Here is a 1,135,742-nt window from a genome sequence, read left to right on the forward strand (position 1 = left end):
GATTAAAATATATAGTGATCACATTTGTTTATTTATCATTGAAAGTTTTTCCAAGTTAATTACATTCTTTTATTTCCTGATAGCCATCAGCATGGGCCCTGATGCCTAAACACAATTTCATTTATTTGTTTGAACAACTCATTGTTTTTTAAATATGCAGCTTGCTGCTTATGAAGAGTTGAGTATAGATGTTGCATTACTTTAATTGAAGAACTTTGTCAACATTTTGTCTTATAAATTTAATTTACCTATAAGTAGGTATCGTCTTAACTTTGTATTTAAAAAGTTTTGTCTTTAAAAATATAACATGTTTCACAGAGGCTTAATGATTGACAAACACTGGATGCTCCTTCATGTAGCCTGGGGAGTGCACGTCGATGCTGGGCAGCACTCGGCTCTTCACTTATGAACTTGGAGCTTCACCTTTGTGAACTTTTCTAGAAGAGGGACACTATCCAGCAAAGCAGAAGTAGGGCAACTCCTCAAGTCTACCTACTCTCCTCGATGGTGATAGCACTTGGCAGAATGGTGTTGCTTTGGATTTGACCACAGTTGGGCAAAGGAGTTCAGCACGCAGACAGGAGAAAAGAGCGCTGTGTCAAAGGGGCCCAAGTCACTGGGTTTGGCTTCACCCAAGGAATACAGTCTGATTCTTGTGGGAAGTTTAGGGAGAGGTAGTCCTGTGAAAATCTAATGTTCAACCTGCCAAATGTAAGTTATTAGGCTACAGGAAGCATCCTTATCTTCTGTGATTCTTTCCTTAAAACAATTCCTGCCCCTTGACTGGTCACAAGGTAACTTGGCCTCAGATTGACTGAGGCCAGTCAAAATGCACCACCTTTTTTGAGAAAGGAAGCTTTTTTCAAACCACCTGAATAGTTTACAGTGGTGGCGAGGTGAGGTAGAGCGGTGCGAGCCACCATTCCCCAGTTCAACCATCATTATCAGATGGGACAAGCAATCCTGGAACATTTTAACTAAAAAAAATAAGGTGCCAAAGGGTCTCATAGAATGCAGTAAAACTCTTTAATTTGGTGTTTTCTGATACTGTTGGAGCCATGCTAACATGGATGTGCCTTACTTGTGGCCTGTATTACAGACCAAGGCAAAAAGGTAAAAAGAAGAACCAAGTTGTCCAGCAGTGGTTTTATATTCTCCTCTTTGAATCAGTATCAGAGCAATTAGTTGTTATAATATGCTGGCCAAGAGAATGACATCCAAGGTGAGTGGCACAGGAGACGTGTCAGTCACACTGGGGGACAGCTGAGGAGAGGTGCCTTCCTTGTGCTCCAGCTGAGCAGCCTGCAGAGGGAGAACGCCATCAAGGTGAGGATTTGCTGTGTGACACCAGTCAACTGTGAACACATTGAGAGGCTCCTAATTCTCTAGCAAGAGAAAAGGGGGAGAAAGACATATTTTCAAGCAGCTCTATGTAGGAGGCTGTGACTCCTGAAGCTCAAAACTGCTTAGCTTTCTTCCTCCTTCTCTTTTCCTTCTCTTTTTGTTCCCTTAGTTGACAGTGACCCCAGTTTGGCAAGTCCTTGACCTCATCCACTGACCTGACAGACTTGCTGAGTAAGTGTCTGCAGTAAGCACACCTAGTGGTGCAGGTATATTTCATTAAGGTTCTCTTTTTTTATTTGTCACAAAAAGGTCATTCACATCTGGCAAGGAACAGAGGAGCTTTGGTTTTAGGTCATGTTAACCTTCCCCACATTTGGAAAAAAGTTCATCCCTTGCCACGTTTTCACTCTGAGGCTGAGTCTGCCAGATCTATTTTGGGCTATTATTGAAGAGCCTATGTGTCCAGCAACAGGACTTACCTAGGACATTAGATGTACACAAATACAGCACATAACTAGTTATTGGGCCTATTGATCCCAGTGTGTATTTTACTCATGTGTATTTGACTCATGTGTATTTGACTCATGAGAGACTCTCTTGTGCTTATTCTACCCAAAGTAAAAACTAAAATTATCTGTCAATTCCCTAATATAATCAAGTCCAGTTTTAAATTGGCCAAGCAGTGAGACCTTCCATAAAGAAAGGGTACTTTAAAGCTTCAGGTTTTTTTCTTCTTCTCCTAGTCTCCTCTATTGCCAACCTTGGAGGGCAGAGGATTGATTTTGATCAAGGAGTTGATACTATACATTATGGTTAGTGGATTATGCTGTTAGATTAATGGGATTAGCCTAGTTACTAGGTGGCCCAGAAGCAGAAGTAGGAGTAAAAGCTTCAAGAGAGAAGATCATAGAACTGGCCAAACTTCCCTGAGATCTTGGGTATCATCAAGATAGTTGCTAAAGCTCAGTACAACACTGGAGGTTGGAAATATATCACGGTATTTGATATACAAGTATGGCTTTCACAGAAGGTTAAGCTACTTAGGGAAGAGCCAGCCAATAGGACTGGACAGTCAATTTCCCAGCTGGAAGGGTTACAAAGATAGAGTGACTTGCGGGAGAGTAGAAAGGTGCCCAGCAAAGTAAGGAGGCAGCCTTTCAATGAGCCCCAAGCCCAACTAAGGCTGATTATTGAGTGATGCCACTTCCTTTTTATAATCCCATGCATTTTTAATAAAACCTTATTTAAACATTCCTGATCTCAGCTGGATGCTGTCACATCTTGGTGCTGGGCGATGTCCATCCAGAGCAAGGGCACCTTTTTCTAATTTGTATAAGAGTTCAATATGGGCTAGCTATGGCCCTGACGGTGCTTCAGAGAATCAAGGGAGGGGTCACATGTCTGTGATTAGAGCAAATGTTAAAGGGGACCAGACCCTGCCTGAGGTCAATGATGATTCCTGAGAGAGCTCCAAGAGGAAAAGACTCTTGTGCAGAAGGAGTTGGAGCGCTAAAGCAGAACTTCACAACTAATATGTCTTGAGTGTGTGGCACATGTGACTCAATGTTGAACTGCTTAACCCTTGGGGAAGTTGGCTGAGGTTGGGGGCAGCCAGAGCCTCTATCTTGGTCACCTCTGGCCAAGAGCAGCCTCGTCCATTTAGGTGGTGTGCATGCAATATGATGATATTCTCAGTGGGCCATGATGCGAACAAGTTTGGGGAGCACTGCTATAAGGTCTCACTTGTCAGAGGACCTGGGTTTCACATCTTGAAGGAAATGTCTAATCTTCCTTATACTTGGTTATCTGGTTCCCAGAACCTCCACAGACTAACGTCAGAAAATAATGAAGTGGAAAAATATCTGCTAAAGAACCTTCAGCTACAACTGGTTTCTAAGTCAGAAGTGCTGGAGGATCCTGCAGTGAATGGGCACAGGTTGATGCAAAGGATGAACTCTGGAATATTGGGGAGAATATGAGCTATTTAGCTCAGACTTAAGTAGCTGTGACAATTTCTCTTTAAAACTGACAACCACTCTTGCCAGTCTTAGCATCATAGAGTGCCTGTGATAATCTGAGCTCCTGATAGTATCGTCATGTTGATTCTCTCCTAGAAATATCTCCCAGACCAGCTTCCTCCTTTGTGTTCTTCTTAACCATGTCACCCCCTTTCTTAAGAGGGAGGGCCTCCACATTTGGTCGTGCAGTGCACAATCCACACAACGCTATGCTAAGAGCCTTGATATTCTCCACTTTCTACTGAATAGAGGTTAAACTTTACAGCCTGGCACGCAAGGCCTTCCATGGTCTGGCTTCAGTCTACTTGAATCAGTGAAGATGCTGGCGGGAAACAGGTGGCCCACTAAAAGGGTTTAACTGAGGAGAATTTAATGAGCAAACTATCTACAGAGTGATGCGTGGGGTTGAGGGAACCCAACAGGGATGATGAAACACTAACCCAGGAGTTAGCCACAGCAAAGCTATTCCTACCCCTGGGCTGAATGGACAGGGAAAGCAGGGGTGAGGTGATAATAGACCCTGGAGAGAACTTGGAGCCAAAGAAGAGAGATGGGTAAGTCAGGAGCTGTAACCATAGACCTACCACTGCCAGAACAGCCAGGAGACAGGGAGGGAGCTGGAGAGCTGCACTCTGATCTCAAGCCAGTGCCCACCCACCCTCGTTGCTAAACCAACTGGAATCCAGAAGGCAACAGAGTGTGGGTGATACAGTCCCTAGGGGTCAGCCTCTGCAGGGCAGAAAAGGTTGGAGAATGCCTCTGGAGAATAACCAACACATTCCTTCCCTCCTTCCGGTCCTGTAAGCCTATGCGTTAGGCTTTCTGGTTCCTTTTCGTAATGGTGGTTCACATTCCTGAGACTGCTCATGTTTATGTCTCAGTCTGGAATGCCCTTCCCACCATCCTCCTATATTTATACATTTGAAATCCTACTCATCCTTTAAATCCCAGCTTAAAAGTGACCTTCTTTTGAAGTCTTCTTTTTTTTTTTTTAATTAAAAAAAATTTTTTTAAACATCTTTATTGGAGTATAATTGCTTTACAATGGTGTGTTAGTTTCTGCTTTATAACAAAGTGAATCAGTTATACATATACATATGTCCCCATATCTCTTCCCTCTTGCGTCTCCCTCCCTCCCACCCTCCCTATCATACCCCTCTAGGTGGTCACAAAGCACTGAGCTGATCTCCCTGTGCTATGCGGTTGCTTCCCACTAGCTATCTATTTTACGTTTGGTAGTGTATATATGTCCATGCCACTTTCTCACTTTGTCCCAGCTTACCCTTCCCCCTCCCCATATCCTCAAGTCCATTCTCTAGTAGGCCTGTGTCCATCAACAGATGAATGGATAAAGAAGATGTGGCACATATATTCAATGGAATATTACTCAGCCATAAAAAGAAATGAAATTGAGTTATTTGTAGTGAGGTGGATGGACCTAGAGTCTGTCATACAGAGTGAAGTAAGTGAGAAAGAGAAAAACAAATACCGTATGCTAACACATATATATGGAATCTAAAAAAAAAAAAAAGGTCATGAAGAACCTAGGGGCAAGATGGGAATAAAGACACAGACCTACTAGAGAATGGACTTGAAGTCTTTTTAAAGAGTTCTCTGATCGCTCAGGCAGACTCTTCTAGGCCAAGGATATGAATGGCTTGCAAAGCCTAAAATATTTACTCTCTGGCCCTTTACAGAAGAAGTTTGACAGTCCTTGCTGTAAACCTGTGCTGTCCAGCATGGTAGCCATTAGCTGCATATGGCTCATGCAGACTTTCAATGGGGTGGCTGCAACTGAAAATGGAGTTTTAACTTTTAATTAATTCAATTTTAAGTTCTAAAAACAATACTCAATTCAGTTATGGAGAACTTTTAAGTGTTTAGAACCACTTGGGTATGCAACTCTGTTTTTTCACCTGTAAATTTTATGAACTTTGGATATGGATCAAATATTTCTAAAGAAAATTTAGTTCCAAGTTGCAATGTGCCATAAGTACACACTGACTTTTGAAGACTTAGTGAGAAGAAGAAAAAAGAATGTAAATATCTTAATATTATATTGATTACATGTCAAAATGAAAATAGTTTGTATATATTGGGTTAAATAAAGTATATTATTAAAATTGATCTTATACCTCTTTTAATCTTTTTAAAGTGTGGCTACTGGAAAATTTACAGTTACATAGTGACTTGCATTATATTTCTACTGGACAGCATTTTTCTATACTAACATCCAGAAACTCTTTGTAGTAGTTTTTTTTTTTTAATTTTTATTTATTTATTTATTTATTTATTTATTTATTTATTTATGGCTGCGTTGGGTCTTTGTTTCTGTGCGAGGGCTTTCTCTAGTTGCAGCAAGTGGGGGCTACTCTTCATCGCGGTGCGCGGGCCTCTCATTATCGCGGCCTCTCTTGTTGCGGAGCACAGGCTCCAGACGCACAGGCTCAGTAGTTGTGGCTCACGGGCCTAGTTGCTCCGCGGCATGTGGGATCCTCCCAGACCAGGGCTCGAACCCGTGTCCCTTGCATTGGCAGGCAGATTCTCAACCACTGCGCCACCAGGGAAGCCCTGTAGTAGTTTTTAATACTCCTGTGAGTACATCTGTCTTCCTCTCTCCTTGTAAGAGACATAGGTAAAAAAAAAATCTCTGATTTATATGTGTTGCACATAATAAGTACTCAATAAATGCACAATGAGTTGAGCCTAAAAAAGGCTTCATTCAAACACTTCTTCTTGGAAGTGGATGGCCAGTTCTCTGGGTTTTTAAAAGGGAAGTTTAGACTGAATTTCAGTGACCTTCAGGGGTTTCAGGTTTGTAATCTCAAGTGCTTCCTTACTATAAGATTTAAGCCTCAACAAATGACTTCTTGCAGAGGAAAAGGTATATAGTGGAATCTTTCTTTTCTCATGGTTTTTAAGAATTTATAAATGGCCATCTCTACTTTTTTAACTACAGCAGATGCCCAACTATATCATAAAGCAGAAAATTGCTAAATAGTTATGCTATACCAAAGATATGCTGTTATAATTGGAGGATGCATTTTAAGGGCTCAGCATCAATTAAACATATCACAGACGTTAACAATAATATATTAGAAATTCAATTCAAATCTAACACATATTTATTGAGTGTTTACTGTGTGCCAAGGATTGTTCTAGGCTCCTGGGATATTATCAGTGAATAGAAACCAACAGAAATGTCTATTCTTCTGGAATTTATGTTATACTATGTTTATTATAACATGATAAATAAATTATATAGTTTGTTAGGAGATGATAAGCACAATAGAAAAAAGAAAAATAGAGCAAGATGAGGGAGACTACAATTTCAGCATGGAACAAGTTACAGTTTGAAGTGGGGTGGTCAGGACAGGACTCACTGAATAGGTGCCATTTGGGCAAAGGCTGGATGAAGGTGAGGGTTTTATCCATGGCCTATCTGGGAGAAAGCATTCCAGACGGTGATGAGTCAATGCCAAGAGCCTGGTTAAGGAGCTGCTGGTGTGATCAAGGAATAGCAGGAAGGCAGAGCAGCTGGAATACAGTTAACAAGGAGGAGAGTTGTAGGAAATGAAAGCAGTGAGGCAGTCATGGCCCTTGTTGGCTACTGTAACACTTTTGCTCTCAGAGAACTGGAGAGACTTTATGCAGAGGAATGACCGGGTCTAACTTAAATTTTAAAAGGACCACTCTAGCTGATCTGTTAAGAATATACCAGACATTGGCAAATTGTTCTGTAAAGGGGCAGAGAGTAAACATTTTAACTGATATCATATGATATTTGTCTTTCTCTGTCTGACTTACTTCACTTAGTATGATAATCTCTAGGTCCATCCATGTTGCTGTAAATGGCATTATTTCATTCTTTTTTATGGCTGAGTAATATTCCATTATATATATGTACCACATCTTCTTAAACCAGCCATCTGCTGATGGGCATTTGGACTGATTCCTTGTCTTGGCTGTTGTAAATAGTGTTGCTATGAACATGGGGGTCCATGTATCTTTTAGAATTAGAGTTTTAGTCTTTCTGAATATATGCCCAGGAGTAGGATTGCTGGATCATATGGTAGCTCTATTTTTAGATTTTTAAGGAACCTCCATACTGTTTTCCACAGTGGCTGTACCATTTTGCATTCCCACCAACAGTATACAAGGGTTCCTGAATTTCATATACATTTTTAAAAATTTTTATTTATTTATTTATTTATTTATGGCTGTGTTGAGTCTTCATTTCTGTGCGAGGGCTTCCTCTAGTTGCGGCAAGCGGGGGCCACTCTTCATCGTGGTGCGCGGGCCTCTCACTATCGCGGCCTCTCTTGTTGCGGAGCACAGGCTCCAGACGCGCAGGCTCAGTAGTTGTGGCTCACAGGCCTAGTTGCTCCGTGGCATGTGGGGTCCTCCCAGACCAGGGCTCGAACCCGTGTCCCCTGCACTGGCAGGCGGATTCTCAACCACTGCTCCACCAGGGAAGCCCCCATATACTTTTTATGTGTCTCACAATATTCATTTTTTAAAAATTTTAAAACAATTTACCTCTCAGGATGTTACAAAATCAGGCAATGGGCCCAATTTGTCAACCTCTTAATAGACTGTCGGGGGACAAGAGAAGAACAATGGAGACCATTTAATAATTCAAGGAAGAGAGATGGTGGTAATCCAGACCAGGATGATAGCAGTGAATGTGTAAGAAGTGGTCATATTCTAAATATATTTTGAAGGTTAAGTCAAAAAGACTTGATGATTTGGATGTGGGATATGAAATAAAGAGAAGAATCAAGGAAGACTTCAAGATTTTGGTCTGAGCACCTTGAAGGATTTGCCATCAACTGAGATGGGGAAGGCTGTAGGTGACATGGCTTTTGGGGTAGAAGATTAGAAGTTTAGTTTTGGCATGTTGACTTTGAGATACCTGTTTGATGTCAAGTGGATTTGGTAGGAGGTAGATGGATATACACGTCAGGAATTTGGAGAAAGATCTGGTCTGCCGATGTACTTTTGGGAATCATCACACATGGATAGTATTCAAAACCTTGTGACTACCTGAGATCACCCAGGGAATAAGTGCTGATAGAAAAGGCAAAAGAACGAAGGACTGAGTCCCAGTGTATCATGACATTAAGAGGCTGATGCGAAGAGAAAAAGCAGCAAAGGCCATTGGGAAAGAGCAGTCAGCGAGGTAAGTGGAAAACCAGGATAGTGTGGTGTCCTGGAAGCAAAGGGAAGAAAAGGCGTAAATGGGGAGAAAGTAAACAGTTGTATCAAGTACTGCATGTTACTGGTCAAGTAACATGAGGACTGAAAACTGACCATTGGGTTTAGTATCATGGATTCATGAATGAATTTAATGAGATTGATTCCCATGGAGCTGTGGGATTGAAAACCTAGTTAAGAGTGGGTTTAACAGAGAATGGGAGGGAACAATATGCAACAGTGAGCAAGGCAACTCTGTTTTTTTTCTTCTAGTTTTGTGACAAAGGAGCCAAAGAAATAATGTGAGAGAAGTGGAGGTAAGAAGAGATTTTTAAAAACATGGGACAAATAATGGCATGTCTGCATGCTGATGGGGGGTACCAAGAGATGGGAAGAATCCAAAGTGTGGTAACTTTATTATTTTACAATAACTCAAAGAGGAAAGTCTGTACTCCATTTACTAGAAAGCAGGCATCCTTGTCTATAATAATTATACAAGGTGTATAATACACAGAGACAACATAAAGTACTCTAATTTAGTTAGAATAACTACCTGTAAAAAGTTTTTGATATTTGATTGGCAGTTTTATTTGCCACTTTAGAAGTTAGAAAGATGTTTTCTTTTGTGATAAATTGTATGACTCAGTTCTATTAAAGAAGCTGAGTTGATGCCTTAATTTTCCTCTTTATTAAATTTCTCTATAATAGAGGCATTTGGTATCATTTTGCTGACCTTAGAGCTATCATCATTCATCTTATTTACCAGTAGTTTTATTATCCAAAGTCAATGATGATTCTTCCCTTGGAAAATATTTCTATATATTAAGGCTAATGCCAATTTCTCCGCTGTGTCCTCCCCTTCCTTCTTAGTTAATTCAGAGTATGCACAATCAGAGGAAATACAGGCTAAGGAAACAAATCAGTGATTGTCAACTTCTAAGTTCCTATTTAACACTTAGCTGACAGCTCTCAGAGGGCTTTGTAACTGGAATGCCAAAGTCATAGAGACAGTTATCAGGTTCTTTGCAGAGATTTTTCGAAAGCAGTTTCCATGTATTTCTGTGGAATTAAACCAACATTAGAAAATCTACTGATTTTTCAGTCTGCTGGTATCTCTATGCTCAGACTTTGAATAAATGAACAAATTGAACTTTTTGTCTTCCAATTAGTTATCGTTTAAATTAGGCCATCTCTTACTACATGGGAGTACTTTGTGTAAGACAAAGCCGAGGATTGCCTCAGGCGTGTTTGAGGTTCATTCGATAGAACCTTAAAGCAAACAGGTGGGTTAGATGCTTCTTTTTTTGTTTTTTTTAATTCTTAAAAGTCATTTTACTAACTATAGCTGCAGTGAATCTTTGCCATAGAGTGGCAGCTTAGTACCATAGTTAGGAGGACTTATCAGGAGACACTCTGCTGGGGGATAGAATTTCAGCTTCATTTCTTACCAGGTGTAAGAAACATCTCAATTTCAAGTTTTCTTTTGTGCTAAATCATGGTAGTATTACCAACCTCATGAATCTCTTGTGAGGTTTAAATGAATTACTTTTTTTTTCTTTTCCACTATTTATTTATTTATTTATTTATCTATTTTAACATCTTTATTGGAGTATAATTGCTTTACAATGGTGTTAGTTTTGGCTTTATAACAAAGTGAATCAGCTATACATATACATATATCCCCATATCTCCTCCATCTTGTGTCTTCCTTGCACCCTCCCTATCCCACCCCTCTAGGTGGTCACAAAGCACCAAGCTGATCTCCCTGTGCTATGCGGCTGCTTCCCACTAGCTAGCTATTTTACATTTGCTAGTATATGTAAGTCCATGCCGATCTCTCACTTCATCCCAGCTTACCATTCCCCCTCCCCATGTCCTGAAGTCCATTCTCTACGTCTGTGTCTTTATTCCTGTCCTGCCCCTAGGTTCATCAGAACCATTGTTTTTTAGATTCCATATATGCATTAGCATACGGTATTTGTTTTCCTCTTTCTGACTTACTTCACTCTGTATGACAGACTCTAGGTCCATCGACCTCACTACAAATAACTCAATTTCGTTTCTTTTTATGGCTGAGTAATATTCCATTGTATATATGTGCCACATCTTCTTTATCCATTCATCTGTCAATGGACACAGGTTGCTTCCATGTCCTGGTTATTGTAAATAGAACTGCAATGAACATTGTGGTACATGACTCTTTTTGAATTATGTTTTTCTCAGGGTATACTCCCAGTAGTGGGATTGCTGGGTCGTATGGTAGTTCTACTTTTAGTTTTTTAAGGAACCTCCATACTGTTCTCCATAGTGGCTATATCAATTTACATTCCCACTAACAGTGCAAGGGGGTTCCCTTTTTTCCACACTCTCTCCAGCATTTATTGTTTGTAGATTTTTTTTTAACATCTTTATTGGAGTATAATAGCTTTACAATGGTGTGTTAGTTTCTGCTTTATAACAAAGTGAATCAGTTATACATATACATATGTCCCCATATCTCTTCCCTCTTGCGTCTCCCTCCCTCCCACCCTCCCTATCACACCCCTCTAGGTGGTCACAAAGCACCAAGCTGATCTCCCTGTGCTATGCGGCTGCTTCCCACTAGCTATCTATTTTACGTTTGGTAGTGTATATATGTCCATGCCACTCTCTCACTTTGTCACAGCTTACCCTTACCCCTCCCCATATCCTCAAGTCCATTCTCTAGTAGGTCTGTGTCTTTATTCCCATCTTGCCCCTAGGTTCTTCATGACCATTTTTTTTTTTCTTAGATTCCATATATATGTGTTAGCACACGGTATTTGTTTTTCTCTTTCTGACTTACTTCACTCTGTATGACAGACTCTAGGTCTATCCACCTCACTAAAAATAACTCAATTCCGTTTCTTTTTATGGCTGAGTAATATTGCAATGTATATGTGTGCCACATCTTCTTTATCCATTCATCTGTTGATGGACACTTAGGTTGCTTCCATGTCCTGGCTATTGTAGATAGAGCTGCAATGAACATTTTGGTACATGACTCTTTTTGAATTATGGTTTTCTCAGGGTATATGCCCAGTAGTGGGATTGCTGGGTCGTATGGTACTTCTATTTTTAGTTTTTTAAGAAACCTCCATACTGTTCTCCATAGTGGCTGTATCAATTTACATTCTCACCAACAGTGCAAGAGTGTTCCCTTTTCTCCACACTGTCTCCAGCATTTATTGTTTCTAGATTTTTTGATGATGGCTATTCTGACTGGTGTGAGGTGATACCTAATTGTAGTTTAGATTTGCATTTCTCTAATGATTAGTGATGTTGAGCATCCTTTCATGTGTGTGTTGGCAATCTGTATATCTTCTTTGGAGAAATGTCTATTTAGGTCTTCTGCCCATTTTTCGATTGGGTTGTTTGTTTTTTGGATATTGAGCTGCATGAGCTGCTTGTATATTTTGGAGATTAATCCTTTGTCGGTTGCTTCGTTTGCAAATATTTTCTCCCATTCTGAGGGTTGTCTTTTCGTCTTGTTTATGGTTTCCTTTGCTGTGCAAAAGCTTTTAAGTTTCATTAGGTCCCATTTGTTTATTTTTGTTTTTATTTCCATTTCTCTAGGAGCTGAGTCAAAAAGGATCTTGCTGTGATTTATGTCATAGAGTGTTCTGCCTATGTTTTCCTCTGAGAGTTTTATAGTATCTGGCCTTACATTTAGGTCTTTAATCCATTTTGAGTTTATTTTTCTGTGTGGTGTTAGCGAGTGTTCTAAGTTCATTCTTTTACATGTAGCTGTCCAGTTTTCCCAGCACCACTTATTGAAGAGGCTGTCTTTTTTCCATTGTATATTCTTGCCTCCTTTATCAAAAATAAGTTGACCATATGTGCATGGGTTTATCTCTGGGCTTTCTATCCTGTTCCACTGATCTATATTTCTGTTTTTGTGCCAGTACCATACTGTCTTGATTACTGCAGCTTTGTAGTATAGTCTGAAGTCCGGGAGCCTGATTCCTCGAGCTCCCATTTGCTTTCTCAAGATTGCTTTGGCTATTCGGGGTCTTCTGTGTTTCCACACAAATTGTGAAATTTTTTGTTCTAGTTCTATGAAGAATGCCATTGGTAGTTTGATAGGGATTGCACTGAATCTGTAGATTGCTTTGGGTAGTAGAGTCATTTTCACAATGTTGATTCTTCCAATCCAAGAACATGGTATATCTCTCCATCTGTTTGTATCATCTTTAATTTCTTTCATCAGTGTCTTATAGTTTTCTGCATGCAGGTCTTTTGTCTCCCTAGGTAGGTTTATTCCTAGGTATTTTATTCTTTTTGTTGCAATGGTAAATGGAGTGTTTCCTTAATTTCTTTTTCAGATTTTTCATCAGTAGTGTATAGGAATGCAAGAGATTTCTGTGCATTAATTTTGTATCCTGCAACTTTACCAAATTCATTGATTAGCTCTAGTAGTTTTCTGGTAGCATCTTTAGGATTTTCTATATATAGTATCATGTCATCTGCAAACAGTGACAGATTTACTTCTTTTCTGATTTGGTTTCCTTTTATTTCTTTTTCTTCTCTGATTGCTGTGGCTGAAACTTCCAAAACTATGTTGAATAATAGTGGTGAGAGTGTATAACCTTGGCTTATTCCTGATCTTAGAGGAAATGGTTTCAGTTTTTCATCATTGAGAACGATGTTGGCTGTGGGTTTGTCATATATGGCCTTTATTATGTTGAGGTAAGTTCCCTCTATGCTTACTTTCTGGATGGTTTTTATCGTAAATGGGTGTTAAATTTTGTTGAAATTTTGTTGAAAGCTTTTTCTGCATCTACTGAGATGATCATATGGTTTTTCTCCTTCAATTTGTTAATATGGTGTATCACATTGATTGATTTGCATATATTGAAGAATCCTTGCATTCCTGGGATAAACTGCACTTGATCATGGTGTATGATCCTTTTAATGTGCTGTTGGATTCTGTTTGCTAGTATTTTCTTGAGAATTTTTGCATCTATGTTCATCAGTGTTATTGGCCTGTAGTTTTCTTTTCTTTGTGACATCTTTGTCTGGTTTTGGTATCAGCGTGACGGTGGCCTCGTAGAATGAGTTTGGGAGTGTTCCTCCCTCTGCTATACTTTGGAAGAGTTTGAGAAGGATAGGTGTTAGCTCTTCTCTAAATGTTTGATAGAATTCGCCTGTGAAGCCATCTGGTCCTGGGCTTTTGTTTGTTGGAAGATTTTTAATCACAGTCTTAATTTCAGTGCTTGTGATTGGTCTGTTTATATTTTCTATTTCTTCCTGGTTCAGTCTCAGAAGGTTGTGCTTTTCTAAGAATTTGTCCATTTCTTCCAGGTTGTCCATTTTATTGGCATAGAGTTTCTTGTAGTATTCTCTCATGATCCTTTGTATTTCTGCAGTGTCAGTTGTTACTTCTCCTTTTTCATTTCGAATTCTATTGATTTGAGTCTTCTCCCTTTTTTTCTTGATGAGTCTGGCTAATGGTTTATCAATTTTGTTTATCTTCTCAAAGAACCATCTTTTCGTTTTATTGATCTTTGCTATCGTTTCCTTCATTTCTTTTTCATTTATTTCTGATCTGATCTTTATGATTTATTTCCTTCTGCTAACTTTTGGGTTTTTTTGTTCTTCTTTCTCTAATTGCTTTAGGTATAAGGGTAGGTTGTTTATTTGAGATGTTTCTTGTTTCTTGAGGTAGGATTGTATTGCTATAAACTTCCCTCTTAAAACAGCTTTTGCTGCATCCCATAAGTTTTGGGTCGTCGTGTTTTCAGTGTCATTTGTTTCTAGGTATTTTTTGATTGCCTCTTTGATTTCTTCAGTGATCTCTTGGTTATTTAGTAGTGTATTGTTTAGTCTCCATGTGTTTGTATTCTTTACAGATTCTTTCCTGTATTTGATGTCTAGTCTAATAGCATTGTGGTCAGAAAAGATACTTGATACGATTTCCATTTTCTTAAATTTACCAAGGCTTGATTTGTGACTCAGGATATGATCTATCCTGGAGAATGTTCCATGAGCACTTGAGAAGAAAGTGTATTCTGTTGTTTTTGGATGGAATGTCCTGTAAATATCCATTAAGTCCATCTTGTTTAATGTATCATTTAAAGCTTGTGTTTCCTTATGTATTTTCATTTTGGATGATCTGTCCATTGGTGAAAGTGGGGTGTTAAAGTCCCCTAGTATGATTGTGTTACTGTCGACTTCTCCTTTTATGGCTGTTAGCATTTGCCGTATGTATTGAGGTGCTCCTATGTTGGGTGCATAAATATGTACAATTGTTATATCTTCTTCTTGGATTGATCCCTTGATCATTATGTAGTGTCCTTCTTTGTCTCTTGTAATAGTCTTTATTTTAAAGTCTATTTTGTCTGATATGAGAATTGCTACTCCAGCTTTCTTTTGATTTCCATTTGCATGGACTATCTTTTTCCATCCCCTCACTTTCAGTCTGTATGTGTCCGTAGGTCTGAAGTGGGTGTCTGTAGACAGCATATATACGGGTCTTGTTTTTGTATCTGTTCAGCCAGTCTATGTCTTTTGGTGGGAGCATTTAATCCATTTACATTTAAGGTAGTTATTGATATGTATGTTCCTGTTACCATTTTCTTAATTGTTTTGGGGTTGTTATTGTAGGTCTTTTCCTTCTCTTTTGCTTCCTGCCTAGAGAAGTTCCTTTAGCATTTGTTGTAAAGATGGTTTGGTGGTGCTGAATTCTCTTAGCTTTTGCTTGTCTGTAAAGGTTTTAATTTCTCCATCGAATCTGAATGAGATCCTTGCTGGATAGAGTAATCTTGTTTGTAGGTTTTTCATTTTCATCACTTTAAATATGTCCTGCCACTCCCTTCTGGCTTGCAGAGTTTCTGCTGAAAGTTCAGCTGGTAACCTTATGGGGATTCCCTTGTATGTTATTTGTTGCTTTTCCCTTGCTGCTTTTAATATTTTTTCTTTGTATTTAATTTTTGATAGTTTGATTAGTATGTGTTTCAGCATGTTTCTCCTTGGATTTTTCCTGTATGGGACTCTCTGCGCTTCCTGGACTTGACTGAGTATTTCCCTTCCCATATTAGGGAAGTTTTCAACTATAATCTCTCCAAATATTTCCTCAGTCCCTTTCTTTTTCTCTTCTTCTTCTGTGACCCCTATAATTTGAATGTTGGTGTGTTTAATGTTGTCCCAGAGGTCTCTAGGACTGTCCTCAATTCTTTTCATTCTTCTTTCTTTATTCTGCTCTGCAGTAGTTATTTCCACTATTTTTTCTTCCAGGTCACTTATCCATTCTTCTGCCTCAGTTATTCTGCTATTGATTCCTTCTAGAGAATTTTAAATTTCATTTATTGTGTTGTCCATCATTGTTTGTTTTTTTTGTCATGTTCCTTGCTTTTTATTTATTTATTTATTTATTTATTTATTTATTTATTTATTTATGGCTGTGTTGGGTCTTCATTTCTGTGTGAGGGCTTTCTCCAGTTGCGGCAAGTGGGGGCCACTCTTCATCGCAGTGCACAGGCCTCTCACTATCGCGGCCTCTCTTGTTGTGGAGCATGGGCTCCAGACGTGCAGGCTCAGTAATTGTGGCTCACGGGCCTAGTTGCTCCGCAGCATGTGGGATCTTCCCAGACCAGGGCTCAAACCCGTGTCCCCTGCATTGGCAGACAGATTCTCACCACTGCACCACCAGGGAAGCCCCATTATTGTTTGTTTGCTCTTTAGTTCTTCTAGGTCCTTTTTAAACGTTTCTTGTATTTTCTCCATTCTATTTCTAAGATTTTGGATCATCTTTACTATCATTACTCTGAATTCTTTTTCAGGTAGTTGGCTTATTTCCTCTTCATTTGTTTGGTCTGGTGGATTTTTACCTTGCTCCTTCATCTGCTGTGTATTTCTCTGTTTTCTCATTTTGCTTAACTTACTGTGTTTGGGGTCTCCTTTTCACAGCCTGCAGGTTCATAGTTCCCATTGTTTTTGGTGTCTGCCCCCAGTGGCTATGGTTGGTTCAGTGGGTTGTGTAGGCTACCTGGTGGAGGGGACTGATGCCTGTATTCTGGTGGATGAGGCTGGATCTTGCCTTTCTGGTGGGCAGCACTGCATCTGGTGGTGTGTTTTTGGGTGTCTGTGACCTTATTATGATTTTAGGCAGCCTCTCTGCTAATGGGTGGGGTTGTGTTTCTGTCTTGCTAGTTGTTTGGCATAGTGTGTCCAGCACTGTCGCTTTCTGGTTGTTGAGTCGAGCTGGGTCTTAGTGTTGAGATGGAGATCTCTGGAAGAGTTTTCACCGTTTGATATTACGTGGATCCGGGAGGTCTCTGGTGCACCAATGTCCTGAACTCAGCTCTGCCACCTCAGAGGCAGAGGCCTGACACCCGGCCGGAGCACCAAGACCCTGTCAGCCACAGGGCTTTTGGGAAGTCTGAGGTCTTCTGCCAGCATTCAGTAGGTGTTTTGTAGGAGTTGTTCCACATGTAGTTGTATTTCTGATGTATTTGTGGGGAGGAAGGTGATCTCCACATCTTACTCCTCTGCCATCTTGAAGGTCTCCTCTGTTTTTTATTTTTTTATTTAAAAAAATTTTTATTGGGGTAGAGTTGATTTACAATGTTGTGTAAGTTTCAGATGTACAGCAAAGTGAACCTGTTATACGTATACATATATCCACTCTCTTTTAGATTCTTTTCCCATATAGGCCATTACAGAGTATTGAGTAGTGTTGCCTGTGCTCTACAGTAGGTTCTTATTAGTTATCTATTTTATGTATAGTAATGTGTATGTGTCAGTCCCAATCTTCCAATTTATCCCTCCCCACCCCTTAGCCCCTGGTAACCACAAATTTATTTTCTACAGCTGAAACTCTATTTCTCTTTTGTAGATAAGTTCATTTGTAGCCTTTTTTTAGATTCCACATATAATCAATACCATATGCTATTTGTCTTTCTCTGTCTAACTTCACTCAGTATGACAATCTCTAGGTCCATCCGTGTTGCTGCAAATGGCATTACTTTGTTCTTTTTTATGGCTGAGTAATATTCCATTGTATATATGTACCACATCTTCTTTATTCTAAATGAATTACTTTTAATAGAATATTTAGAACAACACTGAAACCTAGTAAGAACCATAACAGGGTTACTATATACATATACACATATCTATGTGTGTGTTAGCTATTAATAAAGTGTTTTTTTTTAATTAATTTATTTATTTTTGGCTGTGTTGGGCTTTGTTGCTGCACGTGGGCTTTCTTTTAGTTGTGGTGAGTGGGGGCTCCTCTTCATTGCGGTGCATGGGCTTCTCATTGGGGTGGTCTCTCTTGCTGCGGAGCATGGGCTCTAGGCATGCGGGCTTCAGTAGTTGTGGCACGTGGGCTCAGTAGTTGTGGCTTGCGGGCTCTAGAGCACAGGCTCAGTAGTTGTGGCACACGCGCTTAGTTGCTCCGCAGCATGTGGGATCTTCCTGGACCAGGGCTTGAACCCATATCCCCTGCATTAGCAGGCAGATTCTTAACCACTGTGCCACCAGGGAGGCCCCTAATAAAGTGTTTTTAAAGTTTAGGATTTAAGAACTCATGTCTTCCCAAAAGGATTAGATGCTTCTGGACACTTCTTCTAACCATTGATTTTGTAGTGGTTATTATTAACTTTTCAAAAAGTTAAAGAATCCTTCTGCAGAAATGGTAGGCATTACTAAGCAACTGCTGTAAGAGGCAACCATATAAATATGAAATTATTAGCCCCTGCATTTCCTTTTCAGCTGAGAGAGATGATAAAAAGCACCAGCCACACATTTCTTTCTCATTATATGTAATTAATCCTGAACCATTCAACCACTGGTACTACTATACTCTGAACCTTCTCACTTTCTCCATCACCAGTCTATGATGATGATTCCTGAAAAGTTTCTGAATATATCCTAGATGCAGCATATAGGCCCCTTTCCCCATTTTAATAGTGGCATGAGGGCCAAAGAAATGGTATTTTTAGGACATGAAGTGGGATAGAAAAGAATGAATAGGTTGGAAAGAGGGTATTGGGACTAGGATAGGATGGAAGGGTCAGTGTAGATTGAGGGTCTTCTAGATGGAAGACAGGGTGTGGCTGTAGGGTGAGTGGGTACCATGGGTGCCATTTAGGCTGAATGGTCAAAGAGTTAAAGAAGCAGAAGAAAATGCTTTAATTTCCTCCAACTGTTGCTCCCACTAGTGGCTCAAGTGCACTAATGAAAATGAAATCAAGTAGCAACTTGGATACGTCTCTGGGAAGACCTATGAGTGCCAGAGGTGTGTGCTCACTTCTTCCTTTTCTCCAGAGTTGGCCTACAGATGGTGAAAACAGGTATGATGTCAGGCATCTCCTCTTTCATCTGGACCATGGCATCGACTGGTCACGGTATCTCATTTCTCCAACGTTTGCTGAAGCTATTAATACTTCCCCTGGTTCCTCTTCTGTCAAAGTGCTTAAAGAACACTTAGAGAAATCAGAGAAATATCTGAGAGCAAACAGAGCAAAATGGTTCTAATTTGTTATTAAAAAAAAATCTTAGGAGTCCCATATTCCCAGAGATCCGCAAATCATTTGCCTGTATCTCGTTTGACAACATCTAAATTTGTCTACTATCATTCCAGAAGTCTTTTCCACATGGTGTCTGGGGAACTGATGTGGAATGTAATAAAATTTAGATCTGGGATTTGCTAAAAAGAAACAGGGATGAAACTAGTCTTGTTTTTCTCAAACTTTTACCTCATCTGTTTAATATGGCCCTTACTGAGAAACTTGAAAAGCCTCCTAGAGAACTGAGGCTCTTTCAGACCTTTTTGCAACTGCCTTTGGGGTTAGTCCTTAAATTGCAGTGCCCTTGGTGAAAGAAACCTGAGTCACAGGAATGAGTTATAAATAGGCTTTTATCAAAATGCGTCCCATCCAATGGGCAGATCTATAGTGCTGTTTTTGATTGTAAATTTCTCAAGGACTAGAATCCTTTGTTTGTATCCCATTATGGTGAATTATTAATACATCATTACATGGTTTCCATATGCCTGAGCCATTTTTATAGTGCATTGTGACTCTAAACCCCCAAGATGGGCTATAAGGAACCTTGTTATGTTTTTTAAGACTAGCAGGTACAGCGCTGAGATACAATTAAAGTTTTTATTTTTTTTAGAAAGTAAATCATCACCTTTTTTGACCAGGATTCTTTCTTTCTTTCTTTCTTTCTTTATGGCTGTGTTGGGTCTTCGTTTCTGTGCGAGGGCTTTCTCTAGTTGCGGCAATTGGGGGCCACTCTTCATCGCGGTGCACGGGCCTCTCATTACCGTGGCCTCTCTTGTTGCGGAGCACAGGCTCCAGACGCGCAGGCTCAGTAATTGTGGCTCACGGGCCTAGCTGCTCCGCAGCATGTGGGATCCTCCCAGACCAGGGCTCGAACCCGTGTCCCCTGCACTGGCAGGCAGATTCTCAACCACTGTGCCACCAGGGAAGCCCACAATTAAAGTTTTTATTGTGTGCTGTCCAATAGCAATTGTCCATCACCTTCCTAATCCCTCTCCATCTAAAATACTTCAATAAATGAAACAATATTCCCAAATATTCTCAAATTCCCAAAATAGATTCCAAAATTATACTAAATGAGTGATGAAATTGAAGTTGTTTACACGATCTTAGTTTCCTCTCCTTTATTCAGAGTTTTTCTTTTTACTTACTAAATTCGTATTTCAGATAACAATTAGTTGCTTCATTCTCCCTATGCAACTTACAGCAATGCATTTAAGGGAAACAGAAATTCTGATTTAATGTGATTAGACTGTCCAATAGAATAAATTCTGAAGGGCTTTTACTTTCTTAGTGTTTAGTTTACTTGATATTGCTGCAAAGTAGGCACTGTAAAACTCACGGTTTAGATTTGTCACATCCTAAAAATCTAAATTTCATAATGGTCAGATTATTGTTCAAGTGACCTTCAATGTGATATCTGCCTCCCTCTTATAGCTCTAAAGGTATAATAACTCAATTACCTGATAAAATTGGCCATTCTGCACCTTTCTTTAAATGATACATTTTAATTATTATCTTAAAGAATAATATTATTATAATAATTTCCATTCCAGTGTCTTTAAAAAGTAAGCATATGATAAAAAAAATTAGCAGTACAGAGGAGCACCAGTTGAAAAGTTTTCATCTATGTTAGTCACCTTGGGCTGCCATAACAAAATACCACACAATGGGTGGCTTAAACAACAGAATTTTATTTTCTTACAGTTCTGGAGGCTAAAAGTCTAAGATTGAAGTGCTGTCAGATTCTGTTTCTGGTATGGGCTCTCTTCCTGGCTTGCAAATGGCCATCTTCTCACTCTGTCCTCCCATGACCTTTTCTCTGTGTGCACAAGAATGAGAGCGAGCTGTGGTGTCTCTTCTTCTTCTTATAAGGACACCAGTCCAATGGGATTACACCCTTACCCTTATGACTGCATTTAACCTTAATTACCTCCAAAAAGGTCCTATTCCAAATACAGTCATGTTGGGAGTTAGGGCTTCAACATATGAATCTGGGAGGACTCAATTCAGCCCCTAACAGTACTCAATCCCTAATCCCAATCCCTAGAAAACCACTTTTAGCCATTTTCTGATTTTAGTTCTTCTGGTGGTTTTTATTGTATTACTATTATATACTTAGGTACCTATTACTTGAACTATAGATATTTAGACAATGTATCTTTTGTCTGCACATAAGGGAGATTAGGAAATTAGTTGATTTAGCCTAATCTCCTAACTGTCAGCCTTAAAATTTGGAGGCTGGTATTAATTTTAAGTTTTTCAGTTGGTCAACTTTATAACCTTAGAAAACAGACTTCTATTTCTTATTCTATTAACTGTGGGCAGTCTTCCCTCCCTCCCCACTGTGTAAGATAGGGAATTAGCTCCTTTATCATGTCCTGCTCCTCTCCCTTCCCCCTCCCCCTCCTGACTTGTCAACAGTACAATTACTTTGACGTGTCAAGGCTTGTAATATTTATATTCTATTGGTAAATATAAGTGAGCCATATAATTTGATTGTAAAAATGTTTAGAGAATTATGGCACACAAATATTATTAACTGTAAAACCAGGAGTGTGTTGAGATTCATTGAAAGGAAATTACATTCTGAAGTACAACTTCAAGTAATTTTTCAGATGGGATCTATAGGTAGTGTTAGAAAATGACGCTTCTGCAAATATAAAATAAACATTTTTTCAAAGGTTTTATTCAACTTAAAAGTTGATGAAGATATCAGCAAATTGTTAAAATGGGTCCAAAAAAAAAGCACTTAAGAAGCTAAGTATCTATAAGCAATTGTAAGTGTTAGGATAAAACTGCTGGGTTAGATACAAAACTGGTTAATATCCAATGGGGCCACAAACCATGCGGAAGTTAGCTGAATCTCTATCAGATCAAAATCCTTTGCACAAGTTAACCTCTGTCCTTACCAAGTTGTAAAATAGCCTGAACAATAGGAAGTCAAGCCCAATACTGCACTGAAAACACACCAAAAAAAGTTATCTTTTTGCTTATTTCCAAGTGTTGGATAATTTATCTGAAATAAGTAAACTTTCCAAGTACTTGTAATATAAACATGTTATTATTTTGCCCTTCCACTTGGATGCACATTTGGCTAGGTATAGTATCCTGGATTTAAATATTTTTTCGCACAGCATTGAAAATGTTGCTCCATTGACCTCCAGTATACAATTTGTTAACTTGAATTAAAGGTCACTCTGCTCGTTAATTCTTTATAATACCTGACATTTTTCTCTCTTACCCTCTTGATTCGCTCTCAAACATTTTATATCTCCCCTTTACTTTTGGTGTTCTGACATTTTATATGGACTGTTCTACACATGAGTCTTTTTCATTCACCCCCCCGCCCCCTTAGTACTAAGGAGACACTATCAATCTTTATCAGTTCAAGAAATTTTCTTCCTTCTGTTGCTCTGGTATTATTACATTTTCTACATTTTCTCTAAAACTCCTATTAGACATATGTTGGACTTTGAGACTAATCCTCTGTATCTTTCAACTTTTGTCAAATATTTCACATCTTTATTTGTTTGTTCATTTTAGATTTCCTCTACTTTAACTCCTAGTCCTTCTATTAAAGCTCTTGGCTTTGGCAATCCCATTTTAAATTTGCCAAAACTCCTTCTCATTTTTGATTATTACTTTTTAAAAAAATAGTAGCTTGCTATTGTTTTGGGGCCCAGTATTTTCTCAAATTTCTCTGATGTTATCAATTACAAATTTAAAAATAGTACTGTGTTTCTGAACTGTCTTTTCTAGGGAAATGTTCTCTGTTCCATTTGGTCTTTTTTTGGGCTATTGATATGCAGTTCATCTTTCTCAAATGTCTGATAATTATTGTGGTTCATTTTTATTTTTGAATAAAGGATGAGACTGGTTAATGTCAGCTGATGGCATAGATCTTTCTCCCCCAAGATGCCTTTCCCTGACTGGACACTGATGTTGATGCGTCTGTGTCAATGACCAGGCTTCACTTTATGATGTGAGGGCAGGAAGTGGGTAAGTGGGCTAGGTTCCCTGCTTCCTGCCCCCGCCCCAGACCAGGGGCTTAGCCCTATCTACACTGAACATTCACTTTCTTTAAGATAAGTTTCTTGATTTCAACCTGGGGCAAACACTGAATGTGTCAGTTGTTCTAACTAAATGGAGTGAGAGGGGATGGGAGGGGCCAGGTGAGATAGACTGGCGGTTGATTACATAATTAGCCTCTCAGTCCTGTGACCTTCAGGCTTAGGGGTCTCTTAGGACTCTGCAAGGAAGAACACATCCTTCCACAGCTACAGCCTTATCCTGTATGTTCTAGGCTGTGGCCTTCTCCACTCTAAGTTATCCACCAACTCAAGGCCAGAAACTTTCCATTTTCAGAAAGTCATCAAAGACTTGGGTGTGTTGTTGGTACCATTTCTCCTGTTCACAATACAGTTTTGGCTTGATCCCATTTTATATTTTCTCACTGTCTTTTCAGTGGGATTTGAAAAAGGAAGATTGATAGATGCCAGAACTCATCCATCACTTTGAGCTGGAACTCTATATCTTTTGAAGCAGAACGTATTGCTACCAAGTTTTTCTTGTCCCTTTAGGTATTCAGAATGAATGAGAATCACACCACTGTGTTATGATACAGTTTTTTCTCCAAAACCTTCAAGCAGTGAAGAGTATTTGTTCTCAAACTGTTATTGTTTTTAATTCTTATGATTCCAGTTTCATCTTCTTGCCCTCGCTTTTACTTTATTGCCCCTCTCATGGTGCTGCCTTGTAATAGACTCTCTTCTTCTAATCAGCTGCTTCTGATATGCAGCAGATTATCCATAGAGCAAGAGTCAAACTTTGAGGGTTTCTTGAGAGACACTCCTTTGAGCAACATGCTTAAATTTTAGGGCATGAATTTTTGTGACATCTTTTGTGACTGACTTGAGGCTGTTTGTCCTCACTGATTTGGGTCTATCTTTAGATAGTTGAAATCTTTAGATAGTTGCCAGATAAAGTGAACTCTGACCAGGTCTTGTAGATTTATTATCTTCATTAGAGCACTATATAAATTCCTAGTGTCAACACCAATCGTTTTTTTTCTCTTAGATATCATTGCCTCTCAATGAATCATAATTCATTTTACCATGAGTAAATTTTTTCACATAAAGACCATTTACAACCAAGATACAATATTATACTTAAGTTATTAGTAGTCAATAATTTATTTATTAATATGGATTTATTAGCCAATGTGCCAACTTTTTTCCTGTCTTTAGTTTTAACACATATAATGATAACTCTAAAGAAGCTCACAAATTACAAAAAGCAATACTTTAGGACTCAGCATAGTCATTTCATAGGAAGAAAATTTACTTCATGTTGCAAATGCAAATTTTAGCAACAATTCTGTAGAAGTTACTTTTCTAGGACTGTTTCCAAAGCATGATTTCAGCTACTCAAGATAAAACACATTATTTATCAGGATGTGGTATTTCAAAATGTTACAGATGAGAAATACATGTCAGAGGTAACACATTTGTTTAATTTCATTAGTCACAAGTGAACTGGTGGATTAGTCATGATGTTAGGTGTGTGTAATATTTCTACTAAGACATCTAATCTACGTCTCAATGATAATCAGGAATGGGTATGGCTATTGAGAGATTCCAGGTAAGTCAGGGTCACCATCTCTGGGGACCCACTGGGCCACTTGCCCCACTCCATAGACTTAACACAAGCTTTTAATTCATGCTGTGGTTTTAATGCACAGTGTGGTCCATGAGCACTGAGAAGCAAATGCCATCTCTCTTTGGGATGAAATTAAGGGACTGTCTTGACAGATAACCTGGAGAATACATCTATAGATAAAAATCCTGACCATATTAAGTAAGGGAGCACTGTTAGGGAATAAAGATTTTATGTCCAGTGGTCAACAAGGTTGGAAAGAGCTGGCAGTTTCAGAGAGAAGAAACCTCTCTTTAGTACTGTATTGTGGGTCAGAAAAGGCTAAGTAAAGAAACCAATCCCTGAAGACAAGTTAAATGTTTCAAGTGAACCTGCACAGTGAAGTAGTAACTCTAAATAACAAGCATTTGCAAAACCACCCTAACCCTAATTCTATTGTGTGAATATCAATCTGGTTTTGGCCTGATAATTATAGCTGTGTAGATCTAATAATTAGATGAGTGGTTCAGAGCCAACCCAATATGGTCACTCAATAGAATTTCTGGTTCAGACATCATAACCAAAAATGAAACAAAGAAAAAATTTCCTGTGTCTTATATCTAGGCTCCAAAGAGAAGGAGATGGCAGCTCTACAAGATAGGAAAAACAGATTCTGCTTCTTTATTGTTTTTCTTTCTCTTTGTCATGGCAACCTATGTTTTGAGGGAAAGGGATATACGTGGAGTTTTAAAACTGGAAGAGGCCATCAAGCTCCTTCATTTCTACAGACTTTAGAGGCCCAGTAATTTGCCCAAGATCCAATAGTAAACTAGCGTCCAGCCTGCTTTATTAATCAGTGGGAGATCTAGTGTGCCCCGCTCATAATTCCCACTTGTCACTATTTATAAGTACTTTCTAGAGTTCACGTATTTAATGCCAGAAGACTGGCCAAGAAGAGTAATTCTTAGTTTGCTCAGCCACAACAGCTGAAATCTTGCCAGTTTTTCCAGGCAACAGTTGGGTCACATCAGGTAGATTCTTGTGAAGAGATGATTAAGTTTCAGAGTCTGAAAAAACAACTCAAATCTACACCTTCCCCCTCCTTCATGTGTCAAAATAGCTGTTCCTTGCATGATGTTCTGCTTGACTTTTCAGTTTCTAGGGACTCAAATTCTCTTGGGTTGTATCAGGGAACATGAAGTGGAACTAAACCAATATGGGGCCAGTTAAATCTTGTGGTCACTAACCAAGTTAATAGCATTTGCCATTTGCTGAATCTTTAGTATGAAATGCTGTATAAAAGTGAGAAAGCTCAATGCCAACATGGCTCAGTTGATATTTATTAAGCATTTTATACAATGTCATCACTGCACTTAGCATCCAGCAACTCTTCCAGAAAGTATACATTACTTTGATATCACCTGGGATTCAGACATGTCAGTAGCCTCTCTTCCTTCTTGGAGGCAATGATTAGGTTAATGCTAGTCCCTCTCCAGAGCTGAACACTACCTGCAGGTTGGGTCAGCTGTGTGTCTTGTCAGTGGTTGGAATGCATGCTCAAGAAACCAACCTAAGTCCCCCTACCACTTACAAAACTGTTTGCTTATACTCTTTTGAGATTTGGTCCTGCTTATTTGGGGTTAGATGGGAGTTTTCAAGCAGTTCATAGTTGTCCTGCATGTTGGGGAGACTTTGCCTCATGTCTTGGGTAACCTTTTGGACCTGAATACCGGTGCTGTTCTTTGCAGAAATTCTCTGACCCCGGTAAGCCTGAGCCTGACGTTTACAGATACCAAACTTGCTGAGCAGGATAAACACATCCCTCTGGAAGGCTTTGGTGAAAATGGCATAGAGGAATGGATTGGCACAGGAGTTAAGTGGGTAGAAGAGAACCAGCAAGATTTTGGAGTTGGTAACGGTGATGAGAGGCTTGTTCATAAGTGCTGACAGAGCATAGAATGAGATTGGGGCCATGCACATGAAGTCAGTGAAGATCAGCACAGCCATCCTTTTGGCAATTTTGGTGTCTTTGTCCCCCGGGTTGTACTGGGGATTCCGGACTGTGATGTAGATCTTCACGTAACAGGAGCAGACGATGATAAAGGCAACTATGTTGAGCAACAGAACGAGGATAATATATGCCAGGGCAAGAGGAGTCTCGGTGTCCATGGGCAGGCAGATGCTGACCTTAGCGTAGCTGCTTATTCCCACCAAAGGGAGCAGGGCGAGCAGGAAACAGCAAACCCAGCCCCCAACCATGATGGCGTAGGCGTGCCTGAGGCGGATCTTGCGGTCCAGGCGCATGGCGAAGGTGATGGCGTACCAGCGCTCCAGGGTGATGACCGTCAGTGTGTACACTGACAGTTCGCTGGCAAAGACGGTGAAGAAACCAGCTGTGTTGCACCCGGGGCCTGTCTGCCAGTCGATGGCGTGGTTGTAGTACTCAGACTGAGTGTAGAGGTCTACGGAGGCTATGAGGAGCAGGTACATCCCCATGCAGAAATCCGCGAAGGCTAAGTTGCACATGAGGAAGCGTGGGACAGTCAGTTTGTAGTGGCTCGTGAGGAGGATGACCAGGACAAAGACATTGCCCAGGAGAGCCAGCAGACTAACAAACCACACCACGATTCTCAGGAATTTGTAGCCCATTATGTCTTCACAGGGGTTGAACTCATCCGACCTGGGGGTACACACCATGTCTTCACTGCCCCCACACACAGTGTAGTCATAATGGCTGTCAAAGGCCTGTAGGGTCTCTTCCTGGGGGTTTTTGAGCTCTTGGCCAAAACCAATGATCTCATCCTCTTGTTCTTCTAAGAAGACGTAATAATGAGAGTTGCTGTGGGTATCCTGGAACTTGGAGTTTTCCTTGTACCCAGCGCTGCCGTCACCCAGATCCTCTTCATATTCTTGGTCGAAGGGACCATTTAAAGCTTTCACAGATTTTCTCTGACGCAGGCTCCGAATACTGCTCTCATTACACATTAAAGACTCAAGGATTCTGCAAGGCAGTAGATATAAGTCACCACTTGCTGAAAACCCTCTAATAGTCCCCACAACACTTAGCAAAATATGCAAACTACTTCATATGATATACATGATTCTGTGAGATTCTACATGATCTGGTCAGGCCTGTCTCTCCTATGTCATTTCCTATTACCCTCCCCTCTCCAAGTGTGATCCACTGACATTGGTCCTTATTTCTCATCTGCAACCAGTTCAAGAACAGCAGTGACTTAAAAAAAAGTATGGATGCTAGAGCCAGTCTGCCTAGGTTAGGATCTGATTCTACTATTTACTGGCTGTTTCATCTTGGGAAGGTCTATGAACATTGGTTTATTCATTTGTAGAACGGGATAGGGAGAGTATCTATTTCATTTTGGATTGTTAAAGGATTAGATGAGTTTATCATTTTGAAGTTCTTACGACAGCACCTAGAACATTGTTAGTGCCATGTATATTTTGGTTACTATTATTATTATTATTCCTCTTCAGAGCATTAGAATTCCATGTTCCCTTTGCCTGAAAAACTCATGGCTGCCTCTACTCATTATTCAGTTTTAAACTCAGATTTTCTTTCCTCAGAAGAGGCTTCCTTCATCTTCTTTAATAAATTGCCTGAGCCTTGTGTTTATTTTCTTCACAACACTATCTAATATCTTCTTATTTGTTTGCCTGTTTTTTTTCTGACTTCCCATTCTAGAATGTAAACAAAATGCAAGCAGGCTGTTGCTGTGGATAGGACAGTGCCAGGCACATAACAGGTGCTCAATAAATATTTATTGAACAAATGAATAAATGGACACTATTGTGCAGACATGCTTATGGAAGTAAGATTTAGTGTTTCACTAACTCTCCAGACTGATATCAAAAGGGATTCTTTTCTTTTTTTTTTGGCCATGCCACGCGGCATGCAGGCTCTTAGTTCCTCGACCAGGGATCGAACCAGTGCCCACTGCAGTGGAAGCACAGAGTCTTAACCCCAGGACCACCAGGGAATTCCCCAAATGGGATTCTTTAACTGGCTTTAGCTTCTGAGCAGATTCATCTATTGAGCTCTGCTTAAAATGCCCGATGGACTGCCTATTCCAACCTGTTTAGAGGTTGATGAGAAATCTGGACCCTGACCTTGAGGTCCACTTTAGCCTCCCACCTGTCCCTGGTCCCTTTTCTGCTCAGGGCTGGCTAACACCGTCCCCGTACCCCACTCCTAGTTTTCTGCAGCTGTTATGCCCGCATTAGCTTTCTTTGCACAGCTGTTCAACTTTCCTGTTTGCTTCAACCCCCACAGCTAGAGCCCAGCTTACTTACAACTGCTGAGTGCAGGAAGTCAACCCGCAGATACTGTATAGAAACCAAGAGGGAGTGAATAAGAGATAAACGAAGAACAGACATAAAAGGGGAAATGATGCAGAGTGAAACTGTAGGTGAAGACAAGATTCAGAGAGAGCATGGGAGAAAAAGAAGGCCATCCCTCTTTTGCAGCCTCACAAGCAGCCTGTTAATAAAATAATACATATTATGAGAACTTAAATTCCAGGTCATGGTGATAGGTGTTTTCTACTCAGTTTCTCATTTGCTCTTCTCAAAAGCTCTGTAAATGGTAGCATTACGATCTCCCTTCACAAAGGCTTAGGAAGGTTAAGTGAGTAGGGTGGATAACACAGCGAGGAAGTGGCAAAGGTGGGACACAAACCCAGGTGACTACAAAGCCCACACTGTAACCAGGGAGCTGTGACATTTGCAAGGCCTGAACTGACCAGGTAATCCAATTGCTTGTGTTGTTCCTAAGTTTGTCCTCATAGTTGTGGCACCTAATATGGGTTGGTTCTGGAGGCCAGAAATCATGTCATGTAACCTCTATAAGATTCTGCATGATCTGGTCATTCCTGCCTCTCCTACATCATCACCTAAAATCCTTCCCTCCCCTGCTGTGATCCAGCGACACAGGCCTTATTTCTTATCTGCAACCACTTTCGGTCTGCAGTCACTGTGTCCCATGAACTTCATGTTTCTGATGGATGTTTCCAAATTCTTCTCCACCTGGTTTTCAAACCACAGAGCTTCTTCCTCAAACCCAGAAATTAATTCAACTTCCACCGAAGCCTTTTGTCACTTATTCCAGACACTGCCACTTACCCTCTGATTTTCTTCTGATTCTTAAAAGCACAGCAGTGGCTCGGATAAGAAAGGTCAGCCCGTGTGAGATGAAGGAAACTCAAGGAAAGTGGAAGTTTCTTTAGAGTCCAAGTGTTTCTTGCTATCAATTCCTTCAGGTGTTCCAGGCCTTTGGATGGCAGGGCAGTAACACTGGTATGAGAGACATCCCTGGGAGGGAGAGAACAGAGATACAGAGAGATGGTGAGCAGCCAGGACCTTCCAGTTCTTGGCCAGAAAGACACACAGGCCTGAGATTAATGGGGAGATGACATGATGCTTTCTGCTGTAGAATATGCTACACTCTGAGTTATTACACACAGCCACTGGTCTAAGGACAGATATTATGCTTCTAAGTTGGTATGTTGCAAGGGACTTCCATTTTTATTGTTTAGAACTCCAGGATCTATCAGTACAAATAATACATAGTTCAGCAGACATTTTGTTTTACCCATTGCAATACACACAAACTCTTGGAATCAGAGATGGATGTCAATTTTACTCTGGAAAACTACATCATATAACTACTAAATGGTCTCAAGAGGCAAGAGAAATAAATTTGAACAGGCTCAGAGGGGCCTAAATTGCTTCCAGTCTCTGTGGGGACTAGGGTTTTGGGATTGATAAAGTGCTCATCGATATGCATCAATACCAGTATCATGAAAATCTTCTCCTAATGACGCAGAACTTGGGAGTCATAACCAGTTACACGGTGACTTCATGACTCAGAACAATCTCGCCACAGATTCTTTAGAAGGCTCTAAAAGTATTCCTGGAAAGAAAACTCCAGTACTTATATTAACAATTTGAAATGAGATTCAGATTGAGGTGGTGAGGCTGGGGACAGTGTAGACATTAGTGTCAGTTACTAAAGTAGAATTAATTCATGGCTTTTAGTGTGACATTTTCTGCTCTTTTCTCAGTCCCACAGAATCCAGGTTACGTATCTTGCTCCATCATTTTTACTTGCGTTGAAAAGCAGCCTGAATAAGACCATAAATATTTAACCTAACGTCTCTCTTATTTTATATATTATCAATTGAATTAAACTGACATTCATTAAATATTCCTTTTTTTTACAATCATATTTTTAATGTTTCATGTAATTAGTAATGACTGATTAGCAAATGAATTCCAATATTTTCAACTTCTTCCTCCACATTATTGTAATTGGACTTAGCTGGGATTTACATTCCCAGGGTTCAAGGCTGCTAGAACTTGCTACTTGCTTTTTATAAACAGGAAGCTTGAGTATTAACCCCATTCACTGCAGAACTGTGATTATTGGGGGGAGGGTGTCATGTTCGCTATTTTGTTTTATATTTAATTTAAAAATTCTATATTTCAGCATTTCCCAAACTTGCCTGGGGGTAATAATTACCCTTGGTGCTTGTTACTATATGATCCCCAGGTGATTTTTAACATTAAGCAAGTATATTTGGAAAACTGGCCTAAATGAATAACTTTGTGGTTAGTGAGAGAGTTGAGGAATTAAGCCCAGTTGTGAGGTAAATGAGGCTGGACTTTGCTCTCCTGCCCCATCTTCCTTTGGATGCATCTCTTTCTCTTTTAGCCATGTGTCTTCATGGTGTGGCCATCTTTATGCCTCCGATTTTCTGGAGGCCACTTACGTGTCTCTTTTCTGTCAGTGAAACAAGAGAGCATCTCTTGGCTCCTTTTTTCTGCTTTGCTGTCTGTTGGATACACTGATTGTGTGTATTCATCTGAAAGAGTTTATCCTTCCAAGTAGTGCGTTTGCAGTTTAATAGATATTTCTTGAGAAAACACTTTAGTAACCATTCCTGTTACTGCATGACAAAATACCCCCAAACTAAATGGCATCAAACAACAATCTTTTTATTATAAGCATAGCTTTTGTGGGCCAGGAATTTGAACAGGGCATGGAGGGGATGGTTTGTGTCTGCTCTCTGCTGTCTGGGACTCAGCTGGGAAGACTTGGAGGTTAGGACAGCTCAGTGGCTGGGGGCTGGGATTATCATCAGGCTCCTTCATAGCTTCAGGTCTCTGGAGTCTTTGAACATAGATCCAGGTGCAGCAACCCCTCCAGGAACTCGTTAGCAATCTGGGGGTGGGGGGGAGGAATTTACTCCCTGATTTGTCTGAGTGTCTGCAATGAGCGTTTCCCAGGTAGCCTCTAGCTGGGTCCTGGTGGGGCTGAATTGGGAAGGTGTTTTTGGAAAATGTGTATAAACTTTGTGATGGAAACATCTGTAACATAATTGGTACTTGGCATATAGTTTAAGCTCAAGTCAGAAGCAAGGAATCAAGCAAATACAGCTCCAGCCCAGATCTTGGCTTACATAGTCAACTGCTTATTTGACATTTCCACATGGATTTTTCACAGGCATCTCCAACTTGACAGGTCCATCCCAAATTTCGCTTCTAATCCCCCACCCTGACACCAACCTGCTCCTCCTCCATTCAATCTAGCAAAATACAGGGATTTGAACTCCAGAAGAGCTCGTATTTGCATCTCTAATGGAAGCTCTCTGGTTCAAGCTAACATCATCTCTTGCTGTGGTAGTTTTCTTGTCAGCTCTTACTCCCTTCCAGTCCATTCTCCACACAGCAGTAGAGCAGTCATAACATATGGGTCGAGCAAGGTCATTCTCCTGCTCAAAACCTTGCAGTGACTTCCTAAGGTACATGAATTACATCTACTCTTCATACCATGCTTGTCAAGGCCCTGCAGATCTGGCCCTTGCCTTCCTCTCCAACCTCATCTCAGGGCCATAGACTGCTTACAGCCCAAATTAGAATCTATCTGGAGCCATCTCACTCCCCACTGGCATGAGCCACTTGATGGAGCTCTAAGTGTCCGTTAAGCACTGCTCCTAAAGTGCTCTGAGGTGCGGCCCTCTCCTGATGTAGGCTGCTGCACTGGTGCTACTTCAGCCCTTCCAGAGTCAAGCAAGGGGAACAACGGCTTCCCCTCCAGCCCCCCCCCCCTTTAAAAAAATTTAACCTTTGTTGCAGAGATCTGCAGTTTTAATCAGACAGCTCTGAGTGTTGCAGAAAGGAAGGTAGGAGCTCCTATACTTCCCAGCGGATGCAGCACTGCCTCTCTTTTCAAAATAACCCAATGGAATGATTCTTCCCTCTAAGCCTACTGGTATTTCTTTATTTCCTGCCCACCAAGTGCCATCTTCCAGGGCTTATGTCCTTGTGGATTCTCTCTTGTCCTTGTTCAGTATTCATGCCATGAATGTTTACAGTAAAACGCAATTGAGCTAGACCCCCAATCAGATTTCAGCTCTGCTGTTTATGGGTCTACAGTGTCATGGTTCTCATAACTACCACCTTAGTTTAGGTCTGAATTACATTTCAACTCAGTTTTGCAAAAACTTCCTGACTCGTCTCCCAGAAAGTGTCTACTAATTCTGCCTTCAGACTTAGGACAGGATGTTCTTTCTAAAACTTGGAAAGAACAAGTTTTGTTGCTTTCCAGCTTTAAACCCATGGTTCCTCCAATGTCTACAGTTCACGCTTCTCTAAGTCTCTGCCCTCTCTCCAGTGCGAGTGTCTTCCTGAATTCTGTGTTGTCTTCTTTCTTGATTTTCTCCCTCATTTCACTGGAGTACATTTTCTTCCTTCCTTCCTTCCTTCCTTCCTTCCTTCCTTCCTTCCTTCCTTCCTTCCTTCCTTCCTTCCTTCCTCCCTCCCTCTCTCTCTCTCTCTCTTTCCTTCTTTCTTTCTTTCTTCCTTTTTCTTTTCCCAGCTTACAAGATCTTAGTTCCCTCACCAGGGATTGAACCGGAGCCCTCGGTGGTGAAAAGTGCAGAGTCCAAACCACTGGACCACCAGGGAATTCCCTGGAGTACATTTCCAAGTAAGTTTTTAGAGGTCATATATGCAAGATATTTTCTGAGTCCTTGTATGACTGAAAATGACTTTTTTCCCTACTCTTGTATTCAATGGACACTTTACCTGGGTATAAATTTTAGGTTGCACATCACTTTTCTTCAGAATTCTAAAGGCTTTACTCTATTGAATTCTAGCACCCAGTGTTGCTTTTGGTAAGTATGATGCCATTCAGGTTCTTATTCTTTGGTCTTTTTTTTTTTTTAACATCTTTATTGGAGTATAATTGCTTTACAGTGGTGTGTTAGTTTCTGCTTTATAACAAAGTGAATCAACTATACATTTACATTTATCCCCATATCTCCTCCCTCTTGCGTCTCCCTCCCATCCTCCCTTTCCCACCCCTCTAGGTGGTCACAAAGCACCGAGCTGATGTCCCTGTGCTATGCAGCTGCTTCCCACTAGCTATCTATTTTACATTTGGTAGTGTATATATGTCCATGCCACTCTCTCACTTCGTCCCAGTTTACCCTTCCCCCTCCCCGTGTCCTCAAGTCCATTCTCTACGTCTGTGTCTTTATTCCTGTCCTGCCCCTAGGTTCTTCAGAACCATTTTTCTTTTTTTTTTAGATTCCATTTATTCTTTGGTCACTGATGTGATTTTACTCTCTGACAGCTTTTACAGCCTTCTCTCTCTCTCAGCTTTATTGAGATATAATTGACATATATTACGTTCAAGGTGTACAACACGATGATTTGAGATATGTATATATTGTGAAATGATTATATGGCCTTCTTTTCCCTGGTGTGAGAGTTCATGAAAGTGTGCCTTGATATAGATATAGATCTTTTTTCATTTATTGTGCTGGACACTGGGGTGGAGGGGTCCCTTCAATCTGGAGACCTGTGCTCTTCACCTGTAAGACAATTTTTGGTATTGTTCCCAGGATAACTTGTGCCTTGGAATAATGCAATAACTTGAGTTTCTTCCCTGGAATTCCTGGTAAGTGGAAAAGGACCGTCCTGGAACCATCAGACATATCTCCATCTTTTCTTATAATTTTCTGCTATTATTTTTATTGAATCTTCTGGTAAAATTCCTTGACTGTATCTTCCATCTCTTCCATTGAATTAAAAAAAATTAATAAAAAAGTGTCCAACTTTATTGAGGTATAATTGACAAATAAAAATTGTATATATTTATGGTGTACAAAGTGCTGTTCTGATACATGCATACACTGTGAAATGATTACCACAATCAAGCTAATTAACATATCCATCACCTCACACAGATGTAATTTTTTGTGTGTGGTGAGAACACTTAAGATTTACTCTCCGCAAATTTCAAGTATGCGATATAGTATTATTAACTATAGTCACCATGCTGTGTATTAGACAGTCAGAACTTAACACTGCATAACTGAAACTTTGTACCTCTTGACCAACATTTTCCTATTTCCCTCATCCCCCATCCCCTGGCAACCACCATTCTACTGTTACTATGAATTCAACTTTTTTAGATTCCACATATAAGAGGGATCATGCAGTATTTGTCTTTCTGTGCCTGGCTTTGAATTTTTTAATTTTAGCTTGATGAGAGCTGGGACTCTGCCTGTTCTGTTTATCGCTGTATTTTTCACACACAGACTGGTGCTTAGAAGACAGAAGGCTCTGGATATATACTTGTCAAATACATTTTTAAAGAGTGATTTCCTGTTTTATATTCCTTTTTTATACCATGTTTGAGGACGCACACACAGCAGTTAGGAGCATGAGTTTTAAATTCAGACTATCTGGATTTGTATTTTGGTTTCCCCACTTACTATCGGTTACTTAACATTTTGTGCCTCAGTTTCCTCATCTTCTTGAACAGTAACTGACAGTGTGTTGTCAATGAATATTAGCCATTATTATCATTACTGTTATAGTTATAGGGATAAAACATCTTAGATTTATCTTAGGTCACTAATTGTTGCTTTGTAAAAAGTTCTTTTCTGTTCTCTTTAACATCTTTGGTTCCTCCAGGCTCATCCCCCTCCCCACCCCCACCCCCCATTTGTTTTTCTTGGTTTTGATCTTTCATGTTAGAAGCATTCTTTGGCTTGTGTTCCTTGGTGTCACATTCATGCTGAAGAACGAGGCACTGAAAATCTGATAGGGAGCTTGTCTACCAGTAGACTGTGCTTTAGGGCAATTCTGTGGGGAGCTGGCCATTATGTTGTTGAACCCTAAAATGCCAATGTGGAGGTCTTTTTTGTTTTAGAGTTTTTCAACTTCTTCAGAAAAAAGACTTCAATCTCCAGCTTAGAGGGGAGGTACTTGGCTGTTGGTGTTTTGCATGAATGGGGTGGAGGGTTACCATTTCCAGACAGAGACCTTCAATTAATCCTTTTGTTTTTAGTCCCACATCTCTTGCCACATGCCACATCCATCACCGCTAAATCTCATACCCTTCAGAGATTCTGCAGGACAAGGAAGTTGCCTCTGAATATATGCTCCGTGTGGGTTTTGCCTCCTTCTCCTCTGCCTTTTTTCCCCCCAGAATTCTGTAGCTCTCCAGACCATCCATTTGCCCTCACCCGTCTTCTTTGTCCTTGTTGATTTATGTACATTAAAATTTTCTTTCCCATCTTTTTAGAGGGATCTCGGGAGGGAGAAGAAATAAAGGCTTAAGTTCAATGCATCATCTTTGACTTTTAATCACTACTCCATTTAGCATGCAGAATGTGCAAGAGCTGAGAATGAATACTTGTTGAGTGCTGAGCCACACTGGACAATCTCCAAATCTGGAGTTGATGGAGAAAGAGCCTCAGTCTGAAGAAATCCTCAGACTTAACAAGGCAGGGATCATTTTAAGTTATTTGAAGCTGTATCTTTTCACATTCATCTAAATTTTTATTTGACCACTTTGAATCCAGAATTTCCTAATAGTGTATCTTTCCTAAAATAAATCCTTCAAAATATAGTTTAATTTTTAAATTTTGGTTTTGAAGTGATAAGAATATGGAGAGTAGCTATCAGCTGTTAAAGGACCTGAATCCCTTTGTGAATGCAGCCATATTGAATGAAGCCTACTAGCTGGAGGGCCTCCCTCTCTCTTACTGACTCTGGCACTTTCCACAAGGAGCTCATCAAGTGACGGGCACTGAACTTCAAGAGAATTTGTCTCTAGCAGGTATTTACTCACAAAACAGAATGCAGCTGAGCTGAGCCTGGCAGACAGTTTGAAGTCTAATTGCCTAGGTCATGGGAACCATCTCAAGTTAAGTGTCTAATGAAAGTAACAGAACCTGAATTTGGAGAGAGTGAGGCCTGCAGGGTTATATACTGGGCAAGAATATCACCAAATTTTAAGGATGCCAGGAAAAAAAAAAGACCCAACTGATATTTGATGTCATAGGAAGAACAAATTGCTCCTCAGAAGCAATTATGTGCTCTAGCATCCTCAAACATTGGAACAGTTTCTATTTTTTTGTGAGATATTTTGTCATTATCAAATACATGATTAACCTTTGATGAATTCAATTGCAAATTAAATAAGCACTAATCGGCTTGCCAATGTTTCAGCAGCAATTGCAAGTCTCTTTTATGTTTGCTTGTAATGAATGTGGTGTTTTCTAAAGGTCAATATGTAGAAGCTGATCCATTATAAATGTGTAGTCACATCTGTAAATTGGTAGATGAAATGCATCTAAGAGCAGAAAGAAGATTAACTTACTGCTTAAAAAGCAGTTTAATTAATTTATTGATACTGAATTAAAAATAACTAGGGCTTAAAAGCTATAAGTTCAAGACAGTGAGCTTGTTTAATTATTTGTTTAAAATTTTAAAACAGCATGTGCATTTATTCAATAAGTATTTATTGATTGCTTTCTATGTCTCAGGTACAGTTCTAGAATCTAGGGTTACAGCAGTTAACTAAACATGCAGAAATTCCTGCTCTTCTTATGCTTACATTCTAGAGAGGGATAATTTTTTTAAAAAAGTAACAGTATGTTAGATGATAACGATAAGTACCATGGGGAGAAGCAATACGGAGTAGGGGAAAGGAAGAGCCCAGAGGTAGGTCACAATTAGAGATGGGGAAGGATGTCAGGGAAGACCTCACTGAGGATTTGGTTGAGCGAAGATCTGAAGGAGATGAGGGAGAGAGCCATAGTTATATCTGGGAAAGAGCATTCCAGGCAGAGAGACCAGTCAGTGCAAAGTCCCTGGGATGAGAGTGTACCTGGTGTGTTTAAACAAGCAGGGAGGCCAGTATGGCTGGAGCTGAGACAGTGGGGGGTTAGGAAATGTGGAAGAAGAAGTCAGAGAGGTAATGGGGAGCCAGATCATGTGTGCCTTGTAGGCCATCAAAAGGACTTTGTCTTTTCATCACAGTGAGATCAAATGCCTTCAGAGGAATGGTACAATCTGACTTATTTTAAAAGGATCAAACTACTGCTTTGAGAATAAACCAAAGGGAGCAAAGAGTGGAAACAAGGAGACCAACAATAGACAAGATGGTGCCTTGGACCAGAGTGGTGGCAGTAGAGAGGCTGAGAATTGTTGGAGTTTGTATAGATTTAAAAGGTAGAACCAATGGGATTTTCTGATGGATTTGGATGATATGGGGTCTGAGAGAAAGTGAGGTCAAGAATGACTCCATGACATATAGTCTGCAGCTGGAAGAATGGAGTTGCCATTTCCTGAGATGGGGAAGGCTGCAGGTAAAGCAAATTTGGAGGAATGGTCAGAGGTCTAGTTTTGACAGGTCAAGTTTGAGATGCCTATTAGACATCCAGGTGGCAGTGTCAAGTAGGCAGTGTGTTATAAGTCTGGAATTTGGTAGAGTTGTCTGGATTGGAGATTTCTATTTAGATATCACAGGCATTATGCAAAGCCATATGAGTGGATGAGATCACCAAGGACACGAATAAAGAGAGATACAAAGAAGGCCACAGGTGGAATGCTGGGGTACTCCAACAACAAGAGATCAGGAGAAAGAGGAAGAACCAGAGAGGGAGACTGGGAAGGAGCAATCAGAGGTGTGGAGAAAAACCAAGAGAGAGTGGTGTCTTGGAAGCCAAAAGAAGAAGGTATTGTAAGGAAGATGAAGTCATCAACCTAGTTAAATGCTTCTGAGGCACGAACTAAGAATTGGCCATTTGATTTAGCAACTGTGGAAGTCACTGGTGACCTTGAAAAGAGCAGTTTTGGTGGCATGGTGAAAATGTGATTGGAGTGAGCTTAACAGGGATTGGGGGAGAGGATTTAGGATTCTAGCCAACTCTTTTGTGATGTCTTGCTACAAAAGGACACAGGTAGATATGGAGTTGAAGGGATATTTTTAAATTATAAGTAGTTCAGTATATAGTCCTGAAAGTTAAAGTATCTTTTAAAAATAAAAGAACACTTAAAAATAATAATAACTCTTTAAAGTCATCAAATATTCAATCAGTGTTCCAAGAGAGGCAAGGTAGTTGTCTCACTGGAGTCAGGAGCCAAGTTGACCTAAGTATTACAGCTGACTGATATGTCTCTTAGGTGTCTTTTAATCCATAGGCTCAAGAAATATTGTTTTTAAGATGGGAGAAACAATAGCATGTTTAAATGTTGATGGGAGATAATCCAGTAAAGAGGAAAATATAGATGCTATGGGACAGAAGGGTGAGGATTGCCGAAGCAATGCCCTTGAATTGCTGAGAGGGCATGGGGCCCAAGACCTTGGTGAAGGGCCCAGCCTTATAAAGTGACTTAAAATTCAGGAGAGGAGACAGAGGATGTAGACATAGATACAGGACGGTGGGTAGATGTGGTGGTGGGAGCATGAGGAATTCTCTTCTGATTGATTTTATTCTAAATGAAATGGAAGTCAAGGTGATCAGCTGGGCATGAGAATGAGAGAGGACTAGAGAATTGAGGAGAGGGGAGGAGGTCTGACATGTTCATCTGGGAGAGTACCTAGAGAAATGGGATGTTATTGCTGTACAGCACTCGGGGCCCACCTGGAGTGAATGATTTAAAATGAAACCACTTGCCAAGCCCACCTGCAAAAGTCCAGGCCCACAGTAGGTGGGAATTGGATTTAACCAAGGTAGGGTTTTTCTATGCAAGGATGATAGCGAGAGGGTCAAGGTAGTTAGTTGGCTGTGTGTACAAGTCAGTGCTTATAATGATAGATAAGGAATTTAAGCTTCATAAGGAAGAAATGAAGACATGAGAGAGGTGAAAGACAGTGAAATATTAGTAATAGACTGTAGCTCCTAGTAAGACCAAAGAATTGAAGGAATGACTGTATTAGAAGGAAACACATGGAAAGACAGCAGAATGTTTGAGACTGAGATTATGAAGGGTTTGGAATCATTGGTCATGACAGGCCTATGGCCATTGACCTGAAGTCTAGAGGTAGAGTGGAGAACAATGTTACTGGAGTGGAAGTCAGAGGCCAAGGTATAGGAAAGAAGACCCACATGGATACTGAAATCAACAAAAATTATGAAAGGAGTAGTGTTAGAGGAATCAGTAACAGTGCATCAGGTGCTGAGAGCTTCAAGAAATGAGATAGAGTAACTTTGGAGTTCACAAATCACAACAAAAAAGATATTTGGGTGGTAAATCAACTATACTTGAATAAAAAAAAATTTTTTTTAAAAAGAAAGAAAATAAAACAAAATTGAAAAAAAAATAAAGGTTTGTATAGAATTCACACCAAAAAAAGAGTGGTTAAAGAAAAAAAAAGTATATTTGGGTGGTAATGTTTGAGAGCACGAGAGTCAAAGTTGGGGAGAGGTTTTAAGGAGGAGGAGAGATAATGGTCCAAAAGCAACAATGAGGAGGCAGGAGGGCATCTGCCTCGACTTCATTTTATATAAACTGCTTATGTTTCTACAACATGAGTCAATCATTAGCATGTTTTAAAATCAGGTATTCTACTTTAAGATTCCTCCAAGCTGCCGGTGCCCACAGGTAAATGTCTTTAATTTTTTCATATGAAGATTGACTTGCAGCAAGAATTTGCAAGTTGTTCACATGGACTAATTCGCTACTGGGCTTGCTCATTTTCAGAGAACCCATAAGAAAAGAGGCGTTCTTAAGGAGTTTCTGCTATGTGTGAGTCATTGTGTCAGGCCCTGGGGTTACAATCATGGGGAAAGATAGACAAAAATCTCTTCTCCCATTACATTTACATACTAATGGAGGGAGAAAGAGTAAACAAGTCAGTAGATGTCTAAAATGGCTAGAAGTTTGGATGGTGCTAAGTATCATGGAGAAAAAGAAAGCAGGGAAATGGGATGAAGGGTGATGGGCAGCTTCAAATTTAAACAGGGAATTCAGGGAAGACCTCAGTGAGAAGCTTACATTTAAGCAAAAACTCAAAGGAGTCAGAAGAGCAAGCCCCATGGATATCTGGGTAGAGAAAACAGCTGGTGCATAACCCCAAAGGTGAGAACATGCCTGGGGGCACCAGTTCAGTGTGGCTGGAGTGGAGTGATGAGGAAAGATGCAGGAGATGGGATCAGAGATACTGGGTCATGGGTGGGGGGCGAACAGCATAGGTCTCTGAAGGCCTTGGTGAGGACTTTGGTTTTCTCCAGAGTCAGATGATCAAGAACTGGGGATGTTTAAGTAGAAATTTAAGAAAGTGATCAAGCAAAGTTGGAGGATTACAACAGGAGCAAGAATCATCTTATGTGAAAGGGGTTGACCTGATGTGCTGTAAATTGATGGTGTTTCTGGGTTAGGGCTGGGTTTGCATCCTAATATCACCACTTATGGCCAGTTGACCTTGGGGACTTACCTGATATCTCTGCACCTCAGTTTTCTCATTTCTTAAATAGGGATAATGACACCTACTATTGAATAGTTAAAGAGACTCAAGGTGATCTGTAAAGAATCTAGCACACAGCTGAAGCTCAAAAATGGCCCCTATTATTAATAAGAAAATGTTTGTCTAAAGATTTAGATGATCATAAATTACCAATCTTTTCTTGAGGTCTTTGCGTACAAACAAAATTGCTTTGTAACTCCGATATCACTGTTATCTTCTTTCTTTTCGCTCTTGAGTTTGCATAATTACACTTCATTTAAGACTATAGCTTTCACGACCTATGAAATCTCATGGAGTTGACTGTCTGAGCATTATGTATCCTGGAGTGAAAAACTACCTGTATACTGTAATTCAGTAAGGTTGGAGCTCCTCCACACAGTAACAAGAGGAAATGATGGCAAGGTATTACCGATAGTCAAATGCTGAGACACAAACATATCCTCCTCAGTGTTAAGTCCTCTCCTCTGTCCTCCCCGACGCGCAACACACATACATAATGACCATCACTATCAGTTTGTGAGAAATGAAAAGTCCACTTTCCTTTGAGTGTTTGTTTCTTTTAGACTCAGAAGCAGAACATAATTAACAAAATGGATTTCAGAGACTTGACAGAGATAGCATGTCAGAATGAAAACCCTTAACTACCTTATTTCCTTCCACCTGTTCCAAGAGTAAAAATCACAGAAGAGTCAAAGATTTAGTACTCATCCATATTTACTTGGGAAGAATTGAGTGCCTCATTGTATACACTGTAAACTGCTTCTTTATTTATATTTGTGGGTTATTTATTTTAAAATTTAATCCCAGGTTGATTCACCCCTCCTATCAGCCTGTTATCGGCATCTTTTAGTGAATTATAAAATCATGAGTAAAACTTGCTACAGAACAGAGTACACATGATTTTTGCCTCATCTATTTGGCCCTATGCAATCTCATTTCTCTTCTTTCATCATACAACTGATACTTGATATGGGTAAAATTACCAGAAATTATGAGTGGAGTAGTGTGGAGAGGTCAGAAACCTTTGGGATTGATAGTATAAAATAAAATAATTTACTTTAAAATGTTTAGCACTGAGACTAGTAGGCACTCACTAAAAAGTAGATTTATTTACACGTAAAGTTGCAGAGAAAAAATATGTGTTCCTACTTGCTTTTTATTCCAAAGATTCATCACTGTTGAGGGCTCTTGGCTAAAGAGCACTGATTAGTTAATAAAACTGGTTTAGAAAATTAATATGGTTTAGAAAATTTTTTCTAATTTTTTCCCTGAAACTTCAAGTGTTGTTTACCTAGAATTCAGACTCAGTAAAGATTCTTTTATGTTCTATCAGTTTTGATCAAAGTAAAAAGCCTTTAAATAATTGACTTTAGCAAAACTGAGTTAAAAGAAACAGTTAATGGATTTGTGAATTACTCTTTTTTAGAGATGCAGTCATCCTAGTTTACTTTTTGGTGTGGCATAGATACAAAAACCTTTACTCAGACTGAATCCCCTGATGTAAAATGCATGATCATTTGAGGCCATTGCTCTAGGACAGTGGCTCTCAGTGCTTTGGAGAACTTTATTTAAAGTAAAAATCTTTTGAGGATAATAGTAGCTGGGCTTTTAGTCAATTGAAGAAGAGGAAAGGTTTGTATGACTTTGAGGATCTTTGCAATAACTCCATCATCCTTCTCCTACCAGAGTCATCCCCCTAGTTGGGAAATGCTCTGAAAATTTCTCAGTAATTGTAAAAAGTAACCTTATCATTATACATTTCCGTGACTTAAAGTATTAATCCTTTCTTCTCATATCAATGGCTATGGTAGTAAGAGATGCTACTGATCAATAAATCTGGATTTGGGGGGAATCAAGTATCCCAAGTTGTTGACATAACTCCTTTGGTCCAAAGATTCCTAGGGCTGAAGCAGACCATCCTTTTGTTTTTAGCAAGAAGCCAGCATGCACACAATTCTGGAAAGGTAATTGTCTTCTCTTTCTCTTCAAATTCTTCTGTGACCTTCCTTGCAGCTCTCATAGACTCTACAAAATGGTCACAGGCCCTCTCCTTTGCTGTGCCTCTGGAGAAAAGGGTGTATGACTTAGGAGGATAAGTTGCTTATCCTGCTTTGGTTGCTTCCCTGACAACCCGGCTTCCTTGGCATGAGTCTGGCTTGGTGCCCAAGTCGGGCACTGCAAGAGGTCTGTTTGTCTTTGTAACTCATTTCACAGCCCAGAGTAGAGCAGCCTAGTAGACAAACTCCTCTGGTTTTCCACCCTTGGGAAGCTCCCTTCCTCTCCAGAGGCTCTGCTGGCAGGCACAGAAAGGAAGACAAGGAACACTAGGCTGATTAGGCCTCTGGGCTCGATTTCCCTCCCTCTGAGGGAGGGCCAGTGCCTGCCAAACAGCCAAGATGTAGAGATGAGCGATCCCAGTGCCATGGCTGGGACAGAGCTACCCAGGGTTAATATAGTCAGGGTCAAGGGTGGGCAGAGACCAAGGAAAGGAAGCATGGGGTGAGTTGAAGAGGGCCACAAACTGTAATGGATTATGCAGCTATTACTAATCTTTCCATGGTAACCTTCAGTGGGTCATCCTTACCTGCTGAATCAGGTCGTGTTCCCTTAACATGATTTCGACACAACACGCTTTTCAGACACTATCCTTTGGCCCAAATTATGTTTTTTTTGTTGTTGTTGCTCTTAGGATATATCCTGTTTTCCTGCAGGCTTGCCTTAGTTCTTCCTCTTATAGTTTCTGTCTCTGTCTATTGTCATTCTACTCCTCACCTGAAGCCCATCTCAAATACCACCTCTTTTAACAAGGCCTATGCTGGTCACCCTAATCAGGAATGCTATCTTGATTCTTTAAATACTTCTTATGGCTCTTTTTACATTAAACTTATAGTGCCTTATTCACATTTCTCCTGAATTTGATTGTAACCTCTTTCAGGGCAGAGGTTGTATCTTATTCTTATAATTTTCATGGAGTTCAGTAGGTGCTCAGTTAAATATCTGCAGAATGAGTTAATGAACACCTTGTGTGAGTTTGTTTCAGATTAGCTATTTCTCCTTAGAAAGAAAAGAGAAACAGAAAGAGAGAATAAACTAGGGATGACAGAGGACTGGTAGTTAAGACTAAAACTGAATTCATTACCCAGGACCACACCTCAATAACAACAAAATGGCATGCAACCCAACTTTAAGAATGGATAAAATATTTGAACAGACCCTCGAAAAAATAAAATATACAAATGGCTAACAAGTACATGAAAAGGTGCTCGACATCATTAATAGTCAGGGAAACACAAAGTAAAACCACCATGAGATATCTCTTTACACCCACTAGCGTGGCTAGAATAAAAAAGATTGATAATACAATGGATTGGCAAGTATGAAACTCACTTCACTGGTGGGACTAGAAAATGGGATAGTCATTTTGGAAAACAGTTTGACCGTATATCCTATAAAGTTAAATATACATCTATCCTGTGACCTGATAATTTCACTCCTATTTTTACACTAGAAGAATAAAGAGATATGTGGCTCTCTATGGGACATTGGGTCATGAGAGAAGTTTCTGGGCCATGAAAATGTTCTAAGCCTTCACTGAGGTAACATAGTTTTGCCAAAACTCATCAAACTGTACACTTTAAAAATGTGCATGTTATTGTATGTAAATTATACCTCAATAAAAAAATAATTTTGCCCAGAATCAACCTAGAAAATCATGTATTCAACACGCCTGTGGACTTCAGCCATGCTAGAAAGAACCCTGCCACAATTTTTCAGCCATCTAATAGTATGACCTTGTGGAGAGCATTACGAGTCAAAAGAAATACATGAAAGACTTATTTTTCTCTAAACCAAGATGGCAGTGCCATGACTCTTAGATTTTCAAATGATTAATTTGATCAGCTAATAGCAACAATAGTTTATTTTGAAGTTTGTTTTTGTTGATAACATGTAGTGCAAGCTCAAGTATATTATCACAGAGATTTCATCTTCTTAGGAGTTACTTATAATAGTAAGTGGGACAATTATAATATAGTCATTATCAACAGTAGGTTAAATGCTTATTAGAGTGAGTTACATAATTTAGACCTTGGAGGACTCTGGTTATTATGGAAGGCATTACATTTCAGTGTGTTCTTTCCTTTGGGGTTATAAACACCAAGAGCTTCTCTTTCAAAATAAGATGAAAAGAAAACACCATAATCAAAAATGGACAGTATAAAAATGGAAAATGAGATTGCATATCTTGATTAAAAAATCAATAAGGAAAAAATGTTATGAAACTAAATTTAAAAGGCTTTTAAAAAATTAGCAAAGATTGGAGATGAGATCTCACTTTAGATGTTGCAGCTGTTTTAAGTTAGATTCTTTTTAAAGAAATGACCTTGAAAAAAGGTGGTAAACTAAGTGGGCAAATTTGACTGTTTTAGTCAACAGAGATGAATACAGTCATTCACAAATACCTTTATGAGGTATACATATATTCCGATTATCTTCTCTTTAGATGGAGTTTAAGATTTTCCAAGTTTGGCTTTTACTCCAAATCATAGCCAAATCATGACTCTTTGATATTAAGTTATACTTTATCAAGATTTATTGAGTACTTGCTGTCTTCTTTTTTGAAGTGGGGGGATTACAAAAAGTATAAGACACAGTCCATTTCCTCTAGGATCTTAAATTCTAGTCATGAGGAGAAGATATGGGGGAAACAAAGTAATGAAGATTTTGACAAAAGTTCAAGACAAGAATTAAAGTGATGTTACAAGGCCATACATGGTTAGTTAACAGATGCATTTTAAGACAGATGCTTGGAAGTGGAGGAATGAGACTGGACTCTTATTCATTTCTTATTTTCCTCCTACGGGCCTCTCAAATGCTACAATCTCCATTGTCCTTTCTTCCTATGCTTTGTGGTGTTCTTTTAAAATTTAATTTAGAATTTTATTAAAATAATGCATGAACCTATTTTTATAAAGCAAATTATACTGGAAACTTAACACACACAGCAGATTCCTGTGCAGCTCTTCCCTGCCTTGTGCTCTCTGATACCCCTGAAGCAATCACTTTCAACTTCCAGTATTCTTTCCATAATTGAAAATACTTCTTGATTTATTGGTTTTTCATTCACCCACTGACTCCTTACTTTGGAACATGAGGATTTAGCTCTCTTCCATCACCCTGCACATACATCCTTCTGACAACCCCTCAACTTTCCTGAAATAGTTTTAGGATGTATTTGGTTAAACCTATATTTAGTATTCTGGTTATTACAAGTCTGCATATTGTGATTTCATTTTATTTCTTGTGTAACGTTTTTAGTTTCTTCATGGGATGTCTATTTCTCTTTTATTTACATATCTTGGTTTGAATGGACCTCTTGCTGAGTCTTGTTATATGCTCCAGAGTTCTTAAAATAGCTCTCAATTCAGTTTTTCATAAAGTCAGTCCTATCATATAATCTATCAATCCCTTTTTATTTGTAGAACTTTCTCTTGGAGCCCTCCTTCAGCCCTGATGTAGATGTCCTGGTTTCAAGATTCCCAGAACCTCCCTTTTCGGTCATCCTGGGAATTCCATTTGCCTCTTTCCAATGTTGATCATTAAAATTCTCATTTTTCTCTCTATTGGTTTATGCTTCAAGAAAAGGTGAATGGGAAATCAAGTTTTTGAGGCTTTGCACATCTGAAAATGTCTTTATTTTACCTTCATCTTTGATAGATAGTTTGGAAAACACTTGTATTTCTGTGGTTCAGTTATAACTTTTCTTCTTTTATTTCTGATTTAATTGATTTGGGCCTTCTCTTCTTTTTTCTTGATAAGTCTGGCTAAAAGTCTATCCATTTTGTTTATCTTTTCAAGAACCAGCTCTTAATTTTGTTGATCTTTCCTACTGTTTCTTTAGTCTCTATTTCATTTATTTCTGCTCTGATCTTTATGATTTCCTTCCTTCTACTAACTTTGGGTTTTGTTTATTCTTCTTTTTCTAGTTCTTTTAGGTATAATGTTAGATTGTTTATTTGAGAGTTTTCTTGTTTCCTAAGGTAGGCCTGCATCGCTATAAACTTCCCTCTTAAAAATGCTTTTGCTGTGTCCCATAGATTTTGGGACACTGTGCTTCCACTTTTATTTGTCTCATGGTATCTTTTGATTTCCTCTGATTTCTTCAACGACCCATTTTTTGTTTAGTAGCATATTGTTTAGCCTCTGTGTGTTTGTGATTTTTCCATTTTTTTCTTGTAGTTGATTTCTAGTCTCATACCATTGTGGTTGGAAAAGATGCTTGATGTGATTTCAATCTTAAATGTATTGAGACTTCTTTTTTGGCCTAGGATGTGATCTATTCTGGAGAATGTTCCATGTGCGCTTGAAAAGAATGTGTTCTGCTGTTTTTGGATGAAATGTATATGTCTATTAGTTCACTCTGCTTGAGCTATAACAGCCTCCTTGCTACTCTTCAAACACTCCAGGTATGTTTTCACCTGGGGGTCTTTGCACTTGCCTAGAATGATCTTCCCTCATATAGTCACATGACTTGCTCCCTTATGACCTTCCAATCTTTTCCCAGTTGTGACCTTCTTGATGAGGCTTTCCCTGACCATCCTTCAAAGTGGTGACCCTACCCTATTGAAAGCTCATAATGAAGGGTCCTGGGCTTATCAAGTGCTCAGTAAATGTTGACTGTACATTTTCAGATGTTGGTCAGGAAAAGTTTCATCAAACTGATGGGAATGGGTAGGAATGAGAGGGAGAGGAGGGAGGAATTCCAGGCAGGTGAGATGACTAAATAAGAGCTATGGTCTGAAACCTGAAATTTAGAAATTATTCATATTCTCATGATATTAGAGAGCAAATGATTTAACCAAAGGAGAAGATATAGAGGAGAAAGATCCAGGACTGAGCCACACTGAAATTCTGGGGCAGTGAGCTCTAGTGAGAGAAATCGGGAGGGAGTGATCAGAGAGGTTACGAAAGATAAGAATAGTGACGCTGTCAAGAGTCAGGAAGAAGTGAAGGTAATGATAATGTTTACCATTTATTAAGCATATATGAAATACTTCAGATTTATTTTCTTACTTAAGTTTCACTACTTTTAGCTACTCTGTTTTGACAAATCAGAAAACTGAGACTTGGGTCTCACAATTAGTGATGGAGCCAGGAATCAACTCCAGGTCTAGCTCCTAATCTAGTTCACTTTTTATAACCTGGCATGCCTCTAGGAAGCAGAACTGGCATCGTCAAGCTGTTGCACATCTGCTCTTAACTTGGTTAGAGAGTCTTGTAAAAAAAAGACTTACCAAAACTATCAAAACAATTTTTAAGCAGCACAAACAAATAGGTAATTTAATTTACTGCTTCCAATGAAGTAGAAATGGACACTCTCCCATAAGGACAATGTACTAAAATATCTTTAAAATGTGACTACTACTTAAATGCCATAGCATTTATGGAAGTGTGATTCAAATATTTATAGTGTACTGTATTAATTTCACAAACATTTTTAAGCAAATACTGTGTTTCAGGCACTGTAATATGAACTAGAACTGTAGAAATGAAACAGACATAGCCCCTGCCCTCTAGGAGCTCCTGGAGAGATAGATAGAAACATGTCACTAGGGCCATGAGATGCATAAATAGAGGCGGGGAGTATAAAGGAAGAAATGGTCATCCTTCCCTAAGGAGAGGAGGGCCAAGAATGACTTCAGAGAGATCTTTACTCAAATGTCAAAATGGTAGTAGGTGCTTATCAGACATAAGGTTGTGCTAGGGTTTTCAAAGCAGTAGGAAGAGCAAGAGTTTAGCATAGCCATATAAGTAGGTTGGAATATTAGGGGAGCTGAGAGTTTCAATATGGATGGATGATTGGTCAGGAGTGTATAGAGGTGTGAGAGATAAAGCTGAAGATTATAGCAGGGCTTTGCATGCCACACCAAGGTCTTTATCCTGAGGGGAATGGGAGACCAGCATTGGTTTTTAAGATCCTATTTGCATTTGAACACAAGGAGGTTTGGGGAGGGTAAAATTGAGAAGGTCAAAGATAGAAGGCCAGGGGAAATTTGGAGACTCTTGTCATTTAGACTAGTGCTACTCAAAGTGTGGTGACCATTGGCTGTTTCTTATGAGTCCTTGATAAAGTAAGAAGCTTGTACTGGAATGTAAGCAACTACTTCACTAAACACACTGCTTAGTTTGGGCAACTTTGCTCTCATAGGAAGACTTTCTCCACGAAGGAAGCTGTGCTTTGAAGTACATTCTGGAGCCAACCTTGTAGTGGACCCACACTTTGAATGTTTCTGGTCTACACTATTGGTCTTCAAATTCTTTCAATGTCATGTATTTATAAGTAAAAAATGTCTGAGTATGTACTTTAACATATGTATATTTATGAGCTCTATACACATATTACTGTAATACCATGTTATATATTATACATTACAAAACACACTAACCATACATTTAAAAGGATAGGATAAAAACAAATAAGTAATATTTAAAAAAATATTTCACCGAAGTGAAATCAATGTTATTAAATAATACTTTACTAATTATGAAAATTGTCATTTAACACTTTCTGATACAGTTATTCAGAGGTCTGCTTCTGGGTCAGTTTATTTTGGTTTTGGTTTAAATGGTTGTCAATTGAAAAAGTTACCTCACAAAGATAGATGGTTCCAAATGGAATAGGGCAGGCTTGGCTGTACTTACTAAATTAAGATTCTCATCTCTCTATCCAATTCAGTAATTAAATACATGTTTTTATTGAAATTCATATTCTCAGCTGTCAATAAGTAGTTTTTGCAAACTAGTCTAAAGATGTTTCATTTTCATATTTTATATACATGGATTTTAAACCCACTGCAACTCTTAATTTGAAAGGTTTTAAAACGTTAAAATTCAATTTCTGATTTTAAAAAAGCAAACTTTTTATAAGTGACATTCACTATTTTCATCAGGAAAATTACATAACATGGAAAAGTTTCCAAATACCTGTTTCTAAAGACTCTTTTCAAAGCACACATTTCTTTAGAAGAGCAACAACTTTCCTCATTCATTGGTGAAATATCAGCTTTATCATGAAGGAGCAGTTAAAGATGTCTTTAAAAAATGTCTTCCAGGTTAAAAAAAAAAGTCACAGAAAAGGTCAATATACTTTTTTTCACTTGTCTTTTTATAAAAAGAAAAATGCATAATACTTTTAAGTACTTTGCCATGAGTTAACAATGAACCCCCGTATGGGACAATAGATTTTCAGGGTCACTCTGCCCTCTTATATGGAACCTGTGTGTTAAGAAAGTAAGGCCATAAACCCACTTAACTGGGTGTATTCAATCTAAAAGTGAAGTGAAATTGTTAAAAGTGAAAGAGTGAGGATGTAAGTCTTCAAGACTGTGGATCACCAGCTGTTCCCTTGGGATGCAATCATTACCCACTTGACACCTGAGGGACAGTGTAAAATATTAGTAGAATTTAATTTGTTCTTTTTAAAATTTTTTTGGCCATGCCACGTGGCTTGCAGGGTCTTAGTTCCCCAACCAGGGATCAAACCCGTGCCCTCAGCAGTGAGAGCACAGAGTCCTAACCACTGGACCACCAGGGAATTCCCAATTTGTTCTTATTTTTAAATGGAACCTCTTATGTATGGATGGAACCTTCTTGCCTCTGATGGATTGTCTTGTGCTTCTCCTGGGGGCCTCTGTTCCACTTTGGCAAGGACTGTACTAGATGCTCAAGAATGAAATTCTAAACTAAGGCAAAACCAAGGGGATGGAGAAGATGGCACTAGAAGAGGCTTGCGGGAGACAGAATCAACAGAACTTGATCATGATTACATGTGGAGGTATAAATCAGAGGAAATGCACAAATAGCTTTTTTTTCCATGCTGTCTTAAAAACTGTTTACATCCCATCTTTTCCAGTGATTGTAAGTTTTCCCAGATATGAATCAAACTGTTTATACTCTTCCTTCTTTGTGCTATGAACCCCCGTATGGTACAATACCGTAATGTACTGCATTATGCAATACACATTCATTTCTCAGCAAAGACTAGAGTGCCTTCCACCTGTTTGTAGACCTCATATCTCAGAATTTTGCAAACACCAGCTGCTCAAAAATGTCTTTTTTTCCAAAAGAGGGCCTTCATGAATGTCCACACCAAGGTGGCGTCAGGCATCAGGATGGCACAGTGGAGTATGGAGCCTTCTGAGTCTCAAAGAAAAAGGACTTTCTTCCAAGCAGTAATCTATACAGCTGGGCAGAAAAGTACTAGCAGAAGCCTTTATCCAAGACAACAGCATTCCCTCCCCACAGACATCATCAGCTACTCTTCTTAATGGCCCCCTCCCTTCCATTAAAAAAAAAAAAAAATAGGCAAATATTCTTTCGTATGTCTTACTCACAGCAAGGTTGGTCCACTGTAAACTCCTCCAAATGTATCTTTGTCAATAGCTGTCAGGTATTTATTCTTGTTCAGGTAACTAGAGAAAGCGAGAGAGAGGATGGATTAGGTGAGGTTAAGCAACTTAACATAAATACCAAAATAAAATGCGAGCATGGTCTCCTTAGCTATTACCTGTTTCTTAGGAATTTGGAAAACACCTTACCTTCTTCCGGCTTAAGCACTCAAAATATTCTAGGTTTCAATTGTGCAAGGTTTATACACATTAATTATGGCAGAAGTCTTTGAAAGCGAGCTTGTTTATGATCTAGTTTGCATATCTAGATTATATAAAAGTTGCCCAATTCCCTATTTACCTGGCCAATGGCGACTGTATTTTTCAATCTTCTTCAATACCAACTAAATTAAATTTTATTTCTCAACATTGATCAATATTTACATTTACTTTTGATGACTGGGCTTAAATCAGGTATTCATTGAAGGTGGCGATTGGTGATGGGAGCTGTCAGAGATTCACATCTTTTATTTGGGGCAGGATTGCCAGATTTAGCAAATCTGTAAAGTAAAAATACAGGATGCCAAGACAAACAATGAATAATTTTTTAGTATAAGTGTTTCCCATGTAATTTTTGAAACATTCTTATACTAAAAGGTTATTTGGTGTTTATCTGAAATTCAAATTTAATTGGGTGGCCAGCATTTTCTGTGGCAATCCTATCTGGGGAATGGGGGGCAGGTTATACAGATAAGATTACAGAGTATACATTTCCTGAAGGGCCTTGATGGGCACATTGATCTTTCCGTTTTGAAAACATATTGGGCAGTTGAGGGTAAAATATTTTTGAACAATTTAAGTCACAAAGTGATTCTGAAACATAAAATTACCTCCAAATGGATAAAAGCTTCCAAGCATTTTGAAACTGGCGTTTTCCCCCCTAGCTTTTTTAGAGAACAATGTTATCTAAAAAGAAACAAAGCATTATATATGTGTATATATATATATAGCCATCATATGTGTGTGTGTGTGTGTGTGTGTATAAAATCTCCTTGTTATAAATGATCTCAATTTACACATATTTAGAATAACTCACCCCTGCATAGACTAGTCAACTTAAGAGTCAGTGAGTGGTCACCTGTTGATGCAAAATGAATGCAGTGGAGACTCAGGAGATCTGCTTAGATACAGATAATGCTTCCATTATTCTGTTTATGGTGTTTGCTCTTCATGATGCAAAATTCTCAAGGGTGATGGTTAATAAGAATAGTGTGACACTAGATAAACAACAAGGACCTACTGTGTAGCACATGGAACTATTAATATATTCAGTATCTTGTAATAACCTATAATGGAAAAGAATCTGAAAAACTATATCTATATATGTGTATAACTGAATCACAGTGCTGCACACCTGAAACTAACACAACATTGCAAATCAACTATACTTCAATTAAAAAAAAAAAAAGAATAGTGTGACATGAGGACTTTGAGTCAGAAGGATTCTTTCTCCAGAGCCCTCACAGAAGAACTTCTCCTTGGTTAATTGTCTCTCTCTTTCTCTGCATCTCTTGGTGAGATTGAGGAGAGGGAGGGTGGCTTTATTTGTGGCTGAACCATGAGGAGGCAGCCTCTGTTGCCGTTCAGAAGGCAAAAGCAAGAACAGCACTTCCGTGAGGTCTGCCCTCAACCTCTCCTGGTCCAGCAGCTCTGCTCCTCTCTAGTCCTTTGTAGAGGGTGGACCTTAGAATAAGAGAGGGCAGCCCCAGAGCCATAGATGGGTATTCACTGGAGCAGTTGGAGGAAGAGTTTTACCAACCACCAAGAAGTCTCCCTCTCCTGGGCAGGATGAGGGATTAACCAAATGACAAGTACTACGACTTCACACAATGACATCTCATAAATTGGTATACATTTTGTGATCCTTTACATTTTTTCTCAAATCAAGCTTGAGAACTAACTTAAAGTAGCCACCATCAGTTTTCCTCATTGCCTTCTTTGTTTCCTTCATGGCATTATCACAGTCTGTGATTATCTTGTGTATTTGTTTACTTTTTCATCATCTGTCTCCCAAATCAGAGTTTAAGCTCTCTGTCTTACTCATTGTTGTATCACCAGTGCCAAATTCAGTGCCTCCATAACTATTTACTGAATGAAGGTGTAAATGATCGAATAAAAAAATCAATGCACTTTTCCTCCAAAATAGTGAGGTGAGCTATGCTAAACTTTTACTTTAAGGAAAATGTAATGGGGAATGAAAGCTAGAAGACTCATCATATGGTGTGGTGGCCAATTGACTTTTTTGATGGCAGTGACAAGCAACTTGTTTACAAATGCCACAAGGGTATGGTCCAGACATGGCCTCTTCAGGCAATGGCTGGATGGATACCAAGCTTCCAGGGCACTGTTAAGTCGAAAATGGAGCGGGGGTATCAATTAACCCTCATATATGTACGAAGATGCAACTAAGATGTTACAGCAGCAAGTCTGTGCCTTCTGGATGAATGGCTATCATGTAAAGCTCTCACTTGTAGGCTTCATTCCATCGTTGTTTGACTCTCCTTCACACTGTGTCCACAGAGTTCATGGTCAGTGACAGCCAGAGCAGACAAGAGCCGCCTTGGAGACAAAACACCTGGAGAGAAGATCTTGAGCAGCATGGTTTTGTAAAAAGACAACTAACTCAACTCAAGTGCCACACTGGCTTGTGTCTCTTTTTATATTCTCTGGACCATGCAACTTGCAGATCACATTCTTTTCCCAGACTGCTGAAAATCAAGTAAGGACTGGTGAGCTCATCTCAGTTTTTCCTCTTCATCTCTGACTGCCGCAAGTGAAAATCGGCTTGCTCTAATCATTAGAAATGATTGTAAAACTAAATAATTGCTTGTCCAATTCTGCAGTGTTTTCATCTGATATTCAATACGCCCCCAAGGATAAGGAGGCTGGTTGATAAGCGTTAGAGTTTACCAGAAATGCTGCAGAAGATTTTAAACTGGGAAAGCCAGCCAGAGTCCAGAAGGGGAGAAGGAGGATGGAGAGAGGGTGCAGCCAACTTGAACGGAGATGAACTGGAGTCTTGGGGGAGGCTGCATTCTTTAAAACCAAGAGGGTTGTTTGGGCACTTCATCTCTTAGAAATAATTAGGTGCTTAAAAATGAAACCATCATTCCGACGTTTAGCAGCTTGGAGGGCTGTCTTATTATCACAAATTATGATAATGCCATGAAGCTTTAACCTTGGGTTCAGATTGCTGATCCTACCTTCTCCTGGAGCAGAGGGGATGGGGTTGGGGAAATATATCTGCAGAAGCCATAATATCCGAGAAGTTTGTGCTTCCGTCAGCCTCATTTATCATATAATGTTTACTGGGAATGTCAGGTTAGTTAAACTGATTCCTTGACCCGGACTTATCCTGATTCCTCTGGAATCCACATTCTGTAAGCCAGCTTGGGTAAATCAATCTCAAATCTTGGTAGGCTACATGGGTAACCTACTCCAGACAATGATTATTTTATTGGGAGAGTATGTGTGTGTGATCATCTAAACTATCTCTTCCAAGGACAAGATGAATGTAAACAAAAGAAGAGTAGAAAGTCTCAGAGTCTGCGGTGAAAGGAAAGACTTCTTGAAAGTCTTTCTAAATACAAATACTGGGAAGGGCTTATGAGAAAAGGACTGGTATCTCCTTTAAAAATAGGATAGACACTGCTACATGTGAGTATTCAATGCCTTTTCACTCTTTGGAGTATGTATACCTCTTTGAGAACCTCTTGGAAGAAATGAAATTCTTCCGAGAAAAGATATGTCAGATTTTTCATATGGTGGGGATGGGGGTGTGTAGGGAGAGGGGAGTTAAGAAGCCCTGCCCTGATCTAAGTGCCATGTATCTCACAGTTAAGGAAGAACAGTGTGGTCAGAAAAATGAAGATGGTCAGGAATGAGCTGGGGAAGAATATCCAGTTGATGAACTCAGTGTGATAGACATAGCTCACATCCTTCCCCATTGGACTCACACTTGGCACACAACAGCCATTCAGTAAAAACATGCTCGATGACTAAATCAAAGTCCAGTTGCTGGGTAACTCCTAGCTCAAGGCACCCTCTACGTTATGTTTAAATGAGGACGTGTCAGAGGGAGGAGTGTGACACTGTGGTAAGGAAAGTTGTGGTTGCTGCTGAGCTTTGCTCTCTGGGGAGTTTTAGGAGACATTTCAGCTCCAAGATAGAATTTGAGCCTGCATTTCCACAATCTCCTTAGGGCAAATGGGCGGACATCTGTTTATACTGTGAGACCCTCATGGGAATACTTCTGTGGGGTACTGTGTTTCCCTCTCATAGCATCAGTTATTTGGAAAATTAAAGAGAATTCCTGCCCAGCCCTCACTGTTCCATAAACATCCTTTTGGTAGCAGAAATCAGGATACCTGCCTGTAAACAGTAAAAGGTGAGAAAATGCTCAAGGCTTCAACAGGCAGAGGTAAAAGCCAGCCTTGGAGCATATCCTACAAGCTGTTCAAATACTTACTCCATGAGAAATAATAGACTGCTTAATCCTGTAATCTTCTCTATCGTCATCTTTTCCCAGTGCTCCAAGCTGCAGTGTTTTGCTTGTAATAAGCTAATGTGTGATGCTAATTAGTACATGAATTGTGTTGACATCTCTGTTCATAACGATTAGTGTTTCAGTATGCTCTTAGCACATCAAAATGGTATTTTTTTCTGCCCAAATGTTTACTGTCAGATGGTAGCTTGTTGCTAGAATTTGACAATACAAAATAAAATACAGAGAATTAAATGTTCTGAGATAAGCAACATATCCCCATGCCAGATTGTGTGGAGAGGGTGGAAAAGAGGTTCCAAAGAATGAATGTGTGACTTAACTTGCGACTGAGAGCAGTTCAACTTCTGTTGAGCAAGGGATGCTTGTATTATTATTAATTTCACATCTGAGTGATGACAGTGTGCTTGGTTCCATATGAAATCACAGGACCATGTACTTTTGAGCATCTGCCATAATTTTCATGAACTTTTAATTACCCAACTGCTGCTGAGGCATCAGTGCTTGTTCTCAATGTGGAATTTGTCCAACTTGGCTGCAACCGTGTTCTTCAGTTACACTAAAAAAATAGGTCTAAGTGAGGTCAAATCTGCTAATTTCAGTAAACTGACATGAGGCAGATGATGGGGAATAATCACGCTTTTGGATGAGCAATTGTTTAAATTAGAAGTTAAAATATTTGAACATACTTCTGGAGGATTCAACAAATTGCTAACATGCCATGTACAGTCTTTGAACACTATTAGGGTAATTATAGAATACTGATGTGTTTACATTAGTTTTAAATCACAATTAGTATTGAGGATAGAGGCAACAGCTCCATGTTAAAATCACAAAGTGAATACTATTTTGTTATTACTATGGAAACCTGACCTCTGTTTTCTCCATCTACAGCTCAACCCTTATTTATCTTCCTCTAGTTCCAGGCATCTTTATCATGATTATCATCTTGATTTTACCTTGGATTTATAGGATACCTTTTAATGGAGTACATAAAGCTAAGAAAAATTTAGTTTCCATCAACCAGGAATCACAAACTTAGGGTAGAATGAATAGAAGGAATGTTGTTTTATAACAGGAGCAGAGATTTAAGTTCAGATTTAAAATACTGATTGGAAAAAGAGATTTTTGTTTTATTTTATGATTGGATCTGAACTTTCAAACCCTAAAATATTTTTGTCCAGGTACTTCTTATCTTTATCCCATGTTTGCCATTTAACCTTTACCAGGAATTGAGAGAAATAAACTACATATTTCATCACACAATGGTCATCCTCACTGAATACCTACATCTAGACCAGATGTCCACAAACTATGACCATGTGGTCACATTCTGCCTGTCACCAATTTTTGTAAATAAAATTTTATTGAAATACAGCCATGCTCATTTGTTTATGAATTGTCTGTGGCTGCTTTCACACTACAATGGCAGACTTGAGTAGCTGTGACTGAGATCTTATGTCCTACAATGGCAGAGTTGAGTAGCTGTGACTGAGATCTTATGTCCCACAAAGCCCAAAATATTTGTTATCTGGGCCTTTCCAGAAAAAGTTTGCTGATCTCAGATCTAGACTTCTAAAAATCAGGAAACAAATGACTCTCAGTTAAGAAATATTGCCCACATTTGTTAAACCCTTCCAAATTCTACATAAAAATGTCAAGAAAGTATGTGAAAATGGTGCATTGATTTCTTTCCTGTGTTTCAAGGGATAGTTGTAGTGACTAGAACAGACTGTATGTAATTCAGGGAATCAGTGAATTAAAATCCATTGTTTTCATCAGAATAACTCTCTCCCATCAGCCAAGTCTCTCACAGAGCCCATGATATGGTCTAAGGAGAAAGCTGGTAGGAAGGTAGAGACCGCGTTTCCCTACATAATCTTTTCATAGGTTTAACTTCAGAAGACCACAGGATGATCTGAAACTTTACTGGCTCTTAAGATTCTCCATAGCCTGTCTCTTGAATAAACCTTGTTAAATTTACCTGCCTCCGAATAAGGCAGTATATCAAAAGATTCTTCTTGAGTAGCTTTCCCCAAAAAGTGTTCTGTGGAACACCAGTCCAGAGAGGTACTCCTGGAACCAAGAACTCCCTGAGAAGCTCTGCATACTGTATCCCCCTACTGGATATTAGTAATTCAGATTATTCTATCAAAAGACCCAAGAAGTCCACCTGTATACTTTGTTTAACTTTATAAGGTCATGAATAGCTTTTTAAAAAGTAACACTGGTTAATTTACCATGGAAAGAGAGCTTAAGGAACATAGTTTGGGAAATGCCCTCCCCTCCCCCAAATTATTATACCTACATCTAGACCAGATGTCCACAAACTATTCTCTTACCACAAATTTTTCTCTTACCACAAAAGCTAGGGAGAAGTTGGGATAGAAATTATTGTTCCATTGTTATTTTTTTCATTTTTTCAATAAAAATGTGTCTAAACTCCTTTGATATTCTGCAGCTGACTTTATGACCAAAACTATAAAATAACAGGCTACTAGATTTACACTGAGATCCACTTAGCAGAACAGTCTGCTGATTACAGAAGATTCACTTTGGAAATCTCTTGAAGTGTCTGTGGAGTTCTCTAAACACGACCAAAAGGCCAATTATGAGCAGGCATGAGAAGTTCTGAAGCAAAATGATGAACACACATAGGCTGACTTTAACCCCAAATGTTTGAATTTAATAACATTTGATCATGCCAGCCTTTTCATCAAGGTCTCCCTCACTCAGACCTCATTTGGAACCTGGTTGAGTTGGTGACCTTGCTGCATTGGTTAAAGTCAGGTTCTCCCTGACAAATGACACCGTTGCTTGGTATGACTGTTCTCTGAAACTTCTGGTTGTGCCTTGAGTCTTGAGTGACCTCCTTTCTCTCACATGAGTCCACTCTTTCCAGCTACAAGATCTTTTAGCTTCTGTATTTCATGACTTTAAAAGACTAAGAAGTGTAAATATTCTCCTGGGCTAAGAAACAAGTAGCAGTGGCGAGAGGAGTTGGGTGTCCAGGCCTTACTGGTGGCTGGTAAGTCAGCAATTATGAATCCCGGCAGGGCACAGGGGAGTCTTGAGTTAGGAGATCCAGTTTCTGGCTTTGGCTTAGCCACTTGATAGCTCTATCAAATGTAAAAATCTATATTTAAAAAAAAGCCATGTGTTCACTTTGGGCTTCATTCCTTTATGTGTAAAATGTGACTATTGGACAAGAAGAGTGATAACATACTCCACAGCTGTGGTTCTTGACCTTTGCTTTACATTGGACTCAGCTGGGGAGATTTTAAAATTCCCATGCCTTGGCTACCCTCAGACAAATTAAACCAGAATTTCTGGTGCTAAAGCCTAGGCATCAGGGCTTCCAAATCTCTTCAGGTGATTCAAATTTGCAGCCAATACCAAGAACCATGCTCTGCAGACCTTAAAGTCTGATTTTTAAAGGAGGCAAGAATATACAATGGAGAAAAGACAGCCTCTTCAATAAGTGGTGCTGGAAAAACTGGACAGCTACATGTAAAAGAATGAAATTAGAACACTCCCTAACACCATATACAAAAATAAACTCAAAATGGATTAAAGGCCTAAATGTAAGGCCAGACACTATCAAACTCTTAGAGGAAAACATAGGCAGAACACTCTATGGCATAAATCACAGCAAAATCCTTTTGACCCACCTCCTAGAGACATGGAAATAAAAACAAAAATAAACAAATGGGACCTAATGAAACTTAAAAGCTTTTGCACAACAAAGGAAACCATAAACAAGATGAAAAGACATCCCTCAGAATGGGAGAAAATATTTGCAAATGAAGCAACTAACAAAGGATTAATCTCCAAAATTTACAAGCAGCTCATGCAGCTCAATATCAAAAAAACAAACAACCCAATCCAAAAATGGGCAGAAGACCTAAATAGACATTTCTCCAAAGAAGATATACAGATTGCCAACAAACATGAAAGGATGCTCAACAACACTCATCATTAGAGAAATGCAAATCAAAACTACAATGTGATACCATCTCACACCGGTCAGAATGGCCATCATCAAAAAATCTACAAACAATAAATGCTGGAGAGGGTGTGGAGAAAAGGGAAACCTCTTGCACTGTTGGTGGGAATGTAAATTGATACAGCCACTATAGAGAACAGTATGGAAGTTCCTTAAAAAGCTAAAAATAGAACTACAATATACCCCAGCAATCCCACTACTGGGCATATACCCTGAGAAAACCATAATTCAAAAAGAGTCATGTACCACAATGTTCATTGCAGCTCTATTTACAATAGCCAGGACGTGGAAGCAACCTAAGTGTCCATCAACAGATGAATGGATAAAGAAGATGTGGCACATATATACAATGGAATATTACTCAGCCATAAAAAGAAATGAAATTGAGTTATTTGTAGTGAGGTGGATGGACCTAGAGTCTGTCATACAGAGTGAAGTAAGTCAAAAAGAGAAAAATACTGTATGCTAACACATATATATGGAATCTAAAAAAAAAAAAATGGTCATGAAGAACCTAGGGGCAAGATGGGAATAAAGATGCAGACCCACTAGAGAATGGACTTGAGGATACGGGGAGGGGGAAGGGTAAGCTGGGACAAAGTGAGAGAGTGGTAGTGTATATATGGACATATGTACACTACCAGGTGTGAAGTGGGTGGCTGGGGGGAAGCAGTCACGTGGCACAGGGAGATCAGCTCGGTGTTTTGTGACCAGTTGGATGGGTGGGGTAGGGAGGGTGGGAGGGAGGGAGACACAAGAGGGAGGAGATATGGGGATATATGTGTATGTATGACTGATTTGCTTTGTTATAAGGCAGAAGCTAACACGCCATTGTAAAGCAATTATACTCCAATGAAAACGTTAAAAAATAAATAATAAATAAATAAGGTGAATCCAAGAGGTTCAAGTTATGACAGTGATGGGCATGGAGCTCATACACCTGGGTCCTCCATCTAGGAAGGAATTGTCTATCCAGCTGCTGGACCTACTGTCAGGAGAAAAGCTTTAGCTATCAGTCCCTGGGATTGCCTCAGCTGCAGAGAATGGTCTCACCTAAAGACACCTATCTTAGGGTAGCTTAAATCTAATGACCAAAGAAGATGGGAGTATAGCTGTCTGGCCATTTTAGCGAAACAGGAAAACTCTAGGCCATATTTAGCTCCAGAGTTCTCTGTCAGGTCCGCCAACTTTTCCTGCTACCCCATCTTGCTTTGCTGTTATACCCTCCCTTCCATATTTGTAGATTCCAGGAGCACTCCTCAATAAACATCCTGCACACTAAAAAAGAAAAAGAAAATTAAATGAAGGATTGTGTGAGATTTGAACGATAAAGTTAAGATGGAAGTAGGGTCTCTCCAATACTGTAAATAAATTTGATGTATAAGTATTCATGTTACTCTGTTGAGTCTTTTCAGACTTCCCCCATAATTATGTCTTTAAACAAATGACTAATATCAACCCAGATGAGCCTACGACTAGGCAATCTAGATATAGGTACTCTGATCTTCACTTAACAAAGACTAAGAAACCCAAAAGCCTGGTAAAGAGTGAGACCCCACTTCAAACAGAACTTAGGAAGCCACGCCAAGGTATAATGACTTTGAACTTATTAACCTATGTTGTGCAGGTAATTTAACTCACCCTGCTCAAGTTGGTCAATGGGCCAGCAGCATCAGTATCACCTGGGAGCTTGTTAGAAATGCAGAATCCTGGGGCTCACCCCAGATCTACTTAATCAGACTCTGCATTTTAACAAGACCCCCCAGATCGTTTATATGCTCAATAAAGTTTGAGAAACACCGTAGAGCACAACAGATCTAGAACCATAGGCCTTAAGATTTTGCAATGATCGTTTCCAGAATATAAAACAACTATGTATGAAATGTTTAAAGGGAAAAAAAAAAAGAGATGGAATTACAAAAATGAGCAGGCAAACTTTTAAGGAAGCAAATAGAACTTCTGGAATGGAAAAAATACAATTGTTTAAAAATACTCAATAAACTGTCATAAAACAAATCAAACACAAGAATCTATTGTTTGTTGCTTCAGCTGACTCTTACGCATGGTAGTTTCTTCTTTTCCTATGTGTAATTTTTGACTGTAAGTACCTATTTGATTGATTTTAAAAATCTGGGCCTGCACTGGGGTTCTTTCTTCTGCAGAGGTTTGCATTTATTTCTGCCAGGAGTCCAGAGGTTCTACTAGGGTGGTCCCACTCCAGCTCTCATCCAGGTTCCCTGGCTTAATCCAGCAGTCTCAGGTTTACATCACTTCTCCACCTTCTCACTGACTAGAGTCTAGTCTCCTGGCACCACTGATGTTGGCAGCTGCCCCCAAGGGAACTGCACCCTCTGTAAGCACCCACCATTTTGGTTTCAGCTACTGGTTTGTTAGTTGTTTCATTTTCCTCTCTTGGGGATATGACATAAATTATAATTTTTCAAAATATATCATCTAGTTCTTTTGTAGTAGAAACAAATTATCTAGTTCACCATACTGTGGAAAGCAGACTCTACTAAAGCTCTTTGTCATTTATTAGCTATTAGGTTAAATCACACACCAGTATGGCTGAACCAGTCTACCAGTTCTTAGACACAAAGTATGCTCCAGCATGGATACTGGGGACCACAGAGATCTGATAGAAAGGTACAACAAAGACAGAGACCCATGTTAATGACTATCTTTTTTGTCAATATCCTGTTCTAGGCATTATTTATTTGCAGAGAAGGCAAAATCTGGATATGGCTTTTCAGCTATTTCTAACTGAATCAAATATAAACTGACACCTTTCCTGAAAATATATCAGATAAAACGAAAAGAAAAGCCTTACCTTCTGAATAGCTTTGGACTTAATTAAAGACACCCCTTCATGTACATGGTAGATGAACATTTACACACACACATACACACACACACACACACACACACACACACACACACACACTCCTACAAGATAATAGAAGGTGACACCATCGTTCTCCATTTTATTAAGGATAAAAGCTTCGGGATTTAGAATTGGAGTTAATGTGTGTGCACTAAAACTGGCTCTTGTCAAGTTTCTTAACATTATCCCCAAGTCTTGGTCATGCTAACTCTGGGGTTGAGGAATGCTCTGGTGGAACGTATCTCTAGCAGAATTCTGACCCACTGAATGGTCCTTCTTGGGGGAGGGAGTGTAGGGCAGGATAGTGGTTTTCATGGCAACCCTTGACTTACACAGCATCCAGCTTTGTCCCATTGAAAGCATGTCCTTGGATTGAAGTAAAGCCATTGTTGTATAGTTTCCTATAATCAACAGAGAGAGGAGAAATCAGTGACCTATAAGAGGTAGTTCTGGCCCTTCTCTGAGGGTTGCGCTTCATTTCTTCAGTGCCAGAGATGTGTATGAAAGTTCTTAGGCCCTACAAGAAAACTTTACAGTACGTCTTATTTGGGACATGGAATAGTGTTTTCCAGTTTGAATCCCCATTCTCCAGACTTAACTCCTAGAGCTTTAAGCTGTTTCCCAGAAGCAGATTCACTTTAATGAACAAAGATTTGCAATCATTAAGGATTTTTAAAAAAATGTTCTACATATACTCAAAAAACTGGGGTTTCAGGCAATAGTTAACCCAATGTCAATGATGGAGGAATAAGTGCAGTTTCTCAAGATGAGCACTTTAAAAGACATTATTCATCTGAATGCATAGGTTTTATATTTTTCTCTTTAAAATGTTGTTTCACATTTATATTCATATTTTTAATCCTCAGGGTGTATCATACATTAAATGCTTAATTAAATGGTTGAGGACTGAATCAAATTGAACTTCAAAAACAAATCTAAGAAAATAGATAGACCATGGCTTTTTGGGGAAGTTTTAATGTTTTAACTTGTTGCTATGTTTCTGCAACTAATTAATTCATACAGTGATCCTAAGGGCTGGACTGAAGTATTATCTCCTCTACTTCCTAGTCAGGTTATTGAGATATGGAGGTGATTTGCCAAAGCCGCACTGATGCACAGCTGTCGGGAATCAGGATTTCTGAACTCAAAAGCAATTCTTCCCACCCACCAAAAGGACACATCCTTTCTGCTGGAAAAGGAGCTCCAGCCATGGGAACTCTGGTCTACACAGGGATGCATGGGGCTTCCTGGGGGCTACTGGCGTGAGATAAGAGAAGGCTGCCATGTCCACAATCAGGCACAGTGAGTGGCGATTGTAGGGGAACTCTGAAAACTACTGCAGTGCCTCCTGTGAACTCTGGTAACACAGTAAGAAGCACACAGGAGACTCCAAACTTGGAATTAGACCTGGCTCTGTCACTTCATAGTAGGTGACCCTGAGAACTTCTCAACCTCAATTATCTGCAGTTTTCCTTGTCTGTAAAAATATGATAAAATAATACCTAATCAAAAGGTTACTGGGAGGATAGAATAGCTATACATTTAACAAGTAAGGTGTGGACACTTATGAGATGACCATGTTAAAATGAATACCTTGAAAACTTGGATTTATCTTATGTAGTTGTGAAGAACTAAGAGGCAGTCCTTGTTTGTTTTTTGTTTTGTTTTAAATAATTACACAATGAGCTTAATTCCTGCTACTAAGGTGTCCTGGGGGAAGACTGCAATGAACAGGGACGCTAAGCACAGAGGCTGAGAAAGCTCTATAGGTAAGTTAATTTTTTCTGAACTAGAGTTCGTTAATGAAGGTGTGAGAATTGTACATTTGGCATTTCTATTTTCCCAAACTTTGCTGAGAGGCCTGGACAATAAAAATGTTCTTTGTTGGAATTACATTTCAAAGATTAAATAAAACTCTTATTGGACAAGTAGGTCTCAAAAAGGGAAAATAGTGAAGAAAGAAAAACATAGTAAAGAAAGAAAGAACAAAGGGTTGCAAACTTTGATTGAAACTCTATCCTACCAGGAATATGGGTACAAAGTTTGCCGTTGGACACATACCCTTTCACGTTTGTAGTTTTTTGAGCCTGAGCTTTAAAGAAGCCAGGACTTTTGCAGGTATGTAGAAATAATCATCTGAAAAGATAATGGACAAGCTATGCCATCCCCACCTCTAGATTTCAGGAAAGTTAAGGTTCCTTCATTCAGAGGTTTATCAAATGCCTACTGGGCCCCATGCTGGGTGTGAGAAAAACAGCAGCTTTCCCTTGAGAGGGCTGCTTGGGATATGGGTCCTTAGAAAAAGATGTCAAAAGGTGGAGGTAACATTCTGCAAAGAAATTGAGACTGGTGTTTATATACAATGAGTGGAAAATGGCACAGTGGAAGGCTTTACAGAAGAGGTAAATGGCCTTGAGGTTTGGGGACTGAGCAGGATAAACCCCAGTCTTTGCTGTGCTGTCAAATGAAATGGTGGCTGAGGAGTCTCTTGTCTTATCAAGAGAGCTCTCCCCATTTTTCGAGAAGGATGAATGGAAATGCTCCACTGTGGATAGAGTCCCAGAGGTTGAGATAGCCTCACAGGGTCAAGACTGCTCGACTTGGAATGCTTGGAAACTGCCTCTTCAAAGAGTCGTGTGGAGGCTTGAATCAATTTTGCTGGGTGATAATTCAATCAGGTTTGCATATGATGAAGAACTCTTGGACTGTAGAGTGACTGGAGAAAGGGAGCTGGGTGACAATCTGGGCAAAACCCCCACCAGGCCTGAACCTGGGCAGTGGTACTGAAACTAGAGAGATGGGATCCTTTGGATGTAGTCCCTACTCTACTTTGTAGCAAATTTGATGAGAGAGGGGTATTCTTTACCGGCTTGGAGAATTAACTTATCTTTTGTACCTCTATTAGATCTCCTTCATTAGAACATTCTGTGAATTTCCCTGATCTAGCATTTCTTTTGAACAACAAAAGAGCAGAACCCATTCAAACTCTGGAAAAATGATGATGTTTTCTATTCAATATCCCTTCATAGGAGCTTAATAATAGTTTGTGATGACACAGTTGAAGTATGAGTGCAGAGTATGAAAAGCCCTTAGCATCACCATTTTCTAGCTCAGTGACCTTGGGAAAGTCACTTAAATTTGCTTTAACCCCAGCTTCTTCCTCTATTCAATGGGAATACTAGAACCCAGACTATTATAAGGCCTGCAGGCCAAATCTGGCCCACTGGCTGTTTTTGTAAATAAAATTTTGTTGGAACATAGCCATGCTCATTAGTTGATATATTGTGGATGGCTGCTTTTGCCCTGCAATGGCAGAGTTGAACAGTTGCCACAAAGGCCATGTGGTCTGTAAAATCTGAATGGTCCTTTACAGATAAAGTGCGCTGACCACTTCTGTAAGGAATACTCTCGTCTTGTTACCTAAACCACTTCGTCACCTGTAGAGCACGACACCATGAGGCACTACTCTTATTTAACTATGTGAAACCCTCGGTAGACCATAGAGCACATACTATATGCTAGTACAGTTCTTGGATGGCCTACGGAAATATTACAGCGACCCAAATAAATACTTCATTCTTGGCAGGAGTGGAACTGCCAATACTCACAGTGTCAAGGTTTCATTGCACAGGCCCTGAAAAGCATTCGCAGGGATCGAAGTCATGTAGGGGTTGTCTGTAATTTCACTGCAGGAGAGGAACAAAAACACCTGGTGAAAAAAATGCTTTCTAGGCTTCCCTGGTGGCGCAGTGGTTAAGAATCCGCCTGCCGTTGCAGGGGACACGGGTTCGAGCCCTGGTCCAGGAAGATCCCACATGCCGCGGAGCAACTAAGCCCGTGCGCCACAACTACTGAGCCTGCGCTCTAGAGCCCGTGAGCCACAACTACTGAAGCCCATGCACCTAGAGCCCGTGCTCAGCAACAAGAGAAGCCACCGCAATGAGAAGCCCACGCACCGCAATGAAGAGTAGCCCCCGCTTACCGCAACTAGAGAAAGCCCACGCACAGCAACAAAGACCCAACACAGCCAAAAATAAAAAAAATAAAATAAAAATGCTCTCCTTCTGGAGCTGGGCTCTTGCTGCACATATGCACTTAAATAAATAACCTGACACAATTCAGTTTTATCATTTCTTTTTAGGTGTCATTGATCCATTGATACTAGCTGTTGGTGGCTCAGAGGTCCGGTGAGGTGGTGAGAGCTGTCCTAGGTGGACATACACTCAGAGCCCCACACGTGCAGTGAGCAAGCGAGCTTTGGGTGTGGGCTGAGGTTCCTGACAATCCTCACGTGCAAGGGGAGCAGGTGGGTCTCAGAGATTTCTCATGAATCTCTGACAAATACTTTGTCCAGAGCAACTCGTTTTCTCAGCGTGTGGAACCCCTAAAAAGGGTTGCTAGAATGGGATCAATTGATTTCATTTCATGAGTATTACTGAAGTGCCCTCCACTTGCAAGACAGATACTCCTAGAGAACATTTCTATGCCAGTCTAGCTGCTGGAAGACGGCCTGTATTTTGAACTGAGCTCTTCTGCAGCAAAGAAGCATGGGCATTTTTTCTAACAAAATCCCAAGAGTTTGGATCCTATCATTCTACATTTTGCTGATTCTATAGTTAAAACTCAATCTGTAATTCTCTCTGCATGTGTCTTTTCACTTCTAAACAACTAGTAAGATACTCAACTGTGTCATAGATTTTGGAAAAGAGCACCATGGCCCCAATCAGAAGTCACAGCAAGTAGTTTGAGCACCACTCACAACTGGTCCTTGGGACTCTCCTCAGACAAAATCCCTTAGGTTTTCTATTCCTCAGTTGCCTCATTTGTTTAGTGGAAAAACTGTAACTTCCTTTTATGTCTTGTAAGGTGGTTGAGAGGAGCAAATATGATAACACATGGGAGAGTGAAAAGCTATGAAAAACTATGTGAAAAATAAAGTATCATCAAATTCCTTCTATTCAAACAATCCCAGCAGCAAACAAATATGCCATAGTTTCTCCCATTAAAAACAAAAATACAAAAAACCCTTTTCTCCGTATTCAGTATGCTCCAACTACTGAGGCATTTTCTGCTTCTTTTTTGTCGTAAAAGTTCCCTAAAGAGTTTGTTATGGTCACTCTCTCTAATTCCCCCTTCTGGTTCTTTCTTGAGCCCACTCCAACCAGACTTCTCCACCCCCCAGAAGCCCACTGGAAGCGTTCTCTTCAGAATCACCGATGCCCCGTATTACTAAACCCAATGGCCATTTCTCAGTCCTTGCCGTACTTCATCCATCAGTGCATTTGTCACAGCTGATCACTGCTTCCTCCTTGAAACAACTGCTTCACTTGGTTTCAACCAACCCCTCTGGCTGCAGCCTAGTTCTTGTCAGTGGCAAGTACAATATTGCCAAATATTGCATATGTGCACACTTACAGTATGAAGAATACATCAGTGGAATAAACTTTGGTCAGGTCTGGGAATACTCTAAGTCCAGTGTTGAAAATGCCACTAAAGTACATGAAAAAGAAGAACAAGAGAACAGAAATAAGGTAAGAAAATCAACACATAGGAAGTAGAATAATGTAATAGCTAAAAGTATGTGTTCTGAAGTCAGACGGATCAAATCCTAAGTCCTTCATTAATTATCTGAGAGACCATGGCAAGTTCTAATCCTTGGATGAAATGATGCTCCCTGAAGGTACAAGAATCTAACCCAGTCCACCAGTGTCAATACATCTTTTCTGTTTAGAAGAATCTGGGGATTGTTTGAACCAAGTGGGATTCCTAGAAATAGGAATTCAGGTTTCTTTTCGTGTGTGTGTGTGTGTGTGTGTGTGTGTGTGTGTGTGTGTGTGTGTGTGATTTCCTTGTTTTAACTGGAGGACATTATGCGTGTGTTGGGGGGAAGGGAGGGTAGAATAAGGAGAGGATGGGACAGGAAGACAATATAATTACCCAACTCCAAGCCAGGCTTCTTCTTTCAAACTCTATATTATATTGTGTTCATTATTTTACCAAGAATGGTATTCTCATGGCAGTCACTTGAGAATACCATGGCAGCAGTACCAGAAAAATATGTCCAGATAAGGGAGGAAATCAGTCAAAGACAATATCTTCACTCTCCAAAGCTGTGTCATCAGGGCAAAATGTCAAGACTAAAACGTGCATTGACAGCATGAATACAAAAACTCTCAAACTCTGGATGCCTCTCAGACTTAGTTGGTTTAACATTTCTTGCAGCTACTAGAACATAGGTAGTGGATTTAGTGATTTTTTTGAGAGCTTCGGTATGACATGGTGAGAACTTGTAACTACCAGTAAATCTTTAAAGAAAGTCTTCCAGTAGAGAAAATTCTAGTCCCATTGCTGTACCATCAAAGGCAAATTCTGACCTGACTCCTTCTAGAGGAGAAGGCATATGATTTGAAGAGGAAGCAGAGCCTGAGGTCTCAAAAAAGCAAATGGGACATTCCAAATAACAAAGGAGAGATGTAAGATTCCATGACATATATTTGAAGAACAGTAAACAAACTAGTTCAATTGCAATAGCTGTTTATGTGGAAGAGTGGGGTGGGGAGACCCAGAGTTAAGTGGGGACCATATTGAAAAGGGCTGGAAATGCCATATTAGGGACTTGGACCAAGACCTGTCTATTCTTCAAAACCCCGAACAAGTCCATCTCCTTCTGGATGTCTCCTCTAATTACCTGCACCCCCAGATAATGTATGTACCCCTTATTTGTCACTTACCATTGTTCTCCTAGGGGAGGAACTTTTCAATTCCATATATAATATCTTCTTTAACTAGATTGTAAGCTTCATGAAGGCAAGGACAATGTGTTTTTATCCTACATGTTCCCCACTGAGCCCTGCACATAGTAGGGGACCATCATATCAAAGAGTTACTGATGGATTGAAACTCAAAGTCCACACAGGAGTGATTGCCTTGTGCAATAAATTTTTATTACTCCCCAGATACCCTTTCAGCCACATTTCACATCCATATCCTCTTCTGTTCTTCTGGCATCTCCCACCCCTACCTCTTCAATACTGAACTATTTTTCATTCCCCAAACAAGGCATGTGGTTCCACACCTTTGTATCTTTACCATGCTATCCCATCCACTTGTATTTCTCTTCTACCCCTCCCCCTCCTTTTCCTGGATAAACTCTATATTCATCCTTAAAGACTAATTTCATAAAATACATTTGGATATATACTTTTATTTAAAATCCCTAGATGGAAATGAACTAATATGTTAATAGTGATTATTTCTGAGTATTGGGATTAAGGTTGGCTTTTTTTTCTTCATAATGTTTTTGTGTTCTAATTTTTTACAACGTATGTGAGCAGGAAAGAAGGGAAGAAGGGAAGGTACCCAGAAGACCTGAGGCCATACACACACATCCACTGAACACACTTCCTTGAGTACCTAGGCAGTAGGCGCTAAGCAGTAAAGATACAACAAAGAACAAAAATGTTGTGGTCCCTGCTCTCGTTGAGGTTACAATTAGCTCACAAGGTGTCACCAAAGCAAAGCAGTAAGCGCTGTCCCTTCCATGTTTGTCCCCCTAGCTCTAAGAGATTAGGTTTTACCCTTTTTTGTTTTCTGTTTGTTTTTGTGTAACAGTCACTCTAATATTGTGATACCCATTTCCTAACAAAATTGACCGGTGGGCTTTCAGAGGTTTTTGTTTTGTTTTGTTATATTCATTTAAAGACCATATATACATGATGGCGTTTTCTCCCTCATGTCTCTTGGGGCAGGTCTCTGGTCCCAGCATTATGTGTTGACTTTTGAATAGGTTTTTAAAATGTGAATCATTTCACCTGTTACCTTGCCTGATGGGAAAAGGTGGGGAGTAAGTCACAGGATGTGATTTGCCCCAGGCCACACACCACTAAAATGGCCCGCATCATCCTAGGGATATTCCTACATTATAATTCTCTTAAAAAAAAAAAGGTAGGAGGGACAGGAGTTAATACTTACAGGAACTTTAGAAGGGGGAGCTCTTTTAGGGCGCCGTGGTCTATGTAAGTTAAGCTTCTGGTATTCCGAATCTCTCTGTAAAAGTACAAGAAATATATTCACTGTAATATATCCCTTTCTGTTATTATAAAAGATAAAACAACATAAATCAGGTTTAACAAATGTTCCTGAGATGAATACACATTTACGTGGTGCCCCAGGGACTTCTCCTCCCAGGAGCCAGTCCCATCCACAACAAGCTACTTTTGGCTCCTTTCAGGGACACAATGGCTGTTCAGCTCTCATCATTGGCTTAGTTTCAATCCATTTAAATTTTGGGGCGACCTTTCTCTTATCTACAGTCTCAGAGCCTTTTTTTTCCTTTTAGATTTGAATACAAAAGAAAAATCTCTCCAATGGTTTGTTAAGGGCAGATATCTTTATTAACAACAGCAAGTAACCTGGCCCTGGAGTGGGGGTCTGAGTGGATTATATAACGGATTACAGCAAGGGAATAAGGTCAGTGAGGCTCCTCTGTCAATTGCTATTTCAGAGGCAGTAGAGGTAGTGAGTATTAAGAGTTCACTTGGGTTTATTTTTCTATATCAGTAATTGAAAGCTCTTGAGCACATGTGATAATATCATATATGTCTATAATTTATCTACTTAGGTTTATATACATGCTAATCAAAATGCACAGTTAGCAATAATGAAATTAGTGCCTGTTTAGAAATAGGCTCTCATTGGTAGAATTAAATGTATTCAATATGTGTAGATTGGTTAAAAGAGTTTAAAGGCCCTCCCTAGGCTTATGTGAAGAGGGTAGGAAAACTTAGTAAGACTTATAGTCTATCCCCTTCTGAATGGCACCTAAGGCTTGATTCCTAAAGGAACCTGCACCTAGTGGTTGCTGGTAACAACTAGAAGACTTAGAATCTGGCCTCTGGGATTTTTTAAACAGTTTTACTGAATGAGAATTTCCATTAACTTCATGCGTTGTGATTAGATACAATTAGATGATGTTTAGTAAACTTACAGAATTGTAAAATCAATCATCATCACAATCCAGTTTTAGAACATTTCTATCAATGACAAAAACAACCATATGCACATTTGCAATTAATTCCCACCCCCTGCCTCTTGCCTAGGAACCACTGATCTCCTTTCTACCTCTAAATTTGCCTTACGTGGACAGTTCATATAAATGGAATCATAAATATGTAGTCTTGTGTGTCTGGCTTCTTTCATTTAACAGAGTGTTTGTGAGGTTCATCCACGTGCAGCATATATCAGTAATTTGCTCCTTTTTATTACTGAATAGTCGGATGGACCTGAGATCAAATCTTGGCTCTGCCACTTCTGGCTACATGACCTTGGACAAGTTCCTTGACCTCTTTGAGCCATAGTTTCCTCATCTGTAAAATAGGGACAATAATAGTGCCTCTTTCATAAGACTCTTCTGAGGGTCAAATAATGTCTATAAGGGGTTTGACATGTGTCTTAGCTTATGGTGAAGGCTCTATAGGTGATAGTTTTATTATTGTTATTCTCCTGAGTGGAATGAAAGCTGGAGCAGACATTGGAGACTTGGGGTTGCAGGTAATGCAATGTTTTCAAAAATTTAAAAACATAAACCAAACGAACAAAAAAACCCCACTAGGTTTTGCATTTGACAAAGGACAGTGGATATGAAACAGACCTTGGAAAAGAGAGGGTGGCATTAACTCTGAGAATAGAAACTGTCTCCCACCTCTCCCACCTCAGCTTACTGTCTATTATTAGCATAACCTTCCTGGTCCCTTGTCTTCATTAGCATAACTTTTGCCCAGGAAAATAACTTTATTATTCATTTTGGGAACTTCTTGAAAGACCCATCAATGCTTCAACAGTTTATATCCCAAAACTCTTAGAAACCCTCACCTCAAAATCTTTGCCTGTTGTGTTCACTAATCCTAAACTATCATATCACGATCTTTATCCAACCAAGACCCTGCATAGAAAGACCCACTTTAAACTAGATGGTTTAAATTTTGCTCTGGCTTGAAACTAAAAGCCCTGCATCCCTGAAACTCCCTCTATCCTGGGTAAACTCGGACCATTGGCTACCCCACTGCACACTCTCATAGCAATCCCACCGTGCCCCTCTAAGACTCTGTTGAGTTGAGATGCTCTGTGTGGTGAACAGTAAACTCCTTGCCAGAGCTTTCCATTTGGAGGGGACGGTTCGAACGTCTGTCAATCAAACGTAAACTAGTTAGAAGAGTTTGACAACTGAGTGTGGTTTGCAGTCTGGAAAACTGCTCCATGAGTGACTACTGTTGAACAAGTGAACTTGAGTGAGCAGCCCAAGAGAATGTCACAATAAAAGAGTGTAGCCTGGCTGAATCAACTTTAGGGATAGAGAATGAAAGGGAAATGAACCACAGCTGTTGGTTACAGCTGATTAAATGAGGCTGGCAACCAACATGGCGGCTGTAAGAGAAGAAAGAGGTGAGAGAGGCTACAGGCAGAGAGAGGGAGACACAAAAGAGGAGACGGATTTTTCAGGGAAAATGTATGAGTGAAAAAAGGGGAAAGATGGACAAGAGATACCGCAAGAAAACACCAGGCAAAAGAAGCCGCTTTCTGAGGTAAGTGGTTAACACTTGTTCGCAAATGACTTTTAAAATATCTCTGCTGAGTGAAAGATAAATACTGTATGAAATCATTTACACGTGGAATCTAAAAGTGCCAAACTCAGAGAAACAGAGAGTAGAGTGGTGGTTACCAGGGACTGGGGTGGGAGTGTGGGCAGGGGACTGGGGAGATATTGGTTAAAGTGTACAAGCTTCCAGTCATAAGATTAGCAAATTCTGAGGATCTAATATACAGCATGGTGATTATAGCTAATAATACTGTATTATATCACTGAAAGTTGCTACAAGAGATCTTAAAGGTTCTCACCACAAAAAGGAAATGGTAATTATGTAACGGGACAGAGGTGTTTTAGCTCGTGCAATGGTGGGAATCATTTTGCAATATATGAGTATACTAAATCAACACATTGTATACCTTAAACTTACACAATGTTATATATCAATTATATCTCAATAAATCTAGAAAAATAAAATCTCTGCTGAAACAAAGAAGGGGAGTGGGGCATGGACTGCCAGTAGTTTAGCTAAATGGAGACCGATGTCAGAAGTGAATGCAGCTGGTATAGCTGTTTCAAAAAAAAGCAATGGAGGTGTAGAGGTAAGTACCAGAAACCTCTGATAAGAAGGATGAAATAGGAGTCCAAACTGGAATGAGTTCCAAGAATGCCTGGGAGGGTGAATTTGAATCACACAATTTTGAGTAAAGCAATTATGGCTCAAGTGTGCAGGAGGCCAGATATGCTGCCAGGAAGCTGGGGACACCGAGAGAAAGAAAACCTATATGCAACTGCAGCACAGTGGGTTGGAATAGAGATGTCCTGCAGGGTGAGTCTGAATGAGAGCTGAAGATGTCAGTGCCTCTGGATCAGCAGCCTGGGTCCCTGAGTGACTGCATGGAGGAAGGTTACCCTGCCCACCTGCTCATCTACCCAGTACTGTCTCATAAAGAAGAAATAAACTTGTTACCTTAGGGTTTACACATTTTTATTTTTGTCTATTTCTTACAGTAATTAGCCTACCCAAACTCATACAATAAGCATCAATAAATTCTTAAAATACAGAGCACATTGTTAATAGTGGTCATCTCCAGGAGAAAGGTTTGGAGGCTAGGAATGTGTGAATTTCACTTTTTATTTTATCTTGTTCAAATGAGGAAAAAAATATAATAAAAGCCATGCAAAAAAAAACCCCAAATTAAAAAAAAAACCAAAGCAATATATATCCTATATAAAAAATTTTAATATGCAGTGCCAAATAGTCTGCTTAAATCTTCAAGTACGCTCTTCCACAGAGTGGGGCGATTTAGCTATGTCAGGGAAATACTTGAGGATCTTGAAGCTTATTGAATAGAAAAAAGCGCAGCCTTGGAAAATTATAAGGCGAAAAGGGATTGGGTATATTTACTACTCAGAACAGTTCTACCAGTGAGGGAATAGAACTGATTTTAGAGAAGCAGGTAACATCATCCTTATTTTGCAGACAAAACAATGCAGACGCTTAGAAAGGTTAAGTGACTGATCTCCTGTTACACAGTTAGAGGCAACTCTGGGCCTTAAACTAGGAATTCTAACTCCAAATACAGCTTTTTTTTTTTTTTTTTTTTAAATGATGTTTAAAGGAGATCATTGACTAGAGCGTAAATATAAATACTCATTATTGCTTAATTTTCCTTCATTGGATTTCACATAAAATGGACATTTAGATGAAAAGTCTAACAATGATGCCCAGTGTGCAGTGTTTTCACAAGACAGCAGATTAATAATTTAGCATACATTAGGTTTAATCATACGTCTAGATTCTGGATTTTTTTCTTCTTCTGAGAAATATTTGTTAATTCTCAGTAAGAGCCAAAAATAGAGAAATTGGTTTGTTTAAAATAACTGGCATGGGCTTCCCTGGTGGCGCAGTGGTTGAGAATCTGCCTACCAATGCAGGGGACACGGGTTCGAGCCCTGGTCTGGGAAGATCCCACATGCCGCGGAGCAACTGGGCCCGTGAGCCACAACTACTGAGCCTGCGCGTCTGGAGCCTGTGCTCCGCAACAAGAGAGGCCGCGATAGTGAGAGGCCCGCGCACCAAGATGAAGAGTGGTCCCCGCTCGCCACAACTAGAGAAAGCCCTCGCACAGAAACGAAGACCCAACACAGCTAAAAATAAATAAATAAATTAATTAATTAAAAAAAAACCCAAAAAACAACTGGCATTTTGGCAGGTACTTAGTATGCAGTCTAAACCGAAAGAACAGGGAAATCAGCAAGGTGAGAGAAGGGAGTTCTCAGGTTGTGGAGGGAGCAGCCAAAAAAGGGGGAAATGAAGGCTTAAACCCTCCTATGAAGGAACTTTCCAACTACTGATTTTCTTCCATTGTCCTGTCCCCCCTCCCACCTCAATTATTCAATAGGCATTTGTCCTGGCATTTGACTGTGATCCTCAGCCTTAGAGATATTTGCCTATACCCTAAACATCTCCAGCGCATGAATGAAAAGCACGCCAAACTGGGAAGGAATTGAGGGCGATAATAAAGTCGAGTTGGCATTTCACCTGCAAAGTTAGATGGGGCCAAGGGCGATAGGAAAGCTTCAGACTCCCACCGGCCACGGAGACTGAATTAAAGTAAGTGAAGAGAAGAGAAGCTGCCCCAGTCAGCATAGCTGGACTCTTAAGAAATACAAATGCAATAATGTGTAAGACTGTGTTCTTTAAAACAAGAAACTGAGCAAGAATATTAACCAAAAACCTAGCTCTCAGCCAGTCCCAGATCCTTTGCAACTCTTATTTCAATTTGATTTTCAGAGTTTTTTTCTAGTCTGCTTTTAAGTGGCAATGGTTCAAAAAAATGGGAGGCAGCCCACTTTGACTTTGACTAACTAGATCTACTTACTCTAGTGAGTGGAGTGTGGAGAGATTCGTTAAAGTTAAACACATAATTAGTGGACATCTATCCTGTGCAACTTTACTGCATGCTCCAGGAGGTGTAGGGAAGTAGCAACTAATTATTTAACTACTTTAAAAACAAGATGTGAATATGTTGGCAAAGCCAGAATTTTGTTACTTTAAATACTTTAAATGCTGTACTATACCGGATGTGAAAACTGGGACTAAGAATTAAGTAAATTAATGTTGAAGTAACATTTTGTGATAGGCTTTTATCACATAATAAATCACCCATGTATTTTAACATCAAGTATTAATTTCAAAATTAATGCATATTGAAGGACTCCTTAATTTTTAAAAAGTTTATTTCATCTTACTGTAAAGATAATATATTTATATACATTGTAAAACTTGTAAACACTTTCACATCAAAAAGATGTGAAATCTCCCATCATTCCATGATCCAAAGAAAATCAGTTTTTTTCTCTCCGTAGATATATCTGGTTGTTGTTGTTGTTTTAATAGCATTGTGTCAAAAGCAGTTCCTCTGAGATTAGTCTATGACAAAAGATGTCTAATGGTTGCTCAATATTTCATACTAAACCATTCTTCTACCTAAGCATTTGAGTCATTTCAAAATTTTTGCTATTATAAATTAATTCTGAGACAAATGGCTTTTTATGTGAACTTTTTTCTCACTCCTATGTTTATTTTCTTAGGGAAAATGTACTGAAATGGAATTACTGGGTTAAAAAGTACAAGGCTGTCAAAGCTCTTGTATATATTTGATCCTTAGCTTCTAACGTACTGATTTTTGGACTAACACTCACTTTTCAGTGATAGTCTATAAGTTCACAGAATAAGTTATTTCCTACATTTTCTTTTTTTTATTTAAGATAAGAGTAAGTTTAATGACTCAAAATTATTGAACAACTTTATCCTAAAATGCTTATTAATGGATCAATTTTAGTTTGGGGGGGACTTCTTCAACACCAGGTTACAGGATTAAAAAATACTTGTTGTAGTCACATTTTTCTAAAATGTAACCCAGATATGGACTGTCCCATCAGTCTTCTGTTCCATCATGCTTGCCTGCTGATAATAAGGAATCCACTCACATCAGAAAGTGAGCAATGTAGATTTTACTGAAGATTCATAAGTCAGGGGAGAGGTTTTACACTGTATACTCCAAAGTTAACAACTTATTCCTCCCATCAGACTTCTCTGAGTTTTATTGTCTCTGCTACTGTGTATCAAGGCTTTTCAGTGAGAGATATCTTAATTATTCTACTATGATAATTATCGATAAATTATTTTACCACTAACATTCCATTACATAACTGGGGAAAAATAATCTATAATGGAAGGTGATATTCATGATTTTGATGCATTTTTAATTTATTGAGGAATTTAAAAAATAGATGCTAATTCAAAGAGAGTTTATAAATGTTCAGAGTTTTGAAGAGGATTGAGGAAAATGTAAGTTTATCAGCAGATTTTCCACTAGAAATAGAACATTATAAAAATGATTTTTCTTTTTTTCAATTTATTTTTTCCTTTATTGGGATATAGTTGCTTTACAATTTTGTGTTAGTTTCTGCTATACAACAAAGTGAATCAGCTATATGTATACATATATCCCCTCCCTCTTGGACCACCCTCACCCCTCCACCCCCCATCCCACCAATCTAGGTCACCACAGAGCACCGAGCTGAGCTCCCTGCACTATAAGGGGTTTCCCACTAGCTATCTGTTTTACACATGGTAGTGTATATATGCCTGGAGGATGTATACAGCTACTTTCATGATTATTTAATGATCAGGACTAAGACTGGTGCTCTCAAAACCTCCAATAAATCCACTTGATTCAATTCAGTGAATCAGCAAAATTAAGTCTTATCTCACTATCTGCTGTAAATCACACGTTTTACCTACCCAGCTGTAGAATTTTTATTTACTTGTGATTTTTTAAAAAATCCACAAAACAAAAACAAAACCCCAAAAATCTACAAAACAGTAAAAACATATTTCTGAGGGCAGCACTTTATTTAATTATTTCTTCTTTTAATTAAAGAGATATTTTGAGTTTGCATTGGTTCTGGAGGCAGACACCCTTGGTTTCAAATTCTGACTCTGAAATTTCTTAGCTGAGTAAACTTGGGTAAGAGCCCTGTGAGATACTTATTACCATCTTCATTTTACATAGTGGAAACTGAGGCTTAGTATGATTAAGTGGGACAGTATATCTGAAGCACTTTTAGCAGAGTGCATGCCCATAAAAGGCATCCAGGAATTGGTAGCTACTATTAATAGGAGTAACAACAGCAACCGTCTACTGTATGCTATTGGCTTCTTTGTAAAGGAAATGAAATAGAAGACGGATGTGGCTAGTGTTTCATCTATTTACAGTTATAAATCTTTATCATATGTACACTTTTGGGTCCAACCAGTATCCTAGCTGAAATTTAGAACTGAGGAGAACTGATTCGTAACCACTTAGGACCCTCAATAATTTGCAAAGTAACCTGCCATTCTTGTAGTTTTCTATTACAAATTCTCAGTATCCCACCTCTTCTGGCCATCTATTGCTGCATAACAAATTACCCCAAACAAAATGGCTAAAATAACAACCATTTTATTATAGCTCACAATTTTGTGGATTAGGATTTCAGGCAGTGCTAAACTGGGCGATTTTTCTGCCCCATGTGGCATGCCCTAGGATCATTGGTTGGTATATAGCTGGTGTCTGGATCAATCTGGAGGGTCCAGGACGGTTGTGCTTCTATGCCTGGCTCTGATGCGGGTTGTTGGAAGGCTAGGTTCAGCTGGCTGCTTCTCCATCTCCACGTAATCTCAGGGCCTCCCCATATGGTCTTCCCATCAGTGTAGCTGGACTTCTTACATAGTGGTTCAAGGCTCCAAGAGTCTAAATTAAAAGCTGCCAGTTCTCTTAAAGACTGGGCCTGAAAATGCATGATGTCACTTCCACCATAGTCTGTTGAAATATTGGGCAAAAGTTTCAAAATTTGAACAAAACCAGAAATCCATAGAACCAGGAAGTTCAGCAAACTCCAAGCAGGTTAAAGACAAAGAAAATATCACCTAGGTACATAATTTTGAAAACCAAAGATAGAGAGAAAGCCTGAAAAGCAGCCAGAGATAAATGGACATGTTACCCATAGGAGAACAATGACGAGAATATGAGTGAACAATGGAGGCCAGAAGACATGGAAAGATACCTTCAAAGGGCCAAAACAAAAAACTGCCTTGCTAGAATTCTATACCCAGCAAAACTAATTTTTAAATATTAAGGTAAAATAAAGTTATCCTCAGATAAATGAAAGCTGAGAAAATTTGTTGCCAACAGAACCACACTAACATGCTAAAAGAAGTTCTTCAGGCTAAAGGGAATGATTGGATCTACAGGCAGGAATTAACACTGGAAATATTAAATATGGGAATATATATAAAAGACTAGTTTTTCTTTACTCAAATTCTTTAAAGGTTAATTAACTCTTTAAAAAAATACCAATGTGGTGGGATTTATAACATATATAGAAATAAAATATATGACAAAACAGAACAAAAAATGGGAGAGAGTAAATGCAATTATAATTTCAAAAGGTTCTTACATGATATGGGGATTGGTATAATTGTTCTTGGTAGACTATGATAAGTGAAGGATGCATATTATAATCCCTTGAGTAACCACAAGAAAATATTACAAAGGGCTAAAGAGCTAATAGGGGAGATAGAACAGAATACTAGAAAACAAAAACAAAAGCAAAAACAACCTGATTAATCCAAGAGAAAACAAAGGAGGAATAAAGGAACAAAGAACAGAGAAGAAAAATTGAAAACAAATTGGAAAATGGGAGGTTTAAATCATATCAATAATTACAGTAAATGTAATGGACTAAAAAAAGAGGGTAGGGATTATTAGATTAGACAGAAAAGCAAGGCCCAGTTATATGATGTTTACATAAAATGCACTTTATATATAAATATATATAGTTATTGAACACCATTTTTTTCTGTAAAAAAATAGTAGCTACTTCAGAGGATTGTCGCAAGGATTAAGCGAGTAAATATGTGTGTTGAGCATTCAGCATAGTGCTTGGGACATGGTAAATTCTCCATTAAGGACGCTAAACATATATGCATCTGTGTATGTTCACACATAATACTAAATGTTCTATCAATTGTAATTTTCATTAATTCAGACTGGCCTTCTACTTCAATTCATGATTTTAAAAGTGCATGTTTAGAATATATCTAATTGTTCCCCGTTTTTTGGTTTTGGTTTGATGGTGTGAGTAATTGGCACATAAAACACACTGCCTTGTGGAAACATTTATTATTATCATCACACATTTGCATTGTTCTCACAAATTTTAATAAGTTCTATAAAGCAAAAATAAAGGGTTCAATCATAGATTCAAGTGAAGGATTAATTTAGGTGGGATCAAGGGTATGTGTAAGTAATATTTAGGCTGAAAAAATAATCGGTAGTGTTAACCAGGTAAAGAGAGAGAGAAAGAACTTTCTGGACAGAGGCAAAAGGATGTGAAGGCCCTAAGGTGGAGAAGGTCTTGGACTATTCAAGGAACTAAAGAACACAGGTGTGCAGGAATGGAGCAAGATGAGGAGGCAGAGGTGGGCAGGGCCGGCTGAAGTCCTGGGCCTGGAAGTTTACGTTGAAGACTCTGGATTTATCCTAAGAGAAAAATCACTCTGGCTGTTGTGCAGAAATGAATTAGAGGAAGCCAAAACTGGGAAAACCAGTTAGGCTATGAAGTTACTGTAGTCCAAGCAAGAGATGATGGTGGCTTGGACAAGGGTGGTGGCAGCAGAGAGGAAGAGAATGACTTTTTTATATATTAGGGTAGTAGAATGGACAGGACATGGTGAAGGATTAGAAGTGGGTGATGAGGAAAGAAGATATAGTGATCCCTTCAGGTGTCTGGGATTTTCAGTAAGGTGAATGGAGGTGCCATATACAGGCTCAGCCAGTATCAGAGGAGTTACAGATTTCAGGAGGAGAGGTAGATTTCAGCTTGGGGTATTGAAGTAGTGAGAGAGATGTAACACATCTGAGGAGATGTCAAGTAGACCAATAGGTTAATGGCCCAATACTTAAAAAGTGAGGCCTGGACTAGATGTGTAAGTTTGAGACTTGTTGGATAAGATCACATGGGGGAGAATGTGGAGTGAGAAGAGGACACAGGACTGGGCCATATGGAACCCCAACATTTAGAAGCGGGGAAGGAGAAGACACCAGCAAAGGAGAATGAGAAAGACTGACCAGCATGGTTGGAGGACAGCTGGGAGTGTGGTATCACAGAGGCCAGGGGAAGAGGGTTTGGATAAAAATAGAATAATCCATTATTTTGAATAGTGGATTATTGTGTCTGTTTAGCTGTAAGATGCAATTACCACAGCTTTAGCACAGTGTTAAACATACCGTATTTATTGAATGAATGGGTAGCTTTGTATCTTTGGAAACCTAGCTCATGGTCACTAACAGAAACAATGTTTATGTTCTACCACCCCAATTCATATCAGGGAATAAAATCTAAACATGAATTGGGAAGCCATCTCAGAGGACAAATATTGAGCTTTGGCAGGAAAAGGTTGAAAAGGCATTGGAGAGATGATTAGAAGTGGGGATGATGAAGTGTGAGTTCTCCGTAGCCCTAGATCAGTCTATTCACCAAATCACATGGTCAAAAAGGGGTAGAGAGAGGGCAGCTGAGGAAGGAAATATATTCACGAAACAGAATAACATTATGTTCTTTAACTGCTGATGTTCTCACTGAGGCATTTCAATAAGCACTGGCAACATGCACTGACATTTGAAATCAGTACTCCTCAGTTTAGTACCTACCCTTGCAGTAAATCCAACATGGTGAAGAGCTATTTACTAAATAAATCAGAGGGCTTTAATTCTGTACTCAGGAATCCCAGGAAATTTTGGTTGACAGTACTATGCGGTCTGTGGATTAAACAAATTATTGATGTTTGGCACCCAAAGTCTTTATTTATCCTTCATGTTGACTAGCACCATTTGCAGATAATAATGTTGGATATATAGTAGGAAAATTTGAAGAATGCAAGATGCATTATTCTTACTAAGATGTTAGGCTCTCAATACCTCATATATATAAGGTAAATATCTTTTTAAAAACCCATTTTCAAATTCATCCTTGTAGTCATTGTATTTAATAGTTTCCTTTGCTTTAGGCAGTTAACACTTTTGCTCAGAGAGGGAAAATGGATATTTATAAGAGAAATCTTAACAACTAGAATCTTTATGAGAAAAAGCCTGTAATAAAACAAAACAGTTGCTTTTAAGAGATGCAGGATTTATATAGAGCTTTATTACAATCAGTTGCCTTCATTTTTTGGTGAGTGGGGCAGAGAAGCAAAATGGTATGATAAATGAACATTATATTTGGAGTCTGGAGATTTGGTTTTGAATTTTAACTGTTGTTCTTAATGACCTGAATTCTCAGTTTTCTTGGGTATTGTTCTACTTTCTTTGGTTTTAATTCACTGTTCCTTTATAAATTTATTGTGAAAGATATATAAATGAATTATTTTCAGCCTTTTTTCTAATATATACATTTTCTTCTGGGTATGACTTAAATTGCATCCTACAGGTTTTGATTTGTCATATTTTTATTGACAATTAGTTAAAATTGTTTTCTAGTACGTGTTGTGATTTCTTCTTTGATCCATGATTATTTAGACGTGTACTACCTACTAGTCAAAGAATATGGTTGATTTTAATTTTTTGTAAGCTACTGAGATATTAATTTCTTATGAGTATTATTATTTACTTTTTTGGTATATATGTTCTATCAGATGAAGCTATATTAAAACAAACTCCCACTATGATTGTGGATTTATCTATTTTATTTTTTTAGTTCTGTTACTTTCTGCTTTATATAGTTTGAAGCTATGCTCTTATAGACTTTCAAGGTTAGAATCATTATATCTTTTTGGTTCAGGGTGTAGTAATCCTTTTATATCGTAGTAAAATTTCTTTTTATATATAGCAAGGCTTCATGCTTTATATATATTGGTGTATTTTTTTTTAATACTTTATTTATTTTATTTATTTATTTATGACTGTGTTGGGTCTCTTAGTTTTCGTGTGAGGGCTTTCTCTAGTTGCGGCAAGTGGGGGCCACTCTTCATCGCTGTGCGGGGGCCGCTCTTCATCGCGGTGCGCGGGCCTTTCACTATCGCGGCCCCTCCCGTTGCGGGGCACAGGCTCCAGACGCGAAGGCTCAGTAGTTGTGGCTCACGGGCCCAGTTGCTCCGCGGCACGTGGGATCTTCTCAGACTAGGGCTCGAACCCGTGTCCCCTGCATTGGCAGGCAGATTCTCAACCACTGCACCACCAGGGAAGCCCATATTGGTGTATTTTTATCAATTTTCTCTTGGTTACTGTTTGCATGTTAATATTTTCATGCTTACATTTTCAATCTTTCTATATCTTTATATTTAAAGTATGTCTCTTATAAGCAGCATTTTTAAATTAACCTATTTGGCAATCTTTGTATTTTAATTGGAGTGTTTAGTCCTTTTATGCACTTAATGTAAATATTGGTTATTTGGAGTTAAATCTACTATTTGTTCCAGAAGTTCTTTATTTCTTCTAATTTCTTGCCCTTTTTGTATTAATTTTTATTATTCCATTCCTCACTATTATTAGCTTGTTATTTATCCATTCTTTTACAGTTATTTTAGTTTTTGACCTATGGATTAGAATATTTATTCATTATTTGTAAAAGTCTAATATAAGTTAGTGCTTTTACCATTTCCCAGACAATTCAAAGAACTTAGAATGCATTAACACTATTTAAAACCCTCCCATCATTTGTTTGCTATTGTGTATTTGAATTCTATATATACAGGCAGTCCTTGCTTTGCATGGTTCCCATATGCATGAGGTTCAGTTGCCATTATTTAGTTAAATTTAAATAATAACTGGTTCCAACCACATGGTTCAAGTTTGTTACCACAATATATTAACTATGAGTAATTGCATAAAGTACAAACTTTGCTGACAGCTCTTCAGTCCACGCATCACTATGTAAATAACAGATGCACATCATGATAGGTGATCAATTACACCACTCCTTTCAAAGTCATTGGTGATAGGTCACCGAGCATCTGTTATTCAGTTCATACACAAACAATAAGTTGTGCAGTTGTGTTGCCTCCATGACTCTCAGTGATAAACCCACACATTTTATAAAAGAGGATAATTGAAAGAGGTAATTGACCAACAAAGATGGAAGAAACAAAATGTGATAGTGCTGGAAATGAAATTTGAATAAATGTAAGTAGAGTCATAGAAACTGCTAACCATGGGAACGTCCATACTGTTACCATTTGAGAGACTCTAGACATTTAATAAGAGGAACTTAAGTGAAGGTGCATTATTGACATAAATGAGAAAAGTGGTTGTGAATCAAAGAATGAAGATGTCCCCAAAGAAATGATGCTGGTAAAAAAAAGAATTCACATTAAAGGGGCTCTCAGAAATATTTTGACATTGAAAGAACAGAGGATAGATATTGGAAGCTGATCCAGACCTAGAAAGGAGTATGACAATTTGCCAAGACAGTGACGTTATACTCTCTTGTAAGTTATATATACAACAGAGAAAAATGTGTGTGCTATTCAAAGTACTATTGATAAGCTTTTTAGAAATAAATAAAACATTTTACTTGTAAATGCTTCTAATGTTTAAAATTACAATGTGCTAAAAATATTAGTTTTACTATTTTTACTTTCCCCATGCATTTATAATCCAATAGTAAGAGAGATTTTAATGTTTTGACAAGAATTTTTGTCACAAAAAGTAATCTTTTTTTCATTGATTAAGATCGCTTTGCACAGTTTCAGCATGCACAGTTTTATGATCCAACACTACCATGCAGAGCAAAGACTGCCTGTTTTTTAAACCCCATAAGACGTTTTGTTTTGTTTTGTACAGTCGAGGTTAATTTATATTTAGCTCTCTTTTTTGTTTGTTTTATGTTTTTTGCTTTTCATTTCCTCCTGTACCTCTGTGCTATCAGGTAGGATTATTTTCCTTTTGCCTTAATAATTCCCTTTAGCAGTTTCTTTAATATGAGCCTAATGGCGATGAATTCTCTCAGCTTTTGTTTGCTTGAAATGTCTTTCTTTTGTCTTCAATTTCAAAGAATCTTTTTGTTAGGTTGGCAGATATTTGCTGTTGTTATTTTTGTGGTTCTCCTTTTTGCAGATATCTTACTTTTTGCTTTGTGGATTCCATCATTTCTGTTGAAAAGTCAGCTTTCAGTCATGTTGTTACTTCTTTGAAAGTATTATGTATTTTTTTCCTCTGGCTGCTTTTTATGATTTTCTCTTTCTTTGAGTTTTTAGCACTTTTACTATGATGTGCCTTGACGTGGTTTTCTTTGTATTTATCCTTTAGGGGTTTGCAGTACTGCTTACATTTGTGACTTGATGTCTCATGAATTTTGGAAATTTTCTTTCAAATATTGCTTCTTTCATTCTTTCTCTTCTTTTTCTTGGGATCCAATAATAGGTATGCTAGACTTTTTAGTGTGCCACATATTTCTTTTTCTCTCCATGCTTCAGGTTGGATAAATTCTTCTGACCTAATTTCTAGGTTACTTACTCTCTTTTGACCTATGCATATCTGTTGTTAAACTCATGTATTTAGGTTTTATTTTAGTTATTGAATTTTTAAATTCTAGAGTTTCCATTTGATCCTTTCAAAAATATTTTCCAGTTCTATTCTAAAATTCTCTAGCTTGGCAATTAAATTTTTGAATGTCTTGATCATAGTTATTTTAAAGTCTGTCTGATAACTCCAATATTTGAATCTCTTGTGGATCATTTTCTATTGTCTGTTTTCTTCTCTTGATTTTTGCCATAAATTCTTTATTTTTAATTTTATTTTTGTATGCTTGGTTATTTTTTATTGAAAGCTGAGCTTTAGTCTTTGTGAGGACTGATCTATTTCCCATTATACCATACTTCTGGGATGAAGCTCTTTTTGGCATCCCAGCTAAAATCCTTGGGTGTTTACTAGGAACCATCTCCTTAGTAAGTCTTGAACTCCAGTTTTTATTTCCCTAGCTCTATGAGACTGCCTAAACCTCTGGGCAGCCTCTCAGCTGTTGTTTACAGTTTAGAAAATACTTCAAGAGAAAAGTAATCAAATGTTGTTTTGGGGATTTGCTTCTCTCCCCTTAAGTTCTTGCTGCCTTCGTAACACTCAGATACCTTTAAACAGATTTTTTTCCAGCTCCTCTAGTTGTTTTCAAACCAATGGTTGATATAATAATGTCTGCTAGCCTACCATAGCTGGAGACAACTTTCTGGGCCTCAGTATTCTTAACACATTATTGACCAGGGGATTTTTGCAGAAACTAATGCCTGTGGCCGTAATACGTCTCTGGTCAAAAATGTGTTAAAGGCAGCATACTGTATTACACAAGGAAAGAAGATTTGAGTCACATATTTATGATGTAAAAACTCTGGCCCTATCCGTTAGTAACTCTGTGACCTGGGATAACATATTTAGTCTCTCTACATTTATGTTTTTCTTAAATAAATAATACAAATGATAATCTCTACTTCACAGGGTTGTTTTTTGAAGGTTAAATAAATAAAGTACTTAAATGTTCAGCATAATGTTTAGAACATACTAAGTATTCATAGATGATAAGTATTTTTGTTCTTCATCAAGAAAAGAGAGTTAATAGTTCATAATACATGGCTGCTTAAAAGAATGTAATGTGATTATTTGTGTAAAACTTTTTATAAATTGCAAGGTACTACAGAAATAAAAACAGAATAATTATTTATGAAGTGTATTGATCGGTTTTACGTGGGAGGCACTGCGCTAAATGCTCAGATGCATTATGTCATTCAATATTTATACTAAGCATATTAAGTTGGAACTCTTATTACCATTATTTTACAAATGAGGAAACTGAGGTTAGGAAGGATTACATGACTTGTCCAAGGTTAGATAATGAGATTGCTGTGTCCTAACCACTAGACCACCAGGGAACATCAAGGTTAGACAATGACAGGCAAAGAAAGCAGGGTTTTAACCCCACTCTGACCAACTCCAAAGCCAGAGCTCTTAACTCCACTCCTGTTCTAATCTCACAAGGCTACATTTCTCTTTCCTAAATGAGGAAAAAAAGTTAGTTTTTGCAGAAACTTGCACAGGCCCTGGAATCCAGTAGGTGGTCAGTAAATATTTATTGACTTACTGATATCCATGTCAATAAAATCTGTTGACACCGTAGTAATAGAAAGAAATGACAATTCAAAAAGAGGACTTCTAATTTTGTCTTTAACTTCCAGCCATGCAAGTCAGAATTAGGATGAATTAACGTAAACTGAGAGTGAGAACAAGTTAAGAATTGAATCATAAATGGAAATTCTGACCCATGTTCTAGAAACCAGTTGCTATTGCCACCTGGAGCCCCCAAATTATCAATTAAGAGTGGCTGTGGCTTGGATTTATGCTTCACTTTTCATTGTACTTACATGTGAGTCATTTTACTCAAATTGTAGAAGGAATGTGATTCCAGCCGCTGCAGAGTTGCATCTATTGACAAGTAGCTGAACATCACAAAAATATAAAACAAAGTAGAAAGTTAGTAGGGTTGTGAACTGCAAACATACTATTAATTTTGATGTAACTTCTTTGTCAGGGGCTTCCCAGGTCATGCAACATGCACAACCCTCATGGTTTCTCCCTAATTATGTTAAAATTAGTTATTACTTTTTTTAGATCCTCTTTTATCTGAAAGGTTCCCAATTCATTGGACCTATTCATCCTTCTGGTTTCATTCAACATATACTTCCTCTAGAAGCTTTCCCCAAATTTCCTGATTAGGTCAAATTTCCCTTAGTATATCCTCATGGCACCATGAACTTCTCCTTCCACTAATTATCACCATGAAGCTTTGCAAGTGCTTGGATGATATTTGATTGATGTTGTCTCATTAGACTGCCAGTTCTCTGAAATGGAGAACTGTCTGTTTCTGATGGACACTGAATTTTGAGTACCTTTCATATTGCTTGTCATGTAGTAGACTTCCAATAAATATGGATTAAGTGAGTGACTGAGTGAGTGAATGAACAGATGAGTTACTCAAAATAGCAGAAAATGAAAGATGTTAGAAAAGAATTCACCAATAAATAAGAGGCATTTTTAATGGAGTACCTAATTGCATGAGGTCAGAGATGTAGTTACAAAGAAGATGAAGAAAAAGCCACATTTCTCTAGTGGAACATTCCATAGGGTGGTGACTATATATTCTCTCAAGACTTTTCTTCTTGATTTTGATGAGGCTGAAAACTCAATATTTATTTTGAACTTTGTAAGCGAAAGGCAACACAAATAAAAGTTTTAAGTACTAAAAAGGAGAAAAGAGAAACTTCTAAATACAATTTGTCAAGAATACATAAGGGGTGATGTTTCAAAAAGTCTCCTAAATTCCATCTTGTAATAAGAATGACTAATGCAGTCAAATTCAATGACTGCTTTTTATTGAGAGGCATTTCTATGACATTTGGGAAAATTAATGATTAACAGATGGTGTCCACCTGTGGCCATAGCAGAGTTCTCAACCCTGGCCATACAACTGAACTATTTGGGAGGCTTTTAAAACATAAGATGTCCAAAACTCGGTCCAGGATAATTAATTCAGAGTATTTAAGGGATGGGGCAAACACTTTTATTTTTAAAAAGCTTCCCAGATGATTCTAATGTGCAGGCAGGGTTAAGAACCACTGGCCTATAGTTTGAATTGAATATGCCAGTAAAATATTTTCATTAATACAATGTTTATAAGAGGAGTGCTGACTGTTCCATTTGAGTTTTTTTCTCATGGGTATTGTGTGTATTCTAAAGGTCCTGCGCTTTCTGTTTTGAATTATCTATTCTCTAAACAATTATCCTTTGATTTATCAGGTCTCCCATGTCATTGCCACTTGTGGATAACATTACATAAATTATTTTGATCCAAATATCATATCTCTAACATAGAGGAAACCATTGAAGATGTTGAAAATAATTAATTTATTGTGTAGAGATTGTGGGGATTTATAATGGATGAAGCTGAGCCATCTGAAGGACAAGATTAATTTTGAAGGCTGCAAACTTGTTGTCCTAACTTTGCATCATATCCACTGCTCCAAATTTTCTCCCGAATTTCTTAGTTTAGGAGGTGCAAAGCTTTCTTAAGGTTTTAGTCATTCAGCACATGTCATAATCACTGAAGTTCCAATTTCTCCAACTGAATGATACCTCCTTAGAAGACTCTTATAGCTCGGTTGCGAAGACACATATAGGAACCATTTATCCAGTGGGATAAAAGCAGTGATTCCCTACTTGCTTATCCCATTTTTATAATCAGGAAAAATCAGATCCCACCTCTTCCTCATATTTCTTCTTGGCATGCAAGTCTCATGTAATAACTAGAGTAACCATATCATTAATCATCCAAAATAGGATATTTTTGTGAGTTAATACAGGGTGCTATTAACAATTATGCTAGAATAATAGGTGGGAATTTGTACTGTTCCAGGCAAAGCTACCTGGTGATCTCTTGCCCCCTAGATGTGACAGCTCCCTAACTATTATTTAGGTATGTGTGTATGCTTTCATTCAACAAATATCTATTGAACATTCACTATATGTCAGTAAATGAGCATTGACCACTCAGACCTGTTCCCTAGCTTCAAGGAACTCACAGTAGTGGGAGATACAGACAGGTAAATGGGATTAACATGTAGAGTGATAAATTCTCTGATGGGGTTCAGGGCACACTTAACCCAGACTGGAGAATCTAAACATAGTCTACCTGGAAGGGTCCTCATCAGGACCTTCAAATCTGCCTGGATGTCCTGAATATCTCAGTCAAACTTCCTTCTTTTATTGCCCATCATTTTATTTCAAACCTTCTCAAATTTCTAACTCTGCCCTTTCTACCCAAATATTAGTAGATAGTCTTTTTAATAATTTGTAGAAAAGATGGAAACCTTGAGATGAGAATTCCTTGAACCCCCCTCTAATAAGCCTATTAATTTACCTGCACCTGCCCCATCTCTAACTACTATTTCTCGTTACAGTACAAAAGGTGCCCATCTTCCTGTAGAAGGTCAATCCCTCTATTTGGACCCCATTCCCTCCTGCCTCCTTAGGGACCTCATGTTCTTAAAATTGTTCTTTCTTCAGTTTTTTTTTTAAGCCTCTCCTTCTCTTTGATGCCTTTCCCTGTTCCCAGTTACTTCTACCTGTTTATGACTCTCAAGTCTTAATCTCTACCCAAATCTCTCCTGAGCGCCCCTACATACCCAGAATTTCCAGTTCTCCTTAGTCTACTTTGATTTTTTTATCCTTTTTGCCATATCCATATTCCCTTCTGTATTAATATATTTATTTATTATGTTTTTGGTTCCTTGCCTATTTCTTTTCGTTCGAATGTGAACTCCACAGGGGCATGGCTCTTTGTCTGTTTGTTCCCTGATGTATCCCTATCTCCTGGAAAAATGATCAAAATATACCAGGGACTGAATAAATATTTCTTGAATGAATTAATAAAATAATTTTATCCTGATACCTATTAGACATAGCTGCTTGATGCCTCAAAGGCACCTCAAATGCCACAGGCCCCAAATTGAATTCCTAACTTACCCCCTGTCCCTCCACAGCAAATGCACAGAAAACTTCTCTACCTTGGCAAATGTGTTCATCAACCACACAGGTGTCCTAGTCAGAAATGTCGATGAAATTCTCCATCTCATTCCACCTTCAAAATCAACCAACTTTTAAGTTTGTCAGTTCTCCCTTATTTCTCAAACCTGGCCACTTTTTCTTTATCCCCACTCAGCCTTCACCATTCAACTTGCCATCCCCTCTCCCCAGGCACTGCATCAACCTCCTCACTAACTTCCTGTCTCCACTCTTGCTCCACTTCCACCCCTTTTCCACAGCACAGCCAGGGAATATTTCTAAAACATCTGATCTGTCACTTCCCTGCTTATAATCGTTCTGTGGCTTGGTCCTTAGGGAAGATTTCAAACTCCTTCCAATGATTCACAAGGCCCTGTACCCGCTTCCCTCCCAGTTTTGTTTTTCTCTACCGTACCCACTCCCAGCCTAAGCTCCAGCCTCAACAAACTTATTTTTAATTTCACTGACATCCCTTTTCTCTTCTGCTTGGAATTATCTTTCCATCTTTTGTTTTTTGGCCAGATAATACACATTGCAAATTAGGCACCATTTCCTCCAGGAAGCCTTCCCTGACCCCACCCCATATCCAGGTAACAGACCTCTCATATGAGTTCCCAGGTCACTCTAGAACTGACCCCATCATGGCACTTATCACTCTCTTAGGAAGGAAACTGGAGGCTCCATAAGTATTGTCTACTGTTGCATATGACACATCTAGCAAAGCGCCAGGCACAAAGTAGGGCTCAGTAAATATTCATTGAATGAATGAATGAATGAATATAGCCAAGTAGAGACACCAAATAGGCAATTGTATAGGGGAGATCAGGGAAAAGGAAGAGCTAAAGGGGAATTTGAGGCTTTTAGCTTTCATACCACTAAATGGTGCTGCTGTTAAAAGAAGGAGTAGAGAGGGAACAGTTTAGGAGGAAGATGATGAGTTTATTTTGGATATGTTGTTTGAAGTGCCTGTGGGACATCAAGGTGACACTATTTGGAAGGAAGTTTGTAATACAGGCCTGAACTGCAGGAACAAGTCAGGGCTAGAGATACTCATTTAGGAATTAGTTGTATTAGGTAATAGTGAAGCCAAAGGAATGGGAGTTTTCATTCAAGGTGTGGAGGGTGTAAAGGAATTAGGACAAAATAAACAAAGACCTGGTATGTAAGTAACTGAATGAAATGAAATGAAATGAAATAGGAATCCAGGAAAGGAAACTGAGGAAGAGTAGCCAGGGTAAGATGTTAAAAAGAGGGAGAGAACAACATCAGGGAAACCAAAGGAGGCAAGAATTTGAAAAAGGAAGGGCTGGTAGAAAAAGAAAAAAACTGCAGACATGTTCAGCTGGGATGGTTTCTCAGTCTCAGCATGACTGACATTTTTGGACTAGATAATGCTTGTTGGAGGTGGGGGGCATCCTATGCCTTGTAGGTTGTTGAGCAGATCCTTCACCTCTACCCCTTAGATGACAATAGCACCCTTCTCTCCAGTTGTGACAACCAAAAACATCAAATGCCCCTGACATGACACAATGGACACTCAATAAATGGTCATGAAATGAATAAATTTAGCCAGAGACCACACAGGCTGGTGGTATTGTCATTGGTAGGCCTGGATTATCTGCATTGCTTGTCAGAATCAACTAAATGAAATAAAGACCAGGCTCATTTCAGACACAGATACACTCTTTGTCAGTGCAACATGGAACCCCCTTTTCTCCTCACTCTTGAGTGTATAGCAATTCAGTTTTCTACGATTTTAAATTTTCAAATTAATTTTAGTTCTTTTTAAAAGTGAGAAGTCTGAAATCACTGGCTACATTTATGACAAAATGTAAACGTTTGTACTAGTGGTGAAAAGAGAATCAAGAATTGGTAACTAGGATAGATAGATTAGAAATAGATATATAGATCTGTTTATGGGAGAGATTCCTGGCTAAGGTTTTGCCACGTCTCAAAATATATTGAAATACATCAAGAATTATTAAATTCTTAAGGCCAAAGGAATTTAAATTTACTTTAGGTTTAAAAAATCATTTAGGAATTAGGGAGTAAAGATGTAGCAAAATCAAATAAACATCTTGTACATAAACTTCATATATATTAGAAATGTAGATGTTATTGACTTATGCAAGTGCAATATATAACAAGTATTTTTCTTGATAGAACACATTTAGCAAATAACGTCACAATTGCAAACTTCTCTTTATATTAAAAAAAATTGACTTACATCCTGGAAATATTGGGCAGATTTGAAAATGCATGACTGGGAATGGTTTTCAGATGAGTCTCTATAAACTTCCTATGAAAATAACAGTTACACAATTAGAGTTTAAATCATTAGACTTTTCTAGTAACCCACCTTAATTATACAGAATACATTATTAGAAACATGACAATACTTACAATGTATATTTTATCATACATAAGCAAGAAAACAATTTTTCCCCCAACAAAACAAGAATTGAGAGTGAGAATCAAATGCAGACAATAAATCTTCAAACTTTGCCTTTGAATTATCAGTGAACTAATATGCCTTGTGTAACATATTTAATTTGTTAATGGAAGGGCAACATAATATATTCATAAGTTTATTAGGCCTACTGAATTCATTGTCAATGGAAATATCTTGAAATGCCACCAGAGTATGTATTAAGAGGATTAAATGCATTTGATATATCTTAAAGATTAAAAATAGTGGTATGATTATAATCTTTTTGCCCAAGCAAGGGTCTCTTCAACCATTACCTTGACCTTATCATCAACTTGCTGCAATTTGGAAATAAAATGACTGACAAGGAGCTAATTCTTCTCAGGATCATGACGTCTTTGTTGCATATGCAACCAAAAGGTTGTGTCTTTTCTTCCAGTTTGCTTTTTTGATACTTTTCAGAAGGCTGAGAGTGGTTTCCTTATGCAATGAGACCTCTTTATGCACTCTAGTATGTCTCTCCACCTTGATCCTCCATTTTTTATTGCCTTTCTTTGTTATAGCAACTGCTTGAATAGAATTCTGTATGGAAAAAGGTGTACCTACTGTTCTAGCTGGCTTTGCAAAAAGCCAATGCCTCACCATGCTTATCCTCTTCTCCGTGGGTCTGTTTTTGCCATTTAAATGTTGGTAATTACACATTGTTCATTTACTACCTTTTAAAAAGACATCATACTGAGATTGTGTATTTTTCCTTCTAGGCTGCAGGGTTTTTTCTCAGTAATCTATTTCCTTGATCTATGTACTCTTTGAACTACTAATTTTTGCAGTGATTGAAATACATTTAGAATTTCTGGTTTCTGGTTCTGCATGACTGGAGCCTGGAAGTCACCCCTCCCTCCTAACAGTAAGCAAAAAGTGGAACAGACTGAAAAATCAACAACTCTTCTTGGATCTGTGGGACAGGGGAAGACATAAATACAAGGAGTAAATACAAGGAGTCCCTACTTCCCAGAGCAGAGACTCATGAGCAAAAACTATAAGGAGGAACCAGTGCCAGGGTAGGGTAGGAAAACCTGAGCTGTGATTGACCAATTGCCAGAGATGCAGTGCAGACAACTCTGAGAGCTGGAAATTCTAGGAGGACCTAGTCACAGGCGGACCTCCACAATTTTGTGAGATTTACCTCCAGGAGTTCCACAAGGTTCTAAGAGTAAACACTAGGGAAAAATCCCTTTGTGCTTCTGTCAAAGGGAGGGGAAAAGGAACCGTCTGGAAATACAGTTGACCCTTTAACAATGGAGGGGTTGATTAGGGGCACCAACACCCACACAGTCGGAAATCCACGTATAACTTTATAGTTGGCCTTCAGTATCTGCAGTTCTGCACCTGCAGATTCAACCAACCACTACTGGATCAAGTAGTATTGTAGTATTTACTATTGAAGAAAATCCATGGATGAGTGGACCCACGCAGTTCAAAGCCGTGTTGTTCAAGGGCCAACTGTACCTCAGAGCACTCTGTTCTTTTTAACAAGGCCTGCCCTTGGGGGAAACTGGTTATCCAGACCCTGTGGAAGGGAATACACAACTCCAGCTCCCTCTAGCCGTTCTGTCCCACCTAGGGGGGAGAGAAAAAACTGAGAAACACTGGCGAAGTTCACAGTCCAGAGGCATAGGCTCACTAAAAGCCCTAATCACAGGAATACAGAACACTTCCCCTCCCCTGACATCTTATCACCACGTGACTAAGACCTATGTATAGCCATTCCTTTTACCCAGTACATCATGTCTGTCTATCAAGAAATACATCTGTAACTTGCCTAATCAGAGCCTCAGTAAAACCAAATTAATTTATAAAAGGGGGCAGAGGGAGGCGACGTGAATGACAGAAGGGTAGATTGTCAGCCCTTTGCAACACTGGTGATTCAGCGTAAAGTGCAATATGCCTTCATATGATTCCAGAAATTCAGGTCCAATAGATTACCTATACTCCCTCACAGGTCTCCCACTTACATTCCCTTAATTGGATTGATTAAAAGCCTGTTGCTCCAGATCCAAGTTTCTGAAGTTAAAAATAAATGAGAATAACAAGTCGTTGGGACTAAAATCTCCTAGTAAAATTGTGCCATGCCTAAGAAAAACAAAGGATAGGTACACACCTGTTGGGTATCACCCGAAGAGACTTACTTAAGCTCACAGATAATCTTACTTATAGAGCATGTCCTAAGGCATGGATATTGAGGGCATACTTATCTAAGATTTTGCACACTGCTTGTAGGTAACGCGGACTTAATTTGTAACTTTCATTGGCTAAAAATTTGGGGATTTATTCTGTCTTCAAAAGTAAAGAAACTATATTTAATTTAAAAGAAAATTAGAGTAACAATGGTTTCCGAGAAGTTTGACTTGGAACAGAAATAGCATCTAAATGCAATTTAATAGCCTTTGGTTAAAGTTTCAAATAATGTTTATATCGTTTTCCAATATATGAATTTCTGAAATTTGTAATACATGTTTCTTGGATTTTCTCTCTCTCTTTCACACACATAAACACATACACACTTCAAGTCAGAACAAAGATCTTTTTCCTACTACTGAGTTAGTTGTAGCTGATGGAGTTTGGGACACACTATCCCAAAACATATTGTGTTGGCATACTGAATACTTTAAGCTGGAGGAATCTGAGAAGCAGAGGTGTAGGAAGGATTTTCTGACTCCCCTTCACACTCTGAAGCAAGCCCTAAGACCCTCATGTGAGAGGTGCCCTCCCCGGAGGAAAGGGGCAGCCTTATCACGGAAGACAGAGGGATGCCGAGGGGATTCTGAATGAACAGAACTTGCAAGTTTCCCCTAGTTTACTATTCTCAGCTCATACCCCTTTGTCCTATCACATTTTCCCACCACTTTCCTATCTTCATCAAACCTAGCATAAGAATGCTCAAGTTTAATCACTTCTTCAAGTCTTCATTTCTTCATAAAGGCTCCCATGTCATGTAAAACTTGCATTAAATACATTTGTATGCTTTTCTCTTGCCACTCTGTGTTTGGTTACAAAGCCCTAGCTGAGAACCTAGAAGAGTAGAAGGGAAATATTTTCTTTTCCTCACCTACACGCAGAATGTGTTTTAAAAGACAAACATTTTTGAAATGCTAACATTTTGCTTGATTGCACAAACAAGATATTCTTCTCAGCCAGATTTCTCATCAAAGAAAGCCACCCATATAAATGCACTGATAAGAATTATGTATCTCAGTACAGCTGTCTTACTAATGATACGATATGCACAATAAGTCCTAAGCAATAAGTCCTAGCCTAAGATGAAAATGAATGATCTATTTATTGAATGAACTTAGTTAATAACATGATGATTATAATGCAGAAGACTGGTTTCAATAATGTTAAATGAATGAACTATCAGAATGGCCGCTGATCATATAAATTGCCAAATTCAGTTTAGCAGCTTGTACAATTTACCTGGATATAATCATAGTAGTGTGTATATAATCTGTAAAAATAAACTCATTAATGAGTTAAAAACATATTTTTTTACTTTGGGTATAAATTGTCTTGGTTGCCACTCTAAAGTTCACCACATATCCTCTACTTTCTTCCCCAGCTTTTAAAATGTTATTATTCTGATTTACACAAAAATATGTAGGAAAAGTTTTCTCTCAAAGCATCTATCTCCCTTCTAATAAAGAGCAAAAATCATTGGCTAGGACATGACATCTAGCTAATTAAATAATGAAGATACCGTATTTATTTATAGAAACTTTGTTCCATTTTCCCCCACTAGTCTTACTATGAGGCTCCTGGAGAATAAGTTATTGTAATATGTGGATGCCTTTCTGACCTCTAGCTGACCCCAGATGCATGAGCCTTAACCCTTAAGGAGGTTTGGTGGTGGTTTTGTTAGGCAGTAATTTTGTAACTAGAGCTAACTGATACGTGTTTATCATCAACTTCTTTCTCTTTTTTGTCCCCTCACCTAGGGACATACAGTTGGATGTTCTTTCCATTGTCTATATTTTCAAAAGCAGAACTTTATTCAAAGAATCTTGTGACATTGTGATTACTGCTTTAAAAGGAGATGGGAGAGGAAAGAAAGCAAATGATTGTAATTATTTGGCCAAAATATTTTATTTTACTTTCAGAATACATTTTGAATAGTTTTAGAAGAGAAAAATACATATCTAAGAGTATATTCTTTTGATAAAAACATTAGAAAAGCTTCAAGGTGTTACACTATTATCCAAAGGATTAGCATCAAAATAGTGTTTATTTCTTATGAAAATACACCAGGTACAGAAGAGACTCTGCTTTTTTTTGATGGTTCAAAATAAGAAGGCAATGATTATTCTCTCTAAAACAGAATGAAAAAACTCAGAAGGCTTACTTTATACAAATAGTATCAGTATTTACTATTAATGACTAAGGCATCACATATAACTCATTGGGAAAAAAAGTTTACAGCTATAGTTTTGTATCCTAAGTGGACTATGTACATTTAATAGTTAAACAGGTTGGCTTTAAGATATGGAAATTACAAGAGAGAATAAATATTTAAGCTGATGATGTAATTTAATTTGTTTTTCTAAGACTTATTTAACCAAGAAGTATCAGTGAGAATATGACTTAGAGTCAAATGTTTCCTTTGGGCTTTGAGGAGGCAAGATTTATATTTCTCAAATATCTGCATTTGGAAGCTGCAGTGCAGAAATAGAAATGCATGTGAAATGCCACTGATTGACTTACAGATTTTGCCGAATAGGATCCAGTTTTAAGTACCGTCTTCTTTGTTCTTGCAGTAGCGATGGGAGAGGGAAATCTGATTAATGCTACTAAAGAGAGCAGATAGTTCTCTATGTTCCAACAAGAACAGTTTGCGCAATTAAATTTTTCACAGTAATCTTGCATGATAGTAGGCTCATTTCACTGAAATTTTATCAAAACGTAAATCCAATCAACATTCCAGCATCTTGTATTTTACAAGGTTTCTGGACTCATAATACATAGTCTGTGTGTTGGTGTGTACATGTGGGTAAGGTTTTAATTAATCAATGCTTTAGGTTTCCCATTACAGCCTTTACTTGATAAAGAATGTGAAGTATGACCAGATGAGCCAGACTGAATCTCATGAGTTGAGAATCCCTGCTGATCTTCTTTGCCATGGCTGAGCTTGTGTGGTCCAGAAACACCAAACTTTCCACTTGCGTGCCACATTTTTGGTCTCTTGGCGATCAGGCTGAGACTATTTTATTTTTTTATAAATTTATTTATTTTTTTACTTTTGGCTGCGTTGGGGCCTCATTCCTATGCACGGGCTTTCTCTAGTTGCGGTGAGCGTGGGCTACTCTTCGTTGCAGTGTGCGGGCTTCTCATTGCAGTGGCTTCTCTTGTTGTGGAGCACGGGATCTAGCCGAGCGCAGGCTTCAGTAGTTGCAGCACGCGGGCTCAGTAGTTGTAGCTCGCGGGCTCTAGAGCGCAGGCTCAGTAGTTGTGGCGTACGGGCTTAGCTGCTCCGCGGCATGTGGGATCTTCCCGGACCAGGGCTCGAACCCGTGTCTCCTGCGTTGGCAGGTAGATTCTTAGCCACTGTGCCACCAGGGAAGCCCAGGCTGAGAATATTTTGTGATTCTGCACCAAGCTTGTTTGTTTAATACTGTCATCTGCATTTCTTTCTGGGTTTTTTTTTTTTTTTTTTTTTTGGCCGTGCTGTGCGGCTTGGGGGGGTGTCTTAGTTCTCCAGCAAGGGATTGAACCCAGGCCCTGGCAGAGAAAGCATGGCGTCCTAACCACTGGACCGCCAGGGAATTCCCTTGTCATCTGCATTTCAAGGGCTCCTTTTTATTTATTTTTTTAATTAAAAAAAATTTAGGAGAAAGAGTATTTTTTATTCAGAATTACATTAATTCTATTTTTAACAGCTTTGTGGAGGTTAATTGACATACAAAAAACTATACATAATTAATGTATACAATTTGATGAGTTTGGCCATATGCACCCATATGGGTTTCATGCACCCATGAAACCACAACAATAAAGGTAATAGACATATCTATCACCTCCAAAAGTTTCCTGTGTCCCCTTTTTTTTTGTTTTTTCTTGGTTTTCATGTGTGTGTTAAGAACATTTAACATGAGATCTACCTGCTAAACAAATCTTTAGTGAACAATACATTATTGTTAACTATAGGCACTGTGTTGAGTAGCAGATCTGTAAAAGCTCCTTTTTATTAAATACCGGTGTCAATCAACTGATAATTCATTTAGATGTACCAAGTGTGACCATAAAAAGTACTGGACATTGTTGCTTTTGTTGTGGTCATCCATGTACAGTGCTTGGTGTCAGTCTATCTCTTGTAAAAATAAAATACAGTGTGTGTGTGTGAAAAAAAAAAAAGTACTGGAAAGTACTGGCAGTAGAAGAAGAGAGAATTGGTGCAAATAATCCAGATACTTATATATTGTGAAGTTGTACACTATAAACTGGACAATATTAAATATGATGTTTATCATTTGCCCATTGTTTCTACTTTGCTGAGAAAAAAATTCTCATTGGTGAATTTGTTTTACCATTGTGCAAATTTTTTTTTTTTTTTCTAATTCTGTGGTGAGTTGTGAGAGAGTGCAGCAAGCACAGGGATTAAAATCAGGGATGTAGACCCAGAAGAATCACGCAGTCAAATAGTTGGGACTGTTTACACATAGGCCGTATGTTTAAGTATGAACAAATTTTAATCTGTACTAAGTTGTGTTTTCTGTTTTTGGTGGTAGGGTGGGATTTCAGTCAGTGCTGCTGCTGAATTATTTACAAACAGTACAAAAATACTAGGTGATGCCTGCAACACAAGGTGTGAAACTGCAACACCCAGATTCCAGAGGCGCCTATGAGTCATCATTTTGGGACAGACAGTTTCCGTTTGGGCTTTAATTTTTGTGATCCGAGACTTAGAAGCCCAAGCAATGGCCTGACAGATCTGGCTTATGGAAATTGTCCAGCTTACGTCATCTGGGAGAGAGTTTTCTATTTATGATGCTTGGTTTCCAGATTTAAAAATACATATTTAATTTGGTTTTATTTCATTTGGGATACTTATTGTATTGAAATTTTTTCACACGTATAATTTGTGTCCAGTAAGATGCACAAATCTTAAATGTCTACTTAGATACTTAAGGGTATACCAGTGTGTCAACGAAAAAACTAATCAATAGTCAGTCTAAGAATGAAATGGAAATTTTTATTTGAGCCAATCTAAGGATTATAACCCAGGACACAGTCTCTCAGAGAGCTTTGAGAACTGCTCTGAAGAGGTAAAGGGGAAGGCCAGTATACATTGGATTTTGGTGAATGGGGTATATACAATCAAACACACATCCCAGCAGAAATTTGCTGCTAGTCACAAGGAACAGACGTCTTAGTTAATGGTTTAGTGCTTTTCTAAGTATGGGAAGATGCAAGAATCCAGGTTTATAAAAAATTTCCCCTGGGCTTCCCTGGTGGCGCAGTGGTTGAGAATCTGCCTGCCAATGCAGGGGACACGGGTTCGAGCCCTGGTCTGGGAGGATCCCACATGCCGCGGAGCGACTAGGCCCGTGAGCCACAACTACTGAGCCTGCGCGTCTGGAGCCTGTGCTCCGCAACAAGAGAGGCTGCGATAGTGAGAGGCCTGCACACCGTGATGAAGAGTGGCCCCCACTTGCCGCAACTAGAGAAAGCCCTCGCACAGAAACGAAGACCCAACACAGCCATAAATAAATAAATAAATAAATAAATAAAATTTAAAAAATAAAATAAAATAAAAATAAAGCAAATAATTAAAAAAAAAAATTTCCCCTGAAAATATCTATCTGAGGGTCTGTTCTGCCAGTTTTCCCAAAGCACAGAGTGCCTCATCCTGATCGTTGCCATGAATTCCTTTCAAGGTGTATTGCAGGTCAGCGACGGCAGTGGCTAATGTGTAGACCTGGATAGTGGACAACGTTCTTTATTTTATAATCCCTTCCCTTTCGGTCTTAATTTCAACTAAGGTTTGGGAGGCATTTCATGAGCAATTTGTCCCATGGTGCTAGGAATGCTCATCCCCAGGTCAGGTGAGGATTTCGTTGATAGCCCATTCAGTGTGCTGTTACTGAAGTAGGCCCTGTTAACAGTAGCCAAAATCCTCTGGACCACCTGTCTTACTAGTCTGTCATGGTCCAGGAAATGGTTCCCTCTTGTTGCTTCTTCTCATGATTAGAGTTACACTGTTACAACAATTGATCTTATAGAATTATAAATTTGATCAATTAGGTTTCAAGGCGCCTAATCATCATTAATTTTATCTGAGTCTCAGTCACACATTTGGTAATATAAGAAACAATAATCTTGTACAATTAGGCAGAATACAAGTAATATGACTAGTAATATTAGTAGGTCATCAGTTAAGTATTTAAGCTAAGAACTTCCACTGGGTGTGGGCCAGTATCTCCCCAGGTCGTGTGAATAGTCTGTTCCATACCAATCGCTATCTTTAAGGGAAATGATACACTGGCATTGTACATACAGTTCACCAGAGATGTCTGCACATACAGCGGAGTAGTGAGTCATTGTGACTCCTTCTAGGATTGAGAAAGGAATGTTTTCTTCCAAGGAGTTACATGGCTGGCGCCAGAAGGAGGAAATTGATCTTTAGGGTTGAGCAGTTATTTCTGCTGTTGGGAGGTCTGGTTAACATAATGCAGACACACAATGTGCACTAGAGGGGAGGGAGGAGGCCAAAGGGCAGAGAAAAATTTTATGTTTAAATTTTTCTTGTCTTGCCTTAAAATATGAATTTTTATTTCATCCAGTATAGGTAAGTATACTTACACTTTACATATATGAACACATATATCCATGTGACGAGGACCTGGATCAAAATATAGAATATCTCCATCATCTGAGAAAGTTCCCTTGTGCCCCTTTCCAATCAGTGACTCTGTCCCTCTCAGAAGATAAAAACAGATTGCTCTCTTTGTTAACTTCACATAAATGTAATCATACATTAGCCACCCTTTTCTGTCTGGCTTCTTTTGTTCAACATAATGGTTTTGAGATTCGTCCATGTTGTTGCATGTATCAGTCGTTCTTTCTTATTGCTAACTATGAATATACATCATTTATTTATTCATTCTCTAATTGATATTTTTCCAGTTGGGGCTATTATGGTTAAAGCTTCTATGAACATCCGTGTGCAAACTTTTTATGGGCATATACAATCATTGCTCTTAGGTAAATACCTAGGAGTGGGATTTATGAATCACAGGTAAATATATACTTGATCATAACAAAAACTGCTGGTTTCCAAAGTGACTGTACCATGTTCCCTCTTACCAGTGATGGATGGGAGTTCCAGTTAACTCTGCATCCTCACCAACACCTGGTATTATCTGTCTTTTAAATTTTAGCCGGACTGGTAGATGTGTATGTAAATACCAATCTTGATTGGTATTTTTAACTGCTAAAGGATTTGGAGATATGCACAGTCATGTAAAAAAGTATATTTGCAAACCCAAGTGTGAAGGTTAATTTTGTGTGTCAACTTGACAGGGCCATAGAATGCCCAGATATTTGGTTAAACATTATTCTGGTTGTGTCTGTGAGGGTATTTCTGGATGAGGTAAACATTTGAATGAGTAGGCTGAGTAAAGTAGATTTCCCTCCCCATTGTGGATGGACCTCATCCAATTCATTGAGGGCTTGAATAGAAAAAAAAGGCTGTATAAGAGAGAAAATTCTTTCTCTCTGCCTGCCTATCTTCCAGCTGGGACATTGGTCTTTTCCTGCCTTTGGACTCTGACTTAACTGGAACTTACATAGAGTCTCTCCTGATTCTCAGGTCTTTGGATTCAGACTGGAAATATACTGTCAGCTCTCCTGTGTTTCCAGCTTTCCAACCGCAGGTCTTGGACTTCTCAGCCTCCATTACCATGTGAGCCAATGCCTTATTGTAAAAAATCCTTCTCTCTCTGCCTATGTCTCTGTATATAGAATATATATGTATGTATTCTGTTTCTTTGGAGAATCCAGACTAGTACAACAAGGATGTAAATTGAAAATGATAAATATCTACATAGCTCTGAGCCAGGCACTATGAAAGTACATTACATTTATTACTTCATCATCATAACAGCCGTGTGAGTTAGATAATATTATTATACCCATTTTACAGATGATGATCTGAGATACAGGAAGGTTAAATAACTTGCTAAAAGCCACACAGCTGTTCAGTAGGAGAGCAGGGTTTTAATCGCAGGCAAAAAGACATCAGATTCTTCAGTATACACTACTGCTGTTCTGCAAAGTATGAAATGTAGATGATAATAATAATACCTACCTCATAGGGTTGCCATGAAGATTTAACAAATTATTGTTAGAAGCACCTAGAATAATGTCTGGCACATAGTGGTTGCACACTAGATGAGTTTTTTTTTTTTTAAAGAAACAAAAACATACAAATCTGTTTGCCAGTTTATTAATCGATGATGAGAAATACAACTGTCACATGGACCAGAGTAGTCATGATGCCAAGCCCATGTTTCCTTGTGGGCAGACTATTGTAGGGAACCAAGACAGATTCAGAAGATTGCTTGAAGAGCATGAAATCCATCAAAAGAAGGAGATGAACTCATTTTTTTAATGCTCTCAGGCTAAGAGAGCCTAATATCACCACTTCTTACAAGGAATGACCTTGCCTGTGGGATCACAGCACTTTGCATTCACTGGTTTAAGTTTCATTTGTCTTGGACATTGACTAGACAGGAATTTCCACAATTCTCATGTGTGACTCCACTTTCTCTCTGCGTTTATGGCTGATCAGTTCTCTGCCAGATGGATATTTTCTTCAACTAGATTGCATGAGGTCGTTCTATTTCCTTTAAGAGATTTTTATATATCTCTATTATGATCCATTATGTGTTACTTTAAAAATTTCCTCTATTTCATTTGTTTCTAATTTACTAGGGAGCATTACAGTGCAGCCTCAATATTATTGGGAATATTTTATTATAGAGCCTTGGACTACTGTTTACTTTGTGTGGTAATCTTACTTGGTATGTAAATAAAAGAAAAAATGTAAACGGTTCCCTTTAACACTCTTCCCCAACACTCATGGAGCACTTTAGGCTTTGAGGAGCACTGTTTAAAACCTATATATTTGTCTAAACCTTGTTATTTTATGGATGAATAATATGAGGAAAGGTTGAGTGACTTAAGTTCATATAATAAAGTAATAGCAGTCCTGCAAGCCTTCCACTATAAAGTGTACATACATATGGTGTTCTGAAACTACATAACCATAGGTTCTTTCCTTTGTTGTGAAGGTGTGACCCAGAGGCACTTCAGGGATCAACACATATTTAGTACTGCACATGTGCTGAGTACTTACCACGTTCCAGGCACCATGCACGGTGCGGGGAACGCAATGATAAACAACTCAGATGGACATCCTGCCTTCAGGAAGCTGAGACCAGTGGAGGAGCTAGACATTAAAAAAGCTATTTAATACAGTTAACTTACTATATTATTATCATTGTGTTAATGCTATGAAGGAAGAGCCCAGATCTGTGCAAGTGCATAAGGAGTCTTCTCCAAAGAACTGATTTAAGCTGAAACCTGAAGGCTATAATTTATAACAGAATCTGAAGGATTAAAAGTGTCAGTGAAAGAAGCAGGGTGATGGACTGGGAGTCAAGGCATTCTGAACCTTAACCAAAGAAGGGTGATAATATTATCCACTCTTCTCACTTAGTTATTACGAGGAGAAATGAAAAGTGAGTTATATATCGCACAATACTGAATGAATGTCAGGAATTATAATGCATGAGGTCTTATATAAAATGATGCCCATAAACATAGCTGGCCTCCAGTTTGTACGCCAGATAAAAGCACTTGGTGAACACTTGCCATCTGTCCAGTGTTCGGAAAGTAGTTTTCCTTAAAAATGGCAATGCCGGCTTTGGCAGAGGGTAACATGAACATTTTTTTCTGGTAGTCGTGTGCAAATTGGCTGTTCATTAAGTTCAACATCTCTCATTAAAATTTCAAAGTACTGTCAGTGAATTTTATCCAGGGAGAAAAGACTATTGGCTTAGGAAACTTTCAAACCAGTCAGGACAATGAGTGAAACATCAAAGAGTTAGTATGCATAGATTTATCATATATATATTCTATTCAGAAATGTTACATACCAGGGTCAAATATTTTTGAAGGAGATGTGTGTGTGTGTGTGTGTATGTTTTTGTTGTTGCTGTTGTTGTTAGGGAGAAGAAAAATAATTTTATTTAACAAATGATCAAAAAGCAAGTTCTTCTCATTCCTAATTTGCATTTCAGGTGTTAATATTTTTGAATGAGTTAATTCTCTTTTCTGTGCTTGCGTCTTAAGTGTTATACACTGATTTCAAACCACAGTCTTCCTCCCTACCACTTCTGCTGCTCTTCATACATTTATGTAGATCCAAATTTCCATTTGGTATTGTTTTTTTCCTGCCTAAAGAATTTCCTTTAACATGTTATTCTTCTTGTTGTTGTTAGTGCAGGTCTGCTAGCAATGACTTTGCTCAACTTTTGTTTATCAGAAAAAGTCTTTATTTTGCTTTCAATATGGAAAGATATTTTCACTGGGCATAAAATTATAGGTTAACAGCTTTTTCTTTCTTTCAGTACTTAAAGATGTCATTCTGTTGCATTCCAACCTGTGGAGTTTCTGACAAGAACTCTGTGTATTTATTTTTTTCTATGGTTTTTTTTTTTTTTTAAGTATTTGTTTATTTATTTATTTATTTATGGCTGTGTTGGGTCTTCGTTTCTGTGCAAGGGCTTTCTCCAGTTGCGGCAAGCGGGGGCCACTCTTCATCGCTGTGCGTGGGCCTCTCACTTTTGTGGCCTCTCTTGTTGCGGAGCACAGGCTCCAGACGCGCAGGCTCAGTAGTTGTGGCTCACGGGCCTAGTTGCTCCGTGGCATGTGGGATCTTCCCGGACCAGGGCTCGAACCCGTGTTCCCTGCATTGGTAGGCAGATTCTCAACCACTGCACCACCAGGGAAGCCCCATTTTATGTATTTTTAACCATAGAATTCCATTTGGGTCTTCTCCATATCTTCCATTTCTCTCCTCATTATGGTCATGTTTTCTTTTCTTGAGTTTCTTTAGAAGACTTATAACAGAAATTTTGTGTCGTTGTCTGTTAATTCCATCATCTCTGTCATTACGGCTCTGCTGTTATCAACTGATTTTCTCTTTGTTATGGATCACTTTTCCTGTCCTTTTTTCAAAAAAAAAATTCCTATTGCTTAGAGAGAGACGATAACGTGGAAACTGTTACTGAAGGGAAGAAAAGATTTACTGATGTCCACTGTGGTAGTAAAAAGATGGCCACAAATTTTCCTCCCCTTGAATTTGGGCTGACCTTGGTTGCTTGACCAAAGAATGTGGTAGAAGTAGTGTTCTTGCGTTTTGAGGTTAGATTAGAAGATGTCTTGAAGCTTCTGCCTGGGTGTCTTTGAATATTCTCCTAGAGGGCCCTGAACTGTCATGGAAGAAGTCTGACTACCCTGAAATGAAGAGTGTAGGAGCTCCAGTCACAGTTCCACCTGAGACCAGCATTCAGCCATCCCCACGAAGCAGCAGACATGTGCAGGAACACACCTTGGGCTCTCCAGCGACACCCCTTTGTCACGCGAATACCATTAAGTGAACTCTGATGATGCCATGAGAATGATTCAGCTATATCTTATCCTACCCCAATTCCTGATTATAATTTAGATATAATACAATGGTTGTTTTAAACCTCTAATTTTTTATGCAATAATAGATAACTAAAATATCCAGTCTAATATTGTGCTATGAATTTTATATATATCACATATTGCTAAGAGTAGCCACATCTTATCATAATTAACCTCACCAAGCTGAGATAAATGTAATAGGATTGATTTAATAAGCACCTGCAGAATGACAGAAGTTAAGCTTCATGTCCACTGTTCTCTTTCCCTCTATTATTTCTATCCTGGTTGCAAAGTTACTTGAAAACTTGGGTAATAACAGAGTTTAATAACCTGTAAAGAGGCAAACTAGAAATGATTCTTCTCCATGTAGCATTGTTACTGTTTATTTTACCACCTGTGTTCCATCAGTACAATGGGGGAGAGAGTTTAGCTGCCTTTTGACTGGGCTGGCCAATCTCAACTCTGCTAATAACTGTCTCTGTGACTTTAGGTGAATTTTAAACTCTCTGAGCCTCAATTTTTTTTCATGTGTGGAGAATAGTATCTCATCTCATTAACCCACAGGGTTATAATGACCACCAGGTAAAACAACTTAACTGAAGTTAAATGAAAATTTTATGATTGTGATTATAATAGTATTAATAGGTTTTATAATTAACAAGCATTTAACTTCTTATCTCATAATATTTGCCCTCCCAATTATAGGGATAAAGAAGTGGTTTGAAGAGAACAGAGGTCTCTCATTTTCAAACTGAAATTGATTCTGATTTAGGGAATAGTGAAAGGTAGAGGTTGAAATTAGATCAAAAATAACTCAAGGCCCCATGTGACCTAGGCTCACTGCAATGTCATTTTCAAAGAAATACTGTTAAGTCAGTAAAAGGAAGTCCTGTCTTTACTTGTGGGAGTTAGCGTTAAAGCGGAACCATTCTTTTTTTTATTTGAACTATAGCTTATTTACAATGTTGTGGCAATCTCTGCTGTACAGCACAGTGACTCAGTGATACACACACACACACATATATATAGACACTCTCTTTTTGATATTCTTTGCCATTATGGTTTATCCCAAGAGATTGGCTATAGTTCCCTGTGCTATACAGTAGGACCTTGTTGTTTATCCATCCTAAATGTAATAGTTTGCATCTACCAGCCCCAAACTCCCAGTCCATCCCTCTCCCTCCCCTGCTCCCCTTTGGCAACTGCAGATCTGTTCTCTGTGTTTGTGAGTCTCTTTCTGTTTTGTAGATTGGTTCATTTGTGCCATATTTTAGATTCCAGATATAAATGATATCATATGGTATTTGTCTTTCTCTTTCTGACTTAATTCACTTCGTATGACAATCTCTAGTTGCATCCATGTTGCTGCAAATGGCATTATTTCATTCTTTTTAATGGCTGAGTAGTATTCCATTGTATATATGTACCACATCTTCTTTATCCATTCATCCGTTGATGAACATTTAGGTTGTTTCCATGTTTTGGCTATTGGGACTAGGGTTGCTATGAGCATATGGGTACATGTATCTTTTTGAATTATAGTTTTGTCCATGTATATGTCCAGGAGTGGGACTGCTGGATCATATGGTAATTCTACTTTTAGTTTTCTGAGGAACCTCCATACTGTTCTCCATAGTGGCTGCACCAACTTACATTCCCACCAACAGTGCAGGAGGGTTCAAAGGGGAATCATTCTTTTTTCTTTTTTTTTTTTTTAACATCTTTATTGGAGTATAATTGCTTTACAATGGTGTGTTAGTTTCTGCTGTATAACAAAGTGAATCAGCTATACGTATACCTATATCCCCATATCCCCTCCCTCTTGCATCTCCCTCCCACCCTCCCTATCCCACCCCTCTAGGTGGTCACAAGACACCAAGCTGATCTCCAAAGGGGAATCATTCTTAATCCTCACAACACATCTTTAAAAGTCCTTTCTCTGCTTCTCCCTTCTTTCAAACCCACTCCTGATGAACCTCCAAAATTCTCTATAAAGTTTCTGCCTCCCTTCCTTTTTCTACTTCATTCTTTCCCCAAAGTGTTGGGGAAAAGACAAACTGACAAGACAAACTGACAAACTGACAGTGTTGGGGAAAAGACAAACTGACCAAGCCTTATTGGTTATTTGTGCCTCATTTTTATTTTATTTTATTTTAATTAATTTATTAATTTATGTTGGCTGTACCGGGTCTTAGTGGCGGCACACGGGATCTTCACTGCGGCATGCGGACTTCTTAGTTGTGGCATGCAGACTCTTAGCTGAGGCATGCTTGTGGGATCTAGTTCCCCGACCAGGGATCAAACCTGAGCCCCCTGCATTGGGAGTGGAGTCTTACCCACTGGACCACCAGGGAAGTCCCATCTGCCTCATTTTTAGATGCTATCTTACTCCACACATTTTCCTGATTTTGTTCCACAAATCATACAAGAAAATGGCTCACAAGGAGCTTTCCTTGGTGGGGAAGGAGGGAGGCACAAGCTAATAAATACTGTCCTCACTGCAAACAATTTTATTTAAAAAATAACATTAAGATGCTTTCTTACCACAGTTTAAAAATCAATTGCTTTTTTATAAGGTTACAAACACTCAGTTCTCCATATCATAAGACTCTCTTGGGGTAAGCTTTTCTAATAGCCATTTTATGAAATCATTTCAACTGGATGATAAAACTAGTTGCCTCAAAATGGCCAAACACTAATTTTCCCCCCATGAAATAATTTACAAGATTTCATTATTATTTCAACCTTAGGGATAAGCTTTATTAGTATTACTACTGTATCTGATATCCAATTAAGCAAACTGGAATTTGTGTATGCGCAAGAGAAGGTGCTATTAACATTGTCAAGACATCAACACATCTTGGAATAGATTTTTCTTGTTTTAGAAAGAATCACTGGGGCTTCCCTGGTGGCGCAGTGGTTGGGAGTCAGCCTGCCAATGCGGGGCACATGGGTTCGAGCCCTGGTCTGGGAAGATCCCGCATGCCGCTGAGCGGCTAGGCCCGTGAGCCACAACTACTGAGTCTGAGCGTCTGGAGCTTGTGCTCCGCAACAAGAGAGGCCGCGATAGTGAGAGGCCCGCGCACCGCGATGGAGAGTGGCCCCCGCTTGCCGCAACTAGAGAAAGCCCTCGCACAGAAACGAAGACCCAACACAGCCAAAAATAAAATTAAAAAAAAAACAAAAACAAGAAAGAATCACTGGATTTTCCTGTCTTAGTCCACGTTGCCCAGAAGCAGACCCTGAGGCAAGGATTTGTGTGCAAGTGATTTATTAGGGAAGTATTCCTAGGGGAAACTGTAGAGGGACAGAGGGAAGCAGGACAGGAAAGAGTGAGAAGTGTGTGTGTGTGTGTGCGTGTATGTGTGTGTGTGAAGTGTGAGAGTGAAGGTGTGATTTCAGGCAGAGTCCCAGCCTCGGCGGGGTCCCACAGAGAGCTCTGGAGTATAGATCATGCCTTAGAGTTGGTCCTCACTCAAAGAAAGAGTGTGGCTTTCATCGTCCTACTTCAGTCCATTATAAACTCCTCAAATCAGCTCCAGGCATTCCTCTAAAGAGCAAGCATGATTTGCTAGAAGCAAAAACACACAGAAGTTGGGGAAGGGCTCCACTGAAACAATACATGGATCTAAATTGATATGGATGGAGCACCACAGTCTGCTGTTTCCCTTCTTAGTTACGTATAGGTAAGTAATACAGGAACGAATACTGTAGTTTGCTAGGTGCCTGCTGCTGGGCTAAGTGCTTTATGTTACATAAAGCCTTACATAAGCCTTACAACACTCCTGTGATATAAATAGTATTAATTTCCATTTTACAGGTAGAGAAACTGAGATTCAGTAAGGTTAATTGACTTTCTCAAGGTTACACAACAAATGAATTGGCAAGGATTTGAACCCAGGACCTTGGAAGCCAGAGGTGAAGCCATCCTGGGAGAAAGATAAGAGAAGCCCATTTTGGGGATTGATGAAGCTCTCTATTCCATTACTTTTTTGCTTGAAGGGCTGATCACTGAAGAAGATATGAGAAAGTTTGTACCAGGATCAAGGTCTCCTGGGAAGGAAAGTTTTACCCCTTCCCTCCTGAGCTGAGATGTAACTAGAACCTCACTAAAGGACTAAGATGGTTCTCAGTGTGATTTATTGAAAGGAAAAGACGCCCAGGGGCCCCCTTGATGGAACTTACCTGAGTGGTAGGGCAATCAAGACTTCTGCCCTAGACTCTGCATGAGTTTAGTTATGGAGCTAATAGTGATTCTGTGCAGGGTGGACCTGTGGCTGGGTCATCCCTCTTAATCTGATCACTATGGAAATAATTGCTTGTCATGAGAACGTAAGGTAAGACATTGTAATCTGAGGCATTCGAACATGGAACTTGCTTGGCTGAGTATAAGATCTGCTTTCTTTGAAGACCCACTTCATTCCACGCAGAGACCTGGAAGAGCAGTGGCTTCATGGCCACAGTGGGCTATTTCTACTTGCTCTTAGGAAGCAAAACTGACTTTGTGAAAAATAGTCAGCCTCTGTGAATTTTGAATAATTTGGGGGTAAGATGGAGAGAGAACTCAACGAACGATCTTGCCTTTTTCCCACACCCTGGAAACGAGACACTTGAGGCAGATGTTTTACATTCATGAAATTACCCTTTAGATTTCTAGCTTCCCTAACAATTCAGAAAATGAAATGAGTTTGGATTTATGTTTTCATCGCAACAGCAATGATGACTCAAAAAACAAATGATAACATAAAAGAGATTGTGTTTACCTATTTTCTTTCAGAATATCTACTTGGAAAAAAGGAAGAGACTGTAATTGTTATTGTTTTCTTACATGAGCCTGAAAAGCATTTAAAATGCATTCAACAACAACAACAACAAATAAACAAAATGCATTCAATCTTTAGACACGTGTATGGTTTTTCTGATAGTTTCATGAGGATCCTTTATGCATGCTAAACTGAACATTTCAAAGTATCCAGACAAACCTGGAAACTATTTTTTAGTTGGCTGCAATTTGCAACTATCTTCCTATTTTTTGGATTACCTGTAAAAGTGCTCCCTGCTCCCTCACTCCAAACATGAGCAAAACAAACCTAAAGAATAGACTCCTTTGAGATAGCAAAAAATTTGATAATTAGATAGTTGCAATGTCCAAAGACAAGGGATTGGTTAGATAAATTATGGTACATGCACTAAATGAAATATTATTCTGCCATTAAAATTTATCTAGAAGTTGCATAAAAAGAAAATGAGAAATGTTTAAAAGGTACTATTAGGTAAAAAATAACTAGTCACAAAAGAGTGCATGCATTATAAAACTGTTTTACATCGATTGCACAAAAAAACTTCTAAATAGATGTTCAACAAAATATTAGAAGTTCTCAGGGAGTGGGATTAGGGATATTTAAAATTTTCTTTTTGTAATCCGTACTTTCTAATTTGTCTACAGAAAACATGTATTTCACTTGTAATGAAAGAAAAGTTATTAACCATTTTAAAAAGTGTGGTTAGGTGGAGCAGGGTTGGATCATTTTTACTCATAGCTATGAGCATGCTTTATAGTTCTAGAAGAGTCATTTTTTTCATTAAAAGATCAAAGGCATGGGGGTTGGGGGTTGCGCATAGTGGAAAGAAGGAAGTATTGGTTCTTTCAACCCAGTACGGTAGCCATAACTTCCCTTCACAGAGTACAGCTGCAATGCCCAACACAATTGTCATAGTCACATGTGACTCCCAAGCCCTTGAAATGCAGCTGGTATGAACTGTGGGTGTAAAATACACACTGGATTTTGAAGACTTAATAAGAAAAAAAGTAAAACATTTATAATATCTTATTCTGACTACATGTTAAAATTATAAGTTTTGAATATACTAATTTGATTAAACATACAATTGACACTAATTTCACCTATTTCTCTTCACTTAGTTTAATGTGACAACTAGAAAATTTTAAATTATGTACGTGGTTTGCATTATATTTCTCTTGGACAGCACCAGAATAAAGAGTAAGCTCAGCCTTAATAGTCTATGTTTCTTTCTGAACCACAAAAGATTTTTAGGAAATTGTTCTAAATACGTGAGATACTAAAACATAATTGAAAGGGAATAAACCAAATGATGCAGATTAAAAAAAAAAAAAAACTTTTAAAATCTGAAACCAGATACCCTATTGGTGTTCTATAGTAGCAAAGTGTAAATAAATGAAGAACAATGTAGATAGAATTGCCCTTAAAATATGTTTATTTCTCCAAATGGAAGCTTAATGTTTTTCCCAACCAACACACTTTATATTTTTACCATAACTCAAATTATTACTCAATTAAAAATAAGTTTTGATAAATACTAATCATCAAAATATTAATGGAGATACTCGGAGCCAATGCCCACTTTGTCTCTTATGGTTGTAGTTCCTCCAATGGTATGACTCTAGAGACCTAAGCTGCATGACCTAAACTGGTGACTTGATGCCAAGAGCAGAGTGGCAGGGTGGAGGGAACCCGTGCTCTTCCAAGTATAATGCTGTATATGTCACTGGCAGGTCAGCTTTCCATCTCCCCTGTCCCCTGTTGGAAAAGTAGAGACAGGTTTTCTAAGATCGAGGGCTTATGCAGGGCATACCTGGATATTCAAATCTATGGAAGAAAAATCTAGAGATTTCCTGGTTGTTTTATTCATCATGGCAATCAGTCAGAGCTTCCTGGTTCCCAATACTCTTTAGCTTTCACAGACAGGTCTGAAGTTTTATGGTGCTATAATTTTATATGAAAAGGGCAGCAAAACATGATGTGTACCCCTGAAAAATCTCCAGTGTGATAATGGAAAAATGTCATGACCAAAAGGTCATATTTGCTCCATGTGTATTTTATACAGAAATCATTTCCTATTGACAATTCTCTTGATTAAAACAAAAAAGACAAGAAAGTCACATTCACCTTTCCTCCTGACAATCCTCTCAATTGAAAAAACAATAAAAATGAAACCACATGATTTTCGATTATGAATGAAATAGTCTAAGTGGATGGGAAATCCAAATGCATCAGTATCTGGGAGGTCATATTCAGATAATTCCATTCAGAATGATTAAAAACACTTCTCAGTGAAGTCCTTTTTTGAGTGATGCCTTCGGATATGGAAAAGCTGGTTTCACAAAACAAAAGATCCTTGGTAAAAAGAATTTAACATTTATCTCTCGTCATGATTTTTAAATAGTGCTTCTATGTGTTTTAATTCACTGAAAGAGAAAAGGATTAACACCAAAATATTTTACCTCGTATTATAATTAAAGTAGAATTTACTTTCAATAAAATTCAGAGAAAGGATTTCAGATTTTTAAAGAAAATATATTTTAATGTGATGACCTGGAACTCAATCCCTGAGGTGAAAAATGAATTTAACCAAAAGAAATACAATTTGTTTTTTCTTGAAATTAAGTTAAGGATCAGTTTGCTGTGGTCTTTTAGCCAAGAGACAAGGAAAAAAATGAACTCAGTCTATTCTGTTTAGACATCAGAGAGCAGGCAATTGAAAGTTCACTGTGAAAGTAATTTTTTTTCCTTCAAGGGCTCTTGAAGGTTCAAACTGGAACATCAGTAACCTTGTTTTGCAGAGTTTGCATCAGCCATTCTTAAATGCCCTCTTTGCTGCGATAAATATGTTCCAGTAATTGTAGGTAATAAGTTTCTAGAACCTATCAGCACCATTCCTTAAACATCAGGGTCTGCTCTTTATGACAAAATAGGCTTTATACAGGACTCTCACTGAACCCAACATAATTCCCAGCATATCCATCCCATACTGTAGTCCAAAGTGCAGTGTTAAGTAAGTACACAATATAAAATTATTTGGAGGATGGTTTTAGTGAATTATTTTTATAGTGCTGAGGCTTGGAAATTCCAGACAATGTTGGGCAGTCTCAACAAACCGTGTAACAGAAAACTGGCAAGGATGCAGAGCCCCTGGTATATTTTTTTAAAGAAAGGCCAAGTTATTATTTCACCTTCTTTTCTTTAGAAAAATGTCAAATGTTTTGTTCAGCTCATAGGCCATCAGGTAGACAAACTTAGAACAGTTTCCCAGAATGGCCATACTCATTTCTACCACTTAGTACAGAAAGTTTGTATTTCCATGAAAGAAGCATAAAGAGACTTTGACTGGTTTGGGTTTTTCCTCATTAACACATTTTAAAACCTAAAATCATATCACATATATTTTTATTTATTTTCTCTCCATTATAATTATAAATAACTACTATTCATAGAAGTCTGCTATGTCCTAGGCTCTGTACTAATACTGTGACGTGTATTTTCTCATTTAATCTTTACAGTGGTATGGGAGGTGTACCATGATGATCTTTATCTTATAGATTAGGAAATTGAAAATTAGAGGGGTTAAGTAATTCATCCAAGGACCTTGTTCAAGGACTACAAGACTACACACACACACACACACACACACACACACACACACACACACACACACACAAATCTTAACCTCTTTTCATATTGCTTCTCTGAATATATTTCATATTTAATAACATCCACGACTATTCATGACTATACGTCAGAAGGCTATAAATAGGCAGCAAAGGGTGTGGTTGCAGAACTTTAATAATTCAAGTCAGAACAGTTCTTTTTTTTCTCCCTTCTTCCATGTCTCCCTCCTTGCTCCTTTTCTTCCTTCACTCTTCTGCCACATGGTCTGCCTCTTATGGTTTGAAATATAATTGAGATGCTAATACATATAATCCTTAAAAGTAAATCATAGGAGAGTTTGAGAAAATTGAGTAAAATAAGATGAAGAGGAACTAGGTACTCATAATTTAAAAAAATTCCCCAAACATTCCTATAGAAAAATGAATGCTTTCTCAAAAATATGGAAATAAAGTTTTAAGTAGAAAAAGTGCGTGGGATAACTCTGGGGAAGTTACAATGAGCCTTTGATATGGTTTTTAATTTCTTTAAGTTTATTGGATAATTCAGACTTTCTATTTCTTCTTGCGTCGGTTTTGGTAAGTTGAATTTTTTTCTAGAAACTTGTCCATTTTATCTAAATTCTCATATTTAGGAACATAAAGTTGTTAATAATATCTTTAAACGACATAATAATTTTTAAAATATCTGTAAGCTCTGTAGTGATATATCCCATTTCATTTCTTATTCTTTTTTCTTGAGGAGCTTCACCTGGGGTTTATCAATTTTATTCATCTTTTTAAACAATCAACCTTGGTTTGTTTATTGTTTTTGTTTTTTTTAAATTGGGGTATAGTTATTTACAATGTTGTGTTAGTTTCTACTGTACAGCAAACTTTGGGTTTTTAAAAAATCTCTTCTATTAAAAATGTTAAAGTTGTCTTATAATTCATTATCTGAATCTCCTGTGTATCCATTTCTATTGCTGTTATTTCTCTTGGTTTTTTAATTAAATCATCTTCTCTTCTCATTTGTCTGGTTATTTTTAATTCTGTGCAAGACATTGTATATGGAAAAAAATGTTGAAATAACTTAAGGCCTGGAATTATCTTCCTCCAGGTGGGATTTACATTTGCCTTTGGAGGTGGTTAGGGGCACCAGCAATCCTAGATCAACTTAATCCAATTATAGGGACTGAGATGATTTGAAACTGTACTTTAGTCCCAAGTTTCTTCCAGTGACTCCTTACATTAAGATGAAGCCCTTTGGGATCCCAACTCAATGTGTGGGGCTTTGTCAGGGATCCCTACTTGACAAAACTTAGATTAGAATTTTTTTTAACCATCTAGCCCTATGGGGCTGCCAAAATCTGTGCTCACTTTCTCCCTTAATTACCTCTTCCAGAATCATCAGCCACTCCTGGGATTCACCTCTCTAGGTTTCCTTTCTCTCTTGTTTGTTTCAATTCTTTAGTACCTTGATGACTGTGAGATTTAAAAATAATTTTTTTATCCTGCTTTGTTACTTTTTCTCAGCAGGAGTGGTTTATGTTATGTGCATGTTATGTTCATGTTATTGTGAATATTCTTGGAAGTAGAAGTCTTTTATGCTTTGTTTTTAACATTTTACCATTGATTTGTGATTTCTTAGGTTCATTTTGCCCATGTCTGTATTTCTTTTTCATAATATGGAAGATGTATGGTTCAATTTTAGTTCTAGTAATTTTTTTGTCATCTTCTAAAATATAACTTCATGTAATATATTACATTCTCTTTTTCTTTAACCAGTATCTATTAATGCCCCACTCTGAGTGATTATGTTTTTAGAATACTTTCAGTTTCACCTTCTTGTTTTTCTTTTCTGCTACACTTATGTTGTTTAGTTATGTACTTGATCTTAGATCAGCCTTAAACACATACTTTGAAGTTAGGAAATCAGTACACTTATACTATCTCCATCTTCTTTTCTCTCTAGACCTGGATTTTGTTAGTTATATTATTTCTACAAAGTGATAATTTATTATGTTTATAGTCTGTTCTATAATCATAATTCCCCCAAGTTATTTTAACCTGAATTCTACATATAAAGTGACTCTATGCTCACAGCTGGTCCTTTTATTATATGTAATACATTCATATCTTAAGTTTGATAATCATTTTTTAAAAACTCATGTACTTTGTATTTTACTAACTTCTTGCATATTTGAAAAAGTTATTGCATATATGAACAGTGAGATAAAAGTGCCTAGTGTGTCTCGGTATACAATTTTGGGGTCACACTTTATTTCCCTGAGAATTTTTCAGACATGACTTTATTCTTCCTTGCACTGAATGTGGAAAGTTTGAAGCTACCTTAATTCTTTTGATTTTAAGATGGGATCTTTATGTCACCCTTATCTGGATTTTTTTTTTTCTTTTTCTTTGCAATCCATTAACTTTACTAGATTTTCCATGGGTATTAGGAGATACTTATGTCTGTTGGAATACTGCGTCCTTTAATTCTATAGATTCAGGTCTTCTTTTATTTCAGGAGTTTTTCGACACATATTGGAATATTTTTGTGCTCCATTTGTTCTGTTCTTGTCTTTTAAAACATATGTTGCTAGCACAGGGAGATCAGCTCGGTGCTTTGTGACCACCTAGAGGGGTGGGATGGGGAGGGTAGGGGGGAGGGAGATGCAAGAGGGAAGAGATATGGGAACATATTGTATGTGTATAACTGATTCACTTTGTTATAAAGCAGAAGCTAACACACCATTGTAAGGCAATTATACTTCAATAAAGATGTTTAAAAAAAAAACAAAAAAAAACATATGTTGCATGTGTTGGATTTCCTTCTGTGCTCTTCAGCTACCTTTTTCCCATCTACTATAATCCGTATTCTTTTCCGTTTCATTCTGCTTAGTTTTCTCACGATGTCTTGAGTGTATTTTCAGCATTGGCAGCATTACTGTTCCTATCAAGGCTTTTATATCTATGATAACTTTATTTTTCTTTTTCACTTCTATCCCAAGATCTGCCAGTTAATTTTTTTTAAATTTTACATTGTCTTATTCTTTTTTCTTTTTTGAGACTTTTGTCTCATTAAGTTTTGTGAGCTCACAGATAACTCTTTGGTCACATGTTTTGTTTGCTCTATGGTGATAAAAATAGCTTGGTGGGTATCCTTTTTATAATTTTTATTTGTTTTGTTCCTTTTCTTTGTTACTTGTGTAGGTTTTTATTTTTTGCATAAATCTTATGCTTTTGCATAAATCCTATCCAATTCTTTTTTGATAATGAAGGATTTTTCTCTGGGTGTGGCAGAATAATGTATGAGAATATGTGAAGGGACAGAGAGGTGCTCTGGGATAGCAGGAAGATTTTTCAGTTCACATCAAGGTCCCAAATAAAATGAAAGGGTGTGTGTGTGTGTGTGTGTGTGTGTGTGTGTGTATCACTTATAAGTATGTTAAGGGGTTGATTTAGCCATAGCCTCTCTTCACCCATCCATCCATCCATCCTACAAATATCTATTTATTATGCACTTTCTCTGTGTCAGGTACAGCTCTAGATTTGGGGAATATAGCAATAAAACAGAAAAAAAAGTTCCTGTCTCCATGGAGTTTACATTCTGTAGAGGATGGAGATTGAGAGCCTAAAATACTTATCATTCAGTTTCTCATCTGGTCTGCCAAACACAAAGATAAGTTCTTGAAGAGTTAGCTTGTCTGCAAATGCCCTCATTAATCATCACATCCCCTGCCACTGCAGGGTATCTTGTGTGGTTTCCAGAGCTCCTCGAGCCCACCCATCTTGTTTTATGAATGTCTTGCTCCTTGGTAGGTACCACCTACTTCAGAGAACTTTGCCCTCTCAGGCTATGATCCCCAGCAGCCCTCTTCTTTCAGTTTATTCCCTCCCTCTGGGCCAATTTTACTGTACTTGACAGCTGTTCCTCATGTACATTATGGTTCAAGTTAATGAGGATTTTCTAATAATCACAATGGGAAAGTCTGTTGCTAATTTTCCTTGTTGGTTTTGGTTTGTTTCCAGAGACTGGTATAGGATCCAGATATCTTTACTATTCTGAAACTAAATAGTCCATCTTTTCACTTTTAAAGTGAGGGAACCTGAGCCTAGAAAGATTCAGTGATTTGGTCAAGGTTTTACATATAGTTTATAATAAGAATCCAATCCAGAACTCAAGCATCCGGACTCCCAGCTAAACACCCTTCCCATTATATCTTATTTTATGTGAAAGATATATAGGCATTAAGTTAAAAAAAAATCAGTATTAGGGATTTATTCATAAAAACAGCTTCAGATTTGTCCAAACCTAACTTTCCACCTCTTCTCACATTAAAAAAAAACAAGTATATATTTCTACTGATTTAGCCATTGTATTAGAGTTCTCCAGAGAAACAGAACCATCAGGATGTATATATATAGAGAGAGAGATTTATTATAAGGAATTGGTTTTCATGTGATTGTGGAAGCTGAAAGTCCCAAGATTTGCAGCTGCCAAGCTAGAGACCCAGCAGAGCTGATGGTGCCGTTCCAACGTGAGTCTAAAGGCCTGAGCACCAAGAAAGGTGATGCTGCAAGTTCCAGTCCAAAAGCTGTTAGCTCGAGACCCAAGAAGAGCCAGTGTTCCAGTTCAGCCTAAAGACAGGAAAAGACCAGTATCCCAGCTCAGCAGTAAGGCAGTAGGTGTCTCCTCTTACTGCAAGAGGGTCAGCCTTTTTGTTCTATGCAGGCCTTCAGCTGATTAATCCAGGGCCCGCACATTAGAGAGGTCAGTCTGCTTTACTCAGTCTACCTATCCAAATGTCAATGTCATCCAAAAACACCTAGAATGATGTTTCACCAAATACCTGGGCACTCTGTGGCCCAGTCAAGTTAACACATGAAATTAACCATCATACCCATACTAATAACTGCAGTTTTAAAGCCCACTTTTAGATCAATGAATGTGACGTACCAGCTATTGAACAGTATCAGTCATTGAGAACGGACTGAGGTTGTAAACTTAGAAAAGAGTAAAAGTAGGTCATAACTGAAAGTGCAGCCATATATTTACTGATATTGTTACCTAGAAAATGTCTTTACCACGAGTCAGATTGTATATTTTTCATACTAAAAAGTGTGCTAAGTGGTTTGACTGAGCTGCAAAAAAATATTAAAAAGAACTGATCTAAAACGTTATAAAATTACAGATTTCTTCCCAGAGTGGTAGGGCAATTAATGTCCTTCCACAATGTTTATCGAGTATAAAGTAGAATTGAGGTTTCCATTATCTAACAACCAGGATACCAGATCTCTCATGCACCACAATCTCTTTAGAGGCAGGAGAACATGATTTATTTTACCTTTCTGTTTTCCTTCTCCCTCTTACTGTCCTCTCCTCTGTTCTTTACTCCTTTTCTTTCCTTTCTTCCTTCCCTTACTACGATCAGTAGATTTAGGGAAAACAAAGATGGACAAAACACAGAATCTTTTTGCTCTTATCCTAGTGAGGAAGACAAGCAGGTAGAACACCTAACCCATAAATGAAGGGATGAACTCTGTCAGTGCAATAGTGATCAGTTATGCTGACAGAAGACTTTACAGGGGAGGAGACACGTAAGCTGGGCCTCAAAGGTTGATCAGGGATTCATCAGCAACGAGACATGTTCTGGAAGGAATTATTAAATGATATGAGTAAGCTCATAGTCTTTAAGTACATTTCTTCTTAAGGCATCCAAGGTTTCTTTCTGTGGTTGGAAACCAAATTACCCAAACTTTGACCCCCATCATTCCCTGCTCTCACAGTTCTGCTCTTTGATTCCATGAATTCAGACTCCACCTTCCAATATCTTTCTCAACACTTATTATTCTGATAACTTGTTTGGATATCTCTTCTTAGGTTTTTTGTCACCACCTCCATTTCTATTTACTTGACTCTCTGCTTGCAGATTTTGTTAAAGAAAAAAATTGCAATCAAATTGAACATTTATCAGTATTCTGATTAGTACCTACATCATTTCATGTTTAATATTTTACATTTTTTGTTGGGGATTTACTAGAAAATAAGACAATGTAAAAAATATGACAGATTGCCATTACTGTTTGTAGAATTATGGGCAATGGAGAGATTGTGGATATTACTAGAAGAATTCTTTCTTACTCATTACCTCAGTTTCTGTACACCAGCAGCTCCCAGTAAGAACCAGTGTCTTTGTCAGCTCTGGGTCTTCTGACATTACACCAGATATGTGCTAAGGGTAGACTTATATACCACAGGTACTACTGCAGTACCAAAGGTGGACTATAGTGTATAAATTAGATACTGGCCTTTGGAGCCAGATGGCCTGATTTTGCAACCCAGCTTTGCCACATATTAGCTGTATGACCTTGGGCAAGTTGCCTGCCTTATCCCTGCCTCATGGGAACTAACATGCATAGATATATGTAGAACAGTGCTTGACACATGGTAAATTCTCAGTGAGTGTTGGCAGTTACTTGTATCTCATATTTATTACTGAGGAAATATTAAAGGTAGTAGGTTTTGTATAGACCTCTCATTCTCATTGTGGTCCCTGGATCCAAAGCATCAGCACTGCCTGTGTACTTGAAAGAAATGTAAGTTCTCAGGCCCTTATTCAGGGGTTGGCAATCCAATGTGTATTTTAACAAGCTTTTTACATGATTCTAATGCATGCTCAAGTTTGACAACCACTAGTATAGACAAAGAGCTATAGGTTAAGAGTCAGGGAACATGGGCTCCCAACCTAGCCTTCTAAATTATGGGCTGTGTGACTTTGGGACATGTTTCTTAATATTTCTGAGTATCACTCTGAGATCAAGGATGTTGGGTTGATGCAAATTATGATCAACGTGGTAAAGCAGTGTGAATTCTTGATGACTCTGCTCATTGCATGAACTTATTCAGTGGTTACTCATACTCATTTAGAAAGTGCCTGTTGCTGCCCACGTGTTTTGAAGTTTCAGATTGTTATGGAAATTTCTTCAAGGAGTCCTACTTTTCCTATTCTTCTATATTATAGAATCTAATCTCATGGTGTACCTGACGGTTTCTGTATTTGCAAATACAAGAGGTTCATCACCTGCATCTACCTGGTACAGAAATCTGGTTTGGCCTTGTCATCTCCAGGTAGGCCTATGCCTACCTTCACCTCCCATCTTTATCTTCATGAAATGGTAATTTGAGATAGGTTTCTGATCATGGCAGTCATAGGAATCTTACTTCGATTGCTCTCATCCATAGTGTTGTAGTTGACTTTACCATATTAAATAATAAGGAATTGTGCAAAATAGTGTAAAATGAAAGAATTGGAATGCAAATTTGAAAATGACCTTCTTGTGAGTGCTCACTCTTCTCTGTTTTTCTTTAGGAACTGATCATTTTTGTGGTTTCTAGTCCATTGCTTTAGAGTCATCTAAGTCACACTCACAGTTCACAAGCACATATGTGTGCATGCACACACACGTACCCCACTACTACCACCACACATATACATCCCTTTTTTCCCCTCTGTCTCACTAAAGTGAACTGTGGTAGCTATAGCTCTTGTCTGTCTAGCCTGCCTTTCCTTGATCCTCGTTTTCTAGTGGTAGAAACCCTCTTTCTCATAAATACTTTCTTTGTGGTTCAAGTGGGGCTAACCCCTCACTCTGCTCACCACCCACTAATTCCTGGACAAAGGCACGGTCTTCTCATTGGAATCATTAGCAGCAAGAACAGTGCAAGCCTAGAGCTCCCAGTGTCCGTCTTTGCCACCATATTGCAAGGCTTTCTGAGCATAAAACCTATACAGAGGTAAGAGAAGTTGGAGTTGTGAGGAGAATGAGAACGTCTGGGTGATACAGTTTTGGTCAGCTTTAAAATGAGGGCTTGGTCCACAGTAATGTAAACAGCTACCATACACTGAAATTTTACCATATGCTCGGCACTTTACTAAATAATTTCCATGCATTTATTTCATTTAATATTTATAACAACTCTTTGAGGCATATGCTTTTATCCTTCTCCCATCCCAATAACAGAGAAAACTGAGTCCCACCAAACCAATCCTGTGTAAGGTAGTAAGGATGACTTTTGTTCACCATTTGAAGTTAGCTTCTATCAGTGTCTGGCTTAATGGTGAGACATCAAAAAGGGTTTGTCAAATAAATAGATAAATCAAGATCTCTTTGACCTCAAAGCCTATGCCCCCATAACCACCACCAGTAAATTGAAACATTTATTAAAGAATGAAATCTTGCCATCTGTGACAACACGAATGGACCAAGAGGGTATTAGCTAGGTGAAATAAGTCAGACAGAGAAAGACAAATACTGTATGATTTCACTTATATATAGAATCTAAAAACTACAACAAATGAACAAATGTAACACAGTAGAAACAGACTCATAGATACAGAGAACAAACTGGTGGTCACCAGAGGGGAGTGGGGTGGAGGGATGAGTGAAATAAATGAGGGAGATTAAGAGGTAGAAACTTCCAGTAACAAAATAAATAAGTCAGGGATGTAATATACAGCCTGAGGAATACAGTCACTAATACTATAATAACTTTGTATGGTGACAGATGGTAACTAGACTTATCATAGTGGTAATTTTGCAATGTGTAAAATAGCAAATCACTACACTGTACACCTGAAACTAGTAGAGTATTGTAAATCAATTATACTTCAATAGAAACATAGAAAAAAATCAACCATGGTGCTCCCAAGACCGAAATAAGTGGGCAGCTTAATAAAATCTTGATTTGTATAAACAAAAATAAATAAGCAAATTGAAACATTTATTTACTTGATTAACTACCTAAACTCACTGAGTAGTTATCTAGGGTTGTTTCCAGGTCTAACAGTCTATGTTTCTAAGAAATTTGAAATGATTAAAGGTAGAAATAAATATATATTACCCTCAGATTCAACATTTATCTTACAGTAAAATGAAAGGAAAACATCTATCTATTTATCCATCTGTCTGTCTAGTCTGAATTGATCTTGAGTTGTTCCTTGACATAAGTGTCAGAGATTTCCTTTTATTTCATCAGAGATCCCAAGGTAGTGTTCCAGAACTTTAGGTCAAACCGTATGAAACTCACACAAAACAACTTATATTCAATAATTTTTGACCAAAACCCTGCAATTCCATATATTTCAGCCCAATAAAAAGACTGAGAAGTTGTGTATGTGTGTGTACATCTGTTGAATAAAGGAAGTTGTTTTGACCCTAGTATTGTAAATCAATTATACTTCAAAGGAAGTTGTTGTGAAAGTAGATTTTCAAAAGATTTACGTAGTTAAAATTATTAATTATACTCAGCTGAATTATTATACAGGCTTCCTCTGAAACATAACACCTACTTATTAAGTAATATCCTTACTCTTGAGTTTTTTTAGTTAGCATAAAGTTGACAGGAAGAAAAACAGCTCTGTTGGGCAATCAATTCTATTTCAAAGAATAGATTTACTGCATACGTGGCTTTTAAAATAAACATTGCCTGGATATTAAGATTTTCAGTGCTAGAGCTGCATATTTTAAGCAGAACTCTAGCTTTGGTTTAAAGTTTTGGGTTTGAGTTTTGGATTACAGATAAGTTTCCTGGGTTTCACTATAACATATTGAGTTCACAGGTTAACTGAGCTTAACTATATCTCATTATGATCTAACTCATGATATCATCTCTGTCCATCTATCCCAACCCCAAGCCAGCCTTTTCTCCAGTTTTCCTCATCGCAATAGAGGATATTTTATCTGACCCTCTGGCTTAAATTAATTGCTATATGTGCTCCAGTAGAAACTGGTACTTCCTTTTCTACACATAACACTTTTAGTTGTTTGTCATCCCACTAGACTGTAATGTCCATGAGAATAAATACCATGTGTGTCTTAGGACTACTCCCCAGCTCCAGTACTGTACCTGACACATAGTAGATGTGTATTCATTCATTCATTCAATAATATTTATTAATTACCTCTTATGTGCCTAAGTCTCTCTCTCTCTCTCTCTCTCTCTCTCTCTCTCACACGCTTAATAAATATTTGTTAATGAGTTTTAGAAATGGCGATTGGCTTACACTAAGCCATTCACATTTTCTTGCCTGTTCAATCTTGCTTGTATTTTGGCACAGCTGAGTCACCCTTTTTATGTATTGATCACACCACAGATTCTTTGGAGTGGGCCAACTCATATGTTATATGACTTATAAGATCATGTGTCTGCTTTTGGGTTCAGAAAGTTTGGTCATTTTGTTACTCTTTGTTTAAGGAATGTACTTTTTTCTTTTAATATCTCCGGCCCCTCAAGCTGCATCTAGTTTCCTTCTCATAAAATGTATCTTGCTGTATCTCTGGAGTACTGACCTTTGCACAAATAAAATCTGCTTTCATTACTAAGTTGATTTGTAAGAGAAAGCTAATCTAGACCTTGTTCAATTTCTGAGTTGATTAGATTTCAAAAGTTTGTTTGAAAATCTGTTTTCTGGGATTTTGAATGCATTTTTCCTTAGGGTGGTCAAATTCTCAGGCCAGGTCCCCAAAGCCTGTTTCATTTATTCATGTGGCGGAATTAGGACCTGCTTGAGTTTTGTGTTTAGGAGCCATAAGGAGGCCATGGCCATCAGAGAAGGAGGAGTTGTCTGCCTCCACTCTTTTTTTTTTTTAACGTTTTTATTGGAGTATAATTGCTTTACAATGGTGTGTTAGTTTCTGCTGTATAACAAAGTGAATCAGCTATACATATACATATATCCCCATATCCCCTCCCTCTTGCATCTCCCTCCCACCCTTCCTATCTCACCCCTGCAGGTGGTCACAAAGCACCGAGCTGATCTCCCTGTGCTATGCAGTTGCTTCCCACTAGCTATCTGTTTTACATTTGGTAGTGTATATATGTCCATGCCACTCTCTCACTTTGTCCCAGCTTACCCTTTCCCCTCCCCATGTCCTCAAGTCCATACTCTATGTCTGCGTCTTTATTCCTGTCCTGCCCCTAGGTTCTTCAGAACCATTATTTTTTTTTAAGATTCCATATATATGTGTTAGCATACGGTATTTGTTTTTCTCTTCTGACTCACTTCACTCTGTATGACAGACTCTGGTCCATCCGCCTCACTACAGATAACTCAGTTTCGTTTCTTTTTATGGCTGAGTAATATTCCTTTGTATATATGTGCCCCATCCTCTTTATGCATTCGTCTGTCGATGGACACTTAGGTTGCTCCCATGTCCTGGCTGCTGTAAATAGAGCTGCCTCCACTCTTGAGTGCAGGGCCATCTCTAGGTAAAATTTTGAAATAAGCACTTTGCATCCTCCTCCCTCTAACCCACCTCCATGCCACACTTTCAACCTCTCGATGGCCTTCCTGCCAAGTCCATCCTGCTCAGTGCCCTTACACAGCCCTCACCCATTCACTGCGTGGCTGCACTCAGAACCCATTTAACCCTAAAACTTTTGTCAAAATTACCCATGTCGCCTCTTCCTTATTCTGTGTGTAGTTTCTCTCCTACCCTTGGAAAACCAAGGGTGGAATTAATTCATGCTACTGGATAACTGACTGATTTCATTTATTGAACTAAAATTCTCACTTACTCCAAATGGAATCTTACACAACGTGAAGTGACAATATTCTCGCTACTGGATTATGCAGGTTAGGCAGTATGTGACGTTAAGTCATTTATTAAAGAACATTTGCAAGCAGCTTTCATGAACTAAGCTCTGTACTAAATAGAGGAAATAAATAAATGGCCCTGAAAAATTAGTGGGCTAGTGGGAAAGACCGGTAAGTAATTCAATAGACGGTGTTAAGTGCTATTATAGAGAATTGTGCAATATGGAATTTGGGGTGGTCAGGCTCCTCAGAGGAAGCAACACTTGAACTAAGATGTGAAAAACAAATAGAAATCTGCCCTCAGGAGAAAGCCATTCTAGGCAGAGGGAACAGCAAAGTGCAAAGGCATGGAGACGAGGGAAAGCGTGGTCCATCTGAGGAAATGTAGTCAGCTCAGTATGGCTGGACCGTACATTTCAAGATGGGAAATGGAGAGACATGAAATGGGCCCTGGCCAATCTGTCCCAATAAATGGCATGCTATCTACGTATTTGGCATTTTGCAATTCTTCCCTTCTTTCAATTACACTAGAGATTCTCCAAAAATTCCATGTTCGAAATTTCCCCAATGACTCTCTAGGCAATTGCAGAGGAGAGTTTGACCTAAGGGTTATGGAAGCCTGAGCAGTGGCCATTGTTATATATGTATGGTATTTGTAGGTTCCTTTCTTACTTTTTTACTTACCCTTGACATTCTTTGGCACAAAGGTTCAAACAGGAGTTTGCATGCCTTGAAATTGCCTAGGCTATTTGTTTGAAATGCATAGTCTCAGGCCACATTCCCAGTGTTCTGGTTTCAATGATTTGGAGTGTCATCTGGGAACTTGGATTTTTAACAGTTTCACAGGTAATTTGGATGCAAGCTGTCCTGGGGGCCACACTTTGAGAAATAATGCTCTGGAGTGTCACACACAGCTGACCTCAGTTGTAAAGGGGGCAAGTTTCCCTCTGTACACTCCCTCTCTCCTTTTACCTTCCCAGTACCTTCAAGCTGCACTGGGGTTACTCCAGGGTCCCTCCAGGCATTACCCTAATGCCAGTCCCTTTCCTCCACCATCCAAATTTACCATCTATAAAATTACAAAATATTAGCAGAACATTAGAACTGCTTGAAACTTGTAACATGGGTAAAAGCGAGACATTGCTCAAATTCAATTCTTTCCTTAGCTTACCTTTGTTACCTCCAAGCGCCCTTGGCATTCCATCAACTGCAAAAGCCTGTGCTCTGTTTATTTCCTTATTCCCTTGCTGTTCCCATCTCTTGTGCTATTAAAATTTAAGGAGGTGGCATCCACATGCTGTATTTCTAACACACATCTAACACTGTAACTATGTTTGGATAAAACAAACTGAAATTTCTGCCAGTCTTGAACACTGTACACTAGAAATTTAAAACAAAATTTTAAATTGACAATAATAACTTCTCTCCCTTCCTTTGTTCCCCTTTACCACAGAACAGAATGCGCTATCATTTCCCCTTCAACTATCCAACTTCTTTGCCAGCCTCAGGTTTTCAGAGCTATTTTTTAAAGAAGCTTTCTAGATGCAGTGCAGAACTTTATGGCAAGAAGACTCAATGTTTATTTAAAGTTTCTCAAACAAAGGGATTTAGGGTGTTTGCAAAGACCAATTTCTATGCTTCAAAAAAGAACACGTGACTTAGAGAGGTTTTGAGTTTATATCCAAACACTGATCATGACCCTACTACTCAGAACCAGACCATTTCTGTATTTATACCACATAAACAGATTCTAAGATCTCCGTCCCCAACACTCAAATCACCAGTCTATGGCATTGAAATGAAAATTAGGATCAGGTGAAGGTTTATTTTTAAGGAACATTTGATCCAAAATAAAATTAAACTTAAAGCATAAATTCTGTTCTCCCTGACACTCTAGTTTCTCCCTGCCATTACAGTTGGCCAAAAGTCTCTGTGTGAAGAACCAGGTCTTTGGAAAGCACTTAGGAAATAACTTTTTGAGACTGCATTCCACTAACACACCATGACTAATAGCTGCAGGAACTATGACCAGGTCTCCAAGTCATTTTATGCCTCCTACTTGGTGTGGGAATTCTATGATGACAAAGTCCATTAGCTTAGTTTGGCTGCCAACCCTGATCCCATTTGATGAAACTGTGGCTATCGGAGCATGTTAAGAGTCCAGTAGCGTTAACTGTATGGTGCCAAAGTCCAATCAAACCTTTAGGGCTTATACAGACAATTCCAGAGGGGTGCTAAGGATGAGATGAAGAGGAGAAGGAGGAAGTGGAGAAGAAATCTATTGAAAGCTATTTTTCAGGCACTCTGGCTGGCTTTTCAACGTAGGATCTCATTTATTCTCCTTTATATCCCCTAGATACAAACTCCCCACCATACTGGACTCTGACACCTAAAAGAAAGATATTTGTTATTTGGCATCGTGTGAATCAGCCAGGATACCTCTAAAGTTATGAACTGGCTGCTGATATTAAATCTGACCATTCTCGCTGGTCTGACACTTAAGCTCAGGTCATCCTGTTTCTTCCTGGGGAGACAAACACTTCTATATGGGCAGACCCTGTAGGGCTCTGAGGAGGACCATCTCTGACATTGTGAAAAACAGCTCCTTCTCACAAGAGGGCTGGGGAATCTTGATATAGAACAGATCTCCAGTTGGTTTTGGACTGAAATAACTGAACCAACAAGATATTTTAGAAATGTTTATTTATTGCATTTCTCAAGTTAAGGTGAATTTTATAGACCCATCTCTCCTGGGTATATCTGTTGTAATCCTAAATTAAAGATTAGTACACATTTTTTCCACAAATCACTTTATGAGTGGGAATAATCCCACAAATATCATGACCCATAAGGTTAATGCATGAAAATCCTTTCATCAAGAGTTAGGATTATACTCTATCCCAAATCACGCCAAGTAAATATAGATGATGCCAGACCACTAAACAATGTTTTCTCGGACTCTAAAAGGTCAGAGTAAATATCACTCCGTGGGCCATATGTGTGGTCTGGTATGAAGAGAAAGCTTTGGAGGCTGTGAGGTCCAGGCCAGTCACTTTCCCAGGAAGTCAGTGCCCAGTGTCATGAAAACTGATTAATAATGACCTTGACTCCTAACAGTAGAGTGGAACATAAAAAGTGGCTATAAATTTTCATTGGCTTGAAAACTCCTGGAGGACAGGGCGTGTATGTTCATATTTGTAGCAACAAAGTCTATCACAATGGCGCTTACCTAACAAATCCTATATAGACATATGTTCATCGGAAAAAAACACCTAAATGTCTCTACACATATGTACATCTGTTAAGATTCTCCTTGCAAGAACTACATAGAAAAAAAAAATCTTAATTCATATTTTCCAGGGGACTTTTCAGTGTCATTGAGACAAACAAACTTTTTCCTAGAAATTACTACATATGACTAAAAATTCTAATTGTAATTCCTTTTAGGCCATAAATATTGTACCATAATTTAAAAAATTTGATAAACTAACATAAAAGCTGGTTCTTTGAGAAAATAAAATAGACAAACATCTAGCAAGATTGATCAGAAAAAAGGAAGAAATCACAATACATAACTGTATTAGGAATGCACAAGAGGCTACAACTACACATACTGTACAGATTTATAAAAATAACTGAAAAGAATACGATGAATAGCTTTATCCTCATACATTTTTTAAATTAAATGAAACTGATTAGTCTCTAGAAAAAAATAAATGGCCAAAAATAGAAATAGAAAAACCTAAATAGACAAATAATGATTAAATTCTATCTATCTAGCTATTTATCTGTCTACCTCTATCTCTCCCATGGCACCAGCCTGAATGGATTTACCAAACCTTCAAGAAACTGACACTCTCCTTCTTGTACAAATCATTCCAGAAAAAAAAGAAAGAAGAAAAGGAAGGAAAGGAGGGAGGAAGAAAAGGAAGGAAAGGAGGGAGGAAGAAAAAGAAGGAAAGAGGACAAGAGAAAGAGGAAGGAAGGAAGGAAGGAAGGAAGGAAGGAAGGAAGGAAGGAAGGAAGGAAGGGTGAAGGGTGTACCAACTAATTTTATGAAGCTCATACAATCTTGACAGTACAAGAAAGGAAAAGCCCAACCTAATCATGCTTATTTCCTAGCTATAGCTAATTGGCTGCTCACATCTGCGCCTTTGAATCTTGAGAGAGTGACAACAAGCCATAATGAAGTTGATAAGTTTTCTGGTACCCACGGCAGTGAGAACATGATAGGAGCAGTACTCAGTGCCATGAGGCAGCAATACCTGTAATGGTGTCCTTGGTAATGGATTTGTCTGATTTCAGCTTAAGTTAATTGGGGTAAGCTTCTGTTACCTCTAACTCTAAATCCTGATTGATATACCTTACAATGGGCATCTACTAAAAAATACAGCAAATTTCATATGTGATGGGTAAACTTCCGAAGCATTATCTTTAAAGTCAAGAAGATAGGATGCTCGTATTCAGTGTTGTACTGGAGTTCCTAATCAATGCACTAAGAGAAGAAAAATTTAGGAGTTGATATTAAGATGGAAGAAACAAAACAATCATATTTATATATTTTTCTGTAAGGAAAATCAAGGGAATTCAGCAAAGTTGGTTTTAAACAAGATTAACATACAATCATCAATAGCATTGTTGTACACCAGCAAAAATCATTTAGCAAATATAATTTTTAAAAAATCTCATAGAAAAATAAAAACAAAACTACAAGATAGTTAAAAATGGAACACATGCAAGACCTCAGTGGAGTAAATTACTAGATTTGATTGAAAGGAAATTAAAGATACATCAAAATTTAAATTACGTCTATAATAAAGGATTGCACAAATAAAGTTAAATGACTAGAATATAACTTCCTATTCATACACATTTTAAAAATTAAATCAAAAGGCAAGTGATGGACTGGGAAAAGATACTTACCAATTGTATACCAAAGCATTAATACCCAAGATAGATAAAGGACTTCTTGAAGCAATAGAAAGACAAGGCAAAAAATAAACAATTTACAGAAGAAAAAGTTAAAATGATGAATAAATATGAAAAATGCTCAACCTCAGTAGTTACAAGGAAAATGAGAGCAAGAAAAATATTCATCAGATTGGTAAATATTTAACATCTAAGGATGTGGTGAGGATATTTGGAAATAAGAATTTTCATGTACTACTCTTAGGAGTGAATTCTGCTACAATCGTTACAAAAAGTAATTTGGCATTGTCTGATAAAGCTGAAGTTTACTGTATCTTACAACCCAACAAATCCTCTTTCCTAGGTATATACCCCAAAGAAACTGGCACAAGGCAACATATACAAAGATGTTCATTGCAGCATTCTTCACAAGAGTCAACTTTTGGAAACAACTTGAAGCTTATCAATAAGGAAATGGATAAATAAAGTTTGATTAGCTACGTGATGAAATAGTATATAGCCATTAAAATAAACTATACTACATATATCAATATTAATTTCTCTTGAACTCATACATGGAGTCAAGAAGGTAAACTGTAGAATGATACACAAAATGTGACACCATTAAATAAAATTTTAAAATATAAAACATAATCCTATGGTATTTATGGATATGGCATATGTGATAAAACTACAAAAATTATTAATAATTTTCTTGAAGGAGGGTATTTGCTATAGTACACTGTATACCTTTATGCATTTTAAATGTTCCATAATAAAGAACCTACAATTAATATGCAGAGGGTAGCCAGTAAGCATATGAATAATAGTAGCCTATAAGACAAATGATGCCATTGAAAAACATTTTGCCGACTTGAAACCTCCAGAAACTTCAATTAAAAATTTTTCCTATATTCAAGACAGGATCATTTGCTTCCTCTCCCATAAATTATAAAGAGATAAAAGTATGGTTATATTAATATTGTTTTAAAATTCTGAGAATGTGGTAACTATTAATTATAATCATTCTTCTAAATTAACACTGTAGAGCTCTCCTTTAAAAAGGTGGGTATTTTGCCATGTAATCATGTTTAATGGGGCTTAAACTTGATTTTAATTAGTTTGTAAACAGCAAAATTATTTGTCATCTGAGGACTGGTTATGGGTAAAACACAATTCCATGTTGCTTGGATAAAATGTTGTTGCTAACTTGAACAGATGTGCTTCTATAATCATTAAAGAAGGAAATCTTAAAGAACAACTAATTAGTGTTCCAATATTTAAAGAGAAAAATGTTTATTATTCCTAGAATAATTGGAGCTTTCAAGAATCTCTTAATGTGGATACTTTTAAGCTGATGCAGGAAATAGAAAATTGATATGAAACAATTAGCAATTCTTCATATTTTAAGAATAATTCATCTCTGATAAAGACTAAAAACAATTTCCACTCAACATTCACTTATTTTGCCTTATTTTACATATTCATGTTGGTTGAATTTCAATGCATGCATCATATACCGGGATAAAAAATGTGAACTACATAAAGTTTGTATTCAAGGTAAAATTTCTAGTAAATTTTACCCTTTAGTTATAGAAAATGGTACCAAGTTCCTTGTTTTTCAGATGCAACTAATCAGCAATTAACATAATTATTGAGTACTGATTACTGAAAACTGAAAAGTGCATTGCATCCAAATCTCTGTCATTGGTGTGAAGAAGAGACACCCACAAGCTTTCAGAATTGAGTCTAAACACAGGGGTTAAGTGACCTGTCCAAGTCTGATCAATATTACTAGGGCCAGCTTCCAAGGAGGTAGACTATTACATCGCCCTGCATTTGCAGTGCTTTTTTGTAGTCCCACAGTTCGGAGTGAGTTCTAAGGAGGTGAAAATTACAGGTTTGAACCTAAGTGATCCTGCTTTCTCACCCTGTTCTGTGAATACAGACTTCTTTTTAAATCAGAGAAACACTTCTCATGATTATGGGGAAAAAACTAAAGGTGATTTAGGAATCAACTACTCCAGCCCTGCTGGTTTACAGATAAAAGATGTGAAAACCTGTTACTCCTCGTTCCTTAAGTTCAGGCTGCACATAGTGACTTTCCTCCAAAGAGCACAGTATCGAAGGGGAAAAAAGAATAACTTTATAGTGGAGAAACCTGAAAAACTTTACCTCGGCCAGGAGATCAAGGTTAATATCAATAGTGATAAATCATGTTGCTATGATGAGAATGGCATTTTGCCTCTGCGGTCTTCCTCCTAAACATCTGTAACCCCAGTCTAATCACAAGGAAAACATCAGACAAATACCAATGGAGGAAAATTCTACAAAATACCTGACCAGTACTCAAAACTGTGAGGGTCATCAAAAACAAGGAAACTTTGAGAATGTTGGAATCAAGAGGAGCCTAGGGAGACATGATGACTGTTTCTGTCTGCTCAGGCTGCCATAACAAAATTCTATAGACTGGGTGGCTTAAACAGACATTATTTCTCACAGTTATGGAGGCTGGGAAGTACAAGATCAGGGTGCTGGAGGATTTGGTTCCTGGCTTGCAAATGGCAGTTTTCTTGCTTTGTCCTTACATGGTGGAGATAGAGTGAGCTCTGGTCTCTCCCACTTCCTATAAGGGCACTAATCCCACCACAAGGGCCCCACCTTTGTGACTACATCTAAACCTAATTACCTTGCAAAGACCCCACCTCCAAATACCATCACATTGGGGGTTAGGGCTTCAACATAAGAATTTGGGTGGGGGAAGGGGAGACACAGTTCAGTCCATAATGACAACAAAATGTAATGTGGTATCTTGAATGGCATCCTGGAATAGGAAAAGGTCGTTAGGTAAAAATTAGGGAAATATGAATAAAGTATGGACTTTAGTTAATATATCAATATTAGTTTATTGATTGTGACAAATGTACCATACAAATATAAGGTGTTAATAAAATGATGCTGTGGACTGAGTTGTGTCTCCCCAAAATTCATACTTTGAAGTCCTCACCCCCAGTACCTCATAAAGTAACTGCTTTAGGAGATAGGGTCTTTTTTTTTTTTTTTTTTGGCTGAGTTTGGCTGCACACGGGCTTTCTCTAGTTGCAGCGAGCGGGAGCTACTCTTCATTGCAGTGCGTGGGCTTCTCATTGCGGAGCACGGGCTCTAGGCGTGTGGGCTTCAGTAGTTGTGGTACGCAGGCTCAGTAGTTGTGGCACGCAGGCTCAGTAGTTGTGGCACATGGGCTTAGTTGCTCCACGGCATATGGGACATTCCCAGACCAGGGATTGAACCCGTGTCCCCTGCATTAGCAGGCAGATTCTTAACCACTGTGCCACCAGGGAAGTCCCAGGAGATAGGGTCTTGAAAGAGGTCATTCAGGTAAAATGAGGTCATTGGGGAGGGCTCTAATCCAATCAACTGGTGTCCTTATTGGAAGAGGAGATTAGGACACAGACAATACACAGATCAAGGGACAACCCTGAGAGGGCACAGTGAGAAAAAGGTAGTCTGCAAGCCAAGGAGGGAAGCCACAGAAGAAACCAAAGCTGCCTGCACTTTGATCTTGGACTTCTAGCCTCCAGGACCATGACAAAATAAACATCTGTTGTTTAAGCCAGGGGTCCCCAAACCCCCGGACCATAGACTGCTACCAGTCCATGGCCTGTTAGGAACCGGGTCGCTCAGCAGGAGGCGAGCGGCGGGTGAGTGAGCAAAGCTTCATCTGCATTTACAGCCGCTCCCCATCACTCGCATTACCGCCTGAGCTCCGCCTCCTGTCAGATCAGCGGCAGCATTAGATTCTCAGCGGAGCGCGAACCCTACTGTGAACAGCGCATGCGAGAGATCTAGGTTGCACGCTCCTTATGAGAATCTAATGCCTGATGATCTGAGGTGGAGCTGAGGCGGTGACGCTAGCGCTGGGGAGCGGCTGCAAATACAGATTATCATTAGCAGAGAGGCTTGACTGCACAGACACCATAATAAATCAGTTACTTACAGACTCATATCAAAACCCTATCAGTGAGTGGCAAGTGACAATTAAGCTGCATCTTACGGAGTAGACTGGACATAAGCAACACACTCTGGGTGTCACTGTCTCCCATCACCCCCAGATGGGACCATCTAGTTGCAGGAGGACAAGCTCAGGGCTCCCACTGATTCTGCATTATGGTGAGTTGTATAATTATTTCATTATATATTACAATGTAATAATAATAGAAATGAAGTGCACAATAAATGTAATGTGCTTGAATCATCCCAAAACCATCCGCCCACCCCCAGTCCGTGGAAAAATTGTCTTCCATGAAACTGGCCCCTAGTACCAAAAAGGTTGGGAACCACTGGTTTAAGCCATCCAGTCTGTAGTCCTTTGTTATGGCAGCTCTAACAAACCAAAACATAGAGGAAACAGGGTGCAGGGTATATAGGAACTACCTGTACTATCTTCACAATTTTCCTGTTAAATCTAAAACTGTTCTACAAATAGGCATTTTTTTTTAAAGAAGTGAACCCCAAAGAGGTTAAACAAGGCAGTACAAAAGTCAAAAATGCTGTGGTGAAGCCCAGTTATACCTCATGCTGTGTGGGCAGGTTATTTTCCCTCTTTAAGCCTTTGCTCATTTGTAAAATGAAGGTGGTAGTATCTGCCCTACTTATTTCACAGGGTTATTATGACATCAGTGGAATTAATACATGCAAAAGCAATTTAATCAAAGGACGTTATTAAATGTTTTGCCCAAGTCCCATAGCTATTTTAGGCAGAAGTCAAATTATTTAGAACTCTTATCTGCTGTTAATCAACCAGCCCTCTTCCCATCACTCCTATTTGACCCCAAATTCAAAAACTTCTGTAGCCTAGCAGTTTCAAGGGCACATTAGTCAGATTATAATCTGTGGCAGTTATAATTTACTTTCCTAATCAGGGTTAGCCATCTCAAAACTGCAAATGCTTGTCTTTAATGCTGCCCTGGGGGACATGACATGCAGACCAACACACCTTGAAAAGCAATTCTGTGAATAAATATTGATTGTAGGTCAATTTTATTTCTGTGTATGGAGGAAAGCATGTTTTTTCTATTAAGTATAATACTTTATAGCTGGTTTCCAAAGCACAGTGTCCAAGGCAACGTTCTGGAGTACAGAAAAAAATTAGAACCTCTACTTATAATTTTAAAATATTTGTATTTCTGTTTGTGTGTGTGTGTCTTATCATTTACATGGTATGTTAACACAGTAGTATGTGTCTATGAAACATGCACACATACACATAAATTGTAAAGTGCTGATTGAGAGCGTGTACACAAAAGGGTTTGGAGACCATATCATTAGTAGTCAGAAAAAACTGAACCACTGGGTAAGCAAGTATAAACTAGATTCTTAGGGCTTCCCCCCCCCCCCCTTAATACAATAGTAGAGGCGAGTAATACATTTTCATCTTTAAGGATGTTTTTCAAACTATAGGCTCTACCACTTGTTGGGTATGTGCCTTGCACAAATTATTTAATCTCTCTCTGCCCTGGCTCCCTCATCCTTTAAATGGGGATCATAACAGTCCTACCTCATGTTGTATTTCCAGGTAGGAGAGGGATGAGGAAAAAAACCCTGGTTTCATCAGGATGGAAACTCTCTTAATCAGAAAGCCATGTGGTTGTAAAACCTGCAGCCCACACTGTCAGATTCAGCTTTCTACTTGTTCTTCAAAAAACCTTTGAAACCGTGCAACCCAGATTGGGACTTGAACCCATGGTCTTTTAATTGCAATCACACACCTGGTCTCAGGACTTAATGAAGCTCAAGTTCTTGATGCCTCGTCACAGAAAGAATTCAGTGAGAGACAAAGTGATGGTTAAGAAGTAGATTTATTTAAAGAGAAACACACTCCACAGACAGAGTGTGGGCCATCTCAGAAGGTGAGAGGCCCTGAAATATGGGGTGGTTGGTTTGTATGGGCTGGGTAATTTCATAGGCTAATGAGCGGGAGGATTATTCCAACTATTTTGGGGGAAGGGGCGGAGATTTCCAGGAATTGGGCCACTACCCACTTTTTGATCTTTGATGGTTGGCCTCGGAACCATCATGGCACTGGTTGGTGTGTCACTTAGCTTATGCTAATGTATTACAGTGAGCATATAATGAGGCTAAAGGTCCACTGGAAGTCAAATCTTCCACCATCTTGGACCTAGTTGGTTCTAACCAACTAGTTTTTGTCATGTCCTATGGCTAAGTCAGTCTTTTAAAACGTGTGCCCTGAGACTTTCCTGTTGGTGCAGTGGATAAGACTCTGAGCTCCCAATGCGGGGGGCCTGGGTTTGATCCCTGGTCAGGGAACTAGATCCCAGATGCATGCCGCAACTAAGAGTTCACATGCCACAACTAAGGAGCCTGCCTGCCACAACTAAGACCAGGTGCAACCAATAAATAAATAAATAAATTAATTAATTAATTAATTTTAAAAAAGGTGTGCCTGCCCCCTTCCCTCCTGTTTCACCTTGAACCTGACTTCCAGTACCTCTGAATCAGAACACATCAGAGAAAAATGAGGTGCAGGCCAATGCACCAGAGCTTTTTGGGGTGAGCTAGTAGGAACTGCATGAGCTGTTGCAGGGCCCATGCTCACCAGGAAACAGAGTAACTGGACAGCACATAAACTGGACACGGTACCCCTACTATCAAGTTGTCTTTTGTAAAGAAATAGATTCTTTTTTTTTAAGAAGAGATAATGAGGTTTTTTTTCTTTTTAATTAATTAATTTATTTTTGGCTGCGTTGGGTCTTGGTTGCTGCGTGTGGGCTTTCTCTAGTTGCGGCAAGCGGGGGCTTCTCTTCATTGCAGTGCACAGGCTTCTCATTACGGTGGCTTCTCTTGTTGCGAAGCATGGGCTCTAGGCGCACAGGCTTCAGTAGCTGTGGCATGTGGGCTCAGTAGTTGTGGCTCACGGGCTCTAGAGCACAGGCTCAGTAGTTGTGGCGCACGGGCTTAGTTGCTCTGCGGCATGTGGAATCTTCCTGGACCAGGGATCGAACCTGTGTCCCCTGCATTGGCAGGCGGATTCTTAACCACTGTGCCACCAGGGAAGTCCAAGAAATAGATTTTTATATACATTGTTAAGTGTAGGCATGCACCTGATGAAAGGGAGTGTGGAAGGCATTCCAAGCCAGGAGAATAATATGTGCATAGGTATGAATTGTGAAATGCTTGGAGCGTTAAGAGACCTGTGAGGACTCTGAATAAAAGTAAATATAAAAGGCAGATAAGTAAATCATGCTTATTTTGACTACTGCCTTATGCTTTATATAGACAGCTTAATAAATAGATGCTTAATAAATATTTCTTATTGTTTCGATAACTGAGTAGAACATATAGGAGATATCAGAATCACCTGTGGGGGTGATTTTCTTTTTCAAATTGCCACATCCGCCCTTGGAAGTCCTGATACACACACCCTGTAGTGTTATGTATTAACCCCCTGTTACAGATATGGGAGAGGGAGGGGTTAGAAAAGTGTCATTACTCTAGGTTAGTGTTTTTCCAAACTGCAGGTTGTAACCCATCGGTAGATTGTGAAATCACTTTAGGGTATCATGGTCATCAGTTTAGGGAAATGAAATCAAATAAAACACACACATCCATAAATACGTCTGTATCCTGGGGCGCAATGCAAAACATATTTTTCACTCTGGGTCATGGTCAAAAGTGTGAAGCCACTGATCTACATGATAGTCGATGGAAGTTCTTACTAAAGCAGTAGGTAGATTCTCGTGATGATACTGAAAAAGAATTGGTGGGATTTAGTGATTAACTGCATGTGGAAAGTAAAGAAAGGTGGTGATTTGGAATTTCTGGCTGAAGCTGGCCGGTGAAGTACAATGTCGTCAAAACTGAGGTTAAGAATGAAGAAGCACAAATGTGGGATTCTTCTGGGGTTGGGAGTGGGGACTATGGGCAGGATATTGGTGAGAAGATGATGAGCTTGGCTGAGATGAGCTGAGTTTGAATTTCCTGCAGGTCATCAAGTGGAGATGTCTAGGAGGCAATAGGAAACGAAGTCTGAAGTACCTGGAAGAGTTCAGTGTTAATGATAAAGTCTGGTAATCATTATCCAGATGATAGCTGACATGTTAAATTGGATGAGGTTTTCTTTTTCCTTTTTCTTTTGGTTTATTCAAATTTTATTCTTTTAGAAGGGTACTTAAATCACTTTCTTATAACTCTGTAAAGAAATGATCAATTTAGCACACGAATAAAGGATGACATTTTAACATGTCTTTTAAATGTGATTCATTGTTGATAATTAATAGTAAATGGAACTAAAATAAACCAATCAATAGAGGTTCATTATATGATGAGACTGAAATTTTTATAAAATGCAATAATTCACTGAAGAACATTAAAAGAAAAATATGAAATGAGCAGGCAATTTTATAAGGTGGCAAGAAATAACTCTAATTGTCTATGTTACATTACTGTGATTGTACCGGAAGTAACTTTTAAAAGGCTAACTCTATTGTGTGCTCATTACATTACTGAACTGTATAATAATTTGTTTGTTTTAGTATTGTTCAAAAGAAAATAAATATCTCTTTCACATAAGCCATAGTATGCTATTACTATGCAAACTGCTTTTCCTTACCGAAAAATTTAAGAAAAACTTACTAGCTGGCTATTGCACAACTATCAGCTTTTTCTGATTTAAGTTTTAGGTGTTACTTTATTTTTATTTTTTTAAGTTTTATTTTATTTTAGTAAAAATACTAGAGATCTACCCTCTTAGATGTTTAAGTATATAATACATTATTGTTGACTATATTTGCAATGTTGTGCAGATCTCTAGAACTTATTCATCTTGATTAACTGAAACTTTATGCCCATTGATTAGTAACTGCCCATTTCCGACTCCCTCTAACCCCAGGCAACCACCACTCCACTCTTTGATTCTATGAATTTGACGACTTTAAATACCCCAAATAAGTGGAGTCATACAAAACCTTGAGGACATTATGCTAAGTGACATAAGCCAGCCACAGAAAGACAAATACTGGATGAGATTTTCTAAGGAGCCTGGGGAGTGTGCAAAAGGAACAAAGGATCGAATCCTGGGGAAGGTCAACATTTAATGAGCAAGTCTCAGGAGAGGCAGAATGGAGACGAGGTAGGAAGAAGGTCTATTTGTTACAGAAGTATCATAATCTATGGGAATATCAAGCAGAATAAAAACTAAACTGCAACATTTCAAATTGGCAGTTAAGAGTCATAAGGGACCTTTAGGAGAGCAGTTATCACAGAGTTGAGTAAAGGGATAACGGACAGGATTTTAGCAGACTGAACATAAACGGGAACTGCGAATGTGTGGTCTCCTCTTTAAGACAGAGAATGAAAGGAAACTGATAGAGAATTAACTATTGGGAAGATAGCATCAAGGGTAGGGTTTTTATAATGGGGAAATGAGATAATATTTGTAGGTAGCGGTGAAGGACAAAGTATGATGGTAATAGTAAATGTAAAGTGTTTACCATGTGCCAGGAATTATTCTAAGCACTTTATATAGATCAATTCATTTTAATTTTGACAACAACACTGAGGTAGGCACTGCTATTATCTCCATTTTACAAACAAGGAAACTAAGGCACAGGGAAGTTAAGTAAATTAAGCAAGGTCACACACCTGGTATCAGAGATAGGATTTAAGTCCAGCTAAGGGCACTAGAGTCTATGCTTTTAACTTCTACACTTTGCTGGAAAGAGGAAGATGCAGGAAAATAGAGCCCTTTATGAATATGCCACTTGTAAATATATGAATGAATTAAGACTATAAATAACTCACTTTAGTTTGGGCCAAGTTCTGCTTCTGTGAGTTACCAAAAAATTGTCACTGTACAGAGCTGTTTGAATTTTGGACTTGTGGATAGGGAACAGTGCTCCCACAATAGCTGAACATGTCTCCGAAGGAAAGGAAGGGGAGAAGGTGACAGAGGTGGGAGTATGGCTTTGGAAAGGGTTGGGAACACCTATTCCTTTGTGACAAGAGAAAAGGGAGTGAAAGGAAGACTAGTAGAGCTAGGTCCCAGCTCCTCACTCCCAAATGTCCCAAGAAGTTTTGTTCTGCTTCCTTATCAAAGCTCAGACAGATGCCAGACAGACGTCACCTTCTTTCCTTTAAGGTCTAGCATGGCCTGTCCTTGCTTTTCCTTTTTTTTACTTGACCCACCAGTAGGGTCAAGGTGATCCTGCCTCTCCCTTCCAGGTGTTAGTAAGACAGAAAATGGAAAGAGATATTGAGGGACAGAGGATGCTACTAGAGAGATTCTTTATAGTTCCTATTTCCCTAGTAATATTCATTCATTCATTCATTTTGCTACCCAGTGGGGGGAAAAACTAAAAAACCGTTAAAACCTTGGAGAATGCTTAAGGGACAAGTGAAGCAAACCTGAAAGACTTCATTGTGACCCCCAGGAAGACAGAGGAAAAAAAGAGAGAGAGACTGAGAATGAATATGAAGAGACTATGAATCAGGCTGACATGGAAGAAAAGAATGGGTTTCTGAGTAGAACCAGTGAAGACTGAGAAGTGTACCTGAACAGTGTGCTTTTTTCCAGAAGGTCTTTGGCATCTATCACTGCACCTCACCCTCCCAGCCACCACCAGGCTCAGGTCACAGGGAGCCTCGGGTTTCTTTGTTCAGCTGACTGGGGCAGGGGGACATTAAGTCTATTGGAAAGGAAAGGGAAAGCATGAAAATGTTCTTAGTGATCCCAGTAGTCACTTGGACATTTGACATTTTAACCCATAAAAACATGGTAAAACATAGTGTTAGATGCCAGAATATTTCTGGTGGTGCTTAAGGTGCATGTGAAGCAAAAAAAAACCTGAGACTGCTTTCTGGTTTACGGCTGATTTCTGGAAATGGTATTACAACGTCTGGCATCTTAAGGGTTAAAAGCTCTTTAGTAGGCTAGCCAGAAAACTTAATACACGTGTGAAATACATTCCAAACAACTGACTTGTGGAACACAACCCTATAAATTGGGGACAGCCTGTTTTTATACTCCGTTTGCCAAAGTTACTAAAATTATAGCATTATAGAAGTTAAAAATAATATATTCTTGTGACTCAACAGCATGGTAGCACCTTCAAACCCAAAGCTTAATTTTAGAGTCAATATTATTTTATTGGGCATTTTCTAGAACCACAGAGAATGAGTTGGCAAGCCACCCCATCTGGCTATATTAATGGAGAAATTCTGTTTTTCTCTTTACAATTAAAGTAGCTCCGTGCAGTTTAATTATCAATATGAATGCAGGCACAGGTGGTATGCTGATTGAACCTGCTGAGGTAGGAAGCCATCCACAGCTCATTCTCCCCTGCATGGGACTTGGAAGCAGTTTTGTTGTGCTTTAGAGGGAAACCTTGAAAGCCAAGTGAGTTGTGCTTACACCACTGTGAACTGTCCCAGCGCCCATTTGATATAGTTGGTCACAAAGATTAATGAAGTAGTTTAAAAGGAGGAAATAGAATCTTTGCTCTGATCCAGAACAAGGGGACAAGAAAGTACTGCTATCTTTCTGCCATTTGTGAAACAAAGGGAGGCTATTTTTATTTACTTAAGAAACTTTTCCAAAAAAGTTAAGTTGTGGATGTGTGTGAGAGAAATGGCAAATGTGTTAGGGAAGAGACAAATATTTTGCTCCTCTCCCATCTCCTCAATCTATCATCCAAAAGTGTAGCAGTTTGGAGGATCATGTTGTGTAGAAAATGGAGTGAAAAAATGGAATGTTCAGCCTAGAAAAGACTAAGGAGGAGGAAAGTCATTAAATGGAAGTGAGATTCTTTCTGATTCGATCTGTGACACTCAAGTAGATACATCTAATACCAATAGTGCTAGATTTTCTCCAGTGCAGGAAAGGATAACAGAATTCTTCAAAAATGAGATAGTAAGTTCTTTTTACCATATGTATTCAAAGGATGAATATCATGAATCAACTACAGGAGATTCTTACATTCGGTAGAAGATTAAAATAGATGATCTCCAAGTCCCTCTTTCCAATACTGAAACTCCTCAAGTCCTTGAAAATCATAATAACTACTCCCTTCTTCCCCAAGCAATATGATATCCTCAAAATTGGATGCCAATAAGAAAATTCAAGTTAATGCTAAGACCCCAGTTGGCCATGCAGTTGTGCAATCAAGTTTTAAGTGTTCTTGATGGAGCCAGCCAACCTGGGACTGCCCATTTCTTTAGTCATGGAGATGTACTTTTGGAATCCAAAATCTGTAGTAGGCAAAAATCAGTCCAAGCCATGTGGCTTTCCAACAGGGTATGATTACAAAAGAAGCCAAAATTATTAGAGCCCAGACGGGGAAAAGTCAGCAGAATTCATTATCCTTATAAAACACATTCCTTGATCTTTCCTTCTACCATATTGCATGCACTGTTTCTTGGGCTATCTGGTGGTCAGTGAGGTCAAGATAATGTTGTATAGCTCTCATTTCCTTTATATTGGCTTTAGAGAGACTGAGAACCAAGATTAGCCATTCTAGCTTCTTTTTAGAATAGTTACTATTTAAGAAATTCAAGTTTTTCATTGTTGGAAATGACTTGGAGTTCTTTAGAATGTGGCAGTAGCTTCTTCTCGACCTTTATAAGTAATAACTTCAAGACATTGTAGTATGCTCACAAATAAAGTTGTAATGGAAGTCTCTTTTTCTCCTTTATAATACCCATCAAACTTGTAATGATACATTTGATCAATGTCGGCCACCTGTCTGGAATGCAAATTCCATGAGAGTATGGACAACTTATCTGTCTTGTTCAGCATCCCATTTCCAGTGCCTAGCATAGTGTTAGCACTCAAAAATATTGAATTGAATGAATAAATCTAGCAAGGAAATGATCATCTGCTCCTTCCAATGCTCCTCATATCTTCCACATCACATCACATCACAACACACACACACACACACACACACACACACACACACACACACACACAGAGACAACTTACTTTTTTGGGAAAAGTTTCTTAAAAAAATAAAAATAGCCTCCCTTTTTGTTTCATAAATTTCAGAAAGATAGCAGTACTTTCTTGTCCCCTTGCTCTGGATCAGAGCAAAGATTCTATTTCTTCCTTTTAAATTACTTCATTAATCTTTGTGACCAACTATATCAAATGGGCGCTGGGACAGTTCACAGTGGTGTAAGCACAACTCACCTGGCTTTCAAGGTTTCCCTCTAAAGCACAACAAAACTGCTTCCAAGTCCCATGCAGGGGAGAACAAGCTGTGGATGGTTTCCCAAGTAGGTGAACACCACCTCATGGGACAGTCGAGATAGGCAGCCTCATCCTAAAAATGTAAGTAAATATGGAAGATCTCCTGCTTCTTAAATACCTTCAAATGCCTTTTCAGGCAACATTCCTTTCTGAGAGGCAGGACAAAGGCAGCAGGATTGTTTGTGCTACCTGGGAACTGGAAGGCAGGGAGATGGGAAGTGTTAACCACAAACCTGCCCTGTCTTACATTTTGCCAGAAACCAGACGATAGTTTAACCAGCATAATCCTAATGAGAACACTATCTTGGTTTGTGTATTGTCCATTTGTTCCATAAACACCTACATATATGATTTCATTTGATCTTTGTAATAACACTGTGAGATAGTTAACATAGGTATTAGTTATTATTATTGTTATTCCCATCTATTTTTCATAGGCAAAACCTGCAGGGTTTAAATGACCATTTTAGGGTTAAAGTGCTAGTTGTAGGCAAAGCTGGGTCTCTTTATCTCTAGGTGACAAAGCAGTGGGGTGGAGCAATCACAGGACTAAAGCCTGCTTCATCTCAACTCCATTTACTGTCCGTCTGAGCTTAGAAAAATCCTTTGCATTTTCTAGGTTTTACTTTCCTTAAATATTTTTAAAATGCAGGCTAAAGAGGTACAGAGGAATAGGGAAGAAGAGATGTTAATATTTTTCCTGTTTACCTCATGGAATTATTCTGAGGTGGGGATAATAAAGATGAAAGTGCTCTGTAAGGTGAGCATGGTATTGCTCTCACCATGGTACCATGGTACCAATGGTACCAATCTCACCATGGTACCAATCTCACCATGGTACCAATCTCACCATGGTATAACTGTGAGATGGTATTGCTCTCACCATGGAACCATGGTACCAATGGTACCAATCTCACCATGGTACCAATCTCACCATGGTATAACTGTGAGATGGTATTGCCCTTCTCATTCCCAAGGGAGGTGCAGAGCATGCGGTTTTGGAGTCACAGAGGCTTCACTTAAGTCCCAGGGCTACTTTTTTCTAATTGTATGACCTTGTCTGAGTTCCTGAACCTCACTAAAACTCAGTTTCCTTACCTGTAACGTGGGAACAACAAGACCTGACTCATAGGGCTGACATGAGGGTTAAATGAGATTAAGTGCAGGAAACAGAAGTGACTAAAAAGATGGTAATAGTATGATAATGATAATGATGATGATGATGATGATGATAATAATAATAATGATAATAATAATAATGTCTTCTTTACAGTTGAAGAAACTGAGATTCAGTAGCTTACTGATTTGGTCTCAGGGTACCCAGAGAGCAGAGCAATAAGAGACTTGGTAAACCAGTCTATCTATCCCACTACCACTACTTTTCTCTCTATCCCACTACCTCCACCCACCTCAGTCCACAGGGTCTATTTCATTAGTATTTGAGAAAACAGGAGCCAGGGAGGCCCAAGGAGGAACTAGTACAGGAGACTTCCCCTCCTCTATTGCTATGAGAATCCCAAGAAAACTTAGACAAGAGATTGGATTCCTAGTGGTGCCATTGCTTAAACCCCAGGTTTTCCCAATTACTAGAACAGTGCTTCTTTCTGCTGCGGACCAGATCTGAATTCGTGGGAGTTTTTTGGCCCCTTAGGTAATTGGAAATAAATTTCTGAGATGACACCTGCTTGTCTCTTAGTACTCCCTCTGCTGGTTCTCGGAAAGCTTACTGCGATGGAGCAATGTGATTCAGAAAATGTTGCAATAAAGTTATAGTCACTTGGCCAAAGAACAATGTTTCCGAAAATAAAGAACAACCATGGGAATATGTAGCATTGTACTGCATAATAATTTATTCAAAAATAATTCAAATCTCCTAGGAAAGGGAAAACATATTGGTGAAGCAAAGAACCTCTAAGTGTTCAAACAAGGCTGCTGGGTTCATGTTGGGACTTTGGGATTTAATTGAAAGTCTGACAGAAAGGAGTATAAATTCTTGATTCAGTTCCTGCTGATGCATTTATTTAAATTTCTGTCTCAACAGAACACCACGCAGTTGCAAGTTTGTAAAATTTATTATATTTATAAGGGAATGCACCTATTTTTAAGACATAAGATAGAAAAATAGGATCAAAATCATGCAGGGTCAACAGGAAACTATTAATTTTTTTGACTTACAAAAATATACAGAAACTCCAGAAAATCACTTACCCTTCTTTAAAAAAAATCAAAACTAGTTTTATCTACGTGGGAAAAGGAAAAATTTAAGATTGATATGTAGATCATTCAGACCAAGAAGCATCCATACAGCCAGGTATTGGAGACAGAAGTACGTTAAGCTCCTTAACTGGTCCACTGGTTCTCTGCAAAGCAGGGGTTCACGCAGAGCCACTATAGTGCAGAAAGATAACACACTAGCATTTCTTTTTCTCACACCTTTTGCCTTTACATTATTTGTGTGTTTTATAAGCGTGTATAAAGTGTGCTGATTAGTTCAGTAGTTTAGCATGGAATTTATAAGTAAATGTGGATATTAGGTGTACATGTTCAAAAATGTACTGATACGAGCGCACAATAAATTGAATCTGGAGATCACGCCTCTGGATGATTTGCCCAATTCTAAACTTTACTGGGCAGGATAGGCATGCACTCATAATTAACTATGACTGTTTCCCTTGGCATCAATCTGAGAAAAATATTTAGGGAATATGGATTGTGTGCTCAGCAGTATGCTAGGCACAGAGGGGACGACAAGGAAGGTCTAAGCCACAGGTGTTTAGCCTGAATGCTTGTCTCTCCATCTCCTAAAGAAGTCCATTCCACTGTTGAACAGCTGCTATCTTCAGAACATTCCTTCTTATACTGTATCTAAATCTGAAAGATGACAGTCCAATTTGGAAGTAAATTTTTTCCCGTCTAAGTTTTGCCTACAAGGGCAACACTGGATAGCTTTTCAATATCCGAAAACAGCGCAAGTCTGTTTTTTTATTTTTCTCTCCCCCAGGGCCCTATCTGGGCTCTTTCAACTTTTAAAATATAGCCTGGGGTACTGTCTACCTTCTTGGATGGCAGTCACCTGAATTTACTCTAGTTTGTCCATTCCCTTTTAAAATGTGATTTGACTTGTGCTGAATGCAGTGAGGCTATCATTTCTTTTGATTTGGATGCCCTATACTATTAATAAAATGAATGTTAATATTTTTAGAAATTTCATCTGTCTCTTGGCTCTTTTTATAGTTAGCTACAGCTCCCAGAGGTTTTTTACCATGAAATCTGGGCTAGGATGTTACCATCCTGTAACTGTATAATTTATTATTTAGAGCTGATTATAGGGTTTATATTCATCTCAGTTAAATTTATCATCTAGCACGTTTTGATTTACAACATAGCCTACTGAGATTATTTTTTAATCTCTTCTCATTCAGCAAATATTGATTAAGCGCCCACTAAGTGCTAATCACTGTTTTGGGCTGTGGAGTCAAATGAAAAACGAAGTCACTGTCTCTCCTCTTGATGATCTCACATTCCAGTCAGGAAACTGGACACAAAGTTTCCAGTTATGTTATGCAACGTGTTAAGACCTGTAACAGGAGTCCGTGTAAAGTGCAGTGAACATGCAAAGAAGGAAGAGATTTAAACAACTGCTAACATTTTTATATAGATTTAGGATTTATGATTAGCTTGCAGATTTTATTTAATTCTCAAAACAATTCTGATGGATAATAGGGTTAGCAAATAATCCTCAGTTTTCAGAAGAACCAGAGGCTCAGAGCAATTAAGTGACCCAGCAAGTAAGAAGTGTCTTTTCCCCTTTTTTAGAAAACCAGGACAAAGCGGTCCTATTTTTCTGTTCAACACATTTTTTTTTTTTTCCCAAGATTCCCCAGATATTCCACATTGTGCCTTCAGAGACTGATGACTGGATCTCTTCAGCACCGAGGGATGGAATCCCTCCGAATGGTGTGAATCCCTCTGGTGGTGTGAATTAATTTAAAGCAACATCTCCACCAATATGTCAGCTGAACTTGGTCCTCAAAATTCCTTTCAGAGTTTGAAGTCTATGAACCTTCCTTAGGCTCTTATTTGTCATCTGTTGTTACAGTGTTCTCGGACCATCTGCTTACCCTTCAACTACTCTTGCTGTACTCTGAACATGGTTTTTAAATGTCCCCTTTCTGTTGAATTTTATTTTCAATTCCCAGACTTTTCCCCCCTCCTCTTCTCCAATATCTGACAATAAAATCTGGAAAGAGGGGTAGGGTTAATAACAAAATGAAGCAAAATCCCTGGCCCTGTCATCATTAATTGCTTTCAAATTTTGCCCTGTCTTTATGAAATTTGTTTCTTTATTTCCACTTTGAAAACAAACCTGGGTTATTGAATGTCTGGGCTGGAATTTCTGCTGAAGAAAAATATTCAGAGGCTCTTGAAGTGTGTCCAAGTTCTCAAGTCTTTTTTGTAAGTAGGTAAAACCACTTGTCTGAAAAAAAGAATTCTTTTCCCCACTCAAGTGTTTTTCTGTCATGTGCACTGGTGAGCAGCTTTCATTAAAGATGTGAGTTAACATATGAGGACAGAGAGTGACAGGTTAAAAGGCTGGACTCTTTTGCACTATACTGAGCAATTTAATGGAAAGAGGAGTTTATAGGTCTTTTAATTTAGCATAATAACATTATAGGAGAAAATACTGATTTTTTAAAAGCCGTGTATGAATTTACAAATTACTTTTGACTAAGAGAGAAAAAAATTAGGACTTCTTCGATCTGTATTTTAATCTTCTTATTCATGAATGTCACTGTTTACTTGTATAAAATGTTTAAAAATTATTCCTATTTCAGGCCTCTCTCTTAAAGAAAACTGCCACCAGTCCTGTGTTTCTAGCATCAATATAGAAACTAACGCAGTAACAATCATAACAGGCTTAGGTCAGGGATATTCTACTGGACGCATCTTATGTGCATCCTCTTCTCGTATGGACTCAAATGAGAAGCCTTCTAACTGGGCACGGAATCTGGCTTTCCAAGGAGCCATCGAAGAGGCCAGATGACACACCTGGAAGTGCAGGGGAGTGACTTCAATCAATGGGAAACAAGAGATGGGAGGGAGTGGGTAGGTGCCTTCTTATGAACTGTCTTCTGAAACATGGGTTTTCCACAGGGCCTGTCCACAGATACCCTACATGGCTGTGCAGATGCACTCACCACATGACCTGCAGGATTTTTCCTGGCTTATTGGGAAGGAAGCTGCAGCAGTGCATTGCTCCCCAGCCCTCCCTGCCTTACTTCCCTTTTTCCTCACGCTCACATCAGCAAGTAACCTCTGCCTCAGACTCTGTCTTCCAGGGAATCTAGGACAAGATGGCTATTAGCTCAAAATATCAATTAACCAGCACACGAAAGTTCATTTCAATCCAGGATAACTTTGTGAATCTGCAAGGCACTAGATTAGATGGTACAAGGGAATCACAGCTGAATAAAATTCAATCTGTGACCTTAGGCGCTAATAGTCTAGAAGAGAAGATAAAATAATTACATAGGCAGCATAGCTCTGAAAGAGGGATTCAGGAGAGTTGCCTTCTGAGTCTGGCTCTATGGGTCACTGGCTTGAGAACAACATGTATTCTTCCTGGGCCTCAGTGCTCTTAGCTGTAAAATACAGGGTTGCCTTAGATAACCTCAAAAGTCTTTTCCACATCTAAAATCCTGTGACTTTATAAATCTGACAGGTGCATTTTCTGAATCCAAATGTTGTGCGGACCCAAGGCTTTAGAGACTTGGGAAACATCTGTGAAGAATGAGGGAGGCATTTGAGCTTTCAGGATTTGTAGGATTTTGATAGGCAATTATGGGGCAGATGAGCATGCCAGGCAGGAGAATCATATACGAAGGAATACAAAAGGAAAAGTATAACGTGTATGCAAGAGAGTATGACTAGTTCAGTTTGGTCAAAGCAAGGGGTAAATGGATACCTAAATCAAAGAAATTGGTAAAGTAGAAAATGGAAGATCTCAACCACCAAGCTAAGTTTGAGCTTTATCCTGTATTCATTGACTCAACATATCTATAGAACACTTACTATGTGACAGAGAGAGAGCAAGGTGCTGAGAACACAGGAATAAAGAAGACAGAGCTCATGTCCTTAAGCAGGTGATGAGCAGGGGGCAGGGGAATGGGAAACAGAAGTGAAAGTAGTGTGTAAAATTCTGTAACATAAAACTGGAACGCAGAGCATGAAAGTGTGAGACATTTCAGAGGTACGATAACATTGAAGAGACAGAAGAGGCAATGATGATGGGAGACTATAAAGATGGCAGGAAAGAGCGAAGGATGAGCAGGTCTGTTGACAGGAAAATGAGTTTGCTTTGGGTGTTGAATTTGAGGTCCTTCCAGACAACCAGGCAGAAATGTCTAAAAAGTAGAAAAAATATTGGTCTGTGATGAGGTTAAAATGTTGGAGCGAGAGACTGAAGGATGAGTGTATTCTCTGAATAACTCATGGGTCTGGGAGGGATTGTCAAGGAGGAAGACAGAGACAGAAGAAGATCAAGGAGAACGTCTTTAGGGAATACCCACACTTAGGTGTCAGAAGAAGTAAGAGGCATGAGTTGAGAAGACAGAGTTCAGACTGTCAGAGACAGTGGACAACCAGCATAAAGGATGTCAAGGGAAGAAAGAATTTCAAGAAAGATGGGGGTAAAAGGTTCCCCAAGTTTGGTGAACCAGCTGTATGAAAATCAATTGAAACATGTATTAAAAATATGGACTTTTGGGTATGGATGGATCTTCCAGAAACTGTTAACAGTGGTTGCCTTTGGGGAGAGAATTTAGGGAACTTAAGGGGAAGGATGGAGAATGACTTACATTTTAGCATTTATACATTAGTATTGTTTAAATTTTTACCATGCACATGTTTTACCTAACTGAACAAATATATTAAAATGCAGATATCCAACCTCTACCTCAGACCTACTGGGTAAGAATTTTCAGGAATGGGGCCTGGGAACCAATATTTTTAATAAGCTCTCCTGGCAATTTTAACCTGTAGTCAAATTTGAAAACCCCTAAAGTAGATAATTTGTAACAGAACTTACAGTTCTTAGAATAAATGTGTTATGGGTAAAAAGGAAAGGGAAGGACAAGAATTTCAAATACCAGAAAGCATCCAGAAGATAAAGACTGAAAAGAAGCCCTTGTATACACAGGATAGCAAGTTTTCGTAGAAGGATGGGGTCAGAAGTAAGTGGCAAAGGAATGAGGAATGAACAGAGGATGAACAAACAGTGGCAATGAGGAATATGAGAGTGAAAGGAAGATACTAGAATCTGAGGGGTAACTAAATCAAGCAAAACGGTTAGCACTGCAGTGTAACCTAATCGAAGTACCGGTCTGTCAGTTACCAGGAAACAACAGAGAACTTCCAGAGCTGAGCAACCTGGTGGAGAAATCTCAGGTGAACTGCACTGTCAATTAAAAAGTGGGATGAAAGGTTTTATTTTTTAGTTTTTTAAAGTGTGGGATGCAGCATAAGACTTGAAGTAGAGTTAAAATACAATTAATATAAAAAAACTGAACCAGAGTTGAAGTACCCACATAGAAATGAGAAAGAAAAGCCTTCAGGGGGTCACCAAGAGGTAAGGGAATTAGCTGGAAGTCATAAATGCTGGCATCCAGCGTCAAAGTACTACAGCAAGTTGCCTCATGGAGGACCAGTATTACTTTGGAAATGACATATGGGAAGCACCAAGACTGCTTTGCCTGGCTTTTTTAAAAATTGAAGTATAGTTGATTTACAATGTTGTGTTAGTTTCAAGTGTACAGCAAAGTGATTCAGTTACACACACACACGCACACACACACACACACACACACATTCTTTTTCAGGTTCTTTTCCATTATAGATTATTACAAGATATTGAATATAGTTCCCTGTGTTATACAGTAGGTCCTTGTTGTTTATCTATTTTATATATAGTAGTGTGTATCTGTTAATCCCAAACTCCTACTTTATCTCTCCCCTCCCCTTTCCCCTTTGGTAACCATAAGTTTGTTTTCTATGTCTGTGAGTCTATTTCTGTTTTGTAAATAAGTTCATTTATATCATTTTTTTTAGATTCCACATATAGTGATATCATATGATATTTGTCCTTCTCTCTCTGACTTATTTCACCTAGTATGATAATCTCTAGGTCCATACATGTTGCTGCAAATGCTTTGCCTTGTTTTTAAGAAAAGTCACAGGTGCAGGAATGGAGAATGGAGTAATACGTAACCGAAGAATAGATAGAATGCTATCTTGAGAGGGTACCAAGTACCAGGGGAGATATTGTTTTGCTTTGCTCTGTTTTTAAGAATAGAGGAGGCCCGAGCAAATTTATATGCAGAGAAGAAAAACTTGAGAAAAAAAGAAAGGTTGACAGTGTAAGAATGATGGGGGAAATAAAAGGCTGATGATGGAATTTTCATAAAGACTGAAAATGTTCAAGTATCTTTGGAAATAATTGTGTTTGACAATTACATTCTAGTTCCTACAGTATGCTGCCTCTGTGCAAGGTGCTGTGGAATCATTAATCGAGAGGACATTCTTCACCATCTTGGAGATTATAGTCCAGTCTAGAAGATGATACACACAAGTAAATATGCAATTAAAATAGTGTTAAAGAACGAGGAAACATACAGTGCTGAATTAGGTCTACGTAATCTAGATTTGAGGAAAGTTAGGGAAGTTTTCCTGGAGAAACTGATGCCTAATTTATATTGTACAGTTGATAGTATAGGATCTGTATCCGTTTCCTTAAGACACTGTCTTCAACACCCTATACAGCCCCTGAGACAATAAAATATCTGTAGAATGAATAATCTAGAAACTGAAAGATGCAGACTTCCTGGAAGTCTACACAATCCAAAATCCTTCCCACTATGACCATCTGTAAATTCTGGGTAAGACACTATAATTCTTTCAATGGATAGGTGAGCTCCCCTGGTATCAAGAGAGAATGGCAAACAGAATGGTAAGCCTTGTGAGTGCTCTAGAAATAGGAAAGTGATAGTGGGGAAGGCATTGCCAGACTCAGTAACCTGGGAGCTTGGCTTTTAATGCTGACAGTGGGTCACAAGAACAGACATTGGCATATGTGAAGGGCAGAGTTGGAATTAAGATACTGCTACAATATTAGCAATGTAAGATGGCTACACACTTAGTGAAAATGTGAGTCAGAAAAGATCTGCCCACTGACCAAAGTTTGTATATCCCTTGTATACATTCTGTATTAAAAAAATATTTTGAGAATCTGGAATGCACCTACCCACAGATGTGGGTGTTTGGGTTAGCACTTAAACTGCTGCCTGGTTGAGGTACCTCCCAAGCAGTGATAGTAACACAAAGTATGGACCTGAGTGATGAGATCCATGACATTGCTGATAGAAACAAATGCAGAGCTCCTGACGAAACATGCTCGGCTCACAGCCCAGGCTGCACAAGATTCTCAGTGACACAGTCCTGCTGAAGATGAGTTTATAATCCAAAATTTAAAAATAAGGTTACAATTCACCATGAAAGAGCTAGTAGACCCAACATGCTAGCAAATTGAGACCCCAAGAATTTCAGAAAATAGAACAATTTCATAGTGACTATAAAGTAAGCTTGTTTAAAATAATTCAAAACATAAAAGATATAACCCAAACCACAAAAAAGAATAGAGCAATATTAAAAAGAACAGATAACTGAAATATAACAGAAATGAAAAATATATGCAGTAATACTGAATGGATTAAATAGAAAAGTAGTCATTTGAAGAAGAGTGAATTGGAAGATAAAGCCATGGAAAATAGATAAAATGTAGCATAGAGAGATATCATATTTGAAAACATAAAATAGAAGTTAAGAGACAAGAATGGACGATGAATGATCCAAAATACATCTAATAGGGCTTACAGAAGAAAAGAATAGAGAAAATGAGGAGAGACAATATTAAAGAAATAATGACTGAGAATTCTCATGACAATGAGTTCAAAACAGGATAAATAAAAATTAAATAATACCTACGCACATTATAGGAAAACTGTGGACTATCAAAGACAAAGAGACCTTAAAAGCAAATAGAAGTCAAAGACAAAGAATGACAGTTAGACTGATGGCAGATTTTTAACAGCAATAATAGAAGGCAAGAGACAACAGAAATATATCTTGACCTATAGGTGGGGAGGGAAGGAAAATATAGGCTAATGGTAGGGCTTTAGCAGTTTCTATAACGTTTTACTTATTTAAAATATAAAAGAGAGAGCTGAAGCAAATAAGGCCAAATGTTAACTTCTGGTTGATCTTTTGTTAAATAAATTTATTTATTTTATTTATTTATTTTTGGCTGTGTTGGGTCTTCGTTGCTGTGCACAGGCTTTCTCTAGTTGTGGCAAGCCGGGGCTACTCTTCATTGCGGTGCGTGGGCTTCCCATTGCAGTGGCTTCTCTTGTTGTGGAGCATGGGCTCTAGGCATGTGGGCTTCAGTAGTTGTGGCTCATGGGCTCTAGAGTGCAGGCTCAGTAGTTGTGGCACACAGGCTTAGTTGCTCCGCGGCATGTGGGATCTTCCCGGAGCAGGGATCGAACCCGTGTGCCCTGTATTGGCAAGAGGATTCTTAACCACTGCGCCACCAGGGAAGCCCCAACTTCTGGTTAATCTTGATGGTAATACACAGCCATCTGCATTGCTATTTTTGTACTTTTATATATGCAAATTATAATTTTAAAAAGTAAAGGATGAGTAAGAGTTAACCAGATAAAAAAGGAGTGCAGATAAAGAATGTTCCATTTAGAAGAAATAGCCTGTGCAAAACTGCATAAGAGCAGCAGAGTGCATACACACTCTAGACTATAAAAATAATGAAAAGTGGCTGAAATAATAGAAGTGACTGAAATGGATGGAAACTGGTAAGAGATCTGCCTGAAAAGAGAAGCAGGGCCAGATCACACAGGCTTCATAAACCAAGTAGAGTTTGAAATTTCTCCTGAGAGCAACGAAAACCAATAATGTATTTTAAACAGGGAACTGAGACCCCCATCCATAGTACATTTTAGACATCACTCTGACTGCTGAGTTTAATAAGGACAGAAGAATCTCCACTTATAGTGGTTCAGGTGGACAACAATGGTGGTGGTGTGAACTTGCATGGCAGTAACACGAATGAAATAGAGACAGATTCAAGAGATGTTTAGATTGGTAATGATTATGGATTGATATTAGGGATGCGTGAGAAGATAGTACCAAAGATACTATTATATGCTGTCTGTTTTGCGTATCTGGGTAAATGGTGATCCACTCACTGAGATGAGTAGACAGAAGGGTAGTTTTGGCTAAGAAGATAATGAGGTCACTTTTGGAAATACTAAATGTTAGGAGTCTGTAGGATGTCTAAATAGGCATTTGGATGATATAGATCTAGTGTTCAGAAAATAGACTTAGCCTAAAGATCTGAAATTGCAATTCATTTAGCATCTCAATAGATGTACAAATTGGAGTGAACAAGACAGTTGGCGGCAAGTGTCCTATGAGAAGAGAACTTAATAAACAACATCGTTTAAATGATGGATGGAGAAAGAGAAGCTTGTAAGGAAAACCAGGGATGTGCAAACAGAAAAGATGAAAGAGAAAAATGGACGTGGCAGCTATGGAGACATGCCACTCCGATCATCTTGGAAGAAACAGCTTTCTATTTTCTGTCAAGAGGCAGTTAGCTGCCAGCCTCCATCTGTAGCAAGTTCAGATTTGTCACAGAGTTTGAACCAATACCCACTCTTCCTGGGGAGCCCACAGCCAGTGACTGAGCGTGGAAGAGGCACTAGAGCCTACCCTTTACACCCAATGTGGGGCTCCTCTAACAGGCAATCTTCACTCAAGAGCTCCCCACTGGGTTGGATGAGACTTTGTCAGACGTGCAGCACAGTTTGAGAGTATCCCTGCCAAAGTCTGCTTCTTCTCCCTTTACCTTTCACAGATGTTATCCCCCAACGAATCACTTGCACTCCTAATTCTGTCTCAGCATCTGTCTGAGAATAACGAACCTATACAGCTGGTACTGGAACAGGAATGAGAAAGCAGGAGCAAAAGTAGAGTTTAGGGAATGGATCACTTTCTGCAGGTTGATAATGAGGATACCATACTGGGTGGTACGCAGCGTACAAGTAGTCCCTGGCACAAGGTAGCAGCCCAATTACTAAAACTTTCACCACTAGTGGCTTGGAAGAATGTTTTGTTGAGGAACTTTCCCAGCCTTTGCAATGATTCATAGTCTAGGAAAGTAGTGGGGATGGGTTGAGGTGGGAGTGAGGGAAGTGAAGGAAGGCAATGCATCCAAAGAAAGAGCTGGTTTTTATTAAGTTGTAATTGAAGCTACTACAGACAGATAATGAAAAGCTGAGAACAATTAACAAACAATTGAAAACTAAATGTAAAGGCCCTTGTACAGTCCAGTGTGAAATCAGAGAAAGCTGAAGACCAAACTCAGGACTTATAGTTAAGAGTTATGCTTTTATTTATCCCTCAGTAGGAAAATGGAAAAAATGTGGTTTATTCATTCAATGGAGTATTGTACAAGGATTGCTCTGTCTGTATATCAGTTGACATGGAAGCCTGCTAGCTTGGGGTAGGGAGTGAGCAGGACTCTGCATACCAGGTTGTAGCACAAGCAGCTGGGTCATATGACCTGGTAGACCCTGTTGTGTTGGAGGTGTTAATACTGGAAAAAGAGATAGTGTGGCGTGGACTTTATTTTTAGCCCTCACAAGAGAACCATAATGCAGTCCCCTGGAGTTCTAGAGCAAGGCCGCACCATCTGCAGTACAGAACACAGCTCTTGGTAAGCTACTGGGCTCTCAGTCAAATGAGACTGAACACTGGACCCTGGAAACCAAGAGGCCACGCATCCTAAACTGTCCATCATGAGCTGAATTCTATAGGACTGGCTAAGTCATAGTATCTGGCAGACTCAGCAGCAATTAATCAGATGGAAAGCGGTACATCCAAGATCAAACCTGAGCAGGATTACAAAGCATGAGTAAACTGTCTGAACAGGTAACTCAGACCCTCAAGTCACCTACTGAGACTGCAGCACAGTCCCTTCCTTGTTCACACCTATGGCTGTATGAGGTCCCATATGAGAAGCTAAAGGAAAAACAAAAAGCCAGATCTTGGTCAATGGATCATTTGCTGGTGTGTAGATGTTGGTTCACTATGTCCACCCAAAATGGACATCAGCTGCAAGTGGAAGTGGCCTTGAAAGAGAGCAGCGAGAGAAAATCTTCCTAATGGGTTCAATTCATGGAAAAGTGTTCAGAGATAAAAAATATATATGGATTTGTGAACAAATGGTTTGGCCATCTGGTCAGGGGCCTGGGAAGAAAAAGACTAGAAAAGGTAGCTGGGCAGCAACAGTCCACAGTCTTCAGCCACTGGAAGTCTGAGGTCATTCACTGCCTGAGACAGATGCAGCACCCTTGAGCCTCCGTCAGTTCCTGCCGCCAAGCACCACTCACTTCTGCAGCATTCAGCCCTATCCCCCGTGCTAACCCTCGCCCTCACCCCACGGGCACTCTGTGAGCCCTACCGTGGGGCCATCCCAGCCCCACACCCCATGTGGTGGCGCCTGGGCCAGGCTCCACCTCCACACGGTAAGTGCTGACGCTGTGTGCAAAAGAAGGAAGGTGAAGAGAAGACCCCAGGTGAAAGAAAATCAAAGATGTTCAGCATCCAGGGGGAAAAAGAAAAAGGAAAAGAAAGGAAAAGAAGAGGAGGGAGAGGGGAGGGGGAAGAAAAGAAAAGAAAAGAAAGGGAAAGAAAAGAAATGAAATGAAAGGAAAAGAAAAGAAAGGAAAAGAAAAGAAAGGAAAGGAAAAGAAAGGAAAGGAAAAGAAAGGAAAAGAAAAGAAAGGAAAGGAAAGAAAAAAAGAAAAGAAAGGAAAAGAAAAGAAAAGAAAGGAAAGGAAAAGAAAAGAAAAAAGAAAGGAAAAGAAAAGAAAAGAAAGGAAAAGACAAAGATGAGAAGGTTGAAGGGAAAAAAGTTTGGCCTAGATGGAGAAGAATGAGTGAATATATGAGAAAGGGTGTAAAATGTGAAGACCTATGTATCATATATTAATGACCGTCAGAAAGCAGCTATCATAGAAGAAACATTGAAATAACCAAGACAAAATCACTTGATCAATTGACAGTAGCCAGCCTTCATCATTGGCCACCCCAGAACTAGAATAAATGGAACATTAACAGAGTGGAGACTACACGCCAATACCATAGACCCCACCCCACCCCACTTATCAAGGCTGATCTGGCCACTATCACCATTGAAAGTCCAGCTAGTTGGCAACAGAAATCAATGTGGCGCTATTACTTGATAGCACCACATGGCTGCTTGGTGAAAAGTTGACCACATTGAGCCCTTTCTTCCTAGAAGGGCCAGTGGTTTATTGTCATAATAGTAGACATTATCAGTAACTGTTCACCTTTCCTGCCTCTAGAGCCTCGACCAACACCACTATCTGAGAGATTTCAAAGTGTCTGATCCACAGGCATAGAATCTCATACAATAGAGCATCTGACCATGAGACCTACTTCACAGAGAAGGAGATAGGGAGGTGAGTCCATATCAGGGGATCCACTGGTCATATCAAGTACCATATAATCCAGAAGCAATTGATTTTACCAAGCAATGGAAAAGCCTGCAACAGGCACAACTTGTAGGCAATACTCCACCGTGATAGGGTACCATTATGCAGGTTACACATTGAATCACAAACCTCTATTTGGACGTTTGATCCATTAGGAAGAAAAATGGGCCTGGGAACCAAGCAGCCGAAGCAGGAGTAGCCTCAGTTGCCTTTATATCCAATGACCCACTAAGGATCTTTGTGTTTCCCATCCCTACAATTCTAGGCTCTGCAGGGAACTTTAAACTATGACTGCCACCTAGGCATTTTGGACTCCTTATGTCCAGGGAATCAGCAGACTACAGGAGGAGTTAATATCTTGGCAAGAGTAACTGATCCGGATCAGTGGGAAGGGGAAGGGCTGCTGTTCCACAATGAGAGCAGAAGGGAATATGTGTGGAATTCAGCTGATCCATTTGGGCATATTGAAGTACTTGTTCCGTTATGACTAAAATGGACACGGACAGCAACGTTGACCTGAGAAGGGTATAGTTACCGTGGGCTCAAACCCCTCAGGAATGAGAGCTTGGATCAGACAACTAGATAAGTCATCAAGACTAGCTGAGGTGAAAGCTGAGTGTGAGGGGAATTTAGAATGGACAGTGGAAGAGAGAGACGATAAATACCAATTGTGATCCTGAGACCAACTGAGATCCAGTTGTGGAGGTGAGCACTTCGTTCAAGAAAGCACTTGCTATTAAGCTGTAGGAGTGCAGCTGACATTCCTAACTGGCTCAATATCTCAGTATCTGCCCTCATTGTGCAATAGTAGCCCTACCTTAGGTGATGAGCAGAGAGCCACTTCGAGGCACCAGGCAATCAGAGTGTAAAGTGGAGGAATCCAAGGGAGATGGTCATCACTGCTACAAAAGGTTCAATCCAGGAAAGTTTCTAAAAATGTCCACTGAATTTTGCAACATAGATTATTAGTCACTTTGGAAAAGAGATTTTTCAATTGAGTGATGGGGGCAGAAGCCAGACTGCACTAAGCTAAAGAATGAATAGGAAGTAAAAACGTCAAGAGAGCAACTTGAGAAAACTCTTTATGAATATTTAGCTGTGAAGGGAAGAAGGCAGGGAAGTAGGAGTGGTAGATGGACTAAGATGTGAGAACTACAGAGAGATGTTTTTTAGAAGACAGAGACTTGAGTGTGTTTGGAGAGCAGTGGAAAGGATCTGGGAGAGAAAGAGAGAGGGAAAAAAGTCTAGGGTGAAGAGACCAGGGAGCGTGGACACAGGTGGAGAGACTCCTCTTCCATTATTGTAAGAGTGGAGGAGGAAAGGATGGATGCTTTTTTTAAAAATTAATTAATTATTTATTTATTTTATTTTTGGCTGTGTTGGGTCTTCGTTTTTGTGTGAGGGCTTTCTCTAGTTGCGGCAAGCGGGGGCCACTCTTCATTGCGGTGCGCGGGCCTCTCACTATCGTGGGCTCTCTTGTTGCGGAGCACGGGCTCCAGACGCGCAGGCTCAGTAGTTGTGGCTCACGGGCCCAGTTGCTCCGCGGCATGTGGGATCTTCCCAGACCAGGGCTCGAACCCGTGTCCCCTGCACTGGCAGGCAGATTCTCAACCACTGCGCCACTAGGGAAGCCCATGGATGCTTTTAAATTAAGTATTTAGTTGTTGTTGCTTTGCTTTTACAGTCTAATCCCCTCAAAATCCCTATATGATACATCTATGTTCCTCAAAATATTTGATAAAGCATAACCCCCCATATTCTTACTCTGCTGAATGAGAAAGATTGTCCTTGAATAATGAAGAGCGCCTTCTACACTTGAACAGTTACTTCCCTGGTCTACCCATCAGTTCTCCGAGGTAGGACAGAGCCATTCCTTAGTGTTCATTTAACAGATACAAAAAGTGAGACACAGAAAGATTAAGCGCCTTGCTAAAATGTTCATGACTTATTGAAGGTCTCCTGACTTATGACCTCCATTTCTATTTACCACTCTTACTATATAGAGTCCTGTCACATAGTCATATAATCATTTACTTATTGCTCCAGAAACTTCCATCCTCTACTCTTCACTATGACTTTTAGCTGACATGGCTTTAACCACAATATTTCCCTCCCTACTTTGCTGCTATTGAAACTGAAGACATTGGATATAATATAAAAAGAAAGCATAGCCCCTCCAAGTCACTCTATTTTTTTTTTTTTTTGGTCACGAGATAACATACTTTCTGTAAAGTGCCCAGTTTCTTAAGAGTAGAAGGAATTCTTCATAAATACATTAGAACTTCTATTGTCACATAGAACTGAATCAGACAGAACCTTAATGGATTCTTTCATGCTTCGTAGAGCACATTTCAGAGCTTCTGGCTTTGTTGTTTTAGATTCCAGGGATTGAGGATGGTTTTGAAATGGCAACTTGGTTATGCTACATAAGAAGGCCAGCCAAGCATTAAATAGGGGCATCTGGAGAGTCTGGAAATACTAACAAGCCGTTCAGCCAAACTCTGACACAGAACAGATAAACCCTTCCTAGAGATTTATGGGCCTTATTGGGACAGAGACCCTCCCAGCTAGAATTTCGGTCACTTTACCCTACTAACAGTAACCCCCTGGGCATGAATATCTCGGGAAGAAGATAAGAAATCTTGTAAATCTTTAAACTGTCCCTTTTGCACAGTGGACAAGTGTTTGCTCTTCTTAATAAAGCTGTACAACCCTCAAGCCAAACAGCTGCTGAATGGTCCCTGCATGGAAGCTTGACCCCCCCGAGTCAATATAATACCCACATCAAGGGTTAAATCAGGCCAGATCTCACAGGCTCTCAGACCCACTACTGCATTAGTGATAACAGTTAACCTGTGATCAAGGCTTTATTCTGGTTCATCAGGTATTTCACATACATGCTACTAGCATAACCTCACGTGATCCTCATAACCACTCCATGATGTGGGTATAGCACAATTTACTAGCTTGTTCATCTTGTGAATTGAGCAAATAGAGTCTTCCACACAGTGAGTTGATGGAGAGCTAGGATTTGACCATACAGCTTCTGCCTCCAAGTCCAGAGCAGGTTGGGAAGAAATAGCTGAGAAGTAAACTCTGGTAAACATAAGGGGAAGAATAATCTACTTCTCTCATTTAACATTTTTTTATTCTTAGCAAATTTTCTTTATTGGCATATTGGTTAAAAATTTTTAATGGAGATGGAAAATATTATTAAAAGAAACACCATTACAAATGGGATACTGTTTGAGTTCTGCAGCTTCCCTATAACAGAGGGAAGTCCTTAACATAAATATTGGCTCTTAAAAGGGTAAGAGTTGTGGATAATGGCTCATGCATTGCTATTAAGTCACCTCTTTGTAGAAGTGTTGACTAAGATTGCCGTGGGATCCAGAAGGGATAAGAGCTTGGTGTTCCTCAGCCAACCGGCTAGAAACACTCTCCCTCAGAAGATGGGTATTCTTAAAACCTTTTGACATGGGAAAGTCATTTTGTAGCTCTCAGCCTCTGAGAATAAGTATGGACATTTTTGGTGTTCAGATTATTATATCTAAGGTGTAAGGCGTTTAGACAAGGATGGGGGTCCTTTTTATACAGGTGTGTTAGAAATGAACCTGTATGAAAAATCTTGAAAGTAAACAAAGCTTGGCCTTTTACATCTCCTTTTGCACTGGGCCACTCGCCTGCTCACCCACAGTCTTTCTATCCCTACAACGTGGATGAAATCTGAAAACATGAAGTAAAAGCAGCCAGACACAAAGGTCACATATGTATGATTCCATTTATATAAAGTGTCTAGAAAAGGTAAATCCATAGAGACAGAAAGCAGATTAATGGTTGCCAGGGGCTGTGTGGAGAGGGGGAATGGGGAGAGACTGCTTAATCAGTACAGGATCTCCATTAGAGATGATGAAAAGAGTTTGGAACTAGACGTGATGGCTGTACAACACTATGAATGTACTAAATACTACTCAGTGGTGCACTGTATGAATTTCACATCAATTAAGAGAGGGCAGTGGGGAGTTATTTAGGAAGAGAACTACAGAATAGTAGAGAGAGCCTTGGATTTAGAGTTAGGACACCTAAGTTCGAATACCCTTTCACTTAAACTCGTTGTGACATAAAAGATAAGAGAGGTGACATTTCTAGTCTCAGATTCCTCATCTGAGTCAAACATCTACCTCACAGAGCTACCATGAGTCCTAAGTGAAATATCATATGTGAAAACACATAGCATGGGGCTGGACACAGAGTTCACACACAGAACATAATTCAGCAAAAGAAAATAACGTTAACAGTGATAGGCTTTTTAAGGCAGTACACAAAACTCATTTAATTCCTATTATTGCTCAAACTGTTATGATGTAATAAAAGTAACTTGGATTAATAAACCATAGTAGATAAAAATCATGGCAATTTTCAGAAATCCAAACACTCTGAAGAACTAGATGTTTTTGAAACTCAAGTTTTCTGGCATCAAGGCATTAATTTAACCCTAAAAATTACCGTTATGGCAAATTCTTCACTCTAGTACTGCTTGAACTACATCAAGAGGTGCTCTATTTCATTAATTTAAGATGCACATTTTTGGAAACAAACTTTAATATCTCTGAGACCAGGAGTCTATTGATTGAAAGGGAGGCTGGATCGCCCTACGGAAATTTCTACAATGCCACCCTAGAGGTGATGTTCAACAACCAGGTGGACAAGATGCCCCATTCTATGGTGAGTGAGCATGAATGAAATGGCCATGGTGACAGGGACTGAAGCCAAACATGGGCTCCTTTTCATCAAAGCTAGTCAAGACACTGCCTCTGTAAAAGCCCGACCTGCCAACAGCAGAACCCTATGCTGCAACCTTGATAAGGTAAATTTCCCCAGAAAACAGCCAGCCATTTGGTGGCAGTTTGGTTACACTGGACCCTTTCCACCCTGTAGAAAATAGTGATTCATTTTAAAAAGAATTTTTACTTTAGATTTCAGTTTGCCTTCCCTGACCTCAACACGTCCACCAGAACCACTCTTCAAGGGCTCATAAAATGCTTGATCTACCAGTAGGAAATCCTGCACAGTACCGCAACAAGCGACTTGTGCAACAGTGCGATACAACACTCAACCAAGAGACACATTTCATGGCAGAGAAGGCACAACAAAGGGTGCATGACCGCCATATCCACTAGTCCTACCATGTACCGCATCGTGCAGAAGCACACTGCCTAATAAAATGAGGGACTGACCCATTAAAGGCTCAGCTAAGGTTCCAACTTGGAGACTAAGTCCTGCAGGGTTGGGGATCTGATCTAATGAAGTATACACACTGAACCAATAACCATTGTATGTTATTATGTTCTTTACAGCTAGAATACCTGGGTCTGAGGACCTAGGGGAGTTAGTAGGATTGGCCCTTCTCACCATCACCACAGTGACCTACTTCCAGAATTTGAACTTCTCAACTCCTGCCAGATTAGAGGTCCTAGTTCCTGGATGGACAGATTACTTCCACAAAGTAAAACACAGGGGGCCTGATGCTATAATAACCACCTGGTCATTTGGGCTCCTTGTACCAGTGGATGAATAGGAAAATAAAGGCGTTTCTCTACTGATGGGAATAATAGAACCGGGAGAAGGTGGGGTGGTTGCTACACATCAGCAGCTGCAAGGAGTATGTCTAGAACCCAGGGATTTCACTGGGACGTACCTTGGTTCTTCTGTGGCCAGTGATAATGGTGAATGAGGAAATGGGGCGACTATAGTTGAAAAGGGCAAGGCAACTACGGGTTTGGAACACTTGGAGGTGCAAGTCTGGATCCTACCACTAGGCAATCACCCCAGCCAGTCAAAGTGCTGTCCGAAGGAGAAAGAAATCTAGAATTGGAGTTGCAGAGAGATGATAACTATCAATTACAAACTTGGGATCAAACACAACAGAGACGACTTTAGCTCATGTCAGAAACTCTGTGCGTTATGTCTTTGCAAAGATTGCATCTTGAAGGGAGTGGCAGATTGGACTTGTATCCTCCTCTCTCTCAGGAAAGAAGGAAGGGCATATCATTAGTACAAAACTGCAGGTCACGTATTTTAGTATGGGAGCAGGATATAATGGAAATCTTGGGCAGGTTCTGAGTGGTGCTAAGAGTGAACTACATTGGAGATCTCTTATACCTCACTTGAGATCCTCTCAGCCTTACGTGTCTCCTATTCTAGCCATTCCGCAGCCACCGGTTCATGCAGAAGCCAGCTGGCTTCACCCAGGTGCACCCTGACCGTGCTGCATCTCAGCCCTGCATCCTGCTCCTCTCACTTTCCACCCCGGGGCTTTTCTGTTAATATCCGGAAACTCTTTTATCATCCAGGCATAAGAAACCCGGAAGGTTGGTGAGTTAACACCCTGACCTATGGGGGGTATTTTTTTTCATGCGATTTTTCTTCTTGGGGGGGTGATTAAAAATCCTTACTAGCTTCTTATTCAGAAAACAAACAAATAAATATTTATTTATTTTTTACACACACACACACACACACACACACACACACACAAATACCTTATAATGATCTATAAAGTAAACATGATCTATAACTGATCTGATCTCATTTCCAACAATTCTTTCTGCTCCAGCTACATTTCTCTTCTTGTTACTTCTTAAACATACTATGCGTGTTCTTCTCCTGTCCCCCCGACTCTGGGTCTTTGCATTTACTCAGAATTCCCCCCACCCAGACACCAGCCTGGCTTAGTTTTTTTAGATCCTTCAGGTCTTTATCCAAATGTCACCTTCTCAGTGGGGCCTTCTCTGACCATTTAAAATGCAACTTCCGGCATTCCTTCTCCCCCTTCCTTTATTCTTCTCCGTTATACTTATCACATTCCATGTGTTTTCCTTATTTATTTATTAATTTATTTTCGGTGGCTATTTCCCCTGCTAGAATGTAAGGTCAAGGAGGTCATTTATTATATATCTCCAATGCTTAGAATGGTATTTGCATTTAATAGGTGATCAATGAATATTTATTAAAAAAAGAAAGAAGAAAGGAAGGAAGAATAACTAACTAGAACAAAATGCCATATATCTAGAGGTAAGACTTCTGGTCATCTCAAATCTCTGGACCATGGCCATGAAGCCAGAAATAACTGAAAAAGGTGTTGAGAAGGAAACAGAGCAGTCACCCAGCCCACTAAGGACTCTGTCACAGGAAAGCCCCTCACTGACACCCTCCCTTTAGAGCCTATTTATTCTCAAGTCCACATTCTTCGCCCAAAGTTAGCCTTCTAGTTTCCCAGCTCACAAAAAGATTGAAATAACAAAATATAAAGTGACCTGGCAATAAGAAGAGACAATTTCAATCCTCTAACTGGAGTTGAGTAATTACGATAACACACGGGTGTGGGTAAAATTAAGCTAATGCTTGCAAAATGTAAGCCAAGAGCTTCATGTATCATATAAATACAGAGATTGTGTTTTTGAAAGAAAAACTGGGACACAGTGAGCTCTTCCCAGGTGCAAAAGGGGTGTGGGGAGTTTAGTTACAATGATGATGAAATATTTGAATTTCTGGACTATTGTGATGGTGCAAAACCTATGCCATATTTACATGTCACTACGTTAAGAGAGTAATATTTATAAGATGCTTTAAAAATCACAAATGCCTGCTCTGTAATTTTAAGAAAAGAATCTGTTTTGAACATTTCCAGAACACCCTAAATGATCTTAAGGATTCATACAAGAATGAAGCAAAGTAAGTAGTGTCTGACATCTAAATGGAACCCTTTAAAATCCAATTTGTAGCTTTGAACAAATGGGACCATTTTGCCCATACTTGAAATTTTCTTCAATGATTTTTTAATTGCAGGAATGAAGGGCTAAAGAGTAATGAAGCACACTGACCAGCTTCAGTGAAAATGGAAACAGGGTCAGTGTGGAGGAGTTAATGCCAGACATGAGGCATTAGACACTTGTAAAATCTGTTTTTAAACTATTGGCTTGAAGAATAGCCACATTCAGTGAACTTCTGTGTGAAAACCCTATTCAAAGGACAGGCTAAGTGTGAGGCATAAAAAAGTAACCATACTAATGTATTCAGGAGAAAATATATCACATTCAACGATCAAGACTTTTTTGTTGTTGTTTAAATATATGTTTTAGCATTCTTTGTAGTAAAATAAAAATGTTTATAATAAAAAGAATTATAGGTGATACCAAATGTATACTTACAGTTACACAAAAATGCCAAATTCTGCCAAAACAGAATTTCTTTGGAGGTCAAGAAACCTCCAAAGATTTTCATTGAAAAATCTGAGAAGAATTATAGACTCTCTCAGCAATGCCCTAATGTTCTTGTATACAAATTTTAACATTATCACAGATTCCCAGGAGGCCAACCACAGACCCCTAGGAAGCCCATGAACCTCTGGTTAATAAATCCTTTTTTTTTTTTTTTTAATTTTTATTGGAGTACGGTTGCTTTACAATGTTGTGTTAGCCTCCACTGCACAAAATGAATCAGCCATACACATACAGATATCCCCTCCCTTTTGGATTTCCCTCCCATTTAGGTCACCACAGTGCATCAGGTAGAGTTCCCTGTGCTGTACAGTATGTTCCCATCAGTTGTCTATTTTATTCACAGTATCAATAGTGTATATGTGTCAATCCCAGTCTCCCAATTCCTCCCTCCCCACCCCTTTCCCCCTTGGTATCCATACATTTGTTCTCTACGTCTGTGTCTCTATTTCTGCTTTGCAAATAAGATCATCTATACCATTTTTCTAGATTCCACATATATATGTTATTATATGATATTTGCTTTTCTCTTTCTGACTTAGTTCACTCTGTATGACACTCTCTAGGTCCATCCACGTCTCTACAAATGACCCAATTTCGTTCCTTTTTATGGCTGAGTAATATTCCATTGTATATATGTACCACATCTTCTTTATCCATTCATCTGTTGATGGATATTTAGGTTGCTTCCATGTCCTGGCTATTGTAAATAGTGCTGCTATGAACATTGGTGTGCATGTGTTTTTTTGAATTATGGTTTTCTCTGGGAATAAATCTTAATCTGAAGGGTAAAAAACATACCTTGTACAACCAAGAAACATTAAAATAATCAAATAGGTCATTTTAATTTCTCAGCTCTGGAGGGGAAAAAGCTATTTCAATTAATTGGCTGATAAATTCAGGTAAAGTTCACTCATTTAACAATACACTTTAAGTATTGTGAATTTGTTTTCTATGTCTACTACTTTATCAGAGCTGATATAAGAAGACAGACTTAGAGCCAGGGACAGGTGACATAAGCAGCCATTCTGGACCCAGGTGTCTGAGAACAGGACTGAATGGGCTTGGCCTCTGCAGAGCTGGTCTGATCATGGAGCTCTTACACACAGCACTGCCTCCCAAACTACTTCCTCACTGGCCTCCTTCAGTGCCTGCCATTCCGTGCAGCAAGGCACGTCTGTGGATCAAGTGACGGGGATATTCAAATACAGAGATGCATTAACCTGAAGGTACAAGGAAATAACTCCGGGAAGGTATACAAGAAGCCACATTAAAAACAAATGCGTGATGGAAAAGAATTTAAATTTTTAGTAAGTTTTTGGAAGTTAAATTTAAAAAATAAACCAAAGACTTCAAAGGAATGTCCTGCTTGCCCTGGATTCCTTCTGAGTGTCCCAGCTATCCCAGGGGCCCTGCTCCACTTCCTCTTGCTGAGGAGCCCTACATTTGGGAAGTTTAGAAAGCACTGGGGGAGTTAATTTCTTGGGGGTGGCAGTTCAAAGGATCATCATCAACAGGTCTTTAGTAATATGAACAAACAATGAGAGATGTGGATGTCACTTCAGTATCTAAAGAACTAGTGTCCCAGATAGCCAGGAAAAATACGAAACAAAGCAGAATTCCATCCATCTTAACAGGGCAATAAAACTAAAGGACTCTGAAAAAGAATTATAAAAGGGTGCAAAGAACCCAATGGGATAACATTAGAGTGCCTCTGGAGACATTCATTCATGCGTTTGTTCATCTATTAAACAAATACTCACTGACTATCGATTATATACCAGGCCTTTTCTGGACACTGGGGATACATAACTGACTAAAACAAACAATAACAACAACAACAACAAACAAAACAAAAACCTTGCCCTTGTGGAGATTATATTCTTGTGGAGAAAGACATAAACAAGAAACATAAAAACAAGCAAATTACTTAGACACTGGAAGGTGACAAGTGCTATGGATTAAAAAATGTTTTAAAGCAGGAGTGTTAAATTTTAAATGGAGTGATTAGGAAAGCCTTATTGAGAAGGTAACATCTGAACAGAAACTTGAAGGAGGTGCAGGAATTAACCATGGGGATGTCTGGGAAAATAATGTTTGAGACGCAGGGAAGGACCAAATGTGTAAATCCTGACAAATGTGAGGAACAACAAGGAGGCCAATGGAGTGAAAGCTGGATTACGAGTGAAAGTAATAAGAAATAAAATTGGAAAAGTAAAGAAGGTCTGAATCACATAGGGCCTTTTGGGCCAAAACTGTAAGGACTTTGGTTTTTATCTTGAGATAACTAGGAACCCTGCTGGAAGTTCCTGAGTAGAGGAGGGACATGACCTGACCTACATCTTAAAAGCTCTCTTTGGCTGCTGTGTGAACAGACTGTGGAGGGCAGGGGTGGAAGACGGGACAGGTTCGGAGGCTCCTACAGTAAGCAAGAAGGGAAGACACTTTCAGTATCTTAAGAGAGCCAAAGAAACACAAAATCAACTGAAGCAGTGAAGGAAGTTAGCTACCTAACTATGTGGGGACTGCAGATTTTGAGGGGGTATTGAGAGACCAACCCATTTTAAGTTATTGTCTCCCAGTTACGGTGACAATAAACAAGGCTAAGAATGTCCCCATATGTCCTATGGGCCTCTAGACTTTATGTTCTATTAGTAATTTATCCTCCAAATGGGGACACCTTTGAGAATGAAAGGAATGCTATTAATTACACCTGGACAACAGGTGCAAGAGAAGGTTCCTTTCAGATAGGGCAACCCTAATTACAAGGAACTTAGGAAGCCTGTGGATGGTTCCTTAAAAACCAGAGTTCGTTAGAGGAGGAAGACCAAATTGCTTACTGGATAGACATCTTTTAGCCTGGGAAATTTTAGAATTAAGAATAGAAATGAGAGGCTAAATCAGATCCACAGTATCAATATGTTTGTGTTGAGTTTAAGAATAGTCAATACATATTTGGTATGTTTGGTCTTTGTCTTATTTAAACTTGGCCTGTTGGAATATCTAACAGATTGCCCTTGCAACTCCAATTTAAAATGAATAATTGAGTAATTTATTTCAACCTGTGATTGTTGAAGTTGAAAAGAAAATTATTTTTTACTGCGTTTACTTGTAAATGTCTACCGTGAGCCAGTAACTGTTCTAAGCATTTTATACACATTGTAGGGGCAAAATCGTGCTTCAGTGGAAAACTATGCATTGATTTGGAGCACATTCTTCCAAGATTGAGTCTGATTCAACAAGAGCTACTTTACAGCTCTGTAGGTTGTAGATGACTGACAACAAGGCAAAACAATTTTGTCTGCGGACACGCAAATTCTGTCCTGTGAGAGCTTCAGTTGACTCTGCCCACTCTTCCCCACATGAAAGAAGTTAGTTTTGCCTCCATCAGCATGTTCACTTCGGTATTCCACATCTATAAAAGTGCTGATTTTGTGGACTCTCCTTTAAGCTGATTGCAACATCTTACCAGTTTTCTCCTTGTAGTGGGTTGACTAGTGCCCCCGCAAAACTCATGTCTACCTGGAACCTGAGTATGTGACCTTATTTGGAAATAGGGTGTCTGTAGATATAATTAGTTAAGCTGAGGTCATCCTGGAGTAGGGTGAGCCCTAAACCCAATGACTGGGATTGTGATAAGATGAGGAAAGGACACACAGAGACAAAGACACACAGAGAGAAGGCCACATCAATAAAGAGACAGAGATTGGCATCCTGCAGCTACAAGCCAAGGAACACCAAGGATTCCCATGGCCATCAGGAGCTGGAAAAGGCAGGAAGGATTCTTCCCTAGAGCTTTCAGAGGAACATAGCCGTGTTAACACCTTGATTTCTTACTTAGCTTCCAGAACCATGAGAGAATACATTTCTGTTATGGTAAGTTCCTCAGTTTGTGATACTCTGTTATGACAGTCTTAGGAAACTAATACGCTGCAATGAGTTAAATACAATCTTTAATGTGTTCAATTTACAGCTGTAGGAGAGTCATAATTTTACCTGCCTTTGAAAATTATTCTTTAACAGTGTTAGGTCATTCACACCTCCCAGCAATCCAATGAGGCAGGTACTATTTTTATCCTTATTTTATAGATGAAGAAACTGAGGCACAGAACAATCAGGCAGTGTTCCTGATGGGGTTTAGGACAGGCTACCCCCAAATACAGAACTTTGGCATATTGAGTATTTTAAGGAATTTGAGAAACAGCATGTGCAGGGAGGACTTTCTGATCTTCCCCAAAAGCAGGTCACAAGACGCTCTTGTGAGAGGTGCCCTCCCTATACCCGGAGGGAAGGAGCATCCGTATCTCCACAGACAGAGGAAAGGCAAGAGGAACCTGAATGAACAGACTTTGCTGTTTGCCCCTTTATTACACTTAGCTCACACCCTTTTTTGTCTTGTCATATTGTTCCATGGCTCGCCACGCTTCATCAAAACCAGCATAAAGACGCTCAGGTATAATAGCTTCTTGGGGTCTTCATTTCCTTATGAAAGCTCTGTGTCATGTCATGTAAGACTTATAGTAAATAAATTTGTATGCTTTTCTTTTGTTAATCTGTTACTGTTACAGAGGCCCCAGCCGAGAACTTAGAAGGGTAGGGGGAAATTTTTTTCTCTCCTACATTCTCAAAAGCATACCTAGGAAACAGTACAGCAAGCCATTCAACCCAGATGACCTCACTCCAGAGAGTGTGCTCTTAACCACTTTATTCTCCTGCCCCATAAAGAGCACTGGGATGTCTAAAAACTTAGGATTCCCGGTACTTATAAAGTTTAATTCAATAGACTTTCTAGAATTTTCCAAGTATTTGGAAAGTTTTGTCAAATATTCACATGCTTTAAAAGAATACATTTGTATTCATTTAAACTACTTACTATTTTATTAAAGTACTTATTAAGATATTATTAAATTATAAAATCTTCCTTAAAGTAATTGTTACAATTAGATTTACAAATAAAATAATAAATACATGGAAAACTCAAAAAAAAAAAAACCCCTAGGTTTTACATTTATTACTTTAATGAGTCAAATATTTGTTTTTAAAATCAGTTACCCTCAAAAGTCTTCTTTGGACACAAAAGCTGCCCCCACTGACATCAGAATTCACTTTGACCTGTATTGTGTTATGAAGAAAGTGTGTAGTACATATTTTGTTGCCCATCAATATCTTTGTCTCAAGTGAATTAATCAAACCCTTCAGCATTTAAGTTAGAATTCTCCAAAGTTCTTCAAACGAGCAGTTCCATCTCCTGGAACAATGCTTCTTCACCCTCCATGAAACGCTTATACCCAAATTCTACTGGTTCAGGATACAGCTCAAAGACTTCTTTGAACCCCAAAGTTAGCTCCCCCCCCGCCCATTTCCACAAGTATACTCTCAGCACACTTACACAATTCTAATTATGTTTATGTGATTCTTGGATTAATATTCAGCTTCCACACTAGACTGTGAGATTCCTGAGGACAGGGACACATTGGCATCGTTCTCCACCAAATCCAGAGCTTAGCACAGTGTCTGGAATATAGCCAGTGCTTAATAAACATTTGCAGAATGAAAGAAGGCCATATGGCCCCTCTTTGGTGGGAAATTCCCCATTGTGTGTAATATTAGAAGGACACTGTTCTGCATCTCCTACTGCTGACACCAAAAATGATAGAGGGAGACCTCTTCCCTCTTCCTACCCCCAGCAGCTAGGACACAGCAGGTAACCTACACCAGATAATCAGATGCTCTCACATAGGATATCATTCTCTGGCTGGTGATTCAAAGAGGCAGGGACAATTGAGAAATTACTTATGGCAGCACACAGATAGTCCAGCAGCTATACAACTGGGTGCCCAGCACCACAGATGTCCAGTGGCTGTGATCGTTGTATTGTCCATGGAGTTGTTTCAACCAGATGGTTGGTGGTGGTTCCAACTTCCTGCCTGCCGTGGGCCTTGGCCTATTTTCAAAGCCTGGTTCTACAGTGATTCTGTAAATTATATGTAATTCTTTCAAAATATTTCTTTTCTCCTTAAGCTAGACACAGCGGGTTTTCTGTTACTTACCAATGAAAACCTTGACTGATATACACACACACATACTCACACAGAATAACAGAGAATAAATCACGGAGCCTGGAAGTGTGAAGTGAAGCTGCCTTTATAAGACACAAAGTATTGGTCCATGTTTGGGCAGCATGTGGGTGCTGAAACAGAGGGCTTCTCTTTAGGTTGAAGCCAAATGTTATTCAGGTTATGACCGCTAATTGTAACTGAAGTAATTGCGAAATGTAGAATTAATCCACATTTCCCTAAGTGTAAAACAGGTGTGATTTGGAGATACTTGAGATTATTTTAGGTGGAATGCTCACATGGCATTAAATAATATTGAATCACACAGTGAGAAAGTGATTCCCTTTTCCATTGTCCTTCAATCCTTCTGATACCAGCAAGGATTGGTGGATTGATATCTCTTTGATATTTCTTGAACACTTATTAAACTTCCTTTATGACAAAGAGAAGGCAGCCTCAGGCTCAGAACATTCACAGACAATAGTCTCGAGCTAGAATAGAATTACATTTATGTTTTAATTGTATTTAGTTTTCCAGTTACCTCCTATTTAGAGCAAGGCATGCTAATTTTCCATTTATAGTCACAATATAAGCCTTCTAAACAGATTTCTTTTAGTTAAAGAAGTGAGTCAACCTAAAAATATTGAGTATATAATAGCACAGGTAGAACACAGATAAGGCAAAAATCCTGAAGATGGTGAGTTACCATCTTCAGTTTAGAAGACACCAGGACAGGCCATCAATTAGAGACACAGATACAGAATGCAAATGACTAAAAACTGAAGCAAAATCCAGAACCCGAAAACAATAGCTACAACTCCTTCAGAAACATTTCTGAAGGCACACAAGTGCGTGATGGACAAACCACTACTTCACTGAAGCCCTAGACCCTGGAAGGCGGGGGATGGAGGGGGTGGAGGCAATGATTGTCACCATCATAAAACTAAAAGCAGGTGGGTTAAAAGGACAAGGCGAGGTAAGGCAGCACTTTCTTGAGGAAGAATCCACACAAATCCAGAACAGCCGTCTAACCTCATCCACCTCCTCATTCAGAGAAGGGATGGTCTCTTATACATAGAAGTAGCAAATGGCAACTCTCTGAATGAGAGTGATGGGTCAATCTTGTTATCCTTGGTGTTAAGGTAATATGATCTATAATTATATATGAAAACTTAAATTTTTAACTTTATTCTTCTTGCTTCATTAACGTTCCCTTAAATCAGTAATTCTCAATTGGAGGGAGCAATTTTTTCAGACTACCTGTATATCAAAGATTCTAGAATGTGCCACCGGGGAGTAGGGATACCAGCTCTCCCTCACTTCTCACCTAGTTAGAACCACTGTTATAAAGAGAGTGTATCATGCCCATTTGGAGGGGGGAAGTGGAAGAAAAGATTCAGAACCACTGTTTCAGTGGGAACCATAAACAGTATAACTCCCACCCAGCCCATGTGACAGGTGTATGGGTGGTGAAGAAAGAGGCAATCTCTTTACCTTTCAGCACCATACTATGTGGATAGAAGGTAAGGGTTAGGGAAAATTGCACCATAGTAATTTGTAAAATGGCTAGGCAATGGTTAAACAGCATCTGTATTTGGAAAAGTGGTTACCGCTCAGAACGAGTTTTTAATGACAAGGATCTGGTTTGCTCCAGCAGGGAAGGCCTTGTACGATAGATATAGTCTTTCTTCTCCTCCCTCTGTCCCAATCCTCCCTCCCAATTTCTTCTTTCCCTCCTTCTTTCTTTCCTTGTTTTATTTTCCTCTTAACCTCCCATTTTCTGAGTTACTGCGTATTTCTAGGGACAATAGCCCCCAAGGTTATCTGTGGCTTACTGGACATCACTAGCTTTCAAACTTTTTTCTCCAAAGCCTCACGACCGTACTGGGCAAGAGCTGGCAGGGTGAGACCCATTTTCCTCTGAAAGCAGGGGGTTCAGGGTGCAGCTCTGCGGTATTTCACATCCTGGCAGTACCACTTACAAGCTGTGTGACATTAAGCAAATAGCTTCACTTCTGTTGTGCCTCAGTTTTCTCATCTATAAAATGAGAGTGATAAAATCGTCTACTCGATTGGATTTTGTGAGGATTCAATGGGTGAGTTGGTATAAAGTACTGAGAACAGGAATAAGCACAGTATGATTGTTAGCTTTACATATTTGACTTCTCTCATAAGCTTTCCTTTCACAGAAGAGTTCTACTGCCCCCCAAAGATTTGAAAATCATTCTGCTACTTTTGCCCAGGGTTGTGGTCATCGTTCAAATTAGCATGCTCTTTAACCTATACTTTTCATCAATTTTCTCTTCTCTATCTCAGGTTAACTTCATTCTTCAGCATAGCTCCCCTCCTGCCCTCCCTCCCCCCACCTTCCCACTGTTTTCAAGGTCAGAGTCTCCCCACTGCTGCCTTTATCCAGTGATTCAGTGGATTCCCTCAGACTATTCTCATTGCATCACAGGCATCAGAAAGACCCTAATGGAACCCTCCCTTTTACCCTGAAGGAGACTTGGGTCCCGCCACATAAATTATCTCACCTAATTTCACAGTTAGTGAGAGAGGGAGGAAGAGATGTGTATCCTGACTCTGATTTCATTGCTTTCTCTGACATTACCTGTCTCCTCATCACTTGGTGGAACCATACACAGAATGATTCCAACTTCCCTTCCACTGCCAGAGCCACGTTTCTCTTCAATGACTGTTGAAGTTCTGCTCCCTTTAAAGAAGTCTCTGAACTCGTGATGTCTCTGGCCTCCTTTCTCCCCACACACAGCAGACAATCTGAGACCAGCATATTTGTTTGTTCTTTCATTCACCTAACAAGGTTTTTTTTGAGCATCAAAGTAGTTCCAGGGTTGAATGACAGGGTCCCCTGTGTTAGAGAAGCTCACGTCCTGCTTAGACAGGCACTCAAAGAAATAACAAGTTACAGAAAAGCTGTGTGTAAGGGCTAGGATAGGGTTAATGCACAGAATGTTGTGGAGAAGGCAGCTCACCCAGCCTAGGGGTCATGGGCCAGGAGAGGCTTCCTGAAGGAGTTGACACCTAATCTGGTTCTTGGAGTAAGCATTAGCCAGATGAAGAAAAGGGAAAAGTCGCTTTAGGCAGAGGGAAGAGAATGTGGAAGGGAAGGCATAGGCAGTTAGTTGTGAGAGCAAAGAACTTTGGGGAAAGTGCCAGAAATTCTGTTCAGTAGGAGTGGAAAGTGTGACAGAGTAGGAGCCATGAGGTTTGAAAGACTGGGCTAGGTCTTAAAGGATCTTGTAGGTTGTACAAAAGAGTTTTATCAGGGGAGACATGGGGAGTCAATGCAGGGGTTTAATCAAGAGGATAAGGACGTATTTTATTCTGTAGTGGCAGGATGGAAAATGAATGTTTTTTTTTAAATAAATTAATTAATTAATTAATTAATTTTTGGCTACATTGGGTCTTCGTTGGTGCACGCAGGCTTTCTCTAGTTGCAGCGAGCGGGGGCTGCTCTTCGTTCTGGTGTGCGGGCTTCTCACTGCATTGCTTCTCTTGTTGAGGAGCACGAGCTCTAAGCATGCAGGCTTCAGTAGCTGTGGCTCGCAGGCTCAGTAGTTGTGGCTCTCAGGCTTTAGAGCACAGGCTCAGTAGTTGTGGCACACGGGCTTAGTTTCTCCGTGGCATGTGGGATCTTCCCGGACCAGGGCTTGAACCCGCGTCCCCCACACTGGCAGGAGGATTCTTAACCACTGCGCCACCAGGGAAGCCCAAGAATGAATGTTATTCACTGGATGTTATTGCACTAATTGATCCAGGTGAGATAAGAAACTGAGATACCGCAGCATAGAAATACACACCTGTGTCCGAAACATTCATAACCCACTGTTGAATGTCCCTATGAGCTGAATTCTTGAGGAAATCTTAAATACAACTTCACCATTGCTTTTCATTTACCTACATTTTCTTTAATAACCTGAGCTTTCGTACCTTAACTGGGTTTAACCAGTTAAGTAAATAGTAAAACCAGATTGTCTTACTATTCTTTCCTACTGTTCTATTTCTAATCACCCAAGAAAGCCTTCTTCCCTTGTTTACAATTATCCTTTCAATCGTTGATTTCAATGTCTGTTAAGGAACAGACATACACAAAACTCATTTAACATCAAGTTTCTAATCTGGTAACATTTAACACACAGATAAAAATGTACTTTATGAAATTTCATCTCTTTATACCTCTACCATGCCAATCCCAAAGGAGATTTTTGGATGCACTACATCAGTGGGTATCTCACATTTGAGTAAGTAACTCAGATACTTCATACAAAGTGAGTTTCAGATAAAATATAAAGGATATTCAGTTGACCGTCCATCTGGGCAGGTTTCATATCTGCAGATTCAACCAACACTGGATTGAAAATATTCGGGGGAACAAAATTCCAGAAGGTTCCAAAAAGCATAACCTGGATTTGCCCCACACTGGCAACTATTTACATAGCATTTACATTGTATTAGGTATTATAAGTAATTGAGAGATGATCTAAGTATACAGGAGGATGTGCATAGGTGATATGCAAATGCTGTACTTGAGCACCTCGGATTTTAGTGTACACAGGGGTCCTGGAACCAATCCCCCAGGCATACGGAGGGACGACTGTGCTTTTAAAAGAGCCCTGATTAAATTTTTGTCAACTGTTTGATGAACCAAGAGACCTGCTAAGATAATTTCCCATCTAGAAAGATTAAAAGTTGAAACACTTTTTTTTTTTTTTTTTGCAATTTTCATCACCCAAAATAAGATCAAAAGGATCCGGTTTTGAGTTGCTATTAATCTTATTTACATCTTAAGTAAAATTAAGATTCAGCCAGGGCTGGGAGTAGGCAAAGTGCAGAACAGCAGCTCTTTAGAAAGAACAACTCTCACTTTTCATCTTGTACTAAAATTTCGTTAACTTTTTCTGTGTTATGAGTAACTCGAGCGGCAGCAATCCCACGTTTTGTCGATGGAGTTTTTACTCATTGCGCGCGCGCGCACACACACACACGCACACACAATCCTCTCAACCCTCTCTTTTTGTGCACTTCCATCCACCTTTTCCAGCTGACTTTGGCCCCTGGGTCCTCCCCTCTCCTCTCCCAGGTACTCACAGGGTCTGCGTACTGGGCGGTAAGCTGGGGATGCGGTGGATATCCTTGCAGGTGACTCTGAAGTCGTCCTCCTGGTGGCATTTGCAGGGCGGAGAAGGACACCCTTTCCCCCTCAGGCTCCTGGGCAGGACAAGAAGCAGCGCCAGCTGCAGCAGGGGCGTCGGCCTCATTGTCCTCGGGGCTCCAAGGCTATGTCTCCATCCTCCTCTATCGCCTCATTCTCAGCCCTCTGCGCCTCGGGTTCCCTCAGGCTGAAGGAGAGCGGGAGGGGTGGGAGGAAGGAGAAATCGATGGGGTCGTGACTTCAGCACCGAAGAGGAGGCTGGAGAGGGGAAAGAAGAGGCTCTCAAGTGCTCCGTTTCCCTAGGCAACCCTCCACCCAAACAAGCTTACTTACTTCACTTTCCTCGCCCCAAGCCACTCAGCCCGCTCCGTCTGTTCCCTGACAATCAGCGCCGGTCCGGGCTGTCCCCTCCGCTCTCCAACCTGCCTCACGCGCCCCTCCCATTACTTCCCTCCAAAGCCTAGTTTAGACGCCCCCTCCTTTCCTCGGCTCTAGACCCAACGGGCCACCTCTTCCCATGGGTGGGTAGCCTCCCCAGAGCGCTGCCTGTCGGGATCCACCCGCACGCACCCTCTATCCAGAGAAAGTTGCAGCGGAGAGGACCGTCCCGGGGCGGACGCCGCTGCCGCAGAACTTCAGCTCCTCCTGGCCTAGGACGCCTCTGCCGAGGGTCGGAGGCGGGCACACGTGGCTTGCCAGCCCGAGGGGCGGCCGAGGCCGGGGCGCGACACCCACGGGGGATCCTCACGGCTCCCCAACTTCAGCGCAAACCCGGACCGCTGGGGGCGCGCGGCCACTAGCGCAGAGATCGCCGCGGGGAGCCGTCTGGCGGCGTTCGGCGGCGTCCGGCTCTCACTGCAGCGCGCGGACTCGGCGAGGCAGGGCAGGAACTGGGCTCTGGCGCCACCTGCCGGGAGAACCGGGAACGGCAGAAACTGTTCGAGTGCCTTGAATGGAACTCTTGAATCCAGCTTTGCGATACGGAGTTGAAGTCGACGTGTAAATTCTGGTCTGGCCAGGAATATTATCGAGCCATATATCCCCCCAGAAGATGGGAAGAAGAAGAATACTTAAGGGGCACACTATTGTCTACTCATCATCCTTCACACAGTAGCCAAGAAGATAATTTAAAATAAATATCAGATTGTGCCAATTTCCCTCTCAAAAGCTTCCAATTGCTTACTAATTCTTCTTGGGTAAAAGGAGCATATAGCATCATATAGCATCTTCTCACATGCTATATGGTTCCATTTATATGAACTTCTAGGACGGCGGGGGGAAGTTATGGTGAAGGAAGTCAGAATAATGGTTAGGGGAGAGTGACTGGAAAAGGACAGCAGAGAACTCATGGCGGTTATATTGATAGAAATGTTCTACATCTTGATTAGACTCGACATGAGTGGATGTATACATTTGCCAAAATCCATCAAACTGTGCACTTTAAATATGTGTATTTCAATTTTTGTAGTGGCTTTGTTCATAATCCCCCCAAACTGGAAATCATCCAAATGTTCTTCCACTAGGTAATAGATAAACAAAGAGTCATACATCCATACAATGGAATACTATTCCACAATAAAAAGAAGAAATAAAAAAAATTTTTAAAGAAAATTAAGTATAAATTCTTTATACCAACCAATGAAATCCTACTGTGGGTGCCTGTAAACTTTTCCTGTGAAGAAATTTTCCTGTGAAGAACCTAAATGTTTTAGGCTTTGTGGGCCACATAGGATCATTGTCACATCTTCTCCTCCTTCTTCTTTTTCATACAACCCTCTAAAAATGTAAAAGCCATTCTTAGCTTGTAGGCTGTACTGGAACAGGACTCGGGCAGGATTTGACCTAGAAGACAAGTTTGCTGATTCCTGTTCTTCAAGATCCGGCCCTTACCATCGCTTTGCTGGACCTGGAAAGAGACAAGTTTATTATCACCTCTGGGCCTTCGCTATTGTTGAACTCTATGCCTGGAACAATTTGTCCCCAGATCGTCACATCATTCAAGTTGTTGTTTAAATATCTTAAGTTTTTCTGGGAAAACCTTTCTCAAGTAATGATCCCCCCATCATATTACCTCACCAAAGCACTTATCTCTGGTTATTATTATTAATTAGTTTACTCATTTATTGCCTGTCTCTTGCTGCTCTCCCATCCCCATCAAAATATAAGCTCCATGAAAGCAGCAACCTTGCTTTTTTTTGGCCACTGTATCCCTAACACCAAGAACAGTGCCTAGCTCAAAGTTAGGAAATAATAAATGTTAAATGAATGAATAGGCAATGGCTATATTAGCTATCTGTTGCAGCACAATCAATAACTCCAAAATGTTAAATGTTGGCTTAAAACAACATTTACTACCTCAGAGTTTCTGTGGTGCAATTTGGGAGAGCTCTAACTGGATGCTCTGGCTTAAGGTCTATCATGAGTTTGCAAACAAAATGATGGCTAGGGCTGCAGTTATCTGATAGCTTGGCTGCAATATCACGAAATTCACTTATTAGTTCTAGAAGCTGTTTCGTAGATTCCATCCAATTATCCACATAGATGAGTTGTATTGTCTGAGTATAGATCGTTTACTTCTTTTCCAATCTGGATGCTTCTCATTTCTTTTTCTTATTGGACTGCACAGGCTAGAAACTCCAGTACAATTTTGAGTAGAAAGATTAAAGGCAGTTATCATCTTGTTTCTAATCATATGGGGGAAATCATTCTTTCATCATGAAATATGATATTAACTATACAGTTTCCATAAATGCTTTTTATCAGGTTGAGAAACTTTCCTTCTATTCTTCTTTTCTTAGAGTTTTTAATCAGGAATAGGTATTAGATTTTGTCAAATGCTTTTTCTGCATCTGTTAAGATGAGTCAGCATTTTTCTTTTTTAGTTTGTTAATGTGGTGAATAAAAGTGGTGGATTTTTGAATGTTAAACCCATTTTGCATTCCAGGGATAAACCCCACTTGATTAGGACATATTAAGTTTTTTATTTATTTTATGATTAAATTTTCTAAAATTTGGTTATGAGTTTTGCATAGATGTTAACTGTTATTTTCTTTTTTGTAATGTGTTTGTTTAGTTTTTGTATACGGCTAATTCTGCCATCATAGAATAAGTTAGAAAATATTCCCTCCTCTTCAAATTTGTGTAAGCTTGTGTAGAATCGATATTACTTCTTTCTTAGTTATTTGGTAGTATTCACCAGTGAAGCTATCCGGACATTGAGTTTTACTTGTTGGAAGGTTTTTAACTTCAAATTAAATTTCTAAAAATAGATGGTAGGGCTCTTCAGTGTATCTAATTCTTTCTGAGGCAGCTTTAACATTTTGTGTCTTACAATGAATTTGTCCATTTTATCTAAATTTTTGAACTTATTGTCATAAATGTGTTCATAATATTCTCTTATCCTCTTCATATTTGTATAATCTGTTCTAATGTCAGCACTCTCATACCTGATACTGCTATTTGTGTCTTCTCTCTTCCTTTCCTGATAAGTATGTCTAGAGGTTTATCAATTTTATAAATATTCTCAAAGAAGCAACTTTTTGTTTCATAGATTCTCTATTGTTTTTCTATGTTCTATTTCATTGATACTTGCTCAGATCTTTATTATCTCCTTTCTTTTGCATCTGTTGGGTTTAATTTGCCCTTCTTTTCTTAGTTTCTTATGGTGAAGGCTGAGGTCATTGATTTGAGACCTTTTTAAAAAATAATATTGTATAGTGCTATAGATTTTCCCTATAAGTACTGCTTTAGAGACATCTCATAGGTTTTGATATCTTGTAATTTTATTTTCATTCAGCTGAATTTTCTTTTTTGATGTCTTCTTTGATTTCTGGGTCATTTAGAAGTGTGTTATTTAGTTTCCAAATATTTGGGGATTTTCCACATATCGTTCTGTTATTGATTTCTAAATTTGTTCCACTGTAGAGAGAGAACATAGTTTGTATGACTTGAGAACTTTTAGATTTAGTGAGACTCAGAATAAGGTCTATTTTGACAAATGTTCAGTGTGTATTTGAAAAAAATGTGTATTCTGAATGTGTTCTACAAATGACAACAGATCAAGTTGTTGATAGTGTTGTTCAAGTCATCTATATTTTTGCTGATTTTTCTGTCTACTTGTTATGTCAATTATTGAGACATGGGTACTAAAATTTTTTTACTGTAATTGGGGATTTGTCTTTTTTTCCATTGTATTTCTATCAGTTTTTGATTCATATGTTTTGAAGTTCTACTATTAAATACACAACCATTTAGAACTCTTTTATTTTCTTGGTGAATTGATGCCTTTATCATTATTAAATGTACTTTTTTATCTCTTGTGATGTCCTTTTCTCTTTAATTGACTTTTTTATATTATAGAGACAATCCAACTTTCTTTTGATTAGTGTTACCATGCTATTCTTTTTCTATACTTTTACTTCAACCTCTTTGCATCCTTATATTTGAAGTGCCATTTCTTATAAATAGCAGATTGAAAGCAGGTTTTGCTTTCAATCTTTGCTTTTTATTTGGATTGTATAGATCATTTACATTTGATGCCATTATTGATATTAGGTTTCAGTCTGTAATCTTGCTCCTGGTTTTCTATTCATCCCATCTGTTCTTTGATCCCTTTTTCCTTTTCTTTTTTTAACCTCTTTGGATTAATTCAGGAGTTTTTATGATTCCATTTCATCTTCTTTGTTGACTCTTAGCTATAACTCTTTGTTTGGTTATTATAGTGCCTGCTTTAGGGTTTATAGTGGATGTCTTTAAGTTATCAGAGTCTACCTGCAGCTGCTATTACACTGCTTTATGTATGGTTTAAGAACCATACATAACACCATAACGGTGTTACATCCATTTCTCCTTTCCTGGTCTTTATGCTTCTGTTGCCGTACATTTTACCTATGCATAAGCTATAAACTCTACAATATGTTCTTATTATCTTTGTTAAGATAAGCAGTTATCTTTCAAAGAAATTTAAGTCATAAGAAAAGACTCATTTAGTTATCATTTCTAGTCTTCATTCCTGAGTGCATGTAGAGCCGTATTTTCTACTGTCACCTGGCTTTTGCTTGAAAGACTTTAACGTTTCTTGTAGTACAGATCTTCTGGTTATAAATTATGCCAGGTTTTGTGTGTCTGAGAAGTGCTGGTTTGCCTTCATTTTTAAAGGGTATCATTGCTTAGTATAGAGTCATAGACTGACAGTATTTTTTCTTTTCAGTACTTACAAAATATGGCTTCATTGTCTTGTTGCTTGCATCGTTTCCAGGGGCAAATCTTCTGTCATTTTTCTTTGTTCTTTTGCAACATGTTTTTTTCTCCCATAGGAAGCTTTCAAGACTTTTGTTATCACTGGTTAAGAGTCATTTTATCATGTGCCTTGATGTATTTTTCTTCATCTTTCTTATGCAATATTTTGAGGGTCTTGGATTTGTGCATTTATGGTTTTCAAATTTTATAATTTGAAAAAATTTCAGGCTTTATTTCTTCATGTATGAATACTTTCTCTATCCCCTTATCTCTCTTTACTCCTTTGGCGATTCCAGTTATTACACTTACATTAGGCTGAATGAAGTTGTCCCACAAAGAGCTCATTGATGCTTTTTATATCGAAACTTTTCTTTTTCTATTTTTCATTTAGACAGTTTCTTTTGCTATGTTTTCAAATTCAGTATTCTTTTTTTCTTTTTCTGAAAGAGTTAATTTGCCACTAGTCTTACCAGTGTATTTTTCATCTCAGGAAAAGTTTTCATATCTAGAAGTTCTATTTGGGCTTTAACATATTTTCCCTGTCTCTATGTAAATTTCTGAACATCTAAATCACAGTAACTATTTTGATGTCTGAATTAGTTTCCTAGGGCTGCTGAAACAAAAGAACCACAAAATTGGTGGCTTAAAACAGCAGAAATTAATTCACTCATAGTTCTGGAGGCTAGAAGTCCAAAATCAAGGTGTGGGCAGGGGTGTTCTCTCTATGAAAGCTCCTTCATTGCTCTTCCAGCTTGTGATGGTTGCCGGCAATCCTTGACTTGCATCACTTGGCTTGCATTACTCCAATTTCTCTTCTATCATCACAAGATGTTCTCTCTGTGTATCTCTGTGTCCATATTTCTCTTTTCCTATAAGGACACCAGTCATTAGATTAGGGTCCACCCTAATCCACTCTGACCTCAATTTAACTTGAATACCTGCAAAAACTCTATTTCCAAATAAGGTCACATTCACAGGTGCCAGGTGTTAGAACGTCAAGATATCTTTTCGGGGGGCACAATTCAACCCCCAACAATGTTTGATAATTCTAACATCTTTGTCAGCTCTGGGTCGGTTTAGATTGGTTGATTTTTCTTTTTTAAATGGGTTACATTTTCATTCTTCTTTATATGCCTGATAACCTTATTTGGATGGCTGATGTAAATTTTAACCCTGTTGGTACTGAATTATTTGATTTCACATAAAGTTGAGATTTGTTGTCAGACATGATTAAATTACTTGGAAACTTTGATATTTTTGGATTTTGCTTTCAAGGTTTGTTAGGTGGGACCAGAGTAGCATTTAATCTGTTGCTAATTATTCCCCAGCCCTGAGATAAGACTCTTCTGTGTACTCTACCTAATGCTCCATGAATTATGAGGTGTTTCAATCTGGCAGGTAGGAATAGTCACTATTCCTGGTCCTGTGAGTGACAGGCACTTTTCCCTCAGTCTTGTAAGGTGCTTCTGTCTCCAGCCTCAGTTTCTTCACATAAGTGTGATGATTTATACTCTGCTGAACACTCCATGGAGTTCTCTGGAGTTTTCTCTCTATGTGGTTCTCTCCACTCCGGTTTGTTCTGCAAACTCCAGCTACACTGGTCTTCCCCGACTCTCAGCTCTGTTTCTTCAATTCAGAGCATCTGCTGGGCTCTTCCTGAGTTCCTTCTCCATGCACCATGCCCAGGAAATGTTCTCAAGGCAGTAAGTTGTGGCAATCATAAGGCTTACCTTATTTGTTTCCTATCTCTCTGCCCTTCTTTGTCTGATGTCTACTGTCTTGAAAAGCATTGTTTCATATATTTTGCGTGTATTTTTGTTTGATTCAGGTGTAGGGTAAGTCTGGTCTCTCCTACTCCATCTTTATTGGGAACAGAAATGGTACATTGAAATCTGTAACATTTTAATCAAGATTTAGACAGCATAAAATTGGCTTAGTGGTGATCATAATGTAGGTGAAATGTCAACCAGTTTCAATTTAGTAAACTAGAATAAGCCCTCAGCGAATGGCTATGTTCTAATAGCCTGCTCAACAAATTGGTATGATAATAAAGCAATTTTCTTTCCTTAGCATAACTTTTAACCTGGGGCAAATAAACACACAGGATGAGAAGCTGAATCAGTTTAAATAAAGGGAAGTGTTTGCACTCAGATCCATTAAACACAAAAAAATCCTTTAAAATACAACAGATAAATGCAAATGGCTACAGAGCATTACATTTTCCTTTATGTAGGACGACCATTGGCATGGTTCAAATATCAGAAAGTGGTACTTAGCAATGAATTACTCTATGTGTTTTGTCTTTTTTCAAAAGGTGCCTATTAAAGTGGAACATAGGCTATATTATTTAACTACAAAAATGTCTTACAATTTTGGTTTTGTACATTAGTAGTTTTTCATTTTGATTTAAATGCATAAAAATTGCTGTTTTATATTTGTGATGTTCTTGACAGTGACAAATACCTATAATTAGGAAGTGTATGGCTAGAAAGAATATTACAGGATCAACAGTGCTTCTACACAATGAATGGCTGAAGATGATTCTGGAGTAGCGGGCGATACCACTTTTGCAACATCTTATATTTTATTTCAACTCTTATTAGACTTGCAGTTATCTTGAAACTTGATGCATAAAGAGTCAATGACCGGGCTTCCCTGGTGGCGCAGTGATTAAGAATCCGCCTGCCAGTGCAGGGGGCACGGGTTTGAGCCCTGGTCTGGGAAGATTCCCACATGCCACGGAGCAACAAAGCCCGTGTGCTACAACTACTGAGCCTGCGCTCTAGAGCCCGCGAGCCACAACTACTGAAGCCCGCGAGCCTAGAGCCCGTGCTCCGCAACAAGAGAAGCCACCGCAATGAGAAGCGCACGCACCTCAATGAAGAGTAGCCCCCACTCACCGCAACTAGAGAAAAGCCCGCGCACAGCAACGAAGACCCAATGCAGCCAAAAATAAATAAATAATAATAATTATTATAATAAAAAAAGAGAGTCAATGACCATTTATGATCATCTCATGCTGGTGTAAAGAGAGTGGCTTTCACTACTGTCTTGGTTCAGAGAGAATTTTGAGTAGTTTCATTCAGTCCTAACAAATTAGGTTGCTGGGGATTTCCTCTTTACCTTACCAATAGCGTCCCACTTTGGTGATCCATCTTCCTTCTTAGGACTTATAATTGTCCTGTGATATTATGAGGGAGCTTGACACTCTATGATGGCTAGACAGAACCGAGCAAAGTCTAATGGTACAGATGGTCATTACTTGGGCTGGAAAATCACTGGGCAAAATGCATGCTTTTTGAAGAGACATCCTCCCCTAATGCCAATGGGCAGGACAGCTAGGTTCAGGCTATGAATGGTACTTGCTTGAGTGGAGGCTGAGTGCTCTATGGACATGCGCTCTCCTCCAACACCATCAGGTCTGCCCCTCAACCCCCAACCTCCCATCCTAGGGCTCTCTTCTCTGTTTCTTATGACAATTCCAGTCACGAATAGCTTTTCTTTTGTGGGGACTTCTCTTGTTCATATTTGCTTCCAAATTCTTTGCTTATACCACAACTCCTTTCTGAAAGCAGGGCTGGCTTCATGGGTTTGTAATCTGTGTAACTGCACAGGGCCCTGCACTCAGAAAGACCTTGATCTTAGTTTAATGCTCTGCTGTTGCCATTTTGACATCCTTAATCAGTTTTGAACAGGGCCTCGTGTTCTCATTTTGCACTGGGCCTCACAAATTATATAGCCAGTCTTATCTGAGGATCTCTAGGCTTAATGCTCAAGAGTCAGGAAGAGGCTACTTTTTTTCTTCTTTTTATTCTCTTTCGCCTCCTCTCCCTTTCTGCTTCCTGTGGTCACATCCCTTCTCTGAGCCATAAGCACAGCACAGCTTAGCTGGCTGAAATGGAGGTGGGTGGGTGAGGGAGCCAAGGGGACAAGAAAATACTTGGGGAAAATTTGGTTAGTGTTTCAAATATATTTTCTTGTCACATAGAAATAATCAGCTTTCTACTGTTATTTCACAGTAGTATGAGTTTGCAAGATATGGGTAGAACAAACTTCTGCCCTTTCTACTTGAAATACCACTGCCTCTGTCTGCCACACAACAGCAGAGTTGGGCTGTGAGGTTCATGTCAATGCTTTCAGGCTAGGCTCATCCCACAACCTCTTTATTGATTAGCCCATCTAGATGTTTAATATTTGGTGTGGTTCAAAAGGGTTTTTGATGAAATTGCTCAAAAAAAACCTAGATGTGACTTTAATACCTCAAATCTCACAGGCTGGACAGTTAGGCTTCACCAGTGTCATCTTAGTCAAGGCTCTTTGAATTTTAGTCAGTAGAACTTATCTTAAGCTTCAAAAGGGAAATCATCACAAGGCAACATGGTCTATTCTTCATTCTAAGTACCTAAAACAAAGCAATAAACAAGGTCCCAATGTTCATGGAACTAACATTTTAGGATATCATAGTGTATATCAGTTAAACTGTATTGACTGCTTACTATGGGCTAGGCACTAGGCTAAGTCCTTCACACACATTAATTAATTTTTTCCTCAAAACAACCCTACACATTATGTACTATTCTTAGCATCCACATTTTGCAGAGGAAGAATTGAAAGCACAGAGTGATTAAGTATGTGCTTGAGGTCACACAGTTGATAGGTATTATAGCTAAGATTTGAACCCGAGTGGTCTGGCTCTGAAATCTGTGCATTTAACCACCTCCAGCTGCCTCTAGTGTATCCTGGGTCACAAGTACAGGATATACAAGTGGGAATAACACTTTCAATAATACAAGTGGGATTGGAGCCAGGAACTTGGAAGTTGTCAGGAAGCAAGGCCCTCTTCTCTTAGGCTTATTTCCTCTGGGGCTGCACAGTTTACTCCTGCTGCTTTACCCATTTGTTTCTCTCTCTCTTTCTCTGTGGATTAGATTTCTGTTTCTCCTTGAACACAGTTGAAAATGGTCACCTCCCTACGACAACTTCAGCTTGTACCTGTACATCAAGACTATTCACATAACGAATTAAATGCTTGAGTCCCAGTTTTAAAGGATACAAGCATAATTGGGCCAAATTATTTCAAGTATCTGTCCCTTGTCCAACCACCCATGGTCAGAGAGATAGGGGCTTTGTATAATATAAACAAAGCTTCAGCAGCCCAATACTATGGGTAGGAGCATTCCCAGTAAAGGGGAAATGTGGGTGAGGTATGTAAAAAATATCCACCACATCTAATTTTATCAAGGTATTGTGTGGTGGGAGGATCACTGATGACACTAATCCTGAATAGGTACTATTTTGGGGAAATCATGTGTTATGCACTGAACTGTGCTCCCTCATCCCATATGTTGAAGCTCTAACCCTCAGTGTTACAATATTTGAAGACAGGGCCTTTAAGGAGGTAATTAAGGTTTAATGAGGTCATGAGGGTGGGGCCCTAATCCAACGTGACTGGTGTCTTTATAAGAAGAGAGACTCCAGGCAACTGCCCACACAGGGAAATGGCCACATGAGGACACACAGAGAGAAAAACCATCTCAGGCCAAGGAAAGAGGCCTCAGGAGGACCTCAACCTGCTGACGTCTTGATCTTGGACTTGCAGGTTCCAGAATTGTGAGAAATCGATTTCTGTTGTTTAAGTCACCCATTCAGTGGTATTTTATTATGACAGTCCTAGCAAACCAAATACATCATGTAACCTCTCTGTGACTCTATTAACATTGTTTGTGAAAAAAGACTATGCACTGCAGGTGGTAATCCTTGTGGGTTTTTCCACCTCTAAATTCAGGTGATTCATCTTGACTATGGTTTTGGGGTTGGATAATGTGTGCCCGCCATATCAGTTAAAAGCAATTAAGGTCATTTGGTAGTTACAGGCACATTTTGTGTAAAATCTTTTTTTTTTAAATTGGCTTTATTATTTTATCTCTTTTGTTAAGAAGGAGAAAGAGTCTATGATCTGACTTTACTGTATTTTTTCTGGATATCATATCTGTGTATTGAGAGCACACCATATGACAAAAGGTGCTATAAATTTAATAATGTATTTTAAAATTTCTTCGTCATATTGAACTCAAATCTGATTCTCTATCCATCAGTCCCAGTTGTATCCTCTGATTTTGCTATTTTTTTGTTAATATCACTTTAAAAATGGGGTCCCCAGAATTTAATCCAATTTTCTAAATGTGGTTGAACCAGGGAAGAGAGGTTGTGGAAAAATCAGCTTTTATTAATGCATCCCAAGATTACATTAGCTTTTTTTGGTAGTCATTCTTCCTGCAGTTAATCAGATATCAATTCCTCAGGAAGTTTTTTTATGTCTATCTATAGAAACCTATGTGGTACTCTCACCTGGGTTTGTAATAATTTGTTTAATAATCTATTTCCCCTCACTTGACTCTGAGTAACATGAGGGCAGAGACTATGTTGTTTACCTCCTCATTTTTACTGCATCTTCAGTATCTAATACAATGTCTGGATCATAGAAAGATTCAGCATACATTTGCTGAATTAAATGAATGACATATTTGTTTTGAAAAATCAAATATATGTGAATATATAAACATATATACATATAAACGGAGTAATTATTATGCTTCCACATGCATATGGAGCAAGTTTAAGGCTGTTCTGAATCACCTTAATTTCAGTATCAGGTGGAGCACATTCTTGAACACAACTTTGAGCAAATAGCTTGAAGACAGATGCAAGTACATAGGTAGATCTTTAGAAGAATTATTTTATTTTGAAGCTGAATATAAAATAAACTTTACCTCAGTGTTGTCCAGAGAAAATATTTGAATAATTCTAATATATATTATTTATGATTTTGTGTGCATGCATGCCTGGGCAGGAGTGGGGGAGAGAGAGAGACAGAAAGAGAAAGAGAGAGAGAGAGAGAGAGAGAGAAATATGAAGGAAGAGTGTGAAGTGAGGAAAGGCTGAGAAGAGAAATAACAATTTTAATAGGTTAAGATCCTGTAAACACAGGAGGGACTTAGAATTTAGTGGAAGAGACCAACTGGGAAATGGATAATTATGGTACAGAATTATTAGAATAAGGAAACTGCATAGTTAAAAAATGTGATCTGGCTCTTTTGAGGTAGCCAGGAAAGCTTTCACAGATAAAGTAAAATTTGACCTTAGCCTTGAGGAGGAAAGAATCAATGGTCTTTCTGGCAGAGCAGAAGGGAACAAAGCTCCAGGTGACTAATTTGACTTTCCCATCTTCGTAGCTTTTCCAGAGTTCAATTTTTTGTCGAGGTTTTTATCATCACCTTTTCATGACTGAAACCGACTTCTCTGAGTGGAATATGTCTCTCTCATGTTCTAGAACGACTGAGGTAGCAGCAGCCATGAAGTGACAGCCTCATATACCTTGGGTTTGCCATTAATGAACTGTGTGGTTTTAGACGAGTCACTTACTCTTTCCAGGCCTAAAAAGTTTAATTAGATAATCTTCCCTGTTCCCTTCCAGTTCTAAGAATTTGTGAGCCTTTAGAAAAAGACATTGGGATTGACATATATACACTAATATGTATAGAATAGATAACTGATAAGAACCAGCTGTATAAAAATAAATAAATTAAATTAAATTAAAAAAGAAAAAGAAATGAAAAGACATTGGGCCCTGGTATTAAGGGGATTTTTACATTTCAGTGCTGAAAATTATGCTTCCCTGTTCCCCAAGGAGTAAAAGAAACATAGTTTGTGTTAGTATTGCAGCTACTTTGATTTTTTTGTTATTTTTTTACAAAGTAAATATTTTAGACACTTCTGATTATGCTAGAGTCAGGGCTAAAGCAGCTCTCTTAACTCATTATCTGGTGTTTGTCGCTTATAGGAATTACTGGCCCTTTAAAAAAAAAAGAACAGGGCAAGAGGGCGCGGCCGAGGGACTCAGGTGCCAGCTAATTCGGCTTCTTCCGGAAAAGTCACCCCAAGGCCAGTCGTATGGCATCCTGGGAAATGCAGTTTCTTTTGGGGCCGATCTCCCCTGGTAACTCCTTGCTTTTGAGCATGAGACGGACTACAACCCCCAGAGGGCCAAGTGGTAGCAGCGGGGCACTGTACACTTGCTGCGGCTGGGCGGCTAGTTCAAGTTGCCATAGCTCCGAGTCTGGGGAGAGCAGAGTCGGTTGCGTCGCTGCGTCCAGTCAGTTACAGCTTCTGGGTCACTGGTGGCCGCGGGAGCCGGATGGGGCCTCGGCAATGATCCGGCATTAAGGACCTGGGGTCCTCTTCTGTCTCAGGTACCTGCGCCCAACCGTCCCCTTGCTCTTTACCACTTCCCTATCCTATCGTAGACGTTTTAGGTCCCGCTTCCCCTCGTCCCAGGGGTGGGGACGCCAAAGCCGCCCGGAGATCTGGGGTAGGGCCGTGGATGGGTGGTGTATGTGCTAAAGTTGGGGGAGACGGCGTGCCTGGCACCCCGACGCCCCCCTCCCTCGGCGTGGGTGTCCACAGTCAGGTCCTGGTCAAGTTATGCAGGGAGTTTGAACTTCGTTGTTCTCTTTTTGAAAGCAGCTTGTCCTGCCTCTAGCAGCTGTGAAGCTTGAGCTGTCAAGGAGTTTGGCCTCATTCTGGCGTGTACTTGCCTGGCCTGGGATATAATTGGACGTTTTGTACATGTTTTAGAGTCACAAAAATTTGCTACCCTTGGGAACGCTGTGTCAATGACTTGTCTTTCCTATGCCAACATGGGAGTTGCCCCAGTGTCAGCTGTTTAACAGCCCCTTATTTGAGTTATTTCGTAGGAACACCTGACATTGAGTTTCAGCTGCATCCTTTGTCGGTTTGATGGAGCTCAGTCACTTCCGCGGACATCTTGTAAAACCGCTTTGTAGCCTTGTGCCAAGTATTACGTAGAGTATCTAACACAGGGCCTGGGCCATTGGGAGTGCTCAGTATTTGTTAGTTATTTTTATTAACTATACAGAGCTGTGCTAATAGAAACATAGTGTGAGCCACACTGCAAGGTGAAATTTTCTAGTGCTCACACTAAACAAGTAAAAAGGAGCTGGTGAAATTTCTTTAAGTAATTGGTTTGGCACAGTAGATCCAAAATGTTTTCATTTCCACCTGTAGTCAGTATGAAACTTGAGATATTTTACATCCTAAAAAAACTTAAAAAAATGTTACTAAGTATTGCATCTAGTTTACATTTATAGCACATTAGCCACATATGGCTAGTGACGTATTGGACAGCACAGATAGAAGATTAAAATTTTGGTAGTTTCATGTTGGCACAGAGAAATTTGGGGGTGTCTATGACTCATAGAATGAAGGTAGTAGCTGCTTTGTTAAAAGAGTTAAGCATGCATCATACCTGTGTATACCTCTCTGTCATTGCATGACCTCTGGGTCAACTTGAACTGTCTCTTGACTGTATATTTTGATTAAGAGAATACCTTTTTTCTTGGAGTGGTTGATAGATGTATTCCCAGATCTACTTCTTCTGTGGACAACCAGCAGCTCTGTGGGTAATTTTCAGTGGATTCTTACAGACTGCTTTGAAAGGCGTCACAAAGAACTGAGAATATTTCTGTCCACAGCTCTTAAAACCAAAGGCATTTTACTTTTACTTATTTAATTGCAGTACTCAATGTAGGAAGAGCTGGGCAGTTTATAAAATATTTCCTTTAGGAGTGCTAGCGTGTAGTTCATTTACTGGCTTGGAAATACAGTCGGGCCATTAAATTCAGAAGTAACATGTTAATTTCATTACCTGCCTTAGTTTACCCACTGAGAGACATGCTTAGGGATAGTACCTTTGGCTAGACTTGGGCTACAGTTCACACTGCGACATGCTCTAGCCCGCCCAAGGCATGACCAGGTATGGGCGGAAGTCACCAGTGAGGAGTATGCTGGCTGGGCACTTGGGTGTGAAGAATTCCTGTGGCTTCAGTGGGGCTTTTGCATGATCCAAGGAACATTTTCTCTGTTCTCTGACTTGATGTGATATATTCTCTGCTATGTACACAAACTGTACATAGGGTGAGCTTATTTTTGTCTTTAATTGTTTAAAAAATATTAAGGTTGTAGGTGTGTTTTACTCCTTGTTTCATTTATCTGTAGGTGGTTTGGGGAAAGTGTAGGGGCAACCAAGATCATCCATTTGACTAGGCCTTTTGCCCTGAACCTCATGAAGAAATGATAGGAGGCAGACATACGTGCCTAAGAAGAGCACTGAGCTCAGAGGACAGCAACACAGAGCTTTGGGGGTGTGCTTTGTAAGTATGCTTCCTCCCTGAGTTTCTGAGATAACGTATTTTTGCATATTTATAGTGGAAAAGAATATGGCAACAAATAGGCTTTTAAGGAGCAAGAAACCCCTTTCTAACACGCAGTATCAAAATTAAATAGGATGGTTGTACATGCAGTATTACAAAAATTTAGGGGAACAAACTAGATACCTTAATAAAAGCAATAATAATGCACCTGCTTCTATTAGGCAAGTATTTGAGAACCTATTTTGTCTCAGGCCCTGTATTAGGCACCTTTTACATGTTGTATATAATACATTTATTATCCTTCTGTTCATTTTAGAAATGAGGCAGTTGAGGCTCAGATAGGTTATTTGATTTGCTTGGATTCTGGAGCCAAAAGAGTGGTCTTCATCGCCAGGTCTTCTGACTCTAAATCCCAGTCCTGCCCACTACACAGAGGCCACACTGTGGTCTCTGATTGCCCTCTAATAGGGTTTGATTTGCGGTTAGTATTTTTATATTGTGTACCATGTAAGCCACGTTTCTTGTTATTCATCTCTTTAAATGTTCAAAGGGTTCTATTATCTTTCTTAGTTTTTTTCCCAAGATATCAATATAATGGTCTTTATGTTATTATTGAGGTAAGAGGTAACTGTATCTGTGATTTCTATAAGTGTATGTATGCAACATAAATTGTCATTGATAATCAAGAGGATAGTGTTAACTCAGGTTTTGCATCATAGATTTAAAATTCTGGACACTTTAGCATTTTCACGTTGCATTTAGATAAAGGGCGCTTAAACATGTAGGGAAGACCGATTGGGGTCTTGTAATAACACTTTGTCTAAGATAAATGTGTAAAAGGTTCTTAGAATTAAAGAATATTAGAGCTGGAGGGGCCTGTTAGGATAATTTAGTCCAGAAATTTTCAACTGCAGTCTTGACACATTTGGGAATAATATAAAAATAACCTGGAGTAGATTCACTGTAATCCATGTAATAATGTCACTGGGTTGATTCTAATATGAAATGTTTCAGTATATTCATACTATTCTATAGTGTGTTTCTTTCTTGTAATAATGTACGTATAAAATTTTACCTTGTCTCTTTTAACTGCTACATAGTATCCCAAATGACTAGATACATTTAATATATCCCTTATCAGTGGATTTGTGTTTTTTTTTTTTACTACTATAAATAATTCTGCAATGAAGCTCTTTTACCTACATCTACATCTAAGAGTATACATACATCTGCTTTTGTTTTCTTAGGGAAATAGTTATCGAAGTAGAATCTCTGGGTCAAAACATGTGCATATTACTTATTTTTACTTGCCAGATTGTTCTCTAGAAAAGCTATCCTAGTTAATATTCTTACAACAAGGTGTGCCCTTGGTGGTGAGAACTTTTTTTTCACAGGTACAAAACAGATAAAAAAGAATATCATTATTTTAATTTGCAATTCTCTAATTAGCGAAATAGAATATGTTACACGTATTCTGTGAATTGCCTGTTTATCCTGTGCACCTTTTACTACTGGAATGTTCTTTTTTCTATTTTTTTAAAGAGATGATGAATTCTTTGGTTTTCATAGAATCCAAATATTTTTCTGAGTTTTTACTTTAGTTCTTTAACCTTGTTTCTGGTGTCTTATTAATAATTATGAATGATCCTAAGAGGCTTATCAGGTCTTTATCAGATATTAGCACCTCCCTGAAATTCATATAATCCTTGATGTATATCTGTACAATACTGGTACTTGGATTGTTTGGGAGATGGGAGTATTTGTGGTTACATGAATCCATTTAGCTGATGAACATTTAAAATCTACTTTATGCACAGTGTTTGCCATGAAACAGGTACTCATGACTGAATGAGCTCATAGATGAATGAATAGGTGAATTAAGGCTAAGCCTGAACTAGGCTTTTAGTGAAGACAGACTTCTTGGAACAAGTGAACTCTGATTATTATTTAAAAAAAATAGGGACTTCCCTGGTGGCTCAGTGGTTAAGAATCTGCCTGCCAGTGCAGGACACGGGTTCGAGCCCTGGTCCGGGAAGATCCCGCATGCCGCGGAGCAACTAAGCCTGTGTGCCACAACTACTGAGCCTGCACTCTAGAGCCCACGAGTCACAACTGCTGAGCCTGCGCTCTAGAGCCCACGAGCCAAAACGACTGAGCCCACGTGCTGCAAATACTGAAGCCCACGCACCTAGAGCCCGTGCTCCACCACTGCAATGAGAAGGCCACACACCGCAAGGAAGAGTAGCCCCCACTCACCACAACTAGAGAAAGCCCGCGCGCAGCAACGAAGACCCAATGCAGCCGAAAATAAATAAATAAATTTATTTTAAAAAAAGTTAAAAAAATAAAAAAAGAAGAGATAATTTTATAGATTGTAGGAAGAAGGAAAAAGCTCAATGGTGGGAGAGTGAAGGCTTTAAAATGGCAAAAATGGGTTAGCTTATGAGTGGCAATTGGTACATTAAAACAGTACTGAGAATGGACACAGATAGTAAAGAGCCTAGGTAATTTGGAGTGTGTAGAGCTTTAGAGTACCAATAAATAATAATTGAGGAATGTAGGTAGCTGCAAATAGCAATGAGAAAGTGATTTGCAATAATTCAAGCAAACCTAGGTTTGATTCAGTTAAAAGTTTTAACACATTCAAATGAATTTGAAATGATTATCCTTGTTTACTCAAGACATACCAAGTATTCATATTTATACTATTTTGCAGTTCAATCCATATTGTCTGAGGACTTAAGATAATTAATCTAGGCTATTTACTGCAAAAATTATTTCATCCAACAATTATTTAATTAGAATCACCAATTCCAAAGTCCTGTACTTTGAAATTTGTCTCTGGATTAATCAGACAGTGTAATAAGGAGAATTTAATTGTAAATTCATTAAAAAATATTCCAGCTACACACCAGGCGCTATGCTCGGTGTTGAAATACAACCATGAACAAAGTAAATGGAGTCTATGATGAGATTTAGAGACTAGAAGGGAGACAGACAAGTAAACAGCCAGTTAGCTATGTCTGGGCTGTGAGGAGTTGGTGTCCAAGGTGGGCTCTTGGCCCAGGGTTAAGGTGGGGGCAGTGAAGGAAGGCTTTCTAGGGGAAATTTCCTCTGAACTGAGATTTGAAGGACAAGTAAGAGCCAAAGGAAAAGGAGTGAAAAGAATGTTCTAGGTGGTGAATTCAGCATAGGTATAATGGTGAGATGAGCATAACATATTTGAGAAATTGAAAAAAATTCTGTGGCAGGAATAATTACGTATTATGGACATGTTTAATTATTGTCTTGCTGTAAGTATGGAACTGTAAGTATGCAGACAGAGAAAAGATCACTTCTGGCTGGAGATGGAAGGCTTCGCTGAGATTGTATTATTTGACCTTTACCTGGAAAGATGGGTGGAATTTATATAGGTGGCAATGGTCGACAGCAGACGGCATTTCAGTCAGACCTAATGACATTAGTGAGGGATGGAAGTGGTAGGAGAATAGCTGGTGTAATAGCTAAATGTAGGCCTTATATTTTCTATGGTTCTTTCATTAAGAGAAGGGTGGCTTGATTAGGGTCTTGAATTTCTGATTCAAGAACCTAGAGTCAATCACATGGGCAGTGGAGTGTCAGTGAAGGTTGGAATGGATAGAAAAAGACTCAGAGAAACCATTACTGTGGCTAGTAATGAGTTAAGAAAAGTCCTGAATTATGAATGGTGTTGGTGGTAGTGAGAAGGGATACATACATAGTTAGGAATCTGGGCCTTGAAGAAAGACTCACGACCCAGCCCTGCTGTTGGAAGCTGTGTAACCTTGGGTACCTTACCTAGCTTCTTTAAGCCTCTTATCTACATATCATGATGACAGTGGTTCTTACTTTGTAGGGTTATTTTCATATAGCAAGCTGTGATGTTAGAGCATTAGCTAGTCAGCATTATTATTTCAACTTTTGTTTTTTGAAAGTTTTTGAAATTGAGATTCTTTTTTTTTTTTTAAATTTTATTTATTTATTTTATTTATTTATGGCTGTGTTGGGTGTTCGTTTCTGCGGGAGGGCTCTTTCCAGTTGCGGCAAGTGGGGGCCACTCTTCATCGCGGTGCGCGGGCCTCTCACTGTCGCGGCCTCTCTTGTTGCGGAGCACAGGCTCCAGACGCGCAGGCTCCGTAATTGTGGCTCACGGGCCCAGTTGCTCCGCGGCACGTGGGATCCTCCCAGACCAGGGCTCGAACCCGTGTCCCCTGCATTGGCAGGCAGACTCTCAACCACTGTGCCACCAGGGAAGCCCGAAATTGAGGTTCTTAACTGGAGTTTACATCCATGTACTTGCAGTAATTGTTTCAATGTAACTGGTTTTATATGATATTGAGCTGTATTTTATTATAGTTGGATTCTTTTCTAATTCTATATCTTTAAAATTTTTATGTATACATTTAAAAATATTAAAGGAAACAGTTCATGGTACAAAGAATTACAATCACCTTTTAAAAAAAATTAGAAGCTTTTATTATATCTTGGAAAGAATATACACGTCATTCTTTTTACCCACTTTAAAAATTAAGAATAAAAAATACCAAACTCTTGAGTAAGCATATTTCTAAGTACAGTAAAAACGTATTCCAGTTCATTATTATAGAAGAGTTAAAGGGAGATCTAAAGATATAAAGTAAAAGAAGAGTGGGGGAAGAAAGAAATATGGGGATTGAGAAAGAGTGGAGCAAAAGTATTAATAATACTTTTTTTTTAAGTTTAAGGCTTTAGGATATGAATTCTGGAAAAAAAAAAAGGAATGCTTTTCGGCTTGAAAGAGGTTGTAAATATTCCTAATACAAGACAGGATTATTTAAAACTCATCTTAAAATAGCTGTAGAAAATTGGATGTATAGCAGATTTACATAGTTAATACTTTATTATTGTATACTGTATTCATTATATAAACCTTTAGTTCTGAGTAAATGGGTACATATGGAATAGTTTGGCCTATTTTAAATGCACTGGTTGTGTGTGTATGGTGGGGGGAATGGATCGTAAGAAATACGGTAGGGAAGGACAAAAAAACTCCCAGACATTTCAGTGATTGGGCAATGTATTTGGAATTTACACAGTTCTTTTGCATCTAAGAATGCTGTGGAAAAGGCACTGGCTTAGAGACACAAGATCTAGGTTCCAGTTCTGTTATTGTAACTTTTTATCAAAGCAATCATGGGTAAGTATTTTACTCAAAACTTTGTTTTCCTTTAGCAACAAAAGTAATGGGTTTTAATTATACCAACTTTATAGGATTCAAGTGGAGATCAAAAGGGAAAATGCTAATGAAAATTCTTTGTAAGCTATAAAGCAATATGCAAATTTAAGGTATAAATAGCAATAAGAAATACTTCCCTTTCTTAAAATTTTTAATGTTGTTTTGTTCACTAGGAAAGTCAAGAGGAGTTTCTGTTTCTACTTGAAAAACTAATAGGAAGAAAACAAATAAGCTTTATAATACACTTAAGAAATAGTATGTTTCTTTTGAAAACAATGTTACAGGGAACACATAAATAGCCCCAACTGATATTTATGATTACATTCTCAAAAATTGGTGGCCTGTCACTTGTTATATCAATTGTTAATGCTCATTTTGTGCATCCTAATATGAACCTGTCCTTTTTTGCTTCTACGGTTAGAAGAGTCTGAAACCAACCTGTTTTCTCAAGGAGAGCAGGCTCGAGAGGAAATGTCAGGAAATTAACCATCTTCTGAACCAAATCAAATGACTTACTAGTAACCTATATATATCAGCTGGCCTTTACTGCATAATAAATAAAACCTTGCCGGTATACAACAGTACACTTTAATTGTCTGCTTATCTTGGCTAGACTCATTTGTTTGAGCTCAGCTGTCAGGTCTTCCAGCTGATCCAAGCTGGAAGCCACTGGGGCAACCACGTATCCCACACCTTCCGGTGGGATAGCGTGGGCATGTCCTCATGGTGATGGAAGAGTTGTGGGGGAGTAGTTTCCAGTGCGTAATCCCATTTCAAGCATCTCCTTGTGCCATGTCAGCGAAAATCCAATTGGCCGAAGTAGGTCAAATAGCTGAGCTCAGAGACAGGGGGTAACTCTACCTATGGTAGGAGGGCGGTGCATCTTGGGAGGGGTGAAGAATTGGAGCCAAATTATGCAAGATACAACACTGTGTTCTGCATTTAATTTCTTCTGTATACAATAGTGTGAAAACATTCTAAGTAGTTTGCTGAAAATCAAGTCCTTATGCTCAATGCTTGTATCTCGTTCTGGTTTTACAGTGTATAGGCATGGCTAATATCGAAGCTGTATTACTCAATTTCCCTTCTGGTCTGTAGAGGAAAGCATTATCTTTCGAGCATTTAACCTTGATTAATTCTTCACAGTTGAATTGTTCATTTTTAACTGGAGAATGAGGCTGATAAACTTCCTTTGTCTTGGTTCTTTATCCAAAATAGGGTTGCAAACTCAACTGCTAATTGGGTAGCACACTGCTGAAGCAGGCCCAGTGGGGACTGCAAAGGGCAAAGGGCAAGAGGAAGGTACATGACTAACTCCAGGGCAGCCACTATTTACGTCTGTGTTGCCATGGGAAAATCCATCCCCAGTGTTGCCAGATCTTTGGATCTTTCAAGAGAAACTGGAAATTAGATTTTTTATGTGAAGTCTCTGTTTTCAAATTAAGGTTTTAAGGTAACACAATGAGTGTTATTTTAAAATACCTATTGGTTGGCTGGATTTGGTCTATAGTTCTCCACTTTTCATCCTCTGATTTAAACAGAATGGTGTTAGAAACTCGGGGATCCTAGCTCTGTCTTTGCCCAGGCTGATCTGTTGCCCAATCTGGAACAGTTTGGACAATTATTAGGGGTTGCCTGCACCCCTAGAGGGCTGCATTATTGTCTGCTGTTTTGGGAATAGTGCAGTTTGTATTTATTTTTTATCTGTCAGCAAATAGAGAGAGTACAATTCTAGGGCTGAACTACAAGTAAGAAATCCATTCTGTTTCTTAGCGTCCATTTCTCTCTGTTTTCTTTTTTTTTTTTTCCTCTTGGGTTTTTGTTTATTGTTTTTTATCTTGACATGTTTTAATTTAATTTTTTAAACTGCCTCATTTCTTTTAGAAGTATGTGTAGATGTACGAGTCTAGAATATCTGTGAGACAGGGAAAGAGTTGTTATGTAACTTTATTTTCTTTTAAGACTGCACTAATTTTTAACACCTGGCAGATATATACTCAAGCAGCTACTAGTTTTATCTCCGCGTCTGAGTAAACAGTCATTTTGCATGCCACATAGCCTTTTCCGGAAATGCCCCCGCCCCCTGCTTGATGGTCCTGGTCCATGCGACTCTGCCCTCTTAACTCCAGCAAGGGGAGCAAGATGGAGCCTGGGGGCTGAGTCCTCCTGGCGTCATCCGTGAAATAGAGGTGTGTGTGTGTGAGAGAGATAGAGGAAGGGAGGGAGGGAGGAAGGAGGAGAGAGGAAGAGAGGAAATGGATGGCAACAACGGGAATAAGTGGAAAATACAATAGAAAATCACATCTAGTGTATTTGGAATATTAGTATACGTATGTTAGTATGCCTATATATTTAATTCTGTAAATCAGAAGGTCTCAACTGGGAATGATTTTACTCACCCACCCCATCCCTGCCCCAGGGGATATTTAGGAATATCCGGAGATAGTTTTAAATCCATGCCCTGGTGGAAGGATGGGAGAGCTCTGCTTATTTGTCTCTTCTCTAGTTCCTCTGAGACAGATGGTTTTTAACTGAATCTCGTTTCTTTGTCTCATCCATCTGTCAAACTTCTTCTCATCCTTCCAGATGGGTGGAGAGATCCTAACCTGACTCCCCGGGCGTTTTGTCATAGGACTTAGTTCACCATATGTAGAACTTTTACAAGTCTTTCTCTCCCATCACGGACTGTGACTTACTTACTTTCATCTTTCATTTCTGATGTAGTGACGATTCAGTAAATGACGAATGCATGAATCTGTTGTACCTCTTTGATTCTGTTCCTGTGGCTTATATTATCTCCTGACTTAACTGAGAACTAGCTACTGGACTGGACAGTTGACTTGGATCTTTTTTTGTGAGGAGACTAACAGTCCTCATTATGTTTAATTTTATTCCCCAACAAAAGGTAATAAGTTCAAATTGTAACATCACAATAAAACATTTAATTATTCAGGAGCAGGGCAAGACACATTATAATTACCTCCCTCTTATGCGTCCTCATATAGGTGGTAATAGATGCCGTTGAGTAGCCCAGGCAGTCTTAAGCTAAAGATTTGGCATGAGGTCTCAACCACTCTGTCACCTTGGAAAATGTCCCCGCCACATGGAGCTGGCCTTGGGTTGTGGGCAGGTGATGACTTGAGGTTTGGTGTTCTTGATTCACTCTCAGTCCAGCGGATCTCCTCCGAGTGACAGCTGTGTTAGAGTTCTGGGCCTTGTGGTGTCAACAGTGAATACGTAGAGTTGATGCCTCCCTTCATGGAACTTACATGAGGACTGGAACAAAATCCACACTTCTCTCAGCCTTGAAGCTCTCCATGCGCTGTCCCTAGCCTGCTTCTCAGACTTCATCCCCTGCCACCTTACTCCTTGCTCTCTGTGCTCCTGCCTTTTGCTGTTTCTCAAACCTGCCAAACTCCTTCCTGCTTCACGTGCTCTGCATTTGCTCTTCCGCCTGTCTAGAATTCAGTTCCCCCCAGATGTCCGTGTGACTGGCTCCTTCTCATCATTAAGTTCTCTGATTAAGAGACCCCTGTCCTGACTACTTTTCTCTAAAAAAGCTCTCCCAAACTCAGTTACTCTTAAATATTCTTTTTTTCAATTTTAGTTTTACTGGAGTATAGTTGATTTACAATGTTGTGTTAGTTTCCGGTGTACAGCAAAGTGAGCCAGTGATACATATACATATATTCATTCTTTTTTAGATTCTCATATAGGTTATCACAGAATATTGAGTCAAGTTCCCTGTGCTATACAGTAGGTCCTTGTTGGTTATCTGTCTTATATATAGTTGTGTGTGTGTGTGTGTGTGTGTGTGTGTGTGTGTGTGTGTGTGTGTGTTCATCCCAAGCTCCTGACTTATCCCTCCCTGCCACGTTTCCCCTTTGGTAACCATAAGTTTGTTTTTGATATCTGTAAGTCTGTTTCTGTTTTGTAAATAAGGTCATTAGTATCTTTTTAAAAAAATTTGATGCCACATATGAGTGATATCATATATTTGTCTTTCTCTGTCTGATTTACTTCACCTAGTATGATAATCTCTAGGTCCATCCACATTGCTGAAAATGACATTATTTCATTCTTTTTTTATGGCCGAGTAATATTCCATTGTATATATGTACCACATCTTCTTTATCCATTCCTCTGGTGATGGACATTTCGGTTGCTTCCATGTCTTGGCTTTTGTAAATAGTGCTCCGGTGAACATTGGGATGCATGTATCCTTTCGGATTCTCTGGATATGCCCAGGAATGGGATTGCTCGATCATAGGTAGTTCTATTTTTAGTTTTTTAAGGAACCTCCATACTGTTCTCCATAGCAGTTGTGCCAATTTACATTCCCACCAACAGTGCAAGAGGGTCCCTTTTTCTCCACACTGTCTCCAGCATTTATTGTTTGTAGACTTTTTGATGATAGCCATCCTGACCCGTGTGAGGTGATACCTAATTGTCATTTTGATTTGCATTTCTCTGATAATTAGTGATGTTGAGCATCTTTTTGTGTGCTTTTTGGCCCTCTGTATGTATTCTTTGGAGAAATGTCTATTTAGATCTTCTGCCCATTTTTTAATTGGGTTGTTTGTTTTTTTGACATAGAGCTGCATGAGACGTTTGTATATTTTGGAGATTAATCCCTTGTTGGTCTCTTTGTTTGAAAATATTTTCTCCTATTCTGTGGGTTGTCTTTTCATTTTGTTTATGCTTTCTTTTGCTGTGTAGATGCTTTTAAGTTTAATTAGGCCCCATTTGTTCATTTTTGTTTTTATTTTCATTACCTTAGGACAGCGGTCCCAACCTTTTTGGCACCAGGGACCAGTTTCATGGAAGACAATTTTTCTATGGACCAGGGCGGGGGGGATGGTTTCGGGATGATTCAAGCACATTACATTAATCTGCACTTTATTTCTATTATTATTACATTGTAATATATAATGAAATAATTATACAACTCACCATAATGCAGAATCAGTGGGAGCCCTGAGCTTGTTTTCACTTGCCACTCACTGATAGGTTTTTGATATAAGTCTGCAAGCAATTGATTTGTTATGGTCTCCATGCAGTCAAACCTCTCTGCTAACGATAATCTGTATTTGCAGCCATTCCCCAGTGCTAGCATCACTGCCTCAGCTCCACCTCAGATCATCAGGCATTAGATTTTCATAAGGAGCGTGCAATCTAGATGCCTCACATGTGCAGTTCACAGTAGGGTTCACGCTCCTATGAGAATCTAATGCTGCCGCTGATCTGACAGGAGGCGGAGCTCAGGTGGTAATGTGAGCGATGGGGAGTGGCCATAAATACAGACGAAGCTTCGCTCACTCGCCCGACGCTCACCTCCTGCTGTGTGGCCTGGTTCCTAACAGGCCATGGACTGTCCGGGGGTTGGGGACCCCTGCTCTAGGATGTGGATCAAAAAAGATATTGCTGCGATTTATGTCCAAGAGTGTTCTGCCTATGTTTTCCTCTAAGAGTTTTATAGTGTCCAGCCTTATATTTAGGTCTTTGATCCATTTTGAGTTTATTTTTTTGTATGGTGTTAGAGAATGTTCTAATTTCATTCTTTTATGTGTAGCTGTCTAGTTTTCCCAGCACCACTTATTGAAGAGACTGTCTTTCCTCCATTGTATATTCTTGCCTCCTTTGTTGTAGATTAATTGACCATTGGTGCATGAGTTTATTTCTGGACTTTCTGTCCTGTTCCATTGATTTGTATTTCTGTTTTTGTGCCGGTACCATACTGTTTTGATTACTGTAGCGTTATAGTATTGTCTGAAGCCAGGGAGTCGGATTTCTCCAGCTCCATTTTTCTTTCTCAGGATAGCTTGGGTTATTCGGGGTCTTTTGTGTCTCCATATAAATTAAAAAATGTTTTGTTCTAGTTCTGTGAAAAATGCCATTGGTAATTTGATAGGGATTGTATTGAATCTGTAGATTGCCTTGGGTAGTATAGTCATTTTGACAATATTGATTCTTCCAATCTAACTTTGGTCTTATATGAATTTACCAAAAGGGTTTGAGGAGATTAAGTTACAGAGGAGGACTGACATAAAGAAGACAGATACAGGTGATAATTGTTTGTACATGGTAACCTCTGCTGGTTTGTTAACTTTTTCTCTTGAAGGATGAGGCAGTCACACGTCCTACAGCTATTGAAACAGTGAGAAATGTATTAAAAATTTTGAACTTGGTTAGTGATTAGGCTTAAAATACACTCCCTAGCTCCCCTGACCTCCTTTAAATATCAGCATCATTACCTTGAATATGTTCTTTGAGGACAGCTGCCTTGGACAGGGACGTTTGAGGCACTTGGAGGCCACAGAGGCAATCACCTACTTAACATGCACTAGTCAGCCTTTGTGAAACATCACCCCTGATGCTGGTTGCTTATCTTTTATGGAACAGCTTGCAAATCCTAATTGTTTTAAACTGGCTCTGAGGAAAAGAGGCTTGAGAATCAATAAATTACAGCTCTCATACATACAAATGTGCATCATTATAATGAAGACAATCTGATGGCTCTTTAGGAAATAACAAAAGAGGTGGACTTGAGTTTGTAAAGACTCACTGCAAGTCCTCTTATTAAAGGGTTGAAATTACAGGGCTGAATGCAGTTTTCCTCTCTTGCAGTGTTCAGGTTTGCATATGGGCATTTGTTTTTGATGGATAGATCCTCAGTGGGAGAGAATTGATGAAGGGTTCATTACTTGCTCTGGTGGCCATATGTCTTCGTTATAAGGTTCATTAAGGCAGAAACAACAATATTTATGCGTTTAAATACTGATGTGTTGGGAGCAGCTAAATAAACTATTCTAAGAATTGTACCATCTGTTTTCAGACCCAGAGCTTTCTCTAAGTCTCTGGAGACTTTCACCCAAGGTCACCCATCTTAGTCCTCTCCAGAGTCTTGGAAGAAGCTCAGCATCTGAAAAGCAGACAGCGTAAATAGTACTGCTTTCCCATCAATGGTAAATTTTGTTGTACCAGTAGGTGGTAGTAGGCTGCAGAGAGTATTTACTGCTTTTTCTCCAGTTAAAGGAAATGCCTTTCTCACATTTAACCAGGATTTAGGTGATTGTTTCTTTAAATTGTTCTTTAAGAGTTCTTTAATCATTCTTCAAATTTAGCAATTCTTTCTTTTCTTTTGTCAACAAACATCATGCTGAAATTTCTTATGGTAATAAGAATGAATTTCTAATCCAACTGAACTTTTTTCTTTTAACTCTTTAAAAATAATGATGAAGATTTTTCTTGAGCATACTAGGTGTTTTTCTACTAGTCTTAATAATTCTTCTTTGGAATTCAAATTGTAGTAGTGAGTAAATATCATTCATGAACCACTTTAAATTTGTTTTCCAAAGCAGAATTTGATTGCATAAGCCATGCCAGTACACATTAATATATTTTCACATAGTCCTTCAATTTTTAAGTTCATTCCAGTATTTAGGATGTTTAAGAGAATCATTTTTTGAATCTAATGACTGTCGTTCAACAAAATTGCAAAGAAAGAATCATACATAATTTTTAAAAAATCATTCTTTTAGCTCACAAACTCATGATAAATGGTTTCTTTGGCCAGCCAGTACTCTTCAGTATGAAACGTTAGAGATTGGCATTGAAATCCTAATTCTTTAGCTCATCGCTTGGTGAGAACTGGTGACACGACCCTACCTAGGTAGATGTTAGGGGACTAGGAAGAATGGTCAGGTAAGTTGCCAGGAAGGAAAAGGAAACAGCTGCTAGGAAAAAGGGGGTTCTGAATGTATAGCTTTTATTTAAACACATTGTCCAGGTTGTCAACTTGTTATTAATCTGCTATCTCTGAAGGGGATCTTTATATTTGTTTTTCTTTCTTTTAACTATATATTATATTTTTCTTTCTGATTATTCAATCATTGTAGAAAATTTAGGAAGTATAGGAATGTTTAAAAAATAGAAATCGGCTGTAAACTCTACATGGTAAATATATATACTTTTATTTTCTTCCCCTTTTGTCATCGTCCTTTCCTGCTCCTCTAAATTGGTATATGGGTAATTTGTATTCACATACAGACATCATATAATGTTTATTACAAAATTGGGATTCATACTTTTATCCCTTGCATTACTGTTTAATGTCTCCAGAAACAGGGTTTTAATGTCTGTGTACTGTTCTATTACCTGTATGTATTGTGTTTTAACCATTCTCTTATAATTTGAAATATAAGTTGTTTTTCTTTTCCCTGTATTATCACTTCTCAGTAAATATCCTTATATATAAATTTCTGTATGTATTTCAGATGATTTTGTTAGGGGAAATTTTGGAAGTGTAGTTGGTAGGTTAAATGTACAAACTGCTGACATAACAGACAATTTATATCAACTTATGCATATCCAGTAGGAGAGGATAGGAGTGTTCCTTCCCCTACCACCTGGCTAACATAGACATAATTATTTAAAGGAAAACAAGTTAATGGGCTAGAAAAGCATCTCACTGATAATTTATATTTCTTAGGTTATTAGATAGAACAGTTTTGCATGGCCATGCATATTTGTTTTTTTATGTGACTGCTCAGTACGCTTTTATCAACAGGGAATGAATCTAATACTTTGGGTACGATTTCACTGGGGGGAAGATTTTCAGAGGCCTGAAAATCTTATTTTCATTAATGCCACGATATTAGGATAAACAGTACTTTTTTAAAACTAATTTTTTACTTGTAGTATAAAATAGTACATTCTTAATGGTCAGTGAAGAGTGTATAATTGGCGCTTACTGTTTTGTGCTTCTCTTCTTAGTTATCTTAAGGGGCTCTTGGGAACTATCTTCATGGGCCAACTCTAGTGGCCACTTCTTTCTCATTTGTTTCTCTTTTCCTCCATCAACTCCATGTCTGGGGAGTGGAGGTGTTGGCTGACTGGCATCTTTTGTTAAGACTGGACCTCTGCCACCATATCTGCCTTCTGCTTTGTGATGTTTAGGGTCAGGTGCTCTCTCTGTTACCTATGAAAGGCGTGTTTGAACTTTTGAATTGTCAGTAATAGTTTTAGAAAGTGCTAAGTTTTTACCAACAATGAAATACTAATCTAATTTCTATTTTTTATTATAATCAGATTCTTTAATGTCTTTAAAGTCCTTCAACCCTTATGACACATAATTGAAGTCCTTTCATATGCTGTAAAAGTGAATGTTTCATAAGCTATTAAAAAAAACCATGCAAAATTCTCAGATATATCTCACCTTAAAATCTTGATATTTCTACAGGAGTTCCATCAGATGCAGGAGTTTGAACGTCTTTTATTGCTCAAAGTAATTGAAATTAAAAGTTGAAGACTTTGTGTGTGAATTAGTGAAATTCATGCTGGAAAGTGTGATTTTTTTTCTTATTAAAAGTATGTAATCCTTAATAGGGGTGAAAGGTTTTTTTTTCTTTAATGTGACAATTACAAATAATTTAGTTAATGCTGTTGTTAATTTTGTGTAATGCTGCTAAGATTTTCTGTTTTAAATTCACATATCCCGTGTCTTTACTTGTTAATATTTATCAACTGATTATAATGTGTTTTCCATTACGAAAGACTGCAAGGTACATATACCTGCGGTAAAAGTATAAAAGTGTGGTGTGGAAAGTTAAACACAAAATCGTTCTGGTAGTTATCCCAGGGGAGGTGGGGCAGGAGTAGTACTGGGTGGAGGGTAGTGTGCGAGGGTACTAAGACTTTATTTATAGTATTCTAAATATTTTATTAAAAATATTAGAAGCACACGTGTCAGAATGGGAAATAATAATATTAAGAATATATTATTTAAAATAATAGGGAAATAAGGTGATAGAAATAGAATAAAGAAGACAGAAATAGAAAAGAATAATAATAACATTCTAGGTAGTAGATACATGCATGCTTGTTATATTAGTCTCTGTACTATTTTATATTTTAAATATTTTCCCCAATTTTTAAAAATAACCATAAAATTTTCAGTTATCCCTGTTTGTAGCCAAATTGAAACTTAGACTGTCTGCTCATTCGATGGGTCTGATACACCATTTATATCCATTGAAGTTGTGTGTAGATAACTGATTATTATTAAAAGTTTGGTACTCAAAAAAATCAGGTTGTCTCATAGATGGTTATCTTGTTTCCTGCTCTCACCAGTAGCCATTATAGTTAACATCTGGTTTTCAGTGTTACCTTTTTATTCTGCGTGGTGGTATCCTAACTCCAATTTAGTTTCCAGAATTTTGACTTATTAAAATGAAACTCATTATACTTTTAGATACAAAATTTTGACAGATCCAGGCATAATTATTATTTCCCATTATACAAGAATTAGAAGGAACAGGAAATAAAAACCCCTTTACTCTGAGGCCAATGGTTTGATTTGTTTTCAAGGCTCTTTATTATATGCAGCATAGATATGTCACTTAGTTTTTTTCCTGGTGCCTAATACAGATTTCATATTGCTACTTGATTCCCAATCTCCCTCATTTTGATATTTTTATGCTTAAATGAAATGAGAGGGAGTTGAAGAGGCTGTAGACACATGTGAGCCATGGCCTGCTGCTGCCTTTAATGATTTTTACTAACTGTTAAGATTGTTGGTAAGTAGTGTTTAGGGGATAGCAGAGCAAAGTAGAATGAAGAGAATACTGAAGGTGGAGAAGCCTGGCTGAATCCCGGGTCTGCATCCTTGGTCTGCTACTTAAAATCATTATATGATGTTGGACTTGTTACTTAACAGCTCCCCCTCAGCATCCTCGATAGATTAGGGGTTAACTGCCCATTTTAACAAGTTATTATGAGAATTAAGTTGGATTGTCTGTGTGAGCATCTGTATAGTACTTAGCATTGTAGCAGGCTCTCAGAAGATGTTGATTTTTCCTGTTTTCACTAATGGAAAATGTTGGCAAGTACATTTACATAGAGCAAATGATTTTAGGTCACGTGGCACACATAGATTTATGGGTGTGCTCACATGAGTGTGCACAGGCGTGCAAAGACACACACACACACACACGTGATTTCCTAAGTAGAAAGGTGAACTTTACATTTAAGATTTCTTCCTAAGTTTATTCTTTTGCATTTAAACAGTTGTGATCCTGCAAAATCGTAGCCAAACAGTTGCTTCAGGCCTGTTTCTCGTTCATGTTTTCTGACGTTGGAGAGCTACATCGTGGGCACTGTACCTTTGTACTTCTAGACAGGGGAAGGGGGCGAGAACCAGAGAAGAGAGGTGAGGAAGGAAGTTGAGAGGCCTGGGCAGAGGAGAGGCTCGAGTGTGACAGGTGTTTGCTAGCCCTGTCTCAGCCAGTTCGAAGAAGTTGGATGTTCCGTTGATTCTTTTCCTGGTGCTACAAGGACAGACTGTATTTCACTTTGAAAAACCTAAACTCACAGCAAGCTTCCTTGCTTTTTATTTAGTTTTATTTTATTTAATATTTTAAAAGCATGACTACTTTCATTAAATGCTTGAGAATCTATACATATTTAGCAAATTCCCTTTATCTTGGCTTTAGATGTATGGTCATGTACTTCCCAGATGCATTCAGAATAAAGATCCAAAAATTTCAGAATATTCTTGATTATTAAAGAGAGGTTTCATCATACTGTATTTAAAAGGCCAGAAAACTGGCCATATAGATTTTAGGAAGATTATAACAATTAATGTTAAAATAAAGATTATGTTAACCTTCTATTAAGCAGAAAATGAAATTATTGGAATACTCAAACTTTCACTTTTGATAATTGAATTTTCTCTGATGCTTCTTTGTTATAAATATATTTCATTTCTTCAATTTCTATAAAAGGTATTCTGAAACTTTTGAGATCGTCTTGCGTGAAATAATTTTCTTTTGCATTCGATTGAAAATCGAGGTAAGGATGGGAGGAAAGCATATTTAGAGTCTTTTCTACTGATGAGATTATATTCAGGATGTTTGGCTTTCTATTTTGGTGGAGATGTTGAAGATTCCATCTTCTCACACACTTGTTATTGTCGAGTTTGTACCTCTGTTACTGCATTTGTTTAATTCTACTATATTTTAAATTAAGGTGTATGAGAGTGTTCACTGTACAGTGAATGGAATTCTTTTATTTTAGGTCATTCTGTGTGTGTTGTATTTTTGTTTAAAGATACACATGTTCTCATAGCTTAGTCGAATGGACATCAGACTAGGGCTTCCCTGGCGGTGCAGTGGTTAAGAATCCACCTGCCTATGAAGGGGACATGGGTTCGAGCCCTGGTCTGGGAAGATCCCACGTGCCGCGGAGCAGCTAAGCCCGTGCTCCACAACTACTGAGCCTGTGCTCTAGAGCCCGCGAGCCACAACCACTGAGCCTGTGTGCCACAGCTACTGAAGCCTGTGCACCTAGAGCCCATGCTCTGCAACAAGAGAAGCCACCACAATGAGAAGCCTGCACACCGCAACAAAGAGTAGGTCCTGCTCGCTGCAACTAGAGAAAGCTTGTGCACAGCAACAAAGACCCAATGCAGCCAAAAATATAAAATAAATAAATTAAAGAAAAAAGAATGGACATCAGACTAATATTGAGACCTGCAGGTTCTAGCCTTAGAGAATATCTGTGGTTTGTTTTGTTTTTTTTTTCTTCATTGTAGAGATACCAATCTATGTGTGTCATATACCTTACAGTGTTGTTGGTAGAGTTATGTGAGATACTGTATGTGAAAGAGCTTATAAAATTTAGGAGCATTGCACAAAACTAAGTGATTATTATTATTTGGAGTTGTAAATGTCTGAGGAATTGCTCATAAACCAGAAAAAACAAAGGAGGGAGAATTACATGTGGAAGTGACTTGTGTTTTCAAGCTATGTGTTAGAAATTATGATATGGCAAAGGGCTAAGGTAATAAATACTTAAAAAGATCAAAAAGTAAATAGTTAAATTAGTCTCTTATTTCTGTGCTCTTTACCGTTTGATTGACCTTGACCTGGATTTATTTTTAAGGATTTTTGCACCTCAATGGCAGGATCCTCCAACGATTCAGACCACTTGCGCTCTCGTGACCGATTGGGTCGATGGGCTGCCAGTTCAATACACAGGGAAACTCGAAATCGTCCTACTGTGGATGTCACTGAGAAGGTCAACACTATAACAAGTACTTTACAGGTTAGTTTAGCAATGGTTGCATGTAATAGATTTTAACTAGGTTGAGCTAAGAAATGGTTTCGGTCAGTGTATTAGTTTTTTATGCCACGGTAACAAATTTGCACAAAACTGATGTCTAAAAAACCCAGAAATTTATTTTCTTACAGTTCTGTAGGTCAGAATCTGACCCTGGTTTCATTGGACTAAAAGCAGGATGTCAGTAGGGCTGTATTCCTTTTTGGAGGCCCTAGGGAAATATCTGTTCCTTTTCCAGCTTCTAGAGGCTGCCCACGTTCCTTGTTTTGCAGCCGCTTCCTTCCCCTTCAAAGCCAGGAAGGGTGGGTTGAGTACTTCCATCATATCACTCTGACTACTCTTCTGCTTCCCTCTTCCACTTTTAAGGATGCTTGTGATTGAGTCCACCCAATAATCCAGGATAATCTCCTCATCTCAATGTCCTTAACTTAATCATAGCTGCAAAATCCCTTTTGCCATATAAGGAAACATATACATAGGTTCGAGGGATTAGGACTTGGACATCTTTGGGGGCATTATTCTGCCTAACACAGTCAGTAAAGATATTTGAAATATATATTAGGTTGTGGAAATGTTTTGGGATAAGGCACTATTTTCAAATAAAATACTGTGGGAGTGAAACCAATAGGAATTATTACCATAGTTTAGCTTCTTGTGGACATTTGCCTTTAGAGAAGTTGTTCATATTTTGGGTAGGTAAATTATTCATGGATGAATGATACTGAGATGCCATTTTTATTTAGAGGCTAATTTTTGACAGTGTTTGGAAGTTTGAGTGGCAGCAGTTTACATTCCCTCCATAGGAAAGGGCTTTGGAAAAGAGGCAGAGGAAGGGCGAAAAGAAAACTCAGACTTTTTTTCCTACCCTTTAATCTCTTAACTTCCGTTTTGCCTGGATAAACATGGATTTTGGCTTTCAGTTGCTTTGGGTTAGTATGCTTAGATAAGAAGAGGCTAATTTCTGGTGGAGAAACCATAATTTGATTTAAAACTCAGGAGACTTTTTCTTTCTAAACTTATTTAAATTAACGTAATATTGGATTTTTGCAGTACAAATTCTTGTACTTTCCCACTACTGAAACATATTAGTAAGTATATATTTTTGAAAGAAATGCCTCCACTTACCTCTCAGGTGAAACCTAGCATATTTAGGTGGAAACCATTTTTATTGTAATTACAAACAAATTTTATAGCTAAAAGTTAAAGGATACTTTGTTTTCTTTTCTCTTAATGGAGTTCTTGAGGTAAAGTAATAATTGAAATAACATTGATCCTAATGATTTGCTTGTCATGAACACAATCGACTAGATTTTTCTCAGGATTTCTCTTCTATAAAGAGGGTCTGAATTAGTTGAGGTGCACAAATTGACGATGAGGATTCTTTTCCAATTTATGGTTTTGTTGCCAACTTATTATGGAACCTTGGATAAGGATTGAAATTCTGTGCTTCAGATTTCACACAAGTAAATTGCAGATGGATTTGAGTTTCTCTGTCAGTGCTGTTAATAAGATTTATTTGATATTTATGAAGTATATTGATACCCAACTTAATTATTATATAAATTGTACCTTTTGTAAACGGGTGACCTAGCTGTTTGATATGCCGCTAAGATTGATTGGGGAAAACATTGTTTGGAGCAATAAAGTCCACTTTCTTTCTTTAGGACACCAGTCGGAACCTGCGGCAAGTCGACCAGATGCTTGGACAGTATCGAGAATATAGTAATGGACAGGCGGGGGCTATAGAACATGTAAGAATGTTTACATATGTTTGCATTTTCTCTTACCTACCTTTTTGGAAATTTAGTTGTTGAGGAGTATGGATGTGAGATAAAGGACGTAACCACTGTGAATAGCTTTAGCTTTTCAACTGCTTTATTATTTTATAGTTTAAATTTAGCTTGTCAGATGGCTTGCCAGCTAGTTTATATAGATTAGATTCTATTGAATTTGAAAGCTTTACATTTTTTTTTTTTGGCTGCGCCACATGGCTTGTGCGATTTTAGTTCCCTGACTAGGGATTGAACCCTGGGCCCTCGGCAGTGAGAGCATGGAGTCCTAACCACTGGACAACCAGGGAATTCCCTAAAATGAATATTTTTTTATTAATATTTTGCTAATTCTGTCTCTTATTTCCTTCTTTTGGAATTTGCTAACTCATCTTCTGTGAACTCTTAGAAAACCAATGAAATTTATTCCTTCATGTTTCTAATTATGAGTATACAGTCTAATAAGGTTGGTATTACATGTGTGCTATAATGATAGTTTTATATATATCTGTGCTGTACTGAGTTGTCACATAAGTCCCAAGTTTAATTGATTATTTGTTATTTTCTTTTTACAAAGCAGAAGTATAGTCATCATTTGCTTGTAATCGGAAGCTAATTGCTTGAGCACAGGGAACATATTTTCTCTCATAAGGTTTTTTTTACTACTTTCATTTAGAAAATAAACTTGGACTTTCTTGCATCTACCAGATTTTTATGATTTATGGTATATTTGCAAATGGGGCCATAGATTTTATATATTTGGGTAGCTCATGAAATGTTTTAGATTTAACTACCTTATTAATAATGGGAGTTAATTCTTTGCTCTTTAATTTATTAGTAAAAAATTAAAAACATTATTAACTAGTAGCAGAGAAAAACCTACTTTGTCAGGTTGAATATTAGATGAATTTCCCTTGAATTGAGCAATTGGGAAATAAAACTATGTATTAAGTGAAACATCTGTACAGGTAAGCTTTTAAAACACAGAATGTGTTCTCCCAGAATTGGTAGGCCTAGAATTGAATAATGCTGAGCTCTGGGGGAGTAGTTTTTTTTTTTATAAATTTATTTATTTTTTTGGCTGCGTTGGGTCTTCGTTGTTGCATGTGGGCTTTCTCTAGTTGTGGTGAGCGGGGGCTACTCTTTGTTGCAGTGCGTGGGCTTCTCATTGCGGTGACTTCTCTTGTTGCGGAGCACAGGCTCTAGGCATGTGGTCTTCAGTAGTTGTGGCACAAGGCCTCAGTAGTTGTGGCTCACGGGCTCTAGAGCTCAGGCTCAGTAGTTGTGGCGCACGGGCTTAGTTGCTCCGCGGCATGTAGGATCTTCCTGGACCAGGGCTCGAACCCATGTCCCCTGCATTGGCAGGCGGATTCTTAACCACTGTGCCACCAGGGAAGCCCTGGGGGAGTAGTTTTATACATGGGAAGTAGATAAGCTCAACAGGTATTTCTTTCCCATCTGAGTTATAAGTACCTAGACTGCAAAGCCACTCATATTTAAAATAGGACATAGGAGAATAAGATTCTTTCCTTTTACTTTAGGCTGTTCCTTGTCTGGTCTAGAGTCTTCCCCTTAGTTTCCTCAAATTCTTGTTCTGTCTCTCAATGATTTCTGCTCCCAGCATGCCAGAGGGGGATGTCACTCATTGCCTTATATTACACTCCCTCGATAGAGCAATGATTTCCACCCTACCAGCTGTAAGTAACCTGGGGGGGCATCTGCTGTAATCTAGGGGAAGATGTGCAACTCAGAAAGAGTATTTCTCACAAGAAGTGAATCTGATGGGCTGCTCAGTGAAAATTGCTTTCTTAGCATTAAAATACTCACTGTTACAAAATATAGCAGTAAAATGGGCATACCTAAAAATGAGTGTATGTAATATGCCAACTATCATGTGATTTATCTGACTCTTTCTATTTGTATTCTTTAAGTCCTCTAAGTACATGATAGTATTATCCTCTATTTAAAAAAATTTAATTATTGTGTGTTCTGTTTAGGGAGGGACCCTGGAGAGTGATTTGTTTGTTTGTTTCTTTCTTTTTGAGACTGTGCTCCAGTTCATGCAAGTTCTCTTGATGTAGAACCTGCTATTTTTTTTTCAACAGCCTGTAACAGGCTAATCCATTTTCAAATTATTATTATTATAATTATCATTTTATTGAGGTATAGTTGATTTACAATGTGTTAGTTTCTGGTGTACAGCAAAGTGATTCAGTTATACACACACGCATATACATTTTAATATTCTTTTCCATTATGGTTTATTATAGGATATTGAATATAGTTCCCTGTGCTATAGAGTAGGACCTTATTTATCTACTTTATATATAATAGTTTGTATCTGCTAATCTCAAATTCCTAATTTATCCCTCACCCACCCCCTTTCCCCTTTGGTAACCATAGTTTTCTATGTCTGTGAGTCTGTTTTGTAAATAAGTTCATTTGTATCATATTTTAGTTTCCACATATAAGTGATATCATATGATATTTGTCTTCCTCTTTCTGACTTACTTTACTTAGTATTATAATCTCTAGGTTCATCCAATGTTGCTGCAAATGGCGTTATTTCATTTTTTATGGCTGAGTAGTATTCCACTGTATATACGTATATACCACATCTTCTTTATCCATTCATCTGTTGATGGACATTTAGGTTGCTTCCATGTCTTGGCTATTGTAAATACTGCTGCTATGAACATTGGAGTGCATGCATCTTTTTGAATTAGAGGTTTTTCTGGATATATGCCCAGGAGTGGGATTGCTGGATCTTATGGCAATTCTATTTTTAGTTTTTTAAGGAACATCCATATACCTTTTTCCATAGTGCTGCACCAGTTTACTTTCCCACCAACAGTGTAGGAGTGTTCCTTTTTCTTCACACCCTCATTAGCATTTATTATTTGCAGACTTTTTAATGATGGCCATTCTGACTGGTGTGAGGTGATACCGCACTGCAGCTTTGATTTTCATCTCTCTAATAATTAGTGATGTTGAGCAACTTTTCATATGCCTATTGGCCGTCAGTATGTCTTCTTTGGAGAAATGTATATTTAGGTCTTCTGCCCATTATTTGATTGGATTTTTTGTTGTTGTTATTGAGTTGTATGAGCTGTTTGTTTATTTTGGAAATTAATCCTTTGTCGCATTGTTTGCAAATATTTTCTCCCATTCCATAGGTTGTCTTTTCATTTTGTTTATGGTTTCCTTTGCTGTGCAAAAGCTTATAAATTTTATTAAGTCCCATTTGTTTCTTTTTGCTTTTATTTCTATTGCCTTGGGAGACTGACCTAAGAAAGCATTGCTACAATTTATGTTGGAGAATGTTTTGCCTATGTTCTCTTCTAGGAGTTCTATGGTGTCATGTCTTATATTTAAGTCTTTAAGCCATTTTGAGTTTATTTTTGTGTATGGTGTGAGGGAGTGTCCTAACTTCATTGATTTACATGTGACTTTCCAGCTTTCCCAACACCACTTGCTGAAGAGACTGTCTTTTCTCCATCATGTATTCTTGCCTCCTTTGTTGTAGATTAATTGACCGTCGGTATGTGGGTTTATTTCTGAGCTCTCTATCCTGTTCCATTGATCTATATGTCTGTTTTTGTGCCAATACCATGCTGTTTGGATTACTGTAGCTTTTTGTAGTATTGTCTGAAGTTTGGGAGGGTTACACCTCCAGCTTTGTTCTTTTTCCTCAGGATAGCTTTGGCAATTCTGCGTCTTTTATGGTTCCATATAAATTTTAAGATTATTTGTTGTAGTTCTGTGAAAAATGTCATGGGTATTTTGATGGGGTTTGCATTAAATCTGTAGATTGCTTTGGGCTGTATTACCATTTTAACTATGTTAATTCTTCCAATCTAAGAGCATGGGATATCTTTCCATTTCTTTGAGTCATCTTCAATTTCTTTTATCAATGTTTTTTATAGTTCTCAGCATATAAGTCTTTCAAAACCTCTTTGGTCAGGTTTATTCCTAAGTACTTTTTTTTGTTTTTGGATGCAATTTTAAAAGGGATCGTTAGGGATTGTTTGTTTACATGCCTTTTCTGATATTTCATTCTTAGTGCAAAGAAATGCAACAGATTTCTGTATGCTAACCTTGTATCCTGCTACCTTGCTGAATTCGTTTATCAGTTCTAGTAGTTTTTGTGTTGAGTCTTTAGGGTTTTCTGTATATAGTATCATGTCATCTGCATATAATGACAATTTTACCTCTTCCCTTCCAATTTGGATACCTTTTATTTCTTTTTCTTGTCTGGCTGCTGTGGCTAGGACTTCCAATACTATGTTGAATAGGAGTGGTGAGAGGGCATCCTTGTCTTGTTCCAGATTTTAGTGGGAAGGCTTTCAGCTTTTCACCGTTGAGTATTATGTTGGCTGTGGGTTTGTCATAAATAGCTTTCATTATTATGAGATACGTTCCCCCTATACCCACTTTGGTAAGAGTTTTTATCATGAATGGATATTGAACTTTGGTTAATCCATTTTAATCAGTGTTCACCTGTTAAAAAAATTTCTCCATGTTAAATATCCATTGCCTAGTTGAAATTAGCATTTCTCTTTTGAAATATAAGACATTTCCTAGGAAGTGGGATCAGCCATTCTGCTCTAGGGAAGACAAGAACTTTTATTATTTTTATTTATTTATTTATTTATTTTTAAAATTTTTGAGTTTTATTTTATTTATTTTTTTATACAGCAGGTTCTTATTATTCATCGATTTTATACACATCAGTGTATACATGTCAATCCCAGTCGCCCAATTCATCACACCACCACCCCGATCCCCTGCGGTTTTCCCCCCCCTTGGTGTCCATATGTTTGTTCTCTACATCTGTGTCTCAATTTCTGCCCTGCAAACCGGTTCATCTGTACCATTTTTCTAGGTTCCACATATATGCATTAATATACAATATTTGTTTTTCTCTTTCTGACTTACTTCACTCTGTATGACAGTCTCTAGATCCATCCACGTCTCAACAAATGACCCAATTTTGTTCCTTTTTATGGCTGAGTAATATTCCATTGTATATATGTACCACATTTTCTTTATCCATTCGTCTGTCGATGGGCATTTAGGTTGCTTCCATGACCTGGCTATTGTAAATAGTGCTGCAGTGAACATTGGGGTGCATGTGTCTTTTTGAATAGTGGTTTTCTCTGGGTATATATATGCCCAGTAGTGGGATTGCTGGATCATATGGTAATTCTATTTTAGGTTTTTAAGGAACCTCCATACTGTTCTCCATAGTGGCTGTATCAGTTTACATTCCCACCAACAGTGCAAGAGGGTTCCCTTTTCTCCACACCCTCTCCAGCATTTGTTGTTTGTAGATTTTCTGATGAAGCCTATTCTAACTGGTGTGAGGTTATACCTAATTGTCATTTTGATTTGCATTTCTCTAATAATTAGTGATGTTGAGCAGCTTTTCATGTGCTTCCTGGCCATCTGTATGTCTTCTTTGGAGAAATGTCTATTTAGGTCTTCTGCCCATTTTTGGATTGGGTTGTTTGTTTTTTTAATATTGAGTTGCATGAGCTGTTTATATATATTGGAGATTAATCTTTTCCCTGTTGATTCGTTTGCAAATACTTTCTCCCATTCTGAGGGCTGTCTTTTCGTCTTGTTTATGGTTTCCTTTGCTGTGCAAAAGCTTTCAAGTTTCATTAGGTCCCATTTGTTTATTTTTGTTTTTATTTCCATTACTCCAGGAGGTGGATCAAAAAAGATCTTGCGTGATTTATGTCAGAGAGTGTTCTTCCTATGTTTTCCTCTAAGAGTTTTATAGTGTCCAGTCTTACATTTAGGTCTCTAATCCATTTTGAGTTTATTTTTGTGTATGGTGTTAGGGAGTGTTCTAATTTCATTCTTTTACATGTAGCTGTCCAGTTTTCCCAGCACCACTTGTTGAAGAGACTGTCTTCTCTCCATTGTATATCCTTGCCTCCTTTGTCATAGATTAGTTGACCATAGGTGTGTGGGTTTACCTCTGGGCTTTTTATCTTGTTCCATTGATCTATGTTTCTGTTTTTGTGCCAGTACCATATTGTCTTGATTACTGTAGCTTTGTAGTATAGTCTGAAGTCAGGGAGTCTGATTCCTCCAGCTCTGTTTTTTCCCTCAAGACTGCTTTGGCTATTTGGGGTCTTTTGTGTCTCCATACAAATTTTAAGAATTTTTGTTTTCTAGTTCCATAAAAAATGCCATTGGTAATTTGATAGGGATTGCATTGAATCTGTAGATTGCTTTGGGTAGTATAGTCATTTTCACAATATTGATTCTTCCAATCCAAGAACATGGTATATCTCTCCATCTGTTGGTATCATCTTTAATTTCTTTCATCAGTGTCTTAAAGTTTTCTGCAAACAGGTCTTTTGTCTCCTTAGGTAGGTTTATTCCTAGGTATTTTATTCTTTTTGTGGCAGTGGTAAATGGGAGTGTTTCCTTAATTTCTCTTTCAGATTTTTCATCATTAGTATATAGGAATGCAAGTGATTTCTGTGCATTAATTTTGTATCCTGCAACTTTACCAAATTCATTGATTAGCTCTAGTAGTTTTCTGGTGGCATCTTTAGGATTCTCTATGTATAGTAACATGTCATCTGCAAGCAGTGACAATTTTACTTCTTCTTTTCCAGTTTGTATTCCTTTTATTTCTTTTTCTTCTCTGATTGCCGTGGGTAGGACTTCCAAAACTACGTTGAATAATAGCGGTGAGAGTGGACATCCTTGTCTTGTTCCTGATCTTAGAGGAAATGCTTTCAGTATTTCACCATTGAGAATGATGTTTGCTGTGGGTTTGTTGTATATGGCCTTCATTATGTTGAAGTAGGTTCCGTCTATGCCCACTTTCTGGAGAGTTTTTATCATAAATCGTTGTTGAATTTTGTCAAAAGCTTTTTCTGCAGCTATTGAGATGATCATATGGTTTTTATTCTTTAATTTGTTAATATGGTGTATCACATTGATTGATTTGCATATATTGAAGAATCCTTGCATCCCTGAGATAAATCCCACTTGATGATGGTGTATGATCCTTTTAATGTGTTGTTGGATTCTGTTTGCTAGTATTTTGTTGAGGATTTTTGCATCTATATTCATCAGTGATATTGGTGTGTAATTTTCTTTTTTTGTAGTATCTTTGTCTGGTTTTGGTATCAGGGTGATGGTGGCCTTGTAGAATGAGTTGGGGAGTTTTCCTCCCTCTGCTATATTTTGGAAACGTTTGAGAAGGATAGGTGTTAGTTCTTCTCTAAATGTTTGATAGAATTCACCTGTGAAAGCCATCTGGTCCTGGGCTTTTGTTTGTTGGAAGATTTTAATCACAGTCTTAATTTCAGTGCTTGTGATTGGTCTGTTTATATTTTCTGTTTCTTCCTGGTTCAGTCTCAGAAGGTTGTACTTTTCTAAGAATTTGTCCATTTCTTCCAGGTTGTCCATTTTATTGGCATAGAGTTGCTTGTAGTAATCTCTCATGATCCTTTGTATTTCTGCAGTGTCAGTTGTTACTTCCCCTTTTTCATTTCTAATTCTGTTCATTTGAGTCTTCTCCCTTTTTTTCTTGATGAGTCTGGCTAATGGTTTATCAATTTTGTTTATCTTCTGAAAGAACCAGCCTTTAGTTTTATTGATCTTTGCTATTGTTTTCTTTGTTTCCATTTCATTTATTTCTGCTCTGATCTTTATGATTTCTTTCCTTCTGCTAACTTTGGGTTTTGCTTGTTCTCCTTTCTCTAGTTCCTTTAGGTGTAAGGTTAGATTGTTTATTTGAGATTTTTCTTGTTTCTTGAGGTAGGCTTGTATAGCTGTAAACTTCCCTCTTAGAACTGCTTTTGCTGCATCCCATAGGTTTTGGATTGTCGTGTTTTCATTGTCATTTGTCTCTAGGTATTTTTTGATTTCCTCTCTGATTTCTTCAGTGATCTCTTGATTATTTAGTAATGTAGTGTTTAGCCTCCATGTGTTTGTGTTTTTTACGTTTTTTCCCCTGTAATTGGTTTCTACTCTCATAGCATTGTGGTCAGAAAAGATGCTTGATATGATTTCAATTTTCTTAAATTTACTGAGGCTTGATTTGTGACCCAAGATGTGATCTATCCTGGAGAATGTTCCGTGTGCACTTGAGAAGAAAGTGTAATCTGCTGTTTTGGGATGGAATGTCCTATAAATATCAATTAAATCTATCTGGTCTGTTACGTCATTTAAAGCTTGTGTTTCCTTATTAATTTTCTGCCTGGATGACCTGTCCATTGGTGTGAGTGAGGTGTTAAAGTCCTCCACTGTTATTGTGTTACTGTCAATTTCCTCTCTTAGAGCTGTTAGCAGTTGCCTTATGTATTGAGGTGCTCCTATGTTGGGTGCATATATATTTATAATTGTTATATCTTCTTCTTGGATTGATCCCTTGATCATTATGTAGTGTCCTTCCTTGTCTCTTGTAACATTCTTTATTTTAGAGTCTATTTTATCGGATATGAGTATTGCTACTCCAGCTTTCTTTTGATTTCCATTTGCATGGAATATGTTTTTCCATCCCCTGTATGTGTCCCTAGGTCTGAAATGGGTCTCTTGTAGACAGCATATATATGGGTCTTGTTTTTGTATCCATTCAGCAAGCCTGTGTCTTTTGGTTGGAGCATTTACTCCATTCATGTTTAAGGTAATTATCCATATGTAAGTTCTATGACTAGTTTCTTAATTGTTTTGGGCTTGTTCTTGTAGGTCCTTTTCTTCTCTTGTGTTACCCACTTAGAGAAGTTCCTTTAGCATTTGTTGTAGAGCTGGTTTGGTGGTGCTGAATTCTCTTAGCTTTTGCTTGTCTGTAAAGCTTTTGATTTCTCCATCAAATCTGAATGAGATCCTTGCCGGGTAGAGTAATCTTGGTTGTAGGTTCTTCCCTTTCATCTCTTTAAGTATATCATGCCACTCCCTTCTGGCTTCTAGAGTTTCTGGTGAGAAATCAGCTGTTAACCTTATGGGAGTTCCCTTGTTTGTTATTTGTTGTTTTTCCCTTGCTGCTTTCAATAATTTTTCTTTGTCTTTAATTTTTGCCAATTTGATTACTATGTGTCAGCGTGTTTCTCCTTGGGTTTATCCTGTATGGGACTCTCTGCGCTTCCTGGATTTGGGTGGCTATTTCCTGTCCCATGTTACGGGAGTTTTTGACTATAATCTCTGCAGATATTTTCTCTGGTCCTTTCTCTCTCTCTTCTTCTTCTGGGACCCTTATAATGTGAATATTGTTGTGTTTAATGTTGTCCCAGAGGTCTCTTAGGCTGTCTTCATTTCTTTTCATTCTTTTTTCTTTATTCTGTTCTGCAGCAGTGAATTCCACCATTCTGTCTTCCAGGTCACTTATCTGTTCTTCTGCCTCAGTTATTCTGCTATTGATTCCTTCCAGTCTAGTTTTCATTTCAGTTATTGTATTGTTCATCTCTGTTTGTTCTTTAATTTTTCTAGGTCTTTGTTAAACATTTCTTGCATCTTCTTGACCTTTGCCTCCATTCTTTTTCGGAGGTCCTGGATCATCTTCACTATCATTATTCTGAATTCTTTTTCTGGAAGGTTGCCTATCTCCACTTCATTTAGTTGTTTTTCTGGGGTTTTATCTTGTTCCTTCATCTGGTACATAGCCCTCTGTCTTTTCATCTTGTCTATCTTTCTGTGAATGTGGTTTTTGTTCCACAGGCTGCAGGATTGTAGTTCTTCTTGCTTCTGCTGTCTGCCGTCTGGTGGATGAGGCTATCTCAAGAACTTTTATTTTTAACTTAAATTTTATAAATGATACTAATGCTAAACCTTAGGAAATGGATACAAGTGATACACAGTTTACCTTTGAACAACATGGGGTTTGGAGCTCTGGACTTCCACCCAGTTGAAAATTTGTGTATAACTTATAGTTGGCCCTTGGTATCTGAGGTTCCTCCCTCTCTGCAGTTCCTCTGTATCTGTGGTTCTGTGTTCATGGATTCAGCGAACCTTGGATCATGTAGTACTGTGGTATTTACTACTGAAAAAAATCCGCATGTGACCAGTGCAGTTCAAACCCATGTTGTTCAAGGGTCAACTGTGTATGAACTTACATATTTTATGGAGGTTCAGTTTTGTGAACATAATTCGCCAGTGAGTGAGGGGCTATGTAAATATTCAGTGCAATGCTTTCCTCCTGAGATGATCTGCCCTAACAAGAGAATTGTGAGAATTATTCCTGTTGGTTTTGTAAGGGTCAGGAGTCATGATGAGTCACTTTTTTGACTACCTTTTCTTGAAATGTACATAATTTCACTGTTGTTTTCTTGAATCTTTATTCCAACTCTAAATTTATTTATTTGCTTATAATATGTGAAGGCCTCTCTCTGTGAGGAGTTGAGCAGTTTTAGAGGATCAGCAATGGGGTGTGTGGTGTTTCATAGAGAAGTAGCATCTACCTTTTCATATTCTCTTTGGGAATATCTGCATAAGCTTAGTTTACAGGTACCTTTTTTTTTTTGTGGTAACTCATTTAATTCTCTCAACAGTCCTATTACGTAGATACTATTATTATCCTCATTTACAAGATAAAAAACTAAGGCACAGAATAGGTACTAGCTTGCCCACAGTCTCACAGTTAGTCAGTGACAGAGCCAAGGATAGGATATTATCCCAAAACCCAGCATCAGGATCCATTCACATCATTGAGTTGTGCTTGCCCACATTTTAATGATGATATGTATTTATTTTTTCTGAAAATTGGGATTTTGGATTCAAAGTTTGAAGGGTTATATTATTTACATTTATAAACTAGATTCTGGAAATTATCTTAACTGCTTGAAAAACCAAAGCCCATTGTCACACAAGTCATTAATGTTACAGCTGGTGCAATGTCCAGAATGAGAGTTAGATGGAACAAATACAGAAACAGAATGGGAAGAAGTCTGATGCTGAGCTAGGATTGGCATTGAAGGCTTGCCAAAGTTGGCTGTTCTAGCTGCCACTTAAGGCAGTGTGGTGGATTCTGCAGGTTGCCTACACCAGCATTGGTTTCCCCCTTCTTCCTAAGTAACTACCACTGATTTTTTTTTTTTTTTTTACAAGCCTTTCTTGTAGCCGGCCCAACCAATGAGCCATATTAAGTTGGATGGTATGACTTAGGATCTTTGGTCTTAATGAACTTCATGACCTTAAGTAAGTGTCATCCTGCATTATTTCTCATGCTGTAAATTTCTTGGGAGGTCTGAGAACATTTGGTCCAAAGAGGACCTGTGGGGTTGGTTTTATATGAAAGTTTACTGGGAATATTTGGAACATATACTCCTGTGTTAAATAGTACAATTGATTAGCTTAATGTTTAGAACATTTCTAGAGCTGTGTGTTCCTATTCATGAGAGAACAGGTTTGTTTTTATGTTAATGCCATAAAAATGGAATGCCCTCAAGAAGGAATATTCAACATAAAAAGTTAATACCTTCTGCAGTAGAAGTTTGGACTGCAGCTGATGAGGCTAAAGTAGTTAATTTTCGGTATAAAAGAAAGATACAGTTCTTTTGATTCAAATCAGCAGATTCATTAAGTACATTTTTAAGGAAAAGAGTGGTTAAAATATAGTAAAATCAAATTAGAGCTTAGGGGCTTGCATTAATAGGTAATTTTTCTTCTAATTAAGTACTCTGATTAAAATTTCCCTTTGGGAGTAATAGGACATTACCATCTGGCATATATGAACTTTGGAAGAATTTGAATGTTAAATAATAAGGTCCAGGTTTTTTCTTCTTTTCAATGGATTTCAGTTGTCAAATATACATAGTGACAGCCCAGAAGCTTAATGTTAATGGTTTGGAGCCAGGCACAAGCCACTTGTAATATCCCAGAGCTGAAGGTACTCATCCCTTTCCCTCTGGCTGAGTTCTACTAATTGTCCTAAAGGTGAGAACTGTTCCATCTTTTAACAACTTCAGTGCTAAGTAGTGAGAATCTATGGGTAAGAAATTGTAATGGAACAACTGAATTCTGTTAGGACCTTTTTTTGTAAATATATTTCAGATCTTAGGAATTAGGTTCGTAGAGTCTTATGTTTAAAATTTTATTGCCAAGTTTCTCATGAAACTACTAGACAGGAGAATAATTTTTACAAAATTTTGCTTTGAGGCTAGTGGAAAAATGTAGACTTTGGAGTCAGACTTAAAACTGAATCTTGATTTTTTTCCACTAGAAACCATTTCAATGACTTTGGGCAAGTTATTAAATCTTTCTGAACTTGAGTTTAATCATCTGGAAAATGAACATAATTATATATGCCTTATTATAACTAACATTTATTGAAGTAGTCACGCTGTTTTAGACACTTGCTAAACATTTATTTTCTTGTTACTTCTTTAATTCATCCAGTAATCCCTATCTTCAAGTATTTGCTGTGTTCTTAATATAGATTAAGTACTTGGTACATTACAGGCACTAAGTACTTGGTACATTATAGGCACTCAGTACTCTTCCTTTCCTTTCCTTGAATTCATTGGGCCTAACTTCAGTTTCTTTTGTGTATTATTGTGACTATAAACAACATAATGTGTTGTAACGTTCACAGTGATAGGTGTATCTGATTGTTTTGACTTCAGAGTATATGCTAAATTAGACAGCATACATAATGCTGCTTTTTCCCCCTTATGTTCATGATTATATTGTCTGTCCACCCAAAATACAATAATGTACTATTAAGAGCACATTCCATTTTCCATGCATGCTCATTTAAAAAAAAAAAAAATTATTTATTTATTTGGCTGCACCGGGTCTTAGTTGAGGCATGCAGGATCTTTAGTTATGGCATGGGAACTCTTAATTGCAGCATGTGGGATCTAGTTCCCTGACTAGGGATCGAACCCAGACCCCCTGCACTGGGAGCTCAGAGTCTTAGCCACTGGACTACCAGGGAAACCCTCATGTATGCTCATTTAATAACACTCAGAATATTATATGGAAATACTTTAAAAAATTATAAAAATTGTTAGAATATGTATGCTATATGGGCTTTGAATATATGAGATCTCATTTAAAAATAAAATAGTCACATAAATAAATATGATGTATCATTTGAAAGGGAATTTCTAAATTTCAGAAGTATTAGTACAGACTTATATTTCCATAAATCAGCCTATGGAGAGAGGTTAGGGATAGCAGTCAGAGCTAATGGTCTTTCTGGTAAATAAAAAATAAGATAGCAGCAACCATTTAAAAAATACATTTTAACAACAGATGGTGGGACCAGAAAAGTATGCAAACCATAAATTTGCACTCTAATTTTATAAAACTCCCCTCCTCCTCCACCTCTTCCACCTCCTTTTTTGTCCTCCTCCTCTCTTTGTTCTAGTTTTAATAGATTGTAAGGAACCAAAATAGAGCTGATAAAATTAACTCTACAACCAATCTATTTTGCAGTGTATTGCCAGATCAACCTTGGCATTCTGTGGAGAAACAGGCAGTGAAGGAAAGTCAAGCAGAAAGCACTTAATCAATGTGCCTACGGTTGACATTATTACCCAGGACAAACTTTTTAAAATGACCTCTTTTCTGCCTCTACTTTTGTCCTGGATTTTGCCAAGTTGACCCCTAACATTTGTAAATCAAAGTACTTTAATTTTTTTTTTGTTTCTAATGTCAACGTTATAGGTATATCTAAACTTACTACACAAACTGTCTCCATAGTCACCAGTGCTATATACATTGTGAATGTTTGCCAAATACTGACTCTTTACTGTCAGGTGAAAACAAAACTAAATGGTTAGATGAAATATTCAGATGTCTCCAATTTCTGCTCAACTATGCAGCTAAGTGAATGCGGTTACCTATACTTTGCATGCATTTCTGTATAATCTGTGTTATTTTAGGGGATATATTTTCTTAGTATGAAAATAAGGGATACTTTGGAGTAAGAAAGTATCTGGAGAAACTAAATAGGATCTTTAATGGTTTCCAGAATTTAAGCTGACTTTGAATTGCAGCATTTAGAATTTTTATCAAAGTTTTTGTTGGCTTTTTTTTTTTAAAGTTGTGTTTTTCATTTGTATGTAAGGTAATTATTTGAATATTTGGTAGCTACTATATTTATGTGTGAGTAATCACTGTTCCTACTTTGTTTTTATTATGGTCTCTTTGTGGAAGTAATGGTAGATATCTTTTAAGAATTTCCTAGTGACTAGTTTTGTGTGATATTTTTTTCTCTTTCTCACAGTGAGCTTAGTCAAGGATGTGATTAGTTTTGTTGAGAATGTGAATACGTGAGATACACTGGTTATTAGTATCAGTAACTGTAAATTGACCAAGGAAGTTTACCCATGTGGTTCTTTGCCTTTTTTCATCTCGTCTTATTGAAGTCAAATTTTACTGAATATGATTTATTTCTTAGGCATTTTTGATAGTGTGTGTGAAGTTGGTGCCTAGTTTCTTAGTTGTTTACAGTTGCTTGGAAACCTTACCTTCCCAGAAACTGGTCAAGAAGCTTGCTATTAATGAATTTTGGAAAGTCAATATTTTTTTACTTAAACAAACAAACCAGAGTTCTGGTCCCAGGCGAAGTGGAGTTTAGCATACTCTTCCACTGAATACAGCTATAAAACCTCTCCGAATGCATGGAGCAGCTATTTCAGGACTCTGAAAAGTAAAGACAGTTGGTCCTTGTTGCATGGTTTTGATGTGCATGAATTTCATTACCCCTATTTGGTCAAATAACACCAGTCCCCAAACAACACAATTCACATTTCAGCTAACACAACAGTATATTAACGATGAGTAACTGCAAAAAGGACAAACTTTGCTGCTGGCTCTTCAGTCCACACATTATTGTATAAATAACAAATTGCTGCTTTTGAAGTCTGTTGCTGATGGGTCGCAGACAGTGAAAATTATAGTTGTGATACCTCCTTGTCTCCCAATGATAAACCTGCATGCTATTTTACAAAAATAAATAATAATAATAATAATAATAAAGGAATTGGTCAAAAAGGTGAAAGCGTGGCAAAGAAATGAAAAGTGATAATGCTGGAATGAAATTTGAATTATATTATGGAGGAGTTAGATGTGGGGTTAAAAAGAAATAGCTGATAGTGAGAATATTGATATTTTTGCTGTTTAAGAGCCTGTAGACATGCAACTAGAAGAATTCAGTGAAGTCATTTTTAGGGAATGACATTCTTCTAAAGAGCTTCTCCAGATTAAAACATCCCATTTCTTCATTTACTTTTGCTCTTATATTCATTGTCTGTAATCATCACAGTAAAAACTACCATTTACTCAACAAACTAATCTTCCCTAGGCATTGCTCTAATTATTTTACATACATTATCTTATTTCATCCTCAAAATAAAATATTAGGGTGTGAAATATGTCAACAGGAACAGAAACAAAAGGAGTAGAACTGAGGAAAGGACTGCTAGGCTTTCCTCTGGTCCTTGTGAATCATGATGTTTTTAATGATCACACCTCTTATATGGAGTACCCATTGCTGCCTGGATGATCTCTTTGCATAGATTTGGTGTGCAGTATAGTCAGTTTTTCTGAGTTGTATGTATTTTTCGATTCTCTAAGCTTGACTTATATTTTGTCTCAAATCAGACTTTCAAATAGAGATGTCACAGGGCTTTCAGAGATCTCTATGAGGATTTTAAAATTTGCTATGTTAATGTTAATCTGAAAGCTTATACAGTTAAAAAATTTTTAAATTTATTTACTAGTTTCCAAAATAATGAGTTATTTCCCTAGCATTCTCTGCTGGTGACCAGTGACTATTTTTTTCTCCTTGAGTATCATTAACTCACAAATTTATTCATATTTGAACTGCTTTATTCCATTGTAGTTAATATTTTTATTGATACCCAAATTATTTCATCTTTGGCTATAGAGAGATTTCCCACTTGACTTCTATGTTTAAAAGCATGTCTTAACAATTTGGATAAACTACATTGCAAACAAGTATTGCCATTCAATTTCAGTGCCCAAGTTTTATTTTTATTCTTACTGGTACATTATAGTAATGCTTCATTTGTTTTAGTCTAATGTCAAATGAACAGAGATAAAAGAATAGACCTAATATGTAAATGGTACATTTATATCAAGTTGAGGTGAAAATATGTCATAACATGTTCTATGATGCTGGTTTTGCGGTAGTTTATATAGGGGAAAGTGGGGGAAATGGAATCAACACTTGGTATGTGGTGAGGTATTCATGATAAACTTTTAGTTAATTAATTAATTAATTTATTTTTATTTTTATTTTTAGCTGTGTTGGGTCTTCGTTTCGTGCGAGGGCTCTCTCTAGTTGCGGCAAGCGGGGGCCACTCTTCATCGTGGTGCGGGGGCCACTCTTCATCGCGGTGCGCAGGCCTTTCACTATCGCGGCCCCTCCCGTTGCGGGGCACAGGCTCCAGACGCGCAGGCTCAGTAGTTGTGGCTCACGGGCCCAGTTGCTCCGCGGCACGTGGGATCTTCCCAGACCAGGGCTCGAACCCGTGTCCCCTGCATTAGCAGGCAGACTCTCAACGACTGCGCCACCAGGGAAGCCCCATGATAAACTTTTAGAATCTGCACCATTGCAGTCAGTACCACAGTCTGTGTGGAACACTGATTTAGTTTCAGCAAAATAGCATTGTCCATCATAGTATTATAAATTAATATTAAATTGAATTTTATTAGTGTTGTTTTGTTTTTATGTAATTTCGAGTTTGGTTTGCTTTTGCACCTAATTAGAAGTTATAATCCTAAAGAGTTTAAAACAAATTTTATATCTTTTTATCTTTTGGTGTTTGTATTTTAGGAGTTATCAAATTGGTTTTGTACATCATGACTAGATATTGTGCTGTGTCTGTTGTATTATCGCTACTTTAAGTGTAGGTTCTAATTTTATTACATGTTTAGTTTTGTATCTTAGGTAGAGGATCTGTTTTTGCCATGATGTTTATAGGAGTGATTCAAAGAAATCTTCATCTCACTCATTTACCTTTTACAGTTCATTTTTTTGGTCTTTATGTATTAGCCTGTTCATCTGTTCAATGGCTTATATCTTTTGAGAGTTTTAAAATGAGGTTGCCAAATAGTTTGTCTAACTTTTTATCTTATTTCTGAAATGACCAATTTTCCAACATCTCTTATTCCTCCTAGATTTTGGGGGTAATGTATCATTTCTGTTGTTCTGCAATATTTTCCCATATGTTCCATGGTGAGTTTTTTGTTGTTAGCAGTGATATTGTGTGTGTGCATGTGTGTGTGAAAATTCATCTTCTTAATCAGGTTTTAGTTACAGCTCAGGATTTGTTAGCAAATAAGCCCACATAAAAAGGATGCTGGCAAGTTCTGCTTCTGGCATTGGTAGATAAGATTATTTTGGATCAACTGTCCCATTCAGATCAACTGGAAAGGTGAAAAAAAATGTAAAAAATAATATTATGAAACCATCAGAGAACTACCAAGGCAGTGAGGAATTTTATAGTCAAGATCTGGCAAAAATAGAAGTCCAGAAGGAAGAGTCCTACATTTGGGACTCTTTCTCTGTCAAGGCAGTAGCTGATTTCAAAAGAGGTGGCTTAGAAGCAGATAAGATTAGAGCTATCTGTAGACTCAAAGAGGCTAGAGGGACCAAAATTGGAGTTCAGGAACCCTCCAGCTTTTGATTGAGACCCCAAAGGGTGATAGCCTAGGAAAAATGGTGAATTGAAAATAAGAGCAGTGATAAATTGAAAATTGACCAGTGCTGATGGGGACAGAAGCCCAGCTTTGAATCATCTCAGTTCTAATGAATTAAGGTACATTGGGTTTCCTAGTGACCCTAGCCTGACTTCCTGATAGAAGCAAACCCAAATCCCTTCTGAAGGAAGATGTCATCATCCAGAGCTTTAAATAACTCTACAGTTTTCATATACAATGTCTATCACATAATAAAAAAAAATACTCAGGCATAAGAAAATACAAGAGTTGACTGAAAACCAAGGGAAAAAACAGACAACAGAAACATGTAGGAGATTATAAAATAACTATGATTAACCTGTTCAAGAAATGAAAAGATTGAGAATTTTGACAAAGAATTGAAAACTCTAAAAAAATCCAAACCAAAAAAACAAAAAATGAAAATTACAGAAACTGAAAAATATAACTAAGATAAACAAACAAATAAATTAGAGAAAACCATCAACAGATGGATTAAGTAACAACTTGTATACTGTTGAAGAGAGAATTAATAAATTGAGAGATAGATCAGCATAATATATCCAGAAAGAAGAATGGAGGAATGAAAGGATGAACAATACAGAAAAGATCATAAATGACCCATGGGATTTGGTAAAAAAGATAAAACTTAAATCCAACTGGATTTCCAGGAGAGGAAAGAAAGAATGAGGCAGAAAGAATGAAGAGATGTGGCTGAAAATTTACAACACATGAAAGAGATTAAGCTACAGATTCCATGATCTCTATGGGTCAGAAATGGGATAACTACAAGTAAAGCTGTACGTAGTCATATCATTGTAAAACCATTGACACTCAAAGGCAAAGAGAAAATCTTAAACAGAGCCAGAGCTGTAAGGGGCAAATTACCTTCAAAAAGAAGCAATAATTAGAAATGTCAGCTGACTTTACTTCCAAAAGCATAATCAACTTTACTTCAATTAAAAAAAAAAAACAATGAAAAAAAGGGATACTGACATCAGGCTTAGTTTGAAAGATGCAAATAATAAACACAGGAAAAGTTAGTAGAGCTGGTTCTGTCACTAACTTGTGTGATCTAAAGTCGTTTTACCTTTCTAGTCCTTTTTTCATGTTACAGTTTGGATTTGAGGTTTTTAATTTTAACATTGTACAATTTTATTCTGACTCTTTGTCATAGATTACTGATATGCTATTTTGTGTTCACTGTGTAATAAGACCTGTTGACTACTTACATGTTAAACATAGTTTTTTATTTTACTTGTGTATAAATTACTCTCCAGGTAGACCTTAGTTCTCCCAGGCCTCATCTGTATGTTTCCTGGATTGATAGTCTAGGTCCTACAGCTGGTGAACACTCAGGCAGGATGGTATTACTGTACATATGCCAATTTAGAGAAGCAGGGAACAGAGGGTATGGAAATATTAGCTTTTTCTTTCTTTTCTTTTTTTTTTTTCAGAAATGAGAGTGGCAATAGAGATAAATTGTTGAAATTCTAACTCTACTTCTTTTAATCCAGACTATTTTAACCTTGGTTCTCCAGAACAGCTAAGTCCAAACAACCAAAGTGAAAAAGGATTTGCTCATTTGTGACTCATATTCTGTTTCAGCTGTGCTCTTCCTTCAGTTGAAGCTACTTTCTTTCTGCACAGTTCCCCAAGGAAACCAACTTATTCCCCATATAAGTGGTGTTCTACCTTTTAATTTTGGCTGAATTTAGGAAGTCCTCTCTTTTCAATCAATTGTTTTGTTTTGACATTCTCTTTAAAGAGTTATAGATGATTTGTTTTCTGGATCCATACATTATTTTTTATTCATCCTTGGCTAAAATATCTAGACCAGAAGTTTCTCAGCAATTCAGGGTATGTGGATTTTCCTAAGTTTTACTCTTTGTTCCTTTGGGTTTTAGTTGAATCCTCTTTTCAGGTCGATAGTTCTGTACAGCTCTGGCTAACTCCCTAATAACCTGAAGAGAGCATTTGGACAACTGTGATCCTAGTTTGTACTAACAGTCCAACATGTGACCACGTGGTTTTCTGGGATTTGAAATCTTTGAAAGAATGAAAGATACTCTGATACAGAATTCGGCGGTGCACTTTTTTTTCAAAGCAGAAGTCACTGTGACAGCTGTTCATTTTCCTGTTTATTATAGATCTGAGGTTTCTGAAGGAATGTTTAGAAGGGAGGAAGGCTTTCTCTTTTTCAGATATGTTGGCTTTGTTATGTTTCTAAGCATGGGTGGCACATCAATCTGATGGTAATAGAAAGATGGAATAGGTAGTGACAGATGCTATTTAAAACCAGATGTTAGAATTGGGTCTTAAAATATTTATATTTACTATTTTTATATTTCTATTAACATAACTTAGTTCAAAATTTTCTCTGATATAAATTCTCTTTGGGAACCCAGATAGTTCATAAATAGCTTTAAAATCTCTAGGCTATTTGTATCTGGAAGTTTTTTAAAGAGAATAAATCTCCCTTCATTGTATCCTTTAATTTAGTTAAAAGAAAGCTTGGAACAATCAATAGGCCAACTGCGGAGTCAACGGTTACTGAGAAACTCCGGAGGGAGAAGTATTTCTGTTACAAGTCTGAGTACAAGTGACCTCGATGGTGGCACTGTGACAGGTAACTCTTCAGATGTTCTGAAAACCTTTTCTTTGTCTTAAAAATATTCCTGAAGTACATATTGAATACATGTAGTATTTAGACAAATATAACCCATACATAAAATCATACAAGTAAGGTGTTAGAAGATGCAGTCAGGGTTTTAGAGTGAATATTTTGAAGTATGTTCAATGGAACTTTGATATTCTGAGTCTGTTACTTTTGTTCTTCTCAGGCTCTGTGGACCATGTAGAGCTTCACCTGACAGAACCTTATTTAATTGTCTGCCTCCAGTCAAAACACACACACAGATAGGATTTACTGTGTGGTGTACTTTCTGGATTAGAAGTCTTGTCCTAGGTTCATAGTTTTTCAAAAGTCTCATTATGAAATATCCTGTGACACTTGTTAATAACGGGAATTTTATCCTTGGTGTGCAGCTCGATTTCAATGGCTACATAAAAGGTGATAGCACTTAGTTTGCATATAATTATACTTTCCTACAGCACTGAGGTTCATGTTTGAATAGAAGAGACTTAGAAAAGTCTGCAGTGAAGAGAGGCAATTTAGACAGAGTGAACATTAGTAGCTTGTGTTGTTAATATCGTTATTGGTCATGATAATAATGATTAAAAATCACAATCAGCTATATTTCTTTATGTAGTTTAGTTTATTCTGATTTTTAAACACCATTCAGATTTTAGATAATTTGTTATTTGAAAAATTCTGTTTTATTAGTATTATTTTAGGGAGTCATAAAAGTTTTTTTTTTTTTTTAGCAACTTACTATTTTTATGTAAGAGAAAATACTATATTGCTTCTTTGAAAAGTACAGCCAATTAGAATTTTTGATGTGTTCTAGTTCCAGGTTACTTCAGTTGTTCATTTTATCTGCTTTAAGAGCAAGATAAGTGCCAATTTTGTGGAATTTTATGGCCACAGCGAGATATTTGTTTGTCATTGTCTGTGGGAAATAATCCAGGTTGAGGGCACATGTATATATCCATGTCTGCTGTGTATTTCCTGAGTAAAATTTTAGATCGTTTCTTCTCATGTGGTGTTTTTAATCCTTTCCCTTTTCTTTCTTCTGTAAAGAGAGCCACCGTTTTCCACCTACCTCACCTCTGAAAGACTATGGGGATCAACAGGGTATTAAACGAAATAGGTCCAGAACTGGTGTCCGATTTGTTCGGGAGACTGATGACATGGGCCAGGTATTTTGTACCCATTCTGTAGTCTGGTTCCTTGCATTTCTATTTAAATCACTAACACTTGAATTTTATGGCTGTATTTTAACTAAGAATTTGATCATCACTAACTTTGTAATGATTATTATTTTTTTAAACCAAGTAAAGTATTTTATTTTCAATGTGTTGATCATCATCATACATTTATTTTGAATTTTGTTATGGAGGATTATATTTTGTAGAACATTTAAAAGTGAGTTTAGCTGGACATGTTTTGTTTCCTTGCTCAGATGGCTTGCTCTTTTCCAAGCTCTGCTAAGTCAGCTAGTTTCTATTTTGCTAAGTTTAGTTTAGTATGAACAGTTAGTCTTTGTGTGGTTAACCTATTGATTTTTCCACTAGTGTTTTTCTGATTGTTGAATCATTGATGAAGCCACTTTGTATTAAGCAGGAATTCTAGACTTTTTCTATGCATTCACTAAAGATTTTGAAGGTATTAGTTCTATAGCTATATTTCTTTTTCTGCTTCTTTAAACTTCTATGCAAGAGCTGAAAAATTTTTTTTTTGTTATTGCTTTGGGTAGCTAAATTAATTAGATAAGGACTAGGAGATGTTGCTGACTTTGACATCTTTGTTTTGGTAGTTTTAAGATTGAGGACTCAGAGTTTGTTAGGATACTCATCTGTAGCTTTCCTTTATTATAACATAAGATAAAGAGATAACAGAACCAAGTGCATTAGAAGACGCCTTGTAGAAACTTTTCCTTGACAGTGTTATTTTTTGGTAGGTGCACCTTGCTAGTGTGGATTATGTGATAAAACCTAGAGCAGAGAACAATATCCTAATATTACTTACTCTTTCATTTGATTTATTTAGTGCCTTTGTCCTGGGACAAAGTGCTGGTGCTTAGAAACAGTGATGAGCAAAAAACCTTGCCTTTTCACGGAGCTTACAATTTAGAGGGGGAGCTAGATACTAATCAAAAAGTATGTAAATACACCCATAATTATGAGCCGAGATGCATGCTCTAACAGAAGGAAGCATAGGGCTATAGGAGTGTTTATAGAGAGACCTGCCCCAGTTAGGGAAGGCTTCCCAAAGAAAGGCAGATTGAGCTGAGATCCGAAAGTTGAGTAAGAGTCATTTGAGGTAGAACAAATACCTTGGCAGGAAGGAAGATAGCACCTATGAGTAATTTAAAGAAGGCCATGTTGCTAAAGAAGTGTGAAACCCTGAGACCGTGCACAGCCATGTAAGAGGGTGACAATTTGAAAAGATCACTCTGGCTCTAGTGTAGAAAATGGAGTCAGTGTGGGTAAACCAATTAGAAGGATATTGCTGTGTTCTGGGTGTGAGCTGATGGCTACTTGGATTAGGATAAATGGAGTTGGAGAGAAAGTGGTAGATTTAAAAACTATCTGGTGGATAAAATGAAAGGTCTTGAAGATCAGATGACCATTTCGGGAGGGTGGGAATGAGTGAAAAGGCGGTGTCAAAGATGAGTCCTAGTATTCTGCTTTGCGAAACTGGAAAATCATCATGGCAAAACCTAAGTGAATGGTTTGTTGTTCATCTGCTGTATTACCTCTCCTCCTTTCTTTTTAATTGTTCTTCCTTGTTTTAGTCCATTTCTTATATGACCTTTAGCTCCATATGACTGTGTACTTTCTTAATGCCCCAGTGCAGCATTTGTGGTTCTGTTTACATATCTGTCTCCCATGACACTTGTTTCCCAGCACAGTTGCTGGCACTGGTTAGTTGCACAATGTGAATTTGTTGAAATGAATCAATTTGTTATTTCTGCAAGTCTGTATAACTTAGTTTTTTATTATAAATTATAGCCTACACATACATGTATAGCATACATATTTACCATTAAAAGTACAACAATATGAAAAATCCATGTAACTACCACCCAGACCAAGAAATAGAGGTTTATAATACACCCCAAACCTCTTTTACACTCCTCCTTTCCCCAAGGGCTATCAACTATTTTGACTTCTATGTTAATCATTCTCTTGATTTTTAAAAATATCTTTACTACTTATATCTTGCTTAGTATTGCCTGTGTTAAACTTTATATAGATGGAATAATGCAGTGTGTATTTTGTAACTCTCCTTTTCCATTTAATGTTTTGTTTTCGGAGTGTAGGTAGGTTTGATCATTTCATTTTCACTGCTGTGTGATACTCCGCTGGAGGAATATATTGCAATTTATCTCCATTTCATTCTTAGTGGACTTCGGTTTGTTTTTAGTGTTCTCATCATGAACAGTGCTGCTCCACACGTTCTTGTTCATGGTTCCTCATGCATGTGGGCAAGGGTTTCTTGGCAGCATGGGGTGGCATGCTGAGGCATGTGGTCTAGTTGAATAAAGTTCCGTAACACAGCCATGCTCATTTGATTATGGCTACTTTTGTGCTATAATGGCAGAGTTGAGTAATTATGACACAGGCCATAGAGCTATAATGGCAGAGTTGAGTAATTATGACACAGGCCATAGAACCTGAAAGCCTGAAATATATGCTGTTGTACTGTTTACAGAAAAAGTTTCCAGACCTCTTTTCGAGAGTATCTATAAAGAGTGAAATACTGCACTATAGAGGATGTAATGGTTAATGTTACATATAGTTTTAAAAACTTTTCTTTGAGAGAAAAAATTTTATTAGGTCTTGATAACATTATAAATATGGGTATTATTGCAAAGAGCAAGTTCTTATTCTTACCCTCAGTGAATCTTCATGGAAGAATTCAACAGAATCCTAAATGGATAACTTTGTTTTGCTTTTATTAGTTTCATGCTTTTCATCAGTCCCTCCGAGACCTCAGCAGTGAACAAGTTCGCCTTGGAGATGATTTCAGCCGGGAACTTGCCAGAAGAAGCCGGTAAAAGCTGAATATGATTTTTGTTGAGGGATGAATTATTAGAAGAATAAAATAGGTTCTATAATTGACATGTTTACATGAATTTCCAAAAAAAAGTGCTATGTTTTTATGCTATATTTTAAAGTATATTCATAGAACAGTTCAAAACCCTTTGAATTTACAGTGTATCATGACTCAGTGTTAGACAAATTAATTTCATATTTTTAAGAACATTTTATTTCATGCTGACATTATGGAGAGATATGTTGCAAGACCTTAGTAAAGAGGTAGATTTGCAAATACATTGGAGAGAGAGACAGAGACCCATTGATCGACATTGGAGCAAATAAAAGCATAATGTGGAATTCGTCAGTGGACATGAGTCATTGTAGAATCTGACATTTTATCTTTCAGTTGAAATCTTCAAAAGCTAGTTGTTTATGTCCGCCCAGGTTTTGCAATTTTGTCAATTCTGGGTAGTCCCTAAGAGGTATCACTTTATTTAAGATTTCTTCACTGTCTTCATTTTCATCATCAGTGGTGACAGGTGACTTTCATTTAGAGGCCATATTTTTCAAGGAACAAACATTTATCCCATCTCAAAAGTCATAATCTATATACAGCAATGATTAGAGAACAAAAAAGGTGAATTGAAATTTGTTTACTAGGTTCACTTGCTAACTCGTACTCGAGCTAATGAAATCATTCTACATGCCAGTTTTGTGTTGCTATAGCAAAAAGAGTCAAAGCTATAAATGTTAAATCTGAATATCAACTACAGTCTGCATAACTTATCTGCTTCTGTAGGAGGAAGGCAGGAAATTTAGTAATAAGAATAAAAGACCTTACTGTTACCTTTATTACTACTACCACTAGTAAATATTATTGAACACTTATTTCATGTCAGGTAGAATTAGGTTTAATTGTTACAACAGTTCTAATGAAGTGGTAATTATTATTTTCCCCATTTTTTTGGTTGTGGAAACAGGGGCACAGAGGGATGGAGTAATTCAGCTTGTTGGAGATCAAAGGAGGGATGTGGTGGAGTCAGAATTCAAATCTAGGCAGTAAAGCCCCAGAGTGTCTGCTCTGTACCACTTATAGTACACTGTGGTTCAAGATCATTTTCACATATAGCTGACATGAATAAAGCATTTAAATTCCTGAATTTTAAACTATATTATTGAGCTGTGTTATTAATCTTTTAAACTGGCAAGGGTTAGTTAATTTAATACTTAGGTATTTATTTCTGACAAGTTGATAAACTCAACAGAATGGCATTAATATTCTAATACAGTATGTTCTTGGAATGGCTTTATTATGTAGCTTTTCCACATTTGAAGGAAGGGTATAAATTCAGCATTAGGAACATGAGTTTCAGGAAGTAGTTGTCCTGTAGGAAGATACAGGGGAAGTTGCAGGGATGGTTTAGTTGACTAGTTTAAATGGTCATTTGGACATGCAGCGGTGGACTGGGAATCTTCTGATCCATGGGCTGGTACCATCTGGTCATAGTTTGTGTGACCTAGGGGCATGTGTAAGGCAGAGAAATTTTATTAAAGCCAAAATAAGAGTCAGTTTTCTTTTGAATCCTGGTGGCTTAACGTTGTGGATGAGGAAGATTTAGGATCCAATTCTGCTTTACTTAGACCACAATTCTTAATTCATGTTTATAAAAATTCTGGGTAGGAAGTTGTTAGGTTTAACTTCCTACATGATTCAGAAAGGTTGATATTCTCATTTACTTACTAATTTTTAATTTTTCTTGACATTTATTGCAAAAGGTACAATAAATAAGAGTACACTTATTATTTATAATAAGTGTACTTATTATTATGAGTAAACTTTTAGAAAGCAAACTTTTAGAAAGGATTATATAAAGTTAACTGAGAACTCGCCTACTTTGGATGCCATATGAAAAATTGATTAGAGGAGGGCGAACTAGAAGACTGTTGCATTAGCATGAGAGATGATGGCTTGACCAGGATTATGGCAAGGGAGAGATGAACAGGGATGTTTCAAGTTTTTTTTGAGATCACAGAGCTAGGATGTGGCAATGGATTGGATATGAGGGGTAAGAGAGCATAAACCAAGGATGACTCTCAGATTTCTGACTTGAGTAACTGAATAGATGGTAAATCCACTTCCTGAAATATGGAAGACTGGTGGGGGTAGGTGAGGCATAGAAATTAAGAGTTTGGCCTTGGATATGTTAGGTTTCAGATGCCAGTGAGACATCCAAGTGGGAATGTAAAATATGCAGCCAGGTATTTACTCTGGAACTCAAAGGAGAAGTCTCCATTAGAGAGATAAATTTAAGTGTGGTAAGCATGTAGAAGTGGTATTTGGAACTATGGAAATGGATCATATCTAGAGAGAAACTGTAGGGAGAACATCAAGGACAGGGCTGAGTGCCCAGGAGTTCCAATATTTAGAAGTCATATAAAAAGAGGAGCTGGCTTGAGAAGAAAGAGCTAGTGAGGTATGGGAAATCCAGCAGCACATGGAACCGCAAAAGCCAAGAAAGAAGTACAAGTAAAGACTTTATCAGAGGTCTAAAGACTTAGAAAGTCTACCGTTTAAGATAACTTCTTTCTGAGGAAATTACTAAGGACATATGAGTAAAATAAAATGGCAACCAAGAAAAAGGAAGATATAGATTATAAGAAATAGTAGAACTAACCCGAGACTTCAGTGAAAGTAATTTCCAGCATGATAGCCATATAGCAGGCCCAGAAAGTAATCACTGAATTCGAGCAGGAAGTACGTGTCCTTTGAGAAGAATGTAGTCAAGAAGAATGGAGTAGATTCTTAGTAGATGATTCAGTAATAAGTGGGAGAAAAATATCAATGATGTGATAATAAGGCCTGTGTAAGGCCAAAAGGTAACGGAAAACTCTAGGAAAAAAAAAACACAGGAAAGTTAGTGATCCAACTAGGAAGCTGACTAAAATGTGAGCATGATAGAATGTAAGCAAAAAGCATTAATTCTCTATGATGGAGTAATTCATAATGGGTATAAATGTATTAAGTTACACAGGTAACCAATAGAAGAACTGAAAATAGTAATAAATTTATCTGAAATTGGAGAGGAGTGTGAGTTAAATATTTCAAAACAGAGTTGAAAATATCTAGAGTTGAAAATGATGGAGGTAGCCAGCAAAAGAATTGAGAACGTATTAGTTGAGCATGGTTGCCAGCGGGGGTTGGAACCAGATAAGTGTGAGAGAGAAAGAGCTTTGCTTTTCTTTATACGTTTTCCTGTACGATTTGATTATTTATCATGTGTGTTATTAATTTGCTGGGAAAAAGGTAATGGGAGATAAATGAGTGAGGACAGAGTTTGTACAGCACACTCAGATGTAATTTGATTACGAATTCCTGGAGAGGATGTGAGATCAAGAGTTTTGTCCTCCTTACCTCTTTCATTCTTCTTAACTTAAAATGGGAGATATTGCAGCGAGTTTGTTTATTGAAAGTTATCTAGTATAGCATTGTTTCTCAAAGTGTAGTCCCCAGATTGGCATTATCAGCATCACCTAGGAATTTTTTTTTAAAAATTAATTAATTAATTAATTAATTTATGGCTGTGTTGGGTCTTTGTTTCTGTGCGAGGGCTTTCTCCAGCTGCCGCGAGCGGGGGCCACTCTTCATCGCCGTGCGTGGGCCTCTCACTATCGCAGCCTCTCTTGTTGTGGAGCACAGGCTCCAGACGCGCAGGCTCAGTAGTTGTGGCTCACGGGCCTAGTTGCTCCGCGGCATGTGGGATCTTCCCAGACCAGGGCTCGAACCCGTGTCCCCTGCATTGGCAGGCGGATTCTCAACCACTGCGCCACCAGGGAAGCCCCCTCACCTAGGAATTTGTAGGGGTGTACGTTCTTGGGCTCCATTGCATATCTACTGATAGATACTGTGTTTGTAACAAGTCCTCCAGGTGTTTCATAGGTTTGCTAACGTCTAAGAACCACTGCAGCAGAGTATTATGTAATAACATATTATGATGTTGTAAATTTCACGAATTATGTATATTTTCTCAAATAGCCAACTTAAAAATACTCTTTTTTTGTTATGTGCCTAGGTCCGATGCTGAAACAAAAAGGGCTTTGGAAGAACTGACTGAAAAACTTAATGAAACCCAAAAACAAGAAGTGGTGAGAACTCTTTATTTATAGAAAGTTTTATTTCATACACAGGTGGTAGAGTGATTGAGCTGGTCATAATCACAGTGAAGTTTACTAGATTTTAACTTTTTGGGTAGTATATGCCATTTTGTCTAAAAATATGTTCTTGCACCTCTTATAAGATATTCATGAATTTTAGGTATTTAAGTTTGAAATATTTATAGTGGTAGTATATTAGAGATAGAATTAATTTTTAGAGTTATGAATATTTGAAAGAGATTTTAAATTTTATTGACTCAGTGATATTGTGGTTTTTATTAAATGATATTTGAGAAATACAGAATTTTTTGGTAGTGACTCTGTAGCACTCCCCATTAAGTATTTTCAGGTCATCTCACAGAAGCGTGTAATCAGCATTGCTGCAAAGAGCTCCTTGCTCTCTGTTTTTTGTTTGACATGGTGTTGATTGAAAAAAACCCCTAATTCTCGAGTTTTATTATCTCAAACTCAGATTGTTGACACTCATTATTAAGTGATTTCTTTTTATCAAATCACTATTCTTGATGGAATTAAAATAAAAAATGAAGTACATACATTGTCCATTTCTTTGCATCATCAGGTTTTTTTTTTTCTTTTTTTAGGAGAAAAATATCATTAGAAATTGTCACTAAACTTGCAAACTTAACCACTTCAGGAGCAATGTGTATTCATTCATTTACCACAAAAACGTTGTTTTTGTAAGACAAGGGATAGTAGCAGAATTTTCTTAACTTGTTTTATTAAAATTGAGAGTTTCCTAATAAAAGCAGATAATTTTTCTCCAGTTGTAACTTTTCTCCAGATGTTACTGTGTTTACAGTTTCTTACATAGATGTGCTGAATTTATTTTGGAGTTTGAATTTATTGGCCGCATATGCTGAGATGGATATGCTCTATTTTCAATGAGATCAACTTATTTTCTCTTATTTTTAATTTAAAAAGGTTGGAGGTGCAATGTATTTATAGAAAAGTACATGTATTATTAATTATATAGCTTGATGAATTATTACAAGGTGAGAACACCCATGAAACCACCACCCGGATCTAGAAATAGAACATGGCCAGTGCACAAGAAGCCTCCTTATTCCCCCTCCCAATCACTAATTTCTCCTTTTCTGACCACTATTTTGACTTTTAAACCTATAGATTAATTTTGCCTGTTTTGAACTTTTTATATAAATGGAACCATGTAGGGCATTTTTTTTGTGTCTGACTTCTTTTGCTGATCGTGATTGTGATATTTCTGGCTGATGTGTCATGTACTTGCAGTTTGTTCATTTTTTATTGCTCCTTAGTATTGCATCGTATGGATATACTGCAATATATTTTAACATTTTATGATAGGTATTTGAATTATTTCAAATTGTGGGCTATTACGCATAATCTACTGTCACCAATCTTATTGTTTTAGCGCACGTGTTTGCATTTCTGTTGGTATGTAACATGGAGTGCAATTGTTAGGTGCCTTCCAATTTAGTAGATACTGATAAACAGGTGTCCAAAGTGGCTTCACTAATTTACACTCTTACTAGCAGCATATGAGAAATTGTGTTGCTTTTCAAAGACTTGGTATTATTAGTCTTTCATTAGTAGCCATTATGTTAGGTGCTTACAGTATCTCAGCATGGTTTTATTGGCATTTTCATGATTACTAATGATGATGAGCATCTTTTCATATGTTTGTCGGCTATTGGCTATTTTCTTTTTTGAAATGCCAGTTTGCTTCTTTTGCCCACTTTTTTACTGGCTTGATTGTCTTTTTGTTATTGATTTGTGGGAGGTTTTTATATATTTAGTATCCAACCACTTTGTCAGTTATCTGTATTGCAAATATTGTCTCCTGTTCTACAGCTGCTGCTTCTTATTTTTAAAACTCTCTTAATGGAACCTTTTGTTAAAATTTAATTTAGTTCATTTTCCATCTTTTCTTTTGTGGTTAGTGCTTTTTTGACCTATTTGAGAAATTGTTCCCTATCTTAAGATCATCAAAATATTCCCTTATATAATCTTCTAGAAGGATAGTGTTTTACCTTTCACATTAAGATCTAGTATGTACTTGGAATTGATATTTGTTTCTGGTGTGAAGTAGAGGTCATACATTTTATATGGATATCCAATGGATTCAGTTTCATTTACCACCCTTTCTCCACTACTTTACAGTCCTGTCTTGGTCATAAATCAGATGTTCATATGTGCGGGCATCTGTTACTGGACTCTTTGTTCAGTCATCTAGTTAATACATCTATCCCAGTGCTCATATCACACTGTCTTGATTACTGTTGCTTTCTGATAAGTTGTAATATGGTAGAGTAAGTCCTTTTACTTTGTTTTTCAAGCTTGTCTTGTTTGTTTTTTACTCTTTGCATTTCTGTATACATTTTAGAATCAATATGAAATTGTTTAAAAACCTGCTGGGATCTTGATTGGATTACATTGTTTCTGTAGGTCAACTTGGAGAGAATACAAATATTTACATATTGAGTTTTCCAATTATGAACACAGGAAATCCCTCCAATAATTTTTTATAGTTTTTTATCCAGAGGTCTTATATTTAATACATTGTTTATAAGATTTATGCCTTGGAGTTGATATTTTTATGCTGTATTATAGAGTATCATTTAACATTTAAAAAATATAATTATCCTTGTTTTTCATTTGGAGGATCTACCCTATTACATTTAATGTAAATATTGATTTAGTTTGTATAAATCTACCATCTTAACTATTTGCTTTCTATTGGTTCCACCTCTGTTGTTTTTAAAATTTTTTCTTCTGTCCTTTGGATTTATTAGTTTTCATTTTTCATATTTATTATCTTGCTAATTATACCTTATTTTGTTATTCTTTTTATGGCTAATGTAGGGATTAGAACATGCATCCTTGATTTATTAAATCTAGTATAAAGTAGCACTTTAAGCTCTTCCTAGCAAGTGCAAGGATCTAAGAAACTAACTCCATTGACCTCATTCTCCACTTTTCTGTTACTGTCATGTATTTTAATTCTATGTTTAATCGAGCCACACAAGACATCACTATTATTATTTTATATAGTAATTGTTCATTTAGATTTACGCTTATATTTATTCTTCTTTGTTTTACATTTCTTTGTATGTTCTTTATTCTTTGTACATCTCTGAGATTCCACGTATGCCTTAGGAACATACTGTAAAATTTCCTTTAGAGTGAATCTGCATATACCTGATAGAATTCCATTTAGAATTTTATTTAGAGTGGGTCTTTTGGTGACAGATCCTCTCTATGTTCATTTTTATAATTTTTAAAATTTGTTTCTTCATTCTTCATTTGGAATGTTTTCTTCTGAACTTTCATTTAGTTCCTTTCTTCAGCTGAATCAAATCTATTAAAACCACCCACTGATTTTTATTTTCAGTTATTACATATTTCGTTTCTAGAATTTTTATTTCTTTTCTTTTTACTTTGTAGTTCTAATCCTCAATCTGTGTATCTGTGTCTCATAACTCCATCATCTGGATCTTCTATAGGTCTGTTTCTATTATCTCTTATTTTCCTGGGATTTTGATCACATTGTTTTTGCCTTCTGTTTACTTTTGATTGTCTAGTTATTTTTGATGACAGAAACTATTTCATTCTCTTCAAAGTAAACTTGCATAGATAATTTGATAATTATTATGTATGAAAGGACATGTTTCCTTTTGGTTACAGATTAGATTAGGGGCCATAGCACTCATGAATTACCTTATCATTTATTGTTGAGATATTTCAGTGTTAAACTTTAGGGCCAGGTTTCAACTATTTCTGATTCATCCTTACTGCTAGTGTATAGTCCTTCAGGATTCCAGCCCACAGGCTGGGATGTGGGGATGGAGAAGTTTAACCAGGGAACCCCTTCCTGGGAAGGGCTCTCAACTTGTTTTTCCTCTTTAACCCTACGCATCTGTTGAAAAACTATTCAGCTTCTCAGTGTCTCTGCTGCCTTTTCTGAAATGGGCTGATATTTGAGAGAGAAAGGATAGACTGACCTCTTTGGATTTCTTTATTCTCTTGCATCTTGGTCTCATATGTCTTTATCTCTTTAGCTTTCCAATGCCTTAAAACAGATATTTAAAGTATTATTTCTTGCTATTTAAGTTATTTTCAGTGGAAGGATTGGTCTGAATTATCTAGTCTGTCATTTTTAGAAGTGAAACTCCCTGAATCTTTTTATATCTATCAGATTCCATTACTATGTTTGTGATTCTTAATGCACTTGTATGAGGCTTCTATTACTTGCTACATAGGTATACAACTCGTGAGCATGCTTGTATCGAGGGCTTTGATCCAAACTCAGATATCTTCAGTGTTCTGCTGAGATCCTTATAGATCTGACTAAGCCGTGGACATATCCAGTGGTCATGCTGGTTTTTGACATTGTTAGATAGGTGGGATAGTTTGAGTTTGGGGAGTTTGAAATGCTAATTCGCATAATGCACATTACATTTTTTAAGTTTCACCTTTTGCCATTTTTACAAGAGAACCTGAGCTACTTCATTTATATTTCTTTCATATAGTAAGTAAAATTAGCAAGTACTGTCTATATAGTCTAGAGTGTTAATGTGGGTCTAAAATATAACCACTGAGTTCAATCTTAGCAGCTGAATTCAAAGAAAGCCTGAGTTCTCTCATCATTACTGTGCATCAAGAATTATCCCACATCAGATAAAAGCTATGATTGCACCGCTATTCCATAGATGTCACACCTCACTAGTGCTCAGTTCTTTGGTGTAATTGGTTTATACAACTTGCTTGTTTACTCAACTGTCCAGTGGGCCCAGCTCATCAGGGCACATCTTTTTATATTGTCAAAACCTGGAAGATCATACACACCTAACTGTGCACTTGGTTGAATTGTTCATCTGCTAGTTCCTCACATCAAGCTGTGATGTTACACCTTGTTTTGTGCTTTCTGTAATTTGCTTTCAAAGTAGGGTTGTCTCATAACTGTACAGAGAGCATCTCAAACCTCACATGGGTGTATGTAGTTCTGATTAAGAAACAATTGCCTAATGTAAAACTTAAAAATAATATTGTGGAATTTTAGAAGGTCTTCTGAAGGCCACATGATGTTTACTATCAATCTGTTCAAGGGTTAATATAGATTTGGTGACTCACTTATTCCAACTGAAGTCAACATTTACATTTTATAACTGTTTGACATATTGTGTTGTATTTGTGAATTCATGATAGCATGTTGTCAGGGAAGATGCAGTTTTGTTGTTTGAGCATTAAACTTCTCAGAGGCTGCAGCTGTGTTCCCCCCTCCAGGTTTAAGTTTAAAATAAAATTACCAAAGTGATGCACGTTCACTGTGGAAAACTTTTAAATATTGTACAAATATATAAAGAAAAATGAATGACTGCTCCTATCTCCCACCAATTTCACTTTCTTTTGGTAACTCCTGTTAATCATATTTATTGTGCATTATTCTGAGATTGCAATTATTTATCATGCATTTTCTCAGTAACTAAAATACATCTTAAAAGTTTATAGAACACATTTTTCTTTGAGGGGCAAAAAGTATTCCTATCAAACACGCCAAGATTTAATTTGTTAATCCTTTGGGAATCATAATTTTGTTTGTTTTTTTTTCAAACTGCCCATTGGAAGGGAGATATTATTTATAGCATGATGCTATGGAAAATATTTTCTGTTAACACTTAATCGTGATAATAAACAATATTTTGTGCGCCTCATACCACAGGGGAAGTTTTAGTCTATTAGTTGTCTAGGCTTTACCCGCTTGAGTGTGATATGAGTGCATATTAAGTTTGATTATTTATGGAAGAAAAAGATAATTTTATTTTGATTTCTGTAGGAGGGTCACTATTTAAATTAAAAATGTAAACGTGGATCCAGCTACTTCTGGAAATGTTGATCATTAATCGACTCTAAAAACTTTCTCAACACTGTGTTTAGTCAGATAGCTATTGCATAGATTACAACAGCAGGATATGTAACAAATACTTACTGGAATGGATTTTAAACCAGCAGATATTACTAAAGATCTGAGGAATCAACATATTGAAAAGCCAGAATACAATCCTATAAACAGAATGCTTTTGCTTTTGTTTCACCTCCTTTCATTAAATGCTAACTTTAAAGGTATTCTAATTTTTATTCTGTTATTTTGCTATTTTAATTTATTTATTTAATAAATTTATTTATTTATTTTTGGCTGTGTTGGGTCTCCGTTGCTGCATGCGGGCTCTCTCCGGTTGCGGCGGGCAGGGGCCACTCTTCACCGCGGTGTGCGGGCCTCTCATTGCGGTGGCCTCTCTCGTTGCGGAGCACGGGCTCTAGGCATGCGGCTTCAGTAGTTGCCGCACGTGGGCTCAGTAGTTGTGGCTTGTGGGCTGCAGAGCTCAGGCCCGGGAGCTGTAGCGCATGGGCTTAGTTGTTCTGCAGCATGTGGTATCTTTCCGGGCCAGGGCTCGAACCCGTGTCCCCTGCATTGGGAGACGGATTCTCAACCACTGCGCCCCCAGGGAAGTCCCTATCTTGCTATTTTTATAACTAAATTTAGAGATTCAGGACTTTTTGATATCTTAGTAGTAAATTTGATTGATTGGTATGTACTCTGAGAAAAATGCATTTTTTAATATTGGGTGATGTTGTTAATATTTTTCCCTTAGGTCTTACAAATAGAAAGTAAATGTGAGGAGGCAATAATAACTGCAGTCCTTAAAATAATTTTTATTATTGGGAATTATCTTATCATTCAAAAGTTACAAGTATATGCTGTGTCCTTAGGGACAAAGTCCATGCCATTCTGTTTAGAACTGTTTTTACTTGCTCTTGCTTTGGTCTTCCCTGTCTCAGGAAAGGGCACCACAATCCACCCAGTGGTCACCTAGGATTCACTCCACATCTTTTTCTACATACCACGCTTCCAATCCATTATCAAATCTTGTCCTTTTTATTTCTGAAATCTTGCTCAATTCCATCTGTATCTGTCTAATACTTCTGTTCAGTCACTTTTATTGAGTTCACTGCAGTAGACTGCATTGAACTTGGTCTCTTACCTCCTACAATTGCCCATATCTGTGCTGACAGTTACCAAGTGATTTTTATTTTTTATTTTATTTTATTATTTTTCATTTTATTTTTTATGTTTTGGCCACGCCACACAGCCTGTGGGATTTTAGTTCCCTGACCAGGGATTGAACCTGGGCCCTCAGCAGTGAGAGTGCAGAGTCCTAACCACTGGACTGCCAGGGAATTCCCCCATGTGATTTTTAAAAATTGTCATCATAGTGAATTACTCCCATGCTTTTTAAAATCCTATCTGAGCTTTTTCTTTTTCAAATTCCTTAGCATAGCTTATACTCTCTGCATTATCTGGCTTTTTCTATGTTCCTTGAATTTGCCAAACTCATTCCTACCTTATGGTCTTTGCACTGGCTTCACTTTTATTTCCCCAATTTTTTGCACGGCTAGCTCCCTTTTGTCATTCAAGGCTCCTGTTGAATGTCACTACCCTGAGAGAGGCCTCTCCTGCTCTCCCTTTTTTGTTATTTAATTGTTAGCAGTTAGCCTAATAAACACACTGTTCTGTATATTGCCTTTTTCACTTAATATATTTTTGAGATTTGAGATTGTTCCATATTAGCCTCTCATGAGCTTCCTAATTCCTTTCTTTTAATATTTAAAGCATTCTATTGAATGAATGTCCCAAAATTTATTTAACCAGTCTTATATTGATGGACATTTCTGTGGTTTAAATCTTTTCTTTTATACACAGTACTGCAATTATTGATTTTGTACATGTACCATTTTTCACATGGGAAAGTAAATTGGTAGAATAAATTTCTAGAAGTGGATTTACAAGATTAAAGTCTATGTGCATTTGTAATTTGTTACATACTGCTCGATTTTATAATTAGTATTTTAAATGTCTTCTTTTAATACTTTCATCTGAGAATTAGCATTTATCTTACTCTTTTCCAAAAAACGATGAAAGGTGGCTTACCTTAAAATTACAATGTGTGTGTTGAAGTTATGTTAGTTCTCATCGGCCCATTGTATTGAGTTTCTTCTTCCCTTTAGTATCAGATCTGCATCTTCCTCCCCTTATCAGCCCTCTCCACACCCCTGGCAGTTTTGTCTAGGCATGTGATTGCTCAGGTAGAGATGACATGTCTCAGTTTTCCTGTGTGGCTGAGTCGTGACCATGTGACTAAGTGTGAGTAAAAGTGGTACATGCAACTTCTGGGATGTCTCCTTGAAAACAAAGCCACTTGTCTGGGACTTTCTTTCTCTTAATGTGGGTTGAAATGGGGATGTAGCACCAACCCAGCTTAAACCAGGCAGGTGAGGATAACTCCCTAGGGGTGGTGGAACAAGAGATGGAAGGAACCCGGACCTCTGAAGACCTTAGGGAGCAGAGTGGCCTGCCAGCTTGTCCTGCTTTCTTCTGGGCTGTAAGATGAGAGAGCACACATGTAATACCAATCTTATTTGAGCTGATATATGTTTGATCTTTTTGAGAGAGCCTGGACTGTACCCTAACTGATACAGAATGTAATGTAGACATAGATGAGAAAGAATAGATAGAGAGAAAACTGGAGTTATAGAAATGAGTGTTTTAGGTCCTTGGCTGTTGCTGACTTAGTTGGAGTTGGGTGAATCAGTGTATTAGCAGTAGAAAAAGGAAAGTATTTTGAGCATATTGATCTGTCTGGATGATTGGGTCGTTAAAGATACTTTGGTGGCCTTATAGGCCGCCAGATTATAATTCTACCACTGTTGAAATTCATAAAATACTTTGTGTTTATTCATTTTCAATCATGCTAGTTTGTGTATCTGTTTTATTTTTTCTCAATACGGACTAGCTATAGTGCCTATTCATTTTATTACTTATAGTTTTCTTCAGGCTTGACTAAAACAGAGCAGGATATGACTATTTTCCCATGTTCCGATGGTTGTATGAGGCAGTAGTTGTATTTGCTTAGCATTTTGCCTTCTACTAAGTGCTTCTCTTTGTCAGTTAAGATCAGTTTCAGTCATAAATAACTGAAAACCCCAAATAATAGTGATTGGGAAGAAAAGACTACGTTATTTCTCTCTTGTGGGAAAGTCTTAAGTAGGGAGTTCAGGGTTCCACGTGGTGTGTACTGATCTACAGTATGTAATAGATTCTGGCTCTTCCTGTCATGCTCTTCTTGTTTTTCCTGCTGTTATGGTCTCAAATTTATGGTCGAGGATGGCAGCATCTGTGTGCTAGGGCAGCAAGACAGAGGAAGGAATGGGTATGAGAGCAAAAGGCGCCTATGCGCTATCATTTATGGATAATTTCTTGAAGTTGTCACAACACTTATGCATGTATCCCATTTACCAAAATTTAAGTCACATGGCCAGCTAGCAGCTGAAGAGGCCAGAAAATGTATTGATTATATATATATATATATATTTTTGTATTGATTATATTTTGCAGGCACCTGTCTAGTTAAAATTCCTTTACCATGGAAGAAATGGGGGGTTGTAATAGTTTGAAATGGAGAACAAAATTCTATGAAATGGATAGAAATTTTATGGATGGAGTGGAGAATATATATATTTTTTTCTTCATCAGACTCTTTATTTCTTGGGTGAGGATTTATTTGAAAACCAATTTAAAATTGCATTAGTCATCTATGGCTGCATAACAAATCTCCCCAAACCCAGTGGCTTAAAACTTTTATTATTTCACAGTTTCTGTGGGTTAGGAATGCAGGCATGGCTTAGCTGGCTTGTGTGGCTCTGGGTCTCTCACAGGCTGCAGTCATCTCAAGCCTTGACTAGAATGGATCTGCTTCCTCGCTCATTCAGTTCCTTGTAGGTTAATGGACTGAAGCATCAAGCATCATGACCTGTTGGTCAGAGGCCTCTTTTGTTTCTTTGACACGTGGTTTCTCCACAGAGCATCTCACAACATGGCAGCTTGCTTCATTAGAGCAAGCAAGTGAGAAGGCAAGAGAGAACATGCTAGCAGGATTGAAAGTTAGAATTTTTATAACCTAATCATGGAAGTAACCTCTCATCACTGAGATGTTAATATTTAAAAATAAATATTAATTGTTAGCCCATTATCAACAGGGAATTATTTTAATCAATTACAGAGAACTATGCCTTTGCTAAAAATGGGGACGTAAATTTGTTGTCATGGAAAGCTGTCTGTGATCTGTGGGGAAAAAATAAAAATATATATATATATAAACTGAAAAAATCAATAAAATACTATGTATAACACCTAATTTTTGTTTAAAAATGGATATGTGTTTGACTAGTCATACACATATGCATAGGAAAATTTCTGGAAGTATACAACAAAGTATTAGCATTATTTTTTTCGTGCTAGGTGGTATTAGCAGATTAAAAAAATTTTTTATTCTATAATATTTGTTTGTTTATTTTTAATTGTTGTGAAATACATATAACCTAAAATTTACCATCTTATCCATTTTTAAGCGTTCAGTTTAGTAGTGTTATGTACCTTCACGTGGTTGTGCAACCAAATACAGAACTCTTTTCATCTTACAAAACTGAAACTACACCCATTAAACAACTACCTATTCCCCCTTCCCACAGCCCCTGGCAACTACCATTCTATTTTCTGTTTCTATGGATATGACTATTCTACATACCTGATATAAGTGGAATGATACAGTATTTGTCTTTTTGCGATTGGCTTATCTCACTTAGCATAAGGCCTTCAAGATTCATTCATGTTGTAGCACGTGTAAGGATGTCTTCCTTTTTAAGGCTGGATGATATTCCATTGTTATGTATAAACCACATTTGGTTTATCCATTTATCTGCCAGTGGACACTTGAGTTGCTTCTGCATTTTGGCTATTGTGGATGCTGCTGCTTTGAATACGGGTGTGCGCATATATCTCTTTGAGACCCGGATTTCAGTTCTTTTAGGCATATGCCTAGAAATGGAATTGCTGGATCATATGGTACCTTTGTTTTTATTTTTTAAGGAACTACCGCACTCTTCTCCATAGCGGCCGCCCACTTTTATAAACCACCGCCAGTGCGCCAGGGTTTCAGTTCCCCTGCAGCCTCCCCAGCACTTGTTTTCTGTTTTTTGTTAATAGCCATCTAATGTGCTTGAGGTGGTTCCCTGTTATTTATTTTTGATAAGTGTTGCTATTAATTACTTTTTATATTGAGTGAATGATAAAAATATTTCCATTTTGTAAAAATGGAATGAATTAACAACTTTTAATTTTTTAGTATTTATTTATAATATTGTTTTCTATAACAGCAGGTACTGCCTTTATTTCAGACGCAGTAGTAAATTGTTGGGATATTAGGGTTGATTGTTAGGATAAATTAGAAGCTTGATGCTGAAGGGTATTTTGACGTTTTAGTAAAGCCCTGTGAATATCATAGTAAACATCTTAATTGTTTTTCAGCACTCGAAGTTGGAAACCCAAGACTTACCAGTCTTAGTAAATGTTAACTGCTAATTTTTTGATGGAATATTTTTGCTCAGCCTTTATTGACTAATTAAACTTATGTTTACCAATGTCTTTTTAAAAAACAACCTGACTTGAGGTGTAATTTACCATAAAATTAATCTGCTTTAAGTGTAAAGTTCAGTGATTTTTAGTGAAGTACTGGGTTGTGCAGCTATCACCATAATCCAGTTTAGAACATTTCTGTTGCCCCAGTAAGATCCCTTGTGACCAGGACCTTTCTTGACTCTATAGAATTTATGGCAAAAGATTTCTTATAACAGGGCTGTATTTATTGCTTCTCTTCTATCTACTGTACCTCCTCCCTGAAATATACACAAATAGTCAAATAGTGTATATTATATTTAGGGGACTGTATAGTGATGCTCATGAAGCGTGTTTGAATTTGCACAACTTTTAGCAAGGAAGATCTCGCATCAGAGAGAAAATTCTTTCATGTTTATTTTAGAGAGTCCCAATTAAACACTTTGCAGTTTGACTTTAGTTTTTGATCTTTTACAGCTGGTTTATTTTTAGCAGATCATAGTAGCAAAGATTGACAAGCCCTTTCAATTATTTGATGCATATAAACATCAAAACCTTCCTAGGCAGGTCACGCTTATAGATAATTAAAATGAAAAAGAACTAAGTAGATAGAACGGTTTATCATTAATAGAGTAATAAATGCAGTTGTAGGCAAAATAGGTATTTTTCTTCTAACTCACCAGAGGGCACTCTTTTCTAGTTTATTACTTTTCACTCTGATCTTTTGACATATTATATTCTACTTTGGAAAATTTAAGTCCTTTATTGGGATCCAGGTTTGGATTAATTGGAGACTAATGACTGTTTACTATTGCAACTTTTAGTCAGTTTTTTTGTGACCTGTTTTATAATAGTGTCATTAAAAAGGATTCTACAAATAAGCCAATCTTAAATGCTTTAGGCGATAGTGTACCTGGTGTAAAATATCTCTTCAGTTTTAGTCTTTTTTTGCCTAACAGTTCTGTAATCTCACTTTTCTCTTTATTCATGTTAAGGTTTCAGATCGGGTAGAGCGACGGCTTCAGGAAATAGAAAGAGAGATGCGTACAGAAAGAGAGCTGGTGGAAAGACGGCAGGATCAACTGGGACTTATTTCTTTGCAGCTACAGGAGGTTTGTGAAAAATACCTTCTCGGAATGTAAATCTTGAGTTTTGGTGGTTATTTAGCTATTGTTAAAATGGTTATAGTTCCTTAGTTGTTGCACGTGAAAGTATAGTTCAGTCTGTAGAAGTATAGCATATTGGTTATACGTTCATTGTGTGAAGACAAGCCTACCTGGTTCAAACCCCGAGTCTACGCCTTACTGGCTGTGTGACCTTGGGCAAGTTCCTTCACTTCTCTAGGCCCATTTCCTCTGTGGAAAATGGAAATAATAATAGTATTTACTTGATCACACTGGTGCAGGGGTAAATAAGTTAATGTGGGTAAAGCACTTAACGTAGTGTCTAGCATGTGCTGAATACATGTTAACTGGAAGTATAATTATTTGGATTAATTTTCTTTGGTGTGAACTAGACCAGGGGTAAACAAACTGGCCTATGGGCTGAATCTGTCCCATTGCCGATTTTTGTAAATTAAAGTTTTATTGAAACGCAGCCACTCCCATTCATTTTCAGTTTGTCTGTGGGCGCTTTTGGGACACAACGGCAGAGTTGAGATGTTGTGAAAAAGACCATATGGCCCACAAAGCTTAAAATTAGTATTGACTGGCCCTTTATAGAAAAAGTTTGTGGATCCCTGGCCTAGACTATCATCAAACCAATTCAAAACGGAGGTTACTTACACTTTAGGTAACATTTTTATTTCGAAATTTTAGACTTACGAAGAAGTTGAATAATTAGAACAAAGGATTTCTGTATATCCTTTACCTCGATTCCCCCAGTATTCATGTTTTACCAGACTTGCTTTATTGTTTTATATATGTATCTCCATATATATGTATATCTAAAAATTTTTTTGAGCTAGTTGCTGACATGATGTAAATACTTCTAAATCTAAATAATATGGTGTGTACATTCTCTTCTGTAGTCATAGAAAATTAACATTGGATCAATACTATGATTTAACCTATAGGTTTTTTTTTTAATTTTTAATTTTTTAATTTATTTTATATCTTTATTGGAGTATAATTGCTTTACAATGTTACATTAGTTTCTGCTGTATAACAGGGTGAATCAGCAATATGTATACATATATCTCCATATCCCCTCCCTCTTGAGTCTCCCTCCCACCCTCCCTATCCCACCCCTCTAGGTGGTCACAAAGCGCTGAGCTGCTCTCCCTGTGCTATGTGGCTGCTTCCCACTAGCTATCTATTTTACATCTGGTAGTGTATATATGTCCATGCCACTCTCTCACTTCATCCCATCTTACCCTTCCCCCTCCCCGTGTCCTCAAGTCCATTCTGTACGTCTGCGTCCTTATTCCTGTCCTGCCCCTAGGTTCATCAGAACCTTTTTTTTTTTTTCTTTTTTTTAGATTCCACATATATGTGTTAGCATACGGTATTTGTTTTTCTCTTTCTGACTTACTTCACTCTGTATGAGAGACTCTAGGTCCATCCACCTCACTACAAATAACTCAATTTTGTTTCTTTTTATGGATCAGTAATATTCCATTGTATATATGTACCACATCTTTATCCATTCATCTGTCGATGGACACTTAGGTTGCTTTCATGTCTTGGCTATTGTAAATAGTGCTGCAGTAAACATTGTGGTACGTGTCTCTTTTTGAATTATGGTTTTTTCAGGGTATATGCCCAGTAGTGGGATTGCTGGGTCACATGATAGTTCTATTTTAAGTTTTTTAAGGAACCTCCATACTACTCTCCATAGTGGCTGTATCAATTTACATTCCCACCAACAGTGCAAGAGGGTTTGCTTTCCTCCACACCCTCTCCAGGATTTACTGTTTGTAGATTTTTTGATGATGGCTCTTCTTACTGTTGTGAGGTGATACCTCATTGTAGTTTTCATTTGCATTTCTCTAATGATTAGTGATGTTGAGCATCCTTTCATGTGTTTGTTGGCAATCTGTATATCTTCTTTGGAGAAATGTCAGTTTAGGTCTTCTGCCCATTTTTGGATTGGGTTTGTTTTTTTGATCTTGAGCTGCATGAGCTGCTTGTAAATTTTGGAGAATAATCCTTTGTCAGTTGCTTCGTTTGCAAATATTTTCTCCCATTCTGAGGGTTGTCTTTTCGTCTTGTTTATGGTTTCCTTTGCTGTGCAGAAGGTTGTAAGTTTCACTAGGTCCCATTTGTTTATTTATTTATTTTTTTCCATTTGCCTAAGAGGTGGATCAAAAAGGATCTTGCTGTGATTTATGTCATAGAGTGTTCTGCCTATGTTTTCCTGTATGAGTTTTAGAATGTCTGGCCTTATATTTAGGTCTTTAATCCATTTTGAGCTTATTTTTGTGTGTGGTATTAGGATGTGTTCTAATTTCATTCTTTTACATATAGCTGCCCAGTTTTCCCAGCACCACTTATTGAAGAGGCTGTCTTTTCTCCATTGTATATTCTTGCCTCCTTTCAAAGATAAGGTGACCATATGTGTGTTGGTTTATCTCTGGGCTTTCTATCCTGTTCCATTGATCTCTGTTTCTGTTTTTGTGCCAGTACCATATTGTCTTGATTACTGTAGCTTTGTGGTATAGTCTGAAGTCTGGGAGCCTGATTCCTCCAGCTCTGTTTTTCTTTCTCAAGATTGCTCTGGCTATTCGGGGTCTTTTGTGTTTCCATACAAGTTGTGAAATTTTTTGTTGTAGTTCTGTGAAAACTGCCATTGGTAGTTTGATAGGGATTGCATTGAATCTGTAGATTGCTTTGGGTAGTATGGTCATTTTCACAATGTTGATTCTTCCTATCCAAGAACATGGTATATCTCTCCATCTGTTTGTATCATCTTTAATTTCTTTCATCAGTGTCTTAAAGTTTTCTGCATACAGGTCTTTTGTTTCCTTAGGTAGGTTTATTCCTAGGTATTTTATTCTTTTTGTTGCAGTGGTAAATGGAAGTGTTTCCTTAATTTCTCTTTCAGATTTTTCATCATTAGTGTATAGGAATGCAAGAGATTTCTGTGTATTAATTTTGTATCCTGCTACTTTACCAAATTCATTGATTAGTTCTAGTAGTTTTCTGGTGGCATCTTTAGGATTCTCTGTGTATAGTATCATGTCATCTGCAAGCAGGGACAGTTTTACTTCTTCTTTTCCCATTTGGATTCCTTTTATTTCTTTTTTCTTCTCTGACTGCTGTGGCTAATACTTCTAAAACTATGCTGAATAATAGTGGTAAGAGTGGGCAACCATGTCTTGTTCTTGATCTTAAAGGAAATGGTTTCAGTTTTTCACCATTGAGAACGATGTTGGCTGTGGGTTTGTCATATATGACCTTTATTATGTTGAGGTAAGTTCCCTCTATGCCTACTTTCTGGAGAGTTTTTATCATAAATGGGTGTTGAATTTTGTCAAAAGCTTTTTCTGCAGCTATTGAGATGATCATATGGTTTTTCTCCTTTGGTTTGTTAATATGGTTTATCACATTGATTGATTTGCGTATATTGAAGAATCCTTGCATTCCTGGGATAAACCCCACTTGATCATGGTGTATGATCCTTTTAATGTGCTGTTGTATTCTATTAGCTAGTATTTTGTTGAGGATTTTTGCATCTATGTTCATCAGTGATATTGGTCTGTAGTTTTCTTTTTTTGTGAGATCTTTGTCTGATTTTGGTATCAGGGTGATGGTGGCCTCGTAGAATGAGTTTGCGGGTATTCCTCCCTCTGCAATATTTTGGAAGAGTTTGAGAAGGATGGGTGTTAGCTCTTCTCTAAATGTTTGATAGAATTCACCTGTGAAGCCATCTGGTCCTGGGCTTTTGTTTGTTGGAAGAGTTTTAATCACAGTTTCAATTTCAGTGCTTGATTGGTCTGTTTATATTTTCTGTTTCTTCCTTGTTCAGTCTCGGAAGCTTGTGCTTTTCTAAGAACTGGTCCATTTCTTCCAGGTTGTCCATTTTATTGGCATATAGTTGCTTGTAGTAATCTCTCATGATCCTTTGTATTTCTGCAGTGTCAGTTGTTACTTCTCCTTTTTCATTTCTAATTCTGTTGATTTGAGTCTTCTACCTTTTTTTCTTGATGAGTCTGGCTAATGGTTTATCAATTTTGTTTATCTTCTCAAAAAACCAGCTTTTAGTTTTATTGATCTTTGCTATTGTTTCCTTCATTTCTTTTTCATTTATTTCTGATCTGATCTTTATGATTTCTTTCCTTCTGCTAATTTTGGGGTTTTTTTGTTCTCTCTCTAATTGCTTTAGGTGTAGGTTTAGGTTGTTTATTTGAGATTTTTCTTGTTTCTTGTTTGGTGGGTTTTTACCTTGCTCCTTCTTCTGCTATGCGTTTCTTTGTCTTCTCATTTTGCTGAACTTAGTGTGTTTTGTGTCTCCTTTTCTCAGTCTACAGGTTCGTAGTTCCCGTTGTTTTTTGGTGTCTGCCCCCAGTGGGTAAGGTTGGTTCAGGGGCTTGTGTAGGCTTCCTGGTGGAGGGGACTGGTGCCTGTGTTCTGTTGGGTGGGGCTCGATCTTGTCTTTCTGGTGGGCAGGGCCACATCCGGTGGTGTGTTTTGGGGTGTCTGTGAACTTGGTATGATTTTAGGCAGCCTCTCTGCTAATGGGTGGAGTTGTGCTCCTATCTTGCTAGTTGTTTGGCATGGGGTGTCCAGCACTGGAGCTTGCTGGCTGTTGAGTAGAGCTGGGTCTTAGCATTGAGATGGAGGTCTCTGGGAGAGCTCTTGCCGATTGATATTACATGGGGTCTGGAGGTCTCTCGTGGTCCAGTGTCCTTAACTTGGCTCTCCCACCTCAGAGGCTCAGGCCTGACAGCAGGCTGGAGCACCAAGACCCTGTCAACGACATGGCTCAGAAGAAGAGGGAGAAAAACAGAAAGAAAAAATTTTAAAAAATTTAAAAAAATAAAATAATTAAAGTAAAATAATTATTAACATAAAAAAATTAAAAAGAAGTAAAGAAAGAAGAGAGCAACCAAACCAATAAACAAATCCACCAATGATATCAAGTGCTAAAAACTATACTGAGACAAACATAAAAATCAGAAACAAGGCAGTCACAGACAGCAAACCCCAAGTCTACAGTTGCTCCCGAAGTCCACCGCCTCACTTTTGGGATGACTCGTTGTCTATTCAGGTATTCCACAGATGCAGGGTACATCAAGTTGACTCTGGGGATTTAATCCACTGCTCCTGAGGCTTCATGGAGAAATTTCCCTTTCTCTTCTTTGTTTGCACAGCTCCTGGGGTTCAGCTTTGGTTTTGGCCTCACCTCTGTGTGTAGGTTGCCTAAGCGTGTCTGTTCCCTGCCCACACAGGAGGGGGTTAAAGTAGCAGCTGATTAGGGACCTCTGGCTCAGTTAGGCCTGGAGGAGGGAGGGGTATGGAATGCAGGGTGAGCCTGTGGCAGCAGAGGCTGGCATGATGTTGCAACAGCCTGGGGCACGCTGTGTGTTCTCCCAGGGAAGTTGTCCCTGGATCACGGGACCCTGGCAGTGGCAGGCTGCACAGGCTCCCAGGAGGGGAGGTGTGGATAGTGACCTGTGCTTGCACACAGGATTTGTGGTGGCTGCAGCAACAGCGTTAGCGTTTCATGCCCATCTCTGGTGTCTGCACTGATAGCCGTGGCTCGCGCCTGTCTCTGAAGCTCGTTTAGGCAGTGCTTGAATCCCCTTTCCTTGCGCACCCTGAAACAATGGTCTCTTGACTCTTAGACAGTTCCAGACTTTTTCCTGGACTCCCTCCCGGCTAGCTGTGGTGCACTAGCCCCCTTCAGGCTGTGTTTACGCAGCCAACCCCAGTCCTCTTCTTGCGGTCTGACCTCTGAAGCCCGAGCCTCAGCTCCCAGCCCCCGCCCGCTCCGGTGGGTGAACAGACAAGCCTCTCGGGCTGGTGAGTGCTGGTCGGCACCTATCCTCTGTGTGGGAATCTCTCCGCTTTGCCCTCTGCACCCATGTTGCTGCGCTCTCCTCTGTGGCTCCGAAGCTTCCCCCCCGCCGCCCACCCCCTGTCTCTGCCAGTGAAGGGGCTTCCTAGTGTGTGGAAACTTTTGCTCCACAGCTCCCTCCCACTGGTGCAGGTCCCGTCCCTATTCTTCTGTCTCTGTTTTTTCTTTTTTCTTTTGCCCTACCCAGGTACGTGGGGAGTTTCTTGCCTTTTGGGAAGTCTGAGGTCTTCTGCCAGTGTTCAGTAGGTGTTCTGTAGGAGTTGTTCCACATGTAGATGTATTTTTGATGTATTTGTGGGGAGGAAGGTGATCTCCACGTCTTACTCCTCCGCCATCTTGAAACACCCCCCAACCTATAGGTTTTATTCTAATTTTGCCACTTAAAGTTCTTTTCTGGTCCAAGATACAATACAGGATTACATATAGCATTTGACCATCATGTCTCTTTAGTCTCCTTTAATCTGGAACAGATTTTCAGTTTTTCTTTGTCATTCATGACCTTGACAGTTTTGCAGAGTACTAGCCAGTTATTTTGTAGAATGTCTTTTGTTTTAGGTTTGTTGATTTTTTTCCTCATGACTAGATTAGGTTATAGGCTTTTGGCAGGAAACCCGGAGAATTGTTGTTGTGTTTTTCCCAGGGTATCATATCAGGAGGCGTGTAGTGTTGATTTGTCCCAATACTGGTAAAAACTGATCATTGGTTAAGATGTTGCTTGCCAGGTTTCTCTACTGTGAAGTTACTATATTATGCCTTTTAAATTATTTGTCTTATGGGGAGGCTCTTTAAAACTTGAAAATTGCTTATTTCTCATCAAATTTTCACCTACAAATTTTAGCAGCTATTGATGATTCTTTTGTGAAACAGTTACTACTATAGGTGATACTAAACAGTGATTTAAAAAATATTCTGTCATTCCTTTCACATTTATTAGTTGGATTCCTACTGTCAGGAAGGGCTTGTCTTTTTCTCCACTCATTCATTCATTCATTCATTCATTATTATTGGTATAGGTTTGTGAATTCTCATTATATTGTTTGTGTTTTATAACTGTCATAGAAAACTTGTGATTCCTTTTAAATGTTTCTTAGATTTATAAAGTGTAAAAAATTAGAAACAACAAGAAAACCAAAAGATTTAAAAACAAAAGGAACGTTTTTTTCTTTTACAAAGTGATTTTCTCTAAAAGTGATGTTCTACAGATGCACTTATGTGTGCTTGGAGATCATTAACCCTTTTAACTTGAGAGATTAAAAATTTTTTTAAGTATTAGAAGACATGCCAGTTGAAAATTAGGAACAAAAATTGCAAACCTGAAATTATAATGTAAGCTGACAGAAAACAAAAGCAGATCTTTCTAAAATTCCATTTTTCCTCCATTTCACAAAAGGAAGCATACCCTTGTTAGTTGGTAATTACTTTGAAGAGGATACTTTGTTGAATAATTAGATACAGCATGTGGGTAGCCTTTTTTTTAAACCTTGATTTTTATACATTTGTTCTCAAAGCACATTGCATCTGGTGAGCATAAGAATAGTACTGAAATGACAATTGTTCTTTTTTGCAAGAGAAAATTAGAGAAATTTTCCATGCTTATATTCTACTGTCTTTGCAGAATGTACAAAATTACAAAGAAAGGGAGAGGAAGATTGCTTCCCACCCCTATTCTTGAGAAACCAGAGCCTGAATATTTGCATTGTAATTGTCAATTTGACTAAAAGCTTGAGCAATGATTTGGAATTCCATCTCTGACAGTACAATAGAGGATCACTATTGATAAGAAATGTTTAATTTCATATTTTATCACATTAATATAAGTGATGACCTATATGCTTTTAATAGGTGGTTTTGGATTAAACAGTGCAATGGAAACTGGAAAGGATTAATTTAGCCTGATGCGTTTTCCTACTCACAAGTTAAGTGGCTTAGACTGTTCTGGAAGGGTCACGTTTAAGGAGAGAAAATACTTTGCTTTCTTTTTGATGTTAAAAATACTTATGGGGGCTTCCCTGGTGGCGCAGTGGTTGAGAATCTGCCTGCCAATGCAGGGGACACGGGTTTGAGCCCTGGTCTGGGAAGATCCCACATGCCGCGGAGCATCTGGGCCCGTGAGCCACAACTACTGAGCCTGCGCATCTGGAGCCTGTGCTCAGCAACAAGAGAGGCCGCAACAGTGAGAGGCCCGCGCACTGCGATGAAGAGTGGTCCCTGCTCGCTGCAACTAGAGAAAGCCCTCGCACAGAAACGAAGACCCAACACACCCAAAAATAAATAAATAAATAAATAAATTTATTTAAAAAAAAAAACTTATGGCTATATCTATACTGTATGATAATAGTAATTTATATGTTTTGTTTCTGGCTATGGTGAAAAATTGAATCTGTAGGTGAGTAAGTAGGCCTGGACTTTTAGCCAATATGTTCTCCTGTCTCCCTAAAATGTATAATTCAATGTTAGTGAAAATTATGACATTCAAAAGTCATAATCTCTTAATTAGGAGTAATCATTGAAAATTCCAGAATGTTGGTGATTTCTAGGTATAATGTATTATAGGGAGGCAATCTGTGGTTTTGGCTAATAAAACTTGCTTCTTTTTAGTGATCTAATGAGGTTCTTAGGTCCTCGGAGCTTTATCTGTTCCCATTTAATGAAAATCACAGTATTAGTCATTGGAAATTGGTTGAGGGAAAGCCACTCTCCTTTTCTTGTTTAGAGTTTTTAAAGAATTGTTCACTCTTTTCTGTTTGTTTTTTTCTTCTCCTTCTTTTCTTTCTTCCTGGTCTAAGCAAAAGGGCTAAGCACACGCTCTGGAATCCACTTCCTTTGGTGAAGCTCAACTACTTATGTGCTACTGCTGGCACATGAATGTAAGATTTTCTTAACTTGGTGAGGGCCTTCCCTGGCCTTCCAAACTCATATATCACATTTTAAACAACATTGTTTTCATTTCTCAGTAGAGGTCTCTTTAGAGAGATGAATGTTTTATTAGTTGTGCAATAATATTCTTTTCACGTAGCTTTTAAAAAATATCTCTTTCTATATATTTTTAACTAAGATATAGTTGATTTACAATGTTGTGTTAGTTTCTGGTGTACAGCAAAGTGATTCAGTTATATATATATATGTATTTTTTTTCAGATTATTTTCCATTATAGGTTATTACAAGATATTGAATATAGTTCCCTGTGCTATACAGCAGGACTTTGTTGTTTATCTGTTTTATATATAGTACTGTTTATCTGTTAATCCGAAACTCCTAATTTATCCCTCCTCTACCCCCTTTCCCCTTTGGTAACCATAAGTTTGCTTTCTATGTTTGTGAGTCTATTTCTGTTTTGTAAATAAGTTTGTTTGTATCATTTTTCTTTTTTAGATTCCACATATAAGTGATATCAGGTGATATTTGTCTTTCTCTGACTTACTTCACTTAGTACGATAATCTTTAGTTCCATCCATGTTGCTGCAAATGGCATTATTTCATTCTTCTTTATGGTTGAGTAATATTCCATTGTATATATGTACCACATCTTCTTTATCCATTCCTCTATTGATGGACATTTAGGTTGCTTCCATGTCTTGGCTATTGTAAATAATGCTGCTTTGAACATTGGGGTGCATGTATCTTTTCAAATTAGAGTTTTTGTCTTTTCCAGATATATGGAAAGAGTGGCATTGCTGGACCGTATGGTAATGCTACTTTTAGTTTTTTAAGGAACCTCCGTACTGTTCTTCATAGTAGCTGTACCAATTTACATTCCCACCAACAATGTAGGAGGGTTCCCTTTTCTCCACATTCTATCCAGCATTTATTAGTTGTAGACTTTTTGATGATGGCCATTCTGACCAGGATGTGGTGATACCTCGTTTTAGTTTTGATTTGCATTTCTCTAATAATTAGTGTTGTTGAGCATCTCTTCACGTGTCTGTAGGTAATCTGTTTGTCTTCCTTGGAGAAATGTCTCTTTAGGTCTTCTGCCCATTTTTCGATTGGGTTGTTTGTTTTTTTGATATTGAGCTGCATGAGCTGCTTGTAAATTTTGGAAAATAATCCCCTGTTGGTCACATCCTTTGCAAATATTTTCTCCCATTCCATAGGTTATCTTTTTGTTTTGTTTATGGTTTCCTTTGTTGTGCAAAAGCTTTTAAGTTTAATTAGGTCCCATTCGTTTATTTTTGCTTTTATTTCCATTACTCTAGGAGGCAGATCCAAAAAAATATTGCTGTGATTTATGTCAAAGAGTGTACTGCCTAAGTTTTCCTCTAGGAATTTTAGAGTATCTGTTCCTATTGGGTTGACCAAATGGTTCCTTTGGTTTTTAAAATAAAAATGAAAGACACATTTTTCATTTTCATCAAGAACTTTATTGAACAACGGATTCACCATTTTGTTCCACTACCCTCTGCCATTTTTTCAGGCAGTGTCATAATTCCATCTTCCTAAAACGTTTTATCTTTTTGACCAAAGAACTGTTCCAGGTGCCTTTTACAGTCTTCCAGGAAATTGGCATTTTTTCCATTAAGAGAATTCTGTAAAGACCGAAATAAATGGCAGTCTGAAGGTGCAATGTCTGGTGAATACGGCAGATGAATCAGAACTTCCCAGCCAAGCTGTAACAGTTTTTGCCTGGTCGTCAAAGAAACATGTTGTCTTGCGGTATCTTGATGGAAGATTATGTGTTTCCTGTTGACTAATTCCAGACGCTTTTCGTCGAGTGCTACTTTCAGTTGGTCTAATTGGGAGCAGTACTTGTTGGAATTAATCGTTTGGTTTTCCAGAAAAAGTTCATAATAGAGGACTCCCTTCCAATCCCACCATATACACAACATCACCTTCTTTGGATGAAGACCGGCCTTTGGTGTGGCTGGTGGTGGTTCATTTCGCTTGCCCCACCATCTTTTCCATTCCACATTGTTGTACAGTATCCACTTTTCATTGCCCGTCACAATTTTTTAAAAAATGGAACATGTTTGTTATGTCTCAGTAGAGAATCACATGTGGAAATACGGTCAAGAAGGTTTTTTTCGCTTATCTTATGTGGAACCCAAACATCAAAGCAATGAACATAACCAAGCTGGTGCAAATGATTTTCAGTGCTTGATTTGGATATTTTGAGTATGTGAGCTATCTACCACGTGGTGTAACATTGATTGTTCTCAATTAATGTCTCTATTTGATCGCTATCAACTTCAACTGGTCTACCCGACCCTGGAGCATTGTCCAGTGAGAAATCTCCAGCACGAAACTTCGCAAACCACTTTTGACATGTTTGCTTAGTCACAGCGCCTTGTCCATACACTGTACAAATCTTCCAACTGAAACGTTGCATTTTTACCTTTCTTGAAATAATAAATCATAATAGGCCGAAAACGTTGCTTTTTTCTTCCATCTTCAATATTAAAATGGCTACACAAAAATTCACCAGTTTTGTAAGTTTGTTTTAAAACGCACACTGATATGACAGCTGTCACAATACAATCTAACAAAATTGTTTCGAATGAAGTTAAAGACAACTAAGTGCTACTGGAGCCATCTTACGGAAAAAAACAAATGCACTTTTTGGTCAACCCAATACATTTAGGTCTTTAATCCATTTTGAGTTTATTTTTGTGTATGGTGTTAGAGAATGTTCTAATTTCATTCTTTTACAGGTAGCTGTCCAATTTTCCCAGCACCACTCATATAGCTCTTTTAAATTTTGAATGGTTGTTCTCTGAACTTTTACTAATTGCATTCAAATATTAAGCCTGTAACCATCAGTCTTGCCTTGTTGAACCACTGTGAAAACAATAAAGTGTTTGTTTAACATTAGGGTACATTTGTCATATTACAAATTCCTTTTGATCAGACACTTGATATTAAGGTAACTTTGATTAGTTAAATTTAGTGGCATGAGGTACGAATGGACATGAAAGAGGTATTTATTAGACGGTAAGTCCAAATCAGAACTCTTTTGCAGGTACATAATTTACATAAATCTTAGATAACATTTCTAACTCTTGACTATGGCATCTTGGGAATTCCCGACTTGTTTTTCTTATTAGCTGTTTCTTATAAATTGAGTGTTATTTGTTCTTTTTCAATTGAATTCCATAAAATGAAAAACATGAGATAAATGCTGGGTATATATTTGTATATGTTTTTCAGAACATTTTGTAGTGTATTAAAGTGCTAGTTCCCTGATCTTCCCCCACCAAGAATATTCCATGCTTGCATATAACCTAAAGTGAATCAGGTTCCTTAAGGTTTAAAACTGTTTCATGGAGAAACACATGGGGCAGGCAGGGCATGGAATCTTATAGAAGATAGTGAAGACTAAGTGAGGAATTCAGTGTAATGTTGGAGCTAGGGTCAGTGGTTTTCAGTCTGTGCTCTGATAGAAAACCAGATTATGTGAGTCTCATCAATAAAATAAGGCCATATACAGAAAAATTAATTGATAGATTTTTTTCCCCCAGTATTTTCCTTCATCTTTTGGCATCTATATCAATTGTGAAAAACCTAATGAACAAATAGCTATTCGTTCCTTCCCAGAAATGTCATTGTGGCTCCAGAGATGCTGACTGATATGGCTACTTCAACTAAGAAAAGCCTTGGGTACTGTTTATTAATGTATTTAGTTTGGACTCATCAAGGGAGAAGCTTCCATTGAAGCCAAGAATGTTTTCCTAATGTCCTCTTAATAGCTTTACCATCTCCCTTGAGACTTCTGAGCCAGTTCAGAGGAGATCCTAGTCCGCTAAATGTTTTAACATGGCCTCCTTAACCCTTTCTCCCGCTCTTCCTTTAGAGACTTCCCTACTTGATTTGGAATTATAGAGGCCTTTCTGAGTCTGCTAGATTTTAGACTCCCTTCACTTACTTTTCCAAGGATGAATTGCAAAACTTTTGTAGGTATGCCCCACATTTTCACATATTTACTTCATAGCATAAGCTTCCCTTTCCCCGTTGATATTATTAGATACTTTTTTTATAAGTGCACATTAAATCACCCTCACATTGACCATACCAATAGCCTCCCTGGACATTGAGAAAAAACAGTGGAATTTACAAGTAAAGGAGAGTTTAAAAATAAAACACAAGTTCTGTGGAAAGCACAAGGAAAGCTCGGAGGAGGCACCTCAGTTTTGCAATTGTTGGGATGTGAGCTGTAGAATTCAGTCCTTTGTCAGGCTCAGGTGACCAGGTGGAGTATAATAGGCAGAGAGTGACCCAGGCAGGGTGACACACAGGGCCCCAGACTAACAAGGGGCTGAAAGCACTGAGTATCACACTAGAACAACCACATATGTACTACTCTGTAGGAGAATGTGTGTAGCAAGGGAAAATTCAAAAACTTATGCTCTAGTGTTCATTCTTTAGGGGGTGAAACTGTGTGTGTAGAAGAAATTTGGGCCTTATTTTGAGTCACGATTTTTATTCTTTTAATGAACCTTAATCCCATTGACTATTTTTCTCCTTCTTCTGCAAAGATGGCTTTTTTTCTTTTCACTGTTCAGTTTCTGGTAATATATCCTATGTGAGGTGAGGTTTTTAGTCTCAGATTATTACTGTTAATTACCATTTCTTGATGTATTGTCTCTTTTAATTGTACTTGTTTTGAGAATTTTTATTTCTAGCATTTAACATAGTAGGCTCTTAATAAATATTTGTTGAATTCTTTAAGTAGTGACCGTACTGATGCATTGGTTTTTAAAATAAATTTATTTATTTATTTAATTTTATTTTTGGCTGTGTTGGGTCTTCGTTGCTGCACACGGGCTTTCTGTAGTTGCAGCGAGCAGGGGCTACTCTTCGTCGCGGTGCACGGTCTTCTCATTGTGGTGGCTTCTCTTGCTGCAGAGCACGGGCTCTAGGTGCGTGGGCTTCAGTAGTTGTGGCTTGCGGGCTCAGTAGTTGTGGCTCACGGGCTCTAGAGCGCAGGCTCAGTAGTTGTGGCACACGGGCTTAGTTGCTCCGCAGCATGTGGGATCTTCCTGGACCAGGGCTCAAACCTGTGTCCCCTGCACTGGCAGGCAGATTGTTAACCACTGCACCACCAGGGAAGACCCTAATGCATTGTTTTGATCCAATGTTTAACTAGTTTTGTTTCTCATATGGTTGTTTTCTTTTAACGTTTGCATTTAGTATAAAAAGTATTTTTTATATTTAATTTAAATTAATGCATAACTAAATGTGTTCATATCATAAATGCTTGTACAAACAGCCTCTTTTTTTTTCTCTCTTTTTTTAATGCAGCTTTATTTATTTATTTGCTTGGCTCATTTTTTCCTTGTTTCTTCCCCTCTGTTCTTTTCACCATCAATCACTACCCCTACTCCCTAAAATAAAAAGAACTAGTGTAAACAGCCTGGGATATCCCTTTATATTTTTCTTTGTGCTCTTAATTATCCTGGACAGATACGTACAAACTATTAATATATACACTTTGTATATATATATATAGGGGCTTTTGTTGGTATGTTTTTATTTTAATAAAAACTGATCACATTGTGTATACATTTCTGCATCTTGCTTTCTTCTCTCATCAATACTCTCTGGAAATTCCTCCAACTAGCTGATGTTGTTCCAACTTAATCTTTTATTACCATGGACAGATCTTTTAGTATAATAGATGTTACCAGATTATTTTTCCAAATGGTTCTAACTCTGCACGTTTCTGTCAGCAAAATAGCTGAGAGTGGCCCTTTTCCCCACATTCCTACCATTAATAGTGGTTATAATTCTTTTTAATTTTTGCCAAGCTGATGAGGATTAAGTGTTAACTCATTTTTATGTTTATTTGCATTTCCTATTCGTGAATTTGAACATCTTTTCACAGATTTGCTGGCAGTTTTCATTTGTGCCTATACAGATAGCCTGTTTATAAATTTTGCTCATTTAAAAATACTGGATTATTTGAGTTTTCTTCCAGGAATTTAACTTTTTTAATGGCAGGAGGAAGGAGTCTTAAGTTATTTCTTATGTGACTGATGAGTTGCCTCAGCATCCTTTCTGAATAATTTCTTCTTTTCCCTCTGGTTTAAGTGCCACTTCTGCTTTACAGTGTTGCATGATATCTGTCTGAGTTCTATGTGCTTTGATCTGTTTGTCTGTCCCTGAACTGATAACATGTTGTCTCCATTATTAGAGCTTTCATTATAATTTGGTAAATGATAATGAAAGTCTCTTGTCATGTTTCATGAAAAATTCTGCAGGCATTTTGATTGTAATTGTATTAGATATGTAGATTAATTTGAAGAGAAGGTGTTTTCTAATGTTCTTCAATAATGTTTTATAATTGTCTGTATAACAATCTCATACATCTTAGACTTATTCCTTGGTACATTATGGTTTTTCTTTTTAATTGTGGGGGGGATATTTTCTTTTATTGCAACTCTGATTGGTTATTTGTAGTATACAAGAGTGCAGTTGGTTTTATATGTGGCTCTTTTATCCAGCGTTTTTGCTTAATGATCTTATTAGCTCTTATAATTTGTTAGTAGCTTTACTGACATATTGTCTACTGTGTAGCTAATCATATCATTTGAAATTAAAGGCAATTTAATTTCTTTCCTTATAATTCTTCTTTTGTTGTGGTTTTATTGCACTGGCTAGAAACTCAAATGCAATGTTGAATATAAGCAAAGATAGCAAGAATCCTTTATTTATAGAAATGCTTCTAAAGTGTTAACCTTATGGTTTGGTGTTTGCTCCTGGTTTTGAGTGCTATCCTTTATCAGATAAAGAATATTGCCTTCTATTTGTAGGTTGCCAAGAGAGGTTGATTTTTTAAAAAACCATGAATGGGTTGTGAAATTTATCAAATATTCTTGCTGCTGTCTTTCTCTTTTAATATTTAAATGCATTTGACTCTATCAGTAGATGCTGAGCTCTCCTTGCATTCCTGAGAACTTTATTTGGCCATAATATATTATTTTTTTGTACGTTGCTGAATTAATTTCCTTGTCTTTTCTTTAGTATGTTTATGTTTATGATTGAGATCAGTTATATGTTCTTTGCATTACCTTTTTTGGTTTTGAAAGCAAGGTTACATTAATCTCATAAAATGAATTAGATAGATTCCTTCTTTTTCTCTTCCCTGGCTGTTTAAGAGAAGGATTGTCTATTTCTTGAATGTTTGTTAAAATTCACACATGTAATCATTGGTACCTGTTGTCTTTTTGGTGGCTGAGATTTTCAACTTCTTCAATGTTTTTTGGTTTATATCAATATAACCTTTTTATTTTTTAAGTCAGTTTGGTAATTATTCCTGATTTTATAAGTTATCCATTTTGTTGTGTTTTGATATTTAAAGAAGCAGTCATAGCCCTGCTATATTATTTTTTCAATCTTGTACTGAAGCTGTATCCTTTCTCTTTAATATTATTTAGTTATTTTTTCTCTTTTTCTTTATTAGTCTTACTAGACATGATTATTTTATTAGTTTTTGTTTTGACTAGCTTTGTTTATTACTTCATCAACTTCCGCCTTTAACGCTATTACTTTTTTTCTGATTTTTCATTTTTAGGATTGCTGTTTTATTTTTCAGACTTGCAAGTTAAATAGTTGACTTGTCTGTTTTTTAAAATAAATGCTGTAAATTTATGAACAAATTACCCTGTGTTTTGAGATGCTATTATTTTATGATAGTTTATTTCTAAATTTCATAGTTTCTATTATGGTTTCTTCTATAATTCAAGACCTAGGAGTGCCTTTTGGAATTTTCAAATATGTATGTATGCTTAATTTTTAATTTTTTACTGTTTATCTTTAAATTCCTTTGAAATTTGTTGAAACTTCCCATTTGGCTTAGTACCATTGTTGGTTATTTGGTATTTTATGAGTAAAAAAATTAAACATTTTCTGTTTTTTTTTTTTTTTAATGTTTATGTGTGACGCTACAAATTTTTCTAAGAAATACATATTCCAGGCACAGTGATTTCCTCTCATTGTCTTATTCGACCATTTTTCTTCTGATTCTCAGTGTAACTTATCCTTTTTCAACCTTCAGGTTTAATTGCCACCTCTTCAGAGAAAACTTTCCTGCCCCCTTTTCTAAAATAGCCCCTTTCTGCCCTGTTGTTCCTTGTCATTGTCATGTTACTTTATTTTTTAATAGTACTTTACATCACCTATAGTTGTGATTTGTTTACTTATGTTATTGGGTGTCTTCTCATAAAACATAACTACTTAGGTTACTGTATTGAATAGTTCTTCCTCCACTGGCAGGAAGTTCATGCATCATGCCTGTTTCTGGGGCTGTGGTATGCTGTTTATCACACCACAGACATTCTGTGAATAGTCGTTGGAAAATGAAGGCTGCTTTCAAATGTAAATAACCATTTAGCTGCATATAACGTTCTTGGTAAAAAAAAAAAAAAAGTTTTCTTTCAAAGGTTTGTATACATTTTTGTATTATTCTGTGGCTCTTATTCTTGCAGAGCAGAAAGTGTAAATCAACAAATTTTAGCTTCTTTGAAGTTTAATATGTAACAGTTTAAATGATTTAAACCAAATCCCACAAACATTCTTCAAGAATTCAGACAATCACAATTAAGTTTTAAATATTTCAACTTTATAAAAACATTTTGATATAGTAGGTTACTGTTTTTCAAATTATGTCAAAAATTTAGGACAGCTGGATTTCTGCTCTCTTTGTTTCTAGCAGACAAAGTTAGAAAAAGAATTAGAACTGCACAGATACATGAAATCTAAAAGTAAGACCTCTTGAAATAATTATGGATTTCTGAAACCATGTTAATTCACCTGTGTGGATGTAGATAAATGACATTTTATGGAGTTTTCCCATTATGGGTCAACAGCAGATGCTGATTGACTGGGGTTTGGGGACATTGCAAATAATGGACAGAAAAGACTTTTTAAGAGACTTTGCAGGTACAATTTTTTCTTTTGTAATTTTCAAGACGTGTGTAAGGAAAGTTCTTTTAAGGTTTTTCACATAATTTGCATTACATGTTTCAAATTTTGATGATAAAAATCATAGGATAAATACTTAATATGAATGAATTAGTACATGTTTTTGACCACTAGTCGTCAGTATTGAACCATCAATTGTGACCCTGCAGGCATTGTTTATTAAAGTTGCTAAACTTTGTTGAAAAATGATTATAATGTATACACATACCTCATCTCCTAGGGCTCCCTGAAAATACACTTGGCACAGATATTGCAACTTGAAAAATCTAATTATTTAACTATTGCTATTTGAAAACTTAAATTTGAAATGGTGTTGCTTTCCACTGTTGAAAAATAAAATATGACATATGGAGTATTACATATTAAGACATCTGTTATATTTAACACTAAAACTGTCATTTCTATGCCTTTTTGTCAGAGTTTCTTCCAGGCTTTCTATTCAGGGTTATAATTCCTTTCTTCTTCTCTCTCTCCCTCCTGCTGAGGAAAAATCTTTTTATGTGTAGTAAAACAAAGACTACAATTTGATATGAGAGTTTATTTCACTGGAATCATATAGTCTTATGCCATTTTCTACATTTCATATTTCTAAGCTATACAGAAGTATCCCAAAGATACGTTCTCTAAATTTTTATATTATATAGATCTAAAACACTTTTCCCTAATTATCATTTTCTTCTCCTTAATAATCATTGCCTTTGCACCCTGTTGTCTACTCACCCCAGTTATATTCATTTTCCACTGATGTTCTAATGCTGTTTGTTCTTCGTCTGGCTAATCTTGTTTGTTTTTCTTTGCTTGTTAGAAAAGCATTTTGTTTTAGCTCTATCATGACTCATTGCATTTCTAGTGAATTTACATTTTTATTCAGTACCCTGGATCCTTTCTTTCTCTTTCTTTTTCTTCCTTCCTTCCTTCCTCCCTCCCTCCCTTTCTTTCTTTCTTTTCTTCCTTCCTTCCTCCCTTCCCCTCTCCCTTCCTTCCTTCCTCTCTTCCTTCCTTCCTCTCTTCCTTCCTTCCTTCCTTTCTTCCTTCTTTTTTCTCTTCCTTTTTTTATACTGCAGCTGTAGTTTTATTTATTGCTCAAGAAATGAGAAACTGCTTAGGTTTTTCTAACATATCCTTGCCCATATTATGACCAGGTTAGACCAGTATTTGCAGCTGTAACCTTATTATGTAGTTGTTTGGTGGGTCTCCTATGGCAGTGAGAAGTTACGCCTTTTCATGTTTATTTTCTGAGGTTGAGAACCTGAAGTGCTGCTCACCAGTATCAGTCTTGGTTGGGGATCAAGTCAGAATGATGCTGTGATTCAAAGCCACAAAGCCTGGGCAGACTTGGTCTCTGGAGCTCCATTTCCTGATCCTTCCCCCCCTGACTTGTGAACTTGTATAGCAGTTGCTAAACCTTACCTCTTTGTGTGGTTCATCTTAATAAGTAGCTCATATGATTTATTTCTTTTTAAAAAGATGGCTACTTATCTTGATAGTAAAATAATTTTAGTTTTATATTAAAAATTTTTTGTGTTTCTTTTATGTCCTCGCCATCTCTGTTTCTCCCATTCTTCACATTCAGTTCATCATTAAATTCTGTCAGCTCTATCTTGAAAATATTTTCTTAATTGATAACAACTCACTCCTTTTATCACTTCTACTCTCATTTATCATCCTGTGACTCTTGTCTCCTGCCTGGGCTAGTGGAGTAACCTCCTTGCTTCCATTCTTACCTCCCTGCGGTCTTTTCCCCATAGAATCAGATAATGCCACTTCTTTCTTCAAAACCCTTCAATGCTTTCTTTATCACATTCAGGATGAAATCTAAAATCTTCAGCCTACAAGGCCCCTCTGAGGTGGTCCCTGCCTGCCATCTTACTGTAATTCTATCGTTCTTCCACTTGCCTACTCTAGGCCAACTACACTCGCCTTGCTTTTCCATGGACATGTCAGACATCCTCCTGCTTCCGGACATTTGTACTTTCCATTCCCAGAGCCAGGGATTTTCAACTCTGAAAACAGTTGCATTGCTTATGCCCTCCAATCACTCAGAGCTCTACTTCAGAAAGGCCTTATTAATTATCCTACATAATATACCCCTTCACTCCTGAGCTCCTTACACTGCTGTATTTTTTTTCTTTATAACACTTCTCCTTACTTGTCATCTGTCTGCTATCTGTCCCCCTGAGCAGAATGCAGGCTTTATGAAGGTAGGCACTTAGTCTGTTTTGCTCATTGCTGTATCTCCAGCACCTAGAACAGTGCCTGGCATAGGTCTAGTAAGTGTTTCTTGAAGGAATGAATGTTATATGCTATGTTGTCAGAACTATTCATAGTGAAATATTCATTTGGCCAGTACCCTCATGGACCTACCATGTGCCAGGTGCTGTGCTGGGGACTAGGGATTTAAAAATACTTAAAATGATGTATTGCTCTTTAGGGCTCCCAGTTTAGTTGGGAAAATAGAAATGTTAACAGTCATTGTAATTCAATAAGTGTGTTATTTCAGCTTTGCATAGACTCTAGACTAGCCCGTACAGGAAATAGTTACCCCTTCTCTGCCCTTTGGAAAATTTGGGTGAAAGAGATTGTGCATTTTCAAATCATTTTAGGCAGTTCTTTTATGAATGTGATTCTACCCCGTGGCTTATTGCTACTTGATAAGCACTTTACCAATCTGTGGCTGAGATACTAATTTAAATTCTGACCCACTATACTTTTGATTCACAACATAGCTCTATGTCTTATTTTATGCCATGCTAATTATTTTCTTCTCTCTTTTATGTTTGTTACCTGTGGATTATTTTTTTCTTTGCAAGGTTAGAGTAAATACTTTTTTTCTGTAAGGTTGTGAAAAATCTATTAATGTCAACATTGCTGAAAGAAAGGAAGTAGATGGAAAAAAATGACTGGATATTAGGGGATTTGTCTTTCACAGCTGGTTGAACACTATTTATCACAGCTGGAAATGCACAAGTCTCAGACATATCGTGTTCTTTAGTCTTCTTCCTTAGTCTTTTCCTTGATTCCCCCCCTTGCCTCACATGCCCACCCACTTATTTAACATAAAGTCTATTTTATTAGGCTTTGATCATTTAGATGACACCGAAACACTATTCTTTGTGTGGAAAGTATTTTTTCCCTGAACTTCTTAAAGAAGTTGGAAGAGATCTTAGATGTTGTCTCTTTCAACCTTGTACTCATCCAGCACTTGAATTTCCATTCGCAGAGCAAACTTCCTGCATGGTTTGTGGATGATATTAAGGACAAGTCTCCACAAGCCATGTTATCTTTTTCGTATTGGGAAATATTGAGAGTAATAGCTAGCTGGATTAAAGAATGTTCCATTTTGATACTGTTTTTCAGGGGCCTACTGTTTAATATTGATAAAACAAAAGCTGAACATTTAGAAATGTATTCCACACCAGAGAAGAGGTAACATGTCAACTGTTAGCCTGCTGGTTCAGGCCTTTGGATTCCTTTGAAGGGTGCAGTTCTGTGAGATGATGTGTGTATGTAAGTTGTCCTGAAATTCTTATAATCTCATTTCTATATAATTAACACTCATGTCATGTCTTGTTAGGCTTTTTACTTTATTAAAAAAAATTACCTAAGGCTTTTAATTATTACATGCTTGTAATGTACTTTCTATCCTCTTTCACCTCCCCATTTCAGCTTTCTCCAAAATTCTCCCATGTATACTAACTTACATTTTCTTATTATTCAAGTGTTTTCGAATAGTGTGCGTTTTTCAGGGTGTCCTTCTGGGTTGATCACTTTGCTTGTAGTTTCCTTGGTCCTACCCTCATTGAAGTTAGTCCTTATACAATTTTTTGTCTCTCTTTTTTTTTTTTTCCTGATTATTTGCTCTCTTGGTTCTCGAAGAGTTAACTACTTATTCTTTTAGGGCCATTATGGTCTCTTGACTCATTTTTTGTTTCACCTGTTCTTTAAGCACATGCATAGGAGTTCTTATAAAGCATCTCTAATTCTCATTGGAAATAGTTGAGATTTACATTATAGATAAATACTCACATTGCTTCTGTGAGTTGCATTTAAATCTGACACATATTTTATGTTCATACTACATATGATTGGATCTCAAAGTATTGTTTAATCACATTTCTTTTCCTATGTGTGCATATTTTTTCTTGCCAATATTGTCATTGTAAATTATAACAAATAAGGCTAGCATGAGTCTGTGTGAGTCCCTTTGTGTAGGGACTGTATGCAAATAGACATTTAATTCTGTTAATGCTATGATGATGATGAAAAATGTTTGTGCTCTTGTTGACTGAACAGCTGTCTGACAGTAGACTGAGATTTTCTGAGTGCAGGACTTGTTTAATTTCTACTTTATGCTTTTCTTGAAGAGTGGAATGTTTCTATCTATGTTTTCAGCAAATTTATCCTAGACCATCTGTTTATAAAGCCCTACTTCCATCATTATTAATTAATATTTATTGGGTAACTACTGAGTGCATAGTAATATTGTGCAAACAAAGATGACTTTGCTACAAATAGGCTTATTCATAGATTTGGTACTGTTTTATTTTGATTAGAAAAAAGCAAAAGAAACAACCCCCTCTCCCCCAAAATCCAAAGGCGTAAAATAATACCCTCTAACTCTGAACAATGAAAGATGTTGTATATTTACAGGATATTCTGCTCAAATACATATAAAACTTGAGAAATTCTAAATTAAATTTCCATAATTATCTATGATCTTCTGTTTGTCAACAATTCTAACTCCGTGGTCCTGCATTTAGAAAGTCAAATGAAGTATCATATTGCTCTGGGATTTCTAATAAAACTATGAGTCTCTTTTTTGAGAGGAAACTACTCAGATAAAAACAGACCCTCCACTAAGAGTGGTTGCTTTTTGGTTTTGAAGGAAATCCTGGAAAGTGTACTTGTTGGGCTCACATTTAACTTTACTTGCAAGATTTTTATTAAGTAAAAGATTGCATAAAAATACAATCCATTCCAGTAAAAGCAGTGGCATTTAGGAGAATAATACTCATTACCATTGTTGCTTTTGAATTAAAGAAGTCAAAGGACTTATATGTCTTTTCAGCATACCAAATTTGTAGGCAATAATTAAGGTTTTGTTTTGCAGATTGGCAAATTTAATAACGTTTGAAGAACGAAATCCTGACGCTAGTCAATAAGGGTTTTACTTTTGAGTTATTTTTATAGTCATGGTAATGGATTTTCGCTGATTCATCCATGGTCTCTGGCCTGCTTAGTCTTCCATGTGGCCTTTGGCTAAGGTTTAGGGTAAAGGCTATGGCCATGGAAGAGAGCAAAGGGAATTGGTTCTCATGGTGATTGAACCCATGGCCTTGGTTGGCTTCATTGGCACAGGGTGCCCTAACCAGTCACAGACTCCATAAATATGGACGTAGTGGAACCAATAAGTTTATTTATTTATCAGGGAAAATAGGTCAGTAGTATGTGCTCATCTGTTCTACCACAATAATTCCTATAAAGCTTTTTGGATTCCTGAAATAATAATCACCTTATAGAAGAAGGAGAAAAAAAAAAAAAGAAAGAAAAGGACATCTAGGCCATTCTCAAAGAGAAGCTTTGAGTTTTATGTTTCAAAACCTCAGGTATCTTTAAAGAACATTATTTAGGATTACACTTACCATCAGAAGTAATACCAATGTACTTAACTACTGATAAATCTTACTTAACCACATGATACCTGATATTACTCTACCCTTTGCAAAATAAGGATGGTTGCAACTTGTGACTCTACTCACTATGTGCTTACCACTTCCATCTGGAAAATACACATAGTTCAGCTGGCAGCAAGTCTTTAGAATCTCTCCCTTTGATATCCCCAAAATCTGTATGGGGTCATAATGATGATGATCAATATTGGATTCTCTTTGGACTTCTGTCACGCAGTTCTACTTTCACTTATTAAAGTGTTTTAAAATCGTAGATGTTGGTATGGAATTTTTGTTCCTTGGTTATGCCTGAAAAATAAATTTCTTTGAATAATTTAAATAACAGTCACCTAGCTATTTTTGAGATATTGGTTCAAGGATTTAGAATATGAATGTATTGTTTTCTGCCTTGAAAAGAAACTTAATTTTTTGTTTTGTTTTGTTTTGGTTTTTGTTGGCACAGATAATCCCCAACTGGATGAACTTAAAGGCTAAAATTTTCCATGACTTTAGCTAGTTTTCATGTGGGAGGAATCTCTAACTTGATTTAGGAAAAAACAAAATTTAGAAATTCACAGAACTTGACAGAAATAAAATCTATGTTAATTTAAATGAGTAGTACTAGTTATGAGCAATAAAATCCTGCTGTATTATACGTATATATTCCTTTTCAAAATACGTATTTTTCTATTGATGTTTGGTTTTGGAGCTGTGATTTAGGTTTACAGAAGAGAATTTTGGAAATGGACACCAGATTTTTATACTTAAAAAAAATTCCAGTTAAGTCAGGTTCCAATTACAGTGTTTTATACATACTGAGTACTTAGTAATGTTTTTCCTTGATTTGAAATATAACATGTCCTTAAGTCTGTTTAATTTTTTAAAATACATAAACATAGACAACTTATAACTTCAATTTATAGCTTATGTGGTCTAATTTGGATCAGAATATCACTATATTGTGAAGCTTAAAATATTTGCTGATTTTTATTTTGTACCTACATGAAGAATGATTATAAAATAGATGACTGTGAAGTCATGAAAAGACATAGAGGAAGCTTAAAGGCATATTACTAAGTGAAAGAAGCTAATGTGAGAAGATCACATACTGTAGGATTTCGACTGCATGACATTCTGGAAAAAAAAATATGGAGATAGTAAAAACATCATTGGTTACCAGGAGATGGGGTAGGAAGGGGAGAAGTGAATAGGTGGAGTGCAGAGGATTTTTAGGACAGTGAAAATACTCTGTATGATACTGTAATGATGGATACATGTCATTACACATTTGTCCAAACCCATAGAATGTTCAACAGCAAGAGTGAACCCTGTGTAAACCATGGACTTTGGGTGATTATGATGCATCAGTTTAGGTTCATCACTTGTAACAAAGGTGGAGGTTTTGTTGGAGGATGTTGATAATGGGGGAGGTTATGCATGTGTGTGGGCTGAGTGTATATGGGAACTGTCTGTACCTTCCTCTCAATTTTGCTGTGAACTTAAAACTGCTCTAAAAAAATAGTCTTTAAAAAATATATATATATATATGTATATACATATATATATATTAAGAGCAACTATTTTTATAATTCTCAGTAACATGACTTTTTCATTCTTTATTGTTACTGGGAAAAAGATATGATTTAAAAGTTTGTACCTTTAATATAATATTACAGACCTATTGTTCAATATGAGCACAGACTTGTTTTTCTATAGTCCTGTTGGTTTACCAGTGAATCATCTACATATTCTTGCCCTTGTGACCAAAGGCATGCAATTGTAGTGCTGCTGAGTGATTAGGATAAGACAGGATAGCTTATGTTCATAATTTTTTTTGTTGTTTTGGAAATTTCAGTGGCCTGTGTGGGTGTTAACATGTGACCTTTATTTCATTCCAGCTCCATCATTCTTACCCAAGCTTGCTGGTCCATTTAAAGTAGACAAAGGGCCTTTAATTCCCTATTTGTTCTACATTTTTGAGTGTGTTATTTTTTAGAGCCTCTTGATAAACATGCCTATTGTCAAAGTTGTGGGAGTTTTTATGGTCAGATGAGAGGTCTACAAACATTTTCTTTTTCTCCTCTCCCCTACTCTTTAAAAGGAAAGGCTGTATTTTTCTTGATTATGTTTGTGAGAATTCCGAATCATCTACCTCTAAAGAACTGCAGTAGTACAATACTCAATATGTTAGTCTTTTTAATGGAAATAGGCACACTTAAGGAAAAGAAGAAAAATTGTTGTTATTAGAAACTTACATGTGCTCCAGGGACCCTCTATTAAGGCTCAGTGTTGTTGCTGTGATCTTAAATGTGTAAAAGACAATCTGAATCCAGGAGCAGGGCACATGATAGCTTTATAGCTAAACTGCTTTTAAGAAAAAAACAAGCTTTAAAGGGCAAAATAACATAGTAATAGAAATTCATTGGCATGTGACTTTTTTCCTCTTTTTATAGCTGCTTTTACTGGGTCAGTTTTAATATAATTCTAAATTGCTTGATCTAAGTCAAATGGAAAAGAAATCCAGTGCAGCCTTACACACTTAAAAAAGGTAGTAAATGAGTTAAAGTTTGTTATTAAGGTTTGAAGAAATGACTTGTAATTTTGATTTAGTTAATTTTAAAACTATTTCTCATTGGCTGTTATCTGTGTTTCCGAAATTTAAAGTGCATTATATTTACTAGGTCTTAAGAGTTAGATTTTCTTTCTTTGTTTTTCATGTTAAACTAGATAATATAGAAAATAGGTTCAGTGTTCTGGGCTAGAATACTGCTTGTGTGTTATTTGTTTACTGGCTTATGTTGTATAGGTAGGTTTAAAGTTAATAGGTGTGTTATAGGTTGTTTAAAGTTTATGACTTTTCTAAATGATAAGGTGGAAATATAGTAATTTGCTTTGGGTTGCTCCTCAGTACCCCACTTTTGTTCCTCTGCTGAAAACAATAGAATTTAAGTTCTCATTGCCTCACTTTTCCAAGACTTACATATCCTTAGAGTATTAGCTACAGTAGAAGCATATATTATTTTGAAAAAGTGATATTATAAATAACTGGTCAGATGTACAAGGTGGAAAGTTCAGAGGAAAGGAAATTTTATCACAAAATCTTAGATATCCAAGAGAATTAGAGGTTCTTTTATTCAACAGCTCCATACATGGAAATTCAAATTAAAAAAAAAAATAGTTGACTTTCAGAAGAACTATGTTTTTATAGGGCATAATTCCATGTACTAGAAAACACAGTTTGATTAAAGTTCAGCTTGTCGATTTTTATTCCTTTCACATCAAGTAAAATTACCAATATTTATACTAATTATAAGAAATGAAGATTAAATATCTATTAGTGTGAGAATGAAAATAATTATTTCTCAACTGCCCTTTAAGGGGAATGGATCCTGGTAACAGGTCTTTTCTTTGTGTGGTGAGGAAAGTGGGGTATTGGGCATGGTAATCAGTGTCGGCGTTCAAAATTGAGAACTGGAATAGAGACACACTGCTCGGCGTAACTCGGGGAGGGAGATTTAGAAGCCTGTTGGGAAGGTCCAGAAGCTGCAAAGAAACTAAACAATGAAGCTGAAGAAGATGTAGGGGAACAGGGGAGAAGGAGAATTCCTGCTTAGTGGAGTAGCCCAGGAGAGTTAGGATTATATAGAGACTTGATGAGTGTACTCCATCCACCGATACGGTCTTATGTAAATTCTGCATCACTCATTAATGTTTTTGGTGTAAGTAGGTTATCGGGAGGTGAATGCGAAGGGGTTCAGCGTTCTACTTAGTGGTGAGCACTGGCCTATGAGTTAACTTACTAGGAATATGGGTTGCATTAGGCATAAGGTTTGATGGGGGAAAGGTTTGTAGGCCAAAAAAGTACTGATAATGTTATAGTTGGTCTGATTTTGAGCTAAAATTGGTGGGTAAAACTTTAAGGATACTTGCATAGCCTCAAATTATCTACCAAAATATTTGTTCATTACTTTAGTGATTTTAACATAGTTCCACATTTTCTTTGATATTCTCCCTCTGGGAGGTAGAACTTAATTCTTCTCCCTTTGAGTGTGGGCTGGACTTAATGACTTGCTTCTAACAGAGTCTGGAAAGGAAAGAGTACTAACTTTATGGCAGGGAAATTTGGCAGACACCACCCTACCGTAATCAAGCCATCAAAGTTAACATCACTAGTCCTGAGTCATGTTGATATCACGTACCCTCCAGTGTGATGCACTGAGAACGGTACTTACCTCTGTGGTATTCTGTTCCCAAATTTATGAGCTTTGTCTAATCATGAGAAGACATCAGAAAAACCCAAATTGAGGGACAGTCTACAAAATACCTGACTTGAAGTTACCTGAAGTATTTTCGAAAATGTTGAAATCACAAAAGCAAGGAAAGATTGAGAAACTTTCCCAGATTGGAGGAGACTAAAGAGACAAGCTGCCCTGAAGTATCTTGGAACAAAAAAGAACATTTGATAGTTAAGTAAAGTCTGTAGCTTTTGGTTTTGTAACAGTGTTAGCATCTTAGTTTCATTAAACTTACCATGGTTATGGAAGATGTTACTTTTAGGGGAAGCTGGGTGAAAAGTATATGGGAACTCTGAGCTGTCTTTACAACTGTTCTGTAAATCTGAATTATTTAAAAAATAAAAAAAACTTAAACCTATTCAGAGGATTTTTTTCTAAGGAAAAGACTAAAATGATGACGTGTGAAAACAGGAAACGGTTTTTAACTCTTTGACTTAAACCCCCAAGTAAATATTTATTTTCCAACATCACTACACCATAATAATTGTTTTTACAGAAAGAAAGACAGCTTGGTGCTTGAGAAAATATGGTGGTTAAGAAAGATGGGAGAAATCTGGAAAACTTTCATGTATGTGATGAACAGAATTGGCCAATTGCAAAGTGAAGTTGTTATTCAGGAATTATAAAGGGCTATTTATTCATCCATTCGATAACATATGTTTACCACCTAAAATGTGCCAAGTATTGTGTTAGAGTTAAAATATGATCATGACAGATGAGGTCCCTGGCCTTCTGAAGCTTACACCTTAGTGACACCAAATCTTTTATATTACTCTTTGGAAATGTAAACCTCTAGATAAACAACGATTATTTGAATGTCTATCTAAGTAAAAATAAGCATATAAATGAATTAAGCACATTTTAATAGACTTAATCAAAATAAAGTATGTAAACACTTGGGAAATGTTAATATATCTTTCTTTTTTTTTTTGACGTAAGATGTAATGGGATTTTTAAAATGTAGTTTTGGAACTCATGAGGAAGGGACAGAAATGGATTAATTCCAGTTAGTAAAATGGAAAAATTTCTTCACTGGAGAATTTTTGGGGTTTAAATTCTTAGTAAGTTAAACTCCTAGAGTTGCAGCATGCAGTTAAGTCAAGTTTTAAAAGCTTAGCAGGTGACTCCTTCTGTTTCTCGTACCTCAGTAAGCAGAGGACACAGGTGGAAACAACTTGGAACATGAAGAGATGTACAGAATCACACTGGGAGGATCTTAGCAGCTACTGTTTGAAGGTTGCAGAGTCTTCCAAGGTAGATTTTGAATTTGGCTTTGGAAGTGAATGGCTCTTGTATTTGGGACAAGCCCATCTTGTTTGAAGTTGCTTATGGCCTCAGGTGATGTCACCGGGTTTGGGTGAGCCTTCACTGCATACTCACTTGGAGTGGCTTCTGCTCAGGAGTGTGAATCCAGAATGGGAGGCTGACTATTTACAGTTTGATGAAACTTATCAACTGCCTGAGGAAGTCTTCCTCATAATCTCCTCTCTGTGGAAAAACCCAGGCTGGTTTTTAGTTCAATGAAAAAATATTGACTGAATCCATGAACCTTGAAAAAAATAGTATTTTGTTTGTTAAAAAAACAGCAGCATGCTTTCTACGGTAACTTACCACTAGACTAGCACTAGATTAAGTTTTAGAGAACCTGCAAATATATATTTGATATGAAAAATATACTTGGCAATAAAAGGTGTGTGACATAACTGGAAAAAAAAATATTGAAAAGATAGCCAGTTAAGTTTAACTCATTAAAGAAAAACAGGTGACGGGGCTAGGTTGAATGATGATGTTGAGGAATAAGATAGTTCAAATATTGTAAAATGAATTGATGAAAAATATAGCAACAATTCATATCTTTTTTAAAATAATTTCTCCCTCCTTCCCTCTCCCTCTTCCTCTCCCTCTCTCTCTTTCTCTCTCACGGAAACACATACACACACATGTTAGGTGGAGTTAGACCAAGGAAGCGTGGAAAAAATGAAGATGCCAACAATAATTTTCAAGTTTCTAGGATAATTTTATTCAGGAAAAATTTATAAACACATCCCACCAGCCAAAACTGAATAGATTATACATACCTGAGTAAATATTATTACAAATTCCACTTAGGCTACAGTAAAGAACAAATAATAAACATCAAAATCATTTGATAGCTACCTGAAAAGCATTATGACTTGTAATACTTTATCAATTGTTAACAATTTAGTAATCGTAATAGTTGTCTTTTATTGTATATTTTATTGCTTTACAAGTATCAAATTATTTAGTCTTCATATCCACCCTGTAAGCTTGATATTATTGTTTCAACGTGGGGAGGCAGTGCCATTCAATGGTTAAGAGGCACACAGCCTGAGTCTATGTCCTGTCTCTGTCACGAGCTTGGTGAATGACCTTGGGCAAGTTATTCAACTCCTTGTAGCCCCAACTTCCCTCTTAATAAAATGGACTTAATAATAACTCATGGAACCATCATAAAGATTAAATGTATATATTCAATATATGTAATGTGTTTATTTAATATATGTAAGAAGAAGAAGAATGCCCGGACATAGTAAACACTATAAAAGTACTGATATATTATTTATACTCAAACCAAAATTATTTTTTATTTTGATGGTGTCTCTCTGCTTTTTTACTCAATTGTTTTTTATTAGTGAGAGCAGGAGCCATGCAGAGGGGGCTGTAATCTCATGGGTAGGGGGGGCATTGTTATTTTATATATGCATATATATGCACTTTGGAGATACATGTTGGATATGTGAGTTAATGAAATTGGAATATGATTGATTATACTTGCATCAAAACAGTTTTAACATGTTTTGCTGTTTGCCTAAAAATAGTTTTTCTATTGAGCATCATAGAACTTGTTGGAAAAGACTTGTGGAAATTTGGCTTTTCTCAATTTGGATGGCCTCTACACATACACCTTTTTAAATCTAAATGCTAAGTGTCGAATTTTTTTTTGTAAACAAATGGAATGTCTTTTAGATGTTATGAAAGATTGCTCTTAATATAAATGTTTTTCCTTAAGTTTAATTTTGTTTTAGCATAGAAACAAACCAAAACAAACACTTACGTGGTTAACTTTTGAAATTTGTATTTTCTTAAAGTTCCTTTTTTCCAATTTATTGAAGAGAGAAAAATGTAGAAAAGAATGCTTTTCTTTGCTCTATATGAAAGTATGGTTGAAGAGCCAGTTATATGTTGTGATAAAATGCCATGTATGTAATAATGATGCAACAAGCATGTTTGTACCTTGATATTTTTTCAGAGTTTGAAAAACTAGTGAGCTGGTTTTAGGTATTATGTCAAAATTGTTGAGCTGATAATATAACTTTTAAATACTATTATTTCGGCAGGCAGTAAAATTTGTTTGTTTCCAAGAAAACTGTTAGCTGTCTAAGCTCTCTAAATGTGTTACAAAATTCCTAAAGATGGGAAAAAGTGAAACTAAGTGGAACTTGATTAGGTAGATCGGGAAGTTTATATTTGACCCCCAATGAAGTGATCTGATGACTTCAGTGAACGAGCAGGTTGTAATTCCTGTGTATATTTTGTACAATTCATAATCATCTTCCTCAGCCTTTTCTTAATAGATCCTAGTAATGTCTTTCAGTTTTATGTGTATTTAGGAATAATACTGATTTTCCCATGTCTTTCTTTCTAGGCATTGAAGAAACAAGAAGCTAAAGCAGAGGAGAATGAGGGAGTAATGAAAAATAAGCTAAGACAAAGTGAAACTGAAAAGAGTAAAGTAAGATTTTGAAAATTAACATTTTTTTTGAATTTTTGAATTTTATTTAATTTATTTTTTTATACAGCAGGTTCTTATTACTTATCTATTCAATACATATTGGTGTATATATGTCAATCTCAATCTCCCAATTCATCCCACCACCACCACCGCCCCTGCCACTTTCCCCCCTTGGTGTCCATACGTTTGTTCTCTACATCTGTGTCTCAATTTCTGCCCTGCAAACTGGTTCATCTGTACCATTTTTCTAGGTTCCACATATATGCATTAATATACGATATTTGTTTTTCTCTTTCTGACTTACTTCACTCTGTATGACAGTCTCTAGCTCCAACCACGTGCCTACAAATGACCCAATTTCATTCCTTTTTATGGCTGAATAATATTCCATTGTATATATGTACCACATCTTCTTTATCCATTCGTCTGTCGATGGACATTTAGGTTGCTTCCATGACCTGGCTATCGTAAATAGTGCTGCAACGAACACTGTGGTGCATGTGTCTTTTTGAATTATGGTTTTCACTGGGTATATGCCCAGTAGTGGGATTACTGGGTCATACGGTAATTCTATTTTTAGTTAATTTTAAGAAACCGCCATACTGTTCTCCATAGTGGCTGTATCAGTTTACATTCCCACCAACAGTGCAAGAGGGTCCCCTTTTCTCCACACCCTCTCCAGCATTTGTTGTTTGTAGATTTTCTATGATGCCCATTCTAACTGGTGTGAGGTGATACCTCATTGTAGTTTTGATTTGCATTTCTCTAATAATTAGTGATGTTGAGCAGCTTTTCATGTGCTTCTTGGCCATCTGTATTTCTTCTTTGGAGAAATGTCTGTTTACGTCTTCTGCCCATTTTTTGATTGGGTTGTTTGTTTTTTTAATATTGAGCTGCATGAGCTGTTTATATATTTTGGAGATTAATCCTTTGTCCGTTGATTTGTTTGCAAATATTTTCTCCCATTCTGAGGGTTGTCTTTTTGTCCTGTTTGTAGTTTCCTTTGCTTTGCAAAAGCTTTTAAGTTTCATTCGGTCCCGTTTGTTTATTTTTGTTTCTATTTCCATTACTCTAGGAAGTGGATCAAAAAAGATCTTGCTGTGATTTATGTCAGAGAGTGTTCTTCCTATGTTTTCCTCTAAGAGTTTTATAGTGTCTGGTCTTACATTTAGGTCTTTAATCCATTTTGAGTTTATTTTTGTGTATGGTGTTAGGGAATGTTCTAATTTCATTCTTTTACATGCAGCTCTCCAGTTTTCCCAGCCCCACTTATTGAAGAGACTGTCTTCTCCATTGTATATCCTTGTCTCCTTTGTCATAGATTAGTTGACCATAGGTGCGTGGGTTTATCTCTGGGCTTTCTGTCCTGTTCCACTGAGCTATGTTTCTGTTTTTGTGCCAGTACCATATTGTCTTGATTACTGTAGCTTGGTAGTATAGTGAAGTCAGGGAATATGACTCCTCCAGCTCCGTTTTTTTCCCTCAAGACTGCTTTGGCTATTCGGGGTCCTTTGTGTCTCCAAACAAATTTTAAGATTTTTTGTTCTAGTTCTGTAAAAAATGCCACTGGTAATTTTGATAGAGATTGCATTGAAACTGTAGATTGCTTTGGGTAGTATAGTCATTTTCACAAGATTGATTCTTCCAATCCAAGAACATGGTATATCTCTCCATCTGTTTGTGTCATCTTCGATTTCTTTTATCAGTGTCTTATAGTTTTCTGAGTACAGGTCTTTTACCTCCTTAGGTAGGTTTATTCCTAGGTATTTTATTCTTTTTGTTGCAATGGTGAATGGGAGTGTTCCCTTAATTTCTCCTTCTGATCTTTCATTGTTAGTGTATAGGAATGCAAGAGATTTTTGTGCATTAATTTTGTATCCTGCAACTTTACCAAATTCATTGGTTAGCTCTAGTAGTTTTCTGGTGGCATCTTTAGGACTCTCTATGTATAGTATCATGTCATCTGCAAACGGTGACAGTTTTACTTCTTCTTTTCCGATTTGTATTTCTTTTACTTCTCTGATTGCCGTGGCTAGGACTTCCAAAACTATGTTAAATAATAGTGGTGAGAGTGGACATTGTTGTCTTTTTGCTGATCTTAGAGGGAGTGCTTTCAGTTCTTCACCATTGAGAATGATGTTTGCTATGGGTTTGTCGTGTTTGGCCTTTATTATGTTGAGGTAAGTTCCCTGTATGCCCACTTTCTGGAGAGTTTTTATCATCAGTGGGTGTTGAATTTTGTCAAAAGCTTTTCCTGAATCTATTGAGATGATTGTATGGTTTTTATTCTTCAATTTGTTAATATGGTGTATCACATTGATTGATTTGTGTATATTGAAGAATCCTTGCATCCCTGGGATATATTCCACTTGATCATGGTGTATGATCTTTCAATGTGTTTGTTAGTATTTTGTTGAGGATTTTTGCATCTATATTCATCAGTGATATTGGTCTGTAATTTTCTTTTTTGTAGTATCTTTGTCTGGTTTTGGTATCAGGGTGGTGGTGGCCTCGTAGAATGAGTTTGGGAGTGTTCCTCCCTCTGAAATTTTTTGGAAGAGTTTGAGAAGGATGGGTGTTAGCTCTTCTCCAAATGTTTGATAGAATTCACCTGTGAAGCCATGAGGTCCTGAACTTTTGTTTGGTGGAAGATTTTTAGTCACAGTTTCAATTTCATTACTTGTGATTGGTCTGTTCATATTTTCTGTTTCTTCCTGGGTCAGTCTTGAAAGGTTATACCTTTCTAAGAATTTGTCCATTTCTTCCAGGTTGTCCATTTTATTGGCATAGAGTTGCTTGTAGTAGCCTCTTAGGATGCTTTGTATTTCTGTGCTGTCTGTTGTAACTTTTCCTTTTTTCATTGCTAATTCTGTTGATTTGAGTCCTCTCCCTCTTTTTCTTGATGAGTCTGGCTAAAGGTTTATCAATTTTGTTTATCTTCTCAAAGAACCAGCTTTTAGTTTTATTGATCTTTGCTATTGTGTTCTTTGTTTCTATTTCATTTATTTCTGCTGTGATCTTTATGAGTTCTTTCCTTCTACTAACTTTGGGTTTTGTTGGTTCGTCTTTCTCTAGTTCCTTTAGGTGTAAGGTTAGATTGTTTATTTGAGATGTTTCTTGTGTCTTGAGGTAGGCTTGTATAGCTATAAACTTACCTCTTAGAACTGCTTTTGCTGCATCCCATAGGTTTTGGATCGTCATGTTTTCATTGTAATTTGTCTCTAGGTATTTTTCTATTTCCTCTTTGATTTCTTCAGTGGTCCCTTGGTTATTTAGTAACGTGTTGTTTAGCCTCCATGTGTTTGTGTTTTTTACGGTTTTTTCCCCTGTAATTGATTTCTAATCTCATAGTGTTGTGGTTGGAAAAGATGTTTGATATGATTTCAGTTTTCTTAAATTTACCAAGGCTTGATTTGTGACCCAAGATGTGATCTATCCTGGAGAATGTTCTGTGCGCACTTGAGAAGAAAGTGTAATCTGCTGTTTTTGGATGGAATGTCCTATAAATATCAATTAAATTTATCAGGTCTATTGTGTCATTTAAAGCTTGTGTTTCCTTATTAATTTTCTGCCTGGATGACCTGTCCATTGGTGTGAGTGAGGTGTTAAAGTCCTCCACTGTTATTGTGTTACTGTCAATTTCCTCTCTTAGAGCTGTTAGCAGTTGCCTTATGTATTGAGGTGCTCCTATGTTGGGTGCATATATATTTATAATTGTTATATCTTCTTCTTGGATTGATCCCTTGATCATTATGTAGTGTCCTTCCTTGTCTCTTGCTACATTCTTTATTTTAAAGTCTATTTTATCTGATACGATTATTGCTACTCCAGCTTTCTTTTGATTTCCATTTGCATGGAATATCTTTTTCCATTCCCTCACTTTCAATCTGTATGTGTCCCTAGGTCTGAAGTGGGTCTCCTGTAGACAGCATATAGATGGGTCTTGTTTTTGTATCCTTTCAGTGAGCCTGTGTCTTTTGGTTGGAGCATTTAATCCATTCACGGTTAAGGTAATTATCGATATGTATGTTCCTATTACCATTTTCTTAATTGTTATTGGTTTGTTTTTGTAGGTCCTTTTCTTCTCTTGTGTTTCCCACTTAGAGAAGTTCCTTTAGCATTTGTTGTAGAGCTGGTTTGGTGGTGCTGAATTCTCTTAGCTTTTGCTTGTCTGTAAAGCTTTTGATTTCTCCCTCGAATCTGAATGAGATCCTTGCCAGGTAGAGTAATCTTGGTTGTAGGTTCTTCCCTTTCTTCACTGTAAATATATCATGCCACTCCCTTCTGGCTTGTAGAGTTTCTGCTGAGAAATCAGCTGTTAACATTATGGGAGTTCCCTTGTATGTTATTTGTCGTTTTATCCTTGTTGTTTTCAGTAATTTTTCTTTGTCTTTAATTTTTGTCAAGTTGATTACTGTGTGTCTCGGCGTGTTTCTCCTTGGATTTATCCTACCTGGGACTCTCTGCGCTTCCTGGACTTGGGTGGCTCTTTCCTTTCCCACGTTAGGGAAGTTTTCAACTATAATCTCTTCAAATATTTTCTCGGGTCCTTTCTCTCTCTCTCTTCTCCTTCTGGGACCCCTATAATGTGAATGTTGTTGCGTTTAATGTTGTCCCAGAGGTCTCTTAGGCTGTCTGCATTTCTTTTCATTCTTTTTTCTTTATTCTGTTCCGCGACAGTGAATTCTACCATTCTGTCTTCCAGGTCACTTATCCGTTCTTCTGCCTCAGTTATTCTGCTATTGATTCCTTCTATTATAGTTTTCATTTCAGTTATTGTGTTGTTCATCTCTGATTGATTGTTCTTTAATTCTTCTAGGTCTTTGTTAAACATTTCTTGCATCTTCTCGATCTTTGCCTCCATTCTTTTTCTGAGGTCCTGGATCATCTTCACTATCATTATTCTGAATTCTTGTTCTGGAAGGTTGCTTATCTCCACTTCATTTAGTTGTTTTTCTGGCGTTTTATCTTGTTCCTTCATCTGGTACAAAGTCCTCTGCCTTTTCATCTTGTCTATCTTTCTGTGAATGTGGTTTTCCTTCCACATGGTGCAGAATTGTAGTTATTCTTGCTTCTGCTGTCTCCCCTTTGAAAATTAACTTTTAAAGAGTCATGCTGTTTGGGGTCAGTGATATTCATTGAGTACCTTGGAAAGTGTCCCTGAGGTCATTTGTTAGAGTGCAGTGAAGCCTTTATGTTTTGATGTGGAGTCACTTGGCTTGAGGGGTCTGCCACTCTCTGCTGCTTGCTCTTGGAAACATACACAGGTAGTTCGCTACCTTGTCTCCTGGCCGCTCTCCTTTTCTAGAGGCAAATTAAACTTGACCATTCCTTGCTGGAGAACATTTAAAGAGGTTGACTTTACTGTAGGGTTGGGAAAGACCTGTTGTTTAAAGGTTGAGTATTTTGCATCTACTCATTTTTGTTATAGAAGATAGGAACAGTTACCAGCCTAGTTCCGAAAAATCCTCTATTCTCATTAAATATTAAGTATCTTTGATATGAATTCATGTCTGTGAGGCTCTAGAGCGTAGCATTTTAGAGCTAGAAAGTAACTCAGAGGCCAAACAACTCTTTTCAATTTGCAAATGAGTAGATTAAAGGCCAAGCCCAAGGTAATGAATGATAAAGTGAAAATTTGCTTGTGATATAATTTTCTTTACACCGTGTTGCCTTTTCTATCTACCCTTACCTCTTTTATTTTATTTCACCAACCTATGTAAAGTTGCATGATGCGTCCATGCTGCCTTTACGGTGGTAAACAAGGTACATCAGGTCATCAAGTTTGCTCTTTGGGAGTTGTAAATGCTGATATTACCCAGGAAACCTGACCAGTATGGGCCCTGGTAGATTTTGAAACGATGTTGACTTCAGTGTGATTTCTTCCCTTTTTTTTTTTTTTAAGTAAAAATGATAGGTCACTTTTACTAATAGTTTTTCATTAATAGTGCAAACATTTTCCATATATTTATAGACAGTTTAATTTCTTTTGTGAACTACCCATTTTCAAACTAGGATTTTTTTTTCTTAAACATCTTTATTGGAGTATAATTGCTTTACAATGGTGTGTTAGTTTCTGCTTTATAACAAAGTGAATCAGTTATACATATACATATGTTCCCATATCTCTTCCCTCTTGCGTCTCCCTCCCTCCCACCCTCCCTATCCCACCCCTCTAGGTGGTCACAAAGCACCGAGCTGATCTCCCTGTGCTATGCGGTTGCTTCCCACTAGCTATCTATTTTTTTTTTTTAACATCTTTATTGAAGTATAATTGCCTTACAATGGTGTGTTAGCTTCTGCTTTGTAACAAAGTGAATCAGTTATACACATACAATGTGTTCCCATATCTCTTCCCTCTTGCATCTCCCTCCCTCCCACCCTCCCCATCCCACCCCTCTAGGTGGTCACAAAGCACCGAGCTGATCTCCCTGTGCTATGTGGCTGCTTCCCACTAGCTATCTATTTTACATTTGGTAGTGTATATATGTCCATGACACTCTCTTACCCTGTTACATCTCACCCCACCCCCTCCCCATATCCTCAAGTCCATTCTCTAGTAGGTCTGTGTCTTTATTCCCGTCTTGGCATTAGGTTCTTCATGGCCTTTTTTTTTTTTTTTCTTAGATTCCGTATATATGTGTTAGCATACTGTATTTGTTTTTCTCTTTCTGACTTACTTCACTCTGTATGACCGACTCTAACTCCATCCACCTCATTACAAATACCTCCATTTCATTTCTTTTTATGGCTGAGTAATATTCCATTGTATATATGTGCCACATCTTCTTTATCCATTCATCTGTCGATGGACATTTAGGTTGCTTCCATGTCCTGGCTATTGTAAATAGAGCTGCAATGAACATTTTGGTACATGACTCTTTTTGAACTATGGTTTTCTCAGGGTATATGCCCAGGAGTGGGATTGCTGGGTCGTATGATAGTTCTATTTGTAGTTTTTTAAGGAACCTCCATACTGTTCTCCATAGTGGCTGTATCAATTTATATTCCCACCAACAGTGCAAGAGTGTTCCCTTTCCTCCACACCCTCTCCAGCATTTATTGTTTCTAGAGTTTTTGATGATGGCCATTCTGACCGGTGTGAGATGATATCTCATTGTAGTTTTGATTTGCATTTCTCTAATGATTAAGGATGTTGAGCATTCTTTCATGTGTCTGTTGGCCATCTGTATATCTTCTTTGGAGAAATGTCTATTTAGGTCTTCTGCCCATTTTTGGATTGGGTTGTTTGTTTTTTTGTTATTGAGCTGCATGAGCTGCTTGTAAATCTTGGAGATTAATCCTTTGTCAGTTGCTTCATTTGCAAATATTTTCTCCCATTCTGAGGGTTGTCTTTTGGTCTTGTTTATGGTTTCCTTTGCTGTGCAAAAGCTTTTAAGTTTCATTAGGTCCCATTTGTTTATTTGTGTTTTTATTTCCATTTCTCTGGGAGCTGGGTCAAAAAGGATCTTGCTGTGATTTATGTCATAGAGTGTTCTGCCTCTGTTTTCCTCTAAGAGTTTGATAGTGTCTGGCCTTACATTTAGGTCTTTAATCCATTTTGAGTTTATTTTTGTGCATGGTGTCAGGGAGTGTTCTAATTTCATACTTTTACAGGTACCTGTCCAATTTTCCCAGCACCACTTATTGAAGAGGCTGTCTTTTCTCCACTGTATATGCTTGCCTCCTTTATCAAAGATAAGGTGGCCATATGTGCGTGGGTTTATCTCTGGGCTTTCTATCCTGTTCCATTGATCTATATTTCTGTTTTTGTGCCAGTACCAAACTGTCTTGATTACTGAAGCTTTGTAATATAGTCTGAAGTCAGGGAGCCTGATTCCTCCAGCTCCATTTTTCGTTCTCAAGATTGCTTTGGCTATTCGGGGTCTTTTGTGTCTCCATACAAATTGTGAAATTTTTTGTTCTAGTTCTGTGAAAAATGCCATTGGTAGTTTGATAGGGATTGCATTGAATCTGTAGATTGCTTTGGGTAGTATACTCATTTTCACAATGTTGATTCTTCCAATCCAAGAACATGGTATATCGCTCCATCTATTTGTATCATCTTTAATTTCTTTCATCAGTGTCCTATAATTTTCTGCATACAGGTCTTTTGTTTCCTTAGGTAGGTTTATTCCTAGATATTTTATTCTTTTTGTTGCAGTGGTAAACGGGAGTGTTTTCTTAATTTCATTTTCAGATTTTTCGTCATTAGTGTATAGGAATGCAAGAGATTTCTGTGCATTAATTTTGTATCCTGCTACTTTACCAAATTCATTGATTAGCTCTAGGAGTTTTCTGGTAGCATCCTTAGGATTCTCTATGTATAGTATCATGTCATCTGCAAACAGTGACAGCTTTACTTCTTCTTTCCTATTTGGATTCCCTTTATTTGTTTTTCTTCTCTGATTCCTGTGGCTAACACTTCCAAAACTATGTTGAATAATAGTGGTGAGAGTGGGCAACCTTGTCTTGTTCCTGATCTTAGTGGAATTGGTTTCAGTTTTTCACCATTGAGGACAATGTTGGCTGTGGGTTTGTCATATATGGCCTTTATTATGTTGAGGAAAGTTCCCTCTACGCCTACTTTCTGCAGGGCTTTTATCATAAATGGGTGTTGAATTTTGGCGAAAGCTTTCTCTGCATCTATTGAGATGATCATATGGTTTTTCTCCTTCAATTTGTTAATATGATGTATCACGTTGATTGATTTGCGTATATTGAAGAATCCTTGCATTCCTGGGATAAACCCCACTTGATCATGGTGTATGATCCTTTTAGGGTGCTGTTGGATTCTGTTTGTTAGTATTTTGTTGAGGATTTTTGCATCTATGTTCATCAGTGATATTGGCCTGTAGTTTTCTTTCTTTGTGACATCTTTGTCTGGTTTTGGTATCAGGGTGATGGTGGCCTTGTAGAATGAGTTGGGGAGTGTTCCTCCCTCTGCAGTATTTTGGAAGAGTTTGAGAAGGATAGGTGTTAGCTCTTCTCTAAATGTTTGATAGAATTTACCTGTGAAGCCATCTGGTCCTGGGCTTTTATTTTTTGGAAGTTTTTTAATCACAGTTTCAATTTCAGTGCTTGTGATTGGTCTGTTCATATTTTCTGTTTCTTCCTGGTTCAGTCTCGGCAGGTTGTGCATTTCTAAGAATCTGTCCATTTCTTCCAGGTTGTCCATTTTATTGGCATAGAGTTGCTTGTAGTAATCTCTCATGATCGTTTGTATTTCTGCAGTGTCAGTGGTTACTTCTCCTTTTTCATTTCTAATTCTATTGACTTGAGTCTTCTCCCTTTTTCTCTTGATGAGTCTGGCTAATGGTTTATCAATTTTGTTTATCTTCTGAAAGAACCAGCTTTTAGTTTCATTGATTTTTGCTATTGTTTCCTTCATTTCTTTTTCATTTATTTCTGATCTCATCTTTATGATTTCTTTCCTTCTGCTAGCTTTGGGGTTTTTTTGCTCTTCTTTCTCTAATTGCTTTAGGTGCTAGGTTAGGTTGTTTATTCGAGATGTTTCCTGTTTCTTGATGTAGGCTTGTATTGCTATAAACTTCCCTCTTAGAACTGCTTTTGCTGCATCCCATAGGTTTTGGGTCGTCGTGTCTCCATTGTCATATGTTTCTAGGTATTTTTTGATTTCCCCTTTGATTTCTTCAGTGATCACTTCGTTATTAAGTAGTGTATTGTGTAGCCTCCATGTGTTTGTATTTTTTACAGATCTTTTCCTGTAATTGATGTCTAGTCTCATAGCGTTGTGGTCGGATAAGATACTTGATACGATTTCAATTTTCTTAAATTTACCAAGGCTTGATTTGTGACCCAAGATATGATCTATCCTGGAGAATGTTCCATGAGCACTTGAGAAAAATGTGTATTCTGTTGTTTTTGGGTGGAATGTCCTATAAATATCAATTAAGTCCATCTTGTTTAATGTATCATTTAAAGCTTGTGTTTCCTTATTTATTTTCATTTTGGATGATCTGTCCATTGGTGAAAGTGGGGTGTTAAAGTCCCCTACTATGATTGTGTTACTGTCGATTTCCCCTTTTATGGCTGTTATTATTTGCCTTATGTATTGAGGTGCTCCTATGTTGGGTGAATAAATATTTACAATTGTTATACCTTCCTCTTGAATCGATCCCTTGATCATTATACAGTGTCCTTCTTTGTCTCTTGTAATAGTCTTTATTTTAAAGTCTATTTTGTCTGATATGAGAATTGCTACTCCAGCTTTCTTTTGATTTCCATTTGCATAGAACATCTTGTTCCATCCCCTCACTTTCAGTCTGTATGTGTCTCTAGGTCTGAAGTGGATCTCTTGTAGACAGCATATATATGGGTCTTGCTTTTGTATCCATTCAGCCAGTCTGTGTCTTTTGGTGGGAGCATTTAATCCATTTACATTTAAGGTAATTATCTATATGTATGTTCCTATTCCCATTTTCTTAAATATTTTGTGTTTGTTATTGTAGGTGTTTTCCTTCTCTTGTGTTTCTTGCCTAGAGAAGTTCCTTTAGCATTTGTTGTAAAGCTGGTTTGGTGGTGCTGAACTCTCTCAGCTTTTGCTTGTCTGTAAAGGTTTTAATTTCTCCATCGAATCTGAATGAGATCCTTGCTGGGAAGAGTAATCTTGGTTGTAGGTTTTTCTCCTTCATCACTTTAAGTATATCCTGCCACTCCCTTCTGCCTTGCAGAGTTTCTGCTGAAAGATCAGCTGTTAACCTTATGGGGATTCCCTTGTGTGTTATTTGTTGTTTTTCCCTTGCTGCTTTTAATATGTTTCCTTTATATTTAATTTTTGATAGTTTGATTAATATGTATCTTGGCGTGTTTCTCCTTGGATTTATCCTGTATGGGACTCTCTGTGCTTCCAGGACTTGATTAACTGTTTCCTTTCCCATATTAGGGAAGTTTTCAACTATAATCTCTTCAAATATTTTCTCAGTCCCTTTCTTTTTCTCTTCTTCTTCTGGGACCCCTATAATTCGAATGTTGGTGTGTTTAATGTTGTCCCAGAGGTCTCTGAGACTGTCCTCAGTTCTTTTCATTCTTTTTTCTTTATTCTGCTCTGCAGTAGTTATTTCCACTATTTTATCTTCCAGGTCACTTCTCTGTTCTTCTGCCTCAGTTATTCTGCTATTGATCCCGTCTAGAGTATTTTTAATTTTATTTATTGTGTTTTTCATCGTTGCTTGGTTCCTTTTTAGCTCTTCTACATCCTTGTTAAATGTTTCTTGCATTTTGTCTATTCTATTTCCAAGATTTTGGATCATCTTTACTATCATTATTCTGAATTCTTTTTCAGGTAGACTGCCTATTTCCTCTTCATTTGTTAGGTCTGGTGTGTTTTGACCCTGCTCCTTCACCTGCTGTGTGGTTTTTTTGTCTTCTCATTTTGCTTATCTTACTGTGTTTGGGGTCTCCTTTTCACAGGCTGCAGGTTCGTAGTTCCCGTTGTTTTTGGTATCTGTCCCCAGTGGCTAAGGTTGGTTCAGTGGGTTGTGTAGGCTTCCTGGTGGAGGGGACTAGTGCCTGTGTTCTAGTGGATGAGGTTGGATCTTGTCTTTCTGGTGGGCACGTCCTCGTCTGGTGGTGTGTTTTGGGGTGTTTGTGGCCTTATTATGATTTTAGGCAGCCTCTCTGCTAATGGATGGGGCTGTGTTCCTGTCTTACTAGTTGTTTGGCATAGGGTGTCCAGCACTGTAGCTTGTTGGTCCTTGAATGAAGCTGGGTCTTGATGTTGAGATGGAGCTCTCTGAGAGATTGTCGCCATTTGGTATTATGTGGAGCTGGAAGGTCTCTTGTGGACCAGTGTTCTGAAGTTGGCTCTCCCACCTCAGAGGCACAGCCCTGATGCCTGGCTGGAGCACCAAGAGCCTTTCTTCCACACGGCTCAGAATAAAAGGGAGAAAAAAATAGAAAGAAAGAAAGAAAGAGGATAAAATAAAACAAAATAAAACTATTATAATAAAAAATAAGAAAAAAAAATTAAGAAAAAATTTTTTTTAATTTTTAAAAATAGATTTATTAATATTTTGTAATAAAAAATAAGAAAAAAATTAAGAAAAAATTTATTAAGAAAAAAATTTTAATTTTTTAAAATAAAAAAAATGAAAAAAGTTATTAAAAAATTTTTTTAATTTCTAAAAAAAGGAAATAAGGAAAAAATTATTAAGAAAACATTTATGAGGAAAAAAAATTTTTTTTAAGTAAAAAAAGAAAAAAAAAACAAAAAAAAAAACGGATGGACCTAACCTTAGGACTAATGGTGAAAGCAAAGCTATACAGACAAAATCTCACCCAGAAGCATACACATATACACTGAAAAAAAAAGGAAAAGGGGAAAAATTAATATATCCTGCTCCCAAAGTCCACCTCCTGAATTTGGGATGATTCGTTGTCTATTCAGGTATTCAACAGATGCAGGCACATCAAGTTGTTTGTGGAGCTGTAATCCGCTGCTTCTGAGGCTGCTGGGAGAGATTTCCCTTTCTCTTCTTTGTTCGTACAGCTCCCGGGGTTCAGCTTTGGATTTGGACCCGCCTCTGCATGTAGGTCGCCTGAGGGCGTCTGTTCCCTGCCCAGACAGAACGGGGCTAAAGGAGCAGCTGCCTCGGGGGCTCTGGCTCACTCAGGCCGGGGGAGGGAGGTGTAAGGAGGAGGTGGGGCGAGCCTGCGGTGGCAGAGGCCGGCGTGACGTTGCAGCAGCCTGAGACGCGCCGTGCATTCTCCCGGGGAAGTTGTCCCCAGATCACGGGAGCCTGGCAGTGGTGGGCTGCACCGGCTCCCGGGAGGGGCGGTGTGGAGAGTGACCTGTGCTCGCACACAGGCTTCTTGGTGGCGGCAGCAGCAGCCCTAGCGTCTCCTGTCCGTCTCTGGGATCTGCGTTGATAGCCGCGGCTCGCGCCCGCCTCTGGAGTTCGTTTAGGCGGCGCTCTGAATCCCCTCTCCTTGCGCGCTGCGAAACAAAGAGGCAAGAAAAAGTCTCTTGCCTCTTCGGCAGCTGCAGACTTTTTCCCGGACTCCCTCCCGGCTAGCACGGAAGCCGGAGCCTAAGCTCCCAGCCCCCGCCCGCCCCAGCGGCTGAGCAGACAAGCCTCTCGGGCTGGTGAGTGATGCTCGGTGGCGAGCCTCCGTGCGGGAATCTCTCTGTTTTTCCCTCCGCGCCCCTGTTACTGTGGGATCCGCGCTGATAGCCGCGGCTCGCGCCCGTCTCTGGTGCTCGTTTAGGCAGTGCTCTGAATCCCCTCTCCTTGCGCGCCACGAAACAAAGAGGCAAGAAAAAGTCTCTTGCCTCTTCGGCAGCTGCAAAATTTTTCCCGGACTTCCTCCCGGCTAGCACCGAAGCCCGAGCCTCAGCTCCCAGCCCCCGCCCGCCCCGGTGGCTGAGCAGACAAGCCTCTCGGGCTGGTGAGTGCTACTCAGCACCGATCCTCCGTGCGGGAATCTCTCCGCTTTGCCCTCCGCGCCCCTGTGGCTGTGCTCTCCTCCGTGGCTCCGAAGCTTCCCCCTCCGCCACCCCCCATCTCCGCCCGCGAAGGGGCTTCCTAGTGTGTGGAAACCTTTCCTCCTTCACAGCTCCCTCCCACTGTTGCAGGTGCCGTCCCTATTCTTTTGTCTCTGTTATTTCTTTTTTCTTTTGCCCTACCCAAGTATGTGGGGATTTTCTTGCCTTTTGGGAGGTCTGAGGTCTTCTGCCAGAGTTCAGTGGGTGTTCTGTAGGAGCAGTTCCACGTGTAGATGTATTTCTACTGTATCTGTGGGAAGGAAGGTGATCTCCGCGTCTTACTCTTCCGCCATCTTGCCTCGTCCCCCCCTTCCCTTTTTATTTGTTTATAGAAACAAGAGAACAGGTCAGATAATATTTTGTGTGGATTCTCTGCTTCCACATGTCCTTTATAGTTGATTTACAGTTGGCCCTTGAACAATGGGGGCTTAGGTGCCCTGACCCTCTGTGCAGTCAAAAATCTGAGTATAACATGTAGTCAGCTCTCCGTATTTGCAGTTTCTCTCTAGCCATGGTTTCACATATGTGAATTCAATCCTATAGTACTGTAGTATTTACGAGTGAAAAAAATCCTTGTATAAGTGGACTTGTGCAGTTCAAACCCATGTTGCTCAAGGGTCAACTGTACTTTTAAAAATATGTGATAGTTATTTTCTGAGCTGCATGCACACTTTTAAAAAACTTATATAACTGGATGAAAAAATTATTTTGAAATAATAATAGATTCATAAGGTGTTGCAAAATCAAATATACCATGGGCCAGTTATTCTCAGTGATAACATTTTCTATAATTGCCATCCAACATCAAAACTGGGAAATTGACACTGTTGCAATGCATAGAGCTTATGCAGATTTCACCAGCTTTATAGAGCTTATGCAGATTTCACCAGCTTTATCTGTGTACTCATTTGTGTGTTGAGTGTTTGTTTGTGTGTGTGTACTTCTGTGCAGTTTTATCTCATGAATCTCAATCTTATTGCTGCGATAGTCAAAATACGGAACTGTTCCATCACCAGTGTTCCCTCATGCTACTCCTTAATAGTCACACCTTCCACATGTACAATTTCTGAAAGACTAATGTATAGATAGTAGTTTGTTCAAATGAAATGATAATTTAGGATAACTACTACAAATCAAAGCACTTAATAACATCTTAATATAAATTTGTGATTTCACAAAACAACCTTACCCTTACAAAGTGCAAACATGTCCAGCATATGTAAGCTCTGGATTTTTAACAGAAGTGTCCCATCTGTAGGGGAGGAAAAATAATTTTCCCTTTACCGTTCTAGGTTCTTTGGCTGTATAAAAATTAAATTGACATAAAACAGATTAACAGGAGAAAAACAAGTTTAATTTTGTATGTATGGGAGCCCCATAAAAATATGAGACTCAAAGACGGCCAGGCAGTTGAGGCTTATCTACCATCCTGAACTAAGGCAAGGAATAGGGGCTTGGGGCTTCAGAGGGGAGGAACACAGTTCACAGGAAGATGAGAAGAGTATATGTATGGTAAACAAATGTTTGCCCTGCCGTGCAGAGAAGTCTTTCAGATATAGAAAGTTATCTTTGGTAACAGCTCTCTTTCTGTTACAGACCTCCTTTTTAAATTTTTAAATGCAATTTAGGGGAAGGTGAAAAGCTTCTCCTGAGTCTGCTGGGTTTTGATTGCCATCAGCTCAGAATAATACTTGTGCCAAAGAGGCATATTTTGGAGTGGCATATTCTTCTCCCCTTCACATCCTGTTATATTTTTCAGCTTGAGGTAAGCTAGGCACATTGCCTTTGTAGGGTATTTAGTCACCTAACTGGCACATTTTCTGTGCATACTTATCTAATGGCAATATTATTAGGGAAATTTAAAATATCTTATTCTGATTAAAATTTTTAGAAATGTTAGTAATATTGGAAGTATTAGGAATATAAGAATATTAAGAATATAAAAAATAACCAATTGGATGAAATATACTTTGAGTCATTGGGTCCCTGAAATTTTTATTCTAATTTAGTTCATATGATACTACATGTAGTAATTTAAAGAAAAAACTGCTTTAGAATTTACATGAAAATGATTTAGAACTGAAGGGATCTCAGATTATCTAATATAAAATCCTTATTTTAGAGGTGACAGAAAGGAGGCCTAAGGAAAAGAGATTTAAATGGGGGTCATAATTGAGATGGAATTGACTAGAGCCCAGACCTCCTGCAGTCTGGTCTGGTTCACTTTTTGTTATTTAATTACCATTATTTTAATGGGAGCATTGATATATGTTTATAGCAAAATATTTTTCCTTTTATGTTAGCTGTAAAAAATCTGAAAACTTTTTCACTTTTCTCCTCTTAAACTGAGCCTGTAATAGTTTAGTTATCTTCTGCCCCATTGGACATTTTTCCTTATTCTTTGTTGAAACTCTAGCTTGAACAGGAATTGGAGCTATCTCGAAGGTTATTGAATCAGTCAGAAGGCAGCAGAGAAACACTTTTGCATCAGGTAAGTCTATGCAAGCTATGCTAATCTGCTTTTAAATTAAATCAGGATTGAGTCTCTTTCCCTATTAAATGTCTTTGTGAAAGGGAAAAAAACCTTAGATCTAGAAGTTTTTTTCCTTAAGGAATGTATATTAACACACATAAGCAAAAGATGAAATCCTTTCAGGAAGATTCAGAGAAAGCCAATACAAAACACCAGCCCAGGTTCCCACTGTGACAGTGTATCTTGCTGATTGCTTTTCCAGTTTAGGAATTATCTCTCTTAGCATAACCAGTGTAAAAGTGAGACTGGATGTGTAAGATAAAATTTTCCCAGGAGCTTAATTTTATTCAAGGAGACGTTAGAGAGTGAAGGAGGAAGTAAAATACATAAAACAGACCTTGCATGTTCAAGTTACTTTGAATGCATCACTGTCTTATATTCACATTTTCAAGATGCTACCTGCTTCCTTTTAACCAGAGATAAGGCTTAATTTTAAAGCATAACATTTTGCAGCCCATTAGCCCATAATAGGTGTTTGGTGCTTCTGATATTTAAAGTTCAGTAACTTGAAATAGCCATTTTATACACATTGGATAAGGGCATGTGGGTTTCTAACTACCTTTCTGCCTGTGTTTAATATAAATTGCAATTGTAACTTCCTCTGTTTTGAGGTGTGGGTTACATAACTCACTACATAATATGCTAGGTAGGCAAAGTTGTCAGACATCTTAGACGTTCAGAAGGAGTATTACGTTTTGCCATTTAATCCTGAAGCATCTGAAACACCGTAGCTCCTGTTTTACAAAATGTTTAAAAATGTGTAATGGCTTTGTTTTGCAGCCAGTGGTCCAATGGAATTAATGTTGGCAGAGTTTAGACTTTCTTTTTTGGAAGTTTATATTTGTATTCATTTCCTTCTGATTCTTTTTTTTTTTTTTTAACTCTGCCTTGTAATTTCTAATCTTATCTTTTGAAATAAGAGATTTATGTGTTAAGGTTGTCATTGTGACTTTACCTGAGTCTTTCTGCCACTGCTGACTTGTTTAAAGGTCATTGTGGACATGCTTGCTAGTCTCCAGATATACGCAGATGAATAAAATGGTACCTTACCTCAAGGATTTTATAGTTTATTTAACAGCTTTTATTGCTTATTTATTTTGAGCAGTACTTTGATATCACAGTGTGCTAAATTGTGATCATTTCATTTGACTTTACCAACCAATAGACTATGTTCACATGAAAGAAAATAAGTGAAAAATATAAAAATGTATAGTACTTAATTGGAGGTAGTTTGGGTTAATAACAGTAGAGTGGACTGAGGCGAAAATAGGGATTTAAAAAAAGTGTGATCAAATTCTTTGTCACAGTAGACACAGAGAAGGGGAAAGAACATTCATTGTTTGTGGACGGAATGGGAGGAATAAAGAAATGGAGCAAGAGACTGTTCCACTGTGCTTGGCATAACAAGGAGATTAACTTGGCTTCAACTTGTGCTTACAATAGCCCATTGGAAGTAAATTTTTTTTCCCTAGAAAAATAATTTGTAAGTTCAGTTATTCTTTTCCTGCTTTTAAAACTGATAAAAGTTTCATTTTTGACTGTGTGTATTTAGGTAGAAGAACTCCGTACACAACTTATGAAAGCAGAAGGTGATCAAAAAGGCTTAGTACATCAAGTATCTCAGATTTCCAAGCAACAGTCAAACCATCAGGACGAGCAAGAAGATGACTGGAGGTTTAGAAGAGGTATAATTCTGACTTGTAAATGTCTGGGGCTTTATTGATCTTTCTTAAATATTTCCCATTTTCAGAATCGCTTTCCTTATGTTATATTCTTTTCATCCTATTTCTTGATCTACTACAAGGTTTTCCAAGTTAATCATAATTTAGCATCCAGTTTTTTAAAAACAGACTTAATTTTTAAATTTTATGTTTATAGCACTATTGAGCAGAAGGTACAGAGATTTCCCATGTACCCCTGCTCCCACATGTCACAGCTTCCCCCACTATCAGCAACCCTCTCCACAGTGGTACAGTTGTTATAACTGATGAACCCTACATTGACACACCATTGTCATCCAAAGTCTGTATTTTACATTAGGGTTCACTCTTGTTGTGTGTTCTACAGGATTGGACAAACATAATGACATGTATCCACCATTATAGTATCATAGAGTAGTTTCACTGTCTTAAAAATCCTCTGTGTTTCACTATTCATCCCACTCTCCCCTAACTTCTGTCAAGTACTGATCTTTTTATTGTTTCCATAGTTTTGCCTTTTCTAGAACCTAATATGGTTGGAATCATACAGTGTGTAGCCTTTTCAGATTGGCTCCTTTTACTTAGTAATATGCCTCTAAGTTTCCTCCATGTCTTTTCATGGCTTGGTAGCTCTTTTAAAAAATTTTTTTCTTAAAGCACTGCATAATATTTCATTGTTTGGATGTACCACAGTTTATTTATCCGTTCACATACAGAAGCCCATCTTGGTTGCTTCCAGGTTTTGGCGATTATGAATACAACTGCTGTAAACTAAATGTCTGCGTGCAGATTTTTGTGTGGACGTAAGTTTTCATCTCTTCTGGGTAAATACCAAAGAGTGCGATTGCTGGATTATATGGCAAGAGTATGTTTAGTTTTGTAAGAATCTTCCAAACTGTCTTCCAGAATGGCTGTATCATTTTTCCCTCTACCAGCAGTGAATGAGATTTCCTGTTGTTCTGTATCCTTGTCAACATTTGAAGTTGTCAATGTTCTGGATTTTGGCCATTCAGATAGGTTTGTAGTGGCATATCGTTGTTTTAATTTGCATTTCCCTGATAACATGTGGTGTGGAGCATCTATTCATATGCTTATTTGCCGTATGTGTATCTTTTTTGGTGAGATATTCATTAAAGTCTTTGGCCCATTTCTTAGTATGGTTGTTTGTTTTCTTATTGTTAGTTTTAAGAGTACTTTGTATATTTTGGATGGCAGTTCTTTATCAGATATGTCATTGCAAATAATTTCTCACAGTCTGTGGCTTGTCTTTTCATTCTCTTGACAATGTCTTTCACAGAGCTGAAATTTTTAATGAAGTCCAGCTTGTCATTTCTTTCCTTCATGGATTGTGACTTTGGTGTTGCATCTAAAAAGCCATCACCAAACCCCAAATCATTCTCTTATCTTCTAAGAGTTTTATAATTTTGCATTTTACATTTAAATCTGTGATCCATTTTGAATTAATTTTTGTGAAAGGTGTAAGATCTGTGTCTAGATTCATTTTTTTGCATGTAGGGCTTCAGTTCTAGCACCGTTTGTTGAAAAACTATCTTTTCTCCATTGTATTGCCTTTGCTCCTTTGGCAAAGATCAGTTCACTATTTTTATGTGGGCCTACTTCTGGACTCTCTATTCTGTCCCATGTATATACCTGACCATTTTTTTTTTGCCAGTACCACACTGTTTTGTTGGATAGTGTCAGTCCTCTAATTCTTTTCTTCTCCTTCAATACTGCACTGGCTATTCTTTGACATTCCATGTAACTTTAGAATCTTTGACATTCTTTGACATTCCATGTAACTTTAGAATCAGGTTGTCAATATACAACAAAATAACTTGCTGGGATTTTGATTGTGCTTGCATTGAATCTGTTGATGAAGTTGGGAAGAACTGATATTTTGACAATATTGAATCTTCCTGTCCATGAACATGGAATATCTCTCCATTTATTTTGTTAATCTTTGATTTCTTTCATCAGAGTTTGGTAGTTTTCATCATATAGATTTTGTTAGGTTTATACCTAAGTATTTAATTTTTTTGGATGCTAATGTAAATGGTATTGTGTCTTTAATTTCAAATTTCACTTGTTTTTTGCTGATATTAGCATCCAATTTTAATGTCTTCTCTTCTTGATTTTTAAACCCATTTCTGTTGTCAGACCTGCTTATCTCATGAGTCTTTCTTTTAGAAAGAGACAGCAAGCCAGTAGTGGAATTTTTTTCAGATTCATATACACACACATACACACACACACACACACACATTTTTTTCCCCAATATATGCATACAATTAAGATTCTATCTTTTTGTTACTTGGAGATTGGTGACAAAATTTAATCACATTGTAGAAGTGGTTATCAACAATATGACTGGCTTTTTCTTATGTTGATTAGGAAGACTTTGTGTTTGAAAATTGTTAGAATGATTTTTCAGTGGAGGTGTTGATTTAGGTTGTAGAATTTAATTACTCTGGATGTATTTCTTTTTGAAAGTTTGTGTTTAACAGAAATGTTGATACTGAAATTTTATAATGGTTTCTAGTAGACTGTTTCAGACTATTTAAATATTAATGCTTCTTACTCAGATGCCTAAATTACTGTAGAAACTCTTGTAAGCATTTGATGTTACAAATTCCCCAGATTCCCTACACATAACTCAATATGTTGCCTAAGTTAGAATTTCCACATTGCCAGAAAATCTTCACTGGATGGCAAATTTTGACATACCTATCCTAATATATTTGCATGCCATTAAGTTCACTTGAGTTTCATGTGATGTTGTAATTTCATCATATTTTAACATCAAATACTTTAAAATTTATTTTTGAAAGTAAAATATAAGGTATTAGATTATTCATCAAATTTTCATAAAGATGCACATAGGAACTCTCATTTTGTTTGGAAAAAGATTCTGTGGTACATTTGTTATATGTTTTGTTGTCTCATAAAATCTAGTTATTTTTGGTGTCTTTGAGGACTAGAAGTATCTCTCTTTTTTTTTTTTTTAATTAATTAATTTATTTTTTGGCTATGTTGTGTCTTCGTTTCTGTGCGAGGGCTTTCTCTAGTTGTGGCAAGCGGGGGCCACTCTTCATCGCGGTGCGCGGGCCTCTCACTATCGTGGCCTCTCTTGTTGCGGAGCACAGACTCCAGACGCGCAGGCTCAGTAGTTGTGGCTCACGGACCTAGTTGCTCCGCGGCATGTGGGATCTTCCCAGACCAGGGCTCGAATCCATGTCCCCTGCATTAGCAGGCAGATTCTCAACCACTGCGCCACCAAGGAAGCCCATGAATCTCTCTTTTTTTTAACTACTTCCCAGGTTAAAAAAAAAAAAAAAAAAAACCCTTAAAGTTCTCTTGTCATTGTGACAGTGGACTTCTTCACCTTCTTTTAACAGTTCTAGAGTTTTCATCTTTATAGAATACTTGTATTATTTTTAAAAATTCTACATAAGAAATTACACTCATCATGCTCTGACTGCTGTTTGTTCCTCTATCCGCTGCAAAATGACTTCCACTTCTGCTTCTAAAATTGACTTTGCTTAGTTTACTAGTGGTCTTCTCTGTCAAATTCAAAGGAATCTTTCCATTACTTGCCTTACTTGACTCCTGTTTGTTTCCTCTTAGAACTCTTCCACTGACTTCATTGTTCCTACTCTTTCCTGGTTCTTCTGTCTTAATTGTTTTCAGTCTTTGTATTTGAATCTTTTCCTTTTGTTTACAGTTTGCCTTTTAAATGCCGCTGTTGTCTAGAATCCTATTTATGATTTTTCTCACTTAGTACCTCTCCCTAGGGGTTGTTATTTAATCTTATGCCTTAGCTATCACCTACAAACGATGATCCCTAAATCTAGCTCATCTCACTCTCCTGACCTTCAACCCTCCAGATGGAGTTGTTCATTGGGCATCAATATATGTCTTTCCAGAATGCTCAGTCAGCCGATTTACAACTGAATTCATCCTTTCCTCAAAACCTGTTTTTATGTCCTATCTTAATTGATCGTATCATTCTTTATCCAGATAAGCCTAAAATACAAAGAACATCCAAACTTATTCCTTCTCCCCTCCATCTAATTAGTCTCTACATTCTGTCTATTTGTAGATTCTGATATCTCTTGAAGTTGCTTCTTTCTTGTTCCCCCTAGCCCAGTTTAGGCATGCTTCATCTCATCTCTGTTACCCTCTTAACTTGTCTTACTCTGTTGAATAGCTTGTCTGTAATCTGTCTTCTGTACTGCTACTAAAGGGACCCTTCTAAGACACAAACCTTTCATGTTATTCTCTTGATTAAAACCTCCCATTATAATTTATTGAGTTCTTACAGGGCATTATGCTACTCATTTTACACTGTCTCCTTTAGTTCTTACAACTATTCTATGAGGGGGGAATATTCTTACTTCCATTTTAATGACTTAAAAAAAAAAGACTAAAGAACAAAGAAATTGAGTGCCTTGCTTATTAAAGTTACATTTGTTGGAAGTAGCAGACCAAATCTTTTTTCTACCCAAACTTGAACTCTTAACTACTATCCTGTACTGACCCATCATTGTTTGTAGCAAGAGTTCTTTAAAATGGAACATATAACCCGCTGGGTGTGGGAGGAGAGTGTTTGTAACACTATATTTTATACTTTATGTTTTAAGTATTTTATTTTTGATAAACGTTTCATTATATATATATATATATATATATGTGTGTGTATATCCATATATTTATATATATCCACACTCATATTTTACATCTATATTATGAAACATATCAAAGTATTATGTCATCACACCAAATACATATGTGTTTTATAAATATACATATACGTATATGTGTTTATACACATATTCATATGTATTATCTCCATAATTTGTATACTATATTCATACTAATGTTAATTTGTATATGTGTATGTATACACTAATGTTATATATATCATGAAACATGTCTATGTCTATATGTAGATAGGTACTATAGAGAGATATATGCACACACATATGCATATATAAATTTATAAAATAAAAAATGTATTTATAAGATGAATGAATATGTATATTTGTCAAATGAATATATACATTTACACATAAAAAATATGCATATTTTCACATTGAAGACCTAGCAGGAGTGGGCAGAGTATGGCCCATGGGCCAAATCCAGACCGCCTCCTGTTTTTGTAAAGAAACTTCATTGGACTAAAGCTACTCCCATTCATTTATGCATTGTCCAGGTCACTTTTGCAATATAATAGCAGAAATAAGTAGTTGTGACAGAGACCATATAGCTGAAATATTTACTGTCTGACCCTTTACAGAAAATGTTTGTTAACTCCTGGTCTGTAGGCTAATTTCTAAGCTCCCTGGCAGTGCATAACTCCCTGCTGACTCTCCTGTTTCCCACCCTCATATGTATTAGCTATGTAGAACTCCTGTGTGTGCAGTTACCTGAATATGAAATCCAATATTGTTCCTCTATGCTTTATGCTGTTTCCTTTCCCTGAAATATCACCCCAACTTCATCTCCTTTGCTTGGTGAAATTTTGTATCTATTTTTTAGAACTACCATAGTAACCAGTTCTTCCTACCTCAGTTTCTCATTAAGATAGAGTTACTCATTCTATCCTTTGGACTATTTTTGTATAATAACCATTTATTATACAGAAATTATACAGATATAGAGAAATATTTGTCTAGTATCTATAAGTGCTCTTATCACGCTATTAAAATACCTATGTATCTTTCATCCAAAATGTACCATTTTGACATTTTAATATTTCTAAAGTTAGGATGTGTCTTACGAATGATCTATAAATTGGATTTGCTAGTGTTTCCTTCCTTCTTTCCTATTCTGGAAAGGAAGCTACTAGAAAAAGAGTAGTTTTAAATTGATAACATATGTTCCAATTTTTGACATCTTAAATTCATGGAAGTACTTTATTTATATGTTTTCTTTCTGTTCTTGGAATACAAGCTCATTGAGAAAAGGATTTTATTTAGTGTTATTTATCTTTGAAAAAGACGGTGTTAACAGTGCCCTGTTCATCATATACCAAGTATTTCATGTTGAACTAAAAATAAATACTAAGTCAATTTGTATTGTTCAGTGATACAATTGTACGTAGTAGTCTCCAGAATTAATAGATTAGAGGTCATAACACAATCAAGATTTAGCAGCATCATTTGTTTATGTTACAAGAAAAGTGTTTTGTTGTGTGAACTTCACTAACTTCAGTTAGGTGGAGAAGGTTAGTTGAAAATTCTTTCAGTATTTTTGTTTTAGAGTTTGGGGGTAATATAGGAATGTAAGGCAAATTAAAGAAAAAAATGCATAGAATTTTCTTGAAATAAATTGTACTAGAAATCAGATAACACTTTAAGTTTAGTATCAAAATGTGATAATATTGGATGACACAGCAATGTGTATATTCTAGAAAACTGTGTGAGACTTGAAACAATAGAATGACAAATTCTGAAAAGTCTGTTGGGTGACAGTGACAGTTAATAAGTGGATTGTATTAGGTAGAATATTAAAACATACCATTCGAAAGTACATTATCCTGTGAGTAACGAACAACCATCAAACTTTACATTTTCTCTTTTAAGGGGTTGAGCGGGAAAAAGAGGATCTGGAGAAGCAGATGTCAGATTGGAGAGTGCAGCTGAACTTCAGTGCAATGGCATCTGAGTTAGAGGAAGTGAAGCGGTGCTTGGAGCGAAAAGACAAGGAGAGAGTACATTTGGCGGCACAAGTAGAGGTGACTTTGCTGTTTTTAAGCTGTATTCAAAGGACTTCAGTTCTGTTTCATAGAATTGCTTAATGAAATTTTAATATAAAGATTGTGATGTTTTATGAACTCTAGTTTGGATATAGATAAGGTAAAGTTATATAGATGACCACTTTAATTACATATAAAAATTTCTATGAATTCATTTCTCTTCATTGGGACCTCAAAGCCAGGATACCTATCAAACTTGAAAATATTCTTGTTCCAGTAGCAATTGAGCCCATCCCTCACACAGAGGGGCCTTTTTTCTTTGAAGGAACAGTTATTTGGGGGGTGAAACTGGCAGAAGGCACAGCAAAAAGTTATTACTGATATTTTTTCTTTGGGAACATAAAGGGTTTCAAATCTCCAGCTGTTTGCCATGAGGTAGAGTTGATGCCTCCATCAATTTAGAGTTGTGTAGTAGTCATGAATGATGTGGCAACCATGAGTGAAGTGTAACTAGGCAGCTACCGTTTCCAGGTTGCCTTTTATCCAGCACAGATGGCGTAAGTATCAGAAAATATTAAAAATCAAAGGAAAGGGGCTTCCCTGGTGGCGCAGTGGTTGAGAATCTGCCTGACAATGCAAGGGACACAGGTTCGAGCCCTGGTTTGGGAAGATCCCACATGCCACGGAGCAACTGGGCCCATGCGCCACAACTACTGAGCCTGCGCGTCTGGAGCCTGTGCTCCGCAACAAGAGAGGCCCGCGCACCGCGATGAAGAGTGGCCCCCGCTCGCCACAACTAGAGAAAGCCCTTGCACAGAAACGAAGACCCAAAACAGCCAAAAATAAAATAACTAAATAAATAAATTTAAAAAAAAAGAAAAAAAAAAAGGATCCACTAGCTAAAAAAGAAAAAAAATCAAAGGAAAGAACTTCATAAAAAGAAAATGGCTTAATTCCTATTTTAATTATGCAAATTAGATCAAACATGGAGGACACATTTGGAAATAGATATGTATCAGTCTTACTCTGTTCTTATTAGTGAAGTTGTGTTCTAATTGTAATAAGTTGCCAGATTTGAAGAATTTCCTAAATAATAATGAAAGGTAGAAAATTGGTGTTAAAAGCATATAACTTTATATAATCCAAAGGAAATATTTAATGTTACTGCAGTCTGAGTTTCTCTTTCATCTTGTCTGTGCATCAATAGAAAATGTATCTTAATTCATTAATTAATTAACTTTAAGCTGATAGTTAAGTTTAAACACAGTCTAAAATCTCTACATTTTTTATTCCCCCCCCACCATGTTTTATGTTTTTGACATCAAATTTTACATCTTTTTGTGTATCCTTAACTGTTTATTGTAGTTACAGTTGATTTTCTGACTTGTCTTTTAACCTTCCACTAACTTTTTAAGTGGTTGATTCACTGCCTTTACTATATATTTTCCTTTACCAGTAAGGTTTTTTCCTTTCATATATTTTCCTACCTTTATAGGGCCTTTCCTTTTTCACCTAAAGAAGTTCCTTTAACATTTCTTGGAAGGCTGGTTTAGTGGTGTTAACCTCTTCTTAGTTTTTTCTTGTCTGGGAAACTCTTTTTATCTCTCCTTCAATTCTGAATAACTTTGCCACATGAGTATCCTTGGTTGTAGGTGTTTTTCCTCTCATCACTTTAAATAAAATATATCATGCCACTCCCTTCTGGCCTGTAAAGTTTCTGCTGAGAAATCAGGTGATAGCTTTATGGGGCTTCCCTTGTATGTGACTTGATTTTTTTTTTTTTGCTGCCTTTAAAATTCTCTCTTTAGCTTTTACTGTTTTAATTATGGTATGTCTTGGTGTGGATCTCTTTGGGTTCATCTTGTTTGGGATTTTCTTTGCTTCCTGGACCTGGATATCTGTTTCTTCCAGCAGGTTAAAGTTTCAGCCGTTATTTCATCAAATACATTTTCTACCCCTTTCTTTCTCCTCTCCTTCTGGGACCTCTATAATGTGAATGTTACTATGCTTGATGTTATCTTAGAGGTCTCTTAAACTCTCCTCATTTTTAAAAATTCTTTTTTCTTTTTGCTGTTCTGATTTAGTGATTTCAGCTATTCTGTCTTCCAGGTTGCTTATGTATTCTTCTGCATCACCTCATCTGCAGTTGATTGCCTCTAGTGTATTTTTCATTTCAGTTATTGTATTCTTCACCTCTGATTCCTTCTTTTTTATATCTTCTAATTCTTTTTCGAAGTTCTAATTGTGTTCTTCCTTTCTCCCAAGTTCAGTGAGCATTTTTACGAGCATTGCTTTAAACTCTGTATCAGGTAAATTACTTACGTACATTTCATTAAAGTTTTGTGTTTTTTTCCTGGGGTTTTATTTTGTTCTTTTGTTTGGAATAGAGTCCTCAGTCTTCTCATTTTGCTTCACTTTTTGTGTTTGTCTTCATGAATTCGGAGAAACAGTTACCTCTCCACATCTTGAAGATGTGTCCTTGTGTAGGAGTGTCTTTATACAGACTATGTATGTCCAGTGGCTTTTATGGAAGGGCTGGAGCCAAAGTGATCCTGGGCTTCTCCTGGGGTGTATTGGGGGCTGCTCCCTGGTGGTAGGGGTGCTGGAGCTGGAGCCGTATGGGCTGGGGCTTTGCCCAAGGCCCATAGAGGGCCACCACCTTGGCAAGGGGGCTGGAGCCAGAGGGGCTAGAGTTGGAGCCCAGCATGAACCAAGGCTCCTCCAGGGGTGTGCCAGGGATTGCCGCCTTGGTGGGGGACTGGAGAGGGAGCCTTGCGTGGGCTGGGGGGGTCTGATGAGGCAGTCTTGGCAGGACAGCTAGGGTGTTAGGCACTTGTCACTCTGCTGCCTCTGTTCTGGGACTTGGAGTAAGTTCGTGTTGCCAGTCTTTAAGAGCAAAGTCTCAGTTTTCTACAGCCCTCCAGCTCTCCTGGCTGTAAGCCCTGCTGGTTTTCAAAACCAGTTAAGGGGGCTTGTCTTCCAGGTGCCAGTCTGCAGGGCTGGGGTACCCGAAGTTGGGACTGAACCCCTTGTTCCTTAGGGAGGACCTCTGAGTTTGTGACATCTCCTTTCTCTTTTGGGTCACCTGCTCGGGGTTGACCTGCTGGGTTGTGACTAAATTACTTCTCTTCCCCTTGTACTCATCTTGGTGTGGTTTTCTTTCTTTATATCCTTAATTGTGGAAGAGCTATTCTGCTAGTCTTCAGGTCATTCTCAGAGGTAGTTGTTCTATAAGTAGTTGAAGTTTTCGTGTGTCCTTGGGAGGAGGTGAGCTGAAGGTCTTCCTACTCTGCCATCTTGATCTTGCCTTCCTCTCTACATGTTTAATAAATTCTTACTAGAAATATTCTCAGAGCAGTTGTAATTGTAGGACTTTTAAAGTATTTTTATGAGAATTATTTAGCCTTTTATTCTGCTGACAAATGTGGTAAAATATATGATTATTTTGTCAAAGTTAAATATTAAAAAAAAAAAAAAAAGTATGCTAATGATGCCAGAGGCAGAAAAATCTCTTTGCTGAGTTGTTTAAAACCACATGTTGGTCTGTCCTCCCTCCCTCCTTCCTCTTCTCCCTTCCTTCCCATTGTTTCTTTTTATTTACCATTTATGGAATAAATTGAAAAAACCTCAAGTATGTAGACATTTAAAAATTATTTATACTGTAATAATGCTCTCATTGAAAGAGGCTAGCTTTCCCTTTGTCCTAAATTAATAGTTCTTTTACATTTTCACATGTGTTACCAGAAGAGTTGGAATTCTCTTGGGTTAGTTGGGGTAGGTTGTATAGATTTGGATATGAAACACAATTGGAGAGAAAGATTGAACATTTACTCACATATGAAATAGTTAATGACCATCTATTACATGCCAGGCACTGTTCTAGTTACTGGTGACATAGCAATGAACAAAAACCCCTCAGATTTCCCTGTTCTATGAAGATGATATTCTAAAATTGACATAGAATGTTCTTTGAGTTTGTTGCAAGTATAATTGAAATTCCTTTTGGGGGATGAAAGATTTTTTTCCTAATTTCCATTGAAAAGGATATCACAAAAAGGCATTGTTCATACTCAAAGAAATTACCATTTATCAGTTTTCCCTGATTTTTCTTATTTTTAACAGTAAAATAATTAATTAAATTTATATCAGTTGTTTTAGATTTAGTGACCCTTCTGATTATGGCTTGTTTATTTTTTATACTTGTGGAGGCCCTTTGAATATCTTTATTCCTAAGCTATTGTCAAAGTGACATCTAGTATAGACTTTGTGAGAGAGATATATATAGGTCATGGATCACTCAATTTAATCTCTAACAGTGGAAAATTTATTGAAATTTAATTGAAAAACATTTAGCCTCCGCTTTACTTTTGGTGGCATGGAGTATTGCCTTATACATTCTATAAAAAATGGAAATTAATCTCCTTTAGTTGCTTTTTTAGAAATCAAATGTAAGTAAGAAAAGATGCATAAAATGAGATTATTGATCAGGCCCAAGAACATTTGAATGGTAACATTTCTTGTGGTTTGTTTGATCATTAATGTCTTTCTCTTTAACCTTGACCTAACACCTCTCCTGCAGAACCTTATACAGTCTTGTAGACTCATTTTTTCTTTATCTTCCGTCCTCATTTCCATCTTTTGTCTTTGTTCTAGTTGTTCATTGTTTCCATAGTGTCCTCTTTTTGTGGAAATTCTAAAGCTTTTCCTCCCTGAAGCCTTCTTGGATTGTATCCATTGCAAGTGATAATCCTTCTTTCTGAACCATCCTTTTGCCTATGTCACTGAGGATCTTATGGCACCCATCTCACACTGTCTTAAAGTAATCTGGATATGTTTCTTTAAAATTTCAAAGCAGGTTGAAATAAAGGAGAAATGGGGCTGCAGAAGAAAGCGGTCCTGTCACCAAGACAAATCTGACCTTGATGTCCCTACCTTGGTAAAGATACCATTTTTCAGTGTCTTGTCCTCTGGACAAGACATCTGGAAACTTGAGTTTTCTGTGTCCTAGAATTAATGTGACCCAGGATGCTGGTTCATATTAATAGTGACACTTGCAAGAGAACAGTATATAGAAGAGTGCCAGTTCATTGATGTACCCTGTGGGAATCCTATGTGGATATTTATACACTCTTCTCTTGTGCAGGGCACCAGTCTCCCAGTTTTCTGTACCTACATTTTAGAAAGCTGAATTAGTAACCAAAAAGTTGTTGGTGAACACAGAATCAGAGAGTAATGATGTCTAAAGGACTGTTTGTTCATGGCTATGGTAAGGCTCCCCCCACCCTCTACCTCTCTTTAACAGCATTCTTGTACCCAGAGATCCTGTTTACTTTAGCAGATTCTGTCTTTATTCCTGGAGTATGTTGAACTGATTTCTTCTGTCTTTCTAACAATCTCCTCTGCTTCCACTCTGATGCTTAACCTTCTGTTTACATTTTCTTTTGATATGTTGCTGTGCACAGATTTTGCTCTGGGCCATTTACCAGTATGCATTGATGTTATAATTCAAACTTGTGGCATTCTGGGAGCCACTTATGAATTAAAGACTTAGACCCTTTTCAAATCATAAATGAGTATGGGGTAAGAACCAGATCTTAACTCAATATCCTTTTATGCACCCCCTGCAAACAACATCTCACCCATTTTAGGCACTCAGTTAATATTTGTTGACTGAAATAATATATTGTAAAAAAACTTTACAGTTAATTTTCAAAGCTAACATTTGTTGTCCAGTCATTCCTTAAAAGCACATTAATTTCTGGAAGAGTTGTCAGTATTCAAGGGGACGTTTGCTCTTTCTCACTAATTGCATTAGTTTTTGTTGATCCAGAATATATATTTTAAGCAGTTGTTCTACACTGGGGAAAAAACAATGAAAATAGCTTGTGAAAAACCCAAATGAAAGCTACATTTGAGTTGGCATAATTTACTTTTCAAATTCTGTCTAAGACCTTAAATCTGTATGTGCATAAAAAATACTAAGTGTGGTTTTTCTCTTCTTCTAAACTTGAGTTGAACCTCATTAACCTTGATAGGCTATTTGTATTCATAAGAATTCCAAGCATCCTTGATCAATGATTCCTCCTGATTTAATCTCAGCCTTCATGTTCCATCAACTTACTCTTCTTGGAAAAAAAAAAAAATTTGACTTTTAAATTCAATGAAGAACTTCAAAGAAAAAAAAGCAAGGTGCTGTACATAATATAGATTAAGTTTTGAAAGTGATAATTGAGTGACAACTGACATGATTATTCATTAGCAGAAACTTGGGACTGTAATGCCAGCACTTCCTTTTAAGAAGAGAGAAGATTGTGGAAAATAAATGATAATCAATAATAACTTTTTTATGATTAGTACAGTAGAAACAGAAGGAAGATTGTTCCCTTCATGCATGCTTTTAGGATAAACTGTTTTGATTTTTGCATTTTTTATAGAAAGCTGGCCACTTTCCTACGCAGTAATGCCCACTTCAATACTACTTTTAAACCCTTCTTAGAGACCTGTGGTCTTAGACATCTTAATAACCTTGTCTGTAATTTCCTATTGTACTTCTTTTTTTAAAATCTTAATAATTTCTTCCTTATCCAAGGGCATGTTGTAAAATAAGGTATTACCTGAGCAATAAGTAATATTTAATATACAGGTTAGATTATAAAGAAAAATATTGGTAGCAAAACTTTATAGAGAAAGGCTAAAATTGTGGAACCTAGTAGAGATCAAGTCTGCCACTGTTATTAACCAAATTAACTCTCACATTAGGACAATTGCTAAGACCGTAGATGCACTGTACTCCAAGTTCTTAAAAAAGATGATTATTGGCAGAGATGCTGTACAAGTAGAAACTCTAAAACTAAACAAACCTTTACACTTCCTGAAAGATTTAGCTTAATTCCAAGGTCTTTCATCTATATGGAACAAATAGGAATTTTAGGAGTTGTGAAGAAAGGCCGTTTTTCTATTTTCTGTAACTGAGTTGCAACGAATATTTCCATAAAGCCAGAAAGTAGAAGTGGACTGAGCATTTTAATTTTGCTTTTAAACTATCACTAATATTTATTATAATTTATCGTTTGAATGTGGTGAATAAAGAAATAATTTAGGAATAAAAATGTCCATTTTCAAGTTCTTTCTTTTCTGAAATCATGATGATTTCTGCATCATTTTTTACATATAAATTGAATATGTAGGCCTTTGTGATTCTTTGTGTGTATATGATGTGTGTGTGCTTGTTCGTGTGTGTGCATGCATGCTTGAGGTGGTGCTGAGAGAGGGAGAAACTTACATCCCTCACAAAATAATGATGTATCGAAAATATATATTAGCTATAGATTTAATATTTAAAGCAATTATAAAGATAAAATATAGCCTTGGGAATAATGATTGAAGGACTTGCTTTAGAAAAATGGGTGATATGAAACAAATGAGGTAATGTTCTTTTTTTTTTTTTAATATATTTATTTATTTATTTATTTATTTTTGGCTGTGTTGGGTCTTCGTTTCTGTGCGAGCGCTTTCTCTAGTTGCGGCAAGCGAGGGCCACTCTTCCTCGCAGTGTGTGGGCCTCTCACTGTCGCGGCCTCTCTTGTTGCGGAGCACAGGCTCCAGACGCGCAGGCTCAGTAATTGTGGCTCACGGGCCTAGTTGCTCCGCGGCATGTGGGATCTTCCCAGCCCAGGGCTCGAACCTGTGTCCCCTGCACTGGCATGCAGATTCTCAACCACTGCGCCACCAGGGAAGCCCTGAGGTGATGTTCTTGCCTCAGTAATTGATGGTTATTCATTTCTTGACTACCACAAATGCCATTAAAAGGGGGATAAGTAGACTTTATAATAATCCAATTTAAACTGTTCGTGCATTATACCTGTAGTCCTAATCGTTACCTTATCATTAGAGTGATTTTAATTTGATAGCATATCATTTTAAGTGGAAAACGAAATTGTTTTTTAGGTGTTTGTTTTCAGGCAACTTTCTACAAGTGGAAATGAGATTGTACTGAGCCTTAAACCACAAAAAAGTCAACACGTTCATTATACTCTTGGAAATGTTCAAATAGTATGAATTATCTTTGTAAGAAAATTAAACTAAATTATTCATACGCACTGAGAAAACATTCTTTTAGTTTTTAATAAGTATCCATGGCTAACATAAAGGTTAATGTTAGCAAGTTTTTTCAAATCTATTAAATGCATTTAGTCTCTAGTACTTCACTGGGTGAAGTATGTGTTTATATTATGCAGTCTTTTATTTTGGGGGAACCTGTAATGATAAAATGTTAGACTGTTTGCTCTTCCTTAAAGAAGATTATAAATTAGGCAAACTTTTGGCAATTCTGATTAAAGAACAGTACCTCCTACTAAGAAAAACTAGAAAAGCTGGGGAAGACATATATTTTAAAAAACCTGTTTGAAGTTATCAGAGAGTTATCTGGGGACAAGGACAGGAGAGATAAAGTATTCTGTTAAGGAGTGGAATGCAAATTGACGGGCCTGACACTTAGCATCATTTTCCCTTGTAATGGGTTCTGAATCACAAATTGAGCAGAGTTTACAGCAGAGCTTAGGCCCACTGAAGAGGAAGAGCCCGGTGAACATCTTGCAGTTTCAGTTGGGGATACCCAAAGGGCTAAACTTCTGGAGTCTGGGTGAACTGAAAATACACTAACAGTCACAAAGACTATAACATAGCTTTGAATCTGCTTTGATTTTATCTGTCCTTATCCTTACTGCCCATTTACACAAAAGTACAGTTGACTCTTGAACAACATGAGTTTGAATTGCATGGGTCCACTTATATGCAGATATTTTTAAACAGTAAATATTTCAGTACTACATGATCTGTGGTTGGTTGAATCCATGGATGTGGAGGAACCATGGATACGGAGGGCCAACTATAAATTATACTTGAATTAAACCCCTGTGTTGTTCAAGGGTCAACTGTAAATCTTTTGGGGAAGAAGGTATGATCATCCTGAGCCCTGATACTATTTCTGTAATTTGTCATACAATGTCTAGCCTTTAATCAAAACTTAGCAGGCAGATCAGGAAACAAAACCACACTACTTTTTAGCAAAAGAAAAAAAAGCAAGAAATAGAAACCAGCAGATAGACTATTCAGATATAGGTGTTAACAGAAGTCAACTTTAAACGATGGTTATTAATATGTTAAGAAATTAGGTTATAAGATATTTAATCCTAGCAGAGAATAGGACATTATGAAAAGAATCACTAGAAATCTGAGAATTGAAATATATAATAACTAAATTAAGAGCTGGATAGGTAGGTAGAGTTTAACGGAAGATTAGACACATTTTTTTTTTTTTTTAATTCTCTAAAGAATTTTATGAGGCCTCCATCCATATATATGCTTAGGATGTATAATGTAGTATGTGGTTTGGTTTCTGGTTTTGTGTTCTGTTTTTTCTGTTTTCTAATTGGCAATGAGAAAAACAACTTATGCAGTCGTTTCATTCAATACATTTTGATTAAGGGGCTGTTAGGTGTTGGGTCTGGTGCTAGGATCTGGGTGTACACAAATGAAATCAACATTGCCCTCAATAAAGGCACAATCACTGAACTTGAATTTAGCACTTAAGTGTCAATTCGCTAGAAAAACCAGGCCTCTTCAGTGTGGGTGGGCAGAATCACTGTGAGGCTTAAAATGGAGAACCAGGGGTATGGGCTTGGGGCCTTGAACCTTTGGAAGTGGGCATGGGGCTTCTCCATCCCTACTGCACCAAGATGGCTCCTACCCTCCAAGGACAGAACAATATATATATTATATTGTTCATATATTATTATTATATATTATATATATTATATATATATAAAGGCAAAGAGTCATCAGAAGACAAAACAGCAGAAATATCTTCAAATAGAAATTGGTATTTGGTGATTGAAAATCTGAAACAATGGTTTCATAGTTTTACAGGTTTAATGATTTCATTATTATGTCACATTCTTCATTTATATTTGTAGTCTTGGGTATGTGCACAGCCTCCATGACCACCAGGGATGATTATTGTTTTAGCTGGACTCTCTTTGATGTCTATTTCCCTGCTCCTCCCATTCAGCTCTGGCTAGGCTGACTTTGTTGTTATCTCACTTAGCTTTTAGCCTCTCCACTAACTGCTAGCTGATTTTTTTTTTTTTTTTTTTTTGACAGTGCCCTTTGGTATAAATTGCTCCACAATCTGATTCAGTTAAAGTTGGGCCTCTCTGCAAGGGTAGGGTGTTGCCAGTCTTTGGGGCATTCTCTGATCCCAAGAGAGCTCTCCTTAGCTATCCTTTACTTGATTCTCTCTATTAAACTTCTATCTGATCTGTTGTTTCATTTGTTCCTACTAGTGATATGGAAACCACCAGCCTCTTAAATGCTCACACCCAAGATCGCCATTGTTTTTGACATCATCCTTAGAAATGAATTTTCTTATGCTCTGTTACAAATAACAGCAGAGCTGTTGAGCTTTCTGTTCATATGACCTCTCTCCTTCTCAGCATGACCTCTGCATCACTGCATTAGAGCTGAATTCAGGGACTATAATTTGTTTCCCTCTGGAGTGATACTCCAGCTCTTCAAGTGTGGTGTTGGGTAGGGATGGTAGTCTCTGATCTTCGCAGTTTGCCTCTTTTGTTATGGACCCTTCACTGTATTGAGTGAACTTGGGCAGGGGCAATCTAGATGTACTATGCCTTTTGCCCTACAAGTGGGGGTTGGTTGGGGGAAAGGAGACTTGTCCTTTGGCTGTGCCTGCTTGGGATAGAGCTTCTGCAATTCTGATCTGGGGGCCTGCCCCTCTATGGGTGAATTTGTAGCCCTAGACTGGGAGCTGGGCATAGGGGAAGTCCTGTCTTCTTGGGCTATACTTGCCTGGAGTGTTGCTTCATTCACACTGAGCTACGGAAGCGTACATTGGAATAGATTGTGGCTGAGATGCCACAGCCTCTCATTATTACCAAGATTTAATAGATTTTCTTAAATAAATGTTTCTTTATTTGCTGTATGCTCTTAGGACAATTTCCAGATGTTTTAAATGGTTTTTATTTTTTAAAATAATTTTTACCAGTTAACTGGTTGTTTTGCTGGGAATAGGGTCTGCTAACCTCCTTACATTGACATTTGGGAGGTCTTCCTCCTTGGGAGAAATAGTGTACCAATTAGGAAAAAAATATCCACTCTGAGTCACAGAGAGACAAATGATGGAAAATATGGAAACATTTATAACAGATATGTGGGACATAATGAAAAGTTCTGAAGTTCTAATGTATATATAATAGGAATCTTAAAAGCAGAAGAGAGAGGCAGAAACAATATTTGAAGAGAAAAGACATCAGTTCCCATAATTAAGAAGTCCTAAGAATCCCAAGCAGGACAGATACAATGAAAATCACAGCTAGACATGTCATAGTAAAATTAGTAAAACCAAAGAGAAAGAGAAAACCTCAAATGCAGCTAGAGGGGAAAGAAGATGTATTACCATAAATGATCAAAATGGAAACCAGAAGAATAGGAAGATGTCTTCAAAGTACAGAAGTAAAATAATTGCCAATCTAGATCCATACCCAGTGAAAATATTCTTCAGAAGTGAAGGTGAAGTAAAGATATTTCTAGACAGCAAAAACTGATGAATTCAATTTTAGCAGAACTGATACGGTAAAGGTAATTTTTTGAAGAGGAAAGAGGAAAAATGTAGCAGGGAATGAAGACCAATATATGGGATAAAAATTTGGGAAAAGTCTAAATGAATATTGACTTAAAACCAGTCGTAATAATATCCTTTTTAAAATTATTTAGAAAATTAAAATTACATCAATAATACTGCTTAATTTGGGAATTGTACATTAAGTTGAAGTGTTTTTAAAGTCCTTGGTTCTAAGATGAAGAAAGTTGTAAAATTACTAACCTAAATGTTAATAAGTCAAGGATGCATATAGAAATCTCTAGGGTAACCACTAAAAGAAGAGTAATGGATAAATAACTAATACAGGGGAAGAAAATGAAAGCATTCACAGTGTCAGATAAACAAAGATTTCTTACTAGGACACCAAAAGCATGAATCATAAATGAAAAAATATATAAATTTGGTTTTGACAGAGTTAAAAATTTCTGCTTTATGCTTGGTACCATTAGGAAAATGAAAAAAAGAAGCCACATTGGGAGGAAATATTTACAGTACATATGTCCAACTTAGGACTTGTGTCATCTTTATATATCATTTGTGTATATTTGGTTTATTCCAGTAGTGCCTGGTTGATTTAAATAACATTTGTAGAGTAACCAGCATAAGAGAAAAAAACCATTATTACCTCAACAGATAAAGTATTTATGAAAATTCAACATCCATTAATTAGGGAAACTCTTAGTTAAAAGGAAGAGAGGGAAACTTCTTGATACTGAAGAGTACCTGCTGAAAACCTATAGCAAACACCATGCTTAACAGTGAATTATTGGTTGTAAATGAGGCAAGCACTTCCCTCTTATTCAACAACATACTGGGACTCCTGGTCCAGGCAATAATGAAAGGAAAAAGAAAGGTATCTCTTTGGAAAGGAATTAATTATGCTGTCTTTATTTCCAATTGATATTTTAAAAATCCAACAGGCTATATAGGTAAATTACTAACATTAAGAAGTGATATATTTCAGTTAAGACACAAAATCAAATGTCAAAATAAAATGAACTTTAACCAGAGCTTTAAAGCTAAACCAAAAACAAACAAAAGAACCCAGTGAATCATTTTCAGTCACATTGCTCCCACAAAACACATTGTCCTAAGTATTTACTTTTATTGAGAACAAAAAATTTTTTTGCACTCTTAAGTAAAATTTATGCAATTTGTTTTAAACTTAGAAAAGAGAATGTACATGATCAACATTAGAAACAAGGGCTCTATCTGTAGATATAAAGGATAAGAAAAATTAGAAAAAACATCAAGTGGTTGCTCTAGGTTAGCAGGGTCCAGTAGCCCTCCAGCAGTGATAGAGATGTTTTGTATCTGCACTGTCCACACAAGTTAGCCAGATGTACCTATTGAGCACTTGAAATGAGGTCGGTGTGACTGAATTTTTAATTTTACTGAACTTTAAATATCAGTGTAATTAACAGGTGGCAATGTGATTAGATGGTATGAAATTGGCTTAGGAGCCATATCTTGAATTCTCATTGGTATGGAAAGCACACTGATTTTACTTTGATTGTCTGAATGTGGTCTGGCTGTGTGGGGTGAGGATCATATTCTTTGACTTTATTGAGGGGCTGATTATAGAAGCATTTCTCAAAGCCATCCCCTTCTATGTCTACCATAGTTAAAAAAGGGATTATTTTTATTTTTCCTTTTTTGTGGTAAAGTACACATAACATAAAACTTAACTTCTTAACCATTTTTCAGTGAACCGCTCAGTGGTACTAAATACTTTCAGATTGTTGTGCAGCTGTCACATCATCCATCCCCATCCCCACTGAAACTCTACACATATTAAAACAGTAACCCCCCATTCTCCCCTCCCCCCAGCATCTGGCAATGACCACTATACTTTCTGTCTATGATTTTGACTACTCTAAGTATCAATACCTCATGTAAGCAGAGTCATATGGTATTTGTCTTTTTGCGATTGGCTATTTCACTAAGCATAATATCCTCATATCCTCAAGGTTCATCCATGTTGTAGCATATTGCAGAATTTCCTCCCTTTTTAAGGTTGAATAATATTCATTGTATGTATATATATATGTGTGTGTGTATGTATATATATATATATATATATATATATATATATATATATATATATATATAGCTTATCCGTGCATCAGTTGATGAATAGTTGGGTTGCTTCCACATTTTAGTTATTGTAAATAACACTGCTTTGAACATGGGTATCCAAACATCTCTTCAAGACCTGCTTCCAGTTCTTTGGGGTACATACCCAGAAGAGGAATTGCTGTATCACATGGTAATTCTGTGTTTAATCTTTTGAGGAACCACCATACTGTTTACTAGAGCAGCTGTACCATTTTATATTCCCATAAACAGTGCACAGGTGTCCAATTTCTCCATCACTTGTTTTCTGTTTTCTGGTTTTTTTTTTTTTTAAAGTAGTAGCCACCTGAATGGGTGTGAGGTGGTATCTCAAGGGATCATTAGTTTTGTTCAAAACACTATTTACTTTAAAAAAAGAAAATAGACCTCTTTTATCTCATTTAGCTTTCCTTAGCTTCTCTTTTCTCCTCCTGTCTAAAATAGAAAAATTGATTTCTCCCAATTGCACAAGGTTATTGTATCATATAAGATAACGTGTCTGATCTGTTTCAAATAAATCGTAATGCTCTATAATGATGTAGAGCAATAATATTGTGTTATGTTACACTTAGTTTCTCCTCTTCATGATATGTCATGTAATTAGGAATAATATTTCTTTAGTTGAACTACATAATTTATCTTCATCCTCTCAGCTGCCACATCAACACTGGAAAGTCATAGGTGAACATCTTTCTCCGATACCTGCTTTGGGCTGTTGCATTTCATAGCAAGTGTGTAACCACAGGTTGTTCCACCTCCAACAAGGGTTGTCCCAAATACCAATCTGCTTAAAGCAGAACAGTTTTATCCTATCTGTATTCAAATTTTCTTTTCCCAAAGTGCCTACTTTAGTTAAACATCAGAGTTGCAGAGTTAAAATTATCAGTCTATAGAGTGTGAGAAAAATTAAGAAAACGCAAATGTACTTTGAGATATGTGTGCCAGGGTCAGAATTCCCCTAGTGTGTTGCTGGGGCCTTAGATGATAATTATATGTCCCCCTGTGTTTTAAGTTAAACGCTCTGAAGAAATGTGTATTTAAAATGTTCCGTGTAGTGAACATCACTGCTAATGAAGAAGTTAATATTTTATTTCTTCAGAAAGAGATGAATGTATTTAATTAATTGAACATTATTTTGTGTACTTTGATTAAGCTTAGTATCATGGTTCATTAAAAAGTACAAGGAAACTGTAGTTGTATGAAACATATGTTCTCATAGGATTTGTGGAGGAATAATTATTTTTAATCACTGAGAAAGACTGAGGAACCTATTATTTGGAAGTAATGTCCTTTGTGTGTCTCTGCTTCATTGGGTGAAAAGAAAATGATAATAGTATATGTGGTCAAAATTAGTATGATAGAAAAGACAGAAGGTTACGTTTTTAAAGGAAGAATATTTGTGACATGGTTACCATAATGGCCCCTGATGTTTTATGTGGCTGATCCCTCACTCATTAAGGGTTTGAATCAGTTTTTAAAGATTATTAATACGTGTTTTGCTTGAGTTAAAAATAATTGACTCATAGATTTTAATTATTTTCTACTTTCAATCAATCATGACTTTAAAAAAAAGTTTTAAATAGTATGATCCCAATGAGTGGTGGCCTATTTTAGCTCCATGTAAATATATTTCGCTGCTACCACACTTGTTTTGATTGATTTGAGTTCTTTTATTAAAAGAGACTTGCCTTAGTTCTTCCTACTGTGGAAAATTGATTAGTTGTCCTCTCGGTATCTGTTCATAAAACACCTGAATTATGCTGAAATGAATGAGTTCATCAAGACATGTAAGAATATGCCAAGTTAATTTCCCAGTAGAGGTGATTGGGGCATGGCTTAATTGAGAATCTGAGAATTTCTGGTGAAATCCTATTAAATCTGTTAGTTCTTTTATTTACTCAGTAAAGGCAAAACTTTATAATATCAGTTAGGGTTTAGTGTGGGAAATAGAACTGCTTTAGGTATTTTATACAATAGTTGTTTATAATGTTGGCAGATGTGGCCCTGCCTAGGCTTCCAAGAAAGAATGGATAGCACAAAGGGGGAGATTCACTACAGAACAGAACAAAATTTATCTTTTATGACCTTGCTGGCAAGAAGTAAAAAGACAAATTAGCAAGTATATGGTCCCTGCCTCTCTTCCACATTCTAAATCTCTCTGCATTGCATCTAATTTGCCCCTGGAACCTAGCTCTAGGGAGTGCTGAGCATTTGGTTTTGTAGCCTCCGTGGAATAGAAGAGTATATTAGGAAGTGGGGCTAGAGGCTGACTACTATTGGGTCATACACAACAGTGCAGTAATCAGGTTTTTCTTTCTGTTGAGAAACATGACCTTGCCTTGTCTTTTTCATAGCTTTTGAGCCTAACCTTGTGGTACTCAGCAAACGCTGGTTGAATTCATGTTAGACCTAATATCACATTTACAAACACATATCCATGCATTAGTAATGTTATATTCAACCTGTAGTTTCTTTACAGTTTTTTTTTTTTTAAAGCTTCCTGTCCATTTTAGTTGAAACTAAATCATCTATGAATGCAATTAACTGGTCACATGAAAACGAAAATGTTCCAACATGCTGGAAAAGAGTTTAATTTCAATAGTAACAAAAAATATAAAATTTTAGTATTTTTTCCTGTTACTTGAGTTAATCATCTTCCTCACTGGGCTCTTCGCATCTCATTTTGGATATAATGTTACTGTTTTCTTCAGTCCGCATTTTCATCTTGTCCCTGCTTTAAGGAAGTCATATTTTGGGCTGGAATTAGTGAACAAATACATTGTTCACATAGTGTTAAAGATGATTAACTGAATTCTATTTCAAATGGTATTCTACTTGAGGCTTGCTATTTATTAGCTTTAATGTCACTGTTTTTTTTCCCTTGTAATGAACTGAGCTTTATGCTTTAAACATCATTTTTGTTTCAGTGTATCATTTTGATACATTCAAACAGTTACTACTTTTACTCTGTTGGGTTTCTAGAAACTATTGTAAAACAGATTATTCTATTGTGGTTTGTGTGTTTTTAAATGGTAAATATTGTAATTAAGAGTTGTGTTTCCAACCAAGGGTTTTTAAACCAAAATATTTTATGCTTAAAATGAAGTTGTCATTGATGCCAAGATGTAAAAATTCTTAATCTCTATAATAATTAAAATTTTAAAATATTCTTTATTTTTGGTAAAATGAGTATAATACAAACACCACATAATTTTACAGTGCGTGTGTTTAGTACACTAAAAAGTGTGTATGTATAGGTACAACTATTGTATTTTTCATTAGTAAATAGAGTCTTTACAAATGATTGTATTTCCATTTGGCTTGCCCCTATTTTGGTATTTTTTCCAAATATTACAGAATCAAATTATTTGAATTCTTACAGAAGGCATTATTTGTGAATATTTGGGAAAGGTGTCTTATTGATCAGATTTTCTTGTTAATCTTTTTCCTCTTCCACATACTCCTTTCAATCCTGTTTCCCCTACCAACACCAATGTTAAGGGCATGTCCATCTTGAAAGAAGGCATCAGAGGGAAACAGGGCAGGAGTGCTAGGCATGCTCTTGCCTTAGTGGTGTTGGTTGTTTGAGTTCTGGGATTGGCTGGCATGAGCATTCATTGTCTCTATCTCTGTTTCTGTCTCTCCCCCATCCTTCCCTCTCTTTCTCACTCTCTGTTTATTACTTTCAGCAGCAACCGTTGAATTATCTTCTTTTTGTTCCCTTTGTCACTCCCTAATGTTGTTCGGGGCTCTTTTCTTTGGACAAATACTTATTGTTAGAAAACATTACATAATCAGATAAAGACACTGAAGAATAAAACGTAAGTATAGATTTGGTAGCATAAATGGGGAAGAGGCAAAATTTGAAATAGAGAAGAAAGAATTGCTCATATTTATCACATTTATTCAAAATAACTTACATGTCGGTTTCCCCAACTAGGCTGTATGGTTCTCCAGAGGAGTAGAACATAGAACCATACCGTCTTATTCAGCTTTGTGTCTTGGCAGCTTGGTTGTTGCTGAATGCGATAAGTGTTTATTGGACTGAATGGAAACATATCTGTATTTTCTTTAGGAAGACTGACAAATGTTAATAGTGTTTTTTTTTTTTTTTCTTGTCTCTTAAATGCCACTGTTCCTTCTTGTCTGTTATAAACCAGCTCCATCGAATTTGATTGCTGAAATTGAACTTAGATGAGAGAAGAATTGGTTCTCAAAGTCCTTTCCTGCTTTAAAAGGAGGATCTTCAATGATTTTTAACGTTGCTATAATATTTTACTATCCTAGTGTTAGGATAATGTCCTTTGGTGATTAATCTTTCTCAAGCACATGTCTGATCCTGTTGCACCCTTGCTCAAAAACTGTTGAAAGCTTAAACTGGATTTTGGCGTCCCCACAACCTGATTTCTCAACTTATCTTCCAGTCTTTTTTAGCCCTCTTGAGCTATCACTCTTCATGAGCAGCCTCAGATGGCCTGCCCACTCTGCGGCTCTTGCCCATGCTATCATTGGTCATGGATGCTCATCTCCTTTCCATCAGTGACCCAGTCTTTTCTCTTCTTTACACTTTAGTTTGCCCAATGTGTCCTTATTTTGTCTCCTCCTTTATGAGGTCTTGCTGATCAGAATAGTTTCTCTTAAATTTACAAACTTAAATCCTGTTTCTAGTAGTTACCATTGATATTGCTTCCCTCCTGCTTGGTCATATTTGCCCCAATCAGTATTTCTCATACAGTACTTTTCTGGTTTTGTTTTAACCCAAGTCAACCTTATCCTGTGGTTTTTCTGTCTGTTTCAGAAAAAGTTCTAGAAACTTCTATGCATCAGAGATTGTATAATTCCTATTCAGGATTTCCTTCTGTCTCAGGAAGGAACATGGCAACTTATTTAATTATTAAAAAGGTTGGCTAGTATCCAAGTCAGTAATATAGTGATGTGGGATCAATATTGGTTTGAATATTAGGGACCTGTGGCTGAAAACTATCTCCCTTGTCTTGGATTGATCACTTTATCTTCTGCTGCCTTCAGTTTCCTTATCTCTAAAATGTAGGCATTGGATTGCTTCTTTAATTCGAACATTGTTTCCAGTTAGTTATAACAAGCTATCATTGTTGAGTTCCTGAAATGTGCCAGTCACTCTTCCAGCTGTTTTATCTAAGTGACCTCATGTAGGTCATCATTCTTCTGTGGTGTAAATGTTACTGAGTGCATTTTATAAATTCACTTGTTACTGTGGTTCACAGACAGTAAGCAGTTCTTCTAAGGTCATAGACTGGCAGAGCTGGGATTTGAACTCAAGCCATGCTCTTTCCATGGTGTGCCACCGTCTCCCTATAGGTGTTACTTTTGAGCCTTTTAAGTCTAGCTGTTTTCTCATTACCATTACAAGTTTCCACATGAAGTACATAATACTGTATACAGAAATGTTTATTTAAAATAAATGCCATTCACTGTACCCTGGCTTATTTGGGGCCAGGTTTTCACTTTTATTTTATTTTATTTTTTTAATATCTTTATTGGAGTATAATTGCCTTACAATGGTGTGTTAGTTTCTGCTTTATAACAAAGTGAATCAGCTATACATATATCCCTATATCTCTTCCCTCTTGCATCTCCCTCCCTCCCACCCTCCCTATCCCACCCCTCTAGGTGGTCACAAAGCACCAAGCTGATCTCCCTCTGCTATGCTGCTGCTTCCCACTAGCTATCGATTTTACATTTGGTAGTGTATGTATGTCCATGCCACTCTCTCACTTTGTCCCAGCTTACCCTTCCCCCTCCCCGTGTCCTCAAGTCCATTCTCTAGTAGGTCTGCGTCTTTATTCCCATCCTGCCCCTAGGTTCTTCATGACCATTTTTTTCCCCCTTAGATTCCATATATATGTGTTAGCATATGGTATTTGTTTTTCTCTTTCTGACCTCACCCTGTATGACAGACTCTAGGTCCATCCACCTCACTACAGATAACTCAATTTCGTTTCTTTTTATGGCTGAGTAATATTCCATTGTATATATGTGCCACATCTTCTTTCAGGTTTTCACTTTTAAATGTTCACTAAGGTGCCTAATCTTTTGTGTGTGTTGACTGTCAATTAAGAGTAGAGGAGAAATTGTATTTTGTTGTATTTTAGTTACATTGTTGAACAAATAATCATTGTTGCCACTTACACCATAGTCTACTTTTTGTCCCTTAATTAATTCCTCATGGAAAATGTTTTAAATGTAGGCTTAGCAATTCTTCTTCATGAATATGAGAAATGGGAAGAAGGTGGGTGGAAAGATTTTTGTATGCTAGACAGAGCTGATTTCTTTATTCTGTAAACTTGCTCCATTATTCTCCTACCTTATCCAATTTTTCCACTTTTGTAATTTCAACTTGATAAATATCCCTTGTAATCAAAATATGTAAAATTATGACCTTAGATGTGTGATCCGTTAACGCTAGAATTTATGGTGGGTCCTATCCACATTATTTTTTTAATAGAATATCTCTCTCTCTCTTTTTTTTTTCCTATTTGTGTTTTAATGCCTTATTCATATGAGTAAGCCATCTGTAATTTTCTTAGAATTTGAATACAACCACTGCAGCTATTAAAAAGGGAGCCAATGGCAGCCAAAGCCAACCAATTTTAAAGGGAGAGAGTTCTTTTCTATCAAATTCTAAATGCATTGTTTTACAGGTATTATTTATAGTTAATTGTTTTTTAATTAAGAACTTATTTAGGCCGTTATTATCGTTTTTCATTTCTGTCTGTTCTTTGTCCATTTTACTACTGGGAAGAGAAGAGTTAACTTAATAGGCCTGAGACAGCTTTCCTCAGGAGGGCCTGCTTGCAAGGTAGGCCCTTGTCTGGCATCTAGGAACTTGAGTGATAATCATTTCTCTACACTGATATGAAACCTTCCCTAAATGATAAGGGTAGCTCACTGTGACTGGACCTTTTGTACAAACAAAATGTGGTTTATGCTGAACACCTGCTTTCCTTCTGGGAGTCTGGAATTTTGGTACATACTAGGCAGACAGTGCCTAAGTGACTAGCCCCTAATTAAAACTATGGGCACTGAGTCTCTGATGAGCTTCCCTGGTAGACAACACTTCACACCTGTTGTCAGAATTCACTGCTGGAAGAATTGAGCATATCTTGTGTGTTTCCACTGGGAGGGAGAAGACTCTTGGAAGCTTGCACCTGGTTTCCACTGGTCTTCACTGCATGTCCTTTACCCTTTGCTGATATTGCCTTGTATCTTTTCACTCTAATAAATCTTACCATACGTACAACTATATGCTTCAATATGCTTCTAGTTCTGTGAATCCTAGCTATCACCAAACCTGAGACCCTCAATACAACTACCCATTAATATATTTTCCCACCTGAAGAAGGAAAGAGAAAAGAAATCTGTTCAAATGTATGAAGTTTTAGTAAGTTGGAGCTTTTATAAATCTTTTGGTAATGTACTGTGAAGGGAATCAGAACATGCCACCTGAAAATATGCCACTTTGGCATATTGAGTATTTTCAGCCAAGGGCCCTTGAGAACCAGTAGATGCAGGAAGGGCTCTCTGACCTCCTGTTTCTACCTAAAAGTAGGTCAGTATTTCCCATGAGGAAGGTGCCCTCCCTGTACCAGGAAGAGAAGAACATTGTCATCATTGAAGACTGGGAGTTGATGCCAAAATGGATCTGTACAAACAAACCTAAAATAACCCTTATCTTTCATTCCCCCATATATTTCCTAGTCACTTTCCCACTGTTAAATCCCTTTTCCTTTGTTTTGTCATCTCTCCATAAATTCTTTGTTAAAAAGGTATATTAGCTCTCAGTCCCAACCACTTCTTTGCCTCTTCTTTTTTCCTGTGAAGGCACCTATGTATACATAAAAGTATTAAATAAAATTCATGTTCTTTTCTCCTGTTAATCTATCTTATGTTAGTTTAATTCTCAGGCCCAGCCACAGAAACTAAAAAGGTTCCCTTTAGGATTCTAAAGTTTTTTCCTCCCCTCCAACTGGAAGGAATTCTTGGTAAAAAGTGTGTTTCTGTGTTTTTGGATTGTTCTTATCTTTGATGGTTACTTACATAGTGAGAAATAAATAATGGGCTTAATTAAGTGATACGAAATTTAACCAGCTTTAGTAGCTGAGATACTTTCACACAGTTTAGACATAAAAAGTTCTTCAGTGTAGAAGATGCTTCCAGGAATGTATGACAGTAATGTTGGCATTGAAAATCATCATAATGGAATAAATAAGAAAATTGCCTTCCATTTAACATTTCATGTAGTACAGAGGAGGATACTAATATTTACTATACGTGCCTACCTTGAAAGCATTTATCCATGCATTAATGATGTGTTTGTATGCTTCATGTGCTCTCTCTGTGTATATGTGTGTGATGCGTATGTATGTATGTATGAGTATGTGTGTTTAGTGGAGGAATTGTTATGAGGGTTCTATAGCATAATCTTTTGATTGATGGGGGAGAAATGTTTATTACAATGAGATTATTCTGATTGGTTTTTTGAGGAAGATGGATTAAAGAGAATGTCAAAACAGTGACTGAATAGGATCTTCCTATTATGTTGTTAAGCTCTGGGCTTGCATATATTAATCCTGTGCCTATTCTTATGCTCTGTGATTACAGAAGGATAAATAATGCTGAACTTATTTTACTTCTGGATTTAAAAGAAATGCTGGAGAAATTCAAAGAATTTTGTATACTCTTGGGTCCATTAGAAATTTGAGACTGTAACCTCATTTATGTTTGTCAGCTTTTAAACATTTATCTCTTGTTGATTTTCTCTTTTCCTACAGCAGTTATTTCCAACTTTCTCACTGTATTTAAATACACAAGTCCACCTCCATTTTTATCCTTCCTCAGCAGAGAGCCTTTACTGCTATTTTTAAAGGACTATTTTTTTGTTAGGAGTTGGGCATCCAATAAATTCACTTTTTTGACGTGCTAAAATTAAGATGCCTGTGGGATTACCAAGTGTAGAAAGTCATTATGTAATTAGATATTTAAAGGTTTGGAGTTGAGAAGATCAGCCTGGCTCTGAATTAGGAATCACTTGTATCTCTGTTTACCTATATACTTACCACCAAAGGCATTGTCTAGATGGAATGATGCTTAATACTAGAACCCTATACAGTTATCTCTATTTAAAACCCTATACAGTTATCTCTATTTGACAAAAAGCCAAATATTTGAAGAGACCCAGGGAAGGAGACTATGAAAAAACAGGAAGAAAAAGGAGAACTAGTGAGGAGTATATTATGAAAGTCAGGGAAGAAGAGAGATCAGGAATGAGACGAAGTAATTGGCAGTGCCACATTCAAGAAGGATATTAGGAAAGATTTATAGAGTCCATTGTATTTGGCTGTAGGTTATCTTTGGGGATATTGATGAGAGTTATTTTAATTGTGTATCAGGATGGAAACCAGTACCAGTGAATCGAGAGGTGAATTGGAAATAAGATTGTGGGGCATCAAGTGTGGATTGCTCTTTGCAGGAGTTTAACAGGAAGGGAAGAGTACAGGGTGCTGGTTAGAAGATCATGTCAGATTGATAAAGGTTTTTTTTTGTTTGTTTCGTTAAAAAGAAAAAAAAACAAAAAACATTACTGTGTTTTTTAAGGTGGGAGAAGTAGAGAAGAATGATCCAGTAGGGAAAGAGAGGTTCAGTACATGAAGGAGAGGACATAATTGGTATAGTGAATCCCTTGATGGATGTGGAAGGAAATAGCAAAGGTAGGCTAGTTTCTCTAAAAGATCCCTTTTCCTCAGAGCCTAGAGAGGAGGAGAGACTAACCATTGGTAAGGTTCAGGATGGTACATGTAGGAAACTTGGGGGGGTGTCCTGCCTAATAGCCTCAATTTTATTTCTCACAGGGGAGCTATGTTATATCCTACAGTGAGTAAAAAGCTGGTAGGTTCAGAGATAGTACAGTGGACTGGGTGGGGGCCTGCAGAAGAATTTCTGGGCACCGAGGATGGCTTTCAATGTCCCATCACATCACCTGATACTCATGTGTGATTTTCCTTGGAGGACTGAGTAACCAGATACAGGAAATAGAAGATTTTTGTAGTTCCTCCAGAGTTGGTGGTTTTGCTGTTCAAGTTCAGTAGATGAACAGTTTTTAAAAGGAGTTTGAGATGTGAGCCAGAGAGTGGCTAAAGTGAAATTAAGAAAATTAGGTTAAAGAGCCTGGAATTTAAAAGCAGCAAAAGGAATATCAAGGGAATGGTCGTCCTCTTGACAATGAGGAACAGATGTATCAGAAGAAAAGGAGAAGAAAAGGGAACTGGGAAGATTGGTAGATAAAGCCAGAGGCCTGAGGGGGAGATAATGGGGAGGGGTGGGGTTGGACATACCTTTTGCTTCAAAGGTGACAGTTCTGAAAAAAACCCTAGGATAGGACTATAGGAGTGGGTGACCAAAGAGGCATGGAGTTAGGGTCCTATGGGAATCTGAAAGCTTAGTAAAGAGTTGAAAACATGCGCTCTGGAGTCAGACTATCTGGGTCTGAATCCTGTGCCCTCACTTGTTAGGTATGTGAACTTGGGCAAGTTCCAAGTGTTGGTTACCTTTCAGTAAAACCAAGATAATAAGAGTGCCTTACTTTAGTTTTGTGGTGGCATTGAATGAGGTAATTCATATAAAGCATTTGCACTATCCCTTGCACAACTTAACTGCTTAATAAACTTTAGTAGTAGTAGTAGTAGTTGTTGTTGTTATTATTGCCAGCTCCTTCTCATTTAGATCTCAGCTCATATGTCACCTCCTAAGAGAGACCCTCCCCAGCCACACTGTAGAATATAGACCCGTCCAAGTAGCTGTCCGTCATCACCTGGTACTATCCACTCTTGTAATTTAGCTGATAGTCTGAATATCTCCGCAGTTAGATTATTATCTTCTTTGGTGTTGAAGCCAGATCTTATTAACCTTTCTGTAAATTATCTGCCTAACACATAGGAAGTGTAACCACTCTCCCAAATCTTTGTTGTGGGGAAAAAAATAGTGTCTCTCTGCTGATCTGGAAACCACTTGAATACTGCTTGTTAATAAAGCTGATTTCTGGCATAGTGGTAAAATTTTTAGCTAAGGGCAAAGGGGTAAACCACCATCACTAGGGTTTTCTGATCTCATTTTAGAATTTTCCACACAAACAAGTGCACAGTTCTCAATTTACTATTTTGTTTGGGTGGATAAAGGAGTGACTCATCTCTTCCAGGCTGCATTGAATTTAGCAAACTGAGCAAATGCAAACCTCTTGTTTTCGAGGCATTATTTTTATGTTATTGCCATAATGTCACACCATGACTTTAATCATGAGAGAAATTTAACTTTATTTGAGCCACAGTTCAGGGATGATGAATCTGGAACTGAACATTCTGCTGTTAGAGTCATAGGAGGTTTTTAAATGTTTCCAGTCTCTGTTTGTAGGTGCTTCAGGACAGTGTAGATGATATTTATTGTTTGTCCAGCTTGCAGCGTCATCTTAGCCTTCTGAACCCAATCTTACTTGGACACATGACATTTTCATGTTACCGTTGTAACCACAGGTATTTGGAAACTAAGGCTCAGGAGGGACAGCTTATGGGATACATTGGAAGCACTTGTATTTGAACTTGTCTCTCCCTTCCAGAGTTTTACAAGAGTGGCTTAATGTTAATGATTATATCATTCTTTTATTTGTATGGAATGTTATATAATGTCCTCTCACTTTTGAAGTTAACAATCCATCTTTGCCCATTCTTCTCAGATTAAAAATATGTATGAATCATGATGATTAAGTGTAAGTTCCAAGTGTATTATTGACCACTTTTGGTTTGGGGAAGCTAGCTTTTAAGAGTTTAGGTTCTTTTCTTGATTAGGTACATATTCCACATAAATTTAAGTTTATTTAAAAATCTATCCTGCAGTGATTTATATAAGCTCGAGGTAAGTTCATCAACTTACAACATTATGTTGATTTAGCTGGAAATAACCTATCTATAAATACTTTATTGAGAGTCTTTTAAATGGACTTTCACATACAGTGTTATCTATTACTGATGTTTCTATCATCAATGCTCATTTTTTGTTACAGATTTTTATTTTATTATAACAAAATTTTAGGTGCTGCCAAAAAGTGAAGCATTGCGTATGATTGCATATAATTGCTCTGATATCTGACAAATTTTAAAACATTGACGTTTCTTCAGTTGTACAAAACACTAGGTTCTTACTAAAATAATGCACATTGTTTTTCTCATCAGCAAGACCTTCTATTCTAGTGACAGTCAATTGGAAAAAAACATATTTTTCCTTTTTGGATAATGAAGTAGTCTAAAAAAGAAAATATTTTTATAAAAAATTATTCTCAACTAATGTGATCATAAAATACATGGAAAAAGATCGTATTTTCTAGATTGATTGCTAATTTAGTGACATTAGTGATTCTTGTTTGATGATATGTTATGCATCTAATTTTGACAAGAACGTGTTCCTGATATCTCACATGCTTTCTTCCTAGAATTTAACATGTGAATTGGAGAACAGGGAGAAACAGCAACTAGAGATGTTGGATGAACTGAAGGAGATCCAGAATCACTTTGAGACATGTGACGCCAGACATAAGTGCGCTGACCTCCAGATCTCAAAGCTGACTCAGCATGCTGAGGATGCAACCAAGCAGGCCGAGCAGTACCTCCTTGAGTGCCAGCAGTCGGAGGCCCTGAGACAGGAGGCAGAGGAGAGGAGAGAAGAGCTGAAGCTGAAAGCTCAGGAGTCCATTAGGCAGTGGAAGCTCAAGCATAAGAAGTTAGAGCGAGCACTGGAGAAACAATCTGAAACCCTTGATCAACTGACAGACAAGAATAATCAGGTACAAAAGCCAAATTCCTGAGGACTGATTTTTGCTGTGACCAACCATTCATTCATTTGTCCTTTGAACAAACACTTGAATGCTATGCTGTGCATATAACCTATCAAGGTGTTCTTGATAGAAGAGTCTTTATGTCTAGACTCTTTCAAGGTAAAAGGTAACTTAGTTTTTAAAACCTTTTTAAAGCCTTTGTAATCTTTTAACATTCGGTGGCTTTTCAGAGTTTACACTTAAAATAGATCTACTCTCCTCCTCTAGTATAGCTTTTAATTCCCTAATTTGAAATTATCCTTTAATATCCAAATGGAAGAGAATCACAAAATCTTCCTTAATATCACATGCCTTTTCCCCCATGCATGTATTTTAAAATCTCATTTATTTGTATATTTCGACTTAAGTATTGGTTAGAAAGAAGCATTTAAAATGCAGCCGTTACTACTGGACCACTTTCTGGCAGCTTCTGTAAGTTAAGTGAGTGACATTGATAATCTCACCGAGCAGTATTATCAGATCTCAAACCTCTTTAAGGCTTTTGTGCCTCTTTGATGGCAACAAAAAGCATTTCATTGATCTGTGTATGCATTTCACATCATCTTTTCTCTTGTATAATCAGTTACTTTAAATGGATTTTATGCTCCTATGTTGATTCTCAACTGTATCTTTGCATTGAATTAAACCCAGATGTTTCTAAGGTAATAAGCAGGAAAGTCATGATTGATTTTTATCCATGTTTAGTCTTGGTTTATCACTTCTGCTTTGTCATTTGTCACTTGTCAAGAACTCTGAATGTTCCAGAAGAGTAGTCATTTGGATAAGTCGACTTTCTTTCAAAAGAAAGCAAAATGTAGGGCAATTATATTTATGAAATCAATTGTCAGCACTTAAGAGTGACAGATGCTTATTTCATGACAGATGAGCTGTCATGGAAAAGATGCTTTCGTTTTTACGTATGAATTTCTTGGACATATAAAAGATGGAGGAAGTGATCACTTTGCACTCATTGTGGAGTGCTTTTCACTTTAACCCCCAAGATAAAGCAGCTCTAAGCCTTTCAGGCTTGAATCTGAATTGATTTGATCCCAGGAAATTGCTCTCCCTTGATTATTCTGTTGTCAGCCTGGTTTGGCAACTGGTTCAATGAGCCTGGATATAAGGGAGGTAGCTAGAGAGAAGAGTGGTTGGGGGGATTGATTGGTTGAGAACCCTCTGGGGATTTTACTTAATTAGAGGGAATTTAGAAGGGTCCATGCCATCAGACAGTATCCTAATCCATGGTACTGAGAGTTATCTAGATTGAGCTTTTCAGAATATTAAAAATTGTTAAATACTCATTTCCCAGAATACTCTTGATATAATTATTTTTATCACTTAGCATTGCTAATGATAAGCAAAGAAGTAGTTTTAAAGTGATTGCCACAGTTAGGGTAGTATTACAATTATCACAGCAGGCATTGTAATTTCCACTTTAAAAGCCTTAAAAATTAATGCAGCATGTCGCAGTTAGAGCAATGGTTAATCAAGGAAGAAAGGGTAACAGATATTTCACTGTAAATTCAAGTGTACAGTAAGTCTGTGATGTGTAAATACATTGTAAATAACTTCGGAAAAAGTATATTTTTAGTATCTTACTGAATAATGCCTCTAAAGAGTATTTAATTTTTAATAAAATCACAGAGCCACCTTAGGGCGGTAGTAATACAGCCTACTCCTTTTTTGTTTTTTAGGACTAATTATTTTCCAAAAATGACTCCAGGGTATATTTGGAAGTGTATGTTAAAATAAAAATGATACTGGTTTACAAATAAAACACATTATAGTTTAAAGAATGAGTTAATTGTTTAATAAGTAGCCTTGTTGAGCCATTTTATATGCTCAGAAGATGCAATTTTTGCATTTTCAAAATAGTTCTGTGCCTACTTCAGTTTTTCTTTTTCCAGCTTAATTTATTTTCTGCTTTACGATGTGCCACTTAAAAATTCATTAGAAGGCCAAAGGCTTTTATTCTCTTAAAAATTGCTCTTATTTATTTTTTCCTGCTTTTTACATTTTGGAATCTTGGTAAGATTATAAGATATATATCATATCACAAAACTGCTTCATTACTGAAGAATATGGAATATCAAACAAATAGCATATCATTGCAGAAAAAACCCAGAAAGGTAAGGTTGTATACTTTCCTTAAGAGAAAACCAATTATCATATGCTAACACATATACGTGGAATCTAAAAAAAAAAAAGGGTTCTGAAGAACCTAGGGACAGAACAGGAATAAAGACGCAGATGTGGAGAGTGGACTTGAGGACACGGAGAGGGGGAGGGGTGGACTGGGACGAGGTGAGAGAGTGGCATGGGCATATGTACACTACCAAATGTAGAATGGATGGCTGGTGGGAAGCAGCTGCATAGCGCAGGGAGATCAGCTCGGTGCTTTGTGACCACCTAGAGGGGTGAGATAGGGAGGGTGGGAGGGAGACGCAAGAGGGAGGAGATATGGGGATATATATGTATATGTATAACTGATTCACTTTGTTATACAGCAGAAGCTAATGCACCGTTGTAGAGCAATTATACTCCAATAAAGATGTTGGGGGGAAAAAAATGACAATGACATGGATGTTTATATCAGGGAATCATGATATTCTTTAGAGATATGTAGATGAACACATATTGGAAGGTCTAAAATTCTATTGATATAAATAATCTAATCATAAATTGTGATACTTTTGCCTTTTTCTTTCAAAGTGCTTTTTGAAGTCATTGGTTTTTATATGTGCTTTGAAAATGATAAAGGAAAAAAATCTGAACTTGGATTTTGATCGTAATGTATACTTTTCTGAATGTTTCCAAATTCATGTTCTTTTTTTATAACATGGATAATGGGAACGATCCCTAGGTTTGGTTTGGTTTTATCTTGTTTTTCTTGTTGAATTGGTAGAATAATTGGCTTGCCCATGTATTGAGCTTTTTGCTTGATAGTATTTGACTTCAAGAATCTTAAATTGCCGTCTTTTCCTTCTGTGTATTGCCTTCATGCTGAGGGAAATAAAAGAGCTATATGTAATATATACTGTCTTTTAAAATTTGAATTTCTTAATGGTTGAAAATTAAGAAGGATCAGTGCTAAAGTGCATACTTTTTTTTTTTTTTTTTTTTAGTGCATACCTTTTTAATGTGTAATTTTTATAAGCAATTTAAGAAAGGCTAGAGCACTGATATGTTAGTATAATCCAGTAGTCTTTCTGCATGTTCCCTCACATGCAGAAAAATAGCTTTTTTTTTCTTTAAAAATTTGTCTTGTCTACCTTTTAGTTAATTCAAAAAACTATATATACTGGGCAGTCAGGCCTTTGAGGAATTGGTTCCTGTTCCTATAATCACCATGGTTTTAGGCCGTATCATTCTTTTGGGTTCACACCAGCCATTTTCAATCCTCCTCTCATAATCTTCCCTTACAGCTCTTCTTCTATGGAAGCAGTGTTTGGTTAGAACATTCCCTTCCCATTGTTCCTGACTGCTACTTATTTCTCCATTTCGCCTCCACATTTCCCAAGGATTTTCACACCTGGCTTCCCCTCAGCCTGTTTCATTACATGTAATTCTTGCCAGTATCTTCGGTGATTTCCAAGTTCAAGTCAGCAACCCATTGAACTCTGTATCCTTATACTTCACTAATTTCCTATTTTATAGTGACCTTCAAATCACTCAGCAGCTAATTTCAACGGCTAAGATTTGTCGTCATCTGTAATTTCTCTGTGTTCAGATCTTTAGTTCTAAAATTTCAGTCTCTGATTGTCCACATTTCTTTTATTCCCTTTTCCTCTTTTAGCTATTAGCATCTGATTTTGATCTTTCCACATTCCTTTGGTTGACCAGCCGTTTCCTGGAATCGGTTTTTTTCCTGTCAGACTGGACTTCATGAAAAGCTACTCCGCCGACATGCTCACCAGCATCTTCAACGTCTTGCTTCCACCTCACACATTTTACTGATCTTCAATCTGGAATCAACCCAACTCTCTACTTTTTCTCTTCCTGCTCTTGAGTGGTACTAGCAAAACTTACGCAGGATATCAATTGGCTCCTACAGTGGTCTTGGTTACCTCCCTGACCGCACCGCAATTCATTCCATTCCATTAAAAAATTAATGTGTAGGCCAGTTACTAGGCATATAGCCCTCTTCTGATCAAGAACTATTCTTCTTCTGGAGAGTGAACTATGAAGTCTGTTGGGGAGCTTCTGGTAAACATTTACTCATTCCTAAAAAACATAACACTAGGAGGGAGATGTTCCTCTTTTCTGAATATTGTTATATTTGGCTGTGATGCCAGAAATGGCTGAAGCTGTCTTGCTGTGGTCCTGAGAATGAAGCCTCGCTCCAAGGGGGGGCACTGCTGAGAGCAGTGCAGAGAGCTGGGTCTAGAGCTTCGACATACTGTGGAGCACTTCTGCCTGGAATGATAATAAATTACCTTGCAGTTTAAGCCAGCTTGAACTGGAGTTTTCTCTTACTCTCAGCAGAAGAAATTCAAGCTTATGTGAAGCAGCTATTCTAGGAGTAAGGAGCTATAAGTTAAAGAACCTAAAATGTAGGATTGATTAAGTGGAGAAGTGGGGTGAGGACAGGGAGAATTGTACTTTTCTGAAGGAATAATTGGAAAACCTTGCCGTGCCATTGACTGAACCATCGGAAGTCATACCTTGGGACCTTGATGCTGTGCTTCAGGGGGTGGTATTAAGTGACCAGTAGAAGAACTTCAGGATGTTGGAGTCTGTTGTGTACTTATTGCAGCCTTCAGAAAAGTCCTGGAAGGGAAAGACAAGTATAGGTTGAAACTGATCTGTCTAAAAGCAGAGAGCAAGATTTGGGGGCATTGGGAGACTGAAAATCTGCAATCTGTAATCCACATTTACAGAGTCTGATAATTTGGAGTCTTTTAGGGTTGGAAAAGCCAAATTGTTTATCCATGCTGAAGTTAGTCCAAGCAAGAGAGGGAGGTAGGAAACTTAGCAGAAATTTAAATGAGGTAAAAACAGCCTGATTTTTCAGGCCCCTTTCAAGTTCTCCTATTTAAGTACTTCTGGCCAGACAAAGGAGACCCAAGTCCATTGTTTTGAATTCCCTCAAGATAAAGGCTATTCAACTGAGGGCCTCTGGGAATGTCCAGGATATTGAGGTGGCAGTTAAGACACTGACATTTTCAGACTCGGAGTCAATGTCTAGACAAAATGTTGGGCTATGGCTACTAGCCAAGCATTAACCAAAAGAAAATAGACAAAACTTACTTAGGTTTTAGTATCTATATTGCCAAAGAAATTCTAAACTTGACCAACATAGTCTGAGACTGTCCACCCAAAGACTGTCACTTTTGTCATGAATCGATGTAATATTTGGAACACTGAAGCTGAGGGCGAAACATGGAGAGTTGTAGAGTAGCAAAGCCTGAGCTTTGAAGGACTCTTCTTGAGCTACCCCATCTCTGGTCTTCCCATCATGTGAGAAAAATAAATATCCTTGCTGTTTAAACCAACTTTGAAATCAAAGACATTTTATGTGCTAGGACCATCTTGGAAATACGATTTTTATCTTCAGGGCTACATGGAAGTCTCTTAACTCAGGGCCAGGGGCCTATGTTGTCTGTTCCAAACATTAGCCACTATATTTACGCACCCTCCCCTCATTCTCAGGTCCCTCCCACATTACCCTTACAGCCAAGACGGGATTCTGTCAGTTTTTGTCTTCTCTTGTGTGGTATGTAGAGTGAGCTCCCAAAGATGTGTCAACCTAACTCCTGGAACCTGTGAATAAGATGAATTATCACTCCCATGATTATGATATGTTACTTGGCAAGTAGATTTTAAGATAAGAAAATTATCTGGATGGGCCTCATCTAATCACAGGAGTCCTTCAAAGCAGATAAATTATTCTTGCTGTTGGGAGAAAGGGAAGTCAGAGGGATTCAAAACATGAGAAGGGTTCAGTGTGGTGTTACTGGCTGCAGAGACAGAGGAGTCCATGAGCCAGAGAGTGTGGGTGGTCTTCAGAAGCTCAGAAAAACCCCTGGCCCAAAGCTAGCAAGGAAACACGTCCTAGGTCCACAGAACTAAATTTGTCCAACACCATGAATGAACTTGCACGTGCATTCTCCCCCCAAAGCCTCCAGCTGAAAGCCCAGGTTAGCTGACACCTTGCTTTTAGCATTAGGAGACCCGAGGCAGAATACCTTGCCAGGATTTACGACCTATGGAAAACAATGAGATAATAAATGGGTGTTGTTTTAAGCCACGAAATTTGTTGGAATTTGTTACACTGCAATAGAAAAATAATACATCCACCTTTAGGCTTATCTATATTTCTAGCCATTCTTCCTGCGTTAAAATCTTTCTTCTAGAGTGAACTCTTTCATCTGTGTTGCAGACTCTTTTCAATCCAGGGACATTGCTTTATCAGTTATCCCCTCTCTTCACAGCTTTGATCACTATCTTGCATAAGTACCTCCCTGGGATCCTGGTTTCTCCTTGAACTTAAATCCCACCCCCACTTTTTGTTTCTCCCTTCCCACTAGTCGTCATCACAACGCTGTGAGGTAGCTTCTATTACTATCTTTATAAAGATAAATAATTTCTTTAAGGCCATAGAACTGCTTATGACTGGACTGAGAATCAAATTCAGTTCTCCTGGTCAGAGCTCAACTGCTTAATCCCCTCCTTTTATTATTTCTCATGTTAGCTTCATGCTGATTCTCCCTGTTAAGATGAGACGGATTTAAGGAAACTATTTTTTTTGGAGTGATTGACTCATTACATTTTATCGTGAATTGTTTCACACTGCAGTGTAAAATGTCAAGTACAAAAATGCCTTGAAACTGTTTGCATCTTAACTCATTATTTCTAATTCTAAAATGTATCTTAATTTTTTTTTTTTTTTAAGGGTTCAAGCCATGGTAGGCATCAGTAACCAGGTACAGAAATGGTCTTGGTGCCAGTGTTGGGGTGGGGGTGGGGCAGTTTCAGCTTCCTTAGCTGCTGGCTTTTTTGTTTGCATTGATGGATGGTGAGGATTAGCAGGTTAGTTCTTGGCTGCTGTCCCTCGATGTTGGCCCTAACCCCCTAAAAAGGCTGGCAGAGGGCGATGGTCTTCTGGTCCTTTGACTCTTCTCTTGAGTCCTTTCCCAACCTCTCCTAATCTTAAACTCATTTCTACCTTCATGGGACTTGAAGACTCCCTGTTAACATACTGGTGTGTTTCTTGTCACTGTGGACATTATTTGATTAATAATGACTGATTGTACCAAAACCTTTCGTAGATTATATGTGCATGCTTCCCTATATTATCTTCCGAATTTGTTTTGTATCTGTTTTGAGGTTTCTCCTTTTAAAAAGTGTGCCATTGAAATGCAAATCATGTTACTTTAAGTAACACTGTATTATTTCAACCTCTGGTAAGTTATAATTGAAGCCTTTATTTCCCCCATTCTTTTGATCAATTTTATTTTACATTTAAATAATTATTTATGATCATGGATTGATATGTTTTGGTGATGAAAATCTGAAACATATATCTCAGTGTGGTACTTCTTCAGAGCAATTGTATTTTTCTTCCTTTTTCTAGCCTAAAAAGTATTTTTCATTAAAAAACCAGAAAGAAATACAAAATATTATTTTATGAATTTTTCTTCTCCTTGTGGCTTAAACCTTACTTTTGTTTTCTGGCAGTGTATATGGTGCATTTTACAGTAATTTTTGCTTTCTGTTCCTAACCCAATAGATCCTAAAAGAAAAGGATGAATTGAAAAGCCAGCTTTATGGAGCGTTACAACAAATAGAGAATCTTCGAAAGGAATTGAATGATGTGCTAACCAAGCGTGCCCTTCAGGAGGAGGAGCTTCACTGTAAGGAGCAAAAACTAAGTGATGTTAAGTCTCATCAGGCTGACCTTGAACTAGAAGTCAAGGATTCCCTGGATACCATCCAGAGGCTAGAAAGTGAATTGAAAGAGCAGAGTAAGATTCAAAGCCAGACGAAAGCTGAGAAAGCGCACCTGGAGGAAGAAATTGCGGAGCTGAAGGAGAGCCAGGCCAAGGACCAAGCTCAGCTTCTTGAGATGCAAGAGGCCATCAAGGACTTGAGTGCCATCCGGGCAGATCTCGCCAATAAATTGGTGGAGGAACAGAGAGCCAGGAAAGAGGTACTCAAGAACCTTTCTGACCTCAAGACACAGGCAAAATCCAAAGATGAAGAAACAGCTACAATCATTACACAGTTAAAGCTAGAAAGAGATGTTCACCAGAGGGAGCTGGAAGATCTCACATCCTCATTGCAGAGTGTGAAAACTAAACATGAACAGAATATCCAGGAGCTGATGAAGCACTTCAAGAAAGAAAAGAGTGAGGCCGAGAATCATATTAAGACACTGAAGGTACCCACACTGAATTATCCTGATGATACTGGAGGAAATTTTCTGGTGGCTCATGAAGTTAATAAAGCGTAAATTTTTAGAGATCATTCTGTATTCCCAAGCACTGAAGGGAAGATAGAACTAACAATAAAGAGACTTATTCATGCCTGTTCGGCCAGGTTGAAATGAGTTATAGTAGCCACCTGGGAGCACCTATTTCAGAGCACTGAAGCCCTTTAAAAAGAACGTTTAGCTATTTTGGGAGTTCAGGAAAGGCAGAGGTGGCAGTAAGTCGTGGACCTGAAACGTGCCCTCATTCAACATTTATGATCTCCTAAAATATAAAAGGCAAAGACTTGTCAAGGTCGTAGAAGCTATAACCATGGTCCTTATTGGTATGGTAACTAAAGTGGATCAGCTTATGGGTTTTGTAAACCCAAGGCTTTTGAGATTTACCCCTTCTTTTCCAAATCAAAGTTGCCTGAGTAAATGCATATTGAGATCTTACATTTGGGGAAATATTGTAAGATCTAATGGTATTAGCATTTATCACCATGCAGGGGAATCATTTCATAACATGATTGTCAGGAGTGTGATAAATCTATCCCTCCTTCCTGCTTTAGTTTTTCTCCATAGCACTCATCATCATATGATATAGATTCCATAGTTTTAATTTTTTAATCTCCTTTTATTAGTATGAAAACACCATGAGGACTGGGATTTGATTCTGTTTTGTTTACAGCTATATCCCCAGTGCCCAGTTCCTGGAACATTATACATATCTGTTGAATGGGTGAACACATGGATAAATCTTCAAAGATTAATATATTTTTTCTCAAAATTCCTTGAAATGCCACTACCATAAAAATGCTTATGATAAATATGAAATTATTAATTATTAATTATAATTAAACTGCCATTTGTAGAATGCTTTTGGCTATTTTATTAATTCTTCTCCAGCCCTGTATAGACTGCTGGCAGTAGTGGATTTGGATTCATTTACGTGGGGTGGGCAGAGCAGAATGGAGACTGAAAGAATATGTAAGAGGCCTCTATTCTATTTCATGTAACCTAAGACACCATCATTTGTAAGATGGATCATTGTTGTGTGCTAAGAAAAAAAAATACTGCCTATGAAAACATGACATGCTATCAACTGTAAGACAACATCCCAAGACAGAGAAGGTAAAATGTGAAAAAAAAAATACATGTTTTGATATTGGTGAAATATGGCATAATAGTCTTTCAGAGTTGATATGGACATAAACAAGAGTAGAATCAGATATGGAGAAGAGCTGACCGTAAAGAAAATAAAATAAATATATATTGATTGATTGGCTGTGGCAATAATAATAATACTAGCAGACATTTTTTCAGCACTTAGTTTGTGCCGGTTTTATTACTATAAGAATCGTACATGTGTTACCCATTTAATACTCACATCATCCCTGCAGATTGTGTGGTGTTAATTTCTCTCTGATGAGGAAATTGAGACGTGGGAAGTTAAGTAACTTGCCCAAGGTCTTACAGCTGGAGAGGAGTAGAGACAGGATTTGAACTCAGGTAGTCAAATGCTTGAATTCTTAACTACATTGCTGTACTGGAGAAGGTTTAGAATCTAGATTGACTGGGATTAGATTTGGGTGACTAGTTGGATAATGAGGCTGTTTGTCAAGATGGATAATATAGACAGAACAGCAGATTTGGAGAGAATAATGCCAAATCCAGCTTTTTAGCATGTTGAGTTAGTTGGAAGGGACCTTAAACCTAACCATGAAAGTCTGGGTAGAACAGTTTAGTACATAATGGGTTAGAAGTTGAGGAGGAAGTTGAGATTAAAGTTAGATATTTGGGAGCCAGTAATCCATTGTTGGCAGTTGAAATCATAGGATTTGAATGACATTATGCAAAGAGAAAGAAGAGGATGAAATTCTAGAACACCAGTGTTTAAAGGAAGAATTGAGAAAGAGTTTCTAGCAAATAAGAATGAAGAACCATATGGGAAACAGGATGAGAACCAGAAGAGAATGGTATCTTGGAGACCCAAGCAGGACATTTGAGAAAGGTATAGTCAGGAGTGTCAACGTGGCAGACAGGCTAAAAGAAGAACCAAAAAAGTGTTCACTTGTCACAGATGGGTGGAGAAGGTCCCTGAGGAGATGTGAGGGGTTGGATCAAAAACAGAGTGGATAGGATTCAGCAGGAGACGGGGCATATCTTCCTCTGAAGGTTTTGAAAGAAAGAAGTAAGCTTGGGTAAGTTGATAGGAATGGACTAGGGTTGTTGATATGACTCTTGACTGATGGTCTCTTTCTTCCCTCTGAAGGAGAGTAGAGTAGCAGTGCAGTAAGGAGTCTATGGTGGTGAAGACGTAGTGCTGTGAAGGCTGGTACAAGCTGCATGAGGCTAGTCTGGGAGCATGCAATGTGCTGCCATGTGGCTACCGTTGAAGAAGTATCATGGGCAAAGGGATGAGAGAGTGGACGGAAAGGAATCTAGGACCACAGGCTGCTTATTTGGTAGGAATTCTTAAGAGTTCAGCGTTAAGGTCCAGGGGGTGGTAATGCAGTGGGTTGCTGTTGTGGAATACAGGTGAAGGTGGTTGGAACAGAGCAGGTCAAATAACTTTGAAGTTAGTTTGTTGGGTAGATATTTGGGTATTTATGATGCTGTTGTGAAGGCATTAATTGATCACATGGCCAAAACTTCATCGAAGAGGACGACTGGTCGATCAACTGCTGCCATCAAGGAAGGTGGAGTTGATGGGGAATGGCGTGAATCTCAGAGGAAGGCAGGGCTTTTGCATGAAGATGAGTGTGTCATGATTTGTTAGGCCATGGCGTGAGAAACGGTTCTTTCAAAGAAATTGCAGTTTTCTTGGGAATGTAGTTGAAACTACACCCTCCTTTTCTTCTCTCTGTTACTGACATATTTCTGGCTTTCATCACCACTATTTAGGTTGTGTGATAAACACACATTTCAGCAGGAGCTGGTAGTGATTTAATCAGTTACTACAGTTTCAAGGTCATCTATATAAGAACATCATTCTCACATTGTAACATGCTTTCTTGAGAGGGAGGTGAAGTCAGGAGGTACAGCCTGTTTGACAGAAACTGCATTTGCTCCTGGCCGCCTAGGCATATGAGCAATATATCATGCGTCATAGTAGCAAACAGGATGTGGGCAACTAACTTGGACTATGGAGACATGAGACACAGCTCGTGGGAGTAGCCTCCCTACTTCCCCCTTAGTTCCTCTTTCTACCCCCCAACTCCTCCCTTTCAACCTTCAGATACCACCTGTTGCCTTTTTCAAAACACTGATCTAAGTGCATCACTTCTTGCTCAGAAACCTTCAAAAACCATTACTGTCTCTGGAGCAAAGTCTCAAATCTAGTCCAGTCCTCCTCAGTATGGTCCCACCTGAGCTGTTCACATTTGGAGCCTTTTATGCTCCCCAACTGGCCTCATACGAATGTACAGCTTTCCTATACGTACTTTTCACTGCTTGCTCTTCGTCTGGATTGTCTTTTCCCTCAATCTGCAGGAGGAAAAAGGCTGCCTAATCTTTCAAGGCCCAATTAATTTTTCACTTCTTTTATGGATTCACTGAAGATGGCATATATCTCAACTGAGGTTGGGATAAATCTTTCGATTCTCTGTGTTTCCATAGCTCTCTTTTGGAACTGCTAGTACAGCACATTTAGGCTGCCTTATATTATGGTGTGTTTGTTTTGTGTTCATACATCTCCAGAGGGGCAGGTAGCAGGTCTTAGCCATTTTTGTATCCTCTTATGGTGTCTAGCATGATGTTTGAGACATATAGAACATGTTCCGTGGATGTTGGATTAAAATGTTTGAAAAGCCAGAAATCAAAGGATTTGCTGCTGACTTGCTTTGTGATCTGTCTGGTTTGGCTCTTTCCCTGTAATGTGGTAAAATTGCTTTCCTCATCCAAAAGAAGTGCTTTGTATTTGTGTATAGTGAGGTGACAATAAAGCTTTAAGACATTACCTGTATATAAAGAAGACACCGTTTGGAACTATTCTGTAGATTCTCCGAAAACTTTAGATTTTTTTTTTAATTCGGAAGACTGAGATGTGGAGGGATGTTGTAGTTACTCTATAATGTGGTACAAAAGAAGCATACGAGCTTAACAGGAGAACCAGAGATCGTGAGAGCCCAGTACTCTTCTCTTAAACCGAATAAGTTACCCATAGGAACAGCCCCACCTCATGCTATTTTATGAATATAATTCTGTACCTTTGACTCGTTTATATGAATTAACAGGAGTTGATAGCAATGGTCGTCATCGAAGATTTAATACACTGAGTTATGTACAAGAGGGCTTTAGATAGATAGCTCTGTAAATGTTACATTTCTTTGTCTTTCGGCTTCACCTTAATCTATTACTTTTTCTGAGTCTAATAAGTGTGATACATTACCCATACTTTTTTCTCTGCAGAGGTTATATTTTTCCCCATCTAGATCTACCCTTCTCATGCCTGTTTTTAAATTTATATGTAAAATATTTTTATGAAATACTCTAGCTGCTATTAATATTTGAAGGATATTGGGTTATCACCTCATTATTATTTCAACAAAAGTAATTTTGTAAGAGCCTTTATTGGAATCAGAAGACCAAGAGTGGAGTTCTATATTTTTGCCATTTGCTGGCCATATGATCTTGGTCAAGTTACTTAACCTTTCTGTACTTCATCAGTAGAATGGAAACAGTAATGTCTTTCTCTATCACAGGGTTTTTGTGAGTGTTACGTCACTTTGTAAACCCCAAAATGAAATGTAAATGTAATAGTAAAACTACAACAAGAAGTAAGTTCTTAGTCAAACTTAAGCATTAGTGTGCTGGTAACTGTTTTAAAAATAGGTTCTCCGGGGGCAAAGAGGGGAACCCAGATTTGTAGCATTTGCCAAGTTCAGTGGTATAAAACCCCCCATTTGGCTGGTTTCAAGCTATCAAACAGCGTCACTGGAGACAGAGTTGGGAAGAGATGAGCACAGTTGGTTCCTGAGTGTCTCTGTGAGCTGGCCCAGACACCACTGGCCTTGAGGGAAAACTGTCTATACCTACACTTTTTATAAGACACAAAGAAAAGCTAAGTATTCTACTAAAACCTAAAATAATAATCGAACAATTTTCCTGATGAGAGACTTTATTTTGTAAGTTTATTTTTGGGTAGTGAATACAGGATTCCTCATTAAAAACATCGATTCTTTTGTTAACTCAAAGTGGCATCAAGTCTTAGCTGAATTTTGTGGGGTGAATAAGATACAGATTCTTGTCTGAAACTCACAAAATTTCTTCCTTTTGGGAAATTGCTTCCAGCGATTATGTTCCTATGTACCTGATTATATACATATAATAAACTTATACAAAGGAAAGAAATATATTTTAGGCATTGAAACATGTATTTTAAACAGATTCTATGTGGGTGCTTACAGGCTGTCAGTAACTGGTAGGTGTAACTAGTTAACATTGCAAGTTGCACCCAGCTGGTTTTTAAAACCATATGATATAGGTACCTTTTAAAGACAGTGAGGCAGAGTAGCTTGAAAACATGGACAGTAGAGAGAATCCTGCGTTCAAATCCTGGCTCTGCTTTACTCACTACATACCCTTGGGCAAATGATTAGTGTTGTTCTGCTTCAGTTTCAAAACAGGAGACAATAACAGTGTCTCCCTAGTCAGGTTTTGGTGAGGATGTAATGAGGGACAACTATACGAAAAGGTCTTAGAGCAGTGCCTGACATATAGTCAGTATTTACATTGTTGTTATTTTAAGTCTTTAACTTCACATGCCTGGCAAATCCTTATTGAATCCCATCCACCGATTATTCCTATTGTTTTTTTTTTTAAAGCTGATTCTGGTTATATTCCAAATAATAAACGAAAACGAGGTACTTTATTGCACTATTGGTACTGAAATAATCACTGGTAAACTCTTTCATATTAAGTTATTTATATTTTTTGGCTACTCTGATCCATAATCTTTTTAGCCCCACAAGAGTGGTATTAATAATTACATTGTACAAAAAATACACAAGTCTTTCACAAAAGCGAGAGTGTAGCTTGAGTAGGAATATTGTTAAGCTCCGTTTATAGATGAGGAGACTGATCAGGCAGTAATATCCCATAGTATATCCTTATGGGGACATTTCTCTAATAACCCTTCCCCTCTCAGCACTTAGTGTCCCTTCTTTGGGTTGCACGTACCTCTGCTTGCACCTTTATGAAGCACTTCTTGTTCATCGTTGTCAGAATTGACAGTTGTATCTGTCTCTTTTACGGTTCATGCCTGTTATCTTCAGCACCTAGTAGAGTACCTGTCACTTAATTGGTTGCTCAGTGAATGCTAAGGAGAGATTGAACACATGCAAAGAAAGTTTCCTTTGCATGTATGTTTATGTGTGAATGCTTAGAGGTAGCAAAATCTCGAAGTGTTTGCCCACTGATGTAATGTGGAATTTGTTTTGTGTACAGTTTGGCTGTGGCCAGTGGACTTTCTCTTTTCTCCTTTTTCTCTCAGGCAGAAAGCTTAGAAGATAAGACTATGGCTAAAGTCCAGCGTTCTCAGCTAGAGAAGCTGAAATCACAGTATGACAGGCTGACAGAGGAATTAACTCAGAATGAAAATGAGAACAAAAAACTGAAGCTAAAATACCAGTGTTTGAAGGACCAACTAGAAGAAAAGGTAAAAATGTGAATGAATTTTAATTTAAAAGACTTATTTGAATTTCTTCTAGTGTTTCTTCTAGAACATAGTTTATGTACTACTAAATGCTAATTTTTAGGCTTTCATAGCAATTTGTATTGGTGCCAGAAAACATCATAGAAGTTTATTAGAATGCTGTGATTTTTATTCTTTCAACCAACTAGTAACCTTCTAATACTTTGGATTTTAAATTTCTTCTGGATCTTAAAATAGGCATTTAGAGGCAAGGTAGCAAAGAAAGGAATTACGGTTTATTGAAGACCTACTTTATGGCAAGTATTTATGCCAATTGATTTACATATGTGTACTCATTGAATTCTCACAGCTCTTTGGGTTAGATTTTATTGATCCCTGTTAACCTATGAGGAAACTGAGGTTCAAAATAAAATATATAATAGATGAAGTGGTCACTGTGCACTAGGCACTTTTAATGCTCATAGTCATTTTATGAAATTGATACTATTATGCTCATTTTTGCAGTTACAGAGACTGAAGCTTAAGAAGGTTGGCAACCTTGGAATATTCCCAGCAGGCTCACTGCTTTCCTATCAGTAGACGTGTAAAATTTCGGGGGGTGTCTGCTATATACCAGGCATTGGGTAGAATACTATGGACTTCTAGAGTCACTACTTCTGTGGCCAAAAGTCAACTAAGAATAGAAGACAGATTAGTTAAATTTGCGTTCTGTGTCTTTACCAACTTCCTAAAAGGATTTACATTGGAGTGTGATAGAAGCCAAATAGAAAAAAGACTATTAACATATGGATAATAGGATAAGGCAGGATAGACTGGGCCAGATGACTCCTGTTCTTGATAAGGGTTACTAACTAACATCTGTGTTGAAGGAAATATCACTAGGTGGGGTGTCATCAACCTCTAGAAGAAACTTTCTTCATGCTTTGCTCATCTTTTCCTCTTTTTGTTGTTTCACTGTATTTCGTATATATATATTTTACCTTCCTAGTAATTGTTAAAATCAAGGAAATAAAATTTAAGTTAGTTTGGAGTTTATGATTAAATGTGCTTAAGTTGCTAAATTTAGGCCTACAATCTTGACAATTGTAATTTAGTTCTTATGTCACGCTTTGTTTTGACTAAGTCTAATGTTCACACATAATTAATGTATCTGTTGCCAGGGTGTAGTTGCTTTGAAGATAATACTAAATTTTCCAACTTTTCCATAATTAAAAGTTAGCCAGAAGATTGTATTAACATGTTTTGTGTTTAATTATTTGCATTTAAGAAAGAGTGGGGGAAATTTTATGTTGAAAGTGTAAAGTTTACCTTGTTCTGCTTAAATAAATGCTTCTCCACTATCTGTGATGTTCCAGGTATTTATGCATTGTCATACACTCATATAAATGGAACATTCACCTTAGAACAGAGTTTTAAAATTTAATGATTGTACAGTAGTCCTCCCTCATTAGTGGTTTCCCTTTCCATTGTTTCAGATACCTGCCACGGTAACTGAAATTACCAATTTTGGGCCAAATGCAGTTCAGAAAGATTAAATGGAAAATTCTAGAAATAATTCATAAGTTTTAAACTGCACATTGTTCTGAGTAGCATAATGAAATCTTGAGCTGTCCCACTTTCTAACACCCGTGATCCCCACCTATCTCAGTCTTCTGCTCCTAACATCCAACCATCGACATCATCATGGCTTGATGATCCAGGATCACCCAAAGCAGGTGATCCTCCTTCTGAGGTATTATCAGAAGGTCAGCAGTAGTTTAATGCTATGTCACAATGCCTACCTCATTCACTTCATCTCATCACATTTTATGTAGGCATTGTATCATCTCTTATCATCACAAGAAGGGTGAATACAGTGCAGTGAGATACTTTGAGAGAGAGAGACCACAATCACATAACTTTTATTACAGTATATTGTTACAATTGTTCTATTTCATTATTAGTTATTGTTGGTAATCTCTTACTGTGCCTGATTTCTAAGCTAAACTATCATAGGTATGTATGTATAATATGTATAGGGTTTGGTACTATCTTCAGTTTTAGGCATCCCCTGGGGGTCTTGAAAGATATCCCTCACAGATAATGGGGGACTACTGTATTCCTTTGCTATGTACTGAGCATCTAGTATGTGGGAGGCATTGTGCTGGATGCTGGAGATGGGATATATCAATAGATAAGACACAGATCTGCAATTGAAAGCTTCTAGTGGGATCATTAAAAGCAAAATCCCTTTCAGTTGTTAAAACTATATAGTCAAGTCCTGATAATGGGTCCTAATGCAGAGAAAAGATGTCTCTGACGTCTAAAATGGTAAATAATCTTAAGGATACATAGACACACACACATATATAAATATACACAGCTTATATGCTTGCTTTTCTTTAATATTTTTTGTGTACATGATTGCTATGTAGTTTTGATTGACTTAGCTGTTTGTGTAGGCCTGTTTTTTTAGTATAGTTAGCTATGAATCAAAGTTTCACTGGGTCCAGTCATCTACAGATAGGGCCTTTCTCTTCGGGAAGTAGTATAGCATTAGTGGCTATGGACAACTTTGAGTATAAATCATTTTCTAGCTGTGTGGCATTAGGCAAGTTGCTTAAAACTCAAAGCCTCGAGAGGGAAGACAGCAGAGGCAAGAAGAACTACAGTCCTGCAGCCTGTGGAACAAAAACAGCATTCACAGAAAGATAGGCAAGATGAAAAGGCAGAGAGCCATGTATCAGATGAAGGAACAAGATAAAATGCCAGAAAAACAACTAAATGAAGTGGAGATAGGCAACCTTCCAGAAAAAGAATTCAGAATAATGATAGTGAAGATGATCCAGGACCTCAGAAGAAGAATGGAGGCAAAGATCGAGAAGATGCAAGAAATATTTATCAAAGACCTAGAAAAATTAAAGAACAAATGAACAGAGGTGAACAATACAATAACTGAAATGAAAGCTACACTAGAAGGAATCAATAGCAGAATAACTGAGGCAGAAGAACGGATAAGTGACCTGGAAGACAGAATGGTGGAATTCACTGCTGCAGAACAGAGTAAAGAAAAAAGAATGAAAAGAAATGCAGACAGCTTAAGAGACCTCTGGGACAACATTAAATGCAACAATATTCGCATTATAGGGGTCCCAGAAGGAGAAGAGAGAGAGAAAGGACCTGAGAAAATATTTGAAGAGATTATAGTCGAAAACTTCCGTAACATGGGAAAGGAAATAGCCACCCAAATCCAGGAAGCGCAGAGAGTCCCATACAGGATAAACCCAAGGAGAAACACGCTGAGACACATAGTAATCAAAGTGGCAAAAATTAAAGACAAAGAAAAATTATTGAAAGCAGCAAGGGAAAAACAACAAATAACATACAAGGGAACTCCCATAAGGTTAACAGCTGATTTCTCACCAGAAACTCTACAAGCCAGAAGGGAGTGGCATGATATACTTAAAGTGATGAAAGGGAAGAACCTACAACCAAGATTACTCTACCTGGCAAGGATCTCATTCAGATTTGAGGGAGAAATCAAAAGCTTTACAGACAAGCAAAAGCTAAGAGAATTCAGCACCACCAAACCAGCTCTACAACAAATGCTAAAGGAACTTCTCTAAGTGGGAAACACAAGAGAAGAAAATGACCTACAAAAACAAGCCCAAAACAATTAAGAAGATGGTAATAGGAACATACATATTGATAATTACCTTAAACGTGAATGGATTAAATGCTCCAACAAAAAGACACAGTCTTGCTGAATGGATACAAAAGCAAGACCCATATATATGCTGTCTACAACAGACCCACTTCAGACCTAGGGACACATTCAGACTGAAAGTGAGGGGATGGAGAAAGATATTCCATGCAAATGGAAATCAAAAGAAAGCTGGAGCAGCAATACTCATATCAGATAAAATAGACTTTAAAATAAAGAATGTTACAAGAGACAAGGAAGGACATTGCATAATGATCAAGGGATCAACCCAAGAAGAAGATATAACAATTATAAATATATATGCACCCAACATAGGAGCACCTCAATACATAAGGCAACTGCTAACAGCTCTGAAAGAGGAAGTCGACAGCACAATAATAGTGGGGGACTTTAACACGTCACTTACACCAATGGACAAATCATCCAAACAGAAAGTTAATAAGGAAACACAAACTTTAAATGATACAATAGACCAGATAGATTTAATTGATATTTATAGGACATTCCATCCAAAAACAGCAGAATACACTTTCTTCTCAAGTGTGCATGGAACATCCTCCAAGATAGATCACATCTTGGGTCACAGATCAAGCCTCAATAAATTTAAGAAAATTGAAATCATATCAAGCATCTTTTCTGACCACAATGCTATGAGATTAGAAATCAGTTACAGGGAAAAAAACGTAAAAAGCACAAACACATGGAGGCTAAACAATACGTTACTAAATAACCAAGAGATCACTGAAGAAATCAAAGAGGAAATCAAAAAATACCTAGAGACAAATGACAATGAAAACACAATGATCCAAAACCTATGGGATGCAGCAAAAGCAGTTCTAAGAGGGAAGTTTATAGCTATACAAGCCTACCTAAAGAAACAAGAAAAATCTCAAGTAAACAATCTAATGTTACACCTAAAGGAACTAGAGAAAGAAGAACAAACAAAACCCAAAGTTAGCAGAAGGAAAGAAATCATAACGATCAGAGCAGAAATAAATGAAAGAGAAACAAAGAAAACAGTAGCAAAGATCAATAACACTAAAAGCTGGTTCTTTGAGAAGATAAAGAAAATTGATAAATCATTAGCAAGACTCATCAAGGAAAATAGGGAGAGGACTCAAATCAATAAAATTAGAAATGAAAGAGGAGAAGTTACAACAGACAGCTCAGAAATACAAAGCATCCTAAGAGACTACTACCAGCAACTCTATGCCAATAAAATGGACAACCTGGAAGAAATGGACAAATTCTTACAAAGGTATATCCTTCCCAGACTGAACCAGGAAGAAATGGAAAATATGAACAGACCAATCACAAGTAATGAAATTGAAACTGTGATGAAGAATCTTCCAACAAACAAGTCCAGGACCAGATGGCTTCACAGGTGAATTCTATCAAACATTTGGAGAAGAGCTAACACCCATCCTTCTCAAACTCTTCCAAAATATTTCAGAGGAAGGAACACGCCCAAACTTATTCTATGAGGCCACCATCAACCTGATACCAAAACCAGACAAAGATACTACAAAAAAAGAAAATTACAGACCAATATCACTGATGAATATGGATGCAAAAATCCTCAACAAAATACTAGCAAACAGAATCCAGCAACACATTAAAAGGATCATACACCATGATCAAGTGGAATATATCCCAGGGATGCAAGGATTCTTCAGTATACACAAATCAATCAATGTGATACACCACATTAACAAATTGAAGAATAAAAACTATATGATCATCTCAATAGATGCAGAAAAACTTTTGACAAAATTCAACACCCATTTATGATCAAAACTCTCCAGAAAGTAGGCATAGAGGGAACCTACCTCAACATAATAAAGGCCATATATGACAAACCCACAGCAAACATCATGCTCAATGGTGAAAAACTGAAAGCATTTCCTCTAAGATCAGGAACAAGACAAGGATGTCCACTCTCGCCACTATTATTCAACATAGTTTTGGAAGTCCTGACCACAGCAATCAGAGAAGAAAAAGAAATAAAAGGAATACAAATTGGAAAAGAAGAAGTAAAACTGTCACTGTTTGCAGATGACATGATACTATACATAGAGAATCCTAGAGATGCCACCAGAAAACTACTAGAGCTAATCAGTGAATTTGGTAAAGTTGCAGGATACAAAATCAGTGCACAGAAATCTCTTGCATTCCTGTACACTAATGATGAAAAATCTGAAAGAGAAATTAAGGAAACACTCCCATTTACCATTGCAACAAACAGAGTAAAATACCTAGGAATAAACCTACCTAGGGAGACAAAAGACCTGTATGCAGAAAACTATAAGACACTGATGAAAGAAATTAAAGATGATACCAACAGATGGAGAGATATTCCATGTTCTTGGATTGGAAGAATCAATTTTGTGAAAATGACTATACTACCCAAAGCAATCTACAGATTCAATGCAATCTGTATCAAATTACCAATGGCATTTTTTACAGAACTAGAACAAAAAATCTTAAAATCTGTATGGAGACACAGAAGACCCTGAATAGCCAAAGCAGTCTTGAGGGAAAAATACGGAGCTGGAGGAATCAGACTCCCTGACTTCAGACTATACTACAAAGCTACAGTAATCAAGACAGTGTAGTACTGGCACAAAACCAGAAATATAGCTCAGTGGAACAGGATAGAAAGCCCAGAGATAAACCTATGCACCTATGGTCAACTAATCTATGACAAAGGAGGCAAGGATATACAATGGAGAAAAAACAGCCTCTTCAATAAGTGGTGCTGGTAAAACTGGACAGCTACATGTAAAAGAATGAAATTAGGACACTCCCTAACACCATACACAAAAATAAACTCAAAATGGATTCGAGACCTAAATGTAAAACCAGACACTATAAAACTCTTAGAGGAAAACAGAGGAAGAACACTCTTTGACATAAATCACAGCAAGATCTTTTTTGATCCACCTCCTAGAGTAATGGAAATAAAAGCAAAAATAAAAGGGACCTAATGAAACTTAAAAGGTTTTGCAAAGCAAAGGAAACTACAAACAAGCTGAAACGACAGCCCTCAGAATAGGAAAAAATATTTGCAAACGAATCAATGGACAAAGGATTAATCTCCAAAATATATAAACAACTCATGCAGCTTAATAGTAAAAAAACAAACAACCCAATCAAAAAATGGGCAGAAAACCTAAATAGACATTTCTCCAAAGAAGACATACAGATGTCCAAGAAGCACATGAAAAGCTGCTCAATATCACTAATTATTAGAGAAATGCAAATCAAAACTACAATGAGGTATCCCCTCACTCCAGTTAGAATGGGCATCATCAGAAAGTCTAGAAACAAATGCTGGAGAGGGTGTGGAGAAAAGGGAACCCTCTTGCACTGTTGGTGGGAATGTAAATTGATACAACCACTATGGAGAACAGTATGGAGGTTCTTTAAAAAACTAAAAATAGAATTACCATATGACCCAGGAATCCCACTACTCAGCATATATCCTGAGAAAACCATAATTCAAAAAGACACACGTACCCCAACGTTCATTGCAGCAGTATTTACAATAGCCAGGTCATGGAAGCAACCTGAATGCCCATCGACAGACAAATGGATAAAGAAGAAGTGGTACATATATGCAATGGAATATTACTCAGCCATAAAAAGGAACGAAATTGGGTCATTTGTAGATATGTGGATGAATCTAGAGACCCTAGAAAAATGGTACAGATGAACCGGTTTGCAGGGCAGAAATGGAGACACGGATGTAGAGAACAAACTTATGGACACCAAGGGGGTAAAGCGGCGGGAGGTGGGGGTGGTGTGATGAATGGGGAGATTGGGATTGACATGTATACACTGATGTGTATAAAATGGATGACTAATAAGAACCTGCTGTATAAAAAAATAAAATTAAATTTTAAAAAAACCCCAAAACTCAAAGCCTCAGTTATATCATCCTTAAAACAGGTGTATTAATAAACTCTATTATGGAATTAAATGTGAAAATGTATATAAAGTGCTTGGCTGAATTTCTGATACCTGATAAGGTATCGATTAGCACCTGCCATTATTTTGTTATTGTTACGTTACCAAATAGATGCCAATTAATGGTTCAGCCCAGCAATAAACCAATCAGCAAGCATTGATTACCCAATAATGTGTCAGGTATTAAGGGCCAGGGAACTGGGAGTAAGACTTACTGTGGAACGATGCTGATTGGAAGTTTAGAGCCCGACTGTGTTGAATCACTTGAGATGATGGTCCACAAAGAGGCACCGATGTGAGAAGAGCTGGCAGTTCTATCAGCAAGTGATATTGCAGGCATGTTTGTTAAGCAAACCAAACAGGTGGGCAGGTTTGTAATTATGCTTGCTATTTGAAGACAGGAACCAAGTCTTGGTTGTTTTTTTTATCTCCAAGACCCGGCCGAGAGCCTGACACATGGTAGGCAATTTATAAGTAAATTGTGGTTGAAGAGATATGTGTGTATACACACATGTATGTACACATATGTTTACATGTAGATAAAAATATCAATAACCTATGGATATGTATGTACATTCATTCTCCCTCTTTCTCCCTCTCCCTCCTCCTCCCTCTCTCTCTCTCTCTCTCTCCCTCTCCCCCTCCCCCTCTCCCCCTCCCTCTCCCTCTCTCTCTCTCTGTTTCTCTCTCCCCCATTCCCCTTCCCTCTATGAGTGTGTATGTGTTGACCAGATTGGGGGAAATAAAAACAAGAAAACAGGACAAAAATATGTTTTCAATGAAAAGAAGCCCATGACCTATATCCCAAAGATTCCTACTGTTTAAGCAATAGAGTGAACTTGATAAATGGGGCCTAATGGATTAAAGGAGTTTCTAATCAAAAGGGTTTCTGTAAGAACCATTTCTGGTTAGTATATAGATTATGTAGGCTCTCTGAGATGCTTAGCTAACTCAGTGAATACTTGCTTTTTTCCATAGTTATACTTAAGTTTTTTTAGAAGACTTTCTTTCTCTTTTTTTTTGACTTTATTTTCTATTATTAGTTCTTTTGGGAGATGTGAATAGCTGCAGTGAAACAATTAGGAGACAAATTGTGAGACATCTAAGGCAATTGCAATTCACAGGAACCTAAGTGTTGAATCGATTAGGATTTGTAGAAATGTACTTTTGTTCCTTCTCATGAAATCCTTTATTGAAATCATTTGTGAAGTGACACCTAGCAACATATTTAAAGCTATGGCTATGTTGCCTGAAAACACTTAGGAAATAATTTTCTTTTACAAAATGTGGATCTTTAAAAAATGGTAATTATAATTCACATTTGCAAGTGTAATTATGATGCCCATTTTTTACAGATGGTGGAAACTGAGGGCGAGCGTGTAGTATAGTGACTTGCCGAACATTGCATAGCTTGTGGTGGAAAACAGGATATGAGCATAAATTCCTTGTATTTTTCCCTTTATTTACTGCCAGTAAAATGACTCACATTTGTGTCTTTTCAATGAAATTTTAGTGTTGAATTTAAATTTAGGGTTATTATATTCAACACATTACCATATCCTCTCTTATGTTTTTTAGCCTGACACAAATTTTGGAATAGAAGTCATCAATGATTTTGTTAGAAAAGTCTAATTAAAACCTGATATTTCCACATAAAAGATATCTGTGACTGGAAAAAATGAATCAGTGTTGTTGAAATTTGTGTTTTGTTTCTAATTTGACCATCTGTTTAGGATTGCTGTTTCTCATGATGTGGAAAAATATATATGATTGTCAGATGTCTCTTCTATAAAGTATTCACTACTTTGCAAAAACCACAGTTTCACATATTTTACTAAGATAGTAGCAGGCAGAATTCTCTGATTTCCATTTTTTTTTTTTCCAAGTACGAGAAAGAAGTAGAAGCAAATGAGCTGTTGACTTCTAGCATTTATTTAATGGTTACACTTTACGCCATTTTTAGGCAGACTGTGCTCTTTCTTTGGTGCTTCGTCTATTTTAAATAGTGTGAGTAGAGTAAAGCTATAGCAAACTTAAACCAGATACGTTAAATAAACACTAACTAAGATACTATGAGTAAGTTCCTGTCAGATTTCTCTCATTTAAAAACAACAACAATGAAAATAATAATAAAATGGTCAAATTGAAGGTAACATTATAAATTTTGCATTTGTCATTTATAAAGTGCTTTTAATTGAATCCCTGATAGTCATTAAGCCCAGAGTAGTCCTTACTTTCACAGAGAGTTGACAGAAACACCAGTGTTTACCATGTATGAATCACTCTGCCAGATGTTAAGAAACAAGTTTAGAATGCAAAGATGGAGTGATTGTGCAGTGCCGGGGGAGCCCAGTTATACATACAGCTGCGGCGGAGGGAGGGGCAAGACGTAAAGATGTATAGAAGGACATTTGGTCTAGTTTCCAGACTGGAGCACAGGTGTGGAGAAGCCATTTCCAAAGTCTCCTCCATTGGCAGTGACCTCTTTACCAACCATTTACGATCAAAGAGGTTGATTTTAAGTGAATTTAAGGAGTGAAGTCCAAGTTTGTGTCTTTATGACCCCTGATTTGGACTTGATTTTGAGGCATTTAATCTTTAGCTGAGTGGTTGATAACTATAAGGGCTTGAGAAGAAAAAAGTCCTTTTGGGGACTTGCCTTTAAAATCCTGTATTACTAGTTTGATTTCATTTCCTTGTGAAACTGTGAGTGATACCCATCCTGTGGGTGTAGGAGTTAGGCTAAATAATAGTACCTACAGTTGCTTGTGGTGTGTAAAGCCAAGGGGAAGAGGCCACATGAAAGATCTCTGTTGCATCTGTGTCAGTGCTGTGCTGGATGTTGAGCAGACCTAGCTTGCGTTGGTGGACCCTAAAAGGGAACATAAAATGAATGTCCTGGTTTGTTTACATTATGTTTCTTTTATCACCATTTAAAGCACCAATTGACTCAATCCATTTTATCATTTAATCTTGAACAAGCAATGTTCTTTCAATTAATGAAAAACCAATAACTAGAAGGTGCTTATTGTATACACGAGTTATATTATTTGGAGATTTGTTTTTAAACTTTTTCCCATATTCTTTCATAAGAATAAATGCATGCTTAAGCATCCTTTAAGGAAAAAAATAGAGGAGAGGAAGAAATTCTGATGGTTTCCAAAGACACCGTAAGCTTATAAACATTTCTCTGGAAATGAATGATGCACTTTTTTTCTTTTGAAAATTAAACAATGTTCGTTCCAAATGCATAATTTGAAACTCTAGTTGTTTGTTTCCTTGTCCGTATTTTGTTTCAGAAATAGAAATGCATCAAAAGTGGCTGATTTTAAATAACTAATGTTATTTCTGTTTCCAGGCATTGACTTAAGAGAAATACATCATAATTACAAAATGGTCCTAAAAGTTAATGAATGCATAAAATACCCTTTAGAGGCATTTTTGTTTCCAACTGTGAATATTAATTTCTAGGAATGTATCCAATACATATCCTAACACCTTTTTGATTGTGCTGCCAATGATCTTTGTATTGCTCAATATTCTCCTAGAAAAAGAAACTAAAAAGCCTGAGGCAAGAATAATTTCCTTAAATGGGGTTAGAAGTTTAAATTTGAATTTCCATTTTTTGACTTCTGTTTTATGGATAACTTTCCTAAGCCTGCCTAAGACCAGGTTATAGATTGGAAAGTCTTCCACACTCAAGTTTTAACATGCATCAAATCATCTATCCAGTTTTCTAATTATGCCATTACTTTTTTCAATTAACTCTACTGTTTTACTAATGCTCTTAGTTCTTACTCTTATATATTATTAATCATAATTTCCTCCCTCCTTTGAAGGAAATAGTATAAAGTATATACTTACAGAGGAGAAGGAAGTGTATATCTAACTCAAAAAATAGTAGCATTTTGATTTTAATCTTCTAGTAGGAATTACAGTGTTCTTTTGCTTTCTAAATACATGTAAAGAACTCTCTTATTCTCTCACACTTAGACTTATACGTAACTCATCAGCAAATGTTATTAGCTCTATCCTCAAAATTTATTCTGATTTACTTCTTACCACTGACAGAACCTTCACCTTTGTGACATCAGCTTACTTTGATGGTTATAATAACCTGCTACTTACAAGATGCTTGCTCTCAATGATTTGACTAATTAATGTATTACAAAAACAAACTTACTGAAACACAAGAAGTTATTGAGTTTAGAGATTCTGTTTTCTTTTTTTTCCTTCATTGTTGTGCAGTTAGGGACTACTATGCTTGGCACATAGAGAATACACTAAAAAAAAAAAAAAAAAAAGAAACACTAATGGAATGAATGGAACATAAAAGGATATTTATGTTTCAGAAAGATTTATTGATTGACTGCTATGTGAGCCACTCTATTAGATGCTGGGATTTTTTTCTCTTTTTTTAAATTTACTTTTTATTGAGCTAACACTGGTTTATAACATTATATAAATTTCATGTGTACAGCTCTCTACTTTTATATACACTGCAGCGTGCTCACCACCAAAAAGTTAGTTTCTGTCTGTTGCCATACCGTTGATTACCCTTTACCCATTTTGCCCTCCCTACCAGTCTTCTCCCTCTGGTAACTATTACTCTGTTTCCTGTATCTATATGTTTGTTTTTGCTTGTTCGCTTATTTTGTTTGTTTGTTTTTTATATTCCACATATGAGTGAAATCATACGGTATTTGTCTTTTTCTGACTTGTTTCACTTAGCATAATACCTTCAAGTTCCATCTATGTTGTTGCAAATGGCAAGATTTCATCTTTTTTTTATGTATGAGAAGTATTTCATTTTGTGTCTGTGTGCACAGACACACACCACATCTTCTTTATCCATGTATCTGTTTATGGGCATGTAGGTTGTTTCCATATCATGGCTATTGTACATAATGCTACAACGAACATAGGGGTGCATGTATCTTTTCTAATTAGTGTTTTTGTTTTCTTCGGATGAATACCTAGAAGTGGGATAGTTGGATCATATGGCAGTTCTATTCTTAATTTTTTGAAGAACCTCTATACTGTTTTCCATAGAGGCTGCACCAGTTTACATTTCCACCATAATTGTACGAGGGGTGCTGAAATATTTAAATGAAGAGAAATAAGATCTTTGCCCTAGAGGAACTCACAGTCTGTTGAGGTGACAGACATAAAAGACACACAGAGTAGTAAGTGCTACAGCAGAAGCTCATACAAAGTGCTGCAGGAACATAGAGAAGGAGCACCTAGTATTCCTAAGAACCGAGGTTACCTGCCTTTGCTATAATAATCACATGAGTGATGAAGTAGGTGCATGTTATTGGACTTTCATAACAAGTAAAAAATTCAGTTTATGACCTTCCCTTGTCCTCTTTATTCCAGAGTAGTGTTGGGTTCACAGAGGGCAAAGGATATACGGAGGTTGAATTCATGGGGACTCTTTCAAATTGATCTTAACTATTGATTTTAGAATGGTTCTTGCTTTATTGTGGTTTTAATTTTTTGATACCCATCTAAGTGTTTAATATATAGCCATAATTTTAAGAAATCCATACTCATGTACAATCTTCTGTTTTTAAGAAATGTTTGAAAAAAGTAGTTACATGTGACAGCAATTAATGCATTATTTATTTATTTGTTGGCTGTTTTGCCAGACAGCTTGAACTGCAGTATAGTAATTTTCCAGATTAAACTCTTTTCAGATTTCCTATAATATCCATAGTAGATCCTTCTCTTTTAGTCATGCTGCAATTTCTGCCTTGGTTGGCATTTCATATTGTGTCTTAGCTTCCTTGCAGCTGAGTCAGCTCTGTTGGCAGAAGTAATGTGAGCCTTCTTTAGAGAGTCAGATAAATGGCTTCCAGATAGATCCAATTTTTGTTCAGGTTAGTTTCATAATTTGCCTTGTAATGCTAGTATCCTGGATTTAAGGCTTAGGCATGATAGTTATCTTGAGTTACAGAAATATTCTTCCTCAAAACTTTTTAGGTGATGTATGCAGGACTATAGTTTCAATAAGCCATGCTTCCAGTAACTTTGAATTACATTGCATTAGTTTTAACTTCAGCCCTTAACTTTGATTTCTCTTTTACTGCTTACTCTCTCTCTCTCCCACCCCCTGCTCATGTATTATAGATGGCCTTGGGGCTGAAATATTGCACACTTATTCAAGTTAGTCTTCAGTAAAGGAAAAACATTAGCTTTGTAAATTAATGACTTATTTAGTGGTGTGAGTGTGCTTTATTTGCTATAATGTTTCTCTTAAGGTGTGTGAAGAACTGTTTTCATTTTATGTAATAACCGTATTGGAAATAAAGTGGCTTTTCTGGAATACTTAAGACATTGAAGGAATCTCATAAGCTTTTGCCAAGGAGATAACATTTTGGACATGCTCTAGTTTTATTGAAGTTGTTCTGTTTTCATTAAGATTGTGTCTCCTTGTAATCTTTATAGCCTTTGGGAAAGTGAATGTTCTAATTAGAGGAGCACTTCTTATCCTTTGAATTACAGGTTCATTGATTAAGCTGTGTGTGTGTGTGTGTGTGCGTACGCGTGTGTGTGTGTATGATGACATTGTAAGTAGTATGATTTTTGTTTCCTTTAGACACAAACGTCAACAATGTAAGCCTTTCCTGTCTTGAAGTGGAAGCTTCATGAAACCTTTGCTGTCTTAACAGTGGAACCGTACCTTGTTTAGTGTGGTATTAGGTATACTTTTAAACTAAAATCTAGAGCAGATTTTATGTGTACGCAGGTACATCTCCAGTATAGAGGAGAGCAGTAGCCCCTAAACGTTTAGGATATTGTGCATGCTTGATGGGGTTTTTCCCCCTTTTTTGTGGTCTATTCTGAATTTACCAGTATGTCATATATTTTCATTTGTAGTGATAGGGTGATAAGGCTTATTCAGAAATAGTTTTTGAGTTATTCTTTCTACTTTATGACTACGTTAGCCCCCATATAACCTACTGTTTTGCCCAAAGACTTACTTTCAGCTTCAGGTTCAGAGGATTCACCGGTAAAATAACCACTCCACACTTTAATAAGCAAGAAATAAGGAAATTTATTATATTAGTAGTAAGTTACAGTATGAGGACAAGCAATATATGTATATAGAGAGATACATGTACATACATCACCAAATTGGGTGAGCACCTACCTCCAGATCCAAGCAGCGGCAATCTGGAGTCCCGGTGTTACGGCATAAGGACAAGCAACATAGCATGAAATAAATGTATATACATCACCAAATTGGGGAAGCACCTACCTCCAGATCCAAGCAGCGCTGGGAAATCCCTGGAACAGTGATCTGGAGTCCCAGTTGGAAGGTCCCGAGCAGTGCGTCCACCCCACGGCTGAGACTTCAGAGTACTGCTCAAAGGAGTCCTGCTTGTAACGCCAAGCCGCAAGCTGATAATCACCAGCTTACGCGCAAATATGCAGCTCTGGCTATTATCAGAAATGCTTTGCTCTCTGTTCGTAAGTCTCGGAATGTCCACTGAACTGGCCGGATTCCCAAGGCCCAGGAAGCTTCGTGACTTACTCCCTTCCTTATCTGTTGGTTTTCAGGCTTGCTTGCACCATTTCTGCTGACTGACATAGTCCAGCAGTTTGGCACGTAGCTCCCTTCAGGGTCTTCGTTTGGTCAAAGGCCTATTATTGCCTCTGAAGCCTGAACAAGACTATTACCTTCCCTAACACCTACTGACGACTTTTTTGAGTTTTTCACGTTGGCTTTCTAAACTTCAGTTTTGAGAACTTAACCTTTATAGCATTTCAGTAGAGAGCACTAGTGAGGGAGTTGGGACTCAGTTTACGGGTTATTGGCTCTTTGACTTCAGTCAAGTTGCTTTGTCTGAACTTTGGTTTCCTCATTTCATAAAATTAAGGGTTGGGTTTCTTTTCGAAGTTTCTTTCTCAAACTCAGTCATGGTCTAGGACTGATATCCCTCTTCTTGGATCATATAGACTGTCATAGTCAGCTTCATCTATCCCCACCCCACTACCCGCTGCAAAGAAACTCATTATATTCCCAAGACCCAGGCATCTGTGTCCATTTACGCTGAAACATTGAAGTTGGACTATCTCTGTCTTCCATATTTCTAAATAGTCTCTGAAATACCATGTCTTACTTCTGGTTCTCTTGAAATATGGTAGCTTTTTGTTAATGTTGTTGTAGAATTACTGCTCCCTCTGTTTTCACTAGAAGACCAGGGAATAGCCATAATAGTGCCTAAATATTATCATCTGCCTTTATTAATCTATATGCCCCCAGTGAGATGGTTGATTGAATTAATGTCAGCCAGTTTAACTTCCTCCCATAGAGTTAGCTGTGCTTGCTCCATTGGTAGAGCTATTTCTGAAACATGAAAGTGCGAGAAACAGCTAATTCTCTGGGTGCCACAATTAGTGTTTAAATTGATATTCTCAAGCCAGAAGAATGGGACAAAAGTGTTGAGATTTCAAGGAGAAATTTGTTGGCTCTGTGAGAGCAAGAGCCTTATCTATCTCATTTACTGTATCCCTAGCATCCAGAAGAGTGTATTGCCATAGTAGGCCTTCCATAAAAATTTGTAGAATGAGTGAAGAAATCAAATTACAGTTGCTTAGATACAGAATGGAAGAGCTTATTTAACTCTTAGATTTAGGGTCCTGAAGGACATGCAGAAAGGATGGAGAACCAGTATGATGCAGTGTTTGAAACCGAGTTAAATAAAAGAACCTGGACCTTTTCCTGGAACATCAGAAGATTTAGTAGGGGTGGCGGATTCATTTATTTACTTTAATTTTTGAGTATAGCACTTAGACTAATGGAAGGATTTTGCGGCTTTGTCAATTACTCTTTTCCTTGAAACTTGAGTTGGTCGTGTAGGTAGGGGTTGGATGACCATCTGTCAGAAATGTCAAAGAAGGGGATCCTGAAAGAACAGGTAGTTGAACCCACTGCTCTCTAAGGTTCATGTGAGTTTATAGCTCTGTGAGTTTCACTTCAAAGGGAGATTGGACATGGTATGCTGTCTCACAGAGGATAGTGAAGTGGATAATGAAATTTTCAGTCTTTGTTAAAGTGATTTCAGCATTCTTAAGAATATCAAAATGTAGAAACAGTTTTGTCTTCTTTTTAATGAGGGAAGTAACAGAGAGCACAGAAAAGTGACAGTGGAAAAAGAAAGATGGCTGTGAGGGAAGAGAGAAAAGAAAGATCAATTAGAACAACCTCGTGAATTGCGTGGATTTCGAATATGGACAGTTGTCCCCTAAGTATGTCAGTAACCCCTGATAGAGTATTTTCTTTATTAATATTACATCAGCGAGAACACTGCAGGCCTATGTTTGTTTGTATAGAGGAAACCTAACACACCTCAGTGGCCTTTGAGTATATAGATCTGCATGGTAGTTGATGAAATGATCTTTACAGTATTGAATTTGTCTGCAAAAAATGTTTAAATCACTTATTTAGCAAAGTGGAGGAGTTTAAAGATGACTATAAACATGTTTTGTGGTCTCCTGAAATTATCAGTTTATTAAGGCAGACAGGTGCAAGACCAAATAATTATCTTATAGCTTAGTACATTTTTTAAAAAACTACATGATATATAATATGCAGTGGAAACATTCTGCATTGGGAGATCAGGAAAGAAAGGAGACTGGATCTTGAAGGGTAAGACGTATAGGTGGGTAGGTGCGTAACAACAGTGCCCACGTTCTGATCCATGTGGCAGTTTTGGTTCTGATTGTAAACTAATGTAGTTAATTGAGTGGTATTCTAGTGTGTACATTTGTCTCTTGTGAGCTTAGTGTACTCTACTGCTGAAACATGACTCAAATCAGAGTACCAAAAAGAAAAGAAAATCCAGCTCCTAGGTTTACAAAGCTGAGCTCCAGATCAGGATGATGTACTCCTGAAGGTAAATGCTGTCTCATGACTGCCAGTTCCATTTTGAAATAGTGCAATTTCAGAGTGAGTTGTTCAGAGGAGATGTGGGCGGAGGAGACATATGTAGACCTACTTGAGAGCTGAAAGTAGTTAAAGTATGAGAGAGTGGAAAGGAGGGAGATGAGGCTGGAGAGAAGGGCTGAAGACAGGTTGTGAAAGGACTCTGTTCTTTTGCGCAGAGGGTGTTTCATTCATTTTTTAAAGTAAGTTGAATTGCAAGGAAATATCATGTATGATTATTCTGCTCGAATGCCATTCCACTTTTCATGATTACTTTTCATTGAAAAATTCTTTGTTATTTTAAATTCAAGCTGGTTTGTTGGCCATATCATCTTCCTGCTTGTGTTGTATTTACTGGGGTAGGTAAAGATGATTAGGCTACTATGTAATGACCGAAGGCATAACTAGCCAGCCATCATGACTTTTTGGTCCACTGTTTATACTTAGAATTCTAGTGGTTCTGTTGTTTTCCTCCAAGCCTTGTGTAATACCACTTGAATTTCTCTAATAAATTTTGAATGAAATTGTGTAATCATAATGATTGAGAATTGTTTTGTCTAGGGGGGCCCCCAAGTCCTTGTAATCTCTTAAAGCAGCGGTCCTCAACCTTTTTGGCACCAGGGACCGGTTTCGTGCAAGATGTGGGGCAGGGGGAATGGTTCAGGCAGTAATGTGAGCGATGGGGAGCGGCACTTGAAGCTTCGCTCACTCGCCCGCTGCTCACCTCCTGCTGTGTGGCCCGGTTTCTAACAGGCCACGGACCGGTACCGGTCTGGGGGTTGGGGACCCCTGTCTTAAAGGGTTCTTTAGAAACCCCTTTTCATTAAGTATATTTGCTTACTTGAAAAGTACCTCCATCTTCTATCATATTTTCATGACTCAAAGCATTTATGCAGTGTGACTGCATTTGAAAACTTAAACATTTAAAAAACTGTTTTAATGAGATAAAGGTAGTAGTAACACTTTTTTTTTCTCCTGAAATGAAGAAGCACTATCTTATTTGACATTTTGCCTTTTCTAGTGTTTTACTAATATTTATTGAAAGCTGTTTTCTAATACGCTTCTTTGAGTTGGTTGTACAGATACTACATGTGTTTCTTGTCTCCACTTAATAATTAACTTCTGTTTTTATTTCTTATCAATGCCTTAGGAAAAACATATAAACAATGAAGAAGAGCACTCAAGGAGGATGGAAGAGGCCAGATTGCAGCTCAAGGATCAACTTCTTTGTCTGGAGACTGAACAGGAATCCATTCTTGGTGTGATAGGAAAGGAAATTGATGCAGCTTGTAACACCTTCTCCAGGGACTCAATGGAGAAATTGAAAGTAATTATGAGTCCTCGTTGTGCCTTTCAGTTAGTTTCCTAATATATAATTATAAGAAGATTTTAATGCATGGTTACATGGTAGCCACATTTTTATTCCAGAGAGTTTTATGAAACAAAATAATATCTTGCATTTTTTAAAATGAGCTATTTTATCTATTGCACATTCATGGTAAGAGATAGTATGCTGTTATTCCCCTGAATTGCCTGTATCTCACTCTGTAAAAGAAAATGTCTTACAAGGGAAGCAGCAGTTCTGACTAAAACAAAATCCTTCGCGTGAAGAAGCCTGGATTTTGAATTTTTTATTATCACTGGTCATTTTTGTTGTTGTTAGTATATTACTGGCTAACATCGTTTGAGTACTAGTTATATTACAGATACCGTGTAAGTACCGTGTATGCATTCTCTCCCTTAATTGCTGAAACCACCTTATCCTTTAGGTACTCAGATTAAATCCATTTTAGACAAGAGAAAGCAAGGCTTGGGAGGGTTAAGTAACTTGCCCCTGGCCACATATCTAGTCAAAAGCTAGAACTAGGACTTCAAACATTGGGTGTCCAACTGTGGAGCTTAAACAAGTAACCACTACGCTATTTGCCTTCCCTATTTAAAAAAATTACGTTTACTTTAGTTTTCCTATCTTTAAAATGGATTATTGCTGCTCAATATGTAGTCCTAGTGAAATGATAAATAAAAACATGTTAATCATGGATGCTCTTAATTCCTTGAAGGTAAGCACCTCTTTTGACTCTAGGTTCTAGTACTGCTATGTTACATACAAAGAGCATTGCAGTGCTTTAATATGGTATAACCATAATACATTATAATTTAGCCCACCGTATTTATTTCAGTTGATGATATGACAGCACTCGAATTATAGTATTATGCATAAAGGTTTTTTTAAACCTCTTCAGATGTTTCTTCTTATTATTTTGTCATTCATCTTTTTTCTCATATAAAATATTCTTCCCTTGGACTTTCTTGGTGGCGCAGTGGTTAAGAATCCTCCTGCCAGTGCAGGGGATGCGGGTTTGAGCCCTGGTCCGGGAAGATCCCACATGCCGCGGAGCAACTAAGCCCGTGTGCCACAACTACTGAGTCTGTGCTCTAGAGCCCGCGAGACACAACTACTGAAGCCTGCGCGCCTAGAGCACATGCTCTGCAGTAAGAGAAGCCACCGCAGTGAGAAGCCCACGCACCACAACGAAGAGTAGCCCTGGCTCGCAGCAACTAGATAAAGCCCGTGCGCAGCAACGAAGATCTAATGCAGCCAAAATTAAATAAATAAATTAATTAATTTAAAAAATACATTCTTCCCTAAACTACTTTCCCCTCTTTCTTCCTGCTCTTCCTCTCTTCCTGCCCATCTTTTTTTTTTTTTTTCTTAAGTAATGTTTTAAAGAAAATAAAATGATAATTCTACACTTGTGCCTTAGGATTCAACTTTAAAGGAAGTATTTCAACTGGTAGAATTTGGGGGAGTTGATGGAATTTCTACAATATATATTTTTATATACATTTTTTAAAAAGCTCAGACGTCAATTTGAGAGGACTGGGAGCCAAGTATGAGAAGTAATTGGCTTTAGGGGAAAACCAACTTTCAGTCCTGTTATAATGCTGGTTTATTCTTTTCCCTGTCGAATGATGCTTTATTTAGGACTTGTCTTGTTTACGTATATTTAAAGCCTTGAAATCCTAATTTTATCTCAAAGATGTACAGATTAACAATGCAGTATTTATTCTGTATTTAAGAATTTGTGTCAGGATGGCTTGTTTTCAGTCAAGTAGTGATGTAAAAATGGAAACATTTGGATTGTGTTATAAGATATATAAACCTTGTTATGGCCAATTACAGGCTAAAACATAGTGTGCAGATAGCAGATGGCTTAAATATTTTATTTCTTTATGAGGTTCAAATTATCCTTCCAATATTCTGAGAAGTACCCTATTCTTTAATAGGCTTTCAAGAATGCGGTGACTGTGGTAATAGGTCTTTACACCTCTTCCCCTAGAGAAAGACTAATTCAATCTTAGTGATGGGTGGAAAGTAAATCTAAAAGAATGGAAATTCTATTAAGATTTTTTTTTAAGAATTCTTTTTTTTTCATTGTGGGTCTCTTTCCATTAATAACTTCTGTTGTTTCATTACTATAAAATTGAAAAAAAAAAAAAAAAAGGAATACTCAAGAACATAACACTTGCTCTCGCCTCACAGAAACCACCAAGGTGTTTGTTAAAATAAAATTGATTCTTTGCTTTATAGTTCAGAAATATAGGGGAGATCGGTGGTCCTTGTAAAATGTTTTCAAAATAGAATAATTCCAATTATTCCTGGTCATTTGTTCATTTTTGAAATATTGCTCATGAAATTTTCAGCCATTTTATGTAGAAAGTGACTGTCTATGGAATGGATTGCATAATAGATATGCAACAAATGAGTCTGAGAAAAGTCTTTGGGAATATTGGCATTATTTCTAATTATATTTTCTTTTTTCAGTACTATATTTATTACTTATTCCACATTAGTAAGTGCATGCAGTAATTGAAAACCTATGGTTAGACACTTAATAAACCACCACTATTATGAAGCAATTAGAAAAGTGTCTGAATTAAAGATACAGTATTTTCACTGACCAATCTTTGATAATTCCAGAGCTTTTCCCCTAACACTTGGTTTTAGCATTTATTTGTGGAGCATGAAGAGGATAGGCTTTGGACCAAGACAGATGTGGGTTCAGATTGCTAATATATGACCTTGGTTGAGTTATATGATCTCTATTCTCTCTAAGAATTCATTTCCCATTTATAAGTTGGGTTATTATGAAGATGAAGTAAAAATAGATATAGAAGGTACACATCATAGTGTGAAGTATCTTGCACTTAGTAGATACTCAACTAATGATAGCTATCATTATTATGTAGAGCTTTTTTTTGTAGTATACTCATATTACCATGTATATGGCTTCTGTTTCTTTAATCTTTTTATGACAAATGCCTGTTACTGTGCTCTTGTCGTAATAGACTTTGAAGTGTATTTATTGATGATTACATCTTGATATGCAGTTAGTAGTGATAATGGTGTTCTGTATGCCTGACACTGTGCTAACACCCATTTTATTTAATTTATACCTTGGCCTGAGGAGGTAGTTTACTCACTTTACAGATGATAACCTACATCTTAGAGGAATTAAGTCACACCACTTATAAGTGATCAAATGACTGTTCTTAAACACTAAACTATATATAAATTTGTAAAGCAAGTCACAAAATATGAACATTGTACGTATCTCAAATTATTTTGGTCTTTAATCTTGAGCACTATACCTTAGGTCACTGAAGACTTGAGACTATGACATAGATCAATGAAAAAGAATAATAAAAACATCATAATCAATGACAAATTGATGTTTACAAATATTCAACACGGTACAGAGGTAGAAGAGGAAGAAAACACTATGGTCTAGAGTGATTAAGGGAAATCTCACTGAAAAGGCAGGCAAGGCACAAGAGTTGAGTGAGATTTAGATAATGAGAAACATGGATGAGGGAAAGGTTGGATATAAGAATATAACACTCTTGTATATGGCACGTGGTCAGCACTCATTATGCATTCATCGTATGTCTAAATGAATTACCTAATGATATTCCTTAGGGGAGTGTTGTGCACACACATTAAGAAGTATAGAAGTATTTGAGAATAGGAATAGACATCTCTTGCAAAGGGACAGGATATTTTTTTTTTTTAATTTTTATTTATTTATTTATGGCTGTGTTGGGTCTTCGTTTCTGTGCGTGGGCTTTCTCTAGTTGCGGCAAGCGAGGGCCACTGTTCTTCATCGTGGTGCGTGGGCCTCTCACTGTCGTGGCCTCTCTTGTTGCGGAGCACAGGCTCCAGACACGCAGGCTCGGTAGTTGTGGCTCACGGGTCTAGTTGCTCCGCGGCATGTGGGATCCTCCCAGACCAGGGCTCGAACCCGTGTCCCCTGCACTAGCAGGCAGATTCCCAACCACTGCGCCACCAGGGAAGCCCCAGGACAGGATATTTTTAAGCAGAAAATTTCTAGGAAAAAGTGATGCAAAAATATCATAGCACAGAGTTCAAAGAAGGTAGGCATTGAGAAAAACTTGTGTTTAAAATTAGGAAGTCATTGACAACCTTTGAGTATAGTTTTATCAGTAATAAGGCAGAACCAGAGGACAAGGGATTTTATAAATGAGTTGGTGTGAAGGAAATCAGAGCAGCTGGTGTAGACAACCTATTTATTGTAGAATTTTGTTACCATCATGAATTACAAAGCGATGTTGGTATGCAGTCATATTGATTAGGTTCTGTCAGTCTGCACAACCATTAATGAGACAAAATGGCCCACATAGTATAAAATTAAAGAAGGAAAAATGAGACAAAGAATTAGGTTTCTGTGTAATTACATCTAACTCACTGTGAAATACATTACCTGGAACAAAACTGAGGGAAAGAAACAAACACAAATGAAGTAAATTGGTTTAAATGAGGCTGCTTGCCATGCAGAACTCCATGGAATCAGACTCAGTGATTCAAGCAGTAACAGCACTTGAAAGGTGATTCCTGTCTCTATATGTGAGCTAAATATTTACTGTCAATACATACATACATATATGCATACATATATACATGCTTACATAAATAGGCATGTTAAATAAATAATGGTTTGGAATTGGTTTCGTACTTGGTATGAACTTTCTTCTTTTTAAACCCTTAAGTTTAGAGACTAAACTTTTGGATGTAATGGTGAAGAATTTTCATTTATATAAGTTCACTTCAGAGAAATATCTACTTCTAATAGACGATATCCTCTTTCTTGTAGGTTTTTTCATCTGGTCCTGATATTAATTATGACCCACATCGCTGGTTAGCAGAAAGCAAGGTAATTAATCTTTGAATCCTAAAGTTTTCATAATGTTTATGACCTTCAAGGCATCCTATTTGGGCTAGTCATATATTTTGACATATAACTGAGCATATGAAAGCATAATACTTCATTGCTGGGAAAGATATCATTGTAATGCATTCCAGAAACTTGCATGTTCTTTTAGTTTAACATTTAAAAATTAGCTTAAATATATAGGCATGGAATGAGAGAATAAATGACGGTAAGTAAAACTGTTGAAGTATCAAAATTAGACTGTCAGAGAGACAAATTCCTCTGCCTTTTCCTTGGGATAGGCCTTGTCTCTGGAGGTGCACAAAGGTCAGGGCAGCTGTAACCAACCTTCATTTACACATATATACTTATATTCTGATTCTGGAGGGTTAGCTCAAAGCCTGCAAAATCTCTTTGTGGCTCAAGCAAATCATTCATCTCTCTGGGTGTCTTGTTTTCTCATTTACAAAATGGGAGGGGTAAACTTTGTGTTCTGAAGATAACTTTACTTCTTCATGATTCTTTGGCATTATTTAAATTTAGTGGAAGGTAACCAAAAATAAATAAATTGAACAATTTGCTCATTTTAGCAAAAAAGATTCTTCTACACTGTGGGATAGTTATCAGCTATCTTCATAGATCAAATCAACTTGGAAATTCACTAATTTAAATATATAGAGAGTTATGACCATATAAAATGTTGATACCTGTTTATTCAATTATCAATACTTAAGCACTTGCATTCCATTTTAGAATAGTTTTTTTCAGCTTTAAGTTACTAAAATCTTCTATCCCATTTAAATTCTATAAGAAAACCAACTGTACTATAAACCTCACCAATTGTGGTCCAACTTAGGATTTTATTGCAAGAAAGAACCTTTAAGTTTGTACAATATCCTTATTTAAAAATATGAGCAAAGTGAGGTTTCTGAGAAGGTACGTGACTTTCTCAGTGCCATATAAAGAGTGGGAAACTGTATTACATGCCATGTCAGATTCACAATTAACATTCTTATTATTATGTGTATTACCATTTAAAGTCTTTGTTTATTCAGCCAAGATTTGTTGATTGAGTACTTTTTTGTATACAGACATTGGGGATATTAAGTAAGTGTTAGCAAGCTGTGGAAGTTAATAGGGAAAATGTAGATGTAAACAAATTTTAGAAATCCTTAAAGTGTTTTATATTGTTATAGAAATATGTAAACATTGACAAAGGAACACAGAAGAAGGAAGAACTATGGTGTTCATGTTGGGAGGATGGGAGGGTATGACACTGCCAGCATGTCACAGAAGGCTTCTGCAAAAATACAATGTTTAAACTTAGTCATACAAAAAATATGTAGAAGCACTCTAATTGGCTAAGAAGATGAATATTTTAGTCAACACAGATAAGGCCCTGAGATTCGTGAGTAAGGTACAGGTGGGAGGTGGTGCAAAGACAGAGTTCACTTTTGAAAACCAGATATTCATTAGAGAAGCCTCTTTAAAAAAAAATTCTTAATAAGAAACTAACAGTATTATGATTGAACATTGAAATTTACTCAGCCTTATAAAATTTTCTCTTCTACTTTAAATACAGTGATCCCGTGCATACCTAACCATTTTTGGTAGAACCAAATGCAAACTTGTATTTATGCTACCTGTATAGTAAATTTAGAATAGACATGTTTTGCTGTCTCAGAATTTTTTAGCTAGAAACTTGTTGTGCATTAATAAAGCATATCTCTTTTTTTCCCAACTCCACAATTCTGACAACAAGAGCAATGTACTTGGAATTTTCTTTCAAGTTAAAATCTTTATCATTTCTGAACAGAAAGCTTTCACTGCTGTTGTTCAGTTAAATTATGAGAGCCAGAGATGACTCTTAATCATAGCTCTTTAATTTGGGAGCGAGTGAGCCGTTTTCCCTTATCATTTAATGGGATTGAACTTCCGATCAGACAAGTTTTAACATTCCATGAGGCAACTGTTCCTCTACAGTGTAAAAGGGTCACGATAAGCAATACTACGCTGACCAACTGACTAAGGAGGAATTGACTCTATTTACTAGAAAGATGGCTTAGGTTATTGATGGGCTACAATACTGTAATGCCCGTGAACTATGACAGGACAGCTCTATAAGTATTGAAGATAAGGTCTGAAATCAAAGGACAAAAACGATATGGAAAGTAGAATTGCTATTCAGCTAGTCTATGCTGACATCTTGCTGTATTAGAAGGACCTCTGATGGCATTTGGTAATTGTTTTCATAAATCTGCCAAGTGAATTTCTTCTTTTAGTGTTAATTCTAGAAGAACTAAGGGACTGGGTGGGAATTGTGTCACTGTTGCTTTGTTGGCATTGGTGACATAACATAAACATGAAGCCCAACTAAGAGTTGGACCAGGTTCATAGATAAAATAACCAATGAAGGGTAAAAATAATACATTGCAGGGAGGAAGAGGGTTGAGGTGGTCGTTAAGTTATGCAAGGAGTTCCCATAGATAAAGGATTTGTTTTTGTCATAAATCCTGACAAGGCATGTAGAGGCCAAATTTTATTCAGTTTAGCAGAGAATTTTCTAAGTAGCTACTATGCCCCAATGTTATATTACATGCTGTGGACATAACGAATGAATTAAGAAATGATGCTTCCTCCTGAGGAACACGTTTTCTCTAGAAAAGTCGACACTTATGTAGATAATTTCAACATTACATGTAAGAGCTGTAACAGAGGTATGTGAAAGCTGCCTTGGAGGCTGATGTCGCAGATAAATCTTGAAGCCAGCCAGGTTAAGAGGAAGGAACATGCATACAGAGTAAACAATTGTAGGAATGGCCTGGAAGAGATACAGCATGATAAATGCAAAAGAAACCCCAAGTGATTTGGCAATACTACATACAATATGAAAATGTGAGTCAGGGAATGTCAGGGTTGAGGCTCCAGAAGGAGGTAGAGATTAGATCCATCAAGAAGAGCATTGTATGCCATTTTCAAAGGTTGGGTCAGCTCTGCATTTAGTGGGGAATCATGAAGGAGTTTTGAACAGGAGAGTGAAGTGTTCGTATTCATAGTTTAGAAGCATCACTCTGATAGTGATGTGAAAGGTAAGTTAGAGGTGGGAAGCCCAAAGGCAGGAACACCAGCTAAGAGGTCTTCGGGTGAGACCCAGGACTCTGGTTGAGGTAGGGTGAAAGTTTGAATTTAGGAAATTGTAGAGATTCAGAGGAAGGGACAGACTGAAGAAACATTTTGGTGACAATATGCAAGTGGTGTTTAATGTTATGTCAGAGGCTGATGGAGAAGGAGATGTCCAGGATTTTCCATTTAAACTAGAAGACTACAGTCAAAGGTTAGTATTGGAATAGACAGACATGCAGGGTCCTAGATAGGCAAGCTAGCAGAAGTACTGGAAGAGTTTCCACCACAGGGATTGATATCCAGAAAGTTCTATCTGGGCAGGAATGCCTAAAGAGAAGCAGGGACAAAGGCATAGAGCAGAGTTTAGGTTCAAATCATGGAGAGAAATGAGAAGTAGCAAAGACACTTGTAGTGAGAAAATAGGCACAAATCATCAAATCTAGAGCCATCAGGCACTCACTTTCAGGATGGAACCACAATACTAGCAAGCATCACTCTTGATCCCAGATCTTAACTTATCATTTTATGATAGTGAGTAAAAAAGCTGGTGTCAACTGCTCTTCAGCACAATGCAGGAGGCTCAGTACTCTTTTGTTTAGAGAGCACATTTAATTCTGGGAGGCTGGTATTAATTATTCTCTTAAGATGCACAAAGGTGTATCTTAGGAGAATTTATATGCTTCTTTGGCTCTGAAGATCTTTTCCTTCTTGGCCTTTATCCCACTGTACTGAAACTCCCATTTACTCTTCTCCTCTTTCTTTAATCTGTAAGCGTTATGAGGGAAGACCTGTGTCTATCCTGTTCCTATTGCATCTTTAGTGCTTACCACAGGCTTGGCTAAATGCTCAATAAATATATTTTTTTAGAGAGTAATTAGGCTTGCTGCATTTTCCTACTCAGGTTACTTCCTCAGCTTAAATATCACCAATGAATAAATAACAAGCAGATTAGATTTCAGTAAATATGTCAGCTCTCAAATATTGGTTTTCTTTGATCAGTACTGTAAATTTTAAGATTATATAAATAAGAAATATACTTCCAAGTTATCTGGGGATTTTCCTATATTATCCTATTTGGTATCATCCCAAAGAGTCACGCGTTTTACAGTATCAATATAACGTGTTTCACGCGTTGACAAGCATTTGCTTTTCCCTACTGTTTTTGAAATATTATAACTGAAGCAGCGTTAGAGATTGTGAAGTTTGACTTTCTCATTTTGTAGATGAGAAACAGGTCCTGGGAGTTTTGAGTTTTATCTAAGGACATAAAACTAGTTTCTGAGAAGGGTTTGGGAACCTGGATCTCTGAACTCTGTGCCATTGTTTTTTTCTACTGATTGTGTGACCTACACTTGAATATAAACCTTACATTTATGAATATTGTCTTTTTAGTGATGTGGATTTTTTAAAAACAGTTATTGTGTGAGAAGTATTAGACCTGCTGTATTTAATTCTTGTTGAAGGATGCAAATGACCATCTAGTATTTTATCGTTCCAGTGTAGACATCAAAACGTGATACAAATACTCAGGTATCTTCGTTCACGTGGTGGAAATATCCTTAGGTAGTATACAGGGAACACTCTCAGCTTAACTGGAGGAAGCATTTTGTATTTTTTAATATGTACTATGATTATGGGTATATTTCTTCCAGATTATTTTCAAACCAAGCAGAAAAGTAGAGAAAGTATTATTGGAAGAATTATATTTTGAGGTTATATTATATTAATAATATAATATAATATTGAGGTTAATTATATTTTGATTTAGATTTGAATTTTGCAGTTCTGGTTTAATTCTTGTTTTGGTGATCTAGCACATTTTAAAAAATTGCCATCCTCTTTATCTCTGGTTCTTATGTAAACATTTTCTCTCAAAATTGTTTTTAGAGTTTTGGTGAAGGAAGCATAGTAGTTAAAAGCAGCAAAATTATGGTTCCTGATATTATTGCTAACTCTATCAACTATAATCTTTTATTTGAATTTTCTGTTTTCCTTGGTTTTTAGCTTTGAGTCATTCCTTAGTGACTTTCGGTACATTGTTCCAGTGAATCTCATTAGAGGATTCTTACAGATTAAAAAGATCATTTTGATTGTTTTACTAGATACTTCAAAATATTCCCACCTAGTAGCAAGCTGTCAACTAAGAAGGTAAAAAATTACCTTATTTAGAAATTCTTTCCCTATTTTGGTTTACTTAGCAATACTTGTTGATGTAGTTAAATAAATGAGCCTATTATGTAATCTGTAAGATGCTCTTGTGAGTGGTTAATAGAATGGTGTTTGCACTGTGATTAATAGCCTTGTCAGCTAATTATTGTTTGGAATTGGTAAAGTTATTCCTATACTGTGTTCCAAGCTGTTTCTCCAAGATACTTAATGAATGATAGATAACGGCTGTTTCTCTAACAGACTCTTGATTCTCTTAATTGATTATTGGTTGATTAAATGTCCATAAGTTAATTTGTTTTGTAGGATTAATAATATATTCTGCATACTTATTCAATTCATATCAAGCATCTAGCTATAACCTATTTTTAATTTTGTATGGCAATGGAATAAAGGCTCAATAGGAATTAACTGGAGCCATAGGTCATACTGTATTAGTTTGCTAGGGCTGCCACAACAAAACTGGGTAGCTTAAACAGCAGGTATTTATTTTCTCGCAGCTCTGGAGCCTAGAAGTCAAAGATCACGTTGCCAGGGTTGGTTTCTGGTGAGACTTCTCCTTGCCTTGTAGACGGCCACCTCTCGTGTGGGGGCTGGCGGTATGGTTGGAGGAGTTGAAGGTTAGGAGTCAGAGAGTGTCTCTTCTTCTTATAAGGACACTAGCCCTGTAGGATTAGGGCCCTACCCTTATGGCCTCATTTAACCTTAATTACTTCCCTAAAGGCCCTGTGTCCAAATTCAGTCACACTGAGAGTTAGGGCTTTAACATATGATTTTGAGAGGGATGTAATTCAGTCCATAACACAGATCAAACCTGATTAATGCTTTGTTGCAAATAATTTTTTGTTATTGTTTTGTTTTTATCAGAACCAGTAGGATTATTGTTATGACAAAACAGAATTATTTTTATTATCATCTCTTAGCAGCGGTAGTGAACAGGGGCCAAAGACTGGGATGGAATAAGTAGGAAAACATTAAGAAAAAGAAATGTGAAGGTATTTTCTAAATTTGCCATTAAATCATTGGGAAAGAACAGATTAAACCGGATGATTGAAGCTGGTGATCCCCAGGAAGTCATTTTGTTTGGACCACATGAGTTAAAAAAAATTGATTTGGTAATGAACATTTTAAAAAAATCAATTAAGTGCATTATTACAAGATGAAATTGTTTTCCTTTTGAGATATCAGAGGATCTGATAACACTAGGGTTTCATTCGGTTGTGGTAGAAAACAGAGTTAAGAAGAAGAACCATGGACATGATACCACATTAGATGTGGTGCCCTTCTTGCCCTTCTTTTTTGTGGTTGCATTTTTTTAATCCAAATTGATAATGTTCAGGTCCTAAATGTGTTACTTTTGACTGTTCATTAAGCTTTCTTAATATAGTTAGCTATCATTTGACATAATCACCATCATTTTCTGTTGACTCCCAATATGGAAGAAAAGTATTACTTGATTTTATCTTTAGGCTTGCACATTATTTTTTTTTAAGTCGATTGAAGAGAAGTGGATTTATCTCTTGTATCCATGCGTGGTTCAAAATGGTAAATAGTAACATTGTAGCCTGAATTGAACTTTTCAAGAAAAACAAAAGAGAACATATTTTCTATGTACTTTTACAGATGTTTCCTATCTGGCACCTTTAGCATGTACATTTGATGTCTCTGATGTAAACCACTGAAATTAACTCCTATAATATTATCTAATAGCGACTTGGTCCTAGAACATGTTGGTCTTCCTGTAAATAAGAGGTTGAATAATCTGACTCCTTTTACTCTTTCCTCACAAGGATTTTTATGGTCAACTGTGAACTTCATACCTTTTATCAATCCATATTTGATTTTTTTTTAAGTTCATTCCTTCTCGTTAATCTGTTTCAAATTTCATCTTGCATGTATGTATTTCTTCTGTATGTCAAGGTTATTTCATTTAATCGTCCCCAACATACTAATACATCAATTTATATTCTAATACCTAGCCATTTGTGATAATGTTAAATAATTATCTGATCTTAGACTAATCCTGGGGGGATTGGCATCTGAAAGCTGCTGTTTAGGACCATGCCTGCATGGCATAGAGTTATCAGGGCTTTCGTATGTACCTCCTTTCAGCCCTTCTTCTTTGTGATTATATTTTGTATAATTCAAATTGATAGTGTTCAGGTCCTAAATGTGTTACTTTTGAATATTCATTAAGCTTTCTTAATATATTAAAACTAAAAGAACTTTGGATTTTTTCTGTTTTCAAGATACCCTTCTCTTTTTCTATTTTATTACTTAGATGCAAGGTGCTGCGTCTTTCCAAAAAAAATTAACAGCATCTAATTGTTCATTTAATTACGTGTGTCAGGGCCTCACCATGTGCAAAACTAGCTGTAATGTGCATGTGGGTGTGTGTGCGCATGCGCGTATGTTGGTTGTTTTGGAAACTCCCTAGGAGATTTTAATTGAAGAATATTATAAAATTCTTGAAAAATGTGTTGAGGGTTTATTATATTAAATTCTTTAACATACAAGAATAAAGATGTGTATGTGCTTGAGGTGCCAAATAAACAGCAAAAAGACTTTGTTGAAAATATATCTTTTCCAGAAACTATACATCTAACCTTTCCCTTGTTTCCTTGCATCATACCAATAATAATATGATAGTCACCAGGGCTTTTCATTTTATTTATTTTTCTTGAGGAACTGGCAAAGATTGATGAGGTTAATAGAAGGTGTGGTCTACAGATTCAGATTGTAGTTTTAATATAGAAGCAGTGATAGCATAGGCTTTTCCTTATTTTGCCTAGTTAATATCAATTACTAAATTAATGACTTAAGTAGTAATGTTTTAGAATCATTTTCCAGCTGACCTGTATCAAAATTACTGAATAATTGTCTAGAATAATTTCTATTATTTAGTGCATTGAATACATTCTCATTTTGGAGATTGTAACTAACTGTACATACACACATATAGCCATACAATCTAAGTTAAAGAATTTTTTAAAAAAATGTAAATTGTAACAGCAATAACCTAAAATAGGAGGGGGAAGAGAAGTAAAAGTGTGAAGTTTATGAATTCTATTGAAGTTAAGTTGTTATCAGTTTAAAATAGGGTGATACACATTTAAGATATTTTATGTAAGCTTCGTGGTAACCACAAGGGGGAAATCCTATAATAATTACATAAAACAACATGATAAAGAAGTCAAAGCATATTGATACCAGAAGACAACAAAACATACACAAAAAAGACAGCAGGATAAGAATCAAAGAACAAGGAACCTACAAAACATCCAGGAAACAATTAACAAAATGGCAATAGTAAGCCCTTACCTATCAATAATTACTTTAAATGTAAATGGATTAAATTCTCTAATTAAAAGACATAGAATAGACAAATGGATAGGAAAAAAACAAGATCCAACAATATGCTGCCTATTAAAGACTTACTTTAGCCTTAAAGGTACACATAGATTGAAAGTGAAGGGATGGAAAAACACATTTCAGGCAAATGGTAACCCAACTCCCCCCCCACCAAAAAAAAGAAAACAAAAAAAGCAAGGGTAGCTCTAGTTATGTCAGACAAAATAGACTGTAAACAAAAAATGATAAAAAGAGACAAAGAAGGTCATTATAATGGAATCAGTACAAGAAGAGAGAACAATTGTAGATATGTGCCCAATGTTGGAGCACCTAAATATTTAAAGGAAAAACTAACATAGCTAAATGGAGAAATAAACAGTAACAAATATAACAGTATTGAGAATAAAATTTCAATATTTACACTCATCTTTTGTAGGTATAAAGGCATAATCACCATAAACAGTTTGGTGTTCATGCTTCAGTCCTATTTTGGTCTAATGGGCTGAGCTGCAGTTATTTTTGACAAAAATATATATTTTTAGATATACCTGTCCCTTCCTTTTGAGTCTTTGACATTGAGGATATCCACCTTGTTGTAGTATTTTCTTCCTTTGGGGTTCTATCGCCCCAGACTCTTGTATTTTCCTCCCGACTTTCTATCTACATCTCCATTTTATTTTGAAATTCTCTTGTGTTTATCTCTTCTAAACCCTCTTCTGTTTTCTCTGTAGATATTCTTTATGAGCTATTTTATCTATTCCTATGCCGTTAACTTCCTTTAGGCTGTTGATTCTTTAGTTTTGTATCTCTTGACCATATCTCTTGAGCTTTAGAGCTGTATATATAATTGGATATCCAATTAGTCATCTATGCTTCTGTATCTTTTGTTCCTAACAACTTCTATATGTTTCATCCTAATGTTAACTTCTTAACCCCTAAATCGTTGCTTCTTCTAGGTTTCCTGTTTCAGTTTAAGCTAAAAATTGACCATCAATACTGATTCCTTTCTCTTCCTTACCCCCCTCACATTTAAGTCCAAATACGTACATTTTGGCTCAACCCTTACCATTTTCACTTGTTTGGAATATTGTAACAGCCTCCTGACTTCCAGCCTCCGATATTTGCTCCACTCTATATAGAGAGTGTGCTTTCTAAAGAACAGTCCAATTCACATCCTTGTCTCTCATATTGTGGTTAGATGGGGATGATGGTATATCCCTAACCCTCACCCTGTTTTCTTCCTAAATGCATTAGTGGAATGTTAAAGTAGAAAGTGCTCCTTTAATCTGGCAGAATTGACCATGTTTTCTGTGCTATGGAAGTTTTTTTCTCTTTTTCTATTTGCAATAGTATTTCAAGGTGGATCTTGGGAAATGAAGCAGACTTAATTAAATTTCTGTAGTCATAATTGGAAGTTCACATCCTAATTTAAGTTGAGGACTTCCTGTATTTATCTAGTGACATATAGACAAGACAGAGGCCTACAAATTGTATAGCAAGTACTAAAGCCAGGTCAGCCAGGTCTCATCTCTGCAAGGAGGTTTAATTTTAGCTTTGTTGATCTATCCCCTTTTACTTTCCCCTTCCTTCCTTCCTTCCTTCCTTCCTTCCTCCCTCCCTCCTTCCCTCCCTCCCTCTCTCCCCCTCTCTCTCTCTTTCTTTTGTTAAATAACAGCTAAGTTGAGATATAATTCATGTACCATACATTTGACCTATTTAGAGTTACCATTCAGTAGTTTTTAGTATATTCACAGAGATGTGCAGCCATCACTACATGAATTTTAGGACATTTTTATCACCCCAAAAAGACAATCTGGACTATTAGCCATCACATCCTTATCTGCCCATCCACCCTCCCTGTAGCACTAGTCAACAAGTAATCTGCTTTTATCTCTATAGATTTGTCTGTTCTGGACATTTCCTATGAATGGAATCATAAAATATGCTATCCTTTATGATTGACTTCTTTCATTTAGCAGAATATTAGCAAGGTTCATCTATGTTGTAGTATGTATCATTACTATACTTCTTGCTAAATAACTGTCCATTGTATGGATATACCACATTCATTTACCAGTTGATGTTCATTCAGATTATTTTAATTTCTTGGCTATCATGAATAGCGCTGCTATGAACACTTGAGTACAAGTTTTTTGCGTGAACATATGTTTTCATTTCTCATAGGTACTTACCTAGGAGAGAATTGCTGGGTTATACGGTAATTATGTTTAAGCTTTTGAAGAAAGTCCAGATTGTTTTTCCAAGGTGACTACACTGTTGTACATTCCATACATTCCTGTTGTCAGTATATGAGAATTTCAATTTCTCTGTATACATACTAACAGTTGTTATCATCTGGTTTGTTTTTGATTATAGCTATCATGCTGGGTGTGAAATGGAATTCTATTGTGGTATTGATTTGCATTTCCCTGATGGCTAGTGATGTTGAGCATCTTTTCATGTGGTTATTGGCCATTCATATATCTTCTTTGGAGAAATGTCTATTTTGATCTTTTGCTCAATTTGTTATCTTTTCATTTATTATTTGAGTTCTTTACGTATCCTAGATACAAGTCCTTTCTCAGATATGTGATCTATAAGTATTCTCTCCTGTTTAGTGAGTTGTCTTTTCACTTTGTTAATTGTGACCATTGAAGCATAATATTTTACATTTTGATTAAGTCCAGCTTATCAGCTTTTTTCTTTGGTTGCTTGTGCTTTTGGTGTAATGTCTAAGAAATGATTGCCAAACCAAAGTCACAAAGACTTCTGCCTGTTTTCTTCTAGGAGTCTTATATTTTTATTTATTTATTTATTTTTAAAATTTTTATTTAGTTATTTATTTTATTTAATTTATTTTTTTGTAGCCATATTTTTAACAATTACATTTAGGTCTTTGATCCATTTGATCCATTTTTTATGTGGTATGAGGTATGGGTTCAACTCTGTTCTTTTACATGTGACTATTCAGTTGTCCCAGCACCACTGGTTGAATAGACTATTCTTTCCTCATCAGATTGTTTTGGCACCCTTGTTGAAAGTCAGTTGACCGTATATGTATAGTTTTATTTTTGGACTGTCAATTCTATTTCATTGATCTATATGTCTATCCTATGCCAGTACCACACTGTTTTGATTACAGTAGCTTTGTAGGAAGCTTTGAAATGGGTAAGAGTGAGTCCTCCAACTTTGTTCTTATTTTTCAACACTTTATTTGGCTATTCTGGGTCCCTTGAATGTCCATATGAAATTTAGGATCAACTTGTCAATTTCTCAAAAAAACCAGCTGGGATTTTGATTGGAATTGCATTGAATCTGTAGGATGTTTGGGGAGTATTTTTGTCTAAACTATATTAAGTCTTCTGATCTTTGTACATGGGATATGGTCCCATTTATTTAGGTATTTAAAGTTTTTTTCAACAGTGTTTTGTAGAGTTATTTTTCTTTCAGATATTTTCAGAGTGTGTTTTGCAGTTCTTTTTAAAGGTGTATTATTAAGTATATTATCCTTTTGATGCTATTGTACATACAGTTGACTTTTAACTTTATTTTTGGATTAATCATTCAAGTATATAGAAATACAATTGATTTATGTATATTGACCTTATGTACTACAACATTGCTGAACTATTTTATTAGTTCTAATATGTTTTTAGTGAAATCATTAGGATTTTCTTATACAGGGACATGTTATCTGCAAATAGATGCAAATATGTTTACTTCTTTTTTTTCAATGTGGACATATTTTGTTACATTTTCTTGCAAAATTGCCCTGCCATGACCTCCTAATACAGTGTTGAATAGAAGTGGTGAGAGCAGATATTCTTTTCGTGTTTCTGATCTTAGGGAGAAAGCATTGTCTTTTACCATTGAGTATGATAGTAGTTGTGGGTTTTTTATAGATGTCTTTTATCAGGTTGAGAAAGTTCCCTTCTATTCCTAGTTTGTTGAGTGTCTCCATCGTGAATGGGTGTTGAATTTCATCATATGATTTCTCTGCACCTTTTGATATTTTCTTGTGGCTTTATGTCCCTAATTCTTACTAATATGGCATATTACATTAATTAATTTTCAGATATTAATGCAGCCTTGCATTCTTGGGATAAATCCCACTTGATTATGCTGTAAAAACCTGTTTATATGTTTCTGGATTCTGGTTGCTAGTATTTTGTTGAAGATTTTAAAAAATATCTATTTATAAGTTATATTCATAACTGAAGCCTTATAAACAATCTGGGGAAATTACAGTTGAGACTTCAGTGTTCTTAGCTTGCTTTGTCTGCAGTAGAGTGACCACCCTGTTAGTGGATAGTTGGTGGAGGAGGGAGTTCCCAGTATTTCTATTGCAGTTACCAAGAATTTAGCTTGTGCAAATCAGAGCTGTGAAGATGAAAAATCCTCGTGGTCTGCCCTTCCTGTGAAATACCTACTATTATGATCTGTTTCTGCTCACAATATTTTTGACTCCAAAAGTTTGAGTTTTCCACATCAAGTAATTTTTCTATTTTTTGCATTCATCAGCTGGGTGCCCTACAACTTAATTAAAGCTCTGACCCCAACTACCCAGAGTTACTGCAGATCCTTCAGTTTAAGGGCTCAGTCCCACAAGACTCCCCCTCCCCCACCTTCAGCTACCAGTCACAGGTATTGAGTCCCTAGGTTGCCTACACTTCTATCTGAGCTGGCTTCAAATTGGGGTTCCCATAGTTCATTAATTTGCTATAATGGCTCACAGATTTCAGGGAAATACTTGACTTACTATTATTACTTTATTATAAAGGATGCATATGAACAGCCATATGAAGAGGTATATAGGGCAAGGTCCCAAAGGGTCCTTAGTACTGGAACTTCTGTCTCTATGGAATTTTGGGTGCATCACCCTTTTGGCATGTGGATGTATTCACCAACCTGGAAGCTCATCGTATCTCATTGTTCAGGAGTCTTTATAGAGTTTAATCTTCAGTCCTCCCCTTCCTGTCCCCCATCCCCCTTCTTAGAGGTTGATGAGTAGGATTGTAAGTTTCAACTCTCTAATGATCAGCCCCTTACGGAGGCTATCTGGGGGCCCCACCCTAAGCCACCTCATTAACATAAGCTCTGGTCTGATCAAAAGTGCTTTGTTATTAATAAATCATGCCTTTACAAGTGTGATTTCCATTTTTCTTCACCCAACATATTATACATTTGTTACCTTACAATATAAGTGTATAATTTATCCATAATTCGACTAATGACAGTATTTTGTTCTTTGTCACCATCTGTTAGACCTTCTGACCAAAGGAACTGCCTTTTTTTTCATTTCTGGGGATGTTTGAAAGCTGATGTATGTGGGGGGATCCCGGTCTAAGGGCCATATCCCAGTTCTGCTTCATCATAGGCTAATTCTATCACAGCTACTTTTAATATACTGGGGCATATCCTAAGAACCTTCTAGACTTCTAGAGGCCTAGAACATTCTTGCTTATGGATTCATGCTATTCAGGGAAATTGTCCCTTTGCTTAATTTCATTTTCCCTTCTAGTTCATGACTTCCCCTATTTTGCTTCTTTGAGGTGAAGACTGTTTAGATTATTTAAAATCAACTAGAAATTGGATGGTAGCCTCACCTTGGAAGGTCCTAAGACCCGACTGAAATTCTGTTCTATTGAAGGTGGAAGAAAGATTTCTTTTCTCATCCCTGTTTTAAATATCTAAATATTAGAGTTGGTGAGGTTAGAGTCCATGGAAAAGAGAGTTGCTTTGATTAAATTTCCTAGTTTTAAATGTGGACAAATGCAGACTTTATCTGCCTCATGCCGTATAGAATCTCTCTCTCTACCTGATTAGCTAGACCCTTGGGGATATGCATTTTTAGAAACAAAACTAGGAATTTTATCTTATTTTTTAATCTCTAAAATTCCCTTCATAACCAGTTTCTAGGTCTATTGTGGGGTGTTTTGGATTTTCAAATGCTTGCACCAGACTGCTTTATATATCAAATTAAGGGGTTAATTGTATTACACCTGGAAGTTTAGGAGGCCAAACTTTTCTGTAGTACTGCCTTTCCAAAGATGATAGAGTATACCAAATATTTTATAAAAATCCAAGGAAATCATTTCTGCACCAACTTTTAACTGATATAAACCATTATGCAAATTAAAACATTATGGGTATTTTAAAATTTTGCTTAAATTTGTTAGTTATTGTCTAAATTCAGATTATCATGACTTTCTCATGTTTTGGAATGCTACTGTTTTCTAGATTTTTTTAAAAATTAGATATAAATGTCATATTTTTAGACTAAACTTCAGTGGCTCTGTGAGGAACTGAGAGAGAGAGAAAACAGAGAGAAAAGTCTACGGCACCAGCTGATGTTGTGCAGACAACAACTCGGGAACATGACTGAAAACAAGGAAGCTGAGCTTCAGTGTCTCTTTGAACAGATAGAAAGACAGGAGCAGCTTCTGGAAGAAATACATCGGGAGAAGAGAGGTGTGTTAACTGCTCTTACTCTTTATTTTTCTTTGTTTATATTTGTGGAATCTTATGTTTGGGAAAAAAAATTCTGTTTCTCTTGGCTCTGGTTTGAACTACAGAATTTCCAAATTCATCTCCTTTCCTTGTCTCTTGTCTCCTTATCTTCATTTCTGGGTCTAGAAGAGAAAACTGTTTCTCCTTGAGAATTTCTCCTTCAGCTACTGTATCCCTCCTGTGTACATAGATAACATTTGTGTCTATTGTCCATTTGCAAGTGCTGATTTGCTAAGACATGCTTGTTCTTCCCTGGTAAAATGCCAAAATTTATATTTTACTCCAGTAAAATACCCATTAATTCATTCAACAGATATTTACTTCGTGTCTATTTTGTCTTTGGTACTATTATAGGTGCTAAGGATATTATCAGTAAATGAGAAAAAAAATCCTACTCTTTTTTTTTTTTTTGGCTGCGTTGGATGGTCTTCGTTGCTGCATGCGGGCTTTCTCCAGTTGCGGCGAGTGGGGGCTACTCTTCGTTGTGGTGCGGGGGCTTCTCATTGCAGTGGCTTCTCTTGTTGCAGAGCACGGGCTCTAGGCGTGCGGGCTTCAGTTGCAGCACGTGGGCCCTAGAGCATGTGGGTTTCAGTAGTTGTGGTGCACGGACTTCAGTAGTTGTGGTGTGTGGGCTCAGTAGCTGTGGCTTGCAGGCTCTAGAGCACAGGCTCAGTAGTTGTGGCTCACGGGCTTAGTTGCTCCGTGGCATGTGGGATCTTCCTGGACCGGAGATTGAACCTGTGTCCCCTGCATTGGCAGGCAGATTCTTAACCACTGCACCACCAGGGAAGTCCCAAAAATCCTACTCTTGTTTACCTTGCATTATATTGAGAGGGGTGACAAAATAAATGTGATAAATAAGTAAATTATGTAATATATGAGGTTATAAGCACATCGTTGAAAGCAGTAGAGTAAGGGAAAGCGAGTTTGGGAGAGCACGGCACAGGGTTTAATATGTAGGCAATACTTAACTTTAAAAATTAGACAGGAGTCATGGAAAATTACCTTTCTGTTTGGTTCTACTAGGGATGGATATAATGGGAAGAAGAAAAATAGCATGAGGTATAGGAATCCTATGTGTATCTTATGTTATGTTGGCCTTAGGCTTTTTTTTTTTAATGAATTTATTTATTTATGTATTTATTTTGGCTGTGTTGGGTCTTCATTGCTGCATGCAGGCTTTCTCTAATTGTGGTGAGCAGGGGCTAGTCATTGTTGTGGTGCATGGGCTTCTCATTGCGGTGGCTTCTCTTGTTGCGGCCACGGGCTTTATGGCGTGCAGTCTTCAGTAGTTGCAGCATGTGGGCTCAGTAGTTGTGGCTTGTGGGCTCTAGAGCACAGGCTCAGTAGTTGTGGCTCACAGACTTTGTTGCTCCGCAGCATGTGGGATCTTCCCGGACCAGGGATTGAACTCGTGTCCCCTGTGTTGGCAGGTGGATTCTTAACCACTGCACCACCAGGGAAGTCCAAGGCTTTTTCTCTTACTGAACTTTATTAAGAACCAGAAAGAAGAGTAATATAGTGTCCCACTAAGAAAAACTAAACATTAACATATGATAATTCTTTTTAAAGTAAATTTTTTGTTTTTTATTTTAGTGATCAGGATTATTCTCTCTACACATACCACTTAAAAATTGTTTATTACAGTCCTGCAGTGATTCTCAAATTTTGGTATCAGAATCATTTTACATTCTTAAAATTTTTGAGAACTCAAAGATCTTTTATTAATGTACATTGTGTATATCAATATCTATCATATTAAAAATTAAAACTGGGTATTTGAAAATATTTATACCTTTAAAATAATAATTATAAATCCATTCATACTAACATAAAAATCAATGAAATTTAACTGTTTTTCAATACAAAAAAATTAAAGAGTGACTTTGTTTTTTGAACGTTTGGAAATCTCTTTAATTGCTGTCTTAAAAGAAGATAGCTACATTTTCACTTTTGCTTCTTCATCTAATCTGTTGTTATATTACCTGTCATGTAACCCCTGAAGAAACTGCATTTTACATTCATGAGAAATTGAATGTGGAAAAGACAAGTAACATTTTAGTATTATAATTAAGGGGTCTTGGATGGTGCCCAAACACCTTTTGAGAATTGCTGGTCTAGTGCAATTGAAAGATGTAAATTGTGCCAATAATAAAAGTTAGGGATGCCCTTTAATTTTTTTTTTAATGACAGTACAATAGAATCTGTTATGGAACTTATAGATAAAACACTGTATGATCTCTATACATGTTATATGTTATAGCCTATCCACTAATTAACACTAGATTACAACCCCATTTTTCTTTTAGTAAATATTTATCAGTATTGGCACCCTGTAAGTCATTTCTTTGCATAAGGAATATGCAATAGTCTATTATAAAATCATAAAACTGTCATTGGGGAGAAATGCAAAAGAACCAAATATCTGAGCATTTAGATAATTATATCAAGTGCCCAGCTTTTTCATAAAAGCTTCAGAAGGTGAGGTATAAAGTTTGTAATCTCTCAAAGTGATTGCCTTTATTTCTACTTTTTTAATTTAATAAAAATTTATTGCTCATCTTGTTATCTATAGAGCACTTGAATTCCTTTATACATCTTAGAATCAGCTCGTCAGTTTTAGAAAAGAATCTACTGGTGTTTTGATAGGATTGTGTTAAATGTATAGATTAATTTGAGAATGGACATCTTAATATTGACGATATCTTCCAATCTATGAACATGGTGTATCTATCCATTAATTTAGGTTGTCTTTAACTTTTCTCATGATGTTTTGTAATTTTCAGCAAACAGGTCTTGCACATCCTTTTTAGATTTATTCCTAATTTTTTTAAATTTATGATGTTATATAAAATACTCTTTAAAATTTGAATTTCCAACATTCTTTTCTAGTAGGTATAAATATAATTGATTTTTTTGTATATTAAACTTGTATTTTGTAACCTTAAGCTCATTTATTCGTTGTAGTAACTTTTAGTAGTTGTTGTTTATTCCTTGCACTTAGAGTTTTCCTTGTACATGATCATGTCCTCTGCAAATAAGGACAGTTTTGCTTTCTTCTTTCTTTTCTTTTTCCCTTGTCTTAATCAACTGGTTGGAACCTTCAGTACATATTAAACTAACCTTGTTTTCCTGGGATAAACTCCAGTTTGTCAAAATGTATTTCTCCTTTTACATATGGCTGGATTTGATTTAGTGATAGTTTGTTAAGAATTTTTGCACCTACGTGGGTGAGGAATATTGGTTTATAACTTCTTTTCTTGTAATGTCTTTATCAGATTTGAATGTTAGTATAACAGTGACTCTTAACATGAGTTGTGTTTCCCTTTTATTTTTGGGAAACATTTGTGTAAAGTTTGTATTATTTTTTTGTAAATGTAGGATAAAATTCATCAATGAAATCTTCTGCACCTGTAGTTTTTGTTTTGGGAAGGTTTTTAATTTTAAACTTGAATTCTTTAATAGATGTATGGTTTTTCAGAATTTCTTCTTCTTGAGTCAGTTTTGTTAATGTGTGCCTTTTAAGATACTTTTCCATTTTATTGCAGTTGTCAAATTTATTGGCTTAAAGCTTTTTGTAATATCCCCTTTTTAATTCTTTTAGTTTCTGTAAGATCTGTGCTGATGTCTCTTATTATTTTCCTGATATTGGTAATTTGTTTTCTCTCTTCTTTATAAGTCTTGCTGAGGGTTTTATTACTATTTTTAAGGAAACAGCCTTTGAATTTAAATTTTTTTCTGTTGTTTGTCTTTTTAATGTCTTACTGATCTCTATTGTTATTTTTATTTCCTTTCTTTTACTTCCTTTTTGTATCATTTGTTATTCTCCTGGATTCCCAAGTTGAAAACTTTATTTCAATACTTCTCTTTCCTAATATAGTCATTTAAAGTTATAAATGTCCATCTTAACAATACTTCAAATGCATTCCACAAATTCTGGTATCTTGTCTTTTTATTATCACTTAGTGTGAATTAGAAAATATTTTCCTTGTGATTTCTTCTCTGACCTATGGGGTTTTTTTGAAGTGTACTACTGAATTTCCAGTTATGTAGTTTTCTAGATATTTTATCATCAGTTTCTAAATTTAGTACCCTTGCAGTCATAAAACATACTCTTGATTCAATGATTTTGATCCTTTTCTGAGACTTGTTTTATGGCCCCAAATGTGGTCTATCTTAGTAAATTTTCCATGTGCACTTGAAAATAAGTTATGTTCTGCATTTATTGTGAAATGTTCTGTAAAAGTCACTTATGCTAAATTGTTTCACACTGTTCTATGTCCCTGGTGATTCCTATATCCCTACTGATATTGTTAATTTCTTTTTTTGAAATTGTTTATTTCTATCAATAACTGATAGAGGATTTTTAAAATATCCAGCTATTACTTTGTGTGTGTGATTTTTTTTTTTTCTCCAAATATTTTGAAACTCAGTTATTAGATCCCATCTTAGTATTGATTGTGGAAATGCATCTAGTTAGGAGCCTATTGTAACAGTCTCAGTAAAAGCAAAAGAGGGACTGACAGAGGACATTAGTAGTGGCAACAAATGCAAAAGATTTTGTGGAGGAATTAGTGCAGGATTGACCAGTGTAGGTGAATGAGAGAGAAGACTCACAGGATACTCTAAGGTCTTAATGGTTTGCCATTGGGAGAAATAGCAAAGTTGGGAAGGAGGAGCTGATTTGGTGGGAGAACAAGAGGGATCCTGTTTTTATCTATTCCTTAAAATCATAAAAAAAGTCTCAGGAAGACCCAAACTTTTGTGACAGAGAGATGATATGGTAATTTCTTGCCTTATGGGTATAAGATGTATTAGGTGTAAGATATTTTAGGTGCTACCTGGTGATTCAGAAATAATGAGGACTTAATATGGGTAATGAAGACCAAGCAAAGGCTGTTGTAGTTGCATACTTACAAATGTATCTATTAGGAAGTAGGATGAGATAAATACGTTACTAGAAATATAAGCACCATGTTCCTGGTGAAAAGGGAAGTACTGATTACTTCTGTTAAGGCCCATATGGGGAGGTTTTTTGTAGGACATGTCTTTTGATTTACATGTTGAAAAATGCAGCAGGATTTCTATAATAAAGAGGAGGAGGAAAACTTCTCTCCAGGGGTTACCTGCATAGTGATCTCTTCTGCATATTTCAGCATTTGTTTACAGTGGTATATATAGAAGAGGTGGAGGACAGCCAAACTGATGATTAAATTTAGATATTTCTGAAGTATCAAAGTTAATTGTTGTAGAAATTTATATTTGATTCCCTTCACTATCTTACGAACTTGTCTGTTAGGTAGAACAATGTTAACCTATTTATAAGTGAAACATGACAGAGAAACTATCTATTCATTGGAATAACCATTCTCTGCACTAATATTCTTAGTTTGATTTAGTGTCATATTAACTGACATGTGCCAGGTTAACCTAGGCCCATGTACAAGGAGTTTCTATCAGTGAGTGCTGCCAGATTTGTAGATCTGAGTTGTTTTATGTTTCCTGGGCTATTTTAGGCCTGTAGGTTGGAGCTGGAGTGTTCCAGAAGGAGAGGAAACCTATTGAGAAGTTAATGTCATGGACCTCTTAGAAGTTTAGTAGTTATTGACTTAGAATTTCTTTTTTTTTTTTTAATTGGGGTATAGTTGTTTTACAATGTTGTGTTAGTTTCTACTGTACAGCGAAGTGGAGTTCCCTGTGCTATACAGCGGGTTCTCATTAGTTATCTTTGACTTAGAAATTCTTCATTGTTATGAAACAATATTTGACAGTCATGCAACTTATATAAATGTTAGTCATTGTCTAGTCTAATAGCAAGGAAAACCAATTTTTTCTATTGCCTATTGGAGTATAATTAAACATTCTAAATTAAGGGATAATCTCTAAGTGTCATGTAATTTATTTGGATTCTGGTTATTTATTTTAGCACTTTATTTTACATTTCACCAGTTTGTTCGGAAGTCTCGTGATCTTGGTCATTAGAGATAATGAAAGATTATTTTAATTGATTGAGGAAATTATTTGAACTCATTAAACTATTATTTTGTTTAATGTGAAATTATGTCTTCCCTCATGTATTTTCAGGCTTTCTTCATAATTATTTTCAAAAACCAATTGGAAAACAGTGGGTTTTTAAAAAATTATGTCAACTATTTGAGTCAAATCAGAATTTCATTTTAATCTTAATCTGTGTTTTTGCTTATATATGTTTCACTACAATAATTTTACTTCTCAAGTGTTTAGTGTTATGATTTAAAATCTAGCCAGCCCAACAGGTCAACAGGGATTGAAATTAAACTCAATTGGCTAAATGTTCTTAGGACCAGCATTGAATAAATTAATGATATGCCTGGAGCTCCTGATAACCAGATCTGTGCAGGTATCAACTTTGAATTATATAATCAACATTCACATTGTTAGTGAGTAAATTGACAATAGAAAGTTATGGCTAATTATTCTTTAGTTAGGTATAAATATCTCCACCCACCTGCCCATGTGGGTAATGAGCCTGATGCTTGTACTACTTCTATTGGCTAAACTTAATTTTGGAGACAAACATTTTCAATATTTTAAGTAATATAGTCTGTTAGCAACAGTGAAGTATTGATTGAATGGAGAGTTCAGATATTTAAAGTTTACATTTTTCCTCTCCTAAATTATTGGATGTATTTCTGTATTCTGGAATATATTCTGGAAAATCCAGAAATGTTAAATATACTATACAAATGAATTCTTAGATTTTCTTCTTTGATCCTTTTATAGATTATTTGTATTATTTTCTGCTGTTTCATACAACAGCAAACTGGTCTACTTAAATTTGAATCATGAGCATATTCAGGGAGAAAAATAAGATAAAGTTGCATGTGCTAAAAAAGATTTGATGTGAGTTTTTAGGTTAGTAATTAGCTTTTATTAAATTCAAAGCATATCTTTGCTGTGTTTGAGTTCTTTTAAGCTAATGCTTCTTTTCTATTTTGTTTTGTATATATTCGTTATCAATTGTAGTAGGCAGAATAATGCCAGCTCACCTCCCCCAAAGATGTCTACATCCTAATCCCCAGAACCTTTTAATATGTTACATTATATGCCAAAAGAGATTTTGTAGCTATGTTCAAATAAGGGTTTAGAGGAGACGAAATTGTCCTGGATTATCTATTTAGGCCCACTGTTATCATAAGCATTCTTAGAAGTGAAAGAGGAAGCAGAAAAGGGAGTCAGATGGTTCGATGTGAGAAAGACTCAATGTACCATTCATTGATGGCCTTGAAGATGGAGGAAGATGACCAAAGCCACGGAATGTGGCTGGTCTCTAAGAAGCTAGAAAAGTTAAGGAAATTGATTCTTCTCTGGAACCTCTAGAAAGGAATGCAACCTTGCTGACACCACGATTTTAGCCCAGTGAGACCCGTACAGGACTTCTAACGTACAGAATTGTAACATCATAAATTTGCATTGTTCTAAGGCAGAAAATCTGTGGTAATTTGTTACAGCATACATGCAAACCAATACACCAATAAAATCATGAAGTTAGAGATTTGTAATAGTTTCTCTGTCTCTTGGTTCTCAGTTCTGTTTATGTCAAGTAATTCTCCAGCCTGCTTGAACCTCTTTGGGTACATGTGCCTATCTTTGGACATTTGTCAGAAGTTAAGAATATATGTATATTACTTTCAGTCTACTAAAACTAACTTTGAAATGCACTGAGACAGTTCTCAAAATGTGTGAAATGTGGTATTTTCAAAATGAATATAATTTCATTATATTCACCCGTATAACATTTATTGCTGTGTGCCGGATACTGTTTAAGTGCTTTAAGCAATTTATTATTTCAGTTATTCCCAAATAGGTACCATCATCCAGCTTTCAAAAAAAATAAAACAATCAGGGTTATTTTTCTTGGAAGATATACTACAAAGTAACTAGATACACATTATGACTTTCACGGTCCCTTAGGCATTTTTGCCTTCATGGGTCCCTTCCTCCAAAGAAAATTAGATTTTTGACTACATGGGTATGAAGATGAATATAATCCAGGCTAGATTTATTATTATATATTCATTATTGTATTTGTTTTTCTTCTGGCTTTATAATCAGTTAAGATGAAAACATTTTCATTGGCTGTAGACACTGTGCCTACTGTGCTTAGTGGAAAAGTAGAGGCTGGGTGTAAGAGTATAGGCTATGCTCTGAGGTCCTCTGGGGGCTCTAGCTGTGCAGTAGGTGGTGAGGGAGACACTGATAATGGGTTTCCTTAGGAAGTTACATATGGGGAACCTGAGTCTGAGTAGGCATGAGCTAGGCAAGGGATGATGGCAGAGTTGTCCTAGCAGAGGGAACCACGTGTGTGAAGGGCTGGAGTGGGAAAGAGCTTGGCTGGAACATAATGAGATAAGGAAATCAAAGTGCAGACACAAAGATTGTGGCTGACCTAATGTTATACACCTACTGGATTTAAAAAAATTATTTGTCCCTACAGTGAACTCAATTTTCAGATGACTGGTACACCTTTGGTAGATATTAAGCTTCAATTTGTGGTTGCATTCTTGACTAAGTATTTGAAATTTGATTACTCTTTATTGTTGATGGAGTTGGGATCCGTAATGCTTTAGATAACAGATGTGGTGGCTGAGAATAAACATGCGTGCCGTGAAATTTAAAATGGAAATATTTTAAAATAGTGGATGGCAACATATTGTATATAAAGCTTATATTGCCTTATAGCTATGAAATTTTAATTTGAAACTCCAAGGAAAATTTTCTTAATTTATTAATTTGGAAGCTTTCCTGAGAGCATTTAAAACCTATGCTTACACTTATGATTTGAAAGAAAGATTGCTTTCTTCTACTTCCTCGTCTCCTGCAACTAGTGACTTTACCAAGATTTTTTTGGTGGTTTCTCACCTATCTACTCCTCCCTCTGCATTTAGACTACTGTCTTATTTAGCTCCTTATTCCTTCGTATCTTCTAAGGTTGCTGAAGCTTCTTATTTGCAAGGTCTTCCTAACTTCTAGTTGCTGTCTTCTACTTGATTGGTCTTTACCTCTGAGCCTGCCAGAGCCCCTAGGACAGATGACTTTCCCAAGCAGGCACACTCCTATGGGTGTGTTCAAGTTCACACCATTCCCCGGGCCCCAGATATCCTCCATCTAGTTCTCTGCTATTTAATAAAGCATTTGGTAAACTGACATCTTTTAGGAATAACCTTGAATGTGCCTAGATTACTACAAAAACAGGAAATCATTTTAAAATTGTGATTTTGTATTTTTTATAATGAATTACTTGCAACACACCCCGCAATTGACCTCCACCCAGTAGTGCTTCATTGGAGAAAACACACCATGTGCACACACACCACTGCTGTTCTAATCAGTTCTGCCAGATGCATCTTCATTAAACACAGCTTAGAGCCCATGACTACTCAGCTCAGATACCTTCTGTGGCTTTCTCACTGCTGAATAATTAATGTTCAAACTCTTACAGGTGTCCCATCATTTTTTCCCTCTCTTTCCTTGTTATCACCCTTGCTAGGAACATTTTTCCTTTTACTACCCTATTACTGTTAAAACTTTTGGATATTGCATGACATTTGCCATTTACTGCCTTTTCCTCTGATTATCTGCATATATGTCTCTTTATATTAAGTTTTAATCTCTTGTTTTATAGACCCTTGTTTTCCCATTGCATCTGGCACCATATTTTGTATTGACGCAGGAAATAAACATACTTACTGAATGTTTGGGTAGGTGGGCAGGTGGATGGATGGATGGATAGATGGATAGATAAATGTATAGCACAGATTTAGCATCCTGCTTCTTTATCCCATTTATTATGGTGTCTTCATCAGAAGCTATATCCCCTTATCATATCTACTCTAGACACTTAGGTCTGTTCTACCAATCAAAAGGAAAACAAACATCAGTGTTGATTTATTCTTATTTCTGCTTCTTCAAGATATGGGAACAAACATGAAGTAATGGACAACTTGGAATTATCCCACCAAACTACTCTGATGATGTCCTGTATTAACTAAGCTGTTTTCAGTATATCTTTTGAAACTAGGATAATTGGCAATAAGAGAAGCTTTCTGCTATTTATCTTTCCAGAGTCAAGTCCTTCAAGTTCTCCCTAAGAGTATTTGGAAAGACTTTGATACACACATTCTCTCTCCTAGTTTAGATGAATAGTTCATCACATCAACCATGAGAGATTACAGACTTGCTTTATTTCCTATTGAAACTATTGACTTTGTACTCTAGTGTTTAAAATTCATTTCTTAATCATGTCCCACTTTGAAAAGATTCCTCACCACTGTCCCCTACAAGTGATGTTTGATCTTTATGTTCAACTGTTCAGCCTCATTGTCTTTGAGATAGCCTTAGGCGAATGAAGGAAGCTAACATTTCTTGAGGGCTTCAGGATTTTATATGTATCTTATTTCATATTTAAAACAACCATGAGAAGTTATTAATCGCATTTTACAGTCGGGCAGTTGAGTCTGGGAAGCAGTGGGGGTAGGTTGTTTCTCACAAGATGGGACAGTGAATTACAGATGGGAGAGGACTTTGTGAAACTCAAGCTTGTGTTCCTACTATCATATCACATGTCAATATGAATCAGCACTCCACAGTCAACTTCAGTGGGCCTTGCAAATTGGAAACAACCTGTTCTTCCTCACTTTTTGGGGATCTAGTCCCTGAAGTTGTAAAGAGATCAAGTTTTTATTAAGAATGTTAGAAAGAAAATTGCTCTGTCGAAATATCTTTTTTGGCTACCATAACAACTAAACCACTAAAAATGATTTTCTAGAAAAAAATGGTCAGTTTTGCTTTTTGGACGTTAACTCCCTAGTTGTGATAGCTCTAATATTCCCAGAATTTTCTTTCATGTCATTTTAGCATGTGATAGTCTATAATTTCTTGGCTAGGAATAGCAAGCCTCAGGCCCGTTTAATGAAGTTAATTCTAATATGGGATAGATCCTTTCTCTGCCATAAATAGGGAACTAAGTTCAAACCATATACTTTTTTGGTCATGAGAAGTTTGGCTCTCTTCAAAGGTTTCAGAGTTCACTGGGGTCAGGACAGGTGTGTATCCAATTTATGATTCACAGTTTCTTCCTTCTTTCCTCCCTTAACATGGTCATATCTCCCCCCTAGAACCTCAGCTGAGTCTGGCAGTGTCATCAACAGTTGCCCTCAGGTTAACGTCCCTCTACCTTCTTCGGTTCTGACTGTAGTGACTCAACACACCTTAACACAGAGCACTTTCATCTTGAGAAGAGGGATGTAAACTACAGCTGAAGGATTTAGCTAAGATGTAAAGATATTTTGAAACTCTGAGGTTACTAGAAACTAAAATCTATGGCAGTTGGAAGGAGTTTTTTCTTCAAAGATCTTCAGAAGGGGAGACATCTATGTAGTATGGTTTAGCAGCAGTGAAATGCTAATGATTATGAACAAGTAGAGGAGTTAGTTTTCTTATTCTTTCTTTAACTGAAATTGTGAACTCTCATTTAAACAAGGAACTGACTTTGCTTTCCAGGCATTTTGTGGCGATGGCTGTTTAATGTGAACATTTCACAGAGGTATATTTCTAGGTAACATGATCTCTTGTTCTTCCATATCAGGGAGGCCTCCGATGGGTTTACTTTAATATTTGTATCTTTGTTCATGGTGAAGTTAAAATGTTTTTTAGGGCAGCACAGGCAAGAGAAAATGGTGGCTGTGTGTAACACATCTTCAGAGATACTCTGTAAACACACAAATTCTCATAATATTTCACTAAATATGCTTATCATAATGGTGTTCATTAAGGGAGGAGAGGAAAGGCAAATGCAATTTCAATGAAATAACAAGTTTTCAAGCAAACATTCTTCATGTAAAAGTTGTTCTCAAAAAATAAACTGTTAAAAGAGGAAAAATATAGCTAATTAATGTGTGTTTACATTCCAGTTGGAAATCAGTGTAAAAACACAGGCCTACTGTATTCATACTGTTCCGCAATATTGATATCTGCATATATGTTTATACTAATTTTCTACTTAAATCTAAAAATTATCACCTTTTTTTGCTCTTCTCTCAATCCAGGCAGAGAAATAATCTGTCAATTATTAAGAGATAATAAAAAAGCTTTGATTTAAATACGTTAGGAATACGAATTAAGAATTTGAGGGAATTCCCTGGAGGTCCAGTGGTTAGGACTCTGAGCTTCCACTGCAGGGGGCACAGGTTCGATCCCTGGTCCGGGAACTAAGATCCTGCATGCTGTGCAGTGTGCCAAAAAAAATAAAATTAAAAAAAAAAGAATTTGAAATATCTTTCTCCCCTTTGGATTTGAATTCAATACTAACACATTCTTTACAGTTGCCATAGAAATGTGTACCTGTACACCTTTTCCTCTTCCTTTTGAAATCTGTGGAGCAAATATTTAAAATATACTTTCTGGCAGAGAGCTGCTTTAGGGTTTGCTTTCTCTGACATCTGGAATGAGCTGGGATGAATGTCTGTACTTCCTCCTGAGGCTTCTGCTTGCAAACCTTTTTTATTGATTGATTATTTTTTAAAGTTTACTGTAAATTGATCTTCATTCCATGTTAAACTAATGTACCTTACTGTTTAACTTCTTTACAATCCTCCCTCCCCAGGTCAAATTGTAACCTTGTTTTTGTGTAAGTCTTGGTGTAAGGCTGGCGTTAGACAAGACATAAGTGTTGTTTGGCCTCCAATGTACGTCTCCATGTAAACCAATCTGAACTTTTTTACAATGATTTTGTATTGGTCTTTCAATTTCCACGCTTCCATAACCATGTCCAGGTGACTAAGCATCTCATTACTTTTCCACAGCTCTAGCTCCATCTATATTTCTAGTTTATTTTTCATTTGCAATTTTTTTGCAGTCTTTCTTTAGTTCAGTTTTTCTCCATGAGCACCTTGAAATGTCTCCCTCCTTTTACATTTTTGGTTCTCAAATATTTTATTCACCTTTCAGCATCTCAGTCGTAAAGTCCATTTTGTAAGAAATTAGTTTGTAGGAATTAACTATGTTCACGTTCCACCCCTTCTCCTTGAAATATCCATCTATTCTTTTTTTTAATTTAGTTTTTTATTAAAAAAATTTTTTTGAAAGAAATATCCATTTATTCTTTTTTTTTAAACATCTTTATTGGAGTATAATTGCTTTACAGTGTTGTGTTAGTTTCTGCTGTGTAACAACATGAATCAGCTATACATATACATATATCCCCATATCCCTTCCCTCTTGCGTCTCCCTCCCACCCTCCCTATCCCAGCCCTTTAAGTGGTCGCAAAGCACCGAGCTGATCTCCCTGTGCTATGCGGCGGCTTCCCACTAGCTATCTATTTTATATTTGGTAGTGTATATATGTCAGTTCCAATCGCTCACTTCGTCCTAGCTTACCCTTCCCCCTCCCCATGTCCTCAAGTCCATCTCTACGTCTGCGTCTTTATTCCTGTCCTGCCCTTAGGTTCTTCAGAACAGTTTTTTTTTTTTTTAGATTCCATGTATGTGTGTTAGCATACGGTATTTGTTTTTCTCTTTCTGACTTACTTCACTCTGTATGACAGACTCTAGGTCCATCCACCTCACTACAAATAACTCAATTTCATTTCTTTTTATGGCTGAGTAATATTCCATTGTGTATGGGTGCCACATCTTCTTTATTCATTCATCTGTCAGTGGACACTTAGGTTGTTTCCATGTCCTGGGTATTGTAAATAGTGCTGCAATGAACATTGTTGTACGTGACTCTTCTTGAATTATGGTTTTCTCAGGGTATATGCCCAGTAAAGGGATTGCTGGGTCGTGTGGTAGTTCTATTTTCAGTTTTTTAAGGAACCTCCATACTGTTCTCCATAGTGGCTGTATCAATTTACATTCCCACCAACAGAGCAAGAGGGTTCCCTTTTCTCCACACCCTCTCCAGCATTTATTGTTTGTAGATTTTTGATGATGGCCATACTGACTGGTGTGAGGTGATACCTCATTGTAGTTTTCATTTGCATTTCTCTAATGATTAGTGATGTTGAGCACCGTTTCATGTGTTTCTTGGAAATCTGTATATCTTCTTTGGAGAAATGTCTATTTAGGTCTTCTGCCCATTTTTGGATTGGGTTGTTTGTTTTTGGATATTGAGCTGCATGAGCTGCTTGTATATTTTGGAGAATAATCCTTTGTCATTTGCTTCGTTTACAAATATTTTCTCCCATTCTGAGGGTTATCTTTTCGTCTTGTTTATGGTTTCCTTCGCTCTGCAGAAGATTTTAAGTTTCATTAGGTCCCATGTCTTTATTTTTGTTTTTATTTCCATTGCTCTAGGAGGTGGGTCAAAAAGGATCTTGCTGTGATTTATATCAAAGAGTGTTCTGCCTGTGTTTTCCTCTAAGAGTTTTATAGTGTCTAGCCTTACATTTAGCTCTTTAATCCATTCTGAGTTTATTTTTGTGTATGGTGTTAGGGAGTGTTCTAATTTCATTCTTTTACATGCAGCTGTCCTGGTTTCCCAGCACCACTTAGTGAAGAGGTTGTCTTTTCTCCATTGTATATGCTTGCCTCCTTTATCAAAGATAAGGTGACCATATGTGCCTGGGTTTATCTCTGGGCTTTCTATCCTGTTCCATTGATCTATGTTTCTGTTTTTGTTCCAGTACAATACTATCTTGATTACTGTAGCTTTGTAGTATAGTCTGATGTCAGGGAGCCTGATTCCTCCAGCTCCATTTTTCTTTCTCAAGATTGCTTTGGTTATTCAGGGGCTTTTGTGTTTCCATACGAATTGTGAAATTTTTTGTTGTAGTTCTGTGAAAAATGCCATTGGTAGTTTGATAGGGATTGCATGGAATCTGTAGATTGCTTTGGGTTGTATAGTCATTTTCACAATGTTGATTCTCCCAATACAAGAACATGGTATATGTCTCCATCTGTTTGTATCATCTTTAGTTTCTTTCATCAGTGTCTCATAGTTTTCTGCATACAGGTCTTTGGTCTGCTTAGGTAAGTTTATTCCTCGGTATTGTATTCTTTTTGTTGCAGTGGTAAATGGGAGTGTTTCCTTAATTTCGTTTTCAGATTTTTATCATTAGTGTATAGGAATGCAAGAGATTTCTGTGCCTTAATTTTGTATCCTGCTATTTTACCAAATTCATTGATTAGCTTTAGAAGTTTTCTGGTAGCAGCCTTAGGATTCTCTATGTATAGTATCATGTCATCTGCAAACAGTGAGAGTTTTACTTCTTCTTTTCCAATTTGGATTCATTTTATTTCTTTTTCTTCTCTGATTGCTGTGGCTAAAACTTCCAAAACTATGTTGAATAATAGTGGTAAGAGCGGGCAAACTTGTCTTGTTCCGGATCTTAGTGGAAATGGTTTCAGTCCTTCACCACTTAGAATGATGTTGGCTGTGGGTTTGTCATATATGACCTTTATTATGTTGAGGTAAATTCCCTCTCTGTCTACTTTCTGGAGGGTTTTTATCATTAATCGGTGTTGAATTTTGTCAAAAGCTTTTTCTGCATCTGTTGAGATGATCATATGCTTTTTCTCCTTCAATTTGTTAATATGGTGTATCACATTGGTTGATTTGCATATATTGAAGATTCCTTGCATTCCTGGGATAAACCCCACTTGATCATGGTGTATGATCCTTTTAATTTGCTTTTGGGTTCTGTTTGGTAGTATTTTGTTGAGGATTTTTGCATCTGTGTTCATCAATGATATTGGACTGTAGTTTTCTTTTTTTGTGACATCTTTCTCTGGTTTTGCTATCAGGGTGATGGTGCCCTCATAGAATGGGTTTGGGAGTGTTCCTCCCTCTGCTATATTTTGGAGGAGTTTGAGAAGGATAGGTGTTAGCTGTTCTCTAAATGTCTGACAGAATTTGCCTGTGAAGCCATCTGGTCCTGGGCTTTTTTTTGTTGGAAGATTTTTAATCACAGTCTCAATTTCAGTGCTTGTGATTGGTCTGTTTATATTTTCTGTTTCTTCCTGGTTCTGTCTCGGAAGGTTGTACTTTTCTAAGAACTTGTCCATTTCTTTGAAGTTGTCCATTTTATTTGCATATAGTTGCTTGTAGTAATCTCTCATGATCCTTTGTATTTCTGCAGTGTCAGCTGTTACTTCTTCTTTTTCATTTCTAATTCTGTTGATTTGAGTCTTCTTCCTTTTCTTCTTGATGAGTCTGGCTACTGGTGTATCAATTTTGTTTATCTTCTCAAAGAACCAGCTTTTAGTGTTATTGATCTTTGCCGTCGTTTCCTTCATTTCTTTTTCATTTATTTGTGATCTGATCTTTATGATTTCTTTCCTTCTGCTAACTTTGGGGTTTTTTTTGTTCTTCTTTCTCTAAGTGCTTTATGTGTAAGGTTAGGTTGTTTATTTGAGATGTTTCTTGTTTCTTGAGGTAGGATTGTATTGCTATAAACTTCCCTCTTAGAACTGCTTTTGCTGCACCCTGTAGGTTTGGGTCGTCATGTTTTCATTGTCATTTGTTTCTAGGTATTTTTTGATTTCCTCTTTGATTTCTTCAGTGATCTCTTGGTTATTTAGTAGTGTATTGTTTAGCCTCCATGTCTTTGTATGTTATATAGTTTTTTTCCTGTTATTGATATCTAGTCTCACAGCATTGTGGTCGGAGAAGATACTTGATACGATTTCAGTTTTCTTACATTTCCTGAGACTTGATTTGTGACCCAAGATGTGATCTATTTTGGAGAACAATGTGCACTTGAGAAGAAAGTGTATCCTTCCGCTTTTGGGCGAAATGTCCTAAAAATATCAATAAAGTCCATCTAATCTATTGTGTCATTTAAGGTTTGTGTTTCCTTATTTATTTTCTGTCTGGATGATCTTTCTGTTCGTGTAAGTGGGGTGTTAAAGCCCCCACTATTATTGTGTTACTGTCGATTTCTCGTTTTATGGCTGTTAGTATTTGCCTTATGTATTGAGGTGCTCCTATGTTGGGTGCATAAATACTTATAATTGTTGTTTTCTTCTTGGATTGATCCCTTGATCGTTATTTAGTGTCCTTCCTTGTCTCTTGTAACAGTATTTTAAAGTCTATTTTATCTGATATGAGTATTGCTACTCCAGCATCCTTGTGACTTCCATTTGCATGGAATATCTTTTTCCCTCCCCTCACTTTCTGTCTGTATGTGTCTCTAGGTCTAAAGTAGGTGTCTTGTAGACAGCATATATATGGGTCTTGTTTTCGTATCCATTCAGCCACTGTATGTCTTTTGCTTGGAGCATTTAATGCATTTACATTCAAGGTGATTATTGATATGTATGTTCCTATTACCATTTTCTCAGTTGATTTGGGATTGTTTTTGTGGGTCTTTTTCTTCCCTTGTGTTTCCCGCTTAGAGAAGTTCCTTTAGCATTTGTTGTAAAGCTGGTTTGGTGGTACTGAATTCTCTTAGCTTTTGCTTATCTGTAAAACTTTTGATTTCTCCATCAAGTCTGAATGAGATCCTTACTGGGTAGAGTAATCCTGGTTGTAGGTTTTTCCCCTTCATGACTTTAAATATGTCCCGCCACTCCCTTCTGGCTTGCAGAGTTTCTGCTGAAAGATCAGCTGTTAACGTTATGGGGATTCCCTTGTATGTTATTTGTTACTTTTCCCTGGCTGCTTTTAATATTTTTTCTTTTTATTTATTTTTTGATAGTTTGATTAATATATGTCTTGGTGTGTTTCTCCTTGGATTTACCCTGTATGGACTCTCTGCACTTCATGGACTTGATTGACTATTTCCTTTTCCATATTACGGAAGTTTTCAACTATAATCTCTTCAAATATTTTCTCAGTCCCTTTCTTTTTCTCTTCTTCTTCTGGAACCCCTATAATTCGAATGTTGGTGCATTTAATGTTTTCCCAGAGGTCTCTGAGACTGTCCTCAATTCTTTTCATTCTTTTTTCTTTATTCTGCTCTGCGGTAGTTATTTCCACTATTTTATCTTCCAGGTCACTTATCCATTCTTCTGCCTCAGTTATTCTGCTATTGATTCCTTCTAGAAAATTTTTAATTTCATTTATTGTGTTGTTCATCATTGTTTGTTTGCTCTTTAGTTCTTCTAGGTCCTTGTTAAACGTTTCTTGTATTTTCTCCATTCTATCTCCAAGATTTTGGATCATCTTTACTATCATTATTCTGAATTCTTTTTGAGGTAGACTGCCTATTTCCTCTTCATTTGTTTGGTCTGGTGGGTTTTTACCTTGCTCCTTCATCTGCTGTGTGTTTCCTTGTCTTCTTATTTTGCTTAACTTACTGTGTTTGGGGTCTCCTTTTCGCAGGGTGTAGGTTTGTAGTTCCCTTTGTTTTTGGTGTCTGCCCCCCCAGTGAGTAAGGTTGGTTCAGGGGCTTGTGTAGGCTTCCTGGTGGAGGGGACTAGTGCCTGTGTTCTGGTGGATGAGGCTGGATCTTGTCTTTCTGGTGGGCAGGACCACGTCTGGTGGTGTGTTAAGGGGTGTCTATGAAATTATATTGATTTTAGTCAGCCTCTCTGCTAATGGGTGGGGTTGTGTTCCTGTCTTGCTAGTTGTTTGGCATGGAGTGTCCAGCAGTGGAGCTTGCTGGTCTTTGAGTGGAGCTGGGTCTTAGTGTTGAGATGGATATCTCTGTGAGGGCTCTCACTGATTGATATTACCTGGGTCCTGGTGGTCTTTGGTGGCCAATGTCCTGATCTTGGCTCTCCCACCTCAGAGGCTCAGGTCTGACACCTAGCTGGAGTACCAACACCCTGTCAGTCACACGGCTCAGAAGAAGAGGGAGGGGAAGAAAGAAAAAAATAAAATAAAATAAAAAAGTTATTAAAATAGAAAATAAAAGAAATTATTACAATAAAAAATTAAGAAGTGATTAAAAAAAAGAAGAGAGTAACCAAACCAATAAATAAATCCACCAATAATAACAAATGCTAAAAACTAAACTAAGATAGGCATAAAAATCAGAAACTAGTTAGTCACGTACTGCAAACCCCAAGTCTACAGTTACTCCCAAAGTCCACCGCCTCAATTTTGGGATGATTCGTTGTCTGTTCAGGCATTCCACTTCTCCTCCATCTTGAAGGTCCTCCCCTCCATTTATTCTTATTACCACCTGGACAGAAGTGTTAAATAAGATTCATTGCTGCACATATTTGGCTGTATAGTTTACTTTGTATCTCCTTCAGTTCAATTTGTGCTAATGACACTACTTTCCTTGCTTAGGCAAGCCATAGGAAAACCAAAATTGACTGATTTTCAGTGACTACCTATCCATGTCTTTGGAGGGTGTGTTGTTTCACTGGGTTCCATATGTGAAACAGACAGTGTCTTTTGAATTTAAAATTCTAGTTCAGTTAAGGATTTACAGAAGAGTTTACACGTAGGACTATGAAAAGGATTATATAGTTGTGGATGTACGCTTCACAAAAGGGAAAAGTTATTGATGGAGTGGCTCTGGTTGATTCTAGAATTCTTCTTTTCACATAGGTTTGGTGCTTCAGAAGGAGCCACTGAGGGGATCATTTCTTCTGTCTTCTATACATATGAATTGCTGTAAATTGCACTGAGGCAATATAAATTGTATAGATCATGGTAAAACTCATAAAGAGAAGTTTTTCTTGGTCATTTTGTTATTAGGAAGTTTCCCTATTAGTCAGATGTTATTAGCACTTGTTTCTTTGGTTAAATCAGTTACGTCATAGCTAGCATGGTAATAGGAGATAGGAGATATCGGTTGGTTTCTAAGATACAAGGAAATGAAGGAAGTGCCTACGTTTTGGGGTATTTGGAGATTGGGAAATAAAAGGGGAAACATGCTGATGTACTACAAAAAAGATCTTATAGGGGTTTTTATTTATTTTTCTGCATGGTACCTTATATTGCTTCTTTTTTCTTATTCTAGGTGAAGGAACAGAATAATTGAATGGTTAGAGCATTTATTGGGGAAGAGTTATTTAGGGGGGACAGTAGTTATTTTTTTTAAGATCTCATGTGCCTGATTTGTAATTTCTAAAGATTTGCAAATATAGATGAAAAATACCAATGTCTTATTATTCCATGTAAGTTAATTAATTGGAATTAACACCATTTAGGATCTCCAGGGTTTTTTTTCTTTTTTTTGAATTTTTAAATTAAATTAAATTTATTTTTTTTATACAGCAGGTTCTTATTAGTTATCCATTTTATACATATTAATGTATACATGTCAATCCCAATCTCCCAATTCAGTACACACTCCCCCCCACCACCACTTTCCCTGCTTGGTGTCCATATGTTTGTTCTCTACATCTGTTTCTCTATTTCTGCCCTGCTAACTGGTTCATCTGTGCCATTTTTCATGGTTCCACATATATGCGTTAATATATGATTTTTGTTTTTCTCTTTCTGACTTACTTCACTCTGTATGACAGTCTCTAGATCCATCCACGTCTCTAAAAATGACCCAATTTCATTCCTTTTTATGGCTGAGTAATATTCCATTATATATATGTACCACCTCTTCTTTATCCATTTGTCTGTCGATGGGCATTTAGGTTGCTTCCATGACCTGGCTATTGTAAATAGTGCTGCAATGAACATTGGGGTGCATGTGTCTTTTTGATTATGGTTTTCTCTGGGTATATGCCCAGTAGTGGCATTGCTGGGTCATATGGTAGTTCTATTTTTAGTTTTTTAAGGAACCTCCATACTGTTCTCCATAGTGGCTGTATCAATTTACATTCCCACCAACAGTGCAAGAGGGTTCCCTTTTCTCCACACCCTCTCCAGCATTTGTTGTTTGTAGAGTTTCTGATGATGGCCATTCTGACTGGTGTGAGGTGATACCTCATTGTAGTTTTGATTTGCATTTCTCTAATAATTAGAGATGTTGAGCAGCTTTTCATGTGCTTCTTGGCCATCTGTAAGTCTTCTTTGGAGAAATGTCTGTTTAGGTCTTCTGCCCATTTTGGGACTGGGTTGTTTGTTTTTTTAATATGGAGCTGCACGAGCTGTTTATATATTTTGGAGATTAATCCTTTGTCTGTTGATTCGTTTGCAGATATTTTCTCCCATTTTGAGGGTTGTCTTTCTGTCTTTTTTGTAGTTTCCTTTGCTGTGCAAAAGCTTTTAAGTTTCATTAGGTCCCATTGTTTATTTTTGTTTTCATTTCCATTACTCTAGGAGGTGGATCAAAAAAGATCTTGCTATGATTTATGTAAAAGAGTGTTCTTCCTATGTTTTCCTCCAAGAGTTTTATGGTGTCCAGTCTTACATTTAGGTTTCTAATCCATTTTGAGTTTATTTTTCTGTATGGTGTTAGGGAGTGTTCTAATTTCATTATTTTACGTGTAGCTGTCCAGTTTTCCCAGCACCACTTATTGAAGAGACTGTCTTTTCTCCATTGTATATCTTTGCCTCCTTTGTTATAGATTAGTTGACCATAGGTGTGTGGGTTTATCTCTGGGCTTTCTATCCTGTTCCATTGATCTATATTTCTGTTTTTGTGCCAGTACCATATTGTCTTGATTACTGTAGCTTTGTAGTATAGTCTGAAATCAGGGAGTCTGATTCCTCCAACTCCATTTTTTTTCCCTCAAGACTGCCTTGGCCATACAAATTTTAAGATTTTTTGCTCTAGTTCTGTAACAGTGGCATTGGCAATTTGATAGGGATTGTATTGAATCTGTAGATCGCTTTGAGTAGTATAGTCATTTACACAAGATTGATTCTTCCAATCCTAGAACCTGGTATATCTCTCTATCTGTTTGTATCATCTTTAATTTCTTTCTTCAGTGTCTTATATTTTGCTACATACAGGTCTTTTGTCTACTTAGGTAGGTTTATTCCTAGGTATTTTATTCTTTTTGTTGCAGTGGTAAATGGGAATGTTTCCTTAATTTCTCTTTCAGATTTTTCATCTTTAGTATATAGGAATGTAAGAGATTTCTGTGCCTTAATTTTGTATCCTGCTACTTTACCAAATTCATTGATTAACTCTAGTAGTTTTCTGGTAGTGTCTTTAAGATTCTCTGTGTATAGTATCATGTCATTTGCAAACAGTGACAGCTTTACTTCTTCTTTTCCAATTTGTATTCCTTTTATTTCTTTTTCTTCTCTGATTGCTGTGCCTAAGACTTCCAAAACTATGTTGAATAATAGTGGTGAGAGTGGACAACCTTGTCTTGTTCCTGATCTTAGTGGAAATGGTTTCAGTGTTTCACCATTGAGAACGGTGTTGGCTGTGGGTTTGTCATATATGACCTTTATTATGTTAAGGTAAGTTCGCTCTGTGCCTATTTTCTGGAGGGTTTTTATCATAAATGGGTGTTGAAGTTTGTCAAAAGCTTTTTCTGCATCTATTGAGATGATATGGCTTTTTTCCTTCAATTTGTTAATATGGTGTATCACATTGATTGCTTTGCGTATATTGAAGAATCCTTGCATCCCTGGGATAAATCCCACTTGATCATGGTGTATGATCCTTCTAATGTGTTGTTGGATTCTGTTTGCTAGTATTTTGTTGAGGATTTTTGCATCTATAGTCATCAGTGATATTGGTCTGTAATTTTCTTTTTTTGTAATAACTTTGTCTGGTTTTGGTATCAGGGTGACGGTTCCCTCATAGAATGTGTTTGCAAGTGTTCCTTCCTCTGCAATTTTTTGGAAGAGTTTGAGTAGGATGGGTGTTAGCTCTTCTCTAAATATTTGATAGAATTCACCTGTGAAGTCATCTGGTCCTGGACTTTTGTTTGTTGGAAGATTTTTAATCACAGTTTCAATTTCATTGCTTGTGATTGGTCTGTTTATATTTTCTGTTTCTTCCTGGTTCAGTCTGGGAAGGTTATACCTTTCTAAGAATTTGTCCATTTTTTCCAGGTTGTCTATTTTATTGGCATAGAGTTGCTTGGAGTAGTCTCTTATGATGCTTTGTATCTCTGTTGTGTCCATTGTAACTTCTCCTTTTTCATTTCTAGTTTTATTTGAGTGCTCTCCCTCTTTTTTTCTTGATGAATCTGGCTAATGGTTTATCAATTTTGTTTATCTTTTCAAAAAACCAGCTTTTAGTGTTATTGATCTTTGCTACTGTTTTCTTTGTTTCTATTTCATTTATTTCTGCTCTGATCTTTATGATTTCTTTCCTTCTACTAACTTTGGGTTTTGTTTGTTCTTCTTTGTCTACTTCCTTTAGGTATAACGTTAGATTGTTTATTTGAGATGTTGCTTGTTTCTTGAGTTAGGCTTGTATTGCTATAAACTTCCCTCTTAGAACTGCGTTTGCTGCATCCCATAGGTTTTGGATCGTCGTGTTTTCATTATCATTTTTCTCTAGGTATATTTTGATTTCCTCTCTGATTTCTTCAGTGATCTCTTGGTTATTTAGTAACATATTGTTTAGCCTCCATGTGTTTGTGTTTTTATGTTTTTTTCCCTGTAATTGGTTTCTAATCTCATAGCATTGTGGTTGGAAAAGATGCTTGATATGATTTCAATTTTCTTAAATTTACTGAGGCTTGATATGTGACCCAAGACATGATCTATCCTGGAGAATGTTCTGTGTGCACTTGAGAAGAAAGTGTAATCTGCTGTTTTTGGATGGAATGTCCTATAAATATCAGTTAAATCTCTCTGGTCTATTGTGTCATTTAAAGCTGTGTTTCCTTATTAATCTTCTGTTTGGATGATCTGTCCATTGGTGTAAGTGAGGTGTTAAAGTCCCCAACTATTATTGTATTACTGTCAATTTCCTCTTTTATAGCTGTTAGCAGTTGTCTTATGTATTGAGGTGCTCCTTTTGTTTGGTGCATATATATTTATAATTGTTATATCTTCTTCTTGGTTTGATCCCTTAATAAGATCACCAGGTTTTTTGTTTTTTTTTTAATGCTACATATTTTCTCCAAGAGGTTTTTCTTTTAGACTTTAATTTTGATTGTGAATTACAGTATCGCCTGATCGATGTGAACTTTCTTTTGTGCGAAATTCTAGCATATTTTAATTCTTGGAATTTTAGAACTTTTATTGCTCGTATATTCAGTTTTCATCAATTGTGGGTAATACCTATGGGCGATGATTCAAAAAAGAAGGAACTTGTGTTCTAGTATAGATAATAGAAATAATGTAGTAAATTTTTGGTAGTAAAAGGCCCTGGGAAAATAAGAATGGGATAGAATATACCTGAACTTAAGAATTGAATTCCAGTGGTTGATAGAGAAAAAAAATCAAACAAATAAACAAAGAACCTTGGTCATATAATGGGGGCAGGTGGAGGTAGAACTTGACCACAGGCACCTTGGTTTTTCTTGTTGTTTATAGGAGCATATACTAGCTACACAACAAATAGTTGTTGAGGAAAGTAATGAGTGAATGGATAAAGGAGCAGACAAGTAGGGTAGTAGTCCAGAGTAAATAATCAGAAAGTATTAATTGCATGGGGAACTATCCTGAAAAAAAATTAAGCCTCTTATTATATTTTTTGTAACAGCAAAGTAAAACAAATTTATGAGCATTTTAGTATCTGATAGTATATGGATACCAGTAGTAAGTCTTCACTGTTATCAGCCCCCCAAAGCGTTAAAATATCATTTGATATCTTTTTTTTAAATTATGTGTCTTTATTGCTTTTGTGAGCATAAAATGATTTAAAAGTTTTTTTAGGTTAATTCTGGACCTTTAACTTTTCTTTTTCGTAGAGTCTTGAATTTCACGAATATAAATTGGTCTTCTTTGGTTTTGTTGGTTTGTTTTGGGAACCTGTCATCGGTGGTTAGAGTTGATGAAAGTATTAATTTACTTAAAATTATTCCAAATTGGATGTTTTTATAATGGTTGTATGTTTATGAATTATTAATTATTATTAGTTAAATAATAATGAACTGTTCGAGGGCCAAGATAATTTTATTCAATGTCTTAAGTGTCCTTTATCACATAACACAGAACAAATGTTGGAAGGGTAAATGGATGGCTGGATGGATAGTGATTATTCAACTTCACAAAGGTAAAAGTAGACTACAGGTCCAGTAATACCAAATAAAACAAAAGTGTTAGTAAGTAACAACTTACTTGATTTGTGAGCACATGGTTCCTGGGACTTAGAGTTTATGAGATGATATAATTGAATATTTGACATCAACAACACAGAACCAGTCAAGTACCCAGTTTCCATAAAGCTTGCTTGGCTTGTTATGTTATTCAATTATTAACTGACGGTATCTGTTTCTGTTTTAATTGTTCTGTTTTTACAAGCTGACTTCAGCACCTTTGGGTTCTGTGTTATGATGGATGATTGTGTTCCATTCTCTGCTAAGTTACTATTTGGTAAAACTTCCCAGAACACTAAGATTTCAGCAATAGCTTCCAGTTAGCTCTTCATCTCTTCTCAAGTGACCTGGCAATCTTGCCCTTCTCTGTGAAGTGGGCTTTGTATGGTCTCCCATTGCCTCAGCCAATTAAGACCTTAAAATTGGGCTTTGAGGAACCCTGCTCATGCTTCCAGGAACATAATAGTGCCACTTTTCATTGAAGGAGATGAGAAGTGTTTAAGTTTGGCCAATGAACAAAGCAAGGATAAAAACAAGTGCTAAAATCACAATTAGCCCTGAATATTTTAATGCAAAAGGGGTATCAGTTTTTGGACACTATTCCACCATTATGCTAGATTTCCCTCCATAATTTATGTTTCAAAGTTTTTCGCTTCTTATAGAGATAATTAAATTATGTAGTAATGCATTTTGGAAAGGGTACTACACCCTTATTTTTGAGGCAAATAGCTTTGCTACCCTAGATGTAAGCATGGATTGAAATATTCCTGTTGCCTCAAGCCTGAATAAGATTCTAGAATGTCAGTTCTTCAAAGGATCTTTCTTTGATTTGGATGGGAGAGATGAGCGGGTTTGACATCGAGGCATGACATTTTTATGGATTTCATACATACTTATAAGTTATTGTTATCAAATAATGAATGCCTTAATTTCTATCTATGGTAGTTTGACTTGTTTCTCTTTTAATGATTCCAACATTTTATATTGAGTAGTACGTATCTTTTGCTCACCATACTATTCTAGATTAGCAATATCCTTTCTAGTGGTTAAAAGGAATAAAGAGTGACCTCTCTGGCAAATGACAGAGAAGGTTCTTCCCTCCCCCTCTCTCTGCTTATTTCTCAATTGGGAGTCAGGTCAGAATGGCAAGGATGGTATTCCTGCTCAGTGACAAAAATATTATTTGTAAGTTGGAAAAAGTTTTTTAAAGAAGTTATTTGCTTATATATAGAAATTCTGTTTTATAGCTACTAAATGCTTCAAGTAACCTATTTTTTTCTTAGACTGAGAATGGCAAAATGTGTTACTATTGACACACCATATACATAAGTGTATGTGCCTGAGAAAACCATAATTCAAAAAGAGTCATGTACCACAATGTTCATTGCAGCTCTATTTACAATAGCCAGGACATGGAAGCAACCTAAGTGTCCATTGACAGATGAATGGATAAAGAAGATGTGGCACATATATACAATGGAATATTACTCAGCCATAAAAAGAAATGAAATTGAGTTATTTGTAGTGAGGTGGATAGACCTAGAGTCTGTCATACAGAGTGAAGTAAGTCAGAAAGAGAAAAACAAATACCGTATGCTAACACATATATATGGAATCTAAAAAAAAAAAAAAGGGTCATGAAGAACCTAGGGGCAGGACGGGAATAAAGACACAGACCTACTAGAGAATGGACATGAGGACACGGGGAGGGGGAAGGGTAAGCTGGGACAAAGTGAGAGAGTGGCATGGACATATATACACTACTAAATGTAAAACGGAATCTAAGGAAAAAAAAAAAAAAAAAAGGCCATGAAGAACCTAGTGGCAAGACGGGAATAAAGACACAGACCTACTAGAGAATGGACTTGAGGATATGGGGAGGGGGTGGGGTGAGATGTGACAGGGTAAGAGAGTGTCATGGACATATATACACTACCAAATGTAAAATAGATAGCTAGTGGGAAGCCGCCGCATAGCACAGGGAGATCAGCTCGGTGCTTTGTGACCACCTAGAGGGGTGGGATGGGGAGGGTGGGAGGGAGGGAGACGCAAGAGGGAAGAGATATGGGGATATATGTATATGTATAGCTGATTCACTTTGTTATACAGCAGAAACTAACACACCGTAAAGCAGTTATACTCCAATAAAGATGTTAAAAAAAAACAGGTGTAGGTGATACATTTGTGTGTGTGTATGTATATTGATACACCGAAGAATAGCGATGCTTTTGTGTAATCTTATGACTGCACTCTTAGAAAGGAGTCTCTGAGTATATTGCTGTGGAGTCACCCCAGTGTTCAGGAGCCAGTGTAGTTCAGGGGCACTATGAATATTTTGAATTGGACAGCTCTTGTGGTACAGGGTGCTCCCACCCACTGAAGGACGTTTGGTTATCCCAGCCTCCAAACACTAAATACCAGCAGCACTCTCCATTCTCTGAAACAAGAAAAAGGCCTCTACACATTTCTTTTAGAGCTCTAGATACCTTTCACACAGCACCGGAAATTGTTTTGCACTTACTTGTTGTCTTGTTTGTATCCTTTCAGAAAACTATGAATCACACTAGAGCACAGACCTTGTCTTAAGTATATTGATATTCCATGACTTATCACAGCGTGTGACCCATAAGCATTTAATTTAATACATGTTTATTCATCAGATGAAATGTAATACTAACTTTGACCTTTAACTAATTATTTGAATAGCAGTTTCCTCAAACAATTATTAAGCAGTATTGTGAAATAATTTATCCAGAGATATCATAAACTTTAAAAGAAAATTATTTATTTTATTTATTTACTTTTGGCTGAGTTGGGTCTGCGCTGCTGCACGTGGGCTCTCTCTAGTTGCGGTGATCAGGGGGCCACCCCCCGCCGCGGTGCTTGGGCCCCTCACCATAGTGGCCTCTCCTGCCGCAGAGCACAGGCTCCAGGCACGTAAACCTCAGCAATCGCGGCACACAGGCTCAGCAGTTGTGGCTCGCGGGCTCCAGAATGCAGACTGAGCAACAGTGATGCACGGGCCCAGTCGCTCTGCGGCATGCAGGATCCCCCCGGACTAGGGCTTGAACCTGCGTCCCCTGCATTGGCAGGTGGACTCCCAACCACTGCGCCAGCAGGGAAGTCCCTCATAAACTTATTTATTCATCCACTTATTTATTCATCTTCACGTCTTTATATCCTGGCTTATAAAACAGATTTACACCGAGTTGATTTAAATAAAAATATGCAACATTACAGAGTAATGCTGCCCCAAAGAAATGAGACACAAATATAAGCTACCTATGTTACTTAAAAGTCACAGTAAGAAAGGTAAAAAGACAACGTGAAGTTAACTTTCATAGTATATTTTATATAGCCCGTTATATTCTAAATATGATCATTTCAACATGTAATCAACATAAAAAATTATCGAGTTAGCTTACATTCTTTTTTTATGGAGCTTTCTAAACCTGCCGTATATTTTACCCATACAGCACATCTCAGCCCCAGCCAGCCACATTTCAGATGCTCAGCAGCCGCATGTGGTTCATGGCCATGTATGTGACAGCACAGCCTTGGAAGACCTTCTGTATTGACTGTTGTTTCATCTCATCATTCCTTTGATGAGAGATGCGTCTGTAGTAGTAGGATTCCTAGGATTGTTGAGAACTCTTTAGGAAGTCCAAGGTGAAGAATGTAAACAGAAGCTCATATATTCTTATATTAATTCTATTTATGAAAAATTTTTATATGTGAAAAATGATGTAAGGCATCTTACAGTAAGACTATACCAGAATACCGAAATATGTGAAGGAAAATTAAAGATGTATAGAAATAATTTACATAGGTTAGCTTACTTGAGTTTTCTAATTTTCTATACATCTGTTTCAAAACAGATGGTAGAGAATAACACAATTATTTATGTAGCTGGGCAGTAGACAAAGATAACTTTAGCAGATCAGAAGGAAGGACATTTCAAGGAGGCTTATTTGCCTTCTTTACCGAGATTTTTCTGTGTGTTGAATAGATTTCAGTAAAGAATTTGGGTAGTTATTAAATAGAGAGTTCATTCTTTGGAGCATGCAGGTCATATTGTCTTTGGTTTAGAGTGTAGAGCTTAGTAAATATTTTGCTCAGGTCAAGGTTATTTTCCATTCAGACTACAGAGTCTAAATTGCTTAGGCTCTGTTTCAACTGCCTAGACCAAGTTGTTTGGCTCCAGCTTTTTATTTTTCAAAAGTTAGCACCTTCTAATGAATTTGGAAGGGTTTTTATTAGTTACACAGGAAGTAAATGAAAAGGGACCTAATGTTTTCTGAGTATCTACCACATGCCAAGTTCTGTGTTAGACACATTACATAATTTCTCAGAGATAATCTTTCATTTGAGATAGGTATTTTTATTCCTGATTTATTACCAAGGAAATTGAAACTCATGGAGGTTAAGTGACAGGCCTTTGGATCAGTGGATAATGTAAAAGAGATTCCTTTGTAAAATGTGGCTTGACTGGGAGTGCAGGAATTTCTGCCTCTTTATTCTGTCACATTCAGCTGTGACCCATACCTGTCATTCACCACTCAGCAGCCTGGAGCAGTTATTCTGTAACATAAATTATACCATCTTATTACCCTACCTCAACCCTTCAATAACTCATGTACTTAGGGGAAAAAAAGCCAAGTTCTTTACCATGATTTGCAATATCCCTCCCAATTTGGCTTCTATCTACTCTCCAGCTTCATCCATTTCCTCTCTCAACATGAGCATTAAATTCTAGACACATTTTATACTGGCTTTATTTTATTTTATTGTTTTGCCTTTTGGTACCTGCATTGCCATAATTGCATCCTAAACTGTTTTTCCCAACTTCATTTTCTTACTTTTCTGTTTCATCTACTAATGTTGCCAAATTGTAATAAATACCAATTGGTTTGACTTTCTAGCTCCATATCCCTCTCTTGGTTCTAAAGTATCTGATTTCCTGACTCACATAGACAGCTATGTAGCCAGGCCTGAGGTGGCCTGGTAGCTCGCTCCCCCTCACCACAGGGATTGTTTCAAGAGATCCAGTCTAGTCCATTTTGAATCCTTCCTTGATTGAAAATTTCAAGCTCAAAATAGGAGAACCTCTTTTTATGCTTTGGACATGGTATCGAAAGGTTACAAAGCTCTCTGTCAGAGATCATATTCCATGTCAAGAGGAGAAAACTGTGATAGAGAAATAAGTCAGCACTCAGAAAAAAACTAAAGACTTGGGACAAGGGATAGGCTTGCTGGTGTCAAGCCCTTGTACCCATTTGTCCTCATTCGCGCCTGTGCCTTTCTTAATAAGATGCTGCATTTCATTTCTTCCCTTTTGGTTTAAAATAGTGAACCTTGGCTCTCCCTCCCTTACAAGCAGAGTCTTGACAGATCAACATTCCCAATCTCATCCCTAAATACACACAGCAAGGGATTATCAAAATCCATTTTGTTTTCTTGTGTTAAATTAAAAAATATTTCTCAACATCACTACAAGATCATGTTAAACTAATTTTATTTAGTTTGGATATGATGATTCCACTTTGCTGCTGTGTATTTTCTGTTCAGAATTTTTTCTAGTATTCCTTCAATTTCTGAAAACCTAGAAAGGTAAGATATCTATGTGCGATATATATAAAATACAAAATGGTTATATACTTGTAGACTGTATCATTTTATTGCTAAAATTATTGTGTTTTGTGCCTTATAAATTTTGGGTCCATTGAAACTAGTTGTTTAATTTTTTTTTGATTCAGCCTTATTTTTACTAAAATTTAGAAGTAAATACTATGAAACTTTGTTGAAAAGATGAAAGTGATATAAATACCTATTAATGTGAAATTATCCCTATACTAGGATTAATGAATTGGCATTGATAATTTGTACAGACTTTTATTTATACTAGTCAAGTCATTGCTATTGAATTGTGTGACTTGTTCATATCATTCTAGTTTAATTCACGTGTTCAATTACGTGGGAAAATAGCAGACTCACCATTTTGGCTTTGTTGCGTTACGTGGAAATGAGGATTAGGAGATACAGGCTCTGCAAAGATGCATGTGAAATGGCATACTAAATTAGATCAATGATCCATTTGACTCAATATTCTGATTCTGATAATAGCCCCATGTAGATGTTTTATTGGAAGCACAGTCCTTATGTTTCATTTGGTCATTTTGAAATTGAAGAGCGTACTCTAAATATCTCTAATTTTTAAAAAAAATTAACCTGTATGGCTTAAAAAAATCTTTCTCAGTTGCTTTTATATTTTCAAGATACATAAACCTTCCTAGGGATGGTGCCCTACCGCACATGCTACCATTCTCATCTTGTGATGCTCATGGCAGACATTACTAAAGTTAGTTTCCTCTGGGTCAGGCACAACTTCAGTATCCCTCCTAAAACATTGCTCTAGGTAGCCATTGCCAACTAATTTGAATTGACCCATGTAGTGAAATTTAGTTGTTAATATGTGTAGGAAATAAGTTCTAAATGTTATAGCTTTCTATCTAAACTGAAGATAATGGTTCTTCCTTCTTGCTTCAAGCATTCTATTTTCATTTGCTTTTTAAAATATTTGACTTCCAATTCTGCTAGTCACTCTGCAAGGGACAAATATCATTCAAAGTGAATGAGAACAGAGTTCTTGCCCATAAGAGGTTACAAATTTTGTGAACTATCATGACATGCTGGATTTGGCCATTATTTCTATCTCAAATAACCTTTGCTTAAGGTATTTTGCTTTGCTCCTACAACTCAATGATGAAATGACAAATAACTCAATTAAAAAATGGGCAAAGGTCTGAATAGGCAGTTCTCCAAAGAAGATATAAAATGACTAATGAACACATGAAAAGATGCTCAACATCATTAACCATCAGGGACATGCAAATAAAAACCACGACGTGATACCATTTCTCACCCACCAGGATAGCTGTAATCAAAAAGACAGATAATGACTGTTGGAAAAGATGTAGAGATATTAGAACCCTCATACACTGCTGATGAGAATGTAAAATGGTGCAGCCAATTTGAAAAGTCTGGCAATTATCTAAAACATTAAACATACAATTACCATAATACTCAGCTTTTCTATTCCAAGGTATATACCCAAAAGAAATGAAAACATATGTCCACGTAAAAACTTGTACATGAATATTCATAGCAGCCAAATGTTCATAATAGCCAAAAAGTAGAAGCAGCCCAAATGTCCATCAACTGGTGATTGGGTAAATAAAATGTGGTGTAGCTATACAATGGAATATTATTTAACAATAAGAAGAAATGCATTACTAATAAATTTTACAACATGGATGAACCTTGAAAACATTAAGCTAAGTGAAAGGAGTCAATCACAAAGAACTACATATTGATTGTATGATCCCATTTATATCATATGTCCTCGATAGGCAACACAACATTGTAAATCAAGTATACCTCAATTAAAAAAAAATAAATTAAAAAAAATGTCCCCAGTAGGCAAATCTATAGAAACAGAAAACAGATTAGTGGTTGCCTAGGGCCAGGGTGGTGGAGAGAATGGGCGAATTGGGATGTGTCAACTAAGGTGTACAGTGCTTCTTTTTGGGATAATGAAAATGTTCTAAAATTGTGGTGATGGTGGTACAATTTTGTGAGCACACTTAAAGCCATTGAATTGTGCATGTTAAATGGTGATTCATATAGTGTATGAATTATACCTCAATTAATCTGTTAAAAACTAGGAGTGTTATTTAATTTCTATTCTTTCCTTCACTGTGCATATCTAATTCTTTAAACAGTATTATCAGCTCTACCTATAAACTATATTCCAAATCTGCCTCGTTGTATAGTCTTGGTTCAAAATCAACTTTTGCCTGGGTATCATTGCAGTGACCTCCTAGGTGGTTTATACCTGTCTACACTCTTGCATTCATGGAATTATTTGTTTCATCTACAAATATTTGCAGGCCAGGCAGAGTGAATATTTTTAAATTGATGATGATATGGGTAATATTAATGCTAATGAAATAGCAGTGAAGTCATTTCACAATTACTGTGCTACGTAATATTCTAAGTATGAAAATATTCACTCATTTAATCCTTACCACAACTCTATGCTGTAGTTGCTGTTACTGGTTCCCATTTTATAGATGAGGAAACTCAGGTACAGAGAGGTTAAGCAATTTGCCCGAGGCCATACAGCAAGTAAATGGCTGTTACATAAAGTAGATGAAGGCATTCCTTGGCTTAACATTCACTCAGTTTTTTTGCCCCTCTTTATTTTACTAATTTCTAGTCTGAGAGTCTCATTCTTTTCTTGGGCCATTTGTACTTGTTCCTTTCTCTCTCTTTTTTTTTAAAGCTCTTACCCCAGACTTTTCCTTTTGCCTATCACCTCCACGGGAAAGCTATCTTCAGTAATTCCAACTTGCTTTCACATTTTCATATATTTTCTTCATTGCTTCTATCAGTGTTTGAAATTACCTTATTTTTAATTTTTAATCATATAAGCTTTGCCCCTGCCTAGTAGAATAATGCCTGACAAACAATAAGAGTTCAAAAATTATTTGTTTATTGACTTGTGGGAGGTTAGGATTTTGTTTTTCAAAATATGGCTGAGGCAAATTTTCAAAGGATGAAGTGCATGTGGGAAGACTATTTTATGCCCTAATGACTCGAAATAATATTTTTCAGCTATTATTATAATTACTTTTTAAAAATAAAATAATCCTATGTAATTGATACCTTTCCAAATGTCATTTTGACCTTCAATTGGTTTAAGTTGGGAGCTGGCCTTTTGATAATACAGTATTTGAGTGAGTGGACAATACTGCTATTTTTAAGATGTTCCATGTTTTTTAAGGTATTAATGTGCTGCGTCTAGGATATGGTCTGATTTTCTCAGGTGGAGGTGTGAGTAGAAAGTGTGAAGGAGTGGGGAAAACACTTCTCAGCTCTTGGTTTTATGGGGGCTTTGAAGTGATGTAGCTACAGTCAGCATGGAGAAAATATGAGAGAGCTTAGGTAATTTTCTAGGTCGCTTCCTGTCTGATATTAGTTGATTCTAAGTTAGCATTGAGAAACCCTACTGTATCATGCCTTTTATTTAGTTGGGCCCACACACACTTATGTGCTCATGTGTGCTAATGCATACGCACGGAAACACACCTTGTTTATATTTCTAATGAGAGAAATAGCCTTGTGTGTGTGTGTGCACGTGTGTGTGCATGTATTACTCCTTGAATGAGTGATGCAACCATGGACACTCATGTGGAAATTTAAAGATTCCAATTGTGTACACATATCCTAAAGAAAACATGGGCTTCTTGAGGAGAATTATATTGTACAATTAGATGTCTGAGATTTACATTTTGATATTTTGCTGGCCTCTGCTATATTGAAAAAGAATACAATATTCAGTATATTCTTACAAGTAGCTTTATTTTTTCAGAATATTAAAATTGGATCCCATGTGCATAAATAATATTCATAGAATTGAATTTGCTAACTTTTCACTACTCAGCAGAGCGAGAGAGATAAACACTAGGTGCTAAAAAATAAAATAGGAAACTGCAGCATTGAATGGCTAGGCTCCAGTTGCTTTTACATAGTTTCTAATAACCAAGATTTTCCATGCAGCTGACTCTTGATTCTTTGTGCAAATAGGCTGGTTGTAGGATGATGAATACAATCGACATAAAATCAGAAACAGAATCGCTGTTATTATTTGCAAGCTTCTTTTTTTTCCAGTACCTGTAAGTGATGCTAAACAGAAGTTATTCTTATTTAAAAACTTTTTATGCTTTAAATACATACACAAAAATAAACCTACTGTGTGCACAGCTGGGGAGATTCAAAGAATAATAAGACCCTGACCCTCCCCTAGAGGAGGTTATAGCCCCATAGTCTAGATATTCACTTCAATTCGCCTTTGGATATATTGCTGTAGATATTAAGAAGGTGCTGTATACACACATAATGAAAACACTATCTCTGCCTGGATGAGTTGGGGGAACGGAAAGCTATTTCAATTGGACTCTGGAGGTTAAATAGGAGTTTGCCAGCTGAAGAAGTAGGCAACTGAAACAAACTATACAAGAGTCATAGACTTCTGAAAAGGCCATGCTTGCCCAGGAAATAGGAAGAAATTCAGGAAGCCAAGAATAGAAAATGGTTTCCTTAGATGAGGAGCAGGAGTAAATTTCAGCAGAGAAGAAATGGGAGAGGAAGAAAGAAATAAAATGAGCTTGGAAATGTGGTTTGGTATCAGATTATCAAGAGTGTTTTATATTAACTACCAGATGTTTTCTGGGAATGAGTGTGATGATTCCTCTTACTTATTTGTAGAATGATGCTAGGAGCGATAGAAAAAATGCTCTTCCTCTATAATGCCTTCTGTATAAAGCGCTTTTCTTGATAGCTGTTCTATTAGTAGTAGTAATAATACTGTAGCTACTACTACAGTATTACTACTACCAATAAGAAGCTACAGTATTGTTCAATTTTAGTATACCTGTGTCTACCTTGATTGCCCTGTGATATGATTAAATTTTGTATTCTTTCCAGATAGGGCATTATCTGGCAAAAGATGGAGTTCGTTTAACCTTGAATTTTACAGTTTAGAGTTTGTAGGTTATATGGCATTTGGAAGTAGACTGCTGGTCCAGCCTGAGCTGGATCTAATGGGGAAATACAAGGCTCAGGGAAAGTACACCCTTGCTACTGATTTGGTTATTTGTCATTTCAGGATATTCATGATGGAATAGCTGATGTGTTTCTGATTGAGATAGGTTGATTGGCAGAACTTTAAGAAGGCTTCTAGTTGAACAGCTGTGGTAGTCCTTGAGATCTTGTGATCTCGAGCTGCCTTTTGAGGATACATCTGAATGCTTGCCTTGGGTTTTCTACTTCAGGACGCCTTCTATGGGATGAGAAGTATACGGGGCCATGGATACATGGCTACCCACTCATAAAGCCAGTTTCTCCTTTTTCTAGACCATACTCTGTGTACTAGACCCCAGAATTCTCTGATCAAACTGCCAGAGTCTACTTGGAGGAAAAGTTCAGGCCCTTTCCCTAGATCTGTCTTTGCAAGGAGAGTGTGAATACCTCTAGGCTCAAGAGGCGGCTTAAGAGTGTCTGAGGGGGCAGCAGAGGTCAGATGTGTGCAGTGGTTTCTGCACTCATATGCCTGAGGCCCCTTAGGGTGCTAAATGGAATCTGGAGTGGGACGGGAAGGGCCCAGGCTCTAGAGCCTCCTTTTACATCCATGAAAATGTTAAGAAAAGCCTTCCTGGATCTGATAGGGTCAGTTGGAAGTGCAGAAGCTGAAATGATCAAGAGGCTTGTCATTTTGAGCTCTTTAGAGAATGTGTACACTACTTTTCATTGGAGTTATCTGTCTCAAACCCCTTATTGTGTTGGAGGCAGATTTTAAGTCTAGTTTGTTTGTATTTTCAAACTTTTCTACCCTCTTGTATTCAATTTTCCCCCCAAAGTTTCAAATTAAAAAGTTTCTTTCTAAAGAGGATTATTGAATTATACTATTTTGCACTAATTCCTTAAGATGGCCATGTGTAGTCATTGGAATTAGCCTAGAAGGAACAAATTACTTTCATGTACTTGCATTTGTAGTAGAATAAGATAATAAAAAATGAATTGGCATGCAAAGAGTTAAATAAGGAAATACCATTAGGCCTGTAGAATTATTTTCACTCCATTTTAAAAAACAACTACACTACTACTGCAGTTTCATGTATATTTTATGCTATAGCTTCTTGCTTATGTTTGAAGGGAAATTGTTTTGTCTTATCTGATGCTATATTAGTATCATATTAGTGTGGTAAAAATATGTATACACACATAGTTTATATATATATATATATATACACATATATATACACTGTATGTAGTCTCATATCTCAATTTTCAGACCACGTTTTAAAGGGAATGTTCTTTTTCCTTCATTAGAAAGAAGAAGTACAAGTAATAAAGGACTGATTTAGAGTAGTTACAGGGAAGGTGTCCTAAGTGGATTCGTTGGTTTTATATTGCCTCAGTTCAACATTTACCTCAGTCTATATAAACAATGAAAATCATTTTTGGAGATCAGAAAAACAAACAAACAAAATTAGATAACTTCTCCTGTAAGCCAAAAGAGCTCTTTTGTTTTTGGGTGCTATACTTTGTTTTCTAAAGGGGATGGATGTTTATTATATTTGGTGAGTTATCAAGATTTACTTTAATGCTCTGGAGTATGCAAGTTAATGATTTTAGCCTGTGATTTTTTTTTATCACTTTAAAGAAAACTATTGGACAATTTGAATATCTGTTGGTTTATTTCACAATCTTATTATGGTCTTGAAATTGTTTTATGTAAATGTTTTGTTGGAGTTTGTACATTGTCAGTTCTAGTTATTCTAAATCACTTTTGATTTTTAAAAAATTCTGCTCAAGAAAATATCCAATTAAAGTCAATGGAATGTGCATGCGGTAAAATATCTGACAAGTTATGGGGTGTTTGAGCTGGGTGATATGTAGATCCAACAACAAGGGGTTAATTAGATGATTTTTTTTTCAGATAACTTTAAATTATAAGTGGCTTGCTTTATTTTGTATTCAGTTGTATACTCCTTAATGAGAGTATGTCAATAGAAATATCTATTCCTTTAATATTTATAATGTCCTAGAATAACTTGAATAAAAGTCTGGGAAATTAGGTTTTATGATATGGACAAGTTATTGTTACTTTTTTACAACAATATATTTTTCACAATTATTATTTCAATAGGTGGTACAGACTATATATATATATATATATATATATATATATATATATATATATATACCCACACACACACCCACACATATATATGAATCCAGTAAACACTGAAATAGATGGGAATAGATATATCTTGTTTCTTAGTGTTTAATCAGGATTTCTTAACTTTTCTTCTATACTGAATATGTTATATTGATTTCATACTATAATTGTGGGATCTCCCATGAGAAAACAAAGTCAATAAGATCTGTTGCCTAGTAACAGATTATCAAAGAAGGCAGATGAGAAGAACACAAAGACTGTTTCAGTGTGTGTTTAAAACCCTTTGGTAATGGAGATTACGTTTGCACCAATTTGCGACATGATTTCATCATTCTGAGATTGTACATATCTACACTTAACAAATAGCTGTGTTTTGCAAATAGCTATAGGTATAGAATATCTGTTTCTGCCTCCCCAAAGGTCAAGGTTCAAAAATAATTAGTAGTCCAGAATTAATTGTTGCACTGGCTATTTTTTATTTTAACAAGAGAATTCTTGTTTTAGCCATTCTCTTATTCTTAGTTACTCTCCTAGTTTTTAGATATGCCACATTGCTCTTTAGTCTGAAATAGAAAGATGACAGTCTAATTGTGGCATTTGTGAATTGTTTATAAGACAAATGTGAAATACATATTGATCCCATTACAGCTTTCTTACAGCTCCACATTATGCTTGACTTCTTAATGTCCTGTGTACAATTAGAGGATCCTACATTGATCAGATATTATCCTTAAGCAGGGCAGATGTTTCATTTGATATTTCACTTGCAAACTATCAAAATTGTTGGTAATAAGAAATTGAAGCATTCAGAAAAAAATCCAGTTGATAGAATGGAAGTGAAGACTCTATTCATTTATCAAAAAAAGAAAATAAAATACCTAGGTGTAACTAACCTTAACAAGACATGTGAAAACCCATATGAGGAAAACTGTAAAACACACCTGAAAGACATGGAAGTATACTGGAAGAAGTAAGAGCCATACCATTTTCTCGGATAGGAAGACTCAAATATCATAATGATATCATTTATTCCTAAATTAATGTATGATTTTAGTGCAAACCCATATGCATATAATCTCATTTTTTTTCTTTTTTTAAACTTGAGCTTGGAAAGCTAATTATAAAATCCATTTGGAAGAAGGAAAAAGCATGAATATCCAGCAAAATCTGAAAAAGAAGAGCAAGGGAAAAAGGTAGTTCTAAACCTATCTAAAAAAAATAATTGACAGACCAATGGAACAGAATAGAAAATCCAGAAGTAAACCCAAATGCTAGAAGAAATTTAGTCTACAGTAAGGTTGGAATTTTAAATCAGTGCAGATGTATAGACTTTTTAATAAGTGCACTGGGATAACTGGATATCTATATGGAAAAATATAAAATTAGATCCATTCCTGATGCCATCCACTGAATATTTTTTAAATGGATCAGATTTCAGTGTAAAAAATGAAATTATACAAGTACTAGAAAAAGCATGGGCAGTGCCTCTATAGCCTGGCAGTAGGCAAAAGTTACCTACTAGCTACAATTCAAGGGCAACAGGGATAAAACATTGATATATTTGATTGCATAGAAGGTTTTTTTTGTTTTTGTTTTTTGTTCTTTATGGCTGAAAAGCCTCCACTATAAGCAAAATAAAGAGACAAATTACAGATTGGGAAAAATATTTGCAAGTCTTACCATATACAGGAGTTTATATCCCTATTAACAGTGAGGCTGGGAACTGTGAGGAAACAGGCTCTTTTATACATTGCTTGTGGGAATGAAAAATGGTACCCTTTTGAAGGTGCCTTTGAATCTAATTAATTTTCATAAGCACTTACTTTTGACTCCTCGATCCTACTTCTAGGAATCTGTGTCACAGATACAGTGGCAGCGATACAAACGCCCAGTGCATAATGCTGTTTTTTGCATCACTTTTTAATAGCGAAAGAGGAAATAACCCAGTGTCTATCAGTATGGCACTGGTTGAAAAAAGAATGTGTAGTAATGTGCAGCAATGAAGAGAAATGCCTCTTCAGTGTCTGGTATCTGGGCCGGGAGAATTCAGAGGCTAGGGTTGCCTACAAGAGAATCTTTGCGTGGCTCCGTTTCTTCACAGCGTGGCAGCCTCAGGACTCCTAGCACCAGTGTCCCGGGGAATAGTGCAGCAGCTGCACTGCCTCTTCTAACCTAGCCCAGAAGTCACACAGCATCACTTTCCCGCACCCTGTAGGTTACAAACTACTCAAGCCCATTCATATCCAAGGAGGGGGACATAGCCCTCCTCCCGCCTCCCATGTCTCACCTCTCAGTGGGGCAAGTGTTGAAGATTTTCAGGTGTTTTCAAAACCACCATATGCTCTTCATTCTTTGTGAAGTAGTCTTGCTCCCTCGCTCACACACATGTGCACAAAGTTGAATCTGAGTCTGATCAAGGTTCTAGATCTTATTACCAATGTATGGTAAATATATAGGAATCATTTCAGTCAGCAGAAGTCAGACTGTGGAAAACTTCACAAGACAGAAGATCTGTTTTCTCAACAAAAAAAATTATGAGGAGAATAAAAAGAGCTGGAAGAAGAATCTGTAGGTTAAAAGAGATTTCAGAGGCCTATCAGTCAACGCAGTGCATGAAATCGCACTGCATGATCCCAAAAAACATGAAAAAAAAAGGACAGGGAAATAAGAACACTGCATAATAGCATTCGTGATATGCTATTAAAGAATTTTTTTTTTTAGGTGTGACTGAGGTGTTGTAGTTATGTTTTAAACAATAAGAATCATTTTATTTTAGCCAAAAGAATGTTCAAAATAAATATTTACTGATGATGTTATATAGTCTGGTGTTTGCTGCAGAATAATTGGAATGGGGTGTTGCAGATGGCTTTGGTGTATGTGAAAAAGATTGTTCAGGTATTGATAAAAGTTGTAACTGGGTAATGTGTATGTCAGTTCATTATACTGATCTAGCTCTTTTCTTTTGAATAGGTTTGAAAGTTTCCATAATAAAAAGGTTTGAAAAGGAAGGAAGAAATGAGGCAAGGAAGGAAAGAAAGAAAGGGTTGGAAAGATTGAGAAAAGGAAAGATGGAATTAATGTAGCTGAAATTTTGGTGTAATTCAATATTGTTGCTGTCTTAATTTTATAGAAAATTATAGTCAACATACCTTTCCATTTTTCAGGCATAAAAATGTGGGCCTAAGATTCTTCTGTAGTTTTTTAGCTTATGAGGAATAGTCCTGAAAATCTCTATAATAATAAGTTGTTTGCATTTTTTGAAGTACAGATGTGGTGGGAAAATATATGTACTTGCACTAGAGCCTCAGAATTCTAATGTATATATAATCATCACACAATAATGTATCTGTATATAAAATATGAAAACATATATGCATCTATCTATGTGACATCTCATTTGTTTGACACCATAAATAATTATTTTCAAGTAACGAAATCCTAAATTTTATTTAGTATATGGTACCTCTTTTTTTCCTCTTAGAAAATTTAATTTGAACATTCTTTTGCCTAAAATGTTAACTTATTGGCTGGAATGTTTGCTTGATGGTTTTCTTCATTCTCCAAATGATTACCGGCTGCTTAAATCCCAGTTTAATCTTAGTAAAATCTAATGATTTACAGCTACATATTGAAATTATATCCCAGAGATACTGTCATTCTATACTTGATTCTGTGGTAAGGAACAAATAAAGGTGTTATTTTTAGTGTGTTTTTCCCCATTACATAAGCATCTGTCTTGCTAATCTAAAATAGTTTCTTAATTCTGGTAGTTTAAAGTTTTATCAATAATTATTTGGTGGGTTGAATCTAAATTAAGATGTTATTGCCCAGACAATTTTCTCTGGTTTTCTTTTATTGTGAAAGAAAATAGGGAAGGAGGGTGGTATCTGTGTCTGTAGAAGGGTAGGATGAGGGATCTTTGTGCAGGAACTTTCTGTATCATGACTGTGTTGGTGTTCACATGAACCTGCACCTGTGATGAAGTGATAAAATTGCATAGAATTAAACACACACACACGAGTGCAGGTGAAAACTGATGAAATCCAGGTAAAGTCTGTGGGTTGTATCCATGTTAACTTCCGGGTTGTGGTACTGAATGGCAGCTATGCAAACTGGTACCGTCGGAGGAAAAGGGGTGAAGGTTATAAGTCATCTCTATTATTTTTTATAGCTGCACGTGAGTCTCTTATTATCTCACAATAAAAAGATGAAAAATAGATTACATTGATTCTAATATTTTGAATTGGAAATGATTGATATAAGAAAATCAGATATCAAACCTAGTTAAAAGAGTGAACACATTTCTAATTTCTTATTTTTTAGCTTTTGAATTTTTAAAATTTTAAATTAGAATGGGACCTTAATAAGTTCTTAAAAACTAATACTGTTCAGTAAAAGGATCTTTAAATGTGCCATGACAAATGTGAAAGTCAGTGACTGAAGGCATGTTAACACACTGGGATGCTATAGAGAATGAAGTCTCAATGTTAGATGCTGAAGAACTTATGTGCCCAACTTAATGTGGACTAGGAGATAATCATAGTTCTGAGAACTGGAAGGGTCCCTTTATACCTTACGTGTTTATAACTGTCTCTACTACAAATGGAGGAATGGACCCAGAAAGATTAAGTGATGTTTCTAAGGATTTACTGTTTTAACAAAGCAGTGATTGATTTTGCCTACCTTTTAGCTCTGGCCTTCTTTTTCCTGCATCATCTGTCAATCTGTATATTTTCACTCTCTATTTTAAGAACTTTTCCTTTAGTTCTCTTCTGTCCAGAGTTACCATAAGAATAGTAAAAACAAATAATCTTTTTATAGTGTACATTTTTGGGTGGTGACATTTATATGGTTAAAAACCCCTGCTATATATGGATCTTTTTTTTTCTTTTTTTTTTTTTTTATAAATTTATTTATTTATTTTTAGCTTTGTTGGGTCCTCGTTTCTGTGCGAGGGCTTTCTCCAGTTGCGGCGAGCGGGGGCCACTCTTCATCGCGGTGCGCGGGCCTCTCACTATCGCGGCCTCTCTTGTTGCGGAGTACAGGCTCCAGACGCGCAGGCTCAGTAGTTGTGGCTCACGGGCCCAGTTGCTCCGCGGCATGTGGGATCCTCCCAGACCAGGGCTCGAACCCGTGTCCCCTGCATTGGCAGGCAGATTCTCAACCACTGCGCCACCAGGGCAGCCCTATGGATCTTTTGTGTAGTGTTTTGCTTTATGTATTTGTATTACTGTACCTCTCAGAAATTTTTTTTGCTTGATTTTAAAGAAATAGCTCTTATTATAGTGTAGTTCACAAAATAATCAGGTCGTTGCCACAAGGTATCCAAGGGACCTTTGGAAGTGCAAGGGCTCTGAACTCCCACTGCCTAGGTTTGATTCCTGAATGTACTGCATTTTTGACCTTGAGAAACTTTCCCAACCTCTCTATCCCTTAGTTGTCTCATTTGTTAGGTGGAGTTAATAATATTGTTTACCTGGAATGGTGGTTGTATCAAATGCACTGATATAGGTAAATTCATTGGAACGTATTCAGTAAATGTTAATTGCTATTTTTATACATGACTCTTTGTTTTGGTTTTACTCTCATTAGACATTGCTTGGTCCAAAGGCTGTACTAGGGAATGGGCAAGAGTGGTAATAAAAATATGGTCAGGAGTAGATACACAAGGAATCAATAAATCATCTCTGAGCACCTGTAATGTCAAGGGCAAATGGATATATAGAGAAATGTGATTTCCTTAATTCAGTATATAACTAATCTGATTTTCCTCTTGAATCTTGAACCTTTGGTTAATCATCCATTCAACAGATAGTTGTCAAGTGCCTACTGTAATGCTGGGCTCTATTCTTGGAAATAGAGATACAGCAGTGAATGAAATACACAGAAATTCCTGCAGCTGTGTTGGTTATATTCTCTTGGCAGGAGACAGACAATAAACAAAAACAAGTAAATTATAGAGTATTTTAGAAGATAATAATTGCCATGGGGAAAAAACAAAGAAGGCACGAGGAATGCCAGTAAAGGCAAAGTGTAATTTTAAATAAGATCATCAGAGTTGGCTTCATTGAGAAAGTGCTATTGGAACAAGGAATACAAGAGAAAAATTCACATGCCTATCTGGGAGAAGAGCATCGCAAGTAGAGAGAAGCACTAGTGCAAAGGCCCTGAGGCAGCTCTGTGTCCTGCATATTTGAGGAATGGCCAAGAAGCCAGTGTGGCTGGAGCAGAGTGAGCACAGGGGAGCATGGTTGTGGAGTTTGAGAAAAAGGAGTCAAAGATGATGACAGATTTTAGCTTAAACAGCTGAAACGATGGACTCTCCGTGTCTGAGGTGGGGAGGCCGGTGGTGGAGCAGCAAAGAAAACCAGTGGGAAAGAGAGAACTAAATTCAGATGGGGTTTAAAATTTAAAATAGTCCCTTTTAGTCTGTCTTGGGCCAAGAAAGCTTAGTCTCTCAGACAACCTCCTCTGCATCCCGGCAGAGGTCAGCTTATGCATCTTTGAGGCAGAAGAAATTTGGCTCCCCTGCCTCCCCTGTCATTGAGTGAAGTTCTTCATCCGTCTGGTCATTGCTTTCATCTGGTGGTGCTTTTTTCACTGCTGGAGTCCGTAGCTGGTGTCCCTTGTCGTCTGCTGCATTTCGTCTCGGGCAGCGTCCCCTGTAGCGCTGGCTGACTTGATCTCGCCTCTCCTCCTGCTGCTGCCTTCAGTGCCCCTCAGACCTGGATGTGTGTCCGGTTTGATTCCACAGAACTGTCTGCTGTGCAGCCTCTCAGGTAGGTGCTCCAGCCAGGCTCTCAGCTGCTTCTGCTGCCCTTTCAGACCTCACGGGAACCAAAGGCTCGTTACACCTTGGCTCCTTCTCCTCACTGACAATGCTCTCCCTCCAAGGTGGTGTGGCTTTGCCATCTGGGGCAGTCTGTGGGGCAGTTACTTTTCAGAGTCCTGAACAAGGCCTGTCTGGCTCCATAAATCCTATTTTGTGTGAAAGAAGCTGAATATTACATTGTTCTTTCTCTTTGAATTCCTTAGGTCACAAAATCCTAAAGTAATCCTAATTCAAAACAAAATTCTAAATTACTAGTTGTAACCTTTACTCAGTCAGATAGATGCTTTGGAATGACTAGGGAGGGCAAAGCCCACATTTTCAGAAAGACAAAAGGAAAAAATAATAATTTGAAAATCTACAGCTACAATATATATGGTCTCTGACATATCTTTTTTTTTTCTTTTTTAAACAAATACAAGTACACAGTCCTGTGAATAGCTTTCTTTGGTCATGTTTGACTCCATAACGATATGTCTGAAAATGTTGAAGTATGTCTGGTTTTCACCTTTTGCCTTGACAACTCTTTGTTCAAAGAATCTTCTTGTAATAATCCCTAAACTCTTGTTTAATAAAATAAAACACAGCACATTCAAAATCTGTTTTAACATATTTTCACATTTTGAGGTAAGCAAATAGAGCAGATGTTCCAGCGTTCCTCTATATTTCTATTTTAAAATGTTAGCCTATTTTCTATTCAGCATTTTCCAAGTGAGCCTGCATTATTAAAAACAAAATGCAAGCGCAGACAAAAAAGAAAATGGCTGTGCCTTCTTATTTTAAGAATAAAATCCATTAAATAAGGTTTTTCAAATTTGATTTTAATAGTAATAAGTTTAGAGAGGGAAAAATAGATCATTTAGATACTATTTCATTAGAAATCCCTAATCTCAGATATTTCAAGATGTGTTTGAAGATATTCATTTGAATGACTGTTAGATGCATTTTGGGAGATATAATTATGGCATGAAAATAGAAAATCCATTAACTATTCCTAGTACCCCTAAATTCTTTTTATTGTGTAAGAAGAACAAGCATTATACTCCTAGTTCATCGATAAGATATGTTTTAGGGTAAAGCTAAAATAAGAGAGCGAAACCTTGTATCTCTGAAAGGTCGCATTGATTTCCAGAGTTCCTTACTTTCAATGTTTAGAAAACTTTTCTATTTCTTAAATTTCAGTTGTTGGCATTTGGTAATTTGCTATGACCCAAATTCAAAGAAACTGCTGATATCAAGGAGTCATGTCTCAGGTTTCATCCAGATAATGTGCACGGTCTGGTGATGGGGTTCCAGTTGAAAACCACCTTCCGTCTTTGCTCTGGATCATGATCTCCTACCTCAGTTATCCTCGCTGTCTTCTATATCTTATACGCATGTCCTTACTGCTTCCTTTCTACTGCTTCCTTTCCTGCAGTATATTAATGTGCTCAAGTCTGTCCTGTTCAAACAAACAACCAACCCTCTCTGAATCTCATACAGCTCTAGGTACAGTTTTATTTTATTCCTATTCAAAGACCTCTGAAGAACCATCTTGTGCATTGTTCCTTTTTTTTTTCTCAGCTCCCCCTACTGAAATCTGATTTCTCATCTTACTGCTTTTGTGAAACCACTTTCACTAAGATCAGTGGTGGTATCCTAATTGTAAAATCCTCAGGCCACTTTTCAGTGCACTTGTTATTTCGTCTCTCTCTAGCCCTTGACATTGATAGCTGTTCTCTTCTCAGCAAACTCTCTCTCTTTTTTATAAAAAAAATAAAGTTATTTATTTATTTTTGGCTGTGTTGGGTCTTCGTTGCTGTGCACGCGGGCTTTCTCTAGTTGCGGCGAGCAGGGACTACTCTTAGTTGCGGTGAGCGAGCTCATTGCGGTGGCTTCTCTTGTTGTGGATCATGGGCTCTAGGCACGTGGGCCTCAGTAGTTGTGGCGTGAGGGCTCAGTAGTTGTGGCATACGAGCTCTAGAGCGCAGGCTCAGTAGTTGCGATGCACGGGCTTGGTTGCTCCGCGGCATGTGAGATTTTCCCGGACCAGGGCTTGAATCCTGCATTGTCCCCTGCATTGGCAGGTGGATTCTTAACCACTGTGCCACCAGGGAAGTCCCTCAGCAAACTCTCTTGACACCACTTTTCTCTGCTTACTAAGTGCATTCCTAAACATTTCCCAAGCTCCTCCATCAGCTCCTTTTACTCTACCCATTCCTTAAATTTTGGTGTTTCCTAAATATTGATTATAGATCCTCTTATATTTTCATACCTTATGTGCTCCTTGGGAGATTGAATCCACTTGCATGGTTTAAATATCCAAATGCCCATGACCTCTAGCCACAACCTCTTCCTCAGGATTCAGATTCAGGTCTCTTACTGTATCTCAAATATATCAGATTTGGGTCTCTTACTGTCTCTCAAATATATGTTTGCTTGAATGTCCTACAAGTAGCTCAAATGCATTGTGTCTGAGTATTAGCTTACTATATTCTTTCACATACTACTTTTCTTCCTTTATTCCTTACTTACCCACTCAGCCAGTCTAGAAGCCTCCAGGTCTTTCCAGTTTCCTCTTAATCCATTCTCCCCTTCCCCTCCCCCCACCCCCCCACCCATGCCCTAGCCCTATCCCAGTAACCAAGCTATCATTAAATGGTCCTCAGTTACCTTCTTCATAGCTTGAAAATTCATACTCCTCAACCCCTCCACCACTGCTTTCTCCTCCCCACCCCACACCGTTACTACTGAACTATTGTTCAGACTTTCCACATACTACGTGTGGCACATTCCCTGTATCTAAGTCTTTCCACCATCCAATCTGTTATTTTGTAATACCAGTCTGCTTGATCCACAAAGAATCCTGAAGATGTTTACCCCTGCTTAAAACCTTTCCATAGTATTCTGTTGAATAAGGGACACATCATATGGACCCTTTGAAAGTCTCTTTTTTTGGGGGGGGGAGTGGTCCTGACGAGTGGCAGGCAGCCAGCCACTGCCTAGTGGTGGTCACAGCAGAGAGCTGGGACAGTGTCTGTAAGCCTGACAGTGGCACCGGGGGTGGTCTTTTCCTTCCTGGTCCAGTGTTCTGTGCTCCCGCAGAGCTGTGACCCCAGAACCCAGGCATCTCCAGCTCCGGCTACCCCAAAGTCTCTTAATACTCTTACTCTCCCAGACACTGCCTTCCAGCAACACTAACTTTATTTGAACACATCCTGCCATTTCATATCATGACCCTTTGGAAATGCTTTTTCTCTGTTTCAAATTCCATCTTCAACTACTGGTGAACTAATTATTTCTCAAAGCTCAACATATATGTCACCCAGTTTCTACAACAGTGCCTGGCCTTTGCCCAGCTTCTGTCAGGACCAGTGAAGAAATTTCTGACCCCATGTTTCCCAAACCCTATTTTCTCCTTTATGAGGTAATGTATTTGTATGCGTTCCGATGCTTTTCTCCTGTCTTGCGTTTCATGTTTTCCACAGTTAGGCAACCTCTTTCTCATTGGCCCAGATGCAACCCCTGCAACGAATGTCTTCTCTTTCTACTCCAAGTTTTGCTCTCAGCAACATCTCTACTCCCTTTCCTTTTTTTTTTTTTTTTTTAACTTTTCTATTCATAAACTGTTAATAATATGATTAGCTTAATAGTTTAAGCAACAAGTAATCCGTAGTTATGGTTAATGTACAGAAATTATGCAAGTGAAATCTCCTGCCTTGAGGAAAAAAAATAAAACGTTGAAGAGTGTAAAGCACTTGTGGAAGAAAACACAGACATCCTGCTATATCCCTCTTCATCCTCAGATGTCCCTTTTGAAACATTAGCATCTAATGTAGATTGAAAATGATTTCTTATTTAATTGCAGTATTTTTCTTTTAAATTATTGCTGTTTTTCAGATGTATATTTATTTTGGCAATGCAAACAACAATATTTCAACCAAATTATTAGTTGGGTAGGCATTATGATCTATCCTAGGGACAACAGAATTTTAAAGTGGGAAATTGTGGTCTAAGTTTCACAGAACTGACTTATAGATACAGTTAAACATATTAGTAAGTCTGGAGCTGCCTTTTTGTAACATTTTTGAATTTTAGATTTCATAACTTAATATTGGGCGCTTTCTTGTTCTCTCTGGTGTTTAATTTTAAATAAGGTATGGCCTCCCTTGTTTTGTAGAGCACCTTTAAAATATTTGATGATTTTGGGTTTTTTTTCCTCTAACAGAAATAATGATACCAGTTTATTTTTAATGACCAAAAATTAATTCCATATAGAAAAAAACTGGATTTCAGTTGAGCTTTGGAAGAGTACTTTATGTCTCATTAAAGGATAAAGTCCGTTTTTTTGAAAATAAACTCCAACTGTCAATACTATTGCTTCTGAAATAGAACATAGCTATTTACAGCCTGTATTTTCTGAGAACTACTGCATAAATGACACATAGGTGTGGTTTTCTTTCCAACTGACTCGATTAAATTGGGGTCCTAAAGTGAAACATTAGCAGTGGAATGGAAATTTGTATCTTTGTTACAGGGAACTTGAAAACAAATTGAACTTGTAAATAGGCCTTAGATTTCATCTAAAATATGAATATTTCATTGAACTATTGCTCTACAGACTTTAGGAAATCCAGTGTACGCTGCTGCTGCTTTTTTCAAAGCCACTGAGACCTCCAGAGTATCTCAGACCTTTGCAATTCAAAGTATGGTCCATGAACCAGCAGCATTTGCATTACCTGAGAGATTATTAGAAATATAGAATCTCATGCTCCACCCTAGATCTCCTGAATTAGAGTCTGCATTTTGACGAGATCTCTTAAGTGATTCAAATGCACGTTGAAGTATGAGAAGCACTGCCTTAGACCAGTGGGGATATTATCTATGTTCCCAAATTAGAGAAAGATAGGAAGCCTCCTTGTAAAAATGGTTCTGGGCAATTCCACAGCACATGAGCAAACTCCTTATCTGAGGAAAACCGGGGTAGAGGCGAGTTGATGTGTGGAGGGAGGTGGTCCACGCAGAATCATGTTGTTTTAAATCTGGAAGGATCCGCAAAGATAATCTAACTCAACTCTATCTTTTCATAACTAGAAGTCTAAGCCCCCCCAAAATAAAATATTTATTGAATAAAATTTATTGTTGCCTGAGATCATAGTCTGCTTCGTATAGTCTAGAATAATTAATACCACTTAATGACTAACTAGATGTATAGGACATTCCATGCTTGGGCTTTTTAATTTTACCTGTGAAGTTTTCTCCAGTCTCCAGGATTCAGTGTCACCAGGTCATGTGGACATTCTCCTAAGACTGTTATGATAGCCAGTTTTCATGTGAATTGCACCTGTTTATACTTTTAACATTCAGAGTACATATCCTTTCTTTGGTATCATCATGATAGCCACATGACTAATTGAACTCAGTAGGTTGATTTTACTTTTCATGCAGAGTTTATCTGAGATTTGCCAATTTAGAGATGACTAATGGAAGTTGATTTGTGGATGTGATTCAGAACCATGACCTTTTTACTCTTCCAGAATTTCTTAGCCAACCAAATTTCTTCATATACCACTTTACTCACGTCACCAACTCTTATAGGTATTGTGTTATTCCTTTCCATTTCATAATATGCTGATACCTCCCTGTGGCTGAATCTTGTGTCCTGGCCTTTCCTGACCACTAGCCTTAATTTCTCTGTTTCAACAAACTGTCAAATCCCCAAATCCAATTTCCACCTTCTGTTCAAAACCCTTCTAAGTAGGCGATTAGTTATACAATTTGTCTTTTGGGGGCCTTTTGCATCCACCCTGACCATGACCAAGGTGGGATGGTCCTATTTACTTTGTATGCATTGCATATTTTATTTGCCTTTCATCCTGTCAAATTTCTGACTTTACCTAATTCAATAGTTTAAAATTTTTATTACATACTTCTGGGTGTGGGATATTTTTAAATGATTATATCTTAACAATAAATTCAAGATATTAAAAACCTCATTTAGGTTTAATTACCATACCCTAATTTTTAATCTTCCTGGAATTTAGATTGAATCGTTTACACCTACAGAACTGCACTTTCACTTGGTTCAGCTTTAGAGGTGTGCAGTTAGTTCATTAGCCCTCTATTTATGAAGATTTAATGAGTAGTTTACTTTTTTTTCCTTTGGGTAGTATTTTTTCAGTTGGAATTTTATAAGTCTGGGAAGGTCTACCTTGTTTCTGAGAGAATAAACTAGTTTGCTCTTCTTTCTCCCTGCCAGGCAGTCAGCCCCAATCAACTGTTGATTAGTTGCTGAGGCCTGTGGATAAGGTGACCATGTCCTAGGTCTCTCTGTCACTTGGCTGTGGTTAATCCTCCCCTGAGAGTCTGACCCCAGATAATGGGGAGAAGATTGTGGTTTAACTGTGATTTGGTATTACCTATGATATTCTCTTCTCCCCAGGTATCCGCATGACCCTATTATTTCTTTAAACAGAGAATTGACTCCTCTGATTAATATCATTTGTCTTTTTCAGCTTGTAGTAAGTTTTAAAGTAAATTTCACCCCATTTAAAGAAGAAGAAAGATAGGGACTTCCCTGCCGGTCCAGTGGTTAAGAGTTCGCCTTCCATTGCAGGGGGTGTGGGTTTGATCCCTGGTCAGGAAGCTAAGATCCCACATGCCTCTTGGTCAAAAAACCAAAACATAAAATGGAAGCAATATTGTAACAAAAAGATCCTTAAAAAAAAAAAAAAGAAGAAGAAAAATAAAGACACGTATTGGGAAGGCCAGGAATCTAAAAGTTTGTATCTATATTTATTGGTATGTGGATTTTAGTACAAAATTTCTGTGTTAATGTTTTAAAATGAGATGATACTATATGTACTTATAGGTCACAATACATGTTTTAACTGAACATACAAAAGTTCGTGCAATTATTTAATACTGTACCGTTAGAGTAGATTTGTGTTGTGATGGAGAATAGGAGAAACATTACAATATTGTCCTTTTTTCACAGCTATTATTAAGAGTATGTTGTGTTTTAAAATTCTGTGGCAACTATTTAAATTAAATTTATATTTCTAACATTGGTTACCTATTTTTAATGAATGAAAAAAATGCAAGAAAATAATCAGTATTTCAGTATACTATATAATGAAATTATTTTGAGTTCCAAAGTAGATTTATTATAAAGAGACATAAGTTCAGTAAAGGGATGTGGAAAAGCCATAAAGCAGTAGTTATTTAAGTAAAGTATTAAATAGGATATTGATAGTTGAATTTGTTGTTAATAAATTCTTACATTAAAGTGACTGGTTTGAGATTGCACACACATGAAAAGAAATATATTTTCTTGTCACTCAGGTGTATGTCATGATGTAGGGTTTCGTTTTTTTTTTAACACTTGTCTTAAAATGTCTTACACAGAGTGTGTTTGCAGTAATTTTATCTACACCTGGGCCAACCAATGTGAGAAATTTAATTTCCAGAAGACTGAAGCTACTTATCATCAAACTCTCTTCCTGAGTAATATAACTGAGAATATAAGTCTGCCAAACTATGTTTTCTGTCAATCATAAACATAAAGCAGTATAAAATAATGAACCTAATTTAAACATTAAGCCCTTTACTTCAAAAGCTTGGAACAACTTACCAAAAAGACCACTTTACTAATTCAAGTGGAAGGGGTTAGAATAGGATGGATGGTTGATATTTTCAAGATTGCCATGCCTTGTATTCAGTATCATAGACCTACTCTCTTGCTTTGGTACATTTCTCCCTCTTCTTGTCCTTTTCCACAAGTTGTTATATGATTTTTTAAAAAAGAGTATATAGTTCAAGAAGTCACTAAAATTTGACTCTGTGATTATATATAAATTAACTGATGGATGCATAAGTTAAGAATGCTTTTACTTTAAAATATTTTTATATATTATCCATTTTAGAAAAGAGCTTCCTTGGCCTCTAGATATAATAAGCCTGTTATATTATGCACAAATTATATATATGTGTATATGTACATAAATGTATAAGTTTCTCAAAGCCTAGTTCTTTGTATTCTAAGAGTCTAACATATATTTTATGCTTTTTAATGCTTGTATTCTAAGAGTCTAACATATATTCAGTAAATTTTTGAGCAATTTTTAATTTACATACAGTTGTATCTCCTGTATAAATTTGGGAATAATACTTAAATATGTAGCAGTTTGAGTAGCATAGAATTCTTGCCACTGTTCTTGCCCTCTTTAAGTCCAAGTCTGTTCTCTCTTACTGATGGTCCCTCTAAATTCATTTGCTCGTTTCATTTCAGTGTTGCCTCCAAATCGTAGATTGATATAGCTTGATCTCCTCCTACTTAGATTGTGAGCAACTTGGATAAGAAGTGTTTTGTATCTTCTTTGTACTTCTAGTGCTTGGTGTATTGTGAAGTACCATAACAGTTTCTTTTTTTTTTTTTTTTTAACAATATATTTCATTTTTATTGACATTTGTTTATTTATTTAGTGCCTTATAAAGCTTGATTAGATAATTCAGTTGGTTACTGAGAATTACATAGTGTTGGTTACTTATTGTTTTCTTTTTTCTCATTAGTTATCTATTTTATACATATTAGTGTATATATGTCAATCCCAGTCTCCCAGTTCATCCCATCCCCCTTCCCATCTTGGTGTCTATACATTTGTTCTCTACATCTGGGTGAAACCATAAACAAGATGAAAAGACAACCTTCAGAATGGGATAAAATATTTGCAAACGAATCAATGGACAAAGGCTTAATCTACAAAATATACAAACAACTCATGCAGCTCAATATCAAAAAAACAAACAACCTAATCAAAACATGGGCAGAAGACCTAAATAGACGTTTCTCCAAAGAAGACATACAGATGGCCAAAAGGCACATGAAAAGATGCTCAACATCACTAATTATTAGAGGGATGCAAATCAAAACTACAATGAAGTATCACCTCACACCAGTCAGAATGGCCATCATCAAAAAAATCTGCAAACAATAAATGCTAGAGAGGGTGTGGAGAAAAGAGAACCCTCTTGCACTGTTGGTGGGAATGTAAATTGATACAGCCACTATAGAGAACGGTATGGAGGTTCCTTAAAAAACTAAAAATAGAACTACCATATGACACAGCACTCCCACTACTGGGCATATACCCAGAGAAAACCATAACTCAAAAAGACACATGAACCCCAGTGTTCATTGTGGCACTATTTACAATAGCCAGGTCATGGAAGCAACCTAAATGCCCGTCGACAGACGAATGGATAAAGATGTGATATATATATACAATGGAATATTACTCAGCCACAAAAAGGAATGAAATGGGGTCATTTGTAGAGACGTGGATGGACCTAGAGACTGTCATACAGAGTGAAGTAAGTCAGAAAAACAAATATCGTATATTAACGCATGTATGTGGAATCTAGAAATATGGTACAGATGAACCTGTTTGCAAGGCAGAAATACAGACCATCACAGTTTCTTGATGAATATTTTGGGATAATTATGTTTGCTGATAAAAATTCTAGCTTATGATTCCTTCATCTTTAACTCTTGGTCTTTATTTTTTTTTGCACCCATCTAAAGTCTGCCCTCAAAAGAATTTGATATAATTCAGACTTGATGGTAAGAAACTGTATAGATTAAATTATAATAAAGTAATTATAATAAAGTATATTAGAATTATCTGATATAGTTATTCCAAAACTTTATGAAGCAAGGATATTCTCACTTGTTTTCCTACAGAAATAGAGATAGAATGATAATTCCATTATTGTTTCTAAACCACCGTTAGGAAATATTTCCAACATTTTAATACTCTTCTATTTTGCTGTCATCAACTAATAGGAAGTTGAATGGGAGATTGGGGATGGGTTCCCGTGAGCTTCCTGTGTGATGCCTTAATCTGATCTAACAATCAGGGAAACAAAATGAAACAAACATGAAAGTTTGTTCAGTACAGAAACATTAGTTTTCTGGGTTTGAGAACTATTATTACAAAGAGCTTCTTGCTAAAGTTGATGCTATTTGTTAAGTCGTGGTAGCGAGTGTTGATTTCATTTATTTTTGTTAGTGGATATGGAATAAATAGGCTAGTGAGTAACTGGATTTATGCATTCTTTGTACTTGTTGGCAAGGCTATTTTTACAATGAGAACAACGTAGCAGAGAGCAGAGAATTAAGGTCAGTATGGAGTCTGGACCAATCCAGGTGAAATCATTAAGCATAAGGATCAGAAAAAGTTAGAGACCTCAAGAAGTTACTGATCATCTAGAAACTTTTTTTGTTTTAAATAAAGTTAATATAATATTTAATACTTGTTCTAATCATTGTGGAGTTTGGAGAAGCATGCATTTTGGTAGAGGGTAAATATTTAAGGATGAGGTTAAATTGAAATACTGGCAAGTCTGTATTTTATGAAAGCTCTGACAGACAACTAGACATAGATAATCAGACAGAGACTTGATCTATTAAAAGTCAAGCCAGAATAAAGTAAAGCAACTATTAGAAAGAAAGAAAGGAGGCAAATAATTGGCTTACGGTCTTTCATACAGCGATTTTAAAAAAATCTTATTAATTCCAAGTCTATATATATTATATCTGTCACCTGAAAAAATATCTATTATGTATTTAGTTTTTTTAAAGAATGTGGTGTGTCATCAGGCATTCCATGGTCAGATGTTGATTTTCAAGCATGAGTTAGAGTTTCATTTCTGGGGAGAGTTCACTCTTACTTTTTAGCTTCTAACTGGTTAACCTCATACTTATTTAGAGTCTTTCTTTTTTTTTTTGGACTGTAGTTAGAACATTTTGGCTTAAGCATTGTAAAAGTGTTCTTGATATTTTTGATAGACGATCTTTTACATGAAAGTAGCATTTGAGTTATTTCCTTTCACAGCAGGATTACATATTATCCCCAATGATTGTATCCAAGAAAAAAATGGTGGAGAGTCTGAATCTACTGTATACATGCTGTTCTATTTTCGTTTTAATTGAAATGGGGCTCTCAGGTCACCTGTGGGAATCCATGCTAACTGATTGGCAGTTCTTCATGACTGCAGCTGCTGTGTAATTTTCCCTTAAGCATATATATCTCTTAAAGAGTAACTGTCCATGTTGAAAATAGAGGGTGGGTAGCAGTTGACAAACAGCCTTAAGCCAAGAAAATCAGAAAAATATAGGTTAGCTCATCCTAGCTTTCTGTATTAGGGACTCTACTATATAATTCCAAAATGTATGAAAGATGTCTCTTAAAAACATTTGAGCAACCAAACATTTTCCTTGCTAAAGCTCCTAAATTATTTGTTGTATTAAGGCCAGTCTATACCCCAATTACAGTGAAGGTTTTGTGGTTTTAATATATTGTGAGATTAAATAATACTGCTCTGTTTTTCTTTTGATATATAGCTATATCTTTCTCTTTATCTTTCCATTAGGCTCAGCCACACTTAAGCAAGTTATGCATTTCCTGTAGTGTAGATTGTTACCTGAGGGAGAATACTTTTTCCTTTAAATATGCAAAGGGTTCTATTTCTTGTGTAACTGAAGCGACTTCCTTAAATTGTTATTTTAGTATTTTATGCTAAATAACATTACTTTCTTTCACTCTTTGTTGTCTACCTTTGGTTAAACTTACTTTCTTCTGATTAAAACAACCTGGGTGGGAGAATTGCTTTCTAGCTCTTTTTAAGGTTAATATGTCTATAAATAAGGAACAGATTATCAACAGAGAAGAAGCAGAAAAATACACACGAACACACACGTGCTCCAAGTTTGAAGAGAGTTTGAAGTACACTCTTTATAGGTAATTTAATGTTAAAACTACTTCATATATAAAAGTCTTATCTTAGATATAGTGCTTTTCCAGTTTGGCTCCCAGAGGTCTCACATATGAGGCCACTATCATTTTGATACAAAAGACAGAGAAGGAGTATAAGAAAGGAGTATTTTAGACTCATTTCACTCACAAATATAAATGTAATACCTAATATTGTTTGAAAAAGATAATATGTAATGGTCAAGTTAGCTTTGTCCCAGACTCCAAAGACAGTTTAATATTAGAAAATCTATAAATGCCACTTACCACATTAAAGGATTAAATGAGAAAAACCTCATGATCATTATCAGTAGTTGTAGGAAAAAACGTATTTGATTAAGTTTGACGCAGATTCATATTAAAAATTTTTCTTAGTAAATTAGAGGACTTTTTAAACCTGATATAAAATATCTACCAAAATATTCCTTAAAAACAACATTTAAAATAGGAAGATACTTGTAAAACAGGTGTAAGGAACAATACTCATTATCACCACTTCCATTCAACCTTTTATTAGTATGAGCTTCTAGCCAGTGCAATAAAGTAAGATAAAGAAATTATGCAGTAAGGATAGGAAAGTAGGAAATAAAGCTGTCATGATTTGTAGATAATCTGACTGTTAAAAGAAAAAGAATCTACAGAAAAATTATTACTAATGATAGAAGAAATTAACAAGTGTCTGGATATAAAATTCAATATGTAGATTCAATTACATTTCTATTTACTAACAGTGAGCAATTAGAAAACATAGTTTTAAAGATTCTGTTTACAAAAGCCACACAATGATAATGTAATTTGGAATGTATCTATGAAAAGATGTGTAAGATGTTCACATGCATATTATAAAACTACTGAAATACTTTGAATGATAAATGATGAAATATATCATGTTTATGAATAGGAAAACTTTATATCATAAATATCTTCAATCCTTTCCAAATTGATCTGTAGATTTGGTGATATTAATTCTAATTAAAATACCCAAGTGCTTTTTATATAGCTTGATAAGTTGATACTGAAATGTTTAAGGATATGTAAGTGAACAAATGTAGCTTAGAGAAATTCTGAAGCAAACAAGTATGGGGTCTTATCCTAATACATGCCAAAGCTTAATGTGAAGCTATAGTAATCAAGACTTGTGTGGTATCAGTTCAAGGATAGACAATTCAGCAGCAATCTCAGCAACAGGAAAAGAAAAAATATATATATATGTAACTTTGAAATATGACAGTTTACATGAAACTTTAGGGGGAAATGAAGGAGTATTCAGTAAATGTGACAGGGTAAAATGGTTGATCCATATAGTAAAAATTTTTAAAGTATCCCTTATTCATTGACAGTTTTGGCAGTCTTAAATACTTCTTTTCGTCAAAGGATACTTAAAAAAAAAGAAATAAACTACAGATTAAAAGATATTAGTTCTAAAATTTAACCTACTAAGGATTAATATCAAGAATAAATGAACTAAAAATCAATAAGAAAAAGACAACTCAATCAAAATGGGCAAAAAACATGCATAAATATTTAATAGAAGAAAGACATAGGTTCAATAAACAGGAAGAAATAATGAGGTAATTGCAGGTTACTAATTCAATAAAATCCCACTTTCTCTCATTTAGCATACATTTAAATCTAACAATATCAAAGGTTGGAAAGGATATGGGTCACCAGTATCTTATGAATTGTTGGTGTAGTATACGTTAGTATAACCTCTCAATAAAAATTTGTATTCTCTTATAAAGTTGAACAGTCACATAATGTGTGTTCTAGTAATATTACTCCAGAGTATTTACCCAAGAGAACCTCTTACATATGTATAACAAGTGGTATGTCTAAGAGTATGTTTAAGATCCTGTAAGGGAGCAGGAAAGAGTAAAACGGAGTGGGAGTGATTGTGAGATTATAGCAGAATGGCTGTAATTAATGGTTTCATTAAGCTAGAATGCGATTTCCATTTGAACCTTACAACAGCTCTGTACATTAAACAAGATGTAAGTATTATGCTACACATAGTAGTATCTTTATGGATTAATTGAGAATTTGTATATTATTTTCATGCAATAGAACAAGGTGTCTGGGTCTCTTTATAGGGGAAAATATGAAATAAGTTTCTCTAGTGGTTAAGCTAATGTGACTGTTTTACCTTACTGTCTTTTCTATAATAAAGGAAGCTCAGTGGCAGAATATATGGTTGAAATAAAATAAAGCAAGTTATTACGAACTGTACCCCTTTTTTTCTATCTCATTCACACATGTACTGTTTTACATATATATTCAGTATATCACACATACATTTTTGAGACATATTTTTTCTTCATTTGAAACTGTAGAATTTTCCAAGACTCAATAAAGAAATTTTCTTATAAAGAGAAGAAAATTAAGCTCTTGAACATTTTCTTTTCCCTGTTCCAAAATACATTTTGCATTTGACTGAATATTTTCAGAACCTCCTGATCCATTTTATAGAAATAATGCGATATGTCACAGACTTTGAGTGCTGTAGGGTCACTTCTTGGTGAGCAGAAGCAGAAAATATTTATAAAGATATAATATCTAAAATATCTGTAATAATGATGATAATGATGATGGTGAATAATTACAGGAATGATTGTTACATTAATAACATTATTCATGACTGCTGGCTATGCAGTAAGCATAGTATTAATTGCTTTTAGTAATCCTTTTAAATGTCCTTTGATTTAGGGACTTCCCTGGTGGTCCAGTGGTTAAGACTCTGTGCTTCCACTGTACACTGTAGGAGGGATGGGTTCCATCCCTGTGTCCGGGAGCTAAGATCCCACAAGCCATGTGGCATGGCCAAAAAAAAAAAAAAAAAGGTCCTTTGATTTAGATATTGTTATCTTTTTAAGTTCAGATATCACACAATTGATATGGGTCAAAGCTAGGGCTGGAATCCAGGTTTTCTGATTAAAATCTTTTAGCCCTTTATCAGTTCTCTATACCAAAAACACATACATTTTAAAAAGTGGAATAAAAAATGGAATGAATATTCAAGAAACTTTCTAAAAAATCTTTTGTCTAGGAAAAGAAAGGTAAAAGGACTTCTTTTTCATAATCCTATTTATATAATTATTTGTTTTATTTTCTCTGCTGAGTTGCTTCAAAATTTGCCAGTCAGAAGCATTGTCTATTTCCTATAAAGGACAAGTGATTCAAAATCCTTTATTATTTTTGCTGTGAAGATAGCATTTTCTTGGATTTATTAATTAATTTTGGGGAGTTTATGGAAGCTTATCTTTTCTAGAGTTCTGATGCTTAAAAAAAAAAAAAAGGAAAACAAAGGCATACATATCTTCTTCAGGAAAACCAAGGTAGGCCAGGATTATATGTTGTAAGCAGTTTTACATTTCTGTGTGTATTATTCCTTTGCTTTAATGCATTTAAAAAATGCTTATCAGTTCATTAATGAAACAGTAGTTGTAGTGAGACAAAAAATGCTGATATATTTCTTTTAATGAATATCCTGGCTTTCTTTGTGCAGACAACTACCAAAAAGGGTTCCTTTATGATTTCAGAATGGAGGTGTTTTAAAATGATTTATAATTATGTAAATCTTTTACTAGAATGGTAATTTTAAAATTTTGCTAAGACTATAAATTTCCTTTTTATCGTTAATTTTGGGCCTAACATAGATTTCAGGGGAAAAAAATACCCTGAATATGAGATGGGCTATTATATAGATCATACTATACATAAACGTTTGCCTGTCTTTTCTAAGGTTTCTAACAATTACACTGTTTTACTTTAAACCTTGAATATCTTAGAGACAAAAGTTTAGAACCTTGAGCTTGAGAACAAATTATTTTGAGAGGATAAAGACAGGAATTAAATTGCCACTGATAGCTTTCACTTAACTTACTTTTACCAACTTCAGTGGAATAATTATGCAGAAAAGTGTTATCTTTTGATTTTGCTTAGTTTTCATGTGATATAATATTCTTCCCAATGCTATAGTATTTCTGAATTAGAAAATAACATTATTGAATTAGAAAGCATAAGCTGTTCTTGTGAAATGAAACTAATTGATTTCGAGGTCAAAGAAATTTTAGAAAAAAATGGGAAAATAAACTATATTGCAGGTGGGCATTTGATGGGCACAAATACATATGTATAAATGACAATGAAAAACAAGAGGCCAAGGAAAGTATTAAAAACATTGGAGCTTGGTTCAAAATTATGGCTCCATACATCCCCAACCCCCTACGCTTTGTAGCTAAATACCTTACCTTAAAAAACTTAGCTATATTGGATTTGTTTGATTGCTGGTTATCTTTGTAGTTCCTTTTTTTTTTTTTAATTAATAGACTTTTACTTTTTTTTTTAAGTATTTGTTTATTTGTTTATTTATTTATTTATGGCTGTGTTGGGTCTTCGTTTCTGTGCGAGGGCTTTCTCTAGCTGTGGCAAGCGGGAACCACTCTTCATCGCGGTGCGCGGGCCTCTCACTATCGCCGTCTCTCCCGTTGCGGAGCACAGGCTCCAGACGCGCAGGCTCAGCAGCTGTGGCTCACGGGCCCAGCTGCTCCGCGGCACGTGGGATCTTCCCAGACCAGGGCTCGAACCGGTGTCCCCTGCATTGGCAGGCAGATTCTCAACCACTGCGCCACCAGGGAAGACCCTGTACTTCCTTTTTATAGAAACTAATTTCAAGAAGTATTTTAATATACTGATTCTAGTATTAGCAATTCTATGACATTATCTGTTTTAAAAAGATTTTTCTGTTCATGTTTAGTACACTTTTGTTGCTTAATAAGTATCTCAAAATTTAATACTGTCAAGTTAATTTCAGAGAAGAGACGACTACTATGCTTCTTGTGAAGATATTTTAAACAATAGTTCTTCCTAGTGTAAATTTATTTTTTATAATAAATTGTATAGATTTGTTAATTTTACAGCCAGTAACTAGCTTATATATATATTCTATTGATATTGCCAGAAAAATAGGCCTAGAAATCTGTAATTTATAATTGGCAGGCCGCTGGGCCTCAAGGTCAGTTTATATGTGTCATCTCTTTGGTGTAAATCTCTGTTTTTGCTTTTACTAAATTGGAATTGTGAAAGGTACTTTTAAACATCAAGAACCTGTCAGTTTTGATATGTGAGGATAATTTTGAAGATGTAAAATTCTCCCTAACCTGTCCCCTCTGCTCTTTCCCCAAAATGCAAGAAGGAGAAAACTGATTACTATATATAGACAATACAATAAGGAGATCAGTGATTTGTGAACAGTAAACCATAAAGCAACATCCCCTATAATCAATCAGTCCTTCTCCGTGGTTCATTAAAGTAAAGCATCCAATTTGCCCAGCTTGCAAAAAGAGTGGTGAATTTCAATTCTAACTATTCACATGTCTAAACTCTTTTTGGTTTGTTATCAGTCAATTCCCTGTTTAGTTCTCTTTATTCCCCATAACTTGTCTTTGTTACAGAAAGGGGATTTTATCTTATTTATTAAGGTGTAGAAAAGGACTGTGCTTCCTGTTTTCACTGTAGAGGCAGTGATTGTGTTGTGTTGTGGCTTAGCATGACACAAGGTTTGAGAATGACTGAATTGATCTTTGGTTTAGTTTGGATACTCTTCTCCAGAAGTCTGCCTTATGATATTTTTATTAATGATGAACCATATGTAACTAACTGATGGAGAAGTCTGTCAAAGAATGTGGCATTTGTGACTGTCTGATACCCACAGTACTTTACCTGTAATCCAAGGCTGTTTAATTACGGAGCAGTGGTTTGTAGTTCTCATGTGTTATTTTAATTCAAAAATAATCAGCTTATAAATCTGTTCACCTTTATCTCCCTAGTGGAAATATTTAGCATTCTAACTTTTCAGTGTGTTATATTTAATAACTTACCATCTGATAACATGCTGGGTGTCATCGTCTATGACAAACTCCTCTTCTCCTTCTGGATCTCTGTTTGATCTGATTATCTACAACATCCTAAGGAGCCACCAAATGCTTATAGTCGTTTCTCTGACAACGTCTTGGTTTAAGTAAGGATTCTTTGATTTAGTAGAATTTAAAAGTAAGAAGGTAAAAGGAACTGAATGTGATATGGCTCAAGATAACTTATGCCTCGAGGTAACAATCATTGAATCAAATTTATATGAAAAGGCAAGTATAGAATCTTTCTCACATAAAGATCTTTGTAAATAATAATTTTAAGATTTATAATATTTTTTAAAATGGTGATGGATCTTTATAAAAATGAACTGAAAGTTGGAGGTGAGTTAGGTACCAGCAGCTGATAAATGAAGTGTGACGGCTTTAGGTTTTAAAAATATTGATCTGGGGCTTCCCTGGTGGCGCAGTGGTTGAAAGTCTGCCTGCCAATGCAGGGGACACGGGTTCGAGCCCTGGTCTGGGAAGATCCCACATGCCGCAGAGCAACTGGGCCCGTGAGCCACAACTATTGAGCCTGCGCGTCTGGAGCCTGTGCTCCGCAACGAGAGAGGCCGCGATAGTGAGAGGCCCGCACACCGCGATGAAGAGTGGCCCCCGCTTGCCGCAACTGGGGAAAGCCCTCGCACAGAAACGAAGACCCAGCCAAAAATAAATAATAAATAAAAAATAAATAAATTAAAAAAAAAAATATTGATCTGTTATAATATCACTGAATATCTGGAATTTTAATTCTGTCTCACATTTGCAGGTTAGAAACGCTGAAACATTTAGTACTGTGCCCTTTTATTAACCTCTTAGTGAAATTGGATAATCATGTTGCGATAGCCGTGTTCTTCCAAATTTTCTAACTCTTTTTTTTTTTTTTTCTAACTCTTTTTTAACATACTTTTTCATTAGTAGAAATCCAAGTGCCAGGAAGCAGTCAAAGCAGGAAGAACCTTGGGAGAGAGGGTAAACCAGAGTTATGTTCCTATATTTAAAAGCAGCATCAAGATGATTTCTTTTTCCTCAAAAAACTAAGCCTCCAGCAATACAATACGAGTATTGTAGCACAGAATAGCAGAATACAGTTTCCAATTTTTCTGGAGTGAGATCTATAAATATAATAGCATTGGCCACATTAATTAGATATACGTTTATTTTCAGTTGATTATTTCCAAATTCTTGTCTTTAAAAATTTCCTGATCTCCTCAGACTTCTAACGGATATCTAGAAAGTGTATGTTCATCTAGTCTTAAGCTTCCAATTGCCACTTTGAAGATAATGTTGTTTTCCCTTAAAACTGTTTGCAACTCAGGGTACTTAGAAATATTAGTAATTTGTTGTGATAATTTCTTTTCATTATATTTAAGATACAATGAGCAGCCAGATTTTTTTTCTGGGTTTGGTTTTTTTTGTGTGTTGGAGCTAGTAAAGCTTTAATTTTTTAGATTTTTATTATAGTAAAGTTGGAACAAAATCAGTAATTGAATTCAATTGATCATCTCAGTCTTCACAAAATACATCCTAAATAAGCACCAGCCTTTAAATAATCAACAAATGTTATTCCACCAAAGATGTTGGTCAAGCCACGGTTGCAGTTCTTTAGGGAATGAGAGGGTTTTTTTAAATAAATTTATTTATTTATTATTTATTTTTGGCTGCGTTGGGTCTTCATTGCTGCACGTAGGCTTTCTCTAGTTGCAGCGAGCGGGGGCTACTCTTTGTTGCGGTGCGCGAGCTTCTCATTGCAGTGGCTTCTCTAGTTGCAGAGCACAGGCTCTAGGTGCTCGGGCTTCAGTAGCTGTGGCACGTGGGCTCAATAGTTGTGACTCGCGGGCTCTAGAGCGCAGGCTCAGTAGTTGTGGCGCACGGGCTTAGTTGCTCTGTGGCATGTGGTATCTTCCCGGACCAGGGATCGAACCCGTGTTCCCTGCACTGGCAGGTGGATTCTTAACCACTGTGCCACCAGGGAAGTCCCAGAGAGGTTTAAAATAAAGTTATAGTCACATCCTGTAGTTTCTTCGTATATAAATGATACTTGAACCTCTCAGAACATTTTTCTCGTACTTTACTCAAGTACTATAAATTTTGCAAATAATTTAAAGTGTGTTTGCAGTAAATCAAACGTCTTGCCCTTTCAGGACATTTTTTAAAGGTCCGCCAAAATAAAATGACAATGTATTAGAGAACTCGCAAGTGTTACAGTGACAGAAAAGCTTAACACACACTGTCTCAATTAATAAGGAACTTCCTTTGCCCATGTGTATTAGTTTGCAAGGGCTACCATATCAAAATACTGCAGACTGGGTGACTTAAACAATAGCAATTTATTTTATCACAGTTCTGGAGGCAAGAAGTCCAAGATTAAGGTGCCGACAGGGTTGGTTGGGTACATTCTGAGACGTTTCCCCTACTTGTGGAGACCATATGCTCCCTCTTCTCTCTCCTTCTGTCTTCATGCTTTTCCCTCTCTGTGTATACTAATCTCTTCTTTTCCCTCTCTGTGTATACTAATCTCTTCTTTTACAGACACCAGTCATATTGGATTAGGACCCACCCTAGTGACCTCTTTTTACCTTAACCACCTCTTTTTATTTATTTATTTTGGTCAAGCCACGGGGCTTGTGGGATTTTAGTTCCTTGACCAGGGGGTCCACCTGGGCCCTTGGCAGCACTATGCCCTTGACCGCCAGGGAATTACCTACCTTAACCACCTCTTTAAAGGACCTATCTCCAAATTCCCTTACATTCTGAGGTACTGGGGGTTAACTTCATCATAATGAATTTGGGGGGTGAACACAATTCAGCTCATACCAGAAGGTATGGGACTTTCACAGATACTTAGGTCTCCTATCTTTCAATGTTGTTAAATTTGTCTGCTTTATTTTTTTTTCCTTAATCAGACTTGACAAATAATTTTTCATTTTTTAGTCTTAAAAAAAAAAAACAGCTTTGGGTTTTACTGATTTACTCTACTGCGACATTTAAAGAAGTTAGTTGATGCCTCTACAACTAATTACTACGCCTTCCCAAATCCACTGTTCTTTCTGAGAAGAGAGAGAACCTAGAGGTAACCACTATTTGGACTTGGTGTTTATCATTCCTAAACATATTATGTCCTTTTATTACTACATATTGTCTATCAACAAAATATATATACTATTGATTATAGATTTTTAAGCTTTATACAGATTACTTTTTCCACATAATAATCAAATTTTTAATTTTTACTCTGTTGACCATATACTGTAGTTTTTTTTTTTTAATTAATTAATTTATTTATTTTTGGCTGTGTTGGGTCTCCGTTGCTGTGTGCGGGCTTTCTCTAGTTGCGGCAAGCGGGGGCTACTCTTCATTGTGGTAAGCGGGCTTCTCATTGTGGTAGCTTCTCTCGTTGTGGAGCACGGGCTCTAGGTGTGCAGGAGTCAGTAGTTGTGGCAGGCGGGCTCAGTAGTTATGGCTCGCGGGCTCAAGAGTGCAGGCTCAGTAGTTGTGGCGCACGGGCTTAGTTGCTCTGCAGCATGTGGGATCTTCCCGGACCAGGGCTCGAACCCATGTCCCCTGCACTGGCAGGTGGATTCTTAACCACTGTGCCACCAGGGAAGTCCTATACTGTAGTTTTAATTCATTTTAACTGCAGTTATGCCATCATTCATTTTTAGAGGTACTTCAGTAACCTTTGATTACTCACTTCCTTCCTTCAATGATTATGCATTTATTGAGGCTTTCTATTTCTTTTTTAAACCAATTATCATAAAGTTGGTTATAGTACTCTCTTAATAGTTTAAGAAACTCAACTGCATTTCTAACTGGCACGTACTTTTTTCTAATGATTTTTTTAATTTTTCTTTTTTACCATTATCAATTTCTGATCAGTTTATTAGCATTTTTCCCTTTCTGAGAGAAATTTTGGTATTCTTGTCCCTCTAATCTTTTTTCATTATCTATATCATTAATTTCTGCCCTTATATTTATTATTTCACTCCTTTTACTCTCTCAATATTTAGTCTGTTTTTTCTTTTTCTAGTTTCTTAAGGAGGATATTTAAACTATTTCCAATATTTTAAATTAATGCATTAAAGTAATACATTTATTTATGTTTAGTTGTATTCCCTAAGTTTTGATATGTGGTGCTTTCATTGCTGTTCATTTATAAATATTTCATAATTGCCATTATGAGTTATATAGGAGTACAACTTGATTTTTCAATCTCAAATTTTTGCTTTTGTTTTTGTTTCACTACCTTTCCAATGACAATTTTAAATTTAATTGCAGTATTATCAGATAACTGGTGTTTTTAATATTTGTCCCTTGAAATTTATTGAAACTTCCTTTATATGCCAATGCCTGTCATACTTTTATAGTTCATGTATATTTAAAAAATATATATGCGTATATCATTTCTGTTTGTAGTGTAAGAACTTTGTATATATCTAATGATTTAGCTTATTAGTTTTGTTGTTAGAATCTTTTCTGTATTTTTCTTAATCAATTCATTTATGATAGAGTATGTTAAAATCTCAAATAAAATCTTGGATAGGCATGCAAAAGCTTATAACAGTAACAATTTTCCTGTGTTCCATAGTGGCTGCACCAATTTGCATTACGACCAACAATGCACAAGTGTTCCGTTTTCCCCACATCCTTGCCAACACTGTTGTTTCTAGTCTTTTTGATAATAGCCAGTCTAACAGGTATGAGTTGATATCTCATTGTGGTTTTGATCTGCACTTCCCTGATGATTACTGATGTTTAGCATCTTTTCATGTACCTATTCGCTATCTGTATGTCTTTTTTTAAAAATTTTTATCTTATATTGGGGTATAGTTGATTAACAGTGTTGTATTAGTTGCAGGTGTACAGCAAAGTGATTCAGTTATATATATACATGGATCTATTCTTATTCAATTTCTTTTCCCATTTAGGTTATTACAGAATATTGAGCTGAGTTCCCTGTTCTATACAGTAGGTCCATGTTGGTTATCTATTTTAAATATAACAGTGTGTACAGATGAATGGATAAAGAAGGTGTGGTACATATATGCAATGGAATATTACTCAGCCATTAAAAAGAATGAAATAATGCCATTTGCAGCAACATGGATGGACCTGGAGATTATCATACTAAGTGAAGTAAGACAGACAGAGAAAGACAAATATCATGTGATATTGCTTATATGCGCAGTCTAATAAAAATGATACAAATGAACTTATTTACAAAACAGAAACAGACTCATTGACTTAGAGAATGAGCTTATGGTTACCGGGGGGAAGAGTGGGGAGGACGGATAGATTGGGAGTTTAGGATTGACATGTACACACTGTTTGTCTTCTTTGGAAAAATGTCTGTTTAGATTTTCTGCTCACTTTTAAATTAGATTGTTTTTCTGATAGTCAGTTGTATGAGTTCTTTATATATTTTGGATATTAGCCCCATATGAGATATATGATTTGCAAGTATTTTCTTCCATTCAGTAGGTTGCCTTTTCATTTTGTTGATTATTTCCTTTACTGTGCAGAAGCTTTTTAGTTTGGTATCATTCCACTTGCTTATTGTTGCTTTTGCTTTTAGTGTCATATTCAAAAAAATCATCACTAAGACCTATGTCAAGGAGCTTTCTGTCTGTGTTTTCTTGTAGGAGTTTTATGGCTTCAGGTCTTATATTTAAGTCTTAATCCATTTTGAGTTACTTTCAGTGTATTATGTAAGATAATGACAAGTGGTTTTTGGTTGTTTGTTTTGTTTTGTTTTGCATGTGGTGGTCCAGTTTTCCCCAAACCATTTATTGAAGAGACTGTCCTTCCCCCACTCTATATTCTTGACTCCTTTGTCATAAATTATTTGACCATATGTGTGGTTTTATTTCTGGGGTCTCTATTCTGTTACATTGATCTTTGTGTCTATTTTTATGCCAATGCCTGCTGTTTTAATTACTGTAGTTTTGTAATACAGTTTGAAATTAGGGAGCATAATTTCATAAACAAGATGAAAAGACAACCCTCAGAATGGGAGAAAATATTTGCAAATGAAGCAACTGACAAAGGATTAATCTCCAAAATTCACAAGCAGCCCATGCAGCTCAATATCAGAAAAACAAACAACCCAATCCAAAAATGGGCAGAAGACCAAAATAGACATTTCCCCAAAAGAGATATACAGATAGCCAACAAACACATGAAAGAATGCTCAACATCACTAATCATTAGAGAAATGCAAATCAAAACTACAATGAGGTATCACCTCACACGTGTCAGAATGGCCATCATCAAAAAATCTACAAACAATAAATGCTGGAGAGGCTGTGGAGAAAAGGGAACCCTTTTGCACTGTTTGTGGGAATGTAAATTGATACAGCCACTATGGAGAACAGTATGGAGGTTCCTTAAAAAACTAAAAATAGAATTGCCATATGACCCAGCAATCCCACTACTGGGCATATACCCAGAGAAAACCATAACTCAAAAAGACACATGCACCCCAATGTTCATTGCGGCACTATTTACAATAGCCAGGTCATGGAAGCAACCTAAATGCCCATCGACAAACGAATGGATAAAGAAGATGTGGCACATATATACAATGGAATATTACTCAGCCATAAAAAGGAACGAAATTGGGTCATTCGTAGAGACGTGGATGGATCTAGAGACTGTCATACAGAGTGAAGTAATTCAGAAAGAGAAAAACAAATATCGTATATTAACGCATATATGTGGAACCTAGAAAAATAGTACAGATGAACCAGTTTGTGGTGAAGAAATTGAGACACAGATGTAGAGAACAAACGTATGGACACCAAGGGGGGAAAGCAGCGGTGAGTGGTGGTGGTGGTGTGATGAATTGGGATATTGGGATTGACATGTATACACTGATGTGTATAAAATTGATGACTAATAAGAACCTGCTGTATAAAAAAATAAATAAAATAAAATTCAAAACTTAAAAAAAAAAGGCACACCATTTTATGGCGAACTTAGTGGGAGAAGAGCTGATATATGATCTTGAGACATGAAAGTAAACGCTTGCTAATTATAATAACTAATAAGAACCTGCTGTATAAAAAAATAAAATAAACTTCAAAAAAAAATGCTTCCAGCTTTTTTGTTTTTCTTTCTTGAGATTGATAGTGATTTATAAAAAAGATTACTTAGGGGTTTATCCTGGGGACACATATCACTCCCCTCTGCTGCTCATTATAAACAGACTTGATTGAATTAGTTTAATGGCATTGTAAAGTTATCTACCCTGGTGGTCATCCTCTCCCGATTTTTTAAATAATTGTTTTACTCTAATGTTGGGCAAGCCATGGAATTGCTCATACCTCAAAGGTGATTTTCTTCTGTCCTCTTTTAGATAATATTTGGTCTTATTTCTTTTTTCTTTACTTCATTTCATAACTGTCATTTTATGATCTGGGATCTGGAGCAGAGAGTGGTCCATTTTCTCAGCCATCTTGGTTCAATTCTCCCACTTTTTTTTTCTTTTCTTTAAGGAAAGTATCTTTTTGTATCTATCTAATATAAGGCATCTGTATCTGTTAAGTGTTTTTTTTTCCTTTGAGGAAGAGGAGAGTTTAGAGAACAAAGAGTAATCATTTAAACAGTGATTCTGGTCATTTGGAAGATCAGAATTGCTTATATCCTACCATGTTTTCTTCATGCTTATCCTGTGAATTATCTCCATTTTCTTTTTTTTTAACATCTTTATTGGAGTATAATTGCTTTACAATTGTGTGTTAGTTTCTGCTTTATAACAAACTGAATCAGCTATATATATACATATATCCCCATATCTCTTCCCTCTTGCGTCTCCCTCCCTCCCACCTTCCCTATCCCACTCCGCTAGGTGGTCACAAAACACCGAGCTGATTTCCCTGTGCTATCCGGCTGCTTCCCACTAGCTATTGGTTTTACATTTGGTAGTGTATATATGTACATGCCACTCTCTCACTTTGTCCCAGCTTATCCTTCCCCCTACCCATGTTCTCAAGTCCATTCTCTAGTAGGTCTGTGTCTATATTCCCATCCTGCCCCTAGGTTCTTCATGACCATTTTTTTTTTTTTTTTTTTTTTAGATTTCATATATATGTGTTAGCATACGGTATTTGTTTTTCTCTTTCTGACTTACTTCACTCTGTATGACAGACTCTAGGTCCATCCACCTCACTACAGATAACTCAATTTCGTTTCTTTTTATGGCTGAGTAATATTCCATTGTATATATGTGCCACAACTTCTTTATCCATTCATCTGTCGATGGACACTTAGGTTGCTTCCATGTCCTGGCTATTGTAAATAGAGCCGCAGTGAACATTGTGGTACATGACTCTTTTTGAATTATGGTTTTCTCAGGGTATATGCCCAGTAGTGGGATTGCTGGGTCGTATGGTAGTTCTATTTTCAGTTTTTTAAGGAACCTCCATACTGTTCTCCATAGTGGCTGTATCAATTTACATTCCCACAAACAGTGCAAAAGGGTTCCCTTTTCTCCACAGCCTCTCCAGCATTTATTGTTTGTAGATTTTTTGACGATGACCATTCTGACCAGTGTGAGGTGATACCTCATTGTAGTTTTGATTTACATTTCTCTAATGATTAGTGATGTTGAGCATCCTTTCATGTGTTTGTTGTCAATCTGTATATCTTCTTTGGAGAAATGTCTATTTAGGTCTTCTGTCCATTTTTGTATTGGGTTGTTTGTTTTTTTGATATTGAGCTGCATGAGCTGCTTATAAATTTTGGAGATCAATCCTTTGTCAGTTGCTTCATTTGCAAATATTTTCTCCCATTCTGAGGGTTGTCTTTTTGTCTTGTTTATGGTTTCTTTTGCTGTGCAAAAGCTTCTAAGTTTCATTAGGTCCCATTTCTTTATTTTTGTTTTTATTTTCATTACTCTAGGAGGTGGGTCCAAAAAGATCTTGCTGTGGTTTATGTCAGAGTGTTATTCCTGTGTTTTCCTCTAAGAGTTGTATAGTGTCCGGTCTTACATTTAGGTCTTTAATCCATTTTGAGTTTATTTTTGTGTATGGTGTTAGGGAGTGTTCTAATTTCATTCTTTTACATGTAGCTGTCTAGTTTTCCCAGCACCACTTATTGAAGAGGCTGTCTTTTCTCCATTGTATATTCTTGCCTCCTTTATCAAAGATAAGGTGACCATATGTGCGTGGGTTTATCTCTGGGCTTTCTATCCTGTTCCGTTGATCTATATTTCTGTTTTTGTGCCAGTACCATACTGTGTTGATTACTGTAGCTTTGTAGTATTGTCTGAGGTCAGGGAGCCTGATTCCTCCAGCTCTGTTTTCTTTCTCAAGATTACTTTGGCTATTCAGGGTCTTTTGTGTTTCCATACAAATTGTGAAATTTTTTGTCCTAGCTCTGTGAAAAATGCCATTGGTAGTTTGATAGAGATTGCATTGAATCTGTAGATTGCTTTGGGTAGTATAGTCATTTTCACAATGTTGATTCTTCCAATACAAGAACATGGTATATGTCTCCATCTGTTTATATCATCTTTAATTTCTTTCATCAGTGTCTTATAGTTTTCTGCATACAGGTCTTTTGTCTGCTTAGGTAGGTTTATTCCTAGGTATTTTATTCTTTTTGTTGCAATCCTAAATGGGAGTGTTTCCTTATTTTCTCTTTCAGATTTTTCATCATTAGTGTATAGGAATGCAAGAGATTTCTGTGCATTAATTTTGTATCCTTCTATTTTACCAAATTTATTGATTAGCTCTAGTAGTTTTCTGGTAACATCTTTAGGATTCTCTGTGTATAGCATCATGTTTTCTGCAAACAGTGACAGCATTACTTCTTCTTTTCCGATTTGTGATAATCCATTTTGATTCTTACAATGACTGAGGTCACAGTGAATAATATTTCATTAAAGATACGTGGTTTTTAAAAAAAATTTATCATCAGTCATTAATTAGAAAATGTAGTAAAATAACCATCTCTAGAGACTGCAATATTATTTATGTTTTAGGTATAAATTTAATTTTAGACTGTAAAATCTAATGTTTGAAAGTATGCTTAATATTTTATATTCTAAACAGAAATAATTACCACTGTAAATCATGTAAGTCAGCCACCTTTCATGACATAAACTATTTAGACTACCTTTCCTAAATATTTTAGTGCCCACAAATGATGTATATTTCCATTAATTTATTATTGAATGTTTCAACAAATGTTATCCTCTGTTTCTGGGGTCGTCTGAAATGTTGTTACTGCTGTTTCTCATGTGTTCAGCTCAGATCAAGTTAATCATATCTAAAAATTTTGTAGTATTACCAAATCTGGAAAAAGCATTTGTCTAAGCAGCCGGAAAGCTTCTCTCTCTGTTGATGGAAGATTTGATAGAAACTGAGTGTTGTTGTTTCAGCCCAATGTATTCTGTATAATTAAGCAATTGATGTCCTTTAGTCCATTAAGCAATTTCAGCCACCCTCCCCAACACTACTTTTAATTCATATTTTATTGGTTATTCTTATCACTTTTTAAATCTCATTAGTTGGAGTTGAGAGGCAACATTAGTGAAAAATTTGAATTATAAAACATAAAACATTCTGGAAAAATGTACTTACATTGCTTAATACATATAGTTATTTGAAGTCAAACTGCCCAGGAAATACCTTCTTTAATGAAAAGAAGAATTATAATTTCACAGTATCTTTTTAAGGGATAATGTTGGCCTGTATTTACAGTCTTTTTACAGGTATCTACTTAGCAAGCGCATCTGAAATTCTTGCAAACAGTTTGGTCTTTCAGTTGTATAAATATTCCCCTTGAAAACAATTTGCACTATTTTTCTTGTTATTCTTAAGAGAGAGACTTCAGTTTAACCCCTATCATAAGCAGAAACATATCTCCAATTAAAATAGATTCATGACCCGGGACCATTAGGCAGAAAGAACAATTTCTGACTTCCTCTGTGGTTGTCCAGGGCCTCTTGCACCTTTGAAGTATATTGATGGTGGCAGTAAGATGTAGGGGTGATCCTAGCAATGACAAACATTAGCACAACAAACCAGTATACTCTGGTTTTAACCAGATGGAAGGAAATAAAGCCATAGCACTATTGGCAGTGGAGCAGAAGAGGAGGAAAGACTGGATGTGATTGCTTTGTCTGGTGGGGGAACACTTTTTATTTAATACTCTTCTTATAATACTTACTAGTTCTATTTCTTTAACCCCATATTTCTGTTTCATTGGGTGACCAAGTCTGAGTTCAGGCAAATGAAGTTTCACTCAGCAGTTAAGCCTCCATTGAACCTTGGTGGTTAGCACTATCCTGGTTTTTATAGGAGTCCTGGTCATCTTCACATCAAAATATTTTAGAGATGTGAATCTCCCTCCATAACTTCATATTTCAAATGAATACCATCATTCTAAGATCTGTTGTGCAAAACTCATAACTTGGTACACAAATTCTCCACTACCCAATACTGAATTTGTCATCAGCTTGACCCAGGTAATTCATTTTTACCTGAGTCCATTTTTTTCTTCAGTTTCTGAAGAAACTGAATAACGATGGCACTAAGTTTTCCATATTCCCAAAATGGAACCAGTATTATAAAAAGAGTATTAAATAAAAAGTGCTCCCCTACCAGGCAAACCAATAGCATCAGTCTTTCCTCGTCTGCTCCATGTTCAACGGTGCTTTTGAAAAAATTTTTTCACAAGAAGTGTACAAGAGGTGATGAGACAGGTCGTGGCAAGATAAAGAATGATCATCGACAATAACAACCATGTTGTATCAGCCAGGTGCCATGTGGCAGTATGACACTATCCTGAGAGACATCCCTGGGCTCACATTTCCTAGTGGGCTGCCCAAAGAAATGAACCCCCTCAAATTAAGACCCTAACACAAAGGGATTCCAGAGACTACTGGGAAAGCAAGTGGCTTAGAAAAGTCCTGCTACTCTCTCTTATCACTATAGGTTTGGGGGGTGCGTTTATATGAATCTTGGTGCATGTGCTTTCTGTAGAAAGAGAAGAGGAAGTCACTGGATAAGAAAATGGATTTTATTTTTTCCAACCAAAGAAATACTAAAGATTTTGGGTAGAACTTTTTTTCAGGTAAAATGGTTAGTTTAGATAAAACATCTCCATATGTTTCAGGGTATACGTTTAAGGAAAATGTGCTAGAGACACAGAATAGCCAAATGGCTAAAAAGTCAGGCTCTCCTTTACTAGTTCTCATGTGACTTTGGCAGTGTTATATAACATTTCTGACCCTTGGTTTCCTCTCATGCATAAATCGTGAGTAAAAATAATACTATATACCTCGTAAGATTGTTGTGAAGATTAACTGTATTTAGCATAGTACCTAAAAATAACAAACATTTAGTAAATGTTGTTGTTGAAGTATTCTAGTCAACATGACAGTGATCTGTTAATGCTTTTAAATTGCTATTTAGCATGTGTCTGTACCTAAATCTGATGTAGGCTAAATTTATGTTTGTTATGGACTCTTCTAGATTTATCTCTGCAATCACAAAATCTGATAGAAGAAGTAGTTTTATGTTCTGTATAATTGGCAAGTATGTCTAATGTAGAAAATGGTACATAACTTACTCAAGACTAACAGTTATGAGTGTCAGTTACCGCATTTGTATCTCTGAACTAATTGGTATGATACAATAAGCAAATGATGTTTTAACATATGATAAGTCGACATGTTAATTCAGGTGATATGTACACATTGAAGATTTTTAATTTTACAATGACAAAATATAGACAAAGTATTTGAAATGCTGTGAGCCCCATCCTGTTATTTTAACCCCTTTCTTCATATCTCAAAGCCATATTCTATTCTGTCTTTGAGGGATTTAGAGTATATGGGTAAAGAAGAGGGGAAAATAAAGTACTGAGACATTGAAGATGTTACAGTTTTGATAATTCATGGTATCTTTAGTGTACATAAAAGACCTACCCATCCGTTTGTAAGTATTTGTCATATACCTCAAATTTGTGATCTCTGATAAACACAGCCTTTAGCATACACTGTCTGGCTCTGGGAACATTGCAGTCAAAAGGGCCTGGATTCCGGGAACGTTTAGATTTGTACTTCAGTAAAAGGCCGCTCAAACCACCTGATAAGGGACATGGGTAGTCAAAATCCATCATCATAATTAAAGAGTCATAAGTACTGCTGATTTATCATGTAATTGCACATCTGACTTGGAAAATGGGTGTCATTATTATTTAGAATAGTTTTACATGAATTTTTAAAAAACAGATGCTGCTAATGAAATACATACCTGATTCAGTAGTTTCCATTGTAACAGACTGGTATTGGCCTGTTCTATTAGTTAAAATATAAATATTATCATCATGTTTCAGTGGTAGTACCATAATTATTTAGATCAGCAAGTGCTTTTCATTATGTTTAGTAGAATTTCAAATGTTTAAGGTGGCAGAGCTCTCAACTGAGTAAACTGGGGAATTATAGACATCACTCAGGCTTGTTACATGAAGGAAAGCCATAAATGATGGCAGTACGGCTGGGATTTTCTACTTGCATACCAGTGCATGCATATCCTCCTTCATTTAACAAATATTTATGGTGCACTTGTTATGTGTCAAGCCCCATGCCCTCAGGAAGCATACAGTCCAGTGGAAAAGAGAGGCCCTTAAGCAGGTAATAATAATGAATTGCAAAGTAATGTTAAGATAAATTATTTTGATGCAGAGAGGAGCATTTTGGAACCTATATTTTTTTCTTGACTCCTTTCCTGTGATGGGACAAAATTATTACCAAATCTTGCCACTTTTCTCTCTAGAACATCTTTTCCAATGAAACTGTGACCTATTTGTACTTTATGACTTTTGTCTTAATTAGCAAAGCTTATTTTCATTTAAAAGATCTGCCATTTCCTTGAAGGGAACAAAGGTCTTCAATAGCTTTGTCCTGTGAAGTCATTTTAACACTTGTCACAGTACTCTGTCTTTCTAAAAATGGCTCTAAATTCATTTCCTCAAGTATTCACAGGCCATGTTTACACTTTATGTTCAGGTGGGTCAGTTAACACGGAAACAAGCTTTGTTGTACAGTCTGGTTGCTCCCTGACCTCTGTCAGCAATCTCATTATGTAGCTTTAAGCGTTACTTTGGGAACTGAATCTTCATCTATGGTGGCAGAAAATCTTTATAGTTAATATCGTTTTGCCCACGGTGTTCCAATATAAAAATAGCTCTTGATATACTGCATGAGCCAGCTTTTGTCAGTTGCTTGATCAACCATACCTATTCTACTCACAAGGGTACCACATCTGTTACACCTGTTCTCAGCTTTTAGGGAGGAATCGTCATCATTCTTATTTTAAGATGTTATAGACATTCTGTATCTATAGAGATGTTTAAAAACTTGCATTACTAGTTGCTCTGAGCCTGCAAATCTCTACATGATTATCCTACTTTCGAAGTATTGTCGTTGGAATATAGTAATAGATAATTTAAAAATAAGTAAATGTGCAAGTTGCTGGGTCCAGTGACACACTGTGGCACGCTCCTCTCTTAAAAGGAGGAAGCTGGCAGCTCTTCTAGTGGGCCAAGAATTGGCTTTGATAAATTCTTTATTCACTGGGGACTGTGGATGAACAGCTGCCTTTTTAATGTAGCCAAAGGAAATTTACTGATAAGCATAAATATGAATATGGCAATAAAGCTTTCAAACAACAACGACAAAAGAACGTTACGCAAAACCTAAGAAGACTCAAAACCAATTTCCTCTCTCTATCTCTTTCTATATCGCTTACCATAATTCTTCTATAGTTGTCATGCCCATAAGCAATGTCAGATCAAAAATGAAAAATTACCTTTTTAAACTTGTGCTAGGTAAATTAAAAGCCAATTAACTTTTATTTTTTTTCTCCATGTTCTTAGAAGATCTAAGTTATCAATCTGAAGCACTCTACTTTGGTGATAGCTTTTAAAAACTTCAAGTATACACAGTAACAGGAGACAGGATGTTCAGTGGCACATTCAGCTGAAACGTGATTTATTCAAGAGTTCTTGGCTCCAAAAAGGATTTTTACAGATACATTTTATTGTCTTGCTTAACATCAGTACATGTCACCTGTTGGTTTTTTTTTGTTTTTTTGGTTACAAAAGATTTCTTGTTCTTGCTCAAAACTGACCTCTGGCTATCTTACTAAAAAGAGTTTCTTTCAAACTTCCCTTTTCCCCTCCCTTTCTTCCATCAAGCTTTTTACATGTTTGTTCTCTAGTATTAATGGGAATTACATGTATAAATTACACCTTAAGTGCAACTACTTCTTTGTGTCATTTCCCTGAAAGAATCTTAATCTCCATTTAATGGCCACCAAATATAAGACCAAAATAGACTTCTGCCTTTTGAGAAAAATGAGATGCCACCATTAAAAAAAAAAAAAGTTCAATTTATTCTTAGAAAATGAATGGATTTCCCACTAGTCAAACCTCTGGCTGGGTGGTTTAGTGCTATTTACACCACATTAGGGTTAGGCCAGGACAGCTCGAAACAGGAAAGGTCTGTATGAGTGAGTTCAGGTGTATTCAGGGCCAGTAAAAAATGGGAACATGGATATTAGGGGATGACCAGAGGAGGGGAGTTTAGTAACATGCTGTAAATATTAATTCTGGTCTCTTTCTTCATGACCAAAAGTTAAATTTGGATTTGGGGTTCTTTTGATTTTGTTTTAAGTATGCTTATTCACAATTTTCTCATTAGATTTAGGTGGAATAGAACTTAATTTAATCTTCTCCAGAGGCATCTTAGAACTTGTCACATTTAGTGTCTGACTAATTTCATGATTAAGAAGGCTAAGAACTTTCTAGCTGGAAAAAAGAAAAAGGAGTCCCATCTTTCCAGTCCTATTTGTTTTCACGCAGTGCTCTAGGATGCCACCCTTGGCTTCATGCCCTTGCTTTCAACAAGGTTGAGCAAATGCAACCTGTAACTCAAACTATAGGAAGAAGACAGTTGAAAGCAGGGGAGCTGTTGTCCTGACTGTGTTTTCTTTTATAAACTTGGATTTTTCAAGAAATTCTTGAGAATCCTTCACATTTATATTGACCTCAGCCCCCCTCCCCCCGCCCCCGACTCCCTTATTCATTAAATCTCAATGGAGAATTTTATTATAGAAAATTAACTTTGGATTTTGCCAAAGATGTAAAATTTCTCCTTAGGTTTTTGAAAGGCTCTGGTTTTCATCTGACTGTGACTAAATTCATGGTATTTGGAGAGGTGAAACAACAATGTGCAGCACAGACGATGAGTAAAACAGATTAGAAGGTCAGTGAAGGCTTGCTGGAGTAAGTCTTATCAGTAGGATACTCTCAGTTGCAGCAAAAGGAAGATAGACTCAGTCTGGCTTAAACAAAAGAAAAAGGATTTCCATTGACTCACGTAACCCAAAAGACCAGCAAAGGTCTGTTGTGAGGAATCTGCTTTTGTCTCTTTTCCATTTTCGATTGTGTTTCTCAGGCACATTCCTCCCAAGTGGTGACAATGATAACCACCAATATCCCCCATCTGTCTTTCTACCAGCTGTACAATCCCAATGGTAAGACGCCGCTCTCCTAAAAGTCATAACAGAAGTTCCCTGGAGACTCCTCCTTAACTCAGTCAGCTGTAGTTCTGGGAGCCAGTCACTGTGGCCAAGAGGATGTTGTTTTATGAATGGCCAGGTCTGGGTCATGTACTTACCCCTGAGCCCCTTGGCAAGATGCCAGGCAGACAAAGAGGAGGAGCAGGAAGGGACAGAGTAGAATTATGAAGGACATGTATGATTATAGTGAACGGCATGTGATGAGTGACTAGACTAGAAGATACAGTAGCCACATTTTGACCAATCTTTCATGTTAGCTAAGGATTTTGCACATCACTGTAAATCTCTAATTGAAGGGTGTACAGGGATATGACATTACTAGATTTATATTTTAGTAAGATCACTCTGGAAATATGAAGAGGATAGGTAGGTCGGTAGATAGATAGATAGATAGATAGATAGATAGATAGATAGGGATAGGGTTATAAATATAGGGGTAGTGATATGGAAGTTATAGTATTTTGTTCCTCAGTTCCAAAATATAATCTTATGTACCTCCAAACCCCCTACCTTTATTTGGCAATCAGGCCTAGATATGAAATATGAAATAATAAGAGCATAAACAGAGGTAGAAACAATACAAATAGGTTAAGGGATTGGATGCGAGTGTATATGAACAAAGAATCAACAGGAATTACTAACTCATTTAAGAGGGAGAAAGAGGAAAATGACATTTATTTAGACCGCGACTATGAAAATTGTGGTGACACTGAGAGAAAAAAATAATTTTGGTGTCAGGTAGATGATTACTTATACAAATTGCATCCTCAAGACAATTAGAACATAAGCTGAAATGGCAAAACTGTGGTTTAGAAGAGCAGTGGCAGTTTATAGAGGGTGATTTAGATCATGCGTGTGGAGATTCAGTTCACACAGAATGGATGAAAGAAAAAAAATGACTTACAAAGAGAAAAAAAGGTCAAGAATAAGACTTTGAAAAATACCAACATGTAGCAGTGGGGAGAAATAGGAAGAAGAGACCAAAAAGACATGAAAATATTGATCTGAGAAGTAGGTAAACCTCGAGTAAAAAAATCCAAAGAAAGTGTTTTAAGAAAGAAAGGGTCATTGTATAAAAATACCTCACTAAAGTTAAAGATGAAGATTGAGGAAAAGGAAAGGACATTACATTTAGCAATTAGGTCACCACTGATATTTGAGAGACCATTTCAAGCCAAAGTACATGAGTTAAATAGGTGTTAAGAAAGTAGAAATGTCACGTACTGTCTATTCTTTCAGGAAGTTTTCTGGTGAGAAGAAATCTCTAAAGCTCTGTCATTGGACTTCTTTCAAGGGACCTTATCTACTCCCATGATTTCAACCATGACAATTTTCACATCCTTCAGTCTAGCCCAGAGTCTCTCCAAATCCAACCTATTACCTATCACCAAATTAATTTTCTTAGAATTCTTTTAGGTCACCTCACCTCTTTCTTCAGGTATCCTCAGTGGCTTCCTATGAATAAATGTACAAAGCCAAGTGGTAAAGCCTGGATTCAAGTCATCTAACCAGAGCCAATCTGACTTTGAAATGTTTATTTCTCACCAGTTCCCTGGGTGGACATTATGGTCTTCTACATGCTCCCAGTATTCCGGCCAAATTAAAATTCATGCCGTTTCCTGATTATGTCCTGTGCTCTCCAGTGCAACTAGTTGAGAATATATCCAGTGCTCTCTCTTTTTAGAAACTTTCATCCATTTATTTTTTCATTCTATCAAGACTTATTCAAAGATAAGTAAGACACAGTTGCTGATAAGATGAGACATTGTATTAGTATTTTTGTTCTTCCTTCACTACTAGATCTTGCTCTGTGGTCTGGCTTTACAATAAGTTCTGATATGGCATCTTCCATGTTATCTGTTTAACAAGGAAGGATATAGTATCCTCCCCAGAAATATCAATTTATTTCTCTTTCCTTTATTCACAAAAAACAGGTGTTCCCTATACTTCCTTACCTTTATTCATGTGTTTGTACTCATATTTATGGCAATATATATATATATATATATACGAATAAGTATATAAGTATAATGGAACATATTGCTACTCCCTGACCCCTTCATTAGATTCGGTTTCTAAAATAATTTTTACTATTCCATTATCCCACTCCAGATGTGATTTTTGAGTCTAACTTCTCTTAAAAGACTTATTTCAAAATAAGCTATGTCTTACAGAAAGATTTCCCTAATTTCCCTCCCAAGTCTTTTCTTCTTTCTCTAAACTCCCACTGTAATTTATCTGCATCTTTTTGGATACCAATCATGTTCCATTAATATAATTTTATATATTTGGTGCCTCTTTTCCTAAAGTAGAACTTTGTTGGGGGTAAAGCCATTTCTTTCTTCTCTGAATAAGAGAAGAGACTGAATATCTGTTGAATAAGTGAGTCTCATTGATAAAACTTATGACATAGTTTTTATCTCCATCTGTTCACCTCTGAAGTTCACAGTGACCATCACCATTGCTCTCCATAATGATATGTAGATGTCCATGGCTATTTATGTAGTCCTTTACCTTTCCGTGGGTTACTTTCTCCTATAAAATATTTCGCTCACCCTGAACAGTGATTCACATGGTATCTGATTTGAAACTTTTTTTCCACTTATCCACATTTCAGGTCGAAATCCTCTTTGGCATTCTGATAAAAATCCCACCAAATTTTTCTTCCTAGTAATGATGAGATAAATTTCTTTCCCTGCCAGAAGCCCATTTTGGCTTCATGTCCTTAGTTTAGAAAACTAACTTCATTTTGTCCTATATCATCTATATAGCTATTTTTTCACTTCCCATATCTCCCTTTCTGTTTAAATGTCCTGACCTTCAACTAAAAGAAGAAATGAAAACTCTATCCGCCAAGGCCTTCAGCTTCCTATCTTGGGCTTTGGAGTCACTATACATATATTCCATTTTTTCCCTTACTATTTTATTCATGGCCAAGTGAATCAGAAATAATAAATACCAGCCAGTGGATTTGATAAGCCTTGTCAGGTCACATATCTCATATTGGCTACAGGAAAACAGTATACTTTCTAATTTGTCATGTCAGGCCTATATAGAAGAAAATCACCAATCACAAATACCCAACTCTTCTTCCTGAGGTCAAGTGCTGAATTCCTCAAACCTGCTATTGCCTATGAATGTCCCTTATTGCTCTGTAAAATAATGTCTTTTCCAATTTTTTTGACCATGACCTTGTATAAGAAATGACCTGCTATTGCCTAAGAATGTCTCTTATTGCTCTGTAAAATAATGTCTTTTCCAGTTTCCTTGACCATGACCTTCCATAAGAAATGCACTTTTTGTCACTACCTGGTACACGTGTGTAGTGGACACACACAGATACATTGCACACGTGTCTATGACTGAAACAAAAGTTCTGTGAAGCAATACTTTCCTTATGCCAGGATGTAATTTTTTTTTTTTTTAATACTCTTCCATGCTTCTGTGTCATTACAAAGAAACTTACCGAACACAGTAAATTGATATAATGATCCACTTAGGGGTTACATCTCACAATTTAAAAAATGTCAGATGAGATTTGGAAGATTGCTTTTAAATTGAAAGAACTAGATTCTTCCTCCATTCCAGTGGTTCCCAAAAGTTAATATGCATAAATATTTGGAGGGACTAAAAATATAGATTTTTGAGCCCCATTCCTCAAAGATTCTGATTTTGGAATTGCAAGATGAGGCCCTAAAATCAGCTGTTTAACCCATGTACACCCCATCCAAGTGGCCTGGAGACCAGATCTCGGGAAGCTTTGCCTCATTTTTTCCTGAGGTTGCAGAGGCTCATAGGTCCTGCTTCTTCCCCTTCATCTTTTTGTTTCATTCGTCTGCCCTCCATGCTTTCCACCAGGCTTGCATTTTCTCCACTGCAGCAGCATCTTTATTTCTTCTGAGTTTTATTTTTTAGGTACTTAATTCTTTCATGCTCTCTAGATGTCACATCCTTTGTCATAAACCAGAAACTAGAGACATGCTCTTTAGGCTTTTTTTCTTTCTTTTCACCTCCACCAGCAGATTAGTATAAAGTAGGACAAGTAGGATTATGGGTGGCCTCGGAAGACAGATGTAGCACCTGTCCCGTCTTTGTGTACTACCTGTTAGTTGCAAGGGTGGGCGTGGGGAGGAGGGGAAATTGGAGAGTGCAGTTTGAACCACAGTCCTTCGTATTTGCCTTTGGAGCCCACCCACCTCCCTCACCCCCTCACCCACCCCACTTCTCCCTACTTCTGTACATTTTCAGGAAACAAATGCAGGATCTTACCTGCTTGCCAGGCCTCTTCTTCCACAAGTTCATATGAACGTTATGGTTAAGTTTTCCTCCTTCTCATTTGTTGCTGCTAATGTGCTTCATGTCAGTATTTTACACTTTCTTAAATCGTCTAGATTCGTCTAGGCTCCATTGATCCAAACACACTTTCAAACCCTTTCATAGAAATTCTTAGCCATGTTGGAAACCCACTTGATACTATCTGTACTTTGCTGTGAACCAGCTTATATTTTACTTTATCATTGTTTCCTATTTGCTGAAATTAGATCTTAACCTTTCTCCTTGCAAAAATCATAAGGTCCCAGAGGCGAGTAGTATGTTGTTAATTTTCCTTTGATCCATTAATGTTTAATAAAATTCCATATTTAAACTAATATTTAATACCTGAATGAAAGAATGAGTAAACAGATAGATGAACGTCTACAACTCTGGTTTATTATTTTTTTTTTAAGTTTACAGATATGTAGATACTCTTTTACTGACGTCCTTTATTAATTGGTATTTTCCTTAGCATACTTTTATTTTTAGGTACCCATCTTATGATCTCTTTTAGGAAAAGTTTGAAATAGATGTTAGTTTAATAACATAAGTAAAGAATAGCAAGGAAAGATTAGTAATATAAGTTTAGTTTGGTGCATATATTGTTGTTGATAACTGAAATTCATAGTTGAGGCTTTAATTCATAATTGCGTATTAGCTGCCGCCTCTAATGAAGACTATTCCAACACCCCACCAAAACATCTATCAAGCTGTTTACCAAGACAAAAAATATCAGTAATACTAAAAACCAAGACTAACAGATAACCTAATACTGAAATCTAGAATTAAACTCCATAGACACATGGCAGGTAAAACTGAATTGAGGAAAATTGAATCAGGCTTTACTTCCTTAATTAAAGACCCTCTGAAAAGAGGTGGGGAGACACTTTTGCTTATCCGCCACCTTTTCTCATGACTCAGAGACCCGGATTCTGCAGTAACCATGAACCAGCTAACTCTCACTCTCACTGATTTTTTAGGTAGCCGTATTTCTGTGTCCGTTGAGAAGCAATAACTTCCAGAAATTCATCAGGACATAAGGGGTGGACGGGTACATGCATATTTTGACCTATATTCTCTATAGTAAAGCCTGGAAACATACTGGAGTCAATTAAATTTGGCAAATAGGGAAATATAATTTTCCATATACCCTGCTGGTTTAGAGGGTCTGAGAACCAAGCAGTGAGATTAAGAGCAATATCCACCTTGGCAAAACTACATGATGTTAATGAATGCCTGCAAAATATTGTGAATTAGATCCAAAGCAGTGAATATAAACTGGTTTTTTAACAGAAAGGTGCTCAACCTCAGCACCATAGATATTTTGGACTGTATAATGCTTTGTTTTGGGAGCCTGTGCTCTGCATTACAGGCTGCTTAGCCACATTCCTGACCTTTACTCTAGCTGCCAGTAGCACACCCACTCTCCCCAGTCTCAACAATAAAAAAAAAGTGTTTCAGACATTGCCCAGTGTCCCTTGGGAGCAAAATTGCCCCCAGTTGAGGACCACTGCAACGGTAGGTCTCAAAGGGAGCGTGATTGAGTCTTGACAGCTATTGACCTATTTAAGGATCAGTAAAGGAGAAAAAAATCAATATAGAGTCTATTTTTAAAATACTGTAGTTCAACGGAAGGAAAATATTACCCAAAGACTCAGAGAAAAAGCACAACTTTGAAAATGATGTACTTCAAGTTCCAGGAAAAAAATAATTCTTAGATTATTCGATGTACTCAACAGAATGCAAGCCCTCCAAATGAAGGGGGTTGGAAAATGGGAAAAGTCGTGTAGAGAAAACAAAGCAGCAAAATGTAGTGAAAAGATAGAAGGAGATAGGTAAAATCTCCTTGTGTGGAAATTATTGGCAGATTTTGTTTTAAACTGATGATACATAGTGTTGGTAAGAGGCAGTGGTGTAGGTGTTCTTAAACATTTCATGCAATCTTTCTAGAGTGAAATTTTCATTCATATATATATATTAAGCCTTGTAAATGAAAGTACTCTTTGACCCACTTCTAAGAAATTGCTCCTAGAAAAGTGAAAAAACCTGTGAAAGATTTATATACATGTATGTTCATCTCAGTGTTATGATAATAAACAAATGAAATCGACATAATTGGCCAAAGTAGAGAATGCTGAATAAATTCTGATATCTAAAATGTGCCTGAACACAGTAGGAACTCAGTAATATTTGTTGATTACGTTCATGAATATATTTAGTGGAATACTGCACATCTGTTTTGAATGATGTGTGTATATACACGCATATATCATATATATGATATATATTATATATATGTAGAGATGTATGTTTCCTAAGTGTATGTGTGTTTTACATTTAAGATGTATTCCTTAAAGATCAATTATTCACTAAAGATCAAATCGTTAAAGAATTCATTAACGATCACTTCTATTACTGATGTAGGTGAACTGTGTGTTTTGACCAATCTGAATGTCACCTGAACCCTTAATAGCCACTGTGCTTTTCTCACTCCATGCCTTTGTTTATATTTTTATGTTTGCTTGGAATGTATTGTCCTCCAAGTCCTTCCACTAATTTTTGCTTTTTAAAAAGTAGACTTTATTTTTTAGAGCAGTTTTAGGTTCATAGCAGAAGTGAGTGAAAAGTACGTAGAGTTCCCATATACCCCCTGCTTCCACACACCCACAGCCTCCCCCATTATCAGCATCCCCACCAGAGTGGTGCACTTGTTATATTTGATGAACCTGCATTGACACATCATAGTCACCCAAGATCCATAGTTTACATTAGGGGTCACTCTTGGTGCTATACATTCTATGGGTTTTGAAAATTTTACAATGAAATGTATCTACCATTATAGTGTCATAAAGAGTATTTTCACTGCCCTAAAAATTCTCTGTACTCTCCCAGTTCATCCTCTCTCTCCTGAACCCTTGGCAATCACTGATCTTCTTACTGTCGTCATAGTCTTGCCTTTTCCAGAATGTCATAGAGTTGGAATCATACAGTATGCAGTCTTTTGAGATTGGCTTCTTTCACTTTGTAATAGGCATTTAATGTTTCTCCATGTCTTTTCATGGCTTGATCATTTCTTTTTAGCACTGAATAATATTCCATTATCTGGGTGTAGCACAGTTTATTTATCCATCCACCTACTGACAGGCATCTTGGTTACTTTCAAAATTTGGCAATTATGAATAAAGCTGCTATTAACATCCCTGTGCAGCTTTTTATGTGGACATAGGTTTGCAGTTTATTTGGGTTAATACTAAAGAGCACAATTGCTGGATTTTACCACTTATTTAGACTTACTGTGTGCTGCTAATTTCTTGCCTAATTTTTCCTATTAGAATATTAACTCTTTGATGACAGCAGCCATTTTTTATGCAAGGTACAATACTTTAATGCATTTCTATAAAATATAAACAAACGTTTATTGAATAAAAGAATTGGGGTTATATTTTCATATATGAAAATCATTTTAAAAAGGAAAACCATTTAGAAATATACCTATAGTATATCTCAACTGCTTCATTTTTGTTGAGAAGTGGGTAAAATGGTGTTTTGTTTATATATAGTTCATAGAGTGATGGCTTGTTAGAGTGAAAAATAACCTTATTAGCTTTTTAACTTAACTGATGAGGAATCTAGGATGCAGAGTGTTTTGAAAATTTAGCCCATGTCGCACAGGTAGAATTATATGTCTCGTTTATCACCCTTTGTAGTCTTTCCTCAGAACTGTACTATTGCTCTCTCATTTTTACTGAATGAAATAGGATATGTTTTGTTCCATGAAAATGGATTATTTTTCTAGAAAATGCAAATTGGTAATTTAAGAATGTATTATTGAAAATGTTCTATTTCATTAAAATAACAGTGTGAACTATATATGTTACTGTGACTCTTTTTGTATCTTTATTATCTAATTAATTAATTCATGAGACATTAACTAAAGTCCAGTTGTCATGATTCACATCCTTTCATTTTCTAGTGAACTTAATTTTGCAGAAATAAAGAGTAGTTAAATGATTACCTTGAAAGAAGGGTTTTATATTAATACTATTTTGTGTTGTTTCCTTGAGTTGAATATTAACAAAAGAGGCTAATATTAGTAATGGTCATTACTAATTGCTCCTTTGATATTTGAGCTTTGATTTCTCATTTTTTGTGTGTCAGTGAGATTGCTGAGAAGGACAATATCTTCTTTTTGAAACAACCGAAACAAGCGGTGGTTAAAAAAAATACTGCAGGTAAAAAAAACAAAGTGAACTGTATTTCTCTTGACAGTGTAACACCCCTGGTTTACTAGCTCTTGTCCTTACTTGCTTTTGCAGGTCTCACCCTCACAGTAAAGTCTTTTCTCCTGTTGCTGCAAGTATTTTGAGGAGTGTTTGTCTAATTGGTAACACATGCTCTATTGATTTCCCAGAGTTACCATAACAAAGTACCACAAACTGGGTAGCTCAAAATGACAGAAATCTATTCTCTCATAGTCTTGGAGGCTAGAAGTCAGAAATCAAGGTATTGCCTGGGCCATGCTCCCTCTGAAGGCTCTAGGGAATAATCCTTTCTTGCCTCTTCCAGCTTCTGGTGGCGACTGGAAATCTTTGGCATTACTTGGCTTATAGCTTATAGCAGCACTCATCAATTTCCACCTCCGTCATCTCATAGCCTTCTTCCCTGTGTGTCTGTGTTTCTGCATCCAAATCTCCTTCTCCTTTCTCTTATAAAGACACCAGTCACTGGATTTAGGACCCAGGATGATTTCTTCTTGAGATCCTTAATTAACCTGATGTCCAAATAAGGTCACAAGCTGGGGTTTCAAGTGGACATGCATTTGGGCAGATCACCATTCAACTTACGACACTTGGTATGAGCCAAGCACTCCACCCGCTTGGCTGGGATTGTGTTTATTTCTGTCATATGCTACTGCTCCTACCAGGCTTTGCTGCCTCTGTCGGATACCAGCGCCCCTTTGGCTGCACGTCGCTGTGCATTTCATATGTCACCATCACTGGTGAGCCTCATTGCCTAAGCTCGGGTGTGCGCCACACTGGTGAGGCCTCCCGACTATCCCTGCTGATTGCCATGGTGCCTGCCGACCTCCATTACTGATGGGCCTGACTGCCGTGTGCTGGCCAGTGGTACCGCTGCTGATGCATGGGAAACTTGTGGAACCTAACAGCATTCTTACACAGTTAACATAGGTTCGAAAGCAATAAATCCTAATTATACACGCCATGTTGTATTAAGAATGATTGTTTCCATTAATGCTAAAGCTTTATTACTGTACAAAGTTTGACTCCCTCTTTTCTTAGGATGAGGTCTTTCCAGGAGACTCTTCCATCTTTCATGTGAAGTGGTTCATGGCAGGGCCTTCTCTACTTACTGCTCAAATATCTCTGGGCTGATGTGAATCCCAACAGTTTGCAGATTAAGTTCAAGGTAGGGCCATCTCCCTATTTCTTTGTATCTTCCCCATCCCACACATGTAGTACTAAATTGAATTATATTGCTAAGTTGTTCTGACATGGCTATTTTAATTATTTACAAGAGAGCTTTCTTTCACTGTTGAGATAAATACTCATGAGTGGGGAAAAAATATCCTTTTTGAACCTTTTAACAGTCATTCACATTAGAACCAGAAAGCACTCTTCAGCAGCTATCAATATTTTAAAACTTGATTTTAATCTATTTTAATTCAACAAGTATTGATATTTATTCTGTGCACACTTTATACCAGGTAGTGTATCAGACTCTAGGAAAAAGGTGGAAGGATGGACTCATAACCCAAAGCTAGAGAAACAGTGAAGTAATGACAGCACATCAATAGTTTGTGACTGAAGCTTAAGGTACTAGGAAAATCGACACTTGATAGAACTGTAAAGGTATATGGAGGCCAAGTGGAAAAGGCACTTGGACCCCATGCTAAGAAAAAAAACATTAGCTTTTGTAAAACAAGGAGCCATGGTATTTTTTATGTTTAGAACAATAGTATAAAGGTTCAATTAGAAGCATGGATGTGAGTGTACAGTTGCAATAGAGAATGATGAGGATTTAATCTAAAATGAGTGTAGTTATAGAGAAGGGGGCAAATGCTGGAGATACACAGATGGTAGACAGTTCAGAGTCTATTGCTAATTGGTTATGGATGCTGGGAGAGAGAGAGAGATGTCCAGAATGAGTCCAGGTTTCTGCCTTGCTGTCTAGGTGGGCAAGGTACCTTCAACTGAGATAGAGACTACAGGGAAATGGAATGAAACTTGGAAATTTGTGTTTACCAATTTAATTTAATTCTCATAATAACAGCCCTTCACAGTAGCTAGGAATCAATTCTCAAAGAATGTAAATAAGTTAGTATAAATAAGTTTAAGTAGGCAGTGACAAAACTGGGTGTTTTCTCCTGGTATTTCACTCATGCTCTTAGAGTTTAGGAGGACAGTGGTGGGTAACAAGTTCAGACTTAGATGCTGTGTTTGAGGCGCCCTTAAATATCAAGTCGGCTAATAGACTATTGGAATTTGGAACTTAAGCTCAGAAAAAAGGATAGGTCTTTTGAGAGGACCAGTTTGGGAGTTGTTTACAAATGGGCACTTGTCAAAGCCACATTTCATATTTGTGATTGTCCAGAGGCCAAATCATGAGTGAGAAAAGAGGAAGGCTCTAGATGGAACCCTGGAGGGCATCAACATTTAAAGGGATGGTAAAAGAAGCAGGAGATCCAGGAAAGCATACAGAGAATTGAGGATTCAGGAGATAAAAGGAGAGAATGTTGTGGAAAAAAAAAAATTGAGGAAATTGTCCATAGTGTTCAGTGCAACATATAGGTCAAGTTAGGTAAGTCATCTAAAATGTCCATTGGACTCAACGTTGGCAGAGAATTGGTAGTGGCTTTAAAAAGAGGTGAGAGCCCCTTTATAGTAACTTGAGGAATTAGTAGATGAGATAGTAAAAAATAATATGAATACACTGTCCTTCCATATGTCATTGTAGTAGTCTTTACCCTTTACTAATAGGTCCTGAAATTTGTTTTTTTAGCAATAATCATGGTGGATTAAAAAAAAAGTTTATCCTCCATCTCTAGTTTGATCCCACCTATCATGAATGACGTACTTTGTAATCTAGAAAAGAAAGATGAGGATACCTCCTATACACCTGAATTAGACTTATTTGCACTATGATCTCACCAGCTGAACTGACTAATCACAGACCTATCACTTTTGAAATGGAAATGTGTTACTGTAAATACCCTTTCGGAGTAGAACAACAAAGATGTTTCCATATTCCAAAGGACAGTGGTTAGAAGCAATGCTTTTGTTATTGAGGTTTTTATAAATTTCATGCAGTGAATGCTTTTGTTGGTCTCGGTCCATGGAAAAGTCAATTTCTATAAGAAAGAATTTGATTATGTGTTATTTGCCTTTGTAGTCAGAGAGATTGAGTTAAACTTTGTTGTTTATTCCTTGGTTCTGGCAGCATGTGATAATTACTGTCAGCTCTTCTTACCAGCTCCAGTCTAAGAACACAACTCTCCATCAAAACAAGCCATGGCTCCAAGTAAGGTTTTGATTCTACTCAAAGGAGCGGGGAAGTTTGCATTACCTTCTTAACTCCTCTTTTTCACCCCACAAGGTAAAGACCAGTTATTATTGAGAGATGGTAATCAGCTGTTTCTAAGACATACAAAGAGTATTATTTCCAGTAATATGTTAATTTTAGACCAATTGTATTAGAATAAAAAGATTTGGGTGGTCCACAGATTTTCGTTATAAGCGATCTAACAAATGTCAACCATAAATATATTTAAGAAGGGCACAGAGTCTGTCATTGTCTTTCAGTTATAACGGAGACAGTGAGTTTACCTCAGGCACACATTTGCTGGGGAGAGTTCCAGTTCTCCAGGAAACTTGTATTTTACTCTTCTCCCACAGTCTTCATTCGAATCATATGTAAGTAACTACCCTTCTTGCTCTCAGTGAACACACTGGTGTTTTTTGCTTCAGCAGTTCTCTTGGTAACTTATCCCATATGTTTGGTAGCCTTTGCATGAAATTGTTTTGTCTGAACTCAGCTTCTGAACCATATCTTGTATCTGTCTGCCAGAATGAGTACTATGTGACTTAATTTTGTACACTTAACTTCATAATCAGAAACTTTTTGGTTATTTGAAGGTAAGATAAGTTTAAATCTCATTTGCAGAAGTAGATAAACAAGTATGATTTTAATATAGGTTAGTTCTTTGGTTCAATACCATCTTTTAACATAGTGCACTCCATTGACAAATGGTCAATTTGTCATTGCTGGACATTGTACATAGATTATAACCAACCATCCATGCTATACAGAGTTGGGGGCCTGCATTCCATGTGTTTTTCTTCTCATGTCACCTTTCAGAGCTTCCTATAATGGAATGAAAAGAAGAGAAAAGGACTGTATTTTTTCTAATCTCTAGGTGGTTTTGTAATGGGTTATTGACTTTCGAAGAAACTGAATAAAGGGACTCCTAGAGTTGAAATACTGGGCCTTGGTTGAATTCAGAGATAGATTTTCAAATACTAGGAGCTACCATTTCAGTCACCTATGTTCAGACTACTTAGCCTCATAAAGCTAATAAAAATATTAATATTTGGCATTTCCTTACATGCGGTCATTCATTCAGTAAATATTGATTGAGGTCCTACTATGTGTTAATCACTGTCCCTTCCCTTTCGGGGCTCGCTGTCTTATTGTGGAAGGGGAAGAGACATCATAAACAAGAATTATATCAGGTGGTATGAAAAGTGTTATAGAGAAAAATAAAGTAGGGTAAGGAGGTAGAAAGATATGGAAGAGAGATTATTTTTAGATTGGATGGTCAGGGCTTGATCTTGAGGAGACAGCAGTGAGCAGTGGCTTGAAGTGAGGTCTTAGTTCCCTGCCCAGGAATTGAACCTCCGTAGCCTGGGTGAAAGCCAGGAATCCTAGCTGCTAATCCACCAGGGCCTAGAGGCTAGAAGCAAAGTTCCCCTGGCTCTTGCTCCCACTGAAAAATGAATTTCTCAAGGAGGCTAAAATTGTAAAAACAGGTACAAAATTGATTATTAGAAAAACAGCACAACAAGTGGGAGAGCACACAGAGAAACAGTTTGTTAAGACAGAAGCAAGGCAGAGATACACACCTGGAGAGAAAGGATGTGGGCGTCCTCCCTAATGAGGAGGAGCGCACCAGAGAGGTGATTCAGATCACTTATACAGGGCAGTTCTTCCGGGACTTCCTTTACCTTTGGCCAATTATTTCATTTCTTTTCCCACACCTGACCTGTTCTAGGATTCTCTCCAACACACGTACGCGTCTTTGGACAAAATGGATTCCAGCGCAGAGGCCTATGGGAAGGTTGACATCACCTATTTTGGGGTGGTGCCTCCTCCTTTTTTGACAAGGAGCCTTTCTGTGCATGTGTAGTCGGGGAGGTCTCCTTGACCTCAAGAACGAGAAATATGTGGTCTCCTTATCTTTTATCCAAGCAGGACTCAACTCCTCCTTGCTCCTGCCATCATCTTTATCGTGGAGTGTCTTCCACAGGGGACAGATTCCAGCTGCTCAGCCTGGGGCCCATCCATCTCCTCCCTCAGTCTGGCCTCTCTGATAAGAAGATGCCAGTGGAGCAAACATCTGAGAGAAGAGAGGCATGAAGCCCTGTGGGCACCTGGGAAGAAAGCACTCCAGGCCCTTTGTGCCCCTAAATAGAGCTTTGTGTACAATCTGAGGGACACCAGAAAAAATTAAACACTGAATTGCTTCTATGGGATAATTAGAAAAGTATACCAATGGGTATACATAAGCCCCAGATTATAAAATTCTATAGAAATTATTGTCTCTATACACAGATGAGGGAGATTTACATGGCTGGAAGCACTCAGAGAATACTTTATGGAAGAAAGAACACTTGAAGGAATGTATGATTTGGCTCTTCATTGTTGTTTATTTACTGAATATTGTTGACACATGAGAAGGAAGAAAGGCATTTCAGAAAGGATGTGATCAGAAGTCCAAAGGAGAGTATATTAGTCCCTGTGGATGCTGTAACAAATTACCATAAAGCTGTTGGCTTAAAGTAACAGAAATTTATTCTTTCTTAGTTTTGGAGGCCAGAAATCTGAAATCAGTTTTACTGATTCAAAATCAAGATGTCAACAGGGCCTCATTCCCTCTGGGAGCTCTGATAGAGAATCTGTTCCTTACTTCTTCCAGCTTCTGATGGCTACTGGCATTTTTTGATTTGTGGCTGCATCCCTCTAATTTCTGTCTATATTGTTACATTGTCTCCTCTTCTTCTGTGCGTCTCATCTCCTTTCTTTTATAAGGGCATTGGTGATGATATTTAGGGCCCACCTGGATAATCCAGGATAATTTCCTCATCTCAAGATCTTTCACTCAATTACGTCTGGGTAATCCAGTATACTCTCCTCATTGCAAAATCCTTGACTTAATCACATCTGCAAAAAATGTTCCCATATAAGGTAACATTCACAAGTTCCAGGGAATAGGTCTTGATATCTTTTGGTGGCCGGCCACCATTCAGCCCACAATAAGGAAGATAGAATATTACACAGTACAGAGACTGATCTGATAAAAATGTGAGTGTCTACTCAGAATATTTTCTTCAGTTGTTTAGCATATATTTATTGATTGTCTTCATGCATTTAGAAAATATTTTCTGAATGTCTGCAGTGGACACTGTGTAGGACACAGTGGGAGGCACAAAAGCAAACACAGCCCTTGACCTTATAGAATTTATAAATGAGGTGAAGGTGAGGGGAAGGTAGGGATAGAAAACAGAGAGCCTATAATGTAAGGATTGGATACTATCGAGTCATGTATTCCTTGTCCAGATCCCCAACCTCCACGAGATTATTATGAGCTAAGAGTGAAGAACCTGAAGCCCAGAGGGGTTAATTAACTAAGTCGTCTAAATCCACTTACCTCAGCAAAGAAGTAGCAAAAGGAGGAATTGCAGTGTGCTTCACTTATGTCCATCTCTCTACGTGACCTTGATCCATGAACAGGTACTGAGACATGGTGAACTCCTAAACTGAGGAATTATGTGCTTGGTAGATTAGGAGACTCTGTGCAGGGTTGGTATAGCAGATGTCTCAGAGAAGAGAAATACTGGAGCAAAAGTCCACGAGAGGGCTGTAATCGAGGGTCCAGTGGTACATATATGCTGGATGCATTCATTCAACAAATATTTATTTAACCTACTTTCTGTCAAGCTCTGGGGTGAAAGCTTGGGACAGGATGGTGAACAAAATGGAGATACTATCTCTACTATGGTAAACTGAGTTTACCATCAGTTAGAGGTGTGGTATTATTAATCCAAGGATTACACAGACAGGTGCAACAAATCCTCGCAGGCCCTGTGGCAGCGGAGAGCATGGCGCCTCTGAGGAAGGAGAGGGCCTAGACCAGAAGTGTTAGGTGGCATGTTAGTTTCCTATTAATGCTATCTGCAATTACCACAAACTTAGTTGCTTAAACAATACAAATTTCTTTCTGTAAATTTCAGTTCTGGAGGTTAGAAGCCCAAAGTGAGCTAAGATCAAGGTGTCGACAGGGTTGCATTCTTTATTTATTTGTTTGTTTATTTTTTTATACATCTTTATTGGAGTATAATTGCTTCACAATGCTGTGTTAGTTTCTGTTGTACAACAAAGTGAATCGGCCATATGTATACATATATCCCCATATCCCCTCCCTCTTGAGCCTCGCTCCCACCCTCCCTATCCCACCCCTCTAGGTGGTCACAAAGCACCGAGCTCATCTCCCTGTGCTATGCGGCTGCTTCCCACTAGCTATGTATTTTACATTTGGTAGTGTATATATGTCCATGCCACTCTCACGTTGCCCCAGATTCCCCTCCCCACCCCACCATGTCCTCAAGTCCATTCTTTACGTCGGCGTCTTTATTCCTGCCCTTCCACTAGGATCATCAGTACCATTTTTGTCAGATTCCATATATATGTGTTAGCATACGGTACTTGTTTTTCTCTTTCTGACTCACTTCACTCTGTATGACAGACTCTAGGTCTATCCACCTCACTACAAATAACTCAATTTCGTTTCTTTTTATGGCTGAGTAATATTCCATTGTATGTATGTGCCACATCTTCTTTATCCGTTCATCTGTCGATGGACACTTAGGTTGCTTCCATGTCCTGGCTATTGTAAATAGAGCTGCAGTGAACATTGTGGTACATGACTCTTTTTGAATTATGGTTTTCTCAGGGTATATGCCCAGTAGTGGGATTGCTGTGTCGTACGGTAGTTCTATTTTTAGTTTTTTAAGGAACCTCCATACTGTTCTCCATAGTGGTTGTGTCAATTTACATTCCCACCAACAGTGCACACGGAATATTCTCCAGGATAGATCACATCTTGGGTCACAAAATCAAGCCTCGGAAAATTTAAGAAAATTGAAATCATTATCAAGCATCTTTTCTGACCACAATGCTATGAGATTGGAAATCAATTCAGGAAAAAAACTGTAAAAACCAAAAATACATGGAGGCTAAACAGTGTGCTACTAAATAACGAAGAGATCACTGAAGAAATCAAAGAAGAAATTTTAAAAATACATAGAAACAAATGACAACAAAAACACAATGACCTAAAACCTATGGGACACAGCAAAAGCAATTCTAAGAGGGAAGTTTATAGCCATTCAATCTCACCTCAAGAAACAAGGGCTGCATTCTTTTCTGGAGGCTCTAGGGGAGAATCTGTTTTCCTGCTTTTTCAGTTTCTAGAGTCTGCCCACATTCCTTGGCTTGCGGCCCTAAGGGTGGATTGAATCTTCGTCATATCACATCACTCTGACAACCTTGCTGTTGTCCTCTTACCTCCTTCTCTCACTCTTCTGCTTCCCTCTTCTACTTTTAAGGACCTTCTGATAACATTGGGTGGTGAGTCACCCAGGCTAATGTTCTTATTTTAACATCAGCTACTTAACAATATTAATTCCATCTGCAACCTTAATTCCGTCTTGCCATGTAACCACACATGGTCCTAGGTTCCTGGGATTAGGATGTGAGCATCTTTGGGAGACCATTATTCTGCTTACCACAGGTAGGATAGACCATGTCAATCAATTTTGTTTTATTCTAACAGCACTGATAGTCCATTGCTAGATTTTAATCAGGCTGGGGTTATATGGTCAGATTTGTGTTTTGAAAGGATAATCCCGACTAAATGTGGAGAAGAGCTGGGAGCGAAAATGGAAGTGGGGAGGCCACTTGAGAGACTATTCTAGTACCTGAGAAAATATATTATCAGCTTGGCATAGTGGTCATGGAAACGGTGAGATGCGGCTAGAATTGAGAGAGAACTTAAATCAGAGGGACACTGTGATAGATTAGAATGAGAGGTACATTTTTGGCATGCAGACCCAAAAGACTGTGTGTACTGCTACTTACTGGCAGAGAGAACACTAGAAGAAGAACAGGTTTGGGGGAAGGAATAATGTTGTATTTCTGCAAATATTAAAGAGGACATTTGTGGTACTTCCTGTTATGGACATACATACCCAGGGACGACTCCTTGACCCAGGGGGCTCTGTAGGTAGCCCTTGACCTTTATAAATTCACCATGGTCTAGGGTCTGATCCTTAGACTTACGGATTCAGATTTTTTTTCACGCCAAGAATGGTTACCTCTCATGAGGAGCAGATTTATTTTAACTAGGAATATATAATCATCCATTTAAATATTTATTGAGGACCTAACCTGAACCAGACAGTGAGCCTGACAAAGGAGTACAGTGGTGAATGAGGTAGATGTGATCCCCAACTTCTTAAAACCTATAGTTCAGCCAGTTGATGGGAGCACATAGTGGGATGTTCTGCTTGTCCCAGGTGTGGGAGCAGGGGTGTGAGAGGCAGAGGCTTACGGATTGTTAAGCTTGGAAGTTTCACTGGAGGAACTGGAAGAGGTTCAGCTTGGCACCAGCATTCATGAGAGGGAGCGGGAGAAAGAGTGGTGACAGAAGAGGCTGGAGAAGCAGGCAGAAACTAGCAGCAGAGCTAGGAGAACTTCTGAGCCGCGCAAGGAGTATTGGCTTGAACATATATCCCCTGTGATGTCTTTTATGCTTTAAGCAAGGAGGGATGTGAGTAGATTTGTATCTTAATGTTGCTATGAGACTTTACAATGAAACTTTCACAGTGAAAAATATACTATTAATAAAGCAGACCTCTCATGCCAATATTATTATCCCTCTGGAGGAAAGTCACAAAGGAAACCATTTGCTTCCTTGCTGTCTTTCTTTTTTAGATTCGCAAACTTTAAAATATTTTAAAATATATAATAACATATGAGATGAGAATGAGAGCAATAGAACTTTCATTCACTTTTAGGACATATTTATAACCCCAGTTTATAAATATAAGAATGAAAAATAACTCAGTGTTGTTTTATAAAGTGGAATGTGTGTTTGCCACATGACTGAGCAATTCCACTCCTGGGTATACACCCAAGAGAAACTCTTGTGCACCTAAACCAAGAGATTACGCACATAAATATTCGCTGTTTGTAATGGCAAAACAAATTGAAAAAAAATGACATACCCACCCAGAGAAGAATTTAAAAACTGGTATAGCCGTACAACAGGATACTTTAAAAAGTTTAAATGAATGCATTATACATATCAACTCACCAACATAGTAGTTTCAGAAGTATAAAGTTGAGTGAAAATAGCAAGTCACAGAAAACACATTCAGTATAATTATATTTATAAAATGTTAAAAGGAAAAGGAAACAATGTTATTTAGGGTTATGTACATATATAGAAAACTATAAAGAACAATCCTGAATAATAGTGGTCATTGTATCTATTCTTGCTATTTTTCTGACATTTCTGTGTAATTATTATGTAGTGTTCCTGCTGTTGTGTTTCAAATGTATAACTTACACATTTTAGAAGAAGCCAACTTTTATTCAGAAGCTTGGTAAAGAGTCAATGCTGGCGAGCCAAATAACATGTTGGCTAAGAATATGGATTTTGGAGTCAGACAAACCTTGGTTCAAATTTTGCCTCTCTCTTTTATTAATCGTGGAATTTTTCTAGGTGCTTAGGATATATCACTGAGCAAAACAGGCAAAGATTCCTGTCCTTATGCAGGTTACATTCTAGCTGTTAGAAATAAATTTTTATGATAATTCTCCTTAAAATGGTGAGCTCCCTGCAATATAGGCTCTGTATTTTATTCCTCTTTGTATAACTGGCACCTAAATTTGGCACATAGTAGGTATGTTTATGGAATTGAACTGCCTGAGTAAATGAACATTGTACTTTGTACTTCTGTGGAACAAGAGAAATACAAATTGCTTCAGGTTTTGTCAATCACAGTTAATACAATTCAAATCAAAGATCAGCTTTCTTGGAGCTTCACTCATTGATCTTAGCAGCTACTGAATCATATATAGAAATTGATATTGTAGTGTTGTCTTTGAATGTGAATAATAGAAATGAGTAAAATTTTTTTTAGCCTTCAACTTTTGAATTTTATTTTTTCTCTCTCTAAATTCTTTAGACCATTCATTTTAATTTCAGTAGTAATTGTACTGCACTTTTTCACTTCTCTGAAAACTTTGCATTCTCTTTCTTCCATCATCCTAAAAGTTATTCCTATACATTATGAAATTGTTATTGACTCCTTTAATAGTTTCAAAGTTAGATGACAGTGTAGTTTTTATATCGTGTTCAGTGTGTGTGTGTGTGTGTGTGTGTGTGTCTGTCTGTGCGCCTGCATGCATGTGTGTGTTATAGAAGCAAAGCAAATGTATACAGTTGACCCTTAAACCATAGTGTTTAAACTGTGCCGGTCCACTTATACCTGGATTTTTTGCATCAGTAAATCCTACAGTACTACATGTTGTGTGCTTGATTGAATCCTCGGATGTGGAAGAACCAAGGGTGTACGGAGGGTTGACTATAAATTATACACAGATTGACCTCCGCATTGTTAAGGGGTCAACTGTATATTTCTTCCTTAGGGTTCATCAGCTTCTTAAAGGAGGTGATATCTAATCTATTGCCAGACATTAGGTCCTTTAGAAAATGTGGTTATTATAAGTAACAAGAGAATGATAATCTTTGTATATATGTAATTCTGTATGTTTCTGATTATTCATTTAAGTGGAATTATTGGACCAAAAAAGTATGAATGTTTTTAAGTGTCTTGGTATAAAGGTAAAAATTATTCTTCAGAAAGTTGACATTGCAGATTTTCTTTTGCTTTTGCCTATAAGTAAAAAATAGAAGCCTAAATAAGACATGTTATGGAGAATTGACATTGTAAGATTATGTCTCTTGTAATCTTAATGTTACCTTCTGTCCACATTATATTAGGTTGTGCCCTGATAGTACTTTTGTGATTCTAAATTATTGCAGAGTTATTTGTCTTTTTCCATCTAGATTGATTAACTTATTTTCGTTATATTGATTAGTCCTTACAAAATAAAAACTTGCTTAGATTCTGCTATGAGACCAAATAATGAAAATTTAATATAAATACTTGTTAATTGGCTTAGAGAGCTGGAGTTTTTTTGTTGTTGTACATATAATTCAGAAAGAATGTGTGTATTATTGCAGCAAGTCAACTGCTATGGTAACTTGTGGTTTTTGCCATGACTCAATTTCTTACAAAGGCAGATTTGGGGATGTTTCTTAAGAGTTTCTTTTTCATATGCTAAAGAATCTTTCATAATGCTAACCCTTAAATTGACTACCTACAAAGTACTATCCTAATGAATTCACATCTATATGTAAACTCTAAACCCTATAGAAAATTTTAATATTAAATATTATGTCACATTGCCACACTACTTAATCTCAATAACAAGTATTTAGTTTTAGTTGCTTACATAATTCTATGATTTCTGAAAAATAACAGGTTAGATAATTTACAATAAATTGCTTTGAGCTTATAGAATGTATTTTTATTCATAATCTAATGCCACATAAGAGAAGTATCCAACATAGTTTGTAGAAGTATGTGAATATTTAAGAGTAATAGTTGATTATTAGTTTATAGACCACCAGTGAAACTGGAGTATGTCTATACTGACCACTCCTAAAGAAACATTAAACAAAGCAGAAGGGACTCTTCTATACCTAATAGCACAGATTGTTTTTTCTTTTAAGGGTATGTAATAGCAATTTGGAAGTATCATCTAGATTGGGTTTCAAAGGTAAAAGAAAAATTAAAATATTCTAAATTTTTGTGCTAGCTGACGTGGCTTTAGAAATTTACAAGTTTCTTGAATTCATTATGGAGTTCTTTAATTGGGTCAATGAATAGCAAACTACGTGGTTAAAACATGTTAAATTCACTCTTAAATAGATTTGTCTACTTAAAACCAACTCAAAATGTTTTGTTACCAGGATACCTAATTCTCATGTTAGAACTATAGTATCTCAGGAATGTGTGACTCAAAGTTGCAGACACTCAGATTGAGAGAGTCACTTACAGAAAAGAAAAGAAAAGAAAAACAAAAGCCAAAAGCCTCACGCCAATTAATATCAACAAACAATAAAAATCACAAAGAAAAACTTCTGCAGAAACCCTAGGCCTGCCTAGACAATACCTCATGTTGATGTACGTTACTAAGGCTTTTGCTTGTGTGAAACAATTTTACTAGGTCATCTATTAAGGACCTATTTCTAGAATATTATTTAGTTCCCCAAGACAGGGTGTTTTTACCTTTTTAAAAAAAAAAGTTTCTTCGTTTTTCACCATACATACCTTTTATTAAACTTCATAAACAGCGGAATTATTGTTGCTTTCCATCTTCATTTCCTCTAGCATCCCTACGGCCACAAACCTGATTCAAATTATTGTCCTAATTTTTAAATTTATTTTACTTATTTATTTTTACATTTTTATTGAAATATAGTTGATTTTAAAAGAAAGTTTCTTATTGGTGTGTTAAGGATTAATTACCTTTGTCTTTTGCATTTGAGAACCCTTTCTCAGAGGAAACTTTGTCATTCCACTTATGAAATGTAAAAAATATAAAGATAAATATATAAAAGTCCTTCTATTTCTCCAAAAAGGGAAAGGAAATGCAATTTGCCAAGTTTCGGCTGTGCTGGACACACTGTGCATTTAATCTTCACCACAGCCCTGCAAGGTACATATTCTGCTGTGTATTTTACAGACAAAGAAACCAGCCACAGAGGGCATAGCTGGTCAAAGACCACACAACTTGCATTGCTGAACCTAGGATTAGAACTCAGGCTTCACTGAGAAGTCAAAGCCCAATTCTTTCGATTGTTGCAAAATAGTAAAATCTCAAAGTTATTTGAAGAAAAATAATTGTAGGAGCTATTGTTTTAGTCAGGAACATTGGTTGAAGTGACATTAAGCCTGGTTAAGAAAAAAAAATGGCTTAAGCAAAAAGGAAAAAAAAAAGAAAAAAAGAAAGTCAAAGGAAGACTTGGTATATGACTCTTTTTGAGTTATGGTTTTCTCAGGGTATATGCCCAGTAGTGGGATTGCTGGGTCGTATGGTAATTCTATTTTTAGTTTTTTAAGGAACCTCCATACTGTTCTCCATAGTGGCTGTATCAATTTGCATTCCCACCAACAGTGCAATAGTGTTCCCTTTTCTCCACACCCTCTCCAGCACTTATTGTTTCTAGATTTTTTGATGATGGCCATTCTGACCGGTGTGAGATGATATCTCATTGTAGTTTTGATTTGCATTTCTCTAATGATTAATGATGTTGAGCATCCTTTCATGTGTTTGTTGTCAATCTGTATATCTTCTTTGGAGAAATGTCTATTTAGTTCTTCTGCCCATTTTTGGATTGGGTTGTTTGTTTTTTTAATATTGAGCTGCATGAGCTGTTTATATGTTTTGGAGATTAACCCTTTGTCCATTGCTTCATTTGCAAATATTTTCTCCCATTCTGAGGTTGGCCTTTTCATCTTGTTTGTAGTTTCCTTTGCTGTGCCAAAGCTTTTATGTTTCATTAGGTCCCATTTGTTTATTTTTGTTTTTATTTCCATTACTCTAGGAGGTGGGTGAGAAAGGATCTTGCTGTGATTTATGTCATAGAGTGTTTTCCTCTAGGAGTTTTATAGTGTCCAGTCTTACATTTAGGTCTTAATCCATTTTGAGTTTATTTTTGTGTATGGTGTTAGGGAGTGTTCTAATTTCATTCTTTTACATGTACCTCTCCAGTTTTCCCAGTACGACTTATTGAAGAGACTGTGTTTTCTCCATTGTATATCCTTGCCTCCTTTGTCATAGATTAGTTGACCATAGGTGCGTGGGTTTATCTCTGGGCTTTCTGTCCTGTTCCATTGCTCTATATTTCTGTTTTTGTGCCAGTAACATATTGTCTTGATTACTGTAGCTTTGTAATATAGTCTGAAGTCAAGGAGTTTGATTCCTCCAGCTCCATTTTTTTCCCTCAAGACTGCTTTGGCTATTCGGGGTCTTTTGTGTCTCCATACATTTTAAGATTTTTTGTTCTAGTTCTGTAAAAAAATGCCACTGGTAATTTGATAGGGATTGCATTGAATCTGTAGATTGCTTTGGGTAGTATAGTCATTTTAACAATATAGATTCTTCCAGTCCAAGAACATGGTATATCTATCTGTTTGTGTCATCTTTGATTTCTTTCATCAGTGTCTTATAGTTTTCTGAGTACAGGTCTTTTACCTCCTTAGGTAGGTTTATTTATTCCTAGGTATTTTATTCTTTTTGTTGCAATGGTGAATGGGATTGTTTCCTTAATTTCTCTTTCTGATCTTTTGAATCAGAAATTTATGTGATTAATTGATATTTCTGTGCCTTAATTTTGTATCCTGCAACTTTAACAGATTCATTGATTAGCTCTAGTAGTTTTCTGGTGGCATGTTTAGGATTCTCTCTGTATAGTATAGTGTTGTCTGTAAACAGTGACAGTTTTACTTCTTCTTTTCCAATTTGTATTCCTTTTATTTCTTTTTCTTCTCTGACTGCCATGGATAGGACTTCCAAAACTATGCTGAATAATAGTGGCGATAATGGACATCCTTGTCTTGTCCCTGATCTTAGTGGAAATGCTTTCAGTTTTTCACCATTGAGAATGATGTTTGCTGTGGGTGTGTCATATATGGTCTTTATTATGTTGAGGTAAGTTCCCTCTGTGCCCACTTTCTGGAGAGTTTTTATCATAAATGGGTGTTGAATTTTGTCAAAAGCTTTTTCTGCATCTATTGAGATGATCATATGGTTTTTATTCTTCAATTTGTTAATATAGTTTATCACATTGATTGATTTGCATATATGGAAGAATCCTTGCATCCCTGGGATAAATCCCACTTGATCATGGTGTATGATCCTTCTAATGTGTTGTTGGATTCTGTTTGCTAGTATTTTGTTGAGGATTTTTGCATCTATATTCATCAGTGATATTGGTCTGTAATTTGTTTTTTTTGTAGTATCTTTGTCTGTTTTTGGTATCAGGGTGATGGTGACCTCATAGAATGTGTTTGTGGGTGTTCCTCTGGAATTTTTTGGAAGAGGTTGAGAAGGATGGGTGTTAGCTCTTCTCTAAATATGTGATAGAATTCACCTGTGCAGCCATCTGGTCCTGGATGGCTTTTGTTTATTGGAAGATTTTTAATCACAGTTTCAATTTCATTACTTGTGATTGGTCTGTTCATATTTTCTCATTCTTCCTGATTCAGTCTTGGAAGGTTATACCTTTCTAAGAATTTGTCCATTTCTTCCAGGTTGTCCATTTTATTGGCATAGAGTTGCTCGTATTAGTCTCTTACGATGCTTTGTATCTCTGTTGTGTCTGTTGTGACTTCTCCTTTTTCATTTCTGATTTTATTTATTTGAGTGCTCTCCCTCTTTTTCTTGATGAGTCTGGCTAAAGTTTTATCAATTTTGTCTATCTTCTGAAAGAACCAGCTTTTAGTTTAATTGATCTTTGCTATTGTTTTCTTTGTTTCTAATTCATTTATTTCTGCTCTGATCTTTATGATTTCTTTCCTTCTACTAACTTTGTGTTTTGTTTGTTCTTCTTTCTCTAGTTCCTTTAGGTGTAAGGTTAGATTGTTTATTTGAGATTTTTCTTGTTTCTTGAGGTAGGCTTGTATTGCTATAAACTTCCCTCTTAGAACTGCTTTTGCTGCATCCCATAGGTTTTGGATCATTGTCTTTTCGTTGTCATTTGTCTCTAGGTATTTTTTGATTTCCTCTTTGATTTCTTCAGTGATCTCTTAGTTATTTAGTAACGTATTGTTTATCCTCCATGTGTTTGTGTTTTTTACTTTTTTTCCTTGTAATTCATTTCTAATCTCATAGCGTTGTGGTCAGAAAAGATGCTTGATATGATTTCAATTATCTTAAATTTACTGAGGCTTGATTTGTGACCCAAGATGTGATCTATCCTGGAGAATGGTCCATGCGCACTTGAGAAGAAAGTGTAATCTGCTGTTTTGGGATGGAATGTCCTATAAATATCAATTAAATCTATCTGGTCTATTGTATCATTTAAAGTTTGTGTTTCCTTATTAATTTTCTGTCTGGATGATCTGTCCGTTATTGTAAGTGAGGTGTTGAAGTCCCCCACTATTATTGTGTTACTGTCGATTTCCTCTTTTATAGCTGTTAGCAGTTGCCTTATGTATTGAGGTGCTCCTATGTTGGGTGCATATATATTTATAATTGTTATATCTTCTTCTTGGATTGATCCCTTGATCATTATGTAGTGTCCTCCCTCGTCTCTTGTAACATTCTTTATTTTCAAGTCTATTTTATCTGATATAAGTATTGCTACTGCAGCTTTCTTTTGATTTCCATTTGCATGGAATATCTGTTTCCATCCCCTCACTTTCAGTCTGTATGTTTCCCTAGGTCTGAAGTGGGTCTCTTGTAGACAGCATATATACGGGTCTTGTTTTTGTATCCATTCAGCCAGTCTATGTCTTTTGGTTGGAGCATTTAATCCACTTGCATTTAAGGTAATTATCTCTATGTATGTTCCTATTACCATTTTCTTAATTGTTTTGGGTTTGTTTTTGTAGGTCCTTTTCTTCTCTTGTGCTTCCCACTTAGAGAAGTTCTGTTAGCATTTGTTTTAGAGCTGGTTTGGTGGTGCTGAATTCTCTTAGCTTTTGCTTGCCTGTAAAGGTTTTAATTTCTCCATTGAATCTGAATGAGATCCTTGCTGGGTAGAGTTCTTGGTTGTAGATTCTTCCCTTTCTTCACTTTAAATATGTCCTGCCACTCCCTTCTGGCTTGTAGAGTTTCTGGTGAGAAATCAGCTGTTAACCTTATGGGAGTTCCCTTGTATGTTATTTGTCGTTTTTCCCTTGTTGCTTTCAAAAATTTTTCTTTGTCTTTAATTTTTGCCAATTTGATTACTATGTGTCTCGGCGTGTTTCTCCTTGGGTTTATCCTGTATGGGACTCTCTGCGCTTCCTGGACTTGGGTGGCTATTTCCTTTCCCATGTTAGGGACGTTTTCAACTATAATCTCTTCAAATATTTTCTCGGGTCCTTTCTCTCTCTCTTCTCCTTCTGGGACCCCTATAATGCGAATGTGTTGCATTTAATGTTTTCCCAGAGGTCTCTTAGGCTGTCTTCATTTCTTTTCATTCTTTTTTCTTTATTCTGTTCCGCGACAGTGAATTCCACCATTCTGTGTTCCAGGTCACTTATCCGTTCTTCTGCCTCAGTTATTCTGCTATTGATTCCTTCTAGTGTATTTTTCATTTCAGTTATTGTATTGTTCATCTCTCCTTGTTTGTTCTTTAATTCTTCTAGGTGTTTGTTCTTTTATTCTTCTAGGTCTTTGTTAAACATTTCTTGCATCTTCTCGATATTTCCCTCCACTTTTTTTCGAGGTCCTTGATCATCTTCACTATTATTATTCTGAATTCTTTTTCTGGAAGGTTGCCTGTCTCCACTTCATTTACTTGTTGTTCTGGGGTTTTATCTTGTTCCTTCATCTGGTACATAGTCTTCTGCCTTTTCATTTTGTCTGTCTTTCTGTGAATGTGGTTTTCCTTCCACAGGCTGCAGAATTGTAGCTCTTGATTCTGCTGTCTGCCCTCTGGTGGATGAGGCTATCTAAAAGGCTTGTGCAAGCTTCCTGATGGGAGGGACTGGTGGTGAGTAGAGCTGGGTGTTGCTCTAGTGGGCAGAGCTCAGTAAAACTTTAATCCGTTTGTCTGCTGATGGGTGGGGCTGGGTTCCCTCCTTATTGGTTGTTTGGCCTGAGACGACCCAGCACTGGAGCCTGTCTGGCTCTCTGGTGGGGCTAATGGTGGACTCTGGGAGGGCTCACGCAAAGGAGTACTTCCCAGAACTTCTGCTGCAGTGTCCTGTCCCCACAGTGAGCCACAGCCACCCCCCGCCTCTGCAGGAGACCCTCCAATACCAGCAGGTAGGTCCGGTTCAGTCTCCCATGGGGTCACTGCTCCTTCCCCTGGGTCCCCATGTGCACACTACTCTGTGTGTGCCCTCCAAGAGTGGAGTCTCTGTGTCCCCCAGTCCTGTCGAAGTCCTGCAATCAAATCCCGCTAGCCTTCAAAGTCTAATTTTAGGAATTCCTCCTCCCATTGCCGGACCCCCAGGTTGGGAAGCCTGATGTGGGACTCAGAACTTTCACTCCAGTGGGTGGACTTCTGTGGTATGAGTGTTCTCTAGTTTGTGAGTCACCCACCCAGCAGTTATGGGATTTGATTTTATTGTGATTGCACCCCTCTTACCATCTCATTGTGGCTTCTCCTTTGTCTTTGGATGTGGGGTATCTTTTTTGGTGAGTTCCAGTGTCTTCCTATCGATTGTTCAGCAGTTAGTTGTGATTTCGGTGCTCTCGCAAGAGGGAGTGAGAGCACGTCCTTCTACTCCGCCATCTTGAACCAATCTCTCCTTATTAAAGCTTTTTTGAAATGGACTTCAAATTATTTTTCTAAGTGTTTTCTTTTCTCTAATTTTCTTCTTTTTTTCCAAAACTACTCTTGAAAGAGATAATTTCTGAATATTTCTATTAACTAAAATTGAAATAAATATATAATTTATTGCACTTGTTATCAGCACGTCTACAACAAATGATATTCATTTAATGCATTATTTATTCACAGATCTACCCATCAAATGTTAATTGAACATCTACAGTGTCCTGCCAGCAACGTTAGTAATGAAGTGCTGTACACAGATAAATGTTTCAGTACTTGACACTTACTTGCTTAAGCTTGAATATTTGTTTTAATTGCATCTGAGAGTCTTTTGACAAGATCCTTACACCTTCTTGTTTTTCCCTTACATTCTTAAGCAGAATATACTGAATATATATTTAAGGACTTGGGTCCATTGTTGCCAACCTTGGTGATTATACTGTAACACAATAATTGTCCTCGGCATCAACTGAGAATAAATATAGCACTACTTGCTCTCATACCATGCTCTAACATTTCCTTTGTCTCTTTGCTTTCTAATTCTGAAATGCTGCTTCATCCAGTGATCCCAGTGTGTTCTGTTACTAGTTCCCTGTAATCTTTATATGCCTGAGTATGGTTGACTTCTTTAAATATACTTTGGCCTAAAAAATTACTTGATGGGATTTTATGGAGTATAAAAGTCATTACACTCTGAAAAAAACCTTGAGGATTCTACCTGTGAATAAAATGTATGATTTTTTGGATGCATGGATATTAGGGCAGCTGTTTTGTCTACTTATATTGTTCCCCTGTCCCTCAATTTCATGTGCATACGTGTGGTGGGAGGAAGGTAAAGTGGGATGTCTTTGGAGAGATGATATTGCTTTCTTTTCATGACTGCACTCTAAATGTTGAGACCACTAGGTATTTAGAGAAGTCACATGGTATTCTAATAATTTCTAAAATTTTCTTTTTCAGATGAGTATTTTCAGTATAAAAATTGGAGACATAACTTACATGAAAGTTCTCAATAGTTATTCTACAAATGCATTCATAGGATTTGCTTTAGGGAAAAAAAAATGTTGGCTATATTTAGACCCTTACTACCTGTCATTTTGGTTTGTATATTTCTCTAATTATGGAACACATAAACATAAAATTCAAAATCAAATTGTTCATATCTTGATTTCTCAGAAGCCAGATATTAAACTCAATAAAAATTAAGGTGAAAAGGTACAGGACCAGTTAGTACCTACTGGTGGAAGCAGGAATAAATAGTTTCTGTATTAGTTTGTTAATGGCTATAACAAACTACCACAAAGTTCGTTACCTAAAACAACACAAATTTATTCTCTTACAGTTCTAGAGGTCAGAAGTCTGAAATCAGTTTCATTGGCTTAAAGTTAAGGTGTCCACAGGGCCAATTCCTTCTGGAAGATCTGAGAGGAAAATCCATTTTCCTGCCTTTTGCAGCTTCTAGTGGTTGTCTGTATTCCTTGGCTTGTGGTCCCTTCTTCCATCTTCAAAGTACATCACTCCAGTCTCTGCTTCCATCATCACATTGGCTTTTCCTCTCCTGTAGACAAATCTCCCTCTGCCTGCTTCTTAGTAAAGATAATTGTGGTTACATTTAAGGCCCATCTAGATAATCCAGGGTAGCATCTTCATCTCAAGGTCCTTATAATCTACAAAGTCCTTTTTACCATGTAAAGTAATATATTCACAGGTTCTAGGAAATAGGACCTAGATATCTTTAGGTGCCATTATTCAGCCTACTACAGTTCCTATTTAGTATTTTGTGGCTTTGAAGAGTAATACGGGTACCCTCGATTTTGATAGGAATGAGAGAACTAATCTGGTACCTTAAAAATCGCTTCTAGAAGGAAATTATTTTTTAATATGTGTTTCTTTAATACTAAATAGAATATCAAGCTTTTAGATATTTTCTTGTCTTAAAAAATGATATTGCTTTTGGATATTGAAGATTCAAAGGAATAGTAATTGAACCTATTAGATAATCAATTCCAATCTGCTAGATTACTGGGTTTTGAACCCACTGACCCCTTGAAAATCTGATGAAAGCTCCACTGTGTCCACAGAAAAATGCACGTATAAACCAGTATTTACAACTTCAAAATCAAGAATTCAAGGAACCCCTAAAGACTAGCCATTGATTCTAAGGATAGATGTATAGGTCCCAGATTCAGAATTCCTGCCTTAGATGTAGCCTTAGGTTTCTATTGTTATAAAACTCAGCTCAAATCAGTGTATCTATGTTTTCAAGATGTGTGTTGCTTTCAGCCTGCAGGTACGTGAATCAAAGGTTACTAGTCTCTTGTGAAACTACTCAAAAAGAAAAATACATATGTAATTGTGTATACACTTTAAATGAGCCAGTGGTTTTAACTACTTTGCTCATGCTTTCAGTTGTTGTACACATTTATTATGCTGTACAATTTAATCCTTTATATTCCACATGTAATTTTGAAGAATAAGATCAGATGGCTTATGAAGTCACTAAACTCTGTTTCTGGGATCAGTAAACTATGTTCTGCAGGCCAGTTCTGGCTCTCTGCCTGTTTCAGTGTGGCCCATGAGTAGGAATAGTTGTTGCATTTTTAAAGGTCAAAAAAATCAAAAGAAGGGAATTCCCTGGCGGTCCAGTGGTTAGGACTCCGCACTTCCACTGCGGAGGGGGGCCAGGGTTCGATCCCTGGTCAGGGAACTAAGATCCTGCAAGCCACGTGGCACGGCCAAAAAAAAAAAAAAAAAAAAAAAATCAAAAGTAGAAAAGTCTTTTGTCGCTTTCAAAAAATTTGAAATTCAAATTTCAGTATTGATAAATAAAGTTTTACTGCATAATACAGTTATGCCCATTTGTGTATGTATTGTCTAAGGCTGCTTTCCCACTACAATAGCAGAGTTAAGTATTTGAAAAAGAGACCATACAGCCAGCAAATCTAAAATAGTTGTTATCTGATCATTTATAGAAGAAGCTTGTTGACCTCTGCTCTAGTTCAGCATCAAATTCACCAAATGTTTATTGAGTACCTCCTATGTGTTAAAGAGTCATGTGACATTCCAGTTTCCTATTCTTCTGCTTCGTGACGTTGGCAAATATATTTTGTTTTGTTATATAAAATATAAATGTAAGTTATGACATTTTATATTTCTGACCAGAGCTGATGAAACCTGAAACAGACAGTGCTTTAAACTTTAATATATGAGATTAGCAAGGGATAGGAGAGTTCACTTCAATGAAAAAGAAGTATTTTGAAGGTGCCATCTTTGTCTACAGGTAAAAACAAAAGACAAAAAACAAAAAACCCAAAACAAGACCAAAAAACACTCCAATATAGATACCTATTTTTAGCTGTATAAATAATACCATAAACAGCTCCCTAAACTCTATCACCACATCTGTGTGCACATGTTTTTCTTTTACCCCATTGTACCTGTCAGCTTTAATTTTAAAAGCTAGTTAGGGAATTACATTTTTCTGACTTCTGCCCTTCTGCTGCTGCCTTATAAGAAATAAACAGCCGGAGAGGGGAAAGGTCAAGCATGCACATACCTGCCCATGAAAGAAGTGGAAGTCAAAAGGTCTAATTTTAGCCTTCATGCTCCTGGGGATATAGTAACAGTCACTAACAGGAATTGTTTTGAAATTAATAAACAACATACTGTAAATATGAGTCATTACAGAAAAAAGAAGCATGAGTTTTATATAATGTTGAGTGGAAAAAAAAAAAAAAACCCCTTACAAGTAGCAGAGGGATTGAGTTATCAGTGAAAAATGCTGAGATTGGAGATCCTTTGAAGCAAAAAAATATATCACAGCAGATTTTGAGCTTGACATTTGAGAAATAAGAAAACTAATACATTTCAAAGACTAATCTAGAATGCAGACTGTTTTTAGCTTTTCTGATTTTATTATGTGTATGTTTTAAGCTGGTTAGTGTAGTACTATTGTCCTTCAAACAGTTTTACAAAATTTTGCTTGATTTGTATAATTTGCTTTAAATCACGTCTAATATCATCTCTTATTCATTCATCTCCATTTCTGATCACTGATGGAAACACGACTTTTTGGTATATATATTTTTCATTATAAGCTCTTCTATAATCAAAGACTCGTAGACAAACCAAATAGATAGAGATTCAAGAGGAGAGAGAATATATATTAAACATTGTTAAACCTGGTTTTCACTGGGCCTGCCACCCAATTAATTTAGCCCACTGTGACTTCTTTTGGGAAATAAATATGAGCTCCATCCAGGTAACTAAGCCTTTCTTATTATGTTGGCTTAGGTAAACTTCTTTGCTTTCTTCATCTAACGAAAAAATCCATCCTGAAATATTTCAAACATATAGTAGACAGAAATCAAGATGATGGAAGTTCATGTACCCACAACCTGGATTTAGCAGATGATAACACTTTGCCATATTTGCATGAAAATGTTGCTGTCTATTGTTAGGATCCTAAACATATTCCTTTCCCTTCTTTCAGTCTGTAGTTGTGACCACTATCCTGAACTCGGTTACATATCATTCTTGTGTGTATATTTATACTTCTACTGTTTATGTATGTATCCTTAACTTGTTTCAGTTTTCTTTACATTTTTCATCTCTACATGTTTGGAAGTATTGCGTCCTATTTCTATTATTTTAGTACTCTCCTTTGAAACTATAACATGACTCCTTGACATAAGTATACAGTCACTCAGTATCTTGATCCTCAAACATTAAAAGGACCTTAGAATCCTTTTAATCTCTTCATTCACCCCATTTTACATATTAGAATTACCTAGTTTTAGTTCCATCTTGTTTTTAAGCCTTCTTAAATTAGTTATTGTTGTTAATCATGATGCTTATTTAGATTTACCCATATATTTACCATTTTCATTGCTCATGATTGTCCCTGTGACCCAGTCTTTTCTTCTGGGCTCACTTTCCTTTTTACTGCAAAGTACCATTTAGTAGTTCTTTCAGTGAGTGGTAAATTCTCTGTCTTGGAAATGTCTTTTATCTTCCCTTAATTATTATTACTTTTTTTAACATCTTTTTTGGAATATAATTGCTTTACAATGTTGTGTTAGTTTCTACTTTATAACAAAGTGAATCAGCTATACATATACATATATCCGCATATCTCCTCCCTCTTGCATGTCCCTCCCACCCTCCCTATTCCACCCCTCTAGGTGGTCACAAAGCACCGAGCTGATCTCCCTGTGCTATGCAGCTGCTTCCCACTAGCTATCTATTTTACATCTGGTAGTGTATATATGTCCATGCCACTCCCTCACTTTGTCCTCAAGTCCATTGTCTACATGTGTGTCTTTATTCCTGTCCTGCCCCTAGGTTCTTCATATCCTTTTCTTTTCTTTTTAGATTCCATATATATGTATTAGTATATGGTATTTGTTTTTCTCTTTCTGACTTACTTCACTCTGTATGACAGACTCTAGGTCCATCCACCTCACTACAAATAACTCAATTTCGTTTCTTTTATGGCTGAGTATTATTCCATTGTATATATGTGCCACATCTTTATCCATTCATCTGTCAGTGGACACTTAGGTTGCTTCCATGTCCTGGCTATTGTAAATAGAGCTGCAGTGAACATTGTGGTACATGACTCTTTTTGTATTATGGTTTTCTCAGAGTATATGCCCAGTAGTGAGATTGCTGGGTCATATGGTAGTTCTATTATCAGTTCTTTAAGGAACCTCCATACTGTTCTCCATAGTGGCTGTATCAATTTACATTCCCACCAACAGTGCAAGAGGGTTCCCTTTTTCTCCACAGCCTCTGCAGCATTTATTGTTTGTAGATTTCTTGATGCTGGCCGTTCTGACTGGTGTGAGGTGATACCTCATTGTAGTTTTGATTTGCATTTCTCTAAGGATTAGTGATGTTGAGCATCCTTTCATATGTTTGTTGGCTATCTGTATATCTTCTTTAGAGAAATATCTATTTAGGTTTTCTGCCCATTTTTGGATCGGGTTTCTTCTTTTTTTGATATTGAGCTGCATGAGCTGCTTGTAAATTTTGGAGATTAATCCTTTGTCAGTTGCTTCATTTGCAAATATTTTCTCCCATTCTCAGGGTTGTCTTTTCATCTTGTTTATGGTTTCCTTTGCTATGCAAAAGCTTTTAAGTTTCATTAGGTCCCATTTGTTTATTTTTGTTTTTATTTCTGTTACTCTAGGAGGTGGGTCAAAAAGGATCTTGCTGTAATTTATGTCATAGAGTGTTCTGCCTATGTTTTCCTCTGAGAGTTTTACAGTGTCTGGCCTTACCTCTAGGTCTTTAATCCATTTTGAGTTTATTTTTGTGTATGGTGTTAGGGAGTGTTCTAATTTCATTCTTTTACATGTAGCTGTCCACTTACTGAAGAGGCTGTCTTTTCTCCATTGTATATTCTTGCCTCCTTTATCAAAAATAAGGTGACCATATGTGCATGGGTTTATCTCTGGGCTTTCTATCCTGTTCCATTAATCTATATTTCTGTCTTTGTGCCAGTACCATACTGTCTTGATTACTGTAGCTTTGTAGTATAGTCTGAAGTCAGGGAGCCTGATTCCTCCAGCTCTGTTTTTCTTTCTCAAGATTGCTTTGCCTATTCGGGGTCTTTTGTGTTTCCATACAAATTGTGGATTTTTTTGTTCTACTGCTGTGAAAAATGCCATTGGTATTTGATAGGGATTGCACTGAATCCGTAGACTGCTTTGGGTAGCACAGTCATTTTCACAATGTTGATTTTTCCCATCCAAGAACATGGTATATCTCTCCATCTGTTTATATCATCTTTAATTTCTTTCATCAGTGTCTTATAGTTTTCTGCATACAGGTCTTTTGTCTCCTTAGGTAGGTTTACTCCAAGGTATTTTATTCTTTTTCTTGCAATGGTAAATGGGAGTGTTTCCTTAATTTCTCTTTCAGATTTTTCATCATTAGTGTATAGGAATGCAAGAGATTTTGTGTATTAATTTTGTATCCTGCTACTTTACCAAATTCATTGATTAGCTCTAGTAGTTTTCTGGTGGCATCTTTAGAATTCTCTGTGTATAGTATCATGTCATCTGCAGACAGTGACAGCGTTACTTCTTCTTTTCTGATTTGGATTCCTTTTATTTCTTTGTCTTCTCTGATTGCTGTGGCTAAAACTTCCAAAACTATGTTGAATAATAGTGGTGAGAGTGGACAACCTTGTCTTGTTCCTGATCTTAGTGGAAATGGTTTCAGTTTTTCACCATTGAGAACGATGTTGGCTGTGGGTTTGTCATATATGGCCTTTATTATGTTGAGGTAAGTTCCCTCTGTGCTTACTTTCTGGAGGGTTTTTATCATAAATCGGTGTTGAATTTTGTTGAAAGCTTTTTCTGCATCTATTGAGATGATCATATGGTTTTTCTCCTTCAATTTGTTAACATGGTGTATCACATTGATTGATTTGCATATATCGAAGAATCCTTGCATCCCTGGGATAAATCCCACTTGATAATGGTGTATGATTCTTTTAGTGTGTTGTTGGGTTCTGTTTGCTAGTATTTTGTTGAGGATTTTTGCATCTATATTCATCAGTGATATTGGCCTGTAGTTTTTTTTCTTTGTGACATCTTTGTCTGGTTTTGGTATCAGGGTGATGCTGGCCTCGTAGAGTGAGTTTAGGAGTGTTCTTCCCTCTGTTATATTTTGGAAGAGTTTGAGAAGGATAGATGTTAGCTCTTCTCTAAATGTTTGACAAAATTCACGTGTGAAGCCATCTGGTCCTGGGCTTTTGTTTGGTGGAAGATTTTTAATCACAGTCTCAATTTCCGTGCTTGTTTTCTATTTCTTCCTGGTTCAGTCTTGGAAAGTTGTGCTTTTCTAAGAATTTGTCCATTTCTTCCAGGTTGTCCATTTTATTGGCATAGAGTTGCTTTGTAGTAATCTCTCATGATCCTTTGTATTTCTGCAGTGTCAGTTGTTACTTCTTCTTTTTCATTTCTAATTCTATTGATTTGAGTGTTCTCTCTTTTTTTCTTGATGAGTCTGGCTAATGGTTTATCAGTTTTGTTTATCTTCTCAAAGAACCAGCTTTTAGTTTTATTGATCCTTGCTATCATTTCATTCATTTCTTTTTCATTGATTTCAGATCTGATCTTTATGATTTCTTTCCTTCTGCTAACTTTCGGGGGTTTTTGTTCTTCTTTGTCTAATTGCTTTAGGTGTAAGTTTAGGTTGTTTATTTGAGATGTTTCTTGTTTCTGGAGGTAGGATTGTATTGCTATAAACTTCCCTCTTAGAACTGCTTTTGCTGCATCCCATAGGTTTTGGGTCGTTGTGTTTTCATTGTCATTTGTTTCTAGGTATTTTTTGATTTCCTCTTTGATTTCTCCAGTGATCTTTTGGTCATTAAGTAGTGTATTGTTTAGCCTCCATGTATTTGTATTTCTTACAGATTTTTTCCTGTAATTGATATCTAGTCTCATAGCCTTGTGGTCGGAAAAGATACTTGATACGATTTCAATTTTCTTAAATTTACCAAGGCTTGATTTGTGACCCTAGATATGATCTATCCTGGAGAATGTTTTTTGAGCACTTGAGAAGAAAGTGTACTTGTTGTTTTTAGATGGAATTCCTATAAATATCAATTAAGTCCATCTTGTTTAATGTTTCATTTAAAGCTTGTGTTTCCTTATTTGTTTTCATTTTGGATGATCTGTCCGTTGGTGAAAGTGGGGCTTTAAAGTCCCCTACTATAATTGTGTTACTGTCAATTTCCCCTTTTATGGCTGTTAGCATTTGTCTTATGTATTGAGGTCCTCTTATGTTTGCTGCATAAATATTTACAACTATTATATCTTCTTCCTGGATTGATTCCTTGATCCTTATGTGGTGTCCTTCTTTGTCTCTTGTAGTAGTCTTTATTTTAAAGTCTATTTTGTCTGATATGAGAGCTGCTACTCCAGCTTTCTTTTGATTTCCATTTGCATGGAATATCTAGTTCCATTCCCCTCACTTTCAGTCTGTATGTATCCCTAGGTCTGAAGTGGATCTTTGTAGACAGCATATATACAGGTCTTGTTTTTGTATCTATTCAGCCAGTCTGTGTCTTTTGGTTGGAGCATTTAATCCATTTACATTTAAGGTACTTATCGATATGTATGTTCCTGTTACCATAGTCTCAATTGTTTTATGTTTGTTATTGTAGGTCTTTTCCTTCTCTTCTTTTTCCTACCTAGAGAAGTTCCTTTAGCATTTGTTGTAGAGGTGGTTTGGTGGTGCTGAATTCTCTTAGCTTTTGCTTGTCTGTAAAGGTTTTAACTTCTCTGTCAAATCTGAATGAGATCCTTGCTGGGTTGAGTAATCTTGGTTGTAGGTTCTTCCCTTTCGTCACTTTAAATATGTCCTGCCACTCCCTTCTGGCTTGCAGAGTTTCTGCTGAAAGATCAGCTGTTATCCTTATGCGGATTCCCTTGTATGTTATTTGTTGTTTTTCCCTTGCTTCTCTTAATATTTTTTCTTGTATTTAATTTTTGATAGTTTGATTAATATGTGTCTCTGCGTGTTTCTCCTTGGATTTATCCTGTATGGGACTCTGTGTGGTTCGTGGACTTGATTAACTATTTCCTTTCCCATATTAGGGAAGGTTTCAACTATAATCTCTTCAAATATTTTCTCAGTCCCTATCTTTTTCTCTTCTTCTTCTGGGACCCCTATAATTCGAATTCTGGTGCACTTAATGTTGTCCCAGAGGTCTCTGAGACTGTCCTCAATTCTTTTCATTCTTTTATCTTTATTCTGCTCTGCAGTAGTTATTTCCACTATTTTATCTTCCAGGTCACTTATCCGTTCTTCTGCCTCAGTTTTTCTGCTCTTGATTCCTTCTAGAGAATTTTAAATTTCATTTATTGTGTTGTTCATCATTGTTTTTTTGGTCTTTAGTTCTTCTAGGTGTTTGTTAAATGTTTCTTGTATTTTCTCCGTTCTATTTCCAAGATTTTAGATCATCGTTACTATCGTTACTCTGAATTCTTTTTCACATAGACTATGTATTTCCTCTTCATTTGTTTGGTCTGGTGCGTTTTTACCTTGCTCCTTCATCTGTTGTGTGTTTCTCTGTCTTTTCATTTTGCTTAACTTGCTGTGTTTGGGGTCTCCTTTTCGCAGGCTGCAGGTTTGTAGTTCCCATTGTTTTTGGTGTCTGTCCCTAGTGGCTAAAATTGGTTCAGTGGGTTTGTAGGCTTCCTGGTGGAGGGGACTAGTTGCTGTGTTCTGGAGCATGAGGTTGGATCTTGTCTTTCTGTTGCCCAGGACTGCGTCCGTTGGTGTGTTTTGGGGTGTCTGTGACCTTATATTTTAGGCAGCCTATCTACTAATGGGTGGGGTTGTGTTCTTGTCTTGCTAGTTGTTTGGCATGTCGTGTCCAGCACTGGAGCTTGCTGGTCATTGAGTGGAGCTGGGTCTTAGCGTTGAGATGGAGATCTCTGGGAGAGCTTTCGCTGTTTGATATTACATGGAGCCAGGAGGTCTCTGGTGGACCAGTGTGCTGAACTCGGCTCTCCCACGTCAGAGACACAGACCTAACACCTGGCCGGAGTACCAAGACCCTGTCAGCCACACGGCTCAGAAGAAAAGGAAGGAAGGGAGGGAGGGAGGGAGAAGGAAGGAAAATAAAGTTATTAAAATAAAAAATAAAAAAATATATAAAAATTAAAAAGTAATAAAAAAAAAGAAAGAAGAGAGCAACCAAACCAAAAAGCAAATCTACCTATGATAACACGTGCTAAAAACTGTACTAAAAAAAAAAGAAAAAAAGGACAGACAGAACCCTAGCAGAAATGGTAAAAGCAAAGCTCTACAGACAGAATCACACAAAGAAGCATACACATACACACTCACAAAAAGAGAAAAAGGAAAAAAATATATATATCATTGCTCCCAAAGTCCGCCTCCTCAATTTTGGGATGATTCATTTTTTATTCAGGTATTCCACAGGTGCAGGGTACATCAAGTTGACTGTGGAGATTTAATCCGCTGCTCCTGAGGCTGCTGGGAGAGATTTCCCTTTCTCTTCTTTGTTTGCACAGCTCCTGGGGATCAGCTGTGGATTTGGCCCCGCTTCTGCATGTAGGTCGCCTGAGGGCGTCTATTCTTTGCTCAGACAGGACGGGGTTAAAGGAGCAGCTGATTAGGGAGCTCTGGCTCACTCAGGCCGGGGGAGGGAGGGGTCCGGATGCGGGGCGAGCCTGGGGCGGCAGCGGCCGACATGACGTTGCACCAGCCTGAGGCGTGCCATGCGTTCTCCCGGGGAAGTTGTCCCTGGATCACGGGACCCTGGCAGTGGCGAGCTGCACCGGCTCCTGGGAGGGGAGGTGTGGATAGTGACCTGTGCTTGCGCACAGGCTTCTTTGTGGCTGCAGTAGCAGCCTTAGCGTTTCATGCCCGTCTCTGGGGTCCACGCTGATAGCCGCGGCTCACGCCCGTCTCTGGAGCTCGTTTAGGCAGCGCTCTGAATCCCCTCTCCTCACGCACCCCAAAACACTGGTCTCTTGCCTCTTCAGCAGCTGCAGACTTTTTCCCGGACTCCCTCCGGGATAGCTGTGGTGCACTAACGCCTTCAGGCTGTGTTCACGCCACCAACCCCAGTCCTCACCCTGGGATCCGACCGAAGCCCGAGCCTCAGCTCCCAGCCCCCGCCCGCCCCGGCGGGGGAGCAGACAAGCCTCTCGGGCTGGTGAGTGCTGCTCGGCGCCGAGCCTCTGTGCAGGAATCTCTCCGCTTTGCCCTCCGCACCCCTGTGTCTGCGCTCTCCTCCGTGGCTCCGAAGCTTTCCCCCTCTGCCCCCTGCAGTCTCCGCCTGCAAAGGGGCTTCCTAATGTGTGAAAACCTTTCCTCCTTCACAGCACCCTCCCACTGGTGCAGGTCCCATCCCTATTCTTTTGTCTCTGTTTTTTCTTTTTTTTTTTAACCCTACCCAGGAATGTGGGGAGTTTCTTGCCTTTTGGGAAGTCCGAGGTCTTCTGCCAGCGTTCAGTAGGTGTTCTGTAGGAGTTGTTCCACATGTAGATGTATTTCTGATGTATTTGTGGGGAGGAAGGCGATCTCCACATCTCACTCCTCCGCCATCTTGAAGGTCTCCCCCTATTTTTCCTTAATTATTAAATGATTGTATACCTGAGTAAAGAATTCTAGGCTGACGGTTATGCTCTCTCAACACTTGAAAGATATCTTACTGTCTTCCAATTTCTGTTTTGCTGTTTTTATCTATCTTCTGTCAGCCAAATTGTAATTTCTTTGCAAATGAGTTTTCTTATCTTTTTCATCCCTCTAAGATACTTTTTTTGCCAGTGTATTCTGCAGTGTTACCATTTTATGTATTTAGTATAAGCTTATTTTTATTTATTTTGCTTTGTTCTCTCTATGATTCTTTAATCCTAGAATTCCAGTTCTAGAAGATTCTTAACTATTCTAAAATTAATTCTCTCTATTCTATTTTTGTCCAACTAATAAAACTCCCATTAGCCACATGTCAGAATTTCTCATCCTACTCTTAGTATACTTTTACTGCTCTCTGGTATCTTTTATCTTTTTATCCCCTGTGCTGTATTCTGTGTAGTTTCTTTAGATAGTTCTTCCAATTTACCAGTTCTTTCTTCACCGATGTCTAAAACCTATCTGTGGAAATTTTAATTGCATGGCTATTATTTTTCATTTCTAGAAGTTACTTTTCTATGTTTTCTATTCCTTCATGTGTCTTTAAATAATTGAAAACTTATTTTATAGGTTTTTCAACTGTTTCATTATCTTAAGTTTTGGGGGTGCCAATCTTCCTGTTTTTTTATTTTTGTACGCTTTTGTTCATGGTAAACATTTCCTTGTGTGTTTTGTAATTATTGGTTGTGAGTTATTTAAATAGGAATTTTACGTTATCTGGCTTGTGAAAGTTTCTCTACAGAGCAGTCTTATGTTTACCTCTTTCATATGCCTCAGAAGAATCCCCAGCCCAGCACCAATTTTTTAATGTTAATTTCTTAGGTGTAGCACTCATATACCATGTAGGCAGTGTATATTTTTACTCCAAACCAGTATACAGCATAGGAGCACTGGTCGGAGATAAGCTTTCTTATTCTTTTTCTGGGTCAGGAAAGATCATTTGTTGGATCCTTTTCACTGACGATGCAGCTCTTAGAGCAGTGCTTATTCAAAATGTGTTCTGTGGGGCAGAAGCATCAGCATTACCTAGGAGCTTGGATAGAGGTGCAAATTCCTGGACCTGCTGAGTCAGAATTTCTGGAGATGGATTGAGGTTTTAATAAGCTCTCCAGGTGATTCTTCTGGATGCTAAAATTGGGTAAGTATGGCCTTAAAGAGGATTTCAGCTTCATGCAGGAATCTCAGTTCCAACTTCCTGTCTCATTCAGGTTGGGTCCAAGACTTACCTTCCTGTCACTTAATAGGTGTTAAAATTCAGAACTCTAGCTGTTAGGGCCTCCCCCGAAATCCTATCCCCACTTCAGGGTCTGCTACAGCAACAACTTTTTACCTCCCAGGTTTTCATTTAACTCTTTGTGCATCTGGGGACTTTCCCTTTTTTTCTTGTGTACTTGTCTTATTCAGAATTTCAAGATGTGTGCAGTAAGAAGACTTCTAGCTTAGCTAGAGCCATCTTGTTGCCAAAGACCTTAGCTAAATTGTCCATGTTGTATATTGATATTATCTTGAATGGTAAATACACATTGTGATTTATCTTAAATTTGGATATTGAGAATGGATATTTGGCCTTCAGTTTTCTCTGTTTTATACTAGATTCTGTGTAGCATCTACTGTATTTACATGATGACCACATTTAAATTTTGCCAAAAAAAAATGATATGGGAATAAAAATTGAAGCAAAGGTATTCACAGAGTGCCTTTTAGAGAGTAAAAGTAAATGGGTGTATTGAACTTATATTTCTTGCATATTACAGAATGGAATCAAGAACACTTATTATATCTTAGGATATGAGCTAAGTGCTTTACTATGCATCTAATTAAATCCTTAGAAACAGTCCGTTCTCATTTTATGTGTTAGAAGGCCAAAACAGAGAGAGGGTAAGTATCTTGCCCAAATCACGTGGCTATTACGTGAAGTGAAATTTGAACCCATGCCGCTCAACTACACAGCTGATGCTTTAACCAATACACCACATTTCATTTTAGGAAAGGAAAACAGCATTTGAACAAACATGTTTTGTGTGTCATGCTGGGTGCTTTCTCCTATTTCCTCTTTAATGCTTACAGTAATCCTATGAGTTATTACTAGTCACCCCACCCTTTTATGTTTCTTAAGAGATAATTTTTACTTAGGTTAAATATTTTGCCCTAGTGAATCAGAGTTGAATTTGAACCCAGGTCTATTTGCTGCCCAAGCATCTTTCGTATGGTAACTAGGCCGACTTAACTTAGTTCAAAATCTTTTCCTCTGTGATTATACTATGGTTTATTGATTGCAAAATTGCCAGCCTGACTATTGGAAGTTTTTTGTATAGGGGGATGAGTAATTTTTACTGGGGCCCTGTGATTAACAGAATCATTGGACTGTGTTCTAAGAAATATGTAGTCTTTGCTCTATACAGACTAGACTGTGGGGGCCATTACTTATGTCACCTATTCTCCCTGGGTTTCAGTTTTCTCTTTTTTGTTTTTAAACTTCATCATCCTTAAATGTCCTTGTAGCTCTGACATTCTAATTCAATACCAGTAGTTATAATAATTTAGGATTTAAAACTACAGATTGTTAGTTCTTGATAATTCAATCTAATTTTTCCACTCTTTCCTCAGTGAGACTCCATATAGTTCTTTGTGATCTATAGTGATGTGAATTTGAACCATTCATAAATGATTGGGAGAACTAAAGTAAACTTGGACATCGTACATGACCCTTCTGCTATTTGCTTCCTAAGAATCCCATTAGCCTCCATCATCATGATTAGAAATGTGACCACTTGATTTTTTAAATACTTTTATCACAGAAAGAAATCATTTGAATTTGGGTGATTTAACATAACAGAGAGAAGTGCAGGTTCTAAGTCCATTCTGAATTAGATACCCAGTTTTGCTAATTCCCGGTCGTGAAGGTTAGTTTCTCTCTCAACCTGTCTCCTTCTCTGTAAAATGGGGAAAGTGATAGTCTCTACATAATTGGGTAGGGATTAAATGAGAAAATGCATGAACACCTTTAGTACAGTATCTGGACCACAGTAAGCACTCGTAAATTTTAGCTATTATTATGGTCATTGTCACTATGATGATTCCTATTAAGCATCTTTCATTTGTATTATAGCTCTCACTGAATGAACTATCAGGGAAGTAAAAATGCAATAGTGAAATTGAATGCAAATTTTTAAGTTTTGTTAAATAATTATTTGAGTCTGGCAGGGACACTGTTCATATCAGCAAGAGTGAACTTGAACAGGCCACCGGAAATCTTTAGCCCTTTCTAGGTGAAGTACATCTGTAGTTAGTCCCATTGGTTAGAATCTGTTGCTATTGCTTATGTAGCCTTTCTCTATTTAAGCTTCTGCTGTTTAGCCTCCCAGGCTACAGACTGTTGTGACATAAATTGTGACAACTTATCTCTCAGTCCTGTACCCCAGTGTGGGCCTGTCTGCTGCTGTCCCTTCCATACATTTGACTCATGGAGTTGTGCTCGCCACGTCCCTCTGACATTTCTCCTGCCTACCTTGCTTAGTCTTCCACGTCCACTCATCATGATGCAGATGGACAGCTGTTCTGTTTCATCAGTCCTTTTGACATGTCCAGTGCTAAGAAGCTAAGTTGCTTAGCTGTTGGTAGAATGCCCATCTATTGTTTTTACTTTTTAGAGATCTCATATAGCTATTCCCTCCTGGAACTGGCTAGCTCAGATCATGTGCTGACAAAAGTAATATTTGATGGACCCTGATCTTTCCCTGGATATTGATGCCAAGCTCTCTGTATTTTCGGTTTCATGGCAAAGTTGTTACTTAACATTGTATTTGTTGAATTGTGAACTTCAGTTTTATACTGCTGCCAGTTTACATGACTGTAGTGTTTCCCCATTGTAAATGATATTTAATCTTTGTATCTAAAAATCTAATTTTTGAATCATAGCACTGGGATGATTTCTTGCAATGATTAATATACTCCACAACTGATTAATGTCATTTGTTACTATTTATCATATATTTATTAAGTGTTTGTTATATACTAATCACTGAGGATGCAAATTGAAAGATCATATTTTAATACGATCTTTCTGGGAGTAGTTATACATCTGGTGATAATTCATTGAACTGTGCATTTGATAACCTTTGCTATCTCCATTTTATACTTAGTAAAAAAATGAAAAAATAAAATTTGTGATCTCAAGGAATTTATAGTCTAGTAGGAAAGGAGATGTGTGAATTAGTGATTTTAAAGCAGTGATGAATGCTATTATTACATGAGAAGATTTCTGTGGAAGCACCAGAAAAAAGTTATCCTATTCTAGGGTTTTTTGAGAAAGTTCTTAGAGGAGATGACACTATACCTGAGTTTTAAAGGTTAAGTAGAAGTTATCCAAGCAAAGAAAAGCATTCAGAAAAAAGGAGCAGCGTTATGAAACAAGATCTCATGAAACAGCCTACCTGGATGGGACAGGGTTCTGTATGGTTAGAGGTGGGTCATGGGATCTGAAGTTAGGCTAGTTGTTTTCTGGAATCAGATCTTCAGAGACCCTGGATGTTAACCTGACGAGTTTAAGAACAGACCTCATTAATTAGTAATATTTAAGATTTAGCATGGGAAGGTGACTGCTCAAAAGATACTCAAAAGAAAGAGTGACAAAAGGATAGGAGAGATTTCTGGAGAGCATTGTCATGTGAGCCAAGGAAAGGGTGAGTCTCCAGCACAGGAATGTCGTCAGCGGTGTTAAATGCTTCAAAGATCTCAAATAAGATAGGGATAGAAAAATGTCCATTGGCTTCAGCAGTATGGAGGTTATGTGATGATAATATAATTCTGTAAACAAAATAAACTGTATTATTCCTAAGTCATTTTGTCGTTTGGAAGTCATTGCCCTCTTTTTTTCATCCTTTCTTTTTTTAACCACCTCAATTTTTTCCTTCCCATTTTATTTATATTTTATGTATCTTGCTCATTAATTCTATATCTATCATTCCCTTTTCCGTGACTATTCCCCGCCTATTATTTCAAAACCTTGTCAAATATAGAAGATGATTTTATTATAGAAAATTATATATAAAATATTTTCTCTAATCACCTTTTCTTTATTAAATGAGATTAGCTTTTTATGTAAACAATTAAGTGGTTTCCTTTGTACTTTCCTTATTATGATGATGAAGAGGTATATTTGGATTTGCACATATCTCAACTTTCCCATCATAAAGAACTCTATTTCCTGAAAGGCCTTTTTACTACAGTTTTCTGCCCAGTGTTCCACTCTACTGCTCTTCCTGGGTAGCTTCCTATCTTAATTCAGAATGACTTTTCATCAAAATAAGTAGAAGCCAGTTAAAATTTATATTTAGAAATACATATATATATGGAGATGGAGGGTTGGGGAGAGACGAGGAGAGAAACATGGGCCATTTCTGGTAAAGGGTTGTTTGGATAATGATTTTGGAAAATACTTTAAAAAAATGCATTCTGTTATTTCAGAATAGTTTTGAGGCAGACTGCAGTTACTATATATAGTTTGTGCTACATATAACTGTGAGATCACAACCATCGTTACCTAGCAGGTACTTTTATTTTTAAGCTTTTCAGAACAATATTTCTGGTTTCTCTGATCTTTAAGGATTTTAGAAATTACTCTCAAAATGTAATCAGATCTATTGGAGCTTTCCTGGGTTCAGTTGAATTCCATATTGTCAACAGTAAATCTGGATGTATTGTTATTTCAATTTTCACTAATATTATTAAGGTATCTAAATTTTACGAGGTCCATTTTTCCTCTTCAGATTGGTTTTCATTACTAGTTTGATACCAGTTTGCTTTCAGTTTCCAAGATAAAGTATCATGGACTCTCAAAGAATGTGATTATCTTTTTATGTTATATTTATATTTTTATTTATTTTTGGTTTGTTTTACTGATTTATTTTATTTAGGTATAGTTGATTTACAATATTATATTAGTTTCAGGTGTCCAGCATAGTGATTTAGTAATTTTATAGGTTTTACTCCTTTAAAAGTTATTACAAAATAATGGCTATAATTCCCTCTGCTGTACAATGTATCCTTCTTGCTTACATTTTATACATAGTTGTTTGTGTCTCTTAATCCCATACCCTTATCTTGCCCCTTCCCCTTTCCCTCTCCCCATTGGTAACCACTAGTTTATGTTCTATATCTGTGAGTCTGTTTCTGTTTTGCTATATATATATATTTGTTAGTTTTATTCTTTAAATTTACTTATAAGTGATATTATTCAGTATGTTTTTCCCTGACTTATTTCAGTAAGTATAATATTCTCTAGGTCCATCCACATTGCTGCAAAGGACAGAATTTCATTCTTTTTTATGACTAATATTCCATTGTGTGTGTTTATTCATATATATACATATATACATACATATATATACATATATACATACATACATACACACACACACACCCCACATCTTCTTTATCCACTTGTCTGTCAATGGGCACTTGCATTGCTTCCATATCTTGGCTTTGTAAATGAGAACTCAGAGACGAGGCTCAGTGGTCTCATGTGTGAAAAGAGCACCAGGATCCTTGGGCAGGACTTGAAGAGAAAACACTACAGGAGCAGCAGGAAGACAGAGGAAGAGCACCCAGGCCCTGTGGTGATCAGGTGGTGGTTGATTGAAACATCAAGGAAAGGAGTAAAGCACCTGAGCCCAGCTAGACCCTTACGTAGGATGATCTTTGGAATCTTTCTGATTCTTATTGTGTACTTTGATATTTTTTAAATTGCAATTCTGGTTTATTTTCAAATGAAAGTATATGGCACTTTTTAAAGTGAATACGAATCGTAATATTCTCATCTAGTAAGATTTAATGTGGTAATTAGTCCCCAAGGACGCTATACGTAACAAGAGAAGTACATTGATCAAATTAATATGATCATTCTGTTTGTCCATACTATTCCTAACCTTAGAATTGAAAATTCTTCCTTTTTATTCTTTCATTATATACGTATGCATAACTATATTTTCTTCTTTTACCCTTTCACTCATTTTGAGATATCAGAGGTGATTTTAACACAATTTCATCAGAGACAAAAGAACTCTGAAATCTATCAAAACAGTACTGGACAAAAATGCTTACCATTGTTTCAGAATATGAAAAGGCAGACTACACTTTCGTGGCTTGTAAAGCATAAAACAGCAAGATCATAGCCATTATTATGCTAATAGGTACCTTTATATCTAAGTTATTAAGCACAATATTTACTGATTTCTCTTATTTAAAATATTTAATATTGTTATATCATTTAACTTTGAGGAATACTTGAAATTAAGCAGTAATTTTATCAAGATGTTTTTACTTTAAAAGAACCATAATGTAAGATGCTATGACATTTGTGTGAAACTGAATTATCTATATCTCTCATTGAGGTATTTTTCACTAGAATCCACTGCTGATTTACTTGGTCATAATTTATAAGATACATTCCTTCTCATTCCAAACTAAAGTTTACTTTAGATAAAAATTTTTCAGGATTTTTGGTTACTTGATGCTAGTATCCAGCTCACTTTTTTTTCCCCTCAATAATTCATGGCAATGTTAGGTTCTTAATATTTTCTCTTTAGTCTTTTAATGTTTAACCAAGGTGGATTGAATAATTTAATAACAAAAGTGAAAACTCCATATCATATAGTTCATGGAACATTGTAGATTCTCAATAGATACTTTGTTTACCATTGGTTCCAAGGTTTAAAACTAAAATGATACATTGAAGGATTTATTGAAAAATCTTATTCCCAGTCCTATTCCTTTTCCACACATTTGATCACTCCTATTTTCTTATGTAACCTGCCAGGAATAACCTAGCATATACTAGCAAATAAAAATACATATTCTTTTTCTATTGATTTTTACCCAGATGGTGACACACTACACACTATTCAACATTATGCTATTTTCTTAACATCTTTTTGGAGATCTTTCCATATTAATGTATAAGGTACTTCCCCATTTTTTAGCAACTCTGTAGAAATTGTGTGAAAATGCTGTAATTTATTCAACAAGTTTCCCTACTGATATGAATTTAAGATATTCTCAGCTTTTGCTGTAACACTGCAGTGAATAGCAATATACATTTGTCATTTACACAAGTATGGCTGTGGAATAAATTCCCAGAAGTAGAGTTGGTAAAGCAAAAGTTATGTAGATTGATCATTTTGGTAAAGCTTGCATAATTTCCTTCCATAAGGTTATACTGATTTACACTCCCACTAGGAATGAATGAAAATACGAGTTTGCTCATACGTACACCAATGTTGTGCTCATACTGTTTTACTTGAATGTTAAACTAAAGGTTTTATCCCTAATTTATGTAAAAATGCATAGGATTCAGTATTGATGAGAGTACCCCATGAATTATAGTTTCTAATATTCATAACATAATACCACATTTAGCAGTCTATGTCACCTACTGCATGATACGTTGTTAGATTCTTATACCTCTTCTGAGTTAACAAAACCATAAAGCAATGTTAAATCAATGGTAGTAACAAATAACTATGCAAACAGGTTATAAGAGCAGTAGTATTTCCAGAAATATGTTCATATACATACAGAGGTTAGTTCCCAATAAGGTTTCATTTCAAATACATAGGGAAAAGATTGGTAATTCTGTAAATGGTTTTGAGCCAACTAGACATTTATCTTGAAAAAATGATGAAGTGTGATGTATATTCCTTTCAGTAAAATTAATCCAGATGGATCAAAGATTTACACATGAAACAAACAGCAGGTACATAACTTACTACCATTTGTTAAAGAGGACTGTGCATATGCACACACATATCACATACACACATACAGATACACTGAGCTAGAAATAAAATTTAGAAAGTAGTAATAGATATGACTCTTGAAGGTAACTAAAGGATGGGGAGTCAATATTTGAGTGCTGGGGAATGAAGCTTACTTTGAAATAAAGTTTTTAAGACTTTATTTTTTTAAAGCAGTTTTAAGTTCTTAGCAAAATTGATAGCAAGACACAGAGATTTCCCATATACCCCCCACCCCCCCACACATGAATAGCCTGCCCCATTATCAGTCTCCCCCACCAGAGTGGTACATTTGTTATGTTTGCTGAACCTACATTGACAAATCATAATCACCCAAATTCCATAGTTTACATTAGGGTTCACTCTTGGTATTGTACATCCTATGAGTTTACACAAATATATAACAACATGTATCCATCATTATAATACCATACCCAGTATTTTCACTGCTCTAAAAAACCCTCTGTGCTCTGCCTTTTCATCTCTCCCCAGCCCCAACCTCCTGGCACTACTGATCTTTTTACTGTGTCCATGGTTTTGCCTTTTCCAGAATGTCATATAATTGGGATCATACAGTATGCAGTCTTTTCATATTAGCTTCTTTAACTTTTTATTATACATTTAAGGTTCCTCAATGTCTTTTAATGGCTTTGTAGCTCATTTCTTTTTAGTGCTGAATAATACTCAATTGTCTGCATGTCTCATAGTTTATTTATCCATTCTACTGAAGGCCATCTTTATTGCTTCCACGTTTTGGTAATAATGAATAAAGCTGCTATAAACATGCCTGTGCAGGTTTTGTGTGAACAGAAGTTTCAGCTCTTTTAGGTAAATACCAAGAACTGCAGTTCCTGGATCTTATAGCAAGAGTATGTTTAGTTTTGTCAGAGATCACCAAACTGTCATCCAAAGTGGCTGTACCATTTTATATTCCCACCAGCAATGCATGAGCATTCCTTTTGCTCCACATCCTTGCTAGCATATGTTGTTTTCAGTGTTCCAGATTTGGGCCATTCCAATAGGTATATACTGGTATATTATTGTTGTTTTAATTTGTATTTCCCTGACGACCTATTATGTGGAGCATCTGTTCATATCCTTATTTGCTATCTGTATATCTACTTTAGTGAGGTATCTGTTAAGGTCTTTGGCCCATTTTATAATCATGTTGTTTGTTTTCTTATTGTTGAGTTTTAAGGGTTCTTAGTATATTTTGGATAACCGTCCTTTGTCAGATATGTCTCTTGCAAACATTCTCTCCCAGTCTTTTGCGTGTCTTCTAATTCTCTTGATATTGTCTGTCATAGAGAAGTTTTTAATTTTAATGAAGTCCAGCTCATCATTTTTTTCTTTCTTGGATTGTCTTTGGTGGTGTTTCTAAAAAGACATCACCGTACCCGAGGTCATCTAGGTTTTCTCCTATGTTATTTTCTAGGACTTTCATAGTTTTGCATTTTACAGTTGGGTCCATAATCCATTTTGAGTTAATTTTTGTGAATAGTGTAAGGTCTGGGTCTAGATTCTTTTTTTTGCATGTGGGTGTCCAGTTGTTCCAGCACCATTTGTTGAAAAGACTGTCTTTGCTCCATTGTATTGCCTTTGCTCCTTTGTCAGAAATCAGTTTACTGTGTATGTGGGTCTGTTTCTGGGCTCTCTATTCTGGTCCATTGATCTATTCTTGTACCAGTGCCACACTGTTTTTATTGCTGTAGCTTTACAGTAAGTCTTGAAGTTAGGTAGTATCAGTCTCCTCCAACTTTTTTCTTCCCCTTCAATATTGTATAGACTATTCTGGGCCTTTTGCCTCTCCATGTAAACTTTTGGGTCAATGTATCAATATCCATAACTTTCTGGGATTTTGATTGAGATTGCATTGAATCGGTAGGTCAAATTGAGAAGAACTGACATCTTGACAATATTGAGTCTTCATATCCATGAACATGGTATATATCTCCATTTATTTCATTCTTTGATTTTGTTCATCAGAGTTTTGTAGTTTTCCTCAAATAGACCTTGTAAATATTTTGTTAGATTTATAGCTAAGCATTTCATTTTGGGGGTGCTAATGTAATGGGATTGTGTTTTTAATTTCAAATACCACTTGTTCTGTGCAAGTATATAGGAAAACAATTACTTTTGTGTATTAACCTCATATCCTACAACCTTGCTATATTTGCTTATTAGTTGCAGTATTTTTTTGGTCAATTATTTCAGATTTTCTACATAGCTGATTATTTCCTCTGTGAACAAAGGCAGTTTTATTACTTCCTTTCTGATCTATATACCTTTCATTTTATTTTCTTGCCTCATGGCATTAGCAAGGGTGTCTAGTAGGGTGTGGAAAAGAAATGGTAAGAGGGAACATCCTTGCCTTCCTTGTACCTGATCTTAGTGGGAAAACGTCAAGTTTCTCACCATTAAGTATGACATTTGCTGTAGGTTTTTTGTAGTTTTTTTGATCAAGTTGAGATAGTTCCCCTTTGTTCCTAATTTACTGAGAGATTTTTATCATGAATATGTGCTGGATTTTGTCAAGCCCTTTTTGTACATCTATTGATATGATCATGTGATTTTTCTTTTTTAATATATTGATATGGCTTACATTAATTGATTTTCTAATGTTGAACCATCCTTGCATATCCAGGATGAATCCCACTTGGTTGTGATGTATAATTATTTTTATGCATTGTCAGATTCAATTTGTTATTATTTTGTTGAGAATTTTTGCAGCTTCTTTTTTGAGAAATATTGATCTTTAGTTTTCTTGTAATGTCTTGGCCTTGTTTTGCTACTAGGGTAATTCTGGTTTCATAAAATTAGTTGGGAAGTACTCCCTCTGCTTCTATCCTCTGGAAGAGATTGTAGAGAATTGGTATAATTTCTTCCATAAATGTTTGGTAGAATTCACCAATGAGCTCATCTGAGCCTGGTGCTTTCTGTTTTGGAAGGTTATTAATTATTGATTCACTTTCTTTAATAGATTTAGGCCTATTTAGATTGTCTGTTTCTTTTTTGTGTGAGTTTAGGCAGATTGCATTGTTCAAGGAATTGGTCTGTTTCATCTAGGTTATCAAATTTGAGAGCATAGAGTTGTGCATAGTATTCCTTTATGATCCTTTTGATTTCCATGGGTACTGTAGTGATGTGCCCTCCTTCATTTCTGATATTCTAGTCATTTGTGTCATCTCTCTTTTTGTGATAGTTAACCTGGCTAGAGGCTTATTGCTTTTATTGGTCTTTACTAAAATCCAGCTTTTAGTTTTGTTGGTAGAAAATCTGTTGTTTTCTTGTTTTCAGTTTCATTGATTTCTGTTTTAATTTTTATTGTTTCTTCTGTTTACTTTGGATTTAATTTCCTCTTTTTCTAAACTCCTAAGGTAGAAACTTAGATTATTGATTTTTGATTGTTCTTTGTTTCTAATATATGCATTCAGTGTTACAGATTTCCCTTTAAGCAATAATTTCATGGCATCTGACAAATTTTGGTAAGTTGTGTTTTCATTTCCATTTAGTTCAGAATAATTCTTACTTTCTCTTCATATTTCTTCTTTGACCCACAAGTTATTTAGAAGTGCATTGATTACTCTCCATATATTTGGGAATTTTTAGTTATTTATATTATTGATTTCTAACTTAATTCCATTGTGGTCTGAGAACAGACATTGTATGTCCTTTTCCTTTCAATTTGTCAGGGTGTGTTTTATGGCTCAGAATGTAGTCTATCTTGGTGAATGTTCCATGTGATCTTGAGAAGAGTTATATCTTCTGCTGTTGCTGGATGAAGTCTCTAGGTGTTGATTATATTCAGTTGATTGATGGTGTTGTTGAGTTCAACTACATCCTTACTGATTTCTGCCTACTGATTCTGTTCATTTTTGATAGAGATTGTGGAAGTATCCAATTATGATAGTGGATACATCTATTTCTCCTTGTGATTCTATCAGTTTTTGCCTCACAAGTTTGATGCTCTGTTGATAGATTCATACGCATTAAGAGTTGTTATATCTTACTGGAGAATTGACCCCTTTGTTATTATGTCATGCCCTTTTATCCGTAATAACTTTCTTTGCTCGAAGTCTGATCTGTCTGAAATTAATATAGCTATTCCTGCTTTCTTTTAATTTGTGTTATCATGGTTTATTTTCCTCCATCCAGTTACTTGTAATCCATATGTATTTTTATATTTAAAGTGGATTTCTTGTTGACAACATATAGTTGGGTCATAGTGTTTTTTAATTCACTCTGACAATTTCTGCATGCATTTAGAACATTGACATTCAAAGAGATTATTTGTGTAGTTAGATTAACATCAAGCATATTTATTACTGTTTTCTATTTGTTATTCTTTGTTTCTGTTTTCCCTTCCACCATTTTCGTGCCTTTTGTGGTTTTATTTGAGGATTTTATATGATTCTATCTTCTCTCTTTCTTAGCATTTGTTTTACTTTTTATTTTTTAATTTTTATTTTTTTACTTTTTTTAGTGGTTGCCCTAGAGTTTGTGATATACATTTACAACTAACACAAGTCTACTTTCAAATAACACTGTACCACTTCATGAGTAGTGTGAGTACTTTATAATAACAATAATTTTAATTCCTCCCTCCTGTATCATATTGATATGTCATTACTGTCATTCATTTCACTTACATATGAGCATATATAAGCATATATATATTTATTTATATATATAAAGATATATGCATAAGCCATATATAATCAAATACATTGTTGCTATTATTATTTTAAACAAACTGTTATTTGTTAGAACATTTGAGAATAAGAAAAATGAAAGTTTTTATTTTACCTTCACTTATTCCTTCTTCAGTGCTCTTCCTCTCTTTATGTAGATTGGTGAAGTTTACTTTTCATTGTAAACTTTTTTTTCAACTGTTTGAAATGTTTTTACCCACGTACATATGTAATCTTAAAAAATCAATAACTTTGTCCTCTTTTGGTCCAAAAAATATGAGTTCAGGTGTTTCCTTCTTATTGCATTCTTTCCAAAGGGACTGATTTCTCCAAAAGATGGAATGTTGTGCTATTTTTGCCTGTTATTTACATTGAGGTTAACTCTGTTGGTTAGAGTGTACTGGTAATGACACCAATGACATGGGTTTTATTTCCACGTGGTTCAGTTAACTTTGGTTTTCCACTGCCACAGACTGCTCCCATAATTACATCTAAAATGTGTTCTTGGCCCAGTGAAGACCTGATGGAGCAAAGTGCAAATTTATCAGCATGCGGGAAAATGGACAGTGGAGGGGACTATCATAATGGAATCTTTAAATTGACATCTTAAACAAAACTCATGCTGTTTATGCTGTCCAAGATATATGATTTAATGTTTTGGTTTTAAAGGGTTCAAAGTCAGTTACAGGGAAGGAATTTCCATTTATAGGCAAATCTTGAAATATTGACCAAGGTAACTTTTGGGAAAAAAAAATGAGTCATGCTTAGCCCTTCCCAATTATATAATATTTACTTATCCAAATGCTTTACCAAGTTTAAAATATCTCAGCCTTATGTTTGAAATTACATATAACAAATATTTGATTATGTATTTTTTTTTGAAAATGAAGGCTCTCATGTAGAAATTTGTGATCTTACAGTCTTTGCAGTATTATAATATGTCACCAGTATTCTCAAGTCATGACTCAGAAATCTCTCAAATCTCAAAACCCGGAATAATTTAGTTTTTAATATAAATTTATCATATACATTCATTTAGTCAATATTCATTACTTGTTTACTGGGTTCCAGGTACTGTATTGAATAAGTGCAAAGAGACCCTTTGCAGTTCCTGAAGTCTTCACGAAATGGGGGAGGAGGAACAGATAAATAAGGAGACCATTATTATTTTTAAAAATAGTGTGGAAGTGCCATATTAAAGCAAAGCAGAGGGTAGTGATTGTGAGAGCAATTCCTAAGGGTAGCTAACCCCAAATGGGAAAGCTTTGCTGGATTCTGAAGGACAAGTCGGAGTTAGCCAGGGTAAATGGAATATATAGTGTACTCCAGGCAGAAGAAATAGAGTAGGATTTAGAGGTTGAAGGGAGAATCCTACATTTTAGAACTGCAAACACTTTTAGTATGACCAGAATTTAGAATACGAAAATGAGTGGTGAAAGATAAAACTGGAAAATTAAACAAAGAACAGTCCATAAAGGGAATGTGGATTATATTCTAAAACCACTGGGAAGTGATTAAGGTATTTTAAGCAACATTAGGTTGGTATTAGAGGAAAATGAAGATGTGAAATGAGATGTAATCTGTGCTGTATAATAAAGTTCAATTTTATGTTAGTAGGAAAGCTAGAATTAGATTCAGTTATTCAGCAAGTTATTTACTGAGTACCTACTATGTGCCTGGCAGTGCTTGAGATACTTCAGTGACCTGAACAAACAAAATTACTGTTTTCGTGGTGCTTACCTTCTCGTGGAGGGGAAAAGGCAACAGTTAAACAAATATACAAATAACGTTCCACGTGTCAAAAAGTACTAAGAAGAAAATAAAAGCAGCATAAGTTAGACAGAATGGATGTGTGTACCCTTTTTTATCTTTTTAGTTCAGGGAAATCCTTTCTTGTATGGTGATATTTGAGCAGGGACTTAAATGCAATCAAGGAGTGAATGGGAAGTTTGTTCTAGGCAGAAGACTCAGTCTTGGTGAAGACCCTGCGGCAGTGATAATGGCATATTCCCAGAAGAGCAGGGAAGCAAGTAGGACTAGAGCCGAGACTGCAAAGAAGAGAGTTGCAATAGATAAGAGCAGCAAGGGAACCGATGGAGGTGGTGACAGGATGGTCGCATATGTGCAGACAGAATTGAAAACTGAAATCTACTTTAGGAAAAGCAGGGAAAAGCTGCTGGAATAGTAGTCCTCCCCATGTATCTTTTCTTTTGTTCCTCACTCCTTCCTCCTCGTTCTCTAATTTTGTGTTACTTTGGTTACCCTGGTCATACTTATTATGCAGCTTCAATCTTTTCTTAGTATATACTTATTTTCTTTAGGGTACACATTTATTTTGAAAGTGAGCTGTATGTTTGTTTGTCTTTAGATACATAGCCTTTGATGTTCATAAATGTTGTATATATAAAATGTGCACGTATTTTGTATATAGTATACATATCAATATCAAACCAAGGTAGGAGTGTAGAGAGTACTGTTTTAGATCTTCTCTTAGACCAAGGAAGTTCTCTCTGATAAGGTGACATTTGAACAGAGGTCATATATATGTAATAACATGGTGTTCAAGAGGCAGGCTCTCCTGTTCTCTGCACATATTTATATATGAAAGTACTGGGGAAAAAGAGGCCATTTTTTGAGAGTAGAACCCTTGAGGTTTGTTATAAACTTGTAGACCTGCCTAACCCCTAGGGATTAGACCACAAATGCAGTACATTCTGTTTCCCAAACAAAGATAACAGTCTCTATTTTAGGGAATCTGAACAATGAACATTTTCCTTTCCTTTCCCTGTTTTATAAGCCTAAACCCCCTCCAGCCTGTCAGTTATGATTATGTACTGTTCCCAGCTAATGAAAATAAGAGAAGCGCTGATGGAAAGAGGAATTTTAAAGACTCTTCCAGAAGTATTGTGGCAACGTGAAATTGATTCAGTCAGGTTGCTGGTGGAATTCACAGAGCCTGGCTTTTTGACTATATCTATAAGTCACCACCACCAGCCAATTTCGGATCCACATTTTTTGCATTTTATGGACCTCTTTTTCAGTCAAGATGCTACAGATCCAAAAGCAAAAGAGGCAAAATGCCTCTATTACTGTTTAATGATCAACCCTAGTGGGAAAGGAAAAGCTAATTAAAATCTATGAAAATGAAATGAGTAACCTTTAAAGATACGCAGTACAGTGTGGCCAGTGTTAATATGACGATCTGTTAATGGGCTAGACAGTTGTAATCAGTACTAAAAATTACTTGAGACTCTTTTTATGTTTAGCAAAAGTTACTAATTAAAGGAAACAATGACCTGTGAGATTATCCATGAAAACCCATTTGCCATCTAAACATAACAACTAAGAAAACACTCATTTAAGATTTTTCTTTTCATGCCATAACCTTACATTGGCAACTGTATTGGTTTACTTCATTTTTCTATTGCTAGTTACTTGGGTATTTGTTGACTCCCTTTGTTTACATGGGACACACATTTTTCGTTCTCATGAATGGGAAGGGACTAAGACCACTAAAATCCTAATTCTACCTATTCATGAACTAGGTTTGGTATACCTGACTGCCCTTTAGAAGATCTGCGTGATGCCTGGTTTGGGAGAAAGCTGTCCTTTCAGGACTTTCACAGTCATTTTCTTTTTTTTTTTTTTTTGCCGTGTCACTGACAAGAAAAACTGATATGACAAATGAAAATATTTGTGTTATATAATTCATTTGTGTAAAAATCTATTTTATGAAGTTTTTCTACTTCTACATAAAACAGTTGGTTTAATTTATTTACTAGAATTTAAAAGAACTCTGAATAAGAAGATAGAGAAGAATTATTGTAATTGTGAGGATTTGAAGAACCAAAAAGGGAAGATTTATAATTATCTAAAAGTGTGTTTACCCTGGGTGTGAAAGAAAACAAATATATATCAGAGGTGAATGAGAATGAATTTGTCACGTGTCCTTATTATCTGTAAACAGTCCTAACAATAAGAATAATTACTTAAACTAAGTGAAGAATCTCTTCGGGTTTCTAAAAAGTTTTGGGGGAATGATTGTCATCCATGTTGATTCTGAATAATTGTTACTCATCCAGATTGAGGCACTCGACTAGGAGACAACAGCTGACATTTAGAGACCATGCAACAATCTACTAAAGTACATTGCTTAAACTTTCAGTGCTAGAGAGCTCTTTGCAATAATCTAGTCCACTCCCATTATTTTATTGACATGATCACTGTGGCCAAGAAAGATTAAGTGACCATTCTTACAAATCTAGTTAGCTAACTAATAGCAGAGGAAGAGCTAGAACCCAGGTCTCCTGACTCTCTCATTCTAATATTTTTTCATCATACTGAGTAAACCATACCTCCTTTGATGGGCTTGGTCAAAAATTAGCCATGATCCTCAACGTTACTGATTGGCCTGTATCACCATGGGTTTTGCTATTGTCCTAATTTTCAAGTTATCCTGATTTCAGGTCTGACTAGATTCTTCTGATTTTTGCCAGAGGATACCTACTTTTGGAATAGGAAGCCCCAGTTGTTTCAGGAGGATTCGAAGAGATAAAATATAGAGGAAAAACATAAAATGTAATGAAGTAAATTGTAGTTATAACTTCAGAATAATTATTTTGCAATTACTATAATAGAATAAATAATAAAAGTAGAAACAAAGTACTTTGGGATACAGAAGCTAAAGCAGTAACTCCAGGAATATGAGTGGGTATGGGATAGTTGGTGAAAGTCAACAGAGGATATTTGTTTTAGCTGGGATTTGAAGAATGGTTAGATATTTTCTAGTTAGTGAAGTCCAGGAAGGGCATTACAGATAATGCAAGGAGATATTGCAGTGATGAGAGAAGACAATGGTCTTGGAAGTAAATTTGTAGACATATCCTTTATAAAGGACATATTAATGAGTTTGGACTTTATGTGTCTCAGCATGGAAATACTAGATGTCTACATTTCATTATTCCCCCCACCCCATATCCATGGAGGACATCAAAACTGAATTTAAGAAACTTCTTTCTACTGAGCTTAGGCATATTAGAATACTTGACCATACATGCTACAGGAAGCCATGACCAATCACTTTCAGCAGCACAAATAGAATCCAATACTATTAACAGTTCAGTACATTTTTGAATGGAGGGTGACATGGCATCTCTGTTTTAGATTCATAATTTGGAACAGTGTAGGGGAAGATTGAGTAAGAGGAGATTGGGGCTAGGGAACACAGGTAGGACGCTGTTGTAGTAACTCAGGTGAGAATTTCAAGATATGTTTTTGAAATGGAATGTATAGAACTTGAAGATATCATAGCTTTTCTGAAAATTTTTGTACTAATTTCCCCCCATAGCATCCATTTTGGATTTAGTAAAACCTGAATTGCATGTTTCACAACATTCCACTATGTTGATTCCCACTATATTGATTCCCACAAATTCCACTATATTGACTCCCACAAATTCAAGTCAGTAAGAAAGGACTTAATTTCTAGTTTATAAGATATAGTGAAAGGGAGGCAGTAAAGTTGTTGAGTCTCAGTCTTCAGAAGAGAATACAATATTCAAGAGAATATTGATGTTTTTTATCCCATCAATGTGGAGTTTTATCCAGTTATTTTCTTTCTTGCAAAAGCGGGGCTCTCTAATCACCAACAAAATTTATATTCATAATTAATAGTAACAATAATTATGATATTTTGTACAGGTGTGATGAAAGAATTATGATGATGATAATTACTATTACAGTTGAGCCTTGAGCAATGTGGGTGTTAGGGGTGCCAGCCTTCCACACAGTCAAAAATCTACGTATAACTTTACATTCCACCCTCCATATCTGTGGTTCCGCATCTATGGATTTAACCAACCATGGATTGTGTAGTACTGTAGTATTGTTACATGTTTCTTGAAAAAAAAATCTGTGTGTAAGTGGACCCGCACAGTTCAAATGTGTGTAGTTCAAGGGTCAAGTGTAATTGAAAAGTTACATATATTTCTTCTATAATCATTGTAACAATCCTAGAATGTAGGCATTTTTGCCCCTATTTTAGAGTGGAGGAAAGAAGAGTAGATGGATAAGATTATATATCCAAGTGACTGACACCAAAGCTTATACCCTATATTCCTCAGCATGTCCAACGTTTTTTTTCTTTCTTTTAGTAATAGTAGAGTGTTCAACCATATACTTTGCTCTAGAAATATGGGTAATTGTAGTTGCCTAGAAAAGAGAAGATGGCTGTCTGGACTAGGGCAGTTGCAATGAGGATGGATAGTTGGTAAAGGGCATGTTGAGGTACTGACCTCAAAACATAATTAGTTAATTAACTTTTAATATCCATTTTCTGTCATTTTATCTAAAGCCCTTCTGAATTTTTTAATTAAACTGTTTATTTCAAGGATAATTTTCTATTCACATGAAGTTGTGAGAAGTAATACCAAGAGATCCCATAATACTTAAAGATCCCCTTACTCATTTTCCCCCAATAGAAATATCTTACAAAACTATTGTATAGTATAACAACCAAAATAGTGACATTGATACAGTCAGTATACAGAACATTTCCATCAACACCAAGATCCTTCATGTTGCCTTTTATAGCTACACCCACTTATCTTCTATCCCCACTTCATCCTTAACTTCTGGCCACCACTGATCTGTTCTCCATTTCTATAATTGGGTTCTCTATCTGTTCCATTGATCTATGTGTATATACTTCTATCAAGACCACAGAGTCTTGATTACTGTAGCTCTGTAACAAGTCTAGAACTTGAATAAACTGATTTCACCCAGTTCGCTCGTTTGTTTAAGCTGCTCTAGTTCCTTTACCTTTCCATACAGATTTTAGAATAACCTTGTCTTTAGCTACAAAAAAAATATTGCTGGGACTTTTTTAGAAATTCTATTGAATTTTATATCAATTTGGAGAGAATTGATATCTTTACAATGTGAGTCTTCCAGTCCATGAACATGGTATTTCTCACCATTCTTTTGCATATAAGTCCTTTATATGTTTTGTTAAATTTACACTTAAGTATTTTGCTTGGAAGGGGGGTCTTTTAAATTGGTATTTTAATTTTTAATTTTGGTTTCCACCTGTTCATTCCAAGTATATTGAAATATAATCAATTTTTGTATTTTTATCTTGTATCCTTTGCTTTGCTCACTTATTTTGCTGAGCTCACTTATTGATTTCAGGAGCTAGTTTTTGTCTGTTTGGGTTTTCGTTGTTGTTAGAGTCTTTGGGATTTTCTATGAAGACAATCATGTTATCTGCAAATAGGGACACTTATTTCTTTGTTTCCAATCTGTATACTTTTCATTTCCTTTTCTTGCTTTATTGCATTGAAAAGATATTCCAATATCATGATGAGTAAGAATTGTGAGACAGAGCATTCTTGCCTTATTTCTGATCTTACAGGGAAAACATTTCATCTTTTACCATTAAATATGTTAGTTGTAGGTTTTTTATAGATGCTCTCTATCAAGTTGAGGAAGTTCTATTTTTTTTCTGAAGTTTGTTTTAATCATGACTATATGATGAATTTTGTCAGATAATTTTTATGCATCAATTGATACAATTATGTGATTTTTTTCTTCTTTAGCCTGTTAAAATGATGGATTACATTGATTGATTTTTGAATATTGAACCAACCTTGCATCCCTAGAATAAACCCAACTTGGTCATGATATATAATTCTTTTTATATATTGTTAAATTTTATTTGCTAATATTTTGTTAGGAATATTTGCATCTGTATTTAGGAGGGAGCTGCAGTTTTCTTTCTATTTCTTTTTTTAATTGTATATTTTTGGTAGCAGGGTGATACTAGTTTGATAAAATGAATTGAAAAGTATTCCTTTTCTTCTATTTTCTGGGAGAGGTTGTGTAAAATTGGTGCTAATTCTTTTTTAAACATTTGGTTGAATTCACCAGTGAAACCTTCTGGCCTGGAGATTTCTTTTCTGGGAACTTTTGTATTACAAATATAATTTCCTTAATACTTACAAGGCTATTCAAATTAGTTATTTCATATTGAGTAAGTTATGGTACCTTATATGTTTTAAGGAAGTGGTCCATTTCATCTGAGTTGTCAAATATTTATGTGAAGAGTTGCTCGTAGTCTTCCCTTAATATCCTTTTTATATCTGCAAGATCTGTAGTGAAATCCCCTGTTTCATTACTGATGTCACATGCTCTTTCTCTCATCAATCTTGCTAAAGGTTTGTCAATTCTATTGAACTATGTAAGGAGCACCTCTTGTTTCATTGATTTTTCTCTCTTTTTTTCCTATTCTCAATTTCATTGATTTCTATTGTTATCTTAATATTTTTTTCCTTTCACTGCTTGGGATTTATTTTGTAATTTTTTAGGTTCTTGAGGTGGGAGCATAGAGTATTTTTTCAAGATTTTTCCTCTTTTCTAATGTATGCATTATTTCTATAGATTTCCTCCTCTGTACTGCTTTGGCTGTGTTCCACAATCGTTGACATGTTGTGTTTTCATTTTATTCAATTTATAATATTTTTATCTCCCTTTAGACATTCTTTTTGACCCATGCTTTATTTAGAAGTGTTTAGTTTCCACGTGTTTAGAGTTTTCCCTGTTATATTTATGCTTATATATATCCTTGACATATGCTTATATATATCTTTGATGATCTTTTGTTTGATTGTAATACCAATTGTTGAGAGAAGGGTGTTGAGGTCTCCAATTCTAATTTTGAATTTTTCTATTGTTCCTTTCAGTTATATCAGTTGGTAGATTAACCCTTTTTATGATTATATAATGTTCTTTTCTGTTTCTGATCATTTTCCTTGCTCTGGAATCTACTTTATCTTATATTAATATAATCATTCCTGCTTTTTTTCATTAATATTTACATGGTGTGTCTTCTTCCATTTTTTACTTTCATCCTGCCTGTATCATTATATTTGAAGTGACTTTCTTACAGACAACATATAGTTGGGTCCATGGGCAATGTCATGGATTAATAGCTGAGTGGTCATTAATCCAGTCTGCCAATTTCTATCTTTTAAATGGTACATTTAGACCATTTTTATGTAATATAATTATTGATGTTATGATTTAATGTCTGCCTTTTTTGTTTGTTTTCTGTGTTTTTTATTTCTCTGCCTTTTTTCTGTCTTCCTATGGGTTATTTGAGCATTTTTTTAGAATTCCATTTTGATTTATCAATTCTGTTTTTGAGTGCATCTCTTTGTATAGCTTTTTCAGTGGTTGTTCTAAACACTACACTATATATACATGGCTGTCAAAGTCTACTGGTATTGTCATTTTATCAGTTTGAATTGTAGAAAACTTTCTTCCTTCATGTTCTTTTGTCCTTCCTATTTATAATTTAATTGTCTTACATATTCCTCTATGTGCATTTAGAATCACATCATATCATGTTACATTTTTTGTGTCAACTATCGAACATAATTTTAAAAGCTAAATAGGAGAAGGAAAATCTATTGGATTTATCCATATATTTGATTACTGTGCTCTTTCTTCCTGATCTTTTAAGATTCTTTTATCATTTCTTCTCTTTTTAGAGACTTTTCTTTAGTTTTTTTTTAGTGTAGGTCTGCTGACAACTAATTATCTTAATTTTTCTTCCTGAGAATGTCTTGAGTCCACCTTCATTCTAGAAGGATATTTTCACTGCATACAGGACTCTGAGTTGTCATTTCTTTTTTTCAGCATTTAAAAATGTTATGACCTCCATGGATTATAATGAGAAATTAGCTAGCATTCTATTTCCCCCCTATAACCATGGTATCATTTATCTCTCATTGCTGTCAAGATTTGTTCTTTATGTTTGGTTTTCAGAACTTGGTCTGTATTTAGAATAGAATTAGGGTAGACCCAGGAGTCTGAAAGGCCTAGGAAGCTAGATCTAATTTACTAGTAGGTGCATCAAGAAACCAGCACAAACGTTTATAGTTTCTGTAAACAGGAGATGATCAATGAACAAGTCAAATACCCAGAATTTCTATAGGCCCCAAAATACATACCCACTTGCACCTTATGAGTTTAGAACCCGAACGAAGTCTAAGATAAAGGAATTTAAATAAAAGCCAAAGTTTCCATTAGGTGATTGTAATTTAGAGATATTGTATGCAGGAAGGAACATGATTTTGTTCCTGGATTTGAGCATATGAAAATTATTCTTGAAGTGGTGTTTATAATAGATCATAAATGTCTCTTGCTCATTTTGCTAATTGTCACGTGCAGTCCTTTTGACCAAGATAGCCCTTAGACTGATTTAAGACAGGTTACTTGTTTCTTAATGAATATGTTCTTTTTCTGCTCTTGTTGTTAGTAGAAATGTTAAAAATCTTAATAGTTGATTGAATCGTAACTTTCAATCTATATCTTGTTGTTTCTTCATGCCAGAGCCAAGAATTAGGCAGAATGGGGTAGATTATTTTATTGTTTTCTGCACTGTAGCAATTTTGTGGAGAAGATGTTTTAAATCTCTGAAGTTGTCAAGATGGAAAGTTTCACCAGAAATGAACTGACATCAAATAAAACATGAGTACCTGTATTTGGATGTTTTACCACATACCTAAGACAGACAGTGGATTATAAACCTTTCATTTATTAGACCATTTGGGCTCCATCTGTAGACCAGCATGTTGTTTCAGCGTCTGAGACAAACCACAGAGGATAGCCATACTTTTTGAGTGTTATTCTTCATTTCAACCTGTGTGTTTTCTGTGGTCAGACCTGATGAGAAAGCTCTTAACTCATTGTGGTATATCCAGATATGAACCAGTGGGTGGCAGTAGATATGGCAGAGTTCTAAATAATGTAGCTACCAATTATGGATGGAATCTAAAAGCAGAATGCTTGAGGGCATTTTTTGCTTATTTGTTTTAAAATGCAGGTGATTATTTTTCACACATTTTTCTGATTTTAGCAGGCATACTGAAGGGTAAATTTTTTAAAAACCATATATATATATATATATATATATAAACTCTTACTAAGTACCAGACACTATTTTAAGTGTTTTACTTATGTTAATTTTAAACCAACACATTTTATTGTTTTTTGAGGTATTTCGTCTGCTATAGAGTCATATTGTTATTCATTTATCCTATTTACGTTTACTAGTACAATAAAATAGGAAAAACATTTACTGGCAAATGTTATATTAAGCTGAGAAACTATTCAACTGCCACCCATTCATTTAAACAGATTTTCTTGTTGTTGTTTTATGTTGTGAGATATTCTGTATGTTGTATGTTGAGCACATCCTGCCAAAAACAACTGCTTTTTCAAGTGTCTAGGTATTTGCTTTCCATCAAAGCCAAATCTTTTGATGTTACCTCCCAGATTGAGGAATTTTATTGCGCACAGCTGTTAACTGTAGGTTTTCTCATAGATTGCTGATGTTACACAAGTGCTTTAGCAAAGTTTACTTTTAGTTTGGGGAGGCACTGGAAAATGTATAGGCATTCACGGTAAGGCTTGAAATACTATGTCGTTTCAGTAGAAATCTTGAAAGGCAAAGGCAGATAGTCACTGTTTTATGAAACAAAGTATCGGACCCTGGTCCAGTTCAGAAGCCCTAGGCTCAGGTTCACATACTTCTATCTACTAGTTATGTGATGTTGCTAATCTCTCAGAACTCAGTCCTCATCTACAAGATGTGAGAAGGTGGGATTAGATCAGTGGTTTTCAATCAGCACAGTGTGGAGCTTTATTGCCCCACCACGGCACCACAGGGGTTGACCCCAGGATAGGAGGGAAGTCCAGTGGTCTGGCCTCCAGGCCCTTCACTTCTGCTTCCACCAAAGCAGCTTTCTTAATTGTTTATTCATAATATACACTTGAAAGTGTGTGTGATTTCATGCGTAAGGCAGAATTCTACTTCTTTTTTTAAAAAAACTGAAAACCTTGGCATTAGATTATTTCAGCGGTCCCTTCTGTCCCTAAAATGTCAGTAATCCTAAATAACTAGAGAGCCAGGAAAGGAAAAGAGAAATCAACCATTTTCTTCAGCATGTAGATGGAATCTGGAGTATCTAGTATGTAACTGTGGGAGACTGGGTCCATTGTTCATGACCTTTTAAGGATTGTAGTGCGCTCTTTAATTTGGTTAATTTCATTATATCGCGACTGCCACCCACAAAGAGGAATGGCACAAATTTACTTTTTAAAAAGTATTGCATTCTTTTGAGAATTTACATTACCTCTTGTTTTCACTAAATGTCAGGACACATAGAGTAGCATTGAAAAGGAGCACTGAATTACTAAGTGAGATACAGGAGCCAGAGACTAAATGCTTTTCCCTAAACCTCAGTCACTAATTCACCATATTCTTCTGCCAGTGCTACTGTGTCCGGTGCTGTTGTTATAAATGTTGCTGAGTCTGAAACCCTTGTTTCTATAACTTTCTCTTCATTACCAGCTGGGCTGAGTTATAATAAGGATGAGATATTTTATAGTAAAAGTTAGAGAAGAAAAAAAACATTACTCCTTTCTAAACTTGATCGCCAACCTTTCTGTGAAGGGTCAAGTTGCTAGATGACTGTATTGGTTATGCCCACCTGAACGTGATTCTCCTTTTAAAAGCAAATAAACAAACAACCTATCTGTTTCCTTGGCTACTAGGAACCAGAATCAACATAAAAAGTGTCAAACCTCCTTAAATAGCCAGACCACTAGTTGCGAAGGAAGTGGTAGAGACAGTCTTAGCCAAAAACATGATCATGATATATTACCCTGCATGTGCCAGAGAAATGCAACGTGGAACAAAACAAAACAAAACAACAGGATTCTCCAGTTCTCATCCATGATGTCCTGCTTTTTTAAGTGGGACTTTTTCCCTCCTCTAATAACCATATGTCATAATGAGTTAGTATCAGCTCTTTTAAACTGGCTAGAGCCTGTCCAAGGAAAATACACAGAATGGCTGCCCTTTTCACCAAAAATATCTTTCATTTACTAATGTTGATGGAAGCACATTTAGCCGCAGCAATTTGCATGGCAGTTGAATTCTGTTTGTATAGAACAGCAAACCAGAGAATAATAAAGCAAAACATGAACATGCCAGTGGTGAGCAAGGGAGCGGAGCAGCCCTTCAGCTTTTTCCATGCCGATCGTTTGTTCTGATGCTGGAAGAACAAACAGCAAGTTTGCTCATTATATCCAGGTGCACTCATCACACTCAGGTGTCACAGCATTATGTAACGTCAACTGTCCAGAGGTCTCCCTGTGGACAGGTTCTGTCATCCTGTGTCTGTTTGCAGTAGAGTAGTCACTCCTCAGTGATGCCCAGTAGCCATATTTCATCAGCACAGGTTGATAACCTTGTTTATCATCCCAAATGCATGTCATTGAACAATGCACTTAACAAGTGAGCAATTGCATAGAGAAGTGATGTAGGCAGAGAAAGGTATTTGGGGGATCTAAGTTAAGTAGCAAAGGTAGATAAGCAGTGGTTAGGGAGGCTATGGGTATAAAGACATCAAAGCCCTGGTTGTTGACATCAGTGAACTCCTAAGGTAAGTGAGAGGAATACAAATGTGTGCATTTAAAAAATAACCATATGAAGAAGGGTACAATAAGTACTGAGTGGTACCAAAGAGAGCATGATATGATAGATGGGGTAGGAAAACAGGAGAGCAAGGCTCTAGTTGTGTCTCTAGCACTAACTAGGTAATTGCAGGCAAACCATTTGCCTTCTTTGAGCTTCATGTCTTCATCTATTTATTGCAGAATGAAATGTTTCACTGTGGAATAGAAAGTTCTTGCTAACTCTAAGTTCTCCAAGTTTCTGCATAGAGATAAGAAGGTTCAATACAGCCACATCCCCAGAGACTTTTAGAAATGAAAGCAATCCAACTACCGCTACTAAAGAAAAAAAATAGTGTTAGAAGTTCAGGAGTTACGTGGACTTCAGATAAGGGTGGATCTGTCCTCAACCAGCTCTCTGTTTCTTGGCTCTGCTTTCTTCTTTACCAGCTTTATTGTTGTACAAGTTCCTTTGACATAGTAGAAAATAGAGCCTTGAAAGCTCCAGGCTCATATAAGCTTGCAGCTTCAGAAGGAGATATTCTTTCCTGGTATCCATATCACTGCTGGCATTGCTTAGCTTAAATGCGCAGGGAGGTAGGCTGCTCCAACTGGCCAGTCTGGGTCATGACCTACTTTTGTGGCCAAAGAAGTTAACCCCTTGACTGATAGTTCACAGGAATCACATGGAAAAGAAGAACATGAAGTTGTCAAAGGGGAGGGATGTGACATGGAGACAAAAACAAAAACAGGTGTCTACTTATACTCTTGATATAAGCTGGGGTGAGAGTCAGTGGGGGTGAACGGAAGGGGAGTTTTGTATTTTAAATATCAATTATAGGAATTCCTTGGCCGTTTTTCTTCAGCCATTCAAAATCGAGCATCGCTATTGGTATCAGCTTTTTGGAAGAGCAGCATGACCTTTATGTATTTGAAGAAAACTGAGAACATGATTTTTAAATTGCAGTAATTCTGTGAAGCTCTGAGGGTAGACTGAACTCCTTTACAATATATATTTTATCAAATGTGTGAGTTGAGTTTGGCTGTATAAGAGATCCGATACCCATTATTTATCCAGTTAAGTTTTAGCTAAGGGGTTTGGTGTTTGCCATACCAAGTTGACTCTGGAGGAACAAGATCAGTTTTCTTTAATGGTTGATAGACCCCACTATCCACCATCCCAGCTCCACTGTATCATTAAGCAATGTAATTCATTACAAGGGGCTCAGCTCTGAGAACCTCCTGATATCCATAGTGGAGCAAAATGGCCATGTCCACATAGAGACGCAGTAGTGATCTTGTATCTCACAAGTACTTATTTTTTAATTTAAATTTTTTAAGTTGGACTTTAACTGACATAGAATATTGTATTATTTTCAGGTGTACAACTTAGTGATTTGACATTTATATACATTACAAATTGATCACCACTGTAAGTCTAGTAAACATCTGTCATCATGCAAAGCTGTTGTAATTTTATTGACAGTATTCCCTATACTGTACATTACATCCCTGCGACTTGCATGTTTTATTTACTTATTTATTTATTTTTGGCTGTGTTGGGTCTTCGTTTCTGTGCGAGGGCTTTCTCTAGTTGCAGCGAGCGGGGACCACTCTTCATCGCGGTGTGCGGGCCTCTCACTGTCGCGGCCTCTCTTGTTGAGGAGCACAGGCTCCAGACGCGCAGGCTCAGTAGTTGTGGCTCACGGGCCTAGTTGCTCCGTGGCATGTGGGACCTTCCCAGACCAGGGCTCGAACCCGTGTTCCCTGCATTGGCAGGCAGATTCTCAACCACTGCGCCACCAGGGAAGCCCCGACTTGCATGTTTTATAACTGGAATTTTGTGCCTCCTAATCCCCTTCACCTATTTCACCCAACCCCAGCCCCCTACCCCCAGGGACCACCAGTTGTTCTCTGTATTGATGAGTCTATTTCTGTTTTGTTTTGGGTTTTTTTGGTGTGTTTTTGTTTTTGTTTTGTTTTGTTTCTTAGATTCCACATATAAGTGAAATAATACAGTATTCCTCTCTCTGACTTATTTCACTTAACATAATACCCTCTAGGTCCATCTGTGTTGTTACAAATGGCAAGATTTCATTCTTTATGGCTGAGTAATATTTCATTGTATATATGTGCCACATCTTCTTTATCCATTCATGGACACTTTCTTACACCATATACAAAAATAAACTCAAAATGGATTAAAGACTTTATAAGACCTGAAACCATAAGACTCCTAGAAGAAAACATAGGCAGTAAGCTCTTTGACATCAGTCCTAGCGATATCTTTTGGATCTGTCTCCTCAGGCAAGGGCAACAAAAGCAAAAATAAACAAACTGGGACTACATCCAACTGAAAAGCTTTTGCACAGCAAAGGAAACCATCAACAAAACAAAAAGGCAACCCACTGTGTGCGAGAAGACATTTGCAAATGATATGTCCGATAAGGAGTTAATATCCAAATTATATAAAGAACTCACACAACTCAGTTTCAAAAAAACAAACAGTCTGATTTAAAAAATGGGCAGTGGAGCTGAATAGACATTTTTCCAAGGGAGACATACAGATGGCCAACGTACACATAAAAGATGCTCAACATCACTAATCATCAGGGAAATGCAAATCAAAACCATAATGAGATATCACCTCACACTTGTTAGAATGGATGTTATCAAGAAGACAACAAAAACAAATGTTGACGAGGATGTGGAGAAAAGGGAACACTTGTGCACTGTTGGTGGGAATGTAAGTTGGTGCAGCCGTTATGGAAAATAGTTTGGAGGTTCCTCAAAAAATTAGAACTAGAACTACCACATGATCCAGCAATTCCCCTTCTGGGTATTTATCTGAAGAAAACGAAAACACTAAATTCAAAAAGATATATGCACCCCCATGTTTACTGAAGCATTATTTACAATAGCCAAGATATTGAAGTAATCTATGTCTCACAAATATTGAAAAGAGTTGTACTGAAGATGGAATTACTAAAACTGGCTGTTGTTTTGGCCTGTCTGATATCCATACTTCCTCCTTTTGTTAATAGTACCCTGATGTTTGGAAATGGTCCTTTCTGTTCTTCATCCAATCCTTTTGGGATTATCAGTGAAAGTGCTTCATACTTTCCCCTGGCCAAGCAGTAGGCAAAAGATCTAAGGTAGTCTCATTAGCTCTTCTCCTTATGGAATTTCATTTTGAGTGGAGTAATGCACAGATTAGTGTTACCCAGTATAAAATGCTCATTAGTTCATGCTACCTACATCCCTACACCCCCAGACCAGTTGTTACTCTCTCCAGAGTCTGGATGCACTTTTCTGTTATCTATTGTTACTAGATGTATTGTATCGATAAGTTACTCTTACATCCTTCTAATAAATTCTGAATGCTTGCTATTCAGTTAGCAGCTGGTTGCTATCAGTTAGCAAGTGGTGCGTACCAAAGCATCCCCCAATTCCATTTATTCCATAGGTCATGATTCTCTGAGTTGAAGTCGGTACTGGGCTCAGCTGGGCAGTTTGACTGGTCTCAGTTGGGCTCCCATCTGAGTCATCCATGCTTCTGGGCATTTGCAGGCTACCAGTTGGGGCAACCTGCAGGGTTTCAGGGGTGGAAAGAATACTGGACCATATGTCTCTTGTCATCTGGCAGGCTGGCCTGGGCTTGTTGAAATGGTAGTGAAAGAGTTCCAAGTGGAAAAGTGAAAATGCATGAGGCCTTTTGGAACCCTTAATGCAGATTGGCACAGAATTGCTTCTGCTGTATTCTATTTACCAAATCAAGTCAGGAGGCAAGCCTAGATGCAAGATACGTGTGACCTCTTGATGGAAGTAGCTACAATGTCGCAGTGCAATTGAGTAAGGATGCAGAAAGAGGAATGATTGAGGGCACTTAATTTACCACACCCCAAGTTGGTTTCTGTACCATATAGCTAAAAATCCTGATGTGCCAACAAAAAACCCTTTAAAAATACACCCTAATACATTGCATGCTCCTGTAACTTTCTTGATGTAACTCTGATTATGGATGTTTTGGGAGCCAACATCAGCCGTCTGCAGACACAGAGCAAAAACTAACTTTCATCCTTAATCCCAGTACACTGTGTCTTGAGGGGATTGCTTGCCACTCCTCTGTATTTCTCTTAGCTGTGCAATCTCAAAGGGCCATCACCATCAATTATATCATCTACCAGGTCTCCTGAAGTTTCAGGATATTGCCTGCCCAGTTATGACATATACCAGCGTGACTTGGTTACCCACTATATTACTGCTTCCCGCTCCATCTAGTAACACTTGCTAAAAACATTGGCATTTGCCTTTCTGGGGTACATATTGAATTTCTGTGCGTTATATTTTCCTTTTATGCGGCACAGCCTCTTGGTAAGCTATATCAATCACAGAGTAAGGCAAATGCTAATGTTAATGTGCGCTGCTGTAGGTATTTCTTGCCAGTTTTCATCCAAGTTCTAACTCAGCCCAGCCCTCTTTAGGTTTGTGAGATCTAATAAGATCATAGCACAAGGTGGTATAGCTTCAGGCCGAAAATTCTGCTTGCCAAATTCATTTTCCTTTATAGCAAGTTCATAAATTAGTCTAGGGCACTGAGACACCATGGTTATACGCATGCATTTAGACAGAACTCTCTTCCAGCCACTAATTTCTCTGAGATGGTGCCAGACGGTTGGTCAGATGTAGCTTCAATGCTTCCCACCCTCTCAGTGTGAAATGATAATTAATACGAGTTTACAGTTAAGGTGGTGTTCTACTTCCATTAATAACACCCATTATTCCAGGGTGTTTTAATTTGGTTATAAAAATTACCTCTGGAGGTGGAACTTGGCTTGGGAGCTTATTTTAAGAGCAAATGGTTTGTTTCTATTTTTTTCTTTCAAAAGAAAAAAGCTTTTTTGTTTTTGTTGTTGTTGTTTTTAAAGAAAATTTTGTGTTGCTTTTGAGTTACATAAGCATTAGACCAGATTTCTAAAACATTGGTATGATTTTGGATTTGTAATTGAGTTGGTCTCATTTTCTGGTATCGCCACCAGACCTAGGACCACCCAGGGCTTCATAGCTAGCTTAGGTTTGGCAGAATCCAGATCTCTACCGCATCTCACCAGTTGGGATCAGAGGGCATTTCCTTCATGTTGCTTCTCACACTTAAACATCAAATTCTCTTTCCAGACAATGGTTTATACAAGCTACTGACTGAATCGAGTTTGAAAGTAAGAGGCAGTGCATTTTGACATTGTATTTTGATGGATATTTTACTTTCTTATTATAGATCTGCTGGAGGAGACTCACAGAAAAGATGAAGAAATGGAATCTCTGCAGGTAAAGTAAATTCTCCAATAGGGCAGGTATCTTTGGTTTAAACATTTGTTTTTACTCTGTTAGCCTTCATTATTGTCACATTCAGACCACTATGGCAAATGGAGTAAAAAAATAAATAAATAAAAAAATCTTTGAAACCCAAGTTGGAATTTGCTTCATTTTGGAAGTGTTTGAGAAGATTTATAATCTCTGAAAGCAGGAAGCCAACTCAGTCTCTATGCTACTCTTGAAAGGAACCTTTATTCCTTGGTGTAGCTTAGTGGGAACTGCATCATTAGGAAATGGAAGCAACATCTTTACAAAGTCCTTTCCCCAAAATCAGGGCTAATGAATGAGGATGAATTCATGGAATCTACATTTTCAAGTGAAGATCAAAAGTATTCTGACTCCATGAATATCATCTACTAATGACCAACCAACAATATTAACACATATGTTGAGCTTATCCTTGTATGCCTCTCCGTTCACTATGGATGTATACACATTTCTTGGACTGGAAAATTGTGTTTGAAAGATTGCACTAGAGTTTTAATTGACATTTCCATGGTATGAGCAATTGATGTTAACTTGACATCTGACAGAAGTTCTCTCTTCCTTTTACATTGGGCTAGCTTACAAATGGGTAACTCAAGTGTCTATCTTTATTAGGGGAAACAAAATCAGTTATACTCACATGACAGAACCAATTCACTTAACGTCACATTGGGGATTAAGAACAGTAAATACTTTGGACATTTAAAGTTCTTCCTGGGCCTGGAGCTGCAAGGCAAGACTGGAGAGTGATATAATGAGCTGACTTGAGTGCTTTAGAGGTAGAGATGTTTGCTTCTGGTGAACGAAGGATGGGTTAAGCAGAGCTCAAAGAGCAAGAGAAATGTTCTTTAATTGGGGATTCTTCTACTTGATGTTGTATCTGGTGAGAGAAAATTGTATAATTGATCTGAAAAATGATTAAGAGGAGTGTAGTTCTACATACCTAATAAAAGTAGCAAGTGATAGCCACAATTTGTACAGGTTAAATTCTTTTAACATCTTGTGCTGTATTCAGGTATAAAAAGAAAGTTCAGTCTGGGGTTAGGAAAAAAATCTCAAGTGTATACTTGCCCTGTCTATCTCTGAGAAATTAATGTCAGCAATGCTTATTGTTATAAAGAGCAAAGGTATGTACGTATACTAATTGTATATAGTGAGATGGTGATAAAGGCTTTTTGATGCATTTTGGTTATGCATTATGTTTACCATTGGCCCCAGAATACCACAATAAGAATAAGCATATTTATTGAGTACTTAGTACATATCTGGCCTTTTGAAATAGCATCATAAACTTTTTTTTACTTTATTTCTCTCACAGTATGAATGTTGGAACCAGAAATCCTGTTAAATTTAATAGCCTATGTTGTTTCTCGAATATTTATTAAGTACTGGCAGCATTTTCTACCAAAATGTCCATTGAGTGCACTAGAATGCACCAGCCAACTAACTATGGACGTTTAAACATATAGAGTATCCAATATGATGTCCAGCAGCAGAAGAGTTCAATGTTGGCACTTTGTAGTGGCAATTAGTGCCTAATACTAACACCGTTAAGAACAAAGAAGGAACTTAATACCTCTCAGAGTGTACAAACGTGCAGGTTCACATCACACAAAGCCTTGTATTTTAAAGACTAGAGGAAAATCCATCGAAAAGTACCTCCATTCCTGAGTTTCCATATTCAAATATAAATATTACAGGTGATATTTTTGAGAAGATTATTAAAGTATATAGGTAGAAGTCTTTCAATCACAAAATAGAATTTTGGGGAGAAAAAGAAAAAATAGTTTTTTAATAATTATAGCACTAAGTACTGGATATTGACCACTTTGAGTTTTAAGTCTTGGCTCTGCTTATGATTCACTAGGTAACCTTGAGTAACTTTGCTGTGCCTATTTTCTCATCTGTAATATAAAATCATAAAACTGTCTTCCAGAAGTGTTTAGTGTGGATTAGATTATCCCAGAAGGGAGAGCTAAATATTTCATTCCAATTTACAGTGTTATTAGCAAATCCCCATGTATCCAAATTGAAGTCAATTTTATTCACTCATTATCATCATATAATTATGTATAACAGCCATTCTACATTTAATGTTATCCTCCTTAAGGGTAGGGGGTGTTTATTTATCTCTAAACACTTCCCAGTTCCCTGTAAATAAAAGGTGCTCCATTTACTCATTGAACAAATATTTATTGAGTACCAGTTCTGTGCAAGGCACTGTACTGGGCAAGTTGCTTATGCTAGATAGTTTGCTGCCCTTTATACCAGAATTAATGAAAAAGAATTTTAAATAGATGTTTATAATAAAATATTGAAAAATGATATTAGAGAGGATGTATACATCATTGTGGGAACATATAACAGCACCGATCTTTGGTAGAGATACGGGTAGGTTGGGTGCAAGTATAGGGGGTTGAAGGTGGGTAGGATGAGCAGGGGTGGAGTGGCAATCCAAGTGGGCTTCCCAGACGAGGCCAATATTTAAATGATAATCAGGAGTTAGCATTGGGCGAAAGATATGGGAATGCCTGAGGAAAAAGCATCAATTTCATGTTTAAGGAACTGAAAGAATTTCAGTGTGGTGGAGTATAGTGTCTGAGAGAGGAGAGGCAAGACAAGAGTTTGTAAGGTAAACAGAGGTCTAAAGGATCTCATAAAGGAGTTGGAATTTTACCTTTAGTATATGGGAAGCCAGTAAAGGGTTTGAAACAAGAGAACAATGTGATCAAATTTTCATTTTTAACAAGTAACTGGCTATAAAGTCTAAAACCATTGGGGGCAGGCAAGATTGAAACCAGGGAGACCAATTAAGCAAGTGTTCGTGAGAATGTTGGCAAGAGATGACAGTGACTTGGATTGGGTGGTAACAGAGTGTGTGAAGAGGAACGGGTGATTTCTTAGTATAATTTAGGATATAAAAATTTAGGGAACTTTTAGATCGTTAGGAAGTATAAAGAAAGGAGTTAAGAATGACTCTTAGGTTTCTTGATGGGCAGCTTCATGGATGGCTGTGTTAGGCCATGAGATAAGGGGAAGTTGATTAGTTCAATTTTATGGTATTCTGAGTTTGGGTGCCTTGAAACATCCAGGTGGCAATGTCCTATATTGAACTGGACATGCATAATTTGGTGTCATCAGATCTGGTCTCTGTATCATATAGAGATGATACTAAAAGTCATAGGAGTGGGACTTCCCTGGTGGTCCAGTGGCAAAGAGTCCACCTTACGATGCAGGGGACAGGGGTTCGATCTCTGATCAGGGAACTATAGATCCCACATGCCACGGGGCAACTAAGCCCGCGTGTCGCAACAACTGAGCTCACATGCCTCAACGAGAGAGCCTACGTGCCGCAAACTACAGAGCCCACACGCCCTGGAGCCTGCACACCACAGCTAGAGAGAAGCCCATGCACCACGACAAAGAGCCCGCATGCCTCAACGAAGATCCCGAGTGCCGCAACTAAGACCCAACACAGCCAAAAATAAATAATAAATAAATCTTTAAAAAATAAATAAAAGTCATAGGAGCAATGAGAACTCCCAGGGAAGTATGTAGAATAAAGAAATGAAAACTTAACCCTGTGGAACACCAACACTTAAATAACAGGCTAAGGATGAAAATCCTGCAAAGGAGTCTAAGACCTAAGGAAAATAAATTCTAGAGAGCATAGTGTCGTGAAGCTTAACAAATAATATTTCAAAGGGAAAATAATCAGTAAAGCTGAATAAATATTTGTTTAATCCTTGAATCCACTTAGCTAAGGGGTTTAGGTTTGAAAATAAAAATTTATTTTAAAATAAAAAATTGTAATTTCCTATCATATTTATGAAACAAATCATTCACTTTTGTAAATATCCACTAGGTAGCATAATGCTTTTCCATAGTAGGTACTCATTAAATTTCTGTTGACTAAGTAAACAAATGAATACCACCCTGCTGGTCTCTTATTTGCACAGCACCTATTCCTGGTTCTCTTTAAGGTCTACCCATTAAAAAACAACCACCATCCCTGTCCTAGAGTTCATTTTTGTTTAAAAAACTGGGGGGCGACTTCCAAGTTCTATCATTCCTGTACACATACATACACACAAACACACACATACAGTTACTTTCACTCTCCCTCCTTCTCTCTATCCTGTTCTGCTCTCCCTCCCTCCATGAATGTAGTATTGAAACAAAAGGTCAGTAAGTGAGTAATTTGTGACAAGTGGTAGGAATGGGTGGGGACAGAAAAGGATAAAATGGCGAGGGTGGGGACAGCAGCAGAGGGGAGGGCGTTTTCAATCTTCAGAGGAATCACAAGCAATGGAGACAAACATATTGAGTGATTTTTACAGTACAGCTGGTAATTACCAAAATTCTTCACTGGAACTTAACATCGTCTGGCTTGTGTGTGTGTGACATTCATTTGCAGTTACATTGTGTGCTGCTCTTCTTAAAAACAAAGTACTGTCTTTGACTATAAGTGTGTGGCACAGTATCACAGTCCTATTTGCATATGGGTTTGAGGTACATTGAAACAAGCAAATCCCTTCTTTAATCCGCTGCAGATCAGCTGAAACATTTTAAATAGACACAAAAGGTAATCCATTTTTCCTCACTTTAGTTGAAAAGTATTCAGTGACTGACACCTTACTTGTGATGGCTGCTAGTGGTAGGGTTGCTGTTGTTTTTGGTTTTATTTTTTAAATTTCCAGCCTACCTGGCTCACCTTTCATCAATTTCTTGCTTTCCTTCCCCTGTGTCACTTTGTGAACCCCAGAATGCAAAGCACACCAAAAGAGTATCCTGCTTCGTTATGAAAAGCTTCAAAGTGCTACCTATGACAGTCACTTAACAGAGTGTCTGGAATATACATGTGCCCTTCCTCTTCTGCTAACTTACCGTAATCTGGCTTTTGGTTTTATTTTAAATGAGATAAAAATAGATGATTATGAACACGATTTTTCCTATCCTTTTTCCTCTTTTACTAGGCCATCTTTAGGTCATTTCGAGGCAGTATTCATATATATAAATTGGGGACAATAATATTGCTGACTTCATAAGACTGTTGAGAGGATTAACTATGATTAGAAATGCATAAACCTTGGTATCTGGCAGGTCCTCCATAAATATGAATTCCACACGCAGACTATTTAGTTACACCTACTATGTACCAGGCATGCTGCATGCTCGGCATTGAAATAGTAAACATCCTTGCCTTCATGAGACCTGCCCTCGTGGAGCCACTCCCTCACCGTCTCCTTTCCTCCCCTTTTCCCTCCCTCTTCCTCTCCTCTCTTCCTCTCTCTTCCACTAGGCAACCATGATTTTACTAAAGGAAATGTTACATCTTTGGATAGCTACTAAATATAATGAAAGAGTGAAAAAAGTCACAATATGGCAGTAATGAAATTGACTATGTGGGCTACATATGAATATCAGCCTCATTATTTTAAGAGGAAAAAGGGAACATTTTAATTGTAGTATCTATAATCTAAAAGTATTTCTGGACACTTTCTTCAGTATCAGTACTTTCATTTAAAATGAGCTGAATCCTTCATTTAAGTTTTTAAAATTGGGTTTATGTTCTTTAAAAAAGTAATTTTTTTTCAGAGACATTTCAGAAGCTATGCCCTTGAAGGACATTAAGTGGCACTATCGACTTGTTGTTTTTCAGATGACTTGTAATTATGTTTAATTTCTGTCCTAGACAGCTTTTTAAAAAAAATATTCTGAGATCTTCCATTTGAAGGATTTTAGCTTTTTAGAAATGTTTTGGGAGTGGAGGGTCAGGTGTTTGATTTTTGTTTTTGTCATTTAAATAGTGCTTAGGTACAAGCATCTGAAATGAGCTGGAAGGAGAAGATAATCTTTTCCTCAGTCATTACTTCATTTCAGCTACTTATAGAGCAGCCTATGGCAGTGTGGTGTTTTGAAGAAAAAAATAGAACTCGAATTTCTTAGTTCTTTTGGAACAAGTCTAATAAATATTAACATAGGTGTGTTACAGTATGGAAAAGAATTCCAGTGCAGAGCTGGCAGTCACATCGTTGGAGATAAACTAGGCAAGAAAACCCACCAAAGACAGAAAACTGACATGGGCAAATAAATTGCCCTGGCAGAGGCTGACAGTGTAGAACATTATCTGCTCAGAAACCCCGGTAGATGGCAAGTCCTCCCCTAGTGAGCAACCGTGGGATAAAGTGGGCTAGTGACAGACCAACTGGGTAGTCTCTGTGGCTTTGCTGTCAGTCACTTCTGCCTGACTGTAGAATGTCCAGACCTGAATTTTCAAACTAGGTAGTGGTTTGGGGAATTCAGAGATTGTGGGTAGGAAGCAGGGATGGGGTAGCTAAGAGTCCCTGAGTTACTTTAGAAGGGAAAGTGAGGGTGATGCGGGATGCTGTGTCCTAACACTGGATCTCCAGAAGAGTTGAAGGATTAGTAAAAGAGATTCTTAAATTTCCCCAGAAATTCTCATTAGCTTGGGAGATACTAAAGTATGTTTTTAGAAGTGCCAGTTTGAATAAATTGATGAACTGGGATTGACTCTTTAAGGCTTTATTAAACTGGAAGGTAAATGCCATATCCTGCTCACCCCTCGGATAACTCCTGAGAGTTATAATGGAACGTCTGTAATTCCAGAAACAAAAATGTAATGCATATGTACTTATTCTTCCCAAGATGCAGTCTTCAAAATGTAGGCAAATCTCTTTGTATCTTTTTCTTTGTCTGATGTATGATTAAAAAATAACGGTCCTGGGCTTCCCTGGTGGCGCAGTGGTTGAGAATCTGCCTGCCAATGCAGGGGACACGGGTTCGGGTCCTGGTCTGGGAAGATCCCACATGCCACGGAGCAACTGGGCCCGTGAGCCACAATTACTGAGCCTGCACGTCTGGAGCCTGTGCTCTGCAACAAGAGAGGCCGCGATAGTGAGAGGCCCGCGCACCGCGATGAAGAGTGGCCCCCACTTGCCACAACTAGAGAAAGCCCTCGCACAGAAACGAAGACCCAACACAGCCATAAATAAAATAAATAAATAAAATTTGAAAAAAAAAAGAAAATGCTCCCTATTAAAAAAAAAAAAAAAAAAAAAAAAAAAAATAACGGTCCTAAGCAATGACTTAAAACATGGGCGATTATAGGGGATGGAGGGTTGGGCAACACTTTGCCCCTTTCAGGGCTCTGTGACTTAATGGCTCATAAAAATCTCCATTTTCTCAGAAGGTGAAGAGGCTTACCAAGCCTTAAATTTGCTATGAGTTCTCAGCAGAGATAAAACGTTAGCAGTCTGTATTAGGGTCAAGCAGGGTCTCAGCCAATTAGATTTGCACACTTCAATTTACTATGTCAAGAGGCCTCAGGAGAGCAGAGAACCAAGATCAGTAAAATAGATTCCACTTGAAATTTTAGTGATCATTAAATTTTATCACCCTCTTTCACCTGAAATTTGCAACTTAATTTTAATTCCAAATTTATGACAATAAAAATGGAAAATAGAATACCCTGAGAGTGAAGTATTCTTGTGTCTGAGTGTATGGAAGTTGATTGACTAGATTGTTTTCTTTTGAGAATAAAAAATATAAAGCTGTGGCTGGTTTTGTTTATCCAAAGGGATGCAAAGCAGAAGTCCTAAAGATTCAGCAGTCTCCTTGAATCAAGCTTCTTAAAAGGCTTCTAAAAAACAGACGCCATTTGGAAACATTTTAAAAATGCAAAGACAGAGTGTAGTCTTTGAACTCAAAAGCCCAGATTTTACCCTGTGACAGAAGGTTTACTAAAAACTCAGTAGTGAAAATGAACTAAGTATGTGTTACAGATTTTGTAAATTGCTGCCACAAGGGGGGAATTTATTTTATCTGTCTCCATACACCATCCCTTTTGCAGTCGACACCATAAAAAGCAACACTTCCAGAAAACATCCCCTGGTACCTTCATCAGAGTCCAAGCTCTGGTTTCCTTGGGCACTGGGCCTGATGTAAAGAACAACTTGCGTTTTCTTGTGAAAAATGAAAACCATCTAAGCATGTTATGACGTTTTGCAAGTGTTGAGCTTGTCTGGGAGTTTTTGCCATGTTTCCAGAGTCAACTGTGGCCTTACGATTTGGGGCAATTTCATTTGGGTTGCATTTTGAGTGATCATTTCAATACCATGCTCCATAACGTGTATCTGCTTGTTCTTCTCCTGTCACATCCCTGAATGGGCCTCAAACTTTGGACAACTAACCATGTGTCTTAGTCCCTTCGGGCTGCTATGACAAAAATACCAGAGACTGAGTGGTTTAAACTAGAAACGTTTGTTTCTCACAGTTCTTTTTTTATAAATTTATTTATTTTACTTATTTTGGGCTGCGCTGGGTCTTCGTTGCTGCGCTTGGGCTTTCTCTAGTTGCGGTGAGCAGGGGCTACTCTTCGTTGTGGTGCGCAGGCTTCTCATTGCAATGGCTTCTCTTGTTGCGGAGCACGGGCTCTAGGCACGCGGGCTTCAGTAGTTGTGGCTCACGGGCTCTAGAGCGCAGGCTCAGTAGTTGTGTCACACAGGCTTTGTTGCTCCGTGGCATGTGGGAATCTTCCCGGACCAGGGCTCGAGCCCATGTCCCCTGCATTGGCAGGCGGATTCTTAACCACTGCGCCACTAGGGAAGCCCCGTTTCTCACAGTTCTGAAGGCTGGGAAGTCTAAGATCAAGGCAGATTCACTACCTGTATTCAGTATTTACGTTGGCAGATTCAGATTCAGTATCCGGCCTGCTTCCTGATTCACAGCAGACAGAGAGCGCTCTGGAGTCTCTTTTATAAGGGCATGATCCTTTCATGAGGACTCCACCTCTGACCTAATCCCTTCCCAAAGGCCCCACCTCCTAAAATCATCACATTGGAGATTAGGATTTCAACCTATGAATTTTGGGGAGACACAAACATTTAGGCCATAACATCGTGTTCTCTGTATTGTCTTCCATCTCCTGATAACAGTGACAGTTGTGAAAAGCGATATTTTAAGTAATGGCTGTGATGTACAACAGATTTGGAAATAAATGCTCAGCAGTAATATATTTCTGGGTGAAACAATTTCTGCTGACTCATGAAACAAATCTCTGAGGTTCAAAGTATTAATAGGAGATCACTGAAAGAAACTGTAGTTCTCGCTTCAAGGGCTAGCTCCAATTCCCATCCCTGGCTGATCTTCCAGAATATAAAGAAACAGAGGATTTCCCCAGTCTGGGATCTTGGAAACTCACTAATGTTATGTTTCAGTCTATTAACAAATACTTATTTAGCATTTGTTAATTCCTGTCAAGATTGTGCTAAATCAACCCCAAAGGGTGATGATCTGTACATTAGAGAAGAAAAAAAATCACCCTCTGTCTTGTTAATGAATGATATTAATAGCTACCAGACAATTCTTTTGTGTCATACACTGCTAAAACTTCTAAATGTATGTCATTTATTCCTTGCAACAATTCTATAAGATAGATACTTTTATTCTCATCTTACAGATAGAAAAGCTAAGGCGCATAACTTGCTCAGCCAGTTTGTGGCCAGGCTGGTACTTGTGTTAGAATTCGCTTGTCTTCTGTGCTACTGTGTTTAAATGCCTCGTGAGCTTACGGAGAACAGAATTTCTTCACTTTTTTTGTTTGTTTGTTTGTTTAGGTTCCTGGCATTTCTTTAAGTGTTCCTTTAGATTTCTTCCATTTTTTTCTATGAGAATGATTTATTAGTAAACATATTAAGCATTTAGTGTGGTAAAATACTAACTGACCTCCTGCTTCCTCAAGAAAAAGACTATAAGAAGCTAAACAATTTTGAGAGAGCGCATTAAATAAGTCAGGCGACACTGGGGTCTTAATAGTAGTGAAACTTCTTCCTGCCTTTCTATAACTTTAAAACTACTTATAAACCCTTAGGCTCTAAGCTCACATGTATATGGTGACTGGACAGTGTCAGCTATTGGCATGTGAGAAAGATTTTAATTCCTGGTGCAAGATTATGAACAATCCAGTAATCTTGAACACTTCTAGGAAGGAGAAGGGATCATTTTTCTTTTTCAGTTCTGCACCTTTTCTTTTTGCTTATTCATCATGTTTTAAATAAACAGACTGAAGAAAGTTGTTATTAAAGCCCTCCTTGGGCTTCTTCAATTTCAGTTTTAAACCAGGTTCAGAATATTCTGGCAAAAATTAAAGGCAACATTGAAAACGTTTGCATAAATTTTAAATTGTGCAAAAGGTGATAAAACTAAACTGAGCTGAAAGAATGACTAATAAGCATCTCCTCTTATATCTTTGTCTTTTTATCATACTCAGTGATTATTTTGGTTTTAAAAAATTAATTCTGAAGTGCATTCCTTTTCCAGAGTATCTGCATTACACTTACTATTCTAAGTTTAATTTGTTAGAAGTTTAATGTTTACTTTTAAAAGTGTGAAGGCTTATTAGCATGCTAATAAATAACATTTAATGTCTGTTAACAATGTTTCTATATTTGCCCATAAAATGAAATAGAAAAATACTACCTGCAGGGGACTCCATGCCTTTACTACATTCTGGTGGTAATTGAAATCCCTGGTTCTCATTTCATTGTTAGAAAGAACTAATAAATTTGTCACGAATGGAACAGGGGTGGAGGAAAGAGGCCATTTATGAGCTCAGTGATGAAACTAATCTCCTGCAGCTCAGATCTAAAAGAACTGGGAGACCAGTACAATAGAGGTGCCATTTAACTGCATAACATCACCGCTAATTAAGTGTAGATCTTTGCTCTCCTTTATCCTTTCTTCTGCTCTTTCCCCAGTGGTGTTGACTGTGTGTGTTTCAGCTGGCCTAATGTCAGACCCAGAAGTCAGAGGGAGTTGCAACTTACTTAAGAAAGGCATATGCCAAAAATATAATCTTTTTTATTATATACTGAAATAAATATAAAAATGTGTACAAATAATGGTTTTTATTGGAACATTAAATTTTGTTGTGATATAGTATGTGTTTTGTTACACTGTCACATGACATCTGTTAAAAATAAGGTTTTGGAATGCTCTTCTGGCATGTGTAATTTTGAGAAAAGCCTCCAGAACAGTTTTCCAGTATATCCTCTAACCTCTACCACACACATAAAAATAGCCCTGGTGGTAATATTGGCATTTATTGGCTCTTTGCTCATAAAACTGCTCTGTCAGCATATGGTATTTCCACTACTCCATTTTGTCAACATATTAAATAAACAAACACACACACATTTTTTTAAAGTGACCTTTTATTTGTCTTTCAGAGTTAATGTAGACTCCTTTGAGTCAGGTGGACCTGGATTACAGTCTAACTGCCAACATTTAATCACAATGTACAATTCAATACATATATCTTTGAAGTCTGTTTCTCTGACTTAAATGAATGAAGTTAGTAATTTTCACCTGTTGAGAGTTTTTGTGAGCATTAAATGAGAACATATGTGAGAAGCACCCAATACAATTTTTGCAAATAATAAGCTTTTAATAAATGGTGTTGATTTTTATGATACTGGTAATTTAAAGGAATGTTTTCATTAACAACCACAACACACATACCACTGTCCCTTTTGTTCCTTAAACTAAGCAAATTCTTTCCTGTCCCAGGACCTTTGCCTTTGCTACTCCCTCTCTCTGTAATGCTTTTCCCTTAACTCTTTCGGTGACAGCTCTTTTTCATCCTTTAGATTTCAGCTCAAATGTCACCTCTTTGCGAGAACTTAACCTGATCAACCTGTCTAAAGCAAACCTCTGCCCTTACCCCCCATCATAGCTCCTGGGTGTCTTCTTTATTTATGTCCTTGTCTTCTCCTTTAGAATGTAAGCTCCATGAAGGCAGAGAGACCTTATCTTTCTTGTTGATAACTGTGTACCCGGTGTCTATCATAGTGTCTGTGTCAGTAAACATGGATGAATTAATTAAATGAATAAATGAGTGGGAGGGAGGGAGAAAGAAAGGAAGGAAGCAATGATGTAGGGAAAGAAATTGGAAGGAAAGAAAAAATAATGGATAAAAGGAACAAAGGACAAAAGGAAGAAACGTATATGGCCTGAGGAATGGTTTATATTCTGGGCATATATATTTACGAACATACAACTTTTAAATTTTGCTTTAAAGTTTAAAAGTTGGGTAAAATTTTTCTGGTTCTTATTTTATTTTTTTATCCCTGGTCACTATGTCTCACCTTATCCTCTGCTTCCAGGAACGTACAGGGTTTCCTACAGGGTGACCTCTGTGAGGCCGGAAGTAATTCTTATAGGACACCAATATCTTAGAAAAAGGGGTTGCCAGACTTCCTGTAAAGGACCAGTATCTAAATATTTTCACTTTTACAGGCCATATGCTCTCACCCAACAACTCATCTCTGACGTCATAGAATGAAAACAACCATAGACAATATGTAAAGAAATGAGTGGGCTATGTTCCAATAATACTTTATTTATGGAAAGTGAAATTTGAATTTCATGTAATTTTCACGTCATGAAGTATTATTCTTACTTTGACTTTTTTTTTTCAACCACATAAAAATGTAAAAACCATTCTTAGCTGGCGGACGTATAAAAACAGGCAGCAGGTTGGAGTGACCTACTGTCATACTTTGCTGAACCCTGCCTTGGAATGAACTACAGTTTAATGGTTATCTGTCTCAAGAATGTTTGTCTTTTGAAAGATGAACTGGAGTGGGGAGAGTCACAGAGTAAATTTTTGAGTTCTTCCTCAAAGAATAAATTTCTGTTGGTAGAGTTTTAAATAATTTTGCAAATAGAAGGAAACTATAATTTTGGGTAATCAGTCAGACCTTCCTGAACTCCTAAAATCACACTCCATTAGTGGGCCATCATCCACAGGTAAGGTTGTGAGTGTTAAAAGTAGCTTTCATTACTGGCTAAAACTGCCCAGGCGCGTCTGTTAACAAGCTCACATCTCATTTATTCCTTCCTTCATAGACTTTGGAATTTAGGATCAGTTACTTCCTGGGATGATTTTGAAAGCCAGACAATTGGAGATATTTTGAAATGAATCACTATTCTTTATTTATAATCCCGAAGAGTAAAGTATTTTAAATTTCAAATAATGATTTCCCTAAAATTTGTGACCTTAGTTGGGTAAACAGTTATTTGGAGGAACATTTTAAAGGTCCTTTAAAAATCATTAGAAATTATTATGGTCCTATTGGTGTTATTTTTATAGCTATTACTATTTATAGTGCTTTAAGTAGACAAGAGTTTTCCAACTCTTTTTCTTTACTCACATCTCTCTTAAACAGCCAAAGCTACTATTTAAAATGCCACCTTCGGAAGACGCTAGTCAGACCGCAATGAGAAATCAGAATGAAGCTCAATTTGAAGAAAAAGCAGTTAAGTATTTCATAGGTAAAATATTTAGGATATTTGGAACTGAATAGTCAAAATACATCTGCTTTATTTCAGGACATACAGGGTAAGTCAGCCTTCAGGTATGCTTCCCAGAAGTTCAACTGAAAACTAAGTTGTTGGGTTTTTTCCCTCAGTTTTTGTAGATACTAAGAATAGTGCACCGTTGATTATCAGAGTACATATAATCTAAGGCTAGTTTTCAATCCTTTAATCACCTTTCCCTTTCTACCTGTACTTGTATATTACAAAATGGAGGTTAGTAATAATTCTAAGCTGAGTCAAACTGAATTAGGAAGCAAGAAAAGCCTGAGTTATGTCAGCCAAATACATTATTGTAAAACGATCTGTTTCTGCCTCGATCACTCATTTTGAGCAGCAGCCTCTCTCTTTGTACAGAGTGGCGAGAGAGAACTGTACGCAGTAGCCCGCAGAAGGAATATGGGAATGAGGGTGAAAAGGAGAGTATCTAATATAATGTTCCTTATGTTTTAATTCCTGAAAAGAATTGAGTAAATGACTTTCCCTGTAAATTAGGATGTGGATTATTGGAATTACAGTTTAATTCCCAAGGTGGACTGTTTGCTTTTGCCATTTAATGATTCAGCCATGTGACATGCACAATAGTCAACAATCAAGTGTTGCAATTCAAATATTCAAGAGGAGGGAGCTTGGGACAAAGGGTTCTGTGATTATATGGGTTTCCTTGTGAACATGCTTCACTTGGAAACCCAAGAGATGTGTACACTTGAGGGAAACAAAGGAGATGTTAGCCTCAGGGAGTCTCATTAGATCAGCTATGTTTGGTGGCAGTGAGATACACACCCTGAAAAAAAAAAAAAGCATACCCAATTGTTTTCCACAAGTTATGCATGACACAAACCTACTCATAAATTATGCCATAATCACCACTGCACTATGATTTGCATAAGAGTTCAGAGCATATTCAGCTGATATATGACAGGCCTCACAACTGGAGACATGTACTTTACTTCTTAAAGTGTAAATCCTTGGAAAAAAATATGGTGTGTTGGTTTCTGGGCTGTTAGCTTTTTCCCCTGCTACTCAACTCCTGTTCTGCATCTCTTTTGGGGGCAATCTTTGAAATTACATTGGTTATCATTTGCATTACCCCTAACCACGATCATAGCCTTTATATTATCTGCAAATAACTTTTAGTTGTTCTCCAGTCTAGATGTCATTCATTGAACTTTTGTTACCTGTTACTAGCAGTTTCACTGTGGAACTGAGCAGTACCAGCAGAAAGATAATTCTGTCTTTTGCCCTTCATTTGGGTTGCAGTCTTATCCTGTAGGCGCACACCTATGCACCGTATTACATTGTGCATTAAAGAAGAAACTTACAGTGATTCTTCATTTTAAAGGGGGGGCAGGGGGAAGAAATCTCATTGCCTTGCTTTGTGTTCTAAAATATAAAGGGTAAATCTGAGATTTTTATTTTTTGGTATTAGTTTCGTACTGTTGACTAGAAATGCTTACAGGGATTTTAAGCAAAACCCTTACCTAGCCTTTCTGGCTGCATTTTCCAGTGTGAAATCTGTTGACACAAACCAACAGAGCCCCATTTCCATGCTTTCTCTTCATTTTCCTCCTTCACCCCACTTGTATTCCCTGCTCCGCAAACCCATGTACACATCCCACTTCAGTGTAAGTGCAACCTCAGCCTTTCCTGAATAGTGCTGAATGGAAGTGCAGTAGTTAGCAATGGCCTCATAACAATACCACCAGCCTGAGAATACAGCAGAAGAAACTACAGAAGCACAACTGGCTGCCTCAGGTCCCTATCTGGCAATGGTAGTGGATGAGAGAACAGATCAGAAATGCGGAGCACACACTTCGGCTTTGTTCTTAAATTTTGTCATTGTTTCTGCTTCTGATTTTCCAGTCCCCAAGTGAAAGGTAGATGACAAGGATCATTACTAGGCTAGGAAATAATACGTACCTTTAAACTGGCTTTTCTTGATAAGTCAAATGTTGGGTTTTCTTATTGACGACTTTTTAGGTAAAATCCTGATGCCTTGTTGTGGTTTTCTTTTCAGCATTTCTGTTTTGTTATTTTGAACCCTGAAGTAGATTATTTGAAAAAGGCACATAAGCAGCTAGTGAAATGAGTTAACAAAGATTGACCGGAAGTATCTAATGATGGCTAAATTGAACACCAGATGATGGGAAACCACTGCATGCTGCCCTAATGTCATTCATTCTGAAGTTTTTTAAAATATAGAGTAACTTTGACTTTTAATAGATAACATGCAATTTTATGTACAGATCTGTGACTTATGTGTGTATTCAAAGCCAACTTACACTATATTTTAAAACTTATTTTGGTGTTGCAACATTGAGGTTGTTTAAGATTTTTATCTATTTTGTTTTAATTTTTTAGAATGATTCTATGAAACACTGATCTTTTTTTGTGGTGGTTAATAGAAGCCTTTTCCTTTTCTTTCATTTTAATATCTTGAAGTGTGGAAAAGAATGCGTTTGAAATTATTTCTAACTCTGAATTATTTAAAAAAATGATTGACAATTTGTTAAATGTAATGGGTTGTCATGTGGAAATGCATAGAGGAAAAAATGCATTTCATTTTATAACCTTCATGTACGAAGCAGCAGGTAAAGTGTGAGTGTTGATTAAACCAAGATAACATTGACAGGAAAAATGCCCTGCAGTGGTCTCTCTGGGTGAAGCTGAGTGGATTTTTCTTCCAGAAAACAGGCTTTGTGCATTTAGAACAGTGATGAGAGGGAGTCCTCACTGTGGGTTTTCTTTTTGAAACTTATATGTTCATCATGGCCCTTCAGTACAGAGAAGTTTCCAGAATTAGTCTATGCTTGTAATGTTTCTTAGACTTGGAAGCAATAGAGACTTTCATTATATTTTTACGCCAGTATTGTGCTTTTTTTGTATGCTAATGGTTGTATTTAAAGCATTCTTGGAAAATGCTGCATTATCGTGATAAAGTCACTAGACCTGTACAGCTCTACTTATCAGGGGCAGAGAACTCTGAGTATTCAGACCTGTGAGCCTCTATGTCATCTCTTAGATGGGATGGATGAATCAATGTGGCTAGTTGATTGGCTCAGCTGAGTCGAATAAACTGTCAATGACCAAGGATTCAGATACCAACTCTCCACTTAGCGTTCATTTCCTAACAGCCTACAAATATGTTCCCATCTCCAATGATACTAATGAATTTGCTTTGGTTTATTCATAAACTCTAATGTACGCCCCATTGTGACCAAGTAGCAAAGGAATATATACAGCTCAAGACAGGTTACTAACCTCATGATAAAAAGTTAACATACGTCTTTTTTTTTATAGTGCATGTGCTATTGTCCTTCCCAAAAATATAACTCACCTTACTCGATCTGTCAAGCCCAGAATAAATTAAAATGTGATTTCTAGCATTATTGTTTTCATTTAGAAATGGTATGTAATATTCACACTGATAATAACAGCTAGTACTCTTCATTGTAACTCAAGGACTATGCAGTGACTGTATGTATAATCCTTAAGAGTAAACATTAAAATGATTGTTACCATTTTAGGTTTTTCTTAGACTTTCCCCATCTTAAATAGCACTAAAAAATAGTGGGAAAGGGACTCTCCAATCACAAAAAACTGATAACGATAAAACATATTTTTTCCCTAAGAGCTTTTTTCTTCAAAATATTTGAAGGAAATTTCTCCTCCGATTTTTAACCTTCCACTCCCCATTGTTTCTTTCCTTGTTATCCAGAAATATTTCATACAGGAGAAATAAATAGATTTGGTCTAATAAAATAGTTTATTTGGCCTAATAAAATAATTTATTTAAAATAAATTATTTGGTCTAATAAAATAATTCTTACATCTTATTTCAAGTGTTTTTATTTGGAGTAAAAGCACTTGGAGGCCCATAGGTGGGTTTCAGAGAGTCTGCAATTCCCCTAAAAGTATATACAAAATTCTGTGTGTTGTGTATAGTATACATTTTCCTGGGGAAAAGATTCTCAAAGTCCATGGCTACAAAAATAAGAACCACTGATTTATTAAAACCACCTGAAATTGCATGATTATACTGAGAGTGTCTTCATTACTTCATTACTTCTGTCTTCCCCCTCTACTCTTCTCACCTACTCTCCCCCCTTTCAATAACCTAGCAATTCTTTTCTTTTTGGGATCTAACCTTAGGAGTGTGTATGTGGTGGGAGAGGAGGGAGCATACTGAACCTGCAGGCCGAGCTTGAAGATAAAATCTGTTGAAATGAAAATAAATTGAAGATTAAACAGCAACAACAAAACACTACAGTTGCAGTTATAGTAAGAGTGGGAGAGGATAGGGAGAATATATTTTGGTATAATTATATATTCATTCCAGGACGTATACTGGCATGTGTTTTCGTAGACTGTATCAGTGCCACAATATTGGCTTAAGTTACTGGCTATTTTAATGATAAGAACATGAGCAGAAGTATGCAAATATTTTGTTTGAGAATAGGGATTTGCAGTAGCCTAATTCTTTTATAAACAGAATTATAATAACTAATCTTGTCTGCCAAAAAAGAAGTCAAGTTCAACCATTTAAATTTCGCAATACATTTCTTAAATTGATACAGCCACTATGGAGAACAGTATGGAGGTTCCTTAAAAAACTAAAAATAGAACTACCATACGACCCAGCAATCCCACTACTGGGCATATACCCTGAGAAAACAGTAATTCAAAAAGAATCACGTACCACAATGTTCATTGCCTCACTATTTACGATAGCCAGGACGTGGAAGCAACCTAAGTGTCCATCGACAGATGAATGGATAAAGATGTGGCACATATATACAATAGAATATTACTCAGCCATAAAAAGAAATGAAATTGAGTTATTTGTAGTGAGGTGGATGGACCTAGAGTCTGTCATACAGAGTGAAGTAAGTCAGAAAGAGAAAAACAAATACCGTATGCTAACACATATATATGGAATTAAAAAAAAAAAAAAGGTTCTGAAGAACCTAGGGGCAGGACAGGAATAAAGACGCAGACGTAGAGAATGGACTTGAGGACACAGGGAGGGGGAAGGGTAAGCTGGGACGAAGTGAGAGAGTAGCATTGACATATATAGACTACCAAATGTAAAATAGACAGCTAGTGGGAAGCAGCTGCATAGCACAGGGAGATCAGCTCGGTGCTTTGTGACCACCTAGGGGGTGGGATAGGGAGGGTGGGAGGGAGATGCAAGAGGGAGGGGATATGGAGATATATGTATACGGATAGCTGATTCACTTTGTTATACAGCAGAAACTAACACACCATTGTAAAGCAATTATACTCCAATAAAGATGTTAAAAAAAAAAGCAAGTTAATAAGTTCATAAAGATTAGGAGTAGTTTCTTTTTATTTATGGCCTACAATTAAGGGCAAAAAAACTGCAATTTAGACAGAGCTCACTAATTGGCAACAATGACTGGTATCCTATCAGCTGTTGTTGATCGGCAAATTGAATTATTTAAATTCAGGCTAATGAACTGAATTTCTTGTTTCCCTAATTTTCTCATTTTCTTAACATATATATTTTTTCATTGAAAGCTATCTCAGTACCATTTTGGAATGGAGTAGATTATAGACAGACATAAGTAAATTGTATTGAAATAGGTTATTGATCTTTATATTTTAACGAAATTGAGATTTTTTGACCATTTGCGTTTTAGCCTTATAGGCTAGGCATACGTTTCAGTCAGCTGGGACTGCTATAACAAATTATTGTAGCCTGGGTGGCTTAAACAGCAAACATTTATTTCTCACGGTTCTGGAGGCTGGCAAGTCCAAGGTCGAGGTGCTGGCAGATTCGGTTCTTGGTAAGGGACCTCTTCCTGGCTTGTAGATGGCCATCTTCTCCTTATTCCCTTACCTGGCAGAGAGCAGAAAGAGAAGCAAGCATTCTTGTGTCTCTTCTTCTAAGGGCACTAATCCCATGAGGGCTCGATCCTCATGACCTGGTTACCTCCCAAAGGCCACATCTCCAAATGCCATCACATTAGGGACTGGGGTTTCAATGCATGAATTCTGAGGACACAAACGTGTAGTCCATGACAGTGCGTATTTTAATCCTGTAACAAATATTTAAGTAAAATGAAGACACTAATACATAAATTATATCAGTTTATCTTTACCAAACAGTGAGCTATGAATTAAAATGGAATTTAATTCAGTTGTACTCTTTTGGCATCATATGAAGTCACGGATTTCAAACCAGCTGTATGTGTGCTTTTAAAATATGTGCTAATTCTAAATAATATGAGCCCCATAGGTACATGGTGTGGGGAAAACTTAAGGCCCAAATAGTGGCTGTAAATATTTTCAGCCTTCCAAGATGGTTCATATAAATGCGATGCCGCCCAAAGACTGTCTAACGAGGTTCTGTTCAGTCTGCAAGTGATGATAACGCTTTGCTGAATGACTTTGTCCCAGATGCACTGCGAATAAGATGCCTGGGAAGGACAGATCGAAGCCCCCTTGAGGCATTATATGCATTTATTACGAGCTACTCAAATGTGACAGTACACAAGTCACCAATAAAGTAGCAGTTATTTTATGAAAATTATGGGGGCGAGGGTGAGGTTCTCTCAAGTATGCCAACAAAATGTAATTAAACAGATTATATTGCTAAAAACAGTCTGCTTTGGGCTGATTTTGCATAATATATTCATTTAACTTGTGCCCACATAGCCAAATATTTAAAGAGGCAGAAATGTTCAACCCAGTTTCGCAGTCTGAGCGCTGAAGGCTGGGTTGCAGAAGTCCTCAAAGGCAAGGCCTCTGTGTGTTAGGTGAAGCTGGGAGAATGCAGGGGAGAGCCAAGTTTATGCTCCTAAGTGTCATGGGTCTCTGTCAGTCTCTGTACGGTCACAGAGATCTGAGCTGAATGGCCCTCTGCACCATTTTCCTTCCTTTCCCTCTTAGCGCAAACAATTTAATTTTTAAAAATCCAGATTTTATATATCTCCTCCAACTACTTAAAATGAAAGAATAGAAAGAAAAATGGCCTTGACCCTCGTAAAAAGGATGGCTTTTGCACTTCCTTGAATTGTCAGTCTCCTCTCTCTCAAAGTCAGCTTTTTTTTTTTTTGGTAAAAACTTTTAGTATGTAGCTGTTAGCTCTGGGAAGAGTTGAGAACACAGCTGTTGGATTGAGAATGAAACCATTCTTAATCATTTAGCTTTTAAAGCGATATTATCAATGACTCATTTTAAAACCAGTATTTCTATGAAACCTTCTAAGATACTGTAGGTAACGAAGACCTATCTGGGTTCAGGATTGGCTGCATGTGACATATCGTTCTCTTTTACTTTTCCTGCCTTGTTTCAATTAACAATGTACTTATTAATTTTAATTGGTGAAGTCATTCTTATGTCTGAACTTTACTTCCTGTGAGAGCATACTTTGTGCTGTATACATAATTGAAAGCTGGTATGTGTGCTAAATTCCTTTTTTAAATCACCACTGTTGTCTAGTGGTTCATATATTCAGATCTAATAGTTATATTTCACTAAATAGATAAATAATTTTACCAATGCAAAAGTGATAAAATCTATTCCACTTAGTAACTATGCCTGAATTTATGGTATTTACTATTAAATTAAACCTTGTCGTCCTAACACTAGTTGAGATGAGAAAAGTGATTCTTTTGTGACTATTTTTCTATTGGAGAGATTATCCTGAGTAGGAGTTTTCATTTTTTACATTTTTAAAATGTTATTGTTAATAGAGGTTAAATAGAAAATCTAAAAAGTAAGTAAACTTGAAATGATTTTTTATAGCTTTGTTTTAATAATTATGTATTATGCTTTATTTGCAGGACCGTGTACATGCGTTAGAAACGGTAAGTTGGGGCATTTTCTTTCTCCTTCTATCAGGATTACTGCTGTGTCCTGATGTGGATTTCAGAGCACTCCCTAAAGGAAGCAGTTCTGGAAAGCATTTCTAAAACTACATCTAAGATTCAAAGGGGAAAGTAAGCTAAACTATACCAGAAAGGTCTGTAGATACAAACTTTTAAAATGAGAAAAAAAAAAAAAAAAAGAATTAAGAAAAAAAGTGTGTGTATTTAAGTGGTCACTGCTCTCTCAAGACAGGTGATGCCCTTATGCACTAATTTATGGAAAACATAATTAGCTTAAATGTAATTATGCTTATTTGTTTCTGTATTTCCCAATCACTAAAAGGACTAGTTGATAAGAAACTGAGATCAGGATTCTATTGATACTTTGAAGGGCAGACAGTCAACCTTTTTTTTTTTTTTTACAATATCCAAATAATGATAAAAGCTGGTTAGCCTTTTTTCAATAATCTTACTTGCAGGAATCTGGTATTAGGAAATCATTTTTTTTAAGTGCAAATATATAAAGATTACATGCTTGCAATATTTACTGGAAAATGATATACATTTTTAAATAGAAAAAAAGGAGAGATGACTTATTGTTCGGCAATCAAGTAATGGTTAGATAAAGTGTGAAATTTCCGCCCAGCATGACACAATGATTCTGGAAAAGGTTTCTTATATAATGTTAAATGGAAACAAATTCAAGATATAAAATTACATGTACTTTAATGATAACATATGATGATAGGTGTATAAAAAAAAGAATAGAAGCAAGCAAATCTTATAATAGTGACTTGTTAGACAAGAATTAGGGCTGTGATATCATTCCTTTCTTTGTTTCTCAAGTTTTAAAAAACATGGTTAATTACTTTATAAGTAAACATTTTTATAATGAAAACCACGTGAACTGAAAGAATGGTAAAATAAATTATGGTACCACCTTATGATGAAATATTATTCAGCCATTAAAAGTCATATTTTCAGGGGGCTTCCCTGGTGGCGCAGTGGTTGAGAATCTGCCTGCTAATGCAGGGGACACGGGTTCGAGCCCTGGTCTGGGAAGATCCCACATGCCGTGGAGCAACTAGGCCCGTGAGCCACAACTACTGAGCCTGCGCGTCTGGAGCCTGTGCTCTGCAACAAGAGAGGCCACGATAGTGAGAGGCCTGCGCACCGCGATGAAGAGTGGCCCCCGCTTGCCGCAACTAGAGAAAGCCCTAGCACAGAAACGAAGACCCAACATAGCAATCAATCAATCAATCAAAAAAAAAAAAAAGTCATATTTTCAAAAAGAAAATATTGACATGCTGTTATATACAGGGGGAGGTATTTAAAGCTATATGGAGAGTATGATGCAAATACTGAATATGCATATTTTGTGTTTAAAACTTTTGAAAACACACAAAATATTGAGTGACTTGGGTCTAGTGGTGATTTTTTTTTTTTTATGTTTTTAATGAGCAGGTGAAAAATAAGAAACTTTTAAACAATAAGGCTAGTTAAGAATAAAATATTTATATTTTGAGTGTGAGGAAAGGAAAGATGCTAATACAGAGTATTTTGGTCCTGTGTAAGCAAGTGATTTTGATTGACAGTGTGCAGACCCTAGCTGGGAAATGATCTATTCCTTAGATTTAACCAGGCCATTGGGAAAGTACACTGACTTTCTCGGTTTCAGTATGATGACATCGTAAGTGAATAAAATGTTTAGTGTTCCTCCACATATATTTTACTTATCCTTAGAAAGTGTCTTGCCAACAGTATTTGACTTGTAAATTAAATGCTCTTTTTAAAAGTATGAACCGAAACAGAAATGTTGAGTTTGAGGACCTGGGTTCAGTATACAAAATGCCACTTCAACATTTAGTAAATCGCTTGTTTCTTGATTCCTTCATCTGTAAAAATGAATATAATTAAACATATTTTATCACACTGTTGTGAGAATTAAGAGAGAAAATATATGTGAAAATATTTAGGACCAAACAAATGTTAGGTTATCATTATCATTACCTGATTGCTTATTATTTCTTATTTAATCATTTTGATTATACTAGTATGTCATGCGAAGCTGAAAATTATCAATAACAACAAGAAGCCTATAACTTTTATTAGTATTTGTTGGTCTTTTTTATTTACATAATCTCTTTACTAACATAGTACTATGGTATAAAATCTTAAATGCCTTATTCTAAGGGTTCCTCTAAGAATAAAGGTAAAAAATAAAAAATCATCATGAGAAAAATAAAACTGGTTAAATGAACTAGGTTTTTTACAGTGGCAGTTTTCTCAAGATGGTTTTAATTTGACATAATTATCATAAGTAAAACTTCAGTAATAATGAACGAAAAATGAAAATGCTCAGTAATAATGTTAATGCTCAAATGTTATGAAATCCTTTGACTTCATATGGCATTATAAAGAGTGGATTTAATATACTTGGTAGACTATTCAGCTGGTAAAGTATTTTATAGTTCATAAAATCAAATATGCTGGAAGCAGTCTCAAGACCATTTATTAGTCTCTCACAACTTAGCACTTAAACCATAGAAAAATGTTGGTGGTCTCTCATTTGGTTTAGGTGGTATTAGGGTATGTAAGGCTTTGAATGTAGGGTATGTGTCCTGGTGATACAGATCTGCAAAACTGGAAATTTCATTATTCCATTAGGGGTATTTACAATAGATTAATTTTAAAGGTTTAGTAGTTATAATACCTGAAAATAAGAAGGTCTTTTTTGTCATAATGAGCAACTTGATTTGGCTTGTCACCAATTATCTATATGCTTAGGTCACAGTTGTGTCTGTTTCCCTTCTCTTTCTCAATACTCCCTCTCCTTCTTCACTAGCAGGTAAGCTTCTTGGAATAGAAATTACATTTTATTTACAAATGCATCCCCAGGGCCTGCAAAAAATTTCTAACATATAGTTGAAAATCAATAAACATTTGTAGAATCAAAGAATGAATGTCAAACTGAATGTATATAATCCTCACATAGACTATTCTTAAGAATATAGGTATACACAGTACTGATAGTTGAGGGAAAAAAGTACCCAGAAGCATCAATTTATTCTTTTTTCCCTAGCCTTTCTGCTCAGTATTACACTTTATTTGGTGTTTCACAGAAGCTCCCATGATCTTCATTAAAGTTTAGTGTGAATTCTCCTAGGAAGGAACCACCTTCAGCCAAAACATAGTAGGTTGATTCCCCAAATAAAGCTAAGTAATTACCTCAAAAAAATCTTGGTTGAGAGCCCCAGTTCATGGGCCATGGATGGGACTCAGAGTGGATATTTATTGGGCACTAAGGTACTAGGTAGACAGTGAAGAGGAGAAAAGGAAAAGGAATTGTGGTCAGTTCTCTCAAGGAACTTGCACTTTAATTGAGGAGAGAAGTTGCTTACATATAAATGAATTAATGATGTAAGATAAATATGCACTGTCTACAACATGTGAATGAAACAGTACATTTTTTAGAAGGTATTACAAAGAAACAATAATTGTAAAATAAATTAACATCATTGCAGTCTAGGTTCATCATGGAAAAGCATGGCTTTTGTAGTTTGAGGACATGATGGAGGAGATTAGTTTCCTCTCTGAAATGGGAAGAATCAGTAGTGTCAGGTAGAAAGAGCCAGAGAAGACATTCTATATTGGGGATGTAATAAAAATTTAAAGGCAATAATGAAAAAAGAGTTAGCTAAAAGGATATTTAAAAAAAAAATTTTAAGGCAAAATCATGAAATCATGACTCTCATACAAATATAAAATGAACTCATGACAAATGAGTTTAACACATTAATTAATCAGAGAACGAGCAAGATGTTACAACTCACTTAAAGGAACATTCAAAGAGCAATAGAGTACTGAAGTGAATTTAAAATAGAGGCAAAACTGGCTTCTTCCATAGTGGAGGAAGGAAATCAATTGAACCTCCCCAGACAAAACTTATTTCATGTCTATGTACAAGAATCATTTGCATAGCAATCAGTCATCTATAACTCACAGAGTTATAAATAGCTCAAAGACAATGACTGATACAGAGATCCTGTAGAATCAAAAAACCCAGAAGGGTCCGCTAGGCAAAAACTAGTTTTTCACTGAAGATACCCAGTAAGTTTTTGTTCCATTTCAAAGGCTTTCACATCTTTTTTTTTTTTTTTTCTTATAGGCTCATTATCTGTAAAACTTTGAGAGAGTAATAGACACTTTGGAGTTTTGAAATACAAACCGAGGAGTTTAGATTTGATCTTTTATATCAGGGATACAAGTGGGTTTCTTCCTGAGTGCCAGTTCCTACTGGTCGGTACTGGCTATTGAAACATTCCGTTGGGAAGGATTCTGGGCTGCTCTTTTGGAGAGCGCTGCTGTGATTGCTTTGCATTCTCTGGTGTGTCCATTGCGAGGTTGGGAGGTGAAAGGCGGTAGCACGGCTCTTTAGCCAGTAAGTAGTCATTAATGGTTTTCAATCAGGGGTTGTGGCGTGGTGAATGTGGTGTGCAGGAGTACAGCTGGAGTGGTGGTGTGCAGCCTGGAGTGGAGTGGTGAGAGCCTGCAAGGAGGAAGAGGGAAAGCGCAGGTGGAGGTAATACAACTTTAGGACTGTGCTTGGAAAATTAGGAATTGGGACAGTTTGGTGCCAGAAAGGCAGGGTTAGAGTGATTACCCTTGTTTATAGAAAGGCACTAGTGAACTTAGTAAGTGGGAGGTCAAGGGAGAAGAGGAGATATAGGCAGTACAGTAAGAAGTCAAGGTCATTTTAGGAAATGAAAGGGAAGGGAAGGCTTTTCAGCTTGGAGATACACAAATTCTGTTTGTCATATCACACCTCAGATCTGTCTTTATTTTCATTTCCATAAATGCCATGATAATTTAGATTCTCAATACCTTTGTATTAGTTAGAGTTAGCATGACCTCAGTTAAGAGAAATCCAAAAAGAATTATGGGTTAAGTCAGATAGAAATTAGTTTCGCTCTTGTTTAACAATCCAAATATATCATGTCCATGGCAGGTATGGTGTCAGAAACCCAGGCTTCTATTGTTGTTTTGCTCTACCATCTTCAATATCCTGCTTCCGCCTCCTGATCTAAGATGCCTCTTCCACTCCAGCCCTTAGATTAATATTGTAACTAGACAAAAGAAAGAAAGGGAGAGCATGTATGTAACTTGCCTTTAGTGAAAACTAGAATTTGCACATATCATTTCTGTTCATTTCCATAGACCGGAATTTAGTGACATGATTATAACTAGCTTTAAGATTCAAAAAGAACCAAATAAACCATAGACTTTTGGAAATTTCAAAGTAAACTTCTAAGCAACTCACAGGTCAAAAAATAAAAGAAAGGATATGCCCAACTCATTAGGAATTGGCATAATCTTTGAGACAAAATCAGACGGAATGTATAAATAAGGGAAATTAAGGAACTTCTCACACATTAACATGGATACAAAAATATTTTACACAAAATATTAGCAAAATAAATCCTGGAAGGTATAAAAAGGATAATTACTCATGAACACTGACAAATTACCAATTCATCAATTGAGTTTATTCCAGGAATTGAGTTGGTTTAAAATTAAAAAAATCAGTCAGTGTAATTCACCATAGTGACAGATTGAGGAGAAATAAATTTAATAAGGTCATCCCAATAGATGAATAAGAAGATTTATTCCTATGATATCATTATCATCCTCATAAACCTTTCAGAAAACTAAGAATAGAACTTCCTTAATCTGATAAAGGTCATGTGAAAAAAAATCTCTGGCAAACCTCACCTTAGCATTTTGAAAGTCCCTCTTTAAGACCAGGAATAAGCAAAGGATGCCCCATTCTACAGTTTCTGTTAGACACTGTGTTGGTGGTATTAACCAGAGCAGTAAAACTATCATTATTTGCAAGTAATATTATTGTTTGTATAAAAAGCTCTAGGAATTCATAGTTAAATTATGAAAAATAATAGTTTAACAAGTTTGATAGAAACCAGTATATGAAAGTCCCTTTTCCTTCTAACTCCAGCAACAATCGCTGAGAAAATGTAATTAAAGTTACTATATCAATACAAAAGTAACAAAGAATACAAAGTATACAGGAAAATGTCTGACAAAAAAATTCAAGCCTTTATAGAGAAGACACTCTGGAATAGTCAAGATACTTTTGAAGAAGAGGAAGTGGGGAGAGTTTTCCTAACATACATACAACCTTATTAAAGCTATTGAAATTAAGATAGTGTAGTCTTGACACAGGAATATATAAATAGGTTCATGTAATCAAATAGAGAATCCAGAAACAAATATGTGTACATAGAAACTTGATGTCTGACATACCTGGCATCACATATCAGAGGAGTAAGGATGGACTTTTTAATAAATGGTATGAAAAAAATGAAATTGAACCCCTATCTCAGATGCAAAAGTGGGTGAAAGCCTAAATGTGAATGATGAAACCGTAAGACTTTAAAACAAAGTATAGTTTAGTATCATCATGACCCTGGGACTTTGGAGGATTTCTAGGGGTGGGGGTAGGGGCACTGAAAACATAGGTCATAAAGGAAATGACTGATTTGACCACATCAAAATTAAGAACTTCCATAAATCAAAAGACAACATAAAAAGAATGAAAAGAAAAGCCACACTTGGAACACATTTGTAGCAGAAGATATAACTGACTAGCAGTTTGTATCCAAATCAGTTTGTATCCAAATCTTATTGCCAACAAAGCAATTAGAAAAGGATAAACAACCCAGATTAAAAACAAAAAGAAAGAAAAGAAAAATGATAAAAGGCATAAGCAAGCATTTCAGTTGAAGAAGAAACATGTAAGAATATATTCAATGAAGAGTGGCCCCCGCTTGCCACAACTAGAGAAAGCCCTCGCACAGAAACGAAGACCCAACACAGCCATAAATAAATAAATAAATAAATAAATAAATAAATAATTTTTTTAAAAAAGGAATATATTCAGCTTCATTCATAATTAGGGAAATGATGACTAAAACCACAAAAATTGTCATTTTCTTTATGTATATGTTTTATGTACTCATGTGTATCTATGACACATTTTACCAAAAAGCAAAGGAAATTGAAACATGTTATCAGCACTTTTTTTTTTTTTTTTTTAATTTTACAACAAAATGATTAATGCTGTCCCTGACAGTCAGGTTCAAAGAAAACTGGTGCGGTACAGCACAGTCTCCCAGTAGTGTACCTCCAGGAGTGCACAAAAATCTTCCAAGGGGCAGTCAAGACACAAGTAGGTTTAAGAGAATCCATTTTTATATCCTCAGCTACTACCTGCACATTCTCTTAAAATAGCTCTGCTTGAAGGGGCCCTCTTACTTTTCATAATCAGCCTCCTCCCACTTTGCAGAAGAAAGGCCTCCTTCTCACCCATCCAGGGACCCATGATGGCAAATTCCCCCAGGCACTTCAGGGTGCCAAACAAGGGGCAGTTTATGATTTGGGTGCCTTCATGTCCTCCTTTAATCAGGTCACTAAGGTAAGGCTTCTTGTCCTTCTTAGTCATCTATATATTTTTGATAAGAACAAAGGGTTGTATTAGATATATGGGGTGTTGAGAATGGGTTGTTCTGAAATCGACATGTATTGTTGATTGATGTTGAGGAGGAGTAAAGACAGTTTTATTTAATGACCTCACCTCTTCCACCACCTACTATAATCAGAGAATGTATAGCTCCAGAAAACAAAGCTAAGATGTGTTGGAAAGAAATCATTGAACGCCGCAGTGTCTTATTTCATCCAGGTGACAAACTCTGGTCCGGCTCCATGCCTTATCTATTTATCTGTCTTAGAATTATGATTCAAAAGTGAGACAGTTGTCACGAGGACACATTAACACATTACATAGAATTGAAAAATGAAGTCAGACTTTTTTTCTGCCAGAAAGTACTGCTGATTTGGCTGATTGGTTTGACAATGAGGACTGGCTTTGCCAGTCTGCAGCTCTAAGTTTTGGATGCAGATATATTTAATGCTGAGATAAAATAAATATATTAAAATTTTATACTGATAGAATGGTATTGAAATTGATAAGATTTTTATTTTTTGCATGTGTTAAGTTCAATGAAATATCTCTAAGTGAAAAAAGAACAGTTGTAGTCATTTAAGTCTTGGTGAGTAAAGCCTTTTGGGTTTACCATCCAGAAATGGAAAGTGAATGACTTTTAATAACTACATTACAATCCTTTGGCAAGTCAAGTGGTTTCTAATTCTTTGCTTTCAACAAAATTGAAAGAGGACCTAATCGAGCTGGTAGATCATTAAAATTAATTTTTGATGACAGATCACTATGTAATCTTTGCTATAAAACTAGGAAGGCATTCAAGAAATTGAGTGACATTGTTATAACAAAACTAATTTCATTCTCATGTACTTTTGTATGTGAACAAGACTTCTCAGTGAGTAAATCTATAGAAACAAAAAATAGAAATAGAAATGGAACCCTGTCTTATTGAAACAAAATTAGCATTTACCCATGGATACATGAGCTAATTGAGTACAGGAGAAGAGGAAGCTATATCCATCCCAGTAAGAGATATACATTTGGAAGCCTCGAGGTTTTTTGATATTTCACATTTAATTTTTTCTCAAAATTTTAATATACCTAATATTAATTATATGATAATTCAATTCCATAATAATGTTTAACACTTAGAGCATTATGGTCACAGAGAGTTTTAAAAATCAGTTCTTCTCTCTGTATGTATATACATTTTTGTTACAGAGAAGGATGAAGTATGATAGGATAACCAATAAATAGGCCTGCAAACATAAATATATTTTATATTAGGATAAAAGTCGGTGAGGGAAAACAGATTTGAAATAAATTCAAAGGGAAAAGGAATCATATAAAATCTGTCTTTTAAAGAGGATGGTATTTAGTTATTTTGTAAGTGGATAAATGGTGGTAACAAATTAATGAGATTTAAAGTTCACTGGATAAGTTTATATGAGTAATATAAAAGTTTTATTTGAAAATGACAATATTTATTACATTCAAGGATTTTCATCCTTTGTAACTACCTAAACTTATGATGAAAACATTCCGACAACTTAAAAATGTGTGTATGGGCGGGGGGAGAGTAAGGGAGATACACAGTTTAAAAATTATTTAGGGAGGATGTAATCAAAATTTTGAAAAGTATTGACTGAGAGCAAATGTGTAACTGTGTAGTTGCAATTTGTCAGTGTTTAATCAACTTCTCAAACCAAAGTTACTTAAAACAATCTAAGCTTCCTGTATTTTTAGGATATACTTACAGAGAAAACATAATTTACAGGATAAATCCTAACCTGCAGCTATATGGAGAAAAACATGCACAAATTTGCCTATCTGAAAAAAATTACAAGACACAGGAAAACTGTTAGAAATATGATTTCTATTTTTAAAAAAGTGCTAGAGGCTTAAGCACATCTCTAAAGGATTCATTCAGCTAATATTAGTGGTACCAGACTTGAAGTATGCACACCAGTTGATCTTCAAGATCTTGGTATCCATAAGTACAAGAGTATGCCAGTACGTCTCTGGAAATTACTAAGAGATGCTGTGTATTCTGATTTCACCTGTCTACTGTTAGACACTGATTGTTGGGGATTTACTTTCAATTTCCTTCCCTTCCCACTATGGATCTAACACTAATTGTGCTTCACCCTACTACGTGTGCAAGCCAGTCTACAGGCACATAAGTTGTTGAAGAAGGACCATTATTCTTTGTTAGGACACCAGAATCTGCTCTGGGGCACTTAGGAGTATATGGACCCAATAGTGTTAATGTATTTAACTAAAGTGTCCCGGTTTAGCTGAGGAAATAACTGACTTGAGTATGTAAATGTGGCCAAATAACAGTTAATTATCTGCAGTGCCTCTTCTAAGTATTTGTAAGAATCTTGAAGCTGGGTAAAACTTGCCTTTATCTCTTTATAAAGCCAGAACTTGCTGTTTCAAAACCAAAGATCAAGCCAGGTTCATTTTTGGTCTTGCCAAGGCTATAAGCCTCTCATTGAAGTTGCCTGAAAGGTTCAGTCAAATTGGCTTTACACCAAATAAAACGCAGTGTGCTCTGTACGGTTTTGACCCAGAATCAGGTGAATCTCAGCAGTTTTGGCTGAGCTGCATTGTAAAATTTTGGATTTGTTCGAACTTGACACTTCCTGGGAACCCATTCAAACTGAAACCGGAAAAAGGTTTTGCACAAACCCTGTCCTAGCCCGTTCTGCCAAGTTTCCCACTGCTCTAATGTTAGTCTACCTTCTGTATATTCGCATCGAGGGCAAACGGAAATATCCTCATGAATCTCTCATGAGGGATCTTGGTTGAAACAATCTAGACATTCTCCTTTCGCCACCTTGTCCCAAAATACAGAGTCTGTATTCTGTGTTAGTCAGTATTAAAATGTGTATATTTTCCAATAATGGGGTCATCTTCAAAGGGTTAAATTGCAAAAACATGACTGTGCTTATGTTAAAATGCAGAAAATGGTGCTGAAACCAGTGGGCTGTTTATACAGAGTTGCAACCTTGTGGCAAAAGGTGATGACCAATTTAAAAATGTAAGACTTCCTTCAGCCTGCAAAGATCGTTTCTCACCGCGCTGTCAGATTTTTCATAAATGCGGCGACATAGGGAAAGTATCATTGAGAAGTTACATAATGAATGCAGCTTCACCAGCAGATGAATTTAGTGTTATTGAATTCCTTAGTGTTTGGAGGTCAGTCTGACAGCTTCATAGTTGATGCTGATAAGTAGTCAGACTGCCTAACTGCCTTGCTTGATAATGTGTTTTATAGTCCTGTTCCAAACACTATCAATAACAGTGCATTCTATGGGTAAAAAGCCTTGCTTTGTATTGTGAAGATAATATGAGTGTATATTACAAAACACTTTCTGAAGTATCTTTCTGAAAAATATACATATAAGAAATGCTTTCTGTTCTCTTTAAGAGAGCATATCTGGGTGAAATCTCAGAGTAATAATGTATTACATCTTTTTAAGATCCTAATCTAACTATAAAATGAAATATTGGTATTACACCCTTAATATATAGTTGGTGGGAGTAGTGTCTGTTACACACATTTTGAAGTAGCCTTTACATAAAAAGCTAATTTGGGATTTTTTCATTTTGTGCACCTAATTTTAACCAACTGCATACAGGTTTCAGCTGAAAATTATTATATGCCTAGTTTTAAATGATGGAAAGTGATATAGTAGAACAGTATCTGATTTAGAGTCAGAAATGGTGGGTTCTGGTCATATCCTCCCCGATAACCAGGCACATGACTCTGGGCACGTTGTTTAACCTCTCTACATTTCAGTTTTTAAAATGTTTTTTTTTAATGATTGTGCTGGACTGGGTCATATTTTAAAAGTCTTTTACTTAGTAGACTCTAGGAGGAATTTAAAAAAATTTATCTTCATTAAAAAATTTTCACCCTCTGAATAGTTGCTTTCAAACAATTTACCCTGATTTAATCATGTAATTGTATACAACAGATACTTGTTGAATCCCTGCCATATCTCGACAGTGTCCTCAGGCATATAGCAGATTGGGTCCCTGCTGCCGTGGATCTCACATTTTAGGTAATGTTACAAATGGAAGGACTCTTAGAGACCCTTGTCAAAACCCCTCACCCTATAAATAAGAAGTCTGGAGGACAGAGGAGTTTATGAATAGCCAAATATGGCAAATTGAGGGCTAGAATTCAATTGTCCTGATTAGTGACTCCGTGTTCTTTCCATTCCACATACTCCACTTGTGAATGTTGAGAGTAATGAAGACATGAGTAAGGAATGCTTTATCAGTAAGTACCTAGCGAATGATGCTAAGTGAAGAGGAAGAAAACTAACAACGAGATCCCATATTTACCTTGAGCAGGTCAAGAAGTAGAGTCATAAACAGGACACTGAATTCTTGAATCATATTTAGAATTGTCAAAATATGCCCTCGACCTATTGGTACATGGCATTTAATAAAGCAACTTTGATCTAGTTTTCTTCCTTGTGAATGTTGAAGAAGAGCGTTGGCGTGCCCCTTGGTTGCATTACTAGTTGTATCTTGAGCTTGCTCAGTGATATTAAATGCCTCAGTCGATCGTTTTTTAATTTTATACTCTAATTCCACTTACACAACTGTTTATAAAGTTTGTTTAGGGCTTTTAACAAACTTTGATCTCAGATGAAAGGCTGGGGAGAGTATACTGTCACTGTTATCACTATTAATATAAATATCCAAAGTGGTCTTGTGTTAATTATTTAACATTAGTGAGCGATTTTATCCTATCATGGCCCCCAAATACATTATACTTGAACATCAAACAGTGAAAGGCCATCAAAATAGCCCTTCCCTCATTATTGTCTTTAGGCTCTGTTCTTAATTGTTTCGCATAGTTCGTGCTCCATAAATGATTTTCTGGAGCTTCTTCAATGTTTTTCTCTACTAGCATCTCACTCTCTTACCTATATCCGTAACAAAGGCCAGTAGAACACATCCTGACTTGTTTGTTTCATTGTCATCAGACATTAACCAGGTAGTCTAAAGCTTATTAAATATAGACTCACTGACTTAAAACACCTAGATTCCGTGAAGTACTCCCCTTATATCTTGTCAGAGAACTTACTATTTTCAGCTTTTATCCCTATCATTTCTAACTCAGAACTTGTTTTGCTTTGTAATACCCCAGAACTCCACATTAGACATTAGTTTTTCCTTGAAGAAGAGTGTATTTGTTCCCAGACATGAAGGAGTTGACTGAGAGGGTAAGGCAAAAGCCAGGTGATCTCCACATTTCTTAGAGAATGATTAGGATTTGGTGCCCTGAGAGTTCAAAGACCTGGTTGTGAGTCCTGGCTCTTTCACATGGACAACTCACTTAACCCCTCTGATCCTAATTTCTATTATCTATGAAATGGGCCTATTACTTGTCCTATTTGTGCACAGATTTGCTGAGAAGATCAAATGAGGTAATGGTTGGAAAGTGCTTTTCTAATTTAAAACAAATATTCCTCCCTTATGTGTGCACTACCTTTCCCAGTCACAGGAGCAGTACATGACTAGAAAGATTTGGCTCACTAATCGGGACACTTGCGTTCTGGTCCTAGTTTTGTCACACTGGTTATGTGTCTTGGCACTCTATGTTATATACATTTTACCTCCAAAATTCAATTTAATTATTTCAAATTTAGGGTCGGAGAAATTTAGATTTATAGTTCTTATTTAATAATCCTAATAATTTTAGTTCAACACATTTCTGCCTCCAGATTCAGTTGACCTGGGATAGGACCCAGTAGTTTCTAAAGTTCCTCAGATGATTCTAACGTGCAGTCATGGGTGGGAATCACTGATTTGAGCCATCTTCTTTGTGCCCTTTAAGAATGTGCCTTTACAGTCCATCCCCTAGAGTCTGGTGTTACTCTGCCTTCATGTCTGTTGGATGTAGTCCTATTAATTTCCACTGAGTTAATTTCATGCCTTTTCTACTGATACCATCATGTATTCTGTGCCTACAACATATCATTTCCAATCTACCAAAACAACAGTCATAAGATTCTTTCTCAAACATTATTTTAAAAAAAATTTCCAGGACTCTATTTTGCTTACTTGTAGCTTCTTACTAAAATTTAACCTTGTTGGGCCTAACTTCAAGGGCAAATTTACCCAGTCATGAGCTCACCAAATGATTAATTCTCTGATTTTAATAAACCTTAACGAATTGTCCAATTTACAAAGTAGTATTTTTGGAAACCATATAAAGAGTTTAAAAAACAAATACGTTGTTTTGTAAGTCAGTATTTTGAGCAAATTGGCTATTCAATCAGTTTTCTTTTGACTAAGATATGTAAATTACCTGCCTCCCTCATCTCTCTTCTTGTTTCTCCTCTTTTCTACTTTTGTGTTAGTTCCCCCCTCTGTGACATCACACTCATTTCTCCACTCATTTCTTTCATTCATTTCTCTATTCAACAAATGACCACCAACTAACCCATGTAAAGGACTGAGTATAAAGCATGGTTTATCTTGCAAAGCAGCATAGGACAAGTACTTCATGAACTACCAGACTTCATATCAGACTCCACAGAAGTGGTTTACAAAGGCTCCTAGGAAGGAGAAATTAGGTACTAAAAGGATGAACAGGATCTGAGAGGTGATGATAAAAGGAAAAGAGTTTTTCAAGGGTGGTTTAATCTTTATTATACCATCAGGGTCATCTGGACCCAATCTTGGTCTATTAATTTCTTTTGGTAAGGATTGATTTTTTTTTAATTCATTTTTTTTTCTTTTTTTCTTTTTTTAGTTCTTACAAAGAGCAAAGAGAAATTTTCCTCATTTTTAAGATAGAAAAAATTCATTCTGTCTTGCAAACACCATGAGTCTATTGAAGCCTATTATAAATCTAAGATGTATAATGAATCTTGGTGATCTTATTTTCTTGAAACATTTTCCTATTTCATCATCCTAGAAATTATTTTATTGGTACTTGTCAGTTGTTCCCAAATATGCTAGAAGAGACCAAAATCATATGAAGATGGAGGGATAAGGGGATCACACAGATGGATGTTGCAATAAGTGACCTAAATCATCACTGTTACATAACATTTCAATTTTCTTATTGTGTTGTCCAAAGTATATCAAGAACTGAAGAGTCTGAGAATTTTACCCTTCTCACCAGTTACCAAGTTAGCCTGCCGTACTTTTATGGATGCTGGAAGAAGACATGAGACAAAGGACTTTACTAGTCACAGCACAGCTGGCCCCATGAGCTGCATGTTTGTATCACTTCCCTTTGCCTTCCAAGTCCCTCAGGGGCAATATGGAGATGGGTCCGGGTGGGCGTTGCACATGCAGTGAATTTGTGTTATAGCTGAGGAACCCTGAGCTTATGTAACCCCAGTCCTATAAAGGGAGCTACAAGAAATTCTACCGAACCTTTGCCTAAGAGGAAGACAGTGTATTTCGAAGTCTGTTTGCTATACAAACATTCTTGAAAAGCTATTCTGGGATAAAAGCCATCATAACACATGTAGCAATGTCACGGAGAAGTACCTTCCATCAAAATATTGTATTATCTTTCAAGAAGAAGTTTTATAGTCTTTTTCTTTATTATTATTACCTTTATTGGATGCAGGTTGATAATTCAGAATTTCTCATTTTCTCCCGTAATGACAAAGAGAAGGAAACTGACAGAGGAAGACATTTCATACTTAATAGATGAATCAGAAGATGAATATAAAGAGAGAGACAGTGGCATTCTAGATACTAATGATGATGGTGAAATTGATTGTATAAGCAAAAGTCAGATTATGAGTCTTCAAATGATAAGATCGTAGATGAATTTTTTGCAAATTCAGGAATCAATGAATGAACAATCTATTTCTGAGGACAAAGAGGAAATAGGGTGCTCTCTTCCAGTTACTTATTCAACAAGAAACACTTCATCATGCAATATTTGGCAACAAGAACCTGGAGCAGTGCATTTGCTGAAAGAATGTGTGACAGTACTCTTTCATCTTTAGTTATGTTTGTGCACCATGATTTACTTCATATGGTTCATAAATGGGCAAACACTGAAAGCAGGTTGTATAAAAATGTGACTGAAAGGAAAAGATAATATAGAAATGAAAATTTTTGTTGGATTGACCATTCTAATTGATACTTATAAATCTAAAAAATGAAAAAAAAATCTGCAATTATGTAGTAAAGAAGACTGCATTATCAATTTTTTAAAAATTAGAAGCAGGGCTCCCCTGGTGGCACAGTGGTTAAGAATCCGCCTGCCAATGCAGGGGACATGGGTTTGAGCCCTGGTCCGGGAAGATCCCACATGTGGGGGAGCAACTAAGCCCGTGCGCCACGACTACTGAGCCTGCGCTCTAGAGCGTGTAAGCCACAACTACGGAGCCCACATGTGCGCCTAGAGCCCGTGCTCCACAGCAAGAGAAGCCACCGCAATGAGAAGCCTGTGCACCGCAACGAAGAGTAGCCCCCGCTCACCACAGCTAGAGAAAGCCTGTGCGCAACAATGAAGACCCAACGCAGCCAAAAATAAATAAATAAATAAATTTATATTAAAAAAGAAAAATTAGAAGCTGTCACATTTTTAGAGGTATTGTGTTTTGAAGAAGCAAGTGCAAGAGAACAAGCCAGAAGTAATGATAAAATAGAACTCATTAGAAATATATTTGAAATTTCTAATCTGTATTTACAAGATGGGTATTTTCCAGAATCATGGATGACAGTTATTCAGTAGTCCATTGCATTCATACCTTCTAAATCAAGAGAATATATAACATGCTTAACTTCTTACTAAAATTTCTAATAACATTTTTTTTTCCTATCTCTTTATATTCTTTAAGTAATTTATCAAGTAGCTAAAATATTTTTTTAAAACTTCACCCGTTGGGGACTTCCCTGGTGGCACAGTGGTTAAGAATCAGCCTGCCAATTCCGGGGGCACGGGTTCGACCCCTGGTTCAGGAAGATCCCACATGCTGCAGAGCAACTAAGCCCGTGCACCACAACTACTGAGCCTGCACTCTAGAGCCCGAGAGCCGCAACTACTGAGCCCACGCACCACAACTACTGAAGCCCGTGTGCTCTAGGGCCCACGTGCAGCAATTACTGAGCCTGCGTGCTGCAAGTACTGTGCCTAGAACCCATGCTCCGCAACAAGAGAAGGCTCCGCAACAAGAGAAGCCACCGCAATGAGAAGCCCGTGCACCGCAGCGAAGAGTAGACCCCGCTCGCCGCAACTAGAGAAAGCCCGTGCACAGCAACGAAGACCCAACTCAGCCAAAAAATAAATTAAATTTTTTTAAAAAATCTTAAAAAATAAAAAAAAAAAACTTCACCCGTTGGACCTGAATAGTAAATGGTGATGACTAATTATTACCGATACACTAAAGATTAAGCAAAGTATGTTGTTGTGTTCCAGGATCTGGGAACAAACTGCCATTCTGTATTCCCATCTCCTTGTTTCTTTGTTTTCTGTTTACTTGTTTGTTTTTGTTATGAATGAATCTCCTATGGTTCCCACAGTGTTCAAATTGCAACTGACTTCAAGCAATATTACCTATTACCATAAATTTGATAGACCCAGTTTTCACTATCAATAGGCATCTTGTTTGCATCTCCAGAAAGTTCCTTTAAAGCACTGGATTCCCTCTAAGTTTAAGAGGAAGAGACCAGATATATATTTAAAGTTTGAGCTCTGCATGACTGTGATATGTACCTATGTCTGCACCTTCTTAGAAATAATATAGAGCAAAGCTCTTACCTTTGGCCTCCAACTAAAGTTGGGTGGGAGAGAAGGAAGGACAGGGAAAGCAATATTATATAATACTTCAGATTTGCTCTTCCTAACTGATATTCCTCATGGGTGTCATGTCCTAGAATATCTCAAGAAAATTTAGGGAGCAGGCGTCCTCAAAGAAAAAGTGGAGTACCTGTCTCATGTAATTGATGTTACTGTTGCAACTTCATTATATAGAGTATATCCCAGAACTCCTGACACACCCATATTCACTTGACAGGATATGGGATTATTCCCAAATCAAATATAAATTATCTAATCTTTCACATTAGCAAATTTTAAAAATATTGTTGCATATATGTAGTTACTGGATGACTGAGAAGCAATTACAGCACCAAATTCAATAAATATTTATTGAGTAGCTATTATGTATTAACACCATAGATTTAAAGAATAGCAAGTAAGGCTTAATCCCTATACTTAAAGTTTTCCAATTTACTGGGAAAAGGCAGTTAACAAAAAATTATAAATATTTCTCTCTATTGCCCTAATAACTTATTTTCATTCAGGAACCAAAAGAATATGCTTGAACTAAATCTAGTCAGCTTTAACAGAATGAAGCCTGATGTAGTGATGTTATAGTTTGATTTGTACATAGTAGGTACTTAATAAATGCTGTTGGATAAAGGGAAGGCCAGATGTCCTATCCAGTTTCTGTATAATAAATGCTGTGAAATCCTGACTCATTTCCAGAGTATTGCATGTTTTCTAAGTTTTTATAACATACTTTAAATGTCCAAAGTCATGTGGTTTTGGCTACTTCAGGGGGGTTGCTGGTTGTTTTTTTGTTTAGTTTCGTTTTTTTTTTTTAAATGTGTCTAGTAAGGGCTACAGAACTCGTTCATTTTAGTTGAGTATGTTAAAAAAGAAGTGGGGGAAGGGAGACTAAGTTCAAAATTTCAAATTGTTTTGGCAAAACCAACTCCTTTTCATACTAACCACCAGGCCACAAAGCTTCATTGTTGTCCAGTTGAATGAATACATGGCTTTCATTTGGAAAAAAGAAAAAAACCTTTCTAGCAATTGAAGTTTCAGGAAGACGATTGTTTGTGGCAAATGTCAGATGAATTTGCTCATCAAATAATATTGTCAGTTGTATATGCCCAGTGGCTTTCATGGTCCATCTTTCTCAGCCAGGGCTTGCAAATTCAGAAACTAGGTGAATTTATTTAAAAATATATACTTTTGCTCACATATACTTCATCTATCCTCTCTTGCCCTTCTGTTCAGCCATTCAGGACATACCTTAACAGAGCCTCTCAAACATACTTAGAATTCACCTTTAACATTACTTGTTTAGGTGGGCTGTCTTCCAAAATGTATTGCTATAGCTTCAAATTACTGGTACTTTGAACTAAGTATGGCCTTAAGAGATAGTTCAGTTGAATTTTCAATAGTTTTGAAGGATTCTAGATAGTCTCTGCTTCTGTCTGCTTTGGCAGCAGTCGGCCAGGGAAATGCTTTGTACAGGATCCAAAAGAGTGTTTCTAAGTGTTCAAAAAAGGATTAATTATGAAAGCAAACTTTAAAAGTATAGTCAGAGTTGGTCTCAGTTATTTTTGAATTAAGTCTCAAAGCCACAATGATAAAAATAAAATACCTTGCCTGATTTCTATTTAGATCTGATCTGCCTGTCACCAGAAACTCATCCATATAGGCGGATTAACTGTTCACATGCTGTCTCAGCATCCAAGTGCTGTGTGCAGAGTAATGGAAAATGATTAATTTGTTTTGTCGTTCTTTTTTAGAACGCAGGACAACTCTTTAAAAGAAAATAACCCTTTACTTTGAGAACAGAGAAGATTAATTATGTTCACCTCACCGAGGAGCTTTTAAGTAAATTAGCCTGGACCCTACCTCAGCCAGAACAATTATCATTCCTTATCAGTGTTCCATATCAGGACCCTCTGTTCCATGTTAAATATGGAAGAGGCAAATGTGATTGCCTACTTTCGTATATCTTGAGGGCTTGGGGCAAGGGCTTTGCAGTATTCAGGGAAGTGATTAGCATTGCTCAGTATCTGCCCTGTGACCAGTGTCATGGTGGCCTCAAGTGGCTAAGCCCCTGTCAGCTCATCCACAGGAGACAGTTTGCTGTTCACATCCCACATTTCCTTATTAGGACCTTATTAGGTCCACAAAAGATTTTATTCTCATCTTCCTCACTTTTACTCTGTCTGGACCATTCAACTCAACTTTACTGTCCCTCGTTTTCTTCCATTTGTTTATTTATTTATTTAATTTTGAGTGTTTAAAAACATTCACTGTCCCTCAAAAAGTCAGGTTTTAAATTGTACTTTTAGAAAATAATGTGTGCTACATGTATGTTTCTACAGCATTTATAAGTTCTAAATGAATATTTATTGATCTTCGTGTTGAGGAGGTTTTTTGTTGTTTTTTTTCCCCCCCATAAAACTAAAATCTATTGTGTATAATAGCAAGTACTCAGCCCTGGAAATTAAGGAAGAATATAGTCCTGCCTTTAAGAAATTTGCTGTCTACTGAAAGGGACAAATAGACAGGAAGCGATTAGACAGGTGATAGGAGGCATGTGTGTGCATGGGAAGCACTGAGGATGGGTACCCAACACACACTTTAGGAGAGATGTTCACAGAGTAATAACTAGTATTATCGTTATAACAATAGCTAGTGTTTATTGAGTGCTTACTAGTGCCCTTCCCCATTCTGAGTACTTTACATATGTTAATATATTTGATCCTTAAAATAGTTCTACGCTATGGGTGTTATTATCATTCCTGTTTATAGGTGAAGAAACTGAGTCCCAGTGCAGAGGATCAGGAACTTCCGTAGGCACACATGGCCAGTAGGAAACTACACCAGGGTTTCAACTCGGACCACTCAAGAGGCCATGCTTTTAACTGCCATGTTAGAGGAGGTAGTAACCAAGCCAAGTCTTGCAGAAGGACAATCAGTGGGCTAATGTAAGCAGCATGTAGAGGATATTCCAGACAGATGGGCCTTCACGTTGTCGACTGAAAAAAAACAAACAAAACAAACAAACAAACAAAAAAGCACAACCTAAAAGTCGAGAATTATGTTTTCTTTGGTAATCTTACTGAGGACTATATAATCAGGATATAGCCTCTCAGATAGCTCTGGGGAACTGTTTCAAAGAGGTAAGGAAGGAGCCAAGATATATAGGAGTTTTTGCTGGGAAAAAAAAAAAAGAAAAAGTCAAACATGGAAAGATTGCTGCTAATCACAAAAAACAGACATCTCAAGTTAATGATTTTAGTGTTTTTCTATGTATGGGAAGATGAATGAGTCCAGGTTCATTGAAATTATTGCTTAGATATGCATCTTAACTATCTAGGACCAGTATCCTGTTTATCTCCATCCTGAATTCCCCTCAGGGCACATCATTGGAGGTGGCTGCATTGGCTGATGGATTGCTGGCAGGCTACATTTGTTGTTTACCAGAATGGCAGCAACATTTGTTTGGTCCACAGTGTGCAAAGTCATGATGGCACAGAAACTTTGACAGAAGCAAAAATATGGAATAACATTTATGGTAATAGAACCAGAAGCTAATTAGCAGCATCTAGATGAGGGCAAAACTGTAAAATCTTTTTTCTGTTTTAATTTTTTTTAATTAGGACAGTTATAAAATGAAAAAAAAATGAAAAGCAAGTTCTTTGCCTGCCTTTGGAAGTATCTGTTCTAAAAATACAAAATGACAAATATTTGGAGTTAGTAATTTGATAGGGCAAATACCCAAGATGACAGAAATATCTTTCTTCCTGTTTTCCTTATGCAATCATTAGCTTTGCTTTCTGCCACAGAAGAATGAAGGTTTTTCCACCCCACAGGTGTTCTTGGGTAAATAGTAATCCCTAAGTGGTTTTCTCCTTATTTTACTTTCTCTTTATAGAAAGCCATTTTTCTTACCCTTTCCAACCTTTCAAGCTCCCAACCTACTACGGGAAGAAGTTAAAGCTACAGCAGACTAAATCTAGAGACAGAAGGGCTCTTAGAGATTTTTAGATCCTTCTTTCCCATTTTCCTGATTTGGAAACTGAGATCTATGGGTTAAATGATTTTCCCAGGTTCATGTAACTGGTAATGGCAAACCTGAGATATAACTTTTTACCTCCTGATTGCTACTCAGTGAGCTTTCCCACTGTACCTTGCTGCCTCAAATATATCTTGATATCCTTAAACAGAAGGCTACCACAAATAAAAATATTATCTGAATAATCTAAATAATCTATCATCATTAGAGAAACTATTTTGTGGACATTTAAGACATTTTCAGAAGTTTATGGTCAGAATGCCTATTCTTGAGATGTAAGAGTATTTGGGGTAAATCAAGAGCTTCAGGTGTGGCACCATTGCCCTTCTGGGGATTCAGTACATTCTCCCAATAAATTTCTCAGGGAACTCCACCCAGATGGCACCCCTGACGTGGGTCTCAGAGTTTCCACTGCTCAGCAGGTCCCCAACCTGGGAGTGAGACGCCTTGCGCCCTTCTCAAAATACTCCCAAACTCCACCAATTCTTCCCTTGCTTGGGGCTCAGGGGCCAGCAGTCTGCAAACAGCATCAGAGGTGCCTTTTAGAGCATGTCAGTCCTCTGCTGAAAACCCTCAGAAGACCTTCTGTCTCATTCAGAATTAAACACACTTACTTCACTGTGGCCTAAAGGCTCTGTAAGACCTTACCATAGGCATGTTCAGCCTCATCTTGGGCTCTCCCTCGGCTCACCTGTAGAACAGTGTCTGCTATAGAGTAGGTGTTTAGTAAGTGCTTGCAGATTGAATAAATGGGTAAATCCCTCCCGTGCATTGAGTAAGATGCATTCGTTCACTCAAGAAGCAGTTATTGAATACCTTTTCTGTGGAAGCACTAGGTGGCCTGTGGGTACAGTGGGGGGCAAAGACAGACATTCCCCACCCGGAGGATGCTTGCTGCCCAGTGTCAACACAAGCGTTTATTAAATAACCGCACAAATACATGTAACACTAGTACTCCAGTACTTGTTGCAAAGGAAAGGCTCATGACTTAACTGAGAGCTTATTTGACAGAAATCAGTGAAGGCATGGGTGCCTTCCCTGAGGAAGTGATGAAAGATAATAAAAATTAACCAGTTCACTTAAGATTTATACATTTCATTACAAATTAATGTAAATTTTACATTAAACATATTCAAGTGGAATTAATGGTATGCATGCTGAAGTCTTTAGGGTAAAGTGTACTAATGTACACAGTTTACTTTGTAATGCATCCAAAAAAGTTGGGTTAATGGATAGACGTGGGGATGGATAGATAAATATGTGATAAAGCAAATATAACAAAATGTTAAGAGTAGAATTTAGGTGGTGGGTATTTGTGTGATCTCCGTAAATTTCTTTCAGATTTCCTGTATGCTTGAAAATGCTCCTAATGTTGGGGGGAAAAGTTTTAACCAGATAAGGAGACTGCAGGGAACATTCTCTACCGAGGGCACAGTATGTACAAAAGCAATTTGTGTGCCATTACAATTCTATTACTTTTACGTGTTGGATGATGTCTGTAGAACAGTAATGTATTTCTAAATATTGGATATAGTTTTAATTAAGTTTGCCTTGTTTCTGCTTTGTACTCTGTTGACTAATTTTTATTAGTAATTTTAGATTGTAAAATTTAGATTGTCACTGACCTCCTTTTCTCCATTTGAGAATTCTTGAGCTGACAGTCCTTCATAGAATCAGTTTTTTTTTAATACTATTTAGAAAGTACTTGACAGTTTTCGATGTACTTTCACATTCACTCTTACTCGATAATCACAGTTACTGTATGAGTATGGGATAATAAAGACCATCATTATTTATCCCCATTTTGCAAATAAAAGACTGAAGCTTAGAAGGGCAGGGGAAAGTGATACTCCCCAAACCACAAAATACAATTAATGTTGCTGGAACTGTGCATCTCCACAAATGAGATAGGCTGACTTCTGGTTCAGCATCCCTTCCACCTCAACACTGTCCTCCATCAGCCAGCTTGAAACACGTGACTGGGACCAGTCAATCCCACAAACATAGTTTCTTTATCTGCCACCTTAAGCAGAAATTGCTAAACTCTGTCTTTTTCAGCAAACACTTGCTTATACTGTTTGCCCATTATTAACATGCAATCACATTTTGGGGGCAAAAGTTCTTAAAATTTCTTTCCTTTGTTGAGTACATTTAGTTTTCAGTTTTAAGAAATGAAATGATTTCACAGACGTTAAAGTGTGGATCTCAAGACCCTCCTCCTTATAGACTGGTTGTAAGGGCCCAATTCGTTATCTAGCATACAGAGAACACTAAACTAGTCCTCATTATTCTTTGTGTGTTATTTTTCCTTTATATCAGGAAAAATATTTAAAGAGGGGATCTACACGGGGAAGAGAGATGTTTCTTTATTCCTTCTGTCTTCCTTTCTCCTTCAACTCATTCTTGGTGTTCTCTTATTGAAAAAAAAATCCCCAAATTAAGGTAATAATAAGATCATGGGTTGACTATAACTCATAATTTGGTTATGTCTAGAAACAAGAAAGCAATCATCTGGAATGACAGATTCTGTAGGTTTTTTATAGTTCTTCACTGGAAAAAATGACTGTGAACGAGAGTTGGAAAATACCTAGAAAGCCTTCTTTATTCAAATTTTCTAGTGAAGCTATTCTACCTATTCTCAAATTTCATAAACCTGTGCTTTTTAAAGGAGATCTTCTACCACGTTTGATTAGAATGGTATTATATGAAGACAAATAGAATTCGTTGTTGACAAAAGTTCTGGATTTTAGATCAAATAGAGTCACTGATGCCATACTGCCACATTAACTGGTGTTTTTTTTTTGTTTGTCTTTTTAACAAGCCTTATGTACCCTCTTACCCTGAGACACATGTAAACACTTCTAAGTGGGTGTCTGATTTTTAAAACTCTCTTAAAGTGAAGCCAAATCCGGCCTCTGTACCCTGACACCAAATTAAATCTGGGAGACAAGAGTTTTGGGTGAAGTAGAAAAGAACAGCTTTACTGCTTTGCCAGGCAAAGGGGCCACAGCGGGTTTGTGCCTCAAAAACTGTGTGTCTCAACATGGAGGCGACAGTGAGAAGTTTCATGGTAATGGTTCAGAGAGGGTGTGATCAGCTCGCAGACACTCTTCTGATTGGTTGGTGGTGAGGTAAGTGGGAGTCAGCATCATCAGCCTTCTGGTTCCCACCCGTCTGGGGTCTGCCTGCTTGAGGGCAGCATACCATTAATTTCTCCCACCTTGTGGGGCTTTCAGGATCTGCAGAACAGCACAGATATTGTTATATAGGTATATCCCTTAATGGGGAACCAGGACCCTGCCCCGAGGCTGCATTTTTGTTTCTCTTGACTGTTCCTCCCTTGTCTCCACAAACCCTCCCTTCTCTAATTAGCAACTGTTTGAACCTTCTCACTGGAACTCAGGGAAGGTCATGGAGGCTGAATGAAGCCTATTTCCTGTTATCAAGACGTGGGGGACACAGAAAGGCTTTTGTGCCCAGGAGCCCACAGGGTCCTGCTCAGTATCAACAGTACACAATCTAGAAATAGAGGGCTCCTCTGATATTCCAAGAAATCCACACAACTTTGAGCTCTGAGGCTCTTTGAAGGATGTGTGTCTACGAAATGACTTTGCCAGCCCAGTCTCTGCTACTTTTCCACTTGGTTCCAGCAAGTGTCTTATACAGTTTGGATGAAAAGAGGACCCTGTGAAGCCAATATAGCTGTGCTGGATCTAGTCACCTCAAGTGAAAAGGCAGACAGTCTCTCTTTTTCATGATCTCACTCTTCCTCTCCTTCAAACTTGTTTACTCAGGTCCTTTTACCATCTTTCAGCCATTTGTCAAAAAAGTTTTGAAGTGGATCTCTTTCCAAATGAAATGGAATTGCATTTTTGAACCCAAATAAACTGCTTCATAACCTCATGTATTTAATATCTATATAGTGCCAAAAATGCACACATTTTTAAAATAAAAATATAGACACCATATCCTTTATTTATCATCCAAACCTCAAAACATATGATTTCAATAGCACTATAAGAAAATGGTGGCTGTTATATGTTAATAAGAAAATAAACATGTACATTTTTACAAAGAAAAGTATATTCTGTTTCGTAAGCTTTCTTTACAGGAGACAGGAATCTAAGAATTGCAGTGAAGCCCCTTCTAATTCCTAATAGCTGCTACTTATGTTGTCATACTATATTATTCAATTTCCCTCAAGTCTGAAGCAAAGGAACACCTAAAGAAAAATATACTGTGGACCAGTACAAACTGTTCAACCCCATAGCAGTTTGGTGTGTGTTGAAGAGTTTGGAATAGTAAAATTGCCAGCTGATTCATTGCCCCTTCCAACAGATATCTAAACACGCCTGCTGTAGGTACAAAAGCCATAAGTCCTAACAGACAGGATTTCTGAATTTCATTGTTGTTTCTGCCACTGGATCTTGCCCTTAGTCTAGAGAAAATAAATGAAATAGCAAACTTTTGCTTCTAGGTTCTTAATACAGAGGCCAAGATTCAGTGGGTTGATTAGAACACGGTAACTCTGCCTTTGTCTTTATGTGGCCAACATTTGTTGAAGCACCTCTTGTGGACAGATAGTGTGCTATCCTAGTGCTAAATGTTACAAAAAAAGAAAAGGGGGTATTAGTATCATAAAACTCAATCTCATACCTAATGTCCTCTAATCAACAGAAAGACTGTCCTGACCCCTTGTGTGTGTGTATATATTGGATGCATGGTCTTGAGCACAGACCCTTCAGCACTGGCAAGATGAAATTCTTCCTGGAATTCTTCCTTAAGACTTCTTTTTCCAGAAGCAAGCTCATCAAGGACATATCTTCAAAGTTCTAGCTGCTGAGAGTTGATAGCTAACAAGGGATTAGGAATTTACCTAAAGCAGGCGCTATTACACCCGCTGGTTGCTGTCCTTTTCAATTGGTGATTTGCCATGAAAATATTTATATAATAACACTGACATTTCTGCATTCAGACTGCTTGGATTTGCATACCAGTTTTGCCACCACATGACTGTGAGGAAGTTATTTACGCTTTGGTCCTCAGTTGTCTCATCTGTAAAATGGGGATAACCTTAGTATCTACATTATACAGTGGAATGAGGATTAAGAATTGTATTCAAAATTGAATTACATTTTTTTTTTAAATAATGTGAGTTATTTTTTTTTTTTAATTTATTTTTGGCTGTGTTGGGTCTTCGTTTCTGTGCGAGGGCTTTCTCCAGTTGTGGCAAGCAGGTGTCACTCTTCATCGTGGTGTGCGGGCCTCTCACTATCATGGCCTCTCTTGTTGCGGGGCACAGGCTCCAGATGCGCAGGCTCAGTAGTTGTGGCTCACGGGCCTAGTTGCTCCGTGGCATGTGGGATCTTCCCAGACCAGGGCTCGAACCCGTGTCCCCTGCATTGGCAGGCAGATTCTCAACCACTGCGCCACCAGGAAAGCCCTGAATTACATTTTTATAGTTAGTCTTTCATTATCCTACTAAACAGGATTAGGAGTAATTGATCATTTGCTTCCTAGGCCAGTGGAAGTCCAGCTCCTTAAGCCTCTGAGATAAAGCAAGTACTATAAACAGTGTATTGTATCAGTTCTTTATGAAACGGAGTCTTAATTGTGAATTTCTCTGTTTTCAAATTAGATATGAAATTTATTATCTTGTAACATTTTCAAAAGAGAAACACTCTTTAAACCCCCATGTGAATGTCCAATTTAGTTCTTCTAGAAAATTGATTTAAGAAAATTAAAGACAGGTTAAGCACCTGTCATTTCCTGGTGCCATTATTCATAAACTTGAGAAATTGTTCCCTTAATTCTACCAGTGGAGACTTATATGTGCCCTTTAATGCATTCAACCATGTAAGGCAGAAGTAATTAATCAACTTAAAAAATAAAAAGTTTCCCTGACTCTGCATGAGATATTTTGCCCTAGGAACTGGCATGCTATAGGTCCTCACGGCACCTTTAAAATCCAAGCAAGTTCCCTATTTAGACTTCCCATCTGCCATTAGTTCTTGTCTCTCTAGCACAGTTAGCTTTCGGGGAAAAGTGAACTTGAAATGCCACGTAATGTGACAAGACTCTAAGCACAGAATCCCAGCCAATCTCACATTAAAAAACAAAAAACGGAGTTTGAACGTGCATATGCATACTTTTAAGTCTATATGACAACGTGGTAGGTTTAAGCACACTAACAAGCATATAGAGGGAGAGAAGGCCAGAAAATAAATGTACTCCCCAAATACCACTTAATCATGAAATTATGAGACCTGAGGTGACTGCAGGCCTGGACTCATTATCTTCATTACTTTATGTCTTATTGTTGCAGATGCCTTAGAAATCTCAGCATCTGTACATGTAATTTCCTTAAAATAAATGCAATTAACTTTTTTCTTTGTATAATTCTTACATCTTTTACATATGCATATTCTCCCTCCAGTAAATTAAAAGTTCCTGCAGAAGAGAAAGTGTGCCATCTACGTCTTATGGATCTTTTTGTGGTATCTAGATATACATTTGGTGTTACTTAACTGACTAGAATATAAGGATGAAGAGAAGGACATGTGTACCACAAAGGATTTCTGATATTGAGCAAGATATTGAGAAACAATCCATAAATGGAATATAAAATAATCACAACTACAATAGATGAAGAGAAAGTATAAAGATGTTAATGGAGACGTGGGGGGTTAGGGGAGGGAAGTAGAAAAATAACCGGTTAAGAAAGAAGAAGCCAAGCAAATTTTTAAGGTTGAAGGTTTACTCAAAAAAAAGTAGCCATTTGAATATGTACCCCCAAAACATAATCAAATAGAATAAACCAGTATGTGTAAACATGCTAGGAAAAAACCTTTTTAATGCATCACCTGATTGATTGAAAATTTTAAGCAAAAATATTTGCATAACCTGCTAGCTTTACAGTAGGGAAAGAGATCATTTGCTTATTTTAAGATCAAAATGAGTATAACATATTTAACCCAGATTCAGAGGGTCACTTTTGAATGAAAAAAATTATGGGATGGAAAAAAAGGAAATAAAGTTTTAAAACTACAAGTTGTACCGAAACCATTGTTTATGAAGAAGATTTTATCCAATGCATAAAATTTTGCTTTAAAATCACCATGGCATTGATTTGGATTTTACTATTCAAGGGCCAATATAATTCTTGAGGAAAGCTATAATTTTACTATTTAAATGAATATAGCATATATGGTGATTAAAACTACTAGTTCTCCTAAATCTACACATTAGGGCCTATGTTAAGAAACATGCCATTTTTTTAATTGCAGTATAGTTGATTTACAATGTTGTGTTAATTTCTGCTGTATAGCAGTGACTCAGTTATACGTATATATACACATTCTTTTTTATATTCTTTTCCATTATGGTATATCTCAGGATATTGAATATAGTTCCCTGTGCTATACAGTAGGACCTTGTTGTTTATCCATTCTATGCATAAATAGTTTGCAACTACTGACCCCAACTTCCCAGTCCATCCCTCTCCACCCCCCACCCCATACCCCCAATCCCCAGCAACCACAAGCCTGTTCTCTATGTCTGTGAGTCTGTCTCTAAGAAACATGTTATTTTGATTAATCTTTCCTATTCATGAAATAATTAAATAAAGCTATTTAAAATGCATGGCAGTTTGAGTTGAGCACATGCCACAAAAAAGACTAACAGTGTAAGTGTTAAGCGGAAGGAACAAACTACTTGGAAGGAACAAAATACTAAGTCTTTTAAATGGAACTCGAAAAGGAAGTTTAAGTGGAACTTGAAAAGTTATGAATGTGAAGAAACAGCATGTACAACTTCCAATTTCAAAATGGCCAAAGTAAGGATGTTTCTACTACTCTCTCAAAAATCACATTAGAAGAATACAAATATGAAGAGATAGAAACAGTGGTTTACATGTTGACAACTAGAAGACAACTATAATGCCAAGTCAAAGAACATTGAAAGAAGAAGGGTAAAATGCCTCATAACAGAGGTGAAACCCAAATGCCTGTCAAGGGGATAACTATGGAAAGCAAATTTTATTCACCCTGTAGAATTTCTGAAAGGCTTTTGAGCTAGTGGTACCCTTTTATTGCAGAAGGAGAGGGTGGAAATGAGTACATTGAAAGTGTCTTCAGGGAAGAGTTAGACCCTCCACTGTGTCTCCATCCCTGCTCCTCCACAAACCCTGCAGGAGATGTAAGGATATGCTCTGGAGAAGCTCTGGATGGGAGGTGAAGACAGAGAACAGCATCAGGGTGAGAGAGGGATAGGAAGAGTAGATGAAAGTGAGTATACCAGATGATGAGAACACCAGTTCCTAACCCAGGCTAGTTCCAAAAAAATTGAACTCCCCTGAGAAAAAAACCCTGACGCACATATAATTTGGGGCCTCCTCCCACCAAAAAAAAGAAAAGAAAGCCATTTGACCATCTGATTAGCCTATTATTAAATTACATAATTCTCAGGTATTATTTGTAATAAATTCTATGCTATGCATTGGTAGCTAACAAACCATGAAATCTTATGGCTTAGCACCATAAAAGTTGATTTTTCACTCACATTAAGTCCAATATGGTGGGCGGCTCTCCTCTATCCTGTAGCTCTGCCATCCGGAATATGTGGCCTCCAGGGTCCTTATGGCAGGGTCTGAGGTGGAAAAGGGAACACACAGACTCTTAACTGTCTCAGTCCAGAAGTGACACATGTCACTTTCATTCATAATCTATTGTGCAGAACCGTTCACGTGGGAGATGTAGGGGAGTACGTGGAATAGTGGGTGGTCACTAACTTCTTGACAGCTCTGTGCAAACTTACATCCAGGTTCTTGCAGGACACTTGCTTCCCATGCGCAGCCCTAGGGTTTATTTTTTATTTCATTGAATAATTACAATTCGTTTTAAATGTAAAAGCTAATATCTGTGTGCCTACCCTGTGACAGGACTAAGAATACAGAGGTGTATATGGTATAGTCTCTGGTCTCAAGGTTAGAATAACCTAACCTCTTAGTTCAACATCTGCTTTGAAATAATTTTCAGAGCATTGCCTCTTAGTGGTTATATCAGTATGTGTAAATCAGTGACTAGCTAATCAAAGACTGTAGAAGTTAGTGATTTGTAATCAACGGGACCTTGTGTCCCTGTCGCACATATTTAATTTCAGATTATTTCTTCCAAGTCTTTTGAGAACTACTCTTTTCCTTTTTAACTAAAATTATTGTTGAGAGCTCTTTTCTTCTTTATAATGGCAACATGTGAGGCTCCATAGATAAGTAACTGCAAATTCATCTATTTCTCAGTATTACCTTATGATTTATTTCTGATGTTCACTGAAGCAGGTTTGTAAATTAATATGAAATTCTCTATAGAAAGTTTGATAGTATATCAGTTGCAAGCAGTTATCTAGGAGGAGCTTTATATTCAAATCAGTCTTGCAAATGCATATCATATTCTTCTTGAAAAAATTCTTTCTGATTTAGAAAGATACATTTATCTTAGACATACTATTTGTTATTTGACTCTCTAAATCTACAGCTTGAACTGCTTATACCAATGGTACAACTGATTTTTAGTACTTGGATTCTGAAAGTATTAATCAATTTTTCATAATGTTTGCTTGCCTTGTGTTTTCTTTTCTAGAGTACCCGAGTGGCCTTAGACCATCTGGAGTCTGTGCCTGAGAAACTGAGCCTACTAGAAGATTTCAAAGGCTTCAGAGTGAGAAAGAGTTGGCTTTTCTCTTTCAGTATTTTTATCTGAGTGAGAACACTTGACATCTTCCTGATGTGCAAAGAAAATTGTAGGGAGGGAGGAAAGACCAAAAAACATTGGGGACCCTTAACACTCAATCTTATCAGAGCTTATTGACATTTCTGAAGCCAGCATCGAAAATAATGGAACTTACATATTCGCACAATATAGGAAAATAGAGGCTTTTACCCTATTACCAGAAGCTCTTTTGGCCCCCTAAAGCTTTAACTATAATTTAGAAAAACCTAAGAATTGAAAGGAATTACATATTCCTTTTAATTCTTTTAAAAGAATTAAATGACTTTTTTGATAAACAATTTTAATTTATGAATTATCTTCTTTTTTTAAATTATAAATTTCCAGAGTACTGTTTGTCTTAGAGGTACAGTAGTGCACAGGTTATCCCTGTACTACAATATATGAATTCAGATCCACATAGAATTTTAGATTTTATATCCAATGCTGTTTATTGATAGAACTCTAACCACAAAGGATTTTATTATCAAGCCAGTTAATTACATGTCGGGATTTACCTACTGTAAATATAACCCTGACACCCAGTCCTGCCAGACAAGGTCCAGGCCAGACAGCACATGTCCCCATAGGGATGCATATGTTAATGGACAGTTTTAGTGATTTGTAATTTCTTGACCCTGTATGAACAAACAAAGATGAGAGTTTCTCTTTGAAAGCCATTTAACTGTTTATTTCACGTTAGCTCTAAAATATAACTTATATATAGATTCTGCTTAACTCTAACATATTATTTGAGGATATAGTGAGTAAGAAATATAACCAGATCATGCCATGTTGATTTATTAGAGGTACCGATATGCTGTAACTTTCAAGGTCTACCCTATCTTAAAATTTCATTAAGTGTATTTTGCTAGTTCAGTAACTAAACATTTTTGAGTGGGATCTAGGGTTGAGCTGACACATCTAGAAATCTAGAATATCACTTATAGAATAAAGCCAAGTGTTTCTAGTATATTTTACTAAAGTTTTAATTCTTTCTCATGATTTAATTGCATATTTGCAGTCTAAATCGCTATCAAAGAATTATGAAACCAGTGTTCAAGAAGATGTAATTTCTTTTCACCCTTATATGACCCGATGTGGAAAGCAGACAATATATTACACCCATGTCCTTTCCAGTTTTTTCTTCTTTAGCTAATAGAAGTTATCTAAGTGAATGAAGGGCAAGCACCAGAAGGTATTAGAAACAAGTGGCATTTGCCATTGAAAAACTAATGCCTGTCTTACACCAGCATAAAAAAAATAAAGTTTAACCTCCAGTGACAGCTCATTTTTCCCCCAGTGGTCTACATTAAACAGAATGTTCATAAGAGTAGTTTAAAAGTTGTGTTCTCTACTATTGCCAAAAATGTTTTATTATTTTTCATCTTATAGGCTAGTGATTATCTACAAATCTAGCTTATATGTGCGCACACTCACATAGGAAGGTGCCTATATAGTGAAACTTTTAGGGACAGTGTTTTTCAAAATTCAGAATTGTACTTTCCAGTATTAGTCATTATAATTGAAACCTTTACCTTTAAAAGGGAAAGGAGTTCGTTAGCAAGTATTATACACTGCCATGTGGCAGGCAGTAGCTAAGTACTTTACATTACATTTCTTCAAATCCTCAGAGACACCCTATAGATTGGCATTATTTTCCCCCATTTTACAGCTCAGGAAACTGAGGTTTGGGGTATGTAAATTAGAGAAATCTATGATCTACTTCTCTGTGTTTACAGCAAAGCCCACCTGCTTTGCCCTACTGCCTGTAGCTTGAAACCCATTCTATATGTACTCTAAAGCCATATGTATGATTAAAAAGAGGTCATGTAATCAATTTAATGAAAACAACTAAACATAGCCTTAAATAAAAATACGTGAAGCCTTTAGGTTATTAGACATAGATTATATTTTTCAAAACCCCTAAACTTTCTAAAATTCAGTATGCTGTTAACAAGAGTTCAAAGACCTAAGTTCTGGTCTATGCTCATGCACCAGACAAAATCACTTAATATCTCAGGGAATATTTCCTCATCCATAAAATATGAGAGACTTGAACAATATTATCTCTGTTGTTCCTCCTCACACCGGCATCACTAGCATATATGTGAAAATGCATTTCACATATTCTTTTGGCAATACTGTAGTCTATGACTCTTAAGTATGAATACAGACCTCAACTTATTTAGATGGTTTTGACTTTATTCTTATTTAAAGGTGTCATAGTCTGTCTCATTTTTTTCCCCCTTATTTTGAAAGAAGTGGTTCAACTCCACAATCCTACATTTAAACATTACATATTTGATATGGAGGAGAGGGAATAGCATTGGGTTCCAAGCCCAATCTGCCACAAATTGCCTAGCCTTGGACAGGTCATTCTTAAGTTACCTGGGCTGTAACTTTTTTTTTTTTTTTTTAATAAAAATGAGAAATTTGGAATTCTAATACCCCTTCCAGTTTGAACATTCAAAAAGTTCTGTGGGGCTATTTGGGGAACTAAATCCCATAGGTGATTTTTCTTACATATGAAAATCAGTTGCCCTAATTCTATTCTAATTTCTCCCTAATTCATAATAGAAATGTCTAAATAACTGGCGGTGGTGACTTATTTGCTGTGTTCTATCCTCTCTCCCCAGAATGAAGGAAAAATAGAAAGGAAGGAAGGCAGGCCCTGGAAATTTTTTCTGTCTTAATTTATAACCTGAATTTTTTTATGCTTTTGAGGGCAGATGAGCTATCCTTAGGTTTAAAAATCTGCGTGATGTAATAGTTAAAAGTCAGAATGTTGAACAAAGAGAATATTTTGATGCCAAGTACTATTCCAAGGGATAGTATATAACATCCCAAAGTGGCATGGTATCATTAAGTTCCATCTTTGGACAACTCACTGTTAATTAAACCTTTTTCCCTTCCTTCAACTAAAGGAAGGAAGTCATTTCAGATTGGCCTGGGGACTAGCAGTGAAAAGAAATGCTAATAACCAATGTGGGACCCTGTTTTTATTTTCATGATAGCATCCAAAGTGATCGTTTTCTTCTTTATCCTTGGGAACCTATGATTTCTCTCTATATCTCTCTAAACGGCTATAATGATTAATCATCTACGTATCAAAACTTTCTTATTTTAATTTCAAGCACTGGTTTTTCTTTCATCTACCAGTTTAGACCCTTTGTTGTTTTTGCAGGGTTCGCGCAGTTTATCTGACAGAATTGACGGGAGATATTCTAAGTACAGAGTTCACAGAGAGTCTCTTCAGCAGCGCCTGGATGACACCAAGTACAGAATCCAAAGCTTCAAAGTAATGCCCTTTATATACACTTTCAGTCTTTGGGCGTTATTCATGTTTATGGCTACAGCTTTCTAAGCAGCTGCTGTAGGTTTTGTGTAAGGGTACTACTTATAAAAGAAATTTCTTGATGTAGGAGATAGATTTTCAATTCTGTAGAAGTAGAGAATAAAAATCCAAAGACTGTGTTTATAACTTTCTACCTGAGAACTCATCTTTAAGTTTATGCCATTGTTACTTAATATGTTGTTTGTCTATGGGAATTGATGCTGCTTAAGAAATCCTGAGCCAGGAAACCTCTGGTCTCTAGAATGGTCAGAGGCTTAGTGTGGATGGTGGCCCCCCTCAATACGTAAGTCCAACTACTCTCGGTGCTGAAGTCCCCAGTAGGTGAAGTAACATATAGTATTGCATAGCGTTGGCAGTTACAGTCATTCCTTTCATAAGAATAAGAACTCCATATTACTACTTCAGCCTATGGTTCACTAGTGTGGAACCAACATAGGAGACTGGGAAGATCTGACCATATTGACAAAAAGCCTACCATTCCCTAGAGTCTGTCCAAGATCCATGTGGGGTATGGGTGACTTTAAACTCATTTGACCCTGAGGTTATTAGCCTAGAGCAGGGCTTCTTAAACCCAGCATTAGTGACATTCATGCCAGGTAATTCTTTGTCGTAGAGGCTGTCCTACGCATTGTGGGATGTTTAGCACCATCCCTAAGAATCTACTTACTAGATACCAGTAGCATTCCCCATCCCGAGTTGTGGCATCTAAATGTGTCTCCAGATATTGCCAAACATCCCCTAGAGCAGCGGTCCCCAAACTTTTTGGCACCAGGGACCAGTTTCGTGGAAGACAGTTTTTCCACGGACAGGGCAGGGGGTGGGGGGGAGTGAGGGATGGTTCAGGCGGCAATGCGAGTGATGGGGAGCGATGGGGAGCGGCTGATGAAGCTTCACTTGCTCGCCCGCCGCTCACCTCCTGCTGTGCGGCCCGGTTCCTAACAGGCCATGGATCAGTACCAGTCCACAGCCCAGGGGTTGGGGACCCCTGCCCTAGAGGGCAAAATTGCCCCCCATCGAGAACACTGACCTAGAGAGAATCCATCTATATTCTAATGTACACTCCAAGTCGATTTAGAAAATAAAAAAAACTAAAGGTTCTTTTGGCTCTTTTATATATTCTTACAAACTTCAATATATATGAATATTCATTACACTGTATATATTCACTTATTTCAGCCAAATATAATTATTTTTAAGATGCTTCTTGCCTCCTCTGAATATAATTGGATAGAATGCTCTGTGGATATAAAGACAGTATTCATTTACATAAGTCCTCCCTAGCATGCTTAAAATGAGCACTTCACTTCCCCATCTCAAACAAAAATTTAACACAATTATGCCATGTTATTTATACCCTTATTGTAAAGAGGGCATCCTGTGGCTTTGTGCTTTTTTACCTTTGCTTTTTATATTGGTATTATTTACTATAGTAGTGACCTTGTTGTCTCATATGGTGAATTTTAAATTGTCTTCCAACATTCTCATCAGGTCCCATATACTCAAGCATTTCTCCACCACTGAGAGGAGTGCCACTAACTTTAAACAGAAGTGAAAGGCTTAGGTAACAAGAGCAAATAATAGTAATGACTCATTATTGAGCATATATTAGAACAAACTACATAAAATTGCTCTTTTTGCATGTGTCTTATGCTTTATGTGCATTACCTCATTTAATCCTCACAGCAACCCTGTCAGTTGGCACCATTATTTTTCCTTTTTTACCATTGAAGAAAACAAAGTTATAGAGCAGTTAAGTGGTTGAATCAGGGTTCAAACCTAAATCTGCCTGGCTTCAAGAATCTATATCCTTGAGCACCAGGCTATTATAGCATAAATTTGTACCTGATATTCCTTAATTTTTTTAGAAGTCACCAAATGTAGGGACTATATCTTTAATAAATAAAAGTCAGTTGTCTCCAAAAGTACATAAACACATTATATGCCTCTTAATTCAATAGAGGTCTGGATGCAAATGAAGCATTTAAAACATTACTTCCCAATACAGTTAGATCCGGTATTAGGTAAGTCAGTGCTGTCTAGTGGCACCCAAATTGCTATAAATCAATACAATTTCCATAACAGCATATGGCAAAGCTATGAATGTTTAACACATTCAGCAACTAATCTCATTGGCGTTCTCTTTAAAATTACATTTGCAGCTGAAGAGGAAATCAAGCCTGGTTTGTGAGGCCAACACTTATCAAAATGAGAAATAAGGTAGAAAATTTTGCAAATAGGCAGTACAAATATAAGGAAGAGCCACAAAGCACATTTTGTGATGACATTGTCCCACATTAATACTAAACATTTTTAAATGTTAATCCATTTTACTGATGAATATGTAGGTTACTATCATGTGTAGCAGATGTCTGGCCTGAAATAATGTAGTGATCTAACGTAAAACTCATGAGAATATCACATCTTTTGTAGTCATTGTTGAGAAAAATGCGAGAATGCATTTTTGTGAATTGTAGATACCAATGATCATTTGCTTATATGCTTTTTATGAAAATAAGTTATTTATCAAGAATGAGAGGGGAGGCAGCTTCAAAAGAAACATGAGTTCATATGGGCAGTGGAAAAGTTGTTAATTTCTTGGCTTCGTGGATAATCAGAAAAGCTACCTCTGATTAACTATTGACATCTTGAAGAAAATAATAAGAGGCATTAAGACTCTTTCTATCAAGGGATAAGGTGTCCCATTTACTACATCAGTTTCATAAGACGTTATTTCAGCAGCTCTTCTGTCATATTTTGCTAGGACAGAGTTCAAAGAAAAGGCTGTTGAGTTCATTGGTTCTACTATAAACTGTGGTTCCAGGAAATCAGTTACTGTAGGATTCAGTTTAATGCAACAGACATAGACTATACAGATACTATATTGCAAAAGCACTGCACTACCTGTTGGAGGTGGAAGTGGCAGGATGTATAAACATGCAGAAGGCATGGTCTTCAAGTTGGGAGTAGTAATCTAGTCATCTTAATCCTTATAGACAATTCTTGCACAGTTGTTTTAGAGCACAGTTTGGCAAACTACCGCCCATGGGCCAACTCTCGCCTGCTGACTGCTTTTGTAAGTAAAGTTTTATTGGAATACAGCCACATTTATTTATTCACGTGTTGTCTGTGACTGCTTTCATACTCAGTGGCAGAGTTGAGTAGTTGCAACAGAAACTGTATGGCCCACAAAACCTAATATATTTATTATCAAGCCCTCTACGGGAAAAGTTTGCCAATTCCTGGTCTAGAGAAAGGAGAAATTACCAATCTACTCTTACTTCCTTTACACATTATGTAAAATATTCTCTTTTCTTTCTTTACCAAAACATACTACCCAAGCTCTTTATAAAGTCATAATACTATCCATTCATTCAACAAATATTTATTGAGTTTCAGCTATGTGCCAGGAACTTTATAGGCCCGTGGGAATCATGTCCGTGAACAAAACAAAGATCCCTGCTTTTTAGAGCTTCTGTTCTAATTGTGAGATGTTCAAGTTTGTTCTTGTTGTTGTTGTTAAATACAACATTCAGCAAACCTTTACTGAGTTTACATTGTGTATAAAGCGCTGTGCTGGAAGCCAGAGAGGATGATGGCATAGTAAGGAGAGCCATTATCAGTCCTTAGGAACTCAGAGTCTTCACACAGACAACTGTAGGACAAAGGAGAAAGGGGTACATGCTGTAAGGGTGACCCAAAAAAACTGCAGTGGGAGTTCAGAGAAGAAAGATGCTCTCAAGTCTTGAAAAGAGGCTTGTGATGACAAGGTACAGGGAAAAGGATCACTATTAGCACTACAGTTGTAGACCCCTGACTGTATTACTGTTGGCAGACAAATAACTGTTGGACTAGCAGAACTATGTTGGCAGCTGGCTGCTCTCATGTTGTTGCTGATGTCAGAAGGCAGTGAGACATCCAATATGGCAGCACTGCTGGTGGAGGGGAAGTGTAGCAGAAAGTGTACAAGTCAGGTTCTCTTTCAATCCAGAAAGAGAACCATCTCCTGCTGTTTACTCCCATGGCAATCACCAGGACCAAATGATCAGATTTCTAGAAACCTATTGAGATTTTTAGGAGGACCAATGTCCACAACTGCTGAGAGCATAATGTAATATTGTACTAAGCTTACCAAGTTAACTGGTCAAAGCCTGATCTAAAAGTTTAAATTTAGAATTCAATTCAAAGCTGAATCTGACCCAAACTGTCTCTGTGTAGACAACAGAAGCATTTCACAGCTTCTCGTTCGTTCGGCCTAACTGGGTTTCTGTAGGACATACAGACTTCCTTGCTGTCCCAGCTGTTTCAAATAGAACAGAATGTTCAAAAGTCAGCCAATAACACAGCATTGCTAATCTGAATTCATGAAAGAGCATGGTTTTGTCCAAGATATTCGCATTTGCTACCTGCCCTTTCTGCTCTCTACCCATGCTAAATATATGGTTTTAATTAGCAGTGGATTTTTTAGTAAAATCACAAAAGGCATATTTTGTTCCCATCCTTCCTCCTCCTGAAAAGAAAATCATGATTTTCAATTTCTAGTAGAAGAGTTAGTATGCAATTTCTTTTTAAAGAAGCAGATGTTTTACAGGATAAGATGAGGTAGGTGAGGAAGTGTTGATAATGGCTTTCAGCACAGGTTATGAAGGCAGAGTTTGCCGAAGCCCTTTGTCATATTTGTTCAATGTAAGCATGTGTATGCTATAAGAATGTGCTTTGCTCCTGGAAGCTATTTCTCCCTCCTTGAATCTCTCCGTGGTTTGTTTATGCTTTGCTCATAGCAATTAATGGCTGTTAGCACTTTCTTTCTAAGGTCAGCTATTTCTGTACATATCTTAAATCTTCTACAATTGTAGCTTCTGAAGCATGCAATGCATAACTCCTCGTGCAATTCAAGACTGTAGATGATTTTTATTTAATGACTACTAAAATATATCACCAGTGTATTATTCAGATAATTTTACAAATATTGCTTGGGAACAGTAGTAGCAATCATGGGGGAATTTGAGGGAGCTTTAACCCCAGAATACCCCAGTTATCTCACTTATAACCACCTCTTTCCATGCTTTGTTAAGAAATCCCATGTAATCTCCTACGTAAATATAACTCCATGCTTCCCCCAACCCCAAGCAATTTTGCCATCCTTTAAGCCTCTCCTATATAGAGATTTAGGGTGCAAGGCTAATCTTTAAGTTAACATAAAAGAAATAGTAAGATAACTATAGGTAAATACTGAAATCTGGGAAATGCTATTCTACTGGATTGTATGATTTTTGAGGGTAGACACTGTCTGCCTTATCTTCGGCTCCAGAATACACAATTCATGCTAAATTGGTGATTAAACTTTCTTTTTTCTAACTTTAGCCTTTTATGGAATTCTAACAAAAATTTAATTGCTGTTTTTCCAGTAATCCTTAGATGACACATCTGAAACCTCGTAGGCAATCAAATCATGCTGAACTCTGAAGCAATTTTTATGCTTTTGAAGTGATCCAGCCATAATATTTAACTAGTTGATTACATCTTGCTCTTTAAAAGTTAAACAAAAGGTTGCCAAATGAGTTGGTATTTTTCTTTGGTATAAAACCTGAAAATAGCAATGGATCAAAAGTGCTTATTTAGGAGTCAACATGGGTACTTAGATGAGCACATTTTTTTAACTCTACCAAACCCAGTTCCCCTAACAAGCCACATGCTTTCTTCACCTTTCCCAATAATTTACTCGACAAGAACATTAAGAAAGATTATGAAGGAGTTTAACTATAAAGATACCATTGTTAATCCTGTCGAATTCAAAAGTCTAGATAGGAATACTAGATACATAAGGAATACCAATTAAATGTCTTATTAGCTTTTAAATAAACATGTTATAACGTATTCATCCAAACAATCACTGTTTCCTTTGACATAGTCACTTTAAGAGAGGAAGCACTGATTCCAGTGAGGCACCATCATTATAAAATATCTCTGCATCTCTGCTTTTGTTTCTTAAGTCACTGACACCTTCTTGAGTATCCTTGTTTATGGCAAATTTCTACCCACTACGAATATATTCAGTTTCTGAAAATGGCTTAAAGTCATGTAGAGCCAAGTCCAAAATGAGTAAAAAGACAAAACAAAACAAAAACTGAGTATGATCTTTTTCATTAGTGAGTCACTAGTAATATTAAATTTTATACCATAAAATAATCAATTGCATAAAGGTAAATTTATCAAATGGCCTGATCTAATACGGTATTTTCATGAGTCTGTTCCTGAGACTGGCTTCATGTTTATAGTATTATGGTATAAATTTGGAAAAGATAGTTTGCATAGTTAGATGTACTGGTTGTTCAGTGGTTCTGCTCGGGTAGATTAGAATTAGAAAACGTTAGTGCTGAGAAATCTTAGGAGATGATCTGGTCCAGTGCCCTCATTTCCTTATATGAAGAAACTGAGAATGTGAGAGTGACAGTCTCCTTCTTCCCAACTTCCACATAGCAAACTTTCATTTCTGTACTTTGGTCAAGAATAATTATATATGATCATTATTGAGTTCCTTAATGCAAATGGCACTGTGCTAAATTGTGGAATGTTGGGATGGGTAGGTAGAAAGAGGTGATCAAAGCCCCACCCTCATGGAGGTAAAACGCTATATAATAGCAGCCATGCAGATTGAGTTAAGGAGGGCAGACTTTAAGTAAACTGTCCAGATTGAAGTTTCAAATAGGAATAAAGTTTACTGAGGAAGAGGTTAAGCTTTTTCGAGCACTGATGGAGAATTGGGAATTAAGAGTGGGGAACAGTGCATTGTTAAGCTAGAGACAAATTCAGGATAACATTTCTGCCACAGATTCAGAAACACATAAGTGTTTTTTCCTTTTCTCTGGGGGAAGAGTTGGATAAATTAAAATTTAAAAAAAATTAAATGCATCATTTGTCTTATAAACTTTGAACTTACAGTATTTCTGAGAGAAAAATACTTGGTGGGCATCATTAAATATTAATCATTAGAGATCAGTTTAGCAAAAAGATTTAGTTGGGTTGGAACAACTTTTAAGAAACCAATTACAATGTGGGTTATGAAAGAGAAGTGGAAGAAACCCAGGGAAAATATTAGAAAATGCAAGTTCCTTCACCCAGTGGAATTTTTGCAGGGAATTCTGGCTAAATAGCTTGTTGAGACTTAAGACAGAAATAAAAATAGGTCCCTGTGCTAAGGATATAAGAGTTGGCAAAAAGCAAAAGCTAGGATTATTAAAATTGCAAAGAATCTTCCTTTTTAACCAGTACTTCCTTTTTAATATTTAACTATTTAATTGAAAAACAGGTAGGAATTAGAAAGAAACAGTCATCTTATGGTCACCCTGTAAACTTTACTTAGATAGAAATTCCACAAGTTAAATATCAATGTATAATTGGAGAATATGAAGATATTGTTTTCATATTCTGATATGTTGATTGTTCAAAGGGATCGTGGAATATTTTTCTTTTAGTATGTTCTTTCAGGGTTCATTTCATTAGTTATCTTTCAAGGTAGCATTGGGGATTCTGACAGTCTTTTGAAGACTTAGAAAATTTGGGAACTTAAAGACATACAGCTGACCCTTGAACAGCTCGGGAGTTAGGGGCACCGACCCTCCATGCAGTGGAAAATCCGACTTGTAGTCAGCCCTCCGCATCCACAGTTCCCCATCCACATTTCCACATCCTTGGGTTCAACCAATAGCAGATCATGTAGAACTATAGTATTTACTATTGAAAAAAAATCTGTGTTTAAGTAGACACACACAGTTCAAACCTGTGTTGTTCAAGGGTCAACTGTTCATTGAGTCCCAGGTGTATTCCAATAGCTACTTTAGAATGAGTTGACATGGGCCAACTAGAAGCAGAGCCGTGGATCTGGCTATTATAGTTCAGATGTGCCATACTAAAGGCCTGTGTGGAGCTGGAAGATACACAGATAGAAGGGAGAATTATGCTTTCAATCAATGCTAGAAATCTCCACTTAATCGTGGTTCCTATATAGAATGTGAAAGAGAAAAGCGTAATATATGGTTTCCCGCTAAGAGATGCTTAGTTGATTATGGGCCAGTAAGAGAAAGGAAAAAATAAGGAAAAGCAAACACTCACATTTTGCCCATTGACACCTGGGCTGAGAAAGACAGTGAGAAAGAACAGGAGTGGAGGCGTAAGTCTGGGCGTCTTGCTGAATGAAGCAGATGACGCAATGACAGCCTCAAAATGTGCCTCCCAGAGGAAGGATGAAGTACACAGGATAGTCAAATCCTATTCGCTCTTCCCAAGGTATGGTTTTAAATTTCTAAAACAAAATCAACTGGCATCAAAGCATAGATTATATCTTTTCTGTTACCAGAAAAAGAACCACTTATATTTTTAATTATACAACCAGTTTCTTGGCATATGACAGTTAAAAATATGGCATATTTAGGAAATACAGAAAAAATTAACAAGAAAATAAATAATACAACAAATATTGTTAAAAACCTATTTGCGTAATTTAAGGGTGTATGTTTCCCAGCTCTTACTTATAAATATCTTTTTATATTGAAATCACCATTTGTTGATAATTTTATTTCCTCCTTTTTTCATGTAACATTGTATATATGTGGGAATTTTCTTTATCATCGTCATTATTATCACTATGGTTCTACCATACTTTATTTTCCTGATCTCCTATTGTTGGAAATTTAAGGTTAATTTCAGCTTTTTGCTATTATAAGTAGTCACTTGATGAACATCTTGGTATAAAAATCTTTGTCCATATTTTTAATTTATTAACCTAATATAGATGCCTAGAACTAGAACTACTGGATGACACATTTTAAGGCTGTTTACTTGTACCCATTTTATCTAAGTTGTCTAATACATTGGCAGAGTTGTTCAAAATATTTCCTAATTACCTTCTTAATGTCTATAGACGTTCTAGTAATATTCCTCTTTCATTCTTAATATTGGCAATTTATATCTTCCCTCTTTTTTTCTTAATTAATCTCAGTAGAGGTTTTAAAATTTTATTAATCTTAAAAAGTATAACAGTATGGGTTTCATTTTTTCACTACTTTTGTGCTTTCTATTTAATTGATCTTTGCTCTTATCTTTATTATTTCCTTCCTTTTACTTAATGTAGGTTTAATTTGCTCTTCGTTTTCTAGTTTCTTAAGGTGGAAACTTGGATTATCAATTTGAGACATTTCTTCTTTTGTAATATACACGTTTAATGTTATACATTTCCCTCCAAACTGTTTTAACTGATTCTCACAAATTTTGATAAATTATGCTTTTCTTTTCATATAGTTAAAATATTTTCTCATTTTTCTTTTGATCTCTACCTTGACCCACCCATGAGTTATTTAGAAGTATGTTCTTTAATTTCTAAATTTTGGGGAATTTTTCAGATATCCTTCTGTTTTTGATTTCTTCTTTCACCCCATGTGGTTAGATGGCATCCTTTGTATAATTTCAGTCATCTTAAACTTATTGAGATTTGTTTTATCACCCAGCATGTAGTCTGTTTTGGAGAATGTTGGATGTGTGCTTGAAAAATACTTGTAATCAGCTGTTTTGGGGTAGAGTATTCTATAAATGTCAATTAGGTCTAGCTGGCCAGTACTGTTGTTCAAGTCTTCTTTATGTTTACTGGTTTTCTGCCTACTGTTTTATCAGTTACTGAGAGAGGAATGTTGAAATATCCAACTATAATTATGGTTTTGTCTATTTTTTCCTTATAGTTCTATCAGTTTTGCTTCATATATTTTTGGCACTGTGTTAATATGTACATACAATTTAGGACTGTATCCCTTTCCCTTAAAATTGTTGACTTATTCAACCACTCACATTTCTTTTTTTTCATATATAGAAAATGAGGAAGTTTAATACAGTCGACCTTTGAACAACACAGGTTTGAACTGCATATGTCCAATTACATGCAGATTTTTTTTTCAATAGTAAATACTACAGTACTACACAATCCACAGTTGGTTGACTCCATAGTTGCAGAACCATGGATACAGAGGACCAACTATAATCCACATATATATATGTGGATTTTTGACTGCACAGAGGGTCAGTGTTCCTAACCCCTGCGTTGTTCAAGCGTCAACTGCATATCCTTTCCTTTCCAGCAATCCTATAATGAATGACTGCCAGTTTCTTATGAAATTCTCATAATTAGTGAAAACTATAAATCACTTGGTTAAAAACCACAGGGCCTTCATCTTAAATGAACCTAAACTCCGTTTTGGTACATGAAAACTGATGATCTTAAGTCATTTTAGGATTATGTCCATGCTTTTAGCTCAGAATAAATGTCTTTTACAGACGTGTATGTGAGTTTGCGTGTGTGTGTGCACGTATACACACACACACACACGTGTTCTTTTTTGGCCTTTCTTTTGCGTTTGCATACATATATATGTGACAAAGAAATAAAATATAAACTTGGTACTTAGTGCAGAGAACGACAACTAATTCATCAGATAGTCATGCTACATGAGGCCTTACTGTTTTGAAGAATCTGTTTAGGCCACCTAACCAGCAGTTGTTTCATCTAGAATCTTTGGCACCATTCTTGATCCCTTCCTCTCCCTTGACCCCGCAGTCATCCTCAAGCACAGTCTTTTAACTGGTATTCCCACTTCTACATTTGTGCTGTTTCAGTCTGTTTTCCACAAAGAGGCCAGAGTAATCTTTGAGAAACACAAATCAAAGCATGTCATTCCTCTCCTCAAAACCCTTGATTGCCTTCCGAGTGTACTTAAGTAAAAAAAACCCCGCATCCAAATCCCACCTCTGGATCTCATTGTAACCACTTCCCCAGGCTCAGTGTGCCTAAGCCATGGGCTTTCCTTCAGTTCTTCAAACACACCAAACTCTTTCTTACCTTATTAGCACCTTCACACGAGTCTAGAGCACCACTCCCTGACCACCCTCCTGCTCCCCCTTACCTCCCACTTTTCCGTCCTCCACCTATGAGTTTTCACCTGGCTAATCCATTGATTCATACTCAGCATTCAAATTATTGCCTTAAATATCACCTACCAGAGGAAACTTCTCTGGATCCCAAATCTAAATGTAGTTCTGCCTATTATTTCCCATTCTTCTTCTTATAGCTCTTATCATAGTTTTTAACTATATTGTGTTTTGTATAGTTTGTTTAATGCCTTTCTCTCCTACAATCCTGAATATTTCATGATCATATACGCCAAAGTTTTATTTGCTCTTTGACCAGCACGTAGTAGGTGCCAAATAAACGACTGTTGAATAAAGGAATGAGTGCAAGAAAGAAAAAATGAAGTGTAGTAAATAATTAGAAAACATTTAAGAGAAAAATATTGCAATTTTTAATCAAGTAAACGTATCTTAAAGCACCTGTTTTTTAACCTATTTAATTAGTAAAATTATTCAAAGATATAATTTCCTAATTCCCTTTTTCAGCTAAGATTTGGGGAAAAGGACACATTCATACAGTCCATGAGGACAGGGACCTTTTCTGCATTCATTTTGGTTTATGTGTTAAATATTTGTTGAATGAGTATTTGTATAATCATTATGGAAATCAGTCTAGGTAAATGTATTTAAAAACATCAGATTGTTTTTATTGACCCCGTATTTCCACCCAAGAATTTGTCATAAGGAATAGTCCTAAATATGGGAAAGGTTATGTATTTAAAGGTATTTCTCATAGTGTTATTTATAGGAGTAAAACATTGGAAACCACCTAAATGCCCAGAAGAGTAATACTTGAGTAAAGCATGGTATATTCACTAGACAGTATATGAGTAACATAAAGCTGAAGGTTAATGACTTTTTAAATGTTTATATTATTAAATGTAAATAAATAACACAGAGTTTTACAACAATATTTACAAATCTTATCCACAGGAAAAAAAAGACTGGAAAGAAATATGTCATGCTGTTATGGCTACAGATGATTTCTTTCTCTCTCTCTTTTTTTTCATATTTTTCTTTAACATCCATGTATTTTATTTTTTACGAGGATTATAATTATATTAAATTGTGGTGTGACATAGCTGGTATCTTGAGGTTCAATTTTATTTTCAGTACATTTAAGTGAATCCCAAGCCTTACATTTTTCAATGATTTGAACTGAAATGCTGTGCTTTCTCTTTTAGGATGACAGAAACTTTGCTGAAAGTTCCCACGCTCGTGGGTTAGATCAGTCATCCTCTTGGCAGGATCACAGTTGCTTCCTGTCTAGTCCACAGTTTTCACACTTGAACTGTAAGTAATGATGTCCTGTACCAGTTTTTAAATTGGATTTAAGAAAATGCAACTCATGGAAAGATTAAAGCATAAGGCCAGTACATGATAGTAATATTCATGTTGTAAGTTTGAAAAAATTTTCATTATGAATCATACAAATAATACCCAAGTACATTTATAATATTACCCAACTTACTAAAAATACACGGAATCGCTTCTTTTTAGACCTTACACTTCTCATAAAAACGGAAAATGAATTACCCAAGGTAATAATCTTAATTAAGCAAATTTTTTTTGGCCTGGAGATTGCTAGTAACTATGGATGAGTGGGGTAAGGAAGTTAGATGGTATTGTAATAAAATTCAAGTCATCAAAAAGTAGAAAATCTTTGCATAGAACTGTTCAAAAATATCTAATTTTGTACAAAGAATAAGGATATGAAAACTATTATTGTCCGATTTCATTCTGTGAATAATACAGTGTAAATGTAGATAAAATGTCACACACATTAACGAAGTGCGAGTCTGTTGACTCAGGATACCATCTCCCACCACTTATGCTTCACCTTGGATGTAATGTCCTTAAAGAAGCCTTCAGAACTCACAGTTTTAAGTATGGTTTCTGTTATGAGTGCCCACAAAGCATTACAATTTTCCTTTAAAACCTTTCTCATACTAATTATGGAATTATTTGCTATTTGAGTGACATTTTGTTTACTGATTCTTCTCTTCACCGAAGAGTGAACTCCATGATGTTAGGAGTGATGTCTGTTTTATGCACCACTGTTTCCTCAGCATCCTATATAGAACTTGGCACATAGTAAAGCCTCAATTAATATTAGATGAATGAGTGTATGAGTTTTTTATTTCAAGTCCACTTTTATCCAATCCATTTGGGACTCAAATGTTAATAGATTCTTAGTTAGATAACCATTTAGCTCTTCAGTTTTCCGTGGACATAGAGTCTGTACATTCAATTTGACAATGCTGTCATTTAAAAAAACTAGTTGCTATAAAATAAAGTATCAAAATTAGCCACAAGGAAGTAGGTCAAATCCAAAAATGATAACTCTCATTTTTGCTGATTTATATTCATGGATTCATCAAATAAATATTTATTGGTTTCTGATAAATAGTTTGGCTTCCATTATATCATGATTATTTTATTGCAAAAGCTAAGCATTTTCCCTTTCCTGTCCTAACCATTTTACCAAGTGATTCTATACATTTTCATAAACCCTCTGCTATTCTAATCTGGCAGTCACCCTTCAATTTGGATCATATCTCAGGTTGGTTACTGTACCTCAGAATGTGATATACACATAGGACAAAATTTTTATTTTTCATATTAAGCAATGGAAAAATTTCCTCACGTCTGTTTGATGTATGTAAGCATGGAAGAGGAGGAGGGTGGGGACAGAGCACCATCATACATCGTGGTATCCCATCCATTAAGGCATTTAAGAGCCTGGAAATAAACAGCACCATGATATGAGCACAGAGGTCATTGTTCTACTGGTATTGAATTTTGCCATTATGACTTTCATAAGGCTCCCTAGAAAGGTACCTAGAAGAAAGTGGTTAGAAGACATTAAGGGGAAAACATGAAATTTTTTAGAATTTTATTTAATATTGTGACAGGCAATAAAAGAAACTGTATTCAGCTTTTCATTCAGTAACATTTCATGACTAGCCCTGGTCATTTCTCTAAGATATAGTACTCATAGGCTGCCGTAAGTTTCTATATAAATACACTGGCTCAAAAAGAAATAAAGTTAAATAAGAATAGGAAAAAATATCATTGAGAACATAATTTGGATAAGAAAATACTTATTATAGTCTATATTGTACAATCTGACTGAAAATTTAGCTTAGAAAGTAAACCTCTTTATTAATTTATTGATAAATTATTTATTTATTTACACATAGTTTTACTGTTCTTTTTGACAAGTTTGTTTTATGATTTTCCTCCCATACCTACCTCCGTGTTTTTAAGGATACTTTAAAGTTTAATCATAGGTACCTATTGTTAATAATTTTAAGTGATTTAATAAACTTATTTTTAGAAATAATGTTTATTCTTATTTGCTTTTCTGATGAACCTTGACTTTTCTGTATCTTTTTCATGATGTAGTATTTTTGGAAGTGAATTAGAATCACCCTGAATACTTCTCCTTTTTTGTAGCACAAACACTTTCAGCTTAGTTATAGAAACTGTCCTGTAATTTTTCTTGAACCTTCAAAATTAAAAAGGAGATCTGTCAAGATCAACAAAGAGAAAAATGGAGCCTACAGTAATTTGATAATACAGGGGATGGAAGATATCTTAAAAATATCATTAATGCCCTCAGAGAAATGAGAAAACAGTACATTTAGTAAAAATATGAGCAAGATGCTATGAAAAAGGAACACAGGATAAGAGGTCTCAGAAATTTAAAATATAAACTAGAAAGTTTATAACTTTAAAAAGTTATAAAAAAGTTATAAACTAGGAAAGAAAGTTATAAAGAAAGTTATAAACTAGGAAAACAAAGTTGAGAAACGTACAAACAAAGTAGAAGATAAGGAAAAAGAAAGAATGGGACAATAAGAGAGAAAAGATAAGATATTCAGAAAATCAATACAAGAAGGACAGTACCTGATTAGTGAGAGTCCTGGGATGAGAGACCAAAGAAAACAGAACCAAGGCCAGAAGTGGGGTGGATGATGAGGGCTCACCCAACAAACAGCTGTTGCACATCTTTTGTGGGAGCACATCCAAGAAAGGGAGGTAAATATTTTCAGTTTTTGTATTTCTGAGAATGGGTTTCTTCCATTCACACTTGACTGAGACTTTGGCTGGCTATAAAATTCTAGGTTAAAAAGGACTTTTCTAAAAAGAGAAAAAAAAAAAAAAAAAAGGACTTTTCTAAGTCATTGCAGAATCATCTTCCAAAATCCAGTGTTGCTGTTGAAAAACCTTATGTCTTTTTGTTTTGACTCCCATTCCTTTGACGTGATCATTTTCACCACCACTGCCCCCTCTCACCCCTGGCAACTTTTAGGATTGTCTCTTTAACCCAAGTGAGTTTTGTGATGATATGCCTCCCTGTGGGTCTTGTTTTATTGAGTTTTCTAACTATTTGCTGGGACAGGGTTGGCGGGGGGGGGGGGGGGCTTTTAATCTGGACACTCATATTCTTTAGTTCTCTCATAGTGAAGGAAGAAAGAAAAGATTCCATCAGGAGAATCTTTAGGAAATAAACAAAAAACTGATAGATTATGTGATTCATTTGAGTGCTTAGAAAAACTACTAATAGACATATTAGTGTAGGTATAACTGAGCTATTAGAAACAATTAAGAATGGTTATGAAGAGTAAATAAAAAAACAAAAATTAAAATTAATTTATTAATGAATTTTAATAAATAATCAATTAATAACTCCAGGAAAAAATGAGCAAGAAAAGAAACATTTGTCATAGTAGACCTATTAGGTTTGTGTGAGCCATATTTACACAGTCATAATAATGTAAATACTACTGACATAACTACAAGTCCAGATGTAACTATATAGGGAGGATGGGATGAGGGAAAGTGGATGGGTGTGGATAAGTCTAAAAATGATAAATCAGAAAATAGCAATATCAGCTTTTTCTTTCAAAAACTGAAGCAAATACAGAAAATAAAGCTAAAAGGGTTGATTGTGGTTGACTCTGGGAAGCAGGAGTGTGGCACCGGGAGGGATGGGGCAAGAGACTGCTGTCTTTCTATGTAGCCCTTTGGTGCTATTTGATATGTGTATGTATGTACGCTTTGGCTAAAAAGGAATCTTACAAAAATAAAACGCTCCTGAGAAAACCCCAGCTTTTATGTCTGACCAGCGAGTGCTGGATTTTCTTAACCTCTGAATGAAGCATGAAAGCTGGTGGGTGGAGTTTAGAGCAGCTGAGGCCTGTATGGAGACCTGGGGAGTGACTGAGGTGCTGAGGCAGACATGAGTTTATGAGCCCACAGAACAGGCTGCTTCTTACTCAGGTTGGGATTGGTACTGGAGGAGACCCTTTTGTCTGTGCTGTTGACGCTAAGGCACTCATTCTGCTGACTTAGGTGCCCTGTCAAAACTGTGACCAAACGAAAGTGTAGAATCACTGACCACGGAAAAAACAAAGGAAATGGGAAAATACTGCATAATTTGTGGTCTCTGAAATGATCCAGCATTAATGAAAGTTTGTTTTAAGTAGTAATTTATGTCAGCTTTGTGTAGTTCAGGTCAGTTCAAGAAAAGGTAGATTCGTCCTGCCAGGAAGAAGGGAAGAAATATATAAATTGTAAGTTTATATTACCATTGGAAATAGGAACACAGAAATCCATTATTTAGAGCTGTGATTACTACCAAATTTATCCTGGCTGGCTGGAAGCTGTGGCCATGATTCAGGACACTCTTTTAGGAGGCTTGGATTCTATTACCTGCGGCCTGTAGACAGTGGGGGCTTAGTAAGAGAGACTCATAATGCCAGCTTTTGAAACTGTCATTTTTACTTTTTATAAGTAGTGACTGACCACTGGTCTCCATGTATAGCTCCTTTTAGGCTAAAGGAACACAACTCAGGACAGGGCCTTCACTCCTGGGGCCCGGACCAGACTGGGTTTGAGTGAAGTCTGGAGTAAACCGATGACTCCTCGAAATGTCGAGTTCTTTGAGATTCAGACGCTAAATGTTTGTGGAGTCGGTATCTATAAACTCAATTTAAAAAATAAATGCAGATGGCAATTTTTCCATAATTCTAACATTGTGGTAAACAATGTTTACGTAAATAAATAAATAAATAATCCCCAAAAGAAAAGGACTGTGATTTTTCATGGGGGGGAAAATGTTATCTGAAGATTACTTCAGGAGTTGGAAGTGAATCTTACATATTAATTTAACTTGATTTTCTTAGAAAAGCAAATCAATGAAAGTTACTAACAAGAACTTTTTTTTTCACTTCCTTACTTCAGAATATGTCGCTATAAAAAGAAAAGTTAGTATTCTTAATTTGTTTTCTGACGTTCCTTTAGTGGAGGTTTAAGTCCCTCAGATGGGACTTATCCACAGCGAGAACAGCAATACTCTCCACTTCCGTGTTGTACTTCGGGAACCCCCTGGTTAACTGAATGTATGCTTCATGTGTCGTCTTTCCTCAAACTTGTAAAATAAAGTGCCAAAGATTTATAGCAATAAAAATGTGGCGGTACTGCTGATGTAAAAAATTATTTCTTGTCCTTTATAGGATTTATTTATTTCATGAAAGCACAATCTTTCTACCTCTCCATCTTATAGGTTCATTGTATGTGACAGTGCTTTTTTTTTTTTTTTTTTTTGGTGACTATCTTTTCACTGACCAATTAGGTGCCAGATATTTTTAAATAACTGAGTTCTGATTATTGCGATTTGACAAAGTATATACTCTATAAATGCTTTCTAGAAAGCAGCTAGAAAATCCCCAGTTGACTATCGTTTTGAAATCCCTTAAAATATATCCACGTGTTCAGACAACATTTACTAAGAGACTATGCACGAGGCTCTGTGTTTGGCTCTGGGGGGGATACAGTAGTGACTAAGACAGAAAAGGTCACCTCATCTCATGCAAGAAACAGGTAGTAAGCAATAAACAAGCAAAATGGTGACTGGTGCTATAAAGGTGAAATGATAGAAGGTACCAGGACCAGAACTTTATATGAGTGATCAGAAGGTTACAATTGAGCTGAAACCTGAATGGCAAGAAGAACCAGCTGAGTTAAAATTGGATGGGAAGAGTTTTCCTGATAGAGGGAGAAGTGCAAAGGCCCCAGAGAAGAAAGGGGTATGGTCTTTGAGAGAGATGGAACACTGAAGGAGTGAGAGAGGGAGGGAGGGAGAGAAGGGGGGAGAGTGAGAATGAGTGAGGGAGAGAGTGATTGGGAGAGAGAGTGGTAGGAGCTGAGGTCCTGGTGGAGCCTTTTCAGCCACCATCAGGTGTTTGGATTTTATTCTAATTTCGCTGGGAGGCTGGGGGGGGGCAGGGGAGGGAAGGGTTAATGCAGTAGAGTGGCATAATCTGATTTACCTTTTAGAAAGATAATTCTGGTGTGTGGAGAAGGAGGCAAGATGAAAACAGAAAGAGAGAAAATGGTGGCTTGGGCTGGGCTGATGGGAATGGAGGTGGTGTGAAGCAGAAGGACTCAGGTGAAATGGGCGGTAGAGTCCTCAGAACTTCCTCTCAAATTGGATGGGTCGAGCAGGCAGGCCAAAGGAAAGAAGGAACCAGGGTTTGAGAAACTGGGTGGATGAGTGTATCATTTTCTAAGATGAAGAAGAGCAAGGGATGGGCAGACATCAGAGTTTATAAATCAGGTGGGAGTATTTGACATAGACATTTGGATATAGGCGTCTGGAGCTCAGAAGAGAGGTAAGAGGTAGTAGAAAAACAGTAAACCTAGATTCCAGATCGAGTCTGTTTCCTTCTGTGTGAAAAAGAGGATTCTGTGAAAAGGAGGCCCTTAAGATTTCGTCCTCTAAAATTCTGCATGCTTCAATATCACTATATACTGAACAAACACACATCTTCCACCCTCACTCTTCAAATCTAAAACAAACAAAATTAAATCCCATGAACATGTGTTTTTAAAAATATAGTAAACTATTTTATTCCTACATCGAAGATTTGTTAGTCCATGTAAAGTTTACAGAAAACTAGATCAAATGCAGTGATTACTGACAATTTTGTCAGCCCAGGGATTCTATTCATCTAGGTTTATTTTTCTCTTTTCTCCTCCCTTGCCAGCATTTATCCAAAGAACAGTTGCTCCAGATTCACCTTCAATCAAGGAAGATGCCACAAGTTTACTGATGGATGGAACAAGTCCACAGTCCAAAAAGGAGGAATACGAAAGCAAAAACAGCAAAATGTAATTAGTTGCTTTACATGAGTGTTTTATAAATAATAACATATGTATCCTTGCCACAGTTTGGCCCAGATTCTCTAGCAGACGTATCTGTAGCTTCTGCTCTTCAGCGTTGCCAACCATTGACTGAAATAACAGTGCAGTTGGTCTTTGTGGATGATATAAGTTAAACCAATCCAAATGATATCAGCTCGTGAATGACATGCAACTAACTTATTGGCAACTTATACCAGCAGAGAAAGAATAATATTTTTCACCTTGCATTTTCCTTTTTCAGGTGTCGTCAGTCACATTTTTCTGACCCAAATTTGGATTTATAATTGAGGTGTTTCAAAAATTAAATTCAGGGAGTGTTTATATACAACTGATTTTATTTTGATGCTTTCTCCCTCATAAATTATCATGTGTTATAACATGTCATGGAGATATGCATATATAATATGAGGCAGTCCACTTTATAAATGCTCAGGATGGTTACATCCATCATCTCAGCAGTCTGCTACTACGTGCAGTATCTTAAAGTTTTTTTCCAATCATCCATTTTTTATAGCAATAAAGAATTTACAAATGATATTTGAATTGTAGAGCTCTAAAGAATTCATTCATAGCGCAATTTATTTATTTGTCTTTTTGTGGCCAAATATCCCACTGTGATCACTCCAGTCATATCCTGGACCATCTTTGGTTTACTCTGACCAAAATCACAGCACCAAACTCCTGTGTCCATGACATTTACTTGCCAAGAGTTCTAGTATAATTTGGTACTATCTATCCGCTTTCAGCGTCTTAGCCTTTCTCGACATCAAAGTGTTTTTAAGAACCTATCCCCTTTACATGCTGATCTACCAGTGGAGAAAGATTTCTATTAAATGCTAAATAAGAGTAAACATCCAGGAACTAAATCCCACTGAGTCATAATGGAAAGATTCTGAACAGACAAGGACAATAAAGAGATATCTTTGTAATGTGCATTACATTTTGTGTTTGTTAACATCTACTCGCTTTTTAGATTTCTCATATTTCATGAAGATGCTTCTTTTTCTACTCAAGATACGTTGTCCTAACTTACCACATTTGAATGTGCAGAAGAAATGGCATTCTCCATGAACTCGAACTCAGTGGTCACTACGGAAGACAGAGAGATTTTATTTCAAAATTTACCAATACAATCTACATAACCTCTGATAGTACAGCCTTGCATTTTGCCATTTATTCATTCCAAAAACCTTTTACTGAGTTATTACTATAGGCCAGTCATGGTGTTAAGAAGGAAAAAAGAGACATAAATACAGGTGTGCATGTCCCAGAGTTTGTTTGGCACTAGGAATTACGTGAGAAAAGGAGTGATGTGTTCAGGCAGGCTGGAGAAATTCTGGAGTAGACACCACTAAGCAGGTTTGATTTGTTTGTATCTAACCTTAAGACTTGGATCCATTAATGTGCTAATGAGCACCAGAGGTTTTAGTGGGAGTGGTATCACTCTATAGTAATATCTGGGGTATTGAAAAATTATGTCAGTATTTTTTCCTTGATGTTTTGACCAGTACCATAATATTGGTATTTTATCTCCTTGGATCTAAATGACTAACTGGCAAGGGAATAAGGGAGAAAATTGACAGGTTTTATTTAAATCCTACAGATAATGGTTTAGATAGCTTTTCACTTAATGTGTTAGGAGGAACTTCATGTGGTCCATTCTTTTTAATAGAAACTGATCTAAAGCATTATTAGCACATCTGTGGTCATTTAAAAAAAAATTACATCAGGCCAGTTAGGCCTGAAAAGTGAAGGTAATTCAGAATGTGTACTTGGCAAATCCTTGAAAACATGTTAGCCGATGATTTTATAACAGAGAGGGATCTTATGAAAGACCTTTTTTAATCTAAAAAAAATAAAGCATTATATCATATTATTGAAGGCCGCATACTATGGTTGGATGAATAAAGGTGTCTGACTTTAAGTATGGAACACACAAGAACTTCAAAGGCAAAGTTAGCTTTCTGTGAGCAACAATTTTGTCAAAATTCCTTGGCCCTCTGTTTATATGGAATTAAATCCAAGGACCTGCCTCCTCTGAGGATTTTTCCTATCTCTTGCAGTCACCATAAGCTTGAGTTGGAAATTAAAAGGAATGCTAAGGAAACACTAATAGCTTGATTTGTACATTTCAAAGCCAGCAACTGTTTTTCCTTTACTCACCCCTTTGGCAAGATAATGTGTGATATCAGCCCCACTGAGTGGCTGGTCAGCCATATTGCTTGTAGCACTAGGACATTGGAAGGGATAAACCTTATTCTTGAAATGATCGTGGTCCAAGGCTTAATTTGAAGATTGACCTTTTGGTTTAATAATTTTGATTCTTCTGGCTATCTTTCTCCCTAAACATACTAAACTTCCATTGAAGTTACTAAAGGCCACAGAGGGGAGAAACACAGCTGGGAGAAATCTGGCTTGATGTTTTTCCCATTGGCTAAGGTCATTATTATTTCCTTGACTAACGTCTGATTTGAAGGCTGGAAACCAGTCGGTTATATAACATCTTATGCCGTTTCCCAGAATCACGAATTTTCCTTCTTGTTATAGTTTACATATTTTTACTAATAAAGAGATAAAATCTATAGCTTAACATAATAGTGCACATAAGGCATTTGGATTTAAAGGTTATGTGGATAAAAAATGCCTACCTACTTAGCTAAGAAAACAATTAAGCCTATTTTTCTTCATTTTCCTCCTTTCAACTGTGGTAAATGCATGAGGCGCAAGTCAGAGGTATGTAAAGCATACTTAGAATCACTGTTTATTACATTTTCTCTAATCTGTATTGAATCTTATAGTTAAAAAATAATTGTTTTATGTGGGACTAAATTCTTACATATAATTAGGTGGTATATTTACTTAGCAAACCCTTTCTTAGGAAAGGGTAAATATCTCAAATTGTTTTACTCAGTATTTGTACTATAAGCCCAGCTACACATCATATGGTGGCCAACAGTGTGAATTATCATTGAGGAAGTTATTCCTTTTCCAAGATTCTTATACCCCTCCTCAAACAAACTGTCCCAGTATTTTCTCTCAATTTAAAACAAAACAGAAAGTTTGTGATTTTCATGGCCTTCAAATGAGGAAGCTGTCCTCACGAAAGCGTCTGGTTTTCTTGGATCAAAACTAAACCATGAACCTTAAGCTGGAAAGTAAATTTGGGAAAGTTTGTATGTAAAGGCATTTCATGCTCTGAAGTATGATATAAAAACAGTTACATCTTTCAACTTTAAGTTCTCAGATGTTTAGCAGTAAAAACGTATCAGCTCATCCCTATTTGAAAAAAGAAATTTAAACCATGAAAGAGTCCATCTAGTTTCATTTCCGTACAAAACACCACACATCTAGGTTAAGGCTAGGAGAAATGCTTACATCTAGAAGCAGAACTTTAGATTCCAAGCCCCCAAACAAATTTCAGAGAAGTCTCCCTTGCTTTTGATTAATAACAAAGTAAACGAATCTGCTCTGCTCTGGTAAAACCAGCTGAACCTTTAAGTTTTAACCTCATCAGTCCCCATCTTAGCCTCTCCTGCTCTATCCTATGCCCACATCCTACCCAAATCCAAACCCAACCCAAGTCACTCTGAGTGTTTTACCAAGTCAGCCCTTACTGTTGACCTCTGGTATCTGATACCTCAGAAACATACAATGAAGTGGCTGGCTGACTGGGGTTTGTAGCACCTTCATGTCTTTCAGAGCCAGCCAATTAAGAAAAGGATTTGAATGTCACGTGTCCTTGACTACTCTCGTGGTTGAAAGCCCAGGAATACTTCTGTGGCTAGGTATCTTTTCTTCCATGACACAGCTTGACTCTGACGTGGTCCAAAGCCATGAGACAGTTGTGGATGTGAACTTCCCACGTTGCTCTCTGCAGGAGTATATTGGATATCTAAACATAGCAGCATGTTAGATCCCTTTCAGGAGAATAGTTAAAGCAACATATAATCTGATGACCTCCACCTTTCAAAATGTAAAACCTTATGCTTTTGAGCATATAGGTGGGAATATGGAAAAAAAATGCTGCTGTGGTCAAAATAGAGCCATACATTTATCACCTGTAATTCTAACAGTAACTTGCTATGTTTTAAGGCATTGATGTTGCATACTTGCCATTCCGTAGAATGAATGCTCTGTTTTTCTCAAACTGGCAGATGCTGGACGTTCATGCCCAGACTGTCTTCTATCCTCTCTCCATAGATCCTCACGACTTGACACCCTCTCATTTTTTACTCTTTGGTAAAGCATTTTGACCGGCATTATTTACATAAAAACAAAAATTACTATTTATCCTTAAATACAGGAGTTCTGTGTCATCTTAGCTGTATACTCGACTGGAAATAAAAGATCAGAATACTAGCTTGAAGCAGTATTTTTTTAAACAAAATTAGTGGATATTAAACTACCAACAATTCAGATGTTATAATTTAAGAGAAAATATTCTGAGGGAAAGTAGGATAATATTATATGTTCATTTGTCACTAATTGACAGTCTCCTTTAAATCCTGACTTAATATTTTCTTAAAATCATACCTTTTTTTTTTTTTTTTTTTAAGTGTTACGAATCCTCCAGTGTCAGTCCCCAGCAAGGGTCCTTCTGCCCAGTGTTGACCACGCCAATAGAACAAGACCAAGTTTGGTTCAGAAGCAAAGGCAAGCTTTATTCTTTGATCAGAGAACGCAGAGGCGAGAGCTCTAGAGCACGCGATCTCCCGATTGGCCGTGGGCCGGCCGGCTTTATAGGGATCCGGGCAGAGGGGCGGGAGGTGGAGTTCTTGCAAGGCAGGTGCAGCTGCGCTGCTCAGGCGGCAGATCACGGCGCTGGGCGCCGAGTCTCTGCACACGGCCCGCATCCGCCATCTTGAATCGCAGTGTCGTGAGCAGCGCTTCTGCGCACAGCCCGCCGAGCTGAGGCGTCGGGGCCGGCGTTTCTCACGGGGAACTCTGGTCTGAAACGCCGGATTGGAGGTCTCTGCGAGCGGCACCCTATGAGCAAGTGGAACTAGACTGACCAGCAAGGGAAAAAAAGGTGAGACTTTATTTTATTACCCGGATTCTATTTTTATTTCCTGGGAATTGTTAATGGGCTTGTCCTGTGAGAACAGGACACGTCTAATGTTTTAAGTTATCAGGTTTTCCATCAAATTAGTTTCCTTTTGTTTTTCCTTACAAGTGTTTCAATTTAGAGTCAGGTGGATTTCCGAATCATTTGAAGCCACGGAGAGTTCACCTGGCTTTTAAAAGAAAAAAACTTGGCCAGTAGTGTGAAAATTTGTACTTCAGGATAGGGCACCTCTCTTTCTTCTTTTTTTTACTACAAAAATCAGTTTTATTCACAGTGTTCCATAAAAAGTTATCAAACTTTAAAGAAAGGCTAAATCCACGTTATGTTCTTTGACACATGAGGCAGCCTCTCTTTGTTCTTGACGTGCTATATTTCAGTTGGAAATATTTTTCCCTCCCACTGTCTCTCATTTCTTTCCCTGGGATCCATAGTCATTTCCCCAAGGATCTTTGGAAGGAGCTTTATGTCCTTGACCTGGGCAAGCCTGTGGACTGGGGTCATGCTCGCTTGTCCTGTGCAGCCTTTCAAGACATCAGGATAATGGCGCCATAAAGAGTCAGTGAGATGAACGCGTGAAACACTTACGTTGTTTTCTAATGATGTGGGCTGGTCTGCTAACCAGGTGTGAAAGGCTTCTCTCGGTAAAACAAGATTGTTTCTCTTCATCCTTGTGCGATGATGCACAGCTGTTTTTGAAAGCAGTATTTATATGTACTTCATAGATCAGAACCTATTTCTATCACTTTTTTTTTTTAACCTTAAAGCCAAAAGAGCAATTCCCAAAATGTGTGTCATGTTGCACATAGGATTTAAAATCTAAATGTCTAGGATATCCCCTTTACAAGACACTTTTTTCCTTTTCAGCTCTCGAAGCCAGCTATTACCAGATCATACTGCATAACTCTCATTCAGTGTTATCCCTAGGGTAGTGGTAATGCTAGTTTAGATTTTGTTTGTCCATTATGGCTGAGCACTTGGTGGAATAAGGGAATGAAGAATGGCAGGAGTTCTGTAAGATGATATGAACACGGAAGCTGTGTTGTCATCAACAACATACATTTTAAACTGTTTACTTGAAAGAAAAAACTGCGGTAGCGCTCCATTCTTTATCTGAGGCAGGGTCCTGGAAAGCAGCGTTGTGAGAAGTCCTGTTGAACTTGATGTGCACTATAAAGTCCTATTTCTGATGAAAGTTACACTATTCCTTGATGTTCTTTATGGACTGCTTGCTGGCAGTTGGGATCAGAATGCAAAGTGGCCTTATTTCAGATATTTTTCGGTCTCAGTGCCCTGTGCTTGTCTGTCATTGTTTCTTTTCCCTCCGAGCTGAATAAAATAGAAGCATCAGTTCTAACGAGGAACTTCCTGCCCAGAGTCACTGGCAGAGCAACCTCCTCCCAACAGCTGCAAGCTTGAGACCTCATGCCGCTGGCCAAGGTTCATTCTGTGCTTTGACTGAGACCACAGCCAGTAAAGCCAGTGTGTACCGTGGAAAGAGTTTCCTACTTTTTCCATTGGAGAAGGCTTTTGTGAGGTTAGTTTGACTGTTCCAAATTAACGGTAGTGGTCATTGCTCATTTTTTAATTTCAGCTGCATGTAAACCTTCTGATTAGATTCCACTGAGGACGAATCATAGTTTTCTGTGAGGAAGATACCTATCCTTTTATTCAGTATTCCTTAAAGCGCTGGCTTTCAAAGTGTGGTCCCCAAACCTGCAGCACCGGCGGCCCCAACAGCTCCTGAGAGCTTGTCAGAACTACAGATTCTCCGACCATCTCCAGACCTAGGGATTCAGAAACCCTGGGGATGGGCCCAGCAATCTGTGCTCTAACAAGTCTTCTAGGCGATCCTGATGAATGCCGAAGTTCAAGAGCCATGCCTTAAAGGTTCATTTGATGATAGCCTTCTCTGAGTTTTAGTCTCTATTCCAAAAACAAAACAAAACAAAAAAAATTCTTTTCCAGGTGTCGTGCAAGGTTTATTTGGTTTCTAATAATATATATTCTCCCAGGTATCCAAACTATGACTCCAGGCCTGAGGGTCACCCAGGTTAAGGACATAAAGCAGCTTCCAAAGATGCTTGATTTACTATTAGAGGTCACTTCTCCACCTGCTTCTCCTAGCAGGCTTCTACTAACCAGAACTCTTCAACCATTCACCCAGATTGTCATAAAGGCATCCAGTTAAATCAGGACCTACAGGTGTAGCTCTTCTCTCTTGTTTGAAGTGCAAGCTAGTATTTGATTATCAAAAGGGTGTGAACTTCTTCAGGGCTGAATTTTTATCCTGTTTCCTTCCCTCCGAGGAACTTGGGAGCAATCCGATTTGGAGCATTGGTTCTGCATTATCATTTCACATGGGATTTCAGTTTTTCTTGTCTATGCCAGTGGCTCACAGTCATCCAGTGTGTTTCAGAGTAACATTTCCAGCCTCTGACATTGTCACCTTAAGAAAGATTTTGATTTAATGACTGTTGAACATTTAAGTCTCTTCCAACTTTTCCTCACTGTCTACAACTGAGGTCAGGGATTTATTATGTCATTCCATCTCATTGTCCTCTGATAATTAATGGCCATATATAATTTGTCTTGGCCTTTTACCTTACATCTTGTACCCTCCGTTATGTGTCATTGATAATTTGAACTGTTTGAAATTGTTGCTTCCTCTTCCCCTAATTTACTTAGGAATGGACTAAATCAAAAGCTATTCAGAATTTTCCAATTCTAACGTATCTTAACTAAATCTTTTCAGGAACTTCTTTCAGTTTCTGAACACTTGATTTATTTATTACACTATGCCATACATCAAAGAAAGTGTGTTTTTTGGAAGAGTGCTTGTTTCTTGAGCAACGACACTGTGACAGGCCCCTTCAGAGCCTTTGCTAAGGAGCCCCCCACCTCCAGCTAGCCAACTGCAGCAATAAAAGTACTGAAATGTACAGGTCTTGCATAAATAACAAAACCAAGTAAGTTGAACAAATAGCATAACCCCTCAACTGTGTTTAAAATGTCTTCAGTTATTTTATGGTTTGAAATTTGCACCAAGTGGTTATATAGATAATTTTTTATAAAAACAGACTGAATATACAGATGCATTTTATTACACCTGCTGCTATATGCCTTGGAAAATCTTCCCACTGTTGAATGGGGACTGTGCCAACCACATACTTAGGTTCATAAGTTACTCAGGACTAGTGGCCTTCCACCCAAGAAAGCATCATTTCCATTAATTCAATCGTCTATCCATTTCTGCATCGTTATTAATTAGTGTGAATCTATTATGTCTTGTTTAATTGGCTAAAAAAAGGTCTTCTGTACGTATTACCAATCTTAACCTTGTAATTGTAAAGAATTTAAGAATAATTTCTTCGCATAGTGCACTGATAAAATTGATTAGCTGGACATGTATGTTTAAATATGCTCATACTTCTTAATTCCTGCTTACCAATTAGAATAGTCATACACAGTTTGAAATTGATACAGCTAGACTTACATACTAAACTAGACTTGCATGTGCTAACCTTTCATGCCCATTTTGCTGATTATTGCTCTTAGAAAAGAGAATGAAACTGAACTTCTGAAAAGTAAGCAAAAAGTTATATATATTCAGATAGTATCAAGTAATACAGGAAGACAGCCAAAACCCTTACATTACCCTTGATAATCTTTTGAGTGTAAACACTAAAGGTGAAGGATCAGTTTGGACACAGCCATACAACCCCAAAATGATCCTTCCAGTTTTAATATTTTGCTTCTGGGCAACATTTACCTTCCAGAAACAAGGATATTGTGTATATGTGAAAATTTTTTATTTGTTGGGCACTACATGAAGCTTTCATTCAAATTGTTAGAATTGTTACTGAAGACGGGCTGAGCGTCTCATAGACAGATCTCATGTGAGAACAGTCCATTTCTGGAGCCACAGAGATCCAGATGTCCAACTGAACAGCTGCCATCCTCTGCAATAACCTCGAGATCACTGCTTTTGAGTTGCGACCATGTGTTATGCATTTCTTATCCTGACGCCCATGATTGAGGTCAGATGTTCTCTACCCTTAATTTTTGCCCTTTGGGACTCTTTATATTTCTCAGTGGGATGTATGGTCACAGACACTGGTACCACAGAGCAGCTAAAGAAAAAACTTTCCTATGTGATGTTCATGCAAGTAGATGTTCAGGCTAAATTTTCATTACCCTTAAATATTTAGTGTTTATTGCTCTTCTCAGAGAGTGATTATAAGTGAACTGGAAACAAAGTAGGCATCTAAAGAAGAAAAACTTAAAATCTTCTGGTGTCTTGTAACTCGGGTGCTGTATGTTGAAAGCATGGATGTGTAAGGAATCTTCTTTGTCCTTCCACGTGTGCAGACAACACATTTGAAACCTACAAACTTTCCTAATATGATATATGCTCATCAAAGTGACAAACACCAGACTGAGATCCATATTTATTTTAGTACTGGTCTCAACACCATAACTTTATACAAATGTTTGATCAATTTTACAAAAGTAATACTGTTACCAACAGAATTACTTACCTTTAGCTGGTAGCATCATGGGAGCTAATTCCCAAGTTACCCATAACTTGTGTGAAGAGACATTTATTAATATTTGAAATCCAGGTAGGACTTGGGAAGGTCAGACCAAAGTAAATCATCACCAGTTTAATATTTGTAGTGCATTTTTGTAATTATGAGCCAAAGGTCTGGCATATAGAAAAATGTGTGTAATAGGAACCAAGACTTAGGTTTTTATTATAGTTTTGATATCATCATAGATTGAACATCTTAACTCTTTCAATCATTACTGTATTGAGAATCAGAATCTTTGAAAGCTATGTAGAAAATTGCTGAATGCAATCAATGGTACCTAGAAAGCATCTTTAATTGATGATTTATGTATATATGCTCTAAATATAATTACTATATTTCTAAATTACAAGATGCTTCACTGGACAGTAAGCTCTTTAAATAAAGGCATCGTGTTTTATCTAGCACAGTGGATGGCATATTTTCAGTCTTCCGAATGCATTTGATAACTGAACTAACCACACCTACGCTGTCAACCATCCTTCCCTACTACAGTGAGCAAATGGTGTTTATTAACTGATCTTGATAGCCAGATTTGCAGAGTCTTTCAGCACTTAACAAACCAGTTGCCTGATTGTATTCATGAGAATTCAAATCATAGTGTTCTTGGAATTTCCACTTAATGGTTTAAATGATGCCTTCAGTGCCAAGATGGCAGGAAAACCACACCAATCAGATAACAGCCTTACGTCACCAATACTAGTAACTAATTTACTGAGCATGAAATGTGCTGAATTTTCCATAATGGATATCCGTTAAGTATCTGTGTTATCATTGCATGCACCATCTCTTGTGTTTCTATAAGTGTGTAACTGAGGCCTGAGTATGTGTTGCCATGATATTTGTGGATTTTTGTAGAGATTCCTATCATCATCACATAGTTTGCCAGAACTTTTCCACTGGATGGATAATGTAGAACAAAATCCTTGAGATTGTAACATCAGTCCCTTAAATCCCAAGTTAATTTTGCTGTACAGTACTTTAGGGAAAGTGGAGAGACCCATGTGATTTAAGATCAATTGCTCCATGATTGTTGACTTTTCAGTATCATCTGCAGGAAGATGCTTCACCCTTTTCACAATAAGGCAGGTAAATCTTTGCTAGTCCTTATAGACCTGCCCATATCCAGCGAATTTGTGGCTAATTGTGGTTTCGTTGCTTATTCAGCCCACCAGCATTCCTTTATTTCAGGATGTTTGGCTTGAGAAACTCACTTAGTTCATATAACAACTTCTTGTCAGTTAACAATTTATTTGCTGACTTGGCTAAGTGTCTGCCATAAAAATCACTTAGAATTGTGTACTTCCATCCTTCTTTGTCTTTACCTTTAGTACTTCCTTTCTCTCCACATTGCTGTTGCAATCCAAAACCCTTTCTACCAAAGTAATGTTTTGCATATTTTGAAGTTTAGGGCAAAAAGTTTGAGCTTCCCAAGATCTGGCATTTTTAACTTTCTTCTTATGTTTGTAATAATGCACTATTGCTGAAGCAATGGATAATGTGCTTTTCATCTGTCTTTTATAACCTGCATTAACAAAGCTTGGCCCTATGATAGAACTGTGTACTCTGACATACTTGGATAGTGCAGTTTTTTTCAGTATGGCTACCATCACATAGCCTGATGGTTGCCAGCCTAAGAGACAGTACATGCACATGTAAAACTTTGGACTTTACGTTACTGATGATATTATAACTAAGAAAGTGCATATCATGCTGCATGGTTCAGGGCAACACAAGCATTGGAATAGTCAAGAGCTATGTCCTTCCTTCACCTCTGTAGGAGGATATAAATAGTAGCTGACATAACCTCAATGACTTTTGTCCTGAAGTCGTTTAATATACTGAACATAGGAGAAGGTACTGCCAATTAATCAGTGACTACCAAAAGCCCAGCACTGTAATGAGTGCTGTGAAATATGCAAGAAAAGTAGAACTCCTGCTATTATAGCTGTTTGATGTTCAGTAAACATTTGGTGAATGAATGCAGTACAGCAACAACAACAAAAAGTTAAAGATCTTTTTAATTCCTCTCTGTATAAAGAAGAGCAATACTTTCCCTTAAAGGGCTCTTCTATCCAGACAATATTTAATTTTTGTTCTTGTTTGATAAAATACAACAGTCCCAGAATTTTAGTCAGTTTTTAAAAAGAAGATTCTAGATCATAGAAGCTTATTTTCACTAGAGAATATTCTTATTATTTATTATATCTTCCCAAAGAATTTTAAGAATCACTCTAATATTCTTTTTAGGTTTAAATGCTAAAGTAGGAGTTGGGGTATTTAAAATGAACTAGAATTTACATGCATCTAAATGGATGGATTTAAAACCATGGTGTCCCAGTTGGCTATTCTGCATGCTGCAAGGGGAGGAGCATTGGGTCCAGAAGAATCCTGGCTACTTCAACCATTAATCACCTGTATGACATTGAGCCCGCCATTTCACCTCTTGTGTCTCTTAGGTGTTAACGGAGGAGGTTGGACTAAATGGTCTTCTGGGTCGCTTTCTATCTCTGATGGTCTGTGAGTCTGCTGTTGAAATACATAATAGCATTCATTCTTCACTGGATTAAAACTGAACAGTGTGTAGTCTGAATCTCTACCTTGAAGCTAATTCTGACAGATACCAAACCATATTTGGATTATAAATAAACCTTGTCAATGATCTCTTCAATAATGACATTTTCATAAAATCATTTTACTTGCACAGTCTGCCTTCCTCCTTTTTCCATGTTATGTTTGGTTTTAAAATGGTGTAGGATTAGATTCCTACCTCTACCACTGACTTACTAGCTGGGGTAAGTGTGATTTGGTGTAGTTAACATTTCTGAGCTCATTTATCTCATCTGCACAGTGGAACTAATTGTGTCTCCTTCAGAACTGTTTGGAGACTTACGTGTAATGGCACATGAAAAATTCCAGGCTCAGAACATGGCACACATTGGTTCCCCATAAAAGTTTCTAACTTTTCTTTAACATCTAGGCCTGATCCCCTTAATCTGTAAAATTCTCCAGTGAGCTCAGATTCTTGTTTTCTTTTACTAAACAGCAACAGCTCACTCAAACTATACAACAATCAGAGGTGAAACTATTTGGATTCTAGAATTAGCATATTTATTCTGTTAGATTGTATAAATTCATCAGGTATTTCTTGAGTGCCAACTCTATGCTGAAATACTTTCCATAGTTTAACTCATTGGCTCGTAACAAAAGCCTATGAGGTTGGTATTTATCATTTTCATTCAAAAATATATCTCACATGAGGAAATTGAGTCACAGAGAGGTTGAATAACTTATTCAAGATCATACATTCATAAGTATGGAGCCCACATTTGAATGCATGTATTTTGTCACTCGGCCACATTTGCAAAGAGCCATTTTAATGATTTTTATTTTAAAATGCAAAATTCAGATGTTTAAAATGCAGAAGAATTAATGGCATTAAGGAGTTTCTTTTTTTCCAGCGAGTCTTTTAAATAGCATTTCTAGGAAAAAAAAGGAGAGGCAACAACTGTCAACTCCACTGACCTTGCTTAAATCTTACTAAGGCTTGATAATACATTAGGTTCTGATACATCCTTCCTGCAGCCCAAGAGAGGGGAGAAAGAGCAGTCAGGGGGGTTAGAGCCTAGGGGACTGAGCAGGCTCCATTTTCTGTCTCTACACTCTAGCCAGTGCCAACCAATTTTTTTAAACTTAAATCCTTGTCTGCCCTAATAAATACAAAATATACTCTGCCGAAAGAAGAGCCTCTGCTAATAAAAGTGGCTTCTGGTTCAGTAGGAAAGAAAAAAAAAAAAGAGTGGGTGTCAGAAGAAGCTGAGGGGAAGGGTGAAGAGAGGCCAGAGGGAATGGCGAGCTTTTCTCCTGACTGTCCTATGAATGTGTGAGTGGAAGCTGGGAGTGAATTTCATGAGAAAATATGGAACTTTGCCACCAAATTCTTTCCTCCAGAGCTAATATTCTCATGGGATATTAATATTAATACAAGGAAGAAGGCCCTGGTTGAAGAAAATGATTTTCCTTTTTCAGGGGCAGAGTGAAGTTTGAGTGTCAGAAAGTGGTAGTAGAGTACTAAGCATTGTATCATGAGCAAACAGGAAAACAAACTACAACCTGTAGGATTCTCTTTGGAAAGTTGAAAAAAGGAACCCAGTAATACCAGCCTAGTCAAGCACCCTTTTCCCGACCCAAGACCCTCTGAGCTTTCCAGGGCGTGTGGGCCTTTTGGTCCTGATCATTATTCCGGACTAACTAAGGTCATCAGAGTAGAAATCTGGTCAATCAATGTGGATGTTGTGACTGCATCATGCTTTAGATACATAGATAACACATTAGGTGGGAAGGGCATTTATATTTTATGAAGTTCATTTCACTATTATGAATTAATCTTTTTATGATTTCTCTGAATCATTCTTTTGGAGCATTCTGAAAGAGCTAAAAAAAAAAAAAAAAAAAAAAAGCTTTTTTTCAAGCAACTGACTTAATGGATAGCTGAATGTCCAGTTTCAAAAGCTTATAAAAGGCCAAAAAATGTTAATATGGCCTTATAACTGTAACATAATTTTTCCAAGGTGGGAAAGGCAATAAATTACAAAATACCACACTAATGGAATATATGGTTTGTAATAAGAGCAGCTGTTATTTCACTAAGGTATATAATGTTTTAAGTCTTGGTTTTCTGTTTTGGAAGTATGTTAATTAGTTCAGTTGTTTTACTTAATTTATTACCATTCTCTATGTGTTTGTGATTCTTAATTGTATGATGTGGTTTATATTCACTGCTTTTATGTGATGGGAATGCCACAATGTGCCTTTGGTATTTTTATGCTTAAAAAATAAAATAGTGAAATCACGAGGACTGCTCACAAACAGTTGTATATCCTTGACTAGATTCTTTAGCCATGTGTGTGCATAATGGCTTGCATGTGGGCAATTATCTGATCACTTACCGTGGGATAGTTTCCTGAACTGAGCTTCAATTTCAGTTACACTGGATGCAAGTGAGCAATACTAAAAGTATAAATAAGCCCCAAAATGAAAACTTTCCTTTTGGAAATGTTAAGCCAGGAACATATATCAATTAAAAAATAAGCTTCCATTATATGAGACTTGCCACATATTGGGAAATAAATACCAGAAAGCAGGTACCTTCAGGTGTATTTTAGGACAAACCTGTAACTCTTCTGATAATAAAGTAAATCTTCAGATGCTTTGAATATTAGAGACTTGAGGGGTTGCCATTAATTGCATTTTGGGGTTAAATTAGGATGAATGAGAAATGCTTTCTGGCCTCAACTCTTCTAGTTGGAAAACTTTCTGAAATGTATGAGTAGATTTTCTTAACCAGCAAGACAGTGAATTTTGTCGATGTACTTTTTTATGATTTAGACCTAGTATGCCGCAGGGACATAATTCTAATATCGATCCTCATTGTACAATACAATAAATAGGTAGAAATGAAGGCGATGAGACCATCTGTATTGCTGGACTCAAAGTAGCGGATAGTCAGTCACAATAGTACTCTTACAGACCAGCCCTGTGCAAATTGCTGAAGGGGGATAAAAATATAATTCTTTGCTGTAGGGGGGGTTGTTTTATACATTTTGGGGTGTTTAGCTGTAAACATTTCTGGCCTCTTTTTAGAGGGGCAGAAATAATAACAGACATACTTCCTGTGAGTGTAATAGGAATTCAGAAAATGGAAAAATAACACAGGTCAAGGGAGATTTTGTAGAGGAAGTGGGTTATGAGCAGGATCTTGAAGGATATATAGTGTCGGCACGTCAGGTTAAAGAACTTGATGACTAAGGGGTTACTGTTTTTTAACCAAAAGGAGGCCATTGGTGACCTCGATGAGAAAAAATTCAGCAAGCTACATTACAACTATTGGATGAATCATAAGAAGTTTTAAAGACAAATTCCTCTTCTGACCCAGGCCTGGGCATAGCCTTAATACCCACCATACTAATAGAAGTGGACTTTAGGGGCTATGTGAACTTCTCCCCAATATGATTCACACATGACCTATACCATTCAGTGAGTTATTTCTTCTCCACTTTTTTCCTGATTCTTCTTTCTTCTCCTCCTCCTCCTCTTCTTTTATCTCTTGCTTGCATTCCGTTTCTTAATTTTTCTTTTTCTTTTTCTTCCACCTCCTTTTTCCCTTAGGTTAGACTAATAGAGGTCTGTGAGAAGAGAATCCACAGTCATGACGAGTATATTCGTTTCCTGTTGTTGCTGAAACAAATTACCACAAACCAGTGGCTTAAAACAACAGAAATGTATTGTCTCACAGTTCTTGAAGGCAGAAGTCCAAAATCCTTTTCACTGGACAGCAATCAAGGGCTGCACTTGCTTCAGAGGCTCAAAGGGAGAATCCATTCCTTGACCCTTCCTAGTTCTGGAGGATTCCTTGGCTTGTGACAACATCCCTCCAATCTCTGTCTCATGGTCACATGACGTTTTCCTCTTCCCAGTATATCAGATCTTTCTCTGCCTTTCTCTTATAAGAACACTCATCTATGAAAATGAAAACGCTAGTTTGAAAAGATATATGCACCTCAATGTTCATAACAGCATTATTTACAATAGCCAAGATATGGAATCAGCATAAGGGTCCATCAACAGATGAATGGATAAAGAAGATGTGAGATAGATATATAATGGAATATTATTCAACCATAAAAAAGAACGAAATTCTGCCATTTGCAACAACGTGGATAGACCTAGGGAGTATTAGGTTTAGTGAAATAAGTCGGGCAGAAAAAGAAAAAGACAAATACTCTGTTATCACTTATATGTGGAATCTAAAAAGTAAAACAAACAAAGGTGTGACACAAAACAGAAGAGAAACAGATATAGAGAACAAACTAGTGGTTACCAGTGCGGAGAGGGAGGAGGGGAGGGGCAAGTTGGGGTATGGGATTAAGAGATACAAACTACTATGTATAAAATGGATAAGCAACAAGGATATATTGTACAGCACAGGGAAATATAGCTATTGTTTATAATTTTACATGCAGTATAATCTATAAAAATAGTGAACCACTATGTTGTACACCTAAAACTAATATAATATTGTAAATCACTATACTTCAGGGGAAAAAAATGACACTCATGATTACATTTAAGGCCCATTCAGATAATCCAAGATAAACTTCCCACCTCAAGATCCTGCAAAGGATCACATCTGCAAAGACCCTTTTTCCAAATAAGGTAATATTTACAGGTTCCAGGGATTAGGACCTGATATATTTGGGCGCCATTATTCAACCCACTGTAATCAGGCTATTACAAAGAGTCCTCCCTTGACATATGGCAGACAACATTAAGTCCATCCTAGACACACATGAGCCTCTCTGGTGGATCTCACTTGCAAGCATGAGAAAGGAGTCATACCTCTTCATGTGTCCTGTGTTCACTGGAACAGTGCTCTGTGTTTGAGCAATACCTCCCTGCTAATGACTGAAGAAGGAAAAGAGGCCTCACTATAACTTTCCAGTTACCTGAGTACCAACCATTAAGTCCCAAATAATGAAGGTCAGGACCAAGGGTGTGTTCCTCATGGAGAGCTCCCTATTTTCTTCCTCAGACTTTGAAGCCTATTTTTTGTTTTTGGTAAGGAAAAGCCATCCCCTGGCTTACTGGTTTCTGGTTCAAGTTGCCAACATACCCTCTTCAACTCATGCTGGAGGAGAAGTAGAGAAACACGCAGAGAGGATTGATAAGGAATTCTCCCAGCTAGAGATCCTGCTAAATTCACCGGAGACATTGAGACTGTGAGAAAAGAGATGCTTTGAGTCCTTCACATTTAGCTTTCTTTAATCCCATCACCCACAAAGTATCTGGGCGAGGATGAGGAGGGTGAAAATATAAATAAGGAGCATGAAAATTCGTGCCCGCTTTCTTTCCTACCCCAGTATCCATTATTGGCAGACCATTTTCACTTGCAAGGTCCTACGGGAGAGGGAATCCGGATAAATTTGCAAACATTAATTTTTATGGTGTGGTCTCTAAAGCCCTTATGCATCCTTGTTCATTCACTCTCAGAATTCTTATTCAGTGAATTTTAGAATAGTGATTCTAATGAGGAATATTACTCTTTTAAAAGAGCATTTTAAAATAACTCTAAGACATGCTGTTACAGTCCCATACAGTCAATAATTATTTTTACTTTTTCCAATGTTAGCTTACTGGATATTAAATGGGTTGTAGTTTCTGTAGGGATATTTTTGGTTTTCCAGCAATCTTTGCTTAGTGATCTCTTATGCCCCATGGGGAAATATCTCAGGATCTCTGTTGACCAGGGATGATTTTTCTCAGCTCAGTATTTCTCAGCCTTGGCACTATTGATATTTTAGACTGGATAATTCTTTGTCATGGGGGTTGTCTTGTGTATATTAGAATGTTTAGCAGCATCCTGGCCTCTGCCCTCTAGATGCCATTTCCTTGCTGAGTTGTAACAACCAAAAATCTTCAACATTACCAAATGTTCCCTGGGGGACAAAGTCACCCCTGGTTGAGAATTAGTGTTCTAACTCTATTATTTGCTTGGTTAATAATTATAGCTAGCATTTATGGAGCACTTACTAAATGCCAGTCACTGTAATAAGCACTTCACTTGCATTAATAAATTCATACCTTACAAAATCTCACAAGGTAAGTTCCATCATTAACTCTATTTTACAGATAAGGAAACCGAGGCACAGAAGTGTTGAGCAACTGTGCTAAGATTACACAACGTTTAAAGAGTAGAGCCAGGATATTAACCAGAAGTTAGGATTTAGAAATCATGCTCTTAGGCATGATGGTACACCTGTGGTCCAGTGCTCATGAGAATATGTTGTTACAGATTTAAAAGCCTCTTCCTTTGCATCTATTTAAAGGTTGTAAATAAACTATAACAATGGATGAAAGAATTAGGAAGGACCTTTTATTAAAATCATACTGTGAGTGGGGCACTCATCTTGAGACTTTCACATAAGTTGTTTCATTTAATATTCACTGTAGCCAATGGAGTAGATATTATCATATTCATTTTTTCTATGAGAGAACTTGGCACCAAAGAAGTAAGTAATTTTACCCAAGCTAGTATAGTAACTGGCAGAAACTGAATTTGACCCAGTGCCTTCTGACTTCTAAGTCCATGTTCATTCTATTTTACTCTGATACTTTCCTTGGGTTTCAAAAAGATGGAGGGAGGGGCATTTTTAGGTTTTCCATATATATTTTCTGGTCCAACCTCTCTTCCTGTTCAAATTCCACATTACTTGGAGCTGATACTTGGAGATTTTGAGCTCTCACTTATCCTTCCCCAAAGCCTTCTGACAGAGTGTAATAAAACTATGCAGGCACAGGTGAGTGGGCGCGAGCATCCATAGACCTGGTGTGAGTCCTGGCTCTCCCACTTCACTGCTGCCTGACCCTGGGCAAATCATGTAACAACTGGGAGCTTCAGCTTCCTTATTTGTAAACATGGGGCTAATAATAATGCCAACTCTGCAGGGTAAAGATTAGAAATAATGTATCAAAACACTATTTTAGTCGGTACAATTTTGCTCCTTAAAATTACAAGTTATATATTTTGCCACTTTTCTTTTTTTCTCCCTTTCAGAGCACTTGCAATGTTTCCACCCCAGTTCCCCCCTACCCCCATCAAGGATATCTGGAGACCTCCTATTTAGAAATTCACTAAGACACATTCTTGATTAAAATGAAGGTATCTTGGGAGTAGACAGAACATTTGAAGTCTTTATTAGCTAAACCTACTTCTGAAGACTAGTTTGGGTACCTGGAATGGGGAGATGAAGACAAGGAGAAAGTGACTTCACAGATTTTTTTCAGAGAGACCATATGAAAAAGATTATTATGAAAGATAGCATACCCTGACCTTTATCCACAGAGAGCAATGTTAAGAGCTTAATGAAAATTTTCATTTTTTATTGAAAACTTTATTTTTATTGAGGTATAATTGATAAATAACATTATATTCATTTCAAGTGTACAACAATGATTTGATAATTGTGTATATTGAGAAATGATCACTACAGTAAGTCTACCTCTCACCACCTCTGTCTCCATCTAACCTTGCAAGGTGACCAGTTATTGCCCATATATAATTACAAAAATTGTTTTCCTTGTAGTAAGGACTTTTAAGTTCTACTCTCTTAGCAACTTTCAAATATACAATATAGGATTGTTAACTGTAGTCACCATGCTATACATTACATCCCTATGACTTTTTTTCTGGAATTTTTCTTAGCGACATTCTTCTAAATAATTCTAAGTATATATCTCACTGATGCCTCTTCTTTTTTAAAAAATGTTCAACTTTTTATACAATTTTAAAAGGTTACACTCCATTTGCAATTATTATAAAATATTGACTATATTCCCCGTGTTGTACAATGCATCCTTGTAGCCTATCTTACACCCAATAGTTTGGTTTTATAATAGTTTTATAACTGATTTATTTTATAACTGGAAATTTATACCTTTCTACCCCCTTTAAAAAATTTTCTTTTATCAAAGCCTAAATTGTGAATTAGATAGGTGGGACTTGATGTAGAACTTATAGGTGTATGAGAACACGCATGCGCGCACACACACACACACACACACACACACACACACACACACACACACATTTCCCTTGCTACCCTAAAATAGAGCGTTCCTATGAAACCTTTAATAAACTGAAATGGCATAAAGCAAAGAAACGGTTATGTACCTTTTTTCATAAAAGCGAAAATCCTATTTGGATTTCTTCTGGTTAGCTAAGACAGGTACTAATGTAGGTCTTTTGTAAAAGCAGAGTTGCATAAAGCAAACTTTCCAAAAGCAGGTGGTACTTGTATATGTACAATTGGGGTGGAGGATGGAAGAAAGTACAAGAAATACTGAGGAATGTAATTCTCTAGGAAAATACTGTGAACTTCACAGCTCAAATATGTGGGGAGATATTAACAAAGTTCTTGTTACTTCTAAGTTGAGCAAAAAAAAGAAATTCCTATAGTTCGTTGGAATAGTAACACATGTACTCAACTCAGTGGATTGAGACCTTGCAAGGTGACCAGTTACTCAAGGGAGATGTCATTTTATTATTATAAAAAAAGTCGATGGAGAAGGTGTTCGTATCTAGTTGCCTTGCTGAGAATGTCGGTCACAGTCTAAAGAGATTCCAAAGGTAATGTGATAATATGGCAGGTCTACTCAAGGACAACCAGTGGAAATGTTCTGAATCAAAAATAACTCAACATTTGAGAATTCTAAGAGGACATTCAGTACATCTCCATGTAGAGGAATTGGGGGGGAGGAATGCATTAGTTTGTTTCAAGATTTCAAGAGATTAAATTTAGTATGTTATAAATTTATTGTTGGAAATGTTAAATCTCATTACTAATTGAATTTCACTTAAATAAAGACTTGAGGGAAAGCTGATATTTATCTATTTGGCAGAAATCAGTTAAATTCAATTATACATGATTTTTTTTTAATGTTTTCACAGTCACTGTGTAGACCAAAGCTGTAAATTCAGTTACATGTAGGTGATCATGCTGTCACATTCTGGTTATCAGAAATGGTCATAATGAAATTCAAAAATGGTATATTGGATATCTGCCCTTTCAGCAAATACCATCATAAGAGCAAAGACAACGCGTAGCTGAATGATTCCTAAGCTTCTCTTTTGCTTTCACTCAATAATGGGTATAATAAAATTTCATTCTAAGAAACGAACTTGGAAACTCCCTTGTCCCATTACCACAGAATTGGACCTGAATATTCGTTTTCTCAGTTAAGAAATGAAGATGGAATGACAAAGTTATTCCAGTTATTGCTCTTTGGAAATTACGTGTTCATTCTATAGTATGGTGTGTGAAGCTAGGGATAAAGATTTTTTTCTTTTTTCAGAAAAATAACCCATAGCTTCAACTTTGTCAGAAGAAACTTTATAAAGAAAACTTTGTAAAGAAGAAAAATGAAAAAAGAACGTATTAGGAAAGGAAGATACTGTTAATCTGAGTAGGAATGACAAAGAGAAAAGCAGTAACGGGTTCATAATTTTTTGGAGGTGCTTGATTTGAAAGACGAGGTAGGGGTTCAAATATGGAACCTGAGTTTTCTTTCTAGCAGTGATATGCCAGTTGTGCTGATCATCCTTCTAAAACAGAACCATGTTGTGTTTTATAACCTGTGGGTGAAAAGAATAGATAACCTCCCTTAGCGTTTTAGAAGAGCCAAGACAAGCAGTGCAAAGGAGAGACAAGTCTCCAGGAAAAGGAGTTACAAGAAGCTCCTTCCCACTAACTGTCACTTTGGGTCACTGGAAATACACATGCGTGCCCAGGACATGCGTAGATGCTTTGGGGAAGTTGGAGACAATTAACCTTGAGTGTTGCTGAGTAGAGAACACTTCAAAGGCAAGGGGCAGTGAGAGAACCAGAAGCCAATCAGAGTGAAGAGGATGTTTGAACAGAAAGAGGGGGGGCATATAAAGACTAAGTGTTTGGGGCTCCTCTCCCTCTCCACTGTCTCTGTTCTAGCCGACACCTGCCAATCTGGGCAGGTATTTACAACTCCAACAGGACAAGAGGAGTCAGGTGAGTCCGAGATCAGCTAGACTGTGTTTACTTGCATACATTTTGTCCCTTCGCAGTTGCTCCGAGAGACTGGTTAAATTTTGAATCACAATGACTAGCATTCCCAACGTATTCTATTTGTTTACTCTGAACCTGCTTAAGGAGTCTGTCATTGAACATGTGAGCTCACAAATGCACATTCAAGAAATGAGTAGAATATGTGGCTGTCACTGCTTCCCCTCGTTTTCTCTGCATGGGGAGAGGCTGGAATGACACTCAGGCCTCCATTTGTCAGATGGGGCTGGCGCTCTCTGCGGCCTATTTGGCAGGTACACCATGATGCTAAGTGAGACTGCATTTGGAGGCCTCCTTTGGAAGAAAGGCATATTACGGTTCAGTTCTAAGGTGGCAAACTTTGAATATATTGCTGCAGAATTCTTCTTTAGGAACTTTTTTTCTTGTAAGTATCAGAAAATAGAAATATTAGACTGGAGAAGAAACTCCAAATTATTTTTTATATATAATTGTTTAAAATATTTTTACTCTAATATGCATTTTTATTTACACAGTGATCAAATATTTTGAAGTGATGAAAGGAGCCTGTAATAGTGGAATTTCAGGCATCAGCCACAAGACTGGGGGTAGGGGAAATATTTTTTTTAAGTTAATTTTTATTGGAGTATAGTTGCTTTACAATGTTGTATTGGTTTCTGCTGTACAGCAAAGTGAATCAGTTATACGTATACATATCCCTTCCCATTTAGGTCACCACAGAGCATTGAGTAGAGGTCCCCGTGCTATACAGTAGGTTCTCATTAGTTATATATTTTATACATAGTAGTGTATATATGTCAATCCCAATCTCCCAATTCATCCCACCCAGAAATTCCAACTTCTGAAAGACCTATATCCCAGTTGTGAGCATTTTTTAATGCCTGGAGACCCTTTTGGAGTGATGCTTTGGTTAAGCAATGAGGCCAAGCACACCAGTAGAACGAAATATGAAAGTGATAGTCAGTGACCAGCTCTTGCTTTTTTGTTTCCATGCCATCTGTGCAGAGATTTCTAACCCATTTTATTATATGTTATCATTTCTTAAAAGACTAGGACATGGGGGGAGAATCTCCAATGCCATTCTTTGCTAGTTCCAATGTTAACCTAGTGATTTTACTCTGAGACTTCCAGCTTGAGTTAGATGACCATCAATACTAATCTGTCCAATAAAAATACAGTCTAATATATTCATTCTTCGTGTTAAGGACTAAGGCCATAAAACGCAATGCTTTACTTTTGCATTTTTTTAAAAAAGATCAAAGGGAATTGATGGATGGTTTCAAATAGAATGGTATTGCCTGAGCTGATGAATCAAAGTTGTTTGTATTACCCTCCACCTCACAATGAAATTAATTCCTAATTTATTTACCTGTATATAAAAAGGAATGTAGCTCACTTAAAACTAACAGGTGGTGTGGGACTAGGAAAAGGAAAGATTAGTCATTCTTATTCTTATCATCTCACGATTCAAGATGATCACTAAGGAAAAAAGTTCAAAAGAATGTTACAATAACAGTCCTGCTGAATTTAGGGTACAAGCCTAATGTGTGCCTTGTATTCCACTATGGGAACTTGACACCTCTCAGATGTTACTTCCAGAGAACTCTGGCAGAGTTGGCTTATTAACTTTATAACCCAGGGAGACAGTGACAGAGTAATGGGATATGGGTAACATTGTATGGTTAGATGTAGGTCATTATTAAGATTCTAACTTTTATTTGTGGGGGACAGTTCACAAGTGTTCAATAAACTATTAGTAATCTGTTATTACTAATAAGGGAACGAAAGTCCCCTTATCTGCTTTGCTTTTAGCCATCAATGAAGAGCAGGAGGGCTCCACTAAAAAATGCTTCTCAAATGTCATCTGCATGGACTTTGTTTTGTTTTAAAGCGTCTCATTGCACCTTTACATTGTGTGTTAACCTATAACTGCCTTGACTCATTTTAGGAGCAGCCGGGAAATAAATCCTAAAAAGTAAAACTTTTCAATTTAGCTGATGTGTATATCTTTATAATACACGTGTATATATGTGTTCATATGTATATATATGAACACGTTTATAGGTGGCTTTATATTGTTAATGATGCTTTCCTTACATAACACACACATACATACATACATATGTATATGTATATGCTATTGTGTATTTGTATAAAGATTTTTATTTTCCAAAATGCTTCTTATAGATGATCTTTTTCTGAACTTCATAATAACCCAGCACACAGGTTAAATGACCTGCCCAAATTCACACTTAGTAAGTAGGAAAGCCAGGGCTAGCAATGAAGTTTCCTGATTCCTAGCCAAGGGTTCTTTCCACTACAACAGCTGTCACTGGTTATTGGGAAGCCGAGGGGAAGAAACTGATTTAACTTCTCTGAAGTTGAGAATTATTGATAGTGACTGAAATATCAGCAGTACAGTTACTTTCCAAAGTCAGTTGATCTAAGACAGTCCTATGTGTGATTGAGTTAAGTTACGTAAGTGGCTGCGTATGATAATTTTGATGCGTCCTGGCTATATTATGCTATATTCCACCATCATGTGGTGCTCTAATTCTTTTATGTTAACTATCTTTTAACTTTATTTTTAACAAACCATCTCATAGCTATTCATTACACTAGTAATAAAAATACTGATGCAAGGTACTCTATTACTGAAGGTATACAAAACTAGAGTCTTGAATCATACAATAAAATTCTATTTCCAATATTGTCCTTTAGTCAACAAAAATTTTTTAATGGAAATCAGTGATTATGGTATACAAAATTGACACTATTATTTCAAGGTTAAAATTTGATGAACCATTTTTTTTAGATATTCTCTTTTGAGACACCCAGTCCTTTATTTAATTTATGGTTAAGCTTCATAGAGATAGGGCAAGTTGAAAGGTCTTTAGTTTTTTCAACCGGCACTCGCTGGCAGGATTAGTAAAAGAAATGGGAAACCGCTACTTCATTACAAACAACAGCATACTCATAATCAAAACCAACCAAATTGACAAGTATTCCCCATTAGAACTCAAAATACTGTTACCACATAAGGAGTGATGGAAAAGCCCTTGTAGTAACCTTGGTGTAATAATGAGTATTCAGAAAGTTCAGCCTGACACTTTGGGCTTTTATATTTAAAAATCTGTTTGTCCCATAAAGTCTTAAGGGCAATTTTCACAATTGAAACAATTTTTTTTTCTTGTAAAACAAGGTAAAACCCTGCATTCCATGGGGTAGAGGTTGAGATGCTCTAACCCTCCCTCCCAAAAATGTTTTAAAAACAAAGAAAACCCAAATGTAGTGGCTTACGTAGATAGAAATGTATTTCTCACATTACGGTCCCTCTGGTCCAGGTGGTGAAGGTCATTAAACAACACAGGTTTCTTCCTTCCCTGATGTGCTCATCAGCATTACCAAAGCTGGGTTTCTACCACGTCTGTGCTACAGCCCATAGCAGAAGGGAATAGGAGAGAGTCCAGGGCAAGTGTCTTTAAGGAGATGACCCAGAAATGAAAGATATCAATTCTCCTCTCTCATTGCCCAGAACTTTAGCACATGAACTTACTTAGCTTCAAGGGATGCTGGGAAATGTAGTCTGTAGCTGGGAGACCATGTTTCTAAAAGATGGGATGGAGGAGGAAGGGTGGAGGGGTGGTCTCATCTATTAAAAGAAGGTGGAGAAGGAAAGATACTGGAGGCCATATACCAGTATCTGTCACAGCCACAATATACAAAGTAAAATGCATTTATTCAAGCAGGAATAGTATCCACAGTGAATCGTCAAAGGCATCCAAACAATTTAAAAAAGGATTAATGCTGGTAGTACTTGTGTTATTTAAAAATAGTGGTTCTCAAGTTTTCTCAGTCTAGTACCACTTCTTTGGAATAAAAGTTACGCAGGTCACCTACACTCTGCACAAGGATTTAGCTGTGTACATGGCTTTGTTTCTAATGAGAAGATATGAAGGTAGTTTCTAGTTTTTATATAACACAAGTATATTAGAGAGGCGTGCCAGTTTTTTAACATTATTGAAGAATGAACTTTTCTAAGTTAACTTTCCAAATAATGGAAGCTTACCATTTTAAATTTAATGTGAAACAAACGTAAGATCCTCTTTTGTGTGTATTTGTCTAAGTGTGAATGTAAATATTTACTAAACTGAGGTAGTTTTCTATCTCCTTAAAACAGGTATACTGAGCACAGTTGAATGAATTTATACCTTCATTCAATGCATTTATTCAGCACCGATTATGTGCCAGTGACTACATCAGGCTCTGCATAGGATTTCAGATTTAATCTTCCCAACAAGCCAGTGAGGTAGGATAGATTTTCTGTTTCACATGTGAGGAAACTGAGTGTCATCAAGGTTAGGTAACATGCTCAAGGTCACGTAATCAAGCCTCATTTAAAACGCTGGTCTCGCTATTCACTCTACTTCAGTCAGTTTCCTTCATTCAGCAAATATTTATCAAGCACCTTCTCTGTCCATGCAGTATGCTCAATGCTTTTATGTTTTACTCCTATTTATGACAATCCCATAAAGTAGATATTATTTTTCCATTTCATAGATGATGCAGCTGTAGTTCAGAAAAGTGAAATACCTTACCCAAATTGTGGAGAGATGAGTAGGACAGGATTTACGTCTAGATTGCTCTTTCTACTCCGAACCTGCCTTTCCTCCTATCTTATGAAGTCATGAAAGTCCCATTCGGCTCCCAGCTTAGACACAATGCAGACCTGGTTTACCCTGCTGTCCTCTGTAATTCCCATCCACCGGCTCGGCACATCCTGTCAACTCTTGCAGAAACACCTCTCCAGTCCACCCTCCAGCCTAGCTGAGCCTTTATCATATTGGGCCTGGAACTAACTGTTTCCTAACTGGTCTTTCTGTCATCAAGTTATCTTTATTTATTCCAGTCTCCACATTGTCATGAGGTGGTCACCCTCAAATAAATAAAAGTATCCAATCACAGTTCTTTCATTCTTAAAATGTTCCATTTGTTGCTCGACCTCCATAGAATAATATCTCAGTTTATTACTTTGGCATATAAAGCTCTTCTCAGCTCAGCTGTGGCCTCATCTCTCATCACTCAGCTCCCACCCAACCTAAATTCTATTCATACTTAATGCTTTGCTAATCTCCAAACCCATCTGCTTTTTCATGCCGATGTACTTTTTTTTTTTTTTTTAACATCTTCATTGGAGTATAATTGCTTTACAATGGTGTGTTAGTTTCTTTTGTACAAGATGTTCTTGTGACCTAGAGGAGCCTTTCCCATTTTTCCTGCCTGAAAAATTTCTACACTTTAATGATCCAATTATAATATAAAATTATAGTTACTTCCCCAAGTGAACTTGGTCACTCTTTTTTGCTCTCGCAGTACTCTTGTGTATCTTAAGTGCTATCATAATTATGTGTATACATGCCTGTCTCATCCAGACTATACTCTCCTTGACAGCCAGGACCACCTTGGCCTTGCACAATGCCTGGCACATAATAGCCATTCAGCAAATATTTGGGAACAGTGGGTGAAAGACTCAGCTGCTAGACATAGCACAAAGGCAGTTGTGATGAAGTAACCATTTAACAAAACAAAAAACAACTGCTTATTGAAAACTTACTCTAGAAAAGCTCTGTCTCTTAGTACTATAAGGGGATCAAGAAAGAATAAAATAATCCTCGCCTTTAACGCTTTGTCCTAGCTTAAAACCTAATTAAGCATCTAAAACTGATACATTGGAATTAGAGCATTCATGTACCTTCTTAGTTACTATTTTGTTCTTATTAGATTGTACAGTCCCAAGAAGCTGGATCCTGTTTTCATCCTTGTATTCTCAGCTCTTGTCATTGTTCACATAGTAAGGGTTCAAAAATCTTTGTTGAAATATGAGTGAATAACAAGTTTTCAAAAATGCACAGAATGACTATATTTAAAGTACAAAGTAAGTAGCATAGCCTCTGTAGACGTTATTGGAGATGAGATAAAGATATAGGAACTGAAAGAACATTTGGGTCAATCTGAGACATAGGAAGGATTTAAGAAGATTGAGAAAGTGTTGAAGTCATGTCAAGGACATAGAAAAATTATGAGAAAGTGCATTATATTAATCAGCTAGTGCCACGTAAGTACTGCCTAATAAAACTACCCCCAAACTCAGTGTCTGATATCAGCACTTATTTTCACACTTACAGGTCTGCTGATTTAGACTGGATTAGCCAAGTAGCTCTGTTTCAGGTTGCAGGTCGCCCAAGTTGGAGTTGGCTCTAGGCTGGGGTTGGGTTCAGTTCTGCTCCACATGTCTGCATCCTTGTGGTGTTACTTGGGGAGGGCTTAAGTGTAATTTGGTTATGAGAGGGACATGAATAATTGCGACCAAAGGATGGGATTTTGTCAATTGATTCATTTATTGTTCACAATTATCCACACCTTCCCTTTGTTGGAATTACACATTTAACACCCTTCACCATATGACTTTGCAATACCTTCCACGAGAGTGAATGGAGTGTATTTCCCAGCCTCACTGATGTTGAGATTGGCCGTGAGATTGGTTTGCTTTGGCCAGTGCGAAGTGGGAAGAAACCACGATATGCCAGTTTCGGGCTAAGAACTCAAGAGCGACTGTGCTTTTCTTATTCACCCGCTTGTGCTCCTGCCCTTTGCCACAGGAAGTACATGCCCCAAATAGCTGCTGGTCTAAGAATGATGAGAGATACGTGATATAAATTTGTTCCTGATCCAAAGTCTGGAGCCCAGCCAACTACAGACGGAAGCACATCTGCCTCTGCTGACCATCAAAGAGTGAACAAGAAAAATATACCTTTAATGTTGTAAGGCCCTAGGTTTGCAGGAATAGCTGACCAATACAGGTGTGGAAGTGGGCAAAGAGAGGAAGTATTCAGAACTTATTTTGGAGAGAAGGCTAAGGATTCATTGAATGGAGGCACGAATAGGATGTGGGAATTGACAGGATAAAGAGGCAATAAGGGAGAAGGGGTTAAAGCTGACTGGGTGGGTGGTCAGGTCCAGGTTGGAGTTGAATGAAATCTTGAAATTATATTGGAAATTGCAGTCTCCAGGGTAGGATTTGTCTGTAGAGTGGTTTTGTTTGGCCCATCTAGATTTTTTAAAATTTGAATTTGAATCTATTAGGTAGGTCATCTACTCTCCAGTTCCTTACCTTCCCTACCTCTCCTTTTTCACACTCCATTTCTTGGAGTGCATATATGTCCCCTGTTAATCCCATCACCGCTTATTGCCAGGCCCATTGAGTTTAATGAGATAATGCGAATTATAATGATGATGAAAGCTGGTGTGAATTGAACACATTATGGGTTCAGTGCTTTTTCTAAGCTTTATATGTCTTATCTCATGAATTCCCGTTTCATACATAGGGCAAAAGTAAGTTAAGTAACTTGCCTAAGGTCAACAGCTGCAAGTGAACAGGCCAGAATTTGAAAATTCCAATTTATTGAATAGGTCAGCTCAAACATGAAACAGGAATTATTTTTGTTTAAACACTTCCGTCAGTGTCTTATCTTGCATCCCCCCCTTCCTTTCCTGGTTGTAAATTCTTTAGCCACATCTTGGGCAGATTTATACCTTCCCAGTCAGTTTTGGTGTTAAAAGACTATCCAATTTACAACTCCAGTCTTAACTCTAGTTCAGACCTTTCCCTCCCTGATCAACAGCTACATCTAGGGCTCAAGAGACCTGAGGGGAAGAGTGGTGGTTTCCCCTCAGTCCTCTCCCACTCCTGGCCCTGGCACCGTGTGGCATGTGTGGGTGTATTCTGGTTGAGAATTGGGGTCATGATCTGGTTCTCTCATTCTCTTTTCAAGGTCTGTGACCTCTGGTGTTGAGGGAAGGTTGGGAGAAACGGTAGAGGAATGGCAGATGTTTCTTGACTCAATTGCCCAGGTTATGCTCTTTCTGTAGATTGTCTTTGCTTCTCTGGCCAACACAACTGGCCTGCGGTACTGTCGGTATAATAGATGTCCAAATACTGAATGCTACAGTAAGTCACAAGTATAAGTTATTTGGAAATACATTTTATGGTTAAACACATTTTAAGAAGTTACATTTTATGGTTTTACTCCCCTGAGCTAAAGGAAACTTTGAGTTTTGCTCTCTCTTTGTCTTCTCACTTTGCCCCCTCAGAAACTGACCAGAGGCATTAGGTGACATCCGTAGTGAAAGGGTAAACTACTGTTACTTTCATGAAAGAAAATTTAGTTTTCTTTTGCAAATTTTAAAAATTTAGCTTATTGAGGTATAATTTACATACAATAACATTTGCCAGTCTTAAATGAGCAATTTGATGAGATTGAATAAATGTACCCAGTTGTATAAATACCACATAATCGTGATACAGAATATTTCCATCACATCAGAAAGTTCTTTTTCCTTTTGCAGTTAATCCTTCCCCCACCCCAACAAACTCCAGACCTTAAAGCCTAAGGGTCTGCTTTATATCACTGCAGTTTTGACTTTTCTAGAATTTCATATAAATGGAATCATACGGTCTTCTGTATTTGATGTCTTTTATTTAGCATTATGTTTTTGAGGACATTTGATTTGTTTCCAGTTCTTGGCTATTATGGACAAAGTTTCTATGAATATTCCTGTACAATTTATTATGTGGACATGAATATGTTTTCATTTCTTTGGATAGTTAGAATGGAACTGCTGGGTCATATGGTGGGTATATGTTTTAGTTCATAAGAAACTGCAAAACTGCCAACGTGCCTGTACCATTTTTGCATTCCCATATGCAATGTGTGAGAGTTTTGTTATTTCCACATCTTACCAGCACTTTGTATTGTATTTTTAATTTTAGCCATTACATTGTAACTGTAGAGTGTCTATTTGTGGTTTAATTTTTTTTTAAGTTTTATTGGAGTATAGTTGATTTAAAATATTTAGTTTCAGATGTATGTAGTTTAATTTTATATTCTTCTGATAACTAATAATTTTATGAGAAATTGTTTTATATTGAACATAACTTTAAAACATTTTAATATGAATTATATTTAGTATTATTTTAATTTAATGTATTAAATTAATTTAATAATATAATTAATTTAAGATTAGTACTATATCTCATTTTTTTCAGCAAATATTAGTTTACTTTCTATTACAGTTTAAAGTATACAGGTCTTACACATATTTTATAAATTCATTCCTAAGTATTTCATTGTTATTATAAATGATACTTTTTACATATTACTTTCCAATTGATTATTTCTCATATATAGAAATACAATTGATTTTTGTGCATTGGTCAGGCATCCTGCAACTTTACTAAATTCGTATCGGCCAGTAATTTTGTAGAATTTTTCTTTAGATTTTCAACAAAATTCTGTGGCCTGAAAATAAAGGCAGCTTTACTTATTCTGTCCCAGAAGCAACACTTAAATCTCAAGTGAAATTTTACCTCATATAATAAGTATGTTCATTTAGCAATGCTTCATTATAGCTCCTGAAAAATTAAATCACATTGTGGACAACTTTCTTTTTTTTTCAGAATAATATCTTTTTTCACCCAAAATCACAATAAATAAATACACAATTAAAGGTGATATTTTGACATTATACCCCGGCTGATTTTCTTGGCACAGTGCTTTCTAGTCAAGGACTATCCTATGGAACAAATAAAAATTGTGTGCCCATTTGGATAAACCCAAAATATTTTGCTTGCATACATGTGCAGGCAAACAGATGTTTTGCTTTCAGATACGTGCGCAAAGTAAGAGGGACGAAAAAGTAATGTCTTCTACCACACTTTTGTCTGTATTGGATGTGTGCTATTTTCACTTGTTTTTAAGAATTTGGTCTTTATTTTTCCCTAACAGGGATTTGCTATGCTATAACTTTAAAGTGTAGTTTGATTGCAAGATAAGAATGAGCCCCGAAGTATTGCAAATTATTTACCGTCAGATTCCTATTTGATTCCTATCTGTTCTTATTCCTGTAAGCATTTGCCTCGCAGTGCTGTTTACCTTGGAAGCAGCAGTCCCTTTCAAAAACAGCAGCTGAATCCAGTTTTAATTTTTCCCATACTGGTAGAAACATCCTCATCACCCACCCCACCCCACCCCCTCATGACCCCAGCCCAACACAAAAAGATATCTGCACCAGCTAAGCAGAGCCACACTGTCATTGGAAGTCTGACTTCCAGCACCACAGGCCCTCCTTCCAGCTTCTAGGGTTTAAAATTTCCAACCTCTCGCCCTTGTCTCCCACCCCCAGCCCTAAGGGTGGTAACTGCTTCCTTCAGTTGCTACCTCTGTGACACCTTCATGTTTTCTCCCTCTCTCTCTAGCGCTCGCTCTTTTTGTTTCTCTGTTACATAAAATACTACTTTAGACATAATTAGTAATTCATTCCATTAAATCAGTTCATTTCAAAACATTGATATGCTTTGCTTTTGAGGAGTCCCGACTGATAAAGATTTTGGCACTAGGAATAGTCCTATGAAACATACCATCAAACATAGTACTTTAGGGTTAATTTGGTCATTTTGTGGGCTTGCAGTGAGTGTTGAGCTACTTGTTCATGGGAAGTGCATTGTTAGTGATCTATGACATGAACTGACATACGATCAATCAAAGCATCACTTGTGATTGATGGTACAACGCTGACTGAAGCAGGTCCTTAGAAAGCCAAAGGGTTACTGTCCTTCAGCACTGTGGCAAGGAAGGTAACAAGGACTATGGTGAAGGATAGAGTCTGTGTGCATTGGAACATTTACAGAGAGAAAATGAGGAATATTGTGAATGGATTCTAAGGGTGTTTGCCCAAGGAGGAAGGAACAGAATTCCAGAAAGAACCAAGCTTATTGATGTTGATGGTTTTATGAGTGTTTCTGGATTGAATGTGTTCATTGGAAGTGGTTCTAATAGTTTATTTTGAATGAGTGACATCTGACTCTTTGATAGCCTGCATTTAATGAGATTGAGATGCCAAAACACCCCTGGGAAAATGTAGAAAAGCAGATCCAAAAGACTCGGGGAGAAAAGAATGTTAGAGACATTTATCATCTGTGACCTACAGTCCCACCCCTCCGTTACCTTTAACCCACACGGCATTCACTGAGAAGGCTCCAAGGACACCCCATTTACATTGGTGAGGAGAGAACCTGAATCTTGGGAAAGCTCTCGGGTTGCTGTTATTTATAAGTACAGAAGTGGGTGATACTGCCATTGAAATATGCTGTCTGATTTTCAGTAGGAGACTGCATTTGCAGAGGCTTAACTGACACTTAACCAAGTATCAGTGCTTAACTGACAATGTGGATGTATTTACCATAATGGACAGAAGGAATAAACTGGTAATCAGTATGTTTTGAGCTGCAGATATCTTTGGCAGTGGAAAATTGTTTAGTGTCTCTAGGGATGAAATATATAGATGGGTCGCTAAAATGTTACTTGATCTATAAAATAAAAACAGTTCAAATGTCTGAGAGAAACTAGGTGTGGACTGACACAATGCAGTGTCATAACCTCTCACCCAGTTTCTATATATAAGCCTAGAACTCCTTGACTGAAGGGGAGAGGTTAAGTTCATTTGAAGGTAGAGCCTGCTACCCTGCCATGCATATATACTATGAATCTTCCTTCAAGCCTTTTCCAAAGGAAACTGTAGGCATTTATTAGTATGAATGTGCTATGGGAAAAAGAAATACCCAGATCTTCTGGGAACTATGAGGCACTGGCTTTGAACTGGTTCTGACTTCTAGGAACCCTAAATGCCACTTGGTCCGCCAATCATATTGGGGGTTTACGGTGGTCATGCAGCAAATGGAGTTAACAGTGGTGTGCTGGAGAAACACGTGAGATGGAGATATAATTTTGGAGTCATTAGAATATAGATGAATATTTAGGAGCCATGATACAGGATGACATCACCAAACAGTGGTGTAGATAGAGAAATGAAGTCCAAGGATTAAGCCATGAGCTACTTCAAATTTTAGATATTGATAATATGAGAAGGAACCAGCAAAAGAGATTGAGAGGCAGTAGCCAGAAATAGATTAGGGATAGCAGGTGAGTGTGGTGTGCTGGAAGCCAAGGGAAGAAAAGAGAATAAGCAACTGTGTCAAATGCTACTAATCAGGCAAATAAGAAAAGGACCAAGAGATTGCAACTGGATTTTAGCAATACTGATGACCTGGAGAAAAGGAGTTTCATAGCAGTGGCTGATGCAGAGGCCTGAGTAGAGTGTGTTCAAGAAAAAAAATGAGAGGATACATTGGAAACAGCAAGTACAGACAACTTTTTAAAGGAGTTTTGCTGTAGAGGAAAAGAGAAATAGGGCAGCATCTGGAAGTAATGAGGTCAGGAGAACATTGATGTTGTTGTAAGTTGAAGAAATAATAATATATTTTATGTTGATGGGAATGTTCCAATAATAAGGGAGGGAATATGATGATGCAGGGAAAGAAATGAGAATTGTCAGACCAATGTTTTTGAGTAGGAGAAGGGAATGAAATTTAATGCACAAATGAAGGGGTTAGACTTAGGTTTGAGCACAGTCTGTCCACAGTAATAGGCGAGAAGGTAAAAAATATTAGTACAGATTTGGGACATGCATAAAATAGAAATAATCTGCAAATTTAAAAGTTGGTTCTTATAAAATTCTTATAAACTTATAAGCCTTTAAATAAGTTAAAAGTTCTTATAAACATAAAATTAACAAAACAATGACAAGGTTTATCAGGAAAAAAAGATAATGCTTTCACAAAATTAGGAATAAAATAGAAATCATAACTAAATATGTAAAAGAATATCATGACCAACTTTATGGCAATGGATTTGAAAACAAATTCTAGGAAAATGTAACTTAGTAAAATTGACTAATGAAGGAACAGAAAATAGTCCTATAACTGTTTTAAAAATTGAATCAGTGGTTTAAAACAAAGTAAACTCATATTTAATGATGAAATATTAAAATCATTTCCTTTAAGATTAGGAATGGGGTAAGAAAAAATAATCTATTACCATTTATATTCATGACTGTATTGGAGAACCTAGCCAAAGCAATAAGGCAAGAGAAAGAAATAAAAGTTTTGAGAATCAGAAAGGAAGTATAAATAATTCTTGATATTTGCAGATGCCATCACTGTCTACATAAAATAACCTAAAAGAATCAACAAAATCAACAAAATCTAAATAATTAATAAAAGGTAACTGGATTAAAAATCATTATTTAAAAATCATTTGTATTTTTATAAACTTTCAACAGAAAATTTATTTTTAAAAAAATATCATTTCAATAGTAATAAAATCATAGATATTTAGAAATGTACAAGACCTATATAAAGAAAATTGTAAAACTCTTGAAAGACATTAAAGAAGACCTGCATAAATGGAGATATACCATATTCGTGGTTCATAACACTCAATATCATAAAAATGTCTTTTATTCCAAAATTAATGTATAGTTTCAGTGCAGTTCATCAAAATCTTAGCAGGTTTGTGTGTATGTGTATCTGTGTGTCGGGGGGGAGGGCAGTGCAACCATGCATGTATAAGTGAATAAGTAAAACCTGAAAGCTAATTCTAACTTCAATAAAGAAGTTCAAGTTTATAAGAAAACCCAAAATTCTCTTAATGAATAAGAGTAAGAATTGACAATAGCTTTGAAGGAAAATATTATAAAAGTTACAATTTATAAAAAGAATTTTCTAAAGTATCCTGTGAAAGTTTTAAAATAGCTTTATTGGGGTATAATTGAAGTACAATAAACTGCACATGTTTAAAGTGTACAATTGGATATGTTTTGTCATATGTATACACCTGTGAAATCATCACCCTCCAAAAGTTTCTGTATGTTCCTTTGCAATGCTTCCCTCCACATCCCTGCCCATTTCCAGGCAACCAGTGATCTACTTTGTGTCACTATTGTTTCTTTTTTTAGAATTTTATATAAATGAAATCATACAGAATGTCCTCTTTTTGTCTGGTTTCTTTCACTGGGCATAATTATTTTAAAACTCATTCACACAGTAGCTTGGATCAATAGGTCCTTCCTTTTTGTTGCTGAGTCTTATTATTCCCAAGTGAGATTTAAAATGGCAACTTCCTGAAAACATGGGAAAGGGAAGACCAAGTAGATGACCTCACGTTCTAGAAATCCTCACACCAATGGACCTTCACAAATTTTCTTATGTTGGCCCTGATTTTGCTCCCACATTTTAGAAAGCTGTGGTTTTAAGGAATCAAATTCTTCTCAAAGAGCCTGTTGCTGAACACCATCTTTCCTTGTCACAGATTTTGTTTAGCTGAATACAGTATATTGTTACATGTTTGTAGCTAGGAATATGGTTTCCCTATGGGCTCCTTAGGCTTTACTTTATTCTGTTTCTATAAACTGTAGCACAGGGCTACAGTTTATTGTTAGCTTTTGATCCCAAGAAAGAGTTTATGGTTAGGTCAGCCCTGTTCAAGCTACTGCAAGAAAAGCAGTTCAAAGAGCAAGTTGATTGATTATCAGGAGAGACAACACACGTAGCAAGACTTCTAATGGATACATCATTTGCTCTAGTGCAGTCATGCAAGTAGCATTTACTTGAGTATATTCTATGTATTTGTATTATTATCAGAGTTTTACATGTATTGTCTCATTTAATCCTTAAATCCCAATGAGACTGATGCGATTAGTTATTTTATACAGAGGAAACTGAGGCATGGAGATAGTAGGGTAACAGAGGAAATGGCAGAATACAGCAGAGCATGGAGTCTAGAGACAGACACAGCCGGGTGTATTCCAGCCCTGACATTTTAGTAGTGCCTAGCTTCCTTGCTGGTTAAATAGAGTTCTGTAAAATAAATACTATAAAATAACAGTACCAGCTCGTAAGGGTGTTGTATGGCTTAAATGATACAACACTTGCAAAATGCTTAGCAGAGTGCCTGGTACCAAGTGAGTTATAAATGGTAGCTATAATAATTTTATTATCATTATTATTACCATGACCAACAGTAATACTTTCATTATTACCTTGAGCCAATTATTTGAAAGTAAAATGTTTCCAAACCTCCTAATCAAAAATGAGATTGTGTCACTTCTAAATACTGGACATTTAAGATGCATGGGAGAGTAATATTAATTAAAATGCATTATAATTTTCCATGAAAAGTATTGATTTATACTCTGTCACTAGTCATGTTTCCTTACATTTTGAGACAACTAATTTTTTTTTAAACACATTCAGAGAGAAACACCACTAATATTTTGATCCTGTGACAGTTACCTTCACCACATGGGTATTATCAGAGAGTTAGCAATTTGACTCCTTAATCAACAATCCCTGCTTTACTTTGTTCATTTCAGCCAACTCCCACTTCTTTTACTTTTCTCAGCACATAATGTGATAAATGTTGCTGCTGCAATGTGATTCACAGAGTAAATGTGAAGTTGCCAAGGCACAGACACAAAGTCTCACCAGGAGATGAGGAGGATAATATACCAAGGCTGCCATGGCATTCTGGGATTCTTTATGGCTAGGGAAAGCTTGAGGGCTTTCTCTTGAATACAACCTCATGGTAATTGTTAGTGTTAGTGTTTCCTTCCTCATACACAGGATCAAAACCAAGGATATGGGCTCTTGCCTTAGATAAGGCAGAGACCATCAGCTTGCCACATGCCCTTGCATGCCACATGACAAAATTAGCCTTGCCAGTTACATCTCTCTCTACCCCCATTCCAGCTCAGGATAAGTGTAATGACCTTTTCTAATTGGATGGCACAAATTCTTGTCTGCACTCTTACTCTGAATTGTAGGTACCAGTCATATGACTGTAATAAAATACTCCCAAGCTGTTAGCACCAGGCAGCAAGAGGAGGAAACCAAGGTAGGAATTCTTGTTCTACAAAGCCGGCTTTGGCTCGCTCTTTATAATAGAACAGAACTGGAAACACTGTCTAGTCTTGTGGGAAGATAAAGACAGGCATTTGGCTATTGTCACTCATAGCCTCCCAGTCCTTCTCTAATTTCAGCCACTGCTTGGAAACAAGAAAGAGTTGGAAGCAATCTTAGCCTAAACCCACCACCTCTTCAGTTTAGGTTTATTGCTCCAGTCATCTGCATTTTGGTTCCATCACATCACATGTCCATGTCTCCCTCAAAAATAGCCCCTCCTGCACACACAAACATTGAGCCCTCCATACCATCCAGCAATACTGTGATATCTCTTTTGTTGACCCACTCTTCCATTTGTCATAAGTAGTATGCCCAACTCTCAACTCTCCTTAAATACCCAGCCTCCCGCGCTTACCTATTCCTTTCCAGAAAGGAAACAAACACTACAGCAAACAGCAAACCTTCACCAACAGCAAACCTAAAAAGTATGTGCATCAATGTATCTTGCCTCCTTCCACAATGAGGAACGAATGATCTCTTTAAGAGGATAATCCCTCTGCGTGTACTATGGATCCTCTAATAGTCCTGCCTTCTTAAGAACCTAATCCTATGGATTAGGATAGGATTAACTCATCTTCATCCTTCTTTTCTCTGTGGCCTCTTTTTAAAATATTTTATTGACTCCAATGTATCTAAAATATTTCAACATATAGTCAATACAACAAATGAGTAATGTTATATTTTACATTCTTTTTTATATCAAGTCTTTGAAACCTAGTATATACATTTTTACCATCTTAATTGTTCTTTTTTCCCTTTTATTTATATATTTTTATTGAGGTATATTTGATTTACTCTCTGTGGCCTCTTTGCCATCAACATTTAAACATTCTCAAGTTTCTCTTAAAAAGAAAAAAAACTTTTTTCAACTGTATTTCCCCCACCAGCTACCTCTCTCTATTTTTATTCACAGTCACTATGTCTATTTTAGCCCCTTTCTCTGTTATATTAGCTCCCTAGAATCTTGTCCTCCATCCTACCACAAATCCCCTGAAACAGTTCTTGCCAAGGTCACCGAAGACCTTGATGTCATCAAATTTAATTGGTCTAGCTGTGTCTACCTGACGTCTCTGTGGTATTTTACACACTCCTTCCTGTTTAAACATTCTCTACTCTTGGTTTCAGGACACAACAATCTCCTGTTTCCTCCTATAGTTGATATCTCTACTTTTTCTCAACTTCCCCAGCTCATCCTGCCCTACCTCTCCAGTAAATGATGGAATTCCCCAAAACTTAGTTCTAGGCTCTATTCTCATGTAAAACTATAAGTTCTCCCTAGATGACTCCAACTGCTCTGCACATTTTAATTTACCATTAATATGCTAATTAGGCCAAATTAACTTTGCTGCTAGCCTTCTATGAGGTCCGTATCTATACACTTAGCTATATATTCATCCTTGTTCACACATTTCAAAGACATCTTAAAGCTAACCTGTCCAAACCAATCTCAATATATTCTCCCAAAAATGGCTCTTCTGAATCTTCCCCCATCTACTAGTATTACTGTGTATCCAATTGCTCACACAAGAAATTGTGGAATTATTCTTGATACTTTCTTCTCCTTAACTGTTATATCTAGTCAATCACCAGGTTCTCTAAAAGAGAGAATCCCTATATTCCTCTGGTCATGTTGCCTGAAAGGAACTTTTTGGTCCTAGGAAAGAATTGTGTTGAAACAACACTTCCAGGGACTTCCCTGGTGGCACAGTGGTTAAGAATCCACCTGCCAATGCAGGGGACATGGGTTCGAGCCCTGGTTTGGGAGGATCCCACATGCCATGGAGCAACTAAGCCTGTGCGTCACAACTACTGAGCCTGGGCTCTAGAGCCCACAAGCCACAACTACTGAGCCTGCGTGCTGCAACTACTGAAGCCCGTGCGCCTAGAGCCCGTGCTCCGCAACAAGAGAAGCCACCGCAATGAGAAGCCCGCACACTGCAGCAAAGTGTAGCCCCTGCTCGCCTCAACTAGAGAAAGCCCGCGCGCAGCAATGAATACCCAACACAGCCAAAAATAAATAAATAAATAAATTTATTTTAAAGAAAAGAAAAAAAGAAATAACACTTGCAGTTCTCTTTCTATCCTTCCTCTCCCCACTTTCATCTTTTCTTGTCAGAGAAGAAATGAATTGCCTTATTGGTGAGTTTAGGTGAAGGAGCCAGACCCTTCTGCATTTCCCTCTTTTGGCTTTTTATGCTGCAACAGTGGGTGCATTTTAAAACACGTAGAAATAAACTTAACCAAAAAAGTGCAAGACTTGCACATTGTAAACTACAAAACATTGTTGAAAGAAGTTAAAGAAGAGCCAAATAAACAGAAAGACATCCCATGCTCATAGATCGGAAGATTTAATTTTGTTAAGATTTGCCCCAAAATGATCTACAAGTTCCCTGGAAATCCTGTCAATATCCTGGCTCGCTTCTTTGCAGAAATTGACAAGCTGATACTAAAATTTGTATGAAAATGTGGAGACAGAATAGTCAAAACATTCTTGAGAAAGAAAAACAAAAAGTTGGAAGACTCAGACTTCCCAATTTCAAAACATTAAAAAGCTACGGTAATCAAGACAAGGTGGTACTGGCACAAGGAGAGACAAATAAATCAATGGAATATATTAATTCTAATTAAGAATTCATAAATAAAACCTTACATTTATGGTCAATTGATTTTCAACAAAGGTGCCAAAACAATGCAATAGAAGAATAGTCTTTCTGACAAATGGTTCTGGGACAACTGGATGTTTGCACGCAAAATAATGAAGTTGAACACTTAACTCACATCATGTGTAAAAATTAGTTCAAAGTGGATCAGAGATCTAAATGTAATAAACAACCTAAAATAGGTTTTAAAAACTATAAAACTCTTAGAAGAAAACAAAGGAATAATACATGTCTGTGACCTGGCTTAGCAATGATTTATTAGATATTACTCTAAAAGCACAAGCAGCAAAAGAAAAATTGGATAAATTGGACTTCACAAACAAAAAACTCACACTTTCAAAGGACACTATCAAGAAAGTAAAAAAGACAACCCACAGAATGGGGGAAAGTATTTGCAAATCATATATATTACAAGGGACTTTCATCTAGAAAATATAAAGAAAATATCTTACAACTCAACAATAAAAAGTAAATAACCCAATTTAAAAATAGGCTAAGAATCTGACTCATTTTCCAAATAAACTACTCAAATAGCTAATAAACACATGAAAAGATGCTGAACATCATTAGTCATCAGGGAAACACAAATAAAAATCATGATATGATACTACTTCACATCCACTAGGATGAGTAAAATTTAAAAAGACAGACAACAAGTGATGGTGACGATATGGAAAAATTGAAACCCTCATATATTGCTGGTAGAAATATAAAACAGTGCAGCCACTTTGAAAAACCATCTGGTAGCTCCTAAAATGTTAAACATAGAGTTACCATATGATCCAGAAATTCCACTCCTAGTTATATCCAAGAGAATAGAAAACCTATGTCCACACAAAAACTTGCACATGGATATTAATAGCAGTATTCAAAATAACCCCAGAGTAGAAATAACCCAAATGCTCATCAACTGATGAATGGATAAACAAATGTGGTACATCCATACAGTGGAATACTATTTAGCAATAAATAGGAATGAAGTACTAATACATGCTACAACATGGATAACCCTCAAAAACATTAGATTAAGTCACACATAAAGTCACATCACAGTCACAAGAGACTACATATTGTATGACTTCATTTATATTAAAAGTTCAAAACAGGCAAATCTATAGGGACACAATTACAGCATATGTAATCATGCTAAAAACCACTGAATTTTTCACTTCGTTTTTGTTGTTGTTGTCTTGGCTGCGCCGCACAGCTTGCGGGATCTTAGTTCCCCCAGCAGGGATTGGACCCGGGCCACGGCAGTGAACATGCCAAGTCCTAACCACTGGACTGCCAGGGAATTCCCTGAATTTTTCACTTTAAACATATGACTTTTACGGTATGTATATTACTTTCTTACCCATCTTCAAAGTTAGCAAAGTCACATTCTCTGACCCTTAATACACTGTTAAATCTTTCTAACCCAGCCAGTAACCCAGATTCCTAGTAGGAGTTTTTTTATTTAATAAATATTTACCCATTTTTCAGTTGTTTGGGAAAATTTTAGCTAGGATATTTCAGTCTACTTGTCTTTAGAGTAGTTTTGAAGGACTTTCTAAAATACAGAATTAAGACTCTAGGTAATGAAGCTGCAGAGCTACCTGCAGAAAGGCTAAATCTTAGGAAATTTGAAAAAGACTACTCCGGGCTATTGCAGAACATAGCTTGTACAAACTGTTGGAAAGCGAGCTGGCGATAACATAATAAAAATCTTAAAATATTTACACCTTCCAACTTGCATAATCATCCACAATAAAAGTCATTATGAACAAAGACGTTCATCTTAATTTTAATGACTGAAACTTAGAAAAATCCTAAAAATCCAAAATTAAAGAAAATCAACATACACAACTCTACAGATACAGTCACAGGATAGAATATTCAAGAAACACTAAAATGTTCATAAAGCGTTTTTAGTTGCATTATATCCTAGACATTTTCTCATTTATTATATTCTAAACCAGGGGTCAGCAAACTATGATAGCAAACTATGAGCTAAACATATTTTGCCACCTGTCTTTGTACAGCCCATGAGCTAAGAAATAATTTTTACGTTTTTTAATGATTGAAAAAATCTAAAGAAAAATAATATTTTGTTATACAGGAAATACATGAAATTCAGATTCCAGTGCCCATAAATATAAAGTTTTATTGGAACACAGCCAAGCTCATATGGTTATGTATTGTTCTTGGTTTATTTGACATAACTGTAGAGTTGAATAGATGTGAAAGAAATTTTGTGGTTCACAGAGCCTAAAACATTTATTATGTGGCCCTTTACATTAAAAATTTTGCCAAACTCTGTTCTAGGAAACAGTGCTATTTCAAGTTGGTCTGATTCCAAAGCTCCTTCCTCCATGCCATGCTGCCCCAACACGTGCATATGAGGTAAAGGCAACACATCAATATGGTAACAGTGGAAAATTATCTTTGCGAGAACAGTATCTGGCCCATGATAGACACCTGATATTTTTTGAATGAATGAATGTGTGTATGAATACTAATGGATACAGAAGGATTCACATGGAATAAATATTCTTGAGAAGTCCTATGTCAGTCTGTCTCTCAGAGAAGTAGCCACTTAATAAAGAAGTAGCCACTTAATGAAGCCAACAATTGCTTGAAGGGGCCTTTGTGTTCCTTACTGTGAGAGGATGCCCTGGTTTAAGAACTTCTAGAGTCATGGAATAAAGGGGAGAGAATTTTCTCCCATTGAAGTCTAATTTCTGAGAGGGCTCTTCTGACCCAACTGAGTTCGACAAGCCAGCATGGCTACTGGAATTAATCCTACTTAGGCCAGAAGCAATGAAATAGAAATGTCTGATATATTAATTTGTCTCTAGACCTGGGCCACTAGCACCATGTGGTTATTTAAATTTGTATACAAATTAACTAAAATTAAATAAGATTGATATTTTAGTTCCTCAGTCACTAGCCACAGTTTAATTGCTCATTCACAGCTAGTGGCTTTTGTTTTGGATGGTTCAGAAGAGAACATTCCCATCATCAAAGAAAGTTCTATGGAACAGTGCTGCTCTAGACAACAGGACAAATCTTTCATGCAATTGATAGTATTGCATAGAGTTGAGCTTTTTGCCCTAAGTCATTTGTGTGATTTGTTAAGCTAAGCTTCTGTTCCCAGTATTTTCCATGATGACACATCTCTAAATTTAGAAATCATGGGGAGAGGAGATTTGCCTTCCAAAATTCTGTTTTCCAAATTTCAAGAATCTATGTGTATCTCTCTTACTTTATGCTTGAGATCCAAAGATTAGATGTGGCTCTCCATCTACATTAGGAAGACAAAGGCTGACTTTTCACAGAGTGTAATTCTTCTTATGCAATTATGAAATATCAAGGTCTGTGGATGCGCATTGGCAGTCATTCCTTTCCCTTCTGTACTTCTCCATGATCTGTCTAAATCCTTGTGGACTATAAATCAAGTAATTGTTGAATGTGTACTGGCTTGCAACTTAACACTTTTCTCTAATCCCAAGGCCTTTTATCCAAGCTTTGGAGAGTACTTTATATTTCTGTACTCACTAGAACATCTCATTCTCCTGGGTAGGTGACAGGGATTAAAATCTGCTCACAGATGGAGAGACCAAGGGAAAGAGAGCTACAAGGTCACTGTGCGACATTGACCATTCTAAAAATTGAATCCATTAAACCAACAATAAATGACCCTGTGCTAATAGTGATGATTTGACCTCTAAAGAACATTTCTCATCCAAAATTTCTTTAAAGGCATTTTTAATTTCTGGAACTACTTTCTGCATCTGTGGAAGAGGGCAACTCTTTTTTCTTTCTTTCGTTTCCTTCTTTTTAGTAATTGTAAAAGTAGTGAATATTCATTTTTTTTAATTTAGCAAGTATAAAGGAGAAAAAAAATCCAAAAATCAATCGTTAATTAATACACTTTTTTTATTCAAGAAATATTTATTAAATGCTTATTACATGCCACATTCCTTTTTACTTAGAGACAACTTTCCACGTTACCTCTTCGTGTTTACGTTTTTCCCTTTATGTATATCTGGGAGATAGCATGGTGTAGCGGGAAGAGTATGTATGGTCTTTAGCATCAGATCAACGTGTGTGTCTGAATTCTGACTCCAGTACTAACTGTGTGAAGTTGGGTAAGTCATTTAAATGCTCTGAGTTCTGTTTCCTTATATGTAAACTCAGTGTATTAATAGAGCAATGCAGGCTTTCTAAGGATTTCAATAATTTCTGCTCTGTTGGGCAGTAGCTAGGCTGTGTGGGACAGAAGCCCATTAACCCCACCCAGATCTTTATTCTACACCAACCTGGAGCAAGGTTTTTTTTTTTTTAATCATAAAAAGATGGCTGGAGTAGGGAATCGGGATATGGGCCACTGGGATAGTGGCCAAGTTTTTCCAAGATTCAGAGAGGGAGGACAGATTTTTTTTTCCCGGGCCAAGCTTGCAAATTCCCAAGTGTATCACCAACTACAAAGCACTCCATGTTAACACACCATTCAGGGCAATGATTGCTAGGTTCTCAAGCAAAGTTGTAGACTCAACACAGAAGAGGATGTATGCAGGGCAAGTAGGGCTGTGTAATCTTAAATTATAGTGAGTTAAATGGGAGCCTTTGAGAAATGATTAGGTTTATCCATAGTATTTGCAGGTCTCTCTTGCCAGCTCACATACTGCTGCCACAATGGGAATGAAGGAATCATGGAACCTTCCATACAGCCTTGCCAATTCTCTTTTTTAGTAGGAAGCTGATTATTCAGTTTGGAAATTAACCCAGATTCCTTGTTTCTCTTTCTGCCTACTTTCCTCCACTGTTTTCTGATCAGTTCACTTATTAGAAGCTCTGCCAGAGGGTAGAAAGGAACACGTTCAGGAAGCATTGAGTCAATGTTTCATTGTTTTCTGGTAACACAGATAAAAGTTATTTGGGAGACTATACTCTAAGATTGTCCTTTACTCCTGATTATGCAAATGACAGATCAATCAAAGCCCTGGAAGAATTATCTTGTTTTCTACACCAATACTCCATTCTTTAGAACTGGACATTCAGGAGCTACCATCTCCTTTTTCCCTCATTACCATGGACAAATTGAAATCTGGGTGTACCAAAACTCTCCCAGAAGTTTTATATTTATTTTTAGCTCTACACATTGGTCCAAAACAAGTTTAGAAAAAAACAAAGTAAATTTCATCTTTGAACTGATGAGAACAATTTACAACATATTGAATAACTTAGGGAGTTTCCAATATATAATAAGCCAACAGTTGATACAGTTTAGTTTCCTGCCTTATAACTTGATTTTATGACAAGTATAGCTAGCTGTTTAGAAGAATTTTAAGAACATTATTTTCTAACCACCTTGCCACTGTGCAATATTTATTGTTCCTGCAGAGATTTTTTTTTCCCCCTTAACCTCAGCTTGAGATCATTTTATGCCCTAAAGCACATCACAGTATGTCCTGAAGCATATCCTGGGAATCAGAAGTGAATCTTTAAATCACCTAATTTCACATCCCAGCAGCTATGATTTGGTCAGTATCTGTGCAGAGTATACACTGAGGCAAAGGTTAAAAACACAAAGACAAAAACCCCAAACTGAGTGGAATAAATAACTTGCCTTCAGGTGGAAAGAGTCTGTATTTTTGTCGACTTTGCTTTCATAATACCCATTACATAAAAGATTAGCATCTCAACATCCACAAGAAAACCCTCCCACCTAAGGATTTTTTAAAATAATTAGGCACTGCCTTTATAACAGGTGAGTTGCCAAACAGAAAGAGATATGACTCTGGAGTCTGCTTCTAGGTGATATATATCACTTCTGACCTTTATTTGTTCAAATTTGAAGATTATTGCTTTTCATATTGCCTGTGAGCCCTTGAAAGCTAAAAATGAGATCCAGCTATCAAGATCTAGGCAAGCTATCTATTCAGAATCCTGAAAAAAGGCTCAAGCATTCAGATTCAACTGTAGCCATACATATTCTTTTATTTTATTCTTAAAATTATAGAAGAACGTACATGGACTTTGGAGAATGGTAAAAATTGCTGTGTGACCTTCATCAATTTAATTAGGCCCAGCTTTTTGTTCTGCAAAATGGATTTAGAAATACTTACTCCATAAGATGTTTGTAAAGTCTAACACAGTTCTCATTTGTAAACTTCCCCGAGTATTACCTGTCATATAAGAGACATTCAAATATTCACTCTCTTTATAAGCAAACTTGAAAAGTTAGTTGAATATCTTCTTGTATGTTACAAGGAGGACAACACAATTTGGAAAGAGAAATGTCAGGGGAATATCGTTTTTTCTGAAGTGTCCAAAGAAGGAGAGTTGCTTTGTTTGGTTTTGGTTTACTTTTGTTTGAGGTCCTGCTATATACACACAGTTGGCTAGCCTTTCATTATTTATTTTTCTCTGGACTAGAGCAGCAGAGGCTGACTCCCTATTATCCATTCCAACCCCAAAGTATTAGCCCAAGTAAATACTAATAATTCCATAACTTCTGTCAGTGAAAGGTTCAGGAGTAACCAAAGAGGTATGGGGCAAATTTAGAAGAGAGAACACTTGCTAAGAGATTGCCGCATGATACACTAATTTCTCTCCTACCTCTGGACTTGGTGATTTGGGAGCATAACTCTCAGAGCCATAACAGCTATTCTGTGGCTAACATGAGAATGAAACAAAATCCAGGGATGGCAGAGGGGTCTCCTTGAGGACATCATGGAGTTTCTGAAACAACCAACCCTGGAGTTCACCCTGCAACTGGACTTCTTATATATGAAGTGAAACACGTCCTTGTGTAAGTCAGTCTGTGTCACTTGGATTTAACAAATCAAAATACCTTACTAACTAAAAAGAGTAGCCTCCAGCTGATCCCCCTGCTTCTCCTCTTTCCCCTCACGGTTTATTCTCAACACGCTAGCCAAAGTGATCTTCTCATTCCCTGGCTTAAAATCATCTGGTGGCCTCCTTAGAATAAAATCCAAAATCAGTACCAAGACTTCTATAAGGTGTCTTCTATAAGCAACTCTGTAGGGACCTCCAGTAAGATGGACAACAGCATCCGGTGTGCCCTGACCCCTGTCCACTTCTCCAACCTCAGCTCCTGGCCACCTTACCCTCTTTACACTGCGGCCACAGTAGCCTTCTTTATATTCCTTGAACAGTCCTTTCTCACCTCAAGGCCTTCATTCTTATTGTTCCCGCTACGTAGAATGCTCTTTTCCCAGTTCTTAAGTCATTCTCTTCTCAGCTCAAAGTCACCTTCTAGAGAGGCCTCAATCATCCTATTAAAAAGAATAGCTTACATACTCAACTAAACCTAGCTCTCTACTTCATTATGCTACCTTATTTTCGTCACAGCATATGTCATTATTTGAAATCATATTATTCATTTATATGTCTTCCACACTAAAATGAACTCTCCATAAGAGCAGAGATCCTGTCTGCCATGTTTGCCCTTGTACCTCCAAGTCCCTGGTCAGTGCCTAGCATATAGTAGGCATTCAATAAATATCTGTTGAATAAATGAAAGGCAGAACTATTGTAGGGATAGCAGCAACTCAGCCTGAGATAAATGGACAATGCAGAAAGAGGAGTCAAAGGAGACAGGGGGAAAATATTCAAAAGAAGTCTAGATAGAGTAATTAAAATGTAAAAAGTACAGATAGAAACATGTAACACAAAAGAAATAGCTATAAATACCAATGGCTAGAAGCCCAGCTTTGAGAGAAGAAGTGGAGGTTGCTTTAATACAACAACAAATCTGAATACGCAGAGGAAGACATGGTACCCAGCTTCCAAGGGGAGGCTCCAAGGGCGAGGTAAGCCCCACCAGCCCAAGGAGTCAAAAGGACCTGAAATCTAAATTGGAAGACCCCACAAATGTAAATTTAATTGTAACTGATCAAAGACAAAAAGTCTGGAATTGCATAGTCCTTCCCTTTTTTCCAGGGGAAAAAATACAAAAGATTGGAAGGAAAGAGATAAGGAGCCTAATGAAATGTTGAGTTATCTTCTCCATTCACACAACAGTATAGTAAAAAATCAGTTTCCCAAAGCTTAGAAATTAGACAGTTATACAACCAAAACGAAAAGTGTTAGATATACCAGGAAGTAGTGAAAACATGCTTGAAGGGAGGAGCAAGATGCAAGAACTTTGTAACATAAATTAAAAATACAGAAAAGGTGTCAATGAAGAGGTAAACCCAAAAGCTTTAAAACACTGAGCGATTCCCATCCACATAAGTGGCTGGAAAGAGAGACAAAAAAAGCCTAATTTTCATGAACTTCAAGCAGTATGGAAAAACTAAAGTTGGTTTAAGAAAATGTACAATGGTCTCTCTGAACGGTTGGGCCCCAACCAGAGCTCATCACCTATGACTCTGTAGTTAGGTAAAAGTCAACCATTAAGTCAAGGACAGCAGTGTGATTATAAATAGATCAAGGAAAAAAATGTATTAAGAAGAGTAGTCTTCAAAAACAAACAAAAACCTTAGAAAAATGATGTTTACCTAGCAGACACAAGAAGAGAGGAAAATAATAAAGTCACCTGTGCTGACCAAAGGCACATTAACTCAGTCACTTGGAGTAGGGTTCTTGGTTATCCTGGTTATCCACAGGACTGGAGACTAAATTGTGAAAGGAGGATAAGGAAGGCACTGCCAAAGCTTGTGTAGTCTTAAAAATTCTCATGTCTTTCTACAATGTAAGACAGGAGGTTATTTTGCCTAAAATAATAGTAAAAGCTAACATTTTTGAATATCTACTGGCTGCCAGATACTATTCTAAGCATTTTATAGGTTGTGTCTCACCTGTCATCACAACATTACAAAGAAGGAAGAAGAGCAAGCAATAGAGAGATAGAGAGGGAAAGAAGGAAGAAGAGAGGAAGAAGATGGGAGAGATGATTCTGAAACAATTGGTAATAACAAAGATCAAACAACATTAAGTCAAACCAAAAGGCCGTTAACAGAAGATGAAGGTCTTCAGATCTCAAGAGGACCCTTCAGAAAGACAATAAAATAACAACAGGAATAATTGCATAAAATGCACTGGAAATCTCCAGCAGCTATAACAATGTCTAACATGCCAGAGAGGATGTAAAAACAAGCAAGTCTAACAATTTGATGGTATGCTGCATATACCTTGGGCATAGTTTAGACAAACAAGAGAAGTTATTCAGTCTACCAGAGAAGATGGGAATTCTTTCTGTCAAGGTAAATAAAATTTAAAAAAAGGAAAAGGTGGGGGAGGATGGAAGGAAGGAAGGAAGGGAGGAAGAGAGGGAGAGGGAGGGAGATGAAAGGAAGAAAGACTAACAAACTTATATTTACATTGTCTACTGGGACCTGGATATTCCACAGTACACAATTCTACTATGAAGGAAGTGCCAAAAATAAAGGTAAATCTAAACATACTGAAGCATGCTTTTCTCTACTAATAGAAATTTGTATGAAAATTAACAAGAAATATAGCCTATTTTATGCATGCATGCTTGTTCTGGAAGAAAGGATCACCATTTTTATCAGGATTTTGGTCTAATGAGGCAACTTTTTTTTTTTTAACATCTTTATTGGAGTATAATTGCTTTACAATGGTGTGTTAGTTTCTGCTGTATAACAAAAGGAACCAGCTATACATATACATATATCCCCATATCCCCGCCCTCTTGCGTCTCCCTCCCACCCTCCCTATCCCACCCCTCTAGGTGGTCACAAAGCACCGAGCTGATCTCCCTGTGCTATGCAGCAGCTTCCCACTAGCTATCTATTTTACATTTGGTAGTGTATATATGTCCATGCCACTCTCTTACTTCGTCCCAGCTTACCATTCCCCCTCCCCGTGCCCTCAAGCCCATTCTCTATGTCTGTGTCTTCATTCCTGTTCTGTCCCTAGGTTCTTCAGAACAATTTTTTTTTTTTTAGATTCCATATATATGTGTTAGCATACGGTATTTGTTTTTGTGAGTTACTTCACTCTGTATGACAGACTCTAGGTCCATCCACCTCACTACAAATGACTCAATTTCATTTCTTTTTATGGCTGAGTAATATTCCATTGTATATATGTGCCACATCTTCTTTATCCATTCATCTGTCGATGGACACTTAGGTTGCTTAATGAAGCAGCTCTTCATTGCAGAGTGGGAAGGCTGAAATACCAGGATATCCTCCTAATGGGGTACAGAAGAACAGTAAACAGAGTACCCTAAGCTTCCACACTGTGCTAAAAGGTGAGAAGAGCAGTCAGGGAGCAACTGGAGGATCACACCTCTGAGAACTTGGTAATGAGTTGAAAAGACAGATTTTAAGACCATGATGAAAGAAAATATTTAGAATAGCACAAAGAATATGAGAGGCACTCAGAAGGTTGTTGGAGAATGGCACAGTGATGCCTACCTCTCCATGCATAGGAGTGATCCACCTGAAACTAGAACTGGACTGAGGTCTGACACGGGTTAGTGAAGAAAGACCATCTCACATTCAAGATGTCTATTGTCTAGTACCATTTCTATTACGTGTGAACTTGGGTCACTTATATAGTCTCTAGATTCAGTTTTCTCATCTATATGAGGCAGGAATTACATTGATCAGAGGTATTGCTTCCAATTCAGAAAGTAATTCTAGGGACTTACGTGGTGGCGCAGTGGTTAGGAATCTGCCTGCCAATGCAGTGGACACGGGTTCGATTCCCTGGTCTGGGAAGATCCCACATGCTGTGGAGCAAGTAAGCCCGCGAGCCACAACTACTGAGCCTGTGTGCTGCAACTACTGAAGCCCGTGCGCCTAGAGCCCCTGCTTCACAACAAGAGAAGCCACAGCAGTGAGAAGCCCACACATTGCAACGAAGAGTAGTCCCCTTTCTCCACAACTAGAGAAAGCCCGCGCACAGCAACAAAGACCCAATGCAGCCAAAAATTAAAATTAAAATTAATAAAATTAATAAATTAACTAAATTAATTAAAACTAAAATTTTAATTATTTAATTTAAAAACTATCAAAAAATATGCACATGTCAGAAATGACAAAAATATCCCTTTTATTTTTTGTTATGATTATGGAATTTGAGGAAGCCTTTACATTTATAATATGATCTTTAAGAGGAAGGCTTATTTATAAGATAACTGGCATTTTCTTTGCATTATATGCTATGCTAGAATTTTACATACATTATCTTAATTTAATTTAATCTTGACATTGTTTGGAAAGTAGGTATTATCCCATTATCCACCCCCCACCTCCTTTTTTCTGGGTAAGAAACTGAGGCCAAGAAAGGCTAAGTGACTTTCTCCAGCTCATAAAGCCATTAAGTGGTAGAGCTGGGATATGAACAAGATCTGTGTCTCTGGCTTCAAAGTCCATGTTCTTTTTATCCCAGCACACAGTGTGTCCAAAAATAAGGAAGTGAAGGATGAAGGGGAGAGAAGAAGAAAATGCACTGCTCTGGGGAATAGTAAAAATCTGTGAGCTTCAGAACATAAACTGCTTCTTAGACAGAACAAACGTGGGAGTTCTGAGACTTACCCCCAAGCATTCTGAGTCCCAGGAAATACCAGTGCTTGTGCAATGCCAATTATATTAGGCTCTTTGAGGATAAACCAAGGATTGATATATATGTATATATATGTATGGGTCTGTGCATATATGTACACACACCGTGTTAGTCTGCTTAGCCTGCTATAACAAAATACCATAGACTGGGTGGCTTAAACAACAACATTTATTTTTCACAGTTCTGGAGCCTGGAAGTCAAAGATAAGGGTGCCAGAATGGTCGGGTTCTAGTGAGGACCTTCTCCCTGGGTTGCAGATAGCCCACCTTCTCTCTGTGTTCTCACCTGGTGGTGGGGGATGATGGAGAGAGAGAGGAGAAGGTGGGGGGAGGAGGAGAAGGAGAGAGGGGGGGAGAGAAGAGAAGAGAGAGAAGGGTCTAGTCTTTCAGTCTCTTCCTACAAGGACACTAATGCCATCATGAGAACGGGCTCCACCCTCATGAATTCATCTAAACCAAATTATCTCCCAAGGACTCTGCCTTCAAATATCATCACATTGGAGGTTAGGGCTTGAGCATATGAATTTTGGGGGGATTCAAATATTCAGTCAATAATACACACACACACACACATACACACACACACACTCACAAACACACCAGGTGATTCTAATGTTCAGCCAAGTTTGCAAACCATTGCTTTAGAACAGTTGCTTTGGGCTTCCTGGCGGCGCAGTGGTTGAGAATCTGCCTGCCAATGCAGGGGACATGGGTTCGAGCCCTGGTCCAGGAAGATCCCACATGTCATGGAGCAACTAAGCCCGTGCGCCACAACTACTGAAGCCTGTGCGCCTAGAGCCCGTGCTTCGCAACAAGAGAAGCCACCACAATGAGAAGCCCATGCACCGCAACAAAGAGTAGCCCCTGCTCACCGCAACTAGAGAAAGCCTGCATGCAGCAACGAAGACTCAACGCAGCCAAAAATTAAATAAATAAATAAATAAATAAATAAATAAATAAATAAATAAAAAGAACAGTTGCTTTCAAGCTTTATTGTAGTTCAAATCCACCTGGAGAGCTTGCTAATAAATGTATGGATGGGCACCACCCCTAGAGTTTCTAACTCTCCAGGTCTGGGATGGGGCTCCATAATGTGCATTTCTAACAAGTATCCAGGTGATGCTTATGCTGGGACCTCACTTTGAGAATTGTTTTAGAAGTTGCTGACTTCTGATGTGTACAAGCTAGTAGAAATTAATTGTAACTAATTTTAATTAACTCTTGATTTCAGGAATTCAGTCCACAGAAATTCTCTTATTCAATCACATGTATTTATTGAGTGCCAAGTAAAGGCTAGTCACTCTGTTAGGCTCAGGGGATATACTGGGGATAAACTTAAGAGAAACCCTGCTCTCGTGAGGCTTCTCTTCTCTTGGAATCCAAGACCGAGTGAGTCACTCCTTTTGTATTTCTATTGTGCTACGCACTTTTGTTTTATAAGTATTTGTTTGTCTGTATATCTCCCCACTTATGGTGGGATTTCCTTGAGGCACTGTATTATCTTCATTCATTCATCAGTTTACCAGACAGTGTGTTTGCAAGTAAGATCCAGAGGAAAAAACTACAATTCTTGTGCTCAGGAAATTCCTTGTGTAGCAGTGAAGACAACAAATAGACAATTGCAAGGTAGAGCAATAAATGTGAAAGAGTCTGTAGAAGATGGTATTGTTGCCATATATCCGCTCCCTGGCTGGTATACCCTTTCCTCAGCTGCTGCCAATGCTAAGCTAATGCCATAGACCTGCCACCTTTTTGGGAGAAAAGGTGAATGAAAACCACCTGCCCTGGAGATTACTGAGAAGTTACCACCTACCCACTTACTTCTTGGAGTAAGAATAGACTTCAGCCAGGGAAAGAAAACGGTGGAAGCAATGAAGTCAGAGGAATCTGTTCAAAAGATCCTGTTTGCTCTGGGATATGAGCCTGGATGGTGCACGGGATGAATGTTTTTCAGTGACACAGGAAGCCATTTGATGCTGTTCTGAGGCTCCAGGGATTTTAAGTAGGTGATTAGCATGACCAGATTTCCATTTTAAAATCATGACTGTGGCAGTGGCCTGAAGGAAAGATTGGAGGAGAATGAGAGTGGAGGTGATTTTGGAGACAGAGGGGTAGTGGTTAACTGTCCTGGCTCTGGAGCTGGATTTCCTGGGCTTGAATTCCTGATCTTCCTCTTACTAGCTGTTATACTTAGCCTAAAATATATAATTTCTCAGTGCCCTCACTTTCCTTGTCTGTACAATGGGTACAAAAGTGGAACTTACTCTTTAAGGTTGTGTGAGGAGACTTAAATTAATCAAATCATGTTACGCACTGGATCATAGAAAGTGCTCAATAAATGTTGGCTCTTATTACTATAGTACTTTATTAGCACTATTAGCACTATTATTAGTAGCTGTAGTAGCAGTAGTGGCACGAGGAGGGAGAGGAGAATAGCAGTAAAGTAGTAGTATGTTTAGATGAGAAATGATTGGAAGCTAAACCAAGGAAGCTAAACCAAGGAAGTAGCAGTGGGGTTGGAGGGGGGGAAGAATTTTGTATGATATTTAGGTTTTAAGTCTTCGTAACAGTTTGATTTAGAAGTGGGTGAGGAGATAGCTTGGATACCTGGCTAGATAAACAATGGTGCCATTTCCTGAGATGAGGATCATAGGAGGATGCTGATTCTAATGGAAAAGTTAGAGTCTGGTTTTGAAAGTATTGAGTCTGAGGTACAATTGCTCCATCCCCAAGGAGATTTCCATATGTAGCAGGAGAGGTTATATAGTTCTGACATCAAGGAGACAGAGACAGACTTAGCCTTGAGATAAATATCTGATAGTCAGGAGTATATTTATAACTCTAGTATCTTTGGGGCACCCACATTTTTAAAAAATTAATAATTGAGAAAATAGAAATAATGAGAGCCAAAAATAGCTTTAAAAAGATTTTAAGCAGAAGAGGAGAATGGAAGTCTCAGGACAACTCAGAAAATAACTGTAGAAAATGCAGCCTTGGGAAGAGAACACGGTACACCAGAAATCTCAGGTAGAACCAATAATGTCCACTATGTCTGTCAAACTACAAAAGTAGATTCACATTGTCTAGGCAATGTCTGCACTTCCCAGACCACAGAGGGAATGGAGAGTATAAAAGGAGGAATTTTTACCTTTAAAGTCACAGATGACATTCCACTACAAGGTGAGAGAAACATCACACTTGAAACCCATGTCCCCTTTGATAAATTTCCTTTGAACACTGGGGCCCAGGCTAAAGTAGTTCCACAGTGTGTAATGCTAGCTCTGTAAGAAAATCTGACTTATTTTAGATGTGTTTTTTAAAACCAAGAGCATACAGTTACCACAGAAGGCTACAGTGATCTAGAAATTAAATGTACGAATTAGAAAAAAATAAAAGGAAGGCATAAGGCTAATTGTTCTGGGATCAAAGCTTCCTGTTTCTTTTATTAGGTAAAAATAAAAACTACATAAGAGATTTAAATTGTATTTCACAAAGCTAAGTGTGCAAGGCATATAATATTACTTTATTCCTTTTAAATCAAACCAAATTAAATCTGACCCTAAGTTTCGATACCACAGAGATAGTGGTAAATTCATGCTGGGTTATTATTGGGACTCCATCCTTATTTACAGGTGTTATGCAAGGCCAACTAGGCTTTTCAGAGGTGTGGGCTTCACTGGTTACCACTGAAAAGTCTGTGATCCTTTAAAATTTAGGGGTGCAGTTGCTCTTTCCCATGCAACTCTCAGGGCCTAGGAATCTGAATTGCCAACCCAAAATTGCATACCTAGAGAAAACACACTTCCAGAATGAAGGGAGACATCAAGACATTTTAAAATGAAGGAAAACTAAGAGAATTTGTTGCCATCAAATCTACCCTAAATGAAAGACTAAAGGAAGTTTTCTAAGCAGAAATTGTTTGATGATTGAAACAAAATTATAACACTGTCTGATATGGCTCTAAGTATATGTAGAGGAAATATTTATTACAGTTATAAGTGGGGGAGGATAAAGATGTAAATCCAGGTAAGGTTTCTATATATCACTTAAACTAGTAGAACGACAATACCACGTAGACTGTGATAAGTTACATATATATACAATGTAATACCTAGAGCAACCATAAACAAATCTGAACAAAGAAACTAAAAAATGCTATAGATAAATTAAAATGGGTTTCTAAAAACGGTTACAGAAACCCACAAGAACACAAGAAAAAGGAAACAGAAATAAAAAACAGAGAACAAACAGAAAACTAACCAAAAAATGGCACATTTCCCATTTATCTATTTTTGTTGTTGCTGCTGCTTATGCTTTTGGTGTCATATCTATGAAACCATTGCCTAATCTAACTGCATGAAGACTTACTCCTATCTTTTCTTCTAAGAGTTTTATAGTTTAGGCTTTTACATTTAGATCTTTGATTCATTTTGCATTAATTTTTGTGTATAGTGTGATGTATTGATATATGTATATATGGTCCAACCCTTGGCACTCTTACTAAAAATCAATTGATCATAAATATAAGGGTTTATTTCAGGATTCTTGATTCTATTCCATTTGTCTATGCTTATAACAGTACCACATTGTCTTGATTAATGTATGTTTGTAATAGGTTTTGAAATTGGGAAATGTGAGTCCTCTAATTTTGTTTTTCTTTTCTTTTTGGCTGTGTTGGGTCTTTGTTGCTGCATGCAGACTTTCTCTAGTTGTGGTGAGCAGGGGCTACTGTTCATTGTGGTGCACAGGCTTCTCATTGCGGTGACTTCTCTTGTGGAGCACAGGCTCTAGGCATGTGGGCTGCAGTAGTTACAGCACGCAGGCTCAGTAGTTGCAGCACGTGGATGCTAGAGCACGCGGGCTTCAGTAGTTGTGCCGCATGGGCTTAGTTGCTTCACGGAATCTTCCCAGACCAGGGATCAAACCCGTGTTCCCTGCATTGGCAGGCGGATTCTTAACCACTGCGCCACCCGGGAAGTCCCTTTTTTTCTTTTTCAAGATTGTTTTGACTATTCTGCATGCCTTGCATTTCCATATGAATTTGAGGGTTAGCTTGTCCATTTCTGCCAAGAATTCAGTTGGTATTTTGATAGGGATTGCATTAAATTTGTAGATCGATTTGGGGAGTATTGCCACTGTAACAATAAATATTGTCCATGAAAACAAATGTCTTCCTGTTGATTAAGGTCTTTAATTTCTTTCAATGATGTTTTGTAGTTTTTAGAGTGTAAGCTTTGCACTTCCTTTGTTAAATTTATTCCTAAATATTTTATTTTTTTGATGCTATTTTAAATGGAATTATCTTCTTGACTTCATTTTTGATTTGGTCATTGCTACTGTATAGAAATACAAATAATATTCATATTTTGATATATCTTGCAACCTTGCTGAACTCATTGATTAGCTCTAATAGTTTTTTAGTGGATTCCTAGAGGATTTTCTATTTACAAGATTAAGTCATTGACAAATAGAAATAGCTTTATTTCTTCCTTTCCCATCTGGATCCTTTTATTTAGTTTTCTTATCTAATTGCCTTGGCTAGGACCTCGACTACAATGCTACAGAGAAGTGGAAAGTGCAGACACCCTCGTCTAGTTTCTAATTTCATTAACACTGTTAAATATGATGTTAGTTGTGGGTTTTATGTAGATGACCTTTTGTATATTTTTCACACCAAGGGGATCATATCAGGTTTGCTAATTTTTAGCCTGATTTTCCACCCAACATACCACAAACAGTTCTCTGTCATTAAATTGTCTTTTGTATACCACTGTAGTGGTTACATGCCATTTTATTGCATGTGGCCACCTTTTAAAATTATCTTGTCATTTATCCAAGATTAGTTATTCAAAAATTATTCTATAAACCCATATGGTTTCATACATCATTGTTTATTTGGGCCAAAATCTGAGAAATAACATATCTGGGTCAAAAGTTATGCACCTGTGATAGATTTTTCTAATTTAATTTAATATTTATTCTACTTGTTTTTTCTCTCCAACTGAATTGTCAGATTCTTTTAGAGAAGAGCCTACTATTGGGTATCTCCATAGCCTACCCAGGATACTCACAACAGGACCATTCACCTGAAGGTGATTAGGGAAAATATTTAAATGACTGGATATCTCTTTGCAATGAAGTATTCATTCTTAAACTTCCCTGATATATCTAAGATGATTGGATTATTTTCCTTCTATATGCCTTTAGTATATAAAACTACTATACACACACATTTTGATAACATTAAATTTTTTTGTATATTCTCTTTATCCAACTCTATTTTACATTTACTTCTAATTATCAAAGATATTTCAAGCCATCTTTTTTTTCCTTTCTAGTCCAGGCAGAGAAGGGCATATCAGGAACTTGGCCCTTAAGAATACATTGTTTAAATAGTGCAGGGTTGGTAAGCAAATGTAGTTGGTGAAAGTTTAGTTTCTTGTAAGTTTATAGGTGGATTGAATGAATATCTTTTGCTTGTCTAAACAATCATCACAGGTAGTAACAAAATCTTGCAACTAGATACACACAAATTGAGAGATTGGGTGTGTTTAGTAGACAGTTTTCAGAGGTAGGATACTATGAGGAACAAGCTGATTTAAAGAATGGGAGGGGAGGAACCATCTGAAAGAGTAGGAGAGAAAATTCATGAAAATCTATGCCTGGTGAATCAAACAGGAAAAGATAATGGTTATTAACTGTGAATAGCCTGAGATTAGAGTGTACAATATTATAAATTACTGTTTTGGGATTGCTGTGCTAAAGAACAAATGACATTTTGTTTAAAAAAAAGAGAGAAGCATCTTCAGATTGGGTTCTGTTTTACTTTAAAGTTATTTTCCAAGGAATACTGTAGAAGCCTTTTCAAAATGTGACATTTCGAATCCTGAGGGTTTGTGCCTATATACAATTTATCTCTTAGCACATATTAAAGAGAAAGATGCTCTTATAAAATTTTACTCACCTGTTAGTAAATTCCATGCCTTTTAAAGTTTAGAAATTCTAGAGTTTCTTATCAAGACATCTACTTCTGCATCTCTAGCTCCTTAGAAAGAAATGTAAACATGCAAAAGATTAGCGTGTTTACTTTCACTTATTGAGATGCAAAACGGCAACACTGTCCCGGACCTAGGCAGCACAAGGCCCCCCGTGCTTGGAGATTTTAGATTCCAAGTAGTGAAATAAAAATAGAATAGGGCTTCCCTGGTGGCACAGTGGTTAAGAATCCGCCTGCCAATGCAGGGGACACGGGTTTGATCCCTGGTCCGCAAAGATCCCACGTGCCGCGGAGCAACTAAGCCCGTGTGCCACAACTACTGAGCCTGCGCTCTAGAGCCCGCGAGCCACAACTACTGAGACTGCGTGCCACAACTACTGAAGCCCAAGCGCCTAGAGCCCGTGCTCTGCAGCAAGAGAAGCCACCACAATGAAAAGCCCACGCACAGCAAGGAAGAGTAGACCCTGCTCGCCGCAACCAAAGAAAGCCCGCGTGGAACAATGAAGACCCAACACAGCCAAAAATAAAATAAATTAAATAAATTAAAAAAAAAAAAAGACTAAAACAAGCTTATAATGATACAGTATAAAAATGTATTGTGCAGCCTTATATAACTAAACTGCTTAAGACCAAGACCAAACCAAAACATTGAGTACCTATGTAATATGTGGAGATACTTTAGAAGAACTATGAGGGTAGTGACTAGAAAAGTCAGGTAAGACGAGAATGTATCCTGTTGTGCAAAGAGCCAGATGTTCTGGATGAGATGGGGGTTTGAGAAGAAAGCATGAAGGGATCAGCTATGCTCTCCTGTGTCTCCCATCAAATCGTAAAGCAGGAAGGAGAATCATTCCCTCGGTTTAGGGGAAAGAAAGGAAGATTTCTAGGAGTTATTAGGATCTATAAACACTGTGTGGGGGAACACTGAAAACAAGACTAAAAGCTGTGCCTCAGCATGATCAGCATGACCCTCAGAAGAGTTCATCGGCATCCTCCAGGGGCACGGTGCTGCCTTTGGATCCTGGAGCAATCGACATATGAGGCTGGGAAGGGACATGGTAAGGCTGATGAACTAGAAGGGGATCCAGGGTGCTGAGAAACATGCTATCAAAGCAATCAACTACTGGTGTGTAGCTTCCGCTGTGACCTCAATTTCTGGATTCCAAGAGTCTTACTCTTTATTCCCATGGCTACTACTCTAGTAGGATTATTACCTACGAATACCTGGGCCACTAGAGTAGACCCCTGTTTGACATCCCTTACAAGGCCTGCCCTCTTTTTGCTTAACTATTCTTTATACTGATGATCAATCTTTTCAAAACCCCACTTCCTGCGTGTGTGATCCTGCCTACTTGAAGTTCCTGCTTCAGGTTCATACTTAACCATTTTCGAGTGCTTCCATTAACTGTTATGAACCTTATTTCACACAGTTCTTTTCGCAAATCATAAGCCTTTGTCTCACTTAAGTCAGAATTTTTATTTTTGCTTCTGTGCTTTTGCTCAGCTGTTTCCTCAGCTCCACTTTCCTTGGTTTAGTTCTACTTATCCTTCAAGGCCTGGTCTAAATCATATTTTTAATTTAAAACCTTAGGCGACATACTTCAGCTTATGACTGTTTCTTCATTTTCTCTTTGCCAAGATATAAGCCTATTAACTAGGATGCTGGGAAAGAAATGACCTCATTTAACATTCTGTTGAATCCAGTAGTTTCATATATTTCCATTCTGCTTTCCAAACCATATAGTAAACATTTTGACAATGGGAGCCATTCTGAGAATCCTATAGTACCTCAGGCAATGCTGGGCACCGAGCAGTTAGCACAGCCTCTGACTGTGACTGAGGAAGAAACCATATTAAAAAAGAAAAATGTCACAGTGATGCAAGGTATAGGGAAGTGATCAAGCCTTGAATGATACTAATCAGAGATAGTTTCAAGAAGGTAATATGATTTTGCAAAGGTTTTATTTTTTCTTTCTTCAAAGACACAGCATGAGAGATAGAAAAATAAATTCCAAATTTCACACGGTCTGCTGTGTTGTTTGGTGCAAACATCCTTGGGAAAATTGGAATCTGGAATATTTGCTGGATCCTCCAGCCATGGCATGTCAACCCGGAGTGTGCTTTATTTTCTTTTATTCCTCAGAATCCCTATGATTATTAATAGTGGAGATTATCCTAGGGCCAAAGATGTGTGGTCCTTTTGACCAGAGACTAGTTTCCATAAAGAAATTAGCTAACTAATTATCATCTCTCTGTCTCCAGTCCATTTCTGCCACCCATAGCAATGTAAGGACTCCATTAAAAAACATTACTATTTTATTAGAAATGCTCAATTAATTTAGTATTCTTTTTAATTTCCCAGTAGATTTTGAAGAGATTATGGTACCATCTGTGTATGCCCAGAAGTGGTAATTAAAATAGCAGGAGAGCCAGCCTCAGCTTTGGTGCCTTCTTCTTTTTTAAAAGTGACCTGAATAGAGTCATTGCCTTTACTGATTATAGTTCTTTCTCTTCTTTCACATTGGTAACAAGGGAGACAATACTTCTCAATACTCTTTTGGTAAAAATGAATGTTTACTGAGGTAAAGAGTTCAGGTAGACTACTTAATGGGCTTATTCAGTAATCAGAGTTCACGTAAAAGTTGAGCCAGTTCATTCTTAACTGGTTTTTATATACTGAATATCCTTTAGCAGTCTGTGAAGCTTATAAACCAACTTCTGTGCCAGGTATAAAACTATTGTTTCTTAGCTCCAAGCCCATTCTTCTAAACTCTACTTTGTGATGGTGAAGCTAAGACTTTCCAAACCACATTTCAGCATGGCACTTGGCTCCCTGCTAGGCTATACCAAAGGAGGCCACTAGAGGGATATGGCAAGGCGGGGGCAGGGAGAAGGATTTTTTTCCTTCCTGTTGTATGTGGGCTTCCTGTTTATTTCCTATGACTGTGCCATACTTCTTCACCTTTGCATCAGCATTATCTTCCCATAACAACAGCTGAATTCATTTTGCAGATTTTCCAGTGCTGGCAGAGTTGGGTTATGGCACCACCTCAGAGATAGCAGCACCAGCTAGCACCTTCTCAGAAGTCTGAATTTCATCTCCACTGGGTCTTTCCTCTAGATCCAGGATTTAAAAAATTCCAGCCTCTCCCATTTGTTCTGCTAGGCGAAGGTGTGTGGCTGCCTCCTGCTACTGATACTTCCATGATCCCTTAATGCAGTGGCAGGCAAACGTGTGTTTGTGTTATCTATGGCTGCTTTATAAGAGTCAAGTACTTGCAATGGAGACCATATGACTGAAAATGTTTACTGTCTGGCTCTTTGTACAACAAGTTTACTGAACCCTGCCACAGTGTTCTAGTCTTGCCTTTTTAGTTAAGTTTACAATAAAATTTTAAAATTTTTTATATTAAATTCTCTCTGTTCATATAACTGATGTGGTTTCTGTATCCTGCTTGGACACTGACTGATACAAATACTGGTTCCACACGTGGTCCCGGGAAATGGACACTCCCAGTGGGGGTTTGAGGATTGCTTTGGTCATGGTTTTGTACTGGAATACAGTGCTGACATTAGGTACTAGTAATCCGTGGTGTGCAGTCACATCTCATTTAATCAAATTGTCACCAGTGTTGATTGTGGTGAAATACCTACTACAGCATGTGCCTAAGAAGCTGACCATTATGATGGTAATGACGACTACGAGGACTTGTGCAGGGTAGATTTCCTGACTGTTCTGAAGTTCTTACAGAAAGAAAACAACAAACCCAGAGACTCAGGGAGCTTTATTGTAGCCCTAAAATAATATTGTTTATAGCCACTGGGCTATCATTGCTGAGAATCAAATACAAAATTTAATTGGGCATAAGGCACAATTACAACAAAAGTTAAATTCATAGCTTTCACCAGTCTCTCATGTACAAGTACTGAGTCTGACCTGGGAAGAAATGCACCCCTATTAGTCTGGTGAAATCTATGAACCCTTTCTCAGACTATTGCTTTTAGATGCATAAAATAAAATATAGAGAATCAAAAAGGAAGCCAATTATATTGAAATACAGCAGTCAAAATGTTTAAAAAAAAAACCCATGTTCTTTAAAATAAATGCTTTAAAAACAATATCTAGCAGTAGTCATTAAGTGCCACAATTTTGAACACTTTTTTGATACATCTGCATCATCTTGTAAAGTAATATGAAATACCTATGATTTCTATTGTTACCAAAGTCATGGGTGATGGTAACACTACTGTGGGGGTTTTTTTTGCTCATATTTATTATTGAAGAAAATGCTAAATTTCAGTTAGAGGCTGATGAAAATAAAGATGTATTTTTTTCTTCTCCAAATTCATTAATCTTCTGGATTACATCTACGTACCTCAAATTAAGAATCCCTGTTTTAGTGGTATAGGTACCCTTGAGAAATTAGTGGTGTATATATATGAGAAGTTTTGAAATAATTATTCAGTATTAATTAGATGAGGGCCAAGGCTGTGGGGTTCATTTAGTCTCCTTTTAACTCTTTCTACTTACAACCCATCCTCATATCATTCTTCATTTCTTACCTCAGGAATCTCTTCCTCTAGGAGACTGGGTGAGGTACATCTTCTCTGTGCATCTATATAGTGCCCAGGACTTATGCTATCAAAGCACTTACAATACTATAGTATTCAGGTACTTTGCTGTACTGTGTTTTCCCCATCAGGGATTATGATACTATTCTGCCTGTTTGCCTTTATGTATTCTCCCCACTCAACTATAAGCTTTCTGATATTAGAGACCATGTCTGACTTGTTCTTGGTATATCTCTAATACAGGGCCCATCACCTAGTAGATGCTCAAACTACATTTGTGAATAAACGAGTGAATGAATGGATGAGTTCCAAGGTGTGAATAGTTTTCTTCTCGTATTCATGGCCAAAGCTCTCGACTAGGTATTTTGTATAAGTGTTGCCATGAGTGCGGACAGAAGAGAGAACATGAGTGAACGTGTTGGTAAATCTGCCCACCACTGGAAATGCAACTCAGTGTTCAACCCTACTGCCAGTGATGCTATAGACATGCCACCTCTGGGGTGGACACTGTTCCCTTTTTTTCCATTGCAAAGAGAATTATGATTTGTTTTGCAGCACCAGTATGACATGTGCATCAGGGGAGACTGGATTTCCCCTTAGCTGTGGGGGTAGCAGATGAGCCTTGATTAAGCAAATCCAGTCTTAGTAGTTCCCTTTGACACTGTTTGGTTTAGGCGTGGGCATGTGATGCAATTATGGGCAAGGAAATGTTATGGCAAGCCTGCTGCGGGGTGTCCAGAAAAGGATAAAAGGATATGCATGAAAGGCAACATTCCTGTTTCTCTCCCTTTGGATGTGGTTATGTGAGGGGGTGATGCTGGAGCTCATGCAAACAAAGTGTGACAGTGAGGGGAGCAGCTGGCATACTGAGCGTGGCAGTGTGGAAAAATGGAAAGTGGATCACTGTTGATGTTGAGATGCTGTATGAATCAACTGCTGTACTTGATATACAACAGGAGTGTTTATTGTTTAATTAAGCCATTTTTTGATTGGCTTTTTTGTTATTTGCATTCCAAAGTGTCATAACCTTCTTAAGTGAAGGACAGCTTTACTAATGGTCATACACAGATGTGATAGGGATTCCAGTCTGCTTGAGATCTTAATGCTTGAGAGTAACAGAAATCTGCCATTGTATGCAGGAATTCTTTTAGAGCTAATTAAAAAGTGGATAGGGTGCCAGCCATTTCTGAAACTCATCAAATGAGAACATTTAAAGCGGCTGATAAGAATTTGTAGGTGAACTAACCCCAAACACCCTTTTGAAACACAAGTGTGCTATGGCGAGGCATTCTTGTGCAGCATGTTATGTGTTACCGTGTTATGAAACTGGCTTTGACATTTGGATGTCTACCACTTGGTGAGTGGTTAGTTATGAAATGCTATTGGTTCAACAGATTATACTTCTGGAATAAAGCCTGGACTTCTGGGATCTTTTTAGTGGCTGGTTTATTTGTATTTCCAAGGCCATTTTCCCAGTAAGCCAACACAATCAAATTACATGCAGCTTTGAAGACATTCTATCTTACAGTTGGACATTTTAATTAGGACTTTAAAGAGATAATAATCACTGCCCACAACTTCCCTAATGTTACCTAGAAATGGGCCAGTTAATTAGGATCCCAGAAAAACCACTGCATACATTTCTTTTTAATTGTTTTTCCAAAACTTCCATCACCACATCTCTTGGCTTCAACTCAGACCAAATCAAATAAACAGCAGGGAAGGGTTCAATCTCTTTGGCCTTCCGAAAACTCTAAGGGTGCAAATAAGGAAGTCAGTCTGTGTCCATCATCTAAAAATGTATGTTTCAGCCTGCCTAAGATATTTTTCTTTCATTTCAAGATTGCTTTTGAAAGGAAAACCATGCCAGTGCATTTCATTAGGTCATTCTCTATGAAAGCCATTAGAATCTGGTTCACCTGATCTCTTTGATCCTTGTACCTATACTCCATTTTTCTTTATCTCTTCTAGGGTAACATTATTAATGGGTGGTCCCACTAAGGATTTTTTTTTAATGCTCTCTGACTGCATTAAATTTCTTCTAAGTGGATTTTACAAGGTGGAGGGAAAAATGAGTCTGTTATTGAGAAACAAAGGGGCCCAGGGTGTGATAGCAATTCAAGAAATGAATTCTGCACCGTTGGGAGGATTATGTGTAACAGGATGCTCACTGCCTCACCAAGCCTTGCTCCTCCCTATCCCTTGGGTCAATACACAAGAATGGGAATGTGGTAAACGTCTGAGTTGTTTGTGTAACGCTCTGATGTGTTTTGACACATTCAGGCGGGAGACGTGGTTGCTGCTTCCCAGAAGGGGTTTAAGGAGTGTAGCAATAAGCCACTCTGTCATTCTGCCAGTCAAGTACCTTTACCCTCACTTTTGAACCTGATTACATGTGCCTCAGTCTCCAGCTGGATGATCAGTTGCAACATTTATCTCCTTCCCAAGATCTACCGGTTATAAAGTTCATTTTGTTAAATTGATGGGCTGCAAGCAGTTAATTTGAAGGATATCCTCCCTCCACTTACAACTTCATTGATGACTACTTTTTCAACATTCTGCTGAATGTACTCACTTCACTCTTGTTCATCGTGAGAGGCAGTGAGTCCAATGAAACTCAATCTTTAGGACCCCTCACACAAACCCCTTCCAAGTCTCTGGCAAGAGCTCTTACAGTGTGTTCACATGATCACATGTGCTTGTAAACTTTGAAAATATAAGATAATCTAACAACAACTAGTTATAACCACTGTGTGCTTTCACAAACAATTTTGTATTCACAATTTTGTGTTTTTTTTAAAAATAAGGACCCCCGAATTACATAAACTTTAGGCCTAACAAACCTGGATCTGTCCCTGCTCATTATATAAGTACTTTTTAAATTGGTTTATAACATTATGTAAGTTTCATGTGTACAATACTTTATTTTTACTTCTATATGCACCTCAGTATGCTCACCACCACCAAAAGTTTAGTTTCCACCCATCATCATACTGTTGACCCCCTTTACCCATTTTGCCTTCTCCCCACTCCTTTCCCCTCTGGTAGCCACTACTCTGTTCTCTGTATCTATGCATTTGTTTTGGTTCTTGTTTGTTTTGTTTGTTTGCTTTTTAATTTATTTAATATTTCACATATTAAAAATATATATAAACTCATATAGTTTTTGTGTTACTCTATTTGACTTATTTCACTTAGCATAATACCCTTCAAAATAGTATATAAAGAACTCACACAACTCAACAACAATGAAAACAACAAAACAACCCAATTAACAAATGGGCAGAGGAGCTGAATAGACATTTTTTCCAAAGAAGACCTACAGATGGCCAACAGACACATGGAAAGATGTTTAACAGCACTAATTATTAGGGAAACACAGATCAAAACCACAATGAGATATCCCCTCATATCCGTTAGAATGGCTATTATAAGCACTTTTTTTTAAGGTTGTATGTCCTAGATTAGAAGCCTGTGATGTGTCCAGATAATCACAAGGTGGCTTTTCAAGGTAGCTCTCTAAAAGGAATGTCCTTGAAGTAGACAAAGTTTGTTTGGCAAGTCTTAGTTTCCCTGTCACCATGATTCCCTGAGATTTCTCCAAATTTGAGACACTTCTCTGATCTAGGGAGTTTAAATCAGATAAGATATGTGTGATACTTAGGACAGTGAATGGGCACCGTTAAGTCCTCAGTGAAGGCTAGCTATAATAATTATTGTTATATTAATGTCCTCAAAATTGTGCAGCCTTGTGTATACCTTTTTTCTACCACTCTTCTCTGAAGAGACCAATTCTATTACTATCACCATGATAAATGCCCCATTCCCCAGATATATCACTTGATTTTTTCTCTGCTATTAAAAATGTTTCTCTCATAGATAAACAACAAGGTCCTACTGTATGGACCAGGGAACTATATTCAGTATCTTTTAATAACCTATAATGGAAAAGAATCTGAAAAAGTATGTATATGTATATATATATATACTAAAAAGAGTATAAATATATATATATAAAACTGAAGCACTTTGCTGTACACCAGAAACTAAAACAACATTGTAAATCAACTGTACTTCAATAAAAAATATTTCTCTCATAATTTTCAGCTATCTTGAAGTGTAATATAGTAAAATTCTGTATGATAGACCACCAAAAGTGATAATGGCTTCATACAGTGACTCAAGGTGGCATAGTGGAAGAACATAGGGGCTAAATATTGGCTTCAGTACTTACTAGCTAGGTGACCACTCTACCTTCACTTCCTTCATCTGGGAAAAGATTTCATTTTACAGGGATGTTTTGGGGAATAAGTATGTAAAACACTTGCCACAGTGTCTAGAATGGACTAGGCACTCAATGAATGGGCATCATTATTGTAATCAGGCCACCCTTGATGACTCAGTGTCTGAACCCAAAAGAAGGCACCTTTAATGGAGAAATTAGATGATTTTCTGTAGGTTGGAGAAATATTCAGAGGCATGTTGGTTTGTCTAGTGTTTCTTAAATCTGATGTAGTTAAAATTTCTATACCTATGAACAGCTCTATGTTTCCTAAGATATAGCATGGAGAAAAATAAGAAGATAATATTCTGACATACTTAGGAATGCTGATAAGCTAACTCATAAGCTCACTTTATAGGGTTTCATAGCACTTAGATTAGAATTCTAAATCTAACTAATGGACTTTAAGACCTACTAGAATTTCATTAAAAAAGTTATCAGAATGAAATCTGAATTTATTTGCCTAATTGATCTAACCTTATACTGGACTTTTGCACAAATATAAGTAATAATTGGTAATTGTTAAGGATTAGTGAGAAATAACCTGTTGGCAAATATATTTCTCAAATCTCATTTGAACTTCATTCCAATTGTATTCACAATCAGGGATTTGAATTTGAATTATTGATTTCTATCTTACCTGGAAATTTTAAGAAAAATATCTATAGTATTTCCTTAATTTGCTTGAATAAGCTATTTGTTAATGTTTTGTTTTTATGCTAAATATATAGATTGTCTCAACCTCTTTGTTTAATGGGGCCAAAATTCATAAAATATTCTTCTGCACTTGAAGATGTCTTTAGTTTTTTTAAAAATAAATTTATTTATTTATTTTTGGCTGTGTTGGGTCTTCGTTGTTGCGCGCGGGCTTTCTCTAGTTGCGGCAGGCAGGGGCTACCCTTTCTTGCAGTGTGCAGACTTCTCATTGCGTTGGCTTCTCTTGTTGCGGAGCAAAGGCTCTAATCGCATGGGCTTCAGTAGTTGTGGCATGCGGGCTCAGTAGTTGTGGTGCACGGGCTTAGTTGCTCCGTGGCATGTGAGATCTTACCAGACCAGAGCTCAAACCCATGTCCGTTGCATTGGCAGGTGGATTCTTAACCACTGGCCACCAGGGAAGTCTGATGTCTTTAGTTTTAAGTGTGCTAGACCAAGTTGGGCATATTTGCACTGATACACATAAACAAAATGGATGATGTGCTACATAAGAGTGTATACATCCTCTTTAAAAATAAATATGTATCAAATATAAAACATATAAGATTCTAGACTATGAACTTCTTAAAGGCAGTGTCTAGCAGAATGCCTACAACATAAGTAGATGTGCAATATTTATTTGTTAAATGACTAAATGAATGAATTTACCTGAATTAAATGGAGTAGTTTGAACTTGGTAGGGAAGGTTCATGAAATATCCTGAAGAATGCGAATCTTTGAGCTTCTTAGAGGAGAATCAGAGATTTGGGGGCTCAGAAAGGAATTTAGTGACAACATAGGCCAACAGCCTCATTTTATACAAGGGAGATAGAATCATTTATATAAACTAGTAATGGAACCAGGAGACGGTATGGAGGGCAAAGTGAGGTGTACATGAAAACATTCCTGTATATTGTATCTCCAAGTAAATCAGTAAATAATACTCAGAACTTACGGAATGGTATCAATATTAAGAAAATGAGTGCTCCAGGTCACGGAAGCAACCTAAATGCCCATCGACAGACAAATGGATAAAGAAGATGTGGTACGTATATACAATGGAAAAATGGTATAGATGATCTTATTTGCAAAGCAGAAATAGAGACACAGATGTAGAGAACAAATGTATGGATACCAAGGGGGAAAGGGGTGGGGTGGGAGGAACTGGGAGACTGGGATTGACATATATACACTAAATAATAGGTATAAAATAGATAACTAATGAGAACCTGCTGTATAGCACAGGGAACTCCACTTTGCTGCACAGTAGAAACTAACACAACATTGTAAAACAACTGTACCCCAATTAAAAAAAAAAGAAAATGAGTGCTATGTCAATGCAAGACTTGGTTTCTTCTCAGATTATTTGTTTACTTCTGGTTATTAATTTCTTTCAGACTAATTCCCAAGGACTGTCCAGATAATTTTGTTATAGGGAAACTTATTGTATTGTGTATTATCTGAAAAAATAAATAATACTCATGATTGAGGAGTTTGGGATGTCTGTCTTTCAAAGGTTTCTATTGTAATGAGATTCAACATATACCATGTATATGGTAAAAGTGCAAATTTAGAGGAAAGTGAAGGAAAGTAAGTTTTATATAATTGACAAAATCTGAAGCACAACAATCCATGTGGCTCCAATTACTTTCAAACCCCATTTAGTTGATTATGGAAAGAAGAGGGAACAAAACAAAAGAGGACCGTGCCTCTGAGGTTGAGAAATACCCCACCACTGGAATTTGAGTTCCTAGACGCTGTGTGTGTGTGTGTGTGAGAGAGAGAGAGAGAGAGAGAGAGAGGGAGCGAGAGAGAGAGTCTTGATTCATTAGATACCTGAATCCTCCTTTCTTTGAGGTTTTTGGCTTTCTCAATCACATGAAAGCTACTTGCCTAGGGGAGTCTAAGAAAAATCTCATAGTAAAGCTGGCTATGAATCAGTTCAAATAACTGGTCAGCTTTTTAAGTCCCAAAGGATATTTAGCCAGGTCAAACTTATGAATTCCTTTGAGCAACTCTCTGGACTGATCCCATCAGTAGCTGTCATGAGATCTGTAGTATCCAAACTGTAATTTCCTTTCCATCTTAGCTTTGAAGACCACTAGTGAACAAGCTAAACTAGAGCTTTGGCTGACGATCCACAGAGTCGGTACGGCACCCCAGACTACAGTTGCATTGTCTTAAAACAAGAGATGAACAATTAGCATCTTCTTGGCGCTGAGTAAAAGACCGTAGGGCAAGTTAAAAATTCAGGTACATCAAAAACATCATACGAGCCTTGCCAGCATGAGACCAGTAAGTACTAAAGAAGCCTTATATCTACAGGTGGAAAATATTAAATTACCATTCTTGTACTTTTCTTTCTTGTGCCCTCAAAAGTTTTGGCAGAGATATGACTATAGGCTGCTGCCCTTGCTGTACAAAAAAAGAGAGAGAGAGAGAGAGATGAATTTAGGAGAAAAATCAGGACCTGGACTCAAAGAGCTGGGACTGGCTAAGCAAATGTTAGTTTTTCAGTGAAACAACTTCTACAAGCTGGAATTAAATTGATTTGATGGCTCTGAAGCTAACACCTTTGGGTGATCATTTTAAAGGATCTTTTGAAATGTGTATTTGTGGTAGAGATATGAGGTTCACAATAGTGTTTGAAAAAAAATTTAGGCATATCAAAAAAGAAATTTCATTAGATTATTTCCAGCCTTTTTAAAATTAATCTTGCCTCACCTTCCATTATAGGGGAACACTGAATAAAGTGTTTCTCAAGCATCCAACTTTAAGTGCTAGTTAAGACTTTTGCCAAAACATCCATCTATTTTCCTAGCCTGGGGGAACTAAACTAGCAAATGGATGTCACTTTTAAGCACACAAGTGTCTTTTTTGGTGTATGCTAAATGAAGGAGTTTAAAAGAAAAAGAAACTTCCATTCACATAAAACTCTTTCTTGCTAATATCCCAGAGCTAAGAGTTGCTTGTAAGTTTGGGGGAGGTGAGGAGGGTGGAGAAATATCTCTGGCATTCAGCTTTAGGTTGGACAAGCCACATTAACTCTACAATTTTATTATAACATATTTTTTCTTTCCTGGATTTACAATCCCTTCAACATTTGCTTTGACCAGTGACCTCCGCTAGGGAATTCCCCAGGTGTGTATAATAATTTGGAAGACTACACAGTTAAGAAGTCTTCTGTGTTTCTTATCTGTATGTCATTTGCTTGTACTGGCCTACCCATGTTATGATCAGAGGAGATTGTATTTTTCCAACCTCAAAGCATGTGTTTTATTAATTCCTTTTCAAATTCTTCTCACTCACTGAACGTTTCAGAAGGAAAATGCTCAGATTCAGGTGAAGGGAGTCATACCAAATACTTGCCAGACCACAAAAACTTCAGCTGCCTGGGCTTAAGGCTGATTTCAGTCACTAAGGAATCTGGGGATGAAAACACTGTTTGTAGTGATCTTGCAGAAATTCTGCAAATGTCACAAGGACAGGGATCAGGTCTGTCACCCATTCAGCTGAAGAGCCATTTAACTACCTGTCTACTTTAATGACTTTTTCATCTCTTTATCATGACTGTTTACATTGTTAGGCCCCCTAATAATTTACAGGCTCCAGGATTAGAGTTCTTTTCCTAGAGACATTAAAGTTCTGCCCTGATAATGGGCTTAGGGGAAAATGGTTTGCTCTGTTTTGTTTTTCTCTTAAATGTGCTTTGGTCTTCATGCTCTAACTCAGTGGTTCTCAAAGGTGAGTATGCATCAGAATCACTGGGTTATTAGACTGTGGGTTGTTGGCTGGCATCCCCTCCTCCCCTGCCTGCCTCAAACACACACACACACGCACACACGCACACACGCACACACGCACACACACACACACACACACAGTTTCTGACTCAGTAGGTCTAGGGAGGGGCCTGCTAATTTGTGTTTCCAAATAGTTCCCAGGTGTTGCTGTTGCTGGTGGTCCCAGGACCACATTTTGAGAACCATTGCTCTAACCAGCCATCAATTCCCATTCCCAGAACATTCCGTTTTTTTGTTGTTCACAGGCAGTATATTTCTCTTCTCTTTTTTCTCTTTTGACACCATTTTCAAATCTGATGCTGAATATGCCAAACACACTTAAGCCTTACCATCTAACATAATAACATTCAAAATAGTTTTCCTTTCACATTATTCACCTGGGCATCGTAGTGATGCAACTAGTTACCTAAGGATGGTTTGACATCTTCACCTATCACAACCACACTTTGGAATTATGCAAACTCAGACAAGGATGAATCAAGGGTCATAGTAGAATTCTGTGCTGGGCTACAAGCTTATTTCTGTTCCATGATGGAGTTCCTTGCCCCACTGGTATTGTTTGCTCCTTAACCCAGCCCCCATCTATCCTATATCCCTGAATACTTATCTTGGAAAACAGAAGTTTATGTTTTCATACAGTGATGGAGTTATTGTTTTAAAGGTATTTTCAAATCAGTTATGCCTAGGTTGTTTGGGAGATCTCAAAGTAGGTCATCCAAGTTGGTCATCACCAAGAGGCAAGAGGTGTAAATACAACCCATGCTAAGTGTAATATAAATGCCAAGGAAGCAGTTTATCTTGTTAAATTCCACCAAGGGCAAGTGACACAGTGGCTGCAGACCTGTCCACAGTGGCCTGGGGGGACATGCCGGCACTTTGAGGATCCTGACTCTATCCCCACCCGTGGGAAAGCCTTGCATGTGATCAAAGCTACAATTGTAATGGGACTTGACAAAGTAATTGAGAGAGGCAGCCGCTGTTGCGATGTTCAGGACGAGTTCAATGGATTTTCTTCCCTGTCTTCAGCAGCATTCGGCAGCTTCTTTGGTGACCAGCTACGTCGTTTGGCAGCAGCCTCAAGTGCTCACAACTGCACAGAGCAAGGAGCATGCTGAACAGGGATGTTCCAGTTTAAAAAGACAGCGCTTCAAACAAAGGTAGGCTTTTATCTCGGGTAAGATCCTTTCAACTCCACAAAATCTCATGCCTGACCACATGCCGTTCACCACTGCCACACTCACAGTGCTGGGCATATGTCTTCACTCCCTTATTCTTGAATCCTGGGGGTGGGGTGGGGGGCTGGGGGGACTGGATGTCAGCATTTTGTCCTGAGTTTTCTATTTATTTAACTCTCTCCATGTCCTATTTGCCACTTTGCTTCTCTTTACCACTTTTCAGCACCTATCCCCTCCTTCGCTTTGGGCCCATGTTTTATTAAGATGATTATTTTTGGCGGATGGTTTGGTTCTCTGAATGTAATATTCAGTGTTTTCTTTTCATGGGAGAAAACTCATAGTATTGCAGGCTTCACATGGAATACAGAGTATGCCTAGCTCTGCCTCGCTCTGTCTGTCCACAGTTCATAGGGAAAGTAGCTGCGTACAAAGTGTGGTGATACTTCTCCTTCATTGCACTTGTCATGGTTAATAGTTGTATATGTTTGAGTGATTGTTTGATTGATATCTGTCTTCCTCACTGCACATAGGCCACTGTGAAGACACTGACTACCTGTTTTGACCACTACTGTGTCTCTAATGCCTTTCATAGTGACTGGTATATAGCAGATACACAGTAGTATTTATTGTGGGACAGGAAAGAATATACATCAAGTGTACTAGCTGAGTCATGGGCAGTCCTTAGCTGGTCTTAACTATACTTTGGAAATGGTACTCTGCTTTGGAAAGCATTGTGCAGAGAGACCTGAGTTTTATTAATGAGCTTGTGGTTTGGTTTGTTGTTTTAGTTTATTTTGAGACATTCAAGTGATGGTATTGTTGGGTAGAAATAGACAAACAGTGTATCGAATAAGGAGAGATATTGATTATGATGAATTCTATAAACCTTCTATTTTAGCAGCTAGTTACTGGAATGTACAGATTGCTAGAGCTTTGTATTAAGTTTCTCAGAACTTTGTGCTAGTTTTTTGAGGGTTGCCATAACAAAGTACTGCAAACTGGGCGACTTAAACAACAGAAATTTATTATCTGGAGTCTAGAAGTTTGAGATCAAGGTGTCCACACGGTTGGTTCCTTCAGAGGGCTAGGAGGGAGAAATCTCTTCCATGCCTCTCTCCTAGTTTCTGGTGGTGCCTGACAATCTTTGGCATTCCTTGACTTGTAGAGGCATCACCTTGATCTCTGTCTTCATGTTCGCATGGTGTTCGCCCTGTGTATCTGCGTCTTCTTATAGGGATACCAGTTACATTGGATTGGGGCCCATCCTACTCCAGTATGACCTCATCTGAACTAGTGACATCTGTAACATCCCTGTTTCTAAATAAGATCACTTTCTGAGATACTGGGGTTAGGACTTTAATATACGACTTTTTTGGTGGACTCAATTAAACCATAACATGATCCAGTAGGATACAGCTAGTGAGCCAAAGATGCGTCTGCTCAGCCAGAATCATTGCACCCAGAAGCACCTCTCCATGCTCCCTGCCACCTCCTTTCAGTGGCAGGGTTTCGACCTTTTTTCCAGTGCAGGGTCAGGATAATCTTGGCTTGGCAATTAACTTCGATTTAACTAGTTGAACCTGTGGCAGAGTGCCAGCCAGCAGGTGGGTTGCCAGCTGGCACTCCTCTCTGTGCCATCTCCAGTGGTAGTTAGGGACACTGCCTGAGACAGTATGAGAAGATTTCTGATGTCGGCAAAAAGTTCAAAAACCCCTCTCCTCCTCACTGTCACTTGTGAAGCAGTCCCCTCTGCTCTCCCAGTGGTGTGAAGAAGCAAGAGAAGCATCTAGGGCAGTCTCTGGTATTGGCTATTGAGGACCCTGGCATCAGTTGATGAACCGCACTGATCTGTTCTGACAGAAGCGTTCCTATGCAAAAAAAAAAAGGAAAAATCAAATCTAGGGTGATGAAATACACTGAAACCATCAGGCACAAATATTTTACTTCACCGTAGTAAAGGGGGAAGGTAATGTTTGACTTCTGGCTGAATGTCCATGAGAAAGACCAATATTTAACCTTGTCTCTGGCTTGTTATCAAGTGAACATGTTACATCACTTGTAGCTTCCAGGTGTTTAAAAAAGGAACTGGCTGAGATACAAGGGCTTCCCAAATTGTCAAATTCACAGCGAGTCAGTTGTCCCTGTTGATGCAGCCTATGGTCTAGGGTTCGTCCATCAGCAGTGCAGTCATTGCCCTCGTTTTGGGACGAACCAGAGAGAGAGAGAGGCCGCTGAGCAAAGTTACAGCAAGGGGCCAGCACCATGGCAGTTTGTCCCACAGTACGTTAGTGGCAGGGGTGGAACTTGAATGTGGATTTCTTGCCAAATGGGCCAGAATGCTCTTTAATGAAAAATATCATTTCATGAAGGAAGTGAGAAAAGAAGGTCAGGGATAAAACAAAATAGGAAACAAAAAATCGTAAGTGGTATAAGTGACAAGCCTGACAAAGAGTCACAAAATGTGGCCCTGCTTCTGGTCCTGACTACCTTTGTGATCCTTAACCAGTCTCCCCAGCACAATAGGCCTCATTTTTTCTCACTTGGTAGTGGGGGTAACGGCATAGCTCATTTCTAAGGGAGTTTTAAGATAAAAATTCCATAAAATCGTCATTTCGAGCCCATCTAGAGTCTAGATTCCCTGTATCTTTAGTTTGCTGGCGCTATCGCCGTAGCCTTAATGTTTTATGTATTTAGTTTACACCTCCATCTAGTTGGTTATTGTCCTTTTGTGTATAATATTTTAACATTTCCTTTACTTCCATGGTTTTAGGGTATTAGTGCCACAAGGTAGACCCTAAAACTATTTTGTAAAAAACAAGCGACCAAAATTTTTTTTTTAATTTTTTTTTTAAATTAATTAATTTATTTTTGGCTGTGTTGGGTCTTCGTTTCTGTGCGAGGGCTTCCTCTAGTTGCGGCAAGCGGGGGCCACTCTTCATCGCGGTGCGCGGGCCTCTCACTATCGCGGCCTCTCCTGTTGCGGAGCACAGGCTCCAGACGCGCAGGCTCAGCAGTTGTGGCTCACGGGCCCAGTTGCTCCGCGGCATGTGGGATCTTCCCAGACCAGGGCTCGAACCCGTGTCCCCTGCATTAGCAGGCAGATTCTCAACCACTGTGCCACCAGGGAAGCCCAGACCAAAATTTTTAAAAATTATTTTGCCATGTTTCTGAAGATAAGTCCCCTAAAAGGATAAGCCTCAATGGCATAAAGCAAAATGGAACCCCCTCCCACAAATAATAACAACAATAACAATCAGTACATTCTAAAATGAGGCCCTTGTAGTATATATAAGATCCTGTCTCCAGCTCTGCAAATTATAGTTCTGAGGATGATGGGACATAAGCATATAAGGAGAGAGGAAGCTCCTATGAAAGATGGGCTTTAAGCCATGTTCTGTGCATTTAAATCCACAGTAGATGGATTTGATGGCATTTGGAAGAACAGTAAGATCCTACGCAGTGAGTGTCTGATTGCGTCGAGGCCATTTTGGACTAGCAATCTGTGTGGCAGGAACTTAGCTCAAGTGAGAAATTGCTCCCACACTGAAGGCTCTCATAAGAGTTCCAATAAGCGGCATCCACAGTGCTCTTGTGTTGGTGCAGCTTTGTGATGCTGAGTTAATCGATTATTATACTACGATGGTGGGAAGCCGTGTTGGATGGTGGTGAGGCTTCTCGAAGGGCAGTGGTTGTTCTAAAATACTATTTCCATTTCCCACAGCTGTGTGACCCCGGGATAGTTTTTTAATATTCCAAAGTCTCAGTTTCCTTACTGGTAAACTGTGATGGATCTCAGTACTTATTTCAGTTTTCTTTTGCATGTGAGGATTAAACGAGACAATAAATGTAAAGTGCTCAGTGAGGGGCACGCAGTTAAGTGCTTAATGGACATTAATCATGATCATTATTATACTCGTTTTGATGTCCTCCCTTTTGGGGAAACTGACTCCATTACAATAATGGATTCAGAACCTAGTGACTTGCCATCACTGTGGAACAATTTTCTCCTTAATTGGTGACTGATCACAAAGTTCCAAGTGTACAAGGACCTAACATCATCCTATAGATCCAAATCTGAAGGAAAAGCAAACAGACACCCCTGAGGTAACGCATGGGCGTGGTGGTGGTGTTGCTGTCTTAGGAGCACCCAGTCCATTACAAGTCTGAGCAATGCGATCCTTGCTCTGGGCAGAAAACGCACAGCAAGGAAATGTCTGTTTCGTAAGAAGACAATTCAGACTTGTTTTTCAGGGTCTTCCGTAATCCTGAATTTCTTAGCTGCTGCTGCAGCAGCAAGAATTATTGAACATGGCACCCAGATATTGCGAGAAAACAAAAATGAAAAAGAAAAGGCAGTTTGCAGCCACAAGGTGAACAATTAGAAACATGGTAGGAAAAGAACACAAGACATGGAAAAAACGTGAATGAACGTAAGGATATATCCCTAAGATGTGGAAATATGGAAGTGACTTAAGAAGGCCACCCCATCTGAGTAAATGTCTCACCCCTCCTTGTCCATCTCTGATAATAGGGCACTCCATGTCTTCTGAAGCATCCCACCCACCCTCTCTAGGGACTAGCTAGGTATAACTTTGTAGAGGCAATAGTGAGGAGGAAAAAAACCCAAGGCTTTCTTTACTCTAACCTTAGTTTGGGTCCTGGCTCCCTCGTTTCACATTTCTAAACTTCAGATGTAAAATAAGGACAATGTACAAATAAATGATCATCATGAGAGTACCTACTTCATGGGGTCTTGTAGAGATTTCATGAGATAATACATATAACTCATATAGCACAATGTCTGGCATATAACAAACAGTAATGGAACCAATTGAGTGTTCAATTAATTTTATTGTGATTATTGAGTAGACTGTCTGGCTCCAACATTCTAATCTTGAACAATTGACTGTACTTCTCTGTACGTGTATTGTCTCCTCTGCAAATGAGGATTTTAGGAACATTTATCTCATGACATTGTTGAGAAAAATTAGATGACTCGACATAAGTAAAGCTCTTAGAAGAGTGCCTGGCACATATAGGGGATCATTCAGTGTTAGTCATTATTGATGAAGGAGTGCTACCAGTTCTGACCAGTTGCTACTTCTTTTTTCAGTCTTTTTTGTTTAATGAGTATTTCTCTCAAGCAGAGCGCCTCTGCCCTTCCTAGCTCTCCCTCTTCACGAGAACTCTTTTAGAGTAGGATCTAATGGAAGCCAAAATAGTAGGTTTAAACTTTTAGGGGCCACCAGGGCTCGCACTGCTCCTGTGACTTCCAGGAGTAAGAGTGGATGAGAATAAATTCATTTCCAGGGACCGCTGAAGGAACAAGCCACAGAGAAGGCCTGAGGGCGAGGTCGGTCGGTATTTTCAGCATGGCACACGGAGAACCTGAAGTACTTGGAGAAGTGGAGGCCCAGGATGGGGCTGAGACAAAGTGGTTTGTTTGGGAGCCTGGCAACGTGGCAGATATGTGAATGGCTCCGAACGTGGAGAGCTGGCTCTGCCAGGTGCTGCTTGCCTTTCATAAGCATGAAATCCACTTAGGTAACACTTGTTACATACCCTTCTGAATCCACAGCTTGTTCTTTACAAGTTTTTGGCAAAAAGTGGTGTTCACTGGTCATACCCAGCCTATTCTATATTTATTCTGAGTGCACAGGATGAATGAGATAATCATACCCTGGGGCTTAACTGGTTGAAATCTGTAAATCTCCTAAAAGTGTAATTATCTAGTCTTAATCCTTTTTTTCCAATATTGCGTAAATCTCATTAGTACATATTTTTTTAATTATTCATGTTATGGAAAAAATTGCTTTTTTGCCATTGAAAGAAGAGTTGGCAGGGGGAGATTGTGATGTTGTGTTTGAGCTATTTGGTTTTATCTCCTTGATGAAATAAAGGAATGCGCCCCCAAGTGTAGGAGATTCTCTTAGCAGTCGGTTCTGTTCGTTCAGCCTTTTGCTTTTACAGCAAGGGCTCTCTGTGAAGGGCTGCCGCACTGGTGTGAGGCTGGAAAACTGCAGGGTGAGAGGACTCAGCCAGTCTTGATCTTGACTCTTATCTAGGAATGGTTCCTAGAAATCGTGGACCCATGCGCCATCATAGGAATGGGAACCCTGCAGAGAGCTAAATTAAGTCTCCTGCAGGCTCTGCAGACAACGCCGTGGCCCTTTGCCTGAAACATCAGTCTAGACTGGACAGCAACCACGAAAGATTCATATGTTTATATACTAAGAATTGTGGTGACTGGAGATTATGAAAATGTTTTTTTTTTTTCCCAGAATTTACTTAATCTAGTGATTTTTCTAGGCAGAGATAACATGAGCACTAATGGAACTTTCATGACGTTCCCAGTTTATTTAATCGGTTTTTTGATTCATGACACACGGTACAATTTCATAGCATATGAAGTGGTCCTATAAATTTCTCTGAAGTTTCCAAAGTACTTTTTTTTTGGTTGCTGCAAATAAAATTGCTTGAAACTGCGACCCCTAACTACAATGTGGGATGGGACAGGACAGTGTTTACCTGTTTTGTGGGTGTGTGTATATCTACATGTGACCCGTACTCCTTCCTGCACGTTCCATTTAAGGTAGTGTAGAAAAGAGCCCTATTAGAGAAGCAGAAGATCAGGATTCTCCTTCTGTCACTGCCACCAACCAGTATGCTGTGGTGTGTGGGCCACTTAATTTCTCTGAGCCTTAGAACAGAGAGGTACAGACCTCGTGACCTCTGGATTATACGTGAGCTGTCTATGGACAGAGGCAAACCATGGTCTCAGCCTTGAGAGGGCTACTAGAACCATGGCCTGTTTGGCTAAGCAGTCAAGGGGGTTGAGAAGCAAGGCAGTGGGGAGGGGAACTTTCCAATGGGGTAAAGAAGGAGAGAAGCTGGGGGTAAGGAGGCAGGGTTTGTCCTTTGCTCTCCGAATGTCCTAACCTCCCCATTCTAAGGAGTAGGGCTAACACTAGAGAAGCTGGCTTTGCCTTTCCTACTTCTACTCCATCTCAGCTCCTTCAGGAAAGGGGATGCAAACCCTCTATAACTCCCTATATGATTCACCCTTAAAAGGCATCACTCTAAGGGATTTTTATGCTAAAGGACCAAATACACTTGGATCAAGTCTGAATCTGCATTTTTTATTCATGTCATATCTTCATACGTTAGACACGTAGATAAAAATTATAGTCTCCCAAACTTCCAAACTCTGTAAGTTTCTAAAACCTTGAAGTCTTGCAAGCTAAATATCTGGATAACAATTTAAAATTTCACTTTTTATTTGACTAGTTGGGTCAATAGGTATAACCTTCTTAGATCCAGCCTTTATTCAGTGACACGTTAGTAGTGTATAACAAGTCTTAGCTGACTTAAAAACATTTTCCCTATAACACTTTGTCTATAATGATCTTCATGTAATTTAGACTTTCTACCTTAATGTACTACAAGTACTAAATGAGGTGTGCTCATCTCCATCAGTTGCAGACGGAAGTCATCTTTATTTTCCGCTCCCCGAATCCTCCTCCATTCTTTAAACCCATTGTCTCTCTACGTAGCCTCTTTTGTAAAGGACCTTAAATAACTCTAGGACAGCTCTTTCTCATGTGCTGCGGACCATATGTAGTACTTGGGAAACTTGTATGTGTCCTTGATTCTGCCATCAGTGGAAGAACAGTTTGCGCTCAATACAGCTTTCAAATCACACTATAGGCACATTTAGTCAGCTTCTTGCCTAGAGATTTTTTTGAGTATTGGGCTTGCATCAGACCCTGTACCTCCAAAACTCTAAAGGGATACAGGCCAAGCTCCCCAAGTAGTTCTCTTGAAACGTCTTTCATTTGACTTGAAGTAAGGAGGGAGTACCATGCTCCGCTGGCAGGGTAGGGGCATGTGGAGAGGGAAATGCACAAAGTACCAACAGATCCTCCAAAGTAATTGTCTCTCTCTCTCCTTTCCTCTTTGACCACAATCCTTGTATTCTCTTGAGGAGGGGGTGGGGCTAAGATTGCAAAATCACCTTCCGTCCCTGTCCCTCTCTTTTGCAAGTACTGTATAGGTGGTCTGACACCTCGACTTGTGCATATTTATTTTATTTTGTATAAATATGTATTATATACTATTATATAGGCCTGCAAGCTCCTTAAAGGCAGAGGCTTTTGTTATGCATTCCTATACTCTTTATAATACCTGATGCAGGCCCCGTGTAGCAGGTGCCCAGTATCTGTGTGCTGAGTGAATGCGTGAATGAGGACTGCCTGCTTCGTGAAGAGCGACCAGATTCTGTTAAACTGCACACTTTCAAGTTACCCTCCTGCATTCTGCTTCTCATGTAAGTACTGTTATTAAACTTCTAAATACTTAACAGAAGGCTGTTTTTTGGCAGTGAATGAACTCCTTTTGTCTTCTGTCCCGTGAATATCCTAACCACTTTGTCACTTTGATCTAGGGGGCATTTCATCCTCAGAAATGCAAAGGAGTTGGCGACTGCACAAAATGTGCCCTATTTCCTATTGCTGTAAAATCCACTGCTCTTGAGCCTTTGCCCGCCCCCTTTCATGATAATGTGTAAGCCACTAAATTGCAGTTACTGGCTGTGGCCATGGCCATCAAAAATCGTGAATGCCATGTAGATTTGAGGCTTGCTCCACTAAAGAGTCCACAATGGCTTTACTGTAACTGGGTTAACTAGAACTTGGCAAACAGCAATCCAAGGAGGGTGATACCAAGCCCCCTCCCCCTTCCAGGATGCTGGCCTGATCTTCTTGTATTTGTGCAACTGGCCCATCCAGAGACCCACTAAAGCTGGGAGGAGGGCCCCGGTGAGGGCGAATCTCTCTGGGTCAGGTTGTCCTTTTGCAGCTCTTTTCACACAGCTTCTCTTCCTGCAATGCGAAGTAGGTTAGAGGATAGCTTGTTTTCTTTTGCTATTTGAAATACAGCATTTAGGGTCATGCTCTGAATAATTTGTGCTTGTTAGAAATGACTGTCATCCTCTTGAAGCAATAACAAAGAACTACATTTAAATTAAATTTAGCCAAGCAAGAGCCTCTCCACAAAATCAATGGAGCCAGGCATTTTTCAAAGAGTTATTTTGATTTTTTAAAACCTGTAATATTGTAGGGCATAAATCAGCGAAGATATCCCAGAATCTAAAAAGAGCTGGGCCATAGTTCATAATGCTTGAAAAGTATTCGGTAATATTTGGGATGGCAGGAAAAGGTAAGAAAAAATAATAGATGCAATCATCTTTAATATCACTTATTTTTGTATTTGGCAAACTTTGTTCTTCCTCAATATCCTAGTTTAAATTTCAAGGGTGGATTTTTGAAAGATACCTTTATTTATTTATTAAGTCTGGAAGACTTCAAGAGACTGAAGCCATGTCAAATATAGTTTTTAAAAGTTAATTTACATAAATGTATTCCTATACCCATACACTGTTGTGGTCTTCTTACCACTATGGCATCAGTAGTGACCAGCAATTTGGTGGCCTCACGTGCTAGGTAGAGGACTTGTTATGTCAATACATAGAAACATATCTATTTTTTTTTAAGATCTATTTTTTTCAAAACAGTTTTGGGTTCATAGCAAAATTGATAGGAAGGTGCAGAAACTTCTCATATGCCCCTGAGCCCACACGTGCATAGTCTCCCTCATTATCAACATCCCCCACCAGATAAAATATGTATTTAAAAAATATTCTTTCTTGCCAGCATCTGTATCAAACCCTACTTCAGTACTCAGAGTATCCAATCTTTCCTTGAATATCTCAAAGTAGTTACACTTTGCAGTTCTTCAAGACCAAAACTTCTCCATTCTTTTCTCATACTAGACATATAAATATCTGGAGCTGCCAAGCTTTATCTTTTAAAGTCAAGAAAGAAATTTCCATCTGTTATTTTGATAATTTGCCTTGTGGTTGCTCTGCTCCAATTAGAGACTAATCCTATCTAATAAACCTAATGAGTAGGTTAATTATTAATACACACTGAGAAATTAAACTCCTCATATAGTTTCACCTTGTCTGTATGATAGACAACATCATTGTAGAAACATGTGCTGCTTTGTTTCTGCTTTCAGAACAAAAGAGGTTCTTAATTTTAGTCAGTATGGCTACTCTGAGCAAAGTCATTCTACCTGGATTTTGCCTCACCCTGAGCAGAGTATCTTTTTTATGCTTGCTGTTTTCTTGAAGAATTCTTTCTGTGTGGCTTTTTGCATTGGTGTCACAAAAAGCGCAACAGACATCCACTCCTTAGCTATTTGCTTTATGGCCACAAAGGCAATCCATCTTACTTCTATTAGATTATCCCTCTTTCCCTTACTTCTTTCCTTATACCCCGTAATGACCTCTCGCAGACCACGCCTCCTCTAGTGACTTTGACCGTAAGGATCCTTGCTCTAAGTTAAGGATGTTGTCTTCTACCAATTTTTGCTTTATTCCTTCAGGCTCTGAAGTATGTGTGAGCAAAGACCCCTTTTCATGACCCAAGAAGATAACATATGCTATTATTATTTACGCTCAGTTCAAGCTTCCTGAATCTTTTCTCTCTGCCAAAGTCAGTTACTTTCTACCAATACCAGCTTCACCCCTGGGGCTCCCTTCTGTCTTTGCTATTAATACTTTTCAGACTTTAATATATTAGAGTCAGCAAGGTTAACTTCCTGAAGCCCATCTCCCAAAAATATAGCCATCCTGTTCCCATCTTCAGAATTCTGATTGACTCAGTTGGTCTCAGATGGCACTTGGGAACCATTTCATAAACATGATTCTGAAGTGGTCACACTTTGACAGACACTCGTCCAGTTAGCCTTCTGGTTTCTGTCTGTTCTCTCTGTGGCAGTGCCACTCTTGTTGCCTCACTATGGGTTAAGGGACGCTGCTTGTTGCTGCTTCAGCAAAACTATGAATGGGGAGGGGAGAGTGGATGGGGAGGGTAATCGAGAGACAAATTTTCTAACAAACATTTGGATTCTGGAGAAGTTTCCCATATTACTGTCTGTCAGAAGATGAGTAAATTTTTTTTTTTTTTTTTTTTTTTTTTTACAAAAAGACACAATAGTGATGAGATGAAGCTGATTTATTTCATTCTAGAGCCATGATTAGATACCTGTCCCCATCCCCCACCCTTGTACTATTCTATCCAGAGTGACTCTGGCATGGTCAGGGAGGTTGTGATCTGTGGACCCATGTGCATGCCATTTGCTGCCAAAATACCTCAACCCTGACCTCAAAAACCCCATCTTCAATTGATAAGGCCACTGCTATTGAATTATTTCTTTGATATTTGTTCTTGGCACCCACAATTTAGGAATAACTTCTCTTTTGAATACTATAAAATTTATTGAATAAAATCCTGTTTTTGCATGTTCAAATGTTTGAATTTAATCCAATGGGATAATTACAATATAGCCATTACTTCGGTGTCAAAAGAGTGGAAAGTTCTAATACCCATTCACTTAGATAATGCCAAATTTCCAAGGCAGAATGTTGTAAACTTTGGGAAAGCATCAGTAATTGAGCTTATTTAAGGGATTATTGAGTTTTGATTGGTAATCTCATCTGGGTTTCTGCCTGTGTCTGTAGGCATGGGTTATATTCGAGAAGGACATTTTGAGCTCAAGAGACAGCCCGACCAGCAGCAAAATTAATTCACCTCTAAACCCCAACCTCTCAGGTGGATGGGTGGGCAGGTGGGGAGCTGGTATTTTAGAACTATTCTAAACAGATGTGGAAGATGCCCAGCCAAGCAAGGGAACGTACTATTTATAGCACTTGACAGTTAAGCTGCCAATCAGTGTTAAAGTGGTCCAGCAAAGTAGGATCTTGGCAAGAGTTATGGGGCACCAGCTGAATGATGGGGATTTAGTCAGTATGACTCCAGCCTTCAATGGGCTAGAAAAATTAAGGGAGAACTCCCATATTTAAAAGTATTGCCTGGAGGATCTGAGAGTCATATCTTTCTTTCTTTGGCCTCCTAATGATTTCTAAACCAATAGCAAATTAGAGTCTTCACTAACCCAATATATTTTAGACCTTTTTTCCAAGCAAGATGATGGTAAGATTCATAAATTCTGCAGAAGTTAGGTTGAACATTTTCTGCTTTATATATCACTTCGCACTGAAGAATGGAATGGGCATTAAACCAGTACAACTTTGAGCCTATCCTAAATTTCTTTATGTCTTGAGCATTTAGGAGCAGTTAAATATTTTCTGGGTGATTCTCTGAACTTTCATATTATCCTCTCCACTACCTTTTTGGAATATCAAGTTACACAGAGACAAACTATCTGTAAAGGTACAAGATATGAACCTGTATCAAGGTATAAGAGAAAAGCTCATGAACCAAATATAGGACATAAGGTCATAGTAGGGCTAACTAGAAGGCTAAATTAGTGATGAGTTGTATGAGTTACTGAAATAAAATTCCTTATATTCCCCTAAAGATGGATTAATTCTCTTCTCTGGACTTAAAACCCTCCCATGTCTTCCCATTGCAAACTGTTTACCATGTTGGATGAGTTCCTGCATGCCCTGGCCCTGACAATCCTCTGACCTCAGCTTCTTCCACTCTCTCAGACACTCTGGCTTTCCCTCTCTTCCTTGAGCATGCTGAACTCCTTCCAGCCTCAAGGTCTTTGCACTTGCAGGTCCCTCTGCCTTCCCCAGATCTTTAATTAGCTCTTTCTTGACGATCAACTGTTGGCTTAAATGCCTTTTCCTCAAAGAGGCTTTCTTTGACCACCCGTTTGAGAGTCACACCTCTCTTTCAGTTACTTTCTATCATATCAGCCTCTTCTTAATTCCCACATAGCACATTACATGACTCACACATTTCATAGTATATACTTACATTTATCTTATTCCTTTGTTTATTGTCTGTCTTGTCCCCCTGAGTGCTAGCTCCATCTGTGCAGGGGCCTTTTCCATGTTTTGTTATTGTTTTTCACTGCTGTATCCATAGAACACAAATAATGCCTAGCACTTGGTAGGTACCCAATAAATATTTGCTGAATAATGAATTGAAAGTGATCTCAACTCAAAGGAGAGCTGGCTGGAAGTTGTGCACAGGGGTAGGAAAAGGGAGGAAGTTGAGAAAAGCAGCTCATTGACATTTTCAATAATACAGAATTCTCAGCTATAAAATGTATACATTACAACTGATTCATTTTGCAATATTACACTATTCATTCAAGAATAAGTATTTTATAAGTTCAGAATTCCTGAGTAAAGATTATAAGACTTGATATCCCAAAAAGATGTGATGGAAGGGATAATATGAAAGTTCAGAGAATTACCTAGGAAATATATAACATACTAAATGCTAGTGATATAAAGACATTTAGGACAGGTTCAAAGTTGTACGGGTTTAATGTCCATTTCAATCTTGAGTTCAAGTGATCTATCTATCTATCTATCTATCTATCAATCTATCTATCATGTTCAACTTTACTTTTGCAGAATTTGTGAACCTTCCCATTATCTTGCTTGGAAAAAAGGGTTTAAAATTCATTGAGCCAGTGGAGACTTTAACTTGCTATTGGTCTAGAGATCATTAGGAGGCCAAAGACAAGAAGAGAAAAATCCAATTTCTTTTTTTATTTTTTGTTTTGAAAATTATTATTCTGTTTCCTCAAAACATTCATAAATCAACACTGTCACATTACCGTGGTTTCTATAACACAAAGAGTTCTAGTACATTGGATTTTATAAATGAATGATCTCTACTGCTGGATTTTACTCTTGTATATTACTAGAATTTTTATTAATGTTCAATTAATGACATGGAATTAAAACTTACTACAATGCATCTGAACCTGAAACAGAGCAGGGCCCTGTGGTCCTTGCCCCCCACACCATGTCCTCAGCCTGCCTTTTGTCTGTGGAAAAACTTTAGCCAAAGAATATGTTTAATCAGAGAGGTGAGAAAATGCAGAAACAAAGGAAAACAGTCAAAGGAGACCAAATAATGATAGCTTAGTCATTAAGCATAGTCAAGAACTTTTAGTTCCTCCTTAAGGGCTATAGATAATATTCTGAGCCGTATCCTGTGAGCTGTCTTATAGATACTGAAACCCTCAGCAGGTGGAAGAAGTTAACTACATGATGACCAGGCTGTAGCCATGACATAGGCTGCCACAATTCTGAGAACTGGCCTCAAGGAAATGGAAACAAACCGACCCTAGAAGTGAAGATTAACTGTACCTAAAATAATGGAGATGACGCTGATCAGACCACCGATGACCAATTTCAAGATGACTGTCAGAGCTGACTGTATTGTTTCTGTATGTAGCCCCTCCCTCTGTCTATAAAAGCTCTTGCTCCCTGATTGTCGGGGGTGGGGGGGAGTCAGCCTTTGGACAGGCATCCGCCCTCCAGAATAAAGCAAACTTTCCTTTCTACCAACCTGGCCTCTTTATTGGCTTTTGAGCGGTGAGCAGCCGTACCCCACTTTCGGTTACAAGCCCATGCATAATTTCCATAATAAAACTAATAAAACCCCCCAAAAAAGGATGAGAGTTCCCTTCTCGCACTCCCCCTGCCTCACAGTTATTTTGATTTAATCTGTAGTCATGAGAGCTTCATGAAAGTTTTACTATAGTGTGAATAAAACTGAAGCTTATTGCTCTTCAGCCCAGCACTCTCTGGTTTATTGAAAGCTTGGCATCAACAGGATTCTACCTGAGAACATCTAGTTCCTCCCACTCATGCTATTGTTCTTTGTATTTATCAAAAATCAACTGAATCATATGCCTGAGCCTATATGGTTCTAATTCCTCAGAACTGTAATCTGATTCAGTGCTTCCCGAATACGAGACTAGGGATCAGTTCTGGTCCATGGCTAAGTGAAACATGTAAGGACAGGGCAATGAGTTTTTTATGATGCTATTTTTTTCCCAAATTAAAAAAACTTCCTTTATATAAAGATGGTATTCCCCCTACTATTTGGTGTAAACCATTCTTTTATAAAATTATAATTATAATAGATGGTAGTCTTTTTAAAATATGTCTTTACTTGGCAGTCTAAAATATTGGCAATTCTGAGTATTGGTTTCTCCCATTAAATTTTTTCTAATATATTAAAAAAAGTCAGACACTAGTATAATGAACCCATATGTACTCTGCAATTAATAGAAATTTTGGTGGTTAAAAAATCCCAAGTAAAATTGAAACAGGTTCCACAGAGGATGTTCAATTCCCTCACAATGCTGGTGAGAAAATGGAAACCTAAGAAAGGAAAACACCTTAACACTGGTAACTGCTGGACCTGACATTTCAGCTTTGGCATTTTGGTTCTAAGACAAATGATTGTTTGTGATACCACATAGACAAACAAACATATACCTGGAGGAATCCATAATTCAAAAAGATACATGCACCCCAATGTTCATTGAAGCACTATTTACAATATCCAGGATATGGAAGCAACCTAAATGTCCATCAACAGAGGAATGAATAAAGAAGATATGGTACATAAATACAATGGAATATTACTCAGCCATAAAAAGGAATGAAACAGTGCCATTTGTAGAGATGTGGATGGACCTAGAGACTGTCATACAGAGTGAAGTAAGTCAGAGAGAGAAAAACAAATATCATATAATATCACTTATATGTGAAATCTAGAAGAATGGTACAGATGAACTTACTTGCAAAGCAGAAATAGAGAAACAGATGTAGAGAACAAACTTATGGATACCAAGGTTGGGATGAATTGGGAGACTGAGATTGACATATATACACCACTATGTATAAAATAGATAACTAATGAGAACCTACTGTACAGCACAGGGAACTCTACTCAGTGCTCTGTGGTGACCTAAAGGGGAAAGAAATCTAAAAAAGAGGGAATATATGTACACGTATAACTGACTCACTTTGCTGTACAGCAGAAACTAACACAACATTGTAAAGCAACTATACTCCAATAAAAATTAACTTAAAAAATTAAAATAAAAAAACTGTATTGTAGAGGACCCCTACCTCACACCATATACAAAAATGCACTCAAAATGGATCAGAGACCTAATTGTAAGAGCTACAATTACAAAAGTCTTGGAAAAAAACAGGTGTAAATCTTTGTGACTTTAAAGGGATATTCTGGAATTGGATAGTAGTGATAGTTGCACAACTTTGTGAATATACTAAAACCCAATCAATTGTAGACTTTAAAAGTGTCATTTTATGGCATGTGAGTTACATCTCAATATATAGAGGTGAGCATGCTTCCATCCTCAAAAGTTATTGCTGTCTTCATTTTAGTGATTTTCTTCATTTGTCTACCTTTCACTATGTTTTCCTAAAGGAGGTCTCTATAGTAGTAAACTAAAGTCATAGATGAACAAAATGTTAAAAAACAGGAATTATTTTTGCTTTTTAACTTTTAAAGATAATCTTTTTAGTTTAGAGTGATCTTAGATTTACAGAAAAGTTGCAGAGATAATACAGAGAAATCCTGTATATCTTTTACTCAGTTTCCCCTAATGTCAGCATCTGACACAGCCTTTGGACCAAGACCCAAAACTAAGAAATTAACACTGATATTACCATTAAATAAACTTTAGACTTTATTCAGATTTTACAACTTTTTTTCCACTGTTGTCCTTTCTCTGTACCAGGATCCAATCCAGGATACACTTTGCGTTTAGTTGTCACATCTCTTTAGTTTTCTCTGATCTGTGACTGTCTCATTCTTTCCGTGTTTTTCATGACCTTGTCAGTTTTGGAGAAAATTGTTCAGGTATTTTATAAAATGTTCCTCGGTTTAGGTTTGTCTGATATTTGTCTTATGATTAGATTGGAGTTGTGTGCTTGGGGGACAATATCAGAGGGAATACCCCTTTCTTATGACACATATGTGGAGGAGTACATGGTATCAATATGACTTAACACCAGGAATAGTGATCTTGATCACTTGCTTAAATTAGAATTTGCCAGGTTTCTCCACTCTAAGTTTATCTTTCCATACTCTATTCTTTGGAAATAAGTCATAAATCCAGCTCACATCCAGAGCAGTGTGTGGGGGAGATTAATCTCTACTTTTGGGAAGGGTGTCCTAGTCTGTTTGGGCTGCTGTAACATAATACCACAGACTGAGTGGCTTACAAACAACAGAAATTTATTTCTCTCAGTTCTGGAGGCTGGAAAGTCCAGCACCAGATCAAGGTGCTGGCAGATAAGGTGTCTAGTGAGAGCTCAATTCCTGGTTCATAGACAGCTATTTTCCTATTGTATCCTCACATGGCAGAGAGCAGGGAGAGCTCTCTGGAATCTCTTTTATAAGGGCACTATCACACACATGAAGGCTCCAATTAATCACCTCCCAAAAGCCCCACCTCCTATTACCATCTCACTGGGGGCTAAGATTTCAACATATGAATTTGGGGGGGATACAAATATTTAGTCCATAACAAGAGGGTGAGGATATACATAAATTATGTGTAATTTTCTATATGAAACATTTGTCTCTTCTCCTACATGTATTTGATCATTTATTTATATCAATATGGACCCGTGTACATTTATTTTATACTTTGTCTTATAATCCAATTCTATGTTTTTTATTTTGTTGCTCAAATTGTCCCAGATTTGGCCACCAGAGCTCTTTCAGGTTGGTTCCTTTGTTTCTTTGACAGGTTTCATCCTTTAAAAAAAATTTTTTTTCTTTGAGTACTTCCTTACTTTCTGGCACTTCAAGATGCTCCAGGCTCATCTTGTGTACCCCCTGTCCCAGACCTAGAATCTGCCCCAGTTTTTGTTTTTTCATTGGTGAATGGTATTAGAAACCAGGATCTAGGTGCTGGGTGTAAAAGCAGTAAGGTTTGGGTGTAAAAGTGGTAATGTTTGCATAGTGGGACTATGTCAGCTTCAGGGAAAGGAAGGGATCAGCTGTCAAGTGGAATAAAGAGGAGAAAAGAACCAAGGAAGTGGGTTCCACGATAGCTGAGGAATTAACGCTGTGTTGAAGCTGGAGGTAAAGCCTGGCACCTACTGGGTACCCACGTGAAGCACTGTGCATGAACAGGCATGGCCACTCAGCACAAGCATGTAAAATTGATTATGAGACCCTGAGGTAAATCTATAACGAGCCACCCTTGAAATGGAGTATGATATGCCATTCTACCAGAAAAATTCATAGCTGACCTTTCAGGCCCACTTTCATTTGGATTCTCAAAACCGAGTACCGCTTGATATTTCTATCTTTGCACTGAGTTTTCTCTCTTTTTATGAAGTCAACTGAAATAGTCACTTAAAATATAAACGGAGGTAATAATGATAATGAAAACCAGAGAGTGCAATTGGTTGGGATTCCGAAACTCCTGTTTGCGTTTTATTGTTATGACTTTTTGTTTTGTCCGAGGCAGAGAAAGACTGGATACCAAGTACGCGAATAGCTGTAGTGGAGAGACTGGAAGGAGAGAAAGGTGGTAAAGTCACGGTACAGCAAGCCAGGAACACATTGCAATTCTGTTCTCTCTAAACCTGAAGTGCAGAGGCTGGCTATGTGGGAGATTGCAAAGGGAAATCTGCTTAATAGGAGAGCAACGAGGTGGACAATCTTTGCTATACTTATATTAACATATGTGCACCTCACAGCATATATTTTGAAAATGCTGGCAGACAGTTTTTTTTAGAATAAAAACTGGAGAGTGCAGTTTTTTAGCAGCTGAATATTTTGAACTGTACTGTAGATTAGCTAGAAGTTACAAAAAGCCCTTCCTGAGTCAGCTAAACGCTGAAATGAAGTTTCCCAAAGTGGGTTTAGCACTGGCGGGTAGCATAATAACCCCGGAATCGTTGATTCAATCCATTTAGGGGATGGAACAAACGTTTTGATTCCGCCTACTTTTTTGCCAGGGGTGCCTGAGGGGCCTGCTCTAATCAACAAAACATTGTTGTGCTTGTAGAGTCCCTTTTATCTCAGAAATCTATGATCCTGGAGGAGAAAGATCTCACAGTTCTCCTTAAACAAAAGTAGATGGGATCTTTCATTTGATCTGTAAAACTGTATTTTCCTACTTAGCACTCTCGGAGGCAGCGTGGCTGCGTCATGCTGGGCGAAGGCGGGGATTCACCCTGCCTCGACTATTCACATGCTGTGTGGCTGTCTGCGTATTGTGCTTTGCTATGGGCTAAACTGTACCCCCTCTATACCCAGCACCTGCAACGCACACACAGAAGCCTATGTTGAAGTCCTAGCCCTTAGTGCCTCAGAATGTAACTGTATTTGGAGATCTGGTCTTTAAAGAGGTAATTAAATTAAAATGAGGTCATTAGGGTGGTCCCTAATCCAATATAGCTGGTATCCTTAGAAGAAGAGGAAATTAGGACAGATAATATGAGAATACACGGGGAGAAAATGGCTATTTACAAGCTAACCAGAGAGGCCCGGGACAGATCTTTCTCTCACATCCTCAGAAAGAACCAACCCTGTGGACACCTTAATCTCTGACTTCCTAGTCTCCAGAGCTGTGAGAAAGTACATTTTTATTTTTTAAGCCAGTCTGTGGTACTTTGTTCCAGTAGCCATAACGGACTAATATAGTACTATATGGAAACATCACAGGAATCTTTTAGGGGAAAGAGAAACATTATTTGTTGAGAGTCACTGGTTAAAGAAATATAAAGATCTCCCTTAATCCATCGCAACTACCCTTTAGATGGGCATTAACTTCATTATATTGATGAAGAAATGGGCACTTGAAGAGATTGAGTAATTTGTGTAAAGCCGCAGAACTGGTGGTGGAATTGATTTAAACTCATATCTCTCCCACTTCTAGCCCTTGCCCTTTTCATTTTGTGTCACTGGGAAAGAAACTATTTACAATAGGTAACCCAAGCCCAACCCTTGGTGTACTTCTACAATGACTTCAATGAAAGATACACTTGCTTATTTAGGAGTAAACCCAAGGAAGCTTTAATCTGGAAATAATCCAAACCTCTTGATGAAAGAAACCCTCAGGATGACAAACAACCCTCTTAATAAACCATGAGTTACTTTGGTCTCCCACTAGATGGTGCTAGAACCTATTTCCATGTCATGAAGCAGTATGGTGCCAGGAGCTCAATCCTGTATTACTTTTCGTGATTTGGCCACAGTCTATTTTGGTTTAACATTTCTTTCCTATCGTTGTTCTTGTTTCTCTGCTTAAAATTGAGAAAGGAATCCTTGAAAGTGCCAGACTGAGAGAGTCATCCACCATATTGGCATGGCAGGAAATACATGCCATGATCATAGTGTGAGTAATACCTGTCCAATGAGCACAGGACACTTTTTATTTATGGAGAGATCTTTAATGCACTAATTCGTGGTTGAATGCATAAAGAACAAGGGACTTAAAATTGTTCTATCTTTAGTTCTTCTAGTGATTGATTCACTCTGGAGAGAGGCGTATAACTGCTCCCTGCCCTAGTTTTTCCACTTATAAAATAGGAATAAAATATGGGACACTTACTTCAAAGGGCACTCAGAAGATGAATGAAGTAGTGACTCTTAAAATATGCTGTGGTTGTTGGAGAAATAGAGTTATATCCTCTTTACAAATAGTGCAAGAACGATGAGGCCTACAACTTGACTTTGACCCATCAATGCTTATTTGAATCTTTTAACCCCACTTGGTCACAGATTTTCCCCAAGTATTTTCACTGCTGTTTTCCTCAGTAAGATAAAAGGGCATCAGTATGATGGAAACTGCCATCTGGGGTATGGATTTATAGGAGTCTTTCAGTTTCTGAAGGGAGGAATTTGTTCTGCCCTTCAGAAGTCATTTCATCTCTATTTTTCTCCAAGCTCAAATACTTTGCTAAGGGTAATATTTGGGGTAAGATTTCAGGATAGTCAGGATATTCATAGTCAGTGGGGAAGGTTTGCACTGTACTTTGTTTTCAACTTATTTTTCAGATGTGTTTAGAAGAGCCTATAGAAAGGTACATGGGGAATGAAAGACCATGGATATTTCAGACTAAATCAGATTTTGTAGTCTTGAATATGCTATATAATAAATTGTGTCTCCCCAAAATTCATATGTTGAAGCTGTAACCCACAGTGTGCCTGTATTTAGAGGTAGGGCCTATAAAGAGGTAATTAAGGTTAAGGAAAGTAATAAGGTGGGGCCCTGATAGGATGGGATTGTTGTCATTAAGAGAAGAGTCATCAGAGACGCTCCAGCTCACTCCCCCTGTCCCCCCTTCACCAGTCATGTGAGCTCACAATGAAATGGCAACCTTCTGTAAGCCAGGAAGAAAACTCTCAGCAGAAACCCACCCTGCTGGCACCCTGACTTCCAACTTCCACAACTGTGAGAAAATGAATGCCTATTGTTTAAGCCACTCAGTCTGTGGTGTTTTGTTACAGCAGCCTGAGCTGCCTAAGGCAGAATACTTACCTCAAAGCTCTAAGAACGGGGTTGGCACACTTTTGCTGTAAAGGGCCATAGAGTAAATATTTTAGGCTTTGCAGGTCATACAGTCTTTTACAACTACTCAACTCTGCCCCTGTGGCACAAAAGCAGCCATAAACAGTAAATAAAAAAGTGAATGAGGCTGTGACTTTATTTACAAAAGCAGACAATGGGCCATATTTGGTCACAGGCTGTAGTTTGCTGGCCCTTACTCTAAGAAAACACAAAAATAGCAAGTGGTTATAGTCAGGTTTTTTTCTTGAAGGCAGATTTCCATTATTACTAAACAAACACAAAATAAAGACAATTACTTATCTTTTCCATTTTTGAAAGTTCCAATATGTGATTCCCATGAGTAATTATATAGTTACTTTTAGGCAAAAGGCACATGGGTTAATGCTTATTTTTATGACTAAGCTGTATAAACTCTGGATCTCCTAATTTTTTATTTCTCCTAATTCAATGAAAATTTTCTCTTTAATGTCTTTTTTTTTTTTTTTTTATATGGAACATTCCCTTGTGGTCAAAATATAAGTAGCATGTCTTCGTTATACATAGCAAGTTTGTTGTTATCAAGCTCTTTTTGTCTTTACATGTGCCAATTCTGACAGTCACCTTTTCCCCCACTTCTTCCCAGTGTTGCCAAGCACTTAGCCAGGTTTCTCCTTTTCCTACCCATGGGCTATGATTATTTGAAAATGTCGCCTCATTGGCCCCTATGACTGTAGTATGACTGCCAAAGTTTTCTACTCAATTGTTTAGGTATAACCACAACCACCATTTATAAGATGCTAATTATGACCCAGGCACTAGGCCAATTATCTTCCAAATATAATCTCATTTAATTGTTATAACAGTTCTATAAGATAGGTATGATTATGTCCATTTTGTAAATGAGGACACTGAGGTACTGAGTAGTTAAGCAAAGGACCCATAATTGAATAACCAGCAAGAAAGCTGCATTACTCGGTTTGGAACCCAAGAGTGTCGGAATCCTGAACCTGTATTTTTATTCACTCCTCCCTATTGGTTCTCTGTAATGCATACACTAGAAACTAAGAAGACTTTCTCTTTCCTTATACCCTCATAATACCAAAAAATATAATCCGTACATAATTACCACCCTCAAATAAGTTGAAGCACTGGAGATAGGATTTATTATATGTCATCTTAACAAAGAAAATCTGGGTGTTTCATTTTTGTGAATTTTGCAGTCTAATTTCTTGTAAAAGGCTGATTTTTGAGGTCCATGCACGTATCATCTTAGTGCATTGTTCTCCACTGAGTTAAATATGGGTTAGTCAACTCTGTGTTCATATGCTCTTGTCTAAGTCTTTTGTTAAGACTATCAACGTACAGAAAATAAGGATGACTTAGCCTTTCTTTTTTTTTTTTTTTAGGATGAAATTATTTATTTATTTATTTTGGCTGCGTTGGGTCTTTGTTGCTGCACGCAAGCTTTCCCTAGTGGGGACAGGCAAGGGCTACTCTTTGTGGCAGTGCACCGGTTTCTCATTGTGGTGGCTTCTCTTGTTGAGGAGCAGGGGCTCTAGGCATGCAGGCTTCAGTAGCTGTGGCACGCGGGCTCAGTAGTTGTGGTGCACGGGCTCTAGAGCGCTGGCTTTGTAGTTGCTCCATGGCATGTGGGATCTTCCCGGACCAGTGATCGAACCCATGTTCCCTGCATTGGCAGGTGGATTCTTAACCACTGCGCCACCAGGGATGTCCTGACTTCGCCTTTTTTACCTATAGGGGAACATACTACCATCTGGGAAAATGGGAAGACCATGGGCTTCTGTGTTAGGCAGAACTTGTGTTAGCCTCTCATTTGCTTCACATGTTACATAACCCCTTGAGACTTTAATACCATTATCTATTAAGTAGGTTAATAATATGTCCCCACCAGGTGACTGAGGTTACAACTAATGTTTGTAAAGTACATAGCCTAGTGCTTGGCATGTAATAGGCTCTTAATAAACGTTAAACTGCTGACGGTGTTGATCAGATGACAAGTAACTTCAGAAAGAATATAAATTGATCAGCTGAAAATAGGTTATTACTGCTTCCATGAGATATGAGTTGAAACCATATGTATGTAGCTTTGAGATTGAATGTTGTTATGTGTTTAGAAAAAAATGTAGTTTTCTCATTTGGAATAAAAATGACATTCTAGAAGTCCTTGATATGACAGTGAGCTCTTTCACAACAGTTTGCTGTTAGAGGGAAGAAGTGAGACACATGGCTTAGATTTATCTTTGAAATACACAATTTAACTTTTAAATGAAGGGGAAAATGCTTGGGGCAAAATGTGTTTTGTGGTTTTTTTTAAAGGCTAAACACCATGAACTTCTCCTGCTCTTTCCCATTTGCACTTAGTATATATTTGGATTAACAGATCAGGGCAGGATTGCATAAATTAACTGAGCCCTTATTTCACTGTATTTATTATTTAAGCCATCATGTTGGGTCAGCAACTGTGAGTGCCAGGAGTTGCTGACCTCCAGGCAGTCCTCTGAGACCAGATGAGGAGGATACAACTCAGATTTTCTTGCCTAAACTGCCCCTTGTGTATCAGCCAATCAACGGGGATTAAATGTGATTGTGATCATCGCTCCTTATTTGCTTTGTCGATTACTTGAGGGAAAATTAAAATATGAGGCAGTTTCTTCTCCTCCTTGCCATTTCTATAGACTTTATCTGCCATTAATTAGAAGAAATGTTAATATCTATTGAAACCACACATAAGTAAAGAAGCAAATCTAGAAAAAAATCCTAGACTGAATTAAGACAAACATGTGATTTAGGGTTTATCAGCTATTGGGAGACTTCTATACCAGCAGAGTTTATGAATATTTCTTAACCTGGGCCTCAGGTAGTCGTGACTGTGGAACAGGGTTATGAACTAGCTGCTGCACAATGAAGAGTAGAAGTGATGGGAAGGAGAAAGTCCATCAGCTACCTGGTCCCTGGATACATTGCCGGATTTAGCAAAACAACAACAGTAAAAACCAAACCAAACCAAAACCAGGATGCCCATTCAAATTTGAATATCAGATAAACATGAATATCTTTTTAGCATAAATAAATATGTTCCAACTATTATTATTTTAAAAATTTTATTGAAGTAGAGTTGATTTACAATGTTGTGTTAATTTCTGCTGTACAGCAAAATGATTGTTATATATATATTATTTTATGTATAATGTATATTATATAATATTATATATATACAATATTTTATATATATGTATAGTATTATATAATGTATATGTATATTCTTTTTCATATTCCTTTCCATTACGGTTTATCACAGGACATGGAATATAGTTCCCTGTGCTATACAGTAGGAGATTGTTGTTTACCCATTCTATATAGAATAGTTTGCAACTGCTAATCTCAAACTCCCAATCCTTCCCTCCCCCATCCCTCCTCCCCCTTGGCAACCACAAGTCTGTTCTCTATATCTGTAAGTCTGCTTCTGTTTCATTTGTGTCATATTTTAGTCCACATATAAGTAATATCAATATGGTATTTGTCTTTCTCTTTCTGACTTACTTCACTTAGTATGATAATCTCTAGGTCCATTTATGTTGCTGCAAATGGCATTATTTCATTCTTTTTAGAGGCTGAGTAATATTCCATTGTGTATATATACCACATCTTCTTTATCCATTCTTCTGTTGGTGGACATTTAGGTTGTTTCCATGTCTTGACTGCTGTAAATAGTGCTGCTGTAAACAGGGGTGCATGTATCTTTTTGAATTATAGTTTTGTCCAGGTATATGCCCAGGAGTAGGATTGCTGGGTTGTATGGAAACTCTATTTTTAGTTTTTTGAGGAACCTCCATACTGTTTTCCATAGCGGCTGCACAAATTTACATTCCCACCAACAGTGCAGGTAGATCCCCTTTTCTTCACACCCTGTACAGCATTTGTTATTTGTAGACTTTTAATGATGGCCATTCTGACCAGTGTGAGGTGGTACCTCATTGTAGTTTTGATTTGCATTTTTCTGATAATTAGTGATTATGAGCATTTTTCATGTTCCTATTGGCCATCTCTATGTCTTCTTTGGAGGAATGTCTATTTAGGTCTTCTGCCCATTTTTCGATTGAGTTGTTTGTCTTTTTGTTATTGAGTTGTATGAGCTGTTTGTATATTGTTCCAATTATTGAACAGGACATATCTATACTAAATAAATACATATTGTTTATTGGAAATTCAAGTTTAACTAGGCATCCTAAATTTTATCTATTAGAGTATGACATAATTTTATTATTTATGTGATATAATTTGTATTTATATGACAGAATTTTACCTAGAGAGTATGACACAGGTAGATGTCAAGGTAGAGTCATGGGTCCAAGGCAGGCAAATTGAGGGGCAAGGAGAAACATACACAATTAATTGGGGTTTAAGAGGATCTTGAAAATTAGGAGAAACCTGTTTCAGTATAGGGAAGCTGTTAGAGCTCCTGGTTGTAACAGGAATCAGGAAATTTGACTTTTTACAGTGTGTCCTCTTCAGATCTTACTGACATTGCTCTATCCACCATCTCACCACAGGATGCACAAGCTGGCAGATCCTTAGGATTAAATACTGTGAAGTGGTACAGTGGGGAATGCCCTGGGATGTGAAATGGTAAGACCTGTGATGAACCTTGTTTCTGCCACTAATTAGTAGCATAACTAGTTAAATAAACTAATCTCTCTGAGCTCTAGGATCCTTGTATCTAAAATGGAGAGGCATTGAACGGGATCATTCATGTTTATACTTGTTACTGGTTGAGTATCTAAAATTTATAAGAATCCCTCTCCTTCATGTGTCTTCCATCCTTCCCTCTCTACTTCTTTCTCATTAGTACCCAAGCCTCTTTTACTCTACTGAGTTTACCTAAATAAATCACTAAGTAAGTGTCTTAAACTTCATATCCTCTCTTCCTCCCACTATTGATATATCTCTTTCCAAACATCTTGAAAGAATAATCCGCACTGGTTGTATCTCTTTGTTGTCTCCACTTCTCCTTCTACTGTGGTCTGGTTAAGATTACTAACAACCCCTTAACTGCTAAATCAAATGGTTGCTTTGCAGGATGTTTCACCCGTGACTTTTCTCTAGCATTTGGCAGCACTGGTGCACCCCTCCTCATCCATGTACTCTATACACTCATTTCCTTTGGCTTCTGAGACAGCCTGCCAGCCTTCCCAGACTCTTCTTGTTCTGCATGCTTTTTATATCTGAATACTTTGGAGGGTTTTCTCTTGGCTCTTCACTCAGCCTGAAAATTATCTTTTCACTGGTGTATGCATTGCCATGGCTTCAGTTGACATTATTATGTTGATGAACTACAATTGCAAATCTCCAGCCAGATTTTTCTTCTGAGCTCCACCCGGGTATTTCCAACGATAGACTCCCTGATGTTGATATCCTATGGCCACCTCATATTCAATATACCCTAAACCCCTGTGGCTCCTATACCAGCAGAGTACAAAAAGAATGCCATTTATTTTTTCTGACAACCAAGAAGATGATAAAGGAAGCAAGACTGAACTCCTTTTAAAACTCCTATTCCTCAAGTAAATGTTCTCTGGATGCAGACAGTAGCATTTTTGTAATTATAATGATTTGTTTTTGAAAGGTAAATATGCTGGTTATGGCTGAAGTTTTCCAGTATCCTTTTTGTCTGGCCATGTGCCTTTACAAGAGGTGTTCCCACAGTCTTAGTTGTTTCTTCATTGTCCCAGAGATGTATCCTGTTGATAATATTCTAAATACTCTTTTGGTTGTACAGAATTTTTGACATACTTCTATATTTTATCACACACAAAGTCACTGCTGTGGTAATGCTTGACATAGTTTGGGCTTATGAGGCAGAGTGTCCCAAGAGGCATGTGGCGATAGCATATTCTTTCCTTGTGCATCTTCTGCCAACTAACCAAGGGACATTTATCAGAGGCTTCAGTTAAATCTACATACACTAGAGTGATGATGCTCATTGTGGGTGCACATCAGTTTACCAAGGGTTATGCTTCTCAAGGATCACTCTGAACACAGTTTGTAAAGGAAATCACGTTTTCCTACTGATTTGCATTATAATTTCAAGGATGTGTGCCCTCATTAAAAATGTTGGCACTAAGGCAAATTAAAATCATTCTTTAATGTGAAAAACCCTGCAATAATGTATTTATTATGAAAGAGGGACCTCTGAAAAATTACCCACAAGATACCAGAAATAAGTGAAATACCTTGCTGGAACTTCTTTAATTTCATAAAATGTCAAGATAAGAAGTTACACTAGACACAAACAATAAAATAATATTCATCTTAATTTTTTATAGTTTTGTTTATATTATTTTGTTTTGTTTTGAGAAAAGAAGAAATTCTCTTAGGGTTGGTTGGGTGAAGATTATTGAAAGGGAGTCTGCACAGGCTGCTATAACAAGATACCATAGACTGGGTGGCTTAAACAATAGATATTTATTTCCCACAGTTCTGAAGGCTGACAGTCTGAGATCAGGGTGCTAGCATGCTAGGGTTCTGGTGAAGACCCTCTTCCTAGCTTGCACATGGCTGTCCCTTGCTATAGCTTCATATGGCAGAGAGAACAAGAGTAAGCTCTCTAGTCTTTTCTTATAAGGGCACTAATCCCATCGTGAGGACCCCACCATCATAACCTCATCTAAACCTAATTACCCACCCCCCCAAAGCTTCATATCCTAATACCATCATATTGGGGGGTTAGGACTTCAACATATGAATTTTGGGGGAACACAGCATTCAGTCTATAAGAGGAATAGTCTACCTGCCAGGAAAATGCTCTGTATATCTATAAGTTGGTAGCAAATTTTTCTGTTTTGAGATGAATAGCATATAGCTGAGTACTTCTTAGAATAGTTATTTAAACTGGGAATCAAGTCTAAATAGATTTGTTGTTCTGTTTGCCTCAAGAAGTCTGTGGCATTGAATGAGTTCATGCCAGAGAAGTTTTTATTGTGTTATTTAGACAGTTGTACACTTGGAAGAAAAAAGTACATAACGCTTGACAAAGGCTACTTTTCTAGCATTTTGAGTTGACCTTGTGTCATTTCTCTGAGTACACTGACCTTGACATAGAATGAGGAAGAGTTAGGTAAAGAATTCAGCAGAGTGAAATGAATCAGGTCCAGCTTTTCATTCTTTTTAAATCTTGCTGGTGTTACTGTTTTCTGTGGGTTTTGACCATTCCAATAGAATTATGGCATTTAGAAAAAAACCCAATTTTGAGGGGAGAAAGATTATTGTGATTTTTAGTGAAAACATATCCACACAAAGACAAGACATGTGTATGAATAGTCATAGTAACATTATTCATCATAGCCCAAAACTGGAAATAATTCAAATGACCATCAATTGGTGAATGAAGAAACATACAACGGAATACTACTCAGTAATAAAAAGGAGTTTACTACTGTATGTACTACAGCATAATTGAACCTCAAAAGAATTTTGCTCAGTGAAATAATCCCAATGCATAAGGCTATGCATAATATAATTTCATGTATACGAAACATTGAGAAGAGACACATTTTATGGAGAAAGAAGTCAGATTAGTGGTTGCTGGGGGCTGGGATGGGAATAGGATTACCTGCAAATGAGGGCACAAGGGCACTTTTGGAGGTGATTGAAATGTTCTAAAACTGTATTGTGATGATAGGTGCACAATTCTAAATTTTCTAAAAACCACTGAATTGTACACTCACAATGGGTGAACTAATACTGTGTAAATTATACCTCCATAAAGCTGTTAAAAAGATAAACTTCTAATAAAGCTTCATGTTCTTCCTTAATGTAAAACTGTTGAAAACCTATATCCTAGGGAATTGTCTTTGTTCTGGTCCAGCCTAGATTTCTCTTCTTTTAGATATGCTGATCTTAGTACCATGACCTTTTCACAAGTCCTTTGGAGTCCATTCAGAAACATTACTGACCAACTGGACACCAATTTTCTTTCAGAGGGTTACTCTGACCACAGAATTATCTGTGACATGCAGGTACAAGCTGCTTAGCCAAATGACAGGAATTGTAAACATATTAATTGGGAGGTACTGGGTGAGGACCTCTGTCTTTTCTGGTACTGTCAGCCAGAGTAAAGTGAAGTGTGGCGAAGGCAAATCAATCTAATAGCTGCATTTGATTCCCATTATGAGCCACAGGGGTACAGTTCCTGACATATCAAAATTCTTGAATAACATCCATCAGCACTTTGCTATCGATGTACTGCACATTGAGTGTATTCTTGCTTGAGGGACACTCTGCCTGTCTCTAAATCAGAACCTTTGGAGAAAGTGCAGAGCACTGTTGAAAGCAGATAATAAACAGTCATGGAGCAAGAACGGGGCCATGTTAGCGCTGTTAGTCACAGTAAATGCATCTGATATTTGCTCCTTAATCTATAACTCTCACCATTCCTCCTTTAGGCAGGGAGCAAATGGTGTTTATATACTTTCTTTCACAAGATTTTCCACATACTAATTCGGTTAATAGAATCAAATGCCTAAGTTTAGTTCACAAAGAGAACATAAAATCAAAATTCAATTCTTGCTGTTTGTTCTGTAGTCACGTAAAAGATGGGAAATAGTGTCTAATTTTCTACAGCTGACATGAAAGCCATACTGATTGGATCATTATGGATGGTATGGATGGGGGCACTGAATTATTCTTTGATTTGAGACCTAATACACACAGAAGGAATACTGTCATGTAGGAGATCCCATTAAAACACTGCTGTAAGGGGATGCAACTGTGCTCCTCATAAAAGGCTAAACATCTTACATGATACTTCACTTGTGCACAGTTTTAAGAGGATATGAATAGGCTGTGGAAAATCCAAATCTGTAAAAGACCAAGTCATTCTATAGTGTCAACCTTTAGACAAACAGAATCACAACATTAAAAGTTGTAAGATAAAAAGTAAAAAAATAAAGGCCCCAAACTTAAAGACATTGAATTTGATTTCAGAGGTAAAATATACTCATTCTAAGAAAAGCTAAATCATTAAAACATTATGAGTGCCAAGATAAACAAAATAGTCCATGCTTTCGGAGAGAGTTGAATGTTGGTTGGAAAAGTTAAGAAAAACCTCAGGAGGAGGTGGTACTACAGGTCTATCTTAAATTTGGTGAAACCCGGTCAGCTAGGGAAAAAAATCGGAGCATGCCAGGAAGTGATGAATTTGGAGGTGAAAATGCTAAAGTATGTTTTGTGAACTGTGAGGAGTGTGGTCTGGCTATAGCAGAAAACATATATTGGAGAGTTATAGGAGATACGGTTGAGAAGTATCTTATACTTTGTGGGCTGTTTTGAATGCTTGAATAATAGGTTTAGATTTTATTCCATAGATAGTGGAGAACCAATGAAGGTTTTGAACAGGGATGTGACATCATGTGGATGATATTCTAAAAATAATGTGCCAACCATATACAGAGTGGATTGAAAGGAGAAGACCCTGAATGCAAGGGGATCAATTTAAAAATGATAGGAAAGAACAGATACGAAATTTAAAAATGGATAGTTGTGGAGTGGAAACTAAAGTCCTCTCTTGTACTTCCTTCCAATATTCAAGTTAATCCCACAGTTACACATCTGAATGAATAGGAGAGTGATTATAGTACTGACAAAAAATATTAAGAAAGAGTGCAAGTAGAACAGAAAATGATGAGTTTTAATTAATGAATGTCGAATGCAATGTGCTGAGCAGACATCTAAGGAGGTTGGTTACTCATTGGCAGCCGGTTCTGAAGGTACTGTACCTGCACTGACTGCTTTGTGTTCTGTTGCTTGCGGAAAGATCTGTATACAGTAAGTGCCCTATACATATTAGGGGAATGACTCGAAATAAATAAATATATAATAATGGAGCACTCGTTAAACATTAAGATCACAGATTTGGAAGTCCTCCGCACAGAGATCATAGTTCAAAATGTGAGAAATGGTAAGTTTTTAAAAGGAGTGACACAAAAGAAAGAAAAGAAAAGAAGGAAAGAAGGAAAAGAAAATGACCAAGAACCAAGTCTTGGGAAAGTCTTCTAGTGTGGAAGTGTAACAAGATAAAGAACCCACAAAAGTGGTATCGATTAGATAGTAGCTTTAATGCATAACATTTCTGCAATTTAAAAATGTTAGGTAAAGACAACATTTCAGTGGTAGTTTCAGAAGAAAAAATTACCTCTAATCATCTAAATAATAATTTAAAAATTTGATTATGTGATAATTGAGTATGCTTGCTTGCTTTAAACTTTTCTATGGTAGGTTATGTGAAAAATGAAGGATATTATAGTGTGCTTAAATATTAAATCAATTGTACAGTTATTTTTCTTGCTGACCAAAAGTGAAGAAAATGTGTGTCATGTCTATGTTGATGAACATCGAATAGTGACAAGCAAAGCCTGTTTACTTCCTCTAGGGTGATATTTTATTCCACTCATGATTATATAAAAATTAATTTTGGAAACTGTATTAAGCATAATTTTAAAAATATTCAGAGTTAGTTGTATATGGTCCAATCCTACAAAAAATTTCTTGTGAGTTTCCAAAAGGGATTTTTGCCGCGACATCAAGAAAATACCATCCACATTTTTCTTACAGTAGGAGTAGATGAGACTCAATTTTCCCTCCTTAAAAATCACTTTTAAGATATTGTCCTTGAAATATTCACCAAGTTGAGACAATAATTAGATTTTTTTAGCATTAATATGCTGTATCCATATCTGGGTTTTGGCTATAAATGCTTAAAATTTATTATAATGAGAAATGAGGTTGGAAATTTTCTCTTGAAATTTCAGATTCAGTATACTCAATGCCTAAAGTATATATGCCAAACAGCCAAGATCCACTGACAGTTATAATTTTTTCAGGTTTGACACAGTTGATCTTTTCTTTGGTGTTCCAAAAATAGTCCACTTGGTCTTTCAGCTCATAAATTTAACCAAGAATATTTCCTTTTTGGAATCAAAGAACATAAGCATTTTTTAACCCAAATATGTATCTTCTCAAAGCAAAGGAGAAAATCTGGTGTTTCATATATTGTTATTCCCATAATTGATTATCTTGGTAGTGAGGCAAATTCTTCTTTATAAGATCTTGGCAGCATTTGGACAATCATTGCTTGGGGGCAAATGGTACAGGACATCTAAACCAATGATTTTTCTTTCACTCCAAATTTTTTTTTGCTAGCAATCTAGATTGTCAGCCCGATATTTCTAGAATAGTAAAAGCATATACTACGATCATCCTCCTCCATAATTCTGCTCCTTTATTTAGAAAAACTTTGACAGAACCATGAAGATAATTCATCTTTTTGGTAGTTGCCAAGGCTTGAAAAAAGAGCATTTTTTATTCCATAGAATATTTAGCTAAATATTCAGAATAAACTAATAGTTGAATTGACTCTCCCACTGGTAGAATCATAACAAGTCAAACAAAGAAAATAAAAGGTAATGATTGCTTTTTTGACAAACTTGAATTGTGGTATTCTCTGCTGAGTTATCTGTTTAAAGACTGATTACAGGACTAACACAAAGAAACACCATAGTGTTCTTTTATATAGAACACTACTTTTCCCATAAAGAAACACTATTAGAAACATTTTGGAAACATTCAGAATACAAGGTTTAACGAGAGTCACCAAAGAAATAAGGTTTTTACTTTTTGCAATTATAGGGGCTATTTCTCATAAAATATTCACAGTTTTTGAAGATTCTTAGTTAGAGGTTTTAGTAATTGCCAACTTCATGTGTTGGGCAGAGAATAGTCTTTTATTTTTCAGGACTTGTATGATTTTTATTTTAATTTTTTTACTCAAATATCATTCAAGTTTGTTCGGTTCCATTACTCTGTATTTTTAGACTATACTGAGAAATCTGGATATCATCTTTTTACAATGTTTGTGACCCTTTACTTCATATGAGCCTTATCACATTTAAGAATTTTATTTTTGCCAACATTATCAGCTACCCTAATGTTTCCTCAAAACAAAACATTCCATCCCTCATCCTTCAGAAAACTTCTAAAGACTGGAGATGCTGATCAGAGCCTGGGGTTACTTTCACAGAATCTTTTTCTAGAATCTAAGTTGCGTGAGGGAAGAGATTTATTTATTGTTCAATCCCCTTACCTAGAAGAATCAATGAGTCAATGCTCAGAAAATATCTGTTGAATGAATTTATTAAATGAATATTTGTTAGTCTGTCATCAGTGATGTCAATGGTGGGGTTGGCTGCTTCGGATATGCATGATCTCCAATAAGCAACATTTTAGATAATTTTCCATATATAGCTACCCATGTAGACCCATTTAAATGTTCCTAGGACCAGATCCAAATGGTCTTATTTTTAAATCTGTGTTCTAGCTTGCATAGAGCATGAACTATAGCTGATGGGAAAGGAAATGGGAGATGCATCATAAAGAACCTTCATGAGAACCATAGCCCCCCTTTTTGACATTACGGTAGATTCAAATATTATAAAACACTAAATGTTTGTTATTTTTAATAAGCAATAAGCTTATCAACATCAAATGTATCACACGCATAAGCTACATGGAACATAATTAAGAAATAATTACTGTGTGTTACATTAAATGTAGTGCTTATTATGAATGTATTCTGATGCAGTTTCTGCATACCCCCCAAACTTAGAAGTATTTGTTTTGATATCAGTTTTATGTATTTCATATTATGAAAGCTACCTGTATATATTTTTTTGATTTTCCAAGTTTGCAGTTCTCTTATTAAATATATTTCTTCAAAGAGTACCTTGCCTGACTTATCTACCAGATTTACATCTGAACTTCTAAGGGAACATCTTGCTTTCTTCCCCTTCTTCCCGAGAATGCTGTTAAATGTAAGCAAAGGGAGCAGAGAGTTTGGACTGGGTGGCTACTGGTAGGCCAGATGCAGTTGAGGTCAAGCAGAATGATGAGTACAAATGAAGTCTTTGAGATTTGGCAAGAATGTGATTCTTAGATATCCATGGAAAGAACAGTTTTATAGCTAAATGAGGGTGGAAACCAGATTGGAAAGCAATGATAAGGTACCTTTAAACCATTAGACACTATAAAATATAAAAATCTGACAATACCAATTACTGCAAGGCTGTGGAGGAAGCCTCATACGTTAACAGTGGAAGAGCCCACTGAAACAACTATTTTGGAGAGGCAACTGATACTATCCACAGTATCTAGTGAAGATGAAAACGCACATGGCATAAGGTCCAGATATTTCACATCTGGTTAAGTACCTTAGAGAAACTTTTCCCATGTCCGCAAAGAGACATGAACTAAAATGTCCACTCTGACATTATATTTGGTAGTGAACAATTAAAGTAAATGTCCATCAGTAAGGGAAAGATAAATAATTTGTGCTTTATTTATATGATAAATAGTACTTACCAGGTACAATGAATGAATTGAAACTGTATGCATCAATAATATGGATACATCTCAAGTATGTAATATATAAAACATATTTAAAGAACAAATTTCGGAATGAAACATATAGTGTGATATAATGTACTTTAAAAACAAAAGGATCAAAAGGATACTGTTTAAAAAACTATGTATACATATAGTAAAGCTACATAATAAAGCCCATACATATGTAACAAAAGCATAAAAAACTGAATGGTAAGGATTCAGGGTGGTGGTTACTTGGTGGGGGGAAAGGTTGGCAGAGATGTTAGATAAGAATGGGTTCAAGGAGAGCTACAAAGAAAACTTTAAACTGGGAATGTTTTATTTATTTTTTATTTTTTTAAAGTCTGAATTGAGTAAGATGAAACACTAACATGTTCGTTAAGGTGGTGGATGACTTGCTATTTTACTTTATTTTTATACATGTTTGAAATATTTTATTAAAACATGAAAGTAAAGACTGTTTTTCAGTTTGCGGAGGCATAATTATATTTGAAGTTAGAGGATGCTAAGAAAGGGGGAGAATGTTAAGACTGAAGAAATGGGGGGATACAGCATGGGCCTCTTGAAAATGAGGCATACAGGGTCTCAAGATTGAAGAGAGGAGTAGACTTTGAGGTCCATACTGCATCTTACTCTTTGTACATCTGATGCCACCACCTATTATCATACATCCGTGTCTTGTTCATCTTTGTATTTCTGGTGCTGAGCCTAGGGCCTGGTAGTCAATCAGTGTCTGTAGGAAGGAAGAAAGATTGAAAAATATGAAAGGAAAAAAGAAAAATTGGGGACTTATAAAAGAAGGGAAGAAAAGGAAGTTAGAGAAAGACAGTGAAGGACCATGAGGAAGAACTGAAGGAGAGAATAAATCAGAGATAAAGACAAAAGATGATGGCATTTGTTCTCTATAACCAAGATGAAGGTACATTTTCCTTTTGAGAATGAAAGGGCTTGAAAAGCTAGGATTTGTCTTCTTTTAGAAACACTTGAATCATGTTCTCTTGGTACTGGAGCCTAGCTAGATCCCTGAAATTTAAATTCTATTAAGCTGTCAGGGAGAAATGACAGTTTGGGAAAAGTATTGAATAATTGCCTGATCTACTGAACAGTAAGAGAGAACTTGCACTGGTATGTTAGGGGAAAGCAGGCACAAATGGAATTTTGTGAAGCTTTGGGTAAGTCACAGAGTTGGCAAATACTTGTTGATTAATTAATCGATAGGGTTGAGCTAGTTTAGACAGCTCTTTAGCAATCACCTTATTTTGCGTTAATATGAAGAATTGAAGCCATACACGTTGAACAACTTAGCACACATACAAACAGAGCCACCCCAACAATAGCCAGTGTTACCTTAAACTATGAATCACACTGTGTGGATAATGGGAGCAGCTACATTAAAACTCCTACTACAGCTGTCTCCAAGGCTTTCAAATGAAGTTAACCTTGATTCTTTGGATTTATCCATTTAATTCTATCACTGATATCAGAGGACTAAGGACAAGGCAGATGTTGACTACTGCTCATTTGTAATTGTGTTACTGCATAGGATAAATCATCAATTAATTCTGAGATACTTCTCAGCTGAATCAATAACACCAAATAATTCTGAGATAATTTCTGTCCACTGGACAGGGTTTTATGACACTACACAATATTTCAGTGTCAAAAAGTTGACAATTGACAGGTACTCAAATTGTTTGGGACTTTCACATTTTCTACAGTGTGTTTTCTTCCTGGACTGTAAGCTCTATAAACACCAAATGAATAGAATTTTAGCATATTAGAAAAGGTGAACTTCTATTAATATTTCACAAAATTCAGTAATGTACATCTGGTACCCATTGTATATAACTGTAAACAATTTTTATTGTTTTTATTAGGTATTCAATCTATAAGTAAAATTAAGTGATGTATTTATATTCTGGAAACACCTAAAATAGTATAACTATGGAGTGGGCAACTAGAACCCTCCTGGCAGTCCCATCCCACCACCTGTTTTTGTCTGGATGTGAGGTAGGAATCGTTTTTTATAATACATTTTTAAGAAGGAGATCTAAATAAGAGTAATATTTTCTGACACAAGAAAATTGTAAGAAATTCAAATTTTTGTCCACAAATAAAGATTTATTGGAACATAGCCCCACTCCTTCATTTACATATCATCTATGGCTACACTACAATCAGACTTGGGTAGTTGCGACAAAGACCACATGGCCCTGAAATCTTAAAATATTTACTCTATGGCCCTTTACAGAAAAAGTTTGCTGACCCCTCGTCTAAATATGTTATTTTGTAATTATGTGGTACTTTTCCTCCCTGAGATTGGCGTAAACAACTCTTTGGGTCACTTGACAGTTTTGGGGTTTGGCTGGTCATCAACCATCACATCAGTAGTCCTCCCAAGGCCACAAGACAGGGAATAGATAATTATATAATAGTCGTCTACATAGGAAATAATGGCAATAATCATGCAGAATTTCCTGAGAACAGCAAGAGGAGCTACTGAAAGCACACTTCCATTAGAGGTCTTTCTCCTCTTGCTAGAAAAGAGATCTTATTTAACCAACTTGTTGAGAATGCTTTACAAATAATATTGGTAGTCCTTGACAAAGCAAATAGAGTTGGTATTTCCTTAGAACCCAGAACAGAAGTTGCTAGATGAATATTCACTTTTTTCTTATTCATTATTTGGATGCCAGTTTGTATAGCTAAACTTTGTCCTGTGTATTCAACTCTTTTTTATGTTTAATAGCTCAATTTAAAAAAAAAAAGAATTCTTACATATGAAACTAGCAGTGGAAGTCTGTGCACAGCTTGCTCATTTTTGTGTGTGCTTGTTTAATTGCCTGGCCACTTTGGTTCTCTCACTACTGTTTTTTACTGTAAATTCTACACCAGGTTGGTCTGTGTGTTTTTGTTTCAATGCGCTGATGCTGGTCTGTGTCACTGGGCATTGAATGTGGGGTGAAATGTCCCCACATACTCTAAAGGAGCCACAGAACCATTAAAGACATAGGAAAAAAATCTCGTTGGGATTTGACCATATCAGAGTCATTTCTCTGCCTTGCTGAGGGAAAATCCAGAAATGATGTTTTCCTAATAAAACTTATTTTCAATTACTGAATTTTATTGGAAATGTCTAACATTGCTATTGGCCTGCCCATCTCTTTCAAACAGATGTGATTTTGTGTTTTCTTAATTGTTGGACTCAGAAATACCTACATGAGGTAAAGACATTTTATTTTTTTAACATCATGGTTGTGGAGTCGTGGAGCTTTCGCTTCCTTTGATGGCACTGAAGGCTGTTTTAAGCAGCCAGGGAACCAGTGAAGCTCAAAAAGGCTGAAATAACTGAATGGAAACGGCATTTCTCTATTGCTTCTGGAGAACTTCAAGAGAAGTTTGATACCACCATGCTTGTTCCTGACACACGTTAGTCTAATTTTCAATACAGAATTTTATATTTGTCTAAAACAGGTTTTCTTTTTCGCAGTTTCCTGCCCTTCTCCCCTCCCTTCCCTTCCTTCCTTCTGTCCTTTTTCTCCCTTTCTTACATCTTTTCATCTCTTCTTTTCTAATCTCTCTTTTTTCCTGTACTCTTCCTAATGTGTGCAAAAAGCACACTGTATCCTTCCATTTTTAAATTACATGATCTTTTCCTAGATAATCAACCGAGTGTGATTTTGGTTTAACTGTACAGAGTGTTATGTGCTTCAAGTCAGATACACTGTCACCACTCCATACAAACAGGAGGGCAGTCAAAGAAACAAATGTAAGCATGTTTTAGCTCTGACCAAGTAGAAATACTTTAGGATAACTTCATATATCTTATCTCCTTCTGTCTTTATCCTTTCCTTGCTTCTTTCTTTTGATAGTGCCCTGTCCACTCAGTTTTTACCTGTTTTTTTCCCTCTGCTTGCGCTCTTCCTTTCCTTACCACAAGGTAATAATGTCTTAGTTTTCTGTTGCTGCATAACATATTACTGCAAATTTAGTAGCTTAGAACAGCACCCTTTATATCTCATGGTTCCATAGGTCAGTGTCAAGGTGGGTGTCTTGATTGGGTTCTCCACTTAGGGTCTCAAAATGTTGGGTTATCTGGAGAAAAATCCACTTCCAGGGTTATTCAGATTGTTGGAAGACTTCAGTGCCTTGCACTTACTTGTAGGACTGAGGCCCCTACTTTCTTGCTGGCTGTTGGCCAGATTCCTCTCTCAGCTCTTAGAGGCCACCCTGAGGTCCTTGCCCCCATGGTGCCTCCCCTCCCCCAACTTTGCAATGGAGAACCTCCCTCACAAGAATCCCCCTCACACTTTGAATCTGTCTGATGTTCTCTTCACCTATGAGTTGGGGGAAAACTCTGCTTTTAGAGGGCTCATGTGATTGTTTAGGCCCACCATAGGGATAATCTCCCTATGATAAAGTCAATTTGTGGGTAATCTTAATTACAACGGCAAAATTCCTTTTGCCATACAAAGTAACCTTCACAGAGCTGACACAAGGAGGTACAGGTCATGGGGGTCATTGTAGAATTCTGCCTACCAAAAATAATAATACTTTTGGGACAGTTTGAGACATTATTGATCATGAAAGTTGACTCTGCTCTTCATGTATGAGGAAACTCATTGATACGCTCAATAAGATTAGCTGAATCAGATATTATCAGATATGTGAGACTAGGCCAGGCCTTTATGACTCCTGCTAGAGTGTTTTCTTGGCTATACCATATGGTGCTTTTCTTAGGAAAGTTGTAGAGTTCAGAATTTTATTTTCCAACCCCAGCACTTACCAAAGACAAATAATCATTAAAGGCTGAAAGGTGGAGGAGTCTTTGAGAAGAGCTTTTTGTTTATTCCTTTATTAAGAGTTGTTATGAGTTGCACTGTGTCACACACACACCCCAAATTCATATGTTGAAGAACTAATGCCCCAGTACCTCAGAATGTGACCTTATTGGAAATAAAGTCATTGTAGATGTAATTAGTTAAAGCAAGGTCATACAGAAGTAGGATAAGCCCCTAGTCCAACATGACTGGTATCCTTATAAAAAAGGAGAAATTAAGACACAGACACACAGGTAAAATGCCGTATGAAGATGAAGGCAGTGATTGGGGTGATACTTCTGCAAACCAAGGAAAGGCAAAAGTTGCCAGCAATCCACAGAAGCTAGGGGAGAGGAATAGAACAGATTCTTCCTCTCAGACCTCAGAGGGAACCAAATTTGCGGACACCTTGATCTTAGACTTCTAGCTCCAGAACTGTGGGGCAATAAATTCTGTTATTTAAGCCACCCACTTTGTGGTACTTTGCTACGACAGCCCTAGGAAACTAATACAAGAGTCTATTAAAGTGATGCAGATTTTAAAACTGTAGCCTACTGTATACAAAAGTTACATTTTGACTAGGTGCCATCTGAGTTCTGAGAGACAGTTGCTAAGTAGTCCAGTAAAAACTTTCAGAAATTAAAGCTATGCAGCTTTAGTAAAAATATATTCCATTTTTTTGTATATTGAATTATCAGTAAGTGGTATGATATTAAGTAATACAAACATAAGAATCTGTTAACAACTTGAAGGGAACAATGAAGGTGCATCCTTCCTTCACAGCCCTGGCACAGTGCCAAGTTTATAGCTGGTGCTCATTAAATGGTTGTGGAATGAATGAAAGAATGCAAAAGGGGAAAGTTGATTAATATAAAGTGTCATAATATCAGTTCACAGGAGTCTCTAAAGAAATAAATTGAACAAAAACAAAACGTTTTTAATTGGAAAGCGAATGTCTGAAATGTATGGGCCCTTAGGGGAAATCCTAAATTCATCAAATTACTCAGTCAGCCAATATGATTATAAATCTCCAACCTGCCAGGTGCAGTACTGGGAAGTGAAGGTAGAGTGGTGATTGAGAGAGACGAAGAGCCCAGCCCCTTAAAGCTTACAATTGACTGGAGAAGGTTTGAAACAAATACGCACTGACAGATATTAAAATTACAAATTCTCTTAAATGCTATGAAGGAAAGAAGGTCTTCCATTCTTGCATCCCATCTTTGATAAAAATAAATAATAAAAATATATTGCAGCTTCAATTGCAATAATAAAATACCATAGACTGGGTGGCTTAAACAACAAAAATCTATTTGTTCACGGTTTTGGAGGCTGGAAGTCTGAGATCAGGGTGCCAGCATGGTTAGGTTCTGGCCTCCTTTTTGGTGTGTGTTCTTATGACCTTTCTTTGGTGCCTGTGTGCAAAGAGAAAGAGCTCTGGCTCTTTTCCTCTTCTTATAAGGGCACCAGCCTTATCAGATTAGGGACACACCCTTATGACCTCATTAACTTTATGACCTCCCCACAGGCCCTTTCTTCAAGGATGAACCACCCCCCCCCCCCCCCCCCCCCCCCCCCCCCGCCCCTTGAGGGTTAGGCCTTCAACATATGGATTGTGGGTGGAGGGAACACAAACATTCATTCCATAACTCTCTCCTTCAGATTATTCCCCCCAAGGAGCCACTGGAGTGTTCCTTTTATAATGCAAGGCAGATCTTATCACCCTCCATTCAAAAGCTTCTGAGGCCTTTCCATTTCAGTCAAAGTAAAAGCCAAAGAATGCACTGTGACACCCAAGGCTCTACTCTGCCTGACCCTATGGTTACTTCTCCAGCCTCATCTCTTAAACTGTCCCCCACCTCAGTTCACTTTCACCAGTTCAGCTCTTTGCCTTCTTCAGACAATTCAGGCACTGTCCTGCCTCAGGGCCTTTGCCTCTGATGCTCTTTCAGCCTGGAACACTCTTTCCTTGGAGGGTAGTAAGGCTTACCCCCGACCCCGGCTGTCCTTTCTCGCATGTCACCTTCTAAGTAAAACTTTCTCCAGCCTATATCTAAAAGAAAACTAAGTATCTAAATGTTTACTTATTTATTTTGCTCATTTTCTGCTCCTCTGACTAAAATGTTAGCTTCACGAAGGCACAGATTTTTTGTCTGTTTTGTTTACCGTTGTAACCACGGTCCTTAAAACAGTTTTTGGCACATACTAGTACACAAAATAATTTTGTTAAATGAATGAAGAAATAAACAAGGTGTTCTGATAGGGAGGAGTAGGTGAGATCTGCCTAGGTTAATAAAGAAAGGCCTGTCTCAAAGTTCAGACCTGAAAAATAAGATGCCATTCATGGGAAGAGTCAGAGGGAGGGCAGTCATCTGGAAGGGGGGATTAAAAGGGGAAAGATGTGTTCCAGGAAGAGGGAAAAGTTTGTGCTCTGATTTGGGAAATGGTTTGGCATGGCTCAGGAAGTTAGAGGTGGTGAATACAGTTGCCACTTGGTATCCATGGGGGACTGGTTCCAGGATCCCCCCTTTGGATACTGAAATCTATGGGTGCTCAAGTCCCTTATATAAAATGACATAGTGTTTGTATGTAACCTACGCACATCCTCCCGCATACCTTAAATCATCTCTAGATGACACATAACACCTATTACTATGTAAATGCTATGTAAATAGTTGCCTGTGCAGGGCAAATTCAAATTTTGCTTTTTGGAACTTTCCTTTTTGTTTTTTTTGACTACTGTATTTTCCATCGCAGTTGGTTGAATCGGCAGATGCGGAACCCATGGATATGGAGGGCTGACCGTGTTATTGGAACATATGAGAGAAGGGATAAAGGGCTGGAAATGACATTGCAGAGGTTGGCAGGGGCTGCTTATAGTGTCTTGTAGGCCATGCTAAGGAATTAGCATTTTTTTTCTTCATGTAATGGGATTCCATTAAAAGTCTTAAGTAGGACGGGAGTATTATCTGATATGGTATTTGTAAAAATAACCCTGGTCTATATGAAGAGAAAGAATTGGGGTAGGCAAGAATGGTGGCAGAGAAAGTATTACAGTCATCCAGGTAAGAGATGATGATAACTTGGACTGATGTTACCCTCCCCTGTCTTTATTTCCTGGTGCCGATTTTCTAGCTGGTTCCTGTTAAGGGCATATAGCTGTAAGAGGGGCAGAAATCCCTCTGGACCAGTCACCACTCCTTGGGTGCACCACTAGGATATTTGAAGCTTAATGACAAATGTAGAGTTCTACAGTCTTTATCTTACTGCAAATACTGTTCCCAGGTATTAAGATACCGTAATGGGATCTGAGGGTGAGGATGATTTTTGAATTGGCACTCATGGCATGACATGGGTTCTACCTGTGCTGCATGATTTTCTGGAATACTGGTTATGTGAGTCGAGAAGAACCAATCAGAAACCCATTTTCTCCATTTGCCAAGTGGGGATGCTCCTTGTTTTTAAGCATCATAGTCTCCTCTGAATTAAGAGACAGAAGAGAGGGTGAATGAATCAGCAGGGGCAGCCCTAGAGACGAAAGGTGATAAGCAACATTAAAAGTATTCCAAGGACTAAGAACTTTTCAACTGAGGCTCTCAAAGAAATTTACCAGTTCTCCATTCCTGATCATGACTGTTTCAGCCCAGGAGAGAGGTAGTTTGCAACCTTAAAGATCCCAGGAGTAAGAAAGTTGAGTTCCCCTAAGTTCTTGGCCTGTTTTCCAAATTTTAATAAATATGTAATCCAATCTGCCTACTCTAGGACAGAAACTAGCATTTTATTTGGATGCAATACAGTGTACAATTGCAATAGTTTAAAAAGTTTCAGTTAGACAGGAGTTACTGAATCCTGCTATTGTACAGAAAATAGAAAATGGATGCTACTGCTGAATCTTAACATCTAGAAATAATCAATCCACGGGCAAGAAATCAAAATGGGGAGCTGATTAACCAGCTCATGCACAAATATAAGAATATGTGTGAGAAAAATTCCTAAAGGCAGTAACTTGGTGTATGACAACACTGACAAAACCTACTGGTACACAGGCAGGTGCACAGGCCTGGGCCCAGAACACAATCTGAAGGGAAGATTCTGTATTCCCATGTTGCTTGCTGTCTTCAATAATTGTTGCACTTTCTTTCAATGGCTGTCATGCTCAAGTTTATTTTTAAGCAAAGATTATTGAGAGAGGAATTGCTAGAAGTTTAGGTAGGAGGCTTTAGGGAGCTCTGACTATGCTTCACAGTTGTCCAGTTGCTACCTGTAGGTCTGCCCCATTGGCAGGAAGTTTGGAAAGTGGGTTGAAGGAGCCCTCAATAGCAATGCTGGTAGAAATGGGATTATTGCTGAGACCTCACGACAGGCAACATTTCCTTTGGGAATTATATGTTTGAGAATGTGGTCAATTTTTGCTCCACTTCCTCAGCCTGGCACATTGATCCTTGGTGTATTTGTGATTTAAGTAGAATTTGCCTATAGGGTACTGTGCCTCTGCCAGTACATTTCATGCTCTTGGTGCAGAGCCTCCCCAGGTACACAGCTATATTTCCACCAGTGGGAAAAATTTATTAACTACAAAGTAATATACAAATACTGCTATGACGGTGCCTGTAATAGGCAGGTGGAACTAGTGTGTCTTGTGGGGCATTTAACATGGTGGTTAAGAACTCTGGAGTCCACCCATCTGGGTTCCAATATCCAGTGCAACTCTTGCTACCTCTGTGACCTTTGCTGTTATTTGATTCCATGTACCTCAGTTTCCTCATCTGTAAATTGAAGATGATAATGGTAATTTCCATATAAGGAATACATATATCATAGAGTTGTATTAAATAAATAGTTTCATTTAAAGTACTTAGAAACATGCTGAGTACATAGTAAGCTCTCAGTAAATATCACTTCTTTATGATGTAGCACGGGGTATAACATGACCTGCATGAGGTCAGAGGCCCGGGTAACATCATGCCAGTGTGAAAGAGTATGTATTTACTGGAGCATGTGGTGACTTTGCTTTATAAGAATTTCAGAGAGCACATCCATAGTTTTACTTAAACAGCTACATGGGACTGAGGGATGGCCAGTGCATGGTGTTGACATTGTGAAACATTGTTAGTCTAAATTATTGCTACTTTAGTGCTGTTTTAAGACTTTTGTTCTAGTCAGGTGTCCCATTAAATGTGATGGGTTTTTGAAAATGTGCTGAGAAAAAAAGATCGAGTTGAGTTGCTACATGCCTTCTTGATACGCTCCTTACCCCCACCCTTAGGTCTCTGTGTGACCCAGCGCTCTGTGTGCCTGCTTCTCCATTGGGAAGTCCATTTAGTTGCTTGCTTGATTGATTTATTCATATATTCAGAAATTTTTGAATGTATTGATATAATAATAATAGTGTTCATTAAATGCGAACTCTGTGCCAAGCACCACAAAAAGCACTTAAAAGTCTATCTTACTTAATCCTCAGAAGAATATTTAAAGGAAGGAATGATTAGGCCCAATGTACAGATTAGGCTCAAAGAGGTGCAATATCTTACCCAAAGTCACGTGGCTTGTAATTGGCAGAATATGAACTCAAGCCCAAGACTGTGAAATCAAAGCACCATGTTAAACTGCTTCTGTGTTATCAGGCCCTGTGTCAGGGGTCAGTGAAACAAAAATAAGTAAGGAAAAGATCCCTATTTCAAGGAGGTCAGTTTAGGTCAGGAATAAGTTATGTATACAAAGAACGACAACACAGAGGGATAAATAAGTGTTAATGTAAGGTACCCAGAGTTTGCTCCAAATCTCTCCTTCCTCCATTATCAAATCTATCCTTCCTCTCTTTCATCGGAATTTGCCTGTGTCATGTTCCATTTGGTCAGGGCTGTAATCTCAGATAGGGAATTGGTGAATACTTGGTTGTGTGGTTACCATGTGTTAGAGTCCTATAGCCCAGGGAATTTTACAGAATGCTTCTGGAGGTGGCATCTTATCCGAAAGACTGACTTCGGTAGGCGTCTCAGGTATAAGGGAAGAGCTGTGAGATTTATAGTGGGATAGTCTTTGAGTCATTACATCAAGCCATGTAGGCTGTCATTTATTTGTGCAAAGGATGAGCCTTCTTCACCTCCATGTCCCACACCCTGCCCCAAGCCAAAGCTTTCCTACCTTTGCTTCTTCACCACCTTAGTTTACCTTTGAAGAAAGGGAAGACAAAAAGTTTCAACATTTCACAAAATTGGACAATTTACTTTTAGAGTCAAATCTGGCAATGTGACCAGGAAATCTTTTGAAAAAGAAAAGTTCTCGGTATTTCCTGCTTCTTTTCAGATAATGAATTCAGAAAGGATGATCTCCCCCAACAAGCTTAAAAAAAATGTTTACCTACCCTTCTGTTTTCCAATCCAAACTGGTATGATAGCATTCAGGAGGTCAACGTTTGAAAATGGGTTTTGAAAAAGAAAACCACCCACATTCAAAAAACTATTTTCCTTCCTAGTAAATGTAATTTTAAATTTCAAAGGCAGGATTTAGGTCAGTGGTTTGGGTCATTTTTTATTTTACCCAAACTGGGCTACCCTTCCCTTATTGTGCAATCCAGAGGAATCAGAAAGATGTCAGGTAATAAAAATCCAGCAAGGAAAGAAAAAGTTGGAATACATTCTGCCCAAAGTTGCATGCCCTTAAGTTCTGCTGACTTTAGCAGGATTTGTACATTAGTAACAAAGGGCAGAGTCTGGTGCGCTGATTTTATTATCATTGAAGAGGAGATTTTTCTGACTGTAAAATGGAAAAATATAATTTATGATTCAGACTTACAGGCTGAGCAAAAGATAGAAACTTACCTGCTTGTGGCTTTCAATACAAAATTATGCAGGTGGGGGGAGACCAGGAGCACCCACACAAAACTGAGAGGCACTCAGCTCCAAAAGGACCTTTCAGCTTCTGGAGCATCCAGGGCATATGGATATGCTCTCAGACAGGGTCTGCAAGTGAAGTTTGTTATGACATGGAAGCAAGATGAGGTGTGGCGGGCTGACTGGACAAGTGACCTTTTCAATCTGTCAATCTCAGTTAGCCTCATAAATCATTTCAGTGCAAGGCGAGAGCCAAGAAGACTACATTTCACCTCATACATAAAGCTTTAGCATGTAGTGCTGACACTTACTCTGGACTAATCACCTTTGGTGGATGATGAAAATATGGATGAGGTGTGAAAATGATGTTCCTTTGAAAACCCTTTGCCATTTTCCTTCTTTATTACCCCCAACCTGCTGTAATCATATTTGAACTTGTCCACTTTTCACTGCCTGCATTTACTTGACCTTTTGATTTCATATGAATGTGCTACTTTTCTGTACTAAAAGCTCTAGAGCTGTGGTCCTTTGGCTGATTGGTGACTACATTTCAAAGATGACTAAAGTGATTCCAGTCAATTGATCTATATATTTTTGGTGTTTGTGATGCTATTAATGTATAGATTCTCTAACAAGTTCAACTTTAATGAGCATGGTTCTTTGAATTATGCTAGCTTTCTCTTTATGTAACTCTTTCTTTTTAGAAGTTCATATGTTTATTCAACAAACATAACCCAATACTTGGTACATAGTAGACATTTAATTAATGTTTGCTGAATAGATGAATAGCTTCTTATTCATAGAAGATGTTATATTTGAACTGGATTTTGAAGGACAGGTGGAATTAAATAAGTTAATGAGGGGAGGGGGGAGTAAAGCCAGAGATGTAGGAAAGGTCAAGGCCTGTGTGCGGCATGGGCCCAATTAGGTAGGGAATCAACAAATATATGTTGAATAAATGAATGAATAATGGTTTTAAGCACTGAACAAATAGAAAGAGAAGTGAGTTATAGCCCCTTCTGGGAGCTTAGAGTCTAGTAAGGGAATTGGATCTGTATATAACTAATAATAAATCATTTAGTCATTAAACAAGTATTTACTGAGTGCCTACTGTATTTAGTCAGGGTTCTCCAGAAAAAGAGAAACAGTAGGATGTATCTCTATCTCTCTTTCTCTCTATAGTTAGCTAGCTATAGATATAGACATAGTTATATAGATATAAATATCTGTATCTCTATCCATATATAGAGAGAAATATCTATCTAGGTACATAGTTTAGAGATTTATTTTAAGTAATTGGCTAATAAGACTCCAGGGCCTGGAAAGTCTGAAACTGGCAGGGCAAGCCAGCAGGATGGAAACCTAGAGAAGAGTAGATGCTATAGCTCAAATGCAGTCTGAAGGCAGAATTCCCTCATCTTTGCGGGATCTCAGTTTTTTTCCTCTTAAGACCTGCAACTGATTGAATGAGGCCCACCCACATTATTGAGGGTCATCTGCTTTACTCAACATCTACTGATTAAATGTTAATCTCATCTAAAAGAATACCTTCACAGTGACACCTAGACTGGTTTTTGACCAAATATCTGATTACTGTGGCCTAGCTAAGTTGGCACCTGAAATTAGCCATCAACAGCTGCTGAGTGGTGGGCCTTGTTCTGAGTACTAAGCATGTAGCAGTGAATGAGGTAGATGAAAGTCCCTGTGATCATGGAGTTTGCAACACACAAATATGTAAAATTTACATTATAACATATGTTAAATATTATGGGGAGAAATAAGATAAAAAAAAAAAGGGAGAAGGGGAGCTACAATTCTTAAAAAGCGATCAGAGAAGGCCTCATTGAGAAGTTGCCATTTGAATCTAGACCTTAAAGAGGTAAGGAAGTGGCCATACAGATATCTGGGAGAGGAATAGTCCAGGAGAGGGAATGGCAAATGTAAACTTTAGGCAGGATGTAAAATATAATATAAGCAGAAATGTAACAGAGGCAAAACTTGCTGCTGGATTACTGTGGAAATAGAGGTTATTTACAACTGGAGCCTTCTTGGAATAGACCCCAGTATTTAGTACTTAGTAGATATTTAATTAATGTTTTCTGAATAAATGAATGGTACCTCATCATAGATGATGCTGTATCGCAGCTGGATATGGAAAGATAGGCAGGATTAAACAGTGAACACAGGGGGAAAAGCAAGATGAGCAGAGGGAAAGTACAAGGTATTTTTGGCTCATGGGCACTAGTCCAGAGTGGCTGAGTCATGAATGGATTGGTGGACTGAGGGTGGGGAGTATAAGGAAGATACGGTTCAAAAGGAAGGTTGAAGCCAGACCATGAAAGGCCTTTGCATCTAGGCCAAAGATGTTGGGTGACATTTCATAAGCAATTTTGAACCATCAGATTTTTAAAGGAGGGGAAAAGTGAAGTTATGTTGTGATTTAGGAAAGTATTTGCTAAAGGACATTCTTTTAAAAATTATTCGTAGAGTACTGATAGGTTTTATATGAAAAAAACCAACGACTTAATTTTCAGACAAATTTGGGGCATGCTATGTTAAGCAAAGCTAAGCAGGTGTTTTATGCAGTAATTCAAATAACTCTTAATATGCCAATATGTATTATAAAGATCAAAGAGATGAATGCTATGTTTCCCTAATATTTTTGGTCACAGAAATACTTTTTTGATAGTGTATCTAAAAGGATTAATACATAATTGTGCACACTTCATTTGAAACCCTGTTTTAGGAAGATAACAGTTGTAAGACTGGATTGAAGGAGTGAAGATTGTTTGGAAAGCTGATAGAATAGCCACAGGGGAGGTAAGAAGGACCTGAAATGGGGGTATAGTGGGATTGTGAAATGGGGAACTTTTCAGAAGCTGAATCACAAAATTTGTCAATGGATTAGGCTGTATTTGGTAGAGAGGGTTGGAGGCTTATGAAAAGAGTAGAAAATTTTAATGTATTAAGAATGAGAAGATGATAATATCCTCTGAGGTATAACCCCCTCAAAAGATTTAGGTTTGAGGAGGAAAAGGATAAATTTGAGAGATTTATGAGAAACCAATTTTATATAATTTCTAAATATTTGGGTACTTTCCAAGTATCTTTCCATTATTGAGATAGTTTAATTTCATTACGGTAAGAAATTATATTTTGTATGATTTAAATTCTTTTACATTTGTTGAGATTAATTTTAAGGCCTAGAGTATAGCCTATCATAGTGAATGTTCCATATGACCAGAAAATAAATTATATTCTTCTGTTGTTGGATGAGGATCCTATAAATATCAACTTGACAGAGTTGGTTGATGGTGTTGTTTAGGTCTTCTGTATCCTTACTGATTTTCTGTTTACTTGTTCTATCAGTTACTAAGAGAAGAGCTTGGAAATATCCAACAAAAATTGTGACTCTGCCTTTTTCTTTTAGTTGTTTTAGTTTTGTTTTAGGTATTTTGAAGCTTTGCTTTCACATTTGTTATCTCATTATGAAATGTCCCTACATAAGCCTGGTAATGTTCTTTGTGCTGAAGTCTTTCAGATATTATAGCCACTCTCACTTTCTTTTGATTAGTGTGTGTGGTACATCTCTTCTCAACCTTTTACTGTTTATCTGTATGTTTTTATAGGTAAAGTGATTTCTTATAGATAGAATATAGTTGTGTCTTGCCTTAAAAAAATCCAATCTAACAATTGTTACCTTTTCATTGGGGTGTTTAGACCATTTATATATTTAATGTAATTACTGATATGCTTGGATTTGAATCTACTGTATTGGTAGTTCTCATCTACTTGCCTCGTCTATTTTCAGTTCCCCTTTTCCTCTTTTTTGCCTTCTTTTTTTTTTTTTTTTTAAATTATTTATTTATTTATTTTTGGCTGTGTTGGGTCTTCGTTTCTGTGCGAGGGCTTTCTCTGGTTGCGGCAAGTGGGGGCCACTCTTCATCGCGGTGCGCGGGCCTCTCACTATCGCGGCCTCTCTTGTTGCGGAGCACAGGCTCCAGACGCGCAGGCTCAGTAATTGTGGCTCACGGGCCTAGTTGCTCCGCGGCATGTGGGATCTTCCCAGACCAGGTCTCGAACCCGTGTCCCCTGCATTGGCAGGCAGATTCTCAACCACTGTGCCACCAGGGAAGCACTTTGCCTTCTTTTGATTCAATTTTATCTACACTGTGGGCTTACTAGTTATATCTCTTAAATTTCTTCAAAATTGCTCTAAGGTTTAAGTATATGCCTTTAAATACAATAGTCTACATTGAAATTATCTTACATTATTTCACACTATTACACATAGTGTAAGATACATTCAAGAATATATTTTCATTTGCTCTCTCTCATAGTTTGTGTTATAGTTTTTATACATTTTTCTTCTAAATGTTATAAATCTTTTAAGACATTATTTTTAACTTTAGACAACTAATTATTGTTAAAGCAATTAAAATAAGAACAATGTATCTTTCATGTACAGCATCGTTTAAAATAATTTTTGCTGCTCTTAACTTTTTTGTGTAAGAGCCACATTTCTAACTGGAATACTTTTTTTTTTTTCTTTTAACATCTTTACTGGAGTGTAATTGCTTTACAATGTTGTGTTAGTTTCTGCTGTATAACAAAGTGAATCAGCTATATGTATACATATATCCCCATATCTCCTACCTCTTGCGTCTCCCTCCTACCTTCCCTATCCCACACCTCTAGGTGGTCACAAAGCACCAAGCTGATCTCCCGGTGCTATTGCAGCTGCTTCCCACTAGCTATCTATTTTACATTTGATAGTGTATATATGTCAATGCTACTCTCTCACTTTGTCCCAGCTTCCCCTTCCTCCTCCCCGTGTCCTCAAGTCCATCCTCTACGTCTGCATCTTTATTCCTGTCCTGCTCCTAGGTTCATCAGAACCATTTTTTTTTTTTTTTAGATTCCATATATATGTGTTAGCATACGGTATTTGTTTTTCTCTTTCGGACTTACTTCACTCTGTATGACAGACTCCAGGTCCATCCACCTCACTACAAATAACTCAATTTCATTTCTTTTTATGGCTGAGTAATATTCCATTGTATATATGTGCCACATCTTCTTTATCCATTCATCTGTGGATGGACACTTAGGTTGCTTCCATGTCCTGACTACTGTAAATAGTGCTGCAATGAACACTGTGGTACGTGACTCTTCTTTTTTTTTTTTTTTTAATTAGGAGTTTTAATAAGCTAGGAAAATGCTTACAATTTATTTATTTATTTATTTTTTGAATATTTGAATTTTATTTTACTTTTTTATACAGCAGGTTCTTATTAGTTATCTATTTTATACATATTAGTGTATATATGTCAATCCCAATCTCCCAATTCATCACACCACCAACACCCCCCTTGCCACTTTCCCCCCTTGGTGTCCATACGTTTGTTCTCTACATCTGTGTCTCTATTTCTGCCCAGCAAACTGGTTCATCTGCACCATTTTGTTAGGTTCCACATATATGCATTAATATACGATATTTGTTTTTCTCTCCCTGACATACTTCACTCTGTAGGTACATGACTCTTTTTGAGTTACGGTCTTCTCAGGGTATATGCCCAGTAGTGGGATGGCTGGGTCATATGGTAGTTCTATTTTTCATTTTTTAAGGAACCTCCATACTGTTCTCCATACTGGCTGTATCAAATTACATTCCCACCAACAGTGCAAGAGGGTTCCCTTTTCTCCACACCCTCTCCAGCATTTACTGTTTGTAGATTTTTTGATGATGGCCGTTCTGACTGGTGTGAGGTGATACCTCATGGTAGTTTTGATTTGCATTTCTCTAATGATTAGTGATATTGAGCATACTTTCATGTGTTTGTTGGCAATCTGTCCATCTTCTTTGGAGAAATGTCTATGTAGGTGATCTGCCCATTTTTGGATTGGGTTTTCTGTGTTGTTGATATTGAGCAGCATGGGCTGATGTATATTTTGGAGATTAATCCTTTGTCAGTTGCTTCGTTTGCAAATATTTTCTCCCATTCTGAGGGTTGTCTTTTGGTCTTGTTTATGGTTTCCTTTGCTGTGCAAAGGCTTTTAAGTTTCATTAGGTCCCATTTGTTTATTTTTGTTTTTATTTCTGTTTACTCTAGGAGGTGGGTCAAAAAGGATCTTGCTGTGATTTATGTCATAGAGTGTTCTGCCTCTGTTTTCCTGTAAGAGTTTTATAGTGTCTGGCCTTACATTTAGGTCTTTAAGCCATTTTGAGTTTATTTTTGTGTATGGTGTTAGGAAGTCTTCTAATTTCATTCTTTTACATGTAGCTGTCCAGTTTTCCCAGCTCCACTTATTGAAGAGGCTGTCTTTTCTCCATGGTATATTCTTGCCTCCTTTGTCAACAATAACGTGACCATATGTGTGTGGGTTTATCTCTGGGCTTTCTATCCTGTTCCATTGATCTATATTTCTGATTTTGTGCCACTACTATACTGTCTTGATTACTGTAGCTTTGTAGTATACTCTGAAGTCCAGGAGCCTGATTCCTCCAGCTCTGTTTTCCTTTCTCAAGATTGCTTTGGCTATTCAGGGTCTTTTGTGTTTCCATACAAATTGTGCAACTTTTTGTTCTAGTTCTGTGAAAAATGCCATTGGTAGTTTGGTAGGAATCTCTAGATTACTTTGGGTAGTATAGTCATTTTCCCAATGTTGATTCTTCCATTCCAAGAACATGGTATATCTCTCCATCTGTTTGTATCATCTTTAATTTCTTTCATCAGTGTCTTATAGTTTTCTGAATACAGGTCTTTTGTCTGCTTAGGTAGGTTTATTCCTCGATATTTTATTCTTTTTGTTGCAATGGTAAATGGGAGTGTTTCCTTAATTTCTCTTTCAGATTTTTCATCATTAATGTATAGGAATGCCAGAGATTTCTGTGCATTAACTTTGTATCCTGCTGCTTTACCAAATTCATTGATTAGCTCTAGTAGTTTTCTGGTGGCATCTTTAGGATTCTCTATGTATAGTATCATGTCATCTGCAAACAGTGACAGTTTTACTTCTTCTTTCCTAACTTGGATTCCCTTTATTTCTTTTTCTTCTCTGATTGCTGTGGCTAAAACTTCCAAAACTATGTTGAATAATAGTGGTGAGAGTGGGCAACCTTGTCTTGTTCCTGATCTTAGAGGAAGTGGTTTCAGTTTTTCACCATTGAGAATGATGTTGACTGCAGGCTTGTCATATATGGCTTTTATTATGTTGAGGTAGGTTCCCTCTATGTCTACTTTCTGGAGAGTATTTTATCATAAATGGGTGTTGAATTTTGTCAAAAGCTTTCTCTGCATCTATTGAGATGATCATATGGTTTTTCTCCTTCAATTTGTTAGTATGGTTTATCACATTGATTGATTTGAATATATTGAAGAATCATTGCATTCCTGGGGTAAACCCCACTTGATCATGGTGTATGATCCTTTTAATGTGCTATTGGATTCTGTTTGCTAGTATTTTGTTGAGGATTTTTGCATCTATGTTCATCAGTGATATTGGCCTGTAGTTTTCTTTTTTTGTGACATCTTTATCTGGTTTTGGTATCAGGGTGATGGTGACCTCATAGAATGAGTTTGGGAGTGTTCCTGCCTCTGCTATATTTTGGAAGAGTGTGAGAAGGTGTTAGCTCTTCTCTAAATGTTTGATCGAATTTGTCTGTGAAGCCATCTGATCCTGGGCTTTTATTGTTGGAAGATTTTTAATCACAGTTTCAATTTCAGTGCTTGTGATTGGTCTGTTCATATTTTCTATTTCTTCCGGGTTCAGTCTCAGAATGTTGTGGTTTTCTAAGAATTTGTCCATTTCTTCCAGGTTGTCCATTTTATTGGCATATAGTTGCTTGTAGTAATCTTCATGATCCTTTGTATTTCTGCAGTGTCAGTTGTTACTTCTCCTTTTCATTTCTAATTCTGTTGAGTCTTCTCCCTTTTTTCTTGATAAGTCTGGCTACTGGTGTATCAATTTTATTAATCTTCTCAAAGAACCAGCTTTTAGTTTTATTGATCTTTGCCATCATTTCCTTCATTTCTTTTTCATTTATTTGTGATCCGATCTTTATGATTTCTTTCCTCCTGCTAACTTTGGGTATTTTTTTTGTTCTTCTCTCTCTAATTGCTTTAGGTGTAAGGTTAGGTTGTTTATTTGAGATTTTTCTTGTTTCTTGAGGTAGGATTGTATTGTTAAAAACTTCCCTCTTAGAACTGCTTTTGCTGCATCCCATAGGTTTTGGGTCATCGTGTTTTCATTGTCATTTCTTTCCAGGTATTTTTTGATTTCCTCTTTGATTTCTTCAGCAATCTCTTGGTTATTTAGTAGCATATTGTTTAGCCTCCATGCATTTATATTTTTTACAGTTTTTTTTCCTGTAGTTGATATCTAGTCTCATAGTGTTGTGGTTGGAAAAGATACTTGATATAATTTCTATTTTTTAAAATTTACTGAGGCTTGATTTGTGCCCCAAGATATGATCTATCCTGGAGAATGTTCCATGAGCACTTGAGAAGAAAGTGTATTCTGTTGTTTTTGGATGGAATGTCCTATAAATATCAATGAAGTCTATGTCGTTTAATTTGTCATTTACAGCTTCTGTTTCTTTATTTATTTTCATTTTGGACGATCTGTTCATTGGTGAAAATGGGGTGTTAAAGTCCCCTACTATTATTCTGTTACTGTCGATTTCCCCTTTTATAGCTCTTAGCATTTGCCTTATGTATTGAGGTGCTCCTATGTTGGGTGCATAGATATTTACAATTGTTATGTCTTCTTCTTGGATTGATCCCTTGATCATTATGTAGTGTCCTTCTTTGTCTCTTGTAATGGTCTTTATTTTAAAGTCTATTTTGTCTGATATGAGAATTGCTACTCCAGCTTTCTTTTGGTTTCCATTTGCATGGAACATCTTTATTCATCCCCTCACTTCCAGTCTGTATGTGTCCCTAGGTCTGAAGTGGGTCTCCTGTAGACAGCATATATATGGGTCTTGTTTTCATATCCATTCAGCCAGTCTATGTCTTTTGGTTGGAGCATATAATCCATTTACATTTAAGGTAATTATTGATATGTATGTTCCTATTATCATTGTCTCAATTGTTTGGGGATTGTTTTTGTAGGTCTTTTCCTGCTCTTGTTTTTCCTGCCTAGAGAAGTTCCTTTAGCATTTGTTGTAGAGCTGGTTTGATGGTGCTGAATTCTCTTAACTTTTGCTTGTCTGTAAAGGTTTTAATTTTCCATTGAATCTGAATAAGATCCTTGCTGGGTAGAGTAATCTTGGTTGTAGGTTTTTCCCTTTCATCACTTTAAATAGGTCCTGCCTCTCCCTTCTGGCTTACAGAGTTTCCACTGAAAGATCAGCTGTTAACTTTATGAGGATTCCCTTGTATGTTATTTGTTGCTTTTCCCTTGCTGCTTTTAATATTTTTTCTTTGTATTTAATTTTTGATAGTTGGATTAATATGTGTCTTGGCATGTTTCTCCTTGGATTTGTCCTCTCTGGGACTTTCTGTGCTTCCTGGACTTGATTGACTATTTCCTTTCCCATGTTAGGGAAGTTTTCTACTATAATCTCTTCACATATTTTCTCAGACCCTTTCTTTTTCTCTTCTTCTTCTGGGACCCCTATAATTCGAATGTTAATGTATTCAATGTTGTTCCAGAGGTCTCTGAGACTGTTCTCAATTCTTTTCATTCTTTTTCTTTATTCTGCTCTGAGGTAGTTATTTCCACTATTTTATCTCCCATATCACTTATCCGTTCTTCTGCCTCAGTTATTCTGCTATTGATTCCTTCTAGAGAATTTTTAATTTCATTTATTGTGTTGTTCATCATTGTTTGTTTGCTCTTTAGTTCTTCTAGGTCCCTGTTAAACGTTTCTTGTATTTTCTCCATTCTATCCCAAGATTTTGGATCATCTTTACTATCATTACTCTGAATTCTTTTTCAGGTAGACTGCCTATTTCCTCTTTATTTGTTTTGTCTGGTGGGTTTTTACTTTGCTCCTTCATCTGCTGTGTATTTCTCTGTCTTCCCATTTTGCTTAACTTGCTGTGTTTGGGGTCTCCTTTTCTCAGGCTGCAGGTTCGTAGTTCCCATTGTTTTTGGTGTCTGCCCCCAGTGGGTGAGGTTGGTTCAGTGGATTGTGTAGGCTTCCTGGTGGAGGGGACTGGTACCTGTGTTCTGGTGGGTGGGGCTGGATCTTGTCTTTCTGGTGGGCAGGGCCACGTCTGGTGGTGTGTTTTAGGGTGTCTGTGAAAGTAGTATGATTTTTGGCAGCCTCGCTGGTAATGGGTGGGTTTGTGTTCCTGTCTTGCTGATTGTTTCGCATGGGGTGTCCAGCACTGTAGTTTGCTCGCCATTTGGTGGAGCTGGGTCTTAGTGTTGAGACGGAGATCTCTGGGAGAGCTCTTGCTGATTGATATTACATGGGGCCAGGAGGTCTCTGGTGGTCCAGTGTTCTGAACTGAGGTCTCCGACCTCAGAAGCTCAGGCCTGATGCCAGGCCAGAGCACCAAGTTCCTGTCAGCCCCACGGCTCGGAAGAGAAGGGAGAAAAAAAGAAAGAAAAATAATAATAAATTTTTAAAAATTATTAAAATAATCAAATAAAAAAGTAATAAGAAGAAAAAAAAAAAGAAGAGAGTAACCAAACCAATAAACAAATCCACCAATGATAACAGGTGCTGAAAACTATACTAGGATAACATAAAAATCAGAAACAAATCAGTCACACACAGCAAACCCCAAGTCTACAGTTGCTCTCAAAGTCCACCCAATTTTGGGTTGATTTATTGTCTATTCAGGTACTCCACAGGTGCAGCATACATCAAGTTGATTGTGGGGATTTAATCTGCTGCTCCTGAGGCTGCGGGGAGAAATTTCTCTTTCTCTTCTTTGTTCACACAGCCCCTGGCATTCAGCTTTGTTTTGGCCCCACCTCTGCGTGTAGGTCGCCCTCAGACATCTGTACCTGCCCAGACAGGACGGGGTTAAAGCAGAGGCTGATTAGAGAGCTCTGCCTCACTCAGGCTGTGGGGAGGGAGGGGTACGGTAGTTACAATTGGAATGCGGGGTGAGCCTGCGGCCGCAGAGGCCAGTATAATGTTGCAAGAGCCTGAGGTGCACTGTCTGTTCTCCCGGGGTAGTTTTCCCTGGATCATGGGACCCTGGCAGTGGCGGGCTGCACAGGCTCCCGGGAGGGGAGGTGTGGATAGTGACCTGTGCTTGCACACAGGCTTCTTGGTGGCTGCAGCAGCAATGTTAACCTTTCACTCCCATCTCTGGTGTCCGAGCTGATAGTTGTGGCTTGCACCCATCTCTGGAGCTCATTTAGGTGGTGCTCTGCCTTCTGTGGGCAGATGGGCAAGGAATTCCCTCTCCTTGTGTACCCTGAAACAGTGGACTTTTGCCTCTTAGGCAGTTCCAGAGTTTTTCCCAGACTCCCTCCCGGCTAGCTGTGGTGCACTAGCCCCCTTCAGGCTGTGTTCACACAACCAACCCCAGTCCTCTCCCTGGGGTCTGACCTCCGAAGCCTGAGCCTCAGCTCCCAGCCCTCACCCACCCCTGTGGGTGAGCAAACAAGCGTCTCAGGCTGGTGAATGCTGGTCGGCACCTATCCTCTGTGCAGGAATCTCTCCCCTTTGCCCTCTGCACCCATGTTGCTGTGCTCTCCTCTGTGGCTCCGAAGCTTCCCCCTCGCCCACCCCTCTTCCCCACCAGTGAAGGGGCTCCCTGGTGTGTGGAAACTTTTCCTCCTTCACAGCTCCCTCCCTGAGGTGCGGGTCCCATCCCTATTCTTTTGTCTCTGTTTTTTCTTTTTTCTTTTGCCCTACCCAGGTATTTGGGGAGCTTCTTGCCTTTTGGGAAGTCTGAGGTCTTCTTTCAGTGTTCAGTAGGTGTTCTGTAGAAACTGTTCCACTTGTACGTGTATTTTTGATGTATTTGTGGGGAGGAAGTTGATCTCCACGTCTTACTCCTCCACCATCTTGAAGGTCCCCCCTGGTATAGTTTTGATGGAAAATAATAATGATATTTAATAAAATGCAACACCTCATCTTGATCTTAAAAATAAAAGCCTTAGTAACCCATGATAGGAGAAAAATTATTTACTGAAGTTATCAGTCTGAAATAAATGGAAAATATGGTATTTAATGGTGAAAGACTGGAAAAAGGTCAACATCGGGAATAATTATGTTAGTTATTACTAGTTAGTTAGTATTGGTTTGAAAGTTGTAACAGATACAATAAGATAAAAATAAATGAATTAAAAAAATAAAAAGGAAGAGACACAGTTACCATTATTTGCAGGTCATAGAGAAAGCTAAAAAGAATCAACTTAAAAGCTATTATAACAAGAGTGAAATAAGATAGCCTTTTAAAACTTAAATACTTAAGAATTCAGTGGATTTAGTGGATTTCCTACATGCTCATATTTTAAAATGTGAAAACATAACAGAAACATATTTTTTCTTAATTGTCACAAAATTTGAAAATAATCTAAGAATAAGGTTATCATGAAGTGTATACAATTTACATAAAGAAAATTCATAAACTTTGCTAAGCAACCTAAAATAAGACTAATAAAAGCTGTTCCATTTTTGAAGGATTTCATTATATGGGTAACTGTTATAATATTTACTTGAAATTGGCAAAATCCAGAGTTTTATCTACAGTATGACTTCAGATATTTATTAATTCACTTTGGAAGAAGTTGGAGAAAACCTACCCAAATGTCAACAGTGGTTGTCTCTATATAATAGAATGCTGGGTGACATATTGTTTGTATGATTCTTCTTCTTCAACATGAATACAAATTTCAAAAATTCAGAATAAATCAACAATTACTTTTTTTAAATAGGTAATATCATTCTTAGCCTTATGGATATGGAAAATGTAGCAGTTGAATCACTGTTTGTCAATGTGCAGCGTGTAGTCACTTCAGCAGATTTCACCTGGAGTATTTGTTTAAAAATTCTGCATACTGGATCTCATGTCACACCCATCCAATCAGACTAGATTGATGAGAGCCTAGGAACTTGTATTTTAGACAAGCACTCCAGATGATTCTTGTACACACTAAAATTTGAGAACAACCAGGGGAAAGGGCTTGCTCAGCTTGTGCACAAGGAAGGCATTTTGTAGAGCAGAGAGTAGAATAAAGTTGTAGGACCTCTGGGGTCCTGCTCTTGCTGGTCAGGAATGGGTTCAGATGCAAAGCTGGAAGTCACCAGGAGAATGAAGTGTGCCTCAACAGTTGCTAAGTCACTTCTCTTCATACTTGTAGAGCAAAAGACTTGATCAGATGCTCATCATGATCTGGAGAGAAGTTCTCATCGTCTGTCAGCTCCTGTTGTTCTGTAAGAACTCTGTAAATTCTAACTTCTGGGATGGAAGCACTGCCTGTTATGTTCACCACTGCTTCCCCAGCACCTAGCACAGTGCCTGGGATATTATAGATGCACAGTCAATATTTGCTTAAAAATGAATATATGATACATTGATCTTCTAGGTGTGTGTAAGCTCCAGTGTTCTAAGGAAATCACCTGGGAGCCAGGCCTGGGTCACTTACCTCTCCTCCCCCACCATACCTCCTATCCTCATAACCTGATGGTGAGCCCAAGATCTTAGAGAAATCAGAAATTACTAACTCTTAGGAAATTCTGGGAATCTTATATCTTAGAGACATGAGAAATTGTTGAAGCTTGAGGTCTGCCATTCAGTGGTTTTGGTTTCAGTACCTAAGAACACTCAAAATAGTTTATTTCCTGGAAAATAGAAGATTAATTAACTCTTTATTTCCTAATAGTGTACATGGTTTCTGTGTAAAAAGAAGAAAGTTCATGTATTAGGACTCTCCAGAGAAACAGAACTAGTAAGATACATGCCTGTCTCTCTTTCTATATGTATATATATAGATTAAATATATGTATTTATTGTGAGGAATTGGCTTGGCTCAAAAGATTATGGAGGCTCAGAAGTCCCACAATGTGTCATCTGTAAGCTGGAGACACAGGAAAGCCCATGATATAATTCATTCTGAGTTGAAAGACCTAAGAATTGGGGAAGCTAATGATGTAAATCCCAGTCTGAAAATGAGAGAAGAGGAGATGAGATGTCCTAACTCAAGCGGGTAGGCAGGAAGCAAAAGGGGCAAATTACTCCTTCCTCCACCTTTTGTTCTATTCAGGCCTCAATGGATTAAATGACGCTCACCCATTCTGGGGAGGACAGTCTGCTATACTGAGCCTACTGATTCAAATGCTAATTTCATCTGGAGACACCCTCACAGACACACTCAGAAATAATTCTTACTCTGGGCACCCTATGGTTAGTCAATTTGATACACAAAGTTAATCACACATTTCCTTTGGTAGGAATAATGCTAAAAATACCTGTTGTAAAAGTGGAATCATTTTCCTTATGGAATTGATTGAGTTGCCTATTAACTTAAAAATATTTTATATCGGTTTCCTATTGCTGCTGTAACAAATTATTAAAATCTTAGTGGCTTAAAACACATACATTCGGTATTTCACAGTTCTGGGTTGGAAGTGTGACACAGGTGTCATTGGGCTAAAATCAAGCTGTTGGCACAACTGCATTCCGTTCTGGTGGCTCTAGGGGGCAATCTTTCTTGGATTTTCCAGCTGGTAGAAAGTATCCATGTTTCTTAGCCTGTGGCCCCTTCTTCCATCTTCAAAGCCAGCAACATTGCATCTCTCTGGCCATTCTTCTATACTCACATATATCTCTTTCTGACTCTAAATCCAGTCGAGAAAATTTCTCCTATTTTTAATACCCATGTGATTAGATGGAGCCCACCTAGATAATCTAGGCTAATTTCACCATCTGAAGGTCCTTAACCTTAATCACATCTGCAAACTCCCTTTTGCCATGTAAGGTAACATATTCACAGGTTCTAGGGATGAGGACATGGACATATGTTGGGAGTCATTATTCCACCCACCACAGACCTCATAGGACACCTACGTTTTAGGAATGTTTTGGGATATGGGTGAGTGCAAAAATGCTTCTTTTTCCATAACAGAGTGCCTTTGTCCTGCAAATAAATCAGACAAATGTTCATACTGCAAATGCCAGGGGTTGCAAAGAACTTACTGCTTAGAGAGGAAAAGGACTGAAGGTTTTATTTATAAACATGATGCTTCATTTGGCCTAAAAACGTTGAACTGAGATTCTGTTCTTGCTGTGAGGATTTGACAGAGAAATAACTGTTTTAATGTAAACCAGTGTGCTTCTTACTTCAGTTACAGAATCTGCCCCCTCATTCTTTCTACTAGGGTTATGGCATTTGAACTGATGTTATTTGAAGTTTATGGACATTTGGACAGTGGGGGATTGAAATCTGAAGATTTTGGAGTTGGATGTTATCTATTATTGGAAATAAATAACTTCTGACTGTATTTGTTTTTTTTTGTTTTTTGTATTTGTTTTTTGAAAAGAAGGCAAGATCAGATTCTCTGACTGCAGTATTACTGATATGTATTAATCTTAAGATATGTTTATCTTAATGATCCTAAGATAAACCAAATGTACCAGACTCTGAGCAAGATTGCTAGAATTTAATTAAGACCCAGGAAGGGGTTCAGCTGGTATATTTACACACTCTGTATGTCAGGTATTTGCGGAGGAACATTAATAATTTGAGGAGAGTGTGACCTATATTTGTCCGAGTATGTAAATAATAAAGCCCTTTTGCCAAAAGTTAAAACTGTTTATAGCCTGTAGAGAATTTCATAGTAACTAATGTTATCCTGTCATTTCTCTGTATCTTATGTAAACATCGCTCGAAGAGGATTATCTGCAAGCAGGAATTAGTTAGCATTAAAAATAAGATGTACTCATCAAGCTTTCAACAGAGATACCACTTTCTAAATTGACATGTCATCAGAAGCCTTCATGACTGCAGATACCATAATGAGAAAAAGGGGCACACACCCTGGTGATCCAAGTGTTCTTGCTTTCTACACAAATCTCTCCTGACAAGTGGAATGAATTCCCATGCGTGCTCCAACGATGTGTGTGTGTGTGTGTGTGTTTGTGTGTGTGTTGCAAGTCTCTTTCTGCCAATGAACAGGCAATTTAACTATAAATCACTGCAAGTGTTCTTTTGTATTCCTCAATATTTAGGCAGTGGAACTAGCTGTTGATGTGGTTATCCACCTATGATACTAGTTAATATAGAGGCAGTGATTTCTCTCTGGGAACATAAAAAGCTGGAGTTGAAAGGTCCCAGATGTGTTTGCTGCCTACTGACATCCTGAGTTTCCTGGATCTCTGCTTCCTAAGTTTGGGCGGGTGTGTGTGTGTGTGTGAAAAGTCATGTAGTGTAGTGGTTAAGAGTGAGGTCCCGGAATAAAAGGCCTAGATTTAAATCCTGACCCTGCCACTTTCCACTTGTGTAATGTTGGAAAAATCATGTAACTTTTAAGGACCTCAGTTTCTTCATCTATAAAAATCAGGACAAAATGGTGCCTATCTCCTAGAACTATTGAGAGAATGACATCATTTGACATACGTGAAGTGCTTAGAACAATACTTGATATAAGCTGAGCATTGAGTGGTACCATATTACTGTTCTTGTTTGAGGTCATTTTGCAGGTGAAACATTTTGATAAAAAGTTGTGCAAATAACCTTTTAGTAAACTGAATTCTTTCCAGAAGTACGTTTAGGAGAGCTGGGTACTTGAAAGAAGGTAGAGTAAGTGCCTTGAATAGTGAAGAAGACCCTCACTCTCAGTATATTAATACTTCTCACTCTTTCAGAGGGTGAGGCCAGAACTATATCTGCACAATATTTGATCAGTGGGCTATGTAATCATAGGAACAAGCCTCATCCCTAACTCTTTTATTTAAACAAATGATATAAGGTGGGACTAGGGTAAGGCACTAGATTTAGGCACCAGAAACCCCAATAAATAATATTTTAATACAATATTTTAAAAAATCACAATTAATGAAAAAATCCAAGATGAACACAATATCAAAATTTTAAATAAAGACAGGATCAACATTGCTGGTTTTCGCTTTTGGCTCAGCCTCCAATATGGTGTGTCATGGCACTGAGTAATACACTAATACCATCCATAAGAAAAATCCAAATTATTCAGAAATATATATATAACAACAGTGTTTAGCATTAACCATATTATGGCATTGTTGTGGCTTTGGGCTAGGCACTATGGTAAGTGTTTTAAACAAAATGACTCAATTCACCCAAATACTCCTATTTGCACATCATTAAACTAAAATTAAGTGACTTGTGCCAAGCTAGTTCTTCGTGGAGTTGAGATTCAAGCCAGGCAGTTTGACTATACACACTTATGGTCCCATTCTCTAAACTGCTCCACCAGTGACCCTCAAAGTGTGTGACTACTCACAAACTAATTACTTGTAGGTGCCTGCTAAAGGTGCAGACTTCTAGGCACAATCTCAGATCTACTAAATGTGTCACTCATGGTGAAACTTGGAAATCTGCATTCAGCAAGCTCCCTCTTCCCTTCACTCTAGTTCACCTTTCCCACCTTTCTCCCTGGACTTAACCGCTGTTGAGTGTTTACATATTGTCTCTACCTTTATTGCTATACTAACCCTTGATAGATTTCTATTTGTATGTTCTTACTTGAGGGGAGAAAGTCTATAAATATAATGCCTCATGGTTATCTTTGATTCCAAGAGAAATCAGTGTTATCACCATACCTCAATGCACTTTTACTTTACAATTGTCATTTATGTATTCTTTCTTATTAAAACACTAATTTTGGGCAAATCAAAAAGTTTTTTCTTTCTCAAGAGTAGTTCTGTGACCACTTATAATTAACATAATTATTTTCATGATTGTATTCAAATCTATCATCTTTCTATTTGTTTTTCTGTAGGAAATTATAGAAAACAGTTTCTATCTTCTCTATTCTTTGTTCCTTTTTTCCTACTTTTCTTTGGATTAATTAAATAAGTTTTATGATTCCATTTTATTTCCACTATTGACTTATTGGCTATACTTTTTTTAAGTGGTTGTTCCTAGGGTTTATAATACACATCTTTAACTTGTAACAGTCTTCCTTCAAATAATATCATATAACTACACATCTATTTAAGAACTTTATTCTAGTATACTTCCATCTCCCTATACTTTATGTTATTATCATAATTTTACTTCTCCATATGTTATAAAGTCCATACTATTTTATTATTAATTTTATTTTAAACAGTGAATTCTCTTTCAAAGATATTTTTAAGATGCAAAAAAAATTTTTTATGTTTACTCACATATTACCATTTCTGGTGTTCTTCATGTTTTTGTGCAGATTCAGATTTCTTTCAGGTATCATTTTCCTTCTGCCTGAAGAAATTCTAGTGATAAATTCTTAAATATCTTGTTTGTGTAAAAAAGTCTTTAATTAACCTTCCTTTTTGATATATATTTTTGCTGGGTGTAGAATTCTTAATTGAAAGTGTTTGTTTTAATACTTCAAAAATGTCATTTCATTGTCTTCTTTCTTGCATGGTTTCTCAAAGGAAGTCTGCTGTCATTACTACTTTCAGTCTTCTCTATGTAATGTCTTTTTCACTGAATGTTTTTAAGGTTTTCTCTTTATTACTGGTTTTCAGCCATTTTAATATGTGAATTGGACTGATTTTCTTCATGATTATTTTGCTTGTGTTGTGTTGAGTTTCCCAACTGTGGGTTAACAGTTTTTATTAAATTTGGAAAATTTTTGCCATTAATTTTTCAAATATTTCTCTTTCTTTTTCTTGCATGTTTTATCACTTGATATTGTCTCACATCACTTAAGCTTTGTTCATATTTTAGTCTTTTTTCTCTCTGTTTTATTTTGGATATTTTTCAATTGCTATGTCTTAAAGTTCACTAATCTTTTTTTTCTTCTTCTTCATTATCCAATCTATTGTCAGTCCCATCCAGTGCATCTTTATGTTAGAGAGTCTTTGATTTGGTTCTTTTTTGCATATTCCATTTCTCTTCTCATCATGCTCATGTTTTTTCTTGAACATATTGAGCATCTTTATAGCAACTCTTTTAATATCCTTGTCTATTAATTCTGTCATCTTTTCATTTCTGGATCTATTTTTATTGATTGAATTTTGTCCTAAAAATGGTTCATATTTCTCCTCTTATTTGCATGGCTGGTAATTTTTTAAATTAAGTATGGTTAACTTACAATATTATTTTAGTTTCAGGTGTACAACTTACTGATTCAAGATTTTTATTGATTACACTCCATTTAAAGTTATGACAAAATAATGGCCATAATTCCTGTGCTGTGCGATATATTCCTGTTGCTATTTATTTTATATGTAGTAGTTTGTGTCCCTTAATCTCATATCCCTATCTCACCCCTCCCCCATTCCTTATCCCACTGGTAACCACTAGTTTGTTCTCTATATATGGGAAGTCTATTTCTGTTTTGTTACATGCGTTCATTTGTTTTATTTTTTAGATTCCACATATAAGTGATAGCAGGGTATTTGTCTTTTTCTGTCTGACTTATTTCACTAAGCGTAATACTCTCTAGGTCCACCACATTGTTGCAAATGGCAGAATTTCGCTTTTTTATGGCCAAGTAGTATTCCATTATATATATATATACCACATCTTCTTTATCCATTCATATGTTTATGGGCACTTAGGTTGCTTCCATATCTTGGCTATTGTAAATAATGCTGCTATGAACGTTGGGTTCATGTTTCCTTTCAAATTACTATTTTCATTTTCTTTAGATATATAGCCAGTAGTGGAATTGGTAGTTCTATTTTTTGAGGAACTTCCATAATGTTTTCCATAGTGGCTGCACCAAGGTACAGTGCCACCAACAATGTACTAGGGTTTCCTTTTCTCCACATCCTTGCCAACATTTGTTATTTGTAGACTTTTTTTTCACACCTTTATTGGAGTATAAATGCTTTGCAATGTTGTGTTTGTTTCTGCTGCACAACAAAGTGAATCAACTATATGTATACATATATCCCCATATCCTCTCCCTCTTGAGCTGCCCTCCCATCCTCTCTATCCCACCCCTCTAGGTCATCACAAAGCACCGAGCTGATCTCCCTGTGCTGTGCAGCAGCTTCCCACTAGCCATCCATTTTACACTTGGTAGCGTATATATGTCCATGCTACTCTCTCACTTCATCCCAGCTTCACCTTCTCCCTGTGCCCTCAAGTCCATTTTCCACATCTGCATCTTTATTCCTGCCCCGCCACTAGGTTCATCAGTACTGAATTTTTAAGTTCCTTATATATATGTTAGCATACAGTATTTGTTTTTCTCTTTCTGACTTACTTCACTCTGTATGACAGACTCTAGGTCCATCCACCTCACTACAAATAAATCAATTTCATTTTTTTATGGCTGAGGAATATTCCATTGTATATATGTGCCATATCTTCTTTATCCATTCATCTGTTGATGGACACTTAGGTTGCTTCCATGTCCTGTCTGTTGTAAGTAGAGCTGCAATGAACATTGTGATATATGACTCTTTTTGAAATATGGTTTTCTCAGGGTATACACCTGGTAGTGGGATTGCTGGGTCGTATGGTAGTTCTATTTTTCATTTTTTAAGCAACTTCCATACTATTCTCCATAGTGGCTGTATCAATTTACATTCCCAACCAGAGTGCAAGAGAATTCCCTTTTCCCCACACCCTCTCCAGCATTTATTGTTTGTAGATTTTTTGATGATGGCTATTCTGACTGGTGTGAGGTGAGACCTCATTTTGACTTATTTATTTATTTATTTATTTTAAATATTTATTTATTCATTTATTTATTTTTTGGCTGCATTGGGTCTTCATTGCTGTGTGCAGGCTTTCTCTAGTTGCAGCCAGCAGGGACTACTCTTAGTTGCAGTGCACGGGCTTCTCATTGTGGTGGCTTCTCTTATTGCGGCGCATGGGCTCTAGGCATGCGGCTTTAGTAGTTGTGGCTCGCGGGCTCAGTAGTTGTAGCTTGAGGGCTCTAGAGAGCAGGCTTAGTAGTTGTGGTTCATGGGCTTAGTTGATCCACGGCATTTGGGATCTTCCCGGACCAGGGATCGAGCCCGTGTCCCCTGCATTGGTAGGAGGATTCTTAACCACTGTGCCACCAGGGATGCCCCTGTGGTTTTGATTTGCATTTATCTAATGATTAATGATGTTGAGGATCTTTTCATGTATTTGTTGGCCATCTGTATGTCTTTGGAGAAATGTGTATTTAAGTCTTCCGCCCATTTTGGGTGGGGTTGTTTGTTTCTGTGATATTGGGCTGCATGAGCTGCCTGTATATTTTGGGGATTAATCCTTTGTCTGTTGCTTCGTTTGCAAATATTTTCTCCCATTCTGAGGGCTGTCTTTTCCTCTTGTTTATGGTTTCCTTTGCTGTGCAAAAGATTTTAAGTTTCATTAGGTCCTATTTATTTATTTTTGTTTTTATTTCTGTTACTCCAGGAGATGGGTCAAAAAGGATCTTGCTGTAATTTATGTCATAGAGTGTTCTGCCTATGTTTTCCTCTAAGAGTTTTATAGGGTCTGGCCTTACATTTAGGTCTTTAATCCATTTTGGGTTTATTTTTGTGTATGGTGTTAGGAAGTGTTCTAATTTCATTCTTTTACATGTAGCTGTCCACTTTTCCAAGCACCACTTATTGAACAGACTGTCTTTTCTCCATTGTATGTTCTTGCCTCCTTTGTCAAAGATAAGGTGACCATAGGTGGGTGGGTTTATCTCTGGGGTTTCTATCCTGTTCCATTGGTCTATATTTCTGTTTTTGTGCCAGTACCATACTGTCTTGATTACTGTAGCTTTGTAGCGTAGTCTGAAGTCAGGGAGCCTGATTCCTCCAGCTCCAGTTTTCTTTCTCAAGATTGCTTTGGCTATTCAGGGTCTTTTGTGTTTCCATACAAATTGTGAAATTTTTTGTTCTAATTCTGTGAAAAATGCCATTGGTAGTTTGACAGAGATTGCATTGAATCTGTAGATTGCTTTGGGTAGTATAGTCATTTTCACAATGTTGATTCTTCCAATCCAAGAACATGGTATATCTCTCCATCTGTTTCTGTCATCTTATAATTTCTTTCATCAGTCTTATAGTTTTCTGCACACAGGTCTTTTGTCTCCCTCGGTAGGTTTATTCCTAGGTATTTTATTCTTTTTGTTGCAATGGTAAATGGGAGTGTTTCCTTAATTTCTCTTTCAGATTTTTCATCATTAGTGTATAGGAATGCAAGAGATTTCTGTGCACTAATTTTGTATCCTGCTACTTTACCACATTCATTAATTAGCTGTAGAAGTTTTCTGGTAGCATTTTTAGGATTCTCTATGTATAGTATCATGTCATCTGCAAACAGTGACAGTTTTACTTCTTCTTTTCCAATTAGTATTCCTTTTATTTCTTTTTCTTCCCTGATTGCCGTGGCTAGGACTTCCAAAACTATGTTGAATAATAGTGGTGAGAGTGGGCAACCTTGTCTTTTTCCTGATCTTAGAGGAAATGCTTTCAGTTTTTCACCATTGAGAATGATGTTTGCTGTGGGTTTGTCATATATGGCCTTTATTATGTTGAGGTAGGTTCCGTCTATGCCCACTTTCTGGAGAGTTTTTATCATAAATGGGTGTTGAATTGTGTCAAAGCTTTATCTGCATGTATTGAGATGATCATATGGTTTTTATTCTTCAATTTGTTAATATGGTGTATCACATTGATTGTTTTGTGTATATTGAAGAATCCTTGCATTCCTGGGATAAATCCCACTTGATCATGGTGTATTATCCTGTTAATGTGCTGTTGGATTCTGTTTGCTAGTATTTTGTTGAGGCTTTTTGTGTCTATGTTTATCAGTGATGTTGGTCTATAATTTTCGTTTTGTGTGATATCTTTGTCAGGTTTTGGTATCAGGGTGATGGTGGCCTTTTAGAACGAGTTTGGGAGTGTTCCTCCCTCTGCAATTTTTTGGAAGAGTTTGAGAAGGATAGGTGTCAACTCTTCTCTAAACGTTTGATAAAATTCGCCTGTGAAGCCATCTGGTCCTGGACTTCTGTGTGTTGGAAGATTTTTAGTTACAGTTCCAATTTCACTACCTGTGATTGGTCTGTTTATATATTCTAATTCTTCCTGGTTCAATCTTGGAAGGTTGGACATTTTCACGAATTTGTCCGTTTCTTCCATGTTGTCCATTTTATTGGCATATAGTTGCTTGTAGTAGTCTCTTATGATGCTTTGTATTTCTGCAGTGCCAGTTGTAATCTCTCCTTTTTCATTTCTAATTTTATTGATTTGGGCGCTCTCACTTTTTTTCTTAATGAGTCTGGCTAAAAGTTTATCTATTTTGTTTATCTTCTCAGAGAACCAGCTTTTAGTTTTATTCATCTTTGCTATTGTTTTCTTTGTTTCTATTTCATTTATTTCTGCTCTGATCTTTATGATTTCTTTCCATCTAATAACTTTGGGTTTTCTTTGTTCTTCTTTTTCTTGTTGCTTTAGGTGTAAGGTTAGATTGTTTATTTGAGATTTTTCTTGTTTTTCGAGGTGAGCTTGAATTGCTATGACCTTCCCTCTTAGAAATGCTTTTGCTGCATCCCATAGGTTTTGGATCATTGTGGTTTCATTGTCATTTGTTTCTAGGTATTTTTTGATTTCCTCTTTGATTTCTTCAGTGATCTCTTGGTTATTTAGCAGTGCACTGATTAGCCTCCATGTGTTTGTGTTTTTTTCTGGATTTTTTTCCCTGTGATTGATTTCTAATCTCATAGCATTGTGGTTGGAAAAGATGCTTGATACAATTTCAGTTTTCTCCAATTTTCCAAGGCTTGATTTGTGACCCAAGATGTGATCTATTCTGGAGAACGGTCCACGTGTACTTGAGAAGAAAGTGTATCCTTCCGCTTTTGGGCGAAATGTCCTAGAAGTATGAATAAAGTGTATCTGATCTATTGTGTCATTTAAAGCTTGTGTTTCCTTATTTATTTTCTGTCTGGATGATCTGTCTATTGGTGTAAGTGGGATGTTAAAGCCCCCACTATTATTGTGTTACTGTTGATTTCTCCTTTTATGGCTGTTAGCATTTGCCTTATGTATTGAGGTGCTCCTATGTTGGGTGCATAAATACTTATAATTGTTGTTTGCTTCTTGGATTGATCCCTTGATCATTATGTAGTGTCCTTCCTTATCTTTTGTAATGGTCTTTATTTTAAAGTCTATTTTATCTGGTATGAATATTGCTACTCCAGCTTTCTTGTGATTTCCATTTGCATGGAATTTCTTTTTCCATTCCCTCACTTTCAGCCTGTATGTGTCCCTAGGTCTGAAGTGGGTCTCTTGTATATCGCCTATATATGGGTCTTGTTTTCGTATCCATTCAGCCAGTCTGTGTCTTTTGGTTGTAGCATTTAATTCATCTACATTCAAGGTGATTATCGTTATGTATGTTCCTATTACCATTTTCTTAATTGATTTGGGATTGTTTTTGTGGGTCTTTCTCTTCCTTTGTGTTTCCTGCTTAGAGAAGTTCCTTTAGCATTTGTTGTAAAGCTGGTTTGGTGGTGCTGAATTCTCTTAGCTTTTGCTTGTCTGTAAAGGTTTTAATTTCTCTGTCAAATCTGAATGAGATCCTTGCTGGGTAGAGTAATCTTGGTTGTAGGTTTTAACCTTTCATCACTTTAATTATGTCCTGCCTCTCCCTTCTGGCTTGCAGTTTCTGCTGAAAGATCAGCTGTTAACCTTATGGGGATTCCCTTGTATGTTATTTGTTGGTTTTCCCTTGCTGCTTTTCATATTTTTTCTTTGTATTTAATTTTTGATAGTTTGATTAATATGTGTCTTGGCATGTTTCTCCTTGGATTTATCCTGTATGGGACTCTCTGCGCTTCCTGGACTTGGTTGACTATTTCCTTTCCCATATTAGGGAAATTTTCAACTATAATCTCTTCAAATATTTTCTCAGTCCCTTTGTTTTTCTCTTCTTCTTCTGGGACCCCTATAATTTGAATGCTGGTGCGTTTAATGTTGTCCCAGAGGTCTCTAAGACTGTCGTCAATTCTTTTCATTCTTTTTTCTTTATTCTGCTCTGCAGTAGTTATTTCCACTATTTTGTCTTCCAGGTCACTTATTCGTTCTTCTGCCTCAGTTATTATGCTATTGATTCCTTCTAGAGTATTTTTAATTTCAGTTATTGTGTTGTTCATCACTGTTTGTTTGCTCTTTAGTTCTTCTAGATCTTTGTTAAATGTTTCTTGTATTTTTTCCGTTCTCTTTCTGAGATTTTGGATCATCTTTACTCTTGTTACTCTGAATTTTTTTTCAGGTAGTTTGCCTATTTCATCTTCATTTATTTGTTCTTGTCGGTTTTTACCTTGCTCCTTCATCTGTAACATATTTTTTTGTCCTTTCATTTTTTTTTTTTTTTTGATGGTGCTGTATTCCTGTTTTACTGGTTGTTTGGCCTGAGGCGTCCAGCACTGGAGTTTGCAGGCAGTTGGCAGTTGGGTCTTGGTGCCAAGATGAGGATCTCTGGAAGGCCTCACTCTGATTAATATTCCCTGGGGTCTGAGGTTCTCTGTTAGTCCAGCAGTTTGGCCTTGGAGATCCCACCACCGGAGTTTGGGCCTGATGTTCTGCCTGGGAACCAAGATCCCGCAAGCCACATGGCACAGCAAAAAAAAAAAGAAAGAAAGAAAAAAGAAAAGAAAAAAAGGAGCAGTACAATAATAAAGAATAAAAAACAAAATAAAATTAGATTAGAAATATATTAGGAAAAATAAAAATATAATTGGTACAACTGCAACAAGGTCAAACAAAACCACAACAGAAAAAAGAAAAAAGGTGGGGCGGAGGAACAAGCTAAAAAGTGCAGCACCATAGCAAAGTATAAAGAATAAAATAAAATTGGAAAAATAAAAGATTTATTAGAAAAAAATAAAAATATAAATGAATCAACAACATTGAATCAACAGCAAGGTAAAACAGAACTCCAATCTAAAAGAGGAAAAAAAAAATTTAAAAAGCACCTTCCCTATGGGGGTGGATTTTAAGCAGGGGTTGGGTTTAAACCCAACCTAGGTGGGGGCCTCTGCTTAGGAGCTGCACAGTAGGGGAGCGGCAGCAAGTTCAATGGGGGGCCTCCAGTGTGTGGAGGTAAGGCCCTGGGTGAGGGTGTGTGGGTGGGGTGTAGGCCCAGCTCGTTTGGAGGGGGTCTCAGAGGGGTCTCTGTGTGTAGAAGTAGGACCCTGGGTGGAGTTGTGGGGGGGTGGGCAGGCTTGAGCTCTGCTCACAGGAGGGAGGCTCTGAGGACAGACGATTAGGCCCAGGAGCCCAATAGGCTCCCCGGTGCCTAAGTGGACAGGAAAAGTGCTGGCCGCATTCCCTTCCATTCCTCCACACCCCCCCACCCGGTCTCCCCCATTCCCACTGGACCCCTAACCATGGGTGGGTCCCGCTGGGTGTAGGAATTCCTCCCCTCCCCCAGGGGTACTGGTCCCATAGGTCTGGCCTTTACTTTTGGTCTCCCTTCCCTCTCTCCCACTCTCTCAGGACCCGTGTGGCTGGAGGGGGCCTCAGTGGGCAGAGGATCAGGACCGGGATCTCAGCAGGCTCCCGGGGGCCCAAATGGGTAGGGGAAACCTAGTCATGCTCCCTTTTGATTCTCTGCCCTCCCAATGGTCCCCCAATTTCCCCCTTCAGGTATGGGATAACTTCCCCTCCCCCAGCCACCCCTCAGGGGCACCAATCCCCTTCCGCCTCCACTTCTCCTCCCCCATCACTCCCTCCCACACCCCACGTCCTTCCCGGTCCCTGGGGGTTCCTCCCTTCCCCTTAGGTGTCTGTGGTCACCCACTAGTGCCTGGTAGGTACCCTAGTAGTGTGGAGATGTGAATTCCACGTCCTCCTAGTCTGCCATCTTGACTCCGCCCTATTTGTAGACTTTTTGATGAGATCCATTTTTATAGGTCTGAGGTGATATCTGTGCTTTTGATTTGCATTTCTCTGATTAGTGATGTTGAGCATTTTTTCATGTGCCTGTTGGCCCTCTATATCTTCTTTGGAAAAATGTCTATTCAGGTTGTCTGCCCACTTTTAATTGGATTCTTTGTTTTTTTGACTATTGAGTTATATGAGCTGTTTGTTTGTTTATTCATTTATTTTTTTGGATTTTAACCCCTTATCAGTCATGTCATTTGCGAATATTTTCTCCTTTTCAGTAGGTTGTATTTGCATTTTGTTGATGGTTTTCTTTGCTATTCGTAAGCTTTTAGGTTTAATTAGGTACCATTTGTTTACTTTTGCTTTTCTTTTTCCTGAGGAGACAGATTGAAAAATATATTGCTACTGTTTATGTGAAAGAGTGTTCTACCTGTGTTCTCATCTTGGAGTTTTACAGTTTCAGGTCTTACATTTAGGTCTTTAATCCATTTTTAGTTTATTTTTCTTTGTGGTGTGAGAAAATATTCTAATCTCATTCTTTTACATGTAGCTGTCCATTGTTCCCAGCACCACTTATTGAAGAGATTGTCTTTTCTCCATTGTATATTCTTGTCTCCTTTGTCATAGATTAATTGACCATAAATGCATGGGTTTATTTCTGGGCTCTCTATTCTGTTTCATTGATCTATGTGTCTGTTTTTGTGCCAGTACCATGCTGTTTTGATTACTGTAGCTTTGTACTATAGTCTGAAGTCAGGGAGAGTGATACCTCTAGCTTTGTTCCTTTTTCTCAAGATTGCTGTGGCAATTATAGGTCTTTTTGGTTCAATATAAATTTTAGAATTATTTGTTCTAGTTCTGTGAAAAATGTCATGGGTATTTTGATAGGGATTGCATTAAATCTGTAAATTGCTTTTGGTAGTATGGACATTTTAAACATATTAATTCTTCAGTCCAAGAACACAGAATATCTTCCCATTTCTTTGTATCATCTTCAATCTCTTTCATCAATATTTTATGGTTTTCAGAGTATAGGTATTTTATCGTGTTAGTTCAGTTTATTCCTAGGTATTTTATTCTTTTTGATGTGATTGTAAATGGGATTGTTTCCTTAATTTCTCTCTCTGATAGTAAATTATTGTTGTATAGAAAAGCAACAGATTTCTCTATAGTAATCATATCCTATAACTTTACTAAATTTATTTATTAGTTCTAATAGTTTTCTGGTGGAGACCTTAGGGTTTTCTACATATTGTATCATATCATCTGCAAGTAGCAACAGTTTTACTTCTTCCCTTCCAATTTGGATGCATTTTATTTCTTTTTCTTGTCTGATTGCTGTGGTTAGGACTTCTAATAATATGTTAAATAGAAGTGGCAAGGGTGGACATCCTTGTTCCTGATTTTGGAGGAAAAGCTTTTAACTTTTCACAGCTGAGTATGATGTTAGTTCTGGATTTGTCATAAATGGCCTTTAGTTGTGATATGTTCCCTTTATATCAATTTGATGAAAGTTGTTTTTTTTTTAAACCATGAATGGATGTTGAATTTTGTCAAATGTTTTTCCTGCATCTTTTGAGATGAGTATGTGATTTTTATTCTTCCTTTTGTTAATGTGTTGTGTCATATTGATTGATTTGTGAGTATTGAACCATCTTTGCATCCCTGGAATAAGTCCCAGTTGATTGTGGTATAGGATCATTTTTATATATTGTTGAATTTGATTTGCTAATATTTTGTTGAGGATTTTTGCATCTATATTCATCAGAGATATTGGCTTATAATTTCTTGTTTTGTAGTGTCCTTGTCTTGGTTTGATATCAGGTTAATGGTGGCCTCATAGCATGAATTTTGGAGTGTTCCATACTCTTCAACTTTTTAGAATAGTTTCATAAGGATAGGTATTAGCTCTTTTTTATATGTTTGGTAGAATTCTCCTGTGAAGCCATCTGGTCATCAACTTTGGTTTTCTGGGAGGTTTTTAATTTGCAAAGTCAACTTTACTACTAGTGATCCATCTGTTCAGATTGTCTATTTCTTCCTGATTCAGTATTGGCAGATTGTGTGATTCTAGAAATTTGTCCATTTCTTTTAGGTTGTCTAATTTGTTGACATGTAACTGTTCATAATATTCTCTTATGATTTTTTGTATCTCTGCAGTATTGATTGTTATTTCTCTTCTTTCATTTCTTATTTCATTTATTTGGGTCCTCTCTCTCTTCTTCTTGATGAGCCCAGCTAAGGTTTTATCAATTTTGTTTATCTTTTCAAAGAACCAGCTCTAGATATTTTTTCTATTTTTACAAAATCTCTTATTTATTTCCTCTCTGATCTTTATTATTTCCTTCCTTATACTGTTTATTCATCTTTTGCTAATAGTAGGTTAGGTTGTTTGAGATTTTTCTTGTTTCTTGAGGTAGGCTTGTATTGCTATAAACTTCCCCCTTAGAACTGCTTTTGCTGCATCCCATAGATTTTGGAAAATTGTGTTTCCATTTTCGTTTGTCCTGAAGTATTCTCTGATTTCTTCTCTGATTTCTACATTGACCCACTGGTTTTTTAGTAGCATGCTGTTTAGACTCCATATGTTTGTACTTTTACCATTTTTTCCTGTAATTCATTTGTAGTTTCACACTATCGTGGTGGGAAAAAATTGCTTGACATAATTTCTGTCCCCTTAAATTTGTCGAGACTTGTTTTTTGGCCTAGCATATGATCTGTCCCAGAGAATAATCAATGTGCACCTGAAAAGAATGCTGTTTGGGGGTGTAATGTCCTGAAGATACCTATTAAGTCCATCTGGTCTATTGTTTCATTTAAGACCAATGTTGCCTTATTGATTTTCTGTCTGGATGATCTGTCTATTGATGTGAGTGGAGTGTTAGAATCCCCTATTATTATTGTATTACTGTCAATTTCTCCCTTTATGTCTGTTAATATTTGCTTTATATATTTAGGTGTTTCTGTATTGGGTGCATATATGTTAATGAGTATAATACCTTCTTCATGTATTTATCCTTTTATGATTATGTAATGCACTTCTTTGTCTTGTTATAGATTTTGTTTTAAAATCAATTTTGCCTGATATGAGTATTGCTACTCCCACTTTCTTGTCATTTCCATTTGCATGAATTATCTTTTTCCATCCCCTCACTTTCAGTTTGTGTGTGTTTATTTCTGAAGTGATTCTCTGGTAAGCAGCATATAGATTGGTCTTTTTTTTTTTTTAATCCAATCAGCAACCCTATGTCTTGATTGGGGCATTTAAAGTAATTATTGATAGGTATGTACTTATTGCCATTTTATTACATGTTTTCCTTTTTTTTTTTTTTTTTGTAGTTCTTCCCTATTCCTTTCTTCTTGTAGTCTCTTCCCTTGTGGTTTGATGATTTTCTTTAGTAGCATGCTTGTGTTCCTTTGTGTATCTAATGTAAGTTTTTGATTTGTGCTTACCATGGGGTTCATTTATGTTGACCTATAACTATATCCGTTTTAAATAGGCAGTCCTTTAAGTTAAAACACATTCTAAAGGATCTATAATTTTTACTCCATTCTCCCACACTTTATGTTTTTGATATCATATTTTACATCTTTATGTTTATCCCTTTACTGATTATTGTAGTTTTACTTGATTTTACAAATTTTTTTGTCTTTTAATCTTTGTCCTAGCTTATTTAAGTGGTTGGTCCTTAGCCTTTACTATATATTTGCCTTTCCGAGTGAGATTTATCCTTTCCTATAAATACTTACTTCTTCTTATAGCCATTTCTTTTCCACATAGAGAAGACTCTTTAACACTTCTTTTAGGGTTGCCTTAGTATTGATGAACTGTTTTAGGTTTTGCATGTCTGAGAAGGTCTTTATCTCCCCTTCAATTCTAAATGACAATCTTGCTGTGTAGCGTATCCTAGGTTGCAGGGTTTTCCCTTTCACCTTTTTAAGTATATCATGATACTCTTTTCTGGCCTGCAAAGTTTCTGCAGAAAAAATCAGCTGATAGCCTTGTGGGGGTTCCCTTGTATATGACTCTGTTTTTCTCTTGCTGCCTCTAGAATTCTCTCTTTATCTTTAACTTTTGCCACTTTAATTATGATATGTTTTGGTGTGGGTTTGTTTGGGCTCATCTTGTTTGTTACTCTTTATGCATGCCTGGTAATTTTTGACAGGACACCAACTTGTGAATTTTATGTACTTGGGGGTTGAATTTTGTTTTTTCCTTTGAATTCTCTTTGACTTGTTCTGGGTTGCAGTTAAATTACTTGGAATCAGTCTGATTTCTTTTGAGTCTTGCCTTTAAGTTTCATTAGGACAGACCCAAAGTCAGTCTTTAGTCTAAGGCTAATTTAGCCCCACTTCTAAGGCAATGCCATATGGAGAACGCTACCTAATTCCCCATGTACGAGGAGGCCTTTCCACTCAGTCTGGTTGTATTAGAACTATTCTCAGCCCTATGTGAGCTTTAGACAGTGTTCACCATCTCCTTTCCCTGGCCTTGGAGAGCTTCCTGTCACATACATGCCCATCAATACTCAGGCAGAATGTCAAAGACTCTCCCTCTTCAGATCTCTGGAAGTCTTTCTCTGTGCAACTCCCTGCTCTACACTCTGCCTCACTAATTCTATCTGCCTTCATCTTCTTGAATTACAAACTCTGTCTCCTTAATTCAGAAAGACCTCTGGTTCTATTTGGGTTCCCTTTTTCTGTTGTACCAAAGCCTAGAAACTCTTAGGGTAGTACACTGGGGCTATTATAGGGCTCACTTAATTTGTTTCATTTCTCTCAGGGATCTCTGGCCTGTAGTGCCAGTTGTCAGACATTTGAATATCAGTGTTTCACATCCCCACCTCCAAGTTTTCTTGTTGTTTAGGGTAGAAAGATAATGTTGTCTACATTGCTGCATCGTGACTGGCATTAGAAGTCTCCTTAAGGGTAACACTGTTTAAAAGCTAAAGCCATTTTATGTATTATTTAGACTTCATCACAAGCCTTTTTTTTTTTAAAATAAATTTATTTTATTTATTTATTATTATTATTATTATTTTTTGGCTGTGTTGGGTCTTCGTTTCTGTGCGAGGGCTTTCTCTAGTTGCGGCGAGCAGCGGCCACTCTTCATCGTGGTGTGCGGGCCTCTCACTGTCACGGCCTCTCTCATCACAAGCCTTTTATTCTTGTCAATTAGAAAACTGAAACTCAGAGAGAAAAATTGTCTAATGTTGAAGAATGTTACAGCATAGAGGTTAAGAGTATGGCTGAAGAGCTAACACCATGAGTTCAAATACTGACTTCTTCACTAATAAGCCATTTGACCACTCTATATTTCTGTTTCAGCATTAATAATAATAATGTCTAATTCATGGAGCTGTTATGTAGAATGTGTCACTTAATACATGTCAGGTGCTCAGAACAGTGCCTGGCAAATATAAATTTTCAGTAAATGTTAGTTATTGTTATTTTCAAAGTCACATGGTCTGTGGTGGAGCAGGGTCTAAATGGGGTCTCTGTAGCTCTTCAATTCATGTGCTTTTCATTATTTCATGCCGGTTCTGAAATAGTGAGCCTTATGACCATGCTGTTCTCAAGTCTTAGCTGATGGAATCTGTTAAACAAATTTGTTAACACATATACATTAAATGTATTGCTTTAGTTCCTATGTATTCAAGCCATAGAACTAGTTGTTTATGATATGAAGTTACCCGCTAGTGATACAAGTTAATTTAGGGGCAGTAACTTAGGTCTGGGAATATAAAACTTGAAGCTGAAGCATCCCAGATGTCTCTGCTGCCTACAGGAGGCCAATACTTTGATAAATTTGCAAGCAAATGGTGCAAGTATCTTTGACACTCACTTTTTCTCTCCTTTTCCACTTTAGGCCACTCTTTCGCCATATACCCACACTGTACCAATTCAATTCAAATTCAACTCACAGCCCATGAAAATATTTTGGATGGCACCCCTGCCTGAATCACAATGCCCATGGGGGCTGGACTGTTTCTGTAATTTCCTTTCAGGTTCAAAAATCTGTGAAGGACTATTTTAATGAAAGATTAATCTCTTTCAGGAGGTGTGTTTCTATTTAGATGTCTTGAGAACATAGTGAAAGAGACATTGGAACGTTTCTCTTTATTCAAAGAAGAGAGAGAGAGAGAGAGATGGGGAGGGAGAGAGAGAAAGAAACAGAGACAGAGAGGGAAGGTGGGGGCAGAGGGAATGAGAGAGCGAGAGTTAATGCAAGCCACCACTCGTGGAATAAAAAGAAATGATCAAATGAAACTTCCATCATATCTAAATGTTTATAAGAAACATAAAATATTCAGGGTGTTGGAAACTTCTATAAAAGCCCCCAGTGTCCTAAAGAAGGTAAATAATTAGGGGATTGACGAGCTGTCACCCTTACTTTTTCACCACCTTATCTACATTGGTAAGCTCTTAAAATCACTGTCTGTCCTTTTCTTACCAACATGGCCTTCTTTTCTCAGAATTCATCTCAATTAATGTGGCTTTCCTATCAAAATAATATTTTTTTAAAGGCCAATCTGTTTTTCTTATAATCTGGGGTCAATTCAGGCCTTCAAGGGTTTAGTAGGCTTAATTTTTTTTTAATTTCTTCATCGCTTTTATGTCTCTGTCATTTCCCTTTATGATTATATCTGAATGGAATTTCTTCACTTTAATTATAAGTCACTAGTGTTCTTCACAACTTGCTCCCCAAGCGATGAGGAGCAGCTGGTGCTTCCATGAGGCAGGGAGGTGCTGAAAGGGCCTCTCCTCTGTGCTGAGAAGTCCTGTTAGGAATGTCCCATGTTTAAATGTAAGTTCCTTTGTTTGTTTATCTGCAATTGCATGACTGACCTTAGCTAAGTGAAACCTGACGAAAGAGAAGGAAGACTCTCATCACCATCCACTTTTTGTTTTCTTGGCCCACCGAGTACATTTTCCCAAGTTTCTGGCATTTCATGTTAAAATTTATTTGGAACAATTTTTCTGTTTCATATTTAAAAACAAATGCATTATAAGCTCTTTTGTGTTTTGCAGACAAAGCTTTACAAAGTGGTTAACTTTGTGATGTAAGAACAAAAGTTTTGTGTTTTCAAATTATTTTCCATTTGCAACGGTGGAAGTGATGGTATTTTAAACAAAGTTGTAATCTTCAATGAAAAGTGCACTCAGAAGCATCAGTAGACAGTGAAGGGTCTTCTATCGGAACTTCGTACCGTATCAGCCATTTAGCCTTGTCACAAAGAAACTCTTATTTGATCGTTTTACTTCTCCGGAGACCCATTCCGAATGAAGTAAGTCTCCATACACCAGTCAATGCTTGTGCAGGTGGAGGTGGCAGAGCAGACTGAAGCAAAGTGCTAAGTTACATAACTTTACCCCCCCATGGCTTCTGAGAACATGACGTGCTACCACCCCATGCTACCACATGACGTCACCATCCCATTCTCAGGGGAGTGTTTCTCCACACAGTTGAAGTCATTAAATTGTAAATGTCATCATTTACAATAGACTCAGGAAGGATTGGTTAAAACCTGCAAAACATTCTAGAGAAAGGGTTTATTGTGTTTCCATAGTCTTTTTTACAGAGCACAGCTTGGTTTTGTAGATGGGTACAAACAGAGGAAGTTTGAGTAAATAGATGCAGAAAATAAAAGATCTTGTAACTGCAGGTTTTGATCTGATAAAGAAAGTTGCTATGTTGAATGTGTATTTATTTCCATTTCCCTACTGATGTTCTACATTGACTTAGTATAGTGGTGAGATGGAGCCTTACTATGACAGAATGTCCAACTTTATTTAGTGTTTATAACAGCAATTCTCAGCCTTGTTTGGGCATTAGAAAACCTATTGAACTTACAAAAAAATACAGGTTTCTGAGCCCTACCCAAAACCTACTGAAAACAAATTTGTGGAGGTGAGGCCTGGGGATTTGTTTTTTTTTAAACTCCATAAGTGATTCTGATATACATCCAGGATTGAGAATCACACAGTGCGTTCAAATTTTTTTTAGTTTTTATTTCGGGCAGCTCCACCTTTCTTCCCATACATTATAGAATTATCAGAGTAGTTCAATTAATAATCAATTTAAAAGATTCTGGAATATCCAGGTAGATTATTTTTTCAAATAGAGATTTTGAGAATTTTATTCAGTGAGAACATCTCTCCTTTTCTCTTTCTTCAATCTTCTACTCTAAAATAAATAACAGTAATTATTCCTACCGCTCTATTGAGAGTCCACTTTGTCAAACACCATGCTGCCTCTTTTCATTCAATATCTCATTTAATCTTCATATTTATCCTACAAAGTAAATATAATCATGTCCACTGTATAGATGAGACAACTTGAGCAAAGACACATGGCAAAAGCCAGAATTTAAATTGATGCCCATGTGATTTCAAACCTTGTTATTTTTTATACCATCCACCCTATCTCCTGGTTTATTTTCACCTTTCCTACTCTTTTCCTCTCAGCTCCTGTTCCCTTTAGTTCCTTTCTTGTCTTCTTTACCTTTCCATGCTATAAAATGTCTGTCTGGAAAATGAGAGAGAAGGGTGCACACGTCTCACAAAAGTTCTTGGTAGTAATGATTGCCTCAGTCTTCTTGTAAATATTTCCACTTGGAGAAGTTCTCATAGTCACTGATTTGAAAACATTGGTTTGGTATCCTTTGACTAACGGAAATATTTACATTTTTTGACTGCTTCATTTTAAAGAATATCCTGGGATTTGCTCAAGAGAATATAAAGACCTGCTGTCCCTGTTTCCATTTCCAGACCCAGACATGACCCCAGTACATTGAAGCATCTGCTTTTAATTTTACATATTTTCTATCTTAAGGGTCATCTTTCTGAACTAGGTTTAAAGTAGCTCAACAGACTACAAATGTGAGGTGAAGGTAATGAGGCAATGACTCTGGTTAAAAAGTGGAAGAAATTACAGAATTATCTCCCTGGGATGTTGAAAATCTCTGTAACCTGGGCTTTGGTGGAATTATATAGATGGCCTCCCATTCATGGCCTCTCATCTGTACTTGCCATGCACCCCAGTGCATCTAGCTTCTCATCCACCTGTTCTTCTCAAATACTGCCAAAGAAATGCAGCATTGCTTATCCCTTTCTCCTCTAATCCACTTACTTTTCTCTCTAGGTTTGGGGCATTGGGAAAATGGTTATGGCTTAAAACTACCATGTAAAATAAGGAGAGAATTTAAAAATTGATATGAGCTTTGGGGAAAAGTTTTGACCCTTTCTGTGGGGCTGAGGTGGGCATATACTTGAGAGGACAGACTCCATGTGATATTTTATAGCATTTGCCTAGAAGTTGTAGAGGAGACTAGTTCTAGATTCAGGAATACAGAGATGAACAACTTCTCTTGATCAATTTCAGAACTGAAGAAATTGACCAAGTTGGCAAGGATTGAATACTCCTGCTTAGCAAAATATATTACACATAGGTGATGCTCAATAAATATTTGTTAACTGAGTGTGCAACCAAAGAAGACTAGAAGGAGATGTTAGTGTAGACAACTGGAAGCCACAGTGCACTGATGTGGAGTCATAAATGTCCATTTCTGCCCTTAAGACCATGTGTGACCTTAGGCAAGTGACAGAGCTTCCCTAAGTTCTGCTTCTTCTTCTTCTCCAAAATGAGGGTTGTTGTGACAGCTACCTCACAGGTCGTTGTGAAGATTAAATAAAATGTTATATGTGAAAGTACTTTGTAAATTACTGGCTGTGAATAATCAATCAAGGAAATAGGAGAACCCTGACATCATAGATATGTAGTGTGGATTTAACTAAAGGTTTGGTAGAGAGTCATGAAAGAGAAATTAATGGGGGTAAAGTTATACAGACTATGTATGTTTGAACCTAAAAGCTATTGCTTAAGACAGAAACTCTGGTTTAAGGTAGATAGTTGATTCAGGGCAAGAATCATCTCTTATTAATACTTATAGTTCCAGTTCCAGCAGGGAACTGGACGTAGACGTTCAGTGCATGTTTGAGGGACAGATGGATGGGTGAACAGATGGTTGTGTGGCTATATAGCTCTATAGTCATTTTTGCTTCAAAAATGGAAAAGCAGTTTTTGATATTCTCTTTAGCTCAGCCCAGTACAGTTTTAAAAGAAAACCAACATCACAACTTTTAGTAAACATTTTGGTAAGACATGCAGTGTTTTACCTATTTTTTAGAAAAACAGATGATGACATGAAATACTGCTGAGAGAACACGGCTTGTTCTGTGTGACTGGAAGCCACATTTTCTGAATTAGTATTATAGTCAACTGACGAGACCCAGCCAACTGTTTAATGATTGTTAAAGCAGAAAAGATATATAAAGACTGTGCCATCAGCCTTTTTCCTCACATACCAGAGTGTGCACAGTGGTGCCTGCTGGCAATGGGAACCAGTATCCTTTATTAGGTACTGGGGTGGGAAGCAGGGAGTGATCCACGTTGGGGAGGCAGTTTCATATAGAATTAGAGGCAATTATAAATGAGACATTTAAGTTCCAAGATTTATTTGAACCTATCAGAGCTTCAAAAGCACCAATTTGGCATATCTCAGGATTCGTGAGTTCATTTTGGTATGCTTGAGCTTTTGTGCCCTTACATTTTGCCCATTAACATCTTGCACAGAGGAGAATTGTGTATGTTTGTAGATATGCATCCAAACTATTGGTGAATTCCACCAAGTAGCTGTTTGGTTGCACAAACTTGTTTTGATAGTTTGAAATCCCCTGTAAGGAAGCAAGACACAAACATTTGACCCTTGGAGGCTAACCAGAGAGACATGAAGCTCTAGGAAAACAGTTCAGTTCCTGGTATTGCTCCCGTGGGGAAACTTACTTGGGATATGCGAACGCGTCAAGTTTAAGCCTACGCCAGAGAAATAGGATGCTTCCTAGTGACTAGACAGCCAATCTTCAGCCATAAAATCATAATTATAATGCCTATGTGTAAAGGAGAGAAAACCCTGAGGTTCTGGGCAGTAGAGAATGGCGCAGGCACATAGATATTACTAGCAGCCCACATCAGTATATCTAGGCTTAACAGGTAAAAACTCATTCCTTTCCATTTTTCCATCTTCAAGACCTTAAAGAATCCCTAGAATTTGTACTGAGAGCAAATAGGTTATCCTATGATATTATTAGGTGAAGTGTGGGTATAGAGACCTCTTTACTATTTATTTATCTATCGACAGATATTTATTGACCAGATGCTATTTGCCGACTATTATTCTAGGTGCTTGGGTTACAGTGATGAACACAACAAAACCCCTGCCTGTATGATTACCTTCTGGTGGAGAAGATCAACAGTGATCAGTTAACCAGATAAACATATATGATAATGTCAGATAAAGATAAACATGGTGGAGAAAGATAGAGATATGGACTATCACAGATTGGGTTGGTCATTTTAAAGGAAGTGGTCAAGGAGTAGACACTGGAGGAGAGAACTGAATGAAATGAGGGATGGTACGGGGGAGAGTAGGGGAGGAAGGTGAGCAGCATGTCCAGAGCCCTGAGATGGGATCAAGCTTAGTTTCTTAGAGAAGCAGAAAGGAAGGCAGGATCACAGGGAAGAGAGCAGGACTAGAGTTAAGAACGAGGGATGCCCGTGCAGATCATGGTTAGAATTTAGATATTATTCTAAGTGTGATGAGAAGTATCAAAGAATTTTTGAGCAGGTGAACAATATGATTGGATTTGTATTTTAAATTCATCTTTGTGCTGCCATATAGCCTGAACTTCTTGGGGGCAGTCACAGCTTGGAAGCAAGGAGACCAGTTATACCCTCTCATGATCTCTAGTTTACAAAGAGTATGAAATCCTCAAGGGCAGAGAATACATCTCTACATATTATTGTTTCTAGTGCTTTGCCTTATCCTAGCACTTCATAGGTGTTTGGTTAAGTATTGAATATATTCTAGAAGAGCGGGTAAAGGAAATTTCTAATTTAGAGTGGGCCAGAAATACCTCAGCCTCATGACTTAACGACCCTTCTCACAGATGGGTTTCCCCCCCCTCCATGAGGGGTGAATCAGGTTCCTTCTGTTTTCTAGAGTCTCCTGATTCCCTGGAATTATGGGAAGATAATTGTAATAATGACCATATAGTACCTGCAGGGAAATATTTGGGGAGCTGTGAAAGCATCACATGAAATGAGAAGGAGGAGAAGTTTGAGCCATACAGAAAGTGTGACTTGAGGCTAGAAATCAACACTAGATAGGTCAGCTGGTCAATTTGTTTTCTTGACTTGAAAGACACTTTGCGGATTTAAACCATGGAAGTAGTAAAATCTTTTTCCCCCTTGTCGGTATAAAATGTATTCAATAAGGTCAGTGAGTATAGGATAAGAAATAGGTCTTCTTCTCCCTCTGGAGACTTGTCAGAAAATCATCTTTTCCTAGCTAAATAAAAGAGACAAATCTGTGCAGGCCTCCTCCTCATAATTTTAACTTGTGGGTGTCAGGTAAGTCTGTGAGCTCCCGTCCTTATTATAAACACTGTCTCCAGAGGAGGCAAACATTCTTAATTTTTACAGTCACGATGCAGTCATGCTTTGAGATCATCTGAGAAGTGCTGTAGAAGCACAAAGAATTATTACTATCATTATGGCAGTAGTAACTATGATTATAATGCAGTTAGGGGGAGTCGAGGAGGAATGGCTGTTAAGGGTGAAGAAGATTTACCCCCATGTATCTGAGTAAGATTTGCAGTATCAAAAACAGTGTGTGTGTGTGTGTGTGTGTGTGTGTGTGTGTGTGTGTGTGTGTCGTGGGCACAGGGAGGCAGATGTGGGTATTGGGATATCATTACTGGAAGATATGTACTCAAGTCCATTTTAGTGAAACCGTGTTCAGAAAACATCCCATTCCTCTACTTAAAACCTACAGCACAGCTTTGCCTTGTTTCAATAGTAATATGTTGGTGTGAAATATGATTTCCCTGCATGTCACTTGGGGTGTGATGGTGATCTCAGAAGCTCTGGATGCAGTAGGAGTTTGTGATATAAAGTATTTATTTCAGATATTATTCTAACTGCTCTGGGGAATAAGAAGATGTGACAGAAGGTCTATAGTTTGGCTTCTTTGTCATTTAGTATGTTTCCTTCACTTTCTGGATCTCCACTTTTGGGAATCTGTGATTCTGAAACACTAATAGTTACTCATTAGGCAAGCATTTATGGAGTATCTATTAAATGTCATGCCTAGTGTTAGCTTGTAGGATTAATGAGATAAATATGAATTGTCCCCTGCTTTAAAGGTTTTACAGGTTAGTGAGGGAGTCAGACAAGAATATCAGTGGGTTTGACGTGTTAAATTCTAGTTCACCAATTGCCCAAGTGCCATGATCAAATTTATACCTTAGATGTCTCCCTCTGGAGTTGGTATGTAGGATGGATTTAAGTGGGCTGCACTGGAAGCAGGGAGAGCCTGATCAAGCCCATTGCAGAAGTACAGGTGAAAGATAAATGCCTAACTCTTGTGTCTTTTGAAAGATTTTTCATCTCCCAAACCCAAATGCTTGACATTATTTATCATGAGTCCAGGTGGAGGAAACGACTGGTTTGTAGGATTCGGTTAATTTGTGTGGTTGCAATGTTCCGTTCCCTGATCATGTGGCCTGGCTGTGAGGAAAAGGTCGGTGATCATCTCTGCAGGGGTGGAAAATGCCTGGATGTTTCCTCTGAGTTTGATGGATTCTGTGCAATTTGAGAACTTGACTTACTCAGAAATGTTTTGTGAGAAGTTGTTATAAAAGGCTAGGGTTACATGTAACATTTTGGACATGGTCCTACATGTTGCCTAAGAGAGTGTGCACAATGACAATGACCAAAATGATTGCCTCTTTTATACCAGAGTGGATTGCTTAGAGAAATTTAAGAGACCTTCTTCTGGGATTTGAGAATTATTCTGAGGGTGGGGAAGGGAGGGAGGGAGAGTGACTGAGACCAAGAGACTACATCTACCTTGACTGGGGTAGATACAATGCGTTTTGGGAGAAGATCCTGGTTGTTCATTTCAGGCATAGGGTTCAACAAGTAAAACTCACAGGACTATATGAAATATACTCTATAAATTCTTCCCTATCTTGAGAAAGCTATAAACCCATGACTTTTAAGATTATAAAGATTATAAAGAAGCTCACTGTTTTGAATTTATAATTTTGAAAGGCTGAGTTTGACTTTTTATCACTGGGAAGACTGTAATCACTATGAATTAACGATGCAGAGTATGTTTACAGGGGTCGTGTTTTACCCATTCTGGAATCAAAGAATTTTGGGGGACTTCTGGAACTTTGTTTGTATTCAAATATTTGCTGTTAATTACAAAAGAGGCTTAATTGACATCGGCCTAACTTCACACCAGACCTGAGTTACAGAGTGTGGGGACCAGCTGTTTCCATTCCCTCTGAGAGTATGGAAAAGAGGAATGACTTTAAATTGAACCAGGAAAGATAAAGCCAGTAAGTCTCTTTTTTTAGCACATATAATATAACAAACAAACAGCAGAAGACTGATATCAAATAATCAAGAAAAATATACTAATGGTTATTTTAATGAGACCTTGAAATAGCCTACCTTGGTTTTGCCAAACTCTTCTTTTCCTAAGAGTTTCGTTAAAATAGGAGTCTGCTACCTTTGAGGTATCCTTTCAGGTGTGGCAAAGGGACTAGAAAAGCTCTGTAACTTCTGTATTAACCTAACGCTATATGTAATTGTAAGTTACCTTTGGAGCATTTGCTGCATGGACCGTTGTTGAATTTAAAGGGGATACTCTTTTATTGCTTCTAAGTGAGAAAAGGCTTTCCAGCTTCGTTGTCAGAAAACGACTTTACCAGAAACAGAAATAATATGGGCTGCATGGCGACACACTCCAGGATGTGAAATCACTCCCTTCTATAGTTACATGGATGATTTTTACATCTTCAGAAGAAACAAAAAATGGTCCCCCGTTAAGACGCATAAATGTAATTTGATTGATATTTATTAATACCTTCTTATTGTAGGCAACATGCTAAATATTTTCATGTGCATGATCTCATTACATCATATTTGATTAAATGAGGAAACAGATATAAGAGACTAGTAAACTTTATTTTTTTCAGAGACGCAGAGCTAAAATGTGGCAGAACTAAGACTTAAAACCCTGACTTTGAGGTTCAACATCCTTTCCTGTGTGTCTGTGGTCTTCTGCTCTCACTGACATAACTGCTGATAACTCTCTGGCTGTCAGGCAAATAGGCTGAGCCCCAGGCAATATCTCTATCCCACCCACACCGCCTTTAACCCTCACCCCACCCCCAAGCTAAGTTCTAACCTACTCACTGAAAGTTTCTACCTCTGCCTTTTGTCCTCTTCTATAATAAGTGTTGAGACAAGAACTTCAGGATCCCCTTTAACTTTCAGAAATTTTGGTTTCAGAGGTCTTCTTAATACACACTTTGCTGTAGTGTTCCGAATCATGCTACAGAGAATCTGTTAGTTCTAACTCCCCAATATTTCTCAAATTGGTCAAATTTCCTCCATTACCACATGTTCTGTCCTAGCTCAAGCCACCATCTTGGTAGAGGCAAGAGTCTGAATTACTGTAAAAGTTTTCTCATCCTTTGCCCTTCAAGAGTGTGGTCTGAGAGCCAGTGGCTTCCAGACCAGACCATCACCCAGGAGCTTATTATAAATACAGAATTTCATGCCCTGCTTTAGAGAATCAGAATCTGCATTTTGACAAGATCCCCAAATCTTTGTGTATACTCTAAAGTTAGATAATCACTGTTCTAACAGACTTCCCCATATGAGCTTTTAAAAATGGATATACGTCCATACCATTTCTCCACTTTAAGTCCTTAATGTCTTCCCATCTCACTTATAACAAAGCCCAAACTCCTTACAATAACCTATAAATTAATTCAAGATCTGATTCTTATCTACTCCCAGGTACACTGACTTCCTTTCAGTTCCTAAAACACACCAAGCTTCTACCCACAAGATTTACCTTCATTATTTCCTCTACCCAGAACACTACTCTCCTGCTTCTGGACTGATATTAGTTTTCTTTCTTTTACCTCAGTTTAAATATCACATCTTAAGGAAAATTCACCTGACAACTTTAAGCAAGTTCCTCCAGTTTTTCTATATTATAACCATGCTGTTTTCCTTTAGAACATGTATCTCAATTTATGATTATTTTATCTATTTTCCCTAACAATTGTCCATTTTCCCTATGGAACTATGTAAGGGTAAGACCATGACTGTTTCCCTAGCACTTAACACAGTGATTAGCACAGAGAAGGCACTCTATAAATGTCTGTGAAAAAGTGAATAAACATGCTATGGTTATGCTTTTTGCTTATTAAATTTTTTCAGGAGTATATAATTCAGGAAAGTTTGTTAGTGTTTATAATTATTGCAATTGCTACTAGTTTTTTTGTAGTTTTACCTGAATTGTGTTCAGTTAGCTATACACATTTTGTAAGGCTTTCCTAATACTGACTTTTAGCATTACCAGGAAAGTGATTTTCATTTCAAAGCTATTTGCAAATGAGAGCTAGTTCTCATTTACCTACTATAACCAACACATATTGCTCTTATATCAAATGTCTAGCCATGTCCTTAATGGGAGCTAGAGAAGGTTGTCTACAAGTATAATTGCTTTGGTCTAGAGTTGATGGTTGAACATACTGGGCAAATATTCTTTCTTTCTTTCTGCTTTCTTTTTATTTTTTAAGAGAGAGTGCAGTAAAGGATGTAGGGATGAGTTCAAGGGCTGATGTCTTGAAATATTAGGCTGTAACTGATGGCTAATCCAGGGTCAGAAAAAGAAAACTCCCTTGTGATGTATTGTTGCACAATTGCATAAAGCAGATGTGTAATAAAGGCTTGTGTCTTTCCCTGAAACATCTGGCATTACTCATCATGAGAAGCAGGTGCTTAGGTTGGACTGACCACATGTCTGTTCCAGGATGACACATTTCTGTTCTTTCTGGGTTGCATTTGAATTTTCTTTGGCTCCTGTCAACCCAAGCACGTTGATGATCAAAATGATAACGCAGAGAAAGATTGCCTAAGAAAAAGAGTAAACAAGGTAGCTGCTTTTTCTGGCATCATGAGACTGTGAGTTTCAGGAAAATTAGTAAGCCACCTTGTGACTGACACCCCATGACAATCCAGATATCAGGCTTGTATACTTGTTGTGACAGGTTGGATCATGACTTCCGTGGATGGGGCCTGTCTCCAAATGGAGTGTTTGCCTGCTACTTAGTCTTTGTTAGGTCTTAGTCAGACATGGGTCAGGGTGTCATAAAAGTTTACTGAATCGTATCCTTCTCACGTAAGCCACTGTGTCTCACAGGACAAAGATTTGTGAAAGTATTGGGAAAAAGTTTACAAACGCATAAAACTTCAGCCAGTGTACATCTTGTAAAAGCTCACTAAGAGAACATGGTGAAATCCCCTGTCCTGATATGTCTTTTTTCCTTGCTTTACTCTCATGTGGAATCAAATCATTGATTGTTAGATTTCCAGGATGAAAACCATCTGGTTATTCAGGTCCATGCATACTGCTTGGATTGTGATCTCTTTGAATCCCATGCAGAGTTTGGCTGGGACTTGTTCATATTTGAGTTTCTAATAATGGCATTGTTTCTCAAGGTATGGTGTTTGATTATCTGCTTCAGAGTTACCTGGCATGCTTGTGGAAAGCATAGATCCCTGGGGCTACCCCTACAGATCTACTGAATCAGTGTCTCTGACATAAAGTTTGAAAGTTTATGTTTTCAACAAGTGTTCCACATGATGCGTATGAATTCTAAAGTTTGAGAACTACTAGCTTGTGTTGAAGCTAAGTTTGCTATTTTTAATTATTTTCTAATAGGCTTTAAATAGAATTGGGGGTTAAAATAGTCAACTTTAAAAGTAAGGATTTCATGGATCAGCAATAGCCTTACAACCCATTTTTGGCTTGTCAGCCATGATGCTAATGAAAGTTATCCTATAGTTAACCCTTAGAAATGTGAGTGTATGAGTCATACTCAAATGTGATTCTTCATAGGACAAAGACTTATTTTCAGGGATGGTTTACATAGTTTGGAGTGTGTGTGTGTTTGTGCATATGTGCATATGTGTATAGAAGAAAGGGGAGTAAATTGGGGGCCTGTTGTGTATGAGAACTTTAGATTACTCCTTCTTATCCCAGGTCAGATACATACAGATTACAAGAACTAAGAGGAATTTGTCTTTTGGATTTTACCCGTAGTGAAGTGATTTTAAGAAGTATTTTCTTTGTCTTTTTCTTTTGCAAAAGAATAGATATCTACTATACCTAAGCTCTTTTCATTACCCCCCCTTTTTTTTTTTCTTTTAAGTCTATAGTGCAGAGACATAAAAACTATCATTTAAAAACCATTTAGGATGTTTTAGTCCTCACTTAGAAACATAATCCTCATTTCTCAGAAACATTTATTGAACTATAAAATATTAATACAACCAGAAAGTATGCAAACAGAGCTTCATCAGGTAACCAGTACTGAGATCCAGAAACAAAACCTCATTGACACCCTAAAAGTCACTCTTGTCGCTAATTCTGGTCACTAAGACTTCCCAAGAAAAAACATTTTCCTGATGGCTAGAAGTCATTTTATTTCTAATAAATATCTAACCACTTTACTTATTTTTTATAAATATTAGTCTTTCTCCAGATATTGGAATCTTTAACATCTTGATGATCAATATTAATTCAATCTGAACTTTTTTGACTAAATATTGACTTAAAAAACTCTTTCCTTTTACTAATTTATAATTCTAGAAGTTTTCTTTCATTAAGTAAAATTCTCTAGGTTCAACTTGAATCATTTCTGTTTAGTTCATGTTTTGTTTCTAACCTGAAATGTACAAATTAAAATTTCAGGGTAGAAGTAGATATGTAGTCAATATTAATTATGGAACACTCAGGGCAATTGTTTGAACTACATTAATTTAAAACAAGGGGTTAACAATTTTTCCATTTTATCCAATGGGAAAATTTGGTCAACAAGCAAACCAATTGATTGGATATAATGGATTTAACACAATGGTTTATTGGGACTAGGGATAATTCAATAGGAATTGATATTTGGTGTATTTGGGAGCTACAAATAAAAAGAAATACAGAGCTATTAGGGACTTCAACATGATTTTCTTTTTTAGTCATAAATCAGACTCAGCAAGGGGCAAGCCTGTTGTCTGCAGGATTAAAAGAAAGGTGTCATGACAATGTGAAAAGAATACTGTACCTGTGGTCTGCAACCTTGTTGTGTGACCAAAGGCAAGTCATATAACCTCACTAAGAATCAGTCTCCAAATCTACAAAATGAGGATAATAATATTTTCTTTGCAAAGTTGTGGTGAGAAATAAATAAGATTAGTGTTTATAACCATCTAAGCAAACAGCTGAACATAGTAACTGATCAATCACTGTGAGCTTCCTCTCTCCTTTAGCATGGCATTTCTAAAGGGATTTAACATGGGAGGTCTATTCTAGCAGAAAATAAGACAACACCATACTGTATTCTTTCCCACACATTTCCTTCCTTCCTTCCTCCCTCCCTCCCTCCCTTCCTTCCTCCCTTCCTCCCTCCCTTCCTTCCTTCATTCCCTTTCTTTCTCTCTCTCTCTCTCTCCTAAGCAAATGCATGCTAATTACATGAAAATTTGGAGATAGGGATATACCAAAATAACTCCCTTACTCCTACACTCTCAGAGACAGTCACAGTTAACATTGGTTTTTATAGACATCTCATTTACCACTGTGTTTCCTTAGAACCCCTCAGAACAGTAGGTTTACTCAATGTTTGAGGAACTGAACTTTTTCAAAGAAGATATGAAAGTAGTTGTAAATTCTTTATGAATATTAATTACTGGCTTAGAATGGAATTCAGCAGACTTTCTGGTCCACCTGTTATTTTTTCGATCCTTAAGGACAGATATTTGTCCTATTTACTTCTCAAATAACTCTAGGGACAGAGTTGATAACGTCTCTTTTTATAACAGGGTAGATCTAAAAGCAGATGTTAATAAACTAAAACATTATGAAATTCTATTTTATTAGATTTGCATTGCATTTTAAGATTAAATCTGCCTTTTTATCTTTCCCTCCCTCCCTCCCTCCCTCCCTTCCTTCCTTCTTTCCTTCCTTCCTTCCTTCCTTCCTTTCTCTCTAGTACAGCATGGTGGGGAAAACTGATTTCATTCATTCTCTGCCTTGGGATATAGGCAACTTCAGCTACCTTGTCTCACCGGGGAAATAATGCCTGCCCTGCTTTCCTCTTATGTGGTGATTGTCGAAATCAACTGTGATAATGTATGTTTTTTATGCAATAAAGTGCTATAAACTTTTTGTATTGATATAACAATAACAGTAAAATTATCATGTATAACATTAACATAAATATTTCTGTTGGGCTATACATGAAGCAATGAACAGAATTGACTTTATTCTCTGATTATGTTATTTTATTTCATAAAGAGATTTATTTCTAGGTCCTAAACATTCTGGATACGTGTATGAAGGCAGGAAGCTATACCTAGAAGTACAGAATTTCCCAACTGCCTGGAATTTTTAATGGATTATCATGTCACCTCTTTACTAACTTTCAGTCTAGAAATTCAGAAAACAGAATTAGAAAAAAAGAGAATAATACATTTTTCTAGCCTTCATCTTACCCAGGATGAGGCCCAAGTGTATTACCATTTTCCCTCAGTTTCTATACTTAGATACAATAATAACTGTTACCAAAGCATTAAATGAGCTACCTTGCATTTGGGGAAGAAATAACATTAACCACTAAATTTTACAATCATGCATTCCTTAGACATAGGTAAGACTTCTGTGTCTCTGCACAGAAATAATATATGTTTTGAAGTCAGAACAAACTGGTTTTGAGTCATTGTTCTACTTTATCAGCTATGTGACTTTGGGGGTAAATTATTATCTTCTTTGAATCTCAGCTTTGTGAGGATTAAATGAAATGGCATATATCGTGTGCCCAGGACAGAGCTTGGCAGATTTTAGGCGTTCTGTCAGTGTTAGTTCCCTTTTCCTTCCGTCACAACACCAAAATGTTTACTTATTTTAAGAGATATGAGGGGTTTGATAGTTTAGAATCATATGAAAAATCTATAACATTTATTTTACCGAGGCATAGTGTAAAAATCCATGCTTTTGCCTACGTGAATTAAGAGGCTAAAAGTTATATTCTCAAAAAAGATGTTTTATTGGAAATTGTTTACCTTGCATAATGCACACACATATGCTATAATTGGATTAATGCCTTAAATGTGAAATTAAAGCCATAGAGGGGATAGGAGAAAGTATAGGAGAATATTTTAATGATCTTGGATTAGAAAAAGGCTTTCTTCATATGTCAGCAATTCAGGGATCATAAAAGGAAATTATGTCACATTTGATTATACTAAAATTTAAGACCTCTGAATAGCAAAAAAGTAACTATAAAACAAAGAGTAAACTGTGGAAATTTATTTATAATTCAGAAGCAAGGCCAATATCCTTAGTATTTAAGGAGCTCCTACAAATCAATAAGAAGATAAACAACTTAGTACAGTAACCAAAGGTCCTGAAAAGGCAAATGTCTAAGTAACTCACTCTTTTCCAAAAATCCTTACCTTGGTAGTCTTGAGTCCAAGTACTGGAGAGTGAGTATTAAACCATCTTTATACATGAATGGGAAGACAGTGGTCCTATATTTGGGCATTGTGATTAGCTCCATTTTTCATGAATGACTTTTCTTGACTGGCTGAGTATTTATACCTGTAAGTTTCCTAAAAATATTGTTTAAAAATTCTAGTTTTTTAAAATAGTGATCTTTTAAAACATCTCTATTTACTCTATCTTCTTTGTCAGAGCATTAGGGAACAGATACTTAACCCTTTCTTGATGACTTAATTATTAAGAACACTGATTATTGTATTCTACAATAATGCAGGGCAATGAGGTTAGGAAAGCCCGTTTACCTCTGTGCTCATTAGGTTCAGATTGCTATGCATTTTGAATTCTTAGGGAGATATTAATGCTAGCAACAAAAAGACAACTATATAAATTAAAATTACCCTTGAAAATCTCCTAGGGAGTTTCCACTGTAGAGATCAATGTACAGTCTCTCAAGAATTCCAGAATAGTTTCCCCTAGGCATGGGAAGGGATTGCTATTTCTCTGATTGAGCTTCAGATAAGGTAGTTGGTTCACTATGTGGTATCAGATTCTATGAAAAAAATGTCTGTATTTAAACTCTAAGGTACCTCCTTTGTGTTTATACTTTACGTGAATGTGCTGATTATATCCTCAGACCTATCCTATGAAATGTAAATGTTTTATCCCCATTTTACAGGTGGGGAAATGGAGGCTTTGAAAGATTAAACCCCTTACCAAATAATGCATGGGTGTGAACATATGGGAGAGCCTGTGACTTTGATTTAGATTAATCCCATGCTATACCAAATTTCTTAGAATTGTATATAAAATAAAAGTAAAATGGTTCTGAGTGAGAGTCCAATAAACTTTTTACTGAATAAATTATTGAAGTTTTAGGTGTTAGCTTTGGGAGTGAATGTGCACTAGCTATTCAGAGGCATAACTATCTTCTGCTTCTCATCAGCATTCTGCCTAGGTGAGGCATTACTCTGCATATCTGCAGAAGTGATAACTAAAGTATGAGGTTCCACAGCTTATAAGGATATGTTTTTGATCAAGTGTGCAGCTTGCCACACTGGTATTATAGAAAACACATTATGACTGAGCAACAAATCTAAACAATTTCATTTCGCATTTCACATCTCTGTACTATCGTTGACCTCATGAATCCTTCATTGTGCCTCAGAGTTTGGTGATAGAATTGAGCATATCAGGGAAGGAAGCTTTCCTGGGAAGGATGTCTATAATCAGCTGATGAAATGAATACAACTGGCTATGCCTGGTGTAACTCCTACCATCTACACCCCACAGAAAACCCTGAATAAGGGAAAACAAACCCACCACAGCATGTTTACCATTTATTCATGACTGCACAGTTCTTAATATTCTGGAATCAAAAATAGTGATATGAATAGCAAGAGTTAAGGTGAGGCCCTGAGAAACAGGAAATTTTATATAAACCTCTCTTGTAATGATTGTGATCAAATTACTTAATGTTCCTCTGTTCTTTCTAAGAGGAGATTAGCTAAGGAGTCATTTTCCGAACCTTACTTCAAGCGGTTAACTCTAATACCCAAATGTTTTAGATTCTCATGACATCTAAACTTTTTCTTGTTCTCTTTTCATTGAGAATTCCTTGCATTACTCTTAGGATGAGTCTCTTGTTTCTCTTCAGCCATTATTTACCATCTCCTCTCCCCTCCTCCCTTCCAGTCTCCTCCCCTTCCCAACTCCATCACATGGCTGCTCCACAGGAGAAACCAGCTGAAACAGATTTGTTGAATTATACTTTTTATCTACTTCATAGGATCGATTTTGTTCTTTTTATTAAGCCTCTATTGCTACAGAACTTCCTCCATTTTTAATGTATGAGCTGTCATAAAGGACTCTAATTCTTTCAACTTTTTAGTTTGAAATTACCCTAATTTCTCTGTTTTGTAAATTTGCAGGGATTGGCAGCTCTGTGTTTTGTCCTTCCACCCACTCTCTCTCTTCCCCTCATGCCTGAGAGAACGCCGCTGGTGGCCACACTTTGGACACTGTGGCTAAAACCAGTCACAAGCTGGGTGACTTCCGGCTCTTTCATAACTTCTCACATCTTAGTTTCTTATCTACCAAATGCAAATGATGATAATAATACTTCATGGAGCTGATTAAGTGAGATGATACATATGAAGTTCTTGGCACATTGTATGTGTTAAGGAACTGTTAAACTATTGTTATGATTGTCACCATCTCGTTTCTCAGAAGTTCTTTTGTATTTGAAACATGATCTGTGCTTTGCAGTTCATATTCACTTGGTAATAAATGTATTATGTTGTCTTGATTTCAGTTTTCCAACCCATTCTGATGCTTCTTTACTTACATTTTTCTCTTCTAACTACCACCCTATTTTTCTCCTTTCAATATTACATGGCTTGATGGAGTATTCTATACTGTCAGCTTTGAGTTCAGAATTTTAGAGGCCTTCAGATCTAAAAAGACTGCGGTACCCCTACTCCCAATATCCACCCATATATAAATCAAAATAAAAGTATCTTTTGAAACGACTTTTGAAAATAACACAAAATTCTGTAATAACTACCTCTAGGTTACAGATGGCAAAATATGAGCTTTAAATGATGAAATTGAAGTAGATTTTAAATTCTAGGTTTATAAATTTCTGAATCAATTCACCGAACTTGAACTTTTAGCTTTTTTAGAGGGGCCACTGTTAAGCTGTTATTAGTTTCCATATTAAATAATTCAGCCTTATAAGCCAGTTGCCATTTCCTTGTGAGACAGACATTTAAACACACATACTAGTATATGCATACTATATGCATATACATATAGTTATGTATATATATTCATGGTATTTTTCAAAGTATCAGTACATAAAGTCTGGAAAGAGAAGATAAAGACAGCTGTCACATCTGCCATCTGCTAGCAGATTTTTGTATAGGTTTCTCAACATCTATGAGTCGCCTTTCCTGGTCTGTGAAAATTGGGTCATAATAATATTTTTTCTGGAAGATCACGCAGTCGACACCATTTGAGAAGTTATTACTCACTACATAAACTCAGTGAATTAAATTTAAATATGGCATAATTTCTTTGTCTCATTAAACCATTTAGATGTGAAATCAAGGTCAGTACTGAATAATTGTTACCTACCTATCCCCTGCTGTTCAGCAACTGGTTCCTGGCTGCTTAGTGAACATACTGTCTCTTTCCCACCAACATGTGAGCACCAAGAAGAAAGTCTTTTTTCATGATAAGGGGAAGGGCAAGGGGCAGATGTGAGAAGTGATAACGATTTAGTAGACTTGTTGGGAGGTTTAAATGTAATTATTTGTAAAGTGCTCACCACACTGACAAATGTGGAAATGCTTATTATTAGAAAATGCTAAATAAATGGGGCTGTGTTAATTGTTACTTATAAAATCTTAGGAAGAAGGGTGCATTCCAATTTTTGGCCAACATCAAACAGGTTCAAGATTTGCAGTAAAAATGAGGGTGAGAGTCAGACCAAGGCGAAGACAGACAGAATTAACATGGAGGCAGACATAGTATAACATAGGGAATGGCATTAGTCCACATAATTTTCATGGATGGTGATTCTGGACAGCCAAGCTTCTTTTTTTAAAAAAAATACTATACTTACTTGTTGCCTGCTATGGAGAATGGGTGATGTAAATTAGAAGGCCTTTATTTTTCTGAGTGTCATGGGGTTTGGGATACAGTGAGGGGGTAGTTCCTGAGGCAGAGTTGAAATTTTCAGCATTCTAAAGGGGAAAAGTATTTGATGATCCGGAGAAAACTGGGGAAGGAAAAGATTCAACAAGGTGGGGCAGCATGTGGTGAAAGAGAAGAGGAAGAGAAATGCTGGTAGTGATTTGGAAGAGAAAAAAAGTCTCTAATGGGTGCCTTTGAAGGTTTTGGAGGAATATACAATTTAGATCTCTTTCTCCATCTTCCCTACAAAATCTTCAGTAAAATCTGCACCACTCATGAATGCTTTGGTGTAGATGCATTCTTTAGAAGAACTATAAAACAGACGTACCTCTAGTACCTCTAACACGAGGTAGTAAAGAGCTGGTGATTTGAGAACATCTGAGTCACGCTCTGCTTTTCCCTGTCGTTTCACTGTGACATCCATTGTTCTCAGAGGCTTCTTTTATGAAGAACAGGCTTTCTCATTTGTAGCTTTTCTATACCCAGATTTGAAGTCACCTTCAAGTTAGGCTCTCAACACCAGGACTCCCAATTCTACCTTAAATTGCCCTAGAACATGCATACTACTTTGACGTGAGGGCTTAGATGTATAGTTCAAGGGAGAGGAGGTAAAATCAGAGTGATGGTGGTAATGATAGTCGCAATAATCGCTACTGGCTGAAGAGAGATGCATAGAATAATGGTATAATGAAAAAAGATTCATTTTTAGTTGGATCAAGATTCTGTCATTATCTGCAGTGTGACCTCAATCAACTTACGTAACTTCTCTAAAACTTAGGTGTTCTCATCCATAAACCCTCTCCTCATGGAGTTGAGAAAGACTCACAAAGAAAGGGAACAGTGATGGAAAAGCAACAGGTTGAAAGAATCCGGTGGAAATCAGCACTGTCTATTAAAGTTAATAATAATTTTTTTTCTTGATTTTAATGAACTAGTAGTCCTCTGGCTAAATATTTTGTAGAACATGGTTAGTTCTACAATATACCAAAAGAAAGATGCACTTTGATAAATGTTTGTTTATTCTCTTTCGTAAGAAAGTGTAATAGTCAAAGAAGTCTTCAGATATTCTCATTTTTCATTATAATTGTGAATAATCTGGTAAAGTTTATATAAGATTCAGATGTTCATAGTAGTAGGTAGTATTGACTGCCTGTGTATGAAACTCAATTTTTAAAAATTATCATTATTAAACTACCAAGAGGATAAACAATTTGCCAGTTTCTTTAGGCACAACCTTTTTTTTTTTTTTTTAAATTAATTTTATTTATTTTTAGCTGTGTTGGGTCTTCGTTTCTGTGCGAGGGCTTTCTCTAGTTGCGGCAAGCGGGGGCCACTCTTCATTGCGGTGTGCGGGCCACTGACTATCGCGGCCTCTCCCGTTGCGGAGCACAGGCTCCAGACGCGCAGGCTCAGTAATTGTGGCTCACGGGCCCAGTTGCTCCGCGGCATGTGGGATCTTCCCAGACCAGGGCTCGAACCCGTGTCCCCTGCATTGGCAGGCAGATTCTCAATCACTACGCCACCAGGGAAGCCCTAGGCACAACCTTTTTGATCCTGGTAAACTGAACATTTCCAAAACCAATTATATGCATCACAAAATGGCAATAGGAATATGCTCAATTTGCAAATGTACTCTTATCTTTAGATTTTTATTATTCAGTTAGCACATTAACTTATAGTTCAACTGCTAAAGGGAGGACTACTGAGCCATTTATTAGACACAGACCGTGAAATCACTCATCCTCCCCAGTGAGCTTCAAATTTCTAGTGCATCTGGAACTAGGAAATGACAACCAGTTTGAAAAGGAAATAATCACAATCTCTTTGCCAATATTTTTGTCTTAATAGAACTGAAGATTATGAATAACATTTTTCCTTTAGCTGTTGCTGGGCAAAATTTTTACCTTCTATAAATCTTGCTTACATAACAAACATAGTGGTGCTTGAGAAGTACAATGGATAATAATGGCTGTTTTGTAGAAATGTCTTCATTGAAGAAAATGGTCACTCCAGCATTCAGCATTTTTGGAATAACTAAGGGGGTTACAAGGGAAGTTACTTTCAAGTTTCTCGATTCATGATACTTGTTTAGCTGTGGGAATATCTTTAAAGTTTCTATTCCTATTAAGAGGGATAATCAAAGGCTAAATATAACTAGAGATCCCCTGAACAACCAGTATACAATCATTTGGTAAATAAAAGATAAATTAAAAGGTTTATACTATAAAGCATTTTTTTTCCAAGTAGAACTTAAAAATTAACAGGGACCAGATGATAATTAGTAGAATCCATTACTAAGGGTGGATGGACTGATCCAGTACTTTTACAAGCATATTTATTCATCTTCAAAGCCAAGGGAAAATGCTTTTGAAACTAGGTCAAAGAGAGAAGTGGTTTTTCTTAGACTATTGTATGATCTAGTATTGCTTGATTTCTATACTGTAGAGTAACAGACCACAATAAAGATATTATGCAATTTGTTTACATTTCAAAGAAGCACATAGAAGATTTTCATTCTGCAGAGTTGAGAATTATTGTGATTCCTTTACAGTTGATTCCATGGCTTTTTAAAGACGTTTAATGACAATGGGTTTTCTGATTTTTTCAGATCTTACCTTAAAGAATTTTTGATGTATTAGAATTAGAATCATTGCAAATGCTATCAGTCTTTTTTTTTAATCAAATAAGCAAAACCTTTGCTATAATATTTTTTTTATTTTTTAAAAAAAATATTTGGTTGCGTTGGGCGTCTTTGTTGTGGTGCGTGGGCTTCTCCTTTTGGTGGCTTCTCCTGCTGCGGAGCACGGGCTCTAGGCACGTGGCCTTCAGTTGTGGCTTATGGGCTGTAGAGCGCAGGCTCAGTAGTTGTGGCGCTCGGGCTTAGTTGCTCCGTGACATGTGGGATCTTCCCGGACCAGGGCTCAAACCCGTGTTCCCTGCAATGGCAGGTGGATTCTTAACCACTGCACCACCACGGAAGCCTGCTGCTATAACATTTTTTAAAATTAATTTTATGATTTTGGTTTGTCATATATTAACTTGTATATTCTTATGAGTTAAGTGTTGTTATATTGATATATAACCATTTCAAGAGTTAAGCTGCAATTGGCTAGTTGACATAAAATTACATTTATAGACATTAAATTGAACATCTGTGAATTTAAATTTTTTAGCTTTCGTATTTTGGAACAAATAGATTTTTTTCGTATCTTTAATATTTCTGTAGGCCTTAAGTTTTGTGCACATAAATACATTTTTAGAAATCCCAGTATATTTCCTTATATCCTCCCTATGTTTCACAATTGATTGCTTACTACCTAGCATGTGTTTGTTATTGCTGACAACTGATTATAAAGTGTGACTATATTTTTAACTTTTCATCAAATTTGAAATAATTAGATAGTCATTTTTTTTGCATAATTAATCAGAGTTTGTTCCTAATGAAAGGTATTAAAGAGTTAACCTCTTATAGATTCAGTGTATGTCCCTATCAAAATCCCAGCTAGCTTCTTTGGAGAAATTGACAAACTGATCCTAAAATTCACATGGAAATGTCAGAGGATCAGACTAGTCAAAACAATCCTGAAAAAGAAGAACAAAGTTGGAAGACTCACACTTCCCCATTTCAAAACCTACTACAAACTACAGTAATCAAGACAATGTGGTACTGGCACAAGAATAAACATATAGATCAATGGAATAAAATTAAGAAACTAGAAATAAACCCTAGTATTTTTGGTCAATTGACTTCTGACAAAGGGCCAAGTCAATTCAATAGAAGAAAGAATAGTTTTTTCAACAGAAGGTGTTGGGATAACTAAATATTCATATGCATAAGAATGGATTTAGATTTTTACCTATTATTATACACAAAAATGAACTCAAGGTAGATTATACACTTAATGTAAGAATTAAAACTAAAAAGCTCTTAGAAGAAAACAGTATTAACTCTCTGTGACCTTGGGTGAGGTGATGATTTCTTAGAAATTACATCAAAAGCATAATTAATAAAAGCAAAGATTGGTAAATTGTACTTATGAAAATTAAAGACTTTTGTGCTTCGAAGGACACCATGAAGAAAGTGAAAAAATAACCCACAGAATGAGAGAAAATATTTGCAAGTCATATAGCTGATTCTTGAATCTAGAATATATAAAGAATGCTTACAACTCAATAAGACAAACAACCTAATTAAAAAAATGGACAAAGGATTGGAACAGGCAGTTCTCCAAAGCTATAGGAATGTTGAATAAGCATGTGAAAAGATGCTCAAAATTATTAGTTATTAGGAAAATGCAAACCAGAACCACAATGAGATACCACTTTATGCCCACTGAATGACTATGATAAAAAAGAGAGAAAATAACAGTTATTAGTGAAGATGTGAGAAATTGGAACTCTCATACATTGCTGGTGGGATTATAAAAGTTACAACTACTCTGGAAAACTATTTAGTAATTCCTCAAAACGTTAGGCATGGAGTTACCATATGACTCAACAATTCCACTCCTAGATACCTAACCAACAGAAATGAAAACATATGTTCACACAGAAATGTGTATACAGATGTTTATAGCAGCATTATTTATTAGTAGCCAGAAAAGTGGAAACATTCCAAATACTTACCAACTTGTAAATGGAAAAATAAAATGTGGCATAGCCATACTATGGAATATTATTCTATAATAAAAAGGAATGAATTACTGCTACATGCTGTAACATCAATGAACCTCAAAAACAGTATGCTAAGTAAAAGAATCAGTCACAAAAGATCACGTGTGGTATGATTCTGTTTATATGAAATGCTCAGAATAAGCTAATCTACAGAGGCAGAAAGTAAATTAGTTGTTGCCTATGGATGGGAGAAGGGGTAACGGAGGGGATGGGAGTGACTGCTAAGGGGCATTAAGTTTCTTTATGGAGTGATGAAACTGTTCCAAAATAAGATCATGGTGATCGTTGTACAACTCTGTAAGTATACTAAAACCCATTGAATTGTATACTTTAAATAAATAAACTTTATGGTATATAAATTATATATCAATAAAATTGTTTAAAAATTGAGGTAACTTCCAAAATGCAATAAACAAAGTGGCATGTGGATATTTTTGATGATTGTTATTTATAACAATTTTAACAGCTGTGCTTCATATTTTCTCTAGAAATAGTCTGAATACATCCAGTTTCTTGTACTCCCATCTTCTTTTTTTTTTTACTTCAAGTACCATTTTATTGTTTTATTTTTATTTTTTTGAATTTTATTTTTTTATACAGCATATTCTTATTAATTATCTATTTTATACATATTAGTGTATATATGTCAATCCCAATCTCTCAGTTCATCCCACCCCACCCCCGCAATCCCCCCTTGATATCCATATGTTTGTTCTCTACATCTGTGTCTCTATTTCTGCCTTGCAAACCAGTTCATCTGTACCATTTTTATAGATTCCACATATATGCATTAACATATGATATTTGTTTTTCTCTGACTTTCTTCACTCTGTATGACAGTCTCTAGGTCCAACCATATCTCTACAAATGACCCAATTTCCTTCCTTTTTTATGGCTGAGTAATATTCCATTGTATATATGTGCCACATCTTCTTTATCCATTTGTCTGTCGATGGGCATTTAGATTGCTTCCATGACCTGGCTATTATAAATAGTGCTGCAATGAACATTGGGGTGCATGTGTCTTTTTGAATTATAGTTTTCTCTGGGTATACGCCCAGTAGTGGGATTGCTGGGTAATATGGTAATTTTATTTCTAGCTTTTTAAGGAACCTCCATACTGTTCTCCATAGTGGCTGTATCAATTTACATTCCCACCAATAGTGCAAGAGGGTTCCCTTTTCTGCACACCCTCTCCAGCACTTGTTGGTTGTAGATTTTCTGGTGATTCCCATTCTGACCAGTGTAAGGTGATATCTCATTGTAGTTTTGATTTGCATTTCTCTAATAATGGCTGTCCAGTTTTCCCAGCACCACTTATTGAAGAGACTGTCTTTTCTCCATTGTATATCCTTGCCTCCTTTGTCCAAAATTAGTTGACCATAGGTGCATGGATTTATCTCTGGGCTTTCTATCCTGTTCCACTGATCCATATTTCTGTTTTTCTGCCCGTACCATGTTGTCTTGATTACAGTAGCTTTGTAGTATAGTCTGAAGTCAGGGAGCCTGATTCCTCCAGCTCCATTTTTTTCCCTCAAGATTGCTTCGGCTATTTGGGGTCTTTTGTGTCTCCATACAAATTTTAAGATTTTTGGTTCCAGTTCTGTGAAAAATGCCAATGGTAGTTTGATAGGGATTGTGTTGAATCTGTAGATTGTTTTGGGTAGTATAATCATTTTCACAATATTGATTCTTCCAATCCAAGAACATGGTATATCACTGCATCTGTTTGTGTCACCTTTGATTTCTTTCATCAGTGTCTTATAGTTTTCTGAGTTCAGGTCTTTTACCTCCTTAGGTAGGTTTATTCCTAGGTATTTTATTCCTTTTGTTGCAGTGGTGAATGGGATTGTTTCCTTAATTTCTCTTTCTGATCTTTCATTGTTAGTGTATAGGAATGCAAGAGATTTCTGTGCATTAATTTTGTATCCTGCAACTTTACTAAATTCATTGATTAGCTGTAGTAGTTTTCTGATGGCATCTTTAGGATTCTCTATATATAGTATCATGTCATCTGCAAACAATGACAGTTTTACTTCTTCTTTTCCGATTTGGATTCCTCTTATTTCTTTTTCTTGTCTGATTGCCATGGCTAGGACTTCCAAAACTATGTTGAATAATAGTGGTGAGAGTGGGCAACCTTGCCTTGTTCCTGATCTTAGAGGAAATGCCTTCAGTTTTTCACCACTGAGAATGATGTTTGCTGTGGGTTTGTCATATATGACCTTTATTATGTTGAGGTAGGTTCCCTCTGTGCCCACCTTCTGGAGAGTTTTTATCATAAATGGGTGTTGAATTTTGTCGAAAGTTTTTTCTGCGTCTATTGAGATGGTCATATGGTTTTTATTCTTCAGTTTGTTAATATGGTGTATCACATTGATTGATTTGCGTATATTGAAGAATACTTGCATCCCTGGGATAAATCCCACTTGAACATGGTGTATGATCTTTTTAATGTGTTGTTGGATTCTGTTTGCTAGTATTTTGTTGAGGATTTTTGCATCTATATTCATCAATGATACTGGTGTGTAATTTTCTTTTTTTGTAGTATCTTTGTCTGGTTTTGTTACCAGGGTGATGGTGGCCTCATAGAATGAGTTTGGGAGTGTTCCTTCCTCTACAATTTTTTGGAAGAGTTTGAGAAGGATGTGTGTTAGCTCTTCTGTAAATATTTGATAGAATTCAGCTGTGAAGCCATCTGGTCCTGGACTTTTGTTTGTTGGAAGATTTTTAATCACAGTTTCAATTTCATAACTTGTGATTGGTCTGTTCATATTTTCTATTTCTTCCTGGTTCAGTCTTGGAAGGTTATACCTTTCTAAGAATTTGTTCATTTCTTCCAGGTTGTCCATTTTATTGGCATAGAGTTGCTTGTAGTAAGTAGTCTTTTGTGATGCTTTGTACTTCTGTGGTGTCTGTTGTAACTTCTCCTTTTTCATTTCTAATTTTATTGAGTTGAGTCCTCTCCCTCTTTTTCTTGATGAGTCTGGCTAAAGGTTTATCAATTTTGTTTATCTTCTCAAAGAACTTCCTTTTAGTTTTATTGATCTTTGCTGTTGTTTTCTTTGTTTCTACTTCATTTATTTCTGCTTTGATCTTTATGATTTCTTTCCTTCTACTAACTTTGGGTTTTTTTGTTCTTCTTTCTCCAGTTCCGTTAGGTGTAAGGTTAAATTGTTTATTTGAGATTTTTTTTGTTTCTTGAGGTAGGATTTTATTGCTGTATACTTCCCTCTTAGAACTGCTTTTGCTGCATCCCATACGTTTTGGATAATTGTGTTTTCGTTGTCATATGTCTCTAGCTATTTTTTGATTTCCTCTCTCATTTCTTCAGTGATCTCTTGGTTATTTAGTAACGTATTGTTTAGCCTCCATGTGTTTGTGTTTTTAACGTTTTTTTTCCCTGTAACTGATTTCTAATCTCATAGCATTGTGGTCGGAAAAGATGCTTGATATGATTTCAGTTTTCTGAAATTTACTGAGGCTTAATTTGTGACCCAAGATGTGATCTATCCTGGAGAATGTTCTGTGCGCACTTGAGGAAAAATGTAATCTGCTGATTTTGGATGGAATGTCCTATAAATATCAATAAAATCTATCTGATTTATTGTGTCATTTAATGCTTGTGTTTACTTATTAATTTTCTGTCTGGATGATCTGTCCGTTGGTGTAAGTGAGGTGTTAAAAGTTGCCCACGATTACTGTGTTACTGTTGATTCCGTCTTTTATAGTTGTTAGCATTTGCCTTATGTATTGAGGTGCTCCTGTGTTGGGTGCATATATATTTATAATTGTTATATCTTCTTCTTGGATTGATCCCTTGAACATTAAGAAGAACAAAGTGTCCTTCTTTGTCTCTTGTAACATTCATTATTTTAACGTCTATTTTATCTGAGTATTGCTACTCTAGCTGTCTTTTGATTTTCATTTGCATGGAATATCTTTTTCCATACCCTCACTTTCAGTTTGTATGTGTCCCTAGGTCTGAAATGGGTCTCTTGTAGACAGCATATATATGGGTCTTGTTTTTGTATCCATTCAACCAGCCTGTGTCTTTTGGTTGGAGCATTTAATCCATTCACATTTAAGGTAATTATCAATATGTATGTTCCTATGACCATTTTTTTAATTGTTTGGAGTTTGTTTTTGTAGGTCCTTTTCTTCTCTTGTGTTTCCCACTTAGAGAAGTTCCTTTAGCATGTGTTGTAGATCCAGTTTTGTCGTGCTGAATTTTCTTAGCTTTTGCTTGTCTGTAAAGCTCTTGATTTCTCCATCAAATCTGAATGAGATCCTTGCCGGGTAGAGTAATCTTGGTTGTAGGTTCTTCCCTTTCATCACTTTAAATATTTCATGCCACTCCCTTCTGGCTTATAGAGTTTCTGCTGAGAAATCAACTGTTAACCTTATGGGAGTTCCCTTGTTTGTTGTTTGTCATTTTTCCCTTATTGCTTTTAATAATTTTTCTTTGTCTTTAATTTTTGTCAATTTGATTACTATGTGTCTCGGAGTGTTTCTCCTTGGATTTATCCTGCCTGGGACTCTCTGTGCTTCCTTGACTTGGGTGGCTATTTCCTTTCCCATGTTAGGGAAGTTTTCGACTATAATCTCTTCAGATATTTTCTCGGGTCCTTTCTCTCTTTCTTCTCCTTCTGGGACCCCTATAATGCGAATGTTGTTGTGTCTAATGTTGTCCCAGAGGTCTCTTAGGCTGTCTTCATTTCTTTTCATTCTTTTTTCTTTATTCTGTTCCGTGGCAGTGAATTCCACCATTCTGTCTTCCAGGTCACTTATCCGTTCTTCTGCCTCAGTTTTTCTGCTATTGATTCCTTCCAGTGAATTTTTCATTTCAGTTACTGTATTGTTTATCTCTGTTTCTTTGTGCTTTAATTCTTCTAGGTGTTTGTTCTTTAATTCTTCTAGGTCTTTGTTAAACATTTCTTGCATCTTCTCGATTTTGCCTCCATTCTTTTTCTGAGGTCCTGGATCATCTTCACTATCAGTATTCTGAATTCTTTTTCTGGAAGGTTGCCTATCTCCACTTCATTTAGTTATTTTTCTGGGGATTTATCTTGTTCCTTCATCTGGTAAAAAGTCCTCTGCCTTTTCATTTTGTCTGTCTTTCTGTGAATGTGGTTTTCATTCCACAGGCTGCAGAATTGTAGTTCTTCTTGCTTCTGCTGTCTGCCCTCTGGTGGATGAGGCTATCTAAGACGCTTGTGCAAGCTTCCTGATGGGAGGGACTGGTGGTGGGTAGAGCTGGGTGTTGCTCTGGTGGGCAGAGCTCAGTAAATCTTTAATCCACTTGTCTGCTTATGGGTGGGGCTGAGTTCCCTCCCTGCTGGTTGTTTGCCCTGAGGCAACCCTGAACTGGAGGCTACAGGCTCTTTGGTGGAGCTAATGGTGGCCTCTGGGGAGGCTCATGCCAAGGAGTACTTCCCAGAACTTCTGCTGCCAGTGTCCTTGTCCCTGCCGTGAGCCACAGCCACCCCCTGCCTCTGCAGGAGACCCTCCAACACTAGCAGGTAGGTCTGTTTCAGTGTCCTGTGGAGTCACTTCTCCTTCCCTCTGGGTCCTGATGTGCACACTACTTTGTGTGTGCTCTCTAAGAGTGGAGTCTCTGTTTCCCCCAGTCCTGTCGAAGTCCTGCAATCAAATCCCGCTGGCCTTCAAAGTCTGATTCTCTTGTAATTCCTCCTCCCATTGCCAGACCCCCAGGTTGGGAAGCCTGATGGGCTCAGGTGGACTTCTGTGGTATAACTGTTCTCCAGTTTGTGAGTCGCCCACCCAGCGGTTATGGGATTTGATTTTATTGTGATTGTGCCTCTCCTAGCATCTCACTGCAGCTTCACCTTTGTCTTTGGATGTGGGGTGTCTTTATTGGTGAGGTCCAGTGTCTTCCTCTTGATGATTGTTCAGCAGTTACTCGTAATTCCTGTGCTCTCACAAGAGGGAGTCCCATCTCTGTTTCTTTATCTGTGTTTATGTCTACCTCTTCCTGCCTCTAGCTGTATCTCTCTTTATAATTCAGTCTATAAAATTAAAGCACTAGAGTAAGCTATGTTTTAAAATCTTGGTAATATAGCACTGTCTTCCCATGTTTTGATAAATATCAGTTTAGTTTATTTCAGTTTAGTGTGCACTAAGCTAATAAAACTGCTGTCATGTTTATGCTGAATATTAGCAGACGTACTTGCCAATTATGGATCATAGCTGATACTAAATAGCCTCAGATGAATTGTTGCTTTCTCAGTCTTGACATTTCTTATTAACGTCTAAGAAAATTCTGATTATTTTAGGAAATAGGATGAAAGACATTAGAATTACCTGGGGAGTGAAAGCTCATTGAGACTCTTTTAGTATTTGAAGGATAGTGACCAGTTAGTCTCCATATACTCTGACAAATATTCTTAAAGACCAGCAAGAATAATTTTGTTAATGTCTCAGGAAGAAATTCCTAAGAGCAAGGATTTTAAACATGGAAATGACTTACAAAATGTAAGCTTGGCATTTTTTTCTCTATCCATAGGGGGAAAAAAGAAATTTACAGAGCCCACTGTGTACATAACAGCTAGAGGCAGAGGACATCCTTAAATGAGGCAATCAAGCATTTTTATTTTTCCTGGTAAGTCTTTAGTTTTAGTTGGGAAAGTTCAGTATGGACCAAATATTTAAATTAGTTTTGATGTGTTTCACATCAATCATTTCATGATTAAGAACAGCTTCTAGTGAAATAGATCAGTTGAACTGACAACGTAGGCTAGCTTTGGACAAAATTATGTAGTTGATAGAGTTATTCTTTGGTATTCTCTTTCCTTTCCTTCTTTTATGAATTACATCACTTCCTGGTAGACAGCATGGTGTAGTAAGCTTGAGACCTGAAAATGAAATCCAGTTTCCCACGTGCAAGTTGTTCATCTGGTCCCAGTTGCTGAACCTGTCTGAATCTCTATTTCCTCATATTCAAGAAGAGGATTATCAGTCCTATTTTATGGAGCTGGTATGAGCTTTAAATGACACAGTGTCACAATGTACTAGAAGCAAAAGAAATGTGTCCTTTCCCTTCATCTCAAAGTCTCCCCTGTCACAAATAACGCAGGGAATTTAAACCATTTTAAGATGGTCTTGTCTTAATAAGTTACTCTTTTTAAGGAATACTGGAGTTTAGAAATAGCCTGTGTAGAATTTTAAATAACATCGGACATGTGGTAGGAAGACATTTGAGGGCATAAAGAACACTCTAAGTTCTCTTAAATAATATTATGGAGGTGATCATGCACATCATTTACTTATTCTGGCCAGTTTGATCATGTTATTATACAAGTTATCAGCTAACTGGCCAAGGATGTTTGGCCTGATGGCTTTGATGTAATGAGCATTTATGTGACATTTAAAAATGATGACATATAATGAAATATCATTCAGCCTTATAAAGGGATGAAATTCTGACACTTGCTACAACATGGATGAACCTTGAAAATGTTATGCTAATGAAGTAAGTCAGATACAAAAGGACAAATATGGGATGATGCCACTTATACCTAGAATAGTCAAATTCATAGAGACAGAGAGTAGAATAGTGGTTACAAGGGGCTGGAGGAAGGGGGAATGAGGAGTTATTGTTTAATGGATGTAGAGTTTCAGTTTGCAATGATGAAAATTTTCTAGAGTTAGAGAGTGGTGAAGGTTACACAACAGTGTGAATGTACTCAATGCTGCTAGCTGAACTATACACTTAAAAATGGTTAAAATCTTATATTTTATATTATGTATATATGGCTCAATAACAAAGGCAAACTGCTAAATACAAAATAAATGATATAATATAAACAGTAGAAAGTACACAGTTTCAAGAGCTTGTGAAGACAAGCCACAGCCTGGGAGAAAATATTTGCAAAAACATATCTGATAAAGGACTGTTATCCAGAATACACAAAGAACCCTTAAAACTCAACAATAGAAAATGAACAACTTGATTAAAAAATGGGTACCTGAACAGGTGTCTCACTAAAAAAATAAACAGATAGAAAATAGCCTTTGAGAATCTGCTCCACATCATATGTCATTAGGGACATGCAAATTAGAACAAAAATGAAATATCACTATACACCTATTAGAATGTCCAAAATACAGAATTCAGACAACATCAAAAGCTGGATGGGAACTCTCGTCCATTGCTGGTGGGTATGCGAATTGGTACAGTCACTTTGGAAGACAGTTTGTCTATTCTTACAGAACTAAAGATACATTTACCATATGATCCAGCAATCATGCTCCTTGGTATTTATTCAGAGGAGTTGAAACTTACAGCCACACAAAAACCTGCTCATAGATGTTTATAGCAGTTTTATTCATAATTGCCAATATTTGGAAGCAACCGAGATGTCCTTCAGTAGGTGGATGGATAAATAAACTGTGGTACATCCAGACAATGAAATATTACTCAGTGGTAAAAAGAAATAAGCTACCAAGCCATGAAAAAACATGAGGACAATCTACATGCATATTACTAAATGAAAGAAGACAATCTGAAAAGGCTACATACTATATGATTTTAACTATATGACATTCTAGAAAGGGCAGAATTATGGAGACAGTAAAAAGATCAGTGGTTATCAAGGGTTGAGAGGAGGGAGAGATGAACAGGTGGAGCACAGAGGATTTTTAGGGCAGTGACACTATTTTGTAGATATTGTAATGGTGACATACATTACATAATACTTGACATTATACATTTGTCAAAATCCATAGGATGTGAACCCTAATGTAAAATATGGACTTTGGATGAAATGATGTGTAGGTTGATCAATTGTAATCAATGTACTACTCTGATGGAGGATGTTGATAATGGGGGAAGCTGTGCATATGTGGAATTAACAGGTGTATGAGAAATCACCGTACATTCCCCTCAATTTTCCTATGAACCTAAAAGTGCTCTAAAAATAGTTTAAGTTTTAAAAAAGTGCACAGAACATAATTATATAGCTTGGTGGATTTTCATAAACTGAACTCACTTTTATAATGAACACTCAAGTCAAGAAATAGAAATACCAGAAACCGCCCATGTAACTTTTTATTCACTATCCACTTGCCATAAGTAACCACTATCATGTCTTCTAAAACTATAGATTAGATTTTCCTGTTTTTTTTTAAAACTGGATAAAAATTGAATAATACAACCCATTTTGTTTGTAAGAGTCATTTCTACTTTTGTCTGTAGTTGTAGATTGTTCATTCTCATTGCTATGTACTATTTTATTGTGTGAATATTCTGTAACTTATATATCCACCCTACTATTGATGGGTATTTGAGGAGTATCCTGTTTTGAGCAATTGTGAAGTGTGCTTCTATGAATATTGTAATGCATTGTGCATTTTATTTTTTTTTTTGGTGAACATATGGATGCATTTCTTTTGAGTTCATACCTGGGAGTAGAATTGCTAAGCCATAGGGTATACATATATTCAGCTAGATAGATCCTGTCAAGCAGTTTTCCAAAGTGGTTGTATCAGTTTACACACCATCAGCAGTGCGAGTTGTGTTTGCTCTGTGTCCTCGCTAGTCTTACCAATTTTATTTTCTGTTTGTTCATTTTAGCTATTCTTGTAGGTGTGTAGCCATATCAACTCATAGCATCTTCCAAATAACTTCTCAATTGCCTCTATCACACATATCTAGGTCTCTCTGCTCTTGGTTAGGTTGATACTCAGATTTTTTTAAAATTCCCTTTATTTTTTTACCTTACATCTAAATTCTTATTTCACATGATATATTCATAAATGAGACAGTGGATTTTTGGTCTGGTTTCCACTTTGGTTTTCTGGCAAACACTTCAAAAGACAACTGTTAGCATCAAGATTCCAGTGTCCTGGTATGAATAAATTAACAGTTGTCTGCAAAGTTAAAAATCTAGCTTAATGCTTTTGAAATATTTTGACAACCATTTTACTGATGTAAGTAATTTGGATGGCCTGTTTTTATGGAGAAGGAAAATCAAAACACTTTGAAATCTCAAATGGGTAAAATTACTGATACTGACTAGTAAAATTTAATTATTTATCTAGTGCTATATAGGATATGTAGAAAAATTGGGTCCTGTTAACTGGAAGCTAAATGGAAATGACATTAAATTGTACTTATTCAGATTAATTGAGAAACAGATAAGTATTAAGTTTGAGTTCTATAAAAAATTTAGTTTTATATATTCCAAGTATGTACTACACAATTGGTAGCTAAAGTGTTTCAGAGGTCATTTAGGAATTTGCTAAATTCCTAAAAAGTGAATGAATAAGAAGAATGCATAATACATTAATTGTTTAAGCATTGATAAAAATAAGGTACTCAGTAAAATGTATATTTTCTAGTCAAACATGAACTTATGCAGTACCATGTATTTTAGTGATTTGATTAATATACAATTTCTCCTTTTTTTAGCCTTTCTCTGATCACAAGTTCAAAATGAGTAGATTATGAATTAACTAGCAAAATGTTTTAGTAGCACTTTGATCTTTAGGGATTCCCAGGATTAAAATTACATGCATCCAAACAAAAAATGATTATTTGCATATCAAATTATTTGTATAGGTCGATAACATGTGCATATAAGTTCTACAAATCCATCATTATGTATTGCTATAACTGCCAAACAGCATTATACTATTTGCAATGTGTTTCTATATACTCAATCATGTTACAAAATCCATTAACAATTCTGTCAGTCTTGTGTCTATCCTCAGCTATCACTCAAGGGGCAAGCAGTTTAAAGGTTGAAGGCACATTTTCATATGCACACTAGAGTTCAGCCCCAGGGCCATACACTCTAGGATGGCTGAATCTCTCTGAATTTAAACAAGAACCATCATGAGACTTCTTATTTAGCTCTCCTTGAGGGGCATATAAGGATGCCCTTGAGGTATTTAATTAGATGGATTCATCTCTATCCTAGGGTTATTGGGGGTTTGCCAAAGGAATATAATACTTAGTTGCTACTTCAAAAGGCTTGTGTGCCAGTTGAAAAATTATAGTTTTCAAATGAGCAAGTAGAGTTCCAACGTTCCCAGCCATTTCATTCACCACAAAACTGCCAGAAGTGTTCTCCGATTGTTATTTTCATTTGTTGTTATAGTAAGGTCATTCCTGTCATTGTTTATTGTGATTTTGGGAAACTTCATTCCCATCCCTAACATGATTCTAGAAGACCCTTTCTTTATTTTGTATATCATTTTCTGTTAAATTTCTGACTTCCATATATCATCCATTGGCTTGTATTAGAATACAATCTATATATACAATCTAGAATATAATCTCCATGGTGACAGAAACTTTTGTCCATTTCATTCACTGCTACATCCCCGGTGTCTAGAATAATGCCAGACACATGGTAGGTCCTAGTAAATTTTCTTGAATGAATGAGTGCTGAACAGCAATTTTAGCTTCAGGTAAATTGTAGCAATTAAAAAATTAGAATTGAAATTGTAATTTAAATCCAGTTTTCTAGACATCATTGCTAAAGGAATACATTTATTTTACATAAAACTTCCAGATGATCAGAGAAGGTGAACCTCATGAACTCCTCTCTTCTTTATTTACAGGAAGTTACCTGGTCTTTCTTATTTCCTTTACTGCCAAACTCTTTGAAAACACAAATTGTCTCTTCTTCCTTGCTGATGGGCCAGCCTCCTTACCTCCTCCTCCTCCCATTGTGGTCTGGCTTCTCCCCTACCATTTCCCTGGAGTTCCTCTCACTAATGTCACCAAAGACACAGTGGTCTCTTCCTAGTCTCTTTCCCATTTGACTCTCCTAGAGGATTGGTCCTCGTAGCCTACTCCTTTTTGTGAAACTCTTTCCTTACCCTCTGTTTCTCCCTTTCTCTTGGTTCTCCGCCTAAATTATTGCTTATTCTTAGGCTCCCTTTCTGACTTTTTTCTGCTTACTCTTACAGGGAGAATTGGTCTTCCTCAAACCCACTTCTTACTATGTGTCTTTCCTTCTGTGATCCCATTTACTTTTTGCCTACAACCCTTCTCTCCATACTGCTGACTTTCTTGTCTATATCACCAGCTCTGACCTCACTCTTGAGGCACATACCTTTATGCCCAAAAGCTTTTAAAATCTATCTGTGTGTGTCCCTTAGATTGAACATATTTGAGTTCAACCTATTCAAAATTTAAGTCAATGCCAATTCTTACAATTTGGACCATCTCTTGTCTCCCTATTTCAGGTGATAGCATCACCATCTTCTCAGATACTCAGGCAAAAAGAGTAATGTTTATTCTTGACTTCTTCTTTCTTCCCCACATCCAGCCAGCCACTGAATCCTATAAATTCTAAAATAAAGTTTATTTTCACTCTTCACTGTAGTTACATTCTATAAAGTCACTTTGATGATGAATTAGCAAATGCTGAACCATTGCTCGTAGAAGAAATACATGATTAGGTACCTGTGAGCCTCTCTGATCACAATATTTTTGTTAACTGATTAATGCATAACTTTGTTTCATGTGTTTTTGTTTAAAGACACCTTAATTAAGATATACTGTTGATTCATTGACACTGAACTCACGGTCAACAAATAGCAGTATAATTCGTGCCTGATTGAAGTTATCTAACATACATATTTTCTCCATAAGGCACGTCACAACCTTCTTGCTTGTAGGAACACTAAATAGCACTATGCTTGGGGGCCATTTAAACGGTGAAATCACCAAAAAAAAAAGAAAAAAGAAAAAAAGCACAAAGATGTGAAAAATGTGGCACTAAATGGACCATAAAAATGACACTTGTTTATCTTGGGTCACAAATCAAGCCTTGATAAATTTAAGAAAATTGAAATCATATCAAGTATCTTTTCCAACCACAAGGCTATGAGACTAGATATCAATTACAGGAAAAAATCTGTAAGAAATACAAATACATGGAGGCTAAACAATACACTACTTAATAACCAAGAGATCACTGAAGAAATCGAAGAGGAAATCAAATACCTAGAAACAAATGACAATGAAAACATGATGACCCAAAACCTATGGGATGCAGCAAAAGCAGTTCTAAGAGGGAAGTTTATAGCAGTACAATCCTATCTTAAGAAACAGGAAACATCTCAAATAAACAACCTAACCTTGCACCTAAAGCAATTAGAGAAAGAACAAAAAAACCCCAAAGTTAGCAGAAGGAAAGAAATCATAAAGATCAGATCAGAAATAAATGAAAAAGAAATGAAGGAAACGATAGCAAAGATCAATAAAACTAAAAGCTGGTTCTTTGAGAAGATAAACAAAATTGATAAACCATTAGCCAGACTCATCAAGAAAAAAAGGGAGAAGACTCAAATCAATAGAATTAGAAATGAAAAAGGAGAAGTAACAACTGACACTGCAGAAATACGAAGGATCATGAGAGATTACTACAAGCAACTATATGCCAATAAAATGGACAACCTGGAAGAAATGGACAAATTCTTAGAAATGCACAACCTGCCAAGACTGAACCAGGAAGAAACAGAAAATATGAACAGACCAATCACAAGCACTGAAATTGAAACTGTGATTAAAAATCTTCAAACAAACAAAAGCCCAGGACCAGATGGCTTCACAGGTGAATTCTATCAAACATTTAGAGAAGAGGTAACACCCATCCTTCTCAAACTCTTCCAAAATATAGCAGAGGGAGGAACACTCCCAAACTCATTCTACGAGGCCACCATCACTCTGATACCAAAACCAAAGATGTCACAGAGAAAGAAAACTACAGGCCAATATCACTGATGAACATAGATGCAAAAATCCTCAACAAAATACTAGCAAACAGAATCCAACAGCACCCTAAAAGGATCATACACACCATGATCAAGTGGGGTGTATTCCAGGAATGCAAGGATTCTTCAATATACGCAAATCAATCAACGTGATACACCGTATTAACAAATTGAAGGAGAAAAACCATATGATCATCTCAGTAGATGCAGAGAAAGCTTTTGACAAAATTCAACACCCATTTATGATAAAAACCCTGCAGAAAGTAGGCGTAGAGGGAACTTTCCTCAAAATAATAAAGGCCATATATGACAAACCCACAGCCAACATCGTCCTCAATAGTGAAAAACTGAAACCATTTCCACTAAGATCAGGAACAAGACAAGGTTGCCCACTCTCACTACTATTATTCAACATAGTTTTGGAAGTTTTAGGCACAGCAATCAGAGAAGAAAAAGAAATAAAAGGAATCCAAATCGGAAAAGAAGAAGTAAATCTGTCACTGTTTGCAGATGACATGATACTATACATAGAGAATCCTAAAGATGCTACCAGAAAACTGCTAGAGCTAATCAATGAATTTGGTAAAGTAGCAGGATACAAAATTAATGCACAGAAATCTCTGGCATTCCTATATACTAATGATGAAAAATCTGAAAGTGAAATTAAGAAAACACCCCCATTTACCATTGCAACACAAAAAATAAAGTATCTAGGAATAAACCTACCTAAGGAGACAAAAGACCTGTATGCAGAAAATTATAAGACACTGATGAAAGAAATTAAAGATGATACAGATAGATGGAGAGATATACCATGTTCTTGGAAGAATCAACATTGTGAAAATGACTCTACTACCCAAAGCAATCTACAGATTCCATGCAATCCCTATCAAACTACCACTGGCATTTTTCACAGAACTAGAACAAAAAATTTCACAATTTGTATGGAAACACAAAAGACCCCGAATAGCCAAAGCAATCTTGAGAACGAAAAATGGAGCTGGAGGAATCAGGCTCCCTGACTTCAGACTATACTACAAAGCTACAGTAATCAAGACAGTATGGCACTGGCACAAAATCAGAAATATAGATCAATGGAACAGGATAGAAAGCCCAGAGATAAACCCACGCACATATGGTCACCTTATCTTTGATAAAGGAGGCCAGCATATACAGTGGAGAAAAGACACCCTCATCAATAAGTGGTGCTGGGAAAACTGGACAGCTACATATAAAAGAATAAAATTAGAACACTTCCTAACACCATACACAAAAATAAACTCAAAATGGATTAAAGACCTAAATGTAAGGCCAGACACTGTAAAACTCTTAGAGGAAAACATAGGCAGAACACTCTATGACATAAATCACAGCAAGATCCTTTTTGACCCACCTCCTAGAGAAATGGAAATAAAAACAAAAATAAACAAATGAGACCTAATTAAACTTAAAATCTTTTGCACAGCAAAGGAAACCATAAACAAGACCAAAAGACAACCCTCAGATTGGGAGAAAATATTTGCAAATGAAGCAACTGACAAAGGATTAATCTCCAAAATTTACAAGCAGCTCATGCAGCTCAATAACAAAATAACAAACAACTCAATCCAAAAATGGGCAGAAGACCTAAATAGACATTTCTCCAAAGAAGATATACAGATTGCCAACAAACACATGAAGGAATGCTCAACATCATTAATCATTAGAGAAATGCAAATCAAAACTACCATGAGATATCGTCTCACACTGGTCAGAATGGCCATCATCAAAAAATCTAGAAACAAGAAATGCTGGAGAGGGTGTGGAGGAAAGGGAACCCTCTTGCACTGTTAGTGGGAATGTAAATTGATACAGCCACTATGGAGAACAGTATGGAGGTTCCTTAAAAAACGAAAAATAGAACTACCATAAGACCCAGCAATCCCACTACTGGGCATATACCCTGAGAAAACCATAATTCAAAAAGAGTCAGGTACCAAAATGTTTATTGCAGCTCTGTTTACAGTAGCCAGGACATGGAAGCAACCTAAGTGTCCATCAACAGATGAATGGATAAAGAAGATGTGACACATATATACAATGGAATATTACTCAGCCATAAAAAGAAACGAAATTGAGTTATTTGTAATGAGGTGGATGGACCTAGAGTCTGTCATACAGAGTGATGTAAGTCAGAAAGAGAAAAACAAATACCGTATGCTAACACATATATATGTAATCTAAGAAAAAAAAAAAGTCATGAAGAACCTAGGGATAAGATGGGAATAAAGACACAGACCTTCTAGAGAATGGACTTGAGGATATGGGGAGGGGGAAGGGTAAGCTGTGACAAAGTGAGAGAGTGACATGGACATATATACATTACCAAATGTAAAGTAGATTGCTAGTGGAAAGCAGCCGCATAGCACAGGGAGATCAGCTCGGTGGTTTGTGACCACCTAGAGGGCTGGGATAGGGAGGGTGGGAGGGAGGGAGACGCAAGAGGGAAGAGATATGGGAACATATGTATATGTATAACTGATTCACTTTGTTATAAAGTAGAAACTAACACACCATTGTAAAGCAATTATACTCCAATAGAGATGTTTTTAAAAAAAAGACACTTGTTTTCAGCATAAAAACTGAAACAGGAAAGCAGAGCATCACCTTGTTTGACCTCAGCTGGGAATATGCACAGTGGGCCACTCACATTTTCACATCTCTCTGCACGTCTGTGAATGACAAAAGGACACGAGTATTGATTTAGGGGTTACAAAAAATTTTTAGTGAGTAGGCGTATTTGCAAATGCAGACCTTGTGAGTACTTAGGATCAATTGTACCTCTGAATACCACTTTTTCATCTCCATTGTTTACTTCAGATGCTCATCATTTCTTTCCTGGGTTATTATAATATTCACCTAACTATTTTCATTGACTCAGGTCTCCCTTTAATTCCTCCTTCTACTGTTTTTGAGAACTCATTATTGATCTTGTCACATTACAGTGTAAAATTTTTCAGTGTTAACCCCACTGGTGAAGGAATATATTTAAATATATCATCACAGCATATAGATTAGCCCCAACCCACTTTTCCAGTCTCATCTTTAATACACACACACTACTTTCTTTTTGAACGTAAGAATTGAGTATTCAACAAAAACTGTATTGTTATTTTATATCTCTAGACATTTTAATACTTTTCACACTCTCAGTAGTAACCTCATCCCTCTTCATTGCTGGATAAAGATGTCATCTCCTTTGAGTAGACATTTGAATCTTTGTCAGGTAGCTAGCTGTCCTCTCACCTTGCTTCTGTAGATTATTTTGATATACCTGGACTCTAGTATTTGCTTAAGTCTCCCACATACTGTGCCCTCCTCCTTAAAGATAAGAGCCATAACTGATTCATATAATTGCTCTTTCTATACTCATATCTAATAAGTTTTATGAATTTGGCTTCCAAAATATCTGATACTACCAGGCTTAGCATCTGATCCTTGTTAGCCTAACAATAGAAGTGTTGAGTAAATTGATGAATGAATAAGTAAATAATTGAACTTTGGTCAATTTATGAGAGATTTTTGACTGGTCATATACTTTCATTAACAGTTCATAAGAGATCATAAAATGATAGTCCAGAACTATCTAGGTACTAAAATTAAAGCAACTAGAGTATATAAGCATTTGGTGGCATTTGTTCCTAGTGTAATCTCTCTTCATGATTATATCATGTTTCCTGTAGAATGGAAACAGGATAACAGCCATTTTGAAATTCAGTCTGAGCTGGTGGCACTTGTATTCTGTTGGTGTGGGTCAATTACCAATGATTTTTTTTTTTTGCTAACAGAATTGTTTAGGGAAACAATGAGAGAAGAAATGTGTTAAGATTCTGAAGAATATTGAGTTACAAACATTATTTTATAGTTAGTTTCTCTGGGGGAAATCATGAAACAAAATGATAATATCAAGAACAGTTTGGTGAAATAGTTTGTAAACGATAGTGTGAAAAACTTGACTTTATTTTTCCTTGGTAAGTAATAACATTTGAAACCATGGATGTCTTTTACTGTGATCCATCTTTACATTCTAGAAAAGTCATTTATATGCTGATGAATTTAATACCTTTTGCCCTCATTTTTAGATGAACATCATTGAGTTACTTGGATGTTAGCATAAAACATTAAACTTCTGAAATGCTTCATTCAGGAGTAGAAATTGGGTGTTTTATTATATTTCTCTCTAATGTATAAAAAACTAGAAAGGATGAATTTTTATCTATGAGAATCTTGTTTTTTATATCTAAAATGTGCTTGACTATTGCTTGGAAGCTATCATAAAGCTTTTATCTCTCCCTGTATTCATAAATGCTTATATGTATGTATCTGTAACAAGATAAACACTCCACAAGGCTTATGTATGTATTTGTATCTATTAATTTTTTTTCCTTCTGGGATTGGGATTCACAATCTAATATAGAGAAGGAGAAGTAGAATTGTGCAGTATAATGAAAAGAACATTTGCTTTTGACCTTGGATCTAGTATTACCTCTACCTTTACCAGTAAAATTATGTTGCTTGGAGCAAGCAACATGGTATCTCTGGGCCTTAATTTTCTTACCTGTATAAATGACTCAGTTGGATAACATAATTTCTAAGATCAAAATTCTTTGTTGAAAGGTGAAATTTTAGTTACTAAGAGTTGTTGACAGATTTAAAGCATGGAGTAGACACTTAACACATTGAGTACATATTTGTTAAATGAAGAAATCCTGTGTGATGGGTAATTTTATGTGTCAACTTGACTGGTCCACGAGGTGCCCAGAAATTTGGCCAAACGTTACTCGGTGAGTATTGTTAATTTTTTTAAAAACAATGTACACAGTGTCTTCTTTTGTTCAATATCTCTTCTCACAAACCTATGTAACAAGTAGACTAGCAATTTTCTAAAAATATATTTTGTTATAGAATAGATAAGTGACTTTTTATCCAGATAAATTTTTGAGATTTTTATTTTCATGGCATGTGCTCTAACGAAATTAAGATGTAGGACTGCCGTACAGATTATTTCATTTATTTAAATAAAAATGCAAAGGATTCATTTTGTATTAAAAAATCATAGGACAATGGTGAGTAAATAGTGAATAGCAAACAACTGGTATCAGGGTATATAAAATGTAAGAGTCATGAAGATGTGTTAATAATGGGGATGTATTAGAATCATAACTTCCTCTTTACAACAGCATAATTAATTGAGTAGACAACGTGCTAGGTATTGGGGAAAGAAAGATAAAAAATATATGCAGTTCTTATCCTTAAAGAGTTCTCTAGTGGAAGAGAAACAGATGTGCATTATATTATAGGGGGGAAGAATCTAAGTCCTGTAACTGGAGTTGGTCTCCTCTACTGTTAAATGGGATAATAGTATAATAGTTACTTCATACTGTTATGAGTTTTAGATTAAATGGTACAGTATTAGCTTTTGCCCCATATTTCATTGGCTTGCTAAAACCAACTTGTGCTTCTTTCTCTTGTTACGTGAGTGCTGCAGATTATCTGTTGTTTTGCTGGGCTTGATTGGTCTCTGTTGGGTTCCACATGTCTTCTCATTCTGGGAGTCATGTTAAGGGTGCATGTTTGAACATCTTGTTCCTGTGGTGAAGACAAGAGTACGAGAGACAGAGCCAGACTATATGTAGGCATGTAAAGCTTCTGCTCAGACATATGGTACATCTGGTTTACCCAGATTTCATTGGCCAAATCAAGGTACATGGCCAAGCCCCAAATAAATAGGTAGGGAAGAATACTCTGCCATCTAGGAGCATGGCACCAGTGAGAAGCCAATAAATATTTAGGAACAAATAATATAAGCTACCACAAGATGTAATACATGTAAAACATATAAAGCATTTAGCATGTCTGGCACAGACTACACATATAATGTTTATAATTGCATGATACAATGTTTATAATTGTATGATAGTAGCAATAATGCTGATAGTGACTAAATGATATAGAAACACAGATAGTGGAGTAATTCCATTCTTGCAGGGGAATGTAGGACAGCATTACAGAGGAGGAGATATTGGGCCAGTAGTTCAGGGGAGAAAGAGAGTAAAGTGGTTCCAGATGGAAAGATACAGTAATATAGAAAAAGAGTAGGCTAAAGGCAAAGTAAATGTGGGATTTATGACCCTTCCTGGAAGTGATGTCTCATACCTAACTAGTTATAACATTTATGATAAATTCAGCTGCAAGTAACAGAATATTTAATTAAAAGTAGCTTAGGGACTTCCCTGGTGGTCCAGTGGTAAAGAATCCACCTTCCAGTGCAGGAGACACGGGTTTGATCCCTGGTCAGGGAACTAAGATCCCACATGCCACGGGGCAACTAAGCCCACGCGCCACAACTACTGAGCTTGCGTGCCTCAACTAGAGAGCCTGCGTGCTCCAAACTACAGAGCCCACATGCTCTGGAACCCACGCACCACAACTAGAGAAGAGAAAGCCCGCATGCCACAACGAAAGATACTGCATGCCTCAGTGAAGATCCCGGGCCCCAACTAAGACCCGATGCAGCCAAAAATAAATAAATAAATAATTTTTTAAAAAAAGTAGCTTAAATTACAAAACAAAGCATGTGTTGTATCACTAAACAAGAAGTCTTAACGTGGTGAATTTCAGGATTCATTCAGTATTATAAGGATGTCTTCACTGAAGGGTTTTACCTTTCCATCTTTCCACCCTTAGTGTGATGGCTTTTGTCCTTAGGTCTTTCCTGTTGTGTTCATACATTGGCTTTTGCAGCTCAAGGTAACATGACCTCACGTAGCAGCATCTAAATGCACAATAAGAGTTTCTCTTTTGGCGTCTCTTTTTATCAGGTCTGAAAATATTTTTCAGAAGCTCCCTTCAGAGCTGAATTCTTATGTCACATTGGCTAGAACTAGCTTACATGTCCACTCCTACAAAATGAGTGGCAAGAAGGAATGGAATTACCATGATTGATTTAGAACAATAATGATCTAAGGAAGTTCTTACCTTCTCTGAACACATTTCTTCTCCTACACAAGAATAAAATCAGGATTCTCTTAGCAAACAAGAGAGTAATGGCTCTTAGGCCTCCAATGGTATCTTCCATGCACAGATATGAGATTTGTGTTTTCTCTTCAAGATTAAACATTTAGCATGAGTGAATATCTAAGCGAATATTATCTCGACTTTAACCATTTATATAAATTATATCTTGAATAAATCCTAGCATTAAATTATTGCTGAGAGTTGAAAAAAAGATTAGCCATTAAAGTGTGGGACCAATAGATTTTTTGCAGACTATCTGGATGTGTTGGTAACATAGAGACCCAGTACTGGGTCCAGGGTTTTATGTGACTGCCTCCTTTGCCTTCAAAACCTTTGAGAGGTTTGGAAAGTGTATGATCTGATTTATATGACAAACTGAAATAGACTTCATTGGGAAAATGCTGTTACCTGCCTTTATCCCTAATAATCACATCAGATAAATCCCTTATCCTATTTTTTTTTTCTTTTCTTTATTGATGTACTGTGGCAAACTTCATCAACATTGAAAACTTTCTTAATCAGTTTAGGCTGCTACAACAAAAATATCATAGACTGGGCGGCTTAAACAACAAATGTTTATTTCTCACAGTTCTACAGGCTGGGAAGTCCAAGATGAAGAAGCCAAGAGATTCAGTGTCTGGTGAGAGCCTACTTCCTCCTTCATAGATGGCTGTGTTCTTGCTTTGTGCTGTTCATGTACTTATAAGGGCATCAGTCCCATCATGACTCCACCCCCATGACCTAATTATCTCCCAAAGTCCCCACTGCCCAAAACATCACATTGGGGGTTAGACTTCAACATACAAATTTTTTAGGGGGGGGCACAAACATTTAGTACATGGCAACACATCATAATTTCTTTTTAAAAATTCCTTAATTTTATATAAAACTAAAGGACAAAAAGCTCAGCAGTATCCTCCCTTGAAATGCACTCATCTTGTGCCATTACAGAGGCCAATTTGAATATCTGATCAATTTGTAGCTTTCTTGAATGGGATGCTGATTCCCAAGGATAACCGCAGTGAACAGTAAATGCAGACAAGATGGCATTAGTCAACACATACACTCACACTTAGGATTTTAAAAAAGTGAAAGCTTAATTTATCACAATGAAAAAAAAATGAAGGTTCTGGAGCAAAAGGTAAAAATTCGTCTATTTTCCTCTCAATCCATATTCTAATATTCAGACAGCATGGTTCTGTGACTCATTGGGCTAATCTCCCGTTTATGACATAGTTCAATGCCCACGCATTTTTAGTTCTTATGACTTTCTTTTGTTCATATGTTTGAGTCAATTATGTTAGCTATTCATCAGTGTATTAGACAAGTCTCTACCACTTTATCCTTCAGTGTCTCACATTATAAGCTTTTTGGCCTCCCAACCCTACTGCCTGATAGAATTTAAATCACAAAATGGAGCAAAAAAGAAGCAATCAGGATGCATGGAGTTTATGGGAAAGATTAATCATGAGAGAAGATCTGAAAAATATAAGAAAACAATGAGGACAAAGAGACTAAAAATGGCTCTTTTAATGGGTGGACCCCTTGAGGAAAAGGGCTGCATAACTGTGGAGAAGGAGGAAGAAGGGTTTAGCCAACACAGTTGGTATTTGAAGGGCAGATCCTGCTTTTCTCAGTTTGATTGGTAATTTTAACTTTTAAAACATTGAACAAATAAAGCTTTCTCTTAAATATTTATGTCAGGATTTATGGCTTATTTCTTAATATTTCCTGATGAAAGAAAAATTAACAAAAGAAGAATGGGCACAACAGTTTTTAGATTCATTTCAGCAACATATGAGCATATTCCCATTATGTGAAAAAAATACCATGAACAGAACATGTTTAAAGTTGATGGAACATTATTGGTGCTATGTATAAAATAGACAACTGATGGGAACATACTGTACAGCACAGGGAACTCTACCTGATGCACTGTGGTAACCTAAATGGGAGGGAAGTCCAAAAGGGAGGGGATATCCGTATGTGTATGGCTGATTCATTTTGTTGTGCAGTGGAGGCTAACACAACATTGTAAAGCAACCAGACTCCAAAACAAATTAATGAAAAAAAATAATAAAGTTGATGGAAGATTCTCCAGGAGAGAAGACCTACTAAGAATCAAGCACCGTCCTAAGCAACTTCCATTCGCCATCTTGTGTGGTCTTTCCAACAATCCTGAGAGGTGTGCTTATGCTCATTTTATATGTGAATAAATTTAACCTCACAGAGTTCAGTAATTCACCAGGGTTTTCAACTGGAGAATTAGGACTTGAGCCCACTTCTCTCTCACTCCAAAGCCTGTCTGAGTTATCCTCTACTGTGTTTTTTAAGAGGTAAATGAGATAAAAAAAAAGAAAGAAAAAGGTTTAGAAGAACATTAGAATGAATCTGTGATAAATATATCAGTTTTATTTGCTCACTAATTTAAGAAAAGCTATGCTTGCTTCTTTTAATTATTATAACTTTATAGTTCCTGTCCTCCTCTTATTTGGATGTAGAAACTGTTATTTAGCTTTGCTTATATTTTGTTTTTTAATCAATGTAGACTTATGTACTGTTGGTGGAAAGGCAAATAGTACAACCTTAATGGGTACAAGTTAACAATAAATATCACACGTACCTTAAAAATGTTTATAGCCTTCAACCTAATAATTCTCTTTCCACTTAGTCTAAAGAAATAATCTGATATAAGGATGATTATTGCAACATTACTATAATTGCAAACAATTGAAATGGTCAACAATGGATTATTGATTGAATAATTTAGAATTTAGCCATAAGAGAAGATTCTAAGCAGTCATTAAAGATCATAATTTAGAAGAGTAATAATTTAGGTAAGCGTTTATTAAATGAAAGGTTAGTTTACAAAACAATGTGTAAAGTATAATTCCAATTTAACTTAAGTTTATATAAATATATCCATTAAGAATATAATAAGCATACATGCCAAAAAGCTAATGATGATTATCTGGGTAGAAGAATCATAGAAGATTTTAGTTTTGTCCTCATGTACACAGTGGAGTCAGGTTGCAAGGGAAATTACCTGTCTTCTTCCCTAGCATCTTTTCTTCTTGATGCTCTTTAAATCAGTTTTCAACTATAATATGTGAAAACTGTTTGTGCTCAGTTACTCATTATATTTTGCCCTTCATTCCTTGCCAGTGCCTCTCCCCCACAATTAAGTTTACCCTGATTTTATCCAATTTTTCCCTCTTCTACACTTTTTTCTTACTAGTTTTGGAAACATTTTCAAGGTCCCTCTTTCTTTCCTCTAGGGAGAGGTCAGTTTGGACACCTGAGCTAGATCTCAACATTTGGCAAAACATGACAGCAATAAACCTGAGGACTCATTCCATTTAAATAACCAATGGTTTTAGAGCCTTGCATTTCTTCAATGTAGTAATAGGATCAGGGAAGCCCTCTCCCTACCTGCTCTGCATTCTCTATTGCAGGGATCAGGTGGGGAGGCCAATTGTAATACATTTCAGGTAACTTGTCTAGAAACTAGTTTAGAATCTCTTAGGAGTTGTCACCTTGGTGAAGTGTTCAATCTGACGTGGTCTCTAGGCTTGTTTCTGTACCTTATTAATGGTTGTTGATTTGATAAGCACCAGAAACGGTCTTAAAAGGTTATTGAGTGGATTTCAGATCCTGCCAGTCTGCCAGTGTTTTTCAGAGGTGGTGCTTTGAGCGTGTACCTTCTACTAGACTCCAGCTTGGGACGCAGTCCACTTGTCTGAGCTTTCCTACTTCTCATGTGGGGACAGAAGCGCAAAAGTGGTCATGAAGCATCTGACAAGCACAAACTTTACATGTTGCCATAGGGATATGAAATAACGTCTCTTTCCTTTGGATTCTTCACCTTAAAAGGCCAGTCTATTTATAAAAAATGGTTACAAATGGATATATGCAATTTTTTTCTTAGAAACACCCTAAATTTCAAATGCCTTTATAATTATTATTATTCATAATAATAGACATCACTTATATAAAACTTATTTAGTGCTAGGTAATGTTGCAAGCGCTTTATATATATTAGTTCATTTAATCCTCACAACTCTATGAATTAGTTATTATTATTATTATCACATCCCCATTTTATAGATGAGAAAATAGGCTCCGAGTCCCTAGCCCAGGGTCATACAGTTAACATGGTGAAGCCAGATTTGGAAACTAGGCAATCAGGTTCTACCACCCGATGCTGCCTTTGGTTAATTAGATGTCTTTCTAGGAAGGCTTGATACTGATGTGCCTGATTTTCACAGCAGCAGCACCACCCCAAACGCCTTATTGAACCACAGTTGTCATTCTAGGGGATGATGCTGAGTTAAAAGGCAGACAAGCTTACCTTTGCTACAGGTGGATATAAAAAGCATGCATCACTTGAAAGACAGCCCTATGGTTCCATATGGAAAAGAGAAAGTTTATGTTACTCAGGAGATTGTCAGCTAAGTCTTCGAATTAAAACAAACAAAAAAAGGCATCAGAGGACTTCCCTGGCAGTCCAGTGGTTAAGACTCCATGCTTCCAATGCAAGGGGTGTGGGGTGTTTGTTCGATCCCTGGTCAGGGACTACGATCCCACATGCCATGTGGTGTGGCCAAAAAAAAAAAAAAAAGGCATCAGTATCTGAATTAGACCACCCAAGCCAGGCCAGGGGTGACCATGCCTTTCAGATTATGCTAATAGGCTTGGACTGAGATTACAAACTTTCTGCAAATGTTAGGCATCAGACCCAGTGTTTAATCTTTTGCTCTACCATTTATTATTGGCATGACTTTATTTAGTTTTTCTTATTTGTTGTAAACATTGGTCTTGTGTAACTCTGCTGCTTAAAATCCTTCAATCTCTTCTAATTGCTTGGTGAGAAAAATCTAAACTTTTAAACATGGTCTACAAGGACATGCAAAATCTTGTTCTTGCCTACTTTGTCAGTGTCACAGAGCACTTCTTTCCAGTTTACTCATGTCTCTCTGGCCTCATTGGCCTTTCATAATTTCCTTACACTTCAAACAGGCTCTTCCCTTTGCTTGAAACATTATTTCCACTCCTTTCATCTGGCTACTCATCCTGTAGGTCTTAGCTTAAATGAGCCTGCCTTAGCAAAGAGACCTCCTTCCCTGAATTAGTTTCCCATCCTTTCACTTTATGGCCCTACTCATCCTGTAGGTCTTAGCTTAAATGAGCCTGCCTTAGCAAAGAGACCTCCTTCCCTGAATTAGTTTCCCATCCTTTCACTTTATGGCCCTTACTCCAACTTGCCATTAAACATTTATTTACACAAATATATTTTAATATTTGTCTCTCCCACTATTGTTAGCTCTTTGTAGGAGCAGCTAGAGACTCTGGTTCCCTATTGTTTATCTAGCATCTAGCACAGTGCCTGGCAATAACAGACATTTGATAAACATTCATTAAGTGATGAGTGAGCCTCAGTGTCTTCATCTACAAAAGGGACTTTCTAAGGTTGCTGTGAAGATTAAATGATATTTATTCACAAGCACTCACATACTGCCTGTCTAGCATAGTTTTAACACATTAGTAGATCCCAAATAAATATTAGTATTTTTTTGTCCTTTTCCCTTTGATGGTAGTGCCTCCAGTTTGGGCTCTTTTTAGCTTCTCATAAGTCATGGGTAAGGATGAACAATGGCTGGTGGAGATGCTAGGTATGGGGGATGTGGGAATTCCAGGAAGAAGGAGCAACATGAATAAAGGCAGAGAGGCAGAACAGTGAATGCAAAGTTTGAAGAAAAGGGATTGTCTTGACTGGCTAAAACTCAGGGGCTATATAAGAGAGTTATGGTAGAAAAGTCTGGGTGAAATAGACTTGAATCAGATTTGGAGAGTCTTGTTAAGGAGTTTAGAAGAAGTTGAGTCAGTGACACAGATTTTGGAGTTATTTGCAAGCTTGCTTGGGAGGGTAGAAATTTTTAGTGGGACACCTCAGTAGTAGCAAGAAGGAAAACAGAATATCACCACAAATGCAGGTGGGTTTATAGAATTAGCAATCATTTCTTTTTCCTTTGCTAATTTTTTCTTCTTACACTTGGGTGCCATTACTTCCTGGACTCTGACTTAGTGATACTTTCTCCTTATTCTGTTCTTTCTCCCTGAGTGTCTCATCTATTTTCCTGTTATAATAGGATTGGACTATCTCTTTTATACTTTTGAGTGTCAAATCTATATTCCAGTTCAGAGCATTAGCTCCAGATCCGTCTAGCCAACACTCCCTGGATTTCCCTGAGATATCTCAATCTCAATGTGTCTAAAATTCCACCCCCTGTCTCCTCTACCAACCTCTTCCTATATTGCCTATCTGTAAGATATAGCATCAGCATCATGCATTCAGAAACCCAAATCAGAATCCTGGGATTCCATTCTTTCTCGCTTTCTGTCCCTCCTATATGGAATCAACATCAAATCCTATAGATTTTCTCTCTTTAATTCCGACTCTTCTTAACTTCCTTCACTCTTCTCCATCTTCATTGACACTGCATTAGTTCATGCTTGCATCAGTTCTCACCTAGCCAACAAGAATCATGTCCCAGTAAGTCTCCTCATCTCTAGTTGAGTATTTTCTTTCATTTCTTTCACTCCTTTTAACAATTTTTCTAAAATGCAAATATGTATTACTTCCTGGCTTAAAATTCCTCAGTTTCCCTTTGTTCATGAGATGAAGTCTAAGAAGTTTAGCATCTTTATTATGACCTATGAGACCTACCTCTTCCCAGGGGAGGTTATTCCATACCCTCTTCAAGCAAATCTGCCACTTTCTCCTTTGTATATCATTCTGTTTTCAGTCCATACGCAGTGCCTAGCACAATGTCAAATATGTAGCAGGTTTTAAAGCAATGTTTGCTGAAATAAAGTGGCATGAAGATTGAAAACAGACTTGGAAATGGCTTTCACGTGGGACGTGGGAGGAGCAAGCAGAGCTAAGATAAAACTTAAAATGGGTGATGAAAACAAAGAAAGAATAGCCATTGAAATTAGAGAAGATAAGAATAGACATTGGAATTAGAGAAGGGCAAGAGTAATAAATTCAGTTTGCCTTTGATTTCTGAAGGAGGAGGAGCAAGTCAAAATTGTCAAATATAGCAGAAGGGTCAAAGAGGAAGAGTGAGAAACATTTTAATTGGGTTAATAGGAGGTCATTGGTGACTTTTGGGAGATGAGTTTTAAGGAATTGGTGGTTGGGAGGTAGAAACACATGGTAAATACTGAGAAGTGTTTGGCAAGGAGGTTGAGGCAAGAAGTACCCCTGAGAATTTTAATCATGAAAGGGAGAGTGATATCAGGGAGTTCATGTTAAAAGTGGGTATACAGATGAATGGATAAAGAAGATGTGGTGCATATATACAATGGAATATTACTCAGCCATAAAAAGAAACAAAATTGGGTCATTTGTAGAGACGAGGATGTACCTAGAGTCTGTCATACGAGTGAAGTAAGTCAGAAAGAGAAAAACAAATATCGTCTATTAATGCATATACGTGGAATCTAGAAAAATGGTACAGATGAACATATTTGCAGGGCAGGAATAGAAACGCAGACGTAGAGAACAGACGTATGGACACAGCTTGGGAAGGGGAGGGTGAGATGAATTGGGAAATTAGGTTTGACATAAATACATTACCATGTGTAAAATAGATAGCTAGTGGGAACCTACTGTATAGCATGGGGAGCTCAGCTCGGTGCTCTGTGATGACCTTGGGGGGTGGGATGGGGGGGAGGGAAGTCCAAGAGGGAGGGGATATAGGTATACCTATAGCTGATTCACTTCTCTGTGCAGCAGAAACTAACACAACACTGTAAAGCAATTATACTCCAATTTTTAAAAAGTGGGTGTCCCCTTTTCTCCCCAAAGAATATGTATGAAAACTACTCCTTCCACTTAATTTGGGAAAATTAAGAAGTGTGATGTAGTTAGATTTTATACATTCCTCTCCATACCAACTATTTCTAAATCTTGGAGAGATTGTTAGGATAAACACTGAATGTGGAAGGAACTGGGTTTGTTTGGAGAGAGAGAAAGAAAGATACCTTTTTATATGTTACTTTTTCAATTTTTCAAGGCATTTGTGCAGATTTTAAAAGTAATGCATATTCATTACCATTGTAATATTGTCACATGAAAGGAAAAGAAAGTCACACATAATTCCTCTGCCCAGAGAAAACTATTAACATGTTCGTATTATATGTGTGTAAGTGTATAAATATACCTATTGCGTAAGTTAATATTAGCATCCTAACTCAAAGTTTCAAAGATAAGATAGGAGTGTAGCGGGTTTATTCATTGCAGAGATTGTTTGGAAATGGTTGGAACTGCATGTAACTATTTTTTTACCCAGTGGAAGCTTCCACTATATTTTTACACTTAATGATTGTGCTGTATGAAAGTGGTCTAACAACATTAAGGAATTTATGACAAAGGTTTGTGAGTAGCAGGCTAAGGGCAGAGTTTCTGGGCTTAGTGACCCAGAGAGACATGGTCAATCAATACTATGTTGTAAAAATTCTACAGAATAAATAATTCAGGCTTTCCCTTTCTACCAAAATAAACTCACCATCTCAGTGGTTCTTGTTGGACTTTTCATTCCCTGAATGCTACCCTCTCTGATGTCATAGTTCCTTCGTGACCAGACCAATGACCTTTGCAGCCCCTTGGTCACCCAGGGTTTATAACCAGGAGTGTCCTAAAACCCTCAGGGGGAAGCAGTTCTTATGATTTTCTGAGCTGTCACAGGAACTGGAACTACTGGGACAAAAGCTCTTGCCATTTCTTACCGTATTTCTAGCGGGCTGCTATGGGACCTAGGATTGGGCTCTCTATTGAGGCTTTTGGGGAAACCTAAACTCTCACCTTTAAGAGTTCCACCAGTTTTGAAGAAAGCAAGCAATGTTGTTACATTGTGCTGGTCCCTTATGGACACTATAGTCTCAAGGCACACTTTTTAGTGTTATTTGAAGCCTGCCCCATCATCTGTGGGGGAGATGAAACTGGCCTGATTCTAATAGCTGCACTCTGACATTGCTCTCTTCCCTGTCTTTTACAATGTTCTTTACATGTCATGCCAGAAAAAATAATAATTCTGTGAAACTTTTTACCCCCAATAAGTACTCACACAATGAATTTAATTGAAATCCCCTTTACCTATTATGCTGAAAACAAGGAATTAACAATATCCATTAAAATGACTATTACATTCACATCAAATGGATTTCAATACCTGACTAAAATGATGTGAAGGAAGCCATAATCATGTGAGGTCCAATATGGTGTATAAATTTTAAACCTTTCGAAACCCTAAATTATTTTAATCTCCAAATGTAATTATCATAAATGTCAGTCAAACTTTCTCAAGGCCTCTTTCAGTTGAACAAAAAGAAGCAAATGAAACTGTGAAGTTATTAAGCTTTACAAACTCACAATTAACTCCTCCATAAGAAGTGGGCTCTCAGGCTCAGAAGAAAGAAGAAATTTTTAAGTAGTTAAAGGGCCTGAAATAAAGTTTACAGAAGAGATAATCAGCAGATTATGGTCAATGAGTTACAGTATTCCTTGAATTAGAGTTGGTTGGCTGATAATGCTAATAACTTTTTAACAGTGGCTATAGAGTCTGCTTTTTGCTATAAATTTATAAAAATGACTAAAAATCACATATAATATTCAATTTTATATAATAGGTAAAGTTGTTCCTCTCCTTGGCATCTTTAACAAGTAGTATTTCCAGAGCCACTTTTCAGGTTGAGACAAGAAGTAAATAAAGGTAGTGATCATCTCTCTTATGACATCAAAGGGTATATTTATCAAAACCAAATGCTATTGTTCAGGTAAAATGTGTCCGGGAAAGGGAAGAAAACATATTATTTCTTGAGAAGAGAGAGCCTAGTTTTAATTGAGGCACCGTGTTAAAAGATGACATCAACAGAAGAGATACACACTTATTTTAGTTCATTCTTTACCACCATTTCCAATAATACATTTTATCCAAATTACACATTCTAATGCACTGCTGGGAAAGAAGTTTTTAGGTTATTTTATCTACGGGACATTTCCTTCTGGAGGACAAAATGCCAACTCTTTGCATGTTCCATCTCCCTTCTGATATCAATCATTGCACAGTCCAAACTCCAAATTTCAATTACAAACAAAACGAGCAACTCACAAACACCACTCTAATTATGCACAGGTTGTACAATTGAAAATTGTCTGTTAACCTGTTAGATATCTAGAATTAACCTCACACACCAGAAAAGTAGCCTGGTTAAAACCCTCCTCACATCACTCCCACTTCATCACATTGACCCAGGGCTCAATCTTTATTCTTTTTTCCCTGATGATTTTATTGCCTTATTTGGTACTTGTCTCTTCTCCATTGTTGGTAAGGTCTGAAAGCCTGTCATATTGAGCCTGCTGCTACTTCAATATTTGCTTTGAACAAACGCTATTATGTCGCCCTAATAACCGCAGCTGTGTAAGCATCTATCAGTCTCTTTTATTGTGGCGTAATTTCTATATATGAAAGTAATTTGCCCTCAGTGTCTGCTGATGATTTCCATTGTTGGTATTGACACATTGCTCAACTCTCAACCCGTGGCTCTTGTCTGCTCTTTCTTTCCCTCTCTCCCACTGGAGCAATTTTAGCCTTTATCCTAAAACACTGCTCTAAAATTAACGAAACTAAAGTGGCCTTAGCTCTTCAGTGACCAAAAGGGCAGCATAAAGAGACTGACTTGCCAAATCTTGAAAAAGTCTCAGTTCGATGCCTCCTTTCTGAGACATTATTATCATCTCTATTTGTGGATTGCTGTGCTGACAGTATTATTACCCTCAAGAGTGCCAAGGATTTTCATGGAAACTTGAGACTGGAAACTGTCTTTGGATTCTGTTACAGAGACAGCAAGCAGTCCTAGGGATGCCACTCTAGACGGGAATTGTTCCAAGCTAAAGGTCTTTGGAGCAGAGACAAATTCTGACATTGGACATGGCTGTGAATGTTGAATATGCCACGGATGTTCCTGTTGGTGGTTTCACCAGTTTTACCTTGATGCTATACTTTTCCAAACAAGACTCTGAATGAGGTCCAGAAGCACAGGAATTAGGACGAGGAAGAATTTCAAACATCTCTCCAAGTTTGTTGACTATCTACATTTCACACATGAGTAAACTAAGTTTCAGAGAGGTTAAGTAAGTCATTTAAGGTTACTCAGTCAGTTAAGTGGCGAAGTCAAGATTCAAACTCCAAACCTCTCCTTTTTTATTATATCTCTGAAGTGGAGCTTGGGATAGCCTAGCCTTTCTGGGTGGACACCAAACCAGGGTTTTGTGATGGCAGAGGGGTAGAAGTAACTCCTCACGGGCACACTAATATTTGGACTCAGGGCAATGCATTTGTGAAGTGAATGCTGACAAACTGCAGTTGTAGACTAGTGAGCTCACTTGGAGCAATTACTCAGTGGTTGTCAGGTGAATTCTAAGTCACCCATACAATCTAAAAATAGTGTCTATAGCCTCAGATCAGGCAGAGATACAAAGAAAATGTGCATCCAAGGGCTTCATGTATTTTGTGTCATTAGCTATATCTGTTTGGTGTGTGGGTGTTTATGCATGTGTATGTGTTGTTAGTGTTATGATTAATCATGAGATTAACCTGATCCTTATTTACTTTGTAATAAACTTAAAACATAGCTTCACAATAGTAAGTGCCAAATCCTATTGGCTCTGCATTCAAAACTGACCTGAAATCTGATGACTTCCCACCACCTCCATTATTACCACCTTAGGTAAAGCCACCATCATCTTTGGCCCAGATTACTCTAAGAACTTCCTAACAATTGTCTGTGTCCTCCTACATTCTGTTTTTACCTAGCAGCTGGAGTGCTCCCTCTAAAACCTAAATCAGACTGTCATGTCCCTTATTAAAGCCCTCCAAGGGGCCCCCTTCACATTTGCATTATATGCATCCCATGCAAAAACCATTAAGAGCCTCCAAGCCTCTGAATGGTCAGAATTCTGCCCACCTTTACATCCTTCTCTTACCACTCTGCCCTCATTCTCTCTGCTGTAGCCACACTGCCTCCTTGCTGTTCTCCATGTACATCAAACATGCTTACATGTCAGAATCTGCATTTGCTGTTCCCCTAACTGGAACGCTCTTCCTTCCATGTTTGCTCTCATTCACTCACTCACATTATTCAGGTCAGAAAAGGCTCCCTTGAGCCCCCGCTCCTGCCCCCGTCCCACCACACACAAACATTCACTTTCTATCCCTGCCTCTGAATGACTTTTCTTCATAGCATATAACACCAACTGACATCATATTGTAGATTTACTTTTTTTTGCTTTGGTTTGCTTTACTGTATGTCTCCCCCAGTAGAATATAAGCTCTAGAGAAGAGGGACACTTTTTGGCTTGTTTATCACTCTGTCTTCTGTGCCTAAAGTGCCAGACATATGAGTTTTACAATAAATATTTTCAATGGATTAATGAATGAATGTAATTGGTTAACAACTTCAAAAGAAAAGATGCACATTTGCTTTGTATCTCTGCCAGTGAGCGAAAAAGTAGTTTATCAGCCCTCCATTACACACTTATTAACAAATATTTAACAAAATTAGACTACAAATTAGGTACAGATAAGGCAGTCTAGATTTGAGGAACTCTTGCTGGAGGAGGAGATATATAGATAAGCGTTATGACAGAAAGAAGCAAAAGTTACTGTGGAAGTTGGGAAGGTTCAAATCTGGTCAAAAGAGAGGAGAAGCTTAAAGTGAGAGAAAGACAATTAGAATTTCTAGAGGTTTCTGAAGGAAGTGACAGCTCAGCTGAGTGCTAAAGGATCCTTAGGATTTATCTGAAAGAGAGTGTAAGGAATGCTGACCTAAGGAGCAGGAGTAGCTACACATGAAAGTTCAGAGTGAGAGAGACTGAGAGTGAGATAGATAAATAGACAGATAGAATGATTGACTTTAAAGAACTTCACTTGATCTCATTCATGTCCCATTCATCGTCCAGTGAAAAAAAGGGGAGAGAGGCAGGAGATGGTGCTTTAAGATGAATACAGACAAGTAGCAGGTTTCTTGGTGAAACAAACAAAAGAAAATCTCTTTTTCCAAAAAGCTTTAGAGAACTTTATATTTACTGGAATCTTTGGAAATTTTTAGAACTGCTTCATGGTTCTATATGCAGTTCGAAGGTGAAAACTTGGGCAACATAGATTCTTCTCATTCTAATGTAGGGAGACATTTTTGGGAGCACTTTATTTACTCTAGATATGTAAGACAGTTTGAGATTTTAAATTTAAAAATGTCTTTTATTATTAATCTGAGATTAGATATATATAGCCAAGTTCTCAATGACTCCAAAATTTCAACTGAGTCCCAGAAATTTTGGCTGAGAACGCTAAGGCAAGCCTCTCCTGATATCAAAAATAGCATGGGATCTTTAAGACCGAAGTTCTGTGTGCATTGTATTGATATAAAAGTCTCATCCTATGAATGGATAAAGAAGATGTGGCACATATATACAATGGAATATTACTCAGCCATAAAAAGAAATGAAATGGAGGTATTTGTAATGAGGTGGATGGAGTTAGAGTCTGTCATACAGAGTGAAGTAAGTCAGAAGGAGAAAAACAAATACAGTATGCTAACACATATATATGGAATCTAAGGAAAAAAAAAAAAAGGCCATGAAGAACCTAGTGGCAAGACGGGAATAAAGACACAGACCTACTAGAGAATGGACTTGAGGATATGGGGAGGGGGAGGGGTGAGATGTGACAGGGTGAGAGAGTGTCATGGACATATATACACTACCAAATGTAAAATAGATAGCTAGTGGGAAGCAGCCGCATAGCACAGGGAGATCAGCTCGGTGCTTTGTGATGACCTAGAGGGGTGGGATGGGGAGGGTGGGAGGGAGGGAGATGCAAGAGGGAAGAGATATGGGAACATATGTATATGTATAACTGATTCACTTTGTTATAAAGCAGAAACTAACACACCATTGTAAAGCAATTATACTTCAATAAAGATGTTTTAAAAAAAAAAAAAGTCTCATCCTAAAGCCTCCTATAGCAGACAACATTATACTCCATGAATGTACCTTGTAGTGTGAGGGCTAAGTGGGCCTTTTGGGGATTTGAATTTGATTTCAGAGCCTCTAAGTATTTTAGCTGATGCTCTGACAACTACACGATTCCTTCAGGGCTTCCCTGTTCTACCAGTGGAGGAACTCAACATAAATAATCTATGGACACATTCTGGCTCTTCTGGGTGGATTTGTTAGAATCCTGTTGGAACTTACCCACTTCCAGAGTTGAACTCAAGCCTGCTGAACTGACCTAAAACATTAGTGTTGACCCTTCTGAAATATCAAATTATGTAGCAAAATCTCAGACATTTTTATTATATCCAGTTGGAAAACCAAAAAACAAAACCAAACTCAATGAAAAAAAATTCACCGGGTTGAGTACATTTTATTTTATTTTTATTTATTTTTTTTTTATTAATTAATTTATTTTTATTTTTGGCTGTGTTGGGTCTTCATTTCTGTGCAAGGGCTTTCTCTAGTTGTGGCAAGGGGGGCCCACTCTTAATCACGGTGCGCGGGCCTCTCATTATCGCGGCCTCTCTTGTTGCGGAGCACAGGCTCCAGATGCGCAGGCTCAGTAGTTGTGGCTCACGGGCCCAGCTGCTCCGTGGCACGTGGGACCTTCCCAGACCAGGGCTTGAACCCCTGTCCCCTGCATTGGCAGGCAGATTCTCAACCACTGCACCACCAGGGAAGCCCCTTGCATACTTTTTTTTTTTTTTTAACTTCTCGGGAGAAAGCTCTCATAGCCTTTCCAGCTGCTTATTCCCTCAGAGTTCATTGTGACCAAATTCATAAAGCTGTTTTCTGGCATTACTGATAATTACATAAGCAGATGTACCACTGAATGCTTTGATCTTAATGGTTGTGAATTAAATAGGGTTGAGCTTTGTCAATACTTTAAGGGGAGGTCTACAAGAAATTTTAAAGGTCTGCAGCAGTAAACCTTACTTTTTGATACAGTCATGCTCAAAAGTGACCTGGAGTACAGTGGTTGTACCAGAACGCTTTCTGGGTTGTCCAGAAGGTTATTCATGAAGCCATTATCCTTGATATCAATTTTAAAAAGATGACAGTAATAAATAACAGCAATTTTTAATTAAAAAATTTTGGCAATAAATGATACTTTGTATTTAAGAAACAGATATACTTAAGAAACAGAGCCTAATCCAAAGATTTGACTATCATTTCTATGTGAGTAGTCCCCTTCATCATCATCATCGTCAAAAAATCTTCATATCTGGATCTGTTCTAAATCCTATATTTCCAGCTGTGTACTAGAAATACCAGACTTACAGCATGGAGAGAAAACTCATTATTTTCTCTCCTCCTTAGGCCAACTACTGTTTCTCAACTATGTGGTTTCCAACCTAAGAAATAATAAAGCTGTCAGGGTACTACAGATATAAATGAGGTAGTATTTTCGACTCTACAATTCCCTTCATCTCCAAAATTCATTAAGTCATTTCAGTGTGTCATTTCCTTCATACAGTGGCTCTTGAATCTACCTTTTCCTCTTCATTCCAGTGGTCTTGATTCAAGCTCTTATTACATTCTGTGGGGTGCGGAGGACAAAGACAGTCTCAAAGAGTCTCAGACTCTTCCTAAACAGTCTTATTTCCTCCCCCTGCCTCTCTCTCCTGTATACTGCTAAAATTATAGGCTTCCTTAAATCTTGTTTTGTCATGACACCCTTGTCAAAAAATTCAAACTCTGTGCCTGCCTTTATTTGTCCCCCAGTGATCCTTTATAGCTGTGCCTGCTATTCCCCATTGCTACGTGGCTCTTATCATTCATTCCATTCTGGCTCTCATCTGCTCTCTGTACCACATCCTGGTCATTCTACTAGGACACTTAGCAAGAGTCCTGGAGTGGGAAGCAGGAAGTGTGGGTCCGAGTTCTACTTCTGTGAATTATCTGTATGAACTTGGGCTTGTCATGCAGCCTCCCTGGACTTCAAGGCAAATACTAACCAAAAGGAAGCTGCTATATCAATATCAATATCATGGAAAGTAAACACAAAGGCAAAATAATTACTTGTGATTTTGAGAAGCACTAAAAATGATGAAAGGCTAAGTTCATCAAAAAGTTAAAACATTCTCAATTTGTATGTACATCATTGCCTCAGAAATTTAAATCAAAGATTGACAGAACTGCGAGAAATATTCACAAAACACCATCAATGTTGGTGATATATCTCTTAGTCTTTGATAACACAAGCTAACTAAGATACTTTTATATCTATGTGTATAGGAGATTTAAACAGCAAAATCAGACAGCATATTCTAATTTACCTATATGGAACATTGCCCCCATCAATTGGATAACAAGCATTCTTTTCAAGCACATATGAAACATATATGAAAACTGACCCAGTGCTGTACCATAAAATTAGCCACAACAAATTTCAAAGGATTGACAGCATAAACGACATATCATCTGATCACAGTGCCATTAACTTAGAGATTATTAACCCTCTAAAATAGAAAAAGGATTGAAAATTAGAATATATGTTACTAAATATATTCATGGATCAAAGAATAAATGATAAATTTAGAAAATACTGAGCATTTAATAATAATAATATCCTACAGTCAAAAGTTTTTTATGTATTTGAAGTGGTGTTAGAGGGAAATTATTAGCCTTAAAGAAAAAGTTTCAAAATTAATCAGACAGCATTTTAAGCATTGACATTAAAGAGACAGAACAGCAAAATAATCATTAAAAAGTAGAAGAGAGGATGCCAGTCAGCCTGGTTCCTGGTTGTTGGCCCTAGTGGAGCTCGAAGATCACTGGGCTGGCCACTTGCCCCGGGAATGGGTTGGGTTGTGGTGTCCTTGCAGTGAACCTCGGCACCGAAAAAAGCCGTGTGACTGACAGGGTCTTGGTGCTTCAGTTGGTGTCAGGCCTGTGCCTCTGAGATGGGAGAGCCGAGCTCAGGACATTGGTCCACCACAGACCTCCCAGCTCCATGTAATATCAAATGGTGAAAGCTCTCCCACAGATCTCCATCTCAACGCTAAGACCCAGCTCCACTGAACAACCAGCAAGCTACGGTGCTGGACACCCTATGCCAAACAACTAGCAAGACAGGAACACAATGCCACCCATTAGCAGAGAGGCTGCCTAAAATCATAATAAGGTCACAGACACCCCAAAACACACCACCAGATGCGATCCTGCCCACCAGAAAGACAAGATCCAGCCTCATCCACCAGAACACAGGCACTAGTCCCCTACACCAGGAAGCCTACACAACCCACTGAACCAATCTTAGCCACTGGGGGCAGACACACAAAAAAAATGGGAACTACGAACCTGCAGCCCGTGAAAAGGAGACCCCAAACACAGTAAGTTAAGCAAAATGAGAAAACAGAGAAATACACAGCAGATGAAAGAGGGAGGTAAAAACCCACCAGACCAAACAAATGAAGAGGAAATAGGCCATCTACCTGAAAAAGAATTCAGAGTAATGATAGTAAAAATGATCCAAAATCTTGGAAATAGAATGGAGAAAATGCAAGAAACTTTTAACAAGGACCTAGAAGAACTAAAGAGCAAACCAACAATGACGAACAATACAATAAATGAAATTAAAAATTCTCTAGAAGCAATCAATAGCAGAATAACTGAGGCAGAAGAATGGATAAGTGACCTGGAAGATAAAATAGTGGAAATAACTACTGCAGAGAAGAATAAAGAAAAAAGAATGAAAAGAATTGAGGACAGACTTAGAGACCTCTGGAACAACATTAAACGCACCAGCATTCGAATTATAGGGGTCCCAGAAGAAGAAGAGAAAAAGAAAGGGACTCAGAAAATATTTGAAGAGATTATAGTTGAAAACTTCCCTAATGTGGGAAAGGAAATAGTCAATCAAGTCCAGGAAGTTCAGAGAGTCCCATACAGGATAAATGCAAGGAGAAACATGCCAAGACACATATTAATCAAAATATCAAAAATTAAATACAAAGAAAAAATATGAAAAGCAGCAAGGGAAAAACAACAAATAACATACAAGGGAATCCCTGTAAGGTTAACAGCTGATCTTTCAGCAGAAACTCTGCAAGCCAGAAGGGTGTCGCAAGACATATTTAAAGTGATGAAAGGGGAAAACCTACAACCAAGATTATTCTACCCAGCAAGGATCTCATTCAGATTTGATGGAGAAATTAAAACCTTTACAGACAAGCAAAAGCTAAGAGAATTCAGTACCACCAAACCAGCTTTACAACAAATGCTAAAGGAACTTCTCTAGGCAGGAAATACAAGAGAAGGAAAAGACCTACAATAGCAAACCCAAAACAATTAAGAAAATGGTAAAAGGAACATACATATCGATAATTACATTAAACATAAATGGATTAAATGTTCCCACCAAAAGACATAGACTGGCTGACTGGATATGAAAACAAGACCCTTATATATGCTGTCTACAAAAGACCCACTTCAGACCTAGGGACACATAAAGACTGAATGTGAGGGGATGGATAAAGATATTCCATGCAAATGGAAATCAAAAGAAAGCTGCAGTAGCAATTCTCATATCAGACAAAATAGACTTTAAAATAAAGACTATTACAAGAGACAAAGAAGGACCTTACATAATGATCAAGGGATCAGTCCAAGAAGAGGATATAACAATTGTAAATATTTATGCACCCAACATAGGAGCACCTCAATACATAAGGCAAATGCTAACAGCCATAAAAGGGGCAATTGACAGTAACACAATCATAGTAGGGGACTTTAACACCCCACTTTCACCAATGGACGGATCATCCAAAATGAAAATAAATAAGGAAACACAAGCTTTAAATGATACATTAAACAAGATGGACTTAATTGATATTATAGGACATTCCACACAAAAACAACAGAATACACTTCCTTCTCAAGTGCTCATGGAACATTCTCCAGGACAGATGATATCTTGGGTCACAAATCAAACCTTGTTAAATTTAATAAAATTGAAAACATATCAAGTATCTTTTCTGACCAGAATGCTATGAGACTGGATATCAATTACAGGAAAAAATCTGTAAAAAATACAAACACATGGAGGCTAAAGAATACACTACTTAATAACCAAGAGATCACTGAAGAAATCAAAGAGGAAATCAAAAAATACCTAGAAACAAATAACAATGAAAACACGACTACCCGAAACCTATAGGATGCAGCAAAAGCAGTTCTAAGAGGGAAGTTTATAGCAATACATTCCTACCTCAAGAAACAAGAAACATCTCAAATAAACAACCTAACCTTACACCTAAAGCAATTAGAGAAAGAAGAACAAAAAAGCCCCAAAGTCAACAGAAGGAAAGAAATCATAAACATCAGATCAGAAATAAATGAAAAACTAATGAAGGAACGGACAGCAAAGATCAATAAGACTAAAAGCTGTTTCTTTGAGAAGATAAACAAAATTGATAAACCATTAGCCAGACTCATCAAGAAACAAAGGGAGAAGACTCAAATCAATAGAATTCGAAATGAAAAAGGAGAAGTAACAACTGACACTGCAGAAATACAAAGGATCGTGAGAGATTACTACAAGCAACTATATGCCAATAAAATAGACAACCTGGAAGAAATGGACAAATTCTTAGAAAACCACAACATTCTGAGACTGAACCCGAAAGAAATAGAAAATATGAACAGACCAATCACAAGCAGTAAAATTGAGTCTGTGATTAAAAATCTTCCAACAAACAAAAGCCCAGGACCAGATAGCTTCACAGGCGAATTCTATCAAACATTTAGAGAAGAGCTAACACCTATCCTTCTCAAACTCTTCCAAAACATAGCAGAAGCAGGAACACTCCCAAACGCATTCTATGAGGCCATCATCACCCTGATACCAAAACCAGACAAAGATGTCACAAAGAAAGAAAACTACAGGCCAATATCACTGATGAACATAGATGCAAAAATTCTCAACAAAATACTGGCAAACAGAATCCAACAACACATTAAAAGGATCACACATCATGATCAAGTGGGATTTATCCTAGGGATGCAAGGATTCTTCAATATATGAAAATCCATCAGTGTGATAAACCATATTAACAAATTGAAGGATAAAAACCATATGATCATATCAATAGATGCAGAAAAAGCTTTTGAAAAAATTCAACACCCATTTATGATAAAAACCTTCCTAAAAGTGGGCATAGAGGGAACTTACCTCAACATAATAAAGGCCAAATATGACAAGCCCACAGCCAACATCATTCTCAATAATGAAAAACTGAAACCATTTCCAGTAAGATCAGGAACAAGACAAGGTTGCCCATTCTTACCACTATTATTCCACATAGTTTTGGAAGTTTTAGCCACAGCAATCAGACAAGAAAAAGAAATAAAAGGAATCCAAATCGGAAAAGAAGAAGTAAAGCTGTCACTGTTTGCAAATGACATGATAATATACATAGAGAATCCTAAAGACTACCAGAAAACTACTAGAGCTAATCAATGAATCTGGTAAAGTAGCAGGATACAAAACTAATGTACAGAAATCTCTTGCATTCCTATACACTAATGATGAAAAATCTGAAAGAGAAATTAAGGAAACACTCCCATTTACCATTGCAAGAAAAAGAATAAAATACCTTGGAGTAAACCTACCTAAGGAGACAAAAGACCTGTATGCAGAAAACTATAAGACACTGATGAAAGAAATTAAAGATGATACAAACAGATGGAGAGATATACCATGTTCTTGGATGGGAAAAATCAACATTGTGAAGATGGCTATGCTACCCAAAGCAGTCTACGGATTCAGTGCAATCCCTATCAAATACCAATGGCATTTTTCATAGCAGTAGAACAAAAAAATCCACAATTTGTATGCAAACACAAAAGACCCCGAATAGGCAAAGCAATCTTGAGAAAGAAAAACGGAGCTGGAGGAATCAGGCTCCCAGACTTCAGACTATACTACAAAGCTACAGTAAATAAGACAGTATGGTACTGGCACAAAAACAGAAATGTAGATTAATGGAACATGGTAGAAAGCCCAGAGATAAACCCATGCACATATGGTCACCTTATTTTTGATAAAGGAGGCAAGAATATACAATGGAGAAAAGACAGCCTCTTCAGTAAGTGGTGCTGGGAAAACCGGACAGCTACATGTAAAAGAATGAAATTAGAACACTCCCTAACACTATACACAAAAATAAACTCAAAATTGATTAAAGACCTAGAGGTAAGGCCAAACACTATAAAACTCTTAGAGGAAAACATAGGCAGAACACTCGATGACATAAATCACAGCAAGATCCTTTTTGACCCACCTCTTAGAGAAATGGAAATAAAAACAAAAATAATCAAATGGGACCTAATGAAACTTCAAAGCTTTTGCACAGCAAAGGAAACCATAAACAAGACAAAAAGACAACCCTCAGAATGGGAGAAAATAATTGCAAATGAAGCAACTGACAAAGGATATATCTCCAAAATTTCCAAGCAGTTCATGCAGCTCAATATCAAAAAACAAACAACCCAATCCAAAAATGGGCAGAAGACCCAAATAGACATTTCTCCAAAGAAGATGGACAGATTGCCAACAAACACATGAAAGAATGCTCAACATTACTAATCATTAGCGAAATGCAAATCAAAACTACAATGAGGTATCACCTCACCCCAGTCAGAATGGCCATCACCAAAAAGTCTGCAAACAATAACTGCGGGAGATGGTGTGGAGAAAATGGAACCCTCTTGCACTGCTGGTGGGAATGTAAATTGATACAGCCACTATGGAGAACAGTATGGAAGTTCCTTAAAAAACTAAAAATAGAACTACTGTATGACCTAGCAATCCCACTACTGGGCATATACTCTGAGAAAGCCATATTTCAAAAAGAGTCATGTACCACAGTGTTCATTGCAGCTCTACTTACAATAGCCAGGACATGGAAGCAACCTAAATGTCCATGGACAGATGAATGGATAAAGAAGATGTGGCACATATATACAATGGAATGTTACTCAGCCATATAAAGAAATGAAATTGAGTTATTTGTAGTGAGGTGGATGGACCTAGAGTCTGTCATACAGAGTGAAGTAAGTCAGAAAGAGAAAAACAAACACCGTATGCTAACACATATATATGCAATGTAAAGAAAAAAAATGGTTATGAAGAACATAGGGGGAGGACAGGAATAAAGATGCAGATGTAGAGAATGGACCCGAGGACATGGGGAGGGGGAAAGTTAAGTTGTGACGAAGTGAGAGAGTGGCATGGACTTACATATACTACCAAAAGAGATAGCTAGTGGGAAGCTGCTGCATAGCACAGGGAGATCAGCTCAGTGCTTTGTGACCACCTAGAGGGGTGGGATAGGGAGGGTTGGAGGGAGATGTAAGAGGGAGGAGATATGGGAATATATGTATATGTATAGCTGGTTCACTTTGTTATAAAGAAAAAAAATAAAAAATAAAATTAAAAAAATAAAAAGCAAAATTAATAGTGTGATGATCCAAATAAAAATTAAAATAAATAATCTATAACCTCAGCATCCAGAAATGAGCATTGTTATATTGGAGTTTATTCTTCTAGTCATTGTTCTATGCATTAGAGAAACATAAACACTATTCACGTACCTGAATAAGCAAAAGTTTTAACGTAATGTGAATATGTATAGCTAAAAGAATAGTCACAAAAGTAAATATCTGTGTAACTATCACCCATGTTAAGAAACAGATTATTGCCAACCCCTAGATGACCCTCCTATGCTCTCTCTATGGCTATCTTCTCCCCATCTCCAAACATTTCTATTCTGACTTAGAATATTATATAGTTTGTTTTGCTTGTTTGTTAAACATCTATTTAAGTGAAATAATACGTATTCTTTTGTGTCTGGCAAATTATTTTGTTCCATGTTATGTTTGTGAGATATATCCACATTATATTTGAGACAGTGGTTTATTCATTTTCATTATTGTGCAATAGTCCATTGAATGAATATGCCACAATTATTTATTCACTCTAGTGTTGATTAGCATTTGAGTTGTTTCCAGTGTGAGATTATCACGAATAGTGCTGTTATGAACATTCTTGTGTATGTGTACATTTATTTCTCTTTCAAATATGCCTTAAAATGGAATTGGTTAATAGGACATATATATATTCAACTTTTAGAACCCACCAGCAGTGTATGAGACTTTTGTGTGTCCCACATTCTCAGCAACACTTAGTATTACCAGTCTTATTTTAACCACCCCAGCTGGTATGTGCTGATATATCTTCTTGTGGTTTTGGTTTACATTTTCCTGATGTGTCATAACGTTGAGCATCTTTTCATTCTGATGCCTTCTTTTGTGTACTAAGTCTCTACAATATCTTCTCCCAATCAGTGACTTACATTTTTGCTCTCTTAAAGTATCCTTTAATAAATAGAATTTCTTAATTCTAATGTCTTTTTGTTTAGCATTAGTGCCTATGTGTCCTAGTTAAGAAATTTCTTTACCTCAAAGTACTGAAGATATTCTCCCAATGGTTTCTTCTGGAAGCTTCATTGTTTTATCTTTCACATTTGGATCTACAGTATACTTATTGATTTTTCTATATAATATGAGGAATATTTTCTTTTACAATATCTAGACCTAGAATAATTGATTGGAATGACCATCGTTCCTCCACTGTTTTGCATTGCCACCTTTGTCATGAACCAATTTTATTTATATGTAAGTGTGTTAATGGACTATCTATTACATTCTGTTGATCTAGGCATATACCTTGTTGGCAATACCGTGCTGTCTTAATTACTGGAGTTTTAAAATAAGTCTCAACATCTGTCAAAGTAGTTTAATTCTGTTCTTCAAGAGTGTCTTGGCAAACTTTTGCCCTTTAAGTTTTTACTTTATTTTAGAATTAGTTTGCCAATGTCTACCAAAAACCCACAACAAAATAACAACAACAGCAACAACGACAAAACTCAACTTCCTGAATTTTGACTGTGAGAGATTTAAATGTAAAGATCAGTTTAAGGAGAATACATATCTTTATTATATCTTCATTATATATTAATATATTTATTCCTCTGATTATTTAAATCAGGAAGTAGTGAACTACAACCCATGGACTAAATACAGTCCTCTGCCTGTTTTTGAAAATAAAGTTTTATTGGCACACAGCCACACCCATTTGTTCACCTATTATCTATTTCTGAATTGGCATTATAGTGTAGAGTTGGGTAGTTGTGACAGAGACCATCTAGAATGTAAAGGCTAAAATATTTATTATATTTACAGAAATATTTTGTGGCTCCTCATTTGGATACTGCTTATTTTTTTCCATAATGTTTCCTATTTTTCTATGTGGAAATACTTTACATATTTCCTTAGATTACTTCCTAGAAATGTAATGTATCTGAATGCTATTGTAGATGGTATCACATAAACTTTCATTTTCTATTCATTGATGTTTAGAAAAATACCACTGATTTTTATATACTGACTTTGTACTCAATCTGTAGATTCTTTTTGATTTTCTATGTACACAGTCCTATCAGTTTTTTTTCTTCTTTGCTACTTCTCATACATCTTTATAAAATTGGTGACAGCGGGAAGCCTTCTTTTGTTACTGATAGCAGAAAGTTTTCAACATGTCACTATTATGTAGGGTGTTTGCTGTAATTTTTAAAAATAACTTTTTATCAGATTAAAGAAGTTTTCTTCTATTCCTAATTTACAATGAGCTTTTATTATGCATTGTTGTTGAATTTTATTAAATATTTTCTTTGCATGTATTTTCTCATATCATATATGAGGTAGTCATATGATTTTATTCCTTTGTCAATTAATGTGGGTAGTTATATTGATAAGTTTTCAAATGATAAACCTCACATTGCTGAAATAAACACAATTGGTTGTGAGGTATTATTCTTTTGGTGTTTGTTTTCAAATAGTTCATTTATATATATTTTTTATTTTGCAATTATAATTATTACAGAGTAGTTCATAAGTTACCTTTCTTGTAAGGTTTGATATTAAGGTTATGCTGCCTCCAAAAAAATGAGTTGGAGAGTGGCGTTTTTTTATTATTATTATTCTCTTGAAGAGTTTTTTTAAGATTGGCATTACTGCTTCCTTAAATATTTGGTATAATTTATCTATAAAGTCATCTATGTATGGAGTTTTCTAAATGGAAAAAAAATTAATTGAACTAAATTATTTTATAGCTATAAGAACTTCTACTTTCCTTTAAGATATATAAGGTACTGGCAGAACATTGCTTCTTCTGCAACAACTAGAAAAACCTGAATGAATTAAAAATTATATATATATATATTATATATAATTTATATATATATAAATTATATATAAAAGTCATTAGATAATTGTGTAGTGGTCTAGAGGAATCAATTTCCAGAGATTGAAGAGACCTTCTAGATGGGCAAATTTGGCAAACATCTTTCTCTCTGGGGGCTTTTATCAAGTCTGATCATAGGCTGAGGTTTCAAAACAGACAGGCAGACATTGCTGAGGGAGAGAGAAATCAGGAGCTTTTAACAGAGGGATGGCATAGCTACTTGGAAACTGGATGAGTCTTAAATGCATAGCTGTTTATTCCCCACCATTTTTCTCCACAGGATTCTTGTCTAAGGTTGTACAGTAGGGAGACTGGGCTAAAATACTCAGTAAACACTATTTCTGTGTCTCAACACTTAGAAGTCAAAGTTCTGCAAGGTGGAGAGGTTTATTAGGAACACAGAATAGCTCACACCTTTGTTTAAAGTGGCAACCCAACTCTCACCCAGCTCAATTCCTAATTACTTCAAAATGGTCTGCTTGTCACCCTGTCTGCCTGACAAGGGAAAAGGCATGCATTATATACGTATATATATAATAGTTTGCATCTGCTAATCCCAAACTCCCAGTCCTTCCCTCCCCTACCCCCGTACCCCTTGGCAACCACAAGTCTGTTCTCTATGTCTGTGAGTTTGTTTCTGTTTCCTAGATAAGTTCATTTGTGTCATATTTTAGATTCCACATATAAGTTATATCATATGGTATTTGTCTTTGATTATTTCTTAGGATAGTTTTGAAAATAGAAATAATTGTTCATTTCTGATCTAGATATCTTTGGGTCCATAATTCAATCTACTACAATATTTATACCAATTGACACTCTTATTAACAATATGTTAGAGTTGCTATCTTAACATACCCTCACTAGGATTAATTTCTGTCTTAAAAAACACTTGTAATTTTATAAGTGAAAAATAATATCATGAATTGATTTAATTTATATTTCTTTCATTACTATTTCTTTTAAATATATGTTCATATTTTTTTTTGGTCACATTTTTTCTTACATTGTCTATTCATCTCTATTGCCTATTTTTCTACTGGATTGATAGAAATTTTCTCAATTAATTTAAATAACTCCATAGAGAAGTTATATTTAGTCTTTTGCAATAAATACGTTAGTTGATATTAATTTGGTTGACAGTAGTTTGTAAGCAGAGTTGTATTTAAGTGTAATATACTTAAATTTATATATTTTCCTTTGTGTTTTCTTCCATTATTTGCTTTAATTGTTCATCCTCCAAAAGAGATATTTACCTATCTTTTCTTATAGTTTTTTTTTTCATGATTTCATGCATTTTTAAGTAGGAACATCTTTCACACATGTGAATTTGATTACACTATCTTTAAGATGAGGACCCCTCAGAGGGCAAGGTCCAAATTGTCATCATATTTTTATCTGTAACATAGAGTACAGTACTTGGAGCGGCAGGTACATAATACCTGTATTAAATAAATGTATACAGAATGAAGTTGTCTTTGTGTACTTATTTCTTCAACTACTTTGTGTCTATATCTTTGTTTTTCCCTATTCCTGAGATCCTGTGTGTTTGATAAATGTGTGATTAAGTCCTCATGGTATCTTCCTTTTATAATTAATATAGTCATTCTAACATTACAAATTTAATTGATGGAAGCTATATAGCTAACTTTCTTGCCAGTCATTTTGTGGTATAAGCGGTTGCAAAGTATGTGAGGAAAAACAAGGGAGAGATGAGAATGTGTGGACAGAGGGTACAGCCTTTACAGTTCTATTTACGTTATGGTATGTTAATGAAGCTAAGCTCAGGCCCTTCACTTGCAGTGTGTTTACATAGTGATATATTTTTGCAAAATTTACACAAGGGAGGTATTTTAACCACAACTGATTAAAACAACTGTCTCTTTACATCCTGACTTTTATTCTTTTATACTTATGTTTGGTGGTGTTGGACAGTAGCAGACATTTTTAGTAGTAATGCATTTAATTCAGGTTTAATGGGACCTGTTTATGTTATTTGCAGTCACCTGTGCATCACTAAGTTATTGCTAGCTTTCCTGATGTGGGATTGCTCCTAGGAATGCTGCCCTCCATGACAAATCAACTGATACTATGACAACAAGGTAGAGGACCACAGGACTAGAGGATGTGGTTTTGAAGGAAAAATAAGGTTGGAAATGTATAAAATCAAAAACTCATCACTGGAAGTTCTAGTCTTACAACTCTCATATAATAGAAAATTTGACATTCCTCCTAAAACTTTACATTAACCTTAATGGGTTGTAAAGCCGAAAGAAAATTTTCTGAACAATCAATTAGAAGAAGAAATTTTACTCCTCTTTGGAGATTTACAGAAAAGACTATTATCTTTTATTCTTTATAGAAAAATGTATGACAGTATTGATGTCTTATGAAGAGGTGATAAAAAAAATAGTCACAAAATGTAAGGAATGTATCAGGTAGTTAATTAGTAAAGAATACCATGCTATTTTTCTGAATTTTGTGATGTTTGTGGTATTTCTCAGCCTTTTAAAATTTGTTGTGATGTCTTTTCAACATTCTGAATAGCTACTCATTTTTGTACCCAATTTTTGTATTTGTAACTATGTATTTTTTTTTCTTAAAGAGGGCCTTCCCAAATTATAGAAACTTCAGGCCTCATAAAACCTGATTTACCCCTGTATTCTCCCTTATGCAACATTATCGACTAAGAAAAATTGGTGGAGAATTCTCCCAATTTGTGAGCCAAAGTCCTTGGATCTACAAAGTCAACAAAACTCAAATCACATGAGACTTCTATTTTCAGTAACAGTAGTGCTCCTGTCTCTTTTTTGGGCAGCATAGGAGGAAGGGGAAGACCTAGATTTTGGCAGGTGAAACTGCTTAACTGATCCTGACAGTGACAAAGATTGTCAGCCTCTCAGGCTGGGACAGTCTCATCAATCAACCCATGCTTGAACTATTAGCACTGTCAGCTTCCTCTTAAGGGATGACAATTCAAGGGTAACTTCCTCACCCACTGAAACTTCCTCAATCCAAAGAGCAAAACACTTAATCAGAAGGAGGGGCAGGAATGCAACAAGAACTGGCCCCATCTACTTTCAGTCTACAGAGCTTGTACTCATTTTTGCATGACTGTGAAAGAGATCCTCAGCAGAAGCCCTTGACTTGCTGGTACAAGAATTGGGGCAGGGCTTGTGTCCTTTGCCTTGGAAGGGAGTGGCTGTGATGCCAGGAACAGGAAGGTTCCAACAACTTTGCCTATATATGCTCACAAATGATGCCTGATTAAAAATAATAACAATAAACACATGCCCATATTTGTCTGTACATGCATTATCTTTGTAGGATGGGCAGAAATGTATTGCTGGCTGAAGGTATTAGGAATGAAAGCCAGCTATTAAGCTTCACCCTCACCTGGTAATAGGAGGAAGGCTGTAATAGACTATCTTTTGGGGTTGTGAGGATTATTTAATTCTGAAAGCAGAGTTGAAATTTTTTGACCCTAATGCAAATAGGATAGATGTCTAGAGACTATCATGTAACCCCTGGTATTACTTTTTTTAAATTACATGATTTGGGACTTCCCTGGTGGCACAGTGGTTAAGAATCCGCCTGCCAGTGCAGGGGACACGGGTTCGAGCCCTGGTCCAGGAAAATGCCACATGCCGTGGAGCAACTAAGCCGTGTGCCACAGCTACTGAGCCCGTGTGCCATAACTACTGAAGCCTGCGCACCTAGAGCCAGTGCTTCGCAACGAGAAAAGCCACCACAATGAGAAGCCCATGCACTGCAACGAAGAGTAGCCCCCGCTCACCGCAACTAGAGAAAGCCCACGTGCATCAATGAAAACCCAACGCAGCCAAAAAATAAATAATGAAAGAAATTTATTTTTAAAAAATTACATGATTTGAAGAGAAATCACAGTGCAAGTAGAAGCTTCTTAGAGTTCTAGCAACTCAGATGGTGTCATTTCTACAAACATTTACAAAAATCTATTATTGATGGATTTAAGATTCTTTGTGCTTACATATTTATTCTATTATTTTGAAAGTAAGGGGCTGAAAATCTGCTTCATAAGTTTCTATTTCTCTTAAAGATCATGCTACCTTATTGCTATTGGGAGTCTTTTGACTAATATCACTTAATTTTATTTTTTTCTGCTGTAGAAAGAACAGAGATCCCATTTGGGGGTGAAACAGGGGGAAAGCATCTCAGTTGGCCTTTTACTAAATCCTTTTCTCCTTACCTCCACTTCTAAATCACCCAGGGAATTAAAAATATGCCTGTTGGCCACTTAAGTTAATGAAACTGTTAATATCTAACGCAGGAACACTGCCTTTGTGTGCTCTAGATACATATATGAATAGAACTGCTCTGGATGCACACCTGCCCTGAATGTCAGTGTAATCCATGTCAATCAAGGATTGGCTTTAAAATCCTCATTCTCAGAAAACTAAATTAAGACGTGTCGAAGAGATATGGAACAGGAGCAAGCAGTTTTGGAGGCTAGAGATCAGTCACAAAATTGTCTGATTAAAAAATAAACTCTCAATTGTTCTTTTAAAGAAGTCTATCTTTTGTGTTCAAGGGGGTCCTTGTTGGCCTGCCTTACAACTTTTATGATTTCCTTTAAAGCAAGACCAATGTAAAAGAGGCATTAGCTCCGCTCTTTGTTTCTCAAATTATCCCATTTCAGCAATTGGTTATATTAATTATTATTTATGCTTGTTCTAAATCAATATTTTCAATGGAGATTGATTCTGTTCCCCAGGGAACATTTGACAGTATTGGAGACATTTTTGATCGGGGGCTCAGGTGAGGTGGTGCGACTAGCATCTGGTAGATGTGCGGATAGCTTCACCTCTGTTGGTCATCCTATCACAGAGTAATCTACTTGTGGTTTCAGAGTAATCAGTCGGGTTGGTGTAAAGCCTTCCAGAGCTTAGGACAAGTAAGTGTATCTGTAATTTTTATAATTTTCATAAATGGACTAGAGGTCATGATGTACCCTGTATTTTCTGTTATGCAAAAATCTTGTCTACCATCACTAAGTAAATATATGTTGTTTCAATTTGTTATACTACCTTATGGATTAAATTCTCAGTATAGAAATCACAGATGCTATTATCTAACAATTTTTTGACAGTCTATTTGGATGACTAGAAGCAATTTGTGGAATTGATAGAAATGCCTGTAGAATAAATAATCATTGTTAATGTTAGAGGAATTTTGACTAAATTAATGTAAGTATTTATAAGTTGAAGATCCATTATTAATTCTGAAAATCACACAGCTACACTCACCCCATTCCATAGCTCTCTCCATTATGCTTAGATCTTGAAAAAAATCTAGTTTATTGGAAATCTGGAACCATTTCTGAGTTTTGCAACTATAGTGGCACTTCAGAGGAAAACTAGAAAGATAATCCTAACACCAGAAATTGGTCCTGTAATAAACAGACTAAATAAATGAGAATTATTCATCCTATGAAATTTAACAGTGATATGAAGTCACTTAGAGTATGGAGGACTATCATAAAGGACAAAAATAAACTAATATCTCTTCTATAGAAGGCAGAGCAAAAGGAAGTCGATGATTTATAAATTAGAAAGAATTATTTCCAAGAGAGAGATGGTCAAATGTTGCAGTGTGTTACTGAAGGAAAAATTTTTAATCTCTTTAGAGTTTTTAAAAACAAGAACATTTAACTTATGTTCAACAGTTTAACCATTCTAATTTCAGCCTGTATTAGTTCTCTACAGTTGCCATAATGGATTACCACAAATTAGTTGGCTTTAACCAATAGAAATTTATTTTCTCACAGTTCTGGAGGCCAGAGTATGAAATCAGTATCACTGGGTCAAAATCAATGTGTGGGTAGGGTCGTGCCCCCTCTGGAGGCTCTAGAGAAGAATCCTTTCATTTTCTCTTGTAGTCAACATCCCTTGGCTTGTGACCACATCATTCTAATCTTTAAGGCTGGCGTCTTCAAATCTATTTTTGCTCTGTTTTCTCATTACCTTTTCGTGTGTGTATCTGTGTGAAATCTCCCTCTGCCTCCGTTTTAAAAGGGTGCATGAGATGGCACTTAGGGCCCACCTGGATATTCCAGGATAATTTCTCTATCTCTCATCTCAAAATCCTCAACATAATCACATCTGCAAAGACCTTTTTTCCAAATAAGTTAACATTGATGAGTTCCAGGGATTAGGACTTAATATCATTTGTGGGGGAGGTTTTTGTTTGGTTGGTTTTTGGGTTTTTTCTTTCTTTTTTTTTTTAGTCTACTACACAAATTGAGGGATAAACTGATTGAGTGCTTCATGAGCCCTTCTAGCATTAGGGTTTTGTAATTCAGAGACTGTGACCTTTGGCAATTTGCTTTACCCCTCCCCTGAGCCTTGGTTTTCTCACTTACAAAGTGAGCCTAATAATGGTATTTAGGCCAGTAAGATTGTTATAAAGATTAAATGACTTAATACAATTAAAGCATTTAGAAGATTGAGTAGTACATATGAAGTCTCAGTAAGTGTCAGCTGTCATTACTTGTTGGCGCTGTTTGTGTTGATATCATCATTATCATAAAAGGATTAAATGAGATGATAATTGGGTACTTACTTGGTGGTCTATTATATAATCCACATTTCTTTACTGTTACTTTATTTTGTTTGACACATTTAATGAAGGTACGTCATAGAAGTAAAGTAGTGACTTGGTGTCTAAAGAATGTATTTGGTCTGCTTTGTGGAGCTTATTGAACTTTGTCTACAATAGGGACAGACTAAGTTAACCCCCAAATTGAGATGGTAACTCAGAAATCAGGTCTTAAAAAAGTTCCCATTAATACTAATACCTTCGGAGTAGCAGACATGAACTATATGATCAGAGAAGAAATTATTCTATACTTAAAATATCTGAGTTACCTTTTCAACTTTTTATGGACATATGTAAAATTAGATTGTAACAGAAGCCCTTCTTGCTAAACTGAGTACCATCCTTATGTAACTTGACTTTTTAACATCAGTCTTCATTCAGGTTGACTTTTCTACTTCCAAAACTTTAGACTGTCCTTCCCCACACCACCCCCCATCATTACTATAGAATAAGCACATCTAATTTGTCAATAACAAAGCAACATATTGTCTACAAAACCTTTTCTAGTCAAAGGTTTTACTAGGTCTTATAAATAGTGACATTCTGTGTTCTCACATACATTTTAGGTGTCATAATTTTGAAGAAGGAATTGCTATGCCTACTGAACACACTAATTGGTAGGGTGTAATTTCTTCCAGGGGCTACATCAGGCCAATGACAGAGTCATTGACTGACCAGACTGAAAAACAATATTAATTTGTTTTTTATTATTAATATATTATGATTTAAAAAATAAAATTTCAATAATGTCAAGGGTACACCAATGGAAGCAATACTTTCATTTTTTTCTGTGCATGTCACCAATAAATACAATATGTAGCTCAAGAGAAATGGCAATCTGTAGACTTTGCTATTTGAAATACTATTAGGTTAAACAATATGAAATTGCTGTTTTTGTAGGTCAAAAAATGTTGAACATGGTGGTTTCATATAGTACAAAGCAAACTACCCCTGTGAAAAAGGAGCTCAATTTTCCAGCGCTATTAAATGAAAGTGGCTAGATGAAACATTCAAATATATAGGGAAAATTTTGCATTTTCAAGTTACTTATATTTCTCCAGATAAATATAAACTAAATCCTGTTTCACATCCTTTACTTTAGTATCAGTGATTATGGGAACATACGTTATTAAAAGAAGGGAAATGAGCAAAAGAAATGCATAGTAGGGAAACTAGGTAAATAGAAAACAATGAAAAATGCAGATTGTTACAAACTTTGTAATCATTTCTGTTTGACAGTGTTTATCTCTTTAAATGTTTATCTTCTTACTCATTTTTATTTCATTTTTATATGTCTCATAAGGCTGGATATCACTCAATGTTTAGCTCTTTGGTGTCTGAGCATGGAAAGCAGATTGCCCTGGCATTTTTATGTACTGTAGGAAAAGAAACTCATTTTCATTTATTGAGATTTATTATTTGAATATGTTTTCCAATATAGCAAAGCACACCTACAAAATTTAATGTACATGCATATGCAAGTACACTATTCTGGAAGAGCATCAGGTAAAATTTTATACTTCCTGTAGGAGAAAATACAGAGAATCAAATAGATGCACGTCCTTCTCCCCTCCTCCCCTCCACCTTCTTCTTAGTGATCAGTAATATGGTATTATATGGTATAAAATAGAAAGGTATTATATTTTCCATAAAACCCTACAAAACATCTATTCATCACTTTTGGGTCTGGGGGTTGTTCTGGAATTCTAAGTAGCTGAGAAGATGCCAGATCTCTAATGGAAGAGATTATTCTGTTTAGGGAATGTTTGATGACTCAAGGAAGAATAACTTTAGGGAATTAGGCATATAGACCTATTATTATGGGTTTCACAAAGAAGTTAAATTTTATATTCATGTGATGTTTGTTTTTATATTAAATTTTTTATTTTCTTGTATCAGTGAAGTTTCACTATTAGAAATTTCACATCAAGAAACACGTTAGCTTGTCATTGATCACCTCCATGAATTCTTATCATAAGCTTTTGTTCTGTCAGAATTGTCAGATTCTTATGACCTAGTAGGCAATTTCATGTCATACCTTGCATTTGGGGGTGGATGCAAATGAGTAAACTGAGACCACCTTGTAACTTAAAACGCAGTCTTACTCTGAGTCAGCATGTGTACTGCATACAATCAAAAATGAATGAAAAAAGGAAATGACTGTGGTTCAATAACTTATGAAAAATGTTATAGTTTTATTATCAATGTATGTATGCATTTTTTTTACAACACCCATCACTGTAGCACAAGGGTACTCAGATGAAAGATTGGATTTAAGCTCAGAAATAATGGGGAGGAATGTCTGTTTTCCATTTCTTCCTTAGTGGCTTGACAGATGTGTCAGTGATTAAAAAGATAGAGATAAGAGAATATCAGTTAGCTAGCTAATTTATATGATGCTTTCTGTAGTCAAAGAAACATTGTAGATGTTTCGGGAGAATTAAAAATCTTGAGTGGAACATCCTTCAGAATTACATGGGAAGCAGGAAAGTGGGTGGAAATGAAACAAGATTGGTCATGAGTTCATATTTGTTGAAGCTGGCTGATGGGTACATGAGGGTTCCTTATTCTTATCACTCTACATTTGCATGTGTTTGAATTTTCCCATAATAAACACTGTTTTCAAATCCCAGGATTTAACTGTTTCCCAGCAGGAGTTTATACTCTAAATATGGAAATAAGAATGTTCATTGTGCACCTATACCACAGGTTCTGCATTTCACAAATATATCCTACTTCCATAAAATCTTGATTTCTACATCATTCTTGAATTAGCTCATAAATTTTCCCAGCAAGTAAACATCCTCAGTGTTTCTAACCCTGCTTTCTGTACACTGTCAGGGTAATTTGTCATGAGAGGTCAAAAGTAATAAAAATCACAAATAAAGAAGCAAGAGAGGTACTCTAAGCTATAGACCGAAAAGAAGAGAAAGACTGAAAATTTGGATTAAAGTCATTCTGAGTTACTGGACCCATTTTTCCCTGTTGCAGTTTAAAGCCTACATTGTTCAATAGTGACTAATTTGGAAGCTTAATGTGCTTTATTAGCTTCCCTGGTGAGGTACCTGGAGAACCTAAAAATGAGATGAATGCCTTGAAATCATGTAAGTGTGGTCATGGAGAACTGGAATTGTTCTGGTCACTGCTATCCCTGTCACTGAGGTATTCTTTAACTAGACTTGAACAGCACTGCCAAGAAGTGCTTCCCAGCTTCCATGGTATATCCATAACATTAAGATGTTAAGACTGAACTTGTACATAGTAACTTCCTGTCAATTGAAAAATCAAAGGATATACCCAGGTCCCTCTTTCTTTTTGTTACTGATAGGATCTGTCAAAACAAAGTTCTAAGCAAACTTTTTTCATTATGTGTAGCTATAACAACTTTATTGTTTATCAAGAGTAGGTTATTGATTCCTAAACAACTTACGTTTCAGAGTCAAGAAATACTGTGTAAGTCCCTCTAGTGGAGATTAATGATAAAATATTACAAACATGGATGTATATGAAAACATTGTTTAAAGCTTGTTCCATTAACAAAGGCCACATCTCTAAATTAGATTTTGCAGAACTATATTTAGTGGGGCCTGTGTATATTCTTCATTAACTCTTCCTTGACTCTTATCCCACATAGAATTGGCTAATTCTTCCTTTATACCATACTGTATGCTGCAATTCTATTATAGCCCCTAGAATGTTGAGTTGCCGTCTTTGGTTTACATATCTGTCTCCCCCTACTGGACTCTGAATTTGATTGAGACCCAGGGATCCTTTTCAATGCCCAGTACAATGACTAGCTCTTTGTAGGTTTCAGTAAATGTTTGTTTTAAGAGGATGGCTAACTGAATAAATGTCATAGTGGCTAATCCTTTGAGTGAACTTGAGCTAATTTCACAAGGTAAGCAAATGTCTTTGACTTTTTCCATTCCCTTTCTCACATTTCCCATATCCTTTCGCTGGGGGCTGCATGTAGAAAAAGTATTTTGCCCACTGACTTCCAATTTCACATCCTTTCCTTGAACCTCTACATTCTTTATGTTTCTCTGTTTTTCCCAATATTTAACATCTGTTGTGATCAAGGAATCAAATGCTATTGATTATGCACTGCCCCCCCCCCCCAATATCTATTACATTTATTCTTCTAAATCCAGCCCTGTCTTCCATCTTTTTGCTTTGCCTCTTGTCTCCTCTCAACACGCAAAGCCTACTAGTTCCTTCTGGAAGAGTCATTTTGTCACACAAGAAAACAAATAGCTTTGGTAGCTCTTTTGAGACCACAGTTCTGGATAGTAGGGACATGTTTCTGTGTAGGAGGAATAAAACAAAATAGTACCACACATATTGGCAGCCATTGACTTTTGTTAAGCCTTCAATTTGACAAGCACATTATCCACTAAAATGTCAGTGGTTTTCCTCCTTTGTTATTGAACGTTTATCTATCCAATTCTGGTCCAGGAAACTTAGGAGAACAATTGTTTTCTAGGATCAGAAGTATTTGGGTAGCTTTTCTTTCTATTCTCTCTAGAATCATGGGAGGTGCAGGAGTGTGACATGGTGAATAATTTATAGTTAAGTTCATGCTTTTCTAGAGGGCTCTCGAGCAGGTTCAGTTCAGCTTTGAGTTTGGGCAAAGATTCAGGTTGATTATTATCATTCTTAGGCAAAATTTGCCCATTTCTAACATCCCCAATTACAGGTAATCTTTCCTATTTTCCACTAAGTAACCAAAGTTTCCTTAAAGTCAGGTAGAGCAGGTTGGTAATTAATACTAAAATCAGATCTGACCTGCCAGGAACTTTTTTTATCCAAATAAGTTTTTATTAAAGGGAATCTATTGACATTGGCAGGTCTGAATAAACTTATCATCCAAGATTGCTTTTTATTTTGAGCATTTTTTTTAAAAGACTAAGTCTCTTAAAAGCCTGACTATGTTATGACTATCTCAGCCACCAACCTGAGATAAATGTGGGAAGACATCTTTAGCTCCATTTTATAGGTAGAGAAATCAGTTCAGAGGTTTGCTTTTGGTCATATGGGCCTGTATGGCCCCCAAAATAGATTGAGTCTGATGATTGTCAGAACAAGACATCTCTTGATAGGAGGTGAATGCCAATTTTCTGAGTAAGCTGGTGTTATTTAACATTTACCAGGAAGTAATAGAGATTATGCTCTGAGGAGTTTGAGGTCTTAGATTTGTGTATCATTTAGCTCATTACTAATACAACAATCATAAAGAGTATTGTTTCTATTTTGGGAAGGCAGATGTTGAGTCCTTAAAACATGATAGAAAATTCCCCTCAGAAAACAAAATAAGACTATTCAGGAATTTGTATACATCTATTTTTAAAATAATCATTTAGCTAAGTAGTTGTGTCTTGATAAAAGATACCAGGGTCCATCTAATAAATGAGGCTGAATTTTAAAAATAGATTTGAATTTCATGTCTTATATTTTCTCCTTAGAAGACATCTAAGGAGATGTCTTCTCATCTCATCTACTCTCCCTTAGAAAAGCATAAGGATTCACTTAATTGTACAAAACAATTAGTCTTAAAAATTGAAATGGACATGGAGCAATAATTTATGATTATGGTATTCTGCCATTAGCCCAGTTGGACGGTTTTATGTATGTGTTATATATTAACTTATTCTTAACTATTATCTTAATAGCACCAGAGGCTTGAAAGGTTTTGAGAGATTATCTTATGGGCTTCCCTCTTTACCTTGAGAATAGGTCCACTGATAACATTTCCATAACCTCCCTTGGTAACATATCTCATTGTACAATCATCCTCATTGAAGGTATCTTACCCCCATATCAAACATGGATTTTTCATGCTACAGTTAATTCTATTAGCTTCACCATCTCCACTGAGCTTGGAATAGAATATTTCCTCTGTGCATTAGTATCTACTGATTCTTAAGAGAGGTGGTGTGGCATCCTTTGCTGTCAGTGGGAACAAGCTACATTATTACTTCTGGAATGGCATGAACTGGCATGTATGTTAATACATTTTGTCATGCTCTGTGTTCATGTACTCAGCATATGAGTGTGGTGATATATAAGGGATTTTTTTAAAAGCTACTATAAAACCATTTATAAAGTATGACCTACTTTATTTTAAAACTTAATATCATCTGGTGGTTTCCTATGAGCTGTGGAATGAAGCAAAGTAGAGGAAAAGTTGTTCCAAAAATGATGACTGATTTTGATTATGTTCCCTTGTTTCTTTTGGTCTATTGCATTGGGTCAAGGATTTAGGGAGAATGAGGATGTTGAGTCAAATTTTTGGAAAAGAGAGGGTGAGTTCAATTTGTTCCTTCTGAGGGCTTTTTGTCCTGAGGGAATTCACCATGTATAACTTTACAGAGTGTTCTTCTCATCTATTCCACTACCCTCCATCCAACCCTGGTGTCTCTAGAGGTTAATAAACTAGTCTCAGAACTAACCCTCAGAGAGCCTCATAGCACCTTAAGAGGTTTGACCAGGTGGGTTGGGAACTGGCCATCAGTTTAGATCTAGATCAGGTCAATAGCAAATGAAAGCTGTTGTCTCCTAACAGCTGTTCGCTGTGAAATGAGGTGCTGGCATCCATCCAGTTTCTGGACAGCTGTCTTCCTCACAAAAAGCATTGCCACAATTGACGTTAATTGGCTCTCTGGCTGGCAGCCTCTGCAGGCAATTCATCGAATCTTCTCCTTTTTTCTACATTCCCCTTTCTCCTCTCCACCCTCCTCATCTTCCTTCTCTCCATTTCTGCTTTCCCCTCCTCCTGTGTTTTCCCTTTTCTTTTCCTTCTCTGTTTTGCCAGTAGGTGGCCTGGAAGAAAAAAGAGCAGCAGCCGTTCCTGAGGGAAGAATGCATTAACACCTCGGCCTGTGCTCTCTGCCAGGGCTTGCAAAGGGACCTAAGACACGGCTGGGCTGTTGGGATAGAATTCTCATACCTCCCAGAGCGTCCGCCTTCTCGACCCCAGCCCTAAGTTGCTTTGCTCAAGGTGTGTCAGAGTTTACTCTGGGGTTGTCTATTTTATCCATTGAGCTTCTCCTTTCATCACAGGACAGGGAACATGGCTGTGTTTGTAGAATGGATGGGCCCACAGGGAATTCTGAGTGATTCAGTAGTTGTGGTGTAAACCGTTCATTATAACTCACTCTCAGCACAGCCAGGAGTCACTAGAGATGGAAGGTTGTACAGTTTGTGACTTCCTTCTCTGGTAAGAGGCGCACTATTTGCGGGGCGGGGGGTTATATGTATGGCAGTCATATTCCCAAACCCAGAATCAATGCACCTGTCCTGACCAGACATCATTGGATTTATAATATATTTATTAGACAAGTTTTTATTAAAGTAAAATTTAATCTCCATTTAAAAATTATATTTAGCAAATCACTTGAATTGGAAGGTAAAATTTTATGAAACTAAGACCACTTGAAAGTCCACAGCACGAATTCCATAGTGTTCTTGAATGCCCTTTGCTGCCTTCAGATAACAATAAGGAAAGAGTAGTGGTAGCTTCCATCCTTGAAATCTCCAGGTGTGCTTTCAGGTTATCCAACTTCAATTTCTTAATCTCAATTTAAGAGTCAAAAAGTGGACCAAAGGAAGCCTTATCACTCATAGGCTTATTTTTCCAAACGGAAAGACGCTACGGTAAGACATGCTGCTCTCAAACTATGAAAAGGGAAGAAAATTAAACAATTTTACAGTGGTTCTGTTCTTATTAAAAAGCCTAAAGCATTTTTCTCTAGGCTACCTCTCTTTGGAATTTAAAACCTGTGTACAGCATTGTATGGGGAAATTCAACCAGCATACCACACATTGGTTTGCATTTAACTCATTACAGTGTTGATTGCTAAGAACACGTACATGACCAAGAAGATATCCAAGCCTTTCAAATGGAGCCAGGAGCTTGAAGTGGGGCAATATTAAACAAATGTGAAATCCCAGATATCCTTTGGGCAAGGGTTTTCATTCTCAGAGTTACGACCAGGACCAATAAAATAGTCATATAGGAAAAGCATTGAGGTTTAGAGTTGGGGAAAATATCCCAACACCAGCTCTGACTTTACAACCTTGATGATCTACTTTCTCTCATTTACATGATGGAACAAATCATACTCTATCACCTTATGGGTTGTTTTTGTTACTTAATTGGTATAAAATTACTTGAAGATCAAAATGCTAAATATTATTAATAATTAGAACAAGCAGTTGTGAACCATGTATAAAAAGAGAAATAGCTTTGGAGAAGTGTAATTTCTAGATTGGACAGACTGTCTAACAAGTAAAAGAAAGGCTCTTGGTTTTGTGATTTATTTATTCATTCATTTAGAGAAAATGATAGAAGAAATCTGAGAAGTGTCACAATCAGATTGGCTATCTGCCAATTTGTTCTTCTATTTTTTTAAAAAAAAACCTCTCAAACACTTCTGACTTTGTAAAAAGAAAAAAATTTTTTGATTTATAACCATTTGTAGTCTGCACGTGCCTTGAACTTTGCATTTAAAAAGAAGGCATTTTTTCTGATTCTCTACCAATCCTCCTCTTGTCTTGCCATTTCCAAACATACGCCTCTCATTGAAAGCAAATGACAAGTGAGGGAGAATTGGTTTATAGCTGCCAAGAAATCTCTACCTTAAAGGAGCACTGGTTTAATTCAAACAGGGCAAAATGAGGGGTGAGATTTTAAGGCTTGGGCGGTGAGTGGAAGTGTCACTTCCTGAGTCCACACGTTCTTCTGTCGTTGTTGGCTGGCACTCTGTCTGGCACCGTAGCTTTCCCATCTATACCAGTTAAAATACCATGTTGTCACCTCCCTTTTTTGACCCTTTTTTTTTTCCACAAGGAGAAGATTGAGAGAATGAATGGAGTAAATATATATTATGTATACAAATAATATCCTTTGCTAACAATGTATGCTAGTCATAGGAAAAATATTTTTCTATGTGGTTTATGTTCATTTTTCTAGGCTTTGAAGTCTTCTCTAAAAATTTAGTCCATGGGATGCAAATCCAAAACTTGTCATGGGCTAAACTGATGATAAAAATGAAGAAATCAGGTTTTTAGGACAATAGGGAATGGTGAGGGTTGTGTCAATGGGGAGGGCCACACCCAAGTCCACCAGGATGCACACAATTCTGGGGTACCCCAGTCATGGTCACAACATATGGTATGTGAATGGTGCCCCTACTGTGGAGCAGTGCATGCCTGGCCCATTTATCCATTCAGGATGCCTTCCTTGCACTTACTACATACCAGGCATGGTTCTAACTGCTGAGAGATAGCAACGAACAAAGCAGACAGGAAACTCTGGTCTCTCGAACCGAAAGGCACTCTCATTCAATTATTTTATTAAAGGCAAAAAGCACTGTGCCAAGCAAATAAAATGCATATGCATGCAGAATTTGGCCCATGGGCCCACCAATTAATGACCCCTACTCTAGGCTTTTAAATTAGTTCTCTGATCTTGCAGGTTTTAACCACAGGGACAAAACACAGAAATGTACTGACCATGTATTTGCACCCACTGCTTAACTCATGCTTAATGAGAGCTCCGTGAACATGAAGAAGTCAGCCAACTAATTTTCAATTTACATTCTATATCTCCACCCCAGTGTCTGTACTTGCCACTCCTTCTTCCAAGAAAACATAATTCCTAGAGGTGATCTGTTAGGCAAGTGAGGAAGGAAAACTAGAACGAGATGGGGGTCATGGCATTCTGCCAAAGCATTGTCTGCCTAAGTACCTGTCAGTTTTGGAGACTAATGGGAGAGGCAAGCCACTGAGCAATGGTCAGTGTGACTCTTGAGCCAATGCAAAGTCTGCTCTTAACCACCTACAAATTTAATTAAATTTTTTTTTTCAAGCAAAAAGAAGGTTCCTTAAAGTGTCAGGTCTCTTAGGGGCTAGGTTAACAGAAGCAGGGCAATTGCAGAAATTAAAGAGTTCTCTTATAAAGAATTTATTTCTTATCCTTATGCTTAATGCCACTTGATAAAAATTTTATTTAATCTGCATATAGGCAAAATGGAACTAAAAGAAGGTCTGGTCACCTAGCTACTTTCATGTCTAGAAGATTTTCTTTTTTTTCTTTTTTTTGCATTGGAAGCTTCAGTAAAACTAAAAAGAAAACTTGTACTAATTTTCAACAAGAAGCTTTACAAAAGTGCTGTGGTGGTACTCAAAGAGTTTAAAAGTTTTCCACCTCACAATTCACTTTGGATTTTCTTAAATAAGATTATGACTCAAAAATATTTAAAGAACTTAGGTCACAAATCTGACAGGAGACACTCATAGTATATAGGCATAAAGATGGAAGGTAAGCATTCACATCTTCCAAGAAATAGAGCAGAGACTATCTATGATTAATCTTCCTGTTTTCTACTTGCCTTGCAGGATCCTTTCTTTCCCAAACCCCTTATAAATAAACAATAACAATAATAATAGAGGAGAGAGAGTTTCCCTATCAATCTACACATTGAATTAAGTAACTTTCCCCAAAGTTTGGGAGCATTTCCTGAAAACCCTCAAAGGTATTAATTTTTTTCCCTCTCTCTCTTTAAATCACAAAGCAAAATTCCACTGTCCCTCTGCCCCCCACCCCACCTCCTAAAAAAAAAAAAAAAAAAAGTTGCCGAGTTTTGCTTTTCTATTCACTGCAGTCCTGGCCAAAGTAAAGCCCTCTTTCTCAATGACGTCAAGATCTTTACCAAGATTAGGCTTTCATTTCTCTATTGCAGCAATTAGCCAGGGAATGTATAAAAGGCTTCAGGGAGACTCACTAGGCTGCAGAGAGAGGCACTTTGCACCACAGACAGATAGCACGAAGCAAAAGCCAGAGGGAGTGAGGAAAAAGGGAGAAGTCAGTCGCTCCTGAGGAAGGGAGAGAGTGAGACAGGCTGGGAGAAGGAGAACAGAAAGTGTGTGTAAACGGAGTAAAGAAGGGAAAAAACTACCCTTAAAGCACATTTTAAAACCTCTGGCAATTCTAGAAAGAAACAGGCTACGTTTCTGAACATAGAGACAATGAAAAGCTAAAGAAAATTTTGCAATCTCTGCCACAGTCTCATAGGTGCTTGGAAATGAAAGTAGAACTGCCTGTCTTTAACCGACTCTGAGAGGGGTAACTGGATTAGGGACGGGTACGCCAGTTTTTTTTTTTTTTTTAAACATCTTAAATCCTGAAAAAAAAAAAAAAAAAAGCAGCAGCTCCGAATTGAATGAATTGATGGGCACACTCCAACTGCTGGGCTGGAGAGACTGGACTTGGTCTTGCCATTTCTGCTTCTTTGAAAAAGGAGACAACTTGGGCTTCCTTTTAATTTAGTTTTTCTCCTTCTCCCCCCACCCCCCACCTCCCCCCTCCCCTCCCCCACCCCCTCAATCACCACCCCCCTTTTAAATAAGAGGGTGAAGGGGAACCAGAGCGCACAAGGCAACTGACCCAGGAGGCAGAGAAGATGGGCATCCTCAGCGTAGACTTGCTGATCACACTGCAGATTCTGCCAGTTTTTTTCTCCAACTGCCTCTTCCTGGCGCTCTATGACTCGGTCGTTCTCCTCAAGCACGTGGTGCTGTTGCTGAGCCGCTCCAAGTCCACTCGCGGGGAGTGGAGGCGCATGCTGACCTCAGAGGGAATGCGCTGCATCTGGAAGAGCTTCCTTCTCGATGCCTACAAACAGGTGAGCTGCACCGAGAGGGGCTTCTCCGCAGGGCAGCCGGGGCAGGGGCTGGAATGGGGGGGGACTGGGGGCCAGCAGGAGCACTGGGGTGAGAACGGTGGAGCCCCATTTGGGGGCCTAGCGGTTATGCGCTCCTGTGTCTACTCTCTACACCTGTCACACACAGTAGGTTTGGGGATGACAGGTATTAAGTCATAATGACTCTGCATGACCTGAGAAGGAGTCTTTCTAATAAGGGTCGTTAATGGCTTGCTGTGACTTTGGAGTGGAAGGTATTGGTGCCTGTAGAATAACTTTGAGAAAAGTCAGAAAGTGTTGGGGGAGGGCAGACCGCTGCATTTATTCTGCTCTTGTCATGAACTGGCATTTTTTGCTTGATGAAAGGCTATGTGAGGTGCATTAGGAAAGACAGTTCAATGGGTAGGCATTAAAAAGCAAGAAAAAAAGAAAACACGACTCAGAACTCTCAGGGAGCTGGCAAGATTTAACAAAATAATAACAGCAGGTATCATTTAGCATAGTGGCTGCTTCGTTTCTGGTAGAAGTAAGAGTTAATGAGAGCAAGCCTGTGTGCACCATCATCCTCTACCTTGATTTGGATTAGAACCTTTTGAAGCAGTTATTAGGCACTGAGTCTGGAGTTACTAGATATCTGTTTGAAAAAGAAAGATCTGAGAACTAGCTGTCGAAAATCCGGACTTTGTTAGAGAAACCACATTTGCTTTGTTTCTCAAAAGTTACGTAAGTTGTCTTAGAAAGAGCAGATAAATCTATGGTTCATGGCAATCTCAAAGCTCTTAGAACTCGTGCCTGGAACACTGGAGCAGTCGCGTCACTTACCTGCAGAAGCTGCGTCCCAGGGGCCGCCCTTTCAAAACCAGAGTGATCTCTGTTTCTAAGTGAAGCATGCTGTTTGGAGATGGTGGAGCATCCTCAGCTCAGATCTTCTTAAGGGGCAAAGAGGAAAGGGCACTGGTCCTTTGTCAGTTTGCTCTCTCTCCCTACGCCCGTGTGACTCCTGAATGTCCCTGGGCTTAGGAAGAATTGACTCATCTGGCAAAAGCTAGTATCAAAGCAGACATTCTTGGTTTTCCCTAACAGTATTGAGAGACCTTGCCCGAGATGCCAGGAAGGGAGTTTGAGAGGAATATGGGAGCTAGTGAAGTGGTGTACTCTAGGCAGGCAGTACCTCAGAAACAGAGCCGGAAAACTCAGAATCAGAGGGGGAAGGAGAATGAGTCCTCCATAAATAAACACTAGAAAAATAAGTCTAGAGAATGAACTTATGCTTACCAGGGGGGTAGGGTGGGGCGGGAAGTGTTAGATTGGGAGTTTGGGATTGACATGTACACACTGCTATATTTAAAACAGAAAACCCACAAGGACCTACTGGACAGCACAGGGAACTCTGCTCAACACTCTGTAATAACCTAAATGGGAAAATAATTTGAAAAAGAATAGATACACGTATTTGTATAACTGAATCATTTTGCTGTACACCTGAAACTAGCACAACATTGTTAATCAACTATACTCCAATATAAAATAAAAATTTAAAAAAAAATGTATGCACCAGGAATGGAAAGGAAGTAGTTTCTAGTAGCAAGGAATCCAGAGTAAGATCCTTCCATTGAAAATCAAATAAGTGTTCAAGAAGAAAATACTCATGGTGGATTAAGGAAGTTTTCCTACAGTACATGTCTTTGTTATTGAGAGCAACCTGCAGAAGGTTTGCATTTGTTGTCCTAAAGACAGGAAAATAGTAAGAGCTCTTCTTAGTAAGTGAAAATTTCTTTATAATAGTATGAAACGATGCTCAAAGTTCTAACAGTACAAACTCACTTTATATTATGTACATGGGGTGAATGGGAGATGTGGGAAGGAAATATTGAGATGATCATTTCATTTCCACAAATGTATACACTGAATGTGAAATGTTCACATTTTGTTCTGGGGGTAGAGAATTTGGAGGAGGGTGGGGTGTGCACACACAAGTATGTCAGGCATGTTATGAATTAGGAAGTTCCCTCATCTATACCTGTATTTCATAGGTGTTAGGAGATAACATGGCAATGTCAGTTATTTGGTCTCAGCATATTAAACTCTTACTTTTTTCAAAGACAATTGACTTCTGCCTATAAAAGAAAAGTCACTGCTTTGGAGAATTTTACCTGTATGCATGTATATTCTCACATAAAATATGGGGGTTGTGATGTTACCCACAAATATTAAGTGAGGTCGTTTCTCCTATTAAGCAGCTTATTGAAATAAAAAGGGAAAAGGAAACAAATGCCTCTAATAAACTTGATCATTTGTTTATTTTTTCACCAATGTATAGTGTTTCATTGTGTCGCAATATTTCGTTATCCCTACTCTAAGAGGCTGAGAAGGATGAGTGATTTGTTTTCCTTTTTGCACATGGTTTGTGCATTCTTCTCCTGTATTGTTTCTGTCTACTGATTTGATTAGTGACCAAGTTCATGACTGACGTTATTATGTTTGCTTTTATGACTTATATAATAGCTGCCAGGAGAAGAAGCAACACAAGAACCCATATATCCAGAGATAAGGCTGGGCTGGGTGTGTGATGGATGGAAGCATGGTGAACACAGCTTGCACTGAGTTTAGAGCTCCTTCTGTCTCCAAGTGTAGCAAGGGCGGTGGCGGCTGTGGTGGCCCTTGAGGGTCACTCAGAATCTCTGAAACAGATTGAATCACTTCCCCAAATGCCACTGTCACCTGTGCCACTGCCTTTGGGTGTAGCCCTGTCTAGAGACACACTGGAGGAGTCTCTGTTTGAGACGGCATCGCAGTGTCGCACAATCCTGACTTGCGTTATTTCGAGTCCGCCACCCCCAGAAGTGGAGTCTTCCAGGGTGAGGAGTGGGCACACGCCATACGATGAGGCCTGGCATTTCTAATTCTCCCGGTTGTTGAATGGCAGATACTTGGGAAGCTGTTTAGAGAAAGTGCAGTAAGAGTGCTGTGCCTGTGTTTGGCTCCTACAAGAGGCAACAAAGAAATGAAAACAAGTTAGAACAAAATAAAACAAAAAACCCTTCTTCATTAAAATGTTGAATGGGATTTAAAATTAACCTTATAGGGAAGCCTTTAAAGACAATTTGGGTTTGGTTAGAGGGAGGTCCATGCATGATTTGGATGAAAAAGAAAATCTACTGAGCTTTGTGGGAGATTGAGGTGTATAACAGATGTTTATTATTTAAGTTTTCCCTAGTCAGTGTCATTGCATCTAACACTGCATCCTTGTGCTGGTACTCAAAGACTCAAAAATACAACCAGTAAACAAACTACTCTGTCTGGGAGCCTGGCTCCCACCTAAATGAAGTGTAAAAGTAAACACACAGTATAGATGCTGACAAGCAGTTTAGCTTCTACATGGTCAATATTGCTGTGGCACAGAAAACATATTCATTTGAACATATAATTTTGGTTTTGAAAGGGTCTCTTTAGCATTCTCCTCCTCCTCTTCATTCACCTCAGCCTTTTGACACTCGTTTCTACAATGGAAAATGGCTCTTTTAAGAAAGAAACATTCCCAAAAGGACACAAAGAAGGCTACAGCCAGAGCTTGTCCATCACTTGGATAAAACACTGGGAAATGATAGAGCTTAGAGCTATATTTTTCAAGTTACAAATCAACAAGAGAATGGCTAACAGGGAATTGAACTCAGAGGAAAGAGTAGGTAGCTTATCCTTCAACACTGATTTATTTGGCCAATTTGAATATAAATGGTTAAAATGCTGCTTAATAATTGTTTGGCCACATTTGTAAGGACATTGATGTAGGCTGGTCATTGTGTCAAAGAATTTGAAATTTCCTGACAGTTAATAAAGCCATTCCAGGGCTTTGGACAGCAAAAAGGATGTGTAAAAATAATTCTGCCACATACCTACCCCCATTTTTATCATCTGCTTTGCTTTCTATCATGAGATTAGGTGATATTTTGTCCAGAAGCCTTTCTCAGGCTGTGGAAAAGAAAAAAAAACAAGGTTAGTAGTATATGCTCTATTTCCAGCTTCTACTTGATGAATGGTTCTTTCTTTTTTTCGCCCTTGCCCTGCATTTCACAGTCCACATGCTAAAGCAGCATTATCCTTTTCCCCACGCACTGAAAACTGTCAGCAAAAGGAAGCCCATCATCAAGGGAATCGAATATATGCCATATATTTACATTCTTGTTCATATTTATAAATATAGCTATCACAACATTTGAGCTTGGCCCAGAGATGTCTTCTGTTGTAAAAATACAGACCCTTTATTCTCCTCCCTTGTTGGTGTTGTGTTGACGTTGATTATAAAAACGTAAGAAAGGACAACTGTAATAGTGCAGATGAGAGAGAGAAAAGTCAGTGATGACGATATTACATTTTACGTATGTCCTTTCTGATCCTTGCAAAATAAAGAGACCCTTTGGGAACATCGGAACTTCAAGACCAATTAGTGGAAATGATGCTTGTGTTTGGGCATTAAATACTGGGCAGGGTTCTCTTTAGAGCGGCTAATGCTGGCAGGGAAAGAGGTACCGACCTAATTACTCTTCCGCAAGAGTAAAAAATGCCTTTTGAATGCCTCTTTGGCAAATATGTCTCATTAAGGACAAAAACCAAACACAAACCCTCTAAGAAGGAGAAATTAAGATGATAGGTAACTTGTGGCCAGGAGACTTTCTGTGCCACTGTGGGAAATTAAAACAAAGTTTGGGAGTACCAGGGGATAACCTGTTTTTGTCGAGCTTCTTTCCTGCAGCCTAAATGTTATTATGGGACCAACTTTATTTTCTTCATCATTCTGGCTTCTTGTCAAGGAATGATTTGCTCCTGAGGAAAGCAAAGATCTTCCATCATTGAAGACAATGGTGATTCTCCCATTCCATCTCAGCAGGGTGAAAAGCCGAGCAAACCAAGAAACTCTCCATTTGTAACTTTGGTCACAATACGTATTTAATTTTCATGGTGACCAAATAGGAAGACAAGAAATGAACAATAATGTCCTTCTAAAAGATTTTTTTTTTCAGTTTAAGACATTCATTTTTTTAATTGTCCTCTATCAGCAGTTTTTAGCAAAGATGGACAAATTTTATGATTAGTCTATGACACTTATAAAAGCAGACTACTGGTCTACTCACATCTGGACTTCCAAAAAATGAGTGTGTGTTTTTCCCTTGTAGTTTTATCAATAGCACTGTTCTTACCTGTGCACTTTCTCTTACCTAGTCACGCTCATTAAAAGGATAATTCTGTTTATGACATTCTAATCTGCAGTCAGGTCCTATGGCTGCTCAACAAAATGAAGATGATTGGTTACTTTCATTTTACGCACTGACCAGCTGAGATAATCAAGAACAGATCAATAGCATTAGGTGTTGATCGTGGCGGTACTCTACAGTGGGATCCAGGATTCACTCTTCTAAATAATCTGCCTCAGTTAGCTCATCCATCACCCAAATGTGATTGTGTTCAGTGTAGGTTAAGGTTATTATTAAGCATAAAATTCTTCACTGACCTCTACCTAGGATTATAACAACAATTAATAATAACAATAATTTATGTAATAAAAAATTTTTAAGCGTATGTATAAATTTTCCCCCAGCTTAACAAAATACCAACACCTCCCGCCACCGCCCCCCCCAAATACCAAAGAGCATTATGTATTTGGTAACTTTCCTCACTTTTGATTTTGAAGTTAAGATGTTGTACTTGTTCTAAGTTTTCTAAGTTGAACTAGTCTGTTTGTATTTTGAAAAGAATTATGTGGCTGAATGATACATTGTCACTAAGAAGAAGGAGAAGGTGCTTTACCTTTCCAAGAAAATTAATTACAGGTAACAAGAGTGTCACCTGTGACTGAAGTCAGATTAGATTACTCAGTTGAATAATCAGGAATAATGCAAGGATCAACAGTTCAGCTTGGGTGAGAGTCAGGGGCGACAGAGGCCCATTTAACAAGGCCGCACAGTTGCTCAGAGTTCTTAAAAATGACTCAAAAATGCAGGTGGATGTTTTTACCTACCAAGAACCTCCAAGTCTGTAGTCCAGAGATGATTTTTCTCCTGTGTATGGGTTGCTCACTTAATGAGAAGTTGCTACCGCAGCTAATGGATTCAGACTGATCTGAATGCATTCAGATCTTTATATGACAGTGTGTTGCGAAACACAGCACAACAATATTGTTAAAAGCAGCCGTCCTAGAATCATTATTGCTATTTTACGTGGGAAGGATCTAGCGAGAAGGTGATGGTAATGCTACCTATTACCTAAATCTACAAAGAAGTACGAAAAGAACCCATAGATTAAAAAGTTTATAATACCTTTAAAATGTATATATCTTTAAATTTTAAGTATATTTTAAAACCTCAGAGACAAGTGTAGCTCATATAAAGCAGTCCAGCTAAAAGTAGCTTATTCGGTTTCTTCACCTAGTGTCACTTGCAAATTAACCAAGAAAATACAAATAAAATAACTTTCTTCCTGATAGTGACTGAAAACAAATGCACTTATTTAAACCACACCAACAGCTTCCTTTTCTAAGAAAGAAGTTTGTTATTCTAAGATTTCTTTTAGAAAACTAACAGTACTTGTTTCAAACCTGCCCTGCTAGGATTTTTCACAAGGGAGAGAAAGGGCTTCTTTACTTCTTCCTCTGCAGTTAAAATGAGTTATGCATTAACATCAGATAGAAGCTTCTGAATAAAAGCCCTTGAGTGCTTTTTTTTTTTATCTGTTTGGATTGTTGAGTTTTTAACAATTCACTTCTAAGTGACTTCAATTAACAGCAATGTTATATGTGGTGGTATTTATATGAGGGGAAAAAGTCGATCCAGTTGCAAGTGTTTTATAATATTAAGAATAGTGTATAAAAATCAACTGTACTGTTGTAAGTTGTCCCCAGTGTTACTGGCTTTGATTAAACCGTTCTAGGGGAAGATCCAATTGTATTAATTCCAACTGAAGTAATTGGCTCTTTTATGTTTCCTGCTTTTTATTATCAGTTTACAGATTCAAAGATCAGCAAACTTTCTTTCAGTCTGTGTTCAACAATTTAAACTACGTGCAAAGAGGGTACCTGGAACAATTTTCCTCTATACTTTTTCTGCCTGAGTATTTTATAATTCAGAGGAACTTGATATTAAAATGTGTGGTAGAAAAGTAAATGGTTTGTGACTTCTTAGATTTAAAAAGTGAAACAAACAAAAAGCACATGTAATATGAGAAATTAAAAGTAGAATTCTGCAAGAAGTAAAATTTTATGTTCTTGTTCATTCATTTGTTTGTTTAATGGAAATGGCGAGGTTCTAGTCAAAAGAACCCCAAAGTACGCAGTAGCCATAGAAGTCTTTGGGAAGGATGTCATACTGAGGAGAGCTCAAACCACTTCTAAGAATATGTATTTTTTAAAACATAGAATTGGTCAGGAAAATAGTATTCTGTTTCACATTTTTGGGCGGCATCTATAATGGCAAACTACACACCCACGATGATTTATAGTGTACAAAGCTCTTTTGCTATGTCATCCTCCTATAACCGTATGAGGAAGATAGGCGTTATTATCACCATTTTACAGATGGGAAAGCTGAAGTACTGAAGAGATTAAGTGGGAGTAGCTCTTCTTATAAATGGTGGACCCCCGGTTTTCTAGTTCTGGGCAGGAATAGAGCCCACTGGTACCCTTGTCCGTTGGTTGAGATTAAATGACTTAGCATCAGGCAAGAAAATAAAGGTCCTTTCTGAGTACTTTAGAATTCAGAAGTGAGAATACAGAAAGAGGTACTATGTCCCACAATTCTGATAGTTTATTTTAAAGTGGACCATTCACTTTTTTCTTTTAAAATGAAGGCAATTAATCATTTGTTGTATATTGTGTGCTAAGCACTGACACAAAATAAGGATAGTAAAGAATACCCGTCTCAACTTAATTATGAAGAGAGTTAACTGCAGCGCCTTCAATCATGAAAATAATTACCTTTAGTGACTATGCAGAATGAAAAAGACTCTTATTCTCTTTAGGGCCATTCATTATATTACCTGCCACAATGGCCCTTTACTCAAATCAATATATGTTTACCATATCCTCTGAAGGAAATACCACATTTTATTAGAGCCAGTTGCTCCGATACGGAGTGAATTAAAGTGACAATGTGTTCAATGTGGTATTCTCTCCCTCTTTCTTTTTTTCGCCACCAGGTGAAACTGGGTGAAGATGCTCCCAACTCCAGTGTGGTGCATGTCTCCAGTCCTGAAGGAGACGACAGCGGTGGACATGGTGCCCATGAGAAAGCGGTTGATGGAGCTGAGTGCCACCTTCTTGACTTTGCCAGCCCTGAGCGCCCACTGGTGGTCAACTTCGGCTCAGCCACTTGACCTCCTTTTACTAACCAGCTGCCAGCCTTCAGCAAACTGGTGGAAGAGTTCTCATCAGTGGCTGACTTCCTGTTGGTCTACATTGATGAGGCTCATCCTTCAGATGGTTGGGCGGTGCCTGGGGATTCTTCTTTGTCTTTTGAGGTGAAGAAGCACCGGAACCAGGAAGACCGATGTGCGGCAGCCCACCAGCTAGTGGAGCGTTTCTCCTTGCCGCCCCAGTGCCAAGTTGTGGCTGACTGCATGGACAATAATGCCAATGTCGCTTATGGGGTAGCCTTCGAACGTGTGTGTATTGTGCAGAGACAGAAAATTGCTTATCTGGGAGGAAAGGGCCCCTTCTACTACAACCTTCAAGAAGTCCGGCGTTGGCTGGAGAAGAATTTTAGCAAGAGATGAAAGCTAGATTAGCTGGTTAAAGGTATGATTGTAATAGAGATTTTTTTTTTTTAAATTATGTAAAGACAAGGAAACTAAGAACTGAATCCACTATTTCAACTGAGTCCCATTGTCTCACTGAAAGACAGGAATTTACGTGTCAGAAGAACATAAACCTCTAACATCGTGATACTACTTTCACCACTTAAATGGCTTTTGGCTAAATAGTAGCCCCGTTACTTCTCTTCCTGGTGAAAAGCCCTGAATGAAAAGATCCCAAGATGGAGAGGAAGAAACATTGTTTCAGCATGTGTTCCTTTCTGCCCTGAAAAAGAAGTGATACCTCTGATGCATGCCTTGGGACCTGAAGGAAAGACTTACCTGAATAACTCTACCATCCTTGTTAGTATACGGGGTATTGCTTAGGCTTTCTTCAGCATGGATAGAGCCCAACTGGATAATTCCCAAATGTTTACTTATAATGAATCTTCAAGCCCAGGCCATGTGGTTAGGACCTTGGTGTTTAACATGTCAGAATAGTCTCTGATCTTCTAGTTTCTAGCCATGTGGTGCTCTATGCCAGTCTAAATATCCCAGAACTCGCAGCTATATTTGCAGATACCAAGAATGGTCCCCACCTGGAGGGTTAGAATGATCATCTGATATCTGATGGTTACTTTCTAGGCAGGTGGGGAAAGCGCTAGAAGAAAATCGAATTGACAAGCTAGGAAAAGGAGGCGGCAGAAAGATTAGGAGGCTTCATAGTGCCTCACCTTGCAACTGTAGAGAGTGGGACTAATTTGTTAGTCACAGAAACATGGAAACATACACAAAACTAGAAAAAGAAGAAACTCCACTAAAATAGCATCAAGAATATACATATGAAATCAATGTATTTATCATATACTCCTAGATTGAGGAGAAGGAGCGATTGAGAGGGAAGAGACACGCTTTAATATTTGTATTACTTTTTGAAACATGTTTGTGGTGTGTACATTTTCAGTAGGTGAATTATACCCCATGAAAGGTAAAACCAGTGGGTCCAGTGGTGCTGGTCTATCCTTCTCCATCCCTACGATTTTGCTCTGGTCCCACTCCTTCTTGGTCTCGGTCTCTATGGCAGTGTTCTCTGAATGCTGAGCTCAGCAGTATATATTGTACATATACACATTCTCAGCTGCTGTGGGATGTAGGTTCCCTGGCCATTCAGCTGCAGCACTGTTTTTCTCCCAAAGTAGGTGAATTATAATGAATGATAGGTGAAAACAAACAAGGTTTCTTCAGGAGCAAAACGGAAGAAGAGAAAGTTTGAGACAATTCCCATCAATGATTTTGGAGGCTTTGCTATAAGGCAATCCTCAGTACCATGGAATTTGGTAAGATGGAATTCCCATTAATATTTGAATTTGGACTTGGGTTTTCCTTTGTTCCTCTTAGCTGAGGTGTAGTAGTCTAAGGCCTCTATAGTACATTTTTATAATGCTATTTTAATATATACCATATTTCTCTTTAAAATGAAGATACTATAGTTTTACTCATAACTAATATAAGTAATAACTAATATCCTAACCTCCAAAAGAATAGACCAACCAATTTTGTATATTAATTTTTTTTATTGTAAATTTGAGGATGTTATCAAATCACAGTATATGGCTATATTTATATGTACAATCAAAGGTTCCTATGACCATTCCATTAATAATTGAATCATAAAATAAAACTAATAGAAAAAGATATCTAAAATTGAAAATATCCTCCTGAACTAGTTGCCTGAAATGAGAAAAAAGTGGGAACTGAGTGTACCAAAACCAAAAGTCTATTTTTTTTAAATGGAGCAACGTAATAGTCATATCACTACATAGTTTGTTGTTTAGATATTAAAGCACCATTTTAACTGATTATTTTTAACTGCAACATTTAAGTTTCCCACTGTTCTAAATTCTACCAAATGTGCCCACAAAGAAACAAATTTTGAAAATGTGACATTATCTAATGAATTTGTGGAAAATCACACTGAGAATAGATTCTTTCTGAGTCCTCAATAGTTAAACTCTGTAACTCAAGGCTTATCGGTGGACCCCATTGATTTTTATCTTCAAAATGGTGTTGAGATTTATGTGGTGCCCAGGAGAAGAAAAATGAAGAATTGGTGGCAGCCCACTCACACTGTTGTCCTTAAAATTCCCCTTTGTTCTACATGTACAATAAGGGAACAGGATGTTAGAGATGCTGGTGGGGGGATGAGATTTGGCTAAGGCAGGCAGTGCTAGTTGTCTGGGGAAAAGGATGATGGGAAAACTACCCAGCTGTGATATATTTTTAAAGAAAGAGAAGGTTTTGTTTGTGTGCAATTCTTCTCCCTGAGGATAGGGCAATGGAGAAGTGAAGCAGCGGAAGTAAACATACAGAGGCATAGGCTGACTATCAGGGACAAAGATATGTTCAATGGAACATAGAAGAGTTACTGGAAGGAAGGCTTTAGGGGGCCAGAAGAGAAAGTAAATTGACAAAGCTCAGGAATCCTACAATATGTAGAATGGCTTGGTGTTATCAGAGTTAGGATAAGCCTATAATTATATAACTTATTTATCTCATCATGAACTTTTATGATTTCCTGTGGTGTATCTTTTATGAACTTAACAACAACTCATTATTTGAGATAGAGGAGAATCAATGTTTAGCTGGTATGTTCAGAGAAATTATTAGATTGTCAATACCCACCCTACCTATCCTATCTTTTATAAGGTATGTTCCTTTGAAGAATTGTAGTTCCTCTTCTCACAAGGCAAAATTTATAAGTTATATATATATAAACTTATACATTATAAGCTTATATATATATAAACATATATATATGATTTCTTCTTTTTAATGCCTAAACATTTGCCCCCCACCCCATAGGCTATGTTTACATAGAGCTATCAGTTTAGTCTTTTAAACTGGATTAGCTTGTCCATTATAGAAATAGTTTCCAAGCAATTTTAGGTATTATTATAGCATCTGGATTTACTCAGACATTTAGTGTTTGAAAGATTTATGTCTTGGAACTATTCAAAACTTACTTTATTTTATTGCTTAGAGAAAATGTTAGTGGAATCAAGAATGACTTTCTTGAATGGGCATGAATGAAATGTCTGCACGGTAGGGCAGAAGTGTTTGATACAGATGTTAAAATGTAACTGACCTCTTTAGAAGCATGTTAGTAATGCTGTTCTTGCTTTGTATAGCTAAAGTTAGTCATTTAACTCATATGACTTTCGATCTCTGGTCCTTTGTCTTCACTTTGTTTATAGAATGTACCCCTGATTTTTGGTAACATCAACTTTGAAATGGTCTGTTGATTTAGTTAAGTTCTCCTACCATTAACCAGGAAATGCCGATTCTGTGATCAAGGAGAGAAGAAAGGCCTGCTGTCTTTCATTTTGCCTGAGTGTATTTCACTTTTTGGGCTCTTGAATAAAAATTATGAAATATGGTGAGGTCATGCATGGGTGCTGCCTTGATGCATAAAATACCAGAGAGGTAGGTTAAAGGCAATGTCTACGCCTTTTGGAAAACTCCCAGCTGGATACAAGGTACCCTCAGCATGCACTATGGGCTATGTCCACAGCAAGAAGAATGCACTGATGTGCAGGACTTCCCATTCTGTAAACCATAAGAGGATAAACATGGACATTTATTCTACCTAATTTCTTACTGATGGTTGGAAGATAAGCTTAATTAGAATCACATGGCCATTGCAAAAGGGAAAATGTAGACACTAACTTCTGTCCCACTGAAGAATTAATAAAAACCTTTACCAGCATTTAGAGCTTTTCAGAATACACCCAATGTTATGTCTCTGAGCAGTGGAGATTAACAGTAAGTTTTTTAATTCCAGGAGTTTTTTTAAAAAAATGATACTGCCAAAAATCAGAGCTAAAATGTTTTTAGTTATATTATAACCTCCTCTGTACTTCTTCCTTTATCTTAAAAATAGAAGCTAAACCCAGTCTTCCTGTGTAAGTCCAGATGGGGCATAATTACCAACCTCTGCTTGGTGACCCACACTGTCTTGGTAGTGTCCTGAGGTCCCCTATGAAAGAAGGGGGACAGGGACTTGGAGATTCAGGAAGTTGCTAACTGGGAAGAACTAGGCCCTGAGGGCTTGGTCTACTGATCCTGGAAGATTGGAAAAGAAACTTCTCACCTTTGGAGGAGGGCTGATGAGTGTCATTGAGTGACTTTAGCAAAACATTGGGCCACTTCCTAATGCCTTATGTTCTGGATAGCACTAGAAGCAAGGTCTCAGACTTAAGATCCAGTTCTGTTCCAAGGTGAGTCTGAACCAATAGAAAGCAAACATGTACAGATCTCCACACAATACTGCTCATGCAAGTTGGGGCTCTCTGCCCATCGTGGGCAGCTGCACTAGAACTCCAGGGAGTTCATTTAATATTTGCTGCAGAGACTTCGAAGACCCAGGAGATGTTTAATGAAGTCACTATTTTGGCACAAAACTCCCCTTTTCCCCCAAAAAAGCAAATAGGTGAACACATAAATGAAAGAAGCCCACAGAAGGGAGTGGCAAAGAAATAAAATTCTTTCAAGACTTCTCCAGACCATGTCACTGGTCGGTGCAGTTTTTGTGTGTGTTAAGATTGGAAGATGTGAAGACATACGTATCCAGTACTTTATAACCAAAGCAATTAAAAGATATTGGGTAGGGAACGTTGGCCAGTTTTGTTTAAATTTGCGTCACATTATCACCAGACTCTATCACCAGCCCAAGTAATCGGGCGCCCAAACAGGGAGATTGGGATGTGCAGAGGTTACTAGTGTGCAAATGATAACTACTGACGAAAGAGTCATCGACTCAGTTAGTGGTTGGATATAGTCACATTCGTTTGCCTCTGCCCATCTTTGCCTCCCTAGCAAGGAGAATATTCGGGGCATGATGCTGAGTACTGGGTAAATGTGGTGAGAATGTGTGTGTGTGTATCTCTGCTTCTTAGCTGCAGAAACAGAAATGCTTTGGAGATATCAGTAGAAATCAGTTATTATATTGGTGCTGAGTGGTACATGTGCTCTTAAATTTGTTCTTGTATTTTAATAAACTTTGAATAAAAAGAATAAAGTTACTCTTTGGTTCTGTTTGTTTATTTTTAACTTACTCTCTAGACCTTGCCCCTGTCTGGAACATGTTCATGGTTGACAAGGGAAAGGGAATCCATCATTCTAATATTTATTCCTTGGTATTTGTGGGCAAAATCACCAGCAATGCCAGGTTATTTTAATCTCATGCTGTGCGCCAGAGTCTTCAAGGAAATCAAGACAAGTTAAAAGAAAATCTTCAGATACTTTCCATATTCATGAACAAGTTGCACACAGAATTAATGGAAAGGGGGCTGTTAAAGAGACTGTGGAGCAAACATTGACTTTGTTACATTTATACCCCAAGTTTTCTAAGTGCAATAAATAAACTTTCCAGGAAGTTGGTTAAAGCAGTACATATAACACACACTGTATGTATGTGTGTATGTGTGTGTGTGTGTTTGTGTGTATATATATATGTGTGTGTGTGTATAATTTGTTACATGATTGGTAGTACAATAGTGTGTGATAAAAAAATCGACATCTGAAAACATTTATATCAAGCACTTTCCACTATGCGAAGATATAAAGGATAAGAATGGTTTGTGAAGGCAGTGGCCTGTTAATGACAAGGAATATATTTGCAACATGGTTAAATATGTGCATTTTGTTCCCGAAAACAGGTGACTTAACCAAAGTATTAGTATCTGAGACTTTTGCTCATGATTTACTACACATAGTAATATAATTAATATTTGTAGTGTCATATAATATTCCAGAATTTTAATGGAAATTTAAAGAATCATTACTTTGACAACTATTGACTGAGTTTCTATTCCTTGCAGGGTGCACCCTGTGCTAGGTGCAATGGGATGTACAAAAGCAGTAAAACTAAACTCACAAAGACGTGACTCCCTCAAGGCACCTGTCATGGATTCGTCAAAACTGCAAGTGACAAACTGATGTTAGTCTACAAAAAAAGTGAATATATTGGCTGATATAACCAACCCTTGCAAATAGTTGGGATGAAACTTGCCTCAGGGACAGCAAAAGCCAGTGACTTAGAAATCTTCAGTGCTTGCTAGGTCTTTTGTCTCTTCTCTTTTTTGGGTGTCAGCTTTTTCTTTCAGACCAGCTTCTCCTTATGCTGGGTAACCTGGCTGGGGGAAGCTCCTCACTTATTCTAACTATCAGGTGGCTCAGACAGAGTTTGAACCTATCCCGAGGGAAGGACTTGAGCTGGACCAGCTTGTGTTACATGCTCACTCTGTTGTCAAGGGAGTAGTGTCTGTTACCAGAAGGACAGCAAGAAATGCTGAGAATATACAAAGGTATCAGAAATTAATTCAATGGCTACTATTTTTAACTCCCCTAAAAATGAGGGGCACCTCAATAAGTGATTGGATATGTGCAACATTAAAAACAAGTTCAGAGAAAGGATAGAGCTCTCAGGGGAGACTTTGTGGAGTTTAAAAGGACTTGAATTGACCTAGGAGGATGGGCAATATTTAGATGGAGAAGAAGATGAATGTCTCCCATTTAATCAGTCAGTATGTATTTACAGAGTGTCTATTAGTTGGGACTAAGAAGGCCAAAGCAGTCATAAAGACACTAAAATACGTCGATCATTTTTAGAGGGGAGAATTCAATCCAATTCATAAAAATTGAGAGAACTGAGGATAGGAGATACGTTTTGTATTTCTTTGTATTTCTTCCTCTTTTGGGTGAGCAGACAGTTAAATAACCAACAATAAAATCACCAATGAATGTTTGGGCACCTGTTGTCATAAATAAAGCACTAGTCATCAAAACATGAAAATCTACCTTCGGTGGGTATATATACAAATGGTATAAAATATGGTTTCCCATACTGTAAGTGTTTATAGTCTGGCTGGTAAATGAAAAATCTAAACATCATAGTATCTAATGTATAATCTTCAAATATACTGAACTGTCAAACCTTGAAGTTTTGCCATTGAACTCCATCTAGAAGGACTTCTAGAAGGAACTGGAGAAAAAGAAACATAGAGAAGGGTGTTTTAAAAATAAGGGCGTCTTCCAGCCAGCATTGAGCCCTGAAATATATTCCAGGAAAATTTGTAATAAAATTCCTAAGTATAATAACGTGTTGCATTGGGGCATTTTGCAAAGGCATTCACAATCCTTTCCCAGTTTTCTTTCCCAGTTTTCACAGGGGTGAGGACCCACTGTGGTTTAGTCATCTTGGTCAAGATGTGGCCTAGATTTATGCAAGAGACAAAAGGAAGATCTGCTAGAGCAGAATAAATTCCCAACAGACACTAGTGCAAAAAATCGAAAACTTAATCAGGAAAATGTAAGGTCTGTTATTATGAAATTAATGAGCTGTCCTGGGTGAGCCTGCACATCTAGACTTTGGGAATTCATGGTTCTACCTTCAGGAACCAAGACTGGCTAGAGCCCTGATCCCCTTGGAACCCAGACTGACACTTGTACAATGTAGCTTAAATATCCAGGGGGGACAGTTCTGGGTCTTGCAGTTGCCTAGGTCTTCTAGAGTAGTGGCAGAGATTTCAGGTACCTCTTGATAAATGGTAGCCATTTTAACTGGCCCAAACCAGGGAGAGTGGACTGAAGAATGCTAGAGATCCAGGAACCCACCCATTCCCATTCCTGCTTCATAAAAGGGAGTTTGGGGATGTCCCTGGCGTTCCGGTGGTTGGGACTCCACGCTTCCACTGCAGGGGCCTGGGGTTCCATCCCTGGTCGGGGAACTAGGATCCTGCATGCCACGCAGCGCGGCCAAAAAAAAAAAAAAAAAAAAAAGTTAGAAAAGGCAGTTTAAATTCTGTTTCCTCTCCTGGCTTTGCTGTCCCCTTCTTATTTCTCCTCTCCTTCCAAAAAAAAAATAAGAACTTTAGCCTAATGCCATGATTATGGATATGGGATGGGATGGAGTGGATTGTGTTGTTGATTTAGTCTAGGTAATTGAGGCAAAAAATCTTGATTCATATATTTTAGACAACACATGTGAGGCAATTTAGGCAATTTATTAACATGTGTACAGACCACAGGCCTAGGTGTCCTCACAGGCCACTCCCGTAGGAGGTGGCATCCCCACTAAATGCTGCAGGATGTTTATTCATCAGGTGTTCCTGCTTCAGCCACCAAGTTTTCATTGCTTTTTGTGTTTCTATTTATATATACCTTATAGGTTGCCCTTGCTACCTTAATTGTTTGAGGTTTAGGTGCTCTACCAAATTCTACTGGGAGGGGTGCACTGTAAATGTCTGGCATAGGAAAGTTTCTTTAAAGTGAAGAAAATCCTAAGGGAAAGTTTAGGAATTTCCACCCTCTGATGGTACTAGGGGACTATAATCCCCCATTTCCAACAGTCATCACCCTATGGAGACAAACCTCCCTTGCTTTCGTAACAGCTGCACTTTCCCTCATCAAACCCAACACTAATTTCTTTTTCTTTTGTCAACTCCACTACTTACTCTACCCATTTAAGTGTGCTACCTATTATACTTGAAGGATGTATAAGTAGTCGCTATATGTTGTAATGACTGAAATCCCCTAAATTTATTCTTTACCACTATTTCTTATGGAAAAATTTCTTTTGGCCTATGTATTCTCAGTTTGTGCACATTTCTGAAAAGCATCTCCCTTGGGTATAACCGGGGAATGCCTACTCATATTTTGTTAAGTTCTAAGTTCTGGCCTGCATGCACTTCTTCCATTGTTCTGGTGCTCAGGGCTTCCATACAGATGGTGAGTGTTATCAAGCCCACATTTTAGTTGCACCTTCAGAAGATTTGTCATTTTCTGTTACAGGTAGACACTTCTATGGATATCTATAATACATTATTGGTAGTAATCTATGTAGTTCATCCCATGGCGTAAAATGGTTACCTTCTAAACAATAGAGAAAAAAGAATCCCCTCGTTTAGTGAAGACGAGAGATAGGTTGGATCCCTGTTGAATTATCAATTCAATTGTGACCAGATAGAGTAGACCAGGCATGTTCCTACTGGGTGTGTCATAATTATGGAAAAGACATTAAGAAATTATCCAGGTTAAGGGCTATTTCTGTTTCTTGATGATTCAGGTACATCTAGTTACACCCGTAGCCCAGAAACACCAAACGTGTTTGTATGCTGGTTTTGTGTGGAGCTGGAAGGCCTCCAAGTAACGTGCAAGTGGCAATAATCCCTTGAGTGTTGTGTTGCTTCACTGACTTGTTAGTCATTCTTTGGAAACATTCTTTGGAGTCCTCTAAAGTCACCAGTGGCCTCCTTCTAATCTAGACAAGTCCACAGGTAATTTTTTTTCCATCCTCACTCTCTGTATTTCACAGCATGTGGCCCTTCTCTTATAGCTTCTTCTTTCTCTTTTATTCTTCTCTCTTCCCATTTAGTCTATTAAAAGTGGATGTTCCTATAGGATTATTCCTATCCTGTTTTTCTCTTGTAGATTTTCTGAAATAAGGAGAGAGGACATGTCATTGCAAATTGCACTAGTTAGCATTAGGTCTGCCTGTGCGTTAGGAGCAGAGACCTAAAATAATAATGACTTAAACAAGACAGAAGCTTATTTTTCTCTCTCATGCAAAAGTCCTGAGGTAGGCAATCTGCAGAAGGTAAGGAAGCTCTGTTCCATGAAGTCCTGAGAGACCTAGGCTTCTTCTAGCTTTCTGCTCCACCCTCATGATGCCTTATTGTCCTTATATACCCATATCCCAGGCAGAAGGGCAAAAAGGAAGAGAAAAAAAGGGGGGTAAAGTATGGGTGTATCAGCTATCTTTTAAGGAGATTCTTAGAAACTGTTTTATGGACATTTCCACTTATATCCCATTGGCCAGAACTTTTGTCACAAGATGACCCTACCTGCAAAGAAGGTTAGAAAATGTCTTTATTTTGGACAGCCATGTGCCCATCTGAAAATGTTTTTACTGTAGAAGAAGGAGAAAACGTATTTGTAAAGACATTCTCCTATGTTTTCTTCTAGCATTTTAAATACTTGCTTTTCATAAGTATGTGATTATCTACCTGGAGCTAATTTTGTCTATGATATTAGGTAAGAAATCTAATTTGACTTTACTTTCCTAACAGATAATTAATTATTACAGCATCTTTATATTTTTTTTCTTCCAATGGTCTATAATGCCAGTTCTGACAAGTTTCCAAATATGCACGGGCCCGTCCCAAAGTTCTCTAGTCTGAATTTTCCTCGTCTATTTGTTGTTCTCTAAACCAATACTATATTACATCTTTTTTATTATTATATTGAACTATGAGAAGTTAGCAATATTAGTTTTTGCCCTATAAAAATGTCCATGTCATAGGATTCAAAACTAATACTATAGTTTCATAAAAAGCTTTGTTATTACAAATTCCTTCCCCTACTTTCCTCATACATACTTGTCTTCCTGAGGAGCATCTTGGTTATTTTTGACATTTTGCTCTTTGATATAAATTTTAGAATCAATTTTCCAAGTTCCAAGAAAGAACATTTTTAGCACTTCAATTAAAAGTTTGTTGCATTTGGGCTTCCCTGGTGGCGCAGTGGTTGAGAGTCTGCCTGCCAATGCAGGGGACACGGGTTCGAGCCCTGGTCTGGGAAGGTCCCACATGCTGCGGAGCAACTAGGCCCGTGAGCCACAGCTACTGAGCCTGCGCGACTGGAGCTTGTGCTCCGCCGCAAGAGAGGCCGCGACACTGCAATGAAGAGTGGCCCCCGCTCGCCACAACTAGAGGAAGCCCTCGCACAGAAAACGAAGACCCAACACAGCCAAAAATAAATAAATAAATAAATAAATAATTTTTTAAAAAGTTTGTTGCATTTATAATTATTTTTTGGGATAATTGACATTTATGTGGTATTGCATCTTTCTATACATGAACATGATCTATCTTTCCATTGGTTTAGGTATTCTTTACTGTTTTTCAATGAAATTTTGTAATTTTCTCAATAAATGTCTCACACATATTCTGAAATGTTATTTTGGTGCAATATTTTAGTTCTATTTTTTCAAATTACTATCATTTCATACACAGATATTTATATTTACTTGCATATTTACCGATTCATTTGCTTGCCAATCCTTCTTGACTATCAGGTCTACCTCATGAAATGAGGTTCTTTTCTCCTAAAGTTCATTCTTTAAAACTTCTTTTAGTGAAGGTGCATTTGTAGTAGACTTTTTATCTTTATTTTCTTTGTAGTTAAAAATATCCTTTTTCACTCTTGTTCTTCAGGCAGGGATATAATTATACATAACCTTGTGGAGATATTATTCTACTGGTGTTTCCAGTATTGCTGCTGAGAATCTGTGAACAGTCTGTTACCAATTTTTATGCACTTTTCCCTTCCTCTGGCTACACTGTAGATTTTCTCTTTGACGATAGTGTTTTGAAATTTTACTATCATGTACTAAAATGGAAATTTCCTGGTATTTACTCTTATTAGTATTATTGTGCTTCCTGAATTGAAGATGCATGTCTTTCAGGGAGTCAAAAAAATTCAAAGCCATCAATTCTTTGAATATCAATTCTCTTTCATTTCTTTATTTTTTCCTCTGTTAATTCCAAATAGGTATATGTGTGTTCTTATTCTATTCTCCAAGGCTTTTATACTTTTTTCAACTTTCAAAGGTGCTGCATTTTTTTCTTTTTTTTGAATTTTTCAGATCTGTCTTATGAGTTCTTCAATTCTCTCTACAGTTGTGTCTAATCTGTTGTTTAACCAATCCACTGAGTTTTGAAGTTCAAAATTCACGTTACTAATGTGTGAAAGTTCTTTTGAGTCCTTTTCCAAATGTTCCTTGGTATTTCTTGAAAGTACCACGTTCTATATTCTTATTTTTAATTCTCTCTTTACCCTCAAAACTTTTAAAGCATATTTTAAGATAATTTGTACCTGATTATTCCAACATTTGAAGACCATGGGCTGTTTTTCTCTGACTTGTTGTTAATGCATTGTTTACTTGTGTTTTTGATAATTTTACTTTATATTCTTCCTTTTTGCTGATATTAATTTATGGCATTTCTGAGGAATATAGGTTAAGGGAATTGTTTCTCTAGACAGGATTTGTGTTTCCTTCTGTCAGGTGTCCTGGGCCACTAATAACCTAGAAGCCCTTAAAAATTGTTTGCTTGCAGTTTACTAGAATGCAAAGGTAACATGTGTTCAAGTCCCTACCCCACGTGAGGGCAGGCTTGTCATTATGAATTTCCAATGGAGACTCATTTTTCCTTTCTACCGAGACCTAAGGCAAACTGGTTCCTCTGTTGCTCTCTTTCCCAGTGGATGAAGCTTTTTCTGGCTCACATTTTTATTGAGTGAATATCCCTCAACTTTCTGTAGGAGTCTCAGATTTGACTTATTACTGTGACCCAGACTGAGGTCTTTCTCACCTTTCTTGATCTTGGCCATCTAGATTTCTGCTGTCAGGAGATGCCCATAGGCACTCTGTGACTTTAACACTTGCTTACACTCAGTTTCAGGCTTTTAGGCTTCTTTTTTTAAACCTGTGAATTTCTCTTACTTTTTTGTTGCTCATCTATGCCTTAAAGTCTGTTTGTTTTACTTTATCCAGAATTTCTCAGGGTTTGTAGTAGAAGGTTTTTCTGGAATACGTAGCTGATCCTATTGCTGAAAGCAGAACTTGATGCTATTCATTCCTATGGAATGTTATCCATTCTAATTACTTTTATCATCAGTTCTTTGCTAATGACAGTGAATCCCAAATCTATATCTTCAGACCTAAACTCTCATCTGCTTTCTATTTCCTTTAGGCATTTTTAAATATGAAGTAGCAACTTGAGTATTTTATCAGCTGTTAAAGCTCAAGGTGTTCAAGGTGGAAGTTATCTTATTCGACAAACTGCTTCTCCCATCAAACATTGCTACTTTGTTATTTTAACAAGTCAACATTATTCCTAGTTTTTAGCCTGTAAACCTTGAAAATACTAGGAATGATTACTGCACCTTCATACCCTTTATGCAATCTGTCACTGTTTCCTCTCTTTGACCCAATATCTATATCATAAATTATCATTTTAAATCCCTACTCAGAATACAAGATCTAAGCACCTCATTTAAGATTAATTTGATATAATTTTAATGCATCTAGTATATATTGATCATCTGCTTTGTGAAAGGTAGTATGCAAGCTGCTACAGATGATACATAAGAATTTCTATTTTTAAGCCAGTGCAGCATATGGTATTTTAACAATTAAAAATTATTTTCAAGTATAAAAAAATGCTACTGGTATTCTATCAAATGAAAACGAAAAAATGTTTTCACTTTTGTAAATAAAGACATCTGTAGATAGACCAAAATACATTTGAATGGTGAAATTAGGATTCAAATTTATATCATTTTTCATATTTTTTGCATAGATTTTCTACAATTACCTGGGATTATTTTTATAGTAACAAAAAAGCAAACAAATGCTGTCAAGAGTTTGGCTGGAGCTGTGTTTGGAGGACTTGGATACCAGGTTAAGGGGTTTGGAAAAGTTCTTGGCCAATGGGGAACCACTGAAGCTTTTTAAGAAGGGAATTAATGTGAACAGATTTGTATTTTGAGAAGATTAAGACAGAAGTCTTGTTATTGTTTAGATTGGATTCAAGTGGAAAAATGACCGGAATTTATTGTTATGGTCTAGACAGGAAATAATAAGGGCCAGAACTACATCTCTGAAGCAGGGATAGGAAAGAGGAGAGACATTTGATCTAATAGAGAGGAAGGTCAAGGGGACTTGATGACAGCATTCATTGTTAGAGAGTTCAGGAAAGAGAGAAACTGAAGAGATACAGAGTCAAAGTTATTGGGAGAACAATGCTGCTCTTAGCAGGGATAGGATAGTGAAGGGAAGAAGGAAGAGGAAAAAGAGTGTTGAATTTGATTTCAAATATGTTAAACCTCTGTTGTTGAAGAGACATCACATCTTTGGGATTTTATGGAATAATGGCTGCACTCCACCTAAAATACTCTTTTGGAGCTGTGATGGTCTCATTGAACGATCCTTCCCTTCCTTGACAGCACATGAGCAGAAATCCAGACACTCTCAGCTCCCTGTGGCTAATGACCCATAGAAGCTCCTGCTTCCTTCCCTGCTTTGAGTTCAGAGGCATAATTCTAGACTCAATGTCAAAGACTTCACCTGGGTCAAAGCATGCCTAAGTGATTTCTGACATTCTTGGCCAGCCAGCACTGCTCTTGGACCATGGCAACTAAGGTCTCTGACCTTGGCTCAGCACTTTATAGGGTCAACCTCTCAAATAGGGTGCGCTCCCTACACTAGACCTCTCCTCACTCCTGTACTGCTCTGGGAACCTGAGATGCTGAAGGCAGTTCTCAGCGCTTACTCAGTCCTCTTCCCCAGTCTGTCCTCCCAAGAGTGAACTACACTGTTGTTCTTTTTCTCTTGACCCCAAAGTAGCCAAGGGATAATTGTTTTGGAGGAGGAATATGGATTGAGGTGGGTGTTCACTCCATGTGGCTAAGGCTCTTTGTGGTGAAAGATGGAGGCAGATGTGGAAAAGAAGGCGAGTGGGCCATGGTATGGGTTCTTCATTTGTACTTTTGCAGTGACTTACACAATCTAACTGTCACAAGGCAAGCACAAGGCAACTGAAAGACATTTACAATCTAGGAATATATTAATATTTTGGTAACTGGTGCTAATATGCTGAGTGTACTGGCTGGTAAGGGGAAAATCAGGCACAGATTTTTTATAAGGCATTTTTTTTCTAAACCACAATTAGACGCCCCCTCGAAGAGTTTTCTTTTCCCTTTATGACTCACAGAAGGCTGAAATCACCATTTCCTGTTGAGGGGAAACACAAGAAAAGGGAGGAGATGTATCACACTTTGGTCTACCCTGGTTTTATGCTTTATTGGTCTGGTTCTTAAATAAAGAAGACCATTTCCCACATTTTCCTCCTTAATCCATGCATCCTTGGCACCATTCATAAGCCCCAAACTGCTCTTGAAGGGTAGATTTAGCCACTTAAATGATTTGCATCTCTGTCTTCATCCCCTTTTTTAAAACTCTGCCTTTACACTGAGCCCTACTGCCTTCTTTTATCATGTAGCCCTGAATTTAATGGTCATACCTGATAGGATCAAAGGAGAGGCACCTGAGCCAATGTTCCTAGGTGTTAAAAATTAGTGATGGTGGATTTCCTAAGATGTTATGTTGGACCATATGCAACCAAAGGAGGCCAATCAAGATAAAGAGGAGACAGAGAGAGGCCAAAAGGCAGATGCCCATGCTGCCCAAGAGAAACAAAGGAGGTGCCCCACTCCTGGACTTCCCAGTTCCAGTTATTATACTTGTGTGGCCCTGCTCTTTCTCTTCTCTCAGCTGCCTGTAAAACTTTTTGTGTATAAGCTTTTGTATAAGCTAGCTAGGTGTCTATTCCTTGTAACAAATATCACAAAGACTGTTATGTCAACTATACCTGGGAGAACTTAACCCTTTATTCTTAAGATTCAATGGTTGGCTCTACTGGATTTGGTCATATTGACCATTTATCTCTCATATAAGTTTGCTGGGGCATGAGAAGTTAGTCCCCCCTTCTTAGTTTATTCTAGATGCTATACTGAATTAAGAGGTCAGTGAGCAAAGTTTCTGTATACATTTCTTTTACCCTACTGGTCATACATTACTCAAAGAATGTTCCTGATTTTGCAAGAAACTGCTCCCAGGGAAGGCAAGATAATAAATTTAGCTTCATTCTCAACCCAATCATTTGGCAAAGCTATTATAATGTTGGACATGTGAACAGTATGCCAGAGTTATCTCACTGACCTCTGGTCTCAAAACTCAGTTGATCCTCACTGTGGACAGTCACAGGTTATGAAAGGCATGAAACCATCTCTTGCATCCAGTGCCTCCTCTTCCATTGCTCTGATTTCTAGGGACCCCTGCGCTGTACTGCCTGGATTGCTCAGAAGAGAGTCTCTGCATATCAGCAATGGATTATATGCAGTCCACTGTGGAATTACACTTAGCGGAGAATATGGTTGACAGGCTCTCTCCAACCTGCAAGCCAAATAATTTTGGCTCACATTCCAAAATGTTGCATAAAACCCTCACAGCAAATATGTAGGTAAAAGGAAAAAGGGAGCTATAGCTTCAAATTTTATAAGGCATTTCATTTTACAAAATGCTTTTACCACATAGGCTTACTTGTTCTCAGAAAGCTCTATGAAGTAGATACTATTATATCTGTATTTTTTACTGATGAGCACACAAATCTCAGAAAAGTTAATTTCTTTGATAAATGGCAGAGGTAGAACTTGACCTGTAAGTCTGCATTTGTTTTTTACCTACACCCTGCTAGCGTTCATTTCTTCACTCAACAAACAAACATTTCTTGGGTACCTACCTGGATTGTACACGGTGCTAAGCACTGGGTACACAGTGGTGAACTTCTCTCTCCATCCTGGGAGATCAGAAAAGACTTTGCAGTAGGAGTGGCGTCCAAGCCGAGAAGGGAAGCAGCGGTAGATGTTATTCAGGCAAAGTGGGAGGGCTGGGAGCATTCCAGGCAGACCAAATTTTTATCTCTAAACTATCCCAATGGACCTGAAAAGTAGAAACTAGGCAAGGAAGCTGAGAACTAAATGTCCACAATTGTGTAATCTCATATTTAAGCATGAAGAGATATGCATCCGTTAGATTTCCTCTTTCCTTTAAATGTCTTGTCACGACCTTCTCAAGACCCAAAGTTTAACACTTTCAAAATGGCCTTTGATTTGTTTTCACTAACAAATGATTACCATCACTTGGCAATCTTGTTTGTTGTCACTATCTCAATGATAATTAAAAATAGAATTTTGACTCTGTCTCTTTCACAAGAACTGTGAGGCTGCCTTCTCTTTTGAGGCCGCCCTTTACAAAGCCTGGTGTGCTTTTTCAAAAGCCAAGTGGTATAGGGGGCTCACACCGCAACCATTAGAAAGAGGGCAGCTGGCTGCAGGAGCAAGGCCTATTCCTGGATATTCCATGGGGTGTTTATGCAGGTGGGAAACACTTCCAACCAGTTAAGCAAAGTCCTGACTCCTTTTACTACACACAGGACATCTCTCTATGTGACGAGGACTAACAAAGCCACAGGCAGGGCCAAACTGGCAGCCTGGTTTGGATGTGTTAGAAAGGTGACTTTGCCAGCCCTCAGATTGGCAGTTGTCAGAAAAGAGGAAAGGCTAGAATCCTTGCTAAATCATTAAATCTTTGGAGCATAGTTCCATCATCTTCCTAATGAATCCCATATTCCACTGGCTTTGAGGAGAGTCAACACCCAAGCAACATAATAAACATTGTATTTGGAAGCAGGAGACTATTCACAGGGGTGAGGTAACAAGATAGTTTACAATAGAACACTGAGAACAACAGCACTAGAAAGAAAGAGAGTAGGGAACAGTGCAAGAGCGGGGCATAAAACTGGCCTGGATTGGATTACGTATAACATGTACAAGGAGATAAACCCAGGACACTTACGTAGGCAGTCGAGGGACATGGTGAAAACTCTGTGTTCAAGCATCACTGAGATAGTTATTTCTAAGTGAATTCATTGCAAGTAGCTAGGATGGCAATTCATGAGGGGAAGACTCACTACAAGGTCCGTAATTATGGGCTATTTGAAGGACAAGGGATGTGGGCAGACCCCTGCTGCTGGTTGAATGGCTCAGAAGGATTGATTTCAGGATGAATGAATAAATTTATAAGTGAATAAATTAAGGTATCAGGAAACACTTTTAGTATGACTCTTACAGAATTATTATCACTATTAAAACTAATAAGACTCCGTCCTTACTTTGAAGGAGTTCACAGCTTAGAAGGGAAGACATTTAAATTAAGGTACATTGTAGCGATTTAGAGCGCTCTGGTAGAGATTTGCATGGAGTGCTGAAACAGTACAGAAGGGTATCTCTGCCTGGGAGAGTTAGGGGAAGCTTCCAGGTGGCGGAGACATGTGATCTAGATCCTGATGGATGAATACGAGTTTGCCAGGATAAAGAAGATGCAAGCACATTCCAGGACAAAGTAATTAACTGTTCCCTCACATACCTGTCTCTACTACCTCCTGTTAAAATCAAACATGTTATTTGAGAAAGCTCACCCTTGTCATTGTCAAGGGTAAATTTATCATATTAGAAATAAAAGCCCTGAGGATAGAGAACAGTGTGCTTCAAAAGAAATAAAACGTAAGCCACAAATGAAAGCCACAAATGTAACCTTAAAAGTTATAATAACCACATTTTAAAAAAGAGCAAAGGGAAACAGTTTTATTTTATTAATATATTTTATTTAACCTAATATATCCAAAACATTTTCATTTCAACATGTAATCAATACAAAAACACCAGGGTGATATTTTACATTCTTTTTCTGTATTAAATCTTTGAAATCTGTTTTGTGTTTTATACTTTATAGCATACTTCAATTCAGGCTAACTACATTTCAAATGCTCTAGAGACACATGTGGCTCGCTGCTACTATACTGGACAGCTTAGAAAACCAGCTTGTTAATTTTGCAGGTTGGGATGCCCGCAGGGAGGGCAAACCTAGAATGAGTCGCAGGGGAGGCCAGGGGAGTATAGAGGCTGGGGGTGCTCAGCAGGGGCCCGATGACTAGCTTTGTTTGCTTCCTAATTTCATCCAAAACTGGTCAGCAAGGTCAGGGATGGTGTCTGCTACTCCACCCGCAGAAAGTATGTCCAAGTCAAGTTTTCCTGGGAAAACTCTCATTTTGCCTTCCCTTTTTAATTTGATTTTAAAAGCCCACAGACTATTCTTCTCAGTACCTAATAATGTCTTTTCCAGGTCTCTTAGGAAACAGGGCCCTGAAATTTCTCTCACGTATTAGCCCCAGTGGACTCTGTCTCTGTTCCGTGGAAACCTTGCCCAGAAATGACCTCACGGATCGTCTCATCATGGCCAGAGGCGAGTAGTACTGTCTGCAGCACCAGGAACAGGGGTCAAGGGCAAGCTCAACTTCCCTGAAATAATGTGCTGCCATTTCTACCCATAGAGACCAGTCATAAACAGTGCTCCAAACTCAATCAGCTCTGGCCAAGGCATAAGAGAGAACAGGTCCTTGACGTTCTTGGACCCCATTGTCCAGAACGGCCAAGGGAGCCAGTCACTGTAGACTTTCCTCTTATGTCCCAGCCTCCTGCTCCTGACTGACCCCCTGGCTTACAGCCAAGCTTCTGGCCCTCCTATATTACCAATTCTTAAAATGAAACAGTAGATAGGATGCCACTGCACTTGCCCTGGTTATTTTCTCTAAGGAAAGTTTCCAAATATACTTTTACTCCTATAAGTTCAGGGGGAGCTACTTTGGATATGGCTGTAGCTGCAGGATCTGTAATTGAGACAATAGGGACCACGAGAAATTAATCAGTAGAAGAGATGCCATTTGGTATGGGTCCTGTGCTAGTCCTCACTGTTTGTGAGAGTTGGCTCTGTTGTGTATGGATGCCAAAGGGCTATTTGGGAGAAATAAGCCATTTCTATTCATCCTTTTTTGGCAGTAGATAACTCAGGATCTCTTTGAAACTTGCTGGGAGTGGTTAAAAGGCATGTACTCTAGGAAGATGCCATCTATCTTTTAATGGAAAGCCATGGCAAGTTAGAATGGAAGTAGTAAGTAGTTTTTGTTTGGATTGTATCATCTGCAGCATCAGTTATTATTGTTGTTGTTGTTTTCTCCAGTTTTGCTCCTTTCTTGAGTCTTATATATTTTAATTATGTAATTTTGTTTACATTCTCTCTACTAAAAGGCTTTCAGGCAGCCTAGTCCGTCAGAAGACAGTGTGTGCGCATGTGTGTGCATATATGCAAGTTCAGCCTTTTGAGTACATGTAAATAGATAAGACAAGTCATTACTTAAATCATTATAGCCTGGGTCATTACCCACAATACCATCTGCTGGTATTTTCTCAAGCCTTCTCCTATTAAAGAGCCATTAAATTACTTCTTGTGGGAAGCTTATAAATCAGCCAATATGACAGATAAATAGGACACCAAGTAATTTTGTTTTAATTGTCTCTGCTACCATCCAGTGTCACTCAGTCTATTTATTCATTGATAGCACTTGAATTAAAGATACCCTAAATCTGATCTTGTCAATGGATGAGGGTTGGGGGTGGAGATAGGACTGCAGTCCTGGAATAAGAGACTGAATTCCACATGGTTCTATCTATAGAGTGCAATTGATAACATAATTTTAAATATGTACCTCCCTCTGGTGGAAAATAATTTGTTTGTTAATAATTTGAGAAAGTAAACAGAAGTGGACAAGATTTTGTATTTATACTTGCTGATGATACATTATACTCATAGAATCTCAGTTGAAACCCATCTAAACACATTGTTACCCCAGAGCTGGGGGCCTGTGTTGGTTTTGGTATGTATCAATGTATATTACATATATGGAGCTTAATCCTCTGCTGTCTAAGCCTTCCATACCATTTGCTATCAGTCCTGTTTTAGTCCTTACTGCCTGTGGGAGTTGCCTGTGTTGTGTAAAGATGCCTTGGGGATAGTTGGAGCTGGTCCAGCCAAGGGCCAACCTAAGGACTTTGTTCTTTATTGCTGGAGCCAGACAAGGGTTCTCACTCAGGACCAAAAGATGCTGAGACCAGGGGACTTGTCTCAGTCAAAAAGAGTAAGAATAGAGCCAAGTACCAAATTTCAAAGGAGAATGAAAATGAACACCAAACCTGGAGAAGTCAAAGTTGGAGGCCAAAGTTGAAGTGTAGAGTCAAGAATTTGGAACTGGGAAGATGGTCTCAAACCACCCAACTAACTGCAAGATTTGGACAGCAAAGCCTTGTTTACCATGACTCCACAGTTCTTCGTATAACACCATACTTCCTCCTATTAATAACTAGATGTTAGACTTTGGTCATGTTATTGAACCTCCTGTTTCATAGGTAAAAACACAGCCTCACAAGATGGTTATACTTGTGAATAAGTTCTGAAAACATTATGCATACACAAGTCATTATCATCAGATAATTAGCCACTTCCCAGGAATACTCAGAGCTGTACTTAAAAAAAGAAAAAAAAGCTATGTCTTTGCATGGTTCACATAGTGTACCTATCCATCTGAGTAGATAGAAATCTATATTAGTGGGCTCTTTCATTTACATATTACTGAATTTTGATGGAATGTTTTCCAAGGAATCAAATAGTTAATTGATTGAATTGACTGGTTGTTAATTAAATCAAAGCAGCTGAACCAACTTTGTATAGACACATCAGAAACATTCCTTTCTGATGATCCTGGTTTCTCCAGAGTTTTAGGGCCTGCAGTAAGGAAAATCTTATGACAATCAAGTTTGCTTTGGCTCTTCGTGGGTGAGCAATGCATGTGTCATGAAGTTCACCAGGGAGGCTGTAATGGTTCTACCCACTGGGCAGCTTCTGAGATTTGCTTATCTTCTGTGGCTCCACTAAAGACCACATATAAAACTTCATTGAACGTTGTTCAATATTTAAAATGTAGTTGATTTATTTCCTCTACTGCTGGGTGGAGGCTAAATTTTCCTTCCCGTGAAATATTAGTATAACTTTTGGATATTTTCATGGATATTGAGAATTGTGTAACGGATCATGTCTCTGTTTTTGCTTTAATTTCCAGGAAGTTCTGAGAAAATTTTGGCTGACATATAGATATGTATATATATATATATATATATATATATGCCAAAATATGATATATATGATATATATTTGCTTACATATGCATATAGCATATATATTTGATTATGTGCTTACATATTTGTGTTCAATCCCTCCCTTTCTTTAATTCCTGTTTTTATTTGTGTTTTTTCCTAATATTAGTTTTAAAAATATTGACATTAATTTCCTAAAAACGGACTCAAGCCCTATGTGATATACAGACATTTAAACAGATAAACAACTAATAAACATTTACAGTAGTGTTAAATTGTATACATAAGACCCTAGTACATCTACATGAAGAATAAGATAGTCAATCAGTCATGTAGTACTTCATTTTGTCTGCTGGGTTACAGAAACATCAAAATAAAAATAATTTTTCTCCCTTTTCTGTCTGTTAGCAGAATCCTACTTGTCCTTCATGACCCAGCTCAAGTTCTACTTTCTTCATGAAGTCTTCTTGGCTGTTCTAACCAAATGACTCTCTTTTTGGAATTTCCATAGCACTTTGAGCTCACAGGGCACAGTTTAACATTCAGTTATGCTGCCTTTTTATTTTTCCTTCATTGTTTCTGCTCCAGCCACACTGGGCCTGCTTATTATCTCTTGATTCTGCCTGGTGCTTTCCCAACCATGACTTTGTTCTTGCTGCTTCCATCTGTCTGGAATGGTCTCTCCTGCCCTTTTCACATCAAATTCTGCATACTTACCAGCCTCCAGGTCAAATAAGCTTGTCCCACAAAGCCTGCACAGCCCAGGACAGCCAGGGACATCTCTAAATTAATAGTGCCTACCATCTATCTTATGGAAATTATCTTTATAGATATTTTGGAGTATCTTCTATATGGTTCTTATAAACCAATATTGTAATGATTTAAATTTCAAATTTAACTTGGGAAACTATGGGAAATATACAGATATTACTGAGTCACTTCTATTTCTACACCCTGTGGCAGTGGTTCTCCAAATTAGCTGTGAACCAGAATCACCTGTGACATTAAATAAATACAGATATATAGGCCCTAATCTAGATCAGTGATTGATGATTTCTGGGGTTTGACCTGGATATCCATTTTTTGTTGTTGCATGGCCAAATCTAAGAACCATTGGTCTATGAGGATACTTCTGGAGGATAACTTGGAAGAGTTTATAAAGTCTCTGAATGCCTAAGTTTAGACCTTGCTAGAAAGTGTTAAAGAAATCAGTCACTCCATAAGACAGCACTGCGTGCCAGTGCTTAGAGAAAAAGTTTAACTCTTAACAAAATGACAGTTCCTTAACATTCTGCTGGACATTATGACCTTTTTAAAAGTATGTTTACCACGTCTTTCATGTCTTACTTTATTTTTTTTTAATTTATTTATGGCTGTGTTGGGTCTTCATTTCTGTGCAAGGGCTTTCTCTACTTGCAGCAAGTGGGGGCCACTCTTCATCGCGGTGCGCGGGCCTCTCACTATCGCGGCCTCTCTTGTTGCAGAGCACAGGCTCCAGACACGCAGGCTCAGTAGTTGTGGCTCACGGGCCCAGTTGTTCCACAGCATGTGGGATCCTCCCAGACCAGGGCTCGAACCCGTGTCCCCTGCATTGGCAGGCAGATTCTCAACCACTGCGCCACCAGGGAAGCCCCATGTCTTACTTTACATTCTGAGTCTTTTTTCTTATTTTTTTACAACAAAAATGAATAATGAAATCTATACTGCAATTACCTGAGTGATCACCTGGGGAATTTAGGACTTATCCTTGTCCAAACTTATATTACTATACCTAAGACCAGTCTTAGTCTGTACCTTTGGTTGTAAGTGATAAAATAGTAAATCAAATGAGTTTAAGCAAAAATAGCAATCTACTAGATGGGCGTTTACTACCTACAATAGAAACAGTCTGGCTGTTCATCAAACCATTGTTCCTCTCCTATGGGCACTCAGCTGCACTTGTTTCCCATCCTCTCTGCAGTTGCGCATTCCTGTGTGACTGGGTTCTGTCAGTGGAATATGGGCAAAAGTGATGTGTACCACTTCTGGATCTGGTCCATGAATCCCTCTTCTGTAACATTCCGTTCGCTTTTCCCCTTTAGTCCCTGAGTAGAGAAGTCTCCAAGGACAGAGAGGTGATGCATGAGATGGAAAGCACCTGAGTCATCACTCAAAGAAAAGCCACCTAATGGAGCTACACAACCATTGAGGACTATGTGAGTGAGATAAAAAATATCTTGTGTTAAGCCACTAAAATTTTGGAATGGTATTAACCATTGAGTACACTGGGGTAAGGAACGTGAGAGAGATCATGTACCATAATTTTTACCTGTAGGGGAGAGATTTATTGGAATTTAGAGACAAGTAGGAAAGAACACAGAAAAGAGGCACTCCCCAGAGTGCCTCTTATCCAAAGAGACCTTGGAAAAGACTCAAAAGGGTAATATTCAGGCTTGGCTCATTATCTTTTGGGCCCCAAATTAAGGAAGGTTTTCAACCTCCTTTGAGGGGAAAGGGAGATAACTCTCTATTAATATTTTGATAGGGCTTAGGACCCTGAAACTCTGCCTTGAGTCCACTAAAAAACTGCAGCCTGTTACAGTGACTTTTAGATATCCAGACCAAAGGATGTATATTTTACTCTTACAAATTATTAATTTTTTACTTATTTGTGCCTTGGCTGCCATCGAGAATAAGTGCCTTGTGAACTTTCTAACACTCCTTTTGACTCTGCAGTCTTATTTCAACGTGTCTAATATGTTTTCTCATTGATGGCTTATCAACTTGTCACTTCCTCCTCTCTTCATCCCCAAGTTTTATTTGGATGAACAAATTCAGATTACAAATTCCATTAAATTACTGAGAGAAGGCACACCATTGTTTTAGAGGAAGCCTAAATTAGGAATGCCTTTCTTTTCTGGACTAGATCATACTTGCTTCTTTGGATTGTATTGAGATAGGAATTTAAAAATATTAATAATCATATGCTGATCAAAGAGGTTTAAATATTCCTCACTCCCTGTCAAATACTCTACAATATCAAGGAATGCTGGAATATTACCTGCTCTAATTTTAGCAATTTGTTGAAGGTGGGAATCTTCAATAGTCAAAACACTCCCATACCCTAGAACTCAAGAATGAATATAAGCAATGATAAGTGAATCTAACTGCATTACAAGTGAACCGCATAACCACAATAAAGAGGGTGGGGAAGAAAAAAGCTAAGTAACCTTGGAAAGCACTATTTCAACTGGATACTGTAAGGCTGAAGATTAAAAAGAACTACATACAATTCTTGTGCTTTAGTTAGTAAATTTGTTGTTTACAGAGATATGGATTAGCAATTCTGCAACTTCTTTATTTGTATTCTAGGATTGAATAAGTAAGTGAATACAATGATATGATAATGAAATCCAAGTTTTTTGCCAGAGAAAGAACTTGCAAATAAGTAAAAAGGGAAGGCTAAAGAGAACCCTGTGCTATTGGGGTGGAATCAGAGATATCTGATTATAAACTCAGTTATATTTGAGTATAAACTCAAGATTTTTAATCTATATAGAAATAGATATAGGTATATATGTATGTATGGTTTGGAATACATTCATATATTTTCTACCTCTGCCACTGAGAGAGCCTAGAAGTAATGACACCCCAGTAGCAAAAAGAACACCTACCCCCCAGATCTTGGTTTCTAACACCACTCACCAATTAGAGGATGCATACTCCTCAGAGCAATGTCTGACTTAGGGCTCGGGTCAGGAAAGTACATGATGAGGCTGAAACATTTTATGATGCCAGAAAGTAAGAAGTGCTCAAAAACGGATGGTTTCATCTCAAGGAGTCAACCTGAAGGAATTCCAAACACATTTGAGACAGTTTGTGTAAAGAAAGATAATAATGACAATGGCTTAAAATATGTAAACTAAAATAAATATCCATGAGCCCATACAAACATAAACAATTAAATAAGTGGTGGAGAAAGGACAGTTCTTTAAGTTGAATTCCAATTAATCAATTAGGAAGTCATAGTGGAAATAAATGTCTGAGAAACTGTCAAAGCAAGGGGAGCCTAAGAAGACATGGTAACTAAACGTAATCTGGCATCCTGGATGGCATTCTGGAATAAGAAAGGATGGTAAGTAGAACTGAGAAAATATGAATAAACTATGCACTTTAGTTGATAACAATGGATCAATATTGGCTCATTAATTACAACAAATATATTACTGTAAGCTGTTAGTAATAGGGAAACTAGGTGTGGGGTATATGTGTATTCTAAAACTGTTCAAGAATAAAAGTTTAAAAGTCACCATTTGGTTAATACCATAGTAATAATTGATGCAGTCAAGTATCATCAATGGATGTTAAAGTTAAGGGGCAAAATATGAAGAGAAATAGGATGTTTGTGTAGTTTCAAAGTATCTCAGTATAAAATGCTTATTAATTGCAAAGGGAAAATAAATAACTTTATAGTGGAAAAACCTAGCAGATACCACCTCATCCCAATGATCAAAAGCAACACCAGTAATGAAACTTATTGACAACCTATGCCTCCTCTTATGATGCAATGCAGTGCTTCTCAAGTTTTAATATTTATACAGATCACCTAGGGATCTTGTTAAACATGAAGATATTGTTTGAGGAGGGATGGGGCTTAAGATCCTGAATTTCTAGTAAGATCCCTGGTGATCTGATAATGCTGTCAAGTGGACCACACTTTGTGAATCAAGGTCTGTAGGAAAACCCTGTAAGCTTTTCAGCAATGGGGGAGTTGGGTGGCAGGAGAGTGTTCTCATCCCTTTTATAACCCTCCTCCAGATTTTCCTTTACCTTATTTCTTTCTCCAGTGCTTTTTTAGCATCATAAATATCCAAAGCTCAGATAAGTATTATTTCTAAGCAAAAAGCTTTAAGTGAGGGATTTGCATGTGACAAGAGTTTTCCTTTCTTGGAGTAGATATGTACCCCATCTGTTTTGGAAGAGGCAAGAGATCTAAGCATACTTTACTTAGAAGCAATCGGCGATGGGTTCCACCTGTTAATATTATCTGGTATCTATGAGTAGAAAACTTTGTTGCACCATGAACGGAAAAGGCACATTAAGGCACCATTTAGGGAATGATCCTGAAGGTTCATAACTACCACAAAAGACCAAGTAGTGCATTAATACCAAGGCTGAAGAGATTTCCAGTGGCACAGGGCAAGTACATAATGGAAGATAGGTATCCATGTGCATCATTTATTGGTATTGATTCAAATGGAATTTTGTATCCTCATAGAATTCTGCATTTGGTTGCTGTTCAGGCTTCTCAGTAGCCGGTGAGGTTCCTGCTGGCCTGGCCAATATCCCTAACCTTCCCATTTCAGAGTCAGCAGCTGCCTAATGATATAGAACTAAAGGGCCCTCTTCAGCAGGATGATTTGAAACGGCACTTGAGCCATCTTGTTCTTGGCCTTAGTTGCTGGACTGGAAAGAGCCTCAGTTGTAAGGAAACATGAGTAGCTTTGCTCCCTGGTATGATTGCATTTTATGTTTCAGGGTCATATATGAATTCATGAGAGCTGAGCTAATCTCATCTAAGAAAATGAAATTGGCATGGGAGAGGGTCCAGGTGTCAAGATTTTGGTCAGCCCCTGAAGAGGTTCCCTCTCAGCCTGCTGCTGGCACCAAGTCGAAAGTGGCTGGGAATAGTTTGTATTTTTTTTTGCCCCAGGACATTTTTTCTGGCCCCATGTGACAGTCTCTACTTCCAATCTCTTTGCTCTCAGCGGGCTTTCCTGCCATGTTCTTTCATCTTTGAATCAATGATGCTTTGGAAAATCTGCCTGGCTTTTAGTTCAGCCCTGTCCCCTCACCACTCCCCTATAGTGTTACCTCTCCAGTTATCTTACCTGACTTTGTGTCTTACAATCCACAGGCAAGCAATCTTTCACCTCTCACATAATCTGTCAGAACCTCTTAAGGCAGGTGCTGCCTTCAAATTTCTAAGGAATAGTCATATCTAACCTAGGATTCTATTCTAAGTCAAACTTGTAATCACTTTCCTCCCCAAAGTAAGTATTATTTTTTATAAGGAGTTTCTTGGAAAACTTCTGAAGAGATGATGCACCAAGGTAAAGAACAAACCAAAAATACAAATAGTTGAGATCCTGGAAACATGAAACCAACACAGGAGAGGACTAAAAGGAATAGTCAACATAGTGATCAAGTGAGATTCCCCAGGATGGCAGCTGTGAAACTGTCAAGAATGACAGTCCAGATTGGGACAAGAGGGTAGAGAGCACGAGGAGAAATTAAGGGGAACTATATTGGAATTTTGGAGAGGGGCAAAATATGTGTGGGGGAAAGGAAGACGTAAAAAGATCAGTGCTCATCTTCCACTTAATAACATGGGAAAGATAGGCAAGAGCCCTGTATACATGCTTTGGAAACATGAAGAAGAGAAGAACAGCTAAAGGAGTTGCAAGGGTTTGCCTCTGAGGATGAGACCTGGAAAAGAGCGCAAAGAGATGGCTATTTTTGTTGAAAGTCTTAGAAAACATATGATTCATACGCACACACGCATATATATGTATTTACACACACACACATATATATGAAAACGTCAGATGTTAATTGTTTTTTCAAATAAGTGGATGGAGTGATTTACTTCAAGGGATAAGTAACCCTGATAATGGTCTTATGAGTCAGGTGACTGAAATAATTCAATTCAAAAGCCACTTATTTAAGCATGTGCCGTGTGCCAGATGCTATAGGAACAAGGATGAATAACATACCATTTCTACCCTCAAGGACCTCACAATCTAGGCCAAAAAGGACATGCACACAAATACTATGATGCAGAATATGATAAAAAATATTGCAAATAATGCTCTAGGGAGTATGGAAGAAGTAGCAATGACGTCAGAGTGGCTGGATTCAGGGAGGATGCAAGCAGAGTTGTATGCGAATGGCATTGCGCAATACATTGAGTGAACTAGTTTGTTTTCTAGTTCTTGTTCCTCTTTTTTTCATTTGAACAGAAATCAAATGATAAGGAAGCTCTTCCTTAATTCTAAATATTCTTTGGGTTAGGAGAGATTTGGGCCTCTGGAGATAGGAAAGGGGAAGAGCACTACAGATGAAGAAGGAATTGTAAGAGAGTTGCAGAAATAGGGCACAAAGGGTGTGTGAGGAGAATGGCAAGTATTATATGTGAGTATAATGTACATAAAAGAGATTTGGCCTGGGGTCAGTGGAGAGCAGTGAACGCTCAGAGGAAATTGATCTATTTAACCAAAAGAAATGAATGAGATTCTGAAAGTAAACTGGTCCATAGAGGGTCCTGTATAAGAGTTGGGGTTGTCTTTGTATTTCCAGTGCCCAGTTAGTATCTGGCATGAAGTAAGCAAGTCAAGTTAATAGAATGGAATCATTCTATTGAGGCTAAGTGTAAAGGTGCCATTCCCTGAAGGATTATCGCTAATGATACTAGTAACACAAATGCAGATGATTCACATTTATTGAGTATTTAACATGTGCCCCAATGAAGTAAACACTTCATTGAAGAAGCACGGGCTTCTCTAGGTGGTAGGTATTATTAGTAGGTTCATTTTATAGATAGGTAAAACTGAGACTTAGAGAAGTTAAGTGACCTTTGGATTTTGAAACAGATGCCATTCTTCTCTTTATTTTAAATTATGTAGGTGTTTAGATCACCCAGTTATGAAATTATGTAATATTTTTAAAGGATTATGATACTGTAGTACTGCTTTATTTGATCCTACAAGGAGCTCAAATTGTTTCATTTCATTTAAAGTTGGCCACAAAATTACATAAATATGATCCCAATTTTGATTTGAAATAATACATATAACTGGAAGAAAATAAATTTCATCAAATCTAAGATGGCATCAACAATATTATTCAGCATTATTTCATATACCAGTAAGATATAAAATAAACTGCTTAATGAAATTATAATATGCCACCAATTGTGAGGCAAATGCCATTTCAGGCAAGTTACAATGTGAGAAAATGTCCATCTTATAATGAATTAAATATACTGGTTATAGGGTAGTGAAATTATAGGTGGTTTAAATTCTCTTTTTTACAATATATGTATGTTTCTAAAATTTCAGCATTACTTTTATACCAAAAGAAGTTAATATTTTAAGTGTTGGAAACATTTAGACCATCCTCACAACCAGGAATATAGATATATAATATAGATAGTAAACATCAATGTAGCTTATACTATTCTTATTTTTTGAATTAAATTCAGTAAAAGCTTTGTGACTGACATGTGTGAGAATAAATTCCCTAAAACAGACTGCTGTCAAACTGTTTAAAAGGGAAAGAGGATTTCCTGCAAAATATGCTGGAGTAAAGACATGTTCATTCTAATTCCTACGGCTACCCCTTGCCAGAAACCTAATGAACACAAAAACTTAAATTTGGAAATATAATGTCTTACTTGTATTAAAACTTGGAAATGACTAAAATTCCCAATTACAGTCTATGAATTGTAATCATCCATCAAGTATAGTAGGATACTATACTATTTGATACTTGGATCAAATAGAAGGAACATATTGAAAGCCAGTATTCATCTCTCTGAGCCTTAAGCAGAGTATAGATTCCTCTCAAAGTAAGTAAAGATCCTGATAGATCCATGAAATTATTTTTTTTTAGTTGGAACAATAAGGAGTAAGGGTGTGAAGGATCATGAGAAAAACGAACATGATTGCTGGGCATGTACTGCTGACCAGAGAGAAATGCTAAATCATCAGATAAAAGGCCTACGTGATGAGGTGCTTCCCTGCAAGTCACATAGACTTATCTGAGTGATTTGCTGCAGAAAGATCTCCCCACGACAGAGGACAGAGCAGATCTGGTGAAAAAAAGTGCAGAAATGACAAGCCAGTTAATGCAGGTCAAACAACTGCCCATTCCCATACTCTTCTGAATGATAAGTAGAAGGGATCAAAATAGAAACTTGGCACAAATGCTACAAAAACAAAAAGATGAAAGATACCTAATTTATATCAAAGGGCAGATGAAGGTACATTTAGAAAAACATAAACTTCCTAGGAAATAGAAGAAAATTCTAGCCAAATACTCTTTATACCCTCAAGGAATTAGAGAGACAAGGAAATATTTTGAAAAAAAATTGAGATAAAAGTAATTAAAAGAGATAGCAAGACAATATTAGGAGATAGAAGGGTTACTGACAAAGCTCAGGAAGAAGGTTAAGGAAAAAATACACTATTGCATAAATAGAAACTACATTTAAAACAGCGGCAAAAAATAGAATGTATAGTACTAATAGCATTTCAAAATGGAAAAATATCATGTCAGTGACATATTTAGGCTTGAGGATGTCACAAAGGAAAATATAATTAGAGAGCTGATAGATATGGAAGCTAGAGGAGATCAAAGTATCAAATAGTATATCTGAGGTACAGAACATTTAGAAATGGAAATATATTCAAAGATAAAACAGAAAAAAAATCTCCACAAATAAAGGAAGACAAAAATTTCCAGGGTGTAGGGGTGGGAGATCAACCCTGTAGACATAGAAACAGAAAGAGCAGTTTAACTTAAAGCGTGATCTAGTCTCAGAGTTTTCTCATTGTCATCATGGAGTTCTGAGATAAAATATATATATATATATATATATATATATATATATATATATACACACACACACACACACACACACACACACACACACACATACATATGTTGGAACAATTCTATACCTACCCAAGATGTTGGTTTTGTATAAATGCCACAGAATGATAAACATGCAAGGACTCATGAACCTTCCTGGATTACAAAAGAAAAAAAAAGAAACTTCCTTGTTGATAAAATTCTCTGTAAGAATTGTCAGAAAAGGTAGGCTCAATTTAAATATGAGCCTTAGCTTGAATAACAGTGGGATTATAACAAATTGAATGTAAATGTTAAAAACCTTGACAATATAAAATTAAAATATGGCACATAAATATCTGACAGGATAAGAAAGGAGAGGTGGAAGAAAATGTTGTCATATTTCATAGCTGGAAATATTACCTAGCATAAATACTGCCTAATGTTGAAAAGAATCAAGAAATAGAGCTTTAGTACTTAATATTAAATTATAAATATAATCGCTAAAAAAATTCTCGTAAGAAAGAATAAAAACATAAGCAAAGTAGATAAAGGAAACTCTATAACAATAGGTAGAAAACAAAGGAATTTTAAAAATAGACATGACATATAAATAGTTTTAAGACCCAACTTACCTGTTATAATTCATACTAGTGCTAATTCAATTTATTCAATAACCTAATATCAATTAAGTGTAGGCCAGTTAGCTTCATTAATGAGTATAAGCTCCTAACAAGGGCAGGATCACTAGCTCAATATGGGCCAGTTAAGTTTTATCTATTGGAGAATATGTGTTATACTCTTAACCCCAGTTACCCAAGTTACCCCTGTCATAAGTGTATTTGGTCATGAAAGGAATGGAGTGGAGATGGCAAAACATGGGAAGTAGGCAGGGCAGAATTTATTTAAAAAGGAGAATATGTATAGTTTATATAATCCGTTACTATACTAGAAAAATAATTTAAAACATCTATGTCGTGAAGATCTGTCAGTAGCATCATCTTTATTATAAAGGACAAGATATTATTATTTGCTAAATATCAGTAGGTTACTCAACCCTGTACCATTGGTAAAAACCAATGTTTATCAATATGGCAGTAAATTGGATGCTCTCCTATTCTTGGGTGATTTTCATATACTTTTAGCAAGAGACGTTTTGGTGCTGTCCAACAAACACTGCAGGGCTTGGAAGTGACCTTGAAACATGTTTAATGTATTTGGAAACTGGTGGATTGGAGATGATTATGGGAAGGGGAAGGTCTTTCCAAAGTTTCGATGGGGGTGAGGGTCCAGATTTAAATACTAAGTGCTAAAAACCAAACAGATAATGGATCAAGAATATACACTGATAAATAAAAAGCTGTAGGAAACATTAGATCATAGAAAATCTGAGTTCTAATGGGGACATACTGGGCCAATTCTGATTTCAGAAGAGACTCATTAATGTATGCTTAAATGTGTTCAGAGGAAGTTACAGACCAATAATATACATGTTGTCTACATAAATGCACATATAAATGCATAGCTACCTAAATGTGTGTGTGTGTTTGTGTGCACTTAGATTAACTATCAATGGACAAGAGCCAAGTAAATATGTGTATTTAAAGAACAGTGTATGTATCATATTTTCATTTATTCTTTTATTAAAAGAATAGTTGCTGAGGCTAATAATTTTCTGTTAAAGGGTACTCTAAAGACCTCTGAGATTCTGCCCAGCTCAACAGTTTTTATAGAATTACAAGCACTGAGAATTTACCATGTACAAGGTCCTTGACATTTATTTTAAATTATTTAATTCCCTACAATAACTCCATGAACTCTGAACTATTATTGTCTCTATATTAGAAATGAGGAGATTGAAGCTGGAAGAAAATAAGTAATGTGCCCAAGGCCTCATGATTAATGAAAGGACTAAATTTTGATTCCCAAACCCATCTTTTAATTCTATACTGCCTCTTTTTGTACTTTATATCAGGATTGGTAGCATGCTAAAAAAGAAAAATTGGTAGAATTGGTGGATGAGGTTAAGCTGTAAAATTTTCAGAATTCAAAAACATTTGTGAAATTAAAAAAAAAAACATAAAACAATTTTATAGGTGATAAGGCAGATAAACAAATAAATAAGCGATTAGACCTGACAATAAAAGGCTACATAGAAATAAAAGTGTGATTTTACACCTTAAGTTAATATCACTAAGGCTAATAGCTGCATTTCTGTCTTAGCCAAAATATGAACTCAGTATGATGAATTATGCATTACTTGAGCTAAATGTGATTGTGAAATGCTCTGAAGAATTTACTTGAATCCTGTTTTTCCAGTTAGAGCTTTTACTTGCTTCAGGGAGAATTTGGTAGTGAGGGGAGGTTCAAAGAAAAGGAGTAAATAAGAAAGAGATTTCTCCAACCCACCTCACTAGGGAATAATTGGGAATTTATGGACATACTACCATAAAAAAAAAGCACCAAGAATAACAATAGCTGACATTTCTTGAATGCTTACTCCCGTTGGGCTCTCTCTGAAGGGCTTTACGTATGTTAACTTGCTTAATCCTCACAAAACAAAGGCAAGAATAAACCTGATAAGAAACCCTGGCATTATGGAACTACTTTTTCTGGTAGAGATGCACTCTGCTTAATGAAAGAAGTGAATATTTCAACCATATATATGAGCTGTCAATCATGCGTTACATAGAAAGAATCATTATAGAGTTGCTTTAAATAGCGAACTTTTCTAACACATTTCAACTGATTGGATTTATAAAACATTGATTTAGATAGAAACTTTCAAAAATATCATTTTTAAATTAAAAAATATATACACCATGTACTTCTCATATTTATTTGTCAACCCCACTAAAGATGCCTGGCTTAGAACCTTAGAGAGATAAGGTTAACTAGTAAGAGGATTCCTCGTTTGTTTTTGTTTTTGGAATTGTTATTACTAGATCTGTACTAAATGAGTGGCTTAGGGTTCTTCTCCTGCAAGACTCATTTTCACTTCCCTAGGTCTTACTTTATTTTCCTATGGCCATGGACCATGTCAGCATAAGCAGTTGAAAAGGATAATGCATAGTCTGTTTCTGGTTGCCTGGTCAAGGTTGGAATCACGGAAAGCTTAAGCTGGAAGGAGAACCCTATATATCGTGTAGTAGTTTACCTTTCCTCTGTTTCTATATAGATGAGGAAAAAAAAAGAAACCAACTGGAGAGTGGTAAAGTGACATGACTTTTGCTGAGCAACACTTTTAATTCATTTTTTTCAGCATTGATTGAATTATCCACATGTTTACTTTTTGCTATTTTCTCAGCTCATGCAAGTAGGTAGGTAATGTAGAAAGTAAATATTTTGGTAGACTGGATTCTCGGCTACATGTCAGTGAAATTTGTAATTTGATTCCTCTTCAGCTTACCTCTTATTAATAATGTAGTTATTCTTTCCAAAAGAACAGTTTGACCATCGTAGTTCATAATCTGAATATCAGAGTCTATTAGCTGGCATATAGCTTCACATGTGTTCTTGGCCTTTGTCCTTTTGCCCAATAATTCACTGAGAACAAAGTAATGAATATTATTACAGATCACACCCTATAAGATTTAATGGCTTAATTAGAGTCATGTTGCTTATAACATCTCTTTAATAATTCTCAAGGTGTCACTGGGTCATCTCACCAAGGCACCAGAGAGGGAGTTATGCCTGACTGACAATTTATTGTTGGGGGACAACCAGAGCAATTTGTCCAGTAAATACTTTGTTTTCACCCACCCTATGCTGAATATAATGCTAAGTCATGTGGGAAACGCAAAGAAGTAAAGGATGTGGTTTTTAAGAAGTTTCTGTGGTACTAAGGAGTTTCTGTGGTACTAAGGAGTTTCTGCGGTACTATGAGTCAGGGTGAGGTGTTGGCATGGGTAAATCAGAAGAGAAATCTAGCAGTAAGATGAGGTAGATGGGAAGTGAAAGTGCTGATCTGAGGTGAGTGAAGTTGAACTAGTTCCAAGAGAATAACAACAACTTGTTTATTGAGTTCTTACTTTGTGCCAGACACTGTTCTGAGCACTTCACTTGTGTCAATATAACAATATATATAATATAAACATTTATATTAACTTAATTTATAATAATCCAATGAGGTAGACCTTGTTATTGTTCTCATTTTGAAGATGAGGAAGGCTAGACAGAGCTGTTGGTTTACTTGCTTAAGACCAGTTGCCTGTAAAGTGAAGGAAGCAGATTTCAATTCCAGGCAATAAGGCTTCAGAAGTCACGTGCTAAATCACCAAACCATAGTGACTTGAATAGCTGATTGTTCCATGACAACATAATTAATTAATTGGCCCATAGACACAAATGTCTTAAAGGAACCCCAAGAGTCCATCTTGTTCCCTAAGTATCAGCATAGATTACAACCACAGTGACATTTATTTAGCTTTTGATGCTTTTAAAAGCTCTTTTCATCTCAATGCAGGAAAGAATATGGGAAACCATGTACTTTAAAGAAGTACATTATAAAGAAATCATTATCCTGTTTATCTTTTAAAAGTATTTTTAATATTTTGTTTTAAGAATTTTTTTAATTTTATTAACATATATTTAATAAAATATAACTAAGATATATTTAATTATACATTTAAAAACACTTTTAACAAAGTCAGTATACAAAGAGAATCAAAACAACTGCTTACTCTTATGCGCTAGGCAAGAAGATTACCTAGCCAGAGCATCACACTTAGACGTTATGGAAAAGGTAAAATTTCTAGTGATCTTTGAAGAGGACTGAGTATATAGAGCAGACTTGGAGGAGAACATTATATTAGATGAAGGGCAGAAAGTGAGGTAGGAGTTCAAATGTAGCAACGTCAGCTTGAATGGCAGCTCCTCTTTGAGACAATAGTGAGATTGCCACTCAATGCACTCATTCATTCTCTTTCCTAATAGCTTGATGCATGTGATGATTAAGAAAGGCATAAACTGCTCTTTTAGATAGATAACCAATCTTCCAGTACCTCACTTTAGATCCTTTCCAAGAAATGTGAAAGAAACCACTGTCGTGAAATCTATTCACCTCTTCCAAAATGATTGTCACCTTAGTTAGACGTTAGGCCCAGTGGTATCAAAGCCTGCTGAGTGTTGAGATAATTATCCAAGATAAACAATTGCTGTCCAATTCATTCAGAAGGCATCAACATTTTGAACAAGGATGCCTGGTTTTTATCCTAAAGTCATGAGTCAGGGAAAAGTTTCAAGGATATTATAAAGAGTCTCAATGGAGTTCCAATTTTTTTTTCTTCAAATCTATCAGAATTCTCCATCTGTAAAAATGTATATCACTCCATACTTTGGGTAGTGGCCTCAAAACAATATGCAGGACAAATTACTGTCTTGATTATATCAAAATATCCAAGCCGTGTAATTCATGTATACTTTAATGACAATGCAACACTCAGGCCAAAATCCAAGGTAGCAGTTGCTTAATAGTTACTAATTAATATTTCCCAACGCCTTTGGTCTTTTACTGTTAAAATGATTATACCTTCATCTCATATAGGCATGGCAACACAACATGCTCTCTCTCATCAGGGAGCTCCAGATGGAGTAATAAGTCATTGGATTTGACCTGTAACTTTTTGTGGCCCTGCTGCCAAAGCACTGACACCATTATCAGATTTAGTTATAAGAATCTTTCCAAACAGGCTGAGTGTGAGTTCATGCTGTTCTCTGACAAACAACTTTACACACTGACATGTTCCTAACGCCATGAGAAAAGTCTTGGAAGCTTGGTCCACCTAAGGCTAATAAGGTTGACCATTTGGGCTGAATTGGACAGTCACGGAAACAACCGCTCAACACATTAAAATTATAAGTAAATAAATACATTAAGCCATAGTTTTACATAATTGATTATGGTTCAGAAATGGGTTGAGAAAAAGTTTGGCCCAGTGAGGCCGAGTGGTATAGGAGAAACCACATTGGATGCAGCTAAGAGGATCCTAGTTCTGAGAAGCCATGTACAATGTACAAGTCACTTCACTGTTCTGAGTCCCAGTTTCCTTATCTATTAAATATTGAAATTGCTGAATGACTTGATTAGGAAACTTCACTGGAAAACCTTACTGGGATGGTTAAAAGTTACTTATCTGAAGCTGTTTAAACTTTTTTTAACATTAGCTAAGTTGATCAAGAGGAGGCTGTAGTTCTCCCCTCAGATTCCTATTATTCTACCTACTCCCCATACAAACTGTAAACAATAGCTATATAGCAAGTTATTTGATAGAAAGAACCACACTTTGGATCCCACTGTATCACATAGTAAATAGTTTTCAATGAATTTAGTTGAATGGAACTATCTTTTATCCACATTTGAAGATCAAAGGGCAAATAGCTTTGGGAGTCTTAGAATTATCTACTAGGTTAATTCCAAATCAAGTCTCTTTGGATCCTAATAAATGAGCTGCCTGCTTAATTCTTACAGTTTTCCCCCTGAAATAACCTCTTCCTTACCACTGTGTTTGGAGAATTCTTTTGTCCCCCAGGACTGCCTGGTACCTCACCCACTAGGAGAGTCATCAGAGTGCAGCTCAAGTTCAAAACTCTTCCCCGTCTAGAACAGATGTGAGAACTATGTACCTGTTCTCTACTGCATTTTATCACCAAGGTTAATCTCATTAAGTGTTGTTAGAAAGTAACTTAGTTCTTTCTGTGTATGACTCCAAAATGGGACACTGCTAAGGACCTTTATTTCTTTTTGCAGGAGCTCATAGGACTGTTGTGGCAATTTAATGGGATTATGTAGGTAAATTTCCCAGTACCATGCTTGACCCAGAGTGGGTGTTAAATAAATGTTTGTTCTTTCTATATAACTTTTTATATTTTCCACCAGGAAATACATATAAAAGCCAACTTTCATTTAAAAATGTTTTTTGTTGAAAGTTACCATTCCTGAGTTTTTGGCTTATTGGCTCCTTCTGTATTGAGGAAGCAACTTCAGTTTCCTGAAGGGGTAAATCTATAACTGAATTTCCATGGCTAATTAGTCTCTTTGACCTCTTTTGTTAATATTGGGAATGTTGAATACAAAATTTACCCAGATTCCTACTTGAAGTTTTTTTGAACTGCATCCTTCTTTCTTCATCAATCTGACAGTTGAAATTCAAAAGGCTATTTGTCACTTGCTAGTGTTATCACCAGCCCATGATGTTAGCCAGCTGCCACATTCCACCTCAGAAATGACTGCAAATCAACTATTAGTGAAGGACCCCAATATGAGGGCTTTTGAGCTACATGTTGAAGTTCTCAGGAACAGAATCCTAATTTGTTGAGCTTGCGTTATTATCCAGGCTTGGCCTACATGCACAAACCATCTTGGGAATGAAACAGAGATTGAATTCAGTTTATTCCTTTTAAGTGACTGACTAAAACCTTTTTATTAGTTTTCCTTTCCCAATATGACTAGTTTTATTTCCTCTTCAAATTATTGTGTCTAAATAGACAGGGCCTTGGAAAGAGATCACCAAGTCAACATTCCGTTATAAATCTTTTTTGACTGCAAGGAATAGAAAAGGCAGAGGGGAGGGGAGGGAGGAAGGTGGTAGGGAATCAAACGTGAAAGCATCCCAGACAAGAGCAAACACTGGTAACCAGTGTCAGACACATTTCCACCTGCAGCTGCCTAGAACCAACCATGCTCATTATTTGATTTGGGGATATTTAGTAAGGTTCACTTGACTTTTCCAGAATGGCTTGTCTCGTGTCCATTCCCACGGTCAGCCTGTCCTTGGACTTTTTAAAAGGCCTTCCAGAGACATGTACTAAAAAGCATTTTTTTCAGGTTTCCTTAGAGGAATATCCATACTGGACTCTTCTTTTAGTGCTATTAATTTACTGAGGATGGATGGAAATTTCCCTTCTTCCTCTTTTCTTTGTTTTTCTTTTGAGCCAGTCCTCATCTTAAACTCAATGTTATTATTCAAAAAGAAGGAAAAATTTACTTGAAGAAAAACCAAATAGGGTTCAGTTCAAGCCTGTAGTTAAAAGAAACTGCTCATTATTTCATGTTCCAATTTTTTCTATGTTTTTACAAATATGCAACTATGTAGAGACCTATCCTGATTGCAGAGTGACTTCATATTCCAATTAGCTGACAGAATGACATGTAATAATCATTTAATTAGATAGGCCTTCACTTCACTTAACAGAACCAGTACATTTTTTTTTGGAATATGGAGGAAACCATGAAGAAGTTGCATTAGCCAATAGGCACAAATAGGGAAAGCATTATAGCCAATGGACACATTCACTGAACAGCATCACAAGATTTTTGAACTAATGGTACAACCCAGAGCTCAGATTCAAAATACCAGCTGCTGAAAGAGAATTCAAGACCAAATGTTTTATACATGTATCACGGAAAACAACAATCTGCTGCACTTCTTTTTCTGCAAGTAGACTCTCTCCAAATTAAATAGGGCGATTCCTGAGGAGCGTTCCATAGATTCTATAACCATGTCCTGTTTGTATCAAAAATCCCATTAGTTGGTCAAAAAAAATAGTGTGGTATTTATACCTAATTGATTTTTTCCAACAGCCAGTTAATTGAAGAAGCTTAACTCCCTCAAAGGTTTGGTTTCCAAGTATTCTAAAAAAACACTACATCCAAAATCTTATCAAAGTTTGAGTTAGCCCTATGTGGGATTAAGGAGATGTGGCAGAAACAGTTCCCTATTCCCAGGAGGGTCTAGTGCTACATTAGTCAGAAGAGCCTTGCAAAGTATCTGGAATATTAGGCAATTTCCAAAGGGCTGCTTACAGGGACCTCCTCATTGACCAAGAGCATTGGATCAGGCTTGACAATGAGCAGTGCAATTACCTGTTTTCTCAATCTAAATGCTACATTGATATAATGAAGATGAGAGAGGCAGGGGACCTACACAAACTACTCTTCCCTGTACATTTTTTTCTCATGCGTAAATTAGAGCAATAGAGAAATCTTCCTCCCTCCAAAGATTAATTGGTTTTCTTGGTATAAACCTAACTTTATACTGAAATTACTCTTAATTAAGACTAGTTAACTCTACTAGTGAGAGAAGGGACTATGACAAGGGACTTAGGAGACATCACTTTTATCTCAGATGTTTTATTTCTTATGCTGAGTGATGAATTAACAGATTATATTATATTATTTTTATATTTTTTGTACATCTGAAACACCTCAGCATTAAAAAAGAATCTCCCAGGTGAGCAGCTAAGAATTTTGCACTTTGGAATCACACAGACCTAAGTTTAAGCCTTGTTTCTCCTACATTGACCGTGTTGTTTTTTTTTTTTTTAAGTTGCTCAACCACAGATCAATTTATTCATCCTTAAAATGAGCATACAATGGTACCCGCTTTACAGAGTTGTTTTCTGGATTAAATGAATTAACCCATTTACAATGTTTAGCATACTGTTTGACATGCTACATTCAAGACATGGTAGGTATAAGCTTACACATAAAGTGCAGGTTTATGTGTGTTAAGTGCAGGAGCAGACAAACAATAAAAATCTTTGTAGACTGTGTTAATGTTGTTGGTCAAAGAAGTCACTGAAGGATGTTAAATATAATGTTATGTGACCAAATTTGTTTACAAGTTCATTCTAATGGCTGTGTAATGATCAGGTTAGAAAGGGGAAAGAAGGGAAGTGGGTAAACCAGTTAGAAAGGGTTTTTATTAGTCCAGGAAGAGAGTCTAGGAGTTTGGAATAGAGTAGAGGTGGGGTGATGTTGGAGAAAGATGTACATATTGAGGACTGAAGAGTGGGTGATTGGATTGGCTTTGAGTTGGGTGGAGATGAGATAGGAAGAAAAGTTGCCTGCTTCATTGACTGATATTAGAGATCCCAGCCTGTAGACAAAGATTGGGTGTAAAACCTTTGAATGGTCCTTTAAAGTGCAACACTTTGGGCTTCCCTGGTGGCGCAGTGGTTGAAAATCTGCCTGCCAATGCAGAGAACACGGGTTCGAGCCCTGGTCTGGGAAGATCCCACATGCCACGGAGCAATTAGGCCCGTGAGCCACAATTGCTGAACCTGCGCGTCTGGAGCCTGTGCTCTGCAACAAGAGAGGCCGCGACAGTGAGAGGCCCGCGCACCGCGATGAAGAGTGGCCCCCACTGCTGCAACTAGAGAAAGCCCACGCACAGAAAAGAAGACCCAATACAGCCAAAAATAAATAAATAAATAAATAAAGTGTAAAAATTAAAAAAAAAATAAAGTGCAACACTTTATCGAAAGATAAATTAATTCACTCAAAATATATTTATTGAACTATAATGGCAAAGTACTGATCATATGATGGTAAACAATAGAGACAGATGTAATTCTGCTCTCATAGTGCTTGTAGACTAATAAGGGAGAACATAACTAAGATAAATAGATAAAATCATCACAAATTATGATAAACCTGAATCATTTTCCTGTGGCTGCCATAACAAATGACCACAAACTTGGAAACTTAAACAACAGAAATATATTCTCTTACACTCCTGAAGGCCAATAAGTATCACTGGGTTGAAATCAAGGTGTCAGCAGGGCTGCATTCCCTTTGGAGGTTCTAGGGGGGAAACTACCCTTTGCCCTTTTGAGCTTCTAATGGATGCTGGCATTCCTTGGCTTGTGGCCTCACACTCCAGTTTCTGCCTCCATGGTCACTTTGCCTCCTTCTCTTTTATGGTAATGTCTTCCTCAGCCTCTCTCTTATAAGGACACTTGTGATGGCATTTAGGTCTCATCTGGAGAACTCAGGATAATCTCCCCATCTCAAGATCTTTAACTTGATCACAGGTGCAAAGTCCATTTTTGCCACATAAAGAGACACGTGTTCCAGGAATTAGAGCATGGATATCTTTTGAGGGGCTATTTTTAAGCCTACTGCATGCCCTATGAAGGAAATAAACATGGAACTATGATGGAGAATAATGATGCGGATTTACCTGATGGCTGGAAGATAATGATGAGGAAGACCGGAATGAGCTAAACTGAAGAAATGAACCGAGATTGGATCATTTAGGGCCTGCAGGTGTCCAGATTTTATTTTAAATGTATTGGGAACTCATCCAAGGAATTGGAGAGGCAATGTAATTTGATTTACATGTTTATAAATATTATTGTAGCTGCTGTAAAGAGAATTAGAAGGAGATGAATGACAACGGAAGCAGGGTGACATGACAAGAGGCTACTGTGGTCATAAGGACAGGAGAGAATGATGGCTGGAACATGGTGGTGACAATGGACATGTAGCATTCATGGACAGAGCTGAGATTCATGTTAGAGATAAAATAATCAGCATTTAGATGGGTTGGGTGTGGAGGGTGATGGGAACAAAGAGGAATAAGGGATGACACTTAGATTTCTAGCTTTAACATTAAATAGCTGATGACATTATTTGCTGACATGGGGAAGGGAAATGCAGGAGGAAATAGGAGTTCTGACTGGGAAATGGGGATCCTCGGATGACCTTGAGGGCTATGGATTGTCAAGCAGGCAGATGGGTGAAGAGGTCTGGAGCCCAGGGAAGAGGTATGGGCCAGAAATATAGATGAAGGAACATTTAGCGTAGAGATAATAATCAAAGTAATGAGAATGGATGAAGTCACTTAGAAGGAGTTGTATGAAGAAAGATGAAGAGAGTCCAAGGCAAAACCCTGAGGAATACCAATATTTAAGTTTAGGTAATGGAGGAAAAGCCAGCAAGAGAAAGTTAGAAGGAGTGGCCAGTAACAGAGCGGGGAAATACCCAGAAGATGATATGGTGACAGAAGTCAAGAAAGGAGACTGTTTTCATACGAGAGGGAAGACGGAAAGTGTTCTTTGTATTTGGCAACGCGGGGGTCACTGACTTTGATGACAGCAGTTTCAGTGGAATTTGATGATGGGACTGAAGCCAGGTTGGACTGATGAGCTAATGGGAAAAGCAAAAGGGTGAATATAAGTGAGGAAATAGAGACAGCACCCAGACAATTTTCTGGAAGTTTTCCTGTGGAGGGGAGCAGAAAACAGAGATATAACCAGACAGAGATTTTTAATTCTAAAGGGAGATACTATTAGGATACATTTGTATATTTTCTGAATAGGCATAATATAATAGAGAGGAAGAAATTTGGTGACACAGTGAAAAAAAATACCTAAGTTAGTCCCATAGTGACCTTGTGTACTTGAGTAAAGGAATACCATAATTTTCAGCAGCCCCATCAGCTTTCCTCCTCTCTGATTTTCCTGTGTTCTAACCACCCTCAGGAAAGGAGACAGATCTCTTTCAGCATTGACCAAACAGTCCATGACTATTTGAGAAGCTCTACTGTACCTAGTAGCTTTCTTAGCAGAGTCACTTTCATTTATTACTTTGCTCTTTCCACTGGAGAAGTCCTGGAGTTTCTTTTATGATTTAAGAGGAATTTTCTTAAAATCAGTTTTGGTTTCCTTCCCATGCATTATATGTCTTGCTAGCAATGATTCTGCCAGATCTTTTCCCTGGATTCCAGCAGGAGGCGAGATGAGAGGGTAGCACTAGTCATCAGATGTTCTTAAGTGCTTTTGGAATGGGAGTAGTCCAAGTCACCACCTCTCCCTTTGTCCTCTCCCCCTCCTCCACATGCAGCTCCCAACAATACAACACTCCATGCTTTAGCCTATATAGAATTGGATTATTTTCCCCAGATAGGTGTATAGGCAAGGGTTTGGCTGGAGGAGAGATTTGAGAGCATTGAAAACTGCAGCCTCTAGCCCCCAGCTTTACCTCTTCACTCTCCTGCTTCACAATGAAGATGTCAGGGTTTGAATACCAGCCCAAGCACTTACTGCTCTAACACCCCATCCCCAGCTTCCTTGTCTTCTCTGTAAAAATGAAATTAAAAACGTGCCTGAAGTATAGGAGGTTATTACTAAAAGATGTCGAGAAGGAGGTGGACATTGCGGCTATGCTCTGGTGAAGACATGGAATTCATGCTTTCAGTCAGCTGTAGTCCTATCAAGAAGGGAGAATTTATTGAAGGGAGAAGGTTAGCAGAGGATGGAGTTCTCTTTCCTCTGCCCATTCCTGGCTAGGATTTGAATTCGAACAGCCCTGTGATTTGTAAGCACCAGCCCTCATGTTCCTAGTGTTTACCTTGAAAGTCCCCAGTCAGGGAATCTGGTGATTACTTCCCCATGGGAAGGAGGGCATATATTACAAGGGATCAGGAAAGGTGAATGTCAAGGTAATATTTTACCTAAATGACTGGAAAGAACCCTCAAGTCCATGCCATGTTCCCAAAAAAATCTCACCTGAAAATAACATGACTTGGTTCCGAGAGTTAAAACACGTAGTAGGTCTAAAGTCCACGTTGCAGCCACAGGGCAAAAATCAGGTTTGATAATGATGTTCGTGAAACTGTGACATGGCAGTGCCCCAGTGGAACCTGATCAAGAGTTGCAGTTAAGAGCCAGCTGTCCCATGGGGACAAATTCTAACCTGTGTGCACACTGAGGCAGTTTGGGAACACTTCTAATCTTGGGTGAGCTTAGCAACTCAGCTATCCCTAGCAATAAAAAACAGTAACCCCAAGGAGAATACTAATGCCAAACTTAACTACCCTCCCCGCAACTTGGCCACAAGAGAATCATTATTTATATTTTGGATATTTGTGTTTCAAATAATAATTTTAGCCTAGGATAAAATTGATCTATGATCATGGGGAGAGTTTTTTTTTATAACTTGCTCTAGGAATGTCCAGAATCCCTTATCTGGACATTGGTAGAATGTAGAATCACTTATCTCAACAGTATGCATTTAGACTTGCCTAGAATATTCTGTATTCTCCCAAGATATGCTCTTGTTTAGTTGTTATCTTAACTGCTGGGGTGGCAAGAGAGAGTGATGTTTAGAACCATAATAATGATGGGAGACTGGGGTGTAGAGATAGGAGAGGCTTTCCTCTGTTGAAGAGTGTTCTGTAATGCAGGGCTGGCATTCTTATTCTCAAGTAAGGGCTACATACTCTGGTTATAAGCAGAGATATAATATAACTTTCCAACTACTAGTTGTTGAAGCTGAAAGCACATAGTCTTTCCACAACACTTTAAAGGGGAATCTGAATCAATCAAGGTGGTACTAGTTTTGAAATGTAGCTATGAAGCCACTTCCCATGTAATCAGAACCCATAAGCCAGGTTGCATATTCCTCAAGCTCTCCAATATGTCCTTCCTTATGGGGCTTTTCACTAATCAGTTAGCATCTACTTGAGAAGAAGAGAACATAAGCAGAACAAAGGAAGTGACATGGCAGAGAGGGAACATCACAACCCGGAACGTTGCCCCTAAATGCTCTACTTCAAGGGTTTATTTTGTTTGTTGTTGGCTTTTCTTTCACTCCCAGAGAGAGCCCTTCAGAACCTCATCGGATACCACTTTCAACTGTGGTTTCATGTAGAGAATGACCTGTCAAAAGCCAGTGGAGTAAATGCAAGTGAAATGGAGCAGACACTGGAAACTGTCAGGAGAGCAGAGGCTGTATTTTATTTTACAACCAGATTCTGACAAGGAGAAACCAGAAAGCCAGGAATCCAAGCTGCCATGGTGACTTGGCAGCTAGACCCCAGGCCATGAGGCAGGACACCAGAGTTCAGGCAGATAGCATTTCACTGGAGCTCCAGGCCAACTGAATCATCCTGAAGTATGAGATGGGAAAGACAAAACCAGGTCAGCTGCTCCATCTACCAGGACCAGAGAAAGATCACAGTATTCCTTGAGATTTCTTCTCCAGTGTTACTCAAGGCCAGGCAGCATCTAGCAGGCCCTAAGGGTTTTAGTGATTCTTGGAAGGGATAGTCACAGCCCATCAGAATAAAAGCATTACTGGACACTCAGGAGCCAATTTCCTGGGCCAATTGTACCTCTTCACCTCTGTGTCCTTAAATCATGACCAATGGCTTGCCCTTCCTCCTTGGTGTTTGTACTTTTCAAATATTTACTCTTTCTTCTTTCTTCTTGGGCACTCTCATGTCCTGGGTCAAGCTATTAATGAGAGAACAAATGTTTGCTGAAATGTATAAGTCTCTGTGTTAGATACTGAGCAGGGAACACAGAAGTTAGGGACCACAGGCTCTCCCTACAAGGGCCTTTTCAATGTGCTCTGGTCAGTATAGATTACTGTTGTCACTGTTACAAGATAAGGTAGTTGAGAATAAATACTGAATAAGAGGATGCAGTAGTAATAGTTATAGAAGCTCAGATTACTGAACTGATTAGACAGAGTAAATCAATGTTGGCTCATTGAGGCGCAATAGGGCTTTTTTTTTAGCCACTGAATTGGCCATATTTCAAGTGAATTCACAAATACAGAATTACTTTAATTCTTCCTCCTTCTTATGATATTGTAAGAACTAGAAGAGGAAAACCATCTATTAAATGGTTATTTGGTGAACACCAGTCCTAAAAACTAACTTAGTTTCTTTGGGGTGTGAGATGTACGAGAGAGTGAGCTGGAGGGCTGAATCAACTCAACTGACCAAACCTAAGAGGCCTTTGGCATATAAATTATGCTTTGTCTTATAACTATTATTGAAGCCATCTTATTTGTTAGGCTTTATGTTCTTTGCTTCCTAGAGTAGTATCTTGCTCATCTTAATGTATCATGTTGCATCTAGTACATTGCTTACCTTGTAGGTAAGCAATCTACAAAGGTCTCTGAGCCTCTGGGAATATGGTTCCCCTTCCTGAAAGCTTCTCCCAGCACCACTGCTCCCTTATGCCTGACACTTTTGCTAGAATAACTCATGTCTTTCAGTTTCAGTTTGGACATCACCTTCTCTGGAAGGCTTACCTGATCCTCCCTCCAGATGTTTTGGCTAGATGTTCCTCTACTGGGTTCCCACAGCATCCTCTCATCTTCCTTGTCAAGACACTTTAATCACTGAATTATGTCTTCCCTTACTGCATCATAAACTTGTGGGCAGGAACAGGGTCTTGAGTTCACATGCCCAAAACAATGCCTAGCTCAGAGTGAAAACTCAATGAATATTCACTATTTTAATGAACGACTGCATGAAAGAGTGAATGAATAAAGGTAGCTGTCATGGGGACACGGAAGCAACTGCGTTGGCTGTGTTTTGAGCTCTTTTCCTAACCCCCAAATTGGCCCCCTTCTTTTGGCAATGGAGTTCCTCTCATCTACATCCACCTGGGAAGTCTCATTTGCATGATTTGCAAGGAAGAGGTGCAATCATCAGGATGCTTATTCGACCATCCTCTCCCACCATTCTGGCTGTTACTTCACAGAAGTGGAAGACTGGGCAGGTTACAACTCACCACAGTCTTCCTACTGTGACTCTCTTTCATTTCAAGCCAATTGACAAATGCATATTGACTTTTCTCAGCGCACGTTCACTGTTGCACTTGGCTTAACAAAAATCTTTATAACCACCCTCTGGTTGAATTTCTACTGTTTCCCCAACTTACATGTGGGGAAACTTTGTTACATAATGTGTAGGAGGTCAGGCCAGGCTAGTGACACAGATCATTTTGAACTAGAAGCCTCTGGGTTTACAAGGTTGTGGCAGGCTGTTCCCAGCTGCCTTGGAGGTCTCAGTTCATTATCTCCTGTCAGTAAGGAATGAATGGGGGAAAATGCCTCCTAAGTTTGGGTTCCTATTGCTTTCTTGGAAACTAAATACCAGCTTTTTATAGATCCTAATTTATTAGCAAAACCAGCTTGCTGAGTGACTTTGAAAAATTTTGGAACAGTTGCTACATTAACAGTGGTGACAAAGAGGAGAAAGTGGGACTATTCACAATGTCAAACTTGATTTTCCTTTACCTTCCCTCTACAAGAACTCCCATGTCCATCTCCTAAAAGGCGTGGCCATCTCTCAGGGCCTTTAGGATATTAGAATGCTCCTTTTTTCCTGGAGTATCTTGGACTCAATATTCCCTTCTGCTAGGCTTTACACTTCATCAGAAGAGGCACCTTGCCTCTCAGAACTTCTACTCCATTGTCTCTACAAGATTTCTGAAATTCCTCCAACCAAGGACAAAGCCTTTCTTTAGCAATTAGTAATAAGGTTTGAGCCACAAATACCCAGGGACAAGAAGCCAATTGATTAAATTGGATATTCATCAAATTTGACTCCAAGCCTTGAGTTTCATAGTGAACAGGGAATGTTGAAATAGGTACAGATTCTTCTCCATGGCAGGGAAGAAAAAAATAAAACCAGAGGCTGGAGGTACCCAGAGAAGTTGTCATCTTCAAGGTTTGCCCTCAGACAGTTTTCTCATAACAGTGTTCATCTCTGTATCTCTTTTGTCTTCAAAACATTGCTGTGAAGATGGAGGTCATGGGAATCATAATATTCCTTTTGCAGAAACATATAGACACAGTGGAAACAGTAGCACAAGTGATCAGTCAACACTCTATACCCAATGGTAGCCAAAGTCTTCCTATTTAGGGATTATACAAACACAGAGGAAGCAGAAGGCAGAAACCATTCATGGTCTTTGTTTTTGACACATATGAAGTAATCTTAAGCTGCAGGCAATATTCTTTAGCTGGCTGAATAGGGTTTCTGTGGGGAAATGGGCTTCTATTTATCTTTGTTTCCCAGAAGCTAGTACTGGGCCTGGTGTTTATTATGTGCATAGGAAATATTTGCTGATTTTATGTTCCTATGTATTCCCTTTGAACTCCTTTGTATTTCATTTAAATAGGGCCTCTCAAGCTTTCATATTGGTTTTGTAAAATGTAAGGGTATTTCTTGAAATCTTTGCGAGTTATTTTGCCTTTTTATTTGGAACAGGTCTCTTATTTGTGAGGTGTTCTCTTTTCCTTGGGAAAATCAGCTAAATAATATATGTGAAAGGACCTAAATACCTCCAGAGATAAATACCATATTTAAGGTCTTATCACTGTTGTCATTATTATGATTTTATAAAGAATCATAACAGAGTATTGTGCTTCACTAGATATAGTATGACTGCATGTCTTGGCTCACCCAAGACAGACACATTTATGCCTGTTGTCCTGAAGTAATTATTAATAGATCCCTTTTTCACTCTCAGAAGCATCACTGTTTGGACAAGTGTTGAGAGTTTAGCTAAGCTATTCCATGGTATTGCTGCCTCAGTTTCCATTTTATTTGGCCAAGCAGCCTGCAGGGACCTTCAACTGACAGTAGCCCCCCCATGCAAGTGCATGCCCTGGATAGCAACCATGGGGTCACAAGCAAATATGAGTTCCTGATAGGACTTCCCCAGTAGCTCTTGTGAGCAATAATCTCTGCTGCCTCCCAGCATGTGTATGCCTATGTGCTCCTTAGATAAGACCCCCGTAGGGCTGACCAAAACCTGCTCTTTTGGTTTGAATTGACCAATCTGGTCCTAGCCTGGGAACCCCAAAACACTCCAACCATGGATCCTATTAAAGGCATGTGCCCCAGGTCCTGCCTCCCTCTCTGTACTCTGCCTTGACCTCCCTGCATGGCTCTTCAAGGCATGCCGTGTAATTCTTCCAGGACCTGTGAGTGATAAACTTGTCTATTTCAATCTTTCTTGTGGTCAGTTATTGAACCGTGGCTCACCATCTGGCCACCTTGTGTTCCGTTGGACAAATGTTAATTTTACAAAGTCATAACAACAATAAATTACGCAGTCATTAAAAGTCCGTGGAATCAGAAGGCTTAGGTGATAGTCCTAGACTGGGCATTTGTGACCTCACACTAGCTATTTACCAACCCTCTGATCTCAGAATGATGAGTCCCACTATCTTAGCTAAAGCAGTCTCATCTTCCTTTATCCAAGCACTTGTTATCATTTATCCCATTTCATCTTCCTTCCCTTAGTCACTTGCTATCATATCACCATTTTATTTTCTTCATAGCACTAATCAATATATGAAATCTTATTATTTGTTCGTGTGTTTACTGTCTTTCCCCTCACTCCTTGCTCCTCCTGCATGCATAAATGCAAGTCCTTAAGCAAGGACTTTGTCTTCTTCACACTTGTAATCCTAGCACCTAGAAGAGTACCTAGTATACTAGACATGCAATAGAAATTTGATGGTTGACTAACTAAAGTCAAAGACTTCTTTAATGCTAAAGAGGGTAGATATTAATGAGAAATTTTGATATTCACTTTAAAAAAATTTTTTATTGAAGTATAGTTGATTTACAATTTTATGTTAATTTCAGGTGTGGTATTCACTTTTATTAGAGCCGTCTTGTACTCCTTCACTGTGGTCCAACTGAATTGGAACAAATCAGGTGGTTGACATTCAGCCTGGCTGAGCTGTAAAAGAGAGTTTGTCAGATGCGAAGAATAAAAAAGCAAAACTAGAATAAGAAGGACTCTATTTTCTATAAGAGAAGTCAGTCTTCTCTTCTCCCATGGGGAGATGCGCACACTTTCTTCTTGATATTTCCCCCAATGGGAAGTTCTCTATATCAAGCAGGCTACTTTTCCTTGAGGGGTGTCTTTGAAACACGTAGTAATATCATCAAAGGAGGTTCAGCTTACCCTCCCATTTGAGCTGTTAATTAATGTTTCGGTTTCTTCTCAAAGATATCTGCCATTGTCACCAAGTGACTGGTACGGGAGATCAAATTTGAGTTTCCTTTTGTTGGTGAGAGAAGTTAAGGGCAAAGGACAGATGATAAACTTCTAAATCAAATCCATGTAGAAGTAGTTCCTCTTAGAAAAGTAGATTTTGTAGCACTGGCCAATGAGATGGTTAACTTTATGAGTCAATTTGATTGGGGTAAGGGGAGCCCAGATGGCTTGTACAACATTATTTCTGGGTATGTCTGTGAGTGTTTTGGGGTGTGTTTGAGTGTGTCTGTATCTGGATATGTTTCTGGAGAAGATTAGTATTTGATTTGATAGACTGAGTAAGCAGATCACCCTCACCAATGCTGGTGGACATTATCTGATCCATTTAGGGTGTTAAGTAGAACAAAAAGACAGAGGAAGGACAAATTTGTTCTCTGCCTGAACTGGGACATCCATCTTCTTCTGCCTTAAACATCACTGCTGCTAGTTCCTGGGCCTTCAGACTCAGACCAGGACTTTACACCATTGACCCCCCAGGTTCTCAGGCCTTTGGGCCTGGACTGAAACTGCATCACCAGCTTTCCTGGGCTTCCAGCTTGCAGATGGCAGATCGTGGGGCTTCTCAGACTCTGTAATTGCACAAGCCAATCTCTTATAATAAATCCCTTTTTATGTATCTGTATATATTCTATTGATTCTGTTTCTCTGGAGTACCCTGACTAATAGAACCAACATTAGACTAATGAGAAAAAGATAGAAGATATGTACATTGATAAGTTGTAGTATAGCTGACTCTGTGATAGAAGTTTTTATTATGATTTTTAAATCACAGGTTAAATTGTATTCTTCCTCATGAAGGAGCATATACTCTATTTGGTTAGTTTGCTCTAAAATATTATAGGAACTGCTGGTTGTATGTGACTCAAATGTTATGTGGAGAAATTGGGTGAAAGCTAAGGAAATAGTCTGGGCTTTAAAATACCACATATTTATCATTGCTGTTGTTGTTATTCTCTGTAAGTCATAAATTCAGACCTCACCAGATTTTAACTAGAAAAGGAAGTTACATTTCCATTTACACCCAAATTACAGGACACCAAGCTCAGGTAGGAAATTAGTACCCCTCATGATATCCTCTAGTTATTTCTTAGAGTGCCCAAGGAAAAGATTTCCTTGTACAAGGCAGTCTTTTAGCTGCAGCAATATTTTGGTGGCTGCTATGTTTTTTTCTTTCCTGATTGAGTAATTACCATATAACTATAGTCTCTAAGAAGCAACTTGAGAGAGGTTCATTATCTTTGTGAGAAATACAACGTCCAAGCCTGTAGTAGACTTGGTGTATTAGTGCCCCTTGCTCACAATTGAATCTCATTTCTCAATATTCATGCTCTTACTTTAACCCCTTCCACATTGACTCTGGGCTTGACCATGTGATTTTCTCTAGCCAAAAAAAAATCCAGGTCAAGGATTAATAAGTGCTTGTACCCGTGTTGGCTGTTCAATATCTTCTTCTATTGGAGTACTCTGTTTTGGAACCCAGTTGTCACAAGAGAAATTTTACTGCCTTGAGCCTACCATACTGTGAGGAAGCCCAAGGTAGTCACATATAGAGGCCACCTGAAGTTGAACTGAGGAACCTGAGCAATAGCTAGAACCAAGGTTCCAAACACATGGCCCCTGTTCAACAATCCCTCACCATTTGAACCCTTCAACTGACAGTGCCAGGTATTGGGAAGCAGAGATAAGCCATCCCCACTGTGCCTGCCAGAATTCCTGACTCACAGAATCATGAGCAAATAAAATAATTGCCTTTGCAAGCCAATAAGTTTTGAGAGATGTTTTGTTAGGCAGCAGTAGATAAATGAAATAAAACCATTGTCTTCGGAGTTCCAGAATGGTGCTGGGTCTGTATACAAATGGGTAAAATTGCGTGTTGACAAAGGGTACCCAAGCAGAGTTTCTTCCCTGGTCTGACTCTCATTGACCTTAGTTAGGTCACATGTTCATCAATGAACCAATCACTGTGGCCAAAGTGTTTTCCCAAGCCAGGGCTACATATTCACCCCTGGAATGTCACCAGAATCACTCAGATGGGGGTTTTATTACAATAAAGGGAAATAGACTTTAATCAGGCAGAAAAGATAGATACCCATTGCAAACAAACAAACAAAAACTGTGATGCCAAGTTCTGGTCCATTGTCCAAAATTCCAATTATAGGATATCCTAAAGGAAAGTCATTATTTCCATTGTAACTTCATGATTCTTTGGCCAAAGAGGAGTAGCCAGAGAGAAGACACATTGGAATCTGATATAATGCTATTCAGTAATGTGAGCCACCAAGAATTCTGCTGTATTCACTGCTACTTTCTGCAGCCAAAAGAGCCTCCTGACATCTTTGGCCAGAATCCTTACTCCTAGACTCTTGGAAATTGATTTGGCCAAGATTTTTGTATCCCCCACAGATACTTTCAGTGACTGGATTGCACTTTCTGAGAATGTGATTTGAATGAAATCTTGCTCTATGTGAAATGTGAGAGTTCCAACGAGAAAGACAAAGCCCTGGGGTTTATATTATCAATTGTTCTCTTGGTCTCACTTCCTGAGTACAAGATGACTTTAGTCAAGGTGCTAATCCTTTTCTTTAAGACTGAAACTGGAATAGGGCACGGAATAACCAGCTGGTAGTCTTCTCTTGCTTAAAATGCAGTCCACCTGGCTTCCACACAACAGATAATGCCACAGCCTGCTTGGGCTGAGAGGCCAGGTTTGCTCAGAAAAGAACCCAAGCTATTCTAACCTTTCTTTCCCAAGGTCCAGGATTCTTGTCCACAACCTGAAATTATTAGTGGAAAAAATGCATACTGGTTATGTAAGTCTGTGTTTAGTGGGTTGGAAGAGTAAGGATGTGTGGTAGACATCTTTTGGTTTTGCTAGTCCAGAATCCACATCCTTTACTTCTGATAACAGCACTTAGAATTTACTTTTGAAAATTACCTGTCCCTCACTCTTAGTATATGTTATATAAGATGGATCTATGCCCCACTTCAGAGATGAGCACCTTAACCAGATCCAACCTAATGAGTATAATCTATTTTCTTGCCATATTAGTTGGTTCAGAGTTGGACATTTGATATGATTTGTACCAATCAGAAGACTCTTGTCACAACTGTTTCAAGAAACAATGTACTCTTCCTACTGATCACAGGACTAGGAAGATGCACCCCTAGAGTTAACGTAGAGGACCACCGCTTTGGAGGAGACCTGACTAAGGGTGAGGCCAACATGAAAGAGAGCAGAATTAAGAAATGGAAGGAGAAAGAAGGAGAGAGACATAGTCCTGATGACACTGAGTCCCCAGAACCAGCTATGCTTGAAGCCAATTTTTACTTACAAAGGCCAATAATTTCTTATTTTGGCTTCCAATTTGAAGCTGAAAGATGCATCTCAGTGAAGTTCAAGCAGATTTCTTAACTTCCTTCTACACTGGACTGGCCATTGTGAACCCCAGACTGGGGAATTAGAGATGGGGATAACTGAATAGGAGAGCCACAGGGGATTTTGATTTATTGTGGTATCTAACATGCCAATAAACACCCATAGTTTATCACAAGAGGTTCTTAATTGGCCCCTGTGCCTCTGGTATATGCTACTCTCATCAGTTCTTCATGCTATAGTCAGAGTGAGCATTTCAACATGCAAATCTAATTATGTCACTAGCTCTTCAGTGACTCCTCAAAGCTTGTAGAACAAGTCCAAACACCTTAGCATGTTTACAAGGCCCTTTTGTTCTAACTTCCGTTTATCTCACCAGCTGCTGCAATTCCAGGTTCTTTCTCACCTGTTATCTGCCCAGCCTTGTTTCCCTTTACCCAGACATTTTCTCTTTGATTCCAAGTCTTAATGCCACTACTTCGCCCAATCCCTTCAAAACTATGTTACATACCCCCTGGTCTATGCTCTTGTATCACAACACTTAGACAATGGAAGATGCAGTTATAACATAGCATGTTGTCCCACTAACCACACTATACATCCTATGTGGGCAGGGACCATGAATGCCTCATTCACCTCAGTATTTACATAACCTAGGTGTTGCTTAGCCTACATTGCTGAATAAATGACTAAATGAATGAATGAATATACCTATGTATCAGTTAGGAGCCAATTTTTTTGAATATTCTAGACTGACTTGTACTGTTAGCTATGCATGCTAATGCATCTTTTTTTAAAGGCTAGAAAAGGAGATGTTAGTACAGGATCCCATATTCTCCTTTTATGAATTTCTGTAAGGAGAGGACTGCTTCTTTCCTTCCCAGGAGGTGGGGAATGGTTTGGAATGAATACCCAGGCTCACTCCTGTATCTTTCTGACTAGTCTCTAAGGATGAGGAGTCATGAATATGAATGGTGAAAACTCTACTTCCAGTGGGCCACCTTCCTCTAGGGAGGGCACTACTCATGAACAGAAGTGCTTCTCTGTCTTGATCTCTTAGACTGAAATGTGCTCAGACCCAGAAGGTGCCCAGGTCTCCAATTCTCTCCTTTTCTTCTGATGCCCAGGCATTAAACCCACTTGAGTGGAAATGGGGACCGCCAATTTCTGGCTTCTTGCATGTGACTGGGAAGATAAGTCAAATGGGGCAACTATCTTCAGTACAGGTGTAGTGAATTAAATAGGGCCCGCCCCACCCCCCAAATATATGTCCAAGTTCTATCCTCCAGAATGTGTAAATATGACCTTATTTTGGAAAAAGGCTCTTTGCAGATATTAAGTTAAGGATCTTGAAATGGAATTATCCTAGATTTAGAGTGGGCCTTAAATCCAATGATAGACTCCTTATAAGACGCAGGCAGAGGAAGATTTGAGATGAGACACAGGAACACAGGAGAGAAGGCATGTAAAGACAGAGATAGAGATTGGAGTTATGCTTCCACAAGCTATGAAGCCACCAGAAGATGAAAGAGGCAGGGATAAACTCTCACCTAGAAACTTCTCAGGAAGTGTGGCCCTCTCAACACCTTGATTTTTGACTTCTGGTCTCCAGAACTATGAGAGAATAAATGTATGTTGTTTTAAGCCCTCGAGTGTATAGTAATTTGTTATAACAGTCGTTAAGAAACTAATACACAGGTGACGGTTAAAAAACAAAAAAAACCTCTTATCTTGTTTCAATCTAGCAGTTATGAAAGAGCCCTATCTTGGCACATTACGAAGCTGATACTCAGATCCTTATTTGGCAATTTCTTTATGTACATATCCTACAAGTCAGAACCCTGAAGCCAGAGAGGTGAATGGTTGGATTGATGACTCAATGCCCATTCTGAATTTCTAGAGGGAAATGCTGGACAATAACGTTAGAGTTCTGGCTTCTTCGTGGATCTCAGCCATAGCTGCACATTTAAACTGTATGGAAAGGTTAGCTCCAGAAGAGATGGTGACTCTGCATATCTAGGTTCTGGCTGTCCTTTGAGATCTGCCAGCAACTCAGGTCCTATCTCTTCCATAAATATATACCAGATTATTTTAGCCCCAATAGCGTTGACTCCTTTGAAAAATTCTATGGCCTTAATCAGCTGCATGTCTCCTTTGGTACTTATAAGCTATCATATATGACTCTTTTAATGTCTATGGCCTTGCTCCCAAACTATATTGTGAGTCCATTGAGGGAAAAAAGTAACTAATTAATTTTGTATCTTGAGCTCCTAGCTCAGTGAAAAAAATAACATTAAGCATGTGTGTAAAGTTATATGCTAGGAATTGTGCATTTTATCTGTGTTGATAATGCATAGTCCAATGTCTAATACTAAAGAGGCCCTCAGTAAGTGATAAAAGAAAAGAAACTTGATTCTTAACCTTCGAAATGTACTGTAATAACTTTTTTTTTTTTCCTGCCCAATGAGATCTCCCTTCTTGCTCATGGACTCTGTCAACCTTGGTCACAACAGTCAGCATTTAATTAAAGCAGGAGCAACTGGAATCTTTCCCTGGAATTGATATAAGGACATTGGGAAAAGGAAAAGATCTCTTTTCCTGTGCTAAGTTTAAACTGATGAGTGCTACATTCATGGACACATGGAGAAGGAGTCTCTATAGTAGGAAATAGTTCAACCAAATACAAAGAGATTCAGGGTCAGGCAGAGATGAGATGGATGGAAAGTAAGACAGACCTCACAATATTGTGATCACAGGTTCCAGTTCTAGCACCTGAGGTCCTTGTCCCTAGAGCACTTTCCCTGGTTCTTTGAAGTACCTGGATTTACTTCCTGGCTTTATGCAGCAATACACTTCCTTAGGTATGGATGTAATCTAGTTTTTCTTGGGTTTCTGTCACTTGTAACTAAAAAAGCCTTAACAAAACTTGGAAGCCTCAACAGTAAGAATAGTTTCATGGTCTCCTGGAGATGTTTTAAGGATCCATGAGAATGATCTACATCTGTATGTGATGCATGCACACACACACACTGATATAATCCAGCTAAAAGAGATTTGAAGTTTAATATGGGTCTTGTCTCAATTCTGATGTGTAACAGCTTAAGATTGAATTTGAACAAACATTGAATTGAAAAATGGAAAGTTCAGACAAACATCAAGAATCCACATCATAAGAATTGTTTTCCTAACTTTTCAAAAAGTAGATTACTAAAAGATTCAATGACATGGTAAAAAGAAACCAAAACATTGTTTATTGTGTAGCCATTTATCTATGTGTGTCATGGCATCACTTTAAGATGATGTGACATAGAATGCTGAAAACAATGAAAAGATTGTAAATTGATAAATTAGTATTGATTCAGATAAACCCCCAAATTCAGGTTCTACATTGATTGAATCCACTGCTTACTATTTACAGAAGCTTAGATGAAAAACCACAAATTTTATCAGCATTTCACCTTCTGTTTATGCTCCTTTATTTCTCACCCAATTGCTAAAAGTGGGGAGTGACTGAATGATGTAACAAGCACACTGGGGATATTCTGTTCAAAGGGCTATGTAGTGGACATGCATAATTTTTGTCTGTGCAGAATTCCTTCTTTTGGGATAGTGGCTCTGTACCACTATGTCGAGACTTGTGGAGAGTAACTGAAGATTAATCTTAAGCATACTAGGCTACCCAAGAAATGGTATTAATTGATACAATTACCATATGTAGAAAGATTCCCTCACCACATATTGTAGTAGTTATTATATATATAATTTATACACTTAAATTTTAAATATAAAATTTTATGTATTTATATTATATATATATATTTCAAATTGTTACTGAAAGTGTTTGAGTTGCTATGTTTCAGCAAATCATCTGAGTGCCTAACTTTGCAGCAGGCACTATTCCAGGAGGTGGGGCTACCATGGTGAATATGACAATCAAATTCCCTGCCCACATACAGTTTATACTCTAGTGGGAGAGGCAAGCAATAAATGAAAACAAAAACAAAACAAGCTGGAGAATGACTAGAGTTGGAATGTGACCCTTAAAATAAAATAGTCAGAAAAGATCTCTTTCATGAGGTCCCACTTGGGTTGAGAACCAAATACTAGAAATGAGCCAGTCAGGTCCAGGGTGTTGGGGGAGGGGGAAGGACGTGTCTAAAGCAAAGGGAAGCTCCAGAGTAATGGTCCTGAGGCAGGAATGAGCGTGGCATGTAAAGAGTTTGGATTATTCTAGGTACAAGAGTATCCACTGGGGATTTCAATCAGGTGAATGACATAATCTGATTTATGTTTTTTAAAAGATCATGTAGATGAATGGCTGAAGCCATTCTGAGTTCAAGGATTTGATTCATTCTTTCAACATAAGAAGTTTTTCCTGTTTAATTTTTGCCATTAAAAATCTGGAATAAATGAACCCTCCTTTGCAGTGTCATTTTGAACAATTGACTCTATTGGTCTAAAAGTCCTCTGCAAATAAAATAAAGTCTAAAAGATCCATTGTCACTTTCCTTCATAGACAGACAATCAGTGTGGTGAATTGTCCCTGAAAACAATCAATCTAAAATGTTCCCTTCTGTTCCCTCCAAGATTCTACGAACCCAGACAGGCTGGACACACAGTGAAGAGGCTGGGATGGAGTCCTGTGAATAGAGTAGCCAGCTGTGATTTGAGTGCTGGGGGAAGTGCCAGCTTGCTCTTGGCCAGATCACTCAGGGGCCAAGCAATTGTACTCATGCATGGTTTGCTACTAATTGTACAGCGGAAGAGGCCTGGCGCACCTGGTGCCTGTTTGCAACGCATGCTAGAGAATACAAGGCGATAAACGTTCCTCATAACATTGGTGATGGCACATTTGGGATGAGCCCCAGTTCTTTCACCTCTGTGGACTCTACTAGCCAGATGTTCTCATTTTAAACTGTCTTCTTATGATTTCATCAGAACTTATCCTGCACAAAATACCTTCTAGACCAGAGGAATGCACCTTACCCACCAGCCTCAGACGAGAGCCCTGGGTGCTTAATTTCTCCTCCTCAGTTTCCCCTGGATTTTACTCACTTTCCAGAGAGAGGCAAAAATGTAGATACGAATACCGTTGAGTTAAATTTAGGTGAAGAGTGTTTGGTGTTTTGGTTTCTGAAGGGCCCTCACATAGCAGCCCTCTTCCCACTTAGGTTTCGAATAATTAGAAATGAAACAAAAGAGTGGCACATGGAGAGGAGCACATCACCTCATAAGATTAACCCATGTGATTTGAATCTGAGTCTTTCACAGCACTGGGCATGGGCAGGATCCTGCCCTGAGCAGCAGAGGGCACATGCTAGGGCGAAATGTCCATGGGTCGCAGCACACTCCTAAGAAGAAGATGTATGTGGCTAGGTTACCCCGGCCAGGTTTATTCTTCGGAGAAGTTCAAACTTCTGGGACTAGTGAGTCAAGCAACAGAGGCCACGTGTTATAATGATTTTGATCCCGCCACAGAAAGGAATCATCAGGAGTTAATAAGAAGGGTTCCTCCATAATATGTGGTATTAGCTCTTTGACTGGTTTTAACTTTCAAATAGCTAAATTAATGAATAGGAGGGACATTGTAGATTAAAAGAGATAAACAATAAAAGAAAAAAAGAAACTAGGGGTATTTATGAAAAGAAAAAGTAAACAGCATAAAGAATATGGATGTGGGGAGCAGTCAAATGGAAGGGTCAGGAAATTATGGAAGTTTCTGCAGAGCAGCGTCTGACAGTAAGTAATCTGTCTCTCTTGGGCAATGTATTGAGCATGTGGATATAACATCCTGTTACACTGCATTCTAGCAATTGAATAGGTTTTGTTTTTTACTCTAACTTTTGACCTTTGACTTTTGTCATAGGTTTCTTTGGGGAAGATATTGTTCCATCACGGTTAGTCATAGATGATTATAGTCACCAAACAGATAGCTTCAGTGGAGTTCTAATTTGCAAGTGATTCTTTTGTGGTAGAAAAACTGGCAGTGTCCATATTAAACCTTCTATCTGAATCTGTGGGGAATTTATCATCTGTGCATTTCACACATCTTCTTGGACATATGGGAAGGATTCTGAATCTTCTCCTCTTATTTTTCTGCTATTTTCAGATGTTTTTTCTTTTTAGATTAACAGAGCTGGAATTATATTGACTACTTGCTTGTAGTTGATGACGAGATTTTTTTTTGATGCCCAACATTCATCCCCTTGATTTTCCTATGCAGTGCTTTCTCTTAAGTGGAAACTGGGTTGGATTGTAATTCCTCACACCTGCCTGCTATGGTCTCTTCCCACAAAAGATCTTTCTTCTAGCCATGTCTGACACATGACCTGAGCTTAGCCAAACAAAAGTGCTCCCTCTGTTCCCTCTAAGCTTCTATGAGCCCAGATAGGCTGGACACACATATACTCTTTAGTTATTGACACAGGACGATGATAGTATTTGGAGACCAGATTCATTTCAACACATGAATAGGGATAGTTACAGTGGAAGGAGAGCCAGTAGTGCAGGTGGCAACAGAAAGGGCATTCAGACCAGCTTTTTTTTTTTTTTTGCCCATGAGATAGTTGTGTTTCCTATTCTGGTTTCCTGTTCCTATTCTATAGTACCCTTATTTTCTACTCTTTCCAAGCCTGGTCTCCCAGCATCCAGTTCGTTTGTTGGTGATTGCCTGTTGCCATTGCCTGAAAAGTCCTTCAAATAAATCTACTCTTACTTGAAATAGCCAGAGCGAGGGTCAAGTTTTGCTTGCAGATGAGAACTCCCACTGACCCTCTTTGATCACCTTCAGGAGGTGATTCAAAAGTAAAATCTCCCTGATGAATTTTTCATATATGAGCCTGTCAATTTATTTAATATTTATTGAGTGCCTGCTATTTTCTAGCCCCTGGGGCATGAAGATGAAAAGTAAAATATAAGATAGTCTATACTCTCTTGGTGCTTAGAATAGAGTTGGAAGAAAATCATTAAAAATCTGTGAATAAGTGTAAAATTACAACTATCGTAAATGGTATGAAGAAAAAAAAACCATGATGCTATAAGAAATTACACTGGAAGGAATTAACTTAATAAGGGAGATCAGAGAAGACTTCCCCCTTGGTGATGAAGGCAGAATAAGCATTAACTAGATAAAGAAGGCAAAGAGGAAAGGGGGAGATGCCTCTTGAGAGAAAGAACCCTAGAAAGACCCTAGGTAAGGCACTAAAAACCCATATTAACATGTAAATTTGAAACCTTGGTGCAGAAAAGATATTAATCCATTATTTCCATTAATCCAGTGCTAATTAGTTATTCAGATTCTATTTGTCAAGAATGGAGCTCTAGCCAGATACCTGTGTATTAGAGAATGGGAGACCATTGGGGGTTCTCTCTACATGGGCCATCAAGGAGTACCACAGTTACTGGATTAAGGTTTTCTTCTGGCAGAAGAGCCAGATGAAGCATTAGACATGCTAGAAAAAAGAAGGGCATTGAGAAGACTGAGATGGTATTGCCAAAAGAATAATGGGAGGTGCTATAAATATTCTTGCATGAATTTTCCCAGGATTGGTCTAACTAAAAAAAATCACAAGAAAATCTCAGAGCAAAAAGCATTCTCAAAGCTATTTATTTTCAGCAATATTAACCATTACAAATGTCCAGAGCGACTAAATAATTTGTGCAGCTATTGGGTTGTGAATGGTAATGGCCAAATGATAAATAATGAGAACACAACCCAACCAGAAATGAGACATGGACCAAAATTCAGCTGGCAATAGTTGGAGCAATTGTAATAATTTATCACATTTATATGATGTCATTCAGTTTATAAAATACTATAATGACATTGTTTTATTTAATCCTCAAATATCCCTCACATAGTGAAATAAAAAACACAATATTTTCCCCCTCTATTACATAGAAAATTAATTGAGGCTCAGTGAGGTTAAATGACTTGTCCATACTCTCTGAATTAGTAACTGGCAGTACAAGACAGGAACTCAGGTCATCTGACTCTGACTCATAATCTAGGGCTTATTCCAAAACTCAGTCCACAAGTCCAATCCAACTTACCTTTCCCTAGAGTGCTTCATGCTTGTAAGTTCAGCAAAAGAGATTTTATCAGACCAGCTGGTATACATGAACCAGTGTGGTCTAACCCCCCACTAGTAAGGAATTTGAGATGTTTAGGCTAAGCATGGAAAAACTGATTCTACTTACTAATGAAAGAGGAAAGGAAAGTTACAGATGTTTCACTCAAAAAGAAAGTTGGTTTACTAGCTCTCTTTTCATCACTTTTCATAAGGGTGTGCTAAATTTTGTTAGTTTAATTACAAGATGTGATGAAGGGAGAGATCAAGATGGTGAATTTTCCTGATGTCCACAGTCTTAACGATCACCAGGTTGTGGGATATTTGGAAGATATAGTAAAATATAAACTTTTACTTTATATGAAGAAGTAACTTGACAAATACCTTCCCTCTATACCAAATCAACAATGTACAGCAAAATTTTAAAGTCTTTAGAATTGTTCTCCATTGGACACATTCTGATTGACATTGAAGGCAACTGAACACAAAAAAACTTAAAACTATGGGAAGGGGGATAAAGAGCATTATGGGTTTATTCAGGGAAGTACTTGCATCCATTTTCAAACCAGGTCAAGGAAACTGATGTCTTCATACTGCCCTTATTTTCCATTATGAAAGTAGGATGAGTTCAATAGAATCACTTCTAGAGGGTGCAAATGAAGCCACACTTTCGGGAGAGATTCACAAACTCCGATGAGTTTTTGCAGCTGCCATAGATGGAGGCAAACCTCTAGATTTACATCAATCAGTGAGCAAAATGGTTGAAAGGAAAGCAAATGCTTTAATAAGCCACACTGTCTGGGAACTTTATGGAACCAAATATGAAGTTCAGGACTCTTGAAATTTCCAGCTCAAAGTGAGGTGTTTTGCCATTTGAAACAACCCCAGAAATCTTGAGAATAAGTCAACTTATCAAATGCTAATATTCATACTGACTAGTGAAAGTTTATCCATAGTTACAACTAGGCTATAACTATATCATTTGTCTGGATAAAATGGATAAAATCTGTTTTGAACCCTTTTGAATTAAGACTAAATACATATAATTCATAACAAATTAGGAACTCTACAGATATACATTTCCAATCATGTGATTCACAACTGTCCTTTCAGTGAGTGCACTCACGCCCTATATCTCATTGTTGACAGTTTGTAAAATGAATGAGTTGTCATTTTAGCCATATCTGTATTTTTTGTAAATAAGAAATAAACAAAGGCCACGATGCCATATTTTTTGACAGTTCATTAATTCAGCAAATATTTATTGGGTACCTACCTTATCTATGCCACTACTGCTCAAGGTGTCAAAACGCAGCAAAACAGATAAAACACTTGGCCTCTTAGAGCTTACAACCAACACACATAAGTAAAATTTCTAGTGTGTTTGTTAGATAGTGATGTGTTCTAAAGGAAGAAAATAAAACTGTAAAAGCATTTTGCAATTTTAAATATGTCCTCCAGGGAAGACTCCACTGAGAGGAAAAGAACAATTTATTTGGATATCTGGCAGGAAGAACATTCTAATCAGAGGGAACAGCAAGTGCAAAGGCTCTGCAGCGGGACCCTGCCTGGAACAGTGAGGATTTCAGTGTGGGCAGAGAGAAACAGCAGGGGCCAGATAGAGGGGAGAGGCGGGTAGGAGATGCAGATACATGGTAGCCAGTGGGGTTGAGGGAGAGGGAGAGATCTCCTAGGGCTTCAGGTCATCCTACGGAGTTTGACCTTTACTCTCAGTGAGATTAGATCTCTAGTAAAATATTTATAACACAATGCAGACATGTTTTTGTAATTTCAGACCTTGACCCTGATACAAAACATTTTAAACTTTAGTTTTCTGGATATATTTTACTGGGGACATTTAGAATTATACAAAAATTTTCTATTGGAATTTGTTTTTGCCTTACAAAATTCAGTTTTTAAATGTTTTAAATGCTCCAGGAAAGGAAAATTTCCACATGAAAGATTGCTAAGATAAATTGCTTTATAAAGGAGTTGTCCTTTAACTTATTGGTTTTATAAGTTTGGATTTTCCACATCAATTTTTCCTAAGCTAGAGGCATGTATAATTTTTTTTCAGGTATTAAGGTATGTTCAAAGGAATTTTAAAGGTAATTTATGTATCCATGTTGATAAATTTTCTCATTAGATTGATTTGCACTTATCAAAATGTACTAGGCATAGGATTAAGTAAAGAAAATCATACAATCTCAAAATTTCATGCTCCCTTTATGATCCTTATTAAGTCCTTTCCAGAACTTAATAGGAAGTGGACTCAATGATTTCAAAAGCGCTTCCAATTCTGCAGCTCCTAGAGGTTAGATTAGAAATTCATAGATGTTAAATCTTCAGCATAAAAAGCCATAGCGTTGGAAGGGGGACCGTCTTTATAGCTGAGGAACTAAGGACTAGATAATTTAAATGACTTGCTCAAGTTAATTACTAGCTTCATCTGGATGAGCAGCCGGATGCCTCTGTGTGTCGTTCACTGTATTTCCAGTGAGATCTCTGTTTGTCCTTCATTTCCTCAATGTGGACTTAGCAAGGGTGAGTAATGAAGGAGCTTCTCTGGTGTGACCAGTCTCTTCCTTGAGGAATGGTTCTCTCTTCTTTACCTTGGCTCTTACTTTGGTGCTCACTATCATTCCAGTCTTTTCTCTTTGGTGTTCACCACAATTCTATTCCATTCTAGATAATTTTGGTTTCCATCCTAGCACACTGGAAGGCCCTTCCTACATTTGTCTCCGTTCTGTACATATTACTTTTGATGAAGTCTGATTTCTTTTTCAGGTACATAAGAAAGGAGTCATCTACCTCATTTATTCCTCTGCAATTTCATCTCAGTGACTTTACAAGGCTCTGGATACCCTTGTGTTCTGCTGTCCAGCTGTCACTTTTTAGACAGATAGAAAAGTTGGGCCTCATCAGTTGAGTCTAACGGGGGTAATAGAAGATCAGGAGGTCAGAGTTAATACCAGCGCTAATTTTTTTTCCCTTGCCTTCGGAGTTCTGGCTTCATACAGCAGACAGAAGGTGAATCTGGTCTGATTCCAGCTGTTGAAAGGCAGCAGATTTACTAGACGTGTGCAGTCATTTTCATGCTATTAAAATTGGCAGGAAGGACTTTGCTATTACAAGCATTTTGAGTATTAGATCTTGTCTTTTATATATTGCCACTTGCTAACAACTTGTGGGATAAATCCTAGGTGACCAGAGAAATTCTTGGAGCTACCAAGTTTCATTAATTTAAAAAAGACATAAGTATGACCTAAAATGACTGTCTATAAAGCTTTCCAATTGCACATTGTCTTGGAAAACAGCATCTTTTGGAATTCAGCTCTTCTTCTTATTTCTCCTCCCCCTTTATTCTGTTTGAAAAAAAATGTAAGTTAAATATTTGAAAATGTTTTAAAGTTTTCTTGTGAGCTTAGGGGTTGAACTTCAGCTCATAATGGACCAGAACTCCTGGTCACCTGACCAGGTAGACCCTTTTGTGACAAGAAAACCATTTACTACACATCTTTAGTTGAGGTCAATGGACATATGGGACCAAGTTCTATTCTTGAATAACTTTTTGGAGAGGTGGACCATGAATTCAGGCCAACTGTGAGTGACTCTGGTGTCCATTTCAACAGTTTTCCAGCACAATAGGCCTTATTGAGACCCTACTTAAAATCATGGAACGTTGCAGTTAAAAAGGAGCCCATCTCATTGGAGGTCAAGCACAAGGCAGTGCACCCTTCCAAGGCACCTGTCATAGAGGCGCTCACTTCAGCCAGCAGTGACCCATCTCATTTTAGTTTGGTTTCCTCCACAGCTAGACATTTACCACATCTAGTAAACTAAACTTTTCAGTGTCTCTTGTTTCTGTCCCCTTTTTCCCATCTTGTTGCCACTAAGGTAGATCAGACCTTCATTTCCTTTGGCCAGACAATTAAAATAGCTTTTGAGCCACCTCCCTTATTATCTCTCCCCTGTTTCTAATCCATTTTACTAATTAATGCAAATTGATCTTTCAAAACCCAAATCTATTCTTTTACTTCCCTGCTCAATAATCTTCAGTGACTCCTAATTGCATAGGCTTTAAAAAAAGTGTCTTATGCAGGCATTTGGGGAGGGAGTGAAGTGTGGAAATTCCATTAACATTAGAAAGACTTGGGTTCCGATCTGAGCTATTTGTAGCTGGGTGATTTTGGGAAAGCTATTTCATACCTCTGAAATGCAGTTTTAATCTATGAGATGAAGGTGAGGATAACTATTTCTTAGGACTTTTGGGAATATTAAATGAGATACTAGATACTAGGTAATACGTACTGAAAAAACAGTAGCTGTCTGTATCCTGAGCCTTCTACAGTATGACTCTAAACTTATGCCCTATGATTTTTCTCTCAGGATCCTACATTCCAGCAAAACACTATGATGTAAGTGTTTTATATACTGTATTTGGCTGCAGCCTTCTTAAAAGTAGGGATGGTGTCTTGGTAGTATTCACAGTGCTTTGTGCATATTAGGTACTCAAATATCAGTTAAACTTGGTATTCTCAAACTGATTTCATCACCAGAAAGAGCAATTTCTCTTTGGTAAAATTCTAAACTGCCTTTCTGAGTCTAATAGATCTCACCAGGTCTGGGCAGGGTGAGCCCATTTTCCCTGCATCAGATCCTCCATGACTAAGCATGTTGTCAAGGTTCTAGATAGACATGGAGTTCTTCATTCATTTCTGGGTACTTTGCCCCAGACTTTTACAGCTTGAAGTGAATATGGAGATGGGATCACCTTGATGTTATTTGCGGTGTTCCTTTAATGGTCAGCAAAACAGGGAGTAGTGGAAGTTTCCTTGAGGTCAGTTTGATAGTTGAGCAAAGGGAACAGTCCCTTAGGCAGGTCACTTGGCCACCTCCACAAATGGTAGGTGAGTGCTGATGGGGAGAAAAATCAAGCATGTGCTAGGAAAGGAGTCACTAGCAAAGGTTTTTGTGAAGTTTATTAGATCAAAAGTTTGCTACTCATTTTAAAGAGAAAACACATCCTTGTAAAAAGTGCATGCAACAAAGAGCTAGTAGAAGACAGATTCCAAACTACCTGTAATAATTCCTGGCATTTACTTGCCTCCTTGAAGTTAGTATGCCAGTTTCACATACATTATCACATTTCATCCTCTCTAGCACCCTGTGAAGTAGGCAGGGCACGCTCTATATGCACTGTCAATCACTTCTACACCTCTCCCCCCACTCCCCACTCTCTGCCTTTTTCATTTGTTTTCTGTTTAAAGTTTGGAGGAGTGTAGGGAGTTCCCCCGAGATCTCACAGCAAGTGGCAGAGGGGCATCAGACCCACCAGTTCTGGTCCCATGGTACTTTCCAGTGCAGTGAAGGACAGAGGGAACTTGAATTATGACCACAATGTCACTCTGACCCCAGGTATCCAGCGACTGAGCCCTAAGAGGGGAGGTTGAAATAGTCTTAGTACCTTCTGCAGATGGCAGTCTACCATCTTTCATTTTGCTTGTGCAAACAGTAAGCTTTAGAGTAATAAAAAATAGATGTTGCTATTTATTTAGCACACACCATCTTTCTGTAAATATATATACATATTATATAATATATTATATATATGTATGTATTTGTCTCATTTATTTCTCCCTATTGTCCCGTAATGTAGGTGTTGTTTGAAAACTAAGGGTCAGAGAGGTAAAGTAATTTGACCAAGGTCACACAGCTAGTACAGAGCTAAGTGTTAGAGCTGGAGACTGAATTCGATCTCACATCTCTCTGAAGCCAAAGCCCATGCTCTGCCACTACGCTACCCCTGTCTTCAGCTTCCAGAAGTGGGTCCCCATCCTACCCAGACTAGTTTTATGACAACTAGTCACAGAGTTCTCCCACTCAATATGACTGGCATATCTATTTGATTCAGATGTCTGATGAACAGTTCTGAAACAGTTTCCAATTGGAAGTTGCCAAAACGGAAATACTTACTGCAAGGTTAAGCTGCTTCATTTAGGTGGATGACAAAATAGGAAGACATCTCCAAGATGGGGAGTGCTGTCCCCAAGATAATTTCTTTGGGAGTAAGAGAAAGCAGAGCACTTAACATTTAAGACATTGGGAAGAACTAGGTTTAAGGAATAGAATGGCTAAGTATAAGAGCTTTGGAGTAGGAGATGGCAGGCCTGACGCCTTGCCTGTGACTTGAATTTTTGGGGTTTTTTTTTTGTAAAATAGGACGAGAGAATTCCTCTCACTCACCACTCCGGGATTCAGGGATTATCCTGGGAGCCAATTTATGCAAACATACTGTACGATTCCATATAAACAGAAGGAGTTTTTGACCTCTTGAGCCTCTGTGATTGGCATGGTGGTATCTCACAGAGAGTGTGAAATTGAGAGAACATATGTGAGAATTCATTTCCACATTCAATGAAATCCAAGGTCATTTTGGTTGTTTGTTTGCTTAAGCCTCCCCCTTCATCTCCAGGAACATAAAACAAAGTGTCCTGTGAAACCACGGGTGTGTTCTGTTTCTCAGCACTCCAAATTGCTTATGGGAGCCTGATTTATGTCTTCACACCCAGGCGTCACGTACTCTCAGCCAGAGGACACTTCCTTGACACTACTTTTAAGAGGAGTAGGAAAAAAATCAGAGAAAAGATGATGGAGCACAGGCAAGGCTCTGCTGTGTACATCTCAGGATCTCTTCTTGCTTCTGTAGACCGTAGACTTCCAAGCATTTAACCCATCCATATAGTGCCTAAAATCTGTCCAGCGCTGTTCTTTGAAATTTACAAATATTAACTCATTTATTCCTCCTCCACCTTGTGGTGATAATACTATCCCTGTTTTACAGATAAAGAAATTGAGGCAGAGAGGTTAATGTTTGAGCTTATAAGTGGGAGAATCAGGAATCCAATTCACGTACCAGGGTTTACCTATAAAAACTTGAGTTGATTTGAAATGGAAAGCATTCTCAGGGGTCCACTTAGAGGCAACTCTTAAGTATGCCTGTCTGTGTTTCTGGTCTTGCATTTGTAGACCCATTTTATCTTATTTCCCACTTACTGTTTGATTTCCTGCCATGTTTCTTCCTTCCTAATGATTCTAGTCTTTTTGTTTTCTGATGACTATTCCATACCTAGTCCTACATCCTTGTTTTTTATTAGATTTTTTCCCCTTGTAGCTCGGAATGCTCTTCTAATTCCCCCTTTTCTAGTTAAAACTTATTCAGCTTAAAATCCATTTCAAGTTTCATCCGTGAAAATTTTACTCATAACTCCAGACCTCGCTGATCTCAATCTGTTTTGAATTTCTATAGCATTTCTCTGTACCTATGTAACGGAGAACACATTTTTTATGGTTATATGTTAATCTTGCCTCCTCATCCAGGTTGTGGTATGCTTGACTTCTTACACTATGACATACACTTTTCCAAAAAATTTCTTGCCTTTCCTAGCAAAGTGCTATGGATTTTCTAAATGTTCAGCAAATAATTAATTGAACTTTATAATTATCTGGATATTCCCAGCAGAAGCATTTGCTAACCTCATTCATTAAAACTCATCCTCTCAGTTTGGTTTGTTGTTTGTTTGATGGCAAAGGGATTGCATCTATACGGAGATGCAATCCAGTGGATTGGTCATGGCTGCCTGGAGGGCTATGTGGAGAATGCTTTCAAAGAGTTATAGCTTGCACATCGCTAATGAATCACAGCATCCTTTCTTGCTGTCAGGGATGTGGTATGGGAATGTGGAGGCAAAAGCCAATCCTGAACTTACTGACCCTAGTTTGGTAACAGAGAGAGAAAATAATCTGTTTATTAGGGAAGGAGATGGATTTCAGCCTAAGGATACTTTAATATAATTGTTGACGTCTGATAAGTTGTACCAGGAGTGGAGCAACTCCAGGTGTTGATGATCAACTTTTCATTGAGATGATACCAGGAAAAAGTGTTCCACTCTTCATTTGCCTATTTGGTTTTAGACTATATGTGTGTCACGAAATCTGTTTTTTATACAGTGTCTGTAAGGAATTACTTCTTATGGCTCTGTAACAACTCTAAAATATATATATTTTGGTATCTAGCACTTTTGTTTCTAGAAATTTGCCGTTATATCATTCCAGAGCCACACTCAACCTACATATATTATACAAACGAAAATTGCAAACATGCAGTTAGCTTTTATGTTGCCCTAAGTTTGAGGCTTATAACAAACAAAGAAATCCAGTTGCCAGGGAAAACAAGACACATGAAGACAATTCCCATCCCAATTGTGTGTTAAGGCGAATGTTGCCCAAATTATGTGTCACTTATTGTGTCATTAAATGACTTATGTGTCATTCATTCCTTGAAAGGTCATTTGTCCACAATTTAGAGCAGAATCTGGACTATCATGCAACCGTGGTATATTTCATTTAAGGAAATTGTGGATAGGTTAATAAGTGGAAAAGTATTTTATTATAAAGATCTGGTATTTTTTATCAGCCCCAATTTTTTCTTTTTGACATTTCTTGCTTGCATGTTTGCCTTTGCTGATTTGATTTTAAAACAATAAAAACAAAACAAAACAAGGACATTTAGGAGATTGGCTTGGGAATGTCTAATAAGCATTCCTCCTCTTCTTCTGACTTCCTAGTTTTCACTCTAAGGTCACACACACACACACACACACACACACACACACACACACACACACACAAATTATCCAGCCAGAGCAGCAGGAACTAATCAGCCTAATTATTTCTTGGGTGTTGAGTAACTCCTTGTTCATGGAGGGTAGAAAGTCTCTATTTACGCCTCCAATGTGGCTTTCTTCTCAAACAATAATATTAGAAGAAAATCACTGCACCCTGGCTTGAAGTCTGTATTGGAAATCTGGTTTAACACGTGGGGGTAGGTTTCTAAGATAGTTGCAACTCAAGAAGACTGCAGAAGGTTGCAAGATGAATCAAATGCAACCTGACTTGGTATAGCCATATAGAGGAATGTTTCTATTTGGGTCTCCGATAAGGGCACAATTTACCTACCTTGCTCACTGGTTCATCCCTAGAGTCTAGAATCGTACCTTGATCATGGTAAGTGCCACAAAATATCTTGGAATAAATAAATATATACACCCATTAAGAAAAACGCAATCAATGTAGATCTTGTTTGAGCACCAAAATCATGACCTTGGTCAGTTAGGCTCACCTAAATTCAAGCGTTTCTGTTTTTACAGTCCTTAAATATTAGGACTTTGGAAATAAGATTCTTAATTTAGATGAGTTAAGGAAATCTTATACTGGATTTTAAAAAGCATAGCATTTGATATAAACTCATATAACTGATTGTAATTAGAATAATAGGAGTGCAATTTTTGTTTAGTCGTGGATCTTTCTTCACTAAGGAACTACTGAACCCCCAGGAGCATATTTTCAATACCAATCTGGCTACCTTTGTTCCATGCTGACTCTTTATGTATTTTTAGTCTTCTTTTGTTTGGTTCACACCTCTAGATATTAGTTTAGAAGTAACTAGCTAACGCTAATTTATGTTCCGTTCCATATACACAACTTTCTCGCTTAATATTGGTTACTACTCTCTTTCCTTACATTGGTTTCTGTGTCCTTGTGCATATACATGCTGGGCATTGCATTAATTCACTAAAAGGGTGTCATTTCTCTTTTTCTAATAGGAAAGACCTGTATATTTCCTGCTGCCCTTTCAGAACATTGGGCTCATCTATGTTTTCCTAGCTCCTGAAACAGGCTAACCTATGCTCTCTTTAGCATTGCTTCTCAACGCTGCCCTTTCTCTGGCTTTCTGCCCTTCAGTACAGGACTGAGGAGCACAGTCCTCTGAAACAGTGGTTCTCAGTGTACTGCTCTTATTTATGAGCTATTAGCAACTGTACTTGCTAATGGATAAAGTACCAGGAATTGTAAATAATTCCCTTTTAAAAATACAAATGAGAGAAGTCTAAAACAGAATGTGGAATTAGGTACAAAGAAGAGAAGTGCATTTCTTATCAGAGAAGAAGAAACAGAATTTGCAGCTCACCAATACAATCCTGATTAGGGAAGAGAGATCATAATTTTGGAATTAGACAAGCTAAGCTGGAAACAATGGTGCCTGTGATATTTTAGAGGTTTAAGAAGAAGAAAATGCACATAGTCTTTCAGTGTTTTTCTCTCCTCCTTTGACTCTAACAATTACAGGCCTTTAGTGTTTAAAAACATCATACCTTTCAGAAGTGATGAAGATAATATTCTTGATATTTTAATAAATATAAACTTTTCAAGTTTTTTTTCCAAGTTAATTTTTACATAACTGAATTTATTGTATAAAGGTGGTGTTTTTTTTCTATATAATTGTCTACCTACTTAAAAATGTAGAATAATTTAACAACTGTGTCACATTTTATATACTATGAACATAATCGTTGTAAGTAGTCTATGTGTAATAATGTTTGATTTATGTCTCTGAAAAGACATCTCAGTTAAAATATTAAACCAGAGCAGATTCAAGGATATCCATGTAATAAAATCATTCTTATTTATTTTCTGGAATATCCTGTTGAATGAGAGAGAAAGAAATGGGGTTATAGCTGGAATGCGCATACCGTGAATGTACCTGTGGAAGTCTATTAATTTAGTGTTTGTCTTATAAAAAAGAAGGACAAGACAAGAAAAGAAAAGCCTGCTGAGAATCTCTATTGTTAGGTCTCTGATATTTGGTTGCGCAGTTCCAGGACCAGTGACATCACAGGTGGTGTTGCCTTAGTAACCCCAGGCTACAAAGTTTCATTGACCAGCTGTCTCCATGGCCCCTCCCTGCTGCTCTTCACAGCCAGTCTGTTCTCACCCTTGGCCTCAGGCAATCCTTCCTGACCCCTCGGTCTCTCCTCTTGGCTATCTGGGAATGGCTCTACCATACTCTCTTGTTTTGCAAGGGAAAGAGGAGCTTCTCTGCAGAACATTCCAGAAAGACCTTAGATACCAGAGACTCCAGCCTCTGTGATGCTCCTAGTGTTGCTTACCAGAGATTCTTCCATCTCTGGGATGGAAGCAGAGATGGATCACAGACCATCTCCTCCAGAGCCCACAGTACCAATTCAATATATATTTGAAGAATTAAATTAAAGCTGAAACCACTGGCAAATTTGTAATTCAATTTAAAACTGCAGCTATCCCAGAAGAAAAAAATAAAAAAGGACTTTTTAGCACTTTCAAGTCCCATCATTCTTTTCCTGTGCCACCAGTCATGGCTAGACAGGCCTCCTAAACAGTGGCTCTGGAACTGCTTAGGAGGAGTTATAACCCCCCGCCAGCAGTGCCAAGTCACTTAAGATTGCTCTCCAGGTGTTCATACAGAGCCTAGTCTCCAACAGTGTGTCAGAGAATAGTGCTCTCAGATTAAAATTGTAACTTGTCAATTAAACAAAAATAAAACCTTTGAATTACAGAAATAAAGTGCGGGGTGAAACATGTGACTTCCCAATGAAATGAGCACGCCTCTACACCTCTCCTTTCTTGGAGAGACTTGGGACAAACCCTACCTAAACTTGGTGGCTCTTCTATTATGTATTCTACATGTATTTTCTAAAATCAGTTTGAAGTATGCTAATGTCTCATGTTTCTTTGTAAGTGTCCCCAAGGCAATTCCCATGTGTGGATTTTGTGTTTGGAAGAAAATCCTTCAAGAGCATGGGCTTTCAATGTCCTTCTCTTTTATTTCTCACAGTACTCAGCCTATTGCATACTGAGTAGATGGTCAGAAACTTGTTAACCAGCTTTTTTCTTGCAGGCCCCAGCTGTGCATGGGGTGGGTACTTGGTAAGTAGTATTGACTGCCTCCCTGACTTTTGAAGCTAATTATTCCTTTACATCTCATGTTAAAGCTCTACGACATCCTGTGAAACTATAACCTTGATGTAAGGATATGCATCTTCAGGCATTCCACCACATATCAAAGAAACAACTAAAACAGGGAAGTCTTGCACATATGAATTTATTATACTGTTTACTTTATGTTTGAAGGTAGGAGCCACAAATTTTTTGATGTGCAACAATGATACTATTAATAATAATAATGCTGTGTCCATCACACAGTAGGGTTTCAATAAATATATATTTTGCTGGATTTAAAATTCACTGTGTCTTCTGTCAATTTATATTTGTGTGAGTGTTTGTAAATACCCAGTAAAGTATCTCATTTCTGTTGTTGGCTTCTTAAGAGTCAAGACTGAGAACAGACTTAATTCAAATGTGAAGTTAAGACTCAATCGCAACTCTTTACATTGTTTTGAGTTGGTGATTGGGCTAGATCAGTGATATTGAAAATAATATTTTCCTTATTTTCTATTTCTCTACCACTTTTATGATAAACGTATAATTTATGTGACACCACCTAAAATTGAATTATGTCTCTTCTTGAATTTAATGCATCAATGATGTCATTATTGTGTTGCACAGTCCGTGTCTGTTTAGTAGGGACTCAACAGCTTCCAATCTTGTTAATACATACAGTTAAAAACCTGTATTAAAATACATATTAAAAAAACTTAAAAATTCTCTCTATATAACTCCATGTTTTTAAAACAGTGCTATTTTTGATGTGTGTTCTATGTTACAGTAGTTGGATTGCTTTTACAGAATGCTCTCTTCCATCCTCATAGACTGTGGAATCTCTGAGCCTTTGGGACACTCTGCTGACTTGGCTGGGAGAAAGTTCTTGCCTATTCAGTTTTTGCCACTGCCTTTGGCACCTAGAAGGCTCCTTCCTCTTCCCCTCCTGGGTTTCTGTATAATAAGTGTGTCTGGGTTTCTGTTGCACGGAACGTCCCAGAGCAAGAGACTCTGGGGCAGTCAAACAAAGGCAGGATTTCATTCACCTGGCACGCCGACCCCTTGGATCCTGGCTGGAAACTGGGCACCAGGGCCCAAGGGCTGAGAGCAGGGCCTTACATAAGCCCCAGTGCTAGCAGCTGCTGCCTGCCCGACCTGCGGCAAGGGAGCTCTTCTCCCACAGTAGCACACGGATTTCTCTTTGTTGGAGAACACGTTGCTTCATAATTTAAAAAAATCCACTGTCTTCTGTAGTTATTCTCCTCAATGTCCACATACTGGTATACTGGCTCAAATGAGAGAGGAAAGTTTGCATGTTAATAGAGTAATCTAATTCGCTATTGGCAAAACTCCCTTAATAACCTTCTTATTCTTTTCCTCTTCCTCAATTGCCCAGCTGTGGCACGATTAAAATAGCGACAGGGCAGGCTTCCTACGAGTGCCCTAGATCCCATATCCTGTCCTGTGTACACATTCACAACATTCATAGGTGACCCCTGGGAACTAGAGCTGTGTGAGCCCAGGCGAGATTCATTACTGAGACTCAATCCCTGTACCTGAGATAAAGAAAAAAGGATACCCAATAATTCTTCCAATTACTAGTCATTTGGATTATGTGACCAAATCCCCCAGGGGGATCTTCTAGCCCACCAGCCTCCTGGGAGGTTGTCTATGTAAGGTGTATCTATCAAGGCTTTCCGGAAGGATGGTGTCCATCTCCACTCTTGGGAACAGCTTTATGTTCCCAGGCATAAAGGGGACTCCTTTATGGAGTTCCCTTTAAAGTGGAGGGAAAAGGACTCTTCCTGCCACCTGTGGAGGGAAAAGGACTACACCAGCCAAGCCCTCCCAGTAGTTCTCACATGCTGGAGTCTGGCACTCTTTTCTTCTCAGAAACTGTAAGACTACTTTATTTATTTATTTTTACCTAATTTAGGGTTATGAGTTTTTTACCGGGGAGAGTGATAAATCAACCCTCTAAGAGAACTGGTTCTTGAAAGCCATAAAAGAAAAAAAAAAAAAAAAAAAGAAAAAGTTATATGAAATGTTTTAAAATTCACAACAAAAAAACTTTATATTCCTAAGTCGCTTGCTGCTTTTTCTTTTGGCTGTTGTTTCTAGGCTACTGCAGGTTGTATATGTAATTTTGACACCCAGAATCCAACTTCCCAGGTGGCTAACTTGGTCATTTGGTTTTGCCTCCTTCTGTGGACTAAACTTTGCAGCCTGACTAATATTGATGTCTCCTTCATCAAGCAGGTCAATTGGTTCAGAGTCATTCTCCCTGCCAACAGACAGCTGCATGAACTTGACCTTTACCTTTAACTTTAGTTTAGCTTGAATGTCACATTTTATGTTCCTGATTCGGGAATAGACATTGAAGTTAAGAGTGGATGACATGGTGACTTATTTTCTAAGAAGTTTGCTCTTCCTCAGTGGGGAATTAAGGTTGGAAAAACAAAAAACAAAAAAAAACCCCAACCACTCCAAATTGGAAATCCAGAGAGAGATCACATGAGCCCGTCACGCTGGGAGCGGATGCAGCAGGACCGTGGCAGGTGTCCGTGCACAGTTCACATGTCTCTGATGTATTAGTGGATCCATGAAAAAAAAGTAGCTGTGCCAGGTATAGAAAAGATCCATCTCTTGTTTCCCTTATTTTCACAAACACAAAGTTAGTTTCTAAGGAAGGTGGCTCAGTGGGAGGAGGAGACTAAAACCCTAAGTAAGAGACTGGCATCTGTGGGCCTAGAGCACGTATAGACTTGAATAGTAAAATCTCCTCCTCCCACTCTGGATAAGAAATAAGGTAGACCTTTTCAGGCCACTGGGAGGAGGTACAGTCTAAAAATAAGAAGACTTTGAAGGGGAATATTGCAATTGGGCCAAGAATCATGAACTCAAGGATAGATTTTTGCAGTCACCAAATACTCTTTGGGGATTCTAATGTTACCCATCTTGAGAGCAGTGGTGACCCACTGTTTGTACAGTTCCAGCCCTGGTCATATTTTTGACTGTCTTCATCATGGCCTTTGGCGGGCCTGCCTGTTCTCTCCATATTCCTGCTTTCTGTCTCTTACAGCAGTGGGTGTCAGCTAACATAAAAAACATAGTTACCTCTTTGGGAAGTGAGGAGTGTGGGCGAGAACTCACTTCCTCAGGCAAACAGAGAAGTATGGGAGGGGAGGAACTTTGGAATTTGGTTGAGGAAAAAGAAAGAAAGTAAGTTTATTCTTGTCCCCTGGGAGCTAAATTTGACAAACGCCTGACTTAATAAGGAAACCCAAACCTCCCAATACTCAATATTATGTATATAAAAGAGAATAATAGTGTCTCAGGAAAGAGCTGCCAGGACTTTCATGAGAACTTTGAACGGTTGTCTATTTAGGACAATTGGGCTGTTCTTGATTTAATGTTTTCTGTATTCCCCTGTGCCAGTGGATTCCTCATAAAGGGAAGGGTTTTGAAAGTGGAAAGAGTTCCTCCTTCTTTCCCCATCTATGTCAATGCCATATATTTGTGACCTAAGAGATGACAGACACCGCTGAAGTAAGTGAACACCTTCATAAGAAATCCAAAAATATCCAGCGAAATACACAGAAAAGCTTGTTTAATCTGTTACTTCCTCAAATAGCTTCTAGGTAACGAGATCAGCGTTGTTCTAAGGGGAATTAGCAGGACTCAACATCCTAAGACTTCTGAGCAAATAGACCTGTGAACCTGAACAGAGCAAAATCGCACGGTGGGAATTAAAATAATAAGAGGAGGTCACATGCACCAGGGGCTGTAGACAGTTTCCTATTTTTCTTCTGCTCTTTGCTCCCAAAAATTGGATTTAAAAAACAAAACAAAAAACAGCTTGGCCAGAATTCACAGGAAGTATAGGACTTTTTTTTTTTTTGGCTATGACCCCAAGAAAATTGCTCACAAGTAAATCTTTAATCCAGTTCAGCACAAATATACCTATTGTTGCGTTCTGACCATTAATTGTCCTTTGACTGCTCGGAGAATCATGCATCTCAGTGCCTGCTACAACGGCAATGATGATGACTTGCATTTATTAAGTGCATTATCATTTATCACCTTATTTAGAGCCTCATGGCAACCTTTCGAAATAGACACTGAATATTTTGTTAGTCACATTCTTTTAGATGAGGAGATTGAAATGTCTGAAAGTTGACTGACTTGCCAAACATCTTGCAGATGGAGAAGAGCAGAGTCAGGCCCAGAATCCAGGTTTCTTGACCCCTAGCCAAATAAGCTCTTCGGAGCAACAGTGTTTAAGTGGGGGAGGACGTATCTGAATGAAATCCGTGTAACTGTATTACACGGTTTCTCCTGCTTCCAAGGGACAGAAAACTCAGTTCAACTTCTCTTATGGAAAAAGAAAGGATTCATTTGTTCATATAACTAAGGAGTCTGGGAGAACTGGTTGGCATAGCTGGATCCAAATCCTCATATATCTTGTCAGAGATATGTTATGTGAAATCTCTGGGCATCCTTTTCTTCTGTATGTTTAATTCTTAGGCAAGCTCTCCCTCTGTAGTATAACGATGAACAAGACAGCAGCTCTCAGCCTTATAATCTTCCAATTAAGTGATATCAGCTAAAGCAAGTCCTTTTTTTCTAATAGTTTCAACCAAAATCCTGAGATTTATTTTCACTGGCCTGGTTTGGGTCGTGTGCCAGGAAATGTGATGTCTGTGAGGGCAGGTCTGGTTCATGCGTCTTCCATCGAAACAGGGATGGGGCAGCTCTAATGGCATGAATCTGGAGTGGAAGAATGGTGATTCCTCAAAGGAAAGCCAGGGTGCTTTTATCAGAAGAAGAGAGAATAGATGCTTGGCAGGAAAAAACAGCAAATGTCCTCTAGAAGAGCTGTTTCCAACTCACATATGAGTCAGCCCACGCCCCTTACCGAGACAAGACTGAAGGAGCAGGTGGGGATGTACATGCATAAACAAGCAACACGGGCAGTTCTGATACGCATCTCTTCTCTTCCTCTCCTTTCTCTGGCCACCAATACACACCCTCATATCTTGCTGTTTATCAGTCAACTCATTTACCTAGAATATTCTTTTCTTTCTACTGCCCATACTTTATATATCCATCCTTTAAACTTCAATTCAGGGGTCACTTCAGATAAGATGCTCTTATGGACTAAATGTGTCTCCCTAAAATTCATATGTTGAAGCCCTAACTCCCAAAGTGATGATATTTGGAGCTGAGGCCTTTAGAAAAAGAGACCGGAGGGCGCGCTCTCTCTCTCTCTCTCTCCCACGTAAGACACAACTAGAAGGTATGTCCGTAAGCCAGAAAGAGGGCTCGCACCAGAATCCAACCATGCTGGCACCTTGATCTTGGACTTCTTCCTTCTAGAACTCTGAAAAAATAGGTATCTGTTGTTTAAGCCACCCAGTCTCTGGTACTACGTTATGGCAGCCCGAGCTGACCAAGACACGTGCTATAGCCAGAGCCTGTATTTCACACTCCCCTCCTCCAGCTCCTTGCTATCCCTAGTGGATAGAAGAATCTTTCCAGAATTTTACTGTGCCCAAGCTACCACTGCCTGATCATCAGTGTGGATACTGCTACAGACAAGTAAACAAATGTCACCCATTAAGGAGAACACTGATTTTAAAAGTTTCAGTTCAACATTCCTGATGTTATTGAAGTTCTCTGGGACTTAAAGGAAAATTCTGATTTCCATCATACAGGTGTGATACTGTATTTCAATTATGCTCTAAGATCAACCTCATGGACTTGTAGAAAAACTTCAAGAACTCCTACACTGACTCAATACTTCAAGTATCCAGGTGAAGCAAAGGGGGAAGATAAAAGATGAACTCAGAAACTTTCATTGTCATTTTCTTAGGTTACTGCATGAATGCCACTGGTATTTATCACATTCAGGATAAAATATGTGCATTCCATGAGGAACCCATCCCAAAAACAAAGCAACTGCTTCAAGCCTTCCTGGGACTACTCAATTTCTGCCATGCTATACTTCCACAAAAGCCACCGCTGCTGAGTCCCTTCATCACCTAATAGAAAAAGACATTTGGTGACATTGACTTATGACCTTGAAGTATTTGGGTACTCTCAGGAATGAAAAGCAGTTCCTGAATTCTGAATCTGTTCTAGTACTTTAGGATGATCGTAAACCATTTTTTCTTACCACTGACTCATCTCTTGGAACATTTGAGATATATGTTGATACAAAATGCCACACAACATGAAGGCGCCAGCGACTTCATTCTCAATGACAGTGCAATCTACTCTTGAAGAATAAGACATTAACACAAAATTAAAAACCATATTTTTCCACATTTCTACGTTATAAGAAACAGGGTGCACTTTAAAATTTTTTATTGATAAAATTAAGAGCAGTTATCTACCCCTACCCCCAATTTTATAAATAAAAACTTTCAATTTTATAAATAATATGCTTTACAACGTTGACATATACACACTACCAAATGTAAAATAGATAGCTAGTGGGAGGCTGCTGCATAGCACGGGGAGATCAGCTCGGTGCTTTGTGTCCACCTAGAGGGGTGGGATAGGGAGGGTGGGAGGGAGACGCAAGAGGGAGGGGATATGGGGATATATGTATATGTATAGCTGATTCACTTTGTTACACAGCAGAAACTAATACAACATTGTAAAGCAATTATACTCCAATAAAGATATAAAAAAAAAACCACAACAATGAACAGAGGTCTGACATTAAGTATAAAGAACCTTACTAACTTACACAGAAACCACTGAAATGGGCAGCCATCACCCAGCCTTTACATAATCTTTTTAGGGTGGATAATTGAGGAGAGCCACAGATTTGCATAATGCCTTTCCTTGGGTGAAACATTTGTTCTGATTAATTTCTGGAATTGTATCTTACATTAAGAACATTCTATAAATGTGCGTGGGAAAGACCAGGCTGATAAGAACTTGCTTTGTATAACAAAGGATCAATACACAAACACACACATACACACAAGTACACCCATATGCACTATGTGCATACACCAAATGCACTCACATACACCATTGTTAAGAACTCAACTGATTTTGCAGAATCATTTCAGAGGAAAAACTTAATTGTACTGGACTTTTCCCCACAATGGCTCAGTGTACTCAAAAGTCCACCTTAGAATTCTGGGGCAAGAATCATAGGCCTTTACTTGTGATAGGCAACACTCTGGCTGCCACTTAATATTGTTCCTGATGATAATTTCATACACACCTCAAATAAGGATGAAGAATTTATAGACAAACTTCTTAACTGCTGCCTCTGTTTCATTAGCCATAATATCACTGATAAACAAATGATCCCTCTGAAAGAATGGGACAGCAAACCAAAGATGACTCAAAGCAGGTTGTAGGAAGAAACGAACCCAACCACTAACCAAATTTCTCATTGAACATGTCATTCAACAGCATTCAAATAATATTTATTCAATTGCTATGGGTTTACCATGTTTGCTTGTAAACATTGTAAAGGATGCAAAAAGAAAAATGATGAGGGGAACATTTTAATTAAGAAAGTTTAGCCAAGGTTCAGAGATTGGATTTTATAGGTACAGAATTAATCTCAGTTGGTCTGTTGTAATCCTGTGCTTATTTCAGGGATACCTGGAGCCATAGTTCTGACTCTTGGCCAACACTGAATGAAAGGTACTGCTATAAACTGAATATTTGTGTTCCCCCCAAATTCATATGTTGAAGCTTAATCCTCAATGTGTTGGTGTTTGGAGGTGGATCCTTTGGGAGGTGATTGAGTTATAAGGGTGGCACCCTCATGAATGGGATTAGTGGCCTTATAAAAGAGACCCCAGAGAGATCGATCCCTCACCCCTTCTGCTGTGTGACATTATGGTGAAAAGGCAGACATCTATGAGCCAGGAGCCAGGAAGTGGGCCCTCACCAGGCACCAAATCTGCCAGCACCTAGATCTTGGACTTCCCTGAATCCAGACCTGTGAGAAATGAATGCATGTTCTTTATAAGCCACCCAATCTATGACATTATGTTATAGCAGCCCAATCAGACTAAGACAGGCTAACTGGTGATTAATATAGTCATGTGCTAGCATCTGAGACAGGACAGGGCCAACCTGATCCTTAAAAGTATTTAGTGTGATGGTTCGTACCTAGATTCTATTATATTCCTTTGGTTTCTACTATTGAGCCTGGACATGCAGCCTGTTTTGGCTGCGTGTGACAAGAAGGATATCAAAGATACCTCCTTGGATGAGACTGTGGCTCACCTAACACTGACAACAGCCTTGTGATATAGGCAGGATTGTTGTCATTTCACTGGCATTAGCCTGAGGTGACAGAGCATAGTCTGGATTTGAATCCAGGCCTTTTTCTAAGATTAGAGAGTTTATGCTTTCATGATATTTTCTGCCAAATTGATTCGCCTCAATTATCTTTTCAAATTAAGTTGAGGACAAAAAGCAAAACAAGAGTATATTCCAGAAGCTGTTCGATTCGCATCTGTTAATCTTTGCTGAGATTAATCTCAGAATAATGACTGTCCTCCAGAAAGTCTACTAATGAAAGCTTTCTTCTCCCTTGCTTGCTTATTGTCTCCTACAGAACAGGGACCTGCCATTCAAGCATCCCTCTTTAATAAACAGAATTATGTATCAAGAGAGAAGTATTAATCTTCTTATAAATCTTGCCTCAAAGCAGGTAGGGAAATAGGAAAACCACACTATGGAATAACAATACAACACAGGGTGATATTTTATTGTATCCTTAATACCATTTTCACTGGCAAAACAAAATAGACTTATGTGAAGACTCCCTATACCATTGGTGCCAAGAGACCAATAATATATACATGTATTAGATTTTCTGTGTTAGTTCAGGTAAAGTAAATTTAGCAATTATTTATTCACTACTCACTAAGTGGGTAGCATATTCTGGAAAGGGCCATTCTCAAGTGCATTGTGAGATGGGAAAAGTTTAAACATATTCCCGTTTGCCTCTACTTTCTGTACACCTTACTTTCCCTATTTTATGGTACCTAATTCTGGCAATATCCCCCCAATATGAAAATATGCTCCCAAGAAGGGATTGACAGGTTCATACATACAGCTGTACATATATACATGACCATTTTTGCTGGGTATTTTCTGCTTGCCCCTGCACATTCTCTCAACTATTCTTTACCATTCACTCTGCCCCAGACAATGACCTATGTTAATTATATCAAAGAGCTCTCTAGCCCTCTTGCTTTAGGTTTGGTTTGGCCAACAGAGGTCCCTGGCAAAAGATAGGAGGAAGGGAGAAAAATGAAGCCAAGATATTAAGTCAATTGGTACCCCTCTGCAGGGTGCCACAGGCTTGCTGCCCCCTTTCAATGAAAGTCACAACTCCTGTCAAGGTGCCCCTTTTCACACAACTTTTACCTTCTAGGGTCTAATAACTGCTCTCTCTCCTAGATCCTTTGGGTCAAGGGATAGTAATTGTCTTGGGATACTGCATTATCTCTTGTGTTTTTAAAAATACTCTGCCTGCCCCCTTATACATAATCTCTTTACTAAACCATCATGAAATTATCCTAATTTTATTGTGCCGTATTTTCTTCTGAGACCCTGTGTCATGCAACCAATGGGCATTCACACTTAAAGGAACAATTCATGAAGACCCAAGAAAACAAAACTATATTTATGGTATTTCAATACTGGCTACACAGAAAGTGTTCTAGGTTATATTAATATTCTACTGCCAAAAAGTTCTTTAGTATACAACAATAAACAATCATTTAGCTCTTGAGTCTGCAGGGTTCTGCTGATCTGGAGTAAACTGATAATCTCGGCTAGGCTGGGTCTTTCATCTGTAGTCAGCTGCAGGTCTTCTAGGTGGCTCTGCTGATCTTGGCTGGGCCCATTCACAAGCGCCTGAATGTCTGCTGGCAGGTGGCTGATCTAAGCTGGCCTCATCTGAAACAACTAAGCTACTTGGCTCTGATCCATATGGCTTTCCTCTTTCAGCAGATTAGCCAGATATATTCTTACGGCAATGGCAGAGATCAAGAGAGCAAGAAGGCCAATTACGTAGGTGCTTTTCAAGCCCCTTTTCAATTCAGGTCTGCTAACATCTCATTGGCTTAGGCAGATCTCATGACCAGATCCAGAGTCAGAAGCACACTACAAGGTTGCCTGGCAAAGGATGAATACCCAGGAATCTATGAAGAATTGGAGCCACTGAGGCAATCAATTAATCCCAGAGGTTTTTACAGCTATCTGCTTCTTTACTTCACAAAGGAAGTGACATTTATAGTGGGCCTTGAAAGATGAGTAGATTGTCATGAGATGGGGGAGTGAGGTAGCATGTGCAAAGCTTAGAAGCATGAAAGTGCTTGATATGCTTCGGAAATAGTGAATAAACAAGTGTGCTATTTTTAAACTTTATATAAATGGGTCATACATTATGTACTCTTGTGTCTGGCTTCTTTCACTAAACATTACTGAAGATTTAATATTGTAAATATGTCAGTTTTCCCTAAATTGATCTATAATTAATGCAATTTCAATAAAAATAGCAGGATTCCTTTTTACAAGTTAATCAGCTAATTGTAATATGTATATGAATATCAAATAGCCAAGACAAACAATCCTGAAGAACACAGTTGAAAGAATTACACTACTAGATATTTTCCAATCCAAGAACATGGTATATCCTTTCATTTATGTAAATATTATTTCATTTCCTTTGATAATTTTTTTTTTGTTTTTTAGTTTTCAATATACAGATCTTAAATAAAAGATGCTAGATTTTTCCTTTTATCTCCTCAGTGTGGCACACACCCAATAGATTGGTAAGAAGATGAAAACAGATGGGATTTATCTTTTCTGCCTTTCTCATGTTGTAATTTAACTACATGAAAGGATTCTGATCTGAAGAGGAGAAAGAGAGTTTGAAGAGATGATAAACCATGAAAGGGCCTTGTTCTCTATGCTTTTCCCTGGAATAAACTTGCCTATAAGATTGAGATTCTAGATTTGGGAAGATTTGCAACCTGCTCCCTGTCTGCAAGGTTTTGAATGCAGCAGCTCCATTGAAGAACCCAATATATGAAAGGTAGAAAACTGAAAGGCATGGATATCTACCCGGGATACTCTTAATTTCCCATGGTCCCCAAGTGACTTTGAGGATATTTCATGTCTTCTGAAGCCATGAATAAAACCTAGGTATTAGGTGGGAGGGAAAGCTAAAATGCCAATCAGAAGATTACAGTGCAATGTGAGGGCCTGGATCACCTACATGGAGTGAATGAGGATGTAGCTGCATCTTTGTTGGAGTGTAGATGGCAGAAAGCTGCATGGGAGTTAATGGAGAAGTGTCCGATGGGTCAGTTGCCACCTGCCAAACGAGCACTGGGTATCATCTAAGCTTGGAAACAGGATGAGGACTTTAGCTACAGATGCTAGCATGATCCCAGAGGCCAGAAAGTGTGCTGCTTATTCTGCAGTAACATAAAAGGGATTGCTGAACCACCCAGAGGCTCAGAATCAGGGCCAAGAAGAGGGAGAAGCAGAGAACACTTGGAAGGGACTGAGGAGGGAGAAAATACCAAATTATATTAAGGTTTAAACTAGAAGAGACTAGGAAATTACTGAACTGGAATAAGGAAAAATCCAGAAGTAAATGAGTTTACTTCTGTAAACTCTACTTCTGTAAACTGTACTAAATTTCAAGATTTAGTACAGTGTGGAAATGGTCACTTGAGACCATTTATTGATTGTAGGAAAAAAAGAAAACCTAGAGTTTTTCACACTTGAGTTTTGTGGGCTGCTGAGACAGTAAAGAGTACGCCCATTTGAGACAAAGAAGTAAATGAGGGCAGATTTTAAACAGCTTTGACTCATAGGAATGAGTTTGGACTCTCATGTGGCCTATAGAATAAATATTTTCAAGCAGAAGATTAACAGGATCGGTTCTATTTTACAAGTATACTTGACCCTTGAACAACACAGATTAGAGCTGCACCGGTCCATTTATACACAGATTTTTTTCAATAGTAAATACTACAGTACTACACAATTTGCTTTAGTTGAATCTGTGAATGTAGAAACATGGATGTGGAGGAACAACTTACATGGAGAGCTGATTATAAATTTTATCTGCAGATTTTCGGCTGCTAAGATCATCAACACCCTTAACCCCTGTGTTGTTCAAGGGTCAACTGTATTTCTAGTAGCAAGGTGGGATATGGATAGAAGGAGAGCGACTTTGGCAGCACATCACATAGGAAGCTTTTTAGAAATCCAAGCAAGAGATGACAAAGGCTTAAATCAGAGACTTGACAATGAAGATTGTACAGTAGTGTATAGGATATGTTTCAGGAGTAGAGCTTCAAACGTTAGTTTGAATCTTCCAAGGGCATGAGAAGAGCTGAAGACTCTTGTGTGACATGGTCAAAAAATGAGAAACAAGAAAAGGATTAGGTTCAGGGGCAGAAGGCTTGTATTCAGTTGTGTACATGGATTTAAGATGTCCATGTAATATTGAGGTGAAGACTTGTAATGGGAAGTTAAACATGTAAAGCAGGAACTCAGGGGAGTTTGAAGGCTGGAGATGAAGATACAGTGGCTGATTATTTTCTGTGTGCCAAGAACTGTCTTAAGGACAGTTTTTTGGGGAAAAGAGAACATAGAAAATCTAGTGGTCTCTGTTCTCCTGCATTGTCTGAATAGCTAGTGATTTGTAGGGTCCTGGGAAATTCCTTGCCCCCAACATGCCAGCCAGATGCCTAAAGTCTTACTGCAAGAATGTATTCCTTTGTTTCAAAATTGCTTTATCACGTGGCCCATTTTAATGCAAATATTTGTATAAGTGATACATCATTGAAACCCCTTGTCTTGGTAATAATTTGGAAGAAGGAAAATTGGAAAATACTAACACAGAAAGGAGAGACAAGGATGGATGGCTACAATTATACTATGCTTCATATTTTGGTAAAGTCTGCTCTGTAAATAAATCTTGGGAACCATGCCTCAGAGTCACAGATACTATCATGGTAATCTGCAGTGTCTGAGATTTCAGTCACTCCTTCAGATTTATGTATTTTCATCTTCTGGTGTAGGTCTTTTTTCAGTGTAACCTCAGCTACATCTCTGGCCCCTTTGTTTCCGAAAAACCCTCTTGGAGGCACATCCTTAGTATGTAATAAACATAATTACAACCTTGGTATGTATCCACATCTTTGGAGGCTCACTGTTGGATTTTTTCAGGAAAGCTAAAGAGCATTTGGATACAAAGCCAAGTGCAGTAGAGGCCTTGCTCAATTGACCTGAAGAGAATGGTGCTTTGGAGGGACAGAATAGCTATAAACTCTAGATTATTTCAGAACTTTGTTACTGAAACACAGAAAGGTTAAAAAATTTCTCTAGAGACCCAACAAACTCTTCTTAAAATCCCAGCTTATCCCATTTATTGCAGCTATGAGAACTTGAGGGTCTCTGTGCCATCGTTTCTAAATATGTAACATGAGAATAATAGAGTCGATTTTGTAAGGTTGTTTCAAGGATTAAAAAGCAGAAAACATCAGATTGCAATGTGCTTATCACTTTACATGCAAGAGCTCAGTGAATTGTGGGTGTGTAATGCTCATCATGACTTGTCCAAAATAACGAATCTCTTACCTCAATTTCTGTGTGGTGTTCCCTGAAACACATCTCCTTTCAAATGTCTTTGGATAGAGGATGGAAGACAAAAGAAGATATGTGTGAAAAAGGAGAGGCAGTCACATGAATTTGAAATGTTAGGTGGTAAGGGGATTGGAACGTGCACTAAAATCATTACGTGCCCAGGCTGGAAAATCATGCATCTGCAGATCATTCCTTCTTACCGCTCAGCCAGTTGCAAGGCTGACAGAACCTCCTTAGGAGTAGAAAAGGATGAATCATCGCACACTGTGCCTGAGGGGGGATGAATCCAGGCATTGGCTGCAATTTCATATTGAAAACGACTTACTCTGCTCTCACAGTGGGCTTTCTGATCTTCTTGGGCGGCATCCTTAGTAGAGCATTTCATATGTGAAGCATATCATTGCAGTCCCATCAGTGGTGTTTTGGGAAGGGTATGTAAATGTTAACCAAAACCACAAAGAAAAGATGTTGTCACTTTCCCATGGCATGTAAGAAAAACGTGGATATTTTGATGCATCCAGTTACATGCAAACTCAGCATAGCTAAGGAAAAGATCAGTTTTCAAAGTACTACTGCATTGAGTAAATGAGGTATGACTACAGAGAAAGGAACTAATTATGTTTTCAAGTGTAATTGTTGAAGAAGTCACATATGATGTGTGTGTGTGTGCATGTGTGTGTCCCTTTCAAGCATTGTTGCCTACCATTTAATTTTAATATTGGGAAAAAATTTCTATGGATTATAAAAACAACTCCTACACATTAATACTATGTTTTTAAACATCTTGCTTGATTCCAAGTTGTTCGTAAATTAGCATCTAGAAAACAGAATATTTGATGACAACAAATATATACAGTTACATGTTTTATAAAACAGTGTTTGCAATAGACATTAGAAGCTACACCTTTGCAGTCTAATTTCTGGCACTATCAACATCTCTTTTGAGGAATGAGTTACTGAATCTGTCTCTTTCATGGACATTTCATATTCATAAAGTGATGGCTTTCTCCTGGCACGCCTTAACCTCACTCAGCTAAACTGGAAGTCATTTTTCTGAAGAGAGCCTCACTATTGGAACAAACTGAACAAGAACTCACATCACACGTAAAAAGCTTTTGGAAGAGACCTGGGATTGGCTCTGGGGTGGACATAATTCAAATGCAAATGCATTTCATCAGTGGTTTGTCTTGAATGCCAAATTTTAGAGCAAAAGGAGAACTAACTACTGATCGTTTACTCTTTTCTGCCCATAAGCAGGATGCCAACAATAGAACCAATATCTTTTCTGCAGGACTATGTCATAAGATGCTTGAAGAAAGCATTGTAATGCTCAATCCATCATTACGGAGAGATATTACCAATGATACCCCATAATTATTTCACATTGACTCGGACTTATAAAAATAAAACATAATTGATTATATTGATATATAACAAGAATTAAAATATGCAATAAAAAAGGATAAAATAACCATATTTGTCCTGCATCTAAAAACAGTACTATTAGAATTTTTTGACATTTTTTGTTTTGTTTTGTTTTTTACTGAGTATTGCTTATGTAGTTGTGGTTTAACAGCCAGCTTTTTATCCACTCAACATCAGAGAGATCTCTTCTTAAACATATCTTCTAGTGTTTGCATAATATTCCATAATGTAGCAATTCTAGAATTTACTTACCTGTTTCCTCAAGGAAAATTAGACATTTAGGCACTTAAAAAATATCTTCCTAGGATTATTTCTTTATTATAGATTCCCTAGAAGTGGGATTAACAGCTCAAAGGTTATGAGCATTTTTTAAGGCTTTTGACAAAGAGTACAAAATGGCTTTAGTCCCCATAGCAGTATATACAAGGGTCTGTTTCTACAAAACTTCACCACACCTCTTAGTTTTTTCTAATTCCTCTATACCAGTGGTCCTCACCTAGATGTGATCATTCCCCCCCTCCCAGGGGATGTATGACAAGTCTGGGGACATTTTGTTTTCCACAACTAGGGAAGTGCTACTGGCATCTAGAGGGTAGAGGTGAGGGATGCTGGTAAACATCCTTTAGTGCCCAGGGCGGCCTCCACAGCAAAGACTTATCTGGCCTATAATTATCGATACATGACTCCTCTCTTCATAACCCCAGTTGAAAATTACAGTTAAAAGGGAACACTCTTGCACTGTTGGTGGGAATGTAAATTGATACAGCCACTATGGAGAACAGTATGGAGGTTGCTTAAAAAACTACAAAAAGAACTACCATACGACCCAGCAATCCCACTACTGGGCATATACCCTGAGAAAACCATAATTCAAAAAGAGTCATGTACCACAATGTTCATTGCAGCTCTATTTACAATAGCCAGGTCATGGAAGCAACCTAAGTGTCCATCATCGGATGAATGGATAAAGAAGATGTGGCACATATATACAATGGAATATTACTCAGCCATAAAAAGAAATGAAATGGAGGTATTTGTAATGAGGTGGATGGAGTTAGAGTCTGTCATACAGAGTGAAGTAAGTCAGAAAGAGAAAAACAAATACAGTATGCTAACACATATATATGGAATCTAAGGAAAAAAAAAAAAAAAAAAGGTCATAAAGAACCTAGTGGCAAGATGGGAATAAAGACACAGACCTACTAGAGAATGGACTTGAGGATATGGGGAGGGGGAGGGGCGAGATGTGACAGGGTGAGAGAGTGTCATGGACATATATACACTACCAAATGTAAAATAGATAGCTAGTGGGAAGCAGCCGCATAGCACAGGGAGGTCAGCTCGGTGCTTTGTGACCGCCTGGGGGGGGTGGGATGGGGAGGGTGGGAGGGAGGGAGATGGGGGAGGGAGGAGATATGGGAACGTGTGTATATGTGTAGCTGATTCACTTTGTTATAAAGCAGAAACTAACACACAAAAAATAAAAATAAAAATAAAGACAATGTGGTATTAATGGAAAAAAAAAAAAAGAAACAGTGAAACTTTTTGTACGAACTTGTATGAGTAAGAGGCAGGGACTTGGGCTGGGTCACCTCTGTAGCCTCTAGAAAGGGTCAATAAACACTTGTTGAACAGAAAAAAAAAAAAAAAAAAAAAGAAAATTACAGTTGATCCTTGAGCAACGTGAAGGTTACGGGCACTAACCCTCTGCACAGTTGAAAATTCATGTATAACTTTACAATCGGCCCTCTGTATCCTTGGTTCTGTATTGTGTGATTCAACCCAACTCAGATCGTGTAATACTGTAGTACATATTTATAGAAAAAGATCTGCATATAAGTGGACCAGTGCAGTTCAAACTCACGTTGTTCAAGGGTCTATTGTAATCGTCTTGGTTATTTCAATAGGAAAAGGTTGGTTGAGAGGAGTTGCTAAGAAAGATCTTCCGAGAGAAGGGAACTGTATAAAAAAAAAAATCCCTATTTGTCAGAAAGCATAAGACATAATATACAATCAGAAATATCTCTAGACATTATCAAATGTTCCCTAAGGAACGAAATAGCCACTATCTGAGAACCACTGATTCACACCGATCAAAATGCCTTGCTGTTAGTTGGTGCTTAATAAGTAATTGTTGATAAATATATGAACTAATTATTTCAACTGTGGTTGTTTGTTAATTTACTGTGGTATTAATTCTTCTCTCCTTCCTCAAAATAGTAGCTTGCATATTTAAATGCAATTCATGTATTTAACTGAAAACTGAGCAATAAAAACCTCTAAATTATGGAAAAGCACAAAAATTATTTTGTTTACTAAGTAGTGAAACCAGCCAGCATTCCTGGTAGACAAACAAGTAGATTTTTTCCAGAGAGAAAAATTGAAGTTCAGGAATTTGGACTGATTTATCCAAGGTCATGTAACAATTTCCATGCTGAAGCTAAATAGTAACTTCTTCTCATTGAGGACACAGATAGAGGTATCTTTACACTTGTCACCCCACCAATATCTTTCACCCCACCCCCCAGCTCTATCCTCTGCTATAGAAAAGTCCCATTGAGAACAAGTACGGGATCTTCCTTCTCTTTGTGTTTTCCACAAAGCCAAGCACAGTGCCTTGTATAAAATAAGTACTAGAACAAATGTGATTTAAATGAATAATGTTTCCATTTACTCAGGACCTAATTTCTTTTCTATGTCTAATCAGAATCCTTATCTTTCAGCTGCCATAGATCACAGTCATCGTTAACTATGATGGAGATAAGCCAAGGCTCTAGATTTATGGTTCTGGGAGTCAACAGGTACAAGTCTCTGTCTGCACTCCAGATGGTGCTTTGGACGGCTGCTCCATGAAGTTGTTATTTAGAAGCCTGGCAGCATCGTTTGCAAAGTGGGGAGTCACAATTGGCATTCCTTTTTTTTTTTTTTTTGCATTTTGTTGCTTAATAGATGGTCTCAAAGTAATTATGTGCCAGTGTCCGGGCAGCAATACTGGAGACCGGTTTTGCCCCAACAGGCTTTGGTGAGAGTACCTGGCTGACTGGCTGTTTTCTTTGATATTAAAGTCAACAAATATTTATCGAGGCTTTACTCTATGCAAAACACTTGGCTAGGCCGAGTAAGAGGTAGAGCCATGGGGTAAGATATATCACCAAGCATTAAAAGGAGCTAAAAAGCTTGTAAGGGAGAGACGTACATAAATTAAGAGCAGACTCTAAGTAGAGCCATGAGAGAGGTATCAGTATGGACTTGTGTGGTCAAAGAGAAAAATCAAGACCAGTTGAGGATTCAGGAAAGACAACATAAGAGCTGGCATTTGGTTTGGGCATTGAAGGATGGATGAGTTTTTGACAGGTAAAGAGGAATTTAAGAAGCAACATGAGTAAATTCACACAGATTAGGAAGCATAGAACATGTCCAATATATAATAATAGTAATAATAATTTGATAGTTAATATGCATTAAGGTCTTATGATTTTCAAATGTATTCTACTCAACTTTGTATTCTTTTATATATATTTTTTTTAATAAATTTATTTATTTATTTATATTTTATTTTTGGCTGTGTTGGGTCTTCGCTGCTATGCACGGGCTTGCTCTATTTGCGGCAAGCAGGGGCTACTCTTCGTTGCGATGTGCGGACTTCTCATTGCAGTGGCTTCTCTTGTTGTGGAGCACAGGCTCTAGGCGCACAGGCTTCAGTAGTTGTGGCACGCAGGCTCAGTAGTTGTGGTGCACAGGCTTAGTTGTTCTGCAGCATGTGGGATCTTCCCGGACCAGGGCTTGAACCTGTGTCCCCTGCATTGGCAGGCAGATTCTTAACCACTGCACCACCAGGGAAGTCCAACTTTTTATTCTTTTATGTTAAAAATGGAGCCAGGTTATGGGCAGAGGATCTGAATAGACATTTTTCCAAAGAAGACACACAGATGGCCCATAGGGACATGAAAAGATGTTTAACATCACTAATTATCAGGAAAATGCAAATTCAAAACCACAATGAGATATCATCTGACACCTGTTAGAATGGCTGTTATCAAAATGACAAGGAAAAACAAATGTTGGAGAAGATGTGGAGAAGAGGGAACATTTGTACACTGTTGGTGAGACTGTAAGTTGGTGTAGCTACTATGGAAAACAGTATGGAGTTTCGTCAAAAAATTAAGGACTGTACTGCCATATGACCCCACTATTCTACTTCTGAGTATTTTTCTGAAGAACATGAACACATTAATTAGAAAAGATACATGCACCTCTATGTTCATTGCAGCATTATTTATAGTAACCAAGATATGGAGATGACTTAAGTGTCCACTGATGGATAAATGGATAAAGAAGATCCCCACAATGGAATATTACTTAGTCATAAAAAAGAATAAAATCCTGCCATTTGAGACAGCATGGATGGACCTAAATGGAACAGGTCAGATGGAGATAGACAATTAATGTATTATTTCATTCATATGTGAAATATAAAAACAAAACAAACCAAAAAACCCTTAACAAACAAAATAAAATCAAAACAAAATCATAGATACAGAGAACAGATTAGTGGTTACCCAAGGGGGTGGGCAAAATGGGTGAAGAGACCAAATTGTACGGTGAGGGTTGGTAACTAGATTGTGGTGGTGATCACTCTGTAGCATGTACAGATGCTGAACTATAATGCTATACGCCTGAAACTTATTTTTAAAAATAGTACCAGAGTCAATTTATGTATTAGGCACAGTGTTTAGGGCCCACAATACTTTTAGGGGTCCATGAAAATATTTTAATTTCTTTTACAACCAGAAAGAAAAATAATATAACCCAGCTTGAATTATATTTGTCTTTATACCAATATAGTCAAAAATATAATTTTAAATATTATTTTCATGGTGGAAGAGCCCACAAAAGACGTAATGTGGCCCTGAATGAGACCATCCTTGACTCCTCTCATTCCTTTGTTTCTACCTTCAAACTGTATTCTAAATCTTTCCTTTCTCTACATTTCCATTGTATCAGACCAAGACAAACCACCATAATCTCTTACATGGATTACAATAAGAGCTCTTAACCAATTCCCTGCTTTTACTCTTGTTCCCTAAAATCCATTTTCTACACAACTGCTCAGGAACTGTGATCATTCCTCTGCTTAAAAAATTCCAGTGGCTGGGCTTCCCTGGTGGCGCAGTGGTTGAGAATCTGCCTGCCGATGCAGGGGACACGGGTTCGAACCCTGGTCTGGGAGGATCCCACATGCCGCGGAGCAGCTGGGCCCGTGAGCCACAACTACTGAGCCTGCGCATCTGGAGCCTGTGCTCCGCAAGAAGAGAGGCCACGATAGTGAGAGGCCCGCACACCGTGATGAAGAGTGGCCCCCACTTGCCACAACTGGAGAAAGCCCTCGCACAGAAACGAAGACCCAACACAGCCATAAATAAAAAAAAATAAAAAAATTAAAAAAAAAATTCCAGTGGCTTCCTATTACACTAAAAATACAATTTCATCTTCTTATCTTAGCCAAGGTGCCCTGCCTACCAGTTTCAACTCAATTTGTATTATTCTCACCATGACCACTGACCTGACCTGGCTGTGCTGGTCTTTTCTCTGTTCATTGAACACACCTGCCTCAGAACCTGTTCACTTCAGATTCCTTCCACCCATAATGTCCTCACCTCCCCTTGTTCTGCATGACTTTTGTTTCCCAATATTAGATCTCAGTTCATATGTGACTTCCTCAGAGAGTTCTTCCATGGCCACAAAACCAGGCATGCCTGTATATTACCTCATTTTAATTTTTTAAATGGCATTTATCAATATATGAAATTGAATATATTTATTTGCAGATTTGTTTATTGTTTGTCTTCCTTAACCAGAAAGTGAACTTCATGAGAAGAATGACTATAATGTCCTCAGATTTCAGAAAAGTACAGGCAGATATTACACACTCAATTATAAAATTATTCACTGGATATAAATTCAGTGTCTGCTATATACATGGCATTGGGGTTCAGTGTGGAATAAAATAAATATGGTTTTTGCCCTCATGGAGTTTACAGTCTAGAAGGATTTACATTTGTTATCTAAATAAACCCTCGCAAGGCATAATGTAGAAACTATTACTATTCCGTTTTCCCAAAGGCTGACACTGGGACTAGAGAGGTTAATTCTTGTGTTCAGCTGGGATTTGAACCCAGGAAGCTCATCTTGAGAACCTCCTCTTAACACACTATTAAGTTCCTCTCAATAATAAGTATACTTGTCCTGAGTTTAGGTAATGGTTGAAAATATAAAGCTAAATATTTTGAAGTGCCTTGGATGCCAAGGCTGAGAAAATTTTTCCTAAGTGAGAAGACAATGAAAGGTTGTTGAAAGGTCTTAAGCAGAAGTGTGCTTTAGAAAGGATGCCCTGGGAGTGGTACAGGAGGTCTATGGGAACAAGGGAGACTGGAAGTAGGATAAGAGTTAGAAGTCTATTGCTATGGCCTGTCAACCACTCACCATATTTGAGGAACTTAATAGCATTCAGAATTGTATGTTGTTTGCACACATTTCCTTAACAACAGCTGCTGAATGAAGGGAGATTCATTTTATGCGTTTACTGAGGACAACTCTCAGGCAGAAAACTTTCCAATTCTATTCTGAAAATATCTATTTCAGATATTTCCAAATGAAAATTACTAGTAGCCTCTGTATCCAAAGATGATTATTGCTGTTCTCTATAACAATTATCAGCTTGTGGCCACAGATAATGATTACGGTGGCCATACTGTCTTGAAATAGCTTTTATTCCCTGTTTCAGATTGATCATAACTACCCAATATTCATTCATTCATTCATTTCTTAATTCATTAATTACACCTTTATTGAAAACAGTGTGTTCAGGAATGCCCAGATCCTAGTTTAGTGAGGGAGATAGACCTATTCCCTGGTGAAAAAAATTTTCTTGAATCTATATTTACTATAACCAGAATAAGAACACTCCTCCCTATCTCCACTACTACCACTCTGGACCATCCCCTCTCACCTAGTTTCTTCTAATAGCCTTGTAATTAATCCCTCTCCTTTTACATTTCTTCTTATCTCTACATAGCAACTGAAGTGATTCTTACAAAATATAAATAAGATGATTCCACTCCTCTGCTCAAAATCTTCAAAGGCTCTGCATTACACTCAGAGGAAGGGTCAGACTTTTCAGAGTTCTACCATGCCCTGTGTAATCTATCATGAACCTTATCTTCTACTCCTCTTCCCCAGCCACCTCCATCCCATTCATCAGCCACACTGACCTCTTTCTAGCTGCTCAAACACCCCATGCATCCTGCAATGTTAGGTCATATGCACTGCTAAACTTTCCTAGTAGCTACCAGCTCCTAACATCCTATATCATGTATCTTTTATAGTATTATTGTCTGTCTCCCTCACCTTTGCCTCCTGCCACAAGGGCAAGATCTTCCTTTATTTTGATCACTGCTGATTTCTCATTCACCCAGAATTGTGTTGACACGTAGCAGGTGCCCAAAAATATTTGTTGGATGAATAAATAAATATGCACATATTCAATGCAACATGGTGACTTCAATGAACAAAAGTGTTCAAGAGAGTGGATCAAAGAGCAGAGACTGAACTGGAAAGAATTGTGGGGAGAACTCTGAGAAAAATACCTGCCTTAAACAAAATATCTAATATTCTGATTCACTGAGACATATTTGAAGGTAAGAATGATCTTTAAGGTCGTTGAGCAACCCCACACTGAAGAACGGAAAAGGCCCCTAGACAAATTCCAAACACTGTCCACCACCTGCTGCACTTTTATGTCTACACCAGCTCCATTTATAACTGGCTTGCCATAGAACTTGCATATTCTTTAGACAATGGAAGATCATTTTCCATCATGAATAAACAGAAGCTTGGTTTACTGTACTAATGCTTATTTGTTCACCATCCTCAATGTTTATTAATGACAAGTTGGTGTAAAGTTTGTCTTAATATATGGGCTGGAAGGTAATACAAGGCCCAAGAAGGTTCTTCCTTACCTCCAAGTAGTCTCCCTATCAACATTCTATAGAACCTTAAAGTTTTTCAGTATGTCAAGTATTCCTTTGTGATTTTTTTGGCCTCTGTTAATATGTACATACTTTTGGGAAAATGAGCATTAATCTAGTATTAATCTACTTGCATTAATCTAGTAATCCTTTGGAGTGAATATTTTATTAAGTATTTTCAACAAAGAATTGAAAGAGAAAATGCTGTTGGTGTAGGGAAGGTGAGATGGAGGAAGAGTAGAGTATGGAGTACTAACTGAACAGGACTACTTTTCAAAGAGTATCAAAATAGAATGTGTAGGTGTATTTTAGGGAACAGGGAGTGTAGGGCTAGGTTAAGAGACGTCAGTGAAGCCAAGTGAGGAGAAAAGAGTTCTCAGGGAGGTGGGAAATTGTGAGGACACAGAAGACAAGTCTTACCTACTACACAATTTAGCTTGGGTCCAGCCTTGTCCTAGGCCTAGTGCAAGGGGCGTCACAGTGCAGTGGACAGAGCACTGAGCGCCCAGACTTTGTCCTTAGATTCACCCGTTTCTATTTTTGTCACCTTGACCTGTGATTTCTTCATCTACGTAGCAGAGATAATACTATCTTCCTCTCTTCAAATATTAGGATCAAATGCACTAACCAAAGAAAGAACTATGTAACACATCTAGAAACTTAAGAAGGTGCTTCCCACAGGAGAGGGAGAATGTCAGGATGACCCAAGATATGTTTTCACATTACACTCTCTCCCTCTATAGCTCCCAGTTGTTGTTTTTTCCCCCTGACACTTTTATTTTTTTTTAAACCAATTTTTTATGATGATAGATTTCAAACATATACAAAAGTAGAGGGACTAGTGTAGTAACTTGCCTTTGTCTATAACCTAGCTTTATCAATTATCAGTATATTGCCTAACTTGTTACATCTAAATCTCCCCACCATCTATCCCTTACTGGATACTAATTTTTACAGCTTTATTGAGATAACATTTACATAACATGAATGCATACGTTTTAAGTGTACAAGTCAACAAGTTTTTGTAAATGTATAAAGTTGTGCAGCCATAACCACAATATAGTTTTAGAACATTTTCATCACCCAAATAAGTTCTCCCTTGTCTGTATGCAGTTTCTTTCCACTCACAGCCCTTTTATCAGGTTGAAGAAGTTCCTCTTTTTAATATTTTGTTGAGAGTCTTTATCATGAATAGTAGTTGAATTCTGTCAAATGCCTTTTTATTCATTCACTGAGATGATCATTTTTTTTCTTTATTCTGTTAGTATCATTTATCACAATAACTGATTTTTGAAAACTAAACTAATTTTGCATTACTGAGATAAATCCCACCTGGTCATGGTGGATAATCTTTTATAATATGTTGCTGGATTCAATTTGATAATTTTTTAAAAAGGATTTTTGCATCTCTCTTCATGAGGGACATTGGCCTGTACTTTTCTTTTTGTGTGACTTGTCAGACATTGGTATCAGGAAAATACTAGCCTCATAGAATGAGTTGGAAATTGTACCTTCCTCTATTTTTCAAAAGAATTTGGAATTTTTGGTATTATTTCTTCTTAAAATATTTACTAGAAATCACCAGTGAAAGCCATCTGGGCTTGGGCTTTTCTTTGTGGAAAGTTTTTCTTTGTTTGTTTTTTGTTTTTTAAAGTGGATTTGCCAGTCCTATGTAGGACTTTCTCTTTCTCTCTGCCTCAGCAACTGGCCATACTCTAGGTGGTGGCTGTTCTGGGAAGATTTGCAATTGATAATTCAATTTCTTTTTTTATATGCCTATTCATTTTCTTATTGAGTCAGTTGTGGTTATTTGTATCTTTTTAGAAATGTTTCCTTTTCGTCTAAGTCAACTAATTTGTTAGTATAAAGTTGTTCATCGAAGTCTTTTTAATATCTGTAGCGTTGGTGGCGATGTCTCCTTTTTCAGTCCTGATTTTGTTGGCGTGTGTCTTCTTTTTTCTTGGTCAGTCTGTCTGAATGTTCGTCAATTTTGTTGATCTTTTCAAACGGCTAAACTTGGTTTCAGTTATTTTCTCTATAACTTTACTGCTTCTATGCCATTGATTTCTGCTTTTATCTTTATTATTTCCTTCTTTCTGCTTGCTTTGGGTATACTTTGCTCTACACTTTCTAGTTTCATAAGATGCAATCTTAAGTTACTGGTTTGAAACCTTTATTCTTTTCAGTATAGGTGTTTAAAAAACTATAAATACTCTTCTAAGCACTTCTTCAGTGTCATTCAATAAATTTAGTAGTTTGTGCTTTCATTTTAATTATTCAAAATCATTCTGTTTCCCCTTATGGTTTTTTTTTTCTTTGACCCATGTATCATTTTAAAGTATTTTGTTTAATTTCCATATGTTTAAGGATCTCCAACATTTTTTCTATTATTAATTTCTAATTTAATTTCCATTGTCATTGGATTACATACTTTGTATTAGTTTAATTCTTTAAGATTTATTGAGACTTTGCTTAGCATATGATTTATCTTAGAGATCTTAAAGAATGTCCCACATGTGCCTGAAAAGAATGTCTATTCTGCTGTTGTTTGGTGGGGTTTTCTATAAATGTCAGTTAAGTCAATTTGGTTGGTAGTGTTATTCACATCTTCTCTGACCTTGTTAATTTTCTGTTTTATTGTTCTACCAATTATGGAAAATAAGGTATTTAAATCTCCAATTTTTTTTTGAATTGTCTATTTCTCCTTTCAATCCTGTCAATTTTTACATCATGTATATTGAGGTTCTGTTGTTAGGTACATTTATATTTTTAATTGCTTAGTTTCCTGGTGATTGATTATTTCTATCATTGTTAAATATTTGTCTTTATAGGGAGGTTTTTTTATGTGTTAAAATCTATTTTGTGGGCTTCCCTGGTGGCGCAGTGGTTGAGAATCTGCCTGCCAATGCAGGGGACACGGGTTCGAGCCCTGGTCTGGGAAGATCCCACATGCCGCAGAGCAACTAGGCCCGTGAGCCATAATTACTGAGCCTGCGCGTCTGGAGCCTGTGCTCCGCAACAAGAGAGGCCGCGATAGTGAGAGGCCTGCGCACCGCGATGAAGAGTGGTCCCCACTTGCCACAACTAGAGAAAGCCCTCGCACAGAAACGAAGACCCAACACAGCCATAAATAAATAAATAAAAAAAAAAAAAAAAAAAATCTATTTTGTTATATAGCCACTCCAGCTTTCTTAGGGTTATGGTTTCATGCTTTACCTTTTTTCAATCTTTTTATTTTCAAACTATTTGTGTCTCTGAAACTAAAGTGTATCTCTTATAGACAGAAAATAGTTGTGTCTTTTTTGATTAATATGTCCTGATGATCTGTGCCTTATGGTTGGCATGTTTAGTCCACTAACATTGGACTATATAACTATTGATAGGGTTGTATTTATATTTGGCATTTTGCTGCTTGTCTTCTGTATGTCTTATGTCTGTTTTCCTTGCTCCTTCTTTATGTATTCTTTTTTGTTAGACATACTTTTTGGTGTACTACTGTAATTATTTTGTTGGTTTTATCCCTACATTTTTATTTTAGTTTTTCCTTGGTGGTCTTTCTAGGGATTACAATATGCATGTTGTTACCACAATCTACTTCAGGTTAATATGAATGTAATTCCAGTAAAATATAGAAGCTTTGCTTCAGTTTAGTTCTACTTCCTCCCTCCTCTTTGTGCTATTATTGCTACATATATGTTATAAATCCATCAGTAAAGTTACAGTATTAAAGTGATCATTTTATGTAATTTTAGGTCTATATTTAACTATATAAATATTGATATATCGATATATAATTTTTCCTTTAAATAGTCTTTAATATTTATACATATATTACCTTTTCCAGTGTTTTGCATGTCTTTGTGTAGATGTAGTTTACCTCCTGGTATCATTTCTTGAGTATTTCTCATAAGGCAAGTTTCCTAACAAAAAATTCCCTCAGTCTTTTGTTGCCCTAGAATGTCTATATATTGCTTAGGAGAGAATTCTCTGTTGACAGTTACTTTTTCAGTACTTGAATATGTCATTTCATTGCCTTCTCAAATCCATAATTTTTTATGAAAATTCAGTCATTTAATGGTATTTTTTAATTTCCTGGATGTGATGAATTATTTTTCTCTTGATGCCTTGAAGATTCTTCTTTGGCTTTCAGTAGTTTTACTAGGTTGTGTTTAGGTATAAAACTTGGGAGTTTGTATTCTACTTAGAATTTGTTGAGTCTCTTGTATCTTTACATTGAGTTTTTCATCACATTTGGGAAGTTTTCAATCATTCTTTAATTTTTTTCTGTCCTTTTCTCCCTCTTCTCCATTTAGGACTTTCATAGCACATATATTGGTATGCTTCATATTGTCCCATAGGACTCTTAGGGTCTGTTCAATTTTCTTCATTTTTTACTCTGTTCTTCAAACTGGATAAATTCTTTTAATATATCTTCAATTTCACTGATTCTTCTGTTACTTCAAATTTTCTGTTTAGCACCCCTGCTAAAATTTCATTTTCTTTTGCTTTACTTTTCAATTCCCAAATTTCCATTTTTATAAACTTCCATCCCTTTGTCATAATTCCTTGTCTGTTGACTTATTGTTGTCATACTATTTTTTAATTCTCTAAGCAGAATTCCTTTAGTTCTTTGAACATATATTTAACAGTTCCATGGGAGTCTTTACTTGATAAATCCAAAATGTGGGCCTCCTCAGAGACAGTTTCTTTTTTTTATGTATGCATTTATTTATTTTATTTATTTACTTTTGGCTGCTTTGGTTCTTTGTTGCTGTGCACAGCTTTCTCTAGTTGTGGCGAGCAGGGGCTACTCTTCGTTGAGGTGCATGGGCTTCTCATTGCGGTGGCTTCTTTTGTTGAGAAGCACAGGCTCTAGGTGCATGGGCTTCAGTAGTTGTGGCACACAGGCTCAGTAGTTGTGGCTCGCAGGCTCTAGAACGCAGGCTCAGTAGTTGTGGCTCACAGGCTTAGTTGCTCCGTGGCATCTTCCTGGACCAGGGCTCGAACCTGTGTCCTCTGCATTGGGAGGCAGATACTTAACCACTGTGCCACCAGGGAAGACCAACAGTTTCTTTTTTCCTGAGGATGGGATATGTTTTTTGTTTCTTTCCATGTCTTATAATTTTTTGTTGCTGTTGACAACCAGACATTCTTGATTATATAGTGTAGCAATTGTGGACTGTAATCCCACTCAAAGTTTGTGGTTGCTGTTTCTTGTTTGTTTAGTAACTTACCTGAACTATATTTATGGAATTTGTTTCCCTACATTGTGTGGCTACTGATATATTTGTTCAACATTTTAAAAAAATTCTTGGTTTTGCTTTTAAGCCTGACTACCTAGGAGTCACATCTCTGTTTTTACATAGCTCAGTAGTTAGCCACTGATTGGTCAGAAGTTGTGCTCAAACTCCTCAAGCCAAAAAAATTTCCACCCCTATGTTGGTGGAGATGTTTTGGTGCTGAGGAGTGCATTCAAAGTTCAGGAAATTTTTAAATTTGCCCAGATTTTATTTTTCCCTGAGCTCTCTCATGTCTCCTGTGCAGCTTTATGCAGTATCAAGATCACCCATGAATGTGTGGATAGCTTGGGCTCTCTCCAGTCTTTCCTGTGCAGATGTGTGGAGGGCTTATCAAAGCATTCTATGGATGCCTTATTTCCAATATATCCCTGTAAAATTTCTGGCTAGTTTGCTATTCCATTGTTTGCCCTAGCCAGAACTGTAACCTCAGGCTAACTGAACCTCTTGTCTTCCCAATTCATTGCCACTTAAATTCATTTGCTTCCCAATTCGTGTGCCATTTGTCATGATTTTTATTAGATGATGTCACTGGTTGTGTTCTGGTCCAAATCGAGGCATCCCTTCCGGAAACAAAGCTGCTTGTTTTATGCATTGCCCTGCATTTGTAGTATCACCGTGCAGATTTAGCTGAGGTAACGGATGGGAGTAGCTTCAGGAGGGAATGTCACAGACCCTCATTGTTATTATAAAAAGCTCAGTTTTCTTTTTCTTTTTTAAAAGAATACATACTTCTCAATTTGGTGTAATATTTTGGTCAATTTCCATAACCCTGAATTTCTTCCAGTTTTATAATATTTTTGTGGGGAGAAAATTTACTGAACTTTTTATTCTGCTATATCAGAATCCAGCCTCTCTCTAGAGTCTTATATATGCCTCTCTCTCCTTTATTTTGAACCATTGCCAGTATGAGCCACTCTTACTGACTGAATGAAGCATTCCCTATACTTAAAATCTGTGTTCAAGCGAGCAAAATGTGCAATCATATGTGTGGAGTTATAACTCCAGGAGAGAGATTTTTTAAGAGGGTAAATCTTTGCATGGATCTGGATAGCAAAGTACATACATATCAAATACTTTCCTCTATGTACTCATGACCACCTAAGTTCCACTAATTTCTCCTTAATTTTACTTTATGTAGAATGATAAAGCAATTGAGTAAGTGAAAAGAAAAAACATCTGCCTACTTGTCCATAATATTTTTTCAGCCTAGGGTGACCAACCCTGCTGGTTTTCCCTGAGATATCCTGGTGATAGCATGAAAAGTTCCACCTCCTAGGAAATCCCTCAGTTCCAGACAGATTGGGATAGCTAGTTACCATCACCCTAGTTATCATTTCCTCTGTGGAGCCCTATATTCTAGCTGTGGCAAATCCCAGAGAATACCCAACTCCCTTTCAAAGCTAAGCCTACATACATGAATGGAAAAAGTGTAAGAGCACTAGCTCAACTGTGCAATCAATTTAAAATTTTTGCTTATATCACGTTTGCAAATATTCCATTGGCCAATGCAAATCACGTGGCCAGACCCAGCAATCATGGGATGAAGAAATATACCATGCCTCTACTCTGAGGATCAGCGAAGTCACACAACAGAGGGTATACAGTATGTATAGAAGTGGTGACATACTGGGAACAATAGCGTAAACTTCTACACTGTTTTTCCCAAATCAGGCTGAGCACAGAGACTATGCTCTGTGCCTAGGATATAGAGCTGCCTCAGGCGTTTAGTAGCCATGTGGCTTTAGGCAAGTTACTTTACATCTTTGTATCTGAATGTTCTCGTCTGTAAAATGGCAATAATAATGACACCTCTTTCACAGGATTGTTGAGGATATTAAATAACATTATTCAGGTGAAGTGCTTAGCACTGTGCCTAGCATAGTGCCTCACACCTCCTGGCATGTAATAGGAAGCAAGTAAATGTTTGTTGAATGAGTGAAGAGATATAGGAAATGGAAAAAGAGGATCTTAGAAATATGCAAATGAATATTCTAAATTGTCAAGATAGTATAAAAGGTAGACTTGGGAATGGAAAAGTCAATTGGGAAAGTGAATTAGAGCTTAGTTGTGCTGAAAGAAAATGTATTGAATGTTTGCCTGAGGCTAGAATTAAGGCATTTATCCAGATAATCAGACTCTATAGTAAGTCTTCTTTTTTTTAACATCTTTATTGAAGTATAATTGCTTTACAATGGTGTGTTAGTTTCTGCTGTATAACAAAGTGAATAAGCTATACATATACGTATATTCCCATTTCTCCTCCCTCTGCATCTCCCTCCCACCCTCCCTATCCCACCCCTCTAGGTGGTCACAAAGCACCGAGCTGATCTCCCTGTGCTATGCGGCTGCTTCCCACTAGCTATCTATTTTACATTTGGTAGTGTATATATGTCCATGCTACTCTCTCACTTTGTCCCAACTTACCCTTTCCCCTCCCCGGGTCCTCAAGTCCATTCTCTAGGTCTGCGTCTTTTATAATAAGTCATTTCACTTAAACAAAGAAAAGTTCTAAATATTGGCCAGGAATACCTATTGTAGTAAGTGCTTCTGGTGCTGTAGCTGTGGCGGTCAGTTCTATGTGAGCTCAGCTTCACCCCATGGTCACTTAGCTTACCTTAAAAGTACATCACATGCTTTATTTTTTCTTTCTGAGGGCCTTTTACAACATCATGGAAACATACACTAGAAGTAAGGATTGGGACAATCCTCAACCAATGGGGATAAGAATCCATGGATGAAAGTTTCCGCCTCCCATACTTCAGAAGGTATTTCATAATCTGATCAGGAGGTCCCAACAGAACTGAACTCCAGTTGCAGAAAGCATCCTGATGTTGGCTTTTTCTCCTTCCTCTTCTCACTCTTCCCTCTTCCTCTCTCCTAATTCCTGGGACAATTCCTAAATAAACTTACTGCATACTCTCTCAGGTTCAACTTTCAGGGAAATCCAAGCTAAGGCATATATATTTTTGACCTCTTTTTTTTAATATCCCAGTCTGCCCCTCCAAAATCTGTCTCATGCTCCCACCTGAAATAAACATTTCTATTTGAGACTCAATGTTTATTCAGTCTATCCTACTGTACCAGTCAAGATTTCATTAAAACTCAACTGACAGTATTTTGTATTATGAAAACTGCAGGGTTTATTTTTGTTTTCAAAATATAAATCAAGTTAAAATACAAAAATTACATTTTGAAATAATTTTTCAAATTATAAAGGCACCTTGGAAATGCTGATACTCTCTTCAAGAAGGTGTCTTTCCTCTGGTTAAGATTTAGCAGTCTATCTGATCACATTCATACCTTCCTGAAAACCTTGTTCCAGAGCACAAGAAAAACACTTTAACAATATCTGGCAAATTGTTGACCCTGAGGAATACATAGCTATGGAAAACACTAAAATAAAATAATATTTCTTTCAGTGGAATCCTTCCTGCAAGCATATTTTAATAATCTTTCTGGTAAAAGTTCAAAATTCTGTTTTTAGTTTTCATTGTGGTCTTTGTATAATGGACTAGTCCATGGAAATTCTACAACTGGAAGCCAATCTATGATGAATTCCTTATTGAATAAATGAGGAAACTGGGAAGGAAATGATTTCCTTGAGAAATTATCTTGAGAAGGAAATAATTCCCTAAAGCTCCTCAACTGACTGTCACTAGAATTCCAGATTCTTAGCTCTTTAGCTAGTTTTGTCTTCCATATTTTTCCAACTGACTTTGCACCTTAAACAGTCCCAATTTATGGTGTAGCTGCACAAAAGATCCACTCTCTCTATGTAATCATGCTTCAGGAATTCTCTATTGTGTTTACTGTAGAATTTTATTTTTATATTTTACTCTTAGTGTCTCACTGACCTATTGGATTTTTCAGTGATTTTTCTTCCTGAGTCCACCCTCAGCAGGGATCTTACCCTTGATGCCATCTGGCCCCTCTCCACACCATGCCCAGCTTTGCCTTCGGAAACTCTAGGCAGGCCCAGTGTCTTTGCACCTGAGTCTTTAAGAGGGAGTTTGGACACTTGTTACGTTGTTTTTGAGATGAAACAACAAAACACTCTCAGAATAAGAGTTTATGCACAAAGTTATGCTTACTGATTACCAACGAAAGTGTGAAGTGTTTCTTTTTCCATCTTCAATATTTTGATTCATTCTAACTTGAAAAGCTTCATCAGATACCACTCCAACTCTCTCATCCTTTCCTCATTCCTGCCTGTACACAAAGTCTGTTCTCTAACTGATCTATTTAGAAGAATGAAATAGATATGTTACCATGCCCCTTAATCTTCCTGTGCCCTCACCCTGGAATCTGTCTATAGAATGCCCAAGTTCTGCTTTGCTCCTTTGTTAAGTGAGATGCCCATCTTTGTTCATTGTTACCAGTGGCTGTGATTGGGAAAGTTTGGGTAATGCTAGGATGCTCTATCAGGAAGCCCATCCCTGATCCGCATTTAAGCCATGTTCTCCAATAACTTACCAGTAACAAAGGGGATGTTTTGATCTCCATCTACTTGAATTATGCACTTATTAACTTGTTTATAAAAAAAAAACCCAACAAAATTTCCTAAAATCCCAACATAGGAAATGAAGACAGGGCTTTTAAAAAATTTTTGTCGGCAACACAATAACCTCAGCAAAGACAATGGTCATGGGAATGATTAATAAAAACAATAATTGGCTATTCCTAGATGTTCAGTTGACCAGGAGTTTGGAAAAGTTACAGTATTCTGAGGGCTAAAGCTATAATTGGGTAAATGCAATTATATAAGTGGAAGGAGATCAAAATAATCCAGGAGCTTCACTACCATAAGCTATTATTTCAGTACTTAATATTAGAAGATACCACAGTATGTACTTTAAAGCACTCATTTATCAAAATGTTGCAAGCATGTTAAAAACTATTTTTTATTAATAAAGGGCTTTTTTATTTGTACCACATTTTTCAAAAGTAATCTTAGTTCTTTCAAAACTTCTTTGATTCTAGAAATTAGGAAGTACATTATTTCTCCATATTTTAAGGAAGCCCCTTGATTTCTGCAACTTATTATGTAATACGAAACAGAGTTCCTGGTCTTATGACTATCAGGTTTATTAATTACATGCATTGGTAGAAATGAAGTGGGTAGGGAGTGATTTGAGTTTAGTTTGCAGTTTATCTTGAACTAGGTGGACTTTCTGAGTGCACTTTAAAGTTTCCAAACTTTTTGCATATTTGCTTGTTTGTTTTAGTGCAGGTGCTCTACTTCTATCATTTATCTAATCTAATCAAACTCTAGTTAGAGAATATGATCTATAACATTTTTTCTTGGAATTTGGCAAACCTCATTTGTTGGTAATTTTTGTAAATATTCCATGAGTACCTGAAAGTAATATATATTTTATTTATTGGATACAAAGTTGTATTTAAAATCTGTTAGATTGATCTTGTTAATCTTATTATTCAAATTTACTATATTTACTCATTTTTGTTGGCTTCTTATACTGGTTTCTGAGAGAGGAGTGGTATAATTCCCCATTCAGTTGTGGATTTGTCAACTTCTCTTTGTAATTATGTCAATTTTTGCTTTATATATTTCAGTTTTCAATTGGTAAATGCATATAAATTCATGATCTTTAAACCTTCTTGGTGGATTTTCCCTCTATCACTACTGTAGATTTTTACCTTAAATTCTAACTTGTCTGCTATTATTATAACTACAGCAGTTTTGTTTTGATTAGCACTTGCCTGATATAACTTTTAATATCCCTGTGATGTTTAACTTCTGTGTGATTTTTTTTTAAATAAAGATTGTTGAGCTATATTTTTGAAAAAGTCCATTTTGATACTCTGTCTTCTGTAAATTAACATATACCATAATGACTGACATATTGGCAATTACTTCTTTTTTAACTCAAGTTTACTCTTTATTCTTCTTTTCTTTGGCTTTTATTCTTCTGTTTCCTTGTTTTCTCTTTGAAGGATAATTTTTAAAATATTCCCTTAATTTTTCTCTGCATATTTAGGAGCTATTATATTTGTATTATATTAGACAATATCTTAATTTTTCACATACATATTCCTATAATTTGTTCTAACAAATCTAAAGATACAGAAACTTAACATTCTTTAAAATTACATGAAATATCCTCTTTTCATCTCGTTATTAATGTCTAGAGTGTTGTTGTTGTTGTTGTTATTTACTACTACTCGGTACTGGAGTGAACTTTCATCTGAGGAATAATGTTTTACTCAATTCCAGAAAATTCTCTGGAAAAATCTCTGATCGCTTCAAATGTCACTTCTTAATCATTTCTTTGGAGACTCTTGATCAAGCTTCCTTGCCCCTCCATTTGTCTTTATGTGTATATCTTTGACTCCACGTTAAATTCTGAGGGAATTCTTTTAAACTATATTCTAATTCACAGAGACAGTGAAAATCAGCAAAGCTGGTAACAAACTGTAAATAGTATTTGCATTACCACATGGCAATGGCCAGCAAACACCTTTCCTATACAAGGTCATACTATAGCTTTTTTTTTTTTTTTTGGGGGCTGCGTTGGGTTTTCTTTGCTGTGTGCGGGCTTGCTCTAGTTGTGGTAAGCGGAGGGCTACCCTTCAATGTGGTGTGTGGGCTTCTCATTGTCGTGGCTTCTCTTGTTGTGGAGCACAGGCTCTAGGCGTGTGAGCTTCAGTAGTTGTGGCACGCGGGCTCAGTAATTGTGGCTCACGGGCTCTAAAGCGCAGGCTCAGTAGTTGTGGCACACAAGCTTAGTTGCTCTGCAGCATGTGGGATCTTCCCAGACCAGGGATCAAACCCATGTCCTCTGCATTGGCAAGCGGGTTCTTAACCACTGTGCCACCAGGGTAGTCCCATACTATAGCTTTAATAATAGGTGACAAGTGTTTCTTCTGTTATTGTTATTCTTACCAACAATAACCCAGTGCTACTTAGCTCCTCCTACCTAAATAAATTGCTAACATACCCAAATGCTGAATTGCTAGCCTCTCCTCCTTCTTAACAATATCCAATTCAGAAGTCTTCCCCACTTCCCTAATCTCTCTTTAGAATAATCCGGGAAATGCACAAACACACCTTTTACTGAGATTCCTCCATACTGCACTTCCCCTCGTTGTAGTAAGGTAAATAAACCTAACTATAATTGGGTATATATGTGTTTCTAATTATATGACTGCAGGCATGTTAATAATTTTTGTTTTAACGTCTTTATTGGACTATAATTGCTTTACAATATTGTGTTAGTTTCTGCTTTATAACAAAGTGAATCAGCTATACATATACATATATCCCCATATCCCCTCCCTCTTGCATCTCCCTCCCTCCTTCCCTATCCCACCCCTCTAGGTGGTCACAAAGCACAGAGCTGATCTCCCTATGCTATGCGGCTGCTTCCCACTAGCTATCTATTTTACATTTGGTAGTGTATATATGTCCATGCCACTCTCTCAATTCGTCCTAGCTTACCCTTCCCCCTCCCCATGCCCTCAAGTCCATTCTCTACGTCTGTGTTTTTATTCCTGTCCTGCCCCTAGGTTCTTCAGACCCATTTTTATTTTAGATTCCATATATATGTGTTACCATAAGGTATTTGTTTTTCTCTTTCTGACTTACTTCACTCTGTATGACAGACTCAAGGTCCATCCACCTCATTACAAATAACTCAATTTCATTTCATTTTATGGCTGAGTAATATTCCATTGTATATATGTGCCACATCTTCTTTATCCATTCCTCTGTCGATGGACACTTAGGTTGCTTCCATGTCCTGGCTATTGTAAATAGAGCTGCAATGAACATTGTGGTACATGACTCTTTTTGAATTATGGTTTTCTCAGGGTATATGCCCAGTAGTGGGATTGCTGAGTCATATGGTAGTTCTATTTTTAGTTTTTTAAGGAACCTCTATACTGTTCTCCATAGTGGCTGTATCAATTTACATTCCCACCAACAGTGCAGGAGGGTTCCCTTTTCTCCAGAGCCTCTCCAGCATTTATTGTTTGTAGATTTTTTGATGATGGCCATTCTGACTGGTGTGAGGTGACAACTCTTTGTAGATTTGATTTGCATTTCTCTAATGATTAGTGATGTTGAGCATCCTTTCATTTGTTTGTTGGCAATCTGTATATCTTCTTTGGAGAAATGTCTATTTAGGTCTTCTGCCCATTTTTGGATTGGGTTGTTTGTTTTTTTTATATTGAGCTGCATGGGCTACTTATAAATTTTGGAGATTAATCCTTTGTCAGTTGCTTAATTTGCAAACATTTTCTCCCATTCTGAGGGTTGTCTTTTCGTCTTGTTTATGTTTTCCTTTGTGGTGCAAAAGCTTTTAAATTTAATTAGGTCCCATTTATTTATTTTTGTTTTTACTTCCATTTCTCTAGGAAGTGGGTCAAAAAGGATCTTGCTGTGATTTATGTCATAGAGTGTTCTGCCTATGTTTTCCTCTAAGAGTTTGATAGTGTCTGGCTTTACCTTTAGGTCTTTAATCCATTTTGAGTTTATTTTTGTGTATGGTGTTAGGAAGTGTTCTAATTTCATTCTTTTACATGTAGCTGTCCAGTTTTCCAAGCACCACTTATTGAAGAGGCTGCCTTTTCTCCATTGTATATTCTTGCCTCCTTTCTCAACGATAAGGTGACCATATGTGCGTGGATTTATCTCTGGCCTTTCTATTCTGTTCCATTGATCTATATTTCTGTTTCTGTGCCAGTACCATACTGTCTTGATTACTGTAGCATTGTAGTATAGTCTGAAGTCAGGGAGCCTGATTCCTCCACCTCCGTTTTGCTTTCTCAAGATTGCTTTGGCTATTCAGGGTCTTTTGTGTTTCCATACAAATTGTGCAACATTTTGTTCTAGTTCTGTGAAAAATGCCATTGGTAGTTTTATAGGAATCTGTAGATTGCTTTGGGTAGTGTAGTCATTTTCCCAATGTTGATTCTTGCATTCCAAGAACATGGTATATCTCTCCATCTGTTTGTATCATCTTTAATTTCTTTCATCAGTGTCTTATAGTTTTCTGCATACAGGTCTTTTGTCTCCTTAGGTAGGTTTATTCCTAGGCATTTTATTCTTTTTGTTGCAGTGATAAATGGAAGGGTTTCCTTAATTTCTCTTTCAGATATTTCATCATTAGTGAACAGGAATGCAAGAGATTTCTGTGCATTAATTTTGTATCCTGCTACTTTACCAGATTCATTGATTAGCTCTAGTAGTGTTCTGGTAGCATCTTTAGGATTCTCTATGTATAGTATCATGTCATCTGCAAACAGTGACAGCATTACTTCTTCTTTTCCGATTTGGATTCCTTTTATTTCTTTTTCTTCTCTGATTGCTGTAGCTAAAACTTCCAAAACTATTTTGAATAATAGTGGTGAGAGTGGACAACCTTGTCTTGTTCCTGATCTTGGAGGAAATGGTTTCAGTTTTTCACCATTGAGAACGATGTTGGCTGTGCGTTTGTCATATATGGCCTTTATTATGGTGAGGTAAGTTCCCTCTATGCCTACTTTCTGGAGGGCTTTTATCATAAATGGGTGTTGAATTTTGTCAAAAGATTTTTGTGCATCTATTGAGATGATCATATGGTTTTTGTCCTTCAATTTTTTAATATGGTTTGTCGCATTGATTGATTTGCACATACTGAAGAATCCTTGCATTCCTGGGATAAATCCCACTCAATTATGGTGTATGATCCTTTTAATGTGCTGTTGGATTCTGTTTGCTAGTATTTTTACATCTATGTTCATCAGTGATATTGACTTGTAGTTTTCTTTCTCTGTGACATCTTTGTCTGCTTTTGGTATCAGGGTGATGGTGGCCTCGTAGAATGAGTTTAGGAGTGTTCCTCCCTCTGCTATATTTTGGAAGAGTTTGTGAAGGGTAGGTGTTAACTCTTCTCTAAATGTTTGATAGAATTTGCCTCTGAAGCCATCTGGTCCTGGGATTTTGTTTGTTGGAAGATTTTTAATCACAGTCTCAATTTCAGTGCTTGTGACTGGTCTGTTTATATCTTCTGATTCTGCCTGGTTCAGTCTCAGAAGGTTGTGCTTTTCTAAGAATTTGTCCACTTCTTCCAGTTTGTCCATTTTATTGGCATATAGTTGCTTGCAGTAATCTCTCACGATCCTTTGTATTTCTGCAGTGTCAGCTGTTACTTTTCCTTTTTCATTTCTGATTCTATTGATCTGAGTCTTCTCCCTTTTTTTCTTGATGAGTCTGGCTAATGGTTTATCAATTTTGTTTATCTTCTCAAAGAACCTCAAAGTTTATCTTTTAGTTTTATTGATCTTTGCTATCATTTCCTTCATTTCTTTTTCATTTATTTCTGATCTGATATTTATGATTTCTTTCCTTCTGCTAACTTTGGGGGGTTTTTGTTCTTCTTTCTCTAATTGCTTTAGGTGTAAGGTTAGGTTGTTTATTTGAGATGTTTCTTGTTTCTTGAGGTAGGATTGTATTGCTATAAACTTCCCTCTTAGAACTGCTTTTGCTGCATCCCATAGATTTTTGGGTCATCATGTTTTCATTGTCATTTGTTTCTAGGTATTTTTTGATTTCCTCTTTGATTTCTTCAGTGATCTCTTGGTTATTAAGTAGTGTATTGTTTAGCCTCCATGTGTTTATATTTTTTACAGGTTTTTTCCTGTAATTGATATCTAGTCTCATAGCATTGTGGTTGGAAAAAACTTGTTACAGTTTCAATTTTCTTAAATTTACCAAGGTTTGATTTGTGACCCAAGATATGATCTATCCTGGAGAATGTTCCATGTGCACTTGAGAAGAAATGTATTCTGTTGGTTTTGGATGGAATGTCCTATAAATATCAATTAAGTCCACCTTGTTTAATGTATCATTTGAAGCTTGTGTTTCCTTTTTATTTTCATTTTGGATGATCTGTCCATTGGTGAAAGTGGGGTGTTAAAATCCCCTACTACGATTGTATTACTGTCGATTTCCTTTTTATGGCTGTTAGCATTTGCCTTATGTATTGCGGTGCTCCTATGTTGGGTGCATAAATATTTACAACTGTTGTATCTTCTTCGTGATCCCTTGATCCTTATGTAGTGTCCTTCTTTGTCTGTTGTAATAGTCTTTATTTTAAAGTCTATTTTGTCTGATATGAGAATTGCTATTCCAGCTTTCTTTTGATTTCCATTTGCATGGAATATCTTTTTCCATCCCCTCACTTTCAGTCTGTATGTATCCCTAGGTCTGAAGTGGGTCTCTTGTAGACAGCATATGTACGGCTCTTGTTTTTGTATCCATTCTATGTCTTTTGGTTGGAGCATTTAATCCATTTACATTTAAGGTAATTATCGATATGTATGTTCCTATTACCATCTTCTTAATTGTTTTGGGTTTGTTATTGTAGGTCGTTTCCTTCTCTTGTGTTTCCTGCCTAGAGAATTTCCTTTAGCATTTGTTGTAAAGCTGGTTTGATGGTGCTGAATTCTCTTAACTTTTGCTTGTCTATAAAGGTTTTAATTTCTCTTTTGAATCTGAATGAGATCCTTGCTGGGTAGAGTAATCTTAGTTGTAGGTTTTTCCCTTTCAACACTTTGACTATGTCCTGCCACTCCCTTCAGGCATGCAGAGTTTCTGCTGAAAGATCAGCTGTTAACCTTATGGGGATTCCCTTGTGTGTTATTTGTTGTTTTTCCCTTGCTGCTTTTAATATTTTTTCTTTGTATTTAATTTTTGATAGTTTGATTAATATGTGTCTTGGCGTGTTTCTCCTTGGATTTATTCTGTATGGGACTCTCTGTGCTTCCTGGACTTGACTGACTATTTCCTTTCCCTTATTAGGTAAGTTTTAACTATAATCTCTTCCAATATTTTCTCAGTCCCTTTCTTTTTCCCTCCTCCTTCTGGGACCCCTATAATTCAAATGTTGATGCATTTAATGGTGTCCCAGAGTCTCTGAGACTGTCCTCAATTCTTTTCATTCTTTTTTCTTTATTCTGCTCTGCAGTAGTTATTTCCATTATTTTATCTTCCAGATCACTTATCCGTTCTTCTGCCTCAGTTATTCTGCTATTGATTTCTTCTAGAGATTTTTAAATTTCATTCATTGTGTTGTTCGTCATTGTTAGTTTGCTGTTTAGTTCTTCTAGGTCCTTGTTAAACATTTCTTGTGTTTTCTCCATTCTATTTCCAAGATTTTGGATGATCTTTACTAACATTACTCTGAATTCTTTTCCTGGTAGACTGCCTATTTCCTCTTCATTTGTTTGGTCTGGTGAGTTTTCACCTTGCTCCTTCATCTGCTGTGTGTTTCTCTGTCTTCTCATTTTGCTTAACTTACTGTGTTTGGGGTCTCCTTTTCACAGGCTGCAGGTTAGTTGTTCCCATTGTTTTTGGTGTCTGCCCCCAGTGGGTGAGGTTGGTTCAGTGGGTTGTGTAGGCTTCCTGGTGGAGCGGACTGGTGCCTGTGTTCTGGTGGATGAGGCTGGATCTTGTCTTTCTGGTGAGCAGGACAGCATTTGGTGTTGTGTTTTGGGGTGTCTGTGAACTTATTATGATTTTAGGCAGCCTCTCTGCTAGTGGGTGGAGTTGTGTTCCTGTCTTGCTCATTGTTTGGCAGAGGGTTTCCAGCATTGTAGCTTGCTGGTTGTTGAGTGGAGCTGGGTCTTAGCATTCAGATGGAAATCTCTGGGAGAGCTTTCGCTGTTTGATATTATGTGGAACCGGGAAGTCTCTGGTGTACCAATGTCCTGAACTCGGCTCTCCCACCTGAGAGGCACAGGCCTGACACCTGGCCGGAGCACCAAGACCCTGTCAGCCACCTGGCTCAGAAGAAAAGGGAGAAAAAAAGAAAGAAAAAAATAAATAAAATAAAATAAAGTTATTAAAATAAAAAATAAATATTAAAAATAAAAATAATTTAAAGTAATAAAAAAAGAAAAAAAAAAGAAGAGAAAGAAAGAAAGAAAGAGGAGAGCACCCAAACCAAAAAACAATTCCACCAATGATAACAAGCACTAAAAACTATACTAAAAAATAACAAGTAAAGAACAGACAGAACCCTAGGACAAATGGTAAAAGCAAAGCTATATGGAGAAAATCACACCAAGAAGTATACCCATACACACTGACAAAAAGAGAAAAAATATATATATATCTATATATAGGAAAAAAAAAAAGGAAGAGAGCAACCAAATCAATAAACAAATCTATAAATGATAATAAACTCTAAATACTAAAGTAAGATAAACATTAAATCAGAAACAAATTAGATGCTGAAAGCAAACCCCAAGTCTACAGTTGCTCCCAAAGTCCACTGCCTCAATTTTGGGATGATTGGTTGTCTATTCAGGTATTCCAGAGATGCAGGGTACATCCATTTGATTGTGGAGATTTAATCCACTGCTCCTGAGGCTGCTGGGGGAAATTTCCCTTTCTCTTCTTTGCACAGCTTCTGGGGTTCAGCTTTGGATGTGGCCCCGCCTCTGTGTGTAGGTCACCTGAGGGAGTCTGTTCTTCACTCAGACAGGATGGGGTTAAAGTAGCAGCTGATTCGGGGGCTCTGGCTCACTCAGGCGGTGGGGAAGGAGGGGTGAGTCTACGGCGGCAGAGGCCAGCGTAACGTTGCACCAGCCTGAGGGCGCCATGTGTTCTCCCAGGGAAGTTGTCGCTGGATCACGGGACCCTGGCAGTGGCGGACTCTACAGGCTCCCGGGAGGGGAGGTGTGGATAGTGACCTGTGCTTGCTCACAGGCTTCTTGGTGGCTGCAGCAGCAGCCTTAGCATTTCATGCCCATCTCTGGAGCTTGTTTAGGTGGTGCTCTGAATCCCCTCTCCTTGCACACCATGAAGCAATGGTCTCTTGCCTCTTAGGCAGTTCCAGACTTTGTCCTGGACCCCCTCCCGGCTAGCTGTGGCATGCTAGCCTCCTTCAGGCTGTGTTCATGCAGCCAACCCCAGTCCTCTCCCTGGGATCTGACCTCTGCAGCCCGAACAGCAGCTCCCAGCCCCCACCCGCCCCAGCAGGTGAGCAGATAAGCCTCTTGGGCTGGTGAGTGCAGGTCAGCACCGATCCTCTGTGCGGAAATCTCTCTGCTTTGCCCTATGCACCCCTGTTGCTGCTCTCTCCTCCGTGGTTCCAAAGCTTTCCCCCTGCCAACCAGCCACACCATCCCTGCCAGTGAAGGTGATTCCTAGTGTGTGGAAACTTTTTCTCCTTCACAGCTCCCTCCCAGAGTTGCAGGTCCTGTCCCTATTCTTTGTCTCTGTTTTTTCTTTTTTTTCTTTTGCCCTACCCAGGTACGTGGGGGGTTTCTTGCCTTTTGGGAAGTCTGAGGTCTTCTGCCAGTGTTCAGTAGGTGTTCTGTAGGAGTTGTTCCACATGTAGATGTATTTCTGATGTATTTGTGGGGAGGAAGGTGATCTCCATGTCTTACTCCTCTGCCATCTTGAAGGTCTCTCTCTATGTTAATAAATTGTTGATAGTTTTTGTATGGTAGATTTCAACAGTGTCCAGTCTAGATTCCATTGATGTTTTTTGTCTCCAAAATTTCTAATTCTCTTTTTCTGCATCGTTACATTTTCCTATTTTTTTTCATATTTCTTGTATGTTTTTTAGTATGAATTGTTTCACTTTTTATTACTTTGAGCACCCTAGAACATATAGCCTTTCTTAATCTGTACTAGAAATAATTATTTTGTGGGGGGGAGACAACTTGTGTTTTGGTTATTGATTTTGTTGGCTGTCATTCTTTTGTTTGCAAGTTCCCTCCACTCCTTCATGTATATAGATTTGGCATTCTTTAGTAGTCTCTACCTAGAATCCCAAAGATCTAAAAACAAGATCCAGGTCTTATAATGGAATTTAGGTACTCTGGTTCTCTGGTGATATTGAAGATAATGCAGATCTAATTAACAATCATTTCAGTTTTGCAGCTTTCATATTGTCCTTCTATGTCTTAGGATAATAATTTTTGGGGTGGGGGGTGGTTGATGGTGAGATTTTATGTTTTAATTTTTTCTAATTTTTAAAACTTTTTAACCATTTTTTTTTTTTTTAAATTTATTTATTTATTTATTTATTTTTGGCTGTGTTGGGTCTTCGTTTCTGTGCGAGGGCTTTCTCCAGTTGTGGCGAGCGGGGGCCACTCTTCATCGCGGTGCGCGGGCCTCTCACTGTCGCGGCCTCTCCCGTTGCGGAGCACAGGCTCCAGACGCGGAGCACAGGCTCCAGACGCGGAGCACAGGCTCCAGACGCGCAGGCTCAGTAGTTGTGGCTCACGGGCCTAGTTGCTCCGTGGCATGTGGGATCCTCCCGGACCGGGGCACGAACCCGTGTCCCCTGCATTGGCAGGCGGATTCTCAACCACTGCGCCACCAGGGAAGCCCTTAACCATTTTTTAAATTGAAATATAGTTAATTTGCAATGTTGTGTTAGTTTCACATGTACAGCAAATTGATTCAGTTATATATACATATAACTTTTTTCAGCATCTTTTCCATTATATGTTATTACAAGATATTGAGTATAGTTCCCTGTGCTATACAGTAAGTCCTTGTTGTTTATCTACTTTACATATAGTACTGTATATATGTTAATCCCAAACTCCTAATTTATCTCTCCACCTCCCCCCTACCCCACCTCACTATCACCTTTGGTAACCATAAGTTTGTTTTCTATGTATGTGTGTCTATTTCTGTTTTGTAAATAAGTTTTTTTGTATCATTTTTTAGATTCCACATATAAGTGATATCATATGATATTTATCTTTCTCTGTTTGACTTACTTCACTTAATATAATAATCTCTAGGTCCATCCATGTTGCTGCAAATGGCATTATTTCATTCTTTTTTATGGCTGAGTAGTATTCCATTGTATATATGTGCCACATCTTCTTTATCCACTCATCTGTTGATGGACATTTACGTTGCTTCCAGGTCTTGGCTATTGTAAATAGTGCTGCTATGAACATTGGGGTTCATATATCTTTTTGAATTATAGTTTTCTCCAGATATATGCCCAGGAGTGTGATGGCAGTATCATATGGTAACTCTATTTTTAGTTTTTTAAGGAACCTCCATACTGTTCTCCAGAGTGGCTATACCAATTTACATTCCCACCAACAGTGTAGGAGGGTTCCTTTTTCTCAGCACCCTCTCCAGCATTTATTATTTGTAGACTTTTTAATGATGGCCATTCTGACTGGTGTGAGGTGATACCTCATTGTAGTCTTGATTTGCATTTCTCTAATAATTAGTGATATTGAGCATCTTTTCATGTGCCTGTTGGCCATCTGTATGTCTTCTTTAGAGAAATATCTATTTAGGTCTTCTACCCAGTTATTTTGATTGGGCTTTTTTAATATATATTAAGCTGTAGGAGCTGTTTGTATATTTTGGAAATTAATCCCTTGTCAGTAGCAACATTTGCAAATATTTTCTCCCATTCTGTACGATGTCTTTTCATTTTGTCAATGGTTTCCTTTGTTGTGCAAAAACTTTTAAGTTTAATTAGGTCCCATTTATTTATTTTCGTTCTTATTTCCATTACTCTAGGAGACCGATTCAAAAAAATATTGCTGTGATTTACGTCAGAGTGTCCTGCTTATGTTTTCCTCTAGGGGTTTTATAGTACCCAGCCTTAGATTTAGATCTTTAATCCATTTTGAGTTTATTTTTCTATATAGTGTTAGAGAATGTTCTAATTTCATTCTTTTACATGTACCTGTCCAGTTTTCTCAGCACTACTTATTGAAAAGACTGTCATTTCTCCATTGTATATTCTTGCCTCCTTTGTCATAGATTGACAACAAGTGTGTGGGTTTAATTCTGGGCTTTCTATCCTGTTCCACTGATCTTTGCGTTTGTTTTTGTTTTCATCTGTTTGTGTTGTCTTCAATTTCTTTCATCAGCTTCTTATAGTTTTCACAGTACAAGACTTTTGCCTCCTTAGGTAGGTTTATTCCTAGGTATTTTGTTCTTTTTGATGTGATGGTAAATGGGATTGTTTCCTTACTTTCTTTTTCTGATATTTGTTGTTAGTGTATAGAAATGCAACATATTTCTGTATATTAATTATGTATCCAGCAACTTTACCAAATTCATTGATGAGCTCTAGTAGTTTTCTGGTAGCATCTTTAGGGTTTTCTATGTATAGTATCATGTCTTTGGCAGTGACAGTTTTACTACTTCTTTTCCAATTTGGATTCATTTTATTTCTTTTCCTTCTCCAGTTGCTGTGGCTAGGACTTACAAAACTATGTTGAATAAAAGTGGTGAGAGTGGGCATCTTTGTCTTGTTCCTGATCTTAGAGGAAATGCTTTCAGCTTTTCACTGTTGAGTATGATGTTACCTGTGGGTTTGTGGCCATTATTATGTCGAAGTATGCTCTTTCTATGCCCACTTTCTGAAGAGTTTTTATCATAAATGGATGTTGAATTTTATCAAAAGCTTTTTCTGCATCTATTGAGATGATCATATGATTTTTATTCTTCAATTTGTTAATAATGCCTTATTTTTAAATCTATAGCCACAATTTCCAGGAAGTCATGATAATGACAGCCACCTTTCCTACATATCCTAAAAATAACTGTAAAAATATCAAGAAGAATAAATAAAACCACATAAATTTCATCATAATTATAAAACAGAAAAATATTACAAACCTCAAATTACCTGTAATTAAAAAAATAAACAATAATTTTGAGGAGAACTAATTCTTGATCTCCCACAATGAGTCTTTGTAGAGAACAAGAGGGAAAGGGCAAAAGTGTACAGAAAAGAGAAGACTGAAGTAAAACCACACTCAGAAAGACAAAGGTTACCATAAGTGCAAAAATACTGAGAAACCATCCTGGTAGATCAGAGCACTGACTTAAAAAAAACGTGGAGCCCTAAAACACTGTCTTAGACAGGTAATGCTTCTTGGGAAAAGAAACTAAAGAGGAAGGGACAATTTTCTAGTTCTGGCCATGAAAATTGAAGAGGGCATTAACTTACTCTCCCATGGTAAACAAACTAGGAAACTGAACAAAAATATATTAACCCATTGTTTACAGATATTGGACAATTGGCAGCACAAGACAGGGACATTGAGAGCAGGGAAATAAAGAAAATGGGCCCTAAGATTTGCCTGACTCTCTATCTATCTGGAGGCACGTTCTAGACACAGTGAGGGAAAGGAGTTCTAAGAAGAACATGACAATCTCACTGAGTTAAGGTAAATAATTAGAGGTCACGGAGGCAGAAGTCTTAGGACTGGTATTTTAGTTTTAGGGAGAACAGAACTACTACTACTCTACTACTCCTACTACTGCTACTACCACTACTACTACACTCACACACAGCTCCAGAAATCTGCCTATGGGTAATCTTGAACCTTTATTGATTATTAAGCCATACATGTATAAGATGAAATTCCATAAGCTGAACAGAGAACAACTTCCATGGATCTATAAACTGAAATATTCCCAGAGCACACAGAAGGTAAAGAAATGTACAAGCTATAACACACAGAACTAGGAGTTCTCACTAATCACCTGAACAATCAATAGAGACCCTAGATGGGTCACATTTAGTAGCTGGACTAAATGACCCCGAGAGGAAAGGCTATTCTAGACCTGCCCTAACAAAGCTTAAAACCAAGCTTAAAAATGATCCAGCTGATCTGAAATAAATTGACTCTCTACCAGAACACAGCCCAACAAACTTTAAAGGAAGACAATAAAATCCAGGCACTCAAAAACTTACAAACTGCAAGGTACAATATCTAATAAAAAATTACTAGACATGTCAAGAATCAGGAAAATGTAACTCATAATGAGAGGAAAAATAAGTAAACAGAACAAACACAGAAATGAGATAATGGAATGGTCAGAAAACAATTTTTAAATAGATATTATACATAGCATGCTCAAGGATTTAAAGAAAAATATGAGCATAACAAAGAGAGAAATGGGAAATAAAAAATGTATTGAATACCAAAGAATCATCTAGTTATGAAAATACAATATCTGAAATAAAACATCTATTGTAATAAAACATACAACAGAACAGACACTGCAGAAGTAAAGATTAGTGATCTTATGTATATAGTTATAGAAACTATCTTCACTGAATAGAGGATAGAAAAAGAAGATTGAAAACATGAGGATACTTATTAACCTGGGAGAAAATATCAAGCAATTTAGTGTATACATAATTGGAATATAAGAAGGAAAAGACAGAGAAAGGGAAAACAGAAAAATACTTGAAACAATACTGGCATAAAAAAACTTTAAGATTGATGAAAAGTATAAAACCACATCTTCATGAAGCAAAATGAACCCCATGCATTTCTCTCACTCACAGAGAAAACCACACCAAAGAACATGGCAATTAAATTCATGAAAACCAGCGATAAGTGATAAATCTTAACAGAAGCAAGAGGAAAAAAATCCGTGTTTATTTAGTGAGAAAAAAAAAAGATAAGGATTACAGCAAACTTTTCATTTAAAAATGTCAGCCAGAAGATGATGGAATATCACTTTCATACTATTACTGCCTAGAGGGCATAACCCGAGTCTAATTATGAGGAAACTTCAGACATCCATAAGTTACAGACATCTTCAAAATATCTGGCCTGTACTCTTCAAGAATATTGATGTCATTACAGCCAATTAAAAAAGAAAGAGACTCATTTAAGAGATGAAAGTAACATGACAACTAAATGCAATGTTGAGCCTGAAGCTTTTTTCTTCTTTATTTGCTATAAAGAATAACATTAAAACAATGATCAAAGTTCAAAGAAGTTCTATAGATTATAGAACAGTGTTGTATCAATGTTATTTTCCTGATTTTTATCATTGTAGCATGTTTGTGAAAATGTGAGTACTTAGGGGTAAAAAGACCTAATTTCTGAAACCTTTCCTCAAGTGGTTCAGAAAAAATAGTGGTGTGTATTTACATATATAGAGAGAACGATGAATCAAATGTAGTAAAATGTTAACAATTTGGGAATCTAAATTATACTTCAAAAGCAAACAAACATAGAAAAAGAAATCAGATTTGTGGTTACCAGAGACGGGGATGAGGGGGAGGAATTGGAGGAAGGCAGTTGAAAGGTACAAACTTCCAGTTATAAGGTACATGAGTACTAGGGATGTAATGCACAACATGATAAATATAATTAAAACAGCTCTGTGTTATGTATGTGTGTGTGTGTGTGTGTGTGTGTGAAAGTTGTTAGGAGAGCAAATCCTAAGAGTTCTCATCACAAGCAAACATATTTTTCTATTTCTTTAAATTTTCTATCTATATGAGATGACGGATATTCACTAAAATTACTGTGTTAATCATTTCATGATGTATGTAAGTCAAATCGTTACCCTGTACACCTTAAACTTATACACTGCTATATATAATACTTATATAATACTCATTATATCTCAATAAAACAGGGAAAAAAAAGATACAGTTGGGGAATCTAAATGGAGTCCAGGTAGCAGTCCTTTCTACTCCTCTTAAAATTTTCCTGTAAATTGAAACTATCTCAAAATAAAGTTCCCCTCTGCTAAAAAGCATTACACCAAGGTAGCCACAGCCTCCCCCCACAATACCCACCTACACTTTTTCCAAGTGAAGAAAGCTATCTTTCCCTGGCTTCAACAGCAATCTTGTTCCACTCCCCTCTCTTGCAGGTAGCCCTCAGTCACGAGTATCCTGTAGGACCCAGATCTCTGAGTGGCTCAGTCTGCTTTTTGCCACAAACCTCAGGAGTCTTGAGCTTCAGCTTCACTTACGGGCTTGGAATTTTGTCCATATAGTTATCTATCTTGTTTTTCACCATAGCTATGTCTCATTGCTTTTCTTTCTTTCTTTCTTTTTTTTAATGACACTGCTAAAAGCGTATTGAAGTTTGAAGTTACGGAACCATTTGGATCAAAAATTTCATTACGTGGCTTCAACAAAAGTTACAACCACAGTTGGGCCATTAACAATACATACTTCGCCTATAACTAAGGATATGCAGAATTCTGAGTATTTTAAAGTCATTTCTGTCTTTGGAAATCCAGATTCAGCAAGTTTATTGGTTCAGCAGTACAATCCATCACCTGGGATGTCGTAGTATCTATGATTAGTACAGTGACCATGTGACAAATAATGAAAAAAACCTGAAAATAATTCATGTATGCATGATGTTTGATCTGAAAAACTGATACTAATGCATGTGAAACACTTTCAGCATTCATCCAACAAATATTTTGAGTGCTTACTATGTGTAAAGTGGAGCTTAGGCATGCAATAATGAATCATCCTTACCATAACTTCCAGGACCTTACAGTCAACAGGCTAGATAAACTATCAATAAATAACCAAGATAGACCCAAACAACAATGCTCTTAGGAGTTCAAAGAAATGAGAGATGAATTCCAGCTCTAAGGGATTAAATAAGGCTTCTAGGAAGAGGCAGCTTTTGGGCTATGTCTTTGGTATCATAAAAATGGGATCTTTGTAACTACTTAAGGAAGGGGTGGGAGTTTAGATTTGGGACAGCTTAATTAATGGTAGAGCAGCATTAGGAAGAAAATATCCTTATTTTGAATTCATGAGTTATAGTAACATTTGACCATTTTATATGTTCATAATGGCTAGGTTCTTTTCTCATCCACAGCTTCTTTTCCCCTTCATCATCTATTATTCTCTGACTAGCTTGTGACCTTTTTAGTCTACTTAATTTTAGATTTATTTTCCCTTAGTAGCCCCTTGAGTAGCCTAGTTGCTAAGGATTAGTGATCCCCTACAAGCAAATCTCAGTCACAAGAGGAAAAAGCATCAATTTTTGGTGATCATTTTTAATGTTTAGCAAGCCCTTTCTCATAACCCTGTTAAAATGTTTACTGTCTTTCAAGGAGGCAATGCAGTAGTTTTTGCTTTTATTTCAGGATCTCTTCCTCTGTAATTATACTTCTTTATACTTCTGGCAATGTGGTGTAATGGACATGTAGGTTGGAATCTGCCAATCTGACTACAAATCTTGGTTTTGCTGCTTACTGGTTGTATCTCAGTCTCATGTTTCCTCAATTTGCAAAATGGGGCTGTTCCTATAACCTTTTCAGGCTTGTGGAGACAATGAAACAAGTTAAAGGCATCAAGATGTCTAATAGTTTACATAAGAGTTAATCGATAATTGCTGTTTTTCCTTCTTTCTCACTGCCTTTAATGATTCTCTTTCCTCAGCATTGTACACCCTCCTTTTCTTCCCCATCCTCTTTCTCTGTTTATTAAAATCTAACTCATCATTCAAGTCGAACTCTATCATTCTATCTTTCCCTAAATCGCTGCAGTGATAATTGTTCGTACTTTATTTTGTGCTCTAACAACATGTGGACTGAACTTTCATTTAGCACCTAGACTGGAGTCACATTGCTCAGGGCATCAGTTAAAAGAATCCAGCTGAAAGCGTTTGACAATGCTGCTATTGCATCATCTATATTAACAGGCGATGAATGCAATCAGACCCAAAAGAGTCACTGTCTGCTGGTGAGTCCCTCGGAAGGAATGTGGGAATAGATTTCGGAGTTCTCTGTCATGACTGAGATGTGTTCCTCTTGTTCAAGCGGTCAAGCAATTTGCTGGTGATACCAATATCAAGGGTAATATTGAGAATTAATTTAAGCCATAAAGAGGGACTTCCCTAGTGGTTCAGTGGTAAAGAATCCGCCTTACAAGGCAGGGGACGCGGGTTCAACCCCTGGTCAGGAAACTAAGATCCCACATGTCGCGGGGCAACTAAGCCCCCACACCACAGCTACTGAGCTCGCGTGCCTCAACTAGAGCCCAAGTGCTGCAAACTACAGAGCCCATGCTCCCTGGAGCCTGTGCGCCACAAGTAGAGAGAGAAAACCGGCACACCACAGCTAGAGAGAAGCCCGCGCACTGAAACGAAGATCCCGTGTGCTGCAACTACGACCCGAAGCAGCCAAAAATAAATAAAATAAATAAATAAATAATAAAATTAAATTAAAAAAAAATTTAAGCCATAAAGAAACACTAGATAATAAAGAGTTAAAAAGAACTCATGTATACAGCACTAAACTCTACAGACACTTGGGTGTCCTGAGTGTAACTTGGATAGCATATAAATCTGTCTCATGTGTTCCCTTTAGAATCAAATATTGGAAGATATGTCTTCTTTGTATTTCATTCCTTCAAATTTCTTTATCTCTTTTTAAAACTACATTGTAGGGCTTCCCTGGTGGCGCAGTGGTTGAGAATCTGCCTGCCAATGCAGGGGACACGGGTTCGAGCCCTGGTCTGGGAAGATCCCACATGCCACGGAGCAACTAGGCCCGTGAGCCACAACTACTGAGCCTGCGCGTCTGGAGCCTGTGCTCCGCAACAAGAGAGGCCACGATAGTGAGAGGCCCGCGCACCGCGATGAAGAGTGGCCCCCGCTTGCCACAACTGGAGAAAGCCCTTGCGCAGAAACGAAGACCCAACACAGCCAAAAATAAATAAATAAATAAAAACGAAACAAAAAAAACTACATTGTAACATCTTGAGGATCAGAATTATACCTGGAATGTAACATATATTTAATGAATATTTAATAAAATTAAAATTGAAATGGGATATATGGAGATAAAGTTGTAGCAGAATAAGGTAGAAAAAGTCAGGGGGGAGCCTGGCATCTGCTACGCCCTTTGAACAATCATAGTTAATCTTTTAAGTGCATTGCATACATCATTTCATTTAATCTTCATGGTGGTCCCATTGTAAAAACCAGTTACGACCCCTACCTTACAGAGGGAGAAACTGAGGCTTGGAGAGAGCTTAAATAACTTGCCTGAGGTCAACTTCAGGCAAGTCGTGGAGACAGATTTCAAATATAAATCTAAAAAAATCTAAAACCAAATCCACAGTCCACAATCCTGAATCTTCAGTCATACTACTTTCCAGAAATCCTTTCTCTCCTTCTTTACCTTTCACTCTCAAGGACTATAGGATTCTCCCTGCCCAATGCCAGGCTGACCAACCAAAAATTATTTTTTTAACCGTTCATTAAACTGAACACTGTAGACATAAACCTACTGAAACTTGAAAGACAGCCTATATGAGGCACAATTTCTGTCTTTACTAATGTTGGAAAAATCGTGTTGTCCATGGGAATAAATCACACCTAAAGTTATGCTTAAGACCCAGCTTAGGTTTGTGTGCTGTCAGTCCCTCTAGAGAGGTTTAGGGAAGAACCTACCAGGATCTGATTTTGTTTCTTCATGGATTTATGGGGATAACTCATTTTTTTGGCCACAAAATTATCTCCATCTTCAACATTTTATGATTCACATAGGTCAGCTTGATTGTGCTGATGGGGTAGAAGTGTGGAGATTTCAAGAACAAATGTTTTGAGCAGAGTTTTCACTGTTCCCATAACATCTGAATAGATATCTAGAATGTTCCCTTGTGAAGGAGACTGGTGGGATACTTCGCTCAAACAGAGATAGAAGGTGAAAAAGAGGAAGAGAAGACCAAAAGAACCTGGCTCCTTTGAAAAAAACATTAAACAGAGGTTTTTGCCCAGGAAAATGTTGGCTTTGGCTGCTCTCTAGTGGTGGGCAGTGTTCACTGTCAGCAATTCCTTCTGCCTGGATTCCAAGTTGAAGGGCAAGATGGAAAAATCCAAGCATTTGCTTGGTCACCTAGAGCTGGGTTGCAAAGGAAGGGTATGCAAACACACAAACACACACACACACACGCAACAAACCTGGGGGAGAAGGAGAAAGTAGGAGAGCAGCTTTCTCTGGGAAGGAAAGGAGAATGGGGACAGAAAGATGGAGTCTTCCATGGAAGTTAGAGAAATATGTGGGAGAAGAGACGAATGCCATATTCAGAGCCTTAGACTTTTGATGGCTGCACTCACCTTCCTCTTTCCCTAACTATTGGAAGTAGCCACAGAAAGGACCCATCTTCCTCACTGACATCAAATCTAAATTTAGATACTGTTGTTTCCAAAGTTGGAGTTACGCTAGCTCCAGAGTTTTAGCTGGTATTTGAGAGCTTGCTTCTTGCACAGACTCACAGAGGATGAGGAAGAGAATGGGAACTTAGCTCTTGCCTCTTTGTGCCACTCGCTTTCTGGAGGAAATATGTACATAGGTCACTCTTCTTTCTACCTTGAATTACTCGGCAAAAGGTGGAAGAGTACAGGAGGTGGTCCACCTCTGGTACCACATCCCAGTTTTCCCTAAATCATATTTTATGCACGATTCAACTGGTGTTTCATTTCGTAAGCACTTAGAGAAAAGGTCATTAAGTAAACCAGTTTGGGGTTGTTGTTTTGTTTTGTTTTTTGTTATGTTTTGTTTTGCCCCACAGTTGACTTATAACTTGTGATTGGTCTTGTCTATGCATTGATTTTCTATGAAAAGGTATGTAGTTACTCTATCCCTTTAGGTCTCAGTTACTACATTGGTAAAATGGTGGTGGCAGGGGAGGGAGGATGGTTGATATTCTGGGTTCCTTTTATCTCTGACATTCTTGAATATTATGATTCATCAAAGACACATGTTAAAGATAACAAAAAAATATATATATCCTGGATTATGTGAGAGACACTTTGAGTCCCAGCCAGCTGAACAGTCATTCACACAGCAAGGGCTACTCAACACAGAAGGATACCAGGCAAGTGCACAGTACTGACCCGAGGCACTTCCATTCAGCAATAAGATCATAGTCTTCAGCAGAATAAAGCTCCCACACAAAATTCCATTGGCTCCTCCATTTTCTAGATCTGCTTTCTTTGTGTTTGTGTCTCTAATATGCAAAGCAAAGTGGAGAATTAAAGCAATGATTTGGATAATTCAAGCAGAAAGAAACTCCACTACACCCACATACGCTGCAATTATCTAGACATTTCAGGCAGAAGTGGAGCTCGAGCCCAAATTATCAGGATAGTGCTTCAATTCTTCTGAAAAACAGCAATGCTAATTGCCTGACACACTCAATGTAGTATCACAGTAGGCTGATGAGAGAGCAAAATTCTCGCTTGACACGACTAAAAATGAGAGCACGGAGTGAAAATATTCCACATCAGTTAAAACTTGGTAGGAAAAGATAAAGGTAGTGAAATGACTAGTACTAACATGGGTTGTGGAGTACAAAAGAAGGCTTTTATTAATATGCCCAGGGAAATAGAGAGATGGAGGAAATAAAGGCTGCTAAACAGTGAGAATGGGTATAGAATTGATGACAGTTCTAAAGTGGCTGAGAGACTGAACTCATTCTTTGAATCTAGTTTTAACAGGAAAAATGAAGCAAACAAATTTGGACTGTTAGGATATAATGAAAACCTTGCAAAATAGCTATTGGCAACAATCAGGTGAGGGAATACAGAACTTGGAAAATTGCACATTTATAAATCAGCCAGACAGGCACCTGAGATTATTAAGGGAGTTGGCTGATATGAAGTACTTACTAAACAGCTCACACTTACTTTTGAAAAAATTATATAGCTAGGAAGACAGTGAATGTCTTTTTTAAAAAGGATACCACAAAATCCTCTTTCTGAAAGTTGTATTATTTCCTAAAAGAGCAGCCCTACAAATTTGAGGTTCAAGTAGTAAAAAAAGATGAACAAAATACCATTAATATATATTTAAACTACAGCACGCTTTATGACCAATCTAGGCAAGAAGTAAATGCTTAATAACAATAGTGATAAATAGAAGAAGAAGAATAAAAATAAGGAAAAGCAAATAAGACAGAACATAAGTGGCCTGGATGTATTATATAATAAACATCAAAGTCCAGGAGGCCAAAGCTTTGCTGAACAAGGCTAGAGAATTTCACAATGTGATGTAATGGAAAGACCACGCCTTATTAGCTGTGTGACTCTGACCAATTTACTTAATCTCTCTGTGTCTTATTGTTGCTAACCTTTTTACAGGTCATGAAACTCCCAATTTTCCTGACATTCCAATGAGCACACAATGTGAATACAATATCTAAAATTGTCCTGGCCCTTAGCAAATATTAATCCCCTTATCTTTCATTAAAAATTTCCTGCCTTGGCTTTTGGTAGATAAAATTTGGACATTTTCTGCATAGTACTCCAGCTAATTGTAGAAAGGCACTTCTTTAGAAACAATCTTGTGGCTGGAAAAAACAGCAACTTCATCCCTGAACATAGATGCAAAAATCATCAGCAAAATATTAGCAAACTGAATTCAATAGTACATTAAAAAGATCATATATCATTATCAAATGGGATTTATTCCTGGGAGACAAAGATGGTTCATCATACACAAATCAATAAATGTGATACACCACATTAACAAAATGAAGGGTAAAGATCATATGATCATCTCAATAAATACAGAAAAAGTATTTGAAAAAATTCAATATACTTTCATGATAAAAACTCTCAACAAATTGGGTATAGAAGGAACATACCTAAACATAATAAAGCCCATGTATGACAAGCCCACAAGTAACATCATACTCAGCAGTGAAAAGCTGAAAGCTTTTTCTCTAAAACTAGGAACAAAAGAAGGATGTCCACTCTCACCACTTTTATTCAACATAGTACTGAAAGTCCTATCCAGAGCAATTAGGCAGGAAAAACAAATAAAAGGCATCCAAATCAGAAAGGAAGAAGTGTAATTGTCTTTGATTGCAGATGACATGATATTTTATATATAGAAAATCCTAAATAGTCTGCCAAAAAAGTATTACAACTTATAAACAAATTCAATAAAGTTGCAGGATACAAAATCAATATACAAAAATTAGTTTTGTTTCTATACATTAACAATGTATAAGATTAACAAATTATCAGAAAGAAAATGAGAAAACAATTCTATTTACAATAGCGTCAAAAAGAATAAAATACTTAGGAATAATTTTTTTAAACGTTTTATTTTATATTGGAGTATAGTTGATTAACAATGTTGTGTTAGTTTCAAGCGTACAGCAAAGTGATACAGTTATACGTATACATGTATCTACTCTTCTTCAGATTCTTTTCCTATTGAGATTGTTACATAATATTGAGCAGAGTTCCCTGTGCTATACAGTAGGTTCTTGTTGGAATAAATTTTAAAAAGGAGATGAAAGATCTGTACACTGAAAATTATAAAACATTGGTAAAAAATTGAAGAAGACACAAATAAATGAAAAGTTATTCCATGCTCATGAATTGGAAGAATCAACATTGTTAAAATGTCTGTACTGCTCAAAGTGATCAATAGATTCAAAGCAATCCTTATCAAAATTCCAATGGCATTTTTCACCAAAATAGAAAAAAGAAACCTAAGTTCACGTGGAACCAGAGAAGATCCTGAATAGCCAAAGCAATCTTGAGAAAGAAAAACAAAGCTGGAGGCATCATACTTCCTGATTTCAAACTATATTTAAAAAGCTATAGTAATCAAAGCAGTATGGTATTGACATAAAAACAGACACACAGAACAATGGAAAAGACTGGAGAACCCAGATATAAACCCATGCATGTATCATCAACTATATTTTCACAAAGGAGCCAAGAATATACAATGGGGAAATGATAGTCTCTTTAACAAAAAGTGTTGTGAAAACTGGATACCACATGCAAAAAAGTGAAATTGGATCCCTGTCTTACACCATACACAAAAATCAACACAAAATGGTATAAAGACTTGAATGCAATACCTGAAACTAGAAAACTACTAGAAGAAAACATGGGGGGTAAGCTCCTTGACATTGATATTGGCAATAATGTTTTGGATTTGACACCAAAAGCAAGGGCAACAAAAGCAAAAACAAACAAGGGGGGCTACATCAAATTAAAAACCTTCTGCGCATCAGAGAAAAATTAAAATGAAAAGGCAACCTATGGAATAGAAGAAAATATTTGCAAACCACATATCTAATAAGGAGTTATTATCCAAAATATGCAAGAAATTCATAGAACTCAATAGCAGAAACACAACCCAATTAAAATATGGGCAAAGGACCTATATAGACATGTTTCTAAAGAAGACTTACAGATGGCCAACAGATACATGAAAAGGATCTCAACATCAGTAATCATTAGGGAAATGCAGACCAAAACCACAAGTTATCACCTCCCGTCTGTTAGAATGTCCATTATAAAATAAAAAAGATGGGAAAGAACAAATGCTGGCAAGGATGTGAAGAAAAGGCAACCCTGTACACTTTGGTGGGAATGTAAACTGGTACAGACACTATGGAAAGCAGCATGAAGTTTCATCAAGAAGTTAAAAATAGAACTACCACATGATCCAGCAATCCCACTTCTGGGTATATATCTAAAGGAAGCAAAATCATTATCATGAGGAGATATCTGTACTCCCATGATTTTTGCAGCATTATTCACAACAGGCAAGTTATGGAAACTAAATGTACATTGATGGATGAATAGATAAAGAAAATAGATGATAGATAGATAGATGATACATAGATAGATGATACATAGATAGATGATAAATGGATGATAGATGATAGATAGATAGATAGATAGATAGATAGATAGATGATAGATATAGATAGATAGATAGATATAGATATAGATATAGATAGATAGATGATAGATATATATAGATAGGTAGATGATAGATATATATAGATAGGTAGATGATAGATATAGAGATAGATAGATAGATAGATGATAGATAGATAGATAGATAGATAGATAGATAGATAGATAGATAGATAGATAGATGATAGTTGGAATGTTACTCAACCTCAAAACAGAAGGAAATCCTGCCATTTGCGAGAACATGGATGAACCTGTAGGGCATTATGTCAAGTGAAATAAGTCAGACAGAGAAAGACAAACACTGCATCGTATCACTTATATGTGGAATCTTAAAGAAAAAGCAAATTCATAGAAACAGAGAGTAAAAAAGTGGTTGCCAGGGGTTGGATTGTGTGGAAAATAGATTGGCATGTAATACAAACTTTCATTTATAAGATGAACAAGGTCTGAGGATCTAATGTATAACATGGTGGCTATAGTTGATAATACTGTATTGTATAATTGAAATTAACTTGCTGAGAGAGTAGAACTTGTGTTCTCACCAGAAAAAAACAAACAAAAAAAAAGATAAATATGTGAGGTGACAGATGTGTTAATTAACTCAGCGGTGGGAATTCTTTCACAGAGTATAGTACATGTACCGGGTCATCCTGTTGTGTGCTTTAAATATATTACAATTTTATTTGTCAAACAATGAGTAAATGAACCACATTCATGACATGAAAAAATAGGAATAAATATATAATTGTTGTTTTACCTCTTTTTCAATAAATTAATGAATGCATTAGCTAACTAATTAATTTTTGTCTCTGTATGAGGTAAAGCAGGTTGTTTCCTACAGTCTGCATTTGGCTGATTGCATCTCTGTGGTGCCTGTCCCCTCCATCTCCTGAAGACTGGTAGCGAATCTGGAGGCTTGAGGGGTTTTGTACTTTCTAAATGTAGTGATGAATTCAGAGTCCGTGACTCCTTTAATAGTCCTTGATAGCTTCCTTCTTCCCTGGTACGATAACATGCTGCAGGCTCAACATTCAGTTCCTACTCTAGACCTGGAACCTAGAATATTCCCCAAGGAGCCTGATACCCTTTAGTGTTTGCTGGGGGTGCTCATCACTACTGGGCTTGTCCTTGTTTTTAAGCTGCTTCAGTGGAAATAGATGAAAATGTTTTTTAAACTTTTTTACAACTTTATTGATGTATAATTAAAGGACAATAAATTCCACGTATCTAGAAAGTACAATTTGATCAATTTTGACGTATGCAAACACCTGCAAAACTATAATTGAGGTAGCAAATATTTTTATCACCCTTAAATGTTTCCTCATGCCTCTTTGTAATCCATGGCTCCTTCCACTCCAGTCCTTAAGAACCACTGACCTGCCTACAATTACTATAAATTAATTTGCATTTTCTAGAATCTTATATGAATAAAATCATATTTGTCATACTCTTTTGTCAGGCTTCTTTCACTTAGTATAGTTATTTTGAGATTTATCCATGTTGTTGTATATATCAATATATCAATCTTTGGGTGAATGTATTTCCATTTCTGTTGGGTACCTAGGAGTGGAATGCCTCAGTCATATGGTAATTGCTATGTTTAGCTTTTTAAGAAACTGCCAAACCGTTTTCCAAAATAGTTGTACCATTTTACCTTTTCTCCAGCAGTATTTAGTGAGTTTTAGTTGATACTGTGGCTTCAATTTGTGTCTCTCTGATTACTAATCATGTTAAGTAGCTTTCATGTGCATTTTGGCTATTTGATCATCTTTTTTTGTGAAGTGTCTGTTGAATTTTTTTGCTTATATTTTCATTAGCTTTTTTGACTAATTATTGAGCTGTGAGAATTCTTTATACAAGTCTTTTGTTTAATATTTGTGTTGTATTTTCTGCTAATCTCTGGCTTGGCATTTTATTTTCTCAATGGAGCCTTTAGAAAAGCAAATGTTTTAAATTTTGATTAATGAAGCTTAGCAAACTCTTGTTTTACGGTTTATGCTTTTTTATTTCTAAGAAAATTTTGCACACCACAAGGTTGCAAAAGTTTTCTCCTGCGTGTTCTTCTAGACATTTTATAGTTTTAGATTTTATAGTTAGGTCTATAATCAATCTTGAGTTAATTTTTTATGTACCATGTGAGGTAGGGATAATATTCATTTTTTTATCATTTGAATATTTAGTTGGTCAAGCATTATTGCTTGAAATCTTCTTTTCTCATAAATTGTCTTGACAACTTTGCTGAAACTCAGTTGTTCATATTTGTGGGGATTCTGTTTTTGACTCTCTAGTCTGTTTCATTGGCCTATATGATTCTCTCTCTCTTTTTTAACCAATGTTTAACTGTGTTGATTACCAAGTATATATTTAAGTCTTGGAATCAGATATTTTAAGTCCTCCAAATGTGTTCCTTTTAAAAACTACTTTGGTTAGTCTAGGATTTTTAAATATCCACATAAGGTTTAGAATCAGTTCAGCAGTTTCTACAAAAATTCCTGTTGGAATTTTTATTGGGAGTGCATTGAAACAACAGGTCATTTGGGGGCAAATTACCACCTTAACAATATTGAGTCATAATCCATGAAGATGACATATCTCTCCATTTATTTAGGTCATCTTCAATTTTTCTCAATAATGTTGTATGGCTTTCAGTGTAGAGGTCTTGAGTGCCTTTGTTGAATATATTCTTAGGTGTCATGTTTTATGAAACTATAACATATAATTTAAAAATATATTCTATCCAATTTTTATAATATTTAAGAATATAATTTGTATATATTACATTTGTATCCTGTGACATTGCTAGAATTATTTATTAGTTTTAATAGTTGTTTTGGACACTTCCTGTGATTTTCTATGTAAACAATAATTTCTTCTGTAAATTGAGGCAATTTAGTATTTTCTTATATTTATGCCTTTTTAAAAAATTTATTGCAATGGCTAGGCCCTCCAGCATTACATTGAATAGAAGTGATGAAAGTGGGCACTCTTACTTTGTTTCTGATCTCAAGGGGAAAAAAAATTTTCAGTGTTTTACCATCCAATGTGATGTTGATATTGGCTGTAGGTTTTTGTAGTTTTTATAGATTGACAAATTTCCCTACTATTCCGAGAGTATACAGGTTCATCGATACAGCTTCAGATGCCACATTGCAAATAAACTTTAAGGAATCTCTGCTTGGGTTACTTGAAAAAACTGACTTGTTCTTCTGGTAATTCAAACAATTGCACAAATGTTTTTCCTTAAGACAATCAACACACTTCAGTATACAGCAGTACTTTATGTGTACATCTCATTTTTTCACCTAGCATAAGAAAAATATGTGTAAATAAGGGTTGAGATTAAACAAAATTAATTACTTTTACAGCTTCATCAAGAACATTCATAATTGAAACTTGCTTTTTTTTTTAAACTACACATGCATTGAGGTGAAGAATATGACTAATTAATACAATTGTGTGCTACTGCCTTGATTAATGCTAAATCATCAGTAACTACCCACAACTGCTTTTGCATCTTTAATGTAAAATGTCAACATAGCGAAAAAGGCAAATAATGTCTTATTATTATTAAGAAAATAGCTTTGATATTATGGACCCCTGTCAGGGTCTCAGGTTTCCCTGGTGTTCCACAGACCACACTTTGAGAGCTATTACTCCTGTCTAATTCAGCCCTACAAATAAAGCATGACCATTATGAGGTCTGTACTAAATATCCTGAATCTTCAATAAGGTTTCTCCACTTTCACAGGTCGAAGCTTGAACGCTGCCACACCCTATGCGAATTCCGGGAATTGTTTTGCTTATGGTGGTTCTTTGTCTAGACTCATGGTGGTTCTTTGTCTGGTCTCATGGAATGTTTTACCCTCAACTCAGTATTCAGGCAAAGACTTGAGTAGACTTCTCTGCATTTTTCTGGAGCTTTTCCTCATCTCTAGCCATCTGCCCACAAATTCTACCTGCCCCATAGATAATACTTGGATCTACTTGCTTCTCTTTCTAAACAAGCATCCTTTTCCCCAGTCATCTCCCAATATCCATTATTTGCCTCTATTAGAATATTATTCACCATCCCTCTTTCTATCCTTAAAAATATCCCAGGGCACAATATGATTATTTCTGCATTTTCCAAAAGATAAAATTATTTCCTTATTGTTACTTTATTTTATTCATTTATTTTTGAGTGGGCAGGATTAATGGCCACATAGACAGATTAACTCTAAAGTCCTTCCAGAAATGGTGACTCTTTGACATGTCCTCCAACCATAACCACGACTAAAAGAATAAAGTATATCTATATCTATATCTATATATCCATCTAACTTTTCTCTCTGTGAGGGATTAACATTTCGGAAATAATGAACAGCATTTCTAAAATGTATAATCTACACAGACACATAAGTCCACAGATGATGCATTGAGAAAATTAAGGTAAAATGTCTATTTATTTTTTTCATCAACCTTCCACAGACACACAAACACACACACACACGACACTGTATATCTTCTAAAGATCCTAATTTTGGAGTTACATAATTTTTCTTTTGTAGAATGGAAAAATGAATACTTCCCTTAGCCAATGCGCTGCAGAGATAAAACTTCTGGCAAACTCAGCTACCCCAAAATAGAATTCTTTATTAAACTGAAGTTGTGGAGAAATTTAATTAATCAAATATGTATAGAGTTCCAATATCAGTGCTTTGGGAGACAACGATGCTAATTCATGGTTTTTGCTCAATATTTTTCTTTGTTGGAAGAAAAGCATATGCCTGTGTACCTAATTCTAAACAAGACCCACCATGGTTAGTACTTCAATGGAAATATAAGGGTTATGGGGTAAAGAATTGTGATGGTCAGTTTATGTGTCACCTTGGCTAGACTATAATCCCCAGGTATTCATCAAATACTAATCTTGGTGTTGGTGTGAATGTATTTTGTAAATTTAATTAATGTTCACAGTCACTTGACTTCAAGTAGAGTACATTACTCTAGATAATCTGGATGAGCCTGAGTTAATCAGTTGAAAGGCTGAAAGAGCAGAACTGAGGTTTCCTAGAAGAAGAAATTCTGCCTATGGACTGCAGCTTCAGTTCCTGCTGAGGAGTTCCAGTCTTCCTTTCTTGATAGCCTAGCCCACAAATTTGTGACTTGCCTAGAAATCCTCAAAAATTAGATAAATCAAGATATATATATATATATATATATATATATACATATATATATATATATATACACATATATATATATACATATATATATGTATATATATATACACATATATATACATATATATATATATCCTACAGGTTGAATCCTGACGGTTATAGGGATTAATTCTGGATTCTTGGTGTGGAGATTTTGAGCTATGCCTTAGAGGATGAGTGAGTAGTCAAAGCTATTAGATAGTGGAAATATATGGAGGTTCTTATACTTCTGAGCTTCAGTATTATCTTTCCATTCCTTCAGCTATCCCTTATGCCCTTCTTCCTCTAATATACACTATTATTTCAATTAGCTGCTTGTCATAATGCTAATATTTACTATTTCTGAGAACCTATTATGCACTAGGATTGTGTTTATTTTTTTCCAATTCTCACAACAATGATTACTTTATGAATCAGAAAATTGGGTCTCAGATAAAGTACAGCTAAAAGCTTTATTTCACATCTTTGTAGTTTTGTCAGCTCTGTTTCTACTGGAGATAGGCATCCTGGTATCAGTAAGAGATGATGACTACGAGCCTGAGGGAAAAGGCACAGCATCTCAAAAACGGCTACAGAACATTCTATTGAAAATGAATGCTCATAATAGTGTCTCTGAGTAGTAAAGGAAAAGTGTTAAGGTCGGAATTTTGTATTTAATAATGAAAATCAGAAATATTTTATCACATTTATCAGGGTTGCCCAGAGATATAGAATATATATATATATTAGAGAGAGAGATATTATACATGTATATGGAGAGAGATTATACATGTATATTATACATGTATATGGAGAGAGATTACACATGTATATGGAGAGAGATTATGAGGAATTGGCTCATTTGAATATGGAGGCTAAGTCCCACAGTTGTTTGAAAGCTAGAGACCCAGGAAAGCTGGTGATATAGTTTAGTCTTTAACTCCAAAGGCCTGAGAACCAGGAGAGCTATGGTGTCTGAGTTCAAGGGTAAGAGAAGACCAATGTTGAGCTCAAGCAGTCAAACAAAGGGGAAGTTCATCCTTCTGTTGCAGCTTTATTCTCTTCAGGCCATCAGCAGATTGGGTGATGCCCACCCACATTGAGGAGGGCAATCTGCTTTATTCAGTCTACTGATTCAAACACTAATGTCATCTAGAACACTGATTTTTTCCCTTCAGCAGTTTGAGAGTGGGGTCTTTCAAGGAAGGTGAAGAAGAAAATTTCCTGAGAATATAGGATTCCAAAGTAGGAAAGGAAGATGGGCCAATAAATTGAAAGAGCTAGCTTGTGAGCTGGATACAACGATGGACTATTTTATGATTTTGCATAGAGCATGACTGTTACGTGGGAAGAATAGCAAACTAGGGCAAGGAGCGTGGAGCTCGGGTTCTTTAGAGTCAAAAGAATTCCGTATCCCGTTGCTTTTTGGCTGACTGGACTCAAATTACACAAATATTTGTTATCTTTTGGGCCTAGTCCTGCTGTTACCCATAATGCATGTTACTGCTTTCTTTGCTGCCTTCTGTAGTTGTCACTGACCTGAAGCCTTTGCTCAGAATCCAGCTCTCTCAGCATCCCAGCCTGGCCTGTCAGGGTCTGTCAGCGGCAGGAGTTCCCCAGGGGCCTGGGGCACCATCTCAGCACTGCTGAGGTGTAGCTTCTGTCTCCCCCGCCTGGGATTTCCATATCTTGTCTCACAGTGCAGCGGTCCCGCAATGAGCTTCCATTCAGCCTGCCGCGAGGAAGACGCTGCTCTTTCTGCTCGTCATTTCATCCTATCCATCCCATCCAACTCCTCAGACCACGCATGGAAGGCAATATCAACCCAGAAAGAATCAGTCAGGAGATCTGGAGAAGCAGAGGAGTGGGATGGGATGTACCTTCCCTCTTCCATCTCCCATGCTCTCTGTCTGCATTTCAAAATTCATGACACAGGGAGACCAAGCTCTGGGGCTTACAGATAGGGCCTGTGCTCATTTTATATTTTCTAATTCCCATATAACCAAATACTTTGGGAGGCCCATGGAGCTTGCTATAAAGAGATTTCACCTGTAAAAGAGCATACCTGTTTCTCTTTCTGCCAAAGGAAGCAGAATAAGATGTCCATTCCATTGCAGAGGCACAGGCAAGACACAGCGGCAGGACTTGGAGGTGCTCAGGTCAGTCAGTGCACCTGGAGCCTTCTGGAAACTGACCAGATGAGTAATTTATAGCAGGTATTTTATAAAAGCATTGGCTGGGATTAAAATACTTGTTGCAATAGAGTAGATAAAGACCTGTTACTTAAAGTCTGATCCTCAGAATAGTTCATAAAGTATTGAGGATAAAAGTCCTGATGTAAAAAGGTGACATCTTAGAGCAAGTTGCTGTGGGACAAGAGGAGAGTGGCCTGAGCTTAGGAGGGTCAGCAGGACTTAGTGCAAAATGCGGAATTTGGCCTGGACTAGAAAAGAGATCTTAGGAACACCTAGTAAAGATCTTTCAAGGGCTCCTTAAGTAAGAGAAATAGAAATTTTTGATCAGAATCCCAGTAGATACCATTTCCATTTTTCTTAAATATAATTAAGCCTAAAATAATAGACAGTGACACAGATGTAACTTTATTTTCTCATAGTGTATGTTGACATTTTCAATTAATACTCTTTCTGTCTTCATAAAATCTCAAGTTAAAGAACCCCATCAAGTTATTGTTATACATAGGATATCTGGACAGGACAGATCTTACCTGTTATTGCCCTCAAGATTAATTAATTAACTAATTAAGCAAATATTTATTGACTAACTATGTACTTGACACTCTTCTAAGTACTTGATATATATCAGTGAACATAACAGATTAAAAAAATCTCTGCCCTCGTGGCAAAGCCAGGTTAGTAATGTTCTACAGAGAAAGCTACTGTGACAAAGCCTATTTTTGCCAGGATATAAAAATAAAGATAGAGAAGAGGAGAGAAAGAGAGAGAGAGAGAATACATGAGTAAAAGGGGAAAGTTCCTTAGTCTTATCCTGAAATTTTACTTATATGTGGTAGTCCAGGTTGCTAGAATTACTCCATTGATACTATCAGGTATGAGATATTATGTGGGAATTGAAATATAGGTACTTGCTGTTATCTACTTTCAAGTCCAATAATTTTGATAGATTTAATTATGGAAATGTGAAGCTCCTTGGGCACGATTGGCTATTATGTGCAGCACAAGTTAATTCTTCTGGATAAACGTAGCAAAGTAGAAAGAGTGTTGGGCAGTAACAGAGGAAGGCAATGGATTGGTGGAGAAGAAGCAAGTTTGAGTAAACAAGAAGGAGATCAAGAGTCCAAGAGAAATAAGCTGCAAAATATTCACTAGCATCATGTCTTCCATATTTCAGTCCAGAATATGGTAATGATGTTTTGTTTAATTTTTTTCCTTCCGCTTTCAAGCCCTCAATTAGGTCTTGAGAAAGAAGTCAGTACATCTTTAAAACTTTCTGCTTAATCACCTATAGCGAATGCTCATTTAATGATTGCCTTTTTGTACCAAACAAGAAGTAAAAATGCTTTTAGCAAAAGAAATGGAATGAGAAAGAAATTGCCTAATCAGCCCTGCTCATGCAGTGCTTTGTGAGAAAGATTATTGAATTTTCAGTCTCTGCAGAATTTTAATGAAGCTCCATCTTGCTGGAAAATCCAGCCCTTTGTCAACAAAGTTCAATAACTCGACCACCCACGTAATAAGGTGTAACAGTTTAAATCTTTCACTCTGCCAAAGCCAGAGGCATGCTAGAAGTATCCTGGAAATATGGAAGCACTTGCTGTGTCTGCCACCATAGATAAAGCTCTGGGGGTCATGGCTAAAATGCTAAGATATAGATAGTTTGTGCACTATGATATAAATAGTGTATAGTGTGTGCACTATTTATATCATGGCCCTAGCTAAGTAATATTAGTCAGGACACAATAATGTTAGCCATAATTATTATGTGTTATATACTCTGCTAAAAGCTATACATATAATCACTCTTCTTAACCCACAACAACTCTAAAAGGCATTTACTCTCATTATCGCCACTTTGCAGATGAGAAAACTGAGGTTTAGTGTGGTAGATAGAGTGATCCCAAAGGTGTCAGTGTCCTAATCCTTAAGATGAGCTGGAGAGAATATCCGGATTATCCAGGTGGGCTTGATATAATCACAAGACTCCTTATAAAAGGGAAATAGTAGAGTCAAGACACACAGAGTAGAAGATGTGATTATGCAGGCAGAGGTTGGAGTGATGCAAGAAGAAAGCGCCACAATCCAGGTGACCTCTAGAAGAAGGAAGAAGTAAGGAAACAAGTTCTCCTCTAGATTTTCCAGAAGGAACCAGTCCTACCAATAACTTGACTTTAGCCAGGTGAGACTGATTTCAGACTTCTGGCCTCCACAACTGTAAGAGAATAAATCTGTGCTGTTTTAGGCCACCCAATTTGTGGTTATTTGTTACAGCAACAAGAGGAAATGAATGTACTTAGTAAGAGTCGGTAATTCCCACAAAGTTATTCATTTAGGGCAGGGTCTCTCAGCCTTAACACCACTGAAATTTTGGGGTGGGATTTCATTGTCGTGCGTGTTGCCCTGTGCACTGTGGGATGGTTAACAGTATCCGTGATTTCTACCCACAGGTGTTGGTAGCGTCCCCTTCCATTTTTAATCATAAAAAAAATGCTTCCGAATATTGCAAAATGTCTTGGGGGGGGTGGATTATCCCAATTGAGAACCATGGATTTAAGGGAGTGGTAGAGTGTGGATTCAAGCTCAGTTTCTCTGGATCAAGAAAGACTTCTTTTAATTACTACCGTCACTACTGCTTCATCAGGTGATAGTTAGGGTGCAAATGTAATTGTTAATTATCAGCGAGAACTTGCTCCTGGGGGAACGTAAGTCCAACATAAACCTGGAAACCCAGTTTAAATCCTTGCAAATCCTTTGTCGGTTGTCTCAGGTTGGGTTTGGAATGTGAGATGTCTATTAGGGCTCAACATCTTTGAAAGGAAGAGGGGGATCATTAGTGAGCAGAGGGAGAAGTTGAACAGCAAGGCAGCCTGACAAACCCTCACCCAGCCCAGGAGAGCACTCCAGAGAGGGGGTGACGTTGTCCCACATTGGGTCCAGATGGCCAGGCCTTTACACCAGTGACCCCTCAGTTACCAGATATGGGCTGCCTGGGAAGAGCATGACCTTAGACCAGATGGCTCTCTGAAGCAGAAGTAGACACCAAAGGAGGTGGCTATACTGCTCACAGCTGAGCAGCAATTCCTTCCTTGGAGGTGAATCTAGGCAACACATCCACATATTTACCAATATCCATCCACTGTTTTGTTCAGGTCCACTTCTTCACATGTGTTTTGGGAGCAGATCTTCTAGGATTCTGATAGCTTCTCTTCTTGTGAGTAAACTTAGAAGAGGGAGCCTAGTGGGATGGACCTCCACCATTGCATTTGGTCTTGAGTCTACAAATGACGCTTGTCGTTCCCTCCTTCACTATCCATTCTGTTCTCTCATCTTTAGCTATCTGTTGAATCTGGGGGCTTACCTGGTGGCATGACCCAAATTCTCATTCCTAAGGGCACTGAATTCCTTGTCACCTGGCCCTTCTGAGACCTAGGTTACTATACCTGACAAATTACAGTAATAATGGGGCAAGTAATTGCCAAGATGCCCTCAAGTAGATCATGTGGTCCTCACTGTGTAATGGGAGGATTATCTCTTCTTAATGATCAGGGTTAATTGTCTTTGCCAGAATGGCTACATCTTACCTGTTGGTCCATGGACTCAAGAAGCCCAAAGATCCCAAATGCCAGTCATACTTGTTGCTCAATGGGACTCTGACAAACGTATGTTCCGTTTGAAGACCAGAGCCTTTAATCCATGAGAATGAAAAGCATAAAGTCCCTCAATGAATCATTGGAAGTAATTCTAACTGGGAACATACCTGCAACCACTTCTTGGTTCCTGTACCCATTTATATTACTTATTGGGTACATAGTATCTTATAAAGATCTTTGATATAATGTATATATTTTTTGCTAAAGAATGACTCCCCGTCCTCCCTGAGTATTGCCTCTGAGCTGGTGCTTCAGATGTGCCTTCAGTTGGCCGCTCTATCAGTCTGGCATCTTTTCAAGTGCTGAAGACTCCATGGCCATGCCTTTTAGAGCATCTCTGATAACCAAGGAAGGTGAAGGTACAAACTGGGTATCATGATTTTTATTTGACAAATCTGGCAACACTCCATCTGAGGCATTTCAAAATAAATCTCACTTCTAAGCCTCGTCTTATCATCATGGGCTTTGGCCATCCTACATACCTGACGAAGCTCTAAGTGAAACCCCTCTCATGGACCTTTGTTCACGTCCTTCCTCTGAAATGTCTCCTCCTACTTTTCTTCCTGGTGGATTGCACCCATCTTTTAAACCTCAGCTTGATTTGCTCTCTTTTTTTCCCCCAACCCCAGGGAGTCACTTCTTTCTTACCTACTTACATTTCCTTCAACCAAAACACTTCTGCTATTCTCCACCTGTCTTCTTTTTATCTATACACCAAGATTCAGAGCAAGGCAGAGCTGTTCCAAAAAAGCCACTTCTGAGGCTACTAAAGCCTCTTGTATCCATTCTACCAATGACCTGTGGCAATTATGCTTGCACTGTATACTTTAGTATTTGATTTCAGGTCATCCTTTATTTTCTGTTTCATATTTTTGTTCGTCAAATTATTCTAACCTACTTGAGGGAAAAACTTCACTCTTCCTTGAAATATGTAACATACTGCTAAGCTCTACCGCTCAAGTTGTCTTGGCTTTGGAAACTCACATTTGTTTAAAATCTTTCAGAAAGTCTACTCACTTTTACAAATATTTATGTTCATAGTTAAGTTTTGTCACAGTTAATTTTATATGGTATTGCCTTTTTACTATGTGATTTCTTAAATGAATATAAATAGCATTTTTCAAGAGAAGAAAAACATAGGGAAAAATTAAGACTCTATGCTGGGCTAATTCATTAGACTAGCAGTTGTGGAATTTTGCGTTTACAAAAAAAAAAAAAATGGAAAATGATCTTGTGAGCTTGGTTGCATTATCACCAGTTTATTGTTCCCTGTAAATCATAATGTACCACATAGTGCTGACTCCTCCTAGAAATTCCCAGAAGTTTGGTAACAAAAATACTACAGGGGAGTCACGAAATCCACAGTGGAAGCTAGAAAATCACCACAGTTCCAAATGTCAGGAATGAATTTGGGTTAGAATTGCTTCAAATAATAGTTTTAATTTTGACTATTATTGAAAATATCTTGTAAATGATCATTGTTTTATATGCATCTATTTTTTTTATTCAGTCGTTTGATATGAGTCATGAATGTTCAGCAAGCTAGTGGTATGATCAAATGACACTTTAGGAAAATGAGTGTCGTGACAGTGTCACAATAGATCAAAAGTTAGAGAAACAGGAGGGGACCCCAAGAGAGCAGGTTGTTATAATGATCTAGGCTGAAGTTAATATGACCTGAACCAGAATAGTAGCACCAGAGAGATTATTGTAAGACATTTACGATAGGTTAGGTGACTTGTGGACATGGAGGGTGAAAGCCTCCCAGTTTTCAAGCTTAGGAAACTGGATTCTTGAAAACTGGAGCGAGGACAAATAGGAGGAGTTGCTGGGTAAAATATAAAGTCACTGCTTTACATTAACCCAGAAGTGTTGGGTAACTGCAGGTATACACCTCTGAATTATTTGTCAAAAACTTCTATATTCCAGATGGTCACACTGGCATATGTTTATTCATTCAACAGATATTTGGTGAATGCTAACTCTGTACTTTGGTATCTTTGACAGGACCTGATGCACCTGGTTAAATAATAATTGGATTAGAATGCAATGCAACAAATCTCCTAATACTGTATTGTTCAAAATGAGCATTGGTTCAGTTTGGGTCAATTAATGATTTATAAATTTCAGTAATAGAAATTTCCCTGAGATTAAGACATTATGTCCAGAAGAGTCTTCTATGAAAAACCAAATGCTACCATAGGGATAAAATAATAACAGCCATTTATATGTTATGGTGAATTTGCTAATAAAAATGAAGGAGACTAGAAAAAGTCCAGGAAATATATCCACATCTTTAGCTTCTACACAGTTTAACATTAACCAGTCTGCATGAAAACAAATTTTCAGCTGTGACAGATAAGTGTTGAAAAAGAAAAGACTAAGTTTGTGAAGTTTGGTCTTCAATGTGGAAAAAAAGCTACCTAACATAACACAGGCACAGACCAATAATGTGCTGAGAATGGATAGCTATGTGAGGATTTGCTGAGGTTTCATTCATCTCCTGCTCTCTTGAAACCAAGACCATCAGGTTTTATTTTTCAGCTTCCATTTTGAAAGACCATAGCTTTTCCAGAGGAAAAGGGCAGAGAATCACTGCTTCAGTTAATAGTGGGCTCAGTGTACGTTGTCCAACTGTCTTGGTCTGCTCAAGGCTGAGGGGATTCCTGGGACATGGCACTTTCATTTTTAAAACTGGGATAGCCTTGGTCAAAGTGGGAAGGATGGGTCACCCTAAAGCCTCAGAGTGAAAAGCAAGCTGAGTTTCAGGAGCTTTATATGTGGTCTTGGCGGGTAAATAACATGAGCATCTTGTGAAATATTCCTTATGGTTCCTGGTGGTCTGGTTGCCAAGCAAGAGACTGACGTTGAGTCCAGGTCTCTGGATGGCCATGGTGACCTTAGATGGTCTGCATATGAACAAGAGTTTGGTCCTCTTAAGCTCTGTCATTAGAATCTTGTTTTCTGGGTCAAGTGATTTGGAATGTGTTTCCATAAGCCAGTTTAACTGTACACTAAATATTTGTGATTTGCTATCTGGTTCTACATGGTTTTAACTCCTTATGAGATATACTTGCATGCGTTGACAAGTACAGATGAAAGAGCTGTTATATTTTCAGTAGTAAGTAACAAAAAGCCAATTCTGGCTGGCTAGGAGAACAGGCAATTTGTTTGGCAGGTCACTAGTTTACTTCACTTATCTAAACCACAGGAAAGGTAGAAATACAGGGACAGCTGGAACTCAACCTTCCAATGTTCTTCTGTCTCTCACCACTGCTTCTCACGGCAAATCTACTTCATCCTCTGCTCTTTGGACTAGACTGTACCACATACAGGAAATACGGGTACCACGAGCTCCTATATTTCATGCCTTGGGACTGTTGTCCAGAGAGGGAGAAAGATTTGCACATTTCTGATCTCAAGTTTAAAAAAAAAAAAATTCCCAGGGAAATGATCTGATTAGTAGAGTCTGGAACAGGTGTATAGCCTTGGACAAGTCACCTGTGTTCACGACCTTTAGAATCGTAATACTACTGTGTGCGCGGCATGGCTGAGTTCCTAAAAAGGGGCACAATGAGAGAAGGGTGGCAAGTAGCAAAAAATGTCTACTATAGATTTCAAAACTATAAGCCTAGCAAAAGGATGCTTCCACATAACTTAGAAAAGTGTTTTTCAAAGTATTGCCCCCAGACCAGCAGCATCACCCAGGAACAGGTCAGGCATACAAATCCATGGTCTCACTCTAGATTAGAAATTCTGGGGGTAGGACCCAGCAATCTGTTTTAGCAAGCCCTTCGGGTGATTCTGATACACACTAAATTTTATAAACCATTACCTTAAAAAATAAGAGAGCTACTTTTGAGTAATTGAGAACATCTGTGAGAGGTTTTGGAGAGCCTGAAATAGAAGATGAAAGAGACATCACTCATTCCACAAACCTCTCTCCTGCCCAGCCCTCTTGCCAGAAGAGAGTTTCCTTTAAAATTCCTGTCTGGGATTGGCAGTGTAGCATCCCTTTCTCCTTCACTGAGTGACACAGAGAACCCTAAATTAATGGAGATGCACAAGAAACAAATTGTCTTATTTAATGGATTTTCTGGACAACTAAGAGTTAAATGACCACAACAAAGGGAAGGGAAAAAAAGAACCCAAGCGAAATACATATTAGATTTTCAACAAGGTCCAAACAAAAGTGTTTGATTGTATTTGCTCACTTACTTTAATGTCTCAGAAAACCAAAGTGATCCTAAGTGAACCTTTTTTGGATGAACAGGTGCTGTTGGTCTTCTTATTATATTATTCCAAGTATTACTGATTGTTTTGCAGTAAAGAAGAGACGTTTGCTAAAAGATTGTGTTTTAATAAATGCGTTTTTCTTTTTCTTTCTTTCTCCCTTCCTTCCTCTCTCTCTCTGTCCCTTCTTTCCTTCCTTTCTTCCTTCCTTCCTCTTTCTCTCTCTCTTTCCTTTTTGCTCAAAGCCAAGCACAAAACCAATACAAGTTATTTGAATGTCCTGTTTAAGATAGGTTATACTGGAACAAGCTGTCTGGAAGCAAAGTTGCTCAAGTGTCCTTACACTTGGAACCTTCCTAGAATAATTACTATTTTCTGTCAGTAACTAGTCATTTGGACCATTCAAAATTTTAGATTGAAACTTAATGACAATTTTATTTACAAAGAACTTGAGAGACTTGCTGAGTTTCTGTCACAGTTTTTCATAAATGTTGTTTTCATTCTAAGATACTATGATATTTGAAATTTCCCTAACAAACATCTGTATTATAGAATTGGGGTCAGACTGCCTGACTTAAATTCTAATTCTGCCACTTTCTAACTGTGATATTAGGCAAGTTATTTATCTTTAAATCTGAGTCTCCTCATCATTAAGCTGAGAATATGAAACCACACACTTGGGTGGTCACAGGTTACTCTGACAATTAAATGAGATCGCACAGTCATATCTTTAACACAGCAGAGCCTGGCATGTGGTAAAGTCCGCAGTAAATGCTAGAGATTATTAACTATTCCTTTTGAGAGATGTTGCTTCACTTTCTCTTGATCTTTCATCGATAAGCTCAGCCAAAGACTTGGCCAATTTCATTTGCAGCTTGTAAAAAAGGAAATAAATATCTAGGAATGAGGAAAGGTGTTACCAGATTATTAATAAACGGCATTCAGTAAATATACAAAAGTTTTGTAATTCTAGAAATTAATAAATAAATTAATTAATTCTAGAAATTAATAAACATATCCTGGCCTGAAAGTGAGAAAAATTTAAAAGCTGCTAAGAACCGCCTATAACAGGCATCATAATGTCTCATGTACTGGATTTAGGATCATTGGTTAAATGAGAGTAGCTGTTCTCCGTCATAAGAGTGTACATTTTTATTGTTGTTGTTGAAGGAACTAAACTAAAGGGTCTTTGTAGAACATGCCACTGACTTTTTTTTTTTTTTTGCTGATGAAGATGATAAAAATCACCTAATGGTGATTGAAAACATGTCTGTGCCATGTTGCAACTAGGTTCTTTATACAGTTGAGATTATATAACCCTGTCAATAAGTTGTCTTGGCAGCAGAAATCCTGGGTCTTGGAAAAAGAGGAAGGACTCTCTAGGCCTTATCTGTTCAAGTTCTTATTAGAAAAAATTGGAACAGAGCCATTTTAGTTGCTCAAACTGGAAGAAAGTAGAAGTCAGTCAAATACAGCAGCTGTGTTATTGCTGTACAATGATACTGCATAATAGTTCAGCTAAGCAGGATACAAAATCCGATTCCAGTTACTGCACTGGGAATTTCAGATAGACTGAATGTAATTACTTTCTTTGGAGTTAGGCCAAGGTGTCTGGGTTGTGAGCATCTCGTTTTGGGCAATTTGTACTGTGGGACCATTAATGATTAAATGTGCTCAGTGTCCAAATTCTTGATATTTCATAGCAGCAAGAAAGAAACTTGAGTAGATTATCTTATTCATCACTCTGTTTCCAGGACATACCTCAGAGTGATTTTTGTAGGTGTCAGTATGATCTGTGGAATTTTTGAGACATTTAGATGGTGAGTATTAGCAGATGTAGTCATTAATATCCACTATTTGTCCTTCTCCTATGTTCAAAGGGACTTGTAACAACTTACAGATTCAAACAGTGCAAAATAAAACATTTGAGGATGAAAGAGAATGGAAAGAATAGATGCTTTCAGGCATCAGAGTTAAGTAGATTACACAATTTTGGAAAGGAATTTAGCTTTTGTTTTGTGTCTGCAAAACCAAAGATGAATATACACCAAAATGTGTGACTTCCTCTTATTTTTCTTTTGCTGAACCTAGCACATAATAAGTGCTTAAAATGTTGAAAAAAAAAAAAAGAGTGAACAGATAAATCTGCGGTGACTTTCTTCCTGATTACAGAAATCAAACAGAAACCCACTGAGTAGTTCTGTGTATTAAGACCACGGCAGACAATTTGGACAGTAACCTTAGGCATGGTTCTATGCAAGAAATTAAACTATTCAACTAAGCCAGCATCCCTTAGCTTTTCTTTCTTTCTTTCCACAATTCCAAACTTCAGATATATCTAAACGTGTCTTAAAAATCTAGAAACTGAGTCAACATAAATATTTAATTCAACAGATTTCTTACTGCTGTCATTGTTCTAAAGATAAGTAAAACCCAGCTCCTGCTTGGAAGGAGAAACAATCCAGAAAGGCGATTTGCAAATGTACCTCACCCCTGAAAAACAAAAACAAACAAAAAACCCAAATGAAACCTGATATTCAAGGCACAATATTAAAAATGTCACAAGGAAGTGCTTTGGAATGGAATATGATGGTTTAAAGGAGGAAGAGCTCAGCTAGTGATTGGGGAGATTAGGAACAATGAACTGTAAGGGACAGGCTGGATTTCTAGTGCAGGAGGTAGGAGGCAGGCTGTCATTCCAGGCAGAAATCACAAGCAAGATGACCCAGTATGTTCCGGTATTAAAGAAAGGTACAGTTTATTTGAATCATTGGATGCTTAAGTGTAGGATAAAAGCAATATTGTATGAGTGAGTGGGACTGGATTTTGGATGATCTTAAATGTCAGAACAAGGTTATGGGACCCCCAGTCATGGATGGATGATCTTAAATGTCAGAACAAGGCTATGGGACACCCCAGTCATGGATGGATGATCTTAAATGTCAGAACAAGGCTATGGGACCCCCAGTCATGGATAGATGATCTTAAATGTCAGAACAAGGCTATGGGACCCCCAGTCATGGATGGATGATCTTAAATGTCAGAACAAGGCTATGGGACCCCCAGTCATGGATGGATGATCTTAAATGTCAGAACAAGGCTATGGGACCCCCAGTCATGGAAGATTGTGGGGGCATTCTGTGTACTTTCTGGAAGTGACAAGAGCAGCAGGGTAGAGAGAACTTGGAGCTAAATGGCTTTGAGTTGTTCAGATGATAAGAAACATGGGCCCAGATTTGGGTACTTTTAGTGGGAGTATTACAGCAGGTTTCTAGTCATGTTTTGATATTACTTAGAATAGTGAATCTGATTTTTAGATTCGACTTTCATTGTTGTTAATAAAGAAGTACATCTACTTTGACAATTCCCATAAAAGGAAGATGTGTCCATTGCTTCTGTTATAACATTTTAGATAGCAGAAGATAAGCTTCTTGGTAACATTTTCTCAAACCCTTATAGTTATTAAAATTATTTTGTTTATAAGCTAAAGACATCATCCTTATGATGTTTTCATCTGACGTTCATTTTGACCTGTCTGCCCTTATGTTGCTTTAGTTTATGAGCTCTGTTTTACTCTTGTGATTTCTAGTATGAATTAAATTTTTTAAGTCAATAAGCAGCATGATGAGTACAAAAGCCATGAATTTCATGACCAGAAATCCATGAGATAACTAAGTAGGCCCTTTAGTTTAAGGTCCCATAGTGGGTGTCTTTTTTTTTTCTTTCTTTTTTAACTGATTCAAAGAAAATGTTTCAACAAAATAAAAGTAAGGAGTACTGAAAAATTAAATTCATGTTTCTTAAACTCCTACACTTAGTGCTGTGCTGGGTGTTATAAAAGTAGTAAACAATAAAATGGAAAAGGAAAAGAAAGATTAGAGAAGCCAAAGAAGTGCCTTTAAAAAAAATTATACCTGAGGCCAAGAATACCACTCTCCCTCTCTGTAAATAAAAGGATAACAAAATGCTACGGTTTAAAATAGCCATGTTCTGTAACAGCTGAAGCTTTACAAAGTAAATTTTCATATTTTTATCCATGCCCAAAAGAAAAAGTTAACTTTGGTTGGGACACATTTAATCAGAACACTGCTGTATCATAGGTTAGTTAGAAGTTATTTCATGTAAGGAAATGATAAATGCCACAATTGAATTCTCACTATCTTTCAGGAGTTTACTGTGCTAAGGGCTTTATGGGTATCATTTCAGTTTACCTTTACCATCATCTTAGGAAGTGTTGTCAAAGTTAAGTTGAACTGTTCATTTTGGTTTTTGAAATTAATAACATCTCATGAAATATTTTTATAAAAGTAACATCATTTGTACTTCTAGTGTTCAACACATTTAAATGCCTATGTAAAGAGATGGCATGGCTCTTACATATTATTTAATCAGACAATGCTATATCAGAAGCTAGTGAGCTCTTCCTTCACGTAAGGAAATTATAAACACTGTAATTGAACTCTTACCATCTTTCACTGTGCTAAGGGCTTTACGGCATTCCTATCATCTTCACCATCATCTTGGGAAGTGTTATCATTCTGATTTTACAGGTGAGGAAATTCAAGCCCCAAGAGGTTTAATTCTAAAGATTATTCACTCAGACCCATTCATAGAAATTGTGGGGCCTGGGCGAGAGTATGAATAAAGGGTTTCATGCCATATGGCAACGTACTTAATAGTAATAACTCAAGCTGGCACAGTGGTAAATAAATACATCCCATTCCTCTACATTGACACATGTACTTTCATAAAAACAAAATTGAAAAATATGTGTAAAGCTATGTTTTTTATATTACTAAAAGTTGACAAAACATTAAAAGTGATTAAACTTAATTATTAATGTGTATCTTTGGGTATTCTGTCTCTGGACTAAAAATGTTTGAAAGAGTAATAACATAAGAAAGTAAGAAATTATTATTATGTACATTCCTTAAAATGTATTTTTCTTGTCTTCATTTCAGCATAATAATTATGCTGTTATAAACAAGATTTTTCACATAATTTGTATTCTATCAGTGTAGTAATCTAAAGGATTAAAAAATAAAGCATAATTGTATTGAAAGTGTGTAACATTTGCATATATTTTACCAAAATTCAAATATGATATAGCAAATGTATTTTATCAAAACTAATTTAAAGTAAATGTGAAGGATCAAAACATTGTGTTTCAAATTTAAATTTATTTTCTTCTACAATATTTTAAATTATTAAATTTAGAGAGCCTAAAACAAAGTATATTTTTAAATATTAAAATAATTTAAATAAAGAGGAAATGTTTATTTTAGTTTTTGAAAAGTTTTTATACATCTTTATTGGAGTATAATTGCTTCACAATGCTGTGTTAGTTTTTGTTGTACAACAAAGTGAATCAGGTATATGTATACGTATATCCCCATCTCCCCTCTCTCTTGAGCCTCCCTCCCACCCAAACTATCCCACCCCTCTAGGTTGTTGCAAAGCACTGAACTGATCTCCCTGTGCTATGCAGCTGCTTCCCACTAGCTATCTATTTTACATTTGGTAGTGTATATATGTCAGTGCTACTCTCTCACTTCGTCTCAGCTTCCCCCTCCCCCACCTCATCCTCAAGTCCATTCTCTACGTCTGCGTCTTTATTCCTGCTCTGCCACTAGGCTCATCAGTACCATTTTTTAAAAAATTCCATATATATGCATTAGGGTACAGTATTTGCTTTTCTCTTTCTGACTTACTTCACTCTGTATGACAGACTCTAACTCCATACACCTCATTACAAATACCTCCATTTCATTTCTTTTTATGTCTGAGTAATATTCCATTGTATATATGTGCCACATCTTCTTTATCCACTCATCTGTCGATGGACACTTAGGTTGCTTCCATGTCCTGGCTATTGTAAATAGTGCTGCAATGAACATTGTGGTACATGTCTCTTTTTGAATTATGGTTTTCTCAGGGTATATGCCCAGGAGTGGGATTGCTGGGTCGTGTGGTAGTTCTATTTTTAGTTTTTTAAGGAACCTCCATACTGTTCTCCATAGTGTCTGTATCAATTTACATTCCTACCAACAGTGCAAGAGGGTTGCCTTTTTTCCACACTCTCTGCAGCATTTATAGTTTGTAGGGTTTTTGATGATGGCCATTCTGACTGGTGTGAGGTGATACCTCATTGTAGTTTTGATTTGCATTTCTCTAATGATTAGTGATGTTGAGCATCCTTTCATGTGTTTGTTGGCAATCTGTATATCTTCTTTGGAGAAATGTCTATTTAGGTCTTCTGCCCGTTTTTGGATTGGGTGGTTTTTTTTTTTGATATTGAGCTGCATGTGCTGCTTGTAAATTTTGGAGATTAATCCTTTGTCAGCTGCTTCAGTTGCAAATATTTTCTCCCATTCTGAGGGTTGTCTTTTCGTCTTGTTTATGGTTTCCTTTGCTGTGCAAAAGCTTTTAGTTTCATTAAGTCCCATTTGTTTATTTTTGTTTTTATTTCCATTTCTCTAGGAGGTGTGTCAAAAGGATCTTGCTGTGATTTATGTCATAGAGTGTTCTGCCTATGTTTTCCTCTAAGAGTTTGATAGTGTCTGGCCTTACATTTAGGTCTTTAATCCATTTTGAGTTTATTTTTGTATATGGTTTGTATCATCGTGTTTTCATTGTCATTTGTCTCTAGGTATTTTTTTATTTCCTCTTTGCTTTCTTCAGTGATCTATTGGTTATTTAGTAGTGTATTATTTAGCCTCCATGTGTTTGTATTTTTTACAGTTTTTTTTTTCCTGTAATTGATATCTAGTCTCATAGCGTTGTGGTCAGAAAAGATACTTGATATGATATCAATTTTCCTAAATTTACCAAGGCTTGATTTGTGACCCAAGATGTGATCTATCCTGGAGGATGTTCCATGTGCACTTGAGAAGAAAGTGTATTCTGCCACTTCAGGTGGAATGTTCTATAAATATCAATTAAATTTATCTGGTCTATTGTGTGATTTAAATCTTGTATTTCCTTATTTATTTTCTGTTTGGATGATCTGTCCATTGGTGTAAGTGGGGTGTTAAATTCCCCAACTATTACTGTGTTACTGCCTATTTTCCCTTTCAGGGTTGTTAGCACTTGCCTTATATATTGAGGTGCTCTTATGTTGGGTGCATAAACATTTATAATTGTTATATCTTCTTCTTGGATTGATCCCTTGATCATTATGTAGTGTCCTTCCTTATCTCTTGTAACAGTCTTTATTTTAAAGTCTATTTTATCTGACACGAGTATTGCTCCTCCAGCTTTCTTTTGATTTCCATTTGCATGGAATATCTTTTTCCATCCCTTCACTTTCAGTGTGAATGTGTCCCTATGTCTGAAGTGGGTCTCTTGTAGACAGCATATATATGGATCTTGTTTTTGTATCCATTCAGCCAGTCTGTGTCTTTTGGTTGGGGAATTTAATCCATTTACATTCAAGGTTATTATTGATATGTATGTTCCTATTACCATTTTCTAAATTTTGGGGGGGTTGTTTTTGTGGATTTTTTTCTTTCCTTGTGTTTCCCACCTAGAGAAGTTTCTTTAGCATTTGTTGTAAAGCTCGTTTGGTGGTGCTGAATTCTCTTAGCTTTTGCTTGTGTGAAAAGCTTTTGATTTCTCCATCGAATCTGAATGAGATCCTTGCTGGGTAGAGTAATCTTGGTTGTCGGTTTTTCTCTTTCATCACTTTAAGTATATCCTGACACTCCCTTTTGGCCTGCAGCGTTTCTGCTGAAAAATCAGCTGATAACCTAATGGGGATTCTTTTGTATGTTATTTTTTGCTTTCCGCTTGCTGCTTTTAATATTTTATCTTTGAATTTAATTTTTGTTAAATTAAATATGTGTCTTAGTGTGTTTCTCCTAGGGTTTATCCTGTATTTGACTCTCTGCACTTCCTGGACTTGGGTGACTATTTCCTTTCCCATGTTAGGGAAGTTTTCCACTATAATCTCTTCAAATATTTTCTCAGACCCTTTCTTTTTCTCTTCTTCTTCTGGGACCCCTATAATTTGAACGTTGTTGCATTTAGTGTTGTCCCAGAGGTTTCTGAGATTGTCTTCAATTCTTTTCATTCTTTTTTCTTTATTTTGCTCCTAGGCAGTTATTTCCACCATTCTGTCTTCTAGCTCACTTATTCATTCTTCTGCCTCAGTTATTCTGTTATTGATTCCTTCTAGTGTATTTTTCATTTCAGTTATTTTATTGTTCATCTCTGCTTGTTTGTTCTTTAGTTCTTCTAGATCTCTGTTAAACATTTCTTGTATTTTCTCATTCCGTGCCTCCATTCTATTTCCGAGATTCTGGATCATCTTTACTATCATTACTCTGAATTCTTTTTCAGGTAGATTGCCTATTTCCTCTTCATTTATTTGGTCTTATAGGTTTTTACCTTGCTCCTTCATCTGTGACATATTTTTTTGCCATCTCTTTTTTTTTTTTTTTTTTTTTGATGGGTGGGATTGTGTTCCTGTCTTACTGGTTGTTTGGCCTCAGGCTTCCAACACTGGAGTTTTTAGGCTGTTGGGTAGAGCTGGGTCCTGTTGCTGAGATGAGGACCTCCGGGAGACATCACTCCGATGAATATTCCCTGGGGTCTGAGGTTCTCTGTTAGTCCAGTGGTTCAGAATTGGAGCTCTGACTGCAGGAACCTCAGCCCAACCCTTGGCTCGTGAACCAAGATCCCACAAGCCACACAGGGTGGCAAAAAAAAAAAAAAAAAAGAAAAAAAGGAGAACAATAACAAAGAGTAAAAAATAAAATTAGACTAGGAAGCTAACAGATATGTTAGAAAGAATATAAAAATATAGATGAAACAACAAATGGAGGGTAAAACAGAACCACAATAGTAAAAAAGAGAAGAAAAAAAAAAGGCAGAAAAGTCCTTGGTTCTGGGGTGCAGGGCTTAGGCAGGGGCGGGGTTTAGGTAGTGGGTAGGACCTATGCTTAAGACCCACATGGCTGGAAAAGGCCCTGAGGGGGCGTGTGGGTTGAGGCTTAGGCTCCACAGAACAGATGGGGCCCCGGCATGTCTCTGGTCTCAGAGGGTGGGGGACCTGGCCTGGGAGCCCAGCAGGCTTCCTGGGCTTGAGTGGGCGGGGCAAACGTCCTCTGCTCCTCCTTGCTCCTCTGGTCCTGGAGGGCCCCTCCTGCTTACCTCTCCCTGTTCTCCCTGCTTCCCTCCTATGCCCCCAGGACCAACATGGCCTGGAGGGGGCCTTTGAAGCTGGAAGACCCGGCCTGAGAGCCATGCAGGCTTCTGGGGCTGATTGGGCAGGGGAAATGCTCGCTTGGTGCTCCCCCCTGGTCTGAGCCCCTGAGAGTCCCTCCAGGCATGGGAACCCCTCCCCCCTCCCAGCCACCCCTCAGGGACACCGATCCCATCTGGCCTCCACTTCTGCCCCCCCCTCAGTCCCCCCATGTCCTACCGGTTTGCTTGGGGTTTCCTCCTATCCCCTTGGGTATCAAGGTCCCCCACCAGAGTCTGGCAGGCGCCCTAGTTGTGGGGAGATGTGAACTCTGCATCTTCCCATGCCATCATCTTGACTTCACCCCCTTGTTTTTGAAATTTAATAAAATCTCATTAAATGTTTTTATAAAAACAAAACAAACCCTACTTCTAGTGTTTAATAGCCATTTAAACACCATTGTAAAGAGATGGAATCATATTTCTCACATGTTACATCTCAACATACCTACATATATGTACGAATTGAATGTAATATGATGCTTAATGTTTGTTACAAAACGTTCCTTAGACATCAACACAACTGTTGCAGAAACTGCTCTAATTAGTAGATGCCTTTGGAGCCATTTGTTTCAGTACAACTTGGAAATGACACTTCATTATGTAAAAATGTATTGCATTTATGCTATCTGAGAGGAAGTTTTGACAAGTTAATTAATTTGCCTTTTATCTAAACGCCTCTGCTGCAGCTCCAATCCTCCTTGTACTCCAAAGCAGTGTTCTTCTTTGATGTACCAACAGCACCACCAGCAAGCCTTCATGGTATTCGAATGGAGGTGACTTTCCTTTTGAAGACAAGAGATATGGAGAAGCATTTCTCTGGGTCCTGAATTGTGTTAATCGTGAGAATGGATGTTGAGGGTTATGTGCCAGTGCTGAATGCAGGATCCTAAGTAACAGAGGCAAACAGGAGTCCTTTAGTAAATGTAGTTTGTAAGTTTTGGATATGAAGACCCCTTAATCTGCAGAGCCCAAGGCAGGGGTCCTCTTTTCTGGGTCTAGGAGGCATAACAACACAAATAGATGATGGAGCAACTGACAATCCAATGAGGACCTCTCTGATTCAAGAGTCTACCCCCTCAGCACTCTGCTGCTCACTTAACAGCTTCCTGTGTTAGGCACTCAGCCGTTTCAAACCTGACTGAGAAGGAGAACATTTAGCTTCTGTTGCAAGTGATAAGAAAATAGGGCATCAAAACACCCAGTAACCTTTTCTCAAAGCCTTCCTCAAAAATGAAGGGCTAGCGTGTACAGATAAAGTGTATTTCTACAACAGGTTTCTCAACTTCCTTTTACTCTGAATTCATTAATAAAATTAAAAAGCAAAAGAGATTTCCTACCTAAGACTGTAACTTAGCCAAGAAGCTACTTCAAAAAATGGATTCTCACTTCCTTAAGTAAAAGGTGTTCTGGAGCCAACTTGAGAAAACAGCGTGGAAGTGGTTTCTGCCACCTGGGGGACCCTCGTCATCACTCTCCTCAAACAAAAGACAGTCTTCCCATTGCTGCCAGCGTGCCTGTGTGTGACGCACAGGTCTCAGAAAGAAGACAAGGGCACAAAAAGCCTTTCAGTCGCTAAAGAGGCTGAGAGTGGGTTTCAAGTGGGAATGAAGGAGTTGAATTTAAAGTGTTGGTGACGCTTCTAAGCAGAGTTTTCAGAGCCTTAGAATATTTCTTTTCTGTAGTTGTCAAACTCTCAGAAAAAAAAAATTGAGAGTGAGGATGTCAGTATTAATTTGAGATAAAATTCCTTGTCTTTCCTTAACCTCCCAATATATCTGTACAGCCTTGTGAGTATTTCTAACGTAGACATTTTCCTGGTGATATAAATATCATGAAACAATTGTAATAGGTTCTTTTTTCAGGATGAATGAAGGGTGACTGCTGACTCCATGTTGTCCCCCCAGATTTTTTTTCTTATTCAGAGTATCTCAAGAATGCTTTTTTTTCACTGGATTCCTTACTGTAAGTACATGATCAGAATTCAGCTAAGGAATCAAGAGAACATTCTCAAAACTAACAAAAATATTCACCTGCAGCTCTTTCCATGCCCCTGGAACCTTCTCATGTTATTGGGGTGATATCTTTAAAAATAATATTATTCCATTGCAAGTCTCCCAACCTTTGCTGTGATTCTCCAGTTTCCAAGCAACTTGCATAAATTCTACTGTGGACAGTGTGCCATGCTATTCATGTAACTGTGTATTCTTGTGGAATGCAGAAGTTTTGACTCCATATTCCTCAATGGTGAGTGAGTTCATGGAAGTCTGAGCAGAAAGCAACTTTTCAGGTCATCTGGGCTGTCATGTAGCAGAACAAGAGCTGGAGACTAGAGAGGCTAAGTGCCTTTCTGTACTACATGCTGAGCTAGGATCACTTACGGAACAAAAATGTCACATCTAAGACTATGAAGAAGTGACCTGAAAGCTGGAAACTCCTAGCAGCCTTTTTAGAGCTTCTCTCTTACTTCAGGCTACTCTTTTTCTCCCTATTCCAAGTACCCGAGCCCTCTACATTATCCTCCTAATTTCATGGAATCCACAAGAGACTGTCTTCCCACCTTTTCTAGGCATCCCCTTTGCTTTAAGTCTATTTTCCCACACTGTTTCCTATATGCCTATCAAAATATAACTATGCTCTATTCCATACCTGCCCAAATCTCAGCTACCTCTGAGGTACTACTCAGGCAAACATATTTATGATAAGTACATGAACAGTAATAACTGACTGAAAGTCTCCAAAAATCCTATGAGTTATCTGCATTTTATAATAAAAGACCAGTGAAGATCCTTAGCACAAAAAGAACAAATTGCGCTTAGTAAGAATATCAAGAATAGGGATAAAGATACAAAACTGTAGCCCTACTAACATGCATTTTTGCATTTAAACATAACTGTCCATTAAATTATATATAGTTGATTTGAGAACAGGAATTCAATCATTCTTGGCAAATGCTTTTTGTTTAAGTGAAAAAGAACACCATGAAGGTAAGGCTACTCAAACACAGGTAGACCCAACTGTCATTTCAATCTAAGATTCCATAGCCAAGGAAGAGCAGTCAAGGTGAGCATCTCCTGAGCGTGCTGCCTCAACAAAGTGGGTTGCTGTCCGGATGAGCTCCGCACTACAATAGGGACCCCCAACTTGGAAAAAAATGAGTCAGATAAGATAAGGCCATGACAGGTACCACTGTGTTTGAATGACGGGCTGTTGACTACCACAGGCATATGCTGAAGTAGAAGGGACGCTGACTCTGGACTATGGCTGTGTCCTTTAAGGAGAAATTGCCATTTAACTCTTAATTCCACACCCGCTGCCCCGCCCCCCCAACCAAAGAATGCTTTTAGCTTGTTGTTGCCAGTAACTGTCTTGCTTGGGTTCTGTTTCAAAGAGGATACCACTTTGCATCATAAAGTTGCAAAACTCAGTCAAAATGTTTCTATCACTAAGGATAAAACTTTCATATTCCTACCCATATTATGGAATCTGTCTCTACTTTTTACAACAAGTGAAAACAAAGTGTTTTGGTTTTCTTTCAACTTTTGGAGCTCCCCTCTCTTGTAAACATTAAGCATCAGCATCAGCGAGTAGAGAAGGGATAGTGGAGGAGTCCATTCTACTTCTTCTGGGACACTCAGGTTTGTGGATCTTCTGCCCAAATGCAAAGGGAAAATTCTTTAGCGTTTTAGGGGTTCAGAACAAGCCTCCTCAAAATGTTTCAGTTTTACATGAAGATTATTTTGAGCTAAAGGCAGTCAAGACCCTGCAGTTTCAAGGGAAATTACTGCCCCTCCCTTAACTACCTAGAAGAATTTAAATTGAGGATTTTTCCCAGAAAAGAGTTATTACTGGAGATGATAAATTTTATCTAAGTGGCCTCATCTATATGGCAGGGCAAACATCTAATTACCAAACATCTGCTCTTCCTCTTATTGTCCTGTGAATGACCCTCCTGTCCCTGGAAGCCCCTGGTCCCTATCCCATTCCTTAGCTCAGGATGGCATATGTACCTCATTTTACCTTTCTGTCTCTGTACCTTTTACGTATGTGGGATTCCCAGACAAACAAAATTAAAATTGATTTTCTCCTGTTAATCTGTCTCCCTACTTCTCACGTATGTGGGATTCCCAGACAAACAAAATTAAAATTGATTTTCTCCTGTTAATCTGTCTCATGTCAATTTAATTTCTAGACCAGCCAGAAGAACCTAGAAGGGTACAGGAAAGTTCTCTTCCTCTCCAACAGTGTCTTGTGCTGTTTTCTATAGTTGAATATATGACTTGGCTCTGATTCTAGTGTCTGATGGAGAAGATCTCAAGTTTTAAGGAAAGTCATTAAAGACAGTCCCCCACCCCATGTGAAGCATCTTTTAGGACTGTATTATCTACAACTCAAGGGCTTTGTACTAAAGCCTTCTTTGCATTTGCATAAGCCTCATGAGCTATGAGAGGGGAGGGGGGCAGGGGGCAATATACAAGTTCAACAAAATTGCAAATGTCTGTATACATCGATTTCTTAAGAGAAAAAAAAAACAGAAAGATTAAATTTCTCTCAGGAATCGGTATTGCTAGATAACTAAGCTTCTCAGTGTGACAATTCAACTTGTTTCCCTTTTAAGACTGAAGAAATGCAGGCTTTTAGAAACTTTTGAGAGATGAGTTTGTAATCTTGAACCTATTTGACAATATAGGAAGAAAATGCTGCATATTAATCTGCCCTCCTTGCCAGAAACGATCCTTGAGACCCTAAAATGTTACACGTGTGTACTGACTGTTTACTCATTGCTAGACACCATAATTAGAGGCTTGGTGTACAAAATCTCATTTAGGTGGGTATTGTCGTTCTCACTGCTCAGATGAGAGAACTGAGACTCAGACCTAACCTTATGGAGTTAGCATATGGTAGGGCTGGGATGTAAACTCTGAACTAACTCCAAGCCCCACATGTTTCCCATTGGATCACACTGCCTTCTTTGTTCCCGCCCCCTTACCATGTAAACAGGAAACAATAAATATTTGTAAATGAGTGTAAAAAAGACTATTGACCTAGATTCCCAAAATGTAAATAATGGATATATGAGATCAAGCCATGTGAAGTAAAAGTGTGTGTTACTCACAGTTCTGGTGTGTGGGAAAGACCGGCTCTGAGTAAACTTAGGACTTGAGTCGCTTGACTTTATTACCTTCCACTCTGCCATACGTACCCACCTGGAAGCACCTGAAGTGTCGTCTCCGAATCCCACCACCAACACACACCCTCCTCTCCCACTTTTCCATCACAGCTCGTTATTAGAGCTAATAAGAGACTGAGATCTGACAACTCAAAGAGAACTTAGAGAACACGTATGACCCACAGAAGTGGCTCTAATGGCAACTAAGGCAGAGACAGGGCCATAAGGACAGTCACTTCTCCATCCAGCAGCCAGAGAGTCATCCTGAAGTATGACTCAGATCACGTCTGCTCTTGTTAGAAACCTTCCTGTGGCCATAAGCTCCTTAGGGTGCCAGTAAGGCCCTTTGCAGTGAGACCCCTGTCTGCCCTTCAGCCTCATCTAGGTCCCTGTCTGCTGTTTTCAGTGCTTTCCAGTCATATTAGACCCTGTTAGTGCCTCCCACTCACTAAACTCTTCATCTGTGTCTTTTCACATGATTTTTCTCTGCCTGGTCCATCCACATGACCACCTCATGAGCATCCTTTGAGTTTTGAATTAAAATCTTCTCAGAGAGACCAACCCTGACCCATCTACCAAATGAAAAACTCCCACCTGCAAACTCTGCTCCTATCCCTGCACCCTGCTCATTTCCCCTGAGAAGTAAAGTCATGCCTGCCACATCAGTAACCAAAGGATTGTAGCCACCACATTACAGCCAACCCCGACAGTGAGCCCTGGGAACTCAGGATGGAAGCAAGGAACTCCCACCATCTAGCAGTCAGCAGATTCCAGCCACCCGGGATGGTGCATCCTGAGGAGACCCAGGATGAGAAAACACAAGGTACTGGCCCAGATAGCTAAGGTGCACATCAGAGGAATGATTTCAGTGAGCCCAGACTCCTGCATCTTCCCATACACAGAAAAGTGCTAAATTCCGTAACTTGAGATACCTAGTTTTCTTTTATTAACAGTAGCCTTTTGTTCCGACTACCTGGTGTTGTGGCAAAAACTCCCATATATCCTGGGTTCCCCTCTTCCTCTTCAAAATGGTTTGCTCAGCATTATCTGAGAGTCCTGTCTCCCGGGTTGAAGTCCTAAGAATGTCCACTGAATAAAACATAACTCTTAACTTTTAGGTTGTACCTTTTTTAGTCGACACCCTTATGGTGGGTATCACCATTTGTAATTATAGATCTTGTCGGGCTTCCCCATGAGGGTGTAAACTTCTTAAAGGCGAACGACATGTGTGTCATATTCACCAGTAAGCATTGAGTGCCAGGCTCACTGCCCAGCACCTAGTAAGTGATCATTTAATATTTGTTGTATGAATGAGTGAACTGGAGTGTTCTGAGTACAACCCAGTATTCTTTCAATGACACTTTACAACTTGTCTTTCCTCACCCTTAACCCTTGTTTCCTGCCTGTGCTCACTTCCCTACTATTTTCTACTATCTTAAGTGCTTTAAGTGGGCACTAATTTACTAAAGTTTTCCTGATTTACAACTTTCAAATGGTTATGCCTAACTTAAGTTAAACACAAACACTTGCGTTCTCAAGAAAGCCGCCTATTAAAGGGATGTTAGTGAAGTTCTAGGTTCTGTAGCCATCTCTTCGACAGAGGTTTTTTTTTTTTCTCTCTCTCTCTCTATTACATAGACGCTCACTCTGCCTACACTTAGGGCTGGGTTTGGTGTAGTACAAATTGTACAACCAGTTTTCCCCCTGTGACCTCACACAGGAGAGGGTAGATCTAGCCCAAGTGGGTGTAAAAGAGCTGCACAGGAAATGTGAGCTTTAAAATCTACGAGGGGTATACATGGTAATGTGACCCGGAAAGTGTCATAGACCCCTGCAGGGCTGGATAGAGTGTGGGAGCCGGCTTAGAAGCTGTTTCTTTCTACTCTTTCTTTCCATGCAAACTTAGAGACACTGAGAACAGAGAAATGGAAGCTGTTCCTGAGTAACTGGCAGCCATAGCAGGACTGTAGCTGAGTTCAATGAAGAAGAGATCTCTGTAGGTTTCATTACTGCCAGAATCTGCAGTAGCTGGGAATTTCAGGGGTAAGAGCTTTACAAGCGGTTTGAGGAAGAGCCTGCATTTGGTCTGCATGGACTAGTTACCCCCTTGTACCAAAGACTCTAGGTTAATATAAAGGAATTTAAGTCTTGCGGCTACAGTTGCTCTAAATTCATACTCACAGAGTGTGCGGAGCTCTCAGTTAGGTGAGGATCATGCTAAATAAGCAGTGAGAGGAGAAGATCCACCCTCTAAGAGGATGTTTCCCCCAGCCCACCTGGCTCATGGTTCACAAATGCCTTGATGAGTTCAAGTAAGAACCCAGGGACTGTGGCTTATAATACTGGATCAATCTTATGCTTATGTCAACCCACGTCATGGGAAAAAAAAATAAGTCCAGTTATTCTAGGATGAATTTTTTGTTGTCTTTATTAAATCTCAACTTTAAGGAATTTAAATCTCAACTGAGTCTGAGGATATAAGAATATGCATTTGGGGGGATGGGGTGCTGTATCATCTACCTGATACTTTAACAACTATTTTTATGTTGAATAATAATTTAACAGTAACTGTAAATGTGCAAATGAATTTTTAAAAATAAACTTGGGGTAGAGAAAGTCTTTCTTATCATGATGTTAAACCAGAAACCATAAAGGAAAAAACTTAACAGGTCCCCAACAGTTCTCACAGAATAGAAGACAGTTGGTCAAAATTGAAAATACAGATTAAAAACTGGGAAAATTGTTTGCAATATACAAAAAATTTTATATTCTTAGTAATAATAAGTGTAACATTAGTAACCAACATATACAGTGATTACTATGTGCCAGACATTGTAATAAGCTTAACTAATTTCCTAACAACCTCATGAGGTACAGGCTACTCTTAGACCCATTTTTACAGATGAGAAAACTGAGGCACAGAGAAATTAAGAGAATTACCCAGAGCATGTGCTTATAAGTGGTTGAAATGGGATATAAAGAGCTTTTACAAATAAAAAGGAAAAGCAAACACCCCACTAGAGAAATGGGAGGAGACCTTTTTTAAAAAGGCAACAACAGAAATGAACAAAAGACTACAGTGCTTCTTATTATCATCACAGGAGAGAGTGAGTTTCTTTTCAGGAAAACACTTTGATGGACTTTATGGTCAAAAAGACCCCTCTGGGTTCAGCCTAATTGAAAAGTTCAGGTATAAGATTGCGATTGCCTTGCATTTCAACTATCAGAACTTTAGGATTTCTGGGAAGATTACAGGATCTGGAATGCTGAGAAGGGCAGAGACTTCTGAGGAACTTCTCAGGAACTCTGAGAAGGAAAAGAAGGGTCCAAGATGTGAGAAGAGGCTTGCACAAGAGCCCAGCAGATGCAGGCGAGCGGAGGAAGTCTCCCCTTGGTGGGCAGGACCAAGAACCTTGGGAACAGGGAAATCTGATACTTAGTTTAATTTATTGGCTAGTCTGTGTTGTAAGCCCCTATTATCTTCTAATTTCCTTAAGCATTTACAACTCACAGCAGGCTTAAGACTGTGTTTAGAACTGAAAAGGAGGAGTGGTGTCAGCGTGGGGGACAGCAGCACTGAACAGGCCAGCGGCTCGGAGGTGAGCCAATGAGCGCAACTAACGCCACCACATGCCGACTTCTCAGAAACTATGATTCATAGGATGTGGGGAGCGAGACTAGCCAGCGGAAAAGAGACTCTCAGAGGTGTGGAGGCTGGGGACGTCCAGGGAGCTCACATCCGGGCTCCGTGGGCAGAGCACATAGAGAGCAAATTTTTAGAAAAATACAGACAGCAATCGGCACAGGAAAAGCTGTTCAACATCGTTGATTATCAGAGAAATAAAAGAAACTTTCAATGAGAAATTTTTGCAGATGAGACTGAAGATTTTTTAAAACATGGACAATACACTGGGATACACTGTTGGTTAGAACAACACTTCTGGAACGATGGTTCAAAAATGGGCTGTGAGAGCACAGATACTCCAACCTTAAAGGTAGCTGCAGCCCTTGAGCTGGTTGGCCTTGCTGAGAGCACCTTCCCCTCTTTACCCTCAGGCCATCCAAATACTATCATTTCCTCTCTGTGCTATTACATAAAACATGATGGTAAGTACCGGGTTAGCGTCTAGAGTGATACACCGTACTAGAGTGGCTTGGCAATACAGATCAACAGTTTAAATGCACATACAGTTAGACTTGGCAATTCTATTTCTGGAAACCCAGAGAAATTTACTGGAAAACTCACAAAGATATATGTTCAAGATGTATTATAGCGTTGACTGCAAAAACACTAAAAAAAGCAAAAACTGTATTAACCTATTTTCTATTGATAGACACATGGGAACTGTACAGTGTAATAGTAGTAGACATCCTTTAAAAGACATGAAGGTAATCTATGTGTATTGGCCTGGTGCCACATATATAGTGACAAAAAGCAATGCAGTAGCAAAAAAATGCAGTATAGTATTTATAGCATGAATTAATAAAAGTTAAAATATAAGCATTGGGGGTTTATCAAAGAAAGCTGAAAATAATAAAGATTTTTATTTTGGAAAGAAAAGATATCCCATAATTTCAAAAAGTTGATAAATATCCAAAGATATTTCAACAGAGTAAGATGTTACAGTCAAGGTCTGTTGTATATTCTAGGCAGACAATGAATACAGCCTTTCATATCGGTGCCTAGTGTAGCTTTTTCTTGCCTGGGTGTGTCACAGGGACTCCTCACAAACAAAAGGTAGAAGACAGCTTAACGTCATCCCCTAAGGAGGTTACATAGTTCAGCCTGGCATACAAGTGTAGTATTGCTCTGGAAACAGTAATGCTGGGGGGAAACGCACCTCACTATTTCCAGCTTAATTAGAGAAATCTTCAGAATTAGCTTTGAGAATTGCTAAGCCAGCGTCTTGCAAGAATTCTATTCATCTCCCAGTATTTTTCCCCTTTCATAGGATTAAAGAACTAATTTAATAAGATTGTTGAACAGATTTTTATCAGGCTTAGCTTGTGCATATGCCAACATTTGAGTGGATATATTACACCATACATAACGAGCAAGTTTTCCTTCTCTCATCTTCTGCCAAAACCCCAAACACTGACAACAAGGACATAAAATCTGATGAAAACAAAGACATAAGTTATCTGGAGTCTGAAAAGGCAGCCAGTCTTCTAGTAGAAGAGCTAAACATGCCTTGTTATAGCCTAAGCTATTAGTGAAACACTTCTATGCGAATTTATTGAGCATCTTCTATGTAGAAAGCATTCTTGAGAGGTTCAAGGAATACATGAATAAATACATAACCGTGGGTAGAGAGGCTTATAGACTATAGGGGAGAACAGATATTACATACAAGTCAAAAAGTTATATACTACACTTTGTCATGCAGAAAGAGTAGGGTTCTTTGTTTGCTATGAGTATTATCATCTCCTACATGAAACCTACTCTAACAAGTTTCAAAGGCTGGGTGTGTCTGCTGGAAGAGGAAGTAAGGACACAAACTTGGCAACTTGAGCTACAGCAGATGCTTGACTCCCCATCATTTCTTTCAGGATGATCAGTCTCATTTGAGTAAATATTTAGGCTATTTAATCTTGGACTTCCTGCCAGGGCTGACTCTCCCCTCCACTTTTTACTTCCCAAGGTAGTGTCTTGTTTCAGAGGAGAGCTGACATGACCTGAAGGCTCCAGGGTTTGGTCTGATTTTCATGTTGTCTTCCTCTTATTCTCTCTGATAAATAATCTCTCTCCGTGCTGCTTTTGGTGGTGATGGAACTTGTTCCACTGACTTTGGGAGGATGTCAGTATTTGCCACTGACGTTGAATCACAGCCATCACTAGCCTACACAGGACATTTGTTAGATCGGAGAGAAGTTTCTCCTGCAGGTGGACACAGTCGTGCACCAAGGGCATGACTCTGCAGGCAGAAGGGGGGCTAGATCGCAGCTGCACAGCCCTTCAGTGGGTTCCTTGCACAGGGCCAACCTGCACAACCATTCATGGGGGTCCTGCCATGAGCACTGCCTCTCATAAAGCTTCCCTCTCTGCTCTTTCTGTAGCTCAAAGCCAGGTGTTTGCAGACCCACTGAGTCCTCACAGACCTCCCTCCACTTTGGGAGGCGGGGGGCATGTGGTGCTTCTGGATCCCTTTCATATCAGAGGCCATGGGGAGCCAGCACTGTGATCTTCAGTCATGGGCTCATCAGTCCAGACAGCTGTGAGCTAGATCCTAGGACAGAGGCTTCTTCCTGATGGACTTTAACAACCGTGAGTGCACGGACAGCTCTGTCGCCAGAGGAAGAGCTTAAGCCCTGAACAAGCGCACCCCAATTTTACCATCTGCCTGTAGGAGCAGCACCTTTTCATTACTTCTATCGGCAGTCTAGTAAAAGTGCTCTCAAACTAAAGCACTTAATTAATTCTGCCAAAGTGAAGCACAAGTAAAGTGTTGAAAATAATTCATGCTCCGTCGTAGATCTTGATTTAGGCATGTGATTTACACTCGCCTAGTTCTCAATAGACAAATGGAAGCGATAGCTTATCCCATCTCCACATCTTCCTGATTTATGTCCTATTGTATAACTTTGTTATATTATTTGGGAATCGTAAAGGGTTGACTGCACCATGACTCTTGTTAAGTGGTTAAAATGTGAGAAGCTACCCACTCTCTTATGAACTCACCTCCTTGTTAACATACACACAAGACACCTGTTCTCTGCTATGAGTTTTTGTTTCTTATTGTTTAATGACTTGTGATTTTTAGACAGTCATACCAGTGTGACCATCCTGAGACTATTATCCAAGAGCATCCATTGCACTCAAGTGTGCTGCTGCTAGAGGCCTCTTCACAGAGCGATGGAGATTGGGTTTTAAGGAAATCTGCATGCCCCCTCAAACTGTTTGCAAAATGTAGCAGGAAAAAGTCCATAGCTTCCATCACATTTCCTAAAGTTCCAGGACAAAAATAGATCAAAGCAAAGCAAACATATAAACAAAAAGCTGCCACCCAGAGTACAATTAGAACTAGCCCTAAAGGAGATTTCATCACACAACTGTATGGTAATAACTTTATTACATATATATGTGTATATGTGTGTGTGTGTATCTTAAAAGATATTTATATAACTTTTTTTGAATTCTTTAAACCTAAAGCTTAGGTTAGCTATCTTTGTTCTTCAGAGGTTAAGTCACTAGGGCTTGTGGGAAGAAAAGCCAGAAAAAGTGAACTTCCTCTCCCTCCTTAAATCTGCTGTACAAATTTAATATCTGTTAGAACCCCCAGGGCATACAGTGGAGCAATATATAAGTACAAAAATACAATACCAAAGGATGCTGCCTCATATGCTTTTGCAGTCACACATATACAACCGTTTTTTTTCTGTCTTCAAGAGGAAAACACATACAACCATTTAAGGTGCACTTCATTTGCATAAAGAAATGAGAATTTTAAGCTGTTGCCATGAAGAGTTGCAAATAGAGCGCAGGCTCCTTTCTCCATTACAGCTCGAGTTCAAATGGCAAAATGAATAAATTCCCCTTTTCAAAAGTATCCTGTCTTGGGGGCCGAAAAAATATTTGCAGTAATAATTTTCAAAAGCATATAATTTAGATTATTTTGATTAAGGAAGCCACAACCCCTTTGGAACATCAGAACAATGCACCACAGTTACTTCAAAATGGTTCTCTATTTATTTAATCAGAGAATTTTCTCATTTGAACTAGCTTGCTTTCTTGCTCCTATTGTCAGCCCCACCTTGCATCCCAATAGCTGCCAGAACCACAGCATCTGTGCCATCCTTCTTCCTTGTCCACTGTAACTACCAAGGCTCTCATTGACGTTGACTCTCACCTAATTCATTGCCATAGACTCTCTACTGGCTTTCTTTCCTCTAGGCCCTCTTTTTGCAATCATTCCTCTAGACTACAATTTAGACTACAATCTAGATGAACATTAATAAAGCCCAGAAGGTATCACCTTCCTACCTTCCCCCCAAAACATCTAATGGTTTCTTCATGGGAGAATATAATTCATCTTTAGCTTGGCATTCATCTTTAATTTGGCATTCATTCATTTACCACACACTTTCTGCTCTGACTCAGATTGCGACCAGCTCTTTCAACTTTATATCTTTTTGGTAGATCTGTGATGTCCTAGGGACTGTACATCTTTCTCTATATCTAAACCCTACCTACGTTGAAAAAAATATCTTGATATGTCTTTTGTCCATCCCAGCAAAAAACAATCTATTCTATCTCTTAACCCCGATAGCAGACCTTCCATAAAGGATTATAGCCTCTTTGTCTAGTACAAAGAGGTCATTGATCAGCCTTGAGTTTGGATTTCTTAAGTGCATGGTGAGATAACAATCTTTATAGCCAGACCACATGATAGAGAGCAGGGTTTTTCTAAATTAACAATCCCTTAGGTATATCAAAAACCAAACATGAACCACAAATGATAAAAGAAAATAGATAAATTGAACTTCATCAAAATTAAACACCTTTGTACTTCAAAAGATACCATGAAGAAAGTGAAAAAACCACTCATGGAATGACAGCAAATATTTGCAAATCGTATATCTGATAAGGGACTTATATTTAGAACGTATTTAAAAACTCTTGTATCTCAACAATAAAGAGACAACCTAATTGAAAAACAATCCAAGTCTTTGAATAGAATTGCTCCAAAGAAGATACACAAATGGCCAAAAAGCACATGAAAAGATGCTCCACATCGTTAGCCAGCAGGGAATTGCAAATCAAAACTACAACGAGATGTCACTTCATACACAGTTGGTTAGCTTCAGCAAAAAGACATATAATAAGAACTTTTGACAACAATGTGGAGAATTGGAAATCTCTATACTGTTGGTCTCAATATAAAACAGTGCAGCCTCCATGGAAAACATTCTGGCAGTTCCGCAAAGGGTTAAACACAGACTTTCCATATAACCCGAGAATTTCAAGAGAATTGAAAACCTATGTCTAAACGAATGTTCATAACAATGTTATTCATAGTAGCCAAAGGGTGGAAAGAACCCATATCTCCATTAATTAAACAATGAATAAACAAAATGTGGTATATCTATACAATGGCAATAAAAAGAAAGGAAGTATCAATACGTGCTACGGAATGGAAGAAACTTGAAAACATTATGCTAAGTGAAAGAAGCCAATCACAAGAAAAGCTCACATATTATTTAATCCTATTTATAGGAAATACCCAGAGTGGGCAAATCCATAAAAACAGAACGTAGATCCAGGGTTTCCAGAGGCTGAAGGAAGGAAGGAAATGAGGAATAACTGCTAAAGGGTATGGGATTTACTTGGGGTGATGAAAGTATTCTGAAATTAGACTGTGGTAATAGTTGGACAACCCCATGAATATATTTATAATTACTGAACTGTATACTTTAGAAGACTTAATTTTATGGTATATGAATTCTATAACAATCAAACTTTTATTTTAAAAATGACATTGGGAACAAAGTGTGATTTTAAAAAATCAATAATGGTGGGCTTGGACCATAGAGTTTTACTAAAATAGTAAGATAGCGCAAATAAAAAAAAGGATGTCAGAGCAACTTTCCTTCAATTTAGAGAGAAAATAAAGTTTTAAACAATAAGCAGGAAGCAGAGAAAGAAAGTGAAAATGAAGATAAGGGAAAGATGATGCCTGTGCCCTTCAGTAACCCCACAGCACTGCGCTCAGGCAAAGTGACAGAAATTCCGATAGGAAACCCAGATAACTTGAGAAAAAATCTGAGACCTTTTGGGCTGGTCTTCTGCTTTGTGGCCATATCCCACAAGGCAGTTCCTCCACTTCAAATGCCTTGACCTTTTGTTTTTTGCAATGATTGACTTTAGAGACCTCCAGCTTTTCCAACTTTCTGAACTTCCATTATGAATGTCACTCTAACTTCAGCAATTTCCTCTATTTTCTAAACTGTATATGAGTCTATGTTTTTGCCCTGCCACCGCCCAGACCCCGACAGAGATATAAGTAGCACAGAACAGAGTAAGAATATGAAAAGGAAAGTTAAGTTACCCAAGTGGGCCTCTCGCCTGGGATGTCAGCAGTTTATAAGCTACCATGTTTGCATCTTAAGCCATTCTGTTATATCCTTTGATCCTCAGCAGGGGACTAAGGGAGAGTCTTTGAAAGGACACTAGACAAAGACCATCAAGAGAGAAGATTTATGGTCCTAGGGGGACAGTCAGCAGATCCAGATACTGTTTGTCTCTCTCTGCTCTCTCAAACTATGGAGACAGAATGAACAGTCCCTCAAGTCTGGAGAAGAAAAAACAAATGGGGTCATTGTTTTTAAGGTCAGGAGGATTGCAATATTCACCATGAGACCAATGTAGCCAAAATTATCAGCAGGCCTGGGGAAAATGTGGGTAATGAAGTCACTGACCCAGTATTCAAAATCATCATAATGGTAAAATGAGCATGTAACAACCTCTCCTGTTATCCCAGATCCTTTGATATGATACATATATTATACATATATATTTGTAGATTATATAGATGTAGATGAAATCCAGAATAATACTGAAACAGGGACTTCCCTGGTGGTCCAGTGGGTAAGACTCTGCGCTCCCAATGCAGGGGGCCCGGGTTCAATCCCTGGTCGGGGAACTAGATCCCGCGTGCATGACAGAATTGAGTCCGCATGCTGCAACTAAGGCCCAGTGCAACCAAAATAAATAAATAAAAGAATAATACTGAAACATAAAAAGGTACCCCCATCAAACCAAAATTTGTGAAGAATCCCTTAAAGATAGAAAGCAGATAGAATCCAATTGACAAAGAGAAAAGATCAGAAGAATTCATAACCCAAATGCAGCAAAGAAGAGGGCAGCCCTGATGGCGACAATGATTCCGGGTGCTCTTATTTGACTAGGTTAACAAAGGAAACAGGTTGAAACTCTGAGGCATTAGACAGTGTAACTAAATGGGTAACTACATTCAGAGAACCTGGTTTGTTGAGTGAACACCTGGTGGTCTCCACTGCATCAGTCTAAAGCACTGAGTGTGGGCACTAGAGCTAGAAGCAAAGCAGGACATTGCCTGATGTTCATGGGATCTCCAGGAGACAGAGTTTTCAGTCTCATTTACTGACATCCTGCATGGCAGCCTTATGTTCCACTACTAGGTTGACTGCAGTTCCCTGAATGCATCTACTGTTCTTAGGCCACTGAGTCTGTACATGCTATACATTTTACCTTGAATGCCATCCTAACCCAAGGCATCTGGTAAAGTATTACTCATTAAATAGATGAATATATGTAAAGTGCTTGTAACCACACCTGGTACATAAAAAAGTGCTCAAGGAATCTTTGCTATTTTTCTGTTATTATTATTATTCATCATTTAAGTCTCATTTCAGGAAATCACCTCAGAAAATCATTCTTTTACCTAATGCCTCCAAAGTGGAATTAGTACCTCCTAAAACACTTATTTTCTTTTGGGGGGGAAGAAATTAGTCCATATTAATCTGCCTCTCTATTGTAATTATGAAAGGAGGGATTTTTTAAGTGATTAATCTCCATATATTCAGCACCTCACTCACATACTAGCACATTACTAAACATTTTTACTGACAGAGTGAAAAAATAAATATGACTGTAAAAGTGATCATTTTCTTCAGATAACCTACAAGGGGTGTGCCTGTCAGCAGATCTTTGAACATTAATTATTGTATCCCAGGGGCTGAAAATTGACATCTGTGTGAGCTGCATTACCTTTGACATGACGCAAAATATTTTATGTCTTCAAATTACATGGCTCAGCCATCATTTTGCCAAAACTTCACAGCATGTCACATTTCTGTGATCCTAGCTTTTGAGAGGAGTGATTGAAAACGTCACCCAGAGAGCCCCTTTTTTGTTAGGCAAGACATAGTTGGAAGATATGGTCTTAAAACATTGTTTTTTTTTCTCCATCAGTGGCCACAGAGAATGTGATAGTTAACATTATGTGTCAACTTGGCTAGGCCACAGTACCCAGACATTTGGGTCAACATTATTCTAGATGTTTCTGTGAAGGTATTTTTAGATGAAATGAACATTTAAGTCAGTATACTTTTAATAAAGCAGCTTACCCTCCGTAATGTAGGTGGCCTCATTACACCAGTTGAAGGTCTTAATAGAAAAAAGACTGACCTCCTCCCAGGAAGAGGAATTCTGCCAGCAGACAGCAAAGGTCAACCTTTTCTGGGTTTCTAGCCTACCCTGCAGACTTGCCAGGTTCCACAATTACATGAGCCAGTTCTCTAAAATCTATTTATCTATCATCTATCTATCTATCTATCTATCCATCATATATCTATCTATCTATCTATCTATATCTATCTACACACACACACACACACACACACACATCCTATTGGTTCTGTTACTCTGAAGAAACCTGACTAATATAGTGAGTATGGACTCAGAGGCCACAGCTGACTAACCAGTGTGATATCTATCATATGCTAAAGCTTCAATTCCTACCTCCTAGCAAATGAGTGGGGGCTTCTCCTGGCCCAATTATTGAAGTAAATAAAGTTTGTCCTCAACCCCATGTTTCTCTTTCTTTTATGTCCTCTTCTAATATACACTGTCATCTTCATCCTCCTGCACAAAGGCCATGTGTTCTACGTGTCCACCGTAGGACCATGCAGAAATTAAAAATGCCATGAGGCTGCCTCTCTCCTATGGAGAAAGTAGCTGCTTAGAGAGAAACTGCTAAGCTCATTTCCTAGGTATTGATGTGTGTTTATGAATGCATTCTGGGATTATTTACTTTTTGTTGTTTTCCTTAACATTGTCACAAAAAACTTAACTGAAGGTATCACTCTTATGCGATTTCAGCCTTTGTGTAAAGTTAAGGGCATTTTGGGGATAGAATTGGCTTTGGCACCCCTCAAGTCATGCCAAGGATGTGTCTAAACACACAATGAATTATGCTGAGCTTGAGGATACACAGCTACATCATGAGGAGTTTGTTTAAAAAGAAACAATGTGAACTAACATGAGTTGTACTAATTGTTGGATCTCTTTGGGCAACTTTACCTTTCCACTGGGGCTGCTATTGACACAGACACTTCCTGTTCAGTAGAGGGCTTTGTGGGAAACTACTGTAATACTGTACTTCCTCTTTTCTATGTGGGGTCCTTCTTCTCTACTTCTTCCCAGTTGCCATTCTGCTAATCAGATGTTTTGAATGGTGGTGTGAGAGGTAAGAGATCTCTGTAGCATGGGCATTAAGCACCTTCTGCAAAAGAGAGGAGTTTTTAAAACAGTGTAACATTAGCATATCTCTGTAATATTTGTCAACTTTGAGAAAGTTATAGTATAAGTTTGTGACGTGCTACTATCAAACTTGCATAAACATAAGAGAACACATGCTATAAAAAGGGCATAGTTAAACATGTATTGGGTTGTCCAAAAAGTTTGTTTGGGTTTTTCCGAATGAAAAACAAATAAAACCAAAATAAAAAAGAAAATTCATCATTTCTGCCAGGTCAAATTTGTCGTCTCTTTGTATCTGTCCCCATTTCACTTTGTATGACTGACAACTGCAGCACTAAAGATATAAAACATGAGTTTGTCAGGTAGGTACTTCCTACAACAAAATTCCAGATAAAATACTTAAATGAAAAAAAAAAAGAAAAGCCTTAAAAAGGAGAAAATAATTTTGCAGTAGTTTTCTACATGTGTCCAGCAACCCATAATTCCACAGAGGAAAAGATTGACAGAGTTGTCTATGTAAAAATTTTAAAGGGTAAGTCACACAGAGTGAAGTAAGTCAGAAAGAGAAAAACAAATACTGTATGCTAACACACATAAATGGAATCTAAAAAAACAAAAAAATATGGTCATGAAGAACCTAGGGGCAAGATGGGAATAAAGACACAGACCTACTAGAGAATGGACTTGACGATACAGGGAGGGGGAAGGGTAAGCTGGGACAAAGTGAGAGAGTGGCATGGACATATAGGCACTACCAAACGTAAAATAGATAGCTAGTGGGAAGCAGCCGCATAGCACAGGGAGATCAACTTGGTGCTTTGTGACCACCTAGACGGGTGGGATATGGAGGGTGGGAGGGAGGGAGACGCAAGAGGGAAGAGATATAGGGACGTACGTATATGTATAACTGATTCACTTTCTTATAAAGCAGAAACTAACACACCATTGTAAAGCAATTATACTCCAATAAAGATGTTAAAAAAATAATAATAAATCCATATTGTAAGGTCAAAAGACAATAGGAAAACATATACAATCTTTGATAACAAAAGGAAGAATATCTTTAATTTTAAAACATTTCAATTAAAATGAACAGATGGGCAATTGACAAAATAAAATGAATCAAATAGCTAATAAACATATGAAGAAAACTCTAGTATCACTAGTAATCAAGAAGTGAAAAATTTTATGAGATATCTTTTTATGTTTCAAATTGATGAAAAGTTGGCAGTTCTTACCATCAGCTAGGGTTTGAAGAACTAGATATTTCTATCCTACTAAGGAGCCAATGAGTCAGTAAATTATCTTTGTATTTTTTTTCCTCAAGCTAATTTGAATTGGCTCTCTGTCACTTGCAATAGAATGAATCCAAAACTCTCCAGGTAAGATTTTTTTCTTCCTTCTTATAACTTTTAAAAAATAGTTTTGTTTACCAAAATGAAAATATGTTATCTCTCTCTCTCTCTCTCTCTATATATATATATATATACATATAAAATTTCAATCTAAATATTTTAAATCAGGCTTAAAGGGAAAGTAGGGAAAGACTTGAATTTCACCTACGCATAGCTCTGTTAACTAGGTCCTACTTCCTCTGCTCTTACTTGCTTTAGTCTAAAAGCTCAATTTCATCTGGTTTGTGATGAATTTCAAAGAAGAGAACTCTAGACTTGCTTAAAGCCAGTCCAAAATAAGAAAAAACAAATTTATACATTAACATCAAATATGAGACATTTTATTTTACCAAATAGATGCCTTGCTTTTAAAAAAGGTTTCTTGTATAATTCCTTTAGATAACAATTTCCTCTAGTGAGCCTCCAACGTGATTCAATTTATAAGTAACTTTCCAGAAGCATCCATAATGTCTGGCTAGGCACTGATCGATCACATGATGCAGGAGTTCGACCCCATTCTTTACTACTGAAATTAACTTGCAAGAACAGAAGCAAGGCCCAGAATAAAGCCAAACGGGGTGGAGCAAACTTTCAGATATCCTCTGAGTAAAATGAATCTTTTTAACATTTGGCACTCTTACTACCTTTAGATGATTTATTTTATTCTTGAGTTGGTATTGTTTCTGTCTGGTGGGGAGTAATTTTTTTTTATGTTTGTGTGTCATTGTAATCAAAAAACTTTACAGAAAGCAAGTGTTAAAGTAAACAGTCTGATTGTATTGCTTGGTTGATTGAGTTCTCTCTATAGAGTCATAAATGCAGACATCTCAAGGGCTAGAAAAATGTCAGCTTATAGACTGCATGAAATTGTGGGGAATTTTGAATATCTGCTTGGGTTGTATAAATCCTCTGATCACTATGCTAAGACATAAAGTTACTTGCTATCCTGGACTATTAGCTGACTGTGTTTTTAATATTTCAATGAGATATTTTGGTGTGGGAACACAACCATGAATAATAGATAGAAAAGTTCTGAAAAAGCAAAAATAGCAAGCATATTCTAGCCAAAAGAAAGAGCTTCTTTCCTTAGTGAGGCAAAAAAGAAACACTACCGCATGTAATTTCTGTTGTCTAAGGAATAGGTAACTATGGTTCAAGTTATTGGCCTATAGCCAAGTAGAGCATAGACCTATAGTTTTCCCCCAAAGTTCTGAGAATGATGACAGATAGAGAATAAAGTCTCAGCTATGATATTTGCCAATGATTTTCACTTGCAACCATATGGGTCCTGGGACATTATGAAGAAAATAATGGATATTTCAATTAGAAAAGACAACTGAAATGACTTAAGAAATAAGGGAATACATTAGTCATTACTTGAAAAGCCCAAGGGTAGTGCTTCATGCATGCCTGGCTGAATTTAGGAGCTAAAGTCATAGCAAAGGGAACTGGTCTCTATCTCTCTGTGATGATTAGTTTTATGTATCAACTTGACTGGGTCATGGAGTTCCCAGGTATTTGGTCAAACATTATTCTGGGTATGTCTATGAGGGTATTTTAAAATGAGATTAGCATTTGAATCATTAGACTGAGTAAAGCAGATTGCTCTTTCTAATGTGGGTGGGCCTCAAGCAATCAGTTGAAGGCCTGGATAGAATATAAAGGCTGCTTGAGCTGTGATATCAGTCTTTTCCTGCCTTTTGATTGGAAAAATGGGCTCTTCTTGGGTCTAAACCTGCCGTTTGGGGATTGGAATTTATACCATCAGCTCTCCCAGTTTTCAGGTCTTCAGAGTTAAACTGGAGCTACACCACCAGCTCTCTTAGCTGTAGACCTAAGCCTGCAGCTTGCTGACTGCAGATCTTGTGACTTCTCAGTCTCCATTATTGCATGAGATAACTCCTTAGTTCTGTTTCTCTGGAGAACACTGAGTAATCTCTCTCCCTCTCCCTCTCCTTCTCTCTCCTAGACATTCCTCCATGAATGGGCACCTTTCGTGGTAAGAGAGCTGCTACCAGTGATCCTAGGCTTCACACACCCAGGTTCAAATTCAATAGACAAAAATATTAAACAAAACTAAACTAAACCAGAGTGCCCCTCCCTTTGAAATCTCAACAAAATCCCCATTGTATTTAATTCACTCTGACTTGTACATATGCACAGACTTGAACCAAGCAGCTTGGGCAGGAGAATGTGATGCTCTCATTGACTAGGCCTGAGCCACGTGCCCATCTCTTGAGCTAAACATGGAGTCAGATCCACCCAAAAGACTGAACATAGTGATTTTATGGGTTGCATTATGCTTCCCCAAAAGATAATGTTAAAATCCTAATCCCCTGTATCTCGGTATATGACCTTATCTGGAAATAAGGTGATTGTAGATATAATTAATTAAGATGAGGTCATACTAAAGTAGGGTGGGTCCTAATCCAACATGGTGGGTGTCTTTCTAAGAAGACAATGGTGAAGAGAAAGGGGAAGGACATTATGTGATGATGGAGGCAAAGATTGGAATTACGCAGCTGCAATGCAAGGAATGCCAGAAATGGCCAATAAACCACCAGAAGGGAGGAAGAGGCAAGAAAGTTTTCTCCCCTTCAGGTTTCAGAAGGTACGTGACCCTGGTGACACCTTGATTTTGGACTTCTAGGCTCTAGAACTTTGAGGCAATACATTTCTGTTGTTTTTAAGCCACCCAGTTTGGTACTTTCTTATGGTCACCCTAGGGAACTAATAAAGGTGAAAAGGTTGTTTATCAAAGGAACTGAAAGATATAGTTATCAGAAAAATGGAAGTTGGGGGAGGGAAGACATAAAAACAAATATCTTGGTATAGGCTTTGCAAATCATTTTCATTGTTTTTAAATGAAAACAAATCCTGTATATTTATCTATGAAAATGTTACCAGACTAACTAAAACACAAATATTCTATGTTTAGATGGAATTCTTTCAACCTAGCTGTTGTTCTTACCCAGGCAGAAATTCTGCTTGCCAATTACACATTTTTTTCCTATTTAAATGAGAAAGAAAATTATTACTTAGAACCAAATATTTCCCAACATGGAATTATGGGCTGTGTAGAAAATAATAAAACAATCTTTTGTATAAAATACATTTAAACTTTTGGCATCCTACATATAGATAGAATGAGACTATTATTGAAACCTAGGAATCTGAAGCGGTAATAGCAGTGACACATGATCAGGGTCTATTCTATGTTCCAAAATGATCATCCTTGCCGAGTGTCCCTCCTGGACACAGAATGGATGAAGTACACCTAACATTTTTAGTGAAAAGACATACACTTAAGCAAACAATAGAGCAAGAGACATGAAAAATAGTAATGATGTAATTGAATGAATGTGAAATCCATCTGTCAAATACTCAATAAGGTAAGCACTTGGGATATTTAACAATTTATTGGATGATGGTATGCATTTTCAAATTTATTGGATGCTTGCTTCTTTCATAAAGGTAAATTATATATCATTAATCTTCCTAGGAGGCTGTTGTCCTAGAGTTAATTTAGTGATGATTTTTCAGATAATACACTTGCTAGAGAAGTAGTGTGTAATCAATACAAGAAAGTAATCAGCTCAGGAGTAGAATATGCTCCCTTTAAAAATTTTTACAATTAGTGGGATATATACTGTGAGTTTGGGATAAAGAGAAGGATTAAAACAAAAACAGAGATACAACTTACACTTGAATATCAGAGAGTCCTGACACTATTTCTTCTACTCAGGAGTTCCTTAATTTTCTTAGTTATTTCTTTCATCTCTTAGTAGCGTGCCTCCAGCCAAGTTCCTCTGGTACTCTACTGTTGCTCTTGTTCCCTAGCCTTTTCTTCTTGTTTTAGAAACACCCCCACTCTCATCCTCAGGGAGCTATATTCGTTATTTTATTATGCATAACAATTTTTGCATCCCATTTGTTGTAATACTCCTTATTCCTTCTAGCTCTGGGCTTAACATTTACATAAGCAAAAGGACCATTAAAGTGTTTCCCAAGAGTTCTTTCTTTAAGAGAAATGCTGCCCTCTTTTTATCAATAGGCACTAATTACAAGCATCTTTAAAATTTTCTGTTTTTCACTGCTTCTGGTAAGGCTAAGTGAGCGCCTACATACTATGTCTTCCCACAGATATCAACTACAAACTCTGGACAAAACGCAACAAAGTACCTGAAAGCACTGGACAATTAAGGAACAGATTCTGGAGGGGAACTGACACTTGGGAGAAGTAAAATGCACTAGATGAGTTTCAAAATCTATCCCCCTCTTTCCCTCCTTCTCCTGTTCTTCCTCCTCCTCCTCCTTCCTTCTTCTTCCTCCTCTTCTTCTTCTTCTTCTTCTTTTTTTTTTTTTCACCAGGGTTTAGCTTAGGGCAGGTGGCAGGCAGAGCCAGGCAGGATACGTGAAAATCTAACAGAAAACCCACCGTCTTTTTGACCTAAAGAGCCAGAGAGGAGGAGCTGCAAATTCTGTGCATAAACTTTGTCCAAAGATCTCAGAAACCAGAATAACAACCTGAGTTTGCAATTTGCATCTGAAGCAGAGAGCAGTCTTGTGGGATGGAGCCCTCAACCTGTGGGATCTGATGCTGTCTCCAGGTAGATAGTGTCAGAACTGAGCTGAATTGTACGACACCCAGCTGGTGTTGGAGTGCTGTTTGTATGGATGTGTTGGGAACCCTCTCCCCCGCCCCCTGCATTGGAATTGGTTCTAGAGCCTTTCAACTGTAACCTTTATTCAACTTTGCTATGTGTATGAAAGACTTTTTTTTCACTAAAAGATTTTTATGAACAGCTTGGATAAAGTTAGGTAATACTGGTTAAAACCCAGTAAGAATGGCTGAATGCTAGATAAATAGAAAGAAAAATCTGGAAAAAGATGTCTATATAAGTTTCATGGAAGTCTAGTATTATCTATCTGTTTAGAAGTTCTAGGGAGATGGAGATCCAAAGAAAGTTTACAGTCATAGCAAAATAAGGCAAGAACACACTGACTGAGTAGCTAGCATACTAAAGTAATCAAGTTCTTACAAAGAACAGGTAACAAGATTTAATGCTATACCTTTATACAACTCCTCCTAATTCCTTAGATAAAAAAAGGATGCACAGATTTATACTATATGTCCTCAACTTGAAAAGCTAGAAATAGTTAGATAGGTTAAAGATTCAAATGTTTTATAAAAAAAAGGAAAGAAGTACTATATAAAGGTCCTAAAAAACAAACACACACACACACACACAGCACAAGTTTTGCTTTTTAAAATAATCTCAGAGTACAGACATTCTTTCTGTGTAAGATAAAACCCAAAAGCCAAAAAAGAAAAGTGATAAATTCAGCTACATGAAAAATTAAATTCCTGCAAGATAAAATCTACCATAAGCAAAGTAAAAAATCAGATGATCAACTGGGAAACACTTGCAGTCCATGTTACAAAGCATTAATTCCCTAATATATACGAGATAAAAATCTCCCACAAACCAATAACAAAAAGACCAATAATCCAATATAAAAACAGAAAAGGATATGAATAGGCATATCACAAAAGGGGAAAATGAGTTATTTTAAAGCATATGAAAAGATGCTCAGCCTAGATAGTAATAAAAGAAATGTAAACTTAAACCATACTGAGCCTGCACTTTTCACCACCATCTTATCAAAGATTAAAAACAGTGATAATGTCCTCATGGTGTGACGTATGAAGAAACTGGTGCTGTCATTCATTGGTGTGAGTGCAAATTGCCATAACCTCTCTGGAGGGCTACTTGACTGTGACTAGCCAAGGAAAGGGAATTTTTCTGACTCCTGGGAATCATCACAGCTCTCTGCCTCCCCCTGACTTTTTTTTTCCTTCCCCTCTTGTAGCTTAGCAATGAGCTAGTTCACCAGGATGGAGGTGGGTCCTTAGGCCAGCACCAGACCTCTGGTTAATAGCAGCATTGGGAGGCAAAGGCGCTAGCGGAGCTCTGACCCCACAAGGACATTTCCCAGTCCAGGAAGCAACACCTGTTACAGAATTAAGGAAGTATTGTTCACTCCAAAAGAGGGGATATATGTATGTGTATAGCTGATTCATTTTGCTGTACAGTAGAAGCTAACACAACATTGTAAAGCAACTGTACTCCAATAAAAATCAATTTAAAAAAAAGGAAGTATTCTCTCCCAGATCACCCTAGAAATACAAAGAGCAGAATGAGGATAGGGTCATTTTCCTGAAACACTTTCCATGGTACATCCAGCTGTGCCCAGCCCAGAATGCCTCCTTCAGGACCTTAACAGAATAGTGAACATTTACACGCTACTAGCCCTACACCTGTGAGTTTTCCCATTAAACCTAATTTTCTCCCATACCAGGTAACATGAGTAGGGGTGTGTGTGTGTCCATTACCTTTGTGTGGACACTTCTAAATTATAAATGCACATATCCTTTTGCTCAGTAATTTTACTTTTGGGATTTCATCTACAGATGTACTCATACACACATGGGAAACGCCTTCATGCAAAATTATCATCATATCATTATCTGAGATGCCAGAATGTTGGAAACAATCTAAATTTCGACAGATAGGGAACTAGCTAAATGAACTATGGTACATGCATACAACGGAAAATTACATAGCTATAAAAAGAATGAGAAAGCTCTTTATGTGTGGATAAGGAATAATTTCTAAAACTTTTAGGTTAAAAATAAAGGTGCAAAACCCATTATGCAATATATGGCAACTTGTGTGATAGAAAAGGGTATCTTTATGTACACACACATTCATTGTTCCAATTCCGTGCTCTGAAAAGATACATGTTAAACTGATAACATCAGTTCCCTTTGAGAAGATCCAGTGGTTGCCTGTGAATAAGGATAAGACAGAAACATTTTACTGCACACCCTTTTGGGCCCCTTAAAATTTTGAACCAAGTAAATGTATTATATCTCTAAAAGAAAACCTTGAATAAAATAAAATAATTTTCCTGGAAGTTCAACAAGTCATTGCAGAAGCTAGGGATCATCAACTGGGAGGGTTAGGATGGGATGGCAGGACAGCTGGCGATGGAGGGGGCCCGGATAGACAACCCCTGAGGCTTCTTTTGATTATAAGATCCTCTAGCACAATGATGTCCCGATACAATAATGCCCCAATACAGCTAGACAGAAACAGCAGCTGTCTGACGTGCACTCTACTCCTTCTCTGCCAATTTTCTTTCTTTCTTTCTTCCTTTTTTTTTTTTCGCTTTGAGCAGCCCTGGCTATCATTGCATGCTAGTGTTGATGACTGTTTTTTTTTAAAGATTTTAGAGGAAAGAGGATGCACCTGAGATGGATTACCTAATGCTCTTTAAGATGAGTGACTTTCAATTTTCAAGAATGTTCAGCTTAAATTATGTTGATTCTTTCCCTCTCCACCCATAAGGAAGAAATCGGACAATCATCCTTATAACATAAGTGGAAATATTTGAAAATGCCAGAATGCTATGTGCCCCATGTAACTAGAATTTCAGTGAAATGATTCTCTCAAATGTGGCGGAAAATCACTATGATGAACCCAGAAGTCTTCAAAATCCTAGACCATTCCTACCAAGGGTGCAGAGGATTTTTCACTCTGAAAGGAACTGGGGAGTTGCCAGGAAAAGCAATCACTTTCCGCTTGCTCGACTTCTGCCTGCAGTTTTCATTTGGATGTACTTCCCTTTCCCCATCCTACCGTGCTGAGGAGCTGCTAGGAATGACTGCAGACCTTTATTTCAGAGAGGAACTAAAAAAATTGATGTCCAAAAGGTGAGTTTAATGAGTAGTAGGGAAACAAGTAATAGTCTGGCAAACAGATGTCAACCAATACACACTTGGGGGCAAGGAAAAAGAGGTTAATTGTGACTGGTGAAATAAAATTAATAATAATAGCTACTATTTATAGAGTACTCACTCTGGTAGGCCCAGTACTAAGTGATTTACCTACCTAATTTTATTTAGATCCCACATCAATCCTATGATGTAGGAATAATCATTATCCCCACTTTCCAGGAGAGAAAGTTTGCAATGGCTAAGTCCCTTGTCCAAATTCACACAGCTTGTGGGTGGTAGAGCTGACTTTTGAATCTAGGTCTTACTCCACAGTGGCGCCTTTTTTTTTTTTTTGGCTGCACTGGGTCTTTGTTGCTGCGCGGGCTTTTCTCTAGTTGCGGCGAGCAGGGGCTACACTTCGTTGCGGTGCGTGGGCTTCTCATTGCGGTGGCTTCTCTTGTTGCAGAGCACGGGCTCTAGGCACGTGGGCTTCAGTAGTTGTGACTCGTGGGCTCAGTAGTTGTGGTGCATGGGCTTAGTGGCTCCGCGGCATGTGGGATCTTCCCCGACCAGGGATCGAACCTGTGTCCCCTGAATTGGCAGGTGGATTCTTAACCACTGCGCCACCAGGGAGGTCCGTACAGTGGCACCTTTAATCATTATGTTTTACTGCACTTAAAAGAAGACCATCTAGGTATAAACACTACAACTAACAAGTGAGATGTTTTGAGAACGTCTGAGAATATGAGAGTATGAACGTTTGAGAGTATGAGAATAAAGGAAAAACAAAACAAAACACTGCCCCTTTAAAACACCTGTGTAGACTCTTTCTTCCCTAGGCCTTCAGTAAAGGCTGGGGCAGTTCTCATGGCTCTTAGCTAACTAAAAAAAATTCTCTTGTACTTCTAAATGCAATAACAATCTTATTTGAGAATTAAAATGGCCAGACCATGGTAATAATCTAGACTCCAAGCTTTATGTGAGGTTAAAGCTCTTATTTCACCCGACTACACTGTTTCCTCTTGCAATTTGGGAGTAGCTTGGGAGGAGGGCAATAGTGAGAGGAAGAAGGTATGTCATGGGCAGGAAAGGTTAAACATGGCTCGTTCTGTCACACAGTCATGATCTCACTTTGCTGATCTCTGAGCCTGGCAGGTGTCCAAAGCTGACTCATTATCTCTTGGGGAGCTTTTATGTGTTTCTCAAAGATTTCCCCAGTGGGAACCTCTGTGGTTAAGGCAATGCTTCTCATTTTGGTGTCTGCTTATAATTCCTCCCCAGACCATGGACATCCTGTGGTCTCTTCTGCTGGAGTCCCATCCTCCCTGTAAACAGCCCCCTTGGGTGGTATTCATACTGGCTCCCAGTTTGAGCCCCGCAGTTAATCCCTAGGAAACATGGGGTTGAGTGATGCTATCGACCAGTGTGGCCTCCACCACTTCCCACATTTGGACTTTTCTTGAAGTGGGTGTGGCATCTGTCTGTGCATTTCACAGGTTTCTAGGGACAAAGGTCAAATTTTCTGAGTAGTCTCCTTCATATCCACTTTGGGCTTGCGGTAAGGGCTCTGCTCTCTTCCCTCGTGGTGCTGAGGTGTGTGTGAGTCTGACTTGGCAGTGAATTCCATTCCACTCCAATAACTTTCTCCAAAGAAATTCTCTCTAAAAATTGTCCTCTTTCTTAGCCTCTCCAACCTTTTAAATATCCTTGAGGCAGTCCTGATACTAAGGATTGCCGAGGCAAATTCCAGAATACTTCTTTTGCAAGTATTCTTCTCATTTTAGATTGTAGAGGTATTTTGCACCTATTGTTTTGTTCTTAGTCCTTGGAGTCTTAACTGAAACTGAGACCAAAAAAAAAAAAAAAAGGCATTTTAACATCCTGTTATAGGTGCTTTTATGTATTGGTTAAATGGTTCTTATAGGGAACAGAAGGTTTAAAAATGAATAGTTCCCCTGTACTTTCCAAACATCTAGCTATTTCTATTTTTATGATGAAATTTTCTTCAGACTGAACAAGAAGTTGAAATGGGACAGCTCAGATACTAAATCCTTAGACCTCTTCAGCTTTTAACCTGAAATTATCTTTCCATATTGGAAAATAAGCTTATCCTCTACCATCTACATTCCAAACTTTGGAGCTTCTGAACCCTCAGTTAAGCCTAGCTAACTTAATTATCTTAGCTAAGTGTTTCCTTCTCATTCAGCGTACAGTTCATTTATCCCTTCTTGGGATATGAGTCATTATGATAGAGCTATATAACCAATATACTTGTTTGTCAGGAAGTCATTTTAATGTCTCTGAAAGATTGAATTATCACAGTTTATCTGACTTCCATATCAACATAAAGAAAGAATTGAATTCAAGCCCAATAAAGTCATCTCTTCTTGGTCTTCATCCTCTTTGACTGCCCCACATCAGTTGCATATTAAAGCTCTTGACCACATCTCGTTCCACTGGGCTGCCTCTGACTCTGCCTGGATTGGCGTGTCTTTTAGGAAATGCTATCTGCCCTTAATTTCTGTGGCTGATTCTCTTCCTACTTCTTGGACTTTCCTCATATCTACTTCTTTGAATCTGTACTTGAACGAGTGTCCTTGGCCATTTTCTTCCTTTCTTTCCCTTAGCAGTTATGTCCATACCTTGGTGGAATGGGCACCCATATGCAGCTAATTTCCCTAGTGTCATCTTTACTTTCTTCTTTGTTCCCTTGCACTGACTTGTGTATTTACTTTTATTGTGGTCCTTATCACATCAAAGTGTAATCATTTTCCTGTAGGACTGTCTTTGCATCTTGACGATTAGATCATTGACATTAGGGATATGGTTTCTTGTTCACCTACCCAGGACCAGACATATAGAAGGTGCTCAAAAAAGTTTGAATAAATGATTGGAAGTTTTCTGTCTTTACCGTGCTGGTGGATAACATCTGTATATCTGTTTAGTTCCTCAAACTCAACATGGATAAAACAAATGGAATCATTGTTTACTACCAATCCTTCCTTCTGATTCCTTAACTTTAGTTATGGGAGTAAACTTAGATTCTTCTGTTGGCCTTATCTAAGTAGTCATCAAGTCCTGTCTATTCTGCTTGGGCAATATTTTTGCATTTGATCCTTTTTTTCATTTCCAACTTCCAAATCTTCATTACCATTGGTCTGGAAATGTATATTAACTTTCTAAATGCTCAGTTGTGCTACAGAAAGAGCATAGCTTTGAAGTCAGGCAGATCTAGGTTCATATCTGAGTCAACTATTAGATGAAGAGCAATTTACTTAATGTTTTTGAACTTCTGTTTCTCCACTTATGATTCGCATTATAATCATTGATTATCTCCTCCACCGGATATAAACTCCTTTAGGGCAAGAATTATGTCTTCCTTGACTTTTTATTCTCATAAATCACTATAGTTCCTGGCATACAGCTGCTACTCATTGATGCTATTTGCTAAATAACTGAATAATATAAATGAGGGTGATAATATCTACCTCACGATGCTAAAGTAAGAGACAAATTAAATGTGATAAAACATGTCAGGGAGCCCAAATAGATATGTGGAGGGACCCATGTTAAGGATAACCAAGACCTCCAGTGGACACCACCAGATGAGCTATCAACCAGCAGCCAGCACCAGCTGCCAGCCATGTGAGTGATGCTATTTTTGACTTCTCATCCATCATGGCACTTCAACCAACAACATAGGAAACAGAAAAGTCAATTGACAGAGTCTTGATATACAGTAAATTTTTATTGCTCTAAGCAACTAAGTTTTGGAACAGTATAGCAGTGGGGTAAAGCTATAATATAAACCTAAAATACATAGCATTGGCTTTGAGATTGGACTGTGAGTAGAGGAATGAAGACGAATAAGGAGACTTAGTAGAGGCTGAAAAGGTAATGAGGAAATTACTATTAGAGGCTGGAGGAAAGGCAACCAGTCTTCTATAGTGATGGAAGATTTGACAACATTGTCACTTACTGCAAAACGGATGACAGAAAAGATAACTAATAAACTTGTGGATTTGGCAAAAGTGATTCCAGGCAGAACTTTGAAAGTGTCAGTTGGCTTCATTTAACTGCTGATAATGGAGATGATGAAAGAGAATGAAGACCTAAAGAAACAGTTTGGATTTCAAGCAGAATTTAGAGAAAAATTTTCCAACCTGTAAGTTTCAAGGATGGAAAATAAAACTGTTTCTCATTCCAAGCCTCTCCACATGGCAACAAGTTGGCAAAGTAAGAAATAACTCTGGGAAAAGATCAAAGGCAGGATGATGCTACTATACTGTGTTGTCAGGTCAAGGCCAAGTCAAGGATGTGTCTATAAGATTATTAAAACCTTATAAAAATTAAAAAGACTGTGCCTCTTAGTTGCTCTCAGCTAGACAAAAAAAAAAAAAAAAAGCTTGTAAAAGTTTTAAGGGCATGATTTATAGACCCTTACAGGTGGAGAAATGGACTTGTAAAAATTTCAGGGGCGGTGTTCCGTAGCACCCTAACCCTTTCCCCAAGGTTGAAAGAACCCTATCTTTAAGCGTGTATGGCTTTGGTCAAAAGATGCTAACCTCAGTTATTGTGTGTGGCTTATGTCCAAGGATGCTCACCCCGATGGGAGTCGTAAGAAACCTGCAAAGATTCTGAAAGAATTGCGAGGCAGAATCTATGCTGGTTTAGACTAAAAAGGACTGAGATTGTTCAAAATTAAACAAGACTTCCAGATTCCTAACATTCTATGATCAGGAAGCAGGATGAGAAAACTTCTCAACCACAAAACCAGGCCATTCCTTATGGAAAAGAAAGGTTGATTTAGTGGGATAAACTGGAGTTCAGATGGTAGAGCCAAAAACCAAGGAGAATCATTCAGAGGGAGCAGGACTTGGTCCTAATCTATGTCCATTCCTGATTCTGGAGCAGGGAGGCTTAGCAAGATGTGCCTGGCTGGATGTCATAATATATAAACAAGTGACCATGAAGTGCCTCCTGTTTCCTCTTTTTGAATGGGGACATTTATTATGATTATCCTCTCCCCATCTCCCCACTGTTTATTGGGCATAGGAGTGGGGTAGATAGTTCATAGGTTTCTACACCCAAGAAGATTCATTTTCAACTGAACCTAATTTAGATGAAAAAATTTTGGACCTTGAGTCTGAGCCTGATGTTAAGATGGGATGAGATTTTGGAGGGGGTAGGATGGGAATATTTTTCATGTGGGAGGAATATGAATTTTTATGGCTAGAGGATAGTAGTAGATTGTTTTCACAAAGATGATTGCAACAGTATCTTCCATCCCATATACTTCTTTGCAATATGATCTTCCTGCTCCCCTATCAAGCCCTGGATATATATTTCCCCTCTCCTTAAATGTGGCATGCCCCTATGACCTTTTTTGAACAAAAGAATGAGGCAGATATTATGCTGTGCAACTTCTGAGGCTGGTCCTTAAAAGACCTATAGCTTCTGCCTTTGCCACTAGGAACACGCATTAGAATCTCACTACCATGCTGTGAGGAAGCCCAAGAAGCCCCAGGGAGAGGCCCAAGTAGATGGAAATTGAGGTTCCTGGTTGACAGCCCCAGCTGAGCGCTCAGTCAGCAGTCAGTACCAACTATCAACAATATAAAGGAGATCATTTTGGACTTTCTAGTCTTCTTATCACCCCAGCTGACACCATGTGAATCTTAAGTACCCACAGAATCTTGAGAAATAATATATTGCTACTGTCTTAAGACATTAACTCTTTGGGTGGTTTGCTATGCAGTAATAGATAAGGGAAACAATAGGCATATTTGGAGACAGATTGCAATTACCCTGGTTACTATTTGGGAGCCAGTGGAAGGGTTGGAGCAGTCAGGTCAGAGTTTTCTATGACCTCGCACAGCTGACCTTAATGCTATTTACATGCCTGGGCGCCACTGGGTCTTTCTGAGGCTTGAAGTCCTCAGTATCTGATATATTATCTGGCTTAGTAAAGATTTAATAAGTTCAAGCAAGCTATAATGTATGTACTTAGGAATCCTCAGGTCTTATGTTTGTTGTTTCTAAATGTTCACAAACAGGGAAATATATATTCCGCAATATATTCTCAGTTTATTTTATTAGGTTTCTCCCACTATTTCCCTATACATATTCCTATTTGGTCAAAATAAACTATTCATTTCCCCAAAATATCCTTCCCTTCTCAGACTCCATTTCTTTGCTTCAGTCATTGACTCAATCATATATGTGGAAGTTCTCTGAAGATTAAAAGGGGCTATAAACTTTTATTACTTTGCATTGGATTTTAGTTATGGGCATATTTTCTCTACAAAATTATAAATTCCTTAAGAGCAACGAACATCAATTTTATTTTTGTTGCATCCTCCGTGCTGAAATAACCTTAAACATAGTTGATTATCAAATGCATTATATTTCTGCCTATATGTCTGTCTGTCTGCCTATCATCTATTATATCTAAGTTCCAGATAAATCTAAATCCAATGCCTATAAAATCCAAACTCTTTGACACGATGCATGAGGCCCTCCACAATCGGGCCTCTGTCCTCTCTCCAGCCTCATTTCTTGCCTCTCAATCACTCTCACTAGGTATTTGCAATTATGGAAACTATTAAAGAAAAAAAAAAAAGATACTATGTTCAGTGGACTTGGGACAGCCATAAGTGACAGATCACTGCTGCATGGAACCCATGGCAGAGATTGCTATTGCTCTGTCAAGATTCCTTCTACCTTCTTCTTTAATAATAGAACCACTGAAAGTTAGCTGGGCAAATGCTCATCCAAAATATGAGCTACATTTCCCAGCCTTCCTTAAAGCTTGATGTAACCATGTAACTAATTTCTATCCAATGAGATATAAAGGAATGTGTCAAAAAAAAAAAAAAAAAAAAGGGATGTGTCATGCACAGATTCTAGGGACTGTTCTTAAAAGGTGGGGCTGATAACTTTTACAGGTTTTTCTGCTCCTGAATTGTGGACATCATGGGGCTCAAGAATTCCTCTTGGACAGTAGGGAGGAAGCTAAATACGTATTGAAGATGGTAGAACAATAAAATATAATGATCACTGAGCTACTATGCAAGCTCTGAAATGCTTATCTCCAGATTTCATTTATGTCTGAGAGCAATAAATTTGAAGCTGCTGTTATTTGAGCATCTCTATCACAGCTGAAATGAGTCTTCCCTAACACTATGCCTAAACTGTGGAAGGATTGTTGAATGAGCCATCCTCCAAGTATCGTGGGGTATTCATGTGGGAACAAGACTCTCATTTCAGTTGAAGTTTATGTCTTTGGTTTTCCTTGTCTGGATCAACCCAGTGCATACACGGAGAGAAAATTATCACCTTCATAAATAAAAAGATTTGAGTTCACTTTCAGTGTTTTATTTGCTTTCCATTTAATCTAGTTGAACCTGCCTTTGTTTGGCTTTTTGACAATAGCATCACTTCCCTAATACCCATTTCACGTTTAAAATCACTGAAATGTGACATGCAATTTCAGAGAACAAAGAGAGAAAGAAAGAGATGCATTTTCTTCTATAAAAGGATTCTAAGCACTGTCTCTACCCATTCTTTTCTTTCCTCAAATTCCTTCACCCGCTTTATTTCCCAACTCCCTACACAGGGATGGTGAATGGAAAATATTGAGGCATTTTAACTGCTACCATGTTGTCAGTGTTTCTAAGATTATCACATGTGGCACATTTAGCTTCTTCTTGGTGCTAAGGCAGCCATGGCTGGGTTCCTTGATGCTTGTGACCTGTGCTGATGGCCCTATAATATGTAGTACAGGAGGCATCAGGTATGAGGAACTTTTGTTATGCAAACATCTAATTTGTTATGCGCAAATTAGGGAATGGGGATAGGGATGGCCCTCTGTTATAATTTCTGATTTGGCAAAGGAGGTGGGATATCAAAGGAATATTGTAGGTAGCAAAAGTGACAGATACACTTGCTATTTCAAGAAAAATAATACTTATTCAGCCAGTTGAAGATCAAGAGGAAGATTAAATCATTAGCTGCCTTTAATAATTGAAATATTCATTAAATTGGTACATTTTAGGAATCAAATTCTCTGTGCATCTTTTTATTCCTGTTAAGATTGTTTTCATTTGTGCTTACCTTGTTCTTCATGTCTTTTTTTTTTTTATATAATTTTTTTTATTGGGGTATAGTTGTTTTACAATGTTGTGTTAGTTTCTACTGTGTTCTTCATGTCTTAAATGTCCTTCCTATTCTTCTCTATTACATCGTGTTCTTCACTTCACTTGAGATTCGATTAAAGATTTACCTTTTACAATAAAAGAGGTTCATAATCAACTAGCCACCTCAGAATCGGGGTAGCTGGTGGCCATACTCCATATGCATAGAGACATTGAAGAGAAAATCAGGATGGGGGTGATGATGAGTAGATGGGGCTGTTTTTGAAGCATGAATTCAAGTCCCAGATAATTGCTGCTCAGAATGGTACCACACATGTTCCCTGCACTGTGTAAGTTCTTTGTAAATGTGAGTGATTGACATGTGAGTGATCAATCCATCCAGAAATGACTCCAAGCAGCCTTGGATCCTTTGAGAGAAAAAACAAGCAACATCATTTCATGTCTACTCTGTGGTGGATACATCACTGGGTTTGCAATCATTATTAAGACAGAGCCCCGTCTTTGGATGACTCATATTCTGGTGGGGAATACAGACATGGCATTATTTAGAAAACTTGGTTTATAAGAAAGAAAATAACTTGAGAGTGGGAAAATTAAAGGAAAGATGCATTTTTGAATATTGCATATGCCAGACAATCCAGCAATAGCACTGCTGGACATTTATCCTAGAGAAAAGAAAGCTTTGGTTTGCACAGAAGCATTCACATGAACATTTATATCAGCGTTGCCAAAGGTGAACGATCCAATGTCCTTCAGTGAGTGAATGGATCAACAGACTGGTACAATAATACAATGGAATACTATACAGCAATAAAAAAGGAACAGACTGCTGATGCAGCACAACTCGAATGGATCTCAGGGGCATTATGCTGAGTGGGAAAATAGCCAATCTCAATAGCTTACACACTTTATGATTCTATATATATAACTGTATTGAATGGCACAGCTGTAGAGATGGAGAACAAATCAGTGGTTGCCAGGGTTAAGGTTGGGGGAGGGTAGATCAAGAGGCAGCATGAGCAAGTTTCTTTGTGGTGATGGAAGAGTTCTGTATCCTGATTGTGGTGGTGGTCACCTGAATTGATACATCTATACATGAGACAAAATGTCGTATTACTATAAATAAATAGAAAATAAATGCATATAAAAACAGAATAAAGTCTGTAGTTAATAGTATTGTACCAATGTCAATTTTCTTATTTTGCTTACTTATAATAGTTATGTAAGATATTGTCTTTGGGGAGGTACAGGTGGGTAAGGGCAAAGGGAAACTATATTATTTTTGCAACTTCTTGTGTGTCTTAAATTATTTCAAAATTAAAAGTTTTCAAATAAAAAAATTCATGTATGATTGTGAGATTTGGGGGCAGAAATTCAAGCAACTCTCTTGGAGTATTGGAACAAGGGGATGGAAAGCCATCTTAGGGATATTCTTTATCTTACTTCTGCTTCTCTTGGTCATGTCTGCTTCATTCTATCTCTTCAAAACCAACTTTTTTGTTTTTTCACTTCTACCTCTATGTAACAGAAAGTGGGAAAATTGCCGTTCCTAAGTTTTAAAATCCTCTCCATTTATGAGTCCAAGGTAAAAGCGGAATTTCCTGATCTCAACTCCAAATACTACGGAAGGGTTGGGCCCAGCCTAAGTCATCCACTTACTCCTGGTACAAACAGTTATTGCCAGAAAACGGAATTACACAGTACCAACAAGGCGCATTTTCCTGGAAAAGGAGAAGGGTTTGGGACTAAGTAGACATAACAAAAAGTGGTACTACAGATACACGAGCAAATCAATTATATTATGTGTTATTGTGATATTATTGAAAGTATATATTTGGTCTTCATTTCTAATTCCTGCCATACAGCTTTAAAATTCTTGGAATTTCCCGAGTGGTAAGGCTGCCAAGAGCATCTTTTGTTATTTATAATTAAGTCCCTTTCAACCATACCTGAGTTTAGGCTAGTAAGGTGGCTTTTGGAAGATGGGGATTGGTTTCCAGAGGAACCGACTTTCACCCTCCTTCCAACCTCTGGAGGGGTTAGAGATGCTGGAGATTGAGTTAATCGTCAGTGACCAGTGATTTAATCAATCGTGCCTACAAGATGAGACCTCCATAGAAATCTTAAACAAAAGAATTTGGAGAGCTTCCAGTGGATGAACACATCCATGTACTGGGAGGGTGGCACACCCCAAACTCAACAGGGACAGAAATTCCTGCACTGGGGATCCTTCTGTACTTCACCCTATTTACTTCTGTATCTGGCTGTTCATTTGTATCCCTTATAATATCCTTTATAATAAACCAGTAATAGTAAGTAAAGGGTTTGCCTGGATTCTGGGAGCTGTTATAGCAAGTTATTGAACTTGAGGAAGAGGTCTAGGAAAACCATGATTTACAGCCAAGTCAGACAGAAGTATGGGTAACCTGTGGGCCCACTACTTGTGATTGGCATCCAAAGTGGGGCACAGTCCTGTGGGACTGAGCCCTTAACCTGTAGGGTCTGCACTAACTCCAGGTGGTGTCAGAACTGAATTAAATTGTAGGACACCCATTTGGTGTCCACAGAGAATCAGAGAATTTCTAGATGTGGAAAACCCATGCGTGTGTTGTCAGAAGCATTGTGAGTAGAGGCCAAAGTTTTCTTTTGCATTAAAATTTAGAGAATGCTATACCACCTGTGTGAAGCATATGCTTTGAGGTATAAGAACTAGATCACTTACATCTGACTAATATCTATCACTGCATTTTCTTTATTTACTGTTCCTTTGTTGGTGTTCTTGAATGTGATATATACAAATCCTCTCCAGTTAATTCTTAGTTGTGAAGCTGATACCCCACTATAGTGTTGACTCCCTAAGGTTACCAGCTCTCTTGCCTTGGTGATCATCTTGCTAAGCTCAGAGGAGATGCTCAGTGGGTGCTTATGCAAGGCTTCTGTGTGTATCATTCAGAGTAGGTGGGTTATAGTCACAGCAACCAATCCTTCTATCGTGGTGGCTTATAACAACAAATGTTCATTTCTTACCCAGGTCGGATTGGCTTTAATCTCAAATTGACAGCACAGAGATGGGGCTTGATGTCTGTTCCGTGTCATTATCACAGAAGGACCTAGGCAGAGTGAGCCTCCACTTTGGGGAGCTTTGCTGCTCCCTGGGCAATGGGAAGGGGGACATGGAATATTGTACACTGGTTCTTAAGGGCTTCCTTACAGATATGACACACATTGTTTCTATTCACTTTATTTTTTGGGGGAGGTGGGGGGCAATGCAAGTAACCTGACCATGTCTAGCTCTCAGTGGACAGGAGAAGTGCCAGAAGGAGGAGACCTGGAAAAAATTGTTGAACAGCACCAATAGTCTATCCGACTATAGAAGCTTGCTTTGCTCATGAGCTCCTTGGATAGCTGATCCTACCTCTCTAAGCAGCACACGTGATTTCCCAGCGCCAGCTCACACTCTGTGTCTTCCCCTAGCAATTTCACTGTGGAGTGTGTAATCTCTCTAACAGAGGGTAAGAACTTCCTTAATGCTTCAGTTAGACTTCCATTTGCTCTATGTAAGTGGATGTATAGCGCTTTATTTATTTATGTGAGGTTTTATCATCAAAAGTAAAAGTAGACCTTGACCTTTACAGGTAACCTCGTAATAATTCTTTTTCGTGATCCTCAGAGATTTTTACTTCCCAAATAAAAGGGTAAAATGATGGCTCAAATAACCTCAAAAGCCTGTCTCCTTCCACCTTACGTCCAGGCCTCTGCCCTGGAGAGGGAAGAAAGTACAAACCTGGACGACACACAGCTCAGTAAGACAGAGACATAGACACAGGTTGTTACAATACAGGGTAGACAGTGAGGTGCTGTAAGAAAGGGACAACGTATTGTGGACTTCAGGGGAAAGAAGTTGTTTTAAGGGAGGATTTCTGTGACCAGGGCAAAGGCTTACAGAAGAAAACATTTGAAGTTGAGCTTGGGGACTCAATGGAAAATGTATATACAGAGAAGGAAAAGAGCCTCCCTATAATAAACCTATATGCTAAATAGTGTGAATTCATTCAAAAACTTTGATTGAATGAATAGATGCCCACTACATTAACCACAGAGTAAAGCGCAGCTGAAGGAGCTGAAAGGCCATGAGAAGAGGTATGTGAGGGCTCTGGAGGGTAGGTGGGAGTGCAACGAGAAGTTAATTTTTTTAAAACAGTTTCTCTACACTAGTAATAATGAAGGTGAGAGACAGATTTCACTTGCCTCATTAGACTGATCCCGATGGAAATTTCCATTTCCAAGTGCTTTAGTGTCTAAAACATCATTTAGATTTTTGATCTAAAAGCCGTCACCTGTCTCACGTCTTATCACTCTGGGAGCTAGCCCACAGGGGATTTTGTATTATGCAAGCCAATGGCAGACAGAGAAGTCATACCACAGACAGAATAACTAAGAGTGTTTGTCCTTTGTTCGTTTATTAGATATACCACATTTTTTGTTTTTATTTGTGTGCTTGTTTTTGGCGATTGCTCCAGGATTTACAATATTTATCTTTAATTTACTACACTTGACTTTCAAATAATACAATACTACTTCACTATAACATAAGAACCTTGAGTGAAGTAAGTCAGACACAGAAAGACAAGTATCATGTGATATCGCTTATATGTGGAACCTAAAAAAAAAAAAAGGGTACAAATGAACTTATTTACAAAACAGAAGTAGAGTCATGGATGTAGAAAACAAACTTATGGTTACCAGGGGATAAAGGTGGGAGGGATAAATTGGGTGATTGGGATTGACAATTACACACTATTATATATAAAATAGATAACTAATAAGAACCTGCTGTATAGCACAGGGAACTCTAATCAGTACTCTGTAATGGCCTATATGGGAAAAGAAAAAAAAAAAAAGAGTGGATATATGTATATGTATAACTGATTCACTTTACTGTACACCTGAAACTAACACATCATTGTAAATCAACTATACTCGGACTTCCCTTGTGGCACAGTGGTTAAGAATCTGCCTGCCAAAGCAGGGGACACAGGTTTGAGCCCTGGTCCAGGAAGATCCCACATGCCGCGGAGCAGCTAAGCCCATGCGCCACAACTACTGAGCCTGCGCTCTAGAGCCTGAGAGCCACAACTACTGAAGCCCGCGCGCCTAGAGCCTGTGCTCCACAACAAGAGAAGCCACTGCAATGAGAAGCCTGCGCACCGCAACGAAGAGTAGCCCCCGCTCGCTACAGCCAGAGAAACGTCCGTGCGCAGCAACAAAGACCCACTGCAGCCAAAAATAAATAAATAAATAAATTTATTTAAAAAAAATATACTCCAATAAAATTTTTTTAAAAAGAAACTTACAGCAGTATATTTCCATTTCCTTCTCCCTTTACAACTTGTACTATTGTTATAAAACATTTGAGTTTTACATGTTATAGATACCTTTCCTGATCTTTTTGCTTTAAAAATATCAGTAAGTTAAATGTGAGATTAAAAAGCTTTTCATACTTGCTGTATATCTGTCCTCTACAATACCTTTTATTCTTCTTTTTTTTTCTTTTTTAAGATACACGATCCCATCTGGAATCATTTTCATTCAACCTGACAAACTTTCTTATCATTTCTTAACATCCAGGTCTGCTGATGACATGTTCTCTCAGCTTTTGCTTGTCTGAATATGTCCTTAGTATGCCTTCATGTTTAAAAATGTTTTTGCTGCTTTTAGAATGCCAATTTGATAGGTTTTTTTCACCACTTTGAAGGTGGTTTTTCATTTTCTTTTGGCTTGTGTCATTTCTTTTGAGGTGTCTGTAGTAATTCTTTTCTTCATTCCTCTCTATGTGCCATGTCTTTTTTCCTCTGGCAGATTCGAAATTTCCTTATCATGGTTTTCAGGAATTTATGTATGATATGCTTTGGTCTGGTTGTGTGTGTGTGTGTGTGTGTGTGTGCACCTATGTTAGTGTTTATGTGGGTATTTCCTGCTTGGGGCTCATTGAACTCCTTTGATCTGTAGATTTAGTAAATTGGGGGGCATTATTTCTTCCTATCCCTCACGCACTTTTCCTATCCTTTTAGGATGCCATATACACACATGCTAGACCACTAGATATTGTCCTATTGGTCACTGAGGCTGTGTTTATTAGTCCTTCCTGCATTTCAGTTTGGATTGCTTCTGTTGCAATATCTTCAAGTTCACTGATCTTTACTAATGCAGTTATCTAATCTGCTCTTAATCCCACCCACTGAATTTTTCACTTCAGATACTGTATTTTTCATCTTTAGAATCTCCTCTTGGAACGTTCTGATATCTTTCCTTTCCCCCCTCACATTATATTCATATTCTTTAACTCTTGAACAAAGTGAGCATATTCATAATAGCAGTTTTACAGACTTTTTCTGATAATTTTATCATTTCTGTCATTTTCGGGTCTGTTTCTATTGACTGATTTTTCACTTGGTTTTTGGTCATATTTTCCTTCATTTTTTATGGTTAATAATTTTGTGTTTGAATGTTAGACACTGTAAATTTTATGTTATTTGAGGTCTTTAGTGTGTGTCTTCCTACAAAGAGTGTTGGAAAATGTTTTGAAAGGCTTCAAAGTTATCTGCAGATTAGTGCCATCATTTCTTAGGCTGTTTTATTAATAATCTATTGTGGTTTTCACTATAGGACTAGTTTTACCCTACTGCTGAATGCCCCACTCTGGCTGATTGGAATTCAAATGTCCCTCAGCCTTGTTTGAGCTCTGGTGTGGTTCTGCTTATAGCACCCTGAGAATTCTTTGGCTTAATAGATTTTCACTTTAAGCATGCATAGTTTAGTATTCAATAGCAGATTCAAAGGTACCCTATGCAGATTTCTGAAGCTTTGTCTCCACGTAGCTGTCTTCTCTCTGGTACTATGTCCACAGTTCTGGCTGTCTCAGCTTCTCTGAACTCTGATCTCTATCTCCTCAATGCAGTGAAACCTCCATGATCTATCTGTTTGAGTTCCTTCTCTCTCCGTGAAAATCTGGAAGCTGATTCCAAGCAGAAAGGCTGATTTGTTTTCCTTCTCTCAGGAACCATAGTCCTGTGCTGCCTGTTTTCCAATGATTGAAAATAGTTGTTTTATATATTTTGCTTAATTTACCTGTTGTTTACATCAGAGAGAAACATCTTGTAACAGTTACTTCCACATGGCTGGGAAGCCAAAATCTACATATATTCTTCTGAAAATTTGCCTTCCACTCTTCTAACAAACCAGATAGTTTGTCTCTCTCCTATATGGTGTAAGACATGTAATTGCTACAATCCCTTAAATTTCTGACAGACACACCAATATTTATCTTATTTTAAGTTATCCTAGATTACTAACTGGCCACAGCTACTTAAAAGGAGTCCTGGAACTTGTGACAACACCAAAAAAAAAAGTTTTACCTCCACAGTTCCTTTTGAAACCTGCCTTTCCTGGGTTCCAACGCAAAGCACATTTATTTGGTTTAGATTTTGGCTGGATGGTGTTTTTTCCTCATTTCCAGTGGCTTGTCAGAGCAATCTATGCCCAGTGGTGGCACAAGCAGTTAGTGTAGTGCTACCCATTGTGATGAACTTACGGAATTTACGTTTAATTTTAAAATTCAGTGAGTAGTTGCCACAAAGAATAGGCACTTCATAAATTGTCAAAATAAATAATGACTGTCTCTTCCAATGAGGTTTCCAGGTTTGGAAAGTTTCAGCCAGAAGAACAATGGAAAGGAAGCGGAAAGAGGGAAGAGAGAAAGTAACAAGTAATTCAGCAAAATGTATTTTTCCTGCTTGTTTCAGGGCCCTCTTTTACAAAATAATGCTCAATGGGGGTTCACAAATCTGTAGTCTTTTATATTGGTCTATACTCTGAGGAATTACTCTTCCAGCCTCTTTTTATCTAGCAGTAAAAGGATTTCCCTGATTTCCTTCCTCTCTTCAATTATGAGGCAATTTCAAAATAATATCTTTTCTTTAAATATATGAGTGTATGCATCAAACATAGGTTGACAGATTTCTAGGTAAAAATCATTGATAAATAGCAAGCTATGGCAGAATATGGAATGGAAAATGGACAAGGGGGCAGGAAGGTGCTAAAAGAGGAAACTGGGGCTGCTCAGTAGGAGGCCATCAAGAGGAATTCAATTAGACACTAAATTATTTAATTTTTTTTTGATGACTTGCAAGAAAATTTACAGGTGTTTGGCTTGCAAAATAGAAAACATTAAAGGGGGAGAAAGATCTAATGCTAGACCTATAAAGGGTAGTAAAACTCAAACCCAAAAAAGCAGAAACACTGAAGAGACACACTGCATGCAGCATTAACTTAAAAATGAGTCTGTAAAGCATCAGTCAGTTTAAAAATTTGAGGGTTTCTATTCTATTACTGTCCTGAAGATAGATGTCTCCAGTCATTAAGTGAAACGTTTTAATTTTAGGGGCTTTTACTGTTTGTTTCTTGTAGTAATAGGTGATGGATATGTCAGCGAGAACTGAAATGGGTGTGTGTGTGTGTGTGTGTGTGTGTGTGTGTGTGTGTGTGTGTGTGTGTATGTGTGTATTTCAGCTCTTCAAATTTAAATTTAGAACTTGCAGACATTATAAACTTTTAAAAAAGTTATTTAACTAGACCAAAACTTTGCATGGATATTTATGCTGCCCTTGACCTCCCCATACTTGTCCAGATGGGAATGCTTTATTTTCCTTCTTCCTTCTTTCCTGTGGAACGTGGGCGAGGCCATGCAACTTACTGGCCAACTCCAGCTCATACCGCCTCTCCCCAGCTTGAATTCAGAATATTCATACAGTCTAACAGAGAGTTTGCTTTGAAACAACTAGTCCTTATGGCTCTCAAATTAGCATGTAATGTCAGGCTTCCTTGGAGTAACTGAATTACCAGCCCCCCCAGGGCCAGCTCTGTTTTCTGTGCTGCCTCGGCTGTTGGGTACAGAGGGCAGTAAAATTTTACCTGGTGGTTTGGGTTCTAAATCTCTCATGATAAGCTTGGAGAGAAGAATCTCCAGTTTTAAGAAATACTTCAACTGGTTACCTGTATATTCTTGGTCTTCTATGACACTGAACCTATTTCATAGACTTAGGTTTATTGTGGGAAACAAGGACACTGAAAACATTTAAATGTAAATTCAAATACCTTTAGGGACCAGGTACGTAATGAGGCAAGCATTTGAGCCAATGACAAAAGGAAAGTGGGGTGTGTGGAAAACCCAGTAAGTTTCATCCTTACAACAAACCCTATGAAATAAAAATAGCTTATTGACTCCCATTTACAGATGGGAAGACTGAGGCAGAGAGAGAATAAATAGCTTACCCAAGGTCACAAAGTTAGTTAAGATGAGAGCTAAATTCAATCCAGGCTGTCTGGCACCAGAATCTACGCTCTGGGTAGTCTGAGGTATAGTCTGGCAAACCAAGTAGCAGGAGGTCGACAAGCTGAACGTTGTAGAAACAGAAAATAATCGAAATGAGTTAAATGATCTGGGCCACAGTAAAGGAAATAAGAAAGAGATGTTAATGCCAAACCTCACCCCTTTTCTCCATCAGGAAATGTTCACATCCTTTTTGATAGACGAGGAGTCAGTGCTCAAATGAGGCCAGGTCAGGGCTTGCAAGAGCAGGTGCCCAGTAGGGGCTCATGACAGGAGTGCAGTGATGTAGGACAAAGGGTCCTGGAAGAGGACAAAGGTGTGTGCAATGGGCAGGGATGTTCAGAGGCAGTCCAGAGGAGCTCATGGAGAAGAGGACTGTCTATTCTGTCAAACAACAGAGCGCTTAGGAAATATAATATTTCAACAGGAAATGCCCACATAAAAATATTGAGATTGAATTGAGGCAGACACAAGGAAATCAGCCATTTAGAGATGATTCTTAAGACAGGAGAAAGAATAGCAAATGATTCTGACTTCCTGAAATCTTGCAGTTTTCTTAAATACCTATTAAGCATGAATGATATTAATTAATCTTTTCCTTAGGGATAATAGAGTACACTGCTTGAATCCATCATTGTTAAATCCAATTGGTAAAAATGGCCATGAGCAATTCCCACTATATCACTCCTCAATTTTCATGCTCCTTTTTTTTCCACTGCATGTTTTGGAGTGCCCTCCACAATAGGCTTTACAGCATACCTCAAATTTTAGAGAGCAGAGGTGCCTGAACATAAGACTGTCCTGAATTTTCTCTCTGGCTATACAGACTGTAGAAAAAATATATATAGTGATACAAGGTTCCTACGCATGAATGATTGGGTCAGTATGTCTGGATGACAGGTGCTTTGTTATCTTCTACAAACCTGTTCTAATGGTATTGATACTTTACAATCCCAATCCTGAAGCTTGAGAGGGAATCTTAATTAATATGTTTCAATCACTGTAAGCACCTTTGATGAAAGGTAGTATATTGCAATAATTCTAAACAATGTTTTCCACTTCTGCAGATTTCCCTGGGGACGCTCTGTTGGCTAGACACAAAAAATCTTTCTGCCTTTTTCTCTTTCATCCACATTTTCTGAAGGAGCTGATTGCAGACTCAGTTAGCTTCTTATACGTGTTGGCCGACTGGAAGAAGGAGAAGAAAGAAAAAACATTTCTAGTTATTTGCTGGGACTCAATGCTAAATTATATGGTTCCTGAGCTTTTTAAAAATTTATTTATTTATTTATTTTTGGCTGTGTTGGGTCTTCGTTTCTGTGCTAGGGCTTTCTCTAGTTGCAGTGAGCGGGGTCCACTCTTCATCGCGGTGCGCGGGCCTCTCACTATCGTGGCTTCTCTTGTTGCGGAGCACAGGCTCCAGACACGCAGGCTCAGTAGTTGTGGCTCACGGGCCCAGTTGCTCCACAGCATGTGGGATCTTCCCTGACCAGGGCTCGAACCCGTGTCCCCTGCATTGGCAGGCAGATTCTCAACCACTGCGCCACCAGGGAAGCCCCAGTTCCTGAACTTTAACTAAAGGGTTAAAGGTATGAGTGTATGTGTTACTGCTAACTTGGGTCTACATAACTGCAATTTGGGACTGGCAACAATCGCATGGGAAATGGCTTTCACAGCTGAGTAGCTTTTTCATTTTTCCCAACAAAACATGTACTGGTGTTAGTAAGGCTCTGTTGGTAATCATGGTTTGCTGCATTATGTGGCACCTTGGCTGGTAATTCCCCTAAGTGTTTCCAAGTGTTTGTGTGACCTAAGACCACATAAGCATCACGAGAAAGGGGCTGGTCTCCAGTTAGTGCAATATAAATGCTCTAATGTCTGGGTGCTTTGATGAAATGGAGAAGTATGCCAGAACTCTCAAAGCATCTGGGCTGAGTCCTTTGGGCCTCTGAAAAGATTCTCTATTCTGATAGGCAATGTGCCAGAATTGAAAAAGAAGCTAACTTGCTTGGAAATGAACACACCTGTTTAGGGAAAAGGGATTTTCCAGCCTCACTTCTCTGTGATTCTCAGGAAGCTGTCCATGGATGGAACTGATCACATCTCCATTTACTCCCTTTTGCTCTATGTCCGATCACCATGTCCTTTTCCTTGGAAAGCGTCCCATTGCAAATCTGTACTTTAGATCAGCTCTCTTCCATTCCCTTCATTGGGATAACTCAAGATTGTTTTTCTAATTCTCAGCTTAACAAAAATCTTTTTTAGCAATAAACAAAGTTTTAACCCTTCCATACAGTAGGGTCACATGCCCTATTTTTAAGACAATATCTTTACATAGGGGATAATTTTTTATCTGACTGTGGCTAGTATTATTTAGTCTGTGGAAATGTTTTATTATTAGTTTCCTACTATCTCTATCCCAGCTCCAACCTTATTCCCCACTTCTTAACTCCAGTTATCATTGCTATTTGATTAATCGCATAGCTATTGAGTCAATCACAATAGCCATGCCCTCAGCCTAGCCACAGGCATCATCGGTCATCATTTCATATTTGATTGTGTATTTATTCAAAAAGTATTTATTGTTGTGCCTGCTAGCCACAGGAAGCAGGGTACAGTCTCTTTTTTCAATGTCTAATAAAGAAGACGAATGTGAACAAAGTATGGCTACAAGAAAGCACATTTGAGTCAGAGGTCAGCCCAGGAAAAGTAAGAGTTTAAAGATAATCCATTATCTTCAGGCTGGTGTGTGTGTTGAAAGTGCTGAACTAATTACATAGGATATGAAAATCTAAATTATGTTATTTATTGAGATCACGTATTACTGGACAGCACTAGGTACATTAATTCAACAAACATTTTAACACATCTCTGTGCTAAGCATTGAGCTTAAAGACCTTATGGACACCAAGGTGATGCCATCTGTCCTCTACTTCAGGGAGGTCACAGTCTAGTGGCCAAGAGAGTGAACAACCATTATATTCATGTGGAAGAAGTGCTATGAAATAGGAGTCACAGCAAGGCCTGGGTACCCCGTACGTGGGCACTCAGCCCATCTGGGAGGTGGCAAGTTTCAAAAGAGGGCTTTGCTTCTTTAGGATTGGGCTTTATTCAAGTGGAAAAGGAGAAAGGCATTCCAAACAGAGGAAAGAGCATGTGCAAAGAGTCAAAAACAAAAGCACGGCACGACTCTTTCTACATAGAAATAAACATAAACTAATAATATTACTTAGTGGGTTTTTTTTGAGTTAGTTTGTGCTTTCAAAGCACCTGTGATGCGTGATGAAATTTAATCTGCATTTTGCTTGGAAAAAGAAAAGATAGGTATTGTTTCATCAGTCAAGAGGAAGCAAGAAAAAAATCAGTGTCATGATGAGTTGTGTCTACCCTGGAGCTCAGCTTCCGTATCGCTGCTGTGTGTCTTTCCTCTGAGATGAGAGCTTCACCCTGGCCTTTGCCAGGGCTGACCTTGACCTGTGAGGGGTTCGGTGGAGGCAGCAACACTCTCCTTCACGCCTCACAAAGGATCATTTAGATGTTATTTGGAGCTTCGCCATTCAGGAGCATTTTTCTTAAAACAATTTTAACAAACTATTAACCCAGTGGAATCTCAGCTAGCAACTAAAATGCATGCATATGGCCCAAGGATCCTTACTCAAGAGACATCCTTGGAATCAGCCTAGGTGAACCCTCAAGATGTGAGTGAGTGCCTCTCAAGAGAGATTTAAAACTGGAATTGATTCCAGCAAAGCTGCCTCAGCTACGCGGATAAATATCTCCCCATCCAGAAGAGCAGAGCTATCTGAGAATGAAGACAAATGTGAAAATCTTCTTGACATCATCATGGAAGACCTGAGGAGTACAAGCAATGTAGGACATAACTAGCAATTAATAGCCTTGTCAGTCTCCAGGCCCTCTCTTTGCTCTGATCCATGAATGGTGTTAGTGGAGCATGTAAGTATTGTAAACACTTGCCACATGATGGAACTAAATTACATTGCACGTGTTTATTTATTTATTTATTTTAAAATTTTTATTGGAGTATAGTTGATTGACAATGTTGTGTTAGTTTCAGGTGTACAGCAAAGTGACTCAGTTATACATAGACATGTATCCATGTATCTTCTTTTTTAGATTCTTCTCCCATATAGGCCATTATGGAGTATTGACGTTATTTTTACAGTGGGGAAACCTGAAAGACAGGTTAGGCAAGTAGAATCGCCCTTGGCCACTCAGTTTTCAAGCTTTGGGATCGGAAATGTTATTTCGGGGATCCTCCCTCCATTTCTTACTCTGACTATGAAGATGTGCTTCCCGCTGTACTTGGATTAATTGAGCCACTACTGGAAATTCTCTTCGATTTTCCTTTGCTAATTGAAAAAGAGTTCCAATTCTCAAGTTTCCCTGGAGGCTCCATGCAGACATTACTTTGGAAGTCCACATGTAAGAGAGAAAATTGCTTATGTTTCTTATGCTTTCTTCTTGAAAACTGAGAGAAATATTGACCGACAAAATCATAAGCAGACTTTTGGGGCTTGATGTTCTCTTAAGGCAAATGTATATAGCATGTTACTGATTTATGCACTATTGTATAATTATTCCAGTGTCAATCTAAAAAAGAACATGGAAAGCCTGATCTTTCTTCCCCTAAAGGCGAACTTATTTATGGTGCATTTTGTAATCCTGACCACCAATATTTTATTAAAAGGTGAACATTATATTATATTTATTTATAAAAAGTCTGAGTTCATAACATTTTTGCTAGATCAAGTTTACCTGTATTTTGAAGAATTCAGTCCACTAGAAAATGTTTCCCTTCTCTTTCAAATTCTTCTAAATATCATGATTATTAATAATCTTGCCCTTTCTTTTAGAGATAATTATCTATATTTTTTGGTTAGAAAGGTTAATAACCTGATGGTTTATCTTTTAAAAAATTATGATAAACATCCTTTTACGCTCCACTTTTATTCACTGATATTTAAATCTTTTTGTTAATTTGTATCAGTGTCAGAGTCTCTTTTCTCTTAGTTCGTATTAAAACTCAAGCACAACAATTTTTTGCATGTATTTTAAAAGCTCCAAATGCTCAGAATTAAGAATATCTAAGGACTTTTAGACACAATTATGTTATTTCATGCTGATTAGATACAATGATTTGATGATTGCTTCGAGAATACCTGGACCTGAAAATACCAGCTGAATAGTGAGAACCTGAGAAGGTTACCATGACAAAGTTGTGAAGTCTGTTAAACTGACCCTGGTGTTTCAGAGACACAATAAGTTTTAAATTAGTCAAATTCTTTTTCCACTCTTACCCTTGCCTTTGTCTCCTTCCCCTACCTCTTAAAATCTTAGAGTAAGAGGTTCTCTGAGATGAATGACTGAATTAGATGACTTGCTAGGAATCATTTATTTGCAAAGTAACAAAAACAACAAATTTCTAATTGCTCAAGCAAGGAATGAACTACAGGAGATTTTTTTTCCAGGACAATTATCTCTAAATTTTTGTTCCAGGGAGCAGTTGTACTGATCAGTCCTCTAATTGCTGTGGTGATGGGAGAATAAACTAGAGAGAGGATTATAAAATATTTCGATGATGGAGGAAGTATTCTATAACATTTATAAGCTTTTGTAAAATTATACACTTCCGACTTACATAGCGACCTAAGGTAGCAATCATGGAGCAACCATCACATTTCCAAGACTTTGTAAACCAGAATTCGAAGAGACTCTGGATATAAAAAAGGGAGTCCAGGACTAGTAGCCACTCAGACTTTATTTCTTTCATTATTATCTGATTTTCCATTTCCGGGACTGGAGAAATCTCTGTCACATGGCTAGTAGCATGATAAAGTATAAGGATCTGAATTGCTCAAGGTAAGAGTATAATCTGCCTGATTGGAGGAAGGCTGGTACAGTATGAGGGGCCACATGCAGGGCATAGATGGGGTAGAAGCCAAATGTCATGGCAGAAAGGCACTGTTAGTTATCAGAATAAGGGCCTGGAGTGCTCAAGAAAATGATGATTCCAATAACATGTTAGGAAAATGAATTCCAGTTCAGATGAGATGATAGGGTTCAGGATACAGGCCAGGAATATGTGTGGGGACCTCTCTGCTTGAGAGTTGGCCACCTGCTGTGGTCAGATTCATTATTTAAAGAAAGTGCAAAGTTCTGATCGTTTAGCTTCTCTTGGTGGAGGACTTTGTTGGGGTTATATAGTTATCTTAGTGTATAACATGATAAACATTAAATGTGCTTAAACGCTTGATTTATGCTATGGATGTGGGAAATAGCAATTTGTAAAAAAAAATGCTATTAACAGTGACTAAATTCAAGTATTCTCTATTCTTTGAAGGCAGCAGCTTGGAAACATCTCCTAAGATATGCAACAATGTCATGGGTGTGATTTTACCTCTGAAGAATCAGGATTGGAAGAGATCATTGATGTCACCAAGTACAAAGTTCACTACTAATGTATTTTATTAGCCTGCTGATTTTTCTAGACACGACCATTCAGAATATAACTTAATTCAAATTATATTCACCACTTCATCACCATGACCGGTCTTTATTTAATTAAAGAGAACTATTTAATTTGTGAAATGCCACCTTCCGATGCCGCAAATGACAAGGAGGTGCTTGTTTCCAAGATATTATCTAACTTTGACATGTGATATTGGGTTAAGAGATATGTGCTTTTTAGAGTACACACAAACTTACAGAATTCACTATTCATTAAGAAATCCACATGTCATACCTCAGCTGAAGCACCTCAACCTTAGGAGCACTAAAAAAAAAGCTGAATGAACCAATAAATCTGATTCAGGTTCATGAAATTTTAACAGGGTTTCCCAACTTCAGCCTTTAAGTGCTCTGTTGGGGAAGTTGAAACTCTCAACTCATAAGTCTCTGACTTATGAAGAGATAAACTCCTAAAGGAGCAACTCAACCACCTCCCTTGCCTGGTGCCTCTGGTATAAGTAAAAATGAAAAAGGACCCATTCAAACTTTTCCACCCCATGTGCTTAAGTCCCTATTGACAATAAGGACTCTGTATTATTTAGATAAGTAAAAGGGCTCATGCAGAGAATAAGGTAAAGCTGATATAGTATTTTAAAAATAAGTTATTCTAGCTGAGTAATGATCCTCAGTATTTTTTTTTTCTGATGAAAAATTTACTCCATTTTCCTGCTTGATTAATTAATATTGAATGTGATGGGGACTGTAAAACACTGTCCTTCAATTTTCTGCTTGGGATCAGGTTTTAATGATACTACAATAACTAAGCTTCATCAAATTGGTCTAACCTACCTGCCAAATATGTACTTTTACTTCACAGTAATTATAGGAATTCGTTCAATCACGCAACAAATATCAATATTTATAGAAAACCTACTGTGTATGTTTGAGGCACTGCCACAGACTTGGGATGCCACAGTTACAAGACAGACATGTTTCCCACTGTGTTAGTTTGCTAGGGCTGGTGTAACAAAGCATCACAAACTGGGTGGCTTAAACAACAGAAAAATTGGATGTCTCATACTTCTAGAGGCTAGAAAAAGAAGCTGTCGACAGCACTGATTCCTTCTAAGGGCTGTGAGGGAAGGGTCTGTTCTAGGCCTCTTTTCTTGGCTTGTAGATGGCCATCTTCTTCCTGTACCCCTTTCTATCACCTTTCCTCTACATGTAGCTGTGCTTCTGTCCAAAGTCTCCTTTTTATAAGGACACTAGTCATATTGGATTAGAGACCCACCCTATTCCAATATAACCTCATCTTAACTAATTAGATCTGCAGTGACCCTATTTCCAAATAAAGTCATATCCTGAGTAAGGTACTTGGAATTAGAACCTCAGCATGTAAATTTTGGAGCGATACAATTCAACCCATAACACCTGGCCTATGAACCTTCACTCTAATGGAGGCAGGTGACATTTAAGTCACAAATTACAATAAAGTATAATGAATGTTATACTGGAGCATGGGTCAGGTAGTGGGTGAGCACACAATCATGGTTAAGGAGCCCTGGTTTTGCCCTAAGGCGATGGAAATCCATTTTAAAGGTTTTTAAATAGAGTTTTGATGTAATGAAATTTGCTTCTTAGAAAGATCACTCTGGCTTCCCTGTGGAAAATGTATTGTAGGGGAGACTGGACAAAAGTTGAAAGTAGTCTGGTCTAGCATAGAAGCAGTGAGAATGGCAGAAATGGATGGGTTCAAGAAATATTTGGAACAGAATCAGTAAAGCTAGTATTCAACTGGATGAGGAAATTGAAGGAAAGAGAGGAGGTAATGGTGACTTCATATTTCTGGCTTGAAAAACTGAGTTTTTCAAATAGTATTGTCATTTGCTGAAAAGGTAAATATAGAGAAAGAAGAGGAGAAGCTGACGTGTTCATTGCCGGCCATGTTAGTATTTAAATATCTCCAGAAAATCCAAATGGACCTGTTAGGAGGCACAGTAGTTAGTTTTATGGAGCTTGATCTCAGGCGAGAGAGATGGACTTGAGATACAGATTAGGGTCATCTCAGCATGTGGGTCAGAGTTTTGGCAGCAAATAGATGGCAACCTGGAAAGAAGTCACTTGAAAAGACTTTAATGAATGAACTATTTACAAAGTTATTGGCTGGGTTCAGGGAACACAGCAAGAGTTGGGGAAGTACTCTGGAATGAACACAACTGAAAGCTGTTACCACTCCGAGGCTTGAGGGGTAAAGAGAAAGGAAGAGTTACTGGAATCTGCCAAGACCTATCACTAAAGGAGAGGGTTGCCTAACAGGCAGGGTCTCTGGTAAGAGAATGCAGCCACTGCTAACCCAGAACCAGGTATGGAAGGAGCCAGAAAAAAAATAATATCTTACATCTCTCTCCTCCCAGGATCCAATTTCCTGCTGGTATCCTTCTTGACAAAAACAAACCACCAACCAAAGGACCAAAGATGCAGTTTAATAGACATCAGCTTCCCAGGGCACAGAACAGGGTGGAGAAGGGTGGACAAATTGCCGGGAGGGGCAAAGAGGATACCAACACAAGCTGTATACAGATGATGAGGAACTGGAAATTTGATAGGGACTTAGATCATCTGGGAAGAGAATATAGATGGAAAGAAGAAGGCATAAGATCCTCTTTCTAAACATCAAAGGTTTGCCAAACATCAAAATTTGAGGGTCTAGAAAAAGTGGAGAAATCACCAAAAACAAACAAACAAAAGAGATTTATAAAAAATGATTAGAAAAGCAGAGAAGTATCACATCTAACACACACACAAAAAAGAATGTTCCAAGGAGAGAGCAGCAAACAATGTTAAATACTGCAGTGAAGCAAAATAAAGATAGAAAAGGGTATGTGAAGTTTAGCTTATATGGTGGCCATTTGGGAACTCAGTGGGTAGCTTCTATGAAGTGGCAGGGATACTAGCCATATTGCACCAATTTGAAGAATAAGGAGCATGTGAAGAAATGAAGAGAATAAATATAGGTAATCTATTCCTGCAGGGGAGTAGGTAATATGAAAGCGTATCTCCCCCTCCTTTTGTTAAAGGATTGGAGCGCGTGTGTTGTAAATCCCATCAATTCAGCTAATGTGGTGTTGGTCTGTTCTCTAGAGACTGGCCAACCCAGCTTTAGGAAGAGAATGTTGTCTTTGTTCCTTAGGTAACTGTGGTGTCTCCAAGGCTGGCTGCCTTGAACACAGCTAAGAGTCGGAAGGTTTGAAGAATGGCCACCATTTAAAAGACTGACATCTGGTTCTCTTTTCTGCTCTGGGAATGAACATTGTGTGTGGCTTTTCAGGGAGGGTCCAGTGGACTGCTGGGTCTGTTTGTTTCATTCCATTGAGATTATCACAGTTTTCACTGATGCCAGTTTGAGGATAGGAAGAAGACTTTCCAGCACTCCCTTTGCTGCCTCTAACCAAGGCTTTTTATTATCCTACCTATCTTGGGATTTAAACATGAATCTCTAAAGTGCAAGACTTCCTCAGAAGACCAGATGTTGGCAGAGAAAACCACTGGGCTGTTCTACTTGATCACATTCTTGTGTTACTGTGACATATGGTGTGAAGCAAATATTGGTGCATGGAAATATAAAGCATCAGAATGCATCTGAGTTATTCCTCCCGAGTTACATTTGATCTGTGAACGCCAGAAACACTCCATTTCATAGCCATATTTATCATTCAACAGTAAATCATGCATTTGGGGGGCATAAAATGAGATGCTTTAGAATGCATACGATTACAATTATTGCATATTTCTCCAAAGAAAGATTGGAATTATATGGTTAATGAGAAGGGTTTCTGCTTTAGAATGTGGCAAAGAGAAACTAAGGTGAGGGATACATCATAATGGATTAATACTAAGCAAATGTTATTTTTCCCTTTCCTTTTCAATCCCAGCAATCAGTTCCTACGGGGGTAGCTTTGTGGTGTATTTTTGTTCGTTTTGTTTTTATTACAGTCATTCTTGAAATTTTAAATCTGTAAATCAGATTTTTATAGGTCAAATAATATTTTCCAGTAGATTTCCAGTATATTGATATTTTCAGAGATGAATTTGCATGGACAAGTACATGTTAAGATGTTAAAAATTACATTTTAAATAATTGCTAATGTGAGACAGTATCAAGATATACATCAAGAATCAGTATTAGAGAAGCTGTGTGTAAATGCTAAACCCAGTGTTAGAGGTTAAGAAAAAGCTCAGGAGCAAATTTAAGGTCAGTTTAGTTTCAGGAGGTTAAATGGAAAATGTCAAAGATTCCTGAGGGTATCCAAATTAGGAATCAGCAAAAGCACTGAAGTTGCAGCATTAGACACGTCTTAAGGAGGAAATCCAAAACTACCCATCCTTATTTTGCTGTCTTAGTGCTCTTTCCCTTGCCCCCTGATTTTCACTACAAAACACATATATTTGAGGTATGGTAAGGATTTTGAAATTTATACAAAAACATTGCTCTGAAAATTGTCAAGTGAATACTACCTTAAGACTTATTGCCTGTCAATGTAAGGGATAGAAGAAGTAGTACTTACAGTTTAATTTTTAGAAACTACTTTTTGATAGCCTTAAGTGGCTATCTTTCCCTGGGAAGATCTTCCTAATTTTATATACTCTTTCCTGCCACCTCTTCTCTCCCTCCCCACAATAAGCCCACACCCAAGATATGCCATCATGTCTGCTTTTGACAATCCTGATTATATACATCCCATGAGGAAATCACCTCCTTCCTTTCTAAGATATCAACTCATCTTTTCATCAAACTGTTTGGTGCTAGTGATTTTTTTTTTAATGTAGTGACCTCATTTTTGCAATGAAGTATTATTGGGTAAGATAAGCTCCTTGGCTTCTTAGGGGCAATAATGCTTATTTATTTTTATTTTTTTGTAAGATCCAAATCATTCCTGCTCACCTAACAGGGGAGATTATATGCAATCATTCCTCTTGCTTTTCTCTCTGCCCTCCCCAACGCTTTGTTCTCATGGTAGTCTTCTATATATGTTTAAATCGTCATTCAAGATTTATGCCTTCTGCAATGAATCTGCCTCTGCCCCTCCTGGAAGACATGCTGTTCTTCCTCGGCATTCACATGGCATGTTTTTATTAAAATATTAAAGCATATTTCACATTGTATTGTAATTTTACTTTTACTCTCCCCAAACCATAATGCCCTTTAAATCAAAGCTCTGTCTTATTCTTGTCCTTATATCCCCAGCACTTGACAAAGTACATGGCATATACCAACAACATTGCTGACAAGGAGATACAGAAATAGAAAAAAACTAAAGCAATGAGAATAACACAAAGCAAAAGATAATATTTATTGAGGCTTACTATGGTCCAAAGTTTGTCTTGGTCAATTTACATGTTAAAACTGTTAGAAGTAGATACGGTTGCAAAGAACAGAAAACCCCAAATTAAAAATGAGTTACAAATGATAGAAGCTTATTTTTCCCTCACACTCAAGAAGTCCAGAGGTAGTAGGTCTGGGCACAATATGTCGCTTTATGGTAGCAAGAACCTAGGCTTCTTATATCTTGTGATCCTCCATGGTTGACTTCTACTCTTAAGATCATATCATGCTTCAAGCTGGATGCCAGAGAGCTTCTGGAGCCCCAGCCATCATGCCCAAATTCAGTCAGCAGGGGGAGAGAAAGAGGGCAAACTTCTCCCCCCACCCCACCTACTTCCTTTCCTATCTCTTCTCAGAAGTTGCAAGTAGTACTTTTGCTTGTGCATTATTGGCTGGAACTAGTCACATGATTATTCTTAATTGAAAGGCATGGTGGGGAATGAAGTCTTTACTCTGGGTAGCCATGTGTCCAAATAAAAACTAGAGATTATATTAAGAAGGAAGGAAGAATTGACATTAGGAGATAATTAGCAGTCTCTGGCATAAGTGCATTGTCAAATTTAACCCTCTCAACAACTTTATGAGTACTAACCTTAGGGTACTATTATTATTGCCATTAATTCATTTGCCATATCTGTGCATTACTGTATATTAGATCTAGTTCTAGGACCTTGGTATTTGGCAGGAAACAAGGCATTTAAGCCCCTGCCCTCTTGGAGGCTTTATTCTGGTTGGGAAGGCAGACATTAAACAAATACATAGTAATATAATGTTAGACAGTAGTAAGGTTCATGAAGAAAAGTTAATCAGTGTAACAGAATAGTGTATAATGCAGTTAATTTAAATAGGATGATCCTGAAAGGACTTTGAAGGGGTGGCTTCTTAGCTATGATCTGGATGGAATCATAAGAACATCTGGGAGACGAGGTTTCCAGGCAAAAGGAACAAAAACACCTTCAGTTGGACATTAGGGAGTTAGTAAAAATACTGGTGAATGTGGAAATGAAATCAGAGAAAGAGAGGCAGAACCAGACTACATAGGGTTGTAGACAGTGATAGGAAGTTTGGGTTTTATTCTGAGTTTGATGGGGGCCACTGGAGTTTTTGAGCTGGTGAGTGGAATGATTAGATTTAGGCCTTAAATAAGCCATTTTGGTTGTTGCATAAATAATGGCTCAAAAAGTAAGAGGCTAGTGGAATAGGAGGCAGAGTGAAAGCAAATAAAGCAAAAGGGGATCATTTAGAGAGTTTAGGTGAGAAATGATGGTAGCTTGGACAAGGATGGTTATAATGATGAAGGTGAGAAGTGATCAGAGGCAGGATATATTTTGAAAGTGGAGCTGATAAGCAGTGAGAGTGAAAGACATCAAGGATGTCTTGTAGGTTTTTATGATGGTTGATTTTATGTGTCAACTTGGCTAGGCCATGGTACCCAGTTTTTGGAATTGGTTCTTTAATCTGATTAGATTTAAAGGCACTAATGGCTATTTCCATTGATTATAAGAGCGTGGATAGTCCATGGTGTAATGTGGCAATAGAGATTCACAAAATATCACCATTGGATACTACTTTTTTTTTTTTTTTAATTTTTTAATTTAATTTTATTTTTTTTTTATACAGCAGGTTCTTATTAGTCATTAATTTTATCCATATCAGTGTATACATGTCAATCTCAATCGCCCAATTCATCACACCACCATCACCACCCCCTGCCAATTTCCCCCCTTGGTGTCCATACGTTTGTTCTGTACATCTGTGTCTCAATTTCTGCCCTGCGAACCGGTTCATCTGTACCATTTTTCTAGGTTCCACATACATGCGTTAATATACGATATTTGTTTTTCTCTTTCTGACTTACTTCACTCTGTATGACAGTCTCTAGATCCATCCACATCTCAACAAATGACCCAATTTTGTTCCTTTTTATGGCTGAGTAATATTCCATTGTATATATGTACCACACCTTCTTTATCCATTCGTCTGTTGATGGGCATTTAGGTTGCTTCCATGACCTGGCTATTGTAAATAGTGCTGCAATGAACATTGGGGTACATGTGTCTTTTTGAATTATGGTTTTCTCTGGGTATATGCTCAGTAGTGGGATTGCTGGATCATATGCTAAATTTGTTTTTAGTTTTTTAAGGAACCTCCATACTGTTCTCCATAGTGGCTGTATCAATTTACATTCCCACATGTGATTAACATTCAAATCAGTAGGCTTTGAGTAAAGCAAATTACCCTCCATAGTGTGGATGGGCCTCATCCAATCAGTTGAAAGTCTTAAGACAAAAGGCTAAGGTTCCTGAAAGAAGAAGGAATTCTGCCTCTGGACTGTGTTTGTACCAAGCTGCAACATCTGCTCTTCTCTGAGTCTCCAGCCTGTTGGCCTTCCCTGCAGATTTCAGTCTCATCAGCCCTTACAACTGCATGAGCAGATTTAAAAATACATCTCTCTTTCTATAGGTATACACATCCTATTGGTTCTGCTTTCTGGAGAAGCCTGACTAATACAATTTCGTTCTGAGCAACTAGGTGAATGGTTGTAACACTGACCAAGATGGGACAGAGAGAGAAGTGAATTGTGGTGAGGGGGGGAGAGGAAATGGAGAAAAGCATGAGTTTTATATTAGACATGCTAATTTTGAGAACCTTATTAGACAACCAAGCGGAGATGTTGAGTAAGCAATTGGTAAATGAGTGTAATGCTCAGGGGATAGGTCAGAACTAGAATCTATCTAAAACTAGGAGTCATCAGCATATAGAAGATGTTTAAAACATTGGAACTAATTAGCTCAACTATAGACAGAATGTTGATAAAGAGCAGAAGATGGCTGAGGACCGAGACCTGAGGGAGTCCAATATTTAGAGACCAGGAAGAAGGGGAATCAAGCAAAGGAAACTGAACAAGGACAGACACAAGTATAAGAAGACCCAGGAGAGTAGAGTGATCCAGAAGATAAATAAAGAAGGAGTCTTAAAAACAGGGGATTCATCAACTGTGTCAGATGTTGCTGAGAACTGGGAATTGTTCATTGTATTTGGCATATTGGAGGAACACAGTGACCTTGAGAAGTGGAATATCAGTAAATGGCAGGGACAAAGCGTGACTGGGATGGGTTAAAGAGAAAATAGCTGTTAAGGAAGTAAAGATAGCAAGTATAGACAACTTTCTAGGTAGTTTCACTATGAAGATGAGCAGAGAAATGGGGCAGTGCTGCAGGACTTCATGGGATTTAAGAGCAGAGTCAGATTGGTTGAGGCTGCAGAAGGAGGCCAAAAGAAGCCACTTAGCAAATTTTAATTTCAGCTTTTCATCATTAATACTTTCAAATTATTGAACGTTGAATACACGGATACTTCCTTAGGTTTTTATGCATTACCAGGCAAGTGCTAGCACTGTGTAAGGAAAGAGTGCTGTAATACATTACATAGCACCTGGTACCATATATCCTCACCACAGCAAAGTACCAGGAGGGTTTTTTTTTTTTAATATGAAAGATCTTTCTGCACTTTTGTATGGTGATGTTAGCAATGCAGTAGAGAGAGAAAGGGACGCAGGAGAGAAAAAACAATTGCAATAGGAAAGTTATAGAATAGGCAAGAGGGGTTGGGGTTGAATGCAGTCATGGGAGGTTGATATTAAATTAGAGCAGGGAGAGTTAAATAAAAGCAGGGAGGATGGGTATATGCATAAAAATGCAGACAGTTGAGTGATGGGGAAACAGTGTAGTTTTTTTCTGACTGCTTTGAATCTTCCCCCCACAGTGAAATGAGATGAAGTCATCATGTGGATGTAGAATATTAGGAAGCAGTTTAGAGTTTTGAGGAATAGAAAAGTATGTGAAATGCCATTTGGGAGAGTGGAAGCAGGAATTGTCTAGGGAAATGTACAAAGATTGTTGGGACCTGCTGAGCCCTACTTGTAAGATTTGCCATCACAAATTCAGAATAGGCCCTGTTAGAACATTGTTTCTCTTCAGCCACACTGAGATACAATGGTGCTATGGCAGAGGTATCAAGAGTGAGGTTTAAGTAGAGTTGGAGTTTGTCATGTAAAAGTTACACGGGTGGTGCTAAGCAAAATTTTAAAGATGTTCCTCCAAGATTCCCATCCCCTGGTTATTCTTTCAGACACTAATCTATGTCCTACTGTAAAGAGACTTTGCAGATGTAATTAAGGTTATTAATCAGTTGAGTTTAAGATAAAGGAGATTATCCTGTATTATCTAGGTGGCCCAATGTAATCACATGAGCCATTTAAAAGCAGAAAGGTAGAAGAGGAGGCCAGAGAAATTCAGGGTGTGAGGAGGATCTGATGGGCCTTGTTGACTCTGAAATGTAGTGGTCCACATGCAAGGACCAGAGAGTGGCCTCTGGGAGCTAAGGGTGGCCCTCAGCCAATAGCCAGCAAAGAAATAGGGACCTCAGTCCCATAATTGCAAGGAACTAGGTTGGACCAACAAGCTGAATGAACTTGGAAGTGGATTCTCCCTCAGAGCCTCCAGATAAGAGCCCACTAGACTTCTGACTATAGAATTATGAGATAGTAAATGAGTGTTGTTTCACCCAATCCAAAAATGGGCAGAAGACCTAAATAGACATTTCTCCAAAGAAGACATACAGATGGCCAAGAAGCACACGAAAAGCTGCTCAACATCACTAATTATTAGAGAAATGCAAATCAAAACTACAATGAGGTATCACCTCACACCAGTTAGAATGGCCATCATCAGAAAATCTACAAACAACAAATGCTGGAGAGGGTGTGGAGAAAAGGGAACCCTCTTGCACTGTTGGTGGGAATGTAAATTGATACAGCCACTGTGGAGAACAGTATGGAGGTTCCTTAAAAAACTAAAAATAGAATTACCATACAACCCAGAAATCCCACTACTGGGCATATACCCAGAGAAAACCATAATTCAAAAAGAGACATGTACCACAATGTTCATTGCAGCACTATTTACAATAGCCAGGTCATGGAAGCAACCTAAATGCCCATCAACAGGCGAATGGATAAAGAAGATGTGGTACATATATACAATGGAATATTACTCAGCCATAAAAAGGAACCAAATTGAGTCATTTGTTGAGACGTGGATGGATCTAGAGACTGTCATACAGAGTGAAGTAAGTCAGAAAGAAAAAAACAAATATTGTATATTAACGCATGTATGTGGAACCTAGAAAAATGGTACAGTTGAACCGGTTTACAGGGCAGAAGTTGAGACACAGATGTAGAGAACAAACTTATGGACACCAAGGGGGGAAAACCGCGGTGGGGTGGGGATGGTGGTGTGCTGAATTGGGTGATTGGGATTGACATGTATACACTGATGTGTATAAAATTGATGACTAATAAGAACCTGCAGTATAAACAAACAAACAAAAAAAACAAACAAAAAACAACCAATACTAAACTTTCTTTGGGTTATTTGTATGGAAATATGTTAATATAAATGTTTCAGTCATTACATGAAATTTCTAAAAATCTTATATGTTCTGGTATAATGTTATAAGTCATAATTCTAGTTATTACTTTAAAATGTATATCTCAGAAATAACTAAATTTCCTTGTCAATTGCATTATTATGAACTTTCATCAAATCTTTAACTGTGGTCATTTTTAAGTCTTTTGTCATTTACAGACAGTTCTGTGTGTACTCTGATGCTTTTGCAAAAATGTTCCTATAAAAGGGTTTCATCTTCAAGGAATTCATGGAAAAGACTCTGACAAGTACAGGTTTCTGGTAACTGACTGTACTGCTGAACTGAATGAATAAGCATTTTCAGAACTCTAATGGAAAGCTGATGAACTCATAAAAGTGCTAACAAAAGATCAAGATGAAAAAAAAAATTAATTACAAGGGACTGAGTGTACTGATGAGGATGATTATAATTTTTGTGACTTTCTGTTTGAATAAAAAAAAAAAATCCCACAAGGACTCAGAGGCAAAAAATATACAAATCAATTTTCACTGCAAAGTAAAGGAGCTGTTACAGTGGAGGAGTACTGGACTGAATGTCAATATTATGACATAGCATGAGTGTGTTTTGTGTTTGGTAATTGCCATCATTTTTGCTTTTGTTGTGGCCATCCATTTACAATGCGTGGTGTCAGTTTATTTATCTTTTGTAAAAATAAAATACAGTGTGTTCGTGTAAAAAAAAAAAAAATGTTGTTTCAAACCACTAAGTTTGGTAGTAATTTGTCATGGCACCAATAGAAAACTAACAGGTAGGTGGCAAAGGTTAAATTGTTGATAGAATATGCAAAGGGGTGATCACTAGTAATGGACTATAGAATCCTTCCTGGGAGGGAAGGGAGGAAGAAGTAACATGAGAAGGATGATGAGAAAAAGTGAATTAAAACTCTTGATGGATTGAATAATTATTGGAATCCAAGTGCTGGATTCAGAATATAGTTATAAGAGTATATGGTGGAGATGGGATAAAAGACAAGATTGTTGGAAGAGCAAAGGAACAATTATTGTTAAAAGCCAGGATAGTGGATGGATTATCTACATGTGTGGTGTAGCCACACAACATGGTGACAGGAAGGATAGTAGAGAAAAACCTAGAGAATGAGCCAGGTGCTAAGGTCTCAAATGAAGGGTGAGGAAAGACCAGGGGTACTGATGGATGATTGTATTATGAAGGGATGATAGACAGTATAGTTTGATGGGATTTGTTTCAAAGGACATTGGGTTTGGGGATGATCAGAGAAGAAATGATTTAGAAATGGTAACAAAGAACAAGAAGACTATTATCCTATAAGAAAAGCCTCATGCTACATGGGGTAGTAGCAGTAAAGAAACAGCTACCACAGGAGAGAACTTTAGGGAACCATTCATTTTCCCTTAAAGAAAGGTGAGAGAATCCTTTAGAAAATAGTTGCCCCCCACCCCAGCCCGATGATAGACCATAAATTCCAAACAGAAAAATGGAAGAATTTGGTGCTTTGGGGAGGAATGAGAGCTTGAGTTAGATTCAGGGTTATATAGAACCATAGTAGAATAGGAGTCCTTGTAAAGAAGAATATCATATAGACCTTGGACCTCTTGAGATATAAGGCATGGCCGTCTTTTTGGAGAAGGTGGGCCATTAATTCTAATTCTACCTTCCTTCTTGGAATTGATTTTTTAAGGCAATGGGGCTGAGGTGGTAGTATTATACAGGTAAAGATTAATGGTTTTATTAGGTGCATGAGACGTTCTCTGGACCTTCCTTAAATCCTGATGTTTTACATTTAATAAAACTGAGGCATGGGAGATTGAAGTTTCATCAGCATGCAAATGGAAGAGCTAGGATGCAAGTTCAAGCAATTGGACTCCAGAGCAGGGAGTTTCAACTATGGTGTGAGAGGCACTCCAGAATGCTTGCTGACTAATGGATGGATTCAGAGGAATCTGGTATTTGGGAAAACGTCCTTGCTGGGGGTTAAGGTGATGTCAGTTTGCTGAGATGCAGACCTGAGTTTATGAGACTTCCAAGACTGCATCGCCATAATGCCATGTTCTTCTGTCTCGTGCTCGTAGAACACTAGTCCTAGAAACCCAGGCGCCATGCTGTAAGGAAGCCCAGTCTGCCTGGAGAGAAATGGAGGCCCACAGGCCCTGGGACTCAGCTGAGCTATCATTGGATAAATGGCACCAGCTTTCCAGTCATGGGAGTAAACCGTCTTGGATTTAAGCTAAATTGTGCTCCCCAATTGATACCACGTGGAGCAGACACAAGCCTTCCCTTTTGAGTCTTGCCCAAATCTCATATTTATGAGAAAAATAAATAATCGTTATTTTAAGCTACAAAATTTAGGAGCTTGTAATGCCGCAATAAATAACTGGAAAATTGAACCACCAAGCTACCCGATATCCCTGAGCTTTTGCTTCCCCAGCTGTAAAATGAGGATCAGACCATCAGACCAGAGGGCTGTCATACATATTCATGATATGTGGAAATATGCATATTCTGGCATACATAGGTACTCAATCAAAGTTGGCTTCCCTCCTCATGCCCCCTATAGCCTCCCAGATTAGACAAAGCAGCCAGAAGTGTGTTTGTTTTTTTTTTTTAACATCTTTATTGGAGTATAATTGCTTTACAATGGTGTGTTACTTTCTGCTTTATAACAAAGTGAATCAGCTCAGAAGTGTTTTTCTAAGAAAATTATTCCCTTCTGCTGTGTATACAAGTAGATAAAAAAGATGTTAGGGAGAAGGAAGGTTATTCTATCTATTGATTCTCATCCCCCAAATAGTTTACTTTCTCTCAGGATTCAAGTCTCTGCTCAAATACCGTCTTCCTAGAGAGGCTCCTCTGGGCCCCTCTATATAAAATATACAATACTCTCCAATTTGTCCCTTTCTACTGTTAATATTCATGACTTTTCTTCATAGCTTTGATCATCACCTGAATATTCTATATTTACGTGTTTATTATATTGTCTCACTCAACAAACACAAAATCCCACAAGAGCTGGGATTTTTCACTATTTTGTGCCCTACTGTCTTTGCAGCACCGGGAACAGTGCCTGACATACAGCAGGAATTCCATAAATATTTGCTGAATGGCTAATGAATGAACTCTTTCTGGTATGGTCCCTCCCCTTGTTTTAATTTACTTCTTTCGGGTAGTATGTGGAAGAACATGTTGAATGGAGCACTGACTTCAAGATTAGAAAGTCAGACAGACTCTAAGAAAGGAAAAGGCAGTCAAATACGCCAATTACTTCCAAAGAGTAATGGCATATTTTGAAATGTGGAGGCTGCTTCATTAAAATTCATTTTGCGCTACATAAAATAAGGAATCGGGAGCCTGACAGAAATGAAACTCAAATAGGCACTCATTTCCTTTATCTTTTTACAAGACAGATCAATTAGTAATTTTATGGTTGAAAAAACTCATTTTAAAATGTTATGTGGGACTTAGTGTAATATCAAATCTGGCCTAGTGTCACCTTTATTAAGAAATTGAAAGCACTTTTACATCTGTTCATTGCACTAAAAAAATACTGAGAAACACAGTTTTTGCCATCTAAAGTTTATAACAGGAGGAGAAAAATGGGCACAGAAATGATCTTGTTGCATAATTAACTCCTGCAAAAAGTCAAGGCAAATGATCAGCCCTGCACTGGAACGTTTTGAGCTGCACTTACATTTGTAAACCAAGCCATGGAAACTCTCCCAAACAGGTGTATTAGAGTCCAGATGGCCTCACCGAGAGTCCAGGAAGCCAACACCTTCTGCTGTGTTTCTGGCCACTCTCACAGGCTCACTGGGTTTGGCTGCATCAGTGCCCAGCTGGGGGGCAGCCAAGGGGACATGCAGGTGGTGCCGGATGAGAAACAGTGTTTCCAAGCAAGAGACTGCCGCGCTGCAGGGAGAATGCCCCCCTTTTCACTATGGGGTTATAAAACTAAGATCCAAGTCATTTACAGCTAATAAAGATCCTGGATACCTTTTAGATAAGAGAGCATAGGTGTTATTTAACCTCAGTATCCTAACTCGGGTGATTACACTCTGCCACATGAAATTTCCCCCGCGGGTTCAATAAGACCTGGTCTTTGCCTCTGCTTTTCAGTCCTGTGTAGGGTTGCCGTGCAGCTATTAAACAGCTGCTGAGCTCCACTCTACCCAACACAAAAGAGTGTGTATTCTTTATGAGTTGGATGTTGGTGTGAGGATGTGGGATGTTGGCAAGCCTCCATGCGAATCTAGTTCTGGCAGGACGTTTCGCTGGTGTAATTATGAACAAGGAAACCTCTGGCCCTTCTGAATGCAAGCAGAGTCTGGGGAAAGTGATGCTGATTGATGTATTTGGTCCCTTCCAGTGACCTGGAGGCAGCAAGGGAGTTTTGCAAGTCACAAACCTGATGATGGAATCTCTACCTGGTGGAAGGAAACCTAGGGATGATTACTGTGCAAATAGACCCACCAAGAAAAGCTCAAGGAGCCATATTCAAGGTACTATGAAGGAGGCCTTGTCTTTCTTCTCTCCCTTCAGCATTTCCATCAACTACACTCCATCCAGCATTCATGTTCTAGAAGAGGCTTCTCCATGGAGGTAGAACCAATTTGGAAGAAGGCTGAGAGGTCTCAATTTCCCAAACACCCACCTTCTCATTCTCTCACAGCACTTTGTTGGGTTAAGACTGCATTTTCAGAAGGACTTGTTAAAATAAGAGTGTGTTAATTCAGAAATCTATTCACAGCTACCTTTACTATTCCAGCAGTTATTTTTTTAACATCTTTATTGGAGTATAATTGTTTTAAAATGGTGTGTTAGTTTCTGCTTTATAACAAAGTGAATCAGCTATACATATACATATATCCCCATATCTCCTCCCTCTTGCGTCTCCCTCCCACCCTCCCTATCCCACCCCTCTAGGTGGACACAAACCACCGAGCTGATCTCCCTGTGCTATGCAGCTGCTTCCCACTAGCTAGCTATTCTACATTTGGTAGTGTATATATGTCCATGCTACTCCCTCACTTTGTCCCAGCTTACCCTTCCCCCTCCCCATGTACTCAAGTCTGTTCTCTACGTCTGCAACTTTATTCCTGTCCTGCCCCTAAGTTCTTCAGAAACTTTTTTTTTTTTTTTAGATTCCATATATATGTTAGCATATGGTATTTGTTTTTCTCTTTCTGAATTACCTCACTCTGTATGACACTCTCTAGGTCCATCCACCTCACTACAAATAACTCAATTTTGTTTCTTTTAATGGCTGAGTAATATTCCATTGTATATATGTGCCACATCTTCTTTATCCATTCCACTGTCGATGGACACTTATGTAGCTTCCATGCCCTGGCTGTTGTAAATAGAGCTGCAATGAACATTGTGGTACATGTCTCTTTTTGAATTATGGTTTTCTCAGGGTATATGCCCAGTAGTGGGATTGCTGGGTCATATGGTAGTTCTAGTTTTAGTTTTTTAAGAAACCTCCATACTGTTCTCCATAGTGGCTGTATCAATTTACATTCCCACCAACAGTGCAAGAGGGTTCCTTTTTCTCCACACCCTCTCCAGCATTTACTGTTTATAGATTTTTTAATGATGGCCATTCTGACTGGTGTGAGGTGATACCTCACTATAGTTTTGATTTGCATTTCTCTAATGATTAGTGATGTTGAGCATCCTTTCATGTGTTTGTTGGCAATCTGTATATCTTCTTTGGAGAAATGTCTATTTAGGTCTTCTGCCCATTTTTGGATTGGGTTGTTTGTTTTTTTGATATTGAGCTGCATGAGCTGCTTGTATATTTTGGAGATTGATCCCCTTATCAGTTGCTTCGTTTGTAAATATTTTCTCCCATTCTGAGGGTTGTCTTTTCATCTTGTTTATGGTTTCCTTTGTTGTGCAAAAGCTTTTAAGTTTCATTAGGTCCCCTTTGTTTACTTTTGTTTTTATTTCCATTTCTCTAGGTGGTGGGTCAAAAAGGGTCTTGCTGTGATTTATGTCATAGAGTGTTCTGCCTATGTTTTCCTCTAAGAGTTTTATAGTGTCTGGCTTTACATTTAGGTCTTTAATCCATTTTGAGCTTATTTTTGTGTATGGTGTTAAGAAGTGTTCTAATTTCATTCTTTTACATGTAGCTGCCCAGTGTTCCCAGCACCACTTATTGAAGAGGCTGTCTTTTCTCCATTGTATATTCTTGCCTCCTTTATCAAAGATAAGGTGACCATGTGTGCGTGGGTTTATCTCTGGGCTTTCTATCCTGTTCCATTGATCTATATTTCTGTTTTCCATTCTTGACAATGGAAAACACTGTGAATAGCCAAAGTGTCTGTAAGTCCTTTTCCTTATTCTTCTCTCTTTGTAAGTCCATAGTAACAGAGAGAAATTTAACGTGCTCATCCAGTACACTTTTCTGTATAAACGTGTGAGCTAGTCCTTCAAAGTCTTAAAGTAAGACACTTCAAGCATTTTTCCCCAAAATAAACCACTTTAATCAATATTAAATTCTGCCAAAGCAGTTTGTGTCACTTAGAATTGTGATGGCTTCATGCAATAGAAAGCTTAACTATGGCTCAAAGAGAGTTTTATCACATAACCAGAACTCCAGAGGTGGGTGGTTCAAAATTGGCACAGTTGCTCTAGGAAGCTTATATTAAAGAGCTAGGCTCCTTCTACCTCCTGGTCCCTCATTCTTAGCTTGTGTCTTTTAACTTCATGATTGTAAGATGGCTGCTATACTCCAGACATTGCATCTTTATTCCAGCAAGAATAAAAGAGAAAATTAAACAGCAAAAGGTTCATACAAGCTCTATGAACCTTTGGGCAGGAAAGTAATAGTATTTTCAAACTCTCCACTTGGGGACTTCCCTCCATTCACCACAAAGGGGCTATATAATCCCCTTGCTGCAAGGGAGCCTGAGGCGGTAAGTTCTTTCAAATGGCCTAAATAGTTAACCACTGACGCCCTGAATGAAATCTGAGCTGATAAGGAATTAAGGGTTGTGAATAAGACATTCAAGTTATGAATAAGGAAGAAGGGGAAAATAGATATTATGTGTTAACAAGCCATGGGTGCCACACGTCATTAATGAATTCCACAAACTCCTTTGGGTATCCTCATTTTCCTTCTTGCCATTGACCTTGATGATGTGCAGGTGCCTATTGCCTTGAGTATGAATCAACATACATGGTCCCCAGAAAATTTCCATCAGCAGTAAATTTACTACGTGTAGGATTTACAGTCTCAAACCTACTCTTGTCCCTCTCCTCTATTGACCTTAGGCATACAGTGTTGAAACTTAACTTCAGGACACTGTTGGGGAGGAAAAGCTCTCCCTCTGCCTTCTTACATTCAGTCTTGGAGGTCTGTGAATTAAACTAACAAAAGATAGAATAAGAGGAGAAAAAGCCCAGAATTTTTATTAATAGTTATACGTACGGAAGTTCATAGAAAAGAAATGACACTTAAAGAAGTGGTTAGACTCAGGGGTTTTTATATCATTTTACCATAGGAAAGGGGGTTTGGGCTTCAAGGGATCACAAATTGTGGGGACAAATTGTGACTAGGAAATATCTGGGGGAACTAATGGGAGATAAGGGTTATTTTAGTAAAAGGATTCTTTATATAAACTCATCCTGGTGTTGACTCTCCATTTCAGGTGATAAAGAGTCACTCTTTTCTTCTTGTGACAATGGGGTCACCTTCACAAAAGGAAATTTATGCTTTGCTTTTAGGCAGATAAGGGGAGGGCAGGGAACTCTTCCTGCATCTGTTGATTCTCAGTTGCCTTCAGCTTAAACAATCCTTAGGTCAAAATGGCATAATTTGGGGTGACATATCCTGATCCCCCATCAACACCTATCTGCAAGTTCCCCACATACTGCCATTTATTGAGGAGAGGAAAGTTGACAGTTTTATGCTGAAGTTTTATTTGAGTCTATAAAATGTCTGAAGTTGAAAGTCCTTAAGAAGGGAAGTCTCTGTATAGGTGTTAAATTAATTACGATAAACCTCACAGTTGATTATGGCCCAGAAATATATTATGACACTGCAGCTGAGCATTGCTGCACTAGGCAGTAAGATAAGTCAACTGTTCTTTACCAGAGGGTTACCATTCAATCTGGTAGACAAAGAGACCCGGGATGCATAAATGTTGATGGCTGGGTAAGAGAGGCAGAGAGAAGAGAAAACAAAATGGTAGCATTGCGGATGCTGCCATGGTAAGTGGTCACCATAGGGCAGAACATAGCCAGCTGGAAAGTAGGAGGTAACTTTGAAATCCAACTTACCCTTCTCCCTGAACCAGGAGGCCAAATCTGCTTCCATGGCTAGAGGCAGATGCCCTAATTATTACCCAGTTTGCTTTAAACTGAATCCTTTTAGGCTATATTCAACTGAGACACATTAGCAAATTTATGAATTAGGTTTCAGTAGACTCTTTATCTATAAAACAGAGTTTTTGTTTGTTTGTACTTTTTGTTTTTTTTTTTTTGCCTTGATTTCAAGAGTCAGTAGGTGAAATTATTGACTAAAGTTGGGTCACCATTATGAAATATAAACTATGGTTGTTGAATTGAATTGAGGTGAGGAATCAGATGCACTTGGGAAACTTCAAATTCATTTGCACTCTCCTCTGGTCACTAATGGCCTTGAGGAAGAACTCTTTCAGAAAACACTATAATTAGCATTACATAAACAGAGCCTTTATCTAGGTTCTCAATGGCCCCTGGGAGATGTCCTCAAGGCCTGACCCAGGCACAGATCTAGGTGGGAAAATTTTTATTCTCTATTACTAGGTGTCTGTTTAAAAGCCAATTCTTCCTCCACTGCTGCTGAGGAATAGAAGAGTTTCTGAACAGTCTGTTAATAGGCAACTTAACTGTCTTAAGACAAAACCCAAGAAACCATTTCCAGTAAAATTGTGGGAAGAATTCAAGAAAGCAGAGTGAATTTTCTAATATGGAATCGGGCCAAAACAAAGCCTAACTCACTTCCATCAGGTCGTTAATGGGCACAACTTTAGGGTCACTGCCTCTTCCATTAAAATGTCTCTACTATGTTTTTGAACTCTTCCTCTTCAATGTTGCTGAATCCTGTTGTTAAATTGGCCATTTTGCTTTCCATGTTTCATTGGCTTTTTTTTTTTTAACCTCAAAACCTCTTTTTTAAATGTTCATCACTCCAACTGGCAGAAGACACCCCTCTCTCCATTTAGTTGTTTCTGTTTGCCATAATTTCTCTCCTTAGCCTAACGTGTGTTTTAATTGAACGAAACCATCATTTTGTGTTCAAGTTGGTTAAAGAACTCAGAGCCTTACCTTAGGGTGGTTCACCTTATTAAATGGCCTGTACGACGCATGTTGACCTTGAGTTTGAAACGCCAAGTTCAGAGATGTGCAAATCTCTTGGGATCCTGAAAATAAGGGCACAGGGCAGAGGGCATCAAGAACTTTCCAATGTTAATGATAATAATAAAAAGATCCTACCTCAATCGGGCCACGTTTAACCTGGAAATGGAATGGGAAACCAGATTGTTTTATAATTGACAGCTTTGTCTCCAGCAGATGGCTGTAATCTCCTGCATGTGCCAAACACAGACTCTAGGATTTCTGAGTTTGTAGTGAAAACTGAAAAGACAAATATTTATCATAATTACAGCATTTGTGCATTGGATATAGTTTCACAGCCTTTTAATCCTCCTTGACTAGAAAATACAGAGTGCCTTTTTTTTCCTTGCCAGTTGAAGAAGTTTATTTACCAACGCTTTGAGAAACATTTCAAGTTTTAAAAAATATAAAGCTAGGCCATATAGAAACAGCTCTCTTTTTAGCTTACTTCCTAGTGAATCTATACATCAGCCAATTCAGGGAGTTTGGACCAATCAGCAGCTACAGCACTCAAATTTAAGTAACGTCATAGTCAATTCTGGATTGATTTGAGGAAACGATCCAGTTTTCAAATTTCTTTCTTTCCATTCATTACTGCTGGTTACTTCTTATCAAGAAGGTCATTTAAGAATCTCTCAAGTTATTTACATAATTATGTCCTGTTTAGTCTATGGAATTTTCTTATGAGACAACATGACCTACGTCTGATTAATCCCATTGGATTATGGCCACCTCACTATTAGTACATCATTAGTCAGCATCTGCATTATGATCTTTCTGAAAAGTACTGAACTATTTCTAGAGAACTGCAAATTGTAATTCAAATGTAAATTCCTGAACAAAATCAATCCAAATCATACAGCCCCAGCAAGTGTGAGTTTAAAATACACCTCTTCCACTTTCGGTTTTGCTGCCTTGGGCAAGTCAATTAACATTTCTTAGACTGTTTCCTGACTTGTCAAATGCTAAACTTAAGATGGTGAGTTTGGCAAAAAATGTTCAGAAGTATCATGTACCTGGTCACTCAGATTCTTGCCTCTTGTATTATTTGATTAAAAGCATCCAATGGTGATAGACTGCATATATTGCCAGATCATGCCATGGACCATGCTCTCTTTACTGTTGATACTTAAAATAGATGCAGGGCATCCCATTCAGTCTCCCTGAATTGTGGTCCCTGGAGCTATGCAGTGCATGAAACCTGCCTGGATATACAGAGCAGCCTCGGGAATGATTCATTCAGGAAAAAAAAAAAAACCATTTACTGTGCCCTGATTCCCTAATGACATTCTGAGTCACGGAACTACAAAGGCAAAGTAGAGTTGCTCACTATCTGTGATGTGGTCGGAGGCCAGTACCATGTGGCAGATGCTGTGATAGAGTTACTGTGCACAGACAGAGGAGGAGGCAACCAGCTCTGTTCCTTGGAGCTGAGCTGGAGTTTGAAGGCCAGTTTGTCATGATTCATGCAGAAAAGGGAAGTGAGTCATTCAGAGCAGAAGAAACAGCCCATTGGAGAAACTGTCACAGGTACATGTGGCTATGGTTTAGGTAAAAATTTTGGAGGTGAACGGAAATGAGAGAGGAAAAGTTTGGAAAGTTAAATTGGGGTCATTCAGAAAGATTTCCTATTCTGCCAATGGTTAGGTTTTATTTCTGGAACAAGGATCCTAGAAGCTTTTCAAGCAGCGGTGTTATATTTAAGTTCTATGTTTTAAAAAGGTATTAATAGGAGATTTCTATGATATCATAGATAGAAATAAGGATATTAAATCTAAAAGGGGAAGCTGATATATTCAGCTTATCTTTTGATTAGCTTCTGGTTTTAAAAATTATTGTTATTTGCCAAAAATAACTTGAGAGTTAAATTTTGTTAATACTGGTTACAAGGATGGATCCAACTCCATCATCGGTGCTCCTTTACGATTTTATCAACTTGAATGTTAGCTCTATCAACTTGAATGTTAGCTCAAAATACATGGCTATCACTTAGAACCTGGAAATCTTATTGTCATGCAAAGACTGCCTCTGTTGTAAGGGGATTTGATATGTAATCATGCAGAGCTATAAACAATACCACCCAGACCAAGAGAACTTTTTGAGAACTTGTAAAGAGCAGAGGTCACACAATTATATCTGAATTTATAATTCCTCTCAAGAGGAAAGTCCAATTGGATAAGCTTTGTGTCCAATCTTTTTGGTTTTTTGGTTTTTCAGGTTTTCCCTGTGGTGACATTTACCATGATAGATTGCCACCTGTATCATGGGCAACGATTTCTGGTTAATGTTTGGCAGTTCAGGCATTACTATAAAATGCTGGTGTTCAGATCGGCTGCATCATCAAAATTTGAAATAAGACCTTTAGGCATTCTTGCCATGAGGAAATTATGGCTTTCAGTCCAGTATAGTCCCTTAGACACATTATTTATAAGTTTTTCAGATTGGATTCATTGTTAACAGTTTTAAATAATAGTCCCTATGCTTTTTTATCATATAAATTAAGAATGGACAATAAGGAATGTTCTAGTGATGGTGCAAATGACCATCAAGACAGCATAGCTGGTCCCTGGAAATCTTCATTTAACTACGACAATCCACTGAGCTTTAAAGCCTTAATACATTGGGGAGGAATCATTGAAAAAGCATCCTTCAGAGCAAAGAGAAAACCAGGGAGTTTAAAATGTCCTTGTGAGACATAGACGTCCAAGTAGCTACCAGAGGTTCACATATCCAAAGTCAAAGGAGAACTTGATTTGAATTTTGATTCATTTAAGGAAAAAACATGGTAATTATTGCCTACCCAAGGATTATTGGCCCAGAGACACTACAGAACTGTCTTCTAAATTGAGAAATATTTGTGCTAGGAAATCAAGTGCCTGGCACAGAGTACTCACTCCATTAATATTAGCTATTAACATTAATATTCCACAGAAATGAGAAATAAACTGAAAATTTCAAGTTGAACTTAAAATCAAGTACTCTTTTGGCTTTCATACTAATTAACACATAGCCTATAATTCAAACTATACATTTAAAAATGTCTTTTTGCCAAATTCATACTGTGAGGAGATGGTCCCCTGCCCATTGATCATGCTATACAGGTGGCAACATAGAACAGCTCATGTCTGATAATATGTACTCCTGAACCATGTTCGATAGAGATATTTTAGAAGATGTGATTTAACTAAAAGAATCTCTGGAACTGAAATGACAAACCTTCTCACAATGAGATTAAGCATTTTGCAGCCTCTAAGAACAACTATAGTCACAGTCTTAGGAAAATTCAGCATATTCTAGACACCTTGCTAGATTTCATATTTTACAACCATTGTCTCCTTTGATTTTTCTCAGCAGTCCTATGAGGCAGATATTCTTCCTTCTTTTTACATATGAGGAAACTGGGAGTCAGGAACTGACCCCCATCACACAGCCAGTAATTGGTGGGCTGTGGTTTGAACCCAGACTTATTGAATCCAAAGTCTGTATTTTTAATCACTACAATTCATGGCTTTCCCACTAATGCAAGTTCAGTATGAGCTTTATTCCTCTTTGCATTATTTTATGCATCAAGAGGCTTCACAAATGTGATTCCTTAGACTGTCTGAATGATTGAGTGTACCTCAGTGCAAGGATTGTTAGGTTTCTCTGAAACATCCTTTCTGTGATAAATCTCTCAAAGGGAATAGTCCAGGGATAATAAATCGAGGCATCTTGGGGACTCATGGGAATTTACCTCCATGATTGAGGGAATGAGCTGACTGTCACCTGCATACACAGTAAATAAAACCATGGAAATGCATGAGATTGCCACCTGAAAATTGACATTGGTTTGTTCATTTTCTTACCAGAAGAATATAACTGAAATGAAGGGAGCTAAGGGGAACTGTAAGAGTGATTGATAGAAAGATACAGAGTTTGGGTTAGGAAACTAGAAAAGAGAATGGAAGGTTTTATTATTATTATATTACTATGTCTTCAAAGGATGCCGGCACCCTTTCCTCAGTGCAGTCACAAAGTATATAGATAGCACCGTACTATGCACCATGGAAGAGCAAGAGAGAGAGAAAAGTACAGAGAGAGAGAGAGAGAGAGAGAGAGAGAGAGAGAGAGGTGAGCTGTCTGCCCTTAAGGGGCTAATGCTTTAATTAATGGATTAAAAATTAATTTTACTGGGTTGAAGGGCATGCACATGAGCAGCACAGGCACATGTTCATCACCCAAGGCCACTTTGTTGATTATTTCATGTAATTTGTCTCTAAGTAAATGGTCCTTCTAAGAAAGAAAACCCAAGCTCTCTTGATCAGGAAAGGCTGAGCAAGATGTGAAATGCAATGTGTTAACGTCATGGAGGCAAGGCATTCTTTAAACAGACAAAGGAAAGGAAACCAAGGCAAAAGCCTGTCTTTTATTATATGGTAAAGGAAAGCAGATAATTAATGATCCAAGTGGCAGAGGACCTTGGTGCCTTCATGTACCTCAAATTTTAATAGGGGAAAAGAGAATCGATTACAAAAGAAAGAGACTCACCCAGAGTTATTTAAATATGGCTTTATCAGCCTTATATTTTACCTCAAAAACGTACTTATTCTTAATTTGTATGTGATATAAATTGCAGACATTCTAGTGGGTCTGAGACAATTATCAAGGTACCTTTCAAGAAATGGGAGGGATTTGGCCATCTCTTCAGAAATTGTTTAGGTATCAACTTCCAAACCACAGTTACATGGAAATGACAATGGAACAGAGTAAGCATTACATTAGGAGGAAATAACAGGAGGAGAAAAGTTCCAAAAGGGAAGGAAAAATATTTTGTTTAAAATTCAAGAAAACAGGAGGATAGCAACTTCTAACAGACTGTGGGTTTGGGACTCCGTGAGAAATTGTAAACATTTCCCTCTGAGACACTTCAAACTAGGGTGAATCATGTTTCTAGTAAAGTCTTTTCTAATTAAGTCTTCTGTATCTGTCTATAGAGTGTGGAATTAGCTATGCCCTTGACTCCCAAGCCTTTTCAGAATTTAATTCCAATTGGAAAACTTTAGTGTGAAACCACACTTCTTTCCTTTAAAGTCATAGCTGTTAAGAAGTTGCTCATGACTGTGGGCTATTGTCTCCTCGGAAGGACAGTTCCCAGAGAATGACGGGCTCAGGGCCAGCATTGCACACAATGGGCATTCAGCAAGTTTCTGCTGAGAGTTCTTGAATGAACAGACCCCAACCTCACAATCAGAGAACATCTCTCTCCTACTGAATCTCTCTAATACAAAATCTAGCCCCAAGTCATCGTCCTCATGACAAGGGATAGGTTTGGGATCCGAGTTTAGAATTCTGCCAGTGGCCAAGCCCTTTGCCATTTAGACAGTCACCACTCCTCGGCTCACTTGGGTTTTGGAGGCAAATAATGACTGCCACTAAGGTTTAATGATAATTTCACCTTGAAGTGTTCAGAAGAATAGACACCCTGAGCACATAATAATGGTCTCTGTGAATTACTAGGATCATCTGAGAACAGAAGATGAAAAGGGAAAACTCTTTGGTAGTGTAAGCTATTTATGACATATCAACACACAGCTCATTCTTTCCGGACACAGGATATCAGAGACCTGCCAAATTTGAAGGTTAGGAAGTTCTTGTGGGCAAACAGAAGTGATAGATTATTGCATACACCTCTGCCCAGAGGAAGCTTCAAAGGTTCCTCATATCCTGGGCCTCATGAGAGCTTTAAAAATCTAACCAAGAAGCATTACATATCTAGGCTGATGTCTTCCAAAATATACTTTCAACCGAGAAGACTGGATGTGCATATTGTCTTTTCATTGATTGGTAAGATTTAAAAGTTCCCATGCATACCCCTTAAGTCTCTCTCTATCTCTTTTTGGATTAGTGTCAGTTAAATGTCTTGGCTTAAAAGTGTCAGTGAAAAAGCTAACAGCACTTCATTTGAAAAGGAAAGGTGCCAAGGATACAATGACTTAAAATCAACCTCAATCCACTTAATACTTAGGTTTTCTTCAGAGAATGATTTCAAGTGAAATGAGCAAAATTCTCGATTAACCACAGATTTAGTCATAATTTCTAGAAAGCTTAAAGTGAGGATAAAAATCACATTTTTAGACAGCTTAGAATTTAAATACAAATATAAAAACACACACGAAATTCATTTCTTGGTTAACTAAAAGCTTCAGCATGTCCATGCGAATGACCACTCTGTTAAATTCAAGGGAAAAAATCAGAAGTTAAAGTTCACCTGGTTGACTTAATCGTTGGTCATTTTTTTACAATAGTTTAGGCACCTGGAGGGGAAAAAAGTCTTTAAAGTTTAGTTATCTGTTTCGTTTGCTTGTTTTTATTTCTTGCTTTTTTTCTTTTTTCTCTTTTCATTTGCTTTTTGCTTCATGGTTGCCTCAAATCAAACATATTTATCTTGTATTAAACTGAGACTCAAGTAATTCCAATGATGTACCCAATCATAATATAGCTCTGAAGTGGCAGAGAATGAGTTCAAATCTGACACCAATAATTTTGCTATTTCTACTATGCATGTGACTATGATTTTCTCACCTGTAAAACAGGGTTAATACCTGCTTCACAAAGATTAAGAAGATAACATATGTTCACCTTCTAGAGCAGTGTCTGACATCTGGTAGGTATCCACGAAAATGTGATGATAGTAGTAGTACTGATGGTGGTTACCTCTATTAAAGGAAAAAGTACCAGAAAGACTTGCCCCCTGAATGGTCTAAGAATAATACCCTGTGTTCTTTAAAAGAAAAAGATCTGTGACTGTGGAATATAAACTAATTATCTCAAAAATCTGCATGCATATATTTCTTGCAAGAACAGATAACTTCACCCTTAGATTTGGTCACACATCATAGATCACAATTAAGTGTTGACTGGGTGGAGGGTATTTTGCAGTGGTGCATAAAGAGAAAGAAAAAAAATTATAGGTACTTCAAAAATTCTATAACAATGACTAGAAAGCACTAGATTAACTGCCTAATAAATACACCTGGAAAATTCCTTCCATGGCTAGACCATGAAGTGCAGCTCAGAACCAGAGAAACCTAGTTTAAACCAAAAATGCATTTCACATGAGCACATGCATGTGCTTCCAGCCACTTCTATTTTAGCTCACAGTAAATGAAGATGTTCTAGCAACATCCATTATGTCCAGAGGTCTCTTACGTACATGGTTGTGTCATGACTGCAGGGGAGAGGTTGGAAACAGCCAAAAAGGAAGATTGGTTAAGATGAAAAGCTTATAATGGTCTACTTCTAAAGGGGGGGAAGAAGCAGTGTGACATCTTCTTGTGGGTGGGCTCTGTCCCACCCGTTCAGCTCGACAGCTCTCTGAGGGAAACATCCTGAAGTGGACTAGAAAGAAGGTTATCAATAACCCCGGGTAAAAGCCTTCCCTATTTTTATGAATTTCTTTCAGACAACATACTTCTCCCGCCTTTGTTTCACTTGTAAACTGCATACGTATACATACATATACACCCAGACCATAAACAAAGTAGCTGGTAGTAGTAAATATGTCTGGTTTGCAAGACACTATGAGTAGAGTATCAATGCTACATATTTCTCATTTTTAATCACTTTTGGCAATTTTTATTTATAGGGTAGTGATTTAAAAGTAACACTAGACTATTTAATCCAACAAAATTTAAATTATTATTTGATCCTAACACCTCTCTAACATATTCATCTTCAAAATCAGTAGCAGCAGCCCATTAACTATGTCTCACCTATTGAAATAAAGGACCAATAGCGGCAGAAAGTTTTCCATCAGAGGAACCTAGAAAAGGAATGTCTCTTAGCTGTTTTAGATCCAATCCCAGCAGTGGAATAGAATCTAGTTTCCCAAGTCTTTTTCCTTCCTCCTTCACACAGCCACATGGGATAATTAAAGAAAAAAACAGATATAGAAAATTCCTCTGAGGACATTAAATTAATCCTTTGTGAAATTTCATTATTTTATTCATAAATGGTATGGCAGGGGTTATAAATGGAGTCAGATAGCAATTGTGTTAGGACTAGCTGCAGTGTAAATTTTTTTTTCAGTACTAAATTTCATTACCAAAACACATTTGGAGACACCTTAAATGAATGTGGGCTTTAATCTCTGACTGAATATAAACCTTACACTCAACTGTGTTGACTATTTTGCACATCAGAAAGAGAGAGAACTTCTCATTAGCTGCTGCATCAAGCTTTTAGTTCAAGGAAAGAGTCTTGCCCAGTAAAACTAAAAACAAAACCATATCTTAACCAAATTGATTTCTCTTTGCAGGGTTGACCTCCAGTAAGTGGCTTGGGTAGAGCCCTTACTGCTTTTTTCATAAGCTAAAGGAGAAAGAATCATTAATAGATGAGCCTAAGGCATTGTGAAATACACTTGCTAAATAATAAACTTATCAATTCCTTCCAAATGAATAAATTATTAATTCTCATCCAACTCTACCAAGCCTAACAGTGAGGAAATGCAGGTGCCAAGGAAGAGAAATGAATCTCAACGAACACTGTATCGCCTGCAATGGGAGGGTCAGGACTGACAAGTTATTAGATAGGAACCTTGGAGATAATGCCTTAAAACATAGGAAGGCAGTGTTCAATTAAACATTAGGAGAATGTATTGCAATTTTAAACATTTCCAACAACAGACCAGAGAAAATGCTCAAGGACAGAAAAAGATGCCCACCTGAAACTTCTTAAGATTCATTGCTACTGATCCTTACCTCTAGTAAGAGAATTAATTGTACACTAGAACTAGCATCAGTGATGAGAGGGTGTGAGCGTGTCCAGCCCTTTTCACACCTAACATTTTATACATATATTCTCTAATATTTATTTATTTCAATAGCACAAGGCAAGTTTCCCATTTTTCTAAAGGTGAGGGTGGTTTTTCTACTATTATTGCATAAAACACTTCCCCCAAATTTAGTGACATAAGCAGCCATTTATTAAAGATTCCCATATTGTTGCCAGTTGCTGCCAGTCTCTGCTCAAAACCCATCAACCCTCACCTTTAGCAAAAGTGCCCTTGCTCAAAACCTGCCAACCTCCCACCTTCAGCAGGAATTAACATAAATCTTTAAGTTAAAGGGTCCAGAGATAAGAAAGGAAGCTACAAACAAACAAACAACAAAGAAAAAACAGATGGAACCAGCTGGGACCAAGATGGCAATGAATCTGACCTCCAATGGACTCTGAGTCTTATTATATGTTGATTTGACTACATTAGCATATTAAATGACACACCCACTGGTGGCTAAGACCAGACATTAAGGACCAAACAAGGATAAAAAATGGGGGTGGCATCTCACAGTCCCTCAGAAAAAGCCCTGCCCTTTCCCCATAGACTAAAACTTATGCCTCCCCATCATAGCCTCACTCCTCCTCCCTTTGTCTTTACTCTTTAAAATTAAATCACTCTCACCAGGTGGGCAAGAATTTTTTTTTTTATTTATTTATTTATTTATTTATTTATTTATTTATATGTATTTTTGGCTGTGTTGGGTCTTCGTTTCTGTGCGAGGGCTTTTCCTAGTTGGGGCGAGCGGGGGCCACTCTTCATCGCGGTGCGCGGGCCTCTCACCGTCATGGCCTCCCTTGTTGCCCAGCACAAGCTCCAGACGCGCAGGCTCAGTAGCTGTGGCTCACGGGCCCAGTAGCTCCGCGGCATGTGGGATCCTCCCAGACCAGGGCTCGAACCCGTGTCCCCTGCATTGGCAGGCAGATTCTCAACCGCTGCGCCACCAGGGAAGCCCAAGAATTTGATTTGTGAACTCTGTTCCCGCTTCTTCATTCTTTGGCTACTGAATAAAGCTTGTGCTGTGTTGATCTCAGCTTTGGTTTTTCATTATTCACCTACTTGAACCTGAATGGGAAAAAACCCTCCCCCGCCAAGGCAGAGAGCCTCGAAGGGCCTAGGGCCAGAGCAGGGTCCATAGGACTCAACTCAGTAACACTACCTGTAAGGAATTTAAACAGGGCGCAGGAGGGATGGATTGTTTCTGACCCATATCATTTGAAGCCTCATCTGGAAGATACTATGAAGGCTGGGACTGGCATCGTCTGAAGGCTGGTCACTTGCGTGCCTGACGATTGATACTAATGGCTATCAGCTGGGACTTGAGCTAGGCTGGTTAGCCAGATCACTGAAGGTGGCCTCTCCACGTGGCCTGATATTCCTCAAAATATGGTGCCTGGGATCCAAACATGAGTGTCCCTAGACAGAAAGTGCCAGATGGAAGCTGTATCACCTTTTGTGTCCTAGCCTCAGAAGTCACACAGTGTCTCATCTTTTGCATTCTATTTACTGGGTAGTCACAGAGGCTGACCTACATTCAAGGGGTGAAAATTAGACTCCACGTTTTGATGGAAGAGAAATGTCAAGATTCTGAGATTGTGGGACTGGAAACATGGCTGTGGACATTTTTGGAAAATAAAGTTGGCCACGGTGATTTTTTTTTTCCTTCTCTTTGCATTCCTTTTTTTATGTTTCACTTTTGCTTTCTTACAGTTTCTGAGGAAAATAGCAAGTCACACGCAGAAAGCACACTTCTAGTAAATTCTAGTGATATTTTGGTCATCTGCTATGAATCAGCTTATTGTATATCAATAACTTTTGTACTTAGGTTTATTCTGGTAGGTCTACCAAATGTTTGTTCTGACACAGGCATTTTGGAGTTTAAACCTGAGGATAAATGAAAGGAACAGAATTTGGAAGTGCTAATTGTTGGAATCAAGTCCAGAATAGGGGTAAGAAAATATTTAAAATTGCAATGCAGACAGATGTTGGGATTTGAGTCTCTTGAAAAGGATTTAGGATGTGAAGGAAAGAACTCTTTGCTGAAAAGAATTAAATGTTTCTTGGCACATGTAAAGTTTCTCAGGGTCTTTAGAAATTACTTATTTGACTTTAGGACATTTTATGTTTCTGCATACTGCCAAGTAAACATTTTAGTGAAGAAAAACATCTTCACTTATTTATCAATAGATATCATAGTGCCATTTTTAACGTTCTGGGAATAAATGAGTGATGCTTTTGAATAGCCTCCTCTGTCCTGGTGCTATTTCCCTGACTCAGTTAGGACACTTAGGCTGATGGGCCTGGGCACTTCATTCCCTGGACTGAAATAGACAGAATGAGGAGAACCTTGAGCTAATGCAATTGGGTGTTAACAAAAACACGGAGAAGAAAGAATTACATACTTCTTTGAAAACCACATCCCATGAACATTCCTTTTGACATTACAAATCTATATTCAAAAATCTATTCTATAGAAATAATTTCAGAAGTGTATGAGGATGCTTATTGTAGTATTGTTTATTATAGTAAAAACTGAAACAAACTAAAATAGCCATCAATAGCAGAATGTCTATGTGGCATATTCATGTCTAGAACACTATTTCAGCCTTCGAATAACATGTATCTACTTTCATGGAAATGTGCCTATGTTTTACTGACACATTAAAAAAAAACAATTTGCAAAACATTATGAGTAGCAGAATCCCATTTTTGCTTTTAAAAAGATAGAACATTTATATTCTAAATGGCAGACTTAGCACTACTATAGCTTTCCCATTTCACACAAAATCTCTAGAAATGATAACGTATTTAATTTTTAAAATTCACAACCTGTATGTAAATCAAGAAGAAGTATTAATGGACCAGAACTTATGAGAAATTCTTGAAAGATGGGTAATGAGAGAAATGAAATGAGAATAAAATAAGTTCCCAAACACAGAACATGTTTTTCTTCTAGAGAAGTTGGGAGCAAGACAAATGGAGCTTCATACCCAAGTGTAGTGGATACTAGGATCTCGAGAGACACTAAGAGTAACAAAATGGTTAATCAGAAGGGAGAACCAAGCAGGTCAGGATCTGTGTATCCCACCTTCTTAGTCCAGAGAGCAGCCACAGGGATGTCAGACTCAGGTGGGATGCGGGGAGTTGTACTATGAGAACCTGGGATCAAAGAAATGGGATAGCGCTGAAGGCTACAATATTGCACCAGGGGCATAGCCCAGGCCTGTCTATTCTGAATGAAAGCTGCTCAGTGCACAAGTCACAGCTGTTCATCCCACCTCTCCCCATAAGTGGGACATATCAGTCACTTCAGCTACAAAGATGACAGCACATCAAGAGTCACCAATCATTTGAGGAACACCAATGCTTTGTTATGCCTCAATAAAAAAAAATTAACTCAATCTTGAGGACAGAACAATAAGCATAACAGAAAGTTTAGAGTAAGTATAATTTATATCCTCAGAAATGTAAAACACTATTTGACCCGTATAAAATTAGCCTAATATGTAATGGAAATTAAAACTTGTCATCACTGTTGGTGAGGATATGGAAAGATTGGAACCCCCGCACACTATTGATGGGAATGTAAATTGATGCAGCTGCTGTGGGAAACAGTATGGGGGTTCCTTAAAAAATTAAAAATAGAATTATCATATGATCCAGTGATATCCCTTCTGGGTATTTATTCAAAATAATTGAAAGCAGGATCTCAAAGATATATTAGCACTCCCATGTTCATTGTAGCACTATTGACAAATAGCTAAGATGTGGAAACAACTTAAATGCCCATTGATAGATGAATGGGAAAAGAAAAAAAGGTGGTTTATACATAAAAAGGAATATTGTTTAGCCTTTAAAAGGAAGGAAATCCTGCCATATGCAACAACACGGATGAACCTTGAGGACATTATGCTAAGTAAAATCAGCCAGTCACAGAAGGACAAGTATTTCATGATTCTACTTATATGAGGTATCTAAAATAATTGAACTCAGAGAAGGAGAGAATAGAATGGTGATTGCCAGGGCCTGGGGGAGGAAGAAATGGGGAGTTGCCATTTCATGGGTATAAAGTTTCAGTTATACAAGATAAATAATTTCTAGAGATCTACTGTACAGCATTGTGCTCATAGCTAACATTGCTGTGTTGCACACTTAAAATTTTAAGAGGGTAAATCTCATGTTAAGTGTCCTTAACATAATAAAATATTACAAATTTAAAAATAAACAAAACTGTCATCATCAACTGTTTAAAATAAAACTCAGTAGTTGGGCTGAACAGAAGAAAGAACATAGTTCAAGAGAAACTAGTGAGCTGGGATATAGAATCAAGGAATTTTCCAGAATTCAAATAGTCAGAGAGGCAGCATTGTGTGGTGGTTAAGAGCACAGACTCTGGAAACAGACAGCCTAGGTCTGAATGCTAGGTCTGTACTTACTAGCTGTGTGACATTGGAAAAGATATTTAAATTTTTTTGTGTATGCATGCTCATTATTAAGCTTTTTTCCTTTAAACTCTAAATATATCCTAGCTAGGACTAGGAGGTTGTAAACTTTATTCTTCCTTTGTCTATTTGTTTCCTGTAAAGTCATGCCAATAGAGGGCACAAAAGCACAACTAAGAGGCAGGAGGCAAGGGTAGGAATTCTCTGTTTGCTTGTAGTTCCTGACACCAGGGTCCTAACAGCAGGAGGTAATCCTGGCAGTAGCAGTTGGTGCTAGTCTCTATCTTCTTTTGGCATCCCAGAACAGGCTTCTCACCTTCCCTCACTGTATTGTACAGTGGGCACTACCTCATCTCCAAGACCCCTCCTCTCCTTTGTGACCTAGATGGCACCCCTTGCACAGAGTTCTGTACTCCAATTCTGTGGGGTTCCTAAGTTCTGATGATCTTCCCACATTCCCCCAGATATAGGGATGGCAGCCACTTTCTGCAGCTATTACTTCCATGTGCCTCTAGATACCTCAGTGTTCTCATTTTGCTTTTTCAGTATTCCAATACTTGCTTAACCAATTCCCTGTGCAAGTTTTCTAACCAGAAGTGGGTGGTTATAAAGAGTAAATTGAGTTAACACATGTAAAGCACTAAGAATAGTGCCTATATATAAAGAGCTATGTAAGTATTCACTATCATTATCAAATGTTACCTCAAAAAGCTGAGAAAAATATAAGAAAAAATGAGAAGCATTGAAGATAGAATTAGAAATTTCAGCAACTGCTTTAGAAGGTGGGAGTAGAAATTACTCAGAGGAGGCAATAGTAGATATATAGATAAATATATGATTGATAGATAGATAGGTAGATAGATATAGATGATAGATGAGAAGAATTTGGCTGAGTTTGATATAGATATGTCATTGGCAGAACAAAACACACATATAAACAAATACCTTATACCTAGAGATATCATTTTTAAATTTTAGACTATCAAGGATAAAGGAGTTAGTATTAATCTGTTATCAAATCTATATAAGGAGAGAATAAGAAAATAATACTATTGGACAATTTAATTTGTGAACAGAGGTGCAATATCTCAAATAAAATACCACTAATAGATCATAGCAGTGTATTAGAAAATAATACAACATGATTAAGTAGCATTTATCTCAGGAATGCAAGAGTAGTTTAATGTTAGAATTGATTAAAATAATTCAGTACATAAGAAGAAAACTATATGATGATCTCAACAGATAATGAGAAAGCACTTGATGCATTTTTATTTAAAAAAACAAAACAAGGGCTTCCCTGGTGGCGCAGTGGTTGAGAATCTGCCTGCTAATGCAGGGGACATGGGTTCGAGCCCTGGTCTGGGAAGATCCCACATGCCGCGGAGCAACTAGGCCCGTGAACCACAACTACTGAGCCTGCGCGTCTGGAGCCTGTGCTCCACAACAAAAGAGTCCATGATAGTGAGAGGCCCGCGCACCGCGATGAAGAGTGGCCCCCGCTTGCCACAACTAGAGAAAGCCCTTGTACAGAAACGAAGACCCAACACAGCCACAAATAAATAAATAAATAAATAAATAAATAATTAAAAAAAAAAAACCACTCTAAGCAATTGAGAACTAAGATGCAACTCTAATTTGATATGAGATTTCTTTTTTTTTTTTTTAATTTTATTTTTGGCTGTGTTGGATCTTCATTGCTACATGTGGGCTTTTCTCTAGTTGCGGCGATCGGGGTGGGGCTACTCTTCATTTTGGTGCGCGGGCTTCTCATTGCAGTGGCTTCTCTTATTGCAGAGCACGGGCTCTAGGCGCGCGTGCTTCAGTAGTTGCAGAACGCGGGCTCAGTAGTTGTGGCTCGCAGGCTCTAGAGCGCAGGCTCAGTAGCTGTGGCGCACTGGCTTAGTTGCTCCACGGCATGTGGGATCTTCCCGGACCAGGGCTCGAACCCGTGTCCCCTGTATCAGGGAAGCCCTGATATGAGATTTCTACCAGTAAACTGTAGCAAGTATCATGGTCAATGATGAATCACTAGAAACATTCTCATCAAAGTCAGGAACTAGATAATGCCACCTGCTAATGTCTTTAATACTCAGTATTGCAGTGGAGTTCCAAATTAATAAGAAAAAATATGAACTATACATATTGCAAAAAGAAGTAAAATTATTATTTATAAGTGATAAAATTACCTATATAGTTTGTCAGTTGATTATCTTAGTTTTCTTATCAGGATGAATAAGAGAGTTCAGTGTTGTGGCCTGATAAAAGATAAATGATTAAAAAAAAAAAATCCAAAGCTTTCCTATGTACCTGCAAAACATAGTAGATTTAAAGATCCTTCTTCTAATGGCAACACAATATATAAAACAAGGAAGTAATCTAGAAATAAATGTACAATAATATGTAGAAAATTATAAAAATTTGCTGAAGTTGATTAAAAGACCTAAGTAAAAGAGAAATCTAAGCAATACAATAAAGTTGTTAATTGTTTCAAACATAAAAATTCAACGTAATCCCCCCAAATTCCCCACAAGATTTTCCACCTACCTTGACCAGCTGAGTCTAAAATTCAAGTGAAAGGATAAATATGAAAAAAGGTAAAGGCAGTTTTGAAAAAGAATAAATTGAGAGTAACGTGATCTAACAGATTTCAAATTATAAAGATTTAGGTAGTAAAACAGTATGGTGTATGTTTGGAGGAATAGATTTATGCTTCCTGGGATGGGGATATTTCCAAGACATACTATTGAGTGAATAAAGTAAAAGTAAAGGAAGTAAAATTTTCTGTTCTCTAATTCACAAAGCAGGAATAGATCCAGAAGAATATATAACTACTGATGAAAGGCAGTACCTATGGGACTAGGATGGTGGCCACTGATTAAATAATTCTTTTACCTTATTATTTGTAGTCTTTGGGATTTTTAAAGAATGTAGTCATAAATTACTCAGGTGATTATGAATACAAATATTTTAAAAACCTGTATTTTGTGTGTGTGTGTGTATATATATATATATATATATATATATATATATATATATATATATATATACATACATATAAATATACAAATCTATTTCTGTCCACATATTTATACTTTTCCATCAAAATCTACCTATCTCTGTGAGCTAACTTTTACTATGCAACAAACCATTTCCCAACTCACTTACTTAAAACATTCCTTAGCTCTCATGATTTGGTGAATTAGTTTGGAAGTAGTTCTCACTCAGCTGAAGATGGGTGGTCTAGAATGAGCTTACTCACATGTCTGGGCACCTTCTGGAATGGCAGTGATGTTGAGAGTATCCAGGAAGAGAGGCAAACCTAAGTGCACAAGCCTTTTTCAAGCTCCTACTTGTGTCAGATATGCTATCATCTCATTGGCAAGCAAGTCATGTGGCCAAACCCAGAGTCAGTACAGGGGGGACCGTCCATTAAGAAAAACAGCCAAAAAGATTACACACCAAGCAGTGAAAAGTGGGTATACCTGGGAGATGGAAATAATGGAGGATGAAGAAGGATTTTTTACTTCCTTACATACTAACACACTGTTTCTTTTGTTGCTGTTTACGATGACCATATATTACTTTTGCAAATTACATTATTTTAAAAAGTAAACAGAAGAAAACATTCTTCGGCAGCTAAGGAATCTCTGAGAGTTTTCCCGACCTTGACTTCATTTCCCTGCATCTGCATACATTTACCCTCCCCAGCCACTGAATCTTCACGCCCTTACCTTTGTCAAACATGCCGTTTCCCACAGTGAGACGCTGCAAAATACCCATCTCCTTCTAGAATCCTCACCTCTGCAGTCACCCTAGCATCTGCCGGCACATATGCACAGATATCATGGAAACATGCATACAAAATAAACAAGGACAAAAAGCCTTTTAGAAATCCCAATCGGTGGCAGCTGCTTCTGTCCCCCCAAGGGAGTGGTTAACTTCCCTCTAGAGCCAAAGTCTTTTTGTAAAGCAAAATACCTCCCAGGACATAGTTTAGAAGGATACAGTGTTAAGAAAAAGTCAAGTTTCTTGTGAGGATGGGAAAATAAAGATGATCCAGGAAGGGATGAGAAAAAAAAACAATGGAGAAAAAGCAAAATAGTGGCTTTTGGGTGGTTAAAATTCTTTTAGACAGAAGTATGTTAATTATTAAGGGACTGTCTCCTTTGTTGCCCTTCTATACTCTGCTTTGCTATGCTGATACCTGGATACTGCAAAGTACATCTTCCTTTGTCAGCTGCCTTTGTTAGGTTTTGCCAGAATGGGTCTGGGGGCTTGCTCCTTCCTCTTTGCTTGCTGTTCCTGTCATCGGAGCCCGTTTGACGTTTCTGTAACTATCCATCCCCTTGACAAAGACCTTCACTCTAGTAGAGGCACTCCTTCAGTCTCCATCCTTTGGTGCTTCCAGAACCTGCCTCATGGACACTCTCAGATGTGCCAGCACTGGAGGGGCGGCGTCCTTTCCTCAGAGGGCTCGACCCCGTGGTAAGCCCTACCCTCTGCGAGATCCTGATTTGCTAGCACCAGCCACGCGGTGTCTACCAACTCTGTGGGGTCCTGAGTTTCTAGGTTCTGATATCACCCTTTTTTTTCTCCACCCTTAGGTGTAGTGGCTGCTTGCAGTGTTTATAATCTTTGTATCAGCTCAGTGTAAACTCTTTTCTTTTTATTTCGCTGTGGAAATAAAGAACACCCAAAATAAAGAACACACAGAGGCTATTTATTCAGAGCTTTCTACATAGCAAGTCAATCACCATCACTTGCACTTGGCAGAGACTCAAAGGCAGCATTAAGAGTGGGAAATCTTCATAGTGGAAGAAAAAAGGAAGGTTTTAGGCATGCTCTAATTGGAGGCTGCTGGAAAGGGGAAGCTAGAGGAAGGCTGTCTTACATGACTGTTTGGGGGAGCATATTTGGCTTGGGTTACGCTCCCCAATGGGCACAGTAAGAAAAGTGGGGAAGCTGGCAGTCATTGGTCAAGTCCTGGTCATTGTGGGCTGACCGCTGACAGAGGTTGACGGTCAGAGTTCTATTGTCATATATGGACAGCCCATTGTTCTTTTGTACATTCAGTTGCTAACCTCCAACTCCTGTTAATTCCCTATATTCTGTTCTCTCTGTTAAAATGCCTAGTGTGCTTTCTATTTTCCTAACTTGACCCTGACTGATACAGGAGTGTCTAATATTCAATTTTCAAAAGTTTCCGTTGTGTGTGTGTATATCTATTTTGCCACATCTTTGCTAAGTCTGATACACAAATGGCTTGTATGAATGGTATTTGGAAATGAGCACATCTGGAAGAGTGTAGGACAGAAGGTACAGCTGTAGGAGGCAAGGCACTAGTGACAGCAGACTTCCACAGAGATCGGAGGGTGGACCTTGGAGGGAGCTAGAGAACCAAGTCCCAAAGGTATTCCCATCCCATATTCTATCTTAGGAACCGTATGAAGTCGCCCAATAAACATTTTGGTGTGGTTAACCAGTTCCCAAATTGATAAATCAATTTTATCTATGTGCATTGGTAATACTTTTGTGATTCGTTCATATTTGTTGGCAATTCTCTTCAACTTATCTTTACTGAATTCCTGATCTGGGCTAGATGTTGTGAGATAGTTTTTAAATGGAAATACCCAAGCTTTGTCCTCAAAGGGTTTAGAGGCTTTCTGGAAAGAGATTAAGTAAGCAGGAGTGAGAAAAACAATATAATGTAAGGTCCAGCATAAGCACTAAAACTAAATGGTACTGTATTATTTTTAAAAAGAGAAGAAAATGCATATAATGTCAGCACTTTGGGAAGATTTTTCAGAGTAGTCCACACTTTAATCTTCACTTTTCAATAAAGAAAAAGGCAAGATTAAAAATTTTTGAAAAATTGTGGTTGCAAAATTACTCATAAGTCTACCTCACTGAAAGCTCAAATTTTTTGTTTTACCTTTCACACATACACAGTTTAAATAGTCATAATCACAATATACAATTTATTATATTATTTGTGTTTACATTGTCATAAATATTCTTCATGTTTGACATATTTTACATGTTATATTATTACCATTTTAACAGCTTGTAGCATTCCATTGTTTGTGCCGCAAACTACGCAACCTTTAATTTGGGCTGTTTGTTTTCTTTAATTTTGCTATTTTAGATTTATCCATGAAGATATTAATTGTGTCACTAAATTTTTGTTTCTGGCAGATTGGTTCTTTTGTATATACTTTTAGAGAGGAGATGCTGCGCTATTAGTACATTTATGGCCCTTCCTTCTGAAATATTGCTTTACAAAATGATTATACGGTATTGTTAGTAAGGAGCTGATTTATCTTAGCCACATCAGCTCACGTTATCTTTTTTTTTTGAATCCTCGTTTCCAAGGTGCTATAATTTGCGTTTTTAACTACTAATGAGAAAAAGAATTTTTCCATTTTCTTTTTGTATTCATTGATGAAGATTATAAAATATGTAGAGGAGAGGAAAACACCTTAAAAAAGACAGAAATGAACAGGACTGAGTGGTAAATGTGAAGCTAGATGGATGATAGGAAGATAAATAGATAGAAATACTGTTCGTAATGTGTATATATACTTATATATACATATGCACATGTACACAGATTGCACGTCTCCATATTTCTCCCTTCAAGTATTTACTATAAGACCAGCATTATATTAAATGATGCTTTAAATAAGTCTCATATTATCTTCACAACAACCTGATGTTTGTTTTCCCCATTTTTCTGGTGAGAAACTGAAAGCTCACAGAGGTTAAATCACATGCCTGTAGCCACCAAACTTAGTAGCAGCATGGGATTTTTCCAGTGTCTGTCTAACTCTAATACATTTCTAAACACCAGGGGATAACTCTAAATATTTTACTTAATGTGCAGAATTTGTACTGAGAAATAAAGGCACACATGATAGGTTATCATAAATTGGTAATAATGGAATCTTCCCGGGCCCTGGTAGGATTTATGAAAACAAGATCCATATTGGCTGTAAGGACTATATTCATTTTCTGCTGCCAAATGGACTTGGTTTTAGTTTAATTCTCTTTATAGAATTGATGTTTGTTCTTGGCTAACCATCTATGATATCATTATACTGCACACAATGAATTATTCACCCGAATGTGCCTTACAATTAGCCTCAGCAGAGTATTTGCTCCTTTCGTCCAAACATTTTACTTTATCTATAAAGATTAAATTAATCATCTCTGCCAGCAATGAATAACTGAGAGAATTAGTTTTTAATATCTGGAGTAGAGAAAGGGAAATTGCAGGCAGAGCAATACATTTTGCTTGACCAGTGTTCCATGTTTCCTTTTATAATTTGTATTCTATATCGTGTTCAGCATCTTTGCCTGGGGAGAGGAAGAGATAGGATACATTATTTGATCAATGACTGCCAACCCTTTGGGAGGAAGGCAGCTGGACGAAGATGATTAATTAAAATGCACTTTAATTTGAGTCATACTATTTCAAAGTCCCATTATTAATTTTTACAACAAGGCTATAAATTAGATATTATTAGTTCCCTATTTTACAGACAAGAAAGTATGCACAGCGAACTTAAACGATTAAGCCAGCATATGCGCCTAGGCCATGCAGCATTGGTATTCCTGTCCTGACCACTGTTCTGGTGCTTCCTGATGGGTTCACAGCTTTGGGTTCACTCCTCTTTCTGTTGCAATCCACCACCCACTTGTGGCATCACAGAGCAATGAAATTCCCCAGAAGGGAAACATCAGGAGGGAAAGCAATATATCCCCAAATACATGTACTATTTGGTAGAGTATCAGTTGTTGTTTACATTGATTCATTTTTTTGGCCATGCTGCGCAGCTTGTAGGATCTTAGTTCCCCAACCAGGGATTGAACCCGGGCCCTCGACAGTGAAAGCGCAGAGTCCTAACTACTGGCCTACCAGGGAATTCCCAACTGTTGTTTACATTTAACATGGGACAATCAATTTGGAAATGAGTTGTCTTGTTGAAACAGGTTTCCGGGTTGTTTTCACTTCTGTGTGATTGAACGTAAAAAAAAAAAAAAAAATTAGGAGAGCTAAATTCCTTCCGTGACCCCAAAATAAGTCAGAAGTTCAAATTTCTCAAAATGCTGTCCATTGACCACTTATGTTAGAATCACCTGGGTCCCACCCCTCACATAGTGAGTCAGAATCTTTGGGAGTGGGACCCAAGAATCTTCATTTAAGGGTTTAAGATCTACTGATTAAGAAGGTTTTCCACCATAAGTTTGATGGTGATGGTGATAATGACGATAAATGGAACAGTTCTTGGCACCTACTTAGTGATATAAATTTATTAAAATTTTTATTTTCATTTATCTTGATTAAACTCATAAAAACCTATGAGGCAGTTACTATTTTTATACTCACATTAGTGAAGGAACTGCAGCTGCATAAAGAGAAAGAATCAAATCTAGGTATTCTGGTTCCAGACTTTATTGTGCCTCCTTAACCTCTATATTATATGTGTGTTTCAATTATAGAAAATTTCAGGCAGCAATGTCCAAAGCAAAGATAAGCGTTGCAATGAAACAAAAATTAAATAAAATAAAAAGAAAGCTGAATCTTTCATTTTGAATAAGTATTCTGCCATTTTCCTAGGAATAGCTAGTAGAATAACTAGATGAGAAACGGTTGTATTGTGATTACATTTTAAAAATCCTATAGTTTAATTGAAAGATTTAACTAAAATCCTGGCTAAAATTTTATAAAATATTTAAACATTAGCATGAGAAAACCAGACAAGTAAAACTGAATAAAAATAAAAACTCTTCTCAACAGTGAGAAAAATAAGACATAAATTACTTTACGTAGCCCACAGAGACTACAAGTGGTCTTCAAAGGCTAGTAGTTGCAGAGTGGTCTCACTCAGAGCTGTCAGGACTTTCTTTACCTTGACTACGTAAACTGGTTGGAATTATATTTCCTGGGGATCTCTACAAAGCTTCCTAATCAGAGAAAATATTGGGCAATTTCCAAAAGCACTTGTTACCATGCTTAGAAGCAGGGGCACGGGAATTAATTCTTTCTTCTCAATTTTTTCACATATTTTCCACAGCAATCATAAAACACAATGGTATCTTAGAACCACTTTTGGGAAAAATGAGGCTCAAATATTGATGGTTTGCATCACCATTCTTTTTAAAAATTAGAATGGGGGCATCCTTATTTACTGCTTGTTGAACTGTACACATTTTTCTGGACAGCAATTGGCACTAGGTAAGTTTTGAAAACGTTCTTTGATCTAATACATGTAGTTACATGAATTTATTGTAAGGCAATGATGGATGATGTGAACAGAGATTTTCCCACAAGGATGCTTGCCATGGTAGTTGTAATTTCTATTAAAATTTTGATATTACAGATAAGTACTGCTTGCTATTCCAACACAAAGACATGGCAATAATGAAACATAATGCACTTGCCTTATAGTCATTTTTTATTAATCATGGCTGTACCTAATTGTCATTAATTGTTTATTATGTCTTTTTAAATTTAATATCATGTCAAGCTTTTGCTCATACTGATAAGTTGTTATATACATGAATTTTAATGTCTTTAAAATGACTTAAAGAAGTACTGCAAAGGCTAAACATTATTTTAATTGCATTATTTTAATGACGTTGCATAAATTAAATAATTTCCTGTTGTTGAATATTTTTTCTATTTTGTTTAATATATAAATAATGATACAAACAATTGAATGCTTACTTTGTTAACTATAGTTATTCATAACTAGAGTGGTTTTTAAAATTGTAAATATAGATGTTTAAAAAAAAAAATCAAATCCCACAAAGCACAAATTGGGCCTTTATTTAAGACATAATAAATGTAATATATATTTATTACCTAAATAACCATTCCCTTTAAAAAATCTGTTTAGGACTTCATATTGTTTCCTTTTGTCTATTAGCTTTGCTTAAGGGAAGATTATTCTCTACTCAGCTTTTATAATTTGAATTAATATAGTCAGGCATTTATCAATGAGGCTATACAATTAGTATATCTCAAAACTATGTTCATCACATACTGATTGTCAGGGGGTTATGAGGTCATACTTTTTCCTCTAGTTCTGTTTCTTCTATTTTCTATTTCTATTTCTGTAACATTTCCTCTATTTTCCAAGCTGAAGAAGTAATATTATGTTTTAATGCTTCAAAAGCATGTAAAAAGAAAATAACCTTTATTAAAAGTAATAACTTACAGTCTAAGAACGCTGGATGTTATCCCTGTTGTTGGATAAGAGCTATTACCAATGATGCTTTGGATTGGGGAAATTTTTTTTTAACCCAGGTACTGTGTTACAAAGGACTTTTATTCTTGGGTAAAGAGTTTAGTATCAGGATTTTCTTTCACTGATACTTTTCACTAATGCATCAGCTTTCTTTGAAGGAATGAAAATTCCTTTCTTCCTTGCATGTCCATGAGGAAGTGGAATAGATGGTACATATTTGTGTTTCACAAATAAATGGGAATAATTGCTTTGTCTCAAGATAAACGCCTAGAAAGTAACTAATCATGCAAATTCATCTTTCTACCTCAGACTTTTTGAAAAATATGGGGTACATTAATTTATTAACATTCAAGATGGTTCACAAAACCCCTATAATTTTGCTTAAATGAAAAACCCTTGACAGTGTAAATCTAAACATCTTGTCATTAATAATATTTTCATATATTAGCCAAAGCCTTGTTTTGCTCCCAGTAATGATTTCTTTTACTCCATGGAATTTATCTAATGTCTCAGGAGAGTACAACTGTGATGAGAAGCTAATCATAATAATAACAACAATAACAACAACAACAAATCTGAACTGTTTCAGAAACCAAAGCTTTTGATTGCAAAAACTTAAAGATTGTTTCTTTCTTCTTATGGACCTTATATAAACCTTGGTTTATGAAACACACTGCCGTTGGTTCATACAAGACCCTCATTTGTTTTGTTTTACTTTTAGTAGTGTAAAGAGCACCCATAACCTAGTATACTCTCCAAGAACAAGACCCTTACCAATAACTTGCCTCTGCTTATACGCTCCTCCTCTAGCTTACCGTCTTACCTTCTCCCCAGAGGTAACCTCTCCCAGATTTTGTGTTTATCATTCCCTTGTCATTTGGCTCTTGAACACTCTTGGGTAAGTAGGAGGGGAATTGCTGGGACGCGGCAACTTTGTGAGACATCCAATGGTAATAGATAATGCTAAAGTATTTGAAGCATGGTTGTACCAATTTACCCTTCAATGAGCTCTGTAGAAGAAATCCTGTTGATCTCCGTTCTGGAATTGCTTGACTTTTTTTGTTTTTAACAATTAAATGGAATCAAGTCATATCTTGTGTGTGATCTGCTTATCTTTATGGTCTTGGTTTCCTTCTACAAAGTACTAATGTGGCTGAGCACATTGATTAGCCGTATGTGTTTTCTTCTCTGTACATGGCTGTTTCTGCTTTTCCCTTCATTTTTCTATTGGTATGTTTGTTCTTCCTACTGATTAGTAAGATATATACTGATACACATATATAAAAATAAATAAATACATTTAAATTTTTTTCTACTGGTTAGTAAGGTATATAGATAGGCAGATAGATAGATAGATAGAAAATAATCTGGGTTGTATATATTTCAAATATGTTCTAGTTTATTGCTTGCCTTTACTTCATTAAGACTAAGACACAGGATTAATTTGGCTATACGTGGCCTTTTTGTTTCCATATGAATTGTAGAATTTTTTTTCCCTATTTCTATAAAAAAATGACATTGGGAGAGGGTGATGTCAGCAAAGATGGTGAAATAAGAGGTTCCCAGCTTACATTCTCCCTTCGAACAACTATCTGGCAGCCATCCATGAACAAAAGTGCCTTTGTGGGAGCTTTGGGATCCAGGTGGGAGGTTGTGAAATCCCAATTAAGTCCAAGATTGAGAAGAGCTGCTTTGAGAAAGCAGGCCTACATCCTGGTGGCAGGTTTGCTGAACACAGTCCCAGCTACAGACCAAAAGCATCCCCACGTCTATGGACTCAGCTCCAGCAGCTTGGCTATGCTCCCCAAATCAGCCCCACCTGCCACGGGACCTGGGAGGAGCTATTTCTCAGAAGAAGACACACAAATGGCCAACAGGTATATGAAAAGGTGTTAAACATCACTAATCATCAGGGAAATGCAAATCAAAACAACAGTGAGATATCACCTCATATCTGTTAAAAGGCTGTTATTAAAAAGACAGTTGTCGGTAAGGATGTGGAGCGATTAAAAATCTTGCACACTGTTGATGGGACTACAAATTGGTATAGCCTTTATGGAAAACAGTATGGAGTTTCCTTTAAAAATTACAAATAGAACTACCATATGCTACCAATTCCACTTCTGGGTGTTTTCTCAAAGGAAATCAAATAAGTATCTCAAAGAGATAACTGTACTCCCAAGTTCATTGCAACACTACTCATAATAGCCAAGATGTGGAAACTACCTAACTGTCCACTGGTGAGTGAATGGGTAAAAAGTTAGTGTACACATAAGACGGAATATTATTGAGCCTTAGAAAAGAAGGAAACTCTGAAACAGCAACAACATGGATGAAACTTGAAGACTTTATGCTAAGTGAAATAATGACAGAATGACAAATACTATAAGATTCCACTTATAAGAGGTATTAAAAATAGTCAAATTCATAGACTCAAAGAGTCAGGGCTAAGGGGGGAAATAGGGAATTAGTAATCAATGGGCATAAAATTTCAGTTAAGGAAGATGAATAAGTTCTGGATGTTGTACCTATTGTTACCAGTAATGAATTGTAGCTTTAAAAATTCATTAAAGGTATAGATCTCATGTTGTGTTCTTACCTCAAGAAAATGACAACAGAAAAATAGAAAAGTTCCCAGATAAGTGTCCATTAATAGATGTATATGCAGGAAAAAAAATTATTTTACTTGTAGAAAACTCAGTAGAAATCATGGAGAAATTAAAAAGATTATTGAAATAAGGCACATTCACAAATGTGTCTAAGCTTTTTAAACTATGAAATCTGATTGAAAATTCATGAGAATAACTTTCTTAGGAGAAAGTTGAGAGAATCATGGGTGTGTCAGATAGAAACAAGAACAAATATAAAAAAACAACAAATATAAAAAACAATGAATATTTAAAAATATAAAAAACTACAAATATTAAAAAAAGCAAAACACCTAAGACACAAATTTTATATTGTAAAGAATAGATTTAGCAAAATGCATGAAACCATCACCATATTTAAGAGTCAGTTTTCCTAGCCCCATAACAGGCCAGAGAAGGAAAATTTGCTGAGACATTTAAAAAGGAAGCCATGTATTTAGATTATGTTATTTGCCCCTAAGACAAGGTCCTACTACGGCGCCTCTACTAGATAAATCTGGCTGGAGGAGAACAAAAGTTAGAGTACAGAACACCTGGATTTAACACCCTGGGGACAGCCTGAGGAATCTGAAAACCTTAAAGAGATCTCCTATCTGGCATAGTGGGGGAAACGTGGAGTAGAGACAGCTACATGGGAATTTGGGTTTCCCTGAGGTTAGCATGAAGGCCTTCTTATGTGTAAAGGCTGATTCAAAAGTGGCTGGAGACCTGACCTGAATGGGTTGGCATAAGGAAGACAAAGTACCAGTCATCATGGGAAAACAACCAGAGCCAATCAAGGAAAGAAAGAAAGAAAGAGCGAGAGAGAGAGGGAGGGAGGGAGGAAGGAAGGAAGGGGGAGGGAGGGAGGAAGGGGGAGGGAGGGAGGAAAGAAAAAATAGAAATTGCAAAGGATACCACAGGTTAATAAAAGATAACAACTAAGGTCCAGATGGACCAATCTTATCCCTTGGCAATGTATGTAGGTTGAACTGCTTAAGGAAATGCTGAATCGGTTGTGACCTCCCTGAATTAACTGAGCTTCATTTCTGTCACCAGGTGGGATGGGTTAGGGTAATGGAAAATCATATAAAGAGTGTTCTCAAACTTTAGCTCATATCAGAATCACCTGGTGGGCTTATACATAAACCACAGATTGGGGAATTCTCTGGGGGTCCAGTGGTTAAGACTCCACACTCACTGCTGAGAGCCCGGGTTCGATCTCTGGTTGGGGAACTAAAATTCCACAAGCCACGCAGTGTGTCCAAATACATATATACACACACACACCCCACAGATTGCTTGCCCCCCTCCTAGAGTGTCTAATTCAGTATGTAGGTAAATCTGGGATGGGGCTCAATAATTTGCATTTCTTTCATTTCTATATTTTTTATATAAATAAATTTATATAAAATAAACTAGGTGGAACTAATGCTGCTGCTCTCAGAACCACATTTTGAGACTCATTGGTATAATAGATAAACACCCAACGTCACAAAGGCTTAGTACAATAGAAACATTCTTTATAACATCCACTCAATGTGAGAGTGTATTGTGCGTGGTGGGGGAGTGATGTTCTTTCTACGTAACTTCCAAGGTCACCTTGGGCATCAATACCAGCAGTTTGACAGTGGAAGAGTGAGCAGAGGACCACATGAGAGGTTTCAATTGGGTGAGACTGGAAGAACCTTCTCTCATTCTGTGGGCCAGAACTCAGACACATGGCCACAGCTAATTGCAAAGAAGACTGGAAAACATTGTCTAGTCACATGTCTAGGAGGAAGGAGAAATAGACTTGGTAAACAGCTAGTCAATCTTTACTGTAGTGCTCAAGATGTTAAAAAAAAAAAAGTAGGCTGAGTTAAAGTAAAATAGAGTTAGATACCTTTCATGTCTGAATTTTATGGCCTGAGGTTTTGTACCATCAACACACAGAGGACAAGTATATTCATGACCTGGTTCCTACCTTCATCTATAGTCTTATCACTCCTCATTTCCTTCCTTTGCACTCTCTGCCACAGTTCAACAAAGCTCATTTCTGTTCCTCAAAGGAGTCGTGCTAATTCCTCTCTGCATCCATTTTTCTTTACCTGTAATACCATTTCCTACTTCCTCATGGCCTTCCTGTTGTGCCATTCATCCAGTCAACTCTTATGCATCCTTTAGGTCGCACTCTGAAAGTCACTTCCATAGGGAAGCCTTCCTTGACTAAAGAAGACTTTAGACCACCCAGACCCTAGACTAAATGAGTTACATCTGATGTCTGGATGTACCAGTTTTACTTTGTTTTTCTTGTTTCAACTTTTGTAATTGCGTGACTTTCCTATTGGACTGAAAGCACTGGATCAACGCCTAAGTCAATCGTACCTACTATTTTATCAGCACTGCTCATAGTGTTTAGGATAGTACTCAAGAATTACCTGTGGGGCTTTCCTGGTGGCGCAGTGGTTAAGAATCCACCTGCCAATGCAGGGGACATGGGTTTGAACCCTGGTCCGGGAAGATCCCACATGCTGTGGAGCAACTAAGCCCGTGCGCCACAACTACTGAGCCTGTGCTCTAGAGCCCGCAAGCCACAACTACTGAGGCCTGTGCACCTAGAGCCCGTGCTCAGCAACAAGAGAAGCCACCGCAATGAGAAGCCCGCGCACCGCAATGAAGAATGGCCCCTGCTCACCGCAACTAGAGAAAGCCCACATGCAGCAACGAAGACCCAACGCAGTCAAAAATAAATAAATTTATAAAAAAAAAAAAAAGAAGTACTTGTGGAAGAAAGGAATGAAGGACGGAAGGAATGAAAGGAGGTAGGAAGGAAGAAGGGAAGGAAGGCACTATTTTTTGTAAAATTTCAGAATGCATCGACAATGAGATTGTTGTATTTGTTACATATTGATTGCCCAGATCAACTAGCTGGTTGTCTCAGTAGTTGGGTCTATACCCCTTCCTCCCTCGCTTTTCCACGTGTACTCTCTACACCTGCCTCTCCTACAAGCTGCGTGCTTGGCTGAAGAGAGTGCCTCCGAGAGAGGAAAGCCCCTCCTGGTCAGTTGTCTATGAGTCGGTGTCCTCCTTGGCATCCCTAAGCACGATCTCATTTCTCCATTTTGGGAGATGTATTTGTAACATCCTGATGAAAATGACTGCCAAATGCATAAACAATATAGATTTTAACAGACTGCTGAAAAAGAGAGAGAGAGAGAGAGAGGGAGAGGGAGAGAGAGGGAACGATGAAACCTGCTTTGAGCCTTCTAGATTCTTATTGAATGAAGAGCATGAACACACGACCTGGAAGACGTTTATCTAGATCTTGTAAAATGAAATTTTGAAGATAATAGGAATGATTAATCAAAGAAACCCAGTGAATCTGAAGTTAGAAGTGACTCAAGTTGGAAACCTGGTCTGTAATAGGTTATAGCTCAGCACAGGTTGTGACTGATAAGGCATCAGCTATACTGGTAAAAAATAACAATGAGGAGAACGGTAAAGTAAAAGTGTTGCAATTTTCCCTAACTTGAGTATAACAAAGAATCCTAGATGCTGGTATTACTGAGGCTAATCGACAGAGGGCAGAAAATAAGGAAAAAAGAATGTTTAAAACATAGTCCCTCTTCATGGTTACCAAACTAGAAATTATTCACGTTTGTAGTTTGGGGCCTCGCCACCTGGCTCTGCACACACCTTCTCCTATAGGTTAACTGCTCACTGCTCTTTGACATGGAATGATGCCAATCCTACTTTGAGCTCTTCTGCAGGACAGGTTCACCACCGGTAGTCCTGTACTGTAAACTGAGTCTGTTTGGAGATCTATGGCTTCTCCTTGAGATTCCGTCCCTTTCTTCTTTCCTTGCTCTGGGCTTTTTCAATGCTTTGCATGGCCTTCCCCAGAGATTGTAGTGGGATAATCAAAGGAGAGGAGACATAAGCCAGACAGTTTAGTAATGATTTGTAGCTCTTATAAAACCATTTCTCTAAGGAAGGAGATGTTAATGAATTGTTGCCATAAGGGTTTGGGATCATCTGTGATTCGTAATTATTCCAACTACCCAGATCGTTTTTGCCATAAGAATTAAGACTTGCCTACATGGTTTGGATAATTGAGATCAGGTTCTTGATTTGCTGAGTAATTAAAAGCACAATTGATCCTAGAATCTCTAATTGCATATGTACCAATCTCCTTTATTAGATATCTTTTTACATCTAATGCATATTGTCAATTTTTAAGTAGGAATCCTGCTACTTTTATTTTTCTCCATAGATCAATGAAACTCTCTAAGTAATCATATGCTAAGGTCAAATCCTATTTGCATTAATAAAACTGAAGCCAACTTTTTAAAATGCCAGCAGTAGAATGCATATATTTTGACTAGTTTTTATTTTCAACTGGCTGTGTTTAAAAAAAAAAAAGCCTTTATTTTTAAATGGCAATTATCTTTGCATTTACATATCACCACTTTGTAAGGGAGTCTGCACTGATAGGTTATTCTTTCATTGTTATTCATGAGATACTGTCACCAAGTCATAAAATTGTAGAATGAGTTGCCCTAAATTGGGATTAGAATGTAGCAATCAGTCATTGCCTCTTGAATGCAATGAGGCCCCAGTGATGCAAAGCTATAGTTTCTGACAGCACATTTATTTTTTAAGGAAGTTGGATTGGAGAGGGCAAATGGGAGGTAAGAGGAAAAGTTCACCAAGGCAAAACATGAGAACTCACTAAGGCTCTTTCAGGGAGGAAGGCTGGAAACAGTAAGAATCAAAGAAACAAATGGCTCCTTGGACTTCAGAAATATTTAGGGGTCTGGAATCAACTTTTAATCCAAAAAGTAGGTTGAACTAAAATAGTAAAAAGCACTAGAATTCCTATTGGAGCATTCTACACAATCTACCTTAAAAATAAGGAATGTAGGGACTTCCCTGGTGGTGCAGTGGTTAAGAATCCACCTGCCAGGGCTTCCCTGGTGGCGCAATGGTTGAGGGTCTGCCTGCCGGTGCAGGGGACACGGGTTCAAGCCCTGCTCTGGGAGGATCCCACATGCCGCGGAGCAGCTGGGCCCGTGAGCCACAATTGCTGAGCCTGCGCGTCTGGAGCCTGTGCTCCCAACAAGAGAGACCGCGATAGTGAGAGGCCCGCGCACCGCGATGAAGAGTGGCCCCCGCTTGCCGCAACTGGAGAGAGCCCTCGCACAGAGACGGGGACCCAACACAGCCAAAAATAAATAAATAAAAAAGATGCAAACTTTAAAAAAAAAAAAAAAAAAAGAATCCACCTGCCAATGCAGGGGACACGGGTTCAAGCCCTGGGCCGGGAAGATCCCACATGCCGCGGAGCAACTAAGCCCGTGCGCCACAACTACTGAGCCTGCGCTCTAGAGCCCGCGAGCCACAACTACTGAAGCCCATGCGCCTAGAGCCCGTGCTCCGCGTCAAGAGAAGCCACGGCAATGAGAAGCCCGCAAGCCGCAAGGAAGAGTAGCCTCCGCTCGCCGCAACTAGAGAGCCCGCGTGCAGCAACAAAGACCCAACGCAGCCAAAAAATTAAGTAAATAAAATAAAGAGTGGCTTCCAGAGGTGTGCAGATGAAAACCCTGCGAGATCTTGAGCTCTGGGGACATAAAGATGAATAATATAAAAAAAATAAAAAATAAGGGATGTTCCCATAATAGGGGACAAAGCATGTAATTGTGTGCTTGGCATCCTGCCTCATTTAAGGCAGGACAACTTTTGCTCACCTTGAAAGACAGTCAGAGCTCATGACTCTCTACTCTCAGAAAACCACAGTTCCCTGTTAATAGTTCTGTCTTATTTCCTCCCCCCTTGCCCTAATCTGCATGGTGACCAGCTTTAGCTACTGGAGCAAAGAATTTAAATTATGTGTGAAAATGGAAACAGGTAAATATTTGTGGGAAAATAATATCCCATCTTCCTGAAACCACTGGATATACTGAGTAATAAAAAGGGAGACATAAAATAGATTTTTATACAAATAAAGGGAAAATAAAATTATGTGCTATAATTTTCTTCAAGTAGGCTTTGTTTTTAAAATCCCCTGGAAATGCCCAAGAGTTCAAAGGAAGCTACTCTGGATACAAAGAGGTGTCCTTTCTGTTTTACACTTACTAAAGTATCCTTACATACATTTATTTTTGTTCTATTTTTTCTTTTTCCCAGCACTCTAAAATAAAGAAAATGACCCAGTGTCCCAGCTTGGAATTCTTTGGTCATTTCTCTGGAAGTCTCTCTCTTAATAATCAGTTACTCTGCCCTTGTCAAGCTACTGATGGAACTACTAACCCTGTTCTGAAAACAGGTATTTCCTAGAATTTCTGTATCTACTGGGACAGCCATAACTGGGTATTTCAGTCAGACAGGAAACATATCAGGTAATAGTAATAGCTATCCTGCCTCTTCTGGGAAAGTAGCCCATTGGAGATACAAATGCCTAGATCTGTACATTTTGCACCAAGGTGGCACAAGGTGCAGAGTGATTGTCAGTAAGAAGAGTTCCACAGGCTTTGATATGTATCACCAGTGACTGTAGACCCAGCTTCAGCCAGTTACCAATTAATAATAATTAACTTCAACTGAGAATGTATTTCCTGACCTTCTGAATACAGCAACCTAAAGCTTTAATGATATTTTAGACCATAAAATGGATATTTGTATGGGAAAAAAATGCTTTTCCACTCCCCAAATGATTTTGATTCTTTACAGGATTAGCTGTTTGTTGCTTGTGTTCTGGTCCCAGGGTAGAGTGTTGGCTGCTATGGTGAATAAGGACAGTGTAGAAGAAGTTTCTATCACTGGCTATAGTCCATATGACAGATTTCGCCATTAAAAAAAAAAAATAAGGTTAATTCTTTTCTTTTGATAGTGATTTCAGTGCATTCTCATCTGCAAAGCCAAAATGCTGATGCAGCCATGGGGAGACAGGTGTTGCCATTTTTTTAGGAGGAGGAGCTTAGAAAAGAGAATTCAAGGTGAGTGACAATGCCCCATGCTTGAAAGCTGGCAGACAAAAAGGTCTAGAATTATGCACGCTTACACACAAAGGGAAAATGACATGATGTAACCCACAGTGTCAATCACTTTAACAACGTACAAAGCAAATTACACGATGCATGCACTGCTTTCCACCTAAGTTAAGGAATCATGGCAATCTGTTCCCACCTCCACAGAGCAATGACTGCAGTTATTGATTGTGTCTGCCGAATGGTGACAAGGGGAGGGCACCATGTTCCCCACTCTCTTTTGAATAATGAAAATAAGTAGAGAGACGGCACTCTTTGGCAGTCAATTTCCTTTGGGTAAGGGAATGTAAGGTAGGAAAAGTGACCTGTTTCTTCTCCTTCCAGGCACATTTGTGTGTTTTATCTTCAAAGATGGCTTAGAGTCAATTCTGCTAAATTTACCCCGATATGCTTGGCAAATGGATGTTGGCCACATGCTAATAAACACACGTGGACTAAATAAGCACACCAACCACCAGCAAGATACTTTGACCATTAAAATAGCTTAATAAATCAGATGGGTGTACATATGTTGAATATTTTCTTTTCTACCTAGTGCTTAATTCATTTCTTTGCTCTTTCATTTAGTCACTTGTCACCATCAATTTATATATCTTCATAAGGGCTAAGTATGAAATGTGGCACAATGATACATTTTCTCCACTTTCCATCTTTTACTGTTACTATACTGTTATGTATTCCTCTCCCCTTGGTTATCCTCTGGATAAGCAGAATTAGCCAACACATCCTTTATGTGTTTCTTATACATTAATTTATTCAACAAATATTAACTGATCACCTTATATTCACTACGCTCTGAGCTGAGAACTGCCAGAAATGCAATAATAAATAAAACTTGGTTCTTGTCCTTGAGGAGTTTCAGGCTACTGAGTTCTAGCAAACTGACTACTTATCTTTTATGTCCTTTTGTGGTAGGAGAGAGATGGAGAATCTTCCCTCATTGCAAAATCATGGGACATTCCGATTTTAATTTTCGAGTAAGTGCCATCAGGAAAATCAATTATATCTCTTAAAAACATGATCCTTCCACAATAGTATAAGTTGTCTTTGCTCATTTTCTTTACTTCCTCACCTCCCATTTAGTCCTCAGTTCCTGGTATTGGACTTCTGCCTCTATTACTACAGAGAGCTTTTCTTATCTGGGCCAACAATGACCTTCTAGCTGTCAAACCCAACTCAAAGAAACAGAAGTGAGAGAATGCATGGCACGTGCATTTACATTTATGTATTTTACATTTACATTTATTTATTTTATACTGGGTACCCACCATGCACCAAGAGCTAGGCATGTCGGGGGAATTCTAAGTATGTCTCTGTTGAGAGTGGTGTTCCTTACCAGGCTGCGAGTCTCTTGAGGGTGAGAACTTTGTTTTATCTTAGAATTCTACAATACTTTTCAGGTCTTCTCTGAACTGCTATGCTGCATTTGATGGAAGAATCTTCTCCCTCCTTGAAGCTTCACACCTCCCTAAAGCTTTGGTGATAATGTTCTAATGTGGTTTACTTGTTTCTTTTCTTTTCTTTCTTTTTTTTTTTTTGATGTGGACCACTTTTAAAGTCTTTATTGAATTTGTTTCAATATTGCTTCTGTTTTATCTTTTGGTTTTTTGGCTGCTAGGCATATGGGATCTTAGCTCTGCAACCAGGGATCGAACCCTCACCCCCTGCGTTGGAAGGCGAAGTCTTAACCACTAGACCACCAGGGGAAGTCCCTACCCTCTAATCTTCCATATATATATCTCCAGTGAATTTTGTCCATATTCCCAGCTTTAATTAACATAATATATTAATAATTCTCAAAACATCTCTCTCATGAACTTCTTTATCATCTTGTAGTTGTCCTCTTTTCTGTGGATATCCATTACCATGCTTCCACATATATTTATTTAATAAATATTAAGTATTTGATGCAACAATGAATAAGACAGACATAATTCTTGCTCTCATGAAGCTAAGTCTGAAGGGACACCATGCTCTGTATTGAAAGGTCGGTAGTTCCCCCATCATGGCTAGTACTGTGGCTACTACATAGTCAGTACTCAATAAAAAACTGCAGTATAAGTGAATAAATGAATACATAGGCCATGTTCTTTCTCATCTCTGTGCCTTTGATTGTATACTTTCTTTGTCTGGAATGCTCTGCCTATACCTCTGGTAACTGCTATAGCTCATTTCATTCCTTCTTGGTACCATCGTCTCTTTTTGACCTTTCCTGAACATCCCAGGCAATCTGGATACTCCTTTCTCTGTGATCCTAACACATCTCATTCATACTTCATTTGCAGAACTTAGGTACAAACACAAGGACAACACAAGATACCGTCACATGTGGTAGTTAATTGCTTGAGAGAAGGAACCATGTCTCTTTCAGGTCTCTCTCTAGCACCCAGCACAAGGGCTGGTTCACAGTAGTGAGTTAGTGAATATGAATTAGTAAATGGGAAGAAATGAATGAAGTAAATTACCCCCCTACCAAATGATTTTGCATCCAAGGCTTGACATGCTTTGATCCCAAATTTCCACTTATGTATCTCCCATTTCTCCATGTGTCAACCAGGATCCAGCCAACTTGTTATTCTTGGATGTGCATTTTCCCATCTTTATGCCTTTTACGTATTGTTGCCTATAAGTAAATGCATCTTCTACCTCTTCTATTACTACTAACCACTCGGACTTCAAAGCCCCTCAAATGCTAACCTCTTTCCCTACTTTTACCACACTCCTCACATCCCTGACTCACCAAACACTCCCTCATTCTCAGTATATTTCCCATCTCCCCATCTGAAATTACCTCATCTTCCCTTGAAGTACTGTCACACTTTTCCTATAATGTCATTATGAATTCTCTCTTAGAGTTTAGGTTCTTATCACATGTGCCATGGTAAATTACAAGCATCCTGAAAGGAGGAATCGTGCCTTGCAAACAGGAAGCACATCATATTTTTTCAAGTTGCCTTTGTGCACTAGCGTCTTATTAAATTCAGGTAGCCCATTTGGACAGGTAGCATCCCTCTCTCTCTCCCTCTTCCTCTCATGGGCATGTGCATTGTAGGAATGCAGGTCAGAAAAGGGAGAAAGGATTTCTTTTGATAAATTCTGGAGAATACAATCTTTATTCCTCTCTCTGACAAAATCGTCAGGTTCATAAATAGCTGACCTGGCAGCAGCCACAAAAGCATGTCATCATGGCATTTCAAATACCAAGAATAAAGAGAAGATTCTGAAAAACAAGGTCACACACAGAGGACCTGGAACGAAA

At 37.5% G+C, this 1,135,742-nt stretch overlaps 4 protein-coding genes and 4 long non-coding RNA genes across 22 annotated transcripts; 4 read left to right on the forward strand and 4 right to left on the reverse strand.

Moving 5' to 3' along the window:
- Positions 1-19,733: 19,733 nt before the first annotated feature.
- Positions 19,734-185,482, reverse strand: TSHR (thyroid stimulating hormone receptor). The gene is made up of 11 exons (XM_082451480.1): positions 180,665-185,482; positions 180,031-180,352; positions 93,810-93,881; positions 88,387-88,461; positions 71,321-71,395; positions 68,765-68,839; positions 66,958-67,035; positions 63,682-63,750; positions 51,905-51,982; positions 29,864-30,052; positions 19,734-27,725 (listed from the first exon to the last, which is right to left on the reverse strand). Exons 2-11 carry the CDS (start codon positions 180,198-180,200, stop codon positions 26,312-26,314), a joined length of 2,295 nt encoding a protein of 764 aa, XP_082307606.1. The 5' UTR covers positions 180,201-180,352; positions 180,665-185,482; the 3' UTR covers positions 19,734-26,311.
- Positions 185,483-188,296: 2,814 nt separating this feature from the next.
- Positions 188,297-620,392, forward strand: CEP128 (centrosomal protein 128; the record flags this gene model as incomplete). Of its 5 annotated transcripts, XM_082451219.1 has the most annotated exons (27): positions 188,297-193,581; positions 195,407-195,561; positions 213,737-213,898; positions 215,578-215,664; positions 235,846-235,972; positions 237,047-237,165; positions 239,934-240,025; positions 244,083-244,155; positions 256,666-256,782; positions 288,239-288,325; positions 304,249-304,323; positions 305,918-306,050; positions 312,650-312,801; positions 339,069-339,419; positions 347,182-347,832; positions 354,359-354,523; positions 373,277-373,453; positions 378,300-378,359; positions 393,275-393,467; positions 545,153-545,202; positions 558,486-558,575; positions 566,445-566,468; positions 589,158-589,250; positions 597,452-597,529; positions 600,765-600,878; positions 613,067-613,175; positions 619,940-620,392. In XM_082451219.1, exons 3-27 carry the CDS (start codon positions 213,752-213,754, stop codon positions 620,065-620,067), a joined length of 3,492 nt encoding a protein of 1,163 aa, XP_082307345.1. In that variant the 5' UTR covers positions 188,297-193,581; positions 195,407-195,561; positions 213,737-213,751. The 5 variants fall into 5 exon arrangements, with proteins under 5 accessions (XP_082307345.1, XP_082307346.1, XP_082307347.1 ...); XM_082451220.1 differs by lacking the exon at positions 589,158-589,250; XM_082451221.1 differs by lacking the exons at positions 558,486-558,575; positions 589,158-589,250; positions 619,940-620,392 and having other exon boundaries at positions 613,067-613,183.
- Positions 563,800-683,502, reverse strand: LOC309655771 (uncharacterized protein). 5 transcript variants are annotated; one of them, XM_082451473.1, is made up of 5 exons: positions 645,683-683,502; positions 621,130-621,185; positions 608,713-608,859; positions 596,376-596,462; positions 563,800-564,496 (listed from the first exon to the last, which is right to left on the reverse strand). In XM_082451473.1, the coding sequence occupies exons 2-5, from the start codon at positions 621,156-621,158 to the stop codon at positions 564,493-564,495; spliced, it is 267 nt and encodes an 88-aa protein (XP_082307599.1). In that variant the 5' UTR covers positions 621,159-621,185; positions 645,683-683,502; the 3' UTR covers positions 563,800-564,492. The 5 variants fall into 5 exon arrangements, 3 of the variants coding, with proteins under 3 accessions (XP_082307599.1, XP_082307598.1, XP_082307597.1); XM_082451472.1 differs by lacking the exon at positions 563,800-564,496 and adding an exon at positions 567,802-571,594 and having other exon boundaries at positions 645,706-679,991; XM_082451471.1 differs by lacking the exon at positions 563,800-564,496 and adding an exon at positions 567,802-571,594 and having other exon boundaries at positions 645,683-679,990.
- LOC309655793 lies at positions 683,503-766,716 on the forward strand. Its single transcript, XR_014260999.1, has 3 exons — positions 683,503-694,011; positions 719,994-720,069; positions 743,274-766,716. It is a non-coding gene; the product is annotated as an uncharacterized lncRNA (long non-coding RNA).
- A 4,056-nt stretch (positions 766,717-770,772) lies between these two features.
- Positions 770,773-787,037, reverse strand: LOC309655564. The gene is made up of 2 exons (XR_014260892.1): positions 772,620-787,037; positions 770,773-772,446 (listed from the first exon to the last, which is right to left on the reverse strand). It is a non-coding gene; the product is annotated as an uncharacterized lncRNA (long non-coding RNA).
- Positions 787,038-792,158: 5,121 nt separating this feature from the next.
- Positions 792,159-933,770, forward strand: DIO2 (iodothyronine deiodinase 2). 7 transcript variants are annotated; one of them, XM_082451408.1, is made up of 5 exons: positions 802,973-803,059; positions 804,064-804,159; positions 818,935-818,985; positions 861,818-862,092; positions 870,295-933,770. In XM_082451408.1, the coding sequence occupies exons 2-5, from the start codon at positions 804,129-804,131 to the stop codon at positions 870,868-870,870; spliced, it is 933 nt and encodes a 310-aa protein (XP_082307534.1). In that variant the 5' UTR covers positions 802,973-803,059; positions 804,064-804,128; the 3' UTR covers positions 870,871-933,770. The 7 variants fall into 7 exon arrangements, with proteins under 7 accessions (XP_082307531.1, XP_082307532.1, XP_082307534.1 ...); XM_082451405.1 differs by lacking the exon at positions 804,064-804,159 and having other exon boundaries at positions 792,159-803,059; XM_082451410.1 differs by lacking the exon at positions 818,935-818,985.
- A 97,056-nt stretch (positions 933,771-1,030,826) lies between these two features.
- Positions 1,030,827-1,067,903, forward strand: LOC309654754. The gene is made up of 2 exons (XR_014260437.1): positions 1,030,827-1,055,786; positions 1,055,822-1,067,903. It is a non-coding gene; the product is annotated as an uncharacterized lncRNA (long non-coding RNA).
- A 4,381-nt stretch (positions 1,067,904-1,072,284) lies between these two features.
- Positions 1,072,285-1,100,319, reverse strand: LOC309655790. The gene is made up of 2 exons (XR_014260996.1): positions 1,073,662-1,100,319; positions 1,072,285-1,073,298 (listed from the first exon to the last, which is right to left on the reverse strand). It is a non-coding gene; the product is annotated as an uncharacterized lncRNA (long non-coding RNA).
- Positions 1,100,320-1,135,742: the final 35,423 nt, after the last annotated feature.

Source organism: Balaenoptera physalus (assembly GCF_965194825.1).
Source record: "Balaenoptera physalus genome assembly, chromosome: 2".
In the NCBI taxonomy this organism is placed as follows: Eukaryota; Metazoa; Chordata; class Mammalia; order Artiodactyla; family Balaenopteridae; genus Balaenoptera; species Balaenoptera physalus.

What these genes read in the sequence shown, in the direction of transcription:
- TSHR (XM_082451480.1), bottom strand. Translation starts at nt 180,200, where the DNA reads ATGAGGCCGACGCCCCTGCTGCAGCTGGCGCTGCTTCTTGTCCTGCCC. An exon ending in CTGCCCAATATTTCCAGGAT is followed by an intron (nt 88,462 to 93,809) that starts GTAAGTCAATTT and finishes TGTGATGTTCAG; the next exon opens with CTACTTGTCAATAGATGCAA. An exon ending in AATCAGAAGAAAATCAGAGG is followed by an intron (nt 27,726 to 29,863) that starts GTAAGTGGCAGT and finishes ACTGCCTTGCAG; the next exon opens with AATCCTTGAGTCTTTAATGT.
- LOC309655771 (XM_082451472.1), bottom strand. Translation starts at nt 621,158, where the DNA reads ATGCCATTTCTTCTGCACATTCAAATGTG. An exon ending in CTTCTGCACATTCAAATGTG is followed by an intron (nt 608,860 to 621,129) that starts GTAAGTTAGGAC and finishes TGTATCTTCCAG; the next exon opens with CTCCACACAGGCCTTTAGTA. An exon ending in CCCACCATATTGGACTTAAT is followed by an intron (nt 571,595 to 596,375) that starts GTGAGTGAAAAA and finishes TCTTTTGTCTAG; the next exon opens with TTACAATATTAATCTAAGGG.